The sequence below is a fragment of the Podarcis erhardii genome (genome assembly GCF_964252035.2).
Source record: "Podarcis erhardii genome assembly, chromosome: 1".
Lineage (NCBI taxonomy): Eukaryota > Metazoa > Chordata > Lepidosauria > Squamata > Lacertidae > Podarcis > Podarcis erhardii.
In genome coordinates this window covers 50,586,064-51,739,496 of record NC_138497.1, presented here as the reverse complement: position 1 = coordinate 51,739,496, position 1,153,433 = coordinate 50,586,064, and the positions used below count along the sequence as shown (strand labels likewise).

General features: G+C 42.8%; 20 protein-coding genes and 6 long non-coding RNA genes across 112 annotated transcripts in view; 13 read left to right on the top strand and 13 right to left on the bottom strand.

Moving 5' to 3' along the window:
• Window positions 1-89,344, top strand: part of DGKZ (diacylglycerol kinase zeta) — a 139,113-nt gene extending 49,769 nt beyond the window's left edge. For 3 of the 8 annotated variants that reach the window (XM_081834062.1, XM_081834061.1, XM_081834058.1), the window contains 32 exons: window positions 43,327-43,435; window positions 44,675-44,770; window positions 47,038-47,115; window positions 47,666-47,722; window positions 51,136-51,204; window positions 53,897-53,968; window positions 54,303-54,419; window positions 54,517-54,588; window positions 56,580-56,675; window positions 56,794-56,876; window positions 57,929-57,989; window positions 58,786-58,899; window positions 59,183-59,323; window positions 60,393-60,471; window positions 60,939-60,994; window positions 61,428-61,490; window positions 61,738-61,811; window positions 61,938-62,049; window positions 62,667-62,866; window positions 64,318-64,418; window positions 65,018-65,097; window positions 66,584-66,628; window positions 66,898-66,967; window positions 73,016-73,056; window positions 73,963-74,144; window positions 74,781-74,812; window positions 76,832-76,875; window positions 79,835-79,955; window positions 80,950-80,986; window positions 81,631-81,730; window positions 85,774-87,785; window positions 88,048-89,344. In XM_081834062.1, the coding sequence (XP_081690188.1) occupies window positions 43,327-43,435; window positions 44,675-44,770; window positions 47,038-47,115; window positions 47,666-47,722; window positions 51,136-51,204; window positions 53,897-53,968; window positions 54,303-54,419; window positions 54,517-54,588; window positions 56,580-56,675; window positions 56,794-56,876; window positions 57,929-57,989; window positions 58,786-58,899; window positions 59,183-59,323; window positions 60,393-60,471; window positions 60,939-60,994; window positions 61,428-61,490; window positions 61,738-61,811; window positions 61,938-62,049; window positions 62,667-62,866; window positions 64,318-64,418; window positions 65,018-65,097; window positions 66,584-66,628; window positions 66,898-66,967; window positions 73,016-73,056; window positions 73,963-74,144; window positions 74,781-74,812; window positions 76,832-76,875; window positions 79,835-79,955; window positions 80,950-80,986; window positions 81,631-81,730; window positions 85,774-85,890 (2,719 nt within the window). In that variant the 3' untranslated portion in view covers window positions 85,891-87,785; window positions 88,048-89,344. Of the gene's footprint in view, window positions 1-12,025; window positions 12,126-24,853; window positions 24,999-40,667; window positions 41,555-43,326; window positions 43,436-44,674; window positions 44,771-47,037; window positions 47,116-47,665; window positions 47,723-51,135; window positions 51,205-53,896; window positions 53,969-54,302; window positions 54,420-54,516; window positions 54,589-56,579; window positions 56,676-56,793; window positions 56,877-57,928; window positions 57,990-58,785; window positions 58,900-59,182; window positions 59,324-60,392; window positions 60,472-60,938; window positions 60,995-61,427; window positions 61,491-61,737; window positions 61,812-61,937; window positions 62,050-62,666; window positions 62,867-64,317; window positions 64,419-65,017; window positions 65,098-66,583; window positions 66,629-66,897; window positions 66,968-73,015; window positions 73,057-73,962; window positions 74,145-74,780; window positions 74,813-76,831; window positions 76,876-79,834; window positions 79,956-80,949; window positions 80,987-81,630; window positions 81,731-85,773; window positions 87,786-88,047 lie in introns of those variants that run through there. The other 5 variants (XM_081834063.1, XM_081834059.1, XM_081834057.1 and 2 more) reach the window with 4 other exon arrangements.
• A 10,766-nt stretch (window positions 89,345-100,110) lies between these two features.
• MDK (midkine) lies at window positions 100,111-116,968 on the top strand. Of its 4 annotated transcripts, none has more exons than XM_081836534.1 (5): window positions 100,111-100,268; window positions 113,033-113,112; window positions 113,299-113,460; window positions 115,095-115,256; window positions 115,900-116,949. In XM_081836534.1, exons 2-5 carry the CDS (start codon window positions 113,034-113,036, stop codon window positions 115,926-115,928), a joined length of 432 nt encoding a protein of 143 aa, XP_081692660.1. In that variant the 5' UTR covers window positions 100,111-100,268; window position 113,033; the 3' UTR covers window positions 115,929-116,949. The 4 variants fall into 4 exon arrangements, with proteins under 4 accessions (XP_081692660.1, XP_081692663.1, XP_081692662.1 ...); XM_081836537.1 differs by having other exon boundaries at window positions 100,114-100,268; window positions 115,903-116,948; XM_081836536.1 differs by lacking the exon at window positions 100,111-100,268 and adding an exon at window positions 102,006-102,222 and having other exon boundaries at window positions 115,900-116,968.
• A 7,450-nt stretch (window positions 116,969-124,418) lies between these two features.
• On the bottom strand, window positions 124,419-169,465 carry CHRM4 (cholinergic receptor muscarinic 4). Its single transcript, XM_081835381.1, has 2 exons — window positions 168,847-169,465; window positions 124,419-126,395 (listed from the first exon to the last, which is right to left on the bottom strand). The coding sequence occupies exons 1-2, from the start codon at window positions 168,959-168,961 to the stop codon at window positions 124,948-124,950; spliced, it is 1,563 nt and encodes a 520-aa protein (XP_081691507.1). The 5' UTR covers window positions 168,962-169,465; the 3' UTR covers window positions 124,419-124,947.
• Window positions 169,466-233,893: 64,428 nt separating this feature from the next.
• On the bottom strand, window positions 233,894-390,299 carry AMBRA1 (autophagy and beclin 1 regulator 1). 3 transcript variants are annotated; one of them, XM_081833966.1, is made up of 20 exons: window positions 390,067-390,296; window positions 386,075-386,149; window positions 378,042-378,283; window positions 377,508-377,566; window positions 376,008-376,191; window positions 375,162-375,334; window positions 372,461-372,527; window positions 368,511-368,657; window positions 367,174-367,586; window positions 334,702-334,788; window positions 331,437-331,619; window positions 317,402-317,482; window positions 317,217-317,317; window positions 289,075-289,185; window positions 283,558-283,746; window positions 282,368-282,522; window positions 268,108-268,247; window positions 251,667-251,759; window positions 250,616-250,809; window positions 233,894-235,667 (listed from the first exon to the last, which is right to left on the bottom strand). In XM_081833966.1, exons 3-20 carry the CDS (start codon window positions 378,174-378,176, stop codon window positions 235,180-235,182), a joined length of 3,000 nt encoding a protein of 999 aa, XP_081690092.1. In that variant the 5' UTR covers window positions 378,177-378,283; window positions 386,075-386,149; window positions 390,067-390,296; the 3' UTR covers window positions 233,894-235,179. The 3 variants fall into 3 exon arrangements, with proteins under 3 accessions (XP_081690092.1, XP_081690090.1, XP_081690091.1); XM_081833964.1 differs by having other exon boundaries at window positions 367,174-368,657; window positions 390,067-390,299; XM_081833965.1 differs by lacking the exons at window positions 386,075-386,149; window positions 390,067-390,296 and adding an exon at window positions 380,379-380,462 and having other exon boundaries at window positions 367,174-368,657.
• Window positions 323,153-331,456, top strand: LOC309327650. Its single transcript, XR_014150613.1, has 3 exons — window positions 323,153-323,293; window positions 324,597-324,718; window positions 331,372-331,456. It is a non-coding gene; the product is annotated as an uncharacterized lncRNA (long non-coding RNA).
• Window positions 390,300-390,457: 158 nt separating the features above from the next.
• On the top strand, window positions 390,458-392,699 carry LOC309327593. The gene is made up of 3 exons (XR_014150586.1): window positions 390,458-390,543; window positions 391,178-392,007; window positions 392,380-392,699. It is a non-coding gene; the product is annotated as an uncharacterized lncRNA (long non-coding RNA).
• A 1,914-nt stretch (window positions 392,700-394,613) lies between these two features.
• HARBI1 (harbinger transposase derived 1) lies at window positions 394,614-400,366 on the bottom strand. 3 transcript variants are annotated; one of them, XM_081835939.1, is made up of 3 exons: window positions 400,231-400,366; window positions 396,051-396,750; window positions 394,614-395,343 (listed from the first exon to the last, which is right to left on the bottom strand). In XM_081835939.1, exons 2-3 carry the CDS (start codon window positions 396,718-396,720, stop codon window positions 394,967-394,969), a joined length of 1,047 nt encoding a protein of 348 aa, XP_081692065.1. In that variant the 5' UTR covers window positions 396,721-396,750; window positions 400,231-400,366; the 3' UTR covers window positions 394,614-394,966. The 3 variants fall into 3 exon arrangements, with proteins under 3 accessions (XP_081692065.1, XP_081692064.1, XP_081692063.1); XM_081835938.1 differs by having other exon boundaries at window positions 400,203-400,330; XM_081835937.1 differs by having other exon boundaries at window positions 400,022-400,308.
• A 175-nt stretch (window positions 400,367-400,541) lies between these two features.
• ATG13 (autophagy related 13) lies at window positions 400,542-423,642 on the top strand. 10 transcript variants are annotated; one of them, XM_081835226.1, is made up of 19 exons: window positions 403,986-404,166; window positions 404,904-405,004; window positions 405,826-405,907; window positions 406,635-406,715; window positions 407,396-407,515; window positions 408,217-408,263; window positions 410,237-410,377; window positions 411,086-411,126; window positions 411,535-411,631; window positions 411,922-412,020; window positions 413,272-413,359; window positions 414,935-415,033; window positions 416,145-416,228; window positions 416,760-416,899; window positions 418,901-419,018; window positions 419,336-419,413; window positions 419,593-419,709; window positions 420,486-420,614; window positions 421,887-423,642. In XM_081835226.1, exons 2-19 carry the CDS (start codon window positions 404,994-404,996, stop codon window positions 421,962-421,964), a joined length of 1,650 nt encoding a protein of 549 aa, XP_081691352.1. In that variant the 5' UTR covers window positions 403,986-404,166; window positions 404,904-404,993; the 3' UTR covers window positions 421,965-423,642. The 10 variants fall into 10 exon arrangements, with proteins under 10 accessions (XP_081691351.1, XP_081691354.1, XP_081691352.1 ...); XM_081835223.1 differs by having other exon boundaries at window positions 416,118-416,228; XM_081835225.1 differs by lacking the exons at window positions 403,986-404,166; window positions 404,904-405,004 and adding an exon at window positions 400,542-401,321 and having other exon boundaries at window positions 416,118-416,228.
• Window positions 423,643-427,072: 3,430 nt separating this feature from the next.
• ARHGAP1 (Rho GTPase activating protein 1) lies at window positions 427,073-457,841 on the bottom strand. 2 transcript variants are annotated; one of them, XM_081856177.1, is made up of 14 exons: window positions 457,683-457,841; window positions 450,089-450,245; window positions 449,226-449,318; window positions 442,450-442,479; window positions 436,307-436,394; window positions 435,855-435,986; window positions 435,665-435,751; window positions 434,386-434,484; window positions 433,636-433,743; window positions 433,192-433,268; window positions 432,726-432,803; window positions 432,024-432,152; window positions 431,479-431,582; window positions 427,073-430,878 (listed from the first exon to the last, which is right to left on the bottom strand). In XM_081856177.1, the coding sequence occupies exons 2-14, from the start codon at window positions 450,219-450,221 to the stop codon at window positions 430,699-430,701; spliced, it is 1,338 nt and encodes a 445-aa protein (XP_081712303.1). In that variant the 5' UTR covers window positions 450,222-450,245; window positions 457,683-457,841; the 3' UTR covers window positions 427,073-430,698. The 2 variants fall into 2 exon arrangements, with proteins under 2 accessions (XP_081712303.1, XP_081712304.1); XM_081856178.1 differs by lacking the exon at window positions 442,450-442,479.
• A 58-nt stretch (window positions 457,842-457,899) lies between these two features.
• Window positions 457,900-492,380, top strand: LOC309329143 (uncharacterized protein). The gene is made up of 20 exons (XM_081839749.1): window positions 457,900-458,010; window positions 458,121-458,323; window positions 461,247-461,308; window positions 464,224-464,525; window positions 465,160-465,246; window positions 466,217-467,904; window positions 472,809-472,953; window positions 475,829-475,992; window positions 478,312-478,336; window positions 479,580-479,630; window positions 481,136-481,241; window positions 482,251-482,387; window positions 483,213-483,518; window positions 484,354-484,464; window positions 485,996-486,122; window positions 486,396-486,563; window positions 487,621-487,794; window positions 490,117-490,295; window positions 491,394-491,464; window positions 492,106-492,380. The coding sequence occupies exons 1-20, from the start codon at window positions 457,989-457,991 to the stop codon at window positions 492,247-492,249; spliced, it is 4,272 nt and encodes a 1,423-aa protein (XP_081695875.1). The 5' UTR covers window positions 457,900-457,988; the 3' UTR covers window positions 492,250-492,380.
• A 1,016-nt stretch (window positions 492,381-493,396) lies between these two features.
• CKAP5 (cytoskeleton associated protein 5) lies at window positions 493,397-538,795 on the bottom strand. Of its 4 annotated transcripts, none has more exons than XM_081855349.1 (44): window positions 538,703-538,795; window positions 537,895-538,088; window positions 536,864-537,070; window positions 534,503-534,674; window positions 532,986-533,118; window positions 532,466-532,569; window positions 531,750-531,863; window positions 531,289-531,393; window positions 530,801-530,890; window positions 530,551-530,715; window positions 529,391-529,519; window positions 528,161-528,340; window positions 527,355-527,468; window positions 526,400-526,510; window positions 525,271-525,363; window positions 524,833-525,018; window positions 523,713-523,807; window positions 522,510-522,567; window positions 522,302-522,427; window positions 521,977-522,116; window positions 521,609-521,783; window positions 519,296-519,409; window positions 518,285-518,413; window positions 517,860-518,054; window positions 517,251-517,383; window positions 516,214-516,302; window positions 515,147-515,215; window positions 514,669-514,794; window positions 513,408-513,557; window positions 512,820-513,023; window positions 512,225-512,360; window positions 510,906-511,099; window positions 509,413-509,585; window positions 507,684-507,857; window positions 506,484-506,604; window positions 505,580-505,759; window positions 504,811-504,998; window positions 504,058-504,133; window positions 500,910-501,098; window positions 500,683-500,820; window positions 499,469-499,552; window positions 498,046-498,202; window positions 496,980-497,134; window positions 493,397-495,721 (listed from the first exon to the last, which is right to left on the bottom strand). In XM_081855349.1, the coding sequence occupies exons 1-44, from the start codon at window positions 538,757-538,759 to the stop codon at window positions 495,473-495,475; spliced, it is 6,171 nt and encodes a 2,056-aa protein (XP_081711475.1). In that variant the 5' UTR covers window positions 538,760-538,795; the 3' UTR covers window positions 493,397-495,472. The 4 variants fall into 4 exon arrangements, with proteins under 4 accessions (XP_081711475.1, XP_081711476.1, XP_081711477.1 ...); XM_081855350.1 differs by having other exon boundaries at window positions 493,397-495,718; XM_081855351.1 differs by lacking the exon at window positions 515,147-515,215.
• LOC309338991 lies at window positions 538,696-556,528 on the top strand. Of its 2 annotated transcripts, XR_014155129.1 has the most exons (3): window positions 538,696-538,794; window positions 555,456-555,956; window positions 556,467-556,528. It is a non-coding gene; the product is annotated as an uncharacterized lncRNA (long non-coding RNA). The 2 variants fall into 2 exon arrangements; XR_014155130.1 differs by lacking the exon at window positions 556,467-556,528 and having other exon boundaries at window positions 555,456-556,142.
• Window positions 556,529-564,238: 7,710 nt separating this feature from the next.
• LRP4 (LDL receptor related protein 4) lies at window positions 564,239-664,705 on the bottom strand. 3 transcript variants are annotated; one of them, XM_081855392.1, is made up of 39 exons: window positions 664,479-664,705; window positions 618,893-619,048; window positions 608,093-608,209; window positions 607,420-607,533; window positions 606,241-606,357; window positions 602,010-602,138; window positions 601,571-601,690; window positions 600,871-600,996; window positions 599,887-600,012; window positions 599,197-599,331; window positions 598,719-598,844; window positions 597,322-597,552; window positions 596,890-597,046; window positions 596,208-596,425; window positions 595,329-595,505; window positions 594,467-594,592; window positions 592,851-593,059; window positions 592,207-592,288; window positions 590,819-590,924; window positions 589,353-589,554; window positions 588,017-588,206; window positions 586,291-586,422; window positions 584,815-584,955; window positions 581,384-581,470; window positions 580,978-581,149; window positions 580,697-580,859; window positions 579,228-579,453; window positions 577,975-578,278; window positions 577,611-577,829; window positions 576,919-577,053; window positions 576,634-576,742; window positions 576,269-576,413; window positions 574,564-574,677; window positions 573,788-573,911; window positions 573,391-573,458; window positions 572,509-572,593; window positions 571,637-571,775; window positions 570,498-570,564; window positions 568,727-568,865 (listed from the first exon to the last, which is right to left on the bottom strand). In XM_081855392.1, the coding sequence occupies exons 1-38, from the start codon at window positions 664,561-664,563 to the stop codon at window positions 570,520-570,522; spliced, it is 5,457 nt and encodes a 1,818-aa protein (XP_081711518.1). In that variant the 5' UTR covers window positions 664,564-664,705; the 3' UTR covers window positions 568,727-568,865; window positions 570,498-570,519. The 3 variants fall into 3 exon arrangements, with proteins under 3 accessions (XP_081711516.1, XP_081711517.1, XP_081711518.1); XM_081855390.1 differs by lacking the exon at window positions 570,498-570,564 and having other exon boundaries at window positions 564,239-568,865; XM_081855391.1 differs by lacking the exon at window positions 570,498-570,564 and having other exon boundaries at window positions 564,239-568,865; window positions 594,467-594,589.
• CSTPP1 (centriolar satellite-associated tubulin polyglutamylase complex regulator 1) lies at window positions 663,359-802,022 on the top strand. 4 transcript variants are annotated; one of them, XM_081856131.1, is made up of 11 exons: window positions 665,024-665,158; window positions 672,540-672,672; window positions 679,452-679,546; window positions 703,913-704,015; window positions 727,579-727,709; window positions 783,759-783,843; window positions 792,302-792,387; window positions 795,247-795,442; window positions 796,512-796,621; window positions 800,361-800,424; window positions 801,076-802,022. In XM_081856131.1, exons 2-11 carry the CDS (start codon window positions 672,566-672,568, stop codon window positions 801,254-801,256), a joined length of 1,158 nt encoding a protein of 385 aa, XP_081712257.1. In that variant the 5' UTR covers window positions 665,024-665,158; window positions 672,540-672,565; the 3' UTR covers window positions 801,257-802,022. The 4 variants fall into 4 exon arrangements, with proteins under 4 accessions (XP_081712256.1, XP_081712257.1, XP_081712259.1 ...); XM_081856130.1 differs by lacking the exons at window positions 665,024-665,158; window positions 672,540-672,672 and adding an exon at window positions 663,359-663,603; XM_081856133.1 differs by lacking the exons at window positions 665,024-665,158; window positions 672,540-672,672; window positions 679,452-679,546 and adding an exon at window positions 686,820-686,948.
• Window positions 802,023-802,390: 368 nt separating this feature from the next.
• ARFGAP2 (ARF GTPase activating protein 2) lies at window positions 802,391-818,835 on the bottom strand. 2 transcript variants are annotated; one of them, XM_081855938.1, is made up of 17 exons: window positions 818,683-818,835; window positions 818,162-818,280; window positions 814,658-814,730; window positions 814,213-814,344; window positions 814,041-814,121; window positions 812,641-812,743; window positions 811,730-811,786; window positions 810,369-810,413; window positions 809,625-809,677; window positions 808,454-808,590; window positions 808,027-808,158; window positions 807,207-807,335; window positions 806,984-807,115; window positions 805,767-805,893; window positions 805,575-805,665; window positions 805,186-805,304; window positions 802,391-804,370 (listed from the first exon to the last, which is right to left on the bottom strand). In XM_081855938.1, the coding sequence occupies exons 1-17, from the start codon at window positions 818,752-818,754 to the stop codon at window positions 804,350-804,352; spliced, it is 1,623 nt and encodes a 540-aa protein (XP_081712064.1). In that variant the 5' UTR covers window positions 818,755-818,835; the 3' UTR covers window positions 802,391-804,349. The 2 variants fall into 2 exon arrangements, with proteins under 2 accessions (XP_081712064.1, XP_081712065.1); XM_081855939.1 differs by lacking the exon at window positions 810,369-810,413.
• Window positions 818,836-818,845: 10 nt separating this feature from the next.
• THAP9 (THAP domain containing 9) lies at window positions 818,846-840,817 on the top strand. Of its 2 annotated transcripts, none has more exons than XM_081855712.1 (6): window positions 818,846-819,036; window positions 819,255-819,450; window positions 830,383-830,502; window positions 831,382-831,610; window positions 832,412-832,565; window positions 837,514-840,817. In XM_081855712.1, exons 1-6 carry the CDS (start codon window positions 818,957-818,959, stop codon window positions 839,456-839,458), a joined length of 2,724 nt encoding a protein of 907 aa, XP_081711838.1. In that variant the 5' UTR covers window positions 818,846-818,956; the 3' UTR covers window positions 839,459-840,817. The 2 variants fall into 2 exon arrangements, with proteins under 2 accessions (XP_081711838.1, XP_081711837.1); XM_081855711.1 differs by having other exon boundaries at window positions 832,409-832,565.
• Window positions 840,818-840,950: 133 nt separating this feature from the next.
• On the bottom strand, window positions 840,951-869,171 carry PACSIN3 (protein kinase C and casein kinase substrate in neurons 3). Of its 7 annotated transcripts, none has more exons than XM_081856065.1 (11): window positions 868,806-869,171; window positions 849,914-850,014; window positions 849,360-849,516; window positions 847,432-847,667; window positions 846,979-847,134; window positions 846,081-846,256; window positions 845,733-845,853; window positions 845,185-845,318; window positions 844,357-844,422; window positions 843,806-843,893; window positions 840,951-841,274 (listed from the first exon to the last, which is right to left on the bottom strand). In XM_081856065.1, exons 2-11 carry the CDS (start codon window positions 849,965-849,967, stop codon window positions 841,260-841,262), a joined length of 1,203 nt encoding a protein of 400 aa, XP_081712191.1. In that variant the 5' UTR covers window positions 849,968-850,014; window positions 868,806-869,171; the 3' UTR covers window positions 840,951-841,259. The 7 variants fall into 7 exon arrangements, with proteins under 7 accessions (XP_081712191.1, XP_081712187.1, XP_081712193.1 ...); XM_081856061.1 differs by having other exon boundaries at window positions 843,733-843,893; window positions 868,806-869,165; XM_081856067.1 differs by lacking the exon at window positions 868,806-869,171 and adding an exon at window positions 868,225-868,246 and having other exon boundaries at window positions 843,733-843,893.
• Window positions 869,172-876,529: 7,358 nt separating this feature from the next.
• On the top strand, window positions 876,530-899,200 carry DDB2 (damage specific DNA binding protein 2). Of its 4 annotated transcripts, none has more exons than XM_081856014.1 (11): window positions 876,530-876,553; window positions 879,596-879,782; window positions 883,790-883,920; window positions 885,446-885,637; window positions 889,272-889,438; window positions 890,860-890,959; window positions 891,433-891,610; window positions 892,874-893,019; window positions 893,892-894,056; window positions 895,643-895,688; window positions 898,310-899,200. In XM_081856014.1, exons 2-11 carry the CDS (start codon window positions 879,608-879,610, stop codon window positions 898,558-898,560), a joined length of 1,551 nt encoding a protein of 516 aa, XP_081712140.1. In that variant the 5' UTR covers window positions 876,530-876,553; window positions 879,596-879,607; the 3' UTR covers window positions 898,561-899,200. The 4 variants fall into 4 exon arrangements, with proteins under 4 accessions (XP_081712140.1, XP_081712141.1, XP_081712138.1 ...); XM_081856015.1 differs by lacking the exons at window positions 876,530-876,553; window positions 889,272-889,438 and adding exons at window positions 876,945-877,188; window positions 886,884-887,029; XM_081856012.1 differs by lacking the exon at window positions 876,530-876,553 and adding an exon at window positions 876,949-877,188.
• Window positions 899,201-902,760: 3,560 nt separating this feature from the next.
• On the bottom strand, window positions 902,761-912,741 carry ACP2 (acid phosphatase 2, lysosomal). Its single transcript, XM_081856049.1, has 11 exons — window positions 912,466-912,741; window positions 911,787-911,882; window positions 911,146-911,232; window positions 907,670-907,822; window positions 907,255-907,353; window positions 907,075-907,164; window positions 904,997-905,129; window positions 904,810-904,898; window positions 904,214-904,320; window positions 903,459-903,634; window positions 902,761-903,364 (listed from the first exon to the last, which is right to left on the bottom strand). The coding sequence occupies exons 1-11, from the start codon at window positions 912,679-912,681 to the stop codon at window positions 903,228-903,230; spliced, it is 1,383 nt and encodes a 460-aa protein (XP_081712175.1). The 5' UTR covers window positions 912,682-912,741; the 3' UTR covers window positions 902,761-903,227.
• A 3,534-nt stretch (window positions 912,742-916,275) lies between these two features.
• On the top strand, window positions 916,276-949,890 carry NR1H3 (nuclear receptor subfamily 1 group H member 3). 5 transcript variants are annotated; one of them, XM_081856236.1, is made up of 10 exons: window positions 916,276-916,588; window positions 935,228-935,323; window positions 938,107-938,335; window positions 939,849-940,115; window positions 940,853-941,061; window positions 941,895-942,074; window positions 942,940-943,039; window positions 943,856-943,969; window positions 945,408-945,502; window positions 947,359-949,890. In XM_081856236.1, exons 3-10 carry the CDS (start codon window positions 938,194-938,196, stop codon window positions 947,407-947,409), a joined length of 1,158 nt encoding a protein of 385 aa, XP_081712362.1. In that variant the 5' UTR covers window positions 916,276-916,588; window positions 935,228-935,323; window positions 938,107-938,193; the 3' UTR covers window positions 947,410-949,890. The 5 variants fall into 5 exon arrangements, with proteins under 5 accessions (XP_081712362.1, XP_081712358.1, XP_081712361.1 ...); XM_081856232.1 differs by having other exon boundaries at window positions 916,278-916,588; window positions 947,263-949,890; XM_081856235.1 differs by lacking the exon at window positions 916,276-916,588 and adding an exon at window positions 927,667-928,746 and having other exon boundaries at window positions 947,263-949,890.
• Window positions 949,891-950,293: 403 nt separating this feature from the next.
• On the top strand, window positions 950,294-1,033,344 carry MADD (MAP kinase activating death domain). Of its 36 annotated transcripts, none has more exons than XM_081855422.1 (37): window positions 950,294-950,416; window positions 970,162-970,334; window positions 971,320-971,934; window positions 973,505-973,808; window positions 974,132-974,263; window positions 976,569-976,682; window positions 977,513-977,593; window positions 980,438-980,494; window positions 981,941-982,119; window positions 983,647-983,882; window positions 984,520-984,676; window positions 985,325-985,428; window positions 987,023-987,216; window positions 988,424-988,704; window positions 989,435-989,574; window positions 994,178-994,279; window positions 996,569-996,628; window positions 997,064-997,166; window positions 998,043-998,229; window positions 999,813-999,963; window positions 1,001,705-1,001,911; window positions 1,003,971-1,004,024; window positions 1,008,563-1,008,663; window positions 1,009,467-1,009,538; window positions 1,010,257-1,010,415; window positions 1,011,214-1,011,322; window positions 1,012,613-1,012,675; window positions 1,013,075-1,013,195; window positions 1,014,110-1,014,215; window positions 1,014,608-1,014,718; window positions 1,015,987-1,016,094; window positions 1,016,181-1,016,345; window positions 1,017,350-1,017,422; window positions 1,018,849-1,018,955; window positions 1,022,760-1,022,829; window positions 1,029,056-1,029,102; window positions 1,031,795-1,033,344. In XM_081855422.1, exons 2-37 carry the CDS (start codon window positions 970,273-970,275, stop codon window positions 1,031,900-1,031,902), a joined length of 5,040 nt encoding a protein of 1,679 aa, XP_081711548.1. In that variant the 5' UTR covers window positions 950,294-950,416; window positions 970,162-970,272; the 3' UTR covers window positions 1,031,903-1,033,344. The 36 variants fall into 36 exon arrangements, with proteins under 36 accessions (XP_081711548.1, XP_081711526.1, XP_081711556.1 ...); XM_081855400.1 differs by having other exon boundaries at window positions 1,009,467-1,009,550; XM_081855430.1 differs by lacking the exon at window positions 996,569-996,628 and adding an exon at window positions 995,173-995,211 and having other exon boundaries at window positions 1,009,467-1,009,550.
• Window positions 1,023,807-1,026,544, bottom strand: LOC309339007. The gene is made up of 2 exons (XR_014155137.1): window positions 1,024,445-1,026,544; window positions 1,023,807-1,024,063 (listed from the first exon to the last, which is right to left on the bottom strand). It is a non-coding gene; the product is annotated as an uncharacterized lncRNA (long non-coding RNA).
• On the bottom strand, window positions 1,031,819-1,035,692 carry LOC309339006. Its single transcript, XR_014155136.1, has 2 exons — window positions 1,033,634-1,035,692; window positions 1,031,819-1,033,467 (listed from the first exon to the last, which is right to left on the bottom strand). It is a non-coding gene; the product is annotated as an uncharacterized lncRNA (long non-coding RNA).
• Window positions 1,035,693-1,039,754: 4,062 nt separating this feature from the next.
• MYBPC3 (myosin binding protein C3) lies at window positions 1,039,755-1,116,226 on the bottom strand. Its single transcript, XM_081856565.1, has 32 exons — window positions 1,116,077-1,116,226; window positions 1,104,992-1,105,258; window positions 1,103,696-1,103,827; window positions 1,101,596-1,101,682; window positions 1,101,318-1,101,466; window positions 1,100,600-1,100,717; window positions 1,097,641-1,097,689; window positions 1,096,800-1,096,844; window positions 1,095,013-1,095,069; window positions 1,088,881-1,088,904; window positions 1,088,002-1,088,168; window positions 1,086,646-1,086,778; window positions 1,085,909-1,086,033; window positions 1,085,274-1,085,379; window positions 1,080,945-1,081,111; window positions 1,080,414-1,080,579; window positions 1,079,214-1,079,320; window positions 1,074,601-1,074,630; window positions 1,074,341-1,074,477; window positions 1,072,131-1,072,208; window positions 1,071,162-1,071,321; window positions 1,069,721-1,069,825; window positions 1,065,131-1,065,319; window positions 1,060,774-1,060,908; window positions 1,059,177-1,059,344; window positions 1,057,732-1,057,820; window positions 1,049,636-1,049,831; window positions 1,046,633-1,046,772; window positions 1,045,737-1,045,896; window positions 1,043,360-1,043,496; window positions 1,042,352-1,042,538; window positions 1,039,755-1,041,067 (listed from the first exon to the last, which is right to left on the bottom strand). Exons 1-32 carry the CDS (start codon window positions 1,116,099-1,116,101, stop codon window positions 1,041,057-1,041,059), a joined length of 3,846 nt encoding a protein of 1,281 aa, XP_081712691.1. The 5' UTR covers window positions 1,116,102-1,116,226; the 3' UTR covers window positions 1,039,755-1,041,056.
• A 2,204-nt stretch (window positions 1,116,227-1,118,430) lies between these two features.
• LOC309328680 lies at window positions 1,118,431-1,146,046 on the top strand. Its single transcript, XR_014150841.1, has 4 exons — window positions 1,118,431-1,118,554; window positions 1,119,051-1,119,423; window positions 1,119,700-1,119,776; window positions 1,145,771-1,146,046. It is a non-coding gene; the product is annotated as an uncharacterized lncRNA (long non-coding RNA).
• Window positions 1,124,340-1,152,040, bottom strand: SPI1 (Spi-1 proto-oncogene). 4 transcript variants are annotated; one of them, XM_081838871.1, is made up of 6 exons: window positions 1,151,931-1,151,966; window positions 1,151,698-1,151,788; window positions 1,136,819-1,136,912; window positions 1,130,437-1,130,657; window positions 1,127,252-1,127,405; window positions 1,124,340-1,125,149 (listed from the first exon to the last, which is right to left on the bottom strand). In XM_081838871.1, exons 2-6 carry the CDS (start codon window positions 1,151,740-1,151,742, stop codon window positions 1,124,833-1,124,835), a joined length of 831 nt encoding a protein of 276 aa, XP_081694997.1. In that variant the 5' UTR covers window positions 1,151,743-1,151,788; window positions 1,151,931-1,151,966; the 3' UTR covers window positions 1,124,340-1,124,832. The 4 variants fall into 4 exon arrangements, with proteins under 4 accessions (XP_081694997.1, XP_081694998.1, XP_081694999.1 ...); XM_081838872.1 differs by having other exon boundaries at window positions 1,130,437-1,130,654; window positions 1,151,698-1,152,040; XM_081838873.1 differs by having other exon boundaries at window positions 1,130,437-1,130,630; window positions 1,151,698-1,152,039.
• Between the last annotated feature and the right edge of the window lie 1,393 nt (window positions 1,152,041-1,153,433).

Sequence of the window (1,153,433 nt, the reverse complement as noted above, 5' to 3'; positions counted from 1 at the left end):
ACAAGTCAAACCCACGCCTCTCCACTCTGATAATGAAGTGGAGTCCTTCCCCTCCTGAAGGTTGTTGCTTTGACTGTGATAGATCAACCATGGATGAAGGGCACTGCCTTAGATGGTTACCTTATATGATTCAACTGCTCCTGATCCCCACTAAAATATGCAATGATTCTGGGCTGTTCATATGACTTTGTCCCCTGGGGTGTAATTGTGTGTGTATGTTATGTACTGGTAAACTTGTGCCAATAGTATGTGGTAGCTTGCCGGTGATATGAAAGCTTTTTAAGTAACCAAATAAGGCCTTGGAGATGGGATCAAACCACTTTTGTAGTTGTCTATAATTCCATTGACGGATTTTGTATGGTAATGTGGTGTAATTTATTCCTTAGTGCAAGATGGTCCTCTACAATTAAAATAATAATAATAATAATAATAATAATGTGTATTGTAGTTGTATATTTTTTGTGTGTGGTGAGGAAGATTCATGGGGTTGCCATAAAGCAGGGAGCTGCTGGACTAAAGCTCCCATCATCTTTGGCCAAGGATTATGCTGGCTGGGGCTAATGGGCATTGGAGTGCAACACCAATCCATCCATCCATTCATCATTTTATTTTTATGCTGCCTTTCCAAAGTTAAGACCACACTCAAGTCTGCTTACAACACATAAAAATTGCGTAAATACAAACATAACAAAAGTAGTCGTAAACAATAAACAAAACATCAAAAAGAACACAGCCAAATTGAACAATTTCCACATAAATTATAATACAAAATAAAGATACAAAATATAAACAGCAACAACCAGAAGCAAAAACCCCTAAACAATACCTCGGCTTCCAACATCTGGAGGGCACCACGTTGATGGACTCTGCTGTAGCATCACTGGTTTTCTGTGGCTGCAGAAAACCAACTCTTTAGCTTCTAAAGTGGTAGACTGCTGCACAGCTTACTTAGCAAGCTTTTCCATGTTCAGAGTTTCCTGAGATCTCAACAGAGGGCTGAATTTTGGGAGCATGTATGTCTGTGGAACATACGAGAAGATGGATGCCAAATGGTGACTGGGCCATTGGAGAGTGCCTGTCTGCCATTCATCCATCTGTGCTCACCATTTTGCTGCATGCTTAGTGAATATGAAAAATACATAATTATCCCCAGCTTCACATGCATGCATATATCTTGTGTTTATTTCCAGAGGGCAAAAATGATAAAAATAATAATAATCCTATATAGGCCCTTTGGTGAACTGGGGAAAACTACTCAGAGAATTATTTTGGGGCTCATGCTGATAGTAAGGCAGGGGTGGTAGAACAAAAGCCACACAGCAAGTCTTACTTTTTGCCCAATAAAGGAAAATATATGGCATGCTGATAATATGGGACAGCATAAGCTGTATTGAATATAGCACTGAAGCAGACGTGTGGGCTGTATTGTAATGTTAACCGTCCTCCTTTCACACTTTGTTGGATTAAAAATATCTGCTAAGTAAAAGTATCGGTTACAAGTTGCTATTAAATGCAGAGTTTCCAGCGTAGAATTCAGTTTGCCTTTTAGAAAAGGACTGTCACAACTGCTATCTGCTGTGTGTGAGAGGCTTGTCCAGCTTCCTGCAATATCCTCAGGCTGGTTGAAGACTTAGTCTTATTTCCTGTGTTTTAAGACAGAACCTTTCATCAGGCTCATGTGCTTTGGAAAATATTAAATACAGGAAAATCTGTGCCTGATCATCTTGGGCAGAATTTTACTTTAGCAGCCTACTGCCCCGACCTTTCCTGTCCTGGATAAATTTAGTGGAATGCTCTGATTTGGTTTGGTTAAAGTGACTTTGCATTCTGTACAGGTGCTCTCACAGTGCAGGCACCCTAGAAAACTCTAGTACAAGGGTCAGCAACCTTTTTCAGCTGTGGGCCGGTCCACCGTCCCTCAGACCATGTGGTGGGCTGGACTATATTTTGGAGGGGGGGAAATGAACGAATTCCTGTGCCCCACAAATAACCCAGAGATGCATTTTAAATAAAAGCACACATTCTACATATGTAAAAACACCAGACAGGCCCCACAAATAACTCAGAGATGCATTTTAAATAAAAGGACACATTCTATTCATGTAAAAACACGCTGATTACTGGACCATCCGTGGGCCAGCTTGAGAAAGTGATTGGGCCGTATCCAGCCCCCGGGCCTTAGGTTGCCTACCCCTCCTCTAGTATATGTTCATCTTACGAGTGCTGTGCATCCAAACTGAGTCTTTGCAAGTTTTTCCCCTTTTTTTGTAGCTGAACGCTTACTGCAACCCTCACTTCTGCCACTGCCAAAGTCTGTTAAAACTGTCAGACTCCTTTCTCACTTTCTTGCAAAGAACGATACAGAAAGGGTCTCTGCCTGAATCATGTTTTCATTACATAATTTGGGCAGTCTTTTCTCCTTAGTTTATGACTGTACCCATCATTGCTTGTTATATCCCAATCTTTCTGTATTGTTCCTTTTGTTTGAGGCATTTGTTGTCTACCACTACCACCATTGCTTCTGTGAAGCTCGGAACAGCTGCCCTACATGGTATGCAAGGTGATCTTCTCGGTCCAAGAGGCTTAGGTTCATGTAGTGAATGACATCAGCTATCTTTTAATTCATTATCTGCTTCCATTTTCAGAGAACCTGCCTTTGTTTTGCACATGTCCTTGTGTTGATGTATCTGCTACAGTTTGTAGGCGGCAGCAGAAATCACATTTCTTGTCCCAAGGGACTTACCAGAGGGTCTAACAGACTGAACGTTTTCCAAACACCAGAGGAGGCTGATTTCTGTTGTTCAGGCAGCAATACTTTCAACCCCCTAACCATTGCTAAAGGAACTGTGTGTGTGTGTGTGTGTGTGTGTTTGGAATCAATCAGGCATTCCAGCTCTAACCCTGCCTCCCCTTACATGTGCTTACATTCACACCTGCTCTTTCTTGCTCTTGCAAGCATTTTGAAATGCTTTCTGGATGCCCTGCAGACCATCTCCTGCCATTGCTAATGGTCACTGCTGAGCTCTTAATGCACTTCTTCTTAAGCTATTCCTGGCAGTGCCAGCTAATGGCAAGCTTTAGTCATGATACAAATATGGTCACAGACCTGGACGTGGGTGTATTCCAATAAATGCTGTTCTGAGGCCCTCTCCAGGGGTTGGAGAGAACAATCTAGACAGCCACTTCTTTTTTCCTTTCCTTTTCAGTGGTTTCGCAATGGCAGTCTTCAAAGGTTCAGAGCAGGCTTGTGCTAGGAGTGTACGACTGGTAGGCACTTGAACTGAAGTAGACTTCCCGTCCATCTGACCTGCAGTATCTGTGTGTTATGTTATGTTATTTATTTTTAGTTACTCAGTTTGTATACTACCCTTTACCAAAAGATCTCGGGGCAGTGTACAACATTAGAAACACATTACAAAAAATTAATTATTAAAAAATAAAACCATAGTAAAAAGCATAGTGATAGACAGCCTAATAGCTAAATAATCTTAATAGTAACAGTCCTCTCCTCCACACTTTCATAGGCTATAGGTTATTTAACAGCCATAGGTCTGGGTTAAAGAGGAATGGTTTTGCCTGGCATGTAAAGACATGTAATGATGGCGCCAGGTGAGCCTCTCTTGAGGAGAGCATTCCACAATCGGGGAGCCACCACAGAAAAGGATATTTTTCTTGTTGTCACCCTCTGAACCTCTCTGGAATGGAGGACATAAGAGAAGGGCCTCAGGTAACAAGCGCAGTGTCCAGGGCTGTTTGTGTGGGGAAAGGTGGTCCTTAAGATATTAAGGTCTTTTGCTGTGTAAGTCTTTATAGGTCAACACCAGCACTTTGAATTGGGCCCAGAAACTAATCTGCAGCTTGTGCCAGGATTGGTGTCATATGCTCAAACCGTCTTGTTCTAGTAAACAATCTGACCATTGCATTTTGAACCAGCTGAAGTTTCCAAACCCTCTTCAGAGGCAGCCCCAGGTATAACACATTGCTGTAATCCAACCTATTTGCCCTCCTCTGAGTTCTGATTTTTCACTAGTCACTGTCCAACTACTTTTGAGTATCACATTACAGTCATGAGGACTAGAAACTTTTTTTTTATTTAAAAAAGCTGAGATTCTCTGTATGGCAGATTCAAAACTTCCATGTATGAATCTCCCAGATGCACACTATACAGCTTGCACATACTCCATACAATTGAAATATTTGGGGCAGACAAATTTCTCCACTTCAGCTTAACTACATTGCAGAACAATTGTAGGTGGAAGTCCCTGCATCAGTATGTGGCTAAAAAAAGAGTTATGGTCAGGCAAATTCTGATTTATATCTTTCATGGTTGTACATATTCAGCCCCAGTACACACCATGATGAGCAACTGAGTAGGAAATACTGGGAGGACGAGGCGATTCATGGTAGGATGTTTTTTAAGAAAACAAATCTGTGTAGGCAGAAGATCTGTGCAGCTCAGGGGAAAGTTTTGTGCGTGGGGGAAATGACACAGGTCACTCTAATTACATACCAGACAGAGGATGTGAATCTGTTATGGTAACTCATGGAGCTGATCACAAGATGCCACACAGATGCAAGCCAACGTGGAATGAAACAAGTCCACCGGTACTGCCGATATGGTCTTCTGCGTTGGCTGAAGACGCTGGCTTCTCCAATCCAAGACCTTCTGTCTTTTGTAAGCCCCAAGACTTACCACTGTTGCTCTGGAAACACAGGTGGAACTTGGAGCTGCAGCTGTGCAAATGGCCCATTCCCTGCCCTCCAAGCACATACACAAAGAAAAAGTTGTTGCCACAAACAACCAAGTTTGTTCAGCTGCTGTGAGAGCCTGTACACGGCTGACAACTTAGGAAGAAAAAGAGAGGGGAACCTCAAAGGATGATGTTTTGTCACAGAGGTTCTCCAGAAAGTTTGCAGCACTTGATGAGGTTTTTAGTCTAACATAAAGATCTTCATTAGAGGCAATAATAATTCCACATTTCCTACATGGGGAGGTTTCTCTCTCTCTCTCTCTCTCTCTCTCTCTCTTGGAGTGTACACCCTCAAGAAAAAAAACTTTGCAGGAGGTATGAAATTAATGTTGCCGCTGTTACACCACTACTCTAATAAACATTTTCACAGCACCTTTTGAGGTTTGCCTCTACTCCTTTCCTTTCCTCCCCCGCCCCCGCTGCTTTTGATATCTAGTGCTAACTTCTTTATTTTTGTGACAATACGACTGTAGCCCAGATACGCATTTACTTCCCAGGGCCCTGGCACTACCAAAGGCCTCCCTCACCTTCCCTAGCTGATGTTGTCAACATTTCATCCTATCTGGACCTAGGAAGCCCACTTGTAGGATGGCACGAGGCCTACTATCTAGAGTGTACTCAAGAGCCAGCTCCAAGGTGGTTTGAGGCCCTTATCTTGAAGGAAGAGTGGGTGGGGGAGATCCCGGTATCTAGCGACTGATCTTTTTGTGTAGGCTGCCAAGTGCCGAAGCTTACAGATCACCCGCCCCCTTTGCCCACAGCACGGGAGAGGGAGGGGAGTGTGTGTCAAGCCATTCGCTTGCCTGCTTCATGTGAAAGTTCTTTCTCAATCGGGTTATTTGAATCGCATCTTCTCCCGCCACTAGTGGCTGCTGCCTTGAGCTGTCCTGATTCTGCACTAAGCTGCTTAGCCGCCGACCGTGTGGGGTCGCCACCCAAAAGCATAGTTTGCCCCATAGTCTGGGGAAGTATACTTGGCTTTCAGGTTCGCCTTTGGGATACTGCCGGTAGACAGGTTTAAAAGCAGCCATTGTCCCACTCTCGCAAACCTTTGGGTATGAATTGAATCGGGATCTCACAGCAAAACAGAATACATTTAGCAGGGCTTATTTGGAAAGAAAGCAGTAGTCAAAGCACATCAGGTGCAGAATGCATAAAAACAAGTATTCCCAGCTAATTACTGATCTTCACATATAGTATGGCAGGATGGAGCTCTTTAATTTATGGAACTAAATTGTCAAAATACCAGCTAGGGGGTATTACTAATGCAGTAACGCCCCTTCAAAGTCGTCAGAGTTGGCTGTGTCGTTTGCTCTTCCCCCAAAACTTAATCTCAGAGGATGTTAACCAGGCCTCTTTTCCTTCTGTCACCATAATTATGCATTGTAAGACAAATTCCAAAATCCAGTCAGGGAATTGCTAAATGTGATCTGATTAAAGGGCTACACAAATGCTGGGGGTACTCAGCCACTAAAAGGTTTATTTTTAAATTTTTATTTCTCAACCTATGGTGCAGGTGTTAGTCATAGAATTATAGAATTGTAGAGTTGGGAAGGGCCCTGAGGATCATCTGCTACAACCTCCTGCAATGCAGAAATATGCAGCTGTCCCATATGGGGATCAAATCTGCAACTTTGGCCTTATCAGCACCATGCTCTAGCCCATGGGTAGGCAAAATAAGGCCCAGGGGCCGGATCCAACCCAACCACCTTCTAAATCTGGCCCGCGGACGGTCTGGGAATCAGCGTGTTCTTACATGAGTAGAATGTCTCTTTGTATTTACAATGCATCTCTAGATTATTTGTGGGGCCTGCTTGGTGTTTTTACATGAGTAGAATGCGTGCTTTCTTAAAAAATGCATCTCTGGGTTATTTGTGGGGCATAGGAATTTGTTCATTTCCGGCCTCCCCCCCAAAATATAGTCTGGCCCTCCACAAGGTCTGAGGGACAGTAGACTGGCCCTCTGCTGAAAGTTTGCTGATCCCTGTGTTTAGCCAACTAAGCTATCCGGATATAATTAGTAGATGTCACAGGTAATGTCTAATACGTGCGTTTTGTGTGAACACCATCATATTTCTCATGGGTGGGATGGTTAACCATATTTTCAGTTAGATTACTGAAGTTTTGAGTGGTGGAAAAATGTTTTGATCTCAAAACAGAATTATCTTGATAGAAGATCCCTAGATAGCACCCATCCACCCCTGGAAAAAGAGAGCTGCATATTGCTGTGTCTGTGTGTGTATTTGTAGGGGGAGTTATTGAAGATAATGCTGGATCAGGTCAATGGGCCATCTAGTCCAGCATCCTGTTCTCACAGGGGCCTACCAGCTACTCGCGGGAAGTCTGCAAGCAGGACATGAGCACAACAGCACTCTCCCCTCTGGTAGTTTCCAGCCATTGGTATTCAGGATACTGCTCCTTCCATGGAACATGTGCACATGGAGCAAATGCACAGCTATGCCAAGATCAGTTTCTGGAGGCAGCCTTACCCTGAGAGGGCTACTTTGAGATGCAGATTGAAAGAAGCTGCATGGGCCGAGCTCGCACACTACAGAGCTTAGTGAGTGGTTTCACTGTAGAGAAGGGAAGTGGAAGACTTGAATAGATCCTGGCTGGGATAAGAGTAGCATCTAACAGTGGCTGTGCGGTTTGGCTCATGGTCACCAGTGAAACAGGGCCTAAACATTCACGTAGTTTGTCTCTCTAAAGCAACCTTCTTGCCTTAGGGAGTCCTTTTTTCCTATTAAGGATATGGGGGGGGGGCTGCTGTTGATGGTGGTCATAAAGGTAAAGGGACTCCTGACCATTAGGTCCAGTCGTGGCCGACTCTAGGGTTGCGGCGCTCATCTCGCTTTATTGGCCAAGGGAGCCAGCGAACAGCTTCCGGGTCATGTGGCCAGCATGACTAAGCCGCTTCTGGCGAACCAGAGCAGCACACGGAAACGCTGTTTACCTTCCCGCCGGAGCGGTACCTATTTATCTACTTGCACTTTGACATGCTTTCAAACTGCTAGGTTGGCAGGAGCAGGGACCAAGCAATGGGAGCTCACCCCGTTGCGGGGATTCGAACCGCCGACCTTCTGATCGGCAAGTCTTAGGCTCTGTGGTTTAACCCACAGCACCATCTGCGTCCCTCTGATGGTGGTCATAGCCAGAGCCAAAAGTGGGTGAAGTTTGTATCATTGCAGGATTGCATAGCAACTTGCTTCCTGCTGGCCACATGAAACTAGTCTGAGGACTGCCGGTTCTCCACCCTGCTCTAAAGAGAGACTTACTTAAATGAAACAAAGCACCTGATGTGTTTTGACCTCTCACCTGCTCTGGTAGCAGGCCCATAAATCACCTACAGTAATAATGTGGCCAGCTTGCTATGATTTGCACTCTTTAGTCTAGCTTGGATTCACACATGCTGGATCTTGGCAGGTGTCACTGCTTGCTAGTCTTCGTTGCTCAGTTTCAGGTATCCATTGTCTCCATCATGCCAGAAATTCTTGCGATTATTGAGGCCACTGCTCCTTTACCTTGCCTTACAGAAGCACATGAAACCTGTTGAAAGCTTTGAAGTTGATTGTAATTGTAATTTCTGTGGCCATTCCCTTGTCTGCTTCCCCTTCCAGCTCTTTACTCTGCATTCTTCCTTTTAGAACAATGATGTGCAGAAAATTTTCCAGCACTAAATTTTTCCATGGAAAATTTTCCATTTCACAATAAATGGATGACATTTGAAAATAGAACATTAAGCAAGCTTGGCAACTTCAGAGTGTTTACCTTCGTTTGCTAAATGCAAGTGAAGTCAACACACTAATTTAGATCACTATCTAGGGCATCAGAATTCCCCCCAATGGAAATTACACAATGCAAATTATCCTAATTTGCTCTGGAAAATTTTCCAGGTGAAATTTTTCTGGAAAGCCCGCATCACTTCTTCGGAATATAATTAACGCTGGGATGCTTATTCCTCAAAAGATTTTTGCTTTGTTTTGTCTAATGTCAGTGTTCCAGCTCTGTTCCAGTGTCATTCTTTACTTCGCACAGGAAGTGACACCGGCACTGTCTGGCTTTGTCCTCCAGCAGGTTATCTATGAGAATTGCAGTTATCTATGAGAATTGGTCCAAGCAGCTGGCTTTGAGGTGGCTTCTTACAGTGCTAAAATGCAGATGATAAGCAAGTTGACTTTGAGGTCTGGAGGTCTCTGTATTTGGAGGTTCAGTCAGACAGGAACTAGAACATTTTCATCTCCCCCCCCCCCGGTTCATTATTTATTGGGTAAGTTGGAACTAAGAGTGTTGCAGTCTTTCTCTTGTTAATGTATTTTATCAGATTTCTCACTTTGCCCTTTGCTATAATGTTCCAGAGTGGGTTACAACAGTGAAATACAGTATGCAATTATGAAACAGGTAGAACAGTGACAACCAGAAAACAAGAAAAGGATAAAACTATTAAACACTTCCACATATGAAACAACTTTAAAAAGTCACATATTTTAAAAAACACACACATTAAAATAGTTCAAATACAGATGTAGACTGGAATATAGTTGTTAGAGGCTAAGGGTGCTCAGGTCACCACAGGGAATAAGCGGATATTGGGCCTATGGTTTATGTTTTGAATGATCCCGGTGCTGGTCGATTACGTAAAGCCACAAAACCCAACCCCACAGAGTTTTTAAAGGGAAGAGCACTTGCCCACAGGGAAACCAAGAGCTAAATTTTCAAAGGTCTCATTGTCAGGAGAAAAAGGAGCTCTTCTTTATCATCTTCTAGATCAAAATTACTCAGAGGGGCTGGTGCGTTGAAGGTTCTGCTCCCTCCTTCCCTTCTCAGGGACAGTGCTCTGTGCACCATTCCTGAAGTTTTGAATGTCATTTGTTTATGATGGGAAGCAGGCGGAGAATTTAAATGAGACCTCTTTTTAAATCTATTTTTTGCTTTCTAAAATAGCTAATTAGCTCCTGTTGCTGCACAGAAGGAATTGCCTTGATAATGTATCGGTATTAAACAAGTCTGCTTGTTGTCTTACCACCCTTGTCCACATATGGAACTTTGGGTATTTATTAATTAAAATCTCTCTCTCTCTTTAAAGTCCTGATTAAACAAAGCTTCAGGGTCAGTTTAGTGCAGTGTATGCCTGGAGCCTTTCTGCAACGTATTTAAATTACAAATCAATATCTGTGTCTAGCTGCCAAGGTGAGTCGCTGCCGATGAGCGAGCCAGGAGACAGGCTGGTGTTGTGATCAGGAGAGGGGAGGGTGCTGCAGCTTCCCCTGTTAGATCTGCCACCTGACTCTCCTCACTGAGCTTTGCTCTGAAGTATCTGGGTCACACATACTAGGAGATGTTTGGAAAGTGTTGACAAAGCCACAGGATGATGATACTTGCCTCTGGCTAGTTAGGGAGGTGACTCCACCTGGTGGCAATAAACACGTCTTGCATTTATTCTGCCTCGCTCACCATTGCCATGTGCCAGGATAACTAGTGGCGAAACACCATGGGGCATCCAGTTTGCTCAAGCACCGTATGTTAAACAGCTCTGTTGATGATTAAAGATTGGGAGCTGTAATCATTGGTTGTAGCGATAACTATGACAAAAACCCCTTCATATTTTGGGTTTTATATGGTGCGTGCACACTTTGTAGTGAGTGATGTTACAGGAAAGGAATTCCCTTCTGTTTGTGAGAAGGGGAAGTGAGTGATGCCTCTTTTAAGCTGGTACCTGCCACCCATTGTTTTCATCTTTCTAAAAAAAAGGCACCACCATCACTACCCTAGAACACCCTGCTCATTATATTAGGCAAGCACCTTTGATGTATTGTTTTTGGTGCCTGTTTTGGCAAGCCTACCAAGACATGAATTCTAACATGTAATTATTATGTCTCTCTATATTTTTAAACTGCTGTGATTTTACATAAATTTGTCTTTTGAATTTTTTTAGGTCAGCTTGTTTTTAATACATACCTGATTTCATCAACATTTTAATTCTGTTTTTTTAGGTAAATAGATTACATGTTTTGATGGCTAAATGGTTTTTGATGGTCAAGCGGTATGTAAATCCTGTGCAGTATGGGTAGATATTTAAATTTTTTAAAAATCTGCTGCCTGATTTTAATTAATTTTAAGGCATCTTTGCCCCTAGTGATCTTTCTGACTGTGCAGGTGGGTGGAACTCAAGGAGGGCACAGAGCTGGACCAGTGAAGAGGGTAGCCTGGTGGGGGGGTGGCCTGGGAATGTCCCATGGTCTGGATAGAGGCCTAGAGGGACCGCATTTGGCCCACAGACCTAAGGTTCTCTTCCCCTGCGGTTGACCAATTGCCGAAAATTTCCATACAGAATGTGTATATTTATGGCCCTCAAACCTCATTGTGCCAATAATTAAGTTAGGTACAAGAATCAATTAATTTTCCAGTCTGCTATGTACTGAATTTTGCTTGGTGGATTTCTATCCCAGCCTTGTTCTGAATTAAGTAACCTATTTTTCGGCAAACGAGGATCACCACCATTAATGTCAGATAGTTTTGGATCATTAATAGGCCATTGCATCTACAGAGGTGCTGTGATTTGTGCAACTACATGGGAAAGCCAAATTTCATGTGTTGCTGAAGACAGATGAAAGGAAGTCCTTCTTCACATGGCACATAGTTCTTACGGCATTCAGTGCCATGCGATGTAGCGATGGCCACAAACTTAGATGGCTTTAAAGGGGGAGGGGTTAGATAAATTCATGGAGGATAAGGCTATTTATGGCTACTAGCCATGATGGCTATGTGCACTCCCTTAAGATTCAAAGGTCTCTGAGTATCAGTTGCTGGGGGACAATGGGAGAGGGCTGTTGACCTTGTGGGCTTTCCAGAGGCATCTAGTTGGTTAATGTGCCAAAGAGAATGCTGGACTAGATGGGCTTTTAGTCTGATCCAACAGGGCTCTTCTTATGCTTTTACATTCACACCTTGAATGTAGAGCCCAATGTGATTTTAGAGGCAGTGTTCTCTGGATAGGTGGTGGTCTCTGGGTCTGCTTAGGAGAAGAGTTTCCTTTTGTGACTTCAGAAAGGGAAAAAGGATTGTCTGCCTATATGAGGGCATTGTTGTTTGCTCTGAGTGCTGTTCTGTACTCCATAGACATGTCATTGGCATTCAACTTTTTATCTTTTCCGGGGAGAGGTGCAATACGTCCACTGTAGTAAGTAGAAGTAGAACAAAGGATAAGAAAGAGAAAGCCTTTTCTCTTAGCCATGGGCATGGCTGGGTCTTGCTGACCACTGTCTTTGTATCCCCAGACTCCATCTGTCCCATGGTGATGTCCTGCTTTGCCACCAGGGCAGCCAACCTGGCTGATGGGGGACTCCACAGGATAAAGCACAGGCCGGCAGTATATAAGTATGTGGTCTTTTTACTAGCTTGCCCAAGCTCTGTGGTGCTGAAAGGCTGCAGCTCCGTCTACGGCTGAGCAAAGGTTGCTTTTCCACCGACATCTCACCCTGCTAGAGCTAATGGGGGCCTCTGAAACAAAGGCTGCTTACTGGGTCTGCATGAGTCACTAACCTTTGTGCCAGGGAGCAGCGTTCAGTGCTTGAACATGCAAATCTGGAACCTTGTGTCTATGTGTACAGAGTGAAATTTATCTCTTCGAAATGACCGAGGCTTTCCCATAAATGAATGAGGCTTTCCCATAAATGACTGACACTGGCGGGTGGGCCAGCTGAACCCAGAGAGGTCTGCTTGGAGTTGCTACTTAATTCTCAGCTACTTTGTTTTCCCCTTAGCAATACCAAGCATATTAGAATCATAGAATTGTAGCGTTGGAGGTAATGCTGAGGATCATCTTCTAGTTCAACCCCCTGCAATGCAGGGATCTTAGCTAAAACATCTATGACAGATGGCCATCCAACCTCTGCTTAAAAACCTCCAAGGAAGGAGAGTCCACCACCTTCCAAGGTTCTACGGTTGAACATCTCTTACTCTCAGAATGTTCTTCCTGATGATTAGTCAGAATCTCCTTTCTTGTAATTTAAATCCATTGGTTTGGGTCCTACCCTCTGGAGCAGGAGAAAACAAGCTTGCTCCATCTTCCATGTGAGCATGGAACCCTTTAGATATTTGAAGATGGCTATCGTATCTCCTCTCAGTCTCCTCTTTTCTAGTCTATACATACCCAGCTCCCTCAACCATTTCTTATAAGGCTTGGTTTCCAGACTCTTTATCATCTTGGTCACCCTCACCTGCACATGTTCCAGTTTGTCAATATATTTCTTAAACTGTGGTGCCCAGAACTGGACACAGTACTCCACGTGGGGTCTGACCAAGGCAGAATAGATAGGGACTATTACTTTCCTTGATCAGGACACTACCTTTCCGTTGACGCAGCCTAGAATAGCATTAGGTTGTGTGCATTTTTTGCTGCTCCTCCTGCTGTTGACTCATCGTAAGCTTATGGTCTACTAAAGACCCATAGATCCTTTCCACATGTACTACTAGCAATCCAGGTGTCCCCCATCTTATATTTGTGCAGCTGATTCTTCCTGCCCGAGTATAGAACCCTACATTTGAAATTCATTCTGTTAGTTTGGACCCAGTTCTCCAGTCTGCTAAGGTCATCTTGAATCCCGATTCTGTCTTCTGTGGCATTAGCTACCCCTCACAGTCTGGTGTCATCTGCAAATTTGATGAGCATCCCCTCAATTCCTTCATCTAAGTAATTTATAAAGATGTTGAACAATGATGGGTCCACAGGCTGATTAGTCAGTAGTTACCTTGGCTTTCCCCCCACCTGCCCTTTTTGAAGATGGGGACAACATTTGCCTGCCTTCAGTCTGCAGGGACCTCAACTGTTCTCCAATAATTCTCAGAGAGGCTCTGGGATTGCACCAGCAAGCTTCTTTAGTGTCCTTTGGTTCAGCTCATCAGGCCCTGTGTGATTAATGTTAATTGTGGACATTGTAAAACATGCACATCAAACAACCAGAATATCATGTCTTTGTCATTAGTGGCTACAGTTAATATTGTTGCATGGACCAAGTTCTATTCCCCCACCCAATAACAGTTGTTTTCAAACAATTATGAATCTTGATGGGTTGGGGAGGCATGTATTTTAAATATTTTTTAAATATTTTGTGGGTTGTGCATTTTATTGACTATTCTGCATCCCACTGAGAAGATTGTTAATCTTATACTTTACTAGACCTTGGGAAAGGAATATTGGATCTTCTTTGCAACTCCTTTCATAATTTTGTTTACTTCCATTATTCTTGTATCTAGACAATATGAACATTGTAAAATTTCCTGCCAGCAGTGAAGAGCAGTGTGACTGTACTGATGTCCATCCTAAGGGGGCTGATCTGAATTCACAATTTCCTAATAGCCTTGCTTTTCTTGGTAGATGTTTAGTGGGTGAAGTCATATAAGTTTTCCATCTTCACAGAAGGTTATCAACAGAAATGAGTCTCTGGTTTTTTTCTTTATCCTCTGTTAGATGTGAAAGGCGGGAGTCTCAAGCTTCCTGTTCACTTTCTAATACTTTATGCCATTCCTCTGGGTGGATGAGGATAGTTGGAGTTGCCATTTTGTGTATACTCTGAGAGAAACTAGATTTGTGAAAAGTTCACAGCTAACTTATCCCCAGGAATAATTGATATTTGTAAACATTTTTCCAACAAAACATTTATTATTTTTTTAAAAACCTGATGCTGTTTGTAAACCACGTAATCCAAATTGCAATATTCTCAATGAGCCTAAGGAATCCATAGGTTTAAGCGAAATTGTGCAGAAAAAACAACGGACAAAAATGGCCACTCTGCTGGAAGATGAGTGTTTTCCCTGTGCAAAATCCCTTCTCTTACTGTTGGCCAGAAAATGAACTGATATGATGCCATCAGAAAAGTTGTTTGATGCATGTCAAAATCCTGTGTTCTCTTTCACCAGCAAAAGTGAACCCAATACGAACCCAATACAACTCTCTAGTTAGCATGGTCTGGGGTGATGGGGAGCTGTGATCCAACAATATCTGGAGGGCCACAGGTTTCCTATCCCTTCATTATAGAGTTGTCACACTCTATAGTAGCTAGTAGCCTAGCTACTTTGATCTCGAGAGCAGCTTGGGAGATGTGGTACTGAACTTTAAACACCAGGGGGAATATGTGATCCTCCTTCTAATGCAGACATATGTTAGAAATGGGCCCCTTTTCAAACACTAGCTTTTATTTTTTATTTTTTTATAATAATTTTTTAATGATTTTCCAAATTTAAAACAAAATAACATACAAACATCAACAAACAAAAACATACAAACAAGTATAATTTCATATCCTCATTTTCATAAACCTTCTTTCTCAGACTTCCCCATACCTCACCCTCTCTGCATCCTTATTTTACAGTTTTTCAGCAACCCTTCACTCCAATTAAGTTATAACTTATTTTCTTTCTCAGTTTCATCTTAATTCATCAATCAGTTTCAGCTGTAATTCTGCTTCTTCCTTTCCCTTGACATTTTAGCTCAAACACTAGCTTTTAAAGTGTACCCAGTGATAAGGCTTTTACAGCATACTCTCCTGAGAAACACTGCCCCAGCCCAGCAGTCTGATGTTTGTGTGTGTGCACACGCACACAGTAAATAGTTAATTTCATTAGGAATTGCTTCTCTTTGAATATTTGCAAGCAGGTATCTCTCTTTCCTGGTCTCCTTTCCTCCCCCCCCCCCCCACCTAATAGAAGCAGAGCATTGTCATAATTGTCCATTTGGGAATGGAGCCCTGTAGAGACTTCCCTGGGAAGAGGGGAGGAGGCTGCTGTTTAGTGCCTTTGTAGAGCACAGAACCCTCCATAGCATTTACTCATTAGCTTCTACCCTGCTTTTTCTGACACTCAGCTTTGCGCTCAGGGGAAGTTCATTTAAAAAGGGAAGTCATTAATGAGAGCTTGCTAGCCTCCCTACTGAGAACTCTCTCTCTCTCTTGCTGCATAGATATTGTTAACCCTGTAGCACCAGGAGTTGCAGCAGCTGTTAGGTATTGCTAATAGACACTTCCAGGAACTGTACAAGGGAAGTCAGCATCTAATACCGTATTTTTCGGCCCATAGGACGCACCTAGTTTTTTTGGGGGGAAATAAAGAAAAAAAATTATTTTTCCCCCAGGTGCAGGGCTGGGGCGGGGGAAGCCCGAGCTTCCCCCGACCCCAGCCCCCAGAACAGGCTGCTATCTGCAAGCCGTGGGAGAGCGGCGCAAAGTCGCGCAGCTCTCTCATGGCTAGCGGAGTGCTGCCCGAAGCCCGAAGCTTGGGGCGTGCTGAGCTCAGCGTGCCCCAAGCTTCTGGGTGCCAGCAAGCTCTCTGCTAGCCGTGGGAGAGTTGCGTCTCCCACGGCTAGCGGATAGCTTCCTGAATCCTGGAGAGCGAGAGGGGTCAGTGCGCACTGACCCCTCTCGCTCTCCAGGCTTCAGCGAAAGCCTGCATTCACCTCATAGGACGCACACACATTTCCCCTTCATTTTTGGAGGGGAAAAAGTGCGTCCTATAGGGCGAAAAATACAGTATTTCCTATAGCAGTATCCTGGAAGTATGTTGAGGAATTAGATTAGCTCAGAGAACAAGCCTCCCTGAAAACAATATATTTCCCAATAAGATTTGATGCCCAAGAAGAAATGGTGTTGAAATTTCCCTAGCTAAATAGTAGATCATAAAATAATAGAACAGTAGAGTTCGAAGAAACCCCAAGGGTCATTGAGTCCAACACCCTGCAATGCAGTAATACCGACAATGGCACATAATGCAGTGGTGCTGATGAAGCTAAGCAGGCACAACCCTCTTAGTTGCCTAGATAGGAAACCATTGAGGAACCATGCATGAGAGCTCCTGCAACTCCTTGGAGCTCCTTTAGTACTAGAGGAGCAGTTGTAATCTCAGAACCTCTGTCTATAATCTTGGGGAGCAGTTAAAATAAAACCATTTTGCTTTCTGTAAATGAAGGGGCTATGTGTGTTTCACATGGTAACAGCAGCCAAGAAATTAAAAGACGCCTGCTTCTTGGGAGAAAAGCAATGACAAACCTAGACAGCATCTTAAAAAGTAGAGACATTACCTTGCCAACAAAGGTCCGTATAGTAAAAGCTATGGTTTTCCCATTAGTGATGTATGGAAGTGAGAGCTGGACCAAAAAGAAGGCTGATCACCGAAGAATGGATGCTTTTGAATTATGGTGCTGGAGGAGACTCTTGAGAGTCCCATGGACTGCAAGAAGAATAAACCTCTCCATTCTTAAGGAAATCAGCCCTGAGTGCTCACTGGAAGGACAGATTGTGAAGCTGAGGCTCCAATACTTTGGCCACCTCATGAGAAGAGAAGACTCCCTGGAAAAGACCCTGATGTTGGGAAAGTTGGAGGGCACAAGGAGAAGGGGACGGCAGAGGACGAGATGGTTGGATGGTGTTCTCAAAGCTACCAGCATGAGTTTGACCAAACTGTGGGAGGCAGTGGAAGACAGAAGTGCCTGGCGTGCTCTGGTCCATGGGGTCACGAAGAGTTGGACACGACTAAATGACTAAACAACAACAACATGTGTGTTTCAAAAGATCAAATCAACTTTAATACCAGCAAGATAGCGCCCCTCCAAAACTAGGGCTGTTGCCTCATTTTAAAAAGTTGATTAATTGTATGAGTTTAAGATTTATTAATTAAATGTGCATATGGATAAGAACAATAGATCTGAATTCTGAAGCAAGAAGCATACTGCCTTTGTTTTTAGGTGTCTTAGCCTGGCATCTTAGCAGGCATCATCTTAGAAGAAGCATTCTCTCCTAAGGAAGAGAAAAATGAGAGATGCCTCTTTTAAGATGGTGCTTGCCATTCAGCATTCCCTAAATACTAGTACAGTTGTACCTTGGAAGTCGAACGGAATCTGTTCCAGAAGTCCGTTCAACTTCCAAAACCAAAGCGCGGCTTCTGATTGACTGCAAGAAGCTTCTGCAGCCAATCGGAAGTCCTGTCAGACATTCGGCTTCCAAAAATAGTTCGCAAACTGGAACACTCACTTCTGAGTTTGCGGCGTTCGGGAGCCAAAACGTTCGGGAACTGAGCTGTTTGACTTCCAAGGTATGACTGTATTCTTGTAAATACTTGTAAAAAAACCTTGCTATCCAGTTAATTTGGGGGGAGCTCTGGGATGAATAAAAGTTTTGAAATTGATCAGTCTATTAAATGCTGCAGTGCAATCTAAAACAACATTTAATCTGTACCTAAGTACTTGAAATTCAAGGGGACTTTGCAGTAGGAAAGTGTTCTCGCTTTACTAGAGCTCTTCATGCCCGTAAATGGACACTTAAACACTTGATCGCCTATGCAAGTTTATTTGGAAGCAAGTTATCATTAATTTTAGTAGATTTTACTTCCAAGTACAGTCGTACCTTGGTTGTTGAATGCCTTGTGACTCAAACGTTTTGGCTCCTGAACTCCTGCAAAGCCAGAAATAAGTGTTCCGGTTTGCAAACTTTTTTGGAAGCCGAACGTCCAGTGCAGCTTCCGAGGCTTCTGATTGAGTGCAGAAAGCTCCTGCAGCCAATCACAAGCTGTGCCTTGGTTTTTGAACATTTTCAGAAGTCAAACGGACTTCCGGAATGGATTCCGTTTGACAACCAAGATACAACTGTATATGTGCTTAGGACTGAAGCCTATTTATTCCCCTAAGCATGCTTGGCACCACATTGAGCTCAGTAGGGCTTTCAAGGAAATGTGAAAACAATTGCAACCATCCAGTTTTTGGGGGTGGGGTGCTCCTGGAGGAATTGCTCGGGGTGGGGGAATCCTCCTTGGAGTAGATGGCATATTGTTTAGTTTAATTTTCAGGCTTAGATGTATCTTCACAATGCCCAGACTCAGTGGGGCAAGTACAGTGTGTAGTGTCTTCAGTCTCAGTATGTGAAGCCTGGTAAGAATGAAACTCATCTACTTGCCTCATAAAAGAAGCTCATATGTTTTTATTCATAGAAAGTAAACTCTTACAAATTTAGGGGAGAGGTATCAAAAGAGGATATACTACTGCTACACAATATATCAATTTGTTTATATCCTGTTTGCTGATAAACAACATAGAAGAAACTTCTCCATCTGCTACATGAGAGTACTGACATAAGCACCTTTCTGTAACAGTCTAAATATATTAAATCTTCTATGAACTTCTTTCATACTTGCAGGCTGTCACCTTATGGGTACAAGTTTTCAACCAAATAAATTACTACCTTAGACTCTTATACCTTGAGACCCTTTCTTCCATTACACTGAGTGTGCTGTTGCCATTTCCATTTTCCACTTTGAATACAGGAGGCACTAGTGTGTAGTTACGTCCCATTACATTTTTGTATAGCTGTATGGTGTAGCTTAACTGTGCTTGTATCAGGTCCCCATAAATGACTCTTGCATTCTGAGAACAGGACCTCAGTCCTGCTGCATGGAAGGGCAGTCTGTGATTTGCAATGGATCGCATGTCAAAACAGTGATGGGGAACCTCAGACCTGGAGGCCAAATGTGGCCCTCTCTAGTTCTTGGGACTGAAATAACCCTCTCTCTTTTTTCAGAAACATGTATCATTTCAGATTTAATCTATGAATTTGGCAATTCATACTGAGGTTTATCTGTGATAGGTTTTTTGTATTTTTATCTCCTCGTGCGATGCTTATTCTGTGCTCTTGTTCTTTATTGAAGCTATTGTTCCTTGCCCTGAGATTTTTAGATTAAGGGTGGGATGTAAATATTTTAAATAAATAAATAAATAAAACAATCAATCAATTAATTCAGTAAATCTCATAATTCACCAGGCACGATTTATTTTAATTGAGTAACACCCCCAGTTTTTCTGGAGGACTGGTTTCAAACTTCCTTGCTTAAGTGACTGAACAAAAGCTCTGTGAAGATTTTTAAACATGTATTGTACTTTTGCCACAAACTTTGTTCACCGAAAATTGTCACCTACTTACTGTCTTTGGTAGTTCTTGCCATGTTGATTCTTTTTCTCAAGCAATAAGTTCCTAAACCTCACTGGTCCAACTCATGAGTTAATTTTGCAAATCTACGTAAATTCCCTTCTGCGCTTGAGTTTTTGGGGCATACAAATCACATTTGCAAGCTACATTATTGCAAGAATGAAGCATTAGAACAGGCATAGGCAAACTAGGCCCTCCAGATGTTTTGGGACTACAGCTCCCATCATCCCTGACCTCTGGTCCTGTTATCTAGGTATGATGGGAGGTGTAGTCCCAAAAAATGTCTGGAGGGCCAAATTTGCCTGGGCCTGCATTAGAGGCATCTTTTGTGAGTTAAAACATTTATCCTACCACTTTAGCAGCTGGGATTTTAAGAGAGATGCCCGCAATTGCCATATATTGTATTAAAGCCATGAGCATCATTACCTACATTGAGTATCCTCTTGAATCATAGAATTGTAGAGTTGGAAGGGATCCCCAAGCATCATCTAGTCTAACCCCCTGAAATACAGGAGTGCAGAAGTGTCATAATAGCAACATCTCATATTTCTTCCCTGAAGCTCAGGGAGTTGTCCCAATTTTTTCCACTGAGAGGTGGCAGTGTTCTCAAGGCCAGCCCATGATCTTCATGGTTGAATGTGGATGTGAACTGCTCCTTAACTTAATCCAAAAGCCATTCTTAATATAGTTTTGGCCTGGAGCATCTAAAAAAAAGGGGGGGGGGTGTACCGGTAATTCAGCTGCCCAGAGCATCTCCTATGATATTATCTGACCTCGGTTCTCTTCATGCTAGAATTTGAAAGGGAAGTGAGATAAATTACGCTTTCTCTAGAGTGTTGAGATTGTTACATTTGTCCCCATTTTGCTGAAGAAAACGGAGTAATCACTTTCTTCAAGCGAGTATTTTCTTTGGTGACTGGAGGGATTGTTTTCTGCCACATCAACCTCCTTGTAGGCTAAGATCTTACTCAGAGGCAGACCCCCTTTAGGTAGCTACCCCCACCCCCACCCCTTTGAGGTGATGTGAGTGGCAACAAGGGACAGGGCCTTCTTGGTTGTAGCACCTTGCTTGCAGACCCCTCTCCCAAGGGTGTCTCACCTGGCAAATGTCTGTTAGGTGCCTGGCAAAGGCAGTTTTATTTTCCCAGGCTCAGGTTGATCTGAGGTGTATTTTCATTTCTGCTGTGGTTGTTTTTAGAGCAGCCCTTTACTTTGTCAGCTACTGCATATTGGTTATTTTACTGTGCTTTTTGACCTATTGTCACAGTAAACTGCCCTGTGATCCTCAGAGGAAGGGCAACATGTAAAACAATAATAATATTGTAAACTGCCCTGGAAATGTTGAAAGGTGGACTAAGCATTTATTTAATATTTAAATAATATTTTAACAAGTGCCCTTTCCCCTGCTTCTTATCTTGGGCTGTCACAGAACTCTCGGGCTTCCTTTCCTTTAAGCTGGCATAAGAATGGGCCTGGAGCTGTATCAGCCATGGAGAAAAAGGACCCCTTGGGTGTACAAGGATTGTGCTTGATGCTTTGGAAAAGTCATTTGGCGTTTCACACTTTCACAGATTAATGCATAAGTATGTAACGATCATGGCTATGGAGACTTCGGTCCCTCTTTTTACTTCGGTTCATGACATCCTGTGTTAGGTTTTCTAGTTATACATCAGCAGAGCAGCAGTAAGGCAGCTTCCCTCTCCTGTATCTGATACAGCAGTGTGGTGAGTAGAGCTAGCAATCAGTCCAGAAAGTGATGGGCTAACATATGCTGCTTATGTGACACATGACATATGACATGCTTCTTGCACTAAAACTCCATTGTGACCTCCGCCCGCCCTCCCTTAAGATGGTGTTGTATAGTCTCTTCTTTTTCTTAAACATCAGTGTACAGTGGTACCTCGGGTTAAGAACTTAATTCGTTCTGGATGTCCGTTCTTAACCTGAAACTGTTCTTAACCTGAGGTGCCACTTTAGCTAATGGGGCCTCTTGCTAACGCTGCGCTGCCGCCGCCGCATGATTTCTGTTCCCATCCTGAAGCAAAGTTCTTAACCTGAGATATTATTTCTGGGTTAGCAGAGTCTGTAACCTGAAGCATCTGTAACCCAAGGTACCACTGTATTCTAAATTACTAAGTGCTGCCTGTGTGCAAAGCATTTTGGAATGAATGAATGGTTTCACTGTCTGTAGGGCAGTTTCTGGATTTATTTCCCAGCTGAGTTATTCTGCATACTGTGGGAGGAAATTTCATGAATATCTCATAATTAAAGTATGGGGAGAAGCAAGTCTCCAAGCCCCAAGTTTTTCTCTGCCAAATGATTTTACATAAGGGCAACTCCATACTTCCTGCAGCAAATGTGCTTACTGCATTTACAGCAAGTGTATTTAACATAGCAAATACACAGTGGGTGCACAGCAAACACCTATGTACATGTGCCTGGTGTTCTTGTCGTGGTTTGGCTTCCCAGACACAAGGGCTTGTTTCATTTCATTTTAGATGCATGTAAAAGTGAGTTGGTACCCAACAGTAGTCCTCCTAATTGTGAACACAGTTGCTGAGTGCTAACGGTGCAGAGTCAGAGTAGAGCCACTGAGAAACAATGGGGGAAATTGGCATATGTAACTGGGAAAGCTGCAATGCTAGCTTAGCAGCTGGTGTGTTGCTGCTACTTACTAGAAGGGAGAAGAGATGGGGAGGCCAGTGTGGTGCAGTCACAATGGCTGAAGTGTCCACACTGTGCCAACCTCCCCACAGCCTCTCTCCCTCCTGGTAAGTGTCAGAAACACAGCTGCCCTGGTGTTCGCTTTGCTGCTCTTTTCCACCAGGTTATCCACTTCTATAGTCAGCAGAGCCTCAAAAGTTTGCACAGGTAAAGGTAAAGGGACTCCTGACCATTAGGTCCAGCCGTGACCGACTCTGGGGTTGCGGCCCTCATCTCGCTTTACTGGCCGAGGGAGCCGGCATACAGCTTCCGGGTCATGTGGCCAGCAGGACTAAGCTACTTCTGGTGAGCCAGAGCAGCGCACGGAAATGCCGTTTACCTTCCCGCCGGAGTGGTACCTATTTATCTACTTGCACTTTGACGTGCTTTTGAACTGCTAGGTTGGCAGGAGCAGGGACCGAGCAATGGGAGCTCACCCCGTCGCGGGGATTCAAACACCGACCTTCTGATTGGCAAGTCCTAGGCTCTGTGGTTTAACCCACAGCGCCACCCACATCCCTTTGCACAGGTACCACCCGCTCTTTCTTACCCCACAAATATCACAATGGGGATGGAGCATGTTCAGTAGCCACATAACGTTCAGTATCACTTGGAAAAGAAAAATAGGAATTGGGAGAGAGGGGTGGGGAGGTTTCCTGCTTTGAGGAATGCCTTTCTGGAACCCTGAACAGGATTATGCATGTTAGATGGGACGCTACTGTTGTGGAAATAGGGAGGGGTACAACTTACCTTCCTCAGTATACTGCAACATTTTGCAGCAGTTGACATTTCTATTTTGTTTTTGTTACGGGAAATGCTGGTATAAAATAGCATAGCCAGCACACTTCCAGCATGAGCTAAAGAGCTCCCCCACCCACCCACAGTTACTCTCTCTTACAAGGGCTGAAAATAGCTGTCAGTTGAGAATCTTAATATTTGCATGTTACAGTATGAATGATTTTAAAAATTAGAGTGCTCAGCATTGTGGTTAACCATATTTGGTTAATCTGCCCTTTTAGGCTGCTTTCCAAATTACATATTATTCCTCTGTTACACAGTGGAGAAGAAAGCATTATCTTCATTAAATATTAAAATGTATTCCTGTATGATGATCCTGTAATATGTATTTTATTTAGTTAAGAGGAAGATTGTAGTGAACTTTGATAGATCTACTTTTTGTTGGGAGGGGGGCAAAAGGAAAACTAAAGCTTGTTGAAACCTGCTTTCACCTACATGTTTTAAAAATGTGTCCCACGTATTCACAAATTAATTGCAGCAAAAATAAACTATCTTATTGATTTAATGCCTGCATGTGTGTTTCACATCTGCATGTGTGTTTCACAAAGTAAAGGTGTGACTTGTAAGATTCTTCCCATAATTCCATTGTCCAAGTTTGAGGCAGTACTGTATAGCACAAACGTTGTGCAAAATCAGACCTGGAAAATGTGCATATTTGTGCTGAGGAAGCAGAAATGCAAATCTACCTCGGTAAAATTGATTGGCTTCCCTTCCATCTGCAGTGTCATCTGTATGTACATTCCACGTGAGAAGATATCAAGGGCTCAAACAAGTTGTATCAAGTGCAATAGCTGTTCCCAGCTTGCATGGGAAATCACTCAGGGAAATAATTTTTGTTGTCATGATGGAGTAGAATATCATTCAGTGGCACTTTGTTTTGACTACCGTGGGTGGGACTGTTTGTCACTCTTCACTCAGGTAACTGAAGCAGCAACAGTGGCACAGTACCCTGATTAGAACCAAGTAATAAAACTAAGGTGTTTTCCTAATGGTCCAATATGGTTGTCTGCACTATTTGATAGATATGTCACAGATAAGCAAAGCTTATGGCTGAGTGCAAGGTCTCTTTAAGCAGAGAAACGACCGGATGGGAAGGAAATGAGGCAATGAAGAAAGTGACCTTTTGCAGTTGCAAAAGTGGGTCAGTGCAATTCTACTGAAGCAGAAGTGGGTCAGTGCAGGTGTCTTCCCAAGAGAGCAGGATTCTCTTGAGTCCCCTTTAAGGGATGTGTATGCAACGCTTTTAAAAAGTTTGACCAATAAAATACTTCAGAATCAAAAGTATGTGTGTGAAGTTAGAATTGTTTGCATGCTCTCTTGCCATCCACCCCTGACACTCTGTGTGTGTGTGTGTGTGTGTGTGTGTGTGTGTGTGTGTGTGTAGATAGAATTAATAAAATAAAAAGTTGCTGGTTGGCCCCTGAGTAATGTAGCTCTATTGTGTGTTTCTTGTTCTGCAAGGACTATCTGAACGCTGAACTTAGCTGGGGTCAGTAAGTGTGTTTGTGTTTGTGTCTCACTCACTCACTCACTCACTCACTCATTTCATTCCCCGCCCCCTTAGAGGTAGCCGCCCCCATAGCAGCCATAGGAGGAAGTGCCTGTTGGTTATTTTAAAAAGGGCTGTCATGATTTGCAGCATGGGGAGGAGGCAGTGGGATAAACAGAGACCTCTCTCTCCAAACTAGGACTGAATCTCTTCAGGGCTGGCAGCCTCTCTTCCTCCTGCAGCTGCTACCCAGGCTCCTCTTCACCTGCAAGAATTCTCCCTTCAGCTTCGGATCAGGTCACAAAGGCTCTGCCCGTCCCCTCCTCTTCCTCCCCCACCCCGTGTTTAACCGTTCTTTGCTTAAGGTTTGCCATTCAGGGTGAGGAAGTGAGGCGCTTTTGAGAGCGGGAAGGGAAATGCTGGATCTCTGTGTGAAATAGCCTCACCCTGTGACTCTAGAGACATGGCAGGAGAGCAGGATGAGATCCTTTGCTGGGTGGGTTAAACATTGTTGGAAGCTGCTCAACAGTAGTTTCAGAAGCTTCCGGAGGGAGTGTTATTGTGGGCCAGTTCTGTGTCGTTTGTAACCATAGGTTTGAGGGGATTTGCAGTTAGGGGCCCCTTTGTTTCCAGCTTGGGGGGAGAGTTTTCCATCTTCTCTCTGCTTTGTTATGAACCTCTCCTTGAAAGAGAGAGAGTTTCCTTAGACTGGAGGTGCAAAGTGACTTCATTTTTATTTTATTGCAACAAACTTGAGGCCAATTTACTAGTTGTGTTTGGATGTTGTGTAGCCTTCAAAGGTTGCCTTTAATATGTTGGAATGTGCTGAGCTTGGTTTCACGAGGCGGGGGAATAGAAGTTAGCACAGGGCAGTGTGCTTTTGCATTTACCCCTTGGCTTTTTATTTTCACACGTGAGGTGTTTGTATGCACCTGCATCCATGTTGGAGAACCTGAGTTATCTGGTTAGGAGAAAACAATTAAGCTGACATTGTGCTGTACCTTAGCAATTTTTAGTGCTCCGGGTGGGGGTTGATTCATACAGACATCTCACTGCAAAGAAAAGAGGACCGAATGTTAAGTCACCCATAAGAACTTCACCATCTTAAAAAAAAATGTCTTGTGAACCAGATGGTAGTGTGACTGGCAAGTGGATGAGATGGTGAGGACAGCTGCAGCAGTAATAGGACAGGCTTGTCTGCTTAATGCAGCCTCACTGGATATTAGTCTGCTGAATAAGGCAGGTTGGCAAGAGGGTGTCAGAGGTCCTGTGTGGTTTATTGAGCAGGGTCCCCAGCAGTTTTTTCAGAGTTTGCATCTGGGTCTCTGTCCCCAATCATAGGGGAGACAGTGGTGGCCTTTTCTTTTTATCAGTAGATCACAGACCTGGGACTGTAGCAGGGCCTTGTTTTTTCCCCTGTTCAGATTCTATGCTGGAAAAAAATATGAAAGAAACTCCTTAAAAAATTCCTCCCCATCTTCTGTTCTGTCAAGGGATTTGTGAACCAACAGCTGCTTTCCTTACACAGACCAGTTGTAAAGAGCAAGTCCCTCTGGCGAAGCTCGTCTAAATTTACTTGTGTGAGACAAGGGTTCTGTATTCCCAAAGTGGAGCTCCCACAGGTTAACTTCCTCGTAGCCAAACTATTTAGCACTGTACCCATAGTTTCCAAGGCTGCTTTCTGCCTTTTAACATTATGCCTGAAATTTTCCAGACTGGGCTTAGGTATCTTAAGAATGCTTTCGTCTTCTCAAGGTACTGTGTGCTATGGCAAAATGTGGAGATGTTATACAAGATGTAGTTCCACACTATGCCCTGTTTAAAGCATGCCATCTGGCAATCTATATGTAGAGTGGCAAACGGTTTGTGTCATGCAGTTCTGTCCACGGCTTGGATGAAGTGACTTTCCTCCATGCCACAGCAAACCTGAAGGTTTAGAATAGTGGCGAAAATGGTCTGTTCTGGATGTTGAGCTGTCGCTTTCTAAATGGTGGAAGCCAACATGTGGAGTTACTTAAAATGGCCCCTATATGGCAACCATAAACATGTACATATGCCATAGGAAAGGACTAGACCAACAGAGGGTACCTGCTGACCAAACAAAGAGCAAGGTGTTTATGAACCCCAACTGCTGACATTTTTACTAGGTAAACTAATAATGCCATTCACCTTCCTAGTCGACAGGTGATTGGGTTTTCACAGCACTTGACCTAGCCTAAGAACCTAGAATAGCTAATATCTGTATTCTCAGTTGCTACATTATTTTCCTACACAATGCAGGAGTTTTGCCGTCATAACCAATTGCTGCAAGGTTGGTCAGGCTCCATAATAACGTTTTGTTCCAACCAGCAGTCAAGGCTTCACAGTTGAGGAGCAGATGTGCCCAGGCAGTCATACATGTATAAATTTACTTATTGCATATTTGAAAGAGATGGTAATATTAAAGCATGGAACAGCTCTATTTTTACATAATTTGAAAATACGTCAGCCCAAAGGGAGAGGTCTCTTTCCTCTTGGGCAGGCTGGATTTCTTTTATGACTGTAATGCTTGACATTTCTGTGATGACCTTTTGGTTTTGAAGCAAAAAAAACAACAACATGTCTGAATGTCAAGGTGGGAGGGGGCACTATAAAAGATGTTACTATAGTTCCAGTTTAAAGTTTAGTAGGCTAATACTTTTGGCAAGGAAAATGTCAGAATAATGTACGTTGAGGATGTACATCAAACACAAGTGGGCAGTTAAGGGTTCCTTTATTATTATTCCTGAGGGTGTTCCCTTACAGTTTTGGATTCTTACGTTTTCTGTCATTCAGATATATCTCAAATGGATCCCCCGTAAGTTAAATTTTGTCTTTTGAGGGTTATGCCCTTAAAAAAAAATACCATCCCTTTGCCATCCCTTTAGAACCTTGGGAATAGTGGGGTCTCTCTGTTCAGTTCTTGTGAGTTGAGGTACATGAATATTAAATGGTGCTGAGAAACTACATTTTTCACTTCAGATTTTGGGGTGAAAAGCTGGATGGGGATTGTTCTTTCTTTGTGCTGTTTTACTGCTATTCACAGCCCTCATCAGCTGCTATTTTGGTATATTTTTAAGTAAATAAAATAAATAACTTATAATCTAGCCGAAACTAATTGACTAAATGATGACTTAACTTGTGTTTGTGAAGCAGACCATCTTTAAATGGTGCTGAAGAAGCAGACAATTGGGGCTGCAATCAAGCTACAAAATATATGGAGAGGCGAGTGTTGAAGGGAGATCATGTATCTGCTTATAGCGCACCCAATGTTGTGGCCAGTTGGTTTGGGAAGTGGGTGGCCGCGTGTGTTCGTATGGAGGATTGAAGATTTCTAGCACCTTTTGTACTCCTCCCCCCCCAAAAAAAACCCCCAAGGCAAATGGGGATCGCACTGTTTCAGTGGGAGAATTTATTTACAAAACACACACATGCACACTTTGCATCATTTCAGCTCAGTATGCATCACTTCAGCCATTTGGGCATATCAGAAGTTTTTAATGAGAGTAATGAGGAAGGACTGTAGCAGAGTGGTAACATAAGAACAGGCCATTGGGCCATCTAGTCCAGCGTCCTGTTCAATAGTAGCCAACCAGATGCCTTTGGGACGCCCATTAGCAGGACCCTGAGTGCAAGAGTGCTCTCGCTTCCTGCAGTTCCAGCAACTGTTATTCAGAAGCAGACTGGCATTCAGAAGACCCAGGTTCAATCCCTGGCATCTCCAAGCGTGATGGGGAGAGAATACTATCTGAAACCCAGAGAGGAGCTGCTGCTGCTGCCTGTTGATGTAGGCAGCACTGAGCTTAGATGGACCAATGTTCTGACTCAGTATAAGGCAGCTTTCCTATGTTCCTGTGAGCTAAATATGAAAGTTGCACCATTTGACCTTCCATCTTGTTGCAGATATGGGGCGCTGGGCTATAGTTACTTAGCATTTCCCATTTCCTATCTGGATGTGTTGAGAGCAACTCCTTCTTTCTTGCTTCTCATGTTCCTTCCTGCCATTTAAAACAGGATGCAGGGCTTGGCTCTGGTGAGTAGCAGGTCCAGTTCAGCCCACAAGGGCCCATTTTCCATGAACACACTGTGAAGCATTGCTTTTCTTGTCTCTTCTTAGAGAGCAGTCTTCTAACAGTTTATTTTAGTGTAAATAGCATTGTTTAAACATGGCAGTGAATGCATTTTACGGCATGTTTTCCCCAGTCTAGATGGTTATCTATGTGATGTTTGTGTGTGCATGAATGTGAAGAATGTCTTCCTTTCTGCCAGATTTGGGTAACTAAGTAGTAAGACTATATATCCTGCTGCTGCTGCGCATTAGGCTTGATACATGGATAAGGAACAAAGCTGTGGAACCAGGAGTCTGCCATCCCTTGCCTGCTGTGACTGTGTGCGTCTGGTTCTGCATCCCTGGCAAAAGCTTATTAGCATCAGCATAACATTAAGATTGAAGAGCTATGGTTACTGGGCAGACTGGAGCCAGCAAACACAAAATGATATTAAGAAGAGCTATCTGCAACTCTTTGAGATAGTATTATCTCATGGCTTCAACTTGCAGAGCAGAAGGTGGTTCTACATTCAATTTCGGAAGTACAGAACTTTCATTGGACAGGGGAGTTGGTAATTTTACACACACACTTATATTAGTCAAGACTGGATTATGGCATTCTGCTTGGCAGGACAGAAATGAAATAGCTTTATGGATTATGCTCCCCTGCCCTGTCAGATGTGGTAGCTGGCTGTGTCCTAAACAGAGCTTGGGAAGGGAGATGGTTGGTAGCCTCTTGTAAACTGTTCAAATCAGCCTCCACAACTCCTGTTATTTTGGACTACACTTCTCATCATTCCTGACTAACGACCATGCTACCTTGGGTTGATGAGAGGTATGATTTAAATATTTTGGAGGGCACCAGGTTGGAGAAGGCTGCTCTAAGTTTTATGATAGGACTCTGGGGTATAGATGAATATAAGTATAAAACAGGAAGGCTGCAAAATATTTTCACTGCCTTATCAAAAGTCTGCAAGTCCAGAAATTCTGTCACTCCTTCAGGCACAAAGAAGGAAAGTTAAGGGGGAGTTACGGTATTTCAGAATAAGGTCAATGTTAACCCACCCACCCCAATTAATAAACCATCTCTGTATTATTTGTTTTTGTTGGTTACGCAGGCTTACAAATGGGCTTGTTTTTTCAAACCCACAGGGTTGGAAGATCCCCAGAAAGGCACCTGGTCAGACTATCAGATACGTTTTTCTGTACCCAGTAGAGATAGATGGCTATCCATCATGTCACTGGGGAAAAAATGCTAGAAAAGATTCCACAGCCTGCCTAGGCAGTTTGCTCCATTGTTGTGCCATATGTTTAAAGATTATGTCTTTCAAATTATAGATTTGAAAGTCACAGACCAAAAGACATAAGTCAGTAGATATTGAGGCCGTACTTTAGTCTGCTTAAGAAAATAATGGAATTTCTTTGTCCATTCAGAAGGTTTCTACAGGAACAAAGCTTACTCATGATGTGGTTGGATGGAGTTTCTCTGTGTGTCTTTGGGGATATGAGCTGCTTCTTTGTGGGTTCTCAATGCTGAAGTAATAAGAAAAGGGATATTTGCTAATAATGAAATGCTGGGAAAGTTGGCAGTGCTCTTTGACCCTTCCTCTAGAACTGTCTTCACTGACCTCTTCATGCTGATGCACTCCATAAGTACTTTAGGACTTCTTAGAACAGGACACGTGTGAGTTAAGTGTGCCTGCACATCCAATTTAAACCAGTTTCAAATTCATTTAATGGTCATAATGGTGCTCAGCCCAAGCATTATCGTTATGAGGATTAGTGATTTCTGAGCATTTTCACAAAATTACAGTTTCCAGAGGGACACGGGTGGTGCTGTGGGTTAAACCACAGAGCCTTGGGCTTGCCAATCAGAAGGTTGGCGGTTCAAATCCCCGCAACAGGGTGAGCTCCCGTTGTTCGGTCCCTGCTCCTGCCAGCCTAGCAGTTGGAAAGCACATCACAGTACAAGTAGATAAATTCCCGCTCCAGCGGGAAGGTAAACGGCGTTTCTGTGTGCTGCTCTGGTTCACCAGAAGCGGCTTAGTCCTGCTGGCCACATGACCCGGAACCTGTACGCCAGCTCCCTCAGCCAATAAAGTGAGATGAGTGTCGCAACCCCAGAGTCGGTCACAACTGGACCTAATGGTCAGGGGTCCCTTTACCTTTACTACAGTTTCCAGTGTCCTTGGAGGAAGGGGCCTTGATGGTTTCGGTGTGTAAGGTAGTTATGCCAAGAACTAAACACATAGAGCAGGGATGGAGAACCTGTGACCCTGCAGACTTGGTTGGCCTCCAACTCCCATCAGACCTATTCAGCATGGATGATGGGAGCTGTAGTCCAGTAGCATCTGGAGGGCTGCAGGTTCCCCCTCTCTGGCGTAGAGGCTGCTTTCACATTCATTCCAAGACACCTGCACCTGTATCTGGATAATTATTTCTGTGACTACCCTATGACTGCCTGGCCAGGTGTCACGGTGCCGTCAGGCAAGGAATGTCCAGTGTGAGGAATTGACTCTTTACTGTCAAAAGTACACTCCCAGTTTAGGAAAAGTCAGTTGCTGTAACAGAGAGGTCCAGCTTATGCATCTCCCCCACCTGAGCTGCTCACAAGCAGGCGAAGATTCTGCCTGCATGCAATCCACTTCTGCTCCTCTCACCTCTGGTCCTGGGAGACTGTGCAGCAAGAGAGGTGGGGGCAGGAGGAGGAGGAGGTGTGGAAGCCCCTTTCTCTACACCAGCCTGACCTTTCCCTCCCTCCTGCACTTGTTCTTCACTCTCCAATCCTGCAGCTTCTTCTGCCTCAGACCCTCATCTTCCAGCTGTTACAGGCTCCCCTAGACCACTGATCCCGTCTTCCAAGACAGTCTCCAACCCCAGTTCTCTTGGTTCCCACTCCTCAGTATCCAGTCTCATTGTCCAGCCAGTCCCTGCCGCCAGGGCAAGTCTTGTTTAGCTGCAGAAGAGAACAGAAATCCTCCATTGGTAGAGGCAGTTGGCTGTTGTTAAAATGCTTCTGTTACCCCATTTATTGCCAATACTGCTTTCCTCAGTAGCAAGTCTGAGTGTGAGCAGACACACCTGCTCCTCGAGCAGGCCTTGGCACTTGGTTGTGGTTCTTCAGCGAGCCCTAAAATAAGACTTGGCTGCTGCTTGCACACAGCCGGCTTGGTTCTCTCACCCCACAAGGCTGTTACGTACGTGCAAGCTTGGCTCTGAAGGCCAGGCACTCAAACTGCGGAGGCTTCTGTGATAACTGCCTGTGTACTTCAGAGTTCTTGGCAGCTTAACAAGCACATCCTTTCTGGTTAGAAGGCAGTTGGTGGGGAGAGAGAAAGAGAACTTCTGTTCAGGCAAATGTTGAGTGTCCCTCTCCGATAACTGAGAACTCGAGTGCCTCAGATGATTCAAGAGGCTTTGCATCTCAAGGATCATCCCCTGCATGCTTCTGGTGCCAGGTGGGTGCATGTGGTGTATGATTCATATGCCACGTTTACTGGGAAATGAAAGGGGAAACTGGGCCTGGCCAACTAACTCTGTCGAGTCAGGGGAAGACCCTGTGAGAAATGCGCACCCTCCTTCTTCTCAAGCCACTGTGGCTTTCGGTCATGCTGCTCAACCACAAATGGCCCATCTAATCTCGTGCGCTGCATCTAGCGGAGCATAGGGCCTGGCAACTATCATAGCAAGGAACGTCCTCCTCCTTCCCGCATGCCTTTGGCAAGCTCAGCATGGTCGAGTGCTGTGTGGTGCAGCCGCTGCAGATCAGGAGATGCAACAGCCCAGCTAGAACGGAAAGAGGATCTTCGAGAGGGGAGGCAGAGGCAGCTTCGTATATGAGAAAGTGCATCTTGGGATGTCAGGAGGGTGTGGGAGTAAGGAAACACGAGCTGAAGGAAAGCTCTGGCATGTGAGCCGCACCGGAGTTGGAGCGGAATCCCCGGCCAAGCTTCCCAAGCCTCCGTCTGCCTGTTTTTAGCGTTCTGATGGCAAAGCGATAGTGAGCAGAGCCCACGAGGTCCCTGTGTCAACAGTGGGGATTATTAATAGCGCTTGTACTTCTAGCAGTTTCCTGATCCTGGGGATGCTAGTAGCTGATATTATAGGAAAAACCCCACTTGGCAGGCTTCAGGGTCTGCCCTTCCTGCAATATGCTCTCTTTGCAGTCTGTTGCCTTTTGGAAGGGAGAGAAATGGACATTCCTGTGACCTCTCTTAACCTGTGTTGCAAGTAAACTAGTCCCAGGCTAGCTGCATACAACAGGCTTTGTGTCTTACTCTAGGGGTAAATGGCAAAGCGAGGGCCACAGGAATACCCACATTTTACACATCATTCATTCTACACACCAAAAGACGTACAGGGGGCACTGTAATGGTTGGAGCCTTTGTAGTCAACTGCCTAGTGACTTGTAGGATTCCTGAGTTGGGAGTTGTGGCTGGGGATTGCCAAGCCTGTTGTATGCAGGGGGTGGTGTTAGACAGTGCAGAGCAATAAGCTGGAACTCTCCTTGGCTTTGGGGATATCTCAGTTGACAGCCCTTTGCGCTGAACTTTCTCCTGGCTTTGCTTAGCTCTCTAGGGAATAAGGCAAGATACAGTGAAATGTGTGGAACTTGATCTCGGCACCCACACTTCCTGCTAGAAGGCTGAGAGGAAGGAACATGCTTTGTGTGACTTGACCCAGCTTGGTTATTAAGCTGGAGTTTCAGCTGCCTTTTGAAAGGAAAACATGCCCCATTAAGTTAAGCTTATCACAACCCTGATTACAGATCATTAGCAGATCAAAGCCCCAAGCTTTGCTAGTGAAAGGGCTTATGATCCGGAATCAGGGCCTTTAGAGAAACTGTGTGTGCATGTTGCGTGTTGCTCTCTCTTTCTCCCCCCCTCCCCCCTGACTTTAAGGATATCAGAAATAAATTCTGTAAGACTTCTTTATGCAGCATATTCAGATACGCAAAAATGCTAGAACAACAAATGTTCTTATTTCCGCTGCAAAGATTCAGTATGGATTAGCAGCACTCTGAGTAAATGCAATAGGCCATTTTCAATTAGATATGCAGCAGCTGCTGTGTGGTTTGTTGCTTTGTGGATATTTCAGTTTTGAATATGTTTTAGTTTCAGATGTAATTTTGTTGCTTATTATTCATTGTACATTGTGATGGCATCTGAGGTATCTGATGGTATGGCAATCCATAAATATAATGATTAATAATAAAAAATAAGTTTTGCTTCACACGAACTAATATTTACGATATCTACAGTTTCAGAGACACAAAGAGCATGATTCACCTAAGTCCCACCAGCATAAGGCTTTTGCAAGGGCTCCCACCCCTCTCCTCTCCTCCCCCAACGCTCCCCAGAATTGGCTCGGGGGGGGGGGGTCAGGAGAACAGCCTGTGGGGATCGTTCCACCTAGCAAGCTGCAATGTTTGTCATGACAGGACGATCACCATAACATGATGTTTAATTCCACCTAAAGCTTTTCATTCTCATCACACAAACACTATAGATTATTATATCATTCAGTTCGGCAAAATGTAGTACGGGTTTTATCCATAAAAAAGTCTTGATTGTTAAATGAATTCTTCTGCCAGCCTGATAGGAGGTTTGAAACTCATGTTGAGGTTCAACGTGAAAGTCAGGTTGGTTTATGTAAGATCTCTTCTGTCAGCTCCATAGGTGGGGCAGCCCCATTCCTAAAGGGGAGTGTTATGTAAGTTAATACAGGGAGTTTGCTAACCTGACCTTTACATAGCTAATTATGCAGGTTAACAGAAAGGTTAGTATGAACACCAGGAATTAAATGACAGGCATATGTTTTGTTTTGCCAGGGTGTTAGGGATGCAGTGAACAAAGGGGATACCAAAAGGTGTAGCAAACAAATTAGTTTATGCTGTAATTTAGAGGTTAGTGAGGAGGTATCTCGAAAAATAAATTTTAATATTGTATCGCAACACCAATACAAACAAAACAAACAAAAACAAGTTTAAAAGCAAAGTAAGAGTGTGTTACAATGCAACCATGGTTGAGCATTTAGGGAGAGTGATGCTGAGAAAAATATGCATAACTTGTTGAAGTCAGTGAGACAGAGTCCTTAACTTTGTAAAATATTTACTACATTGTAGATGTCATTTTATAAACTTATAAAAATACTTTGTGTACATGTGAGCTTTCTCCATGGTAGGTTCACAGTACACCTTTTCAGCAATCCTCCTGTGCTCATCATAATAACTGCAGAATAATCAAATTCTTACTTTTTACTGCAGGCATGCTTCCTTATTGCTGGCTGACTAGAGAACGCAACTTAAACTGAAAAGCAGAGCAAAAGGAGAATGTGAGGTAGACTAGCCCATAATACAAAGTTCTAATATTTAACTCTTCAAGGATCAGTACTGCCTGGTTTTTTCAGAATCGCTTAAGGGATTACAGGATGATTGTGATAATGAAAAACCCAACCTTCAGTCAGGGAAAGTCTTGAGTGAGCAGAATTTGGGGGGCTCTCCCAGATGAGGCTTTTGTTCTGCACTTGTCCTGACTTGTTCACTGAATTTTTCAGAGGTTCTATTCGTAAATTGCTCCTGTTCTTAAAGCTGTCATTCTTTAAATGGAGGCTGTCATGTCACACACAAACAAAAATTCCCCCAAATCCAGACGGTGGGGAAGCACAGCTGGAGAGGCGAGGTGGTGCATCAGTTTGCCCCACTCTGGCTACAGGGGTGTCCTCACTTGACAGCTGTTATATGAGTATAGTCCTGGTCTGTTTACCAAAGAGATAGGAAGGAGGGGGGTGTGTGTCATGAATATTACAAAGGAAAGGCAGGAATTGGGACTAGCAGTAATGTAGCAGAAGGAAGACAAATTCTTGGGTTTAAATGAAGTGAGATCACTACAGAAAGCCTCGATTCCTGCCTCTGATTGGGTTAAATATTTCTCCCAATGTATTTGGTGGGCAATCACATGTACCAGCAGTGTGTAAGGATTTCTCAAACCTACCTGAATATGACAACCAGCCTCCTATAATGAGATAAAGGTCCGGTTTCCTGCTTGAAATAAAATAAAGCTCTTGGAGAAGATAAAAGCTTCCACCTGAGCTCTATAAGGAATATGCAGAGTGATTGGGTGCCTATCCTGAGTGGCTTATTTACCACTATAAACAACACTGGAAAATGACTATCAGTTTCCCGATTTATAAGAAAGGAGGTAGGAATGCTCAACAAACTATCAGCCAATTAGCTTGTTAGACATCTCTGCAAAGCTATATTCCTGGTATCTCCTTCAAAAATTGTCAGGCTGGTTGCAAAGTAACAACATTATTCATGAAGAACAAGCAGGGTTCAGAGGAAGATACAGCGCCATTGATCAGTGTTTTACTCTGAACCATATTGTAAGGAATTATACATTGAGATTGATCTTTCTGCTGCATTCGACTCCTAATTGAAATAGACTGGGAGAAAATTCAAATTGCCAACGTTGGCTGCAGACTTCTGCTATTGTTCCAAGAACTGTACAGTAACACAGGAATGAGGGTCAGAGTAGGTTTAAATGATGGTATGACCGATGCTTTTAAGACTTCGAGAGGAATGAAGCAAGTTTGCATTCTGGCTCCCACTATTTTTAACTTTTATAGTAATGATTTGGTGTCATTTTTGGCCAATGTAACCTCCCCCCCCCAAGTAATTACAAACAGAAAGATCTCAGTCTTGATGTATACAGATCATTTTAGTGCTTCCCTCTTTCTTGATTGGGCCTCAGAAATCTCGTGGAGGTGATCAGCATATACGGTAAACAGGAAATCCTATCTATAAATTACTCTAAAACCAAGATTATTACTTCTGGCAAACACAGTCCTAGGTGTAAGTGGTGTTTAGATCAGAAAACTATAGAACAAACTCATTCATTTAGATACCTGGGTCTACCCTTTAGCGAAGCCCTCTCTTGGAAAGTGTCATATGGAGGCAGTGCACAAAAACCATAGGAGCATTGATTAAGTTCAGTTACAGTAAGGGAGGGCAGGTAATGGAACCTGCCCTAAAGATACTTGGTAACAAAGTGCTTGCTCAAATTCTCTATGCCATGGCATTGAAATCTGTGTCACTGATTCACATGCCATTAAGGTTTTGGAAACCGTGCAAAATATCCCCACCCCCCCGGAAGCTATACTCTCTACCATCAAGAATATCAGCAGCTTTTCTTCATATAGAATCTGGGTGGCCAGCAATTAAGACAAAAGCGGATTGAGTTTAGTTAAAGTATATTTTTTTTAAAAAAAATGCTACTATGCCTATTGAGTGTTTTCCTGCACTGTGCTATATGGAATTGGGTGAAAACCAACTCTGGAAAGCAGCTTGTCAAGATGTTTCAGTCCATTATTTTTTTCCAGAACTGAGTTCTGCTTTAACCCTGAATAAGTGTCTACTTAGGGATTGACTCAAGGGACCTGCAACTAATTAGAAACACTAGATTTCCCCCTTGGTATCCACTCTTGAGGACAGAGCATTTTAAAGCTAGTTTATTGACCAAACTCCTCACCAGCTTCCTCAGGAATTGCCCTTATTGAGCGGTATGTGATGCCCACTGCAGTCTTGGACGGCCAGCTCAAGAAAACCAGCCCGTAGGCTGACAGACTTTGTATTCTTGGTCAACGTCAGATGGAAGACATCACTAAAACAATAAACTTATGAACTTAAAGCCAAACAATACACTAGAACAACAGGTTTGTTCCGAAACTCATTTTTTGGCAATATGTTCCTGAGGGGTAGTTGTGTTAGTCTGTTACAGCAAAACCTACTAAGTCTTATGCTACATTAAAGACTAACAGATTTATTGTGTAAACCCTCATGGACTAGAGCCTACTCTGTTAGATGCAGGATGAAGTGCACTATAGTGCATAAAAGCTTATGCCATAATGAGTATTTCAAAGCTCTGACGGGATACCAGCACATGCTGTACTGTCACAAACAGACTGAAGTCCGGGAAAACTTTTATTCACATCAGGAATATGTTTCTGTGCACTCGTACCAATGTTCAGGAGCAAATCTCGCCAAATTCAGTGGGACATAACTTCCCTTATGGTCTACTTGTGGTCACACTGCACAGGCTCTAAAATTCAGAATTAATTATCCCCGTGTGGTCTCTTACTGATCTTCAGTGTATGTTTTGACTTGGGAATCTTCAGTAACATTCAGTTTGCTGGAGTGAAAGGATAGTGTTAGGCAGCTTTGTATATAAGCCCACCAAACCCCAAAACAAATTATTACTATCCTGCTGTTCTGGAGGCTGGCAGAGGAGGTACAAAAAGGTTACTGCATTTCTATCCTGGATGTGAAAGGATTAAACCACCAATACCCATAACATTCTCTTGAGAATCAAAGGGACAAGTAATACTCAGGTGCTTGGGAAAGTTAATGCACATATGTTTGCTGTACAAGAAGGGGTGGGGAGGCACAATGAACCCTGGCTGTGAAGCTGATTTTTAAAAATTAACGAGTTTAAATATATGTTTAAGGCAGCAATCCTATCCACAATTACTTTACCATACATGCCATTAAACTGAATTGAATAGATATGAAGAACAAAATGCCAGCATTTATTCCCAATAAAATTGTGTTGTTTTAGCTTTACTACTGCTGACTCTGAAGGTATTACATTTCCTTCAGATCTGGGCTGAATTCTACAGGCTAAGGGAGAGTGCTTTGTTCTGCCAAGGTTTCAAAATCTGGGAGAAAAGCAAGGATTCCCCCTTGTAACTTTTAACTGTGAAGCAGCAAGAACAGGGACAATATGACACAGCAGCCTGTCATAGTAGTCTTCCTCCCAACCTAGCAGTTCGAAAGCATATCCACACGAGTAGATAAATAGGTACTACTGTGTTGGAAAGGTAAACAGAGTTTCCGTGTGCTCCGGCACTCGTTATGGCGTTTCGTTGCACCAGAAGCGGTTTAGTCATGCTGGCCACATGACCTGGAAAGCTGTCTGCGGACAAACTCCGGCTCCCTTAGCCCGAAAGCGGACATGAGCTTATAGTTGAATTTGACTGGACTTTACCATGTAGAAGTCCTTTACCTTTACTATAGGAGTCACATCGCATGCTTTGCTGTGTTCTCAGCCTTAAGGAACAATGACAGCTGAAAGGGCACGTTGTGTATAACTGGTTTCACTATACAAATAATGCAAGAGTAATAGAGGACTGTTATTTAGTGCCATGAGCAAATGTCAAGGCAAGAAGAGTTTTCCACTGCTTCTTTCTCAACTTTTTGTAGCATGTGCAAGGGGCAGCTCTTAGAAAATGCCTCGTATTTATAGTATAATTAACAAACAAATTGTATAATACACAAATTGGGCTGCCCAGATTTGAGTGACAGAGACATTTTCATTGCTGTATGTAGGAGCTAAATGCAAATCTAAAGGAATCTCTAATTACTTGCTGTGGAAAGTGACTGCTTGAAAGAAATGCTAATGCAGGGTAACTTCCACATAATCTGCCTGCCCAGTTTTAACAGACTTCTGAAAAGTTTTGGCCTCATGACAGGTGTGTGGGATACCTGGATATCATCAGATTACTGTCTTTTGATATCCTATCAAAACTAGGAGCTATAGATTAAATCAAGAAACATGAGTCATTTTTGCTCTGCACAAAACGTATGACTATCCAGTTGCAGATTGGAATGGTTGCTGAGCCTTGCAGTGAGATTTGGATACTTCTGACTATTAAGAATTACTGTTGCTTGAAAAAAAGCAATCCTTTTGAAGTTTACTCACATCATATAGAGAGTATGACTAACAGGGACCTAAAATGTGCTTTACACTTGGCTTTGAACAGAGTGCTTGTTGCAAATATAGAAAGATAAGAGACCTCGGGTACAATTGTATTTTAGAACTCTGAGCAGTTATTCATTGAGCATTGAGCACAGTGAGTGCTGGCAAGTAGTTAAAAGAAAAAGAAAAGAAAAAGAATTCCTGTTGTTCCATTATTAGGCATCAGTAGAGCTCTGCTATTGCTTCACAGACGCATCTTTTGTCATCTTTTGTCTCATTCTTAGTCTGCTTCTGGCTGTTTTTTTATTGGACCAAATTCTCTAAACTGAGCTTTAAATTTCACGAAATGGAAAATGTTCTGTTCTTCCAGTTTTGATCTTCTGTGTACAGTTGACAAGCAGGAAGCAGATTGAACCAACATGTATTTTGTTTGCACTCAGGCCCAGGCTGTTTTAAAATAGAACAGAAGTAGCCTGAGCAGCTTTTATCCTTAACACCTCATTTAAGGTTAGCTGCTTCCTATTTTTTTGAATATTTATATACAAGTGGTGGTGTCTTTATATAAATGCTTGTTGCTCGTTATGGGATATAGCAGATGCAGAAAAAGTCCATGGAGCCAAAGCACCTCCTTTTAGTATGAACCGTTGACTCGCTGACACTTAGATTTCACCCATGTGCCTCAGAGTTTGCGTTGGGAACCACCAATTGTCACATGGTAGCCATTTCAGCACCGTTTTCAGTTCTTGCATTTTTCCACATTCAGATTGGCCACAAATAACAATAACACCAGTACTAGTTTTCTGGCTCAGTAATCTCCCCATAAGTGAAACTCTTTCTCTTTCTCTGTGTCCCCCTTCCTCTTCCCCTAGTGCTGTGTGGTGAATTGGATATTTTGGGTGACTTGGCTCCACTAAGTGAGAGGGTACTAGATGTCTTATTGTTTAGGCGTCAGAAGCTGACACAGGACTGGTTATGGCCAAAAAGAATTGGCTGGAGCTTGGAGGGTCGGTGAGGGCCGGGGGTGGTGTCCACGTAGTGCTTGGGGTCTGGGGTGCCCCATGATTTATTCATTTAGATCTTGAAGGCCAGGTTAGGTAGGTGGGAGGGTGAGTCCTCATTTAAAACACCTGGTTTCTTTGTCAACAGCCCCCATTTGCTATGGAATCCTTTTTCAAAAGGCACTTCAGGAAGAAGACTGCACCGCTAGGGCCCCGGCGCACCAGTGTGGTGGCCCTGCCGGCCAGCAAAGCAAGGCGGCGCTCTGTGGTGGGCCAGCCCTCTGCCACCCTAACGCAACACCGCCGCAAATCCTGCGCTCATCTGCAAGGGCTGTCTTGCTTGGGCTCCCGGCACAAATGCAGGGCGAGCTCCAGCAGGAGGCGATCCAGCACCACGACCCCTCGCCTGAGTCCTCGGTTTTCCGTCCAGAAGAAGCGCGGGGGGCGAGTACGCACCATAGATACTCATCTCATAGGGCCCTCCTTGCTGCTGGCCAGCCTCATCCAGGTGTATGAGGCGGAAGGAAAGAGGCAGTCGCCTTGCACTGAGAGCTCCAGCTCAGAGTCCCCCAAGGAGGGGCTTGAGGAGAGTGACTGGAGTGAGGAAGCTGCCTCTTCAGGCTCTGAAGGATCTGGCCTGAAAGCAGAGCAGGAGAGGAAGGAGCTGCAAGCTGAGCTTTCGCGGTGTCCTGGTCCTGCTACGCAGCACCCTGCCGACCTGAGGCTTCTCCTGCGAGACCCTCATTACCTGCGCCGCAGGTCCTCCCACCTCCTCCCAGCAGAGTTTGTGCACAGCAGAGCAGCCTACGGGCTTCAAGGCCGCTACAGATGCTTGAGCCAGAGGCGGCGCTCAAGTGAAACCCCCAAGCCGGGTGCTTTGCTCCAGTCATGCAGGACGCGGAGGGCAGCCAGGAGGTGGAAAGTTCCTCTTGGGACCAGTTGGCTGGCGTTGACTACCCATAAATGCCTGGGAATGGATCTTGCCTACAATGGCTGCGGCAGCGACTCCCCTGAAGGTTGCAGAGCCCTACTGCCGTATGTATGGCTTTATCAGGGGTACTAAGCTCTTTGGGGTAGAGGTGGAGGGGAGAGGACCAGCACAGCCCTGACTCACAACCACAGTGCTTTCTTGCAGATTGTTAGTTATGAAAGAAGCACACTTCAGCTGTGTCTTTCTGAGAACGGGACAGGTGCAGTGGGTCTCTCTCCCCCCCCCCCCGATTTCCGCCAGTTGCACTTCTGTCTGGCTCTTCCTCCAAGAAATTCTGAGTTCATTCGGCTGAGAGAAAGTGAGTCACCCAAGGACACCCAGTAAGCATCATAGCCAAGCAGGGATTTGAACATGGGAGTTTCCAACTGTGACATATTACACCTCTGCACTGCATTGGTCTCCTGGTTGCTGGGATCCTTCATGTGGTCCTTGAGGGTGCTCTTCCATCAAAGAGCTGGCTGTTTTCCTGCATCTTCCCACAAAGTCTGTTTGGTATTGCAGGTTGCCTTTTACCTTGGCTAAGAATTGCCAGTTGGATATGGTGTTTGAATAATGGAGGAGCCAGATTCCTGTAAAAGGTCTTTGTGTGAAATGAGCAGCAGCTCTGACCAATTAATGTATTAAGATGCGCACAAAAGATGACATGTATGGCTTTAATGTCCCTTTATACAATTTCACCCCCCCCACACACACAAACAAACAGAGAGAGGGAGAGAGAGAATAGGAAAAGCATTCAGAAGTGGCAAAGATTAATAATAATAATAATAATAATAATAATAATAATAATAATAGTTTTAAAGGACCTTTATGACTGTAACATTGATTGTGTGTGGTGTAGTGCTACTATGTTTGACTTAGGTAGATTCACATCCCTGCTTAGCTACAAAGTTGACTGCGGTAACTCAGGCCATTTGTGTGTTCTCAGCCTCACCTGCATCTGAGAATTTTTGAGGATAAAAGCCTTTGAGTTACTTGGAAGAAGGATGGGATAAAAAGTGTGTGTGTGTGTGTGTGTGTGTGTGTGTGTGTGTTCATGCGCGCGCACACACACACACATATACATTGTGAGGAGGACAAAAAACACGAATATGATTTGTCCTTGATGAATTGATCTAGAGTAAAACCCATGTGTGATCTTAAATATGCGCTCTAAAATTCTGAGATGCCCAGCTGCTTCTCCCACTCTCACCCCAATTAGCCTTGGAATGTTTTGCTTCAGAAGCAGCAGGAAACCTGGGCTCTGTTTCATCTTCCTAGGAGTCTCACAAGCCTGTGTTATTGTGTTATTAGTCTTCATCCACTTGAGAGAATAGTGATCTGTTATGGAATATTCTACACACACACACACCCCTTTGGAAGGAAGGATTCATGGAAATAATAAACATTCAACTGCCACTTGGATTTTTTAAACTAAACCACTGCGTCCCTTTCTTCATGGCTGGTGTTTGCAGTGGCATGGTACAAAATGCCCAATCCACATGGTAGATTTCAGCATGCCAGTAACTTGGCATTTATTAGTAGTTGCTGTGTGGCATGACTTAAAGCAGTTATGAAGAATAGTCTGTTTTTCACTGCCACAAGGTAGAAAATAAAACTTACTGCCTACCACTGAATTGGGTAAGTATTACCTACTCTGTGATTTCCGATAATTTCTGCCTCATTTTAGGCAGCTTTTTGGAATTGATATTAACACATGGAATGCCTTTCTTTTTAGCATCCTTTCCCCCCAGAAGGCTTGCAAATGCTGCATTTAGGAATAATAATGATTAATATGATTCCAGGTGTTTTTATGGACAATCTTCTTCCTGTCTTTCAGAAAAGCTATTGCCAAGTCTGGTCTCCAGCACCTGGTTGCCCAGCCAACCCCCCCACTAGCCCTGAGAAGCGATTCAGACAGGGAGATCCGCAGTACTGTCGACTGGAGCGTAAGTGCTACCTTCTCCCCTTGTGGCGGCGGGGGGGGGGGGGAGTACAGGGAAAGATAATGAATGGGTTCTTTCCCATTGGCTGCATAAGTTTTGCCCAGTGCAAATCCACACACAGGTGGCTTTCTGGAGCAAGGGTATCATTGGCCAGGGTGTAGTCTGAAGTCAAGTCATTTGATACATCAGCCTTACTAAAAGCCAAGCAGGTCTGGTCAGTGCCTGTATGGGAAATGGCACGGAACCCTATAAGTATCACCTTGAGTTCCATGAGAGAAAGACAGGAAACAAGTAGTGCATTTCTCTGGAGTGATGGTACCTGAGTTTCCACAGGATGGTTCCTGTAGCTCTGGTTGTGCTGTACATTACAGCAATCAACTGGCAGCATGGGAAGCTGCCATGTGGGTGAACTCAAAGCTAACCTGTGAAAGTCAAATGGGAGCCATGTGTTGAAATCTGTTTATTTCCTGCCACCTTGGCAAGTCCCCTCCTGTCCCCATATCTATACCTGAAAGTATTTGGCCATTCTATGCTTCCCATTGATCAGAGCCATTGGTATGTCATGCTTGTAAGGTAAAGGTAAAGGGACCCCTGACCATTAGGTCCAGTCGTGACTGACTCTGGGGTTGCGGCATTCATCTCGCTTTATTGGCCGAGGGAGCCGGCGTACAGCTTCCGGGTCATGTGGCCAGCATGACTAGGCCGCTTCTGGCGACCTGAGCAGCTCACGGAAACGCCGTTTACCTTCCTGCTGGAGCGGTACCTATTTATCTACTTGCACTTTGATGTGCTTTTGAACTGCTAGGTTGGCAGGAGCAGGGACCGAGCAATGGGAGCTCACCCTGTTGCAGGGATTCGAACCACCGACCTTCTGATTGGCAAGTCCTAGGCTCTGTGGTTTAACCCATAGCGCCACCTGTGTCTCATGTCGTGCTTGTAGGCTGAACCAAATCCTTTCCTTGTGCCTGCTTCAGGTCAGTGGCAAATAACTGGTGGGCACAGGGAAGCAGAATGTGCAACAGGATGATGCTGAGGCATGTGTATGGTGGTGGAGTATTGCCAGAAAGAAGCTTCTGTTAAAGCAATGTGTAGTTTTGACTCAGTTCATCTGTAGGGCTGAAGTGGGGAGGCAAGTCAGTTCCCCTGAAGCTAATGACCGGATGGAATTGTGGCTAGGTTCTGAACTGAGTGTGACCCTGCAACAGTACTGTGGAATGACAACACATTACTTCTGTCTTTCAGGAGGCTGCAGTTTACGGGGAGCACATTTGGTTTGAAACCAATGTCTCTGGGGACTTCTGCTATGTGGGGGAACAAAACTGTGTTGCAAAAATGCTGGTAAGTCTTGGCAAGAGGATGCCCCTAACTGGTCAACTTGATTTTTGTGTGAGTCTGCACCACCATCTAGTGGAGGAAACAAAAAAATGCCTTAAACTGCACATCCCAGAACACCATCAAGCAGAGGTTACAAGAGCAAATATTTTTCTTTGGGGAAAATGAGGGTGGTGTACGGGGGGGAAAGTGGCCCTTCACATCACTTCTATTTGTGCAGTGGGTATTGGCACCTGGTGATTTTTAAAGGATACTTAGCATACATTGTGGGATATGGTGTCTAGCACAAAATCTGGAAGTATGAACATGAGAAACCTTTCTGCTTATTGTTTTGAATTGCAGTGTGTGTGTGTGTGTGTGTGTGTGTAGTGTTATTAGCTGCACAGAGAGAACCTGCACATTTACAGCGTATTTCTACAAAAGTGTCTAAGTAAAAGTGGGGCAATGTATTGATTTTGGAGCATGAGCTTTTTGTGCAGAAGGTCCTTGGCGGCTCCATTTAAAAGGGTCTCAGAGAACTGCTGTCAGTCAGGCAACAGCCTCTGGGTCAAACTAGATGTGATATTTGCTGCATAGGAGGTTCTTTTGTAGCTCTTAAAAAAAACCAAAACCTGAAGGTAGAGGGCCTGAACTGGATTGGCACCACCAAGCAGGGCTTAAACTCTTTGCTCATGGAAAGGTCCCGATCAAAATTATTTCTCCCGCTTCCCCCCACCCTGCCCGTATCTTCTTTTAACAATTTGAGGGAAAGCAGTGCAAGGGCAAACTCTTCATGTTGTGCAAAGCAGCTTCATGTGTTATAGAGAACGATGGTTCAGCGGCAGAGTACATGCTTTGTGTCCTTAGGGTGGTAATTCAACTAAGTTTTACTGGGAGTAGATCCATTGAAATTCATGAATATGAATAAGTGGGTTGATTCTGGGTAAAACCTAGTTGAATACCGCCCATAAGGACCCAGACTCATTTCCCCCAGCATCACTCGCTAGAAAAGATTGGAGGTAGCAACGCTGCCTGGGGCCTTGAATGAATTGCCACTCTTAATAGTGGGCTAGGTGGGCAGGAGGGTGACCAAGATGATCAAGGGTCTGAAAACCAAGCCTTGTGAGGAACAGTTGAGAGAGTTGGGTATGTTTAACCTGGAACAGAGGAGATGGAGAGGAGGTTTGGTAGCCACCTTCAAATATCTGAAGGGCTGTCACATGGAAGATGGAGCAAGCTTGTTTTCTCCTGATCTGGAGGGTAGGACCCAAACCAGTGGATTCGAGTTACAAAAAAGGAGATTCCAACTAAACATCAGGTAGAACTATTTGGCAGTAAGACGCTCTCAAGAGGTGGTGGACACTCCTTCGTTAAGCAGAGGTCATGGATGCTTTAGTTGATATTCCTGCACTGCAGTGGGTTGGACGAGGGACCCTTCCAACTCTACACTTCTGTTATTCTGTGATGATAAGTTGGTAATTCTGCCGAATGTCCACACACTCCTTATCTCTGCATACTTGTTGTTCAGCATTTGGTGACCTTCCTTGCCCTCCCAACTTTTTTTTTTTTAAAGTAGCAAATTCTACAAACTGCCCTAAATGAGTTTTATTCATTCTAGCCACTGTATCTTACTAGTATTAGAATTCAGGATTTTCCTCCCCCTTTTGTACTGTGCGCCTGTATCTTTTTTGGCTGCCTCAAAAGGGTGAGTCACACTGAAAAAGCTTTCCAGGAAGATATAAAAATAAAGAAAAGCAGGCGGAAATGCAATCACAAGCTTTATGTTTATATTGTAGAGCTGGAAGAAACTTCCTTGATGCAAATTCATCTAAATTAGCTTGGAATTCTCCCCCTGATTGCATGGTGTTTTTATGTTTTTAATTTATAAGGCTTTTGGGGGGAAATGAGAATCCACCTCAAGTATACAGAACGATAGAAATAAATACATATTTCCAGCTATCCCTTTGATGGCACCCTTTGCTTTGCGGGTAGGGGGCTGTGATCAGTCAGTCAATATATTTCAGTGCCTGGATTCCATTTGCTTCATTAAGGCCAACAAAAGTGGGAGGTAATGCACTCCATGCACAATCCATTCCATCTCCATCCTCTCCCCTGGTGCATATATTGGGATGGAAGGACGAAGAGGAAGCCATTACCTGCAGCATTCTTACCCTACACTTGTGTGTTCCATATGGTTTCTTCTCTGCACAAACAGTTATTTGAGTGTTGAGCTTGTTGCAGGCTTGCCAGTCACTCGCAGATGATGTAAACTTCTTGTCTTCCTTGTCTTGCAGCAAAAACCTCTCTCCAAGCGCAAGTGTGCTGCCTGCAAGATTGTAGTCCACACACCCTGCATAGAACAGCTAGAGAAAGTGAGTAAAATCTAGTTAAGCTCTTGGGCTGTGCTTGGAGAGATGGGATATCAAGCTCCTTTTTAAAAAAGGAACGTTCCTGCCAGATCCAATTTCCATGAACGCTTATATGCCTGCTAGGAGAAATTCCTAAGAACCAAGCTCCCTCTGTCATATTTTGTTCCTTCTTGACTCTGTAGGCAAATAACTTTTGCATTTAGAGATGCCAAAGCCGATAGCTTTGCATCCAGCTGGCCTTGGGTTCAGTCTCTGGTATCTCCACTTAAATGATTTCAAGCAGCAGGGCTGGGAAATGCCTCTGTGAGAGGCCTTGCAGGGCTGCTGCCAGTTAGAATAGATAGTATTGAGCTAGATGAATTGATGGCTTGACTCAATATAAAGTAATCTCATATGTGCATATGCTCAATTATTCATTGAGAGGACTGAGTGGGAGGAAAGAGGGAATGGCAAATAATGTAGTCCTCACAGGACAGAAATGCTTCACATTTTATGTTATATTAAAAAACAACAACAAAAAAGCTTTCCACCCATCTTTCTGTTAAATCCACAGATAAATTTTCGATGCAAGCCTTCCTTCAGGGAATCTGGATCAAGAAATGTCCGAGAGGTAAGAGCTTTGTGGACTGTTTATTGATCTGTAGCACAAGGAAATTGTGTGCATGCACCCTTTGATGCAGGTGGCTGTGAAATCTTTGGCCTCATTCGGTTCTGAGGTGACAAACTGCCCATAGCCAGGTTTAAAGTTGTAATACCTCCCTGAACTTGAGGTGCTAACATGTGTCTGAGCAGTAAAAGACTCACTATGGCCCATCCCTCCTGAGCATTTCTTTTGAAAATTTGCACATTGAGGTACAACAGTGAGATGCCACCCATTATCTATTATTGATACATTATAGTTATGAGTGGAATTTTCTAATCTAAGGAAAGAGTGGACTAATTTACCAGTTAGTACAGAGGTAGCCAGTGTTACGCCATTCAGATGCTGCCGAGCTACAACTCCCATCAGCACCAACCAGTATGACTAATGATCGGGGTAAAAAACATCATTGGCTACTCCTGAACTACTAGCGATAACCTCTGAAGGGACTGGTGCATGCTGGGGAGTGTGTGGCTAGTCACTGCATACTTCCACCACTTAGTTCAGTCCCTAGAGGAAGAGAACTCTCCATGGTGCTGAAAGGTAGAGGGCTGGGCCAATGAGTATACATACTGGCAAACCATCAGGCAGCGTCCATACTTGAAGTGAGATTTTAACACATCCACACACTTACAGCTTCATAGAGAAAACTTGAACCCATGCTTCACCTGAACAGACTTTGCATCAGCTCTCAAACTGGATATAGACCTAAAGGAATCTTCCTTCGAACATATTTTTAAAGAGCCAAGCAATTTTAACATACAGACATAGCGTTCCCAGTGGACGAAGGTGTACAGTCGTACCTTGGACCCTGAACGCCTTGTGGGTTGAACGTTTTGGCTCCCGAATGTCGCAAACCCAGAAGTGAGTGTTCTGGTTTGCAAACGTTCTTTGGAACCCAAACATCCGACGCGACTTCCGCAGCTTCCGATTGGCTGCAGGAGCTTTGGTTTACGAACATTTTGGAATTCGAATGGACTTCCGGAACGGATTCCGTTCGACTTCCGAGGTACCACTGTAACTGTCATTCTTAGTAACCAAGTCACTATGGTAACCCGTAGGTTTTATCCTGACTTGTTTTTTGGTGTGTTTTCTCTTGGCTTGGTGGGATTAGAAGTGCAGCCTGTCTTTGAGTGCAACCTTTCTGACTCCTAATAGGATCATTATTGGAATGAATCTGGTGAATAAGAAATGTTCAAGAAATGTTAAGAAGATTGTACAGGAAAAGACGTAAAAATAAATACCTGGTCACATTTTCCTGAGTTGCAATGCTTGCAGCTTTCACTTTCAACAGAGACTAGGAAAAAAAGTAAATTCTGGTCTTTGCTGAATACTTGCACAAATTTATTTATGTATGTATTGCATTTATATCCTACCACATGGCCTTTATAAAATGGCTCTTGGGGCAGCTTACAGTTAAGAATAGAGCAATAGTTAGTAGTAAAACATTAACAACCATAAAAATATATAAACAATTAAACATTTACAGGGAATAAAAAAATAACAAGTTATCATAAAATTGGCATCTGTTTCTGCCTCTGAACACCAGCTGAAATAAAATGCCTTTAGCTAATTTCTGAGAGACAAAGATAGCCAGTAAGGCCTTTTCTTCTTCTTCTTCTTCTTTTTTGCAACGGGGCAGTGTGGTGGGGAAGAGTAAGAAATCCAATAAGGGAGAGGGCACTTAATTGCAGACAAGGCCCTGCTCTTTGCCCCTGTCCATTGATTTCAGTCAGTGAGAGAAGTCTTAGTGCATGGGATTGCTGAAAATCATCCTATCAGCCACCTTCAAAGCTACAGATTGCATCCCACAGAACTTTATTTTCGACATAACCATGAAATGAGCAACTACCGTATTTTTCGCTCGATAACACGCACCCAACCATAACACGCATGTAGTTTTTAGAGGAGGAAAACAAGAAAAAAAATATTCTACACGAAACAGTGGATGTATGATTTTTGTGGTTCATGCTGTGGCCACAGACATGTGATCTGATGGTGAGTTTGGGGTAGCCCAATGCAAAAATCCTGAGGATCCATGTGGATCCATGTTTGTAACCACATTTTTGCACCACTGCGGCCCCAGGCAACAGTGGGTGCGTGATTTTTTTGGTGCAAACTGTAGCCATGGACATGCTATGTGATCTGATGGTGAATTTGGGGTGACCCAGTGCAAAAATCCTGAGGATCCATGTGGATCTGTGCTTTGTAACCACATTTTAAGTGGGGAGGGAAGGAAAAGCACTCAAGGGACAAGGAGCACGCGTGGAGCGAGCTCTGCTTCTCTCCCTCCCCCCCCCCCTTTAGCGAGCTGAAAAACTTTGCTGGAGGGACAGAGAGCCTGCTTGCTTTAAAGGAGCCTACCGGACAGGAGCCACTTACACGAGTGTAAGCAGCTCCTGTCCGGTAGGCTCCTTTAAAGCAAGCAGGTTCTGCTTCTCTCCCTCCTCCCCCCCCCCCTTAGCGAGCTGAAAATCTTTCCTGCTATTTCCAGCAAAGCGGGAGGAGAGAGATACAGAGAGCCTGCTTGCTTTAAAGGAGCCAACCGGACAGGAGCCGCTTACACTCATGTAAGCGGCTCCCCTCCCCTCCCGCTTTGCTCCTTTAAAGAAGCAGGCACTCTGTCCCTCTCTCCTCCCCATTCAGCGGCTCTTCTCCCGCTGGAAACCACGGAGGAGGGAAGCATTCGCTCCGTAACACGCACAGACATTTCCCCTTACTTTCTAGGAGGAAAAAATGCGTGTAATGGAGCGAAAACTACGGTATCTCATGTTGTGGTTAAGTTAAGGTAATTTCACTAAGTGGCCTATACTCATTCGACTTATAACAATTTAAGAAATTTGCAGGCGTGAGGATCCATGTTGTTAAATGGGACCAGGAATTTGTTCCTTTTGCCACTAAGCACAGCCTTGCCTGTTACTCCTGTGTTTTTAACCTCGTTTCAGAAAGAAAGGCTACATATAGCATAATCTCTCTGTGTTGCAACATGGATTGCTTGCTCATAGCCTTGAGGTATTACTCGCGGCAAATATGTAGATGGTAGACTATTCTTGTATTCAATGCCATGAAATATCATTTTGAATAGTTTTGGTTTGGTGTATCTTAAAAAGAAAGTACTTGTTTCATCTTCAGTAATAGGCGCTGAATACTTTCCTTTGGAAGTGCTCTGCATTTGTCCTTGTTTGGCTCTGAGGCATACTTTCTGAGTTTGAGGGGGTTCTGAAGTAGGGGAAGGTGAAGCTGGCTTACTCTGTTCTGGATTGTCAAGGCAGCATTGGACGCCTTGGCTTCTAAGCATCCCAGCCTAGATGTGTGCTCAGGGGACGGTATATGTGTCTCTCCCATTTCCTCGTCCTTTAAACTGTTCACATGTTTCTCCACAGCCTACAGTTGTGCGGCATCATTGGGTACACCGCAGACGTCAGGAAGGGAAATGTCGACAGTGTGGAAAGGTGAGGGGGAAACCTGTGCAGATATAGCTTGAAGGGTACAATGAAGCTGGAACTGGGATTGCAAAAAAACCTTTTCAGATCAAGATTCTTACACAACTTGAGCTTATATCAGGCGCTTCAGTTGCTGGGAAGCGATACTGAAGTTTTGTTTTCTGACACTGCTTCGCATCTTTCTGAAGCCTCATCAGTATCACCTCTTTGTTTCCATCTGAAGGCATGTTTAGTCAGGCTTTTGAGAGAACTTGAGTCTTCTGCACAATATGTTTTGAATTGCCTGGCTTTAATATATATATCTCTCGCTTGGACTACTGCAATGCGCTCTATGTGGGGCTACCTTTGAAGGTGACCTGGAAACTACAACTAATCCAGAATACAGCAGCTAGACTGGTGACTTGGAGCGGCCAACAAAACCATAGAACACCGGTCCTGAAAGGCCTACATTAGCTCCCAGTGCATTTCCGAGCACAATTCAAAGTGTTGGTGCTGGTCTTTAAAGCCCTAAATGGCCTCTATCCAGTATACCTGAAGGAGCGCCTCCACCTCCATCATTCTGCCCGGACAAAGACGTCCAGCACCGATGGCCTTCTGGCGGTTCTCTCACTACGAAGAAGCCAAGTTACAGGGAACCAGGCAGAGGGCCTTCTAGGTAGTGGCACCGGCCCGGTGGAACGCCCTCCCACCAGATGTCAAAGAGAAAAATAACTACCAAACTTTTAGAAGACACCTGAAGGCAGCCCTGTATGGGAAGCTTTTAATGTTTAATAGGTTATTGTATTTTAGTGTTTTGTTGGAAGCCACCCAGAGTGGCTGGGGAAACCCAGCCAGATGGGCAGGGTATAAATTGTTGTTGTTGTTGTTGTTGTTATAAAAAAATTATTGTCGTATGCAGCCTTGTGATTCTCAAATGATGGGTGGTTTAGAAATAAATTGCTATCATTGTTGGCATCTGTTTGTCTTGAGAGACAATAGAGTGTGCCTCGCGGGATGAAGTCAGACCACTGCATGAGGAGCACCAAATGTATTTGACCCAAGCTTGGCTTCAGGCGTTGCTGGAAGGAGGCATACAAGGCGCCATTCAACAGTCTTAGGGACTCTAATCTGGATTTGTGTAGCGCTTACTCCTTAGCCTTTTCTCCTCCCAAAGATATTCCTCAAGGCGCTGAGGGATCAGAGTTTTCCTTCTCCAAACAACAGCAACATATGTATTATAATTGTTATATAATTATATAATCACATTAACAACAGTAACAACAACAACCATCTCAACACTGAGATTCATGGCAAGCTTCTCACTCACAGACCATTTTCAGAAACGTAGGGGGAACACCCACCCAAAGTTGTTGAGCTCACTTCTCTGCGCCCTACCGATCACTGTTCCACCCACAGCCTCTGTCGTGTAGTCCCAAGCACCACACCGGCATGCTACAGAGGTGCCGGAACTCACCGGGGGGAAAGCCCTGACTGTAGGAGGGGAAATGCACTTCCTTTTGGTCCTATAAAGACTAGCACATTGGGACAACAGTTATGTGTCTGATGAAGGATATTTGTCCACAATATATTCTTTCTTTAAAGCCCTATACGGCCTAGGACCCTCATACTGCCTCTCCTAGTATGTCCCATGGAGGACCTTACAGTCTTCAAATAAAAACATTTTGGAGATTCCAGGCCACAGGGAGGTTAGACTGGCCTCAACCAGAGCCAGGGCTTTTTCGGCCGTGGCCCCGATCTGGTGGAACACTCTGTTACAACAGACTAGGGCCCTGCAGGACTTGACATCTTTCCGCAGGGCCTGCAAGACAGAGCTGTTCCACCAGGCCTTTGGCCAAGGCACAGTCTGACCCCCTCTCTCCTTCTGTAATCTTCATAGAACTCTAACTTGATGGTTGCCATTAATTTGATTTTGAATTGATTTTAGAATGAATTGATTTTAGAATGTATTTCAATTAATTGATTGTGATTTTATGTAAACTTTGTTATTTTTACTGTAGCCGCTCTGAGTCCGGCTTCAGCTGGGGAGGGTGGGATATAAATAAAATTTTATTATTATTATTTATTTCTTTTTTAAAAAAATAAATTAATTTATTTGGTTTTACAAATTAAAGTTTTACAATCACATATCCAGCATACAACATAAAAAACAAGATTCCAAAAAATCTCCTGGACTTCCCTTGTCCTCCTTATGGGTCCTATTGTTAGTCATTTCCTCCTGCACCTTTTATAATAATTCAAACCTTTTACATCTCCATTATATCAAAAATTCACAATTAAACTACAAGTGTTATTCCAATCCTACCAATGATTTTAACTGATTACAATGGTTTTTAAGATAAATTATAAATTTCCCCCATTCCTTATTAAAATTTTGGTCTTCCTGATTTCTGATTCTTCTGGTCATTTTTGCCATTTCTGCATAATGCATCAACTTAATCTGCCATTCTTCTCTGGTCGGGACTTTATCTTCTTTCCATCTCTGAGTCAATAACATCCACGCAGCTGTGGTCACATACATAAATAGTCTTTTCTGCTCCAATGTCCATAATATATTCATGTTACATTACATTTATTTGTTTCTAAGATGCTACAGGACTCTTTGTTGTTGTAAATTCATGGACTACAGGTTTATTGCTATGATTTAAAAAGAAACTTAAAGTGACGTGCAACTTTCTCCTTTTTTTCCTGTCTCCCTGTGCAGGGTTTCCAGCAAAAATTCGCCTTTCACAGCAAGGAGATTGTAGCCATCAGCTGTTCCTGGTGTAAGCAAGCAGTGAGTGCAGCATGTATCTGTTTGCTAAATTGCCCTCCCTTTCTAAACACAAACACCTCTGCCTCCTTTGCCTCCCTCGCCCCAGAGTTTGGAAGTACTAGTCTTCTTCTTGTTTAGTTTTTTGTTTTTTAAAAAAACATTAAAAATGGTGATCCTGCCCCCTGCAATCTGAAGTGGTACAGCCCATTCCTTACCACTTTACCCCCTGATTGCTACATCATTCTGCTGCGTGGGTAGATGTGGCCAGTGTTTGGAACAGACACACTGAAGACTGTGATTGTCCTGGACAGTTCTGTAGACACTAACTGGCTCTCTCCTTTTCCTTTCCTTTCAGTATCACAGTAAAGTTTCATGCTTCATGCTGCAGCACATTGAGGAGCCCTGCTCACTAGGGGCGCATGCCGCTGTTGTCATCCCCCCCACTTGGATCCTACGGGTCCGGCATCCCCAAGTAGGTTGCCCCCTTGGGTTTCTTTTCCATTTAAAACGGGGGCCTCATTTAAACCAACTCCTCGTTTACATTGCCTCTTCTTTTCCCTCATCTCTAGAACCCGCTAAAGTCAAGTAAGAAGAAAAAGAGGACATCGTTCAGGAGGAAATCCAGCAAGAAGGGTCCTGAGGTCAGAGAACAGAACTAGGATAGGGAAAGACTGAGAACTAAGATGCAAACTGAAGAGGTGGTGGTGCTGAGAGATCAGTGGCAAAAATACCAGGCAATAGACTAGTGTTTGGGTTTTTCCTCCAGTGTTTTACTTACAAATGTTTTTGGCATGCTGGGGGAAGTGGAACACTTTTAAAAAATAATCTGTGCTCTCATAAACAATTGCTTGGTTAATTTACAAATAGCAAATGTTCTAACTAACATATCAAAATAGAGGAGGTATTTTGATTTTCCTCAATTTCAAGAAAAACAGTGAAATTGCATGGAATCTCCCAAATGGAATCTCTGAAAGGGCAGAACTGCATCCTCTGCTCAAAAAATAAGAAGAACAGAACAAAATGTAATAATATAAATACTTGCATTATAAACCAATAATTGTATATAGAACATCCATTTTTATCTTAAAGTTGGCATAACAAACATAAGAAGGATTAAATGCTGTAACTAAATGTATATAACCACAAAAAATGGAGAAACTTACACCGATGATCAACCATGCAAGATAAAAACAGTTACGATGAATTCTCTGATATAATCTGTGATGAATTTTAGAAGACATAGTTTGTCTTTGAATGATTTTATCTTGGCTTAATAAGCAAACGTATGTATGAGCATTTTGATTGCTCAAGCATCCTCTTTGCAGCACCCTTCAGCAACATGAGGAAGTTTCCAGTTAAGCGGAATTTCCCATTTTGTCCAAACTGGGAAGTCATGGTTGCTACCTTGGGAAACTCTGGTTGACTGAAGGCTTCAACATTTCATTGTGCTATTCTACAAAGGGAGGAGGAGAGGGGTCAGCCATAGAATTCTAGTCTATTTCTGCTGGGAATATGGTTCAGTAACACATTCAGTTGCTTTTCCAAAGATAGGGACCCTGGGATTTTTGTTTTGTGTAATATTTTTATTAATTTTCACAAAAACAATAGCATTACTTTTAAGAAGAAGAAAAAGCATAAAATAAAACATTTAAAACAACTATATATACCATCCATATTGAATCCACAGTATGGAATTACTTGAATTCCCTGACTTCCCTCCACCCCCTCCCTTGGCTCCTTTATAATATAACCCTGGGATTGATGAGAGTTGGACCTAAACTCTGATCAACCCTAGCCAGGGATGATAGGGGTTGTGGTTCAGAAACATCTGGAGGGCCACAGATTCCCCATTTCTGTCATAGAATTACTAGTCTCTGGTGATCACTAATAATGTACAGTCTAGTTGCATAGTTACCAGCTGTCGGTTTACTAAGGGTGCTGTGTGCATATGCCTTTCAAGTAAACAGGATGGCTCTTGACTCGTTAGCAGAGGGACACTGCAGCAAATGGAGGACCATGCAATACATTTTAAATCATTAAGGTTTAGTCACTGAATTTAAGTATTGTTTTTGTACAGAGGAGAACCTAGTTAATGCTGCTTTGATACCACATTGTCAATAAATCCTAAGTATTGCTAACTGATCACATGGGATTAAAGGCTTGGGGAGCTTTTGCTTCCCTACCTGAGGCTATGTTAGTGGCAGTCCAAAAGGAGACAGCTTGTTTCTCAGGATGGTGGTGATTGAAGCCCAAAAGGAGAAAAGGCTGACAACAACTTTGTACTTTTGTAATGAAACTTAGAAAGCTGGCAACCGATGGTTGAAGCTTCCAGTGACCCAACTTTCCCCATTATATTTATGCCTGTTTCCAGAGACCTTGACCAGAAATGAACATTGAACTCCAACTTCTGCCAAAGCCAAAATACACCCCTGCTTATATTTGCCCATGAAGAACAGATCATGCATGTTTGTCCAGTTTTACGCAACTTGTACTAACAGAGTAATGTAGACTTTAATGGTGATAGTAACTGGGATCCTACAAAAACAAACAAATTGAGCTTCCTGGGCATAAGCTCTTATTTCACCATAATCTGGGTCATTATCCTTAATCATTACTAATGTTATTTTTGCAGGAAGGGCGATGGAAACCCTTTGTCATCAAGCCTGTCCCAGCACCTCTCATGAAGCCGCTGCTTGTCTTTGTGAACCCCAAAAGTGGTGGGAATCAGGTAAGTGTATTTTTCAAGCATTTTATTCCATTGGTTGCAGACCATATGCTGACACATCTGTATTTTGGCCCTAGTTTGTTTCCTAATTTCCCGACTCTTCTTTTTCCATAATTTTTAGGGAACAAAAATAATCCAGTCATTTATGTGGTACCTCAACCCTCGACAAGTTTTTGATCTCAGCCAGGGAGGCCCCAAAGAAGCGTGAGTATCTGTCTGAATGAGTCTTAGCCCCATCCCAGTAGAGAGACCTTTTCTAAAAGACACAGGACTGAAATTCCTGGAAAGTCTCCACATATTCTCTCTCTCTCTCTCTCTCTGTGTGTGTGTGTGTGTGTTTGTGTTTACATTTGCATCCTGTCTTTCTTCCAAGGAGCAGAGAGTGGCACTTTAGTATCAGAAGAGTGGGAACACCTGATGTTCTGTCATTTTTCAAGCTGGATGACCCATGCAATCTAAGCTACTGTTGACTGTGTAAAGCAGGGCTTTTCAACTGGTGATACTTGTACTGCTTGATATACAGTGAAGTACTTTCAGTTGAAAAGTGCTGATAATGGTCTAAAGAAAGAGTGGAATAGAACAAAATGAACAACCCTATGAGGTGAATTAGGGAATCTTTGGCTGAACTGCAATTCCCATCAGCCCCAGCAGGCTTGGCCAATGCCCAAGGGTGATGGAAATTATTGTGAAGGGCCCACCTGGGCTAAGAGAGAGACTTTTCACACGCAGATAATGAAGCAGACTTCAGGGCAGAACCTTCGTTTCTCAAATTCATCACAAGTCCCTAGCAGCTATGCTTATTTTCAGTTAGGGCCCAAGTGCAGCAGAAAAAGAACTACTGTTTACACCTAACCAGGACACCTTCTGCTTCCTGGAGGAAGGAGAATCTAATAGTGCAGTCCTACCCATGTCCACTCAAAAGTAAATCCTATTGATTTTAGTGGAGCTTTCTCCCAAATAAGTGGGGTTGGGAATTCCTAGTCTAAATTACATCATCCAAAGTACAGTCCTTCTTTCCCAGTACGCTCTTCCTCTGATTTTGGCCATACAGCTCTTTCTGGTAGCATGAAGATTGTGCCAGATTGAGGATTGGTTCAAGATTGAAGATTGTGCCAGATTGAGGATGTGTCTTGATGGGTTCTTACTCGGCTTCTACATTTCTGAAAGATTATATGAAAACGAGGGGTTGCTTCCTGTTGATGCTGTGCATTCCGTTCTTGTCCTCTTAACTATCACTTCTTCTGGGCTTTGTGCAGGTTGGAGATGTATCGCAAAGTGCACAACCTACGAATTCTGGCATGTGGGGGAGATGGTACGGTAAGTGGCCGCGATCCCTTTGAGCACTTGATGAGATATGAAGAAAGCCAGGGTTTATGTCATAACGCCACAAGAGAACCAGAATCAGGCCAAAGGCCCATCTGGCCCAGGACTCTTCATACAGTGGCCAACCAAGCTTGCAAGTAGGACCTGAGTGCAACAGCACTATCCCTACTTTTGATTCCCAACAACTGGCATTTGGAGGTGTATCACCTTGAACAGTGCAGATAGAACATGACCACCATGGATAGCAGTCATGGATAGCCAATTAATAGACAGTTCATTGGCTCTAAATCAAATGAGAAGAATGGGTCCACCAAGTTCTATAACACACTCTTCATCATTCAAGACTACATTGCCCAGGATGCCGTGTGTTTCCTCTTCAACCAAGATGCTAGCTGAATTGCATGCTAGTGACAGCGGTTTTTGTGAGCAAGGCCTGCATTGGTGATTTTGTGCTTAGCGTAGCTGGTGGATAAATCACTGCAGTGACTGCTCAGGTACTGCTATCCTGCTGACCTTTATTCAACATGCCACTTCTCTCTAAACTATGAGCTGCTTTTGCATAACTCTTTAGTATTCACAGATAATTCTTTTTTTGCTTTGCTTGTGACCAGTCGGTTCCAAACCAGATTAACTGGCAATGGGGTCTTCCCCCAGTTCCTAACAGCTTCTCTCTTTTTGCCATTTTTTGGAGTTTGGCCTATATTGAGAAAACAGCCATGTGCCAAAACAAAAGCAAGGGAAGCTCCCAGCCGAATTTCTGTCTGAACCTTTGTCTTTCTTGGCTAAATAGGTGGGGTGGATCCTCTCCATCTTGGACCAGTTGCGCCTGAACCCTCCACCGCCTGTGGCCATTCTTCCCCTGGGGACCGGAAACGACCTGGCAAGGACGCTGAACTGGGGTGGGGTAAGACTGCCAGTTTGGTACCAATGCTAGACTTTACTGTGTTCCAGGTCAGCAGTGGGGTGTGAGATTAAATGGAATGTGCTGAGTTAGTCCTTCTCAAACCAATATTATGTATAGTGACCGGCAGTGGCTCTCCAGGTTTCCAGGAATAAGTCTATCCCAGCCCTGCTTAATATGCTGGGGATTGGACCTTTGATACTCAGCCACAGCCCTTCCCGAAAGGAGGTCACTTAATGCTCGCTATCTTGCGCCAGTCTTTCACGGAGAGCATCTCGACCCACAGGGTTACACGGATGAGCCCTTGTCAAAGATCCTGTCGCACGTAGAAGAGGGGGAGATTGTGCAGCTGGACCGCTGGAGTCTGCAGGTGGAGCCAAATCCTGAGGCAAACACTGAAGAGAAGGATGAGACGGCGGCAGACAAGGTGAGGCTCACAACACCATCATGCCCTTTTAGGGCCTGCTGCTACAATCTCCCCACCAAAGATATACTTAGTATGCTTCTGTCTGGTTTCTTTCATGGTGGGTGAGGTGTGTTATGGCAACTGCAACTGCCCCTAGCTAACCTAATGGTTTTTTCCATGTATGTAAAGTAAGCAAGTAGGATAGCAATGAAGAAAGTAAGATGGGGAAAGGAGGAGGATAGCCAATTTGCCCAGTGTGAAAAGGTTAACCACAGCATATTTCTTTTGGGGATTGTGGGATCAGAGTTACCTCAACAATATAGAAACTTATTTGTGTATGCAACTACAGCCGCTAGAATGATATTTGCCCAAATATGGAAAGAAGAAGAAGTCCGGACCAGAGAAGAATGGCTTACAGGAATTAATGGAATATGCAGAAATGGTGAAACTTAACTGGAAGAATTAAGAAATCAAGACAACAAACTTTTTATTAAGGAATGGAAATGTTTTGTTGAATATTTACAAGCAAATTGCAAACAGATTAAGGCACTAACAGGATTGTGTAAAAACTTGCAGTTTCTAAAACATATATGATAACAGATGATCAAAAGAATAAGTGGAAACAATTGGGATGTGCGGGGGGGGAGGGACTTTAAGGAACCGCAGAAAGAGGAGGGAGGAGGGAAGTAAAGGTTAAAATGTTAGAAATACTGTTGAATGATCATTGAAAGGTGGTTTTTTTTGGGGGGGGTTATAAATGAAAAATAAAACAAAAACAAAACAGACCCCACCATGGTATATTTCTAAGGATCTCCAGTCTCTACTTTTTACCTTAAAGCACTCTTTAAGGCTCCCCACTCCAGGGTTTTTCATCCCTTGTCTCTTGATGTTCATGGCACTTCTATGACAAAACACTGTTGTCCTAGCTACTGTTTCACCCCATCCACCCCCCTCATGGGTAGGAGAGCATTTTTCCATTGAATTCTGCTTTGCTTAGTCACATATGGGTATTTATAGAGTAGCTGAAAATTCATTTCACCTTCATCAGAGCCTCAGATTTAGTGGTGTTTCCTCTCACTCTCAATTTTAGCTCCCTCTTGATGTCTTCAACAATTATTTCAGCCTTGGTTTTGACGCCCGGGTGACACTGGAATTCCACGAGTCCCGAGGTAAATAGCGACAACAAGTGGGATGTGGCCAATGCTCTCAGTGCACCGTGCTTGGAGGGATGGCCTCCTGTGGGGAAACCACACTATGATTTTGGAGGTCATGAGCTGAAAGCAGAGGGTTTAATCAGGAGGGAGAAGAAAGTGACAAGGAGTTGGCTTCAAGGTACAACAACAAATGCCTTTCCTTTCAACAAGAGGGGTAAAGATCCATGTTATTATTTGTGCTAAACTAGCACTAATCCCCTAATCCTGTCATACAGTAGAGTGCTGTGTGAGCACATTGTGGCAAGAGACGGTCAACTCTGGTAGCGGATATTGGGTGGGGGCTAGAGACTTTCTGCTGCTTTTTTCTAATGTGGGGAGATGAGCATGCAGAGAAGGTTCTTCTGTGATTTAACCAGTCATGGAGACAGAAATGTGACTTACTGGCAACAAGTAACCCATAGCAACCTTTTTCCCCCCTGCAGAGGCCAATCCAGAGAAATTTAACAGCCGATTTCGGAATAAAATGTTCTATGCTGGGGTAAGTTCACTGGGATGTCCTTTCACAGCCCAGTTAGGAATTGTTGCCTTGGTCTCAGTGTGTCCCGAAAGATTTTCACTGTAACATGTGGAGCATCTGGAGGGCAGGCCATACTGTAATGTTTTTCTTCCCAGGGAAGCCTTTAGAACAGGATTGGGGAACTTCCGCCCTGTGGGCCAATCTTGGGGGGGGGGGGTCCAGTTCCCCTAATCTGCCCACCCATAAACTGACATCACTGGTGACATCATTTGATGGGGGGGGATGGGATTTAATGCTGACTGGGGTGCATGCCTTGTTTCCAGCAGGGAAGAGGTTAGTGGAGCCAAGGCAACATGATGAGTGGGGATCAAAGTGCATCTCAAGAGCACTGTTTGAAATTAGTCAGTGCCCGATCAGCCTCTGTGAACTAACTCGGTTTCTCTTCTTCTGGCAGACGGCGTTTTCCGATTTCCTCATGGGGAGCTCCAGAGACTTAGCGAAACACATCAAAGTGGTGGTGAGTGAGCTGTGGGGCCACCAGGCACTTGGAGGGCACTGGTTATTGATTGGGTTGAGAAGGTCATTCTGCTGCTGTGTTAAAGATAAACCCTGTGGAAGGCATCAAGAGCACAAATGCATCTTTGGGAAAGATCAAGGCGCTAAGAATTTTGTTCCTTCACGAAAGGGATAGAAAGAACGCCTGAGGTTCTTCGGTGCTGTAGCCAGCCTTGACAGCTGACTGTCGGCTTTTCCTCTTTCATTAGTGTGATGGGACAGACCTGACCCCCAAAATCCAAGATCTGAAGCCACAATGCCTCGTCTTCCTAAACATTCCAAGGTGAGTGGTAACTATCCCTTTCAGGGAGTGTTCCCCCTTCCTTTGACTCTCTCCCAACGCTCAGGGATCAGAGGTGTGCTATCCTCTGCCCCCAACACACTTCCCCGCCCTCCTGTCTACGTGCAGGTACTGCGCAGGCACCATGCCTTGGGGCAACCCCGGGGAGCACCATGACTTTGAGCCCCAGCGCCATGATGACGGCTGCCTTGAGGTCATCGGCTTCACCATGACATCCCTGGTAAGCCAGGGCAGCTCCTGATGGCTGATCTCTGGGGTCATCAAGGACAGCAGATGCCGCTGGATTTTGGGGCAGGGGGGACTGGAACTTCTAGCCTCTATAACACTAACACTGGTGCAACCTGAACACGTAAGCAAGACCAACTAAGCTGCCGCTAAGCCTGCCTAGCTGACAAGGACAGTGCCAGCATCTTGATCTGTTGTTTAACTATTAGTTTGCCCAGAGGAGCTGTCTGACACAATTATTAGACTAGATAGAATCATAGAACTGTCGAGTTGGAAGGGGTCTCGAGAGTCATCTGGCCCACTCCCCTGGCTCAGTGGTAGATATACGTCATGCGTGTGGTTTCAGCTCCCAAGTTCATCTGCTAGCATCTCTATTTAAACATTAAAGAGTCCTCAGAAGAAGCAGGAACTGGGAACTCTGGGCAGCCACTGCAAGTCAGAGTTGGCAGTACTGAGCTGGAGCGGCTGTTGATTTGAGTCACTGCACAGCAGCCTCAGATGCTGCTGGTAATGGGAAAAGCTTTCTTTTCCCAGGTTCAGGTCATGTGCAATCTCCCGCTGACGTTCTCATTGGTTGGCCCTTCCTGTTCAACACTCTTCTTCCTTTTGTAGGCAGCACTGCAGGTGGGCGGCCACGGAGAGCGGTTGCACCAGTGCCGGGAGGTGCTGTTGACCACGTCCAAGGCCATCCCCATGCAAGTGGACGGAGAGCCCTGCAAGCTGGGGGCTTCCTGCATTCGCATATCCCTGCGCAACCAGGCCAACATGGTGCAGAAGACCAAGAGGCGCAACTCCATGCCTCTGCTTAATGAGTACGTTCTATCTTACAAAGGGACCACCCCCAAGGCTTTGGGGTGGGGAGTGAAGGTGGCTTTGCCTGTTCAAAGTGTAATAAACCTTTTTGCATGGTGGCGAGCCTTAGAGCTTCCTCATCCTTTAGCAGGACTGCCTGCTGTGAGCTTAGCTGCTGAGTTGAGTGGGATTTCTATCCTACTATATCCCAGAGGTTTGGATTAAAATGCATTGGAAACCATCCTAAAGGCAAGTTCTAATACTATGAAATGTAAGATATATAAAACCCAACAGAATTAAAGTCTCTACAGACAAATGTATTGGGTTTTCTAGCTATGCAGCACTGAGTCTTCTGAAGTCCAAAAAACACTGATATTGAGCATGCGCGCGCGCACACACACACACACACACACCCCCGCAACCATAAAAGCATAACTGCCTTTTCTCAGCTGCTTTATCAGGAAGGCTCTGCCTTGTCCTAGTCCTAAAGGCAAGCAGCTGAATGATTAATGGAGGAAGCAGGGTTATATGAGCCCACAGAGAGGGCTCTGTGGAAGCAAAGTTCCTTCTCTGCTATATTTTCTTTTGGGGGAAGGGAGTGGAGAGTTGTATCACAGACTCCTAGAAACTAATGAGTGGCACAAGATCTTAGGTGCACAGCTTCCTACATTGTACTGCTTGGGAGTGGGTGGGTGGGAAGGAAAGTTTTTATTATGCTGCTTATCCCATTCAAGGCATAATGAAAGGTGGGTGAGGGGGCGATCTGTGAAAGCTTTGTGTCTTTCCTGGCATTCATACCCTTCTTGGCAAACCTGTTTTCCTGTCGAAGGTACATCTACATGGCTTCTTGTTATGCTTCCATTTGGCATTGTAGGGCTGAACTAGCAACATTTAACCCCCATCTTCAGCTCTGTCCCAGTGCTGAGACTGTGCTGGTCTCCTGCCTCTCTACATTGTGCATGAGGCCTTGCTGCAAGTTTCTATCATTCTTGCATAAAGAAGCACATTCCCAAAGAAGCCAGGAATTGTGCCTCCCTTCCTTCTGGCCTGCCTGCATTTGTACATGGGAGGTGGCAATTGGGGCCAGTGTTATGGAAGCAACCTGCACGGCTAGAAGCATAACGGGGGCCCAGGGGTGTCCCGCCTGCCACTTTGTTTTTTCTTCTGATTTCTCAAAGACTGGATGCCCATTTTAGTGCTGAAGAGCCAATTGCAAATGCAACTGTTGTTTTGAGTTCCTGTCCACTAGTCAGATAACAAGTTTTTAAATGTTACAGTGCTACTCTAATAGTTGTTGTTGTTGTTGTTGTTGTTGTGCATGGGGATTTTGTATCACATGCTGGGATTTTTCCCCCCACCCCATATCTCCCCCCCTTTCCCTCCCTTCCCTCCCACAACAATGCTGTCTTCCTTTCCCTAAGCAGCCCCACCTTAATTAAATCAGCACTTTTCCTTCCTGCTGCGCAAACAGTCAGCAGCCCGTTCCAGAACGGCTAAGAATCCGCGTAAGCCGAATTGGCATGCACGACTACGAAGCACTTCACTACGACAAGGAGAAGCTCAAGGAGGCCTGTGAGTAGCTGGTTCCACAGCCCAGGCTGCTGGAGCCTCTTTAGCTAAAAGGTGCCTAGAACAACTTGCAGGAACTTTCTGGAGCCATTTTATACTTGCACACCTTTGTCCATTACAATACAGCATGTGGGCAAGTCGCTGGCACCTTCTGCCTTTCTGCCAGCCTATTCAAATGTATTACTCTAGCATGGCAGCATCTTACCATATAATTAGTCTTTTTTTAAAAAGAGCCCTCACATCAAAATTCCCTGTATGCGCAAAGCTAACACATCTGTGAGAGAAGGCTTCTAGTCTAGCATTTCTCCCTGACATATTAAAATTCCACATGCACAAAGATTTTGTCCGTTAGATACCTTCAGATAAGTAGCTTCCCGTGTGCATTGTGAGATGGTATGATGCTTGAGATGGAGGGGACCCTGAGAATCATCTAGTCCAACCCCCTTCAGTGAAGGAATATGCAGCTGTCCCATAAGGGGTTCAAACATGCAACCTTGGTCTTGCATCTATGAATTGTCCCCTAGCTTCTGCTCAGTGAATGCTTGATACGCCAGGAATGTATTTAGCAGGTTCAGTAGTATTTGTTGATTTTTACTTTCCAGCTGTGCCCTTGGGAATTATCGTTGTGCCAGGAGACAGTGACTTGGAGATATGCCGGACCCACATTGAGAGGCTTCAGGAGGTGAGATGCAAGCAAAACACTTGGAGAAGGGGAGAGTGTAACCTTGCTATAATTCTACTACTGTTCAAGTGACATACCACTTGGATATCCCTGCTGCCATAGTATCTGTGCTTCTCCAGTTGTAATTAACTGCCCCTCAAATGAAATTGAAAAGTTGACTGAGCAGCAGGAGTTGCCTCTGCTTACGATTCATAACATACAGAGCAACAAGGAAGTAGTTTAGTTATGCCTCTGCATAGTTCCAGAGTCGGCCTAAATGTCCCCGCTGCCACCTGCCCCATACAATTAAAGAAATGTGGGGGAAAGCTGTTAACCTACATGAACAAAACCAGAAGTAACAAAGCTGGGCTTTGTATGCAGTGTAGTTTGGGTAAAAGGAAAGAATTCAGTGTAACATGCCCTGGGAATTTAAATGAAAGCAAGTAAATATGCCTACAATAAATAAATAAAAAAAGTCCTCGGTTCTGATGTAACCCAAGGAGGTAACTCCTAGTTGGGAGGCGGTCAGGGGTCAAGGTAAGTGCAGGCTCCTTCCCACGTTGCTTTATATGCCGGAGGAAATATTCCAGGGTTGTATCCAACTTAACTGATACTCGGAATAGACCCCCTGAAATAAATGAAATGAGTTGTGTCCATTGATTTTAATGAATCTACTCTGTGACTTACGTTGGATGCATTCTACTTTGTAACAAGTGTTTTGCAAATATAATAACGGCTTCATGCCTCGAACCTGGATAGAATTTCAGTTATCTTGCCTAGTGTTTTAGTTACATGGATTTTGTTCCTCATTTGTCCAAAGCCTCATCACTGTGATGCCTCCAGTTCTAAGTGAAGCTTGCACCTTACCTGGCAGCTTTTGTGAATGACACACCAATATTTTTGTTTAGCTGGGAAATGTCGTTGACTTCCTGCTTTGGCTCAAGCCAATAAATGCATGGAGAAATCCGTTCCCTGGAGCTTGGTTACAAAGGAAATGAGATGGATGGGCAATCTTCCGTAAACTGCTTTCTCTCTCTCCCTCCCTTTACCTGCCTTTACGGATTTGCCCTTTGTCCAGCCCTTAGGTGTCAGGCAGGTAATAAAACACACTGCACCGGATGTGGATACAGTGGTCAGTGCAAAAGAACCTTGAACCTCTCAAGCTTGATTTTGGTCATAACAATGATGATGAGAAGCAGCTGTGATCAAATTGTCCAGCTGGGAAGGCCAACATAGCCTGGAGCTCATTGTGAAACTAGGGCACTTGGACTGCCATGGCACATGGCTTCGCTGTCTTTTCCTCCTTGTCCTCCTCCTAAATTTCTTTCCCACACTTGAGACCATTTTCCTGGCTGGTGCTGGTGCAATCTTGCTTTTGGATTACACTGGCCAATATGGAGGCTGGCTGCTCCAGAAGGTGTGAGGAGCACCCTGCAGGTTCCTACAGCTACGGGGATGCAAGCATATCCTAATGGTAGTGGTAACCCAGCTCCTTCCCTTTCCACAGGATTTTCCTTCAGGCCCTTCCACTATTCAGAGCCTGTTTCCAGAGGTGTGTATCTTTTCTGTCTCCACCTCCCCTTTGTTGAAAGACTCTTCTCCCCCCAACCCTTCTGCCTTTTTTGTGCATGATGAACTTGCATCAGTATCTACTCCAGTGCATCTGTCTTGAGCTGCATCCATGTGCTCTGTGCCTTCCGATTTGTGTCAAAGCATGTGTCTTGAGTCCACCTGAGGCATCTGTGCTGGAATAAGCCAGAAGAGGCTTTGAAAAGAGGGTAGGAAAGGAGACCTGATTCTTTTTTGCTTGCTTTGATGCAGGAAGGGGACGGAGCCAAACCAAAGACATTGTCATGCCAGAAACTGTCTCCCAAGTGGTGCTTCCTGGACTGTGAGTACATACGTGTGTGAGCAGATATGTAAATATATACTAACTCAGTAGGTGGGGGCTCAGTGCATCAAAGGTTCCATGACTAATGCTACGGAAATTTGTTGCCAGAGCCATAGATGCTGTAATGGAATATATTTCTATAATTATAATTTTGTTTTATGTAGAGCTCAAATAGTGCTGGTCAGTACCGTTGGAAACGTCACTTGTTCCATGTTGCCTTTTGAATTATTTCCTTTGCTTCTCCTGAGTACAAAAGAGCACAAGACATTGCCTCAATCGAACCATTGATCTATCTAGCTCTCTCTTATCTATACAGACCAGCTGTGGCTTTCCAGAGGGTCCGACCAGGAGACTGTCCGAACACTACCTGGAGTTGTCAGGGATTGAACTTGCGGCATTTTGTGTGTTAAACATGTCCTCTGCTGCTGGGAGAATGGTTGGGCTGGGGATTCCTGAGGGCCAAATAGAGAGGCCTGAGAGGGGCCTCCTTTGACCACAGGCCCGGGGTTTCCCATTCCTGCTGCAGGTAGTTTGGGCTTGCTGCTTTAGGACTTGTTATAGGGGCTAGATTGTAATAAATCCACTTAAAAGGTCCTCATTTATTTGTTTCTATTCTATGGTCTTTTATATGGTAAATACTGTAGCTCAGTGATCGAACCCATTCTTTGCATGCGGAAGGACTCAGATTCAATCCCTGATATCTGCAGGTAGCACTTTTGCCTGGTGGGCCTTCCAAAAGTGACCAGCCAACCCTCATCAGGCCACATTGGATAGGTGGCTGAGTCTGCATACCTGTCAGTCACCTGGCATCATATGACATCAGGTGGATCTAATCCCACTGCAGAGCAGCGGAACTTGCATTCAGTGCTTTATTTAAACAGCTCCAAATACAAGCCATGTTGCCAAGGAGCCATTGAGAGCATGCTCTTCAGTTCCTGGTTGTTCCTTGGCAGCTGTGGCTTTTCCTATCTCACACCTGACATCGTAGTGACATCAGGTGAGTGGCAGCTGGGTATAGCTGGCCAAAACAGCCACAAAATCACACCAAATTGGGTGATTTGGCAGACCTTAATTTGGCACATGAGCAGGACGTTTGTCAACCCCGGTGAAGACAATAGTCAGCTAAACTAAGGCATCTTTCTGTGGTCCAGCAGAGCAGAATCGAGGCCTCAGTGAGAGAGTCCTGAGTATTCCCTCGGCAGGAGGTACTGCTGGCTCCCACCAGAGCACTGTAGCAGCAGGGAGTGAAGTTTGCATCTCTTGTCATTTTTTTCACATTGGGCCGTCTTCTTTCAGCTACATTAGTCTTGCTGTTCTCCAGCAGATGGCTCTGTAGGAAAAGGCATGAGGGAGACGTGGCAGTTTCGCCCAGCCGCCTTCAGCAGTAGTTTTTTGGGACCAGTGAATATGCTGCATTCAGAGTTTCCTTTTGTACATCAAATTCAATTACAGCTTTTGCATTGGGGGAGTAATGAGAGGGAGAGAAGGAAGACTGGCTGGTTTTGTTTTGTTTCGTTCCTTTGCCGGGCCTGTGACCCAACCGGCTGTGTTTTTGCATGAACCCCCAAGAGCTCTGCAGGGCAGCAGAGTCTTGTTTACAAACACAGCTTTGTTCCAGCTCCTCTCTCAGCCCCTACTCTCTCTCCTCCTCCTCCTCCCCACCACCACCACCTGAAGGGTTGATTCTGTGTTCCTATAGCCTTCCAGACTGCACATTTCACTTTTAACTAGCACATTTTATTTATTTCTGCCGTTTCCCAGTTTTGGTTTGAGCAACAGTGAGACTCTCCCACAGGCTGGGACAATACAGGCTTTTGTGCCCTTGTAAGCAATGTTGGAATGAGTTCCCAAAGACACGGGGAGCAACTTGCATGGCCCGTTGAGCTTCTTTGCAGCCCTGTACCTCAAAGCCATGAGGCCTCCCTCCACCAAGATTATAGCAGGCAGCAACAAGAAGTGTCTTGGGGACCCAAAGGGATGGGGGAAGCACATGGTTCAGTGGGATTTGGTACTGACCCAGAGAGATCCCTGGAGAGAGTAAGAGACTAACATGGGTGGTTTGGAGTGATGCCAACCTATCACGTAGCGCTTAGTTAAACTCTGGAACTCACCCCGCAGGAAGTAATGACAGTCCCCAACTTTGATGGCTTTAAAAGAGAATCAGGCAAATTCATGGGAGATGAGGCTGTGAATGGTTACTAGCCATGAAGGCTGGACTCTGCCTCCATTGACGGAGGCAATATGCCTCTGAGTGCCCGTTGCTGGAAATCACAAGTAGGGGTGAGGGTACAGGCATCTGGTTGGCCAGTCTACGAACATGGTGCAGAACTAGATGACTCCCTGATCCAGGGAGGCTCTTTTTAAATTCTTACGTCTTGACGTCGTAGGGAATGATTTGACCTCAAGCGCCTTTTGTGTTTACAGCCTGAAGGACAAACCCTCCCTTCAAACTACTTTCCTCCTCATCCCATTTTGCCTTTTCCCAGTCTCCCCCTCCCAATTGTCTGATGTTATTTATTTTTATTTTTTAGATCCCTTCCAGTCACTCCCCAGCGCAGATCTCAAGGAATAGAATGGTGCTGACCTTTGAATCTGAGTCAGCTGCAAAACTGTTAGCTTCCCTCTCACCCTGTCCCAGCCCCTTGCTCTCTCCAGAATAAGAGGAAATCGCTCTTCCAAATCACATCATTACGTAGCCTCTGATCCAGAGGGAAAGGGATAAGATTGCCAGCATTGCTGTTGTGTGTATGATTATAGGGTCCCACTGCGGAGGGGGGAATCTCTTGTGTGTACCACATATCACGAGGAGGAGCCCATTCTCAGATATGGTTGCTGCAGATTATTTTCTTCTTTTCTGCCAGTTTCCCAGCAGCATGTTCCAAACTGAGGAAAATGCGTTGGAAGAAAAAAGGTTGGAGTGGCATTCAAGGGCAATGCAGGCTCATTAAAACGGTTGAATTACTGGCCTTCATCAACAGTTCTGTGGCTGTAAATCTCTCCCCAGGACAGGATAAACGAGGCTCTTTCACTCCTCTAATCTGCTCTGGCTTGTGTCATGGACACCCCTCCCTCCCCTCACTATTTCTGCTCTATTCCCAAGGAGAATTCCCCATTCTTTGTAGGGCCCAGCCATAGCAACCTCAGTCTGACCACTTACCTCCTCAGCCTTATGGAGAACTCCCATAATGCAACAGGGTCAGCTTACCTGGGCTGTAGTCCTTTGTCTCTTCCCACCCCAGCTTACCCTTGGATCACAGCCCCCAGGAGTCCTCAGATCAGTTATACAGTGAACAAAATGAGAGTATTTGGGGGCCTGTTCCAACGGATGTATATTTGTTTTATTTGGCCCCGCTCCCATAATCATACAGCTGTGTATCTCAAAATCTTCTGCATATTTTACCAATGCCTTTTGTGTAATAATAATTATTTATATGCTGCTCATCTGACTGGGTTGCCCCTAATAAAATATTAAAAACCTCAAACATTTAAAAACCTCCCTGCCTTCAAACGTCTTCTAAAAATCAGATAGATGTTTATTTCCTTGACATCTGATGATAGGGCAAGGACCCTCTGCCTGGTTCCTTGTAACTTCACTTCTTGCAGTGAGGAGAAGGCAGGAGAATTTAATCCGCCACTGGCAAAAGGAGAAAGAAAGCAGCTGGTGCTTAGGGGGCAATCCAAACCCCAGTCTGCTGCAAAGTGGGTTGAGGGGAGCAGAGGTGCCGGCCCAGAACAACTTCTGGCCTCTGCCAGCACCTGCTCCCCATTCCGCCTGCTGAAAGAGAGGGAGATTGGAAAAACCACTGGTGGTTTCTTGCTGGTGGCAACCCACGCACAGCTCCAAATGGGGCAATTCAGGGGCAGAGAGGAGCTGGGCTGGCCCTGGATCCTAGGCCAGCCCCACTGCTACCATTTGATGACGTCACACTCAATCTAGGCCTGATCATTACAGCAGGACTAGGCTGGTGTAAACTCAAGCTTTTGCCTCTCCACCTGCCCGCCTTCTGCCTGTCTGTTGGGAGCAATGGAGCTGTACATTCAGCCACTCCCTGCTCTTTGTCCAGCCACAGTTTGGATTGCTCTGCCAATGTGATTTTTTAAAGCATCTGACAGGTGCTCTGTGACGAGAAGGATTGGCAATACCGTGGTTTGGATAATCCTATCTACTTGCTCCATCTGTCTATTGATCCAACCAGAGTGCATGAGAAAAGAAGTAGTTAAGCTACCCAAACAGAGATAGATCTATATATTGACTAGGAAATCAATTTTACCAGTACCAAGTTCAGAACTTTAGAAGCTATCCTGTTGACTCGGTGTGTACCATTTATATAAATGTATTGTGTATCCTCACAATATGGAAGATACGCAAACTCCCATGGCGACTTCTTAAATGTGGATCATTGTGTTGCGAAGGGCAAGAGTTCCCACACCTGCAAGGAGATCAACCAAATGCACAGGGAAGTCCCACAGCAGCTGCAAAGCAGATTTGGGAAGCTTCCCTCTGCTGCTCAGCATACAAAAAAGTACTCTTTACTTCTGGTGGCACACAAAAAATGTTTTGGGGGGACCCCCTTTAATTGCCTTTCTATCTGTTGTTTGTGGTAACATCCTGTCTGCATATATTTTGTTTAGCTGGTCCTTTGATGCTCAAGGCCACTGCTGCTCAAATGGGAGGCCCAAATGGTCTGATTATAGCAAAGTAAATGCAAGGTTGTCGCTCATTTGCTCGTGTTCCCTCAAGGTAGTATTTCTGTGATGAAGATTCAGCAGCTGCATTTTGGAAAGTTGTCTTCTGTTGTTGTCGGTACTCTGTGAAATGCAGCTGTTCCATTCTTACAAGTGTCTCTTGGATCGCTGCCTGCCAGCTTGCAGCATAGTCACCACAAATGGTCTTGGTAACAACAATCATTCATGGCCCTCCTTGATAAGATCTGGAGGGCTTACAGCAGGGGTGAGGAACTTGCAAGCCCAGTGCCTAAACAACTTATTGGTTGCGACTGCAAAGCTTCTTTCAAAGGATTGAGCAAAATAGCACTTGGAAGGTTGTTGTTGTTTGTAAGATCTGACAATCAGCTGATTACCTGATCATCAGAAACCCCTTTCAAAGTTGTGGGGAAGATAACAATTTACTGCTCAAGGCCATTGCCCCCCACAATTCAGTAGATATGGAAATACATGAAGAGATGCAAATCATTTGGGCATATTTCATCAAACAACAGTCATACAAAAAGAAACAAAAAATTAAAATAATCCTGGATTCCCACTAGGTATTTTTGAGTTGGAATGTTGCTAAACCTGCCATCCTAAAGGGCAGTGGGCATTCACTGAAGCCATGAATTGTTTCCTCAAAAGGAGCCACAGTAAAGATTGTAAAGCATTGCTCTGGGCAAGATAGTGCTTTGAGGGGTGGAGACTGAAGACCCCCACATGCAGAAACAAAAGGTCTCAGGTGATTGATAGGTATGCCCACCTGTCTCCCCCACCTGGCCCACGAGGGGTGGGGGAGACAACTGTCTGGCAAGCTGAACAAAGTACAATAGCACTCTACCACTTTGGAATATTTTGCTGTTGTGTCATATATACCTCCCTTTTATAGCTGACATGCTTGATATGCATCAAGTATAATTCATGAACTAGTTCTGCTTTTCCTCTCCTCTCTCTAGTTAGTTCCACTAACCCAAATTTGAGAGTAACTAAGGTTGCAGTTCTATACTAACTTACCCGTTAGTAAGCCCTTTTGAAACTGTCTTCTGAGTAGACATATATACGATTGTAATGTAAGAGACCGAGCTATAAATCAGGGATTGTCTCTGGTTCAAATCTCCCCTCAGGTGAGAACTCGCTAGGTGTCCTTAAGCATGCTATTAATCTCTGATTTATAACCATCCTCTGCTTTATCACCCTCATAGTCCAGGCGCAGAGCTAATATTGGATCTATATCACACAGTTATTGTAAGGGTTGCTAAGATGTTACGTGAATTTCTTTGAATACACTGGGGCTATATATAGACGCTAAACACTCCGTGTCCTTCTCTTCCTCTCTTGCAGCAACTACAGCCGATCGGTTTTACAGAATAGACCGTGCCCAGGTGAGTTCCAGTTTGTTCTCAAGAGACTGTGGAATCTGAGACTGACTGCCTGCATGCTGCCCATGGAATACATTGCTGTTTGCAACTTGGTTTTCATTTCCTTCAGAATATTACAGGCCCCTGCCATTATATTTATTTAATAAAGGGATTCAGTCTTGAGGTCAGATATTTTCATTTTCTGTGCATCCAAAAATAAATATTTAGGGTGGCGTGTCACTAGAGAATAATGCCCAGGAAACTAGGGAGGTTTGGAAAGGCTAGTACATACATTAGACCTGAAATAAAAGTGATTATTTATTTGTCCCCAGTAACATTACATAGTTTCCCTGTAGTTCTAGTGTATTACATCTGTAAACCATATAATGCATGATTCACAGTTGTGGCCACGAGATCTGGAGCTTTGTTATGTTTAAAATTCTGAAACAAAAGAGCTAAAATTCTTCAATAGAAATAAATTGGTGCACAAATTTCCAATTTTCAGTATAATTTTCATTGTAGAATTTGTAACTGTCGCTTTGTGTGGGTTTTTCTCTTTTTTTCTGGGGACTGGGAAACTAGAACTGAATCTGTTGGATAAGCAGAGAGTAGAGTTGGAGAGAATATATATTATATAAACAGATTGCCAAAATTCCACTTTGGATTCTGTATCCTTTATGTTTTTTTCTAAATTTATGGAGGCAAATTTTCTTATATCTCCAGTCCTGTTCCCACGACCAACAAAATTGAAATCTTGCTTTCTTTTAAGGAAAAAAACAAATTTCCCAGGATTTTGTTCAAATCGCTGAACTCCCATCTTGAAAATCCACATTGCATATTATCTTAAAATACACACAGAGACCCCTTCTTTAATAACTGTTTACCATGAAGAAATCCTGTCCATAAAATGATTGACTTGTACTTTCTCAGGAACATCTCAACTATGTGACGGAGATCTCTCAGGATGAGCTTTTTGTGTTGGACCCAGAACTGGTGCGCACCCAGACAGTGGGCACATCTCCTGCCATGCCTGACCTTGTTGATGTGCCCTCAACACCGATAAGGCAAAACGTTGCTCTCCCAGGTTCACCAACATCCACACCAGTCTCCAGGTGAGGCTGTCTGCTTAGTGCCTGGAGGTAAGAAAGACCAGGCGAGGTTGAGGGAAGGACCCCAAGGAAGAATAGCTTAAGGATGGGTGCAGGTTGGAGGATGAGAGTTCAACCTTCAGGCAGTCATTATTCCTCTTCTGTTTGCTTTCTGTTTCAATGTGAAGGTGGGGAGAATGCTTTGGCATAGGGAGTCTTACACCGTTGGCATTGATGTGCCAGGATGAGCTGTCGATTAGTTCATCTGTTTTAACCTTCGTAGGATGGAATTTGACTCAGGATCATATGGCCGATAGATCTTATGGCATACAAAGCCAGGGTTGCAGCGTGACTGCTATGCTGATACCGGAAAGGGAGGCAGATGTAAACAAAGCTGGTACAAAAAGAGGAACAGGACTAAGATGGCTAGGATGTGAATTCCCTTCTATATACCTCAGTTCTGCGCTTCCCTCATCTGGATCTATCATATGGAGCAAAGCAGAATCGAAATCTGAATCCCTGATATAGCACAGCTAATTCTATTATTGGCCCTTTCAAATTAGACAGGTAGAGAGTTCTTGGTGAGCTGAGCAGATGGAAAGAGCTGCTTTAGGAAGGACCTAGTCGCTTAGCTTTGATTTTCTCTCTTTTTTTTCCCAGCTCAGAAATGGGGAGCTGCAATTCCCTCAAAGGTGAGACTGTTTTACTCTTAGTGTGCTCCTTCAACATATCTCCTTATCTCAATTATTGAATGCTAACCTGTAATTTTGTGTGCTCCATTTTCATGCCTCCCAGTCCCCCACCCCCTTGTCTAACGTTACATTTAACTTCTGTAAAACACAGCATCACTTTCAGTGAAATGCTGCAGATGGTTTTCCATGTAGCATTTTAATATGCCCTTCTAGATTTTACTCACACAGACTGTTCTCCACATTAGTCCAGAATGTTCACACAATGTTGTGCCATGCCATGGCTTCACTACTATTGGGAAGGGTGGGAGCCGGTCCTCCAGGACAAATTGAGTTCTGGTGGTTAGAGGAGCTTTTTTTGGAACATGGTAGCTGCTTTGGTAGCCATTCCTACCTAGTCAAAATACACATTTTTTCAGCTCAGGGTATATGGGGCTACTATCCAGTGATTGAGGGAGTTGATGTTGGAACTTGATGACCTAATCCTGGGAAGCATCAGTTCAATGTGCATATCTAAATACGCATATTGATGGAGGGTGTGTGTGTGTGTGTCGCAATTGTGCTTGCACAGAAAGGTGAGGCCACAAAAGGTTAGGATGGAATGAAAGATTTTTTTCAGTACAGCTTGGGACGGGTTTGGCCGAGAGCTTCCGTGTGCATTGGCGTGCAGGGTGATTGGTTCCTTAGTACCTTCATCCCTGCTGCAGTATGGATTGAGTGCTGCAGAGAGGCTCCGACCAGGGAATTCCTTCCGGGGAGCAGCTGCAGGAATGACTAGCTGGGCGAGACCTGACACCCGTTGACTTAACAAGCCACCTTTCTTCTTCACCTCATTTGTAAAATCTGTCAGGAAATAACATCGTGGTGCAGAGTTAATCTCCCACCTGTAGAGATTTGGGATTCATGGCTGGGGAGCAGGGTTAGTCTCTGCCAGGCACCAGTGAGGGTTCCAGGATGTGCGAGCAAAGTTCAGGGGCCTCTCTCGGTTGAGCAAATGGAAAATGTTTTCCTGGAGCTTGAATAGAGCTTAATTCCTAGAAGTGTGAGTGAGTCACTGATGGAGAGGCATCCCCAAACGCCTTCCCCTCGGGGACACCTGCTTTCCCCCTCCTCCACTCACCCTTTCTCCTTCACCTCTTCGTGCTCGCTGTTCATTGGCCTGCGGGTTTCAAGTTATCTTTGACAAATTGTCCTCCCCTCTGCTGGAATGTTTCTTTCCTTCCATACATCACTGCGTTGTCTTGCCTCTCCCACTCCCCACCCCACACCAATACCCCTCTGATTTCCCTTCATTATTTGTTCCTTCTATTCATCAGTGGGTTTTATGGAGCTGTGAGTCCTCCTTGATGCATGCCTGGGCCCTCCCGGCAACTTTTGGTGTCTTCCAAACTCCAGAGATCCCTCTCATTCTCTCAGTTGCTCAGTACCTTCATGGCACTCTGTGGCAGATCAAATTCAGTGATGGTCCACAAGACATGCACATGTCACCTCTCCCTCTCACATGCAAATACACTGTCATGTGTTTGTGCACACGCATTCACAAGCACAAACGCTTTTTGTAACTAAGAGGAGAGCAGCAATAGGGGGAAAGCCAAACAGTAAAATGAGATAATGCATACTCAACAAATGCTGAATTAACATAAATCGTTTTGAGTTTATGCTAAGTATCACCACTCTGGGTTGTGGTCTCTCTGTCCACTCTTGTCCTTCCTTCTCCCAGACTCCAGACAGCCCCAACTGGAGGTCAGAAAAGTCTAGAGGTGTAGAGGATGTTTGGCAGCGGTACACCACTGCCTTTTACTGTCCAGACATCTTAGCGGGCAGATAAAAGTCACAGGCAATCTCCCTTGAGGTCCCTGGGTAATGAGCATGACCTTTTCTTCATTAGCCCCCAGCTCATATGGTGGGAGTGCTTCCAGTTGCTGACTCTTTGGCCAGTCTGCCCACTCTGACCCTCACTCTACCTTCTCCCTGCCCTCCTGCTTGGTTTTGTAACCCTGAACCTGTGTCTCCTTCTTGCAGATGATGCTTTGATAGATGCTGCCAAGAATAACGATTTCCACAAGGTAACAGCTACCATGTGCTAAAAACTAAGCTTCAGAGCTAGGGAGGTTCTGGTAACCTTTGCCATGGCATTGTCTCCCTATCTCTGACTAAGGTCAGATACAATGATGATGCTATTACTGCAACCGCCTGGTAGCGCCATCTAGCTTTTTGATAACGACCTGCTTGTTAGCCATCACCAGTGGATAACTTCCGGCAATGAAGGCTTGCTTTTAAGGATTATTTTCCTGTGCCCAGTGAACATCCTACTGAGGGAACCTTCTATGCCTGTCAGGATACCAAAAGCACACCTTGGTATCTTAAAAACACTGGTGCTTAGTTATCTGATCAGACTGCTTAGATGGTGTGCGCATGAAGATCAGTACCATTTTGAATGTTCCTTATAGGATCCTCACTGCATCCCACACCCATCCCTACTACAGTCAGGAGTGAGATTGGCTTGGGGTTACTTCTGCGTAGAGACAACTTGCTCCTCCTTTTGAACTACGTTGGCAGTCTCACAACGTAGACACATACCCATAGTGACCCCCGCTAGGAAACATATATCAGATTGTACTCCTGGTACCTATTCTGATAGAATTCTGGATTATTTAACACCTTGCCTGGTTTGCACATAACACTAAACCATGGTTTGCTTTTTTTTTTAATCTGTTTTCAATTTGTATTTTGTATTTGTGTAATTTTTTATGAGACGTCGTGTTGAGGAGTGGGCAATAAATCTAATAAATAAGAAGCCATACTTACAGCTGGGGTTTCTGGCAGACTTATCACTTGAAGCTTGGTTTATTTCATCAAAGAATAGTTAACAGCAGCAGTAAGAGAAGTGGAGCCTTGAGAGCTGCTTGAATACTTTGCCGCTCTTCACTCATGGCTCTAACTTTGCCGCAGTGATGGCTCCTCAACTATAGTGAAGTGGGAGGTCCAGGTTCATAATAATATGAAGCTATAGTTAATGTTAACAAAGATTTCTTTTTTTTAATAATATTTTATTTGGATTTTTCAAACTTAAATGCAAAAATAAAAAACAGTATAACATATATCATAACATCTTTTCATAACATCTTTGGACTTCCTCGCGCCTCCCGCTCCCATTTGCATCATTGCCAATTCTTGCCAGCAATTTATCATCTTGTTTACACTCTTATGTCAAATTCATTTAAATATAATCTATAAATTCTCCAAAAGGTTTATAATTTTTCCTCAAATTTACTTATCATCTTAATTCTCACTAATTTAGTGGTGCACAATTATTTATGATCTAGCATCCTTTCTTAGCATTCAACCAAATTACAGTATTTTTTTAAGTAAATCTTGAATTTCTTCCAGTCTTCTTCGACTCTCTCCTCTCCCAGGTCTCGGATTCTGCCAGTCATCTCGGCTAGTTCCATATAGTCCATCAGTTGCATCTGCCACTCTTCCAGTGTGGGTAGTTCTTGAGTCTTCCAATTTTTAGGGATGAGTATCCTTGCTGCCGTTGTTGCATACATGAAAAATGTTCGGTCCTTCTTTAACACCTTCTGGCCGACAATGCCCAGAAGGAAGGCCTCTGGTTTCTTGGTGAAGGTATACTTAAATACCTTTTTCAGCTCATTATATATCATTTCCCAGAAGGCCTTCACCCTAGGGCAAGTCCACCAGAGGTGAAAGAATGTTCCCTCATTTTCTTTACATTTCCAACATTTATTATCAGAAATGTTAACAAAGATTTCTAAACCAACTACAAACCATGGTTAATGAGCGACCTTTAACCATAACAAACAAACCACAGTTAGTGGGATGGGTTCACATGTAATGATAAGCCATGGTCTAATAAACCACCGTTTAGCATTATGTGCAAACCAGGACAATGTTTTGCATAGAGAGAAATTTCACCCTGAAGTGTGATGCTCTGCAGTGCTTCTCACTATCACAAGATGTGGTGATGACCACCAACATGGATGGCTGAAAGTGAATTAGACAAATTAATGGGGAATAAAGCTATCAGTGTCTACTAGGCATGACTGCTGCATACTATCTCCAGAATCAGATGCAGTGTGCTGGTTGCTGAGGAATAACAGCAGGAGAAGGCAATTGCACTTCTGTCCTGCATGTAAGCTTCAGGTTGGCCAATGGGAATGGGATGCTAGGCTAGACAGTCTTTTTGGTTTCATCCAGTAGGGCTCTTGCTATGTTATGTTTCATTCACGTCAGATTCAGAGTTTGGAAGTATTTTTTTTTTTTAATTCAATGGCCTTGAAAGTGACTCTGGCAATAGACAGAGTCAACCATTGGATTCCTTTATTAGTGACTTTTCAATGGTGATGTGTCTGTTTTAACCCCATAAGGTACATTTTATAGGAGCAAGTAACCAAAGAAGAGTGAGTGATTTCTCACCATGTGCTGGTTTTTTAAAAATAAAAATTACATTTTTCTCTTCCTTCTAAACTTACTACTGTGCATAATTATGCACCTATGTGAGTCTGTGTTTACCTTGTTTTACAAAGAGATCCTTTTAATAGAATCACAGAATTGTAGAGTTGGAAGGGACCAAACTCCGACGCCCTGCAATTCAGGCCAGGAATCTGTAACCCAATGTGGGGCTCAAACCCTCGACCCTGAGATTAAGAGTCTCATGTTCTACCAACTGAGCTATCCCAGCTTTCTCCATATGCCCATAGTATGAGAAGAGTTTTATATTGATGGCAAGGGTAGGCCATCGTAGCACTGGTTATGCTCACTACTTACTACTACCTTTTAAAAGGAGGATTAACATATACCTGTTTGGAAAAGCCTTTTTTTAATGCTTCTGCCTGACACAACAGCCTTTCTGAGTGGTCTTCAGCTGTTAACTTTTTTTAAAAAAAATAATGAATTGCTCTTGATCTTTGCTGGGTTGTTTTTAACCTTTTGTGAAAGTCACCTCGATTTAAAACCTGCCTGACAAGAGTCTAGCTCATCTCAAGTTGTTCTTTCTTCCCGCAGTTCAAAGAACTGCACAAGGCTGGCAGGGATTTGATGATGCGCGATCAGACAGGCCAAACTGTTCTACATCATGCCGTCAAATCAGGGAGCAAGGAGATTGTCAAATACATAATTGAAAATGGTAAGCCAGACCAGAAAAGGCACTGGGTTGTTTTGTTGTGTTAGTTTCATAGGATGGCTGTGAGTGTTAGAATCAAATATCGGTGCAGTCCAGGAATTAAAGGTTGTGAATTTTCACATAGGTTCTCATCTTTAACTCTGAGTGCACTGTATGACCTTGTGCAAAGTCACTATTACTTCAGCCTCAGCTTTCCATCTGTAAAATAGGATCAACGATGCTTTCCTTAATTGTCACTATAGTAAGAGGTACACTGGGTTGCACCAAGAATGTTGTACTACAGTTTTGACCCCACCAAGGAATTGAGAGTGGCTGTGTGCAAAAACGGGGGGGAGGTTTTGAAAATAGGGAGGTATTTTCTTCCAAAATGGGTTTGCACTTAGAAGAACCTCAGTAGCCATTCATTAGAAAGGAAGGAATCCTTCCACTGGGATGAAAAATACTGCATCTGCATACACACCAACACACACGCATGTCTCTGATTCACATCTGGCCTGCTTACCTGCCTGGTTTTCACTCTAGCTGTAATCACCACCACCACCAGCAGTCCCTCTCATATGCCATAGGTAGCCTGGGATCCTACCCCAGGTCACCTTGCTGGCTTCCCTCTCCCTCTACCCCCAAATCTTCCAAAATCAAGATTTAAAAGCCCTCTCTCGCATTTAGACTGCAAATAATGGCATCTTTTAAGGGCTGCGGTGGAGTGAATGCAAAAAAGTTCTGTAAACACTGCTCATTCGGAGTGCTATATAATTTATGGCTGAAGGAGATTAAAATGTTTGTTCACATAGGAAAACAGCTGTGGGGTTGATTTTCACAAAGGCTTTTGATGTCCATGAAAAAAATGTGCAGCCCCAACTCCTACATAGAGGCTCTGCCAGGCCGTAGTGGGAGAGTCGGCTCTGCTCTCCCATCTGCAGCGGAATGAATAAGGAGTGGCGTGGCTCATGTCAGGCAGGCTGGCTTCATTGCTTTGCTTTTGTCTCTTCCTCCCCAGCTCCTGTAGAGATCCTGGATGTTGCAGAAGAAGAAAAGTAAGCTCTCTTTTGGTTTTTAGTGTTCTGTTACTAGCAATAAGTGCCTGCTGCTGAAGGAGGCAGAAGGCTGGCTGTTTTTACATACCCCACCCATCTGGCTGGGTTTCCCCAGCCACTCTGGGCAGCTCCCATCATCATCATAGCAATAAAATATCAAACATTAAAAGCTTCCCTAAACAAGGCTGCCTTCAAATGTCTTCTAAAAGTCAGACAGTTGTTTATTTCCTTGACATCTGGTGGGAGGGCGTTCCACAAGGCGGGCGCCACTACCGAGAAGGCCCTCTACCTGGTTCCCTGTAACCTCACTTCTCTCAGGGAAGGCCCTCAGAGATAGACCTCAGTGTCCGGGCTGAATGATTGCTCACATCAAGATGGGAGAAGGGCTGAGGGGTGGCCAGGATGTCTCTCCCTGACACCCCAGCCCTCTGAGAGAAAATGGCTGGGCCTGGTGAAGCCAACATCCCCACCTCCTTGCATGGCACTCTGCCCACCTCTTGGTCTCACTAAGCCCAGGCAGCGATTAATGCAATGAACTGGCTCCATCCAGGCCCTCTTCTGGAGCCCTTGGCTCTTTGGAGCAGGTAGGTTAAGAGTGGTTGTTGTTGATGCTGATCCCCCATTGTATTCTCTTCTCCTTCCAGCGGTGAGACTGTTTTGCACCAGGCTGCAGCCCTCCGCCAGCGTACCATCTGCCATTACATTGTGGAGGCTGGAGCTTCACTGATGAAAACTGATCTGCAGGTAAGAGCTTGAGCTAGGAGCTTGCTGGGAATCGCTAGAGCAAAACCTTAGGGAGCAGCCTCTGTGCTTGGCAGGTGAAGTCTCCCATGGATATGTATTGCTTCAGGCCATTATATGCAACAGCAGCAACAACAAAGCAAACACTTCTTAGACATAGAGCAATAGCGTCCCAAGGAAAATAGCAGAGGTTAGTTGACTCCCTGATTTGCTAGTTTTCTATGTATAGGGAGATATTCTTTTCTGGAGGGGGAAATGTAAATAAGCAAATGCACACAGTACTTCTATCATTTGCAACGTGAAGTCCTGCAGTGTAGATTTACTTTGGGGCAGAGCAGTGGGGTGGAGGGACCTTCACTGATAGATTCTGCAAAACATGTAAACTGACCCTGAGATTTTTCTGGCTGAGAAGAGAATGGAGAATACAAAGCTTGGATGCTTACCTTTTGAGCCAAGGAAGAAAAGACATAATGTGCATTTGAATCGGAAGGTAGATCTGGGCTTGGGCTGGAGCATTTAACTCAACAGCTTTGTAAAGAGTTAAATTTATCTCTTCTGCTGCCAGTGTTGTTTTTTCTATCTCGAAATGAGGGGCCAGAATGTCTCATTTCCCCTCTTTCTACTCCCTGAGGTCACTGCAAGGACAGTCTCACTGTAGACTTCTCCCTCTCTCCCAGCTGTAGACTATTAAGGCTCCTGCATGGGAGGGATACCATAGCAGGAAAGGCATACAAATGAGCAGCTCCACAGCAGTAGGGTAAACTTCTGCCCCCCCATACGCGAGTGGAGTATCGCTTGATGTCAGAGAGTCTGGGCACCTTAGAGTACAATGCACAAGATGCACTTTCGTCTCTGTGCCAGAATTCCTTCTTGATGGAGAAGGAATTGAGACTGTCCCTTGGTCCCAGTGCTCCCAGGGGCTGGCCAGCGGCAGACTAGAAGCAAACATGTATTCTCTGGCCAGTTGAGATGCCTTTCTGCCAGCCGGTTATTGTGACCCAAAGCTGAACAATAAGCCCAGCCAGTGGGGATGCTTCATGCCATGAAGCCAAAAGCTCCTGGGGCTTGTGAGTTCACCTGACCGAAGTCGATGCTAATGGAGCTATAAAAGCATTGGAGCGTTTCAGACAAGCAATAAAAACCCTTTGCCAACTGCGTGAAGTTGTTTTATAGCCAATTCTTGGCAACTCGCTTGCTCCCCTAACCTTTCGCCAATGGCTCAGGAATCAGGATGCAACCCAAGCAAAAGTGACTTTAGCTGGAAGCAGAACTTGAGCAGCCATGGAAATGGGAAAAAGAGGACCAAGGTGAGAGAGGAAGATGAAATTTTGAGACTGGCCAGCATACTGAAGCTTGTAGGGCTTTTTCACTGTGTGAAGTAAGAATGCCCCTTTTCCCCTGCTCATAGAAATGGGTTCTGGCCCTCCAGCCAGCAGGGTTTGCATTTCTGAGACAGAACACACGTCTGGGTTGGTGACCCTCTCTTAATATGGCTTCCTGCATTTGCTACGGGTACAACGCAGGCTGGCTACCATCGTGCCATAAGTTTCAACATGCCTACCTACTTTCATATGGCATATGCTGGGAGCCCATGCTGCTTCTCAAGCAGATAGAGGAAACTGCATTGTGTGAATTTATGAGCCTTCATTCTTTACCAATAGTACTAGCATGTCTTGAGCAGAGACTTGGTCCACGTTGCCCCCCATCATAGAATTACGCGGCTGCAGGGGCAGTGGAGGGGAGGCGTCTTTGAAGTTCTGATTCCAAGCTTAAATGCTGCATGGTCAAGTAGAGAAGCTCTCTGCTTGTTTTCCTTGTTGCAAGAGAAAAACGTGTGTGTGTGTGTGTGTGTGTGTGTGAGAGAGAGAGAGAGAGAGAGAGAGAGAGAGAGAGAGAACCTCTGTATCTAAACCATTGTGCACCCCTGTGAAATATGGCCGGCGACTGTCTCTGGGTCCCTGCCTTCCTTGCTGCCTTCTCCCCACTGGGATGTGAGGGCCCAGCGTAGAAGGCCTGTCCTCTCCCACTTTCAATGGAGACGGCAGAGAGCCAGGTTTCCTTGGCCTTTCTCAGCAGCAGAGTTTGCTCCGCGCTGGTGGAGGGTGGGGGTAGTTAATGAGGGGAAGGGGGGCAGAGGCTTGTGGAATGGGAGAGGGGGGGAAGGAGGGGGAGACATGGCTGAAAGCTGTTAACAGATTTGCTTTTTATGGAGTGTAGGAGTTCATTAGTGGACGCAGTCCAGATGGCTGCAATAAGTTCGTGAAATGTGAGCCTCCACAGGGACCAGGAGCTCTAGTAAGGCTGCTGGTGGGGGTGGGAGGTGGAGGAGATGGTATTTCAGGGCACTCCCCAGACACACACCTCACCCCAGCCCACCCCCACTCTTTTTGCTTGGATTATCCTGGCTTCTGCAGGCCAGGAAAATAAGCTGCCTATGGCAAGGTTTCATTGTACAACTGTGCAAGGCAATCACCGTTTTTCCAGTCAGTGCAATTGGTAGTGAGGATATTCAAACGCAGGCCTTTATTTTATTTTCCCAGCAACTGTGTTTGGGGGAAGGGGGGTGGCAGGAGCATGCAAACAGGTCCTTGAGGACTTATCTAGCTGTCAGCTGTTAATCTCCCAGAGATCCCTAAGCATTCCTTCCCAACATGCTCCTTTGGTTTCCAGTCTCGCCCCTCCTCCTCCTGCTCCTCCTTGAGGCAACATTCGACTTAATAGATCTCAGCCACAAACGTTTTTCTAAGGGCTCGGAGTCTTTTTCTGCTCATGCTTGCATTTGCACATAGATATTCCAGGCTAAGCCGTATGTCCCTCCAGAGGCCCATACCATACACCCTCGCTTTCTTCTCTTAACTCGTGGGAAGTCCCTTCCCACAGACTCTTCCCTACCCCACCCCATGTGCAGAAAATTACACATAATGTCGCCAGGGCTTTAAGCAGTCGCCAAATGCTGCTCAGCCGTGATTGTGTTGTTTATAGTAGAATTTGGCTATCTGGTGTGGCGTCTTTGGGTAGTTTTAAAGCTCAGTAGAATATAACTTTTCTGAGCTTTATCATTAGCTATGTATATTTTAAAGCAGTCTTTGGCAGTTTTCTTCTTTGGCGATCACTTGTAGCCGAGTAAGATTGCCTTCCGTGTTGTTCTGAGGACAGCAGAAATTGTAAAAAGGAGCTTCAAAGGGGAGAAAGGATGAGATTACTTCTCTCTCTCTCTCCCACCCCAGAATATCACATTCCACTGTCCTTGGATACTTCTCTTAGTCTTTCCTAGTGTGTTCATGGCAGGGGAGGGGGACTGAATGAAGACCCACACATGCAATACCCCCCAAAAGCCAGATGTGTGCCTATGGGGATGATACGAAGCCTAAAAGTAAAAGCAGGGTCTCCCCAAATGCAATGTTTGTGGGTGGTTACTAAGGAGAGGACCCTTTTGGTGGTGATGCCCTGGCTGAGAGATGCTCACCCTAGGAAAGCTTGCCTGGTACCCACTTTGAGGCCATTTTGGCCCCTGGCAAATACCTTACTTTTAAGTAAGAGCTCTTAAATATTTTTCTTTTGTTTGAATCTGCAATTCTGTGGTTGATCTTAGTGTTTAATATTTCATTGATGGTGCAAGTTGCTCACATGGGGTAAATAAACAAATTCCTAAACACCTATATAAACAATGGCGGGAATTCAAGCTTGCCTCTAAATCTTGCGATTGGGTAATACTCAGTTTAATGGCTCACAGCAGATTTGCTGCCGCACAGGTTACTCTGAAGAGGAGATGAAGGCCCACTGGTCATGTGGTGTATTGTTCCACTAGGATTTTGGGTTGTCAGACTTCAGGTCCCCACTCCATCCCATCGTGAAGCTCACTGGAGGTCCCTGGACCAATCACTGCTTCTCCTTCCCAGGGCAGTTGTGAGGATAGAATCGGGTGGGGGTGGGGTGCAGAGAGGATGCCAACTTGAGCCCCTTGGAGGAAAGGCAGGGCACAAATGCAGTAGATAAGTAAATTAAAATAAATAACTTGCTGTTGCCTTTTGTTTTCCCTCTTGCAGGGAGACACACCCAAGCACAGAGCTGAGAAGGCAAATGATCCTGACCTGGCTGCCTACCTCGAAAACCGTCAGCACTACCAGATGATCCAGCGGGAGGACCAGGAGACAGCCGTGTAGTGCTCAGAGCATGCCTTATCCCTGCCCTGGGGAACAGGAGTAGAGTGGCACAGGAGCCTGGCCAGCCTTTCCTTGAATATCCAGCATGGAGAGGATTGGGGGCTTTGTTTGGGCTTGGCCATGGCACTGTTATTTGTGTAGTGGGTGTTGAGCAGCGCTGACTCCACGTTCCCCACCACCACATTCCATGGATGGGCTCTGCTGCCTAATGCTCCCTTCCTGTCTGCCTCCAGCTCCTACAGAGGGCCCTGCTGCTCCCTCGAAGAACTGGGAAGGAAGACCTTGGTGTCTTCCAACCACTGTCGGAGGCCCTCTTGGGGGTCCCTGCCACCTGGCATGCGAGGTCTCCAAGGGGCAGAGTCCCTGCTGTTTTAGAGTCCCCACACTTTCTCCAACAACGGGTCCTGCCTTTCTCAGTAGTGTGACCAAGAGCTGTGCCCATTGCCCTGGTGATAATATCCTGTTACTGGAAAGTTGCTGCCACAGTTCTTGAGACAAGGCAGAACGTAGGGATGGAAATGCTGGCGGTGTATTGCACCCCTGCCTCTGCCATCCACACATCACTGGGTTCCGTTGCTGGTGTGAACCTTGGGTGGCAGCCACAGTGGCAAGCAGCCAGACTACTCACAAAAATAGTCATGGGCCGGTCTTGCAGCCTCAGCACAACATATCCTCCCAATCTGCCCTTTCCCCATCCCCCTTGCCCTTTGGCCCCGTACTGTATGTCCCACCTGTAAGGGGTGCCTATGTAACAGGATGAAAGTGCCTGGTATGTCCAGGGAGGACCACACCACATGCATTCATCCCTCTCTGCAAGTAAGAGCAAGCTGCTCCAAGCTGACTTTTGAGTCTGCTGCACTAGAAATTTTGAAGAAAAAGAAAAAGAAAGTGCCTCCTTCCAATCTTTCTTACTTTTTTGTTTGGTTGGGGGGATTTTTTTGCCTCCATTCTTACATGCTGCTTTCTCTCTTCCTCTCACACTCCGTGATGGAGGAGACAGCAAATTGTTGTGAATGTGTGCGAAGCGTGTTAAGGTTTGCTGAGAGGGGCGCTCAAAGCCCACCCTGAATAGGCCATCAGCTCTTATCACCAGTAGGAACTAAGGGCTTTTGCTATAGGGTTCCCTTTTCAGTATAGGGTGATAGCCGTAACTGTATCATACATTGCAGGATAGAGAAGCAAGTGCATCAGCCAGTGGTAATAGCGCACTATCCATTTGTCGAGGGGCCAGTCGCTAGTGGTAAGGGATGGAACTGTCCACCTCCCCAGTTCCTTTTCTGAACAAGAATAGTCATCACAATTTATTCCTTGATCCAGCCTAGGCATACACATGCACACCTTCAACTTCCCCTGCAGTCCCACTGCCAAGACTTGCCCTGAATTATTGTAATTTGGTATCCATACCCTTTATGATATTCAGGAATCTTCAGCACTATTGCAAGCTGATCTGGGGTTTTTTATGCCAAGAAATTTATTTATCCAGGTCTCTCCAGCATATCTATCTGTATGCACAAAAGGCAGTCACCTAATGTTGAAGGGACTCATTCCTCAACATGCTCTGGCAATGGATACTGGGAGTCTTGCTTTCAGCCCTGTGGTTTCTCCAGAGTCTTCTAGATCACTTGCATTTAACCAGTTGCATGTCTCTAGCTGCAATAAAGCTAATTTGTCATCCTTGAAATATATTGAGCAGGTAGCCAAGAGCGGGAGCAAAAACAACAGAGACGCCCAGTTGATGTTTAGTAGGGCAGTTTGCAATCCTATAAACAGGCAGTCCTGTCAGAAGTTTAGGGAGCTGAGAGCTCTGCTTAGTCTAAGGAAAAGCAGGCTGGCAGTGGATGAAATTTGTTTTATGTAAGTTTAAATCTCTAGTTTGCAGCAAGAACACTTAGCCAGTGTGGTGTAGTGGTTAAGAGCGGTAGTCTCGTAATCCTGGGGAACCGGGTTCGCGTCTCTGCTCCTCCACATGCAGCTGCTGGGTGACCTTGGGCCAGTCACACTTCTGTGAAGTCTCTCAGCCCCACTCACCTCACAGAGTGTTTGTTGTGGGGGAGGAAGGGAAAGGAGAATGTTAGCCGCTTTGAGACTCCTTAAAGGGAGTGAAAGGCGGGATATCAAATCCAAACTCTTCTTCTTCTTCTTCTTAGCCTCAGTGAGGCTGCAAGCTGTGTTCTGTGTTCTGATGGTTTTCTATGGGATAATGACAAGATTGGAAAGCAGAAGAGCACTGAGCAATAGGGGTTTGCAAAAGAAGCATTTGCTCAGTGTTCCCCCCCTTCTCTTTTTTGCATTGGTGCATCTTAGACGGCATAGGAGTCATGGACAAGCTGGTGGGTAAAGGAAGTCTGCACACAAACGTAATCTTTGTTTACTATAGATGCAAGGGGTTTGAATTTGGGGAAAAGAACTGCAAAGGCCTGTTACGTTTCGGAAGAATCGGGAAGATTAGGAGCTTGCTATGTCTCTCCAGCTATCCTCTGTTAGGAAATAACTTGCATCTGCCTGGAAACCTATCCTCCTCCAAGACTGACTTTCCTTTCTGTACCTAATGCTCCTATCTATGATTAGAAGCATTGACAATCCTCAACAGCCCCTGAGACTTAGAACATGCCCATGTGTTTGTTTGAATCCACATTCCCACCTAGCGGTGTTCTTCTTCCCATCCAGATGTATCCCCCCCCAACACAGCACTCTGGGCCCAGTTCCCAGGTGAACCGTGGACTTGGCCTAAACCAGACATCCATTCAGATACTCTTATATCTGTGGCACACACTATATTTCCCTGCCTTCCTCTCTAGAGCTATGGCAAAACACCTAAGGCTCTTCTGGCAATTAGTGCCAGGGCGCAGCCAAGCTTCCTGCCTGGATCAGCCATGTCTTTTGGCCGAGCCAGTAATGGATCTTGCAGGTGAGGTGGAAGAGAAGTTTCTGACACCGCAGAAAGTCACACAGGGCCCTCCCCCTTCCGAGCTACGTCAGGGCTCATGCTTTGGTCGTCTTAAATTGTGAAAAGTGGTCTTCTATAGCTGGATGTACAGGAGAGCCCCCTGGAAGCATTCATATCCCACAAGCCTGCCGTCTTTCCTTCTCTCCTTTTATATGTATTCTTAAACTTTGTACAGGTAGTTCCAAAGCACACTGTTCCCCCCGTTTCCTCTGTATGTGTGTTTGTGCACGCGTGCGTGTCCTAAGCCGAGTTGCTGTGCAATTCAAATCTTGGCTTGTTTTACTTCCAAGGGGGAGGAATGTGTTTGAGGGTGGATCTTCTTTTTTTCCTCCCCTGTGCAATACCTACTTCCTGTCTCCTAGATTCAGACTATTAGGACACTTTTGATGGACTGTATTATTATTATTTTTGTAACTGTATTGGAAGCGTGTGCTTCCGTTGGCTTTTCTCTGACAGTTTAAATGTTTTGTTGGGTTTTGCCATTAAAATATAAGGATGGACATTTTACTTCCTCTCCCTCTTTCTGCCTGCGGTGGGTGGGGTTTATAATAGACAAGGTCTTCTATGCCCCAAGAAAACCCGGTGTTATGTCCCTTTTGTGAACAGGGGCTCCCCACTTACATTGATGTACACACTGTTTGGAATGGCTTCTAAGCCTTAGTATTAGTAATAATAATAATTTTATCATTTATACCACGCCCATCTGGCTGGGTTTTCCCAGCCACTTTGGGGAAGTGGAAACAGCAGATCAGACTGCCCAGCTTCCTTTAGTTTCCTCGTCTCTCTGTACCTGTTGTAGGCATTGTAAGCTTAGGGTGTGGAACTGCTGGCAGGTTCTCAAATCTTTTTCTGCCATGTATTCCAACCCATGGGCCATGTTCAAATATCACAGTAAGTTGTAAACTATGGCTTACCCCACAGGCCTGCTTTGTTCCTCACTGCTGGCATGTGGAAGAAACAAACCATTATTCCTGACGTATGGTTATGTCAGAACCAGGAATTGCGGTTTCTTTTGCTCCAGACAAACCACAATGATAAGCCAAAGTTTGTTCTTAACTGTTGTGGTTTGTCTGAGCAAAAAGCAAACTGTGGATCCTGGTTCAGTCAGATGCAATGCTAACCCCAAGCATCATGGGTTGTTTCTTCCGTGCACTGCCAGGGAGGAGCAAAGTGGGCACGATTTGCTTTTGCACCATAAACCATGGCTGATAGCTTACTGTGACATGCAGCTTCCACCTGTGTGTTGTGAGAATGACAGTTGTGGACAATGTGACATCACAGTGCCCGTGTACAGTGGTACCTCGGGTTACATATGCTTCAGGTTACATACGCTTCAGGTTACAGACTTCGCTAACCCAGAAATAGTGCTTCAGGTTAAGAACTTTGCTTCAGGATAAGAACAGAAATTGGGCTCCAGCGGCACAGCAGCAGCAGGAAACCCCTTTAGCTAAAGTGGTGCTTCAGGTTAAGAACAGTTTCAGGTTAAGAATGGACCTCCGGAACGAATTAAGTACTTAACCCGAGGTACCACTGTACATTTATGTTTCCGTCCCACTGTCTATGCCATTGCAGGTAGCAGTTTCTTAACACGTTACTGTGCATTGAAATGCACACTTGGGAAGCTGTTGTCATATTGCATCATATAAACCTCATGCAGCTTCCTGGAACAGTTGTCATCTTAACATGTTGTTGCAAAAAAAAAAACAGTCTTGGGGAAACTTTTTAAACATTACAATTTATTGTGGTATGCACTCAGTAGACAAACAACCTACTTCATTTGAGAGGGAAGGGTTTCCTTGTGAAATAAAAGCAGACCTCACCATCAGAAAAAGAACCTCTCAAGAAGGTATGAATATTGAACAGGATTAGAAGAAAGATGTTTTGTCCAGGAATGAAGAGCCTTTCCAGCTGCAAGCAACACTACATCCAAAAATACATACCCTTTCACACATGCATCTTCCCCTCCTTTTAGTTCACACTTATTTCTAGCAGGGTTTACTTCCATGTAAATGTAGTTTTAGATTGCAGCTGCAATCTGGCATGAAGAATAGTGGAGAATTCCCTGCTTAACTGAGGTGATCAGCTTTGCGCCTGAAGTATAGGGCAGGGACTCCCAGAAGGCTGCATCATCAATTTTATTCTGGCAGGGGGGTAGCAGGCTCCTGCGAGTGAGCTTGCACACATGAATCAGACTTTCCTTTTTCATTTGCAGTAGATTTTCTTTTTCATAATATAGCTTGGAATTTTTAATCAATGTTTATTTTGGAGCTCCTCAAAAGAACTCTTTGGCATTCACTACCCTGCCCATAAATTGCCTGGTCATATCTCCTAAAAGGATATGCGGTTTCAAACTTAAGACTGAGGTCTGATTGTAATTCTGCTCCCAGCTTAGCTTGCTGACTCATATTTGGGGGGAATATCTCATTTCCGCCTCCTTTTTAACAGTTTTCCTCTCCATAATTCTCAATATTTTGGGGGGAGATTTTGGATCTCCCTTGAATACATCCAAATGCTCCATAGCAAGGATGGCTGCTCTGTAGTAGTGCTGTGCGTTCAGTAAAATTCTGAGGAACCTACCAGACTGCATATTTTGTAAGTAATACATGGCATTTGAACATACCTTAAAATGCAGGACTTTAAGAAGCTTCTGCAAACTAATCATGGGGAAAAGACATTTATTGTAATGTAGCAGTTAACTTTTCTCCTTTGGAGAGCCAGAAGATGTCCAATTTAGTTCTTCACTCTAACCTTTGAAATTGCCTGTGTGTACTAGAATCCCTTTGAAATTGCCTGTGTGTACTAGATGCTTTTGAATTATGGTGCTGGAGGAGACTCTTGAGAGTCCCATGGACTGCAAGAAGATCAAACGCATCCATTCTTAAGGAAATCAGCCCTGAGTGCTCACTGGAAGGACAGATCGTGAAGCTGAGGCTCCAATACTTTGGCCACCTCATGAGAAGAGAAGACTCCCTGGAAAAGACCCTGATGTTAGGAAAGATGGAGGGCACAAGGAGAAGGGGACGACAGAGGACGAGATGGTTGGATAGTGTTCTTGAAGCTACCAGCATGAGTTTGACCAAACTGCGGGAGGCAGTGGAAGACAGAAGTGCCTGGCGTGCTCTGGTCCATGGGGTTACAAAGAGTCGGACACGACTAAACAACAACAACAACAACAACTAGAATCCCTTGGGTGTTTTCCACTTAAGTGCTTCAGATGATGCCATTCCATGCAAAAGGTAGCAGTAGGACTATGTGTGTAGTTGTGCACAACATACCTGCCCATGCAGTTCCAAGAGCTCAGTTGAAGAAGAAGAGTTTGGATTTGATACCCGCTTTATCACTACCCTAAGGAGTCTCAAAGCGGCTAACAATCTCCTTTCCCTTCCTCCCCCACAACAAACACTGTGAGGTGAGTGAGGCTGAGAGACTTCAGAGAAGTGTGACTGGCCCAAGGTCACCCAGCAGCTGCATGTGGAGGAGTGGAAAAGCGAACCTGGTTCACCAGATTACGAGTCCACAGTTGTAAGCTATGCCATTGGGGGGGGGAGGTCTACATATTTTAGTGCCTAAAACTCCATATCTTTTGATTTCACCATGCTTCTTCTTAGCAAGTCCCAGGTTAGAACCACTAAACACTTTCTAATAGCTTGGGTACAATTCTAGCTAGAATTCTGTTCTCGTAGGATTACAGCTATCACATGCTACTGAGAAGGGTATCAGTCTTCAAAAGTGGCATTGCATTCATATGGCTTCCCATGGCCTTTAGGAAACTGTGCGATTGTGCGAGGAAGACTCCTGCAATTTGTAGACAAACAGAGGGGAGTGGGGGGGGGGAGGGAGGCAACAGACAAAGCCAAGCAAATCAAAAGTACAAGGCCATGCTTTCATGTGCCAAGTACATCTGTGTGCAGCAGAGCCTAGCCTGGATGTATATCCTGCCAGCACCTTAATTAACCAGGAAAACTTGCCATAAATGAATGACAGCATGCACAAGAGAGCTAGTGTTCAGACCTATGTTTTTCTTCCCATCCAGAATACAAAAGACCAAGCCAAGGCTTTTTACACCCTGAGCACACTGTCACACTTCCACTAAGATACTCACATTTTGACAAACAGGCAGTTTGCTCTTGAAGCAAACGGGCAGTGTGATCTTGGCTGATCTTTCCCCACCCTTCTACCACTGTGATCCTACTCCACTTTTGAAGAAACCTGGACTTGGGTTGGTGTTCTCCAAGAAAACAACAGCCTGGACCTCCATGGCTACTTCTCTGCAGCTCCACTTTTCTTTCAGAAACTTTCATGTTCAAAGATTGCATCCACCCATCCATGAATGCCTTTTTAGTTATGCAGCAAAAGGTAAAGGACCCCTGGACAATTGTCCAGTTGAATTTGACTATGGGGTGTGGCGGTCATCTCCACTTTCAGGCTGTCTGCAGACAGCTCTTCCAAGCCCCGGACCACTTACCACTTTCAATGTTGCTATTTCATCAAGAGGATGTCATTTTCTCCTAACCATAATAGCTCTCTTCAAAAAATACATTTTAGCTTTCCTAAGTTGATCAGTAGAGTTCCTCAAAATTTGCAGAGATCAACAGCACTAGCAAGAGAGAGAAAATTCATTGAGTGCTTAGTTTTGCTTCATGTATACTCAACACTAAAGAACCATATGAAGCTATTTATCCCCATTCAGCAAAGGAGAAACAGACTTCTCTGCATGGTGCAGGTGTGCTTAAGAATGAATTCATGCCCCGCATCAGCCTTACTGTATGCTCATTAGGGTCCCACTGAACTTGCCAAATACTACTACTGCTATGCTTTTTTCTTCATCTCCCAAGATTTGGTTTGCACTGTAAGGGTTGCCATTTCAAGCGGCACAAAAAAACATTCATGCCAGAGGCAGGGGACTACCACTTTTTCCATGCCCATTTGCAATTCTTGTTTCTCTGATCTGCTGGAGCGAGAAATTTATTCTTGTTGCTCAGGCAACTGAGCCAGTATTCCATACTTTGCCACGCAGCTTCAGCAGTTTCGTTGCTTGCCAGTGCGGAATAACAAGACTTTTTACACCAGCCCAGTTCCACGATTTCCATCTTTGGATGTGCATAGGGAGATATGCCACCATTCAAAGCCATCGCTTGTTATGCACATTAAATGTCTGAGGCTCAGGACTGGGGAACCAGTGGCCCTCCAGTAGTTGTTGGAAAACAGCTCCTATCATCCATGACCATTGACTATGCTGGCCTTTGCTGATGTGAGATCATTTTGGCTATCCCTACAACAACCGGACAAAGGGACGTGGGTGGTGCTGTGAGTTAAACCACAGAGCCTAGGACTTGCCGATCAGAAGGTCAGCGGTTCGAATCCCCGCAATGGGGTGAGCTCCCGTTGCTTGGTCCCCGCTCCTGCCAACCTAGCAGTTCAAAAGCACGTCAAAGTGCAAGTAGATAAATAGGTACCGCTCCGGTGGGAAGGTAAACGGTGTTTCCGTGTGCTGCTCTGGTTTGCCAGAAGCGGTTTAGTCATGCTGGCCACATGACCTGGAAGCTGTCTGCGGACAAATGCTGGCTCCCTCAGCCAATAAAGCGAGATGAGCGCCGCAACCCCAGAGTTGGTCATGACTGGACCTAATGGTCAGGGGTCCCTTTACCTTTTTTTTACAACAACCGGACTGAGGCCAGTCACTGGAATTAGATGAGTAACGTGGGGGTTCAAGTGCTCCCATTTGAATTAGTACACATTATGCTCTTCTAGTGAAGTAGAAAAGGCTTAAAAACCAGGCTGTGAAATACAATATTTTATGAATGGCAGTACTTCGTAGTTCAGTTCATAAGTTTATTGTTCTAGCCAAAGGCCAGGATAAACTTGTAGCAATAGTATCAATAAAATAATACAGAACATACATCAATAATTTAAGCCAACATCCATGGTGGAAATGGAGAGAAGGTAGCAGGGACACCAACAAACTCAAATCCAGCTTGAGTTCTGATTAAACCTGAATCACCACAACAATTTAGCAATTTTTTCTAAGTCCTTTTTCCTGATTTTTTTTCCCAGCCAGTGCATAGAGAGCCACTCTCTGTGTTACGAAGCTATTACTGCCATCCAAAAGAAATTGAACTATTTTGCTTGCGTGAACAAAGGTTTCAGAAAGTACCGGTAATCTCCTGGGTCTCTATATAACAGACAGGATAGCAGATAATGAGTGATGTCTTATGAATACCGGTGGTCAAACACCCTCTTGCAGTGTCCTCCAGCAATGCCTCAGTGGTCAGATCATGACAAAGAGGAAGCTCCACCCCACCAAGCACCTGCTCCCACCCAAGACAAAAGCCACATGTAAAGCTGCTACCGATGTCACTGGCAATTTATGTCTGCCTCAGTGGTGGGCAAACACTAAGAAGCACCCACCTCCAGACCAATCCAGGAGCAGGACACATGGTGTCCAGGCAAGGAGGTCAACTGGCTTGATGATACATCCCAAGTGCTTTCTCAGGCTAGCACCACCTCTTCAAAAATGCCTTCCCATACCTTCTCATCAGAGTTACAAGGGTAAATCCAGGGTACCAAATGCAACAAGAGGGGGTTGCATTTGGCAGGGGATTGGACTCGATGGCCCTTGTGGTCTCTTCCAACTCTATGATTCTATGGGTCCTCCACTGCAGCATGAACCCTGTAGTCCAGTAGTAAAGGGGGTTCTGTCCAATTACTCTCTGCTGATGTGTCCACTCCAGCAAGGGATGTGGGAATCCCACTGCCTGTGGGTGGTCTCCTTGGGAGTAGAGTTTGGCATCTTTGGCCTGCCTCCCCAGACACTAAACTACTGATAATGTGGTTCAGATGGTCTAAGCAACTATGGGAAAATGACCAGCCCTTTACTGTCCAGCAACCAGCATAACCCAGAAATCCAATACAGTAGTTTACACAAAAGGAGTATATGCAGTATAGGGAAAGAAAGAGTGAATATGTAGATCAAAATTGATATAAACACTACCAGAATGGAACTACACTAATCCAAAGTAACACTGCAAAACTTAACTCTCATTGGTTACCTCTGATGTTGGCAGCGTCAGGCATCAGATGCAGGTTGAGGGATCAAGAGGGATAAAGGACTGCTTGGCAACAGTCATCTTTTCAAGAGTTTACAGCGCGGGCCTAGACCCTGAAAGTGCTTCTGTGGCATTACCAGCACCACCCCATACTAAGGCCCTGCAGACAAGCAGCATAAACCATGGTTTGCTTATATGCTTGGAAGCTCAGTTTCCGCAAAACAAAGTTTGCTGTGGTGTCTCAAATCAGGCACCGGTCTCTGAGTCCTGAAACATATGAGAAGAAAATTTGTTGATCCTCCATATATTGAAGTGCAAACTGAAAAAGAAGCCACACAGGAGTAAGGTACTCATTGGAACTGCCTATTGCGGCTCTGCATACAGGAGACTTTTCAGGGGAAACGTGCATGCATTTTAGCACACACACATGAGATAATCCTTGAGCTGAAGTTGGGGACCAGCCAGCAATATGTGAATTAAGAGTAGGGATGGCTTGGCAAGAAACCATTGTGTTGAAGCAGCTCATAAACTCCTTGACAGCTTTAGCCCCCTCTGCACAACCTCCCAGAGGGGGTGGTGGAAAAACGGTCTCATACCTCACCACAAACCAATTCCTTAGGTATGACATGAGCTCCCACAGTCTACTGGCAGCTCAGCAGGAGAGCCAGACTCAGCATTCCTCTCTGGACTGGAGAAAAGTGAACGGGTCATTTCCTAAGATTTTACAGTTGTGAGATACTCAGGGGAGGTGGGGCGGAGGCTCTGGGAGAATGCAGCCCTCAAGTGACAACAGTGACACAATAACTCTGTTAGACCCAAATAATAATCACAAATCAGTGAGCCAGCTTCTGAGTTTCACAGGAGTATCCCTCAGAGGGAAAGAAGCGAGAGGTGTGGAAGGGAAACACTGCTGGTAGAGTCATGGACAAAATCTCATCTTGCAACATGGTGCTGTCTAAAGGTTAACAAATTTATTGCATGGTGGCACAAGCTTTCATGGACTTAGGGGCAGGGCTTTTTTTTTCAACCAGAACTCTCAGGTGGGCACCATTGCTATTCTAAGAGAATGAAGGAGGTGTTCAAGTTGAGTTCCAGTACCTCTTTTTCTAGGAAAAACAGTACTGCGGGGCATGTGTCTACAAAAGCGAATGCCATAATAACTTGGTTAGAGTTTAAGGTGCCACAAGACTCTTTGATTATTTACTTACTTACTGCAAGAGACCAAGATGGCTACCCCTCTGGAAAGTCTTAAGATGAAAATTCATGAAACTCTTAACTAGGTTAGACTGTAACCACAGGCTGCACCAGATTATACTGGGACAAAGAAGCAACGCCAATATGCTTCTGAAATATAAATGCCTGCCTTTCTCTGCATCCATCTCTGGGACTGATCTGAACTCCCAGGTCTCTTGTATGGCAGAGAACGGAAGTGAAGGAAAGCATTATCTGTCTATCAGTATTTATGTCCCACCTTTCCACTGTAAATAATGCTCAGGAGTAGTTCAGATGAACAAAACCCACTCTGACATTACTATTTTTGACAAAACAAACAATACCGTTTAAAGGGATGCTAACCTTTTTACTGGTAGCTACAAGGCAAGTATACAAAGCATTAGAAGCATAAACAGGGCTATCTTAAGCATACCCGGTGCCGTGGTGCAAAGATCCCTCCGGCGGCGCCACCCCTGGCAACTCCAAAGCAAGGGAGGGGGTGTGGAAAATGTCCTCTGCCTCCCCCAGCGTGGCGGCGGTGATGAAACAGGAAAACATGCTGGCGGACGTGCTCTCTGGCATCGGGGTGCCCGAGAAGGCAGCCCGGGAAGGCTGTGCGCCGCCTTTCACCGGGAAGCAGGAGGAGGACAACGACCGAGAGCAGGGCCATCTTTAGCAGATGCAGAGCCTAAGCCTCTGTGGGGATCGCTCTCCTTCTGCAGAGGCTTGGGAAGAAAGCTGCACGCCTGCCCACCATATAGTTGGTGGGGCGCAGCTGGAGAGCGTGCAGGGAAAGGGGAGGCTGCCGGCAAAGCTGCGCAGCTCCCCCATTCGCTAGGGTGCCCCTGAGAGGCCGGCACCCTGGCGCAACAAACCACTAAGACCAATGAGAAAGATGGCTCTGAGCATAAGGATGGATGGATAATACAATAATGGTAAAAACTATGCCTGGAATAATGCACCAGTTGAGAAGTTGACCAAGTAAGATGGCCAGACTATGAGGATGATTTATTATCTCAAGTGTTTCTTGTTGAAAAGTCAAATGCAATCACACAGTTAAATTAGAGCCACTCCACCAAGATGTCAAAGTGGGTGGAAGATTCTGGATAGTTAAAAGTACAGCACGCAGTTAATCTATGGAACTCACTCCAGTAGAAGGCAGCAACCTAGATGGCTTTAAAAGAGGATTAGACAAATTTAGAGGGCTATTGATAGCTACTAGCTATGATGACTGTGCCATACATCCACAGTTGGAGATAGCAATACTTCTGAATACCAGCTGATGGAAATCACAGGAGGAAAGAAGTGTTCTTGTGCTCGAACCTGCTTGTGGATTTCCCACAGTTAACGACTGTGAGAATAGGCTACTGGACTGGATGGGCCATTGGCCTGATCCAGCAAGCTCTTTCTATGTTCTTAATGTTAGAATGCAAGAAGACAAAGCCATTACCCAGGGATGCAGTCAGTTTGAATATGGTTAACAATCATTAGGACACGATGCTAAATTTAAAAGCTTGTTTTCATCCCCTGTGGATTTTCAGAGTGCGTCATTCCTTCATTATTTGACAAACTGTTCCCCACCCCCAGCACACACTCCTCTGCTAAGTATTATTGTCTCCATCCTTCTGGTTGGACTGTCTGTGTTCTCCCTAGCTTTGGGCTATGGGTTCATTTAGACTGGGCTTCTTCCCAAGAGGTTTCCACCCACATCCATATGTCCTGCTTGCAACTGTTTATGTCAATCTCATCCACACTTTGATAGCTAGAGATTAAGAGTCAATTGCATGTTTTAGGTTGGGCCACATTCACAAGTGATGTGAGGAACACCACCATTTACCGTGGTATGTGACACCTAGGAATGTGATTATTAATATGCAACAGGAAGCAGAAGAAAAGTCATTTTAAAACTGGACATACATTGTAACCAATGTCGGGTTTGCATTCAGCATATAAATACTGGAAATTCAAAGGAATTTAAGCAGTGCTTCTGAAAACGGGCTGCTTTTTACACTCTCTGGAAAGAGCAGTCTAATGGGGGAACTGGTAGCTCATTTAGCCGTCTCAAGAACTAACATGGTACATACTAGATCACTGAAGATTTCGGAAGTTGCTAAATCACCTCCCAATGCAATCCTTGGAGACTCTTATGAGTGAAAAACATGACACAAAGTAATGTGCAAAATGGCATTGTGAGTTTCTTCTGGGCTAAGACTGGGCTAGTAACTTACAGACATCAAGGTGCTAGGGCGATATTTTCACTAGAGATACAATTAACACTTTTTAACTGTGTAATGCACCACTTTTGAACATGGGACAAAACGTGAAAAAGAGCAGTTTTAAAACAAGCCTGTTTAGATGACATTGGCTTTATTTTCAAAACCGAGGTGTGACAGGTGCCAAAACATCACCCTCACTAAACACAATGCTTAATTTTAATGGTCACAATGCAATGTGCAAGCTCTCAAGAGTTGCACGAAACTTGTCCGCAAGCCAAATCTTTGGGTTTTAAACGACAGAAAAGAAATGAAAAGTGAGGGAGAATATGTTTTTGAACGGAGGCGAAAAAAGGGCTTGGTGCAAACAGCCACATTGATGTTGCATGTATCGCATCTGTGGGATGAAACCCACGTTGAGCCTGCACTGCAATGCCTGTGTCCGAGAGAAGGAAGAAAGAGGCCAAGGAGGTAGTTTCCAGACTCTGGCAAACGTTGCTCGGAGTCCCCATGGAAGAAGGCGAGGAGGAGGAAGACGCAGGACAGGAATTGGGGTAGGACTAGCCTCTGGGGGTCTCTCCAGCAACTTAGGCCCAGCTTGAGTTTGCCCTCTCTGAGCGGGCCCGCCTTTTGTCTCCAATTCCATGCGGAAAGGGGGGGGGGGAGGAGGAGGAGGAGCCTTGGAAGTAACTTTGGGCTCCCCAAACTACCTTTGGTGGTCAGCTGGGCGTGACGTCAGGGGCCGCCGCCGCCGCCGTGCCGCGCAAGGTTGTGCCCACATGTGACCAGCTTAAACTAGTTCTGAAGACACAAAGGGAAAGGCAAGGCGAGATAAGGAGCCAGATAGCGGGGCGGGCGGTGGAGCAGGGCCAGGCGAGCGGCACGGCAAGCAGGAGGAGCAGCCTTCGTCACGACAGAGCGACCCAGGCGCCGGCAACGAGACCCGCAGCATCCATCCAGGCAAGTCGCGCGCCAAACTTCGCCGCCGCCGGCGGGAAAGGGGAGGCCGGCGCCCAAAGTGGCGCGCGGCGGAGGAAGGTGCGCCCCGCAGAGCCGTGCCCCAGGGCGGGGGCGGGGGACCCCGAGCGACTCGTGTACCTTTGTGAGGAAAGCCTCCGTCCCCAGAAAGAGGGATCCTGGTTGCGCTTGAGTTTGCTTTTCCCAACCCCATAAAGCGCCCATGTTTGGAGTTCCCCGGGAACTTTTGCTCTAGCAGCCCCGAGCGAAGATCCAGTGTAAACGCTGTAACACACGTTTGGTCGCTGGCACGGCGGGCGGGCGGGCGGGAGGGTGTCGAGGCTCCATCACAAATGAAAGGGGTCCTTCCTCACCCCCCCCCACCCCCCGGCGCTCCCGGAGCCTCTCCAGCTTTTAAAGAAAGGGGCCGAGATGATGCACAGGCTGAGGCGCGAAGTCACCTTTTCCGAGAGGGGGAAGCGGGAAAGAGGAGCTGATCCCTTTCGCCGGTTGTTTCCTGCCCGGCCAGATAACATTGATGGTGAAGGGATGCGCCGGATCTGTTGGTTGAAACTTTTTTGCCCCAGGATCTTTGGGAGTCCGGCAAGACTCTGGATGCTGAGACGCCACGGGGAACCAACCTGTATCTTTCTAGTTCCCTCAGGAAAACCCGGTGTGCTGCAGGGTGAAGAGAAAGGGTGGGAAGACTTCTCTGGGTGTGCCCTGTGTGCTAGATGCAAATCTTGAGTCCTGTGTTTCCCGACCTTTAGTTACCAGGGAGTGTTGTTTTATTTGTGTTCTGAGCACTAGGTTCATTATGCTATCTGGTACCACATATACAAGATCACACCCATGCTCTCCGTAGTAAGCAATCCGAAAGATCAGTCTGCATACATATAGTGTGTGCGCACATATGTTTGCGAGCATACATTGAAAGTGGTCGCAATGGAGCAACAGGGCTTAAAGAGCTCTAAGTTACTTAAGTGAGCTAGAGCCTGTACCCTTATTATCTTTAGTAAGCGTTCTTCTGCCCAGACATCTCTGTAGAAGTGCATATAGCTCACTTTGCGGCTGCCACCCTCTAATCTGGATTCTTTGGGCTAATATTGCTAGTGACTGGAGATGTGTGTTTGTGACTTGGGTATTCCTGATCCCTGTAAGGGTCTGCAAAAGATGCCCTTGAGATCCCACCCAGTTCCAAGGCAATCTTGGTTGAGGATTTTTATTTTTATTTTTTTGAGGGGAAACAGAAGAGTGGGGTCTCTATTCAGTCAGTCCCACAGTGGTATGCTTTATGATTATGCACGGAGGGAGAATTTCAATGGCTGCTGGTTCTTTCTCCTGCTGCAATTGAGACAGTGCTGTGCATTCCTCCTTTGGTTCTGTTGTTGCTGGAGCTGACCCTCGCTCAGCACGGAACTCCCCAAGCCAGGCAGGAGCCAGGCATTTTGGAGCACAAGAGTGCATCTCATGCAAAATGTGAGCACCTCTATTGAAAAAGCCCCTCCACTTGGATCTGCTCCCGCTTGGAGAAGAATGAGAGAAGGTTGTTGTCGTCTGTCTGCCATTCCACCCCCCACCGCCACCCCATGGCTGGCTCCAGGAAGGAAGTGTCCCAGTGAAACTAGGACACCTCGTTTCACTTTGAGCACACACACACTCAAACTGTGTGTTTCTTTTTATGAGAGGGGAAGTGGGTGGTCAAGTCTTTAAAAACCCCTTTCACTAGTTGTTGCAGCCATGGTTCAGAACCCTTCGTAAAGGGGGCTTCCCTCAGAGCTCAGCGTGTTTCCTCTACCAAGCCTTGATCCATGCTTCTTTGAAGTGGGTCTTTATCCAGCCTTCTTATAGATAGATGTAACAGCAGAGATGCAAGGCTGCATCCTGCTCTTCTGATACTCCTGTTCTGGGATGGTCTCCACACACCCAAAGCCTGAAAACTTTTGGCAACAAGGAGGTACTGAGGTAATTCCTGTTTCTCCCCCCCCCCCCAATTACTCTTCAGGATCTTGGGCTATGGCCAGAATGCACAGAGCTGTGCACCTTTAAAAACCTTCTGAAACTACTTCTACAGTTGGAATTCAGACCAGTTTGTCATATATTTACCAACTTTAGATTCACTGTTCTGTTTGCAAGAATGCTGTTTTTTCCTTCCCATGTTTTTGGAAATTTTGAGTACCTGTAGTAGGTGTTTAGGAGGGTGCTCAATAACACATTTTAGGTCCTGTCTTTCATTTCAATCTGCAGTCCTAATGAGTTGGTGGGGTTGGGGGAAGTGGCCACTTTATGAAAGCCAAGAATCTTGGAATTCTGCAGAATTTGAAGCTGGATTTTAAGCCATGATAGTGTTGAGTGGCGCCCGCCCTGTGGAACGCCCTCCCATCAGATGTCAAAGCGATAAACAACTACCTGACATTCAGAAGACATCTGAAGGCAGCCCTGTTCAGGGAAGTTTTTAATATGTGACATTTTAGTGTATTTTTCATCTTTGTTGGAAGCCGCCCAGAGTGGCTGGGGAAACCCAGCCAGATGGGCGGGGTACAAATAATAAATTATTATAATATTATTATTATTATTGAGATCTCTGTGTCTCCAAATGCTCTCCTACTCTTGAGTTTCTTGATGATGATGATACCAATTTCCCTCTGCATCTCCACATGCCATTATGATTTGTTAAAATTGATCCGTTGTGCTTGGTGATGATAAACCTATAGGAAAGACCCCAATCAGAAAAGCAACATTTCTTCCATGCTGTCAGGGTAGCGTTCCTGTTATTTTGCTGCCGAAAGATCATGTTAAGAGTAGGGATGAGAGAGAGGTTTGCATTCAAAGCTGAACTTAACCAAGTTCATCCTTTCTGAAACAATACACAAACAGAAACACTTCCCTGAATTTTGCAGGGCAGTTCTCCAGCCAAGAAAGGTGTAAAAAATAATAATGCATGTACTGGATAAACTAACAAACGCGTAAAAATGCATAATATTAGGGGAAGTTGCTTTGGGGGAAATTGTATTAGAGCAAAACTGCATACAAAATGGATTTATTAGGAGAAATTCACACTAAAATACTGGTGAATTTCCATGAGAATTACAAAAGAAGACAGAAAATTGCTACAGAAATGTAGAGAATTGAATTTGAGATTGGAAAAATGAGAAACAGGGAGAACCGAAATTGACAGATCCATCCATCCCTATTCAGGAGCCCCTGTGTCTGCCTTTCAACCATTTATCAACCATTCCTGAGACTAGTTATGCATAGCCCTCTATAGGTTCACTCCACCTTTTAGAGAATAAAGCCTCCTTATGTACCCTAGCTAATTTTTAGCTAATCACCACTTTTGTTAATTTATTTTTACATTTATATCCTACCTTTCCCCCAATGAGTTCAAGCTGGCATACGTGGTTCTCCCTATCCCCCATTTTATCATCACAACCCTCCTATGAGGTAGGGTAGACTGGGTGGTCCCTGGTCACCCAAGTGAGCATCACTTTCCTTGGTTTCAGTGCTTGAAATGCCATATACCCAAAAGACTGCACCACATATTTTTGATTTCACTGTGTGACCACCCTGTTTAAAGTTGTGTTTAAAGTTGTGATTCAGGGCATCCAAGGCTAGCAAGCCACATGGAAATAGTGGGAATCCATCTTGCTGGATGGATGCTAGGTAGGGCAGCCCAGGTAAATAGAAACATTTGCAATGTTTGGTGCTTCTTCCTTGACAATGCAGCCTTGTCCTATTGACTTCACTGGGGCTTGCTCCCAAGTAAGCTTTGTCCTCATTCCAGATGGATGCTTAGTCAGTGGGCAAGGAATCTCGGTGGGATGCAGCCTTATACAGAGATTTTGCTTGTGCCATGTATACCCCAGGAAACATTTGCAATGGTGAGGAAGAGGAGGGGGCCTGAGAATAGAAGGTGGTAGGAGAGGAGGCAGGGAAGGAAGAATCTGAAACCTGCCAGGACAGAGCCTGAGGGAAAGGAGGTGGGAGAGAGTGGAAGGATCACGCATATTGTTGAAGCTGCATTTGGCTGTAGGAAATGGAAATCTGAGGGGACTGTTGAGGCCAACTTTTCCTGCATTTTTATAAGAAGGAGCAAGGCAAGTCCAAAGATGAAGAAACACAAAGGACCCAAGAGGAGGAGCTCATGGTAAAATAGGTCGGAGAGGACTGGGAGGAGAAGGCATGTGGTTGCTCTCGAGACAGAGCAGGAAGCAAACACCAGAAAGAAGGTGGGTGGTCAGGGCACCTTAGCAATTCAGAATGGCTGCAGCTGCCGTTAAATGCCCTATGTTTTAATTTAATGGATCTCTCTTATTTGAAGTCCTTTGTCTCTTCGAACTCACAAAAGAAATCATACGTCCCTTGTTTTGGAGCCCATGGTTTTCAAAAGTGGCCAGTGTTTAAGTAATTTTGTTCTGGCAGCATTTCTGTATGCAGGGGAAGAAGTTAAATGTGAGTCCTGCATAGTGATGAAAACGAGCTTCGTGGCTCTCTCACAAACTTCCATGTAGTCTGGCCTGGTTCTCTAAACTCACTGAGGAGTGTTGGTGAAATGGTTCAAAAGTTTTGTGAATCTGTTTATTCCCACCTAGTTTCGGAGTGAGTTAACACGATAAATCCAAACATTTTCTGAATGATATGTCACCACTATCTTACTGTATGCAAGCGGTGCCTCTCTTTTTCTTAAAATATTCCTTCCTTCCTCATGTTGTTAGATGATGAGCTAATAATGATGCTTGCCACATAAGCATGTAATCATGTTGACATCTGCAGTGCATCATGAAGAAAATCTGTTTCTTGCCATGGAGGGAACTTTGGGTCACATCCATACCATACATTTAAAGCACTACCGTACCACTTTAAGAGTCATGCCCCTCCCCCAAGTCAATTCTGCCTTTGAAATCCTAGTAATGTCCAGGAAAATCTGGATGTATGGCAGCCCTAGTTAAGGGTGCTGGGGACTATACCTTTGTGAGGGGTCTCCTTAACAGCCTTAATGAACTACCATTCCTATAATTTTTGGGGGGAAGACATGACTCTTAAAGTGGTACAAGAGTGCTTTCAATGTGTGGTGTGGGTGTGACCCTGATGTGAAGGAAATCTGGAGCCAAAGAAATAAGGGAAAAATTGAGTGTGGGTCACTTGCAATGTAGTGGATCATGTGCTAGTTTTGAGGGTTGAAAGCATGACCCTTCTGGGCCATGAAGCTTAGCCTACCATATGGTGAGATCCTGCACATGCCCACTCAAAAGTAAGGCCTGTTGTGTTCAGTGGGTGTACTGTATTCTCAGGAAAGGGATTGCAGGTGGTTGCCAAGATGACAAATAAGCATTTTGCAGTTTATATATTTTTTTATATAGATTGTTATATGCCCTGTGGCTGGCTTGGCGTAGTGAATGAGGAGAACTCTGTAGGAAGGTTTGAGAAAGAAGCTTTGTGGGATTCACTCGCCGCCCCCAGGGTCAGGTATTGCATATGGTGGCTCTGCTAACACCTTTCTAATCCTTTGCTCCATTGTCCTTCCTTCAGCGTTTACGCAGCAGCAGAACTAGGAATGATTAGAAATTAGTTTTGCATAATAAGCTGGTACTAGGAAGAGAGAAGCATGGATAATTATCCCCCAAAGTGTGAACATCCCATCCTGAGAGATTCTGTATGTAAGACAGGTGAGCAGTGCTTACATTCTGGAACGAGTGCAGATGCCTTTGAGGACAAAGAAAGCAAACCAGAACAGCTGGATGGATGGGGACTTGACAGTTTTTCCTGTTCTGACAGAGATTTGGACGGTTCCTGTAAAAAGCATGCCTCCTCTAGCAATGTGTTCTGTGACTGAGGAGAGGGCTGTGTATTCTTCCCATCCTTTATGGAGATCCCTGCAGAGGCAATATACAAGTTGCTTGACTTCAGTAAGCACTAAAACTCAGAGGCAGGGGAGGGCTGCTGATTACCATCCCACTTATTTGAGGAGACAGGGCACCTGGAGAAAACAGATAAGTAGATTGGCTCTAATAGGGGTGTGAGCAGCACTGCTGTTTGACACTTTGAGCCCAGTTCTGTGTTTGCTTAGAAGTAAGTCCCACTGATTGAAGGGGACTTACTTCCAAGTAAATAGGTGAGCTTGAAGCGGCAGAGAATCTTGCATTGCCACTGTGAAAGAGCTCAGTGCATGCGGGATGACTCATCTGGTGGAGAGGAGGCAGTGCAGCATCTAAATCACCAAGTGCCGACAACCAACCGGGTTAGAAGTGACACCTGGAACAGATTTTGCTTGGCAGAGAAGGGAGGCCAGGGAAAGTGAAAGGGCCCCTCGTTATTGTGTTTGGCACCTGCGACCCCATTCCAGCATCACCCAGAGGTTTTCCATGGACTTGGTCCAGGGTTAGACAAATCCTTGGCAATCCTGACTGTTGCCAAAGTATGTTTAAATTTTCAGCTGCAGCTCAGCATGTGCAGCCTGTGAGGAGAAAGCATTAGCAGAAATGAGGTATGCTCTAAGACCTGGATACACTAGAAGTTAAGCGCAACAGACATATAATGAATTGTTGATGATCCAGGGAGAGCAAAAATATCAAGGGTTCTGCAGGGGAGGGGGAACTGCCCCAAATATTAGTTTCATCTTAACAATAAATTTCTCACTTGGGATTGTTTAAACTGTGTTTCTCCCTGCCCCCCATGCAATAGAATATCTGATAGTCGGTGTACTCCCTTCCTTTAATTTCTGTCTCGTTCTGTATCACCGTTCGACTTGTAAAGCTTTATCCCACAAGGGATAAAGCTTGAAATGATCAGCAAGAGGGATGAAGGAGAGAAGAAGCATTGAAATAAATGTTTCAATTTTGGGAGAGGAAGCTTAGTAAACGCACAGAAGAACAAAACTGAAAAGGAGGAATAAGCTGATTTCTTCTTCTGGTAGCCACCAGCCCATCTCTTACCTTAAGCTCATTTGAAAGGTAAAGGACCTAATGCTTGCACTCTGCTGAGGGGCAGCAAGACAACTGTTCCCACAATTACCAGCAAACAGGACAGTGATAGTGATGTGGGATGCAGAACTAAGCGCAGCCTCCCAAAATTAGCCTTCAGCAGATGGCGGAGCACAAAACAAGTTATGACTTCTAAGAACGCTATTGAATTACACAGGTCACTTGCGTGGCTGTTTGTTTGTTTACTATGCAAACTAGTGTCTTCCCCTCTCTCCTTGCCCCCCGCTGTACACCTGTTCTATTAGAGTCTGCTTTCGAGGACTTGCAACAAGGTGAGCAAATTTCCGTGCTTCTAGCTCTAGTTATGGCTACTCTTAGTTCTACTGGACCACATCACTTCCACAGCCAAATGTGTTCAGGTTCAGGTGGGTTTGTCTTGCCACATATTTCTCCCCCATCCAGCATACATGCTAAATGTGTTCCTTGCGTTTGCTCTTAATTTAATTGTTACATTTTAACGGAGGAAGGTATACCCTCCCACTGCACATTTGGGAGATTGGCCATGTTACTGACAGCAGTCACTGCAGAGGAGGCAGATTGCTGAAGCTGGAGAGAACAGCAGACCATAGGCTGATGCCAAGAAGGGAAGGGCAGAGGATGCATGCCACAGGACAGAATAAGTGCATGGAGCATATCTAAACAAGAACAACAGTTTTCTGCTGGATTTTGAAGTGGTCAAAGGAGGAAACTGAGGATGATAATTATCTGTGTTTTTTTTTTTTCTTTATGCATGAAGAAAAGGACAATTAGTGCTCCAGGAGACCAAGATGATAGAACTGCAATAGGCCAGTCCGGAGGAGATGAGGCTCTTACTGTGGAATTTGTAGCACACAAGAGCCAGGCAGCATTAGAAAGAGGAATAAAGGCAAAATGAAGAACAAAATGGATATTGTAGTGATGCTTTTGCACTTAACCAAATAGGCCAGGTTCAGACATTTGTCCCAGGGTTCATATACCATAGTTTACTAGCAGCCCTGTACCCTCATGTTGATTGGGAATGCTAAGAAGAAAACTAGTGCAATTTTGTAATGGGTAATTTAAAAAATGCACATTTTTGAAAGGTTCAGTTCTCCATCTTGATTCAAAATGGAATCCAGTTTTATGCAAGAAAGACTTGCCCCTCGGTCTCAGGAACCATCACATAAAATTTGGTTGAGATGTTAAGAAATATCCAAAGGCACAGCAAACAGAAAAAGTAACATTCCAAAATATATAGTAGAAGATGAAGCCATGAACAAGCACTGTGGCCATGTGCTCCTTCCTTGCCCCTCCTTTATACGCTGGTTTCAGTGTGGAGATCTTGCTTGCATTTAAGTCAGAGTTCTCCATAACATCCAAACAGATTAGGATAAGCCAGGATCTGATCCGATTTAAAATGCCTGCTCAAGACAGAAGTGCACTGAGTAAACCTACATTAATGTGTATTGCCGTTCCTTCCATATTTAGGCTATTGTTTCCCTACCTTCTTGCAACTAGTTTCAGTCATTACAGATATCATCAGCTGCAGGGAAAGAAACAAGGAATCCTACAGAGATCTTGTGAGCTGAGTTGGCCTTCAGGCCATGCCTGGTTGCTGTGCAGCACTTTTCCACAGTGAAAATTCTTCAGATAATATTAAAAACAAGAAGAAGTTGAAGATGATCTCCTGGGGGAATAATTCATGTTCACTGTTTGGTGGGGAGGGACATTCAGCCTGGATTGATTTGTTACCTTTGTGGTCTGTTTGCTGCTCTGTGCAGCCAGGTCTCCTGCCATACCAGCAGCTTCTGAAGCAGGAAGACGCATCAAGGATTGGCAGAACATGGGGTTACTTCTGACATCCCTGCCAGCATTCCTTGGAGGCCACAGGACTCTCAGAAAGGTGAACAACATCTGCCCAGCCCACATTGTGTAGCGGTTAAGGGTGTTCGATTCGGATTGAAGAACCCAGGCTCTGATTCCCACAAAGCCAAAGCCAAAATATAAATATAACAAATAAATTAAATTTCTGCTTGGTTCAAAACTTCCCATAACTTGACCAAGTGGAAGCAGCAACCAGATTGCAAACCCTAATGTGAGAATTGGTCCAGAATGAAAGTGCCGTTCCCCCCTGCAAAACGAACACAATATATTCACATAGGGTATTATTCGTTTTAGACTCTTGTGCTATTACTCTTTCCAAAATAACTTAAGCTTTACAGTAGCTGGTCACAGAAGAGATGGTTTAGGTTTCAACTTGCTAGGTATCTGTTATTGAGCCTAGCAGAAGCCATTCTTTGCCTCCTTAACTCCCACTGGAAGGGCGACAAATGGCTCAGACCGCCATGACCCACATCTGGCAAATCGTCTTGTCAGATATTCCAGTCATGGAAGAGCTTGGATCTGGACCACTCTTGGTGCTGAGCTCCTGCCCTCTTGGGCTCCTGGAGGAAGAGAGGCTTGGGCTCTGCCCTGACAGGCCCTTGTCTCCCCTGAGGGGAGTTCCCCTGCTGAAGGGGGCAGGGGAAGTGGCCTTCGTCCCTTAGGCATTGCCTTCAGCTCCCCAGCCTGTGTAATTCTCTGTGACAGTTCAATTCAGAATGAATCCGGCCGCTTCACAGCAACAGACATACAAAAGGTGAGCCCAGTGGAGCCTGAATAATGAAGAGAGCTGCTCTCTGCAGTGGGCTGCCTGGGGGACGCTGTGGGGGAAGGGGCAAAAATGCTGACCTAGTGTTTCTTTTCCCTCGGTCCTCCGGGCTATTTCTTTCCCCTACACTGAGCACGGCATGTTTCATCCCAGTCTGTGATGCAATCGGTTCCTCTGAACTGCTCTGGCAGTGGGGGCAGAGGCAAAGGACTGTGTCTGATACACTTCCAAGTAGCCTCGTCCAAAGCACCATTTATAACCTGTTTTTCTCCTTCCCCCACTTTTTTCCTCTTCACGGGCATATTGGAAGGAGGATTAAATATCCCACAAGTGCATATAATGGAAGACATGTGCTAGTTAGATCCCCCAGCACAACTAAGATACCGTGAAGTTGTTGCATGTTTTCAAAGTCAATGCAAAACCACCGCACTGCAAAAGCCCCAGATCCATCATCTGCCAGAAGCCTTAACTAAACAGCTAAGCTAAGTTTCCAGTCCTCATGCCCAGGTCCCTGGGGCTTTAGCTTCAGCCTAGAGTGCTACCACTCACCTTTAGTATATAGAACTATGTAAATTCCGCTGCAGCACCATGCAACTTTGAAATCATGTATCAGTCATGGTATTGAGAATCACCTTTTATTTTTATGTATCTTTTTAAAAATTTCTAAGCTTTAGGCTCTGTAGACTGTTAACAACTCGGAAGCCAGGAAATGGCTGATCAGGATTTTCATTGGTTCAAGGATAGATCTTTGGTACTGTGCGTAGTCTGCTTCGTGCCTATGGGAATTAGAATAAAACATGCAAAACAAGCATGAACATGTGCATCATGTATGCAAATTGCAGAATTCAGAGGTGTAAGGGGGAATAATTTTGGTGTTTTGCGTGTGGCTCAATCTTCTCTGTTACAAGTTAATTTATGAGTTTTGTGATGCAAATACTGTGGGGCAGAGTAGGAGGATCTATATTTTAAACCCAGATGGAAGTTGTGCCATCCACTTATTCTTTGGGGGGCCCTGTAACCATTTCAGGAGTTGCAGAACTGCAGCTTAAATCAGCTGTGGTTGTTGGCAATGCAGTACCTCAGCATTCCAGTACTTGATAAATTAAGGCCAAAATTACCAAAATCCAGTGGCAAACAAAAGAGCTCCTCCTCCGTGGTATAGACATACTCACAGTTTGTCATCCTGGTGCCACTGAAAAACATTGTACATACAGAAAAGGATGCTCTTGCAGATTCTGTAGAACTAAGCAGTCCCTTTGCTTTTTGGTACATCCCTACTTTTCTCCATCACCACTCTTAGTGTGGGAGCACCAGGTGAATGAGTTTGCTGGATCTACCTTTATTTATTATTTCATTACTGCTGGACTCTTCCAGGTGAGTAAGATTTGCATTCGTGCCCTGTTACCTGTTCCCAGGTATTGGAAAAATAAAACAACCTGAGTTACATGTCTTTCCTCCAATGTTCTCGCGAGACTCTTTGTTGAAACAAAATAGTGCTGCTGTTGTTTTAAGAAGAGAATCGCAAGGCTGGCCACTAGTTCACTCTAGCTAGGCCATAGATGAATGGTGCTTCACCAAACTGCCTGTTGAATACTCCGCTACTCTCAACATCTGCCCTGGAGGCAGTTCAGATCTCTTGGTGTACTGCACTGAGTCTGTGGGCAGAAACACATCCTAGCTTACATGCTGCAATGCTACAGTGCACACACTTCCCTGCTTCTTCTCTACACCTGCAGTTTCCCTTCTTTATGGTGCGCACATACACACACACACACACACGGGCACACTCTTGCTTGCGCTCTCTCGCTGAGCCTTGTTTCCATAGATAGACCTTTTGTGGGGATATGGTAATAGGCTGACATTAAGAGAGCCAGCAGGGGGAGCAGCCTGCCTTCTAAAGCTCCACATGAGATCTAATTGTGTTGAGCTTTTATTTTTAATCTTCTGTTTTAGTTCTCAAAAACTCTGCCTGTTGGGGGCTTCTTTTCCCACCCTGGATTCTTTTTGAGCTGGATAAAGATTCCATGGCAGCTGAGATCCCCCCCCGACCTCGGGGAGCTTTGGCATTGGCTAGGTAGCCTGCTGAGCACCAGATAAAAGAGGCAGTGGGAAATGAGGGAAAATGTGGGAGCATTTGAGGGGAGTGGGGAGCAGGGCCTCACTATTGCCAGCCCGCAGAAGCCTTCTGGCTTCCGAAAGGCAGCAAGCAGCATAAATCCCTTTGGCAGGTTTGCTTTTTCCCAGTTTCCACTTCGTTGCTCTAGATTTGCAGTCTAGGAAAGGGGGTGTCAGAGACCAGGGTGGGGTAGAAAGTTTGCAGTGCTCCTCGGATCATTTGTTTGCTTATTAAAAGGGGAAAAGGCCCCGAGTCTTGTTCAGTTTCTGCCATAGGCCTACAGGATTCAATAGGTACAGGAGAATAACGTCATTTTGTTTTACGTTGTGGGCCAAAGGCTCATTGTGAGGGGAAGTGCCCATTGACTCGCACCGCTGTGGGAATGGCGTGTTTGTGTCTCAGTAAGTGCAGGCCTTGTGCAGGCTTGCCAAGTGGCACAACACACCAAAAAGGGGAAGCACAACAGAGCAAGAAAAGACAGACACCCCAGCAATGGCAGGGAAGAAATGCTCTCAAAGGCATTGTGTTAATCCCAGTGGGTCGTCTCCAGTGCTAGTCCTGCTCAGAGTAGGCCCATTGAAATTAATGGACCTCTTAGTTAACCAGGTCTATTAATTTCAGGGGGTCTACTCTCAGTGTGTTTCAGGCAAATAGCTCTTTGTCAGATCACTGTTTGTATCTCCTTGCTCCAAACTGAGTCACGCTTGCAAAAGTCACTGAGGTTGCCAGTCCTTTAGTGCCAGTTATTAAAGAAAGTACCATTGATAACAGCCTTCAGAAAGAGAGCTGTTTGCTCAAAATATGTTGAGAATCATGCAGCCAGTACTGATAACTGATTCCCGAACCTTCTGGGTTTCAGTTTCCATACTCTTAATGTTGCCCTTGCAGAAGTCAGCAGGGAGAAGGCGGATGGGGACAAAACTAGAATTGTGTTTCTCTTCCTGTCATTGGCTCTGGCGCCACCTACTGTTGGCCTCCCTGCCTTCCACCCTATCAGTTCCATTGAGCACCAGCCATCACTGCAGGGCTTTGATGCACGACTCCTTATCCTTTCCTTCTACAGAATGCAGGTCCGTGGACTCTATTTGCTTTGGATTCTGATCCTTCTGGCTGCATCTTCTGAGGCTGGCAAGAATAAGAAAGGTGAGCTGACTAGGAGAGTTCTGGCTAGCAAGTGGGATGAGGCCCTGTCTGCAGCCTGATGTTCTGAGGGCTTGCTTGCAGGGCATGGGCCGGGGCTGCATTTAATGCCTTACAGTGGCCTGGGGGAAAGGAGAAGCTGTTTGTTGTGTGTTATAATGATTGCTGGCTCCCCTATGACCACTGCAGAAAAGGTGAAGAAAAATGGCTCGGATTGCGAGGAATGGCGCTGGGGTCCCTGCGTCCCCAACAGCAAAGACTGTGGTGTTGGCTTCCGTGAGGGAACTTGTAATGAAGAAACCAAGAAACTCAAGTGCAAGATCCCCTGCAACTGGAAGAAGGAATTTGGAGGTGAGTGTGTGTTTTGCCCTGAGAGAGAGAAGGGTGAGACTTAGGGAATGACACACCAGTCTTAAATGGGACCTTGGGAAGCCAGCCTGGCCACCGGCTTAACAAATTCTGAAGAAATGGTGGTTCTTTGCCTGGAACGATTGCAGGCAGTTAGCGAGGAGTGTGTATGCAGTCTTGGGGGTCATGTGCACACCGTATGCCAACTTACTGCCGACGTTAATGCAGTGTCGGTTTTTGCTGTTTACAGTGAGTTTGTAATTGATAATGTGCTCGTTCTGCATCCAGCACTTCTGCATTAGAAGCACATCCTGTGGCTTCTGGAGGCAACTGGGCTTTCCGCAGAGATACTTGACTGCGGTTTCTGGCAGCTGTTTCATTTGAATCAGACTTCCCCAACCTGATGCGCTCCAGATGTTGTTGGACTGCAACTCCCTCATCCCTGACCATTGACTGTGCTGGCTAGGGTTGGTGAGAGTTGAAGTCCACAACATCTGGAGGCAGATGGTTGGGGAAGACTGTCCTTCTGCTTAGAAGCATAAATGAGGTTGCCTTATACCAAGCTGGACTATCAGTCCCTCAAGCTCAGTTTTGCCTAGATGGCTCATCCAGCCTGCAAGTGCCAGGGATTGAACCTGGAATCTTCTGGGTGCAAAGCACACACTCTACCTTTCTACCTTACTCCTTATCTGAGAGAGAATATCTATGGTGGTTGAAGACCAGAGAGATTCCGGTAGGGGGTCTTGGATCCAAAGGGAAACAAGATGGTGGTGGCAATATGGGGCAGAGTCCCTTTTATCTAGGTCCCACTGAAAAGGTTGCCATCACCAAGAGATAAAAGTACAGCTTCCATGTCACTTGCCTTCTGTCAAGATACCAGATTATCTGTCCATACTTAGTCCAATACTCTGAGCAACTCCTGATATACCAGCATTTTCCAACAACTCTCAGGGCAGTGGGATCAAGGAGGATCCAGGAGTACAGAGGACAGTAGATTCCAGAAAATAACTTGGATCTGAGCAGAGAATTAAGTGGTTTGAATGCTGACTGGAAGCTTTCTACACTTTTAAGCCACACCTCACACATTCCCTTTGTCTTGCTATTCCCACTTCCTAGTTACTTCCATGCTTATGTATCTTCTTCTTCTCTATTTAGGTTAGTGAGGAATTAGGTTGTGGCCAGCTGGAGGAGAGGTTTGACAGTCAGTGCCAGCTTTGCAGCTTCCTGTTTCCCTCCACTGTGGATTCCTCCCCTTTGTTTGCTTGCTATTTACAGCAGATAGGAAAACTTTACAAGAGGCATGGTTATGCTGCATTGGTGTTTATCCACGTACCAGGCCCTTGAAAACTACCTGTTTGTTTGGTGTTGTATTTTAAAGAGTCAGGCCTACAAACCACAAAGTTCCTAGTTCCATGACAATGTTGTGCAGCAGTCGCTGCCAATCCATTTACCCTGGTCTAGCTAACATTTAGTCCCAGTAACATTTAGATCTGCTAATTGTTGAGCCACATGGACATGATTCATAGTCATTTGGTAGATAGCCATGGTGAACACTCTTTGGGATCTTAGGTGTCCCACAGACAGGACCATTGCTTGTTTGCTATAACAGATCTAATGGCTCTTAACTTCTCTCCTAGCTGATTGCAAGTATAAGTTTGAGAGCTGGGGTGGTTGTGACTCGGCAACAGGTCTGAAGTCCCGTTCGGGCACTCTGAAGAAGGCCCTCTACAATGCCGAGTGCCAGGAAACTATACAAGTGACCAAGCCCTGCTCTCCTAAGGCCAAGTCAAAATCCAAAGGTGAGTCCCAGCTCTTAGGCTCCCTTTTCCTGCCTTAGATAATTTGCCACACATTACTCTTGATGATCCAATAAGGATATAACTCCTGTGTTAGGGGTGGCAAATTAGGAAACATGCAGTTTTCTATGCAATTGCCATATTGCTCGAAAACACACTGGCAACACAGTATTGCTTGGAGAACTACAGCTGGCTCATGAGCTGAGTGTTTGTCTCACTGGTGTCTTTATACGTTCTGACCTTTTACAAGAAAACACCCCCGTGATAGTTCACAGGCACCCAGGTAATGACAAGATTGCAATTATGTGGTGCTTCAGGTGCTGAGAGGAATCTAAAGCCCACAGTGTCTTTCCCCTAGGGGTGCATTTGTGTGAATGGGGAGAAGCTGGAGGCTGGAGTCAATAAAAGGTAGAATCTTTCCACCTGCAAGGCAAGTGCAAGTGTCCAGACAGGAGGAACCCAAAAAGCGACAAGACTGGATGTGCTCCAGGTGCACGGCTTGTATGCTAATGCAAGTCCAGGAGACTAGTGGTCAACTGGCGTGTTAAGAGTGCTAGTAAATGCCAGACCAGCACAGAAATAAATGAGAATGTGTGGGGGCCCTGTATGTGGTGTGTTGCACTAATGATCTTCCATTTGTTTCAAGCAGCCAGAAAAGGAAAGGGGAAGGACTAGAACAATGGATGCAGCCCCACTGTCATCAGGGCATGGTGCCTGAACCCTCTTGGACACACACCACTTGGAGCTCCAGCGTGGTCCCTCCCAGCTTGGCAGCCCTTTTGCCACATCCCACCCCCTTCTGCCTCCACAACCTTGCCCTTCACTGACATACCGTTTCTAATCACTAGTTTCCTAGGGAGCAAGCCCACCCTGTCGTGAAGAAAGCACCCTTTTGCCTTCCCTGTAACGTCTCCTTTCTACTATGCTTCCCCTCCTCCCGATCTGTGCATCTCGGTGCTCTTTGCTCTGGTTTGTTTCCCCGGAATTCCGCACGATGCGTTTTGAGATGGGGCTGGGCTCTGCTAAGTTGGGGATAGAGTTCTTCACCTTTGGGCTCCTTGGCTGAAGCCATATGGCCCTTTGGCGCATCTCTCTCTCTCTCTCTCTCTCTCTCTTGCAAGCTTGGCAGCAAGGCCTGTGGTTTCCTCGTCCCCCATGCAACTTCCCATAGGCAAAAGTCCAAATTAAGCTAGCCAAGGAAACTGATTTGGAGAGTGTAAAGGGGGGAGTTAATGAGAAGGGGGGAGCCCCATGCCTGCCTTGCATTCCTCGTAAGGTGACTGTGTGCAGTAGGACTTACTTTGGTGTCGCTTTGAGCCCCTCAGACTTACAAGGGACTAAATTAGTGCCTGCTGCCCAGGGTGCTGTGTGTGAATGTCTGTTTCTGCCTCCCCCCTCCAATATATATAAATATATATATCCAGTACAGGCTTGTTCATAAGCAGACCATCTGGAAGGTGTGTGTGTTTTCCATGAGCTGTGTTTGACCTTTTGTCAACAAACCACCTTTTGCCTTTCCTTCGCCACCCAAGAATCTCCCTAGAGTTATGAGCATTATCTTTTTCAGTCACAATGTCCTCATTCCTTCTGTCCCTTCTTGTCTCTATATTTGCTGGGACACTGTGGCCTTGTCCTCCTTTTACTGGTGCTGGGTAAGCCCTCTTTGCTTTTTACAATGCCCCCTCTTTTCCAATAAAAGTCTTTTTACAAAAAAAAAAGAAGGAAAGTCCTCTTTTTTGCGGGGTGGGGTGGGGTGGGGTGGGGTGGGTTGACGCCATATTTCTGTGTCAAAAAGCTGCAAGCCCATGTGGTAGAGAAGTGCTGGCTGTGTAGGAGGATCACAGCTAGCTAGGCCGCGCTGGGCCCAGTGCCACCACGGGAAGGAGCACAACAACACTGTGAGCTGTCACTGGAGGAAGGCCGCCACTTCGAGCTTGACAACGCTTAGTAGGCCAGGAAAAATCTGGCAGACATTGACTGCAGGGCTGGGGTAAGGAGCTTGCTGTCCATTCAGATTTCCCTGCTGTTGTGTTTTTTTTAGGCCGATGGAGTGAAACAAACTTGACGTTGGGGATATTTAAAACAACCGCTTTGGGCAAGGTGAGAATAAATACAGGGTTTCTCTGCCAAGGAGAGCTCGAGTGATATGGCGTTGAGCTCCAGATACCTGTCAGCTTTCCGGAGCCAAATGGTCTGTCACAGGAAAAGTCTCTGTTGAGTTTCCTGCCTCTTGGCTGGTAAAGAAGGGCTCGGACTAAGACCGAGGACAGTTAAACAAAGCAGGATGAGGCAACAGGGTCTTTCCTCTTAGACTGGATTGTAGGTGTTATGGAGAGTGAATTTCCCCTGCAGTAGGAGGGGGGAACCTCTGGTCCACTGGATCCCCTGCTGCCGTTTCCTCCAAGGCCCTACACCCTCCCTCCTTGGCCCATCTGCCCTATTGTATCCCCATTTTCTTCACTGCTTGGTTGTTGTTTTTGTTGTTTTTTGCCAATGGGCTGAGCAGCACTGGGCTGAGGATGGGGGATCTCACACAAAGCGAAGTTTTAATCAGGGCAGCCTTCTCCCCACCCACCCTCACATTTGGCTGACTGGTGAGAAACAGTCCAAGCAGTGGGGTGGGGCTTCAGAGCATCTTGCCGTCAAACTGCCCATGAGAGATTTGTGTGAATACGGTGTGGAAATGGCTTTAACCCTGTCCACTACTGGCAGAACTTTGTCCCTTAATTGCCCAAACTCTTACATCATTTTTATCCAGTCCAGCAATTAAAAAGGGGATGAATTCCACGCTGAATTTGTCTGATCGTTCTGTCAGCACAAGCATTTTGGCTTGCTAAATGAAACAGTCCCTCCTTTCCTCTTGTTGCATGCTGTTCCCATCCTCCCTCAAGCCAATTTCAGGGTATGGGGCAGCTAGGAGATTGGTGGGGGAGAGCCTTGTGTGCAAACCATAGCCCTTAGACAGGGCTTCCACTGACGGGACTCATTCGTTCCATCGCGCTCTCAGTGTTTATTCTTAACTGGGCTTCTTACAGAAGACAATGCAGTCTTGCCTGCACCAACTTAAGAATACCTTGTAGGTAACAAGGGAAGGAAGCATTCCTAAACTGGAGGACCTCAAATGTCCGAGATGGAATGTGTGAGCAGGCAGACTAATGGTATTTTATTTTATTTGTCAGCTAGTAAGTAACTTGTGCACATATTTGCATGGCTGTCACAATGGACCCTAAATCCCACAGCAGAAGCTAACCTTGCATCTTAAACCAAGTCAAGTGTTACTGGGTGATTTCTCATCCCATCTGTCCTGGACAAGGAAAGCAAAGAACCTCCATTTGGTGTTGAGTAAATAGGGATGCGGGTGGCGCTGTAGGTTAAACCACAGAGCCTAGGACTTGCCAATCAGAAGGTTGGCGTTTCGAATCCCTGCGACAGGGTGAGCTCCTGTTGCTCGGTCCCTGCTCCTGCCAACCTAGCAGTTCGAAAGCATGTCAAAGTGTAAATAGATAAATAGGTACCGCTCCGGCAGGAAGGTAAACGGCGTTTCCATGCGCTGCTCTGGTTCACCAGTAGTGGCTTAGTCATGCTGGCCATGCTGGCTCCCTTGGCCAATAAAGCGAGATGAGTGCCGCAACCCCAGAATCGGTCACGACTGGACCTAATGGTCAGGGGTCTCTTTACCTTTACCTACATGGGCACCAAACAAGTCATCAACCCAATATTTTACCAGTGTGGAGAAATGTCTTCAGTGTCTTTCACGGATGATCACTAGTCCCAAAGTTCATTTTAAGAAATATAGTTTACATTTTATTTCAGAGAGCTGGTGCTTCATTATGAAATTATTCATGTGCAGAAGCACTGAACATATATATTTTATTTTTAACAAGCAGCAAACAACAGCAAGATTTCCCTTTCATATAGAATTCTTGTATGAAAATTATTGGAACTTTCACTGGTTTGTGGTTGTGTTGTCTGGCAGCGGCCCTCCATTTTGTGGGCCTGTTTAATTATTTGAAGGCTGCTTACTTCCCTTACTTCCAGGACAACTTCCTTGTTTTTTGCTTTGTTTAAAGTAGTCACACCTATTCCTCATGCTTTCCATGCCACAAAGCTGCTACTTTCATTATGTCAGGAACCAGAAATTACTAGTAGGTCAAGGTCCTGGGCTTCCAATTAACTAGACAGGCAGGTGGCATGGCATTCCTCTTTCCCCGCCCCACAAACATTTAAGAAAGCAGGAGTGTAAATGCCATGAATATTTTACCAGCTGCTCCCTGGATTCCTTCAACTCATTTCTATCCCGAGTTGTTTTCATATTACCGTCAGAGAGAGACGGGTGAGTTGTCAAAAGCTTATTAAGTCATTTGCTGCTTTCTCTCGCAACAGGATTTTCTTTTTTTAAAAAAAAAAAAAGTTTCTAAACTGCATAGTGTTGTATTTCTTTTTCTACAGAAGGTAAAATATATAAGTGCATAAAGTCAATTAAATAAAATTAGCTTAGAAGCAATTCAATAAAATGCCGTATTTTATGCTGCATGAACTGAATGGGTGGATTTGGGTAAGTGTATCTCCTGACATTGCTTTCTACTGCTCTTAACAAGTGCCGGAAAGAAGTTGATACATTGGCCATGCTTGGCTGCATTCAGAGCTCTAGAAACTTACAGTAGCCTCTGCCAATCTGTTGCCCCACAGAGGTTTTGCACTACAACTCCCAGCGGTGGCTGGGGCTGATGGGAATTGTAGTCAAGAACATCTGCAGGGTACCAGATTGGCAAAGGTGAGTTCAGGGGAATAGCTGGAAATCAGAAATCAGTTGTACTATGTTAAATAGGGTTTTCTCTTTATGAATGCAGCCTCAATCTCAAACACTGTTGAAGAGCTTTGCTGGCACCTTTTGCCATAATAAATGTATTGGTCTTAGGGTGCTGTGGGACACTTCTTTTCACTGTAAGAAGTGTAGCCACCCTTCTGGAAATCTGTAGAATCTGAAATGCATCAGGACTCTGCAATTTGCAACATAGAAGTGCTACATATATGATTTCTTTCTACATTCAGAATTGGCATGCTCCAACCTCTTTTGCAGAAACAGCTTTAGGCCAGTTTCCCAGTGGGAAAGAGTTCAAGCTTACTGGTAGAGTGCCTGTTGCACCTGCAAAAGGCCCCTTGCAGATTCCATATCCAGGTTGGGTCTGAAACGACACTTGTCTGCACTCAAGGAGAGCCACTGCCAATCAGTGTAAACCAGGAGTAACCCTCCATTTGGTGAACGGTCAACCTGGACTTACATGACCAGTGATCAGGGATGATGGCTATTGCGGTACAATATGAGTTTGACCAAACTGCGGGAGGCAGTGGAAGACAGGAGTGCCTGGAGTGCCCTGGTCCATGGGGTCACAAAGAGTAGGACACGACTAAACGACTAAAGAACAACAACATCTGGAGAGTAGCCTGCTAGTTGCCCACAATATCGACAGTACTGAGCCAGGTGGATCAATAGTCTTGGCTTGATATCCATTCTTTTTTTATGCTCCTAGCCATGACTCATTCTGATCTAGCTTCAAATATTGCTCAGCTTGGTGCTATTGGGCATCCCTGTGCGCTTTCCATTGAAATTAATAACAAGAGCCTGCCAAGTCGGGCCAATGGCCCATCTAATCCATCATTCAGCTCTCACAGCAGCTAGCCAGGTGCCTAGGGGCAGCCTGCAAGCAGGACCTGAGCACAACAGCCTTCTCGCCACTTGTAACTCCAAGCAACTCCTTTTTACGACTCTGGCAGTGGGAGTCTAGCCATTAGGCCTAGCAGGCACTGTTAAACTTAATGTCCACGAATTCACCTAATTCTCTTTCAAAACCATCCATTTTTGTGGCCGCCGTTGCCTCTTACGGGAGAGATTTTCACAGTTTTAACCGTGCTGTTAGTTTCTTTTGCCTGTCCAACGTTCAGCTTCATTGGTTAGCGCTGAGTTCTAATATGAGATGTGGGGGAACCATAGAGTTGAAAGAGACCCTGAGGATCATCTGGTCCAACCCCCTGAAATGCAGAAATATGCAGTTGTCAAATATGGGGATTGAACCTGCAACCTTGGTGTTATCAGCACCACGCTCTAACCAACTGAGCTATCCAGGCCCTCCAGACCTTTCCCACTTTCTCTATGCCTGCATAATTTTACATACCTCTACCATATTCTCTCTTACCTTTTCCCTAAACTGAAAAGCTGCAGACACCAAATCCCATTTATTACAACTGGGTTGGGGCAAAATCTATTTGTCTTCCCTTCTAGGATCTCTTCACACGGCACCTTATCTTTCTCTCCGCTCACCATTGTATCCCAGTGGCCTCTTACTTCCATGATGACACAGCTTGCCCTTCTGCCTCCCTGCAACTCCTCTCCCACGTGGGTCAAGTGACCTAGATTGGGAAACTCTTGGCACTGAAGCTGCCCTAACCTCTCAACCTCTTGGTGGAGGCAGCTGTTGTAGGTTTAGGCGGCTATTCTGCTGAGGCCAGCAAAAGAGCCTCCACATGGTCGGGAGTGCAGGCATGCTGCCCAGTCAGTACCTATTGACAAAGGGGCCTCTGAGGGTCTTTGTGTTCCTGCAGGGACAGCTGCCTGAATGCCTGCCCATCCCTCCTCCTTGCTCTCCCCCCATCGCTGATCGGAACAAAATCCCTGCCCCAGGCGCTTGAGCTCCCTAGAATTCCTCAGTTAATGCGGCATAATTGCTACCAGACCTGCACAGGGCTGGAAATGCTGCAGGAAGATTGGAACCAGACTCTGGGGCAGGGGAAGCTCCCTTGGGCAGACAGCGTGCAGGGCAGTGCCCAGCTAACCTGGGTCAAAGTGCGGGTTGAGTCTCCAGGGGTTCCAGAGGAGCTCATTCCGGATCGGTCCCAAAGCCATGAAAACTAGACAGAGAGTCACCCTCTTCAGATCCATCCCATTACTTTGGCCGAGTGAGGTGTCCATTTCCTTTTGCCCAGGGAACCCTCTAATCATAGGAAAGGATTATTTGTAGGCTCCTGTGGGGGCAGTTTTCCTGCCTCAACCTAGCAGAAGAAGCTTGCAAAGTTTACTCAGCACGTTCCATGCTGGAGAGGAAAAGTGTGGCGTCCTTGTCAATCGGCAATGATTCTTGCACTCAACCAGGAACTTCTTATAAACCATTGGCCTTTTGGGACGGGGCTGATGGAAGATGGAGCCTCATGACACTGAGAGGGCTACAGAGCCCCATCCTTGTTTCACAATTTCAAATTTAATCCACCCTAAACGGGACACGGGTGGCGCTGTGGGTTAAACCACTGAGCCTAGGGCTTGCTGATCAGAAGGTTGGCGGTTCAAATCCCTGCAACGGGGTGAGCTCCCATTGCTCGGTCCCTGCTCCTGCCAACCTAGCAGTTCGAAAGCACGTCAAAGTGCAAGTAGATAAATAGGTACTGCTCCAGCGGGAAGGTAAACGGTGTTTCCGTGCGCTGCTCTGGTTTGCCAGAAGTGGCTTAGTCATGCTGGCCACATGACCCGGAAGCTGTATGCCGGCTCCCTCGGCCAATAAAGCAAGATGAGCGCCGCAACCCCAGTGTCGGTCACGACTGGACCTAATGGTCAGGGGTCCCTTTACCTTTATGCCTAAACTGCTTGCATGTGAGTATTGAAAGAGGACCCCAAAAAAATGGCCCAAAGAGCTAATATTTATTTACTTCAATTACTTTATTGGTTTAAGTGGGGCCCGCTGTTAGTTGTAACAATTAAAAAAACCTGCAAGGCATTTGGGGCAACATGATGCAAATTATTCTAAAGGCAGTGGCAGTATGGCTGCCTCCCCAGCAGAATGAAGCAGCAGCCTTTGGCCAACTACAATGGCGTCTCGCAGGCTGAGAGTCCTTCACCATGAGACGGAGACTTCCGTGCCTGTGTACACTGGCCCAGTCTATGCCAGATCTTTGATCTGCATTTCTTGCTGATGTGCCTGAGGGTGCAGACACCCTCTGGGCTCTGGAGAAACTGAGCAACAGCTGGAATGGGTTGTTCTGTGCTGGACATCATGAATATCCTGGGATTTAGGCTGTACACTTTACACTGGAGCCCACATGCTGAGGACTCCATGACGACACCGACTAGAAGGGAGGTTAAGTCCATTTACAAAGCTCGGTGGCTATCTTCTTGATATGCCCACAGGCACTTGGAGCAGAAGCAAGCGGGGAGGTCTCTAGTTTCCCTCCCCCAGCCCCTATAAACAGGGATGAAGAAACTGCAGCCCTCCAGCAGTTGCTGCACTACAACTCCCATCATCCTTGGCCATTGTCCATGCTGGCTGCAGCTGATGGGAGCTGGAGTCCAACATCATGATGAGGGTCACCTGTTGCCCATTCCTACCCTACAGAGAAGCCTTTCCCAACCACGGGTTCCCAGGCGGTCTCAGACTACAACTCCCATTATCCCTGACCACTGGGCATGCTGGCCAGGAATGATGGGAGTTGTAGTCCAACAACATCTTGGAACCCAAGGTTGAGAAAGGCTTCTAGAGAGGAACCAAAAATCTCTTCGGTAAAGGGCGTCTCCCTTAACCAAGTGCTTGGAGCCAGGAGGACACTGTGATGCAGCTGGCATCTAAAAAAAGCAACCCAAAATGAAGGGAAACCCTGTTTACATTAAAAGAGGTGACATGGCCTTTGAAAGTCTTCCCAGTACAGGAATATCCCGCTATCGCAGATGCCTGGTGCAACGTTATCCTCCAAGGGCCTTGTCAAGCATTTGCCGCCTCAAGGACAGTCGCTCTTCACATCGACACAAATACCTTTGTAGAAGCATTTCCCTTGGCATGTGGTCAAAAATGTCACAGTGCTGACTCTGTCTCTCTGTGCGTGCGCATATGTGCCGTTTGCAATTTTTTATTGTTCAAAACAACTCAGGTGTGTCATTGTTTCAAGGTAGGTATGAGTCTCTCCGTTCAGCAGGCTGGCTGGCGGGCACAGCTGCCTGCCGCGGGGAGACAAGATGGAGTCAGCACAGGATGAAAGTTCCTTAGGAAGCCTCTTAAGCAGGCAGGTTTGGTTCCAGCTGTAGAGTACTCTCCCTGAGGGGAACAAATCCCACTGGAAACTCAACCGGGAAAAGGGCTAGGATGTATGAAAGGGATTAAGTGTGCCTTGGTTGGTCATCTAGTCTCTCTCTCTCTCTCTCTCTCTCTCTCTCTCTCTCTCTCTCACACACACACACACACACACACACACACCCCACACACACCACAAGTGCAAAACCACCAAGACATCCATGGAAAGGAATAACTTCCATTTACATGTTTGTGTGTCCCACTTAGCACATCAGCATAGGCATCAGAAAGGGACACTGCTTTTATCTAGTGATATCAAAGGTTAATGGAAGTTCAGCCAGCATTTCAGGAGGAACAAGGGAGGGATTGGGATCCACGAAGTCTGTCCATGACGCCTTATTGCAGCATCCAGTCCCTGACTTATTTCTCCTTCGTTTTCTGGAGAAGCGCAGTCAGGGGTCGTAGAGGCGCAAGGACTGCTTTGTGACTTGAAGGCCGATCAGGATTAAAAGGGTTGTGTGTTATCTCTGGTTTTAATTTTGCATTTGGTGAAAGGCTCCCTCTGGAATCCAGTGACACAGTTGCAGCAGTACATCTGTCTGGTTGGAGAATAAAAGAACAAGTCTCCACAACACCCCGCCTCCAGATTATCTTGCCGTGCCGATGTTCCTGTACTGACACATGAGAAGGTGCTTAAAGGTTTTCTTGAAGGTGGCGTTGCAAAGAGCGTAACAAGCTGGGTTGATGGTACTGTTGACATAGCACAGCCAGTACCCGATGTACCAGACCGTGTCAGGGACACAATAATCGCAGAAGGTATTAATGAGGACCATCACATTGTAAGGCGTCCATGTCAGGATGAAGGCCAGTAAGATGGCAAAGATGGTTCTGGTGACTTTCTTCTCCCGGGCTGCCATTTGACGCTTCTTCCTGACCTGACTCCTGGCAATGCTAGCAAATTTCCTGGCAACGTTCGCCGGGCGGCTGTTGGACAAGGTGATTGGAGTGGAGCTGGCTTCTTTGTCTGGGACAATCTCAATGGCGGTGACACATTCAGTTCCGGTTTGCTTTGTGACAATCTTGATTTTGGACCACTTGGAGGCAGGGTTAAGCCGTGTCGGGGCTGGACTCTGCCCTTGATCAGCCGGTGCAATTTCCAGCACTGGCTTCTCTTTGTTGGTCTGGGTGATGCTCACCGTGCTGGATTCATTGGACGTCTCCTTCTCCTCTTGGTGGCCAGTGGTCTCTGACTGCTGTAAGGGCTGCTCTTCTACTTTCCCATTTTTTGCCTCCTCCTTCACCTCCGCCGCTTTCTTTGGAGAGTTGTTGTTATTCTGCTTGACCAAAGGGCTCTTCAGGAAGCCAAGTGACTTGGACTTCTTCTCCTTCTTGCTCTCAGGCTTGTGCCTTCTGATGCGGCTCCGGCTGGCCAGCGAAATGTGGATGTAGAGCACAGTCATGATGACCACGGGGAGGTAGAAAGCCGCGATGGCTGTGCCAAAGGTCACCGCCGGGTTGGAGAGGAACTGGATGTAACACTGCTCTTTCTCAACTGTCCTCTCTCCAACAATGAACTGCCAAAACAAGATGGCGGGCGCCCAGAGGATAAAGGACAATATCCAAGCGACTGCAATCATCAGCCCTGCCATTTTGGTTGTCCGCCTAGCTGGGTAGGTCAGTGGCTTGGTGACACAGAAGTAGCGGTCAAAACTGATGATGAGCAAGTTCATGACAGAGGCGTTGCTCACCACGTAGTCCAGAGCCAGCCAGAGGTCACAGACTACAGCCCCTAGTGGCCAATAGCCCTTGATGATGTAGACTGTGTAGAGGTTCATGGAAAAGACTCCAATTATCAGGTCAGCACAGGCCAGGCTGAAGAGGAAGTAGTTGTTGACAGTCTGAAGCTGGCGGTTCACTTTGATGGACAGCATGACCAAGATATTCCCTACCACGGTGACGAGGCTAAGCGACCCCGTGACGGTGGCTATGAAGACCATCTCCACCGTCTTATACTTGGGGGTGTCCTCCTTGGTGAAGTTGTCATTGGTGAAGTTGGGCATCTTTATCAGCTGAGAAGACAAGTTGTATGCAGAATCTGCAGAAAGAGAGGCAGGGAGAGAAAGACATTGAAGAAATTTATGCATCTGCAACACTCGGTCAGGAACGTCAGTGTTGTGCAAGCCTTAAAGGGTCAGATGAGAACTGAGGAGACCCAGGTTTGGATCCCCACTCAGTAATGAAGCTCATACCTTGGCCCTGTTGACTAACTAGTCCAGGCTTTAAGATCTGGAACAATACCTTGTTGAAAGGTATCTGTGCACTTCCATCTCCTAGACTTGGTCTGTGTTTGAAGCACATGACTTCCCCCTTCCCAAATCCTGGGAACTGTAGTTTGTTAAGGCTGCTGGGAACTGCAGCACTGTGGGGGCTAGTTCCTGGGATTTTTTGGGTGATGCCATGGGCTTTAAAGTGTGTATGCAGCCTCAGAAAACATTTCAACCTGGCCAGCCTACAGAGCAATAGATAAAGCAAACCTGAACGTTACTACCAGGAAGTTGCAGGAGGGCGCTAAGCAAACTGGAAAAGAAGCCAGTGTCCTGTTCCACCCCTGGACGGATTGTCAGCTCAGCCAGAACAGTCGTGTCTCTTCAAAGCCCAGCATTTTCCCAGGCCTGTGTTATCTTTAACCCATGTCTGAAAAATCCTTCTGTACTGTTTCCATCTGCCCCCAAATCTCTCCGGCCCTCTCCAAGGGAGCTATTTATGACAGCAGCTTGCCTGGTGGAGTGGGGCAGCTTCAGAAGGAGCTCACAACCTTTTTCAAATTATTTCATGCACGGAGATGCACGGAGCTCCAGAGAAAACAAGTGAGATTGGGGAGGGGGGTTGTGACCATCTAATAGGCCTGTGGATCCTGCATTCTGTAAGGTTTTGCTGAGGGGAGCCCACCCTCTGCTGGATATTCTTGGTATTGTACCATTGCAGTCAGCAGCCCGAGGACTTCTGCAAAGTCCGCCTCTTTTCCAGCACAGTGTGCCCTTATACAGTGGTACCCCGGGTTACAGAAGCTTCAGGTTACAGACGCTTCAGGTTACAGACTCCGCTAACCCAGAAATAGTACCTCGGGTTAAGAACTTTGCTTCAGGATGAGAACAGAAATCGTGCGGCGGCAGCAGGAGTCCCATTAGCTAAAGTGGTACCTCAGGTTAAGAACAGTTTCAGGTTAAGAACAGATCTCTGGAACGAATTAAGTTCTTAACCCGAGGTACCACTGTAGAAGACTTTTCCTGGGCCTGGGGACACATTCTTCTGTGCAAGTTGGAGAAATGTTTGCTGTTTGCCTGTGATACAGCGTTTGGCTTAGCTTGCAGTAGAGTGTGGGCCACCGTAGCCACTTAAAATGAGTCAGTTTCCCTAAATTGTGTGCAGACAGTCTGTCAGGGCTTCTGGAATACCCCACGGGACCCGTGGGATTTTTCTGGTACTTTCAGCATGGCTGCAAATGCTTTTGGGGAGCAATTGCCTAGATTTCCTACAGTGGCGGTTTTAAGGCGGAGCGACCAGTGCAGTCACTGTGGGAGCCACAATGCAGGGGCACGAAAACAACACTGCAGGGTGGAGCATGAGACGCAGGGAGAGCTGAATTTGAACATCGCATAGGGCACTGCTGAAATTTGGGAGCCCAAAGTCCACCACTGTTTCTTTGCACTGTCATGCCCAGTGCACCACATTACACCATTCCTGGCTTAAGAGGGAAGCACACTTGTGCAAATCCTTTTTCTCCTTCCTGTCTTATCAAATGCACTGTGGACTGCATTAGGGCTGCCATACATCCAGAATTCCCAAGACATATCCGGAATACTGCAGTCGGCAGCAGTGGCCGGGCGGAAATCAGCCCCCCCCCAAAAAGTCTAGGAAAATCCAAACATTTAGCAGCCCATGCCGATTTTCCATAAAAATAGCTCCCAAACGGCATATTCTGTTTTGCAATTTTGCCAAAAAAAGCTCAACAATTTATTAATCTGGGGGTCCCTTTCAAATGTTCAGTTGCCCCAGGGGGCAGAGTGTCTGCATTTTCTTCCAGCCTTCCTAGGAATAAAAGAATCATAGAGTTGGAAGGGACCCCAAGGGTCATTCCTAGTCGAACCCCCTGCAATTTAGGAATCTTTGATAAGGAAGGCACAGTTCCTCCTCAGTGAGGGGTTGGGAATCTGGTAGACTGCCCCTGTCAGCATGGTCAATGGGCAGGTCTGATGGCAGTTATAGTCCCAAAACATGGGGGGGGCACCAGGTTGGGAAAAGTTGCTTCATATCATTCTGATCATTAATATATTTACTCACAAGGAAGTCACACTGGTTTCAATATTGCTTCCGTCCATAGTTTATGTGCAAAAATGTAATGAAAATAAATATTACAAAAATAAGGCTTGCATACAAATGTTTAGGACTGCAGCCTTAATTCTAATTCTAATTTAAGATTTTGTTTTCATTATTATTTGTCTTCCCCAGGTGCTTCTAAAATTCAAGAGAACAATAATTGGAAGCCTCCTTGATCTGTCTCTGAGAAGCAGGATCTGAGTGGGTAGAAAGGATTGCTTTTAGCAGCGGCATAACAAAACATACAGCTCAACGGGGGGAGGAAATTTCTGAGCATAGCGATGCAGCGATGGAAAGTTTTACCTGTTGACTTTCTGCATGTTATGCAGCTCTTAAAGGCGTAGGAATGCTGGCAGAAAAAAGGGAGCAAGCAATCACGGGTACCAGGTTGCATCAGAGGTCTCTTGACAAATAGTTCAGTAAAATAATCCAGATTGCTCAAGTAAATGACTCATAAGTCAGGCTAGTGAAGCAAGTGAGAATAATATGAATATTCCCTGTTCAGAGAGCGAGAAGGAGGCAACTCTGAGGTGAAAAGGGCGGGGGGGGGGGGAGCAAAATGGCGATGAAACAAATACTGTATTGAAAGGATGGGTGAAATCTACCTCTAGACAAGGTTACATCTATTTACTCTAAATTCAGCTGAGACTGAATGAGTTATTATTGTTATTCTTGATTAAATTTAAATGGCTGGCTATCAATAAACCTCCTCCGGTAGCTTACAAAACACACGAAAAACCAAATTTCATACTATGTTTATAAATACAAAGTTCAGTAAGTAAAACAACCAAAATCAGTAGCAATTGGTGCGATGCAGCGACAGGTCTTTCATTTGCCCTCGCTGATTAAAATTGCCACCCACCAGTTAATCAGACAAAGTTTTAATCGGTTAATCTACCAATTGAACCAATTAAACCCTGCAGTCCTAGTTGAAAAACTCTCGCCCGATCAGAAAAGCAATTTGACTATTCCATCACATACATGAACAAGCCTTTGCAAGATAATTCCTAACTCTTGACAGGGGGGAAGGCGGGGGGGGGGAGGGAGAGAGAGAGAGTCTCTGAGACAGGCTATGTCACTTCACTGCCTAGAAGTGGCTGCCATTTCTAGGTCAGCTTCTCAGCCTGAAGCTACCAATTATCTCCTCCGGCCCTGGCCAGGTTCTGCAGATTTTAATAGGACAATGAAATCCTTGCTCTGTAAACCGGCAGCTCCCCCATTTCCACAAGCTCCTCCAGAGATGGCTTCAGTGTATCATCCTTGCACAATCCCCATGTGATGGGAAACAGTTCTGACAGCCTGAGGCTGTTTCCTTCTCTCTCCTCAACCTCCCAAGCCACCCAAGGCCCCGCAGCTGGAATAAATGAAGGATGAACTCCACTTGGAGGCAGCCTGAGAGAAAGCTGGTGAAACAGTGCCATATCCCCAGTTAAGTTTTTTCGCACAGTGAGATTAGGTTGGAGAAGATGTTGTGGATGAGACCAGGCTGTGTGGGCAATAATAAAACATTAGCAAGTCCTTTCTACTTATTAGCCTGGTTTAATAAGACAAGGTCTTGTGAAGTCAGAACAGAACTGAACAATATATATAGGAAAACTCCCAGTGGAAATATCCTGTTTTGTGACAAGAATGTTTCAGTTACAAGACAGCTTATTATACTTGGGCAGTGGAAAGCTCGGTTTGAATCTGCCAAAAAGCCGACAGAATGCCTTTAAGCTAAGTCACTATCTTTGGCCTAGACAACCTCGCAAGGCTGTTAAGAGGATAAAATGAGCACTTTGAAATAGGACTGGGTAGAAATATGAAGGAGGGAGGGAGCGAGGAGATCATGGGAATTTGGTTTGTTGACAAATTTCTAGCTGCAGAATCTAATTTTGGTTGAGATGGAGGCTAGATCATTTTCTTCTTCTGCCAAAGGTAGAAGCAGTGAAAGTACTGGGAGAAATGTAAGTCAGCAAGCCTACTTTTGTGAAAAGACCCTTATTCATCAGAATCAACTGGAATTCAGATGCAGTTTCTTTTTACTTTTTGAGTAATGGTTTCTTCACGCCATATGGACTAGGTTGCACATAATGCCAAACCATAATTAAAACAAACTGAGGTTCATAAGCCGACAACGGGCAATGAACAAACCATAGCTAAGCTGCTGTGGTTTGGATGCTTGAATAAACCATGGCTTAATACACTATAGTTTAACAAACCATTGCGTAGCATTATGTGCAAACCAAGCCAGTGGGACTGGCTTCTGAGTCTTAGCCTTGCATGGCACAAAGTGAGCATTCTAGTGAGCTGAAATAAAACATCAACAAATCAGTTTCTCCCTCTTCTCTCTCACGTGTGCGTCTTCTGTTCATGATGTTTTCCTAACCCTGACCATTTCCCTTTGCCCCCAGTATCATTCATCCCCTTTCTTGTGTCTCTTTCCCCTGTTTACTGCTGTCTGGCATATCTGTAGAGTGCAAGGGCCCAGGAGAAATTGCAGATCTGACGCAATGATGTTTTGAAAAAGATTCTCTGGGCATGATAACCATTGGGAGCGATAAAGATAGATGCCAATTGGATTTGCTCCTTGCCACTCTTCTGGAGAGGTCAGCAGATGGCTTTGCAGACACACTTTGACCAGTAATCTGGGACAAACTCAATTTCGGTCCTCCTCATCCCCTACCTCCCACCTTTGTGTTTTACAGATGGTTTGGCTTCCTCTATGGTTGTGTTCACACTGCTCTTTACTCTGCCTCCACCATATCTATCCTGTCATTTCTTACAAAATTCTGAGTTTCAATGTGTTTCCCCTCCAAACCAGCTTTGATCCAAATTGAGAAAAAATAACAACCTGGCTGCGTTTAAAGCAGGTAATGGATTCACAGCCTATATATTGCCATCACCTCCGTGGCCTTGTTACACCTGGGAGGTAAGATTGAGCAGTATGGTTCAAGAAAAGAAACCCAAAAAGTCAGAGAGGCTATTACTGGGTGGGAAAATGGGGGAAATAGTTTTCCTAAACACACTTACTAGGAGAGTAGGCATCAGTGAACATAATAAGACATATACACAGACATACATGGGCATAGCAAGGATTTTTGTTGGGGGTGGGCAGCCCAAGTTTTTGAGCTTTTTTCATGGGTAAATATACCCCCAAGACTTTGGTTGGGCGGCAGGCTTCTGCTAGGGGGACAGAACCTAAGTTAATTGAGTACTTTCAATGCTTTTCAATAATTTGCATGCTATAGCCATGCAGACATATTGCATGTTGAGAGTACATAAGCCCCTCTGCCTGAGGACTAAAAACTTTGCATCATTCTGATATGTCTTCAAGTCCTTAGAAGACACGACTTATCACTTTTCTCCATGCCATAAGGACTACCAACCTGAGATGTCTGTGTACACCTATGAATTTGTGCAGGAAGAGAATTGCTCTGTGCATCTAGCATGTGTTGGACTTTAGAAGGCAACATGTTAGTTCAGGTCCCCAGAATGGAGAGACATTTTAGCAAAATAAATAAATAAAAATAAAATAAAATAAAATAAAAAGCATGCATAATGCCCCTCCCCCAGAAAACCCATCTTGTAAGGCAAAAAAATTATTTCATTTAGGCAATGATTGAAGTGCACACAAGAAAGCAAAAATATTCAAAGACATAATTGCCAAACATCAGAGTTACAGTACAGAGACATGGAAGATAGACTGCCCAGATGGGATTTTTTTAAGAGATCAGAAGGACAGGAAAAAGAAAATAAAAAAGATTTTACAGACCATAAAATCTCATGTTTTCAGTATGCCACCCAAACTGGCAGCAAGTGACTAGATTTCATACTCGTTGCTCTGAAGGCAGTGCTTATAGATTTCCCAATTTATTTATTTTCTTTCTAGAGCCCCTCAGGCTATGCTGAACTTCCTGGGGTATGGATGTGTGCATGCCTGCACACTGCAGACACATGGATGTGTGCATGCACACAAATGACAGCACAGCCCTATGTGTGTCCACTCAGAAGTAAGTCCCACTAAGTTCAGCAGGGCTTTCTCCCAGCTAAGTACATATACAGCCTAAGTCTCCTTCCGTCTTGCTAGAATACCCTCAGACATGTTCTCTAAATGGGAAAGTGCAGCAACTAAAAAAAGGCTAAGTGGAAGCATCTGCCCAATAAGAATAATCACCAGGGGGAGAAAAAGGACAAACACTAATAAGTCTGTAGGAGGAACATGTAGATACGGGAACAACATGAATTAGATAAACCAATTAATTTCTCTAAGCCATATGAATGTAATCTCCTCCCAGAGGAGATTGGCCTCTGATCTGTGGTTATTAAATCAGGACCTTTGGAGAAGAACAGAGCTTGGGAAGAGGTAGGCTGGTGGGCTGTCTCCTTCCCAGACAGCAAAAAGGGTTGATGTGATTATTTATTTCCTTTTAGATGCATTATAACAAAACAAAACAAAACAAAACAGGCTTTCTGGTACCCATCCAAATCAGCAGACTGCCTCCAGCATTGAAACCTACATATTCCCCTTTCCCCATGTCAACTCTATACCTCTCCCTACCAGGAAACAAACAAACCAACCAACCAGGGCAGAGCCCTCATCACAAACTTGGACTCTAAGGAAACTCAATTTTGCTGTCAATAAATGTGGCAAGAATGCGCACTGAGAGCCATAACCCGAACAAGAGATCTGCGGTAGGTTTCTAAAACAACAATTTGTGACAAGGCAATGAAGAATTGTAATGCTCTTGTTAGGGCTGGAGTGGTGGTGGAGGAATGCTTCAGATGTAGGGCACTTCTTTTGGTGAAGGTTTAAGGCATGAGCAGAGTCCTTGAGGAGGCAAGCGATTTATGGAGATTTCTAGGGTAGGTGGTGTTTTGGAGGAGGGCCTGTCCATGCATATTCAGTTAGTAGACATTTTTAAAATAAATCTATGATGTGGCCACACGCGGAACACACTCCATACACTTTTGCTGGTGAAAAGGTTTGGTTTGGTGAAAAGTGCTAAAAATATGGAAATGGAGGTTTGGCACACACAAAAAGGTTAAAACTCCACCAAGAATGATTGTTGTTCTCATTGTAAGTGAATTGATCAAAAGGCGGACAATCTTCTTGAAATTAATGATGGATTCAGAGACAATGAGCAACAATGGTCAGCTGAGTACAGGTTTCCGGACGATCTCTCACATTTCCTACCAAACCTATTCCGCCTCCTCCAATGCCTGCAATTCATATAACTGCTCTGCATATGAATAATTGCTTTTTATCTCTCACCCAGATTTCATTCTGCTTATGTCAAACAGGTTGTTTGGATAAATAATTCATCACAACTGCAAACTGCAATTTTTTGCACCCCTTCTACCCACATTTGAAAAGAGCGAAGGCAACGGGCAAAATGTGTAAGGTCATGATCAGCAATTCAGACAACCTGTTCAAGCCTTGTGGTGGCTGGGGCAGGGAGTGGGGAGGGCAAGGAGCATACCTCATCACATACAGGTTAGAAGGTTGTGTGAACTAGCTCTAGCAGTGAAACTAAGGAGATCTTTAATGGTACAAAAACTAAACAGTGTGTGACTCTGAGAAGCCAGTCATCAATTACTATACCCTGTACGTCATCAACTTGCTGTTCACACTACATACAGTTCACACAAACACACACACACACACACACGGGTTTACTTTCAATCAGTGGAATCTTGGCTTTGATCCATGTTGCTTGCTTGGTAACAGCAACAGCTAATTAAATCGCACATGGGTGAATCAGAGATGTAGTGCTCAGCGGCTAGGCACCAAATACACAATAATCAAGTGTGAAGAAATCAAGTAATAGATTTTTTTCTAGACATTCCTTCAGAAGTTTGCTCCAGGTGTTTAGTGGTTCAGTCTTTCGTTCACACAGCAATGCTGTTAGGAGGTTGTTTGTTAGCCAGTTAGTTCTTGGATTTTACATATCATGATCTACGGTTCTACAGTCGCTAAGGAGAAAAAAATGCCACCAAGGAATACTCAGAAGGAAACAGAACTAAGAACTGCATAAGTGCTTGAAAAATAAATGAAATTGTACCTTCATGTGGAAGGGAGAACACTGATGGAATGAATAAGATAATGGTGCAAAAATATAATGAATGCCATGTTCCTTCTCCCTTCCCCCGCCTCCTCATTATGCCTTTTCCCTTAGCAGGAGCACTCGTAGACAAAGGCACTTTGCAAGCATTTTTTAAAAACGTGCTTTTTGTTGCTATCGGTGTAATGGTTGGTGTGTTAAACGTGCTGCTATGTGCCATGCGAAAGGGGTGGGAGGGTTGGAATCAGGTAGACAAAGGCTACGTGTGTCCCTCTCCCCACTGTGTTTCAAGTCTCCTTTTTTATTTTCGCTTTACACCCCAGAGAGGGGGGCAGGGATGCCACCACCTGATGAACATTGTCTCCTTCGTTTCCTTTCACCTGCAGCTATCTCCTAGTCAATCGAGCTATGTGCAACAGCCACACCTCAGCTTGACCATAGCTTCAGTTTCTAATGAAACGGAAGCTGGTTTGAGGGAAAGCTCATTGGGCAACAGTGCTTCTCAAGAAACTGCAGGATACATATGGATTGTGGCTAACCTTATGGGTGGTCAGCTTCAAACACCAATAGTGGGAGCACACTGGAGCCCGGATCAAAGGGTCAAGTGTACACAGCCAAAGAGGGGTGGGAATCCTAACCCTACTTACCTGGGAGTGAGCCCCATTGAATTCAATGTCTCTTACATCTGAGCAGACATGGATAGGGTTGCAGTCTTAATATGCTTAAAGGTTTGGGGTGATCAGGATGTGGGATTAAGGGAAGACATTTATAACGGATCTAAACTTTCAGAAATGTATCTTGATACATTTTCATTGCATGGGGGTGTAGGAGACAACTCCTAGGGGCCAAGGTCCCTTCGTATCCCCCAATAAAATATTTGAGCGAGCCGGCCCTCCACCAAGTTGATGGGCATTCATATGGTATGTGTGAGATCGATTATGTGAACAGGGCTTCCCTCCTCCCCCAAAATATTTTATTCAAGTTATCACCCCTGCATGGGGGCCTGGTAGTATTGTTCATACACAAGATGTTTAAAGCTTCCATAGGAATTTATTCCCTTTGTATTATGTCAAAGAGTTCAGAGCAAAGTACATACTGCAGATCTTCCACCACCACCACTGCCAGTTTATCTTCACGAAAACCCTGTGGAGGAGATTAGATTGCGAGATAGGGATTGGCCCAAAGTCACCCAGTAAGCTTCCTGGCTAAGTGGGGATTTGAACCTGCATCTCCCTACTCCTAGTCTGATGTGCTAACCACTACACAACACAAACACGGCCTGACCTGTTCCACAAAAGCACAGAGAAATTACCTCAGCCAGAGGAAGCAGAGGTAGATTAACCTCCCCTCTTCAGAGATTGTAGTTACGGCCTGCAGATGTCTAGCAGGACATCTCTCCCCTCCTTGGTACTCCTGGCCAGCAGGGCTAAAAGCTGTAACCTGAGAGTAAATCCCATTGAATTCAATGGGATAGGTGTCAAATTGAATTTGATGGGACTTATATAGACTTGCTCTGTAAAAACTAAGCTGCTTTCTTAGTGTATGGAAACTTCTTGCACCAGCAATCTGCATATAAAAAGATCCTGCATGTAGATGCCTAACGAAGCCTTTGCAAATGTGTACTAAGGATTCACACTAAGGCCCTTTTCCATGGGCATAGCCAAGGGGGAAAGGGAGGGGCAGCACCCTCCCATAAATAAAAATCAATAATAATACATAGATAACTGAGGTTCTGCCCCCCCACAAAAGGCCTGCCTTCCCCTAACAAAAATCCTGTCTATGCCCAGGCCCTTTTCACTGGAACATGAGCTTGAGGAAAGATCCTGAGCAGCTTCTACAGGATAGGTAGGATCGTGTGTGTGTGTGTGTGTGCGCGCGCGTGTGCGCGTGCAATAAGCCTGCCCTCCTTCCAGTACAAATCTATCCCTGCTTAGAAGCCTCTGTTTTTGCAAATGAAGTTGCCCCTGTGAAGTCCATAGCCCTTAATGCCACTGTGTCCTACTCGTGGAACGTGCTAGGAGTCTAAGGAATCCTGTTTCTATAGGAACCTGGTTTTGGTGAAGAGATTCACCGGCACATGTGGCCAACAACCACTAGGTGGCGCACTTGACTCTGGGAAATAAGCTTTAAAAAACGAAAGCCTCCTCTTGCTGCGCTAACAGTAAGTGGTGTTGATAGGTCAATACTATTACATCTGATTGATCAGTGTGGCACTGCCAAGACTATGGCATCCTACTGATAACAGCTTTGATCCTGTTAACAGGCAGGGTTCTTCTCCAGCTGAGCCCCAGACAGTTGTTTGCAAAGGTTGATTTGGACAATACACTTTTCACCTGCGGAGAAACTCCTGACATAGAGGAACACAGCAAACTGATGCGATACTGAGTTGGACTCCTGGTCCATCCAGTTCAGTGTCAACTATACTGATCAGCAGAGTTTCAGGCTGGAGATATTCCCATTCTTACCTGGCCAGAGAATGAACCTGAGACCATTTACATGCAAAACAGATGCTCCACAGATTCCTCTTAACCTTGCCAGGCATGTGCTTATGTGAGAAAACATAAATGTATGAAATGAGTCGTCAGAACTATGGACCACAATAATGCCCAAGTACTCAGTAGCACTTTCTCCCCAACTCCCGTTGTCACAGAAGGGTTTGGATTTGATATCCCGCTTTATGACTACCCAAAGGAGTCTCAAAGTGGCTAACATTCTCTTTTCCCTTCTTCCCCCACAACAAACACTCTTGTGAGGTGAGTGGGGCTGAGAGACTTCAGAGAAGTGTGACTAGCCCAAGGTCATCCAGCAGCTGCATGTGGATGAACGGAGACGCGAACCCGGTTCACCAGATTACAAGTCTACTGCTCTTAACCACTACACCACACTGGCTCCCAGCAATTGCATCACACTGGCTCCCAGCAATTGCTGTGACATCCACTGCTTGCTTCACATGTTATTGTCTGTCATCTGTCTGTCTGTCTGTCTGTCTATCTGTCTAGTTACTTTGTCAAATGCTTTCCCTCTCCCATTGCAATCAAAGCAAACTGAAATAATTCACAAATGAAAACAATTTGGTCCTGAAAGTAAATCTAATGATCACCAGGCAAGAAGGCTAACCAAACAACACCAATGGCAAGACCATCGTAAGTGACTGTGGGAATAGGCAAAACAACAGCAAAAATGTAACTGAATGGCTGAAAGCACAGTGACAGCTTCCCCTCCAGAAAGAGAGGAGATAAATATGCTTGTCCGTGTGAGTGCATATTATGGGAAGGTTGAGACTGCTGTGCTGGACAGACAGAGTACTCTGTGTATTCCCCACCCCTCCTTCCTAAGGCTCTCATTATAGTTTAGCTTGAGGGCCTGGCTGCTTTCTAACAGTGCTGATGTGCTTTGCAGTCACATTCAATCACTCCAACACAAAATTCATGCACAGCTAATGAAAGGATGCATCCAGTTTGGGTTTGGTGGCATCTTCATTCGCAGGGCAAATTAACCTACAGAAAAGCAGGACCTGACTCGGAGGGGCTGCAACCCAGGATCTGTGTTGCTGTCATGATGGAGAAGCCCTGCTGGTAGTCTCATTTGGCTGAAGCAGTGTGAGCGGCTGCTTTTCCTCAGCAGGGTCTGATCACTAGGAGTATCCTATGACAGTACTCCATCATGTCCCCTTGCCAAATATTGTGGTCAGTAAACTAAAGCAGATATTGGATTATGAGCTTTTTGTCAATACATGCTTAATTCTAGCCCTTTCAACCTTGTAGATGAGAATCTTCCAATATAGAACACTAGGTCTGGGTGAAAGGTTGGGTTTTTAACCACGCTCTTTTTTATGTTTCTGCCTGCAGCTGATCTCCAACCTCAAAGTAAAGGTAAAGGTAAAGGTACCCCTGCCCGTACGGGCCAGTCGTGACCGACTCTGGGGTTGTGCGCCCATCTCACTTAAGAGGCCGGGGGCCAGCGCTGTCCGCAGACACTTCCGGGTCACATGGCCAGCGTGACGAAGCTGCTCTGGCGAGCCTGCACCAGCGCAGCACACGGAAACGCCGTTTACCTTCCCGCTAGAGAGCGGTCCCTATTTATCTACTTGCACTTTGGGGTGCTTTCGAACTGCTAGGTGGGCAGGAGCTGGGACCGAACAACGGGAGCTCACCCCGCCATGGGGATTCGAACCGCCGACCATACAATTGGCAAGTCCTAGGCACTGAGGTTTTACCCACAGCACCACCCGCGTCCCACAACCTCAAAGTAGCTTCCACCATAAAACACAAGAGAAAGATGGACCACATTGCCGTTTAAAACACCTGATGCAAAATAATGTATTTACTGACTTCTGTTGAGTCAGGAGCATCCAACTTTTGAGCTGCAAAGAACTCTTTGTCAGAAGAAGGGCAGCTGAAGACTTGTGCAAACGTTGTGTGTTTCAAAGATGTAGAAGGCGGCTTGTGCTCCTAGTACTGTGTATGATTCACAATTCAATTATTGCTACTGAATGTCAGTCATTGGCAAAATGTTCTTAGGGGGTTTGTAGTAAGTGAAGGCTATCTGCTAAAAAAAAAATTTAAAACCCAAATACAATGATTTCTTTTGAAAGTACAATAAGCACCTACTTGTCAGTGCCTGTGGAATCACTGATAATGAGATAATAAATTATTCCTCCCCCAAACCTCAACTGAGGTGCACAGTTATGGAACTGGTTTTAAATATACAGAATGGTTTAGCTCATTAAAAAATTTACCATGCACACCTGCATTTTTTTGGGGGGGGGAACACCTGTCCACATAAGTGACCTGACTTCTCAGCAATCTTAGCTCTCAGGTGGCCAAGGTTGGCACAAACACACACAAGGATGCTCCTGAATACAAATAGTTCAGCAATAGCACTGGCAGCTCTGTGCTATTGCTTCCTCTCCTATAACTACAAGTGTTGCAAGATCTGGGCTGAAGTCACCAACTAGCACTAAGACCTTCAAATTGCTCTGTAGGAAAGCGATGTTTTGTACCAGCCCTAATGCACAGCATGGAGAGAGAACATTATTAATCGATGCAAACATCATTAATAGCTCAGAGGAGATGCTTCTACATATGAACCAATACAGTGTTCATTATGAGATAATAAACTCAACTTTATTGTGTCTCTTCATCCTCTGGGAAAAGGCAGCTAACATGATATATATGCCATCATGTGCCAGCCATGGCCTTCTGCCATTTACATTGGCCAAATGTGTTGTCAGCGTGAGAATAAATGAGCACAAATCGGGCATGACAAATGGTAACAACTCAGGGAGAGCATTCGGGACAAAACTTGAAAGTAGCCATACAAAATAAATAAATGCATTAAAAACAAAAATCAAACAAAAAGACTCTGAGCAAAGCCACAGAACAGAAATTCAAAGGCAGATTTGACATCAACAGACAAGGCAGCAGTCAGCAAACTTTTTCAGCAGGAGGCCAGTCCACTGTCTCTCAGACCTTGTGGGGGGCTGGACTATATTGGGGGGGGGTGAACAAATTCCTATGCCCCACAAATAACCAGAGATACATTTTAAATAAAAGCACACATTCTACTCATGTAAAAACACCAGGCAGGCTCCACAAATAACCCAGAGATGCATTTTAAATAAAAGGACACATTCTACTCATGTAACAACATGCTGATTCTCGAACCTTCCACGGGCCGGATTTAGAAGGTGAGTTGGCCGGATCCGGCCCCCGGGCCTCAGTTTGCCGACCCATGGAATAGAGGCTAAGAGTTTGTCCACACTTCTGCTTGTCCTGTACCCAGAAAGCAGAGGCTGAAGCCATTTTCCCTTTGCCCCACTCCTTTCCCAGGGAAAACCCACTCTTTAGCTCTAAATCGGAACAAACAGCAAAGAGTGATCTTCCCCGAGGGAAAGCAGTGTGACAAGCAGAAGTGTGGATAAGCCCTTATAGCATAAAGTTATGCATGTTTTACTTCGAAGAAAGACAGTGTTCCCTGGGGTTACCCCCAGGTAAAGTGTCCATAGGACTAGGGCTTGGGAGTGGCTAGCTTACTACAAGAAGTGATGCTATGCTGGCTGGGACTGAAGAGAATTCTAGTCTATTTTTTGCCAGATCGTCTTTTACCAGATCTGTACACTATTCTCTGCCAGTTCACTAGCAGCTGGTAGTGAGTCACCCTCCCCTCCCCTTTTTCACTAGACCTCGTTAGGATTTGATTCTACATAATAGTGGAGCACACCTCCCTTTGCCATTCCTGGGTCTTCTGGCCTCACTTTGCAGTGATATCCCCTTCTCCTTTTCTGTGCCTTATGTATGTGCCCATTAAAGATGCTCTTCACGAAGTGGTGAGATAGATGGAAAGGGGAGAAACCCTGTGGTCCTTCAGATGTTATCGGGCCTCATCTCCTACCAGCCCCAGCCAGCACAGCCACTGGTCAAGATTGCAATCCAGCAAAATCCTCTGGTCAGTAATGTGGATGCAAGACCTGTCTATCTCCAGGAGCTGAGCTGCGATAGTCTGCAAGGGATTCCCATACGCAGAGCTGTAGCTACTGGGGCAGGGCAGAGTTAGCCAGGTTTTTGTGCCCTGGTTGAAGCCTCCAGAGGGGCACCATTGAGGCTCCCAGCCTGTGTGTGCACAAATGCACATGGTTGTTGTTGTTTTGCAAAACTGAGTCTTTGACCCAGGTGAGATAAAGCCTAGTTTCACCCCTGCCCACATGGTGGAGTTGAAGCTGCCAGCCCTCATGTCACACTTGCAAGCATCTTTGTAGTGCAGAGTTGGGACTCAGCTATATTAGTCAAAAAACAGCATTTTGAATGCGTTATAAACATGCAACACCAGATGCACTGTACATAGAGCACAAAACTTTTCTATGTGATTTTACATAGCATTTCCCCCCTTTTGTTATAACAATTTTATTTATGACTTATTTATAGCACCCCCCCCCCATGTGTAGATCTACCCTTGGTCTGCCAACCGGCCTGGTGCCTGAAGCCAGCTCCTCACAGGGTACATCCTTGGGGTCCTTCTATCTTCCATTCTGTGGACATGACAAAGCCAGTGTAGACATCACTGAACATGCTGGGAATGTTGACTCCAGCCGCAAAAGCATATACCACAACAGATTGGTTAGCCTTTCAGGTGCCACCAGACCATTCTTCCCCCAGCAAGAGCTGTCTACTTTAATTTTTGTAATGCCTAGGTAAGAGTGACATAGATTACCCTGTATCAATTTAACCCATCATGCAGATGAGCCCTCGCTTGGCACCTGAGATGCTGAAGATCTGCTCGCACAAAGCATGTTGCTCCACCATGCAATTACCATGATTGTGAACTCCGCCTCGCCATGATTGGACAGAGGTGGCAATCATGAAGAGCTAGGAGCATCACCTCGAGACTCGAGATGGAGCTCCGAGTTGCCACTTAGTTTTAATGCAGCTTGACTGGGTGCTTTTTTGGCACTCAGCCATTCCTCTTTAGCTCTGCCTCGATGCTAAGCAATGAGCAATTTGAAATTTGCATACATTTAAATGAATTAACCTATTCAACTGTGCAATGTCTCTTGTTTGCCCCTGGGACATGGAGGGAGAGAGAGCGAGAGCGCTGGAGGCAGTTTAGCAGGAGATTTGCTCTCCAGCACATTTTTCCGCTTCCCGCAATCAGCATAGCTCTCCTCCATAATGCCTAAGAGGGCTTAGCCACACTTACTTTTCCTCCGCTCTTTCCAGGCATGGTCACCACTTTAAAGCTCTTTGTCTGAGCACCCTTGGCGCTTTCCCCATGAAAACCCACTCTTTAAAGCTCCATCAGAGCAAACGGCAATCCGCAGAAAATCCAAATTGCCGTTTGTTCCAGTTGAGCTTTAAAGAGTAGGTTTTCATAGGGAAAGTTCAGGGGTGGAGAGACCCACGCTTGGACATTTTAAGCAGTACCTGTGCATGGAAAGAGCAAACTTATATAAAAAGAAAATATCAACACTTTAGTCTCTACAGAAAACACGTATCAATGCAGAGAGTGTACTAATCTGTGTAACATTAATTTGGAAAAAACCAAGTTTTTTATTTGTAAGAAAAGGGAAAACATTTTTAAGGTAAGTGTGGATAAGCCCTGGCTCTTTCTTTATGCAATAATAACACCTGAAGGGCAATGTTCCCATCATCAAGAACATAGGAGCTCCACTGCATTAGGGCAATGGGTCACGTAATACTGGGGGGGGGGACCCCAACCCAAATCCCAAGTGTGTAGGAGGAGTGACATTATTCATTGGTGAGGGGGTACACTCTGTACATGATCAGAGGCACTCTTTTAAAGCCAATGTTTCACTTAGTCCATAACTGAGCACTGAAGCAAGTTATGGAAAGTTGGATCTGGAGCTAAGCTCTAGTGAGCCTTGACCAAGCTGAGCCCGGAGCAAAGGTCACTGCTTTGAATTGTCACTAAAGAACAGGGTCAAGGGATGCCAAGAGGCCATGAGAAGTCAGGTTCCTGGAGCCAGTGAGAAAATTTGCCCAAAACCCAGAGATGGTCTGAGTGAGAATCATTCCAACCCAATTGCCAGGCCCACACTGCTTATCTCTGCTTGCCAAAAAGCACTAAAAGGGTAAAGATCTAAAGGGATTAGTTCTGTCATGTTAAACTGCTGGCTGTAATGCAGGTTTCAGCATTTAGAACTAAACCCCTGAGGATGGAGCCAGAAATGGAAGGGAGGGAAGGTGGGAGAGAGAGGGGGGGGGGGAAGCAGGAGGATGGAGCGATGGCAGGATGAAGAGTGAGGGGGAGGAGGCCGGAATGATAAACAGATATTTATGCTTATGAAGCATGTGCCTTGCAGAGAGAGAGAGAGAGAGAGAGAGAGAGAGAGAGAGGCTATGCAGTCAGGGATGGTTTTCAGCGATAATAGCTTTATCTAATAGTCGTTAATTAGTTACTGAGTCATGGCACCCGGTTTACATTTAGCAAGCGATTGTTCTAGCTGACAGATGTACACCCCTTCGAGAGTGTGAACAGAGCGTTCTTGTGCATGCCAGTAAGTACCTCCTAGGCACCTTAGAAATGTCTTGGGATAGAGAAGCAGCTCAGTGCTGCTCAGAGACAGGGATGGATCTACTATGAAACTAATGACAGATGTTCCAAGTGTCCCTATTTTCCAGGAACAGTCCAGGATTTACAGAAGCCATCCTGGTTTTTGATTTGATCCCGGAATGTCCTACTTTTCCTTAGGACGTCCCTATTTCTGTTGGAGAAATGTTAGAGGGTATGGAGTTATGAACCAAAAAGGTGAGTAACTATGCAACCTCTAAAAGACATCTGAAGGCAGCCCTGTATAGGGAAGTTTTTAAAAATAATATTTAATGTTTTATGATGTTATTATATATGTTGGAAGCCACCCAGAGTGGTTGGGGCAACCCAGTCAGATGGATAGGTTATGTATAAACAAACAATCATCATCATCATCATCATCATCATCATTATTGAATAGGACATCCCTCTTTGCATTGGAGAAATGTTGGAGCGTATGTAATGAAGCTTAAGCTTCAAGGGCCCCAAATCCTGGAAGGGCCCCAGAAGTGACTTTAGTCTACATTGCTTTAAAGGTTTGCTTTAAAAAGTGCATTCCCCTAATTTCCCATAATTTTCATCCCCACATCAGAGAATAGTTGGAAGGGACTACAAGGATCATTTAGTCCAACCTTCTGCAGTGCAGGATATATTTCACCCCATGCAGAACTTGAACTCATGACCCTGAGATCCAAGAGTCTCATGATCTACCAACTGACCTGTTACTCAAAAACTATAAGGCATAGGATTTTTTTCTATTCACACCGGTGACTTTGACATGTGAGATAATCCAGTACAGCAGTTTTAATCAAAATTGAAGATGTAGTAGCTTCATGGCAGCATCCCTTGCTGCTGGCCGCTCCTGCCAGGGGTAGATCACATGATGCTTTCCAGATAATGTGACTCCAGTTCCCATCACCCCTGATCACTGGCCATGTGAACTGAGGCTGATGGGAGTTGGAGTCCAACAACTTCTGGAGCGCACCATATTGGCTGGCCCTAGTTTATATGCATATTTCTTTTACCTTTGAAACAATACAAAATCTAGCAAAGAAACAAGAAAGCAAACAAGCAAAAATATGCCAGCCCCATTTATCAGAGGCAAAAGTGTGCATATGAGCACTGATCTTTCAAACACGTGTTACAGAACCAAGGTAAAGTAAAGGGACCCCTGACCATTAGGTCCAGTTGTGGACGACTCTGGGGTTGCGGCGCTCATCTTGCTTTATTGGCCGAGGGAGCTGGCGTACAGCTTCCGGGTCATGTGGCCAGCATGACTAAGCCGCTTCTGGCAAACCAGAGCAGCACATGGAAACACCGTTTACCTTCCCGCCAGAGTGGTACCTATTTATCTACTTACACTTTGTGCTTTTGAACTGCTAGGTTGGCAGGAGCAGGGGATTCGAACCGCCAACCTTCTGATCGGCAAGTCCTAGGCTCTGTGGTTTAACCCACAGCAGAACCAAGGCAGACACTTAATCCAAGGAAAAGCAGCTTTGGGAGAGGACAACGTGAAGCAGCGAACCAGTGAGGAAGGGGGGGCTTAATTCATTGCCTTCCTGCAACATCCCCTGCGTCAGCCACTTCCTCCCCGCCCCCCGCCCCCCGCCCATCACATGCAAGTGATGATCAGGTAGAAACAATGGCCAAGGCTGAGGTCTAAAAATCACAACATTAAACTGGACTTAAAAAATGACAGATTTGTAAATGGCTACAAATTACACACACACACACACACACACACACACACACACACACACACTTGATCGTCATCAAAGATGCCCCCAAATAAAAAATGACCACAACCCAAGGAACACTTATGGTGTGTGTGAGTGAACATTTCCTGAGCAGTAAGCTTGAATTCTACTTGATTAACTTTGTAAGCAGGTGGCTGGGGAGCTGCTGAATAATGGTCAGATCTTTACCCAGGTCTTATTGCACCTCAGCTTTCCCTTTGTACAACCAACTGGGACTGTGATGATCTGGAGTTTAACACGATGATCCTGCACTTGCTTGGCCCTCTAGGTTTCCAGCTGAAAAGCACCCAACTCCAGTTGGGGAGTTGGCAACGCTACTTTCTCTTACTTGGTATGTGTGTTGCTGTGTCTGTCACCTAGGCAACAATAAGAAGGCACTGGTCAACCTTCCCTGGAGAGTTGTCAGAAATTGTATTCTTTCTGGGATTCCTGATTTAAATGCTAATAAGTTAGTTAGCAAGCAGGAATTTGTTTACTCAGCTCCAGGAGCAAGTTGTCATTCATGTTTAATTGACCCAGGGGTCTAGAGGTGTGGAAATACGATCATTATCCAGGGAGGAGCTGGCAATCTTAAAAAAATGAACTCTGTCTCAGCATCTATGTTTGAGGGAGACAAAGCCTGGCTGGAGCTGCTCCAGAGCCTATGCTGGTGTAAAGGATTTAAATAGTGGGATTGAATTGAAGCACTCTGGGACAGTGCATAAAACAAAGGTAGCCATGCTGGGTTTTGAAGTTCAGACAGCATACACAAGTCTTGAATTGACTCAGCATTAACACCCCAGCCCAAAAGTGAAGAATGGCATCTGCCTAAGCAATTCCTGATGTTAAGCATATTTTTAATTGACTGCCTATGAATTTAATTGACTCTGTGCCTCTCTAGAAGGACATTTTAAAAGCTCTGGATCATACCAAATGCCCAGCGAGTTCAGCATCCTATTTTCCAACCAAAAAGACCCTGAAGAAGCTTATAAACAGGTAATGGAGACAATCACCCTCTCCTGCTGTTGCTCTTCAGCAGCTCACATTCCTGGGAGTGACAGCGCTCAGTTAGTTAGCCCATGTCTGGTCTGTTACCAAATCCAAGTACCGGTTCAGGAACTCAACAGCCTGCCTGTGATATGTAGAAAATTGGTGTCATTCATGTACACCCCAAATCTCCCAGTTGTTTCATGTAGATATTAAACAGCATGGAGACAAAGTGGAAATTCACAGGGTGTCAGCAGTCCCCTGGTGCTCCTTTCTGAAACCTGCCCTCTGTAAAGGACCACAACCAGAAGAATACAATGAATCCAGGTTCCATCCTGGCCCAGCAGTCCAGCAGGATGCCCCTGATGATCACACCCAAGGCATCTAGCAGAACCAGCTTCCCTGTCAACTTCTTGGCTTCAATCATCTGCCAGGCTAGAGTGTGGGTTGGCTGGAGATGTCAGGCTACTGCTTGCAACAGGGATGGTCAATATCCTTAATGCTTCAGTCCAAATGAGACAACACACTTATTTATATAGCTTAGACTAGCACACCACCTATCCAGGCTGGCTGTAGAGCATCAGGACTCTCCACAGCCACATTCTTCCTCTGCTCCCATTTGGGGCACATTGTCCATCAGTGCATTGATGATACCATCTTTGTCTCTATTTCCAACATATCTCAGAGAGGCTGAGGTCCTCAACCAGTGTTTGGATTGGGCAATGGACTGATGTGGGCAAACAAACTGAGATTTAATTCAGACATCACATCTCTTCTGTGCCCTCCATTGCATACTATAAGCCCTTTCATCGCCCCCTGGTTCAGCCGTCTGTGCATTCTTGCAACAGCAACGTTCTTCTTTGGCTGGAAGACAGGCAGAGTAATGCACACGCTAGCTTCAGGTCTTCCTCCTCTCTTCTGCCATTGCTATGGCAGGGGTCTTGTGCTAAGTTAGGTAGACATTTCCCAAATACATTTTGGAAAGGTGGATCATCATCATCATATTTGTCAGGAATAGCTGTACAAGAACTGCATGGGAGGTTTTTTATGTATTTCTTTATTTATTACATTTATATATCACTTTTATCTTCCAAGGAGCTCAAACATGGTTCTCCTCCTCCCTGTTTCTTCCTGTGAGGTAGGTTAGGCTAAGAAATGGTGACTGGCCCAAGGTCACTCAATGAACTTCATGTCTGATTGGGATTTGAACCCTGGTCTCCAAGGTCATAGTCCAACACTCTAACCATTACACCACTCTGGCTCTCATATGTAATTTAAGAGGTAGGATAAGGATTTGCCCTCTTACCCATTCCTTATGCTGAACCAAATCCTCAACAACAATCTCTAACAAAGAAATGCCAACTCACAGTCAACAAACTACAATTCCCAGAATTCCTTGGGAACAGGGAGGAGCCAATAAGGTTAAAGCTTTATAAAAGTGATGTTTTTGTTGACTTGTTCACTATAACTCACAGTATAGGTTTGATGTGGGGATAAAGTTGGATAGCCCCATCCTTGCTGATCTGAGTCAGGCTGCAAATATGATAAATGTTTAGTTCTTTCCTGTCCAGAATACTGCCAATGGAAGTATAGTTGTATATTGTATATGTTGCAACTTCCTTCTGGAGAACAGACATGTGAATACCAGGGGACACATCTTTTCATAGACTTAGTAATAACTCTGTGGCAGGGTAGACTGTGCAGAATGACTTATGAGCCTGTTTTGCAGGAATCTCATTCCAATTCCATAGCTGACAGTAAAGCTGTAATTTAATATAGTTCTCTTGAAGTAATATTGCAATTCGATGGAATCAAGACTTATGTTTAAGGACTCCTGTTGGAAAGAGACAATTTGTTTAAATGATGCCAAGTTGATTGACATAAGCCTTCATATCAGTCTGCACAGGGAGCTCCCAAAGAACTCGAGCAGGAAAGATGTTTGGAGGACGTACGGCACAAGTGTGACATTGCCACTAGTACAGCTCGCTTGTAATCATATTTACTCAGATGCAAGTCTCGTGGGTTGCAACAGCATTTGCTCTCAAGGCCAAACTACACATTATGTTAAATGCACAATTGCACCCAGCATGCCTGGATGTTGTTGGTTAAATTAAATTCATGGGGAGAGCAGGATCAGGGGACTTCAGTGTGCAGAATGGGTTATTTTTCTTTACCCCTGTGCCAAGATCCCAATGAAAATCACCCTCCCTCCTCTGCTCCTTCAATAGTGGCTTCCCTCCAATGCCAAATAGTGACTTAATCAGTATTTATTTATTTATTTACTTAGTGTTTATGAACTGCCACCTCATGTAAAATACTCAACTGCAGAAGCTCAGTATGGGGGAAGGGTTAACCTTCCTCCCTTGCTCCCTCAGTCCTAATCACACTCATTGTAGCTGCTATGTAATGAAAAACACAGCCAAGCATATTGAAACAGAAGAATGGGTGACAGCAGAGCATGATTGAATGGTGGGTGGAGTCAGACTGAGTGGCCTGTCACTAGCAACAGAGAACAAGTCTGCTCTATCCTCCGTGTGACAGCTCTTCATATATTTTAAGAATGCTATAATGTCTCTCCTCCCCACAGCCTTAATCTTTCCTTCTCCAAGGAGGACTGGCCCTACCATTAAGCAGAGTGAGCAGTTGCCTCAGGTGGCAGATGTTGTGGAGAGGCAGTAGCAGCCTCCACCCTCAGTCATTTCTCCACAGTCTCCTGCCTGTTCTCCTCTTTTGGAATACAGAGCTGTATCTGCCATGGGGCCTGTCTTAGCACTACTATACTAGCTGGCTATGTTCACAGATGCAGTGGAGGATGCAATTCCACAACCAGCGTTAAAGTTAAGATTTAGCTGCCAGTCCAGCTTGGCACGGGCGGGAGGGGGTGACAACCATCTTGTCCTTTGCCGCAGGCAGCAAAATGCTTGGTGACAGGTTGAGAAAGTTGCTTGGGAAAGACAGGGGAAGAGTGGCAATTGAGACAGAAGCAGGAGAGAGAAGGAAGGAGGGATGGAGGCAGAGAGGGGAGGAGGAGGAGGAGGAGGAGAGGCAAAGGGGAAAATGAGGGTTAAGAGGAGCACCAGGTATGCTACATCAGGATAGGAGAACTATTTTGCTATTCTGTATTAAATGATCACTTGCACTGATGGTTGTTTCCCATAAAATAAATGTATGTACTGATTTTCAAATGCATGCATGTGTTGTGCTCTGGGGGATTGTAGGTTAGGAGATCTCCTCCCACACACTGACTTTGAACTACACAGCGAAGAAAATAAATAGTCCTGCTTCCCTCCACAAATCAGTAGGTAGTGACAAGAGCTTATTTGAGGGAGGATTAAGGAATGCCTTGACTCAGCAGGCCAGCTGAGTGACTGACCTAGTGACACACGTCACACATGATCACACGTCTAATTTTAAGTGCGCTTTGGCTCCTTGGCTTCATACTTAACAGCAATTTCCCGGGAGGAACACAACACAACACAACACAACACAACACAACACAACACAACACAACACAACACAACACAGCCTAGCCTGCTCCATTTAGAATAGGGTGGGATGGAAACCACAGCACATTACCATAGTACATTATTTCCTCGACATTATGGCTCTTTATGAAACTTATTCAATTAATCCTTTGATTGTGTTAGGTTAGATTTGCGTTAGCAATTATTATCATTATTATCAGCAGCAGAAGCAGAAGCAGGGGCATTAGCATGACAGTAACTTCCCATTTTTAAAGACAATGCTTCTTCTACAGTAATGACAACCTCGTTTATCTTGGGGTGGAATATTTTTTGTTTCAATCGACACTTTACGTAACGCGTTGATTTTATTTGGCTGTTACCTTGGGGTTGTTACCAGGGTTTCTGATGATGGCAGGGTTCACTTCAGCTCAGTGCTGAAACCAGTTTTGAACAAAAGGTTTCCTCCTGCAAATCTGTGGAGCAAAGTCCAAAGTGCCTCTGGGCATATGCAGAGGGCTCTCTCCTGGCCGTAGTCAGCACAATGTCATGTTTGATTAGAGAAAAGAAGGGCTTTGATTCCAGCCAGGCGGGAGCCCCAGCACTGCTTTGCTAGAGATTCCGCTCTTGATCTTTATCTTTCTCAAGCCCTCAGGATTTGATTGGTTTATAAATCTAATAATAATAATACTCGGCATGTCTGCTGCACCCTTTGAGTGCTCCAAGTGCTCCTTACGCATGGCTTCAGTCCTTTTGAGCAGTGAGTATTGCTATGCCCACATTGCTGTAGCTGAGAGAACATTGCGCTGAAAAAATAGCCCTTTTGGATCAGATCAGCGCTCCATGTAGTCCAGCATTCTCCTTCCCACAGTTGTCAATGCCTAAATGTCTCTGGGAATGCACAAGCAAAGCATGAAGGCAGTGGTCTTCCAACATTCAGTGGCACAGAAACATGGAATTCAGAGATTCTGCATAGCCCTCAAGGTGAACGGCCATAGATGAACCTCTCCGCCATCTGCATTATACATTTAAAGCAGCAGCAGACCAGACATGGCTTCCTCCAAAGAATCCTGGGACCTGACGCTTGTTAAAGGTGCTGAGAGTTATTAGGACACCAGACCCTCAAAATGTTCCTATTTCCCAGGGACATCCTTGATTCAGAGAAGCCGTCCCGGTTTCTGATTTGATCCCAGAATGTCCCGCTTTCCCTTAGATGTCCCTATTTTCATTGGAGAAATATTGGAGGGTATGGAGTTATCCAACCCCAGAGCCGTCTGAAGGCAATCCTGTACAGAGAGGTTTTTTTAAAAAATACTTAATGCTTTATTATTATTTTTTATATGTTGGAAGCTGCTCAGAGTGGCTGGCGCAACCCAGGAAGATATGTAGGGTATAAATAGTAAAAATTATCATTATAGAGTGGGACGTCCCTATTTTCATCGGAGAAATGTTGGAGGGCATGGGAGACCCCTATTCCCTTCACGGGCCTACTGCTCTCAGAGAGGTTTTCCTTCTTCCCAGGGAACTCTGGGAAACATTGCTCTGATGGAGTGACTTGCTTGACACCCTGTAGCTCTCCAGATGTTACTGGGCTCCAGTATGGCCACCTGCAGCCCATCAACATCTGGAAGACCACAGTGGGTGGAGAAGACCCTTATTCATTGCCCTGAGCTCATTGGAAGAAAGGTCAGAGACAAGTGAAATAAATTAAATAAAATTAATGGTGCCCCTGTTACCTACTTCCTAGTCCTAATCTGTCTTACCTCATAAAGAACACTAGAAAAACCCAGCTACCAGTCATTCTGGGCCATTTACCCATAATTTCCCAAAGAAAAACTGTTGCTGGCACCCTCTGTGCTACTGCCCACTAAGGAACTTTAAGTATAGTTATGGAATCCACTCCCACAAGGGACAGTGATGGCCACCAACTTGAATGGCTTCAAAAGCAGATTAGACCAAAAAATAGACAAACAAACAAGCACAGATTAGACACGTTCATGGAGGAGAAGGACATCAATGGCTACTAGCTATGATGGCTCTATTACACATCCACTCTTGAATGCCAGCTGCTGGAAACCTCAGGAGGAAAGAGTGGTGTGGCATTCAGGTCCTGTTGGGGGCTTCCCATAGACATCTGGTTGGCCACTGTGAGAACAGGATGCTGGGCCAGATGACCCATTGGCCTGATCCAGCAGGTTCTTCTTATGTTCGTACCTTTCTTGCTATTCGAACAACAATGCATTTAAATCTGTGAAAACAGATTTCTGTGTTCACCCAAAAGCTTTGCTAGCGGAGCTGCTTCTGCAGGAGCGACACCCCCCCCCCCAAAAAAAACCACACACACACTTTCTGCCCAGTGTGGGTTTGGCATGAATGAAATCAGATTTTAATTATCAGTGGTGGAGCCTTTCAGTGGTAGTTCCTAGAACCCCGGAGGCATTGAAGGTGCCGTGTGATTCCGGGCTTCAGAACAGCAACTTCTGTCTTCATGCACACAAGCAATTATCCACAGTGTCCTTTTCAAAGGCTCTGCCCTGCACATTTGTATCCATCAATCTATCGTGTAGGATCCCCTCCCACGCTCAGCACCATAGTCATTAGGAGCAAACAATGAGAAAATGGAGAGCTGCTGACGCTCGGGAGAATTGTGGATGGAGATGCTACAGAAATGAAATAGGCATTGAGGTTCTCACAGAAAAAAAGTATCACAAAATAATACTCTCATAGAGTTGGAAGGGACCTTGAAGGGCATGTGGTGCAAGCCCTGCAATGCAGGAATCTTTTTTGCCCAGCATGGGGCTGGAACCCATGACTCTGAGTTTAAGAATCTACTCTGGGGATATTTGCAGAAGTCATGAATGTGGTGCCCTCCAGATGCTTTGGATTACCTCTCCCACCCACTTCAGTCAGCATGGTCAATGGTCAGAGATGCTGGGAGTCATAATCCATAACATCTGGAGGGCACACATGGGCTACCTGCCATACAGAGACTGGGTTGTATCCAACCGAATTTGGCTCAAAGTAAACTCACTGAAATAAATGGGCCTAAGTTAATCACTTGGGACGTGGGTGGCGCTGTGGTGTAAACCACTGAGCCTTGGGCTTGCCAATCGGAAGGTCGGCGGTTCGAATCCCCACGACGGGGTGAGCTCCCATTGATCGGTCCTTGCTCCTGCCAACATAGCAGTTCGAAAGCACGTCAAAGTGCAAGTAGATAAATAGGTAGTGCTCCAGTGGGAAGGTAAACGGCGTTTCTGTGTGTTGCTCTGGTTCGCCAGAAGCGGCTTAGTCATGCTGGCCACATGACCCAGAGTCATTTGCAAGTGGACTTAACTGTCAGGAGTCCTTTACCTTTACCTTTACCTTTTTAAGTTAATCACTTACATTAATTTCAATAGGTCTGCCTTGAGTACGATTAACACTGGCTACATCTCAGTATTCCCATACACCGGGCACCATACGACCTCAATAGAGGGACATGTATGGATGAGGAGAAATGGCCTCAAAAGTCAAATTAAGAACCCTGACTGGCCCCATTTGCCCAGGCCAGAGGTTCCCTAACCATGTCACAAGTGACTATCATATAGTACAACAAGACAGGAGATGGGGCCACAGTGAAAAAGAATCAGGTTTGCAATAGCAAGGTGTTTATGAGCCACCCTGGCAAGTGCTGCATCCATGGACAAAATATTTGCATAGCTAGATCAGCTCGGAAGGGGACATCTGTGTGTTTCATATGCAGCATTCCCATTACAATAAATGGAAGATGTGAGAAGGGAAGGACTGGACCCCAATGCTGTGTATTATAAATGGAAAAAGTGTCCTGGAAACATGGTCATCCTTCGCAATTGATACAGTGCTCAAGTATCAAAGTAAGAAATATCTTGTGTTATAAATGACCTATCTGCTTTCCCTAAACAATATCTACCTAGAATTGAAAAGCTGTTTTTTAAATGAATTGTACACCAAGGGTGGCTTGCAATCATTTACATCTACATTAAAAAATATAATCTTCACAGCCTGATTGCCTATTCATTTCCCAGTTGTAGCATTGTGTACAGTATAGAAAGACTCAGAAGTCAGTCCCTTTGCAGCATACTTCTGTGTAAATGGCTTAGGACCGCAGCCTTTAACGATGTGCAGGCGTCAAAGTACCAGGTTTTTTCAAGATCTGTATCACGCATTGCATGCCACCCAGAAGCCAATGCTATTGTATTAGCAAAGATGTATCGCCTCCTCCCTCTGCACAAAGCTGTGCCTTCTCCAAAAGATGCTGAAGGGTAGCCAGACTGCTTAGTCAATGGACTAATGTCAGGGCATGATGAGCAAATGCTTTGTGTATCTTTCCTTTGGAACAGGCCAGCAGTTTATCTGTGTGCTCCCTTCAGCTTTATGAGGACAGATAAGACATTCAATAAGACAAGATCTAGTTAACCTTTGGGAAGCCAGGCTCTTCTAGTTAATTAACTTTAAGAATAGCTTTAAAGTGAATTCTGTAAGGTCTTTAAACCAGATTGGTAAGCAGATATCACTTTGTCACTCCAGTCCAATGTAATCTAAATATTCCCTTGGGGAAAGGCCACAGCTCAGTGGTTCAAACACTGGAATCTACAGGAAAAGCTGGGGAAAACTCCTGGAGAACTGCTGCCAGTCACAACCAACAGGGACCCTCCACTGTAGTCGGACTACAACTCCTGTGGAGGCTGATGCCCATTGGATAAGTGAGGAAGAAGGCGGGGAGGCCAAATTGGGTGGTAAAGGTAAAGGTAAAGGGACCCCTGGCCATTAGGTCCAGTCATGGCCGACTCTGGGGTTGCGGCGCTCATCTCACTTTATTGGCTGAGGGAGCCAGCGTACAGCTTCTGGGTCATGTAGCCAGCATGACTAAGCCACTTCTGGCGAACCAGAGCAGCACATGGAAATGCCGTTTACCTTCCCGCCAGAGTGGTACCTAGTTATCTACTTGCACTTTGATGTGCTTTCAAACTGCTAGGTTGGCAGGAGCAGGGACCGAGCAATGGGAGCTCACCCCGTCGCGGGGATTCAAACCGCCGACCTTCTGATCGGCAAGTCCTAGGCTCTGTGGTTTAACCCACAGCGCCACCCGCGTCCCCAAAATGGGTGGAGCCAGAGCCAATTGTAGGAAAGGTCAGCTAAGGGTTTATCCACACTTCTGTTTCCCCTGCTACTTCCTCTCAGGAAAACCCATGGTTTAGCACAGAATTGGAGCAAACAGCAAATTGCTGTTCGTTCTAATTTATAGATAAATAGTGGGTTTTCTGGGGGAAAGTGATGGAGCAAAGGCAAAACCACTTGGATCCATGCCTAGAAAGTTTGGGACAAGCGGAAAACTGCTCAGACCTGTGTTTTCTTGGTACAGGACAAGCACAAGTGTAGATGAACCCTAGTTCCGGCTTTGTCCCCCAACCTCCTCCCTGTTTAATTCTACATGGCAGCATGGAGACTAAGGAAGAAACTGGCAGTCAGTGGCATCCCCTGGACTGGTTGTAACTTAGGGGGTAGGCAGGCGGAGGCTGGTTGAGGGCAGACTGAGCTTGGTGGGGCACTAATAGACCAGCCTCCACTGTTAACAACTCTCAACACTTCTGCCCATTGGCCACGCTGGCTGGGGCCAATAGGTCCTGAGCCCAACAGCACCTTGAGGACATCGCATTGGCTGCTCCAGATGTAAACAATACTGAGTTAGATGGACAAATGTTTGACCTAGTTGAAGGCAGCTTCCTATGGCCAATGGTGGGTTACTCCAAGGAGTCTGCCTGCCTCCTCCCACTCAGTCACCCAACAGTTGAGGGGGAGGCAGTGGGCGGACCATTTGGGGAAGCGTGGAGCCTGCGGGTGCCCAAGCCACCGCATCACTCCCAAGAGAGACATGTGGTTCAGGCGTGCTGCAGGCCCCGTGGTGAGTGCTGCCCAGCATTTTGTCACCCCCCTCAGTAGTGACACCTGGGGCGGCCCACCCCATCACACCCCCCTTCCTCCGCCCCTGTCCACAGGCAGCATTTTGGACATCCTTACTTCTTGCAAAGCCCATGGACCTAGGGAAACATAGAAATAGACAGGTAAACATAGTGATGCAAGGCTTTGTGGGGGTCCTAATCCAGTTTAGAGATTTTACGGAATTGCGCTTCACACACCAAGCGGATGCAAACCCCCAATAGAAATCTGAATAAACCACTAACAAGTGAGAGTTATGATTCAATTAAAGCTGGGTCTCCCGTGTAAAACCTCATAGCCCACTAAGTCTTCTTGCACCCATCTCTGTCCTCGTCCTGTTGTAGAAAGTTATAACTACGGAGTGAACTGGAAGGCTTTTCAGACGGAGACACCATAGAGCTGTAAATCTCAGGAAGCCTGAGGATTCTAGAGGGAGATTCTTACAATTAAATGATTATGTTGCTCCCTTCTGTCTGGTACTGACTGGTGCTGACCTCTCATTCCACATTTCCTATCTTCCCCTCAGTCCGTGCACAGATAGGCACAACTCGACCACCACTGGTCCTCTTTGCCCTCCAACCAAGCTAGAGGCCTGCTGCCACTCAATCAGTGATGAAGTGGACTTGTGCCAAACCAACGAACTACAAGCAGCCAGAGAAACTGCATAAGCAGAGCATTTAAATCCAAAATGTTTTGGTAATCTGGTACACGGGGAGCAAATGGCTTGGCAGGCATCAAGGAAATCTTCTGGGGGTGCACTGGTGCCCACAGGCACTGCGTTGGTGACCTCCGTGATAGTGAATCATTAGCATTAACCCAGCTCATCAGCTCTCTTCCTGGAATCTCAAAGTAGCTAATAATCTCCTTTCCCTTCCTTCCCTACAACAAACACTCTATGAAGTGTGTGAGGCTGAGAGACTTCAGAGAAGTGTGACTAACCCAAAGTCACCCAGCAGCTGCATGTGGAGGAGCAGGGAAGCGAACCCGGTTCACCAGATTACGAGTCCACTGCTCTTAACCACAACAGCACACTGGCTCTCTAGAAATGCACAACAACTGATGTTTAAGCTACATCCCATTTTTTTAAATGCTTTATTGGTTTTAAAAACAAACAATACAAAACAGTCATCAAAAATGATCACAAATCAATACTTATTACAAAAAAAGATTTAAGTTCACACATAACTAATTCCAACATGACTTCCAAATCCCCCATGGTGGTTCCTAAATTACTTTTTTGACTACGCACTTACCTTTATCTCTCCCAAGTTATTCAGTTGTATTAGTTTTGTAATGTTCTCTTATTTCATGCGGAGGTCAATCCAGGCCTGCCAAAGAATTTAAGTTTTTACAATGTTCTTTTAGGTATTCTCTGTAAATGTTCCACTCTCTATTGAATATTTAGTCTGTATGGTATCGGAATCTTGCTGTCAATCTTGCTAGCTCTGCATATTCTAACATTTTGTTCTGCCAATCCAATTTAGAGGGAATAGAATTTCCTTTCCATCCCTTTGCAATTAGAATTCTTGCTGCTGCTATTGCATACATAAAAATTCTCCTTAAATTTGTTGGAATTTCGTTATTCATTATGCCCAGCAGGAAGGCTTCGGGCTTCTTAGGGAAGGAACATTTAAACATTTTTTTAAAGCTCATTATATATTGTTCCCCAAAAATCCCTTATATTTTTGCAGTTCCACCACATGTGGATCATCATGCCTTCTGCCTCCCTGCATTTCCGACAAACGCTTGACCTGCATTTATACATTTTGGCCAGTTTTACATCTGTAGAGCATTTTCATGAAATTCACTTTCAAAGCATAGCACGCAGTGAATTTCAGGTCGTCCCTCCATAACCTTTCCCATGATTCCATTTAAATAGTGTAACCAAAGTCTCTGGCCCATTGTACCATTACTGATTTTACTTCTTCCTCCTTGATCTCCCAGTCAAGGAGAAGTCTGTACATTTTAGAGAGCGGGGTGTGTGTGTGTTTTTTTTGGGGGGGGGTTAGGTCTTTCTCGAGTCTTGAAAGTTCTGTGGAAAAAGTTTCTGTTTGTCCTTTGGAAATGTTTTGTTTAGTTGGAAATATTGCAACCAATCAGTCAAATGGCTCCAAATTTCTTCAATTTCTAATTTTTTTTTTTAGCCTATTTTCTTTTTCTTCCAATAGATCTTTGTAAGTTGCCCAACTACTTCTCATTTTTTTAACCAAGAATGCTTCTGTCAGGGATAGCCACCATGGCGTTTTTGGCTCTAATAAGTCCTTATACTTAGCCCACACCATATATAACGATTTCCTAACCACGTGGTTCAAGAAGCCTTTGTGGACTTTGACCTTTTCATATCTTAAATAGGCGTGCCAACCATATCTATTATCGAATCCTTCTAGTCAGTATTTTGTAGTGTCAACCATTCCTGGACCCAGGAGAGACAAGTCATCTCATGATACAGTTTCAGATCTGGCAGTGGAAAAAAACCCCTCTCTTTAACATCAGTTAATAGTTTGTGCTTAATCCTGGGTTTTTTTACCCTGCCAGATAAATCTTGATATGTGTCTCTGTCAATCTTTGAAACAGATTGCTCCCCTGATCACTGGAATTGATTGGAATAGAAAGATCATTTTTGGGAGCACGTTTATTTTTATTGTAGAGATTCTTCCCCTAAAGCAGATGTTTAGCCTGCTCCAGATCTCCAAATTCTTTTTATATCTCCTTCCAGGTCTTGACGTAATTGTCCTGGAATAGATTAATATTCTTTGTCGTGAGTCAAATACCCAGATAATTTACCTTTTTTTGCTAATTTCCAAACCACTAATTTCTTGTAGTTCACTTTTTTCCTGGATCCTCATATTTTTTTACCAGTAATTTCATGTGTGTTTTTGCTATTGAGTTTGAGTATTCCCCAATTTTAAGCAGATTTTAGTTTCAGCTAATTAATCATCAGCTGAAACCATCAGCGGTACAGGAGGCGGTCCTAAGAATCCACTGGGACTTAAAGCTGAGCAAATGTGCATAGGACCGAGACCTGTGTCATTCCAGAAGGAGATGGCGCTTCCTTCTTTGCTTTCTGTGCATGAACCCTTTTCTAAGTTTTCAGCATTTTTGTTATAATTTGAAAATCAAGCAAGGCTGTTTAATGAGATGCTTTGGAGAGGTGGGAGTCAATTCTTAAGCCGAAATATTAAAGCTACAATTGCTTCCTGATTATGTTGATTGCAGCAATGCAGCTGACAGGCCCAGGCTAGGACTCGAGGACAGAGTATCTGCACATGATGCAATAAGATAGATCTGGAGAATGTGTATATCACTTTCCAAACACTGGAGAAGTGCCCTTTTGTAAGTAGCAAGATCCCCCTCTGCCAGCAGCCCTGTTCTGCATTATCTGAGAGACAAGAAGCTTGGCTGCTATGCCAGAGCCAGAGCTGTTCCTACAACTACGCAATTGCCCTGAGAAATGCACTCCTCCCTCCCAGGTTCTAAGGGAGTAATTACAGGGCAGGTGACAGGGTGCTTGTGCTCTTCACAGATACGCTGCAGGGGATGGAAAGTGGGGGAAGCAGTCCTTGTCTACCAAAAAGGCCTTAATCCACTGGGCCTCAAGAGGACAACTGGCTGAGGGGTGAAGAAAACAAAGGAGCACACTCAGCTTTCTAAAAACTGCATCCTATCTTTTTCTTGTTTCAAGTGTTCTTCAGCAAGGGTGTTAAAGTGAGCTTGGTAGAGCTTTCCTCAGCCTGGTGTCTGGTGAGAGTTGTAGTCCAAAATATCTGGAGAGCCCTAGCTGGGGAAGATTACTCTGATTAGCAATATTTTCACAATCGGCTTGCTGCACAGAGGACGTGTTGCTGCAGAATGAAAAGAGCCCATTTTCACAGGGTTGTGATCAAGTCCCCAGTGGTCTTCCACTATATAATTCAGGCAAGTAGCTGCATTCATCCAGGCTCAGAAAACCAAAATAATTTGCCCTCTCGAAATGTTTTAGCACCCAGAGTTACCATTTAACACTGGAAGATCCCTGGGATGGCTCAACTGGTAGAGCATGAGACTCTTAATCTCAGGGTTGTGGGTTCAAGCCCCATATTGAGCAAAATATTGCAGGGGTTGGACTAGATGACCCTGACAGGGTCCTCGAGTCCCCACGGCTCCTTCCCAAAGCCTATTTAGTGCTTTCCCAGCTTGGGAGTGGATGTGGGAGGGCTCTAGGACCTTGCCAGAGCTTCATGCTTCCTTTGCTTTTGGCCTTACTCCCCCACCACCCGCCCCTCACGACAAGGCAGTTGATGACCCGCAGGTTCCATGTCCTCTTGCAGCCCACTTAGTATGAGAAGCTGAACTGCCTAGCTTAATAAGAACATAAGAGCCTGCTGGGTCAGGCCAGTGGCCTATCTAGTCAAGCATCCTGTTCTTACAGATGCCTGTGGCAAGGACTGGTTCATACTGGAATGACAGGGGTTTATTTGTTTATTATTTAAATGTATGCCCTGCCTTTAGGCACCCAGAGACACACACCTTTCCCCCATGGCTAGATCCCATGCCATCCAGGCAACATTTAATAGTGAAATCACATAAGATCATGTGGGAACTTCTAATTATTATTGGCAAGGGTACAGAACTGGGATCCAGGAATACTCTGGTAATGTTCCGGTAATGTATACAATTGCCCTCAGATTTTCTTCTTGCATAACACTCAAAGCACTGCAGCACCCATGGAAAGCTTCTCGTCCATATGCCCTCCTAGAGAATTGTCATGTTAAACTAGTGGGGTCAGTAAAAATCATAGCTTTTTAAAAATAATAATCACACATTGACCAGCAGTCAAGGAAAGTGTAAAGACTGTGCTTGATAGCTGTGTACAGATGGTTCCTGTGAACATATCTGCCTGAAGATGGAACCATTTGCTGGTTGCTAAAATGGTTCCTCTCACACATCTCAGCAGGAAAAGCAAATCTTCTATAGGGGGAAGCTGATTAGGTTAACTAAGATATGGCTCTGCTAATCACGCTCTGTACACTGTCATTGGTGTCAGCCTCGTTCCTCCTGTTTGGTATCTAATCCCATCATGGGACAAGGTGGATGGAGCTTTGCCACACATTTCCTGGCTTGAAGTCATGGGCAAAAGCCAAACAGTAATTTGAAAACCAAGAGTCTGCTCACAGGATCAGTCAGAGGAGCAAACATAAAGACATGGCAAGAGAAGCAGAGTGGACAGGAACAAATCCAGTCAATTAAGGGTTCAGGGAGTCATCTAACTGAATGTATCGTTACCATTCAGGAGCATTCAGTACAGGACTAGGATGCTAAATTGCTATGGCCAGGCTTGCAATGAATTAATGCATTGACTAATTAGATATGCAGCACTGTGGCATTACCCTCAGTAGTACCAGGATGAGACCTGTGCAGAACAGAGCCTTTCTTGAGACGATGGTTTTTTTTCTTTTTAAAAAAGTACGGTATATTGGAAGAAACCCTTAAGAAAGCAGATGATTTTCAATTATCCATCACTCCTGCAAGAGAGGCTGTGAGGGCTGATTATTTCAAATCCTTTGTGCAAATAAATATACCTGTAGACATGATCCACCAAGCTGAATAAGTGCTTCAGCCATCGATTACAGCCTGCCCAGTGCTCAACACATACCCACTGACCAGTTTTAGAAGTCCCAGATTGGTGACAAAAGCAGACGATTTATCAAATCCCTGGCGGATTGTCAGGCAGCATTTGGCTTGCTGGGTCACAAATGAACAGGCCTGATAACAAATGTAGGGTAGCAATTAGACCTTGAGAATCTGAAAGCCACAAAAATCCCAACTGATGCTGTTTTTGTAAAAAATAAAAATAAAACCAATAAAAGTGGGAACAGTCATGGCATAGACATTCTCACTACCAACCCACTTTCTGTAAGGTGAAAATGAATTTGCAAAGTCTCCTGGACAGCCCAGGGAAAAATTCTAAAGAAAAAGGTAGATGTGTGACTCATGGGCGTAGCTGGGGGGGCAGGGAGGGGCAGCTGCCCCCCAATCAATTAAAATAAATAAAACTACATAGCTAACTGTGGTTCTGCCCCCCCAAAAGGCCTGCCCCCCACAACAGAAATCCTGGCTACACCCATGGTGTGACTACACAGAATGCTTTGCACTGCTAATGTAGCTACAGCCTCACTTTTCAAGAAACAACTTTCTTTACCACGTCTGTCTGTTGCAATCAAATTGACACAGATAAATGTGAAGTATTAATGTATTGGGGGTACAGAAGCAGTTGGCTGCATGGTAGTGAAAATCCCTTTGGGGTGAGATGTAAAAGAATCACGATCTCCAGCTGCGATCCAGCGGTGCCCCTTCTCCACAAACATCTGGAGGGAAGAAGTGCTTTGCACTGCACTGACAGGCAACATCCAGCTGCTTTTCCTGCTGTAGCTCTGAATCAGGCACCTGCAGCCAAGCAGCTTCCTCGGGGGGCTTGGGAAGGGGGTGCACCATCATCCGACAGCGTTGCGACATGGTTGCCAAACAACCAACATTGCTCTTCAGCCCTAAACACCTATTTGCCAACACACAACATATGGTATTTTATTCACATACTTGTGATTATATCTCAAAATGACAAATTGCTTTAGCTGATATAGAGAACAGCTAGAGAAAAAAGTATGAACCTATTCGGGGCATTTCCTTACTTCTAAATGCCTGCAGCATGAGTTTTGCACATAAACATTCCTTTTTCATACTGCTCAATGGGACACACTGTTGGGTTGCTATTTGCCGGATTTTGGCAGTCTTCAAAGTCATTAAGCAGGTGTGCGAATACCAGATCTCATCCCTGCCACCAATTTGGGTTCCCTGGTTGTGTCTCAGCCAATATTGTCTTGATCAATTTAGGGCAATTACATACAGACTTCCATATGTATACATACCTTGGGCCCTAGATAACTCCCTCCCCAAAGAGGCATGTCTGGCATGTTCATTATATCCTGACTTTTGACACTCGGGTAATTGTTTTAAGGACACATCTTTGCTTTCAGGATTGCATGTTGTTTTGAGTTGTTATTGATATTGTGCTTTAAGGCTGTAAGCCACCCTGGGGCATTAGGGTGAAATCTGGACAATATATTAACAACAACTGCCTTAGACAGTAATATTAGGCAAGTAAGACATTTCTCATAAATACTAAGGTTCTGAATCAGCTAGCAAGTCCCACTGGTGGAAGCCCACACAAAAACCTTCACCACACAAGGCGACCTTTGCTCACCTCTTCCCTCTGTGCACCCCTGCCATTGGCTGCCCCCAGAGCAGCACAAAGGTGAAAAGTGGATGGAATTGTTTCATCTGGCAGAATTATTGCCACTGTGCTATGTGGAATCCCTCTCTAAGTGTTTCCCATGTCCAGTAAGCTTTAATAGCTAGGCCAGGATTTTGGAAACATGGGTCTCCAGCCGTTTTGGGACTACAAATCCCATCATCCCTAGCTAGCAGGACAAGTGGGCAGTGGGAAGCCATGGAGAAGGGACAGTACTAAGGCAAAGGAAATGACCTTGCTGAAGTGTGTTTGTGGCTGAACGGAGCCTCAGAACAATGGACTTTCTAGTTTGTATTGAAAGTTCCAAAGTTGCTTATGGACAACAAGCTAGGAAAGCTCAATCTGCTGCTGAGACACACAGCAATCCTAGGCAGCCAAAAGCCCACCAACAAGGCCCCAGTTAGTTATCCATAACAGCACTGCTTTTGTAAAAAAATAAAATTCATGAAAGAGGGTGCAGAAGTTTTCACCACCAACCTGCTTTCTTTAGGCTGAAATTGAACGGAATACTTTTTTTCAGTAACACATGAAAACCCTCCCCTGTTCTTACATGCAGAAGCGGCTTGATCCATAAACTGTCATTTGTGTGAACAGCTTCTATGCCTTATTCCTCCCCTCCACACGCACACTCTGCAGATAATTCAAATGCCTTATATTAATGATGTGTTGCTTTTGACCCTGCATTGCAAGGGAACAAACTGCAAGCAAGAACTAGCCCATCCCATTCCTGTCAATTAAATTGGAAGTCTCAAGACCCTCAGATAACTTAATTGAACAGATTAATAGACTGCAGCAGGTGGCATGTTTTAGCATGAAAACATTGCCCTTTTCTACTGAACCACGCCAACGATACGTCATTTCTAAATTTAGATTAAAAAGGAATTGTAGTTAAAGGAAACCACGGTCGCCCATTGAGGTCAGTATACATCTAAACCAAGGAAACCTATTAAGTGTATTGCATTAGCCCTCGTTTTCACAGAGCCAGCCTCTACGGCACCCATGCATCAAACCCCTTAAATGTTATATTCTCTCAAGATCATATTGTGACTGTCTGGATCTTCTGTCAGTTTGTATAGACTTTGCGAACTGTAAGTCAGACAAAGAAAGCCAATGCCAGGAGCACTTTTCATGGCAATATTAACTCCTCCACGTGACATATGTTTCTGTTCAAGAGCCGTGCTTCTAAATGCACCAAAATCTTACAGCAGGGCATTCCGAGGCTGTGCCTTTCTGGCTTGATCCATGTATTAGAAGGCATATGCTTAACTTCAAGAGTGTCCGTCCTCCCATCCTTACCTGCACGTAGCCACCCTTTTCCACTGCTGGCATGAGTTTTATGCCCTACTGACTTCCACACTAATTACCTAACTAACTACCTTATAAGAAGCTACCAATTAGACAGCATATTTGGAGCCTCTTACGGAAACAGACATGACATTCCCAGAATGGGACTGGCATCCCTTTCTTTGTCAATAGGTCTTCCTTTGACAATGGGTGCGTTTCAATAAGCTGGAGGACGAATTCCCCACCTGCCCCGAGAGGGACCATCCCTACTCCTGCAAAGCTAGAACTCCTAGTGGCCATTTTCCCTGACATAGGAGCCTCCTCTTTGTTCTCGCAATCAGCATGAGCTGTGTAAACGTTGTAAGTTACAGGCACACACGCCAGGTTTTTCTTGGCTTAGCAGTGTTTTCCCCAAAGAACTTTGGGATCCGCCTTTCTGTGCAGGGGGCTAGATATAGGTAATGGAAACTTCTCCACAACTTCTCCTAATCACACTTCCCAGGATTGTTTATGAGAAGCCACAACAGTATAAAACCAAAATAAGTATCTGGTGCAGATAAACAGCTTTGAGTATTTTTCTTGCAATCAAGCAGTATATGCATGTATGAAAGCAATATGCTCTGTATGAACTGTGACTGGTCAGGAGGCTGCAAATCAGGGGCAGGGAACCTATTGCTTTCCAGGTGTTGTTGGACTCCAACTCCCATTGGCCAGCATGGGATGATATGAGTTGCAGTCCAACAACATCTGGAAAGCAATAGGTTCCTCATCCCTGCTGCCTTTCCAGCATTTGAAGGGCAGGCCGTCATTTGGCTGTAGCACTTGTAACATGCTGGAGTTGACTTTTTCATCAGATTTGCAATGGTTAAACCAAGCTTCAGAATGGTCCAGTACATTAAAGTTGCCTCTCCAACCCCCAACCCCCACATTCTGGTTCAATGTATATTTTCAGATGCCTTGAACCATATGCAAATCCAGAGTTCAGGAAATACCAGTTCAGCACATGCACTGAAAAAGTTGAACCAGCTTGACTTCAACATGTAACAACCATTGTTTTTTTTCCCTATTTAAAAAAACACACCATGCTATTTGAAACATCATCAAATCTGGGTTATTTCTGGTAAGTCAAGGTTCCATTTATCTTTAATTAGCCCAACCGTACATAAATATCTTCTAGATGAGCATCACACGGACACTTATTTTTGCATGCATATGGCATTTCGTTAATAAGAAAAATGTGTTTTCAATTTTCCCCAGCGCAAATAGGAGAGGGAGACGCCAGGTGTTTTTGTATTATTTTATCTGAATAGTTGTGACTTATCTAACTCAATCAGATTGCAACATGGGACCTGATTCACTTTCACCAACCCGTTCACTTTGTACATCATGACCCACATCATTTACTTACAGACTTTCGGAGGCAGGTATTCATTTGGAAATTAACCACTGAGATGCAGGCAGTTTGCTGCTGGGAAAAGACCTCTCTTTGGCAAAGAGGACAGAAAGGCAGGTGCCTGCTTTGATGCCCGGATACCAAGAGGTGCTTGCTCTCATGTCACTAAATTCAACCTTTGCATAATGGGTCTGCCCTCGAAATGAACAATGTAAGCATTACACCAAATTAAGCCGCTGTTTAAACAGGAGCGCAGCAATGAGAGCACAGTGATAGCTAGAACATCATGTTATACTTCTGTCTTGTTTGTTTATCCAGCACTGCTCTGAGTCATTTTATACCCTGCAATGTATAGAGCAAAACGAAAAGAAAGGGCTTCTGGGCAATGCCACATGGATGGGTGGGATCAAAAGCTACATTAAAATAAATGGATGCAGTTCAAAGAAGGGGAATTACTGCTGGGATTGATGAAATTCTTGAAAAGAAGCATGCCTCCAAGTCATTTGGGAGCAAAGGCAAGAGGAAGTAGTCCATATTGCATGTCTTTCAGGCTACAGCAACTTGCATTGAACTTTACTAAGTAAAGAATAGATGTATAGAATTGTGCTGTAAATTTCACAATTTATGAGTCAATCTGTTGAGTTCCAGAGGTCAACTTTTGTTTGTTTTTGAAATGCAGGGTGCTAGCAAAGCTGTCCTGTTGGTATCCTATTAGTGGGGATTCATTTCCACCCCTAAACCCCCCCCCATCACTCTTGTAATTTCATCCAGAGATCCTAGCAATCACTCTGCCTAACCTGGACTCAGAGTTTATCCTGATTCCACCCTGCAGTTACTGTCCTATCAAAATGTATCATTCACAGGCACATATATTGACATTCTCGCACACTTGTCACCAGAACAGTGGTCACTCCCAACAGGACAGAGTATGCCACATCACATCCTTGTATGCGTCCTTCGTCTAAAACAACTTTGCTAACATTCACCCTTTACCAACCCTTCCCCTACCATGCCTCGCCTCTCACCATGAACCTTATTTCTCCCTCTCTCCCTTATGTTGCCCCTGTACTGTTGAAAGTTTGAGTACAGAACTGTAGAGTTGGAAGAAACCCCCTGCAATGCAGGAATCTTTAGCCCAATGCAGGGCTCAAACCCACGACCCTGAGATTAAGAGGCTCATGCTATACCATGGGGCAGGGTCCTAGTTTGCTTCTGCTCATGGATAAAGTGCCGAGTAAACGGATGGCAAATTTGCAAGCAATAATCAAGTCACAGTCACCGTTGGTAACATGGGACAGAACCTACACTTCGCCACCATCTAGCCTTGGTTACAGAGCAACTGGAGCGCCTGCATTAAGTGAGCTACAACCAAGTTCACCATGGTCATATCTCACCCACAGCCGTCCCTCTTATCAGTTCCATTTTTATTGGTGCGTGGGGCAGGGACCAAAGGCCCCCCACCCCCGCATCCCCACAGTTCCAGCCCACTGAAGGACCAAGGAGAAAGGGACAAAGCCCTGCAACTCTTCACCCCCTAATTAGCACGCGTTTAGCCAAGAGGGACGATCCACATTTACATAATTCTGAATCCTGCTCCTGGAATGCTGCAGCCAGCAGAATCAAAGGAGCTGGATCTGAAGTCAGGTTAATCCTCCCGCAACTTCCATAGCCAGGTAGCTTTGCCACAAGGGCAATTCGATGCCACAACTCCCCGAACGTGGGGCTCTGCCTCAGAGCTTTTTCTCTCTCGGTTCAGATTGGGAGAACGCAGGACTGTGAAGGCAGGAGGGCAGTGGGTGGAACAAGGGCAGTGTAACTGCCCCTCATCCCCGTTGGGGAAAGGACTGTTCTTTATCATTCATATTTATCAGCTGGTTCAAGCCAGCGGAGCGGCTCAGACCTCTCACCTTGAACCTGCACCCCATCGCTCCAGATATTTGGGGTGGGGAAGGAGGTGTCTTTCTAGCAGTGAACTAAATGAACTCTGCATTCGCACAGAAACTCTCGCCCGCTCACTCATTGCTTGAAAACATGTGGTAGGTCCTGGTTCGAACTCAGCCCTTGGTGTCCATCCCTCCATCCTACTGCCTTACATTCACTGCTGTGAGTGAACCCCACTGTCAGACGTATCACGGTGCTACGGGACGTTTGGTCCAGAGCAAAGGCAAGAGTTGGGGGCAGCTGGTAGGAATCCCAGATACTCTTTCTACAATTCCCAATTTGAGAGGGGTAAATCCATCCAACCTGCACCAGGTTTTCTCGTGGGTGTTATTACAATCACCACGATCAAAACAAAACAAATTCCTTCCAGTAGCACCTTAAAGACCAACTAAGTCAGTTCTTGGTATGAGCTTTCGTGTGCATGCACACTTCTTCAGTGTACAATCACCACGCTTAGAGAAATAATGAAGCAGAAGAAGCCGCGCAATAGACGTTGCAGACAAATGGACCTCGGGAAAGTTTGTGGGGGAGCAATGAAGAAAGATGATTCCATTTGCTCCAGATCGTCCCTCAACGCAAAGTTTGAGGGAACACAACCGCGTGCTCCCCCTCCCCACAGATGTTCGTCTCCTTGATGTCACCCCCCCTTCCCAGAGGCTGGGGGGTGGGTTGTGTTTTTTTGGTTTTTGCTTCTCCTTAGATCCCACGTGCCAACCTTGCCCCTTCTCAGTGTGCCTTAAGTAGTACCCGGAGTGTCCTTGCTCCGGAGCAGAGGTCGCTGGAGGACCCCGTGGCGCCCCAGTGGTTCCTACCGGACAGAGAAGACAGCAGGGAAACGGATGCTCGACCCAAACGGATGCCCGTCTCTCAATCCGGTTAACTCGTTTGCTCCCCCGGGTTTGGGTGCGGGGATCGAGATCACACAAAAGCCAGCTCGGAGGGTGACCTACTGGAGCCCTTTCGCACGCTAAAGGGGTAAAGGCATTCCCAGCGGCCCCGATCCCAAGGCAAGAGCCCGTCTCCGCGAGTGAAACTTACCAGCCATGCCCCACCGCTTGTCCGTGGCGTTCTCAAAGCCCATTTCCCCGCACTTGGGCGGCAGGCGCGGATCAGAGGAGACGGAGGAGCCCTCGCCCTCCAGGATCCGCTTCATGGGACGTTCTCCGGAGCATCTCCCCGCTCTCCAAACTCCTCTCTGACCACCTGGGGCTGGGAAGGAGTTCGGGCAAGCCGCTGGCCACCGCTCTCGGGGAGGGCGTGTGTGTGTGTGTGTGTGTGTGTGTGTGTGTGTGTGGTGCGGGCACACAGTCCTCCCTCTTCCCCAGATGTGCTTCCCGCTCCTACTAACTAGCGCGCGCGCGCTTTTCTCCCCAATGCAAGAAAATCAGCGAGGCAGCCCAGGAAAGGGGGGAAAATGATGTAATGGCGCCTCATCCAATCATTAGGGCGCTGCGAGCGCTACTTTTCCTCCTCTTTATTGTTCCCCTTCAGCCTGGGAACTGGGGCCGCCGCTGGAAAACAGGGGCGGGGAGTGGAGAGACCAGGGGAGACACCCACGAGGTCATCCGTCTCACCACTCACTCGGCACGCTATCTCCACTATCTCCTCGGGTCAGAGGGGTCTCCCCAGCCAGCCACCGGAGCGAGGCGACCTGGAGAAGCCTCCCCGCGCTCCGCCCTGGCAGTAGGGAAAGCTTGAATGAGCGCGACCTGGAAAGGACGCTGGTTCACGTCTGTTTAAACGGAGATGGGTGGCTCTGCTTGGGGACAAAGGCGTGCTCTAAGGCTGTTGGGAGGAAAGCTTTCACGTCCGTGAGCTGGAGAGGAAATTGAGAAAGCCGGTTAAGCCCTGATTAAACAGAGGGCCGGGGTGGCTCCGTCGGCTCCCTGAGCTCAGAGCAATTTGCCAACTCCGGTGGAGCGAAGCGTGTCTGTTCTGGAAGCCTTAGGGAGGCTGGTTGTTATTTTGGAAGAAAGCGCCCTGCCAGCTCCACGCCCGGGTGCTTTCAGGACCAGAAAGGCTAAAGCGCCCGACAGGCGATTCAGCACTGGACAGCTCCTCGCGGAGCGGGTCGCGCAAACGAGCCCAACCACGCAGCTGAGCAGCGAGGAGAGGTTTGCTAACGTCGCTCTCAAGGTTTCCTCATCTCCCCTTGGCTGGGTTTTGAGGCTGTTGGCGTCAAGAGAGCCCTCACTGTAGGACTTGGGGGCAGAAGTTCAAGGTCCCATTCTGCAGAAAAAGGCCCCAGACGCAGCAAGGTTCGTTTATTGCATTTTTAAGGAAGTGAAGTAATACACGGTGCCATCTATAAAACAAAGGGATCCATTAGCCTGGCGTCTAATACTACTACTAGGCAGGCATCTAATATGACCCAACTGACTCTGTGGACCCACTCTTAGCAAGAGGCCTTCGTAGGGTAGACTGGGAGTTCCTCTGTCATAGCGTACATGGCGAGTGAGGGATACTGCTGTGTATTAGCCTCAGGCCTTTATGCAACCTATAATATGGAGATAATGCGGACCTGTCTCAGGTGCAGAGGTACTGAGATAAGAGATGGCCTCTGAAGTGCTACATATAACAGTAGCCAGCTCTGTCCAAGGAAGACCACTGTTGGTGTGGAAAGCTTGCCATCGAAACAGTCAATCCAGTAAAACATGGGCTGCGGATCTCAGGGACCAAGTGTAACCCTTCATATGCACACACACAAAAACACATTTCATTTCTGGACCACTTTATGTTTTTAAGAAAAAAAACCTCAAAGCGGTTTGCAACACATTAAAGCATCAAATAAAACAACCCAGAAGAAAACATTACTGGAGAAAGTCAAATATAAAGTATAAACACATGCACATGCACACACAAAAATTAAAATAAAATTACAAGTTTGGGTAGACCTACCTAAATAAAGAAGTTTTTGGCAACTGCCGAAAACAATGCAGTGAAGGCACCTGCTTAATATCAATGGATAGGGAGTACCAGTGTAGGTGAATGAACTGGCTTCACTGCCCCCCCTGCCCACAACAGTCCGGAAAGGCTTTTCTAATGGTGCCAACCAAGACCTCTATGGTTCACTATTAGAACTATTTAGGGAAGGCTGGGTAATGAGTAAAGACTCAGAGCCAATTCTAGCACAGCACAGTTGTGTTGAAGATGAAAAATACTGGGAATATGAACCAGCATAGAAACTGTACAGTGTTTAGCAATTTATCATTGTACAAGCCCTAGACCACCTACAATTTTTTTTGGGGGGGGGGCTTGTATGTTCAGGTTATCTCAGCCCCCTTCCCTGAATATTCAGGTTTTGTTCTTAGAAGAAGTAACCCCTTAGCCTTTGTACTTAATGAGATATATGATACATACCTCCTGAATGAAAGCAATGTGATTGACAAGCACTTTGAATATATGTTTGAATTTTTGTATGTTTTGTTTTGTTTACATTTGCTCATGACAAGAGAGTCTCAAAAACAACTTATGACACAAATGTAAAAAAAAGACAGCAAACTAAAACTGCCCCTCCCCATAAACAGCATAAGCCTGATCACCAATAGGTTAACCAAGTAGAAAAAGAAAAAGAAAGCAAAAAATATTGATAATCAAATGCCAGGAAGAAGAGGAAAGTCTCTGCTTGGCACTGAAAATATGTTAATATAGGAGCCAGGCAGATCTCATCTGGGAGAGTATTCCACAAGTGAGGAGCCATCACTGTAAAGGCTCTCCAAGCTTCTGCCAAAGGGAATGCCTCTGGTGATGAGCTCAGGGCCCAAATAAGCACAAATGTAGTCAGTAAGTTAAAGGCAAGATCTAGCCATAAAGAGGCACATTTATGTCCACTTATTGTGAAAGATATTTTTGTGATTAACTATGGGAGGAATGTGGTCTAAACCACTTTAAATCTACCCAGCTATTTGTAGTAAGAAGTTTGCTGTTGCATATGGGCCGATGAGCACTTACTGTTCCCAAACCTAACCCTGCAGGAAGCCATCTAAATTAGACTTTAATTTGATTCTGACCTGTTTTTAGGAGGTAATTTAATTATTGTTTGATTTTATCCAATGTTTTATATTTGATGTTAGCCACCCTGAGCCTAACTTTGGCCAGGCAGGGCGGAATATAAATTAAAGTTTTGTTGTTGTTGTTGTTGTTGTTGTTGTTGTTGTTGTTGTTGTTGTTGTTGTTGTTATTAATATTATTATTATTATTGAGTTACAATGGCCTTCCTCCATAAAGCTCCCCTCTATAGGTCTGAACCCTGCCCTGCATTGCTGGAATGGAAAACTTGCAATGCATGCAATCCTATTAAGTAAGGACACTTTCGTTCATTCCCCTGAGATGCAATAGGATCTACCTTAAATCCCTCAGTTATAAGAGAATCTCTTCTAAGGAGCCACTTGGTAAGAACAGCAGGACTCCATCACTGCAGCAGAACCTGCTATAAATCCCCCAGCTCTGGGGATAAAATTTCACTCCAGAGGCAGAGCATCAAGTTGTTTTTATCACTTCTTTCTCTGTCTCTCATTCAGCTTTCCTACTCGGATTCCTCAAATACTCCTGTCAGCACAACAGATCAGGCAGACGAGAGATCAGTGATGCTATAATAAAAAAACAGGGAAATACATCCACAAAGGCAGCAGCTGTTCACATTTCAGCAGATGACACATTGATCTGAAACCCTGCAATTTCACCTGACATTCATTTTAAATATTGATGGGGAAATTTTTTTCCTCTCTCTCTCTCTCTCTCTCTCTCTCTCTCTCTCTCTCTCTCTCTTTTTCTCAATGCACCTTTCTCCCCCTCTCCCCACCTCAAATGTCATTGTAGGTTAATGCACACACAAAAGTATTATTAACTCAAACTGTTTAGTGGTCATCTTAAACAGAACACTTGTGGATAGGCATCACTGGGGAAATCTGACTCTGGAATTCAGTATGCTGCATATCTCTCCATAGAACCGCCACTCACAATTCAGCACCATGGACAGAGGGTCCACACCTACACAACAGAGAAACTTGTAATGTGGGGAGCTGAAAGAGACATTGCTTTGATTCATTGCTTGGTTTATAATAAAAGCACCCCTTGAAGTGTGAATGAAGTGGAAGCATATACATTACTCAGCTCTTGAAGAGGAGTCTTCTGAGATGTACACCAGATGTACCTCAAATAAAACAGAAGAATAACCTATATTAAGTTAAATAAATGATCTCCCTGCCATTTCAGACCTAGCAACCTGCTCGTCCAATTTGTAGGGCAACCACAATAAGAGTTATAGGTACCAGTTCATCTTATCCAATATAGTCCATTGAACCATAAGACTCTGAAGGGGCATTGCCTTTCCAGATCCCTCACAGGAGGAAGATCAATGGTCTCTTTTCGCTCCACCAGGTCTAGCTAATTTGATTTGGGAGTCAAGTGTCTGGAAGCCAGATTAATACTCCTCATCCAAACTGGGCTGGTTACTTTCCCTCTCTCTTGTGGAACCCAGTCTCTCTATCACCATAAAACTAGCGAAGTTGAAATTGCATTGTGAGTGGAATGAATAAGAATCATGGACAATTCTCAGCAGACTTTCGCAGGGAACAGGCTATCCATTTTAAAAAAAAAAAAAGACTTCTGTATTTTTCACATGGAATGAAGTTTTATATGACAAAGTCCACTTTTCCAGAAATGAGTTGCCACACCTCAACAGCTTCTTTGCTCCCTTTATGTCAATTCCTCACTTGCATGTGGTGGTTTGTTAGTGAAATAAAAGGAATGACAAAATTCAGTTCCCTTCCTGACATATTTTATAGGCATTCCCAGTGGAGCCAGTTCCAAGACAATTTGGTGCCTGTGGCAGAAAATCCAAATGGTACCCTCTCTCCTACTAATTAGTAGGAAACATTACTCTACCAAGATGTTCTGCTGCACAAAGTTTATTGAAAGGAAAAGAAAGTGCATTGTCTGTTTGTAACTCCAGCTCTTTGCAATGAGGTCTGTGCAGGAGAACTTCCTGGTTGATTATTTCTTCCTGAGATCTATTGAACTCTCTGCTTCTCACTCTACTGCCCTTAATGACACCCAAGACAAGTCACCTGAGGCTGCTGCCTCATCTTGCCTCATTACAGGACTCCCAAGCAGACAGCAGGACTCCCACGCAAGTCTGTGCCCCAGAACCTCTCCTTTGAGAAATGGAGCAGATTTTGTGGAACCCCTTGTTAAGAGACTGTCATTATTTCAAGAACCCAGAATCTAAAGGGACATCAGCTAAGGGGAGGGGGGGGAGGCTGAGCTTGCTGTCTCAGCTGTGCCCTTGCTTGGAGTTTCCTGCCCTGAGAGACGAAGACATTTCTGAGTCACAGCAAAGATAATAACATATTGTAATAGAGGCCATTTTCACTCCTGTCACTTTGTCAGCGTTAGACACTTCAGATGCATCATTCAGTCTCTGGGAAAGGTCAGGCACAGAAACTGCTTGCCGCAGCTCCTATTGTGCTACTCTCCACTTACCTGGGACAAATCCATCTTCCCTGGACACTGGAGGCAAGGCACAGAAATGCTTGTTGTTCTCCTCACCACAGGCAAGTTCCCTACATTGTCCAGCAAGCCTCTAGGAAGAGGTGGGGAAGCTCTTCTGCAAAAGAGAGTGAGAGACAAGACTGGCGTAAACCAGGGGCCTAATCTGATGAAAAACAATAGCAACTGCATTTGTCGTTCCTGTGTCAAAAGAGCATTGTAGGTCATCTTTACACTGAAAATGAGGCAGGGGTGAGGGGAGCTAACCTCCTCTTCCCTCCCCATGCTCCATAGTCCAGGCACTCTTCTCATAGTGTGGCTCTGATATCAGCTAATTTGGGAGTGAAGTGTATGAAGTGCAAGGAGGTAAGCAGGGCTAGCAATAAGGTTGAGCTATAGGCATCTGCCAGAAGTGAGCCTGGGGCTGGGAACTGGGACTTGAGCTAGGGTCAAGGGTTGCACAGAACCATGTTGGAGCAAAAGGAGCCTGCCTTTCAGATAAGGTCCCAGCCCAGAAAAGAGGCTCTTTTTAACAGCTCTTCCTGTCTGGGAAGCTGGGGTGTAACAGCACCCAGCTTGGGTGGGCCATTCTACAACCTGAGAATAGTCAGGAAGATACTCTGAACAGCAGTTCTGATCATCTCATCCAGGGGTCAGCAGACATTTTCAACAGGGAGCCGGTCCACTGTCCCTAAGTCCAGGGGGCCGGACTATATTTTGGGGAGGGAAATGAATGAATTCCTATGCCCCACAAATACCCCAGAGATGCATTTTAAATAAAAGGACACATTCTACTCATGTGAAAATATGCTGATTCCCAGATCATCCGCGGGCCGGATTTAGAAGGCGATTGGGCTGGATCCAGCCCCCGGGCCTTAGTTTGCCTACCCATGATCTCATCCTCCATAAATCTGTCTCTCAAAAGGCTATTAGTCATGATGGCCACACCCTGTCTTTAGGATCAGGGGCAGTATGCCTCTGAATACTAGTTGCTGAGGAACACGAAGAAGAGAGGGCTATTGGGGTCTGTGCCCTGCTTATGTGGTTTCCCGTAGGCACCTGGTTGGTCAGTGTGCAGGAACAGAATATTGGACTAGATGGGTCTTTGGTCAGATCTACCAGAACTCTTCTGGGCTCACCATGACAGTCACATGCAAAGCTAACAGCTTCTGGTTCCAGCCCTGATAGCTTCCTAGAAGGAAGGCTTGGCTTAGCTCACCTCCCCTTCCTGCCCCTTTTGATGTCAAAATCAGACACAAACAACATATCCATAACCCACACTTGTGTGACACGTGGAACATCAAAAATGGCTTTCCCTGCTGCATCTAGTTTCTTCAGCCTCCAATTCCATCTCCAGTTCCTTGAATCCAAAAAACTCTGGAGATGTACACCAGTGCAAATCTAGTCGATTTATCTGCTGGGATGAATGAGCGGTGCAGGCACTCGTGTGCTTACCCAGAATGTTATATTTCACAAGCCTGCCAAAAAAAGAAGACCAGGCCATGCTGAGTCATATTGCTAGGCTGTTTCTCAGCGCTGCTTATATTGGTGAGTCATCTGGGGTTAAAAACCTTTGGGAAGAAAAGAACCATAGCAGGAAACACTGCGTTCCTGCTGAGGAGGGACCCTTCATCTGTGTTCAAGTACACTTCAAATGCTGGACTAGCATTGCCAGCTGCAATCCCACAGTTCACTCCTCTGTTGTTCACATGCCACAGTTCTCACATCCTTCTTTCCATCCATCCTGGACACTGGGAAGCCATCTCATTTTACACCAAGTGATTAAAAAAAGCATGGTTTTCGTTCAAGCCTGACCAACTGGTCCCAACATGTTAAAACTTTACCAACTGCGTAACAGGTGTGGGGAACACTTTGGCCATCCAGATGTTTCTGAACTACCACTCCCAGAATCCCTGGCTATTAGTCATGCTTGCTGGGGATGGTGAGAGTTCAGCAATAGATGGAGGGCCAGTGCTTCCCCACCCCTGCTGTATAAGCTTCTGAGAAATAGTGCAGATCTATGAACAGGCAAGTCTGCTTCTGTCCACGTGTCCTGTCCCTTATCTTCTCCAGCATCAATGAACATATGCAAATCTGCCTTGTGCCCAGTGTGACATTGGTCTTTCTAGAAAAGTATTATATACTCTGGCATTGGTTCTCCAATAACTTGGGCAGTGAGGAATCTTCCTCGGTCCTACTACCTGAGGTCTTTTTAACCTAAGCTTGGAGTCTTCTGTGTGTGAAGCACAAAACCACTGACCCCACATCATTTCCCCCACATCATTAAAAACAACTGCAATCCTGCCAACAGGCCATCCATGGGTGCAACCGAAACTTGCATGCAGATCTCAGAACTCCAAGGAACCTCTTTCAGCTTGTGGTCTTGATGGGATGGTTGCCATAAAAACACCTGTTGACAAAAGCATTTCCTGTCAAGTCTTCTTCTAAGTTAACTTCAAGCCAACTAATTTGCTTCTTGTCTGTTCTCCCCATCTTGAGCCCTCCCCAATGTCAACAACAAAGCTAGACAGAAACTACGAGAACTTTCATCTGAAGGCAGCAGGGGAAAGAAGCTCAACTTGCTCTGCTTCAAAGACAGTTTGATTACACTGGAGTCGTGTTAGTTGATTGGATTCCTGTTTCAAGCCTTGACTCCCCACGGATAGACACAAGACCATAATGAACAGCATGGATTCTTCCTCCAGAGCTGATCAGACACCGAGATCAAAAAGTGTAATCAAACTGGGTGGAAAAACCTGAGCTGTTACATGGTTAACTCTCATACACTAGTTCCACCCACCCTCATTAGTCAGAAGAACTTGGGGCTCTCTTGTGCGTGCAAAAGTAAATGTTTCAGCAAATGCAATCAGAGTACAATTTGCTGCTGCTTCTCTCTCTCTCTTTTAAGAATTCTAATGCACTTATCCAGGTCTCAGAAGCTATTATGAAGTTCCCTTGGAGAAGGTCCCCCACTTACTCAAAAACAGAATTACCAAGAACACAAGAAGAGCCGGCTGGATCAGGCCGGTGACCCACCTGGTCCCCCACATGCCTGTGCAAAACCTGCAGGCAAGACCTGAGCACAAGGGCAGTCTCCCTCCTGCACTTTCAACCAACTGGCATTTAGAAACATTACTGCCTCTCTCACACACACCATTAAAAAAAATTCAGAAAAATGAGCTGGACCCACAAGGGGGTCTGCATCTGCCATTCTCTCCCAGCACACCACCATCATTCCTCTTGCTGGTACTGCATCTTGTTGCAACCCAGAGTTGGTTCTCCAGGCTTGCTCTGCCTTTGCATCCATCAACCTGCTCCCTGAATAGCTGTAAAATGAACTCAGACTTGGCTGCAGCGCTTGTCTTCTTCCACTGTGTGCTGAGAGGGCTATTTATTTATTATGACCGTTTATAATCCACCCAAAGCTCCCAAGGTGAAAGATGCATAGACATTTAAAACCAAGAATTAACAATATAAAACTAAACCAAATACAACACGCATCAATAAAATTACAATAAAATCACTATAAAAGCCACAGGCAGCACCAGCTAAACGAGGCACTCTTGTTCCTAACCATATTGCATTAGTACGTCAACATTTCCTGCTTTTCAACAGGGTACAATTTGAGCTAACTTGTGAACGTAATGTCTCTGGTGACTTTTAGATGTCTCTGAAAGCAAACACTGAAGGCTGGCTGCTCCTTGCACCAGTTCCAGTTCAGCCCTGTCCCCTGATTAAAAACGTATACTGTAGAAAGCCTTGAACTTCTACATACTTACTTTTCCAAATTTGGGGAGATCGAAGATGGAGCCTGCTGCGCGGACCCCTTTGCAAATGATACCGGTGGATGCTTGATGCAGTGACATGATTGCTTTCAAAAATTTATAGTCTACCATGCTTCGAAATTGATTCTTTTGTTGGCTTAGCACAATTGAATAAATCACTATGGAAATGTTAGCAGCTACAGAAGACAAATCGAACTTTCCATAGATGGCTCGCTATAGAAAAGACATGCAGAAAACTCAACCATTGTTATCCAACTCCCTGATCCTAATGACGGCTGATGGCTTCTGTGCACAATCCACTGGGGAATTCTCTGGCAAAAAAAAAACCCTGAAGACAATGGGAACTGCATAAAAGGACTACTGCAGGAGAACTCCTTACAGCTTGTGGGAACATAGGAAGGTGCCTTATACAGATTCAGACAAGTGGTCCATCTAAGTCAGCATCCAGCACTGGCTGGCAGCATCTCTTCAGAATTTCAGGGAGGAGTCTTTCCAATGCTATCTCGAGATGTTGGGGATTGAACCTAGAACCTTCTTCACGTAGAATGGGTGCTATCCCACTGAGCTATCCCCCTTGTGTAGCTAGAAGAGGGACCCAAGAGCAGTGCCCTCGCTCATTGGCCCATATGCAGACTGCTGAGGAAACTAGATACGTTGCTTGTACCCACATGCATGCACATGAACACATGCACATATCCATGCCCCTTTGACTAGTTTTTAAAAGGAACTGAAAGTTCGGGCAGTTCCTGGTATTACCTATTAAAAGGCTCAAGTAGCAGGTAACAGGAAATACCTCCAGCTCAGACTCCTGATCACCACTGCCAGTCAGAGCAGATAGTGCAGGCATCCTGACCTGGAATGAGGCAGCTGCCTCTGTTCTTCTGCATTGTGCCTGCTCTGCAAGGATAATACACCAATCCAGCAAGCAAAAAAGACTAAGGCAGGTTTGATGACCTGGGTGCCACAACATAAGGGCTGTTCTTCGCAATTGTAGCAAAACCAAAAAAGTAGCATCCCAACTGCATTTTACCATTTGCTAGATATTCCCAGATATTCCCTTTGTCCAGCAACAATGTCATCATATTTAGTCTTCATAGAATAGATAGAAGTTATTTTGTAGCATGGAGGTGGGGAACAAGAAAGAAATGCATTGCTGTTATCAACTTTAAAAAAAAACCACACACAACACGGTAGAACACAGTAAGCACTGCAGTGTTGCCTTTGCACAGCAAGGAAGCGTACAGAAAACAAGGACATTTTAAAATTTAATTGCAATGAAAGTTCCTAAAATGGTAAGGAAGTACAAGGTAGGGAAGGACATTTGCTGTTTTCTGTGTATTTATTTATTTATTTATTTATTTATTTATTTATAAACCACTAGTGCTGGACAAGTACTTCAGCTTTGCGTTTGCATAGCAGGCAAGCTAACAACCACTGAAAACATTTCTTTTAAAAATGTGAAACCAAAGGTGCTGTCTTAGGTTCAAAACTGGCCACTTAAGCTGCTTTGGCAAAGGGCACCTGCTTTGCAAGCAAAGAGGTCTGCAGTTCAAACTGCAACAGCTCTAGGGAGGACTGGAAGCAACTCCAGCCTGAAACCCTTGGGAGCCACTGTGAGTCAGTGCAGACAATACTGGGGTAGATGGACCATTGATCTGATTAAGTATATAAGGCCACTTCCTATGCATTTTGCCCAAACACATATGCTGGTGGAGCCAGTGACAGAGCTACATGCCCCAGCACCCGGAGTGGCGAACCTGCGGGGGCATGGCTGGTGTGTGTCCCAGGGGTGCACCGCGCATTGCGGGTGTGTGTGTCATGTGCCGCATGTCCCTGGGGTGCGTGGTGGGCAGCGCACATCCCGAGGGGGTGGCCGCGATGTTGCACACCCCCAGGATGGCACCCGGGGCGGACCGCTCTCCCCGCCCCGCACCTTCGTCTGCCAGTGGGTGGAGCATGCTGGGAGGTAGACATTACATTGGTGAAGGCACACCAGCAGAACAGATGAAACAAGGCAGAGCCATAGAGGGGATGGGGATAAACAAACTTGCACCATATCCTGCACTCCCTCCCTTTGGATACCGAAGGCAAAACTTTACATCAGCCCCAGGCTGGATGCAGAGAATTTCCCTCCCATCAACTTCAGTGTGACGGGGGGGGGGGGGTTTAAAAAATAGCTGCCCCAGCATCATTGTCCACAATGTCAGCATTACCACGACAAAGCCTAGGCTATGACGGAACTCAGCACCCAATCACAACACAACCGCCACCAGTATCTAAGTGGGGAGAAGCACATATTGTTGTGTCAAACTGCTGCCATGGCATCTCATACCTGCTTTTGTTAGATATGAATACTCTGTCTTCTTTGAATGACATTCCTCTTATTGCAGTTGGCAGCATAATCACTACAACAGAAACACTCATCCCCATGTGCAGGTCATGCGACTCCACCCATTGCTACTGCAGGCTAAAAACGTGTGAGGATCAATGCTCAGGGATCTGCAGCAGAACAAATCCCGTCTGGGTTTTGCTAACAGCCCCAAAGGGGGAAGCACTCCATTCAGAGTTCCTATAGTCTCCCACTCCACTCCTGCTGCCCCTTGCAGGGAAAAACTGAAGCATAAGACCTAGTGGCGTATTCAAGTGGTGGCATAGATGTTCTCTTTCTCTCCTTTCTCTCTGCAGGCTGAACTCTTACAAGTATAGGACATGGGTAGTCAGGGGAGGACCTTTAACCACTGTGCTGCATTGCTATGTAAGCCACACCTTCTGCATATCTATTAAATGTGCAGGATCCCCCTTTCCTTTTACATAGGGTCACCCTAGGATCCATTGCCCATCCAGTTTATGAAGAGGAGGGAGGCTCATGCCATGGTCAGCAGTTGTGACCAAGCTGGTTCCAGCTGGTCTTCCCTGGAGTTGGTAACCTGCTTGCTCCAGGACGGTTGTGTATCCTTGCACACTCCACAACAAATCGCCTTTGCATCAGGTGAAGGTGTTTCAACATAGAGCTAGGTCGCCACTACACAAGGGTCACCACCCCACCTGTTCCTTTGCTGCCTGTGAAGTTCTTGTCCAAGGCACAGGAGACCTGCTGGGGCAGGGGTCAACAACGTAATGCCTGTGTGTGCCCATGTGCCTGCAAATGTCTTCCTTGGCACCCACTGCGTGCCCTCCACACCGGCTGAAATTAGGCTTGACGGAAGCTTTCTATTTAAGACAGTAGTTGCAGGGGCTGTGTGTGTGATGCCCACAATGGTTTCTCTGGTTTGCAATTGACACATGGTTCCAAAAAGGATGGTGATCCCCGTGTTAGCATGAACCATTGGCAATTTTCAGGATAGCCTCCTTTCAAATAAGGGCTATGCCAATGCCACGTGTTTTGTTTCTTAGTTTCTTAGCAGGGAGTGACAAATAGAAACCTCCCTCCTGCACCCTCTTAGGATTTGACTCAGGATGAAATTCTAATAGAAGCAGGTGTAGAAATGCCTTTAGGCTCATAATCCTATTTACTCTTGCTTAGCAGTCAATATTGGTGAACTCAGCAGGACTCCCTCTTGCATAGGATCAGGCTGCATATGTTGTTGGGTGGACACAATGACACGGCTTAGCATTCTGGGAGATTTACATGCAGATCCAAAGCAGGCTTACTCAGAAGCAATTTCCCCTCTGTGCGATGGATATTACTTCTGAGTAAGTGTGCTTGGGCTGCAATCTAAATGCCACTGAAATCAAATGGATTTGAATGCCTCTGAAAATGCCAAATGCCACTGAAATCAAATGGATTTGAAATCAAATGGAGTATACATGGTTGAGGACTGCACTGGTTTATCTTATTAACGGGCTGGTTTCACCAATTCTTGAGAAATTCCATTGTGTTGCAGATTCTCTTTCTTGCTGATGCCACAAGGTTTAAGTGAGGATAAAATAAGATAGGAATGACAAAGTCCTTTGCACAGTGGAAGTGCCATTTAATGATCACCTCAGCATCTATAAAAGACACCCAGCAAACAATGAAATTGCTTGACCCACAGATGCTACGTGTGGAAAATAGTCTTAACTGCACCCCTCCTATACAAATCTGGTGTTTCTCTTTTATTATTGTATGTACTGTCATTTCCTCCTGTATTTTTTACAGCATTTACATCCTAGATCTGGAGTTGTTAACGTTTTGGGTGGCGCCATGTTCACTTCACTGCTCGGAATGACAGCTGCTCCCAGCAATTAAGTTTTACTTTTTACTTGCTCTGTGACATCAATAAATGCCACAGCTCAAGGCAAGATGATGCAGTGCTTTGGCACACTGATCTGGCCTGCCTGTGTTGATCAACGTGGAGGCAGGTGCGGCTGGGATGAGACTAGACTAGGCTTTCTCAACCTCAGCCCTCCAGATGTTTTTGGCCTACAACTCCCATGATCCTTAGCTAGCAGGCCCAGTGGTCAGAGATGATGGGAATTGCAGTCTCAAAACATCTGGAGGAAGCCTGGACTAGACTGCTGTAATGCATTGTGCGTGGAGATTCTCTTGAAGATTGTTCAGAAACTGTACTTGGTACAGTACAAAATACAGATGCTGAGTTGCTATGTTTAAAGAACTTCCCTGATTACCTGGCCATTTCTGAACACAATTCAAAGTGAAGGCACTTAGCTTTAAAGTCCTACACAGGTTGGGTCCTGGGAGGAGCACCTCAACCTGTCCATGCAGGGAGATCATCTTTGGAGCTTCTACTCTGGGCATCCCCTGCCATTTGAGGTGGGGAGCAACAAGGGGAAGGGACAGTGTGTGAGCTCTGGGCAAGGCCCTCCACTCCATCAAGGGGCCCACTGACATGGGTGCGGTTCTGATAACTCCAATGTTGCAGGTTTGTTCACCATATGGGCCACCTGCATATTCCTGCATCAGAAGGGGATTGAACTAGATGACTCTCAACTCCACAATTCTATGATTCTAAGAGGCCCCTTAACTCCCTGCCAGGAGAACATCAAGAGTGCTGCTGGCATGTTTAGGTCGACATATAAAAGGGTTAAAGATTATCAGGAAATGATCTATAATGAAGTGAAAAAAATGTTTAAAAGTACTCCCCCCCCCCCAAAAAAAACCCCAGAGTCCTTTTAGGGATAATTCAGACTGAAATCCCCAGGTATCAGAAAAGGTTATTTATGTATGCAACAACTGTGGCCTGTGTTTTGTTAGCCCCCAAATGGAAAACGAGCGAGGTCCCAACCAAAGAAGAATGGCAACTTAAGTTGACAGAATATGCATAACTCACAGACTTATTCTATATAGAATAAGAGAACAAGAAGAACATACGTTTAAAAAGATTGGAAAACGTCTATTGAATATATGGAAAATAATTCTATGCAGCTGAAAACCCTGGCAGCATTAAGATAAATTCAACAGAGCAAAGAAGTTTTGATAGATGCAGTAATGGAAAACTGATTGGTATAGTTTTTGTAAAATATGCAGGGATTTAAGATATATAAAATGAAGCATGGAAAGAGAAGAAGGGAAGTCATTGATATCTTAAGGATGTAAAATGAGTATTTGAAATTGTATAACAGAAAATTAAAATAATAAAATAATAAAGATTGCTGCTGGTGTGTGGGTGGGCCCTCAGTCAATGTTTTAACCATGCTGGCACCAGCCCTGGAAATTGCTTCCCACCAGTCAGCCTTGCCTTGTGTCTCTGTGAACTTGCTTTCAGCACCAGGCAAAGACCTTTGCTCCTTAACATCTGGTGAGTTTTTAATACAGGATTGTTTTATTGCTGCTGTTTCATTTTGCCCTCTTATTGGTTCTTTTCATTTATGTATTTAAAATATTTCTAAGCCACCATTTAGAGCACCGACCTCGGAAAATGCGCTGAAATAATCAGATCCTAGTAAACCACTATAAAACAGCAAATCAAGCCAGAAAGATACCACGGAAAGTGATTTTTCATAAAGCAGATTTAAAAGAGCTCTGAATTTTAAAAAATAAAAATAAAATAAACCAACCAGCAGAACTTAAAAAAGAAAAAAACCTCAAGGAAAGGTGACCAAGACGAGTCTTCAAGGCCTGATTAAAGGTTTGTAGTGTAGGTGACAAACACCACTAAATTTAAAGGGAGTTCTGCAACTGGCTGCTTCCAGGAGCATTTGGGAAAAGTCATTTTCATAGCAAACAACAGTGCATGCGACTGAAAGCTGCGTATTCCGTGAAACAGTTTTTGTTGGATCCTTATTAAATTGTCTTTGGCAGTGTTTAAAACAATCTAATAAAAGATGATTATTAATAAACTTTACTGCTCTGAAACTTCTCTTCTCAGCCGGTCTCTCGGGTCTTGTTTCATACAGTTTTCTTCCTGGACTTAACTTGCACCCATTAATATCTGTCTCAGATGCATTCATTCGTTAAGACATAATTTGACTTCATGCCTAATGCCCCTAAAAAGAGAAGAAGAAGAAACCACCTTGGTATTCTTGTTTGAAAACGAGGTCCTGAAATCCTTTCAGGCATTAAAGGGTTTTGATTGATTGGTTTTTATGCAGCTCCGACTAACAAACAATTTGTGTTGGCAAATTAAGGGGGGAAAACAGTTATTGCAGTAAAGTTGGGGTATAAAAGGAGTCATGAGGTTGGTCATATTCTGCATAAGTATCTGTGCATATTATATTTGCTATCATACTTTATTATCTGTTTTCAGATGTTTCCTTTCTTTATTGCCTTTCCCATAAAATTATCTATGCCTCTTGTCTGCTTCGAACAATTACTTTGTCTCCATTATCCACTGGCAAAGATCCACCAGGTTCCTTTTGCCTTCGTTCTTTCTTGCTCCCACGTGCGATTTATAATCCTGGGAACCTAAAGATGCCCTCTCTTTTATAGCCTTTCCCATAAAATTCTCCCTGACTCCTGTCTGCCTTCACTATTACTTTGTCTCTGTTATCAGCTGGCCCAGGTCTAGCCAGATCCTTTCGCTTTAAATCTTCCCTAATCATACTCCCACATTCAGTGGATAAATCTGGGAACTTACAGCAGGAGGTATGCTTTTATGGGTGCTGAATAGAAATATAGCTGCATCTTCTGTCTTGAAAGGGAACTGATCTCATTTACTTGATGCAACATCTCATTAACAATTGCAACCAGGGGGATGTGATGATGGGAAACCAGCTCAAGAAGATAGAACAAGCCCAAAGGAATAATAATGGAGGATTATAAAGTCCAACGGGTTCTCCAGCAGAACTTCACTCAAGCTCTGCTCCAGCCATGTTAAAACAAGCCCACCTGTCTCTGAAAGACATTCACTTCCACTGGAACAATATACTACATCTGACATACTATTTCTAAATTTCTTTCTGGGGGAATCCCCAGAACAGTTATGTGGGGGGATTGTTCTGTCTTGCAAGCAGAAAAGCGGCAAGCTGAAAAAAAGCTCGCATTGACATGTTTGCTGCAGGGCTAAGTTGAGTTTTGCCCATAGTCCAGTGACATCTGGGAGAACCACCGATTCTCCATTCCTGCTCTTGAGGTTCGCTGTCTGGGGTGCTGATCAATCCAGCTTGATCACCAAATGGCATCCTTGGCTGCCTCCATCACCCGCTGTGACCTAAATAGCCTGGTCACAGTCACCCAGGCAGTGATAAGCATTGGACCACTGCAAGGCTTCCTTTGAAGACGTCACAGAAACCTTCATTAGTCTCCAAAGCAGCTGCTAGGCTGCTAACAGAGACCAACCAACTGGAAAACCTATTGCCAAACCTTAAAGAGGTGCACTGACTGCTTCTCTGTTTCAGAGTGGAATTTAGACTGAGGGTGCTAAGAATTTATTAAAACAGGGAGGAAAACCTATATTCATGCTGGCTGCTGGAAGACAAAATGAACAGAGCAATGGAACAATGGGAAAGCTCTCTGTAAGTGATCAGTTCAGGCCTCGGGGTGCGGGGTACTCTCTGTCCTTCCCCTGAGGGGAGGGGGAGAGGACAGTGTCAGAAAGAGAAGTAAAAAAGGTAGTTCTGGTCCCTGCTCATCATCAGCATTCAGTCCCTGACAGGATGTGGCACCCACACCTGTTTAAAAGTTTTAAGTAGCTTAGGCCTCGGCCAAGGGGCTTGTTCCCCATACTGCCACCACCCCCACTTCTTAAAAGGGTGGTTACTTCTTAGTGGAAGTTCTTTCCTCACGTAAGCTCTCACAGCACAAAATGTGACGTCCTTCTGACACCAGGCATATATATTATGTTATATATTATATTGTGCATATTTATTATATCATTTTATTTTTTTAACCTTTTAAAAATATGTTATAACCTTTTACTTTTTTATCCTTCCATTGTAATAATTGGTTGTTATGTTTATGTGCGCTGCTCAGAAAGTTTTTTTTAACTGAACAAATAAATAAAATAATACAGGGCCCCCCCTCCCCAAAGCTGCAGTTTAGAGTGACTCAGACCAGGCACTGCCTCCATTTGACCAATCAGAAGCAGCTTAACCATGAGGCAATATGAGGCAGCCATCTTTGGCTTCACATTGGGAATTGTCATATGGAGCCAGCTCTGCCATTAGGCTGCAAATAGTGTGGATCAGCGAGCAGCAGCAAAGTATCAGAGACCAGAATTGTATGTGTCTCATAGCCTAACAGGCCTCCTACTAAGCCAGCATGCTGCCTGTATATGTTGTCCCATCACCAGTGCTGAAATAAGAGTCAGCTGCCAATCTGCTCAACTTCTGTGTGTGGAATGAGTGGAGGCATTTTTGTCTCAGGCAGCAAAGTGTTTTGGGCTGACCCTGAATTAGGCACAGGTAGGAAGGCAGAATTAGGCACAGGTAGGCAGGGACGCGGGTGGTGCTGTGGGTTAAACCACAGAGCCTAGGACTTGCTGATCAGAAGGTCAGTGGTTCAAAGCCCCATGACGGGGGTGAGCTCCCATTGCTCAGTCCCTGCTCCTGCCAACCTAGCAGTTCAAAAGCACGTCAAAGTGCAAGTAGATAAATAGGTACCGCTCCAGAAGGTAAACGGCATTTCCGTGCGCTGCTCTGGTTTGCCAGAAGCGGCTTAGTCATGCTGACCACATGACCCAGAAGCTGAATGCCGGCTCCCTCGGTCAATAAAGCGAGATGAGTGCCTTAACCCCAGAGTTGGCCACGACTGGACCTAATGGCAGGCAGATCATGGACATCCCATGTCTATCAAAGGCCTATCCCAGTGAATGCATTTTGTTGTTGTTTAGTCGTTTAGTCGTGTCCGACTCTTTGTAACCCCATGGACACAAGGCACTCCTGTCTTCCACTGCCTCCCGCAGTGAATGCATACACTGGTCCGAAGGGATGAGAAATGCTTTGCCTTTTGTGTGTATTCAGACTGCAGCTAGAGAACCAGAAAGAAGGCTGACCAAGGACTCAGTGATGACAACCCTGTTGGATGACCATGTGGTATCCATGTGGTATCCTACCTAAATCCATATAACAGGACATCTCCCAAACTGCTTTAATCCAGCTCCCCTTCTTCAAGTGCCCAAAACAGCTTTTGGCCTACGCCAGTGATGGTGCTAGAAGTTAACATTTGTGTGTATGAGTATGTATGAGTATGCATTATGGTTCAGGAATGTACAAAATTCATATGCTCATATCCCAAGGCCTATTGGAGATAATGCATATTGCCCAGAAAATATGCACAATTCCCCCTTCATGGAAGGACTATGTGCACATTCCCCATGAGGTCTCATGTGCACAGTGGCTGGTTGTTTTGTACATACAACACACACACACTCCTATTTTGCTATTAGCTAGTAATACTCTAGAAAACTAGCTATCAAAGAAAAGAGTTCTATCCTAGTCTTCTCCATATATGCTAGTTTTGTATGTATGAAAGGGGATCCCCCCCCCAATTTAGAAGCATTTAGCAATGACCACTCACCATTTGCGTCGGTGGGCAGCTTTTGCAACCCATGTCCAAAGCAGATTACCATAGAAGAAGCTGAGATGGGGTGGTGGTTGTGGTACCCAAAGAGAAGCTGTTGCTGCATCCTAACACTGCCTAATAAGAAACTGAGTCTCGCTCATCACATCAGATGCGGAGCTTTAGAGGGGCTGGGGCACAGTGGATCTCACCAAAGAGAGAATTTGACACCAATCATGAGCTGATAGTGACTTCTGAAGGGATGCTGCAATGACACTGAACTCAAGATGTTGAAGTTTGCCTTGACATGAAAACGTCATTGTGATGCCTTGACATAATTCCTTTTCAAAGTACTTTCCACTTGAAGAGGCATTTATCACTTGCCACTCTAGTGATTTAAGCAATGAAAGCCATTTCAGAAAGATAATGAAGTAATTAGCGAGAGGCTCTCTGGACATATATCATTATTCACCTGCCTGAGACAGATTTTGCCTTCCTTTCTCCTGAGCAGGATCCTGCACCTTTGGGAAGCTGTTGTTGAAATAGCCTTCTCACCTCCAATCTTCTACAGGCAAATTTGCCCTCCTTTCCCATAATACCTTATACAGTATTGGACTTTCCTTCCTAGACCCCACTCCAAACTTGAGAGGGGAAGCAATATTTTTTTTTGGGGGGGGGGAGCTGCTGGCATAGCAAAAAGGCACATGGTCAACTGGACTCTGGGAATGTGGAGGGAAGTTGCACGTTCTCCGTGGAGACTTTATTGCCTCAGTTTTGTACCAGAGAGATACATATTTTCTTTGATGTGGTAAATTCAGAAAACATCTCCTTACCTGAAAAAGAGTTGGTGAATGTGTTCCAGAGAGGTAGCCATGGTGGCATATAGCAGCAGAAAGAGCTCATCCGCACATCTGCTGGTTTCACTGCTTTCCCCCAGGAAAACCCACTCTTTATTGCTGAATCAGAGCAAACATCAATTGGTTTTCCATGGATTTATGTTTGTTCTGATTCAGTGTTTGATTCCTGGGGAAAGCCATGGTGCAAATGGAAAACTTAGATTTGTGCCTAGAAAACATGGGACAAGCAGAAAACATCTTGAACCCGTGCTTTCTAGGCATGGGACAACCAGAAATGTAGGTGAGCCCTCTCTCTCACCCTCCAACGTATTTTCTCCTACCCACAATATACAAACACTTGTGCTTCCTTTTTTCTGAGCTTCGCACACTGCACTTCAAATATTTTCTCCCTCTTGCACACACTGACTGTGTCCCTCCTCCTCAACACACACATGCAGATTTTTTCCATTTTTACTCTTGGCCTCGCACATGTCATGCACTTGTAGAAATTCTTGGTTCCATCTGCTCCCCACTTCCCCCACACTCCCCAACAGACCTGCTAAACCAATTCCTACATCTTTAATATTCATAAAAGTCAACTCGGGTCTAAAGAAAACATGTGGTTGATGATGAAAGTATTTACATTGCAAATCACATTAAATAACCCTCCTGTAGTCATCTTTGTGATACATGCTAATCCTTCTATCAAGCAGAGAGAGCGAGAGAAGGAAGAATCAAATCCCCTTCCACTTTAGACTCCAAAGGGAGGCTGTGCCAAATGTTGTCATCAACACCTGTTTCTTCATAATGTGAAACTGAGACCCTGTATAGCAGAACCAGCACTTCATTCCTATTCCCAAAGAAAGGAGGGAATCAACACAGAAAACATGTATATATATAATGGTGGAGAGAGAGAGAGAGAGAGAGAGAGAGAGAGAGAGAGAGAGAGAGAGAGAGATGCAGACAGAAAATGTGAACACGTCAAGCAGAGACTATGCATGATTAGAAAAGAGGGGGGATCTTTGCACAAATGTGTTGGCATCGATGAGTCAGGTGAATGTGCAGAGAGGGAATTGCAGAGGAAATGTGCTGCTAAAACTTTATGTAGCTTTGGCACATAGCAGCCCAGAGATCCTGCCTGTACCTTTAAATCGGGGAGGAACCTGTGGCATTCCAGATGTTGCCACACTACAACTTCCATCCTCTTTTCTAGCTATCAGTGGGGAGATGGAATGGAACAACAGCCGAAGGGCCACAAATCTCCCACCCCTGCCTTAAATGTTCTGAAGCTGCGAATAAAGATGCATCTATGATCTCTTCCAGCCTCTTACACCTCTGGTCTCATTTACTCCATGCTTGCCGCACTGAGCCAAAAATAAGTGGGAAAGTGAAGCAGTGCAGGAGTGGACAGGGAACCCAGCCACACGGGCAGACCTTGGGTTTTCAAATTTCAGCAGCACCCTGTTCAGTGCCAAAATTCAACACCACGCCTCCCGGCCTCTTGCCTTCCAGTCTACATCATAGATACCGCACCCACTGTAGCACCCCATGGACTCCGCACCCAGTACAACCAAACCAGTCACACTCCCCTAAGCCCACCTCTGCCAGCGACTTTATATTTACCCTTGAAATTTTGACAGCAAAAGGCAAAATCTTTGAGTGGCTGTCAAGCAGCTTGTGTGTGTGTGTGTGTGTGTGTGAGTGAGAGTGAGAGTGAGAGAGAGAGAGAGAGAGAGAGAGAGAGAGAGAGAGAGAACTCTTTCAGATGTTGTTAATGCATAGTGGGAGCAAAATTGCAGCAGAGCTGCCACCCCACCCTACATGCCTTAATTTCAAGATCTACATAAAGCCTGCATGCAAACAACTTTGGCCACCTTGAATAAATGCAGACTTTCAAAATGAAATTGCAACTGTTGGGGGCACAGACTGCAACCCTACACCACAATCTTGTACCCTCCCCCCATATGCATTCATTACATTTGAAAAGAGCTTGCATGTGGATCAGGACTTCAGAGCAATAATTTTCAACCTTTTCAGATCCTGGACTCATTTTAATCCCAACATGCAATTAAAAGGGGGGGGGGGACACTTCACAAGGGAACTAAATACCTATTTGTTCCAAATTGCTTTTTCTTGATACGTATACTTTGCTGCTGTTAACTGATCGGGTGCTGAATTTATTTTATTCACTGCAATTATATTATGCCAAGTCCCATGCTGCTGCTTACCTCTATTCTTGCCTGCTGTTGCTTTATTGATTTTTATTCCTGACTTTTATGCAGCGTCTGTATGTTTTGTGGGTTTTTTTGTTTTTGCTTTTATTGCGATTTTATATTTATATGATGGAAACCACCTTGTGAGGGCTTGGTGCTAGTTCCAGCAGTTCAGTGCTTTCCTAGGTTAAGTTTACTTTGGAAGGAAGTGATGTATTTGTGGTTTTTTTAATGTTTGAGTTTATTTACAAATGTACAGGTTGACCATAGGTGGAGACATAGCTTATACATGCCACCAAACAGCAAATTACACAGCCCCCCAGCAGATAACCAGATAAGCCCCCCTCAAAAAAATATAAAGGTACCTCTCAGAGCCTGCTCTCTCTGTCTCTCTCCACAACTTTCAATCTGTCTCACAAAATGCTTTTCTGTTATCATGTCCCCTCCTTCTGGCTTGGAAAATAAGTTGGGGGGGAAGGGGGGGAATAAGGATGAGTCACCTTCTCCAACTAACTTCTAGCTGGAGAAACAGCAGCCTGTGGGCCTCATCTGGCCCACAAGCCCTGGATGTAATTAACTGGCAATAGTGGCAGCTTCCGTGGCAAGGAAGAGCAGATTGAAGGGAAAAAGGAAAGAGTGCTGTGATCTGCTTGGATGCCCTTATGAATCATCGGAGCAGATTAGAGCACTGCTTTCTGTTTCTCATGGACTCCAGTCTACTCTTCGCTCCCACCAATGTCTCCATAGGCAGTGTTGGGCTGGGGAAAGAAGAGCTCTCTTAGCCCCAGAACAGTGTGGCTTCAGCAGGAAATGGGGTGCTGGTCTGGGGGAATGGGTGTGCATGTTCATGTGGTAGTGTGCTAGAGCAGAGGGGACCGGGGGGGGGGGAGTGGTGCTGGGCCTTGGGAGAGAAACCACTGGTATGCTTAGTTGTTTTCTGATTTACATGCCACAAAGCATATAAGAATGAATGGAGAGCAGATGGATCAAAGAAGATCCACTTCATCTACTTGCAGGGGACTTGGCCATAACTTTCATTTACCCCCATCTGCCGCTGAGTCTTGAAAGTAAGGGGGTGGGGTGGGGTATGAAGGGCTGGGGTGGGCAAGAGCGAGGGGGGACCACATCCACTTTGGGGGGCACAGGGATCCAGAAGGTTTCCCCAGAGGTCAATGTGGCCACAGGAGATGTTGGCCACCCTTATTCTTGCCCCCTTGCAATGGCTGCATGTAAGAGCCCTGGGTAGAAAATGTGCCTGGCCACTTTGCCCATGCATATTATGGGACATGTGCAGTCCTTCTGAAAACGGCCTCCTTCCCTACAGACCCTCTTGAGTGTCATGACTGGCAGTGGTGGGGTCTCTTGGAGTCCGTCATATACAGAAGATGGGGAGGAGAGGAGAGGAGCATTCTTTGCGGCATCCCCTCCAGTATTTCTCAAACTTGGGTCCTCAACTGTTGTTGGACTACAACTCCCATCATCCCTAACCACTAGTCCTACTAGCTAGGAATGATGGGAGTTGTAGTCCAACACCATGGGCCTAAGCTGTGGACTTCACTCACCACAGAGGTGTACCTAACACATTCACTATTTAGTTCTCATCTCACACTGAAGATGCACCTCTTCATTTTTTACACCTGAGATATAGAATCATAGAATCACCAAGTTGGAAGGGGGTCCCTGGGGCCATCTAGTTCAGCCCCCTGTAATGCAGGAATCACAGCTAAATATGTATTTTAGAAAGTAATTAGTTTTAACTTATTTTAATAGTTCATTTTAAAAATTACTGTAACCCACTCTGGGACTACTTTGCAAAGGACCTGTAAGAATCTAATACTTATAAAGTTAATACTGACAGCAATTCTGGCCCCATTAGCCTTCTGATGTCCAACCCCTAACCCCCCATTCACTAGATTATAAACAAATAAACAAGAGCCTGGTTTGGGAGACCATTTACGAAAGTATTAGAGCAGAGAAATAAAAGTGGCCAGCAAGCAGCATCTGTGTTGGGCCATCAAAGCAGCACAAAGGCTGCTGCCTGTCCCCCCTCCGTGGTTAAGAGACAGAGACAGGTATTAGCACAAAGCATTTGTTCTCCCATTCTATCTGCAGGCAGATAGGGATGTTGTTTCCTATTGGAAAATGGTCCTGTCCATCAGCCTTCAGGCGCTGCTGCACCTCACTTTGAGGAAACTGCCAGCCTCTCTGTGGAAAGAGAGCAGAGGATGATCCTGTGCTTGAGAACCATCACAATGCAGCTCATGGGCATCCTGAGGACCAGGTGCAAGAAGCCACAGCAGTTTATAAATGTACTGCAAAGGGGAATCATTGAGCTACACTCCTAGCCCTGGGAGACTTTACTGGAGAATTCTGTAATTGTTGTTTGTGCATAGATCTCCAAACAAATAACATAAGGGAGTTAAGGCTGCAATCAGATGCACACTTACACATGAGTATATAACTGAAATAAATGGGACAACAGAGTAAATATGCATAAGGCTGAACTGCAGAACTTCTCCTTACATGCAGCACTCAGGAGTACCAGGCTTGGTTACTTTTGCATCTGAAGCAAAACCATTTCTCTCTCTCTCTCTCTCTCTCTCTCTCTCTCTCTCTCTCTCTCTCCCTCTCCCTCTCCCTCTCCCTCTCCCTCTCCCTCTCTTTCATGCACACACGCACGGGGAGGGAGAGAAAGAGAGAGAGAGAGAGAGAGAGAGAGAGAGAGAGAGCGCACTCTGGATTGCAATTCATTCTTGTCTTTTTTTCAGATTAAACACAGGAGATGGAATTTAGAGGAAGGGAAATAACAGCTCTTCTAAAATTTGTTGCCCGCAGTGTCCACTTCACCATAAAGTTGGCTTTGGTAGTTATATTGTCATCCTTTGCTTATCACTGATAATCATCAGAAGCACCAGCTATGGACACTGTCCCTTACAGAACTTAAATGCAGAGATAGCATAACACCAAAGTTAATTGATTGTGGTATATGGGCATCCCATACAGCAAAGCAGTTAAAACTACTATTGTGCTCCTTGTCTATAGAGAGAATCCCACCAGGAGTTAACCAATGGAGCTGGGATACCACAAGGGTCTTAATTACTGTCAAAAATTGATCTGAGGGAAGGAGGAGAAGGAGAAGGAGAAGGAGAAGGGGAAAGCCTCCTCAGGGCTTCCCAGGAGGAGGCCAGTTTTGGCACAACCTAACCCTGTCATGTTTTCTGTTAAAACGAGGAACAGGGGAGGAAAACAATGCAAACACTTCACAAGAAAGCAGTATTCAGCAGGTAGCATTCAGCTCAACTTCCTCTCCAATTCCTGGATTCCTTGTAAACATAAAATAATGAAAGATTCCACACACACACACACACTAAATAGACACCACATTTGTGTACAGTGGCACCTCGGGTTAAGTACTTAATTCGTTCTGGGGGTCCATTCTTAACCTGAAACTGTTCTCAACCTGAAACACCACTTTAGCTAATGGGGCCTCCAGCTGCTGCCATGCCGCCGGAGCACAATTTCTGTTCTCATCCTGAAGCAAAGTTCTTAACTCGAGGTAATATTTCTGGGTTAGCGGAGTCTGTAACCTGAAGCGTATGTAACCTGAAGTGTATGTAACCCAAGGTACTACTGTACTTATTTATCTTTACCAGATATACAAATATGGTGTCTATTTAGGGGATATGTGTGGAATCTTTCATTATTTTATGACGTTTCACGCTGTGGAAAATATGCCTAACCAATCACCCACAGAAGACTGTAAGATTCAGGCAATAATATGGACAGCCATACAGGTTCCCCCAACTGTGGGGTTCTACTGTTGCCCACAGAGGCCATCTTGGAGTGGGCAGAATAGTTTCCACCACACATCAAGCGTACTCCAACTTCCTCCTTAGGTTACTAATAAAGAAAGCCAATGACTGTTGATAATGAGGGTATAATTGCGGAAGCTCATCAAAAGGCAAGAACCGGGCCTCCACTTGAGAGGCACAAAAGGGAATCATGACAATATGGTTAATGGGCAATAAGCTGCACATCGGGTTTGAATGTGATTTATTTGGTATTTTAAGAGCAGTATTCAAAGCATCAGTGATGTGGCTTGTGTGGGCCCAGTTTCCCAGTCTGTGTGTACAAGACTGCACTCTGGAGCCTTCTCATTCCATGGTCTGAATTTAGTTCCTTCTCATCAGGTAGCAGCGTCTGCAAACAGGCCGCCAGCATGTCATTCTGTTTGTCATTAATGCTAAGCAATTAGCTACTCATTTTTATCAGTCAGATGAGAAGAAAAATCATTGAAACATTTGTAAAGCGCCCATTGGAGAATTATATGGATGACAGCTCTAAGTAAAGAGGCAGATGAAAATTATAGACCTTCCTACGCTTAAAATGTCCTCCTTCAATAGTCTCCAGAGATATCATTTCTGGATGACTGCAATAGGAAAAGAGCTGCATCTTTCTTCCTCCAATCAAGAAGAACTCGCTGTACTTTCATATCTCATTACACCAGCCCCAGACTGGCCTAGCAAGAGAACTCCCGCCACAGCCCATTTTGTGTGTGTTCAGTAAACATGGACCAAGGTGGGAAATAGGTGCTAAGCCACAGTAAACTTATGGGCCTTCTGGGGTCCCTCCTGAGGAAATCAGATGTTGGGAGTCCAAGAACTGGGATGAATCAAGGCCATTTTTGCTATATGTGAAGGTGTTAAGGAGGCATAATCAAAAGAAGACCATGTGCCTGATCTAACTAGGCAGCAGGAGAGTTTGTGGCATGGCTTGTTGCAGGGTGTGTGGTGTACCAATCAATAACTTTCCTGCGTTGTAAACATTGGGCAGCATTCAACCAAATAAAAGCACTAGATTAGCACGTGTGCACTGAGTCCTCTTCTCTCTCCTCCTTCTGCACGCACCCTGTAGGTTGTCCCCCAAATGTGCTCTGGGGTGGGGTGGGGGGAACCCAGAACAAATCTAGTGGGGTGCTGGTGGAGGAGAGGGGGAGAACATTTCAGCATGCAATGATAAATCCTTGTGCTGGTGGAACGTCCTCCTTAGCACCACATTGAATATAACGCATTATGCCAGACCTGTTGCTTGTACATGTGGTGTCCCAGACTGCAAAAGAGACATCCTTGGAGGCTGGATCACCAGGATGCTTGCATCCCAGCCTTGACTCTGCAATTTGAGTTCCAGAGGTAGAGTGCACTGCTGCCCCAGTACCTGCAGGGATGAAAAGGAGTTCATGGCCTGCAGAGGACTCTTAGAAGACACCAGCTGAAACTCATTGCTATGTGCCCCTTGTCATGTACTTTAATTTGTCCCCAATACAGGAAAACTCAGGATTGCTGTCTAGACTGTAAGAAAAAGCTATGCTGATGGGCTCCAGCAGAAGCAAACATGAGAAGGAAGAGCACTCCCTGTGCTGGGGAAAGTCTTCCAGTTGCTAGCACTGCTTCCAAAGAAGGACTTTGACTTGCATGTGATTAGCACCGGGAAAGGATGGGTCTGCAGAGCCAGCTATAAAGACCTCCAGTAGTATCCTGAACCTTGCAATGCCTCTTCTGGTTCAGCTCTGCCTCTAAGCCTCGTGATCTAGTTACTGGGCTGGACAGGTCCCTTGTTGTTTTGGCAGCAGAACAACTTCCATCCATACACATACGCAAACATTTCCCTTCCTACTATCATGGCTTTTTAAATTTTACTTCCAGGTCATAGTCCTCTCCTGGTAGTGCCAGAGAGTTCCACTTTTATCTCTCCCTGGCCTGGAAGCAAGAAGAGCAGTCCCTATTACCAAATGAATGCCTTTTTTCTGATGTGCCTTTCAAAGAATCTCTGAGAGCGGCATTACACAATGAGGGACACGATGACTGAGACCTCCCTTCATGCCATTGATGCCTTCCCATTTATGGCTAATGAACCTTGCAAGCCACTGCTCAGTATGTCATGTTGCATTTTCCTTGATGTGTGTCTCATTGAGGGCCATCTGAGAAAGGGTCTGCCTGGGACTTGACATCAGCTGCATTCCTGGACCCAAGCTCAGCTGGCGAAGGAGCACAACAAGGGCAAACCTGGCCAGATCTCTGCAGGTGCTCTGGGAAGGAGGATTTATCGCTCCTGTTAGAGTTAAGTGCAGCATTCTTTTCCCCATTCTTGTGCGCTGTGTTCTCATTTCCATCAATAATCATCCACTTTTGTGTTTTAAAAAGACGGCTGCTGCTATTTTAAGGATGCACTCAATTCTGTCACATTTGCCATATAAGCACGACATGAGGTATTTCAATATAATTGTTTTGTTGCAGACTTGGCTTTTACAACTCTCACTTTTGTAGGCAGAAGGAGGGAGAGGTGCAGCACTCTCAATCACTCCTTTTATGGTGTTCAAAAAGCTGAACTCCAAATCTTCATCAGGCTGTTTAGCTGTCCATGATGAGATACAAGAATCTATTGCTAAAATGCTACGTCTTTTAATGCCTCACTCAGCAAGAGCAAAGCTGGTGGGCAACATAAAGAAAATATTGAGCGGTTCTTATGTTTTGCTTGATGGACATACCACTCTCTTTCATCTAGTACTTCCAAACTGTAGTCCATGGAGGTTGATGGCCCTTGAGGTACTCTAACATGCAGCTGCTGCTTCTATCAGAGGTGTTGCAAAAGTGTGCTACTGTCCCATCATTCAAATTCCAGAAAGGATGGGAATTCACAATAAAGCACAGATGCACCCATCTTCTCCATACATGAAGAAGGGCTATTATGGCTCAGTGGCAGAGCCCAATTCCCCATCATCTCCAAGTAAGGCTCAAAATAGCACCTGTTTGCAACCCCAGAGAACTGTAGAGCAGACTCTCTATATATTTTGGTGCTCTCCATATATTTTGAACTACAGCTTCCATCCTCCCGGAACATTGGCCATGTTGGCTGGGTGTTGGGAGTTGGAATCCAAAATGTCAGGAGAGCAGGAGACTGAGGAAAGCTAGTGCAGGCAATTCTGACTACATGGAGCAATGGTCTAATTAGGTGTCAGGAAGATTCCTCCGTAGAACTCAGTCTGGAGATTGCCTCTGTTCTTTTAAATCCTCAGTGGAATCGGGAAATGAGGCAGCCTGGGCTTCTCCCTTTTGGTTCTCCTGCTATCCTTACATGCGCTGTTCTTGTTCAACTGCTCTAACAAGCCAGACAGCAGAGATGGAATGGGAAGTGGGCAGATGAAAGGGCCAAAAGAAAAACAGCCAGCAGACACTGAAGTTGCCTTGTCTCCTGTTGCAGCCATGAATTTAAAGGTACAGAGGAAATATCTGGGTTGGAAACGATCAATGATGCTCTTTCCTTTCTCTATTGAAAACCCAAAGCTGTTGTGTCTATTGCCATGGCGAGGATATTCAAGGGAGCCTTCCCGCATTAGAATTCCCAGTTATTTGCAGTCCATAAAGTGATAGAAAGGTCAGCTTTTGTGGGATGAGACAGGTCCAAATGACCCAAAGGAACCACCATCCTAGGTGGAAACTTTGCCTAGATCTGCCTATTCCAATTCAGAGGAACATAGGGAGCTCCCTTAGGTACTGACCTGGTGTATGTTACTCAGTATTGCGACCAAAGCTGGGTAGCAGGTCTCTGGAGTTTTAGTTACAGGTAGGTAGCCGTGTTGGTCTGCCATAGTCAAAACAAAATAAAAAAAATCAAAATAAAAAAAATCAAATAAAAAAAATCCTTTTTTGTCTGGAGTTTTAGACAGAGGCCCTAGTCCCAGCCCTATCTCAAGATGCCTGCCTCGGGTTGAACCTAGCAGCATGTGATCTTATCACTGATCTATGGCTCCCTCCCCCTGCAACCCTCTGAATTTGATCTAGCAACTTCCTGAGTATGTCTATGCCTACTTTGCAGACTGCTGCACCACAGAAGCCCACTAAATTCTATATTGCAACCAAGGATGCCCTGCACCTCAGATAGCAGCAGTTTACTCTCAGTGTAACTTCAGCAGTAGAGCACTACTGTCCTGTCCACACTAGCAAGGCAGCAGGCAGTGGTGGCTGGTGTCCCTGGGGCTGGTTGGACAGAAAGCAAGGAGGCCAACAGTAGGCAGCACCACAGCCAGTGACAGGTGGAGCCAACTAACTCTAGTTTTGTCCCCCTCCTTGTTGCGTTCTACAGGGACTAAGGAGGAGGCACCTGACAGTCAGAGCCCCTCCCGGGGCTGGTTGTAAGAAAGAAGGGAGAACGGCTGGAGACAGACTTAAGATGGTTGGCCCTAATGTACCCGCTTTCACTGGCAGAGGGTCACAAACTCCTCTGGCTCACTGTAGTGTGCCTGAACCCATGGAGGTGAAGTACTTTGCTGCTTAGTGCTATTTAAGGGAGGCTGGGTGGGCGCAATCATATCCCACAGAGTTCCAGTTTGGAGATCACCGTTTGCAATGGTGGATTTGGAGCTTTTATAGATTAGTGGATGCTGGGCATCTATCAAGTCCTTTATTAAGACAGGCAGGAACAGCCTGCAGCCTCTTTGACACAGTCACCAAGCATGTATGAGCCTGAGGGCTAATAGGAGATCAAAATATTGCTTAGAGCAAAATGCCACAAATTCTCATTTGCAATCAATATCATGCAAACTGCACTGGCAGAGTGCCCACTTTGAGCATCAGCGTCAAAAGAACCTGGACTGTGATGATTTCAGGCACTGTGAGCATAATTACCATGTTCACAGCAAAGCCAGAAAAGGCACATTTACGTTCTTGGGGGAGCGTTACTTAGGAATCTAATGAACAAACAAGCAATCAGCTGTGCTGCAGTTGGGGATTTGGGGTTTTTGGACAAATGAATGGGGGAAACAGATTTAATATTTGGAGTGGAGGGTACATTTCCACAGCATCCCACTTCTCTTAACAATGAAATATCAGCAAACGATGTGCAAGGAGCAAGCCAGGGGAATGTGCTTTGAGTGCATCTTTTAGTAATTCTGCGCCAAGAGCTTAGTTTGGGGAATCAGTCCGGTACTAAGAACATTCCCCTTTGACCGTGATGCGCCAGCTTTGGTGCACAGATCCTGGCTTGCATTGTATGGGGAAACATTCCAGGTTTATTTTCATGGGTTGTTAACCAGCATTTTAAGCCAATTTGGACCTAACGGAGAACTCTGGCTCAGTACAAACCAGCACCTTCCTGCCTAAGCCAACACACAACTGGAGGAAGGGCACTTAACCACTCCGTCAGCCATTGCACCAAGCCCCCTTTCCACCCCCCCCCCACACCCCCCGTCTCTCCCATTCATGGTTAATTTCTTTGCAAGGCAGCCTGACGATACCCGCCTTTTAATAACCAGGCCACTAAATAACTATTTGCTTTGATGCGCCCATTGTTCCGGGTTCCCTTCTGCTGGATGTAATCACTGGCGCCGCTCCGGCACAATGCGGGCGGTGCGCCTCACCCCAGGCAGCGCTCCTTCGCGCCGAAGTTTGGACAGGCCCTGCGCCGCCCCCGCACCTATTTACCTAAGCAAGAGAGCTCATGAATATTCATGCCAGCCCCAGGACTGTTCAGAGGCAATCAGACCAGGAGGATTGCTGCTGCTCAAAGGCTGCAAAGCGTCGCCTTGACCTTTTTGCACGAGTGTGCAAAACCGCAGTCGCTAGAAAAACAGCCGGCAATTGCTGTGTCAATACAGAGTTTAAGGCAGGCGGAGGAAAGCATGTAATTTCCCCTCCCGAGGAAAGGCAGGCTCCAGAGATCGAGGGAGGGAGGCGTCGTGTGTGAGCTGGCAATTTCTATCCGCATGGCCGGTTTATGAAATCCTCTCCTGTCCGTGCCGTGCCCTCCCTGGCTCCCTGGCAATAAGAACCTGTCGCCCTGAGTGGATAATGGATAATGGACAAACGTGGAAGGCGAGGCAGAAAGGGCTTCTCGGTTCCTTTCGGATGGGCGGTAACAGCGCACGGGGCGAGACCCACAGCTGGGGGTGTCAGAGACGTCGGTGCACCACAAACAGCCCTTTAAGCCTGCAATCTGATATATGGAAGATCTTAGGGGGGAAGTGTGTTGCTGGAAAGCTGGCAATCCACACAAAATTGCCACTGACTGAGAAGGCAATTGGCACTTGGAGCTGCCTACTGGAGGCAGTGGGGCAATTAAGTAATTCTAGACACGACTTAATGGTGCTCTTTCGATAGCAATGTGAATTACCTTAATTGCTTCAAATGTGCTAAGCAAACGCTGCTGTGTTTGGATGTCGAGAGGGGTCTTGGACGTCCGCCCCAAAGTCCCGTTCTGATGGCAGTACTGGCTGATGCCTGCGGTTTCCAGGCACAAATATCCATACGATACATAGGAGCCAACTCCTAGGGGCCGGGGTCCCTTCAGTCTCCCTAATAAAATTTTGAAGGGGTCCCCCTCAAGTTGATGGGCATCGTCATTCAAGTGGTGTGCAGGCTCCATATCTTGTGATCAAATATGCAGGGTGGGGCTTACCTGCCACCTCCCCAATATTTTATTCAAGTTGGCAGCTCTGGAAGAATGCACATTATCAGAGATTGGACCCACTGGTTCAATACATTCCATTGTGAATGTGTGTGTGTACAGAGTATCAGCATAAGGCTTGGAACTGCCAATTGACAGAACTGCTATTAAAAGTTTTCCCCCCCCAGTGTTCTAGAATCTAGACTCTATTTTCAGAATGCCATCATAAGAAGCATGGTCTCCAATGAATTTCTAAAAAAGAGAGGTGCTGCATTGGAGCCTTGGCAAATGCCCCAGAATGCCCCTTCGCAAATGCCCTGCTCCATCATTGTGAGAGCCAGAGAACTGCGCCTTTCGCTTTTGTGCTTGTTTTGTCACTGAGTTCATGGGTGCTGTGGTTTAGATTGTGTCAAGAGATGGCAGAGTCCTTTACTGCCATTGCATGGTCTCCAGCATAAAGACCCACTGGGTTTTGCAAGACAATCCCTGGGCAATCCTTTGGCAGATCCCATCTCATTCTGCCTTGAGTCTGTCATTTGGAAAGTGGGCATCAATATTGGCACAGTTCTCATATGGCTTTTGAGGGCATATCAACACTGTGGACTTAATTGGTTTAATAGTCGTTCCATCTCTCTTGAAGGACCTTGGGAACAGCTGTTCTGTGAGAAGGGGTCTCTAACAGAGAAGTTTCAGCACTTCAAAACAAAAAACAAAAAAACAGAATCCCTGGGAGACTTTGGGGAAAACCTTGGAAGCTAAGCTGTTATAAAGCCTTTACAGCACAGAATTATCTGTCCTGAGTGTCAGATGCACTGCATTGGTGTGTCTGACACCAAGCAAATCATCTGCCTGGAAATGCCTTTAGAAAGAAGCTTAATTCTGCTTGAAAAGCCTGTGTAGGCAGATACACAGTGTACAGTGTAAGTGTGTAGTACAGATAATGTCCCAAATGAACCAGCAAGATCAGCACAGGTGATCATGCAAACCCAGCAAAAGGAGTCCAAACTTCTATGCTGGCAGGTGGGTGTTTTGTTTTGTTTTGTTTTGTTTTGTTTTTGCTGTGTATTCCACTTCCTGCGTATTTGAGGCTAAACCTGGTGCATCCTTAGAGCAAATAGTAATGAAGACACCATAAGAATTCAAGCAGATGCCTGTTTCAGTTGGAGGGACCAGGGAGAGAGGATCTTCAGGGTGCAGGAGAATGGGTCTGTTCTTTGCCGGCCGAGCTAATAGTCCTATATTACATTATGGTCTGTGATTTGTGTATCAGCTGCCTCTTTAGATTTATCAGCGTAATTCCTGATCCTGCCTTGTCAGAGATCATTATAATCATCTTCCTACATTATCCATCAACGGATAATGGGGAGAGTAAATGTGGTGGGTGGGGACCTACAAGGATAGGCCTGGAGAGGTGGAGAAAGTACAACATTTCTTGAATATGCAGTGAAACTACAGAAAAATATTTAAGTATGCCTGTATGGCAGAAGAGCATAACTGGCGTTCTCCATGGCATGGAGTACCTTGGAACAGGTTGACTGGCTTCTGAGTAAGCACACAAAAAACCGGCTGCTCATGAAACTGAGCAGTAAACTTGGCTCATTGTCCCATCACCATTGCAGGTATCATGGGTAGAAGTGAAAGGCAGGGCCTTTTCTGCAGTGGCTCCCAGATTGTGGAACTCCCCTCTCCAGGGAGATATGCCAGGCCCCTTCTTTGCTTTATTCAAAAAGATAGTTAAGGCCCATTTGTCCCAGCAGATTTTTTTTATGTCTGCTGGTGGCTGTATTTTAATATGGAGTGACTTGTTGATGCTGCTGTCTGTGATGTTGTTATAGTTTTTTAATGTGATGTTTTTCTTGCTTTGAAAGTTTTATGTTTTGTGGCTAATTGTTTTAATTAGATTGCTAGCTGCTTTGAGTATAGAAACATAGGACATTCACCAGCAGGAGGTTGCAGATGTGACATTCTTGGCTTATTATTACAGTAATGTACTTGGAAGCTTATACACTTTCTAATGTACTATTATGGGAGATGATGATCTAACAAAAGACAACTTCTTTATTTAATATTTCCTACTAACTGGCAAAGACTGCAGAAAGGAGATTTTATCAACAGTATAAGTCATGACTGCTCGGAAAGAGTGAGATATTTAGCAAGAGCATCTGAACCACCTTTCAGTGTAGGCTAGAGCAGAGAGCATGCACAATTTTAATTAAGCACTTTCACCCCAACCATCCCCTAACTGGTGCCCTCCCAGTGTTTTTGAATCATGATGCCCATCAGGTGCAATGGGCAAGTTGAAGTCCAAAACATCTGGAGGGCACCTGGTTGGGGAACACTGTCTTAGTTAATCAACCCACCTGAGAGAGAGTCCTTCACAATACAGTATTGTGCATGATTAGTGGTCCAAATTAGAAGATGGGAGTCACATCCTCTTCTGCCTTGCAAGATAGATGAATCCCCCAACAAGTTGCATCCTGTGGGAAACTGTGACACTGGAGACCTGAATGGTGATGCAACAATGAGATGTGCATCCAAGTGAACCTTGACAGAATTTGTCTGCAGAAATTGCCCCTGTTGCTCAGAGAGCAAATGTTGGAGAGGTGATCTGGGCAGCCAGATGTTGCACACAGCAATCCCTTAGGATGCATTTGTGCTGTAGCACTATAAGAGACAGGCCTTTGCAATATGAATTTTCTCTTTTTAACCCACCAGTATTTATTGATATTTTATTGATGTTTTTTAAATGAAGTTTTATGGATGATTTTTGCTGATTTTAGTCTCATATCTTGCATAACACCTTGATATATTTTAATGAAATGTTGGGTTATAAACACATAAAGAAATCAAGTAGATGGATCAATCAAGAATTTGCACTAGAGAGAAAAAGATGGAACCAGAAAAGAGGCAACCCATTGTCTTTGCCAAGCAGCATTCTTTGTTATACCCAATAATCCTAGGGTTGCCATATTTCAAAAAGTAAAATTCCTGACGCCTGCAAAATTGTTGAGCTTTTATAAGGAAATCCACCCAAATTGTTAAGCTTTTCTTGGGAACAAACCCAAATTGTTGAGCTTTTGGGGGGAAACCTACCCCAAAAATAGTGATTTTAAGATTTTTAAGCTTTTTCCATCATGTCGCCATACATCTGAGTCTTCCCTAACACTTTGCCAATTCGACAACATTTTCCCCGATGCCATTTTTACACCCGTAAACCAGAACATGTCAGGAATTTTCCAGATGTATTGCAAGCCTACAATAACCCAAGATGGAAACCTGGGAAGAATCGACAGGAGCTCTATTTTAGACTTGGCATGAACCCCAGTGCAGGGGGTGGGGAGACTAGTTGAGGGCTAGACATTAACCCATTTAAGCATCTTGGGTACCCAGGTATCCCGTAGGGCAAGGCCAGATAAAGGCATTACAGTAACTTTCATAAAGCAAAGGCATAATCAATCCCTCCACTGGGTGCCTCTGAACTGTGAAATTCCATTCCTCTCCTCTGTTGGAAGCCTCCCTTTTTCTACCTAAGGGAGATCTAGCAATGGGAGAAAATTAAATAATGCTTGATTCAATTCTGGCCACTGTTGGAAATAGAATTCTCAGGCAGATGGGCCGTAGCCCTGCCCTTGTCCTCATGCTGTTAACCCTTGCCTTCACCAAGCTGGTTTGTGATATGGCCAAGAGACTGGCTGAAGAAAGGACCTCTTCACATAATGCTGAATCAACTTCTGGCATTCATTTTGATGAGTCACTCACCAACTTAGATGACAACAGTGGTACCTCGGGTTAAGTACTTAATTCATTCCGGAGGTCCATTCTTAACCTGAAACTGTTCTTAACCTGAAGCACCACTTTAGCTAATGGGGCCTCCCGCTGCTGCCGCGCCGCTGGAGCACAATTTCTGTTCTCTTCCTGAAGCAAAGTTCTTAACCCGAGGTACTATTTCTGGGTTAGCGGAGTCTGTAACCTGAAGCGTATGTAACCTGAAGCGTATGAAACCCAAGGTACCACTGTGCTTAGAAAAAGGATTTGATGTTCTAGAAGGAGAAGGTATCCTGACAGAGAGACCAAGAATCCCTTCCTGGAAGTTTCAAAGCAGAAGCTAGACAGCCACCTGCTAGGGATGCTCGCACATTGCATTTCCAGCACCAAGCGCAGAGATGGATTAGGTGCCCTACAAGGTCTATGAGCTCTGACAGATGAATAGACCCTACCTATTTAGGGGCAGTTTACCTCTGGGTTGGATGGTGTCTTGTATGCCTTCTTCTGGCAACTCCTGCAGCCAAGTTGGTGCCAAACATATTGCTCTGCTTTTCTTTGGACCACATCACCAGGGTCAAGAGGGGGGGTCTTGCTGTCTGGGCAGCCCAGGACCTCCATACATGGAGGGAGGTCACTTTGGTACTGGGGAGAATAAAAAACTGGGGATTGCTCCTGTCTTCATCCCCTGCTTGTCACCTTGTTGTGGGCATCTTGGGGGCTGCTGGAGGAAATAGGATGTAGAACTTGCTCTCATCCCACAAGGCCATTCTGATGAGATTGGACTAGGTGCCCTTATGACAGGGAATGGAAACTTGTAGCCATATGAAGGACGGTGGCTTAAGGGTAGAGCATCTGCTTTGTGTGCAGAAGGTCTCAGGTTTGATCCCTGGAGAGAATCCTGCCTGAATTCCTGGAGAGCTGTTGCTGGTCAGTGTAGAATGTACTAAAGTAGCTGGACCAATGATTTGACTCAGTGTAAGGCAGCTTCCTATGTTTCAGATGTTGTTAGACTCCAAAAGTCTCATTCAGTTCTGCCAATGATCAGCTGTAGTCCAACAACCTCTGGAGCACCATAGGAACCCCAACCTCACCCATAACTTTTGCAATATTCTACCAGAAGGGTTTTATGAAAAGCAGACAGAGAGGCAGTTGAGGAGAAAGGAGGAAATTTGGAAGAGGACTTTGAGATGGAAGTTAAAGAGGCAATGGAGCCCATGAGGCTGGGAAGGTGGGGGCGGGGGGGGGGCGGAGAGAGGAGCTGGCAGCTAAGTAGATGCTAACATCCCACCTAAGATTTTTCGGAAGAGCAGTTTCCTCTCCTTTTGCTGCAAAGCAAATCCCTGAAGATCCAATGAAGGTGAAAATTGGAAGCCTCTGTTTTGGCAGTAATCCCTCACCTCTAGTTAATTCCCAGTAATTGCATCATTTATTTAAATAAGGCTCAGAGCAGCGAGTGTAGCAAAAAAAAAAAAAAAAAAGCTGGTGAGGCCAACCTTGCTCAGCCTGCCCCAAGTGTGTGTGTGTGTGTGTGTGTGTGTGTGTGCGCGCATAGCATCCTACAAGGAGCGATCAATATGGCTGGTGCAACAAACCTGCCCCATCCCTGCACAGCTCTGGCACACACACCCTCTCCCACATTTCTAATTATAGCAGCTACAGGCAGGCATCGCTGTTTCCCAACCCATACAGCTGGATCCGTGCCAGGCCCAGAAACATGGGATCCATTTGATATGGCCGTGTTTTCTGTTTATAAGCTGTTGTTTGGCAGAGCACAAAGCGCACCATCACTTTGTCCCTTGGCCTCGCATCGCTGGCTTTGCACAGAGATGCCTTCAGCCAAACAAAAGGAAGGACGCAGATCCACCTGGGCGGCACCTGGCAGCAGATGGTGGAGGATGCAGAGGAACGAGAACAGGAGGGAGGGAGGGAAGTCCCAGCACTAGTGCTAAACTGCACTCTTGGTAGGTTAAGCAGAGGACATGGCCCAGTGCCTCCGCTCCTTGCTTCTTAGGCCAAGGGTTGGCTCCAGGCCTTGGGGCAGTTTTGCTATTATTTATATCGCAGAGGCGTGTGCCACCGGAGATGAACAAATCATGCATCTGATGCTCAAAAGAAGCGACAGCAGGAACAGACCCCATGTGCTTGCAGTCACAGGACTAAGAAGATGTATTAAGCGATTCCTTAATCAGGGGTCAGAGGCCACCAGTCCAAGTTATGAGAGCCTCCTGGGCAGATCGCATTGGCTGCTGCTGTGATCGCTGTGAGGAACAGGGGCACTGGCTGAAACCTAGCAAGGGTCAGAGGGGCTTGCTGAAGACAGCTGCATCCTTTGAGCTACGGGTCACTGGAGGGAGGAGCCGTTGTGCAAGATAGAGAAGTGCAAATAGAATGAGCACACCATGCAGTGGATTGACCCTGTTGTTTCTCCTGAATGTCTCTGCAGCTCTCAGTACCAACCATGACAACCTTTTGGAGGAGGTGTCACAGTCGTATGCTGCAGCTTTTGACTTTCCATTCCAGAAGGTAGTGCTGGGAGATCATGGCTCTCTTGCAGGGTTCTGCTTTATCCCCACCCCCACCCCACCAGAGTTGTTTTACATCTACCTGACTCTGCTGAGTGAGCTTGTCTGAAGATTTGGAGGCAGTTGCCTTCAATAGGCAGCACAGAAACACCTGAAACTGCATTGTACTGCCAAAGACCATTGGTCTATGCATCTCTGCATCATCAGCACTGCACCATCCTTGTTTAAGATTTTGTGGGACAGAACCTGTACCTGGAAATGGACTGGAAGTCCCTGTCATTGCAGAGCCAAGCTGTGCATATGTCACTCTTTTTCTCTCACTCTCATCAATCAATCCTTTGGGTAGTTCATCACTAATGCTGCTCTTCTATGAACTCCCGCCAGTAACTTTGCAGGCATCTGTTGGGTATTGGTTTTTCTTTGCTTTAAAATCAGAGCCGCTGCAGGCACCCTGATAAATGGATTGAAACAGACTGCCTGATGTCACCCTCGCTACTGTACAGTGCTGGTATACATCTTCTCTTCTGAACATTTAAATGCTGCTGTCTGTCATGACACCCTTCACTAAATCTCAGCGCACATCTCCTGCCACATGCCTAGCATGTGGTCTGCATTTTCTCTTTCCCTGCAGTGCGAGTAGCTCAGCATTGCTTCAGGAAGCTGTGCTCACCAATCCTGTAATGCAAGGACCAGAAAGCTCCATGTGGGACAAGGCGGACCAGACGAGATGCCTCCTGGGAGAGAAACAGAGAGAGAGAGCCAAGTTTGTGTCACTGAACATGGCTCATTGCAAAATGCAAATCGGGAGTAAGGCTTTGGATGGAGAACTTCTGACAGCCCGGGAGCCATTAGCAAACATGCTCAAGTTTGCTGGCCAGAGAAGCGCACAGGACTTATTAGCCTTTTCCACAAGATCAGTGGAGCAGGAGGTGACAAGGCTGCACATTTGCCTGACCACAAGAAATAGGAATGGATTTCTAGGGGAAGCATTTATAGCTCTGACTGAACACAGGCTGCAAGTCTACGCACACTTTTCTGGGAGTAAACACCACTGAACACAATGGGACTTACTTGTAAGTAAAGATGCATATGATTATACTGACAGTATGCCAAGAAGGCCACATTGCGCCATGATTACTGGAGTAAAAGATTGACCAAGATCTGAAGCTTATGACTATGTGTATGCATGCAATACCTGTGTCTGTGAGGCAGGGGCAATGTTCAGGATGGCCTCTGGCACACGGCAAGGCAGTGGGCACCTACTATGGTGAAGCACATATAATTATGGCAATGCACCACAAACTCAGTTATCCATGTGTTCGTGTTGCGGTGGATGCATGCAAATAGTTCACCAAGGGCTGAACCTGCACAGATTTTCCCAGCCCTTCCACCACAGCTCCTGTGCATCTCAGTGCTTGTGCAGTTCATCTCCTAGATGTTGCCCAGGCAGCTCTGCTCAGTTTCTTAATGGCCAAAAGAACTCTGTGCCCTCTTCCAGCTGCATCAAAGAACCCATCAAGCTTGATTGCCAGGCACAAAAATGTCAGCCAGCTGCGAGGAGGGTGGCTGACCTTCAGGCATGTGTAGGATCAGCAAAAAAAGCAGCACCCGGTTTTTGCACAAGAAAGGCACACTGAGTGGAAACCAGCCCCACCCAAACAGGAATAACCCTTCCCATTCATTTTGGAGAGGATCTAAAAGCCAGTGGCGTGGTCCCTTAGAAAAATGAATGCTTTGCCTGGGCTTAAATCTTTTGAATCCATTATGGATTCATATGATAGAATCACAGAGTTTGAGGGGGTTATATAAGTGACGCAGGGAATCCAGAGCTAGAGGAGCATCTCCTGCAGATGGCTGTCTGGAGGGGGAGAGCCCACCTCTCATCCCAGGTCAGTTGTGGGGAACCTTTGTACCTCCAGGTGCTGCTGAATTACCACTCCCATCACCCCCAGCAAGCACGGCCAATGTCCAGGGATGATGGGAGTTGTTGTTCAGCAACATTTAGAGAGCCAAAGGTTCTCCATACCTGCCCTAGATAATTGGTTCCATAGTCATGAGGTTTCTTCTAAGGTTCAGCCAATGAGCTTGAGCAAGCCACTCTAAGCCTCTGTTTCCCTAAGTGTCAGGAATCTAAACAAAACAAATTCCTTCCAGTAGCACCTTAAAGACCAACTAAGTCAGTTCTTGGTATGAGCTTTCGTGTGCATGCACACTTCTTCAGATACCTTCTTTAGTGTGCATGCACACGAAAGCTCATACCAAGAACTGACTTAGTTGGTCTTTAAGGTGCTACTGGAAGGAATTTGTTTTGTTTTGACTATGGCAGACCAACACGGCTACCTATCTGTAACTGTCAGGAATCTAGTCATTGCTGAGGGAGTACCAATGTAGTTATTTTGTGATATGCACTTCTAGAATGGTGTGTTTCATGGAGTGTTTTTTTCTGATCCTTCCAAACCAAGGATCTGGAACCTGCAGTTAGAATCATAGAATTGTAGAGGGAGAGTTAGAAGGGATCCCAAGGCTCATCTAGTCCAACCCCCTGCAATGCAGGAATCTCTGCTAAAGCATCCATGTCCACCCAACCTCTGCTTAATAACCTCCAATGAAGGAGAGTCCACAACCTCCCGAGGGAGACCGTTCCACCGTCGATTAGCTCATACGGTCAGAAAGTTCTTCCTGATGTTTAGTCAGAATCTCCTTTCTTGTAACTCGAATCCACTGGTTTGGGTCCTACCCTCCAGAGTAGGAGAAAACAAGCTTGCTGCATCTTCCATGTGACAGCCCTTCAGATATTTGAAGGTGGCTATCAAGTTTCTTCTTTTCCAGGCTAAACATATCAAGAGCTCCTTGTAAGGCTTAGTTTCTAGATCATCTTGTTCACCCTCCACTGCATACGTTCCAGCTTGTCAACATCTTTCCTAAATTGTGGTGCCCAATCTGGTCAACACAGAATAGAGTAGGACTATTACTTCTCTTTATCAGGACACTACTGTTGAGCAGCCTAGAACAGCATTAGCTTTCTTTCTTTTTTGCTGCTGCATTACACTGTTGACTCTTGTTAAGCTTGTTGGTCCACTAAGACCCCTAGATCCTTTTCACATGCACAGCTAATAAGCAAGGTTCTCCAGATGTTGTTGAACTTCGATTCCCATCATCCTCACCCAGCAAGGTCAACAGTCAGGATGGTGGGAATTGTAGTCCCATCACATACGGAGGGCCACAGGTTCCCTATCCCTATCCTATAATTTGTCGTGTCTCTGTTTCAGTGTGGTTTTGTAAGCCGGTTCAGGCCTCTCAGTTACGGAGGGGAGAGGGAACTGAGGTAATTTTTTGTATAAAGAAAGAAAACAACATCAAGTTCACTCCCTAAAAAAAATTCGGGTGGGGGATTTGGATGTTCAAAATAGCACCCCTTAGCTGTTCTCTTCCATTTATAAGCACAGACAAATAGTTATACACAATTTCCTGCCTTTTTCTGGTGCTTGGGAAGCACTGCCTCCCTCTGAGTACTGGAAAGAAAGGAAGAGATGGCTGGAGCTACCAGGGTTAGGGAATCTGGCTGGCCTCAAGAGTGTTTGAAGTCACCTCAAAGCCATTCGGAGAGTAGCAACCTGGTGGGCTCACCCAGAGCGGTCTCTGGACTGTGACAGGGACAAGAACCAGTTTTCCCATAAGCGAGGTTGATTGGCAGTTCTGTTTTGCTTCTGGAGCAGCTTAGTTCTCCTCCCCTACTGGAAAGCCAAAGCAGAAAATACATATTTCTTCCTCTGGTACCCAGGCCTCTGCCTGCCTCCTTGAACTCTGTTTTTTCTCCCCATCCACTCTGTTGAGATGAAGATTATGAACTCTCCAACATACCAGGGGCTTGGCTCTCTCCCTTTTTCTTTTTGCTCTTCTTAATCTGTTAACGTAAAGCACCCTATACATTTATGGTGCATTATGATGATGATAATAGCCTGCTTTTCGTTTAACTCATGACATTTCCTTGTGCCAGCCGGATTTTATTGCCAGACATTTTTCTTGGGTGTTTAGGCAGCATCTCAGGATCAGGGATATTGATCGCTTGCGTCGTGTTAATTAACCACTCTGGGAGCCTTTTTGGCTGAAGACTTGGGTAAATAGGCTTTTAATAAATAAAAAAATAAACTCATTATGGTGAAATGAACAAAAGCGCCATGACTTACCAGGAGGATTCTGTTTCCCTGCAAGAGGTTTTGAACAGAACATCCATTTTTCCAAGGCCCTTCCATGGAAGATTCTCCAGCTACCAATCTCCTCACCTTGCCTTCACCAGGGCTGACCCAGCTATATTACCCCAATCCTACACCATTTGCTTCAGCTGACTATATTTTTTTCTAGTTTAATTCAAAGGGTAAGTTTTGCATTTAAAGCCCTAAACCACTGGGATCCAGATTACCTCAGGGACTCTTCTAAAGGACTTCCTGCAAGGTAACATTGACATCTGAGCCTTGGCTTCTGACCCCACCTTTGTGTGAGTTCAGATAGGCAGGTATCCCATGACAGGGCCTTTTCAGTGGTGGTGCCAAGAATGGTGGATTCCCTGCCTTCCTCTTGGAGGGCTATGGAGCCCCTTCTCTCTCTTACTTAGCCTTTTAAATGATAGTCTGGAAACGGTTTTGCTTTTGGCAAGCTTTTGCTTCTTGAGTTTTTTTGCAATTTGATGCACCTGGTGTTTTGGCCTTGTTTTTCTTGATTGCTCTTTTAAACTGTTTTGTTTGTTTGCATGATTATTGTTATTTATCATATTTAGTTTTATTGCTGTCTTGTAAGCCACTTTGTGTCTCCAGGGATAGAAAAGCAGGGTGAAAATAATAAAACAAACCATAGAGGCAAACTAGGTAAAGCTTAGGGATGTCAAAACGTTTGGGGTTGTCTGCTCAGCCGTAAGAAAGAAAGAAAGAAAGAAAGAAAGAAAGAAAGAAAGAAAGAAAGAGATTGCCTACTATTTCGGAGACGATGCACAGAGACAGTTGAATGAGATCCACTGCATTACTAGACTCCCTCTGGAGAGTCTTCCAATTGCCATCTGTTGCATAGACATACTTGTAAGATGGAAGGGTGTGAAGAAATGTCTAACATTCAAAATGAAACCAACTGAAGGGTATCATGCTCCATTCAGTCTGTTATACTGCTGAGCATATCATAAGATACAAGTGGGAGGGGCTTTAATTTGCCTAGGAAAAATTCTGGCTTCATTGATGTGCTCTTGGTGGAACTAGTTGGCTTAAAGCCTGACCCACAACAGAATCAATGAAACCGATTCTACGTTTCACAGGAACAATATATCAAAGGCAAAGGCATTTGTCTCACTGAATTCTTCACCCCTTGATTCCGAGGAGGAGAAATGTCCGCTGGCAGCCAGATCCTTAAGGAACTCAGATGCCTGGATCCATCTCAGGCACACAGGACTCAGCTTTATCTGGATTTTCCTATTTCCAGAAGCAAAATCTCTCTTCTGCTTTTGTCTGAAGTCTCCTGCAGAGCACCCCATTTCTTTCCTGTCTCTTTCAAAGCAGTAGCTAACTCTGCTCACTCAGTAGGAACTGGATTAGGGCCAGCTGGAGAGGTGAGCAGCACATGGTTCAGATAAAAAAATCTGCCCATCAGGTTTTACCTGCATACCAGAAGCTCAGTTTGACAAAACATGGTTACCTATCAGCAGGACACAATTGCATTAATGGACCACCAGTGTGTATTTCTTAGTAAATTAGCAGGATGGTTTTAGCCAATTAACCTATCCATTACTCTATGAGAAACCTCAGAATTACTGCAAGGGTTCTTTCCACAACTTGTGAAAAGGAGGAATGAGTTTTCCTTTCCATTGCCAGAGCCAGCCTGACTACATGAGCAACCCAAGTAGTATCTTGGGGTGACAATACTTTTAGGGGCTCAATTACCCTGGTGCACTTTCGTTGGAAGTAACCCTGGGAGCTATCTTAGGATGGGCTTTGTAGTAGGAGGTGCAAGCTCAGCCTTTCTCAAGTTTGGGCCCTCAGATGTAGTTGGACTACGACTCCCATCATCCCTGGTCTTGCTAGCTAGGGATGATGGGAGTTGTACTCCAACAACATCTGGGGATCGAAGATTGAGGAAGGCCATGCTGGCCTGATGGCAACTGACAAGGTTGCGAGCGAGAGCAAAGGAAAGGCAAGCCACAGGTGTGGCTGCATTCATGTGTTCTTGGTGGAACAGGAGTGTGGCTAATGTTTCATTGTGTGAGGGGTGATGGTAGTCCCTGCTCCCTTGAAAGAGGCTGCAGTACAACTACTCTGAAAGAAACTGTCGCTGGAACTCTTGGACTGGAGAAACTACCAACCAGTCACAAAGACCCCCTTCTTGGAGAGGGTGTTGGGGAGAGATGTGGTGGGGCAGCTACAAGAATTCTTGGATGACTCTGATTATTTAGATCTATTTCCATCTGGGTTCAAGCCTCGCCATGGGACTGAGTTGTCCTCAGTCACCTGATGGATGATCTTCACAGAGAACAGTACAAGGGGAGTGTGACTTTGCTCTTGCTTCTTGATATCTTTGTGGCTTTTCACACCATATAGACCAGGCTTCCTCAACCTCAGCCCTCCAGATGTTTTGAGACTACAATTCCCATCATCCCTGACCACTGGTCATGCTAGCAAGGGATCATGGGAGCTGTAGGCCAAAAACACCTGGAGGGCTGAAGTTGAGGAAGCCTGATATAGACCATGTCTCCAGGAGAGGCCATATAGGTGCAGGACTGGTGCCTCCATGCAGTGGTGCTCCCTGCCTGCAGAAGCATCCCAGGTGTGGAACTTGAGTCAAGGGATGCTCTCAACAGCGGAAGACTATTGTCCCAGCTGTTTTCATATTGACTGTGGTTGCTGCATGGTTGGAAGGGGAAACCATGCACTAGTGGGGTGTAGTGGTTAAGAGTGTTCGGCTAGTTCTGGGAAGCCTCAGGTTCAAACCACACCAAGCCATGAATCTCATAGCCTACCTCTCAAGGTTGTTCTGAGGATAAAACAGAGGGGGAGAAAGAAAAACCCAGTGCACCATTTGCGCTATTCAGAGGGTTATAAATAAATACTGGAAACAGACTTCCTTTACCTGCTTGTGGTTCTGGAACAGCAGTGGGATGCCTGTCCTCTTGCTGATTCCCACAAAGTCCATTTTTGCACAAGAGTTGCTTTGTCTCCAATATTTGCCAGTAGCTGGAGAAACCAAGCAACCGCACCCCGCAGGAAATGTGAACGGCGACGGCACAAGCCTCCCGGCACGTGAGCACAGCTTCTCGGCATCTCCTCTCGACTGCTGCGGAGGCTCCTGGGTCAGGGGGTCCCTCTGCTATCCGTCTCCTTGATCAATAGAGACGGATGTGTGACAGGTACAGCTGACACGTTACTGTCGTGATTGAGCTGGGATTCTTCAAACAGCGCTGAACTGTGACACAAATTATACTTTTATGAGGCCTATTAGGCCATCTGGATGGATTTTAAAAAGCCTTAATTGAGATGGAGCAGGGGCTGCTTAAAGCAAAGAGGAATCTTGGTAGCATCAGCTCATTTATTATTGCCCTCAGCTCAACTATTCATGTTAAGTAATTGGAAAGAGCCGGGGGGGGGGCACATGATGCCTTTCCACCAGCTGGGGAGTGGGAATGAAGAAAGAAGCCAAAGCACACCTGCCTGACATACATTTGCTGGTTTCTTTTCATCCAAAGTCACATCGGTGGGTAAAAAGGAATGGTCTCCATGCATCCTGCACCCCTTCAGCTTAAGTCACTGGTTCACTTCTGTACTTTCTCGGAGACAACAATGTGTTGATTGGAGGGATAGGAACAGCAAGGGAACTGCTCTCTTTATTAACTATACTTGCATCCTGTCTTTTCACCTAGGAGCTCAAGCCAGTGTACATAGAATCATAGAACAGGGGAGTTGGAAGTGTAATCTAGTCCCACCAGCTGCAATGCTGCAATCTTTTGCCCGACATGGGTCTCAAACTCGCAGCCCTGTGAGCCAGTGTGGTGTAGTGGTTAAGAGCGATAGTCTTGTAATCTGGGGAACCGGGTTCGTGTCTCTGCTCCTCCACATGCAGCTGCTGGGTGACCTTGGGCCAGTCACACTTCTTTGAAGTCTCTCAACCCCACTCACCCCACAGAGTGTTTGTGTGGGGGAGGAAGGGAAAGGAGAATGTTAGCCACTTTGGGACTCCTGAAGGGGAGTGAAAGGCGGGATATCAAATCCAAACTACTACTACTACTATTCTTCTTCTTCTTCTTCTTCTTCTTCTTCTTCAGAGCATCATGCTCTACCGACTGAGCTATCCACAGGGATATAGTTCTCCCCTCCTTCCATTTCATCTTCACAATAACCCTGTGAGGTAGGCTAGGAGAAAGCTTCCAAAACGTTTGGACCCGGTGGTACATGGTTGATGGAGGACTCTGGGTGAGAGGTGAGGAAATGTCAGCATGCCAGGGTGAGAGGCTGGGAGGAGAAATGAAATATCCCAGTTGGGAGCTGGGAGGGGCTACTACCTTCTATGGGTGGCAGGGCTAAGAATTACCCTTCAGAGAGGACTCCACATTCTAAAAATAGCTGGTAGCTATTTTATTACTGTAGTATGAAAAACATTAATAAAAATCTTACTACCAACAAAACTTTTGGACCCAGGTAGGTAGGTAGGTAGGATGGGACGCAGGTGGCGCTGTGGGTTAAACCACAGAGCCTAGGACTTGCTGATCAGAAAGTCGGCGGTTCGAATCCCCGCGACGGGGTGAGCTCCCGTTGCTCAGTCCCTGCTCCTGCCAACCTAGCAGTTCAAAAGCACGTCAAAGTGCAAGTAAATAAATAGATACCGCTCCAGCGGGAAGGTAAACGGCGTTTCCATGCACTGCTCTGGTTCGCCAGAAGCGGCTTAGTCATGCTGGCCACATGACCCAGAAGCTGTATGCCGGCTCCCTTGGCCAATAAAGCGAGATGAGCACCGCAACCCCAGAGTCGGTCACAACTGGACTTAATGGTCAGGGGTCCCTTTACCTTTACCTTAGGTAGGATCTAGCAGAACAGAATTATACAAATGTCTAGAACTGGGATTAGGTGTGGCTCTCTAGCTGTTGTTGTTAGACTCTAGCCAGCATGGCCAATGGTCAGGGATGGGTATTGTGGTCCACCAGTGGTCACCATGTTGACTATCCCACCTCTCGAAGGAGATCCATTAATTCTCATGGGTTAATGAGCTCATGCCCATCCACTGCTATGGGTCTCTTTAGAGCTTTGATGGTCTTGAAATATATTTTCCCTGCTGAAGTTTGCATTAGGCTGAATCATCTCCCAGTTGTGGCATTGACAAGCCCTCCTACCCACATAAGAAACTACACCTCCCTCCCTTCTACCTCTCCGAGAAAGAGAAGAGTTGGCACAGAGAGATGCTGTTGCGTTCTTCAATCACCCTCGCATATGTCATCCATGAAGCTAGAGAGGGTTGCATCAGAAAAGACGGCTTCTAGCAACAGGTGCCTCCTTCTGCATATTGCTTAGTGAAAGGCATGCACCATTATGAACTACTTATCTCCTAGGAAGCAGAAGCAAGCACGCTGTTTTTCTTTATATGGATGAGTAAAATGTTGGAGGTGAAGCAAAGGAATACGAAAACAGACTCCTAGCAATTGCAGAGCACTTTGCACATGCTAAAATGTTACACAATTAATCATAAACCTACCGCATATTATGGAAGTGGCCTTAATTCCTTATTGGAATATTTTTTCCCCAGCTGTGTTAGTTGTGTCAGTTATGTTGTCTGTATTATTATCAACAATCATTTTATGAAAGGAGAATGTTAATAACATAATTATCACTGCCTGCACTTTCTGTATTTCATTTCTTTCTTGACCTCACAGTCAACAACCTCCCCACCCCACCCCTTGTAACTCAAAATAATACTTCATGCATCTGATGAAGTGAACCCTAGTCCTCAAAGGCTAATGTTATAATCAGTTTGTTAACCTTTAATGTGCCACAGGACTCTTTGCCTTTTTTACTGGAATGAATGTGATGGATTTCAGCTGCTCAAGCACGCAGAGTCTCTCAGCTGGAAGAAGCACCTTCGTTCAGAAAATTAAAGTATGCATTTCAGCAAAATGAAAAAGCAAGCATGGGAGCTGAAAAAGACAATTGGAACCTAAATGGATTCCTGTTTTACTTGAGCATTGTCAAGCCAGAACACAGGCAGGAGGGAGGAGGTGTCTCTGTAGGCAGCAGCTGGGTAATACAAAGAGAAATCACTAGAAGAGGAGATCTAAGCTATCCTCTAGTTCAGCCTTCCCCAATTTGGTACCCTCCAGCTGTTTTGGACAGCAGTGACATAAACCTTAGCTAACACAATGGGAATTGTAGTCTGAAACATATTGGAGGCACCAGGCTAGGACAAAACTGTGTTTGCCTTCAAGCACAGATCTGTACTTCTTCCAGGGATAATAACCTAGAAAGCTCTTTGCAAGGGACTAGCATGAGAGGCCAAGCAGGGAGAAAGTGGCCTTGGCAGACTGGTCATCTGCTGTCATGTAAAGTCTGGCTGAGGCTGCTCCACATTATGAGGCGGAGCAGGGCTCCCATGTGCACTTCTTTAAAGGGACTTCCTTCCAAGTAAACAGATTGGGCTCCATGGCTCATTAAAAACACTGTTCTCACTGATTAAGTTACCCCCATCCAACACTATTTCTGTCCTTGCAAAATTCCAAGCATGTCTTAGAATAGCTGCTTCTCCAGAAGTTAAGATCTATGTTGTCAAGATCACTGAAGACAAATGAGTTAACCTTTGACAACAACCGTTCACAAGATCACTTCCCGTGTGACCTTTTCATAGATGTAATGTTATATTATATTACTAAACAGATATAGAGCAGGTAAGCTTCAGATATAGGGTGGTCCTACATCTGAGGCAGTGTGTGTGTGTGTGTGTGTGTACTAACTGATCCACTGGGCCCCTCTAAAGCCTACATTTTGGTCCTTTATAATTGTTCTTCAGAAGAATGGAGCCCACCTTTTTATTATCCTGATTGCATGAATAAAAATGTCTTTTTTTTAAAAAAAGTGGTAATTGGACAACTATTCAGCATCAAGTGATATTGGGCACCTGTTCTTTCCCCCCATTCTCCTGCCCAGTCACTGGAATACACCAGGCTTTATGATGCTTTCATCTGAGGGCACCACAAAGGCATTGCCAAGCTAGACTGCAACTGTTAGAAGCGCAGCGCTGCTCAAACACAAGAGAATGGCAGGCAACCAAAGGAATCTGACATAAAGCCAGGGCATGGCAATCTAAAAAACCCCCAAACAAACCCATTACTGGAATCTGTTCATGGTATGGAATAATGCTTGTCACTCCAGCTCTTATGAGGAACTTCTACCTAAACATTTTAGAGAGCAGAACTGATACCATGCAACAAAAACAATGCCAAGAGGTAGCCTGGGACATGCTTATCCATCTTCCTGTGTTTATCTGCTTATGCCCCTGAACCAAGTGCGAGAAATCTGCATAGATGACATTTTTATAGATCGTGATATTTACCTGTAATATGAGAGGGCTCTAGTGTGAAAAATGGTATTTCTGTGTGCTTAGATGGAAGGCTTTATAGAGCAAGGAAGCTATATTGGGCACAGAGACAGGGAGGTCTATGCAACACTTAGCATTTGCACTGTACATTACAAGGGTTGAAGGCATTTCATGTTTAATACCTTGGTAATCCTAAAAACAATCCTGTAAAGTATACTTGGATTATTATGTTAGGTGGGTATAAGGTAAGGCTGAAGTGAGGTTGAAATCAGGGATAGGGAATTCTGGGTTCCTCAGATGTGATGAGACTACAACTCCCAACATCCCTAGCCAGTGGCCATCTTGGCTGGGAGTGATGGAAGTTGGAATCCAACAGTATTGAGTGTGGGTGGGTGTTACAAGCCCCTCATTCATGAATTAAACCATGAACTTCTGGGCTCATATCCCACATATTTAACAAATATGCTACACAACAGTAAGTGGCCAGATGGTTGCCCCAACATCATATGGCAAGCAGCAAGAAACTACTGAAATTATTGACTGACAGCTAGTGTGCTGGTGTTGTTGTTTATTAACTAAATTTCTTATTTTTTTTATTATTATATGTTTTATCCTTACGTCAATTGCATTTCAGACCCAGCTGGGTTAATAACCAAAGTGTACTAAATAAAATAGAAGACTGGGTATCAAAACTGACTGATTCCAGACACTCTAAGTTAAATGGAATTTCCATATTCATAGCTCTGAGTGATAGATGACACCAGGAAATTAAGATGGGAAAGCTCTGAATTTTCTGGCCACAGATACATAAAGGACAGTAATGAACACCATGAACGCCATCTTCCTCGAAAACATCAGCTTAGGTTACACTTTGATTGAATTCAGATGCAGTAACAAATCATGCTTACAAAGATGAGCATATGCAAGCTCCAGGGATGTGCACGTCGGTGTAGGGATGGCCCCAGAGAAACTAGTTTGGGGGAGCAAAGAGGTGGCTTAGCCCATTATCGGAAGATCAATGATTTAATCAATGCTATAGGACCTTAATATACTGTGGCTGGGAGCAATAGGGGTAGCAGGGGAAGCGGCCAATACTTCTCTCCTATTTAAAATTATATACATATAATTTTATTAAGTTTTCTGTTTTACAATTTAAAATACTCATTTTACATCCTTAAAATATCAATGACTTCCCTCCTCTTTCCATGGTTCATTTTACATATCATAAATTCCTGCATATTTTACAAAAAAACTATACCATTCAGTATTCCATTATTGCATCCATCAAAACTTTTTTACATTGTTAAATTTATCATAACGCTGCCAGCATTTTCAGCTGTACTACTTCTCATCACCTCATAAAGTCATCCCTGCTCATTTGTTCTCCCATTTCTGCCCCCTTTTTCTATGTAAGAGTGGAACAGATTAGTAGATTCCACTTCTAGTTAGCAGGAGAGTGTGATTTGCTGTTGTGTCTTCACGTGAACAGAAGAAGAACTCTGCTGGATCAGACTAAAGGCCTATGTAGTCCAGAAGGCTGTTCTTCAGTATACAATCCGATGTCCCCAGGAAGGACATGAGAGTAACAGCTCTCTCCATCTGTTGTTCCCCTGTGACTGCTCTTCAGAGTCACACTACTTCTGAAGCTTGAGGCTGTATGAAGTAGTCTAAGTCCCCTTTGAAAACCACCTAAGCTGTTATTTATCACCCCCATCTTATGGAACTGAATTTGATGGATTCAGTTATGCCTTGTGTGAAGTATTTTCTTTGGTCTGCCCTGAATCACTTCCAGTCATTGGATGATCCTGAGCACTAGCATCATGAAATAAGAAGAAACCCTGGTTTGCTCAAACTGTAGCTTGCCCACAAACCAGGATCCGAAACCATGTTTTGATCCTAGTTTGGAATCTTCTTTCCCCCTTATTAATTAATTTATCTGAATATATATAAACAGCCAACTCATAAAAAGTGTATTGGCAGTGTACAACAGAATACATAACAAATGACCAACACAATAAAACCCTCTCTTTTCATTTTTCTGTGGACAGACAACAGTTCAAGCAGAGTAGACTTTGCTTACTGGGATGCAAATTTGTGTTGTGGTATCATCAGCTAGAAGCAGAAGCTTCTAATCTCCCCTCCTTCCCTTTGCATGCAGAGGAAGGGGAGAAGGGAGCACGTGAGCCTTTGGCTTGCACATAATTGTCCTCATAATGACAGGCTATGGCTTGTCATTATGTCTGAACTGAGCCAATATTGGGCAAGACAAAGGCACACAGTTAACAGAGCAAAACTGAATGACTAGAGAGATGCTTGAGGGAGTGCATAGTGCTGATGCTGTTCTTGTTCTCCGTAGTCCATGGCCACGGCCAAAGTCCTGCAGCTGGAGCATTTTGAGGCATATTATAAAACATGGCTTTGTCCTTGGTAATTCCATTTGTTGTTTACTCCAGGCCCCTAGAGCCCAGCAGCAGAAACTTAGTGGCTGAGCAAGGCTGCTTTTGGAAATGCACAAGTAAGTATCAGTTTGGTTTCTTCCTTAAATAATTGCTTTAATTAGTATTTGCTTTGATATAGGTGATTAGCAGGGGGCTTCTGGCAGTGCAACTTGGGCACTTTCACAGTGGGCAGGCAGATGTGGGCCTGCCACATCTTCCATAGCATTTAAGCGTTTTAATGTCACCCTCCTAATAGCTACCAGTCAGTCTTCATTAGGCAACTGAGGCTCTTCTAATTATGCCTATGGCTGAACCCACTGCACTTGGTAACGGAAGAGGCTTTCTGATGGCCTTGAACATTTCAGCAGGATCAGGTTTGAGAACACAACCATGATATTTACTTGACAGAATAACACTGCTGTCTTCTTGTTAATTATCTCCACTGTCTCATTACCAGGGATAATTGAAGAAGAGCCATGCCTTGTCTGTTTCACAGAGGAAGGGGCAGGTGAAAGAGTGGAGTAGAAACTTACCTGTCATTTTTGTCAAGGTGGCAACCACAGTTCATCATCCTGGAGTCAGACCGGCTTCTGGGTAACTTTCACTGGGATTTGGCAGGAGTAAAATTGGAGAGGGAGGGTAGCCATAGCAAAACTGGTGTGTGGTGTTATGTTTCCTGGTGTGTGTGTTTTTAAAATGTACATGGCCCAGATAATTCATTGTTAATGAGTGGTATAAAAATGCTGCCAAATATCATAAATAGCAAATATGTTCCGCTTCAAAAAAAGACAAAGTGACATTCTTTGAAGATAAAACATGAGATGGTGAGGATCAAAGTAATAAGTCTTATAACAACATAAACATTTATCGAATTTGCAGTGCAATCCTACATATGTCTACTCAGAAGTAAGTTCCATTGAGTTAAATGAGGCTCACTTTCAGGTAAGTGGGTATTTGATTGCATCCTTAATCAGTCCAAGGTCCAACTCACACATTAATTTAGCAGCACAGCCTCTTTCCCTCAAGGCTAAGTCCCAGACTGCTAAGGCACCAACCGTAAGGAGGGAAAATGTAGGCCAGCCAAACTACATGTTTCTTCTCCCGGGAGGTGCTGATGTGAGGAGTCATTCCATTTGAATGGCACAAGTAATTTCTTTTTCCTAAAGTAACCTGAGCAAGATGGGATCAGACAGTGTGGAAGAGATTTCCTACAACACTTGGGTGACATCTGTGCTAAGCTTACATTTCTTAAATTAGTCACGTTCATTTATTTCAGTGGATCTACTCTGAGTAGAACTAGCACTGGAGACAATCCTACATGTCTCTCAGCCATCATGTCTCTCAGGTGATTTCCTGGCAGTAGCAAAATAATCATCAAATTAGGGAAGCAACTTTTATTTTGGATCAGTCGTGTCCTTAATTTTCTGGCAGAATCATTATAGCCATTTCAGCACCATAGTCAGTGGATCGTCTTCTGCCTATTTATGTTTTCCCTACTATTTGGCAACGTAACAAAAGATACTCATTGTGCTTTAGCCAATTGAAGCAAGAGGTAAATGCTATATTTACCTTCAGAATGCTAAGTGGTAGCAAGGAGGTTATTTGTTAGTTACAAAATAATGGAAGGGGGTGCACCACTGGTGATCTGTGCCAAAACAGGGTGCAGGCAGCAACTGCCCCAGGGTAAAACTAATAATCAATTTTAGACATATGGATCTATCTGAATTTTAAAGTTCAACACTGGTACAAAAGAGTTCAACACTGCGATATTCTTGAGATAAGCAATCTGCTCCTGGGGGTTTGCACGTTTTGCTCAACTACTTCCCGTGTGAAAAACAAAACAACAGGAAAGCAAATAAAATCTCTTGGGAGAAGGTGCAGAAATGGAAGGAAGCGACTGGGCCTAATGTCCACTGGAACTGATAGAACAGCCTTCCCATACCTGACGCCATCCAGGTGTTTTGGATTGTAACTCCCCATCAGCAGCAAGCAGGGCCAATGATCAAGGGATGGGATGGGAACTGTAGTCCAAAAACATCATGAGGCACCAAGCTGGGGTAAAGCTGCTCTAGGACAAGACGACTGCCTTAAGTTCCACTGCTTTCTAATAAAACCCGCAGCACTTTCCAGCCAGTGGCTACTCCATCACCATGTTCTCCTGTGATTAGTGAGGCATACTTTCAAGTAAATGTGAATAAAGATGGCAGCATTAGTCACGACTTCAACTGGACTGGGCATCCTTTGGCTTCAAGTTGCATGCAGCACAAGCTTTCTATAGAAGTGGAGCTCTAAGCAGTATAATAAAAAAAGATGAGAAATCTTGCTGGAGTAGGTGGAAGGACAGAGGTTGGTTTCAGAAACCATACATCAAAGCACTTTGGAGCCCATTAAAACCTCTCTGGGAGGAGAGAGGAAAAAAGTCTGCTGAAATGCCTGGTCAGCAGCCAGAGAATGCTGTGTTGATAACAGGCTCTTGCTTATCCCCAGCTCCGTCTTAAGTCTGACACAAAAATAAATAATCTGCAAATTAAAGTTCGCTTCTGAAACAGCAGCTTTGCCCAGTGCTCTGCTCTGAAGGATAGATTAGAGCTGATCTGTGATCAGAGCCAACCTGTGATCCTATCAGGGTATTACTGTATTATTGAACTGGGAATTGAGCAACCTATTTTAATAGCTATGATCTTATCAGGACCTAGCTTTAAAATTACAGGAAAAAGACCACACTCCATTTTCTACAAGGGAGCAGAGAAATCACACCGAATTCCTGAGGGTGAAAATGTTTTACTCTCTGCCTCCAAATTCACCTGAACCCTCACTGGCAACCAGTGTTATTTACATGGTAGTACTAGCAACGTGGGGAGAGCTTTGCAAACAGCCCAAAAAAGATTTGGTTGTATAAAATAACCTGAAGTGTAGTCTTTGGCAGCAGGTGTGACAAAGGCATGGTATCTTAACCATGGAGTAAGACGTGTGCTTCCCTAACTTTCTGTTTGAGGACCCTCACCATCCCAATTTCCTTTCTCTTCATGGCCACTATTTTATGAGGACTTTGAATTTTTTTTAGAAAGGGTGACGTTGGTATAAGACAAAGGTGCATAAGATGATGGAAGAACTTCAGACCTTCCACTGAGGCTGAATGCTAGAAGATGATTCAGGACGGACAAAAGAAAGTACAGCACATAGTTAAACTGTGGAACTCACTCGCACAAGACGTAGGAATGGCCACCAACTTGGAGGGCTTTAAAAGAGTATTAGGACATGTTCATGGAGAACAGGACTATCAATGGCTACTATCCACAATGGCTCTACTCCACCCCCTCTGAATAATAGTTGCAGGAAATACAAATGTGCAGAGTGCTGTTGCACCCATTTCCTGTTTGTGGGCTTCCCATAGATATCAGGTTGGCCACTGTGAGAACAGGATGCTAGACTGATGGCCCTTTGGCCTGATCCAGTAGGGCTCCTTAGATGTTCTTAACTGTTCTCTCCTCAGTTGCCTAAGTGTAGATTCCCCTGAAAGTGGACCCCAAACCCCCCAACCACCAGAAAGAATTGCCTCGGCTGCTGCCTCAGTACAACAGCATAAGGACAAGCACAGGTTGTGAGTGCCCCTGCCTACCAAACTCTCTTCTTTGGGCTCTTCACTGTGGATTTTTGCTGGCCTGGCATGTTTATGTTGAGCTAGGCCTGTGTTGGCCACAAAAGTGTATAGCACAAACCTAATCATGTCTACTCCGAAGTAAGTCCTATTAAAGTCAATGGGTCTTACTCCCAGGTAAGTGATATTAGGGCTGCCATTTCACTTGTATGTTGCAGCTTAACATTATTAACATCCATTTTAGAAAAGGACTCAAGCCCTCTTTAGGAGCTAACTATGCTTGTCCAAGTTTCATGCCTTGCCACTGCAGGTATCTGATCCGTTTGTCTTGCAGGATCAATTTGACAGGCATACACTGCAGGGCAGGGTGTTGTCATGCTGGTCTCTTTCAGAAAGGCACTCCAGGAAGTGGTTATGCATTTTCTATCTACCTCTCCTCCTGCTTTCTTATTGTAAAAACTAATCAACATTGTTGCTAGGTAGAAATATGCTACTTACTCTGCTTTCATTAGCACGAAGAATGGAATCTTATTTGCACAAAGTTTCCTGATTGTCTTTCACAAGACCCTGCTTCTTGCCATCTTGTATGACAAGGACTGGTTCATGTCCTGAGGATGGGCAATATCCTTTTGCTCAGTGCTGCACCATTTCCTTAATAAAAGTTGAACACTTTCCCAGTTGGGTGTCATCTGCAAATTTGATGAGCATCCCCTTAATACCTCCATCCTAGTTGTTTATAAACCCCCAGGACAGAACCCTGCAGCACCCCACTTGTCACTTTTTCAGTATGACGAGGAACCATTACTGAGCACTCTTTGAATTCAGTCAGTCACCCAGATTAATACTACTTTTATGATACATTTTGAATGCCAAACTCATTATTTCTTAATAGACTACCTTCTTCGATTTTCAGTGTCTCTGTGGATTTTAATGGTCTGTGCATACCCCTGCTTAAATGCTTTGTTATGTAACATTTTACTAATAATCAGATACTTCAGCTTTATGAAGAAACCAGAGTTTCTTTCAAGTAAGCATAGCTTGATGGAAGGAAAACAGAGCACCTGCATTATCACAGTGACTGGTGGTCAGCATCAGGCCTCCAAAGATTTTGTCTGACCTACAGCTCATTGAAGTCACAAGCCTGTACCTTGTTGGATGAGATCTGTAGGAGTCTTAGAGCAGAATTGCCTTGGCTTTCTTTTCTGACTTCCTGAATTCCTTTACTCCAAACTTGCTTAAGAGATTGCTAAGAGGGAGTAGAGAGAAGACAGTACTCCCATCTTCAGTGAAGATGTCCAGAAAGAAAAGGCATTTTTGTCCCACAGTCATCCTCCCCTGGGCTATGGCCATGTTGTCGTGGCTGAGAATCCAGCTCTCGAACAGCTTTGTTGGGAGAAACACGCATGCACACGTTAGGAAGAAGGCCACCACTGTGATAGTAGACCAGGAGAGTCAATGTGGTGTCCTCCCAATGTTGTCGGATTACAATTCCCATCATCCTGGGCCATTGGCTGTGCTGACAGAGGCTGATGGGAACTGGAGTCCAGCAACTTCTGGAGGGCCCCACATTAGCTTACTCCTGTGGAAGACCCACTGTGTTGTTCAAGTCACACAAAGGAGAGTCGGACAAGGGGAAAAGAGACAGTGAAGGGTGGAAACATTCCTGTCAAAGCCTCATCAGCTTTAAACTTGACCTGGCCCCCTTCACCTCCTGGCACCACAGGCAGGACACCAGAGCATGAAAAACCTGGACGTCTGGTGTGCCAGGCTGTACAGATTGGGCACCATTTGCTCCAGTATGTGCTGCAGGCTAGCAACGCTAACTTGAAAGGAAAAACAAACACGAGGAAAGGGAAGTAACCAAGAACAGATGAGATGTGCTTCGACGAGGGACGCTGTGGGGAAACAAATACGTATATTTGCTGGAACGCAGCGAACATGTTTTAATGAGCCTCCCACCCAATTACCATGGCAGGGATGCCAGGCAGTGACAGCAGGGTGGAGGAAGTGGGGAGGGAGAGAGGAAGGGAGGGAGGGAAGGAGAGAGGGGCCAGTGCTCCTTCAGGGAAGGAGAGCGGGGATGGGAAAGGAAAGGAAGGGGCACGAGGCAGTAATTGGTCCGTGCTCCACAGAGGACGTTGGCTGGGAATCAAGGTTCGTGGCCCCCTTGGTGCCTGCGCTCCCCCTCCCCTTCTCAGCACAGAGCTCCCCTTGCACAGATTTCGGAGGAGAATGACATTTACATGCTGTGTGCTGAGATCCCAATTAAAGCTAGGACAGCTCACCACATGGCACGCTTTAATTAATATGCCTTTTCCTGTTGGAGAACAGCTTTGCTGACAGATTGGGACTAAGTGGAGAGAGAGCAGCTGCTCCGAGGAGGGCTGCTTCTTCCATCCGCTTCAGTCCAGGGCAGGGCAGCAAGGCAGGTCTGCCCCCTTCCGCAGGGTGGCAGCTCCTCCTCTGCATGGATCCGAGGAACAGCCAATGCCCATCCAGGCTGAGTCTACAGGGAGAGTAAGAGCACCCCACGCCCCACACTGGACACAAACACAAGTGCATGGTGTATGTATTCCTTGTTGTTGGGTTCTGTTCATTTACCTTCATTTCTGTGGGAATAGAAGCGGGGGATTCCATCTCCCCACACCTCTGCTCCTCCTTGAATGAACAATGCAACACACACACACACACAAAGCAGCGTGGGTGGGATGGGGGAAGCTAAGCAAGCAAGGGGGAAAGACTCGATGGGGAACGAAAAAGATGGAACAGTTATCAATCTTGCAAACCACTGGAAGATAATCACGAGTCTACTAATTCTCAGGCAGAAAAGTAGCTGAACTGGATCAATGCAGGTGTTTCCTCCTTATCATTAAACAGAAAAAGTTCTCTCTCTCTTGGACTGTTTGTTCTTCTGGGTGTCTAACTTCAGTTTTCTGCCTAGGATTAACAGCCTGTATGGAGCATCCATCTGAAACTTCACCTCTGAGAAAGAGGAGCCCCTTCTTAGTAGCAATTAATTTATCTGCAGGGAAACAATCCTGCGTGCTTGTCTTGTGGGTCTTCCTACCAGAATGCTTTTTAAAGGGGCGGGGGATGCATATCAAGGAAGGAAGCCGGATGTGGTGCTTCTAGTGCACCAACCTTTTGGAGGGACTGTGGGCACATTTTCGGACAGGAGAAACTGTCACGAGAATCACTGCTGCACACTGCAACCAAGCAACACTCCACAACCTATTCTATTGATTATGATTGAATGCTTCGTTCAAGCCCAATTTCAGCATAGAAGCCTATTATCATAGAATATCGCTCTGGTGAACTCCATAGTTGACCAGTTTTCTGATGCACCAGGGTTTTCTGAGGCTGTGAGCCTGCAGTTGGGGCAGGAGCAGAAGGTTGCACTATGCCAGTGGTGTCCAAACTTTTTTTTCAAAAAGGGCCAGATTTGATGAAGTGAAGGGCCGTGAGGGCCCCCAAAACGGACTTTGGACATGCCTGCACTATGCGGATTCTGATCCAATCTTACAGAGGTGGGGAAACTTTCAGCTTGAGGGCCACATTTTCTTCTGAGGGAGCACATGGCAGAGCTGGGCAGGGCCTGAGAAATGAATGTAAATTGTACCTTTAGACAGTAGGCTAGTTTCTGAACCCACCCACACCTTCTCTGTCCTCCTCCTCCCTAGCAACCTGCCATCATGGCCAAAGACAGAAGGACTATGGACTTCAGAAGGCAGCCCCTAACGAAGGCTCAAAAATAGTGACAGCCTGCCTCTTTTTTGATGAAGCAAAAATAAAAACGAGAAAGAGCAAGCAAGAGAGAGGCCATCCACCATGGACACCCAAGTCAGAAGGTCTGCATATTCCTGTGTTTGCTATTAAGATTGACATTTTACTAGTAAATAAAGAGAAAAATTCCCTACCATCATCAGCTTCCGGACTTTGGTGAATTTTAAAAGGATGTGTGAGAGAAGTGGCAAAGCAAACAGAGACAAGGGAATGTGAAAACAAAGACATGGACAAACACCTGTATTACTAGGAGGTAAAGAACCAACACACCTGTATTACTAGGAGGTAAAGAACCAACACACTCCAGAAGAACTCTCTTAAAAGCATTCAGCCATTGCTTTGGGGTGTATGGTTAGGGGAGGGATGGTACCTCTGATGGGGGACTCCTCCTGGGGTAATTTGCCCAGTTTTGGTCCCCAACTTGCACTCAGATCTTTCCCGTGGCTCCTAGCATGCAACAGCGGCCACACCACGGGAATGGTTTTGACTGGCAGGCTAAACCAGGTGACGGTAGCTGATGGTGTGGGAATGTTCAGAGTGGTAGGAGAGGGTATATTGTTTACTAATATCCTTCCTAATTTGTGCTAGCAAGTTCCTTTACTTAGCAGAGTGCATTCCCCTTCACACAGCAGAAAATTAGTTGCAAACTCGTGTGAGTTTCTTAAGACAATAAACAATTCAATCTGGCTTGTCCAGATTGAAATGTGTTCTAATATTTTCCTGGTAAGACCCCTTGAATCCCTCCTAAAAGAATAAAGACACCACAGTCTTATTCATAAGCAATAAAAAAAAGTTTACTCACTATCAGGCAGAGCACAGTGCGATCCCTGAAGGCAGGCTTTAGGCTTAAAGTTACAAAACAGGTTTATACCATAAGGGAGATGTCCTGAGGGACTGCTTGGCTGGCAGACAGCAGTTCATTCCAGGAAGTACGCAGGACGAAAAGGAGGCAGCATGCCTTGGCCTTTTACTAGGTCTGGAAAGGTCACGCCCACCCACTAGCCACATGCAAGGAAGGATGCTCCAGGCCAGGAGGAACATGAAGTCTCGACTGGCTGGACCAAACACTCCCTTGCATGTCCACTCTAGCAAAACAAGGAATGTTGTTTTTGACTGGCTCTGGTAGATGGAGCGGACGAGACCAAAAGTGAGTCCAACAGGCAAGAAGACAGTTTCTGCATGCACTCTAGAGGGAAGCTTGTCAACCTGGGAAGATAGCCTTGTACATCTCCTTCTGGAAACTCCTGCAGCCAAGCTGGTGCCAAAAGCATTGCTCTGCTTTCCTTTGGACTATCTCAGAAAGGTTGAGAGGGGGAATCTGGGCAGCCAAGCACTTCCATACAGGCTGCCCAGGCTTGTGCCCCAGGGAGGTCATTTCAGTATTGCTAACACAGCGGTTTGACTTCACCCCCGGAGGCACACTCCATTGTCTCTTGAGACAGATGCCAACAATTGCCTTCTTTGCATCTACACTCTTGTTCATGTTCAAAAATTTGGGCTCAGTGCTGGCTTGGCCTCTGAACATCCGCTACTGGGGCTTTAAGGGGTTTCTAGCCAACCTTTTTCCAGTCATTGCGTAAGAGGGTTCTACTCTGCCTTTTTCACCATTAAGTAGTTTTCCCTTTTTGCCAGCTCTTAACCAGAGTTCTACAACAGCTTAGCATTCCCAGTTCCCTCCTCCTCTTGAGTAACCTAGATAACTGTGTGTCATCAGCAAGTTTCAGGTCTGCTAGCACCCTTCTTGCCACCCATTAAGACATTTATAGAACATGGGCCTTGGTTTAGATCCTTAGCCCAACCTATTATAACCTTTCATGCTGAGAATTGGCCATTTATTTCGGCTTCCTATCACAACTGTTTTTAATCTACTAGAGAACCTTACCTCTAACCCTAAAGGTGGCCACATTTCCTTAAACACCTGCCTTGTGGGGGGCTTTTTTTATCAAAAGGCTTTTTGAAAGTTTAATACATTTTCTCGCCAGCCTTCTCCTTCATCCATGCTTCTTAAGATGTCTAGCAGGTGGCTGAGCCAAGAAAAGCTTTGAGTCTTCAGATGACTCCCTGCACCCAAATGATAGATCTCTCATTTCATTCCCAGCTGTGGAATCTGGGAACATCAGCAAACAGTAGGAGGGTATAGTCAGGTTCACCAAGCCAGGTTTCGTTTAAATGTTACGAGTTGTCACCTCCAGCCAATGGAAAGCTGCATATTCTAGTGGTGCAACACAAGACAAGTACACCACCCAGAGCTATGTATTCGTCAGACAGTAGTCCTGAAAATAAATAACGTTGGTCTTATGAAACCCATCCTTCCCATTTATTGTGGAAGGAATAGCTAATAGGTATGTGACTCGCTGCGCAGACTAGACACCAAGGGAAGGGTTAGTCAATGCCAAAAGTGTAGCTCCTTGGTACTACCCTGCTCATGTGTGAGAAAACAAACAAAATACATCTGCAAAAGACTAGTGATGCAACTGAATGCAGCAAGAAGCTATGGAGATGTAGAGGTGCAGATACAGTGTAAGGGGAGGGTGGTAAACCTGCAGCCTTCCAGATGTTGCTAGATTGCAATTCCCACCATCTTAGAGCATTAGCCATGTTACATGGAGCTGAAGGGAGCTGGAGTTCAACATCTGCACAGGACCACAGGTTGCACTTCCCTAGCATAAGAGGTGGGCTTAGAGGTTCTGACTGCCTTTTATTTATATCCCTCCCATCAAAAAGCATTTCCAGAGCAGCTGGAGGACCAACTCAGATATACCAGAGGCAAAAGTATGCAATATGACATGGTTATGTATGTGTCCTTTGTGTGCACTGCTGTCATCCCAAGCATTAGTGCTTGAATTATAGAGGAAAGTGAGCTGGCTTAATGAAATCAACACCCCCTCCCTGTTTTAGCTCCATCATGCTTTATATTTCTAAAAAATAGTAGCTAAGGGGGACACCACAAAAGGGGTTGGGTCCCCCTGGCACCCCTGTAATTCAAGCACTACCAGACTTTAGAGGCACCAAGTCTACCCACCGACTCAACAAAGTAAATTGGCTGTAATCAGTACAACTTGGGAGGAGTGGGGAAAGAAGTGGTACCTACCAACTGCTCATTCCTGCCTCCTAGGGTTGTTCACATTTTGTAGTCCATCCATCCAGCATTTGCATCTTCATGACAAATGTTGTCTGCAGCCTTGGCAGATCCTACCTGCTTTTCATACCCCATGCAACAGGATTCAAAATTATTATGTTTTTTAAAACATTACCTAGCTCTTAAGAAAGTTTTCATGTCCCTTTTCCAGAGGAAGAGAGTCCATTAAGAAAAGCTGATTAGGCTGCAGCTAGAAGATCTGATTGGTCAGGCTTCCTTCACATTCACACTCCACAGCACTTGAGCTGAATATGGAGTGATCCCACACTACAAATAACGCAGCACATCACATGGGCAGGTCTAATTGTGCACAGGAGGGGGCTTCCCATGGAATCAGCACCCTTGGTGAATGCCAATTCCGTAAGACGGACCTATGTGTTCAACCCTACCATGTGGGTTGCACTGTTCAGATATTATTTCAGTGCGATCAAAACCAGGGAGGGAAGAAGTTCGCTTATCACCAGAACCTGTGTATTTTAAATAAGAGACCCACCAATATCACTTCATAATGTTCAGTATTTTTGTTCTGTCTCCTGGCTTGATAATAACAACCATGTCAAAAATGTGCTGCCTCAACCCATATATTGGAAAACACTGGCTCATTATGAAATTTCAAATCTATGTGCAGCTCAATAATTGCAAAAACAAAAGTCCTGGCCATTCTTCTGAGAAGAAAAAAACAAACCTGAGGCTCCAAATTCCTTTCAAGAAACGGCACGAAAAGAAATAATAGTTTTCTATTTAACACCAGGACCTTCAGCCTTGCTGTTTGGTCACCACTGGCAGGGAAAGGCAATTAAGAACTCTGTCTGGCAGGTATTCTCTGCAAGTTCTTAGGGAAGAAGGAGACTTTAGAAAAAATGTAGTCTTTTGCATAAAACACCCTGATTCACTCTCCTGCTAATGTAATGCAAGCCTTCCCAATCCACCACATGCCCATCTCACATACCCGCTTTCCTCCAGTGTAGTGAACCATTTGTGAACTCTAGGCATTAGTCTATTCCCATGTAGGCATGCGGCAAAGCTATAGATGGGAATTCCATTATCTGGCCGAGGCTCCTGTAGCTCAGAAGTGCAACTGGCACAGGGCAGATTTTAGTGCTTCATTAACACTCTGATGAGGCCTGGCAGCCAGCTGATTTGATTTAAAGTTCATTTCCATGCTGTGATTTAAGGAAACGATTGCTTAATGTTCTCTAACAGACTCCTCTGACTGTGAGCATAAGAGCTACTTAACAATAGGCTTTATTTATTGTCATGAACTCATGGTGCTGAGAAGACACAGGAGCTAGGCTGAGGGCAGTCTCTTGCAGGTGCTGTGTAAGCATTTCTCAAAAGTATCAGGGTAAATTCACTTTCCTGCACCAGCAGGGTAACTGGCTGTTTCCTTTCTTCTCCTCCAAGATCTGTTGTTTTAATAAAAAAAACCAAAGCTTAAAAGAATTCAGTTTCTTAGCAAAGCAGGCCAATACTGCTTGTTTCCAGAGCCAAGCAGAGAAGAACCTCTCCCACACATTTTTCCTGGGACTTCCAGGAGAAAGCTCCCCTCTTCCCCCAAAGTATGGTCAAGTGAACAGGATGGCACAAGCATGAGCCCATTATTCCAAATACGTTCAACCCAAGCCCTTACCCACAAGAGAAGACAGGAGTCCAGAGAAGGGTTTGTCATATTTTAATGACGTTGATCTTTGGTGTTTCCCTCATTAGCACACTCTCCCCCTACCTTCCTGCTACAAGCTCACTGGGATGGAGAGTTACAAACGAAAAGGAAAATCACATTTTAGACTAGAAACAAAAAAATATCAGCGCCTTGATTTCTCCACTAGAAACTACATGTACAAGGTCAAGATTTTTCACATGCAACACCTTACATCACAGACACATACCTCACGCTCTGACGCGGAGCTAACCCTCTCTTCCCACCCGCCCCACCCCGCCCCACACAGGGAAGTGCAACCTGGCCATGGCACCATGATCCCGCCAAGCCTCGCCAGGTTGAATTACTATTATTGGCACAGCAAGGGGTGCGAAGTCCTGGGCAACTTCTGTCCAAGTGCCATCTTTACTGGGGTGCGGTTCCCACCCTACCCACATGCTTTACAACTATAATGTTGCCCCACCCACAGCAGCCCCTAAGAGGGTCCTGCTTGCATACAAAGTAGATACTCTTAAAACAAAAGGCCCACACTCCCGAGAGGTTCCTGAGCATGAAGGGATCGTGAAGCCCAAGCACAGCTCTCCCCACCTCCAGTTCTGGGCTGGAAAGAAGAGTAGAACAGAGCCCTGGAGAAGACTACCTTGCCTCATCCAGTCTGCATTATCTCAAGCCATCCAAATCTTCAACTCCTGAAGAGTTGCCTAGCGCTTGCTAGCAGGGTGGCAGGGAGTAGAAATCTGGCCTGGAAGATAAATCCACTCTGGTAGCAGAGTTGGGGTGCAAATCCCCTCCACAGTAGCACTTAAACATACACACTCAATAAAGGTTTCAGGTCTCCAAAAGGAAGAGACTACAGTCCTTTTTTTATCTGATTAGCTGGTAAGCCAAAAGAAGGGAAAGCGTTTTTTTAAAAAATAAAAAACCCAAAACAAAGAGTAACATTAAAAGCACTGCAGGGTTAGGGCAAAGCTTAATGGATTCCTGTAGCCAGTGAGCTGAGAAATTTACATAAGGCTCAGCTGAATATCAAGGTTTATTACAGCTACTGTAGAAAATGTGCAGCAAAACGGATGCGGGAAGCTAAGACACAGAATAAAACCTCTTTAAGGATCCTCCTATACAACTGATGGTCTCCCTCTCATCTCCCACCCCTATATACCAATGCCCACTGAGTTACCAGCATCTGGTCAGAGCCAAAATCTCCTACTCCTTCAGTTCCTGGTCAGCTGTGAGGTACAAGTCTCTGCTTAGCAGTACAAGAGTAGCACCAACATACAATTCACCTCTACCTGTTCCGAGATTCTCCACTGGTGCCACCATTACTGTAGAAGTTGGTATTGTCAGGAAGATGGTTATTATTACTTAGGTCACTGTACTCAACTGGTCCCTCAGTGTCCATTAAGGACTGAGCCTGCTCTGACAGGCTCTGCCCACTAGCTTCTTCTCCCTCCACCTCATCAGAGGACGTCCGTGGGCTCAAGCCACGCTCTGTCACCTGCATGGACTCAGAAAGGGTTCGTCCTTCAAGCTCAGATAACAGCTCCTGGGAAGTGGATGGCTGAGCTGAGCTACCATCTGTTCCAATGGATTCAGTGCCAGTTTGAGAACTGCGGTGGATCCGGTGACTCACAATGATATTGTTGCCAAAACCACCCATGGATGCCATGGTGGTGCTTTGCTCTCGCTGGACCACAGCAGTCATGCCACCCTCAGCCATCAGCCTTTGGATTCGGATCAGAGCATCCTCCCCAGAAGCCCCATATTCTGGACCACCTGGAAGAGAGGAAGAGGGAGGCAGCTTAATTTTTGTTTAGAAGATTGGTATCCCTATCTTTTCATCAAAAAGGCAGCTGACAACATTATTTAAAAGAGCCGCGCACGCACATGCACACGCGCACACACACTACAATAATACAACAAGGTAAAACAGAAAATAATATTATAACAGGAAATGTATGGATAAAATCTCACCAAACTTAAATGCTGTCAAAAGCTTGAGCATATAAAAATAGCTTTCAGCCAATGCCTGAAAGGCAGAAATCTGTGGCACAAAAAAGGCCATGAAATAGGCAAAGAGAGAACAGGATGATGAACACCAAGTTGGGAAAGCAAGCAGCATGTATAGGATGCTACTATGTCCTAAAAAATTCTCAAATGTTTAAATTGCCTACAATTAGCCTGGTGGTTCCAAATAGCATTAGTATAATCACTGAATGTTGAGTACTCATTTGTTGTACTCATTTCACATATCTTCCTTCAGGAATGTGTTCTTTTACATGTCTATAACTTTGTGAGCAGTACATACATTATTTTTTGTACTTCAGAAAAATTCAAACCCCTCTTTGCAGCAGCCACAGCACTGTTCTTTTGTAATTTATATGTAGGAGTTAAAATAGACAAGCAGCAGTCACACATTTATTGCTGGGCTGCACCATTACCTTCCACAAGTGTGTGAACTGATTGTTTGACCACAAAAGCTAATATGTCAAGAGAAGGCTAATGAAAAGCCTTCTCTTTAACTAGCTAATTATGTAAGAGCTCCGGGTACTTCACGTGGTGAAACATTCAAACATCCATCACCACACCCACAGTATGCAATGGGGTCATCCTGCAACAGTGTCATCATATGGGGCTTCTGCTCCTCTGTTTAGGTTCTGGAACATGGCTAAGTTTTCACAAAATGGGCACCTACTGGATAAGACTGTGAGACTGTTGGTAACAACCAACATTTCTTAAGTGTTGTGTGCCCCACCGAGACCTCTTCAGTTCTACTGTTTGAAAGGCCAGCAGCAAACTCAGCCCAGCACCACATCAAGCCTATTCTCCCAACAGTGATGGAATATTGCACATAAGAGGTAGAAGATTGGGACCAAGGAAGTTCAAGTGTTAATGCAACTAGCATACACTAAAGTACTACTTGACAGCCTACTGGGCCACTGCATGCTACTGTCAGTGGTAAATAACCAATTTCTTTCCTGTTAACATTTCATTTGAATTTTTGCTTAAAATAGTACATGTTGCAACATTAAGTGGTTCATGAAAACATCTACTACAGAAACAAGATACCAACCACTTCCAATCCTAGCAAATCTTCCACCTAGATAATATCCAGCAATAGATTCACAGGGTTGAATCTAATGTAGTCATAGAGTAGAACCACTGAAATCATGGCTAGCTTAAATTTATTTTATTTCAATGTTGCTACCTTAAGGACAGCAAAGTATGGAACCAGCATATAGCCTTCGACCAAGAAAATAATTTTTCACTCTGATATATATATATATATATATAAAATTTCAAATTCATTTAGGGTGTGTGTGTGTGTGTGCGTGCGCGCGCACACGTGCGCGCTTGTAGATGAGCTCTTATTTATAGGTTCCCACATAGCATGAGACTTGTCCCAATAAATACTTGAAAATTGGCTGAACATTTTGAAGTTACCTTTCAACCACAAAAATCATTTGGCAGTCAACTAAGCTGTGGAGTGCACAACTCAAAACAGGTTTCAAGTAAAGGCATCTTTTTTGAAATCAACGTTTTAAAATTGGATTAGCAGAATAATGTGCTGTACAGTCCCAAGGCCTACACACTCATAACCTGTATCCAAATGTGATCCAAAAAACTGGCCCGCTGTTGGATTGCTCAGCCAAAAGTGGAAATAAGAGATATGCACATTTTTCAATTCTGTCTGCTTACTAAACAAGTCACTGCCCCCTTTCCTATTAGACTGTGGAAAAAAGCACTGCCTATTTTTCAAGCCCTCAAAGAATCATGAATTGTGGAAAGAATGGTGCCCCAAGGAATAATTGTAGCTAGGAAAAAAAGTGGCTCACTGGAACAGCCTGGTGGAAGGATCAGCAATTAGCTGCCTCTCACTTATAGGCTGCTGAAAAGAAATATCCTTATTCAATGGAATGTTCTGAATTGCTCCATAGAGGGATGCAGCAGCCACAGGCTACCTGATCCTTATTAAAGATATAAATCTTTCTTCCAGCCTTCAAAGAGCCATCAGGACCAATTACAAGAGAGGAAGAAGTGGCCAAATGCTTCCTAAGCAACAGGCAAACTGAACAGAACATTGGAAAAAACAACAGCTTAAAAACTAATGTTGAATGAAAAGCAAAATAAACTAACACTTAACACACAGTTATGTACCCAATATAGCTTGGAATTATTTGCCACAGTACAAAGATACTAGAAGCACAGGTGTGCAGAGTATGGAAGCAGATTTTCTGTCAAATGTGTACTTGGAAAGCACGTAATGTACCATCAAATGCTCCTCTAAGTTCCCATAGCATTAAGCAAACAGAAAGGAGTTCAAGTAAGCTACATGAGAATGTTTTTCTCTAAGGAAAATGCTTTTTACATACTGTTTACACTATAGCTTTCCCTTGGGATGAAAACTGTTAATAAGCAATACTGACATTAGGCGCTAAAAGTAGATAATGACAAAGAATCTTAATTGGAATCAATGCTATTTAGCTTATTCATAAAGTGATCTGGAGTCAGAGGTGAGCAGTAAGTTAGTCCAGTTTATGGATGACACATTATTCAGGATAGCAAAAACCCAAGAGGACTGTGAAGAGTGTTAAAAAAAAAAAAAAAACCTCTTGAAACTGGATGAATGAGCAACAAACATACTGAGACAAAGATAACACTTCAGTTGATATCTGAGGTAGCTGGGAAAGAGATGTTGACATTGTGGCATATAAAAACGTAAGAACCTGCTGACTGGATCAGGCCAAAGGCCCACTTAGTCCAGCATCCTGTTCTCACAGTGGTGAATGAGATGTATATGGGTAGCCCACAAACAGGACTTGAGGCAGGCCTCCTACAGCTGAGGTATAGAATAGCTATCATGGGTGGTAGCTCTATGAAAAAAATGGCCAAAAAAACCAACTGGGAGATTGCAGGAAAAGGAGGGACACTCCTAGAGGTGATCTTCTCTTCCTTTATACAAATATATCTTCTATCCTAAGCTGTAGAACAAAATATATACACTCAGAGCAGCCCTGGTGATAACTTGGAGAAGTTTACGGCCATGTTCTACCATGAGTTTGGCATCCCAAGTTTCTCAGAGCATTCCCCAATACACTCAGAAGAAAAGATTACCCCAGTCAGCATGTGCCTAGTTTAAACATTCCAAAATTCAGAGTAGTCATGACCGTCTGCTACATGAAAAACAAGAAAGTCTTGTAGTACCTTCAAGACTAAAAAAATATTATGGTATACAGTGGTGCCTCGCAAGGCGAAATTAATCCGTTCCGTGAGGCTCTTCGTATAGCGGTTTTTTCGTCTTGCGAAGCAAGCCCATTGACAGCTTAGCGGATTAGCGCTATTAGCGGTTTAGCGGCTTTTAGTGGATCATCTGATAAGCGGCTTATCAGCGGATCATCTGATAAGCGGCTTAGGGCTTAGGAAAAGGGGGGGGGAGGGAAAAAACCCCGCAGGAACTCGCAAGACATTTTCGTCTTGCGAAGCAAGCCCATAGGGAAATTCGTTTTGCGAAGCGCCTCCAAAACGGAAAACCCTTTCGTCTAGCGGGTTTTCCGTCTTGCGAGGCGTTCGTCTTGCGGGGCACCACTGTATAGTAATACATGTTAGTCATTAAGATGCTACAAGACTGTTGCTGCAAAGTACTAAAATGGCTACAAGACATTGGAATGCCTAAATAATTTTCTTAAGACCTTAAGGTGCTACAAGACTTTTTGTTCTTTCTCCATCATTAACATCTACATTTTGGGAAGCTACCCTTCTATAGCTTTTGGTGACCAAAATCCCAGTTTATGCGAATCACAGCTATAAATGTAAGCTGCATTTAAGCAACTTATATTACACAAATGAGAAAAGACGAGTAAGGAGTGACATGATGACAAAAGTTTATAAAATTATGCATGGCACAGAGAAGGTGAACAGCTTTTTCATTTCAAGAAGACTCCAGTCCAGTAACTAATGCAGTATTAGTATAGCTAGTGAACAACAAGGAAAAGGGGAGGGGGGTCCATGTTGTTTCTCCTCTCTGAAGCTATTCATAGCAAAAAACTTCACTGCACTTACCCATCTGCAGAGAATACATCAGGAAAGGGTGACCATCTTCAAGCAAGGAAGACCTTCAGGCATTCTCTCTTATTATTAGCAAATCCTATCCTTATCTCAAGGGCATTTCAAGCTTTAGCTAAATCTAGCATCTTTCATTGGATACTGGTGGAATGACTTGAGTGAGGTAGATATTAACTACACCCATAGACCTTCTGCTTTATGTGAACAAAACCAGCCCCAAGTACTAGAAACCATCTAAATATTTCTTAGCACCTGACGTCTTCCCTTTGTACATCTTTGTCATATAAAATGAGGAGCTCATCCTTTTTAGAAATGTAAGTCTACCACACTTGTCAGGTATTGCTTCACTTGCAAGCCCTAGGATGTGCTGAGCCTTTCAGGCAGAACATGCCAACATGCTCTTCCTTCCTGGCTTCCTCTTCCACACAAGTCATCTGTTTTAATTCTGCGGCAAGGGCAAAATTCCAGGGGCTGGGGCTGTTGCCTAGTCCCAGAAGCAGCAGGTGCTGATTTCACAGCAGGGCTGGCTGCTTGGTAATTTATCATGTCAGGAGTGATCTGATTAATAAAGACTAGAAAATGCAGAGAAGCCGAAGCTAGCATTTTTACCAAGGGTTTCATCTTCAGCAGCATTGTTAGGCCCACAAGGCATCGACATTTGCCCTGTTGCTCTCTTGGCCTAGCTCATTCCCCCTCTCCCTCCCCTGAATGTATTAGCACTTCCATCTAACAAATTTCAGACAGGAAGCAGTTTTCATCATGTGTTGCAAGAACAGAGAGTCCGGCGGCACCTTTAAAGATGCACACGTTTATTGTGGCATGAGCCAACTTCAGCAAATGCAACAGGTGTTTCCCCAGATGACAAGAATTGAATTGCACATTATAAAAAGGTGCAGCACTCTTTCCTCAGTGTAAGAGAAATGGATGCAGCACATGATCTAAAGGCTGAATGTTTGGCTGAATGTCAACCATTACCCAAAGTAACAAGCAGCAGCAATAGAAGAAAGTATCTCAAGAGGTTTTCCAATGCTGTTTTGCATAGATATTCATTCCTGGACACTATCCCCTTTTCAGGCTTTATTAGTAATTTAGATGTACCATGCTTATGTATTGGTGATACATAACAATTTTGATGCCCCACCTATAAAAAAGGCCAATATAATCAGTTGGAACATCATGAGAACTCCTATTTTATGAAAAAATTAAAAAACTGTCCAGTAGCACCTTAGAGACCAACTAAGTTTGTTCTGGGTATAAGCTACAGTATTGCTACACGACAATTTTTAAATTTTTTTATTTATTTCGACTGCGTCAGACCAACACAACTACCTACCTGAATCTACTACTTTATGGTGCCTTGCAACTCCTGTAAATTTGTTAATCTAAGCCAATTATGCAGCTTGTTATTGGGATATTACAGAGCCAGGAGGGAGGGAGATCATATATTCAGGTGGGAAAGAGTGATTCAAATGGCTCCTGGTTATGAACATGTATTGAGTCACAGTGGAATTTCAACATAAGGAAGCAGCTCCCATGCGCTAATGAAAGTGCAGCTGAGCTCTGAGTCCCAAATATCTTTTTATAACGAATGAAATTATAAACAGGTGGGTGCCATATGGTATTTAGATCACAGTTTTATAAATTTGCCTCTAATCATGATTGTATAAATAAATGAAATAGCATTGTTCCATATGGTTCATTGTTCAGGAGATATTTTTCTAATCGAGTAGTTTTTAAAGTTCTTGCTTTAAAAAGCCCTGTCTACACAAACTCATCTCCCAAGGGAACACTAATATCTGCCGTGGAATACCATGCGTGTTGCAAAAGATTATGTAAAGAGCTCTAGAACACACATTCTGTCCATGCAGAATACTGGCTAGATTCACTGGCTTCATACAAAATTTGCAACCCAACACACTGTATACCCTGCACATGCAACTTTGCATTTACAGTAGGATCAATAAATGTGGGCAGGTGTCTTACTAGGATTGTTGCTGACCATTACTGATCTTCTCAATCAACAGCCTTCAGTAAACACCCTAGGGTTGTTTACAACAAGACAAGAAACCACCAGCATCAATTATTTCCCCCCAACATGACAAAGACTGGTCTTGCATCTAAAACAAGACTAATTAGTTTTCTATCTACTTAAACTAGCCCTTGGAGTCCTTTTGCTTGGTGTTATAAAAACCAATAATTTACTGCTGTTTGCATGACATTTATTTGCAAATATGAAAAAGTGGAAACAACTGTATTACTCATATATATTTAAGTTCCGTTTCTCCATGGTGAAAGAACATTTGCAGTCCTGTTGCATCCTTTTTCTTGTTAGTTTTTTTTTTTAAAAAAGCAGAGTTTTGAATGTTTAGAATTCCTCCACTGGTGATAATGGATATCCAGCAGCGACATTTTATGATACTCCTTTCATGGAGACCTGCGGGATTCTTAACTCAAATCACTGGGCAACATAAATGATTGCTTGGGTACTTTTTGGTCTTCTTGCTTGTTTTGATCACCTTGCTATCAGACTGCCATAGCTTTTATATGGCCCACACAGAAACAATAATTTGGAAAACTGACATCGCCAGTAGTCCATATATTATAACCCTATTAGAAAAAAGAACATTACTGTATTTGATACCAGTTTTTGGTGGTTTTTTGGTGGTTTCTTAGAAAAATAGGTGCCGGTTTTCACCATAAAGTTGTTACAGTAAGTGCCACACTTTTTAATAACAAAAAAGAGGTGTCAATACTGAGTACCGTTGAGTGCCCCCTTAAAAAAAAAGACTGCTTATTAATTGCATGTGTGTATGTGTATGCAGGTGGGAGAGATTTTTAGAAGCAGATTCATTATTATACATGAAATTCTGTCCGGGAAGGATACAGTATAATTTCTTTAATATTACAGGGGATTTTAAAAGTTTAATTAAAGGTAGGAAGTTGAGTTCTATAGATCTTTTATACTATTTGATAAGATGATTGCAAGGTATTTAATTTTTGTGCTTCACTGCATGCATTTTACCCTTAGAAGTAAATAACTTTGATTTAGAATAATTTTATGACAAGGAACCTTTTCGTCTCTTTCATAATAATTGGGGGGGAAAGGTTAACAATTCTAAAATGGTTAGAACATCTTAAGTTCACTAGTTCCTAAATATGCAATCCTCTTTTTCCCTGCTACCCATAAATCTTTTTTAGCAATGGGTTCTATAAGTAAAGCAAAAAGGGTGCCTAGGGGCATCCTTGACATAACTCTCTAAAAAGGTGAAAATGAAGTTTGCTATGTGCCCTTAAACTTCAATCAATCTTAGAAGGGAAAATGACAGCAAATAAATGACTAAATTCAAACCAACTGAAAAACCAACTCGGGAAAGACAACACTGGGTAATGTGAGCAGATGTAACACAGAGGGAAAAGCAGCTGCTGTCCTTTCACTTTGGTTGTTCCCACACTGGAAATCACCTTAAAGCAAAATCTACCCTTCAAACACCTGAGCTGTTCTGCCATTTGCTTTAGGTGGATGTCATTCAGAGAACGGACCCACCAAGTTTTTGAAACAGCCCAAAGCCACCCTCTCAGTGAGCACAACATACATATGTGTGTGTGTGTGTGTGTGTGTGTGTGTGTGTGTGTGTCCAGTGCAACACAAAAACAAAACCCTATTGCCCATACATACAGTCGCCATCATGGTATCTCATTCCACAGAGAGGGACACTGGTGTGAGTCCACAATTCCAATCCATTTTGCTCAGTCTGAAAGAATGATCAGGTACCGGATACAAAATTCAGAAAGCAACTACCAGATTCCTCATTTAAAATGACTTAACTGTATTTGAAGGAGGACTAAAGTCCTGGAAATTTGATTCCAAAGCAATTGGCAACCACACTGGAGGCCTCTACAGTTAAAGGAGGTATTTCCCAAGGAACTGGGGAAACTTTTATATCCAGAATGATTTTCCTACATGTGTTCAACACACCCTACATGAACCTGAATAACTGCAGAAGTAAATTCTGAAAAATGAAGAGTCACCCTGCACTGGAGACCCCCAGAAATGGACAAAGATATTCAAGGTAAAAGACCACAAACTCATTCAAGGATGATTATCATATGCCATTTGACTTCTCATTGGACTCTGAAATATCTTGGCTACAAATCTCAAGTCATGGAAGAAACCCTGACATCAAGATGACAAGACGCTGCACCATCTCCCTTTGCATCACTGCAAATTATTTAGGAATTTGATTTTAAAATTAAGAACAATTGCTCTCATTATTAAGTCAAAGGCTTGACGACTTGCCAAGGATTGGGTATATGATCAATTCCCCTTCACTGTTCTGCCAGTGCCCTCATATTTGTAAGTTGACAACCTCAGTATTTGGCCAGAAGTGATAAGAATAATAGCCATTATGAGCAAAATCTGTGTCCTGTTTATTTCAATTAAAGAGTTAAACATGTGCTTAAATCTCCCCCATGGAATCAATGGGACTGAAAGTGTGGAACTGGATTGGATATTGCCTTGTACTGGAAACATTTTTAACCAGCAAGAGATCTTTGAGCCTAACATTTGTCATTTTCATTTGCCTAAACTTACATTTCTTTGATTGATGCAGGCTTCAGCAGCAACAGAGTACACAAGACAACAATTAACTGACAGAAAAGGAAACATCTGCACTAGAGGGATTCACTTTTAATAAGTTTACTCACATTATCATCATCCTTCCAAAGAAGGAGCAGAGACTCTCAGAAAGACAATCTCTGCAGAACCCTGCAGAAGGGGAAACGGGCTACATTTACCAATCTGACAAAGACCTGTTTCTAATGCTATGCTGTAGGTCTTTCCACATGACACCTGTGATAAAAAGTGCCCTGCCCTGGCAAAGTATTATACATACTAAGAAAGCCTGCAATCCAAGCCATTTGTAATACACATTTCTCCTTTTCTGTCTTCTTCCAAAGTAGTCACTGAACCAACTGAGTAATGTCTTTTATCATCCTGCTGAGTGCCACCAATACTATTCAGTCTCATAATGATTTACATCAACAAAGCTCTTTACAAATACTAATTAATCCACAAAACCTCCTGGGGAAATACTGTAGGAAATGTTTATCCATTTTACAGACAAATTCAATCATTTTCAAAGGCTGCATGGCGAGTTCATGGCAGAGTTGGGATATTCACTCAGGAATTTTTGAATCCTGACTGTGTTACTTGATTGGCAGAGAATATTGCTTCACTTTTATAGTTATGGCTGAGCTTCTCCTCACCCCCTGGCTTGCCTTGTTTTTTTTTAAAAAAAATAATATTTATTACTTTTAAACCTTACAAAAAAGAAGCAAAAGAAAAGAAAAAAAAGAAGCAAAAGAAAGAAAAAACAATACAATATATAAACAGTACACAACGCAACATTAACACATTAGACTAAACAATTTAACAGAGCAAAAACAATTTAAAAACATACATCATACCATTTCAATGCCTTATCTTTCATTCCCTTGTTTCATCGACCTCCTCTCACCTCCCTTTTTGTATTCCACTTCTATTAATTGTTTCAGCAATTCCTTTCTTATCTTAACTTATTTTAACCTTATTTTCCATTAATACTATAATACTTATTTATACTTAACTCCTTATAACATTTCTACTAAAGCCATATAATTTCATTCCAACATTTTTCTAACACTCATTAAATTTACAGTATTTCTATAAATAAACTTTACACTTTTTCCAATCTTCTTCCACCGTCTCTTCTCCCTGGTCTCGGATTCTGCCAGTCATTTCCGTCAATTCCATATAGTCCATCAACCTGGTGATCTTCTGTCCGAGGCTCTTAACTCTTTTCCAAGTCCCTTCTGCAGGTCTTCTTCATATTTATTCATGCATTTTACTTTGTCTTCTGCTGATCTTGTTCTTAATTTCCTTCCTTTGATGCTGAAGAGTAGATCTCGGGGAAGCTCCGACCTAGCAATGTTTTTATTCCTTCTTGACAGGTCAGCCAAATCTCCGTAGTTAAAACTAAAATCCAAAAGATATTTCAGGACGTGTTTCAAAATCCCTCCAAATCTGAAAGTCCCCACAACTCCAATCTCCTCCTGACCCAGGTCCAGGTCCCAAAGGTCAGTAAATCCCTGCATGAGGTGATCTATCCAACTTTCCTTCTCCAGTCCAAGCAGGGCTCCAATCCTCAAAATCTGACTTTCTCTGAATTCAATCATAGAAGGCAACAACTTATAGTCATCAAATTGCCTCTGTAAGGCTGAGGCTCTCTCCCTCTCCACTTGTATTACTTTAGGTTCAACAACAACAACTTTCTCCCTCGCCTTCTCCACAGTTTGCCACGTCAAAGTAGATTCCTGTATCGATTCCTGAATAGTTTCTGTATAGATGTTCACTTTTGTTCCAAATTAGTCACTTTTTGTCCCAAGTTATCAATTTTGATAGTCATAAGATCCGTCTTCTTGTGGAGCTGTTCCAATGAATCACTTATCTTACAAAATGCAATCACTAAGGCTTCTTCTGTCGACATTCTTAACCTATCCAAGGTCAATCCCTGGTTCTCATGGTTTTTTATCTTGCAGCTGGAGATTCCACCTGCTCAACTCTTGTAACAGTTTCAAAGGCTCCCTCTAGAGGGAAATAATTTCTATTTGTATCAATCCTTTTAAGCACAGTTCAAGCAATAAAATTAGTTTCAATTTTCAGTTACTTTTACTCCTTTTTAAATGCAGGAGACAATGGAAACAATGTATTTCTCTTATTTAACTAGCTGTCAAGATACGTTTTATTCACAGTCAATGAACTTTCCCAAAACGTCAGTCTTACTAGCAGCCCGTTTCCAGGTTCAGAGCAGTGGTAATTTAACTTTCTTCACTCTCTCCTGCAGGCTTACGCGATCCCAAATCCCCCCCCCCTTCTCCTGCTTCCTAGGGGGGTTTAATGATTTTAGCCGATGGAAGTTTAATCCTTTACAGAGGACTTTCCAAGACTTTAGCTTGCAAGCTCTTTGCTTCAATCTATTTACAAAAGGGGAAGGCTGACTTCCTGTTTGAAACCTCCCCGTTTTGGTGCCAAATTAAGACGTTTAAAAAAATCAAATTTTCCGTTCTACTCACGGGTAGTTGTTTAGAATCAAATTGTCCACAGGAAAAAGTCAGCGCTCTCCGGCAACAGCAGTGCGGCTTCACTCCGTGAAAGAAGCAGTCAATTCGAAGCACTGCGCCGCTCACCCCACGTCGCTCCGGATCCCCGAAACCGGGTCTCCCCGCGAGTAGGGGAGGCGCAAAAGGTGCCAGCCGAATCCCACGTTCACAGGCTTCTCCCGCCTGTGATTTTTAGTGGGTCTCCGCCTTCGCCGTGGCGGCCAGACCCTGGTTTCCACGGAGCAAATTCCTCCCGATCTGAGGAATTCCGCCATTGTCGGAGGCGCCAACCCGGAAGTCACCACCCCCTGGCTTGCCTTGTAAGACGTTCAGTTGTTCTAAGCTTTCATGGAAAATTTTTGGGGGAAATGTGGTCTTTCCAGGCTTTTTCTGAGAAAGCACCAAGCCCAGCAATGCTTGGAGCCAGCCCTCTCCGCTGGTCCCCTTCCCTTCCCAAAAGCTTACTATTGGGGGTGAGATAAACTGTAGTAGTGAGGACTTGCAGAGGCATCCACACCTTATATTTATGAACTATCAAATTACTGATGGGAAACCTGGAAAACAGGAATTCTAAATTCTCTCAGCTTAATGGATTAAAGTGGAAGACATTAGGAACTCTGCTACCCAGTAGCAATCTGAGCATGTTTAGACTGAACAGTAAATATTTAGTTCTAAAAGATGAGGTTTGAATACTGTTTCAAGTCCTCCATGTCAGTCTTCTTTGTAACTTCAATTTTGCCTTTTCTTTCTCCTCCTCCACTCCCCCCAGGGTAAGTTGCCATTAGTTAGTGTGGACATATTTCAAATAAAGGAAACACAAAATTTGACTCTTATTTTGTCTTGTGGGTGAGAGTGGAACATGGTTGCTTATCTTATGATGTGGCACCTCGTGTGAATGGCTACTGATATTTTTGTGAGGGTGGAGTCTGTTCCAAGGACCCATCACTGTATGCATTAGTTGTGCCTTAAGAAATTTTCTACCTCATTTAAATTAGTACGTGCTTTAGTTTGATAGGTCTAGACTGATGTTTTGTCCTTCCTATGTATTTGCTTATCCCAGCATCATCATCACACTTTTTTATTTTAACATTTATTCTTTAGCAGTGAATATGAGTCATTACAAGGACGTGGGTGGCGCTGTGGTCTAAACCACTAAGCCTGGGCTTGCCGATCGGAAGGTCAGCGGTTCAAATCCCCACGACGGGGTGAGCTCCCATTGCTTGGTCCCAGCTCTTGCCAACCTAGCAGTTCGAAAGCACGTCAAAGAGCAAGTAGATAAATAAGTACTGCCCTGGCGGGAAGGTAAACGGCATTTTACAGTCCAAGGGCCACTTTAGAACATCATTAATTTTGATCTTGGTCACTGGCCACTCTATCATATTTTCTTGAAGTTCTTCAATCTCTTTTTCAATGTTTATTGTGAAAAAATATCTAGGAAACAAAATGCTACTGAGTCTAATTTTGGGAGGAAGAAGCATGTGGAGATTCATAAGGAGCAAAAGTAAAATGAAATACATGTAGAATACTAGTGTGGGTTCACCCTTAGTGTTTATCTGTCTTCAGTTAAAATAATAATTGGGTAAAATTGCTGCCACATATCTTCTTCAAGAGAGCTATGCAGAGAAGAAACAATAACTTTATAGTATTTACACCAACCCCCAACCCATAGCATTAGTCAGTTTCTGTGGTCACATGTAACGTTAAACCATGTTTTAATATTATAAAGATGAGCTGCAGCAAGCCTCAGGACTTCACAAGCCCTCCTCCTCTGGTCAACGTCAGAAAGAGAAATTGGAAAGTTTCTCCTTCTCTTTTTTTTATATATTCATACAATGTTGCCCCCCCCCACAGTTGTATGTTTTGTTCTTTTTCATTTACTGCTTTATATTGGAAATGTTTTCAATAAAATATCATATTATTATTTTTCAAGTTTCTCCTTCAGACTGTGACATCCAAACCTGGACAAACTGTGGTTTGTCTTACCTATGGTTTACTAAAAGAAGTCAACCTCAAACTGCATTTTATGAAGAGGGCTTGCTTTATTAAGCTATACTAAAGACTGAGCAGAATTTAGGGTTCTCAAGTAACATTAACTATATATAATAAAAAATAGGGAAAACAAGCTTCCAATTTTCTCCTGGTGGTCATGCTGGGAGAGCAGGGGGTAGGGGAGCTACAGTTCAGCATTAGAAGCAAACACAATTATTATCCACTCAATCTACTGACAAATGTGGTGGCTCCTGATATATGATGCAAATCTACTTTCTGAATTTATCCTCAAATAGAAACCTGAAGGAAAGATTGCAATCACTTCACAGTAACTGATTTTACAACTGCTGCGAGTGGAAGCTGTGCCTGTAACAAAAAGTGAATTGTTTACTGAGATGATAAGTCAAGGTGTTATGTCCTACAAACTAACATGCTCTATCTCTATTTAATGCAAGTGGAAAAGACCCCTATATCTTTGTTCAAAGGAAGCCTAGCATCTATGATAGGGCAGCTGATAAACAGGAGCAATATAGAATTGTTTTAAGGATTTACTTTAGTATGAATGACTCCAAACAATCTGATTTCCTGGTGAACCTTCCTATGTGCACAGGTTGATTCTGTGTCAGTGGCCTTTTACAAATGACACCAGTGGGAGGAATCTGGCTTCCAGCTTGAAACCCAGCACGTTCACAAGAATTTCCAGAATCCCAGCTTTAACTTTTAACTTTCTCTAGCTCTCAGAGTTGCACAGGAATAATAATAAAAACAATCAAGTTACTTAATTCAGAACATAGGGTGGGCAGTGTTTCCAAACAGCTAGTGGAAGGGAATGATTAGTATTCTGACAGTCCAGATCAAGCCAGTTCTTCAGTATCTCTTGAGGTCTGGCCTTCTGGTACTTATTTCCCCTCTCAAAGAGTATACCTAAGGTCTAAGTGAAACATATGTTCCCAAAGAGACTATGGGTAGGTGGCAAGCATTATTTCAGAAGCTAAGCATCAAAACATTATTTAGATGTGGGCACCTGCTGGCAGAAAAACAACAACAGAGAAGAGCGCAGGAGGAGACACAGTGCTGGTGACCAACAACTGATTTCCATCAGTTGCTTGTCATCATTCAGTGAAGTCCCCAACATACTTGCAAATGTTTGCAATTCACACAACGTTTGTGGTCTGTTATGTGTGAGAGAAATGTTTTCTAAACCTCCGCATGTGACACAGAAAGGAAAAGTTTCCTTTGCTAGAATCTTGGCACTTTTTAATCTGAAGAAGGAGCAGCAATTTGTTGGCTTATTGATAATGTTTTAGATGCAAGCCTCTTTGGACACAATAAGCTCAAGAAGTGTGAAGACCAAAAGGAAGGTAACCTATATTGGAAAAATTACAAGATTCTTTCACTCTAACAAGGAAGGCTGTGGCTATGGATAAGGCAGCTTCTATATGTAGATAGATTCTACTTTTAAGAATGTCACATCCCATGTTCCCTTACACAGTGTTTAAGACGACAACTTTTGGTTATTTTACATCAGTTCTAACCTTCTGCAGTCCCTGAAGCAGAACCTCCTGGTTCCTGAACTTCCCTCTCCGTTTGTGTCTCTGCATTCTGCAGCTGAGGAGCCAGAGTCTGTGTGCCCTGTGATGTTACAGAAGTGGTTGGGTTCCGTGGCTGCAGGCCTATGGCATTCATTAGACCCATGTCCCTGTCTGTCCTCCATGTGGCTCTGCTAGTTCTAAAGAGAGAGAGAGAAAGAAATTGAAGGGTAAACACACAACATCCTCTATGCCCCTGAAAACAGTAATTTATCAGTAATTTGTCCTGCTCAGTGAACGCCATAAGCATCTTCTTTGTACAATGATCTAGATGTTGTGCACTATAGTTTGCATCATCCCTGACCACTGGCAATGCTGGAAGTTGCCATCCAAAACATCTGGAGGACACTATACTTGCTAAACATGATCTAGAACAGGGATGTCCAACCCCCCCAAAAAAGCTCAACAACTCTGGGCAATCCACCCACCCCATGCACGTTCCTCCTCCTTCCAAGGACAATGAGTAGAACACTGCCAGTTTTTTTATACTGGGAGTAGATCACAGTCTCTGGGGAGTTGGACATGCCTGATCTAGAGGGTAGTCAAAATGTCTATTTAGCTATCCTCTACCTTTTATCTCTATGAATGATTTTGGTTAAAGACCTCAATGTTAGTGCCAAATTCTATGTTTTAGGTTGTAACTAGTCTTGCCTCGCAGCATTTCCTTTACCATCATTTATTTCTATTTCATGTAACATTTTCACACAAAGCACATATAGCTTCTCAAATGACTTAAATGAGGGTATGATTGGCAGCTAGAAGAACCGCAGTTGACAGATGTATTTTAAAATTTCAGCCTGCACCAGTGAATAGACCAAACATAACCACTGGTAGTCAGTCAAGTGCCAAAGGGAAGATAAGTTTTAAATATTCAGCCATCATAAGAGGGAAACACAGGCATAACCAGCCCTTGTAAATTTGATGGAAGAAACATACAGCTCAGCATGTGCTCCCAAGCTATGACTGATTGCCCCTACACTCATCCCCTAAGACTCACCCAGGCCGCTCGGTACTCCTGCTGTTGGAATGCACAGTGAAGACGGTCTCATTCAGCTGGTCCCAGTAGTACTCAACCCCAGAGTTTAAGGCCCTGGCGTACAAAAGGAAAATGGGAAATTAAGACATTTTTCTCCATAAGACCTCTATAGGAAGACGTAACCATGCTACTATACTTGGCAAAATAATCAGTTTCAGAACTTGCAGCATATATTGTCAAAATGTGAACTATATAATCAGGCCGGGTCCCACAAACCTGTCTGTTCACCTGTGATCATGGTTGCTACTATGTGGAGAGTCATTTGCATTCTGAGATTTTCTACTTGGGTTTGGTTATTTTCAGCACATTGCTATGAATGCCCAGAAGTAGCAAGGTATAAATCTTATTTGCGTGAAGAGCGGCTGTAAACTTTGGTAGCTACATATAAACTAACCCTGTCAAAACATTCAGTGGCAGAGCCCTATGATGCCTAATGGCAGCAGAAGGGCTTCTTAAAGGATCAGGCAGTAGGACTACTGAGGAACACATGCATCCGTAAAGCTCCATAAACAGGACCATATTGCTCAGGTGGAATTTTGCATGCAAGACTGTTCGTATGTGTGACCCTTATAAGCAGCCAGATAATTATTGTCTGGCTTATTTATGGCATTACCATTAGCCTGGTAGCTGACTGACAAATGGATTAGGCCTACCTGAGTCAAGAAAGTGTAGTTTTATTTTACTTTAGGTTTTTCAAGAAGCACCTGTCTGACACACACACACATACTTCAGTATGCTTTCACTTCCCCTTCAAATTTCATCTATTCTGCATTGAAGTCCTGGAAATTAATAACAGCTGTGCTAATTACCCACCCAAGACTCCAAGGAATTGTGGAGTCCTCAAGATAGTGCCATTAGGGACATTCCAAGATGTGGGAGCAAGAAAACTAGACAATCATGAAGTGCATCTAACTAACCTAATGGAACTAAAATTTAAGACAGACATAATATGCTTTCTGTAGTCACTCTTTGAACCCATGTGACAAGCAGCAGCCCTAGCCTAGCCTTGCCCACAGCAACAAAAATTGGAAGTATGGCATATTGAGGGCATATATTAAGAGCTTCTGAGTAGGGAGAAGCTCAGTCAGGTGTGAAAGGTCCCCAAGGTCAGCTTGACAAATTTTGTGATTGCACAGGTCCCTTGTTGACTTAAGACACATGAAGTACCACTGAAGAAGTGTTCCACAAGTGTCCTGAGCACTGTTTAGCATAATAAAGCTCTGGAAGCTAACTGTCTAAACATGTGCCCTACAACAAAAGCAACACACTTCATTAATAAGATACATGCCTGTTAAGGAGTGCTTGCAAATTTTATACAAAATACGGACAGCCCCGTTTATGTGGGGGTTATGTTCCGAGCCACCACATGGATCGGGGAAATCATGTATAACTGAAACTCATTGAAAAAGCCTGCAAACACCCCATTCTGCCCTTTTAGTGACGTCTTTATGACGTTTCTGGGTCACTTCCAGGTTCGGCACAATGTGCAAATACATGGTTGCACACATATTGAACGTGCATAAATGGGGGGCTTTCTGTATTTCAGTGGAGAAAAAATGTGTAACCTGTGTGAAGATTGTTTCTTGCGATACTCACACAAGTTTTGTACTTTGTGAAACATATAAACAAAATGGAGAGCAACAACTGAACATAACTACAGGTGTGTCATGTAACAATTTCCACACTGTCCCAACAAATGCTCTTCCACATGGGAAATTTGTAACCTTTGAAGCTACCTTCACATGTGGTGCTAAAATGCTTATGCTATAAAAACAACTCCTACTGGATGCAAATTTGGATTTAGCTATGACAGTCAAAAGCACAAAAGATCAAGATAGCAGGCCTCTGTAGAAGGTTTCATTCCAAATTCTCAAACTTTCCCCTTGTAGATTAACTAGCATATTTGCAGTCTCAATGTAACAAGCAAGCACCGAGGTGATTTGGCAGGATACTAGGAATAGGTTGCCATCTGTCACTTAAATCCGAGGAAGATGTAAATCAAAATCTCTGCATTTATAATATCTTACACAGAGTGAAATAAAATAAAAACTAAAAAACCCCTCATTTCCCATTTTTAATTTTGGGCTGCAGCAAACAAGGTATTCCAACAGAGCCTGTGGCTCCATAATAAGCTTCTGTCAGGCACCCTTCCCAACACAAAATATCGGCAGCTGTGAGGATCTTAATCCAGTCATTATTTGAGCTTGTATTTCCCCCACTACACCATCCCAGCCAGAATAAAGGAGGTACAGATCAACCACCTTTTCAGATAGGTGATCTGGAACTAAGTTTGCTCTACCAGCAAGAAAGCAAAGAGTCCAGGGTCATTACTTGCCCTCATAGTTTTAAGGCAATGTAAAATAAGCATTTTCATCCCTCCCTGCTTTTTTTGCTGGATGCTGTAAACACAGCCTTTAACACCCCTCTATACTCTGCTGCAGTGTTGGAAACTGAGATATGAAAGCTAGGAGCTAAATTTAACCTTAAACCTAGGTTATGGGCGCCGCAACGGAATGTCCAGGCGTGCTTTTTTTATAACAAGATTACAAAGCTGAAAATGAATGAACTTCTACTAAAACCTTATATTCATTTTTCACATGGTCTAGTCCTCATCTGAAGACTGGGAAAAAACAAATCCATACGTCCCCTGCCACCGCCCCCAATATTACTATGTTGGTTCAAATGGAGAAACCCAGCCAGATGGGCGGGGTTTAAATAATAAATTATTATTACTACTATTTCCCCAGTTCTCAGAGAGCGGCTGGAAGTGGGAAGAAAGAAATCTTAGGCGCAGTACTAAGGCCCAGAGCTCAGAAACTGCTCGCATTAATGAAATTCCCAGTCACAAACCGCGCCTAGAACAATGGGCGTTTTGAATGCTGCTCTGCTGCCAACTGAAAGAAGGGGGACTTTACAAGAACATTTCGGCCCTTGCAAAAAGCAGGGGACCAATCATGTGAACGATTCGAAGGGGCTAAAAGCAGACCACTAGTTTGGAAATGGTAATTAGGCAGGATGCGGAGATCAAGGGTGCAGGTATTGGAGGTGCCAGGCAAGCTCCCTCAGGAGCCATAAGTGGGGAGCCCAGTCTTGTGCTGCCACCCTCTGGACCTCTCACAGAGGCGGCACTCAAAAGAATGGCCTCAGGTGACAGTCGCAGTGTCTGGGTTGGTTAACATGGGGAGAGGCGGTCCTTGGGGTATTGCACTCTTGAGCCCTTTAATGCTTTATAAGTCAAAACCAGCACTTTGAAGTGGGCCCAGAAACTAACTGGCAGCCAGCGTAGTAGGGCCAGGATTGGCGTTATGTGCTCAAACCATCTTGCCCGGGTGAGCAACCTGGCTGCTGAATTGTGCAGTAGCTGAAGGCTGAAGTTTCTGAACCATCTTCAGAGAAAACCCCACATATAAGCTGTTGCAGAAATCTAACCTAGAGGTTAGATTTACTTGGAAGGGTGGGAACTATAAATTTAAAAAGGCATAAGAAAAGCCAGAGGAAACCCCCCCCCAAAACAAATGAGTATCCAGGGTAAGTCCCATAACTGTTTATTCCATGCTTGTTCCATGCTTTCCCAAGTACATTGATTGGCAGAGTAAATAATGCAACTGCAGAGGTGATTCAAATTGTGTTTCTTTCTGGAAACAGGTGAAAACACTTGTAGCTATCTGGCATCACATATGCAACTTGATTAATCTCAGCTACATTCCACATGAGAAGCTCTTCCATGCTGTGGGGTAAATACTGCTGCTCATCTCTCTCTCTCTCTCTCTCTCTCTCTCTCTCTCTCTCTCTCTCTCTCTCTCACACACACACACACACACACTAAAATCAGGGACAACTGGAGATTTAAACATGAGGCAAGATCTATAGGAAACAAATATACAGCTGCAATTCTGCCTCCTTGTGAACTGAACATTTAGCCTCTACTGAAGCAGGCTTCAGGGTTTCAGAATAAAGGCAAACCTAGAGCAAACTGGATACCATACAGACCTAAGGTCACAAGGCAGATTCCTGGAATTGCCATATGAAGGTACAGTCTTCATTCTGGGTGAAGCTAAGAAATGCTATTGCTGTGGCTGTCTGAAGAGCTGAGGTGGTGAATGGGCTTCAAGGTAGAAGAAGATAATGGATTCTTAATGCAAAAGCTTCCACTTAAGACCCATCATGTGCAGAATGTGGACTTGTTTCACTCATCCAAATAAGTTGTTCCCTTCTAATGTGCATGCGTACAGAAACACTAGGCAAAGGAAACAAGAAGCCCATATCCTGCAGTTTTGGTGTTTGTTTTAGGAAAGACGCCAATACTGTTAAGATAATTGGCTGAGCAGTAAGTGACTGCACAAACAGGCATGCTAACGAAACAAATAGGATTAGCAAGTGGATTCTGTTCAAACTCATGCTGTTTTTTAAATCAAGACCAGCACAACAGGCATAGGTGACCACTGACATTTTACTGCCTTAATAGCAGCATACTGTATCTTCTCCTAACAGCCCTTGTACACCAGCTACTGCTTGGATCAAATTTACCAAATAAGGCTTAGGAATACAAATTTTAGCCGTGTCAAAACAACATTTTTGTGAGAATCCCTTGCCAAGGCAGTAAGGATGCCCTACATTCAAGCAAAGCGTGAGAGAGAGAGAGAGAGAGAGAGAGAGAGAAAGATTTGGGAGGACAGTTCAAAACCATTCACAGAACAATAGCAGCAGTAGCAACAAATGGAATGGTTATAGGGCGTTTCTGGAAGTATACTAAAAAATGTGCCTTCATGATCAGAAATCCAATCTATAAACCAAAAAGACATGCATCCATTTATTCATTTACCCAGTAAATTTACCCAGTAACTAGAGACTGTGCACTGGCATCTAAGGGGCAAAAGGTGTTCTACAGTGGGTGAGCAGGGCCCAGGAAACATAGTAAAGAGGTGAGACTTATAATGATGGGGCAGGTATGACCTCTTGCCTGCTAGAAACGCTATCCACACGTTTGATATATATTTTTTAATTAAAAAAACCCTCCCGTATGACTTTAACCTTTTCTCAGCAGCCATGAGGTCTAAAAACTTGCTGGACTCGAATGCTAAACTTCCTGATTTTATGTTCAATGCCATATTTAACATTTATTAAACTGACCCTCTAGAGTTTGCTTTGCATTGCTACAGTCTCCAGAAGCCCAAACAGTTGACACTGAAGGTTGACACTAAAAAAAACCCATTCACCTCCAAGAATCCTCTTAGATATGCTATATTATGAATGGGAGATGTCTCCTCTGGATCATAGTAATAATTGGTAGTAGGGACCACGGCTGCTTCTCAGATTGTAATCTATACACAGTGGAAGTGATTCCCCCCTACACACACACACTTTATGAAGATACTGGACTTCCAGCAACAACTTTTTCTGCTTCTTCTTGCTGTTTGAAGAGTGTCTGTTAATTCCTAATTGCAATCATTTCCAGTCCCCATGCACAGTGATGAAGTGGCAGAATTCAACTTCAAGTAGCTTCTACTCTAGTCAATTTCACTCTGAAGAATTAATATTTTCTTCAACAGCAAGGAACTGCTGAAAGGAGACACAACTGTGTATCTCTCTCTCTCTCTCTCTCTCTCTCTCTCTCTCTCTCACACACACACACACACACACACACACTTATATCCCACTCTTCCTCCCAAAGTTGTCCAGGTAGTCATCTTTAAAGAACTAGTGTAAATGCACTAGTTTTCAATAGACTTTAAGGGAACTATTTCAAAACTACTCCTGCACTGTATGCAAGACTCACTCTAAGGGCACTATTCAGTAAGTGCCTGCAATTTTCACACCACAATGAAAACGTCTACAGCACTAGAGCTGGTCATGCTGCTCGAATCTAATCCCAGCTTCTCCTCAAAACCTGCTAAAAAAGATAGGCAATATGTACTGTATTTTTTGCTCTATAAGACTCACTTTTTCCCTCCTAAAAAGTAAGGGGAAATGTGTGTGCATCTTATGGAGCGAATGCAGGCTGCGAAGCTATCCCAGAAGCCAGAACAGCAAGAGGGATTGCTGCTTTCACTGCGCAGCAATCCCTCTTGCTGTTCTGGCTTCTGAGATTCAGAATATTTTTTTTCTTGTTTTCCTCCTCCACAAACTAGGTGCGTCTGTTGGTGGTCTGGTGCGTCTTATAGAGCGAAAAATATGGTGTATTTATTTCTCACGTTTTTCAGATGCTCAAGGTAACTCACAAACATGTTTTTAAATGATGCCATGAAAAGTTTGATACCGATAGGCACTGAATTGACCCAACAGAATAAAATGTGAAAAATAAGCAAGTCCTTTTACTGCAGCCAGTTGAATTGGTGATGCAAGCCTTAAAGCTTGCCCAGGGGGAGTGTGTGTGTCTATGTGTAAATAAGAAAATAAATGGCCTCATTCCGGGCTAGAAAAAGAGTGCTGCAACATTTGACTGTAAACTCCACAGTCCAAGTTTATTGCATAGATGTTCTACAAAGCATGGAGCTTGTTAGTTTACTGGAGAGATTAAAAATCAGAATCTACAAACTGAACAAACCATTTAAACCATGCTGATAGCCTAGAACTTCAGCCACTTAAGATGATAACAATGCTACCACTGCTTACATTGTTTTGATCCCTTGGAATAGCTTAAGCTATTTAGGTCCTGTCAGAGCAGAGAGCTACTTAAAATCTTTAAGCTACTTGAACTGCTCTAAAGCTTTACAGCATATTTTAAATTGTGTTATGCTCTTAAGAGCATCTTAAACTTCAATGTACTCTTTAAGGCTAGGTAGTGTTGAGCCGATTTTAAGTTCCAAGAATGATCAACCCAACCTTAACACTTAAGGCTAACAACTTCAAAACCTTTTTTCTTTAAAAAAAACAAAAAACTAGCTCAAAATAGAAGAACATTATTTGCACAAAGCAAAGTCAATAACATTACAAACTGTAAGAGTAACCCTATACCTCAAGAGAATAATGCACACAGCTTACAGCTCCCAAGTTATTACCATGATTATATACAAGTAGTAGCAAGATCTTTGAAGTAAGCTGTAATTTGAACCTTAGATGTCTTCACACACACATATACACATTCTCTATAACAGAAAGAGATAGTATAGGAAAAATCCCTCCCTTGTGCATCGTCCCAATTGGTAACTAAGATTTGAGTCATGTCACCGGTCACATTACGTTCATTTCCAGTTAGGGGGCTGTTTCTCTTGCCATTCTGTCTCCTACTCAATTGAGCAAATGGAGAAACTGCCTTGTCCCTTATTCCTCTTCACCACTCAGCCACGTTGTAGAACTAGTTCTCCTCCCATTACCTGGCTATTCCAGTTGTGTTACCCCAACTTCTAAAATTACATTACAGATCAGCATATGCTGTCTTCCAATTACACCTCCAAATTCAGGAATGAAATTTTTTGGGAGTGGAGGAGGACATGGCAAAAAGCAACAGACATTAAAACTATGGAAAATTAGGGCTATTTACGCTTTCCTCGTTATTTTTATTTAGTGTTCTTATTTGTCTTTATAGAGAAACATGCAGAACCTAACTCTTTACATTAAAATTTCCCTCAAAAGCTGCAAGCTTGGGTCAGAGAGAAATGGAGAACCCACCAAATATACTGATTGGTTAATAGCATCATAAACTATGAGTTATAGCTATTGCATAAGCCACTCACATATGGCTTAGAGTGCATTTGAGTCCTATTTCCACAGTGGTGATGGCAGACAAGAGTTTACTTTTCTGCCACCATTTTGTCTGCACAGTGCCTTCCAGAGGAGCTACTCCAAAAGGCAAAAGACCTGTTACAATCTGACCCTTGGAGGGAAATAGTAACGTCCTAAGCTGCTTGTTGTGACCAATATGCAAAGCTCCTTGTGGATAAAACAATTTCATTCGCTCAGACAGACTCCACATTAATTAGAGAATTGCTTTTGGGTGTTCAAACTGTCTCCGACTGACATGTTCATATGGATTTATTTTGGTAACCTTTTGCAGCCTGAGAGGTAAAAGTGACCACTTGCATACTTGATCCTTGCTCATTCTGGCACATTAGACTGGCTGAGGTTGGGAGCAGGGGAGACTCTGGATGACCGAGGTTCTTACTGCTCCATTGAAAGAGGGGTCTCTTCATGTGGCGCAGAAAGCAAAGGCTGATCCAACTACTTATCAGTCGCAAATATGTCATTTTGGGAAGAGATATTCAAGCAAGATGTCATTTTCTTTTATATGTATCCATCCTCCATCTCTTGCTTCAATTTCATTGTTTATTTTTGTATATTCACTTTCTTGGTCTTCTGGCCCTCTGTTAGCCTTTACATCTTATTTCTAATTCTGTTTTCAAATGTTTGTGCCTTTTTTGCTTACTATTCCTTATTTAAAGCATACATTACCACCTGATATTTGGTGAATTGAATCTTTTCCCTCACCTGTTTACTAATGTATGACTAAGATGCTCTTGTATTAACTTTGGCATTTTCTTTCCAGTCTATTTTGTTTCTGCCAAGTGCCTAGTTGCATAGGTTATATCCTCTAATGCAGGGTTGGATAAGTGGCGACCCTCCAGGTAATTGTTGGGCTACAACTCCCAGCAACTGGACAACAATGGTCAGGGATGGCGGGAGTTGTAGTCCTGCAACACTCACAGGGCCAAAGGTTCCTCATCCTTGCTCTAATGTCATCTTTAAAAAAAAGTTTTCTAGGTATTCAGTGAACATTACAACACCAACGTTCAGCTGCTCACAATTTAGAATATTAAAAATGTGAGTCATTAAAGCCCTCTCCAGGCATCCATCTTGTTGTAAAGGGGGAAAGGGGGGAAAGGGGGCTAGCTCTGTCCCCCTGTTGCCATGCTGTAACTCTCCTGTCCACATAGAGGCTCCCAGCTTCAGAAGTTCACCCTCCAACTTGTGGAGGGTGATGAAACAGTAATGAGGAAAGCATTAGTGCATTCATCCCTGCTACCTCCCACCTGCCACTCATAGAATCATAGAATCATAGAATCATACAGTTGGAAGAGACCACAAGGGCCATCAAGTCCAACCCCCTGCCAAGCAGGAAACACCATCAGAGTACTCCTGACATATGGTCGTCAAGCCTCTGCTTAAAGACCTCCAAAGAAGGAGACTCCACCACACTCCTTGGCAGCAAATTCCACTGTCAAACAGCTCTTACTGTCAGGAAGTTCTTCCTAATGTTTAGGTGGAATCTTCTTTCTTGTAGTTTGGAACCATTGCTCCGTGTCCGCTTCTCTGGAGCAGCAGAAAACAACCTTTCTCCCTCCTCTATGTGACATCCTTTTATATATTTGAACATGGCTATCATATCACCCCTTAACCTCCTCTTCTCCAGGCTAAACATGCCCAGCTCCCTTAGCCGTTCCTCATAAGGCATCGTTTCCAGGCCTTTGACCATTTTGGTTGCCCTCCTCTGGACACGTTCCAGTTTCTCAGTGTCCTTCTTGAACTGTGGTGCCCAGAAGTGGACACAGTACTCCAGGTGAGGTCTGACCAGAGCAGAATATAGTGGCACTATTACTTCCCTTGATCTAGATGCTATACTCCTATTGATGCAGCCCAGAATTGCATTGGCTTTTTTAGCTGCTGCATCACACTGTTGGCTCCTGTCAAGCTTGTGGTCAACCAAGACTCCTAGATCCTTTTCACATGTACTGCTCTCAAGCCAGGTGTCACCCATCTTGTATTTGTGCCTCTCATTTTTTTTGCCCAAGTGCAATACTTTACATTTCTCCCTGTTAAAATTCATCTTGTTTGTTTGGACCCAGTTCTCTAATCTATCAAGGTCGTTTTGAAGTGTGATCCTGTCCTCTGGGGTGTTAGCCACCCCTCCCAGTTTGGTGTCATCTGCAAATTTGATCAGGATGCCCTTGAGTCCATCATCCAAGTCGTTGATAAAGATGTTGAATAAGACCGGGCCCAAGACAGAACCCTGTGGCACCCCACTAGTCACTCTTCTCCAGGATGAAGAGGAACCATTGATGAGCACCCTTTGGGTTCGGTCAGTCAGCCAGTTACAAATCCACTGAGTGGTAGCATAGTCAAGACCGCATTTTACCAGCTTCTTTACAAGAATATCATGGGGCACCTTGTCAAATGCCTTGCTGAAATCAAGGTAGGCTACATCCACTGCGTTCCCTTCATCTACCAGGCTTGTAATTCTGTCAAAAAACGAGATCAGGTTAGTCTGACATGACTTATTTTTCAGAAATCCATGCTGACTATTGGTGATCACAGCATTCCTTTTTCTAGGTGCTCGCAGACTGTTTGCTTAATGATCTGCTCCAGAATCTTCCCTGGTATTGATGTCAGACTGACTGGGCGGTAATTATTTGGGTCCTCTCTTTTCCCCTTTTTGAAAATAGGGACAACATTTGCCCTCCTCCAGTCTGCCAGGACTTCGCCTGTTCTCCAGGAATTCTCAAAGATGACTGCCAGTGGTTCTGAGATCACATCTGCCAGTTCTTTTAATACTCTTGGATGCAGTTCATCTGGCCCTGGAGACTTGAATACATCTAAACTAGCCAAGTATTCTTGTACTAGCCAAGTATTCTTCTCCTTAGTTATTCTGCCAAGTATAGCCAAGTATTCTTCTCCTTAGTTATTCTGGGCTGTGTTTCCTCTGCTGAATCATTTGCTCCAAATTCTTCAGGTCGGGCATTGTTTTCTTTATCGGAGAAGACTGAGGCAAAGAAGGCATTGAGGAGTTCAGCCCTTTCTGTATCCCCTGTTTGCGTTTCACCATCTTCTCCTCTGAGTGACCCCACTGTTTCTTTGTTCTTCCTTTTGCTACGAACATACCCATAAAAGCCTTTTTTGTTGCTTTTAACCTCTCTAGCAAGCCTGAGTTCATTCTGTGCTTTAGCTTTTCTGACTTTGTGTCTACACGTGCTGGCTATTTGTTTGAATTCCTCTTTGGTGGTTTCCCCCCTTTTCCATTTTTTGTACACATCCTTTTTTAATCTTAACTCAGTTAAAAGTTCTTTAGATAGCCACCCTGGCTTCTTTAGGCACCTTCCATGTTTCCGTCTCATTGGTATTGCCTGAAGTTGTGCTTTTACTATCTCCCTCTTAACAAACTCCCAGCCATCATGAACTCCCTTTCCTTTTAGTATTACTGTCCATGGGATCTCACCCAGCACTTCCCTAAGTTTTATGAAGTCGGCTTTCTTAAAGTCAAGAAATTGAGTCCTAGTATGCTTGGCTGCTCCTTTCCGCTGTATAGTAAACTTCAGAAGAGCATGATCACTCGCGCCTAATGAACCTTCCACTTCTACCCCACTAACCAGGTCATCAACATTGGTTAGGACCAGATCTAAAATGGCTGTTCCTCTTGTTGCTTCTCCCACTTTCTGGACAATGAAGTTGTCTGCAAGGCCAGTGAGGAATCTGTTTGACCTTATGCTCTTGGCTGAGTTTGACATCCAGCAAATATCTGGGTAATTGAAGTCCCCCATTACTACTATCTCCCTTCCTTTTGCATGCTTGGCCATCTGTTCCAGGAAGGCATCATCTATGTCCTCCGTTTGGCTTGGGGATCTATAGTAAACTCCCACAATGAGGTCCCTGTTATTCTTCTCTCCCTCACATGTTTACTTTAAAAAAAAATACCTAAAGAGGGTTTGAGTTTTTTAGAAATTATTGTGAATTTGCCACAAGTGAATAGGCATTACACATTTTATTACCTAAGAAAAAAGAGTTTTGAAAGCTGTTTTGTGTGACTTCATAGTATCTTGGGATAAATGCCTGTAAAAAAACGGTCAATATATGCTCCAGATGTGTCCTTTGAATAAACTAACACAGTTTATCTGTACCATCAGGGGAGAAATCCTGGGAGGCTGGGATTTGGACAGCTTGAGAAACCTAGACTGCAGGAACGTGCCACTTTCTGACAGCAGTAACAAAAGAGCTACTGAGAAAAGAAAAGAAAGAACTACACAGAAGGACTTCAGCTTGCCAAGGTGAAATAAGAATATTCTAAATACGTTAGGGAAAAGGTGAGTTAATAAGAACGTCCATTCATTGGTGAAGAAAAGGAAAAATGACTCAGGTGGCTTTATTTAGCAAAAACAAAAAAGCTAGAGCATCTTGCACAATAAAGGGAAGAATTTTAATGACAAGAGTTATCATCAAAAGGAGGTAATCAAATAAACCAAACTTGTATTTGATAGTAAGTACACAACACAAAGGGGTATTAATAAAGCTGGTAAATGAAATGCATTGGATTTACCTATTGATTCTGTCATTATATAAAACTGGAGTGATATTCAGAACCACATATGAATAATAACTCCATAAGGAAATGGCAGACAGAATTTGTCAACTGGCAGTCTTCTGGATCTTTTTAAAAAAGTAACCAAATAAGAGAAAAATAGATCCATTAACATCTAAAAGGAGAATGAATAACCAGAAAGATTTATATGTTTGTTTTGTTTATTTATTTGGCTATATGGATATGAAAGTAAAAAAAAAAAAAGGTAAAGGGACCCCTGACCATTAGGTCCAGTCGTGGCCGACTCTGGGGTTACGGTGCTCATCTCGCTTTATTGGCCGATGGAGCTGGCGTACAGCTTCCGGGTCATGTGGCCAGCATGACTAAGCTGCTTCTGGCAAACCAGAGCAGCGCACGGAAACGCCGTTTACCTTCCTGCTGGGAAGGCTATTTATCTACTTGCACTTTGACGTGCTTTCGAACTGCTAGGTTGGCAGGAGCAGGGACCAAGCAATGGGAGCTCACCCTGTCACAGGGATTCGAACCGCCGACCTTCTGATCAGCAAGTCCTAGGCTCTGTGGTTTAACCCACAGCGCCACCCGCGTCCATTAGATATGAAAGTAGTGATATGTTAATATTATTACTATAAACTACCAAGTGCCAAATATACTCAGAAAAGTCCTTGGCATACTCAGAGAAAGCTGCTCAATATGTAACTATTGTATGTGAATGCTCTTCAGCACACTGAAATGATTTAAGATCCACAAAGACTCCAGGGTTTTATATTCAACATGACAAGCAGACTGGACTGCTAAGTTGCCCATTTACTTCTACATTGAAAATATATGAGCTGTCTAGCTACAAGCAAGGAGCATCACATTAGTCAATGCTTTAACATATCCCAGGGGTACAGAAAGCAGCAAGCAAAATAATTCACATACACACTGTACAAGAAGCTTGCGGCTATTAAATAAGCTGATCCTAAATCCATAAACATGTAGGAAAGGTACCACAGGAATGCAAAGGCAAAATTTCCTTCTGTTAAATGCCTGTGTCCACTTTAATAAAAGTAAGTATGCCACAAAATTCTCCCATTTTGTGTTCTGTCAGCAAAGACAAACATACTAATGCTTGGTCCAACCTTTTATGCCCATGGTAACTTTGAAAATAAGGATTCAATCTATGGGATCTCTAAGCAATTTGTTGGGTCGGATGGCTAATTTATGTCAGCTAAGAATGAGACCACTATAATAATAATAATAATAATAATAATAATAATAATAATAATAATAATTTTTATTTATAGCCTGCCCTCCCCAGCCAAGGCCGGGCTCAGGGCGGCTAACAAGCAATAATAAAAACAAGTTGAATGAATACAATTTAAAAACAAAATTAAAATACAACATTAAAATATTGAAACATTAAAATATTAAAATGTAGCCTCATCGCAGGAGGAGAAAGGAAAAGAAAAAAGAAAGAGGGGGAGGGAATCAAATTGGCTCCAAGCCAAAGGCCAGGTGGAACAACTCCGTCTTTCCCTGCGGAAAGAAAGCAGATCCTGCAGGGCCCTGGTCTCATGAGGCAGAGCATTCCACCAGGCCGGAGCCAGAGTTGAAAAGGCCCTGGCTCTGGTTGAAGCTAATCTAACTTCCTTAGGGCCCGGGACCACTAGGGTGTTGCTATTTATGGACCTTGAGGCTCTCCGTGGGGCATACCGGGAGAGGCAGTCCCGTAGGTACGAGGGTCCTAGGCCGTGAAGGGCTTTAAAGGTCAAAACCAGCACCTTAAATCTGACCCTGTACTCCACTGGCAGCCAGTACAGCTGGAAAAGCACTGGGTGAATATGCTCCCATGGCAGAGACCCTATGAGGAGCCTTGCTGCAGCATTCTGCACCCATTGGAGTTTCTGGGACAGCTTCAAGGGCAGCCCCACGTAGAGCAAATTACAGTAGTCAAGCCTGGACGTGACCGTTGCATGGATCACTGTGGCCAGGTCAGGGCAGGAAAGGTAAGGGACCAACTGCTTGATGCAGCGAAGGTGGTTACAGCCTCCACCTAGCCTTCAACAGTCACCTTGGCCAAGAATGATTACACTTAAAATGTAAACAATGCATCAGGGTCTCTAATGACTGAAAAGGCTGGCAGGTAAATGGTGTTAGTCACCAGACACACATGACAGATGAATACATTGGGGCTATATACCAAACACTAGGTGAAAAATAAGCTGCCCTCACACAATGATGTGTGGTTATGAAGAAATGAAGTGGCACAGAAAAGCAATCTCAGGATCATAGTATAATTGTATTTTAAATTACATTTTTTAAATTTGTGCTTATGATAATTCTGTATTCTATATCATGCATATTAATATAATGTTTAGAGCACTGACACCAGCCCATAAGCTAGGATTATTCTTTTCAGCTTAGTCAACAATACATGGGGGAAATCCAAACTTTGGCTGAAAACTTTACAAACTTGAAATAAATAATGGTTACTTCTCTCTTTGGAGTCACTTCATGATAATTGGATATATTTCCTTACTGCCCTTCGGGGAACATATGTGCACATCTAAGTACAATTAGAGAACCATTTTTACTTAGTCTCCTGTTCACAAAACATCTTACAGATAAAAATGAAAGAGGGACCTGGTGCACAGGACAGGCAAGGGTTTGGGTTCATGAAAAGGATGAGAGCCTTGGGCATGAATTTGGGGTACACCAACCCTTGTTATTAGCTGTATATTAGCTACTTCCACAAACGAGAGGGCATTTTCTGTGGTAGCAGCCCAACTTTGGAATGAAATAAGGAGGCACCCTGCCACCAACATTACAAATTTTTCACTGCTATTTGCCCATGCATTTTAGATTATTGATGGTTCTGAGGAACTGCATCCTTTTATTCCATTTTTAAGCTTTTGGGGTTTTTATCTTGTATTTTGTTGCCAGTTTTAAATTGTATCTTTATGTTGTGTGAATATTATTCATACTTCTGTATGCTAACCTGGAGTCCCTGGTTAAAAAATAATGTAATTCTAAATCAATATAACCACCAAGTAGCCCACACAGCAATAAACAAACAACTTTGACGCCACAATGTACCCTGGCCAAGATGCAAATGGATTAATGAAGTTCTTTTAATCACACTCGATTCCTTTCTTTTCTCCCTCCCCCTCCCTCCCCCATGGTACTTCTTTTGTATATTTAGGCTATTGGAAGAAATCAACTTCCTGTGCAATTTCATACTTTCTTCTATTAGACATTATGACAGGGGAAGCTAGATGTACAGCAGACATGCATCTAGCTTTGTTACTTCAAACCATATTTATCTATTATCTGACACCATAATATTCCACACTCCCCTTGCTAGCCAGTGATGAGAATGAATGGTGAGGAAGTAAGGATTGTTGATAACAGGACACAGGGGGTAATTAAACATGTGACTGCTGTTTCCTACAGCAGCTGCATGTTTAGCATGAAGTTTGGTTTGGGTCATAGAAAACAGACATCCACACATGAGCAACATTTGTAATTCCACATAAATGAATGTCAACTTTTCAAAGGCGCCATAAAAAAGTGTGTTCAATTAAGACAGGCCAAACCAAATAACGACTAACAAGGTGACCCAAAATTTAGGGAACTTCGGACGTGTGATTTGCATTGTACTGAATACTACATACATATTGGGGCTTCTTTCCTATTAGAAGTCATATTTAAGCCCAGGGACAAAGATGTGAGAAAATATAGAAGCCTAAATGAACATTCCTCCAGTTAACTTACTCATTTACCATTTCTAAGCTGCTGCCTCTTAACAAACAAACAAGAAAAGTTAACTTCATAGCTATATTATGAGTCACCTGGGTAAGAGAAGGGTACAGTATTATCAAATGCAAAAGGAAGAAAAAACAGGGAGGCTGACACATGAGTTTTGGAAAGCTATATTATACCTGATAGGTATATTATATTTGCTCAATAGTTCCTGCTTTTCATAAACTTCAAAGATTAAAGATGAAATATGAAGTTATAGTAATTTTAAAGGAGGAAACAAACACCACAATAGTTATCAGGGGGAAAATTAATCTCTGAAAGTTTCGTTATAATTGAGGATGAACTGCTGATAGAAAATTCCTATGAAAATTCCCTGAGGGAAGAAGGCCCTCAGGCTCTAAACCAAGCACTTACTCCGGTCGGCAAATCACCAGGTCCCCCTTATTAGTGCCATATGCCAATCCCAAGCCTGGTTCAGGCAGCCAGCGAGCAGAATTTATGCTGACGTGTCTCCTTTGGTCAGCAGGCATTGGGTACAAGACGTTGAATACTCTCTGAAAGGGAAAAAAACCACATACATTAATGCTTCAAACAGGTAACAGCAAGTTGCCAAAAGACCAAAATTATCTCAGCAATTCAGGAACAAGGACAATAAACATTAAACAACCTGAATAAAAAGTTAGCCACACAGCAGTCTTTCTGAAATGGGGAAAGGGACTGCAATATGCCGTTGGGGTAAGAAGATGGAAAGAGCTGGATCACGTAATGGTCAAGCATCCTCTTTCTCACAGGGGCCAACCATAAGTTAACCATGTGACATACTACTTGCATCGGGAAGTTTTTAATGTTTGATGCTTTATTATGTTTTATATACCGTGGTACCTCGGGTTAAGTACTTAATTCATTCCGGAGGTCCGTACTTAACCTGAAACTGTTCTTAACCTGAAGCACCACTTCAGCTAATGGGGCCTCCTGCTGCTGCCGCACCGCCGGAGCACGGTTTCTGTTCTCATCCTGAAGCAGTTCTTAACCCGAAGCACTATTTCTGGGTTAGCAGAGACTGCAACCTGAAGCGTATGTAACCTGAAGCGTATGTAACCCAAGGTACCACTGTATTCTGTAAGCTGTCCAGAGTGGCTGGAGAAACCCAGCCAGATGGGTGGGGTATAAATAATAATAATAATAATAATAATAATAATAATAATAATAATAATACATGTAGGATGCAGAACTTTAGTGATGTATGCAGTTCACTACTGCACAACAATGCAGAGGTTAGAATGCACCAGCAGAATGAGGCAGCAGAGAATACAATACTGTTGGCCAGAAATCAGGAGAGGTGTTCAAGGCAATAGCATATTGCAGTATAAGTATTGTGACAGCTGATATCCAGCAGTGCTTATATCCCACTGTATCTTGATGAACACCCTTACCACTGCTTTCCATCCACCCTCTGATCCTCTAGGAATCTCTTTTGCAATATATCTTCTACTATACCTACCATAGTGAGCTTGTAGGTCAACATTTATTGTCTATAGAATTATAGCAACAACAATGGCACATCAATAATGTTGCACACCAACAAAAGGCAACCCTACTAGAATATCAAGTGACTCTTCTCAAATGTTTCTGCCAAAAGATATTCATCAGTGCTCTTTGGCCTTTTATTTTGCTCAGCAGAGTAAGAGACATTCAGTGTCAACTGAGCTGCTGTCTAGTCCCTGGTGTTCTCTACAATACTTACACAATCTCAGCATATTTGCCCTATTCTTTTCTTCTTTTGACTAGGTAGTGAAGAATCCTATGTATACTGATAGCATCAGTTGCCATGGAGATTATGTTATGCACTCCAATTTTAATGGGGTTATGATAGCAGAAAGGCATTTATAAGAGCAAAGCAGCACTTATTCAGAAAACAAGCATTGTTTGAAGTGTGACAGAATGAAAAGAACACACCCCATGATTATACTGCAAACCTATTTCATAAACAAACAGTTTCTCTTGGGCAATTGCCTCCTGTTAAGGAACAGCAGCTAGCAGATCTGGTTTCCAAGCCTTGCCTCCATGTCTTGCATTTGCTACACACTCACTGGCCTTGTTCACATGTCATCTAAACCATACTGAATGGATTTATTGTGATCATGCCTGTATGATCTGTGTTTATCCTCCTTGCTAGTATGAGGAAGAAGCAAATCATAATTTTCAGTTTAGTGTTAAGCCTCAACCAGAGATCATGCTTTCTCTAGTTCCCAAAGCATGATCTGTAGCTAAGGCTGGGTCTCGTCTTACTGAATTAAATTTTTGGGAGCAAAAGAATACATAATCCCTAATTGACTGTAACGCCAAGTCAGGGATCATGGCTTATTTCCTCTGCAGGCTAGTGGGAAACAGACATACAGACCAGAAGAACATTATCACAGTACATCAATAACTGTAGTTTACTCAGATATGCAAACTGAGTGTTTGCTGCACTGTTAATTGCTGTACATCTTCCTCCAAGTGAAGACCTCAGGTTTCTCAAGAACATTTATCTGAGTTCATGCTTTAGGTTAGTGGCCAACTAACATATATACACACACCTACTCACAGGCTGGCATACTTAAATTTAACAACTGTGTTCCCTAACAGTTTGCACATGATTTTTTTTTTAAAAAAAACTGAATGAATTTCACTTGCATGCACATAAAAGTTACCAACAACTTCTTATTTGCAGAGATAACTTTCCTACTTTTCCCACATTACCAGCAGCATGATAGCAGCACAAACCCCACATCCCTACCCCCTTCTACCCTTTCCCCATTGTGGCTTAATACATTCTACATCAGGCTTCCTCAACCGTGGCCCTCCAGAGGTTTTTGGCCTGCACTCCTATGATCCCTAGCTAGCAGGACCAGTGGTCAGGGATGATAGGAATTGTAGTCTCAAAACATCTGGAGGGATGAGGTTGAGGAAGCCTGTTCTACATGTACAACACTCACTTTACTAATACAGGGACCGATAACTGCAATACTTCATAAGACTATATAGTACACTCTTGCTACACTGCTGGTCGCAAAACTATACGAAGTTTATAAGGCACTTCAGAACTCTCAACCAGATTGATTTCATAGTAAAACAGTACTGTATGGCATAATAAGCTCTTAGTGTTGATGCTATAATGTGAAATATATGACTGATAAGAATTATGTTCAAGTAAGGAAATTTGCCTGGTGAGGGTTCATTTAGTCACACAGCAGTGCTCACCTATCTGTAGCGAATCTGTAGTGCCTGCTTTGTCATCATCTTAAAATCTATATAACTTTGGGTCAAGGTCTTGAGTATGACTTAACTGAGTGTATGAGAGTTAAGCAGTCACTGTTCACTAGTGTACGGATAGTGAAACTGTGGCCCTCCTGATGTTGGTCTACTATGCTGATCGGCCCAGGCCAGCATGGTCAACAACCAGGGATGATGCAAGTTGTCGTCCAACAACATCACCCTAAGAACCACAGATTCCCTACCCCTGCACTGGTGAGGGAGAACCCCTCCCATTTCTTCCTGTCCATCTAGGTTTGACTAGCAGTCATGATGGCAGCTGAACTAGCAGTCCTGCTGGCACTAAATGCAGGCATAATGAATGCTTTCCATCTAGTAGCAGAAGCGCCTAAGATTTCAGTATCAGACCCCGTGGAGCTATAAGGGAGTTGATGGATGGAATAGCTGGTGGCAAAGGCAGAAAGAAGAGAACAGTGATAGATGGCAGAGGACAGTGTGACATGGTCAGTGAAAGAGAAAATGAAGGGGCAAGTAAGTTGGAAATGGAACAGCAATTCTCCATGTGCGCTTTATGTGATAAGCTGGTTAAATTATTTCACTGATGAGTTTGAAGCTTGGAGGCCATGGACAGTTTTTTCTCTCTTGTCCACTGTGCCTCCATGCACTAGTGCTTTTTGACACAGCAGTCATAGTGTCACTAGAAATGTATGTCTCAGATTATTCCTAATAATCATTGTTATCACTTGCCACTTAAAGCAACATTTGAAGGCAGGCACTGAAGTCTGTGAAGATAAAGAGATAGACTCGAAAAACAAAGTGATGTTTGCAATAGAATAAGCATTGGTCATTTCTCCTTTTCTCCTAGCTAGGGAGAAATTTAAAATCCACTGTGCACTTCAGGATAGCTAAAAGTGGAGTAATAGTTTCTTGGCTTTCCCTGAAGCTATGAAGCCAAGTATAGGTAATGGTGACCTCAAGATATTTAAGAACAAGACACCATGACTCAGCTTTTTCAAAAATAGTACTTTCTGTTTTACAAAGGCTAGAAATTTTCAGTTCTTTTCTTCACTTACTTATTCTGCTACGGACTTCTGCCCAGATATATCACTACGTCATCAATATATGGTTGACGTATAGTCTTGCATATTGTTCTACTGAGGCCCAGCTGGCTGAGAGGGGAGGATGAACTGACAGCTGTAAGTACATCCTCTGCTTTTGCCATTGTAACTTTGGCTATATATTCACCAACCTGGATTTTTGCTGTATTCTGTATTTTGACAGTTAAGCAAATTGCTGAAAGGTGTAGTTCATAAGTTGTTGTACATACAAGGCTAAGAAAAAGGACTGTCAATATTTTTTTTCCCGTGAAATGACAGTTTTTGCTAGCCTATTATAAGATTAGTGGCTGTTGGAACAATTTGCTAGAGATCAACAGTAGCTTGGAGCAGAATCCTGTTTGGCTCAGTTCCTATTTCTATCTGAACTAGCTGCCAAACACTCATCCATCTCCTGTCATTCAATGGCAGGATCTTCAAGATTTCTGCTGTGTTTCCTCTTTGATCTGCCCTCCACCCCCGCAATGAACACAGCCTATTGTCTAGGTTAGGTCTATTTTCTAGATTCACTTGCTTTCCGGTTTTTAGTTTCAGGAATTGCTTGTGCAATTGGGCTACTGGGAGAAACAGGCAAGAAAGTGAACCAATGAGACACTCAGTTAGTCACAAGCCAAGTACATTTCCCAGTGGAAGTTACATTGTGTGACTGTTCCCCTGAAAACCAGTCCTTGTCAATTTCCTTCTAACTGCTTGCTAGTCAGTTAAAAATACCTCCTTAAATGATTATTTCCCTGCTCTTAAGAGATACCATGTGGTGACTCCTAAAGCACCCTCAGAGACAGCTTAATGAGTGACTCAACAGTTGGCAGGTCAGCAATAAACTATGATTTTTTAAAAAGCAGGATTAAAAAAAAAAACAACTACCAAGAGATGGCAGTGCTTTAGCTGTATTTGTTGTGCAGTATTCGTCTCATGGGCCATACACATATTAGAGAATAAATGAGCACATAGCTCTATAGCATATATTCATAAAACATTCTGAGCAACTATTAGCATTCTCGGGGCTGTACTGTTTCAGCTGTTTTGGGAAAATAATGCACCCATCTATTTTATGTTTGAAGTTGGCTTTGTCACATCTTATTGATTTTCTAAGGATTAATTTCAGACTCAAATCCACTTCATTCAAACCATGCTTCCTAAGGACAAAATGAATATACATTATATTGAAGGCTTGAATCTAGTTGTAATTTCTTATGATACCTGAGCCACTTTCTTGGGGTGCTGTAAATCCAGGACTCACTCTGGTGCTTAGGATGGTTAGCATGCCTATAAATTTAGATATAGCCTCCTAGCCAATGATTAGTGGAGTAAGGGCATCTGTTGAACAGAGCATCTGTCTGTCCTAATGCCCCTGGAAGCTGCCTACTAAATTCAGCACCTCTCTCCAAAATCTTCCAGATGGACTATGATTCAACATAAACAAGCCAACAGCCACAAATACGGATAAAGTTTCTGAACGCTACCTTTCTCAATATGAATTTAGTTTCATTTGACTGCATTTAATAAGATTGATTAGTATCTTGTAAATGAGTAGTACCTCCATTACAGCAAAAAAATTTACTAGAATTTCAAAAGGAATAAAGGCAAGTGTTCCTGTGAAGCCTCGTTGTCTGTCTTCTTTCCCTCTTTCTTGCTTTAACTTATTCATAGATTCCGCCATCACCCCACTTCTTATAAACACAAAATAAAGGGGGGAGGATCTGTTTCACTATTCTTCCTTTGCACAAATAAATTTGCTCCTTTTAAAACTCCTTTATAACAGGGTCCTTGTTGAGATTTAGAGGCTTTCTACATTGGCATGGCACATACCGTATTTTTCGCTCTATAACACACACCAGACCATAACACGCACGTAGTTTTTAGAGGAGGAAAACAAGAAAAAAATATTCTAAACGAAATAGTGGATATATGATTTTTGTGGTTCATGCTGTGGCCACAGGCATGTGATCTGACAGTGAGTTTGGAGTAGCCCAATGCAAAAATCCTGAGGATCCATGTGGATCCATGCTTTGTAACCACGGAGGAGGGAAGGAAGGGGAACCATGGATCCTCTGCTCACGACTGCAGCAGATCCCCCCCGCCACCCGCAGGCATTCACTCCATAACACACACAGACATTTCCCCTTACTTTCTAGGAGGAAAAAAAGTGAGTGTTATGGTGCAAAAAATACGGTAATTTACCCCATAGGCAGGACAGTGGTGGTAAACAATGTTCAACTGGGTTTAAAAGCAGGGAATTTATTATGCCTTTCATGGTGCAAAAAAAAAAAAAAAAAAGAGCACGTGAGAAACCATATGTGAATGCTTTCCCCAGGTGTTCTTCCAATCTGAACAAGCTGTAAGCGACCAGCGTTGTGTACATTTAGGTTGCCTGAAAAATCTTCCCATTCTCCAGCACAGGGGTAGCTAACCTTTTTCAACCTGTGGGCTGCATTGACTGTCAGCCAGCCTTCCATGGTCACATGCCAGTGGTTGGTGCAGCAAATGTATATCCACATGCATATACTGTGCTCTCTTTCCTCTCTTTCTCAGATACACAATCATACACACATAAACATGCAGGCAGACAAAAGTGCACACATAGTGTTTCTAGCCTTCTCTATCCCAGTGCTAGGATGGTGGTGGCAGCTGGAAATGTTTTTTTACTTTACACAGATCATTTTGTGCAAAGGGAACAGGCAACATCTCTCCCCACCCTAATTCTAGCACGGGTACACTACCTTGAGCTCCTTAGAGGAAAGGCAGGATATAAATATATTGAGAAATTATTTTTATTTTAATTTTAAGGGTGAGAAACATTCAGATTCTGAGACAATGTTATATGCAGGCTATTTCACAGGTGGCTAAGTGTTCATGGTCATTTCTCCCCGACTTTCTTCCTCCTGCTGTCTGCGGAGTTCTGATCAAATTACCTTAAGCTTGAGCATTTGTTGCAGCTTAGCTGGAGCAAATCCTCTTTTATTAATAGAAGAGAAAATTTTACATTCATTCCTCTTGGAAAATAAATAAATAAAAACAAACCAATTCTAAAAAAATAAATTACAACACTACAGGAATAATAATTATAGTAACTAATTCTTCAGCTCACTTCTGCATTTTCTCTAAGGGAGAAAACATGAAAAAAAAACCTATGAAAACATAGGTCATCCTTCCTATATCACCTCCCTATGCAAATATCCGACTCTCAATATTAAGCAAACAGGATATTGTGCAAGGTATAAAGCAGCAGCTCTCCAAAGGTCTTTTACAGACCTGCTATCTGACCTTATTTTCATTAACTGGAGATGCAGGGAAGTGGAGCTGGGATGTTCTACATGCCAAGCATATACACTCAGGTAGTCCTCCTATAAAATATACCATTGTATTCTAGAATAACCATGCTAGCTTGTTACTGCAAGACACAGAGTTATAGTATCTTACAGGATAGCACGCTTATAATTTGGACATATGAAGCTGCCTTAGGTTAGTTTATGATAAAAGTCTTTCACACCACCCAATTGATCATGGCATACATTTCATAGGAAGGAATTTACTGAATCTCTTGATATGTATCATTCTAAAATCCAATTGCTTTCAGGGCTTGCAGGGCAAGCATTTCTGGGGGTTCTCCTGCCTCCCCCCCCCCCAGCCTGGACTTAAAACTTGTGCAATGGTGCCAGTGGCGTAGCGTGGGTTATCAGCACCCGGGGCAAGGCAAGTAATTTGCGCCCCCTAACCCGTGGATTTGCGCCCCCTAACTCGTGGATTTCCCTAACCCCCAGATGTTGCGCCCGGTGCGGCCGGCCCCCCCTGCACCCCCCACGCTACGCCACTGAATGGTGCTCCTTCACCCCCCACAATGTATATCAAAGTGGGTTCTGGGGAGAGTTTTAAAGAACCCACTGCCCTGGAACAGCACATTTGCCCCATTTGGCAAGCTGAAATGCTTGCTCTGAGGGAACAACTGGAAGGGCTTGTCGTTGAATTCCTCCCAAATACTTTACAAATTTCTTGCCTAGCTTTTCCTGAGCTACAATTGGGGAACACCCAACAACCACTGAGTCTTGTGATGACATTATTTCATTAAGTCAAAAGTGGGAAACAGTTGTTGGGGCAGATCCTGAGCTCCCTTTTCCTCCCTGGGCCATTTTAACTGGTGGACAGGGTTGTCCTTTTTGTCAAACGCCTGACTGTCAAGTGACTCAACTTCAAAGGAAAGGATCAGCAGCACATTCCTTTGCAGCCTGGCCTGAGTTCAAGCAGTCACTTCAAAGGAAAAAACGTTCCTTTTGGTTTGATCTTAAGATGGACTTGTCTTTGGCACCAAACTTAAAAAGTGCCAAATGCAACTCCTACTTGCCAGGGAACAACTGGACGTGCACATTAAGGCTCCCACACACCTGGTGTCACAGATGATATCAGGTGTGGGGCAAGTAGGCATGGTTTGGTGAAAACAAACTCACAGGCCAAATTAGTTCCCCTGCCAGGCGAATTTGGCCTGTGGGCTGGAGGTTCCCCATTGCTGCATTAAGTTAAAATACTTTAACCTGAATTGAATCAGGACATGGTGTTTGGCCTTTCAGATAAATTCAGTTCCAACAATAGAGTACATCTTTGCCAAGATTAGCTGCAAGCTCGACTTCCTATATTTATACCTCAACCCCTAACAAAGCTTCATGCAGGTAGCAATTTAAAGCCTATTACAACACACTAAAACTCTAACCTTCCTGCAAGCTTAACCCTAGTACTGAAATCCAGCCCCAAAGAATTACATCTTACAATGTTTTTCTGAAAGATGCTCAAGATTCGGGCAATTTCAAAGGGAAGGAAGCTCTGTGACTGAGTAGGGAAAGCAGAAGAAGCAAACAAGTCCAAATCCCTCTTTGCACCCTGCCCGAATATAGCAAAATATGGTCTCTCAGTTATCCCACCAACAGCCAGCACATTTCAGTCCTACATGACTTATTTCATAATTTTAGAATTTAAACCTCATAAAATACAAATAATGAATGCGCAATAGACCCAAAATCCCCCTACATGCCAAAACCAACATCTAACACATTGTGGCCCCACCAAATGATTAGCTTACCTATTCAGGTTATACTTCCATGATCAACAAGCAAACATTTGAAAAACAACCTTAATTAATATTGCGGTTTTATTACAAAACTTGAAAGTACACAGAGTTACATTCAAAACTCATCATTTAAGAAGGTATGCCAATTATCAGTTTATGCACTTTTTATTGTTGCGCTCAAAGGTGATCATTAAAAAATAAATCACAGTTTTATTGTGTTCCCAATTGTTTGTCAGGTCTTTGATTACAAAGTGAGAGGGAAATAAATGAAGCAGGAAAAAAACTTCAGAGAAACACTTGATACCATGAAATCTAGAAACGTCATTCAAACTTTCTCAGACTTGACACAGTCACAAACATGAGATTTTAATAAATGAGCCAAACAACAGAAACAGAGGTCCCTAAATTTCGAACCAATTGTATTTAACTTTTTAGTTCATCATATGTACAAAGGGAACATCATATTAGTGGAAGTAAATACTCTTAACATTTTTAAAGAATAGACAGTACTAGGCTGGAAAAGACCAGAAGTCAAATGTATACTGGTGGCGGTGTGGAACTAATACAGTGGTAGCTCGAGTTACAAACACTACAAACTCCGCTAACCTGGAAGAGTTACCTCGAGTTGAGAACTCTTCCCCAGGATGAGAGCGGAAATCGTGTGCCAGAGGCGCAGTGGCAGCAAGAGGTCCTATTAACGAAAGCACGGCTCTAGTTAAGAACAGTTTCAGGTTAAGAACGGACCTCTGGAACGAATTAAGTTGGTAACTAGAGGTACCACTGTATGTTACTTCCTAATCAAATTCTCATGTAACCTTTAGAGCAAGAAATAAGGAACAAATCCACACTACCATTAGACTTGAAGGAGTTAGCATGAAGGGGCACACAACATTGTTTAAGTGTGGTTTTCCAAAGCATAATCAGGTATTACAGCAGATTAACTGGAGTTCCACAAGTATAGTCTGATTATCTGTTCAAAAAGGTCTGGAGGAAAGTGTGAGCAGCACAACTTTCACAATTAATTGTAAACTGGTGTGGGTATTAGTGTGTGCACAGTAATTAAATTTTTGAGACATGCCAGAAACAGGAAGCTCTCAAGAGAGATTGAAAGTGACCAATAAAATCGAATGCTAAACTCATAATAAAAATGAAACTAGATAAGAATCAATGAGATAAAACTCAAAATGATAATTCAGGCTGAATACAACAGGTTATTTGAATAATTAATCTACTGGGATCATGCTCATCACAGATCTACAAAGAGATTAATTTATAGTAAAGTCTGTGAAGACAATTTTCACTGAATAATCTTATCTTCAGGGTGCTCCTCTAAAATTATTCCACAATACGTGAGTTAGGATGTTAGGAACTTATCTATACTTACATGGAAAAGATCATAAGATTAATGAAATCAAATAGCTGGAAATGGGAAAGCTACTTCAAGGTTCCAATAACAGTCACAAGCAGCAGTTTCTTCCTTGGCAACAACACTGAGATCTGCCCCAGACTTTGTTAAATCATTAAGTGAGCAGTTCTAAAGTACTAATTTCTCTGCATTTTGAACAGTTTGCAAACTAACAATAGAAACAAGCATGAAATCTAAGCAGTTAACCAGAACGTAAGAAGCTGGTGTGTTCCCTGCATTTCCCCAAAGAGCTAAATTTATGGTAGGAACAATGCTGCTAAAATAGATGAAAAGTTCAGAAGAGACATTGAGCACTAGGGAAAAACGTTTTTTCTTGCTTTATCAGTTATGCAATTCTAATTCTGGAATCTACAGTGGTGCCTCGCAAGACGAAAAGAATCTGTTCTGCGATTCTCTTCGTCTAGCGGTTTTTTCGTCTTGCGAAGCAAGCCCATTGACGGCTTAGCGGCTTAGCACTATTAGCGGTTTAGCAGCTTTTAGCGGCTTAGAAAAAGGGGGGGGAGGGGAAAAAACCCACAGGAACTCACAAGACATTTTCGTCTTGCGAAGCAAGCCCATAGGAAATTCGTTTTGCAAAGCACCTCCAAAACGGAAAACTCTTTCGTCTAGCGAGTTTTCCGTCTTGCGAGGCATTCGTCTTGCGGGGCACCACTGTATTCCGAAGTGTCCAGCTGCCAGCCAGCCAGAGGTCAGAACTAGACTGAGATTAAAATGGGGGTAATTTTTGAGAAACCACTGCAAAAGGAGACAAAGTATATATTTGTTGAGGAAGCACTGTTCTGAATTCTCTTTCTGCCTTCAGTGACTTCATCACATTCCTAACTGGCCAACATGACAAGTCCAGGAATCACTGTCCTTGCTTAAAATCAGCTTGTTTTCCACGCAATGGTAACAAGCTGGGCTCACCTTTTAACACTTTTAGGGATGGCTGAATGTGAGTTTTCCCTTCTGTAACTGATGCTGTAGTCTTTTAACTTTTCTGTTTTATTCTTTATTTTAAATATAATTATATGTTTATTTTTACTGTACCTTGTCCTTTGATTTTTTATGAACAGTGGGTAATAAATATTTATAACAAATGAACAGGATATAGTCAAATCTGGTTATGAAGCACTGTGAAGTCATACACATGACTGATCAGGATCAGCCTGGGAAAGAGAAAAGCCAAAGCAATGGCTGATTTTGAGGAAGCAACAACCTGGACCTCACATAATGCCACCCCAAGGTATGTCTTAGTGTGAACAAGGAGCATGCTAGTGCCCAGTTAAAAAAATCAGTCCCTTCACTTCTCTCCTCCTTCTCCTGGGCTACCCAAACCTAAACCACAGTTTGGCTGAGTATTACGTCCAAACTCAGGCTTCTCATTTGTCTTAGTCCAAACAAGCCACAAACTTTAACCAAAGTTTGGTTCTTATATCATTTTTGGGGGGGGGGGAGAGAAGAAACTTGGGTTCAAAAGTAACATTAAACTTGGCTTAGCATTATGTGTGAATGAGGCCACTGACAGAGAAAGGGCTCTTCCTTTCTCTCTCTAAAAAGGTGAACACTAAATAACTAAGATGTTTCAGGAATTATTTCAGTCCTTTCCCTACCAGGGTTTTTATTTAATCTAGATGGGTAAATTTCCTTTCCCATGTTGCAATCTCTTCTCTTCTGGTTTTTCAGGGACTGGTGATGAACACTTGATTTAGGCAAGTCTTTAGTTTGGAATAATGCCACACATCCAAAGCAATATGTAATTGTAATCTGGCTCTCTTTTTTGTTTTCTTTTAACTAGATTGCATTGCTTTATTGTATCTAAATTCTTGTTCCACTCAACTATAGAAACATTGCCAAATAGTTCCATGAGTTATAGATGGCCAGAATTAACACCAACGCCACTACCACTACCACTGACGAAACCTACCTGCAAACAAAAATCTAATAAAAATAAAAGTGTTTATTTTTTCTGTTTTGAGAATACAGTATATGGGAGTGTATGAATGAGAATGTTATGAAGTACTGTTAGTTAAAAAAAAAGTATTATTCAATACTAAGGGAACTCCACCATCAGTAGAAAACAAAACCATCTACAGTAAAACATTCTTTTGAAGGTTTCACATATCTCTGGTAGAGAGGCAAGATATAAAGTTGCTGTAACAGATAAGAACTTAGTTGTGCTAACTGTTTTTGTGTGCAGGGGAATTGCTGTGTATATACAAGCATTAACACACAACATTCTTATTCTTTCTCAACTTATTTTTCAGGAGTCACTTGTATATTCTTGGAGACGCGGTTTATTCTCCTGGTCAAAATGATAATGCATGCATGGGCTGATTAACCCATAAATAATATAGGAAACTTTATTCAGAATAGCATTTTTTAAAGTTCAGGCAATTCCCAATTTAATCAATTGGTCTGTTCAGGGAAGAGCTCTAGTTAGATTTACAGCTTCCTTTATCGAAAGGGCTCAGGGCAAGTAGCAATTATATTGAGATGTGGTTCCCTGACACTGAAGGGCTAACAGTCTAAGTTTACTGGTTCCCAGATGATGAAAGCAACATTGGTTGCAAATAGGAAATCTTAAAGCAGATAATACCCTTCTAATTTATGTTCCGACTAAATAAATATTATTCATTTATAAAGCACATTATAAGTGGTACTTCAGAAGTGGATTTTTTCTATTTTACTGAAGGATAACTAAGGCTGAATGATAATGGTTAAGATGGATTCCTTGCTCTAGAATTGCCCCCATTCAGACTGGACCATGCAGACCACTGATATAACGAAACACAGAGCATTACCATTAGATAAAACTAATGGCCCTGCAATATGGTCTGAAGGCAAATGAGACCACTACCTTGCTGAAGCTAAGCAGGACTTGGTGTGGTTGGTGCCTGGATGGGCTACTACTTTTAAACAACATACACACACCACCTTGGGTTCCATGATGGAAGCAAGACAAGAAATAAATACTTAACAAACAAACAAACATCATCAAATGCTTAGCTGGTAATCTACTCATTTTCAAGTTATATAGCCTTTTAATGCTATTTGGTTTAGAAAACTGATTTTTCCACAGTGGTACCTGCTATTAGAGGTACACCGTGTGGGGGGGGTGTGTGCTGTGGCCCCGGGTGCAATTTTGAGAGGAGGAAGAAACAGGCATCCCCACAGCAGGCTCCTTCATCTGAGCCTGGCTCTGTGCCAAAGGAGCTGCGCTTTGGCTATGGTGCTTGTGCCTGGCGCAGCTCCGCCCCTGAGTCAGGCCTGACCCAGGAGAGGAGAGCAGGCACGCCTCATGTCCAGTGGCAGCAGCTCTGCCACTAGGTCACTTCTGGCCCGGCGACAGAGAACATCCTACCTCAGCCGCGGCGAGGCACATCCAGCCGCAGCAGCACTGCCTCCCCCTGACCCAGCAGCAGAGAGCAGGGGGAGAGTGGGTGGCAAAGCTGCTGTCTGCTTTCCTTGGCCTGGCTGCAGAAGATCCACAGCGGGGTCAGGCCTGAACCGGCGGCAGAGAGTAGGAGGAGAGTGGGCAGCAGCTTCCCCGCCCCTCTCCTAACCCTGACCTGGGGCACGCGGAGGGGACTCTCCATGCCCCACCCCGCTCTGGGCCGTGCCATGCACACTCACTTCAGGCAGCTCCGCCGCTGCTTATTATGTGAAACTAAGACACTGGACAGTGAAAACTAAACACATAACTAAGGCTGGAAGCCACTGCCTTACACAACACAGTAGTATTTACTTCCACGTAAACATGCCTAGTTGTAAGACAATGAAACAATAATACTGACATAGAGATAAATAGCTGGAGAAGCAAAGAAATACTATACTACTTACCCTCATTGAGGTCTCTCCTCCATGTGGCTGCTGCAGCCTGAAGACCTGAGCCACCATATGTTCTGTGGAAGGGTGCAAGAGGATACGACGGGATGCCAGTCCTACCATGACATACCTGCCCATTGGGGACAGGCTCACAGAAATAGCATTGGGACCTAGAGATAAAGACAAATACATATTTGCTTTCTTCACTTAGGGACCTGCATGATGATTTCTACCTTCCTTCATGTCAATTTCTGCAACTGGGGCTGTAACAAATTCACTCTATGAATCCTTGTAAAAACAACCATACAAGATTACCAGTTAATAATATGCAAGAAGATTATTTTTTTATTGCAGAATCATTAAAGACAAAGGAAATAGCAAACAAAAAGGCAAAAAATACAGGGAGGGGAGGAAAACCCAGCAGCTCACATTAACAGAACATTTAAACATAAATACATCCACCTTAGTTTATACGTGAAGATCAATATATGCTGTCCAAATATGTATCCAAGCAAAGTCGGTGTTTATAGAAAGTACACTAAAATGTACCAACAGTATTAAGGTCATCAAAACATTGCATTAGAGGTGGCAGATATTTATCCTTCCAGACTCATAATATAAGTCTCCTAGTGATTATTAGGGCATATAAGATCCATTCTTGCCATCCTGTTGTTGATCTCCATACTAGAGGAATATAATTTAGAAGTACATAAACACCTACAAATTTCAAGGATTTTGCCAATACAAAATTGGAGGTGACTACAACTTCAGAACCCGCCACCCTCAATTTCCTCCTACAGGATCACAACATGTGTTTCAGCATTGCATTTCCAGCATCTATCTGAATTAGACAATGCCTTTTTGCAGAATCAATCTCAATTTTAAATCTAAAGAAACATTTTATATGGACTCTAAAGCAATTTTCCATTGTTTAGGTAGATCATATTCCAGTTCACAGAAAGCCAGGGCTTGCCGTTTGTTGCTCCAAACTTCAGGAAAGGTCTAGAGAACAGAAGTGATTCAGTAGTGTGTACTCGTGCTCATGGTAGGTCATGGTTTATGGTTTGCTGTGATGTATGAAATCTACTGTTTTATCAGTTTGATCTCTGGAACATGACATTTTCATTTTGAAGTGTATCCAAGTATTAAAACCCTGATTCCCCACCCCACGCCCTAAACCACTTGACCTGTCAATGAGCTCTTACCAAATCGCTTTGTGTACAGCATCTCGCCCAAGTTATGTGGTGCTAGGGAATATACTGCCAGTATTCCCTCATCAGGAAAGCCCCGTTGACTACTAGGAATGAAGGCTGCCAGGAGCTGCCCGTCTGCAGAAATATCACAACTGGCATCATTGTATATCTTGCAGTTCTGAACAAGCACATTCACAGAGGCTGAAAAAGAAAAAAGAAGGATCAAGAATTTCAGCTGGAAATAAGGGAGAATAGAAAATACACCCAAAGAAAAAACACTGCATATTATACAAAAGGCTGTGGAACTTGGGCTTTCCCAAAGCTGTTCAGAGGCATTACTTGTCTTGCTGGGTTACAATATCTCTCAAGAAGAAGATGGCAAACATGAGGATTGGAGATCCATGCACTCTTAGAAACAAGCATGAATGAAGCACTTTGGTCCCTGAGAAATAGCTGTTCACAAAGCTGAAAATTAAAAGCATTAGATCTGACAATAATAAAAAAAGCATTTCTTGCCTCGTTACTCTACTTATATTATTGCATAATATCAACTGCAGTCGTTGCTATGACAATGCAATGAAGGGCAGAATGATGACAAATTGGCACATTTAAGAATTTGTGGACATCTGCGACCAATGCAGGAGAAGCCAAGAAATTCTTTTGGAAGTATTGGAATTACATACATAGGTAGTAAATGAACATATTAAACATGTTATGGGAGAAAGCCCATTTTGGTGCCAGCACATACAGGTTCGTCATGTCTGTTAAGTTAAACACACTCATTTCTTTCTCCTTCAACATCCAAACTCCAGCCAACTGCTGCCACTTTTACCTAGTGATGTCTGGGAACTTCTCCAAGTTCAGGCTCAGAGAATAACATTATGGATTTGAAAAACCTACCTGAAATGAGTATTACAACCCTCTAAAGTCTTCTGCACCCCGTGGCCATCTCCACCAATGCTCACCCTTCAGAAAATCTACTCTCCCCTTCTCTTGCAAGTGATAGGGAAGAGACAAAGTGGTGAACACACAGGGGGATTTCTGCCATTCCCACCACTACCACTCCTCACTGTTATCCTTACGTGCTGATAGAGACATAAAGCCCAGGGGATTGTGGGAGCTATGTTCTGAGGACTGCTACAATTCTACCATTAGAGATTGGGTCCAATCTTATGGCAGGGTAGATACTGCACTGCTTCTTTCCCTCACATGTAGTTGGGACCTGAAAGGAAGTGGGAATTTCTTCCAAATTTACCACACACACACACACACACACACACACACACACACACACACCATCAGTCAACCACAGGAGGACTAATCTTGTTATAGGATAGGGCCACAGAAAGCCAAGCTTGTTATCACCATTTACAGTGCTTATATTTCATATCCTATAGATTGAACTTGGCTCAGCCTAGGTCTTGACTTGCCTTCTTTCTTCCAGGGTGGATTTGATCTCACCTCACAACCACTAGGTTGCCACTCCCTCCCTACGGTTTCTAATCCACAAGAGGAAAAAATTGCATACATTTTATTTTTTTTTTTTTGCCAGCTCATCATGCTGCTGAAGCAGCAGAAAAGGTTGGAACTGGAAGAATTTCTCCTTCTATGCATCTTTTAAAAGATACATGCTGCTTCTGCATGACAGACTTGGAAACCATATACAGTGTTACCTCGGGTTAAGTACTTAATTCGTTCCAGAGGTCCGTTCTTAACCTGAAACTGTTCTTCACCTGAAGCACCACTTTAGCTAATGGGGCCTCCTGCTGCTGCCGCGCTGCCGGAGCACGATTTCTGTTCTCATCCTGAAGCAAAGTTCTTAACCCAAGGTACTATTTCTGGGTTAGCGGAGTCTGTAACCTGAAGCATATGTAACCTGAAGCGTGTGTAACCCGAGGTACTACTGTATCCAACTGGGCTATTTGCCCCACAGCCCTCTGTCTTCCAGAGATTTCTTGCACACTCAATTCTTTCCTGCCCTTCTTATTCAACCTTCTTATTCTTATGCAACTGTTGGTCCCCAGTGCAACTTTTTAATTTGGCCTTTTCTTCAGCAACGTGACTCTACTATTCGCTGTTTCCTGCTTTTTCATCCTGCTGTCTAAATCAGTCTTGCTTTGTTTAATCTACAGTGGTTCTCAGTTTCTGCTTTTAGGCCCTATTTTGAGGTTTTTCTCTGCCTCCCTATATTTACCCTTCCTCTTATACAGTCCTTGGCTTTGCTACCTTTTTATTTCCTCAACCTCCTCCTACCTCATTCACTCAGCCCACTTTGGTCATCCACCCTTTTTTGCCCCATAGTTTCTTCTTCCTTCTAGAACGTCTTGTTACTCAGTCTGCCTACTTTATCCACACAACTTCTCCTATTGTACAATCAACATTAGGGTTTTGAGTCAGCCAAACCAGCTTTGTAATTTCCCTCACACTCCATTTTGCCTAGTTTGTTTTCCTAACATTCAATGCCACTATTGCTGATGCCCCCACCCTCACATTAAAATATACAGACTAATATGTTTCTAGCAAGATGCTTTCAGAAGTGAAGAATCTGCGCTAATGAAACATTCGCTAACATGAGCATTTAGAGGAGGAAGAATTGTCTACATCAGGGAAATTGTTGCAACTCGACTGCCTTTCATCTCTGGTTTTCTTTTACATTGTTAATGATGCCAAGATCAAAGATCAATTGAGACACCAAGGAACACTTACGTATAAAACGGAGGGAGATCCAGAACTATCAGCAAGAGACATACTCTGTTTCTTGTGAAAACACAACTATTAGTGGCAACCACAATACTCTGGTGATTCTCAACAACTGGCTTTTCTTATGGGCTGTTTATTTTTACACACCTCAATTCCTGTTTAACATTTCATTTCTAATTGGGTTATTTTCAATCTGTTGTGTGGTGAATTAGCAGAAGACACATTTATCAAATAACCACTATTGACTCTCAATTAAACCCTGACTTATGTTAACATGAGAGACAGGATTTCTAGCTACTAGTTGAATGATGGCCTCAAAGTAGCATTAGCTACATGTTCACCACTTAAACTTAATATGGTGCACATGCAACCAATTATGTGTAACACTGACCACCTAATATCTGAGAAGGCATGGAATGTGGTAGAAATCACATCAATGCAGGCAAAGGACTGCACTATGTTTACTGGAATTGAAGTCAAAATCCAAATTCTGAAATTGCCAATTCCCCTCCCCCATCCTGAAAGACTTAAGAGAATTTAAAAGACTTTCATTTAAACTGTTCCATGGAAGACAAGATCATATATTCAACCCCTCTGACTAAGAATCCCATGTTAAAGGGAAAGGACATATACTATTCACTCTAGTATTAGGAAAATAAGCACATTTTATGATATGGCTGCTAAATAAGACACTTAAAATTTCTGATTATTTAATTAACAATACAAGTTTCTCTTCTCTCCTCAAAAGGGGTCTGTTTTATTCATACCAAAATCCATTCTCACTCTGTTCAAGCCTATATCTAGCTTTCCTGAATTCAGAAAGCATGAATCTAGCAGTCATGATTAGCTGTGAGTCACATCAGCTTTTTAATGTCTACTACTTGTCTTCTGACAGCCGCTCCTATTACAAAGCTGCTGTGACATATGCTATTTTTTTAGCAAGATTACTGCCGCCAAATTGTAAGTGTCCATGAAGGTGAACCTCTGTGCTGCCATTCCGTACCTGCTATTTTTATTTTACTTTATCTGTTTCATAAAATCTAAATACCACTTGATTGTAAAACAACAACAACCCTCAATTATGAAATAAAACACATTTTGCATACTTGTTAGAGGCCGCACCTTTTCTTGTTTGTCTCCTGGAAACAACTGTTTTATAATAAGATTTTCTAGAGGTACTGTTGTGAACTGATTTCTGAAGTTCTTGCCTACTGACACATCAAGCAGACACCTCCACTGTACTCTTTTCAAAGCCTGCTAAAAACATTTTTGCTTAGGCAAGCAAATCCAGACATGTAGAATGTTGACATGTGTTTTAATCTGGTTTTCAGTATATCACTGGTTTGTAATTATTTTTTTAATGCTTTTAATAGTCATTCTTTTATTGATAATTTTATTGTTTTATTCTTTTTACCAACAGGGAACAGCAGGGAGAAGGATTTAATCTCCACACACCAACCCAACCGATAAGCAGAAATTAAAGTCCTTCTTCTTTAAATTGGAGGGAGGTGGCATTGGAGTTCATACCACTGCTGCCACCTGCTTAAAGGAGCAGCAACGTAAAACACCATTTGAAACAGGAATTCCCTTCCTATAAGGCAGAGTGGTGATGGGAGGCTGATTCAAAGGCTGCTTTATTGTTTTAAAACAATTATCTCACTTCCATTGCAAGCATGCAGTTAAAACATTCTCCCCTTTAAAGGAGGGGAGAGGATGTTTCAAAAGGTGCTTTGCTAAGCCATGGAGGGAATTTTGACAAGATCAGACCCATGGAGCAAAAAAAGTTCCCCACCTGTCATCTAGTAACCAGATTAGGGTTAAACCTCTACACCCAGCTCAGCACTCCATTGGGGATGCAAATCACCCCATCCTCAGCCATCAAATGGATCGTTTCATGAGCAGGGAGGAAGTGATAACCCATGCTCCCCATCTGATCTACATTGATCCGCAGAGGAGTGGGGCTATGTGTCAGTGTGGTAGAGCAGCAGTATGTGGCTCCCAAAGACAGGGAGCAAGCACACTGCCAAGACTTCAGCTGAGTCAATTTCCTTAAATGACACAAACTATTGGCTTTATTTGCCTTCAGCAACACGGCAGTTTAATCAAAGCTGACTGGATAAATTGCATCATGGCATCATGATGTCAGCATTAATCCCTGACTAGCTGTGATTACTGGGGAGGAGGGTGACCCCTTTGCCACCAAATGGCACCAGAACAGCAGCAGCAGCAACAACAACTCAATGTTACGGCCAATGCATTAAATACAGAATATGCCAGGTTCAAATCCTGGTATTTCCAGAGGGCCGAGAAAAAAATCCCATCTGAAATGTTGGCCAGCTGCTGCCAGTCAATATACACATCACTAGATAGCCTAGTAGTCTGACTTGGTATAAGCGCGTACACTTAAAAATAAACAAAACCCACAGTGCTCATTGCACCACAGGCACCCAGCTGAAGCCGTGATTGTACCCCACAGGCATCAAGTGCACTGATCACTGAGGTAAAACAGTTAACAAAATGAAGAACTCATAAATAAGACTGCACAGAGATCATGAAGAACTACAGCTTGCTGCCAAGTGCTGTGAAAAGGTGAGCTGCGTAAAGCTTGAGTGGTGTTTTACAACGTGCAGAAGCTGCCCTCTCACCTTAACATGTTCAAGAGGAGAATTTGGCAAAATTCTATTCAAAATCCAATTAACGATTGAAATTATAAAGGATTATGTATGCTATGTCTGTATGAACAACGGGTTTGTCATTGCCGGAACGGCAATCTCCCTCTCCTCCTGCTTCACAAGTTGCCTTTGCAATTCAGCTCCCTTTCCAGCTTACCATTGCTTATTTCAGGTAAGTCAAATTTGGTGAAATCCCACCACTGAAGCCGGTAGGTGGTGTTGGCAATATTACTCGCTACAGCAGACTGCCCATCTCCAATCACAGCCCCTAGGGACAAAACGAAAAGAAGATTAGTGAAGTTGAGCGACTGATTTAGTAAACAAACCAATCAAAACACACCAGCTGGAAGGGATGAAGTCCAAAGGTTTTTTGACTCCTTAGCAAAATCAAAGAGGCAAGTCAGAGGACGCATGAAAGCCAAAGAAATAAGAAAGATGCATCTAAAAACCCAGTCAAACAATAACATCATTGGAAGACTTTAAATGGCAAGCAACAATAAATTGTCAGGATTACAGAGTTGTATTCACCCTGGAATTGTGAAAAATACTGAAAAATTGCAAAACCAGTAACTATAATAAATAATCCTGCACTAAAATGAAGCTAACATGACAGTGAATTTATTTTATTTAAATAATTTATAAAATAAAAAAATCTAAAACAGCATCAATACAAAAAGAACACATTAAATCCATCTGTAAAGCCAACAGAAGCAATATCCAAGAATGTTACCCAGAAAAAAACCCAGGCTAAAGAACAAATTATTGGTGTCATCCAAGTTTCCACAGGGCATGTATTCAAAAGTCTTTTATTTTTATTGTTTCATAGCACAATCAATCTGTGCCTGTGCCAATATGCTGCTGTGTTATGAACCAAGCATATATTCACTCTAAAAAGTTCCTCCCTGACGCAGACTGCCATCTAAGCCAGCCAATACCTCTGCCATCTTGGAACCTTCAAGGTTCCAACAGTGGCATCCCTAGTGCCAGGGATGCATAACTTTCTAAGTTTTCTGTCCATACAGATACACTACCTAATGCCTTAACGTAGAATGGTCAAAACAGGCAAAAATACATGGGCAAAAATAGTCAGGTCTCTGTCTTCAAGGAGTTTACAATCTAAAATGGGGAATGCAAAAGGTGTGAGAGTCAAGTGTTGAGAAGAATATGGGAAAAGACAGTTACATTTATTTTTCAAAGATCAGTTGCAGCTGAAAATAAACATAAATGTGATAAAGCTAAAGGTGATGTGGAAAAGGTGAGTTTTGAGGAGAAGAGGCAGTGCCATGTGTGTCAGACAGAACAATCCACCCCATCCCACCCCACCAAAATTTACCATGTAGAATGGTGTTTGGATGAGGGAGAGGTGATCCTCCTAGCCCTGCCCGGTTTCATCACTGAGCAGTGCTCCAAAGTGCTTGCCCAGACATGAGAAGAGCCTTCTGGAGCAGGCATCTTGCTTTGTCAGTGGCCTACCAGATACATATGGGAAGCACACAAGTAGGACTTGAGAGCAACAGTGCAACAACACTCTCCCTTCCCGTGGTTATCAGAACTGTTATTCAGCAGGGTTGGCTGGAAGCCCCCCTAAAAGGGGTGTTTGTGGGGCTCCGCCAGCAGAGGATTTGCTGGATCCTGAGCTGGTCCTGATACCAACATGTGACTGCATCAGCCTGGGAGCTGGAGAAGTAAATATTTTTTTTCCCTTCCCCTCTCCACCACTTTCTGCCCATATACCCCTCTCCATTCAGCCCTGATGATGCCAGCTGGCAGTTTGAATTGCCCCCTTAGATCTTGTGAAGCCTGCAGTTAGCTAAAACATTGTGAACATTATATTCCAATCACTATATTCTTTGAAGGAAGCTACAGGAGAATTTGCAACTCCAATGCTGAACAAAAAAAATCCAGGTAATTCAGACTGTGCTACATGCCAGACAGTCCAATTGTTTTGGCAGTTGATTCAAGTTTGCTATGCACTGCTAGGCATGAAAGCATATAAGGTGAACAGGCCTAGTTGTCTATGTTCTTTCCATTCTTCTCTCCTTTTGGCCTCTGCTTATCAAAACCTAGCAAGAAGCAGAGTACTGTGAAAGAAAGGAACAGGGAGGGGAAACTCTAATGTCCTCATATATATATATATATATATATATTACACATGAAATAGAAAGCCAAAAGGAAAGAGAGACAATGAATTGAAGAGGGAGATTTTTAAAATGCATCTATCAGCCCTTTTGCATGAACTAATCAACTTTGGGCAGCCACCTAATTCCACAATAAGTTTAATGAATACAGTATGTCCTAGCAAAAATAAGGGCTTTCATAATGTGCACTCTGCCACATCAGACCTGTCCTCCACAATACACTGCTTGGTCTATACAGTGATACCTCTGGTTACATACACTTCAGGTTACATACGCTTCAGGTTACAGACTCTGCTAACCCAGAAATAGTACCTCGGGTTAAGAAACTGTGCTCCGGCGGTGTGGCAGCAGCAGGAGGCCCCATTAGCTAAAATGGTGCTTCAGGTTAAGAACACTTTCAGGTTAAGAACGGACCTCCAGAATGAATTAAGTACTTAACCCAAGGTACCACTGTATAGTAATTTCAGTTGCATTTGTAGGATATGCAGGTAAAGCAAATGTAAGAACCAAACAGTACTGAGCAAACATAAGAAGATAACATCATTTTACTCAGCCATGTTGCTTCCTGGCCCAGGACCTTAGAGGCTACCTGGACTGTTAGCAGAAATCAGTGGGATAAAATATTAATTGCAACTACATAAAAGCAAGGATAGGAACCTGTGGCCCTTCAGGTGCTCTTGTATTCGAACCCCCATTAGTATGGCCAATAGTCAGAAATGATTAGAGCTGTAATCCAAAAACCTGTATCATCAACCATTCCTAACTTAAAGTGACCAGTAGAAGTATTTTAGCACTGATGAAAGCCCAATGGTCTGCTCCTTGCCACTACTGTGGGAAAAAAAAATTCACAACCTCTATTCAAAGATTATTTAGATTTCAAAATGCTGAAGTGGAAGCTGAAGGGCAATTGAAATGCAGTAAACGTGGGTTTGATTGGCAACTTTCCTGCGTCTGTCTATCACTGGATAATAAACACTGGGGGATGACAGAAATGAAGATAAATCCTTTCTGCAGTACCCCTCCTTCTCCAACAGCTCTCAGTCAACATATGACAGAAGAGTCATGGGAGGAAATCAGCACTTCAACAACAAAATGGGGTTGTGCTCACCCTGTTGCGCAATGCCTTCATGCAACTCATCCATCCATCATTTAGAAGATGTGTGCTTTTGAAGCATATTGTGGAATCGACAACATTTGAGTGATACATCACATGTGCATGTATATAAACTTGGACCAGCCCAGATGGTATGCCTTTGGAACAGCCAAGTGATGGTAAAGAATGGACATTCTGATCCAAAGAGAACATTCCAAGAATACTTTGCTTTTGGTTTAGCAATCTTGGCCTTCATGGTAAAAAAGTCTATGCATTTTTTTCCTTAGCCACAAGTCTAAGGTGAAGAACCATTTTAGAAAGAAAAGTAGGGGTGGGGGCAGCAGAGAAAGGAGTAGTTTCCTTTGACAGCTTGCTTCTATGACAATTTTCTGCGATTTGACTGATTTGACAGTTTTACTATTCCAAAAATTAAACTTCAGGAGTGGAATGGAAAGTCCATTTGTAAAACATAGTACATTAGGATCTGTTATATCCAACCAATATGATGGGGCTGCACTTCCTCTGAAGGAAGGCTCATTTGACAGCAACAGTAAACTGAGCCTTAAAAAAAAATCTTTATTAATAAATATATAAAAATATTGGATTAGGTGCAACTTTTTCAACAAGAGTTAGGATAATCTATGCAAATCAGGGTGCTTTTGTTTCTGTTAATGAGATAAACTCAAATATATTGTATTTAAAAACAGAAACACAACAGGGTTTCTCCCACTCCATTATTGTTTTATTGCATCCTTAGCTGAAGCCACAAAATGTAATAAAACAATTAAGGGGGTTAAAGTAGGATTGGAGGAACGTAAAGTCAACTTATTCACAGACTATGTAGCATTATTTGTAACTAATAGCGATAATTCATTTTAAAAGTTAATAATTTTGATTAAAGATTTTAGTGAAGTCTCAGTTTATAAAAACAATTTTACAAACCCAAATGGAAAGCTTTAGCATGGGTAGGCCTGTGAAAGAAAAAATACCCAAATGTACAATCCCATGAAGAGATTTTCCAATTAATTTCCTGGGAATATGGTTTATGCAAAATATCAAAGGCTTAATCCAAATATAATAATGTTAAATTATTATAGGAAGTGGAAGGGGATGCAAGTCTACCGGGGGGGGGGGAGGGGTCTCCCAGATTGGGGAAAGCATGGCTTTAAAAAATACAGTCTTGCCAAAGACACACATTTTTAGTTTTAAATATACTGTTATTATTACTGTAGATGTGATATGTCCTATGCTTGTTCATGTACTATAATGCCATGCTTTAGTATTATGTCCATATATAATTTCCCCCCTCACACCATCACACAACTTACAAAGGTAACTAACAATTATTCACAAGTATAGAGAATTTGGAAGACTTTGTGCAGCATTGTTCTCCTAGCAAAAACCTATCAATGTCATTAAAATAATTACTCAGAAAAACTGCTAGTTTCTCTTACTTTGGAAAAGCTTGATTAAACTTTGTTTAACTGTCACTCAGTTCAAGTTAGGTATTTTTAAATTGGCTTGTGTATACATCCCCCACAACGGTCTGCTGATGTTTGTTTCCAATTTATTTTTGCTTTTAACTAGTTTTTCACTAGTTTTCTATGAATATATATACACACCCCTGATGTACAGCCACACAGCCATTTCAAAAGGCTGTTGGCCCTTACTGATATGTTGAGAGCAGCCTGATAAAGGATTAGGGAATGAAAACCTAACTCTGGGACATGCAGCAAATGGTGCAGGCATGTTCAATTACCCAAAAGGTGGCACATTTTAGAAAACATTAGGTTGGGGAATACTATTTGGCAGACAGAAGCTTCACACAAGGAAAAAATCAAATTTTCAAACAATTACACAGGCTGTTTGTTGTTATATAACCTGTTCCTCAGTAGGATCTTGAGACAAGAAACAAAAGAATAAGTTAATCAGTGTGCTCTCCCCTGCTTCTAGGTTTGAAGGATTTGCCAGAATATTGAATGATACTTGCCTGACAAGAACAGTTTTCAAAAAGAGATGTTTTTCCTAAAACTGCTATAGCATAGATTCCTATTTAGATGAAGATGTTTCTCTGTTTTTATTTGGCAATGATTTGTGATGGGACCTACTGAATGCAACTGATTTAATTTTATTTGTAACATTTGTTTTCCATGAGCAAATTGTAGGCTCTTCAACACTTCTCCAGAGTATTCATGAAGTGCTGCATTGTTTTCCAGAATTCTATTCCATTAATTGTTAGCTCTTTGTACAATGTGTTCTGCAGCAATTGTATTTCCTATTGGTCTAATCCCAATCTTTTTTCTTGATACACCAGGAAAGAATCTAGTGATATGAACAACTGGCTGTGTTTGATCACGGGACATGAGGATTCTATCTGTTTTTAGTACAAATGGGACAACAGTGCTCATAAAACATGGACTTCATATAAAGAGCACATTTTTGGCATTGCCATGTACTCCTTTTAAATATCCACCAGCCATTTCACACAAACACACACCGTCCCCACCACTGTTTGGGAGTGCAGCCTCCCGCCATCTGATTCATCACTGCCATACACCTTGATGTTGCAATGGTCAAGCATCTTTCTATAAGTGCCAGGCCGCAATTATTTGCCTGTAGTTTAACAGGTATAGATTCAACTCCTCTGCAGTATCTCTATATGCTACTGAGGCATTTGCAATGCACTAGCGGCACAGAGCACCAAAGGTGACCTCAGCCGGTATAGTTCTGCTAAACTGCAAGTACTTGCTTGTAGAAAAAACAAAAGTATAAAGGTAACATGTAGATCTATCATGTGCAGCCACAATGTGAAAACCGTACAGGCCTTTTTCCCATGCAGAAGTGCTGTGTAGGAAAGCTATTGTGTTTAAGATGCTCACCGTAAAATCACATTGGGAAGGCTATAAAGCAAGCTTCCTCAAACTCGGCCCTCCAGATGTTTTGAGACTCTAATTCCCATCAACCCTGAACACTGGTCCTGCTAGCTAGGGATCATGGGAGTTGTAGGCCAAAAACATCTGGAGGGCTGAGTTTGATGAAGCCTGCTATAAAGGAAAAGTGAATTTCTTAGAACTGCAACATATCTGGCTGCCAAAATTAAGTTCTCTGTCAACCATGTATGCCAGGCAACTGAACATAGTATCTTGCTCAGAATTAGCTTTGCAAAGGTTATCAACCACTATGACCAGAAGCTGATTTATTTCAGGGAAGGGAGCACACACTATTTTTTCTGCACCTAAACAAGTATCAACATATTAACGGCTTATGCACTGAAAGCATACTGCTAATACATTTCAGTCTTTCCAGAATAATCCTACAAGTCAGGATTGGAAGGCACTCGTGTGGAATATAGTTCACATGTACAGTGGTACCTCGGGTTAAGAACTTAATTCGTTCCGGAGGTCCGTTCTTAACCTGAAACTGTTCTTAACCTGAAGCACCACTTTAGCTAATGGGGCCTCCCGCTGCCGCCGCTGCACAATTTCTGTTCTCATCCTGAAGCAAAGTTCTTAACCCGAGGTACTATTTCTGGGTTAGCAGAGTCTGTAACCTGAAGCGTCTGTAACCTGAAGTGTCTGTAACCCGAGGTACCACTGTACTGCATTGTTGTAGCATTCAAACACTATATTGCGGTGGCAGGAGCTGATGGGAACTGTAACATAGAACACATGGAGGGCATCAGGTTGGGTCAAGGCAACTCTGGAACTATGTGAACCGTGTAGGTAACCATTGATAGTGCAGGTAAATGCAATTATTACAAGCAACAGTTTGTTTTTCCATACAGTGGTACCTCTGGTTACGAGCGCCTCGGGTTACGTTTTTTCGGGTTACAAATGTTTTTAACCCGGAAGTGAGTGTTCCGAGCTCTCGGAGGCCTCGCTGCTGCCCGGAGTCAAACCCGGACATTGACGGGGCCTGTGGGGGCTCCACGACTGGGCTCCAGCAGCGGGAGCTCTTGGAGGCCTCCGCGAATGCTGAGAGCCAGGCCCCGATATCTGCAGGATGCCCCGCAGGTCACATCCCAGCCCCGAAGTTAGGTAAGATACACTTACCTAACGAAGACCAAGAGCAGTGAAGCTGTTAAGAAAACAAAGATGAGCCTGGCTGAAAAGCCCTTTACCAACCCTTGCCCCCCCCCCTCAGTTGTAGAAAGATGGGTGGCACCTAACCAGGTAAGCCCACCTACCCTGTGGGGGGGGGAGTGCAAAATTTTGGGATTCTGCAAGGGATTTATGTGAGTCTGCCCTGTGCCTTTGTCTCTGCTTTGTTCCTTCGTTTGGGGGACTTCTGGGGGACTCTGCCTTCTGCCATTGTTTTGGGGATTGTGTGGAGCTCAGTTCAGCTACTGGTTGATTGTGTGACTACAAAAATGGATAAAAGACCCCCATCCAAACAATGACTATAATCAGTGCATGTAAGAAAAAAATAAATGTTAATTTTTTCATCTACAATACTATCTTATTTATTTTATAGTACAGTACATTGATTATTGCCTTCATTTTATGGATCAATGGTCTCATTAGAAAGTAAAATTCATGTTAAATTGCTGTTTTAGGGGTTTTTTTCATCGTCTGGAACGGATCAATCCACTTTTCCATTACTTTCAATGGGAAACTGCGCTTCAGGTTAAGAACACTTCAGGTTAAGAACAGACTTCCGGAACCAATTAAGTACTTAACCTGACGTACCACCGTATCCTTAAATCAGCTTCAATTCCATGAAATAATATCGGCAAGAAGGCATGTGTTATACTACAATCTGAGTTCTTGGAAGAGCTCACCACCCAGACACTGTCCCATTTAGTCACATCACATTTAGCCACCCTTTTCCACATCACAAGATATAGACAACAATGGAAAATGAATAAGATTATGTTATCCTGCAATTCAAGATTAACAACAACGGGTTCATACTAACTGCAAACAAATTTAAAGACATTTATATTTGCCTAGCTCATCTAGCACTTAACAAGAGTACAGGTTCACACATCTCCTTTATTCACCTTTTCAACTTATAGGTGAAAGCAAAGAAGTGAAGTTCTTCTGCGGGCTTCTGAAATCACTGTGAACTGGCAGGGTCTTAGAAAACTGATCTGTACGTTGTTACAGAGCCTCTCATATAAAAGGCTGCTCTCTGTAGTTCAACCCCTTGATCTCATTGCCTGGTTACTTTTCCATCTTCATTAAATGCTGTAGAAATCTGGTTTTTAGTCTACACATCACTGTTTATACTTTGCACAAAAACAGAGCAAGATCTATGCCTGGCAGGCAGTTCTTTGTGTAAAGCTCTCTCTTCCTTCTTTCTGACTTTTCAGAGCATGAAATATGCCTGCTAATTCTAAATGCTTCACATGGCAAGCCTTGCAGTGCGGGACAAAGGGACTACCCTTCTTCTAGTAAACTTTAATTTGTATATTTTCTTCTTGTAGGAAACAACTGGAGAGCAATCACAGTAGCTATTCTTTCCTGCTTTACTGACTACTAATAAGGGAAGCTTGCTTTAGAGTCTTTAACTAACTATAGAGCTTCACTGACAAACCATCTTTATAGAACTCTTCATTTTCCTGCTGTAGGGTCAATGGCTCAAGATAACAGAGTCCAAAATATTTATGTTAATGTTCTAATCTCACCAAATTACTGTGAGAGCGCTCTCTCCCACAAAGCATTATTTCTGTCAAAGAAGAATACCAAGGGCTGTGTGAGAGAACTATTCCATAGAGCAAATGTAACTATTTTTGTCCCAATTTCTCAACTGCCTTGTCCTTAATGCTCAGGGGGAGCTATTGCTGATGTTTTAAACAGCATTTAGCTCAAGACAAAAATGAGGCAAAATACATGCCAAATGCTCAGACTTGTAAGAACCTAACGTGAACCACCGAAAGCTGTTCCAACACATAAGCTATCTTGCCTTTCCAAACTCCGCTCTGGCTTAGGTGTTTCCAGGTCTTCAGGGGACTTCTATATCTGTTCATAGAAGCACACAGAAAGGCGCTCTGCATTGTTTCATTGTCTCAGCTTGTGTGGGCATAACTGAGAGAGTGGTTAAACTTACCCAAGATTCTCACCAACCTGTTGCACACAAAGGCCTTCACTGCCGTCCACAGTCTCTGAGCTTTATTAAAATTAATTAATTTTAATTTTAACTATAGAGAAATATTATATTCCTGCAGATGCAAGAGTCGTGCTCTTCCACTCCAACTAATTGGGCAGTGAACTCTTCCCCTCCTCAGAGGGACCAATAAGGAGTGGTGATAGTTTCCCTGCCCCACTCATGGTTTGCCTTCCCACTTTTACTACAACCAGAAAGTGTATTTATGGGGGGGGGGTGGAGTGAGGAGGCTGTCTTCCCCCTTTTCTTAACCCAAATGACATTTTGATGTAGGGGTGGGAGAAGCAGTGAGGGGAGATGCCTTTCCAGACATGGAGAGCATTTTGATAGGAGGGGAAGTGTAAAGGCAACATGCCTTCCTCACTTATTTTAAGGGCTGCCTTCTTGCTGTTTTTTGCATTTCGATTTAGAGTGGGTAAGGGAGGGACAAAAGAGATGTCTTCCCTACTAGGCTTAAGGCTTGTCTCAACGCTTTTCTTGCCCCAATGGGAGTTTTTATTTGGGGCTTTATGTCCTCACTATCAGGTGCACTGTGTACCCATTTAAAGTAGCCCCCAGACAGAAATGGAAGGTGAGTCGCAGTGGATGCACATTGCCTATCTCATACACTGGATCATCACCGTGTCATGTTGAGTGGGTTTGCATGGTCCTATGGCCCTTGTGAGCGAAGCCATCTGAAGTCTTGTACTCCCAGCAAGGTCACCCAAGGCAGTAACGTGAAAGGGTAGGAGCTAGACAAAGAATGATCCAAAAAGTCCTCAGCAGCAGAACAGGTGAAAGATAACAGGTGGAAGACTGTGCGTTGGTCAGCGTGCACTGACCTACACAAATAAAACAAATTTACACACAGGCGTCTTCCAAAAACCCATCCAAAACCCAAACCCAAAAAAAGGCCCATGGCGATTGGCAAATGGTAACGGAGGCAGGACCGTGAAATCTGGAAGACCCTAGTCATGAACCCGCACATGGGCAGTGGATACAGATTCAGTCGTTCTGACTCAAGGAATGAGGCAGTTGAGTAGTTTAGCAGCTGTATCCATGACTAAGCAGTCCTATTTAGGATCCACTCTGCTCACCCTGAATAGGGGGAAGGGCTAGAAAAGGTCTCCTAAACATAGTCTGCCTTTACCCCCCTGGATTACCGTGCCCAGCTTTCTCCTGACTGAAGTGCAGAGTGTTTGAGGACCAGGACATTCGCAGGGAAACCAAAATGCTTGTTTACAAAGCTATTGTACTACCAACCTTACTGTTGCTTGTGAAACATAGACCACTTATAAATGCCAACTCCTCAAAAGATTCCATCAATGATGTCTCCAAAAAATTTTACATATCACTTGGGAAGACAGGCAAACTAATGACAGTATACTGGAAGAAGCAAAGATCACCAGTGTCAAAGCAATGATTCTTCAACATCAACTTTGTTGGACTGGTCATGTTGTGTGGATGCCTGATTATCGTCTTCCAAAGCAGCTATTCTATTCCCAATTTAAGAGTGGAAAGCGTAATGCTGGTGGTCAACAAAAGAGGTTTAAAGACTCTCTCTAGACAAATCTAAAAATATAAAGTATAACACAGACAATTGGTAAACACTGGCATGTGAGCGCTCCAATTGGAGAACAGCTTTTACCAAAGGTGTCATGGACTTTGAAGATACTCAAACTCAGGATGAAAGGGAGATAAGTGCTGAGAAGAAGGCGCATTAGGCAAACCCTCACCATGATCAACTCCCACCCAAAAACCTATGTGCCCACTGTGGAAGGACATGTGGATCCAGAATTGGCCTCCACAGTCACTTATGGACTCACTGTTAAGACCATGTTCATGGAAGATAATCTTACTCGGCTACAAGTGATCACCAAAGAAGCAGCAGCAGCAACAGAAAAAGAAATTGCCTGTATTGCTCGGCTGCAGGACACTTGTGTTTCCTTTCAGTCTATTGAGTCCCTTTCTTTCTACTGAGATTTGCCTCCAACTTTCAATCCTGGAAGCAGCAAATGAAATGCAGAGCAACTGGTAGCATGAATCCAACAAACAATCCCTTCCCCTCTGTTCCTCTGCTGAGTCTTTCTATAGATTTCCTGCCCATGGTTGATTTTTCTAAGTTACATACAGTCAAAATCTGTCAAATCAAGGTAAGATATTGCCAGTGAGCAACATGCCCAAGTTAAAATATATACACTACACCCGATTAGCATTGTATGACTGGAGTAGTTCTGCTCTACAAGTATTTACTTGAACTGAATTCATACTAATGTGAGGGGATGTTAAGGCTAATAGCACACCCATAGGGGAATAGGAGCTTCATTAATAAAAATGTATCTGAAGAAGTGTGCATGCACACGAAAGCTCATACCAAGAACTAACTTAGTTGGTCTTTAAGGTGCTACTGGAAGGAAAAAAAAATTATTTTAACTTAGTTGGTCTTTAAGGTGCTACTGGAAGGAAAAAATTTTTATTTTGTTTTGACTATGGCAGACCAACACAGCTACCTATCTGTAAATAAAAATGAAGTTCTTGACAACTTAAATAAACCCGCTTTTGTAAAGATGGTCATGAGGGAAACCAGTGCTGACAGCTCGTGCCTACTATAGATTACACACCTAGAGCACTCTGTGCTCATTAAGAGCCACTACCCAGTGTGATGGCTCCCAGGCCAGCTGCTGAGCCTGAGCAGCATCATTCACCTTGTCTGAAAGACACTAGGCTGAAGGACAGTGCCTGAGGGAGTAGTTTACGATTCTTCCCAAATTTGATGGCAAGGGAGCTTGAGCAGATGCTAGGGTATGGGAAAGTTGGGACAAGACAGCAGAATAGTATAGGAACAGAAAAGTGGCAAATAAGTGGGAAAGACAATAAAAACAGAGGTATCAAGAGATTAGGTAAGACCAAAGGGCAGCAGACTATATCTAGGAGGAATCTCAATTGGAAGAAATTGTTGTACACCTCAAATTCTAATAGGATGAAGGATGGCACATAAATAATAATAGTAATAATAAATTTTATTTATATCCCGCCCTCCCCAGCCGAACCCAGGCTCAGGGCGGCTAACAACGATAAAACAGTACAAAAGTACAGCACAAACAACAGTCTAAAATCATTCATTATAAAATTAATTCATTCAAGCCACTGGCAACCATTGGGCCAGAGCTCCGCGAAGATTGCTGAGGGAGGGAGTCAGGCTGTGCCCTGGCCAAAGGCCTGGTGGAACAGCTCTGTCTTGCAGGCCCTGCGGAAAGATGTCAAGTCCCGCAGGGCCCTAGTCTCTTGTGACAGAGTGTTCCACCAGATCGGAGCCACAGCCGAAAAAGCCCTGGCTCTAGTTGAGGCCAGCCTAACTTCTCTGTGGCTTGGGACCTTCAAGATGTTTTTATTTGACGACTGTAAGTTTCTCTGTGGGGCATACCAGGAGAGGCGGTCCCATAGGTACGAGGGTCCTAGGCCGTATAGGGCTTTAAAGGTTAAAACCAGCACCTTAAACCTGATCCTGTACTCCACCGGGAGCCAGTGCAGCTTTAAGTAAGAAAAATCTGAAGATCTACTGGTCCTAAAGTTTTAAGCAATCTGACAATGACCTATGCAACCAGTATGTAAACACAGAGCCTCTTCGCAGTGTTGTAACCCTCCCTGGAACCTTATGGTAAAGAGTGGGTAAAAAGTAAAATAAATAAATAACTACTAGACCACATTAGTACAAGAAATTCTGTGTTTGTTAATTTTTCTGTATTTTATGAGTCGATAATGTTTTAATGATGTTCCCTGTTCTAGCCTCAGCAACTCCTAACACCTTTCAAAAGATCTGGTTTTAAACAAGTTAAAGCATTTATACCCCAATCTCAGCCAGAAACTCCCAGAGTATTTTAAATATCAACTAACACAATACAATCCCTGTCCCCAGGCTTACAATCTAAAAATACAGAACACAAAAGGAATAAGGGACAAGTAAGGAAGAAAACACAGCAAATTCCTGCATTAGGTAAAGGTAAAGGGACCCCTAACCATTAGGTCCAATCGTGGCTGACTCTGGGGTTACAGCACTCATCTTGCTTTATTGGCCAAGGAAGCCAGCGTACAGCTTCCGGGTCATGTGGCCAGCATGACTAAGCCGCTTCTGGAGAACCAGAGCAGCGCATGGAAACGCCGTTTACCTTCCCGCTGGAGCAGTACCTATTTATCTACTTGCACTTTGACGTGCTTTTGAACTGTTAGGTTGGCAGGAGCTGGGGCCGAGCAATGGGAGCTCACCCTGTCGCGGGGATTCAAACCGCCGACCTTCTGATTGGCAAGTCCTAGGCTCTGTGGTTTAACCCAAAGCACCACCCTATTGCGAAGTTCTTACAATAACCAGGTGGAATGGAAACAGGGCCTTCTCAGGACCTGAAAAGTAGGTGACTCAACCTTCTTGAAAATGGTTGAAATGCAGCCAGAAGTTGTTGACTGTACAGGGTGGGACCTAGGTCTTCTGGGGCCTAGCTGGAAACTTTTATTTTCCATCTCAGGAGGTAGATTCATAGGGTCCCAATTTATACCATTGCCCCAAGAAGATAAAGTTATAAAAATCTCATGGCACCATAAACAAGTTAGCTCCTAAGGCGTGACCATACTTACTGTTTTAACATGATCACTGTTCACTCTGGTTTGTGGGGAAAGGAAATTTATGAGCTAAACTTGACTACCCGTGATACAAAGGAATGATACAAGCATTAAAAATAAAAATAAAAATAAGCTGGAAGGATGAAGATCTGTGGGCTTTAGGGAAGGCCCTGAATAAACATTAGTGCCATCTGTGATGTGAAATTTATACCAATACAAAAGAAAAGGAAAGCTACTTAACAGGCAGAAAATCCAGCAAGTTAAAGTGCTTGGATGTACAGTTCAGGACAACAGGTAGAATTACATGTCAGTACATAGTTAAATGGTTAATTTATCCAATATCTGCTTATGCTAGTGGCTCAGCAGAATTTACAACTCAGCAGGATTTAACAGAATTGAATAATAGATACACAAGCCAGGAGAGAAGTATGTTATCTCTTTATATATTATGACCACAATCTCAAACAGACTTAAGTCCATTGGAAGTCAGTAAGTTTAGGAGTGCCTGTCTATATCAGATCACGATCCAGGGGTTGGGGTTGGATTTATTTATTTATTTTTGTTTAAGTCAGAGAGTTGAAAAATATGTCTCAGGCAAGTTATAAATCAAACCTCAGCTTAGGGCAAAATACATAGGAGCTACTCAGCTTTTAGCCCTTGGCAGACAAAAAAAGCATAAGTTGAATTTCTTTTCAGGGCAGAGTTGACCTTAATCCAACTTGAATTAGTTCAACATATTTCAAAACACCACTAAGCAGAACTGACCACAAAGTGGCTATCCAGCATAACAGCAACATTTTTCTTTGAACAAGTTGCTAACAGGAAATAGTAAGAAATTTTGACAGGAAAAGAAATGAGCTACTACTGTTAGTAAGAAAAAAATGTTTACTACAGCTACATCTATCAAGATAACTGACTATAAATTCCATAGTAGTTTATAATAGAATGTACAGAGCAACATAAAAAAGAAAAATAAATTAACTTTTCACAGGCCAAGAAACTACAGATTTAGGGCCACCAAGCATCCTGCTCATTCTAAAAGTCTAAGGACACTGATGCAGTTTGTATGTGGTGGACCCTCCTCTCCACCTGCAAAAGATGATACAAGTTTGTATATGACACAAAACGTACGCAAATTTTATGTAAATCTGTGTCTTCTTTTGCAAGTGAGTCAGAGGGCCCAATGCATATAGAGTGTACTTGACCCAGAAAATGCTGCTGTCAACCTGACCACAAGTATATCTTTTGCACTCTTGGCAATTCCAAAAGAAACAAAGTTAAAATAAAGTAGGAATAACAGCAGATTAAAGAAAAGACAGCTAAGCCTGTTGACTTGGTAGAACAGGAAGGAAGGAAGGAAGGAAGGAAGGAAGGAAGGAAGGAAGGAAGGAAGGAAGGAAGGAGGCAATCTGGTATAAGAGACTGCAGATTACCCACCCACCCCTAAAAAAGCACTATTTAAGGAGAGAACTTACTGAAGAGACAAAGGTAAAGCAAACATCCAATACAAATTACCGTAAAAGCATAGCAACTCAAGCATGCAAACAAATAAGACATTGCCACATGGAGTCCCATAAGGAAACAATAGAAAAATAGAAAGTTGAAGATGTGGCTCTTTATTCGCATGAAGCAAACACACGCACCCATACAGAGTCTGCTTCCAATTGTAAAAAGCTCCCTGGGCCTTGCCAACAGTTACATGGTGCACGTGGAATAAAAAAAAATCTTTTATTCAGATGTCCACACACAGCATGGAAGACACCAGGAGACTGTGCATTAATGCTCTTCAACACATGGAATTCTCTTCACAAGGACAATATTTGATTGTGAATTATCAGAAGACTTTTCAGATCATGTATTCATTGCAGCTCCCAAACTAAAGTCCAACCAAACTAGAGGCAGGGAACACAGTAATAGCAGCAGCAGAGAAGCAACAGCAAAACTCAGCGGCACGTATGCACCAATCTACCTGCCAGGGATGAGTGCCTGTTGACTTACAGTGAGAAGAGTTCCCAGCAGCCTCAGACACAAGGACAGCCTGTTCCATTTCATCACCTGAGTTAAATGGAAACTGCTGCCTACTGCCCTGCCTTCTGACACCATGGTGCTCCAGTTCTCGCTAATCTTGGCGGGAGCTCGGGGTTTCCTCCAATGGTTGCTGATCAGCTCTCCACCCCACCCCCAGTTGCAGTTAAGAAATGGAGTGGATCCATGCAAGATGGTAGGTCAATGTGTTGTACATACTAAAATGTATTTCTCCCAGTACAAGGTCTGGCCTCCCAGTACAATTGTGGGTTACACACCTGCAAGTCAGGATGAACAAGGCTGTTCAAAGGCAGCATATCACCCTTAAAGAAATGCTGGAGGCTGTTAACCCTTTTGGTCTAGGAGGTAGAACTACATACTATCCTAGAGCTAGTCCTGCATGTACATGCCCTAAATAATCTTACTGGCCTCAGACATTTATGGAGCAGTTGTCTTACCTACTGAAAGGATCCATATACTACCAACCTAAAGTCTTTCTGTGTGAACACATGAAAAGGATACAGTTACAAGGGGAATCACATGTGATGGCAGAAATAAATACAAATGACTGGTCACCAGATGCGTTTTAAGATCATTTAATTTTAAAAGAAATAGTTTATGAGATCAATGGCTTGTACATGCAGCATTGCTCAAGGCCTAATCAAATCCATATGATCTTCATTTCTGTTTAACAAAAAGCTTCCCTAAACCTGATTATGAGCTCTGTAAAACAAAGAAATAATGGTGTGATCAATGTGAAGCTTCACTGTAATGATCAACTAAGATCCTACCCTTTGTTCATCATCTCTGAGTTATGTATTCACTGTCTGCTCAAGGAACAGAAATGAATAACAATATTTGCACAAAATATTCAAATACAGGCTTCCATACATTTTAAAATAAAGTTAAAATGTGTACAAATTCCCTGGTCATAAGGTCGTCTTGAGAGCATTCATACTTAGAAAGGATATACTGTGTGTGTGAATAAAATAGGAGTGCCCTCCAATTTTGATAGATTTTTTTTTTATATAAATATTTATTAAATTTTTTAAATATAAATGCACAAACAATGAACAATCTTACTTCTGTCACAAACATAATTTCATCACTTCTTTGGACTCCCTCGCGTCTCCCGCTCCCATTTACATCGTTAAAAGTTTTTTCCAAACAAATTATCAACTTGTTTACAATCTCATGTCCATTCATTCAAATATAATCTAGCACTTCTTCTAAAAAAATTTTATATTTTCTTTTAGTCTCACTTATCATCAAATTTAAATCTAATTTAGTGGTGGCCAATTTTTTATAATCTAGCATCCTTCTTAACATTCAACCAAATTACAATGTTTTTGTAGATACATCTTAAATTTCTCCCAGTCTTCCTCCATCTTCTCTTCTCCCAGATCACGGATTCTGCCAGTCATCTCGGCCAGTTGCATATAGTCCATCAGCTGCATCTGCCACTCTTCCAGTGTGGGTAGATCTTGAGTTTTCCAGTTTTTTGCGATGAGTATCCTTGCTGCCGTTGTTGCATACATAAAGAATGTTCGGTCCTTCTTTAGCACCTTCTGGCCGACAATACCCAGAAGGAAGGCCTCTGGTTTCTTAGTGAAGGTATACTTAAATACCTTTTTCAGCTCATTATATATCATTTCCCAGAAGACCTTCACCTTAGGGCATGTCCACCAGAGGTGAAAGAATGTTCCTTCATTTTCTTTACATTTCCAACATTTATTATCAGACGAATGGTATATTTTGGCAAGTTTAACTGGGGTCATGTACCATCTATATATCATTTTCATTACATTTTCCTTCAGAGCATTACATGCGGTGAAGTTCAACCCAGTGGTCCACAACCTTTCCCAGTCCTCAAACATAATGTTATGCCCAATGTCCTGTGCCCATTTTATCATAGCTGATTTAACCATTTCGTCTTGTGTATTCCATTTTAACAGCAAGTTATACATTCTGGATAGTACCTTAGTCTTTGGTTCTAACAATTCTGTTTCTAACTTTGATTTCTCCACCTGGAACCCTAACTTTTTGTCATTTTTAAAAACTTCTTTAATCTGAGCATAATGTAACCAGTCTCGCACCTTATCCTTCATTTTCTCCAAACTCTGCAATTTCCAATTGTCTCCATCTTTTTCTAATATTTCCCAATATTTTGGCCATTTGGCCTCCATATTGGGTCTTTTTCGGGCCTTAGCCTCCAGAGGTGAAAGCCACCTTGGAGTTTTATTTTCCAATAAGTCTTTATATTTTGTCCAGACATTAAACACTGCTTTCCTGACAATATGGTTCTTAAAGGCCTTATTGATCTTAACTTTGTCATACCATAAGTATGCATGCCAACCAAAAGCATTGTTAAAACCTTCCAGGTCCAGTACGTCAGTGTCTTCAAGAAGTAGCCAGTCTTTTAGCCAGCAGAAAGCTGCGGCTTCATAGTACAACTTTAAGTCTGGCAGGGCAAAGCCCCCTCTTTCTTTCGCATCTGTTAATATCTTAAACTTAATTCTGGGCTTTTTGCCCTGCCAGACAAATTTAGATATATCTTTCTGCCACTTCCGGAAGCACTCCGTTTTGTCCACAATCTGTAGTGTTTGAAACAAAAATAACATTTTTGGCAATACATTCATCTTAATAGCAGCAATTCGGCCTAACAAAGAAAGCTTCAATTTTGTCCAACTATCCAAGTCTCTCTTAATTTCAGACCAACATTTTTCATAGTTATCCTTGAATAGACTCAGGTTTTTTGCTGTTATGTTTACCCCTAGGCCAATTTTGATAGATTGAGTGGGGTATACCTTTATCTTTTTGCTAGCCTTCAGCTTCAAGTTTGCATGGAAAAAGTTTTTTTTTTTTTAATGCTTTTTCAATTGCCCATCTATGGTGCTACTGTGAACCACTAAGGGGGGGGGGATCACAAACTCATGCATAGTTTCAAGGGGCTTCGCGCATTAGTCATTATTTTCCTCCGTGCAAAAACTGTGTGCTGCGGGTAATGCCCTCTTAAAAGATCCAACAGAATGTGAGAAAGTACTTTTATGGCTGACTAAGTGAGCTTTAACGCCTACAAAGAGACACAAAGCCCCAAGGGGCTTCATCGCCCACAAAGATTGGAGCAATGCTGCAAATACACATCCCTTCCAGCTTACTGATAACTAGAAAGATGCATTTTGGGCAAGATAGTGAAGCAGTAGAATAATGCAACCTTTTGATCACAAATACCTTTCTGTCTTTACAACACTTGATCAGCCTTTCTTAACAATATCAGTATCATGTTAGAAGTTGTTCTGTGCAGCTCCCTATTTACACAATCACAGAGAACAAAACTCTGGAAGCTCCACTTTTAAAACCTGTAACAAGGCAGAGCTCTGGCTTTGACTCTTTCACTATGTTGATACTGAGCAACCTTTAGGTCAAACATGGGGAACCTCCAGCCTGGCAGGACTCTCAAACCTGTTGCATCCGTTCCTCCAGGTCAAACTTGTGATCCAAGCTCCCCAAAAATAGTTTCCCCGCTAACGTAACTATTGCAAAGCCTAACAGAGCGTTTGTAGTTTAATTTAAGTGGCAATCCAAACAGCTGTATTACTGCCTTTGCTCTTTTGACATGGAAATTGGTTTCACTAGATGCTATTTATTCTGCCTTTTCTGCTGTTTTTAACTGGTCATGTTTTGATTGTAATGAATTGTAATGAATCATAGTGTTATACTGTATACCACTCTGAGACAAATGCTATGCAGTGGGTTCAAACCTTGTAAAATAAAAACTTCCCACTCTACTATTCTACGATTCTTTGAAACAAAACAAAAAGAACTTGGTGAAGTCTCTCACTCAGCAGATCCATGAACGAGAAACATTAAGCCTAAACTAGATGAGATGCTGGCAGTTCTGAGTGTTCAAATAAGGAATTACCCCATTGTGACCCTCATATTTCTGATGAGAAATTTAAATGTTAAAATGTTCTGTTTTAGAAACTTCAAATTGCAAATAATTAAGTGTGTGAAAGAAGAAAAGCCTGGTTTTGTACTTCAAACAGAAGTCAGAGTTATGTTGTATTGGGGTTCAGCTTGCTGTATACCAAGAGCCAATGATTCCGATGCTGAAATCTGAAGGTTTCATTTATGCTAGACACCACAGCTTTTATAAGATTCAATGGAATATGATATGTGGATATTCCTTTCAAACCTATTATTTAATAGTTCTACACCAATGAAATTTTGGAATTCCAGTGTGAACTTGGTGAATTGCTGGAAGCCTGTGGCTGGAAAGAATGCAAAGTGCAAGCTCCGAACTGTTTCATGGTCTGAAGTCAGAGAGCGACTTGACCAGTCTTTGGGAGACTATGAAGAGATTCAAAGATGAGTTTAACAAGAGACTTATTAAGAAGTGAAAATCAAACCTGAGAGAGTCAGAAACTGGAAGAAGCAATAGCAACCGCCAGGGGGAGCCCACAGAGGGACCCGGAGATGAGGAAGTCTGGTAGTTAACTAGCAGATGACAAAGAGGAGAGAGCCAATGGCCTAAAGATGAAATCAATAAAGGCAGAAGCTAAGACAGTTTGCAAAGAAGGGAAGAAGACTGCAACAGCCCTCCTTTGGGAATTGCTGAGGCCACTATATCAGCAGGTAGCAAAAACAGCAAATATCCAACTAGAGACAAGACTTCTGGTGAAGACCATGTAAAAAGTCTGTGAGGAAGAGAAGACTTTGATGCATCCTTACCAGTCTGTAATTTAACTAAGGGTAGAGCTGAAAGGGTAATGGGCTAGTGGTGGTGGTGGTGGTTACTGCTGCACAAACACCTATTTAAAGCAACAGTACTATATGCAGTTATCAACTACTGCTATGTAATCAACCTGTGAATAAATATTATTTATATTATTTTTAAGCTTTAACAAATTACAGTATCACCAATGTCTCACAACAAATGTAATTGATCTGTAAAAAACACAAACTGAAAAAAGCGATGCACATACTTTTGTAAACTAAGAAAATCTTTAATAAAAACTATTTCAAAATAATTACAATATATTTGTTTTCTATTTCAAGCCCTGGTCTGTCTCTCCCATGCCTATAGACAAGTACTATATGGGTTTATTTGTTTTTTAAGAAGGCTATATATTGGTATTTTTATTTAAATCCTAATGACTGTAGCAAGAACACAAAAAGGACAATAGAAGCAAGCAGCCCTGTTTAGGGAAGCTTTTAATGTTTGATGTATTACAGTATTTTAATATTTTTTTGGAAGCTGCCCAGAGTGGCTGGGGAAGCCCAGCCAGATGGGCGGGGTATAAATAATAAATTATTATTTTTTTAAAAGTACATTAAATATATGGTTACGTGACAGGGATCCAGCATGTTATACTATAATGATGGAATTGTAAACCCTAGCTTGCCCACAATACACCACATATTTGGTGACAGATGGTGGAATAAAAAACATGCACGACCACTATCCAGAATAGTTCAGTTTTAAAGATAAAAGGAGCTTTCTGAGTACAAAACCAACCAAGAACAATTCCAGTATTGAGATGTACACAGAGGGTTCTACTGAAGTCCTTGTCTGTGTGCCCCTTTTGCTTTTAAAATCAAGCCCCTATTCCCTTCTTTATGCATGGAACCGCCCATCATGTATAAACACAGAACTTCCATTAGTGCATCTAATTGAATGCTTAGTCTCATTGAAACAGGGGCAGCATAGGTGCAATGCTGGCTCTCCAGCCTGCTTAGGAAATTTGTAATGATTAACAATTCCTAAATTCATAATGATTAGCAATGATTAAGAAATTATTTTGCATTGTTGGCTACTGTGATTGTGATGACACATTCTAGAGATTGCTTACCATAGCTAGTGTTATGTTTACACCAGCCTAAAGATTGAAAAACAAAAGGTTCTCCATAATTAGGCCTTGCTCGTTAGTTTCTTTCAAAAGACATCAAAGAGAATTATTAAATAATACTTGGTTGGCATAAGCCCCAAGTCACAATAGCAAGCAATGTAAAGATCAGGAGGAAGGATGCTAATTAGAAAGGGGCCTGTGAGCTATATTCTCTTCCAAACAGGCTCCTGACTCTCACCTCAGCCCCTTTCCTCAGAACCAATTGTAGAATATGAAAGTACAGAGAAATACCCACCTGCTTCATCTAGTCCACAGGAATGACAACACTGTCAACTTTTTAAAAGATAAAACAGCTAACAAAACCAAGCTACTGCCTATCTTTTCCTCAGAGTAAAGTTGGGATTAAGTCCTGAGTGAAAGCATTAAAAAAAACTTCCATAAGACACTTAGTAAGACAGGGACTGGTGAGTTGGTGGTCAGCTGCCTTCAACATATCATTAGGTCCCTATTAAGAAAAAAATAATGCGAAGAACTTGGAGGAACTACTGGCTCAAATAGCAGAAGTAGCAACACACAGCAAAAGATCAACCGGTTTACTCACTCTTCAGGTGTTTATTTCCAGTGAAGCAGCTTTGCCATTCAGCTAGCTTCTGCCAGTTACTATACTTTTGTTCTGGACTTCAAACTAAACTAACGACATCTGAAAAAAGCTTCAACAAGCAGCTATATTCATTCAAATAAAACTATTCACTGAAGAAAGCTGCCTGCAGCACCTCAAAAACCTTTTGACCAACTTGTCCTTGCTTAGATCTTTCAAAAAGGTCTCTCTTAACTCCTAGTAAGAGAATTCTTGAATAAGTAAACATGAAGGCCAAAGGTCTATATTCATAGTCTGAAAAAGCAGTGAAATGACATCCTCTGATCTGTCATTAGCAATGTAATCATGATGCCAGTACCCACTTCCCCATATGATAGTGATAATTACCAAACAGAAAGCTAATAATTTCCTAACATTCTCCTCTCTACAGTGACAGAGACATGCTGTCACAGAATATCTCCTCCCATGTAAAAGGAGACACAGGAATGCTAAAAACATTTGCATATTCCTAGATTCTTTTGGTGTATCATTCTGAACACAAACCAGGACTACTCAAAAGACTATCCTCCATACTGTTGCATTAATCTTCAGAATGCAAAGATCAAAATGGAGAACAGGGAAACAGGAACATCAGCACATTTAAGACACAAGCTGGGTTCAGACATCACTTTAAACACAGTGGTACCTCGGGTTAAGTACTTAATTCGTTCTGGAGGTCTGTTCTTAACCTGAAACTGTTCTTAACCTGAAGCACCACTTTAGCTAATGGGGCCTCCTGCTGCCTCTGCGCCACCAGAGCACGATTTCTGTTCTCATCCTGAAGCAAAGTTCTTAACCTGAAGCACTATTTTTGGGTTAGCGGAGTCTGTAACCTGAAGCGTATGTAGCCCGAGGTACCACTGTACTGTAAAGTGCAGCTTTAGTTTTACCATTCTCCAGATTCCGTTTTTGTCCACTGTACATTGATGTAAGTAAAAGTTGGCTATGCTCTACTATAAACCATGGGAACTGGCCAGTTTATTATGGATTAAACTCAACACTTATAGTTTATGCATTCACCCAATGAGTCTCAGTGCATTAATTAATATGCACATGATTTGTCAATTCACTTTTGACATCCTGTGTGATTCTGCCCCCAGCACAGCAGATGGTTAAAGTTAAGTATGCCAATTGGCCTAGCTGCACCATGGACTACAACCACCTTATCAAGGATCACTAAGTGTCAGCTTGTGTTTACTGCTTAGAAGAGGTCATCTGAGACAGCAGAAGTATCAAATATCTTACATCAATTATTTCATTTGCAGAAAACCTGTCTTACAATAGGCTTGGTAGTATTTGACTCACTTCTATACAGGTATCAACACAGAACAGGTTTAGAATTTTAAAAGTGATGGTTGGCCCTGTTTTATAATACACTTAGTGACATAACATTATGGTGAAAGTCCCAACAAGTCAAGATGACATCAGAGAAACAAAAGAGAGGAAAGGCAGGAACTTGCAATATTTGTTGAACTCAGTGCTTTATATAAGGGTACATGTGACCTTGTACATTTGTCATTCATTAATTAAACACCATCTTAGCAAAACTAGATGAAATGCTCAATAAAATGCCACATACTGGTTTTGCTGTCCAACTAATAGTACCAGAGAAACTGGCTCTGGGTAATAGAACCTAGGAGATTATAACACAAAATCCGTCTTACCAGAGACCCTTAATTGAAGGGAGAAAATTTAGTATTAAAAGGGTTGAATGCAGAAGAAGTGTCATTCCAGAACATTGAGAAAGTCTGAGTAGCTACTTGGAATATGGTTTCCAAGGCAACTAAACCAGCTTGTTAACATGCTCACTTTCATCATTAAAGAAAAAAGTAAAAGGTAATTGGGTTAATTATTGAAGCAACAGCCAGAATATAGCCAGCATACCACCACTAATTGTCCATTTACCTAAGGCGTTTAAACAGCAGTTCAGATTCCTACTGGGGTGAAATGTATCACAATTCATTCACTTGAATGAGTAGCTTACATAAAAAGTGAGTGGATAATCAATTAAAGAGCCATGTACAGATGCAGAATTCCCTAACAGGAAGTCATTTCTTACAAACCACAGTTGCTGTATTCAGATGACTTCCAAATCCTGGTTTGAATACTGCAAATGAGCCTTTTCAACATATATGACATGAGCACAATTAAAAAAAAAAAAAATCAAAACCATTACTGAGGGGATAAACTAGTAGATAAAACAAAAAGTACACCACTGCATCAAACAAAGAAAATAACCCCCAAAGCCGTAAACCAAACTATTAAGCCAAAACAAGCATACAGATATTGTGAGAACATAACTGAATATAAATCAGCTACAAAAAGCCCAGAGCATCAGGACAAAGTTTGTCTGGCTTCCGAAGCATTACAGAGAAGGTGGAAGGCAGATGTCACCTTCCATACATGGGATACAATAAAAGAAAAGGCCCTACTTCCGGTAGCCATCACCTAACCTAAATACCACTGGAAAGGGCACCCAGAGAAAGATCTCTAATAGCACTCTTAGTTGCCAGGTAGGCAGACACAGTGTCATTCAGGGGGGGTGGGGGCCTAAGAGGGCTATTTGGCCTGGGCCAAAAAATTTAGACACATTAATTTTTTGGCATTTGATAAGTTTCACAACTTGTTTTTCTGCATGCTGGACCAAATTGTGACACACACACTCCCAGTTTAGAGATGCAAACTAAAAGAAGAGGTGCAATTTAGCAAAAGACTCTTCTTGTTGCTGTTAAATGATATATGTTTTGTCATATGCTTAGCATCAACTGTGATATTACACAAAAGCTCTCCTGTTCTAGTCTATGAGAAGAGGCTGTGGTTTGCAAGGAGGAACTGGTGGTGCTAATGGTTAAATGGTGTAGGATGCATCACAATTTAATTGGATAGAATATTGCCTGCATAGTCCCTGTCTCTTCCTTTTGAAGTGTGGTGGGTACAAGCCATAGCATGGCAAACAACAGGCATCTCTGGTCTGGGCAAATAGACACTTTTGCTAGTGGGCTGGGCCAGGGAGATTTGTTTGCACCAGCCTCTCTTGTGTCCCTGGCGACTTAGATACTGATTCAGTAGTCAACTTACTCTCAGATACCTCCCCAAGAGGAGGCTCTTTACTGAAAGGACTGACATGAGTGGCGGCCCTTTAGGGGGTGCCTGTCAAGAGGTCTCTGATATCACAGGGGTGAGACTCCTTTCCGAAAAACTGCTTCAACCTTATTACAGTGGTACCTCGGGTTAAGTACTTAATTCGTTCCGGAGGCCCGTTCTTAACCTGAAACTGTTCTTAACCTGAAGCACCACTTTAGCTAATGGGGTCTCCTGCTGCTGCCACGCCACCGGAGCACAATTTCTGTTCTCATCCTGAAGCAAAGTTCTTAACCTGAAGCACTATTTCTGGGTTAGCGGAGTCTGTAACCTGAAGCATATGTAACCTGAAGCGTATGTAACCCGAGGTACCACTGTACTGTGGTACCTTGGTCTATGAACAGCCCTGTTAACAAACTATTTGGTGAACGAATTCCACAAAACTGGAAGCAGGTGTTCTGGTTAGTGAACTTTGCTTCAGAAGATGCACGGAAGCCGAATGGTGGAGGGCACTGGCAGTGGGAGGCCTCATTAGGGAAAGCGCACCTCGGTTTAAGAACGGCTTTGGTTTAAGAACAGACTTCCAGAAAGGATTAAATTCGTAAACCGAGGTAGCACTGTATTATTTATTGAATTTATATACCGCCCTATACCTGCAGGTATAGTTCCACCCAAGAATACTTGTGCTATCTGAATTCAGCTTCAATCTATGATCCCTCAGTCATCCCATTGCTAACTACAGTATATTAAAGCGAGTATGAACGGTGTTGCCGTAGCTGGATAATTCAAATGTGAATTTAGTTCAGTGTTAATCTCTACTGTAGTGATCACATAAGGAAACAACAACAGAGTACCTAGAAAATCAGAGTGTATTTTTATTTAAAGTAATGGTATTTATATGCCTAGCACTGTTGGTAGGGAAGGCAATTCAAATGTTATCTCATTCTGATGGGGAGGTTCCCAAAATGCCTTTCTGGGGTGCCAAATATTTACTTGTATCCAATGCCTAGGTTCAAAGATATCAACAAGTATAAGCACACTCCATCAAAGGAACATGAAAGGAGACAGCTACTAGCAGCCAGAAGAATTTGCCTTTCACCCTCAAAACTAGGTAACATTTCTTGTTATCACCACAAGCAGCTGAAAGATTCTTAACAGGGAGCAGAAGCAGATGTCTCCAGCTAAGCAGAGCAGGGGGGAAATTCGGCAGCGTTGCCTGGCAGCAAATTATCATCATCTCCTGGTGAGCTATTTCCATATTCCTACGACAAAATCCCACACAGAAAACCAGAATAGGGAAAGGATGCATCTAGTCGAAAAGCAACAAGCACTAGCAAAGAGGTGCTTAGCAACCTTAAAGTGTTGCAAGAAAAATGTAAGAAATGGGGATATTGTATCATACCTGGTAAAGTCTCCTTTCTACAGATGAGCAAAGTGACAAGATCACTTCCTCAGCAAAGAGGAGGGAGAAAGTTAAAAGTGCCCTTATCTGGTAGAGGGAGGCTCCTACCCTCAGTCTGGAATAGCAAAAGACTTGAAACAAAAAACTTTAATGCCTAAAGAACAATGCCAGTCAAACAAAGAGCCTCTCAAGAAATTTTGAACCATGTGGAATCTGAAAGGGTGGGGTGGATGGAATGGCCCTCCCCTTATTCCCAGAAGTTTAATTTACTAGATAAGACAAAGCAAACTATCCCCATATCATATCTACTCCTATTCAATGGGTCTTAGTCCCACATAAGTGAGGTTAGGAACACATTATTAGTAAGTGGACAACAGTATTATTATCATTATAAATATGTGCCCAGATTTTATTTGGCATACCTATTCACAGACATCACGCTCTTGGTTATAGTCTTCTTATACTAACAGCATACACAAAAAGTAGACCAGCTCTATACCTTTTCATCAGAATGCCACAGAATAAATATATTACAATAGTGGTAGACTTCTGTATGTTGTTAGCCTACAACTCCCATTAGACCTAGCCATCAAGGATGATGGGAGTTGTAGTCCAACAACATCTGAAGGACATTGTGTTGGCCATCTCTATGTTAGAGGATTTCCAAGAGATCAATAAGGCAAGAAAGTCCCTGAAAAAGAATATGCTTATTTAGCTTACTACAGCACCCTTTAAAATCCAAGAGCACATTGCTATAAGTTTAATCTAGACAAACATTAGATCATTATTGCATTAGGTACTAACAAATACCAAATTCAAGGTCTATGAACCACCTCTATAGAAATTCTGTCATCACAAAAAATCTCATTTTATCTACCTTCTACCTACTCACAGACAAAGTACTTTCTAGTTGGCTGTGCAATATTCGTATATATTGCCAAAGTTTTAATATGCACCTATTAGGATCCTAATTGAATCTGAACTGCTCTTGAGAAGTTTTACAGCACAGAACATTTTACAGCCCTATAATTGAATTAGAGGGACCTGCAGCAAACTGATCATTAGCTTGTCAGAATGTTAATTTTTAAGAGAAGAAGAAACAGAAACACTTATGCTTTTGAAAAGAAGTTTTCAAAAATTGTTCTGCCTATTCTTGTTCTTGAATTCAATTCTAGGATTTCCCTGTGTGCAGCTTTCTTTCCAAAAGAATGTGCTATCAGTAACTACGAAAAATGTGCACAAATGGATAATACAGTCATTCTGGAGTCTATCTTTGCGTTTATAGATTATAGCCATGTCAGTTTTGATTTTCATACCCATCCTAACTCACCTATATAAGTATCAGATTCAAAAAAAGAGGAACAGGAGATTCTTACCTGCCAAAACCCTGTTAACAGAGGAATGAGTGGCCAAACCAGGCTGTCCCCGCTCATGGAAAATCCCAGCATAAGGCAAGTACTCTGGCAGCAAGAAACGCCTAGAAGGGGAGACAGAATCCATGAAAAATACTGCCAAACCACTGAGACCAGGGTTAAAGCAATGCCACATGTGCAGGTCTTACCTGGGGACAAAGCGCCCAAGGGATGGGGCAGACATGCGGGCATTCCGAGGAGCTCGATGTCTTGATCTGTCTCCGTTGTCCCTTAAGGAGGAATAAAGAATATGTTAATTACAGATTCCACATTGTCAGGTTAATATACGAGAACTCTTCTAAGCCAGCCACCATGATCAATACAGAACCAGTGTCAAGCAATCTGCTTACAACTTTTAAAAATCTACTCCCATTTCTACTGCGCTACAGTAAAGGTCACCAATTTAATACACTGATCTCACTCATGCCTCGCATGTTAGCAAGAAGTAGGAAAACTGTGGAATAATCCACTACTCCCTCCATTATAATCTGGACCAATATTCCTATTTTGGCAATTTTCCTAAATAAAATATTAAAACTGAGGAGAGACAGGAGAGACACTTGTATGTCCTGAACATACAGTATTTAGTTGCCTCCACATATTGCTTTGAATGAACATGGGTTCTATAAAATGCACTTTTACTCCAACACCTTACACAGGTAGCTAAGGCTCCACAGGCTTGCAGAGAAAAAACAAGTTACTGTTCATGCTTCCCATTCCAAAACATCTCCATCTCATTAAGCAGCAGATCAATTGTGCACCACCATTTAAGAGCACCTGCAAGGAAGACATGTGTGCCATATGCCATACAGTTTAACACTAAACCTACACAATTCTCTTCATAACACTTTACCCTGGTATGTTTCAGGAGCCCACTACTAAAATTTTAAAGGCTCCTATTCTATTTAATTCAAACATTAACATTTCATTTTGATTCTCCCATGCCTAAGATAAACCCCAGTGAAAGATGGTGGCATTGGTACTCCTCTGAAGAGTGTTTCTGAGAGGCAACTAGAGCACCACCAGGTGGGTATTGTCTAGGTCTTTGCTCAAAGAGGTAGAAAATGTCATCCTTTCTGGATGTGAACTCCTCCTCTTCTTGAAAGAGGCAGTTCCCCTGCCCCCCGCCCCCAGCTATGTTGAGTCTTAAGTCATTTATTCATACAAGGTTCGTACACAGGATTCAACAAGTCAGTTCTTACTTAGTGTTCATATAATACAGCAATGCTATTGCCCTGTCGTGTGAAAGGATAGCTGTACATTTCTCAGCCAGCACCAGGCACAAGCTAGTGGTGCCTTAGTGCACCTTCTCAAAGTGGCACTCAAGTTAGCTGCTCACCAGTGCCTTTCCCATAGCTCTGCAGGAGCATCTGGGTGATCACTGCTGGAAGGTGGAATGCTAGTCTGATCCAGCAAAGCAGTTTCAATATCCTTATGCCTGTTTGAGTGGTTCTATGGTATGAAAACATTCAGCTTTTAACAACAACAATAAAAGGAAATGGAGAAGCTGGTGTTGCTATGTTGCCAGCTCAAGGTTAGTTCAGCCCCTTCAGAAAATAAAACTCAAGAACCTTCCAACTGCTCCAGTTTCGTAGATGGCATTTATGTAGCATCTCATCACTGCCAAGAGAGGGCAAGGAAAGCAGATGTTAAGATTGCAGTGCAAAGACAAAACAATGCATCTCAGGTTTTTAAAGTGCTATACAGTGGTACCTCAGGTTAAGTACTTAATTCGTTCTGGAGGTCCGTACTTAACCTGAAACTGTTCTTAACCTGAAGCACCACTTTAGCTAATGGGGCCTCTCGCTGCCGCCGTGCCGCCAGAGCATGATTTCTGTTCTCATCCTGAAGCAAAGTTCTTAACCTGAAGCACTATTTCTGGGTTGGCGGAGTCTGTAACCTGAAGCGTATGTAATCTGAAGCGTATGTAACCTGAGGTACCACTGTAGTAAATTTAATAGCTTAATTTTTACTCTGACAGAGTTCACTGGGACTGTTACCCTAAAGGCAATGTATATGGGATCGCAGCATATACAAACATTGAATAAATTATGTATTTAAGCTTGCAAAGGCAATTTAGCAGCAAAATGGCAGGACATAGTATACTGCAATATTTTGAAGATTTCCCCAAGAACATAAAAAGATGCTACAGGATAGGAATCTTAGGGGTTTCCTGCCCCTAAGCTGTAACCCAGGGTGTAGAAACTGAGAATCCATCTGAATCAAGTAATACCTGAGGGCAGGAATCTACTGTAAAGAAAGCCATCAGGTTTCCCCAAATAATAGGGTAAAATGCAAATCCCTGGGATAAATATCCCAAGAGACATAGAAGAACAGGAAAACCAGCAACCAACTGGCGTTTTGACATCTGAAAAAAAGGCCACTCAAGGTCAGGGTACCAAAAGCAGGAAAAAGAAATAAGGAGAAATCAAGAGTCTTGCAGAATGTAGGCAGAGAAGGATCCCTTAGACCAAGCAGAGGTTCTCAAAACTTTCTACCCCCAGGGCTCACTTGAGAACACTGAAAATTACTGATGCCCACCAGTAACAACAACATGGCCATCCATAGAATGAACCAATCACAAAATTATGGCTGATTGAGGTCAAACTTGCATATTTGGAAATTGCTATTTTTCTCCTCATAGGATTATCTTGTGGCAGGGACTTGTATAGTTCAGCTTTCCTTATGCTAAGTCAAAATACTGGAAGGAATTCAACATTACACTATGACAATCGTTTTGTTGGGGTTAGCATTTCAGCTTTCCAGAAAAAATGATCCTTGCTCTCCCCGGCCCTGAGGTGTTCCAGGGGTTCTTCCAACCCCATGAGAGCCAATTTCATGGGGCACAGTGGAGGAGATGGGGGAAAGCCCCATTGTGGAATCAGAAATCCTGGAGCAGGACTTTTGCTTATTGGACTCATTAGTTGAATCATGCTCACAGGTTCTGAAGATACTGTGCCTCATTCTCTTCATCTTAGGCAGAAGTTGCTGATCCAGAAGATGATCAAAACAATGAAAGCTTTTTATTTTATATTTTCTTCCTGCTGCAACATGCCTCAAAGTATTTTTACTCCGCTCCTGCTATTTCTTCTCCACTTCCCCTTTCATACTTAATTTGTACCACAGTCTTCCAGGAGCTTCTGAGTTTTAATCAATATTCCCCACTTTCCCTCCCTCCCTCCTCCTCCTCCTTCTTCTTCTTCTGTTGTTATTGTTGATGTTGTTAAAACCAGTGCTCTGCAGCTCAGAAAACTGAAGCCATTCGAAAACTGCCTGCTTTTTATAGAGGGCCCTATAAATAGCTAAAAGAATGATATATTCATGGAAGTTCTTAACCAGTTTTCCCAGCAAGTTTATTTTTTTAAAAATTATCTCTTTAGAATTAAATCACACTTCCATGTTCAGCCCTTTTCAATAAAACAGCTGGGTGTGTGGCAGTTTGTTACAATGTTCTGCCCTGGGCCCAGTATTACTGTCACCAAGAGAGATACAAATAAAAGTGTTGACAAGATTCTTATAGGTATTTAACTTTCATTAAATACCTATAAATGAACCTGTCAAGAACCACTGTTGGCAGGACTGGCAGCAACAGCAGCAGACATAGTCTATACTTATAATATTTTATTCTCTTGCCAATTATTCAGTATCAAATGTGCATTTTTTATTTGATTTCCTTTTGAAATGTTTAAATTAACTTTGTTGCATTAAATGTGCATTCTGTAGTTGACCTCTGTATTGTGTCTTCTGTATACAGTGTCTTCTTAATGGACTGAACTATAAACTTAAAAGAAGTAGCACAACTTAAATATTTTAAATACCTACGTCTTTTGAAATGACCTAACCCTCTTGTCAACCCTTTTTAAATATCCCTCTTGTTGTTAGTAACTTCCCTTCATTCAAATCAAAATGGCTGAAATGTTAAGTCCACTCTAATATTCTTAGGTTATCAGGTTCCCTTCTTTAAGCAAAAGGAGGATTAATCTAAACTACTAATTTATACAACTAGCCAATTAATACAACTGCTATGCATCTAAACGCGGGTGGCGCTGTGGGACGCGGGTGGCGCTGTGGGTAAAACCTCAGTGCCTAGGACTTGCTGATTGCAAGGTCGGCAGTTCAAATCCCCGCGGCGGGGTGAGCTCCCGTCGTTCGGTCCCAGCTCCTGCCCACCTAGCAGTTTGAAAGCACCCCTAAGTGCAAGTAGACAAATAGGTACCGCTTTATAGCGGGAAGGTAAACGGCGTTTCCGTGTGCGGCGCTGGTGCTGGCTCGCCAGATGCCGCTTAGTCACGCTGGCCACGTGACCCGGAAGTGTCTCCGGACAGCGCTGGCTCCCAGCCTCTTGAGCGAGATGACTGCGCAACCCTAGAGTCGGACACGACTGGCCCGTACGGGCAGGGGTACCTTTACCTTTACCTATGCATCTAAAGCCAAATCATCAGAAAGTCCATTTAGAGTAAAAGGGAGAGGCATCTTAACAGATTAATCTTAAATAGATTTTCCTCCCCAAATTATCTAAAAATTGTGCTGATCAGTTAAAAGGAAATAATTAAGTTAAAAATAAACTTTTAAAACAATTGCTAAGATTTTGAAGGATTTATCACCATGGAGAGGAAAGAAGAGAGAAGTATGCTGAATAAAAGAACATTCAAATTACACAAAAGCATTTTCCTGACAGGATATGTATTAGACTGTGGAAGCAATCTCCCAAGAGATGGACTAAAAATGTAATAAAATTTAAGAGGAGGGGGAGAACACTAGAAAAATGCAAGGAACAATTTCATATTGGCTGTAAATATGCTAGTAGATTAGAGTCTCCTCTTGCCACTCGAATCTCATTTTCGTACAGAATTTAATTTATAAAGTAGCAGCCAGGTAGAGCCAGATTGCCATGCTCACCAAGTTTTAGGTAGCCTTTCCCACTTGTGAAATGTCATTCCCTCCCTACCTGTGACATGGGAAACACCAAACTTGCCAATTTATCAGTTAAAGTTTTAAGCCAGCAGGGCTGCAGATAGTGGGTTATTAATGGTTCTCGCAAAGAGCTGGGGAAAAACACTAAACTACAGCCTTGATTACGTCTCACATGGCCATTTAAAGAATAAAAAGATTTCTACAACATAGAAAAGCACTTCACAAGATCAAGTACCTCTGACAAGTACCAAATACAAGAGGATTCATCACCTGGTCAAATGATATGCAGTGCAGCAGAGCCCTGCTAAATGCCGAAGATGAATTGCTATAGGAAAGCCAATTTGAAAAAATGAAGTCACAAGTCTGCGTCCTGACCCAGAAACTAAATGAGTCTCCTCTGATCCTACTTGTCTCACTGATAAATAATTAGCAAAACAACAATGAACTGTTATATTCAACTGCAGCAATGGGTCACTGGATACCATGGCAATTGGAAGTTTTCTAAAGGGAAAAGCAGAACACTTGGCAAAAACACACCCTTAAAAAGCTGAAGTGTTAATAGACACCATATGAAGGCAGCATCAGTACAGATTAAAATGGTAATAGGGATGTTCCTCTGAAGAGGGAGTTTACAATGGTGAACAGATACTCTTCCCTTATTTGTCTGAAATCGTCCTCTCCCCTGCCCTACCTCACAGCAAGCAGGTAGCAACTGTGGCTGGCAGGGAAAATCAGCAAATATTGGACAGCAGACTCTAGCAGAGGGCTTCAAATGGTCAAAGGCCTAGAAAGAACAATTTCTATCCCTGCAGGTCTAGTATAAAGAATTGAGATCACTTGTTTAAGTCTCCACAAAAACCAAAGAAAGGAAGATTTAGTCTGTAGAAACAAAAGAATGTTCTTCTCAGAATTCATTAGAAGTTCTAGATTTTGGTTACTTCCACATCTACTGCTAATAGAATTCCATGGGGGGGGGGAGCAGGCCGAACAAGTTCTGTGCAAATTAAAAAATACTAACTTGTACTATACAGAGAACATAGGAGGAAATTCAACACTGTGCTACAGTGAACATCCCGCCAGCGCAAGCACTGCAGCTTGCCAGGTGGAACAATTCTCTGTTTTGTTTTGTTTTTATAAAATTTTTTATTAAAATTTTTTCCATGAAAAACTCCAATCATATCCATTTACACATCCCATATTTTAGCTTATTGGACCTCCCTCAACTTCTCTGACAATCATTCGTAGTTCAAATCCTATCTTCACATTCCTTAATTTTAATATTGCCATTAAATACTATATTTCTGTACTTATTTGCTTTCTAACAATATTCCTTGTATTTTCACAAAGCTTCTTTAAAGCACACTAGCGTTGTACAGTCCTCACATACAGTTTTCAAATACTCCGTAAATTTTCCCCAGTCCTCAAAAAACCTGTGATCCTTTTGGAATCTGATTTTCCCAGTTAATTTATCCAGTTCTGCATAGTCTGTTAATTTTGTCCTCCATTCTTCCAAAGTCGGTACTTCTTCTTGTTTCCATTTTTGGGCCAACAGTGTTCTTGCTGCGGTGATTGCATACTGAAAAAGTTTACAGTCTCTCCTATTTATGTCCATTCTTGTTATTCCCAGCAGAAAGGTTTCTGGTTTCTTAACAAAGCTATATTTTAGCATTTTCTTTAGTTCATTATATATCATCTCCCAGAACCCCCTTACTTTCTTACAATCCCACCACATATGCATAAATGTACCTTCTTTCTCCTTACATCTCCAACATTTGTTACAAGTTTTGTACATTTTTGCTAATTTTACTGGTGTCATATACCACCTATATACCATCTTCATAACATTTTCTTTCAATGTGACACATGCTGTAAACTTCAGGTTTTCATTCCATATTCTTTGCCAATCATCCATTTCTATGTTATAACCTAAATCTTTGGCCCATTGAATCATGACCACTTTTACTTCCTCATCCATTGTATGCCATTCCAACAGAATTTTATACATTTTGGAAATTATCTTACAATCATTATTAACAATTTCTGTTTGAAATTTTGAGTCTTTTTCTTTGTACCCTTTTTCTTTCACATCCTTTTTAAACATTTCACTTATTTGATAGTAGTGCAACCAATCATAAACATGTTCTTTTACTTGTTCGTATGGTTTTAATCTCCACTTCCCCCCTTCCTTCACCACCAAATCTCCATAGGTAATCCAGTCACTTTTCATATTAATTTTTTTGACACCTATAACCTCTAATGGGGATAACCAATGTGGGACCCCCATTTCTAATATATTTTTGTATCTGTCCCAAACTTCCAATAACGATCTCCGGAAGATATGATTTTCAAATGATTTATAACCCTTTTTCTTTTCTTTCCAAAGGTGCGCGTGCCATCCAAACCATCCAGAACAATTCTCTGTTTTGGAAGCTCTCTTGCCCCCGCAATCCAGGGAGCACTGGGGAGAGGAAGGGGGAGGCCCCACTGTGGAAACAGAAGCCCCAATGCAGTAGTATACACGCCTACCTCATGTTTAATGGGCTTACTCCCAGGTAAGCGGTTAAAGGACAGCAGGCTAGGCTTTGGTTTTGGGTTGGCATTGAGGAAAACAGGGTTCTTGTGTCTTTAACAGCTGTATTTCCACAATCAGGACCAGCAGGATATAGCTGACTTCCTGTGGTAAATATGAGGTTGCCCAGGATAAGGGAGAAGCAGCAACAACAACTGTATTCTCTCTAATTCTGTGTTGTGCCATTTTGTGACTGGTGCCCACTGCACACTCAAAGTTCAAAATGGTCCACTGGTCCAAAAAAGCTGGCGAGACCCAGTGTACCCCATTCACAACAGAAAACCACTCAGAATGGTTAATTTGTCTCATATATGTTAGACAAATATTCAAAAAAAGGAAAGGCACAAAATAGTTTGGCTATAAAGCATCATTTGAAGAATATTAAAGTAACTTAGATGTCATACAACCACTGATCCAACAACCAAATGAATGAGAGGGCATGAAAAGTAGAGGAGATACAATTTCCAAAAAAAATATTTTATATGAAGTGGTTTCTATTAAGTAGTTCACTCTTGAATGCAGGAATGTTTTATGAAACAGTGATGAGAAATTTCAGAGGTTTTCAGACAGAGCAACTCATGGTCCTGAGAATCTGTATTTCAGTGTGTGTCAAAGCACAATAAAATCTGCATATTTTTCCATCGCTTGCTGAAGACAGATGGCAGAATTCAGGACATTGCCATATTTATATGTGTAAATTTTCAGTCTAAGAATGTAACCTTTCTGTGCTCGAGGAAACTACTTACAGCAGGTCCAATTCCTGTGAGATACTTAGGAACAATTATGTTACTGCATAATACTTAACATACATGCAAGAAAAATTAGATTATGAGCTTCACAACTCATGCACCTAATACTAAAAATGTGCTGGAGAATTCTGGAAAATCCCATGAATGAAACTCTGCAAGCTGGCTGTGCATGACAGTGACTTCTTGGAGAAAATAATAATTTGAAGGTTATGTTGAAGAGATTTTTCCCATTCCCAAACAGATATAGATCTAGTCAGTGTTCGAAGGAGCATTTTGCGACAGCGAATTTCATGAATTAGCATGAGCAGTTTCTGAGCTCTGGATACAGTACTGTGCCTAAGATGTCAGATTAAAACTAGAATGGAAGGAAAGGAAAACCGTTTTCTGCATCCCTGCTTTCAGCTACTGTCTGAAGACTGGAGAAGAGACCCTCTTAAGAATATTAGGGGGGTGGGCAGGGGGAGGAGTAGACCATGTGAAAAATGAACGTAATATTTTAGCTGCAGTTCATTCATTTTCAGCTTTGTATTCTGGTTATAAAAAAGTGCGCCTAGACATTCCGTTGTTGCGTCTATAAAGACTCTCCTCCTGCAAAGAGTTGGATTAGCATCAACAGGCTCCACCTACTGGTGAATAAACCCCCCTTTTAGACTCACCCCTCTCCGAGTGGGTGGAGTCAACTGACGTGATCCAATGCCAATACCTTTTCACTTGCTGTAATCAATAAAGTTGTGGCCTTTTCTTGCCCATTAACCTTATATTACGTGTCCGTGTGTCTTCATTCCACTAAGCGGGGATTGGGTCCTCGAACCACAACATAGGTTTAAGGTGCCATTTAGATCCTAGCTTTCATATCTCAGTTTCTAACACTAATCTAGTCAAACTGTAGGTCTGTGTGTCTCTCTTCTTTTTAAAATCCAGCAAGGTATTTAATCCGTCTTTCCATGATGTCTATGAAATTAAGCGAAGCACAACCAAACATTGTTTGTGGAATGGTATTTGTTTACCCTTTGCCTGATCATTTCTTATTAATTCTGTCATTTTGGCTAGTTCAAGGTACTTGCACAACTTTAAATTGCCATTCATTTTCTTGGTATCAAGTATTTTGCTATTAACATTCTAACTGATGTTGTCACATCAAGAAACACTCTTTTATTTTCATTTGGGATGTTAGAATGCCAAAACAGGTTACTTCAGGTTTCTTAAAAATTGTGTGTCTTAGCATTTATTTATTTTTGGTTCCTCATAGGTCATTGTATGTGTGTGTTTGTTTTATTATTATTTTAACCTTGTATTTTTTTACAGTTCTCTTTCTCTCCAAAGTGAAGGAAAGCAAACAAACTTAGCAGATAATAACAGTAATTATATGAAAATGTGATAATAATATTAAAATAAGTAAAATGCTTAACGTGCTAAGATAACTCAAGGAGATTGGGGGGAGCTTTTGCCCCTTCTTTTTCTAACTCTTTTAAGTCCCCCAAACCCTGCCCCTTACAGGATGTCACTTCTACAGATGTGTTACTACAGACCTATGATGAAAAAGCTTCGCCACCACCTGCAGCAACAGACACCAAAGTTTTCAAAGTGCCCACAGCTATCTCTTTCAAAGGATATAGACTGCCGGGGAGTGGGGCTGACAAAGGGGGGTGGAGTTGAATTGCAAGGACATTTTCTCACTTTGAACCTCAAGATACATGCATAAAAATATCACAATTGTCTCAAGATATGCAACTGATACTTAATTAGTTTGTTTTGTATTATGTGTTATTATGTAGGAATGTTGAAATGTATCTGAAGAAGTGTGCATGCACACGAAAGCTCATACCAAGAACTGACTTAGTTGGTCTTTAAGGTGCTACTGGAAGGAATTTGTTTTGTTGTGTCTGACAGTGTGTTATTTCCACAAATGGGGGGAATTGGGGCTATTTTTGTGGCTATTTTTGTGTGTAATTGTTTTTATGTTTAATGTCTTATTCCTTACACCCCAGTGGAGGATTCTCATACATTTTATGGTTTTTTTTACAGATCAGGCTATTATGTAGTCCAATGTTTAGAATTAGATAAATTTATAACCACATTTAGTTGTTTCACCTGGCACTTTGCCAACTTCCCTACCCATTTTAAAATGTGCTAAAACTCACTTTACCAAGGAGAAGCTTCTAAGATACATGAAGGTGGATATGCTTTGGTTTAGCCGGAATAATCCCTTATAGAGTTAAATTGACTTATTTGGAGAAGTGCCCCTTAAGAATGGTTTTGCTTTAACAGATTGGTTTGAAAAGTTGAGAACCATGGGGCAAGATGAAATTCAAATTGGACTCAGTTTGAATTGGGCAAGTGTATCCAGGCTGCAATTAGCTTTTGGGTCCTTAATGTGCAAGTGAGCAACTTCCCATGACTGCAAGACCAGAGCCTATAATAATAAAATCCCATAGAATGGCCAGGCAAGGACATTTCTCTCCTGACGTGCCCAAACCTGTGCCAGCTGTGGTGAGTGCCAGGCAACATGGCTAACATGAAAGCCCTAAGTGGATTCACCAGGGATTGCTACTACTGTTACACCAGGCCGGTGTGAGACCACAGAAGAGCTACTTTGACACCTGAGAACACGAAAATGGTGGGGGGCAAAGCAAACTGCATTTTTCAGTCATTAGTGGACCTTCCTGCTAAATGTAAAGCATATGCCACTATTGCGAAAATATTTATTCCAAGGTGCTAAAATACCACAAGTAACTGAGCAACAAAATATTAATTTTACGGATATCCTATGTCTAACTATGTGCACTGTTACACTGTTATATTTCTATGCAAATATCCTTGAGAAATGTGACATCCAAGTCCCTTTCAGGTTCACATGGACACACACATCTGGGAGGGAGAATAGCAGGTTAATATTTACCACTTTAAATTGTGCGGAGAAAAGGATTGCAAAGTAACCACCTTTGCAATCTTATCTCCGAAGGGGGGAACTGTAGCAGGAACCCCCCCACCCCAATCATTCTGTTTGTATAAACTACACACTCACACACTACATACGACACATTTCTGTTATAAATTCATAGAAAATCAACCATACATCGGATTTGCACTGTTCCATTTTTATTTTTCTCCATATGACAAGAACTAACAAAGGGGGGTGACTTAGTCCTGGGTCAGCCATAATCCCTTCACTGTCTCAGCACATACACAGGAGCCCTGCCCATGCCAACCCTGATGATCCCAGACAGAAGACAATCAAGATCACAAAGAACTTGCATATGGGAGTGGATTCAGCATGGACTGAAACAAAGGACACTGATCAGATCTTCCCTCAGGGGGCAGGAAACTGCAAACTCCCCTTTGTCCTCTGGAAAGTACTCATGGGGAGGGGGAAAGGAAGAACCAGCCAGGTGACAAGACACTCAGGTTACCACCACAACTCCTCCCTCAGCCCCTCCTTTCTGTAATGTATGCCTCCCTCAACCCCTCCTTTCTGTAATGTATGCATGATGTTTCTGGGGGTGGGCTAGACCTAGAGGAGGGGAATTTCAAAAGTTTTTATAAGACCTTGCACACTATTCTTCTGGGTCTTTCCTCTCTCCTGCACGTGAAGGGAATACCCTGTTGCAACAGTTCAATAAAGGCCAAGCCTACAGGCTGCTGTTTTGCTCCAAGTTATCCTGGTTGGTGTCTTTGTTTTGTCCAAGGGAGCCCTCGGATTTTTCCTGTAACATGCTCCATGACTATCACCTTTCCACTCTATAAACAGGTTGTTTAAATAATTATCCATAATTTATAATTTATATAAATAAATGCAAAAAGGAAAAAAAATGATGCCAAGAAATTCAGAAACGCAAAACCTTCAGTGAGGAAAGGAAAGGTTCCACCTAAAAGGGCCCCTCTACCAGTTTCCCAATCAGCCAAGAAGGGTAACCGCATAGAAGATAATACCTCAAACGCATAGAGGAGCAGAGATCACAATGGAACATTTGTTACCAAAAAGCACAGCTAGTGCATAGGACACAAATGCACTCCCTTCCCTACTCAGCATGAAATAAAAGGCAGTTTGGGTATGGCTGACTGAATCACTTTCCTGAATGGACCCCTTCCCTGTTTGAATATTATCTGCAGGAGAACACATTTCTCCACAGGTATCTGCCTAGCCCTGTGAATGAAGAATGTACCAATTCTTTTTAGCAGTCAAGCCCCCTTCCCTAGAGGATGAATAGGAGGCAGTAATGGAAATAACTGAGGGTTGCTCTTGCTGAGCTTTCCCCATCACAATAGGCCTCAGCAGGCTGCCTCACTCCTACTCCTCCAGCCTGCAGTGCTGCTTAGGGAAAGCTATTAGGCGGCTGACGCTTCTACATATCTCCCCTCATTTACATCTTACACAAACAAAACCACAATGAAAGGGGGAAGACACACTCATTCCCCTGCACTTCCGAGTAGTTAATTGCTAGAGCATGAAATGACAGCTCCAAAGAACAAGGGTTCTGCCTCCACCATAAATTCTCTCCCCAGAAGGTTATTTCCTGCTGCTCTAGGAGGAGCCCAGTTCAGACTACCTGGTTCAACTGGAATTCAAGGGTATGAGCAGTTTAGATTATTACCTGAGCAGTTTAGATTATTACCTGAGCTGATGGCACTATAGAATCAACATGGATTGTGATGGAGTACTCCATCTACTCAGTCCCAGCTGGAGAGCATTTTTGAGGAGGTATGAAATATCTATCCCAGTCAAGCAGTTTACAGGTCATATGATTGCTAAGAACCACAGAGAAGACTATTGTGGAGACACGCTGTACTGTACTTGTACTTTGAGATTAGAACTGCCACAAGAAAGATCACTTGAAAGTGTCCTTATTGGCTTAGAAACTGAATAAACAGGAAGCAAAACAAAAACAACACTCATTCACTTAAAAAGCAAAGAGTCTTGTGGCACCCTAAAGACTAACATATGAAGTAGATTCTAGACGATGAATAAAATTGTTAGCTTTTAGGGCACTACAAGATGCTTTATCGTTGATGTAAATTGTTACTTATCTGTTTGTCATCAAGAAATTCAGGAAGCAAAAATACCAACTTAAGGAGGCAGCAAGGTTGCACATATTCATTATGAAAGCCATAACATAAGAGACTGAGCAAATCAGATAGGGATATCTAGCCAGCCTGGAATTACTGTACTCTTCAACTCTGATTAGGGGGCTTTTTACACTGGATCAATATACTCAGAATATATGAATCTAAAGCCCTATTTCCAAAAAGTCATCTTCTCTTCTTTCAGCCCCCTGCTCATACAACAACCACAACTATGGGTTACTGTGGCAATGAACATTACCAGTTATCAGGTGTGCTCTACACTTTTTGATAATTATAAGTTCTGTAGCATATTAAAACATATGACTGAATTAATACATTCAAGGAACTGACAGAAGCTTTAGTTAAATAAGTGATTCTTAAGGAAAATATGAATAGACAACAGAACACCAAAATGACCATTCTCTTCCACTGCACCAGTACTAACCTTGGAAAGCTGAATAGGATTCAAGTTTAGCCAGCTAATGTGTCTACTTACCCATCCAAATGCACAACAACTTGAAAAGTTGCCGCAGTTGCCTTCCATTTATTAAAAATAGACTGGTTAATGTGTTCAGTTATTGAGGAAGGATTCATCTAACAAGCTGCATCAGCGTAAGGTGAGGGATTCCACTTACTCCACAAGGCTTCTCCTCCTCTCGCCTCAAACTGGCTATAGCAGGAGGTTGGGAGAACCCCCAGAACAGCATGCAGCAGGAGGAGAGTGGGGATCATTCCATCTGGCAAGTTGCAGCACTAGTTGATTTTCACCCATGGTCTTTGAGAAGTATGAATGAAACCTACTATCCTATTAAAAAAAAACCTCAAGGTGCTTATGAACAGAAGAAGAGAGGAAAAGTCAAGCATGGTGAAATAAGAAGAATGGACACTTACTCAAAGTCTTCAAATTCCAGATCATTTCCTTCTACAGATGGACCTGTATTCTCAGAAGTGGAAGCAGAAGATGAAGATGAACGGAGCCGATTCTGCTGGTATCGCATGGAGCGCTGACGAATACTATCTCTGCGTGAAAGATACTGGATCATTCTCTGGGCATAATAAGCAGCAGGAGACAACCTGAAAATATGAGAGACCATTGTTAGTTCAGAAGCAAGTCTCACCAGATACAAATGAACTTGCTTTCCCATTAAATGTTTAGCACTGCAACTTTATTGTCCAAATCTGTATCTGCAGTTAAAAGATTTCTCCCACTTCTTGAACTTTGTTGTATCCATAATTCATACAACCAATATCTAAGGTAGGTCAGTGTTATTACCCTTATTATTACCCTTATTACTTTTGTTGTTGAGGAGTAGAGACTGAGAAATAGTGAACTGCCATCTAAGTGAGTTCACCAACCAAGGTGACAACTACAGTTCATATTTCCAACTTTCATTCTTGGCTGCCCTGTTGACAGCCAGCTGGGACAATTAAAAAAGTGTCTCAGACCCCATAAAATTTACTTTCCGTTTCAGTCTCTCCTCACCCCACTAAAATATAAACAAAAATTCAGCCAACTACCTGGATTTCTCTCCCCGTCCTCCCCAATTTTCTGCTCTTTCTTTCCCTTCCTATTCCTCATCCCTATAAATATGTAATGCATGGAGAATGTTGATTTCTCTTTTGATGTTAAAAAATGAATCTCTTAACCTGTTTTCTACAAGTTCAGGTAAGACCTATGTTTAAACAAATGATCTACCACCATCGTGCCTAGTTTGGCCCTAACTCTTTGCTCAGACAGAATAGTTCCCATCAGCTATATCCGAAGAGTCAAGAACTACTGGTCATTATGATTATATCCTGCCTCTAAATATCAGTTGCTGGGGAGAGCTATTGCTCACAAGCAGAACGTCCTAAAGGCACTTGGTTGGCCTCTATGGAAAAGAGGGCTGAGGACTAGATGGACCTTTGATCTGAACTCCAGGGCAATTTTTGTGTTCTTGTGTAATAGACATTTCCTCACATAAATAAATAATTCATAAAATAAATAATTCAGATTCTTGTAACTCAAATCCATTGGTTTGAGTCAAAGAAGAATAGCCATGAACTGACCACTGAACCTACCATCCAATAACATTAGTGTATCCAAGACATAGTAATATTGGCATCTCTTAAGAAATACACTTGTATAGTGGTGCCTCGCAAGACGAAATTAATTCGTTCCGTGAAGCACGGATCCTGAGCTGACTTTCTTCCTCAGTTGCTCAGGCTCCCCCCTCACTTTCAACCAGCCACCATGACCGTCAAGTTGCGCTCGGGCTTCTACGTGGGCAAAAAGTCCGCCACGCTGCTGGCGCTGCTCTTGGCCACGCTGCTCTTGGCGCTGCTGGTGCTGGCTATCCTGTACGGGCGCTGCATGCAGGATTTGGAAGGGAGAGGCAACGAGGCGGCGGCAGCGGCGGCGCCCACAAACGAGGCTCCCGCCAGCACCGACCCATCCACGCGGCCTGGGACGTAAGAAAAAGGAAACAAACTTGCAAGACATTTTCGTCTTGCGAAGCAAGCCCATAGGGAAAATCGTCTTGCGAAGCAACTCAAAAATCGAAAAACCCTTTTGTCTTGCGCATTTTTCGTCTTACGAGGCATTCGTCTTGCGAGGTACCACTGTATTCCAGAATTTAGCTGTCCTTTGAAAAACACATTACTTGTTTGTCTTTTTTGGTAATCATTCTTTATATATGTGCAATGACGGACCTAAAGTGCTATCAGGATGGAGAACTCAAACAGGCCAATTATCCTGTAAGCCTTCTGTTTAATTGTAAGCAGGCGGCAACAAATGTTAAGAATTTTTTTGCAGGTTAGGAAGAACAGATTCTTAAGTATTTTTATTTCAAATCCCAGTGGTTTGTGACATTTCAGGAATAACTGTCAGCAATTCTTTTTTGCCAATTCCTTTATCACTCTAATTATATCACCTTTCATATGGTCAATTTTTCAACACTCTCATTTGATTCCAACAATAGTTACAAAGTTCCCATTATCTCAAAAAAAGCCAACCTTGCCTTCTCCTCTTTGAACAGAGATTTAAATCAATCACTTTAGACACAATTGATTTTATCTCGGCCATATATGGATCAGCCTACTTTTTCTGTAGGATTTGCCCTGCTACCAATTCATTCACACAAAGCTTGTTTCATTACTCATGTTACATTGCGTTTTTCTTTACTTAACCATCTATCCTCCTTTCCCTTACTTGTCTATGCCTAGTAAGGAGTTTTTGTGAATTTTTTTACCAGTAATATTCAGTTTTTTCAAGCTACACTGTTCACTTTATTCTTTGTAGAGCTGTGTTTTTCAAAAAGCTCTGTCATCAGTGGCACCTTAATTATAGCACCCAAAGAATTTCCTACATCAACACTTCCTCTCATTACCTTATTATTTCTTAATTTTTCCAAAAGATGCTTTCTACAAACCCCTCTTTCTGCACTCTGAATTCCCATGTCTTACTCGGATCCAAATAAGCCATCATCAACATTATTCCTTGTTACTACATCATTCATTCCCATCCTATTAATAATGCAGCATATCTAAGAAGACTTATGTGCTTCTGATCACAGCATTATCTTCACATTATATAAGGAGTTCATAGTCTCTATTTAGCTCTACAGATGCCTCTACTCTTTCACTAACACTATTCAAAACAGGCTCTGCACAGTCCAGACCACTGCAGGAGATGGTTCCTTAAACACAAATCCCTATTATGTTTTATAGCAACAACATAGTTGGTACGTCATCTGTAACTATGAACAAGAAGCAGCTTTAGGCCCGGAAAAGAGTATGAAACTTTTTCTTCTTCTTTTTGCAACATGGAAGTGAAAAGCAAAGAAACTGACAGGCAAGGATAACAACGAACCAATGTGAACAAATGCTAGTAGCATATATACTTAGTTTCCATTTCAGACTCATTTCAGGAAAAGGGGAAATGGCTTAAGCTAAAGGCTTTATGGAACAAGTGTGTCTTGAAGGGAGAGACAACAAACAGAGTAATTTTCCTTTGCATTCTCTTCTTCTCTCTAGGTATGTCTTTTTCTTTAAATGAGTGGTAGTGTAAAAGGAATAGTCAGAGACTGAATACAATGAAAAGAACATCACATACTCCTCTTATTTTGTGGTTCACAGGAGCCCACAAAGTTATCTCTGGGTTCAATTCTGTCCTTACCTAGCTGGATCAGGATAGATTGGATGTTCCCGAGATCCTGCCCCATCATAACGGGATAATGAAATGAGTGAAGACTCCAATAGCCTCCTAAGGAAGAAAACAAAAAGCTTTAACTGGAAAGTTGAAACTACTAGCATCCCATGTGTCCACCTTCTTGAGTTCTCTAAAATTAAAATGTCAAAGTCCATATATTATTTAGTATTTTTTTACCCACCCACCATATCTTCATAGCCAATGTAACAATGGTAGAACTCAATTAATTTCACCTTCTAGTGAAGTCATGGCCCAGTTTCTTTCACTGTTCATGATATTAAAAGCCTTACAAGTAAAAAAAAAGGACCTTTATGATCTAACATTCAATGAAGTACCATCCTCTATGGGTTATTTCAGCACAATGTCAACAAACACAGATTACCACACAATGCACATAGGCTGGGAGCATGGAAATAAATCAGATTATATTCAATTTCCAGATACCATTCCCTCACAGGGCTGTTTCAGATGTTAAAGTTCCATTAAAAACATTAATAGAATACATATAGTTACACTTGCAATCTAACACTTTCTCCCCTGTGCACACACAGTTGGAATAACATTTGACATGGTTCCTCCACTGAATACACATCTCAGGAACAGGCAGCAAAAGAAATGCACATGGAATTGTTGGGTGTACGTAGCTGCTGCCACTGCCACCCCACCCAATGATTCATGTTAATTTTGTGTAAGCCACTTACATTACTTAAAACTGTTTAGTATTCCACTAACAATAACAAAAAACATTACTTTGTTTTTTGTCCAGGCAGCCAAAATTACCAAATACCATAATGGACATACAAACAAATTATGCAAGGCTGCTGTTAAAGGGATTGTTCTACATCAAGTAAAGTCTATGGGCTGCATCCAACATTCTCTGTACAGTGGTACCTCTGTTTACATACAGTGGTACCTCGGGTTACATACGCTTCAGGTTACATACGCTTCAGGTATGAATTAAGTACCACTGTACTTAATTCGTTCCGAAGGTCCATTCTTAACCTGAAACTGTTCTTAGCCTCAAGCACCACTTTAGCTAATGGGACCTCCCGCTGCTGCCGTGCCGCCAGAGCATGATTTCTGTTCTCATCCTGAAGCAAAGTTCTTAACCCGAGGTACTATTTTTGGGTTAGCGGAGTCTGAAACCTGAAGCGTATGTAACCTGAAGTGTTTGTAACCCGAGGTACCACTGTACACTAATGCAAGTGCTGTTGTGCTAGCAGACAGTTGACTTTTATTGTTGCACAACAGAGAGATCCAATACCACAGTTGCGCTTCTAGAGACTGATGGATCTATTGTGCAACCAAATTACTAGCAATTTGCTTATGCATTCTTTTGCAGAACATTATGCTGATGTAAACAATTTCATCAGGAAAACAAGTATACCACTTAATGACTTTAACTTAGTGCTACATTCCTTTAGCAGGTTTGTCAGACTTGGAATATGGTTAAATTTATTAGGTTTAAGATTAAACATTAAACTCTTGGGCTGGGTTATTATTTAGGGGAAGGTTGTTGCTGTTATTTATATTAATTGTTCGTATCTTTGTTTTAGATCTTATTATGATTTATGTGGAAATTGTTCGATTTCATTGTGTATTTTTATGTTTATTGTTTATGACTACTTTTGTTATGTTTGTAATCATGTGTTTTTTCATGTTGTAAGCCGTCTTGTGCATGGTTTGAACTATGGAAAGGCAGCATACAAATAAAATGATGTATGTATGTAAACATCTCCTCCCATACGATATTCTTTGAAACTTTCTTAGGAAAGTCATCTTTAGATTTGCTTTATGGTACTTTGTTTATTATGTTTTATTTTATTATACATTCCTTGCTGTGTCCTTTGATAGAAAGGAAAGGCAGCTAGATAGATAGATAGATAGATAGATAGATAGATAGATAGATAGACAGACAGACAAGATAGATAAGCCATTAAAAATATGGAACTCTTGATTTCATAATAACTGACCATAGTGTAGTATGGATCTGGATTAATATCATATCGCAATATTAAAAATGCAAATATTTGCATAACTGAACAAGCTCAACATAACTTTGGAGTCTCTTGAGTTTAATGATTCAGCGAAACTGGCTGTTAACAGAAAAAAGCAACCGTGTTTTTTCAGAGAATAAGCTTTCACATAGAACTACATTCAATGTACATACAATTATTTCAATTACCGTATTTTTTGCACCATAACACTCACTTTTTTCCTCCTAGAAAGTAAGGGGAAATGTCTGTGTGTGTTATGGAGCGAATGCCTACGGGTGGCGGGGGGGATCTGCTGCAGTCGTGAGCAGAGGATCCATGGTTCCCCTTCCTTCCCTCCTCCGTGGCTCGCTTTGAAACAGCAAAGTGGGAGAAGAGCTGCGGAGTGGGGAGGAGAGAGGGACAGAGAGCCTGCTTCTTTAAAGGAGCAAAGCGGGAGGGGAGAGGAGCCTTCTCCCCTTATACCCCTCTTCTTCATTATTAGCAGCATCCTTCTCCATACACCCGTGTGTTCCTTGTCCCTTGAGTGCTTTTCCTTCCTTCCCCACTTAAAACGTGGTTACAAAGCACGGATCCACATGGATCCTCAGGATTTTTGCATTGGGCTACTCCAAACTCACGGTCAGATCACATGTCTGTGGCCACAGCATGAACCACAAAAATCATATATCCACTGTTTCGTTTAGAATATTTTTTTTCTTGTTTTCCTCCTCTAAAAACTATGTGCGTGTTATGGTCTGGTGCGTGTTATAGAGCAAAAAATACGGTACATGTGAGTTGCACACACAGCTATCATGGATAAGGATAGATAATTTTGTATATTTAATTTTTATTAAATTTTCTGTTTTACCATTTAAAATACTTATTTTACATCCTTAAGATATCAATGACTTCCCTTCCTCTCTTTCCATAGATCATTTTACATATAATAAACCCCTGCATATTTTACAAAAACTATACCATTTACTGCATCCATCCATTACTGCATCCATTACTGCATCCATCAAAACTTATTTACACTGTTGAATTTATCTTAATGCTGCCAGCATTTTCAGCTGTACACAATTATTTCCCATATATTCAATAAACGTTTTCCAATCTTCTTCAATCCTGTTCTCTTATTCCAGGGGTCGGCAAGGTTTACCTTGCCTGGGCCAGTTCACTCCAGCAGAGATCCCTCTGTGGGCCAGATCGCATGCCCATGCTCATGATTTCTGGCATCTGCGCAGACGCAATTTTCAGCACCGTGGAAGCAAGTCCCCGCGCCAGTTTAGCGCAGTGCACGGGGACTCGCCAAGCAGGAGGCTCAGTTCAGGGGTGACTCATGGGCCACTTAAATGACCCCCGTGGGCCACTTGTGGCCCATGGGCCTTAGGTTGCCTACCCATTTCTTATTCTATATGATAAGTCTGCAAGTTGTGCATATTAAGGATAGATAATTTTGGTAATTTGAAAGAGATGACCCTGGCCTCTTTCAGGCCAGGATCACACAAGGAAGTAAACAAAATTCCCTGGTCCTTTTAACTAAGCAAGGATGTAAAGTCAAGGTGTTGTCCAAACATCATCTTGTGGTAAAACTTTCTCTTCCATAATCACAAGCAGTAGCCAAGAACAAACCTTGACTTAGTTGCCATGCTACGCTAAACTAAAAAGGACCCAAGAGGAGCAAAGCAGATGTGATCTCTTCCATGGTAGCCCACATGTTCACACTAAACCATGGTTCAGCTAGGCACTATGTGCATACACAGCCCCTGACATGGTGCATAAAGCAAAGTTTTAATGCTAACTGAGTAATAGCCCACTGCAAATATAATTAGTCTGGAACTATACTTCACATCTCTGTTATCCTTCTAGATAATGGATCAGGGACCCTTGGCCCTCCATGCAAGTATGGTTAGGGATGATGGGAGATGTAATTCAACAACATCTGGAGGACCAAAGCTTCTCCACACCTGTTCTGGACCATGCATCAATCCTTAAAGGCTCCTTCTTTGGTAGTCTGTTTCTGTTTGAACTGTAAGAGGCTATGGTCCAGAATCTCTACCCCAAAGGAATGGCCAGTCCCAATCAACATGACTTCTAACAATCAATACCACAAACAGGAAGCATTAGATGATGTCCAGGTTTCGAAGAACATGAACACGTGTGTAAAATGTAAAGAATTGGAAGTGGGAAAGGGATTTCTTGCCAAGGCAAGCAAACCGAGCTAGGCTCTCAGAACAGCCCCAGCATCCAACCAGACTTTAGGTCCAAAGAGCCAAGGAGAAGGTTCACTGGATTATTTAATCAGTTCTTGAATTTACTACAAAAGCTAGAAATCTGGCATCTGAAGAACCTTAGCAGTTTTAATTCCATCAATCACACTTGCAGACAATGCTTCAGGTTAAGGCTCAGACTGAGATTGGATAGGACATGAAAGAAAATAAAAAAGGGACAAACTTCACAAGGCGCTGAAGGAAAAAAATATGACTCATTTACAAAAGTGCCCCAATTTTCTATTTTTGTGCCTAAAAGGTTTCAAGTATAACGGTTTCCCTTCAGAGGCAAAGGACAAACACTCCACATTCCAGGGAAAATAAACGACTATTACCTCTGACAAAATTATTTATACTGCAAAGACGCTAGGCGCAACTGAAAGTACTTCAGTTGCCTCCGCCATGAGGAGGCCTTTTCTGTGAAAGTGGCAAAAAGTTTGGAATGCCATACCAAAGAGACACAATATTTTCAGTGGCATGATAAAGCCATTATTTTTACTCAGACAATTTAGATAGGATTTTAGTCTGAACTGCTTTTTCTATTCCTTAATTTTGTTTTGAACCCACTCTTTATTTTCTTTTTAAATAATGTCTACATGTGCTGTATAAATGATTAACACACTTCTGTACGCTATCCTTGAATCTTCTGGTGAAGAGCTATTGAGAAATATTCTAAATAAATAAATAGCTATAGATAGATAGGCAGTGATAATTTATTTCGATTTATAACCCCATTCCATTTTTGCCAGGAAACACTAAATATTATTTTGAAAATTCAGTTCCTCTCAGGTGAATTTATACAAAATCAAACTAAATCTATTGCATAACACATACTTAAATTTCTTGTGAGCTCTGAATGTGTTTTTCCTTAGGGAACAATATATTTATTTTTAAAGAACAACCCACATTGTCCTGTTAATTGACTGAGGAGAGATCACAAGTCAGCACTTTGATAGAGGGAAATCACATACAGTATGCAAAAGACTGTGACATCAATAGGTTACGGGTTGATAGGAATTGTGATTTCCTTTTTCACAAACTTCTTTCAGTAGTTTGTGAAAAAAGCAAATCAAGCATTTGTCAAGCTTAATTGTCAAGCTTAAAGCTAAAGACCTGTGGCATCTAATACTACTGACGGAAGCAAAAGCAGATTCCACAAACAAATCTTATGTGTTGACACTTGTTCATAGGTGTAATGGTTCTAGGGGTTGCTCGTGCGTAAATCGGCGCCACGCTTGGCTGAGTTACCTGGGTGAACCCTTTCTGTCCGGACAACCTCTCACCCGTGGCTGTCTCAATCGCTGGCAGAATCCGTCAGTGGGCGTTTCTTGAACTTCTTCCAGCAAAGAAGCTCTTTGACACCTAGTCTCTGCCTACTCTCCCTGCGCAGAATCCTTCTGCGCAGGGAGGGTGTGGGCAGCGGAGGACCCGTGCTCTCCCCGCTGGTCTCCGGCAAGGAGTCATGGAGCCACCTCGCCGATTCCCCCATCTGCCCCCCTTCGCCACTAGTGTTATGCTGATTTCCTTCCCCAGAAGATGGGCTGCTTCTCTCCCGGTACGCTCTCCGGAATCCCTCTGGAGCCCTCCCTCTCCCTCCGATGGCAGTTCCCTGACAATAGGCCATGCCACAGAATGGAATACATTAATTAGAAAGTTTCAAGAAGAGGTGTTTGCCAACTGCTGAGTTTCCCAAATTTAATGTTCAACCCCCTGTGAATTTGTCACACTGAATTCAGCAGGACCTGCTTCAACCCAAAGCATAATGTCAGTCAGTGGTCATTTAAGTACATCAGCTTTATGATATCCTATGAGCTACAAAAACCACAATGCTGAATTGAAACTTCTTTCTATGTCCTCACAGCAAGTTTTACCCTTCCACATTGTGTGTCTTCGCTTGCAAATTAATGTGAACTAGACTCGCACAAAACAGTTTTCTTTTCACACCAAAACTATAATTACTGTTCAAAAAGTTTGTATTTTATGCTTCAGCTTAACAGAAATATCAAAATGTGGTTTTCTACTGCACACAAGTGCATAGTAAGGCTGGGCGATATCTGGTTTTTAATATCACAATATATCGCCAGCTAAACATCACAGCACAATATACCGATATACAGTGGTATCTCTGGTTACAAACTTAATTCGTTCCAGAGGTCCGTTCTTAAGCTGAAACCGTTCTTATCCTGAGGCATACCTTTGCTAATGGGGCCTCCTGCTGCATGCGCGCCTCTGGCGTGCAATTTCTGTTTGCATCCTGGGGCAAGGTTCACAAGCACGAGCAGCTACTTCTGGGTTAGCCAAGCTCGTAACCTGAAGCATTCGTAACCTGAAGCGTTCATAACCAGAGGTACCACTGTATCACGATCTGAAATAAGATGGAGCTTTGTAGAGGCGAACATGGTAATGTCCTAGCAACTGCTACTAAGTTACGGGTCTAAATCACCACACACTGATGAAATCATCACTTCAACAGCAGGCAAGGCAAAATGCATCCAAACAGGACTTTGGTTTGGATACCAAATGGTGGTATTCAGGTCCAGGACAATCCAAAATACAGTGATGAGTCATAGTGAATACAAATAACCTGGGGAAATGTTGAACAACAACAAAAAAATCTAAATTTGATGCATATAATTATATGAAAATTAATTAGCATGCTTCATATAAACAAAGATTTCTGGAGAATATATTGAGTTTTAGGAGCAAATTTAAAATTAACAGAAGTAGTAGATTTAGTAAAAATATTAATTAAACTTGCATATGATTAATAATTTAATCTGTTTTCTACCAATTTAAGAGTAATTTACTAGTGTCAACTTGTATCTTTTTCCCCACTCAGAGGACCAACTGTAATTCTATGAATGAGTAAGCACCACTTATTTCAACTAAACTTACTTCTACTTTCATTGGTAAGCCCCATTGAATTCAGTAGGGCTTACTTCTGAGAAGACATGCATTTGCTTGCACGGCTGAATGACAAGCACCCACCCTCCTCCTCATTCTCACCTCACAACAACCACCCAATTTCCCATTTCAGCATAAGGCAGCAACTGTTAAATCTTCCCCCCTCCATTTCCCCCTTTTGTGACACCTTAACTCAAATTATTTCTGTCCCAATGTTCCTTTGTTGTGCTTTTAGCACAATATAGACATCTCTTTAAAACGAAAGGAGAGCTGGTCATCTCAAATATCTGACCAAAACTGGCTAGCTACCATGTACTATCAGATACAGTGAAGGATCAGAAGTAGGGATACCAAAGAATAATCCAGAAATTGGGGAAGTTAAAAATATCTGCAATTCAAGGATGCTGTTGCTAATCAATGTTGGATACCTAATCTCATTTTGAATAATATTCAAAAGAACAGGTTGTTATCAACCAGTCATGTTTAATCCTTTTCCCCATCTAACACAAAACGATCTCTGGAGTGCTTCACAAAGCTCAAGCCTAGGGCCTCTGCATAACTTTTTAAACTAGCACCCCACAATGCACACTGAATGATCCAGGAGTTTCCAACAGAAACATTCTGCTGAAGATTCATTTTCACAACAGTCTTCAAGATACAGCCTATCATTTATTTAGATTTATATCCCAGCTTATCCCTGGAGGTTCAGAGTGGGCAACATTTATAAAACATCATCATAAAAAATGTATGTAAACATACTAAAATAAAACCCCTTATCCCTTGGCCTCTGAGGGCCCATTTATACAATCGGTAGAATCAAGCAGTAAAGCTTTTCCTAAACAGTAGCATTTCCATGCACAGGGGTGAGTAGGGTGCGTGCTTATTTGAATGCTTTGTCTCTCCTCTACACCCTAAAATCCCCAGATACAGAAGTAGCTTGTCAGAGAAGGGCAGGCTAAATCCTTTTCCTTGAGAGATTTCCCTATACATATTTCCCTATACACAAGGGATTCCCCTCCATGGAGACAGAAAAGCTAACATGCAATTCCACCATGTTCTTCTCTTGGTAGCCTAAAATGCTGAACACACACACACACACACACACACACACACACACACACATATACACCCCTCTTTAATAGTAAAGGCTATAGAGTTGAGGTGCAACAGAAAACTTGACAGTATCACCAGCAAAACATTGTCTCCCCTGCATTCACACTCACGCAGAAAAGCCTTCATGCATTTCCAATGTTTCCTTTAATCAGCTTGAAGAGAACTTATGTGCCCTTACTTCTGTTAAGGGCCCTAACAAAATACCAAGAGACACTAAGACATGCTATGAACAACAGACACATGAATGCCAGGGTCCAAGAAGGAGAAAACTAAGTTGCAGAATTCAGATAATCTCTATACAGTGCTGCTAAGGACTGTTATTATTGTGCCCAAAACCAACACCAACATTTTATTAGTTAAAATAAATTTGTTCAGGGCTAAAGCTAATGTTGTGGGTCAAGCTAAACTAAAGAGCACCTCCTAAAAGCCTGATAAATAGCTTCAATAATGCAGATGCTTCTACACTGAAAGACTCTGTGACCTGTAACACTAGTAGAGTCATCAAAAGCATTCAAAGAATCAAGCCTTGCTTTAAGAAGGTCCATGCGTTGCCAGGTATGACAAAGACATTACCTTTTGGAATATGTCCAGCTCCAGGAGTCTGCAAGCAGCAACACAAGTTTTAACGTACTCTAAAGCAGGAAGAGGGCACATGTGGCCCTCCAAATGTTGCTGGACTACAACTCCCAGCATTCCTGATCCTTGGCCATGCTGGCTGGGAACGATAGGTGTTGGAATGCATAAACATCTGGAGGACCACAGGTTTCCCACCCTGCTATAAAGCTTGAATTCTCAACCCAACACTACCCATGGCACAAGGACTATCAAACAAAGGGTGGGAGGGGGCCCCAAGCCTTTTCAGTGCTCCAATGCAGACAACCCCTCTACTTCATTCCACACAAGTTAACAAAACACCTTCAAGGCTAGAGAGCACAGGACAAAGAAGCTGATCTACCAATAGCTACTACTGCATTGCTCAACACCAGCCCCTTGTCTATTCCATTTGTATAATGCAGGTGTATAGGAGTGTTGAATTTGGAACCTGCCAGCAGTAGCAATCAAGTGGGAAGGGTGTGCAAAGGGTAGTAGTGATGTTCTTCACGAGCTGACAAATAAACTGAAGACAGGGATGACACATCAGAGATGGGCTGTTTGGCATGAAAGAAGATTTTGGATAGCAAGTGGTAGCACATAGGAATGTCAGGCCTGAAGTAGAGAGAAGGCAAATGGGAGCAGCACCAGTGCAAGGATTTTGATGCATTCAGACTGGATTATGTGAAGCATATTTATAAGTGAGCTACTGGACCTAACTACCTCCCCCATCAAAACCAGTATTTTCTTTGGTGGCAGAGTGAAAAATTATGCTATGTGTGATCCCGGGATATCTTCCAAGTGATGAGCTTGGCCCTTCACTCCTTTCCAGTTGATGCCTCTGCAATAAGAAATGAAAGCTGGTATACCACCTAGTGTAATATGTTGATTTATGAACACAGAAGGGAGAAGAGATACATAGCCAGGGATGTATTCAATCACAGAGCATGGGGATGAGGGACACGCAACTGGCAGAACTGGGTGCAGAATTCTGCTGAGAATTCCCAAAAACAAACCAGTGAGTGTCTAGCTGTTATGCTATAAAGATATGCCAGAAAGTATACAGGCCATGTCTACTGAAACCTCAGAAGCCAGAGGAACACCTAAATAAGTTTTCTAGTGTCAGGGGACAGGGCATCAATGCCCTGCATGTTTCCTAACTCCTCCAAGGACAATCAATTAAAATCAGAATAAAATTACTTAATGCTTACTGAAATATACTCAGAGTCGCAAAGTGATTTCATGCTCTTTATTCAGCTCATGGAGGTGAGGAGGAATGAATGAAAGTCCCCTCAAAGTATCTGCTTTATATACATTATTTACACAATGGGCTGCACATGATTGGCTAATTCCGGAATTCTACTGTAAGCCAATCAGGTTGTGGATTCACTTCTATCTGGAGCATGATTGGGTGGTTCCTGCCAACCAATCATACTGCTGCATTGTTCTAGGACCAATCAGACTGCTGCATTCTGAATCCTATTGTTCTAGGACCAATCAGACTGCTGCCTTTTGGATCCTATTGTTCTAGGACCAATCAGACTGCTGCAGTTTGGATCCTATTCAACTCAGTACATAACACTTACCATTTTAAATTCAACACAATTTAAAGTAGTAAACGGGATGCAGGTGGCACTGTGGGTTAAACCACAGAGCCCAGGACTTGCCGATCAGAAGGTTGGCGGTTCGAATCCTCGCAATGGGGTGAGCTCCCGTTGCTCGGTTCCTGCTCCTGCCAACCTAGCAGTTTGAAAGCACCCAAAAAAGTGCAAGTAGATTCATAGGTACCACTCCGGCGGGAAGGTAAATGGTGTTTCCATGCGCTGCTCTGGTGTCGGTGTTCCATTGCGCCAGAAGCAGCTTAGTCATGCTGGCCACACAACCTGGAAAAACTGTCTGTGGAGCGGACAAATGCCGGCTCCCTCGGCCTGTAAAGCGAATTGAGCGCCACAACCCCAGAGTCGTTCGCAACTGGACTTAAGTGTCAGGGGTCCCTTTACCTTTACGTTTGATGTCACACCAGGAGTGCCCCCTTTGAATTCCAAGTTTTTCCTCAGCCAGACTGCCCAGATCTACATCTGGCTAGCAATAGGCTCAAGAACCAATTGCTCTGCAAGCTGTCTAGACAACATGAAAATTGTCACAAATGACAGCTAAAGCACAATTAGCCGAGAAACTGCAGTTTCCATTCTGTTCCCCCGCTCAGCAGAAGAATTGCACATTAGCATCCTCCAGATTGTCAATCAATGCCTCAGTGATGAAGATTAACTCTACGCACTGTGAGAGGTGCTGTAGATCTGGCTTACTAAATTAGCCTTTGTCTTTTTAAAATTCTTTTACTATCAAGAGGCATAAATTGCTGTCTGTTCAATAGTGCTCTCTGTTGCGATGTCAACAAATTGTCTGCTTCCAGATATTAGTACCTGTGGAAAGGGCTTTGCAAGACCACTGCACCTGCTCAGTGTTATTTCGAGGGCTGGAAGCATACACTGCTGCTGAAAACAGAAGAAAGGATCTGAAAGTCCCAATTAGATTGCTAATAATTTTTCAAAAGATTTTTTTCTGAGAGCTTCTCTTTGCCCAAGAACACTGTGATCTGAATTGCAATGGAATGGATTTTTCCTTGGTAAAACTAGAAAAAGGGAGTCAACATAAACACTGTTCCCAGTATTTTAGTTCTTCATGGGAGAGTCACTTTAAAAGCAGTTCCCATTTCACAACACTGCAAGAAACAGTCTTTCCATACCTGCCTAAGATGCTATGGAGCAAGAAAGGCGATGGTCACCTTTAAAGAATTAAAGGCATTCAACATCGGGCCTTCCTGGCAGAACAAGATATTTAGAGATAGCATCTTAGACCTTCTCTTCATGCCCAGAAAGTAGGGAGGAAACTAAACCAATGCCATCTTAAACATAAGATTTTGTGTTGGGCAATGTGTGCTTATTTTGCAACTTCTTAATCCTCTAGACTAATAAACTAGCTCACTCTCCAAGCAAAGTATCCATATATAGTAAAAATGACACCATGTACACATAATAAAAGCTCACCTTGTTTTTAGATGTGTCTGTCACAATATGGGTGACACTCTCTGAAAAATGATACTCCCTTCTGTGTAAATGGAGGCATGCATCTTCTAAGACTGCACCTATCTGCAGGGTTTTTTAAGTACTTTAATTGCCCAATTAAAAGGTTTTTTAAAATACATTACTGATTAAATGCCTAAACACTGAAGGCTTATATAGAAAGCTTCAGTCTTGCTCTGCTCTCACACCTAGACATTAGTTGAACACACAAAGAGCAAAAGGACTATGACTGATACCACAGTTCCAAGGTTTATCAGGTGCACAGAAACACTGCTATACAGTGGTACCTCAGGTTAAGAACTTAATTCGTTCTGGAGGTCCGTTCTTAACCTGAAACTGTTCTTAACCTGAGGTACCACTTTAGCTAATGGAGCCTCCTGCTGCTGCCGCGCCGCCGGAGCACGATTTCTGTTCTCATCCTGAAGCAAAGTTCTTAACCTGAGGTATTATTTCTGGGTTAATTCAGAGTCTGTAATCTGAAGCGTCTGTACCACTGTATAAAAACATATAGAAAAGATAGTGTAGTATAACAGCAACAAGACTGAGGTGCAAAATCAGGATATAGCTAGCTCACATTTTGCCTCTGCAGTGAAATCATTAGATTGCCTTAAGCCTCAGTGCGCACACCACACCACCATCTGCAGTATGGGAGATAATCCCGATTTACCTTGGAAGGCTCTTGTATGGATTGCTACAACTAGATAATTCACGTGAAGCACTTTGAACACTTGAAAGCACTACACACATTAAGTAGTGTGATTAAATGTAGCATTGAAACAAAATAAACAACAATAGTAGCTCTGCTGGATTAGGCCAATGGCCCATCTAATCCAGCATCCTGTTCTTACAGTGGCCAACAAGATGCCAATGGTCCTGACAACAAGATGACAATCAGGTCGGGGGCCACTGGGGGCGCATCGGAAGATGGCTGACAATAACATCTCTCTGACCCACACGAGGTAATTTGGAGGCTATGATGGGAGTAATTAGCCTCCCTACCCCCCCCCCAGGATGGTGGGCGGGGGACTGCCCTTGCCTGCTGTGCCCTATACCACCCCCGAATTTGTGGGGATGGGGGCACTAGGCACAAAGCCCTCCTGTGGGATTCCGGCACTCCTGGACGCCATCCCTGATCCGCGCCACTAGCTGCAAGAACTTCAAAAGAAACAATTTGGATGAAGGAATGCACATATTTCAAGGAAGGAGGGGGAGTAAAGACTGCTAACAGAAGAGATCTCTGATAAAACAAGACAAGAATAAAACATGAGAAGATACGCCAAGATACGGTATGGCAAATGACTGATGGGGGAGGGGGGAAAACTTTCCTTTCTTTCCTTATGTGATTAAACAAGAATCCCCTCCCCTCACGAGTCAGAATTGTCGTTTTAAGGACTTAAGCTGTGGATTTAAGGCTGTGTGGAGATAAACTTTCGAACCAAAGCATGCTTTAAGAAGAGCGTGGAATGTATAAGAGCTTTGGAATGACGCAGTTAAAAATGCCGTCGCCATATTGGGAAGTTCTGTCGGAGGTCTTGAGTCTGGGAGGAGAAAGAGAGAAATAGAGCTGTTTATATATTGTGGGTGAAACTCCTCAGAAGGGCTTAAGAGCGACAGTTTTACGAGATCAATGATGGAAAGAGCGATGTTATCTATGAAGGTGATGATATATGGAAACCATCTCGATTTGAGGATTGGAAGAACGGAAAATTCACACAGGATTATTATTGGTGTTTATCGGCTTAAGGAGACTATCAGAAGAGATCATAAAGAAAAAAGAGAAAATATATTAACAAGATGTGATGTGGAAACAGCAAGATAAGACTGGATAGAATTATGAACTCTGTTTGGACTGATTTGGATTGATTTGGACATTAACGCAGAAGCAAGAAGATGATCAGAATCCCCCTTCGGATCTTGAAATATTGGTCCCCCCAACAAAATTTAAAATTCGGCTTTGTAATTCGGAATTTATGTGATGTGATTTAATTTGATTTGATTGGCCGGTTAATAAAAATTATTAAAAAAAAAAAGAAAAAAGACAATCAGGTCCTGAGCACAACAGTACTCTTCCCTCCTGCAGTTTCCAGCAACTGGTATTCAGATGTATATGGCCTCTCATCATGGAGGCAGAGTATAGTAGTTGTACCTAGTAATCACTGTCAAAACAAAACAAATTCCTTCCAGTAGCACCTTAAAGACCAACTAAGTCAGTTCTTGGTATGAGCTTTCGTGTGCATACCAAGAACTGACTTAGTTGGTCTTTAAGGTGCTACTGGAAGGAATTTGTTTTGTTTTGACTATGGCAGACCAACACGGCTACCTATCTGTAACTAGTAATCACTGGTAATCTAATTTGTCTAATCCTCTTTTAAAGCCATTTTAGATGGAGGCTATCACTGTCTCAAATGAGAGTGAAGAAGTACTTTCTTTTGTCTACCCTGACGCTTCCTACATTTGGTGTCATTGGAGAGCCACAGACTTTAGTGTTGTGAGAACACATACCATGCATAATTTTATATACTTCTATCATGCCTCCTCTTACTTTCCTTCTCTCTAAGGTAAAAAGCCTCCAAAGCTGTAATCGTTCCTAATGGAAGAGTTTCTCCATCCCCTTCATCACTTCAGTTGCTCTTTTCTGAACCTTTTTCAAGTCTACAATATCCTTTCTCAGATGAAGAGATCAGCTGCAGTCACACCATAAATGTGTATAATGGCATTATGGCATTGACATTACGATGGGGTGACATCTTCACTGAGCTATCCACTACAACCCCAAGGTCTTGCTCTTAGTCAATCATTGCCACTTCAGACTCCATAAGCATATATGTGAAATTAATAATTTTTTGCACCTACATGCATCACTTAACACTCATTTACACTGAATTACATTTGCCATTTTACCACCCATTCACACAGTTTGGAGAGTTCTTTTGGGACCTCTTCCCAATGGCCAGAATTAACAGCACTCAGAAGATTCTGTCTATTTGTATTTCAGCATGAGTTAGTCTTCCTCCAATCAGGCATACAAAGAACAGCAGCACATACAGGTATACAAGAGGCAATTCTTACTTTTACATAATCTTAAGCATAAAACATTTCAAATGCAATAGTGAAGTGCACTTCTCATTTTAATTCAGAAAAAAAACAAATGTTTCTTGGCTGTGAGAGATTTAGGAACCATTAGTAAAATTGATCCCTTTTGGAATTTTTCTTTAAGATAGTGGAGAACTAGCATATGTCCTGTGTTAATTCCCCTTCTGTGGTTCAATGCAGAAAGGATGGGGTGAGTTATATCACTGCAGACTCAAAGCTATCTGGAGCAATCAGTTAAACAAGCATATGGAAAAATAATTAGAATGCACATTAGTTACCCAACAGACCAGAATGGCTAAATTGGAGAAAGCCAAAGTCATCACTTTTCCACTTAAACTCATCGAGTGAAGCCACAGATATCTCCACCCACCTTTGCATTAGGCAGAACCCTGCTGGGAGTAAGGTCCCCAGGTAATTGGATCCCAAAGCTGTAGCTCTCCCCATTGCAAAATTCTATAATGAGCAAATAATTACATCAACATGCTCCAGTAAGACAAAGCTGCTCTGTGCAAGTTTTATAGCCAGGTACAAAAAATAAAACAAGTTTACAGCTAAATTAAATCCTGCCCATTTTAATTCACCACCACCCTTACTCACACTACCTCTCTTCAAAATATCAAATTAGTACAGTTGTACCTTGTTTTGCAGCCCTGATCCGTTCCGGAGTCCCAGCCGCTAGCCGAAAAGGACGCAGGGCAAAGCGGCGCGTCTGCACATGCGCGAAGCGCAGTTTAGCGCTTCTGCGCATGCGTGAGCAGCAAACCTGGAAGTTACCCATTCCGGTACTTCCAGGTTTGCTGCGGACATTCGCCGGAATGGACGCTAGACGAGGCGGACGTTCGAGGAGGTATTACTGTACCATAGTGAACTGGTGGGCTACCAAATGGCGTCTTTTTAGAAGAAACAGAATATGCCAAGAAATGTATTTTAGTGCTTTGACCCAAGGCAGAGCACACATAGAAGGGTTAAAAAGGTGACAAGGTGGCTGTAGTTAGACTAGATGTTACTAAAGTCTGACCTTGCATTCCTTTTTGGAGGAGAGAAAATATAGCTCCTGTATCCAACAGTTTAATCAATGTAGCAAGTAAGTACTCAATATTCAGTTAGAAGAGTCAGTTGTTAGTTTGCAATCTACTCCCCATCAGGATAGTCCCTGGTGCAGTGTCAGCATTATTATGCTTCTATTGTTTGTGGTATATATTTTGCATGCTCCTCACACACAATCTCCAACACACACGTCATTTTCAGCCCAGCCCCAGAACAGGGCGGAAGCAGAACAGGCACAATGACCAGTACACAATGACCAGGAACACAACCCCCACATAAACGGAGAGTTTCCTGTACTGTGATACATAAAAGAGCCCACTGGACTGAGAATATAAGAACACTCATCGGTACAGTGGTACCTCGGGTTAAGTACTTAATTCGTTCCGGAGGTCTGTACTTAACCTGAAACTATTCTTAACCTGAAGCACCGCTTTAGCTAATGGGGCCCCTACTGCCACCGCGCCGCCAAAGCACGATTTCTGTTCTCAACCTGAAGCAGTTCTTAACCTGAAGCACTATTTCTGGGTTAGCGGAGTCTGTAACCTGAAGCGTATGTAACCTGAAGCGTATGTAACCCGAGGTACCACTGTACTGCAATCTCACCTAGTACCTCCCCTCTTAATTGCTAATTCTCTCAGGAGGGCTGTCTATTACACATACGGTAATGCACATTCACTTCTATGTTTCAAGAATTCCTAGATGACCTACAGCAACTTTCTTGCCTCTCTTTTTGGACACTCAGCTGCAGCCCGAGGAGATGGTGTTCGATCATTCAGAGTACGTTCCTAAAACACAAGCCTCAAAATATCTGATTCTTGTTTCATTTGGCCATTGCTCCAGTTCACTGCATACTGTTTTTGCAGTGTACACATATATATTCACTCCATTACAGTATTTGCTGTGGGCACATACTATATTTTTAACAGGAAAGTTGTTTCGTGTACATGGTTGTTTCTTATCTCTGTTGCATAAAACTGATTTTTTAAATGCCTGTTCTCACTGGATAAAAGGGAGAAATCAGTGTTCACAAATCTAAAATTTGATGTTTGGAGGCTGTTTGGAACCTTCACAAACACCTTGTTTAAAAAAGCCCATGCATTTCAACTCAGACTGTGAGCAATTTACCAGAGTGGCAGGAACAAGATTCCTGCTTCTACCTTAGATACAATAACAATGAAACCACATCTAGGCCAGGAATGGTTCCAATATTGCCCCTCCCTTATCGGTTTATAGCACAGCTCAGAGAGAAGCAGGCACAGAAGCATAAAGTCCTCTATTAGTCATTATGAAAGTGAGGGAGGAAGAAGCATGTATTTCTCCCACCAAACTTCAACAAAAGGAATCAGAGTAAAAGGGCAAAAGTAGTGAAATAGCAGTAGCGTTAGTGTTCCCAAAATAGGAAGCTACAGTGGGTGCAGAAAAGATTGCGCAAAGAGAGATCTCAAACAGAACCATGAGTCAAAAAGGAACAATTGCGAATAATACAAGCCTATCTTTCTTCTATCAGAAGTTGTTATAACACAATTGGGGGTGGACAAAGGACCATTTCCCTAATTCTTTGTGATGAAGACTGATGCTTATTCACTTTTTTAAAAAATTATGTGAAATGTTCTGCATCAACCTTCCCCAGCCTGGTGGCTTCTATCAGCCACAACTTCCATTAGCCACAGCCATGGTGGTTGGGGGGGTGATGGGAGTTGCAATCCAAAACATTCAGAGGCCATTGGATTGGGGAAGGTGTCACTCTACATTCTTGACAGACTTTCAAATTGTGAATCCTTCCTTACCTGTCCACTTTCAATCATACTTTTACAGGATGAGTCTTTTAAAAGAGGCCTAGTGGAACATGTGTACTCTGTATCCACGGGGCCTCTTTTAAAGGACTCACCCTGTAGTATTTGCCCTCTGCAATCACACTCAATTTGTTTACTGCATTGGAGTTGGAATGTGGGTAAGCAACATGTGAATGTGGGTAAGCAACAAGTAATGCATAAGCCACAAGTAAATCTGAAGAGGGAATGCAATGAGTAAATATCTGGTGTTCAGGCTAGTGTCCAATAGCTCCATTGGCCTCCTTACAATTATTCTTTGCTGATGGTGATTAAGTTAAGATAGAGAACAACCACCATAAAGTGGGAGAGACCAATACCCTTATATCTAGAATTCTCCAATATCTAAGGTCTCCATGTACAAATTACACATGTTGCACAGAACAGAGATTGCACATGTTGCAAGGTGTACAGTTAAGACAAAAGACAGACAACAGAAACACAGTAGACCATTCCAGTTAACAGATACCCAGCTTAAACAGGAACAAGAGAGTAAGCCATAAAACCCTTCAATACAAGGCACAAAAGTCAGGTATGTCTGGTCTAAAGATGTTACTGCAAGCCATATGAACTGTCAAGTGCAAATATAGTAGTAACCAACCTAAAGCTGGGGCAGGCAGATGGTAGATAAAGATTTTCTGGTAGGTTGCTGGATGATCTGCAGTAGATCAGCAAGTTGTTTATTCAAAGCAAGTAAAGTGAGTTATCTGCCATGAATGGTCTTATGTTAACCACTTATCTTCCTGACTCAGTATGCCTTACCTATCAAGTGACCAGGTCACTTTGGCTTCATTCCCTTAATCATCATTCTGTATCTAGCTCCTCACCACAACCCTGCATCTGGCTCTGGTTAACAGACCCTGGGATTCAAGTGAAAAACAACTTCTGATTTAAAGAGTATTAATTACAGATTTACTAAGTAAAACTTCAAATGTAAGAGGTCTGAATCCATAAGAGTAGGACAGCTGGAATTTAATTTGACTGTCTACATCATTCTACATAAGAACATCAATCTTATGTTATCAATCTGAAGATTTTATTACAATCTTAATCCCATTCATTTTTATTTAAACACAACATGTATTTAGAGAAACATTCATTTTGGACATAAAAATGGCAAGTAAAAAGGGCAAGTATAAACAAAATCCCCACTTCTGCCCACTGGAAGTGAAGTCTTACTTCACCTTTTTATTTTCTAATTACAAAATGGGTTTGCTCAGTTTTCAACTTTCAGGTATTGGCTCTTATATTAGCTTCTGGACTTCTGTATCCAATCTACCTCTACCTTCTTTTAAAATAATATCACATTATTTTAATATCACATGGCAATGCTAACATTTCTTTTTTACGTTCATATTTTCTAAAAGCCTTAAAAATGTTGTGAATGAAAACATGCCAATATTCCAACAGGCATAGATGCTTCCAACATACACAAGAGCAAAACCACTTTCCTTCTTCCCATTATTCTAAGCGAGTCTGTGGATCATTTCAGATGGCTTATTAAGAAAGAGAACTCAAGCGCAGATAGATTCATTTATTGTGCTTCTTGTCTGCCATTCACCACCTGCAATCTACACCAGGGGTCAGCAAACTTTTTCAGCAGGGAGCCGGTCCACTGTCCCTCAGACCTTGTGGGGGGCCAGACTATATTTTGAAAAATAATAATGAATGAATTCCTATGCCCCACAAATAACCCAGATGCATTTTAAATAAAAGCACACATTCTACTCATGTAAAAACACTAGGCAGGCCCCACAAATAACCCAGAGATGCATTTTAAATAAAAGGACACATTCTACTCATGTAAAAACACGCTGATTCCCAGACCGTTCACAGGCCGGATTTAGGTGATTGGAGCAGATCCAGCCCTGGGCCTTAGTTTGCCTACCCATGATCTACACTATGAAGCTATGTGTTTATAACACTTTTAACAGCCATGGCATCCTCCAAAAGAATCATGAGAATCTGAACTGATTGAGAGCAAAAATTTTTTAGAAATCCTTAGCTGCCCATCCATCATCCAACAGAATAGAAGCCAGTGTAGATCTGTTCAAAGAGGGAGTGACTCTCAAAATTAGTTTAAATCTACAGTGTGGATAAGCTCTTTAACTTGAATAAAGGTAAAGGAACCCCTGACATTAGGTCCAGTTGTGACCGACTCTGGGGTTGTGGCGCTCATCTCGCTTTATTGGCCGAGGGAGCCAGCGTATAGCTTCTGGATCATGTGGCCAGCATGACTAAGCCGCTTCTGGCGAACCAGAGCAACACACGGAAACGCTGTTTACCTTCCCGCCGGAGCAGTATCTATTTATCTACTTGCACTCTGATGTGCTTTCGAACTGCTAGGTTGGCAGGAACAGGGACCAAGCAACAGCAGCTCACCCCATTGCGGGGATTCGAACCGCCGACCTTCCGATCGGCAAGTCCAAGGCTCTGTGGTTTAACCCACAGCACCACCCAAGGAGATTCTTAAAGGCAAAAAATAATAATTCACAATTGTATGAATACAGAGCTTTTAGCGCTATCTGTGTGAGCATTTAACACAAATAAAAGTAACCTCACTATAAGTTCACAGCAAAGAATGTCTTGTAGTAATAATAGAAAATCCTTTATATCTAAAGACATATCAAGTTGCTCGCATACAAAGCAAGTTAAGTTTAAAGTCTGCCCTATAATGTTCACTGGACTGGCACAGTTAGCACATGCCAGCCTATGGTTATTTCATCCTTTTTGAAGGTATTAGGTGCTTAACATACATTTAGAGAGACTTCATTGGGATAGATTCTGCACATTGTTTCCCAAATACCCTGTGACTCTATAATCCAAAAGGCATCAAGCTAGGACAGTCTATATTGACAACAGCGTGTTGACAAAGAAAGGAGACTTAACTAAAAACAGTTTCATAATAGGGATGTGTCAAATTTAAGAAAACTTAGTTGAACCTCAAATCAGTTGTACAGAGGTGCCTCGCAAGACGAAATTAATCCGTTCCGTGAGGCTCTTCGTATAGCGGTTTTTTCGTCTTGCGAAGCAAGCCCATTGACAGCTTAGCGGATTAGCGCTATTAGCGGTTTAGCGCCTTTTAGCGATCAGCTGTTAAGCGGCTTATCAGCAGATCAGCTGATGGCTTAGTGGCTTAGGAAAAGGGGGGGGGGACCGCAGGAACTCGCAAGACATTTTCGTCTTGCGAAGCAAGCCCATAGGGAAATTCGTTTTGCGAAGCGCCTCCAAAACGGAAAACCCTTTCGTCTAGCGGGTTTTCCGTCTTGCGAGGCGTTCGTCTTGCGGCGCACCACTGTATCTGCACATGATCAAACCTATTCTGAAGGGGAAAGCACTGTTTTTACATGAAACCTGTGTTTTGCAGCACACTGTTTTAGAAGAAAAATACTTTCCCTCCTGTGAGACAGAGGAAAGGAAAAAGTTGAAGTATGAGATGTATACCAAATCAGTATATCAGTGTATTAAAAACTCTTAGTTGTGTCTGTCCAGATTGGGTGACTTGATAATTTGTCAGTTAGGTGTACAGCTTCATTTCATCACCTCTAGTTCTAGTTTCAGCTAGAGTGTGTGTGAGAGAGAGTGAGGACTCAGCTATACAGCTGCAAATAAAGTGTTTTAAATGTGTTGTGAAGTGCAATATACAAATGTGACACTAGATGGCAACAGTGAGCTATGCCAAATTCAATGTATTTTTCAAAACTTTTTTAAAAAAGCATTTTCACAGCCTCTTTTTAATGTGTGTACATTCTACCAGAGAGATGGAGAATATGAATGTGGTTCAGGCATGAGCATCTGCCCAATATGGCAAAGGTGATACAAAGAAATAATTCAGCTTTCCTTCAACTATCCTTTCCTCTTTTTGCAACCCTTCACACTTCTGTTATCTAAAAATCGAACTGGCTAGTTGACTGCTGGTAATGAATATATATATATATATATTAGTTGTGTCTTTTTAGCTGTATGCTTCTCAGTCTTTGTTCACCTGCCTTATTGCCAACTTAAATTAGTTTCTGCCTTAGTTTGTGGTAATTTTTGTTTTCTTCAGTTGGTCAAGCCTTCTATATTTAAAGGGAAACCTTTTTGCCTTTGATTGCTGTTTGCTTTTCTCAATAACCATTACCCTGTACTTGTTTCCACCTTTCTGAATCTGTGGAAAATATTCTAGCTCTGATTATATTATTTTGGTTTCTAATCAAGCTCTAACCATCCTAAAGATATTTGACCTCTTGCCTCTTCCTTGCAACTGCCTTATAGCTAATTTTATTCTTTAAGAAAAGTTTTTGAAAAAATACAACGGTGATAGATTTTCTGGACAACATTCCATTTGCATTTATGTTGAATTTGATAATACTATGGTCACTCTTCTTGAGCAATTCAAGAACATGTTATATCATTGTCTGGAAGACCTCATTGTTCTCTTTGTACTTGAGCATTCAGTGTACCGTCAACAGCAGTTAACCACCACTTAAGACTGCAATTCTATGCTTCTTTTCCTGTGAATATCCTATGGAACTCAATGCCATTTGCAAGGACTGCTGAAGAAGCATTGCAGTGGTTTCTACAGGCTGGGACAGTCATTCCATACTCTTCAAACTATAGAGCAGGCATAAAACTTAAAGTACACTTTTGTTACTCTCCTATCCTGCACCCCCAGGGAGCATTGCTTATAAAGATCCATATTAAAAAAGTGTTTGGTGTGTGCCATGTTTCATATTTTTATTCCAAATAATGCAATTTTTGGCTTAACTGCTCAACTAAGTTTGCTGATGATGCCAAATTATTCAGTATAGTGAAAATCCAAATGGCCTGTGGAGAGGTCCAAAATGATCTCTTGAAATTGAATGAATGAGAAAGAAATGACAAGAGAAATTCAAAATAAATAAGCACAGTAAGTGATGCACAATGGGGCAAAAAAGTTAACTTCACATTTACACTGGTGTAGTCTCACCTAGCAGCAACTAGTGAGATAAGATCTTGGTTTGTGTTTCACAGCTCATTGAAAAAGTCAACAGCATGTGGAAGATGTGAACAGAGAAAAAATTCCATGCTAGGGATTAGGGACTGACAATAAGACAGCCAGACTCATAATAATTTTATATCAATCTCTGGATGCAGCTACAATTAGAATTCGATACACGTGAGACAGTCTTTTTGAGATGGGATTATCAGCAGAGGTGAAGAACAACCCAAACCATCAAGAAATTGAAGCATGTCCCCCACAAGAAAATGCTGAAGCATTTGTTGTTCAGTTTTAGAAGAAAAGATGACAACCAAAAGTGATATTTATAAAGTTACACATACCATGAAGCAAGTAGACAGAAACATTTATCTCCCTCTTTCATAATACCACAGGCCATCCGATGAAACTGACCACAGATATAGAAAATTTATTATGCGTTATGTAAATTCCTGAAACATTGTGGTGCTAGCCACAATGGCTCTAAAGGAGGCTAAGACAAATTCACAGAAGATGAGCTTATCTATTAACTAGGGTAGTTTGTGGAACCTCCATCTTCCACTGAATAACTGCACAGTTGGGGGGCGGGGGCGGGCAGAGAAAGGGAGGGGGGAGAGGAAACAGCACAAGAGGACTGAAACCTTCATGACCTGTTTGTGGGCTTCTCTGAAGCTCTGGGCCCATCACCTGTGAAATATAGGACACTGAACTGGATAAAAGATCCCTGCTGAATCAGACTGTTTTTAAGCTTGTGTCTGCCATTTTAAATTTCTGTAAAGCACCTGTATTAAGAAATCAAGATCAATTATTTTAAAAACTCAACTGATGTAGTCAAATAAATGTTCAGGCCCCACTTAACAAATTACGTTTAGATCCTGTAAGGCAGTGGTTTTCAACCAGTATGTTATGGCACCCTGGGGTGCCTTTGAATGATAGCCAGGGGTGCCACAGGCAACCCTGGCCTCTGTTCCTTTCCTTCCCTCCCTCCTTTGATGCCCTCTTGCATCTCTGCCTCCCAAAGGCTTGCACAACTGTTTGTTGCAGCAGCCCTGGATACAAGCTCCCCAGACGAAAGGTGCCTCTGGGGTTGGCCATGGGGTGCTTCCCAAGCCCCTGTGGGACAGTGTGAGGAGGCACCTCTCTTTGGGGGGGGGCAGCTCAGAGACCGGGGTGGCAGCGGTGGCTGCCTAGGACTCCCAAGAAGGATAGGAGAGGAGACTGAGGGAACGCTCCACAAGGAATGGTGTCTGAAAAAGGATGAGAGGCTGCCAGTTCTGCAGGCAAGGGGTGACATAATTGGGCTCTTGAGCCACAGAAAAGAATGCAGTTGATCAAAGGGGCCGTGAACTCAAAAAGGTTGAAAATATCTGCTGTAAGGGAAAAGTTTAGGAATGTATCATCTAAATATACATGCACAGTGACTAGGCACCTGGTGATCTTGCTACAAAGAAGGTAACAACAACGTTTATACCACGTCCATCTGGCAAAGGGTTGGTTCAGATGACCGCCACGCTGGGAGGCTCCCAGCAGAATAGGAAAAACACAATAAAACATCAAACATTAAAAACTTCCCATTAAAAACAGGTCTGCCTTCAGATGTCTTCTAAAAGTCAGATAGTTGTTTATTTCCTTGACATCAGAAGGGTAGGTGTTCCACAGGGAGGGTGCGACTATTGAAAAGGCCCTCTGCTTGATTCCCTGTAACTTCGCTTCTCACAGTGAGGGAACCAGCAGAAGACCCTTGGAGGAGGACCTTGAATGAAGTGTTCTTAAAATTATATTCAGCAGGAGAAAAAGCTGTGTTTTTGCTCTTTAATACTGTTTCACAACAGTATTCTTGTGCCATCTTTAAAGATGTTATCAACCCACCATTAAGTTTGAGAGATGCACCCTCTACTGGCAAAAAGAAAAGAACACTGTCTTGCATAAAGTAAATCATGCTTTTTTAACACAAATATACATGGAGATTAAGGTCTATAGATCTATGTCAGTGTTAAAAGGTGGGTTAAGAACCAGGCGTGTTAGCTGTCATTCGTCTGTCTCAGGAGACAATGGAAGATGCAGTCCTGAGGCTGAAAATAAAATTTCCCATCACATTTCTGCATGTTAATTCATTAGAAGAAATGCTACTGGTATTAACGTGATCTGCTCGGTGGTGGGGAAAACTACCGAACAATTAAAATATAATGGCAACCAGGCATTTCTCTTTGCACGTCATGCCCAGAATGTATGTCTTGGTTAGTATTTTAGACAGTGGAGCTCTGGAAAGTGAAATATGGCTTGTAAGAAAGGATGAATTAGTTCGAGTGGGATTGAGTTGAGCTTAATTTGTTGGTGGTGGCTTGTCCGTTGTTCGTATCCATTTGCCTCAGGATACAATGGAGGAGTACGCCTTTGGGGTGAAGTCAAACCGTTGGAGACTGACAGCGCCTGCTGTGACTGTAGAGATCAATACAGGAGAGACATGTTTTATTGCAGGTGGGGCAGATGAAGGCACCCAGTTTTGTTGCTACAGGTGCACTGTTGCGTTTCTTCTCTATGCTCCTTTCAGCGGTTTGTTCATCCTCCTCTAGTCACTACTGTGGATACACAACCTGTCCGTCTCACTAATTAAAAAACTAGAAAGCAACAAAACTTTCTTTACACAAAATCTTTAAGCCACTCAGGTCAGACAGAAGATGTAAACAATTATATAAAGTAAATTAAATATTGGATAGGAATTCCCACAAAACATGCAGAAATTTAAGAGGAAAGTCTCCACACACAGAAACATATATGTACATTCAAGAATACACAGAGAAAATATAAAGTACTAAGAAGTCACTAGCAGCAAGGTACCCCTATGGCTTTGGAAAATGGCAGACCTCTCTTTCTAAAAGCTTTTAAAAGCAGATATTGAATGACAATCTACCAGGATGCTGTACTGGTGAATTTCCTGCACTGGCAAAGGGTTGGTCCAGATGACCTTTTCCATTCTATAATTCAATACAATAGTACTGTTAAGTTTCAGTCACAAATCTGAATGACATTTCAAGATGGCTAGAAAATACAGAAATCAAGGTATGAGAAGGCCAGTACAGTCAAATCAAAAGGCACCCAAACTTCTTGTTTTATTCCCAACTCTTCTAGTCATGCTGTACAAGTTTCTACAACCCTTCCAAAAGTTGGAGGGTTCACTTTCATCAATGAAAGCAACATGAACATCATTTAGCATAAAAAGAAACATCAATAAACAATTGCTGCAGGCAGAGATAAATGTATTAAAACATCTGAATATAAATATTAACATTTCCCTATCTAAGCAGGAACAGTAGCAATGCCAGCAGCTTGGCTTGAGAATTGTGTCTGGCTCATCTCATCTGGTGCCAGGCCAAGTTATAAGCTGGTTACTTCTGTTTCATAAAAAGAAAGATCTGAAATCTTGCGCTCTGCTCCAGCAACTGACAATCTCATTGTGGTGGTGGGCAGAAGTCAGGCCAGTGCTCCATGTCTAATTGTGTGGCTAATGCCCTGACTAAATAGTAGAACATCTGTTCTGCATGCAGAAGGTTCTAGTTTAATCCCTAGCATCTCCAGATAGGGGTAGTAATATGGTCTGACTTGGTGAAAGGCAGCTTCATATGATCCTAATTTTCAGAGGACTACCTACCACTTGCTAAGTGTTAGTATTTTTGCAACAAATACCAGCCTGCATGGATCAAGATTGTTCCAGAAAGGAACTTAAGATGTTTTGGAACAAGTTCGGTATCATACCACCAATCTGCTGAAGTGTTTTTTTGCAAAAGAAAAAAAGGGGGGAAATGAACCTCAAGCTTTTGACTGCTCTCTTTAGCACTGGTGGGAAGAGATAGCCAGGGTAGGGTGCTGTAAGATTTGTAAGCTTCTGTTCCAACTATGTGTACAGTGTTAGAAACTCAGATATATAAGCTAGGCACCAAATGGCTACTTAAACCAGGGTTACAGTCGCCAAAATGAAATGTCTAGGTGCCATTTTGGGGCCAGACAGCTCGAAAGCCATACATTTCAATATGAGCTTTTAGTTTCTGAAATTTGTTCACATTGTGCAGATAAAATATTGCAGATAGAATGCTAAAGGATGTGTTGTTAGTGTGCAAAAACAGGCAAGATCTAAGGATCCCCAGACATGCACCTCCAGATGGTGGAGATGTCAGGCACCATCCTGGTGCCCAGGCATCTGCACTTGGTTGTAAGAGGCTAACAGCCAGGTGCAAATTCGCCTACTGCCTGGCAAATTTCAAATGTATGTGCACTCCTTCCTAATTTGGGGTTTGACTGCCTCCTCCATGCAGACATTGTATGAGAGGCATCACCTTCTTCTTTTTTAAAAATACTCCCTCAATTAAAATTATCCATAGTTAATGAGGTAATTCAGCTGAACTCAATACCCAGGAAAGATTATATGGGTTGTCTCTATGATCTTGCTCCTCCTCTCATTCCTCCTTATATTGCTACTTGGACCTTTTGCTCCATCAGTTCCAATATGCTAGAGTAGCAGAACATCATATATGCTACTGGGAAACCCAAGTATCCAAGTGCCAGTCCTCATGTAGTCAAAATTATGCCATGGGCACACAACAGGGAGGTATTAGCATGCCTATAGGAACCCCAATATTTGCAATGCACAAAAAACCTTCCTTCATTACATTCTATCACCACCTGTATTTATTTTTCTCTTTCAGTTCCCCATCACATGGATGCCCTTTCCCAATGAAACTACCCATCATTTTCACCCTTCTACCTGACATCCAGTTCTCAGCCTCTGTTATTCAGATAAAAAAGTTAGCAGGAGTGGGAAGGAGATAATTTATCTCCAGCTTGGACAATCTTAGCCAACAAAAAAGAACAACCTGGAAATCATAATGTTCACCTTAGATTAAGAGTTGAATGAGCTGCCAAAAAAAAAGGAACCTTGGCAGTATTGATTAGTAAATGAAGAAATCTGCATCTACAAATTATAGCAGATTGCATTGCAAGTGTGAACTAAACATTACTGTTTCATGCTAAATGAACCTGCAATTAAAACAAAAATTAACTGACAAGGAGGGTAGGCAGTCACAATCTGCTAGCTCAACACTTTTAAGAAATGTAATGTTACAAACTGTGTTATCCCATAACATGGAAAATAGTTACAGGCTTTATCTCATTATTTGAAAACACTTAACATGCAATCCTAGCCACACTTACTCAGGGATAAGTCCCAAAGTCAGCAAGACTTTACTTCCAAGTAAACATGCCTAGAAAAACAAAGATAAAAACACTGCAAAAGGCTGCCAGAAGATGATCAGAGTACCAACTTTGTGTCTTGCTTAGTGATTTTCCTCTCATCCACCAGCATACTTAATGAAGTAGCTTGCGCACTGACACAGCAGTATTTCCAAAATTCAGTCACCCTGGGGTCCAACAGAGAGACAGACAGGCAGATGGTGAAAGCATCTGTAAACAAGAGGTCCTGTCCTTCAAACAGCACCAATCAAAAGATCACTGGAGAAAATTAAGTCTTCATATCCCTCATTGCTTTGAAGCAGACATATGGCCTTATTTCACCTTACAGTGTACACATCCACAAAATATTGCATTATGCATTACCTGGAGACCAAAGTCCCATGGCTAGAGCACAGTGTCTGTGCCAAGTCATGCTAAGCAGCCTACCCTGTCTTTTCCGATAAAACTTGTCTGGAAGGGGCATGTGCAGTTTTTATTGGGGTTCTCGCTTATCTCCTTTGATTAACAAAATGAGACCAAGGATAAGATCAAGAAAACCAATTAGATGCTTATTAATGCCTATGTTATTAGCTTCAGATAATTAGCCCAGAGCAGTCAAAAATCAGAACTCTCTTTTCACACATGGCCAATCTGTGAAACATGATTCAGAGAGGGACTGCCTTCATTTAGTCATCATTAACTCCATTTACCCGGTGCAGGCGCACACTTCACAAATAAGGAATTTCTCAAACAGATAAACGAGGTCAAGGAAATGAAGCCCATGCATAGGTAGCAAGCACAACCTCTCTTCATCTTTCAACCTTCTTTTAAGGCTTTCAGCTACCAATTCAACAGCTGCATTGCTAAGTGTGACATCTGCTGGATGAACTAGCAACAGACACTATTTAATACCAGAATTTATTTGCTGATCCCTCACCTCTAGTACATCATCACAGCCACATGACTTTCCTTGGGAGTTCTGCACCTTCCTTTGTGTTGTCTGCTGCTCAAAATGTGTGTGACACCACAGATTACTCTAGATTACTAGAGTAATCTAGTAAAGTGACAATAGTAAAATAATAACCAGCTCTTCCCTTCATTTCTGACCTTGGTTTAGCAGTTTTGATATTCAGAGGCGGCTGCTGCTGAGAGCTGGTTCAGGTCACCAATAGTAGACTCTGGTTTCCTTTAGCCATTCATAAACTCTCAGTCTGGGAGAACTCCCATATCCTGGATTTCTAGTTGACAGCAAAAGAAGCTTGCAGTATAGTACACACACTTTTGGCTTTTATGAATTGAAAGAGGACTGCAGTGCCTTATTTCCCACTTTGACATTTCAGCAATTATTTAGATCAACAACATTAGCTCAAGATTTCAAGTATTGGTCTATAATAGGAACTGCCCTGGAACACTGCTCAGAAGCTAGACCTGGGACATAATAGCTCACATCTCCATAGGGATGGGTGAGTGGGGGCACATTAACAATCAGGTTTCAGCCTTGTCACTGGCTTTCTATTGCCTTCCTAGCAATGTTCAATGCGCCAATTAAACTACAGAAAGTTAAACTAGGTATAACTTTACAGAACAGCTTCACTCCATCACGTCCCTTCACAATCAGTGTTAGAAACTGGGATAAAAAAGCTATGAGCCAAAAGGCTTCTGGGACCTGGGTTGTGGGCACCCAAACAGAATGTCTAGTTGCCATGGGGGGGGGGGGTTGGCAGCACTTTTTATTTATTATTTTGATAAACATGAACGAATACGCAATTCACTTAAGTGACACATTGTTAATATCACATTTTTAGCAGAAATTGTTAATACATGTTTAATTTGGTGTTTACAATAAAAATATTGGTACCATGCTTCAGTTTTCAAAACACTCTACTCTTTATTATGAAACTCCTTAACATATTGTCTATCCTTGACATATACTTCAAAGAACATACATTTCAGTAATCCTTGAGTGACAGCCAGCTACAAAAAATGGCACCCAGACTTTTTGAGGTGCTCACAAATTGTGAATCTTTAGGCGGAAAATGTGCCTGGCGCCCTGCTAATTTTGAACCCTGTTGACAATTGTAGTATCCTGTCACAGCCTCTGGCCTCATTCACTTCTACCTCCAGTTGCACAAAAAGTTTTACCATAGTTTCTACTTAACATTGTTGCCGGTAACGTCTGAAACAGAGAAGTAGCATACTCCCAGAGTCCTGTCCACCTGATCACTACTCTCCCTCTTTGCCAGAGGTCCCATATAATTGTCCCTTCAAATACATTCCTAGATTTAAATACTCCTGGCATAGGACTCACACTAGTAACAGTAAGAGTAACTGAGGCACCAGCTCCTGTTTCATACTGAAAAAGGGAAAATATTCATTAGAGTCGGAAGTGAAGAGAATGTGAAATAGTGTTTTGCACAGCGAAAAGCTACTGAAGCTTTGTGCTACTGGAATTCTTAAGGACTGAATACCAAAAACAAGCCTGAGCACTAGGCTGCATACTATAAATTCATTTACCATAGCAAGAAGCATCTGGTCAGAGAGATAAAATGTCAGTCACAGCTGCCAGCACCTCAGAGGGGATGGCAGGAACATAAGCATCTATGACAGTTAAGTCACCCCAAATATTCAATCAGCTGGATCGTAAGCAACAAAGAAAGAGAAGTCCAAATAGGTCACAATGACCAATCCCTAAGAAAGAACCAGCTTGCCTTCTAAACTATAACTGCACTAGAGAAAAAGGAGCCAACCCGAAGCTCTCTAGATGTTTTGCACTTCAACTCCCATCAGCACCAGCCAGCACACCAGGTTGGAAAAGACTGCCTTGGAGGCTTTTAAGTCTTCCAAGCATTTCTAGGAATAATGTCCCTCTCATAAATCTACTTTCCTCTCCCCCAATCCAATTCCATGGCCCCACAGATACTCTCCACAGCTTTCCTTTTTGTTTGCATGCGCAGGCACTCTTTCACTCAGCCCGCTTGTTCCTGTTACTATGTCTCTTATATGGCTTTTTCTTTGTATTTATTTTAAAAAAACATATATGAATGTTTTAAGATGATATATATCTGTAATGCCTAATAAAAGTTTGGAAAAAGAAAGAAAGCACTGACCGCCTCTTCTGGTTTCTTATTAGACAATGGGGCAGCATAACAAACAGATACTTCTCTGAGACTATACATCATCAATACTTGAATTAAATGCAATCCCATTCTTTCTAGTTTAGTCCTCTAGGAAAGAGGGTCTACAGATCACTTTCCAGGCCTGTTAAACACAGCAAATGCTGAAGGGCCTCCTACATGCGGTAATCACTGTTCCTTGCCGTTCAAAGAACATCACTAGTTCAGCCTAAGGTGAAAGCCCCTTGGTTGCTGCAAAATGGTTTGAACTGATGCAATACCTGCATGCCATTTGGTGGGTGAGGGCCTGTATAGGTATGAAGAGGACAGCTGCCAATTTCAAAGGCATTCAAGGTAAGATTAGTCATTCATGAACAACGGGCACCTGACAAGATGAGTGTTAGGTAAACTTAGGAAAAGAAAATGTAATCTTACAAGCAGCCAGAAAAACGCAGGGAAGTGGGGGAATAGAGGCAGCGATTTTAAAATAGGAGTTATTCTGTCATCACCAATATTCATCATGCAGCAAAGAGAAATGTTATTCTCAAATCAATTCAGGAGCAGATTTCCTGAAGCAATAAAGGAAAGGGATATAATTCCCTCAAAATATACCATCAGCATTCCTGTTTGTTTTCTTTTGTGGTGATCAGGCATGATCCAATACCAGGAAGAAATGTTTCAGATACTAGCTCAACCACCGACAAGTCACTGGCAGACATACAATTCAAGAACAGGGTGACGTAAGAATTGGCATTATTTCTTACTATGGGAGAAATAATTGTCACATGCAGATGTAATGATAAGTAGTTGAACCATCTTAGATTCAGAATTATTTCTGAAAAGTAAGGAGCTGCTCATCCCATCTTTAAGAAAATCGAGTTTTCCCTATTCTTAACAACTGGGAATATATGAAAAGCCTAGTGGACTGCATTTGCTGCCATTGTTAACAAGTGCTACAGTTAGCTACTCCAAGCAATGCCTCAATGACGTAAAAATGAGACTTAGGGAGAATAGTTACCTTCAGCTAGAAATTATAGTTCTCTCCTCTGAATGTGTGTATGCTTTAGATAGGAGCCCCACTGCAGCCAGCAACTGATCCCTGAATCCAATATTGCTACCAGCCAGATTCATGACAGCATCAGAAATGAGTACCTCCAGATCTTCAGTAGTTCACACTTCAATGGTACAGCTTCCGAAAGACTGAGGAGGAATTAGAACGGTCTAGCAATCTTACCTCCTAAGCGAATCCTCCTCTGAACTTTCCTCAGGCATTTCCTGGTTTAAGGCGTCCTGTGATACATTCCCAGGTCTATTTGAAGCAGATTGGCTGTAAACTCTTTCCCAGTGCCCCGTCTCCTGGTTAAAGACCACTCCCACGGTCCTTTCCTCTGGCGGATTAGAAGATCTTCCCAGTGGCAGTCTGCTAGAGGGAGAAGTTCTACTTTCCATTCTCTCGGAAGGTGGTAGCTGGCTACTGCTGGATGGCACACCTTCAAATGTGCTTTGGACCTGCCCTGGTGCATATCTAGGTGTACTTCTTTCCCAGCGAAGTGTGTCATTGTTAAAAGTCAGCAGGTTGTGACAGGCTCGACAGCGGTTCAGGTGCCCCCGTGACAAATTGGAATTGTTTTCACTGCTATGTGGGGTCTGTTGATGAGAAGGACCAGGTCTATCAGGCTCGATGTTGTTATTAAGCATCTCCTGGGCTTGATGTGACTGACTGGGTTCACCACCTATCCCCTGATCTAGCTCCTGAAGCCTATCATATTCCAAGAAGAACCGCCTCAAGTCACACTGAAACTCATTGCGAATGCTGGTTGGATTGCTTGGACCAGCATTGCTAGTGCTTTCAGCTTCAGCACTAGGAGCTGGAAAACCCCTCCCTTCTGTAGCTGAAGTATATACAGAGGACTGGGAGCTTCCTTCCTGCTGTCTCAGTACCGACAACAAGCTCACTGAAGAGGCACTGGTTCTAGGAGGAGGCATACCTTCCAACTCAGAGCGAGGGCCCATATTCAACACTGTTCGAGTCCACTCAGAACCCTCCAACCCAGAGGCCATCTCTCTTGTAGACTGGTGAAATCTGGACGAGTGGCCAGACAAAGGCCCACTAAGGGATCTACGAGTGGGGCCGAGGCTAAGGTTGCGCAGGGTGTTGCCCGCAGTACTGCTTTGTACAGTGCTGAAAGCAGATGGTCGGTTAAGGAGTCCCTGCTCCTGCTGTGCTGTAGTTGCCTGCTCCTGGGGCTGGTAAGGCTCCATTTGCACAGAAGAAAAGGAAGTGCCAGTGGACCCAGAGGATGTGGAAGGGGTGTTGTCCTGGGACGGAAAAAGAGAAGGAAGTCTTGCACTAGAACATCGCCTGCAAAGGCACAGCACCCCCAGATGTTGGCAACATTTTACTGAGGGGAAATTGACAGGCTCACTGAGGCCATTATAGGCAGATGCTCTAGAGGCTTCACTAGCTGGAGGTGGTGGTGGTGGAGGTGGAGGTGGTGGTGGTGGAGGAGGAGGGAGAGGAGGAGGAGGGGAGGGAGTAGCCGAGTCTTGCATGGCGTTTTGCTCTCCCACCTGGATACCAGAAGAACGTGAGGACAGCATATGCAGGAAGTTATGAAGGAGTGGTGTGCGTCTCACAGGCTGAGATTGGAGGATGGAACGCTGACGATAGTGTGGCATTTCGGTACTATCCACAGGTATTTCCACCTCTTCATCATTCTGCAGAAGAAAGTGCAAGTGATCAATTACCTTGCATCAAAATAAGATGATGCAAAAACAGGATGCACTTTGCCACAAGCAAAACAGAGACTGCCCTTGGGCAGGACAAAGTTACTGCGAGACTCTCTATTACTATTATTTTTAACTACTTAGATCCAGGAAAGAAACACAAAGGTAACTCATGTTGTTACAGTTAACTCCAACAATGGCAATTCTGCCAAAGGTGGACCACAACTTCATTTTATACAAAGAGCAGCTAGCCTTTTTGGCCTGAGGGTCACATTCACCCTCAGTCAACCCTCCTGGAACCATATACCTGTAGCGTATATGCACGTGTGCATGCGTGCGCGCATGCGCGCACACACACACAGATCTCCCTCCTCAATTGCTCTGTGCAGATCAGCTGAAGATACCCTGTCTCTGCTGCAATGATCAAGCTGATGACGAGGGAGAAAATGATTTATATCCCCATTCAGGGACTGGATCTGCCCACCTCAGAGCTATACCTTTTTTTTAAAAAAGCTGTTGGGGGTGCTGTTGGCAGCTACAAGAGCCAGGCTTCCAGTTCATGAGCCTGGGAGACACCACACTCCAATAACGTCTATATTATATTTTTTAAAAATCCTGCTTTTATTGCAAACTGAACCAAACAGAAGCCACGAGGCTGCTTGAGATCTGCCTGAGGGGGGAAGTAGCTGAAAGAGTTAAATTGATCGCCTCAAGGAATAGGCTGTCACAAGTTATATGTATAGGACATGACCTTGAGCAATATGACCCAGTCAGCCATCAGTACAATAAGGTACCCCCCCCTCCAGATTCTCTCTGAACAAGCAATAGGTACCATTTTAAGACCTGAGAGAGAAAGCAGAAGATTGTCAAGGGAGAGGGCACCATATTAGTCTTACACAGTTCACAGGAGTGAAGCGCTAATGCAACTCATAAACTTCATCACAGACAAGGAAGCTTTGGGCTGACCAGTATGGATAGCTACAACAGCAAAGCAATCGGCAGCACAGCAAGGCCAAGTATTCTTGAAAATTTCAGAACTTTGGGTATGCATAAGCATTTATTCTGTAGTACTATATCACAGCCTTTTTTCTTTTCATAGAAAGCCAAGACCAAATAACCACGTGGTTTTCTATCCAGGTGTCACCAGATTCACACATATTTAGATTTAAGCATTCTACATCAAATACACCTAGACCATTCATATTCAGTCAGTTTAAAAACAGCAAATATCTAAATATTTTTTTTAGCTCGTTATAAATTAAATCCCAAAAAATTTTCATTTCTTCACAAGTCCACCACATATGGTGGAAATTGCCTTCTTTAATTTTACACTTCCAGCAGGCCTTATTTCCTGTTTTGTACATTTCCCCCCGATTTTGCTGGTGTGATGTACCACCTATACATCATCTTTTCCAAATTTTCTCTGAGTGTGACACATGCCGTGAATTTCATTCCACTGCTCCATAATTTCGACCACTTTTCATATTCTATATTGTATCCCAAGTCCATTGCCCATTTTGTCATGACCTCCTTTATTTCTTCGTCTTTAGTGTCCCATTCCAATAGTATATCATACATTTTGGATAATAACTTGGTTTTGCCTTCAATTATTTCTATTTGAAATTTAGATTTTTTCTCACTTATCCCTACTTTTTTATCTTCCATCCATATTGTGTTTATTTGATGATATTGCAGCTAGCCTGTTAATTTGTCGTTCAACTCCTCATATGTTCTCAATTTCCAGCCGCTTTCTGATCTTATCAGTAGGTCTTCGTAGGTCAATCTTTCTCCTTCCATATTTGCTTTTTTGGTAGTTAAAATGTCAATTGGTGATAACCACCAGGGTATTTTCCATTCTAAAATTTTTTATTTTTCTCCCAAACTTCATATGATATGACTTGTAAACCCTTTATGTACCTTTTCTTTATTTAGCCACAAGTAGGCGTGCGAACCGAACCTGTTGTTGAAACCTTCTAGGTCTAACAGGTCAGTGTTTTCCAAATTGATCCAATCTTTGATCCAGCAAAGGCAGGAGGCCTCGAAGTATAGTTTCAGATTTGGCACCGAGAATCCCCCTCTTTCTTTTCGGTCTGTGAGTAATCTGAATCTAATTCTCGGTCTTTTCCCTTGCCATATAAATTTCGAAAGAGTTTTCTGCCAATCCTTAAACGTTGTGGAACCTCTAATCACTGGAATGTTTTGGAACAAAAATAACATTTTTGGGAGTATGTTCATTTTTATTGCCGCCATCCTTCCCGACCACGAAAGTTTCACTCTGTTCCATGTATCTAGATCTTTTTTAATTTCCTTCCATGTTGTCAAATAGTTGTCCTGAATTAAATTTATATTTTTTGTAGTTAGCCAAATTCCCAGATATTTTATTTTTTTGGCCACCCTAATTCCATTCTGTATCTCTAATTTTTCTCTTTCATCCTTTCCCAAATTTTTAGTCAGCATTTTTGTCTTTAATTTATTCAATTTAAAACCGGATAGTTTGCCATATTCTTCTAATATTTCCAGAGCCTTACTGACACTTTTTTGCGGCTCTTCTAGGGATAACATCAAATTGTCTGCATACGCTTTTAGTTTGTATTCTTTTGTTCCTACTTTGATCCCTCGAATCTCTGGTGTTGCTCTTATTTTGTTCGTAATTACCTCTAATACCATAATGAATAAAAGCGGGGATAGAGGGCAACCCTGTCTTGTTCCTTTTTCAATTTTAAATGAATTTGTTAAATTGTTGTTTATAATCAATTTGGCAGATTGGTTCGAATAAATTGCTTTTATTCCTTCCATAAATTCACCCTCTAGCCCTGCTTTCTCCATACTTTTTAGTAGGAACAGCCATGAAACATTGTCAAATGCCTTCTCCGCATCGATGAAAATCAGCGCCGCGGGTACTTCATTCTTACACTCCAGATATTCAATGATGTTTATAGTATGCCTTACGTTGTCCTTGAGTAACCTATTTGGGAGGAATCCTGCTTGATCTTTATGAATTAGATTTACTAGACATTTTTTAAGTCTGCTTGCCATTACCTCTGCGAAGATTTTGTAATCGTTGTTTAATAATTTATACAATATTATTAATAATAATAAATACACTTTCCCTAAAAGACCAGAGGCCTTCTTACTAGAAATAATTGGGGACGAAATTAAAAAAGAAGATAAGACACTATTCTAATATTCGACAGCAGCGGCTAGAATATTAATTGCACAAAATTGGAAAAGTCCAAATACCCCAACGGTCAGAGATTGGCAAACAAAATTATTTGAATATGTTGAACTAGCAAAAATGACGCAAAAAATTAGAAACCAAAAAAATACAAAGTTTATTGGCGATTGGAATAAATTTATGGTATATATTGAAGGAAACTATAGAAATTTAAAAACTACAGCAGGTCTGATATAAACCTTATGATGCGCAAACCATTAATAATTACTAGCTGCAAAAAAAAAACAGTAAGAATTTCTACCAAGAAGCCCGAAATCGGGAGGGAAGGAGGTCAATAGGTGTGTAGAGGAAAGATCTAAATATCTAAAGATATAAAGATTTAAGGAATAAGACAAAGAACTGTAACAGAAATTGATGTTATTTTCGTCTTATGTATGGATATTTTTGCCTCCCCCCCCCCTAAAACTGTTGCTTTGTTTTTTCTTTTGGTTATTTAAGTGAAACTCAATAAAAAGAAATTAAAAAAAACCAGCAAATATCCACTGTCTATTTAATAAGACACAGAACTCTACACCAGGAAACACCAGTTATACGTCTAATAACTGAATAAAAAAGTTACCTGTTGATTGGAAGGGTTAACAATTGCTGTGAGTAAATAATGCCCAAGAGGATCGAACCGAACTAGTCTGAAACAAAGAAGAAAGGTTTAATTTTAACAGAACATGCTGTTCCATCAAATAGTACTATCGAGAAGGACTTCTTGCATTTCTGTAGTGTGCCACAATGTAAAGAAACACCAAGTTTCAGATTCACAAATAACAGGGAGTGGGAGATGTTCATCCATCCCTGAAGTGTACCCAATTCCCACAATGGCCAAACACTGCCATGCATGTGAATGAGGAAACACTGTACACAATTTAGCAAAATGAACATTCAAATAGCAGGAACTGCTAAGGAAGAAGACTGCATGATAGATTGAGGAAGCTGAATGGCCCCAGAAGCATGTGAGCTTGCCGCGTTTCAGACTCCATGGTATATTGTTTTTAGAAAGAAAAGAAAACAACTGGCTGGTTTTATATCTCCATATCTGAGCAAGAAATCTGAAGAGAAGGCTAAGAAAACAGGAATCTGAGCACCGTATCTAAAAGCCCCAAAAGCAAGATCTCGACACACTACTTTGTTCAATTTTTGTTCATGAATTCCAATTCAAGAGTAAACTCTTCCAAGTCCAAAAAAGAAGGACCTCCAAAATGAATTGTTATACATATTACAAAATTTGAAGAAAATAAAATTTTACTTCCCAAGATATAAACTTGCTTTATAGTGCTTTAGCTTAATTATTTAAGTCTTACACATGGTAGATACAGTACTTTAGCCCAATATATTGTCATTATAATCTCATGTTTCCTGTATATAGTGCTAAGTATATTAGCAAAGAATTAACCTTCCATTAGCTTCCAGGACCGCCCTGAGGTCTATGGATAAAGGTTGGTATACAAATTTAAGTAAACAAACAAACAAACAAATTACTTACTTACTTCATGGCTACATTTTACTCCTAACTGCCATTTCTCACTACCAAAACTTCAAAACAGATATGACAATTAGCTTCTCTTCCTCTAATGAGTCATTAATCTATTTTTCTTCCTGCTCAACAAAGGCTAAGCACCACTATGCTTTATAGTTAACAAGAAACTAGTGGGGAAATCTAGCATTGACCTTACTTAGAATGCCTAGAACTTGTTAAGACAACCCACAGTAGCAGCCTCCAAAAGAGCAACCACATGTTCACCTGTCTGCATCATTTTGCACTCCTTCATAAGACCCCTCTCTCTAATAGCACAGAGCTGCTTCTAGCCATCTTCAGTTATTTTCTATTAACTTTATAGGCTGCATGACCAAGTCACATGATGCAACCTGACACTGTCTGCCTGAGATATAAAAGTTGGACTAAGCTAGCTCTGACTACCAAGAGATCCTGAAATAGTAGTAACAACTGGAAAATGCCTTCCCATGTCTGGATTTTAAACAGATATTCATGCTCTGGTATACATTCTAACAATAATTCTAGCAATCTCTGCCCTACATGATTCTAAGTAAAACATTCAATGAATCCCATATTACTGCCCAATTGCGTGGTAACAGTACTAATGAAATGCTACAGTTGTATGAAAAATGTACCTACACAATGAAAAACTGTAACAGGTGAGCCTGTAAAAAATGACACATTTCTCTGCTCAAGTAAAACTCTGGATAACTAGTCTCTTGCTGCTCCATAATAAATGCACTGGTAATAGCAACTACCAGGGATATTCTATGGCAGGTTTTATAAATAGTGTCAAGTTTGTCCCGCTATTTGTCTGGAAAAATATTTGCTTTTGTCCATCATGTGTATACTCCAAGCCTTCCTATAACAAGAGCACATGGCAGCTAAGAACACAAAATACGTTTAGAATACATTAACAGAATAAAACCATCAATTAAAACCGTATCAAATCACAGCAGCAGAATACTCTAATACTTGTCCTGTAACATCAGAGTTAGCTTATACAATTTTCCTTATAGATTACTGTAATACATTATATGTGGTGCTACCTTTGAAGGCTTGCTGGAAACTGCCATCAGTACAGAATATGGCTGAAAGAGTACTAACTATGATTGTATTACACAAGGACTTAATCATCTTCACTGACTCCCAGCCCAATTCCAGTTCCAATTCAATTCCAGGTTGTGACTTTTAAAGCCCTTCATAAGCTTGGGACCACAGTATCCAAAGGATCCTCTTTTCCCATATGTACCCAACAATGACCTCTTATCATTGTGTGCCCCCACAAGCTAAAGAAAGGTAGGAAGCCAGGATAGTGGCCCCTTGCTCGGAATGCTTTTCAAAATCGATGAAGATGTTTTTATTCTCACAGGCCTTTAAAATCTTATCTTTTATCCTTATTTTTTAAGATGGTATTTCTATGGCCATAATTATCTGTTCTGAGCTTATTATTTTAATGCTACTTCTTAGAATTAGAAACACAGTAAGCAGATAAATAAATATGATTGCAGTCTATAGGGCCAGGCCTACTTGACTTGAGCAGTTAAACCACACTGTGTGCCTTTGAGACCATACTTTCATCTTCTGGTTTACTAGTGAACCCTGGGGTGCAATTAAGAGTTTTCCAAGCTGTCTCCAGTGTCATAGGGTTTTGTTTTTTTCCATTTCTGGCTAAAACTGTGTCCCAAGCAATTATCTTGAGGATTTCTCCTAAAGATTGCTCCCTCTTATCTTCGTCTTCAACTAGATACACTCATGCAGAAGGATTACTCACCGGACTCTCTCCATTTCACTGGCTGTTTTCACAACTGCAAAAGGCTCCCGGCGACTCCAGTCCCAGAAGTGGATCTCATTGGCTGTTGCAATTAGCAGGAGCTGGGCCGTTGGATGGAAAGCCAAAGATGCTATGGCATTGTTGCTATCTGTAAACCAGCTCTCACTTCCACCCTGGGAGCAAACCAATCTATGGTCAATGGTACTGAAACACAGTAATTCTAAACAGGATCCCATATACACTATATGGTGACCTAGATTTATATCACAAGCATCATCACATGTGCTTCCGTTTTATATCACCCCCAACTGCATAGCCAAATTTTAAAGACCTTTGTCTCACTAATTACAGGAAAATCATTATATACTGTTTGTATAGGCTGTCTGAGACTCACTGAATCTTCCAGAGTAATTAAAAGAATTTGATTATGTAGAAACATTTCAGCCCTTCAACATTAGTATGGATAAAGGTCATGACACACTACAGTACTACTAGAAAGCCTTTTTTAATTCTTGAAACCTACAGTAATCTTTCACTGAAATGTTTGCAGAAATAATTATAGGTCATTCAAAGGCTTTATCATTAAGTAGCACAAGATTTCTGCTACAGCCTGCCAATAAGGCTCTCAACTGGCAGAGTTGGCATTTCATGATCAGAAAATAAAACAAATCCATAACAGTAAGGTAAACAGGTAATATTTGGAGGGATGGAACCATGTATTTGGGTTTATCCCTATTACCAGAATAATATGAGAAAATGCTACAGTGAAGAAGGTCCCACACCAATGTGGCAATGCATGTATTAGTCTGGCATAGAGTGAGGTAAAGAGCATTAAAAGGAACTTACGTGCAAATCCCAGATTCTAACCTCTCCATCAAGGCACCCTGAAGCAATAAGCCCTGGAATGGTAGGGTGAAAGGTTACACACCATGGTGTGCGTCGATGCCCAACTAGAGAGTGAACACATTTGCCCGTTTTCACCTCAGTGATGTAAATATTGTGATTCACATGAGTAGAAGCCATAAGGGTCCTGGGGAAATTAAAAAGCAACATAAAAGAAGGGGAGGGAGGATGGGAAGAGAAGGTTGTTTAGCAAGCAATTTTGGATGCAGAAACAGAGGAGAGAAAAATATGAACCTGTACAGATATGCCTCATTGGCTGTCAAGCCCAACACCCAAACCACCAAGACATCACAGCTCCAAGACCAACTTTCTAAAAATAAGTCAATGATACTTCAATTTAACCAGCCTCACAGCAGAGATACTTGAGTTTTAGAAAGCTTACATAAGATTGTTAAAAGTTAATAATTATATTTCCAAGATTAACAGGTAAGAGAATGCCTGTTAATAATTAAAGTACATTTTTGTCATTCTAATATAGTAAATACTCCAAAAAGACTTAACCATTACTCAATAATAGTAGAGTAGTATACTCAGCTATATTTTTTAACTGGTCAAATGCTCATAAAATGATAGGTTCTCCAAATTGTGCTTTCCACCTTAATATCTATACCATACCATCCCTATAGGGTGAGTCACTCCCAATTTTCAAACATCACTTCTTTCTGATATGCACTGCAACAATCTTGCTTGTGGTACATTTGGACAGTGGCCAGGCCCTAAGCTCTCTTGTATATGAAAGCCAATTCCTGGTTCTCGTCTGTCACACTCTAGAAAAAGGGTAATCAATGTAATGCTCTCCAAATGCTCCTGGACTCCAAACTATCATTAGTCTCAACCAGCATAGCTGATAGTCAGGGATAATAGGGACAACCTCAAGGACACCATGTTGGTTAACCCTGCTCTGGGGTGACCAATTAAAACAAAACATGAGGTGACTATGCAAACAGGGATGGAGTAAGTTTTCATTGGCTCTGCCTTGCATACTGTTCTATGAAACAAAAAGCAAGCGGACTACAATGACATTTGAGAGGGTGGAGGAGGAAAGCTGTATTCACTAAAGGAAAATTGATACTACCACAGTAGGGACAAAACCTGCACAGGGCTCTCAAGGACTTCGCGCCTTCCCTGTAGGGTCCCTGAACCAACCAACACAACAAGCATTTCACCAGTTTATATGAACATCTCCTGCTACCAAGTTCTTTGCAAGTCTACATTCTGTCATTATCATAGTTCAAAAAGAGTATTCCATGTACACAAGTAGTTTCAAATAATCAAAAGAGTGAGCAGCACTTGGTATAGCGAAGCTGAAAGACTCTTTGGAAGCTCTCACAGGTATGCTGAGGAACATTTCTCTTCACAAATCTTTCTAACAGATAAAAGGGAACATAAAATAAATAATTAATAAATAAAAAGAGAACAGAAAATATATACATAGATGTGTACCTGTCTGGACTGAATGCCAGTAGAAAGGTGGAGCGTGGACTGTCTGGCAACTCAACCTTCTGAAAGTCAAAAGAGCACAAAACATTTTCTGAGCTCAAAGTATCAGTGAAGTATACCAGTACCCCTCCCTCGTGTGAAGTTTAATAGAAGAAATGATACTTTTGCACAATTGTGCCAGGAGTATCAAAGGGTTATAAAAATTTTAAAAGGGTCTATCCATTTATTCTGAATCTGGCACATACCAGATAAAAATATTTAATTCAAATTCAGAAACCTAAGAAGTATATATAACTCAAATTACCCACAGGCAGAAGTGTCATACACAGCCTGAAGCTCCATGGTTAAGAACTTGCTTTGTATGCCAAACTATCCTAGATCACTGTATGTGCAGGTAGGACTGGGTAAGACCCACAAAGGGAACCCTAAAGTAGTGTCAGTATAGACAATGCTGACCTAGAGGAACCAACGTTCTGATTTTCTGCAAGGCAGCTTCCTAAGTTCAGTTGACTTTAAGTGTGTCATAAGGAGCTTTACCTTGCCCTCCCATTTCATCCAACGGGTTTTGTCTTCTACCAACTCCTGCAGAAGACGCTGTGCTCCCAAAGCTTGCGTGCCCCGTTCTCGGCCCCAAAGGATTCGAACAGCATTCTTCTCTGGTACAACCTTCATGGCTTTTACTGTCTCAGGGGAATGAGTCACCGAGAGACACCAGATCACAAGTGCCAATAATCTACACAAGTGCCATCCACTCCTTGCAAGGCTGTCCTCATGGAAATCTAGATAGTGAAGATATATTTCAAGGAACCCAAGTCAGAAGTTTCCAAGAGGTCAATACAAATTGGTATCTCTCTGTGTAATTGTTAACATTCCATCCCCACCAACATAGCATTACTATTATTATCATCATCAGATTCTCAAGAGAGACCACTGTAATTGCAGCACATTCAAGACAGATCTTCCTCAGGTTGCAGAATGATGGGCCCAGGTCCAGCATTTTCATGGCAAATCTAACACATAGTAGATGGCCTGCAAAGTCTTACAAGAAAAACTTTGTGTGGTTGGAGATTTAACAAACAGCAAGTCACTCTCTTATTAGCTATGGTTCACTGAACACCTGATTCATGTTCACTTCACTACATGGATACTCTTGTCAATCTTTTTTTAAATAACTCTTTGTAAGAATTGATTTGTGGCAATTTCATTTTCAAAAGTATTTTGTAGTATTTAGAATAAAAGTATTTTCCAGTCAAGACAGTTTCAGCTTTAAAAAAAATATCTTTGAGAAAGATAGAACATAAACAGACTACATTTACAGTGGTACCTCAGGTTAAGTACTTAATTCATTCCAGAGGTCCGTTCTTAACCTGAAGCTGTTCTTAACCTGAAGCACCACTTTAACTAATGGGGCCTCCTGCTGCTGCTGCGCCGCTGGAGCACAATTTCTGTTCTTATCCTGAAGCAAAGTTCTTAACCTGAAGCACTATTTCTGGGTTAGCAGAGTGTGTAACCTGAAGCATACGTAACCTGAAGCGTATGTAACCCAAGGTACCACTGTACTGCTGCTAAATCATTTCCTGTCATCATAAAACTCACCATATGAGTTATGTCACAGGCCGAATAAAGTGACCTAACCCAAATCACATAGCAAATACACCACCAAGTTGGATGTGAAGATATTTCCAGGTCAAGCACACTATCAACTGGATTTACGAAAGCAGGTCTCATCAAATACTACAAACTAAAAAAGGCATAATATGAAACTGGGGAGTTCTCATTACAAATTTTACTTTATTGAGAACAACTTCCAGACTGCTGACCCAAGACAACAGCTGCTTACCAAGACGGATATTTTTAATCAATTGCAAGAAAAGAAACTTTCCTTACTAAGGAAAGTTAACAGAGAGAGTTCTCAAGGGAATTTTCTTGAGGAATTGCTTTGCTCACCAGTGTAATAAATCAAGTTTACATAAAGTTAATGTGTATACATTTGATTAACTTTCATAATCCATTCTGAGTGCAATCTGAGAGTGGTTTTTCTTCCTTCCTTTATGACTGGCCCCGGGGGTGATGGTGCTCTGAATGGGCGGAACACCTAGGCTTAATTTGTTTCAAACACTGATGTTTTTAATTTTAAAAAGAATTACGCAACTGTATGATCACATGGGTAAAGCCAGTCATCTTTAAGATTTAATCTAAGTAAACCTTTTGCAAAGAAAATACGAATACCATTATGCAGAAGATTAATGTGTTCATTCTACCCTCAACCATTTACAACTACACTTCCTCATGTCCTGTTTCTATTCCTTGTGCAAATTGGGAACAGAGAAAACTCCCCCTTCACACTTGTTCCATAACAGGAAGAAGTTGGAGTCACTCACACTTTTTCTTTCCACTTCAAAAGCAAATACACATACATCAACCCCTTTGGGAATCTGATCTGGCATGAGAGTGTGCCCTGGACATTCCAAGGGATATCCCATCACTATTATACATTGGTTTCACTCATCAATATTCTGAAAGAATGCTAGATATCTACCTGGTAATGTTTATCAGATTTTGGAAACGTGTTTCTACTGCTTTCAACTCCAGGTACATACAGAACAGTTCTAGCAATTGTGTGAAAGCCTGTTTAATCAAGAGGAGAATAAATGAATGCAGATGCCAGTTGCCAACAAAAACACCAGAGACCTCCTCTGAGGAAGAAGCATGGGATGTCATGGAGCACCCCAGTACTTAATACTTAATACTTGGAAGAACTTGAAAAAAATCCAAAGTGCCTCAGCTCATGAATGTCTTGCCTGGAACCCAAAATAATCCATCCAAAAATATAATGAGCCCTGCCTTGATCTCTAAGTAAGGTCCATTTGATACCTTTATTGACATACTTTTGGCACCAAGTAAACACTTTCCTTTTCCACCAGGCTTTTGATGGTGCAAATCAAGGCTCCCACACACCTGGGAACAGGTAATACAAATTAAGGATAAGTTAACAGAAGCACGTGGAAGAGCCTTGGCTCACTTGAGAGCATAAGACTCCAATTCATATCATGCATGTTTCCAATGCTCTTCATGTGCAACTAACCCAATCAGCCCACATTTATTTAGTGAACAAAGGTAGGAAAGGGGAAATCAATGTTGCTATAAACCGAGAGTATCACAAAGCATACAATGAATCAGAAACAGCAACAAAAGGTTTAGGGATACCAAACACACAGCTGTGGTAACCAAGATGGCGCCCTCCATATGTTGTGGACTACAACTGCCATTAGTCCCAGCTAGCATGCCCAAAGGTGAGAAACAATGGGGAGTTGCAGTTCACAACATCTGGAGAGCACCATGTTGGCTACCCCTGCTCTGCAGGAAACATTCAGCAATCAGTAATCTTAATATCTTTTGCTGTAATTATTGACTAATCCAAGCCTCTTTCACTAATAGACATGGGTAGTGAATGTGATGCCCTCCATTTGTTTTTGAACTATACTTTCATCAACCTTGACCATTGGCCATGCTGGCTGAGGCCAATGGGAACTAGAGCCCAGAACATCTGGAGAGCACCACATTGGCTATCCCTATTTCAAAACTTAAATCCTATGTCTTTCTACTTCATTTGTTTCGTGTAATCCATGAATTTGTTCAACACAGAAAGAGCAAGACCAACATGAAATCTGAACAATCAACCAAAAACACTGGCATGGGTTGCATGGCTGCAATTCTAACCATATTTAATAGGAAGTATAAGTCATTGAGGGTAATGAGGCTTACCTCTCAGTAAATGTGTTTAGAATTGTGTTGCACACGTCTCAAACATCCGTATCTCAGAGCATATTGTAGTATCCATATTAATATCAGGTCAAAAGTGGCAATTTACACAAGGTTAAACCCAAGACACTGGTCACAATACAGCATGCATCAGCTATATAAATGGCTATAAAGGGGGGGGGGGCAGAACAAGGATAACTTGGCAAGGCAGTATTGCACTGAGAAATTGCTAACCTCCACACTTCCTGACAGCATTTACTGTACCCAATAAATCCTTGCCATAAAAATCAAAAGCTGCCCCACAAGCTGCAAAATTCCTACTGGAAAGTTGTCCTTTTATTCTTATAGCCACTTTTAGAACACAGGGAGAAGCAGACCAAATGTCCCCTAATAACAGAGAATAAATCATCACATTACAAAAGAGTGAAGATCCCTATCCATATTTACTATTATTTAGAATACAGTGGTACCTCGGATTAAGAACTTAATTCATTCTGAAGGTCCGTTCTTAACCTGAAACTGTTCTTAACCTGAGGTACCACTTTAGCTAATGGGGCCTACGCCGCCACTGCATGATTTCTGTTCTCATCCTGAAGCAAATTTCTTTACCCGAGGTACTATTTCTGGATTAGAGGAGTCTATAACCTGAAGCATCTGTAACCTGAAGTGTCTGTAACCTGAGGTACCACCGTACTTCAATCCCCATTCTATAATCCCAAGATGCTCCCTGAGATGCTCTCAAAGTGGCTTACAGAAATAAAAACTACACAGTAACTGCATGAAACCAGAATAATTTAGGCAGCATTTTCTGCTTGCATCCTTGCTCTTCCATGGTGTCATACCAGGAACAGCCCTCACTAAAATCTTGAGGCAAAGGAGCATGGCCGAGCAGCTGGCTCTTGCTCATTCCATGAGGGAAGCAGTATTTTCTTGCTGGCAGTTGCCAGGCAGCAGGTCCTTTGAGGCATAGTAGTAGAGGCGAGCAGCTGGAACTCACTCAGCCCCATGATGAAGGCCAGTTGTCCCCTGCTAGCAGTTGGTACTTCCAAGGCAATTGTGCCCACCAAGGTCCTCTAAAGTTAAATAAGAGGCTGAGCACCTCAATTTCACTCAACCAAATGGAAGAAACTGCAAATTTTAAACAATAAAACTCCAGCAACATTTCATTTTCCTGCCATTCATAACTTAATTCCCTTATCAGAACATGCTTCTTGCCATAACTCTTTAATGCAATGAAGTTCATTTGTTATTTTGAAGCTATAACCCACTGTTTTAAGGTCCACAGCAGCAGGCCAGTATTAGCATAAACTACCAATAGCCAAAACAGGTCCCAGTAGTTTCACACAGATTGCAACAGCATCTGCTTTCTTGTTTTCCTCAAAGACGTCTTACAACATTCTGTGAGCAACTGGATTAGCTAATGAAAGCAAATCAAATTTAGAGTCCTATAGCTCTTCAGTAATAAAAGTACAAGACAACAAGAACATGGACAGTAAATGGCTCTAGAGATAGTAAGCAGAAGGTAACCATTAATTTACAGTGATGAACAGAGGTGTGCACCTCAAAACTCTGAACTGGACCTTTTTCTTATTAACCAACATTAGATCTGCTCTAGCCCAAATTTTCAAAAACAAAGTAGTAGCAGGGACATTTGGGGGTGGGGGAATGTGATAACACTTTTGCCTGTCTGGTAACTCTTGCCTATTTTCCTATATTTTAAATACATTGTAAGTTGCTTACTTTGGTTAGTAGGTGGGGTGTAAATACTCCAAATGAATGAATGAATGAATTGTAACCTGCAAAAGCATCTGAACAGTGAAATTGTGCATTAATGGCATTTTGTATGAAAATAATTAGCAGTGTTTCAAAGAAATGCAAGTCTAAAAGTATACAGTGGTACCTCTGGTTACGAACTTAATTCGTTCTGGAGGTCTGTTCTTAACCTGAAACCATTCTTAACCTGAGGTACCACTTTAACTAATGCCACCGCTGCCACCGCGCGATTTCTCTTCTCATCCTGAGGTAAAGTTGAGGTACTATTTCTGAGTTAGTGGAGTCTGTAACCCAAAGTGTTTGTAACCCGAGGTACCACTGTACTGAGAAAAGTTACAGGACCAAGTACTATTGCTTAGTGGATGACCCAATGTACAGCTGCTGCACTTGGATCCCCCCTCTCTGCCCCTGCTCAGCAACAAGTCCTAGAGTCCTGGGAAAGAGAATAATAAGCATGAAACCAGACAAAGGACAAATCACTTGCCAACCATGAGAATGAGATGCCATTCTATTGTTTGTTTGTTTGTCATCATTCCTCCAAAGGAGCCCAGGGTGATGTACAAACATATATCCATCATAACACACACAGTAAAAATGTACCATTAAAACAATTATTAACTCATTAAAACACTGGTTCCAGTACTGTTACCAAGGGTTAAACATTTAAACTACAAAAGCCTAGATGAATTAAAATGTCTTTAATTGACGTCTGAAAACCAAAGTGGGGGTGACAGGCATACCTATGGGGGTAATTCTAGAATTCGGGTCCCACTATGGAGAAGGCCCTTCTACAGATCTTTGCTCCCCAAATCCTGATGGGGGGCTGCAATAGCCTCCCATTGCTAATCTTAAGGATCAAGTTGGCAGGAAATGGAGGTTTGAGTCCTAAGTTGTTGAAGACTTTGCAAGCCATTACTAATAACTTGAATTAGGCCCAGTGGAACACAAACCACCAGTGCAGTTTTTAGGATTGGTTATACATGATTCCATCTTGCTGCCCTAGATATAAGCATGGGAGCTGCATTCTGCAGGATGAAAGGAAAGAATTAAGTAATGAAAACTGTTTTGGAAGAACTTGTAGTACTGCCTGTAGAACAGCACATGTTGCAAGGCGCAGAAGCAGCCCTAACGCAATTATACTACATTATTTTATATAAGCCACCTTGAAAATCCTTCTTGATCCAAAAGTGGAAAAGAAAGTATTTTTTTAATAAACTGTTCACAGCACTGAGAATAGGCAGCAAAATGGCAGATATCTGTATGTATGTGAACAAGTGTTCAAATTCCCTAATATACTTTATTAGTAACATCTGAGGGAATTTTGGCTGCTCCTCTCAAACTGGCACCTAGCCTCTGTCATTTGTAACCTATTTGGATTACTGCCATGAACTCTACACAGGACTGCCTCCTGTTTGAAAGATGCAGATGGTGCAAGAGCCAACCGTTCACCTTATGATGGGTACACTTTATAAAGAACATATTATTCCTGTTTTATCAGTTGCACTATCTGCCTATTTGCTTCCAGGCCCAATTTAAAGTGCTGGTTCTCAGTTTTAAAGCAGTGTACAGCTTGGATCCTACATACCAGTGAAAGTCTCTTCCTCCATAAATACCTCCCCATCTCTAATTTCCCAACCTGCTGGGGAGACTCTGTTCATGTCCCTTCTTACACACATGTGAAATAGAAAGGCACGGATTCAGGTCTTCTCCACTGTACCATTCAGTCTACGGAATACCCTTCTAACAATAGTCTCTTTTGCCCCTACTTTGATGACTGTTCACAGGCAGTGAATATTTAAGAAGGTGCTTTTGATGGGCTAAAATAGCAGCAGCTGTAGATCTGTTCTTGAGCTAATTTACTTTCAGCAGCTGCTTTACATGTCTTTAATATCTTGTTACATTGGTTGGTTTTAACCACGTTTTATTATAGTTTCTGAACTGTGGACACTACTTCAGTTGAAGCATATGCTAGAGATGAGTGAACAATAAAACAACCAAAGCCTCTGGCACATTGGGAGTTAGATTAGTTCCAGTACCACTTCTTGCAAGTGCCTCAACTCTAGAGAAAAAGGGAGGGAAGTCATATTCCCACATATGAGATTGTATTTTCCAAAGGCCTTTGTATTAAAAAGCTGGAGGGCTGCAACTCATTGTCCCATTTCAGTTCATACAATCCATGCATCTGTATCCATGTAATAGGTCATAATAGACAAGTTTTATTTCTGTGGAACCACATGCAATGTCTCTGCTGTGGTTTGGCACTCTCAGTTTGAGAAACAATTTCCTACCAAACTGTGAAGTACAATAAGTTTTCTCTTATCAGCTAAGTGCAGGCCTGGTCAATTTTGAGTTTTCTGAGAGAAAAATCAATGTTGCAATAGCAAAAGCTAGTTTTAAAATGTGCCCAGATGTTCCTGCTGTGGATGCACATTTGGATGCACATTTACATCATTATAGTCTGAAATGCCATCTTCTCCTCAGAGACAAAAGTCAGGGGAAACTTGGTCCTACCATTTGCTATAGAAGTTTGCTGAATCACGAGGATTTGGTAATGATACTAAACTCCCCACATACACACACACACTTGCCAAATAATTTTCTCCCCTACTCCCCAAATAAGTTTTTCAACATTTGAAGAACTGATTCTGCTTTCTTTCTTTCTTTATTTGTTTATTTATTTATTTTTAATAGGGACTACTCAAGTTAAATGAGTTGTATATAGTACTTTTTTTTAAAGGGAGGAAAGTTCTTAAAGTCAGGCTCAAGCCAACAGAGAAAACACGAAAAACAATGCATCTCTTTTTAAGTCTGAATGCTGATGCTCACATGGTTAACAAAAGGAGAATCTTTTTTAAAAATCTACAAAGAATGAATGCAAAAAAAGCCAGCTCCTATACTCAAGGGGGATACTTACCATGGAGTTTCTCAAGCCTAAAATTTATGTTAACTGAATGTGAATTGATGAGACTGTCCAATTGTTTACAATGCAACTCAATACATAAAAGATCAAAGAATAGTTCTAAGATTTTTCTTACCAAAACAAAGGAAAAGTAGATCCACAGATGATAGAACTTGGCGGGTTTGGAACTAGTGCATTCCTGAATGACAATCTGAAGAAGACATGAAGGAGGGAAAGTAAGTTTGGGTTATACTTCACAGTGGCAAAAATGACGAAGACAAAATGAAAAAGAGATAATAAAACGATCATTCTAGTAAGCACACTTTTAATAGCACTTTGCTGAGTTGGGGTAAGGCAACAGAACACAGATTGGAACTTGTCAACTCAGAAAGAACATTCTGAGAGACAAGGCCTTGTGAAAACTATATATTATACAACGTAATATACACATTACATTGTTAGACTGCAGTAATACTACACAATGGCCCAGTTTACACATCACCCTAAACCATATTTTAAACTAATGATGTTGTAATGTGAATGAGCAACGTGCTGGTGCACACTGTTCAGAAGAGTCCACAGCATTCATCTCCGCTCCTATTGCATTGAAAATGAAACAAGACAGAGAGCTTAGCTTGTTGTGTTGTCCAAACCCGGACTCACATTTTGCTTCTCTCCAAACCAAAGTGGTAACCAAAGTTGTTCTTGGCTTTATTTACCATTCATGGTTTGTTTGAAGAGAAGTAACCATAAGCTCAGGTTCAAATATGACAAAACAGACGCCAGCTGTTCTCATCTGCAACATGGCAGAAATGGGGAAAGGGCACTGGGGAAAATTTTGTGCAGCACAAACCAACACATGCAGCTGTTGTCTGTTTTAAAATATGGTTTAATGACACTCAAACTGCACTAGTGTGGTCTGTTCTAAAGCAGGTATGTCCAAAGTCCGTGGGGGGGGCCCTCATCTAGCCCCCTGTCTGGTTTAATTCGGCCCCTGTGGGAGTTTATTTCTTGGGGTCAAATCCTAAAGAACAACTTCAACAACTTTGGGGTAAAATCGTAAAAAAAGCTCAACAACTTTGGTCAGCCCTCATGCATGTTCACGTCATCAAATCTGGCCCTCTTTGAAAAAAGTTTGGGCACCCCTATCTGAAGGACTGCAGCAGTAGAAAACCCTAAACAAGGCACTCCACAATACTGTCAACCTCTGCAAAAGGGGCCTCTCATAAATACTCAGTCGAGAGCACAATAGTGCTATTTGACAATTTCACATTAAATAAAACTTTCCATGACCTTTTTTGTAATGATTTTTTGCTCACCCTTTTGAATCTATCTGTACACCTGCCTATGTTTCAAAGTTAAGATTATAATACTGTAGATATGTCTTTGTTTAATTTCTTTTTTTAACAACCCAGTCTTTTTGGCCATTCATCCTTACAGGAGCTTCATCAAGCAACATTCCAATCCTCTGTAAGGTTACTCCTACAGAAGTAAGGTAAATCCTACAGAAGTAAGGTAAATCCTACAGAATTCAGCAGCACTTCCTTCAAGATTTCATCCTTAAAGGAAGCTCAACATAAATTTTCTCACCCAGCTTCCCTTAGAAGGCCAGCTATATAACCACCCTTCAAAAATTTCAATCCTCTAACTTTTACAACTGTGCATATATAGACAAATATTTTTTAAAACTGTATTAAAATGCAATTACAGTTCAGTTTCATTTGCTTTATGAGGGGACTAGCAACATCAATCTGTTTTAATCTATTTTTAATGTGGTATGCCACCTTGGGACAATCTGATGAAAAGGTAGATGATAATAATAATAATAATAAATTATTTATCAGTTTTAGACCTAAAATATTTGCTCTGCCGGTTCTTCCTGTGCCTATTGCTTGGTTTTATCATACAAAACCATTTGTGTGTTTTAGGGTATATCACCAAATAATTTTAGTGGTGACAACAGCAAGTTTATTTAAAAAAAATACTTGGATGAAGTAGTTATCCATTCATTCAGATCTGCAAGTACAACACAAATGGGAGTAACAGTAAACATGTTGGATGAAAAGCAAAACAACTCCAGATAGTTTCAAAATGAAGAGCTGAGGAGTTAACAATGAAGTAAAATTCAACAAGGTCAAATGTAAAATGTATATACGAGACCCATCCAATACTCAATTATAAAAGCAGATGTTCCAATATTCAATAACACTTCTGAGAAAAATGTAAACAAATGAAATGAGCAATGAAGGCAATGATGCAGCTCCAAAGTACAATGCCATCCTGAGAGCTGTATCTGCATTAGATTTGTATCAAGTACTGTAGTTCTTTCTGTACTACCCAATGCTGAGCAGAGAAGTTTCATTCAGTGTATTATGTTTACCCACATACCTTAGTTAAAGAAAGATGATGATAGGCAGAAGAGGATTCAGAGAAAAACTACAAAAGTGATAAACAGTCTAGAAAGCAAGTCACATTAAGACAAACTAAAAGGATCTGCCTTTTAAGAACTGAGATAGGACTAACATGCTGCCAGTATTCAAATATTAACAAGTTTCCAGAAAATAGTAAATGAAAAAATATTTTCTGGATCTAAGAAGCAGTTAATATAAACTGCAAGAAAACATATTTAGGTGACATGTTAGGAAATTTCTTTAAGTGTTTAAAAATCTGAATCAAATGTGAAATGCACTTGTGGAATTTACTTTGAGATTTACAGAAAAACAAAGGAGGACAGGTGAGCATGAAATACTGAGATTTCAAATACTACAGGTTTATGCAGACAGGCAAAACCGGTAAGATTTATGAAAACATATGCTCTGTTGTCACTTTCCTCAGAAAGACGTTTTTTTGGATCACCTCATGGCTTATAGAAGTTGCAACATCCAGTTTTGCACAGTATAACCAAAGTGGCATTTTAATTTTAGCCATGTTTCAGACAGAAAGCATCATACTAACTTATCTAAAATTAAGTGTACTTCCCTGCAAACTTGCAATGTGTTTTGTTGTGGGGAGGACAAAGTAACCATTTTCGAATAAAACTTGGAATTGGGGGGTGGGGGGGAGCTAAGTAGGGCTTCAGTATTTATTTACCACACTCTCTTCTTCAAGCTACCTGTCTTCGATCCATAACCCATTTATTCTTAGTTGCCATACTCTCTCCTCGCAATACACAGTGAAGTCCAAATCCTTAAAGCATACCAAGCACACACAGCTTAGAAAACTAATAAGCAATTTCATGGTACAGAACACACACACACCCCAACATATACCAGTCCACAATTCTGTAAAATCCTGATGACCGGAAAAAACAATTGTATCCCAATTATGGTGTTAAATATATGGCTGGATGGAGTTATAAAAACATTGGGGGAAACAGGCTTGAGTTCTCCGAACCAAATACCTTCTTCTACATACAAAGCCTCACAACCCTCATCACATTTAATTATTCTTAATTAATAATAATTAATTAAGACCCGTGTACAGAGAGACCCCAGCGAGCTAACAGCCAACTCTCCCTTAAATTTCGTGCTCGTTTCCTCAGAGCCAAGCCGTCGTGGTCCCCGTGCCCACCAGGCCTTACTCTCAAGGAAGCGCGGGCAGGCTCGGAGCCACATTCGCACAGGAAAACGGACATCCCGCTGAGAAAATCCCTCCTCGCATCCCTGAAAAAGGGAAAAAACCGTGCGGCCGACTGTTTACGTGGGCGGAGGGAAACCGAATGTATTTTAAATTAAGGAAGCGCTGCCTCCCCGTATTCAGACCGACGGCTCCGGAAACAACACAGGGCGGGCCTTCAGAGCCTCGCTCTGCGGGTCCCGGGAAGGAAGGCCAAGGCCGCCAGGAGTCTGGCTAGCCGGTTCTCCGAGCGGGGAGGACGCGGGGGCCACAGCCAGGCAGCCTCCTCGCGAGAAAGACGCGGCCGCGGGAGGCTCCGCGGTGGGCGGGGTGGAGCGGAGGAACTCGACGCCGCTAGGAGACCCTTCCTGAAACGCGTCCCGCCCTTCGCCTCAGGCTCCCCAACTCCCCGGCCGGCCCCACCCGCCGCGTTTCTCTCCCCGCCGGCTTGAGGGAGCCCGGCAACCCCCCTAGAGAGGAAGCAGGCCCGGAGCCTCTAGGCCCAGAGCCTACCTGAGGCGGCGGGGGGGGGGGAGCTGGCCAAGGCCTGGCGCCCTCGAATCCCGGAGAGGACCGGAGCGGTGGCGTGAGGCACGCTCCGGGCTGGTCGGGGCCTGGTCCAGGGAGGGACAACCCAAATCCGACGGCGGCCTCTCCCCCTGTAGTTTCTGCCGCCGCCGCTGCTGCTCCGAGTTACCACCAAGGCCAGGGCGCCTAGCCGAGCACCTAAGCAGCCGAGTGCGGAGATGCCGAGTGCCGAGCCAATCGAACGGCAGGCACAAAAAGCGGAGCAGAGCTGACGAATGGAACGCAGAGAGCGGGATCGGCGCTGTCCTCGCGACCGGGAGGGCGGGGAAAGAAGGCGGGGGGAGGGGCCCACGGAGAGGCCTGCGTCAGGAGGCGCCTGAGATCGTCTGCTGCGAAACGAGCCCTTAGCCGAGGGATACGTGGAGGGGAGATGTTCACCTTCACATCGCCCTCGTCCTCTTGGTAATCATCTGCCAGGGGCCTCCATAAAGTACAACACATGTTCTTTAAAAATGGCTACACCCACACACACACCCCCGCAAAATCAAAGCCATAAATAACCACCACTGCCTCCAATACATTTTTATTGTAAGACTTAAAAAAAAAATCAGTATAACTTTATTTGGCAAACCATGACTGCGCACTGGATATTCCCCCCCCCCAAAAAAAATCACATTTCCCAAATTTCCCCATACACTATTAATTCCACTTTTTATAATGAACGCACACTTTCGTGCAGAAAAAAAGGTTCACATCCACACCATACATTGAAAGCTTTCCCCGTAGTTTGTGCTAGGATTTGGGGGAAACCATGCACTTTATATGTATGGCTGTTGGCTTAGGATAAGCCCCACTGAACTCACCAGGACTTGTTATGAAGTAAATATGCACAGGGTTGCTGTTAAAACTGGTGGCACTGATGACTCACCTACATTAGTAAAAAAACAACCAGTGTTTTGAATGTTATAAACATGCAACACCAGATGGTGCTGTAGAACAAACTTTTTCTATGAGATTTTACATAGTGTTTTTTTTTCTTTCGTTTTTATAACGATTTAATTTGTGACTTACTTATCGTGTTTTTTCCTGTGTGTAGATCCACGCTGAAACAGAGACTTAAGAGGCCTCCTACTGCTACCACATTGTGATTTACTTCTGAGTAAGCCTGCATAAGGTTGTGCTGCATGACTTTCTAGATGTGTCTGAGGATATTAGTTCTGCTAATAAACTAAAAAAAGGCACAAGAAGCAAATGCTTGTATTCAACAACTCACAAAGCAAAATGTACTACTCCCTGTGCAACAGCTGGAATCATAACCCCTTTTACCTGGGAGTAAACCCCATTGAATTCAATAGGATTTTCTCTGAGTAGACAAAGTTAGGATTGCATTAAGACTAGGCTCTCTTTAGGCTTGCTTTTCCCATCTTTTCCCATCTAGTCCTCTTAGCTCTCAGAGTCACTGACAGCTCTGCCATGATCTCACCAGGAGCTATGCATCATAATTACAACACAAATATAATTAAGGACAGGTACTTAATGAAGGTCCTGCATCACCTGCTTGTGCAACAATATGTTGTACATGTAGGTGTCTGAGTTTCATAAGGCCCTCTCGTTTCTAATCAGTTTTGCAGCACCAGATTTAGGGTGGTGTTGGTGATTCCCCCTGCACAGGGCACTAAGCTGAGGGGGAGAAAAATTGAGAAGATCCATAACTGAGAAGATCCATTTTGAATGGCACCAAATTTTGTCCTCGCCCGAGGCACCACGTTACAACAGATTACCAAAGTCTGTCCCTGAGTTTTGCCTCAATCTGGTTTCTGAGTTTAGCATATATTAGCATTGTTGCCTAAATGCTAACCTGACAAACATTCATTCAGAGTTACAGCAGCACATCCTAGCATTGCAGCATGTTCTCAAATACCATAGGTAAAAGGTAAAGGGACCCCTGACCATTAGGTCCAGTCGTGGCCGACTCTGGGGTTGCGGCGCTCATCTCGCTTTATTGACCAAGGGAGCCGGCATACAGCTTCCGGGTCATGTGGCCAGCATGACTAAGCTGCTTCTGGCGAACCAGAGCAGCGCACGGAAACGCCGTTTACCTTCCTGTTGGAGCGGTACCTATTTATCTACTTGTACTCTGACTTGCTTTCAAACTGCTAGGTTGGCAGGAGCAGGGACCGAGCAACGGGAGCTCATCCCGTCACGGGGATTCGAACCTCTGACCTTCTGATTGGCAAGTCCTAGGCTCTGTGGTTTAACCCACAGCGCCACCCGTGTCCCGGATCTCAAATACCATAGCAAACATTTAAATTACAGAAGTACTTTACATATCTTGTAAAATAAATTTTGGAATATAGAGTCAATTTTTCTACAAATGAGTTCAAAAAGCTTTTCCTCACCATGGTTCCTAGCTTTCTATATATTTGGCACACAGTTAGATCTAGCTGCAACATTACCAAGACTGGAAACCAACTATCATAGGTACATCTTCCTGGCAGTAAGTCCCAGTCAACTCTTCTTCCGAGTAGATATGCATTGACTTACACTGTTAGAAATGGAATCTAGAGCAGGGCAAATAAGCAGGTCAGAATTTATTCCCATCATAAGCACTGGCTTCAAGGGGCCAAGGCTCTTTGCACCACCTCAGCTTTTTTTGAGAGGGCAGGTCCCCCCCCCCCATTGTTGAGATTATACTGGGCATGGAGTGACATCAGGACTTCTTTTCCAGGCCAAGGCCTCACCTGGGGTAGAAGTAATTAAGAATGGGAAAAGGGTGCTGGAACCAAATCCTTAACCCATCACTGGAAGCCATAAACACCAACAACTGGGAAACACTGGCCTGCGAGCACTCCAACTGGAGAACAGCCTTTACCAAAGGTGTCATGGGCTTTGAAGACACTCGAACTCAGGACGAAAGGGAGAAACACGCTAAGAGGAAGGCACACTTGGCAAACCCTCACAGTGATCAACTCCCGCCTGGAAACCTATGTCCCCACTGTGGAAGGATGTGTAGATCCAGAATTGGCCTCCACAGTCCCTTATGGACTCACTGTTAAAACCGTGTTTATGAGTTAATGACACCTTGTGTGAATTGATTTGGGAGGCCTATGACTTGGTCCAAGATAAAAATGATACCCTGTGTGAGAAGGCTTTGACTGTGATAGAGAAAAAACAGAAAGGGAGAGCAAAAAGCATAAAAGGTTATTATATGTGGGGGCAATGTAAAATCATTTAAAAAGCCTGGGATAAGACATATAGAGATTTGAAAACAAATTGGGAAATGAATGTTGTTAAAACAACATGAAGTTATTACATGGAGATATACAGAACTTGTTGGACTTATTGAACAAAAGACATTGTTCCAGTACGCAAGATTGGACGCCAGGCCAAGACCAGCCAGCCCCTACAGAAGGAATAAGCCTCTGTTAAAAAAGACGAAGAAGACTGGTAAACTAAACTATTGAACTATACAGGATAAACTAGTTAATATAGAACCCAAAACAGAAAGAGGACTTTGAATAATAAAAAAGGGGTAAAGGTTTAATGCTCATCTTTTAAGCTTTGTATACAGACTTTCACGTTAGTATAACTTTTAAAACTCACTTGTATTAAGATGAACAAAGTTTAAAAGTTGAATTATTAAGATTATAAGGTTATAAGGACGTGCACGAACAAGTATTAAACAATGAAACCAAGAGGGGGAGGGGAGGGAAGTCAAGCAAAAATAATGGTTTAAAATTTTTGATTATGATGGGTTTTTTCTCCATTATATATTGTTGTTTTTATGTTTATTTTTTATGTTCTTTTTGGAAAATTAATAAATTGTTATAAAATAACAAAAACCGTGTTTATGGAAGACAATCTTACTCGGTTATGAGTGATCGCCAAAGAAGATGACTCCGTAATCTGACACCAACATAGACTCCATGGGGTGCAAGTCTCTGTGAAGAATGTAGGCGTCTCTACAATAAACCTTTCTTACACCCACAGTGAGAGGTTAATCTCTAGGTTAATGTTTACTAAGACTTTACATAGATTTTTGTTAGTACATTGGGCAGAAGTAAGGATATTTGATCATAGGGAATATTTTTGTAGATTTGTTGAGGCTATTTTTGCTCTGACCTCTCATTCTTGATGACTCAGGAATTACATGTCCATTTCAATGTTGGCCATTTTCCCATTTTGTAACTGGGACAACAAAATGGACCACAAACCATTCCTTCCCTCCTGCCTCAATCTATGTAATAACAACATCCCTTTCCATTACACAAATCCAGTTGCTGTTGGATGAAAAAAGATAGACAAGAGTGATAAGTTACCAAGCAAAAAAAGAGGAATGCTTCTATTTTTAACCATGTTTAAGCCGCCTTTACAGTTTAGTTAGTTGGCATTCGTCTGTCTCAAGAGACAATGGAAAAGTGTGCCATCAAGGGTAAAGTTAAACTGTTGGGTGAATTACAGCACCTGCTGTGTCTGTACAGACCAATATGGGTGAACTTCAGTTAATAACTGAAACAAAAGTGTTCCGAATCTGTTACACCATACACAAGATACATTTTTTTATTTTTAAGTACTTAAAACTACAATATTAAACTGAATATGCATTCCTCCCATATCATATTGTCCTTGATAAATGGTCCTCCAATAAGGCTGGACACTAAAAAGTAGCAGGTACTGAAATACTGAGTACTGACGGAATCAGATACAATGTGCACAATGAAACCAAAATAGTATATTAAATGCAAAATATTATACAAACACAAAATTTCAATTTCAATAGTTGCATCCCCATTTATTTCTCTTGCTGAATGTAAGAGGAAAATCAGGATCTATCATAATTGTTTGCATGTCTTTTAATATGTCCAACTTAGTATGTCTTGTAATGTTAGCTAAAATGAGTGAGTAATAATTCCTGACGAACTCGATCAGCTTCAGAGTCAAGTGATTCCATATGTTCATATTCTTCCTCTGGCTGTTCCATCTGTCCCATCGTTTGGGAAGACCACATATCCAGTCCATGCTCTAGAGAAATGTTATGAAGCACGCAGCAAGCCAGAATGATGTGGCTGGCCTTCTCAGGAGAATACTGCAACGTGCCCTTTGACCCATCCAGACAACGGAAGTGGGAACGAATTGTCCTGAATGTACGTTCAATGACATTGTGAGTGGCTGAATGCGCCATGTTATACCGGCACTCTGCAGGCGTTTCAGGAATATGCAGAGGGGTCATTAGCCAAGTGCGAAGAAAAAATGAACTATCACCTGCCAAAATAAAAAGAAAAATCACAAACCAAACAGGGACAGGAGAGTGCAAATAATTCCATCATCTGATAATAAAACCAGGCATCTATATGAAGCCAGATATGTGTATGAAGACAGGAGGGCAACCAAGATGATCAAGGGTCTGGAAACTAAGCCTTATGAGGAGCGTTTGAAGGAGCTGGCTATGTTTAGCCTGGAAGAGGAGACTGAGAGGAGATATGATAGCCATCTTCAAATATCTTAAGGCCTGTCACATGGAGGAGGGAGCATGCTTTTTTTCTCCTGCTCTTGAGGGTAGGACTCGAACCAATGGCTTCAAGTTGCAAGAAAGGAGATTCAGACTAAACATTTGGTAAAACTTTCAGACAGTCAGAGCTGTTGACCACGAGAAGTGGTGGACTCTCCCTCCTTGAAGGTTTTTAATCAAAGGTTGGATGGCCATCTGTCACTGATGCTTTTGCAGAGGTTCCTGCATTGCAAGGGGTTGGGCTAGATGACCCTTGGGGTCCCTTCCAACTCTAAGATTTTATGTTTTATGCTACCCTATTATTCTGTTCCATGCTACCTTTGTTTGATTTATCTTTATAGAGGGAGAACTGTAAAATCTGCAGTTTTGACACATAAATGTTATGTGGCATGTTACAGAACCAAACAGAAATTCCACCAAAATAGACTTTCAAAGATGCCAGTCATGAGAAAGAACTTACCAAGTAGCCAGCCATCTTTGTGCATGCCAGCTTCAAACTGGTTCCTGAGGGCTGACTGCTGCAGCACAGCACAGTCCTGCAAGCTGCCTGGCCAGTGTGTTTCCGCACTCAGTAGCATTCCCCTGGCATCACAAACCATCAGGCAGTTTAAAGAATGAAGGCCCTTTCTATTCACATATGACAAGTCCTCAGCACTGGGTGCCTTTATTGCGACATGGTTGCAATCAACTAGTCCTAGTACCCCTGGCATACCTGCCAGCCCATAAAAGTCATCTTTCAGATGCTGCACCGACACTTCATCATCTGGGAAATGAATGAACTGAGATGCCCTCTCCACCAGGGCCTCAGTAACATTGGCAACACAACGGCTCATAGAGGCCTGGCTGATGCCAATGGCATCTCCCATGCGAGTCTGGAAAGAACCAGAAGTGTAAAAACCTAATGCAGCAAGAATTTGCGTCTCTGGGCTAATGGCCCTTGATCGTTGTGTAGGACGAGAAAGGCTGGCACCCAGAAGATCCACCAGATAGTAAATGAAGTGACGTGGGAAGCCATACATAGACACCAGATATTCATCAGTCACATCCTCCAGTTTGAAACGATCAAGTGTTCGATGCCCACGACCATATAGCAAGAGATCACAATCAAGAATGGCTATGGGAACAGCCATGATGGGTTGATCTTTCTTCTCTCTACTCACCTACATTGGAGCCAAAAAAAAGGAAAATTGAGGACATGGATCCTAACAGCCTACTTGACTCTACTGTCAATTTCATACTAATTACACACAAATAAACCTATTGGCTTAAGTAAATAGGGTTTTGAAATTAGTTTACAAATGTACACTTTAATTTAACTTGGCATTTACACTAAGTGCTATGAGACCAGATCATACAACTGAGAACACAAGGAAAAGAAATATAGAAAACTTTCCCACAGTCCTATTAACGTGGCTGAGTCCTACCAGATAACATTCTACCAGAAAAGTTGACAATATTATCTCCATGGGATTCTGCTATTAATTTCAATGAAAGAGCCAATGAATCATGGTCGTAGTTCTGGGAAATTTCCAGTGGAATTTTTTTTGGGAGCTGTATATAATTTCACACAGGGTCGTGGGACATTCTTGAGAAAGCAAGAATGCACAATTAGTACTGACCTTGGGTCATATGCAGAATTGGAACTGTTGAGTACGTATTTCACAATAAATTAGTGCTATGTTTACATTCTCTCTCTGAACCGGTTAAACAAGACTAGGAAAATTTCTTTCTTTATGTGTTACTGCATTAAAATTAATTGGCTGTATGAGGCATGAGGGTGTGAATTGGCAAAACTTAAGCTGGTGATATTTTTAGAAACGTGCAGCACTGAAAAACAAAGAGTTGCTTTGTTCTAATGCTTGTTAATAAGCTGTGCTGTCCCTCAAGGATATTTTTTCTGTTTGTCCAAGTGCACACAAAATCTAGAATTCTGGAACAACTGGAGTTGATAAATGTACTGAAACTATGTGCCTAAGAAGAGCAAGTTATATAAACAGAGATGCTTCACCCAACCACTCTTTTCCATTGTTAAGCAAGTCAGTCATATTCTAGTGGCAAGGAGCTGTCTTGAGTACCAAGGAGTTCCAATCTTGCAAAATCAAAGTTTCAACAAAGTAATACTGTATTTCTTGTATCCTGTTTTTTAATGTCTACCAGTGACTCCCAGTAGTTATAATACAAAGGAGGCAGGTAGGTATCTAATTAAATAGCAATGTAAGGGGCACTTTGGTATCAGATATAGCCTATAAGTTTAGGGTGGCATCTCTACAAGAGAATTTTTCTGTTCTCAGTTAGAGTCCATTGCTAGAAAGAGCCAAAATGTTAATAGTTTGCATTATCTCCTCATTCCTGTATGTAATAAGTATTTCCCCCTCTTCATATACCCATGTGTTGCATTACATAAACATAACATTCTGTCCCTCTGAGTGTATGGACAATGCTTGATTGTCATCCCCTCTCTCATAATAGTTGTGTTATTGTGCACTCACAAGATTAACAATTTAATAATAATAAAAACCAAAAACCAATGGATTGAATCTGGTCTGTTTCCTCTATGAACATCTGATACCAAAGGTGTGAATTCCCCCAAACAACTGAGGGATTACCTAGTATTAGCCATCATTGAAAATAAGCCCACAAAAGTAATTAGCTCACCACCACAGCTTACTAAGAAGCCAGAAGTCTGTGTTGCCATGGTGGCCATGGAGGAGGGAAAGTCCCCTCTTCTGTGGCCAACATGAAAATGCAAGCTACTAGACTCTTAGAAGGCAGCTTTTTTAACCAGCTTGCTAAGTGAAAGGGCATGTAGGAAGGAAGGGTATATCTGCTCCTCCTTCACTAGCCTATTTCGTGGTTATGAAAGAATAGGCTTTCCTTCCTGCCTGGCTAGCAAAGAAACCAAGTGAACTGGCAGAAAAGAGACCAAGTAACCCACTCCTCCTCCACCAACCTGTTCATTCACCTACATGAATTTCCTGGTCACCCATGAGTACCAGGCAAGTTGTCAAAAACAAGGCAGGTTTTACCTACGTCAATAAACCAACTCAGAAGACGTGCCAGCATACATACAGACTCTGCTACCAAGACTCAGCTACACAGCTGCAAATAAAATATTTTAAATGTGTTGTAGAGTGCAATATACAAATGTGACACTAGATGGCGAGAGTGAGCTATGCCAAATTCAATGTATTTTTCAAAACTTTTTTTAAAAAAGCATTTTCATAGTGTTTTCTAAATGTGTGTAGATTCCAGCCAAGAGACTAAAAGATAAATGCTTTCCTTTTTCCAGCAATGAATACAAAAGTAGTTGCAACTGACATATGTGTAATATATTATTTTGTCTCAGTAACAGCTGAGGCAATATGTCTACTTAAAAAAATTATTCCTGGTATTTAGCAGCTAGTTGTTAAGCCCACAATTAACTGTTGTAACTGATATGTCATTAATATCCCTATCATCATTTTGAGATAAATAGATTTAGGAGGAAATGTAGCATCATTATCAATGTCTGAGAATGCAATGTTTTGTCTTGTAACATACATGAGACACATCTATATGAGTATGTCTACAAAACCATGCAATAACCTTTGTGCAGCAAAATACACGTCTGACACTCAAGACTATGTTTGAAGAAGAGAGTGCACCCAAAGAAGGAGGCCATCTCCAGGCATCTGGTTAGTCACTGTGTGAGAGCACAATACAGAATCAAATGGGCCTGTGGTCTAATCCAGCTGGGTTCTCATGTGTCACTTTCAAGGTTTCATTCACGCTTCTCGGTTGAGCCACCAGGAATGACTTTCCTAAAGGACCCAAAGCATGAATGACGGAAGGTGAAGGGGTGCAAGAGAGGGAGAAGAATGGCAACGAGGCATTAAACTGTTTGTGGTGGGAAGTGAAGGGCACCTGATGAAGCAGGAACTGCAAAAGAGAGCTGAAAAGCAGGCAGGTCTCTGCGAAAGGGGCATGAATTTGCCTTATTGGAGGATGCTGTGAAAGCGGAACATGCAGCAGGGTAACCCAACAGTAGTTGTGGGAAATCTCACCCGCTCCAACTCTCCCCATCAGCACCGGCCAGCATGGCCAGTGGTGGCAACAGTAGTGCAACACCATCTGGTGGACCAGTGCCGGATTTACGTATAAGCTAAACAAGTTATAGCTTAGGGCTCCACTCTCTTGGGGGTCCCAAAAAAATTTAAAGGGGGAAAAAATGGATGTACATTTCCAAAATATAAGATAAAAAACAAATAAAATAAAACCTACATACAGCAACAGTATTTTGTGTTGTGTAGGCTCCTATTTGTTATGTGCAAACGGCTTTAGATACCTATTAGGTCCATAAATTACCATATAGTATATACAGTATTCAACACAAAAAACAGCGGCAATTTGTTGTTGACAAAGGACAGCTGGACGTATAAAGGGTCCCATTACCTTCAGTAGCCTAGGGCCTCATCAAACCTAAATCCGGCCCTGTGGTGGACTACAAGTTCCTCCCTAGAGAAGCAAGGGGGTCTTCCAGGGAGGACGGAAGCGGGAGAGGGGTTCTGCGCTTGGAGAAAGACTGAAAGCGCAGGATATAAGCATGTTTCGCGGCGCGGCTACGCGTCCACACCTCCCTCTCCGCCGGGCCCCCGATTTACCCCGATAGCGCAAGGGAGCCTGTCCCGAAGTCCCTTCCCAGCACCCGGATCCCGAGGCGGAGCTCCAAGTCCCTCTCACGACGCCCGGCCTGTTCATTCCCAATCGCAGATTCCTCACGAGACCGGCCCTTCACCCCTTTAAGCCTCCCAGGTGGGCATTCTCGCCTCCCGCCGATACTTAACGGCTGCGGGCTGGCCCACTGGGGCGGGGGGGGGGGAGGTCGCTGATAACGGGAGGCGGGTCCTCGTCTCTGTGGAAAGTGCTGCGGCGGATGCGGAGTCAGCGCTCCCCGCTTGCCCTGAGCGGATGAAAACAAACAGCAGCAATGGCGGCGGTGGCGGCGGCGGCGGCGGCTGCAGGGGGAGTCTGCGGCCGTGAGGGACACCCTGGATGTGTCACCTGCGACGACGGGCAGGTCGGCTCGTAGGGCCTGCGCGACTTCTCCTCGAAGGCCGGCGCCGGTTCCTCAGAGCCTTCCTCGAAGGGGCGGCGCAAGCGGAGACTCCACTCGTACGCGGGCCAGCCAACCTCGGGCATTCCCAACCCCTTCCCTGGGCTGGACCAAGCACTGGGCAGCGGCGAGTGGAGGCCGGATATTGGTCACCCGCCTCGGGACTAAAGGTCCCAACAGCCCTTCTCCCCAGCAGGCGCTGTTTTCCCGGCAGGCTTGGGCTACGAATCTACGAACCATCCCCCCCCCCGCCATATTCCCAGACGGGGCTAAGGAAAAAGCCTTGTCCCGCGCGGGAATTGGGCCGCGGAGCCGAGCGCGAAAGGTGCGCCAGGAAGAAGGGAGAGGAGAGGCGGGCGGCCCTCAAGTCTGCGGGGCCGGAGGGGTCTTGGTGCTGCGACCCCCAGTTGGGGTTCCTGAGGTGACCCCAGCAAAGGACGTTCACTGCCACGTCTCCTCTCCGAGGAAAGAAGCCACAGGAGGCGGCGAGGGCGGCGCCTTCCAGCCCTTGGAGTCGAAACCAGCCGCGAGGATTTCGGAGAGGCCCACTGGATCTGACCATGAGGAGGGACTAAATCTGCCTCCGGGCTCGTCCCCGGAATGAGACCCCGAGCCGTCACCTCAGCCTTCTCCCCGCAGGTAATTCCCCCTGCACCTCACATGCACATAATTTGATGGGTTTCGACTAGGCTTCTGCTGGAGAAGGGTGATGGGTCTGCTCCCACAGAGTAGGTAGGGGTGGGGAGAGCAGCGGATCACAGTCTGATTGTATAGAGTTGTGGGTAGTAAGGAAAATAGGGCTGAGAGGACTGTTTACTTCTAGACAAACCTTTCAGAACCTAAGGAGTACAGAAAATAAAACCTCCTTGAGGATGTGTATGACGTGGCACGTGCATGACCTTGGGTTTAAACCCAGCTGCACCACTAAATTTCTTAGCATGTGTGATGTGGGAGCTTGAATATATCTGTAACTTATTTCATGACCTTGCCAAAAGGGAGTTTTGTTGACTGACGTTGTTTCAGATCTGCTGTTGATAACTGATTAAGCTGCTTTAAAGCAACAGTATTCAAAGGATTCCAGCAACACAGGACGTATTTTCACTAACTAGTTCTACATCATGTGTTCCTTTGAGGATCAAGCTGCCACTCTTTATGCTGCATACTTTGTCTTCATCATGTGATCTGACCTCATGGTCTTTTGATCTAGAGATATTTCTAAATCTTTCAGGCAACAATGTGATTGAAATAATGTGAGGCTTTTCTAACTCTTGGGCCACAATTCAACACGAATTCAAGTATGCTTAAGTTCACTGAAATCTTAACCAAAACAGTGCAATTCTGCTGCGAGGAGTGGGACTTTCTCTCTAGTTAATATGTTTAGTACTTCAGTCTTGGTGTGCCTAACTCTGCATTGGAATGTGGCTCTGGGTCTTTAAAATACCTATTGCGTAATGGAAAAACTAGGCCATTCGCATAAACAAAAAATAGTTTATTTAGAATCACTGGCTTTTTTGAATTTCAATAAAAGAGAAAAGGCATTTTAGAAACATGTTTTTATTTGCCTTAAAATTACATTTCTTTTCCCCTAGAATTTATATTAACTTAGGGACTAAGCAATGTTTGCTACCTTCCAGTTTGTTGTAACAACAAGAATAAAAAAGTTGATAATCATAGTTTGGTTCCTATCAAGAAGAAAATCTACCTCAAAACCTAAAATAGGGCTGCTTCATATTTACAGGAATTAAGGCATATGCCTCTGTGTACTATATCTGCCAATAGGTTTCCTTGTAAAGTGTTAGAATTTTATGTCTGCTCTAGTTGATTTTCATGTATGCTGCATTCACTGAGGGACCCCAGAGCCAGCCGTGGTGTTTGATGACATCTGTAGTGCGCACACAAATCAAACAGAATATGGTTCTTGCACATAGTGGGCAGTGTTGTAGGTACACATTATACTATGCACATTGGAAGCAGCCCTCAGGAGGTACAAAATGGGGAATTCTTGTAAGCTGTCTCACTATTTTAGGAAATATAATAAATGGGGATAAGTGAACCATAGGTCTTTAGGACATCATATTTAGTATTTTCTCCAAATTTAGAAATATATGTTCATAATGTAACAGAATTAATTTTCATTCCAGAACAAAATGAGATCCAGCTTGTCAAGTTTATAAACATATGCTTTCTATCATAGAATCTGTACTAAGAGCAAATTCTATTATCCAAGTGCCAGTGTTTATGTAATCAAAACATTACCATGCATGCACAAGAGAGAGATATCAGCAGGCTTCTGGGTATCCCAGCTTGCAAAAGTACTAAAAATCTTTAGGTTGAGGCAAGGGAGTCAAAACAGCCCATTGAAGGCTGAGTACATTGACTGAGGTAGGTGATGCCAGGAGTGTAAGGAAGGAAGGCTTGGCTGACTGGAGCACTATACAGAAGCACTCCATACTGCAACATATTCTTACTGGCCCAAAATATTATATAGTCAGTTTTCTTCTAATGTTGTTAAATAATTTATGATTATTATTACATGTAGCTGTTGTTTTTTAATTCAGGAAATCAGTAACTTACAGTGGATTCCCACAAACTCTCCTTTCAAGGTACTGAGCAGGCTGAAATTTCTTGCCTTTAACATTACACTCAGTTCTCTGGGTCCAAGAAAGACTAATGGTGAGGTGGCATACATTAGATCTGCCTGGACTTGAATTCAAGGATAATTATTTCTCCTGAAAGAATCAACCCCTAAGTTGGAGCTCTATCTAGTGTTTCTTGTTCCTCTTAGGAGATTATTATGCAAATGTTGCCAAGACAACTGCAACATGGTAAACAGGCAAAGGAGGAGCAGGTTCATAAATGCTTTGTGTGTCACCCAGATGTGTTTGGCTTTTATTTGAATTTTTTTATTGGGCTCTTTTAAAATGTTTTCCTGCTTTTAAGGAGTTTGCACTAGAGAAAGCAATGCTCCTGTTAAATGGAAAGCCTTGTGAAATAGAAAACTTATACTGAGTGCATCTAGCCCATTATTGGTTATTTTGACTGGCAGTAGCTTTCAAAGTTGTTGAACCAAAGTTTTTCACATCCTCCTGTGACCCAAGTGCTTTTAACTGGTGATTAAACCTGGAACTTTCTGCCTCCAAAGTTAATGCCTTACTACTGAGCTACAGCTTGGCCCAAAGTGAATGATCTGTAACCCGAGAATCATGAAGTATCTCTGATATTCTAGTACCTTGTGAAGGTTCTAGAATCACTGCACTGAGAGACATAACCAGTATAATTGTCCATCCTGTATTCTCATTGAAATACTATATGGGTTGAGGTTACTCATTTCTTAACACCCTTTGTTTTAAATGTGTCTGCCAGAATGGAGAGCAAAGAAAGCTGTTTCCTTACCCTGTAAAAAGAAACCTGCCACCACAGTGTTATTGAAGAACAGTTTTGATCTGAGAGAAGGCGATATCTAGCTTTTGGAAAAAAAGTCATTGTAATTTGTTTTTGCTGCTTTAGTACTCCGTTTTAATTAATACTTATTAATTTAATTTTTTTTTGTAAACCGCTTTGTGAGATTTACCTGAAAAGTGTTATATAAATAATAATAAATGAAATATTTTGCTTTAGATATGCTGTGTATTATAGTTACTCAGGAAAGAGGCACTAAAAGCAACAAGGGTTTAGAGTGGGATTGGTCCCGTGGAAATTACCACCATGCAGTAAAGCACAAGCATGTCTGAAATATACAATAGACCATCACAAAGAAGGTGTGTCACATATGTGAATTTGTGTTAGATTTCCCTTATATAATGGAAGTTTTTCTTCAAAACTTCAAAAATGAAAATTTTGATAAGTGCTACAGTTTGTGTGTATTGATTTTCATGTGAGGATGGGGATGTCAGTTGCAAAAAGGCTTTCTGAAGCCTAGAACCCAATAGTTCCCTGACCTGACTAGCTCATAGGTAAAAAATATCACCTTTTAGATAATGTTGGTTATCCTCTGGGCTGAAAATAAATATTCTGACATTAAGGCTCCAGCTGTATTCAGTAACATTGGTTACTGAGAAAAATAGTGTGTGATGTTTAGCATGATCCGCTCAAATTCATGGGACAAGTTAGTCAATTTGTGTTCCATTGATTTCAGTGGGTCTTCTCAAGCACGACTTAATCTGTATCCAGCTCATGATCCATATATTGGTCAAATTCTGATATATAAAACTTTATTTTCAGCAAGCAAACATGCAAATTTTCCTAACTACAGCTTAGGTCAAATCTGTTGGCCCTTTTTGTTCTGCACTGCATTTTATCTGTCACAGTTTCATGATAACTAGGTAGGTATCATTGTTCATTTATCAAGAAATGAAATAGTTTATCAAATATCACACCTGTTTAGAGAAAGAGACAGTATTATTCAGGTGTACTTTGCACTTTTGCCCAGTGCTGAGTCCATTGCATTTTAACATTATATTGTTTCAAGGAATGTACCTGTGAAGCATTCTGGGATGGTGGAGAGATGGGATGGTGGGGAGTGTCTGGGGGTATCTTGAAGACATTTATTATGGCATGAACTTTCACAGACTAGCACCTGCTCATAAGTATGACTTAGCTACAGTAGGGCTGTGACATGACAAATGCCAGCTCTGCCCACATATCCACTCCAGCAACACAACTGGAGGACTTAATAAAAATATCATCAGCTATACTGCCATCAGGGAGTCACTCACCTGGCAGTACTGCTCTGTTGCCTACATAGGTCAATTTTTATGCAAAGAATGACTTCCATGTGTAGACTCTCGTTGCTTTGTACAAATGTGCTTCTTTAAATGCATATAATGACCAAACTCATTTGGCACTTAGTTCTAGCAAGTTCAGCAGCTTAAATGAAATGTGATCTTTTCCTGCTCCAGTTCCCATAACAACTGGGCTGATTCTGAAAATGCACATAAACTTTTCACTGGTGCATATTCTCTTCGTGGCTAGTAGTTTATTAATGTAAATCACACAAATTTATCTCAGCAAGGTTAAGATTAGTTTTATGTCTCTTTAAGATTACCATAGTTTCCTGAAGTTCGTTAACTTTGATTAGTTTAAATAATATAGTAAGCTCTCCTGTTAGTAACAAATTGGAATATTTATGCCTGTTCTATTCTAGATTTCCATATGCAATGGACACTGATCTCAGCTCCCAGGACAGGAAGGACCTGGACAAGTTCATCAAATTTTTTGCCCTGAAGGTAATTTTTTGTTTTTTGGAATAGAAGTAAAAAAAACACAACCCACATTCCTGTTGCACTGTGACAAACCAAAACTCCCTGTACTTATTGCAGGTGCCACATGCTGCCATGCCATAATGTTGATTGATGCAATGTCAAAACCTTTTAAAACAACATTTTCTGCTGATCTCTGACTTCATTTGGATTTCTAAAAATATAGATTATAGTATCAAAACAAAACAAAGCCCCATAGTCATCCAGCTTTTGAATATGACAAGCTCTTATTTGACTGTCAGGTGACTTTTCTGCAGACCTTGGGACTGAATCACATATGCTTAAGAGTCAAGGAAAGGGAGTTTGGAACTGGGATTCCAGGTAGACAAAGCAGGAAGCCACACAGTGGTGAGGTTAGGGAAGGGAAGGGAGGTATTTAGATATCAAAGCCTTGCTTATAGACAGCATCCTATAGCACCCATTGATTGTCCTGCGCTGATTGACTGAGATTAGTATAGATGTTGCAGAGCAAGCTGGTAAAGCGTATGTACAGATTAAAGGAGAAATGTATGGTTTTTACCAACAAGAGAGGTGAATGATCTCGACAGCAAGAGGGGAAGGATAAAATCATGGAAGACCAACAAAAACACTGAAGTAGTGAAAGCGGTTACTTTTGTTTCTGTGTTTCATCTCATCTCTCTCCTGTTTAGTAACAAATCTTGACTTCTCACAAATCTCATATTTTCTCTTTCAGACTGTACAAGTGATTGTCCAGGCCCGACTTGGTGAAAAAATCTGTACTCGATCATCCTCCTCGCCAACAGGCTCTGACTGGGTAAACTATATTCCTCATAGCAATCCCATTATTCCCATACTTGTGTCATGTTAAGATACAGGAAACAAAAGACTGAAGCAGAACTGCAGACATAGAACCATGCAAAAATGTTAAAACAGTATTCCTTTTCTTTTTAACCACATAAAACTACTATTTGGGCATCTTGTGGTACTGGATATAAAAATAATATATATGTCTGAATAGTTTCTACCTCAGCTGATTATGGGTAGATTTCTCTTAATTGCTTTTCATCTGTGGCTCTGATAAAAGCTCTCAAGAGAGGAACTGTAAATAGAGAGAACAATGAAGGAGCTGGGAAATTTTTGTGATCATATTATCTGCTTTACAAAAAAAAGTAAAGCAAGACTGTTATTAGTAATCATCAGTGTGTGACAGCAGAGAATATTTTGTCCTGTTGTCATCTTTATACAAATCTAATGTGTACCTCAAATTTCAAAACCTGGAAACCAAAAAAGTATTTGCTTACGAATGTAAATGCGGCATCAAATCTAATGCGCACACTAATTTTTGTGATGAAATTTGGCAAAAAAAGGTGTGCATTACATTTGAGTAAATACAGTAAGTTGTAAGTTCCAATACATACATTCCTGTTGTGTGACACATGGTAGATTTCTCAAATAAGTTCCTCAAAAGTAAAATCAACTCTCTTAATTTTGCAGTTCAACTTGGCAATCAAAGATATCCCAGAAGTTACCCATGAAGCAAAAAAAGCCTTGGCAGGACAGCTGCCTGCTGTTGGGCGGTCAATGTGTGTGGAAATCTCTCTCAAAACCTCTGAGGTAAAGCCTAAGCAAAACTATACTTCTGCCATCTTCATGCTTTAAGGCTCATGTCAGCAATGTCTTCATACTATACACATGATATCTATTGCAAGTGTTTTTTAGCGCACCACTACTGACACTGTTAAGGAGAGTCTATACATAAAAAAGAGCCACCCTAGGTCATAAACTGCAGTTACTATGTTGTTGTCACATTCTTTATAGAGGGTTGTGTAGAGGCACCCTAACTATCCAAAATAGTTTTTCAGCCTAAATACAGTATCTGTTTTTAAAATAATCATCATTAGAAAAATAAAACATGAACTTTATGATGGTTACCACGTATAGGGTTGAGCTTTAAACAAGCAAACAAACTGTTTTCAACAAACAGCCCATCAGAAGCATGTGGGCTGGGGCCAAACTGTTGAGGCCATTTGTCATTTGAAGTCAAAAGGAAGCTGAGCGCATCTCACAAGGGGGGAAAGGTGCTCCTGTTTTTATATACAAATCTTTAATCTTATGAATCAGAAGGAGCAAACCATAGCTACAAATTCATTATTACATGAAGTATTTTGAATTTTGTGTCTCCATTCAACTTCCAAAGGAACCACAGTAAGATCAAAAAAGATTATTCATATGATGATAAACTTATTTTGCAGGTTTTTCCCATTCATTGAGCATCTCACAAAGATGTTATTTAAACATTCCTTTTTCCACTGCAGGGGGATTCCATGGAGTTGGAAATTTGGTGTTTGGAAATGAATGAAAAGTAAGTGTGTGTTGCTGATTCTTGTCCAATAAGCAGATATTCCTTGGCTGACTGAGTGCATAAGGGCACAGGACTTCATCTGAATACTAGTTGCTGGGAAACAACAATGGGAGATGGCTGTTGCACTCATGTTCTGTTTGTGGGCTTCCCATATACATTTGGTTGGCCACTGTGGGAAACAGAATACTCAACTAAATAGTTATTTGGTCTGATACAGCAGGACTCTTCTTATGTTCTTAGTCATGTTCACAGTTTCCCCACTTGCCTTGAAGCAGATATAACAGGGTAGAGCTAAAACCATGTGAGATTTGGATTATCTTCAATGACTATAGTTGCAAGCCAATATGGTTAAATGGTAATAGCAACCACTCCGTGTGCACTCAGGTTTAGGAAATGCAAGAATTACGAAATAGGAAAGTTGAGTTAAATTAGGTTGTTTTCTGTTGGTTGTTTTGGTTGTTGGTGATTTTAAATGACTAATTTAAATCAATTCACCCTGGATCTAAAAGGGCAGTTATTATTAGATGGCAGAAAGCTCTAAAATAAATCCTCCTATTGACCTATGATTTAAATGGCCTGTTTTGATTTAACAATGTTGTAGAAGACACTGGAGTTAAATTATCTACAGTGAGTCAGCAGTTTAGTTCTGATTTTTTTTAAATTCTGCATCAGGCAAACATAATTAGCCACAAGCATCTGCTGCTTCGTAGCTTTTACTTGTCTCCTAGACTAGAAAAATTGCAAAGGGACTTAAGGTTTTATGACATTTATCATTCAAGTAAGAGAGAACTCTTGGTATCTGTTAGCTGAGAAATTCAAGTGTCTTTTCACAGAACATACCTGCTCAGTATTTAAAGTCATGTGTATCTTCTTGGCTAGGTGCTGAAGTACAAGGATTTCTAATTGATTAAAAATAAGAATTATGCAAGATAATTATATAGGTATCTACAAGCTATATAAGAAAATAAGCTACAAAATGCTCAAAAACCTAACAGTGATTAATTCTAGTACAGTGGTGCCTCGCAAGACGAAATTAATTCATTCCGCAAGTTTTTTCGTCTTGCGAGTTTTTCGTCTTGCGAAGCACGGTTTCCCATAGGAATGCATTGAAAATCAATCAATGCGTTCCTATGGAAACCGCCTTCAGACCAGGTCCGGGGACAGTCTGTCCCCCGACCTCTTCTGAAGGCCGGGGGGGGGGGGACAAGGGCTTTTCTTCCCACCCCCAGCATTTTAAAAAACCCCGGGACAGCAGAGGACTTCTCCGCTGTCCTGGGGCGATTTTAAAGCCCCCGGGAAGGCAGGCGGGGGGGAGCAAATACTTTCGCCCCCCGCCAGCCTTCAGAAGAGGTCCAGGACCTCTTCTGAAGGCCGGCGGGGGGCGAAAGTCTTTGCTCCCCCCTGCCTGCCTTCAAAAGCCGTCCGGGATAGCGGGAAGCGCTTCCCTGCTATCCCGGACTGCTTTTAAAATGCTGGCGGTGGGGAGCAAAGCCTTTTGGCCCCCGCGGGCCTTCCTGGACCTCTTCTGAAGGCCGGAGGGGGGGGGAAAGGCTTTGCTCCCCACCGCCAGCATTTAAAAGAGGTCCCCGGAGATTTCCCTATGGGCTTTCTTCTTGCGAAGCAAGCCCATAGGGAAATTCGTCTTGCGAAGCACATCGAAAAACGGAAAACCCTTTCGTCTAGCGGGTTTTTCGTCTTGCGAGGCATTCGTCTTGCGGGGCACCACTGTACAAGATTATTTGTAAGTTCTGCAAATACTTTTTTGCAATTAGATAAATATTCTTTGGGGACAAATTGCATAAGGTATATGAATAGATTGTGTTTCTGAGGGCAGGTTGTAATCTCAATTGCTTCTATTTTACCTGGCTAAATCTAAAGTAGACCACAAATGTCACTGTCTCTAGCTTGTATTAGTGTACTTTGTGTCACTTCATTGAGAATATTGGACTAACTCATTTCTGTGTGCTTTTTAGGTGTGATAAAGAAATCAAAGTTTCCTACACTGTGTACAACAGACTGTCTCTATTACTGAAGTCTTTACTTGCTATAACAAGGGTGACTCCTGCCTACAGACTCTCTAGGAAGCAAGGTCATGAATATGTAATATTGTACAGGTAATAAATATTGAAATAGAAACAATAGAACTATTGGCTCTTATGCACTTTCCCCACTTATTTTTTCCTATGATGTTTTGCAATTCTTGATCAATGCTTCATTATTTTTCTTTAGCTTCTTCATATTCTTAGAATATCTTTTCCTTTAAAAGCCAACTTGCTTCCTCAGTTGTTTCCTTTGAAAGGATCCTTAGTTAAAACATAACTTTTTTCTCTCATCTTTGTCTTAGAACATGTCTGGTAGAAAGTTTTCGAACTGTTAAAGGTTTGGCAGGTGAGGGGGGATCCTTTTTAAATAGAAAAGGCAAGCCTGAATTGGGTCTTGCAATGGTACTTCTGGTTCATCTGATGACCAGTGAATGGAATATGAGCTGTGGGTTCAGATTTCCAGCTCAGCCATGAATTTACTGGATGACGGCATTGGACAAACTGCTATCTTTTAGTCCCAGTTAATAATAATAATAATAAATTTTTATTTATATCCCGCCCTCCCCAGCCGAAGCCGGGCTCAGGGCGGCTAACAACAATGTACTCATGAGTAAAAGGCAATAATACTCAGATAAATATTGTATAGGTAAAGAATCTTAATCTTGTAAAGTACTTTGTAAATCAGAAGACCCAGCTCAATGATAAACACTTAGTGCACCTGACTTTATACTACCTAGTAGACTATATTTAATGTGCTCTCTCTCTCTCTCTCTCTCATAGGATATACTTCGGAGAAGTTCAGCTGAGTGGCTTGGGAGAAGGTATGGTTTGGCAATGAACAAACTAGCTGAAGACTTAAAAAAACCCCAGTTACTATATACCAGTAACATGAAGGATTTTGGATGTAGGGGAAATTAGGAAAGTCCCTTACTGGAGGTCAATAATAGCAATATAACATTTATTAACAGCATGTGCATCAGTCCCTACATGGACTAGCACAATTAGTAAAATAATTTTTTAAAAAAAGATGCTGAGAGATTTATTAGGAAGAGGTATGCCTTCAGTAAGGGATATGGCAGGAGAGCATATTGTTATCCCTTTGTTGCTAGCAGAATGACATAAACTCATTCAGCAACAGAGAAATGGCAAATCAATCTTTATCTTTAATGCTGACTATTAAATTCTTATTATTATTCTTATTATTGGTAATTTTTCTTCTATTTCCATAGGATTTCAGACCGTCCGTGTTGGGACAGTGGGTACTCCATTAGGCACCATCACTTTGTCCTGTGCCTACAGAATCAACCTAGCTTTCATGTCTACCAGGTGAGAGCATGAGAGTCAAACTAATCCACATTTTCCAGGACACTTTCCATTTCTGAAGCCCAAAATCCCTGGCTTCTCAGATTTTGTGGAGTGATATTGTTTGGTAGCCCCGAGTCATGCTCCTGTACACCAATTTCCTTGTTCATGTGTGGAGTTGCAGGGTTGAATTGTGGGGATGCTGTGCTTCCCATTAACTGATGCAGAAGAGCAGTCTAGCTGTCAGAATTGGGGTTGCAGCAGAGAAGAGAACACAGTCTTATGAATAACACCATTTGCTTGTTGCATTGCAGGCAGTTTGAGAGGACCCCACCTATCATGGGGATTATCATTGATCACTTTGTGGACCGTCCCTACCCCAGCTCCTCACCCATGCATCCCTGCAATTACAGGTGAGGAAATGCAAATCACAGATCATAGGTGAAGGCAGTTCTTCCCAAATACAGAGCCTCTACATCATGCACTGCTGGGTGGAGAAAAGAAAAAGTCCTTACATGAAATGGAAAACCCTGCATTTTCTATTCTATAAGAAGTGGGTGAATGGCATATGGTCTAGAGGGTTCTTAGACTTTCAGACTCTCTCCAGTTCATGTAGACAGTGGTTCACATGAATTCTCATTTGCATCATTAGTATATAATCAGAAAAAAATACAATGCAGAGTGAAAACTCTTAACTGCTAAGTGAAATGAGTTGCAGAAGAAAGCTAACACAGTGCATTGCAAGTATTGATTTTAGTGTTTGTACACTCAAGTGTCAGCATTCAAAAGCATTCGTGGTTCATTTATTTCATATAGTTTTCAAATACTGGATCTACTTTAATTTATGAAAGGGAATGTTTACCAGCAGATGCTTCTGCTGGAGGAAGAGGGACTGGAGGTATGCCATCTCCCTCACTTTTTGCAACCCTCAGGAGCAGTGAAACTAGGAACTGATGAATAACTACCCCCTCCTTATTCAGTGGAAGCATCTTGGAAGTGGAATTCCACTTATGGGAAGTCTAGAGCCAACCCATTGCAATGTATAATATTTTGACAAAGAATCATAGAATTTTAGAGTTTGAAGGGTCCTTTAGTCCAACCCTCTGCAGTGCAGGAATCTCAACTGAAACATACACAACAGGTGGTCATAAAAATCAAAGGGTTCTTTTAGTAAAAGGTTTTATTTTATAAACATTTCCTTTGCAGTCAGACCAAAAGCAATGATAAGGTGCTTTAAACTGGCTTTGAAGCTACATTTTGTACATCTCTACAGCATAGCTGTCAACATTTCCCTTTTCTTGTGAGGGATCCTATTCGGAATAAGGGAATTTCCCCTTAAAAAAGGGAAACGTTGACAGCTATGTTCTACAGCTGGTAGCATAGGTAACATTTATCAGGAAGAATCTTCCTAACAAGAGCTAAAAGGCAGATAGGTGAATAATGTTTCATATTTCTCCTGGACAAATAAAATCCAGACTTAATCCACTCTAGTAGCATTTATTTAAACCCTGATAAGGAAAGAGTTAGAGCTCCTTCATAATTCTCCTTTCAACTCCACTCAGATGTTCTGGGTCTGTCTACAATGTCTGTCTCTGTATGTACTTTAAATCTTGCGTTTTATTGAACATTCCCATTTTGAAGTTTATCTCCTCCTTCTGTTACAGAACAGCCGGTGAGGAAAATGCATACCCATCAGTGGAAGATTCTCAAGAAGCCTGCACCACCTCTTTTTCTACTTCTCCACCATCACAGGTAAACAATTTTTCAGAGACCATTGTATGTTTTCCAGCATGCCTCTTTCAGAGAGGCAGCTAGCTGTACTGTCATGTTTGCCAACAAGGCACGTTTTAGTTTACAGGCACTTGTATTTTTAGTTAATGTTTTAAGAAATTGAATATTACAGATTGTTAGACAAATACCAAAATGAAGGTTACTGAAAACTAAACGATTGTTCACTACATCTGTGCCTAATGATACGTTTCCTTGTGCATACAAAAATTCTGTCTCTTTATAGATGAAACAATGTGGTATTGGTCACACTTGATTGCACAGAGTACAGTTTAAGTTCTGAATCAATTTTGCTGACAATCTGTTGATTGCATAGTATTCACCTGTTTCCATCCTGCTGCAATTTAAAAACCTTTCTCTATACCTGGCAAGTGTAAAATACTTAAAGATTGGGTCACTTTTCTCTTCTCTTTTCCTTTTAAAACTTTGCATACTGTGGCCGATGTATTCCATAGATTTAAAAGACTGGCAAAGAGCCTTTGGAGCTCTGCAGTTGGTGTTGAAGGTTTAGTTTTCGAATCTCCTTCACTAGGGCAACCCTGGTGTGGAAATGAGTTTCTGATTGCATTTCCAGAAGAGAAGATATGTAAACAGATGTTGTTAGGGAAGGAGAAGGCATGTAACACTTGTGGTGCACATAATACTAGGAAACTGCTGAGGATCATATCTTAACTTCAGTCTAGAGGATGAGGGCATGCTCTACAGGCAGCTGTGGGTTGGGCACAGCCTTCTGCTTCACCCCTGTTTTCCTGGATCAAAGTGTCCAGTTCCAATTTATGTATGTTTTGGGGCACTCTAAAGATTTTTGCCTTATGCTTAGGGGCTCTCCTGGTTGCCCAGTCAAATATCACAAAAGAAACAAGTTCCTATAAAAGGTTCTGAATCTATTACTTCAGTTGTCTCAATCAAACTCTAGTCTCAAGACACATGGCTTCTGACTTTGACAGCCAGCACAGCTGATGAATTTGTGGCTCAAGGCTTTTTCTCTGTTCTTGCTAGGGTTTGTGTTCAGCTGCTCTGTAACAGGGTGAGGTATCTTTTTAAAAAAAAAACAGTGTTTGACAAAGCCTATTGTCTTACTGTTTGTATTGAACCTTCAAGCCTAGTGCAACTGGAGATTGCTTTGATCACTGAGATGCATGAGGACTTAGAGTGATCTCCACTTTATATAGCTCCCACTTTGCTCAGTTGTCACCAACAGCTATTCAAGCCTAGTTGTTAAGATGATCAATAAAAGTCCTACAACATCTGACTTTAGAAGAGAGTTTCAGGCTGTTGGTTATATATGATCAGCAGTGAATTCATTGATAAAGACTACAACTAGGAACCCCTTTTTTAAAAAGCAGACAACAGTTTCCTGACATTTTAAACCCTTTATAAAGCATGCAGCTCCCCTGCAATTCTGCAACTCTTTGACATGTATGAATGTTTCTCATAGCTGTAGCCACAGTCCTCACCAACATTCACTTCATCCAACTCTTTTCAGTTTTTCTTTCTGAAGTCTTTTTCTTTCTTTTCCTTTTGTGTGTCTGTGTTCAGTGTGTATTTACTGTCACTAAAGCACATTTTCAGACCCCTCCTCCTGTCGTGACGGATACATTGAAGGGCCCTTTGATGGGGCTGACCTTTTCACATCAAGTGAGTTCATAGTAGAAAAAAATATGTTTGGCCTGACAACACCTTTAAAATAAAGAAGGTGCATGACAAAAGTATTTTTTCACTAACTAGTAAATCATTTTCCTTAGATTTGGCTCTTTAGGCTGGTTAGCCTAAAATGAAAATGAATTTGAGTTTAATGTGCTTAGAGGTTTGCAAAATCTGTTCAGTTACTGACTACCTTTTAGAAAAGAAAATGAATCAAACATATCTGAAGTTATAAATTTATTGTCTTTATTGCTGAACAGGAAATTTGCAAAGAAGCAATGAAAATATGTAGTTTAGACTACAGGGCAAACTTTATAGAGCAATCGTAGAATACTGATCGCTTCATGGAATAGAGTTTTCTGGAAATTGCTGTGTGTTTTCTTGAGTTGACCAGGGGATAGGAAATAAACAGTATTTTTCACCTCTGAAGAAATTAAAAGTTTATTGTTACCATTATAAAGGGCTGAAGCAGTTATTGTACCTCAGGAGTCAGTTTTATTCCAGTGGATTAATTTTGTTACAGTTGGCCTTAGACATTGGCTTTTGGAGCACATTAATTAATTACTGTGAGCCCAGTATTCCACATAGGCATTTCTTCTGTTTCTTTTCCAGAGCTTTCCGATAGCCCAGTGAGGAATTTAATATTTTGTTGTCCAATGTTTTTCTGTAGCTGTTTCAGACTATAATAATAAACACAGCTTTTAAGTAATTGCTCTCTTGTCCAGCATGTTATTGGTCAACATACTTCATACTCAGTCCTATATGAATGTCATCTCCATCATTTGTAGGTGTTGAGCATCATTTTAAAGCAAAATCCAGGCTTGAGAGTGGTCCCTGGTAATCCTAAACACAACTTGAAAATAAGTTCCATTGAAATTGGTGGCAACTTTTTAGGATTGGTTTGGTTTAGTTTGGTTTTGTGTGTGCATGTGGCTCAGACTACCTCAGTTCCAGCCTAGTATTTTATTCTGCAAATCTGATTTCTTTTCCTGGCCTTTTCCAGTAATTCTGAAAATTATTCAGACTGTGTGGGGTTTTCCCTTTCTCTCCCTTTCCCTTTCCCCCTCTCATTTCTTAGCTCTCCAGCTCTCGTCTTTCTTATCAGCCTACAGCCCTGGGAGTTGGATCAGCTGACCTGGCCTACCCAGTAGTCTTTGCTGGCGGCTTGAGTGCTGCACATCCTCACCAGGTATTCTTAGAGGTTTGAGACCATTTTATATGTCTCATAGCTAACTCTGTTCCTTAACTGTTGACATATTTCTCTATCCATTCTTACCCCATTATTTTACTTGTAGGGTACAGACAGAGCTGAGCAACATGAGAAGCAGCCTTGCTTTGCCTGTTAAGAAATTTGAAGGCTTTCTGCCATAAAGCAAAGAAAACTGGAGGATATCCTAGTCAAGTGCTGGGAATGTGGGACCAGTGCCCAGCTTTCTTTCTCATGTCTGGTTATCACTCTTCTTAGTTGATAATTTCTTCTGGTGCTCCCTGTCTTAACTTCATTGTAAGTGACTGAGATCCTCTCCAGCTCTCTTTACCTGTTGGTAGGAAGCCTTCAGGCAGAACCAGGCTGTTTCTCATATCATGAGTATAACATGTAACCAGCTGTCAGCTACCTATCATTGATAGTCAGGCAACCATACACTTGAAAATAAAAGAGCCTAGATCTTTTTTAAATGAATACTAAAATATCTAATTTTCTTATCCCTTTCTCCTCCAGTTGATGGTTCCAGGGAAGGATGGAGGAGTGCCCTTGATTCCTAGCCAACCAGTTCATGGCACTCAGGCTGATCATGAGAGAATGGCCACATGCACCCCTTTGGATGGGGGTCACTACTCTGCAGTTACTCCAGCTAGCAGGTAAGTTTTCCATCTCTCCATGGTGATTCATAGTCTTACTACAGGTTTTAAAAATAATAATTCATTTGCTAGGCTATAAGCAGCTTTCTGGAAAGAGGCAGTTAGGAAGATCATTAGAGGATTTTAACTTTCCCTAATTCAGATTCTTTTTCCTCCCTTTCTTTCCCCCCAAAGTGAAAGTGCAGAGAAAGCATGTGTAAGTAGGATTCTCCTACATTTGCAGTAACTACAGCCCTGTAGGAAGATAGGACAGTAATTTTACAAATCCAACAGCTGTTTGATAGAAGGTTTCATAGTAAAATGCATCTACACACATAAAATCAACATTATTTAATATTCAGTAATTACAGTAACTTTCACTATTCTTGATGGATCAGCACCTAAAGTTCAGCATTGTTTCGGACTTTGGAAACTTTTAGTAGCAGCTAAAAATGTAAGAACTGGAACTGTATTCTTGGTAAGGTCTACATCTGTCTGATCCAGCTACTTTTAGTGCCACTATTTCCACCTTGTGACATTTCATTAGTTCCACATACTAGACTCTTCATTAGTAATAATAAAGTAGTTGTGGTTTCATTTCTGTAAAATGACTGACTGCAGGTACTAAAGCATAGTTGTAGCTTCTAACAAGAATACCTCAAGCACCAGTTCCTGCAGAGCTTCTGTTAGGGTTAAGCACAAACCTTGCCCTTTAGAGTTGAGGACAGTACCAACACTGACATTTGCAGTTTAATACTGGTAGCTTTGGCAAACTTAACATTTCTATTTTTTCTGAGGATGTAATTTAGACAAGCGCCTGGGATGCTAGTCTCACATTGCCCACTGTCTGCCCCCTTAAATAAACTTAAATAAACATGCAAACACTTCCTCTTCACTTGTAAAGCTGTAACTCTATTTAATACTGGTCCAGCCAGCACTGCTGTACAGTTCAATTTCTTGATGTTAGTACATTTCAATTAATGTTAGGAAGCTCCCACAAGCTTAGAAGATGCCAATTTAGTGTTTTTTATGTTTATGTGTGATATCAGTATACACAGATTGACAGAGCCACATGTGCCAATTAATCACCATATTTGACAGGAATAAATCATCCATGCATACTACACCTCAAAGTCATGAAATGGGATACAAATACAATAAAAAATAGGGCTTTCAAAAGCTGAACAGGTGTAGGGGGCACTATTTGGTCTAGGGCCTGTTCACTTGTATTCCATAATCTCTGGGTAGTGCCCCTGTTCATGTGGCTGTAATCTCCCTCTCCACACCTGTACCTGCATCTATGAGGGATATGATTAGGAGCCTCTAAAGGCCTGGAATGACATTGGCTTTTGAAGACATTTATGGTGTGGATATTAATTCAACATACAAATCGCAACTTGAAGTGGGGAGATACCCATGAAAATATTAAGAAAACAAAATCCATTAAGGAAAATTCTGTTTTGCACAAAGAAAGAGAAAAGAGTAGTGAAATATTCTATGGGAACAGTTTTGTAGTCTTTTATCCAGAATGTGGCTGGGAGGGTTCTGTTCAAATTGTATTACAGAAATCCTCCACCAACTAAACTGGTTACCAGTTTGTTCTCGGGCTCAATTCAAAGGGTTGGCTTCGATATTTAAAATCTTGGGACCACAATATGTTAAGACACACACACCCTGCAAATGAGTCTGTCCAGGATTTCTACTCCACTTTGGAGACCTTCCTTTGGGACCTCCATCTTCACCACTATCTGAAATACAGCAAGTGGGTACCCAGGAGAGAGCCTTTTCAGTTTTACTTGGGATGACTACTGAGATAACTTTGATTCACCATGAACTTTGCTGATACTTTTTACACATTATGCATTGTCCTTTGTGTGTAGAATACTGCCTTTTGTACCTGCAGTACAACATATGGGTAAACAAATAATACACTCTCATGTACCAGTGCTTCATTCCAGAGCTCGTGCAGAGCAAGAAAAACAAAAGGAAATCAATTAATACCCCTTCTCTTTTCTCTCTCAGTGAGGACACAGAAACTGTATCTAACAGCAGTGAAGGAAAGAGTGGGTCCCCACATGATCTCTGGGAGACAATATTTGTGCGGAAGGTGGGAGCCTTTGTCAATAAACCTATCAACCAGGTAATTTAAGTTCATTGCTCTTGGAGACTTTGTGTCAGAAATATGGTGGTTGCAAGACTTGCATTGAGCAAGGGGTTGGACAAGGTCTTTTCCAGCTCTGAAATTCTATGATGTGCCGTTCTTTAGGAAAGAAAAAACACAAGGAATATCCTCTCCCTTGAAACAGCAGGCAGAAAACAACAGCAGCCTTTCTATTTCTTTCTTTTTTGAACATTAGTTGATCATAGTTTGAAGATTCACAGTGCTGTGTTGCATGCTGGGTAAGAGGAGCGGCATTTGACTGAACATTTGGGATTCTGTCTTTTGATCCTTTCTAGGTGACCATGGCCAGTTTGGACATTCCTTTTGCTATGTTTGCTCCCAAGAACATTGAGCCAGAAGATAATGACCCCATGGTAAGAAATGCCAGTCTTGCTCAGTCCTGCCTTCTCAGATTTGAGTGGGTCTGAATTTCCTAACCAAGCCATTAGCATGCTTGTGTTTTCTGACTGAAAAACGTAACTTTTAGCATCCATTTAATTCCCTCATGCCAGTGTTTGGGTATGTTGGTCTGACACTTGGATCTCTTCAACAGGTGAATCCTCCTGACTCTCCAGAAATAGAGTCTCCCCTCCAGGGCAGCCTACACTCAGTGGGCTCCAGTGGCAGCAGCAATGGGAACATCCATGACGATTTTGTTATGGTTGATTTTGTAAGTTGATGCAGCCCTTTACATACACATACATCCTTTGCCTCGATGTCTGAAGCAGAACTGAAATGCTAAAATATATGAAATTCCTTGGGAAAAGGCATCTTCACAGAACCAATGTGGGGCAAATGGCTCTGAATGTTATTTCATTAAAAAGCAGAAGTGTACTGATGTGGCCTCCCAAAATATTGAAAGACTGAGCTTGCAGGAATTCCAGCATACTGGACACTTTTGAGAGACCTGAAACTTTTATTCTTAAGAACCCATGATGAGTTTTACTCTTAGAACTAGAACTCAAAGGCTATTTGATGCAGCCTTCTGTCCAAAAGTGGCCCTTTTCACAAACTGTCACCCCAAATCAATCTCAGCAAATTCTCTACATCACTCAGATTATGGGGTGACATGAGCAAAGAGCAGCATCTAAGAAGGTGGTCTACAACACAGGTTATAATAATAACAATTTATTATTTATATGCCGCCCATTTGACTGGGCTGCCCCAGCCACTCTGGGCAGCTCCCAACAAAAATAGTAAAAGCAATATAACATCACACACTACAAACTAAAGGTTCACCTGCAGTCCAGAGAATAGCCATATGACCAGTTTTGATAGAAAGATGAAAACATGTTCTACTATATGCCATACATTGTGCTGTTTTTGGGTGAAACAATGGAATGCATTTCATTGATAGTGGTTAAATACATTATCAGATGATGATTGAACAGAGCATTGTTGTGTTGTCAATGTACAGCTGGCTGATATTTGTCCATTTAATTCTAGAAACCGGCATTTTCTAAGGATGACATTCTCCCAATAGACCTTGGAACATTCTACCGTGAATTTCAGAATCCTCCTCAGCTCAGCAGCCTCTCCATTGACATTGGGGCTCAGTCCATGGCAGAAGATCTGGTATGCAAAAATGGGATTTCAGTTTGAGGGACATTGCTCCCTGCCTTACATAAACCAAATATGCCTTATTTGAGAGGACTGATCAAACAGGTCATTCATTATTTAATGTGTTAGATAATTGTGCTGTGAACTCAAAAGTGCCAAAGCGCCATGTTCAAATCTTTTGTAACTGCTATAAAAATACATGGCCTTAGGCAGGCCACTTTCTCATCACCTTATACCGCCCCAGTGACTACCCACACAATGTATTGGAATAATCATTTTGACATGCCTTACAGGGTTTTTGTAGGGTTCCTTGAGATAAAGCACAGTATATGAAGAAGTAACATTTTGAAGTACCACATAAATATGTTGTTACAAGATCATCTGAGGTGTTTTCTGACACTGCTTCTCATTTCCCTGCTTCCCTACATCCTCAGAATTGTAGAATCCGTAGCTCCCTCAGACAGTATCCTGCACTCAGTCACAACTTCATATTTTCTCCTATGTGCAGAACTGATTCCTTAAGCACAGTGCTCCCCCTGCCCCTTGAGCATATCTTTCCCATGAGGTCTTTGTCTTAACTCTTCAGTCTTCATTCCCAACTGTAGCCGAGCAAGTCTGACTGCATTTGCTCACACTCTTCTCTCCCTCCCTTTTGTTTTCTCTGCTTTATTATATCATATGCTCTTCATGGTTAATGACATGTTTGTTTTTGCCTCTGAAACTCTGTAAAATGTACAAAAGGTTTTTAAAGAAAATCCCTGCAAGTTGCCATCTGTTAGCAGCAGGCTGACAAGTGTAATTGTGCTAAAGCTGTTCCAGCAAATTTCAGAGGTCACAATCTCATGCACCTCACACCTACAAACAAGCCATGGACTTGGATAGATGCTGTTTACAGCATTTTACTCCTTTCCAGGGTAGCTGTGCATACAGGTTGGGAGATCTTGAGAGCATTTCATAGTTTGATAGTAATGTTGTGCTGAATCTATTGAATCAAATCTGTCTTCAGATAAGGCATTATTATTATTAATTATGCCTTACTCTGCTCTTCTGTTTTATGTTTTTTGAACTACCTCTTTTACTCCTGTGTCTCAGGGGTGAGGAGCCTGTGGTCCCTCAAATGTTCTTGCACTACCATGCCCATCATCCCTTACCATTGACCATGTTGGCTGGTGCTGATGGGAGTTGGAGTTCAACAACATCTGGAGGGCCCCCACACCTGCTGTGTATTATGTTAAAAAAAAAGAACTGGCTAAAGTAGCTACTGATAATTTTTCTTTGTCTTCACAGGATTCTCTACCAGATAAACTGGCTGTCCATGAGAAAAATGTCAAAGAATTTGATGCCTTTGTAGAGACCTTACAGTAAAACAGCTTATTCTACAGCAGCATTGAACTTTTTAGACACCCTGGAAAAGGAAGCCCATGCATTCTGCCTTTCTTCCCTTAGTGTCTTGTTCTGCCCCCATCCCCCAATTTCGTAGGCACTATTGCTTTGCTCTGTCAGGTGCAGAAACAGTGGTCTGTATCTCTTTGAACTAGTCCTTGGGAAGGGTGTGACTTGCTTTCCTACCCGTGTGAGGTTCGTATTGAATACAGTGCATTAGGAAACAAGATCAAGGCCTGTTCTTCTTCCGTTTTCTCATGTGTTGAGAGACACCGATGCTTCTTCCTCCCTCAACAGGGCTCTACAATCTGGTTTCCTGGGGACAGTCTTTTTCCCTGCATCTGCAGTAACGCCAAGCAGAAATAACGCTAACTAAATGTAACTGTCTTGTGAGCACTGTAGATTCTGCTAGTGTGGTTCAAACACCGGCTCGCCTTCAGCAAGTGCAGCTAAAACATAAGGGCAAGGCGCCGTTTTTCACCAGTGGTGCCCTAAACAAAGCAAACACAATGTTGCACATCTGTGTGGAAACAAGAATTGAGGGGCCTGACCTGATTTTCTAGTGCAGTTTCAAAGTAAGCCACAGACGCTAAAAGAATTGTTTTTTTGCATATTACCTGCCAACACGGTGTGTGTCAATATATTGCCTCCCCAAGACCACAAGCATGGTCTGTGGCATTTGGAGAAGATCCAGAGTTTGTAGGCTGTGTTTACAGTCAGCAGTTGTAAATATGAATTAGGAATCCTAATTCTCTAGGGTTATTTAATTTGGGGGGGGGTATTTAGTCCAAAGTTCTTTCCTCTATTCCCCTCAAATGTTGCTGCTCTATCATAAAATAAGAAATATTTATTACTCTAAAGGAAACCTATATTTAAAAAAAATGTATGTGGATGCTTTCACTTTGTAAAGTAGCCATATAGGCTGCTTTGTCCTTTGTCACTGCAAGTATGTTGTTCCAAACAGCTGTCATTTCCCCCGCTCCCGTTTGCAGGGTAAACTACAATACTTATTTTCAGAAACAGACACGGTTATGCTTTCAAAGTGATCTCTTCTGGTGACTCGATTTCCATTCTGCCCTGTTGGGTCTGTGGATGTCATAAATAAAAATGCACGTTGATGCAGTGCACTGGTAGAAAGTTTCTAAAATGATTGTCTCTGACAGGCTTATACATTCGCTGTTATCTGCACTTAGTTAGAAAGTAGCTTTTTCAGACAAGCACATTTTAAAGAAGTTTGTGGTACTTGTTTTAATTGATGGGGTTTTGATTGGCTAAAAGTTTATTTTTGTAATGACTTAGCCATTAAGCAGTGTGATTGGCTGACATTGCTATGTGTTTGATCTGCCTGCTCTGTTCTTCACCAAATATGGGGAAGGAAAAACAATACTAAGCATCAGCTCAGGGATAAGTTAGACTCTGGGCACAACTTCTTTCTTCCTTTTCATTAGAAACCAGGCTGACACTGCAATCCTGTGCAAACTTTCTTGCGAGTAAATCCCATTAAACTCTGTGGAAGTTAATTCTGAGGAAACATGCTTAGGATTGTACTGTAAAATGCCGAAGACCATTCCCTGCAACCTGTTATCTTATAAACTATTTCTTATGACTGTGGACATGAAGGACCATTTATGGTTTCCTGATTAAAGTAATGAGATGTTAACTTCCTGAAGTATATGGTTCCATTTCTTGTTGATGAAGGGGGTTTGTTTGTTTTAGGCAACAGCCATCATTTAACCATGTAACCTCTCTAGGTTTCTCACCCCTACTGCTGGACAGAAATGAGCTGAAGCTCCAATTTCTTGCCTTCAAGCATGTTGCTGTTTTGCATTACTAACTCGCAATACCTACTGGCAATACCTTTGCATGACACTGGTCCATGAAAAAACATGATCTAACCCCAGTCTCTGGCCTAAAGTGCTCCTGGGTAGTTGTCTTTGGCAGAAGTAATATCAATATCAAAACTACCCCTAAAAGTCTCTTGCAAAATGCCACAAACTGTGTAATGTCTGATCCATGGCCTTCTGTGGTTTGTTAGGTGCTTTGGGAATTCTTCATCCTTCTAGCCAGACTGGAATATAGCACAATGAAATTATATTCCTATAATGACCTACAAGGTGACCAATGGTTTTCCCAAGACCAGCTGATGATGATAGTACAGTGGTACCTCTAGTTACGAACTTAATTCATTCCGGAGGTCCGTTCTTAACCTGAAACTGTTCTTAACTAGAAGCGTGCTTTTGCTAATGGGGCCTCTTGCTGCCACTGCGCCGCCAGCACACGATTTCCATTCTCATCCTGGGGCAAAGTTCTCAACTTGAGGTAACTCTTCCATGTTAGCGGAGTTTGTAACCTGAATCATTTGTAACCTGAGGCATTTGTAACTCGAGGTATGGTACCACTGTACTGCTATGGAGATAATGTCTACATAAGTTGGCTTTAGTGCACTGACAAGAGAATCTGTTAAGGGAACATCTGCCTGCTCTCTGGTTAGTTACTTGCAGAGTGGCTGATCCCGCTGCAATGATCAAGTGACATTTGCCTCCCTACCAGCCAAATTATAGTTACTAGATCACTCGTAACTATTTTTTGCAGCTTCCCCCTGAAGTTTCTCCATATGATGGCAATGCCTGTATAGTTTCTCCTCTTCGTGCCAAGATGCTGCAATAGTTAAAGGAAGTTAGCCAGTTGCTGCCTGTCCCATTTGCTTCAGACCAATATATCTCTGCACAGAACTGCCATGGAAGGGCCCAATAAATACAGATGTGCCTCTATGCACGGAATATGCAGCGCTGCTGGGTTTTATATACTGCTTGCTTTGTGGTTTTCCAAGTCTTGCTACTTGGTTCAGTTTAAGAGTAAATTATTCCTTAGTTAGACCTGATCAAGATATTAATTTACTAATGTAGAACGGGGATCCAGTTTTTTTCAGACTTTCAAAGATGGATATCTTACTGCCCCTTATGTGGTACTTCATTGCAGTAAATGAGAATACAGTGGAACTCGGGTTAATTCGTTCTGGAGGTCTGTTCTTAACCCGAAACTGTTCTTAACTTGAGGTACCACTTTAGTTAATGGGGCCTCCCGCTGCTGCCGCTGCACCACCGCTGCGCGATTTCTGTTCTCATCCTGAAGCAAAGTTCTTAACCCAAGGTACTATTTCTGGCTTAGCAGAGTCTGTAATCTGAAGAGTCTGTAACCCGAGGTACCACTGTACATAGCTAATAATTTACAAGTGTTTTGGTTAAAAGGAAAAGGGTCCTCCATTATATTTCTTTGGAACTAATTTTCAAGAGTTACTTCAACATGTATTCATATACTTTCCAATAAAAATGTTATGTAACTTACTTGAGCTGTCAGCCAGAGGCCTAGTGAAAAGTCTTATTTTAAAGAGATAAGTGGTGGACCTGCTGGAAAATGCTAACTCTTCAACTACTTTAGTTACTGAAATACAATTTCATTTTTTAAAAAATCAACATGGTTTACAGCAATTCTATATACACAATAAAAACATTTAAAATCACAGGTCATCAACTACCTATATTCCACAGTGTTTTTCTTATTATGCGTATGTCTGATGCCATCAAAAGGTTTTGAAGGTGAATATTGAATATACCTATTCAATCTCCAGTGGAAGAGTATTCCACAGGATTGGACCAATAGCATGAAAGACTTGGTTTCTTGTTGGTGTCAAATAAGCCATACCAGGGGATGACCAGCAATGTGCCTACAGAGGCACTCAGTAGTTGAGCTGGTTCAGATGGTCCCAAAGGTACCTCAGGCCCAAGTTGTTTAGTGTTTGTAAATTAACTACCAAGCCAAGTTCAACATCCTTGTATTAACAGGCAACCAGTGTAGATGTTTTAATTAGTGTTGTCAGCCATATGCCCCCATCAGTCTAGCTACCACAATCTGCACCAGCTGGAGGTTCTGCATCAGGCCCAAGGGCCAGCCACAGAAAGTTCATTGGAATGATCAAGCCTTGAGGTTACCAACACAGAAGTTGGTGGTAGTGCCATTCTTAAACCAAAAGCCAGTAAAAAGGGGGGGGGTCAAAGGCAGGGGCACATCCTCCCTTCACACAGGGGAAAACATTTGTCATACCCATTATCTAGCAAAGATTGATTTTCACCAGCTTCCACTTGGGGGAACATGATTGCCTGGGAAATGATCAGCTATGAGTTCAGGTTGGTGAACGTAAGATGAATAAACCTTAAAACTAAGAACTTGGTGCTAGTGATGTTGAAGATGAATACAGTGGTGCCCCGCAAGACAAACGCCTCGCAAGACGGAAAACCCGCTAGACGAAAGGGTTTTCCGTTTTGGAGGCACTTCGCAAATGAATTTCCCTATGGGCTTGCTTTGCAAGACGAAAATGTCTTGAGAGTTCCTGCGGGTTTTTTCCCCTCCCCCCCCCTTTTCCTAAGCCGTTAAGCCGCTTATCAGCTGATCTGCTGATAAGCCGCTTAACAGCTGATCGCTAAAAGCCGCTAAACCGCTAATAGCGCTAATCCGCTAAGCTGTCAATGGGCTTGCTTCGCAAGACGAAAAAACCGCTATACGAAGAGCCTCACGGAATGGATTAATTTCGTCTTGCAAGGCACCACTGTATACTATATTAAATACAGTGGGTCTACATGAGGGTTCAGTTCCTCACTCAAAGTCAAGATTATGAACTTCCTTCCCTAAGCCCAGTAAACAAGGAATACCCTGCTGGGGGTGTGGGGTGCGGGATAAATATACACAGGGGAGGATTTCCCCAGCTCTATTCCTCATCTGCATAAGGTGATTGCACAAGTAAAACAAGCACAAGCTGCAGGTTTACTGTATATAGCACAGACAGCTATGAAGCAAGTAATGTAACAAAGTACAGCCTGAATAAAAGGTGGAAAAGTCCCATGATCAATTTACACCTACCAGACAGTGCTACACTGGGCAAAGGATGAACAAATAACCTTATCCCTGAAGGGGATTAGATATGCATTTCACCACTTACTGTATTGTTGTATAGGCACCAGGTGGATGATACTAATCAGTCTCTTTTGTTGACTGATTCTAGAACAACACATTGAAGAAAAACACCAAAACTGGTATTGGCTTTGGGTTTTTATTGAAGTACAAAAAGTGCAAACTGTGAAATACAAGATTGGTACCATTAGAAGGAAATAAACATGGGTGTGTAAATTAATGTCACAGTAAAAATAAAAATAAAAAACCCCAGCCCTGCTCCCAATAAACATCAATGAGAACAAAAATGCAAGATAACAGCAACAAAAAGCAAAGCTGTAAACTCTGCATACAGACCCCAGTGGAGAACACGCAACCAGGGGTCACTTGGCCATCAAAGACCTCTGCTGAGTCAGCAAAGAGACTTGCCATAAGGCAAAGGTGGAAAACCGGCGGCCTTCCAGATGTTGCTGGATCACAATTCCCATCATCCCTGAAAACTGGCCAGGCTGGCTATGGCTAATGGGCACTGGAGTCCAACATCTGGAGGACCACAGGTTCCCCACTCCTACCACAAGGCATCCAATTAGCTTCAGCATAAGCAGCAGCACCCGTAAGCTGTTCTCACTACAGATACATGACTGACTGCTAGAGGTGCGAGCACAGAGTGTATTCAGAGGGTACCAAGACACTGATGGGCTTTATTAGGCAAGCAAAGGATACAATAGAGATGGAGCGCTCCACCCACAAAAGCACTGTGGCCAATATCTAACATGGAAGCTACATGACAAGGAGGCAGCCAAGCAGGTGTAGCACTGGAAGTTTGCAGGAGGACAAAAAACAATGTGCAGCCATGGCGATCTAACCAGCTCTTGGCCTCTATTACAAGAGGAGCATGGAAGGACATAATTGGCCCTTTGAGATGCTGGTCTTCTAGTAATTCCAACCACTTGCTTGGATGCCTACCATCCTAATTCAGACAGCACACATGGCAGCCATCAAAAAAAGGGAAGGGGAAGGAAGTTCGGAGTTAACTGGCCAAGGATGCAAACTTAATTCGTAGGGTGCAGTCAGGCCTAGCATGCAGCTCCACCAATCGCCCACAATGGTAAGAGATTTGAAAATGGAAAAAAAATGGTGAGGGGAGAGGGCAATGAGGCAAAGCAGACATTGCTGCCATGTATGTACTCCAGGTGTCCTGGAAGCTCCCACAAAGTAGGGAAAGCAACAGAGCTATTTTACACTGGCTTACTTGCAGGGCTTTGTGAGTGCACTTTTAACTGTGTGCAGTAGCTAGCAATACAAAGATTTAAAATGTGTTTGGGGGGTGGGGGAAATCACACACGCACACAAATTGGGAATCTGTGGACTTCATAAAAGTGTTACTGGGCAGCTATGACAGCACTTTCTCCCTCCTGCCTGATCTTGCTCCTAATCCTAAAAGAAGATGAGGAATTAATGTTACAGTGCAGTGGCTGAACCTGCAGCCTTGTGTCCTAAAGTGCCTGGGCCTTCCATTTCCGAGGCAATGGTTTCCATGGAAACCAGCTGCTTCTCCTTCCAACCTGGGAACTCTGAACAGGAGCGAGCAAGTTAACTATGCTAAACTATTCTATACAAGAGACACTAGAAGGCAAAAGGCTCTTGCTCCTCCCATTGCCGTTCACTTGTTAGTGTTCTTGGTGAAAGCCTCTCCATGTCTCAGCTAAACAGAAAAATCAATATTCCCAACTGCTGTGTTGTTCCAAAATTTTGAACTAAGTTTATATGTTATCAGACTGAACACTTCCTATATGCTGACTGATCCTGTACCTTACGTAGGATGATGAACTCTGACCAACACATTAGTCAGCCCCTCATAATAGTGTCAAGCACTTCGGTTCACCATTTCCAGCCATCTGTGACAGATGTGGAATCCAATTCACTGGATCTGGCTGGGCTACGGGCACTGATAATTCACATGCAGATTTTAGTGCTGATCATTTGTTACTTTAAAACCATAGCACAGGCCTTCCTTTATTCAGTTTTAAACAGTAGCCTACTGTGCATTTACAAAACACACCTTGCCAGCTTCCCTCTAACTGTCTTGTGACAGGAAGCCACAGGTTCTGGGAAGGTGGAGAAAAGCATCTCCAACTTCTCTGTAATCCTGTGAAACTCCAAGCTTGCTATTTTACAGGGCCAACTAATGGGTTGGGTGTGGACAAAATAGCCTTACGACAGTTGGCAGTAATACATTGTGAAAATGCACTTTTACAACACTATTAAAAAGCAAAAGCTTCTATAGGCTCAGCAGAAAACTGCTATTTTTGAGAGAACACATTTGGCTTAAAACTTATGTGCTTAGGCCAATGGCTTAGCCTAGTTTAGAGTTCAGCATAACTCAGCTTTCTGATCTGAAAGGGGGAACAACTCACATAGACAAGAATCTATGGAATAACCATATTGCATGGCTGCATAACCTTTCTCAGGTGAGAGAAAAGAGCAGCAATGCTTCCTATCTCCATGTGCCAAGGAAACAAAGGGTCCATCAGAGCCATTCTGGTATTCGTAAAACAACTATATTTCAGCTCAACAAGGACACAATGGCAGTGATCCTTCAATGAGAAAACTCACCTTCCCCTAATTTTGGCACAAGATTGCCCAGTAGATTGGGGCAAGGAGGTTTCTGCATAAGGTTCTTGAGTTTGGCCTTAGTGATCTGTCTTTTGCTTGAGTATGCTCTCATCGCAATGGTAAGGCAGCAGCAACCAGAGGCACAGATGTCTGTGCTTCAGTTACAGGAATGGGCAGTGTTTTAATCTGGCCTTTGGCATTTTGAAGAGCTAATACCACCACAGCAGACACCCCCTGCATGACTCCTACCGTCTGGCAGGGGGGAGAGCAAAACACACACAAAATCACTATCCCGCCCCCAAATGGAAAACCTTAATGGCAAGGCCAGTTTCGCAGAGAAACTCTCTTCAGAAGGGCATTACAAAAAGATAGAGTGGTCTCCACAATATCTGAGGGCACTAACCTTTAAATCATGGCAGGGAAATTGTAACAGCAACTACCACAAGTGCTAGAGTTCCTTGAAATGTACAAATAGCTCTCTATTCAGAAACATGGGCACTTCCAGGACAAAGCAATCTTCTTTTATACCCCATGTTTTCCATAGGGCTTATGGGGTCAGCTTTTCCATCAAGGGTAGCAAGCTGGTTGTGTTCAGTAGCGGCCGCAGCCTTCCAAAATGGGAATGCTCAGAACTGACTTGGGTGCATGTGGAGAACCAATGTGAGCCAAAGAAGAGAAGTAGAAATAGATTCCTCTCAGCCAAAGGGCCACTGCAGCAACACATATTAGTCCAGATCACACAGGCACCAAGAGGTAGGGATTCTGCTGGGGTACAAGAAGAGCTACTTGATGGGAGCAATTTGGGAAAGGAAGGGAACTGAAGGAATTAAGAGGAATCTGGACACTCCACTTCTAGAGATGGGGAGGCCAGCTTCCCAGCCCACTTGACCACCCCTTCTCTCCCTCCCTCTCTCTCTCTCTCTCTCTCTCTCTTCCTCTTTCATGCACACGTGTATACACACACACACACACACACACACACACACTCAATGCCATCTCCTACTCCTCTTTCACTCCACTCATCACCTTATGCTTTTCTAAGCTTGGCCACGGTTCCAAGATAAAATAGAAAGGAAAAGGGGAGGGGGAGGGAAGGAAGGAAGGAAGGAAGTGGTCACAGTGGACACATGGTGTGTCAGCACAAACAGGCTCTCAATCAAGCCTCCAGGCTCTGGAAAAGCTCCCTCTGGTTGTCCAGTAGGAATTTGCTGAACGTATTGATAGGATTAATGGCTTTGAGGGTAATGGCTGCATCTTTGGCCCACAGCAGGTTTGGGCCAAAAACGACGGCCAGGTTAGTGTTGGTCATCTTGTTGATGTCGCTGTTAGCAGAGACCTATGTAGGAGGGAGGAAGAAAATACTTCACTTTAGAGACAAATATATTTTGATTCTGTCTTCCCTAGTTCCTCACCATCTGCCTCTAGAGAACTCTAGGCTTATACACAAAGGAACATCCAATGGAAAGCATGCATGAAGAGATAACTTGCAGACGAGACACTAAAATGTGGCAGCAATCATTCTTGCTTCTTCACAGGCTGGAAATTTTAGCCTGAAACTGTTTTCTTCTATTGATTAATGGAAATAAAACCTACTTTGCACCAACTCCTTCTTTAATCATTTAGGCTTCAAGCTTTCAGAGAAAAGCATTAACAGATTACTTAAATGGCAAAACAGATGTTGTAAATCATAGCCTTTTGCGGGGTGTAACAGCAACAACCCCACCCCATTGGCTGTCCCCAGCATCAAGTATCCAGATGTACTCTGCTTCTGAACACACAGGAGCCATTTAGTCACTATAGTTCGCAAATTCACAAGAGAGAAAAGCCTAATTCAGCCTGAAAGCCATTTAAGCCCGTTCCTATCACTGTATCTTATGGCAGCGAATTTCAGATGTTGCATATATGCTGTGCAAAGAAATGCTTTGGGACAGCTCACCTGCACAAGGAAGGACATCAGTGAACACAGCACTTGGTAATTTTCTTCCGGGAGACTCTGGAGGGTTTTGCGAACAATATCTACACGCTTTTCTTCCTCTACACCTGGAAAGGAAAGCAAGTGGGGCATTTATACCAGCAAGCAAAGTCCTAGCTTTCATGTGGAGAGATGGATTGCAGAGGAAAAGCCCTCAAAAAGTCATACCTTGGATCCCAAACGCCTTGCAAGTCAAACGTTTTGACTCCTGAACGCCGCAAACCCGGAAGCGAGTGTTCCGGTTTGTGAATGTTCTTTGGAACCCGAACGTCCGATGGGGCTTCCGCAGCTTCCAATTGGCTGCAGGAGCTTGGAAGTTGAACAGACTTCTGGAATGGATTCCGTTCAACTTCCAAGGTATGACTGTACTAGAATTAGGACTTTTACTATGCTGCCCTGGGAAAGCGTAATACAGCCAATCTGCTGTGAGAGTACAGCACAACTCTGGGTAGAGCGTATTTAGAGGAGTTTTCTGCTTTGGGATCAGGACACTCTTGGTAGCCACTCACTGTAGAAACTGACGACATCATTGTAGAGACCATAGGTGAGGAGAGGCTCAGGCAGCTCCCGCAAGAAGGTCTTGAGAATCACAGCTGGCAGGTGCACGTCCTCATATTGCACAAAGTCCACAGGCAGCCCTGGTAAGAAAGTGGATAGGTTCAAAGCCATAACTAGAGCACCAGGGCTGAACCCCCCCTCCACCTGGCAGAATAAGGAACTTATCCAAAGACCGGGAACTAGAGGCAGAAGCATGGCAGGAGCAGGTAAACACACTGTCAAAAAAAAAAGGATCAGTGGTACTCAATCCTCCTCCAAAACAGCAATCATTAGGAGCATTGGAAGAATTGCTTCAAAAATACCAGCAACAGGATTCCAGCAAATATTAGGGAAATGGAGAGACACACACCCCAGAGGATGAAACAGAGGAAACACATTATACATTGATCAAACATAATTGCTGTGGAAGGTTAAGCACCTCCTTTATCCAGGGGGTATAGATTTAGACTGGAATAGGTTTATGTCAAAAGGAATAAACTCATTGGATTCCAGTCAAGTTTCAAACAGAGATCTATTCCAGAAGTTAAAGCACGTTGTGGGAGGGCACAAGTCCAAAGTGCTAAGGGCAGATTTGGGGCCTAGACAAAAAGAATGGTGGAAAGGGGCAGTGGAGTAGCTTAAGCAGACTTCTGGAACCTAATGCAGGCACTTACCCATATTATATTTCTGCTGAACTTCTCTGACTGTTTGGGTGTTTGCTGATCGTCGGAAAATCCCCTCTGTGTTAAGAGCTGGGGGACAAAGAGAAACAGAAGAGCACAGTCTCAGGGAAGACCTACCACACATAACAGCAAGTCTTCCCAATATCACAGGACAAGGACATCCTGAAAGCCACATGCACAGGGACACTTGCATGGGAACAGCTATGCAGAAGGCACTTGGGGAATTAGGTTAGTAGAATCCCTCAGCTCCCTAGTGTTCAATTTTGCTGTGTCTTTCTGAAGACCAGAATCAAATGACAAGAAAGACAGTAAGATGGGCAGTGGAAAAAGAATGAGTCTGTGCTAAGGCTTCTTAAAAAGGCTAGGCTGATGCAACAGAAGGGTGCTGTTGGGAGACAAAGGACAGTGGATGTAGCAACAAGACAAGTCAGAAGAGGGTTCTTCCTGGCTCACTCACCATGCTGCTGCAGATAGGCAATGGTCTCCCTTACCACAAGTGGAATGGGATTCTGATCCAAGCTCTTCTCCCGTAAGCTGTTGAGAAAGGAGAAGCTTAGACTCTTCCTGTCACTTCCCCCAAAGACAAAACAAAAAATTCCTTCCAGTAGCACCTTAAAGACCAACTAAGTTAGTTCTAGGTATGAGCTTTCGTGTGCATGCACACTTCTTCAGATACACTGAAAAAACAACTTTAAAAACATCCCCCAAAGAAACATCTTTGAATCAGACATAATATCCAGTGTATCACTGGCCCTGATCTAGAAAGCTCAAGGCTGGCAAAAGTCAAGCTAACCACAGGTGCCGATTCAAGATAATTGGAAAGCATTTCCAGAACTACCCACAGATAGACTATAGGTATCACTGATCCACCAAGAAAAGAAAAAAAGATGAGGATACTCACTGCTGGAGAGAAACTCCAAACTGTTGGTTTGGCAGAGGTGGGCGTGGTGGGGTTACTTTCTGAGGCACTTGGGAGGGCTTCTGCAGGGATCTCAGATATTCATCATACCTACAGTGTGAGACAGACACAAACATGTATGTATGGAATCATTCTAAACTACACCAAAAAGTGCTAAGCTGGTGTCCGGTGTCCCATTATCCTGTAAACACAAGCCCAGAGGCCCTGGCACTACGCTAGTTACAAGCTACTTCTTGTAAGAAGTACTTACAAGCTACTTCTGCTACATCAGTTGCAAGGATCCTTTTTTAGCCCGAAGCCACACTCCCTCTTGGGAAACCTTCTGAGGGTCACATGACAATAAAGAGCAAGCCATGCAGAGGAGAGAGCCATCTCAGCAGCTCACAACATCATACTGTATGTGCCGACAAGTCAGACTCCCAGTGTCCCTTCGCCACCCCACTCCCTCTCTGCTCACCCTGTTCTCCTCCCTGTTACAGCCTCCTCTACAGAAACAAAAGGTAAGCCAGTAGGCAAAGTGGATAATGATGATGATGTTGTTGATAATAATAATAATAACAGGTATAAAAGCATAATGAAACATCAAACAATAACAATCTAATCCAATATAAAAAGTCACAATAACTTTAAAACAAACAACTTATGTCAAACAAAGCAACATTAAACAATCCATCAGAATCTAATAGTAAACAGTAAAATTAAACACCAGCAAGTAATTAAACATGCTCTCACTTTAGCACCTGGCTTGGGATACCCAGCTGCTCCAGTTTCACATGCTCCTCCAGGTCACTCAGGTAGTTTGCATAGAAAATCTTCCGTCCAAACTTAAAGCTGCAAGACAGGTGACAAACCAGTAAGAAAGAAATTAGGGTACAGAGTAGCAGCACTAGTACATCTGTGGGTGGCTTGTAGAGATGAGATGAAGAGGTAAAAATGGTACCGAGAACTGTGAGGCAATGCTTGTGTACCAGTTGACCACTCTGCAGTTCCCCAACACATAGGCAGGGATTTGTCCATTACTGAAATACCCCAGCTAGGCCTGACAATGTGCTAAAAGGTACTTCTCTGGTGCCTCAACCTGGGGATTTTGCTGACAATACAAGTTATGTCCTTTGTTATTTCCTCCTCATTCTCTGGCAGAGGCCAGGAAATATCTGAAGCAAGTCTGGGCTATTAGCCAACTAAAGGACAACAATGCAAGCAGGGGCCTGCATGTCAGGGTCAGTCACTCAGCATAAGTCAGAAACAACGTTTATCAAACCTAATTCTTCAGTTAGACAGAGAAGAGGAAGCAACAAGCTCCAGTGAAGTACTAATCTGCAGGACAATTTCCACACTCTCAGCTAGAGATCAAGAGTATGCAGGAACATGATACCCACTTTCCTCTGACCTCATAGGATTATATAATGCAATTCAAGGCACACACTGAAAGCTTTGGACAGAAAATGGAGGGGATCTTGCAACTATGACAGGATATAGCTGACATCAGTGAGCAACAGCTGTCTAAAAATGATATGGAATATATAAGATGAGTCATCTATGCATATCCTTGCAATGAACAAACACTCTAGGAGCCCCACATTATAGAAATTATAGCTTATAGAAATTAGAGCCAATATTTTGTGTACTGACAAGCCACGGAGATGCAAAGTGGGGATCTGAACCTGCAACTGTGAGTCACTCTCTCTCTCTCTCTCTCTCTCTCTCTCTCTCTCTCAATCTAATCTATCTCATAGAGTTGTTACGAGGATAAAACTGTGATTAACAATGCATGCTACCCTCAAGCTTCATGGAGGAAGGACATGGATAAAAATGTAAAATTAAATGAAAGGTGTTATCAGATGCTGTCATCACAGTAAGTGTTTACAAATACACAAGTTACCAGCAACCTACTTAACAAAAAAGTCTCAGGATTCTGATGATAAAACCCCACTTGGCTCCTAAGGAAGCCACTCCTCCTCATACCAAAGCGAGTTCCACCACAGAGCAAAGTACCTTTGCACTTTCCTACCTGATCAAGGGCTTGAAGAGAATCAGCAGTGTCTTGATGAACATTGTTGGGTGCACAATGTACAATGCTTTGATGTTCTTCTTGTATCTAATAATGAGAGAAAGATGAGAAGCCAAGCCAACCCTTTCACCCCAAAAAGTTCCCGCACAGCAATTTGACCCTTGCAAAATCCACAGCCACACACACTTACTTGCGGTCAAATTCCCGGTAGGCATCCCGCAGCCAGCTCAGGGACGGCTTGTTCTCACTGGTCAGGCCATGGTGCAAATAGACTAAGGTGTAATCACTCTCAACATACTGGTCCAATGTATACTTCAAATAGCTAAGGAGAGATGGACATACCTAAGCTCCAGAGTTTTTAAAAAATATGTATTTGCTTCTTTGCCTCCTGCAGTCACAGCATAAGGAAAGTAATATAGGTAACACAGGCACAGAGGTAGTGAATATACAGCCAGAGGGGTGGGGTCAGACTGATGAAGGGCACTCCTACCAAGTGCTTAAGGAATTTTGACTTATATCTTAGTTGGGGGTTAATTGGTACCCAAATTCATGTAGTCAAAATCATTACAGATTTGAATGATCAGGGGAGAGTCTCAGGTCTAATCTTCACCAAAGCAGGTGGTTCACTCCAGCAGCACTCACCTCAGCAGTTTCACATGATCAAGCTGATAGCTGGGAGGCATCCGGCAGGCACTGAACAGAATTACTTTCCGCCCATACTTGTCGTCACCTGAGGACAAAAAATGCCACACATCACAGCAGGTTGAAAGACAAAGCATGAAGACACCACAATAGGCAAATAATGGAGCACTGCTTGTGGAGTACTCAACTATTCCAAGGTGATACTAGTGGAAAGTTCAAAGGCTCTGCTTTGTCAAAAAAGTTAACAATGCAACATGAAACTTCACCAGTATGGAGAGAAGGCTGCATTTTGAGAGGACCCAAGGGTGAGAAGTGGACTAGAGCAAGGCATGAAAAGAAATTATGAGGGGCACATACTCTTGGATCACGAGCAGACAATTTGAAATGATTCTCAAGCAGGAAATAGCCTAAAATATCCCCAGAGGAGCAGAGTATCCACAGGGTTATTCTAGTAAGCATTGCTGAGGTTTGTGATTCCAAGGTGGAGAGGGGAGGAAAGACAATACTTCCCTCACAAACATTCAGAGAAAAGGTCACTGATCCTTTACAAAGTATTGGCCTTGTCCATCATTTCCCCCCAGTGTATCCACAGTTCCATACCACCTGCTGTCCTTGTAGATAAGGAAAGAACTGGAACACAAACAAAATCAAGGACTGCACAATGACAAATTGGCCTGAAACACTATGGATCAGAAAGTGAATCAGCTGTGAGAAGAAGCCACCAGCAAACTGCAGAAGCACAAGATTTTGTGCTATCAGCCTGGAACAAATACTCTGTAAAATAACCTTTAACTTCTTCCCCAGTCCCAAATGAGGCAGATGACCTAGTAAGTCTGCTTCAGCAGTGTTACAAACTAGGACTGGGGGTGATATATAGCTCTTGTCACATGAAAGTCCAATAAATGCCTTACCATGGGTTTTTTCTGGTTATTTCGTGACAGTGAAATTACCACTAATGTGAAATTTATGACAACAGTAAAAGCCTTTGCAATAATCCATGGCTGAGAGCAGTAATAATGACTTATCAGTAGAACAACACATAAACACAGGTCTTGCCTCTCTGTCTACTTACAATGAGCAGAGCTAAAAGCATTTGATAAGTAAGACAAAACTGTAGAAGGAAGTGGGTCATATTAATGAATGGCCATTAAATGCTCTGGTTGATCATGGACTTCTCACTAGAAGTTACCTCATCAGCAGCTGGTTGCATTTGACACTGTTAGCTCTATTCTAAGAACATTCATGCTACAATAAATTTTGGTCTGAATCACCCTCTCTCAGGATCAATCTCTTCACGCACACAAACCTGTACCCATGAGGAAGAAATTGTGTACCAATGACCATCTCCTATGTGTGCAAAGGTACACATTTCTGCATATGAGGAGGGACTAGATTGTGCCACAAAGCTCTTTGGGGCTTTCACTATCATAACACTGAAGATGTTAAAAATGTACACCTTCCATGCTGCAAAGTCAGCCACCATCATTTATTACCTTTACCTCACATTTATTACCACTACCAGCCCACTTTATACTTAATCCAGGCTCAGAAGGGAATAGAGTTTTGTTTTTTAAAAAGTAAAATAAAATAAGGAAGATGGCCTCAGGATTCTGTGAGTTCTACATACTCAAAAGAACAAAAAGTATGAAGTCTGTTCAGTACACATACTGGATGGTAAATAAAACTCATTCATGGGTGATAAAGATTTATCCAATTTAGAAGGCAACCCTTTGGTCTTCCCTCTACCCTCAACTGTCACTTAGCAGCAACCATTCCATTACGTTACAAATGAGGGAGATGGAAAGCAGGAGCATTCCATAAATTCTAACGAACTAGCTCCTTTTGGCTCTTCTTCTCCCTGGACCCTTGCTATCCCAGTTGGTCTTCATAATAGCTTTGTAACTTTACAATCTGGTGCCAGACTTTACATGTTTTCCTCTTCCTTCCTTATCACTTTCTCTCCCTTTCTCTGTGTTTTTAAGAAAGTAAGCAGGGACAGTCTTGGTTTTTTTGATCTCTAGGCTAAGCTGCACTAGTAGCTTTTTTTTTTTTACTAAAAAGTAAGGTAGAAAAGCTTTAAATATACCAACTACAACCCATGATCCAAACAAATCAAATGCCTTCATGAGAGGGAAGTACAGTGGTGCCTCGCAAGACGAAATTAATTCGTTCTGCGAGTTGTTTCGTCTTGCGGAGCGCGGATTCCCCGGGTATTAACGGTTTTACGAAAAAGGAAGCAAACCCGCAAGATGTTTTCGTCTTGCGAAGCAAGCCCATAGGGAAATTCGTCTTGCGAAGCACCTCGAAAAACAGAAAACCCTTTCGTCTAGCGAGTTTTTCGTCTTGCGAGGCATTCATCTTGTGAGGCACCACTGTAACTAAAAGTCATGGATACATCTTTCAGTGTTTTACTCACAGAGCAGAGAAAGTAGGAGTGGCAGTCTCTAGTATGTTGTATATACACAAAAGGAATGACAATCTGCACATCACAGGAACAGAAAGAGTCAATTAAGCTATGTATCTAGTATGCTACTCTACCCACCTAAAACCCTAACTATAATAAGAGATTTCCCTTCATCCTGCCTATTTTCCTCTTCTCATTTGACTTCCTTCAACACATAAACAGAGATTATGTAGCTATAAAACTTACTCCACCCCCCCCACAAAAAATGCAAACAGCTGCAGCACGGGAAGTCAAGGACATGCTTAAGGTAGAGGGGGAGCACCAGGTAAATGCCATGGGGATGCAAGGATGATATACCATCACATGAACACATGTGAAGCATGCGAAGGTAGAAGACATTGCAGGACAACATGGCACCCACCAGAGACAGAAATAAAGAAGAGCAATGCAGAGGTCATCTGGAACGACCGTACAAAACTACAGCCAGATCACAAGACCGATGTCCAACAGTTTATCCCATGGTTGCCCAAAAATAGAGTACCTAACCAAGGGACTTCCAAACAGCTTCCCATATATTCAATGGCCACGAACTGTGTGTACGCACATCCAGTATACGCACTGGAGTAGATTGCAGATGCTCCTGGCAGTACATTGAATGGTGCCACAATCTTGTGACCAATGTAGTAAAATGGTGCTCCTATGAGATATTTTGCAGCCTTGCACCCCTTTTTGATGAGAACAAAAATAATTCCCGGTACGCATGATGGTGCAATATATCATGAAAAGAAACCCTATTAGGTTGGAAGAAGAAATGCTCCTGCCCAAAGAAATCCGAATGGCAAGACCTGAATGGTAGTATCTGTTGACTTTGCAAACCACAACTGTTCTATTAAGAAATGGAGAATCTTCCTTTGACAAAGAGGTAGTTTCAAACAATGTGAATTTCTGTAATGGGAAATGGGAAAAGAACCTGAATAGATTAATAACTCAGGTGTGGAATTATAGTAGTCACTTTCACCAATGCAACATATTATGATAATTAGTCCTGTGCAGATGTTTTTGAGAAACTGATTTTCAAAACTTGGCAGTGTATAAATAGAACACAATGCAAGATCAAACCATATTGACATCTACTGCTTTAGAGCAGCATTTTCCAACTGGTGGGTCAGAAAACAACATCAGGCAGATGGGGTATTTAGGATGGATCTTCAAATTGCCAGCTGTAAGTGTCAAGAGAAAGGTACACATATAACTATGGTTCCACTTCAAGGTCTTAAAGTTGGGAAAGACTACAACTTCAGGTCAAACCTAGCTCTTCAGGACCTGGACAATTAAAAGCCAGTTTATGGTTACACTTGCCCCACAAGCTTCTGGTTACCTGAAGTAAGTATCCCATATGCGATCTCAAATCAAGTGATGAAGCCTCTTAATAGTCACTGATTCTTTCTAGTTCATCTCCTGATTGTTCTCCAGTATTTGTTTTTCATAGACTAAGCAAGGCTTATTTCTATAGGCTTCTACTTCTAGACCAAGCTCTAGTCAAGGTAGCATAACATTCCATTAAATGCAAATATACACCCTAACACTATTCTTGTATGACACAACTAGAGTCCCATCAGTCCATGCAGGGAGCATTGAGCATGCACCCAACAGTAAGCAATTATTCAACTGCCTTTGTCCCAAACGGGTTAGTTGTAATTATCATAAAAGCTCCTGCTTAAATCTGAAATAAAGCCCCTGCTGATGTTGAACCATAAAAATATTATATGCATTAGAAATTCCATTGCACAGTTGTGGTGTGTGGCGCTGTTGTTACCAGGTACAGCTGCAAAGCTAACGATAACAACAACTTCTACAAGACTATCTTCAAATAAACTAAAGCACTTCCATGTTGTGCATTATCTAGAAAAATGCCCAGGCCATTTGAAATTTGAGCAACAAGTCCAAAGTGTGATAAACTTCAGGAACACTATGAAACAATAACCCATGTGTCAAGTTTCTATGCAAATCAAATGAGAAAAGATTTTTTTTTTAATGAAATAATCAATGCCTCAGGTGTGGAGTTACAGTACTCATCTGCACATGGCAGCCCATTTAATTAGAAATGTTCTGCTATTGCAGTACAAAGTGTAAAATACCCTAGGTTATAACACAGCACCATTTTATAATTCACACAGACACACACATACACACTGACATTCTCCCCATCTAGGAAAACATGTCCACGTCACATTGTTTGACATGCAGAAGTTCTTTTATTCCTCTGAGAATACTCTGGTTAACAACCGCACTTCCCACAGCAGGGATTCTTTCCATGGGGGGGGGGGGGATGCATCTAAATTAACCTAAGTGAATAAGGAAACAACAGATTGTTTAAAAAGCCTCAGAGAAGTTCTCAGAATGCAGAATGTGGAGAACTGCGTGTTGCAAATAACACAGTGAGTTGTCACATATCTTGATTAAACAGGAAGTCTACAGCTGCTCCTTTTCCTGCACTATCAAGTTGATGACATGACCCTTAAAGTGATTGGGGAAATGGCTTGAGACATAACGCAGGCAAAGAAATGAAAGCAATGGTGGTATAGTTAGGAGCCAGCACCTCTTTGTCTAGGGCATTTATATTTCTGAAGGTACAAAAACAGTCTTGTCATCATAAACAAGGCTGAAAAAATTCAGGGTTCTTGGCAGTTCAAGGTGCTTCCCCTACACCACCTTCTGTGATCAAAATGACCTTCATCGAGCTTCTAGATATATGCAGAGATGCCTAAGGAAGCCAAAAGTCAATGGCTACATTTAGAGATGGAGAACAGGGGCATTTTTCAGCCACAACTCAGTTCCAGCACCTCTCAGGTTGCCATCATAAGAGAACAAGGGAGGTGTTCATGATGAGTTCTGGCACCTCTTCTTCTAGAAAAATAGTACAGTGGAGAACTGACACTTGTCAGTGTTTCAAAGTAACCATCTACTTTCATCTAAATTGGTGGAGAAATGATTAGCATAGAATCAGAGACATGATCTGCAGATACAGCAGGCCAGTGACCACTTGCAAGAAGAGATGCTGAAGAATGGAAGAACTACTATGGAATAAACAGAGAATGGCAGGCAAATGTACTTGAATAGGTTGTTCCGCAAACAATGGGGTCAGCCTACTGCTGGGTCACAGGGGATAAAGAAGGCCAAGTTCTGCCAAAGATTTGTGTCTGAATGATGCCATAGTGGGAATAAAGCAACAACCGTTCCATCCTGCATAGATTCCTAATAAGATAAATCACACATCACTGTCATGCAATATCCTGCAAACTTAGCTGCAGAAGAAATCACCCGCAAAAGATTTCCGATTGGGAAAGTTAGCAGTAATGACTGCCTGGGAGACATGTCCTGATGGATAGTACACCCATCACCATTCAAGAAAAAAAGAAGGCAGGCTGAAGCATCAAATGAGAACTGCGGCACCCAAAGTGAAGACCGCAAGCTGAAGTCCACACAGAGCTCTGCCAGGGAATTTCCAAGCCACATATCCAGTTTGGAAAGCTACCAAGATGGCTATACCACCAGCTTAGAGAAGCATGACTGCAATCTACTTGACATAATGCACATCAAGTGCAACTTTGAGGTTCTGGGATGCCACCCTCAGCTTTGCAGAATTTGGGCTCCCCTGAGATAACCCAGCCACAGGCCACAGTCATGCTAAAGAATGCCACATTCTTTAAATGCCAATGACCCCAGGTATTCCACCTACCTGGCTGGACCCCATGAAGTGCACCCTGCCCTGGAGGAACAGAAACAAAGTTACATTATACCATAATAACCAAAGTCCTTTAACCAGAATAATCTTAAGGACTGAGCTGACAGGGCTGGACAGAAAAGTTCCAACACACACACACAGAGTTGCATACACTCACAACTACAACAAGCTCAAAAACATGTTTACCTAGTTGTTAACTAGATAAATCTAGAAGTTGATTTTCCCCCCTCCTCCCTTTCTAGACTCTGCTACAATCTGGATGAACTATTGCTTTTTTATATGTCAGGTTTCCCATACAAGGTATGCATGAAAAGGTAAACAGTAGCTTTTTCATACCACCAGACATTTAAACAACAGGATATTGCTAATACTGAAAAGTCAGTGAACCCATTTTCAGTTACAAAACTGAGTGTTCCCATGTCCATTTCAAGGTCCTTAATATTGGTCCTGATATATAGAAAATAGAAAATAGAATGCTCTAGGATTTAAGAACTCAGATCCACCACCTGTCCCACTCCTCTTTCACACAAGTTTTGAGACCCAAGAGTAGCCAGTCACAGGGGAGTTTAAGAAATAACTTCAGTTCCTAACACTTCTGGGATCAAGGACTGCTTCTTGCTTGGCAGAACTAAAACAAAACAAAACAATAATTCAGGAAATCAAATCCCTCATTACTTGGTCAATACCTCTGAAAAGCCAGCAAACATACAGAGGCAGAAGCAGGAAGAGAAGTTCCTGTAGATTACAGGAAAGTAAGCATGCTCCATTTGAGGCAAAAGAATGTACATCGCCAAAGGACAGCCCTAGGCCAGATCCTAGAGCAATGATGCTGAACCTGGGTCCTTCAGATGTTGTTGGGACTACAACTCCAATCATCCCTGACCATTGGCCATGCTGGCCAGGACTGATGGGTGATGTAGACCAACAACATTTAGAGAGCCAAAGGTTCCCTATCCTTTACCTAGAGTGTCCCAAAGTCCCACTACAACACATAGACACATGCTCAATGGCAGTCTCCCAGTTTTAAAAATGCTGCTGCAAGAACACAGAAAGAAAGCCTTAAGAGGCTTTCCCCAAATCAATCACTGGAGTACAGCATGATAATTGCTCATCAGACACTGAAATAATTGAATTCAAAAGTATTAACAATCATTTCCAATAATTCAGCCTAAAGCAGAATCAAACAAAGAAAGGAAACCAAAAGATTTACTAATCAATGCTCCCCATCACAAGTTATTCCAGCAACTTTCATACTTATAGACTCCAGAGAACCCCAGAATTGTCAATGCATATCAAGGGCCCCAAGCCCACAGTAATAAAAGATAGGCGTCCCAAAGGTTAAATTCAGAATAGCCTATGGCATGTAATCTGGATGATCACTTGGGATAAGGACATGGCATTTCCATTGTCTTTGAAAGCAACATTACAACACTGCCTGGTATCAGAAATGACCACATTTCCCCAAAGTTCAGGTTGCGTCTCTGCCTCAGACAACCATCCCTAGTTCAACAAGGAAGTTGCATATCTACCTAGACTAGCCTAATATTTAGCTACAGCTACAACTCCCATCATTTGTGACCACAGGCATTGTTGGCTGTGGTGGGAGTCAAACAACATCTGAAAGGGCACAGGTTAGAGGATTAAAAAGAGCCTCCTGCTTCCATTGTGCAAGCTATCAATCAGTAGCAGCAGTGGTTCAGGTTGTCACCTGGAGATAGAAGAAACAAAATTAGCCTTGAAATGCCTTCAAGACATTGATAGCTGCCAACAGATACAGCATCTAGTCAAACTATTTCTTTGCAGTCATTTTGTTTAGTTTAGTTGTGCTTTTTTTAAAAAAAATTGGCAAAAGGTGGACAAATTAACCTTTCCTAATTAGGACAAGAACTCTGAACAGGGAATTTCAGTAAATGGAGGCTATTGGCAGTATATACAATCCCACACAACCCTTGCCAATGTGCCTCTATTGTAAGTATAGTAATAAAGAGCCTACACATTTATGTGTATTCAAAGCTTTTACTTTCTGAGATGATTCTCTAAATATTGAGTATACTAGTGGTGCTAGAAATGCATCTATGCAATCCACATTTTAAAGATATATAGCTATTTGTTAAATTCCAGCTTGCTCTTCACTCACACTGCAACTCCACCCACAAGCCTAATAGGCACTGAAAATTCACAGAACCATGTTGAGAGCTAAGGGAGCCCACAGTGAAGAGATTTCTTCCATCATTCAATATGTCAGAAGCCAACACAGTACTAGCGCTCTGGGTGATAGATGTTAGAGGAATCTAAGGCATGTGGTTGCCAGTTAAAAAAATATTAAGTGAAATGACTCTTCAGTAATACATAGTCCTACAGGGGAAAGCACTTCAAAATACATACATATGAACAAAGAAATAACTAATGTTATCAATAGTGGAAAAGGATATGTCAGTTGTTAGGGAATTCTTTATTTATCAAAGTATATGAATGTGCAATACTGCCAGAGCTGGGCATGATGTTAATGAAGCTCATTCAATTGGCTGAAATCCTGGGATGTCAGCAATAGAGCTATTATTATACATTTGAATACAATGCGTATCAGAAAATACCTTGCTTGAACTCATCTAGTAACTTAACACTGGGGATCTTTGTTTGATTAATTGTTTAATGTCAATTCACCATCCCAGGGAATAGAAAGATATCCCCAATGTATCTGGAATGGGAGGGGAGAACTATCCCATCCTGAGGACTTCTCAGGTCACACACTGAAAATCAAAACTAAATTCAAAAACTGTTAAGATCTGTTTTGTCTCAGAGGAAATAACCATTCCTTGAACTATCCTGAGCAGCCAGAATGTCTGGAGCAGAGAAACTCCAGAGAATTCAGTAATTTTAGAGCCCAAAACAAACACTGCTACCAAGAAGGGAGGAGATGAACTCCAGGCAGATGTTAGTAAAATGTAAGTAAAAGCGTAAGTAAAAGCTAAGCACAGCTCCTACTTCTTCCAGATCATTTGCCATTTCAATTTCTTCCCTTTTCTAACGATCAATTGCTTGCTATAAATTAACCAGTCTTCACTTCTATATTGCAATGGTTGGCAGTAGCTATCAATGTGCATAAGGAATGCTCTGATGGTGTTTCCTGCTTGTCAGGGGGTTGGACTCAATGGCCCTTGTGGTCTCTTCCAACTCTATGATTCTATGATTCTATAATTCTATGATTCTATGAATAATGGTCTGTATAGCCAAGAGGATGTACTGTTGCAATACCTGGCATAATGGTCAAAAGCAAAAGCTGGTGATAAATAAACTCCCAGCATTTATTCCTGCCTCCAGTTTCTGAACAGCACTGCCAGCAATCATTTACACAGCATAATTCCTCTTTGCAGGAAACCAAGTTTGCTAAAATCAGTAACTGAACGGCAAACAATGTTAAGTGAAGCAGCCATATGGGACAACCCAGGAATGTCAGTCAAACGTAAGGAAAAAAAGAAAAAAGAAAAATACGGAAGGCAAATGGGTCACATATCAGCAATTAGTAAAAGAAGATCAAGGCCAATTAAGGTTAAGATCTTATGAAGAACTTGGCCAATATTGTAATACATGACTACAATATTATCAAATTGATCACCTATTCAGGCAGGATAAGATTATCGGATTTGGCAAAGAAGAATCAAAACTACATAGAGAGTTATTAAAAAATCCTAAAAAGATATTATCTAAAATGTATAATCTATTATTAGAATGGGAATTAAAAGATGAAGAGGTGAAGGAAGTTATGATTAAGTGGGCCACAGATATAGGCCACATGATTTGTTTAGATCAATGGGAGAAATTATGGAAATATGATATCAAATTCACAGCCTGTGTCACAATCAGAGAAAATATAATGAAAATGATATATCAATGGTATTTAACCACGGTCAAATTGGCAAAAATTTATAAATCAAAATCTAATTTGTGCTGGAGATATAAAACAGAGATAGGAACCATGTATCATATGTGGTGGGAGTGTGTGTATATTAAAAAATTTGAAGTGACATTCAAGAGGAACTTTAAAAAATGCTTAAAATATCATGTAAAAAACCCCACAGGCGTTCCTCTTGGGAATTATATCGACTGACATTCCTGCCACTAGGAAAAAAGTTTTCTTATATGCAACCGCTGCGGCCAGAATGATTATAGCAAAAAATTGGAAGGGAGAAAAAACTCCCTCAATAAGAGAATGGAAAATAAGATTTTGTGAATATATAGATTCAGCAAGTCTTACAGCAGTGGTAAGAGGTCAATCAGACCAAAAACTTGATAGAGGAGTGGACTTGCGTGAAGGAATACATCAAAAAACATTGTTCTGGAAAACTCAAGATCTACCCACACTGGAAGAGTGGCAGATGCAGCTGATGGACTATATGCAACTGGCCGAGATGACCGGCAGAATCCGTGATCTGGGAGAAGAGAAGATGGAGGAAGACTGGGAGAAATTCAAAATGTATTTACAAAAACATTGTAATTTGGTTGAATCTTAAGAAGGATGCTGGATTATAAAAAACTGCTCACCACTAAATTAGATCTAAATTTGATGATAAGTGAGACTAAAGAAAATATAAAATTTTTTGGGAAGAAGTGCTAGATTATATTTGAATGAATGGACATGAGATTGAAAACAAGTTGATAATTTGTGTGGAAAAATTTTTAACAATGCAAATGGGAGCGGGGAGACGTGAGGGAGTCCAAAGAAGTGATGAAATTGTTATGACAGAAATAAGATTGTTTATTATGTGTGCATTTATATTTTAAAATCTTAATAAATATTTATAAAAAAAAAACATTGTTCTGGTATTAATATATCAATATGCAATGAATGAAACTTATAGAGTAAAAAATTAAGAAGAAATGGGTATAAGATGAGATAGACAAAAATAATAGTGATAACACAGCGAAAAGAAGAAATAAAGGAAGCCACACATAGGTGGAGGGAAGTCAAGATTTATGCTTGTATGTTTTGTTTGTTTGTTTTCTTTTTTTATAATCTAAATTGAGAGGTGTGTGTATCTATGTATAATAAGCTTGTTTAGTGTTCTGTTTTGTGTTTGTACGTATTGCATTTATCAATAAGTTTTTAAAAAAAAATAATTAAGATTTAACTCTTTCCTTGCAGCTGTGGCACAATTCCACACTCCAGGATGCTCCGCAGGAGAAGTGGGGAACCTGTGGCATTCCAGGTGATACTGGACTACATTTCTCATATTCCATTACCATTGGCAATTCTGGTTGGGGCTGGAGTCCAGCAACATAGGGAAGTTCACAGGTTGCCCACTGATGCTCTGGACTCAAGTGTGACTTGGCAGTCACCTAAAGTTGACTGATTTGTTCAGACAGTTGAGGGATTTGCCATGGCTCAGGAAAATTAGAGGCACACATGCAGAGTCTCTTCTAGCCTGCAAACAAGTTAAAACAGTTTTTCTTCGGGAGAATGAGTTTTCAGGTTTGCACATACCATTTTTCTCCCACCTTCTTCTCTCCAAAGAACTCAAGGTGAGGTACAGTACGTGTTCGTGGTCCTCCCTTCCTGCTATTTATTCTCATAACAACTCTATGTGGTAGGCCAGGATGAGGGATAATGGGTTCTATCTGATTTTGTCTTACTGACAGTGGACACACTGCAATCAATGGAATTAAATTATTCTGAGTATGACTCAGTCGGATACAAGCCAATGAATGACCCAAGGTCATCTAGTAGACTTCATGGCAGACCATGGATTTGAGCTCTTCTAAGTCCAGTATGCTATAGTCACTATTTATCAGAATGTATTCTCAAAGCTTATGTGATACTTTTCATTAGCAAAAATGTTGATGCAGTTCACAATACACAAAATCCATCAAAATCAAGTAAAACAAACAATTAAAATCAAGTAAAAACATTATTGCAATAACCACAGTAACTGGAACAACAGAAACTGGTGACATTGTCAGGAAATGCCAGGAGAAAGAGACAGGTCTTCAACAGTTGGTGGAAACATCCCACTTTTGGAACTCATCCACCCTGGAATGCATCCCATTGAGCAGATGCTACAATAGAAAAGGCCCTTCTCCAGACCCCAGCCAACCAAACCTCAGTAACTCATGGTACTATCAGCCAATGCAACATCTGACTGAGGAGTTCATAACGTAGTTTGTAAGTCTGGGGTCAGATTGCTGCTTCAAGTGACTATCAAATAACTCTAATGGGCCCATGGTTCTCAAAGTTCTCTTCCTCTGTACAATTGCTATTTTCACAACGACGATGACCACTATGTGAATCAAGCTATTTGGCTGGATCCAGACTACCCATGGGCAGAACTGCACCTACGAGTCAAAGAATCTTCCAGGACAGCATGGACAGTTGTGCCGTGACCTGCAAGGGGAACAGGCAAAAACAGCTTCCTCCCTGCTTGCTTCCTCCAGCAGGAGCCTCTGCTGGATCTTGGCTCCTTCTACAAACAGAAGGAATCCTATCATTCACTAAAAGACAACTTGGGATCCAACCTATTGTTGGGCCACTGCTGGGCTGGTTTATTTTATTTTATTTTATTTTATTTTTTATTTTTTACTTTTTTATTAGATTTATATACTGCCCTTCATCATAAGATCTCAGGGCAGTTCACAGAATAAAATACAGGATAAAAACATGAACATAAATAAAACAAAACAGCAAAACAATAAAATCGACCCTATATCCCAAGTCATTATGCCGTATCAAAATGCTTTCTGAAGTAGAAGACAAAGAAATGAAAAGAACCCATTACCTGCCACTTCCACAATCTGGTGTCTAGCAATGTCGTAGTATGGGTCATCCCATCGTAAGTGAGTGACAGGGTCAGGGGAGCCCTTGAAGTCATCTACATTTTAAAATAAAGGGGATGGGGTGAGAGGAAAGTGCAGAGAACATAAAAACCAGCCCAGCTATACGAAGATACAAAAACACAGAGAAGGGATCAGGTATATCACGGAACCAGAAGGAACTGTGATGAATATCATTAGTTTTGTGCAATTGTTCATTTTATGTTCAATACAAAACATTGCATGCATTCAGACCAATTGTGCTAGCTTATTTGTCAGTATTTGCCTCAAATGTATAAACACACTATAAGTGGAAAGTAATCAATGATCTAAAATTCTCCACTACAGAATTCCACATTCATTCACTAGAATAAACTATTTACACTGCACAGAGAGACAGATACTTCTCTGGCATATAAGGTCTGTAGCATTCCATGCTCTCACCACCCCATTTAGATAAGATCTACATCCCAGTTTAGATACAGGGGCTAACTAGTACTTCTGCAGCATCTTAAAGAGGAAAGAGACACAGACAGGCAAAGACCTCAGAGTGCGCTCCACTAGACTACCCTTGCCCCCACAGGGCTATACTGCATACAACTATCATGCAAGAATATAACACAAAAAGAACCTGCTGAACCCTGAATCTTGTTATTTTTCCACTTATTTATTATGTTATTATTTTGATATCATTTGGATGCTGCCTATCCTGAAAGTCTGGATATAAATAAATCTAATAAATAAAAAGCTATTAAAGGTATATTTTAATATTAGTGCTGCAGCATATAGATTCCTTTCTAGTCACTTCATTGCTAGTAAAAGTACTCACCTGACTTAGGAAAAACAGGCACTTCATCTGGTGGCCAGTTCTTATCATCTAGAGAGGCCAATTTGAGCTGATTAAGGGATTCATTGGTATCCTCCAAACTCAGGTCTTCCTGTAGATCTGGGTATTGCTCCATGTTTTCCAAGCTTTAACTGCTCTCCTAAAAACCCCAGAAGGAAGAGCACAGAGATTCACAGATCAAGCACGCAAATACATAGCAATCTTCAATATCATCTCCCAAAGCTGCTCCTTTATATATTGCCACAGATGTCTTGTCCAGAAGAACTTTTCCTCATATCAAAGGTGAGAGGGGGCTGGCTAGGGGAACACCACTGGCTGTACTCCATCCATTTCCCCCTCCTGTGCAAATACGGCCTGGTTGCTTTCTGTTTGTAGCATACAAGCCAAAACGGCAGGGAAATGCAACAGATTACACCAACCCCCTGCCTGACGCATTGATTCTAAAGGCTCCCATTTCCTGCGCTCCATTGGCAGAGTTGGCAAATAGCCAAACAGCTTGCACAGCAAGGTGTTGCACTGGAAGGGTGCCCAAATACTCCTTCCCCCACTGGCCTATCAAACCAACAACAGAGACACACATGAGGATTCTTCACAGTGCTACAAGCAGAACTGTGAGGGGGCAGATTCAACAATAGACAGGTTGTCCTTGAGTGGCGCATGTTGAAAAAGCAGCCAAAGAGTTCTGGAGTTTGAGAAGAATTCAGTTCCTAGTACTTTTGGACCTTCTCCATGAAGAAATGTCATTCTTAGCTTGAGAAAGACAACAGTTTTGGAATTTTGAATGTTCACTAAAACATTAATGGACTCCTGATTAGAGTCACCACCAAAGGAGGCACACCACTGGTCAATAAATAACCACATATATGAGATCACTAGAAAGGTTAATCATTGTTCTCAAGAGGTAGGACATGAACACAATTCTATCATGAAACAAGAAGAAACAGAAAGTGCCTCCGAAAACAACCGGTCTAAAACATCAGCCCTCAAAGAGAAGTTAAGTTACTGTGACCAAAGCTAATGCTACAGCTAATATCAGAGATCAATATTAGCATTTCAATAAATATATGGTCAGAGAAGGTCAAATGAATGTCACTCATGCTTCGTTAAGGGAATCTCTGGACATTTCCCAAAAAATTCACCAGTGTTTGTCCAAATTCTGAGTGTTGAAGGGAGCTGTGATTTGCACAAGACCTCTTCCCTTCTCCTTCAATGCTTACACAATTATTTCATTGTCCTTATTTTCCAGATGGCTGTAAGCTTATTGCGCAGCAAGTCAAATTGCATTCCTGTAACCAGACAAAACACGACATATATGGGCAGATGATCTTCAAGGCAGATCAGGAAGTATTCAGGGCACAGCAGATCAGCAAAGTCAGCCTCAGCTATTCTTTGCTAGTCTCTCCAGGCTGGAGGAGATGCTTGACCTCAGTGGGGGTAAAGAGCAAGACACTTTGCTCCTCTGAGCTATTAGCTAATGCTGTAACCATGCTTAAATTGCAGTCAACCATCTGCCCTTAGCAATATACCCAGTTTCTATGGAAACTCTAACCAGCATTTGCCGTGACTCATTCGTTTTGAAACAACTCTAATTCCAGCAACTTACTTTCACAGTTATCTGAAATTGTCCAAAAAAACCTACCCTGGCAGCAGGATGCAGACAGCCCCAAGCTTTCTTCTACCAAGGGATTCTGAATATTCTCAACTCATGGTGCACAACTGGATCACTGCAGTGTTGGGGGGCTACAGTTTTGCCAGATCTGCACTAGCAAAGCACTTAAGAATAAGTTATGAGCTCTATGAGGCAGATATGCTACTGATATTCTTTTTAGCAGGAGAATTTATTATTTTTACATCCCATGTACAGAAAGAAGACTCTTGCTGAACATGGAAAACTGGTTGTTGAATGTAGACATTGCCAAACTAGTGGATGGGAAAGAATTTGGAGTTCTGGGTATTTGGGATTCTGGTGGACAAAACTCATGTGGTATTTGTTTATACAGCTTTATGGACGAATTTACATATACATTTTCCTCACTTGATGACTTAGAACTGGGATCACCAATGTGGTTCCTGGGTGTGCACATACACCTACAGAAGCCTTCCCTGGAGCACCTTACCCTGCTAAGTTAAGCTTTAAAAAAGGACTCCGACTGTAGCTAACAGAACATGTGGTGTGCATTTGGATGAGGTGTGTGGCACTCTCAACAGTTTATCCAATTTATGTGTACCCACAGGTCCAAAAAAAGGTTGGTATCACATGACTGAGAAGCTTACTGAAATGACCACCACAGACCAAACACTATAGACAAAATTCATACCACCTAAAAAACTTGAGTGTTCAGTGGAGACTGATCCTACTTCTAGCAGAGAGTTAAGCATATCTTAATTATTCCTATCATATTATGAAATAATTCCTCTTACTCTGGATCTTAGGTCTGGATCTTAGGTCTGTTCTCCATTTGGAGGCAGACACAGTGAAAATATTTTTTGAAATCTCATTTTCCCTAGTGTCAGGTAGTGTTGTAGCTAAATATGCCTATTCATTTAAAAATCTGATCCAGATCTAAATGCTTTTAAACAAAAGTCAGCAAAATAAAGGAGTTGCGCAAGACTCCACCAACGCACAATATTCAGCGTTCAGACTCAACCATAATCTAAACTCCTTTAACATCCCATGCTCTAGGAATGGTGAACCTGTGATCCTTCTGATGTAGGATTACAGTTCCTATCATCCCTGATCATTGACAATGCTGGCTAGATAAGATGAAGGTTAGAGTCCAACAACGTCTGAAAGGTCACAGGCTCACCATTCCTGAGACATGAGATGTTAAAGGACTTTAGATTATGGTTGAATCTGACTGCTGAATATTGTGTTGAAAATTCCACAGCCTAGCCATATAGACTTTGTGTTTCTACTTCATTTTTGCCCCATGTGACAAACATCACTGAGATCTGAACAACTTTAATGGGCTATTCAACCATGGGTTTACATTCAGGAATGTAAGAATGCCTGAGGAGTCTTTGACTTGCACATTCTCTTCCCTTGTACATTACTGATTCCTGAAAATCAGTAACTGATTACTGAAAATCAGGACTGAAACTTAGCTGGCTTGCTTTTTCATCCAAACTGGAAAACCATCATTTCCATTTGCCTGAAAATGATACTACGTTCTCATAACACCAAATTATGGTTGGTGTTACATTTGAAGCACCCTAAGCTTCATATACCATGGCCATTCATTTGTTGTATTATTTAGCAGTAGGCTTTTTCTAATCTATGCTTCACTGAAATAGTTATCAAGAGTGGATACCGGGGAGTGGGGGGAGAGAATGTGGTATTTCTAATTAGCTGCAGGTCCTTTCTGGATTCTATCCAGCAGAGCCAATCCCTTAGTTGACACTTATTCAAGGTCAAAGCAGAGCTCAGTTCTAGAAAACAATAATGATCTAAAACATCTTGACAAGCTGATTCCCAGAGTTGGTTTTCACCCAATTCCATACAGCACAGTACAGGAAAACTCTCAATAGGCATAGTAGTATTTTTAAAAATATACTATAACTATCCACTCTTGCCTTAACTGGTTCTTTATGAGGACAAGCTGCTGATATTCCTGTTTGTAGAGAATATAGCTTTTTTTTGGGGGGGGGGGGAGAAACATTCTGCGCAATTTCCAAAACTTTAATGGAGCTGAATCAAAGCCACATATTTCAATGCTACAAAGAGGATTTGAATAAGTGGTTTGTTACCAAATATTTTTACGGCAGGTTCAATCAGCTTCCCTCCCTTATTGTAACAGAACTTCATCAATGCCGCTATGGTTTTTTGTGCTTTGGCTTTCACTGCCTCCATATGGCACTTCCAAAAGAGGGTTTCACTAAAGAGTAGACCCAGGTATGGTATCTAAATGAGCAAGTGTGTTCTGTAGCTTTCTGATCTAAACACCATTTATACCTAGAACCAGGGCACTTTTTAAAGTCAGAATTCAGCAGAACTTGGTCTCACACCTTTCAGGTGGGCATCATTGTCATTATAAGAACAAGGGAGGTGTTCATAGTGAGTTCTGGCACCTCTTTTTCTAAATAGCACTGCCTAGGACTGTGTTTGCCAAAAAGCATAATCTTGGTCTTAGAGTATTTTATGGATAGGCTTCCCAATTTATTGTTTTTTGCTGAACACCTCCAGGAGCTTTTTGAGACCCAATCGGGAATGAGAGAGGAGCACTAAATCATCTGCATACATCAAGATTGAGATTGTTCCTAATTACTGGAGAGGGGTGTTTGCATTGGCTCAATATGGCACCAAATAATTCATATAAATGCTAAAATGAGTGGGAGCCATAATGCAACCTTGCTTCACTCCTCGCAACATTCTGAAAGCATCAGTCACACCACCATTTAAACCTACTCTGACCCTCATTTATGTGTTGCTGTACAGCAAATCTCCACAGGGAAACTATTCCATAGATGCAGTGTTATAACAACTTGTTCCATACTTCCATAAACCAAATGTCCTTAAATGATAACTGGAAAAGGGATCTCTCTGAAGACATTAACTGCAAGAGAGGTTTTCAACTAATCATAGTTTTAACAGCTGGTGAGTTAAGATTCCTGCTTTTAGGTCATGGGAACATCACACCCTATTTCTTTCATATTATCAACAACCCCGCTGACTCAATATAGAAGTGTCCACTACAGCTGTTTGGGCCTCCAGTGCTGCATTGATTGTGAAATCCACTTAATTTTATCCATATTTCAGTATGGTAAAGAAAGGCAGCCATTATGTTTACCTAGCCAACACTGTTGTCAACCTCAAGGGGAGGGAGCAGAAGAGTTAAGCCAAAGTAGTCCCTCCCTCAGATCCCCCCTCCCCTCGGAAGCCATCAGCTTAAATCAAACAGGATACACTCACTGAACAACGCAATCTACTGAACACCCAGAACTGAATTAGGTGACAGAACTAAAAAGACACCACACCTTTCCTGTCAGATCATAAACCTGACTACTCAGTCCCTGCCTCAGCCAACCATTTCCAGCTGCTGAGCTTACACTGAGACTCTGGAAATGTTACACAAATTCAATCATGGGTGGGGGGTGGGGGAGAATAGTGCCACATGTTTAACGCACATGCCTACCCTGCTTCCAGGATAATTCTGTCTATTTGCTTTAGGATTTTTACTGCAAGCTCAAAGGACATGAAAGCATAGATGCATAGAATAAATTTGAATTTGAATTTGACTGCTTTTGTTTAGCAGGAACAGCTGAACATCAAAGACTTCCAAGCAGGCTATATAATCCCTCTAATTTCTTTCACTCATTATCTCAAAGCAAAAAATTGTCATGAAAGTGGGCATTCCTGTCTTATTTCCTTCTTCAGAATGCTCTTCACAAGTCAGACATAATAATAATCCTATAAGTGGCTTCATCCTAGTTCAATGCTCTGTTTATGGACATGCATGAACCAACACACAATAAATAATGATTTCTCCTTAAACAAGTGCTATCACACCTCTCTGGTTTTACTGAGCCCCTACCACACCCCCACACTTCCCACTCTTCTCCTTTACAGAACTATACAACTCCCCCTTTTCTTTCCAGCTCAAATACATAAACCACAAAGCCCTAGTGACAATCTTGTGATGGGCCACAAAGTCTTATGCAGTAGACTCAAGTATTTGTGGGGTTACATTTACCACAGAAGCATGATGTACGAATCCTGATAAAAGCAGGATAAAGCAGTTTCTGTGAGATGATTTATGCAAACTAGCAAAGCATACATTTAGAATTACCAGACTCAAACCCCCAAAGGGCTCCAGAAACTTTGAAAGTTTAAATTAAAATAGTTACATACCACCTCTTTAAATTATCAAAATGAAGTGCAACAAAATAATTCAGTGTAACAAAGCAATTCTATATACAATAGAAACAGTCCGATAAAAGAAACATAACACAAACACAGGAACCGGGAACCATTCAAGACATTGTATCAGAGGCCAGGGAAGCCTCAAATAAGGTAGCTGTGTTTTTAAAAACAGCAGATGAAAGCTCACCACAGCAGGTGCATCTCACAGGCTGGAGGCCAAAAAGGAGAAGGCCCTTTTCCAGCTTAACATGAGATAAGTCTCTGTGGGCCACAGAATAAGTGACAGGGCCTTCTCTGAAGACCTTAGCGAGCAGACACATCTATATGGGAGAAGGCAGTCTCTCAAATAACCGTTTTTCCCTTAAGTTTAGGAATATGTAGGTATAATGAAACCTTCAACTTCGCTCAGCAGCACAATTCCCTCAACACAGATATTATATGCTGCAGCTTCCAAACCAGCCTTAAGGCCAGGCCCACATGGACCAAACTGCCATAATGCAGTCTTGAGCTTACCAATGCATGGGTCACTGTAGCTTGGTTGCACTGGTCCAAGAATGGTCAGAGCTAGTGCAAGAGTACAAGGTGGCAAAAGTAACCTTTAGCCACTGAGGTCACTTGTACCCCCAGAAACAAAGAATGATCAAGGAGCACCCCCATATGACATTCCAGTTCCAGTAGAGGGAGTAGAACCCTGGTCCAGAAAAAGCAAACTCCCAAAATCCATGCACAGAGCTAGTCACTTACAGGGCCTTGGTCTTAACAGGACTCACCCCCACTTCCTGTGCACACCACATACTCATCCAGGGCTTGCACAGTCACACTTGATTCAGATGTAACAGAGAAATGGAGTACCATCAGAATATGCTGAACTCCGTGGTACAAATGGGGTCCCTAGTGGAACCCAACAGCTTCATACAGATGGCAGTGGAGACATCACAATTCACTCCAGCACCCTTCCGCGTAACGGACAGGAGGCCAACACGCAGTCATCTGACACTACTCTGTGACAAGCCCCATTCAATAGAAATGGGGAGTTCTGGCACTATTTTTGTGGCGGGAAAGTCTTTATATGTTTGCATTTAAGCAACCCGCACCCCTTGACCTTACTACCCCGCTTAACTCAGTTGCAAGTATTTCCCAAATTGCAAGTATTTCCCCCCCAAAAAAGTGTGCACAGGTGGCAAGGGTTTGGGTCCTAAAATCAGTTCACTTTAAGGTAAACGAACGTTTCCCATCTCTCCCCACCCCCGCCGCCTTTAAGCACCTGCACGCACGCGCACACTCCTCTAAAAGCCTCCCCAGTGTAGGCACCTCCACCTCCAGCACCAAAAAAGATCTCCAGGAAAGGAGCGAGGGCGGGGGGGGGGGGGGCTTCTTAACAATAAAGGCATGGGGGCCCCTTGGGTTGCTGAGGGAGCGGGGGAGGGGGCGTATTCCAAAATCTTGACATAGATCTGAACCTGGCAGCCCTGAGAACGACGACACCCACGGAGATGGTGGGAGGGTCGAGACAGAAGCCCAGCCCAGAAGCCTGGCAGCGGCCCCTGCTTGACAAGAGACCTCCCTCCTTCCCACCGAAAGTCACGCTGAGGCTGGAGTCGACGCATGCGCCCTCCCTCAACTTCGTCCCCAGCCCCCCGCTCCCCCCCCCATAAGCAAGAGAATAAACCCAGAAGGAGCCCCGCCCCTCGAAGCGGCGCCTGGGCCTCCACTCACTGTTTATCTCATGAAGGTGTGCGCGGTGGGGGGAAGGGAAGAGATGCAGCCCCGACGCCGCCGACGCGCACCCAGTACGGAGTTCCTGCGCTGCGCGCTCCCTGAGCGCTCCTCCGCTCGCCAGCAGCCGCCACTCCCGCCTGTCAAACCCCCCTTTCACAAACATCCGCCTCCGAACCGGAAAAAGGACGAGTCTCCGTGGCAACACGCTCCCGCCTCCTCGGGGAAAGGCCGGCGAGAGAAAGGGAAAAGCCGTCCGGGCGCAAACACGGCGCGCAGCGCGGAACGTTCCGCCCAGGAGCCGTTATGGAGCAGAGCCCCGGCCAGAGTGAGGGCGAGCGGGTGTCTTTCGGGAGACGGGAGGGAGCGGAGAGCGCTTGCCGCCCCGCGTCCTTGACTGCTCTCACCGTCCCTTTCGTGTCTCTGCTTCCCTTTCAGGTCGGCCCCCGGACGCGCGCGGCGGTGGCGCCTGGTCCTGCTGCCCAGTGTGGAGCCTTCCGCGGGGCTTAGCCCTGGGCCCTTCCCTGTCCGCCGAGAGGGGCCTTGGGGTGTGGTGTGTGGGGAGCCCCTTGCAGCCGGGGGCGCTGCTGCTCCTGCTTGGTCCGGAGGAAGAGGAGCAGGAGGCGGGCGCCTGCCCGGCGGTGAGCGATGGGCGGGCAAGTTTGGGCCTCCAGTCAGAGCCCTCAGGTCGGTGGGGGCGCCCTCTCGCCACCCTCTGCCCGGCCGACCACATCTAGACGCCCGACCCTTCTCGGTTGCCGGGAGAAGGGATTCTGACAGGCGCAGCTTGTTATATCCACCAGTTAAGAAAGCAGCTTGCTTGCCCAATTTCTCTCTTCAAAGTGCAGCTGTCCTGGTCTTAGTGTTATCTAGTCCAGTGTTTCCCAACCTTGGGCCTCCAGCTGTTTTTGAACTACAATTCCCATCATCCCTGACCACTGGTCTTGCTAGCTAGGGATGATGGGAGTTGTAGTCCAAAAACAGCTGGAGGCCCAAGGTTGGGAAACACTGATCTAGTCACTTTTTGGTGTCCCAAAAATAGTTTCGATTGGTTTCTGGTATCCTTGACACCTGCACATGGGTGGGAGAAAGGGGATAGAAGGCATTTCCCCCTCTCTCATAATGCTAGAGCTTCCCAGTAAGCTAACGAACAGGATAGAAAAGGAAGTACTGTACTTACACAGCTCATAATTAATATGCAGAATTCATTGTCACACTATATGGGGACCACTAGCTTAGATGACATTAAAAGATGATTTAAAAAGTTCAGAGGGAATATATACCAATGGTTATTAGCCACAGTGTTTCAGCAGCTGAATGCCACTGAATACCATTACAGAGTGGGCTATTGCCCTCATATCAGACTTGTTAGAATGCTGAGCTAGATGGTCCTTTTGTCCAAATTAGCAAGGTTTTTCATGTTAGAAGGTAATTGCACACACATCTAGCTCTGGTGCCTCTGTTTCCTCTTTCTGTCTATAGAAGTCTGAACTGTAGTCACTTCATGTTACTTAGTTGTCCCATTGAGAATGTGCTTCAGAGGTGAAGTTTGTCTCTCCCTTCCTCATGAAGCAGTCGTGTATCTGCTCCATCATGCACACAACTCAGCCCTCACTTGGCGTACCCCTGCTCATTGCATGGGTTGAAACTGACTGAATGTGGCATGATGTCTGCTTAGTTTATATTCCACTTTACTGGTAAGTACTCAAGACAACTTACAGTCAGACACACTTTTATCCATTCAACAATTCTGTGAAGGAGCACTGAAAGTTATTGTTGCTCAAGGCCACTTACTCCTCTATTATTATCTGCAGTTTTAGTCTACTACATAGTCTAGCCACTACTGCGCACTACTCCCAGCTGCTTAGAAGGTCACTGCAGAGTGACCGCAACTGTGTAGGGAGAGTTGGTCATCTGTAGTATCAGGCCATCTAGTGAGGCAAGTATTTACTGCAACTGAATGAAAATGGGATAGTTTGTAGCTGCTGAAGCTCTATAGACAAACAGTTCACCACATGGCTATATTTCCCCAAAGTGATTTTATAAATAATATCTAAGCTCATCCCATTTCTGACAATTCAGTTGAACATGTGTGGAATTACAGTAGTTGCCAATAATTGTTGATGTAGATCTGAGGGCTGAACTGTATGTGATATGGTAGCAATCACTGTATTTTAGGATTTTTTTTTAATATCTTAAAAAACATACTGCAGAGGGAGGATAATGAGATGGTGAAGCAGTGCTTAGGGAAGATGATTAACTCTTTCCCCTTATTTCCATGATTGAAATCACACAGTGCTTACTTCAGAGTAAGGAAGCGATCTTTACTCAGGCTAGCAGCAAGCACAGGTTCAGTCGTAAAGAGTTCAAGTTAAAAGAGCAAGATAAGTGATTCAGAACTGAATAACTGAGTTGGTAGAGCATGAGACTCTTAATCTCAGGGTTGTGGGTTCAAGCCCCACATTGGCAAAAGATTCCGGCATTGCAGGACCAGATGGCCCTCGAGTTCCCTTCCAGCTCTACAATTCTTGATTCTATGAATGACGCTAGAAGATGTCCCAATGGTTGTCACACCCCTCCCACCAAGTTTTAAAAAGACTAGGTGGAGTATGTTCACTCACGAGACTCTCTTGCCTCCCTAGCCAGCTTCTGTGTGTGCTTCTCTGGGGTAGATGCAGATGATCCCACCTACAAAAGTGGTGCCAGGTTTGTGGCCACAAGACTGTCCTGCCCCTCTCCCTCGAGCTGCTCTTGCTCAGCTCCTCCCACTGGCTAGTCAGAGTCGTCCTCCCTCCATAATAATTATCTGCGCCTCTCAAGGGGAGCGGTGACAAGAGCTAAGAGGATGTAGCTTTGTTTCCCCTTTTCTGACATCTAAAGTTGTATGGAGAAGACCCGCACCCTCCACCTCCAGGTGCCCAATCCTGATAGGGCCGAGGGGCCCATGACATTACCTGACTCCCTCCCCACCTCCTGGAGAGCAAACAACAGCTCATTCATTTTTATTTTGACAAATTATGTATTGCTTAATTACGGTAGTCTCTTAAATAAAGTACAATAGTGTAATACAATAAAGATAAAAATCAGTTGAAACCACAAATCCGTCAATTTCATTTAAATGTCTGCCAGAATAAAAACTCCTCAGTAGGCACCCAATGTTCAACAGGGAGGAAGACTGTCTGACCTCAAATAGAAGGGAGTTCCATAAAATTAGGCCCACAGTACTGAACCCACAGCTGCTAGAGGATGTGAGCTGTGCATTTAAACTTAGGATGGTAATTTCAACAGAGTGAACAGTGTGAAGTCCGTGATCCAGGTGAGGGTGCATAGCTGCTGTCAAGTAAATAAAAAGACATTAGAAGACCTAACGGCATATTGCCTACACTATATGTATGTTGGCCCTGAGGGCATAGGCCACCACACTCATTCTTAATATGCCAGCTTGATTGTTGAATTGACCCTCAGGTGAAAAGGACAGCTAGCCCATTAGTTCTGGGCTTAAGATCTGCCCGTGGGAATTAAAATACCTCTCTAACTGGGACTCCCCTTACTCTCGTGTTTCAGGAACTTACACCAGCCTGCTGGAAAGAGGCTTCTGCTTGCAACAGGATAGCAAGCTGGAAAAGGTGCGTTCTGCTTCACAACTTTCTCAGCAAACTTCATACATCTAATGAAGTGGTTTGTTGGCTACGATCATTCAAACCATAATGAACAAGTTAGGGTCAATTCATGCAAACTGTTTTTTAACTTGTTTGTAAACCACATAGATGTTTTACTATCAATCCTGCTTGAGTTAGGCTGAAAATTATGTAAGTTGTGAGAATCAGACTTTAGTATTTATCTCACCAACAGCACTTAACGTTTTTCCGGCAACCAGCATGGGGCCATTTCTGTTGAAAAGCTTGTGGCTGCACCACAAGCTCAGTGTTTGTTATCACAAACCGTAGTGCAGTGATCACTTGATGGTTTCTTCAAGGAGCCAGATGAATTTTCAGCATATGATGATGTGAAGGACTTTATTCATTCTCACACATCTCAAAAATCAATCCAGATATATAACAGAGCAATGAGATGATAAATTTTGCTCCATGGCTGGGACCAACTTGCAGTCAAGTGAGCCAAAATCAGATATGATCCTGGAATTTATTTCTGATGACTCTGTATGCCTCTGTAAATCCAAAAGTAACTGGTGATATTGTGAGAGGATATATGAGTTCTGGTATGTTAGCCACTGAAGAATGGGTGATGAATATGTGATCAATAAATGTTTTTGCTGCAGATGTAGAAACTGGCCTGTTTAATAGCAACTAGCTCTGTTCTTTTCCTCTGTCACCCCAGGAGCTGAGCAGCTCCTCCGCTGTCTTTCTTCTCATCTTGCAACTTTTTCCTAACGCTGAAGGAAATCAGCTACAGGGTAGGCATGCAGGTCAACCAACAGAATGAGGAAGAAACTCAGCAGAGTCACTGTCCTTTCTCTTTGGGTTATCTTGTGTCACAGAAGCTGTAATGTGGTTCTGACAGGCAGGAAAGCAGAAATTGGATTGCTGTGCGGGGCTTGCAAGGAGTTCTATAAGCCCCCCACAGCAATGCAGCAGGCAGCTGATTCCAGCAACAAGCAGGCTTCTATTCTTCCACCCGTCAACTGATGGGCAGGAGAGCCGAATCCTACTTTTTGCTGGCATCAGCTGCATGAACAAGTTCCTTGCAGGGAACTCTAGGGGAAGCATTGGATCTCACCTATCTAGGCAGTAGAGCTGAAGCCTGCTTTCCCTAACCAATGCACAGTCAGGCTCCCAATGTGCATTGGCGTCTGTGTCTCTACCTGCCCCATATATGATGTCATGTATGGGGCAGGTGGGTGTAATTGGGTAGGAACTGCCTTCTGGGCCAAACTGGAACCCTTGGCAGTCAAAATCTGGTCTTCAGCCTGGAGGTTCCCCACCCCTGATCTAAAAGCAAATGAATAATCCCTCCCAAAATTGGACTGCAACTCCCCCCAGATCAGGGATGGTAGGCATTAGAGTCCAGCAGCACCTACCGAGTACAATGTTGGCTGCTCCTGATATATAGAATGCACTGTAAGTTTCAGTTCCTTTTGTGGTTTCCTTTTTTCTCTTCCTCACTGGTACTCCCTGCCCATACCCAGAATCTCACTTTTCTTCCCATCCTGTTCAACTTCCTTTAAAATACTGGCAAAGAAATATTACAAATGTAATACATTTATGCAAAATAAACAAGTATATGCTTTGTGTTTTCTTGGAGCAGAATCAGAAACATGAATCCTCCCTGAAGGATGGTCAAGTTTTCCTTAGAGAATTCTCGGGCGAGCTGAAATGTCAGGCTTATTGGTCTCTTAGGCTATATTGACAAAAAACCTCTGTGTTAATCCATCTAAGTTACCTCTTATCAATAATTATGATACATGCATTCCATGTTTTCATCTGGAAAGGAAACTAAGTGGATTACAGCTTTTTAAAAAATGAACTCCATTTACATAGAAAAAAACTTAAATTCATAAAAGTTGAGAAGGAAAAAGTGGGACATATTCAAGTAAGCAGGTGTTCTAATAAGAGCCAGTGCACTGGAACTTCCTCCCTTCTCTCATGCCAAATTCTCTCTGAAGAGTGTTCTCTCCCCAGAAGAGTGTTCAGGGGAAGGAGAGGGGAGATTGTTCTGTCCAGCAACTGAAATGCCTTTGCTGATAGGATTGTAATATCTCTATGATGAATTCCACCCTTAAAATATAAATAAAATCAGTAAGTGATATTCGGTGCTAGTCCTATTTTGAGTAGACCTGTTTACATTAATGGACTTGACTCACTTAGGCTCATTAATTTCATTGGCTCTATTCTGCCTGGACTTAATTGAATACAACTCAATATTTTGCAGCTAGCAATAAATTTCTATTCAGTTTAACAAAGATCTCTTAAATAATTATTCATCTTCCTAAAAAATAGGATGGTAAAGCTAAATATATTCATTTAGCCTTTGGAGAGGGCAATTTAACCAATCAGTCATGAGCCAGCAATTTTGTGCTGATTAAACTTCCTATATGTGACTTTAAATATAACAAACGTTGAAGCAGCCGCAAGTCTTTTGTACCCTTAATCAGTACTCTTGCATGGCCACTATCAGAATCCATTTTGTATGAACTAGGTGTTTTGTTAGCTGTATGGTTTCATAAACTGCTTTCAGGAAAGTTTAAAGGCTCAATCACTGTACCTCCAAGGAGGACCCCTGCCTAAAACTCTGAAGAACTACTACCAGTCAGTGTATGTGAACAATGCTGAGTTAGATGGACTCAAAAATCTGTCTCAACAAAAGGTAACTTCAAAAAAAGTATTCTGAATTGACTTTTCCTAGGAGTCTGCTCAAAAAAACCGTCAGGATCTATAGACATATTAGTTGATAGACCTGACTGAGGCCCCCTTAAGTCTCGCATAACACCCACTTGCACTGCCTCTCTAGAGCCTTGTAATGCCCCTGTACTTCGGACAAAGCCCATATTGGATACTGATGCTTGGCATAATATGTTTTACAGCTTGGTGAAGCAAAGCCGGGATAAAGATGAGGCAAATGTGGCATTAGGATGGATCAATGGGGAGCTCCACATCCGAGTATCCTGTCCCATTGCTGCTGGCACTGAACTGCTGTACTGGTTAGCAGAGGCCAGTCCCGCTTGCCTGGAAAAGAATGCACCAGCAAATATATCAGATGGGGTATTTGTCGCAGAGAGGAAAACGGTAGAGGAGCAGCTAGCTAAGACCACCACTGTGGAAGCAGAGACTTTGACACAGAAAGGAGATGCTTCCCTAGATGGCGATGCAATAGATTCCTTTGCAGGTACTGTACCCGAATTCCTAGAATCTTAGTCAGAAGGTGGTATCACGGGTGATTTAAGCAGCATCAGAAACAGGAAGGGTTTTTATTCTTTAAAAAAATGACTTAACATACTTGGTAATAGAAAAATGCATGTTCCTTAAGCAAAGAACTCCACTGCCAAACTCTGCACACCCAGGCAACTGTAGTTGAAGCACCCTGTGTTTTGTCCTTCCTTTCACAAAAAGAGTTTATGGTACATGATTTCATTTTCACAGACCTAAATTGTCATCTGTGAACAAACTCAGACTGATAGTAATATTTTAACTTGAAAGGTAGGGGCTCCTTTTCCCCTTCAAATGATACTGTGGGAGGCAACTTGTTCAGAATGTATACACTCTCTTGCTGTGAATAAGGAATATTTCTGCAGTGCTTTCAGGGTACAATCCCCTAAGAGGCTGGCTTTCAGCATCCCAAGTACAGAGAATGGGAACCAAGTGTGGAAGCATATTCTTGCCCAGAACAATTCAATCAACCCACAGCCAGGCAGAAGTGGAACTCAGGCCAATGTCCACTCCTCTACCCAGTGACCTTTATTTTGCTCAACAGCACTGGCCAGCCCCACCCTTGCAAACAGTGCTTTGCTATTTTATTGCAGTGCTGGAGGAGGCGATTTCTTTGAGAATTCCACATGGTGAATCAGAATGTTTATCATGCCAGAGTACATTTGATCCGGTATCTGAGGGTATGTCTGAACTATAAGCTTGTGTTAGTTTTATACCATTTTAACAATCATGGGAACCCACAAATAATCTTTGAGAGTTGTAGTTTGGTGGGGGCACTAAGAATTATTTTAATTCAGACTTTAAGCTTCAGCTCTTGATGCAGAATCCAGATGCCTGACTTTAGGTGCAGTGCACAGATTATGGTTCCTCCTTTTAAGTTATGGTTATTTGCATGTTCATACACTGTGAGGAGCCTATTTAGTTACTTATGTTCCTGGCCCTTTAAGATATGTGGGCAACTCCTGTCTATAATGCTAGAATCAGTCAGGCTCCTTACTATCTCTTTGTTTCCTCACACACAAATGTGTACACAGAACTTCATTTCCCTATGACATTCTATATCCATGTCTGTTTCCTTAAGAATTTTCTTACGTGAATTAAACTGCTCAAGGTAACTCTGCTTGTTGTGAATAAGGGAGAAACACAGGTCCCTGGTATTGTGACTGTGTGGATAAGCTGTTTTAGTTTGCAATTCTTGCTTTCTAAAGAAAAGAGCAAAGATTACGAATGATAAAAGTGTTGAAATTTGCTGTTTCTACACATTTCTGTAACCTCATTCTAAGTTATGTAGTAAAGCACTTTAGAGAAATTCAATTTGCGTCAAAAAGATTAATGAAGCTGTGCTTCCAAAGTGAGCCTTACAGAAGATACTGAAATATTCCTCCCCAAAGTCTAAACTTTTAGGATATTTAAATTCAAGCAGAGTTCCCTAGCTAAAACCAGCTATGTTTCAATTCTCAGAAGCACTGCTTTGATAACTAGTGGGACTTCTCGAGCCTCTGTGCTCAGCAAAAGATCTCTGTTCAGCAAGATTGAGGCAGTGGGTGGGGTGCGGAGCAGTGCATAGAAACAGAAGTCTCACCTTGAAGTGTCAATAATTACTTTGTTTTCTTTGTTAAGGGAGCTAATGGTTACTGGTTCAAATTGCAGGTGCTCTTGATATCCCCAAGGTTGTGGAGCAGAAAGCCAGAACCCATTGTCTTCCTTTTCTGGATAAGAAGCTGCCAGTCAAGCAACCTCCTGGCCTGGAAAATGATCACAAGAAAAGGAATGAAGATGGGTTCCTGCAACATGAGCTCAGGGACTCTAAGGAGCAGCATGGAGAGAAACATCCCATTGTGAGCTGCTCTGTGGCTGAGGAGGGTGGAAGTAAAGAGGATGGTGTGCTGCATCCTCAAACAGAGCAAGTGAATGAGACACTATCCAAGGTAAAACCGACTGACATTTGTTCACAGCCGCCTCCATTCAGTGCAATTCAACCCAGTGCTCACTTGGCTGAGAAGGTGGAGGTGTTGAGGGGCCAGTCTTGTGCTGAAGGAGCCCCCAGTGGATGTGCCATGTCTACACCCAGGGACAGGGCGGAGGTGCAGAGTGAAAATCCCAAGCAGGAGGAAGTGTCTCCAAGCAACATGGGTGGTGCTCCACAGCTCAAGGAGGTAGACCACGAGCGACGATACCGGTGCGAAGAGTGTGGCAAAGCCTTCCTGCAGCTTTGCCACCTGAAGAAGCACCACTTTGTGCACACTGATCACAAACCGTTCCTGTGCACAGAGTGCGGCAAGAGCTATAGCTCGGAAGAAAGCTTTAAAGCGCACACACTGGGCCACCGAGGGGTGCGGCCATTCCCCTGCCCACAGTGCCACAAGAGTTACGGCACCAAACGGGACCTTCAAGAACACCAGGTGCTGCACACAGGCCAGCGCCCTTTTGTGTGCCCTGACTGTGGGAAATCCTTTGCCCGCCGACCCTCTCTTCGGATCCATCGCAAAACCCACCAGGCTAAGGAGCCAAGGCCATCTGCTGCTGCCGCCGCCTGCCAGTGTGTGATATGTGAGCGGCAGCTGGCCAACCCTGGGTCGTTGCGCAACCATATGCGGCTGCACACAGGGGAACGCCCGTATACCTGCCCCTACTGCCCCAAGTCTTTCCGCCAGCAGGGCAATCTCCGTGGGCACCTTCGGTTGCATACAGGGGAGCGTCCCTACCGCTGCCACTTCTGTGGAGATGCCTTCCCACAGCGCCCTGAGCTGCGCCGTCACCTGATCTCCCACACAGGTGAGGCTCACCTGTGCACAGTGTGTGGGAAAGCACTGCGTGATCCCCACACGTTACGGGCTCACGAACGTTTGCACACAGGCGAGCGCCCTTTCCGCTGCCATCTGTGCCCCAAATCCTATCCTCTGGCCACAAAATTGCGACGCCACCAGAAAGCCCACCACGCTGACAAGCCGCACCAGTGCCAAATTTGTGGCATGGGCTACGCCCTCCCCCAGAGCCTGCGACGTCACCAGCTTGAGCACAAAGGAAACCAAAATGGGGATCCATCCAAAAGGGGCACGAAAGCCCCCCAGGAGCTGCCAGCTTCAGATCAGTCAGCTGTGCTGGTAGTGCACTCTGTGGACAGGGCAGGGCCTGGAAACCACACAGAGCTCCTTATCACCAATGATGGGCACTATGTTACCGCACAGCAGAGCTCTGCCAAGCACAAGAACGTCATTGAGATTGCTGTCTTGGACACGGAGAAAGAATGCATCATTGTGCAGGAGCAGGGCTCCGCCAGTGACATGTTCATTATTCAAGAGGGTGTCAGTTTTAGCACAGTGGCGGAGGTGGTGGAGGTGGGGACATGACCATCAGTCTTTTTGCAGATGGCATTAAAACATCTTTGGAAGTCTAAATGTGCTCTTTCTATGTGTTTGCAAGAAAACAGCATGCGGGTTATGAAATATATACTGGGATGTTTAGAAGGGAATAGGTGACTTCAGTTTGGCCAAGGCTGGATTCCCACCATCATTTCCAAAGCCCGTAAGCCTGGGCAAAAGCCTGATAGACGAGGTTATGCCTGGAAGAAAGCCTTCACTAAGCATCTCTTCTATACTATCAGAATTTGTTTCAAATTGATCCAATGTCAGCAACTGCACCAGTTCTGCTTGTGTGTTACATATGTTTAGTGAAAATGTGGCAAAACTGACTGAGTGGTGAAGAGTCTGCAGATTTCCACATGGTTATGCACATATGGTCCAAAAATTAATGCAATAGGAAGTATGGAAGTATATCTTTTTTTAAGTAAAAGAGCAGGAACTTCCAACAGTTTTCTGAGGTGTGCAAGGATTATGTCAACACCAGTGAGGGTTCAAAGTTCTTTAGCTTCAAAGGTATAAATAACAGGAAGCTACTGCTCCTGACTCATTTGCCCAAGCTGTGCTTAGATGTGCTTTAACTTGATACTTGCTGCATCTGAGTAGGGGATGAAGCCATCAGATGCCTGCTTTAATTACAGTTAATGACAACATTGGCTAAGATCCAACTCCCACATTTCTTGGTGATATAAGCAGCTCTCAAAAACATTGCGGTGGTAGCACATGCAGTCAATCGTGTGACTCAGACAGAACATAAAGGTGTTTCTTTTGCCAGTTATACCTCTCCATGGGCTTGTGCTGGTGATGCTGTGATAGTCACCATGCAATCTAGCCAAATTGTGGTTGTTGGTTATGCATATTGTTACCATGATGTGGGGTCCTGACTGCCCAGAGACATTTGTTTGATACCTACAAAGACAGTGTTTGGGTTTTGCCCAAGTCAACACATAGCAATCTGGGTGAGAATTGTAGATCCCAGAGTGGCTGTAACTGTAATCCAAAGGTTTGCTTTTAAAATAAAACCAATTCATTGGATCTGGTAAATATAATCTCAGCAGTTGCAAATGATAACATTGCCGGATTAGACCACTTCATATCACAGGAGCAAGATTCTAATGGTGACAGTTTTCATTCACATGGAAGTAAATCAATGAGGAAGAGCTTTGCTATGCCTGTAATGCATTTCATTACAGTATATAAACAATGACAAATGAAAATGATGCTTAATTACATTGTCTCATTTTAACATAGTACTTTGCCAGATTTTCTACTTTTTTGTTTAGCTTTTCCTTGACAGTGAGTATCACAGACTTCCTGTCAGGAGGTCATGTTGCACCATAGTGTTTCAATGTATAGTTAGTAGTTTTGGTCCAAGCTAATTTGAATTAATGTTGGATGGGATTTTTTTTATTTTCCATTTTTTATATCACTTTATGCTGTTGTATTCACTACTTGAGAGTAATTTTCTTCTTCCCAGCATCCTGTGGTGATAGGCCAGTTGGGTATTTTAACACATGGGAAACTGAGCCAAGAGAGTCTGAATTGCCCAAAGCCAAATCAAAACTTCACGACCGGGTAGAAATTGGATCGCGAGTGTCTGTGGTCCAATATGACATTTTAACAGTTCTTCCTTAGTGCTTTGCTATTTCCAGAAAATATATTGAGGTTCGCTAGGTGGCTCCCATTGTCAACAATATCATTTATTACTGGTATATGGTCACAGCCTCTGCAAAGTGGTTTCATTTACCACATGCTTCCTTCTTGGATACTTAGGATGGGCCAGCTGTCATTTGGTTCTGGTAGCAATAGGTCACATAACTACACTTGTTGCTTTTCCTATGTCTCTGCTATCCAAACTGTTTCCAAACTGTTTTGATAAAGTAAACAGATGCTTGAGATTACAGTACTGACTTCCCGCTGTTGAGCTCACCCAGTGGTACATTTACAAGCAGTCACAAAGGAAGCAGTCTTTTGAGGCAGTAGGATTTGGAGCAGTGATCTAGAATGGTTGGCATGTATGTTTTTTGTCTTTTCCAAGAGAGTGGTGCAGCTTTTGCATGTATCAATATTGACATAGCTGCAAAGTGACTTGCTGATGCCAAAACCCAAGAAATCCACGCATGAGTCTCAATCTTCTGTCATTGCTGATGTGGTGTCAAGCACGTTTGTTGGTTGCACTGATCCCAACCAATCACGGATTGGAGGGCGGTGTCTTATGCCAGTCTTTTAAGCATATGCACTTGTTTGCATGGTGCACATGGTTTGAAAACAAGGGGTTGGGGGTCCTGTGATAATGCCTCAGACAAAAAAACTCTTTGAGCCACTTATGTAAGAGCTCGAACACACAAGATAGTTTACTATCTTTTGTGTCATGTTTAAAAGGTGGCGAGAATTAAGCAGACTTGGGTACCAGTTTTTAAGTTACGAAGTTATTGCAAAGACCAGCCTGAACGTAAACAAGTCAAGGAGAGGTGGAGCCAAATGGAGATAGCCTCTCAGCTGAGATATTGATTGGCCCTGCTTCCCATCTTTCTTTCTGCTGCAACCTGATGGATTGGCAGTTATTAATATTTACTAGATCTGTATGTAGGAATGGGAAAGAGATTGTAGCAGATGTTATAAGGTGAAAAGGGGACTTGTTCAGGAAGTTAGAAATGCTGAACTAAGGAGGGCTACTAGTCTTATCTCAGCCTTCACAAAGGTTCAGGTTTGAGAAGATATTACAGGAAGCAGTCTTGACAGCTTGTGAATGTTCTTCAAAAGTTTCCCTTCATACATGGGCCAGAACTCTTTGTCTGGATGTTCTCCTGTGGTTGAACTAAGGCTCTGCCTAAATATCCCAGTAAGCTAGACCCAGAACTGGACATTTCTCAAATCTCTCTGCTTTATTGTGTTAGAAAGAGACTCTGTGTTCTTCAAACTCTGCAATCTGTTGGAGGTAGGGACTGTGCAATTGCTCTTTGTACAAGTGGCCAAAGAGTCACTTCCCAGCTACCCTAATGCTAATATTTACCTGTGTGCGGTGGAGATAACAAATACTGACTAGAAGACCATTACAGAAGAGAGACAGAGAAGAGCAAGAGAAAGGGGGTGAGATTGATAGTTCTCTAAGCTCCTCCTACACTTACAGTTTGTCTCAGATGAGGACGGGGTAGGGACCTGTTTTACTAAACGGTGGACTAATTTGGAATCTCCAAATACCTAAATTCCAAGTGATGAATTTGATGTTGCTAATTTCTTTTGATCAAGAGTATATGGCTCAGATTATGGCCTTAGGCTGCTACTAAGAACTTCAAGATCTAACTGTACTGACTCCTGATTTAATTATTTTATCAGTGAGACTCATCTCAATAAATTTGAAGATAATAATTGCTTTGCTGGATTTATCAAGTCCAGCACTCTGTTTCTAGTCAGATGTCTCTAGAAGCTCATAAGCAAGGTAATAGTCACTCTGTGGTGTTTTGTTCATCTGATAGTCAGAGCTGCGCTGCCCCTGAAAATGGAGGTTCCATTTAGCCAGGGCTATTTTCAGGGGGAACTCGCTCAAACTTAGTTCTGCCACCTGTCAGGTGGGTGCCTTTGCCATACTAAGAGAATGAGGGAGGCTTTCATGGTGAGTTCCGGCACCTCTTTTTCTCAAAAAATAGCACTGCATTTAACTAAAATAGACTTTGATGAACCTTGCCTTTATTAATTTGCCTAATCCTTTTAAGAAGTTGCCAAGCTGCTAGTGACTATCCCCACATCTTATTGTCTTACATTATGTGTGAAGAAGTACTTCCTTTTTAAGTCCTGCACCTAGTCCATCAGCTACACTAAGTGTACATAAGTGTTATGAAAACAGAAGACATTTCGCTCTAGCTGCTCGCTCCAAGCAATCATGATTTTACAAACTTCTGTGTTCCTTCATAAAGTAAAACCCCATGTTCTCAAGCCTATCTTCATTTGAAAGGTGCTCTGGGCCTTTGAGTTTAGCTGCCTTTCCATACCCATTTGAACCCAATGAAGTTTTTGTATTCGGTTTTGTATATTGTATTCAATGAATATTGAATATCGTGTTCAGTGAATACAATAATTATTCATCTGTATTCACCTTACAGGACTTGCACTACAACCTTGAAGAGTTTATGACATGCATCTGTTTGAAAATTACGTTTGCCCATTAAAAGTGGCTGGTCAATATACCAAATATTTGTTTTAAGTTCATTTATGTCCAAACCACAATTAAACGGGGAAAATTTTAAAAAATACAAATGAACTGAAACAGGATGCAAATATTTAATGACTTGACTCCTTGGTGTCTTCCATCTGTTCTGACTTCTTGGACTCCTCTCCAACACACATATAATCAAGCACCTCTCTTTGGGCATTTAGAAAGAAGTCAAGGGGATCTCATTGGAATTTTGCTGAGAGACATCCAAGAATCAAAGAATTATAAATTGTGGAAGGGAGAAGAAAATCAGTGTCTCGGTGTATTCTAGAACAGGATCACAGAAGTAAAGACAGGAAATAGACCTTTTGGCATCTGGATTAAATATCTGCAACTGGAGGATTTTCTAAACAAATGGCAGTTCCCTTATTTTAAGCCAGGATAGCCAAATGTCCTTTGCTTTTTGAAACAATGACGTAATAATAAGACGTGCATATTGTTTCCTAATATCAGTCCATGTTTATTTGGTGTTCTGAGACCACAAACAATCTAAATGTATGGATGGAATTGTTCTTGTTCCATTGGCTGCTTGTGCCACCAAGGCACCTGAAAGCAAAAATGCAAGGGAGGGAGAGAAAACCTGGATGGGTGAGATAGTGAGATCTTCAAACTTACTGTCCCTGACATACTGTGACCTGGTTCCTGTTTCTTCATCCTGGTTCAACATTAACCCAGGCTGGGCTGCAATCCTTCTTCATCCATTTCCTCTGCAATCTTCCTGCAGTCAGGCGCACACGCAATGGGACAGAGCAGAACCAGAATGCTGAGGACCCTTCTCCTTGCCATTCTTCTGGACCTCTCACTGAGCTACAACCAGGGTAAGGAAATCAGCCTGCTCAGCAGTGAACAGGCAGCAATCCTAAGAACATGTGCTAAGGGGATGAATGTTGAACTCTGGGGTTTCTGAGAAAATGTGTAGGCTTGTGCTGCAATTGACTAGTAGAGCAGATAGCAATACTCATTCTGTTGGCCCTCCTACATTGGAAGTTCAGTGTGGCAGATCAAGCATCCAGGGAAAATAGGAAGCTTTATTATACTGAGGCCGTTGGTCCATCTATCTCTTATTGTCTACATTCACTGGCAGTGGCTCTCCAGGGTCTCTCCCAGCCCTATCTGGAGATGCCAGCAGTTGAACCCAGGACCTTCTGCATGCTAAGGGAGGCTCTACAACTGAGCTGCAGCCCTGAATCCCAGCAGCAGCCCCACTGAAAGAGACTGGCATGGCATGGCTGAGATGGAGAGGATGTGGCAGGCACGTCACTCCATGTTTCAGAGACTCCCAGCTTTGGAGCAGGAAGGATCTCGGGTGATAATTGAGGAAAGATGGTGGAGGTAGGGCAGCGCTGTGCCAGAACTCTCTCTCTCCAGACCAGTTATCGTTTAGCTTTTGTATTTGTGTATGCACACCTGAATAACAGAACACACAGGAGTCACATCACATGATAGTGTGTCTCTTTCCATGCTTCTTGCTGGAAGATTGATGGGACGGGGGGGAGGGGAGGTTCCCCAATGGACGCCTCTTTGTTGGAGTTCTTTATCTTAACAGGAAGGTTCTTCTTTACTCTTAAAACAGTTAGCAGGAACCTGGCACTTACCAAAAGATTAAAATGTACTCCTCAAGTACCTTTTTGAGGAGAGGCATGTGTATGCTGTTTAACCACTTCAGAAGCAGGGTATGCTCTCTGAGTTGTATCCAGCTAAGCAGTACATCAAGTAATGCATTGAAAAGAATTGCTCACATCCATCAATTTCAGTGGTTTGCGTTGGATACAGCTGCCTACAATGGCAGCTTCCCGAGGAGCAGTTGTATTAGTCTATTGCAGCAGCCAAAGCAACAGAGTCTTGTGGTGTCTTAAAAATTGACACAGTGGACTCTAGTCCATGAAAGCTTCTGCTAAATTGTTGGCCTTCAAGCTGCCACAGGGCACCCTGTTGTTTCTCTCTCCAATAGAGGAGACCTGGTCAGAAACCCTGTCTCACCTTTTCCTAACCTGAGAGCCTTCAGATCTTGCTGGACTACAGTTCCCATCATCCATGACAGTTGGCTATACTTACTGTCAAACTGATGGGAATAGGAGTCTGACAGTATTGGAGGGCACCAGATTGGAGAAGGCTCCTTCTGTTCCAACCCAACCCCTAGCTTGACGCTTTCCGTTGTGGGGTAGCTCTGTGATTCTTCTCATCCTTCAGCAACCATTGCTAGACCTTAATTAGATGGAGGAAGGATTTATACCCCTACCCATCCCACAGACCAAATTTGATGGGTGGGTAGGGGACATACCTGCCAATCAGCTGATGTTACAATTTTGTCAGGTGACATGGTGCTTTTAACCCCCTGTAATCAGCTGGTTGTTGGGTGTTCAAAGCTTCATGCAGGCCTCTGAAAGGAGCTTGCAAAGAGCCATGCCCTATGCTTTGAGGTCCCAGCAAACAGCTGATTGTTGGGGCTTCAGAAGACAAGTGTGCAGCTCTTCTGAAGCCCCACCAATTAGCTGGTTGGCAGGACTTCAGAAACATTGAACAATCATCTTAAGGAGCCTCTTTTGTTCCAACCTAGCTTCCCCTAGTATCAAAGCCTAGTATCATCAGATGACTGGCAGGTAGGCATGGCTTGACCAACATGGCCTAATTATTTAGCCTCATAGGCCAGACATTCCCCACCCCTGACTGAGACTGAAAGTTCTAATGTCTGAATGTGAAAAAGGGAAATGAGAGGACTACAAAGGTTCAGATTCTGGGGTGGGCAAACAGAGACCAGCACACGTGCCAGCAAAGAGGCACACAGGACGAGGGCTGAGTAAATATGTTTTTCTGTGCAAACAGGAATAGGGTAAGTGTCCATAGAGCAGAAAGAGACCTGCCATTTGGAAGTGGTCAGTTCTGGGCACAACTCTGATACCAAACTGAAAAAGAGTCTTGGTTCTACCACCATAAGACCAGAACAGACTAGAAATATTATTTTCTATTTGGTCAATACTTTTCCCCCCCTTCTTATTCCATAAGTCTTTTTTTATTGAATTCTGATTAAACTCATGTTTATTCCTATTGTATTGGGTCTCCTGCATGCTGCTTAGAAATGACTGCAATCAAGAGGCATGCAAATGGTTGAAATAAATAAATGCCATAAAGGTGAAGATTAGGTGAGAAATTCACACTGGGTTGTATCCAGCGCTGCACACATGGAGTTCCACTGACAGTAGTGTTGGATCAGCTCCATTGAGATCTAGAAGTGAAAACTGGGCATTTGACAGAACTTCCTGTTTTGTCTGTTGTAACACAAGACTGTCAACGGTTGGGCAATGCATTACATCTGTAATCAGGCAGCCAGAGCCTACAAAGGGGAGAGCATTGTAGGAATGCAGAGCTGATATCCTGAAATATGCAACATTATACTGAAAACATGACAATGGCTTGCCCTTCTCCACCATGTGTGGTGTACCTATGTGGGCTGAATCATCTGGAAATTTTCTTCGTAGCAGCTTTCTGCAGGTGCCCAGTTCTGCTTCTGGACCACTGAGGTCCAGACTGTGTCATCTGATCTGTCTGTGTTTGTGTTGTGGTGGTTAATCATGTCTTGGAGGAGAGGGTTGGCTGTAGGGTCCTTTCCACTCAATGGTCCTTCAGAATTACAATTGCCCCAGTGAATGAGCCTCCACACTAAGGACTGACTGATGGGTGTTCTGCTCTTGCTAGTCTTTCTCGATCAGAAGCAAGCACTCTCTTTGCTGAAGCGCTCAAGGCGAGCCAACAAAGGATACCTAGAAGAGGTGCGCAAAGGCAATCTAGAACGGGAGTGCCTGGAGGAAGTGTGCAGCTATGAAGAAGCCCGTGAAGCCATTGAGTCCAATGCCCAAACAGTAGGTATCATTCCATTTTCCTTCCTGCAGAACAAGGCCTGTTAAGTCACATATTCAAGGGCCCAGCAACCATTGTGAGGATTTCACAGTGGATTTCTTCTTTAATTCCCCAGTCTCCTTCCAGATGTTGTAATTTTATAAAAAATGTATTAATTTCATAACAACAAAAAGTGCAAACATAGCAAAAAGAAAAGAAACAAATAAGAAGGGATTTAAACCACAGTGCATCACAGCTTGGAAGTACAAAGACCCAGTGGAGCTCTAAAGGGATAATAAATTGTTCAAACAAAGATACCCTTTACAAATAATAAAGAGTTATAAAAATAAATCTAGGAGGCTTAGTTTGGTCAGAATCAAGTATACACTTCCAGAGTTAACACTAAATACGTTACTTCTGGTAAATTAGCCACCATAGCTGCTAGAGGGCTGTGAAAAAATTGTGCCCTGAGCTTTTTTGACTCATCTACCCATGTACTATCTGAAATCAAAGGGGCACATTGGTAGCCAGATGTGACATTTTTTCCAGCTCTTCTACACCACTACATTTCTCAGATAATGATAATAATAATAATAATAATAATAATAATAATAATAATAATAATAATTTATTTGTACCCCACCCATCTGGCTGGGTTTCCCCAGCCACTCTGGGTGGCTTCCATAGAAACCAAAAATACACTAAAATATCACAGATTAAAAACTTCCCTGAACAGGGCTGCCTTAAGATGTCTTCTGAATGTCAGGTAGTTATTTATCGCTTTGACATCTGATGGGAGGGCGTTCCACAGGGCAGGTGCCACTACCGAGAAGGCCCTCTGCCTGGTTCCCTGTAGCTTTGCTTCTTGCAATGAGGGAACCGCCAGAAGGCCCTCGGCGCTGGACCTCAGCGTCCGGGCAGAACGATGGGGGTGGAGACGCTCCTTCAGGTATACTGGGCCGAGGCCGTTTAGGGCTTTAAAGGTCAACACCAGCACTTTGAATTGTGCTCGGAAACGTACTGGGAGCCAATGTACCGGTAGGTCTTTCAAGACCGGTGTTATGTGGTCTCGGTGGCCGCCCCCAGTCACCAGTCTGGCTGCCGCATTCTGGATTAGTTGTAGTTTCCAAGTCACCTTCAAAGGTAGCCCCACGTAGAGCGCATTGCAGTAGTCCAAGCGGGAGATAACTAGAGCATGCACCACTCTGGCGAGACAGTCCGCGGGCAGGTAGGGTCTCAGCCTGCATACCAGGTGGAGTTGGTAGACAGCTGCCCTGGATACAAAATTGACCTACGCCTCCATGGACAGCTGTGATTGACCTGCGCCTCCATGGACAGATGTGTGTACCAATTAAATTCCCATCATGATTTTGGACTCTGGGCCCCAAATGAGGCATTAATAATAAATTTGTATAATATAGAAACCATTCCCTTTACATAATGTGTCGTATCTTTGACCAGTCATTCAAAAGGAGTCCGTTGTCTGGTAGCATCTCTTCTCTTAGAGGAACAGATGAGAAATGACCTCCACTGGAAGCCCAATAAGCAAGGAAAGCGTTTATCTCCATACATGTTTTTATATATGCTATAGACAACAGGAACGGTTTTTGTAAATAATAATCCATTAAGCAATATAGTTGACAGGACATTATCGTAAGACTTCCCCTTGTTCCTAAAGACTGGGTGATACTATAGGACAGGCTTCCTCAACCTTGGCACTCCAGATGTTTTGAGACTGCAGTTCCCATCATCTCTGACCACTGGTCCTGCTAGCTAGGATCATGGGAGTTGTAGGCCAAAAACATCTGGAAGGCCAAGGTTGAGGAAGCCTGCTGTAGGATTTAAGTGGGGACAGGCCCGGTGCAGATGCCACCACCCTATTCAGCCAAACCTTAAAGGTTGTTATATTAAAATATACTGGCTAGCCATGTCAAAGATCTAAATTTGTACTTCTAAAATGGGTGGATGTTGTTGGACTACTATGCCCATCATCGCTTGTCCACTGGCCACACTAGCTGAGGCTGATGGGAACTGGAGTCTAACAACATATGCAAGGCTGGCTGAGGGCTTGTTTAATTCATGCAGTAGTTACCCTTGAGCTATATGCATCTCATAATTGCAATAGATTTAATTTGATGGCAGAAGCAAAATCAGATGTGTCCTCTCTCTTGCTGAGTCATGACAATCATATCTCATGCTGCCTCCAAAGAGCTCAGAGTGGTGTCTCATCCTGACAGCTTACAGGGTAAGACCTTTCTAGCATCAGCAGTAGTGTAGAACTGCATCAGTTGACTTACTCATTCTTGGGTATTTCTTTCTAAGTGAGCACTTTTGTTTTGCAGGATATATTCTGGGCACAATACTCAGGTATGCATGTCTAAAGCTCCTGTCAAATACCCTTGCTATTTTGTATATTATTTACCACTGAACCTTATTCCAAGATCTGGCTTTCACAGGCTTTGGAGAATTATGTCTCTATGTCAATGGCCAGTATTAGCCTTGCATATCCCAGAGCAGCAGTTCCTGCAAATACTTATTTGGAGTTAAATCCTTTGAAATCAGCAGAACATCTCCAAATAAACATGCATAGGATGATAAAGTTGCAAGCATAATAGTAGCATATCTTAATTCTTCCTTCTTCTGTTACCATATTTGATCTTGGAGCTCTTGCTGTGGAAGTCCAATTGCACAAACTAATCCAGTCATACCATTAAAATTGTCCCAACTATTAAGGGCTACTTTGGCCATAACATACACACACACACTTTCCCCACAGTTGTGTCAACTAATTTCCTCCAGCCGTGTCCTCCAGTTTCCTCTCTCTTCCTGTCCCTTCAGTAACTACTATCACCACACCAAGCTTCAAAGTTTTTCATGTTGCTGCTCTTCATCCATTCATGTTTAGTTCTTGGTCAGCTGGACTTGGTCAACTTGCATCTCCTGCTGCTGCCAATGTCCTCCCACCCATTGGCTAGATCCCTGTTTCTGCATAGGATTGATCCTTTCGCTAGTCCTCTCTCCCTTGCTATTTGCCTATCCCTAAGCAACACATCATATTCATTAAGCTGGCACTGATGGCAGCTGCCAAAGCAAGGCTGGACCGTTCATCTGTTTTAAAAATGGAGAAACAGAAACTTCTCCCTAATTCATCCTTGCCCAATGTTTGGGTGAAATCCAGTGTCACGTGACATCTGTGCAATGGGAATTTTTGCTTCTCTTTCCCCCTGAAGCCCCCATAAATCTGCTGTGGGTGGTCTCCTAATCCTCCACATCAGATTTGTGGGATTGGGAGTAGAGAAGAGAGGAAGGAGATTTCCTGCTGCACAAACGGGAAGTCGGTTACACTGGCAGACAGCCACAGTTGGATTTCACCCCTTGGGGGCTTTTGGAGCCAGAAAAATGAGAGTTGCTTTCCTATCTCCCAATGGCTGTGTGCTGCTCTCAGTATCAGAGAGGCAGCATGCCTCTGAGTACCAGTTGCTGGAAATCACAAGTGCAGAGAGGGCTGTTGCATTCAGTCCCCCTTGCAAGCTTCCCATGGTCAATCCTGTTGAGCTGTTCTTATGAGCTGAAGATCCCTTTAAGCTGAATTGTATTATTCTCTCCCCAGTATGTAAGTCTCCGAACCAGCCCAGAACAGCTCTCGATGAGTGCCTGAAAGGTAAGCAGCTTAACAGTGAGTCTGTGATGCCCTGGCGGTGGTGAGTGCAAGGAATCTGCTTTCTCTGAAGAGACTGGAGGCAAATTCTAAATAAGGCAAGATCACTGAGAAGCATTCCTCTCAGGAGAGTCCCTCTCTCTTTCCTAAACTCGCAGAGGGACACTGCTGCAAACAACATTTTAGCAGATGTGCGTGATTTATATACCATTTATTATATTCATTGCAGTTACTTGCACCCCCTGCTTTCAGGATACAAATCCTTGCAAGGTATCTTAAAGGAACATTGAACTACACCCATAATTTCACAATAAACAAGACAGAACAAGTCATCAGGATTCTTGCCCATAGGGCAGCTGGTGGCAGAGCGGGGCATGGGGGAGATCTGCTGCCTAATGTAGACACTAACAATACTGTAACTTGTGAGAGAGACAGGATGGGTTTTGAAATTCACAAATGTAGTATAAAAGAGATGAAGCCAGAGCCTGGTTCCTTGCTGAACATGCGTATCTCTAAAAACAAAAACACATTTGTCTCCTGCAATGTGTGATGTGCCCAAATATCACTTTGGGTTATCTGTTAAGAAAACCAATTAGCAAATATAATAAATGCGTAATATTATTATAGTCTGTAACAAACACATTGCAGGAATATCTAACCAATTCCACCAGTACAAGGATTCCTGTTTATTCAACATATCTTTCCCTTCCTCTCCTCTCTCCACCCCACTCCTGAACCTGTTCTGGGGTTTCCCCCATCCTTCCAGAGCAATTTGGGGAGGGAGGGGGATTTGAGGAGGGTGGGGAAAGGAGAAGAGGGGATGCTCCACTGTGCACATGGAAATCCTTGTGCTGGCCTATGAAGTTAGTTGGGGTCCTTCTAAGTCTGTGGGGCATCTTAGCTGTTCCAGAGTATAGCATGGATCCAGCCCTCCTCCCCATATGAAATCAAGAAATGTAAACAAAATAAAAATTGCCCAGCACTTTCTTCATTTTCTTTTCAGCACCAAGGGCAGCCTAGGAGCAAATGTTGTATATTGAACATAGTTCAATGGTTTTCCATGTTGATATAATCTTCAGAAGGAGTTGCACCCTGAAAGGTGACCTAAAATATATATAATCAGATATAAATACAATAATATAAAGGCCTGTGTTTGGCTTGGGTGCCAAATGTGTCTTGATCAAGGAACGATTGCCTATGTGAATGGTCTATCCCAAACTCTCACCACTGATAGAACATGTATTTTCAAGCACAGCGTTTTCTCTGTGTGTTCTTTCTACTGATCCATTAAACATAATGCTTTTCAATGGAGTCAGTTCCCAGATTCAGCTGCCCCTTCTGAAGTGTAGAGCAATCAAGTGTAGCTAAACCAGGGGACACAGAAGCACCCCTGAACTAGCGCTTGTTATGTGTATCAGCCTACATCCAAACCACTGAGATGTCTTGACTCTCTGAATATGCTGCTAGCTGTTCCATTTCACTGCATCCTGTATTTTTCATTCCAACAGGTGACTGTGTCAAAGATGCTGGGCAGAATTATAGGGGATCCATTTCGTTCACCAAATCAGGAATTGAATGCCAGTACTGGTCGAGCAAATTTCCTCACAAGCCTGAGTAAGTTTGCTTGCTTGTTTGTTTGGGGGGGGGGGAATTCTGTGCCACCCTTTGCTTGCAGGGCCAGCCTCTGAACTGGAGGCAACTCAAGCCTGACTTCCACTTGCCTTCACACAACACTGGATGGAGAGACTGAGCAGAGAATAAGGATCCAGTCGCCTGCCCATTGCATCTTGTGCATCTTGGATATTAATTGGAAGCACAAAGTTCAAGGGAGTATTGTACAGGGGAATAGTAGTGTGCTCTAGGGGAAAGGGGGATTTGAAGGCGCGAGTAGCATGACAATAAATGTGAACCCTGAGACACCTCCCCCCTGCAAAAAAAAAAACACCCTTTGAAATATGTAGGATTTCTATGGCAGTTCCTGGGAAGAGAAATTATTGAGGAAAGGAGACGAAAACTTTGAGAATCACTGAGTTAACCACGTAAACAAAACTTTCAAGGACTAGCACCCACGCCATCAAATGCATGAAGTGTTGTCCTCAGTTATCCTTGGTAGGGGGAATTGTAAGCAATGTGGTTTGAGGGGAATGAAAACAATGCGGACGACAGGGACAATTGAGTAAAAGCTTGAATGTCTTCAGATAAGCACAGCAGCCCTTCCAAATAGCCTTGAGCTGCAAGATAGCCAATGGAGGATATGCCCAGCCAATTGCATCAGGGGAAGGGGGGGTGGAATCTGAAATCTGTGCACACACATATGTGCATTTTGGTGTACATGAACATGCGGTGTGCACATGCTGGGCGGGAAGCCATAGCCAGTCATAGCTGTTCTTGATGTACGTGCACAGTGAAATGCAGACATGTGATTGCTGTACGTGACTATCTGTGTCTGGCCTTCGCCTCTTTTTCTTCTTCCGAGCGAGTGCTTTTCATGTAGAATATGCCATACACTGCAGTGCAGTCCTTTTGGGCGCAAGATCCAGAGTTCCCTTACTGCAAGCCTAACTATAAGAGGAGGGATTTTCTGTTTCCCTCTATCGCTCTAATGTATCATGCTTTCTTTTAGCTTCAACACAACAAGCCATCCAGGTGCCAACCTCACTGAAAACTACTGTAGGAATCCAAACAACAACACAAGGGGTCCCTGGTGCTACACCCGAAACCCAGTCGTGCGCGCAGAAGAGTGTGCTGTACCTGTGTGTGGTGAGTCTAGTGCTGATGCTCCAGGTATAATAATAGTAGTAGTAGTAGTAGTAATTTATTTATACTCCACCCATCTGGCTGGGTTTCCCCAGTGTCAGGCTTCAGGGACTCAGCTTCCCCCTCCCCCCCTTTGACAGTAGATAAGCGGAACAAAGCAAAAGGCGTCTCTTACCAGTTATAATTTTTAATGATCACAGCGAGAGAACAAAGAATCCATTTCCAGGAATGAAGGTGCTCCCAATTAAGGGTTCTACCCACTTCCCCCCAGTCACCCACGTCACTTTCGCATCTTGCAACCTGATCTCGCAACCACTGTGCTTTCTGAGCAGCCACCTTATCTGCTCTCCTTGACCTTTGGCTGAGTGGGTGGACACTTTCCAGTGAAAGGGGGTCTGTTAACTCTCTCTCTTTCAGTGTTTTCTCTCCTAGCTGTTCCCCATCCAGTATTTCCCAGCTTCTGCCTTCTGAACTATGTCCCTCTGCAAACCACTGTTCCAAATCTATACTGTCCTCCTACTCCTGGGAAGATTCAGGAGCAGGGGGAAGGGGGGAGGCTCCCACCATTCCTCTTCAGTGCAGCCCTCCTCAGCACAGTCCCTGCCACCCTGCCACTCTGGGCGGCTCCCAACACAATAAAACATCAAACATTAAAAACTTCCCTAAACACGGCTGCCTAAAGATGTCTGAGGTAGAGTTTGATTAGGTCCCTCCTTTCAATTCCAGGCATATGTGCACAGCTTCCCTTCTAAAACCAATATAGATACGGTGAAGGAGAACTTCTTAAACAAAACGATGGTCATGGTTCCCTTGCTCCTCTTTTTTCAGGTGAGAACCGGACCTCGGTTCCAATTTCCCCAAGGACCCCAGCGCAAGAGCAAAAGAAGCAAGGGCCTTGTGTGCCAAACAAGGGGCTGCAGTATACGGGGACCCTCTCCGTCACCCTTTCCGGGGCTCAGTGCTTGCCATGGGCCTCAGAACAAGCAAGAGCAATGAGCCACGGGAAACCCTTCCATGGCAATCCTAACCTGGTGCAGAATTATTGCCGCAACCCTGATGAGGACGATGAAGGTGTATGGTGCTACATCAACCATCCTAACCTGACCTTTGACTATTGTGACTTGAACTACTGCGGTAAGGAGCCTGCAAGAGACGGGCCTTTGCTTTTTGTGGTAAAGAGGAGTTTCTTGAGACAGGAGGATGGTTTATGTGGGAGGGCTAGATGCATGCTGGGAGTCATGTATGCATGTTGGTATTGGCGTGCACATGTTGAAAGCTTCACACGGATTTGATGGGCTTCCACTAACTTAATTGCTTTCTCTGGTGGCCTGCAGGTAGGAAGTAGATAGGGTGGCCAGGAAGAACAGAAGGCAGGGCCCTTGTGCCTTTTAATGGTTACGTAGAGCTGTGATGGGCAGATTGCAGGCTTACAGGATCTACCAGGGCATGTGTTTGTTTGTTTGTTTGTTTGTTTGTTTGTTTGTTTGTTTGTTTGTGTGTTTGTTTGTTTGAACCCAGAGGTCCACCAGCCACAGCCAAGTGCAAAATAATGTCCCAGCCAGGCAGACATATGATAAGAATGCATGTTGAGCCCAGGAAGTTGTGATCAGTAAACAGAACCACAAACCTGCTCTGGATTTTCACCCAATCACTCTTTTTCATCCTTTTAGAACATGGCATGGGAAGCTTAAGTTATTGCTAGACAACTGGGAGTGAGATTGCGAAACACCCCAAGACCTCCCCACAGATCCCAATCGTTCTTCTGCCTACCCTCTTGTAGAAAAGGAGATGGCCATACAGGAAACACCTGCTGAACCCCCCCCCCCCACACACATAACTTTTGAAAGTGCAAGAGACAGCCCCCCGCCCCTGCTTGTATCTGGCCATTGTAGAAAGTAGATTTAGCAGGAATGAAGAGACTGACTCTTCTGTGAATTAAGTTCTTCTCCGCCCTGGTCTTCTCTTTCAGAAAGTTTTGTGGATGATTTCGATTATGAGGATGAGCAAAGAGCAGGCCGGACTACTGTCCAAGAACACAAAACCTTCTTTGATCCTAAGACGTTTGGTCAAGGTGAAGCAGGTAAGAGGGCCAAGATAAAGTCAAAAGAAAAAAAAATAACAATGAATTAAGCCACAGCTTCTTCGTACAACACATTGCTGAATTACCGGACCCTTTTTTAATACTGTATTGGCACAGGGGCTGGAATGGTTTCTCTTCTTGCTGATTGTGGTTACTGGCTCCACCTTGTGGTCAAAGGCAGAAAAGCAAGCAGGCTCTTCTAGAATCCAGTTTGCTTTCCTGCCTTCATTGAAGCAGCGGTTAGCAGTTAGCTCTCCAAACTCTCCTCAGGCTAATTTTTTCCTAGTTGGTGTGAATGTTCTTGTTTATCTCATTTTTGGAAAATTATGGCATGGGTTGGACCTGATGAAATCCCATTTCTCCTGTGGCCCTGACTTGCTTCGGTGAGGGAGATGCCGTCTGATGAAAGAACCTGATGTCAATTCAGTGCCTGCTGCTTCTCAAGCACACACTGCCTGAGAATGGCTCAACCCGGTTCTGCTGAAGCAAGAAGCAGACTATCATTTTTGAAGAGGCAATTCCTCTTGAGTGAATGGGGGGAGGGAAATGTCTCTTTTCAAACAGTGGCTGCTAACCACAGTGTGTGGGGGGGTATTAGGAATATACCCCCCTTCATATAATCAGTGGCACCTTTTTAATTGATCAGAAACTTTCCAAGCACTCACAGCCTTCCTTGTACACCTTTAGATGCCAGGCGAAAACATTCCTTTTCAACCAGGCCTATGGCTGCTTAACATCCTATATCCTTTTAAGTGTTTTTGTGGGAGGGGGCTTATTGGTTTGTTTGTTTTATTATGTATTTTGTGTTCTCATTTTGTATTTTTATGTTGTGAATGAAAGACGGTATACTAACTAACTAACTAACTAACTAACTAACTAAATAATAGGAGCCAACATTCACTAGCTCAAAAAAACAAAAAACACCTCTGCCAGACCCAAGGACACAATGGTGTCACATGCTCTGACCTGTACTCGGTTGGCCTTGGTGCAAGATGCCACTTGTACTGTTGCAGTCACATGACCTGCTTCATTGTCCAAAGCTCACTGGAGAACCAAGTGTGGTTCAGGCTCCGTGGTGCCAGAGTGGGCTGATGACCCTGTCCATTCCCCAGCGAGATCAGAGCTATAACAGAAGCATCTAACCAGAAGATCCCCCAGAACGTTCAGGAGGTGGGCTACGAGGGGATGCTCTCCCCATCCATTCAGACATGGTCCTATCCAGCCAGAGTTTCTTAGCATCCCTTAACTTAAGGGTGGAATAGCATTAGTCCGATAATCTAGCTGGCACTCATGTAAACCTTTTGAAAGGAATAAAAACAGCATTTTATATAGACTGTCCAGGACTGAACCTATGCTCCAAATCAACTCCCATTATTCACCTTTTCAACAAGATGAGATAAAATTCCAGGTCCGGGTCGATGTCTTAGTCACCATCAATTATTATTTTCTTGTAGCAGAAATGCTAGCTTATGAAATATATGTTAATATTTGAGAACTGGGTAGTTACAGAAGAATGGATCTGTATTTCCAGACTGTGGTTCCCGTCCTCTGTTTGAGAAGCAGCACGTATCTGATAAGACTGAGCAGGAGCTGCTGGACTCCTATCTGGCAGGCCGAATTGTGAAGGGATCTGATGCTGAAAAAGGCAGTTCCCCGTGGTAAGCATCATAACTGAGGTTTGCTTATGTTCCTTTCCCATGCCTGTCTACTCTTTTGCATTCAGAACTCCGTAAATGGCACTAGCAACTCTAGGAAGAGACTTTTGCAATTTGTGTTTCTGCCTCGTTCTTCCTTTGAAGCACAAGAATGGCCTGTCAGTGCAGTAGAAAGATGCTAGTCTGTTTTGTTCTCTGCAGCCTGTGCTCTGGTCATGTGCTATTTCGGCTAAGACACTGAGCCTTGCCTCTCTTTCCCTGCCTATTTTGTTCTAGGCAAGTGATGCTGTTCAGGAAGAGCCCCCAGGAGCTGCTATGTGGAGCCAGTCTCATCAGTAATCGCTGGATCCTAACTGCTGCCCACTGCATCTTCTACCCACCTTGGGATAAGAATTTCACTAAAGACGACATCATTGTACGGATTGGCAAACACGACCGGAAGGTGTAAGAGATTGGAAAGGAAATTATAAATCTTTCAAATTACATACTGACCATAGGCCATAAATGCCTCTTTTCTATATGGGAAAAGGGAAACCATCTGGGGACACAGACAAAAATCCTAGAATTGTAGAGTTGGAAGGGACCCTGAGGATCATCTAGTTCAACCCCCTGCAATGCAGGAATCTCGGCATCCATGAGGAGATGGCCATCCAACCTCTGCTTAAGAACCTCCAAGGAAAGACAGTCCTCCACCTCTTGTGGGAGTCTGTTCCACTGCCAAACAGCTCTTGCCATCAGAAAGTTCTTCCTGACGTTTAGTCAGAATTGATTCTGGGAAATGCAGAACACTAACCATGCTTCTTGGTGTCAAGGGAAATCTTCCAGGATCCAAGGTGTCATGCATCCACACATTAAATTCAAAGTATGCACGTTTTAAATATCATTCTTAGGCTTGCCCCACTATGCCAAATGGTCAGAAGTCCCAGGGACTTAGCATTTACCCAGCTTTGGTTTTCTTTTTATGGAGGTCTCTGGAAGGTTATGGCATTTTTAAAGTTTATTGACAAATATACAGATTGAGCATAGATTTAGGGAAAACACACTAACAGAAAGCCGGTTTGATTGCCTGACCTCCAGAGAGAGGCAACTCTAATGAAGGCAATTTCTCTGGACTTGAATAGCCCATAAAGTCAGCTCTTTCTGTAGTCTCCTTCGTTCCCTTGCCCAGAAAAAAAATAACAGACCTAGATTACATCATTCTTACTTAGGGGAGGGGGTTATGCTTATGCCCCCACATCTATGATCTTTCATTCCTATCCAGCACATCCCAGAGTGTTCCTGTATCAAAAAGTAATTCTCTAGCAATTAGTTCCCATGGAGACACATTACCTGAACCTACAACCTGTATTTTTTTTCCCTTTCCACAATTAAGGAGCCTCCAGAAGTCCTATTTCACCATCTACTTGGGCTTATTGTAAACTGTAGTCAAGTTGAAGGCATCTTGATGATAGTATTTAAATATGTCAATTGCTTCTCTCTCTCTTTTTGGGAAATGTTTCAGCTATGAGAGGACCATGGAGAAAATTATGTTGATAGAGAAAGTCATCATTCACCCCAAGTACAATTGGAAGGAGAATCTAGACCGGGACATTGCACTGTTACTACTGAAGAAGCCTGTTGAGTTCAGCAACTATATACATCCAGTCTGTTTACCCACTAAAGAGATTGTTCAAAGGTAAGGAGACAGAAGGTGTTGGTTGTAATGGGAGCAGCCCCATTCAAAATGATAGGGAACCTGTCAAGTTAAGTCAGTGATTTGTAAACCTTTGGTGAGGGGGACAGTTGGCCCATCCAGACATTGTGTCATCACCTAAGTAGATTGTGAGTGTCCTCAAACATGCATCTTCCCAGTCTTACCACTGATAAAATCTGGAATGGCAGCAACATTGGGAAAAGGCAACCTTGGGATTGACTAATGAATCCCTTTCTGCCTTCCACTGAAGGTGGGCAGTCTTCACTAGCAGGATGCAAGTTGCCACCAAGCCTGGTCCTGCTGTTAGGCAGACTGAGGCAGTGGAAGCTGGATGGTAGGGAGCAGCAACAAGATGTTTGTGTCCCACGCAAGCTGCCTTGCATCTTCTGAGCTAGCCTGCCGTCCTCAGACATGGTAGAGGACCCTGTCCTGTTGCCATTGCTGAAGTAAGATCCAAAGACTAGTCCAGTCGGGTTTTCTACTTGGGACACCATTTGGTTCTTTGTCTCAGGCAGCAAAATTTATTGGACAGGCGCTGGTTGCCATGAACTGAATAAGGCAGACAAATGAAGCTGGAGCTCTTATATATAGGACACAACCGTTCATATTTTCCCAGTAGTAGCAGTAGCTTCAATAGGTTCTTTATTAGAAAACAGCATGCAAGATAACTGTTAGATAAGGGTAGGGTGCGGCTAACCTACCGTATTTTTCGCCCTATAGGACGCACTTTTTCCCCTCTAAAAATGAAGGGGAAATCTGTGTGCGTCCTATGGAGCGAATACAGGCTTTCACTGAAGCTTGGAGAGCGACCCCTCTCGCTCTCCAGGCTTCAGGAAGCTATCAGCAAGCCTGGGGAGCCCGTGGGAGTTCCCACAGGGCTCCCTAGGCTGCGGATAGCAGCCTGCCGCCCGGCGCGCAGGGCGCCCGGAGGCAGAGCGCCCCTTGCGCCGGGCAGATATCCGCAGCCTGGGGAGCCCTGCGGGAGTTCCTGCAGGGCTCCCTACGCTGCGGATAGCAGCCTGCTGCACGGAGCACGGGGCGTGCTGAAGCAGAGCGTCCCGCGCTTTGGGCAGACATCGGCCAGCCCCACAAGCTCGGGGGACAGCGGGGAGGCGCAGCGCTGCCATCCCACTGTTCCCCGACCTGGTTTGGTTTCCCCAACCTGGTTTTGGGGGGGAAATAAAGGGGGGGAATCCTTTATTTCCCCCCAAAAAACTAGGTGCGTCCTATGGGACAGAGCGTCCTATGGCACGAAAAATACGGTACATGATATTGAGAGCTTAAAAGTAACCTTAAATAAGTCCCACTTTGGCTTACTTCCAATTTAAGTGTGCAGAAGGTTACAACTCAATTGCTTCATCTACTTTGGCCTCTGGTTCCACCAATCATTGGTATGTGGCCCCCAGAAGACAGTTTATGAGGGTATGTGGCCCTCAAGCTGAAAAGCTTTCCCCAACCCTGCTTTAAGGGTTCTGTTTCCTGAAGGGAGTTGCCTGCAACAGAAGGTGGGTTGCCTAAAGAGAATTGGTAGAACACTTGATATCCTAGCAGAAGGATTTTAGGAAGCTGGCTGGACACACACTTCCCAGCCATTTGTGCTGAATTAAAAAGTAGAGATGGGCAAAGAGTGCAAAATGAATAGGGAGCCTAAGTTTAGACGGATCTTAACTGTGAGTACCTAGTCCAAAGTACTGATTGCAAAAGGAGACCCATGTGCAGACCTGGGGTGGAAGATATGAACCTTAAGACAAATGATGGATTTACTGGTAGGGATTGTTCTTCTTGTCTAATAGAAAGCACATGTGGCAGCTGTGTGCAAGAGGCTGAATGCAGAGTAAAGTATGCATGAATTGTACACCCACAGCCATTGCACCTTGTAGGCCAGGGGTCATGCACACGTGAGACAGACAGTGTGTGTTTAAGGAGTGTTTCTATTCCCACGGTTGCAGAAAAACAATGAAAACACAGCCAGTCAGGAAAACTCGGGATTTTGCAAAGAGCAAAATGGAAACATCCTGTTTGATGCAACTTGCCATTGTATTTCTGGAGTCTAGCCTTGCTTCCTTCCCTACGTGCTCTAGATACCTACAGAGGACTTCACCATGGGTGCCTTCCTTCCTGTAGCACCCTGGTCTCTGCTGAAGAATTCAGCACACACAAGACACCATTTTTTGTTTGGAGCAGTGTAATTAGGATTAAGACAAACCATTACATATACATAACAAAAGGAAACATGTTTTGCCTACAAATGTCAACCAAAATGATTTTAAGCTACTGGGGTTTGTGTTGTTTTTTGTTCTGTAGCCTGATGCTAACGGGATACAAAGGGCGTGTGACTGGTTGGGGAAACCTACAAGAGACATGGACCTCTGGCAGGTCACCTCTGCCTGGCATACTACAGCAGGTGAACCTCCCTATTGTGCCACGGGAAACTTGCAAGGCATCCACCAAGATTAGAGTCACAGACAACATGTTCTGTGCAGGTACGTTTTCCTTAGCATCTGATACGTTCTTTCAACCGAGGGAGAAACTGGTGAGGTTATGTATCTGTGTGGTTGGGAATACTGAAGGAAATGCTAACGATTTCAACTGGAAGTGAGCCCAAGCCACATGTTTCAAGGGAAGGAGAGTATGAGCCAATCTGAACTGGGATGAGAGATGATTACCACTGTAAGACAGCCAGAACTCTCCTTTGCCATATAAATACTCCTACCCCCAATCCCCTTGGCTGGTGACAATCTGAACTCCCAGACTGGAGAATCTTGACAGGTGGCCTCCCATCACAAACTGGGTAATACCTCACAGGCCTCCAGCTGTGTCTAAGGGAGGGGTATTTCCTTTTGGTCTGGCTAGTACTGTTCCCCGAGTGAAGCTGCTGCACAAAATAGGAAGACCCATAAGCCTACATGATGTCCTCTAATTTAATGCTAAGGAAGGCACCACCAGTCAGGTGAGAAACTTGGCCAAGCTAGCACCAGGCCCTGAGCAAAATCGCAACAGTCCAGGAACTCCCAGCCTGGAGTGGGGAGAGGAAATAATGTATTCATGTGGGCAGTGTGATGAAAATCCAGGCTAGACACCAGGCTGTGCCTTTGACAAAGCTCAGCTAAGAAGTAACACAAAGTAGGCTGAAGCTCAAGAGGTGAGACAGGAGTGCTTCATACGTTTAGCAGGTATTTTGCTTGTATCCTGTACACATGAGGCAGATATACACATGGTGAAGCAAATACATGGAGTGATGAAAACAGGCTGCAGAGATCCATAACTGGGTCTCCTAGCATATCTGATCTACCTCACATTGCTGTACAGAGACACACAGTCCGATCCCAATTCATACTGAAATGTCAATAAATGGAAGAATAGTGAAAGCAACAGGGAAATTTATGGAGCTAGATCCTAGTTTTAGTTAACTAAGGGCTGATCCCCACTTTCTGGGAAAAGATTTCTGGTTGCTTGAGAAGGCAGTGCACAGGCACTGATTTCTAAAAGATTAAGTATCAGAAGGTGAAAAGCAGCAAAAGGAAAACAGAAGAGATTGAATTCACTATTGTCAATCTCAAATGCCTTTTCTTGTTGTTTAGGGTACAGCCCTGAAGATTCTCAAAGAGGAGACGCCTGCGAAGGTGACAGCGGAGGCCCTTTTGTCATGAAGGTATGTGTAATGCTCCAAGTGACATAATACATCAATCTCAAGTGGCAGCAAAAGGGTGACATATGTCATGACTTCTTCGGTGGGCCCCAAGCTTAAAATACTGGATCAATGATAAGAGGAACAGTGCTCACATTTCAGCAAGGATGCAGGGAGCCTAGTAAACAAAGCAATCACTTCAGCCTCTGGCAAGAGAAACCTCTTCGCCATTTGGCAGTCTGCTGGGCAGGATGGAGACTGGTTGGCCCTACCCACTATGGGCTTCAGTCCCTCCCACTGTCAGCAGGTCACTCGTTACAGCCCTGAGTGAATGCTACCCTCCATGGAGGGGGGGGGGAGCTTACCACCTGACATAGAAACAAGCTTGTGGATCCGATTTATATTGGTAAGTCAATCCTCACATGCATTGTTGGGCAACAAGCCCCCCCATCCCACATCTTTGCGATTAAGGGTGAGATTTCCTTTTAGAAAAGAGATAACTCATAAAGCTCCACTGTAAGAAATACCTCGATCTGGGCCTTCTATGGGCTCTGAAAGTCTTGAAATATAGAGTCCTGCTGCTGCTTGTCCTCTTTATGTGACCTATATGCTTTTTCCCAGTATGCTGACTCTTCCTTGGTGCTCTTGCACTCTCCTCTCTCCAGAACCCAACAGATAATCGGTGGTATCAGACGGGTATCGTCTCATGGGGAGAAGGCTGTGATCGTGATGGCAAATATGGATTCTATACCCACGTGTTCCGCCTGAAGAAATGGTTGCAAAAGGTTACTGAGAAACATGGGCATTAAAGAACTTAAGCTCAGCACCTGCACAATGATTTAGAGATGTATGTATACTGGTCAAACATGACAGGTAACTAAAAGCCTAAGGAGGGAAACGTATTTTGGCACAAACCTCAATAAAGGTTCTGGACCAAGTACTCAATCTCCTTTGTTGTCAATTGCAAAAAAGTGAACTTAGCAGTACAGGTACTACTTGAAAAGTTAGCAAAGCAAAACTGTGACTAAGGTGAATGTACTGTATCTGGTTGAATGAGCAAGTTAAATAGCTGTGCAGGATAACCCTACGCAGGATCTTTTAGAATCAAGCCTCACAATATACAATGGGAAATCCTCAAGTGTGGCTAGGGTTACAACCTTAGCATAAGAAGTTGTAAGTTATGTGGCCTTATTTATCTTAGAGTAACAAAGGTAGGAGTACACTTAGCCTGCGTTTTTGCCTTCAAAAAGGAGAGAGTAAAAGAAGTTGCCTATAGTTCATCGGTTTCAGGGCTCTGGGCAGAAAGCAGATACATTTTGATTGAAGAATGTTTTCTTCCAGTAATTTCAATACAAAAAATATAGTTCAAAGTTCAGAGTGAAACTACAACCAGCGCTCTATGATATTCATGGGAGTAAACCAAAGGGCAGCTTGTGTGTTCTTTGGTGCGGTTGCTGTGGGATGCAGTTTTATTCAATCCCATTAAACAAAAAACAGTAGTGTCTGCAAGCAAAGAAATGTACCCCACCATTGCCACAGCTGTTAATTGAGCCTTTTCTACAGCAGGAACCATTTCTAAGTGAGGCATCATAAAAAAGATACAATGGAGAAAACTAGTCAAATCCCATGAATATTGACAAAGGTTGCATACATACTATATCTTTAATTTCCCGCCTCAAAGAATTTTGGGCCCTATTTGTTATGGGTTGCTGAGAATTGTGAATCAGGCTACGATAAACTACACTGCCCAGAATTCTTTGAAGGAAAGAATGTGCTTCGGATGTGCTATTAGGATATGGTGCATACGCCATTAATATAGTTTATATTCATAAAAAACCTGTTATTTATATTAATGCTGATGAGACGTTGTCCTTTCAGACGCAGGTAGGCAAAGGAGCTAGTTTTCCTTGAGTACCTATCATAGGTTGATCACCAAGACTGAGGGAGTACAGAGAATTTTAGTAGTAAAATGTAACATTTATTCAAACATACTGTAGAAACATTTCCATTGGCTCTAGGTTAAGCTAAACGTGGCTTAAATAGGGCATTTCTGAAACCAGCACTGAAAGGGGAGAATGTATCAAAACTAAAGCCACACCTAGTGGTGGGGAGAGCATCTTTTTAGAGAAAACAAAGTTTGCCAGAGACTTCATTGCATTTCCAAATCTCACTAATGACACACATACACACACCCTGCAAATTGTATTTCTAATGACCATTACCTCTCCGTTCCTTGCACTTACTATACCAGTGTGAGCCCCAACATAAGAGTAAGGAGCAGGGCATCAGCTACAAGAGGAGGCTATCACTAGATGTGCACAAGCAGCAACTCAGAGCCCCACAAACTGTATGCATTTTGCACCACTGCAAGGCACACCAAAGTGCTATAGAATGATGTGGCTGACAGGTGCTGATTCAATCTTTCATAGCCCTAGCTAAGGCAGCTGATTCAATATGAAGTGGCATTCACTGAAAAAAACTGCAAGTTAAAAATGGGAAGTGTGCAGAGTCCTCCCAGAAGGCAAATAATGCACACTCTGGGATGCGCCCTCTAATGGGCATCGCTTCCAAATCAGCATACACATCATAATGTGTACACAATGACCAACAAAGTTTATAAAGACAACCAATTTGATTTGATGCAACACTAAACTATGGTGAATAGTAAATGCTATTTAATCAACGTCTAAACAAGCACAAAGAAATGCAAATGAAATTAAATCTCTGTCAGCCACAGGAAAGAGCTGGTATTTCTGGGAGTGTGTTAAAGCCGGTGCAATGCCACTTATGTCAAAATATCCAAGGCAGGGGCAGAGGAGGGAAGATTAACCTAGAAATTACTCCAACAACTGTGTGCTATAGCAGTTCTGAGTCTCAGATTGTAAGAGGCACACAAATGCATAACCCATACATAAAAGCAGCAAGTCCTCCAGAACAATTCCCCACAACCACATCCACGTGACCTTCAACTGCCACAGTATAATTCACCTTCTGAGAACACATGTATTTTGGAAACAGTGTCCCCAAGACTATGTTCTCAACCTCTAGCAGCAATCACTGATCATACATTTACTACAAAACTTTCAGGCTGACAGCAGAGCTAAAAATATATCTAAGAGCAAATTAGCACATTGAAATATTCTGGGCTCCAGCATGTATGAGGAAAGGCCAACATGTCTTCAGTGTAGGATACTGATCATCCACCATGTCAAAAAAAATCAGTTCTCAAAATGGATGAAACTAAATCCTTAAAAGGAACCTGAGCATTCTAGCACTTGTAAGCTAACTAGATTAAAATACAGAGAAGGGCTTGGGAAGTGGTTTTTAGGAGGTGAAATGTTCTGCCTCTGCCCCACGCTATTCTGGAAGCCATGGCAAGACTAACAGTGCTCTCAATAGAAATCAAAGATTTCTTCAACCTGAAGCATGCTTGCAATGTTAGTGTCTCAGCTTCTCCATGAAAGTAAATCTGCTGTGAAGGTTTAGACAGCAGCTCACGGAAACTAGAAATGCTGAGTCACTTGTAACTAAGAACATGGATGGACATTTCTCACCAACAGCCACTGCTGCTCCCAGAGAGAGTTAATGCAAACTTTATTTACAAAAAGACACTTAGTTAATTCATGCCATGCGTCCGTACAGAAACTGTTCAAGGATTAGATGGAGAAGAAGTTGTTAAAAATAAAAGGAAAACCACTGAAGAGCTTCTAAGAGTTAAGAGCTAAGAAAGAGAAGACAACTTTACAAATAAAGTTATGAGAAACTGGATTGAAGAGAATGGTTGTTTACAGCTCTGTACACTAAAACTAATACAGACAGTCTTCTACGGTCAATAAATGCTCACAGAGAAGCAAAGTATGTACAAAGACTTGTGCCACAATGACTTGGATCCTCCTCCAAGATCCGCTGTATTATACACATAAACCAGTTTGTATACAGAAGGCCTACATGAGGCCACTTAACTATGAAGACTTCTAGTTTAGTAAACTAAAGATGGACAGCTCTTCAACAGCCACGCTGTCTGATGCAATTTCACTTGCGGCTGCTTTTTATTCTCTCCAGTCTTTTTTTCAAGTCATCAATATTGGATGCTGCAGAGGAGGAAGTGGTGGTTCCAATGCCAGAAGAGTGGGTCTGATTGGAGTCCAGATCGATGTGCTGGTATTGTTCCCGTGACTCACGGAGCTGTGAAAGCTTACTGTGGAGCATATCTGTGGAGGATGCAACTGTAGGGACTGATGGCTTGGACAGCTGGGAGGTCAGGGGTGCTCTGTCTTCCTGCTGTGGACAGAAACAATGCTCAAAACACTTGTTCTAAAGCAAAAATTATCAATACCAGAGCATTTTCTGTTCTGCTTGCTATTTGGAAATCATTCAAAAAAAAGGTGGTGTGCCGATCTTTTTACGAGTTTAGAATAATGAGTGGGTTCATACACCTGTGCTTATAGTGCAATCCTGATTATGGGATTGCTAAAGTGAACGATCCAGCATCTTGGCTTGCTCCTCCACCAATTGCGTTTTCACCACATACAGCACCTGTCAACTGGAAAGGAATTTGCTCAAGCACGCTTGATGCATAATGAATTAACACATGGCATTTGTTTGAGTCCACATCAGACACAAAGCTGAAGCTTTGATGCTATTCCATTCTGAGAGGGAGCCAGTCTTTGTAGAAACAATCGTCTAACAATACCTTTGTGACTGAACCAAAAACATCTTAATTCAAAGGCAGTGTGAGAAATCAGGTCACAACTTGTTAGCTTCCATTTTCCCCACTCTCATTAGAAAGTGCTCAACTGGAGCTTCTAGATGGTTCACACATCTAAGGAACCACTGTACACTGTTCTAGCATCTCTGCCCCATATAAACAGTATGTTTCTTTACAATTTTATTAGTTATCACAGCTCAATATGCACTGATTAATTCTGTAACCTTTACACATCATCATCATCATCATTATTATTATTTTGCAAATCAAATATTTTATTGCCACAAAACTATTCTTTTCAAGTGCAGTCTATACACAGGCTTGCCCATCTATGCTGATATGATAGTACGCCAAGCCTACACACACTCATAGAACAATAAGCAGTAGTGCAAAAGCCTGATGTTTAGAGCTTTGGAGGCAAAAATACATTAGGCCTTCTCCTATCAGACAGTTTATGCACTACATACAAAGAAAAATGTGTATCATTGGTTGAGAGATCAATGAACCTCTGAATCGATCACCCAAGAGGCTCAATGGTTTCATGACAGGCAAGATCAGCAAGCCCCTCCTATGTTACAGGGAAAACAGCAGCTCAAGTGATATCACTCGTGCTTTGTCTTTCCTCAGTTCTGTGCAGCGCCTGAAGTAGCTTCCTGTCCCACCTGGCTGCCCCAAGGAGTCTAGCGAAAGCAAGTAGTCTGCAAGCAAAGATGTGTCAAGCCTTCTGCCCCAAGAGCAAACATGCCATGAGAGACAAGGATTCACCAAGGACTAGAGAAAGAGAGGATGCTGAAACACAGACACTGCCGCATACGTAAATCGAGAGAATACCTTTGCATTGTCAAGGCCACATCGTTGCCTGAGGATTTTTAGCCTTTCCAAGTAGACGGAAGGCCCCACCTCTTCCCCATTGGCATTTCCTATAGATGAAGGGACTGTATTGGTGGGAGTAGGGATACACGATACCTCCATCTGTGGAGAAACCCCTGGAATATGGAAAAAACAAAAACAAAAAACAAACACAAACACAAAAAATGAGTCCAAGCAGACACCAACTGAGGATTGTGATGTTTCTCAGGGTCCATGTGGTGTAGGAGCTGCTGCACTTTCTGTGCTCCGGGGATAAGCTCAGAAGCCTTGGACCATGAGTCCACCGCATGGCTCCTCCTCCTGCCAGCACTGCCTTTCCTGAAACGGGAGCAACACTGGCTATGGGAAAGAACCAAGATGTGGGTTCTTCCTATGTAGCAGTCTGAGGTTTCTGATGATTTTTAAGAGGTGAAGAAAAACGAGCCAAGCTGCAGTGGCCCCAGTGTAGTTCGGATGCCAGGATGTGTCCTTATTGGTTCACAGGTCTTTTAACATGCCTACTTCTGCAGTGGGAGTGACATTGTTGATTCACAGCAGCTGTGACTTTGCAGACTACTTGCTTTTACTAATGTTTTCGTGGATAGGAAGGCTGAGAACAAGCCTTTACGTATGTTACAAAGCAATTAGGAAAGGCAATGCGCAAGTGACCCATGACTCGTGCTGCTGCTTTCCCCTCTTGCATTGTAACATGGGATGGTGGGACTTGCTGATCTGAAGCTTGTGGATCGGGAGATACAATTTTCTTTGCTTTTACGTAGCCCAGGAACCAGCTCTTAGGGGGGAAAGTCAAATGCAATTACCTCCTGAGGCCAACAGAAATATGCTTGGTGAGAGACTATTGTGCAATTGCCCTATGATGTTTTAATTTCATGCCTATATTTCATACCACCAGTTACAAAAGAACAGGTGAATTATTTCTGAAGCCGCCTACAGTCAATTACTAACTCGGAGAAAGCCTGACAGCTGCATTAGGATGGCAGCCACTGGCTCCCTCTAGTCCATGCTGTCACCGTGCTCTGGGAGTTACCTGTAGAAGGAATGCGCCCTTTGCCCTCCCTTTCCATTTCAATCAGTCGGAGACCTCGTTCCACATAGCTCTGGAAGAACTGTGAGGAGTTTTTCAGGAAGGGCTCAATGTCTGCATCAGAATACTTCTTTTTATATTCATAAAGCTCTGCCAGACCCTGCAGAAAGAAGAGCTTCAGTCATTTAAAAGTTACATGTTTACAAAATCATCACCAGCTTCAGGGTTAAAGGTGAGTGTGCTGCAAAACTGGTAAACACAACTGAGTTTGAAGGTGTCCACTACAAAAGGCCCAGGGCTAAACTGCTTTTAATTTGGCAGGATTTATTTGCTTTGGAGGAGCTTATATGCCAGCAAATTTTATCCATGTCTGTCAAATGGTGTGTGTGTGTGTATTACTTCCCATTAATTAACTGAGACGAGGAAATGTGAAATGGTTTTGGACTGACTCAGCACCTCAGACTGAGGCAGGCTGTTTTCCAAAGTGCCATATCAGGGTCTGAACCTAAACTTGTGGTTGGTATACACTCCTAACATCTACCACCATCCAGAGCACTGTCAACAATACAGTGGTACCTCAGGTTACAAACGGTTTGGGTTACAAACGTTTCAGGTTACAGACTCCGCTAACCCAGAAGTAGTACCTCGGGTTAAGAACTTTACCTCAGGATGAGAACAGAAATCGCGCAGCAGCAGCGGGAGGCCCCATTAGCTAAAGTGGTACCTCAGGTTAAGAACAATTTCAGGTTAAGAATGGACCTCCAGAACGAATGAAGTTTTTAATCAGAGATACCACTGTGATTATAACTAGTCCACAGAATGACATTCACACAACGAACATTTGCTTTTCAACAAGAGAGCAATATGATTCCTTTAAGCCATCCAGATGAGGAAACAATCATATCTACCTTTACCTTAGCCAGGTGAATCAGCCAGCATACATCACACTGGCATGCAAGGCACAATGTAACCCTGTGGCACTATGCATCATAGCACTTTCCAAGAGCTGCCACCTTAGCAACCCTCTCATTAAAATGTCCCAATCTCTGTGTATAGTAGCACTGGAGCGCTACAGAAAGTGCTCTGGCCATGAGAGAACAGTGATTTAGATCATCCAGGTGATCAAAGTGCTTTTTAAAAAATATCCCAATCTGGAAAAATATCCCAATCCCACTTCAACAGGCAAAGGAGGACTGGTACTTACTGTGAAGATTACCTCCTGCTGGAATGCAGAGTGCAACTAGGATCCACTCTTCTTTTGCTAATCAACCAATAGCTGGTTTTCATTAAGACTCATGAATCAAATTCATTCACTATATTCTTTATTTCATGATGGACAACACTCCCAAATGAGCCCTTTGGGAATTCATTATAAGTACCAATGTTCCTAATTTTTCACCTCCCACCATGGTAATAAAGGCCTCACCTCTTTAGTGTTTTCTTTAGACCCAATTTTCTTAAATATCTCTGCTAAAATATCATTCACTTTGGCCTTTGGTGTCTTTTCATCCTATAAAAAGAAATTGAGACATATTACCAAAATAGAGGGGTGACAGTTTAGACAGTTGAAGCATTTCTATAAATATAATAAAGGGCAGAAAAGTTGTCCTAATTAAACCAGTAGGTGTTGGTTGCTACTGCTATTAGAGTAAGAGTGGTCAGCTGCAGATTCCATACATTTTGCACAATTAGGAATCTCCAACACCAGCAAGTAGTAAGTCTATGCAATGACATGGTGCTTAATAGCCAAGAACTGTTACCAGGTCTTGCAATGTAAGTCAAGACCTGGTCAACCATGAATGCACTAGGTGACCTGGAGGTACAGGATTACTGGACTGGGAAGAACTTGCATCAACCACCATGCAATGATACAGGTTTATGGTCAGTTGTAGGTTTGTGTGAGAATCCAACCCCAAGCAGGATTAAAGATGTACTGTGACGAAGAAACAGATGTGCCCTCTTCCACCTCTTGGCTATCCTGCTCTGAAGCTCTACAACCTATGATACATACATACATACATACATACATACATACGGAGTGGTGAGAATCACTGTTTCCACATTCTGTTTCAGATGAACCTCTGGACAGAACATAGACATTTTTAACCTTGTGGCGGGGGGGGGGGGGGAGTCCTAGCGCCCAGCTGTTCAAGGAACCAGCTGAGATAATAAGGGGCCAATGGGCATTAGCATTAGCACACACCAGTAAGAATAAGATGTTAACCTTGTAATTAAAGAGACACAAGATTCAACAATGTTAAATTAAAAATGTACATTTTAACATTAGTACTTGCTAGCAGTTGTGCTGCACCAAGTTTGTAGGGATTTGAATTTCAATGTTACTGTTCTAGAGGAGACAAAGTTTATGCCAAGAAGCAAGCCACTGCCTCTTCACACAGCTTCCTCTTCTGTTGGCTACACATGAAAGGGGAAGAGGAAGGCAAGACAGGCAGATCATGCTGCCTTCTCCTTCCTTTAAAAATGAACAGAGATACCTGAAGAGCTCAATGAGTCTTCTGAATGGTCCGAGGTAAAAGCACGACACAATTCAGAAAAGATTCCAGTTGTGTGCTCAGTAAACTAACAAGCTTCACACCTGGGTGTCATGTTTAATAATTTTTAAAAATATGGAATACGTACTGTGCGAGAAGCTCCCTTTTCCGTGCCTTTGTCAGACTTGCTTCCAGTTTGGTCCAAGGAGTGTTTCATCATTTTGCACAGGTGGGCCTCTAACTCCGACTCATTCTTGTTATCTATCATTGTTAGATGATCCAAAAGCTAGGAAGAAGTGTGATACCTTTTAATTAAGAAACCTTTTGTTATTCCAGAGATTATAAGCACCTTGGGGTGAAGCAGTTTGCTCTCACCTTGGGTCCCTTCAGCTTGCACAAGGTGTGAATCAAAGTCTTCAGTGTCCGTATTGGGAATTCACTCTTGCACTGCTTTAGTTTTTCTTTTGGAAAGACCTTCATAAAGATGTGGATGTCCAACATGATTCGGTCCAGATTGATAGTGTTGATAGTTTCAGGGAGAAGTCTTACCATTCTCCATAAACACTGTGGGGGAGGGGGGAAAGGTAGATGGTTTCTTTGATAAACATTAAGACAAAGCAAGTCCTCACAGTAATCTAAGAATGTCATCTCTGAACTTGGTTCTTTGAGCTTAAAATGATATAACATATGGATTATTACTTCACAATTGGGGGGGGGGATTTCCAGGTTAGCGCCATCAACTAATGGCGGATTCCCTCCGAGCTCCGGAGGGAATCGGCTCTGCAGGATCGGGTCCTGCCGCTGTGGCAACGCGGGGACCCTTAAAAATCACAGGCGCGGAAGCCTGTGAGCGTGGTGACTCGGCGGGCACCATTTGCGCCCCCCCCCAAATCTGCGAAGGAGCCTTTTTAAAGGCTCCGGAACGGGGACGGGGTGCAGCGCGGTGCTGAGAGTAGACTGCTTCTTCTGCGGAGTGAAGCCGCAAGCCATTGTCAGAGAGCGCTGACTTTTTCCTTTGAACAATTGGACTCTAAAGCAACAACCCGTGAGTAGTACGGAAATTGGAACTTTAAAGAAAAAATTTGTTGAATTAGGAATGAGCGGGGAAGGGTTAAAAAGGAAGTCCGCCCCCCCTCTTTGTAAATAACTTAAAGCAAAGGACCTGCTAACTAAGGTCGAGAGAATCTTTTCTTTCCTTTTTTTAAAAGACTTTAACTTCACGGTTTGACATTATAAGAAATTTTACTGGAGGATAAAATATTAATTTTGGGAGCTGAAGTTTCACCCCCCCGGACCCGGGAGCGTCCCGCGAGAGAGCCTGTTGATGAAATACTGAAGAGTTTGACAGCTGTCAAGTTAGCTGTCAAGACGGAAAACGAGAACCTTGTTTTTGTTGCTTCTGCTGGTTATATTTGTTACAATTTGTTGAAAATAAGGAAGGGCTGATACAAAATAACTTGATTTTTGGACTTGAGCTGAAAGGAATATTAAGGAACCAAAATCCCCCTAGAGGGGGTTTAGGGACATTACAAGAATGGCAGAAGGAGGGAAAATCCAGGCTGAATTGGACAGAGCATTTGTTCTCTTGGGAAAGTTACAAGGCCAAATCGATGTTTTGGCTACAAATGTCACAACTCTGGACTTAACAGTAAATAACATTGTTGAATCTGATAAGGATTTGAAACAGGAAGCCTATTCAATTGGACAAATAGAGAAACTTGAGAGCTTTGAGAACATGGAGAAGGAGACATATGTTGCCCCTGAAGAAAAGGAAGGAGGAGCTGTAATTTTGCAGATGTTAAACGAGAGCTGTAATTTGAGGCCTGACATGATGGCAACAAAGGAAAATAAAAACCTGATGTGGAAAGTCTGGCCTGAACTGGAGAGTGGAAAACTGAAAGATCTCCTTATGTGGAGATCTGAAGACCGAAGGATTATAAATTTGATTAAGGTGGAAGTTGGAGCTTTGGGGACATTTGGACTGAAATGTCCAAATGAAACAAGATTTGGAGTACCCCATAGGCTTTACTTTTAAGTATGGAGGTCTGGCTGGAAGAAACACAGATCCTGTTGGGCCGGAGCCTCTCCGAGATTTGGGGTTTAACATTAAGGACTATCAAAAAGACCGGCAGAGAGGAACTGAGAGAGAATTAAGAGCCTCGGATGTGAGATCTCCAGGCTAAACAGTATATTGAGACTGATGGACACTTGCTGGGGACTGAAACCGGGAAAAGGGTGGGTGGAGTCTGGGAATCCAAAGGGTATATAATTATAATTTGTTCTGTTTTTATTTTGTTCTGCTATTTGTACGGAAATTGGGAAAGTCGTGGAAGGAAAATTTTGGTCGACTTTAGGAAAAATGTTTAAGAAGGAGTAATGATGTATAAGTATTGATGTTTAAGTTTGGATAAGTCAAAACTGGTTTTTAAAATGGTCTAAATTAAATGAAAATAAGGTTTGCAAAAATAAATTGAGGAAATGGAAGAAAGAGGAAAAGTAAAATAACAACATGTTAGAATAAATTATTAAGTTAAAGTTGAGAAATAAGTTAAGGACTTGCTGAGCTGATAATTTAAATTGGAATACAAGAAGGGGAGGTGTGAGGAGGTCTGAGAAACAAGTTAAAAGAAAATAAGTAATTGAAATTTTATGTGTTTTTAATTGTTTTTAAGTTTTGGATTTTTGTTACTTTTTGTCTATTTTTGTTTTTGTGTGGTTTTTGAAAATGCTAATAAATATTCATTAAAAAATATATATATTCCTCCACAATGGGCTTGGTGCCTGCCCAAACATAAGAATGCCCCAAGTCCTGTCTGCAATATCTTTGTAAATGTTGCAACCTCCCACTCAGTCCCCAGGCTTCCCTGCATTGTGTGAGGAAGTTTGCAGGGGGCTTCTACTTGCATTTGCTTGAATAGGAGTAGACTCATCCTGCACTTGTGAGCGGAGGCCCGCTGCAGACTTCCCACACAATGCAGGGATGGTTGGGGGTGGGGGGAGGGCACAATGGCCATGAAGATGTCCCCTTTCATGCTTTTGAGCATTCGCATGTCTAGGTAAATGCGGGAACCTGACATGTTGTGATGTCTGGGCCTGAGTTTGTTTTCTCCCAAACAAATCACAGGCATTAAGGAAAGAACAAACCCTGCTTAGTACTCTTGTTTGGCTGGAGAGAGACAAGCCACAAACCCAGGGGCCATAACAAGTCAGATTCTGGCTTGTTCCCCAGAAGCATGGCAAGAGCAGAAGCTGTGCAGAAAAGAAGCAAGAAGTTCTCAACAGCACAAACAAGCATGTTCTGCATTCACATCAAATTATAGCTTGTTTTAAACTGAGGTTTAATGTGATTTGCAAATCAGGCAATATTAAGTTGTACATTCATGCTAGAGTCATTTCCAGTACAGCCAATAACCACACTTTTTTGTAGAAGGACCATGAATAGGAGTAATGAGAGAGTCTGCTAATACACAATCACTATGCAATACAAAATTGAAATAAAAAACAGAACAAGAACAATACACACCTTCATTACTAGTTCTGAGAACTTGGGAGAGCTTGCTGTTGTTAATAGACAGTCCTGGAGAAGAACAAGCAGGGCACTAGGATGAAAAAAATGAAGCATTAACTATACAAATTCCACAAGTATCTCCAGAAATACATGGGACAACACAAATTGATTGGCCAGTTCAGCTTCTTAACACAGTGCTATGCAATTTCTTGCACAATATCAACATTTTCATTATTATTATCTTATAATTTAATGTAATTTTATTTTTATTTACATTTGCATGCTGTTCTAAAACTTCAAGCTTTTTGGGTGGCTTACAATAAATAGGTAAAAAAACTACTGAAATACAAAGTAAAACATAAAACCATGAAAGGGAGTGGGGAGAGAATCCAATATAAATACAACAAAACTTGCTGGAGCATCAAAATTAAAATAGATTTAAAGAGAGGTCCAGACTGCTCAAGTTATTCAAAAACCGATAAAGGGAATGAGATCATTCAGCATTTTTAGAGATAAGACTGGATCAGATCTCAGATTTGTACCCGTAGAGCACAGAGATTTGAACAAACCTCAAGGTTAAATGACTGTCTGGGTTTAGTGTAACTTGATCAGCAACTGCAGAAAGATCTGACAATGCGGTAATAAACTAAACCAATAATATCTCATCAAGCAGGTGTTCAAATTGTAGCACATGCTAAGTCTTGTGGTAAGAGGCTGCAGTGATGAGGGATTTGTTAAGATGTTTGCCCATAGCAAAAATCTATTTACCTCAATATGTTTGTTTGATCAGATTTCTCCAGAACTTTTACCACCAAGAGGTTGACTGATTTGATAACCTGCTGGTCTTCCTCTAGATCGTCAACTCTCGAATCCAGCATTAAGGTAATGAGGCCATGCATCAAGTCCTTCAGCACTCCTGCAGAGGCCTCCCGGGCTAAGCTTTCAATCTGGAACAACTGCCAATGGAATTCAAGTGTTAGATACCAGGATATATTCAGGATAAAACACTACAGACTAGATTAGCACCCCTAAACTCCATTTCTTGCTGCTACCTAGAAGTTACAAGAGAAAAACCTACATTTTTACTGATTTGAGGGAAGTAAATACCTATTTTCATACATCTCACTGAAGCTTTTTATTGCCAAGAATGATAAAAATACTGATAAAAGTTAGGGATTAGCATCAGTATAGGATTTGCTTTTAATCTGTATCTGTAAGAAACCATATATGCTTCAGAACTGCTCTTGTGTCTTTCCGGTTAAATCCAAAGAGGTCCCCTGCTCTATAATAGAATTTTTTTTAATGGCTGCAACTTTTCCTCCTTTTTCACAAAGCAGGATGAAACTTGCAGGTACAGGAGTCCATCCAGAGTGGATCAAGGCTGTAAACTACCTAGATACCAAAATAGTTTGCAGCACAGAAGTGTTACAGTACTTTAAGAGGCAATTGTATAGCGCAACAAAACTAAACTAAAGACACTATTAATTGGTTCTACTGGCTGAAACTTCCACCACGTTTCCCCGATCAAAAGCCTTACCGAAATCATGTTTCCAATGATGCAACTGTACAACTTGACTATCTCATCCTTGTCTAGTTTCTCATCAGCCATGTGCGTATTGTAAATGAGTCGCAGCTGCATGAAGGTAGCTATTAGAAACTGGTCAATGTGGCCTGACATAGCTTCTGCTTTGTCCTCTTGTCGCAAAACCTCATCAATCTGCAGACAAACCCAACATTATAGCAAGTTTTTAATAATGGTATCATTTCCATGAATAGCATGAAAAATGAAGAGTCTTGTGGCCCCTTAAAGGCTAATAATTTAGTATAACAAATATATAAACTGCCATAAAACTCTGGTTTTGCTGCAATAAACTAGAAATTATTCCATATAGTTTCCTGTTATCTACTGTACCAACAGAAATACTGTTTACGTCCTAAGAAAACCCACTTTTACAACCCAAGTAAGCCAGACCATAGTTTAATTACCCAAAGCTTAATTAAGAGCCTATCAATGATTCTATAACATTTTCTGGTGTTTCATTTTCATGCATGAAATCTGCTCCACTGCTGCAACACATAGCAAGGCAAGCAATGAGCCTGCCCCATCTTGCCTGTATCTCATCAACCCAAGGCCCCATCAAGCTTAAACCAGCCAATGTTATGGTAGTGAGATTTTTAGTATATGTGCTGCTGAAGCAAGCATCAGACATCCACCTGGGAGATGGGAAAGGACATTTTGCACTAACACCCTCTTTTCTTTCTCATCGAGAACAGCGAGTCAGATGGCCCCTGTGCACTTGGCTTTGTCACCAGGGAGGTTCTGAGTGGCCCTTGTGTCACCAACACTCAGCTCCACCAAATGTGCAACTCATCACTCTCGCATATTACTTGCTGACCCCATCAGTGTTATGTAGCTGCCAACCAGAGAGGCCTTCACTCACCTGTGCTAGAGCTTGGATACTAGTATTGATATCACCACTGGCTACCTGGGAGATGACAAAGTTGATGGTGGAAGCTGTGTTACTGTGCATATCATCAAAGTGTGGAGAGACGGCACGGATCCTGGGTGGAGAAACAGTGTTATAGCTTAAAGGGCAGTAGATTCAGTAAGTCACTTAGGCCCCTGGGTTAAAATATTAGAAGCAATTTGTCATCTCCAGGCAGTTCAGATTAAAAGCACCCCATTTTCTTTAAAGTGGATGGAGCAAGTTGATTAATGTCTGTGGTATTACACAAAAGCCACCTTAGTGGGGGCAACCCTACCCCACTCAGTATGTTGTCCCCAGAGTTATGTTTGGATCTCTCTTATCAAGAGCTGTGTAGAGTGGGGGGGTTAAGAAAAGGTGCCGGTACTCATATCTTGATAAAGAAATGTTGTGGGTGCCAGCAGAAAAAGGTTGCTGTGGGCAGCAAAAAGAGGGGTGTTGGTACTCTTTACCAGAGAGTATTGTCACATAACAACAATGGCTGTGCATAACTGGCAAAGTAAACCATAAAACCTTTTATGCAGATAAAATGTTGATAGATCTGACCCTTTCCATCATTATTCTGCTTTTAAGATCCAGGCTTTCAAACAATTTGAACATTTTGGCAAAGGCTATGAAGAGGAGATAGTACTGTCCACAATAAGCTTTAAGATTCCATACCCCAACCCAACCTCCAACCTTTGCCTTAGCCTGTAAGAAAGAAAAAATATGCCCTGTGACCTCAATGGGAACCATACCATTCTCAGGATGCCCAGCGTAGCAACATGTAAATTCCATAGCTGCACAGCAATACCATGTTTAATGCACACCATTCTGAACATACCTCTGGTAAGAATTTAGTATGAAATGTGAATGAAGATATTAGCCATTGTACATGTGGCTAATAAAAATATTTGGGGAAGGAAGATGATATTTGAAAGAATAAGCAGCTATATAAAGTACAGTTTGAAAGCCTTCCTGGTTTGACACATAGTTTCCACATTTTAAAGCTTCTCCCTGAAACTTCCTTTATATAAGGGAACTTGGCTTCATATAGGAGATTGATATACCTAAACCACACGCACACACACGCACACGCACACACAAACACACACACACACACACACACTCCCCCCCCCCCCGTTGCCTCATTAGCAGCCCTTGATCTGCACTCACTTGGGTTCAGGGATCAAAACTGGTTCAAATATATCATCCAGTTTGTGCTGGACAAGTGCTGGCATTTCACATCGCACTCTGCCATTATCATTTTCTATCTCATCTAGATCCAGTTGAAACTCCCGTGGAACTGCATGCGTCGTCTCCGAGTGGCCACTCATGTTACGGGCTTGGCTACAGAAACCAAGAAAAGCATTTTTTATTATCAGGGTTCCACAAACCTACCCATCAGGTCACCCGTGGTGACTGCCCCTCCATCTTACACCCCCAGCGCACACAAACCTTTTCAAGTTCTCCATAAGCAGCATATAACTTAGAGAACAGTGCCTTCTCTCCCTTCCTGATAGGATTTTGCAAGAGGCACAGCCAAATCAATTACCCATCCTATCCCCAAGTTTTCTGCGGTTCACAGAGGACTCTAGAGAGAAAATAGGTTTCTCTTTCTCTCTGGGCTTTTGCAGGATTTGGGGAAAAGTTCATAGTGATCACAAGTAATGGTTGGCTATTAAGCCAAGCTAACATTTGTGGACCCGATTATTATGGCTGATGCAAAAATCCATGCTAGCATCTATCACTAGTTCCTAATCTTTCATATCAACATAGATAAGGAAATCTATTCAGCCCCATCAGCAATTACCCTAGGTGCTGGGAATCCAGAACTTTTTGATAATGTGCTGCTGGCTTCCCCTCAACACCTACAGGCCTTGCAGCAGGGGCAGCAGCAAAGACATGCTCTACTGCACAATGCTAAACTGAATGTGAGAGTAAAACAATCCTGGTAGGTTCATTATTCGGCTCTCTTCCCATATAAGGGAAAGACATTACAGTAAATGCAGCCCAGCAAGCACAAAATGCCCTAGAATGAATTTTGCACTCTCCAAATTCAACTCCCCATTATGCCTATTTTGCTAGAGCCTGCCTACACAAAAGGGCATTTTAGAATAGAAAAAAGCACATGGCATTAGGAACAAGAAGCGTTCCATTTCCAGAAGTGGTTTTAAGCTTAGATTTACTTCTTAATTTCCTTATATGAGCTTCCCAAATAATAGCTGTTGCATTACATTTGATGCTGATCAGGCTCCAGGTATCTCAAATCTTCTACCAGTGACTCAAGACTGGAAGGGTTAAAGCAATCTGGTCTTACAATGTATCCCTGCTGACACTAGTCAGATTCCTGAAAATTGCAAAGTTTAGCTCTTTTACAGCTGAGAGGTAAGCCACTTTATCAGTATTATTAAAAAAGAAAAAAAACATAGCCAAGAAACAGCAACCTGCCTGACACCACTCAATGATTTTCACAGCAAAGATGGAACTTGAAGCCAGGCTTCCCAAACAGCACACTTAATATGAATTGTTGCATTGAAATCAATGGGACTTATTCTCAAGTATGTTTAGGATTAGGGCATGGGAAAGGTAAGACAAAGCTATAAGAGCCCTGCTACCAAGGATTTAGTGGTCAGTACTTACATCCTATAAGTGCGATACATAATTCTGTCCATGGAGAAGCAGTGAAAAAAGGCACAATACCATTTAGAAAGCATTCAAGACACGACAAAACAAATGAAGTAAGGTTCAAACATTTTGATTTGCAGCATTTTTTGCAGTTTGCGACACATGCAGACATAGATGATTAAAACAAAAGACAAAAACACAAGGCAACAGCAAGGTATGCTTTTTGCACAGACTGTGGAAATGTCAGGCAAACATTGCATTTTCCCACTTTACATACTTGAGTTTGGAAGACATGTCTTCAGCCGGTCCTTTCCTGAGCATGTTAGCATTGGCACTGGCACTCTGAGCCCTCTGTGGTTTCTCTTCCACCTGCTTTGCTGAAGTGGCATTTGGCCTCTTAGCAGACCGCTTTATTCGCTCCTCCAACATGCTCATGTCTTTCTCCGAAAGCTGTACAAGAGCATCAACTTTTCAGTGCCATGACAGGTATGCTCCTTAGTTCAGACTCCAATGCCATTAAGAGTGTTTCAAAACCTTTGCTGTTCCTGTGTACTACTAGACTTACAATACAGCTAACCCCACCCCTTAGCCTAGTTCCTGTACTCAGCAATTATGCCTACTACTGTACTGCCTGTTTAGTTATAAAGTGTACCAAAATTCCTTCAAGCATCAAGTAGGAACAGGCAGAATCTGGCATTTAATTAAATAAAATACCAACACAACACCACCCTCTACAGCACTGTGAAGGAAACATAGTCCAGTTTGGGAAACAGGCTAAAGGAATTTGGAGAAGCAGCAATTTTGGGGGAAAAATATGATTCCAATAATACTTGCTTAGTGAAGAATTATATAGTTTGAACCACTGAAAAAGCAACATCTATTTATGAAGAATTTGATGGAATTAGAGAAATCAGGTATTCATGAAGGAAGGAAAAGCCAAAGCTTCATTGCCTCCCATATAATCCTGATTAGGAATCAAAAGAGTGGTTATGGACTAAAAGGAACCAAAGACTGAAGGTGGTCATTTCCCCTGGGAACTTCCTCTTCTAGTTTCCTGTAGGCAAGTGCACCCCAGCCCCTCTTATCAAATGGCACCTCAGAGGACAACCATGTGAAGCTACTTTTCAATAAGATCTGAGAGCAACTTTATCTTCTCCTATATGCACAACTATGTAATAAAACAAAGGGGCTACTGCTTCCCCAAATTCCTTGTCAATTTTGGAAACCAACCTATTCTCTTTGCGTTGCAGTTACCTATGGTGCATTCCAGGTGCTCCTATTACTCCCAGTGCACCTCTCAATGCAGACAAGAATCATGGAATATATTATGTGCTTCCGCTTTGTGTCTCAAGCTGTCTCACTGTATCAGTATGCCATGGCCAGTTTGTGAGACGAGGATGAGTGGCTTGTCTGTGCCTTCTCCTCTGACTGATGCAATTACCTTCAGCTCCTCCCTGCTCTAATAGTCCTAAAGTATTTTGAATTACAAGGCTCAAAGCAAACAGAGAAGCCAAACTGCTTTTGTATGTTGCTGTTTATAAATACACATTCCTTACAAGGAAGACAGCACCTACTCCTGCTTCACAATTCATAACCGTTCTAGAGTTCAGAATTCATCATTAAAAAAAAGAAAAGTATATTTGCTCTTGACATTCAAACAGAGCTTTCAACATTAATCGCAACTGACCTGAGGAACTTGATTATCCATTCATGACACACTACTAAACATTCAATATTTTAAATATTGCCTGTCCATTTTGGTTTACTCACATTTCCAATCTGCTTGAACACTTGGTCTCCATGAACATTGTAAACTGTTACAATGGTGTTGAGTGCAGCATTTCTGACAGTGTTGTCCCTGTCACCAATATGAATGGCAATTTCCTTTAAGACTTTGCCTGCAGTTGGCTGGCACACATTCATGCCGTATGATTCAACAAGACATCCCAGCTCTTCCAAGCATTCTACAGAGAAACCAAACAGAAATGGACATCTATGAAAAGAAAAGGCTACGCCCATTTGGTTTACGAAATACTTGTGGATGCTTTTGTATATTCTAAATCTGATTTATTATGAATAAAAATAGAATCTTTTATAGTAATTTTATGAACCCCATGTGTTTGCAAGGGAAAGGTAGAGTAGCATCCAACTAAGTTACAAAATCAATTAATAGACCTATGTTAGTTAGCAAATGTACATTACTTTCAATTGCTCTACTGTGTATATGAAGAAAAATGGATGCAATCCTTTGTCTTCAAGAATGCTGAGTAAACCAGAATTAAGTCTTTGCTAGTTCACATTCTTCATTCATTTGCTTAAAAGTTTTCAAGAAAGCACTGCTTGAAAAACTTAATCCAAAACTCCGGCATAAAGCCTCTGAATTACAACTCATCAAGAACCTCAGTTTCCTTTAGCTGAATAGAAATAATGATTTTTGTAAAAATTGCATAATGGGTGAAAATTAGCTTACGAATGCCAGGATATCCTGGCATCAGGATGCACCTTCCTGAAATCATGGAGAACTGTTGCCAGTCAATGTCGACCAAGGTAGCCAATGTGGTCCCTTTTAGATATTATTGGATTACAGTTCTCATCAGCTCCAGCCAGCATTGGCAATGGTCCAGTATGATGGGAGCTTTAGTACAGCAACATCTGGAGGGCAATGCATTAGCCATACCTCAAGGTAGACAATAATGAGTTAGGTGGGCCAATGGCATAAGACAGCTTCCTATGTTGAAATGGATTCAAGTCCACAAATTCTTATGCCGTAATTATTGTAGTATAAGGGACCACAAGGCTTTGTTTCTGTAAACTTAATATCCTAATCTGCAGTGCATTTTAGTGACCAACAGCTTCTGCTAAAGCAGAGTTTTCCAAACTATGTCACAACACATTGAGTGTGTCAGCTGCAGTGTGTAGTAGGTGTGCTGCACGAATGATCCTCGCACTTCTCCCAGGGCTGGAAAGGGGTTAGTTTAACCTCTGGTTTGATAGTAAAAGTGAATTACTGTGTCGTTAAATGATGAATGTCTAAAAAGGTGTGTCACCAGTATGAAAAGTTTGGAAACCTCTGTGCTAAAGCATCTCACCTGCCCGCTGTTTTGAGTTCTTTGACTTTGTTCCCTCCATGATAAAAGTGAACATCTTGCTGGCTGGGTAGACAAGGCACATCCTGTTTAGAATGGCACGCACATCTCTGCGGATAACATCTTTTGGTTCCCCAACCTGGAAGGTGAGGAGGAAATATTTGCAGATTTACAGAAGCTGGAAGAAGCCATTAGTATGCTTATTCTGGAGGGAGCTGGCTCCTAGCCCACCCCAGCCAAGTCTTCCTCTCAAACATTGTGCCTTCCAGTGACTGGGGAAAAAGAATACTGGGAAGTATGAGGATAAGAGATAAATGATGGATATTGTATGATGTATATACGAGTTGTAAAAATCCATTTTAAAAAAAGAACACCCTGGGTATTTGGACCACTGGATACAGCAAGGAGGGAGAAAGGTTCATATTCCCCCTGAGTGGGAAATGCCATGAAAGGCAGAACTGATGGAAATTGGAATACTCATTCCTATCGGCTAGAATGGTAACTGTTTTCCAGTTCTGGATCTGAAGGCTCCAGAGAAAGGGTGCCTTAAGTATTTTGTGAGTGACGTGACTCAAAAACCTTTGCCAGATTTGGATACCTTCAAAACAAGGTAGGGGATGAAGGAGGTGGCCTCATTTTCAGTTAGATGGTACTCTTCTTGGTTCAGCATGGCAAAAAGCAGCTTGAGGTACTCCAGGACCTTCATCAGGACACTTGTGTTGGTGTCAAAGAATCGCAGTGTGAGCCACTTCAGGATTAGATCCAGACAGCTGATCACTCCATCCCTTTCACTATCCAAATGCTAGAAGAAAAAGCAAATTGCAGTGTCAAGTTCGGACAAACAGGCAGCACTTAAAATTAAAGAGTCACCTGACAAGCCAAACAATAACTCGGAAACTTTCCTGGTACCAGGCACTGAAAGATGGTTGGCCCACACACGCATAATAGCTACTTGCGTCGGCTCCTATAATTAGCTTCACTGTATACACCTGTTGCACAAGGCCTAGACGAGAAAACTGGGAGGCTGATACTAATTGCCCTATTCTTACGAGACTATAATGTAGGGCTCTGCGTTGGAACAGGGAGTTTCCAAAGCTTGCCTGCTCTGGGAAACCTCCTTTATACTTTCACCACCAAAGTTGCTACTATAATTCTTCATCTACAACCACAAATACAGTCTTCTCACCTCAACCATAACAGCAATAGCTTTGTTGTGGTGCTGAAAATCTGCATGGAACATCTCATCTTGCAACCACTTGGCAACACAGCTGGACATCTGAGTCTTCAGTTGCTCAATATATTCATCACGAGGAGTAGTAAAGTTCCATTTTAAAACCTGTGAGGGGGAAAAACAGTATCAGCACCCAGCTCAGGAGAAGGTGTGAACAGCATTAACTTCAGTCCCTGAACCTAAAAAAATCACCTCAAGGTTAGGAAGGGGAGAGGGAGACTGCTTATTTTAAAGAAAATATACCTATAATGATTTATCTGGTTGGTAACACATCTGGTGTTAGATGGTTTAGGTTAAAAAATATGTAAATAGTACCTGTCTTCTAACTATATAGATATCAAAACAAATTCATGTTGGGAGATGGAAAATATTTTCCTTCACAAATGTATCTGTTGACTTAAATATGGATAGAATAAATTTTGTTTCAATTCCTAGTACAGTATTATTTTATCCTCACAATAACCTTTGAAGTGGATTAGACTGAACCTACGCCAATTGCATTGACCTATTTCATACTTAATAACAGTGCTTTATTTGAAAAAAGGAGGTGCTGGTATGCACCCCCTCCCCCCCCCACTGCTTCCTGCCCCCAGAAGCATTTTGGCAAGACCCACCAAAGTGGATCTACCACAAAGTGGCGTGGCTAGAGCGGCTATTTACTTGACATGCAGACCACTCTTGTGGTGCAGCTAGAGTGGCCCACGCAGCAAGAAAAGGAGGAAAAAGCAATGTTGGCCACTCTAGCCATAACACTTTGTGGTATGGTAAAGCAGTCCTCTCTACCACAAAGTGCAGTAGTTACCGCCTCAAAAAAAACAAAAAAAAAAAACAAAAAAACAACCCTGCCTAACCAGCAACCATAGTTTAGTGCTATACAAACAAGCAGTAAGCATCAAGCTCATATGTTTCCTCTCTAGCACTTTTGTGTGGAAAACACAGCTGTGTTTTTTTTAATGAAAAAGCATTAACAGGTTACTCCTAAAATGAATAGCATTTAACTTACAGTAGTTAGGTATCTGCTACTGCTAACTTTAGGTATCTGCGTAAGGATCTTTGGCAAGGGTTATAAGAGTGCTTTTGCAGACAATAGTAATACTATTATCTGCAAAAGCACTCTTATAACCCTTGCCAAACATCCTTACGCAGATACCTAAAGACCGAGTAAATCAAAGTTCCAGCATAGTCCTAGAGATCAGAGGTTGTTAATTTCTCTCACCTTTAATCCTTTTTCATCTTTCATCCTTTGCTCTTTCCCATTTGGTACTAAGATAAAAACTGGACCAGATCGGTCATCATCATCCTTCAAGTTGGCTTTACTTGGTACTTTCTTCCCCTGTATACCCTAAAAAAACCACAACACTGAATACACTCTTTCAAAATCACAATCTCCTAGGTTGCAATCCTACACAATTACCTGGAAGTAAGCTACACTGAACTCAATAGCACTTACTTCTGAGCAGGTAGTGTAGCACTGCACTCCAAGTATGTTTTACTCAGCAGAAGAAACACTATCCCGCTAGCATGCAGGAGAAAGAGATTGCCCACTCATAAGTTGTGTTAAAATGTGTGCTGAAGCCTTCAGGTGTATATTTTAGTACTAAGAAGAAAAAGCCCACCATAGTGCGCAGGTTTTTAGTGTAGCAAGATTTCCTTCCTGGTCAGTGCACTAGTCACAGGTGATACCCACTTATTACCTGTTTGGTAGGCTTGTTCTTTGTCAGATTGCTATTGCCTTTGGTGAGGCTTGTATTAGCATCAGAATGCTGAAATAAGTCATAAAATGCTCAGTGGTTAATAGCAGGCTCCAAATCATACCATTATATTTCTGGTGTATGCCACATCAGCAATATTTTTAATCCCTCTGAGTGATGCATAAGGTAAATATGGAGCATTCTTTGTTATGTGCAAGCCTGCTGTGCTTGCTTACAAACTCCAAATAGGAACTACAATGCATCGAAAGGTAAGACTGGGGAACAGTCAGCCCACAGACTCCTCTCCTCAGCTCCTCATGGCAATTAGGTTTAGAAAAAAGAACCCATTTGTGTAAATGGGACTTTTTAAAACCCTAACTGCCTAACAGGGAAGGGAGGATTAAACCTTCCCTGTACACCACCATCCTTCTCCCCACTTCCAAATCACCCTCCCTGACATGGCAATTGTACTTGGAGATAAAATTCCCATTCTCTCACTCATTGTTTAGTCTCATTACTACAGGGTGGGGTGAGGAGGGGAAGCACAAGGCTTAGGGGGGAAAGGTTACTTGTGTGCTGCTGCAGAGTAGGAAGAGGAAGAGAGTGATGGTGGCAGCAGAGACAGAGCGAAAAAGTGCTCCACCATCAGCTCTGGCTCTGCCCACCAACTTGAGCTCCCATCACTCACAATAAGCAGCTCCTAAAAGTAGTATGGACGTAAATGGGCATACAAAACTGGCCTAACATGGAATCAGATGGGTCCCTTTCAGTCCAATAATATCTATTACTCCTAGCAGTGGCTCTTCAAAAACTCTGGCTATCCCAGCTACCCAGTCCTCTCCCCCCCCCCTTAAAACAAACCCCACCCTCAATATATTTTGAGATTTTGCTCCAGACAGAGAGCACATTATTAACACAAAACTGTTTATTTTATAGAACAGGATTGCTAAACTTCTTAATTATCAAATCTCCATATAGTTTACACTAAATGTAAAATATATACAAACACAATGAAACTTCCTAGACTTCAACCTTGTAAACCACTTCCTTTGTGCTGAAGTAGAATTTACCTTGGATTTGGGGGCTGTTCCTCCTGCTTTGGCTTTTTTGGCATCAGCCTTGGACTCCATGGTGCTGGACGAATAATCTTCACCAGAACCTTCAGATCAACATAATTTTAACTACACAATAAGGCTGGAAACAGATGCAGCATGCAACAAGTTCCCCCCCATATAAAGCAGATTTCAGCTTGCACCACGTCACACTGCAAACTACTTTTAAAAGCAACTTTCATAAATACTTTGTAATGTTCTGTTTATGTCAGAATTTTTACATCACCTTTCTTAGACATATGAAAAATAGGTCTCCTGCTCAAAGAATCCACACTCTTTAATCCATACTAGACATGCTCAAACCCTTGAGAAGTACCTTTTTGAATCCATTTGGTTCTTATTAGGAAGGAAACCATCACTAAGACACAATATAAACTTTTTGTCTGGATCTTGCTGAAGCAGCAAATTGTACATCCAGAAGTATCTAAGATTGATTGAGTGCTTAGAGTTGCTCTATCTACCCTTAATGTTCCAAAGGCCGGGGACACACACACACACACACCATTCCTTTAGTGTTGGATTACTCAGCTAGTATTCCAAGATAGACAAAGAAATTGTTCTTGTCAATTGACCGCAACAAACCTGCAAATTACACATATTCTGAGGGTAACATAGGACCAAGCCACTTGTAAGTCTCCCAAGTCTTTTGTTCTGATACTATGGGAAGAAACATGATAGGCGAAAAACTAAAGCCTTTTCCATTTTATTCAATGTGAAACCACTTGTGGAAATAATTCAGATAGGTCTAAACTTACAAACAATATGCTTAAAATGACTGCTCCTTGCCCAGACAGCACATCATGACCATAAGATTGTGATTGCAGGCTTCTATGCCATAGATCCAAGGAACTTCAGTAGGATCCTGTTTATAATCTCCTAGATTTTGCAGTGTATATCTGTAGACACACCTGGTTTATAAATATAATGGAACCTCTATTCCTCTTAAAATACAGATTTGCTTAATGTGGGATGTCAATGGAATGAAGAAAGATTACCTGATGCAACTTGAGATTTGGCTGCAGCAGCTCCTACTGCTCTAGAAGATGCCTTGGAAAGTGGAGCAGGTCTGGCAGGCATATTAGCTTTGGCTTTTTCAAGCATGGCCAGTACTTGGTCTTTGGAAGTTGGCTAGAAAGCAAAAGAAAGAATTTAAAAGGCACCTAATGGCACATGCCTCCTATTTTGCAAATCACTACATACATGGAAAATAGTTTTTTCTTAACAGTCATCTGGGGGTCAACATAGTTGAAAGAAGACAGTGATCACATTCCCAGTACCAACGATATTGTGAATATACTTCATCCAATGTACAAAGTTGTTAATTTGCAATTTTATAAGTTGCCTTATACAGAATCAGAACATCTGTCCAGCTAGCTCAATATTGGTTATATTGACCCCAGGTTTTCAGAGAGAATTCTTTCCCAGTTGTACCTGGAGAAACCAGGGATTGATCTCAAGACTTTGGCATGTAAAACAAATGCTCTACTACTGAACTACATTTTCTCCACTGTTTAATGTCCCATAAAGCAAATGATGTTACACACAGACATATGCAGATGTACACCCCCCCATTTGTACTCAGTTATTTTGTTTGTTTGATATACCTTAAGCTTGCCAGTGGCTTTGGCCATCTTCTCAAAGCCTAGATGCATCATAAAGAATGGCAGAGCATCTTGTGCCTTTTTACGGACATCTCCATTTCGATCTTCAAGGCAAGAGTATAGGTGAGGCACACATAAAACCAAGTCTGATGGAACAGAGCGGAGAGTGGGGAGCTTATCAGCCAGCCAACCTAAAAGCTGGGAGAAAAAAAAGAAGATCCCTTAATTCCTATTTGATACTTGCCACCCTTGGGACACTAAAAGGAACTGGAGCATCCAAAAGTACAATACAAAGAAAGGCCTCATTTCACTACATTACAGATATAAATAATTTACCTACCTAATTTGACATAATATAAAGTAGCTTTTCTCAGTTACTCTTGACAAAGGATAAATGCAAAGTTCATTTACAGGGAACAATCTTTTACCTCTTGCCTTAGGAAAGGATTCTCCTTCTTGAGCTCTTCAGAAAGGTCCTCCCCTTCCAACCACTCTTTCATGCCTGTCTGCTCTATCCAGGCATTCACGGTTGTTAGAGAAGCTGCTCGGACATTACTCTGAAGGAAAAAAAAGATTTACATATGCTAAACCTCAGCAGCAGTAAGAAAATCAACAGAGCAAGGTTTGGGGGTCTTTTTGCAAGTATTTCTCCCTCTGTATTTCTCATTAAAGGTATTTTTATTACAGTACGCAGATTACTTGAAAGACTGCAAGGGTCAGGGAACAATGGCTTCTTACTATACAGGCCCAAGTGGAAAGCCATTAAAAGATTCCATGACTTTTATAAGGAGTTCCTACCTGTCTAACACATTTGTGTATGATACTTACAAAATAATTTTGGAGGGAGAAGGAAAGGAATTTAGTCTTCCTTGTACTCCCCGCTCTTGCCTAACTGACCTCAAACCTTCTCACCCTGACTCAGCTTCCATGCACTAATCACTTGCTGAACGATGAACCATGGTGCATGTCAAATGAGGATTAGTGCTAATGTGACCTTTCAAAACACTCAGTGTTTTGTGGACAGACAGCACCTGAACTCAGCAAAATATTCAACGTACACCTCTTTCTTGACGTGGAAATTACAGCACATACAAAAAAGTGTACATTTCCTACAACAGAGACACAAAACTTTGAATCCTGGGTATACTAATGCTATCCAATATTAGAAGCACTGCATGCCAGTGGTGGGTGTGTCCACCCCGCACTCTTTCTGCACAGCACTCTTTATACACAGCTAATAAGGCCACACTGCTTTCCCAGCTCCCCAACACCACACAACACTGGTGGTTACAGAGAGGAGGAGGAGGACAGTAACTTTAATAAGGGACAGTGGTATATGTCAGTGTTAAATGAGGTCATATTCAAACAAGAAACAAGGTGATTTTGGTCTCAAATAGCCTTCATTCCTACAGGCTGTACTGAGAAATATGTGAGTCTACCTTACTGTCTCCAAGAATTGTGACGATGGGAATGCCCAGGTTTTTCACATGCTGCTTGATATTTGGGCCCATAGCAGTAGCAAGTTGTTGAAGGATGGTCAAGGTTTGCTGCACCTGGAAACAGAAGAAACACATGAACTTTAACTCTGAAATTGTCTCAGTCTACCTGCTCTGGCCATTTTAATAAACCAGTGTGTCATATGTCTCTTTTTCAGAAGCTTGTGAAACAGTACGTTCTAACTTGTAGATAATAAAATGTTGCATTGTGGAGTGCTACAATTCACATTCCCAGTGACAACATTCAATCCCTTCTCTTGATTTTCTGCGATGAATCAGTATTCTGTGGATACTTTGGATGCTCTGTCCTCATTCAGCTGATTTGGGGGTACCATACCCTTTGTGATTCCCCAATTATTGCAGTTATGCAAACCCTGAGGTTCCAACATTTCCCTCTTGCATGCAGTTTTGTTGTTGTTGTTGTTTTTGCCATGTAAACACTTCTAGCCTAAACATCAGAAAAAGAGGAAATTGGAAATGTTGGTGTATGTTTACTTCCCTGGGTGTCAATCCTATCAATTGTTCTCTCTCTCTGACACACATTGGGGGGGGGGCGTTTTCCTGGGATTCTTAACTGAAGTGTTACTAGCAGAAGAGTACTTTGATTACTCCAGGGCTTTATGTCATTCATGATTTACCCAAGGCTGTGGAGCTCTAATCATCAAGGTTTTTAGGTTATAAAGAAAGGTAGGACCATATCTCTTGCTCCCTCTGTGAACTGTTTTTCTCCTTGGATGACTACATAAGAGAAAGAAGGAACTGAGGAATCTAAAGCCATGTGGGTTTGCCACATCCTAGATTATTTGAAGTGAGGTGAACAAGGGACCTTTGGAACATTAAGGTTTTAAGCCATTTGGCGATCCCATGCTGGTCAAATGACTGGATAGTACAGGTACCCTTACAATAAAAGCTAGCAGAGTTGTGAATCTATATAGAAATACAGTGGTACCTCGAGTTACAAACACCTCAGGTTACAAACACTTCAGGTTACAAACTCCACTAACCTGGAAGAGTTACCTCAAGTTGAGAACTTTGCCCCAGGATGAGAACGGAAATTGTGTGCCAGCGGTGCAGTGGCAGCAAGAGGCCCCATTAGCAAAAGCCCATCTCTAGTTAAGAACAGTTTCAGGTTAAGAACAGACCTCTGGAACGAATTAAGCTCATAACTAGAGGTACCACTGTAGGTTTTTTCTGATCAGTTGTGGTTCCAATCGAGCACTGTGGAATGGTTAGCATTCCCTCTCTTTATTGCCTTCAAGCTCCCCCCCGTACTGTGTGTGTGTGTGTGTGTGTGTGTGTATATGTACGTGTTCACAATGGTAAAACCCAGAGTTCAGGTACTTTCTCACAAGTATTCTTTCTTAATTGCTGTCTCCGTCAGCCTCTCTACAATTATAACAGGGAGCTATGCAATTCAGGGTCCTTAAAGACAGGTCACTTTAAAAACCAGCAACGATCATATCATAGGGTGATGAGCCCATTCTGGCTTCCCCAAAGACTGATTTAAGTGTAAGGCCTATTCCAAGCAAGTACAAAACCAAGCAGTCTAGGCAGTTTCTTGCATATGGAACTTCGTTGCAAACAGATGCCCATTTAGGCAGACTTATTCTTGTTGTTTTTGATAGATAAGAAGCAGAAAAAGTAACAAAATAATTAAATTACTGTCCACACACTGGAAAACAGCTGTGTATACATGGAAAACGGCATGTGCAACTGTAGGGAAAGCTACAAACACACATATTTTATGGGCATTTATAATCAAAGTAGTGTTGTAATTTAAATTTGCATTTGTTTCAAATCACAGAACCACGATAATCTGTAGTGGACTTTCAGGACAAACAGAAGCACCATTAACAGGGAGTTATGAAATCTGCCCAGCTGTGCTTTGGAGCATGTGCAACAAAGGGATTAACAAAGCTCAATTGTACTAATGCTGTGCTTTCTGTAGTATAGTGCATTTCCTCTGCTTTGACAGCAACAGAGCAGGTTCTCTGAGGTGCACAGAGTATATTTATAGCTGTACCATTTCCACTGTTTGTGCCAAAAGAACATCCACATCAACAGACAAACTAGCAATTGTCGAACTCTACAGCTCCTTATTGTAGGAAAGGGATTAAATTGCATTAAAATGTCATACTAGATAACACTGTCATTTCAATCCTCCATGAAAGATTTAAATGAAACTGGTATTCATAACTGAAAGATGACAAGACTACAAAAAGTTTATTTTCAATTCTACAACTTAATATAACCTACCAGGATTTTATTGGAATCATTAAGACGACTCTTCAGTGCAGGTGCAAGTTCGCCTATGTTTGGCTGTATGAATTTGGCTTCATTAATTATGCTCGTTACTTCATCCAGACCCTCCTTTCGGATTTTCCAGTTTTTATCACCAATCTTAGACACTAATTCAGATGTGATCTTATCACTAAAAAGAAGAGGAAGAGTTAGCACCTCAGATTATAGTTTCTGTTAAACAAGATGAAATAGGGTATAAGTATCTTAACAGTGCATACAGAGAATACAAATTTACAACATAGCTTACAGATGAGTAACTATAAATTTGCATGTTGAAGTTGTAGCTATAAAAATTGTCCTCGGCATGCCAAAGCCATACAAACCTGATATCAGTTCTTGGCAAGAGATCCACAACATCATTTCCTGCATCCTCTTGTTCATCTCCTTCCTCCCCATCATCTCCACTGCCAGCCACGTGTCTGGTATTGCCTCGAGTTGGAGCAGGTGTTGTTTGTCCTTGCATCTGAAAAGTCAAAAGAGAATGCATATTTGGGGGGTGGGTGTCAGCAGTGGTTAGACAGTCACATCATCTTGGTTCACATGCTTGCACAACACTATCTTAACTGATAGTCACACATGCTAAGGCTCCTAAATTGGTGCAATAAGCTGCTGAATACAATCATTTGCAGCACTTCAGAAGAAGCTTACTTTTTCAAACTCAGCATCTATTTGGGAAAGAAGAGCAGGTTTCTCATCCTCGAAGAACATCCGCAAAGGGGGCCCCACGTACAGATACATGACACCTAATAAGGTAATTGCAGATGTTCTCACCGCCTGTCAAATAGGAAAAAGAAAGGCTCAATTTCAACCATTCAGACTGTATTTAGAACTTAAGTTTGAAGAGAAGTTTACTCACAGGATTTGTAGCGGCAAGAGCAGTCTTAACGTTGCTGATAAAAGCCTTTACATTCAATCTGGGGAGAGGGGGGACACACACAGATTAGATGAAAGCAGCACAACAATGCATATAAAGTAGCAAGATACGGGACAGCTACTTGTTTGCTTTGGAACAATTTGTAAGCAGCAACTGCTATGGAATTTAAATCTCTAGTTTTCTGTTCAGCTCTTATTTACACAATGTACTTTGTCTGTTTTCACAATGGGATTGCAATTCAAATGGTACCTACAAGAAAATGTGTTTAATAATCCTGAGAACTGAACTAGTTCCATTTTCCTGAGGCAGGTGGTTTGAAGCTTCCTTGCTGAGAATTTGCACATTATACTGGAAACGTGGGACAGGGGAAATAGTGGGTAAACAGGCCCGATGTATTTAGTTTTTAGTGAAAGACTAGATGTCAGCCCAACTAAAGAATGGAAGGTAGGGCAAGAAAAAAAACAACCTCTTTCTGTTCCAACTTCCTTTCAGAGTTGGAACAACTACATTGCCTCACCTTATTGTCACTATTTTTCAAAGGCTAGATGTCAAAAATCAGAAAGAGAAAGTTATTGGCCATGTGTCTTTTCTGACCATCATTTGACTATTATTACCCATCTTAAATCTCTCTAGATAAGCCTGTAGTTAATTCTAGAGTGGTTTCTCTGACCCAGGTAAGTCTTTAACTGAATTACAGGAACCAACCAGAAATTCTTTAGCTATAGAAACTTAATAAACCATGGGGTAATGATGGAGTCTTCAAACATTAAAGGGAATCCCACAGGTTCTCCTTAAGCCTGAATTTACGAAAATTGTTATAAAATAATGATATTATACAGATTAATGGTATATAACACCAACAAGAATATCCTAGTGACTGCTGGAAATGCCAGGAAAACAACAAAGAATTATCACATGGGGGATGCAAAGACACATTTCAGCCAGACAAATATACTCAACACAAGTCTGGTGAAGGATGTGGTCTAGGAAGAGGGTGTGTGGCAGGGGGAGAGTCCAGAGGACCAGATGGAGAAACTGAGAGGGCCATATTCAGCTCCCAGGCCTGAGGTTCTCCACCCATTTTAGGTGATGCCCAATGATACTATATCTGACTGTAGTGCTTGATCTATGAGTCAAATGGCTCCTCTATATTAAGGCTCTTTATTCTAGTATTTTGAAACTTACCCAGAAAACCCAAATTCTTTAATTGCATTTGAAAGCCAATTCAAGGTTTCCGATTGGTTCTTTGGATTCTTCTGAGAAAAGGCCATTGACATTACCTAGAATGAAAACGTAAGACTTTACCCACCTCCACAAATCAGGAACATGCAACCTTCTAAAATAGACATGATACCTATGGGTGCAGTGGCCTTACAGAGATTGCAAACAGCACCCAAGTGGCACTCCACTCCCTTTGACTGGATTTTTTAAAGCCTTAAAAAGAAAATTAGCCAAATGACAAGACCTCTACTTCCTGCACCTGCCATTGCTCAGCTGTGCAGTGGGCTGGAAGAATCTGAAGCAGTGACCTCTTCCCAGAGCTTTATCCTCTGGTGATAACAAACCTGGCCCCCACCTCCACACCACCCTGTCCCTCCAACCTGGTGATCTGGCTTGTTGCTGCCCATGCTTTGCAAAAAGGCTTTTTGGGGGAGTCAGAGGAAGCAGCATGGGGCAGTTCAGTTGCTAAGCAGATATCAGCTGCTGCACATGGCAAGCAGAAGCCTTTTGTTTTGTGTACAGGGAGTGTGAAGGTGGTGGATTAACAGAGCAATCTAGGTCTTCCCATGAACCAGTCATTTTGAGGCTAGCCATACTCCTGCAGCAACCATTTTGTAATGGCACCTTTGACAGTTTCACCGAAGCCGCCCATGAGACAAAAAAGGTTGGAAGCCATTTTATGGCACATGGCCACACAAACTTGTTGCAATTATCTTAAGAACATAGGAAGAGCCTGTTGGATCAGGCCAATGGCTCATCTAGGCCGGCATTCTTTTCCCACAGTGGCCGAACAGATGCCTGTGGGAAACCAACAAGTGGGATTCTGAGCTCAAGAGCACTTTCCCCTTCTGTGGTATCAGCAACTTGCTCCCAGTAATTCAGTCTCAAAAGGAGGACAATGTAAAACTGAGGAGCAAAAAACTTCTATTAACATTGCATGAAGAGAGCTTTGATTAAATTACTGCTTTTGAAAATACAGCTAGAACTCATGCAGCCACAAGAATATGGCAGTAAGACTAACTAAAACAAATGACCAATAAACATGTAAAAACTGGTTTGATACTATTGTTAGCCTTCCACATACCTGTTCAGCAGTCCAAGGCAGCTGACATGCTTCCGCTATTGCTGTCAGCGCTTCTTTTGCATTATTTCCACATTTCACATCACCAATCTTATCCACAAGACCATCCAGCACAATTTGTGCAGACGTTTTGGAGAAGGTTCCCTTCTGAGCAATCAAAGCAACTATGTGAAGTTTTATCTGCATCACCTGCATAGGAAAAGTAAAGGATGTGAATGTAGCCAACATTCCGCTTCAGCCCAAGCCTCGTAGCTTTGGCTGTATGTTCCCAGGTCTGATTTGGTTGATTCAGCATACTATTCTCAAGAGAATAGTTCTCAACGCTTTCCTAAACACCAATGTAATTTTGCAGGACTTCAGCTGCTATAAAAGATTACAGTAGTTAATGCTACAGCTTTTCCTAGCAGTAGCTCCATTAATAGCACAACAGTGTTGCTTTACCTGAAAGTTGGTCTCTTTCCATCCAGGTTTCTTGGCCAGCATCCTTACCAGAGCCTGGCAAGGCATTTCAGTTCTATCCATCAGCTCAACAGCCTTAAAGAGTAGGAGAAGATGATAATTAATTCTAGAAAATGTGAAACATTATACAATCCAGCACTCATTAGGGAACTCTTTTTCAAGTTATAGTCAGGCCTCCATTTAGCATCCACATAATCTATTATCTTAACAAGAGATGTATCTATTATGCCCTTCATTTTAGGAAGAGGAGTTTTCAATTTTAAAAGTTTCACATGAAAATTATCAAAAGCAGCTTCTCTGTTTTGAAGATTTTGAATTCTAAGCCAGGTTTTGTTAAATATCCTCCACCATTCCCCTTGTTATCTTAAGGAAAGGGAAAGTCAAAATGACTTTGAAACACAATGTATATGCTGACTGAGATGAAGACTGTATCAAATCTTCACTATACAACCCCATCACTTTGGTTCCATCTTTGTAAAGCTAACAGTGTGGGCTGGTTTAAAGGTTTCATGAACAGGTGAGATGTGTGTTCCACAGCTATCAAGGGGAGAACATAGGCTAGCAAGATATTACCAAGGGTGGGCAGGGGAGAGAAGGAAGAAGATAATTATTGTTGGGACTCCCATCATCCTTAGTCAATGTTACCAATTCATATGGGGATTCAAAACTGGTTGCCCTAAACCCTTCATGAACACTTGCTGGACTGCAGAAGCAAGGAATACTCAACCTCAAGAGGAAATAACACACCAAAACAGAACAATAATGTAACTGTTTTTGAAATAGCCTAAGCAAAGGTGTGGGGGAAGAAGCAATTCACAGCTCTCCATCAGCGAAGCTACAAGACTAGCTAATGAAATTGAAGAGGATTGTTTGATAGAGGGGAAAATGCAATTTCCCAGAAATAGTGTTCTAGCTTTGAAAAAGATGTTTGCATATCCCATCAGAACAAACTCTGCATTTAGTAAGAAAGGGATAGTCCAGAAGGTTATGAAGCGTAGTATGATGCCCAAGGTTTTCTGTGGACTTCAAAAACTATGAACAGGTGGTGTTTACAGCTCAAGAGACCACTTCCCTGATTCAGGCTAACTTCCAAAAGACCACACTTGATTACCTTTTGAAATTCTTCCATGCAAGCAAGCCTTTCTTTCCAGTTGCCACTGTCTAGCTGCTGTAGGCAAGCAGCTGGTAGGACAGCTGAAGCCTTCTCTTCACAAACCTCTATCTGCAAACAGAAAGAGAAAAGGAAAAAATCTTATTTTGGTAGCTTATTCTTGTGCTGCAGCATATTTTATATAGCCAAGGGACCTAAATTAAAAAGTAAACCATACCCATGAGAGCACTTGTACAAAATGGTGTAATAATTAACACTACACTGAACTGTACTTGTGGTGCACAAACTTTAGGTTTAGTGCCTTGCAGGACTGCTATAAAACATCTGATGCTTTCCCTTTCATTTGGGCCAAGAATAACAAAGCCATTTCACATCCATGGTAGGCAGATGCATAAACTACAAGACTGCTTTTAAAATGTCGTAAAACTGGTGTCCACACAAATGGCTAGAACATTTCAACTGATCCTGAATACTACTACTATGTAATTTAGCAAACAATTCCCATTCTGGCCTTCTCTAATCCCTTTATGTTCTCTCCCCCTTCTTCAGCATGTTCATAAGCCCACTGATCTTTAGATTCAGAACAAAAGTATTATACCTGGCTTTGAAAAGAAAAAAAAAAGGCTGCCGTTGCTAATTTTGTGACTTACTCTAGGGAAATACCACTCTGTTTAGACCTAACAGCGACTCAAATAATGTGAACATTATTTTGTACCAAATCAAACCTCTTTGTCTATCCAGCTCTGTGCTGTCTACACTGACTGACAACAGCTCTCCAGAAGCCTTTTCCCAGTCCTATCTGGGGAGATGCCATTAGGGACTGAACCCAGGACATTCTGCATGCAAATCAGATGCTCTACTACTGAGCTTTGACCCTTCACAGGAAAAAAAATGAACAGGTATTTTTTAAAAAACAGCATTTTACACTGAATTTTAATACAGATGAAGCACCCACCGAGAGTTCTGGCTCAAATATCTCCTTTACTTCAGATCCTTTCTTGCCTTTTGTTCCAGTACTTCCTGCTCCACCAGCTGCAGCTTGCTTGCCCTTCTTGGGTGGGCCACCAGACTACACAGGAAGAAAGCAGCAGGTTAAGTCAATTAAAGTTCTGAATCAAGTTCTGAATCCAAGCAAAGCTTGGATTGAAGCTTTAAAATGATGACCATGCCAGCTGTTGGGATGAGGGTAGGAAATTGAGTGAAAAGTAAAAAAAGAAAGGGATTCTCATTTTCCAGACTGCCTTTTCTCAAAAGACTAGCATCCGTCTACATCACATTTCTAGATTTCCCATATACTCAGCCATCGAAATGTTATGTTTTATGCTGATGGCATATCAACACAACTAAGGTATGCGTGACAATAGGCACCAACTGGAATATTGTAATGAACTTTCCTTGGAACTGTATTCAAAGATGCATTTGGATACTTCTTTTGGTGCAAAATTCAATAGCTATGGTTTTCCTTTTTTGTACCAAAACAAATTCTATTTTGATGACAATTCAAAGTGTCAGTTATTACCCTTAAATACCCTAAATAGTTTACATCAATACTTATTAAAGGGTAGTCAGTCTATGTCCATATGATCCAATATCTGTTGTAGCTCCCAATATAGAGCACTCCCTTCCCCTGAGAAAAACATCTGGCTCCCTATTTGTTCATTTGCCAATTCAGCTGGTGTACTTTCTCACTGTGAACATGAAATTAGTTCTCTCTATTAACATAGGTGTACTCAAAATTTAAACTGATTAAGTTTCCCTTACCTTAGCCGCAGGTGCCTTTTTCTGTGCACCAGATTTGGAATTATCTTTTGTATCTTTGTCCCCTGCAGCCCCTGAAAGAGCTGGAGCCTTCCCAGCAACAGGTTTGCTCTCTTTTCTATCGGTTCCTCCACTGGCTCTACTACCACCAGACAGCTCCACTTTTTCAGCAGACTCTTTAATCTAGTGGACAGAATCAGAAGACCAAAGGAGTTACAATAAATCTTCAGCATGTAACCATTAAGGCCTCCAAGACTCACTTATAATGCTTCTTATGAATGCTAACACATTTGTTACTTTGAGGTGTTATCTGTATAAATAAATTCTTATTTGAAACCCACCCATCTGACTGGTTTGCCCCAGCCACTCTTGAAGCCAATAGAGGAATCAAAGAAGCTTAGTGAATAATGGAAGTCTCAGAGGTAAGGAACTTTTTTATATGAAGGGCCACTTAGCAACAGGAAAACTCAACAGAATGGAAAAGAAAAGACTTTGACTGCCTCCTTGAAAGCTTCCTTCAGGCAGAGGTGGGAAATTCTGCACTGGGAACAAGAAGTCCATGGACATGGAGGCACAGCTCCTTTAAGCCTAACCACCTCTTTCCCCTTCATTCCTAAAGAAGCTCCTTCCCCATCACTATGTACTGCTTGTCTCTTGCTGGGAAAGGCTCAGGATTGAAGGGGTGGAGGCCCCAGAGCATGACTTTGCCATGGGCCACATGAAAGTTGGTTACAAGCCGAAATGCAGCATACAGACTGTGGAGGTTCCCCACCAGTGGCCTAAAGCCCACGTACAGGCCTTCCCCAATGCTGTTGTCTTTAAAAGGTAAAGGGGCCCCTGACCATTAGGTCCAGTCGTGACCGACTCTGGGGTTGCGGTGCTCATCTTGCTTTACTGGCCGAGGGAGCCGGCGTACAGCTTCCGGGTCATGTGGGCAGCATGACTAAGCTGCTTCTGGCAAGCCAGAGCAGCGCACAGAAACACCGTTTACCTTCCCGCCAGAGGGGTACCTATTTATCTACTTGCACTTTGACGTGCTTTCAAACTGCTAGGTTGGCAGGAGCAGGGACCGAGCAACGGGAGCTCACTCCGTCACGGGGATTTGAACCGCCGACCTTCCGATCAGCAAGCCCTAGGCTCTGTGGTTTAACCCACAGCGCCACCCACGTCCCTGCTGTTGTCTTTAGAAACTGCCAAAGCCTAATGATTCAGTGTCAAAACAGTGAGACTTACCCGGTCTAGTTTTAGTTTGTCCACATCTGTTAGGAAAGGATTCACCGCTTTCTCACCTGCCACCTTCAGGGCAGTACCCAGGGCTTCAAATGCAGCATCTCTAACTTCTGGAGCCGAATCATTAATATGCTGTAGCAAAAACACAAGACCTGAAGAGTTTGCCAACTAGATTTCTCATTCACACTATTATTATTTATTACATTTCTTCATTTTTTTATTTTGCCTAAGGTAACCGAAAACGACTTACAAACAAACAAAAAGAAAAAAAAGGGGGGACCAATCCTACATTGATAGATTAAAACCAAGGGGGGAAAGATACATTAAAAAATCATGCCCACTTCTAAAACGCCACATGTAGTTAAAGGTCAAAGGTCTGGTTATAGAGAAAAGTTCTGCCTGGCACCAGTCAAGCCTCCAGACCTCAAATTACAACTGCAGAGCCTGGCGAGAGATGGTCCTTGGGGTCCTAAGCCACATACAGCTTTATAGGCCAAGGGCAGCCCTTTGAATTAGGCCCAAAAACCAATTGATAGCAAGTGCAGTCAGGCCAGGATTGGTGTTATATGCTCAAGCTGTTTTGCTTTGGTGAGCACCAGGTTGCTAAATTCTGCACCAGCTGAAGCTTCTGAACTATCTTCAAAGGCAGCCCTACATATAACATATTGCAGTAATCTAACCAAAAAAAATGGATGATTCTCCACCACTGATTATTATTATAAAGCATTGCAGCAAAAGGACAGAAATTATTAACTGCATTGATTCTTACAATTTGTCTTAAGCCCTGGATTTTTATTGTAAGCATGCACAATGTATAAGCCCTTTTCATAGTAAACCAAGCACAAAAAAGCAATTGTGTTAAGGGCTACCAAGCTTATTTGGCTTATTTTGGCTTTCCTCCCTTTGGAGAGCTACTGCTCTCATACCGGTCTCATCTCTCCTCAGGGTCCCTTCCAACTCTACAATTCTATGATTTCCTTTCTTCTCCAGAGTTAAGACAAGCTGCCTGCTCTCCTACCTGGTTGAAATAAAATTCTTCTACGAAACAGTTCATGATTGTTGTGCATCCCAGCACAAGAATCACTACAGAAACACTCTCCAGTTCCACATACTACTTTCAGCCAAACAAAGACCTCTACAATGCTAAGAACTTCTTTTTTTACCTTGAGAAGCGCAGCACAGAAGGGTTTCAGCAGGCTCTTAGAAAGGACAGTAGAATTGCAATGACGAAAGCTTCTTGCGATGAAGAGGGATGTCTGTTGCTTGATGGTTGGGTTTTTGTTATCCATCACAGCCAATATATCCTCACTTAGATTTTGTAACGTGGTCTAGAATGGTTGGTTAAAGGATATTAGTTCTGGCGAAACCATGGTCTGCTAAACTTGTTTAAAACACTACTAGCCATGCACTTACAGTCAGGAAGATTGCGTCAATGGCTTCTTGCAATGCTTGTACGACCTGAGGCTTTTTCTCCTTGAACTTCTCTAAGATAGTTGGGACAACCTACAAAAATTGTTACCAAGGTATTAAGAAGTTGAAATTAATGTTTGATTTCCCACTGTGCTCTAAGAGAGTGCACAATAAGGAAACTCCTGTTTGCCCAATACACAGAAAAACAAACACACTCAACTTGTACTACTTCAAGGAACACTGTGCGAGTAGCCTATTCAAGATAGCCCTTTAAAATAAGGTTAAATATTAAAAAGTGCTCTTATTTTTCATTTTAAAAAGGAAGGGGGGAAAGCGAGTGGGGAAGCCTTCCTGTAGATGCTCTTTTTCATCTCGCTTTGTTAGAAATTTAACAGAAGAGTTGCATATTCAAGCAGCAGGAGCCAGTAACAGCCCAGTGCTCACCTCAGATATTCTATTCTGCAGATAATAGTTGTATTCTGCATACTTACATGACCTGCATACTGTCCAAATTTCTTCCTGAGACCAGTAGCCAGTCCAGCAAGGCATTTGGCAGCCAAAGCAACCAACATTACATTGGTATCCTTTCCAACAACCTGTGGGGGAAGAGGAACATTACAATCCAATAGTCTGAGATCTCAATAGTCTAAACAAGCAGCAGCAGTGTACCTCTGCAGACTCAGGAGAACCATACTAGACACTGCATTTCCCCACCCAACCCCTTCTTATTCCACCTATATCAATTGCACTCCCACATATTTGAATGTCAGCATTTCTATTCCCATTCCAGCAATTCAAATACTGTCACATGATCAAATAAATCCCATGAATGAACTTTATAATCACACTCTGTGTTAACCAATGAATTATCAAACCTCTTTTTAAATACAGTAATAGTGCTGCCACATACTTGGCTTGGAAAAGACTATTTGGGTATTAGAGAGGTTCTTGCCTTTTTAAGAGCTTTCACCAAGTCTGCATAGTCTCCAGCTTCAAGTTTGGGATTTTTAACTAGCATTTCCACTGCTTCCAAAGCTTCTTTTCTCTCCTGCCATTTTTTGGCCTCCTGCAATGCAAAACATAAAAATTATATATACCTTGGTCTTCAGAAATTGTTGCAAATCCTGTAAGATTAACCAGAACACTTGCAGACACAGCCTTCTTCAGCCATTTGTTTATTACCCTGACAGTATAGATTTTTCTATGTGTGTTGAGGGAAAACTTTTACTACCAGCAGACATAGACCCAAATAGATGTGCACTGTTTCTGGAAAAACATGTAGCCTTATATATACAACATGATTTATGTCTATATATATGCATTATTGGACATGATGCGCTTTTGTGCTGAGGCAGCATCTCTGTGTACAGGAGAAGCACCTTCACACACTTGTAGAAACCCAAGATAAACTGAAGCACTTTTATTATTTTCATTCAATGACAGCTCAGGAGTTCCCATCAAATACTTTAATGTCCCTGGACATGAAGCCATTTTAATTAAGACTGCTGAAAAAAGAAGCTGTTTTGTAGATACATAGAACAAGACAGTTAATTGTGCAAGAAAATGGGGAAGATAGTTTAGTGTCTATGGTTCAGAAAAAGATTATTCATTTGTGTATTTATTATTAAGGTTACAGAAGGAATAATGGTTAACTGAAGCACCACTTACAATTTTGTCATAGAAATCTTTAGGAAGTTTGGAGAGAATTTCAACAGCTTCCAGAAGTTCATAGGCATCCACCTGTGGAACAGCCTCATCACCATCATCTCCTCCTATTGAAAGAATTGTTAGTATATATAGCCAGACACTGTTATTATATATATTTTATCCTCCGCCTTCTTCTCTGACAAGACTCAATATAGCTTAAAGATGATTAAACATTAATAGAATTTTTAAAAAATGTTTAAAACATACGTTATAATATGTTCTAAATACGTTTAAAACATACAAATAATTTCAATAAAAACAGCATGGCACTAGTCCATGATGGGCTAATTATGTCACCATTTTTACTTTATTATATGTAAAATAGTAAGCTGTGAAGCAGAGTATTAACTCTGCAATCAATGACTTTTCCTAGAGATTAATGTGCATCAACATTTTATGCCAGCTTATGTTTTTTGACCGCCTTCATCTGACTCTTAGTCAGCAAAAGTTATCTACTGTGAAGTCCCAAGCCAACAGTTACCTCCATCTGCATCTCCACCAGCTGCCTGTTGCTGCTCAAACTTTGCTTTCATTTCTTGCTGGGAGCGAAGGAACCGTGACTGCTTGGGAGCTGATACCGGTAGTTTGACCCATTCTTCTTCCAGTTCTTTTAACTGAAAGAATCAAAACACAAAATGTCCTACTGATATGTGTGCATTGCTATTCTCCCTTGTCACAAGTAAAACTGTTCCTTAAGCTTGCCATAATCCTGAGCTACTGTAGGAAAGCTAGAGCAGAAGATCATTAACATCTCTTCATTACCTAGGTTCAATTTAACTGCTTTTTCACCAAATTAAATTCAGGGAAATTAATTAGTGTGCAGTGGACTCCAAAAACTCTGTCTTGGGGGGGCGGGGTGATTCAGAGCAGTATACTTTCACTTAAGACAAGAAAATGACATTCATTATTTGCAAGCTGACAAATTTTGGACCATGTCAAACACAATTGCCAACTCAAGTTATTACTTGCTAACTTGAACATATGAATTACTATCACATCAGTTATGCAACATTTTATCAAGTCTGGCAGCTAACAATGCAGGCATAAGCTAAAAGTGATAAATCTATTATACAATGCTGCGACTTCACTTGAATGTGTGAATTTATCTGCCAGTTTAAAAATAGATAAAAATGTTGAGACAGATCTAAAAACATGCAGCAAAATATTACATCTGAGATTTCTCATGGAAAATATTAGTTAAGCATCAGTTCAAGCTAGGGTCTGGTGGGCATTTCTTATTATATAATAAATTTGTAAGCCTGTCATGCTGAAGTTTGTGTAGCTGCCTAAGGCCAATGTAAGGACAGAGCAGCAAGCAGGCAAGTTTAAGCAACAGCTATTTAAAGAAGGGTGAGAGGAGTTTCAGAGAGTGGTTTGTTAAAAGGGAGTGAGAGTTGGGGCAAGCTGTGAGGTGAAGGGAGATGTGGGTGTCCTGTGTGGGGCTTGGCAAAGAGATGGGCAAGATGTAAAGAGGAGAGGGGGTGGCCAAGTGTGGGGGTATGGGGTTGGTAGCCCCTAGTACAACAATATTTACAGTTTTACTTTCCCTAAAACCAAGACCCTACTTTTAAGTATCTCCTTTGCTTACTGGATAATAGTGCTCTTATTTATGAATTGCTCCTCTACTTAAAGGGGGGAAAGCCCAATGAAAACACAGATACATCACTGGGGTTCAAATATGCCAGCTCTCTTGCTTTTACTTAGCCACTTCATACTTAGAACATGGTCTGGGAGATACTCTACCTTTCGAAGCTTAAAGCTAAAGAAAGGGACATGGTGACCTGGTCACATTAAGCCTCTACGTGAAGTAGCATCTTGTTTGGGAAGACTCTGCATGAGTTCTGGGTAAACCCCAGCCCTCCCTCATGCTTAGGTTAAAGATTTACTCATTTCCTCCCTTTTGTTCAAGTCAAAGGATGTAACAAAAATATACCCTGCTCTACTGGTGGGCAGCTTCTTACACTAAGAATGCTAGAAAACAGTACTTGCCAAGCTTACCTGAACAGAGTTTATATTCTGTAATGGAGGCCTGAGAGCATCCCTTATCCACCGATAGATCTCAACAGCGAGAAGTTTGGCTTCATCTCGAACAGCCTTCTCTCGAGACTCAAAGAGTTTTGGCAACACTTTGATTATTGGCTTCAGTGAGATTATTTTTGAACCAAATTCACTGAAATGCAAGACAAATAAATAAATCACATTGACTCGGTTCTTAGGTCCTGCTTGCACGTCATGGTAAGCCACTGCCATGGTTTCCTGTGAACGAGCTGTGAACTTGGATGAATCTCTTCATTGAGCCAGGAGCAACAAACCACAACCACTGGCTTAACGTAATGTGCGAAACAGCACTCATTGTTCCTTCCAAACAAACTGTGTTTGGTAAGCCAAGAACAAGTACTGGTTTGTTTGGGGAAAACTAACAATGAGGGCTGGTTTTCATGTTACACTTAGCCCAAGGTTCATGGTTTGCTGTTCCCAAATTTGACAAAGGGAAGAGCAAAATAGGAGTGATTCAACAGCATACACCAGAATGCCACTTTTTTATGGTTTATGACTTACTGTGACATTAGAACGTGGCTTATTTAAGTTATTATAATAGAAGAACTATGTATACTAGCTCTTTCATCTGGCAGATCTGTACTGGCAACAGTTTCAATCACTGTTAATCTGAGATTACTCATGCTAAACTGCCAATATGTAAAACCTTCTCTTAACATTTAATTTGAAAAGTGAGTCTTTGAATACGATGCACAACACAAGACTAGATGCACTTGCAAGAATTTCTCACACAAATTCAATCCTAACTGTATTTAAGATTGCAAGCTTAAATGCACATAGTTGCTTAAACTGGATTCCCTGCATTCCCCTCTTATGGAATTTCATGTTTGCCTACTTTTGAGTCATACAAACATGGGCAATGGGTTGAATCAATGTTATGTGAGTAAAGTTCTGCTCATGCAATGATTAATTTAGCAGCAGCTACAATACTCCTGCTTATAACTATCAAGTATATACACAATAATTTAGATACCTGGATTATAATCAACTGCTTATTAACAATCTCAGTATCTGAATATATGAATGGTGCAAAACTGAACAGTACTGAAGATGGAAATTAGTTTTTTCCATGGATTCCTTCACTAAAAACACTTTGAAAATGGAGTACCGTATTTTTCATCCTATAGGGCGCACCGGCCCATAGGACGCACCTCGTTTTTTTGGGGGGGAATGAATAAAAAAAAATTATTACCCCCCCAGCCGTGGCTTCCGCCCCAAGCCTTGCGCACACCTGCCCGAAGCACGGGGCACCCTCCGGAGGGCTCCCCGTGCTTCGGGCCGCAGGCTGCCGCCCCAAGCCTCACGCACCCGGCGGGGCCTCCCGTCGGGCGCACAAGGCTTGCAGACACCCGCCCGAAGCACGGGGAGCCCTCCGGAGGGCTGCCCATGCTTCGGGCAGCAGGCTGCCGCCCCAAGCCTCACGCGCCCGGCAGGACCTCCTGCCGGGCACGCAAGGCTTGCGGACACTCGCCTGAAGCACGGGGCGCCCTCCAGAGGGCGCCCCGTGCTTCGGGCTGCAGGCTGCTGCCCGCAAGCCTTGTGAGCCCGCGGGAACTCCCGCAGGGCTTGCAAGCCTTGCGGATAGCTTCCTGAAGCCTGGAGAGCGAGAGGGGTCGGTGCGCACCGATGCCTCTCGCTCTCCAGGCTTCAGCGAAAGCCTGCATTCGCCCCATAGGATGCACACACATTTCCCCTTCATTTTTGGAGGGGGAAAAGTGCATCCTATGGGGCGAAAAATACGGTGTTTGTGATTAGACTTGCAATTATTTAATAGACAAAACATAACCAAAGAAGTCAGAGATGAATTAGAATAGTTATTTAGATGCATCCACAACATGATCGAGTGGGAGCTACCCATTTTTAAAGTCACAAACTACTTTTGAAACCACCATTTAAAAAAAAAAAAAAAAAGTGACCTGGCATGCTATATGAGCTAGTATTAAAGTTCAAAGCCATTATGGGCATGTGACACTCTCATGGCTTCTTTGATTCTGGACAAATATTTTTGCTTTGACTTTAACAATTATTTTATTAATCTGAAAGCAGCAATTTTTGAACAACTATGCTACCAGCAGGAATGTTTTTAAGGAAACCATCTGTTAAATTGGATCAATTTCTCTCCTTGGCAGTGCAGTAAGCTACAAGAGAGTTCATCAAGAGTCATACAATTCAGTGTATTGCTCTGTTCTAGTAGACTGTTATAATTGCTTCAGTGCAGATACCAATACCAAATTCTATTAATCACCACAAACACCCCTCTCCTCACATGGCTGGAATGACAGCTTCTTCAGATTAACTTACCTTAGTGCTTTCCTCAGTGTTTCTATACATGCAACTATGATCTTGGGATTCTTGTTGTCCAAGCCTTTCAGAAGCTCTTCTTGTACTATCTCCCCTTTCTCAATTTCAATAAACATAAGACATATGTCTGTGCCAAGCTCCTTGGCTCTAGCTTTAGGCTGATTAAACACTTTATTTACAACTCCAGACACCACTTCTCCTGTTGTTCTTTAAAAAAAGAAAAAGAAGGCAACACTTTTAGGTCACATAAACATTAACCATTCTGTTCCCTGGGGGAATTAAGTTTTGTTTGTTGTATGTACAGGAATGCACTCTACTCCAAATCACAGCACTAATCTCCATCCATGTTCTTCTGTCTAATGCTGGACTCTTACATATCTTGTTAAATGACCTAAGGCAGCCATTTAAACATTTAGTCTGATCACAGTCAATTTTCATGCAAAGTGTATCTGATGTCCTTTAACGACTCATTCCAACCCTAAGCAATAGGCGAATAGATTACCCTGAAATATAAGGTTCCCTTGTAATTCAAGAGTACATGTCAAATGTTGGTTTACAGACATGTATATGCATCACTTAATTTTTCTCTGCTTGACCAGCAGCTCTAAGGCTACCCATAAACCACTTGATGTAAGGCAGCAGCAATGTGATGCTCGCTTAAAAACTGCAACTGGATTTTGTACCCCTTTTAATTGCAAATCTTTGTCTATGATTGAAACTTTTTTTCCTGCTTTTCAAAGTTTACCGAAAAGTAACACTATTGTTAAAAGGTGTGTAAGATACAAATCTGAACACATGCATTTATTACAAAGGAATGAAATTTTGGGTCAATTAAGAAAGAGCAACAAAATCTTACAATAGGGAGATTACAAGGAGAATAAGTAAAAAATGAGGTTTTCATAGGAGCATTTCTAGAGTCTCAAGAAAAGTCAGAGTCACTTAATTAATGCTTCCTCTGGTGAATTATCTGCAACAAGGCAAGAGTTCCTTCCTAGAAAATGTGGAGTGAAGGCAAACACCAAGTAACTTACTTTCCTGCTACATGGGCATTTTCAACATAGGCAAGGGCTGCTTCCAATCCTTTCAGTTGAGCAACTGCATTAGAGTCAGTCACAAATTTCTTTACAAGTCCAAGATACTTGGACCATTCAGGGCTCTTCTCATCATCTATCTTCTCAAACAGCTTCAAGGCTTCTTCATAGCCATTTAACCTAGCCTTCCACAACTAGGACGAGAATAGAAAGATATCAGGAAGATTTCTGCTTAACTTGAACAAGATATTAACTCTCTAAAAGAATAGCCCCCCCCCCTTTATTAGAACAATAAAAGCAGCATGTGAGAACTAGCACCTAAATTTTTCCTACAGCTTCTCACATAAGGGACATATTTACTACCAGCCATTTCCATTTTGCTCTGTTAAATGTTTATCAGTGACCCCATAAGACAAAAATCAAACAAAGTAGCTATTTTTCTATAGCCTCTATAACTGATTTTGAGAGTATTCGTAAAACTGGTCTTCCATTATGGCTGGAAGCAAAGTCACATGCTATGCAAGTCAGTGAGCAAACTGGTCTCATTTGAGAAGACATGCAGAAGAACATCAAACATTTCAAATAATTATACAAAAAAGACCAAATAATTTCTTTTTTTTTTTCTCAAAAAGACCAAATAATTTCTAATAATAATAATAATAATAATAATAATAATTTATACTCCACCCAAAAGATTAGTGTATACACAAGTCATTTTGAAGTTATCCATTAACAAGTTTGGCAGCTAACATACACAAATACTCAATCTTGTCTTAACCTGTGTTACAGTTTAAGACAATCTTCTTACCTTGTGTTCACATTTCTGATCAATGGGTAATTTCATCCATTCACTATCATCCCCCATGGTGCTTTAGTTTCTTGTAAATCAGTAATTCCTAGGTAGGAGGGGGGAAAGTAAAATTAACAGTCACTGGTCATAGTTGCATTTGCAACATACACACAAACCTCAATTTTTACTGTCAATACACTATCAATGCCACCAGAAAAGGGCTATAGAAATTACAATGAAATGAGAAAATATATCATTAAGTAATTTGCTGTTCCTCTTTTGGCAGACACAAAAGCAACAGGAATCCTCCTTCAGAATTATATAGATGTAGCAATTAATGTTCTGTAGTAAGGAACATAGTTAATCGGACTCTCATTCAGTCTCCTAAAGGGCTTTTAATATATTCTGAAACACACCCAACTCTATAAGATCATTCCAAGACATATGCAAGTTCATGTGTATAGTAGTATTTTAACATAAATGCCTTTCTCAGAACTGATAGAGTCAACTTCATCAGGTCAGTAATGTATTTCTAAATGCCAAATTGAACTAATGATGCACAATACAGAGCAAGTTATTAAGCCACTAAATTAACTGCACTTTTAATCCCGACAACCAGCATTTTCCAGACTGCAGAAGCACCTCTACCTTCCTACAGCCTGTTCTATTTCCTGTCTGCACCACTAAAGTCTTGTTATTCACTTGCTGATATGCAATCCCACAACCCTCTGTCACCTAACTCAACATGGCTGCACCAACATGCCCTCATCCCATATTAACCCTAGAGTCAAGTGATTATTGCTGCACCATAACCAAATGGGCTACTATCAACTGGTGGAAATTTATCACAACAGTTCCTGGAAAGGGACGACAAGTCTGTGGTGCCCCAAAGAATAGATTTAAAAAGCTTTTTTATGCAAGACTGTGGAAGAGAAACAGAATTTTAAGCAACTTCAAGTGATCTTACTGGTGTATCCCCCCCCCCCCAACGCCTGTGTATAGGAAAAAATACACAAGGAAATACAAATTCAGCAACTACTTTCAAACCATATTGGAGCTGGAGGAGGCCCCAGGATGACTTCCAAAGACCATTCAGCAGTGGAAAAACCTCTCATCTTCCAAAGAGAACATGCTTAACAAAAACACCACACACCTATTACCAGTTTAATCTAACTTCTGTGGCCAGGTTGAAAGGAGAGGTTAAGCTAATAAAATAAGTCAACTATTTACACAGAATTACTTCACTGAAGCCACAGTAGGTTGAGATTGCCTTACCTAATATTAATTATGGACAGGAAGCCGAGCACCACCCAATAATTTCAATACCTGTTCCAACACCTCCTACACATTCTGTATAACGTCTGAACTAATGTATAAAATATTAACTAATGCCGAAAACATTTCAAGGTTCTCCAGAATAGTTACAAAGAGGTCATTTTTATTCATGAAAAAGAAAGAGTTGGAATGTATTTGAAGGCTATCTGGTCCAACTAGTATAAATAAGATTTTCTGATATTAGCAATAAGGTATAGACACACTGGTAAGATGACAAGTAAAGCCTAGAAGATTCAGGCATGCTGAAATCTACTCAAGGAGGCAAAAAGGTAACAGCATCACCAGCAAACTTGGAAAAACAGCATCTACTTTATTGATAGCATATACTGAATTAAAAGGAAAAAAATTCAACTTTGTATAATGTTACATTTTTTATATATATAGAATAGCATTTGAGTTACCTCAAATGGGAACAAGTATCCATTTCCAACTATGAGGCAAATTCCCCAAAGCACTTCAGGACTGTGTATGCAGCAGTTTAAGAATCACAGGCATCGCAATTACTGGTTTTGCTACGAAAGTGTATTCCCACTGTCAGTTATTACAGAAGGGATTACAAGATAGTCATTGATATTCAGCACCTAATATATACAACCTTCACAGATCACAGAATTATTTTATTTTCCCTTATCATATTTTTACTCCTCGTCCTTCTCTTGGTATAATTTTCTTATAAAACAAAATAAAAATTCAATAGTAGTATTTTATTGAAATAGTTAAAAACAATAACATTAATACTAGTAGATCATACGCACTGAAACTAAAAGGCTCTTCGTGTCAGTTGTTAAATGTTAAAGAATGCAGGTGCAATTCTCTTTCCAAACAGTCAAAAATAAAGGACAAGCCTCAGGCTCCTAATTTAATAAGTTATGTAGGACAATCCCTCACACTGGCAACTAAAACTATGGCAGAAAATGCTTACCAGGTCCCTAAAAACTGTACATATAAAGAACAAGTGCACTTATGAGATTTCAACAGTGAACCGGGCACTAAAATACCATACAAAACAGGATAGCGACTGTCTTTTTTCTTTCCTTTTTTGTAGTGCTTAAAGGTAATAAATATTATTTTTTTAAAAAAGGATAGCGACTGTCAACCTTAACAATAATTTTAAAAAATAAAAAAATTCCTTCCAGTAGCACCTTAAAGACCAACTAAGTTAGTTCTTGGTATGAGCTTTCGTGTGCATGAAGACGTGTGCATGCACACGAAAGCTCATACCAAGAACTAACTTAGTTGGTCTTTAAGGTGCTACTGGAAGGAATTTTTTTAGTTTGTTTTGACTATGGCAGACCAACACGGCTACCTATCTGTAACTGGAAATAATTTTAAAAGCATATAGCTTGTTTGCAATAAACTAGTCATTAATCCAAGTTTCAAAATGTGAGGTAGTTTCCTTACATGTCATGCAGAAAAGCTACTCGTCTCTTATACTTTACTATATTTAAATATAGTACATAAGATTTTAAGTGAAGCACTGCAGTAGCTGCAAAAAATATGATTTTTTTTTAAAAGCAACATTTTGTGGTCCGTAGCTATTTCAACAATACAAACAATGCTTTTAAAGTAGTTTTCCCCCCCACTACCAACTTGAGTATTTTCCTCGCCCGTTGGCTTTAGATGGAAGTAGTCAGCTCCCTGTATGAGAAGAAAGCTAATGTTAGTGTCCAAGTGTCAAAAAGGATATGGTTGGTTAAACTGGGATGCCCTCTAGTGTCGTTCTGGTTTCCAATTCCTTTCTGGGGCACCTTGAACAGGTTACCTGCTCTCACAACCACAGACTGTTTTCTGGCTCCCCTTGGAAAGACTCAAAATAGGTTAGGATGGCGCAAGACTCTTTTCCTTTGCACTCCCTGACCAAACTGCCTCTGGATGCTTCCCTGCATTTGCCATAGAAGCAGCTTATGTTGCAGCTGGGGTAGCGTCAAAACCATGCAGTCAGCTGTCCCACATCACTTCTGTCCTGGTAATGTTTATCTCAAGCTGAGAAGATCATGCTGCTGCATAAACAGGCAGCATTTGCTCAGCAGATCCCAGACACCAGTAGGGGCAAATCACAGTCGTGCACCCACCCACCCACCCAATGATCAACATAGCATGAAGCAGGCCTTTTATGAATCAGCTATTGCTACAACACAATGAGCATACATGACATCTTAGAGCTTCATAAGCGCCCCTACCCCCGCTTAAAATAGACAATGGCTCCATTAAAATGTCATGCATTCAGTCTTCAGTGGCTTGGAAGTAATGCCTTGTTAATAGTCATAGGCCCCTTGATTTTGAAAAAGAAAACTGAGGTGAGAGAGGGGAGCAAATGAACCCACAGCACATGAACCGAGATATGAACAGAGACAGTGAGGAAGACAGAAGAAAAGGAGGGAGAACCAAAGGTAGCTCAGGATAGATGTGTTTAATTGCAGTACACACTGTGATCGCTACTTTTGAACTGATACTTGGATCACTGCCACTGTTGTCATTACTCCGTAAGTTACTATTGTTTTGCTGCAACCAAGGAAAAGCTTTGCTCAAGATCTCACTTAGAAGCAAAACCTCAGATTAATTTTTAATAAAACTTTCCTTTCGAATTCTATTTGCAAAACTTCACCTTTAGCTACCCAACGCTTAAAAGATGAAGCAACTGAAGATCAAATCTGTTCATTCAGCTTGCCCTCCTTTTTTTTGCTTTTTATGGGGAACTCACATCTAATTTTGTAATTATTCTATGACATTAGCTAGTCAGAGGAATTGTAATTTGTTCTGGACCACCTAGCAAGTATGGTGAGCCAAGAGTTTATTATCCAGTGCATTCTACTGTTTAACATTGTGATGGACCTCCACCATCCCCCACAGCAAGACTCAGCACAAAGATTCACCTATCAAACAACACAACCAAGCCATCATAAAATGTTACTTTTCACAGAAGCTGCTTTGAGGACACAAATGATAAAAGCTTTCTAATACCAGAATTGTACAGAATTGATTATTTGTGTTTTAAATACACAATGTGACTTTGAAGTATCTAATTGCAATCCTACATACAGCTATTCCAGAGTACACCACACTGAAACACGTAAGATTTATTTCAAACATCTTCAGACTGAGCTAAAGATATCAGATTGAGCTAAATGATCCAGCACCTTTATGCCTTCTCAATTTCAACAGGATTAACAGACATGCTTAACTTTTCCCTACTTTCAGACAATGGGGACTTAAAAGTGCTTAAATTTGACTGCATCATTTGAAATATTTTACAGTATAGCAGTTGCTGTTTCAAATATAAAACAACAACAATAATAATTTTTTATTATTTATTATTTATAACCCGCCCATCTGGCTGGGTTTCCCCAGCTACTCTGGGCAGCTTCCAACAAAAGATTAAAATACAATAATTCATCAAATATTAAAAATTTCCCTAAACAGGGCTGCCTTCAGATGTCTTCTAAAAGAAAACAGCCAATCAAAAAAAACCTGGGGAGAACAAATGAATTGAGCACTCCAACAAAGTAATCATATGTTTTCAGAAGCCAGAAACACAGTGCTTGATTAGGGTTACTCTCAGAATTTAATAAATGGTAGGATTTTGATGATTTGGGTGTGTGAAGGGAGAAATACAATCTGCAGATCAATTCCTGGACTAGACTATGCTAAACAACCTGGCCAAAACAAAACAAATTCCTTCCAGTAGCACCTTAAAGACCAACTAAGTCAGTTCTTGGTATGAGCTTTCGTGTGCATGCACACTTCTTCAGATACACTGAAACAGAAGTTTCCAGACCCTTCTATATAGTGAGAAGGTGGGGAGGGGTATTACTCAGAAGGGTGGTGGGAATGGGTGATTGGCAGATAGCTGTGATGAGCCTGTTGACGACTCTTAACGACTGCAATAGGTCTTACAGGAAAAAGCAAGGGGTGAAAAGGTGAAAAATGGCTTTGTCATGTATAATGAGATAAGAATCCAAGGTCTTTGTTCAGACCAGGTTTTTCCATGGTTTTGAGTTTGGTGATAAGTTGTAATTCAGCAGCTTCTCTTTCCAGTCTATTTCTGAAATTCCTTTGTAGTAAAACAGCTACTTTGAGATCTTGTATAGAATGTCCTGGGAGATTGAAGTGTTCTCCTACTGGTTTCTCTGTCTTGTGATTCCTGATGTCCGATTTATGTCCGCTTATTCTTTGGCGTAAGGTCTGGCCTGTTTGTCCAATATAGAGAGCTGAAGGACACTGTTGGCATTTTATGGCATACACAATGTTGGACGATGAGCAATTAAATAGTCCCGAGATGGTATGTGTGATGTTGTTGGGGCCAGTAATGGTGTTGTCCGGGTGTATGTGGCAGCAAAGTTGGCATCTGGGTTTATTGCAGGCTCTGGTGCCAGTGTCCGTGTTAGGTCTGGTTGTAGTATTATTGTGGGTTAGGAGTTGTTTAAGACTGGGTGGCTGTCTGTAGGCAATGAAAGGTCTTCCTCCCAGAGCTTGAGAAAGAGAACTGTCATTGTCCAGGAGAGGTTGTAGATCTCTGATGATGCGTTGTACTGTTTTAACTTGGGAGCTGTATGTGATGACTAGAGGTGTTCTGTTATTTTCTTTTTTGGGTCTGTCTTGCAGCAAGTTCTCTCTGGGTATCAGTCTGGCTCTGTTGATCTGTTGTCTAACTTCATCTGTTGGGTATTTTAGTTCTAAAAAGGTTTGCTGTAGATCTCTTAGGTGAGAGTCTCTGTCTGTAGAATTGGAACAGATGCGGCTGTAACGTAGTGCCTGGCTATATACAATGGACTGTTTGGTATGTTTGGGATGGTAGCTAGAGGCATGTAGATATGTTTGTCGGTCAGTTGGTTTACGGTATAAGGTGGTGTCTATGTGCCCATCCTGTATTTTTATAGTAGTGTCCAAAAAATGTATTTCTTGCATAGATTGATGCATTGTTAGGTTGATTGTGGGGTGAAAATCATTGAATTTCTGGTGGAAGGTGTTCAGGGTCTGTTGACCATGTGTCCAGATGATAAAAATATCGTCAATGTATCGCAGGTACAAGAAAGGTTTGAGTGGGTAGGAGTTTAGGAAACGTTGTTCTAAATCTGCCATGAAGATGTTGGCATACTGTGGGGCCATGCGGGTGCCCATTGCTGTGCCGCTGATCTGAAGGAACAGGTCATCACCGAATTTGAAGTTGTTGTGGGTAAGGACAAATTGGCAGAGTTTGGTGGCAAAGTCCGCTGTGGTTTTATCTGAAATGGTGTTCCTTATAGCTTGTAAACCATCGTTGTGTGGGATGTTGGTATACAGAGATTCCACATCCATAGTAGCTAGTATAGTATTGTTGGGAAGATTATTTAAAGATTGTATTTTCCTCAGAAAATCTGTGGTGTCACGTACATAGCTGGGAGCACTGATGGCATATGGTTTCAGAACAGAGTCCATATAACCGGAGACACCCACTGTAATAGTGCCAATACCTGAAATGATGGGGCGTCCTGGATTGCCTGGTTTGTGTATTTTAGGTAGAAGATAGAAAGTTCCTGGTCGCGGTTCTGTTGGTGTGTTAGTGAGGATCTGTTCTTGGATGTGTGGGGGTAGCTCCTTAACAATCTTGTTCAGTTCTTTTTTGTATTCTTGTGTGGGGTCTGAGTCCAATTTTATGTAAAAGGCGGTATTGGAAAGTTGTCTGTGAGCCTCCTGAATGTAGTCAGTTTTGTTCATGATGACGACAGCTCCACCTTTGTCCGCTTCTTTAATTATAATGTCTGGGTTGTTTCTGAGATTATCTATGGCTCTCCTTTCAGCATGGTTTAGATTTTGTTGTAAGCGATGGTGTTTTCTGGTCACATCTGTTTGGATTCTGTGGCGGAAGCAGTCAATGTACAAGTCCAGTGTGGTATTGCGTCCATCAGGAGGGGTCCATGTGGAGTCCCTTTTAGTGTAACATTTTTTCGGTGGTAGTTGGTGGTCAGTGTTCTGTTGGGAGTGTGGTTGTTGTTCTCCAGTGGGTTGAGAGGTGTTGTGTTGTGAAGTTGTTGCTTGTTCTGCTTTGTCTTGTTGTTGTGTGTGTTGAAAATACTCCTTCAGGCGTAAACGGCGGAAAAATGCTTCCAAGTCCCCGCAGAACTGGATCATGTGTGGGGATTTGGCAGGGCAGAATGACAGTCCACGTGAAAGGACTGATTCCTCAGCTGGGCTGAGTGCTTGCTGTGAGAGATTGACAATATTGTTGATCTTGTTTTGATTTGTAGCCTGTAGGTTGGAAAGGTTAGAGAGTTTCTTGTTTTTCTGTTTTTTCAGTAGCTCCAGTTGAGAGTGGTAAATGTTTTGTTTTTCCTTTTGGAACTCTTGCCAAGCTTGGTGGTTCCTGATAGAGTTGTCCAATACAAGGAGTTCCTCCTTTATTAGCTTCTGTTTAGAGTAGAGAACGCTGATCAGATGTTTGAGCAGCTTCTTAGAGAAAGTGTTGCATAGTTTTCTTGCATATTCAGTGGGATACGTGGATTGTAGAGGGTTCTTAATTCTAAGACCCTTGGGTATAATGTCCAGGTTCTTGCATTTAGTAAGAAAGAAGATATCAGTCTGTACCTGTGCAAGTTTCTTGGTGAGGTTGATGGACTTCCATTTCATGCGGCTCAATGTGGTGCCTTCCATAGTTCCAGTTACAGATAGGTAGCCGTGTTGGTCTGCCATAGTCAAAACAAAACAAATTCCTTCCAGTAGCACCTTAAAGACCAACTAAGTCAGTTCTTGGTATGAGCTTTCGTGTGCATGCACACTTCTTCAGATACACTGAAACAGAAGTTTCCAGACCCTTCTATATAGTGAGAAGCTGGGGAGGGGTATTACTCAGAAGGGTGGTGGGAATGGGTGATTGGCAGATAGCTGTGATGAGCCTGTTGACGACTCTTAACGACTGCTATCTGCCAATCACCCATTCCCACCACCCTTCTGAGTAATACCCCTCCCCACCTTCTCACTATATAGAAGGGTCTGGAAACTTCTGTTTCAGTGTATCTGAAGAAGTGTGCATGCACACGAAAGCTCATACCAAGAACTGACTTAGTTGGTCTTTAAGGTGCTACTGGAAGGAATTTGTTTTGTTTTGACTATGGCAGACCAACACGGCTACCTATCTGTAACCTGGCCAAGCTAGGGCCTTTAAGAAACAATAGAGAGTCATTGAGGAATTGTCCTTTCCCCCCACCCCAGGTGAACAGGGGATTTGGAAAGTTGCCAGCAAAACAATGTTTGAGGTGACAGGAAAAGGGAGTCTGGTAGTAAGGGGTTCTGGGAAGGAGGATGAAGAAGGGTTGGGAGCCTTTTTTGGACAGGCTGCTTGAGAAAATTACTGGGAGAGATGACTTGGACTCCAGAGCTGCAATGCTGTGGGGTACAAGCTCCTCTTGAAATGACCATGCTGTAAGATCTGGACTCCCTCAATGCAGATTGAAGGTGTAAATGAATGAATAACCCATATTTCTTAAAGCTACAACAGTCTCTGCTGTGTCTCAATCCCCTTGGGCTTTTGCCACCTCCCAGCAGAGAGAGTGGGAGGCACCCAGCTTTGTAACAGTCTTAATAAAATTGAACCATGGGATAGTGAGACTTACTTCTGGGTAAACATTATAGAATTCTGCTATAACTCTAAGAACTGCTTGTTAAATGTAAAGGTGAAGGGAACCCTGACCATTAGGTCCAGTCGTGGCAAACTCTGGGGTTGCGGCGCTCATCTCGCTTTATTGGCCAAGGGATTCGGCGTACAGCTTCCTGGTCATGTGGCCAGCATGACTAAGCCGCTTCTGGAGAACCAGAGCAGCGCACAGAAACGCCGTTTACCTTCCCGCCGGAGTGGTACCTATTTATCTACTTGCACTTTGACGTGCTTTCGAACTGCTAGGTTGGCAGGAGCAGGGACCGAGCAACGGGAGCTCACCCTGTTGCGGGGATTCGAACCGCCGACCTTCTGATAGGCAAGTCCTAGGCTCTGTGGTTTAACCCACAGCGCCACAAGCCTTTTAAGATATTGTTTGGTACCATTTTCAAAAACTTGTACTGTAATCCCCAAAAAATAATTCCTCAAATTTTGTACCAAATTGGGATACAATACATCCCTGGAAGTCTTTTTTATGAAGAGGAGCGCAAGAAAAGAACACTCCCACCACTTGCAGAAGCAAGGCAAGTTGTTTACACAACAAGAGAGCAAACAGAGAATCCTTATGCTGAGACAGGACCACTTGCCTCTATTCACTGCCACTCTGCTTACTGAGTTTTCCCACAACTTATTTTAAATCACATTTCCTTTCAAATAAGAGTTGTTCTACCTGACTGCATCTGCATTCAGGAGCTGTTATGTACATGGAAATATTCTAGGTAGGCTCTATGACTAAGTCCTGGAAACAGGGTGGGGAGCCCATGGTCCTTCAGATGGTGTTGAACAATGCTACCTATCATCCACAACCATTTACAATGCTAGCTGGAAGTCCCATTTGTTCCCCAACCCTGTTCTAGTGAAACTAATATAGGTTCTCCACTAGTACCTCTTATTTTCTAAAATCTAATTAATGTTGTAGAGCCCTGCATCTTGCCCTAGTATTTACATGCATGTGTCAATGTCACTGACATGGAGGCAAGATAACACTTTTTTTATTCATGAAATCATTTTTTTTTAATTAAAAAAATGCTGTGCAAAGCACCACAGATACAAAAAGCTTAAAATAAGTTTGCCTAGGCTGTGGTCTTCCAGATGTTGGATTCCAGTTAACATGACCAGTCAGGGGTGATTAAGATATTTATACCCCACTTTTTACTACTATGTATCTCACAGCTGTTTACAGGAAAGAGCAAAACACACAACAGACTGAATTTAATGCTTAAGTTACAACATCAGAACGTAGAAAACATTAGAACAAGTTCATAACTCAAGGACTTCCTGAAAAACCTTTTAAACCAGGGATCTCAAACAGGGATAGTGCCTGCTTGATTCCTAGCGGGAGTTGTAGTCCAACATCTGGAGAGTCAAAAATTAAGCATCCCTGGTTTAAATTTCAAAGAATGAAAATTCCTACGAAGCATAAAAAGCAAGCACCCTGAAATAGGGCCAGCGTTGTTGTTGTGAACATTCACAGAGTAGACCTTCATAACATAACACCTCCGTTCAAATGCTCAAGCACTCGATGTTGGGGATTCCTGACACAGGCCTTCTTCATTCAAAACAATCTCGTGCCCATGCCACCCCACCTCACCCCAGCGTCTTCCAAGCACATACGGGGGGATCTCAAAAGATGATCCGAATCCCTTCCCTGTCAAGGATCCCCTTTCTGCCCCAGATCACATTGCCGGTCTAGACCTACAACGCACGTCCCCTTCCCCTGCGACAGGAATTGCCGAAGGCTCCCCAGTCACCGTTTCCCGCTCTATGCCCAGCAGGGCCACATTTCCCCAGTTACTGCAGCTCGGAGCCAGTCGACATCTACAAACCACCAGCACAACAAATCGGCCGACGCCGCTCGCCAGCCGGACCGACCGACCGACCGAGAGACGCTGCTCGGTACAACTTGGCCACCCAATGCAGCGGGGCAGCAGGCCGCTCCCCCGGCATTGTTTATGACAGTCGCCCGCCCCAGCTGGCCTTCACCCTGGGGATTTAGGCCTCGCCACCAGTGCCGCCGCCCTACCTTGCAGCGGGCGCCGGACAACGTCGCCTTCCCCCAGGCCGGACTAGGCCGGACTCTCGCTTGCCCAGCAACCGCGGCCCGGCTTAGCAGCAGGAGCGGGCGGAGAGCTGCATCTCCGACCGGCAGAGAAGGAGGCGCCTCCCCCAAGGGCGGGGCGCGTCGCAGCCGGCGACACCAACCTCCGCCTCCCGCCGCACCTGAGCGAAGGGCCTTCCCCGGGCCATGTGACAAACAAAGGCAGGGATCCCCGCCCTGGACGGACCATGCGCTCACTCCGCCCCTTCGCTCTCCCCCACCCCCGAGCAGAGAGGCAGAGCGCTTCTACGGAGGCTTCCGCGCCGCGGAGGGTCCCCACCCTAACCAGTTCGCAAGCCTTTTTGATTCTCTTTCTGTCGCAAACGGGTTCTCACGCTGAACAAGAGGCCTGGCCAGGAAGGCCATTCGTCCACTTATGGCCAGACTAGCTAGAGCTAGGTGGGTCGTGCTCCTGAAGAGGCTTCCGCGTATCTTAAGTCTTGCTGATCCCGCGGGGCTAGGAGCCCGACGGTATGTACAGGGTTGTGCTTATGTGTGATCTCTGTACTAGGGACCGTAAATTGAACCTGTTAAAAATAGTGGTCCGAAACAGAATCCGCAAGCATACGTTTAATTGCGAAAAGAACTACTCTGCCTCCAACTGCTTTCGAATAAACATTTTTTGTAACATTGAACTGGTAAGCCAAAATAAGTGGCCTTTGAAAAACGTCCAGAGACCCATCTCCCTAAGAAGAACCAACTACAACGTCTTGCCTTATAGAACCTGTTCAAAGTGCAACAACTTTTCTCAAATTTACAATTCTGTTCAGGAGACACCTTTAACTGCTCAGCGTTCTGTAGCACTACTCAATGCTTTGTTAGAATCACGTGTTTTATATAAGCATCAAAGCTTGGTTTTCCTGCCTTCTTACAATCACCTAACCTCAAAGGAACATAATGAAAGGTGCACACAAACACATCAGTATGCTGAAATGCTTTCCACCTACAATAATAAAATGAAGCTCATAATCCTAATACCAGTCAAGGATAAATACTGCAACAACCACTTAATTTGCACGTGCCATTTCACAGCTTTAATAGACAGTACTACAGAAATCAGCAACTAGGTCATTGTCAGAGAAATTAGGTAAGCTCTACCCTTTATGGCTGCAAATGTCTGCAATACCCTACAGCAAGGGGAAAGCACCTCAAACAAGATTTATTTATTTTTTAAATACAAGTCGAGAAAAATAGAAACATCCTTAGCATGTTTCCATGCTTCTGAAATGCATTCAAGTTCTGTGTAAGCATAATTCCCCTTTTAACAAGAACTTACCAGGTGGAAACAAAGTTAATAAACAACATCCACAAAGTCGAAGGAAACAGCATTTACCACTGCAAAAACAATTAGTTTTCATTCATTCTGCTGGAATTCTCTGTGTATGACTGTCAAACCTGAGAGACCAGGGTTCAAATCCCCACTAAACCATGAAGCTCACTGGGCAACATTGGGCCTGTGTCATATACCTCACAGGGTTGTTGAGAAGATAAAAAGAGGGTGAATCATGCACACTGCCTTGAGTTCCTAAGTGGAAATGCTTGTAGTAAATAAATACATACATAAAGCTAGTAATAGTTTTTTTGGGGGAGTGTCTATTAGTGATTGTCATTAACACTGCATAATCTTCGCCGCATTAAGCAGTTGGTCCCTTACCTCTCCCGCCCCGATCTGGCCACAGTGATCCACGCAACAGTCACCTCCAGGCTTGACTACTGTAATTTGCTCTATGCGGGGCTGCCCTTGAAACTGTCCCAGAAACTCCAGCGGGTGCAGAATGCTGCAGTGAGGCTCCTCATGGGGTCCCTGCCATGGGAGCATATTCACCCAGTGCTTTACCAGCTGCACTTACTCCCGATGGAGTATAGGGTCAGGTTCAAGGTGCTGGGTTTGACCTTTAAAGCCTTTTGTGGCTTAGGGCCCTCGTATTTATGGGACCTCTCCTGGTATGCCCCGCAGAGGACCTTAAGGTCCATGAATAACCATAGCGTAGAGGTCCCAGGCCCTAAGGAAGTCAGACTATCCTCCATCAGGGCCAGGGCCTTTTCAGTGATGGCTCCAACCTGTTGGACTGCTCTGTCCCATGACACTAGGGCCTTACAGGATTTAATCTCCTTCTGCCAGGCCTGTAAACAGAGCTATTCCACCTGGCCTTTAATTTGAACTCAGCCTGATCTTTTATTTCCCTTCTCTTCCCCCCTCCCCCCTTTTTATGAAGATTACCCTTTCTGGGACCCCACAGCTAATTCTCCCCTGGCCTCCTCGCTGGCCCAAGTACACTAGTACCTCGGATTAAGAATTTAATTCGTTCCGGAGGTCCGTTCTTAACCTGAAACTGTTCTTAACCTGAGGTACCAATTTAGCTAATGGGGCCTCCCACTGCGGAGTCTGTAACCTGAAGCGTCTGTAACCCGAGGTACCACTGTAGGTCTAATTTAGCCAGCTGGCCCAGGTGACTATCCAATCTTTATTGGATGGATTTCCCTCAAATTGATTTTTGAACTTTGGATTATATTGTTATTCATGCTTTTATATTGTATTTTATGCTGCTTTTATGTTGTATTGCAATTAAGTGTTTTAAATTTGTTGCTTATCACTCTGAGCCCGGGTTTCTGAACCGGGAAGAGCAGGGTATAAATAAAAACTTATTATTTATTATTATTATTATTAAATCATTACACTATGAGCAAGAAATTTCACATACACCAACACAATATTCTTAAACAGAAATAATTCCTTTGACATTTGTGCATGGTACAATACAAAACAATAATGATTAAAATGATGAAGCCCAACCCTGCAAAACCATAAACAAAATAGAGCATGACATAATTATAGTCTGCAGAATAATATTCCAGTACATATTCACATTTTTGCTTCATCCAGAAAAAAAATGTTTTCACTATATTTGCAACCAAATTCAGATGAAACATTTTCAGACAGTAATTGGTAACCTACTTGTAAGCACTAGAAGTGTAACACAGTATCTGTATTCAGAGATTAAAAGGAAATGCCTCAGGTCCAGACCCACAAAGCTATTAAAGATTCTCAGTTCATTATCCTAAATGATGAAAGAGGTACCCACCAGTAGATTGCAGGAGACTTGAAGAAATGTTATTACTAGACAATAAAGAAGCTGCTGTTAGAAACAATGGAGTCTCTAAGTGTGCAGTAGCAATAGTGGGTAAAAATGTCAAAGTAAGACATTTTGAAGTTGTAACATGTTCTAGAGAGTGTTAAAAGAACAAGCATGTTCTGAAATAGAAGATCCATTATGTTCTATGGACTTTCCAAGTTCTGGAATAAAGTGCACTTAGCAACCATGATGAAAGCTACTTTCAGAACAGGGCAGGTGCCTAGGGAAAGGGTCAGCGCAGATATAACATTTTAATAGCTTATCCTTTTTATAAGTAGTTACCAATATTGCAGAGCCAAATTATCTCCAATATAAAAATGTCAGTATAAAATATGTAAGTGCACAGATGCCTAGGATTAATCCAATCCTCCTTGGGACATAGATGCTGGCATTTAAACATACCTCTCCTTCTGCAAAAGGAATATTGCCTTCCCCGGTCAAGAGAGAAGTCAAATGAAGATATACTGTATAAACAAGTAATACTTCCAGGTATCTTAAACTGAAGGACCTCAAGGTCTTAATTATTAAAATTTTTATTAGGGGAGGGGATCAGGGTCAGCTTTCCAGAGGCATCAGGAAGGGGGGTATTGGACTATAGTACATGGATCTTTGCATATGATCCAGCAAGACTTTTTGAATGGGGTACCTCTTGGGTCTGTGATTATATGTAAGTATTATTGCCCACAATAAGCATTAATGTGCATCTCACTTTGTAGAAGGCACTAACAATGCCCATCAAACCACTCATACCTATAGGTATATAAACATTCTAAGCATAGCAACCCTAGCAAATGGCTTGGATGTAAGGCCCACTGGAGGAAAAATCCTTCACAGAATAGTTCCTAAGTGTCTCTACTACACTAGAACCAGCTCCAGGTTTGATAGGCCCAGGCCAACTTGCTGTCTAGGGGACCCCTGTCCTCACCATAAGGCTCACTGTCTTCTTCACCCTCTTGCGTTGGAGGGTAGGGAATGGAGGTTGTTCCTTGTTTGCCACTTCTATCACCAATAGCTCACCTGAACAAACTGACAGCAACAACATTCAACGACTGCCAAGAAAGGAAAAGCTGTTGGCACCGCGGACTATCAATGCTGCTCATTAGTGCACCAGAGCAAGTGAAGACCAATGGTTTCTGGGAACGGCAACTGCTGATGTGAGCTCCTCTGCCCACTTCTCCCTAAAAGCAGCTACTGTACTGACAATCATCACTGGTTCACAGTGGTGACAGCTGCCCTAGCATTAATCACTGCTCCCTATGTCATGGGTGAGCAAAGAGCCATCAGGGGTTCCTCTACTTCTCTGGGAAGCCCCTACCCAGGGCTAGATTCTTCTGGCAACTGCCACGGTCTCAGGAGAGCCCACTACCAACCACAACCTGTCTGTAGAAGTATCCATCACAGCAGCATGATTGGGTCCTCCTGAAGGTATTAAAGTTCTACTCCTCTTCCCCTCTAGATTAGGTGCATGTAACGTTGTGAACACCAATGCTTGTTACAGCCTCTCTTCATCCCTCAGTGAAGCAGATAGGAACTTCTAGTGTCTGTCAACTCACACATGCAGCAAGCAAGCAGCACCGTGGAAAGGGAGAGGACAGACAAGCAGGTCCTGTTTCTTTCTAGTCACCAGTGTCACTCACCCTACCGGGCAAGTGAGCTAGCAGCAATAGCATCACAGAGTGGTATGGTGTCTACAGTTGCTCACTCAACTGCCTTCTCTCCTTCACTAGAAGAGCAGTGGTGGAGCATCTGCTTTGCCTGCAGAAAGTCCCAGGTAGAGACACCTGCCTGAACCCCTATAAAGTTGCTCCCAATCAGGGCGAACAAGATTAAGCTAGATGAACCAGTGATCTGACTCAATACAAGAGCCTTTTGTATATTCATAGTAGCGACTGGTACTACCTGCTTGCTCAAATGGGCAACTGGCAGTAAGCAAAATTCTACCCCCTGCCCCGTGCTTAACATTTGACCAGGGATGGGAGGGGAGAGGCAAGTGAGTGAGTTTGCCTAGGGAAGCATGGGGCTTCCACCGGACAGCAAGTTGCTGAGCCTCCCCCCCCCCAAACCTGCAGCCCTCAGCAGCGCATGCCCACACGCAGTTAGAGATGACTCGAGCGGGAAGCCCTATTCCGCTGTGCACCTCAGAGAGAGTGCAGAGAGCGCGGGCTCCTTTTACAGGCGATACCGAGATCGGTGGAGGGCCTTCCGTAGCCGCTGCTATTATTACTTAATAAATTCGTATGCCACCCTTCATCGGTAGATCTCGGCGAGGTTCACAACATAAAAAACACAAGATAAAAAACACACACAAAATGCTTAACAAAAACCAAGAGCAAACGCAAACCACTAACCCTCCCTCCCCTCAAGAGCAGCGGGGTGGGGATGGCGCTGTGTTGTGGAGCCCATCCTGAGGAACAGCAACTCAAGGACCAGAATGGCAGTAAGGACGAGGCGGAGCCCGGCCGCCTCAGAGCAACGGCCTTTCTCGGAGCTCCGCGCCCCGGCCGTCCTCGCCCAAGCCCCGCTTTCCATGCCCCTGCTGAGGCCCCCCTCTCATGCAGGCGGCGGGTACTCACCTAGGCCGCGACCGGCCAAGCGGTAAGGCAAACCTCGGGCCGCTCCTCAAGTGGGTTTGAAATCACCGACGCAGGCCACACCTCCCAATATCCTCGTTCTCCATTGGCCGCCGCTATGCCCGCCCTTGCCCCCAATCTGACGCTCCATTGGGCGGTTTGAATCCGGCCCTGCGCCTGGGTCCCTCCAGAGGGGGCTGCCCTCAGCTGCAAGTCGCCTCGCGGGCGCTGCCCCTCAGCCGTTTGTTTCCCCAGCGACGCCGGCTCGGCTTGGAGCAGGTGCCGCCGCCGCCGCCAGCCGAGAGGGAGACGTCCAGAGTTTCGCGGAAGTTCTCGTGCTCAACCGCTTTCTGCTTGGAGAGTCCGGAGACGAAGTGGCAGAGGAGGAAGCCAAGACGCTCTTGCGCTCTGTTTAGTTTCTAAAATGGGAGCTGGATAAAAGCCTCGCAGCTACCTTAGAATGTCCTTTTCATCCCTGCTAGGCTTTTCATAGCTGCGTGACAGGCAGGTGTTCGGATGGTGCGTTTTCTGGCATGGAGATGGTGCAATCCCCCACTGCCGGATTTACTACATAAACTAAACAAGCTATAGCTTAGGGCCCCGCTCTCTCCAAAAAAATGTAAAGGGGGAAAAACCTGGATGTACATTTCCAAAATATAAGATAAAAAACAAAATAAAACCTACTGTACATACAGCAACAGTGTTTTGTGTTGTGTAGGCTCCTATGATGTAAATAATGGGCCCCCAATCATTTTAAGTTAGAGCTTAAAAATTATTTCACTATTAATATGCTGCTTAATTGTATTTCACTATTAATATACTTCTTAATTGTATTTCAGTTCAACAATTACTTTGATAAATCTATTGGGTCCATAAATTACCATACAGCATATATTCAAGACAAAAAAAGCGACAATTTGTTGTTGACAAAGGACAACTGGACATATAAAGGGCCCCATTACCTTCAGTAGCTATGGGCCTCATCAAACCTAAATCCAGCACTGTGTGTGACAGGCAGATGTTCGGATGGTGTATTTTCTGGCATGGAGATGGTGCAACGGAGAAAGCTCCTTGTCCCCCTTGTGTTTCTGCCTGTTATGCATTTGCTATAAGGCACAGGAGTTTTGGGAGGAAGCTGGGTGGTGCTTGGTTATTGTCTTAGTAATGAGGGCAAAGGCCTTCTTGATTATTATTTAAATAGTTAAAGCTTACTCTCACAACATTTCACAGATAAAAATAGGGGCACTTTGTGTGCCAAGCTCCAGATAGGAGAGGAGTCTGTCTGCGCAGAGGGCATAACCAAGTAGACAGTGCCAGATAGGTAGCCGTGTTGGTCTGCCATGGTCAAAACAAAATAAAAAAATTCCTTCCAGTAGCACCTTAAAGACCAACTGAGTTAGTTCTAGGTATGAGCTTTCGTGTGCATGCACACTTCTTCAGAACTTTCGTGTGCATGCACACTTCTTCTGAAGAAGTGTGCATGCACACGAAAGCTCATACCTAGAACTAACTCAGTTGGTCTTTAAGGTGCTACTGGAAGGAATTTTTTTATCAAGTAGACAGTGGTAAGACAAACATAATTCAAACCATAAACATTTCACCAGCAGAAGCTAATTCAATGCAACAAACTTTAAGAGACTAACAGGCACTATTGGAAGTTTGGACAGAAGAGGGTTAAAAGGAATTGGAGACTGCCTTAATAATCCTGGCACGGTTGATAGTACCTTTCTTTGTTAATGTGCATCTGCATATTTGGATATAATCATAAATACTACAAAATGGTAATGAGCTTCCAGTAAAGTATTCTAAAAGGAATTAAACTTGGGTAAGCACCAGACCTTCAGAAACTTCACCGCTCCGAGAACTAGTACTACTGTACTGTTAAATCGATTGGAAATGGAAGATGCAATTCCACAACTGGAGTGTCAAATTAATCCAGGTTAACACAGAAAGTCAAAGAGAGGTTTAATACAGGATTCGGAAAATAATCACAACTTTTTACTACACCATGGAAACAAAATGAAAGTGTGTTGATATATAAGATCTGTCATGATTTGAAGACATCTTAAAGCAGGGCTGAAAAAAAGTATTTTGAAATTTTAAGCAGCAATGGAATTTATTTTTAGGGAACTCTCCCCACCGCCTGCTCTGAAAGCACAAAGCCATACAGTATTTATAATCTGCATTAATTATTGTGAAAACAAAATACACCTTGTTTATTGTATTTCCTCCAAAATTAATTTGTCATAAGATGTTTCCTCTTTTTCTGAACCATTTAAACACAGTACTGAGATGTTGAGTGCATGACAATTGTGTCAGCCTAGTTTGCAGGTTTACTCAGAAGTAGGTCCCACTGGGTTCAATGGAGTTTACTGCCAAGTCTGCATAGAACTGCTGCTTTAGGTGCCCCCCCCTAATTTTAGTTCACAGCTTTCCCAAATCCCTACACTCAAACGTTGGAGGCATCACTTACTAATCTCTCATTAGTTCACTCACATGTGGCTCTGTTCAGCTGTCTTTCCTTCTCTGTTCAGTCCCCCTTCCCTTATTCCTTTATAGAACTGCTGTGTCATGCATGCATGAACGCTCATTCAAAATGCAACGTGTGCATAGCAAGGGAATAAATGGAAAAGGCGGTGGTTGTATGGGAGAGAAGTGAACCTGGTGGAATCTACACACATATAAAAATCGTTTTGAAAATGTGTTTTTCTAATGCGTTTTTTAAAAATAGATTGAATTTTCCATAAGGCTCACCATCGCCTTACATCATATCACATTGTATATTGCACTTAAAACATTTTATTTGCAGCTGTATAGCTGAGTCCTGGGGACAGGAGAGTTTACACCTCGCGCTCCACTGCTGCCCAGTTATGCATAGGCAGAAAGGAGGCAAAAGGTATTGTTGTATCAATGCATAAACATAATTTTCGAGACAATCACTCCCATTGGCGCTGCTTCTCTTTTGTTTACATCCATTATTTTAAAACTAAGACATGCCATCTTTATTAAGAGATCTTTTAATGGGAAATATATTTTGGAAAAAGATATATAAAGTAGATTCTGAGTATGTGTTTCAACAAGAACAAGGACCTTCTAGTTCTGTAAAAGAGAAATCAACCACATAATATTGTCGGACTCCCCACCCCCCATTAGACTCAGCCAGCATGGCTAATGGCCAGTCAGGGATGTTGGGAGGTGTAATTCAACATCACCTGGATGGTCAAAGGTGAGCAATTTCTGCTATAAAATATCGTGAAATACTCTTATTGCATCCGCTCAGTTCTCGCCACTTTTGCCCAGTCTTTCAAGAGCGCTCCTTTCTGCCACGCTAGCAGCGTCTAGGCTTTGAGTGACGGTGCAAGATGACCAATGGAAGCTTCACAGATGACATTTTCCTAGATTCGAGCAGCCAATCAAGAGATGAGCGGAGAAGTCCATTTTCTCCCTGCGTCTCTTAAGCAGAGCAGCTGGATTGACGCCGCCTCTTACGTCTCCGTCACAACAATGACGATCAGGACAGAATAATAAGATCAGGGCGGACAGGTTCTTTCGTCCTGACTCATGACGTTGTCAGGGGCCATGCCTTTCTTATTCTTGCTTCACCTTCCCTTCCTCCTCCGAAGTGAAGGGGTGGATTCCAAAGACCTTTTTAAAAAGCCCACAACTGTAGGCAGCCACGTTGTTTCATTGGGAGAGATCCAAAAATAACAAGAGTAATAATGTATTAGGGCCAGAGCAGTGAGCCAGCTTTCCAGTTGATGTAAACTTCAAGAGACTTTTATCTGATTGGATTAGGCAAATGAAGGGACGAGGAGAGGACATGATGAAAAAGTCCGCCAAATTAAAACAGACAAAGATTAAGTGTGAGGTATTGGTTGTGTTTAGAATAGATTTATGAAAGATTTAGAAAATTTATGGATTAGAATATTTGTGTGAGATTGTATGGGGGAAATACGGAATAACAGATACAATCTTGCTTAAAATGTATATAGGAAGTGCAGTGTAAGCGATGGAAGTCAATCAATGAAATTTTATTATTGAGATATTTGTAGAATAAATTTGGAAGAATTCCAACTTTTCTTCTTTTTCTCCTTATTTTTTTTCTTTTTTTTCTTTTCTTCCTTTTTTGTTCTTTTTTATATATGTGTGTTTATCTGAAATATATGTATGTATGTATTTGCAATATTTTGCTTATATTCTGTAATAATTATGTTAAATAAAATAATATTTTAAAAATAGCATGAAAATGTTACATAGACTAAAACAGCAATCCTAACTTGCTTAAACATAATAGCACTTTCTTCAGAGAATATGTGCATAGGATTGGGTTCTAATTAGGCTAGTTTTGCTTTGTGCAAAAAGCTTTCAGGTTGAAGTAAAGGCTACCGCTGCAGAGAATAGTAAGAACTAGCAGTTTTTCGGTTTGTATGTTTCATTCTCACTGTTGTCTTTGGTGCAACCTAGTCATTTTTGCACCAAATGCAGCCTAACCTAAGGCGGCAGTCATATACACATTTACTTATAAACTCTACGTGACTTATCCTCTGCCCTACTCATGCATGCATAGTGGTGTGTGTATGTACCCAGTGTTATCCGTTTCACTCCTATCCCCCATTTCTTTTTGCAGATCATCCAGCCTGCTGAAGGGTCTTGAGGATCTCAAAAGCTTGCACACTTCTTTTTGCCCTAATGAAGGTGTCGTTCTGTATGGTCTGATCAGTGTTGGAAAACTTGCTAATTCCCACCACTTCTAAGCCAAAAGCTATTCTGAGGGCTCTGGAGTGGAGGCAACATGCCTCTTCCTCTCCTGTCTCCTGGCCTTTTTCTGGAGGGCCCAAGAAAAGAGGGGTCCTGCTTCCTTCTCCCACCCACTTGTGTGTTCCTGTTGCTTCTTTATATAATAAAGTGATAAAATGCTGAATTCCAGCAAGTGATTAATGATGGACACCATTCCCTTATATAAGAGAAAATAAAGGAGACATTGTGGGACAGAGATAAATAAAGGATGCCCTGTGTATCCCACTGTTGAGATGCAAGTTTTGTCTCCTTGAACTTTATCCCATAGAACTCAGTGGATGCCATTAAGCAGTAAGCCACCTATCGGCATGAACCCACTCTGTTTTAACACATTTATCGTTGCCTCTTAACCTTAGGGGGAGGTCTTCACTAGGTTTTACTCAGCGTAGAAATTAATCAGCATGACCAAGTTAGGTCCATTAAGAAAACTTAGGTGTTTTCTGAATCCCTAGGTAGTAATCAATTAAGTTGCCCATCATCAGTCTAGGGTAGGCAATTAAGATTAGCAACTCTGAAAACAGTTTCTGAAAAGGATATCCTCTATCCCATGAATGTTTACATTCAGATTTAATTGGGTGATACAAATGGGTGATACAAAAACTTTTTATATGAAGAGTTGGCATTTTTACCAGAATCAGCTGTTGATTATGGCATGACTGGTGGGTTGAGGCACCTTGCTGGAAATATTCCAGGCTATTTGTATTTACCGGTAAGTTAACAAGTATGACTTCCAGAACAGAGATTGATTGGCAAGACAATAAACACACTTCTGTCTATGAGCCTTCTAGCATTCAGTTTCTTTTGGACTACTTTGAAGGAATCTAGGCTGTACTGAGTCTCTCTTAGCTTCTAGAAGGGTATTAGATAATTGTATGCAATGATACAAAGGTATTATATCCCTTTGTGGATCCTGCTTTCCATTTTTTAATCCATAGCAGACTGGTATATACCAAAGTTAATGAAGCAGTTCCCGATTGTAGTTTCCTTAATTGTATATGCCATTTGTGTATGTTGCGTAGATGTTACAATTGTGTCACATTAAAACTGCAGTCCTATAGTTATTTTGTTGAACACAATAGGACTTCTAAATTAATACGTACCTCATCAGGCAATCTTTACTCCTACTTCTGGCCTTGTAGTGAAATTGTATCAGGTAGTTACGGGTGCCTCACCTGCTTTAGTACTGAACATTTTTGAGTGTAAGGCAGTCCTGGTACAGATGTGAATTGTTGTGTTTCCAATTCTATAAAATGCTTTACAGACTCAACACCATTTGACTACATTAACTTTCAACTTCACCTTACAGTAAGGTGATATATGAAGATGAAAGAACAGAACAGTCTTCAAGATTCCTTGGTACCAATATTCAAATCTGTTTACTCCAAGTAAAGTGGTTTGGCAATTGCCATTACCGTCTTGGTAGGTGGTAGGCACAGCCTTGTCAACCATGGCAGAATTTCTAAAGCTGGATGAATAGAGCTGCTTTTTCCAGCCAGAATGTGGATGATATAACAAGATACAAGAACAATGAGCCCTTTTAGACAAACTGGAATGGACAGTTGCCAGTCCCACAGCTGAATCCTCCTGTTTGGAAAGAAGCATTTTGCTGTTTCCTCATTTCATATTCACGAACCAGCGATGTAAAAGGTTTACCATAAGTGAATCACCAGTGTTCTTACATAGAATTATATGTTGATAGTTCCACTTTGTGTTTGGAGTAGCACTTTCCCAGTGGTTAAGGAAAAAGGTGGAGAGATTTAATCAAGCTTCCTATTTTGAAATTAATGGATTTCCTAAACAAACATGGATTCTGTCTGGTTTTTATAACAACTAAAAGATATTGGTTTGTAATTAAATAGAATGTTTATATGACCTAGCAGCATAATTCAGAATCTTTGCTCATATAGTCCATATTCATGTACATGGAAGTAACCAAAGTTATTTCAATATGTATGTATAAGAAATATCCTTATCCACTCTACTAGGGAATGGGACCAACCAAGCAAGTATGAGGATATTTGCATTCTTTCCCTTTCTCTTCTAGGAGAAGAAAAGTTATTTCTAATATCTGTAACTCATTGGATAATGATATGAAGATCCCTAAGCAGCATGGGAGAAGTCCACTGTTGTTTCTGTTCTAATAGTCTTGCAAAGGGTACAGAGTTGATATTTCAAGATTTATATGCAGGCTAAGAAGAGTAAACCAATTTTTTTTTTAGTGATTATAACGTTTTAAGATGGCTGTATGTTATAAATTAAGAATACTCAGGCATGAGAAATACATTCGTCTCATCTGATACCCAGTAAGTAAACTTATTAACTACAATAATGAAAAGTCCAATAAAGTCCAATGATACCAAGTGTTTTTGGCAGCTACACAAAAGCTTGTCTTGAGGTTCTTGTGTATAGATGGAAATGCAGGCTAAATAATGTTAATAAAAATGTCTTCCACATCTGACCATAAGGCTATCAATGCAAAATGAGGACATTTTTATAAAGGATACTGTGAATTTTTACACTGCAACTTGCCCTTTGTGAATACTGATCATATACTTCTTACAGGGCCAATGAAGGGATCTGCTGCATATAAACCATGCTTATAGGGGGGTTTTTTTGTGCCAGTGTCTGTATGTGATGTGTCTTGTTATATCATGTTTGCTGTTTATCCCAAGGGTCTTACATGATGCATCACCATATTCTATGCTGCTTGGGGCACATATTTTTGCTATTTTTGAAATATATATGCTGCCATTATCTATGCTACCTTGCTGTGAGGAAATATATAGATCTAAGGATGAATGTAGGCTAGCTGTCAAGTGCTGGAAATATGATTTTTAGGCTGGCCTTCAGAAGATGAAACTGCTCCCATTTGAACACCAAGCCTCTTTGGTTGACACTGCACAGAAGGTACCGTACATGGCTGATTTACTGATATATTGAACTTTGGGGGAACATTATTTTACATCTACACTTGAGAAACTGGGTGCAAGGCAGGACAGAAAACTCATGCCAAAGGCACCATTGCCAAGGTCAAAGGTGACCACCAGCAGATGGGGAAAAGCCATCAAGTTATGGATGCAGCTGCAGGTGTCCTCAAATCCAGAAAATTAGTCTGGGGCACTTAGGTACTCGATGTTTAAAGTCTGAAGCTGTAAGTCATAGTTTTGTCCATTAATAGAATGGACTCCAAAATGGTCAAATAATTGCTTCTGGACTAAAAATGAGTTCTCTACATCAATACCAGCTGTGGAGTATGTAACTAGGAACAATCTTGGCCAGGTTAACAGAAATTAATTTTCTAACTAGCTACAAACTTTGGTTAGTAATTATTTTTAAATTAGACTAGTGTTTAGATTTGTTAAGGAAGCTAATAAGGTAATTAGTCATTATTCTGTAAGTTCTCATTTTATTTGTAAGAATCATTTCACGTTTTGAATTATTTTAATCTGCTCATCTAGAAATGTAGTAAAGCACTGTAAACTTTCAATTTGGTTTGATTTATGACTCATGATTCTGGGATCAATCAGTATATTGAGAAACAGGGACACACACTGAACTAAAAGGGAAGCACAGAAATGTAAGGGACAAGAAGCAGAAGTGTGTACATTCTAAGCGATTCATCTGTAAACACTGAAATTGCCAGCATGAGAAATGCAAAAACCCTCTAAGCTTCATGGGGTCGTAATAGGCTCTATGAAATGCCAAGTTAATACCAGAGGGAAGCAAGCAGCAGCCCTACTAATTTGAGCTTCAGACATTTCTGGTGTTAGTCCTTGGCAGTGCCATAACCTGCCATATGTAATATTCGTAACAGTTAATTCCCATTCCCCTGCTTTCACCCAAATCCTAAACCAGTTGTTGCTTCAAAGGAGAGGTGTGATGGGATCTGTTTGCTCTGGTCCCAACTCCGTTGCTTCTTCAAATGAGATGAGCCTTCATGTGGCCTGTTTGGGTAGCATTCATGATTCACAACTCACAAGTCCAGCAGAGCGATTAAGAAAAGCTAAATTTATATTAAATTATCATCAAACCTAAAATACTGAGCATAGTAGTTAAATAACTTGGGGGGGAAAGGGGAAATCCAATCTCTCCAGTGAGTAACATTTAAAACCATTACACAGAAAGGTAGGGAAATTGCTGCCAACAGCTCAAGACAGACAGAGGCAGGATGTTCTTTTTACATAGTTAATCAGTGCTCACGAGATTGTCCCCACTTCTGGCTTTCCACATTCTGCAAAGTCCAAGTGCAACGAGACTTTGCTTCATCAGCATTGGCAGTGAAGAGTCCCATATAACCAGCAGCATTGGCCAAAGGCTGCTTGCGCATCTCATCGCTGTTTACTTCATAAGTACGAGTAAAGCTGTAGGTACCATTCTTCCAATCTTCTGCAGCCATTATGAGGGCTGCTAGGGGTCAGATGGGTCAAGGGAAGGGGTTTGAGAAAGGAGGTCATTATGTAGACTGGAATGTGCAATAAAAAGTTGCAGAAAGACAAGGGGAGACATTAGTGGCAGTGGCACTCTCCTGTTGATTTACTGAACTTGTAAGAGGACAAGTATTTTTCAATTATTTCCCAGCATCCATTTTTAATATTGTTTCTTCTAATTGCACCTGCCTATATTCAACACTTCACCCTGGCCTCGTGACCCTCATAAGTTCCAGGGGCCTGACTTCATCTTTCCTGAACTCTTTTTTCAAATGCACATGGCCTTAATTTTGTCCATGGTTTCAGCAGAAGGGCTACCCTATCCCCACAGATCCCTTCAGCCTGACGAAGCTTCATTGGAGCCAACCCAAATAAATATATTTAAATTAAAATCTAATATATTCCCCTGGAAGTAGGGGGAAAGCCTAATAACAACATTGCTCCAAGCCCCAGTTCTAACCAATTTTTCATAGGGATGCACAACAGCAAGGGATCCCAGAGTGATCTGGTCCAGTCTCCTACAAAAGGCATCAGGATACAACTAGCACAATGTGATCTCCAGTGCTGTCTTTTTCAAAAGGGCTATGCTTGACTTTGCCCTTGTTCATATTACCATTTCACGGCCCATGAAATTGATATAATTGATGTAAACAAGACATCTCCTCAAGCCAAAGTCCCTTGTCATGCTACTGCCTTTTCAAGAGAACATCAGTGGGCTAGGCAGGGTGTGTTACTGTTTGCCTTCCTGCAAGTGCTCTCCACATTGTCTTTTACAGGGTTTGTTTGTTTTGTCTCCCCTCACCAGACTCCCCCAAAATAAAGTGAGCCTAGTGTGGATGGCGATTTTAATAACATAAATACAGCTAATTGGTTTAATTTGGACTTTAAGCTGCTGTTTTTACATTTCCAATCCTCAAGTTCTATCTTTTTGGATGGGTCAGAATCAGATGCCAATGGAAAATAATGGCTGAATGAAGAGAATGCAGAGAATATGGTAAAAAGTCACTTATGGACTTATGAATGCAGGCACAAGAGGTGGTGTGGTTCAATACATGGATTTCTTTGAAAGTATGAGAGACTTAGGGTGGAATCCAACACTGCACAAATGGACTTCTGCTCGCATAACAGAACTTTACATTCTTCTCTCGTCTCCCACAGTCTCCACATCCCCCCAAACTCTGGAGCAGATTTTGAGTGGATGCAAGGGCGAAGAGAGGAAAGTGAAGTCTTATTGCACAGAGAAAAGTCTTTTCTGCTGATGCAGAGACAGCAATGAATGCAACTCTTAGTTCACAAGGACAGCTAGGAGAGCAAAGCACAATAAATGACATGCAAATAAATGAAGAGAGAGTAATAGCAGGTAAAATAGGAAAACAGTTCTGAGGTTGGACAGTCAGAACGAGAGAGTCTTTGATGGAAGAATATAAACATGTCCTAGAAAGACTTGCTCACAGTACTGAAACTTTTAAGCACAGGTTGATTTTGCTGTGTGATGCTGCAGAAGTAGAGCTTTATGCATGTTTCCTTGAAATACAAAACTCTGCTGTCAAAGTAATTTTAATTTATACCTTCCTCAAGATGAGAAAGCAAGAGGTTTTCCCGGTTTTCCCTGGGAAAGGTTGGGGTTAATTGTCAGGAATGCCAATCTTGCACCAAGACTGGCTTGCACCGTTCCTGCTGCAACCCAAAATTCTACTGTTTTATTTTTACAATACTGAGTGTGTGCAAACATGCCCAATATGTGTGGGCGAAGGCAACAGAGGATCACCAGCAAATGTAAAGAAACATGATGGAAATAGCAAGGGTGAGCAGGGATGGAGATGGTAGAGGGAACAGGCAGAAGCACGACATGTCTGCTGTGGACCATCTAGAAAGAAAAGGTGTCTGTGACAAAGATGCACTACTTATAACTGCTTCACACACTATGCAGCAACCAACACAACTGCCACTGTACAAACGCATCACCCATCCTAGCTTTCTTGTGCATGGACTCCTTCAATGAATGTGATTAAAAATGCACAATTGTCATATTCATGTATCACGGTTTTAGGTGTGCAATAAAATATTTAACTCAACAAGACACATAAGGGGGAGGGTTGCCTTGTTGATGGAAATATAGACCTGTTATAGAGGGAAAGCTGCAAGGGGGCAGGTTGCTAGAGTTGGATCGCTGGTTTTTTTAATGCTTGCGCCCTCCTCCCTGCTTGGACTAGATGAGAGGAAGGAATCAGATCACGTAACTGTTTAGCCACAGGGAACCTGTGCTGCTTGTCAATAGTGTCACACTCACACAAGCACAGTCTATACATCATGTGCTAATCACAAGAGAGGCACTTGCAGGAGCAAGGTGAGAGGATAGTGGTGCATATTCCCAGAGAATAAATAATGTGGTTATCAGCTCTGAATAGGACTTCCCTCAATGTAAGTGCAATCTTGCCAAATCATGTCTGGAGCAGGTGGAGGAAGTGTTTGGTTGCACAAACCACCACCTGCAAAACATTTTGAAAAGGCCGTTTCTTAGCCTTGGTTCTCCCTTCATAGCATGGAAATCTTAACCTAGTTGCACTGAGGAGGAAATGAACTTTACACAGTCAAACAGTTCTGGTGCCCTGCCTGACTCCCCGCCTGCCTGCCTTTGCCTAGCCACACACATTCATCATCTCTCAAATTGCACACACCCACTTTTTGACACCACACTACTCAACCCACACAGCAGATCCTAGAAGAAGGTGCGAGCAGACCCATCCGCCCAGAATTTCCAAAGAGAAACGCTGGCAAGAAAAGGCTTAGAAAATGTCCCCTACTGGGTTTGTCCAGCAGCATGTTGGAGCTGGAACTTACACCTGATGTTTCAGATACACCCACTGACCAATTTATATTCCATTTCCAAAACAGACAAACAAACAAAACATATTGCCCACTTGTGTTCCACAGGCTAACGTTGTTTTCAGTAGCACACATTTCCACAGGATGGGCCTGTGACTTGACTAACTAAGGAAGGTTATGATAAAATACCATTGCACCCGGCGCTTTCCGCGGAAGTCAAAGCTAATGGGAAGTGCAATAAAAACAGCGAGTCGTCCCTCCAGGGAACAGATGTGTTAAGTTCAATCTGAAAAAACCAGAAGTATGTTTTAGGAAGGGAGTGGGCATTCTGCCACACCGAACTGTGGCAGGAGCAACCTCTGTTGCCAGCAACAGACCTAAATGCTTTACCCTCTGAACTCCTGACACCCTAGGTTGGATTTCACAGGTGTTTCCCCATAGCTTAAAAAAAGATGGTCATGGTAATTTAGTGCCCCTTCCAGTGAAGTTACAACTGTCGTTTGCTCTCCCCACACAAGTATCTGCAAAAGTGACCCGCTATTACATCACCTTTCTCACTTCAGGCACTTCTACCTGGCCCCAAACCCTTTCATTTAAGACAGAAAGAGCGCAGTGCAAAATCTAGTTAGTGCCAACGGACTCTGAAGAAAGGTAGTAGTATCAGGAGCAGGGAACTTCAGAAACACTCATCCCTCCCTGGTGGCGTTGGGAGTCCATGGCTAGCTGGTGCACTAGACCAAATGAAAGCTGCCTCGGACACAGCTGGGAAAGCTGCTGCTGAATTCAGCACCACAGCTTCTAGCAAAAGGGGACATATAAATAAACATCAATGAACAGTGAGCCAAGAGTCTCTAGGTTGTCTCCCACTTGCCACAAAGGCAGTTTAAGCTCAGGCTCCTCTCAGAAAGAAAGTCTCTGGGCTCTGTGTGACACAGAGGCAATTCTCTTTTGAGTTCCTCCTAGAATTGCGGGCAAGATCCTATCTCATCAGTGCGAAAGGTGACAGAGGAGGGACAAGCGTCTCATTGTGTGCTTTAGACATCACTCTCTGTTGAGGGTTTGCGTTGGTGCTTCCAGCCTGTGTCTGGAAGGGAGCCGCGGCGCTCAGGGGTTGCCGCCGCGTTGATGCTGCTGCATTCTGACTGCTCCTCCTGCAGCAGCTGCTCTGTTTCGGTGTCATCCAGCGAGCCGGAGCTGGCTTGGATAGAGACCGTGTCAGTCTTCATGCAGACGTGGTCACGGAGGATACACCCCCGAGAGCTCCGTATCTGTTTCAGGTTGTCCCACTCCGATTCATCGCTGGACAAGAGGTATATCCCTTCCACAATCTTGATCTTTTCCTTGCTGTAACTGTGATCAGGGCCGGCCTGTGGACAGAGACAATAACATGAGACATGCGAGTTGAAGAGCGAAAAGCAGGTGCCAGAACACTGAAGCGCAGAAAACCCACAAGAGGCGGTTTCCTGCTATGTGGACAAAGTCACATTGTACACTTGGGAGGGACCAAAGAGATGACCACTGCAACTTTCTGCTTGTTAGACAGGACCATCCACCAACCAAGCCCACAGAGCCACGAAGCAGGAAGTACTTACAGAGAAAATGACTCCAGGTGCTCCAACTAACCAGCTGTAACCACACACTATGGTAATATTGGGCACAGCAGGGGAGGGAAGGAAAGAAGGTCACTAGCCAAACTGAACAGAGGCAAGAAAAAACAGTTTCTGACCTCCCAAATATGGTGCTAAAGTAGATCTCAAAAGCTAGCAAAACCCATCCACTGGAGACAAAAATGTTATTGACACCTATCTTCATACCACACAGGTGTTTTCTTTCATTGTGGAGGTCCCTGACCTATCTTAAGAAAGGAAGCAAAAATCCCAGGGTCATGGGATGGAACACCAGAAAAGAGAGCTAGCTTTCACAGGTTTGCCAGACTCAAATGTCTGCGTGCATGAAATACTATCTAGATGCATCACGCACTGCGTTTCCTAGCAGACCAGCTGCTACTGGCAATTCCATTACAAACTGTGCATCCCATCAACTCATGAAAAGATGATACAGGTAGTGAATAAACTGGGAGGACAAGTAATATCTCCAAAATCATGAGTAGTGAAAATGAGCACTGGTGAAATCAAGCGTTAAACTAGGAGAGTGTCTTAAGATTCAGCTCCAGAATAGCCACGGCAGATTAGATTATGAGAATGCAGGCACTGACTCTTAGAAGCATGTCTCCCACTACACCAGGGGTAGCCAACCATGGTGCTGACCATGTTGACTAGGGATGATAGGAGTCTGAGTCCAACAGCATCTCGTGGGGGTGCACTAGATGCTTCTTAAAGTCACCCTCCTGTATCCTGAGCTTTGTTCCAAAGGACAGGAAATGTAGTGGAAACAGTTGAAAAATGTTGTCTATATTTGAGTGGGACACAGAAGCTGACCCTGGTTAATTCAACGCAAAATGTGTCTGATGGGTATAAACATTGAAGTTAAGAAGCATTGCACAGATCAGTCCAACCAGTAATTATGTTAAAATAGCAAAGATTTAGAGAACACTCTCATAAAAGCAGCAAGGTGCACACAAATTTGACATGGAGGAGAGGAAAATTAGAGGCAAGGAAACATGGAGGCAACGAAAATTAGCAATAACTGTGCTTCATCAATTGGGGGGGGGGGAGAACCTCTTTACTGATCATACCCTGCACATGTATGATGGTGGGGTACAAAGATTTTGTAAAGTTTTAAGCAGTTTCAAATTATTTAACCAAGGCAAAAACACTTTTCTTTCCCAGCACACAAACACACAAGTATTTCAGGGGTGCGTGTGCATACGCACACAAACACAGACACAGACACAGACACACACACACACACACACACACAAACAAAGAGAGGGAGAGAAAGCCAGCCAAGAAGCAAGTAATAGAAGACAGCATTAGGCCACTCATCAGCACTACAGGAATAAGGCAGGCAGAGGCTGCACAAATGCAGAGCTGTGATACCTGATATGAGGCTGTGGGCAGGTCAAAAGAGGAATGGTGAAAGGCTATCAGGGGGGTGAGAAAGATGCTGAGGAGGAAAGACAGAGAGACTAAGTGCTTTTAGACATCACAGCCCATCATGTGCCCTTCCAAAGGCAACAATTTTCCATTAGTCTGCTCTCCCTCCCACTGGCAATCCATGCAGTGCACAGGAGCATCTGTCTAGCTGCATATAGCCATTCAGGACTACTGAACTACAGGGGCCCCACTAGGTACTGGGGTGGGAACTGGGAGTGTGCCATCTCGGCCTGAACCAGAGAAGGGGAAGAGAAGAGGTGCAGCAGCAGCACCCCGAGCTCTGCTGAGAAGCCTGACTCTTCCCTCCATCAACTGTCACCTGCCATCAGGTTGCAGCAGAGGATGGAAGGGAAGGGATGCAGGGCCACTCCAACAGCTGGGAGGACAGCAACTTCGGGCACCTCCTCTCCATTAACTTTTCCACCCCCAATGGCCATTAACAGAAACTGTGACTAAGAATTTGTCTCCTTTCCTCCTCTCTCTCAATCCATTTTTCCTTTGTGCCATATCTTTTTAAGCCTGGAGGCAGGGACTGTCTTGTTGCAATGATTTGCAAGCCACTCTGGACTCCTTTTTTTGGCTGAATAGAGGAATTAAAACTCTGAATAAGTGAACTCTTCATTTCCTTTGGGCAACACGTGCCCCCAAGACAAAAGCATCAAATAAATAGTATTGCTGGTTAACCTATATGAAGAAGAGAAGAAGAGTTTGGATTTGATATCCCGCCTTTCACTCCCTTTAAGGAGTCTCAAAGCGGCTAACATTCTCCTTTCCCTTCCTCCCCCACAACAAACACTCTGTGAGGTGAGTGGGGCTGAGAGACTTCAAAGAAGTGTGACTGGACCAAGGTCACCCAGCAGCTGCATGTGGAGGAGCGGAGATGCGAACCCGGTTCCCCAGATTACACCACACTGGCTCTCAGTCAGTCAGTGGCCTTATAATAATATGAGAAGTGAAGGACAGGGTTCTTTAGGGTAGCTAGGACTGATGAGAATAAGACAAATTAGTTAGGCTTATTGCAATTTGATGTTTAAAACCACAGTGGCTTGACACAGATGACTCATTCTAAAGGCATCTCTTACCTCCTTATAGCATAGCTGGTTATACATGGCTGGCTTGGGAACTGTTTCAATCTTTACCTCTTGGGTAGATGTACGGTAAGAGGGGTTACTGTAGGTAAGGTTGCCCAGGGTAGGATCTGTGAACTTGGACTTCTTGTGCCTGCAGGAATACAACTGTCAACAAAGAGCCTCAACAGCTAAAGCCCTACTCTGCACTACTACTCTATCAGAAAAATAACTATGGTCATGTATTTTCTCCTTTCTCAAACCATAAATAAGTCTTTTGTATCAGATAGCAAACATCTCAGATAGCAAATCACGACTGCACTCATGGGAGGCAGCAAAATTCTATTTACTTGTATGCCAGTGGGAAAATCAGGGGCAATTCCACTGATAAGCAAGAGAGATCACATTCATGCAAAATGTTCAGAGTTCAAAGAGTCAATATGTAAGAACCAAACCAAGGCATGTGCAAATTTCTACAGGATTCCTTTGAACAATTTCCTGGGAACAAAAACTTTCTATGGGGCAAAAATTGAATCGAGTATTTGTTGCAAACTACTCTTCACTGCTCCCTGAAACCAATGCTGTCATTTTTCCAGAGGCAAATGGGAGAGGAGGAGGAGCTGCTCACAACATTATGCAAGAACTGTAAGTTAGGAGCATTAGCATCTCAGCCTCCCTTGTTTATGGTTACAACTTTGCTTTTTACTCCAGTTACGTCTCCAGGAATGCCACCACCACACCTGTTGCAGACCAACATGCCTATTTCCTCTGGCATTGGTTCCAGTGAGGCATTTTTAACTACAGCAAGGAAGACCTGGGCTTTGTCAGAAGTATCCCAACCAAAAGATGAATTCAGAAGCACAGAGAGACTAGGGCAAGGAAATTACCTGTATATAATCACAGCACCAATAAGCAGCAGGATGATCAATATACTGAGAAGGCCTCCGATTATGTAACTGACGTGCAGTCCTCCTGAAAGAGGGCAACAGGTTAGATTGAGGATGACATTCCATGCTCCTGTGTGTAAATATGTGTGCCTGTTGACAGTGCTGACAGGGCCCTAGTTTTTGTACAGAATTACAAGAAAGTCAGAAAAAGCAACAAAAATATTGGCAGCCTTTTAATTTTTATTGTGGCAATTCTTCTATTCCAAGAGTGTTTTCCTTTAGCCCATCCCTTTAACTCTTGATGCATGTGTTTTGTCAGCCAAAAGAACAAAATGATTTTGTACTAGTGTAAATGTTGTATACACCTTTGGGTAACAAAATAAGCAACCTAAAATTCATTTGAGTTGCTTATAATTCCGATCTGCTTTAGCTAAACAATCTTCACCGATTCCCAATAACTCTTTTTCTTCTATAATTTTAATTTCATTATGCTTCCCTAAAAACTGTTCCAATACCTTTTATCAGGAAGTAACTAATTAGCATTTTTTTGGGAGGGCTGATAAGCAAACACCAAATTATACCATGCAGTATTGCGACTCGCAATAAAAGTAGTTTGATTCCCTCCGTCCCTCCCCTGTACACCAACATCTCCTTACTAGAAGTCAAAATTTGATGGAGTCGTTCCATCATTTCAGAAGGCTACAGTGGGTGTGTAGCTGGGCAAACACATGACTACTTTGCTATGAGTCAAAATAAACCCGCATGCATTTAACCCACACTGAGGGCTTGGTAACACTATCGTTGTTTATCGGTCTTGTGTCTGGGCCTCCAACATGGGACATAGAAAGATCTGATGCAGCCCGGGATAATGTAAAAACTCACCAGTGGTTGCTGGCACAGCTTCGCTTGCTCGGCTGCACAAGCCTTGGCCAACCTTTTTGTCAGAGCAGCTACACAGGGAGAAAAGAAAAGCAGTGAAAGGTCATAGAATTAAGAGTTGGAAGGGACCACCAAGGGTCATCTAGTCCAAACCTCTGCAACATAACTTAATGTTTTTTGGAATCACATTTAATATGGCATGCAGGAGGGGGAAAGAATACAGTAGCTGAACAGTACACATGAATGGAACAGCTCTGCCCACCCCCCATATCACCATCTTATTAAGAAGTGCAAAAACTCCTGCATAGTCTCTTTCCTCCTTGCTGGGGCAGGAGAGTCAGTGAGGAACTCGGCACCACCTTTTGTCACAATCATCTTTTAAAGCCACAAAGCCACTCACTTTGCTTCTGTTGTTTCCAAGGATATATGGGGTTTGGTTGTCGAAGAGCCAGATCTACCAGCGGGAGTCTGGCTCTTTTTGCTTGCACGAGTGGTCTCGGGAATCGAAGGCCCCATGCCAGGAACTACACAGAACGCAAAGAGAAAGGGAAACAGAAGCTTAGGAAGGGGAGATAATTAAGCCAAACGCAGCTTGCAGAAATGCAGAAATTGCAATCTGTTCCCCCAGACGCAGCAGCAGGCAGTTAAGGTTCTGACTGTGGTTTTAACAGTGACCTGCTCCTAAGAAAACAAAAACTGCAGTGTAGCTACAGGTGGTTAACTGGGCTGCTACAGCCGGTATGGGAGCAGCAGAAAATATTGGCGTGCTCTTATTTTGCCAATCTCCAACCATCCCCGATGTTATATGCACATACATTTTTAAAGTTACTGCACACAAAATGCCAATGAAATACAACGAACTGCTTTGAACCGTATTCTTCAGAGACGCATCCAGAATGCTAAAATATGCATCTGGGACATCTGGAGAAGGGAAGAGAATTTCAAAGAGAAGTTTTCAAATTCATAAGGAGCCCAAGTCCAGAGGAGACAGGATAATGATTTCTTGCACTGATCTGAATGCTTTGACAAGACTGCATTCTGCCGCACAGGCTGTTCTATTATCTGAAGGTGGCTTATTTAGGTTTCACAGAAAAAACTCCACAGAAAAAGTCCTCATGTAGCAGGAGCAAAAACATCATGATTCCTGTCTGAAGGTCTGCAGCTCTAGCAACTTACCATTTGAGCAAGGCCGTCCATCTGGTTCATCTGGGCAAGCACAAACAAAGTCAGAAGCTCTGGCAAAACAGAGGTGGGTGCAGCCTCCATTACTGACTCCACAAGCGTTGGTGCCTAAAAGATGCAAACAGTGTATTTGACATGACCACCAGAAGAACATCGTTTTCTGTCCTCAACTGTGGGGGCTTCTCATTCTTATCAGCAAGATACAGTGGCTGATGGTTCTTACCAAAGCCTATCATGCACAAGCTTATTTTATTTATTGAAAAGCCCTTCTAAACCACTTAATATTTAAAAACCTCTAAAAAATATACAAAAATAACATAAGAAAGAACAGGATCACAAAATTCCTGTTTGTTGGGTCACTGTTGGATTGTTTGTTGGCGCAGGGTTGCAGCAACCCTGGCAAGTAATCACGGGACTATACAAATAGGGAGAATAAATGGGCCACAATGCAGGTATCCTCCTTGTCTTATCTTGATATCGCTCCTTAGTCAATACCTTCCCATTCTTCTTTTATATTACAAAATCCATTAAGTTTGTGCTTTCTCAAAGACAAGAAGGAATTCATCTGAAAGATGACTTGTAATATTTCTTAATAAATATAACTGAATTACTTGTCATTACTGACGGGCAGAGTGTTAAAGAGGGGGTGTGTGTGTGTGTCTATGAGCTCCCTACAGGGGTCTCTTCTGCAGAAGCCAGGATTTCAGGTGTCAGGGGTAATGGACTCTGACCACCACTACATGGTTGCTTTCAGAGTCCAGCCATTTTCCTTACCCCCACAGGGTAAGGAAAGTTAATATCAGACCTTCACTTATATGGGAATGAACAAAGGAATGCGTACGTATTACCACTGAGCAGGGGCTAATCTGCCCTACTGATCTCACTGATCTCACTGCCTGGACAGAAAAGCAGGCTGCTCCTTCTCAGCTGTGTCCTAGACTGCAGTCCATTTACTATATCCCCTAGAAGCGAATGGGAGCCATTGAGAACTAAACTAACCAGGCCCTACAGGGAGTTTGGTTTCTTTTGGAATTGGCTTTTTAATATGTAGATAATAGCAACGTTTTAAAGAATCTGATGCTTTGCCAGAGTGATTTCTAAGTTTCTGCCCCATGCCTATTTTAAATACCAATGGTCTTCATTCTACTAGATGTCTTAAAAGAACCTGACAGGTGTTCAGAGACATGGTGGATGGCCTCAGCCCACAAGCAGCAATGGAGGCACAGATTTCTCAGGTTGGAGTACAATATCCATCTAGCATGACGCAGGTTTTGCATACCAGTCTATGTTTTATTTAAACAGTATGGGAGGAGGGTAGCTAATATCCCAGACTAAAAAAAAAACCAACCGCCTTATTCCTGTTTTTAGTATGACAAATCTTCACCCAAACTCTAAGTTTGAAGGGAAATTGCGTAACTCCACAACAGCAGTCCTAAGTCCATGATGCCGTATTATCCATGTAGCAGCCTTACTAGCCGGAGTTGTTATATTCTCACCACCACTTCCTCCCATGACACCCTAGAGTCATGAAGGCACATCTGAAGATGTGGTCAAGTGGGGCAGGGGGCAGGGGGAGACTGAACAAGTGATTCTCTGTGTTGCAATTTTTGCAGGAAACATTTAGAATATATTCTGGAAGATGCACCCTGTTTGACTCTCATTATATATAAAGTGAGGAAACCCAGATTGTTGCATATACCTGTCTGCCTTTGAGGAGAGACTACAATGATATCCATAAGTCCTTCAACATTGGCTAACACAGTCTCCTTATTCCGACCAGAATATTTGTCCACTCGCTGGATAGATTTAGTTTGCCAGTCTGTCCAATAGAGCCACCTCTCTTGCTGCTCAGAAACGAAGAGATAAAGGGTTAGGAAGATACAACAACCATGTAGGAAGGTAACAAAAGTTTATTCAAGCAAAACCATTTCTCCAGTGTATGGCAGGAGGAAGAATGAGAACACCAACTTCTCCCAACACCCAGAAATTAAGAAAATATATACTATTCTTTGGGAGCTTATATATCTAGTGACATTGCAGAGTTCCCACCAAGGTCCTTTGTACCTGTGTCAAGGCAAAGGGATGCGACACTTGGCTGACCAGGACCTGACGCAGCTTCCCGTTGAGATCAGCACTCTCTATGCGGTCTAGATGAGCATCTACCCAATAAATCCTAGAAGAACAGAAAGTATGGGAAGTGAAACCAACCTCCACCATAACCTCCCACCCCAAAGAAAACGATTCCCCATCCTTCTTGCACTTCTTTACTGATGTGATGCAGAAGCTCCAGGCTGCCTTAAAAGCAGAGAAAGGACTTTTGCACGTGGAAAGGGACTATGTTATACTGACCTCCTAGTATCATAATCCAAGGTCAACCCATTGGGCCAGCCCAAGTCAGTGTTGATCAATATCTTGCGCTCAGAACCATCCAAGTTTGCGCGCTCAATTTTAGCGACTTGTCCCCAGTCTGTCCAGAAGAGGTATCTGGGGAAAAACCAAACACAGGATGACACACACACACACCCCACAGGCTGCTTCTGCACCAAGTAGTTCTTTTTTGGAGATGAAGGGAGAAGCTGTTTCCTCTGAAACTTTTTGCCGCTATTATTTGCAATGTCTCTCCTTACTAGGCTCCTCACTAGGGAGTAGATCTGCTGGTGGAGAGGGCTGGTGACTGCCTTTTGAAAAACATCTTCCTCCAGCCATCTGGCCAGCTGCAACTCTTCAACAAGACCAACAGGTCATCTGGTTCTAAGTGTCAGATTGTAGTCCTAACTCTTCTTGGTCCAGCAACGCTCACCTCTAGGCAAGAACAGAACCACAGGCAGGAGGGGCTCCAACAATCTAATCTGCAACCACTTGATGAAGTGCTACAGCTGAACAGCTAGCTGGATAGTGTGTTTGCTCATAAAGATTTGCTGGTAAAGGAGTCTACTTAGTCAACAGACCAGATGCTCCTATAGGCCCAAGGAGGACCTTAACCTTTGAAGCACTACTCTCCTCCCTCCACCCATTCTGCCTCTAGTTGTCCCCCAACTTACCCCTTCCTGGGAAAGACAGCAATTGCTCGGGGTTCATCCAGATTGTTATTAATTAGCACCTTCCTGCAGCTGCCATCTAGTCTTGCAACTTCAATGGTGTTGCGGCCCGTGTCAGTCCAGTAGAGGTTTCTAGCCACCCAGTCCACAGCTAGACCATCTGTAGTCTTCAGTCCTTGACCAATAACTGTTTCCATATTGCTGCCATTAAGGTCTGCTCGCCTGGAAAACAGTAGATACCAATGAAAATAAGAATTTCTTCCTATTAAAATACCACATTGTAAGGCAGATCTCGCAACACAAAGACCAGCTAGGTCTCATGTAATTAATGAATTAATGCACCAAAAGGAAGCTAATGGGTTCCTACCTGATGACATCTAAGAAGACATCTGTGTAGTAAATTTTGCCATCTACGCTGTCATAGTCCAGAGAGATAACATTGTTCAGCTCTGGGACAGGAACGTGAACGTCAGTGTGATCGCTAGTGTCCAGTGAGATGCGGCGGATAGAGCCTCGACTAGAGAAGAGGAGGTAGGTTTCAGGAGAAGGATCGCAGGTCCTCTCATCACTCTTCAACTGGATACCAGTAGGGCAGGCACAAGAGAAGCCTTCAGGATTTGGCAGGCAGAGATGGGAGCACCCACCATTCCTTACTCCACACTTGTTAGCACCTATGGGAAAACAAAGGAAGTTTCTCAGACTGGACTTTCCTGTGGTCCATATTAATTCAGTACTCTCCTACACAGTCCTTGTAAACAGGAGATTCTCAAGCAAAAGTAGACACAAACATTTGTAGGCCCTGACTAAGGCTACTACTACCCAGTGTACCTCAGGTATTTTTGTAAAGGGTCGTAGAAAAAGTTAGAGGGACCACAGATAGATGGAACTTCAGAAAGCATAGCCTGCCAGTGTCTCTGAAGAAAAAACACCTCCTGACTGCACCCCCAAAATGATCAACAAGATAGGCAACAAGAGGGCAACAAAAGGATTTTGCATTATCCTTTGCCAGCACAATGGCACCAATAATGCTGTTTCAAACTGTGGGGAAACCCTAGCCCTACAGGGGAAATAGCAAGATGAACGCCTGGCAACTAAATAAACGTACAGAACAGGCACTTGAGAAGATTGTAAGTGTGAGGATGACAAGACAGGTGATTCAAATAAAATGGAAGGCTTCAAAGTGCTTGAGTGGTTTGAATGTAGTTTGGTTAAAAAAAAAAAAAAAAAGGTTTGAGTAGCTAGGATTAAGCAAGGCTTCCCAACTCAGTGCTCTCCAGAGGCTGCTGGACCTAAACTCCCATCAGCTCCAGCCAGCATGGTCAATAGTCAGGGTTGATGGGCATTGTAGTCCAACAACAACTGACTCACATAGCCTGGCAAGGCTAGATTAGAGAACGGAGCAAGATCTGCAGAAAAGGCACAAAGGCCAAGTAAGAATTCTGATGTGAAGAAATCCTTGAGGAAGAAATGCAAAGAATTAAAGAATTGCAGTAAACAGTATCTGGGAGTGGTTGGGGTGCAGAGGAGAAGTAAAGAACCCCCTTGGTGCCAGCTTCTAAGAGGACTCTCCAAACAATGTTTGGCTTGATGGGAAATCTGGGGGGGGGGGGGGAAACTTACCCAGAGGGTGCTTCCTGTCAACAGCCTGGATGTCCATTAAGCCAGGCAGGTTTGCCCTGACTAAGATGACGTTAGCACCAGTGTTCTTGTCAGCCCTGTGGATGCTACGTGTTTGCCAATCTGTCCAGTAGATGTAGGAATCCAGCAGAGTGAGGCCGTAAGGGTGCTGTACTGGAGAAAGCAAGGTGCGGCGGTTTGCACCATTCAGGTCTGCAGCCTCAATGCGCTGAAGGACAGAGATGGAATGTTTATTCCCTTTTTGAGAGACAGAGAAAATCCCCAGAAAGCTGAAAACAAAGGCCTCAGATAGCTATGATTCCAAGCTACCATGTTAGAAAAAATCTCACAAGCATACTTGGTTATCTCTTCACTGGGCAACTGTAGCCGCAGTTCATCAAGTGACAACACGTGAGCAATACCCAACAAAATGCAGTGTTTGAGGTTAAGGCCAGGCAACATGAAAGCCTTGCCTTTGGCACTTGAATCGTGATGGGGATTTCTGGCATGGAAGTCACCAAGAGATGTTGCAATAACTGGCCTCATTTGCATGTTACAATAAAACACAGTTAAACTGCTCACAATGCTCAGAAGTCGTCATTGCTTTGCTCCTGCTCCCGGCTGCACCAGGAGAAGGAAGCCACGAGTTTTGGTGCATTGTGCTTTCTGAACCCAGACACAGGGTCTCCAAGCAAACCACAAGTGGTACAAACTCTAGCTTACATGGCCCTTAAATGTAAAATGTATGATGATCTCTGCCAACAATTTCTAGACCATCTATGTATTCCAACATGGAAACCAGAGACGGAGGTTATGCGCTTCTTATTACAGGGGAGAGACCAGGAGCTCACCAAGACAATAGCTAAGTTCCTCTATTTGATTTTTTTGTCGCCAAAGTATGCTACAGGATCCTGCCCTTGCTGGAAACCGACAGAGATGAGGCGTATTGCTCGCCTCTTTTGCCCTTTGGTGGGTGACTGTGCCGTTGGGGTGGCGACGAGATCGCACTGGCCTATCTATTCTGAATGTATTCTGAATGTTCTTATGTGATGCCAATAAAGATTACTTGACTTGACTTGACACAAGTGGTAGCCTAGCTTTATTCTTCACTTTGGGGCAAACAAGCCATGATCCCGGGTTCAGATTGACACAGGCCAAGGGGTCATGGTTTGTTGCTCTTGGCATAGCACAGGTAGGAGGACCAATGAAGGACCAGAGCAGGGAATTTCTGAGCAGGATGCACGACAGTGAATGGCTTAGCAGCTCATTTGTGCTCCACCACAGCTGAATGTCAGACATTAACTATGGCTTAATGCGTGTGCCACTGCTACTGCTGAGTGATGAACCTGGACTTATGAATTCCTTAGTCCGCAAGGCCTCTTAAATCCCTCTCATGCCATCCCTTCCTTCAGATATAAAGTTATTAACTCCACCCCAAGAAAACATTCTGCACGCCTTGCAGCAGTTCCAACCTCAGTATGTGCATCAGCCCAGAGCAGTTGTGATCCAGCTCGATCCACAGCCAGTCCATTCGGCCATCCCAGGTTGTTGTTGATAAGCACCGTGCGCCTGGAGCCGTCCATGCCAGCTTGTTCCAGCTTGGCGTTCTCTCCCCAGTCCGTCCAATACATAAAACTGAAGGAAGAGGAAAAGCTAGTAAGCGACCAACTGAGAAGCCAGAATGGGAATTATTCCCATGCCTTCCCATCCTCTGCCTTTCCCTTGACCAAGACGTACTACAGCCAGCACTCACCCCATCTCGTGATACAGGGCAATGGCTCTTGGGCTGTCCAGGTTTTCCCATACCAAAACTCTCCTCATTGACCCATCCAGGTTGCCCACTTCAATCCTTTTGGTCCCTGTGTCAGTCCAATACACTTTGCGACCGATAGCATCCACTGCTAGTCCATCTGTGGTTTGCAACCCTAGTAAAAAAGCAGTAGCAATGTCATTGTTTTTTGCGACTTACTAACCATCATGTTTAGGATCTTCCTTCCTTAAAAACATCCGCATGATTCGCCAGGCATTTCTTACCATAAATATTCCTAGGTACTCCATGAGTAAAGAACTGACTATGCTATTAAGACTGTGCTCACATCACCCGGCAAATCTCTGAAAGCAGCCTGGAGGAGTGGCTATTCCAGTAAAGCATCGATTACCTGTAGTAACGATATCTTCATACTGAGATCCATCTAAGGCAGCCCTGCTGATCTTCCTCAGTGTGCTGTCCGACCAATAGACCTTTCCTGTGGAAGAAATAGGAGAACATCAGCAACATCTACACAGAAAATCCTAAAAATAGGCATTAAAGAAGTAGCATTAGCAGATGAGGAAAGTAATGGGGAAAGCCATTTGGTGTGCTTTTGTTAAGCCCAGTTAAAAAACAACAACAGAAGTGCTACCTACAGATAGGTAGCCGTGTTGGTCTGCCATAGTCAAAACAAAACAAATTCCTTCCAGTAGCACCTTAAAGATCAACTAAATCAGTTCTTGGTATGAGCTTTCATGTGCATGCACACTTCTTCAGATACACTGAAACAGAAGTTTCCAGACCCTTCTATATAGTGAGAAGGTGGGGAGGGGTATTACTCAGAAGGGTGGTGGGAATGGGTGATTGGCAGATAGCTGTGATGAGCCTGTTGACGACTCTTAACGACTGCAATAGGTCTTATAGGAAAAAGCAAGGGGTGAAAAGGTGAAAAATGGCTTTGTCATGTATAATGAGATAAGAATCCAAGGTCTTTGTTCAGACCAGGTTTCTCCATGGTTTTAAGTTTGGTGATAAGTTGTAATTCAGCAGCTTCTCTTTCCAGTCTATTTCTGAAATTCCTTTGTAGTAAAACAGCTACTTTGAGATCTTGTATAGAATGTCCTGGGAGATTGAAGTGTTCTCCTACTGGTTTCTCTGTCTTGTGATTCCTGATGTCCGATTTATGTCCGTTTATTCTTTGGCGTAAGGTCTGGCCTGTTTGTCCAATATAGAGAGCTGAAGGACACTGTTGGCATTTTATGGCATACACAATGTTAGACGATGAGCAATTAAATAGTCCCGAGATGGTATGTGTGATGTTGTTGGGGCCAGTAATGGTGTTGTCCGGGTGTATGTGGCAGCAAAGTTGGCATCTGGGTTTATTGCAGGCTCTGGTGCCAGTGTCCGTGTTAGGTCTGGTTGTAGTATTATTGTGGGTTAGGAGTTGTTTAAGACTGGGTGGCTGTCTGTAGGCAATGAAAGGTCTTCCTCCCAGAGCTTGAGAAAGAGAACTGTCATTGTCCAGGAGAGGTTGCAGATCTCTGATGATGCGTTGTACTGTTTTAACTTGGGAGCTGTATGTGATGACTAGAGGTGTTCTGTTATTTTCTTTTTTGGGTCTGTCTTGCAGCAAGTTCTCTCTGGGTATCAGTCTGGCTCTGTTGATCTGTTGTCTAACTTCATCTGTTAAGTATTTTAGTTCTAAAAAGGTTTGCTGTAGATCTCTTAGGTGAGAGTCTCTGTCTGTAGAACTGGAACAGATGCGGCTGTAACGTAGTGCCTGGCTATATACAATGGACTGTTTGGTATGTTTGGGATGGTAGCTAGAGGCATGTAGATATGTTTGTCGGTCAGTTGGTTTACGGTATAAGGTGGTGTCTATGTGCCCATCCTGTATTTTTATAGTAGTGTCCAAAAAATGTATTTCTTGCATAGATTGATTCATTGTTAGGTTGATTGTGGGGTGAAAATCATTGAATTTCTGGTGGAAGGTGTTCAGGGTCTGTTGACCATGTGTCCAGATGATAAAAATATCATCAATGTATCGCAGGTACAAGAGAGGTTTGAGTGGGTAGGAGTTTAGGAAACGTTGTTCTAAATCTGCCATGAAGATGTTGGCATACTGTGGGGCCATGCGGGTGCCCATTGCTGTGCCGCTGATCTGAAGGAACAGGTCATCACCGAATTTGAAGTTGTTGTGGGTAAGGACAAATTGGCAGAGTTTGGTGGCAAAGTCCACTGTGGTTTTATCTGAAATGGTGTTCCTTATAGCTTGTAAACCATCGTTGTGTGGGATGTTGGTATACAGAGATTCCACATCCATAGTAGCTAGTATAGTATTGTTGGGAAGATTATTTAAAGATTGTATTTTCCTCAGAAAATCTGTGGTGTCACGTACATAGCTGGGAGCACTGATGGCATATGGTTTCAGAGATCTACAGCAAACCTTTTTAGAACTAAAATACTTAACAGATGAAGTTAGACAACAGATCAACAGAGCCAGACTGATACCCAGAGAGAACTTGCTGCAAGACAGACCCAAAAAAGAAAATAACAGAACACCTCTAGTCATCACATACAGCTCCCAAGTTAAAACAGTACAACGCATCATCAGAGATCTGCAACCTCTCCTGGACAATGACAGTTCTCTTTCTCAAGCTCTGGGAGGAAGACCTTTCATTGCCTACAGACAGCCACCCAGTCTTAAACAACTCCTAACCCACAATAATACTACAACCAGACCTAACACGGACACTGGCACCAGAGCCTGCAATAAACCCAGATGCCAACTTTGCTGCCACATACACCCGGACAACACCATTACTGGCCCCAACAACATCACACATACCATCTCGGGACTATTTAATTGCTCATCGTCTAACATTGTGTATGCCATAAAATGCCAACAGTGTCCTTCAGCTCTCTATATTGGACAAACAGGCCAGACCTTACGCCAAAGAATAAACGGACATAAATCGGACATCAGGAATCACAAGACAGAGAAACCAGTAGGAGAACACTTCAATCTCCCAGGACATTCTATACAAGATCTCAAAGTAGCTGTTTTACTACAAAGGAATTTCAGAAATAGACTGGAAAGAGAAGCTGCTGAATTACAACTTATCACCAAACTTAAAACCATGGAGAAACCTGGTCTGAACAAAGACCTTGGATTCTTATCTCATTATACATGACAAAGCCATTTTTCACCTTTTCACCCCTTGCTTTTTCCTATAAGACCTATTGCAGTCGTTAAGAGTCGTCAACAGGCTCATCACAGCTATCTGCCAATCACCCATTCCCACCACCCTTCTGAGTAATACCCCTCCCCACCTTCTCACTATATAGAAGGGTCTGGAAACTTCTGTTTCAGTGTATCTGAAGAAGTGTGCATGCACATGAAAGCTCATACCAAGAACTGACTTAGTTGGTCTTTAAGGTGCTACTGGATAGAAGTGCTACCTGTTACTGCAGGTATTTACTGATGAAACACACCACTCACAGGCATTATGAAATATATCCTCTTAAAAAATGAACACATTGTGACATGCTCTTCAAAAGGGCAGAAGCTATAACTGTACTGGCATTACACGAAAAGTTATTTATTGGTATGTTTATTACCAAAAGCATAAGGGATTTTGGGGGGGGAATATTTCTACTTTTTTCCTTCTCCTTCTCTCTCTTTCTCTCTTTTTACTAAAGACCAATTCTCAGTCTACATCTTAACAATTCGTAGATCAGGGATAGAGAACCCAAGGCTTCCACATTGTTGTTAGACTTTGAGTCCAACCAGCCCCCACTGGATCAGTGCTTAAAATGGTTAAATGACACATTTCAGACCTTCTTGAGGATCCACTCCGATGGCAATAGCATTTTTCATGGTGACATTGACTGACACAACTACGTCGGCAAAATACGGGATGTCAAGCGAAACCAGCCGAATATCCGACCTTCTAGCAAAGATCAGGAAGCTAGTCATGCCTGCGGAGTTGAAGACAAGAATATATTCCACATTTAACACTGTTCTACTCAGCAGTTTCATATATGCCATCTCTGAGCTAACCAAGAAGCAACAAGGATATTTTCAAATATTGTTTTTGAATCTTATTTGTTTTTGGTGCTTTTAAAAAAATTAAGTTTAGTAGTTTTATTGTATGCTTATAAAATGTCTTGAGACTCATATGAAAGTCAATTCAAGAATTAGTAATTGTCATCACAATTGCCAAACATTAAAAAAAAAACAACCTTCTGCTAAGGATGTCACTGGATGATCTGTTACAGACCACATATATGGTATGACAAAGAGGATATGGAATGAAAGAGTAGAAGCAAGATTTATAGCTCTAGGGCTCTGAAATAAAGGTTGTGCATCTTCCATGCTTCTTGTGGCACAAGCATAGAATTTGCTACTTTGAGCATACGTTACTTCTCATCCTAAGAAAATATATGACTTCTGGTTTTCAGGGGACAGCATCTTATTTCCTTTTCTGGATCTCGAGCCATGTCTACCATTCCTTTGGTCTCTTTTGCCCTGTTGGCTATCTTAATAGCCAAATCTGCTTTGTTTCATTGCCTTCTAACATTCTTTAAAGGTAAAGGTAAAGGGACCCCTGACCATTAGGTCCAGTCGTGACCGACTCTGGGGTTGCGGCGCTCATCTCGTTTTATTGACCGAGGGAGCCGGCGTACAGCTTCCGGGTCATGTAGCCAGCAGGACTAAGCCGCTTCTGGTGAACCAAAGCAGCGCACGGAAACGCCGTTTACCTTCCCGCTGGAGCGGTACCTGTTTATCTACTTGCACTTTGACGTGCTTTCGAACTGCTGGGTTGGCAGGAGCAGGGACCGAGCAACGGGAGCTCACCCTGTTGCGGGGATTCGAACCGCCGACCTTCTGATCGGCAAGTCCTAGGTTCTGTGGTTTAACCCACAGCGCCACCCGCGTCCCTTTCTGATATTCTTTACTTTACCATAAATCCTAAATGTTCAGGCAGAATCATGCTAATTATGCCATATATTAAATGTGCGCAATGTATTCTGATTGCAGAATCTGGGTTTCCCTGGGCCAAGATTTATTTGGTGGGTGTATTCATACCAAGAGCATTTTTTGTGTTTCCAAAGCCTATGTGGCACCCTCCAGACGTTGTTGGACTCCAACTCCTGCCAGCCCCAGCCAGCACAGCTACTGGTCAGGGATGATGGGAGCTGGGGTGCAGCAACACTGGTTATCCCTGCTGTAGGGCTTTGTACCTAGAGGCCTATCAAGAGAAGGCTCTGGGGATTAGAGACCCAGATGCTGCAGAATGTGAGGAGACCTACCTGGTAAGCAAGTCTTGCCATCTGGCTGTAGGTTGATACCGGTGGGACAAGTACAGCTGTGACCTTTAGGGAGAGGAGCCAGGAGGCAAAGGTGACTGCATCCACCATTATTAACTATGCATGCTGTATGTACTGAAAAAAAGGAGAAGAAAACAATGCATCATGACAAGGCCAGACAGAGAAGCCCAAAGCATTCGGGGAAATGATATATAAAGGGTTGGGAAAAAAATGTTTAAAATAACTTTTGTGAAAAAAACTGAAGCTTTTTTTAAAAAAGGAATTTTAGATGCGGAAATACCAAAGGAGCAGAAAAGACTATTCATGTACACGATGATGGCACCACTGATGCTTTTGGCCCAGAGATGGAAGGAAGACAAAGTCCTGACCAGAGAGGAATGGCTGATAAAGATGATGGATTACACTGAAATGACCAGGATGATCAGAAATCAAGAAGATAGAAATTTTACTAAGGAAGGGGGGGGGGGAATATAATTTATCTTGGAGAACACAGTAAGCAACTTAAAACTTTGGCCGGATTGTAACAATACCTGTAATGTGACAAGAACTATGGGAAAACAGGATTATTATTTTTTTATTAAGAAAATGGAGAATCTTCTAAGATGCAGTTGGAAAAAGGAATGTTGATGGAACCCATGGAGGGGTGGAGGGAAGTCCAAAGATTCAGGAAATCCTTTATATGTATGATTAGGATAGTAATATAATAATTTATAATAATTTTATTATTTATACCACACCCATCTGAATAAAAATGTAAATTGTAAAAACCAATAAAAACATTGTAAAAGAAAGAAAGTGGAGAATCCCAATGCAGAATATGTCAGGAAGAGACTCCATCAGGCAAGGCCTCTTTCCACCTGTCTTGCTCTATCCTCTGCTTCTCGATGTGTATTGTATTGTTTTATGTACTGTGGCTTGCCGTTGTTTTATTGATTATAGTTTAGATATTATTTATTGTAACTACTGAGTGGATTTCTGTTTAACTTTTATATGTTGATATTATTATTTTCTAATGATTGTTGAATGTTACTTTTTTGATGTAGGTTGCCTATTTTAAAGTTATGTTTTATTATCACATTTTTGTATTGCATTAGATTGTTGCAAGATGTACATTTTTTTTTTCTTCAGCTTGTAAACCGCCTTGAGAACAGTGGTACCTCGGGTTGCATACGCTTCAGGTTACAGACTCCGCTAACCCAGAAATAGTACCGTGGGTTAAGAACTTTCCTTCAGGATGAGAACAGAAATCATGCTCCAGCGGCGCGGCAGCAGCAGGAGGCCCCATTAGCTAAAGTGGTGCTTCAGGTTAAGAACAGTTTCAGGTTAAGAACGGACCTCCGGAAAGAATTAAGTACTTAACCCGAGGTACCACTGTATTGTAAGACAGAAGGACGGTATACAAATTAAAAATGACGATGACAACAGCATGCTTCAAAATTCTACAAGCATGCATGGGAACATAAACAGCACAGAGGAGCGCTTTCCATTAAAATGAGTCACAAAGGATTCATTCGCATGTACTTTTGAGTTAAATTTCTGTTGGGGTGCAGGTTGCTTAGAATCACAGAATTGTAGAGTTGGAAGGAACCCTGAGGATCGTCTAGAGTCCAAACCCCTGCAATTCAGGAATAGGCAGTCATCCAGCAGAGGCTCTCTAGCTGTAGGGACATGCCAAGCAGAAAGGGATGGCGTATCCCCTCCCATGTACCTGAAGGCCTGTGCCGATGGAAGACATGGATGTCCATGAGGTTTTCCAGGTTGTCCTGCAGAGTTTCACGATTCTGCCCCGTCCTTTTGTCAGCACTCTGGATGCTCTTTGCCTGCCAGTCGGTCCAGTAGAGCCGAGCTCCATAAAGAGTAAGCCCAAAGGGGTGAGGCAGGTTGCTTCCGATCAGCACCTGTCAGTCCCCAAAACAAAGACCCGCAAGAAGTTTTAGTAACAACACACAGCCGGCATGGCAACAGGGACCAAAGGGGGCTGTTTTTCAGTCCAAAGAGCCGCAAATCCTTCTGGGCAACCTCCTAGGGGCCACGTGCAATTGGTTTTATTTGCCAGAGGCAAAAAGGGGCTGTGCAACAAATTTTTCCTTTGTACAGTAGCCTGCATTTTACCCTCTCTATACTCCATCCAGGCATGATCGGAGTTGAAGGACACATTCCAGCCAGGTAAAAGCACATGGGGTGTAAAATAGGACCAGGAAGGGTTATGGCATGAGAAGAGATCTGAGGACCAGGCAGAGAGACCTGGAGGGCATATTTGGTCCCTGGGCCCCAGGTTCCCCACCCAGGTCTAGAGGCTGCAGGTAGCCCCAGCAAAGCATCCATCTCTCTCCTTGTACTTTTTGCAGTATGCATTCTTCACTCAGGAGTAGATTGATTTGCAGGTTCAGACAGACATTAATTCAAAGCATTATTTTATTTTTAATTTTTTGGGTCAATAACAAGATGGTCCCTACCCTTGGGCTAATTATCTAAGCAGCCGAGACCTTTTGGAGTCCAGAAGCAAGTTGCATTGGACCAATTGGCAAACACACATCCCAGTACGTTTCCGAGCACAATTAGAAGTGTTGGTGTGGAGCTTTAAAGCCCTAAACGGCCTCGGTCCTGTATACCTGAAGGAGCGTCTCCACCCCCATCATCCAGCCTGAACACTGAGGTCCAGTGCCGAGGGCCTTCTGGCGGTTCCCTCACTGCGAGAAGTGAGGTTACAGGGAACCAGGCAGAGGGCTTTCTCGGTAGTGGCGCCTGCCCTGTGGGACACCCTCCCAGCAGATGTCAAAGCAATAAGCAACTATTTTACTATTAAGGGACAACTGAAGGCGGCCCTGTTTAGGGAAGTTTTTAATGTTTGATGCGGTATTGTTTTTAATATTCAGTTGGAAGTCACCCAGAGTGGCTGGGAAAACCCAGCCAGATGGGCGGGTATAAATAAATTATTACTATTATTACTACTATTACTATTACTATTATTATATTTTATCCCAAAGCAATTCCTATTTACAGCTCCTTTCCCAGAAGCCTTTGATTCACCTTGGCTTTCTTACCTTCCTGTTGCTGCCATCCAGGCCAGCGTACTCAATTGTCTTCATGCCAGCATCTGCCCAGTACAGACGATGAGATTCATAATCAATGGCTAGTCCATTGGGCCAGGTCAGGTTGGAAGAGATGATCACCAAGCGGTCAGAGGCGTCCATGCCTGCACGCTCAATCTTTGGGTTAGCCCCCCAGTCAGTCCAGTACATGAATCTGCACACACACACACACACAACTGCACGTGACTTCTGTTCCTTTAGTGGCAGAATTATTCCCCCCTGCCAATGAGCTCCACAAACGAATGGGCAAGTGCTTTCTACTTTCATAGTGACTACTCTCCTAAACCAGAATCTGTACACCCTACTCTAAGACTCCATGCAAAGGAAGAGTAATAAAAAATAAAAAAGGCTGCCAAGAGATCCCATTATCATGTGGGCCTTCTCTTTTCTGCAAAAATGAGGCAATAGAATTTCAGGACTTTCAGTTCAGAACTTCCATGTGCCATCAGACCATTCCATGAACTTCAAAAAATTAAGACAACACAGTTTCTCTTTAGTCTGTTTTTGTAGGCAAACCTAGGTTGCACTGCTTTCTCACAATGTCTCCTTCCAGGTAGTGACAGTAAGCGATATGAAATGGCCACAGCCAGAGACAGAGCATCAGGAATACAGGAAGCTGCCTTGTGCAGAGTCAGGCTACTGGTCCACCTAGCCTCACTATTGTCTACACTGACAGGCAGCGGCTCTACAAGGTTTCAGGCAGGGGACTTTTCCAGTGCAAACTGGAGATGCCAGGGATTGTACTTGGGACCTTTGGCATGCAAGGCAGATGTTCTGCCAATGAGCTACAGCCCTTCCCAAACAGTGAAGGTCATAGAATTATAAAGTTGAGATCTAGTCTAACCCCCGCAATGCAGGAATCTTTTGCCCAACATGGGGCTCAACCCCACGACCCTGACATTAAGAGCATCATGGTCTACTGACTGAGCTATCAATGTTAAAAAGCTAGGAATGGGTTTCTTTTTCTTTCTGTGGGACCTTGGCGAACTGAGATTTGTCCCTATTTGCAACCAGAAAGAACATTTCAAACTCCAGGTCAGATAAGGGCAGACCAGTTAAAGACCAATGTGTTAATTTGGCTTTTCTTTGTTTCTTTTATATTTTTACTGAAATTACACCTTGTCCTACAGGCAACTCTGATCAGGTATGCTTTGGCTCCTTCTGTTCTTGGCTTGCACATGAGGAGTTAAGGATGTTGAACACGGAGGAGGACCCTTGCATTTGGGTGGCTGGACTAGGGCAGTCTGATTGCTCCCAGTCCTGCTGTTTTAGCAGAGCCATCCACACCGGCATCCAGCCCCCCCCCAACCTTTTAGGAATTGCAACAGGGACCTCGCATGGCAGTGGCATGAAAGATTTAAACACACTAGCACAAAGGAGACCCTGCTATGCAGACTCCTGCGAAAGCAGCTTCTCACCCTCCAACAGGGTCCACCACAATATCCCTGGGTCTGTCTAGATTCTCCCAGATCAGTACAGTCCGCATAGTTCCATCTGTGTTAGACACCTCTATCCGGTCTGTTCCTGCATAGATTAGAAGAAGAGGATGGAAAGACCATAAGCCTCCAGAGTCATAGGGGAGACCATTAAAGAGAAACATCTAGACAAAAGTACAGTCTCCACTTCACTCCCATCACCAAAACTGAAAGTATCAGCAAGCTAAATTGCTCAGCGACCCTGAGAAGTTTGCTTTAGAATCCCACTCCACATCTGTACAAACTCTCAGTCAACTAGGCTGCATTTTGAAGCAAGCTTATTTCGGAAGCAACTTCCACTAAAATCAGTGAAACAGAGGACCAGATGCTATTAGCATAGCCAAATGTAAATCATTTCCTGGACTGTACCACTTCAGGCTGCAGGTGACAGGCTGCATGTTTTGAACACTACACCATGGGGGGGGGGGAGACCTCTGTGCATAGAAAAATAGCATGTCAGGGACAAATGGAAGCTGGATCATCTCTGTACCTGAGCATACTTTTATTTTCCACATGCAGAGAAAATAAATCATGCTTCCCCTATGGGGAAGCATCCAGACATGCAGCCCTCAAGCCACAGTTTGAAACGGCTTGAGGAAAAGCTTTAATTCTGTGGTCTATACAAACAAATCCATATAGGAATAAGGTGCACGGCAAGATGTTTGAAATGTCATGCAAGGACATTTGTGCGGCCATTGAGAACATCTTTTTCGGATTATTAAACAGGAGCTCATACTCCCTGAATTTCTAGGAAAGCAGCAAAGCTGCATTTGGACACCATGGTTTAATTTTTAATGGGAAGAAAATGAGTCTCGCGTACCCCTGAGCTATCCCCCGCCTCCCAACATAGTCACAAGGCGTTTGGCCCATTTTTGATTAACCACAACTCACTGTGCTGTTCAAATCTTACAAAACTGATGAACCTTGTTTCAAAACGGCCAACTTCAAACCACAGTTTATTAATCCAATTCGTTTCAACAAACCATAGTTAAGATTAACCACCGTTTGCAGTTCAGATGTGACACATTAAAGTAATAGAATTTGGGAGAGGAAGCTTTCATTATTATCCTCACAACCAAGCTGGAGGAGGAGACAGGAGTGGGAAGATACCAAACCCAGGGGGCGGGGGACATGGCTGATAAACCACAGATTTATTGTGATGTCTGAAAACAATCCATTGCATGTCCATAGAAGGATGTAATATGCCAACCAGTTTGTCTGTGGGGGAGGGGATATTGTTCATACTTCCAAATATGCATTATTTGGTATGGCCCAGTTAGGATTTAGGAGGCAATGCTCCAGAGACTAAGGTGGTTTTAGATAGTCAGTACCTGCATCTGTCCAGTACAACTTGTTGGTGACCCAGTCCACAGCCAGACCAGCAGGGCTTTCCAGGCTGCTATCTGCCACAACCTAGCAAGAAACAAAAGCAAGAAGGAATCTTAGGGGGAGAGAGGGGTTCCCTTAACAGACTTGCTGCTGGATCCTGCTCAGCAGCAGAAATTTGTACTATCCACATTCAACTACGAATGGATGTTCACAGATAACTGAATATCAACGTCAAAGAGATGGATGCAGAACAAACTAAGACGTAGCATGCCATCATCTGGCTGCTTCAATGATAAATTGTGGGCGCACACAAAAGATGATTAGAGAACTGATGTGCGCTAGCGGGACTTAAAATTTAATTTGTCCCAGCTGTTTGAGAAAGGTACACTGTAATTATCTCCTGACAGTCTAGATCATATTCTAGCTATCTTCATTTCACTCATTTATTGGACGGCGCAGATGCCCTCATTTCAATGTTTGATTGCATTAGCTGCCCACAGGCACTTGCAAGGCGGCATGCGCATGCCGGTGTGCGGCCAAGCCAGCAATACAGAGAAGTCAATCAAACTGTAATATTCATTTTCGAAAAGGCTTAAATTTCCAAAACAACGCTGTGCAGTGCCTCACCACCCCAGAAGCACATTACCTCCTGTCCTGTTCCATCCCATTTTGCCCGACTAATGGAATCAGTGCCGACGTCCGTCCAGTAGACGTAATCATCCTTTGCATCCCAGTCCAGGGCCACTGCGTTGCGCACATCGGCCAAGGGGATGACGGCATCAGACAGGTCTTCTGTGTCGAAGCTGATACGACGGATGTCCATCCTTCGGGCAAAAAGCAGGAACTTGTCAAGACCTGATCAAAGGTCGAAAGGTCTTCTTTTAATTTCTCTAAGTTCAACAACATGGCAACAGACAACAGAAAATTATCTCGTTACGTCTTAAGCTCTGCTGCATCCACGCCCCTTTTGCATGGACTTCTATGACATGTGTATCCAATATAGTGGAGGACAGACAATGCATAGCTAGCAAGTGGGTAGGATGCTGTACGCATCTGCCGTTGGCAGAGGATGCTTGGGGTGGGGACAGAGGAGGATGTGCTGCTGGGAAAGCATCTCCCCAAGGGAAGCAAATCTGACACAAAATGAAAGCGGGCTGACAGCCCTTCTAAAAGGAGGAGAATCATCCTTTCACCAGTCTCCCATATAAATAAGAGATAAGGACGTGAGGGCCCTGCTGGATCAGCCCAGTCAAGCCTAGTATCCTGTGTCTCACAGTGACCAAGTTGATGTTTTTGGAAAGCCCAGGAGCAGGGCACGAAAGCAAATTTGCCTTAGTAACTGGCATTCAGAGGTACACTGCTTCTGAATCAGGAGTGTCATGGCTAGGAGCTGTTCATAAACATATGCCCCATAACTTATTTACTAATTTATTTATAAGATTTCCTGTCTGTCCTTTGCCTTAAGGTCCCAGGGCAGGCAACAACAGAATATACAATTATAAAACAGATAAAACTGTTTAAAGTATAAAACAGGTGAATCCTTTCCACATGGAAACAGAACAGTATAAATTCAGTATAAAATTTGTCTGAACCCTGTTTAAGAAACAACTATGCAAGTGGCATGTGATAGTATATTTCATAAGTGAATTGCGCATTGTGTCTTTTGTCTGTCTCGAATCATGACTGATTCCATTAGGTGACCCTGAAATCTAGTATGACGTAAGAGAAACCATTCCCTCTATCCACATTCTCCACACCACTTTACAAACTCATGTCGTGTTCCATCTCCATCTCTTTATTGTGATGTAACCCACTTTTCAATTTAACAAAAAAAAAAAATCACAAAGCTGTCTTTTATTGTTCTAAGCGAAAAACCTTCAAACATATTCACCTTTTCATATAGGGCTCAATTACACCAATCATTTTGCAAGTTCTCTCCAGCATCTTTTCCAGCTCTATAGTATTTTTTTATAGATTCAACCAGAATCCAACACAACATTTAAAAGGCAGCTCTGCCATCAATGTACATAAGCACTTTACATACTACCCATTTTGTTTACATAAACACTTTACAATACTGCCATTTTAACCTTCAATCCTTTCCCTGATCATCCATAGTATAGAATATGCCTTTTTTCTGTTTGTTTTACCTCCAACCCTCCTCCTCTCTCTTTTTCTTTCTCTCTCTCACTTTCACATGCATGTGCGTGCGTGTGCACAGACACCTATCAAGGTGTAAAAGCTCTTCTTTATCACACTTACTCTGAGCACAGGTGTGGCTGCTGGTCTTCCGAAAGCCTGTGGGGCAAGCACAGGTATACGACGTGTTGTTCGGTAGGCACAGGTGAGTGCAGCCCCCATTGTTGGCTCCGCAACGGTTTCTCCCTGCTCAAATAGCCAAAAACAACCACATATAAGGAAACTAGTAGAGAAAGCAAAGGCTTTAGTTGGTGTTTGGGAAAGATTCAGGGCTTCAAAAGGGCATGCTTTGGAAAAGCTGCTTTGAGTCTTCAAAGATAGCTCATGTGACCATGATCCCTGAAGTTGCTCTGCCCAAACATTCAGAATCAAGAGTCAAGATTTGGACCTTTAAAGCCTACCCTTTTTTCTAGGTGAAAATAAGCTGGAAAATAAAAAGGGAGGGTTTGAGAGGTCCGAAAGCACCCCACATTTATCTTGATAGGGGTTAATTTAATGAAACCTAACCCACTCAGAATTCTAACAGGACACATACTCTACAAATGTTTTTTTTAACAACAGGGGATGGCTATTTTTTTCAGGCTCCATGTTTTAACCATGTCAGTGCAAATACAATGGGAGGAGTTCAACATACCACTAAAAAGACTATTCCATCAACACAAGCATTTCAGATTGCCAGATGGAACCATCTCGCCTTGTCTCCCTGCCCCCAAACTCTGCTCTAGGAGTTCCCCTGATCCCACCCCCCACCCCTTGCATGTCAAATGTGGAAGAAAGGAGAAGGAGGAGGGGGGAAAAAACCTGTTACACTAGCAGAAGACCTTGTGCCGGCATCTCCTAGCAGGACTGATTAGCTGAATCTGGCCCAAGAGAGTCTCCGGATAGCAGGCGCTAGTCACCGTAGCCCTTTTCCTTCTGAAGTTACCTGCTGGTTGGCGCTGAGGATGCAATGTGTGGATGTCCATGGGGAAGTGGAGCTTGTTGCGGATGATCTCCTGGTTCTTGCCAGTAAACTTGTTGGCGCTGTTTATGCTCTTGGTATGCCAATCTGTCCAGTACAGGCTGTCTTCAAACACCGTGATGGCAAACGGATGTGGAAGGCCTGCAGCAAGAGGGCAGTAAAGGCACATGGATTATTCTAGCCTCCAGAGAAAACAAAACCACTCTTTCTACTGAGTGCTTCTACCTCTAACTCAGAACTGTCTCCAATTAAAGGAGTAAGCATGGCCAAGTCACGAGCTGAGAAGACATAGATGAAGCCCACTCGAAGGAGAAACATGACTGCTGATTTAAGAAGATAAGTATAGCTTAGATCAGAGCTGTGAGCAAACTGCATACAGTGCATTCCTATTCTATGTGACTTGAGAGTTTAAACTTCACTTTGACTAGTGAAGGAGATGGGCAGCAGCCTCTCTCATTGCTAACTCTGCCTCATACAATTAAATGTGCAAGACACAGGCAGGGTGTCCACTGTGTCTGTAGTTTCTTAGCACTGGAAGTCCAGTGGCCAACAGTCCCAATGTCCTTATTCATTATTTCATCAGAGCCACTTTTTGCCTGCTCTCCGTTGAACTCAATCCCACAGCAAGTCACAAGAAGAACTCCCTAGTACAGTAATAAACTCAACAATAAAAACCACTGGAAAAACTCATCAAAATCCGTAACAGCAAATCAGAATCAGCAAGGGCAAGCTTCTACCCTATTTTGAAACCATTTATCCAAACGCCAGACTGAAAAGATATGACTTTAAAAGGCACCTAAAACCCATCAAATTTGGTGAGGGAGGGGCATTCCATTATCTCACCTTGGCTAATAACAGCCTTCCTGTTCTGTCCATCCAAGTCAGCCCTCTCAATAACGTGATGCTTGGCATCCACCCAATACATTCGATGCCCTGCATAGTCGATAGTTAGCCCGTTTGGCCAGAAAAGATGAGTGTCAGCAATGATGCGTCGATTAGAGCCATCCATGCTGGAGTACTCGATGCGAGGAGTATTTCCCCAGTCTGTCCAGTAGATGGTGCTATTGGAGAAGAGAAAAGTTGTAAAGGCTGGAAATATGGGATCTTTGTGAAAAGCAACCAGACATATCTATGGCAAAATGATTGGTACAAGAGATTATGCATTCAGGTGTTCAGGAGCACTTATGAGGCCTAGGAGAATGGGAAGAGCTTCACTGCTAGGACAATAGTTCTCATGAGCAGAACTCTATTCAATAGATGCTCCTGCTGCTGGAGAAAGAGAGAAGATTTATTTATTTTTGCAAATTTCATTTTCCCCTGCAGCCCTCCGAAAAGTCACGCTGGAGGGTTGGGTGCAGGTGTGAAAGGGAAATTAGCAAAAAAGAAGAAGAACCGCACAAACCCCAGTTGGAACCTCCAGCTGGTTTTGTCTGCAGGTCAGCTTGGCCAGTTTCAGTTCAGTATGTTTGGACAAATAAATTAACATGGGAATCACCACCCTGAAAACCAACCCCTCCTCACTCACCCCTCCATGGGGTGAAGGGCAATTGCGCGAGGCTTCTCCAGGTTCTCCCAGAGAAGCACCTTCCGGTGGGTGCCGTCCAAGTTTGCCACTTCAATGCGAGATGTTCCAGAGTCTGTCCAGTACAGCTTGTCGTGGATCCAGTCAATGGCCAATCCACCTGGGACACAAAACAGAAGGGAGGTCAAGGTGATTAGTGTATTCTGTGCAATGAAGAGAATCCCATGAAGCAACTACCATAATTTTTTTCCTCCTACTAAACTAAAGCAAAAGGGGAGCAGAGTCCTTCCTTCGCCATGCCTTGCCAAATCAAAGCAGCGCTACACTAGCAAAACCACTAGTTTATCGACCTAGAGATTCATCATTCCCCGCTTCAATATATGCAGTCAATATATTTCTATTCCCCGTGACTCTGAAATTCTCAAAGACGCTCACCTGGGCTCTCCAGCCCTGTGGACACAACTTCCTCCACATTGCTGCCATTGAGATTAGCCCTCATGATGCGGTCCAGTGTGACGTCAGACCAGAAGACTAACTCCTTGCTATGGTGGAAATCAAGGGCGATAGCATTTTCCAGGTTGTTCAGCAGCAAGGTATACTCTGACCGGTGGGGTAAGACCTGCCGGATATCAATCCGATTGGCAAAAAGCAACACAGGCTCCGGCCCTGAAGGACATGGACAGACAAAGGGAGGGGGGCTGGTAAGACTGGACGCCATCACTGTCATAAAGACAACGCAGGGTCTCTAAAACACACAGAGAAATATGTTAACCAGAACATCTGTACCAATATCAGGATGTTGCCTGACCACCGCAGTACATGTAACCTCAAGACTGGACTACTGCAATGCAATCTACATGGGGCTGCCCTTGGGTCTGGTTCAGAAGCTCCAGCCGAATCTAGTGGCCAGACTGGCGATGGGGATCCCTGCCAACGCCATTGCTAAAACATCTGTGCTGGTTGCCCATTGAGGTCCTTGTATTAATTTTTGAAGCCCTGGAACAAGTTAGGTCCAGGGTACCTCAGGGATCTCTTGAACCCTTCTATCCCAGCTTGATCGCTGAGAACGTCAGCAGGAGAGGCGGTGGTTGCTCCCCATGTTGGCGAGGCTCACTGGACAGAAACAGAGCCTTTAGTGTCATTGGCCCAGCCCTCTGGAATGCTCTGCCGATACAGAACCAGCAAGCGTCTTCCATTTCAACTCCTTACTTATAAACTCAATCTGAAATGTGGGGAAGGGAATCTGTGAAAATTTTTCCTATTGGGGTGGGGTTGCATATGGGCCACAGCACCCATGTCAACCCTCCCTTCCCATAACTCCTCTGTTTTGCTCAAGTCAGAATCTGCAGCCCTTGCTGATGGGACTGGCACAGCTGCCATGTGGTTTCTCAGGAATCAAATGAATCAGCATATCTAAATCCTAGCAAAAAAGTCTCACATGAGCACTGCAAATCTCTTGGCTCAGCCACCTCAAAGCCTTTGACAAGCAAACAGTCACTAAAAATCCAATCGTGCTCTTCATTCCAGGCTTCCCGACACCCACTCTGCTATTTCTTACCCTGATGTGCAACTGCCTGCTAAAATGCTCAAAGCACAGCCATAGAGCTTCACCACTGCCACCAAACACACCCATTTTCTATTTTCAATAGGAGCATGCAGGCAGGGGGGAGATAAAGAAAGAGCATGAGTCTTATTCTATGGTGCAATCAGCAACTCAGAATTGAACTCCAAATAAAAGCTGAAGCTCCAAACTAAGCCGACAACATTGCATCAGGCACGGTTGTGTTTTTTAGGCAGTGACCATCCAACCAGAGTGGAGAATCCCTTCTTACCCAGGGCTTTACAGCTGCGCTTGTCAGGGCGAAGTTCATAGCCTTGCTCACACCAGCACTGGAAGCCACCCTCGTTGTTGGTGCATCCCTGGCTGCAATAGCCTTCCTCTGCACACTCATTCACATCTGAAGCAGGGAAAAGGAAGAAAGTATTCAGGTGTGCAAAAGGGACCGGAAAGCTCTTCCTTATGCTCTGGATTCCACACTTGTTAATTTTCAGCTCACTACATGATAGAAATCGCAAGAGGAGCTAAGAACTTAAGAGCTCAGACCAACAGGCCTTTCAGCTCAGTATATCCAGTGGGCAAAGAGCACATGAGTCCCAGAGCAATTACGTCGTTGGCCCTACACTTGTTTAAACCCCAGTCCTGGCAGCACTGGGGTAGAGGCCAGAGCAGGAATCTAAAATCCACATCCACTCATATTGTAGACATGCATGATTCTACCAACAGATGGCCCAAGGCATGAGGCTGCTGACCTTGACATGACCTCCCATCCTCCAGGAGCCTGTAACCTGTGTGGCAGGTACACTGCACCGTCCCTCGAGTCATCTGGCACTTCTGGGCGCAGCCCCCGTTGTTGAGGTTGCAGTTTTCTTCTCCAGTTCGAAGACCTGCAGAAGAAGCACATTAAGTTGAAAACTCACCAGGCAGCTGCTTATTTTTTCTAAAATGTTGCAGAAGCACTACAAAGGCCAGGTTAACACATCACATTAAACCATAGCTTTTAAAAAAAACAAAAACAAAAACAAAAACCACATATGGCTTAATGTGAATTGTCAGTATATTGGCGCATGCTGCTCGCATTTTACTTCTCCACTCCTGCCGGAAACAATCCACACTCTGTGTGTTGTCTGAACCCAGGGCTTATGGTTTGTTTCTCTCCAAACAAACCATGAGTGGAAGCCAAGGTTTACTCTTGGCTTACTGCTTATGGTCTGTTTACAGGAAACAAACCATGGGCACAGGTTCAGATTACAACAGAAGCCAGACCGTGACCTGTCTTAGGGCACCGCAGCAGGAGCAGAGGAGGAACAAAGCACCTATGTTTCCTGCAGTGCGTGGAAGCATGTTTCTTGTCCACACTAAACCACAGTTTATTTTAGGTATGGTCTAATGTGATGTGAAAATGTCTGGGAAATTCCGGACGTACGGCAGCCCTGACTTACGGCAGTTTTGGTCAGGGCTCTCATCGCTGCCATCTCCACAGTCATTTACACCATTGCACAGCTTTCTTTGACCAATGCAGCGTCCATTTCTGCACAGAAATTGATCTGGGGCACACTGGGGACTTCCTAAAGGGGCATAAAGGAAAGTTAGAAGCAGTTAAGAGAAAGTAATCTAATTTTCATGTACAGTAAGGATACTAGTTTATCTCCATTTGAAGTCACATTCTAGAAGATTCCACATCCTCAGTAAAATACAGGAAGCTGCCTAACACCAAGTCAGAACATTGACCTACTGTATCTAGCTGCAGTTACAGATAGGTAGCCGTATTGGTCTGCCTTCTCACCCCTTGCTTTTTCCTGCAAGACCTATTGCAGTCGTTAAGAGTCGTCAACAGGCTCATCACAGCTATCTGCCAATCACCCAATCCCACCACCCTTCTGAGTAATACCCCTCCCCACCTTCTCACTATATAGAAGGGTCTGGTGACTTCTGTTTCAGTGTATCTGAAGAAGTGTGCATGCACATGAAAGCTCATACCAAGAACTAACTTAGTTGGTCTTTAAGGTGCTACTGGAAGGAAATTTTTTTTATTATTTTATTTTATTTTATTTTGTTGTATCTAGCTGATTAGCCTCAACTTTCACTGTTAACTTGAAGTAATGCTATATACATTGGGTGGTATTCAATGCTAGTCCCACAAAGAGTAAATCCACGGAAGTTAATGGACATGACTAACTCAGATCCATTATTTTCAACGGGATTTCATTGTTAACTATGAAAACCCTTTAATAAAAACAAGTATTAAAATGAAGTATCGGGACATACTGATTTGCTTCATCCAGTAGTTGGAACCAAATTCTGGAACTCCCTTCCCAATTCTGTAAATTCTAATATTTAAGAAATGATTCTAATACAGGAAGGCCGATTGGGGTGGGGGACACACAAAACCCTGCAACACAACGGTTTGCTTTCACAATTTTCACCTGTATCCTCGCAGTTTTCTTCATCGCTGTAATCAGTGCAATCATCCTCCCCATCACAGCGCCAAGAGAGGCGGACACAGCGGCCGGATTTACAGCGGAACTGGTCAGCTGTGCACATAGATGTAGCTGAGGAAATAAAAACGAGGGAACTCCGTGAATTTCACCTGTTCTTCGTCATCATGTTTTTTTTGTATGTCACTTTACCCAAAAGTGCCTCACGCCATCAGAAATGGTTTAGACAACTTTTCAGTAGAATTCACTAATTGGAAAGCATCCCTAACTTTAAATAAACTCTCGTTTTTATTTTATATACCGTGATCTTTTTATGTGAACCACCCTTAGACCTCTGGGTATAGGGCGGTATAATAATAATAATACAAATATTGAATAAGGCAAATAAGCATGTATCAGAAAAGTTTATATAATAAAACACAGCAACGTTTAAATATTATTCATTAATTGCAAAACATCCCTAAATTTAAATAGCCATGCAAGCATTAATAGGTCAAACATATTAATGAATATATACTAAGATTAAACAAATACCTAGCAACAGAAACACTAATATATAACCCAAACAACAAAGCCAGCGTGTCTTATCCAAAACTGAAAGTTGACCCCTGTCTGATATCACCAGGGCCCCACACATCCCCTTGCTGTCCCTACACTAAAGCTCCTCTGCAAGCCCCAAGGCACTCACTGCAATTCTTCTCATCCGATTGATCGTCACAGTCAAAGTCACCGTCACATCTCCATCCAGCATTAATGCACAAACCATTGTTGCACATGAACTCGCCTGAGCGGCATGGCTGGTGAGAGGCTGCAAAGAGAAGACAGTGGATTGCAATCCATTCTTTATTGAGCCCAAATTAGAGTAAATCCCAGGTACCTCCACTGCATGTTCCCTAGGACATTTCCTTTCTTGCCTTTCCAACCCAGTGTTAATTCTGGGGAAATCCCTTGTTGCAAACAGAATCGCTGGAAGCAAATGTATTCTTGGATTTGTACTATTTCTTCTGAGCATAGAAGCTACGGATTCTCGATGCAGCACAGTTTTGTCTTCTCAGAAATGAAATTGATTTTTGTTTTAAATGCAATGCAGCAACCCACCCAGCATGCCATCGCCCCAGGTAACTTACAGCAGTCGGATTCATCAGACCAGTCCCCACAGTCATCGTCTCCATCACAGTGGTAGATGTCCAGGATACAGCGCCCATATGCACACTGGAACTCCTCCAGGCTACATGTTGTTGCTGGAATATCTGATGCTAAAAAAAAAGGATGAAGAATACTTATGTAAGGCTAGTGCTTTTGGCACTGTGAGCAACAAGGTACACAGGAACGCAGAAAATGGCCTTAAACCAAGTCACACCTTGGTCAATCTAGGCCAGAACTTCAGGCAGGAATCTTTCCCAGCACTACCTGAAGATGTCAGGAATTGAAACAGGGACCTTCTGTAGGCAAAGCAGATGACCTACCACTAAACTGTGGCCCTTCTCAAATACAGAAAAACAAAAGAGGAAGGCATCACGCATATGCAAGCTTGCCACTACACTGAAAAGTGTCAAGAGTGTTACCTGCCCTGTGGCAAATCTTTATTTCTGGACGAAATGTTCATTGCTTTGCAAGTGTCCACCAAGAATGAAACCTTTGCAGCACTTCCCTACTGTTATCCCAATACTACGTATCAAGTCTCACATAAGGGTATTTGCCTAATTTACCTAGGCCACCTTCCACATGGTAACTGCCCCTAGCGGTCCCACACATTAAAACCAGCATAGTGCATACAATGAGCATGCTGAAAATTTGGGTGTCGTGGAAGAGGCAGTCCCCTCCTGACATTCAGGTGCAGCAGGAATAGCATGTCCCTGAAAAGTAACCCTGTAGCTGTTGTTCAGTGGTGCCGCACCCTGATGAACGCTACCAAAAATAGAATTATTTGGGCAGGCAGACGCAGCAGTGTGTGTGTGTGACAGTACACATATTAAGAACAGCAGATTTCAGCACATGGGCAAATCCATGTGGGAACCATAATGTGAACTGATTTATGGCGATCCGCAAGCATGCCAAGTGTTCATCAAGTGCTCTGAGCCCGCTGTTTTCTAAAGGCCCCCCCAAAAAGCAAGCTAACCTTTTGAGATAGCTCCAGGCCATCATAGAGCTATAATTTTCCCTGTCCCTGGAACCACACCCATATACACCTAAGAGCTGACTGTGCCAAGGTCTGATGTTAGCCAAGTTGCTAAGGCTGAAAAGCAGAGGGCACATTTGAGAGTTTAAATCTAGCTAACACTGCTGAGCTGAAGACATCCTGAGCAGTGCCAGGCTTTTGAAGAATTCGGCTTCTTTCAAAATGATGCCAGAACAAGCATCTCTCCCCCCCTCTTTTTTTATTGTAAGAATTCTTCCCAAGAACTCTGACCCTGTGCAGCACCCAGCATAATCTATGACAAAGGTTTTACAATGAAGCCCTTCTCCACGGCAATTCTTTATGGCACAGAAAAGAGCCCTCCAAGGAGAATTAGGCAGGACAAGAACATTCTGTGTGTGCTGGGACAATGTGCCCAGGCACCGCTGTCAGGACTGTAAGATTCAAAGAGGGAAGAAACCAGAACCACGGAACACAAAAAGGAAAAGATACTCTGGCAGGAAGCCTGAGCAGAACTGCCACAGTAGGGGTGCACAAGTGTTCACACACACACACACACACACACCAGCATTAGATTAGCATTAGATTAAGGCAAATGAACGGCCACCAAGAGCCTAGCACACTGGAATCCAGACCAAGGGTGGGCAGTGGTACATCTTCTGGTGATCCACAGAAGATCAGTAAATCTGACTCCTGACCAATTTACCAATAGCAGCGTGAGTGGGGAGGAAACTCCTCCCTCTCTAAATTAGACTGCTGAAAGAATGAAACCCTGGTGTGAATGAAAATCAAAGAGTAGATTTTTTTATTTTTTATTTTTGCATTAAAAATTCAACTTGGTTCTGGTACTACAAACAAATTCTGGGGTCGCACATATGCTGCTGCCACAATTTGAAGTGCTTGCGTCCTCCCTCCCCACTAAGCCAATGTTTTGCACGTGGCTCTGGTTGTAGGGAAAAGGGTAGAGCTTAAAAGCTCAACGCATGCTCATCACCTCTGGTCCAGACAATGCTTGGGGTCAACCGTTCTGGCCATGTACCTTTTTCCATTGCAAATACTAACCAAGAGGGATGGGGAACTTGGGGGCAGAGAAGCACAAGTGATGTAGCAAGGCTACGCCTTTCTAAAAGGAGGAAACACTACTCACCTTGGGTGTGTTTTTTTTAAAAGCTTATTAAGGCAGATTTTTAAGAAGTACCCAGGCCTAAGAAGATACCTTTCCTAATCCCTCTTTTACCCTGCCGCTAAACATGGCAACATTTGAGTTTCGTTCCTCTCCCATCCCTGAGGCATGGATGTTTATTAATAACCAGCGAGGGAAGGCCCAGCCAATGAACAGGAGAGAAAGAGAGAGGTTGGCTTTCTCTCTCAGAGCCTTTTTCCTGGCTCAGAAGTCTTTGCAGCTTTGGCTGCTGGCCAGCTCTTATTATCTGGGGAGATAAAAGACAACCCCACACAACACCGTTCCCCACCCTTGCCCTTCAGGAGCTGGCAGCCCCGGTCGTCTTCCCCACCCCCACCCCCAGACCTTTTGAAGTTTCCTCCTATCTAGAACAAATTCTGCAAAATGCCCTTGAGACAGAAGTGGAGGAGGAGGAAGAGAGAGAGAGTTCTTCCATTGCTACTGCTCAGACATAGAGGTAAGGGGGGAAACAGAAACCTGATAAAAAGCGCTAAATGACAGGCAACCCCACAATAGGCTAGAGGCAGCTCCCCCAATACTCCCAGCAGCTAACTCCAAAAATCTTTTAACTCACTGGTGATAAAATTTAAGGACCAAGCAAAGGGAGATTATGGGAGGGATGATTCCATAGGCTGGAGCGAAGGGTAAAGTCCTGGGAAGGAATTCATCCAGAGTGCTTCCTCAGAATCTTTGGCACAAATTAAAGCTGATCCTCTTCCGGCACCAGCCCACCCCAAAAAGTTGAGCCGCTTTCCCATGCTCACAAAAATCTTTGCTCAAGGTGTGGTTCAAAGCCCCAGTGCTCAGGAAACAGATAGGGGGAACAACCCTCAAGTTGCCAAGAGATACCAGAGATATACAAAATGAATAACATGGTGGTTTTTATGGGACCAAGAAAACAAATAGACTAACTTAAAAGGAAAAAAAGCAGCACTACTTACTTAAGTGGTAGCAAAAGGTTAGCCAAATTTTTCCTACCAACAGAGCAACAATAGCTCGTATCAAAAGATACAGGCTGCTCAGGGGATTGCAGTCATCTTAGTCTCACAAATTTAGAAACACAGAGAACTTTTACACACACCTAGCAGTAAGAGAACGTGGCTGGTAGCTTGGTTTGGCTGCAGATGTTGAAAACTTTGCAGAGTGGTTTATTCCCCCTCCCTGCTTCTACAGGGGCAGCAGATCAGTGTTGGGAACTGGGAGCCCAGGTTTCAAATCCAGTGTCAGCCATGAAGTTCACTGGGTGACCCAGGGCCCGTCCCTGTCTCATAACCTAACGTACCTCACAGGATTGTTGTGGGGATAAAATGGGGAGGGGGAAGAACCATGTATGTCAATTTCAGCTCCTTGGAAGAAATGTTATTAATGATAACCAACCTGCATAATGGGGGTTGGGGGGTGGCGGTGGTTAACATGCCCTTCCTTTGAAGAAAAGGGCAAGTCCAACACAACTCTCTCCTTCACCTCAGTGTTTCCGGAGTAAGACTCAAGGAAGAATATGAACGGAATTGGTGACGTTGCAACTAAAAATCTTATTGCTTTCTCTTTGAGCAGCATATCAGACCCTTTAAAGTTCGTCCTTGCTCACAGGTACTTCTTGAATAATGAATATGGATTTTCAACTGCAATGTGACTTTCCCCCATTTGCGTTTATTATGAGTCACTCTAAAAAACATCAGTGTGGGAGAACGTGTTGCTCTTTTAAGACAGAAAGAGAAGAAAGGTGCTGCAGAAGGTTACAGCTGCTCTAGCTGCAGCCCATTATCATTTCAAAGCTTAAGAGATGCATGCTGTTATCAAAGGGAGGAGGGGTGATGTAATTTTAAGCAGAGCTTTGGGCTCAGGAGTATGAATTTGGCAAAATGCCTGCACAGATTTGCACTGCTAATCTATATGCTCTATTACACCACTGCAAGGCTTCGGAGTCACAATAGGTCCTTATTTCAAGAGAAAACTGAAGTAAGCCTAGCATTCATTACAAAAGATACCATGTGACATCAGAGTGGAAAGTACAACTTGCAGGAGAGAGAATACTTACGGCAGTTCTCTTCATCTGATCCATCCTTGCAGTCTGTATCCCCATCACAGAACCAGTGTTCAGCAATGCAGCTGCCATCGCTGCAGCGGAACTCCTTGTCCGAACACTTCCTCATATCTGCAAGGCAGAACAAGGAGCAGCTCAATGGAAAGGCCATTCCCCCATCCCATCCCACCCTCCTAGGAACCAGACTCTGATCAGGCGACCCACCTGTCAACATGAGAAGGTGCCTCAACATCCACCTGATCATCTGCTAGCCCACAAATGTGCTCACTGCTTATGTGCTCCTTCCTTTTTAATACAGTGGTACCTCGGGTAAAGAACTTAACCCGAGGCCCATTCTTAACCTGAGGTACCACTTTAGCTAATGGGGCCTCCTGCCGCCGCCGCCTGTTCTCATCCTGAAGCAAAGTTCTTAACCCGAGGTACTATTTCTGGGTTAGCGGAGTCTGTAACCTGAAGCGTCTGTAACCCGAGGTACCACTGTACTAGGCAATGGGTTAATTTTTGAATGCACCTTCAGGAATTCTGAAGAAATACAAGAAGGTTCACACAAGGCTGGTGATAACACGACAATGGGGTTTTGTCTGGGAGAGGCCCAATCTTCCAGGAGCAGCCTATAGCAACAAAGGAATGCAGCATAGTTCCTGTTGCTTGGCCCAGAATAATCAAGTGTGTAATCTTAATTTCCTCTGAGGTAGCCAGTGTGGTGTAATGGTTGGAAGCGTTGGACTAGGAACTAGGAGACTAGGGTTCACCCTGAAGCATGAAGTTCACTGGGTGCCCTTGGGCAGGTCACTGTTTCTCAGCCAGACGTACCTCACGAGCTTGTGAGAATAAAATAGGGGGGGGGGGGGAGAACCACGTACGCCACCTTGAGCTCCTTGGAGGAAAGGCGGGATTTGCAGGTTATATAAATATAACTTTAACATCATATCATATACAATAACGGTCTGGTTGGAGAGTAATTCCCAGCCTTCTCCCTCTGTGCATTTTTTGTTTCGATCTCACCCACTGACTTGGAAGCAGTGACCAACCAGCCCTATCTGCTACACTAAATCCCCACTGCCAGCAGTCTTCCTGCAAAGGTTCCGAAATGCAGAAATCTTAGCCCACTGCCTTCAACAAAAGTCCACGCAAGCCCTTCTCTAGCAATCTCTGTGGGATTTGGCTACTAACCACATTGTTCATCGCTGTTGTCTCCGCAGTCATTGTCACCGTCACAGTGCCACAGGCTGCGTATGCAGTATCCGTTCTGGCATGAAAACTCATCCTCCTTGCACTCCCGGGGAGCTGTAAAGGACACAGGAAGCACAAACGACGAGCAAAGTCAGAAACACACACAGGTTCGCTTAGCCGGGAAAGTGTTTGTGTGCTGCCCAGCATCATTGAGAACTGTGTCCTCTTTCAATTTATGGGGCACGTCCTTATTACGGGAGCCCAGCATCAAGCGAACAGCAGCATAAGGACACCATCCCCAAGGGCTTGAGGCAGCGCATCCCACCTACCAGAGCAGGCCACTCAATGCCCAGCCTGGATGGAACTGCAAACTACACCACAGTAATTACAACTGCTGCTAATAACAACGGTGGTTTTTAGTGACCTGTCTTACTCCTGCAAAGAGCCAGCTATGCTTGAGATACGCCAGCTATGCTCTTTGTGCTCTCGGAAAACAATTCTGAACACGAGACCTGCAGAAGCAGATTGCCAGGTGGGGGTGGAGCCACGACGCCAGCTTCCCAGGCAGGCGAGTCACGACTCTGGAGCCGCTATGCCAGCTTCCTACCAGGTAGGGTGGAACAGCAGTAGTGGCTCTGCCCTGTTTCTGAGGACCGGTGAGGAGTGAACTTACGGCAGTCTTGCTCATCGGAGTCATCTTCGCAGTCATTGTCTCCATCGCAGACCCATGAGCGACGGATGCACTTGCCGTTGTCGCAGTGAAAATCCAAGGGGGAGCAAGTGGGCAGCACTAGAATGGAAGGAGGAGAAGAGAGGGAACTGATTAAGAGCACCCAAAAGGCTTCACCAATACATGGGCTTGGGTTTTTTGTTCTTTTGTGCAAAGAGAACTAGGAACAATAAAAGAGAAACTACACATGACCAACTTACTAAAACAAAGTTAGTAACAGTAATGAACCCAGGATACTTCTGTCTGGGCAGGGCTCTCTTTATCCAAGCTTTCTTTTTCTTTTTCTTTCATTTTTTTTATTTTATTTTTCAAAATAATAAAAACGGTTACAAGAAAAACTGGGTGTAAGTCTAGTTATGCAATACAATCTCCACCAAAAATAAAACATTACATTGATTATGTAATGTCATTTCAAGCATATTCTTAAGGCATTAGTGATTAATATCACTCTCCACAGACAAATTTGAGTAGTTGGTGGGAGAGAATTGTTATGTTTATCCCTTGCATATGAAAAGAAGGAAGACCAGAAGGATTCTTTTTTTGGTCAATATTTTTTATTCCATTTTTTTATAATGTACTGTATATAAAACAGAGAGAACAGATATAACAACTGGTGAAAATGAAAAGATGAAAAACAAAACTATAAAACAGGTGTGTAGAACGAGTACAAGGTTTCAACAAGGGTATCTCTTTTTGTTACACACCTTCTGCTACCCTTCTTAGCCTGGTTAGTCGCTCTGAGATGACCGCATCCCAAATGCTGCTCAACCATACCTCGAGGGTAGCTCAGCCTGAGATTTCCAAAAGCACACTATCACCAAAAGTGAAAGCTGCATGACATAAAAGCAATGCAGAACAGGAATCGCTATGCCAAGAGCTGTAGCTTAGTTGGTAGAGCATCTGCTTTGCATGCAGAATGTCCCATGATGGATCCCTGAGTAGGGCACCTCTGGGTGGGGCTGGGAAGAGGGCCCAGCCTGAAATCCTGGAGGGCCACTGTCACTCAGTGTAGACAGGCTAATGGTCTGGGCTCAGTATAAGGAAGCTTCCTACATTCCTGGCAAAAGGGGGAAACCTATTTCTCTCCCCTCCTTCTTTTAACTAAGCAAGAGAATGCGTGCGGATGCCAGACGACAAATGAGCCACAAGGGCACACTTGTTGCTCTATTAGTTGTTCATTTGGAGAGGCCCCAACTACATCCCAAGACGCGCGCAGTGAGAATGCGTCCACAATTCTCAGCGGTTATTCAGTACTGGCAGCCTCACATCCCCAAGCAAGCAAGAAGAATAATCCCTTAGAAAGGTGAAGCTGCCATCCGTAAAAGGCCGGAATTCAAAAGGACAGCATAAATCAATCACAGCCCTGCCTCCCCCCTCAGGGTTGAAAGAAACTCTCAGCCTTTGGGAGGGCTGTGCTTTCAAGGGCTGCCAACTATGACTGGAAGGGAGTAGCACAGGGACTTTGCTCCTGACAGGTGTGTTCTCCAAAGGAACAATGTTACTTCCAACTATTTTTTAAAAAAAGAAAGGAAGAATAGAACAGAGCAAAGAGAAGATGGAGATTGTGAAACCCTTTCATCCCTGCCTGGTCTGCTGATACTATCTCCCAGCTGTCATCACCTGGGCTTCTTCCCTTCCACCAACACAAGAGAATGGCAGGGGAATGAATGCAGCAGTAACACACACAAGGAGCAGGAGGAAAGAGAAGTCCCCTTGCAGTCTAGGAACTGGATGGTCAGTGTTGCTTGCTTCAAGCTCCACATCAACTGGAATTGCCTGCCACTGTCCAGTGCAAACAACAGTTAACCACACAATACAGATTGTCCTTTTCCATTTCCCCATTTACCTGACTTTATCTAAGGCAACGGCTGCAAGTTTAACATGGGAAAGCAAAGCCCATGTTCCCAGCCTTACCAGCCTTGAAGACTCATATCTCAAATGGAAGGAAGGAAAAACTGTTCCTAGCCAAGGGAGAAAGGGATGCAAAAGTTACCACAACATATAACCAGGCTGTTATTGGAAGATGAACTTCAAAATTAGTTGCGTGCTCCTCCAATGGGTGGCCTTACTCCTTACAATTAAAAGTCCTCTCTTCTAAAATGCTCCAGGTGAATAGGTGGAATGGGATTATGTTGGCTGGCCCCAAACTCACCTCTGAGCTCTGGAACAGAAGCTGAAAATAAGGTTTTTACAAGCCAGAGCTGCAAAGGAAGAAGAAGGAATGCACTGGTACATTCCCAATACTTGCTTACAAATTTGGCATCACGGCTTTGTCTGATGTCAAACAGCTCCAGGTGACAGGCCTTGTTTTCTCATAACCACCTCACAGGTCATATGGGGAGGTATGGTCGGTGTTATTAGTTTGTTTTTTAACATGTTGGAACATTCAAACATGGGGCCTCCATTTGCATTCTGAATTGGTGTAATTCCAGAAGGCCCATGTCATGTGCTCTCTAAATCCATAGACCAGTCCTTCCTCGGCAGCAATTAGGTACCATTCAAATGACTGCTTTCATGGGTTGGACCAGCAAACTATGCTCATGATGAAACAATTGAATGCTTCACAGATCCAAACAGCAATGTTTCACATATCACACAACTCCTAGAACACAACTGCAAGGGCATACTTGGATTAAACCATCAAGCTTTGGGTTTTTCCCTTCAGATCTCTTAATGTGAGGTTGAGTACCTCCTTATTTTGCCTTGCATGAACAGCAGAAGAAATATTTGTTGTTTCATATATTTCAGGTTAAAACAAGAATGTAAACCTGCTGGTTGACAATCTAAGATCATGCACATTTAATTCTCGGCTCAATTACAACACTCTGTAACCCCTTACTGGTTAAATGCAGTATGAAAAATAAAGTTTTGTGACTGGGACGCTTTCAAAACAATGTATAAGCCATACCAATTCTGCTCTTTCTATATCTAATGTAACTTAAGCTACTTTTCCATCCTGGCCAATGAAGAGTAAGGCATAACTAGAAAGCCTATTTATTCTGAACTATCTCTTCATTTCCTTAACTCCTGGAAATACTGTCTTCCTCTCCATAAAAGGGGGGGGGGAGGTGTTTTAAGACCCAGAAAGGCAGAGCACATTGATGTGATGGGAGAGGAGATAGCACTTTCTCTGCGCAGACCAAACTCTCCCAGGCCTCAGCTGTAGCACACACACACACAATCCCACCCCTCCCAACATATGCAGCCTTGAGCCCCAGCATGACTAATCACCAAAGGTCTGAGCAGTAGCCGCCTGGAAGGGAATTTGCATGCTGACTCTCTGGGGGAGAATTCTTCTGGCTCCCACAGGGTTAGGCCATTAGCGCTGGTTCATAGCGGATACCATTATCCTATTGAACCGCTGCTACTCTCATGAGGCAACTGCTCAAAATGAAATTCCAAACCTACAGGGAGTAGCTTCTCCCAATGTAATGCCCTCCTTAAATATGAAAAATGAGCTTCAAGTTAGGGGGGGAGAGAGAGGGGCGGAAGGGAAAGTGACACAGGGTTACACACAAAGAGGGGCCCTTGTTCCCTCTTCAGCATGTCTGCCAATCCAGCAAAGTCAGGCTGTGTTGTTCATACTTGGCCATGGGTGGACCATCTTCAAACTTGCAAGATCTATTTTGGATTTTTACTAGAACTTCAAGCTCCACCAACCAGAGCCAGGTGCAAAATAATAGCTCAGGGTGGATGGACACACAGTTATAATTAAGGAATGGGGTGCTGGTGCGAGCACATCCTCAGTCCAGGAGTTTGTTTCCAGTATCATAGAACATCAGATCCCAAGAAGAACGTAAACTCCTAAGAAGAACATAAGCAAAGTGCTATGATATTAGAACTACTGGATAAATTGCAGTAGATCAGGAAGAGTTTGACAACTAAATGCTTGTCAATGGCAACAACAGAAGGCTTTTTCTTTCAAAGTAGACTGTTAAGAGGAGGGATAGTACCTCTGGCGGGGGAAACGTCATGCTCCTTCTGGGGTCTATCTCTGGTCCTCACCCTGCACTCAGCTCTCACCTGTAACTCCCAGAAGCTGTCAGCATGTGACAGCAGCAACACGCCAGGAAACAATTCTGACTGGCCAGCTTAACCAGGTGAGGGTAGCTGATGGGTCTCAAACCCTTGGTGAGTTAAGGACTTCCCCTGTGTGTCGGGGGATTGAGACAAGTTCTGGTGGATTGAGCAGCTGAGACTAATATAGGGTCCAATGGTCAAGAAGGTGGTTTCTGTAGAGGGAAGGGATGGACAGAAAGGGACCCATCTAGGGGAAGGAAAACTCGGGTCCTAAACATCTGCTGCCTTGTGTGGTATCTTCAGGAGAAGAAAAGGCTAAGGAGTAAATCCTACACAAATCCGGAGTGGAGCCTCCTTCTGGCAACTCCTGCAGCCAAGCTGGTGCCAAATGTATTCCTCTGATTTCCTTTAGACCGCCTCAGTGAGGTCAAGTGTGTGTTGGGGGGTCCTCACTGTTTGGGCAGCCCAGGACATCCAGATACATTGCCGATTTTCTACCTTGAAAATGCCAACCGCTCCAACTCCTATGTCAGCCTAGGTCTTCAGTGAAATAATTACTCCTAGTTTTGAAGTGGAAATCACATTCACCTTTCCTTAGCCCTTTAGAAACCTCCCCAGCAAGTCTGGGAAAGTGATGCAATGGGTATGAAAGCAAAAGCCCTTCCTTCCTTCCTTCACTCCACCTATGTTAGGAGGTCCCGGAGTACACACAATTGGGGTGAAAAACCAAGGGAAGTGTCTGACTAAATAGTAATTATAAAATGATTGCATCCTTGCCAATAAAAATAAAAATAAACCAAACGCTAGAGTTCCATCCAGGAAACTGCAATTAACAGTGGTCAAAGGGTATCAGCAAAAGTCTAAAAAAAGGAGAATAGCTCAATACTGTTTTGCATCAAGAGTTAGAAGCATGACAGAGGATGCGCTCAGTGGAAAGAATCTGGCTCTCCAAAAACATGCACATACCCTGGAGGCCAGAGTCAACTTTGAGGAGCTGAAGGAGACAAGAGAGAAAATTACCTCCACTGTCAGAGTAAGTCTGTTTCTGAATACCGGTTGCTGGAAATCACAGGAGAGTAGAGTGCTGTTGTATTGTACTCAGGTCCTGCTTATGGTCTTCCCACAGGGATCCGGTTGGCCACTGTGAGAACAGGATGCTGGACTAGATGTGCAACTGGCATCATCCAGCTAGCCCTTCTTAAGTTCTTATATGGTATCTATAACATAAGCTGACCACTTTTTTCAAAAGTCCACATATACCTTACATATTGCATACATATAGTACATGAAGTGGCACTTTATGTAAAAGAAGACTTAAATTATGAGTTTTTTCATCTGGTCAATCCAAGATTCAGGAGCCACTGGCTTCCTTCCAACCACAAAATCTTGCTTTAGAAACCAATGAAAAAGCCAATATTGCTGCTTGGGATTAGCAGCCAATAAACAGATATCCTATATTCTTCATTATTTCCCATTTCATTCAACCATGCTGGAAATACCCACATACATCAATGACCACCAACCGGCAAAATCCAAATGAAAAAGACCTTTCTCTTTTCCTCCTATCCCTGAGACAGCATTCACAAGAGCCTCTATAAGGAGCGCCTGTATTTCCAGGTGTTTGATTTTCTAAAACCTTTCTAAAAGCACATAATTATGCTTGATAACTTCTCAAGTGCCAAATTGTCCATTTTCACAATGGGAAAAACTGTACTTAACTAGCATTAGTTTCCAGCCTAAAAAGCAGGCAGTTTCAAAGGCAATCAGTAATCCCATTAGTGACTTTAAGTTCCATGAAGGATTCCTACATGAGGATGGGTGAAAAAGCAGAAAAGCAGCAAAAGCCTCTCCTCTCAAAACACTTCATTATCAAGGCTGACCTTTAGGCTGGCACAACTAAACCCTTTTGAACATACTAAATTCAGCCTAAATCTTCTTCTCACTCCCAAAAATCTTTTAGAGAAGCTTCATTTGCATTATATTTGCATCAAAGGGTTAATCTTTGCAGAGAAGTAAAAATATGTATACTATCATATATAGTGGATGGCATTCAACTCTTTTTTTCTCCTCAGAGTAGACTCATTGAAACAAATGATCATGACTAACTTGGGTCCATGAATTTCAATAGGAATTCTAAGTAAAACTTAGCTGAATATCATTGTGTGGCATGTTTTATTTTGGTTCACCTACATGGATAATGGACACTGCTGTTGCATTGTGAACAACTTTAAGCATATTTATAATATGTTGTTGTTGTTGTTGTTGTTGTTGTTGTTGTTGAGTATTAAAAACACAATAAACCCTGTGCTCATTGCTTTTGTGTTCCATTGCGGAAGAAAGGAATGATATAAATGTAATAATTAAACAAAAATAATGCATGTGGTCTCTCTCACCCACATAATTCGCTTTCATTGTGACCCAAGAACTGTAAGGCCACAGTTGACTGTGACTTGAGAAAGGGATCAGCCAGGCTTCCAGAAGATGGCAAAAATTAGCTCTTTGTGCTTCTCCTCTACTTTGCTTTGGGTCAAGCATCCAAGCAACTGAGATGCCTGGCCTAAGCTGAATGCCCAGGTGCTCATGAAGGGAAGGCAGTTCTGCGCTTTTGCCTAGCTCCGTGGTTGTCATGGAATGCTCTGCGCTCTATGCCAGGTCCAAGGAGGAGGACCCTGGGGAGGGCCTCAGCGGGACCTGGGGGGATTATGGGGCACCCTCCCTAAGTGATCAGAGAGAGACAGACCAGGGGCAAGTGGGAGCAACAGAGCTGATCAGGATGGAGGTGAACCCTAGCACCTCTTTCCCCGTTGCCTCTGTCAAGGAGGGAGGAGTAACGCCAGTCGCTCTGGCAATGCAGTGGGCGTCTGGCAGCACATGAGCATCAGCACAATGACACTGACAGTTGAATGCAGGTGGCAAAGACTGACTCAGCCCTTTAGTGCCATGTGCCAGGCAGGTGGGTGGGCAAGCTGTGGATGAGGGGCGTACAACTCCCACTCCTGTACTTCCTTAGGCGCAAGGCACACCCGGTAGTGGGAGGGATCCTTAAGGCATGAGGAGGCCGAGCACCCTTGTTGTTGACACAACTTCCCTGGGTGGACATTTGGGAAAGGAGTTGCGTGAGGACCAAGAGCGATGGAAGGCAGCAGGGACCTGTTGAAGAAGGTGATGGAGCAATGTCTGGGGGAGAGATGGAGCTGTGTTGGAGGGAAGAGCAGCAGACATCAAGAGGATGGAAAGAGAAGGGCTGCAAGCCGCCAGGTTGGGCCAGGGGCTCTTGAACTCTGGATGGTGGACTACTATTTGAGGGACACGCTCCCTGAGCACACCCCAACCCCACAGCACATCGGCGACACTGGAGACAAGCCAACTCCCCGAGATATGAGGTGCTCCTTGAAAGCCACATATCCAAGGACTGACTCTGAAGCAATGATATCAGATAACAAGGAGAACAAGGAGAATACTTCAGGGGATGAAATATGTCAGGGAAAGACACAAAATCAGAGCAGCCGTTAGCAAGAAAGACATGGGTGAGTGCATCCATAAGCTCATTCTGCAATTGACTAGCGACAACAAGAAAAAAGAAAAGCAATGCTTTGATTGTCATATGCTGTTCATTGCTCACTTCAACATGATTCTGCACTTCACATACGCTGCTGCTAATTCCAACTCCCCTTGTTTTTAAGAAGGCTGTTGTTGTTGTTGTTCCTGTAAGGGCACGTTCTAATTCATTGCTCTCTGCCACACTTGATTTTAAAGACTCTTGCTGGCTCCCCCTCCTCAAAAATGATGATGGCACTCTGCAGCTCCAGAGAGGCAAGGCAAGGGGCTCGTGCATTCATTTCTCTAAGTATGCACCAATGGCACTCCTAATTTCACTTAGTTTTAAACTATGGAACTCAGTCCCACAGGAGGCAGTGGGGGCCACCAATTTTGATAGCTTTAGAACAGTATTAGACAAATTCATGGAGGAGAGAGCTATTGATGGCTACTAGCCATGATGGCTATGCTCTGCCACCACACTTGGAGGCAGCAATGATTTTGAATACCAGTTGCTGGAAACCACAGGAGGTTTGCACTCGAATCCTGCTTGCTGGTTTCTCAGAGGTATCTGGTTGGCTGCTGTGAGAACAGGATGCTGGACTAGATGGGCCACTGGCCTCATCCACCATCTTATGTTCTTAATAAAGCAGAAGTGCAAGCCACAGAAAATTTATTGGGAGGTCTAAGCATCTCTACCTCCTTTTTCTCTGTGGCCTTTTCATTCACATTTCAACAGGTACAAAAGAGCAGAAACCAAAAATATTTTCCCCCACACCAAACTAAGGCTTGGTACCAACATGCCTCCTTGTGTCTTCAGATAAGCCCATCCCAATTAAATATTTAGAGGGCAAATGGATTTCATTTTTATTTTTTGGCCCAGGGAAAATGAGTACATCAAAAAAGACCAATTCAGTTGGAGGAAAAGAAAGAAGACAACTAGGGAAACTAAACAGACACTGGTTTGGTAAAGATGAAAATCCTTCAAATGTAAAGTTTGCAGATGAAAAAGGAAGTGACGCTGCTTACCGATAAGACCATTTATATGAGAAACCAAGAACTGCAAAGGAGGTGCAAGGCTATGAGATTCAGAAAAATGCTTTGTATGTATTTTTTAAACCATCACCGTAGCCAAGTAACATGCAAGGCTCATTAAAAAAAATCCACAGCTAGGAGACTCTCACATCACAGTATTTGAACAGACATACTAAACACACAGCATGTGACACACTGGGCGGTTACCAAAGGTGAAAATTGAGTTGCACTACCAAATATACAGCAATAATTTAAGGTTTGCACCTGATGCAGAGCACCATGATGATCCCTTGCCGAAATGTGCACTTCCTCCTCAGGCTTCATAACTATATCTGTTCAATCAACTCTTCACACATTCCCTTTGCACATGAGTGCATTCAGTTATTTCAGAAACAATATAAAATTATTTGCAGCACAGCTTAAGACCACACCATTAAAGTTTATTTAAAACCACATTTAAAAAGACACTATGAAGACACCAGAGCCTCTTGGGGGAGGCCATTCCATAACCACATGATTCCTTATGCTCCTCCTTGATCAGTCATGTCTTCTTCTGGGGAAGTTTGACAGCTCCTGTGGAATTCCTTGGCAAGAGAAGTTCAGCAAGAGCCATCCCTCCTCATTTCTAGAAGTCTTCTTAAAATTGTATTATTCAGACAGGTGTTTCAAAACAGAGTTTCTTTGCCAACCAGTTCTTACCATGTGCTTGATGAAGTTTTCATTGAAATGTGTACTGCTGTTTTTGGTCTGCAATATTTTATATGAAAAGGCCATTTATAACTAGTTAAATAAATAAATAAATAAATAAATAAATAAATCTTTCAGGTAACCTTGTCCCAAGGTTAGAAATGTAAAGAAATCCAGCATTGAAAATGGGGTCCAGAAATGTATGTGTGCATGTACAATGACTGCACACATGTAGACAGAAAGACAGACAGATATACATACATACATGTGCGTACGTGCAAACATGTAAGTATGGATTTTTTTAAAAAGTAAAATGGCTAGATTCTACTTTTCAGGAATCGCTGCTCCTTATTTCATAATCTGAGGGCTAAGAATTATAAATCGGGGCTCTCTTTATTCAGATGAAGTGCATTTTTACTTTGAGATTTCATTACTATGTACTTCTGGATATTAAAAATACTAACAATTAGCATCCTTGTTTTGGCTCTGCAGTCATTGTGATGGCAGTTCTTATGCAAATAGGACAGTCTGTCTGCAGAAGTGCAAATCCTGGAATTGTGGATGCACTGTAATTATGATTCAAGTCTAGATCTCTCTGAGGGAGGTTCTGTCCTTTTTCTGCATTGCTAAAACTCAACTTTCCAGTCAACTGATGTACATGGAGAATCATTACTAGACATTTAAAATAGAAGAGTCATTTGCTATTATACTTTTGCAGTAGCTTGTCTCATTGTTCAACTCCTATTTCAGCAAGGATGCTTGCTCCTCAGTAGAAATGAAATTATTCTTTTTAGAGAGTACGCATAGTTTTGCAAAACAAAAACGAAAAATGAGAAGCTTTTCTGTACGTTTTTCATGGTTGTTGCACATTTCAATGTGGATGTACTCAGTGCACATTCTCCCACATTCAAGGATAAGGTATGTTTTACCTGCTTCTTGTTTCAGTAAAGGTGGTGAAATTGTTTTGCCTATTTATAAATCAGTTTTTATACCACTTTCCTTGTTTTGGGGGAATCCTGTGATTTTTGTCTGTTGTTTCTAATGCTCTTGAGGACCTTCTCCTTTGTTTTAGGACCACAAGGAAAAACTGAAGGTTGGAGACACCCCCACCCACACCGGCTGCAAACTCTGTTTTGTTTTCTTTTTGTTGACAGCATGGGCCACAAAAGCTAATTAAGCAAGCAGCTAGCTCTCCTCACAGCCACAACCTTCCAAGAACGCCAACAAAGGAAATGTCTGGAAAAGGGACATGTTGCAACACGTCCCAAGTTAGCAACATGCCACTGACTCTGCTGGACTGGAAGAAACTCTTAGGGCAGATACTTGTCGCAGGCCTTAGCCACGGTGGTGGCAAAAAGCGACCTGTGACTTTTCACAGCACCCAGGCACACACCAATCTTCTTTCGCCTCAGTCCTTCCCCTCTCCCTCCCTACCTCCCTCTTAAGAATGGACTGTTCGCTTACTGCAGCCGTCTTCATCACTGTGGTCCCCGCAGTCATTGTCACCGTCGCACTGCCACTGAGCAGGGATGCAAGTGCATTCGCCAAAAGCACTAACAGCACAGGTGAAGTGGTTTCGTCCACAAGCGCACTCTGCACTGCTGCTGCTGCTGCCTGCACCTGCAGGGAGAAAATAATCGACATGCTTTAGAGGTAAGAAAAAGAAAGGGACACCTAACATCACATTAACGCGCATGAATGCTGTGCAAAATGACACTGGGAATATTCCTATGAACCGCACACACTCCCAGCATTCCACTGTGTGTTAAGATTCCCGAGATGCAACTGACTGGAAGCAACGACTGAAAAGCAATCATTCAGGGGGAAATCTAAGGGTTGGTTCCATGGCCAAATATCTGGAGCAGCTTACAGCAATATCCTATTTACAACACCTCCATCTCCCCATCACCACCACATACATGCATGGATCCCATATTTGGGCAATTCCCAGAGTCCTTGGCAGATATATGAGGACTTAAATAAAGTAGGGAAGCCTGCAGGTTTTTATAGGCTTTCTAACTGTTTACTCTCATCCCTTGATTCCAGAAAGGGGATAAGCTGAAGGATATCTCACAAAACCATAGTGCACACATGCCATCATTTCTGCTTCATAAAAAAAGGCAGCCACTCCTCAGCCAGCATTGTCATGTGCGGATTTCCATTTTTTCCTTTACCTTCTCACAGCTGAAATGCTCACAGACTTATAGTGATATTATATTGATACTGTACCTGAAATAGGAGATATGTCCAAGGTACGTGGTCATATCAAGAATAGAAACAAGGAAGTAGCTACAAACGGACTGAGTGAAGTCAAACTCTTTGCAAGTAAGTTCTGCCTCTAAAAATAGGACACGTGTGATAGCTCACTCATGTGTTTCAGAAACCCAGAACAGGATCCATGCCTCTGATTATGACCCTCTCAGCATCTCATGTTCCATCCCTGGTCAACTAAGGAGATTCGGAAATGAGCAGGAAGTCAGGGCACCTGCCTATTAGGCAAGCAAAGCAGTGCTTAAGGGGATAAAATATACGCTTCTCGTAATCAAGTCAAAATGTTTCTGGTGCTGCTTGGGCTGATGCAGACTTTAAATCCGGTAACAGCTATGGTATCTCTTCTAAGTGCAAAGTATTTCTCTAGAATCTTTCATGTTGTCAGAGGGAAAAGCAATTTACCCAACATTTGTCAAAAAATTGTATCACCTTTCTTAGATACAAGGAAGAAGATATTTCACCCCTTACTCCGAAGAAGGGGGTCTGCTTCCCACAACCTTTCATTAATTCTCTACTGATGCTATCAATCAGCCATCATTACAGCAAGATAATATTGCTGGCTCTTCATTAGCATACCATTGCTCTACATTCTTTGGAGAACTGCTTCATTTAGGAAGCTTAACAATTGAGGAAGGCTGTACTTTTACACACAGGCTAGTTAGCAGGACAGTCTTCTTTGATCTGAAGGGATATTCTTTCCATAAATGAACTTCAGAAGCAAATGGCTACTATTCCTTCGCTTGTCACTTGAAGCAGTGATTTTTAACCTCAAGTAGCAGTTTCCCACTGAAGAAAAGTACAGTTAATCCAGTCTTAATAGAGGGATTTGCTGACCCATTGTTTTAACAGAGAACATTTCTGTCAGAAACAGGGAAGGCCACACTGCACTCATATGTTCTGATGACAGAAGAAACATCACTCACTGATATAGTCCACAAAGATCTGTTAACGCAGCATAAGAAGCAGAATTAATTTCAACCAGGGGTCCAACACCTGACCAGAATCCCACCTACTTATAATTTTACAGGTGTCAAGGTCCACTGGCTCAGTATCATGCTCCATGGGCACCTTTGGAAGATCACACAGTCCAAGCTTAATTACAGTATCTCTGTCATAAGATATTCGTTGATTGGTTGGTTGCATTTCTATCCCACCTTTCCTCCAAGCTGCGCATGGTGGCATACATGGCTCTCCATATTATCCACACAACAGCTCTGAGACAGGTCAGGCTGAGAGTTGATGACAGGCCCAAGTGAGCTTCATGGCTGAGTGGGGATTTAAACTCCTGGTCTGCCATTCACAGGACACCCAAGGAGATGTTGAGTTTAAAATTCCTGTGTGGTGTTGTTGTTAAACATAAATGTTTAATCCGAGACCTGGGAGAGGAGAGGGTTGAAGAAGATTGGAAGAAATTCAAGATTTATTTAAAAAAATACTGTAATTTGGTTGAATGCTAAGAAAGGATGCTAGATCATAAATAATTGTGCACCACTAAATTAGTGAGAATTAAGATGATAAGTAAATTTGAGAAAAAAACTATAAACTTTTTGGAGAACTTATAGATTATATTTAAATGAATTTGTCATAAGAGTGTAAACAAGATGATAAATTGCTGGCAAGAATTGGCAATGATGTAAATGGGAGCGGGAGGCACGAGGGAGTCCAAAGATGTTATGAAAAGATGTTATGATATATGTTACACTGTTTTGTTTTTATTTTTGCATTTATGTTTGAAAAATCCAAATAAAATATTATTAAAAAAATAAAAATAAACATAAATGTTTACTCCACCATTTCTGAAACATAAGGTAATAATGAAGGAAGATTTTAAGGCTAGTTTAGCTCCCCAGTCTGGAGCTGGAAGCATTCAAGCTTCCACCTCTCTTTGTACGTACAATCAACACATTCATGCAATGCTATACGAATACATGAAGCATAACACACTCATGGAAATATTTTCCTGCTTGAACCAAGGACCAGCTATAGCAGGGGTCGGCAAGGTTTACCTTGCCTGGGCCGATTCACTCCAGCAGAGATCCCTCTGTGGGCTGAATCGCGCGCACGTGTGAGCGCGCCTGTCCGCGATTTCCGGTATCTGTGCAGACACAATTTCCAGCGTCTGCATCTGCCCAAACATGATTTTTGGCTTCTGCACATGCACAGACGTGATTTCCGGCGCAGTGGAAGCAAGTCCCCGCGCCGCGCCGGTTAAGAGCATTGTGCGGGGACTCGTCAAGCAGGCAGCTCAGTTTGGGGGAGGCTTGTGGGCCGATTAAACAAGCCCCATGGGCTGCTTGTGGCCCATGGGCCTTAGGTTGCCTACCCCTGAGCTATAGTTATTCCCTCACCTTCACTAAACCTCATGGAGACACTGATGCAGAAACTTTTGACATTCAGAAGTTTCCCTTTTTATTCTTTAAAAGCTTAAGGGAACATGTCAAGCAAATTCAGCAGGTCTGATTTATACAGACAAGGAAAAGCAATTCAACAAGTCTATACAGGTCAGATAAGGTTTATGGCTTGGGTAAGCATATATGGCAGCAATCACACATACTATAAAGATTAACAGGAACCCGAGGAAAGTACTTTTCCATGATAAAGGAATGGAGCACGAAAAGCAATAAATCTCAAGGGTAGCAAAGCTGAAGAGTGACGGGAAGGAGAGAAAAAGAGTGCTTGTAAACGTTTGCCTTGAAAGCCAATGACTGGAGGTAACTTTTCCAGTACCCACTGAAAGCTGCTGCCAATTCTAAGGAAGTCAGGGCTAGCCAATAAAAATGCAATTTATTCTGGTAAAGCAGCAATGGTCTGAAAGGCATATGCCTGCACACTATCATGTGGAAGTGAAAGAATCGGCTACTCTGAAAGAAGAATAACTCTGCCCCACCCTCACTTTAAAAAGACTAAGTGGCTGCACCTTTGATTAAAAAGCAAGACTGAGTTCCCATGTCTACCCTATGTTAATTAAGTGTGACAATGGGTTGAGCAGCTTCCTTTTAAATATCTCGTAAGTCACCACATCTTTAGAAATGAAAATGCTGCAATATCTCCAAGGGCTCAGAGCATATTGGGGAAAGCTTTGCAGGATGATAATTTATATCATGGCCCGCTATTCAGAAAAGTAATTATAATTGGCTCGGATATGAACACAAAAGTCAAAAGCTGGCTGAAGAACCATAAACAAAGGATAATGAGAAACAGCAACATACCAAACTGCAGGAGGGATGGAGCTCTTAGAAACTACAGGGATCACTGTTAGATCCATTGTTTTAAAACATCTTCATTAGTGAACTGGAAAAGGGGAACTTATCCACAGAGGTGCTTTCAGAAAACACCAAAACAGGAAAAGCAGCAAATGCCCATGAGAGCGCAAAATAAAAGCATCAGATAAGAGGCAGAAAATTCAGTGTCATAATTCACATCCGGTAGGAAGCAATCTAACATAAATATCTGAAGAGAGAAAAATTGAAATACTAATGCTGCAATAGCAAAGTTTCCTGATATGCCGGTATGTCATTGTTACAAGTAATGATTTTAAAATATACAAATGCTGCAATCTTAGAGAGGTTGTTTCGGCCAGATCCTAACCTGTTTAACTAAGTAAGTCGCTATGAATTCAATGGAACTGACTTCCACATGAATGTGCCTAGGAGTGCATCATCATTTGGTCATTAATTCCAACGTAATGTCAGCAAGCATAGTTAAATTCAAGCCGCATTACTTAACAAGAAAATCGGGGGGGGGGGGGGAATCTACATATATAGGAAATCTGATATATTAAACTAATATTTAACTAATAGATAGGCATTTACTCCAGACTATGCTACTGACGCATGGAACTGACAAGGCTAGCAATGGAAATTCCAGTCTTCTCATCTGATCCTTCTCCATCATGTTGCAGAAACTGCTGTGATCTCCTCTGCCTTCCAGAAATCCTAGGGTGCTGTCACTTCCTACTCTCCAACACCCATCCAAGAATTATCTCTTTCTTTCTATATTTGCTGCTAAAACCCTAATTCATGTTCCAGTCACATCTTACGTAGACTACTGCAACCTCCCTCCTTACCAGCCTTTGCTCTCGTCATCTCTGCACTTTTCAGGCAAATCAGAATGCTGCTTAGGCTAAAGTTAACTCTTGCCCATTGCTGCAATCCCAACTTTGTCTTTCAGCTTCTGCACTGACTCCCTGACATTTTCTGCACCAACTTTTGTATGCATCACTACTGGCACAAAATGTTTAATACCTCTAATTAATCTAATAATCATGACATCAGGCATTATTGACCAATAATGCACTTACTAATACCATTCATTGAGAGTCCAATTTAGAATCTGTAGTACAGTGGGCATTTTATAAGGATGTGCATGGATTTGAAAGGAAAGCTTAAAAACATGGTTAATATACAATTCTTCTCTGTATCTCACGCCTGGAGAAAAACTTAGAAAGATGCATCTCCTCCCCTAAATGTATATTATACGTCAAGGCTTTCTAAAACACAGGTTATGCATAAATCTGGATTTTCAAGATATGGAGGAAACTACAACATGGCTCTTAAAAGTCTACCCAACTTGCTGGGAGAGAGAAATTTTCTCCCATTCTGGCAGCCCAGCACCCACCATTTTCAGGCAAATTTATGCAAATTATCTACAGCCATTAAGCTTCCAGTGCATTGCAAATTGATGCTCAGTCTCTTCATTTTCTCAGTTCTTATATTTTGATGGTGCTTGATCTCTCTCTGTTCCCTGCTCTGATATTTTGGTACTGACTTCCAAGGCACTGGCTACAGTCCAGCCTCTTAAGACAGATCTCATCACCACATATGTGTCCTAACTCACAGAGGTCAGATTCTTCTGGCTGCTTAATTTGTTGTAGATAGGATACAGAACTCCAGGCGGTGAGGACACTGAACTTCCTGTTTGCCAAATGCATTTCCTACCACTAGGCATGTTTTAAATATTCATGTCAAATGCTATCACATTGCAAACTATCCAATAACTAACTCTTCAAGGAGAATAAAACAGGAAAAACACACTTAATCTTTAGGTGGTATTTCATATTCAAATTACAAACACTAGTCAGGAATGATTTTCTAACACCCAACCCTCTCAGTAATGTGATCCTCACTCCATGCATCTAAGGTTCAGAACCAACATGATCACCAACATGTTATATGGCTTTGACATTAGGATGTTATCAGTTATATCACATAAAGAACTGCCAATCAAACTGGAAACCACTAATAAATTTTCTTCAGCATATGTCAGTCAAGTTGAGCTGTCTCACACCACTATGTCAGCTTCAAAATATGACAGAATAAGGGGGAAATAATCAGCAAACACTGCATATCATCTATCATATCCTGTAAAATTGAAGTGCAAAGAAACACAGAATTATAGAGTTGGATGGGATCACCAGGGTCATCTAGTCCAACCCACTGCAATTCTGGAAACATGGGGCTCGAATCTGCAACCCTGAGGTCAAGATTATCATGCTCTATTGTCTGAGCTATCCCAGGCCATTCAATCTAAAAGACAGGATGTTCTTCTATTATGTCATGATATGCATTAAAACCTTCAGAGCCAAACAAATCCCTTTGATGTTGAATGCTTCAACAAATTTGCACACCTTCTTCGAGAAAATAAATTTTCTGTCCCCCACATCTAGGAAGCCATTTCTCTTATTTTTCTTTTCCAGTAAAAACATATTTTCTTTTGCTGAGGAACATTGATCATATTTTTTTTCATAATACAAATGTTTGAATTACCATTCCCATTACAATCATTAATAAACCATTATCACCATTATGAAAGGGAATATGTATTCTCCAGCCTATTAATCTTGTTTCAAGAGAACAGGATCCTAACAGCCTGACCTGAAGAGGCCTACCAAGGTTGCCATACCAGGCACACTTGGCTGAGCATAAGCCACACTGAACATGGCAGGACTCCCAAACAAATCTGCCTGGGATTGTGCTGTGATACTCCATTCCCTAACACTAAATTGCAGCTCACGCTAGATCAGGGGTAGGCAACCTAAGGTCCATGGGCCACAAGCGGCCCACAGGGGTTGTTTAACCGGCCCCTGAGCCGCCCGCTTAGTGAGTCCCCGCATGCTGCGCTAAACCGGCGCAGCGTGGCGCAGGAACTCGTTTCCGCAGTGCCGGAAATCACATGCTGCGCTAAACCGGCGCAGCGTGGCGCAGGAACTCGCTTCCGTAGTGCCGGAAATCGCATCTGTGCATGCTCAGACGCCGGAAATTGCGACCACGCATGCTCACGATCCGGCCCACGGAGGGATCTCCGCTGGAGTGAACCGGCCCAGGCGGGGTAAACCTTGCCGACCCCTGCTCTAGACCCTTCCAACACCCGAAACCAAACTGAAGGATACAGTCCATGAACAACACAAGCAGCAAAACTGACGTGGGATCTTTTCAGATTCAGAGTCTGTAGTGTAGAGACTGGAATCAGAAGTGGAAAAATGATGCTACTGGTAAATTTAAAAGAGGGGCAACATAATCATCTCAGTAAAATTCCAGCCATAAAAACAGGTCTAAAAATTTGCATCAGAATCCAGGGCAAATAAAAAGCACTGAAAAGACATCCGAGTTGGTGCCCAGCAAACCTACCTAAGGAGAGTATTCCACAACCAGGGGACAACAACAGAGAAGGCAGTTTCCTTGGCCACCCCCACCTTACTTCAAAAGTCAGGGGACTTGGAAGAATGGCCTCGGAAGGTGGTCTTAGAATGGAGGTCCATGCAGGAGAAAAGAGTCTTTCAGGTAACTGGGACACAAGACATTTAAGGGAAAGAAGCAAAGGTGTAGCCATGGAGATTATATGGGGGTGGAATGTAAAGACAAGGAAAAGAGCAGAGGCAGTATAGTACTCCATTTAATCATTTAGGTAAAAAGGAAACCTGTCTTCTGTTCCAGTGCACTGACCAATAGGTATACATGCACTGCAAAGACTGATGAGTACCTGGGCACATTATACTACCTGAAGTTTAATACCAACTTACTGTACAATGCCGTGTAATACGTTCCCCAACTGCCTGTGTGCTTTTGGCAACACAGCACAATATTTCTGGGACGCGGGTGGCGCTGTGGGTTAAACCACAGAGCCTGGGACTTGCTGATCAGAAGGTCGGCAGTTCGAATCCCCATGACGGGGTGAGCTCCCGTTGCTCGGTCCCTGCTCCTGCCAACCTAGCAGTTTGAAAGCACGTCAAAGTGCAAGTAGATAAATAGGTACCGCTCTGGCAGGAAAGTAAACGGCGTTTCCGTGCGCTGCTATGGTTCGCCAGAAGCGGCTTAGTCATGCTGGCCACATGACCCGGAAGCTGTATGCCGGCTCCCTCGGCCAATAAAGCGAGATGAGCGCCACAACCCCAGTCGGTCACGACTGGACCTAATGGTCAGGGGTCCCTTTACCTTTTACTGTACAATGCCGTGTAACACATTCCCCAACTGCCTGTGTGCTTTTGGCAACACAGCACAATATTTCTCGCTAGGGGCCTGGAGAAAACCCATTTTTCTGTGTTGCAGGGAAGTACCCATTTCACCAGCAGAGCTGCAATTGCCAGAGGATAAGAAAGCAAGAGCTCAGGCTCAGTATGACATTTTTGAGGATTCTGAGGGCTGCAAGAGAACCCTATTCATTATTGTGGCATGACATAAGCAAAACTTGAACCAGATCTTTTATACTAAAGGGTCAGCAAAGGGGTTATTTTGGAATAAGAATGTCAACACTTCAACGATGGAGCATCTGTGCAAAGCGGCTACTCTGCTGCTACTCTCTATTCCACCAGAATCTGGGAAGGCAAGCCACAGTGGCCTAGCCTTCCAGGAGAAGTTCTCCAGTGAAGGAGAGGGCAGCCATTTGTGGCAAGAATTGAGACAGAACCTTCTACTCTGCAATCCCACAGGCAGAGGAACTTCAAAAGCTGAACCACAAGATAAATGCAGCTATCTTGGGAAAAAGAATTACTCTATAAAAGTTTTTTTAAACATATAACCAAACATACACAGTACATATTATGTTTCCCTTAGAGAACGAGCAAAATAGGGAGAATTATTAACTGCCCAGACTGAGCTGACTATGGCAGAATTAGGCCAGGCTCATCAAATAAGGGGCACCACACGACCACAATGTCATCACAGATCCCCCACTGCTAACCAGAAAACTGGAAGAAATTAAGACTTGAAAGTAAAAGGCATCCTGGCCATTTTTTTTTGTGGGAGAGCAGAGGGAAACCACAATGATAAATACTTTTTATGGGTTCATATGGGGCTAGATGTTTCCAGCAGTGCTGCCAGAAAGAAAAGTAAGATGCACCGTGGTGGAAGTTACAGCACAGCTGCCATACAAGCAGAGAAGTTCAGGCCTATTCAGCCCACCCACATCTCACCTGCTTTTCTACAGAGCTTGTGAATAGTCATGCTTCAATTCTCACTGCCTCCTGGCTCCAGTCTCCCTTACGAAAAGTCTTCCTCAGTACAGAGAACAAGCTTGCCCTGGCCCTCACCAAGATCCAGTCCTTGACTCTACAGTTGGAGGAGAGGGTTGGGGGACCCCTGACCAGTAGACCTAATTAGACCCGCCAGGCCTACCCATTTGGCCTGCTAAGGCCATTTTAGCCAAGCCACATCCACCAGTCCTAACATGATACATGACATCATGTGTGGGGCTGGTAAACAAGTGGCTGGACCAAAGAGGTTTGCAGCCACCACCAGTCAAAACCTTTTCTCCCTCTCTCACAACACTTGAGGAAATCCTATGAAGCTGAATGTTGGAAGATTCAGGACAGGCTAAAGGATGTACTTCTTCACAAAGTGCATAGCTAGACTTTGTTCCCCTGAGAAGTAGTAATGGCCACCAACTTAAAAGAGCTTTAAAAGAGGATTAGACAAATATATAGAGGGTAAAACTATCAATGGCTACCAGCCACAATGATAGTTTTCTACCTCCAATGTTGGAGGCGGCATGCCTCTGAATGCCATTTGTTGAGAGTCACAAGTGGGGAGAGGACTGTTGTTCTTCTGTCTTGTTTGCAGGCTTCCCACAAACATCTGGTTGGCCCCCGTGAGAACAGGATGCCTTTGGCCTGATTCAGCAGGGCTTTTCAGCTGATTGTCCGCTGGGAAGTTCTCTAATCCATTATGATCCTCACTTCAACATTAATTCAACGGCTGTATCATGGTTTCATCCCTGGGCTTGTGAGAGAATGGCTTCAGTTGTTATAGAAGACTCAGCATGAGAGAAAAGCTACACAGCAAGGAGAAAAGAAACCACCTCAACATTTACAAACCTCAGTCAGATACGACCAGGGTTTTATATCCTGCTTCAGAAGCACTGCAACACCGACTTTTGAGTGTTGCACATATAAGCCAAAGCCATTGTTATTCTTCACCTCTGAAGTTCAAACTCATCTGATATGCTTGTGGACCCACCTGGACTGTGGGACAGAGCAGGAAACTGAAATGAGGCATTTCCAAGCTTAATTCAGAAGATCATTTTTCTTCCTCTCCCCACCCTTCCCTATCTACTCTGCGACTAAACACATCATTAGGCAAACCCTAATGGAAACCAATTCAGTGTCACAGTTGTGTGTCAGGAGTTCCACACTTAACTCAGGAAATTAAAATAAAGCCTCCTGCTCCACTTCAGCAATCAAAGTATGGCCTGTCTTTCCTGTCTTGGCCTCTGACCTGAATGAAGTGCGATTGCATCCTGTGATACCGGAAAACAAAGGCCAGTTAGGCTCTAGAGATGTTGATGCAGGTCCCAATCTCTTGTAGTACTGTTTAGATTACTGAAAGGCTTACATTAAAAAGGGAAGGCCAGCTCCACAGCAATTGTTGACACTGGAATTAGATTGTTCCTCCATGAAGAGGCTGCCCGTCTGACTGGCACAGTTCCAAAACTTAAATGCTACTGTTACTTAGAGTCCTGAATTAGTTTTGGATTTGGGGAGTTTGTGTTGATCCAGAGCCAAAGGAAACATGAAAACTGGAGGAAAATTTGTTAAATGTTGACAGAGCCACAGGAGGCGAACTTCAGCAAAGCTACCAAGAAACACAGGGAAATTTTAATTTTTTAAAAAAAGACACACAAAACAAAACAAAACAAAACAAAACAAAACAAAACAAAACAAAACAAAGGAACTGAAGAAGAGGAAAGTTCCAGCCACATGATAGAAGGGTTAGTTCCTCCTGCAGACTTGGACATAACCAGTTATTTTTATTCAGTACCCATTACTGCACTTCCAGGAAAACAGTGAAGCAAGTGTGCTTCTAACCTCTCTAAGCGTAGTTCACAGTCCAGAATCTAGCATACCAGCTACTATTCTGCTGATGCAGCCACCACAGAATTTGCAACTCGGTGCAAAATTCACCCTTAAATAACAACAACCCACATTCACACACACAAACAATGTTTGTGTAATTCCACTAAATAAGCACAATTCATACAGGACACAGCATTCAGCTCTTCCTGACACCAACTTCGGGTCACCTTTTGGTGCAAATCTTAAAAATCGTTTAAGCTGCCACATTTCTGGTATCTATGATTCTTGCCCACCTGCTCTTTTGGTCCTGCTCAACAGCAGCTTCAGCAGGAAACAAATGACCAAAATGAAACATATGGTCTGACAGGAGGTCCTCTGACAGACAGTGATTTTTCTGTATTTCAGTGCTTCACAGTTTTAGTACTGATCTTATTGCAAGGTAATCCTGCAGTAGGCAAATTCGGAAACTAAGGCCAAAGTGGCAATCAGCTGATGGGCAAAATGAGCAAACTATCTGGTGCATTTGTGTGTGTGTGTGTGTGTGAGAGAGAGAGAGAGAGAGAGAGAGAGAGAGAGAGAGAGAGAATGAATATGAACAGAAGGAGCAATTACAGTGCAGCACGCACATGCGAGGAAAAAGCTGGGCAGCAAGAATGTCAACTTTCCTCTTTCAACAAATAGTCCCTAAGTTAATATTTCTGTCCTCGTCTATATCTGAATTGCATCTGAAATTGTTTATTATATACACAATAGTTTCAACTGTTTTTATATACGTATTTGTTGCATGTTTTTGTTGTACTATGAAAGCACTTCAAGATGGTTCATAGGATGAGATTCATGACAGAACAAGATCTGTCAGATTCTACTGAAGGTTTTTATAAAAAACATATCTTATACAAACATAGCAGTGCTTTTGTTTGTGCATTTCAAATTTCATTCAATACTTAATATTTATATATCACTTTTCCTAAGAGCACAAAGCTTGTCACTTCATTGTAATCCTTTCTGGAAGCCAGCAGACCCAATATTAGCATCATCATAGTAAAAACAAAGCTAGCAGGCACTAAGAACTACCAGGTACTTCCAGCTCGAAATTCATGTTCTCAAATTTGCATGATAGGTGAGCTGAGCTCTACAACAACAAATGGCTTTAATAATTAGGAGGGGCTTTCAGTGGGCGATAACCTCCTGTTCCAAGTTTCACTCAAGGTGGAATGGCCTTCAGTTTCAGATAGATGCTATTTATTTGGGAGGCCACCCAGTTGGGAGTAATTGGCAACACTGCTGTTTCTATCTGAGACAGGCAATATAACCCACCTCAGAAGCTTGCATCTGTCCCCCCCAGTTCTCCATCCTCCCCAAATGTGTACTGGACACTGAACAAACCCGTTGAGAATGTTCCCAAAGGCCCACAAAGGACCTTTGTTCTCCTCCCAATTGTGTCCTGCTCTTTTCACCTCCCTACGGAAACATTTCCAAACCAGTGGGCACACACGTGTGTGTGTGTGGGGGGTGTCATTGCAGGGACTGAGGGAGTGTAGAATGACTGGATAACTTTCCTGAGAGTGTTTCTACAGTCCTATCTGTTAGCACACCCTCCCCGCCACCCACATTCCTATTTGGAAAGCTGGTCTATATGGAGTAGGGGAGAGGGAGAGAAAAGGGCAGAGGACCGCCCGCCCCTGCTTCTACTTTGCAGCACACTGCTCCCTTTCACGAGGCTCCAGTAGCTTGTGTGAAATGATCAGCTGCACTCCTCTGCAGCGCAAACTAACTAAAGAACAACACGTTAAACAAGTGACAGAAGGAGCAGAGGGCATGGATCAGGCAGTCTCCAGACACAGCGGCAGTTCACTAACAAGCTGCTCAGACAGAGCACCAAGACAAATAAGACAAACAGGAAAGACATGGATAAGCAAGCTCCCCATCTTTATTCTAGCTGTCGGTCATTTTTCTTATTCGAGTGAGAGTAGAACAATGAGGATTTGTCAAGCGTGACCATATACGTTCCCAAGGGTCTAAAAATGCCCAAAAGCAAAGGACACAAATGCTTTACTTGGGAAGTGAAATTTGACAATCCAGGCACTTCTCCAAAGTTGGCAACTAACTGTGCCAACCAGCCCTTCTGCCACCCCCTCCCCTTTTTAAATTTTCATTTGATAAAAGGAGGTTTCGTGCTATTCTATAGGGGAAGTCTAGACGTACAGCTATTCTCATCCAGTAGCCCAAATGCTTTACTTAGGAAGGGAAATTTGACAATCCAGGCACTTCTCCAAAGTTGGCAACTAACTGTGCCAACCAGCCCTTCTGTCCCCCCCCCTTTAAATTTTCATTTGATAAAAGAAGGCTTGGTGCTATTCTATAGGGGAAGTCTAGACGTACAGCTATTCTCATCCAGTAGCCCATATACAACAAAAACCAAAACCCTCAGATCATCTTTACAGCTTTGCCTGCTCCCATCAAGGAAGCATTTGAGGCCCTAGCAGTGTTATTTTTCTAGAAAAAGAGGTGCCAGAACTCACCATTAACACCTCCATCATTCTCTTAGTAGAATGGTAATGGCATCCACCTGAGAGGTGCCAGAACTGACTTCTGATGAGTTCTGGCTGAAAAAAAGTCCTGGGTCCTAGATATCTGTGCTGATTCCCAGTAACTTTTCCTTAGTTCCTCAGACCAAGTTTCATGAATGTTAGCAACCATTCTGCTCCTGGCCATTGAGGTGCTTCTAATCACATTGGCAAGCAGTGTATGATGGTAGATCATCTTCTCCAGTGGTTTGTCTCCCAGCATCCGATATTCAGGTCTATACTGCTTGTATACCATTCATCTACTTATCCTCCATATTTTTACATGGATCTGCACAATGTGGGAACACAGTGAAGAAAATAGGCTTAGCTATAGGAATAGGTCCCAATTCTATAGAACAGTCACCAAGGGAAATGATTTGACAGAAATTGCTGGCCTGCAAGTCGTCTGGCAAAGACAACATTCCAGGGACTAGTTGTCTCAGTTTTTGTTTCTAAGTGTTTGGTCACTGAGGTTTTTCCATAAATTATCCTAATAACCAATGTATTTTTGCTCTTGAATAAAATACGTCAACCTGCAAGGGGTTAAAGCCTGGTTATCATGTACTAGTAGCCTGACAACTCTTGTGTCTGCAGTGGTCTACAATGGTCTCAGATTTTTCATATAATCAGGTTCCATTGCTGTTAATCCGTGCACTACTATTTAAGTATATAAAAAAAGCCAAACACAACATGAGCTAAATGGACAGAAATCTATTCAGCCCAACTCTATCTGGCCAGCCAAATCTCATGACCAGCTGGATTGCCCCTTCCCTTGCTTGCCCAGCAGGATGCCCAAAAATGGCGTGTGAACATTTCCCTCTGCCCTTGCTGCAGCATTAAAATGAACAATAGTCTCTGCCAGTGTCATTCATCTCCTCCTGTTGCCAGACTGTTTTGTTCTTTCGTGTCCCTTTTCACCTTACAGGGAGGGGCTTTTAGAAGCCCAACCGACTGGCAACAATACAAATAGAAGAAGAAGAATCTTTCATATTTCCAGGGGGTTATTATTATTATTTATCAGGAGGGAGGTTAAGGTTAAAAGACAAGAAGTGTTGTCATTCCCTTACACAGCAGATAGAAGGCAGAACCACCGCCCCCTCAAAGTTCTCAGGCCCCAGCTGACCCGTTCCATTCCAGAACTGGTTTCTCCGTTTGAAGGAGTGCAGAATTTGCTGGAGAGTGAGGGTCATAGGGGAACAAAACTCTTTTCTTCTTTAGGAAGTGGGGACTACATAATTGCTGAGAGGCAGCTTCCTGGTGGAAATCAACATGGATCCCAGCTCATACTTGGTGCTGTTTTGTGTGCAAGCATGTGGCCTTTCATCCTCTCCCTCTCATTCATTTCGGATCATTGAGAGGGAAGGAGGGCATAAGCACCAAGCCACCAGCAGTTCAACAGCACCCCGCCCTGACCAAGTGGCTCAAATGAAAAGGCAGTTGCTACAACACAAACTAAAACAGGGAAGAGAGAGAGAGCGAATCCAACAGGATCTGCAGAAGGAAGACATTCGGTCGTGACCCTCTGCAGCCAGCCATTTGAGCAGGAGGAGCCTGTCCCGGTCATCAGTCATCAGCTGGTCCTCCAACCAAAAAGCGTGGCAATACAAAAAAAGAGAGGGTGAATGGGAAAGGAGGACTTGTGATTTCCGCTTTCAGGGGCCTACTTATATATTACAAGTGAATTTGTATAACCAACCTGCCAGCCTCTCCCCAAGAACCCTCTGGTGCAGGGGAGATCTAAAGCAGAGAAGTAATGAGAGAAGAGATGCTTAGCTGCTTCCTTGCCTATTATTTCATCAGGGTGGCCCTTCTCATATGTTGTCAATAAAGAATTGCATCAACAAAAAAAGAGGGCAAAAGGGTGACACTGATTTGCATGTACTTTGAATATGGAAATTTATATGTATAGATGCATATTTCGAATTTAAATGGGGGAAGCACCTCTCACCCTAGTGGGGAAGCCTGGGAGCAGGTGACCCAAGTGTTTGCTCAGTCTGCTGCCCAAGTGCTATCCAGGTGCCTGGAACTTCAAGGTCCCTGCTCGCCAGGGTGGATAAAAATCAATGATTTCTATTTTTAAAAAAATTATTTAAGTTGGATTTTTAAAATAAAATGCTTTTGGAGGAAAAATATTTGTAAATATAGTTTTCTATTTAAGTTACATTATAGTCCAAAGGCTATTCATCAGGAAATAGGATTTGTTTTAAGTTTTTCACATGTGCTAAAATTCAGTCTAAGGTGTTTTTTTAATCGTTTAACCACATCAGTTAACAAACATGGATACATATGCTATAATGTTGTTGCTTTAGTTAAATAAATTGTTTAAATTGTTATTAAGGAAATGATTATTTTTCTCCTTCCAATAAAGTACAGAAAAGTCCAAATATAAACAGTTAACTTATTAAACCTCACAATAATTTTATAATTATCTGTCTATGTGTAGTATAGACAAATCAGTAATTTTTGGTATAACTGTAAAAACTACTCTGAAAATTTCTTATTCCAAAAATGAAAACTTCTTCTGGTTGTAAAGATTATATCAGCAAGCAAGAGTCTTTCTGTAATTTTTTAAAAATTTAAATCAAGTCTTACTGACTAGTGATTTAAATCGTGATTTAAATCGATTTGATTTAAATCAAATACACCCTGCTGCTCGCCCTTCTTAGGGTTTTCTAAATGAGAAAATCTCTAAGCCAGGCAGCCCTTCAGATCGAAGACACCTTTAAACAGAGGATGGACACTGCTCAAACCTGCTTCATTCACTCAGAAGTGACTTTTCAAATAAAGTAATAGGGCCATGACATGTGTTTGCATGCAGTTAATACTTGCAGCAGATCGGGGACAATAGATGGATGCTGCCCCCATGAATCAGATGAATTTCTGCAACATGCCCACAGAACATCTTAAGATTAAAATACTTTGATTTCAAAGAAAGGATTACTATCTCTGGCATGTTTCAAGTGCATGTAGATTTTAAACTAGGTAGCAGATGTAATAAAAACTGGTTGGATGACAGCAAGAAAAAGGAGAGAGGGGAAAAGAGAAAGTGGGAGGTACAAAATGTAATAGAACATTCTGAGGCTGAAGATGGGGTTCGGCAGTTCTATATATGCACCCAGATTTGCTGGACTGACATTTTTTCTCTCTCTGCCCTCTCAGACTTCACCCTAAAACAGAATCCTAGAAATCCAAAACTCACAAGCTCATAACGTTAACAATAAATGATGCTACATCACTAAACAATATAGATATATTTGCTTTCAATCTAACATTACAGATAGATTAGAGATCGGGAGATGATACAATAATTGTGTGTACAGATTCTATTTTGCACAAAGGGAGTCCATGGAACATAGGAAATTCCAACTGCTCTGGAAGAAAAGTGTGTGGAGGGGGATCCTTTATTTGGCATTTGACATTGAACAGCTGTCAACTTTTGGCAGCTTCACATGTGACTTTTTAAAACATGTGAAATAAATATGGTAATTTATTTCATCCTCAGAGAGGCAGAGAACAATGAAAAACCTGGATAAGAAAGGCAAGGCCCTACCTTGGCACCTGAATGCTGTAGACATGGAGAAAGTAGCAGCTGAACACAGGGAGGGAGAAGTCAAATTTTCCTTACCCTATACCCTGTCTATGATCAACCCTGCCCCAGGCACCCAGAATCAATTTCATCCCAGGGCCAAGGTGTGAACTGCACCTTCAGCTATATTTTTAAACTGCGGTCTACTCAGCTTGGCTAGTCTCTTCAGTTACATGCATGCTTTGACATCTGCCATGTGCACAAGCCTAGGGGGCGGGGAGGGCAGAAGTCTACACACAGGAAGGTGTGGTGACAAGGCCTCTGCATACTAGCAGCTTTTTGGGCACAAGCCACTTACGCACCTTTACCTTCAAATTGCATCATTAAAGAAAACACAAAGTTGTAGTAACAGGTAACAGAAAGATCAGCTACAGGCAACTTTTATAAACACAAAACTAGTGCTGACCCTGATGCATACAGACCATCCCATATTCTCAACCTACTGCTCTTGTACTATCAAGGGGAAATAAGTAGCAGAAAGACAAACAAAAGCCTGCTGGCATGTTGAAGAAGAGCATCAAATATTAAAGAGGTGTTTTGACAATTGTTGAGAAGTCATAACAGAATCGTGCAGGCAAACATCCATTAAGAAGTAGCAAAGACTAGATGCCATAGCCAAGAATACCCTGCCCCTTGGTCCCAGATTTTGGACACCTCTGGATAAGAACAATGTCTAATAGTGAGGAGCTAGAGCAAGGGCATGCATTCATGCCATGTCCCAACATCCTCATGTGCATCCGTCCCCATGTACCTTGGCCCAACCTTCCTATGTTGAGTAGGGTAGTTCTACAGGTGCGTTCGGTCGTGGATTAACCCTCCATGTGACCAGGGACCCTGCTCTAGAACTGTTCGAGAACTGAACAGGCAAGGATGATTCCGCATGGGGATGTTGGGGCAGGTTCGCATGCACGCACCTGCTCCCACTTTTCAACATAACATGTTCGGGCAAATTCCTGAACACAACTAAAAAGACGAAGAACTCCTAAGCAGTTGTTAAGGCATGACTGAGAGCGTATGGTAGAATACATTTATGCAGTTGATGTTTAAAGCCTGAGGCCAGGTTAACAGCAGCTCTTTGAACTGAGCCCAGAAATAACATGGTAATCACTTCAAGTCAGTTGAGGTGCAGAATTTTTGACCAGCTCTGGTTTCCAAACATTCTTCAAAGGTAGCACTATGTGCAGTACACTGCAGCAATCCAAAGAGGTTTCCATGGCACATATCACAGTGGCAGGGGCCTCATCACAAAGAGGATGAACAACCATTTCTGGATAATCTGGGCCACTCACTCAGCTCTGAATGGCCTCCCCAAGGAGCTTTATTTAGATGTTGAAAAGCACGGCGAACCAAGTGGGAGACTCCCAAGACTGTTCACAATCCCCCAGCGGTACCTTCAGCCACATTCCCATCAGGTTGTGGATGTCAGAATTTACTTAGGTTATGTTGATGTTCTTAGTGACATTTTATGGATATTTCATTCATTTTATTCTCACATGTTGTACATTGCCTTGAAATATTTCTTACAGAAGTGAGGATCATAAATATGTAGACAAATAAATGAATACAACTGTCAATGCCAAAAAATGCCACTGATGCAAACAGCTGGTTCAGGATATTATGGGTCAATGGTGTCAAAACCTGCCATGAGGTCCAAGAGAATCACAGTATCTACCCCCTGGTAAAGGTCACTTAAATGGGTCCGAAAAATCAAGTTACTCAGGAAATTGTAGGTTATTAATTGTCCTGCTGCCATTCTGAAGCTACCAAATATTGCACATCAGGTAAATCTGCTGGTAACTATATGAATTATTCCAAAAATTATGAACTGTACACTTACGATGTCCCAAGTGATATCAACGTAATTGTGTAGAGAAGAGGAAGCTCCTCTCACCTCACAATATTAATTGTCTGTTTCCTTTTCTATTGGTTCCTTAAATTAATCTCCCTCTGGGATTTAGTGGTGTAACAAGGCCAGTCAGGTAAACTCTTATCAATCAGTATTGCAGAAGTCTTTGCTTACAAACAACAGACAGGCACAGGATGAAGGAAAACAGTGCCTATAGAAAATCACACTATTTAAATACAATTGCCTGCTTTTCAGATTATCTCTTCTCATTTGAAGTGGCTCATAAAAGGGATATAGCTCTATGCCACCAATGTGATCCTAAGCATCAAAACTGCCAAAGGACTCATTATGTAGTGTTCAGTTGTTCTGAATTTTACAGCAAAGAATTCAATCCTTCAAGCTCTCTTTCAGACAGCTTTTCAAGCTGAAGATTTAAAGTGTTGTTTTAAACCTACAAAGCCTTACAAAACACCTTTCTCTATAGGAACCATGCTGGACTCTGAGGCAAGAAGACCGGAGGGTGGTGGCAACATAACGGGCCTTTTGAGTAGTGCCCCCCCCCCCTCACCTTAAGGAACATTCAGGGAATCTCACCTGGCAAACACTAACCATTTTTCTGGTGTCACACAAAGAGGTTTCTCTTCTCTCAGGCATTTGAATGTTAATTTTCTGCAGCAGTTGATGCCATTTTCTGGGTCATTTGCCTGGTGGTCAAGCCTCTGTTTGAAGAATGGGGGGATTTGTTTTAAATAGCTTAACCATGTTGGTGTTTTGTATTTGGGTTTGCTTTTTTTTAATGTACTGCATACTGGAAATTTTATCCCTGTAAGTAATTTGATAATTTCTGAATGGAAAGCGACCAATAAAGTAAATAAATACTACAAATAAATCAATAATTTCCAAATGGCAGGCCTTCAGTGAACTTGTAAACAGGTTGCCAGGTTCCTAGTTATGCATTTGGGTGGAAAATATGTCGCAAGGCTTTTTAAAGGAGAGACTGTTTCATATGGCTTTACAGATGAGTGTGAACCTGGGAAAATTCATTTTACTAAATTATATATATATATATATATATATATATATATATATATATATATATATATATAGAACCACTAATCTGTGGACTTAGCATGAGGGCAACATTTGTTTATCTAACAAACAGACAAAGGAAAGATATGGTACATACCATATTTTTTAAGCCAAAAGCCAAACAGAGACTCTAATGTTTTGTTTTGTTTATCTGGGAAACCAAGGTTCTAAGTGCAGTGCTATCATATTTGCTTATGAGGTTTCAGACAAGTTACTCTCTCCAGCTGTAAAAGGAAATGATAGCAGCAACTTCATTCTGTACTACTTTGTTATATGCATGTACCTCTCTCTGCATGCACATATACAGGATTCCCTCAGATTTTGTCACAGTTTACTAACAGCTTCAGGATCTTTTCTGCTAGGAGTAAGCCACTAGTCCTGCGTGTGCCAGGTGCTTCACATCACCCTCTCAGTGCTTCATCCATACTTTCCCACAATGGCAAACACACACTGTATTTTGGATTTTGCTGGATTATTTGCGAGGGATTGCTGGATGGATGACTCTACCTCTCTAGATGATATTTTTGTCCCTAGCAATTCTGCCCTACGCACATCAACAAAAGAAAAATCTTCCTGAACCTCATTACTCAGAGAGACAGATAATCTAAAAGACAGTAAATTATATACACAATTTATGAGACAGAAAATTTTACAGCTCTGTGTGAAGATTTAAAACTACATCATTTATATATCTTTTTAAATGTTTTGCCAATTTTAAAAAATGTTTTACCCATTCAAATCTATGCGACAATTTAGTAGTGACTAAGTTAAGTTCCTGTGGTGTCAAATAACTTTCTCAAGGTCAGAGCCTATAGTATGCACACCTAAGAAGTCATATATACCCACACCCCTATGTTATTTTAAAGAACTTGTTTAGTGAGTGAGCTTGAGGTGAAGCAGTGGGCAAGGCATTTCATAAATGTGTTTGTTCAGATATAAGTGAGTAACTTAGACAATTAGCTTAGGCTGCAATCCAAACCCTACCCCCCCCCATGCATCTGACTGGGGTCAGCGTGGGTTGGAATGGGCAGAGGTTTCTATATATACCTTTCTTTATCGGCTAGAGTTACTTCAGGGACATGAATGGCACTGTGGTCCAAACCACAGAATCTCTTGGGCCCTGCACAACAGGGTGAGCTCCCGTTGCTCTGTCCCAGCGCCTGCCAACCTAGCAGTTCGAAAGCACACCAGTGCAAGTAGATAAACAGGTACCGCTGTGGCGGGAAGGTAAACAGCGTTTCCATGCGCTCTGGCACTCACCACGGTCCTCCATGCGCCAGAAGCAGTTTAGTCATGCTGGCCACAGGACCTGAAAAGCTGTCTGTGGATAAATGCCAGCACCCTCAGCCTGAAAGCGGAGATGAATGCTGGACCTAACCGTCAGGGGTCCTTTAACTTTTACCTGTGCCTTTAAAGTTACTTTGAGGCATCTGCATATCCATAGCTAGTGCAAATATAAGCCACAATGGCTTATAGTAAATTTTCAAGTGCCACTTGGCTGTAACAGCTAATTTAAATGCACCCTTAGAACTCAAACACTGGAACTCATTTGAACCAAAGCCCTGAATCAAGACATATCAACACTGGCAGCCCTTATTCCTGGAATCTGTGGATTTGTATTAAAAAGAAGAGCTTCTCTACTTATGTGTCATGTTCATTTCCCTCTCCCTGGGTGAACCAAATCTGCACAGGCATCTCGCAGGGCGTCCACCTAGTCAGCTTTGTATTTCAAGCACTAATAAAAAATAAAGCAAGTCTTTTTGAAATTAAACCCTGCCAAAAACACAAATTAACAAAGCAAGAGATAGCCCCCACCCTCAATGCATTTATCCTTCTTCGCACACGCACCTCCTCTTGTTACCACCACTCCCCCCCCTAAAAAGAGCCATTAGGAGAAAGCTGTGGAAATATTTGCCCCAAACTGGAGATTGTTGCAGAGTCTCGCTGTATTGTAGATGGGAATACACACAGCAAACTTGCACTGTGAGGAGCCCTGCGGGAATCCAGCCGCTTCGGGGAGGCTTTGTGAGTCCAGCTCTGCATGCACTGGCCAGGCCATTGTGAAAAGGAAACAGAAAAACCATTACCAACCTAAACCCTCTCCCCCCACCCCCATTTCCATTCTCCCTCTTTAGCAATTCTTCCCTCCGCCCCTCCTCAAGACAAATTGAGATGGGAGGGGAGGGCTGCTTTTAAAGGGAGTGAAAAGGTTTCTCCGTTAGATTTAAGGCAACAAGTCAGAGCTGCAAGGAGCCTTTTATCCACCAGGGAAGCCTCCCACTGCTCCCAGGCTGGGCTGAGCTGGAATCCTGGGGTTCAGCTTTCTGAAGCCTGCCATTGATTTGTCACTGGTGATAAGTGAGGCCAGAACGGTTCCCACAATCCCCTGCAGAGGCGAAGATTCTCCCACAATGCCCAAGGGGAGAAACATTTTAAAGAGAGAGAGAGAGAGAGCAAAAGAAAGGAATACAGAATTTAGAGGTCAAAAAATCTGGGATGTTTCTTTTCTCAGACAACAAAATAAGTGACTATTCTGCAGCTCAGCCAGGGAGGAGACAATGCTTCAAAAGGACAGCACGGCAGCTAATGTGAATTCCTCAAAGTCCCTCTTGGTAAGAAAGCAAGACATTGGATTTCTTCAATATATTTGCGCCCAGTGGGCTTCTGTGTGCCAGCTCCATACAACAATATTCCTGTAGCAATTTGCAACTGTTCCTATGCCAATCTCCGAGTCTTTTAAATCTTCCTTACTTACACATGGGCACTCTTCACCCCCCAAGGAGATGTTGTCAGAGGACAGTTCTATTTGGGAGGCCCCTTTCTCACAAATTAAACAAAAGGGAGTTTTAAAAATGAAAGTCTGGAAGATTAATTAGAAGAGCAACAGAGAGCACGTGCAGAGAAAAAGCTGCCCTACTCAAGCCAAGGAAAGCAGAACCATCATAAAATGCCTACAGGCAGATACTGATGCAAAAGCAGAAAAGGCTTTTTTTTAAAAAAAAGAAGGATATAAGTACACATAAAGGCTACAAGGATACCACGAAAGAATACCACCCTAGAATTCTGAATTCATAAGCTTAGAATCACAGATTAACATCATTCCATAGAAGACAGGATTGGGGAAAAACCTAAAGGTAAAAGTAAAGGGACCCCTGACAGTTAGGTCCAGTCACGGACAACTCTGGGGCTGCGGCGCTCATCTTGCTTTACTGGCCGAAGGAGCCACATAATCAACCAATTTCTCAACTCTACCCTTCATCTTTGGGAAGCTCAGAAGGTCCCAGGTTCAATTCCTGGTGTTTCCAGACAGCGCTTGAGTGCCTACTGCCAGTCAAAGTAGACAAAACTGAGCCAGACAGACCAATGGTTCAGGTTCAGTGGAAGGGAGCTTCCTATGTTCTTCTGCTTTTCAAACCATATGACCAGCCCTAGAGGCAGAAATACAAGATCAGGTGTTTTGCTGTATTTTATCAGCAACAGTACAGGGGCACGGGTGGCGCTGTGAGTTAAACCACAGAGCCTAGGACTTGCCGATCAGAAGGGTGGCAGTTCGAATCCCCACGACGGGGTGAGCTCCCATTGTTCTGTTCCTGCTCCTGCCAACCTAGCAGTTCAAAAGCACGTCAAAGTGCAAGTAGATAAATAGGTACCGCTCCGGCGGGAAGGTAAACGGCGTTTCCGTGCGCTGCTCTGGTTTGCCAGAAGCGGCTTAGTCATGCTGGCCACATGACCCGGAAAAAACTGTCTGCGGACAAACGTCGGCTCCCTCGGCCAGTAAAGCAAGATGAGTGCCGCAACCCCAGAGTCAGTCATGACTGGACGTAATGGTCAGGGGTCCATTTACCTTTACTTATCAGCAACGGTATCCACAGCCATGCGAAATCTGTTTCCCTCTGGTGCAGTCCTCCTTAGCTAGAAGTACATTGAGTGAGGCACTTGCTACTTACTTGTGGTACACTGTGATTCATCTTTGAATTGACCATCTTGACTCATGTTAGGGATTAAAATTAATTATATTTCAGTCACTTTCTAATCCATGATTCTATGAAAAAACACAGAAAACTCTCTCTTTTTTTACTGTACTTTCCAAATAGTCATGATAAGTCTGCTGCAACAAAAACTACTTAAGGGCAAATCTCTTTTAAGATAAAGTTTCCATGGGCAAGAGCCCATTTTGATACTTGCCTGAAGCTTTACCTTCCTCTGACATATACACGTAGACACATAGTACAGACTAGGAGGAGGGATGTTATTACAAAGTGAGACCAGAAGGCCTAGCAATGCAAGAGGGAGGTGTGTCATATTTGTGCACAGCACAAATGATTTAAAGGATCCCACCAGAGTGGGCGTGGATCCATTTGCAACTGGTATTCTGTACAAATGTGAAGACTGTCACACTTGGTAGGCAAAGCTGAGTCTGTCTGGATTTGTTTGGGGATATAATAACTTCATGGCTTGTGAAGAACTGTGAGACTGGAGTGTCACAGAATTGTTGAGTTGGAAGGGACCCTGAGGGCCAACCCACTGCAATGCAGGAATCCTGCCCATAGTCATCCCTGTGTGGGCTCAAACCACCAGCCTTCTGGTTAACAGTCAGATGCAGTGACCCACTGCTATAAACTCAAGAGTTCATTGAGAGCCTGCAGTCCTGTGAGCATGGCTGCATAAGGATCTGCTTCTCAACTAGGCAAGTGGCTACTTACAAACCCCCATTCCATTTGTAGTATCTGCCTCCTTGTACAAGATTGAATCAAGCGATTTCCCTCCAATCATGCTTCACCCAGAAAGCAACTTTTGTGTGTGTATGTGTAAATTGAGCACGTATCAACGTTAGTATTTAAAAGTTAAACTTGCATTAAGCATTATATTAATAGAGGCATTGTTTCTGCTCTTGATCTGTTGTTAGCTGAACAGAATCATAGAATCACAGAAGCATGGAATTGTGGAGTTGGAAGGGACCGCAAGGGTTAGCTACTGCAATGCAGAAATCTTTGCTAAGGCATACATGATGGATGGCCAGCAAACCTCCAGCTTGGCATTCTAACAAAAAAAGTTAATTGGGATATGAGCAACAAAGATAAATTAGCTTTTGTGGGACATATTTTCTGTGTGCACAAAATAATCCTGTGTCACGCAGACTAATGTCTCAGCACATACATTTTATTTGAGATTAGTTACCGAACTCCAAATGGGCAACAGCAAATGTAGTCCAGCTATGACAGCCTTCTTCAACACTGTTGCCATCCAGATGTTTTGAACTACAAACCCCGTGATGGAAATTGTGGTTGAAATGATCTGACGTCACCAAGTTGTGAAAGGCTGTGCTAAGAATAGGCAAAAGTGACAAAATCGCCTACTGGGTCATCAGAATATCTATAGCGTTCACAGCAAAGGGTCACGCTCTCATAGGAAACAGAATTTTTTAAGTACAGGTGGCAGAGGAACTGTGCCCCTATCCAAGCTTTCAAACAGTGGTTTGTGCCTTGAATTATACTGGACACTCATACAATGGGTGAAGCAAGTCACCGAGCACACTACAAGGCCTTCCTGAAGTATGCTGTAGACTTGTAAATCATTGTCGATTCTATAGTTTGGCTTGTAAAACAAATAGAGCATTCCATTCAGCAACAAAACAAACAAACAAACAAACAAAAAAACAGGAGGTAAAGAATAAAAAGCCAATGTCAGCCTCTCATCCCGTAGATGAGAAAAATGGAGAGGGCAGAAGAAACTTCTGAAGACCAGTAACTTAAAGAAGATATTGGTAAACGAAGGAGGAAACCTATAGCCAACCACAATTCAATAGAGGGTGTATGTCAAAGGGATCTGGGCCTAAATTATATGCAGACAACATCAGATTAAATTGTTTATCTAGGTGCCACTGCTGTTATGATTCATTTGACTGACTATTTTACTGTTTTAGTATCTGATGTGTAGGTTGCTTCAAGAGCCTGTTTATAGCTGAATACATTTGTATGTGCATATGTATGTATACTGAATACATATAAAATATATACTGGTAATTCTAGTTGCTATTAGCAAAGCAGAAACCTGAAATTTGAATCTTGCAAGTAAGGCTCTTTGGGGGGGGGGGAGTAATGGTTTGGAGGGGCCTTTGCTAACCTGGTTCCCTCCAGAATTTTTGGACTGGGGCTGGTGGGAGTTGTAGTCCAAAATAACTGGAGGGCACCAGGAGGGCAAATGCTGTTGTGTCCCATATTTTTGTGCATTCCAAAATTAGCGAAGAAATCAATGGACCGTTTACAATTATTATATAGCCACAGTAGCAGACCTATGTTGAAAAGGGCAAGTTGGCAGAACTGCATTTTGCCATATAATGAAAAAGAGGGGGAATAGGTTCTTCAACTTATAGTTAAAAACTGCTCAACTTGTTGCAAAGTATATGCCTGAACCCAGTGACCAATATGAAACTTGACAGTGCAGGAAAGGTAAGTTTTAAAGTATGGTCCATGCTGAATTTAGGGTAGAGGGGAGAACACACAGCTTAGTTTGAATAAGTTAAATATTTGAAAAGACACTCTGGCACAAAGCAATTTGTAAAGCAGGGCAGTGGAGGGAATTATAAAATGTCCAGGCAGAGATTCTACAGGTGCAGCTTCACTAGACGCTTGCTACAGAGACACCCAAAACTTTCTGCCTGATGAAGCCATAAAACATTTTTGTGCTGTTTCCTCACCACAGCAGCAGGTAGTAAATGTGCAGACAGAAATTTCACAAGTTCCCCAAATACTTCCGCTCCCCCCATGCTCTTTATTGATTTTGTTAAGTATTACAATTATTCCATTTGTTATTCAAAATAAAATAAGATACAAAAAAGAAAACACAATTCAACAAAAATGTCTCTGATACATTAAATCACAGATAAATAACCTTCTACTGTACTTTTTAGGTGTGACTTCCATCCACCTCACTACAGGTCCTTTTCCTCTTTTTTTAACTGCGTCCTTTTTCACCTTGTAATTCACCGGTATTGTATGAGATACATTATCTGTCTTGTTGTATAATTTGTGAAAATTAATCAAAGCACATTAAGGATTTTACTTGGGAACAATATTTTTCTAAATATACTCTATAATACTCCCACTCTTTTTAAAACTTTTGATTTGTTTGGTTCCCCAAATACTTGCTACAAATGCATCAGGTGAACTAATCAAGAGGACTGGTGTGGTGCTGCAGTTAGCGTTGGATTAAGACCAGGGACACTGAGGTTCAAGTTTCCACTCAGCCATTCAGTCTGAGCACACCTACTCAAGTGTTTAGACATGACCCTGGTGACCAGCATGCTCTAAATACCTTACATGATCAAGAAGTTTAAAAGATCTCTCTCTCAGGCGAAAGAGGGGTTTAAAAGGCCTCTATTTTTCAGAAAGTTATTGAACACCTGGGGTTGTCTTTTTTCCATTTGTACCAGCACCTAAAGACATTTTGCAAATATCCTAGTACAACATATCATATCTATGTTTAAAAAGACGGCATAGGAGGAGTAGAAGCAATCAAAATATGGAAGGAGGGAAGCAGCACACAAACAGAACTGCTGATGTTTAGTTTTGAAGCCTTTTCTCTTTTCCACCCCCTCATCAATGCCAGGCAAGATGGCAAGATTGGGATTAGTTTATTCATACAAAAAAACAGAAAAAGAGAGGAGATCAATCAAAGATATCAATCTATATCTTTGTTTTTGTTTTGCTTCTGTGTTCACTTGAAGAGGTTCAATAAGGCGTGTATGTGCCTGCCAGGATTCAGCCCTACCCAGATTTCAAACTTGAGGTCTCCTCAAGTAAAGAGCAAGAGGAGCAGGATCCCATCCCCAGCAGATCTCCATCCTGTCAATGATCCCGAGGAGCCATCACACACGGACTAACCAGATCACCTACCTCACTTCCTGGCTAGCTCCAAGACTTCCCTTCTTCTCCTCCTGGCCACAGGAGAAGAGGAGACAGGCAAGAACTTCAGCACTGCCCCTGAAGTGCCCAGGTAGCTCCATGGGAGGCTATTGGGATGGGGCGGAGGAACCACATTGAAAGACCTAAGTAGATCAGGGTCTGAGCAAGAGCCAGGAAGGGGTGCAGCCTGCTAGACTGAGGTGCTTCGTTGCTAAACAAAGCAACTCCGATTTTCCTAACTTGGAGGAATGTGATTGTGCCAGTTTCCTAAATGTGGAATCACACGACAGATCTTGACGATGTCTATAAAACAGTAACCACAAAACTTTAAAGCGGTCCGCCTCAAAATCTCTTATCAGCTGGCTCCATGAGAAGTCACAGTTCCTTTTGGAGTGTTTCCCTCCACACCGGAGACCTCCAGCACAGCCGGTATTGTTGGTTTTACGGAGTCTGTTCCCTGAGCAAATCACTGGGCGAGCACCCAATCAAAGCAGAGAAAGGGCACCAAGCACAAGAGCCCCAATAGCACGGCAAGGATAAGGGGGTGGGGAAAGTGTGCACAGCACCTTTTGTCTGCTAAGTAGCAAGTGCTTCTGAGTGCTCTTGTCCATTCAGGCAGGCAGCTCAAAGGGGTGTGGGAGTCAGCCAGTGCTCAATGAGGACCACTTCAAAATCTGAATAATCTCCCCAGTGACCCCCTCTAAACACTCCCCAGGAGTCCTAAACATTCAGTACTTGGCTTGGGATAAGCGGCCACATTCAGTGCGAGTTAGTCCGTCATTCTTCCTACTTGCCAAAGGCCATGTTTTCAACCGATTGGGGGGCTTGTTTACATGATCATTTATTGTGACTTAACAAACCCAACTGCTCTAACTCACTTTAATCTGTTTACACTATCAAATGGGTTTAAACCCAAGGCTGAACCAGAATGAAAATTTGGAAACTTGCTGCAACTTCATCTCGAAAGAAGTGCCTATGCAATATACTAGCATGGTGATTTCCACAGGTGAGCAGGCAGGTGTAGGTGGGGTTCGTGTTTCACAGCAAGCAAACACAGTAGCATAGCAATGATCCAAGATAGTAAGCAAGGAATGTAGCTAACACCCCACGCAATACCAAGCATGTGTAAACAAGAACTTCACGATAACTTCTATGAATCAATCTTGGAAACAACTAAAAGCATCCCTAAATCATAAAAGTACGCCCTTGGAAATTCAGGATCCAATACTGCATTTTGGCTGCCTGCAAATGCTTTGCAGTTCTAGCCAGAACATCAACCACTGAAGTTTGATTTGTGGTGCGAGGCCACCTATGGCACTTTCAAAAAGGGGGCTATTAACAATTAAAATGCCCTCTCAGCCCATTACAGAATAGGGCCTGCATATACAAGAGAAACAGGATAGCTCAGTTGGTAGAGCATGAGACTCAGGGCCATGGGCCCAAGCCCCTTGAATGAAAGATTCCTGCATGGCAGGGGGTTAGACTGCATGACCCTCGTGGGCCCTTCCACCTCTACAATTCCATGAGATACAGGGCACATTAGAATCAATTAGTCATGTACATGACTCTGCATCTTATTTAAAGGCTCCTCTTAAATCTAAGAAGCCCCTGATGGATCAGGCCAATCGCCTATGTAGTTGAGCATCCTGTTTTCACAGTGGGCAACCATGGCCACCATGGGAAGGGAATAGCTATACAGGATTTGTAAAACCCAGTAAGGGTAAAAAGGTCCTTGATCTATGCTCTGACCTCTTTGTGTCCACCACCCTGACTTCCATCTGGGTCAGAGATTCATAAAAATATGTATACTCTTTAAACATTTTCTAATACACTTATCTGCAAAGTTTAGCTTTCATTTTTCTCCTTGTGGCTAATACAGACAGAATGGCTGAGAGATGTCTACTATGTGCCAAAACAATGAAGACTGAAAGAGTGGTAGGCTCATGTGGATGCAGCCTCAGAGCTGATTCAAACACGAAGCAGTGCATGCTGCATCATCTTCTACGCTAACCTTTCCCCGGATTCATGAGCTTTCTATGTGCTGGGAGGTTTCAATGAGGAACATGGTGCAAAATGAACGATTCCCAACATGCTTTGAAATGGTGCAGGAGTGGGAAGCACTGTATCACGTGTGCATGTGCACACTGCAACTGCTCAGAATTTTATTGAAAGAAACAAAATAGTTCCTTCTTTCTGTTCTTGGAGTCATTATAACACGTGAATACGTGAAAGCCAGTTGTATATGAACATACAATATAATCAGACACAGAGAAGGGTGTCTAGGACGTTCCTTGTTCCAAGTCTGATTGTACTGTGTTGTTAGTTCATCCATGTGGCTTGTTTTTGTTTTGTTAAACTTGTGTGGCTTGTTGACATGGCCTTTGCTAGCAATTAAGGGACAATTCGGTAATGGTAATACCTAATTATAAAATTAAATTAGCTTGTGATAGCGTCATAATCCAAAGCCACCCCCCAATGGTAAAAACAAAGCAACATTAAAACTAATAACCATGTCGTAAATTGTATAAACTATTTTACTTGTTTTTAACTGTATTATTAGATTGTTGTAACCCACTCTGAAACCTTATGGTGAGAAACATTATACATTAAAATAAAATTAGCCATACTCAAATCATACAACTGGCCAGTATAGCAACAATTTATTATTATTATTTAAAACTATATATTCCTTGTTACAGCACCATACATTTAAAAATATTGCTAAATAGAATAAACATTTTACTTACAGCGTTAACCATTTTTGTATTTAAAAACTGTATTAGAATATTAATGATGAAATATGGTATTATGTGCAGATTGTATATTCCACTAGAAAACAAAACACACAGAACTGATGTAGTAAACACAACCTAATTCTGAACCAATGCTGGAGCAGTTACTCTCATGTATTTATCTTTTAAATTATCTTCCCTGTACATTGTACTCTGCAGCCCTCTGTCATGTGCTCCCTGATCTCTCAGCTTCTTGAAAATCAGTCACCAAAACCATTGGCTGGGTTGTTGATATTTTAGCACCCTAACACAGGATGGTTTGACCTGTGTGGATATGGCTTCTCTTACATATTCTATTATGTGGTTTGCTATTTTTAATACTTGCCTCTTCCCGTGAGCCAGTTTGTTCTCAGCTTTGTGGCTGGGAAAGTGACAAATACAAAACCAAATCAAAATTCTGAGTATGTTTCTATACTCCCCCCCCCCAAATTAAAACTCTGCCAGCATCTGTCCTCAATGCAAAGCATTAAAACCCTTTCGTTTCCCTTCCACTTCCCCTCCGTTGATGCCTTGCACCCCTTCATCTAGCACTTCAATATGCAATCAGCAAAGCGCATCTCACACCTGCCACTCAGGCCTTACAGTTTCAATCTTCCTCTTCAAGCTCTAGCGCTACTGTGCCTGAAGACAGACTGGCTCCTGCCAACACCTCTGCTCCTTCTTCTCTTTGTTGATGAGGCACCTCTATAATTGTCCCTCACTGCTAAGTTTGCATCTTCTTCCGCAACACCTTCTGTCTCTGAACTTCCTTCCCTCTTATTCCTCTCAAATAAGCACTTTGCTCTGACACTAATCCTTTCTTAAAGGCTATGACTGAACATATATGAAAACAGATGGAGGAGAATACATAAATGCTCCCACATTGCCAGAATGTCAACTCTACATCTCCTAGGAGTTGCCAAACATTTCTGGCCCATGCACATATTTGGATTTTCGAGTGAGTGCTATGGGCTCCCCTCCCTACCTCTGGCCCTTCCTCTCCCCTCTCCCCTAGATCAGGTCTTCCCCACAAGACTGAAAGAGACAAAGTGTGTATATACACACTTCACTTTTCTAAGGGATGTGGGTAAAAGTAAGATCCAGTCAAATTAACCTGGCCTTGGAAAAAACACTCTTCCAACTTCGTCCTTTAGCTCATTGTCAATTTAAAGGGAGAAAAAGGTATATACCCTTGTCACCTCATGACCAAGGGGCAGTAAATGTGTGTGTGCATGCGTGTATGCTCAGAGGCTTTGCAGATGGCAGGGGAAGATTTCAGAGGCACCCCAGCACTCATGGTGCCCCCTTGACAATGCCTGCTGTACCCTATGTCAAGATGAATTCTTATCAACAGCACTGCTATTAACTAGCATATTCGACTCTCAACTTATATAGGGAGTACACACTGGGATAGCGCGAAAAGCCAAAATCGTGTATAGTCTAAAGAAACTGTCCCTGCACCTTTAAACTCTCTCCCAAGGCCACACGCACTATCCAAAGGCTGCTGAACATGCTCCCCAAACATCCAAACGCTCTCCCAAGGTGAGTGCAATGGCAGGTGGGACTGCCAACGTTCCCCCCACCCCCCAAAAAAGCCTGTTCCCTTTAATTTTTTTAGATCAAGCATGTGAAGTTAAATTCATTCAAGTTAAATTGTGTATAAATTGCAAATTGACTGTATCTCATTTTGCGCATATGCCATATTAACCAAAATAAATATCTGCTGCACAATTTATCCAACCCAATGGGAACAAAGTTCCCATGACCTCAAGTGCACACCAAGCAGACCTCCTCAAACAACTCTTCCAAGACCGATTTAACTTTGAAGAGATGAACTAGGAAAGAGGCAAAGACTTAAAAGAAACTGAATCATTTGGCAGACCAATAGCAAGAGTAGGTTTCCTGCCAAAGGCATTGCCCTTTCAAGTGGAGTGGGGAGAGCATAGGCATGAGAAGAAGAGTGGAAGATAGATGGGTCTTTCACTAATAAATGTTTCCTCTCTCTCTTTTTCCTCTCCAGCATATCCCTTGAAGAGGGAAACAGTGAGTAGAGGAAGGCAGTTTTTTGGTCTTTCCAGGAAAAGCAACCAGGAATAAACTCCTGGAGATAAATTATACGGCACCTTTGTACAATAGCCTCTTTGTCAAGAGTGGGGTCTTTTTTTTCCCTTCTTCCTCCCAGCGCTTTTTGTGGCCAGCTTTGGTTCTGCTCTGTTCACACCACTCCCTCTGCACAGAGGTAAAGGCAGAGAGGATACAGGTCAATGCTCAGTGCAAGGCAGAGTCAGACCCTCTATGAGCCTGACCCGCATTCCCTCTTCCCCCAATTTCTCTTCCATCCAAGAACTGTCCCCAAGTGTGAAAAGGTCCCATTAAAACATTTTCCAGAAGCCTTTACAGGGAATACATTATTTTGATGGATGCTCAGACTGAAGAGAAGAATTTCTAAGCACCAGAAAATAATGGAGCTTGTTCTAATGGCTTTAAGAGATGCCCAGAGGCACCACGGAGGTTTGCTTCTCTGTAAATCAAAACCGCAGAAATCCAGAAAATGGAGTTAAACAATTGAACGCCAGGAAGCAGCGAAATTGGGCTCTATTTAACTGCTGCTCTTGGTTACAGCCAACTTCAGGCTATTTGGAAAAACAGCACACATGCCACATCACCAGCACAAATTTAACAGGGGGAAACAAAGAGACAACAGGGGTCATAAAGAGGAGTGGCAAGAAGGAAACCAGGGAAAGCTAGGTTGCCACCTTCTACCAGAGAGCTAGCCAGATTATGACTGAACACTAATGAGACATGCAATATTAAAACAATAACAATGATGCATCAGGGACAGAATAATCCGTAAACTGGGATGGACTGCCAGCCAGTTACAAAAAGAATAGTAAAGTTTTTGCCTATCTTAGTAACAAGGAATAAATTGATGTGCTGGTGATTAGTAGATGTGTTTTGAAGACTACTTCTGTGCTGATCACTATGGTTTGGTTTTTAAAAAGAACTCACTGTTTGCTATTCAATAAGCACTGGATTTCCCCAAAGTAAATCGCAATAATGTATCGTCCATCCAGCTTCCACAGGATCATTAATCTGATCAACAAACAGGGTGCACCTTGAGCACATTTAACCTACACTATTTCAACTATAAGTGGGCAAGGTGGGTGAGGTCTATGATCTCGTGAGAGTATCCCTACCAGTCCCAGAGTCTGTGTGTCAAATGAGCCTGAGAAGCAAGGTCAACAGCTTAAAAGCTCTTGTCGTGGTAACCACGAGTGGACTCACCACGAAAATGGCTTTTAAGCTCTTGCTGTTGCTTCCAGGGCAAGGCACCCCAGCTCTAGGACGGATAGGGATGCTCTTTCTCTTCCCCTCACCAACTGCCTTCTAGAAGGCAGCCTAGCTTGGCTAGCCTCAGGGTGGTTCCAAGGGTAAGACAATTTTGGCTATACACAATTGCCGCAAATACGTGTTACCTTTGAAACCAATCCCTTGCATAAGATGTGGGCCAACTGTATAATCAATACCAGCGATGCTTATGTGAGATTTAGGAGCTTCACGGAGCCGACGATGACACAACGGATGTCAGAAACCGCTTGACTGGACTCTTTTGTCAGCAGATGTAACTAGGGAAGAAAAGCAAGTGATAAGTTTAAATATGGTTTAAATTTTGAAATTTTAATGTTTTGAAGGTGAGATTAAGGTTAAAGAAGTTACTGGTAAACGGAACTGTAAAATTTTCAATGTTAATGATTTTGAAATGAAATGAAGTTCAAGTAATAAGGTAAAATAAGAACATGCAAGAATGGATTGACATCAGATGAAAATTTGAAGTTAGAACATATGATGATGAATTTAAGGGTAAATCAAGAGGGTATGAATTTGCTGAACTAATTTTTAAATGGAATACAAAAAAGGGAGGTGAGAGGAGGTCGGGAAAATAAGTAAATGACCATAAGAAATTGAAAAAAGGGATTTTTATTTTTTTCTCTTTTTCTTCTTTTTTATGTTAAACTTTTGGTTTTTTGTATTTTTCTGACTTTTTTTTCTTTTGTTAATTGTTATGTAACTTTTTTCTTGTTAAAATCTAATAAATATCATTTAAAAAAAAAAGAAAAGCAAGTGATAAATTTATCTATTAGCCACGGGTAATCTTAGGTGAGGCAACAGTATGATGGAGTATTTTAAAACCTTTGTATGTTTTGCAAGGAAGGGACATGAAGTGGCAGTGCAAACACATTCAAGCTGGAAGACATTTTAATCAATTGAATGTACACATTTATGATCCAAGCCTGGCTATAAAAGAAAGCAGATTTCATACATGCAACTTAAAGCATTTTTTGAGCCACCCTCATGCTTTGGATATACATATATGAAATACAAAAATGAAGTTCAACATGTACTATAAAAAGTTTTTTTATTGAAAGATTTTCATTTATAAAGGAATAATGCAAAAAAATATATAAAGAAAAAAGAAATGTGGAAAGAAATATCAATATATAACCAAAAAAAAATTTACACTGCCTTCTCTCTATCAAAAAGCATGCATGTGCATCAGCCTTGATGCATATGGTATTATTTTAGAAAGTTGTTAAAGGATCTATGAAATTGAAAAGGTTTCCCTGTATCAGGCTGGTTTCAATAGGGAGGAGGAATGGTGGCCGAGGAGGCAGAAAAGTAAGGCGGAGAGGAGATACACACCATCACCAACTGCATTGAGATAGGATCACATCCAATTATAAGGTAACACAGGCAGGTTGAAAGAGAACCTTCTTCCACAATGACTGGAGAGTTTGTGGTGATATTTAAAGCAGTAAAACCGTAACTTATGCATGGGGACTGTGAGGAGGGAGGTCATTAAAGCATCTGAAAACAGATGATTTTAGCCTAGAAAGAAATTGCATAATGCCAACCTTTCCACAAAACAGCAAGAGCCAACATTGTTCATTACAATTCTAAGGTCACGAATATTGATGCAACTTACTTAGCAATGGGGCAATGATAAAGCTTTCCACTGGAATAAATTTGTTCCCACACTGGCAATTCTAGTCATCAGAAACACTTGCATGGTTGAGGCTTCAATCCTATACCCGCTTACTTGGGACCAAACTTCGTTGGAACTCAGTGGGGCTTATTTCTGAGTATAGGATGGCACTATAAATGAAGCTACTCAGTTTCACACTACAGAATCTACTACACTCCATCAATTCACAGAGTTAACTATGTATAAGCCCCCTGATTTCAAGGCACTTAAACTGGGCATTAGACTATGCTGGATCATCAAATGAGTATGCTTTCACATGCCCTTGAACTATTTTTAAAGAGTTAGGTTTGGGGGGATAGGAGCAATCACAACACTTGATTTACAGCAACCTTAGGACCCCCATGCGGGACACAGGTGGCGCTGTGGGTTAAACCACTGTGCTGCTTGGGCTTGCCGAGTGAAAGGTCAGCAGTTCGAATCCCGTTGTTCGGTCCCAGCTCCTGCCAGCCTAGCAGTTCGAAAGCATGCAGTGCGAGTAGATAAATAGGTACCGCTCCGGCGGGAAGGTAAACAGTGTTTCCGTGCGCTGCTCTGGTTTCACCAGAAGAGGCTTATTCATGCTGGCCACATGACCCAGAAAAACTGTCTGCGGAAGCAGACAAATGCTGGCTCCCTTGGCCTGTAAAGCGAGATGAGCACCGCAACCCCAGAGTCGTTCGCGACTGGACTTAATTGTTTAGGGGTCCCTTTACCTAGGGCCCCCATGTATGAAATAGATCATTTCACCACTCCAAAAGAATTGCTGGAGGAACAGCTAAATATGGTCTCATCCACATTCAAGCAAGCAATCAAAAAGGGTACTACTTTGCTCTTACCAACTCTATACAAAACAAGCAAGACCAATAATTGGGATTACAATGTAGCAATGGTAATGAAAGGGAATACACTTTACTTTCGCTTTCTATATTAGCAAACTCTGTTCTTGTCGAGATAGAGAAGAGGAATTAAACCAGGGGTTAGCAACCTTTTCCAGCTGTGGGCTGGTCCACTGTCTCTCAGACCTTGTGGGGGGGGGGGACTATTTTTTTGGGGGGGGGAATGAACAAATTCCTATGCCCCACAAAGAACTCAGAGATGCATTTTAAATAAAAGGACACATTCTACTCATGTAAAAACACCCTGATTCCCAGACAGTCTGCAGGCCGGATTTAGAAAGTGATTGGGCCGCATTCGGCCCCCAGGCCTTAGGTTGCCTACCGTGGATTAAACTGATATCCCTAACACTCAGCACAGGGAACAAAATCCCATAGAAGACCGACACCTAACAAAACAGCCATGTCAGTGAACCAAAGATACTGCAAACTCAATGGTAAAAGCCGAACCGTTAGACACATTAACTTCATGGACAACAGCTGCAATTAGTGTTCTTTGTCATGATTTGTGTGAAATGCAGACAGCCACTAAATACAGTATGCCAATTAATGCAGTGCGAGCATGCTGAACGCCAAGAGAAGCCCAGCTCAAAGGCTCCTCCATCAGGTGAAGCCAGCAGCATACTTTTTAAAGGGCATGCACTTTCAAAAAGGAAATGGTTTATCATATTCCTGAAAAGATTTCCTTAAGTAATATTAAAGGAACAGCCACAGAAACAACAATAGAAAGGGGATTTAGCAAAGATCTTTGTTTATCTAATCTGTATTTGGCAGGTACATTCATTAACAGGTTCATGGTTTCCTCTGTAAAATTAGACTGTATCCAGGATATTATTTATCTGGAGAGACAGTAGTAGCAAGGCAATCTGCATCTGTTCCAGCACTGTTGTTGTTGTTATATTATTGTTTTATATCCCACCCATCTAGTTGGGTTTCCCCAGCCACTCTGGGCAGCTTAAAACATAATACAAGAGAATACAAGAGAAGTGGCAAAACGAAGGTGGGAGTTCCTAACTGCAGCTACGTCCCCATGTCACATACAACTCAATAGTGGTGAAATTATCTACACCAATTGTATTTCACTCCTAAAAGAAACACCACTCTAGCATGAGCATGTGTAGATGCGCATCCGGCTTTTCACAAACTAGAAAGATAATATTTAACAGAGTATATTTTTTTAACTGTTCAGAAATGTTTGGGCACAGTGTAATGGAATGTGTTACAGTGGAACCTCGGTTTTCGAGCGTCTTGGAAGCCGAACATTTCGAAACCCGAATGCCAAAAACCGGAAGTGAATGCTTCCGTTTTTGAACATGCCTTGGAAGTCGAACGGCTTCCGCTGTGTGTTTTTCCATTTTCTCAATGGAAATTGCCGACAGACCTTTGCGCCTCAGTTGTCGAACATTTTGGAAGTTGAATGTTCTTCCGGTACGAATTACGTTTGACAAGAGAGGTTCCACTGTACTTTAAAAATAGAACAAAATACTCAGCAGGCACTGTGGCAGTCTCAATAAAAGGTATGCACAGATACAGCAACGGTGCTGGCCATCCTTCTATGAACTACTTTTATTTTCCCAGTCCTTGTTTTCGCTTGAAGCACTACAAAATTTGCGCGCGGGGGGGGGGGGTGTTACACCAAAACACTGCAATGTAACCACTTCAATTATTTGGACAATCAAGCAGTATGTAAATTTTATGAAATAAATAAATAAATGAAATCACAGCGGCAGTCAAAGAGTTAAATCTTCAAAACCATGACTTTTGCATGGCCAAGTTTTCCTGCTTGCATAAAAGGTTTGCACAGCAAGAAGAAAGAATAAGAGCTTTTTAAAAATCGTATGGAAACACAAACATGAGATCTCACGGAGGGATTTTTACAAAGCTTCATATTGTATCTGTCTTAAAGCACTTGTTCCACTGTATAATCTGCATTATTGTCTGTTATTTTACATAGGATATAGTGTGTGTGTGTGTGTGTGTGTGTGTGTGTGTGAGAGAGAGAGAGAGAGAGAGAGAGAGAGAGAGAGAGAGAGAATGCTGTAAGAGCACCATAATTAGTATGTTTCAGTCCCACATCAATTAAGGGAACCTTTTTTTCATACTTCAATGCCCATAAAGAGAAAACCAGTAAGGGCACTCTATGTATTCCATTGAAATAAGACCAAAAAAAAGATAGAGCAACACTACAATAGCTTTCAATGAGTAAAAACAAAAATTCTGATAACCTGAAATGTTTTATATAAACACATAGAGACAATTAATCTTTCTGTATTTGTATTCCTTTCTCATGGTTGTCACCCCTTAAAAGGAATATAAGGAAAGCAAATTGTGAGAAACTCCTCAGAATTTATTTGATCTCCTACCAAGATTCAGCTGGTGGGGCTTTTCAGTAATCCAATCTCCCAAGCTTATTATAAGGCTGCCTTGCCATTAATACTATGTGTGTACACCCTTTTAATATATATCACACACACATGCAGTTTTTGTAAATGGTGGCCTGTTTCTTCCATGTTTTCCTCTCCCAATCCTTTTTATTTGCTTCCTAGAATAGCATTTTCCCAAACAAACAAAACCTGTCAGTAAAGAGACAGTAACAATAATAATAATAAATATCCCAGACAATCTGCATTCTAACATAAAGAGAAGTGTAACTATTTACATTTCTGCCTCATTTTCACAGACACAAACTGTGTTACTTGCCACCTCCTTTTGAGGATGAGGAGAAGCTATTGAACGCATAACAGGGAAGATAGGTATTACTTTTATTGAAGAGTGTAACTTGTTTAAGACTGAAAATATTTGTAAATATCTATTATTACCCTGCAGCAAACTAGCAACACCTTTCATTTAAAAATGATGGGAATGTTACACCCACCATTTTTTTCCACCCCACCTTTTGAGTCTACTACAGATCACATGCTTTGTCTGTGTAATAACCCTTAAAAACTTAAATTAGATGGTACAGGAATAATTTAATTTATCCGGATTAGGAAAACTGTCTTTAAAAAGGAGCTACAACTGTGAACTCAAACTGACCTAATAGTAGCCTTTCAGAGTCTACCAAGTGGTTAAAAGATTAGAAAAGTTTGCCTCTGTGAAGTACCCCATTATACAATACTCGTAGAATCAGAAGGGACACCTAGGGTCATCTAGTCCCACCCCCTGCATTGCAGGAATCAAAGCAAAGCATCCGTGGCAGATGACAACTCGACTTCTGCTTAAAAACCTCCAAACTACATTCTTCAGTTCCCAGACAAAGGTCATTTTCCATTACTTCAGTCCGTACAAGGTAAGGTGTAAATTCTAAGTACAATTCAAAGTACTCCTCTCCAATAAGCCCAGGAGAAATTTGCTTGCCTATAATAGATTTCTAAAGTAGAATAAGTGGGGGGGGGGAAATCTGTGAGCAAAGAAAGTCAAAGGGGAATCCAGAGGTCCAAAAAGCTAAGAGACCTTTCAGAGGAAAAAGCAGGAATCTAGGTGTCACTAGGTTCCTTGTTCTACATACTTTTTTGCTTAAAGGAGTAAATCAAAAGGGTTCAATCAACAGAACCCTTCAATTAATTTGGTTTGCTGCATATATCATCATCATCTTTTATTGCCAACCCTTTGCCAGCAGATCCCAGGGTGGGTTACAGCAATTTAAAATTCAATATTAATTTTTTTTTTTTTAAAGTATAGTCACAGGAATAGGATGGGTCCTATAAATAAGTATCTCAGGTATCAAAGGCAGGGGTAATTCATACCAGCCAGACATGTACACTGGTGAATTTATTATCTGGCATTCTGAACTTCAGGACCGACATAACAACTTTTATCTTATCAGCCTTCTTTTTGATAGCTGCCATAGTACTTGCTGAAGCAAAGAGCTACTGTCAAATTAACCTGTGGGTCTCTTTCCTCTTCTATCATCTGCAATAGTCTCAGGAGAGCCCCCAAAGTTTGCAACCACTTTTTAGCACAGGTAGGCCAAAACTGCTCCTATGGGTCACTAGGGAAAGGGTATGTATAGGCTGCTGAAGGTCCCAGATAGGAGCTGTTTAACAAATTTTAGGTAACAGGGCTTAGAAGAACATCCGCTGAAGACTTCAGAGAACCTTGCCAAAAGAGACTCAGCCTCCATATATGGAAATGATGTACCACTTACACACACATACATAGCACTGTGTCCTCAATTTCCAGAAGGAATGCTCCTGGTTCAGGGTTCTAGTCAACTAGTCAGGCCCTCCCCCACTCATACACAGATTTTCTTTTCCAACTAACACACCTCATTCTGTGGCTACACAGCATGTTCAGCCCTCATATGGCAGGTTTTTGTGGGGCTGGATAAGTAGATGCCGCCTTAGGTTTGGGGCTTTTTTAAATGGTTCTTTGTACACCTGAAAACTTCAGTATTCCCTGTGGCACACCAATACCTTCCTCTTTGGTTGCAACCCTGTTAGCACTCACCACCCGAGTTAACTATTACGGGAGGTAATAATACTGTATATAATAGAGACAAGTATATAGAGATTCAAACATTAGGAGCACCAGTTCCCAATATTCTTTCACACTCTGGTGTGACCAAGAAACGGAAACCATGGTGAGAGTTCACAGATGGAAGCAGGCAGGTTTCTCCATTGTTGAAATTACATGGGGCAGGAAATAGATTTAGCACCCTTTCCAGAAGGTGTCTGTTTCTGAATGCACTTAACAGTCGTACCTTGGATCTCAAACGGCTTAGTTGCCAAACGTTTCGGCTCCCAAATGATCGAAAACTAGAAGTGAGTGTTCCGGTTTTCAAACAATTTTTGGAAGCCCAACGTACGGCGCGGATTCAGATTAGCTGCAGGAAGCTCCTGCAGCCAATTGGAAGCCATGCTTTGGTTTTTGAATGGTTCTGGGAGTCGAACGGACTCCCGGAATGCATTCTGTTTGGCAACCAAGGTATGACTGTACTTTCTTCCACACAAATGAATGGATGTCATGAATTCCTACGAGAAAAAGTAAAGGATTCACCTGGGCACAACAATGAACTGAAGTTAAGGTGGGTCTTCCATGCCAGAACCTGGATGGACCTGGTCTTCACTGAACTGACCTTTCTACTCTGGAGTCCTTAAAACTCTCCTCCACAAACATCTCATCTATCATAATAATTGGGAGTTTGCTAGTACATTCATGATACTGAGTGACCGCATGTCATAGAGAAAAGGTACCAGGACAGAGGATGCAACTTCCACAAGCGCTTAAGTTCAAGGATCTCTCTTAAAAATTTGATTGGAGTGCCAACTTCCCTCTACTATTAACTATTAAATTAAGGTCAAGGGGCAGTCATTCAAAATTCTTGAGAAGATGCAGCAGTATGTGTGCTATACTCTGTTTGAATCATTGCTATACAGTGGTACCTCGGGTTAAGTACTTAATTCATTCCGGAGGTCCGTTCTTAACCTGAAACTATTATTAACCTGAAGCACCACTTTAGCTAATGGGGCCTCCTGCTGCCGCCACGCCGCCGGAGCACGATTTCTGTTCTCATCCTGAAGCAAAGTTATTAACCCGAGGTACTATTTCTGGGTTAGCAGAGTCTGTAACCTGAAGCGTATGTAACCCGAGGTACCACTGTATTTTAACTATGGGGCATGGTGTGGAAGTCATGAAGGCATGCAATGTTAACAAACTTATTGATTACGAACAAACGGCACCACACAAAGGCCAACCAACAGGTCTCACACAGCCACAGTAGCCTCACTTCTGAAGAACCTAAATCTTCCCATAGATACTGGCATGGTGCAGCACAACAGGGACACCACATAAAAGCTGTGAATAGGAATAGGGAGAGCAGATATCCTGTGTACACACACTCAGATGCCGTACAAATAAAGGTGCAGCCTGACAGCACAGTACAGTATCACAACATTAAACAGGAAAGAGTTTCTTATCTGAAATTATTTGCTTGTGCCCTTTGTTCTATTAACCTTTTAAGCATATTAAGTTGTCTTCACAATCACACTGGAGCTACTGTTCACAAAAACAAAGAGGCACCAGCTCTTGCAAGTATTCTAAATTTAAGCATAAATTATTTTTCCCAATTAATTTTTATTATTTTCTTTCATCTAGCATACTTCAGCGCTGCAAGGAAGCAGGAACAAATGGAGATAAAACTAAAATCAGTGAGTAGAAAAACTGAAGTAGAATGCATATATGTGGAAGAAAATGTGCTAAACTGTTTATTCAGGCATAAACGCCAGCACTTTTCCCCAGAGGGACACTCAGGAGAATAATGCTGGAATGAAGCCTCAGTTACGGATGTTGCTATTCCTGAGTCAACCTGGCATAAAAGTGCCTTCTGCAGACATCAACACACTGCCACTTAACAAGCAAGCATGACAAATGACCTACACTTTACAGCAAACCATCCCCCCAACAGTCATTAACTGCCAGGACACATTAAATAGAAGCACCTGGGTAAGAGCCAAAATAAAATCCCACCCAGTCCTCTATCTAGGCAGTGGTCTAGCCTTTAAATTGTTCCTTTACGCTCTCACAGAACTTGCCAGAGAAATTTAAACTCCTCCGGTTAGCAATAAAAATAAATTAAGGTTCCGCCTGTTCTATCCGGCATTTTCAAACTATTGCTCCTGCCACTGCAAGGGGGGGGGGTGTATGTGAGCGCAAGCAGCATTCTGATCAGAAAGGAACTGTTTAAGCTAAACACAACCTCATTGTGCCCCAAGGCCAATGCTTGTGAGAATGATGGGAGCCAATACTTCTAAGGCAGAGACTTCCTGCAACTCCCAATCAGCATCTGGAGAGACAGGTGGATGAAATTACACAGGCAGCAGCCAAAAGAAGAGGAAGATGCATTATGCTTCCGACTTCCTGCTACAGAAAATGTCAACTTGTCCACAAACATCTGGGAAACTTTGCTCCCCCCCAAACAACTTCAACTTATTAATAAACAGCAGAGCATATCTCCCCCCCCTCCAAGAACATAGTTACTATTACTCTGCCACTGTTTATTGAGCACCAATAATGTGCTCAGCACACATCTGTGAACCACTAACCACAACACATTTTCTACATCAGTTTCAAATACAGCACTGCAAAACACTTAAGATGCACAGTCTTCCTTGTAAGCAACAGGCAGGGAGAAAGCTGCTTTTTTCTTCTTCACATGCTTTCCTGCTCCCAACATAGCATTTATTATGGGTGCTCACTTTGAGCATTTATTACTACTACTACTACTTCTTCTACTACTATAAAAGCACTCCCAAGACCACAAAAAATCTGAGGGGAAAGAAAGTAAATGGAGCCCAAGATTCCACCCTAGCAGGTCTGTACCTTTAAGGGGCTTGTCTGGTAGGAAGAGCAGCTGCATTCCTGCTGAGGAAGGGCTGCTGTCCCAACACGCAAGAGAAGGCTAGAAATAACCTGCACACATACAACCTTCCAGCACTGAATTTAACAATGCCACTGTCTCTCACTCACCCGCAGCAGGGAAAGACAGAAAGAGGGAGGGGGGGGAGAGGGGGAGAGAGAGAGAGAGAGAGAGAGAGAGAGAGAGAGAGAGAGAGAGAGAAAGAGAGAAAGAGAAGGGGGGGAGGTGAACAGAAAGGGATAAATTTAGTAGATCAACTTCAGAGGGGAGGAGGTGGGCGTATGTGCATCAAAAGCGGCGGCTGCCCTTTGGAGGAGTGGGGGGAGAGCAAGCATGTTTCAAGGCAAGAGTACATGAAGGAAATGGAGATCCCTTTGCTGTGGCTTTGCAGGGATCCGGTTGGGTTGCAAGAAGAAACATTTGAAGGGCTGGGACAGGAAAGCCGATCAGCGGCCCGAACAGATGCATGCTCTACTACACAATATGAGCTGCGAAGGCTGAGGAGGACAGGAATCGCCGGAGAACGAGGCATGCGTGTGACGGATGGGACAAAGACAATGCCAAGTAGGGAAGAAGAAAGCAGGTAGTTAGCACGGCGGGATGCCCCGCGCGCCGGCGCCAGAAACACTCGAGCACCTCTTGCAAATGAGCAAAGCCGCTGCCGCCGCCGCCGCCGCCGCTCCACCCAGCTGCTCCTGCGCGTGGAGGGAGCGGGCTTAATTTGAGCCAGAGTTCAGCCAGGCTTTGCCCCAGAGCCAGCGGCTCGGGCAGTGTGTCCCGGATTTGGCGGGGGGGGCGGCAAATCATTACGCGAAGTTGTTGTACCATGTGCAGAGTGCTCTTTCTGCCCTTGCCAAGTGAACACAGGCAACTCTCTCCGACACACCAACTCTCCGAAACTTGGATGCCATCACTTCTAGTTTTAGAAACAAAGGGGTGGGGGAAGGGAGGAGGAGAGAGAAGACTGCGAGGAAGTTTCTCTGGTCCACAGCCACGAGGGCAAGGACCCCGGGGAGCAAAGAAAAGGGGGGGGGGGTTCCCTGCAACGCTAACCGAAGCGCGTTGGGTGCTATTTAAAAGTCCTGCTTTGTTCAGCGGGATTTGTTCCCAGGTACGTGCCCAGAGAGGGCTGCAGGTCTAGGAAAAGGGGAGCAGCTCTGTAGAGGCTCAAGGCAAGAACACAGGCGCACCCGCAATGAGGGCCAGAAAAAAGCCACTGGCCGAGTCCGGGGATTCCCGGCGAGAGCTCAAGTCGGGGCTGGGTCCGAAACGCGAAGCGAGACGAGCGCGCCTGAGCATGGGCCGAGCGCCTTTCGGGAAGCCCGGAGCAACTTCGACCGCGGGAAAGGCAAAGGAGAGAAAGGAGCCTTTCCCCGACGCAAGTCTCGTTCACAGCGCACGGCGGCTGAGAGCAGCGCGGGAAACCGGGGGGGGGGGTGTCCCTTCGGAAGCGCTTACCTCGCACGTAGAAAAGGGCTCCCAGCAGCAGCAGCAACAGCGGCTGAGGAGGAGGAGGCGGGCGGACGCCCCCGAGCCGCCTCATGGTGGCGACCCCTGCTGCAGCTCCCGCAGCCCCTGCACCACGCAGTCTCTCCCCTGCTTGGCGAGCGGCGAGCAGAAAGTTGAGTTCTCCCGAGTCGTCTCGCTGCACGGCGCCCGCGGCTCTCTGTCCCTCCCTCTCCCTCTTTCTCTCTCTCTCTCCGCGGTGCCGGCCGGCCGACCTTCCTCCTCCTCAGAGCAGCCGCCACCACCAGGCGCCAGGACTGGCCGGGGTGGCTCGCGGTGAGTCTGGCTCTGGTTGGAGCGGCGGCGGCGGCGGCGGCTGCTGCTGCTTCACTCGACCCCGCGCCGACGTCTCTCTCCACCCCGCAGGAGCGCGACGGCGAGATTGGGGCTCCCTCCGGCTGCCTGCTCCGCCTGCCCGCCCCCGGCCCTGCCCTCGGAGGAGGAGTCCCGACGGGGCAACCTCCGCCTTCGCTTCTAGCCGACAGGAGCGGCGGCGGCGGCGGCGGCGGCTACACGGCCGGGCACGTTTCCCCAAGTTGCGAGAGGGAGAAGACGAAGGCAACTTGACGTCGCCTTCCCGCCTCAGCAAGAGCCCACAGAAGAGCAGACGAAGCTGCCGTGTACTGAGTCAGGTAGTCTAACTCAGAGGACTCCCTACTACGCTAACAGTCTTCGACCTTTTCCTACACGGGACCCACTTTTCTTCTAAACTGGTTTGTTTTTTTTTGGAGAGGGACCTGGGACCCTCTGCATGCAAAGGAGGTGCTTTACCACCGGGTTAGAGCCCTTCAAATTATAAGTTATTTGTTGCATTTATATCCCAACTTTTCCCTCCAAAGAGCTCAAAGTGGTGTACATGGTTCTTTGCCTCCTCCTCAGTTCATCCTTGCAACAACTCTGTGAGGTAGGTTAGGCTGAGAGGCAATGACAGCCTCTCAGCCTAACCTACCAATGGGATTACCCAATGGGCTTCATGGGTGAGTGGGGATTTGAACCCTGATCTCCCAGATCTTAGTCCAGCACTTTCAACTACAAAACTACACTGGCTCTCAAATCACCACCAGCACCAGGCCACCCCACACCTGCACCCCTTACAGGCTCAGAGCATTTTGAACACAAGTGGAAGTTTTCTCCCATAGTGTGCTCAGATTGGTGGCAAACCACTGCCTCGCTCACACCATATAGGACAACTCCCCTCCCTTTGCTGATCAGCAGGTGCAAATGTACACATCATCCCTGTTCTCAGCTCAGATATGGCAGTTCACTGTGTCCAGATGCATAACATCATCTATCACTCATTTCAATTTGCAGGTATTGAAGATGCACACATACTCTTCCTGGTTGCTTTTGGTACTTCATCAAAATGGGAAAGTGGTATGCACTTTTAAAGCTAGTTCAATAAAACTTTAAATGATATAGTGAGTTGAATGCAATGGTGGCTTTACGCTAGCAGAAAGCACTTCACTCGTGCAAGACAGACCTACATTTTTGGAACCCTGAAGCTTGAATTGTTATGGGGGCCCCTTCACAACCAGCAATTAGGTAACGCCTGATATCTTCTGGGGTTGTTCCATGACAGATCACCACACCTCTACAACATCTGCACTACCAACTCTCAAACTTCAGGATTGTTGAAATATAAACAACAAAATCATCAAAATGAGTTGTGCGACTCAGATTGGGTCTACTAGATTCATTTTTAAAAAGCAGCTTCTGGGGCCCCCTGGGATTAAAGACCCTGAAGCTTAAGCTTCATTAGTTTCATAGCAGATCTGCCCCCTGAAGGCAGGGCACCTGACTTTCACCAATACCTCTCTCACTCAATACTTGAGGTTGTGTGCAACAGTGTGGAATATAACACAAAGGGCTGCAATGGATAAAAGGATCGGCAAAACATCTATGATGAAATCCCTCCCCACTAGTGCAAAGCCACCATTGCACAGAAATAACTTTTTAAGTGAACAACAACAAAAAGCTACAATAAAAACTAATAGAGACTAATAACCCCCTTACAAAAAAAATGGATTGTTAATTTGACAACACTATCTCCCCATTCCGTCCCTTTGCTGCATGCAAGGATCTGTGTTTCCTCAAAATATTGTAAATTATGTGACATTTCGGTTGGTCTTAATAAAAGTATTGCTTGACTGGGGGGGTTGGTCTTTCCTTTGATATTATGGAACAACATGGCTGCTTTTGTTTTTTTAAATATTGTGCAAAGTACCATGAGATAGGGAAGAAAGTAGGGGAAATACTGTAGTTCAGATAAAAAAAGAGGAATGTTCACAATCTTTCCCATAACTCTTACAGACCACTAATCTATGGGAAGGAAACTTCTTAGCAAACCACTGGCCATTTCATGCCTCTCTTTAATGCTAGGTCAGTTATCCTAAAAATAATTCTAGCAAGGCCAGCCCTACCCTTAGGCAGAAAGAGATGGATGCCTTAGACAGCAGATGCTGGTAAATGGTGAGGGGTTGGTTGGAGAGAATAGTTCTGTGTGCCGTGCAGCCTGCCCTCTTACATCTTCCAGTTGCTTTAAATTCAGAGATCTGTTGTATTTAAAGTTTCATCAAGTGTGAGGTTCTGGTTTTAGCAAAAATCTGAAAATAAAAACTTACTTACTGAACCCACAACAGCTATTCTGTATAGAAATCAAGAATTTGCGTACATCTGGCGCCTCTGATAAAGTGAAACCACCAGAGATAACTTTGGAATGAAGGCAATTCTGCAATTGTAAATGTTGCCAGGCAGCTGAGGTAGGCAACTGGAACTCTGATCTGTGATTGTCACATGAATTTTGGGTCTTAGGTCTTTGGCAGCCATTGGTTCCATACATTCTAATAGCAAGTTTGCCTATTTCATAACTATTACTTGAGGCATCCAAGAAAAAAGTTACTGAACGTCCCTTTTAATGTGGAATTTGTTGAAATATTTATAGTACTTACAAGGTTATTGTAAGTTTTGTTTATGAGAACGTACTCGATTGCAGGATATTGCTTCATAAACTATACAAATTATTCTAAAAACGTAACAGCTCTATTTCACCATACAATCTGTATACAATATTGGACTTGATGGGGAAATACAAATTGAGCTTGAAATCTGGCAAGACAGCAGCATTGTGAGTGAATTATTTGTCAGTTGTCTGCGTTGTATGCTGTACACACCCTGTGAGGAGCCAGGTACGCAGTCTGAGATGCTCCTGGATCCAGCTGTGTCACTCAGTGGCCAAGAATAGCTTTTGGTAGTATGACAGCTGTGACCATTTCTAAACCAGGATAACTTTAGGCACTGCTAACTTCATGCCTGGATTACTGCAACACACTCATTGTGGAGCTTCCATTGTGGCTGGATTTAGTGCAGAATGCTACTGCACAATTGCTGAAAGGAGCAAGATTCTATCAGCATGCTATATCTCTGCTCAAAGATCAGAGTGGTTGCCAGTTTGTTAACAGGCCAAGTTGTATACTATTGTATACTGTTAGGGCTTTACAACTTTGGGCTAATTTACTTGCAGGATCGCACTGCTCCATCCATGTCTACTTTACTGCTTTGATCTGTGTACTTTTACAAGTGCCCTATAATGTTCTTTCTATATTGGTGAGGAGTCTATCTTTTAGTGTAGCAAGCACATATTCTTTGAAACTCCCTACCTACACCTAGGTGAGATATTTTGTATATATGTAATATTCCTAAATATTTAAAGTGCTTAGCAGACTATTGGGGGGGAAACTACTTCCAGACAGCAGGCTTAATCAGAGTCTCACAGACTGGAATTGCGATAGACAACTCTGAACCCTATTAAAAACCAGTTTGCCGCAACCAAAAGAGGTGAAGTTTGCCATAATCCACAAGGAGTCTGTCTCTCACACACAAAGTTGCTTGATCAGATTGAGAACAACAAATAATCTTGTGACACCTTAAAAGAGTGACAGATTTATTGTGACCTAAGCTTTTGTGGAGAAGAGCTCACTCCATCAGTGTTATCTTCAGTTGGCAGATTTACTTAGTTGCAGGAGAGGGGGAGATAGTTGGTAAACAGTGGGTTCAAAAGGGCAGGAAATCTATGCAGCAATCTGCCTGTGAAATTTCTATGCAAATGCATACAAGATAAGGACAGAGTGGCTTATTCACAACACCAGCTTCTATGCTAATGCTATCTCTCTAGTGATGCCATGCACACCTATTCTGGGAAAAGAAGTCTGTGTACACATTACCTTTTACTCCAGCTCCAGTGTGCTGCCAGTTCTGGTGTTTGAAGCTGAGTACACATGATATTAGCCAGAATCCATATGTACCCTGTAGTTTATTGAACAATACTCCGGGGTTACATGTGTTGCTCCTCAGACCATCTTCCATCCAATTTGAAAATGCAAGCCCCAGTTAAGCTGAGGTGTGTGCAGTTCAGGCCCCCATTATGCACAGATGACAGCTTCCTTCTGTAAGGAATTAGCTCTTCATTGTATGGCTGAGGTTATTCAGTCATGTAACATCATTACTTGGACAGAACTGGTGTCCGGATTTGTTGCAGGGCCTAATTCAGGGGTCAGCAAACTTTTTCAGCTGTGGGCCGGTCCACCATCCCTCAGACCATGTGGGGGGCCGGATTATATGGGGGGGGGAATGAACGAATTCCTATGTCCCACAAATAACCCAGAGATGCATTTTAAATAAAAGCACACATTCTACTCATGTAAAAACACGCTGATTCCTGGACCATCCGCGGGCCGGATTGAGAAGTCGATTGGGCCGCATCCAGCCCCCGGGCCTTAGTTTGCCTACCCCTGGCCTAATCTCTAGGGTTAGGCCTCTTGTCTTAAGTAGCCTGTGGCTGTGGGCAAGAAGTCAGTTTAGATTGCCTATAAGCAGGGACAAGCCAAGGCCTGCATGAGAGAAATATCATTATCCAGGTTGGGCTACTGATAATTGATAATATGCCAGAGCAGTTTTATCTGAGAGGTGACAACAAAATGTGTTCCATCAGTTCCAGTTCTGGACCTGTCCAGTCATAGGCAAAACCTTATTGATCTGTTTCCTCAGTTCATTTGGTATATATTGTAGTTATACAATGCCTAAAGTTTTTCTTTCCTAGGGACTGGAACAAATGTGTTTATATACTCCTTGGCTATAGATGATGAATCATTTGGTTTGCTTTGAGAGGTAGCTCGAAGAAAAACAGGTAGATGTGTGCAGCAGTCAGGTGGTTTCCAATACAGTGGTTACCTTGGTTCTTGAACTTCATCCGTTCCAAAATGTTTGAAAACAAAGCTTCTGATTGGTGCAGGTGCCCTGGAAACAATAGCCAACAGTCACATCAGACATTTGGCTTCTGAAAAACGTTCGAAAACAGGAACACTAACTTCTGGGTTTTCAGCATTTGGGAATCAATGTATATGAGTACCAAGACATTTGGGGATTAAGGTAGCACTGTATAAGATGGTGTTTGTATGACCATTGCATGGTTGCATTGTGGTGTCCAGCCAATCCTGATGAGCAAGTGACCTATCGCTTTGCCTCTGTAATGTCCAGAAGGTGATGGGCCAGCTGTGGGAAATGGCCCAGGCTCAGGCACTGGAGATTGATCCATTAGGGCAAATGGGGCACTGCTCCGCCGATCTAACAGTGCCGTCTGCCACACTCCACTTGGCTACCTCCTGGAAGTGTCATTGCTTGTCAGATTCCTCCTCCTTAATCTCAATGTCAGTCTAGAAGAACTCAGCAGGGAGAAGGATGGGCAAAACACTGGAATGAGTTGGCTCTGTGTGTCATTGGCTATGACTGTTAACTACCTATGGCTTCTCTGCCTTCCACCCTGTTAGTTAGTTTAGTTTAAATGGGTGCCAGTCACCGGTTGCTGAAATCCTGGTAGAATTTTTCACTTGAGAAGGCAAGAAGGCACGAAGCCAAGGATTCAGTTTAAGTTACTGTCAGGGAACTGCCATCAGAGCCAGAGGGAGAGGGAGGGCTCCAGAGGGATTCCGGAGAGCGTACCGGGAGGGAGAGAAGCAGCCCATCCTCTGGGGAAGGAAATCAGCGTAACATTAGTGGAGAAGGGGGGCAGATGGGGGAATCGGCGAGGTGGCTCCATGACTCCTCGCTGGAGACCAGCGGGGAGAGCACGGGTCCTCCACTGCCCACACCCTCCCTGCGCAGAAGGCTTCCGCGCAGGGAGAGTAGGCGGAGACTAGGCGTCAAAGAGCTTCTTTGCCGGAAGAAGTTCAAGAAACACCCACTGACGGATTCTGCCAACGATTGAGACAGCCACGGGTGAGTGGCTGTCCGGACAGAAAGGGTTCACCCAGGTAACTCAGCCAAGCGTGGCGCCGATTTACGCACAAGCAACCCCTAGAACCATTACAGTTACTAACAGATGCGAAAGAAAGAGGTGGCTTCGCTCTGCCAGACTTGAAATTATATTATGAAGCATCATGCCTCTGTTGGTTAAAGGAGTGGGTTAAACTAGAAAATGGGGAGTTGTTGGACTTAGAAGGGTTTGATAACAGATTTGGTTGGCATGCATACTTATGGCATGAAAAGAAGAAAATTCACAAAGGGTTTGAAAACCACATATTCCGAAGATCATTGATAGATGTATGGGACAGGTACAAAAACTTGTTGGAACCAAGACTCCCCCATTGGATTTCACCATTAGAAGTGATGAGTGTGAAAAAGATTAACATGAGGGGGGGATGGATAACATATGGAGAACTGATAGTAAGAGAGGGGGGAAATGGGAAATGAAATCTTATGAAGATGTGAAAGAATCTGTTTATGATTGGTTGCATTACCATCAGGTTAATGAAATGTTTAAAAAAGATTGTAAAGAGTGTGGATATGGAGAAAAAGATTCAAAATTTCAAACAGAGGTATTGAGTACAAAAATTTGTCAAAAATGTATAAAATGTTGCTGGAGTGGTATACAAAAGATGAAGAGGTCAAATCGGTAATGATACATTGGGCCAGAGATTTTGGGTATAATATACAATATGACGATTGGACAAAATTATGGAATGAAAGGTTAAAATTTACGGCCTGTACTGCGTTGAAGGAAAATATAATGAAAATGGTATACAGATGGTATATAACGCCAGTAAAACTGGCTAAAATGTATAAAACATGTAATAAGTGTTGGAAATGTAAAGAAAAAGAAGGAACATTCTATCATATGTGGTGGGAGTGTAAAAAGGTGAAAGGCTTCTGGGAAATGATATATAATGAACTGAAAAAGATGTTGAAATATACGTTTGTTAAGAAACCGGAGGCCTTTCTACTAGGATTGGTAGGAAATGAAATAAATAAGAAAGACGGTAAACTTTTCCAATACGCAGTAACAGCAGCGAGAATACTTCTGGCCCAAAAATGGAAACATGAAGAAATTCCAACGGTGGAAGAATGGAGAACGAAATTGACTGAATACGCAGAACTGGATAAACTAACAGTGAAGATTCGATATGAGCGAGACCAAAAGTTCATCGAGGACTGAGGGAGATTTACAGATTATCTGAAAAGCATGTGACGAACAGATAACACTTGTTGGTTTTCAAGAGACTCTGTGAAAAATTGAGGAATATTGTAAAAAAGAGAGTAAGAGGGGAGAGGTGACTTTTAAAGGCAATATTAAATTTAGAAATTCGTTAATAATATAAATTTAAACGAAAGATTGGCAGAGAAACTGAGGGAAGTCAAAAAATAGATGAATGTGTAACAAAATGTGAATTGACTGTATAAAAATGTTTTTGAAAATGAATAAAAATATTATAAAAAAAACCAAAAAGAATTTTTCACTTGAGTTCAGTGGATCATACTTGCAGGAAAGTGGGAACAGCCTGAAAAGAGCAGAACCATAATCCTTAAATTCAGCTACTATGAAGAAAGGTTGCAGCATTTGGGACTGTTTAGTTTAGATAAAAGATGACTATGAGGTAACATGATAGAAGTCTATAAAATTATGCACGGCATGGAAAAAATGAAGAGATAATAAAAGTTTTTCTCCCTCTCTCGTAACACTAGGACTTATGGATATCCCATGAAGCTGAATGGTGGAAGATTCAGGACAGATAAAGTACTTCTTTATGCAGCACACAGTTAAACTATGGAATTCCCTCCCACAGCAAGCTGTGATGGCTGCCAGCTTTAAAAGACGGTAAGACAAATTCATGGAGTATAGGCTTCAGAAGCAATGCTTCTGAAAATCACTTGCTGGAAACCACAGGAGAGGAGAGTGCTTTTGTTCTCGAACCCTGCTTATGGGTTTTTCACAGGCATCTGGTTGACCAGTGTGAGATCAGGATGCTGGACACGGTCGACCATGGGCCTGATCCAGCAGGCTCTTCTTATGTTCTTGTGCTTAATGTATTTCCACCACAGAAAGTGCTCAGTTATGCCTGGATATATGTGCTTAACAAAAGCACTTTCCTTTTTATGCCATAACTTGATTTTTCCTAGGGCCGTTGATGAGGATGGTGTTAAAGGGCTTCTGAGCCTTTGTGTGTCATATTGATTGGGTCTTCCTTTATCTACATGCTTATTGAATAAAGGCCTAAGAGGTGTGTTTGACTCTCTCTCTCTCTCTCTATTTCAAAATCTGTTGGCTCTAGCCTAACTCAATGTTTATCTATGATTTAAGCCAACTTGTCCTTTTAGCCGCTACTAAGGTTGCCTGGTACTGAAGGCAGTGACCTCAAGATCACCTGTGGATCTTTAAAAAATATTGGAATCCTTTATTTTCAGTCCAGAATGTGACAGATGGGAAAGTTTAGATAACAATATTTCACACACAGTGTTAAGCAACGGTTTATTTTAAGCCATGGAGTTAACCAGAAGTTAACCCACAAACAATCAAACAAACCACGGCAAGTACTGTAAATATCTTCTGCTAACATCTAGTTTGTAGAAATTCGATAGATTCATCACCCCCAGGAAGGTAGTTCAGGCATGGCCACCTTGGCCAGTTTAGGGATCTTGAGGTATTTCAGTATCCTGATAAAGAGAAGCTCGGCACCAAATTGTCCTTATCCTAAGCCTCAAGTGGCTAGGTACTTAGAATGGCCAGGTTCTTCATGTCCACCAACCTTATATACCCCACCCGGTTCTGTTCTCCAGTCAGTATAGTGCATGTGTAATGAACACCACCACACTTTCAAATAACATCTGTGTGGCTGGAGCTAGATGAATTGCATCTGGGTGGATTATTTGCTTAACAGGACGTTTGCATGTGGTTCTCTGGTGTAAGCACTGACCCAGGTCAGTGTGAGGGTTAACCAGACCATGTAATCAGGAACAGAAATCCAGACCACAAAAGGAAAATGATACAACCAAACTTCACAGCGTAATCACTAGAAGTAGGTCTCAGTACGATTACTTTGCTCCCAAGGCTATCAACCGTAACAACCTAGCCCACAACAGGGAACAGTTACTGAATGATGATGGCTCCTCTCCCCAAGCAGCCTAATGTGCAACTTCAGGAGTGATGGCCAGTCCTTTGCTCCTCAGGTGGAAATGGAACCCTGATCTCCTGTGGTCAACCAACCAATGGAATAAATAAGATTGATTTTGGCAACTGCCGTCCAAGAAATCTTGTCTGGAGCTGTGATGGATGGCTCGTCCTTCCCTTCCTTTTTGTCTCTCTCCAATTTATGCTCCTCTTGTCTCTTTGCATCCATGTTCTTCTCCCTTTTAAACTGTATACTGTTCTATGGTTCAGTGCCATATTGGTGCACAAGGTGAATGGCACTTGCAAAGATGCCCTGTCTATAGGAAAATTATAAGCTCCCCAAAACATGGAAGAAATCTCATTATGCTCATTTGAATCATCAGTTTACTGGAACCTCAAGCCATTTCTGGACAGTGTTTCCCCTCTTCATTCTCATCTTCTCTTACATATATATACCGCACAGCCTCTTTTTGTTTCCAGTTCTTCCTCCAATGTTGGCACAGCTATTGAATTTGTTACTGTATGTTCAAGGTAATTCTGACCCATCAGCATCTGGTATGCTCTGCACTTTGGGGCAAGTAAGGAACAGGGCACTACTAGCCAGCATCATGCATCAGATGAACAAGGATGCTATTTTTTACTCTCTTTTTTTTTTTTCTTTTCCTGTTATCTCCAGACATAAACATATTGTTGCACGCTGCCCCAATCTCCAAATCCACACAGATTTTATTTATTTCATAAACTTTATATACTGCTTAATTGTCAAGAAAACCCAACAACCTCCAAGTGGTTTACAAAAGCTGAAACAATAAAGTTTAAAATACATAACCGTACTTTAAAACATACAAAGTTAAAATACTAAAACAGATTAAAATTACCGCAACTTTCTAAGCATCTGGGTAAGCTTGTCTAAGCAAGAATGTTTTTAGCAGGATCCAAAAAAAAAGAGTACGGGGAAGGCACCTGCTTGATCTCAATAGGCAGGGAGTTCCAAAGTGAAGGTGCTGGCACACCCAACAATCGAGTTCCTACAAATGTGGCACCTGCAGTAGTGTCAACTGAATTCTGTCAACCAAAGTAGTTGAGTGGGCACATGAGGGGTAAGGTAAACTCGTCCCAAGCAATCGCTTTCCTCCTGCCAGACTTTCACTGGCTTCCCATCTCTTTACTGTATGCATCAGTCTTAGGGTTCCCCAGCCTTGGCATCAAATAGGAATTCATTTCCTGCAAGTTGTGTGGAGTTTGCATTGCAATAATTGCTGGCATTCTGAATTCAGTTTGAGGATTATAGTACAAAGATCCTGGTTACTTTTGAAAAGGAGGATGGTAAACAAAAATGAGGAGAAGCAAGGCTTTTTTAAAAAACACCCTGCACATTAAATTGTGCGGGGTTGAAACAGCATATTTAGGACAAGAATTTTTATACTCTAAACTTCTAGAGCTCTATGTGCATATCCGTTGCATTTTTAAATTTGTGGATTGTCTGATCTAAGCGAAGAGGTTGTGTCATTTTTGCTTTGTTCTATACAGAGCATATCAATGTGCTGGTAAATAATAAATATGGTCTCAAGTCACACCGTTTAGATTTGTATTTGATCTCTCTCACCAAAGTTGAGAACTCATTATTAATGAAAAAATATTTCACTGTCATTGACATTTTGTGGTGTTTGTGAGATTTTAAAGATTTGAATAGTTTGTTGGGCTTGGCTTAGTTTGGTCAGTTTTAAGGCATCCTATGTTTCCCGTATTTTATTTTATTTTTTAAAAGTATATATATTGTTATAGATACTGGGTGTCAGAGTTTGTGGGTGCAGGTCATCCATAATTTTTAGATTTAGCAAAAGTTAGAATTAATCAAGGTTTGACTAAACATGGAAACCCCTAGATTTGGCTTATTGGCAGAGCTAGTTGAGTGTGGGCCATTGGAGGATCCAAGGCGGATGGTGGCCAGTCATTAACCCATCAAGGAAGCCATTAAGAGGGTGGAGAGGTACCAGAAAAGGAGGTATGGGGGCCTTCCTCCAGCTGTGTGTTTGTGGGCAGAGACAAGAAAGCTTTAGGATTTCAGGTCTGGATGATGTAGGCTGGGGGGAAATAGTTTCACTGGGCTAGCAGCAACAAGGAGGGGGCAGAACACAACATGGGTAGTCTTTGCTGTGCCTCATTTCCAAAAGGAGACACAGACTCTGGGTAAGCACTTGGACCCCTGGAATCTCACATCGCTCTGAGATTGGGGTGGCGTGTAGCACTATTTTATTGTAAATATCAGAGAGAGAAAAAGAAAGAAACAGTGTCAGCTCATATTAACAACAAAAGTTATTCATAAATCCTAATTTCAACGTATATATTAATATAAGCAGTCTCTATGTCCAAATAAATATCCAAACAAGACTGATGATTATAAGATACATGTCCAAATGTAGGATGGGCAGTAAGGATTACAGATGGTAGGTACCGTATTTATCCTTCCAACCGTGAAATATAAGGGCTGATTCACACCTTCGTTTGCCCTGTCACTCACCCCCCCCCCCATCTCCGGAAAACCCAAGGTTTACTGCTAAATCGGAACAAATTGGGTTTTTCACAGATTGCTGTTTGTTCCAACTTAGTGGTAAATAGAGGGTTTTCCAGGGGAAAGCAGTGGGGCAAAGACTAAACCAGACTGACCCATGCCTTGACCCAGGGCAAGTAGAAAACCACTTGAACCCACACTTTCTAGACACAGGATGAAGAGCCCTCAGTCTCTTTGCAACTATAAGGACTCTCAGGTTCTATTTCTTAGATGTAGTTAAAACTATACATTACAAAGTTTAAATACAGAAATCATATAAAAACCAAAAGACTTTCCTTTATGTCTGGTGGTATTGGGTGGAGGAATTCAGAAAGCCTCTCATTGCTTATCATCATATGGAGACCCATTTTTAAAAAGTCCTCAGGTTGGTTTAAATTTTATTTGTTTTCCTCTCCCGTGTAACTGATTCTCAATCCTACCTTTTTGCCTCATCTGCTTCTCATCTTCGCTCCCCTAGCCGTGGTTAATGCTCTAAAACCTCCAGGCCTTTCCATTTTGTCCAGATAACACTATAACCTTGTTGAAGATGTCTGCAGCTGCAAATCAGCCTACAAAGGAAAGGGAAAACAAACACCTTTCTTTAACTACTCTCAATAATATATATGACATAAGAGATCACTTACATTTTAAAATCACAAAAAACATAGAATTGACATTTTTGTATTAGCCCAAGCACTGCTGTCAAAGTGGTTTTTTGGAGCATATGAAACAGAGTTTTTGGAAGTGATTAGAGAAAAGGAGGTCCTTCTCCCCCTTCCTTGGTACCGTTATCATCTTGCCACATCTTACTTTTACTGATCCTCTCTGATCTGTCATGTTTCCCATACCTTCTTTATCTCTCTTCAGTGTTTTTCTCTGAAGACACATCACAGACACACAGCACAATTTAGGACTTAATTAATTTTTTAAGACTCTGCGGGCTGCATATTGAAAACTTGCTTCTGTCTGAAAACTGTTCTTTTGGGAACCATGAGTACTGCCCAAGAGGATGGAGCACATTCTCCCCAGTTTCTTTTTCACATTGCACACAGAAACATCCATATGCAGACATCTGGACAAGAGGAGAGACAGTGCTGAGTTACAGGGATGAGAAGTACAGGCTTTCCTCGGTTGCCCCCCCAGGATGAGCTAAGTCTTGGCTGTCAGTTACATTTCCTATGCCAGGATTTCCAAGCAATATTTATTTTGACCGGGCATTTTAAAACCCGCCCCCGCCCCCCTCTGGCATGAGACTAAGCCTGCCAGAAATGGCTGTTTTTCTTCTCCGCATCATTAGGGAGGCAGCGTTCCAGCAGTGAAGGGTCACTCACTTGGTACTTAAGTACTTTTAAAGATGTTTCCTTTTCCTTACTGAACAGATAATTTGAACAGAAACTGTCAAGAGACTTTCCTTCAGTTTCTTCCTCCCCAAATCCACTTCTCCCTTTGTCATAGCTTGAACTCATCATGGCCAAAAGATGACCTCCCCTGAGCTTAATGTGATCAGCAGCCATGACAAGATGGCTCTGAGAATGCAGCCTGGTAAGAATTGCAGGGCTCAGGATACAGATTCCTTGTGTTCTGAATGCAGCCCAAAGATTATGAACTCTAGATGACAAAGAAAAACATTTTTGTTTGCTTTAAATATATTAGCTCCGGAGGCACTACAATAGATGAAGTGATTTGGTGAGATTGACAGAAATTTCTAAACTTTTTTTTTAAATTGAGACCTGTTTGCACTATAGAATTAGTTTGTGCTCAAGATTGGTATTTGCTTGGGGCTAACTGGTGCCCCTCTTAGTATATATACCCAAACTTTCTTCAGCTTCCAAGCTTGAGTTTGAAAGGACTCTATCATGTGACAAAGTGCAGACCTAAGTCTTAGTTTAAGCAGTCCAGCTCTTCACAGTATTACAAACACTAAGGCTGAGTTCACACCCCTGTTTAGTGTGCACTCTTTTGGTTTCCTGTTTTTAAATCTGTTTGCTTGATGTTATCCAAAACACATATGTGTACTGTAAAATGCTGCTGTTTGGTGTGCTGTTTCTCAAACCAGCTTCACACTTGGAACTCTTAAGCCATTTGTTTCTAGCCAAGGTGTGAACATCTTTGCATTGGGTAAAAACAAGTATTCTCACCAATGTTCCCTGGTGTGAACCCTTTGAAGCTGTGCTAAGGTGAACAGCTGAGGGGAAAGTGCAGGGAACAGTTTCACTGTACTCTAAAGCAGTAATGTGAACACACCCTAGGTGTGAACCTTTTACTCCAAAATAGGTTGCACTGGATTTGTTTACCATGTGCCACAAAACACTAAGCCATGCATTGTTGTAAGCATGGCTTGCTCAACAAACAATGAGTTATTTGACAGACAAACAAACAAGGAGTGGATTGTTTCTCCAAAACTTTCATTCTTTTCCAGCAGTTCTTGCATTGTGCTTTTGTATATTGATGAGGGTCTGATGTGGCCACATAAACCATGGTTAAGCCAGACAAGCGGATATAATACCAAACCATAGTTAAAAAAAACCATGGCTTCACATTGTGGTTTGCTATAAGAAAACAAACCATGATTTGTCTGCTGGACTGGCTTTAGATGATCAAACAAACTATAGTTAGGTTAAAACAAACAATGGATTATGTGTGAACCAGCAGGGCTGTCTCACAGGTAAGTTTACAAAGGCTTGAACCATAGAATTACAAAAAAATCCTCATGTCTAATTCTCACTTCTAAGGGTGAAAATGTCTTCCTTGAGAATGTGTTCAGAAGCCTTCCTGTTCCATTCTGAAGATGGAGATTCTCTAGTCTCCTTGAGCAGCTTGTTCTCTTGCTGAACTGCTCATATAATTTGGAAGCTTTCCCTCATGTTTAACCTAGATTGGCCCTGTCAATTAAACCCACAGCTTTCTTTTGCAACTTAATTTTATTAATATTTTCCAGGTACAAAAACATGAACAAAGATATAAAAGACAGCTTTCAGAAAATAACAAGTAATCAAGATAATCTGGGTGTTCAAGTCATCCTGACCTGTCTTAGTATGTATAAATAACTTTTTAAGACATCCCTTACAGACACCCTTTAAAATATTTAACAATGTTATGTTCACACCTTGATCTTATCTCTAGATTTGTTTGGTGAGGCATTTTTGTCTATCTTGATCTCTTTCCTGACCTAGCTTGAACCAATATATTTGTGTTTATTTTGATTGGGCCCGAATACAGAGTGTGTACCTATCTCTAATCATCCATGGTGAGGCCAGATGTGTGTCCTTTCTAAATGGGCTGATTAATCCTGGGAGAAATGAATCAATTCCCTACTTTTTGCAAAAAAAATTCCCCCTTGAAAAATCAAAGAGATTTACAGCTCAGATCCTGGTCTGTTACACACCATGTCTGGGACAAGTGAGGCCTCATAGCTGATCTGATTTTTTGATGTCTTCAAACAATTCATGTGATTTCTCTAGAGCAGCAGGATTATGTTTTCTTCACAACTAGCGTGGAACTAGCCCTGGTCCAGCATTCGTAACTTGATTATTGTTATGCTTAAGTGGTAAGAAAATAGTGATCAATTATGATGGGGGGGACACTGTTTGCATGGGAATCCATGGCAGGGGTGGGGCAGTTGTCCCACAGATTGAACAGCCACTGCCCAGACTGAGCCATTATGGTGCCTGCCTGCATTTTGGGAGGAGGTGGAGGTCAAGTGAAATCCGCCCTGTCCCAATTGGCCAGTGGGGATGGAGGTGCAGAGCAAGCAGCTTGTACTATTTTCTAATTGCCTAGTCCAAGGATTTAGGGTTGTCATATTTCAAAAAGTAAAAACAAGGACACCCCGAAAGTTGTTGAGCTCAAAATTGTTGGGCTGGACGTCTATTCCGCCTTTGAAATCCCAGTAATGTCCAGGAACATTCGGACATATGGCAGTCCTAAAGGATTCTCAGAATGGACCACCAGTGGTCTATGAGCTTTGTGGTCTGCAGCATGTCTGTAAATCTATGTTTGAAGATGGGAGGTGAGACATCTGTCACATTAAATATTTATTCCTTCTTCTGTTTCTTTAAAATCTACACCCACCTTTATCTATGCATCACATCCCACTTGCTTGCTCCTGTCCTTGCAACAACAGCTTGTGGTTATATGTATTGACCAAGAGTCACTAAGGTTGCAGTGCGCGCTTCCTAGAATTTTCCTAGAGAACCGCAAAAGGAAAAAGTGGGTGTTGCAGGCCCAGTTTAGATCGCTGTGGTTAGCATGGGTACAGCAAACATGAGCTGGAAGGTATGCCAAGGCGCAATTGGCTCAAGAGGCCAGAACCGTAATTATGGCTCTCCTTCTGGAATACTGTATCACTTACACAGAGCATGACGGAACAAGGTCAAAAGGATATAATGCCCTTTGTTCCAGGATTTGTCACCCTAGGTGGCATCTGGGCATATTCGCAGTACTCTTAGGTTGCTCCAAAGCAGGACCCTTTTAAGATGGAGGGGGTAAGCGGGGCAAGAGGCAAAAATGGGTAAAGCAAAGAATGCAAATTTTACAATTACGCAGTAGGACATAACAGAGCTTCCACTATAACCTATAGCCCCATAACCAGTATTCTGTATATCTCAAGTGTAGGGTTGCACCCTAAATTTCCAATCCTATAAACAGAAACATGGGAATAAGCTGCATAGAACTCAGAGGGACTTACATTGTATAGGATTGTGCTGATGTGGGTGTCAAACCAGCATGCATTGAAGCTCACTGTATTTAAGATGATAAGGCAATATAAAATATGCGCAACGAGTGCTTCAAATCTTAAATGAGTGCTTCATATATGTAAGTAAGTCATAATTTCATACAGCCTTTAAGAGAAAGTCTTCTTTGTGGAAACAATTTTGTCTTAACTGTAAGTTTAGCAAGGTACTGTGCAGCTGAATTCTGGAGCACCAATGGAAAAATGGTATGCTACTATTGTTATAGGATTGGAGTGAATAATGGTGGGTCCCTTACTGGCCTGTGATTCTGAAACTGTGATTTGAATCTAGAAGAAGAAACCTGTTGAACAACTTGGACCAGTTCCTTGCGTTAGCCACTCAGCTAAGCGTCTGTCACCAGCATCTTAAAGAGTGAGCCCTGTTGCCATAGAGACAAATAGATGGAATTCCCACAGCACCATGCTGGATGCCATGGTATCCTAGGAATGGTAAGAACAGGCCAAGTGGGGCTGTGTGTTCCTGCATTTGGGTAGGCTGGAAGAGAGGCCTGACTCAGCTGTGTTGAACCCAAAGCTATGCCCTTGTGGGAAGCCCTATTAACCTAATGAGGAGACAAGATCTGTTGGCGTGTTAATGCTGTGAACCCTTCCATCCTATGCCTAGGTTGTATATGTGTGTACATTAAGCCATATGTCATAATGGTACCACGGTCTCCATTATCAAGGGAACCAAATTCTAGATATATGCAGGTATCCCTGAAGACTCTCACCACTTGGAGTGTGTGCAAAACACTTCTAGTCTTCATAGTTTCAGAGAAGGATTTTGAAAATGTTGTTTTGGGTCATCTGAAAAGCATAGTCACATTTGGGGGGGAAGTATTCCTAAATATTTATTTATTACAATATAAATATTTATTACAATTTCTTGTGGTGCTGAAAAATATTTGGCATTTGCTATAGTACAGACTTTGAAAACTGCTTCTTCCAGCACAGTTATGTAGCTACTATAGCAATAATTACCAGAGACCTAGGCAAATCAAAAGTTTTAATCTGACTGAGGGTGGTGTAAGCCAGATGAAAATGTTCCAGTGACTGAGCCTTTTTGAAACAAGACGTTTCCCTTGGAATGGTTGCATGATGTTAATTCGTAGTTATTATTCTCTATTTGTCATTCGCCCTACTGCTGTGGATGAGGAACTGGTGTTTAAGGAACTTCAGTTAATGAGTAAAAAGAGTTTTCTACTTAGGTTTGGTTGTGCCAAACAGCAAGGCACAAAACAGAAAAAGAAAAAGGAATGCATTCACAGGCCAAATATCCCATAGAGCTAAGATTGTGACTTAACAGAAGAAACAGTGCAAAAAAACCCCCACAACCCACAACAAGATGGAGATCAGGGTGTCTGAGCATATGTTCTTCTTGGTATGCAGTCTTTATTATGTCGTATTTGAGCAAATTCCAGACATATCCCTGCATTGCCGCTCTGCACAGCCTTCTGCACGTGTTTCTATTAACCACCATTCTACTCAGTGAAGCGCCCCCTTTGCTCTTTCAGTGAGACTTAAGGAATGCCATGGGAAATGCTCACATTACACTGGAGTTTTGTGCAGCAAATACATAAAGTGGAGACATCATCTAGGCTTATGCCTACGTATGGGAACTGGAATCATGACTGGGTCATGGTTTCCATAAGCATGTACAGTGGTACCTTGGTTCTCAAACTTAATCCATTCTCGGAGTCTGTTTGATTCCCGAAATAGTTCGAAAACCAAGGTGCGGCTTCCAGTTGCTTGCAGGAGCTTCCTGCACTCAGACGTTCAGCTTCCAAAAAATGTTCACAAACTGGAACACTTACTTCTGGGTTTGCGGCGTTCGGGAGCCAAAACGCACAAGTACCAAAGCATTCAAGATCCAAGGTACAACTGTAGAGAGGTGTTTAAAGATAAATGTATACAACACTTTTTCCCCCAAGGAGTGCTCAAGGGTACGCAGTACCAGCACCTCTTTTGTTGTTAAAAAGTGTGGCGCTTACTGTAACAACTTCATGGTGAGTACTGGCACCTATTTTTCTAGAAAAAAAGCACTGCATGTATATCTTTATTTATTAAATTTATATACTGCCCTTCATCCAAAGATCTCAGGGTGGTTCACAGTATAAAAATACAGGATAAAAGTGCAAATAAATAATTAGAACAAAACTAAACAAAACCAATCACCACCCACTCCCACAAACAGGTTTAAAAGGCTGCACAATATTAATCAGCCAAAGGCCTGGTTGAAGAGGAATATTTTTGTCTGTAGCCTAAAGGTATGTAATAAAGATGCTAGACGATCCCACATTTTCTGCAGGAAACAGTAGTGTAACCCTGGTGTTTCTCACCGAAAGCCTAACAAAAAGTGTTGCCCATTCTTTTGGGTAAATATAGTTAGGCATTGCCTAGTATATGCTAAGTGTTTTACTGTCTTTGCCCTCACATTAATCCTGTGATTGATTTCCTATATACTAAGAGTGAACTAATTATCCATTTGTGAATCAGCGCAACTCTGATGTCATGTAATGTGAATTGGCTCTCAGGTGCAAATCAGTGTCTTGATTTGGACTGATTTTTTTTCTCAGTGTAAGAAATAGACTTACTGTAGGGTTACCAGATGTCCCCGGTTCCTGGGGACAGCCCCCGGATTTGCAAATCTGTCTCCGGACAAATTCCGTCCCCAGAATGTCCCCAGATTTGCAAATCTGTCCCTGGGAAATGTAGCAGCAGCAGCCTCAGCAGCCTTCCGGAGCCAGCCTGGTAGCGCAGTTGGCTCTGGCTGGCTTCAGGAGCTGCTTGCTGCCGTGGCGCCCACCTTTTTTCCTTGCTGGAAGTCCCCATATGATGTGTTGCGCACAAGACACATCATATGGGGACTTCTGGGAGGCAAACTGGCGGGCGCCACGGCAGCGAGCGGCTCCTGAAGCCAGCCAGAGCCAACTGCGCTACCAGGCTGGCTCCAGACTGCTGACTGCCACTGCCACCACCACTGCTGAAGGGGAACCGGGGACGTCCAGCGGTACAGATCTCCTGCCCCCTTCCCCCTTTATATTGACTGATCAGGGAAGGCTTGGGAGTTGTGGGCCGCCGGCCGTTGCCCAGTTTTTTAAAAACTCTGCACATTTATGTTTCACAGGGTGTGAAAGAAGGGCTTTGCACTTTTATACAATATATATGTGTGCTTGGGCCCAGGGTCTTTCGCCTCACCATCCCCACTACTGGCTCCCTGTTGCTACTCAGCTCCAAAAAAAAAAAAAAAAAAAGTCCCCAGATTCATTGAAAAAAATCTGGTAACCATACTGAAAACACACAATTATCATTAAACTCATTATGTATTTATCAGAGTTTAGCTTTTTAAACTCTCCTCACTTGCCGAAGAGCAGGTGATCTCTGTAGCGGATCTTGTAATAAGCAGCTTCAAGCTGGGGCAGGCCAATGGCCAAGTGACAAAGCAGAATAAAGTGTGTGAAGGGCTCAAGACGCAACATCTTGTTTTTATTTGGTTCTCTTTTGAGTCATTAACAGTCAGGCGCCAGTAGTGCTCAAACTTATCATTATTACAACCACAAATGGGCTTTGTGTGTGAAAGGAAGATTTCATCCCTTTAGCTGGTCTTAAGAGAGAGTAAACCCTCACAGAAGCAACAAAACATATTTTGGGCAAAAAGATCTAGAGAAAAGAAGGACCACAGAAATACCCACAGAAATTCCAAATGTAGCTTTTAAACCTACATGCAAAACAGCATGTATAAGTGAGTGGTCCATATAATGACAGATGAAACAGCAATATCTTGAAAAGAGCAAACTAATTAACTGTTACTAAGCCTAAGCACATGTAACTTTAACCATCACACAAAGCTTCCTTGTTTACTCCTGCCTCTGCTACCCTCCCCTTCCTCTGTTGTTCCCGTCTCTAATTTTGGATTGCAAATTCCTTAGGACAGAGACATGAAAAGCACCATACTCACAGACAGAACTTAAAAACAGCAACAATAAATAGTCTAGAACTGTGCTCTGCTGTTTTCAGTAGCAGAGCATGAAATCCACACCAGACTCTAACATCTTATCCTCTTTATTTGGTACTGGGAGCTGATCGTGCTGTGTGGAGTGACCGCCTTGGGTGCTACTGTGTCATCTGTATGGGTAAAAGCTCCTGCAGGTGTAGTTCTGCTGTTCATGTAGTTTTAGAGAATTGGGCTCTGAAGGTAAGGAATTTAAAGTACTTTGAATCTTAGAGAGAACTGTGGAAACTACTGTACTTAAATTACTGATCAAGAAGTATTGCATATGATCAAATAGCTCCTCCAGGCACACATTTTTTAGCAAACCAAAACAGTTATCTCTTTTCAATTTATTGTATCAGTTGTAGCCGTATAACAGAACAATATATAGTATATTGTTTAAAGTACAGATCTGGGTGTCATTTTTTGGAAGAAATGTTTTGTTGTATTGAAACCGAGAGGTGTAGAATAGAGGTGTGGAAGGGTAATTGATTGTTTCAAAGCAATGCTAAACTAGTACATCAATGCAAATACCAGGGGGCAAATATACACACAACAGCAGGCAGTAACCTGTGTTGGCATTTGATAACTGGTTGCTCCAAGATGTAGACAAGGGTAAACATGTTAGTAATGTCTCAATTAGGAAAGAAAATAAAGGCTTGAATACTTTCTAATATTTGCTATATGACATTAGGGAGGGACCTAGCTCAGTAGAAGAACCTCTGTTTTGCATGTCACAGGTCAAAATCCTGAGCATCCCTAGGTAGAGCTGGAGATTATTGGAAGTATGTTTCTAGAACTAAAGTGAAACTGTGAAGCTCCCTTGTTATTTCTGCTATTGCATGCTGCATACTGTTTAAGTAATCTAGTTACTTAAACAACATGCACAGAGACTCTGTGCTGGTCAGCAGGTAATGTCTTTTTCCACCTGCCTTGCCCCCACCCTTCAACCTTAAGGGAGCTGTTTCCAGAGGAAGAACTGTGCAGGGAAAGAGACTCTGTCTGCCCTGAGGTGGTGGATGGTCTCACCTGTGCTGGCCCACCTCTAGCCAGAGGAACCTTCAGAAGGGAGTTGCCATGGGCATCATGTGTATTTAATGAGCTGAAGAGTGAAAGGTTATGAGTCATGGGGGTGTGGAGAGTGTGTATGAAATTCAGTGCTTGCTTTATTTTTTGGTTACAATTTTGTTAATGTCAAATGGAATTATATTTTTATAAATGCTGTATTGATTTGTTAATCATATAATATGACGTGCTATGATTTTGATTGTTCCACTGTTCAATTAAAATTAAAAAAAATGACGGCTACTGCCGTCATTCCATCTACATTTCAAAAGAAGGGGTCTGGTGAAGTATTATCTAAAGCAGGTAATTAACCCTGGATGCTTCTGCAGACGCCTTTATTAATAGCAATAAACATACAAACCAGCAACCCACGCCGACCCTGAAAGGCCACTTGACTGGGCACCTGGCTAAACAGTGGTGCGGGGGAGCGCGAAGGGGGGGGGGTTTCCGGGTGCGGCCTCCCCGCTCCTGTTCCTCTTCCTCCAAGGGGGATCCTAGTTGCGAGAGAGCTTGTTTCTGGCCGGAGACTATTTTCCCGGCCGCAGCGTCTGGTGTCCTAGAGACCGGTGAGGGGAAAAAAGAAGGGAGGAGGTTTGACAGGATGCTGAACGCCGACCGCCTCTCCCCGTCGGGGCTCGAGTATCTGGGTGAGGCTCCGGCGGGCGCGGCACGCGGAGCAGGTGGCCTCCGCTGCGCCTTCCCTGCAGCAGCCGAGGAAGGGAGGGAGGGAGGGAGGGAGCGGCGCGGTCGAGGCAGGCGGGTTCCCTTCACCCCTCCCTTCTGGAGGCTCTTCGGATTTCTGCCCGCCCCGTTTTTCTCCTAACTGGGGTGGGTGGGGCATTGGTCACCTCAAGACCCCCGGGCACTGGTTGGAAGGAAGACGGGGGTGAATGGGGGGGCCCGCCGCCCGGTGCGTCTTGGGTGGGGCAGGCGATTTAAAGTCTCCCTAGCGTTTCCTCCTTTACCTGCGATGGGAGTCGGACGGTTGCCAGCGGGGTTTCCAATCCTGCTTTCAGTGTTTTTCAACCTCTGTTCATTCATTCTTGAAAGCAAAAGCCGACGTAGCCAGCAACACAATGCTAGTCGTCTTCCATTTCAAACACCTGCAAAAATCCTTTAGGCTTGTAATGCAAATACAGAAGGTGATTTTTAGCTCCTTCTCCAGCCAGTTAATATTTACCGGTGAATGGGTTGGCTGGTGGAAGCGCTGTAGACACGTTTCAGTATAACATTGTCTAAAACGGGGCTGGGATGACTGTTGTTCACAGTGGGCCAGTAACGGCTCTCTATTAACCGCATTGGGGCATTTTTTTTCATCCCTTAGGAAAAGGGATGCCTTTGATCAGGGTTAAAGGAAGCTAAAATAAGCAACCTCTTGCATCAAGTTAGGATTCTTTATACTAAAAAGCAAACAAACCCCAAGAAGTGTTCTAGCACTTTTGAGATTATATAACAACAGTATTTACGTAGCACTTTCTGGGTGCTCCAAAGTGTTTTGCAATGTTTTACATATATTATCTCAGTAATCTTTGCAACAACTGTATTACGGTTATTGTATTATTTTCTGGATGTGCTGCTGGGAGATAGTGACTTGCCTAAGACTATCTAGTGAGTTTGTTGCTAAGGTAAGATTTGAACTTGCTGGTTTAAATTTGTGTAGCACAATCTAAAGTAAGTCCTGTTGTGTTCTATGGGGTTATGGGGTTTGCTCCCAGATAAGTGTGCCTTACAGCATAAGTGTGCCTTATGCATTGCTATTTGGAAGTGAACCCCACTGGATTCAACAAGGTTTATTCCGTATATATATCTTAAGATCACAGCTTTCACCTCATAGTATACACATCAGTCATTTGGCACACTTCTTCTGTCATTGAAAGTGTGTGTGAAATGTGTAAAGCAATGGAAGATAAAGTATTTGCAGTACAAAATATGCCTATGGATAGCAGAGATGTTATACACATGTAATCCTGTAATCTAAACTAGTGTTCAAATAAATTTTGGGAAATTGTCTTCCATGTTGAATAGGCTCTGGGAATAATTCATCTCTCATGACCTGGTGGCTACCAATGTCTGTCATGGCTGCTGTGTTTCTTTAGGAAACTGCATGTGTTTTGTGATATACCGGTACTTTTACATGAGTTGCAGAATGCAACTTGAGTGAGCTAGGTGTTAGCAGCTACTGGAAGCATCACAGCAAACAAAAGTATGAGATTAATGGAAGTAAGGGAAGAAGAGGAGAAGTTTGGAAGGACTGATGTGGTTTACAGGCTTCCCACTGAGGGACTTAATCCTGCTGGAACATTGAGTTCAGATACTAAAAAATCTGTATTTGCATCGTCACCATCATTTCCCTGCTTCAAAACAGCATAGTTCCTCCTTTGATTATACCCAATCCCAACAATTAAAACTGGACTATAGTATACTGCAAAGGGGAAAGTGTGAGGTGTGTCTCTTAAACATCTCTTTGATCACAATTGGCATGTAGCCACCAATTATTTATTTATTTTTCTATATTCAAAGAACCCTTCTCACATTGGCTTCCCTCCAAGGAACTCCTGCACATTGCAGAGGATTGAGCAGAATGATCAAAAAGGTATACTCCGCTCATGTATGGTTTTGGCCAGGTCTTTGCTGATCCTGCATGGAAATGAGAATGCTCTTAGGTTAGAACAAGCCCGATATTCCCCTGCAGGAGCAGATTGGCAGTAGTGTGCAAGCTGTCTTCTAGGTAAAATTGTTTGTCCTTGCTGAACTTTTCATTGAGGAACTCCCGATAAGCTCCTTATCAGGAGATAACCCCTTGGTTTTCCAGTAACACAATTCAAAATCTACTCATTTAAGCAAATAAGTAACAGCCCCATAAGGAAAAGCCTTTCTTTGAAGGCACTGGATAAGCCAGTCTGTGGGAAAGCACCATCCAGCTCTGTTATCTTCTTTAACTCAGTATAAAACTGGCTAATTTTATTAGTTGAATGCTCATTATCTTGCTCCATCCAGTGGGGTTGGTCACTGTTATGCCACATCTTATGTGTGGGAAACAAAGGCTCAGATGTTTTGATTTAGCCAACCAAGAACTCTGTTGAGTGGACATGCAATTGAAGCCAGCTCCCTTACCCCCTAATATTTCAGAGCAAATTTCTCAGCCATCATATGATGATTCTGTGTGTTCGATTTTTAAAAAGAATGTACCCTTTTGTTTTATTTATAACATGTATATACCACCCAATAAACAAAGCTTTTCTGAGCAGTTTACAAGTAAAAATTAAGACCAAAAGTAGAAAACTATGACATAAAACACAAATGTAAAACTAAAAACAAAAGGAGAATAAAACCAGAGTGAAAATAGTGTCAGAGGAAGGTTACAGTGGAAAAAAAATCTAAGAAACAATAATTATTATTTTTATTAAGATTGAAAAGCTTTAGAAAATAAAAAGGTGCTAAAAGAACCACAACTTGGGCACCAGGCAAGCCTCTCCACCACTGAAAATACACCTTCTCTAGTAGCCGCCCACATCAAGGGTGGGTGATAGGATGCTGCCTTATATTAGGTCAGAACATTGGTCAATCTAGCTCAGTGTCAGCAAAACTATTAGCACTGGCTCTCCAGAGTTTCAGGCAGGGGACATTTCCAGCCCAACCTGGAGATGCTAGGGACTGAACACGAGACCTTTTGCAAATAAAGTGCATGTTCTACTACTGAGCTACTGGCCTTTCCCTCTTCATCTGGCCATTACACCTGGGAATATGATCTTAAAGGTAAAGGGACCCCTGACCATTAGGTCCAGTCGTGGCCGACTCTGGGGTTGCGGCGCTCATCTCGCTTTATTGGCCGAGGGAGCTGGCGTACAGCTTCCAGGTCATGTGGCCAGCATGACTAAGCCACTTCTGGCAAACCAGATCTTAGGGTCTTGTTATGTGGAGACAATAAAAATTTCATGTCATTATGTTGAAGTTCAGGCCTCCCAGCCATACAAATCTTGGCCTTTTATCCCCTAAACGTGAATATCTGCTTTTAGTTCTCAATTATACATTTAAATCTAGGTCATAATCTCCTAAATAATGGATGGATTTGATCTACTTACCTATTTAGCCCATTCATCCCTTTTACTTGTGCTCCTACATTTAAATTCATACTTTTTTGGAAACTCTTTGAAAAATCTGTTGACTTTTACCTGCCTTAAATTTCTGTTCTGCATGGAATTTGGGAAGTTCAGTTCTCTCAAATGTAGGCCGCTGCTGTAGTAAAAAAATAAGTTGGTTGTCCCGTCCCTGTGTTGTATAGATCATGCTCAGGTATGTTGTTTTTTAAAGAGTTACTTTATTTCAGGGGTGTGGGGGAGCGCCTATATGATTTTCACAAAAGCTGTTGACTAAGGGTTTGTTTGATTAATATGAATCCAGTAAAAGTAAGCAGTGTTTGGGAAAGTGCTTTTGAATCTCTTTCGGCATTGACCTGGGTTTGTTTAAAAAAAATTCTTTGGAGAGAATAGCAGCCTTTCTCCAGGTGCTTTATTGTGTTTCTCAAGGCCTTGTTAATAGAATTAACTGGCTGTGAGACTACAGGTAATTGTGATTAGAGAAACCAAATCATGTTAATCTCATTCAGAAGTCTGTTTGTTGCCCTAGGCTGTGTATCAGGTGTTCTTTGAAGAGACTCCAAGCTCAGCCTCTTCTCTCTTGGGATGGGTGAAGTGTCTTGTAAGTCGTCCCCCTCCCCGCTACACACATGAGACGGAACTAAGCAAGTTGGGTCCTTTTAAACCCCCATCCCAACCCTGTTGTAGTGAACACCCCCTGTGTCAGTTTGTGCTGCGATATTTTTCTGTTACACCTTCTGTGACATATTTTCAGGGACTAGAGATCAAGGTTGTGCTTGGAGGTGCCTGGACTACAGAGGCACCTGGGTCTTGTCCATACCTCTGCATTAGAACCTCATTCATACCGAATGGTACAAGTTGGAAGTCCAGGGGTTGGCAAGGCTTACCGGGCATGGGCCGGATCACTCCTGTGGAGATCCTCCGTGGGCTGGGTTGGCACAGTGCAACACCGGAAGTCGCATCTGTGCATGTCCGCGGGACTGGAAATCGCTTCTACACATGCCGAAAATTGCACCTGCGCAGAAGCGATTTTTGGCGTCTGGGCATACACAGAAGCGATTTCTGGATACATGGAAGAAAGTCCCTGCGCCGCGCTGCGCTGGTTTAGCGCAGTGCGCGGGGACTCACTGAGTGGGCGGCTCGGTTTGGGGGCTGCCCATGGGCCAGTTAAGCAACCCTCATGGGCCGCTTCCAGCCCATGGGCCTTAGGTTGCCGGCCTCTGATCTAGTCCAACTCTCTGCAATGCAGGAATATGCATCCATACAGGGATCAGACATGTGACCTTGGCATTATCAGCATCACGCTGTAACCAACTGAGCTAACAGAACAAGGCTGTCCTGTGTTTGGATTTCAGTGTTCTCATTTAAGCCATTCATGTTCAGTTGTTAAAGAGCAAGGGGCTTTTAAAAAACCTGACTGTTTCCTATTGGTAATGCAATTGCCCCCATCAACTGCATAGATGTTTGGAGAGTGGTGCAACCTGTCCTGAACCTTTCTTCCTTACCCTTGTATAAGGAGACTGCCATTCTATATGAAAGCATATAGGATGCCCCCATGTCGTGAACAGAGCTGCCTTTATTCAAAGTATAATGGACCCAGAAAGTTGAGTCTGTTAAATATGTGGAAATAGTGGATACTAGTTCATTAGGGCAAATGGGACACTGCTTCGCCATTCCCAGTCTAGCCTCAACCAGCCGGCACCTGCCTGCATTCTTACTTGCGAGCAGTCTAACTTACAAGCAGCCTAGAGGTAGCACTGGCTGTCAGCTTGCTCCTCTGTAGTCTCAGTGTTGCTTTGTAGAACTCAACAGAGAGGTGGATGGGGACAATACTAGATATATGAAGGGTGTGGGGGATTGGTAAAACCAGAAAAAATGGGGGAGGGTAAACAGGCCTACCCCAATTTTCTGTTTTGTTTTTTTAACTCTCCCCCCCCCCGAAAAATTGATTAAAAAATGGATCTGTGCCTTCTCATCTCTAGACAAAACTAGAATTGGTAGGCTCCATTTGTCATTGGCTCTGGTTCCACCTACCGTTGGCCCTCCCTTCCTTCAGCCTGGATACCATTCTCAATGGGCCCAAACCACCACTGAGGAAGATTTACCATAGAGAAGCAGAAACAACTCGTGAGGAAGGACCTATAGGGGATAAGCCGACTGCAGAAAAGGCAAAATTAATGTAAACTTAAAACAGGATCATTTTGATATGAAAGCAACAGTTAATGTGGAGTGACTAAAGATGGGGTTGAAGATGAGGATATCAACCCTTTTTGTATGCTTAGAGTACAGTATTTCAGCCACTTGTTAAAATTCAGGATGTTGCAGAGGAAGAAACATTAACAAAATTAATGCTAGGTATGATTGTTTATTTAAAGCTAATGTCCTGCCTTTCGAAATGCATTTCAAGAATGGATTCATTAAGAAATGAAATCAATATTTGTAATCATGCAGTATTTGGAAACACATATAGCAACCAGCTATCATATGAAAAGGGTATTAACTTAATATGTCAAGAGGACCACTAGAAAAGTGGTTGCTAAAAACAAACAAACCAGCAGCTGGAAAGGGAATAGCATTAAACAATACAAACAAAGGGGACACATCTAAAAACCTGCTGTGGTCAATGTACTCTAAATATAGAACTTCAGTAATCCTTACAACCATTCTGTATGGTAGCAGCCCATCAATATCTCCCCATTGTAGATGTGGGGCTGAGGTGGAGCGGCTTGAGTGTATGGCTGTTCCACAAGGAACTTTCCCAGTTCAAAGCTCTACCATATCTGAATGTGCTTCATAGCTTTGATTTCTTGGTTCTTTTGACGAAGTGCTGCCCTTTCAGTGAAGCTCTTTTCCAACTCCAGGTCTAATGGAGGGCTTACTCTTCTCAAAGCGATTTTGAAACTTTTAATTATTTTCTCTCTTGAGCTAAGTTCCTCTCTTTCCCCTCTCTACCAGAATCCTTTTCCCCTTCATCTTGTGCCAGCTGCGGACATGTGAGAACATGAGCCCCCTGCCAGGGAAGGTCTGTGTTTTGTAAAGCCTGGGACTGGTTGATGCCAGAGTTGTGGCGTCTCTTACGAAAGGGAAGCGCTGTGGGGTGCAGCTGTTCTGCCATTGCCAGTCAGAGAGCCCTTGACTCTCAGCGCATGAAAACGAGCTCTTGGGGCATTGCAGATGCGTTTGATGCTTTCTTATTTCTTCTAGCTAGCTGTTCCTTCTTTCATGTTTGCCTGCCTGCTCTCCTGCCTTCGTACATTTAACTATTTGGTTGGCAAGGAGTTTAGAAATAATAAGTACTTTAGTGAAAGAAACATAGTAATTAATATTGCATTCAAAGTTAATGCTTAAAGATTCTGCATCGGCTCCAGACTAAGGCTGTAACTCTCTGCCCAAATACCTTGGGCTAATGGGGCTCATTAAAATCAGTGGGACTTACTTCTGAGTAAATATGTATGGGATGTTAGTGCTGTAGGTTAGCTACACATAGTTCCCATTGAAAGTAGCGGGACTGGAGTTCTCACATTGCTTTCAGTGGGTCCTAAATGCAACTAACTTAGTTTGGATCCAGTCCTCTTGAGTCCTAAGAGAATAGGGGAAGGGCCATGGTTCAGTGGAAGAGCATCTGCCTTACATGCCAAAGGTCCCAGGTTCAATCTCCAGCATCTCTAAGTAGGGCTGGAAGAGACCCTGGAGTGCCATTTCTGTACCATTTTAGACAACACTGAGCTCGGTAGGCCAGTGCAGCTCCCTATGTTCCTGATATTTTAGACTGAAAAAATGTGGGGAGACCCTTGGCCTGGGATAATGATTTGAGTAGAAAAGGCAAGGGGAAAGTGTTAGTGCCTTGGTGCAGTGTACCAGTCCAAAATGACATGCCCAGCACAAAAAACAGGGCCACTAAAAAAAAAGAAAAGTGACATCCCTGGCTTGTATTGTCACAATATGTCACAGCCGTCATATACTGACTGGCTAGGTACACTTGAAGTCACTCATCCTCCCATCATAGAGGAGAGCAACATACCAGTATTTGATTCTGAGCACACACAAAAAAGGGTGTGTGATACCAGGCTGCATGGCTGTATGAGGATGGGCTATCTGTAAAAGGTTGTGCATTGGCATTGCTTTGCTAGCTAAACACAGAAGTGTTTGTTTTCAGTTGAGCTCAAGACTGAGAAATTCTTTTGTTCTTAATTTAGATTCCATTTGACCCATGTTGTCCTTAGTGGTAAAATACTGCCAGATTGTATAGCCTCACAACACATGTCCCAGATCAGCAGCATATACCCTGCATTGTAACACTATCTGCTGAATGACGTGCCAGACCAGCACATTTGCCAAACAGTGTAGGAGCACCCCCCTGAGTTTCTGAAGAGTGATACTGAGGTTAACAAAGTGTCAGAGTCACAAAACTCTTGTAAAATGGAGGGGATCGGTCCTGGCAGCATACAATAGTTGAGCTTTTGTTTGTCTTGGTTATTTGCCCATCTTGTCCTGGATAATCTTTAGGGCTGTCTGGTATGAATCTAAGACATGATTGGAAATAATCAGTTCAGTAGAATAGAATTTATAATTCTGCCTGTGTATCTGGTGTCTTAAGTGATAGTTATGAACAAAATGACCCTAGCAATTTTTAGTAGGAGATACTCAGAAATTCAGTCTCCTGTGTTTTGGTATGACTTTGTGCTTTACGTGACAGAATGTTTGACTGGAGGAGGCAAAAATATCAAATTATTACCATTGCAACCCCCCCCCCAAACACACACAAACACCACCACCACCACTACTACCACTACCACTACAGACACAAACACACAACCACTTGTTGGGGGAAACCAGTTTCCCTAAAGGACATATTTCCAAGCCAACAGACTGAACTATAAAGTTTTATATTCTTTAAGAGCTGCATCCCAGGTGTGTATATCTTTTGCCTCGTGGGACTTCTAACCAAATTAATCCCTCCAATTCTGGGTTTAGCTTTCAAAACTTGTAACGCTAGCCAAATCCCAGTGGCTGAAACAGGAAATGGTGAATCTGATAAACTTGCACTGTGTCAAATATTTTTAGTGCTCTAAAAATACATGTTTTAGGACTTATTTACTCAGAAGTAAGTCGCATTGCGGTCAGTGAGGCGTATAACCAACAAAGGTTGGTCTTATTATGCAGCGCAGCTTGTTCCTGACTATCAGCACCTTCAACTTTGCCAGCATGGGATCAGCTGCCAAGGCAAAACTGCCCTCACGTGCATGTCTCTCTCACTCTCTTGGCTGACAGCTTGAATAGTTCAGTGGACTGTAGCTATTGTGGCAGGACATGTTTTTAGAGTGTCAGCTATAGTAGCCTGGCTACAGGCATTTGAAGATAAGGTCACAAACCTTGAAAAAAGGCCCAATTTAAAGGAAGAAATCTGCACCATGAAAATGAAAGCATTATAATAAATGTGTGCTTTGCAGCCTACTGACCAGAGGGTAATGTTCCACTAACCTCCAGACTCCCTGAGTTTAAAAAGCAGTTTTAATATTTTGGCATAAAAACTGTAGAATATTAAATGGATAGGGTTGGGGTCTATTTAAGTTGTGTGCTCTGCTGCTGTTATGCAGGCTTAAGCAAAACAACTGGGTTATATGTGATTGTTACATAAATGCACAAAAATCAAGATTTTCATAGCTGAAAAAGTTTTTACAGCACAATTATTTATTTCATGTATAAATCATTTCATATGAAGCAATGCAAAGCAATTTAACAATAGAATAAAACTTATAAAACAATTGCATATATAGAAACAATTAAAAGCTTTTATATAAAAGCAGTCAAAACATTTATCTGTGTAAACAGTTTCAAATCCAATACAGATATTGACAGATATATTAATAGCAGTGTTTAACACCCTGTGTGTATACAGAGACACGTTTGGCGAGCATAGTTTGGTGCTTTTGTGTGATTGAAACCACTGTACCTCTGTAGACAGAACATAGGATTTTACATGCAGTAACCCAGTTTGTGCCTGCATTTTTGTTTGTTTGTGTCTGTTACGCTTGCTCAAAAAACACACTGCGGAACAGTGGCTGTCAAACTGTTACCTGACTGGCAATCAAAATATTAGTTTCATGAATCACTTTTGTCACCTTTAAGCACCAGGAAATGTGTATCAAGATGCTAGAGCCAAGTTATTCTTTTATTTGAAACAGCCAACGAGTTTCTTCCTGAAAATATATGCTTAAGTGGGAAATGTATCTGGTACAGTTTTTATCCGCAACATAATTAATAAAATGTGCTTTGAAGATAATTACAGATGAAGTTCTAAATGTAGGACTTTTGCAGTAGCAGCTTTGAAAACACTGAAAAATGTTCTTATGGCTAGGCTTGAACAAAAACCACCACCGGAAAGAGGATGATATATTCAGTAGTGCTGTTTGCTATGTGATACTGTTTTAAACCTTTTAGAACTTAATACGAGAGATTTTAATGGTCATCCCTTGTCCATTTCTGAGGCGGTTGTTCACCATCTCTGACTTCTCTTTTTAGTGTTCTCTTGACAGCTCTTAAACTGTAATCCTTCACCCATATTCCTGGAAGTAAGTCCCATTAAATTAATGAGGCTTGCTTCTGAGTAGACACACGATTCCACTGTAAGTAAAGTTGCAGCGGAGTGGCATGTGCTTAAGCTCCAGTAATAACTGCTTCATAATCCTCAGCACTTTCTCCTGTTTTCTTACTGAGCAGCATAACAGAAAGTGCTCAGACATACAATAGTGGAGTCCTAATGTCTGTGAGGGAGAGACAGGAGATATGGCAATATGTAATGGGCTTGCTGGCTTTATTTTTACCCCCTCCCTGCAGCATGTAAGCTTTTCGACCTCCCACTGGACTTGACAGCTTATTGAGTGGGTAGGTTTTTTTCCCTTAAGGAAAATGTCAGGAAAATTATGATTACGATTTTCATTTCATAGTTGGATCTTCTTGTTTTACATTTAAAGCTAGGGAGCACCCATTACACAACAGTTGTTTCTTTGTAGTGTTTGCCCCTTTAGTATGCTCTACCGTATTTGCAAGAGAGGTGAAAAATAATTTTTAAAGGCTTTTTTGGCTATGTTCAAAGCAAGAGGAAGAACAAGGTAGTAGTAGGTCCTTTACGTGGAGAAGATTAAGAAATGCTATTGGGTGACAAGAGAGAAGGCAGAACTACCTACTTGGCCTTTGTCTTCACCCAAAATAAAAGCAGTGCCCAACCTGGTGATAACAGAATAAACAATGCAAGGAGTGGGCCGCAGCCCAAGAATTGATCCCTCAGATTTGCACAAAACCTTCATTGACAACCCCCTTGGGCTTGCTGATCAGAAGGTCGGCAGTTCAAATCTGCATAACGGGATGAATTGTTGCTTTGTCCCAGCTTGTGCCAACCTAGCAGTTCGAAAGCCTACCAGTGTAAGTAGATAAATAGATACCGCTGCAGCGGGAAGGTAAATGGCATTTCCATGCACTCTGGCACTCGTCACGGTGTCCCGTGCTCCAGAAGCAGTTTAGTTATGCTGGCCACGTGACGCGGAAATGCTGTATGCAGACTAACACCAGCTCCCTCGGCCTGAAAGCAGAGATGAGCACCACACCCCAAAGTTGAATTTGACTGATGAGCCCTGCAACCCCAGAGTTGTTCGTAACTGGACTTAACTGTCAAGGGTCCTTTACCTTTACCTTTTTAACCACCCAGGGGTCTTTTACCTTTACTTGCTCCCCTACTCTCCATTTTTCAATTGCCTAAGGTAACCCAGTAGACCCTTTCCCTTTCCACCTCATGCTGCTGCTTCTGCCTGAGGCAGAGAGTGGGAGAACCCCCAAATCAGCTACCTCTGAACATTAACAGAGTGCTCATACCTGTTACATTAACAGAGGGCTCTTAGCCCGAGCTTCCCTCGACCCCACCCCCAGAACAGGCAACTCTCCGCAAGCCATGGGAGCCCGGCACTGAGCTCAGCGCGCCCAGCCTTCAGCATGCAGGCAACTCTCCGCAAGCCTGGAGAGCGAGAGGGGTCGGTGCGCACCGACCCCTCTCGCTCTCCAGACTTCAGCGAAAGCCTGCATTCGCCCATAGGACACACACACATTTCCCCTTCATTTTTGGAGGGGAAAAGGTGCGTCCTATGGGGCGAAAAATACGGTATCTCCCTCCCCTCCCCCTTTGGACCTTGCCAAGCCTTCCTTCCCCTTACTGCTTCTCCTGTGAGGAAGGGGGAACCTGCAGCAGAAGTAGGCTCAAATTAGCCACAGAGGAACACCCCCCCCCCCTTTATGCATTCTCCCATGAAGGGAGGCCAACAGCCTACATGAGCCACAAAGGAAGAGTCACAACAGATCGGGTCAACTATCCTGCTCACAGGAGAAGGCTGAAATGGCATCGGCTGTGAGGTGAACAATAGCGGCAGTGGACCAGGACAGTTGCTGAGGAACTGCCCTCGCCAGTCATGACTATTGCTCTGTGGCTCACCTAGGCCACGCTGCCCTCAGACACTGCTGTGAAGGCTCCACAGCTCTCTGAAGGCTATTGTCACACTGTAGTTCACAGTACCACCTGTGTGTGGCCAAGCAAAGTGTAGAATGATGACACTCTTGTGTTTGTATTATATGGCAAGATATTTTCTTTTGAGCCCTCAGGTTTAAACAAAACCAGAAAACTGCACAAGCAAATTTATAGCTGCCCAATTTGACCGTGTGCTATATGTGACCGTAGCTATATGTGGGCATACCCTGTTGCTACTTAATTAGCATAATAGAATCAACAAATTGAAAAGCAGGGGGAAATACCTGCTGGTATGAACAGGAAAGACCAAGGTTGTTCTTCATATACAAATTCAAATACATGCAGCTGTGGACTACTCTGGTCTAATTCAAATGGGGGAAAGCAGATTAACAGCTAAAAAATTCTAACATGTGGACAAGCCCAGGGTAAGGCAACAGACGGTCAGATTTGGCTGTGTTAGTTGTTAATCAGGTCACACTGGGACCCCTTGGGAAGCAAATATATACAATGGTTGTTTCCCTATCTCTGTAATTACAAACAAAAACCATTGCCATGGGTATTCCTGTTCACCATCTAGTCTGATGATGAATTCTGGAGACCTCAAAAGCCTTTACACAATGTTGTGATATTTTCAATTTCCAAATAAAGGTATTGCCCAAGGTTGATGTTTTTATTGTGTGTGTTTTTCTCCTGGGGCAACACAGCTGCTTTTCTTTCTGCTTCAGCACTACTGGTACTGTACTGCATTTGCCATAATGCCAATCATTATTTGATGTGCCTCCATCTGCTTGGTTACTGATTTACCTCGGAGCAACAGAACCATTTGATTCCTTTGGATCCTGTGTATTAGAACTTGATTCTTATCGGCTTCCCATTGTCTGCCCACAGTGCGGTCAAATGATTTAACTTTCACAGGTGTGTGATAAAATGCTTGTTAGAACTCTGATCAGAACACAGATTAACTTTACTAATACTAAATTTATTTCCCTTTTTAAGAGCGAGATTTGTGGTTTAATGAGGCAATGAAAATAAAATGTTACAAATAACCATGTCTCACTGATAAGACCTAAGTGGTGATTATGATAACTTTGTTGTCTGCTTCACCCACCACCCTTCCTGTTTTCTCTCACCTGACCTTTCCTGTATAGATATCTATGTTTGAATATGTTATCTGCATTGGTTGATTAACTGTTTTAACCTTGTACCATCTTACTTTAAATGGACCACTTATCTGTAATACCCCATGAAACCCCATGAAAGGAACAAAAAAAGTGGAGAAAGGGAAAGGAAACTTCAAAAGAGGTGGATAGAAGAATTTCGGAGTTAATTAATTCTTCAAAACCTTCCAGAAACAAGTGAATTTGTTATAACATTTAACTAATAGATGTGTTTGCTTGTGATGATCAGAAATTGCAGCTGGCTGGGAGATATCTTCTAACACTGAATGCTGTCATTATTACAGAATTATGAGACTGTGTTTTGTGATATATAAACTTGTAAATAGGGATTGCGCAGTGTCATCTTGTAGATGCAGATCACAAGGTGCTCGTTCCACACTTTAAGTGTATGTGTGAACAGTTAACTTGTGTTCAGATCTCTGGGCTTGGCCACAGGACCAGACCAAATGGGAAGAGCATCTTCAAGACCAAAGTGTGTGTGGGGGGGGGATCCCTCCCTGTTGTAATTGGGTAAGAGGTTCTTAGGTGAGAGGTGAGGACTTTTTACTAGCATGTTGCATTTGGATTTAATGAGTGCCGTTGCTGGCTCAGACAATTTCTGGGAGGAGATCACTGAGCACAGCACTTGGGCACGCAGGGGAAAGGGAGGGAGGAGGAGGAGAAGAAAATAACCTGGTTGCTGTTAACTTAGGAGTGTGACTGAGTTGCACGACTCGTTCCTCCCTGAGGCATCACAGGTGCGTGGAGTTATTTTTCTTTAATCACTCACATAAATTAAAAAATTTATTCCTTTGCATTAAAATAATTAAATAAAGCTACGCCCTGTATCTTTTATTGCCAGATAATATCTTTGAACCTCTGGCTCACAGTCTTACCACCAGCTGCAAGGTATTTTCCAGGGTGTGCTTTACCCATTCTGCCATTGTACTAAATAATGTTCTAGACAGAAAAAGTCCCTGATAACAATCAGAACTCATCTGAACTTTTAATCATAGTGCCCACTAGCAAATCGTCTTCTCTAGGCTTCTCCTTGGGTCCACCTGCCCTGCCTTCCCACCTGTCAGCTATGACAAGATGAAAGAGCTTTCCATTGTAAGTACCATGTGTGGGTGGAAGAAGTTAGCATGCACAACTACAGTGGCTTGCAGAACTGTGGGTCTTCTGAGTCAGACTGGATGTTGAGGAAGGTGAGAGAGATATGGGGGGGGGGGAGAGATAGTCGCAGTAAGATGGCAGTAAATGTATCACTAGCTGTTCGTAACCAAGAAGTAGGTTTCCTTGTGCTGTTTTCTTAGAGAATACTGTTCTTTTTTAAAAATATCTGTTTTAAAAACAGTTGTACGTATACAAAAATACAGGATCACCTGTAGAAGGGCCACAAAACGTGGTTTTAGTCCTGTTAGGCACTTGTGGGTGGAGGTGATTCTTCAGGTAACCTGACCCCCAGGAGTAAACATGGACCAATGGTACCAAATAGTATGGGAAACAGCATTATTTGAAAAACTATCCAATAAACTGAAACTGACACGTGGACAAATGGAAGAAGATGCCTTCACTTGGTATGGCTCCCCTTTGTCACATACACAGCCCAAGAAGACAATGACAAGAATCCACCAAGAGCATATGAATCAATACGGCTAACCTGATTCAAAAACACACACCCACCCCACTCACACATGAAAACAAAGTTCACCACAGCCAATCACAAACAAGGAACCACACCCTAGGCCAACCCCAACCTCTCTCACCAGCAAAGTGCACAAGCACAAGCAACGCTGACACAAAACCCCACACATACATTAAGTAAAATAGAAACATCACCACCCGACTCCACCCCCACTCACCATGGCCCCCTCCACTTCTTTCCCCCTTTTCTTCCTAAGGTAACACTAATGTCTCAACAAATGAAACTGATCTGTAGAAAATGTAACTTGAAAAAAGAGACATTTCACATACTTTTGTAAACCAAGAAATCTTTAATAAAAATATGTTTTAAAAAGTAACCTGATCCCAAGCTGCACTTTGAATTGGACCTGAAAACAGACTAGAAGCCAGTTCAATTGACAAAGCCCTTGTGTAAAGTCAGATAGATTTTTATTGTTAGTAGACAGTTGTTACAATATAACTCTTTCACAAGCAAATCCCAAGTCAATGTAAAAGTGAGTTAAACATATCAGAAATGCAAGTTAAATTTGTAAAGTTCCCCAAATAATTTTAGATGAAAAAAATCCCATTTGACTGTCAGCACTGTACAGGGTGAAAAAAGTAGCTGGTAACTTTTTGTACTATTAGCATGTTTAAAGCTATGCTGTTGGTAATAAACTTGTCTACATCAGCCAGCAATCATCTGATTTTGAAATTATCTGGATATGAGAATTATCTGCCTGTAACATCTGTCAGCCCACTGATTGCCAGGGTTGATTTAGCTGATAAGGTGCTCTAGGTGGATGTCCCTTTTATCCCTTACCACTTTCTGAAGCTGCTCACTTGCAGGATAAGGACAACTACCCCAGATAAGATTCCAAATATGACCATACCATCCAGTTTCAGTTGACAATCTTGTACTGGAACTGTTGAGCTATAGTTTAAGGATGGACCTGTGTGCATTAGAATGGACCGTCTGATAACTTCAATAGGATTGCTTTGTCTGCATTCCTTATTAGTTGATTCTGGAACATTACTGTGTCTTCTGCATTTCTTTTTAATTAGAAGGATACATCAGTCCAGATTTATGCACTTCCTTTTCTAACTGGGCTTCTACTGAGAGGACTGTGTGCATGGCTGGACCAACTAAATTTCATTGTTCCAATAAGCACTCTTGTGCTCTTTAGCAATCCACACACCACTAACTAGAATTGCTTGTAATGCATGATTATGGAGCCCAACAGGCATAACTGGCTGGATGTCGCAGAATGTGGCAGCTCTGTGTTTGAGGTACTTATTGCATGCAGCAGTTACATCAGCACAATGTTCACTGGAAGTCGAATCTATTTATTCCACCATTTGAAATCTTCCACCATTTGAAAAACGCTTCCCTCTCTTTTTTTGTGCTAGTGTGCTCACCCTTTCCCTTGCTTGAGCTTTTACAATTATTTTTATATACATTTATATTACACATTTTTTTTCATCACATAATTGGAAGGTGGCATGCATATGGTTCTCAGGAGACCTCCCTCGCCTGTTGACCAGACCCAGACCAATTTAATCCCAGGAGAATAACTGTCTCACATGCCTTCAGACTAGACCCTGGTCTCTATCTCTTGTGCTTCACAGTTTAAAGCAAGGTTATTCTTAGGCTGGAGGAATAACTCCACCTCTTTTCTTACATGGGGTGAGGAACATTACTGCAGATGTACTGCTAGAACAACACTAAAGCAGTTCAGGAAAAGCCCTCTGTTTGTTGTTGGCATCAAAGTGGCTGAAAGAAGGGCACATCTATGCCAATATCCTTCCACTTGTGTGGCCTTTTGTGAAAGCAGTAAAGTTGCTAAAGCATTTCACCAAGTTGTCCTTGTCCAAAAACTCTACAGCAAATGAATAGTGTCCTTTGTCAAGCTCTAACAACCCTTATACCAGCAGTCTTGAAAATGTACAGTTCTGCTTAGTGAGCCATTTGGACTCTAATGTGTCAACTTTTATAAATGCTACTTTGATGGGTACCCAACTGCCCCTGAGAAAACATCCCTTTGGGATCTCTTAGAAGGAGAAGTTTCCTGTGGGTTGTACTGTCCTGAAGACTTGTTTGCCAACCACTATTTTAAGCCATAGGGTTATATCCAAGGCTAGTCATATGTTTCAGTTTCCTTATGTTCCCTCTTTTTCAGCTCAACAACACGTCCTCACATATATGGAAGATGCAGTGAGCCAGCTGTTGGAAAGCAGAGACGATATTAGTCAATATGGTATTGCCAGATTCTTCACTGAATAGTAAGTACATCACTACCTAGTACAGCAAACTTAGTCTGAAAGTGGATCAGAGCAACAGGAAGGACAAACACAGAATGGGACTGTGACAGCAAATACCATATTAGCCCATACATATAACATGTCTGCACTTAAATGAACCACCAAGTCCAGCTCAACTCTATGCTTAGCCTTAGAAATATAACTTACTATATATACAACCAACTATTGCTTCCTTTGCTGTGACAACTGTCCAGTCCTATTGCAAGTTCACACCTGGTAGGTCCTGTGGGTTTCAAAGAAGCTGACTTTATTGTTGACAAAATTGAATTTGACCCAGTGAGGCTTATGTGTGTGAGGAAGTGTATAAATTGCATGCCAAATTTGACCCAAGTTGGTTTGTACTTAACTAGCAAAGCGTAGCATTGGAGTACACAAATGACACATGACATTTAGGCTGCAATCAATAGGATTTCCTTTTGAGTAGTTTACAGTAGACTACCAGTCTCTTAGTTCTGTTCTTTGCCTTTATTCAGGATCTAGTCTGATGTCTAATGGAGAGTAGGGACTGGACTGAAAGTTCGGTTGAGTAATTAGAGTGGGAAAAGGCCAGGCACTGAAAAGCTACAGAAAAGGCGTGCAGGAAACTATACCAGTGTGAGTAAAGAGGCAGGAGGTTCAGGGCAGGAAATTTAGAAAGACTGGACAGCAGCACAGATAAGTGTTTTGAGAGCTGGTTAACACACAGTGGTTTTTCTTACATGGGCTTATATGTTTGTATGAGGGTGTGGGGAAAATATGTGGCTCAAGTCTTTGTTTTGCTATGAATGACTGGAAAGCTGAACCACTTGTGATGGTTCTCTATCTGTCGATATACCACATCCAAGCTCTTCGTTCATCCAAAGTCTTGGACACCTCAAAATGCTGCTACATTGTTTTATTTTCTGCAGCACGAAACTATGACAGGATTAGCTTGTCCTTTGAAATTACCTGACTTTACCATTGTTGAAATAAAAAATAAAAAATTGTCCAGTAGCACCTTGTAGACCAACTAAGTTTGTTCTGGTATAAGCTTTGGTGTGCATGCACACGAAAACCTATACCAGAACAAACTTAATTGGTCTACAAGGTGCTACTGGACAATTATTTATTTATTTATTTATTTATTTATTTATTTAATTTCGACTGCATCAGACGAACACGGCTACCTACCTGAATCTTTTACCATTGTTGTGAACAGGTCTCCTGGCCTCAGTGGCGTAGCGTGGGTTGTCAGCACCCGGGGCAAGGCAAGTAATTTGCGCCTCCTAACCCATGGATTTGCGCCCCCTAACCTGTGGATTTGTGCCCCCTAACCCTAACCCCCAGATGTTGCGCCCGGTGCGGCCGGCCCCCCCCCTGCACCCCCCACGCTACGCCACTGCCTGGCCTGGAGATTGATGGTTGTTTGTATAACAAGGTGGCTGATACAAACATGCCTATCACACCTATAGTTATGTTTATCTTTGTAATTAATTTTTCTTCCTGTAGGGATGGAGATTCTTGAACCCAAACTTAATTTATGGGGAACACGCACCAACAAATCTAAATGAAATTCTGCTCTCAAGGATAACTAGTGTGGATGGGATTTGGCATGTTTGATCCAGCCGCATGTTAAATTGTGCCTGACAACAAGGCTGTATTTGAAATAACTGAAATCAGTTACATAGTGCTGTAACAATAATAGCTTTACTATTCCTTACCTTTCATATGTCTTCATGCATTATTTTAATGTATAACAGGTTTGGACAAAAATCTTAAAGCATGGGTGGGGAACCTCTGACCCTACAGATGTCGCTGGACTACATTCCCATCATCCTTGGCCATTGGCCATGCTGGTTGGAGCTGATGGGAGTTGAAAGTCCAGCAACATCTGTAAGGTCACAGATTCCCCATCCTTGTCCTAAAGCAACAGGTTTTTAGGCAGGGAATTGGTGCTTCTCTTCTTATTCTTCTCAACAGCCCAAATAGTGCAGAAAATCTTACGTATAAAGTGCTCTTCTCACCATGAGGCTCTTTCACAAGAAGGCTTGGTGTTCTCCATAGTGCCTTGTTCCTCTGACTATCTCCACTGACGAGCACTTCTCTTATTTTCGAGAATCATCCCTTTATTTCATTCCCTCACTTTCAGATATAGCGGGGGGAGGGGGGTTGGTTTAAACAGATTCTTTTGTGGGCATTTTAGGCTGTGCTTTACCCCTGGTGCACACACATTCAGCCTTTATTCTCTTGTCAGAATATGAAGAAATGCAATTTTCATTTTAAAAGAGAGCAAGCAGACCGAATAAAGTAGAATTTGGATTTGGAGAGAGGAATAGGAATTTTGTCTTACTTCTTTTAGCCCTTCGTTTAGATAAGACAGACAATGTGAAGGGCACCATGAATGCATTAAAGAATTTAGCGTCCTAAAAATGAGGCTGTGACTGCTCAAGCCTACAAGCTGGAATAATGGGGAATTGCAGGAATGAAGTGTTTGTCTTTAGGTCAATAGGGATAAGGGAGGTCACAGCTTGTGAAGAAGAAAAAACCCCAGCCAAGTGGGGAAATGCCATGCTGTGTGTGGCACAGGTGGCTGTCTGTGTAGTGGACATTGTTGGGATTCTTAACATTCCTCACTGCTTCCCAGCAGAATTCTTCTGTAAGCAAAGACATAAAGAAGAGAATCATCCAGCAACTTGTGTATGGAAGGTGCGAACGTATGCTCTGTACAGCTCCCTGATAATGTCCTCCGCTTTTAAAAAAAATCAGCATCTGATGGAAAAATGTATGGACAGGAAGAAGCAACTTAACGCTTCCCTCTCCGTTTGGTTTCTCAGCTAAAAACTTCCTTTTCTCAGTGACTGTTTTACCCATAGTTGGAAAGGTTTGGGGAACCTTCAAGGTCCTTGTATGTTTTGCTAAATTGGTGGAGAAACAGACTGAAGAAGGTGGATTTTGAGCAGAAAAAGGACTAAAGAAGACAGACTTAATCAACCTCTTCCCATTTGCCCTTCTCCAGCTCCAACTTAAGAGTCTGCTTTGTGTTAAAAATGAAAAAAATAAGAAAGAAAGGGGGAAGTCAGTATTTATTTGACTTATCCATTGCTTCCTATCGGGACCTGAAAGCAAGTTGTAGCAATAAGAATCATATACATGAAATAAATTCATGCAGTTCATGGAAATACATTTAAAATCAGTCATAACACACTAAACGTATTCCTCCATGATTCATAACTAACGAACAAAAATATCATTTCCTCATGTAACACAAAGATAATCGCCAAAGATCCCAACTAAAATAACCACAAGAACCACAACAATATTAGCACTCAAAATGTGGTTTGAGCCTCTGTCAAATGCATATTCCCTCCCTGCTGGAATCAAGGAGGCCCTGTTCTGCTCTGCAGAGAGACGAGCTCATCTTGTGCAGGGTCCAGGCTGGATAATAAAAGAGCAAGACCTTTGATGCTGCTTCAGCAAGTCGGACTTAGACTGAGCCCTATATATGAGCAGCAGCTATATCCCAATTACAAAATCTACCTTCACTGAAAGGTGCTGTCAGGGGCTCAGGAGCAGAAGCACAGGGAAGGGAAGAAAGGGAGAGCGAAGGGGAAGAATCGGAGGGCAGCGTAGGAGAAGATGACAGTGGCCCGAGAGATTCCATGAGCCTCTCCAGCGAATCGGAAGATTCACAGAAGGGGGCGCCGGTGGCCAGGGGAAGGGGGGTCCCAAGAGGGACACTCCAGAAGCAAGGGGCCAGCGGGGACTCCCAGAGCAGCAGTTGGAGATCAGGACCAGCTTCCCCACCAGAGCATAGTGGGGGGGAAGAGTCCCAGATATCGGGGCCAGCGTATCCCCCACCAGGGAGAGAAGATGAGTCAGGGCTGACCACGCCTACATCGGAGAGTCAGGCAACGGAGGGGAGGTCAGGTCCAGCCAGCATCCCGGAAGAGGGAAGCAGTGATAGAAGCAGTGTAACGGTCAGGAGGAAGGTCACTGGGTTGGCGCGAGAGCCAAGTTCAAATGTACAGGCGCGCGGGACAGTAGAGAACGAGGACTGGGAACCAGGTCCTAAAGCCCGCCGGAGGCAGGGGGAGGAGTCAGGCGACTCAGCGTCAGAAGAGTCCAGAAAGGGGAATGCCTCAGTGGGCAGGAGGACCCAGCAGAGGAGAGAGCAGAGGAAGAGGTGGAGCAGGGCTAGAATCTTAAACTGGTGTCAGGGGGGAGGAGATTCAGACGGAACTTCGACGGTCTAGGGTTTAAGACATAGAGCTGCGCGCTGCGGCTTTGAAATGGAAACTAAACTTCAATAAAGACTTTTGTACATAACGACGACCTGGCGTTGGTCCTCTGTGAGCTGGGACCTTGGGGCAGCTCTGACAGGTGCCTCGTCTGTTAAAGGGGTCCAGCACCAGGGTGGAATCTGGGGATTCTGCACTGGAGTCCTCTTGAATCAGAAGTTGTCAATTCGACATCCTCAGGTCACAGTGACACTGGCATCACAGGCTCATCTTGTGTGTAATTCCCCTTTTAATTCAGAGTTGTTGACCTCATTCCCTGAAGATGGGGAATCTGACTCCAGGGTCATGACAGGCCGTTGAAGACCCAGATGAGATAATCATTTGAGCACCTCTTCAGTGCAAGCATTAGAATAAGCATAAATTGCATGGGAATGAAGGAAGCTGCCTTCCTAAGTTGCGCCATGAGTCCATTTAGCCCAGTTTTTGAAGGGGGACACCCCCTGCCCTACCTGGAGATGCTGGGGATTGAAAGGACAATTTTTGTATGCTAAGCATGTGCTCTTTCGCTTAGCTATTGCCACCGCCACCCCTGTCCATGAAATACATTGTATGTACTTAAAATTTCAGAGTATGAAGACCGCAAAGTAATGATGAAAGGTTCCTCATTCTGCTTTTAAAAACATTTTAAAATATTTATCAGCAGTATTGTCCCACTCCCACCTCATCAAGACATTTACCTGACTCTCCAGTTCTTGATCTGTTGAGCCTCCACATCCTCTCTTGGCTGTGATACTCTGGTGAAACAAACATGTGATTGTTTCTGTGAATGTAACATCGCCCTAGAATACGAGTAAATGATTGCCGGTGTGCTCAGATAGATCAAGACTTTCTGAAAGTGGGGTCGCATTTCTCTAACACTCCTAAAGGAAGGATATGAAATTCCAGAAGGGTTTTCTGCTCAAGCTGAATTCTCCCTAGAGTCTCTGAAAAGCTTATGCAGGAGAGGAAGACATTTTCAGGTGCTGCTATTCTGTTTTTCTTTTTGACAGTTATAGCTAGACATATCGTTTTCCCAAGGGGGGCAAGACCTGGAGTGGGAAGCAGCTGAGGCATAGCTTGAAAAATGTTTTTCCCCCATCTCTTAAGTTTTACTTTGTCAGTGGTTATCTTAAGCTCTGGGGGTTGGCAATGATTTCTTTGGCAGGCTGCTATAATCTTTCTAGGAGGGTCAGAGCACATGGCAGACTCCTCTGTGTTCCATTTAAGACACCAGGGTGCTCCTTTTAAACTGGGTGCTCCTTTTAAACTAGCATCCCTAGCTAACAGGACCAGTGGTCAGGGATGACAGGAATTGTAGTCCCAAAACAGCTGGAGGGCCAAGTTTGGCCACCACTGAGTTAGACCCTCGTGTTTTATTCTCTGTACCTTTGTGACAGTAGCCAGAAGAGGGAGGTCTCTTCTGCCATCATTGCAGATGGTGAAAAAGTAGTACTGCAGCCACTAGCTCAGCAGCAAACAATGGCACGCGGGACCAGTGATGTTTCACAGCAAACTCAGTAAAAATAGGGTGTCAGTTGTAAACACTAAAGACCCAAACTGGGGTCTACATCCTTACGGTTATTGCTGTAAGGCCCAAACTGAAATAATTTATTTTGTGAGCCCAGTTTCTGCATCTTTTGAAGGAAAATAATTCCTTTTGTACATTTGTATTCCTTGATTTTTCTAATAAATGTAACACCCTTGCTGAGAGCACAATGAAATACACTGCCTGTCCTGAGGTATCTACCTCTTCAAAAGGAACATCAAGAGTTTTCACGTTTGTCAGCTGAGAGATTTTTGTGTCAGCTGAGAGACGATTGTGGGATTTCTTAATTTCCTCTAGATTATTTTGTAGAAACATTGGTTGGGGTACAGGAACCGGGGGTCATTTTGAAGTAAAAATAATAATTGTAGTGACAGCAGAATGTTCTGGCCTTTGATTGAGCCACCAGACAGCAAGATGGGAGAAAAGCCCCAGGGCCTGAGAGTCTGTTTTTCGTCATCATCAAGCCTATTCAGCAGGATGTGGATGTTTTGGTGCAGGGTTTCAGGATATGGTGTGCTTCTTGAGTGTTTTCACCTTGATATTAGCATTCTGTAATCCCAGGGCACATGCCTTCCTTCCTTCCTTCCTTCCTTCCTTCCTTCTTTTTTTCTTTCTTTCCTTTCTTTTAGGATTTTATTCACTCCCCACACTACTCTTCCCCAAGGCCGTAGCATTGCCCTGCTCCAGTGAAGAGATGACAATGTTATCTCAGCAATACTGGCTGGCTGCAGCAAGCTGTGTGGCATGTGTGAAACTTCTGCTGTCACCAACCTGGCTGTGAAGTGATCCTTTCGGCTCAAAGCTTCCACTGGGATTTTCTGTTGCTGATTCCTGACAGGTCTTCTGTTTTAGCTAAGATACCCTGCTCCCATAAGTGCTGAAAAGGAAAAGCTAGCTCACAAAGGGCTTGGTATGCCTCTACTGTATATCCCAGTCTTATACAGAAAGAAAGACGTGATACCGGGACATACACCCAAGATATTGTGCATAGGGTTGCAACTAAAGGTGGATCTTGCAGCAGATCCTCCTGTTCACTCAAGAACAGGGGTCAGCAAACTTTTTCAGTAGGGGGCCAGTCCACTGTCCCTCAGACCTTGTGGGGGGCCGGACTATATTTTGAAAAATAATAATGAATGAATTCCTATGCCCCACAAATAACCCAGAGATGCATTTTAAATAAAAGCACACATTCTACTCATGTAAAAACACGCTGATTCCCAGACCAGGGAATTCCCAAATCCAGGCTGGATTTTTTATATTTTTTTTAAGAATAATTTTTTATTAACCGACCAATCACATCAAATCAAATCAAATTACATAAATTCCAAATTACATAGCCGAATTTACAATTTTTGTTGGGGGTACCCATATTTCAAGTTCTGAAGGGATCCAATCAACTTCTTGCTTCTTACTGCTGTTTTAATGTCCACAAATCTAACCTTATGATGTTCACAGTACTATCCAGTCCTTTCTTATTATTTTTCCACATCTCTTGTTGTTATTTTCATATATTTTTCCTTTCTCTTTGTGACCTCTGATAGTCTCCGCAAGCTGGTTAGAACAGTTTGTAATCCTGCGTGGATATTATTTTTTTTATCCAGTAGCCATATCCAGATGTTTTCCATATAACATCACTTCCATACATCAAAACAGTCTTAGTGTCATTAGTCTTCACCAATCTGCCTCCTTTCTCAAAACCTCTGAGGAGATTCACTAGGAATGCAGTCTGAAAACAAATCCGTTCTTCCTCCTGGGTATAAATCCTTTGGCAAGATGGTGACTCCGAATTAATTGCTGCGCCATTCCCAAAAGCTCTTATTGCTTCTCGGTCTCCATAAAGCATACTTTTGGTTAAAGTTTATCTCCACACAGACCTTAATCATCCTGCTTGGGTCAGTTCAACCAACGGTTCTAATGAGGAGGGGTTCTTGTAAATCACATAGAAGGAAAGTGAAAAAGGTTCCCCCCCATTCAGCCCCGTTGTCAACATACCCCGCCTTTGGTGTATCTTCATCGTAAAATATTCCTGTTTCTCCAGCCCGTCATCTTCTTTCGCAGAGGTCACTTAAATTAGCAGACTTCACTCCCCTTCTTCATTTGAAATATGTGCATTTGCTTCTTTTGTAATTAATTATTCCAAATTGCTGCAACTAGTGCGCGATCAGAGACAGCGTCCAGGAGAGCCGAGGTCCACACGGGGGCATTCTGCCTAGGGCCCTCACCCCTTCTTTCGAATTAGGGGGTGATTTATGGGCACAGCAGGCAAGGGCAGTGTTCCCCATTTCCTTGGGGCAACAAGGGAGGCTGCCTACTCCCATAACAGCCTCTTAATTACCCCATGTGGGTCGGACAGATGGTATTGTCGGCCATCTTCCAATGCGCCCCCTAGTGCCCCCCCCCACAGGCTGGATTTAGAAGGTCATTGGGCCGGATCCGGCCCTCAATCAGGATGTGGAAGTTTTGGCTCAGAGTTTAGGGATATGGTATGTTTGTTTAGTATCTTTCATCTTGAGTGTATTTCACCAGGGCACTATTCAATTGCTTGTGCTCACAAGAACCATATTCTTAGCTCTTCCTGTGTCTGCTACCAAATGCATGCACTTGGAAGGAAGGAAGGAAGGAAGGAAGGAAGGAAGGAAGAACATTGTAGTAATAAACTCCTATTTCAGTATAATATGTATACTATGCACTAAAAAGTTGATTTTGCAATGTCCCATCAATTCCCTAATATTAGGGAACCCTCTCAGAACCCATCAGAATTTGACAAGTGCCTGACTGACTTAGCAGGCAGCAGCCACTACCTGGATTTAGAGAAGCAAGAGCCAGCTGGACTCTGTAGGCTTCCCAATCTGGTAACAGAAGTTTTCTATTTATAGGTGAATCAGTTCTTGTGCTGTGTGCAACCTACACTCTGGCTCCAATCATGGGATCTAGTTCAGATATATGGTTGAAGTCACCAGGGTTAAGGCAGCTGGCCACTGGATTGTGTGCAAGCTCATTCCTCTTTTCCTCTCTTTCGCTTGCTCATGGGTTCAGAATAATGCATGGCCATTGCAAACCCTGATTTGCAAGGCCCTTCCTGTCATTTTGGGCTGCAAAATCACAGTAGATGAGAAGTGGAGTGAGGAGGCGCTTATGTATGACCAAGAAAGGAGAGAGAAATGTTGATCAAGCATTTGCCTGCCGTCACTGCTACTGAGCCAATAGCAGCCAGATGGCATTGCTATTTCAGCTACTCTTGCTGGTTCACAGCTGCCAAAGATCTATTGTAACATCATAAAGCTGGATGCATAGAGCTTGTTGAAGACTCTAAGTGAATTGATGAAGTTATACTGGTTTTAGGTTTTTGCTTGGCAAAAATAAGATGGGTGGGGCACACAGTCAGAAGATGATAACAGGTTGGCAGAAGCTCAAAGGCTGCCATATTTGCAGACTCTCAGCTAGCTGCATAGCTTTAGATTTACTTCTGGTAGATTTGTTCATTACTTTCAGAATAAAATACTGAAGCATAGTATCTGAGTGGGTTTCTACATATGTGAGGTTTGCTGGAAACCGAGTCTTCATTTCTATTGGCTAGTTGTGCTTTCCTGTAATTGGTAGCCAGAAATGTGGAGCTGTAAGCATATTCTCTTCCTTCCACTAATTGGGCTTTCCTTTCTGCTGATAAAATGTGACAAAGATTTAATCTAAATGTAGGGAAAAGGCTGGCATGTTGACATCTTCTGACCAGCCTGCTCTTGGGAGCCATTTACTTGTGCTCAGTGAGCCAAAGCTGGTGTTCTGTGCCTTCAGAATAAACAGTAAAATGCATCAGGATGAATAGTTGCATATCTTCTACATGGCATTTCACATCTAACATTTCAGTGAAGTTCAGTGCTTTCATAAGGTAGGCCAGTGTTATTCTCATTTTGCAGATGGGAACACTGAAGCTAAGAAAATAATAGTTTGCCTAAGGTCCCCTGCTGAGTTGGGGCCTAAGGTGGATTTGAACTGGGATCTTTCACACTTATACCACTATGGCATACTAGAATGGCAGAAGTGGATTTAATATTATCTTATATTTGTCCAAGAGCCTTGCCAGCCTAGCATTCCTTAGGACTGACCCTCCCTCCTTCCCAAAGTATCTCTCTTGAAACAAGTAAAGTGATTCAAGCAAGAAAAGTAAACCAGCATATGTAGGTTAATCATGATGGTAAATCACAATCATAGCGGAAGCAAAATTCCATCAGTTTGGGGATTGTTATTTTTCTGAATGTTGCTTCTTTAATATGCAAGAGGCTTTTAAAGTCCTTATTTTGTTCATCCTTGCAACAGCCCTGTGAGAGAAGTCACTGTTCTCATTTTAGAGATGAAGGGCAAGACTGATTTCCATCTCAGCAGGAGCTCTTCGTCGAACTTCCCCAAAACATGATGTTTTATGCATAAATGTTTGCAATTCTTTTAATGGCATCTAGGATGTGTGAGCTGTTAAGAGTTTGAGCCAAAAGAAAAATATTATATTTGCAATGCAATGCAAGTGCATATATGTATTTAAATTTTGTATTATTCATACATTGTTGCAGAGTTATGGCTGGGGATATTCAAAATGCAAGCAATAATATATTTGGGGGTGGGGGGTTGTGCACATGGGGCTCTGCTGTTCTTTGGTCCCAAGCACTGTTAGATTGTCTTGCTGCCATTAATTCTGTTCCACAGTTAGTAGACAATGGAGACTCGACACATGATGAATTACCGTATTTCTTGCTCTATAAGACTCACTTTTTCCCTCCTAAAAAGTAAGGGGGAATGTGTGTGCGTCTTATGGAGCGAATGCAGGCTGCGCAGCTATCCCAGAAGCTAGAACAGCAAGAGGGGTCGCTGCTTTCGCTGCACAGCGATCCCTCTTGCTGTTCTGGCTTCTGGGATTCAGAATATTTTTTTTCTTGTTTTCCTCCTCCAAAAACTAGGTGCGTCTTGTGGTCTGGTGTGTCTTATAGAGCGAAAAATACGGTAATTTGCCCTTTTTCTCTACACTGGTATTTAATTTTACTAGTAGCCAGCCAATAGCCTTTCCTTTCTTTGCTATACCGTAAGTCGGATGCAGATAATAAATGATTTCCCACTCCCACCCCCGTACCTCTGTTTTATTTATCAGATACAATCATTTTGGTACCAAATCCCCTTCTTCAGCTAGCTTGACAACTAGTTCAATATAATAATTAAAAGTAACACAAACATCATTTCCCCTTCCACACCCCATCTTTCACCAGAAGGAGAGCTGCAAGAAATTTAGTGCTTGTGTATGTCGATCAAAAGCATTTGTCTGTGTCGACCACAGTAAACTATGGCAAGTTCTTAAAGAAATGGGAGTGCCTGATCACCTCATCTGTCTCCTGAGAAATCTCTATGTGGGATAAGAAGCTACAGTTAGAACTGGATATGGAACAACTGATTGGTTCAAAATTGGGAAAGGAGTACGACAGGGCTGTATATTGTCTCCCTGCTTATTTAACTTATATGCAGAATTCATCATACAAAAGGCTGGACTGGATGAATTCCAAACTGGAATTAGGATTGCCGGAAGAAATATCAACAACCTCAGAAATGCAGATGACACAACCTTGATGGCTGAAAGTGAGGAGGAATTAAAGAACCTTTTAATGAAGGTGAAAGAGGAGAGCGCAAAATATGGTCTGAAGCTTAACATCAAAAAAACTAAGATCATGGCCACTGGTTCCATCACCTCCTGGCAAATAGAAGGGGAAGAAATGGAGGCAGTGAGAGATTTTACTTTCTTGGGTTCCATGATCACTGCAGATGGTGACAGCAGTCACAAAATTAAAAGACGCCTGCTTCTTGGGAGAAAAGCAATGACAAACCTAGACAGCATCTTAAAAAGCAGAGACATCACCTTGCCGACAAAGATCTGTATATGTTAAAGCTATGGTTTTCCCAGTAGTGATGTATGGGAGTGAGAGCTGGACTATAAAGAAGGCTGATCGCCGAAGAATTGATGCTTTTGAATTATGGTGCTGGAGGAGACTCTTGAGAGTCCCATGGACTGCAGGAAGATCAAACCTATCCATTCTGAAGGAAATCAGCCCTGAGTGCTCACTGGAAGGACAGATCGTGAAGCTGAGGCTCCAATACTTTGGCCACCTCATGAGAAGAGAAGACTCCCTGGAAAAGACCCTGATGTTGGGAAAGATGGAGGGCACAAGGAGAAGGGGACAACAGAGGATGAGATGGTTGGTCAGTGTTCTCGAAGCCACTAACATGAGTTTGACCAAACTGCGGGAGGCAGTGGAAGACAGGAGTGCCTGGCATGCTCTGGTCCATGGGGTCACGAAGAGTCGGACATGACTAAACGACTAAACAACAACATGTCAATCAGAATTGCATTGAATAGTGGGACTCCCCTGCCGCTGTGCAAAACTCTAGGACAACTTCAAATGGAATGTTTTAAAGAAAACCCTTCAGCAATAGCGACTGACCTTTTCTGTTGCATGAAAGATCGTATATAGAAGATCATGGCTTACTTAGTGGACAGTCAAATTTAATCTTTTGGAATTCAAAAGCTTTGAACAATTTGTTTGGAAGGTTAAGTCACTTAACCCCAAATTAAATAAAATGCCAAATAGCTGCTGGTAAAAAAGTTTGTTTGGAGAGAAGCAAACCACGAGGGTTGGTTTGCACTTAACACTAATCTAAGCCTCATTTGTTTCTCCCAGAAGGCAGCAGGGCGAAGTAGGTGTAATTAAGCAGTGGGCACCAGCATTCTACTCATTCACAGTAAGCCGTAGTTTCTTTCTGACTATAGATTCCTGTTATGGGCAAACCAGGCTTTTATATACAGTGGTACCTCGGGTTAAGAACTTAATTCGTTCTGGAGGTCCGTTCTTAACCTGAAATTGTTCTTAACCTGAGGTACCACTTTAGCTAATGGGGCCTCCTACGCCCGCCGCACTGCGGTGAGGTAACCTGAGGTACCACTGTATGGGTTACAGATGCTTCAGGTGACAGACACTTCAGGTTACAGACTCTGCTAACCCAAAAATAGTACCTCGGGTTAAGAACTTTGCTTCAGGATGAGAACAGAAATCGTGTGGCAGCAGCAGGAGGCCCCATTAGCTAAAGTGGTACCTCAGGTTAAGAACAATTTCAGGTTAAGAACGGACCTCCGGAACAAATTAAGTTCTTAACCCGAGGTACCACTGTAGTGCCTTTCAGATTGAAACACCCAAGGTAACTAATAGCAACAATGAAAAAACCAACAAGTTTAAAAAACAGCCATTAACTGAATGAAGGACAGCCCATTCAAAACAATGTCAAGGTGTGTGAGAGAGTAGGCGCAGTGATTTCAAATGTCTGACAGGCCAGTACAGTCATGAAGTGGTATTGGAAACCCATCAAAGAGGGCCTGATGGATCTCCCATGACAGAGAGTTTCACAGTTTAGGCCAGAGCTTTCCAAACTTTTTATGTTGGCGACACACTTTTTAGACATGCATTATTTCACAACACAGTACTTCAGTTTTACTAGCAAACTGGAAGTTAAACTAACCACTTTCCAGCCCTGGAAAGAAGCGTGGGGACCATTCACGCGATATACCTACACACTGCAGCCAACACACTAATGTAACAAGGAAGGCCTCTTCACACATCAGGTCATGTGCATACTGGGAGGCACAGTTTGTATAAAAAAGAAATAAATTGTAAAAGCATTTGTATTGGTTCCAGAGTCTGCTCAGACGATGCCCTTGCATGGGGTGGGGTGGGGGAGAAGCAGATTTTTCTGATGTATGCTTTTCAGAGAGCTGGGGTTGCCTGAAGAACCATGCTAAGGTATACATGATGGTACATGATGGGTTTATTGTTATTTAATGTGTGAATAGCTCCATGTATTGTATGGTGACCTAGACACCAACTTTGGTGTTTTCCAAAGCTTCCTGGCCCCTCAATGTTTTTTGAATGAGGGGTTGTTTTTGGGAGGGGGGGAAGCCTGCCTAATTATTTTTTTGGTCTGAGTTTCATTTGTTTGGCCTGTCTTTTTTGGTGGGTGGGAATTCTGAGCCTTATTGGAGTTTTCCCCTGTGAAATTGTTGTTTTTGGATGCCCATGGCATTTCCTTTGATTTCCTGGTCAAAAAAAGTTGGGAAGCCCTGGTCTATATAGACTCTCACTGTTTGCAGCCAAAGGAAATCTTTCCTGTTCTTGGTTATCTCTCCCTGTTCAGATTCATTTGGAAGTTCTGCCCCAGAAACCAGAAGAATATTCAGAAAACATTAAGAGCTCAAATATGAAGTATTCAGTTCTATATATTTCTTTTCTTTGAGCTCTGATTATTCCTAAATGCCTTGCTTTACCGGCTTTCTAGCTAGTGTTTAGCTTTTTTTTTTTTTTTAAGGGGCACATATAGAATAAAGGTCAGAATAGAACACCGATTCAGCTTGTTGTTTCTTGTTTTGTTTTCATTAAAGAAATTTCCTGGAATGTCTTCCGCTGAAGATGGGAATTTCCATCAAATACTGGCTACCCTTCCATTGCAAAACATACCCTGTAGGAAACTGAAGGATGATTCCAACATCGTTTTTTTCTTTGTGAAAAAAATAAATGTGAAAACCGTCACATCGGAATGCAGAATCCACATGGGTTTTGCAGATAGTAAACATGAGAACTCTTGTTTGCTCTTGCTCGTAGATCTTTCTCCCGTATGGATTTTGCATTTCAGCATAAACGTTTTTTAAATGTGTATTTGCCAGTGAAAGAAAAATGTTACAGCAAAATCTGCCCTTGGGGAGATCAGTCCAGCTGTGTTGCATTACAAAATGGCGGTGGTGGATCATAACTGATTGCAACCTATCATGTGGCTGGTTTTGCACCTGTAGAACAGTATGACTACTTTTTCTCTGGGTCACTTTCTTGAAAGAAACAAGAGATGTTTTACAATGTCCTTGTTAATCGTCTTTTCCCCCATGAAAGTTACTATCCTGGCCCTTGAGGGAACTTCAGGCAAGGAATATATTCCGCAAACAAGGAATATATTCCATCCAAGGCTACAAGGTAAGGTTTTGACTTCGTTTTATAGATGAGGGAAACAGAGGCATGAAGTCTGTGGATACTTCAACCTTCCTATGCAACATATAATAGGGTATTTTCACTCTGTCCTATAGCCAGTGAAGCATAGAGGGGAGGGTTAAATGTCTTTGTGACTTGGGCTGTAGTGGCACTTAAAAAAAAAAACCAGAGGAAGCCGATACTCTTGGGAATGTAATGTAATTTAATTTTGGCTCTGCTTTCCCAGAACTATCAATGATCATTAGATGATCAAGTAATCTTCCACTGTTCCTCACAGTAGGTTTTCGGCTCTGATAAGAATGTGGAAGGCTGGATGTCTCTGTCAGTTACGCAGCATTGCGGTGATGTGGACTATATTGAGCAGCACATAGCACTTGAAAGCACTAATTCTTAACTGTTGATGTGTTGCTGTGAACTGTTTCCTTCTCCCCCGAGCTACCTCCAAGCATTTCTCCATGGCGACTTAGCCTTTTATAGGATAGGTCTATCTCCCAGCATACTGGATTTCCCAACTCATAACTCTAAAATGCTTTATTTCAGAGTAGAAAGGACGCGCTATATGTGGCCTATTATATCCATATCAGCTTGCTTATCCTTTTCAAACAGCCATTGTCTTTTAATAGGGCTCTGCCTGGCAGGGGGAGTCCTTAATTCCTGCTACAGAAGAATGGCCAGCTTGAGTTACAGCAAGCTGTACTACGCTGATCAAAAGGCCTCTGTTGTTTTTTAAAGTCTCTCCCTCTTTCTCTTTCTTTCTTTCTTTCTTTCTTTCTCTCTCTCTCTCTCTCTCTCTCTCTCTTACTTTCTTTGTTTCTTTCCCTCTTTTGTTTTTAAACATAGTGGCCCAATAATTCAACACAGCAAAATCGTGCAAGCTCTGATTTGAGAGATTAGGGTATTAAATAACTGACCTACTTCGCTATTGTACCTCCTGACCTGAAATAGGGGCAGCAAGAAAAAAGGAACTAAGAGAGGGTTGTAATGGGCAACACTGTTGTCTGTATCATTCAATTCTGAAAAAGGTCCTGTCCATCCAGAAGCTATAACTTTGTGAAAGACTAGTATATCTCAAACTGGTGTGTGTTGGATGCCAGCATGAGTGCCTTTGCATGCTTTCTTGCCAATAGGCTTATAAACATACAAGGAGAAGAGTTTCAAATGTGTAGTGTGACTGTTCTCACCAAAAGGGAAGAGCAAAGTCAAGTACTGTATCCTTGTTGCAGGAATCCAGAAACATGACTGGCGTCCACCAGTGACAAGGATGTATTTTGTTAACTTAGCAAATGCATTTGTGGGGAGTGTAAAGTGAGAGATGGGCAGGGGGTTGTCTCTGGTCCCATGCTGTGCTTCAGAGGTGCTCAGAATCAATGACTTTGGAGTGTCCCCAAAGCTCAGCGTGACTGCAGGAGCAGCCCTTTTCCCAGGCTTGGGGAATGGGTGGGAAGACTCCCCTCAGCAGTCACTCTGATCTTTGAGGACACTCCACAGCCACTCCTTCTGAGTACCTCCAAACAGGGGCAGCCCAAGGTGTTTCAACGCCTGAGGCCAAATGCCCCACTGCCGCCTCCGTCATTGGGCGGGGGCCAAACTCCATAAGGGCTTGTGGAGTCTCTCCTGCTGCTTAGATTTCTAGCTAACATGGGGCAAGTAGTGGTGTTGGTTGGCCTCTCTAGTCGGATGTTTCCATAGCATCCCAGGACTTTTACAACCTATCAAAAAGTCCAAAGTCTGTGTGCCCCCCCCCTCGCCTTGCTCAAATGAAAGTTTCAAAACCCTGGCAGGCTGCCTCAATGTAATTACCCAGAAGACAATGCTCTATTGAGCTCTCGCTCTGTGTTCAGAGAAGCAGCACCTGAGTACCAGCATTACCAACACATCCTTCTCAGAGAGCTTTGGGGCTTTGCTACTTCCTTGTCCTTTGCTCTGTCTTACTCATGTGTACATACATGCCCATCCCGCAAGCATAGAGCAAGTATGCTGCAAGGCACGTCTTCCCCAGTCCTGGAATCCTAGGAAGATTCCTGTCTGCTTTGGCTTCGGTGGGGCATGTAAAGGCAAGGTCTCTAAGTACAGGCGTTTTTTTGTTTCAAATGGACATTTCTGTGATGTGAAAGGCAACTATTGCTATTGAAGGGATTGCCCATCAACCCAGCAAAACCTCTGAGTGAAATGCATGTGCTTGAAGTCTATTAGAGTACTAATGAGGGCTTTAGTTTTAATTGCCGCTGCAAGTAGACAAGTCAGGAATTGTGTCCATGGTAACCTTCAGCTCAGTGTGCTAATTTTCCTGTCTCCCCTGAGTGGTTTTGAGGAGGACCAAGCAGCATGGGGCAAGGAAGATCTGACAACTAAGCAGTGCCTGTCATTCTTTTTAAGGGTCACACCTGTAGGCACAATACCTATAGACTAAAGGAAGAAATTGGTTCTATTTAAAGGCAATTCTTCCCTAACCTCCCCCGCCCAATACTAACATTGAGTTTTGAACTGAAATACACAATCAGATTATAGGTTTTAGCATTGCTTCAAATGTAAAACAATTCTGATGGGGAATTTTTTTATTATTAAAAGTTTTCAACATAAAATATGACAAAAGCCAAGCTAATACAGTGGTGCCTCGGTTTAAGAACAGCCCTTTTTATGAACTATTCGGTTTACAAACTCCGCAAAACCGGAAGTAGTGTCCCAGTTTGCAAACTTTACCTTTGTCTACGAATGGAATCCAAAAGGTGGAAGGGCACCGGCGGCGGGAGGCCTCATTAGGGAAAGCGAGCCTCGGTTTAAGAATGGTTTCGGTTTAAGAATGGACTTCTGGAACGGATTAAGTTCGTAAACCGAGGTACCACTGTATAAAGAAAGAGGATCAAGAAAAACAAGAATAAGAAAAGAAAAAATAGAGAAGTGAAGGGACAAGAAACGCAGAATAAATAAGCACAATTTTTCCACACACAGAAAAGTGAACCCTCCCAGCTCTCACCTGGGAGTTTCTCCTTCTTCTCCCAGCCTCGCTCCCTGCCTCTCACAAAGAGCCCTTCATCTTCCATCTATTATCACCTTCCTGTGTGTATCTTCATTAATCCAAAATAGGGGACTTCAAAAATCAACAGCAGTAAAGCCTGAGTTAGAAATCATAAAGAAATAAGATATAATAAATCTAAACTAAAGAAAGAGAAGAGAAGAAAAGAAAAGAAAAGGAGGAAGAGCTTCTGATTCTCTGTCTGCCAATTATTACAGTAATAATTATTATTCAAAATATTCAAAGCATGCACTGCAGGAAACGTCTGGCTATGTTATATAGCTGCTTCTCAATCTGCTAGGTGTTGCTTTCTCAATCTTTTATCCCAGGCATCTCTGATTCACCTTCCGCTCAAAAAGTCTAAAAGTAGCTCTTGAATTATTATTATTAAATGTCCAAAATGGTCCTTTTCCAATGTGATGAATTCCTCTCCCGTGTATTCCAGCAGATCTTAAAGGGAATTTCTGTGTTTCTGTGTTCAAAATAATGTATAACTTGCATGTTGATCTTTTTATTCGTACATAGAACGCTTTTTCTGTGGGGATTTTATGCTTTCCATGTGAAAAAAATGGGCTGAAGTTCACCTAGCAGGATCTGGGAGTTCTGCTGGCATGATCTTTCCTCCCAAGAAACTCATCTGATAAATCTGAGGATAATTTGAAAGTGCTAGCCAAACAAAAGAAAGACATGGCATGGCCAGCAGCCTACTTTGGAGGGTGGTTCACAAAACATGCTAGAATCATCTGTAGACTACAACTTCTTCACCAAGTCCTCACTTATTGGTCACTAGTTCTAAAATGGTGTCCTAGAATTCTTTAGGCCTTTAACTAGCCCATGGAAAACCAAGACTTGGCATGGCTTTTGTGCCTTCTCCCCTGTAATTCTCTTTCAGCCATATTCCATCCGTTTTGTACTCCCGAGACATCCTAATACTGCACAGTAAACAACAACCAGTAGTATAGGCTGTTGGGCTAGGAAAACAGTTTCCCCCCTGATCTGTCCAGAACATGGTATTTAGCTGCTTGCCACAAAGGCAAGATGACCTCTAAACATTCTTTTTGGGGTTTTGGTGTTCAAAATAAAAATAAACCGAATGAGGAGTACCAGTCTTTGGCTTTTCACACCACACATTGGCTTGGCATGGCCACAATGCCAAACTATGCTTTATCATCATAAGCCAAAGATTCAGGCGCATGAATTCCTCCCTCCCTTCTCCTCCCTCCAATACAGCTGTCCGAAAATCGGAACACATTCACTTCCATTTTCAGTTAACCTCACTGAACTGTTACATCTGAATCTGAAACGGTGGATAATCTTAATTATGGTTTAGGTAAACAAGCAAACTTCATGAATTATTGTTTAATTTCCTCCAAAAACATATTTGAGATTAACCACAGTTTGTCTTGATTTGGGAATAACCGTATACAGCAGCAATGATGTAAGTCAAGGTTTGTTCTTTGCTTACTGACCATGCTTACTTTTAGCAAAACAAACCAAGTCTTTGTTTCAGATGTACTTCTAAGCCCTGGAATCATGTTTTGTGGCTCCTTCTTGTACTAGGGGAAGAGTAAATCTCTGCATTCTCTGTTAAACATTAACTATGGTCCACCATGAAATGCAAACTGGGTCATTGTCTATGCACTACATGCACAGGCAGGGTGGTGGATGAACAGTCATTTTTTATTTTTTTTTAATAATATGTGTTATGACAGCTCCTTTAACAGATGCTTTGGAGCTCTGCAACACCTAGATTATAACACCTAGATTATAATAAATTAAAATAGTAATCTTGAGATCATCAGATGTCAAAGTAACATTATAGCTATATATTTTTAAATACAGAGCTATAGCACTCTGTGATTAAACAATTTTCATGCTTCTGGAACCTGATCCAAAGTTAGCAAAATAATTTTGAGCTTTTTGTTGGCTTTCCTGGGCTTTGAATCAGGCCTTTGGGGCATTGTAGTATGATTTTGGTTGTCTCTTTATCTTGTCATCTTCCACCATGTAACAACTCATGTCTTCCTCTGATTTGTGGAGCACCAACAGTACCTGATAATTATAAAATAATTCATAATCGTCCAGCAGCAGTTGCCTAAAAATAACAAGTTGTTGAAAGGGTGGGGGAATCAAAATCTAGTTGTATCTTGAAGAAAACTTGCTGTTGCTTTAGTGCATTATTGAACCACTGGGCAACATTTTTAATGCATTAAAAATAGTGCTAACCAAGTGTCTGTACGCATTGGTAGCTAAGTCTGTTCATTATATCCAAAGAAAAATGTTTAGCTTAGACTTTTTTTGTAATCTTTTTTTGGAAATTAAGTAACGTTTCAGAGAATGCTTGATAAGCTTATTGGAAGTTACCTGGAGAGAGCCTGGCTTGTAACTAAGCATAATTGTATTAGGCATTTTAAATGGGTACTGTACTATGAAATGCTAAAGGACTAAAACAATATCCAGTTAGCCAATAGATTTTAGTTACTGTGAAACAGCTACCTATGGAGACAATCTGCCCCCGCCAAGAATATGAATCTTTTCACTAATTCTCTCTCGGGAGAGTCACTAAGCTGCTGTCCTAGGGGGAATGCTTTCATGATCTCTCTGGAGGATTTGAAACGTTTGCCAAGCTTAAAAGAAGAACAGGGACACGCACAGATGAATCCACTTTTAGTGAAGGGACCTTTTATTGTTCCTCTGTTTTTCATTTTATTTGTATCAATGTTTCTATTTAATTTGCACATTGAACTTTAATAGCGTCTTAGAAGGGCACTTTCAGACGTACATGAAACTTGATATTGCTGACTTCTAAGATCCTTCTGAAAAGAAACAAAGAAGATACCAAAAAAGCTTATTAAATGACATTGCCCTGCAGTGTTCACAACTCCTATATATTGAAGTTTTGTAATAGAGCAAGAGACCTTGGAAGTAAAACTGTCAGGTTACCAGATGGCCCTTATTTCAAAGAGTTCTCCTAACTCACAAACATCACAGCTTTGCAGAACATAACAGATGTGCCTCATTTTGGACATTACAGTGCCATACACAGATAACCTTACTTCAAAGTATCCTTTATTTTGGAAATTTTGAGCTGACGTCTGCCACAAATTCAAGGACCCCAAGTCCTGCTCTCAGCCAGATCTACTTCAAGGGACACTTTTGTTTAATTCATGCTTCTTACAAACCCATTCACAATCTTTTGCGCACACATAGTCTTTCACACTGACACCATGCTCAGGGCTGCTCCCCACCACCTTAACCCAAGCTTCTGATTAACTCAGAGCAAAACAGATAATATTTTAAGGGAGGGAAGAATATTTATGAGAGGGAAAGAACAGAATATACCATCAGGCATATAAGAAAATACAATAATACTTAAAAACCCTTGCTAACTTAGCTAAAACCTTGCTAGAGGTGTAGAATGTAATTCACAGCATGATAATTGACATGAGTTCCAAAGAAGCATATATATTTGTTCTCATTTAGGCAGCCCTTTGTTCTCTGTCGGAGAGGAAGCAAGTTTTCCTGTTTCACAACAGTGCTGTACTGGAATTGATGCTACAGGTAGCATCCACGTTACTATGCTCTCAAAGCAAACCCCACAGCCCTTTGTATAAATGAGCTTGTGATCTCACTAATCGCATGCTAATCAATCAATCAAAAGCATTTGGTTACATTTTAAACTAGAGAAGAGGGTTAAATTTAATACGTAGATTTTTTTCTCAGCTCAGAGTCAAGAGAAGAATAGGTGAAATACAGTAGTACCTCGGGTTACAAACACTTCGGGTTACAAACACTTTGGGTTACAGACTCCGCTAACCCGGAAGTAGTACCTTGGGTTAAGAACTTTACCTCAGGATGAGAAGAGGAATCGCACGACGGCGGCGCGGCAGCAGTGGGAGGCCCCATTTGCTAAAGTGGTACCTCAGGTTAAGAACGGTTTCAAGTTAAGAATGGATCTCCGGAACGAATTAAGTTCGTAACGAGAGGTACCACTCTACTCAAGACTTCTGTAGTGGCCTGTCTGCCAAGAAGCACCACGCTGAATGTGTCAGCTAAGAAAGTATTTTTATACACATTCCAGACCAATGGTTGCTTGACATTAAAGCTTAACTTTTTCCTCTTGCAGGTCTGACATTATGAAAATGTCTTTGGTTACAGAGAATAGCGTCAATTTGGTCAAGAGGAATTCCAGAAACCCATCCATTTTCTCCCCACCCATCTTTTGAAGTCTTACACAGAGCTGCTAATGAAAAGCATTAGCCCTCTCTTTTTAGTCTTGCTACAGTTATGCAGGGATTCCATGACAAAAGTTACCAAATAATAATAATATTTTTTTAAAAGTGTATGTTACTTCTTGGAACATGATGCTGCAAGTACAGCTCAAAATGAATTAAACCAGTGATAGATAATTCTGCTGGTGCCGTACTCATGTCTAGCAGCTTCAGGGCAGGCCATATATTTTCTTAGGGGCTGATCTTTTGCTTATGTAGTGATATAATTCATTTCAGGAACATGGCTAAACAGCCTGTATGTTGTTTGTGGAAAGGCCAGTTATATCACCACCATCACCCTGCTTCAAACTATAAAATCTGAAACTGACATAAGTTGGGTTTGTTTGTTCCATGGGTTTTTTTTGGGGGGGGGCAGGTAGATGGTACCTTCACTCTTAATGTAAATGCACTGCCTTAATTTTTGCCTTTAGGATACTGAATATAGCATTCATATTGTGTCTTTTTCAGTACTCAAAGCACTTCTCATTTATTATCTCATATAAACTTGACAAGGGATGATACCTAGCTAAGACATACCCAGAATAGACCCATGGATTTCAGTGGATCTTTTCTAACTAACATTGGAAATGGTTTTTTCTGCAAATCTCAGATTTACCAAAGACTGGAAGGGATCCCAAAAGAACATCTAGCCCAACCCCAGTCCTTATAGCAATAATGTGGGTTGGAAGTCAAAATTTGTATTACACAGGAATGATCCAAAGGTATACTGATCTTGTCTAAAAAGAGGTAAACATGCTCTTGCAAGTCATTGATATCGGTCAAGTTTCTGTTGGCAAAAGTAAATATTTATTGGATGCTTTTGTTCTTCCTGGACATACCTAGTGAATGAATCCTTAGGAAAAAAATATCTGAGGTTGTTTTCAGATTACCTTCTTATTGAGCATTTTTCCTTACTACTTTGCACCAAGTTTGTTGGTAGGTTAGATGAAATGGGCTGTTTTTTCAACATTCATTCTGGGTATACAATGTGGCATGGAGCAATTGTTATCCCACACTTTCCAGTGCTTTCCCCATCACTTTCCTTATTGCAGAGGGTCCAATTTTGAGGGGGAGAAGTTTGTTGTGAAAGGACACCAAATTAGCTTTGAATGCAGAATTATAATTTGCCTGTATGTTATTAGTTCACACCTGAAAATTGTGACAGCTTGGAAGTGTCCTGAGTTTAGGGCTCTCCAGCTTATTGGAGGTCTGAAATCTGCCGCACTAATATAAGCCTCCTTCTAGTGAGCAGTTGGATGTCAGCTGTTTCGCGACTTTTTTTTCTTTCAAAAACCTGTGGGTTTTGTATATGCTCTTTAAGTTGGGCACCTGACTTTTTTTTGCTAGCGTTAGCTTCCTGTTGGTATGACTGACAATCGTATTTTTTAATTTTCCCTCTGTAGCTTTAACAGCGTACGCCAAGGAACTCATATTTTGTTCCGAGAATTCAACTTTGTTCAAGCTACACCCCATAACAGAGCATCCTTTCTAAGAACCTTCTGGCGATGCTTCAGAACCGTGGGGAAAAATGGAGGTGAGTTTTCTTTTTCTTTTTTAATTAATTTATATAAAATTTTTCAAAAAATAGAAATTAAACAAAGAAAAACAAAGAACAATACATAACACTGTAAACACACTTATATACATATCTTCCAAAATGAAAACTAATAAAAATGAAAAGAAAGAAAATAAAAATTAAAAATATATAGAAAAAAGACAAAAGAAAAGAAAAAATACTTTTCATAACCTGGAATATTACCAAATACTTGCTTCAAATACTGCAATATATAAATCTTAGTTTAAATATTATAAAAGACTTCCACCGCATTCACCACACGTCTCTTAGTTGTCTTACTCGCATTGTTCAAGCTACACCCCATAATAGAACATCCTTTCTGAGGACCTTCTGGCGATGCTTCAGAACCGTGGGGGGAAATGAAGGTGTGTTTTCACTTTCTATCTCTAACACTCTGTTAGTGTCTTGAGTAGAACTGATGACTAGAGGTTTGTTGTCTAGACTTTTGTCTGAACTTCCCATTTGTCTGCACAATTGATGAATGTTCTCTTGCAGCTCTAGTGTTCTCTGAAAGTTTACATAAAAGAAGGGTAGCTTCTCCAAAGATAGAATTTTTAGGAGGTGGCACTGGCATAATGTGGGAGTGCCAGGGGGGCCATTGCCCTGGGCACACAATGGGTGTGTGTGTGAATCAAGCGCCCCCTGCAGAGATCCCCGTCACATGGCTAAGTGAGTGCGGAGGGTGAAGCACCCCCTCTGCACCCCTCCCTTGCCTGGCCTGCAAGCGCCTTTCCAACAGTGGTGAGGGCTGGCTAAGACACAGAGGGTGCTCTTTACCCTCTGTTTGCCCAGCCCTTGACCCCCATGAGCGGCAGGTCCATGGCCAGCAGCTCCACTCCTGGGTCAAGCCTGACCTGGGATGGAGAGAGGAGATTCAGCATTGGCGTTGCCACCCCTCTCCTTGGCTGGTTGGCACTGAGCAAGGATGCTTCCAAGGCAGCAATTTCATGCCTGGTCAGGCTGGGTGCAGTGGGCTCCCTCTGGGCCCCGCCCGCCTCAGGGGAGCACCCGTCGCAGGTGGCGGGAGAATACACTCTGCCACTGGGAGGTGGGCTTGCCGGTCAAAGGTGTCCTGTGCTAGAGAAAATGAGACTTGGGTCTATCAGTTTTATAACTTGCATCATTAGAAATAGCTTGAGCACATATTTGTGTATTAAAGTGAAAAAACATATTTAGTAGAATTTTCCATTAAACTCATTACATCTAGGCAGTCAATATATTTTAGGTTGTAACTGTCTGACCTCTCCAGTTCCTTCAGAATCCTTGCAGAATTGTCATCAATGTTTGCTTTCATTGTGATTTTTTTTCTTACCAAGCTGTGTAAGTGGTGGCCAGCCATCATCTTGATAATTTCTGCACATGTTCAGCTGATTGTTGTACCCCTAGGGCACATTAGTGCTACCATACTGAATTATGTCATGCAGACCTTGAACATATTATGCCATGCCAGTAGACCTTAAGACTGCAGTGTTTATTTAACACACCATGGCTTGGCCTGAGAGCCCTTATTGCTTAGATAAGGGACATAAAGATACATAACTCTGTATTTGGGAGATTGTTGGGGTGTTTACAGAGAAAAGAAAAGAGACATGTTTGTGAAAAGGACTCAATACTATTGCATCCAGCACTGTACAAAAGTATTTTTGTCTTCTTCTTTTTTAACCTAAATGGAAGAAATGCTCAAACCTTCTTTTTCTGTGACTTTTTTTAAACTTGGTTTGACTTTTACAGGCATTTTGTCTTTGCTCAGGCAATTCAAAACACATAATCATTAGCAGCTTATGCTAATTACCACTTTATCCATCCATTGTATCTGTAGTAGACTGGGTTTTCTCTGTTGTTCCAACCAAGATGATTTAGTTTAATCAGTGTATACTCCAGCTTTTAAAATCTAGTTCCAGTTAGGATGCTTTTAAAGCTTGGTTATTTGTTTATAATTTTTTAACAACCAAAATTTGGGGTTTGAAATTTTCTTACTGGGATACTGGTTTGGTTTTTTGGGGAGACAGGAATTGTTGTTTTGCCTTTCAATGGCTGGAGTGATAATTCCAGATGTCCTGTGGTGCATCATAAAATATAGTCACAGGAAACATGAGCTTCAGTGATGTAATGCAAAGTACATATGAAATCCTCAAATTGCTCTGCTGGTTCACATCTCTTCATTTCAATGAGGTGTAAGCTAGCTGAGAGGCACAGAACAGGTACTGGAAGGGACTGGAAACTAACCACAGTTTACTTATTGACCCAGCAGGTTTATCTACATTATCAGCCTCTCGTGAATTAGCACACATTCTGATACATTGGGGGATTCTGTTATGAATCTGCAAGAGGCAGACACTCTTGGAGTGGAGAAATTAAGGAAACAACAGTTGAAATATTTAAGTTATACTGGCTGGTAAAATTCACAATCTTCTGTTTCTAATTTGAACACTTCAGTAAGTGCAGTTTTACATCTTCCATGCAAAATCTATAAGTGAGGAGACTGAGGAAAAAATATAGTTTTCTGTTCCCAGGAAATGGTTGGAATAGTGCTTATACACGTCAGTTTTTATTCCATTGCTGTGGCATGTGCCTATGTAAAAGCCAGTTCCTGGTTACTTCTGCACTGTATAGTCACACTTGAGCATGCCCAAGAAACAACATGGATGGGTTTGTGTAGCTGCACCCTAGTGCTGATTCTAAGTGCACTCTTTTGTGTCTTCTATGTATGTAAATAGCTGTCAGTCTGATGGAGAAAATCAGACTACTCTTTTGGGGGCAAGTAAGTGTGTGTGTGTGTGTGTGTGTGTGTGTGTGTGTGTATTTAGGGGCAAACCTGTTCACTACCCCTGAATCTGAATAGTGTGACTTCCGTCACCAACTGGAGGCTGCAGTATGTCTCTGTGCAAAGTGCCCTTCCAAGTGATCCCTGCAATATATATATATATATATATATATATATATATATATATATATATATAAATAATCTTTATTACTTTTCAAACTCATGACAGACAAGAAAAAAGAACAAAAGAAGAAACAATACAATAAACAATACAAAACACAATCTTAACACTAAATTAAACAAAACAAAACAACAACACTTTAAAAAACATATAGCATACCATTTCATTAGTCTATCTTTCATTCCCTTATTTCATCGACTTCCTCTCACCTCCTTTTTTGTATTCCACTTCTGTTACTTGTTTCAGCAAATCCTTTCCATCTTTCTCTATTTTTATCATTATAAATGTCTTAACATATTTTTAATCTTATTTTCCATTAATACTAAAATACTTATTTATACTTAACTCCTTATAGCATTTCTGCTAAAGCCATTAAGTTTCATTCCAACAATTTTCAAACACTCATTAATTTTACAATAGTTCTATGTACCAACTTTAGACTTTCCCAATCTTCTACCACCATCTCTTCTACCTGGTCTCGGATTCTGCCAATCATTTCCGTCCATTCCATATAGTTCATCAACCTGGAGATCTTCTGTCCGAGGCTCTTAAATCTTTTCCAAGTCCCTTCTGCAATTCTTCTTCATATTCTTTGATGCTGAAAATGCTGAAGAGCAAGTCTCGGGGAGGCCCCAACCCAGCCATGCCCCCATTCCCTCTCGACAGCCAACTCTCCACAGCTAGAACCAAGGCCCATACAATATCTCAAATCATGTTTCAAGACTCCTCCAAATCCAAAGACCCCCACAACTCCAATCACCTCCTGACCCAGATTCAGAACCCAAAGGTCATGAAAGACCTTGCATGAAAGAGACTATCCAACCTTCCTTCTCCAGTGCAGGCAGGGCTCCAATCTTCAAATTCTGACTTTTTCTATATTCATTCATAAGAGGCCTCCACTTATAGTCCTCGATTTGCCTCTGAAAGGCTGGGGCTTCCACTTGTATTGCTTTAGGTTCAACAACCACAACTTTCTCCTTCTTCTACCCAGTTTGTCCTGTCAAAGTAGTTTCCTGTATCAAATCCTGAGCAATTTCTGTATTAATGGTCACTTTTTGTCCCAAATTTATCACTTTTTGTTCCAAGTTCTCAAGTTTGGAATTCATAACATCCGTCTTTTTGTGAAGCTGTTCCAGCGAGTAGCTTATCTTACATAAAACAGTCACTAAAGCTCCTTCTGTCAGCATTCTTAAAGTCCAAGGTCAATCTCTGATTCTCACAGCTCTTATCTTGCAGCTGGAAAAAACCACTCTTGTAACAGTTTCAAAAGCTCCCTCTAGAGGGAAACAGTCTCCACTTGTATTGATCCTTTCATGCGCATTTTAAAATATAAAATTAGTTTCAATTTTCAATTACTTTTCCTCCTTTTTGAACGCAGAAGAGGACAATGGAAACAATATATTTCTCTTATTTAGCCCTCTGTCAACATGCTATCCGTTCACAGTCAATGAGCTCTCCCAAAGCGTTAATTCTGCTGGCAGCCCTTTTCCAGGTTCAGAGCAGTGGTAATTTAATTTTTCACTCTCTCCTGCAGGCTCACTAAGTCCAAAATTTCCCCCCTCTTCTACTTCCAAGGGGGGTTTTTAACAGTTTTAACCGATGGAGATTTAATCCTTTACAAAATACTTTCCAAGGCTTTAACTTGCAATGTTTTTGCTTCAATCTATTTACAAAAGAGGAAGGCGGACTTCCTGTTTAGAACCTTCCCGCTTCGATGCCAAATTAATGAATTTAAAGATCCAATTTTCCGTTCTACTCACGAGTAGTTGTTTAAAGTCAAATTGTCCACAGGAAAAAGTCAGCGCTCTCCGGCAACAGCGATGCGGCTTCACTCCGTGAAAGAAGCAGTCGATTCAAAGCACCGCGCCGCTCACCCCACTTCGCTCCGGATCCCCAAATCAGAGTTTCCCTGCGAGTAGGGGAGGCGCAAAAGGTGCCAGCCGAATCCCAAGTTCACAAGCTTCTCCCGCCTGTGATTTCAACGGGTCTCCGCCTTCGCCGTGGCGGTCAGCCCCTAATTTCCACGGAGCAAATTCCTCCCGATCGGAGGAACTCCGCCATTGCCTGGAGGCGCCAACCCGGAAGTCGTGATCCCTGCAATATACAGGCCTTCCGTTTATACACATGCATCTTGTACACCATAACCATAGACATTTTGCTCAAATGAAATAAAGGGCAAACAGAAGGACTGCATAAATGGGGCAGGAGTACCTAGGAATAATAATTAATAATTTATTATTTGTACCCCGCCCATCTGGCTGGGCTTCCCCAGCCACTCTGGGTGGCTTCCAACAAAGATTAAAAATACATTAAAATGTCACACATTAAAAACTTCCCTGAACCGGGCTGCCTTCAGATGTCTTCTAAATAATAACCCAGAAGATGGTTCTGTTTTTAACAATCATGAATCATAATAAAAAGAAACAGCAGACAAATAAAAAAATGCACCAGCGTAGAAAAATAATAAAGGCCCAAATCCCCAATTCAGCGCTGTGGAAGCCAGAAAGAAAAGCATGGTGAAGCATATAAGACTCTGCAAAAAATTAAAACGAACCCCTCCAAATTAACAGTTAAAAGTCCAGGTAAATATGACAGGCATTGTCTGGCAGTCAACAGAAGCTGATGCAGGTGCCAATTGGATCTTTGTTGGTGGGGAATTCCACACCAAGGGCATAATGCGGGTGGGTGGGTGGGAGGGAATCTACTTGCCAGAAGCCAACCGCCAAATCTGGCAACCAGACATGACTTTTGTTTGCCTCCTAAACGTTTTAGAAATGCAGGCTCTATAGTACGGACAATTCAAAACTGGATATATTTAAATTATTTAATATATATTCAAATGACCTTGACTTTTCACCTCCAGGAGAAGAGGTGACAATGATAAAAGCAGCCAGGAGCACAGTTTCAGATCCCATCTAGAATTTTAATCGGGCAGTGGATTTTTTTTTAATGGTATTTTGTGCCACTACCAACTTTGTCCAGGAAATGAAGTTTCCACTCAAACCTTGGGAACGCAGGAAAGAACTGACTCACCAGTCTAACCAGCTTGCCAGATGCTTCTTTTGTATATAGAAACCCCTGTTTGCTGTTTGTTGTTCGATCTTGGGATAAACATGTAGTGACTTGGAAAATGCGTGTTGTTTGCTCTGAACCTTCCTGGTTAAGCCCAGCAGACACACTTAGACACACCATGAATGTAGAAAGTTGCAGTTGGATGCATGGACAAAGGAATCTTTTTAACTGACGGAGAGTACCTTAAAATATGACTTAAGTAAATATTTGTTAGCTTTGATAATTAAATAATAGATGAAAAGTAATTCCAAATAAATGAAGAATAATTGCTGCTTCCACTGCTCTTCTGTTTTAGTCCATCTCCTTTGCTGCCTTTTAAATCTTTACGCAGCAGTACATCTGGTCAACTTGGCTTCGGCAGCTGCTTTCATTTTGCATCTTGAAGATGCTACATTTTATGTTGGATCGGTGGCCCATCCCTCCTCTTGCATAATTGGACTGAATAGTACACCACAGTTCAGTGCATAGCGTGGAACAAAATTATATAAACTGCATATACACCATACATTTAAAGTGCACTCTCCACCTCACCAGAATACTGGCAACTGTAGTTTACTACTAGGTGCTACAGCTCCCGGTGCTGTTAACAAACTGTAGTTCCAATGATCCCCTTTTTTCGCAGAGTGCTTTAACTGTATGGTGTGTAATGGTTGGCATCCATCTGTCTTGAGAGACAATGGAAGAGAGTACTCCCTCAGGAGTGAAGTCGGAGAGTTATAGCACCTGCTGTGGCTATATAGAACGATACAGGAAAAACATGTTTTGTTGCAGCTGGGGCAGACGAAGGCATTTGGTTTCGCTGTCACAGATTCACCATGGCGTTTCTTCTCTCTGCGATCCTCCTAGCCTTCATTCCTCCTCTGGTCTTTGCTGTGGAAGCATGACCTGATTGTCTCCAGTTATTGTGGTCATCTGCAAGGGATTCCACGTGATGGAGTTGAAGTTGCCAGCGTTCATGTCACCTTTGCAGACATTGTTGTGATGCAGAGTTAGTCTGCTAATGGGCCTGCTGCCTAAAGCCACCTCCCTGTAGAGCACGTCCTTGGGAATCCTGCCATCTTCCATTCTGTGGACGTGACCAACCCAGCATAGACATTCCTGAGGCAGCATTGTGAACATGCTGAGAATGTCGGCTTGGGACAACACATCTTCATTTGAGTCTCTCCTGCCATGCAATGCCCAAAATCTTCCTGACACAGCGCATGTGGAAGGCATTGAGATGTTGCTGCTTGCGGGTGTAAATTGCCCATGACTCATTTCCCATAAACAGCATGCTCAACACGCAAGCCTGGTAGAGCTTCATCTTGGTGTCTTGTTTCTTTACACATATATGCAACTTGAGCCTTGAGGTGCACAGCATTCATACCCCAAGATGTTCTGCACCCACTCCATAAGTGCAGCATTGCGTTCAAACAGACCCCAGCCATGGCTCTTTGACTGTTTCTCCAGTCCACTACTTACTTCCCTGTTCCCCAACATTCCTTCATTCTAAAACACATGGCTTCCCTTTATCTTTAGAGTGAAAGGGGCCCCACCCCATTGTCTCCTCCCAGCCTTTCCCTTTGATGCATTGCTGTGCTAACCCCAGGCTAACACCTCCAAGGGTATTAGTTTGAGTTAATTAACTTTTTAACACAGGTTGATTTCCTCTTCTTTTGCCGTGTCTAATACACAATTTAGAAAGTTTGCCTAATGTAATTGCCTTTTCACACATGCTAATTGCAGGGGATAAAAAAGCATCTAACACACATCTTAAGACACATGGGTCTGACATCCCGCTCTAATTAAATTCTAACATACAAGCTCTAATTAAATTCTAACATTTACTGAGCCCAGGCATTTAGCACCCACAAACTTGTAACAAGTACCATGCCATAGTGAAGCACTTTAGAAAGTGACTGATCTAGGGGTGCTGAGCAGGGAAATAGGCAGATCAATGCATTCTTCTTAATATCAGACACAAATCTGTAAAATAGAACCAGTGTCCTGCATTTATTAGGGAAGAGCAGCTGCAGAGGGTTTCAGGTTCCATCCTCAGCATCCCCAGGAAGGGTCTGAAACCCCGGAGACCTCCTGCTAGTCAGTGTAGACAATACTAGCTAGATGGACCAATTGCCTGACTCAGAATAAGGAGCATCCTGTGTTCCTAGGGTTGCTTGGAGAACAGACAAAGCATGTATTGTAAATCATTAGAATATAAAAATGCTTTTTGGTGATAATGACACTTGCAGGCAATAAATATCTAACAGTTGTACTGTATTTGTGATGACAAAATCTCATAATGTGAAGAGCAGATGCAGATTAATTCCATTTTACTCTGCATCGTGGGTATTTTTTAAATCTCCTGATAAAAGAGCTTGTGCTTGTGCATAGGAACTTTCTGAAATGAAGTGTCTCTTTTCTGCTTTGTCTTCAGTTGACCTTTGGAATCTTGGTGACCTGCTCTTTGGAGTTTGTTGTCTGTTCCCCGGGACAGTTTAATTAAAATTGTATTTCCTCAGTATAAACTGTCCCTCCAGGATCTCCTGTGGAGTTTCATGAGGTCAGCACGTGCCTCTCCCCAACCCCTGTGGCTTGCAAGGCTTGGTGACTCTCTGGTTTTAATTATTATATTTTTCTTTTAGTGCTCTTCAGCCAATTAAATACATTTTGCTTTGAGAAGCTCTATTTTGGCTTGTCATGAGGAGAGGAGGCAGTCTCAATCAGGACAAAGAACATGCTGATTTTTTGGAACGATTAGGAAGCAAAAACATCTCCCAGAGGCACAATCTGTCCAGGGTTACTGTCTATTGTTCTGTTGATTTCAGCAGGGAAGAGTTAAACAACTCTGTGACTCTCACATTGAAGCCAATGGGGTCGAAAGTGTTTCAGCTGAATTATGCACCCCCACAGTGAAGCACACTTTTGTTCCCAGCTGCCACTGCTGAGGTGCAGCTAAGAAGGAAACAGCACCCTGTTCCCTTGAGGTACTTAATGGTGGTGCATGTGCTGCTCCATAGCATCTGTACAGAGATTTATTTTGTTGATAACACCATCGGGTTGATAGCATCATCTGTTTGCATTGGCACAGATCCTCACAGGACGGTATGGAGCACGGGTAGGCAAACTAAGGCCTGGGGGCCAGATCTGGGCCCAATTGCCTTCTCAATCCGGCCCGCGGATGGTCTGGGAATCAGCATGTTTTTACAGGAGTAGAATGTGTCCTTTTATTTAAAATGCATCTCTGGGTTATTTGTGGGGCATAGGAATTCGTTCTCTCCCCCCCCCCCAATATATATATATATATATATATCTGGGCCCCCACAAGGTCTGAGGGACAGTGGACCAGCCCCCTGCTGAAAAGGTTTGCTGACCGCTGCTGTAGAGGCACAGCAGAAACATGGCTGTCAGTTGCTGTTTGGTGGCTGCAGCTAGTAAAATGTCCTTCACCATTGGCTGCTACTCATGGCTAGCTAATGGAAGCTCATACTGCCACATGGGCCAGTATGGCTATTTGAATAGCTCTGGGATGAAACTCTGCTAAACAACTCCATCCCAAATTAAGCTATGTAACATATGGCCTACCCTGCCCAACAAAGGACAATGCAAAACTTGAAAGTCCAGAGTCACATCTGACTTGCTCGTTGCAAATCTAACAACCTCGTAATCCACTTTTCATCAGCACAACTCATGTGATCAATATTAAGCCTAGCTTAGCTTTCTAAAATTGGGCTTGCAAGGAAGACTAATTACATTGGTACCTCGGGTTAAGAACTTAATTCGTTCTGGAGGTCCGTTCTTAACCTGAAACTGTTCTTAACCTGAAGCACCACTTTAGCTAATGGGGCCTCCTGCTGCCGCCACGCCGCCGGAGCACGATTTCTGTTCTCATCCTGAAGTTCTTAACCCAAGGTACTATTTCTGGGTTAGCGGAGTCTGTAATCTGAAGTGTATGTAACCTGAAGCATATGTAACCTGAGGTACCACTGTATATAAAGGTATATATTTGTCATCTACTGCTCAAAACAAAAAAACCCAAACAAAGTAGCAATGACACAGAGGGCCGTGTGGAATGAAACAGTTCATTTAACAGATTCCGCTGCAAGCAATCTTTCCACAGTTGCTTCTCTCAGGACACGGGCTATTGCCATTCTTCTCCATTGCACACTTTTCTGAAATAGGCCAGCTGGAGCATTTAAAGGAGAACCTAAGATATAGTGGACATAATTGGAGAGCACCAGTGGTACATAGGCATATCTGAATAGCTCCATAGGAAGGACAGGGAAGGGCATGTTGGAGGGGTGTTGCTCTGCACATCAAAGAACGACATAGAGTCCCAACAAGAAATCCCCAAAGGGGCAGACTCCTCCAGAGAGTCGCTGTGGGTGGCAAAACCAGGCCTCAGAGTAATTTAGGGCTGGAGACAGACTATCTCCGCCCTGAATAAAATGAGGCAGAGAATGAAATTGAGGAGTCATTCAGAGGACGAAGTGCTGCAGCAATGGGTGGCATCAATTAGCCTCAAATAGCCTGGGTAAAATGCGTGTTCCAGTCGCAACAAAGAGGTGACTGGTAAAGGTCAAATGTCTAGAGACTCCAAATGATTGTGCCCCATAGCGGCTGTTCATGGAACTGATCAGAGGAGAGGCAACTCTAGACTTGATCTTAGGTGGTGCCCAAACACCTGTGTGAGTTTGTAAGAGTTTGTTGAACAGATTGTGAACAAGGACCACAGTGCTACCAAATTCCCAAGAAAGTTCCAGTCATATTTGACTTGAAGGAACCTAAAAAAAATGAGAGGGTTGGTAAAAAGGATGTTGAAAGGGAAAGTAAAGAGGGGACTCAGCTAGACTGGTGAAGAAAAAGCGATCTATATGTGTTGTATATGCAATATAACATTGTGCCACCAAAGGGCGATGTGGAGTCCCGTTTTTCTCTACCTGTTTTCCCAGTTTAAATTCACACCACTTTAAGCTGAAACACTTCTTTAATGTGTCTAGATCCCGCCAGGGTCAAATCCTTCCAAAATGCTTGGGGGTTATTCACAATCACAATAATAAAAACTCATTTAGAGTGTCTACCACAGATCAGGAAAGCTGCTACGTAAGCAAAGAGGATGCTAGCATGATTAATAAGCAGAGTCAATGAAGCTGTTAGAGGCAAGAAGTCTTCCTTCAGAAAATGGAAGCTGTATTAAAATGAGGAGAACAAAAAGGAGCCCAAATTTTGAGGAAATAAATGCATGCGAAGAATAAGGAATGCTAAATATATATCTATGAACACAATGCTAAAAATATTAAGACCACCACCAACAAATTATTTAAATACACGAGAAGCAGGAGACTGTCAAGCAAAGTGGTTGGACTTTTGAACAACAAGAGAGTAAAAGGTGTGCTAAAGGAGGAGAAGGAGATTGCAGAGAAGCTGAATGAATTATCTACCTCTGCCTGCACAGCAGAAGGTGTGGGGAAGACCCCTGTAGCTGGAGTTTTTCAAGAAGGGGGTTTGAAGAACTGAGGCGAATGCTAGTGACTAGAAAGGAAGCTCCAGATCTTGTTGATGAATTAGAAATGGATGAATCACTGGGTCCAGATGGTATTCACCTGAGAGTTGTTAAAGAACTCAAATGTGAAATTGCTGTTCTTCTAACAAAAATATGTAACCTGTCCCTAACATCAGCCTCTTAGGACTGGAAGTGGCCAACATAACACCTTTTTTAAAAAGCAGCAGCTGTGAAAAAGGCAAATTCCATGCTAGGGATTATTAGAAAGGGAATTGAAAATAAAAGTGCCAATATCATAACACTGTTATACAAAGCTATGGTGTGACTGCACTTGGATTACTGTATACAGTTCTTGTTGCTTTATTTCGAAAAGCAAATTGTAGAACTGGACAAGGTTCAGGAAAAGGCAACCAAAACAATGAAGGTACTGAAGCAAATTTTCTATGAGGAAAGGTTACAACATATGAGCCTTTTTAGATTAGAGGAAATGTGACTAAGAGGACGCGGAGATGTAGAAGATTACACATGTTGCGGAGAAACTGTTTGGAGGAAGCTTTTCTTGTAATACTAGAACCTGGAGGCACCCAATGAATGCTGAATGTTTGAAAATTCAAGACAGACAAAGGTAAGTACTTCTTCACAAAGCAAATTGTCACTGTAGGAGATGAGAAGATGAGGCGCATCTATCAGGCCCAGTTCTCTTCTACTTGTTTGTACAAAAGTATGCAAGTCTGGGTAAAAGTATATTCACACTCTGACAAATAGAAAAGCTACCTGCATGTAGAATTAGTCTCCTTAAACAATGTTGAAGTAGCAGCCCAGTTCTTGCCCAGTTGGTGCTTCCTTGTTGAAAAAGGCATGCGTCTAAAATTGTACATGAGAAAACCCTTCATATCTCTTGCTGTGTACACATATTGTTGCCAGGGATTGGCAGTGTGTGGCATAGGCAGGGCCCCCGGAGAGTGACACAGGAGAGGGGACCAGTGATTTATGGGGTTTGATGCTGCCTGAAAGGCAGGAGCCAGGAGAAGAGGGGTAGTCAGGGCAGTCGGAGGTGGAGGAAGGAGCACCAGATATGGCAGAAGAAGAAAAGGCTGTTCAGCTGACAGATGGTTCAGTAGACTTCCCACTTTCCTTTGCCCTGCTGCCTCCTAGATACAGGAGGGGTTTGGGAAGAGCAACAGGTCTCAGGTTATAAGCATACAACCTGTCAGGGGAGGGTATATAAGCCAATAGTGGAGCAGGGGTTTCCCTGTTGCTGCAATTGCTCTGCAGAGTCTAGATCTCTGGACAGCTGCCTAGAAGCTAGAAGTCTGTGTGCGCGTGTGTATGCAGAGCACTGTGGAAGCTGCTGTAAGTGCTTTTCATAGAATCATAGAATCATAGAGTTGGAAGAGACCACAAGGGCCATCGAGTCCAACCCCCTGCCAAGCAGGAAACACCATCAGAGCATCACCATCAGAGCACCATCAGAGCACCAAGCAGGAAACACCATCAGAGCTTTTCTTGTCAATAAAGGGTTAACTATCAGAAGTGTGCCTTCCTTCGCTGGGGAGGGCCAGGACAATTTTGCACTCCTCCACAGTGTGTACCTGGATACAGAAAGGAAAGTGAGATGCAGCCCTAAGGCAACATCAAATGTGTATTTGTGTTGCTATGTTTTAATGAGATGCAGTTGCTATTGACTTTTTTTGGCAGTTCTTCCTGAAGAGCACTTGTCAATTTTAACTGAGAACAAAGAAACGGATAAGAAAGGTGTCAATCTTTGTCAAAGGTTTTACCCATTGCGGCTGTCACCACCTCATCTTACCCAGCCTACCACCTATTCATAATTGAGAATTACTGTGACATTATTATTGTCTTGAAAATAACCTGACGAAACCAGGTGAGCCATGGAGCTCAAATGGCACCACTGAATCTTGAGCAACACCTGGCTAATCCCTTTTACATGGTAGTTTCCTATCTTGATTATTTCTACCTTTTCCCCTATAATTATTATCCAGTTTGGTCATTGGATGCTTCTGCACACTAACTTTTCTGTGGCAAAAGGGAAGCAAAAGTGTTTTGCTTGTTATTAAAAAATGTGTCCTTTCTAAATAAATTTGGTAGATCTCAGTACATCTGGGATACCTGCAGTTTTCCAGCAGTCATCTTACACCACAGATAGATAAGGGGCCTAACGTATGATTTCCTTAATCTTGTATTTTATTGAAAGCAATAAAAAGGTCTTAATATTAAAAGAGCTACTTAAAAATTACTGGACATTATGTTCACCAACTTATACATCTCTGTACAAGTCTCATAACATACAGGGTTTTTTTGTAATGTAGCTTTCTTTTTAAACACCCCACGTCTTTCCCACCCTCTCAACTTGTGGCATGATTTTAATAAAAGCCTGAAATGTATTTGATGGAGATTAACCAGGGATAACTTTGTATAAACACTGAAAACCACGTTTTATTAAGCTCAAACCTTGTTACCCAAGAAGTACATAGTGTATATTAGTGGCTTCAACCATCAAACCAAAAACAATGGATTCACTGCCTTCCATGCATACTACTCAGATTACACTTGAAATAACCTAGGAACAACATGTTTAAATTATTTGCCCAAGGCTGCGAAAGCCATAGGATTAGAATTTCGGCACTCCCAACTCCTACTCCTGTGCTCATTACCACACCTTGTCTCACCAACGCACAGCCTAGCTTTTGATAAGTGAAAACTCATGACATGTGTTCTGTGTAGCTCTACCTGAGCATTTTGTCTTACTTGCATGAATTGAATTATTTGTGGTAATCAGAAATAATAAATGAAGCATGCCTGAACTCGTTTGCTTTTAACATAAATACTCCTACGCCACTAGAGCAGCAGTAATATAATGCATCAAGTTAGCATCTTATATAATATGCAAACTTTTCTCCAACATCAGAAGGCAATGGAAGAGAAATAAGGGTGGTTTTTTCACCTTAATAACCATGGTTTGTCATTGCACAAGCAAATGTTTTGCTACATTTATCAACTATCAACTGAAAAAGCTGGATCGCATTGATTCATAACATTATTCATGCAGGTATATTTTGAATCCTTGCAAATGAGAGGTGCGGAATCTCTCTTAAAAAGTGGTCTATTTAGGGAGGTATGTTGGGGATTTGGGATGGTTTTCTGTGGATTTCTGTACTGCATTCAGCATGTATCCTTAAATCCTGAAGAGTTTTGTATATCCTGTTCTAAATGAGAGCTGAACACATTGACAGATTTGTGTTGAAAGATTTATGCTTACCTAAAATCCTCCAGTAAGAAAACACAGAAAACAGAGGAGGGACCAAGATAGCTCTTTCCCCGCCCATCCACACCAAGTCAAAAAATTATTGAATACAACATACTGAAGACTCCAGTTCAATGGATAGGGCAGAACTTCCTTCTGTACAATACTATGGTAGACAATAAGCTAACTAAGGGGTCATATTTGCATATCCTTATATTTAAATTTTCTGCCCATAGCTGCTTTACTCTTGGGGATTATTTTTGTTGGAACTGTGGTACAGGGCAGATGGGTCAAACACCTCCCCTGCAGTGCTGATCTGAATTGCAGGGGCTCAGCCGAATTTAAGGGGGTGGGGGAATTAAAATATGTAAATGTAATCGTGCATTTAATGTATTCTCCAGTTTGGCCCTTAGTGTGTCTCGCAAGAATAGCACCAGTGAGCTAATATAAAATAAATCGCTTCTGCAAGAACTGTCAAGCACTTATGCTTGACAGTAAACTAGTTAATGTAGTTGAAAGAGATCTACATTCAGAACTAGTTAGTCCTGCATGAAAAAGATTCATGTAAACATGTACCTTGTCAGCAATATTCCCTACCCAATGATTATTCATAAAGGCTAAAGGGTGGGAAAGAAACCCCAAGAAAATAAAGGCACAGACTCACCCTTCTTGGGATTCATGGCAATCCTATGAGCTTTGGGTGTGGAATACAATTTTCCCAAAGGCATTCTCCTGCTGTTTCCCAAGAAGTCAGTCATTCTTACAGAACTGCCCTTGAAAAGATGGGCAGAGACGAGAACAAGATGGAATGAGCACCCCTTTCACTGCTATAAGGCAAAGCAATTTCCATATTTGAAAGCTGCACACAAAGGCTGCATACAGCTGTATACCTGGCCTAGCAGGGAGAAAAAGGGCTTACCAAAACTCCTCAATAGAGTTTCTGGATGACATCCAAATATAGGAAAGCCTGTTAAGAGGTTTCAAGGGACTGAAAATGTAAAATTCCCTCCCTTGCCCCTGCTCTGCTTTAATTTTACATAGTAAGTCAGTCATATCACATTTTCGAACAAACAAGCAAAAAGGTGTGAAGAAAATAAATCATGCAGTCTTTTAGCATTTATCTCTTTTCAGAGAAGAAAGGAAAATTTATACCCCACCCTCTTGGGAGACAAATTCCCTAATTAAAAGTTTCAGTCACTAAAGATATAAAAGCATTTTAGATGTTGTACCTAACAGGTGGTTTCTTGTTCAAATAGCCAAGATTTTACCTCATGATCTGCTAAATTTGAGGACAGCTGAAGCAAATCTGTTTTCATCAAAGTATTTGCCAGAACAAAACCTACAACGGCCAAATTTATCATCTTGTTAGCTTGGGAATTCCCTACATTTGTGTCAGTATTAACATTAATGTACTCCTTTCTGCTTATGGAGCCTACATATTAGTTGAGTGTACTGAACTAATTTCAACAGTCTTCAGGTTCAGCCATTGAATGCTTAATGGCATGTCACAATAACCTTTTAGGATTCTGTTTGACAGTTCCAGTGAAGGAAACGCAGTCATTTACATTACAGACTTAGAATGTTGACATGGTAGAATGTAAAACATGCTAAACCCTCCCTTATTACATTTGCATCCAGCCCTTCCATATGCATAATAACTACTCTGAACATTAAGGTTGCCATTTTCACTGTGGCAGCTCGCTAATGCAACATACATTTATTTATTTGTTAACTTTCTCTACTATCCTTCATCTGAGAATCACATGGTGATTTACAATATAAAAACACAAAAATACATACATAGGAACAACCAACAAAAACCCACAATTTTGAAAAAGGCCATATATTGCTTAATTAAACAAAAGCTGGGGAGAAGAGGAATGTTTTGCCTGTTTTTTATTTTAAAGTCATAACATTGAAATACAAAACAGACACACAAACTGCTTAGAGGTTTTTTGTCCAAGTAAACAGTATATAATTTTTGTTAAATAATAAAAATAATTTACAGCTTGGGGGTGGAAGAAAATGGTTAGACATGATCTTGTTCCAAAATAATACAAATAAAGACCAAAATCTATTTGTCCATCTTTCATGTACTACGTTGATATTGTCAATATGCTAACTATGATGATGCCCAGATTTCTTTCTTGGGTTGCTACAGCCACTTCAAAACTCATCAGTCAATATGTGTCATTACACATGTGTCATTACACATATTGTTACCAGTGTGCATTGCTTATTATCTATTAACTGTCTGCCATTTTTTGCTATGCCTTTACTGAATTTGAATGGATTCTTTTGGGAACTCCTCACAAACAGTTTTAGATAATAGTCTCCTGAATGTCATCTGAAAACAATTTGACAATTTACCCTGTGTCCAGACTATTTAAGTAATAGTTTAAAAGCACAAAAGCACAGAATTTGCTTTTTTAAAAAATCAATCCAAAAATGGAAACACACACACACACATTTGGAAGAAGTACTTTTCAAGGTCATAAGTCAGCAAGCCTTGCTGTCAAACAATGCATAGATTTGAATCAATCAATCAATAAAAATAAAGAATAATTCACATAATTTATTATGTTAGAGTTCGTTGTACATTTAGCATTAATTTCCGCAAACATCCATTAAGAATCTTTTCACACTTAATATCAAAATGTATATTGCATACCATGATCTGACTGTTATTTGGACTGGCAACTACCCAAAAGGTAATAACAAGCAGGAATGCCTCAAACCAGCAAAAATGTACGGTACATTGCAGGATACCACAGGATGGAATTCAGAGTCCATTTAAAAATAATTCAGTTTCCATTTAGGTTCAGAAATTGCGCAAAAGCATAAAACTTAAATAGTGCCAGAAAACTATAACACGATTAATTTAAGCACACCCTAGTATAATTGAATATATTGCATTATGTAGGCTAAATTAACTTTGGAAGCAACAAGAGCTGCAAAATTCTGTCAGGATGGAGTGGGCACAAAGGTTATGGTGCTATTTACTGTATACTAATTTGCCATGATTCACCAAATTCAAAGCCCCAGAACATCTGAGCACTACATGTAGGGAAGAAACAGCAGGGGATCACTTAGGGATGTGGCCCTCTAGATGTTTTTGGACTCAGAATCCCATCAGCCCCAGCCTGCATGGCCAGCAGTCAGGAATGATAGGAACTGTAGTCCAGCAACACATGGAAGGCCCATCCCTAGGGTTGTCATATTTCAAAAAGTGAAAATCCAGATACAAGAGTTGTTGAGCTTTTTTAAATGAAATTCGCCAAAATCTACACTACAGACATCCAGATTTTCCCAGTCATTTCAGCAATTTCCTTCCCGACACTGTTTATAGGGGCTGAATACTGGCTATGTCCAAATGGCGTAGCGTGGGGGGTGCAGGGGGGCCGGCCACACCGGGCGCAACATCTGGGAGTTAGGGTTAGGGGGCGCAAATCCACAGGTTAGGGGGCGCAAATCCATGGGTTAGGGGGTGCAAATTACTTGCCTTGCCCCGGGTGCTGACAACCCACGCTACGCCACTGCCCCTACCCATCCCTGAGATTCCTTATTTCTAGGATGCCACTTTTTTTATGTCCTGCTTGTCAGCTTCCCAGAGGTAGAAAACAGAAAGATAATCTATTTGGACCTTTGGTACCCACAAGCTGGTGGGGGGGGGGCGTTCTCATAAGGCACAATGGAAGCGGAGTCTAGATAAACACAGTGGCGTAGCGTGGGTTGTCAGCACCCGGGGCAAGGCAAGTAATTTGCGCCCCCTAACCCGTGGATTTGCGCCCCCTAACCCGTGGATTTGCCCTAACCCCAGATGTTGCGCCCGGTGCGGCCGGCCCCCCCTGCACCCCCCACGCTACGCCACTGGATAAACAAGAACAAGGAGCCATCTTGAACATTGTACTCCCTTGTGCTTCCTACATGGCCAAGACTGTAGAGTTCAACAGAATTTGGTGGAGAATGCAGCCACAATGATCCACATGCTGCAACTACTCCAGTTTAGATTACTGTAAAGTTTGACCAAACTGCGAGAGGCAGTGGAAGACAGGAGTGCCTGGCGTGCTCTGGTCCATGGGGTCACGAAGAGTCGGAAACGACTAAACGACTAAACAACAAAGATTAAACTGTGTTCTGAAGAGAGAATACTGCTAATCACACCAAAATGAATTTCCTGTCTGTTCATCAAGCACCAGTGTGCATGTTTCTATAATGTCACTTCTTGCAACATGACTCAACCTCCTTTGGTAAAGAAGTAGACTGTATAGTCAACATAATTTATTTCTATACATGTCTCTTACATCTCCTGCAGCCTTTCCATAATATGTTATTTACATATATTGTTGCAATAAGAAAGTATATTATTACAACTCACGCAAACTTCAGTGGAGAGACAGTGTGGGGCAGGGGAAGTTTCCCAATGACTTCCAAACCAATATAGTTTTGTAATGCCCGCAGGTAATTATTACATATTCTGACTTTTGCCCCTAATTATTAGACCTTAAGAAAAAGACAAGTAAGTTGATTTCTCATAATTTAGCATTTTGCGAAACAAATTGATACAGTTTAGTTGCTGAATTCCCTGATAATTACAGCTTCTACACAATAGAATTGTCCAATAACCTGTTTCTCTCACATTCTAACAAAGAGAGTTGGTTAATCTTTGGCTCTGGTGTTTAGTTCAACATGTTGTGGAGAAAATTTCTTAAGAAAATTCATGTGCCTTGTGGGAAATGATGTATGAAACAGTCAGCCACTCAAAGCCATTGCAGAATATGCAGCAAATAGATCACAGTTTTAGATATAGTGGTACCTCGGTTTAAGAACAGCCCTTTTTATGAACTACAGTGGTGCCTCGCAAGACGAAAAGAATCCGTTCTGCGAGTCTCTTCGTCTTGCGGTATTTTCGGCTTGCGAAGCAACCCTATTAGCGGCTTAGCGGATTAGCGCTATTAGCGGCAAAGCGGCAAAGCGGCTATTAGTGGCTTAGCGGCTTAGAAAAAGGGGGGAAAGCGAAAAAAATCACAAGACTCGCAAGACGAAAGCAAGCCCATAGAGAAATTCGTCTTGTGAAGCGCCTCGAAAAACGGAAACCCTTTCGTCTAGCGGGTTTTTCGTCTTGCGAGGCATTTGTCTTGCGGGGCACCACTGTATTCGGTTTACAAACTCCACAAAACCAGAAATAGTGTCCCGGTTTGCAAACTTTACCTTTGTCTACGAATGGAAGCCGAACAGTGGAAGGGCACCGGAGGCGGGAGGCCTCATTAGGGAAAGTGCGCCTCCGTTTAAGAATGGTTTCGGTTTAAGAATGGACTTCAGGAATGGATTAAGTTCGTAAACCGAGGTACCACTGTATTATTATTGCTTGATCTACTCTAACATTATTTATTATATCAAGACATGCTAGAATCTTATTACGTGATTATTTTATAGAGAACTTTTAAGTCTGCCTAAGATAGGCATGAGTGCCAACTGTGCCACGTGAATGCCATGCTGCATGGCAAGGTCCAGGAGAAAGATAATTTGACAAAGTGGTAGAAAAATAGGTAATCAGTATTTAAGAGTAAGAGAAAAAATAGTCTGCAGGGTCATTTCAAATGAATAATTATTTATTATTATTATTACTACTACTACTACTACTATTATTGACACACTTTTTGTTAACTAAGATCCTGACACTAGAAAATCTTGAAGCCTAAGAGGAAGTGTTAAAAATAAACTAAGCTCAACTGCTAATTGCCAGAGAACCAGTGTGGCAAGTGTGTCAAACTTTGTCTCAAAAGGCCTGGGTTCAAATTCCTGCTCAGCAAGAAAGTTCACTGACTGTGGGCTGGGCAGTCACAAGATTATTGTGGGGATAAAATGGGAGCCCCTATGTATGTAGCTTTGAGCTTCAGGGAAAGACAGGATGCAGACTCTTGCACAACCTAGCTGACGTAAGGAAGTAAGTACAAAACCAAACCAAAGGTATTGCCATTCAACCATAAAGTTCCATTATTTTTGTCCTTTTCTTGCATTGGTGGCCTGTTTCATGAGCCTTATTGTGTTTCTTGGTGGGATATGACCCTCTCTTACTTTGTGTTGTCACTTGTGATCCTGCAGTGTACTCTCTCTTTGTAAAAAACAGATCTATTTACATATGTTTCTGATCCTTGCATTTTATTTGAAAGCCTTGCCCCTCATTCCATATCCAGCAAACACATCACTAGATATCTTTATATTTTATGCAAAAGCAAGCAACGAAATATCTCCTCAACAGATAACTTGCTAAATACCAATCCAATTATTTGTACAGACAGTCCTGCCCTGCCCTTCTACTCTGTCTTGATAGTCATCAATTAAGGCAATTAATTCAGACTTGCAAAATTCCTCTCACCCACTTGCCTGAGGTAAATAATTTTTGATGGGTGCGTAAACTATAATTAGTATGTTCATTATCATCAAGGTTACAACAAAGAGTGGGCACATAAATCTGTTCATGGTGTAGTAAACTGTTAAAAGTAATTTTGCAATTCTAGGAAAAAATGGGCTCTACATGAACCTTTGCTTTCTTAAGTGCCCTGCAGTTCCTCAGACTCTTCTGTTAAATTGCTTTCCTTTGCTGTCGCTGTGTGTATATGGAGAGGATCACATGATTTAACTAGAGTGTTTTCTTGAAAATCCTGTTAGACTTCAATTGAGCTGGTGTATTGTGAACATTTCTAGCTTGTGCCATGTGGCTGTTCTGCTACTCTGCTTAGCTATGTACTGGACATGCAGTCAGGTGTGTGTGAGTTTGTGGGATAGGCCGATCAAAACAACAGCAATATAGTCTTGCGGATATCTCCTGTACTTGGGCAGATGAACTCATGATTTTGAATCTCACTTCCCTTAAGGTTGTTTCTAGATGTTCTTTTGACTGCTGGAACCACTAAGATGATCCGACTAGCCTGCAATTTATTTGTAACTCTGTGATGATGACCACCTAGAGTCTGCAGTGCTGGAAGAACACTATTCGGCTGCCATTTTGTGTTGTCACATTGGCTCAAAAGGTTCAATTTTGTGGGGAAAGAGGCTAGAGAGACCTAGGGTGGATCTACACACAGGAAAAAACTCTATAAATAAGTCAGAAATTATATTGTTATACCAAAATAAAAACAAAAACCCTATGGAAAAACGGTAAAAATTTACTGCTCTCTGGCGCCATCTGGTGTTGCATGTTTATAGTTCATTCAAATCGTTGTTTCTTTACTAATGTAGCTGAGTCCCTAGGGAGATAGGACAAAATGCACTTAGAAGTTCTCACCAAAATCCCTTTATTGAAACAGACAAAGGAATTTCTCCTTCCAGTATACACTGATGTGGGAGAGCTCCTGAAATTGTTGATTCCCTAGTACAGTCTTCACGGTGGATGCTAATGAGCAAATTGGTCACACATAAAAACAGGATCTGAATGATATAAAGTCCTTGGGTGGAATTCACTGTCATCCTATGGTGAACGTCCTGTCACTGCAAGCACTGTGGCTTGCCAGATAAAATGATCCCCCATCTCTGCCCCTTGCACTGGTCTGGCAAGTCTCCTGAGCACACACCCCCAAGCCAATTTTAAGGAGTGTCAGGGAAGGAGAGGTAAGGAAAACCCATTGTACAAGCAGAACATCTAGGTCAGGGCTTTCACTGGTAGGACTTGTAAGGTGAACCCTGCCCCTTGCCAGTAAGCACCCATTGTCAGTATTTAACTTAGAAAGGCTGCTTCCCACTGTAAAGCAGCTTCTTTGTGTGGTTACGCCAAACAAGAAGATTGCACCTCACTTTCTCTTACCGCTTACTTACGTTCCTGATATATTCCACGGCACCTGAAACTAGTGGTAATAGGCACCCAATTATTGTAATACTATCTCCCTTTGCAAAGAGAACCACTGTTGAGTTGAAGAGGCCTCCTTTGCTTAGTCCTTTCAAAAACGAACATGCGCTAGGGTTGTAGATATTGTTTAAATGGTTAGCTGGGTTGCTCCATGTAGTATGCCATAGTAATTGTGGCTTGGTCTACACAGATTGAGAGCTTATTCTAACCATTAACTTCTGTGCTGTCTGTATATGTAGCCAACCAAGCAAAAGAAAACTATCGCCTGTTTTTATTAAATAAAAATTATGATGCTTAGACCTTGTATTGTTTCATGACCTAATTAAGGACTGTGGCATGCATACATGACACCAACACAATAGGGAGCAAGATTGAGGCTGGAGGTGGGGCTGATTATTTCCTGATCCTTATTCTTCCTAAAAGTATGTGATACAATATATACCATAACAGAATGCTCTGTATATGTGCCTGGAGCAGCAGCTGGGCCCGTTACCCTATAAAATTGCAGAGATTCTTTTCACATCATTCTGCTCTCCCTTGAATTCCCACTCTTTGGCTCCAGTCCCTTGCTGAAAACTTCTGTTTCAGGGACAGAAGACTGCCAAGACAGAGACTGGCAAGAGAAGCGAGTTTTCTCCCTTTTCTTTGAAGAGCCAATGTCCCTCATTAGCATTTGAGAAGAGTAGTTGTAAATAGACATGAAATGATGTGGAGTGCTGCATAGTTTTAATATTAATAGTCTCCTCCACGGGCTCTAACTGACTAAGTGCTATACAATTGTACTTGGCAGCCGTGTTACTGGACACCTTTCTGCTGGGTGGATTCCGTTACTCCCAGGAGAATGTTTATAACTTTATCCCAATAGCTGTGTCGTAACTAAGCTATCTTGACACCAAACCATGATTTAGGGATCAGGGGCAGGCTGCTGGATCTTCTGCACCCATTCTCACTCCCAGAGGAAGGCCGCGTGACAGAGGAGACCCAGAAGAGAAGATATTCCTCCTTAATATTTTTTTTAAATGATTTTTAAAAAATAACTTTTTTTCTCTCTTTAAAAAAAAAAGTGTCCCCGGATTCTTTGAAAAAAATCTGGTAACCTTAGATCAGACACCACTTAAGGCTTGGAATTGATGACCTGCAGCCAGCACCAGCCTGTTTGTTGAACGTTCATCCTGAGTTGCTTGCATGGAGGCTGCATTATATCTGGGCATTATTGAGCATTTTTTCTGATTGGTTTGGTAGAGGTTATACGACAATAATCATTTGCCCTGCATTCATCCTGATTTGTTTGCAGGGTGTTTATGTCTTCCCGTTAATAATTCATTCTGCACACAATGCATTTCCCTGTCACTTTCCTAATAGCAAATGGTCAGTTTCTTTTTTGAAGTGGATTAGTTGTGCTAGGGCGACAGAACACTTTAATCCACTTTAATTACACAAACCTACATTTCCCCATGCAGGGACGCGGGTGGCGCTGTGGGTAAAACCTCAGCGCCTAGGACTTGCCGATCGCATGGTCGGCGGTTCGAATCCCCGCGGCGGGGTGCGCTCCCTTCATTCGGTCCCAGCGCCTGCCAACCTAGCAGTTCGAAAGCACCCCCGGGTGCAAGTAGATAAATAGGGACCGCTTACCAGTGGGAAGGTAAACGGCGTTCCATGTGCTGCGCTGGCTCGCCAGATGCAGCTTGTCACGCTGGCCACCTTTACCTTACATTTCCCCATATGTACTTGAACCCCTCCTACAAATTCCGGACAGTCTGGAGTTTCTCCAAAAATGTCATGCCCATTGGGAGCTGCTCCCTCTTCAGTCTTTAATATTGTCTTCTCTACCTTCTTACTGGTCAGGATAGTAGTATTCTGAAATTTCACCTTCAAGGAACATACAGTAGTGATCTTCTCCTTTGGGATGATCAAGTAGCCTTTATTTTCTGTGCTGTAGGTGATGTTTAAGGAGTCTGGTAAATGGGGCAGGATACATACCAGGAAACTCCCAAATCAATATATAACAGAGTCATGACTTGCTTAAGAGCCCTACCTTACACTGGTGCTGTATCCTGATATGTATCTCCATTACCAGCAGATAATCTGTCTCTTGCCTGTAATTATATTACCACTTAATACATTCTCTGATAATATTGTGCTTGAGAAATATTGATGTAATCTAAGAGAAAAATAATATCAGTGTTGCCAGTGAAGTGTACAGTAAGATAATGGGGAAAGTGTAAACGTATTTAGATTATTAAGATTGCTGCGTAGTTAACAAAGAACAAAATAATTCTTAGACTCAAAGATTGTCTGGACCAGTTCCATTCACTCCCTAAAACTCTTTAAGAAATTAACCATTTTAATAGAAGAATGTGCCCTGTAATCAAAAGCAGTGATTATGCATTACAAGCAGATAGCAGAGGGATCAAGGTGTGCTCAGGACAGAGGTGTATCTAGGCTATCTGCCATCTTTCCTAACATTTTGTGTTAATTATGGTTAGTAAAATGTATATACTACACAACTAAACACCATGCAAGCTTAGCATAAGGCAACTAATCAAACTTTTTCGGTGGCATGATACAAATTACTTACTGACACAGAATATGAAGAAAACCTTAGATTTTAAACATGATTCTGAAAGTTCATAGGGAAGATATATAAATATTTGGAAATTGATGGTTTTGTTAAAGATAATAATAATAATAATAATAATAATAATAATAATAATAATTATTTATACCCCACCCACCTGGCTGGGGTTGTATTCAGTGAAGGCATTGCTAAACTATTGTTTAAACCAAGCAGTCACTTAAATCTTGGTTTATTACATATAGAATAGCTAAGAGCACCAGCAAAAGCAGCCAAGCCTTGAAAACAGTTTGAATGTTTTTGCCACTTCATTCATGGCTCTGTAGCTTTTGGGCAGTGACAGTTCCTTAACGGTATGAGGTCCTGGTTTGCACATAACCCTAATCCATGGTTAATGTTAATCAACTGCAAACCTTTGTTAACGAGCAACCTTTAACCATAGTTGATAAATCATAGGTAAAGTTGGTGGGCTGCGTTCACACATAACTCTAAGCCGGGGTTTAATAAACAATAGTTTAATAAGTCATGGTTTAGAACTATATGTGAGCGTGGCCAATGTGTGAATGGTTTTAATGTATCTGTGTGGGGGTTTTTTGGGGTTTTTTAGTCTGTTTGTGTGTTTAGTTATAAGTTGCTTTGGGTTGCCCTGGGCAAGATAAAGTGACTAATAAATTCAAGAAATAAATGAAATAAATGAAACAAACAACTTCTGTTTGCTCAGTGGAACTTCTCCACCCTCTCATTTCTCCCCACATGCCTCTGAAACTGCCCAAATCGGCTTTGGGGTGTGTGTGTGTGTGTGTGTGTGTGTGTGTGTGTGTGCAAGGAGTGAAGAGATAGGGGAAGGTCTGTGTACAGGTAGATTTTTTTTCTGGTGGTGCAAGTGTGTGTGTGTGTGTGTGTGTATTGCAACATTTAATTGACTACCGTAATTGGTTAGATTAATTAAGACTGCAGTTTATGCACATTTACCTGGGAGTATGTCCAGTTGAACTCAGTGGGGCTTACTTCTCAGTAGACATGCTTAGCATACAAGTTGAATGTTTTCTGATCGACTGAAATGTTGCTCCTGATTACTTAGCCAATTGACTTTTTAAAAACATGTTTATATATATATATATAAATGCTTATAAAAACTTCAAGGGGCAAGCACCATTTTGAGAGGCATTCCTTTTTACTTACTCACATAATGGGATTGCCTCTTTTAAGTAAATCCTTGCTGAATCACACGTGTGCATCCTTTAAAAAAAAGGAAGTGCACTTTGGGTTGTTTGCTCAGTTGCAAATTTAATAGATTTAAGCGATTAAAACTCATGATTAATCAAGTAACACAATGGCAGCGATTCAAGACTTATTTCTGTATTTTAAATTGATACAAAAAGTAAAGCCCATACCACATCCCATTTAAAATTAGGGTTCTGAACATTGATTCACTACTAAATTAATACAGTGGTACCTCGCAAGACGAATGCCTCGTAAGACGAAAAACTCGCAAGACGAAAGAGTTTTTCGTTTTTTGAGTTGCTTCACAAGACGAATTTCCCTATGGGCTTGCTTCGCAAGACGAAAACGTCTTGCAAGTTTGTTTCCTTTGTCTTGCAAGTTTGTTTCCTTTTTCTTAAAACCGTGCATTCAGGGGGTGCAGTTGCGACTTGACTTCGAGGAGCAACTCATAGTGTGGTAGCCTTTTTTGAGGTTTTTGAAGAGTTTGGTGATTTTTGAAGCTTTTCCAAAATCCGTGCTGCGCAAGACGAAAAAATCGCAAGACGAAAAAACTCGCAGAACGAATTAATTTCGTCTTGTGAGGTACCACTGTATTATATATTTTTTTGCACAATGGTTAATTGGGTACTGGAATTTATTCATAGACTGTTTATTTCAAACCCCATGGTGAGTAATTTTCTAGAAATGTGATTTAGAAACTTCAAAGAGATGGATGATACTCTTACAGGAGCAAATATTTTTTTTACTCACTTAGGGAACCTTAAGGCAGACATGGCACTATGTGGAGACACACCTCTTGTGCCCCAGAAACAAGTGGGTGGGACTGGCTGCAACATTTTATTTTGCCCAAGGCAAGGGATGTTCTGACCTATTTAATAAAAACATTAACATGAAGGATGCAGAAGACAACATTTTGATGAAAATTGCACCTGATGACTCATACTTAATGATTATAACTTTCCTTTTAATGAAGGAGTCTCTGAAAGGTTTCGATAGTTCTGGCTATCTTTACCATTTGCTTTAGATAGTCAAACAATTATACCTTCAACTCTAGTGTAGCAGGAGCACATTATATAGCTTAACAATTGTTGATGGATGGGGCTTCCCTTAATTTCTGACAGCCCTTTTTATTTCACTTCCCTGCTTTCTATGCTGATGAAATTAAGCTTTAGAAATTATAATGGAATTGCAGTACCTGCAAATATGCCTTTTCAGATAGTGAGGCAATAGAAGACTATGTGATACTCCAGTGTTCTTGGACATGATAAATGCACACATGCAGGATTGCTGACTAATACATATTTTCTTTCTTTCTTTCTGGAGGACTGTACTCATGTCTAGTCCTTTAAAAAAAAAACAACAAAAAACCCTGAAATATTTGCACACAGATAATCCTAACCCTTTCCCAAGAAAAATGCAATTCTGTGACTTGTATAAAATTTTGCACGTTTCTCCAATTCTGTAGAATTATCAGTAATTCTGCATAGAAAGCTATGCAAGCTCAGAAAACTGAAAACCTCAAGAACTGGAAATCTTACTCAACCAACCATCTGACTTCTGAGATTTCTGCAGCCATTGCCCACACTTTTTTCCAGCAGTTCTTTCCATAAAGACTAGGAACTTACTTTTATTTTAAAATAATAACTGTGTGCCCAGGGCCACAGTCTCTAATCAGTAAAAATTGTGCCATACACACAATCCTGGGTATGTGTTGAGCTGAGAGGACATATTGCTGCTATGTCATGAAAGCAAATATTTATGTTCTGTTCTGTTTTCAAGAAGGTCTGAATAGCTTATATGGAGACTTCCGGTCGGCGCCAGCGTCTTAATGGCGGTCTTTGCCTTGAGCTCCGAGGCAGGACTGCTCCACGGGTTCGGGTCTGACCCGCTACGGCGAGCGGGGGACCCCTAAAATCACAGGCGCTGAAGCCTGTGAACAAGGAGATTCGGTGGGCACCTTTGCACCCCCCGGTATTGCGAAGGAGCCTTTTTAAAGGCTCTGGAGCGGCATCGGGTGTGAGTGCGGTGCTGAGGATCGCAACCCAGCTCGTGGAGCGAAGCCGCGTCGCCATTGACGGAGAGCGCCGATTCCTTCCTGAAAATTACCGATTGGCAACAAAACCTGTGAGTAGGAATTACAAAATATTTGAAAAGGACTATTTTTAAGAAGATTCGGCTGAAAACGGGAAAGGCAAAATTAAGGAAGTCAGCCTCCCGGAACTGCACGATTAACGCAGCAATGAAAAGAGCTAGCTGTATTTAAAGGGAACGTTTTATTTGAACTTTGCTAAACCCCGACATTGAAAAGACCTTCCCCCCACGGAGCGGGAGTAGGGGGGAAGGAAAATTTGGCTTAATCTAACCCACTAGAAGAAGTAAGCTTTGAAAGGGAAACTCTCCGCTGCCGATACCTTTGATCAGGCTGCCTGAGCGGTGAGCGCCTAGAAACGAACTGTCAAAAAAGAGAGGACTACGGATATAAAGTAAGACTATATTTGAAACATAGTAACGGGACTTTACTTGGCAGACCCAGATTTTCAAATGGCTACAAAGTAGGACTTTGGGTTGGATTTTATCTCCTTTGGGACATTGTATGGCTACTTGCTTCCCTGTTTCTTTGTTATTCCTGCTTGGATACAATTTCCCCCTCTAGAGGATTAAAAGAAAGACTGCAGTACTGAGGCAAGAACTGGGTTTTTCCACTTGCAATCTTCCTGTGGGAACGACCTTGAGTTATGAGCACGCCACTGGATGAAATATCAACAAGAAGCAAAACAAAGCAAGCTCAAAAGCAGGCTCAGAAAAGAAGCTCTATATCAGGAGCAGCAGCTGGACAAGAAAAAGTAACAACAGCATCAATGGATTCTATGACACAGGCACTGCTCAAAATAAATCAATCTTTAGAAGTACTCACTAAGCAATCTACAGAGAACTCTAAGAAATTGACAGAATTAACAACAAGATTGGACTTGAACACAACGACAATATCGTCTAACACAGAGTCTATAAATCGTTTAATACAAGAAAGTACGGAAACAAGGAAAATAGCCGAGACTGCTAAAATTACTGCCGAGGAAGTCAAGGGAAAATTTGTACCTATTGTAAAGAAGGTACATGAACATGATGCAACCTTAGCTCTTATGGAACTGGAGAGGAAAGGCAAGAATCTGAAATTGAGACTGGTACCAGAGGAGGAAGAGGGCAACCTTGGGGAATTTCTCACAGACAAATTTCAAGAATTCTGGACTGATGAATTAGAAGGAGAAGAAGATGAATTTGTAATAACTACAGCCTTCCGGATTGGCAGGAAGCAAGGCAAGAAACCAAGGGATTGTTTAATCACTTTAAGATCCAAGGAAGAAAGAGATAAAATATTGAACCTACATTTCCAGAAGGCACTGATTATTAAGAATTCTCAAATACAGATTTACAAAGATATTCCTAAATATTTTTTGGGAGTGAGGACTCAATTTAAAGACTTAGTGGACTTGCTGAAACAAAACAACACTCCATTCAGATGGGAGTTCCCACAAGGGTTGTCCTTTAACTTTAAAGGGAAGAAAATTAAAATAAAAACAATCCAAGATAAGGAACATTTTCTGGAGAGAAATTTTGAGGACTTTCAGAAAGGAACCGTGAGTGAGAGGGAAATACCGGATATTGCAAACTTATCATTTGGACTGACTCCAGCACCGACTGATCAGGAACAAGAACTTGGAGCGGTTGGTGGAAAAGACACCCAATAACAAATATGTCTCTGCAACTTCTGAGTTGGAACTGCAATGGTCTTAACCATCCCCGAAAAAGGACTCAAGTGTTTCATATATTAAAGAAAGAGCAATTAGACATAATATGTTTGCAAGAAACTCATATTGCCAGAATACATAGAAAACTTTTGACAAATAAAAGATTAGGATTGGAATTTATTTCCTCAGATAAGGTTAAGAAAAGAGGAGTGGTGATCTATGTTAAGGAGAAATGGGAACCAAAAATGATTTTCAAGGATGAACAAGGAAGATTTCTGGCAGTGGAAATTCAAATGCAAGGAGAAAAAATTTTGATTGTAGGTATTTATGCACCTAATGAGGGGAAGGCTGAGTTTTTCAAGAAGTTGCATGAGACATTAACCGATTTTATGGACTATAAAATTATAATGATGGGCGATATGAATGGAGTTGTCTCCACAAACATGGATAAAGCTCAAAGACAAGTAATCTCTAAGGATGGGAGACTTCCAAAGACTTTTTTTGAACTGACTGACACAATGGACTTGATTGACATTTGGAGAACAAGGAATCCTCTGGAAAGAGAGGGGACCTTCTTCTCTGAAGCAAAAATGACATGGACCAGGATTGACCAAATATGGATTTCTAGTAATCTGGCACCAAGGGTTAAAAATACAGAAATCTGCCCAAAAACTTGCTCTGATCATAACGCAGTAAAGATGGAAATGAAATTGACAACAGCTGGAACTTTTAGATGGAGAATGAATGACACCCTTTTTAGAGATGAAGCAATTGTAAAAAAGGCCCAAAAGACTCTGAAAGATTACTTTGAAATAAATTTAGGAACAGACCTGGAAAGAAGAATAATATGGGACGCAAGTAAGGCTGTCATGCGTGGTTTCCTAATTCAACAAAATTCGATAAAAAGGAAACAACAGAATGAGAAGAAAGAAAAAATTTGGAATCAGATGAAAGAAGGAGAGAAGAAACTGAGGTCAAAACCAAAATCTCAGGAGATTTTAAGAGAAATAAAATACTACCAGACCCAATACATGGAACTGATGAACCAAGAAATAGAATGGAAAATAAAACAAATGAGGCAAAAAACTTTTGAATCAGCTGACAAATGTGGGAAATTGCTGTCATGGCAATTGAAAAAGAGACAAAAGCTGAACACTGTGACGTCCCTTGAAGTAGAGGGAAAATTTATAAATAAACCAAATGAAATTAGTAATTGTTTTCAAAGTTTCTTTAAGAAATTATATGCACAAGGGCCGAAAGATGAACAAGAGATAGAAGAATTTATTAAAAAATATGGACTATCAAAGATCTCGGAAAAAAATAAGAGGAGTTTAAATGAAAAAATTACGAATCAGGAAATCGAGGGTGCCATCCAGAATATGCAACCAGGAAAATCACCAGGGCCAGATGGACTGACGGCAAGATATTATAAAGAAATGAAGGAATGGTTAATACAACCACTGAAAGAAGTGTGTAACCAAATTTTGGAGGGGAAAAAGGCTCCCGAATCGTGGAAAGAAGCATTCATCTCACTTATACCGAAGACAGAAACTGAGAAACATCAAGTTAAGAACTACCGCCCTATATCACTCTTAAATGTGGATTATAAAATTTTTGCAGACATTTTAGCAAAAAGATTTAAAAAAGTGTTGTTAGAGGAGATTCATAAAGATCAAACAGGCTTTCTCCCAGGGAGACATATGTCAGATAATGTAAGGAATATTATAGATATTTTGGAACTACTGGAGACTGATATAAATAGAAAAGCAGTTTTAATTTTTGTGGACGCGGAGAAAGCCTTTGACAATATCTCTTGGAGTTTTATGAAGAGGAATCTCCATGGGATGGGGGTAGGCCAAAACTTTGAAAACGGTATAGGTGCAATATATTCAGAGCAAAAAGCTAAATTAATTGTGAATGGTGTAGTCATGGATGAAATTCCAATAGAAAAAGGGACACGACAGGGTTGCCCAATATCCCCTCTATTGTTTATATCGGTCCTGGAGGTGTTGTTGAATATGATTAGAAGGGACCAGCTGGTTGAAGGAATACACCTCGGAGCTAAACAATATAAGTTAAGAGCATTTGCAGATGATCTAGTTTTGACTTTACAACAGCCAGGAGCCAGCACAAAAAGAGTTTTAGAGTTAATTGAAATATTTGGTCAGGTGGCTGGTTTTAAATTAAACAAACAAAAGACAAAGGTACTGGAAAAAAATCTAACGATGGGGGAAAAAGATAGTTTTCAAAGAGAAACTGGCTTGGAGATAACAAAAAAGGTGAAATATCTAGGGGTGAATCTAACATCTAAAAATATGAATTTGTTTAAAGACAACTATGAGAAATGTTGGTCGGAAGTGAAGAAAGATTTTGACACATGGTCTAGATTGAGATTATCCTTGTTAGGCCGAATTGCTGTTATTAAGATGAATGTATTGCCGAGATTGTTGTTTTTGTTCCAGACACTACAAATTATAGATAAGATGGATTGTTTCAAGAAGTGGCAGAAAGATATATCAAAATTTGTCTGGCAGGGCAAAAAACCCAGAATAAAATTTAAGATTTTAACTGATGCAAAAGAAAGGGGGGGTTTTGCGCTGCCGGACTTAAGACTCTATTATGAAGCAGCAGCTTTCTGCTGGCTGAAGCAATGGCTACTTCTTGAAGACACAGATATTTTAGATTTGGAAGGGTATGATAACAATTTTGGCTGGCATGCATATTTATGGTATGACAAGGCAAAGATCTATAAAGGCTTTAAAAATCATATTGTCAGGAAAGCTTTATATAATGTTTGGAATCGATATAAGGATTTGCTGGAAAATAAAACACCCAGATGGTTGTCACCAATGGAAGCTAGAGCAGTTAAAAAACTTAATATGGATTCAAATTGGCCAAAATATAGTGAAATTATAGAGTATGATGGTGAAAAAGTCAAATTACAGAGCTTTGAGAAATTAAAATCCAAAGTTCGAGACTGGTTACATTATTATCAGATAAATGAGACTTTTAAGCAGGACAAGAAATTAGGATTTCAGAAAGAGAGGTCAAAATTGGAAACAGAACTGTTAGAGACCAATATTAAGAATCTGTCTAAAATGTATAACTTGTTGCTGAAATGGAATACACAGGATGAAACAGTTAAATCAGCTATGATTAAGTGGGCACAAGATGTTGGTCATGATATTATGTTTGCTGACTGGGAGCAGTTATGGACCACAGGCCTTAAATTTACGGCATGTAGTGCCTTGAAAGAAAACATAATGAAAATGATCTATAGGTGGTACATGACTCCAGTCAAGCTTGCAAAGATATATCATTTGCCCAATAATAAATGCTGGAAATGTAATGAATGCGAAGGAACTTTCTATCATCTTTGGTGGACCTGCCCAAAGGTTAAAGCCTACTGGGAAATGATCTATAATGAAATTAAGAAAGTCCTTAAGTGGACATTTGCAAAGAAACCGGAGGCTTTTCTCTTGGGCATGGTCGGCCAATTGGTACCAAAGAAAGATAAAACCTTTTTTATGTACGCAACCACAGCAGCAAGAATTCTCCTGGCAAAGTATTGGAAGATGCAAGAATTACCTACTCTGGAAGAATGGCAGACGAAGGTGACTGAATTTATGGGACTGGCAGAGATGACCGGCAGAATCCGTGATCAAAGGAGAGAGACGGTGGAAAAAGACTGGAAAAAATTTAAACTATATCTTAAGAACTGTTGCAAAATTTCGGACTGATAAAATGTTAAGGGTCAAGAAATAAAGAACTATAGCTGTAAATAGTTAAGTTAAGAAAATTTTGAGGGAAACGAAATATTGAAAAGGAATGAAGGATTGCTAAAAATTTTTGAAACAGGGGTGCAGTGAAGGGGAGGCGTGGGGAAGTCATGTGTTGTTTATTTGTGTGTTTTTTGGTTTTATGAAAATTAATAAAAATTATTTAAAAAAAAATAATGAATAGCTTATATGAGGCTACCTGGCATCTCGACCTTATCCAGACTGATGCTTGGATACGGAGATAGCCAGGGAGTCCCATATAAACTTCCTGAAAGCCATGTTTGCTCAGAACCAAGCAGGTCAACTTGAATAATAAATGGGGTGGAGGCTGCAGATAAGCCTCACCCTACAATACAGTACTTACTCTTAAGTAAGTGTACATAGGATTGCTTACTCTTAAGTAAGTGTACATAGGATTGCAATCTTAGTCACTATCATTTTTATTGTACCATTGTGTTCTCTGTTCTGCTTTGTGTTGAAATTGATTAAGAACAGGAGGGTATTGAAGGTTCATACCTTACTGGTATTCAAATGCATAAAAAGCAGACACGCTCATTCTCCAAATCATGAATTGCAGCAAGATGGCTGCGTTATTGTGCCTAGGGGCAAGAGACTTTGGCCGTTCAACAATTATAGGGGGCACATGTTTTCACCACAAATGTATTTCAGGTTAACTTATAGTTATCCTGAAATAACAGCTGAGTTATCCCTCAGCTGGCTTCACTTGTAGTGGCACAGCAGAGAGCAAAATGCATAGTCTTGTATTGGTGGGATACAAAACTGTATAATTCATTTGCAGGCCATTGCAAAGCCATCCAAGACAAATAAATCCCTGAGAATGTGAAGCACACAAAATGATTGCTGCCTCCCTCCGTGGAGTGACGCTACACTGAGAACTGGCTAAGCTGATGATTCTCACTCGTTGGGTTGGATAGCATTGCACCTTTCATAATTGGCTTGAGTGTATCCGGTTATATCAAAGTGCTTTCATGTGAAAACACAAAAAAGCTCTGTTCAGACTACTTTGCACCCTCTGTAACTGAGCAGCCGTCATTAAAGCCATTTCTGTTTTATTTCCCTGTGAGTAATTCGGGGGGAGAAGCGACTTTGTATTTCAGTACATTTGGTTTAGCCAAGAGGTTTATTCACTGCTGCTTTGTACTTTGAGGCAAACTAGAAAACTCAGATTAATAGGTTGTTTATTCTTCACCATGTTCCTGGAATCAAAGGCACTGGGTTGCATTATTAAAGAAGTTGTGTGTGGCAGCCTGGAACTTTCTTTACTGAGCTCCACATGAAGAGAAAATATTGCTTTTTATCCTCTACTCATTACGCAGCCTGGAACAGGAGCACTTTTAGATGCAGTATCATGTAGCATTGCTTTAAAGTCTCCCCACCCCATACAGCTTTAGCAGATGCTAATTATGTATTCTGGTTTAGGAAAAGATATCTTTGGAAGGCTTTCTGTGTGACCAGCTTAAAGCCCGACACAGGAAGTGCTATCTCAGTCTGCTTCTGAACTCTCAGTGCTGAATTTGTGTGCAAACTCTTCTTTTGGCAACAAGGAATGCATGTGTACCTGCGCTGCCCATACAGTCTGTACCCTGTCTCTTCAGCACACTATATTCATTCTGCATATCTACTGTGTTATAGAAGATCCTTGAACATAGGGTGACTGGAAGGGATTGATGGCAATGGGAGTGTTCTCCAATGATGCTGTGGTAACATCCCATCCTAGTCAGATGTGTATGCCTACTGTTTCCATTTTTTTAATTGGAAGTGGTCCATCCTCAATGCATAATATTAAGCTAGAGAGACCATTGGCTTTCCGTAGTAAAAACAAAACAAATTCCTTCCAGTAGCACCTTAAAGACCAACTAAGTCAGTTCTTGGTATGAGCTTTCGTGTGCATGCACACTTCTTCAGATACACTGAAACAGAAGTTTCCAGACCCTTCTATATAGTGAGAAGGTGGGGAGGGGTATTACTCAGAAGGGTGGTGGGAATGGGTGATTGGCAGATAGCTGTGATGAGCCTGTTGACGACTCTTAACGACTGCAATAGGTCTTACAGGAAAAAGCAAGGGGTGAAAAGGTGAAAAATGGCTTTGTCATGTATAATGAGATAAGAATCCAAGGTCTTTGTTCAGACCAGGTTTTTCCATGGTTTTGAGTTTGGTGATAAGTTGTAATTCAGCAGCTTCTCTTTCCAGTCTATTTCTGAAATTCCTTTGTAGTAAAACAGCTACTTTGAGATCTTGTATAGAATGTCCTGGGAGATTGAAATGTTCTCCTACTGGTTTCTCTGTCTTGTGATTCCTGATGTCCGATTTATGTCCGTTTATTCTTTGGCGTAAGGTCTGGCCTGTTTGTCCAATATAGAGAGCTGAAGGACACTGTTGGCATTTTATGGCATACACAATGTTAGACGATGAGCAATTAAATAGTCCCGAGATGGTATGTGTGATGTTGTTGGGGCCAGTAATGGTGTTGTCACATACACCCGGACAACACCTTGGATTCTTATCTCATTATACATGACAAAGCCATTTTTCACCTTTTCACCCCTTGCTTTTTCCTGTAAGACCTATTGCAGTCGTTAAGAGTCGTCAACAGGCTCATCACAGCTATCTGCCAATCACCCATTCCCACCACCCTTCTGAGTAATACCCCTCCCCACCTTCTCACTATATAGAAGGGTCTGGAAACTTCTGTTTCAGTGTATCTGAAGAAGTGTGCATGCACACGAAAGCTCATACCAAGAACTGACTTAGTTGGTCTTTAAGGTGCTACTGGAAGGAATTTGTTTTGTTTTGACTATGGCAGACCAACACGGCTACCTATCTGTAACTGTTTCCGTAGTAAGTTAGCTCTTAAAGTGAAATAGTCATTGCTAAATAATCCAAAAATATTCCTTAGGCATCTAATACTACAGAATGTAAGACATCTGCAAATATGTTGAAAGTCATACTGAATCACACCATTGCCTGCCAGATGTTGTTGGACCACAATTCCCATAATCCTTGCCCATTGGCCATGCTGGCTGGGGGCTTATCAGAATTGGAGTCCCAACACCATCCGTCGGGCTACAGATGTCCCATCCCTGCTCTAGCCAATACCGTTTTGGAATTGCCAGTATAGTACTTTACAGTAAATATCTCCTATCCCCTTTTGTTTGCTGAGGAACCTCTATATTTCTGTCATAGATGTTTGTGTGTGTCAAAGGATTTTGCAGCATTCTCATTGGGTCCACATAGAGTAATAGCAAGGCCTATTAACCTTGTTATTGCCCAATGCAAACTTGAGAAAACACTCCAGAGCATACCTAATTCTCCCCCCCATGGCTATGGATTGCAGGGAAATATTTGTAGTAGTGGGTGCGCCATATTTCACAAATGGTTGCCTGCTATTATTTATCTCTTAATTGAAGAACCACTTCCAAGGAAGCCTGGCATTTCCTGGCCCATAGTTAGAAAACCACTGTACCAAGCTATTGTTCTGGAGAATCAAACACATCAATAGAATATCACATTTCACTTCATACACTTCCCATCTTTGCCATAAAAGTTGTCAAAACATTGCTGCCCATTCCCTTGAGGCTATGACATACTTTCCATGCCACAAAACCAAAGCCATGCATAAGCTGCACAGTCACAGTCACAAGCCACACATCTTATGGCTAGTTCACAGAGCCATTTTTTAGTGGTGGAATGTGGGCCAAGTGGTTGTGGCTTGGTATTTCCCTACTCTGGGAGCAGGGTGGAGGGAGTGTATGATTTCTTCACCAGACACATGTATCCCTGCTGTTGCAGGAATCCCCCGGATTTCTCCGTTAACACTGTTTACTGCCTCGCTGCAAAATTTAGGAAGCGTTTGAGCAGAGAAGCCTTAAAAACGCTGGTCACAAGATTTAAAGATATTTAATTAGCAGTGTATTCACAGGAACGGGGTAGTGTTGTATAAATGAGTGAGCAAACAAAATTCATTTTGGGATTCCCCCCGTCCCCAGGGTGAGTGTTCCTTACTCTCACATTCATGCCTCAAACATTACATGCAAATGCCTCTGATCAAAAAGAATCACAGTTGAGCCTGAAATTCTGTTGAGTATGCCCAGGCCCTTACACATACTGATAATAGCTCTGTGAATCCCAACCAGTTTAAAAAGTGAGTACAGTGGTACCTAAGGTTAAGTACTTAATTCGTTCCGGAGGTTTGTCTTAACCTGAAACTGTTCTTAACCTGAAGCACCACTTTAGCTAATGGGGCCTCCTGCTGCTGCCGCTCCGCCAGAGCCCGATTTCTGCTCTTATCCTGAAGCAAAGTATTTAACCTGAAGCACTATTTCTGGATTAGCGGAGTGTGTAACCTGAAGCGTATGTAACCTGAAGCGTATGTAACCCAAGGTACCACTGTATCTCGTAGGGATGTTGCAAGAAATCAGGGAACAGGGTTGGAAATCAAGCAGAACAGGGGTGGGTAAGACAGCATGGTCCATACTGACTCCCAAGGGCAAGAAAACTGATCTTGGAGGACAGCACAAAGGAGCAGGTGAGAGCATTAAATATAGGAGAGACCCAATATTGGTGTTTCCACTAGGGATGATGGAAGTTGAAGTTCAGCCTCCATGATTCTAAGTGGAAGAAGATACTAAAGTTGTCTCTACACAGCCTGTGTTGTTTTCAGTTTCCAAGGAAGTTCAAGGGAAGGAGGGGAGTCTCCCCAAAGGACCTGCTGTCTAATGCCCTGCCCGAACCTCCAAGGTAAGCTTTCTCCCTGTGGGGACCAGAGGAGGCTGGTGCAGAAGGAAACTGGGCTTCATTGAGTGTTACAGGAAATCCCTCCCAAGGAGCCTTGATGTCGAATTGGCAAAACTGGTTTTCAAAGAAGAGCAGTTTTCAGTTCACCCTTCTCTAGTCTTGTGCTCCACAAAGATGAACATAAGATACTTACTGATTTCAGAATAGGTGCCTTGGTGTCTGTGAGGTGGGCCTTTTGAGAACCAGCTATCTGAGAATTGTATATTTGTATATACAAAGCATATACAAATAATATACGTTGTTAATAGTTCACATTTTATTGTGGGACACAAGACCTAATAATGTTTTAATAGGAGTGGTTACGCGTTTAAAACTTTTTGATCTTATTTAGAGTTTTCTGCCTGTATGTCATGATGTGAGATCTCCTCACTGAATTGTATTTAGTTCATAGTTTCTCACCTTGTCAGTCCGTAAAACATACCATTAGTATTTCAATAAACTACTAATAACAGTGAAGGCATTTTAAAACTCAATACTGTTCAATAGTAGAAATATATCCCCTAAACATGTGAACTGTTGTAGACTGTCGTTTTGACTATGTGATGTGTCGTTTAAAATGCAAGCACCTAGGGTGTTATTACAGTGATTAAATGCTTGAGTTATATTTAGTCCTAATCTCAGACAGGGTAACCTGATATTAGCCTAGTAAAAATGTCTTTAATGCTTCTCTCATGTCTATGTAGTTCCCTTCTCCTTTTACATCTAGTTATTACTTAACTAGATTTTAGTGATTCATAGGCTGGTTCAGACTCTTCAGCTCTTTTTGTGAGGTGAAGGAAAGCTGCTAATCAGGCCACTGCATATATTGGTTTCTTGATATAGGAAAGCCTATATCATGTTGTAATGGATATATGGTGCTAAATGTTTAGGTTTAGTAAATATTAGGATTTAATTAGAACTTGTATGTTGTAACTGGGATATGTTATAAGACAGTCTCAGTGTGTATTAGAAGTGGGTAATGTCAAGGGTTTGAGGTGTTCAATAGGTGTTTGTCTGCCTCAGGAGATAATGGAGAAGTGCACCTTTGGGGGTAAAGTCAAACAGTGGGAAGGTTGCAGCATTTGCTGTAGCTGTAGAGACCGATATTGGAGGGACATGTTGTGTTGCAGCCAGGGCAGATGAATGTGTCCGGCTGTGGTGCTGCAGATGCACCAGGGTGTTTCTTCTCTCTTCACACCTCCCCAGTGGTCATTCCTTCTCTGGTCACTGCTATGGATGCATGACCTGATTGTCTGTCTCCAGGTTCTGTGGATTTCCACATGGCAGGGCTGATGTTACCAGCCTCTCCTTCCTGGGACGTTATTAAACAGCGGTTGGGTGGCCATCTGTCATAGGTGCTTTAGCTGAGATTCCTGCATTTCAGGGGGTTGGGCTAGATGACCCTTGAGTCACTTCCCTTGAGTTAGAAATCCAGCTACGCGTAAAGAATGTGTAGATCCATGTGTATTGAGGTGTGTGTGTGTGGACCTACTTCTGAGCATCAGCAATTAGCATGTGAAGAGTTAATTAACCTAGGTAAACGCCTAAGGTATACCAGCGTTAATCCTAGTCAATCAACAAGTGTTGATGAAGTCAGGCATACTCCTTTGTCAGGCGACACCTGGCTGGTGGGATTAACCATTAGTACTTCAAAGCATCAAAAGAACTGACCATTAGAATGCAAATGAATAAAGGAGGCTTAGTTTTTAGGAACAGCAGAATTAGGAGATGCTGGTACCACAAAGCGGAGAAGGAACTATGCTTGTATGTGCCTGAGATACCAAGATAGGCTGCTAGTGATCCTTCCTTGAGGATAAGCTGGCTGAAGGGAGGCTGGGACAGATGTCTTGGACTCTAGTGCTGCCCTGCTGTGGGGAACAAGCCCCTCTTGAGAGGACCATGCTGTAAGATCTGGACTTTCGGGGTGTCCTGGTTTTTACTTTTTGAAATATGGCATCACGAAGAGTCGGACACGACTCAACGACTAAACAACAACAACAACAACAAACCTTTTGTAACAGTATATTAAAGGGGTGGCTAACATGGGACTTAATGGATGCAGTGGTGCTCTTGAAGTCTTCCCTAGCACTCAGGAAGTTTCTGAGCACCCCTCCCTCAAGGCCATCTTTGCCATAGAGGTGGCTGCCTTTTCCTCCCCTGAAAGCACATAGAACCGAAGGAGGAAGCTGAAAAGGTGACACTTCTTTCAACTTCCTCTATCACCTCTATGTGCTTTTAAAGGCTCAGTTTATTCTACTGCAGTATTTCTCTAGACAGAGGGCTGGGACCCTCCAGCGGTCCTTGGGCCAATTTAAAGAGGGCCTCCGTCTCATTACCTATCCGGTGCCCTCCTCACTTGCCTGCACTGCCTCTAGCCATACCATAATCTTTTGCTTTAACTAAAGGCAGCACCAGCAACTCCTTGCACATGGAGTAAATGTGAACAACTACGCATCCTCCACACCTGAACAACCTCCCACCCTTTACACCTAACTCATCCCCTTGCCTATCCCCCTATAGCTCAACCCACCCCTCTCCCACAGATCACCAAGCTCCTCCCCTCACACCGCAAGCCCCACCCTCTTCTAAGGAAGTGGGTGCTTCACAGAGCAGTTTGCTAAATTACTGTGTGAAGCACCTCACCCCCTGTTAAACCTCATTGCAGGTACTTTTAACGTAAGGGTGGAAGGTATTTCACAGTTCCCCCACCTCGCTCTGTTGAACAGCTGACCTGGACCACCTTGCTTTCCTCATACACATGCAGAGTATACATATACAGAGTATAGCAACACCTTGCCTTTTTTGCATATAGTAAGAATAATAAATAGAAGGAAGGAAGTGAATGTAAAAGGACCAAGGCGGAGGGAAGGGTTTTTTTTTGGGGGGGGGGAGCAAAGGCATAAAGTACAAGGTTAGTATGAAAGGTGAATGAGAGAATTTACAGGAGATGGATAATGACATATGCAAACAGGAAAGTATGTTTTGTCTTCCCCGCCTAGAGCCTCTAGATCAGCTAATTCTGTCTAAAATGGGGAGATTGAGTCACAATACAATCTGCATTACAGGGGGTCGGACTAGATAACCCTTGGGATCCCTTCCAACCCTACAGTTTTATGAATATTTCCAGAGGAAAATTGACTCCATACACCAGTTTGGAATTTAGAGTTTCCACCATCTCCTTAGCAACAGAAAATGGAAATGAGAGGTAGAACTGCATGCTGATGATACTTCAGGCAAAACCTCCAGAAGATATCTCCCGGTGGTTTCATTTCGGTGTTAAAAAGTATGGATCCTCGTTGCACCCTGTAGGCCAAAGGCCGCTGGGTAAAGCAGTAGTCTTCCAGCACCACCTTCTGGGTGGTGAATAACTGAAGAACGAATTAATTCTGAATTTCTGCTTTGTGAGGAGAATCATTGCACTTCTTAGAAAATGAGTTGCTCTGATGATAGAGTAGGGAGATGTAAAGAGACCTCAAAATGTTGTTTCTCTGGCAATTGTAGCACATTACAGAATAAATACCTGTTGTCCTAGGGGTTTGGAGCTGCCATCACTGGCTTTGATTGACAATTACTTGTATACTGCTAAAAATGCTGTACATCTATGTATAACTTCAGCACATAGGCTTTCTAGAGCAGCAACAGAATACAGTAGTCTGAGAAATGCCATTAGAATGCACATTGTAAAAGGCTGTATTTAATTCCTCCAAATGCTCAGAAAAGGGCCCATTTCAGTCATTTTATGCAACAGTATATCACCCTTCCAGATAATTTCTACACATTGGTTATAACCACCTGAACTAGATATCAGTTGAAGTTTAGGAAATGGTGCTTGCATCTTGAAGAAGTTACATTTGCTGTACCAGACGTATCACTTTCATTACCACAAACATTAACTGGGATGAAGGGATTGTATGAAAACTCTCAGAAGTCCAGGGGGAAGCTTACTCACTTTCTTGTCATATTAAGGCAGGGGTCAGCAAACTTTTTCAGCAGGGGGCTGGACCACCGTCCCTCAGACTATGTTGTGGGCCACACTATATATTTTTTTTGGGGGGGGGGGAATGAACAAATTCCTATGCCCCACAAATAACCCAGATATGCATTTTAAATAAAAGCACATGTTCTACTCATGTAAAAACACCAGGCAGGCCCCACAAATAACCCAGAGATGCATTTTAAATAAAAGGGCACATTCTACTCATGTAAAAACACGCTGATTCCTGGACGTCCGCGAGCCGGATTGAGAAGGCGATTGGGCCGCATCCAGCCCACGGGCCTTAGGTTGCCTACCCCTGTATTAAAGGAAGGGCTGTTCTTGTAGCGATTTAAAATGATAGAATGATCCCAGGACTGAAACCAGAACATTCCCTCATAAAGGAGAGTTTCCTTGGGTCCCCCCACCCCCCCGTTCTCCAGGGCACACAGTGTATTCATGCTGCTATGCACTCCAGCTAATTTTGCAGTGTATCACCATTTATAATTGTTGCCCTTGTTCATTCATATTGTAATTGGCTTCAAGTGTTTTCTGTGGTGCTGCTTACATCTCCACTGATGGGTGAGAATAAGTCTCTTCACTTGCCACTTTCCTCCTCTTAGGATCCAGTCCGGCCCTTTTGTTAATGGCATGGTGGTAGAGCAGATTGTACCCCAAAAATCATCTACATAATGGGATGGTTGAAAGATGGTGTCACATTAGCTCTGGTTTCTTTTAATTGCAGTTTTTGTTTATTTTCTTCTTTTTAGCGAATGCTGGTTGAAGATCCAGCCTTGATGTTATGAAGGGATATCTGGGAGGTTTAATTTCCTTGTCTTTGCAGGATAATATTGTATTGCCGAGTCTCCACTTCTAAGACCTCATAATTACACGTTGGGCCAAAGGCACTGCTCCAGACTAGCGGGGTCAAGAAGCTTTATGACGCAGTTATAGTACATAATGATCCTTAAGCTCTTGCCCTAAGCAAGCATTATTATTATTGAGCAGAAACATTGTCCTTCTTGCCAAAACTTAGTAGTCAGATGTAATGTTTTTTTTTTTTCCATGGGAATTGCTGCTAGAACTCCCATGAAGGAAATATGTCCTATTGGAACTGGGCCAGACACACAGTATATCCTGTTTTTTAAATGAAGCAACAACAAAAAAATAACTCTATTAAATACTTGTTATTAAGTTTGCTTCTTTGGGAGAAAGGGTGGGACATAAATTTAATAAAGAAAATAAAATGAATAATGTTGCATTGACACAGGAGTCAGAAACTGGTAGCCAGTTCACCGAGGGGAGCTGTTTGGTCCCCCCATTTATCTGTCTTCTTCCTTATCCATTTCCAAGATTATTTAACGAAAAGAGAAAGGGGATACTCTGGGTTGTATCTAATGTTAGTCCTACTCTGAGCAAACCCATTGAAATGAATAGATGTAAATTAGTAATGTCCACTAATTTCAGTGGGTCTACATTGTGTAGGACTAAGAGTGGATGCAACCTTCAGATGCTAATTGAGTGCCTTGAATCTACCTCTTATGTTTTGGCACCTCTAAACTAGGAGTAAAGCAAACATGTTGGACTTAAGGGTGCTGGCTATTATGGGATGTGCACAAATGGCATTTTATTACTGGTATAATGCTTCCACAGCACAAGCTATTTCTGCAATGGGGGTGCTGTTGTTGCTGTCACAGATTCTTTGTATGTTTCTTCTAGTCCTTATGATTTATGTGGAAATTGATTGGTTGTGTATTTTTTATGTTTATTTATTGTTTATGACTACTTTTGTTATGTTTGTAATTATGTAATTTTTTTAATGTTCTAAGCCACCTTGAGCATGGTTTTAAGTATGGAAAGGCAACATACAAATAACATGATGTATGCATGCATGCAAACCATGTCTTTGCTTGCTAGCAGCTCTTATCATCATACTGGGAAGGTAGCCAAAGTGGTCTTTAGCTCTTAAGTTGAAGTCTCTAGTCATTTAGATATCAACTGCAAAGTTGGCTAGTATGTGTATTTTCTGGAACATTGTATTATTTTTCTGAATGTTTGTCCTGGTTTAATCTTCAATCTCAGTAGTGGGAATAATTAAGGACTGCTGTTTCTGTGTGTTTGGAAAATGAGGAAATCGGTTCTTAAAAGCACCACAAATGTACTATCTGTCCCTGGTTCTTATTTATTTTAGAACTGGCCTTGACATTCAAAAAGCAAATTAGTCACAGGAATAGTCCATATATGTTATTCAGATCTTTCATTTAAACAAAACCCCATCCAGCTGAAAGAGATCTATCTGCCGATAGCTCATAAAATCACTCAACAACAAAGTATATAAACAATGAACTGTGGATCCACATCTAATCCCTTACACTTTGATTAAATTAAAATAATCTCCCCAACCTAGTGTTTTCTGCTTTGTGCTATAGGCCCCTATTTCTTTCCCTAGATTTACACACACACACACACACACAGACACACACACACACACACACACACACTACAGCTCAATTCACACACCAAGGTTTGGCCCATTAGATATGCTCCCCTGCTTTTCATTTCCCCTCCCCCCCGACCTTGCATGATCCAATTCCTTCCAGTGTTTTCTGTTTCAAGGTAACAATATTTTAAAGTGATATCCAGATTAAAGGTAAAGGTAAAGGGACCCCTGACCATTAGGTCCAGTCATGACCGACTCTGGGGTTGTGGCGCTCATCTCGCTTTATTGGCCATGGGAGCCGGCGTACAGCTTCCAGGTCATGTGGCCAGCATGACTAAGCCGCTTCTGGTGAACCAGAGCAGCGCATGGAAACACCGTTTACCTTCCCTGCCGGAGCAGTATCTATTTATCTACATGCACTTTGATGTGCTTTCAAACTGCTAGGTCGGCAGGAGCAGGGACCAAGCAATGGGAGCTCACCCTGTCACGGGGATACGAACCGCCAACCTTCTGATTGGCAACTCCTAGGTGCCACCCGTGTCCCGATATCCAGATTAGACAACTGTTAACTATAGTTTACCTCCAATCAGAAATGGGAACTAATCTCTCTGTGTCATAATACTGGAATTGGGGGTCATCCAATGAAGCTGAATGTTGGATTATTCAGGACAGGCAAAAGGAGGTACAGTGGTACCTCTGGTTAAGTACTTAATTCGTTCCAGAGGTCCGTTCTTAACCTGAAACTGTTCTTAACCTGAAGACCACTTTAGCTAATGGGGCCTCCTGCCGCCACCGCGCCGCCGGAGCACAATTTTTGTACTCATCCTGAAGCAAAGTTCTTAACTCGAGGTACTATTTGTGGGTTAGTGGAGTTTGTAACCTGAAGCATATGTAACCTGAAGCGTATGTAACCCGAGGTACCACTGTACTTCTTCACACAGTGCATGGCTAAAGTATGGCATTCGTTCCCACAGGATATAGGGATGGCCACCAACTTGGATGGCACTGAAAGAGGATGAGACAAATTCATGGAGCCTAAGTTTAGCAAGAGTTACTAGCCAAGATGGCTATGGTCTCTTTCCATTGCCACAGGCAGCATGCCCCAGTTTATCAGTTGCTAGGAATCAGAAGAGGGGAGAGTGCTGTTGCCCTCAGTTTCTGCAGATAGGCCTTTGACCTGCTCCAGCGGGGCTCTTCTTTCGCTCTTACATACAGAGTGCATTTCACACCCCAGTTTGTCCATGGTATCTGAATGAGCTTTAAGGTCATGTACGTTAGCTGTACCCAGTTAGACTTCACTCTTTTGTCATGGAAGGCTAGTACCAGTTCTCAACAGGTGCTGCTTTTCTCTCTGAGCCAGACGTTTGCAGCGCTTAGTGGGATTTGCAGTTTCCTTGAGTTTAAGAACGTAAGAAGAGCTGTCCTGGTTCATCTAATCCAATATCCTGTTTCCAGCAGCAGCCAAGAAACCACAAAATGGTATCCAATAACAACAGTGAAAGAATACGAAAAATATGTTCATCATATCTCTTAAGCCAAAGGATGCTATTGACAATCAGATCCAAAAACTCTGCATATATATATATATATATATATATATATATATATATATATATATATATTTGCAGAGTTTTTGGATATATATATTTGCAGAGTTTTTGGACCCTTTTTGGATTTGCAGAGTTTTTGGATATATATATATATATATATATATATATATATATATATATATATATATGAGCTCTCAGAGTTTTGTGGAATGATAAGATACAAAGGTTTGCCATAATTCAAGAGCTGAGATCCCACTGGGGAGGTAAATCAGTCTTCTGTAGCAGATTAATCAGTTTCATTAGCCAACTGAGTATTTCAGTGTTTTCATGTTATAGCAAATACTGGCTTTCTGGGTCGGGGTTCAAGTCCCCCTGGGGAAGCAATAACCATCTGGGGAGAAAGCTGACAGGATAAGGGTGGAATGAGGACAGACAATGAAGGAAGCCACAACTACATTCTCCTGGGAGCAAACCTCGCTAGTTTACTAATCAGAGCAAAAGTATGGAAAACAGGCAATGTGGATTCAAACCCGGCCAGGAAGAATGATAAAATTAAAGCCAAAGTCACTTCTTGCATTTATGTAAGAAACTAAATGTGTGCTTTGGTGGAGGGAGGAAAGTGGACAAATCTAGAACTCACAGGTCTCACAGCATCTCTCTAATCACTCAGTGACAGCAGAAGATAGGAAGATGACACATTATGGGACATTTGTCATCTGCTAGCTACAGACCAACCAAATGTACCTTGAAGAAGTAAGTTGCATGAAAAGTGCTAGAGGAACAGCACAAGTTCAGCTGCAGGAGGTCTCAGGTTCAGGATCTGGATGTGACCTCTCATTGGAGAAGGATAGAAAGAGTTCCCACTCATAAGCACACCGGAGTTTTTGCTTAGTCTTAATGCAGATCTTAAATCTTCATAATAAATAAATGCAGTACAGATGGTGATGTAAGTTATATTCTGTGCATGCCCTTGCAAACTCACTTCATTATTATTCTTGTGTGTGCTTTTTGAAAAAATGTACATGCCACTCTAAAAAACAACAACCCACCCATAGCAGGTTGAAATACAATGAAGTAAAACTATGTGAAAACCAGATAAAATCAGCATAAAACAGAACAGGTATAATTGAAAGTTAAAAGGCCTAGAAACACAAAATGTTATTTGCTGGGTACTGAAAAGACAGCTGTGTAGGCACTAGTCGACCCTCCCAGGGGAGAGCAGTGCCCCACCACTGCGACAGCCCTTTCACCTGTCACAACATGCTCCACTTCAGATGGTGGAGTTATCAGGAGGAGACCTCTGAAGGTTATCCCCATGTACAAGCAGGCTTACGTTGGAGAACACAGTCCTTTAGGTACCCAGGCCCCAAGCCATTTAGGACTTTAAAGGCAACCACCAGCACTTCCAATTGTTTCTGGAAGTGGACTTGGCACAAGTGCTGTTCTTTAAGCACTTGTGAAATTTGTTTCTTCCAAGGAATAAGTTTGTGTCTCACATACACTAAAGTTGTGGCAGATGTTCAGATTTTCACCAGGCAGTGTGAGAAATTAAGTGTAATCTATGGCATCCTGCACATGTCTGTAAATTAGGCCTGCCAGGTTTCCAGTGGACTCTCGCAGTTCAAACAAAAGCTCTGCCCTTAGTTAGGATTATGTGTTCTTCATGACAGGAACATGAGATTTTTGCTTTAAAACAATCTCCATGCAGCAGAATGACTAAGAATCATGTTTTTCTAAAAAAGAAGACTAACCTAGATAGCACTCAGGCTTCAAAATTTCAACTTGACTCCATGCCTTTTGGAGTTCATGGGTGGTATCAGAGGCTTGGGGTACAGAGCAGATTGCTTTATGCCTATTGTATGTATCACAAATGTGTGTTTTTGACTAAACATTTAAACTGGTAATTTGTGGCAGCCAATATCTTAATTCATCCAGCAACCTCTCTCCCTGTAGAACAACAGTGAGTCCTGTTGACTTGACTGCGGCCTGGATTGTAGCCTCGGTGCCCAAGAGACAGGAAGGAGAATTGTGGTCATGATGTACCCAAGCCACCTCTGTTTATTCACAGCAGCTCTTGGCAGCCTGGACAGGCCAATGGGCAAATGACATTTTCCCACATGGACCTCCGTGACTTCACCATAGTTAACTGGAAAGCAGTAATCACAGCAAATAGTAGGCATCTCATAAGGGCACTGGTGATCCCTTCTTGTGTAATGAGCAATTAGCAGAGAAAATGATATGACTGAGTGGTAAGTCCTATCCCATGTTCTGAGTATGGCAGGGTCCTTACCAGGAGCCCTGCAGGGACAGTGGTGAGGACATGGGGACAAACAAGAACTCGGTGGCTTTGGGGCTGGAATCTGCAGCCACCAACAGACAGAGGAGATAGCACACCAGGAAATTCCATGGTACATCAACAAACTGTTGGGTGTGCAAATGAGTTGGTGCCAAGGAGGGAGGGAGAAGGGGAAAAAAAACAAATGCTCAGCCAAGAACAATTCTTGATGACCTCCTTGGAGTTGGGTTACCAACTTGCCTAGGCTATGGAGAAGAATGTGAGTAAATACAATCTTATGCCCTTGAAGCTAACACCAATGAGGCTGCAGCTCTCAGTCTGTGATATGGAATTTCCAGTGGGATAATGAGTAGGGATATCCAGTAGGAAGATTTTCTACTTATGATTATGTTGTTGTCATTATTATTATTAATTTATTCATTTAGTTCTTGCCTCATGCAAAATGTCTCCAAATGACTTACATGCAGAATTAAAAACATCCATCAAGACTGCCTATCAATATATAGGTTTCATAAATGTTGAAGCTTGTTGCAGCATATCAAGAAGATATATGAGTTCATCAGATATATCAGTGGTTGTTACTGCATCATTATCTCCAGTGGAGCTCTCTTCTAATGTTCACAAAGTGACCAGAATACCAGAATTATTCAACGGGTCATTGTGAAATACTGGTCAGAAGAAATGTGGAATGGTGGCAACAAATGGTGCTTTCTGGCTAAGAGAAGGAAACAAAGCATAGCAATGCTCGCAATTCGATGCAAGTGAATTTCTGCCTTAGTTTAGGTGCAATTTAGGCATGACAAAAATCTATCCACAGATGACAAAGTGAAGAATCATGTTTACTTACCTTTGAACATAGTGAAGCTTTATTACTTACATCAGTAGAGATGCCTATACCCCTTCCATCTTCTTTTTAAATGATAGGCAGCAGGTTGAACATGACCTGAAGATATAAGGAAAACATCTGGCCATCTTTCTGTTTTGCAATAACAACTGGGACTTTATCATATATCTCTTAATAAAGATGCAGATTACTGCGAAGGATGAAAATCCATGTGGAATTCACCTGCAGCTGTATAGCTAACTTTATTTGCAGTCATAAATTGTATCATGCTCTTAGCCTTGCAGAATAATTGAACAGTGAGTGATGACTTTATCCTAGATAATTTTCACAAGATTAAAAAAAAGTTTTACAAGTATTTTTAACTGCTGTAAAATATAATAGGGTAGCATCTCCCAATGCAATATTATGTAGTGTGATACCTCAAATCTGTGTGTGCTTCATTCGTATCTGAATCATGACAGTAAAACCTGACTATCTCCAGGGTACATGTAATGAATGCCTGAAATGAGCTGAGCGACTAGGCCTGTTTAGATAGGATGATCAGATGCAAAGAGAGATCGTGTTCATGAACTTCCCAGGGTTAGCCTGATGTAAAAAAATCCCATTTTGCAGTGGAACTGGAATATATAGTGGTTTAGTTTCAGCTGCCTTAAAATCAAGGATGTTTGGCACAGGACTCAAGACGTTGTGTTCTGTGTTTTTGTGGATACTCCCAATACAATTAACGTTCCATAAATAATTATGCAAGGACCACAGAAACGTGTATTGCTTTTAAAGGAATCTGGCCTGAGATTGTGAAAAAATAAGTTTCCTAGCCCTCCTCTCTGCAGATTAAAAGTGTGGAAATATGTAGGCAGTGACCCATTGTAGGCATGAAAAGGACTGGCAAGTGTTCATGTGGTGGGATGGAGCAGCTTCTGTCTTCTCATCTCCTGTGATGAAGTGAGGTACTTGCTTCCCTTCCACCATGTCACATTTCTCTCCCCTCCCCCACCATCCCCAAAATTAAGCAAGCTCACACATGATGTTATTTGTGTGGTGGAAGAAAAGAGGGATGTACCCATTGCCCCACCAAGCAAAGTCTCTCAGTGCAGAGTTTAGAATTTCTTACTGGTTACTTTGTTGTTGTTGTTGTTGTTGTTGTTGTTGTTGTTGTTGTTGTTGTTGTGTGTTTATTGAATTTATATACTGCCCTATACCCAGAGGTCTTGGCGGTTCACAAAACCACTTTACAAGGAAAGAGAGCAGGACTGCAGCTTGCAAGTGTTTTTGTGCATCTTTCCCCACATCCATAAAGAAAGGAGCATTTAGCATTTTGTTGTCTTGTGCTCCTCAGAAGAAGGTCCAGTGTGCATTTTTCTCGATAAAAAGTTTCTACACCTCTGAGAATTAAAACAAAACAAAAAACTCTCAAAACTGGGAACAGCAATGAAGCTAAAGGAAAGTTATTTGATATCATTTTACTGAGAACCAGTCCCCAGGAATTAGCATTCAGCATAGGATAATACATAAACACACACAGCTGCTGCTGGGGGGGGGGAGATTCTGCCGCAGAACCACACCTGTTTCTATAAACTTTGTTAGGGCAGTAGAACTTTTTTCCCCCTTCGCCTTCCTTGAGATGGTGTCAGATTTTCAGGCTCCTCAGTCATGGCCGCTTTGAGCAGTCTCGGGAACCCAGGAAATGTCTGTTCATTAAAATTCAGCACTGAAAGTTTGGAGGGACAACTGGAGTACAAGCAACACAATCCCCATGAGAGAGAAAAGAGCTGGAGAAGGAAAAGCCCCATCTTCCAGGTCTGCAACAGAAGAAATCTCAGTCCCCTTCCATTTACTGCTATAAGTGAATACAGGTTGAATGGAAGGGAAGCAGAATGCTGCCAAACATCCATGAGAAGGATCTTGTACTCTGGCTGTTGTGAACTAACTCAAAATTCCATCTATACAGTGGTACCTCGGGTTAAGTACTTACCGTATTATTCGCCCTATAGGGCGCACCGGCCCATAGGATGCACTTATTTTTTTGGGGGGGGATAAAGGAATACATTGGATCCCGCTCGCTGTCCTGGTTTCATTTTTAGCCTCGGGGCTGGGGATCCGGGAGCAAAGGTGAGGTTGCACAACCTCGCCATCACTCCCGGAGCTTGCCGGGCTGGGGGGATAGCTTCCTGAAGCCTGCATTCACCCCATAGGACACACACACATTTCCCCTTTATTTTTTTGGGAAAAGTGCGTCCTATAGGGTGAAAAATACGGTAATTCGTTCTGGAGGTCCATTCTTAACCTGAAACTGTTCTTAACCTGAAGCACCACTTTAGCTAATGGGGCCTCCTGCTGCCGCCGTGCCGCCGGAGCACGATTTCTGTTCTCATCCTGAAGCAAAGTTCTTAACCTGAAGCACTATTTCTGGGTTAGCGGAATCTGTAACCTGAAGCATCTGTAACCTGAAGTGTATGTAACCCGAGGTACCACTGTATATGGCTGTGCTGTAAGTATGTCAAGTCTCAACAACAATGGGGGAAATTGTGAGTACATTGTGAAACAGAAATCCCATGATTTCTGGAAATATAGGTGAAATATTGACTGGAAATATAGGTGAGGACCCCAATAGCATTGCACCCATCAGTTTTCCAGGACCTCCCAGCCTACTTCACTCCCATTGCCCCTCTGCTGAAAAGATGCTCTTACATGTCTAGAGTTCCTATAGAGCAGGGTGGTCTCTCAGCAACATTTGATGCTCTCCCCCCCCCCTCCATCCACAGCCCTCACACCATCCTCCCAAAGTTGTGAAAGCAAGGTGGCGGGCTTTGGGAAGGAGACGTGAGGGTTCAGACAGGGTCCTGGAGTCCTCCCACCTCCTTTGGGAAGGAGGTGGGAGGGCTCTAGGACCCTCCCAGAGCCTCATGCCTTCTTCCCAGAGCCCAATGCCTTGCTTAGCTGTCTTTGGCAAGGCAGTGCAAGGACTGGCGGTGTGTATGTGTGTCAAATTTTGGCCTGGCTCCTCCCCACCCCCTACGTGACAAGGCAATGTGCGAACCACAGATTCTGTGTCAAAGGACTTGTGGCCCACTTAGTATGAAAATTTGGACCGCCATGTGCTAGAGCATTGTTGAATGAGGCACCAGGTACTGCAGACAGAAGGGAAAGCTAGCTAGCTCCACGTAAACATTCTGTGCACATGACTGGACTGCTTTGGATCCCAATTGCATTAATGGAACACTGGAGTGAGAAAATGGACGAGCAATAGAGGGCTAACTGAGTGACCCAAGTTTCTTCCAGCCCTGTCCTCCCGCTGAGTTCACTTTGGATCCTGCCTGCCAGCCTGCTTCCAGCCTGGCCCTCGTTCTACTACTGGCTTTTCTTCCATACTTTGCATTCTTCTGCATATAGAAATACAGCAAAATTACTGTTGTTCAGCCAGTCCTCTCCTTAACTTCAGTCCACAGGCTTTTGGACAGGGAACATGCAATCATGAGCAGCTTTTTGACATCAGTATGTTTCCATTCTCCTTAGATCCCATAAATCTCCCTGAGCTTCACCTCTTTCGTCTCTCCCCCTGCCCCACTTCTGAGCCACAGAGGCCATTCTCTGCCAGCCTCTCACAAAGCAGCTCCCGAAGAGATGAATCATTGGGTTGGCTGTCTTGTGTATTTTGGATCTGGTCTCTCTGCCTTCCTTTAATATAGTGACCAGATTCGCACACACAATTACAAAAGAGGCCATCCAGCTGCCTCGCTGGATGCCAAAGTAATAATGCCTGTGGGTTTGTGCTCCATACTTCTTCATACATGCCCCTAGATCTTGTTTGCCTTTCCTAATGCTGCCAGATGTTGCTTGGATGGGTTTCCTAGCATGTGGTAGCGAATGTTACCCTGCCAATGATTTTTAACAAATTTAAGCAACTTTTAATTCACTGGGCTTTTGGCTCTTCACTGGGCCAAAAGAGACATTACACACAGATGCATGTAATGTTGCCATCACAGCCCTTTTTAAATAAGAAAAGATGTTTCAAGAGTGTGCAGTCAGGTCCGTAGAAGTTTGCAGCGTCTGTGTGTGCACCCCATCTATGACCACCATTTCCCAACCCCACATCATGGGCAGCTCCCCACCCTCACAGGGTTCAAAGAATTGTAGAGTTGGAAGGGACCACGAGGGTCATCTAGTCCAGCCCCCTGCAATGCAGGAATCTTTTTGCCCAATGTGGGGCTCAAACCCACAACCCTGAGATTAAGAGTCCCTTGCTGTAGCAGCTGAGCTATTCTCACTGTCTAAAGGAGAGAAGCTACTTGGCAGATCTGAAGCAGGGAAATGGCTGGCCAGGCTTAGTCATCATCGTTTCTGGTCCTGATTGCCTCTCCAGAAATTACTTTTCCTCTTTAAGTTGGTCATTGGTTTAATTTTACATATATCTGTATGAAACATATAATTTGGCCCTCGGGACTTTATGTACATCATGCATGTAAAGCACATTTAAAGCATGAGCCCCAAAGAATCCCAGAAACTCTCCTTCAGTAAGGGTACTGGGAATTGTAGCTGTGTGAAGGGTGAACTGCACTTCCCTGGGTTCTTTGGGGGAAGTTTTGTGCATTAAGTGATACATGGTTTACTGAGTCGGACCATCTATCAATGTAGCTTTATATTGTTTTTATTGACTGGAAGCAGCTCTCTGGATTTTCAGATGGGTCTCTCTCTCCTAGCTGTATCTGGAGATGAATTCTGATAATCTGCCATTCAACTACAGCCCTTTCTGTTACAACTTTTCTATTGGAATGCCTACCTATACCACTGAAGATAAGTCCTATTGTCACTTTCCATGTTCATACTCTGTTGGCAAGAAAATCTGGCTCCCGTAATAGGAAAACTAACTTGTTTTTAAAATATAATAAGTCAAACAATGTGACATATTCTTACTGAACTCAGAAAACTGCATACATGCATATTTTTTTTTGCAGAATTTGGATTCTTCTTTTTGGCAGAAAGCAATGTGGTGGCAGGAGGAGAGGTGTTAGTAAATAAGGAACATTTGGAGCCTATGGATAAAGAAAGAAAGAGTCTAGACTGTTAAGGAAGCAGATGTTCCCCTCCCCAAATGCTGGAATTCCCTACAAACTCTAAATGTGATCTAATTCCTTTGTGCACTTTATGCCATCACTAGCCCCACTAATTTTTTTTGGTAGTCGAGGATTTGGAAATTTTATTAAACAAACAAACAAACAAACAAACAAACAAACAAATAAATAAATAAATAAATGGTAAAAGAATATACTTCAGCTGTGTGGGCAAAGGGGTGAATTCATTTCACAAAAGATTCAATGATTTGAAACTGTCATCTGCTTTGATTAGTTGGAATAATGTCATAAAGAAAAATGTAAAAATAAAGGAATGTTGGCATATTCCAGCAAAAATGGAAAAGAAAGCGGAAATTGCTGCAGTTGGTGTGTTTGTCTGTGGTCAGGAATGGAAATCAGCCAAGTGAATTAACACCATTGTTTTCCTTCACATCATCGTCACCCCCCCCCCATGCAAATGATACGTGATTGAAGACTTATTAAAGATTGTTCTGATATTTCCTTTACATTGAAACGAATGCAAGTTGTGCAAGTCACATAAATAGTCACATATGTTATGGTAAGTTATATAACTTAAGTTAATTAGTAGGCAGTGAGGTAAATAATGAAATATTTGTTGGAAACTGAACTGCAGCGAAACAGAAATGGTGCTGATTGTGACAAATACAGGTTGGCATGGAAATCGCTTCCTTCTGACTCCTTAGTGGTTGAGTCTCCATTATGCTTCGCCCACCAACTTGTCTGTATGACATTGCCTTTTAACACTTCATTCTGCATTGTTATTTTAATTTTTGCAAGTTGTTCTGTGATGGTTGTGGGAAATGACTCATCAACTGAATGAACACAAATAGTAATAATATCAAAACAAATTCCTTCCAGTAGCACCTTAAAGACCAACTAAGTCAGTTCTTGGTATGAGCTTTCGTGTGCATGCACACTTCTTCGGTATCTGAAGAAGTGTGCATGCACACGAAAGCTCATACCAAGAACTGACTTAGTTGGTCTTTAAGGTGCTACTGGAAGGAATTTGTTTTGTTTTAACTATGGCAGACCAACACGGCTACCTATCTGTAACTAGTAATAATATCCTTCTCTTTCTGCTGCAGACCTCTTGACAGCCAAGGAGTACCACTGCCTCCTGCAGCTGCTTTGCCCTGACTTCCCCATGGAGCTTACGCAGAAAGCAGCAAGGTGAGCACTCCTTCAGCAATTAGATCTGTGGTTATTTCCTACAGCGAGAATCAGCTCCTGCTTTATACTTGGGTAGAAAAAGTGCCTGTACTGAAATAGTGTTGGCACTGCCAGTTGTGCTCGGTGCATATGCAATTTGAATGGTGCAGGTTGCCTATGATAAACACAGACGTGGGGACACAAGTCTTTCCTGATCACTGCTTTTGTGTTCAATACAGGGAAGCCTGTACATTTGACTGTACTGCTGTCGGTACCCATTTAAACTTGAATGCTTTTAGTACCCTGACTTAAAACAAAGAATGAATACTGAACTGTCTCTTAAAATTGCAGCATTTGCGATAAGCAATATGTTTACTTTGGGGGTTTGTACTGCATGTTTTGGTTTAATATAAAGGGATCTGTTTCAGAGCTGAACCTCATGTTCAAATTCTGGGAGAAGGGGAATGGGTTTTATTCTTGATCCACTTTCAGTCTGAAATCTTCCAAGGAACAGCTCCTCTGGTCTCAGTTCCAAACCCTTATGGACTCCAGACTGATATGCGAGATTCCCCAGGCATCCTGTTGACATCCAATGATCGAGTAATCTAAGCAATTTTGGCAACGGGTAGCCTGACATATCTCTGGCTTAGATACCGCAGTTGGGGCAGAGTCTATGTTGAATTGGATATGGGCAGATTTATCTGTAAAGTCGCTTGAAAACAAGTCACAGTTGGTGTGCTGATAGATTCAAACCACTTGAGAGATATTCTGTCAAGCAAGCAGTATATTAATTTTGTTTAAATAAATAAAATAAACTTTTGAACATGAAAAGCATGCAAACTGAGTGTGGGAGGGTGTCATACTAGATCAGTGGTTTTCAACTGTTTTATCTTCAGGAATATGTTTCTGTGTTGCCTTGTCTCCTGAAGACTGTCAAGGTAGCATAGACTCTTAATCTCAGGTTCGAGCCCCATGTTAGGCAAAAGATTCCTGCATTGTAGGGGGTTGGAATAGATGACTCTTGGGTCCCTTCCAGCTTGGCAATTCTATGATTCTATGAGGAACTTCAGGGAGGCTTCTTGGTCATTACTAATCTTCTCATGAAGAACCCTCCAAGGAACCACCAGGGCTTTTCCAGAACCCAGTTGAAAGCCACTTTTTAAGAGTCTAATAGACATAAAGACAATGTCAATAGCAAGAGGATCTGCCTTTTGGTTCTCAGCAGAATTAGGTATGGTCTTAAGGGAATTGACAAAACAAAGTTTGCCTGCTGCTCTATGAATCATGAGACGCTTTCTGCAATGCTCTAGTATCTTACTCAACATGCAGAAGGGGGGGAAATAAGGCACATGTCACCTTTATTGTCACTGCTGGTTTAATCAAGAGCCAGTTAGTAGAGTATTAAGAGCTGGCCTGTGAAACCTGGGTATTAATCCAATGAACTCACCGGCTGACTTTAACCAAGTGAGCGAGTCAGCTGTGTTTCAGTTCAGTTTGCAAAGTGACTTGAAGACTTGAAGTTCACTGCGTGCTATAACCTGAAAGAGAATTTCATGAAAATGCTTCACCGTTGGTATCTAACACTTTTAAAACTGGCTAAAATACATAAAATCAGGTCAAGCATTTGTTGGAGAGGCAGAGGGCACGATGATCCACATTTGGTGGAACTGTAAAAAAATAAAATGATTCTGGGAAACAATATACAATGAGCTTTAAAAGATTTTTAAAATTTCCTTTGCAAAAACCCCCGAAGCCTCTCTGCTGGTTATTAATGATATTCTGAAAAATCTGAGGAGAATTTTCATGTATGCAGCAAGAATTTTAATAGCTAAAGGATGGAAAGGAGAATCTGTTCCCACTAAGTTGGATTGGCAGGCAAAAATGCTAGAATACGCAGAATTAGCAAAAACGACAGGAAGAATGAGAGATGATACAGAACAAAGGTTTATTAGAGAATGGGACATTTACAGAGTATACCTAAAAGAGCATTGTAAACATCTAAATTCTCTGGCAGGTTTTGATTGACCCCTGCATGACAGTAGGAAATTTTAGAAAACCCAGACAATTTGAGACAGTTTATGAGAGACAATGGAAAGTGTGCAGTTGATAATGTAACCCAGGAAACACGATGGGGTGATTGGAAGTCATAATGGAATCTTTGATGTATGAATTTTCTTTTCTTTTCTTTTCTTTTTGTAATTTGTATTGATCTTGGCTTGTTTTTGTTGATTGTTTTTTGCAAAATTAATAAAGGATTTAAAAAGAGAAAAGAAAAAAGAAACTAATAGTGGCCTACCTCAGAAGCTGATTGCAAGGATAAATGAGAATTTTTGCCAGGAATAACTTCATTGGTCCACAGTCTTCACAATGCGGGCTATAAGTCTGAATACATAAATCTGAGAGGAGGCACGGTGCTGAAGATTGTGTCAAGGAATTTAATCTGCAAAGCCATTGTAAACCTGAGGCCCCACTGAAGGGGGGCAGGGTTCGCACAACTCCTCTGTTGTGTGCTTGTGCCTTGGAGACAGACAAGCTGGGGGCTTTGGGACGGCAGGTGTGAGAGAAAAATGAGATCTGTGTCTGAGGCACCCCGGCTCAGGTGGGAATGATCTCACTGCCTTTGCTCTTCTGGGTTTGAGAGCTTCCTTGCGCTAACAATTTGCTCTCGCCCACGCAGCTAATCAAGGGAAGTCACTTGATATACTGCCTTAAACCTGAAGCTGGTTTTACCTCTCCTTCCTCTTCTATACCTTCTGATACTCTTGTCTGCATTTTTCTTTTAGTTTCCCCCTACTCGTACATCGGAAGCCCCTGGCTGACTATGGGCCATTAGTGTCACCAGCTGGACAGATCATTTTTTCCCATGCAGCTGGCTCTTCCGATTCAGTATCGGCAAGCTGGCTCATGCTTGTCACCTCCCCTGCCAACCAGGATTCTTGTTCCTGCTTTCAAGTAGGATATAACTTAAGGCTTACCATCAGGTAACAGGTGACAGCACCTATCGATAAGCTTTGGGGGCTATGATTTCATAGGCAGGCATCGTTCATAATCCAACAGGCCTTTTGGAATCCTTGAAGCTGCATGGCTGAGATGATTTCACAGGGCAGCCAGCTCTTTGGAGGCCTGTTGCTATGTGCTGATAACAAACAGTATGAAAGAAAGAGGTCACATACGATGTTGGGGCAGAGAGGAGAGGCAGCCGCAGTGCAGAAGAGAACGAGGTGTGATCCAGCATCTTTAAACACAGGTTGGCTCCATTCGTGGGGTGGCATCTAAAGGGGCAAATGGTAGGTGAGTGGTGGGCTGTGAGCTGCCCGTCCACTGCTCCCATCCCTCCCCCCAGTCCCTCTCTCCAAAGACTTTTCTTCTAGTCGCCTTCTGATACAGGGAGTAAGCCTGGCTGCTAGAAAAACTTATGGGCGAGAGGCTGTGTGTGTATTTCTCGAGGAGGGGGTGATGGCGAGTGGGGGAGTTCCAAGAACCCTCACCCATGTTCCCCTTTGGCCTTATGAATCACACCCCACCCCACATGAAAGGGGCAGACACGGACCCGTCTTTAAAGATGCAGGTCTGCTGCTTCACGTGCAGTCTGGGCCTCCATCTCTTGTGATGAAACCAGAGAGAACTGGGCTAGTTCTCACATGCCCACATGTGAGTTCCCTGTAAGGGCTCGGCCACAGGCGGTTTGGAGGCTTTCATCTTTGGCAGTGATATGTGACATAGACCTGCTTTGATTTGAGGGGTGGGAAAGAGGACGGTTATCTGGCTAGAAGCAAACTATTAGGACTTGCAGCAGAATTGCAAGTACACCATATACTGTGCCTAGCTCCCTTTTTAAAGCAACGATTTGTGCCTGCTAGTTAATATTAGGCTTTGCTCATATTAAGTGCTCTCTGCATGGGCTCCCAGTCCCATAACAGGGGTGATCAGGAAGAATGGGGAGCCGGGACACAGACATGAGCTGATCCAGCTTTGCTCGAAGAGCAGAGGCCATTCTGTCTCCAGCACCACAGAAGGAGTGATGGGCTGTGTCCCACACATCAGCTGCTTGTAACCTTGAAACTACCTGAAGTCTGCCCTTCCCAAAGGGTGTGGTGGCAGAGGTGTGAGAGAAGTCTGCTTAGTGCCGGGCAGTTTCCTCAGTTCTGATGTCAGGGGCGGGTCAGCAACAAAACACCCAGTGTCAGGTAAGTTAGCTCTTTATTCAAAGAAATCAAAACAGCTCAGCCCTAGTGGTCACAGCAACCCTTCCCAGTAGGTCTAGCCCCAACGAAGCAGTTGCGAGGACTGAAGGTTCCTTCTCCAGCAGCCTACAACTCCTCCGCCTGGTCTCTCTTTGCTCTGCCCTCTTCATTCCTCTTCTTGTTCTGGGAGACCAGGGGGAAGGGGAGGTGGTCACAGATGGAGGGAGAGCTTTGCTGGCTTCTTCAGCAGCCTGCCTCCACTTTGCCTCTTGACCTCCCCCTGCCCCTGATTCTGGATTCCTGTCTGTCACAGCCGCTTCCTGCTCACTAAACCCTGTTACCTCTTCAGCTTCCAACACCTCCTCCTCCCAGTCTGCCCCCTCTGCTCCCTCTGACCACTCATTGTCATCCCACCACCAATCCCCTGGCTCTAAGCCTTCTTCCCCTGGAGGGGGTGCCTCCCTCTCCCTGCATCCAGCCAGTCCATAGCAGATGAGGAGCTTTATCAAGACCCCTCCCTGCATCTGTTCAAAGGAATGATCAGATTTCAGCTATTTCAACAAGGGCCTTGATGACATTGTGCTGATTAACAAACATTCCCCACCCCATAACATACGCTTGACAGTTTCAACTTGTTGCTGCTGAAAAGTAGGCTTGCTGGGGTTTCATATCATGGCCAATTTCTGTCTGTGACACCCGCTGACTTAGGGCCAAGCTAGATGTTCATTTAATGGGTAGTATACAGTGATGGATCTTATTTTTCCCTAATTAATTACAGGGGTGTGTGATTCTTACTAGGAAGCCAAAGCACGGGATGTGGAGGGAGGCTTATTTCTTCACTCCTTCTCCATGTTTGGAAGAGAGGTTCCTCCCACCCACCCCCCACCCCAGCAGCTAGCAACCTTAGGAGAAAAATGTCCCCATTAGCGGACTCTACTTTCACAATACTGTATGCTGAAGGTAGGAATTGATAAAATGGATGGATGGAGGAAGAGGGGACTTAACTTACAGAAAAGCAGAGTCAGCCTACCACATCTGATCTACAACATGCCTTACTTTCAGCTAGTAGTCCTTCTGTCACCTCTGTGTTTCTTTAGTTTTTGTCATGAACTAAAGGCATTAAATCGAGTGCTCCACAATATGCAAAGCATCACACTGACATGTAAAACCTGGGCTCTGTAACCTTGTGCTTGGAGTGCAATATGAAAAATAGAAAGGGAAGGATGAGACGTTTCTCCTCCCCCTGTCCACAAACATCTGTTTTCTAGAGAGTTCGTGCCGGTCCATTTCCAGCTCCAGGATGTCGCCAAAATTAGGACCACGTCCCTTTCTTGTGGCTCCTCCCCTTCCTCAGATTTTCCTCCCATTCAGCTCTTTAGGAGAAGCATAAACATGTCCCTGGCAGTGCTTTACAGGTTGCTTCAGCTGTGCAACCAGCAGTTAACTTGGGGAAATAACTCTGTCGCTCACCCTCTTCTTAAGCAACTGGGCTGGCTCTACCCACGACTGGTCTTCTCTGGAGAACAGACACTCGGGCCAACTGGAGCCGGTAACCCAACACCAGAGGACACCTGCTTCCAGCTAGGTGCTTCCTCAAGACACCTTCTGGCACAGCTTTATGGTCTTCCCTTAATTTAGCTTCCTCAAATACCTTTGCAGAGCTTCAGACAACTATCACAGCCTTCCAGCACTTCTAGAATTGGGGCGGGGTGGGGGGAGAGAAGGAGTGTTGACTCCATTAAGGGTCAGACCTTGAATTCACCACTGAAGCTCAGCATGACTTCAGTGCCCCTGGCTTTTTCTTCACCCTCTTTCTTCCAGGAGCAGAGATTTCCTGGTAACTTCTTTTCAGCCTCTCCTCTGACGCCTGCTGCCTTTGTTGGGGCTACCTGAGGGGTGCAGAGCTTTGAGGCACCGATGCAGCCTGTAGCATTTCCAAGGGCTTGAAGAGTGGTTTTGGATGCCAGAGGCTGCGCTGCATTGCCTGGGAGATGGAAGATGCTCTGCCTTCCAGCTTCAAAGCCATCTCCTTGATGTGGCCACCGACAATCTCCATAACGTGCTTATTAGTGGGAATTAAGAACTGGATCTGCTGCCGCTCTAGACAGCAGGAGGAGGAGGAGGAGGAGGCGGTTTCTGGGACATAATAAATAAAACAGAAGCACTTCGACATCTTCAAAGGGTTTTGTTTTAAATAGTGGCTTTTCTCCTGGGGACCCTCTTAGCCGTAGCCTTTCTTCTTGGCAATAATTAATTCAAGCTGCTCTGTGTGCTTGAATTTGCCTCACTGAACTGAGCTGGTCCGAGTGGCAGAGAGGGAAGCCTTTCCCGCAGATGCGTCCGGCCGCTCTTCCGTCTCCTCCTCCTGCTCAGCTTCCGCAAGCCTCTTCCACCAGTTGGAGCAACCCAGGACTGATGACTTCTCTCTGGATTATAAGGGGGTCCTAGTCCCAAACCCTCCCCAGTAAAAGGCATTCCTGCTTTGAAGGATACAGTTCGCTCTGTGTTAGAACCATATGAACGGACAAATGCTGGAGGATGTTTGCCAAAGCCATGACAGAGCTTACTGTTTATGGAAGCAAAATGAGTTCTCACCCTATTTGACCCTGCGTGTTTTATGAAGAGCGAATTGTATATCTGTATATAGGTGCGTTCGTAGGCTGTGATGTGGGCCCAGCTGCCCTAACAGGATCTCTCTAGGCTGGGATGGCTCAGCTGGTACAGCATGAGATTCTTAATCTCAGAGTTGTGGGTTTGAGCCCCACATTGGGCAAAGGATTCCTGCATTGTAGGGGGTTGGACTAGCTAGCCCTAGTGGCCCCTTCCAACCCTACAGTTCTATGATTCTTGTCTATCCATTCTCAAGGTCAGCTCTTATTCGTGTATTTTGTGCATGGGGTCTTTATATGGACAAAAACTGGCAAACAGATGCAAACTAAGAGCCATGCCAGTGTTTGTCACCAAGTAGGAAGCATAAAACACAAATGATAGTTCCATGTTCCCTGCAGAATCCACTAAACAGATGTGGGTCCCAAACAGTTAATGCACTCCCCACAAAGTGCTCCCTTCTCCCTACTCATTGTAGTGAGCAGCCCAGACTTGAGACATGAAGGGAACAAAGGGATTATTTCCTGAATCCTTCATAGGAGCATCCCAGGTTTCGCTTTCATCTTGTTCTGCTAGTTTAATAAATATCAACGCTATTTGGAACTGCAGCATAAATCGGCACAGTAAAGCCCTTTTCTTTCCTGCTAGCATTAGCTGTGTTTGTCCAAGGTCAGAACAGGAGGAATTTGTTGCTGCAATCGTGTCTTCATTTTATCCTTTATGTGTAGAGTACTTGGCCATTATTGCTAAACCAAGATAGCAGAAGACAATGTGTCCTTCATTCTTTTAGGATTTCAGAATGTGCTGTCAGAAAATAGTGATTCTGTATCTTACATGTATGACATTTTTATTTCGTACTGGCCAAAGCAGGACTGAGACTTGTGGGATTCCAAAGTTTAGGTGTCAGGAAGGTCCTCCATCACCACCTTTTTAGGAACAAGTGAAATAAGTTAAGAACCTCCTTCCGTGAAAGCACCCAGTCTCTTGGAGGCAGCTCAGCTCTCAATGTTTCATTTCTGTTTCCACAGGGTTCTAATGTTGCTTCCACACACCATGAAATCAGATCGACCCAATAGCCACGCTTGTCTGTTTTAGCAGAAGCAGTCTCAGGGCGCCTTAAAGATTTATCCAGTTTATAACAAAACAGCTGAAGCCACAGGTGGTGAACCTGTAGCCTTCAAGCTAAATTTGTGTGGTTGGTAGGAGTTCAGAGAGCAGGAGGCAGGAAATTGTGTGTCTATGTGTTTGTGTGTGTGTGGCTGGGAGAGAGCCGAAAGAGATGGAGTGATGGAAGACAGGGAAGCCTTTGTCATGTGATCAGTTTAGACCTCTGGCAGTTTAGACCTCCGTTCATTCATTCCCTGGCAGCCTGCTGGGTGAGATGGAAGAGAGACGAGAGAAGAGTGTAGCACACCGGGAGAGAGAGGAAAGGTGTGCTTTCGCCCCACTTTTGGCTCTGCCTCCCATCACCTGCTTTGGGAAATAGGCAGAGGTAATTCCTAGGATTCCAGTCCATGGAAGCTTGTGCATCTGTTCTAGTCTATAAAGGGCTGTGACCCTCTTTGTGAGTTCGTTTTGTGACTCTGAAGAGTCCTCGCTCACTTCCTGTGAACTTGGCCTCAGCTGTAAGTTACCTGGCATAGCAACTGGCTGTTGTTGAACTATCTGTCTCTCCTTCTCCATTCCAGGATTGTTCTCATGGATGATGCTGTGGACTGCTTGATGTCTTTTTCAGACTTCCTGTTTGCCCTCCAGATCCAGTTTTACTACTCAGGTGAACCCATCTTACTAACCTTGTCTCTCTTACTACGGTGACCCATTTAGGATTGTAGACTCTGGACTTAGCAGTTTCACACTATTGCCCACCCACCCCTTTTTACATGGTGATATGTATTGCTTCACTTACGGTAACTTCAAAACGTGATAAGACAGCAGCCCTGCACTTCACTCTGCTGAGTGTGGCCCTGCCCTCATGGTGCCACTGTCCTCCTGCACAGCTACAATAGACAGGAGTGTGGCAGGAGTGTGGGCAACACAGGCCAGGAAGCCTTGTCCTACAACACAGATCCTCCTGATAGAGAACTGCATGTGAAGATCATTCACTCTACACATGCCTGAGTCAGAGAGACACTTTGGATGCAACTCATTTCCAGAAAACACTGAAGTTAAAGCATGAAAAGTACATGTGGCTCCTCCTCATGTGTGAACTTTGCATCTATTTCACCGTATATTTATTATTATTGCTTTATATATTTCTACCCTCTCCTTTAAAGGCAAGCCCTCGCAAGGTGGCTTTTGAAAAACAATGGACAAATAGCACAATAAAAACACACAAGATAAAAGCATATACAGGAGTCCAGCTTGAAAAATAAGAAGCTTGGTGAAATAAAGAAGTCTTTAGAGTCTGCTTAAGAACGACAAGAAAAGGGGACAAGCAGAGTTCTTCTACAAGTGTGGAGCTGACACTGAAAAGGCCCTGTTTTTGGTATTTGTCAACCTTAGTAGGAGGTCCTTAGCCTGGGTGGGTTCATATGGGTGTAGGCAGCGCTTCAAATAATCTGGTCCTAAACTGTTCAGGGTTTTAAAGGTTACCACCAGTTCTTCACACTGAGGCCAGAAACAAATTGGTGGCAAGAGCAACTGATGCAAAATCAGTGTGATGTGATCAAACTGTCTACTCCCACAAGCATTCTGGCAGCTGAAGTTTGTAGCAGCTGAAGTTTCTGGACTGTCTCCAAAGGCAAATCACTGTAGTAGTTTAGTCTGGATGTAACCAATGCATGTGCAACTGGGGCCAGCTCCACTTTCTCCAGACAAGGCTGCAATTGGTGAATGAACCCAAACTGATAGAAGTCACTCCCAGCCACTGAGGTCACCTCCAGAAATAACACTATGCCCAGGAGCACCCCCAAACCACACACTGGATTCTGTGTAACCCCATCAAAAACCTGTTGTGAACAAACCTCCATTGATATGTGCACCCACCATACCTGAACACTGGCCATGCTGCCTCAGATTGCATTGTAACCCAAAACACCTGGAGAAGAAAAATATCAATATACAACCAGCACGACCACAAATAGGCATCATGTACATGGTTTTCTCACATCTTCACAAAACCCTTTACATGTAGCAAATTCAAAATGCTTGAAGCAGCCCCAAGTATTTTATTTCTGGAAAGCAGTTTCCTTTCTGATGGTAACCAGCGAGAGAATGGGTCTGAGTGAAAACTCTAGCACCTGTCAGGGATAAAAACCCTGAAATTTGGGAACAGTGTATATTCATGGTAACCATGTGGAAATGCCTGTTTACATTTTATTGCCTCTGGGAGATGGAATCGTGTGCTAAATTCCTTCATCCTTACGACACGCCTCTCTGTTGTTTATCTCTGGGCAGGGATGGAATCCAAATGCACAGCAGATAATGAACCCCTCTCTCAGTCACTCTCTCCTGCGTGAATGGGGTCCATTTCAAGAATGCAGCATGTTCTGAAAGCTGCTCTAAACTCTGGACCTTCAGGATAACCTTAGAAAGCCACCCATCTTCGTGACGCATCATAGCCTTCCAGGCTCTAGTTGTGTGCATAGAGGTCGGCAGACACAGACCACAGGTCACCACTTCCATGCTCATCTGCGCACGTCAGCTTTCCAGGCTACCCTACCAGCCCACATGCATGCAAACCACTCAGTGTGGAATCTACATCTGTAAATGGCTGACCAGGTCCATAAACAAACTTGTTTAATTTTAGATTCTGGGAGTAAACAGCGGGGAAGGTTTGGAGCCTGGGGGGAAATGCTTTCGGCCAGCTTCTCCCCCTAATTTTCCCTTTGGACCCTGTCTTGTGTTTACTTTGGATTTGTGCTGAAGTACACTGGGCTGCAGGCTGGAGACTGCTTGACCCAACTCCCTTGCCTCCTCCAACAATTCCAAACAGCTTCTTCCTAACTTGGGTGGTGTTTATCTCTGTGACGGTGGAAGTTTGCGTGTTTAAGAAGCTAGTCCGATTGGGTGGCCTTGACTTTCACTCTCCTTCGTAGAATTAAAGTTGGAAGGAATTTTTCTTAAAAAGCACACTCAAAGAGCAGGACCAACAATTCATCCACAAGATATTCAGAGGTGGCCCTGTGAAATCATCTTGTGGCTTTCTTGTCCCATCCTGAAAAGGCTAAGTGCTAGGCTGTGTCACTAAGGCACAGAGGTTGCCAGTGTGATTTCCTCCCAGATGTTGTGGGCTACAGCACCCACCAGCCCCAGCCAGCATGGCCAATGGCCAGGGATGATGGAGCTGCTTGGTTTTTGTTTTTTTTGTTTTTTTACAATTCTAGACCACCCTTCATCCGAGGATCACAAGGCAGTTTACAATATAAAAACACAAAAATACATACCATAGTATTAGTCCAAAACCATGTGAAGGGGTTGGCATCCCCTGCACTAAGGCCTTTTGGGTCACCTCATGACATAGTAACACAAGTAAAATACAGTATTGCATGCTCTAAGGCTTCTTTGCCAATATCATGCATAAGTAACTGCAGGAGGAAGAATGGGATCGATTTCCTACACATGTCCCCAAGCCTTGAGAATTCCCATGTGTGCCAATAACCATGATTTCTAAGTTGCCTTTCCATTCTCACAGAGTTCATTGAAAGTGTGGCTGCCATCTATCAAGAGCTCTTGACGGGCAAGAACCCAAACACCGTCATTGTGCCTACATCATCCTCTGGGCAGCATCGTTCGCGCCAGACTCTAAGTGAGTGCAGCCAGCTCGATGGGGTGGAGGCATCTGCATTTTACCAGTGCCTTGAGTCTCTGTGTGACAGGTCCAAATACAGGTAAGGCTTGTGACCGGCTAACATGAATAAACCATGGTTCATCTTTGCCTACCTTGCAGGGAGGGGAGGGGCTCCCTGAAGTCTAGGCAAAGACACTCATCACATCTAGGAACTGAGATGTGGCAAGTTGCCCTGTATCCTTAGCCCAATGCTGCCTCTCTGCTCTCTGAAACTAGCACGGCTAAGTACCACTGATAGTTAGATGGGTGTCAGAAATTATGATACCAGCTTCTCAAGGAGCACACAACTGCAAAAAGGCAGTTTTCCCTGTAACAAGTGAGCACGTTTTGAGACCCCTCTTAACTCTGAGTTCTGCCAGAGGGTCTTTTGACTTAAGAGTACCCTAGTATTCTCAGGCCCATCGAGGGCATTTCAGGCTGAGCGTGAAATAGGGCCCATTTCTCAATAGAAACAGTGCTGACTGTATCCTTCCTTCAGTACGAGAGCTATGCCAGCGCTGACAGAAATGGATTGCAGTACCTGCTGGTCAAAGTTGTTGGGAAATGCCCTTCAGCAAAGCACTTTTCACCTCCTCACATTAAAAGGCAATCGTGGTTGCCTGTGGAGATTATTTATTCATACCCTGCTTTATAGCCCCAAGACACTCTCAAAGCAGCTCACAGAAGATTCTCAAAAATTAAAGCCATGTTCAAATCTAGTACAGAAGCAGGAATTGTACAGGGTCCACACAGAGCCAGGCTTGTCCAGGCATCATTTCCTGTCCTTGTCCTTCTTCCTTGATGCCACAGCGGGCAGCAGTCCTCCCCTGAGGCAAGGGAATGGGACTAACTGATTGGATCCTGGCAAGACTATGGTGAAAGGAGTCTTCCCTTACTGGTAACATGCCAGGCGGCAGCTCCCACCAAAATCCCTTGAGGCAAGGGGGTCCAGCCCAATTCACGCATGGCCAGAGTCAGAGGGAGTTACGGGGAGATTATTTCTTCCTGCGTCCTTTTAAAAGACAGCTTCATGTTGCAAAGTGACACCTGATCCATCCCTCCATCCATAAGCTGAAATTGCTGAAACTGATGCAGCACAATTTCTTCCTGTCTTCCTCTCGTTTGCCTAGTTGTCCCCCATCTGCTATTGTGAAGGAAGTTCTGAGCAGTGTGCAGAGACTGACCTTCTATGGATTTCTGATGGCTCTTGCAAAGCATCATGGGATCAACAGAGCCCTCGGTAAAGAAAAGTCCCACCCTGTTTCTTCCCTCTCCCCTGCAATGATGTGGTCTAGGGAAGTTGACAGCAGGTTTTAAAGTGACCACTGAGAAAGATGCCTTTGCCGACCAAATATGCCAGAAGAACAATGTAGGAGCGTTTTAGAAAGGTCCCTTCGGAGTAAAGAAACTTGGAATGAATCAGTCAAGAAAGGCAAGCGGGACAGTACAAAAAAACTGCTTTAATTCCTTCCAGTTGCCCAAAGACCACATCATGCATTATCTTTTAGTTGTAAAGTGTGACTGTGGCAGAGGCGTGTTTGGAAACATGGGGTTCATACCGGTCCCCTTGTGAGGCAGCTGTGACTGGCTGCAACTGTCTGCTGAATATACATTTGTTGATTTGTTTCTGCAAAATGAGAGAAGTGGTTCTTAAATTAATTGTTTAATTATTGGCCCAATCATTTGTGGCCTGCACTGGATCAAATGAATTATGATTGGCTAAAGTGAGCCCATCAGATTTCACATTTAATCTCATGTATTCCTTTGTGCTAAATTTCTAGCTATTGTTGGATTCTGTCCTATATTAGACTGAAACCTTGCAGCATGGTCCCATTTCTTTCCCTAGCTCAGTGATCCGAAAGCCTTTCTTTTATGAAATCTCTTTCCTGCTCTTACTCCCTGAAATCAAGACTCCCTGGACTCCCTTAAGTCCCAGGCTGAGCAAAGAAGGGGGAAGAAAGATGTAACATGGGAACTATGGGAACCAGCTGGGATGAGTCTGGAACCTCCCTCCCTGTGTTCAGTCCAGCCACACCTCTTCCTCTCCAGGGATAAACTGGGGGCAGGGACCGGGATGGGGGGTGGCTGGCTGTCAGGTTTGCAGCAGAAGCCTGATCCACGTTATGCTGATTGGTTGGTTCCCCATGATGCCATGAAGAAATGCTCCCGGCTCCAACTCTTGCACTTTGCAATCTTGCACTTTGAAAACATTTTCTTTGTTCTAACTGGTAAGCCCATGAGTGAGCATGAGTGCAGCAATCTTAAAAATGAAAAGAGAAGAGGAAGGCTGGGGAGCAGACAATACTGATGACAGAGTTGGCATTTGATTTGCTGCTGTTCACATTTCAGTTGTGAATCTGGGCTTACCCCAGAGTTGAGAGAGATGCTGCTAATTTCTCCTCATTGCTATGCCTCTCATCGCCCAAAATACTGGCAATTTTGTCTTCCTTTTCTCTTGCCTTATGGACTGAGTTGTAATCAGGACTCTGTCTATCCTCAAAACAAAATAAAAAAATTCCTTCCAGTAGCACCTTAAAGACCAACTAAGTTAGTTCTTGGTATCTGAAGAAGTGTGCATGCACACGAAAGCTCATACCAAGAACTAACTTAGTTGGTCTTTAAGGTGCTACTGGAAGGAATTTTTTTTATTTTGTTTTGACTATGGCAGACCAACATGGCTACCTATCTGTAACTCTGTCTATCCTGTTAGTCTACATCCAGAATGCTAGGTAAGGCATGCTAAATTCAGCAACCTGGGAATTTAATCCTTCATTCCCCAATTCCTAGTTCCTGTTGCAAATATAGGCTTGAAAGTCTGAACATATATCCTCCTCCTCTCCCTCCCTCCCAATATATACATCCCTTGTCCTGCCTTTAATGAGGATAAATTGTGCCCAGTAGGTAAACATGGGCACACTTCCTTTCTTAGCTTAACATATATAGGTTACAGACCCCATATTTTCTTTTCTAAAAATGCTGATTTGTGTCTTTTTTAAAAAAAAAAAGTATAAAAGCGAAGATAGAATGCACCTCGGTCACAATAAGAAGCTCCACATCTCTCTATTATCAGAGAGGATTGGCTTTAGCTGGGCACTTACATACACTTTCCAGAGTTGTGTTGTTCCTAACTCTCATCATCATACCTGCAAAGGTTTATCTGTGCTTCCAGCTAGGTTTGGTAACACTAGGAAAGTGTCTGTACCCCTCTGAGAATATAGTCTTTCTGGGGCAGGTTAACTATTCAGATGTTACTGGAGCTTGTCGTCAGGCCTTGCAGAGGAGTACTAGTGACTTCTGAGTATCTTCAACCCATTGCAAGTCCCTGTACGAAGCTGCTTCTCAGTCCCTCTGCCCTCTCTCGTTTTCCGGCCCGTGTGAGCCGCCTGCCAAGGGTCTAAGTCACAGCACAGCCAGCGCTGCTCTCCCTCCCTGTGCCTCAGCCAGCCATCTGAGCTGCTAATGCTCTCCTGGTGCAGGGCTGTTTACCCAGCAGCAAGGAGATTATATATCAAAGGGGACAGAGCATACAAGCCTGCAATCCCCTCTGCAAACAGGCTTAGAGAGACATCCATTCACAGGAGGAAGAGGGTGCCTGGACTGTGCCTAGCCAGGTCTGCAAAAGCCACTTTCCAGTAAAGGTGCAAAGCCAACATATGGGCTGAGCAAGCCCTGCCATCGCTGTGCCATGCACAAAGTGCCTGGGTTTTCCCTTCCATTAAGGCAGGCCTGGCCTCTGGCCTCTTGCCAGCTTCCTGCCGAGGCCTCTCACAGGGAGGGGCAGCAGCCGCAAGTCGAACAGGTGCTCTCGTCTTGGCAAGGGAAGCCGGATTCTTCTCCTGGTGCCTTTTCATCTTCCCTGCACGCAGGCTGATTTGAATAGGCTTTGGTCTGCAGGGGATCACAGGCTCCCCGGAGCCCTGCAGCGAGGGCAGTTCCAGGCGAGGGCTGGGAGGCGCTTTCAAGCAGGGGCCTTGGAGAGGCGGCAGCCCTGCCATGACGAGAGACAGGGATTAGAGCACAGCGGATGAGTTTCTCAGGCAGATGGCAACGCCCAGCCTCACGTCAATATTGATTCACCAGTCCTCTAAGTGCTGCCTACCGACTCTCCCAAGAGATTCAAGCGTCCCAGGAGACTTTCTTACACATGCAGGAAGATGACCAGCATTTGGCTGGGTTCAGCTAATTGAGGCTGTGGAAGGCTGGCGGCAGGCAGGAGCATTTTCTTGGCTGCTGCAGGCTTCTGTGACATGGAGCCAGGGGTGCTGAAGAACCCCATTTCTTGGAGTGTCAGAGAACACAGGAAGTTGCCTTCCTGTGGTCAGACCATTGGTCCATCTAATTTAGCGGCTCTTCCAGCTTAGCTCCCACCCCAAGCCACTACATCTTTATTTACCCTCTTGCAAACATGCATCCAGTATATTGTGGGAAGCAGAAAGGGTTAAGGCATTTTTTTCCCACCCCAAGTTGTCTCCTATCAATACTGCTTTGCAGCAAGGAAGCAGGCCATCAGGATTTCATTCTACGCAATTGTGCAATTTCTGTGAAGACACAATGGAAAGACAGCAGCAAGGGTGCTTGCTTTCAGCTCCCCCCTCCAGACACCTCAGTGGGTTTATGTGTTAAGATTTTCTATGAGGCATCCCTCAGAAGACGACAGCTGCATAGGCACCCTTGTTACAAGTGGCCGAGATCATGTAGCTCCTTCTAAGCAAGAAAACAAGCAATAGAGCATGTAAAAGGTAATCAGTTAACATAACTGAGTACCCGCAAATCCCATTGTTTTGGGAAAGAGATTGACCAGCCTTGACTTAACTGCATGTTCTCAAAGGGATGTATCATCCACTCTGCAGAAGGCTCTATTTGCATTATGAAGTTAAGTGGACATAGAAGTTGTCAAGTTCCTATGGCATATGGATGACAGCAGCTTTTGCTGAAGTGTCAGGCTGATCTTCACCTTGTTGCTTTTTTCTCTCCTCCAGGTGCTCTCCCAGATAAGGCAGACCTGCTGCTTGACCCACATATGGATCAGGAACTGGAGAAACTGTAAGTCCCTTTTCCAGTGGAGAAAGCAGAGTCAGGCAACATGTCCCTCTAGCTCAGTAGTCTACTCTGCAGTGCCTCTTCCTTCAAGGACATTTCCACCCCTGTCTGCAGATGACAGGGACTGAACCCGACACCTTCCGCTTATAAAACATGCATTTTGCCCCTGAGCTACAGGCACAAGTTATGCAGCAGGACTCCTCTTTGGATCCGTCTCAGCTCAGTGGTGCAGTTGATGAGACGGCAAATTGCCTTTTTAAGCAGTTACCGCTAATTGACAAGGAGGACTGGAAGACTTTCCAGCCCAAGTCTAATCCCAACAAACAGCACCTGTGCAAGAGTGCAAAAGGTGTCTCACACAGCAGTTTGGCTAGCCACCTTAAAAGAGACCCAGAGGCTTCTAACTAAGGAGGCAGCCTTAGCTGTGCAAGTCAAGAGTCCTGTCACTTAAACAAGAGCAGTTTAGGAAGTGGAAGCTATATGCCAGCAGAGGAAGCTCTTGGCTTGTTGCAAACATTAAATCTTTCATTGCAAGAACAATGCATGCAGCAGAGGAGCCCTGACGGCAACCTGTAAGCCACATCCCTTCCCCCGTATACTAGTGCACAAGATTCTGCAATGACAAATCTCTCAGCCCCATTTTTCTTCTTGCAGGGTAGCTCAGGTTTCCGGGCTCTCCCTTTCCAATTCCAACCCTGCCAGCGGGGATGCGACCAATGTGCCTTCCCGCCCCTCTCTCCGCCTCAGCTCCCCTTGGAGGCCTCTCCTCCACCGCCGGAAAATGGATGCGGAAAGCGACGGCTCCACCGAAGAGACAGATTCCTCTGAGAACTGATGGATAGATATGCATGGGAGTACAAGCTTATTTCCAGCCCTTGTAACTGAAGCCATGTAGGCGTTGATGAAACATAGCTGTTTAAGCACCTTCCTCCACAAGCTCAACGTGTGACCTGCTCCTTTTTACTCTTTATCAGTATTATAGCTCAGAGCTCCCTCTCAGCAAGGCACACCCCATTCTAACAAAAACTGTTGTTTTCTCCTCATACTGGCAGAGAAATTGGATGGCTAGGCCATGAAAGCTGACATCAGCTGCAGGGTTCGACTGCCCTCTCGTGGCAAACAAGTCAAATTAGTAGAAACGTTCTAGCACTAGGGCAAGTAGTAGCTACCTTTGAAAAATCAATTCTAATCCCAAAACTATGCACTGTGAAACATTTTCATCCTCATCCAAGGATAGGAAATATACAAGATGAAGCCTGTAACTCAAAGCACTCTCTTGTCCTCGCGAGATTTATTTTACTTTCTCCTCCTGTATATGCCCTATCTGCTAGTCGGTTAGCTATTCCAATACCTTCCAAGCTTTCACCTCAAAATTCAAACAAGTTAGTAAGACATGACCCCAGTTAAGTCACCAGATCTGAAATTTGGGGCTAAGCTTCCATACTTTGTGGGATGGCCATTGCCAATGAGCATTTTCAGATGCTTACTGGGCTCTATCATAGGAGAAAGGAGTAGGGCATTATTTATTAATTTGCAAAGCTTTAAACTTTCCTGCAAACAAAGTATAATATATAGTAAATAAAGCATGTTGTAAAAGGCAAGTAATGTGTCTGAGATTCATTACAACCTTGAGGGAATGCAAAAGGTGACAATACCGCTCAAAACTCCACTGAATCATTGGTAAGTGTCTTCCTAGGGAAGGTACAAAGTTTTTTTTTTTTTAAAAAAAACAGTGTATTAATCAGACGGTGTTTCAAATCAGCTCATTTTTCATAAAGAAAAAATCAACACAAATTGGTAATCCTTTAAGGCAACTTTCACACCCAGACTGTGTCCTCTTCACACCTCACCTGAAGTCTGCTAACTTCCCTTCCTAGCCCATGGCATAGAAAAGGGAGTAGCTCTGCCTGCCCCAGTGTCCCTGGGGTCCATCAGCTACATCTGAATTTAAAAAAGGAAGTCACAGAAATGGAACACACACGTATTTGATTTTATTCACTTGGGGTGGGAGGGAGAGAATCCATATCACTCCCCTTTGGACCCCCACACACAGCAGAGGCCCAACCTTGGCCACAACAAAGCTCATTAATACTACCGTTTTAACTCAAAAGTACACAGACAGCCCAAGAAGAGAACCCTCTTCCAGTCGAGAGCACACCAGGCCAAACCAAAGCTCTGCAAACTCCTGGCCTTGGAAAGGAGCACTTTAAGACAAATTTGCAATAATCGAAGTTAAAACATCAGTGCATTTTCAGAACCCAGGGAGCAAAAAATGAGAAGTGGAGCAGACCCAAGGGGGCGGGGAAGAGATTTCCAGTAAGCCCATGCAGCCATTTACCTTCTTGGGGAAGTGTGCAAGGAGAAAGCAGGTCAATTGCACTAATGAATATGCAGATATGGAAATAGGCAAGATGTTGCTCCATCATAAAGTGGGTCCTCAAGCTACCCTGATAAACCTCATCTCTCTTTCTAGCAAGAGCATCTTATTGAAACCAAAGTCATCATTCCAGTGTACTCTTAGTGGTTGATTTCCCAGTGAAGAGCGATTAGACAGACTTGCTACCTTAACAGAATGTACAATGGGCACGACGCAAGTCTTCAGATGAACCCACAGCTGCAACAGCAACTATCATGCAAGGTAAATGTAAAATGGTTACAACAGCAAGCACCGCTTCACGTGGATTGAGTTTCCCAGTGTGATGAGGAGATTCTTCTTCCAACAGAAGAACATAAACCAAGGCAGGGGGGAAAGGCATGCAGATGCAAGAGGGGGCTTTGTGGCAGGATAGCTTCTGTCCTGAACATCAAAGCAGCATTGTGGGATGGAAGAGAGCACTTTCATCTGCTCCTGTTCTTCATCTACACCAGCAGAACTGTAACTGGAGTCGTTTAAGAAAGAAAGAAACCCAGAATGCTGGGCTAGAAGGAGCAAAGGGGCAGCAGTGAAGCTTCGAAAAGGGGAAGCCGCTTTCCTTGAAACTACTTCCTTTCCCCACGTGCAGCACAGATGGGGCCATGCTATTCAGGTAGATCTCGCCGGGGAAGGGAGGCCAGCAACAGCAGTGGTTGCACAAACAGCACCAGAGCCAGTGGACTGAGCGGCCACTGCCCTGTTTTGTTAGCAGTTTCCATAAAGGTCTGAAAGGAAACCAAGAGGGCACAAAGGAGACGAGGCAACAGGTTATATGAAACAGCAGGCCCAATAACCTCTTCATTCCTCAACTGAAGATGCTCTCTTCTCAACAGCATCAACCCACGGTTCAGGGTGTGTGTGACAGGGTAAGAAATGTACGTTTCCCCAGCTGTCCAGCATATTTGCGTAACACTGCAAATATCTTGCACAAGCCCACCCAAGCATGCCTTGATCCTTTGCTGCTTGCTACAGATGGAGGCTTTTAAGTCGCTGCTCTCAAAAAGGGATCTAATTATATCACATTGGTTCAAGGCATGGCCAGCAAGAATGACCTTGTGCCAAAATCAAAACTTCCCCCTGTTCTAGAAGACAGTCTAGGCCCTGGGGATTCCCCAACATTCCCCTGTTTACTGCCATTTCCCTTGGAAGAGTTTCAGACAAAGCTTCCTTCTCCCCCCAAACATATTCTGCTAATAACAGCCAGGGGCTGGGGGAAGTGGAAACAGCAGCAGCCCAGAGGTCAACTGGCAACCCTTGTGCAGTGCGCAGCAGCAGCAGGGGATTCTCTGGAAGGGCCAATATTCCATTAGATGAAGGTTGGGGTCATTTCAAATAGAAAATAATGTCCAGAGAGTTTTTGAGCAAGTGTCAGGCATGTCCATTTCTCCTTCTCTCCTCAAGAAGCCCCTAGCCATGCTTGGCTAAAAAGCAATCCTGTTCAATTCTTCCAGGTGGACTCAAGGTGCAATTGGTGTTTCGCTGATGGCCACAAGCTGCAAACTCTCTCCTGAATCCTCAATATGAGCCATAGCGATCCTAAGAGGTGGGAGAGGGAGGACAGAAAGAGGCAACTTAGCACATTGCCCACAGAAATGATGCCATATTTCTCAGCACCTGAATACAGCAGCTAACCCCCCAAAATAGTTAAAACTTCAGGCCAAATATCAGGACATAAAAGTGCCGGCTGGATCAGGTCCAAAAGCAAGCCCATCCTACTAAGCTCTGAATAAGAGGCTTATGAACCATGTAAAAGGTTACTTTTGCTGGCAAAGAATTTCCATGCTGCCATCTCAGATCATGCAACATCTCCACTGTAAGCAAGGAGCTGCTCTCACCAATAACATGAGAAAAGATCAGAATGAGAACTGGCTGTAGCCCCTGTCATCCCATCATTTGACAAAAGCAGCTCCTCACACAGGAGCATTAGGGGAACAGCCCAAGTGTGTAAGCAGGTGAGCTTGAGGTTTGCACACACAGCGTTAAGTGTGGATGAGGCCTGCATTAAGGTTTCCGTCTAAACTTCTGTTCCAGAACTACAAAGTATAAAAACACCAGTTACTTTGCATATGTTTGCATCATCTACCTGAGTCCAAGTAGCTTTGCAAAAGCTGGGAATTTAAATTTAGCATACATGGTGCAGTAATTTATTATCTTCTAGTGGACTGACCAGCCAGCTGCTTTAGAAGTGTTGGAAACTTTTTGACCCCTACATGAATGAGAACGAAACAAAAGCCAGAGACAAGACATCACACATGGCTTCCAGGATTGTAACCTTCACTATCAGAGTTTGAAGTCTGCGTGAGGCATTTAGAGCCTCTTGCCACGACTACACAACAGGCGTGCTACCTCACCTGAAGGGAATTCATCACACCATTGGCTAGAACAGCCATCTTGCCAGCAACAGACTTCACCCCTTGCTTGAACTGGGCAATATCAGCAGCAGGCAGTACATTTCCAATTGAAACACTACCTAGAGAGGCGGAAGGAAAAACAACACCATCAGAGAGTTCTGCTGTATGAGGAAGATGCTCATCTTATGGAAAAGGCCTTGCTGGCTGAGATCCTAGGTTGGGAAATCCACTAGGAGATCCTGTAACCCTGAGTCAGATATGTAATCTGCTCCATGATTTGACACTCAAGCCAGCCAAGCCCATCCCTTTCTGAGTAATAGGTGTTAAGGGCCACACCAGCCCCTTGGTGACAGAAGAAAACCCGTCTCTCAAGTTGTTTGCTGACATACCCGAGTTCCCTGTCTCAGACTCTCCAAACAGATCAGCAGAGCTGATGGCATTACTGCCAGAGAGTTGTTGGAGTCGGGATCTGGCCTCATACTGGAAAGAGAAAACAAAATAAGACACAGGAAACAGAAGCTGGTGGTTGCTAGCTGATGGGTGGCAACAGCTTGAAGACAGAGAAATCATCCAGCACTTGCCTCAGCATCAGCTTCCCGCCCAAAGAACATGTCAGACGAGATGGCTTTGGCCCCAGCAAACTTCTGTCGAGCTTCACTAGACTCTACTACTGAGATCTTGCTCTCTGTCTCTCTTCTGTTGGTGGGTCTGAGTGGAGGAGAAAGGAAAGCCCTGTAACAGCAATCCATAGAGTCACAACCCAGTGCACAGGTATTCGGCCATGGTGAGAAAGTGGAACCCCATCTGTTCAACTCCAAGTTAGTTGGATGTCATAAGCCCCCTCAGCCAAGCGCTATGTCATACACTGGATTGATTCACACAGCACATTAAACCATAGCTGAAACCCAGCCAGTTTTAAATGAATAAGCAGTGTGTCATGTTGCAGGCTGTTCCAAAGTTTGAACAGCACTCTTCCCGTTCCTGATGTGCCACAGTCAAAACCAGGCAGAGTTGGGTTTGTTCCCCTGAAGAACCCACAAGTAGCTACCCAAGTACAAACCTTTGTTACTGCTTATGGTTTGGAGACAAACAAATTTCAGGCCATGGCCCAGAAGCTACAAGAAGCCAAAGTCTGGCTTGTTTTGTCCACAGAACAGCAGAAGCAGGAGCAGGCAGGGAGTGCAGTGAGAACCTTTCAGCAGTACACTTAAGGCACATTGCTTGTTCACATTAAGCCACAGGTTTAGTGAATTGTTTTTCTAAACTATGGTTTCTGCAGTGTGTAAACCTGGTCACTATTTTCCTCAGTTAAACAAAGACAAAAGCCCCCTGCTCTCATCAGCAACAGAGCGACTATCACTCGAGCAACCAGCATTTATCAGTGGCTTAGTCAAAGCATTGCTCTGAGATCCATTCGTATTGATTGCAAATGTTGTTGTTATTATAACATTTATGCCCCACCTTTCCTCCTGGGAGCTTTGGGTGTCACATTAGGTTTCTCTCCCTCCCTGTTTTATCCTAACAACCACCCTGTGGGATAGGTTAGGCTGAGAAACAAGGTCACTTAGGAAGCTTCATGGCTGAGTGGAAATTTGAACCCTCATCTCTGAAGTTTAGTCCATCAGACCACAATACGGTGCCATTTTGAAACTGGTGTCTTTTGGACAGTGCTTGAGGCAAAATGCCTTGGGAAAGCCTAAGAGGCCTTTTTGTCAGGTGCTGGTTAAAGAGCAGTCATGTATGTCCCTGAACAGTTCCTTCAAGAAACTCCTTTCCAGATGGGACTCATCACTTTTACCTTTCACCAATGGGCCGGATACTGGAGATAGTGATGTCTGTCTCCTCTTCTCCTTTGTCAATCCCCCAGGTGTTGTCTGTTTCCCACTGTGAGCCAAAAGCATCTCCTAATGAGAAGGGATTATCTTTGTACCTATGAAAAAAAAATGAGAAGAGATGATTATCCAGGCCAGATAAAGAAAAGCTGGGCAAGAGCGAATGGCACTGCAACCACTCAGTCTTACTTGGGTGGTCCGGATGTGAAACTTCCAGTGTCTTCAAACAGATCCAGCTGGGACCGAGAGGACTTTGCAGTCACTGGTGTTTCTTGTTCTATCATTTGCATCTCAGCAAGGACAGAGTGTGAGATGGAACTAGGAGGAAGAAGCACCAAGATAAAACCCTCCTGGCAGAGCCCAACACCTACTTCTCACCATTAGAACTACATTGGCTCAAAAATAAGACCCAAGTCAATCTAGTCTGCCTCCCTTTAAAGGAGCTCAAGGTGTTACTCATCAAATTCTGCAGGCAGCCTCCCATCCTGTCAATAACTAGACCTTCTGGCTTTTCAGAAAGGCTGCTACATCACTTCATTAAGGCTGTGCTCTGAGCTAGCCAGAATGTAGAGATCATGGCAAAAGCAGATGTGAGACTTAAAAGACTGCTAAAACTTATGCTGTATACAGTCTGGGTGGGTAATAAATAAACAATGAGGGAGCCAGGACAGTGTCTCATTTTCTAAAGATACAAATTTCATTATACCTCAGATCAGATTCTACAAGATGGAAAAGCAGAAGAGCCACCCAAAGCTGAAGATCTACTGGAAAGAAGCAATCTTTTGATTGGGGCAAATATAGATTACATTCAAGGCTAATATTCAGGATTCACAAGCCACTCCAAATAGAGTAGACTGGAACTCAGCTCACCAATGATGTACTCTTGAACCACAATCTTCCTGCCTATTGAGACAGCAGCAACTAAACCCCCAAGTGATCCTGGGGCAGATGTTACACTAAAATCTACCCATTCGGCACATTCTCCTTGTTCTTCATGTATAGCAAATACCTCCTGGACACCAATCCCATGCCCAGTCTCTCAGCTTGTTCACGCTTTTTTCCTTCCAGGTTCTGGAGTTTCTTCTCCTCCTTCTTCCGATCAATCTGCAACTCCTGGTATGCCAGTCTCATTGAGGCAACTCTGAGGGAGACAACAAAATCAACTGGCAGGTGAGTCCAGAATACATGTAAACTACCCACATATCTCATCATTCTGAAATGAGGAAATGGGTAAGCAGGACAGACTTTATGTACTCAAAAAAGCTCAGGCCCGGGCAGGACAACACTTATTTAGTCCTGACTTTGTTATGTGCCAATTGCTTCATCATTCCATGCCAAATACAAGTTTTCCTATGATAGGAAGCTTGTCCCAATAACTCTGCATACAAACATATACAGATCCTAACTTGAGGATGCTGCAAGTGTGCCTCACTTACAGGGACTCCTCAGCTTGCTTCTTGCACTCTGCAGCCTGTTGTTCCCTCATCTTTTCAGCCACCTGGGCCTGTCGTTCAATTTCAGTGAAACTCTGGCTGCTCACTTTTTGAGCTCCAAGACCCTTTTTGGTCCCCAGCTGGAAGAAACAGAAGCAGAATAAAGGTTCCAAGAAAAGCCACAGTGAGCCTTTAAAATGGCAAAACCAAAGGACCAATTACTGCAAACGATGCAAGGGGCGCAGAGAGAGTCAGTGAACAAATCTGGCCAGTTCAAGACAAATTTGATAGGCCCCTCCAAATGCTAAAAGGGAAGATTTAAAGGGTGGGAATTCTTTTGTGCTCAGCAGGCCAGATCCTTATCTGTCCCCATCCCTGCAGAGCAACTGTGACAGTTGCTTGGTGCAACCCACCTGTTAAAAGTCGCTTACACAGGGCTTGGGAACTGCAGCACAAGGGGCTTTGCCATCCCTATGCTTAGTTACCAGTGCTGAGCACAAGGCTGGCCAAGCTGCTTTCTGCAGAGATCAAAGAACCATAGAGTTGTAGAGCTGGAAGGGATCACTTGCACTGCAGGAATCAAATTGGCTACATGATACAGGTCCCCCCACCCCCCGACCCCGGTAAGAAACTTGGGTTGTTCAGCCAAACTTGCCACATCTCTGACTGCCCCACAAATCTCATCCTATGGTATGGGCCAGGGAGACACGGTTTGGGGAAAATAGCCTCACAGGCCAAATTTGGCCTACAGGCTGCAGGTTCCCCACCAGAGAAAAACAGCTGCTCACTATTTTGCAAGCTTTGCTGTATGCAGTTCCACTATTTACTCATCAGCTGTACTTCATATGATGTTTGAAATTTTATAAGTTTACCAATGATGTAATCTCTCCCTCCCCCAGCTTTTTCAAGCTCATTCTGAATATTTCTCTATATGCACAGTATTTGGTTGTGTGCACAATCATTGAAATCAAATCCAATCAAGAATCAGGCAGATCCCTGGAAGCACTGATACCCACAAGTAGCATACAATGCAAAACTGATTAGAGAAAATCCTTATTAGATACTCAAGGCAAATGGCAAGGCCATTTGCTGGGTAGATGTGGACTGGGGAGCAAATCTTTATCAGAAAAAAGAGATGTGTGTAGTTAGACAAAATCCCTCTCAGCAGACATACCCCTTTCTTAGTAGCACCTGGCTTCTTCTTTCCAATGAGTGAAGATTTTATTTCTGCAACAGGGAAAAATAATGAGCAGACATGAAAGACAGCAAGAAATCTGCTGTTAGTCCCAACACTAGTAGCTGTTATTTAAGGCTTTTGTGGCACAAGTGTGCCAGATGCATAGTTAATACACCCAACAGCTCTGGCAGCAGCATAGAGAAATCCAAAGGCAGTATGACAGGCCACACCATGCAATTTCAGATTAGCCGCTTTGTGGTCCCCCTTCCTGAGTTGAAAAAGCAGCATAAAATCACCCTAAGAAATGGTGCTTCAAAGAATCTGGTTTGAAAAACTAGACTGATTTCCCAATATGTTACATATATTGCAACAAAAAACTGGTGCTTGAGAAGCCAAAGGGTGCCTGGTAGCTCAGGTTGGCCTTGGAGAAGAGCTCTAGTGGCAACAAAGCACTGCTGCAGGACTGAAGCTACATTTTCTAGGGAGGCTGCTCAGTATTCCTAAAGCAGTTAGCAACGCAAGTGCCTCCTTGAAACGAGCCACGTGTGTCCACTTGGCTGACTGCAAAGATAGCAAAGAGCAGGATGGATCCTCAACTTCACTAGTGAGGAAGATCAACTTCCTTGAAATGACAATTTGAATGTAGAAGACAGACAAACCCTGGCCTGAAGGCAGAACCACAGAAAGAAAAGGCAGAGGCAAGGCACCACAAGTAGCCAGTGCAGGCCCTTAGCCAGTTACCTCTGGCAGGAGCAGCCCCTTGCCGAGACAGACACATGGATGCGTCTGAGGAAGAAAAAGACATGTACATGTTGGAAACTAAAATGGTACGTTCTAGGTATAGTCTGGGCTCAGGGCAGACCGAAACACATCCTCCACAAGAAGGCCCAAGCAAAATTGCAGGAACAGGATACTAGCATCTATAGGCTGGAATCAGACATCGTGGTTTATCAGACCAGGCACAGATCCTGTGCATGCAAGCTTTCTCTGTCCTTCTCCACACACACACTGCTTTGATGAAGGCAACCTAGTTCATAGTGACATCTGATCCAGAAACTATGCTTTAAGGTCCTCCTCCAAACCAAATCCGATTCTAGTTTCATATTCTTGAGCCCGTAAAGTACAGTTTCCCTGTTTTGACAGCAAGGGAAACTGTGGTTAGAATGTAAGGTATCTTCGCCAAAGTTGAATGGATACGGGGAGGAGGAGCAAACATGCATGTAACTATTCCTGGTCCAATACACCACGGTTTAGCAGACTGGATTGTTAAAATCAGAATCAGATCACAGTCTTCAGTAATGGCTAGTTCCTCTTGACGAATAAGTCAATAATAGTTCTAATTTTCATTTATTCACTCAATACTACCCCAGTCCCCCTGGTGAATTATTGCTTTTGACCTAAACAAACACTGGGATCTCAAGGTCAGAAGGAACAGGCCATCCAGAAATTGCAGAATATATGGTATGCTGATACCATATATGGGAAGAGTCTCCAATACTGAATAAAATCTTTTTCTTAATTCTGTGCAAGGATGAATGGTCATCTTCATATTTGAAGGCCGTTATACTGATGGAGCAGATTTGTGTTTTTTTATGCTCTGGAGGATAGGGTCCAAACCAACAAATTAAAATTACAAGAAAGGGGATTGTGACTAAAAATTATGAAGAGATTCCTTCTGGAACAAGCAGCTGACAGGTGAACATACTTGTGTGGAAGTGAAAGACTTTCTTTTGTTAGAAATCTCTACGCAGATGTTGGATCACCCATCTGGCATGGTTTCAAATTGGGTGAGGGACCACGTATTGAGATTCCTTCATTGCAGCGTGAATGCTCTAATTTTATGCCTAACGGCCGATTTCCTCTACCAGCCAGTTGGACTAGATGATCTTTAGGTATATTCCAACTCTATAGTTCTAATTTTCAAAAGCCAGACTTAGAAGTGACCCAATTCCTCCTCCAGAGTCAGAAGCACTGGCCTCCCTTACCTGATTCAGCATCTGAAATAAACTCTGTTGTTAATGCAGACCATCTACTCAAAATAAATGGTGAGCCACTGAGACATTATGTTTAACATAATAGGAAACAAGGGAGCTTACACTTACCAAGAGATCCTTTAGGAGAAGTGCTCAGCAGGTCAATAGATGGACCCTGGTCAGGCTCTATGGGCAAGAGCACACACACTTATTTTTTAAAATGGCAACTAAGGTAGAGCAAAGAAGATGCATGTCTTGTGTCCAGTATCTTGGACAATTAAAATGATTTTTTCTCATCCCACAAAACGTTGATGTTCCAGGACCACTGCTTACTATCCAGAAAACTCCCTGCAGGAAATTACTGGACAGCTACTAGAAACCACTAGAGTCTCACTGACCATCAAGAATACGCATCTCCAAACTCAGCCCTCCAGATGTTTTGGGACTACAGCTCTCATCATCCCTAGCTAACAGGACCAGTGGTCAGGGATGATGGGAACTGTAGTCCCAAAACATCAAGAGGGCCGAGTTTGCCCATGCCTGGTCAAGAATATTCCAAGCAACAGAACTGCTTCCACACACCTGATACTTTTAAATCTATATAGAAGGGGTGGGGAACCCATGGCCTTCTATATATTGTTGAAATCCAGCTCCCATCAGCTCCAAGCAATGTCATTACTGAAGTGGGTTGATGGGAACTGTAGTCCATCAACTTCTGAAAGACAGAGGTTCCCCACCCCTGCCCTATAGGAGATGCAGGACTCCTTAACTTAAGTCACGCAATGTAAACACCCTTTTCCAAGAGAAAAATAAAATGTTCACTTCAAGAGAACATGGGTATGGCTGCCAAACGTTGTGGAGAGATGCCACAACATGCATGCAACAATGAAGCAATTCTTCAATCCTCTATATTGACTCATGTGTTACACTGCACAGATCCTCTGCTCATCATTCATCCTGAGAACAAGCAAGATCAAGTGTCTTTCCAGCCAGGCTAGGAAGATTCAATAGGGGCAAAGGAGCTAAATAGTGATACTCACGTTGAACTTCATTATTCTCAGTAGACTTTGCTGTTCTCTCCAATTCTAGCGAAGGCTCTACTGTGCTCTGGCCTGTTTCAACCACATCCCAGGTATTACAATCCTTAAAAGAAAATGAACTGGCCCTCAAGAAGATGCAACAATTTGGATCGGACAGTACAAATAGATCAAACTCAGAAACCCTTGGTTAACAGGATATGCATTTCAAACGCATAACACCCAGTAAGCATTAACAGTGTTCTCAAGTATTACAATGTATGCCCTCAAGGTGGCTTCTTGTGGGGAAATCTGGAGCCAAGCCGATTTAAGACTCAGGCCATGCTGTCCCGTATCTTTAGATATAATCTCCTCCGTGGCAAGAAACAGTTTTGGAGAAGGAAACCCAATCCCTTGAGACCAGCTCTCCAATCCTAAGCATGCTTAAGTAGATGGTACCCTGAAATCAATGGATCTTCCAGTTTAGAGTCAAAGTGGAAATCTCCCAGTCTTGCCCCTGTATGAGAGAGAAGCTATTCTAGACAGGAAAGACATAAGCTATGAATCATCTTGTTGAACAAAACCAAGAGTTCATCTTGTTCAAAACTCCATTTCTAGGAAGCTCAGAAGCAGTGCAGAAACTAAAAGCTATCATCTCTTTGAACCCAGGATCCAGTATCTGGAAGTATACTGCCCCTGAGCAAGGTCAGGGTGGGGGGATCCTAAGGAAACAAGACAAAAAAGAAAAAAGAAGAAGGGAAGGGCCTGTATCTCAGTAGAAGAACACAGGCTCTGCACGAACAGGAATCCCAGGGACCATCTCCAGTTGGAGGGTTGTGGGTGGCAGGGCTAGGAAGACCACCTCTGACTGGAGAACAGCCAACACTCAAATCAAAGAAGACTGAGCCAAACAGACCACTGATCTGACTCCGTGGCCCTGTCACACCAAGTCAGTTCATGGCTTAGCCTGCACACACTGGCTCACAAGGAGGAGGTTGCAGCTACTTTGCTCCTCCTCAGGCTTTTTAGGTTAGCACAGCACCTCAGCTAGGGTTTTGGCTCTGCTTGTCATTCGAACCTGGGACTATGGTTAATGTTTCTCTTCCTTAACTATGATCGGTAGCCAATTTTTTTCCTAAGGTTACAGGTGGTGGTCAAGGAGGAAAGATCTTCACCACAATCCAAGCCAAACCTTGATTACTGTGACATGCAAACCAGGCCAGTTTGCATGTATGAATGTAAACAACCACCTCAAGGAGGCAAACGTAGTGAATATGGCAGGTCCAAACCACTGAGCAGCACGACCCCTCCAACTTGACCTATGTAGGTTACAGAGTTTTGGATCAAATACATTCATGACCTGTAGTTCTCCCATCAATGAAGGTTGCTGATGGAAAGGGGCAATCCAAGTTGGCTCAACACACCTGTGTATGTTCCAAGAAGAAATCGGCATCACTCTTTTCTGGGGAGTGGCCTGGAGTTCCACTCAGCCCATCAATCAGGAGCTGGAAAAGGAGAAAATAGTTTGTCGTATTCAGTAGCAAGCACCATGGTCCCTGATCCTTCCCAACAGCAAAGAGGCTCATCTGCACTTACATCATTCCCATACTTGGCCATCGCAGCAGTTGCCAACTGCCGGATCTTCTCCCGGTACATCTGGGCTGCGCGGCTATTATACTTGGCACTGGCATCTGTGGTGGTGCAACCATACTGGCGGAAAAAGGCAGTCTGGCAGGGGTGGAGAGGAAATTTAGTTGAAGTCCAGGATTAGAAAAATGAAGAGCAAATGAAACAAACGGGTGACCTCCTGCAACTAAAGGGCCTGATTCCAGACATAGACCTGCAAGAATTCAGCTTTCTCTTGGAAGCAGGAGTTTCAGGAACACAGGCCACCATGTTCTTTTATTTTATAAGCAAGTTTGATAAACAAATATTTATTAAGAAAACACCAACCACTTGACTATGACATCTACCAAAGAGGAGCATGGTAAAAAGGTCCAGGCATGCAACTAAAGATCATCAACTTCAAATGGCTCCTTACCGCATTGGCATTGCTACCCACTTGCATACACCTCAGCTGAAACCAGCTCCAGTTGAAATCAAGCTCTGTGGACCTGACAAGAGAACAAAACCTGGAGTCATTATCACAGAAAAGTTCACCAGATCAGGCTCAGAAGGGTTTGAACAACACAATGTACAATGGAAGCAGATCTCTGGGAATATATGAGCTACTGTTAGTGCCCCTGAACCAATAAATATCTTCCATATTAGTTTCCGGGTGAGGGCAGTGGCCAGAGGTGTACCTTGGTTTCCTTGTGCCCTTGGGCAAGGAGATGTTGTACCAGTGCCTCTATAGCCAGGAGAGAGCAAGGACCAGAAACTCAAAAAGTCTGCTTTGCATTGCCTTTTGCACTGCACCAGTGACTCCCTTTGTGGCCATCAGGGTCAGATCTGCTCTTCTCCACACCTCCTCCTCCTCCTCCATTGGTCCATCTGTCTACCTTCCTCCCTCCACTCCCTGCTTTCCCTTCTGCCTTCTGCCTCCTTCCTCCCTTCCTTTTTCCTCCTCCTGCAACTCTTACCCGCTCCCTGTCTTTCTTCCCTAAGCCTTGCTAGGCACTCCACTCACTGGGAAGGGGGCACCACAGGGTTGCTGAGATGGCCCATGTCAGCAACCGGATTCCTCTGGTGAGGGTGAGGGTGCCCAGATTCCTAGCCACTCCAAGCCAGATGGAGAGATGTGATTTTTGTGCCTCCCTGACCCTGTGTCCTTGGTGGGGGCCAACCTGGCCAACCTCTAGGTACACCCCTGGCAGTGGCTCATGTGTTACCAGAGCTTTGACCCAGTTGTATTTGGCTGTTTGAACTCCTTCAGTCTGGCCTGTTAACCAGAATAATTTCAGACTGAATACAAGGTAGTGGGTACCCAATAATTCAGATGCAAAAGTGTTGGCAAGGAGAATATGTTTTGAGCACACAAGCAAAAAGACTCTTCAGATGTATCCAGCTAGCATGCATTTATCTTTTTTTCCAAGAAACACACAAAAATACCAAGTGGACAATTTTTTGGATTAGGGAAAAACAAGCACACACAAAGGAAGACAGCTTGCTTCTCTTAGGATCTTCTGTTGAGGCCCTGCTCTGACTTCTTTATCAGGAGTGCACCATGAAACAATAAAGGAGGGTTTTTTCAGTGGTGGTACCCTGGCTATGGAATACCATCTCCCAAGGAGGAATGCCTGGGGCCAACTTTACAAGCTTTTAGATGCCAGATTCAGACACTTTTATTCAACTAGCTATTTTTAAAAGTATATATGTCTCAACATGTTTTGAGCTTTTATTTGTTCTTTTGTGTTTTGGTTTTTTGAAATTGTATTATGAATTACATTAGCAGTGCCCTGAAATCTGATCCAATGAAAGGAGGGACGGTATAGAAAGCTTCTAAATAAATAAATGGCTAATTTCAAAGATACAAAACTCATCTCAGTATGTGCTGGTCAACAATACTTTAAAGAAGCGTTTGTACTCTCTGAAATAATGTTTCCTCCCTCCCCCCCAAAAAAATGTTGGGGGAGGGATGTCTGTTGTAGGGCAGGATATGTTTACATGCTCTTTTTATTGAAAATCCATTTTAAAATATTTTTTAAAGCAGCAGCAGCAGTGTTTGTATTGTTGAAATAGATGTGATGGCTTTAGCACTGCTGTCAAGCAGCTCTGCAGAAACTTCTTTGACATGTTCTTCAAAGCCTTATCTAATTTGTGTACATACTTCTATAGGCTCATAAATACAGGAAGAAATGGCCATGAAAACCACCACAGAGAATTATGCACTCCAGAGCTTGGGAAAGCTGTTGTACCCATACTTTGTACATTCATTTACTAAAACAGAAATACAGAAATACAAATGATTCTAGCTGATACTCTTCTAACCAATGAAAGTTTCCTCTAGATGTATGAATTTCATTTCTCCTGGTATGGTACTGTCAGCCATGAGATACTCAGAAATCAATATGTATCAAGTATCTCAGTTCTGTCACATGACACAGCAGCCAGAAGAAGCTATGTACTTCTTGCTTTGCCAAAATTGCATGGTCCTGCTCCAACACAGAATTCTACTTTCCTTCTGTTCACCGAGGACAAAGAGAGAGCATTTCAGGTAAGGAACTATTATAAGAGCCAAAGAGCTTACACTGTAAGAACAAGAACTAGAGCTAGCTAGCTAGCCTGTGTGAGTAATCCGATACTCTCACAGAAGTAGGTCAGGTAAAGGGTAAGTGCGGGCTTTCAAGCTTCACAAATGTATTGAAATGAGACAAATACTTCAATGTATTAGAATTCAGCCAAAAAAAAGGAGCATGTTAAAGGGTCTGTTCAAGCATGTTCACTGCTCAGTTTTTATATAACATACTTTACATGTGCAATAAAGTCAGAGATCAAGTGTTAGAGATGGACAGCTTTTATGACCATTGCACATCACCTCAAATGTAAAATCTTTCAACAGACAGCCGTGGAGGAGTGTCAAGTGGTGGAAAATTCAAGTATGAAATCAGTCTCAGTGCACTACAGTGAACAGTTGTTATTTTTATACATTGCCAAGGAAGGAGGAAGCTTTACAGAATTCTAACACGGCCCCCAACTCCAATGTTTTCTTCCATTGGTGTGGAAACAGGTTTTTAACCAAAGGAATGCCTGTAGCAACTCTCTTCCTTCCATAGCTAATCACTAGGATTGTTGCATGGCAAACAGAAACATTTTCTGAAATGATGATTCCCTCTTTTTGAATTTCCCTTCAAATGCTGTATAGGTACAAACAAGCATGCACTCACTACAACACAAAATATTAACTAATGCCACCTATAAAATGACAATAATACCAGAAAGAAACACACAAATCTATCACTCAATTTGCAGAAGTATATAAATAAATTAAATAGTGCAAACTTGTATGCAGTCACACATCATGTGCAAAATAATTTTTAAAGATCATAGCAATCAGCAGTGCGTTTTCTGAGTATTATAACTACATCTGTAGATGAACGGAACATTACAAAGAAGTTCATTCAATACTTGTCTAACTACGAAAGTAGCCATCTCTTGTTACGAAAGTAGCCATCTCTAAGTCATCAAGAACAAACTTTACCACAAATATATTACAGTGCTTTTTTCTGGGGGTACTCAAGGGTACCTAGTAATAGCAACTTTTCCTTCCAGATGTTAAGTGTGGCACTTATTGCAACAACTTCATGGTGAGTACCAATCTGTATAATGAACTATATAAATATCCTGCCTGTTTTCAAACAGCAGTACAATGAACAAGTGAGAGAAAGGGGATTAGGCTATTCTTAGGATCCTCAAAGATTACCTAATCAAACACGTTTTACTGCACAAGAGCCATTTTAGGAGAATTACACAAGACACTGGAGTTGCACACAATGAGCCACGTTGATCGTTGGTCCCCGTACGACTAAAGCAGGAATCCTGTATCTCTCACGTTCCTCACCTTACCTCCCACCCCTCCAAAAACAAACAAAACGCTAGTACTCACCGGATAAAGCTGAGATGCACACCCAGCGACCGGTGAACCCCAGAGCAGTCAATGCAGAGAAACACTCCATAGGTGATGCTGGCCCAGCTCGGGTTCTTCGCACCGCAGTCAAAGCAGGACTACAAGAAACAGAAGAGAAGCTGGGAGGAAGACCAACAGGGAGCCACCGGGAAAGGAAGGCCAGCAGGCCAGCTTCCTTATAGGGAGCCAGTATGTCTCGTCTGGCGCCAGTGACTAACTATGACGAGTCTTTCCCCACCCTGTAGCTTGAAACGAGGGGACTGCGGGGGTGAAACGGGCCGCTGTGCTTTGAGGGGACGCAGGTGCCGTCCTCCTTCAAGGTCTCAAAGCTCACGGCCCCAGCCCGGCCGCAGGTGGACGGGGCACTGCGGCGGTGGCAGAACCGAAGCGGAAGGGGGCGGTGGGGAGGGGAGACGCTGGGCCGGCGGGCGTCTGCCATCGGGAACAGCGGCCAAAGAGACACTCCAGAGCCTCCTGCCTCAACTCCCCGCGCTCGGTACCTTGTTGGGCGGCGCAGACCGAAGCCGCTTGAAAAGGGTCTGAATCTCCGCCTTGCTGGGCCCGGCCGCCATGTTTTCTTTTTCCCAGCACCCACCGCGGCCGGCAAAAGGTCGCCGCGGGGACCAATCCGCGCGCGGGGTGTTTCCCTCCGACGGGTCGCCTCCGGGGTCAGTTCAGAGTGCGCCGCGGACGTTGCCGCCATGACGCTCGAGGCAAAGTAACCGCGCTTGGCGGGAGCCGGGATTGGGGCTTTTCGCCGCGGAGTCGGAGACGATGCCTAAAGCCTGCTCGGCCGTTAACTGTCCCAACCGGGACACGCGGGAGAACCGGGCCAAGGGCCTCTCATTCCACAGGTCTGCATCTGAATACCGTAATGGGGCCTCCTCATGGAGAGTGTGGCTGGTTCTAAGCCTATTAGCGGAGGGGGCGGGGCTTTGGTTAACAAGGGGCGGGGCCAGGTGTGGGGTTGTGGGCGGGGCTTTGTGTCAGTCGGTGTCGTCACCTGCACCATCAGCCCATGTGGGGAAAGTCAGTGGGATTTATAGTTTCCCATCTCTTCTTCCTCCTCCAGCTTCCCCAAAGCCCACGAACTGAGGAAGAAGTGGATGCTGGCTGTGAATCGCATTGAGCCAGGCTCCAGGAAGCTGTGGATCCCAGGCTCAGGCGCCTGCATCTGCTCAGATCATTTCTTCCAGGATGAGTTCGAGGTGTATGGAGGACAGAAAAGGCTGAAGGCGGGCGTGATCCCCTCTGTGTTCTCCTTCAAGGTATCCTAGCGCCAGAGAAGGGAGGAGAGTGCTGCCAGGCAGGGCCACCAAGTAGCCAATGCTCTACCATGGTTTAAGCCAGAATATTAGCCTCCATCTGTGATCATTCGCCCAGTGGTGGCCACCAGCTTAGGTGCCTATAAAAGAGGATTCATGGGTCTGCACTGCTGTCAGAGGCAGTGATGCTTTTGAATGCCCAGCAGGGGTGCCAATTTAAATAAAATATTGTGGGGGCCCAGGTAAACCCCGCCCCGCATAATCAATCACATGACACAGTGCACACACACCATTTGAATAGAAATGCCCATCAACATTGTGGGGGCCTGGCCCCCTTAAATATTTTATTGTGGGGGCCAAAGCCCCCACAGCCCCTAGGAGTTGGCTCCTATGATGCCCAGTTGTATAGAAACCATGTGCTCCACCAAATTCTTAAAGACTACAAGTGAGGGATGAATGTCCACATTCCCTCCCACTGATAATTTTTCTGCACAGACAAGTGTATACCTAAAATATCAGAAAGCATTTCTACATTTGATCACCCACCCACAGTCTGAAGAGGCACAGTCAGCTAACAGTCGAGTTTTAACATGAGGATTTAGATACAGTGGTGCCTCGCAAGACGAAAAGAATCCGTTCCGCGAGTCTCTTCGTCTAGCGGTTTTTTCGTCTTGCGAAGCAAGCCCATTGACGGCTTAGCGGATAAGCGGCTTAGCGGCTTAGAAAAAGGGGGGGAGGGGGAAAAACCCGCAGGAACTCGCAAGGCATTTTCGTCTTGCGAAGCAAGCCCATAGGAAATTCGTTTTGTGAAGCACCTCCAAAACGGAAAACCCTTTTGTCTAGCGGGTTTTCCGTCTTACGAGGCATTCTTCTTGCGGGGCACCACTGTAATCTTATTTCCCACTTTGCTTTTAAAAGTATCAGTTGTAACTAATCATGATGGTCATAGGCCAGCTCCAACTGTCTCTGAATTGCCATTTACTGGGGGGGGGCGGTTTTTGCCCAGAGGCATCTGGTTGGTAACTGGGAAACAAGATGTTGGTCTCAGTCAGGGATGGAGAACCTCAGGCCTGGTGACCAAACACAGTTCTCCAAACCTCTCTCTCTGGCACTTGGAACTCTTCCCAGGTGATACCCTTCACACCCTAAATATTGTTGCCTAGTTGGAATTCTAATGATGTGGCTTGCTTGTCTGGATAGAAGATAAAGAGAGGTGTATGAGTATGTGTGTGTATAGAAAGGTTAAATTTGCATTCATTGCTCTGCCTTCTTTTGCTGCTGCCCCACCCACCACTGACATGTGGCGCTCAGAAGGAAATAGGGAGCCTGGTCTGAAAAAAGGTGTGCCACTACTGGTCTAAACAGCCCTTTGATATGATCCAGCAGGGCTCTAAACTCTGACATGCTGGTCATGTGTTTTTGTCAGTAATTGCTACTCTTCTTTTCGTGTGTGTTGATGTTCTTGCTCATGATCCAAGCCATGCTGCCTTATTTCATGGGGTAAAAACTGTTTCTTTTACCAAGGCAGACAAGACTGCAAGCAGTCATAATTTTAAAAAGTGCTGCTGACGCTATGTTGGTACACTTGAAGATTATCTCACACCAATTCATGTTGTTGCCCTTGCTCTGTTCCCAGCAACAAGTAGCCTCAAAGTTTGGAGAAGTGTTTGATTCCCTCTCCCAGTGCATCAACAGTATGATCCACTGGAGGGAGCCGTAATATTATTATACAATATATGCTGTGTGGTGGAGGACATGTCAGGTGCTTGGAGTAAGAAGATACCAGAAACTTAAGGGCACAATCCTACAGTGAAGATTATTATTGCTATTATTATTATTATTTATTCAGTTTATATACCACCCTTTCTCAGAAGATCCCAGGGTGGTGTACAACATCAAGAACATATTTCACGGAGCATAATAATAAAAAACATAATGCATAGCATAATTATAGATGCATGCTAATAAAATATTCACAATAACAGTCCCTGCCACAAACACATTTAACAAGCCGTAGATTATTTAATGGCTGAAGGCCTGGGTAAAGAGGAATGTTTTTCCTTGGCGCCTAAAAACATGTAATGATGGTGGCAGGTGAGCCTTTCTGGGGAGAGCATTCCACAGATGAGGAAGTACCACAGAAAAGGCCTGCTCTCTGCTGGTTGAGGGGCTGCAGGGTTTAGCAGAAGTCCTGGCTGCACTTTTCTAACAAACCAGGGCTTCTCCAGCAACCCTTGTGCTCCTAGCACCTATAATTGGATGTTGGGGCTTGGAGGGGTGAGTGGGAGGCAAATGCCCCATTGGTGGGCATCCTTCACTATTACATTTATATCCTGCCTTTCCTCCAGGAGTTCAAGGTAGTATACATGGTTGTCCCCATCTCCATTTCACTGTTGCAACACACTTGTACAGTAGGTTAGGCTGAGAGATTGTGACTAGCGCAAAGTCACCCTGTGCACTTCATATCCGAGTGGGGATTTGAACTCCCTTCTTCCAGGTCCTAGTCCAATACTCTCCCTACTACACCACACTGGCTCTCATTCCAGGCATAGTCCTTAACTGGTGGGCTTTAGGATGTTTTTGGGGCAGTGAGTTTGTGTCTGTTGTGTTTATACTGCTTTTGGCGTTTCTGTGCTGTGTGTTCCACACCACACTGTTTCAGGTTGAGCTTCCATTGGGTGTGGCAGTTATTCAGCCAACAAAGTGGTGACTTATCTACTGCCTCTTTGTCATAGCACGAGAATAGGATTGTTCTGTAAATACACTTCCCACACCCCTGCACATTATCTAGTTGCGCTGTTCATTTCTATGCTTCTGGAAGATTTGCTTGTACAGTGGTACCTCAGGTTAAGTACTTAATTCGTTCTGGAGGTCTGTTCTTAACCTGAAACTGTTCTTAACCTGAAACACCACTTTAGCTAATGGGGCCTCCTGCCGCCGCTGCGCCGCCAGAGCCCGATTTCTGTTCTTACCCTGAAGCAAAGTTCTTAACCTGAAGCACTATTTCTGGGTTAGCGGAGTGTGTAACCTGAAGTGTATGTAACCTGAAGCGTATGTAACCCAAGGTACCACTGTAATAAAATGTCATCTTCCCCCCGCCCCATTTCCTCTTTATGTCACAGTGTCACTCCATATTTCATTGCTGTAGGGTAGGAAGGTTTTAACAGTAACATTATATTAGCACACAGGAAGAATGGAGGTTATATTTAGCTATTATTTCCATTGTATTCAACTTTTCTATACCACCTTGATCATTAATTCAAAATGTGTTGACTGACCAATTTATGTGTATTTCAGGGTATCTCTATGTTTCTATTTCTTTTTTAGAGTTCCTCTACTTGATCCAGATTTTAGTTTCCTCCAGGTTGCTTACTAGGTTTCATAACGGGGGGACGGACATCTAGAAGGTTGGGGTTTTGTTTTTTTAACACTGGAGTGTTTCGTGGGGAACCCTGCAATATGCAAACCCACACATGATTGCTCGGAGACAATGGCCACTTTGTGTAACGTTTCACTGAGTTTGCGCCACACCCTGGTTGCAGTGTTTCCATTTCTGCTTGCAAGTTCAGGCAGAATCTATTCAAGTTTAAGAAATTTCAGGTCTCACTGATTTCATGGCCTCGGCTCTGTATACCTAAAAGAGCAGCTTCGCCCCCATCATTCAGCTCTGAGGTCCAGTTCTGAGGGCCTTCTGGTGTTTCCTTCATTGTGAGAAGTGAAGTTACACGGAATCCGACAGAGAGCCTTCTCAGTAGTGGCACTTGTCCTGTTGAATGCCCCCACATCAGATGTCAAAGAATGAACAATTACACAACTTTCCAAATACAGTTCTGTATCGGGAAGTTTTTAATGTTTGATGTCTCACTGTGTTTTTATATTATGTTGAAAGATGCCCAGAGTGTCTGGGGCAAGCCAGTTGGATGTCTGCGGTTTAAGTAATAATTAATAATAATAATTATTATTAATAATAATTAATATTATTCAGTGGGAGAGAATTTCATTGTAATTTGATACTACAGTGACATTAGCTGAGTGGGCATGGGTTGCTTCTCAGCTCCATGCCCTATTCTGGAGTGGGGAATTGGCTGGTCAGAAGACTTGAGGGTCCTTATGTTCCCCACCACCCAGGGGCCAACTTTAATGGGTGGATGGGGTTGCCCACCTGTCAGTCAGCCAACATCACCGTAATGTCAGGTGACCCATCTTCCTTTGACCTGCACAGCTTGAAATCAAACCAAGGGCACAGTACTTTGTAGGTGCCTGCAATCAGCTGCTTTGCAAGCAAGACCGTTTTTGGCCCAGCTTTGTCTTTGTTTGCCTGACACCTGATGACATATATGACATCCGGTGTAGGACAGATGGGCTTGGATTGACCAAAATGCCTTCACAGGCCAAATGTGGCAGCTTGGTGGGCCTAAATAATCTTGCAGGCTGGAGAGCCCCCACTACTGCTGCTATGTCAGGGGTCAGCAACCTTTTTCAGCCGTGGGCCGGTCCACTGTCCCTCAGACCATGTGGGGGGCCGGACTATATTTTTTTTGGGGGGGAGAAATGAATGAATTCCTATGCCCCCCAAATAACCCAGAGATGCATTTTAAATAAAAGGACACATTCTACTCATGTAAAAACACGCTGATTCCCGGACCGTCCGTGGGCCGGATTGAGAAGGCGATTGGGCTGCATCCGTCCCCCGGGCCTTAGGTTGCCTACCCCTGTGCTATGTATTAGCTGGAGAATTCCTCATCTGAGGATGACCTGGAGCCCCCAGTACTTAGCAAAGCCCCAGACCTGACTAGATCTGGGGAGATGAGTAAGTTGGGACTCTTGGACAAGGCTGCTGTGGGGCAGTTGGCACAGTGGGAGAGTTTGGCCTCAGAAGCTAAGGCTGGATGGACCCTGAGTTTGTAGGAGCAACAATGTTTTAAACAGCAAATGGAAACCTGTCCATAAAGGGAAGTACCAGGCTTGGGAGTCTTTCTTTGACAACAGCTCATGAAACTCAGCTGGACCCCTGGGTGTGGTTCCGGTAGCTCCAGCTCAAAAGACCTCAGCACCAGGCTGGAACACTTCTTGCCTGGACCTTGAACTGCCCCTCAGCTTGCCTCTTTCCGGCACCACTTGGGATCGGCTCTTTATGTGCTATGGGAACAACATGAGTGCTGTGTTGGGTGGGATCTTCTTCCTTTCCTTTGCGTGTTTTGGCTACAAAATTGTGTTTGAGAGCAGCAAAAGGAGTCTTGAACCCCTGCTTATTGGGATGTTTTGGGGCTTCCAGCAGCAGAGTTACTGCTGGTTTCTCATGTTGTGATGAAGGGGCATCTGCTGTGTGTGTGTGTGTGTGTGTGTGTGTGTGTGTTTGAGTCATTAAGAGTTCGCTGGCTCCCTCCATTTGTGGGCACCATCACCTAGAGTCCCTGATTGGTGGGCTTTGGCAGAGTTTCTTAGTACTGTACAACATCGGAACATCATGTTTTCTGTCCTTGCTAAGACGTTCAAAAAGGGGGGGAAAGACTGTGTGTCCTTCACTCTTTATATCCACTTCATAATTCTTTGTGTTTGCTTCATATCTAATCTTTTTTCCACGCTTCCATGGTGTAGGGAGGTGTTTTTCTGGAAGTATTGCTGATCCAATCTAAAAGAATCTCTGCGCAGAATAACGTTTTGGTTTTGCCACAAGAGGGAACATCAGATTTGGCTGCAATGTGGGGCCTTTCCCCCCCCTCCCCCTTTATTGCTGGTTGTATTCATCAGTGCATAGGCTGCCCAAAATGTAGCTCCCTGGGGCTCTCTGTCCTGTGTTTCCTGTTGTTTTCTTTCAGAATGGGTGATCTGTGTGCCTCTGAAGCTGCAACATAGGCACACTGCTCTTAACTGCCAAGTGTTTGTTTCAGGAGAGTGCCCTGCCTCCTTGTCTTCAGTCCCTGAATAATGCAAGCACTGTCCACGAAAAGTTTCAGTATGTACAGCTGTTGTTAAATGTCATGCTACGGCAGGAACAAAATGTCCAAGAGGGCAGGGTATCCTGGGTTACATTAAGATTTGAAGCAAGTCCCTAGCAGCATGTGGCTTGTTACTCTTTGAAGCAAGATGCTGGGCTAGGTAGATCTCCTTTGTGGATTGAGGCAGAAGATCTTGCGCTACCTATGGCAATTGAAAGCTTTCATCTTGGGTCATAGAAGGTAGAAGGAAATGACAAACACAGAAGATGGCCGGGGGTGGAGGTGGGAAGCATCCCAAAAGAAGTGATTTTATCCAGATGCAGCCTACCTGGCTGTACACGGCTTCAGGCTTCAAAGTGGCCTGTTTTGTAATCCTTCTCACAGAAGGTGAACTGAGTTTAGTTTGGGGCCTTTGTAGAACAATCACAGGCCTCTTAAAGAACTAGGCAGATGCAAAATGCTTTCTAAATGGAGTTGTCTTATTTGGTACTGTTTGGACTTTCTGAGGGGGTTTCTCTCAGCCTTGATATCTTGCTCACATCTGGGAGAGGCCTGGGTTACTGCATGAAGAAAGCAATGGTGTCTGGGATCCTCAACATCTGGTTTGGATTAGTGAGGTAACCGCAACATCCTGTGAGAAGGCCCTGGTGTAATAACTGGATTTGCTACCTCAGTCCAAAAAATGAGCGCCTGGGGAGAGTGCACCCTCCTTGCCTCTTTCCAAAAGTTGAAATAAATTCATTTGAATGGAAAGTCATTTGAATTTTTTATAGCCCAAGGGGTGGGGAAATGACATTGCACAACTCACAGAAGCAAACTAACTTCCCAGGGACTTGTCTCTTGTCCTCCTTGGCGTGAGTCATGCTGTTCTAGAGGGGAAAGAGTTGTGGTACAGGAACAACAAGGCTGGTTCTTGTCCCTAAATCTTACCCAGGTCCCTCAAATGCCTCACAATTTCTGTCAGCATTCCTAGTCTCTGTCAATACAGAGCTGCAGAGGTGGATGCTTCCGATCCCATCCCCTGGTTTTCTGTGAAGGCAGCAGAAATGTAAGAATTGCTGGCATTAGGGATGTTTGTCTTCCTTGTACAGGACAGGAAAGGCTTCCTGCTAGTGACTCTTCCCTGGTCAGGAAAGCTGTAGTGCAGCTCACCTTGGCAGCTTAGCTGGACTTTTTAATTGTCTGCCTTGCTCAGCAATTTGGGCCATACTGAGGGATTTCTGAGCTGCAGCTTGGTTCTCATTTACTAACCTCAAGGGCTCTCCTACTAGATCTCCTTTGTCCCTAAAATATGTGCTACCTCAAGTTCTGGTCCAGTCTAAAACCTGCAACCTCTAAGGGTTGACTCCAACTAAATTCTGCTTGGTGTAGGCCCATTAAAATTAACGAACCCAAGTTAGTCATGTCTGTTAGTTTCAGTGGGTCTTCTCTGCATAGGAATAAGATTTGATACAGCCTCACTTTTCCATGGTACTTTTCCCTTCTCATTCAGCAGTGTTAGGAAACCTCAGGTTTGAGGGTGAATGTGGCTCTCTAGGCTTTTCTTTCAGGCCCTCATGATTCTCACCAGGCCACACCCTTCATTGTCCCTGTTCTGTGCCCTACTTGAGAACTGTTGCCTGGCTGGAAGATGTCTGTAATGATGCCTTTTGCTTGTGTGAATGGAAAGAAGTGTGTATGGGAGTGTCAGGGAGTACAGATTGTTATGACTTTTGCACGACTAGGATGTAGCCTATGGTACTAAGATCAGAGTCCCATCCGGTGCCCCACCCAATTTTGCCCTGGCCTCCTCCATGGCTTGCATATGGCCCTTGTAAGGTTCTCCATGGGGCAGTGCAGCTCTTGGGCCCAAGTTTCCTCACCCCTGCTGCTCAGGAAGCAATGGCTTCTAAGAACATCCATTAAATGAAGAAAAATAAGCTGTAGGTGACTGTGTTTATTTTTGAAGACAGTTGAGTAGATAGACGCATTTCCTAGTATGTAATCCACTGAACATAGGTGCAAGAGCGTGAATTGAAAGTGGGAATATGGGAATGAAAAAGGCACATTGCCAAAAGCAGCAGGATTCAGAATAGGGAGAGCATTTACTTAAACTTGCAAACTTGGGTTGAAGGAAGGAAAATGCAGTAAGGGAGGATGAGAGTTTGGGAATTGGTAGTGGGCCTTGGTATGTGTAAAGGGAATGGAAGAGAAGAACTGTGGTTCATCAGTTTTTGCTCAGTAATAGCAGGAACTGAAAAGCTGAAGAAGTGCCAACACATTTTATGAGTCTCTGATTCAGCTGCTCGGACAAAGGGTCATATAGTGAAAAAGGAGCCACAAAAGAACTTCTTTATCCAGATACCTGCTAGGACAGACCATTTGTTGGCAATAGAAGGGGTGTCCAGATGATAGCCTGACATGAAATATAGTATGTAGAAATGGAAGACAGGAACAAGGAAGGGATTGCTGTATTGGGAGCAATATTCAGTGGGGAAATCTATTTATTAAAGTGCTTAAATGTATGTTAAGTGTTGTACAGTAGTCAATATATTGGCACCCTGCCAAAATTAGCTCACACTTCAACAGAGGGACAAGACACAGAAGGATCAGGGAATAGGAGGAATAAGGTGGTCAGGCAAATGCACCAAATTCAGGGACACTTTAAGTAGCAGTAGTTTTCGAGTTATTTATTTTTTAATTAATTATACACACACACACACACACACACACACACAAACACAGGATTTATCTTATTTTGAAAATTTGTATCCCACACTTCAGCTGATAACTCTCCCAGAGGAAGACACATTGCAGAGTTTCCCTTCTTTCTTATACACTTTGTTATCAAACATTTCCAACAGTCCTATCCATATTTAGTCAGAGGTTAAGTGTCAATGTATCCTATTGGTTGTACCCCTCTTTGTGTAAGTGCATTTAGCATTGCAGCTTTTGATCAAGGTCAAGGTCTCCCAGCACTTTTCCTGTTCTGCCACCGGCTTGTGGGCTCAGCAGAGGATTTCCATAGTCCTAAAACAAAAAAAGGGACAGCTGCAGAGATGGATATGGTCCCCACTACGTCAAAGTGGGGGCGGGGGGAATATGCTTAGGTGTGCTGCAGTGGGGTGGGGGAATGTTCCAAGCAGTTTTTATTAAGAAGCATTTTATTAAGAATCATATTCATCTGTGCAATTTTCTTCTTTTTCTTTTGTCTTTGGTGTATTTTCTGTAGCTGTCATTGTGCATAGATTTTTATAGTCCTTTCTAGTGTACCCTGTAGCCCAACAGCATTGGAAATGTTTTAGGAAGTTTGATATATACGACTATCAGTTCACAATAATCTGCACCTGAAGAACTGGCATGCTTGAGATTAGGCCTCTGTCTGAAAAGACTGCAAAGCTTTACTTCCAAAACCAGTTTTCCTTCCATATCCCACTGATAATAATGGGGAAGCAAGGTGATGCAGGGGCAGAATATTTGCATTGCATGTAGAAGGTACCCGGAGCAATGTCTGGCATCTCGAGGTAGTACTTGAGAGCAGTACATGTGAAAAGGATCTAGGAGTCTTGGTTGACCACAAACTTGACATGAGCCAACAGTGTGACGCGGCAGCTAAAAAAGCCAATGCAATTCTGGGCGGCATCAATAGGAGTATAGCATCTAGATCAAGGGAAGTAATAGTGCCACTGTATTCTGCTCTGGTCAGACCTCACCTGGAGTACTGTGTCCAGTTCTGGGCACCACAGTTCAAGAAGGACACTGACAAACTGGAACGTGTCCAGAGGAGGGCAACCAAAATGGTCAAAGGCCTGGAAACGATGCCTTATGAGGAACGGCTAAGGGAGCTGGGCATGTTTAGCCTGGAGAAGAGGAGGTTAAGGGGTGATATGATAGCCATGTTCAAATATATAAAAGGATGTCACATAGAGGAGGGAGAAATGTTGTTTTCTGCTGCTCCAGAGAAGCGGACACGGAGCAATGGATCCAAACTACAAGAAAGAAGATTCCACCTAAACATTAGGAAGAACTTCCTGACAGTAAGAGCTGTTCGACAGTGGAATTTGCTGCCAAGGAGTGTGGTGGAATCTCCTTCTTTGGAGGTCTTTAAGCAGAGGCTTGACAACCATATGTCAGGAGTGCTCTGATGGTGTTTCCTGCTTGGCAGGGGGTTGGACTCGATGGCCCTTGTGGTCTCTTCCAACTCTATGATTCTATGATTCTATGCTGGCTAAAGACTCCTGCCTGGAACCATGGAGAGTTGTTGTCAAATCAGTGTAGGCAGCACTGAGTTGCGTGTCTCTGTTCCGAGAGTCCAGAATTCATTCCCTTCCCATGCCTGACAGCTGGTGTTGAGGAAAAGGGATGTGTCTTAACCTTCAGACTATACTATTTCAGAGCACAGGTGAGGAATTCTGTGTTTGAAGTCAGATACTTCACTGGAAAACCAGCACACCACGGAGGAGGCTAAGAGAACAACTGTCTCTGACAATGTTACCTTTATTGTGCAGTGAATTAGGTTTGCAGTGGATGGCTATTCCAATACGTAAGCCCTCATCTGTATTCTGGTCTCAGAAATGCCTTTTTTCTTCATTTGAAATAAATCTGGGTTTGCCTGACAATGAGTAAATAACGTAAAGAGTAGGTTGGATCAAACATAATGCCACAATCTACACATGTCTACACATAAGTAAATCCCACTGACTTCAGTGGGACTTTGAGATAAGTGTATCTAGGATTGCAACCGAGTGGTTAACTTTTCACCCAGTTAAATTGATGAAACTTAAGATAGTCATGAGTAAGTTGTGTGGGACTAAGGCATAACCTGGATCCAGCCTCTAATGTTTGAAGTATGCTTAATTAGTTCCAGTAATACCATGGCAATGTTGTTGGGGATTATTTTTTGTTCACTTTTGCCTTCTACTACAGCATTAGCTTATCCAGTCTGTTTCAACCAGGCCTTTTTCTTTTTTTGGTCGAATTGCTATGTCTAATTCATTTGAACTCTTTCTCAATACAGGAACCAACAAAAGGGAAACATCCATCAAAGTCTGTCAAAACCATGGGCATCAGTTGGCCAGTGGCTAGTATCAGTGAAGCCACTCCAGCAGCTGACTCATCTCCTGCACAAGCCAAAGCAGTACGTATACAAGCGAGGGTAGCTGGTGCCTTCTCCAATGCCAGCAATGCAACTGTTGGGAAGGACTTTGGGGCAGAGGTCAAGGGCCCCCCACAGAAGAATGAGCAGGAGAACACTAAACACAGCAGAGCTGGCTCCAAATTCTGAAAAAAGTAATGCACATTACCATATGAAGAGCCCCTCCTCCCCACCAGGAGACCGTTAAGTCCAGAATCTAAAATTACAAAACTTTGTGTCACTAAATGCTGTAGCATGTAGCTTATATTACCATAGGGACTTGGACAAAGCCTATAGCAGAGATGGGGAACCTCAGGCCCATGGGTGAAATGTGGCCCTCCAGGTCCCTCTCTGGCCCTCAGGACACTCCCCAGGCCACACCCACTCTTCCAAGGCCACATCCCTCATTGTTGTTAGATTGCATCCTCCTTGAGTGTTTGTGCCTGGCTGGAATGTATCCTTGACCTCAAATAATGCTTCTTGTGGGCCTGGATGGAGGAGGTGTGTAAGTGTGAGTAGAAACCAGCCTACTGTACAAAGGTAGAACTTTACATTCTTTGCTCCTGGAGCAAACTGCAGAACCTGACTTCCATCACGGTATCCTAAGTTAGCTTTCAAGAGGGAGAGTGGCCTCATCCACTAACTATTGTGAATCTGATGGGAGAAGGGAGTCTGGGAAGGGTTTACTCTGGCTGTGGTGAGAGGCTAAAAGGAAAATCAAGGCAAAGGAGAAAGGTGAAGTCAGTTTAGTTTTCAGGAATAAGCAAATCCAGCCCTTTGTGGAAAATCCACATGGACAAACATCGGGTGCCAGGAGGACATGGAAGTTATGGTGAGAGAATTAGAAAGATGAAGCAACGGGTCTTCTTTGTCTTCCTGTAGGTGGAACTCATCCAAGCGGAGCATCAGTATAGTCTGAGTGAAGCTATGGGCAGCAGAACCAAGTCTCTGATCCCCCCTGGCCCAGTGCAGGGGACTGAACGGGAGCAGGACGCAGCCCAGCGCCGCCTCTCCTATTATCAGCAGGAGCTGTGGAGTGTGCTGGAGAGCCTGCGGGAGCAGCATCTCCTCCAGAAGGACATGGAACGCATGCTGCGCTCCCAGTTCAGCGGTAAGCACCGTAAGCCTTGCCAAAGGGACTCTTCTGCATGCCAGAGGGCCTTTACAACAAGACCAGCGCAGTTTCAGAATCATTCAAGGTTCCAAGGAGGGAGCCATGATACAAACCAGCTTCAAGGCTTGGTTAAGATGAGTGGGGTAATTTTCACAGCCCTTTAGTGGCTCACGTACCAGAAGTAATGTATTTAGTGTTAACTCTGGAAGTGTAGACTTGATTCTAACCAAACTATGCCTCCTGGTGTATATTTTGCTTTAGGAGGCTTAGTTTGGTCAGTATCGAGAAGACATTCCCAGAGTTAACACTAAATACATTACTTCTGGTAAATGTACCACCGTAGCTGCTAGAAGGCCATGAAAAAATTGTGTCCTGGGCTTTTTAGACTCATCTACCCATGTACTATCTGAAACCAAAGGAGCGCATTGGTTGCCAGATGTGGAATATATTGGCATTGTTTCAGCCCCCCTACCCCACTTGATTACCTCCTCAGCATTTCTGACTGGCCAGTTGTGCTCGGTATGCAATTGCTACAAATCTCCCCCACTTCCCCAAACCCTTAATAACTTTAAGTACACCCTTCTCTGCTTTCTTGGTCACCCAATCCTCCTGGGTTTTGGACTCAGTTTCCTTCCCCATGAAAATAGAGGATGTTGAATCTTCTTCTGGCCCCCAGTCTGAGCGCAGCAGAGTCACTGCTGAGGCCAATGTTAAAGACTCTCCCTCTGCAGCATCACCCCAAATTAGCTTCACCTCACTGTCCATCCCTTGCCTGAGGACCCCTCTTTACTTCAGCAGACCTGCAGCTCACTTTGCAGTGTGAGGGAGCCCAGTGCGAGAACTACCCAGCTGCCACCCGCAACTTTGCCGTCTCGCTGCATTTGTTCTCAGCCAAGGCCTATGAATTTGTGAAGAAGACATTCCAGCTCCCAGAGGCCACCACCCTTCGCACGTATGTCTTTCTTATTTGTGTCTTATCTGTGTTGACTAGGGACAAACGTTGCAAAGCAACAGTGCACAGGCATAGGCACTATATATGCATTCTAGCACACTTTTTCCAGTGTGACACTTTTAAGATGGGAGAAAAGAAGAAGGGGTGGGGAATGCCTGAAAACACATTACTTCATTATGTCGGGACACCTCACGTACAGACCTAGAGGAGCTCCTGAACGGAGTCTGCAAGCTTTCTTTGTAAGATTTGCCACTGACTGCTCAGACATGGATGACACCTCTTTTTTTTTTTTTTAATAATATTTATTAAAGATTTTCAAATATAGCAAAAAAAGAAAAACATCCAAATTTAAAACCTTATTTTCAATGGCATCTTTCCAGGACTTCCCCTCCCCTCCCCCTCTTGTATTCCAATTCTTTCAAATAAATTCAACAAATTCTTACCCCAAGTTTTAAAATTATTATCATTGTCCCAATTTAAAAATATTTTCCCATCCCCTAAAATCGACCTGTTCCCTTCCACGAGTTCCCCTCTTTAGTATACAATACAGATTAGAATAAAAAAAATAGAAAAAAGAATAAAATGTAATTTAACACCCTTTGGATTCCAAATTTCCCTCCCCCCTTTCCCGGTTGCGTTCCCAATGTCCATCAATGTCTACTGTCATCCTGGAGCTCCCACATCTAAACCATAATCTTTCACCAGTCCACTCTGCCGTCTTTTTAATAGTCTTTGCCGTCTTTTGATCATCTTTAATTTCGAATGTCCAATCTTGGAAGGAGTCTGTCTCAAAAAGGTCCGTTTTTTCCATCCAGATCTTTGTATTTAAGAGTAAAAACTCCAATTTTATTTCTTTAGACCTTTCAGATCTGGATGTCCCAAATGTTCCCACTTCCAACTTTGTCCAGTTCTTGTTATTCTTGTTGTTCTTGTTGATCTCTCTCCTCCTTTTTTTCCCCCCTGCTCTCCTGCACAAATGTTCTAATTCCAAAAGCTTCTAATTCCTCTGCAGAGGCTTTGTTATTCAGGAACGAAACATTACGTCAAGTCCCTTCCATTCTTCAATAGATAAATCTATTGTCTCCTTTAGTGTATAGACCTCTGTAGACAAAATAGTGTTCCATTTCTGCAGTTTCCCAGGAGATAAAAAGTCCTATTCAAATTCCATGCCAGCAATGCTTGTAGTGTCCCACAGCTCCTCTAGAGGGATTGTAATAACTCAGTTTCCTTCCCAATCACACCCAACAGTCAAAGTAACTTATTATTCCTTGTTTTAAACAATTTATATCCAATTTGTAACAAATGTAACCAGCAAAGTCCTCGTAACAAAGTTCTCTTTTTGTTCTTCCGCTTTGACAGCTCCTTTGACAGCTGTCAAAACCTCTATTTCTCCTCTCCCGGCGCTCTCACGGCTCACTCCCGGGGTTTCGGGGGGGGGGGGTTGCATTTTAATTCACATTCCACTTTTCTCCTCCAGCCCAGTCTTGTAATTTTCCATCGCGAAATTAATGACTTTATCAAAATAAGGTTGCACTCGATCTTAGTTGTCAAATCCTTTGCTTTAACTCCTCTACAACAGGGGGGAGGCTGACTTCCTTTTTGCACCTCCCCCGCTCGCTCCGAATTTTTTTTTTTAAAAAATTCCCCTTTTTAATCCAAGTTCCAATTACTCACGGGTTATTCTTTTAAGTCCAAATTTTCAATGGAAGAAGCCAGCGCTCTCCGTCGAATGGCATGTGGCTTCGCTCGGCAGGGAAAGCGGAGGACTCATAGCACCACCCCCCCCCGTCACCCGCTCCGTAGCCTTTAAAAAGGCTCCTTCGCGGGTCGGGGGGCGCAAACGGTGCCCGCCGAGTCACCATGCCCATGGGTTTCAGCGCCCATGGTTTTTAAGGGTCCCCGCGTCGCCGGCGCGGTAGGACCCAGCCCCTGCCGAGCAGGCTCCCTCCGGAGCTCGGAGGGAGTCCGCCATTCGGCGATGGCGCCAACCCGGAAGTCCCCATGGATGACACCTCTTGGGCCATCTTCTGAAGGACCACAATGGCAGAGGATCTGACTTGCAAGCAGAAGGTCCCTGGTTCAGTCCCTGAGCTGGGAAAAGGCTCCTGCCCCAAATCCTGAAGGGTTTCTGCCAGCCAGAGCAGACACTGTGGAGCTAGATGAAGCAGTGGTCTGACTTGGTATAAGGCAGCTTCCTCTGTTCTCATGCTACACAAGTAAATTCCACATCAAACAATCCACAAGGGCAAATATGAAGTTTGAGGTGCAGAGGAGAGAGAGAAATTCAGCCAAAGGTCCAGATGAAAAAAAGGTTTTTCACAAGCTGCTAAAACTCCTAAGAGCTGCCGTAGATGTTATCTGGAGGGGAAGGGAATTCCACCCTCAGAGGCCCTGTATCAAGGATGCCTTCACTCAGGTTGCCGGAAACCAAATTCCAGGGAAATGTAACAATCCCTGAAGGAAAGTAGGGCAAATTCCTTTGTTCCAAAAAGAAGAGGCCAAATCTGAAAATCAGGTTCCTCAGAGGAGACATTTGCAGATCCCCTGGAAAAGCTTTCATTAAAAATGCAATATTGGGCAAATGGAGGAAATTGTCAAACCATGAGGATATGACTGTTGGTAACCCAGGATTTAGGGCTGGATGACTGAGATAAAAATGAGTTTGACATCCTGCAAGGGACAGACGGATGCCTGTGGCACCATGAAGACTATCGATGCATGGACTTTTGTAAACAATAGCTTAGGCTGCCGCCCAAAACCATTTATTCTGAGTAAGCCCCATGGAATTCAATAGGACTGACTTCTGTAGACATGGCTAGGATTGCACTGCTACTTCACCAAATGCAATTGGTCAAGAAACCTCTGACCTTGAAGGCATGCTGGGGGGAAATGGTTAATCTTTCATGGTTACTGGAATTGAACCTTGAAAGATTTGAGTAATGTACTAGCCAACGGATTGATCACTTTACATGGGTTATTGTGGGAGGAATTCAGTGTAGCCCTAAACAGATCACACTGTCAGCTCAGGCTTGCTCTTCTAGGGGTTCTCCTGACCACCTCAGAGCTGATATCAGAGGTGCAGGGGGCAGGCAGTGGGAGGATAGGGAGAAACCTTCATTGCACTAGCGGAAGTCCTTGCACAGGCTTCCACAAGTGAGACTGGTTAGTTGAATTGGGCCCTATGTTTATATCCCAAATTCCTCCAAGGAACCTAAGGTAGCATACTTAGTTCTATGTCCAACCCCCATTTTATCCTCACAACAACCCTGTGAAGCAAGTTAAGCTAAGAGATGGTGACTGACCCAAGGTCATCCAGGGAGCTTCAGGAGTGAGTCAGAATTTAAACCTGGGCTGTCCCTTGTTTAGTACAGCATGACAGTACAACCTCTGCACTGGCTTGGCATCACATTGTTGTATGGAAGCAATTTGAGAGAGGTAAATGATGCCCAAAACTCTGATCAGGGGAAAGCCAAGGTGAACAAAAAGACTTGGATGTAGTGTGCCCTGTGTGTGTGGTGTGTGTGTGAGAGAGAAAAGTTAAGCTTTTCATCCATTGGAGGTTAAAGTAAGATCAGATTTATTAGCAAGAGGAAGCAGAGGAATGGACAATTCACAAGGAAAAGGAAACAGCTGTGCTAGTTGATAAAACTAGACTTTGGAGGTATAAGCATCACTGCAAGCCTCTAAAGGTTTTCTCAGAAATATGTCTTGCTCTCTCAAAAAAAGTATGCTCTCTCTCTCTCTGTCCCACATATAGGATTGCAACCTAAGAAAGATAGTCTGGATTGGTTGGTCTTCTCCCATCCATCCAAACACTCAGTGGCACCAAAGAAAAAATATCATAAGACGCACGTGCCACTTAACTACAATAGTCTCTATGTGGTTTACAGTGGTACCTTGGGTTAAGAACTTAATTCGTTCTGGAGGTCCGTTCTTAACCTGAAACTGTTCTTAACCTGAGGTACCACTTTAGCTAATGGGGTCTCCCGCTGCCACCGTGCGATTTCTGTTCTCATCCTGAAGCAAAGTTCTTAACCTGAGGTACTATTTCTGGGTTAGCGGGGTCTGTAACCTGAAGCGTCTGTAACCCAAGATATATAATGCAAAATGGTAAAAATTGGTTAAAACACTAAAATCAGATGTGTCACTAGAAAACATACTCTGCTATTCTGTGAGAGCCCAGATACGGGGAAAACAACTTTGGACTATGGAAACATCAAGAAAAGCAGACATAGCAAAGCCGCGTGTATCACAGAACCACACAAAAACGGCACTTGGAAGGAACAAAATCAAAGTACCGTGCTATAATGATGTGCCTCTTTAATTTCAAGAGCCAGAAACATCTTTCAGTGATAATTAAAATATAGGTGTTAAAAAATGGACTCATAAAATAGTGGTGTAGAGAGCGGTGGACATAACGTGGTGGGGATGTACACGTGGGAAAAGCACAAAGTGCCCTTTACTATGGAAAGTCAATTGTGATTCCGCTTGTAGATTTTACAGAAAGGCAACAATTAGATAGCAATAGCAGCCCATAAGGAAGCAACCTAAGAGTGACCCACACAAACTGTGCCAAATGCACTGTTAGCCTAAAGGAAACCACATGGGTGATTTGGTGTGTTGGGAAGAAAACAGACTTTCAAGCTCACCTGATGGTTTATGGGAGATTTCTTCTTCTTCTTGATTTCAAATACTGCAGAGAACTAGAGTATATAAGCAGAACTGATGCAGGCTCTGCCTTCCCACGTGGAACTATTCTCAGGCCCTCTAGCACAAGCATGGCCTAAAATAGTTTATGAAAGTAACATCATGCTTTGATTTTTCATAAGCACGAGGGCAAAGAAACATACTATCCTCAGGCTCCGAGGTTTGGCAGTAGAAGAAAGATTTTTGTTTGAACCAAACATGGAGCTGATTAGCTTTCTTTCCCACACTTCTTCCCTCATAGGTGGCTCTCAAACCTGGATTACGAGCCGGGATTCAGCCAACAAGCCTTCGATGCTCTGGCAGGGAGATCCCAAGCAGGGGAGAAAACCTTCAAGTTGTGCTCCCTCCTTATGGGCTCCATCCCTTTGGAAAGGAGAAGCCACTATGACCCTTCCACCGGGCGTTTGCACGGTTTGATGGACTTTGGTGCTGGTAAATATGATGCGGATGAGGTTTCGGCAGCCGGAGAAGCCCTCCTGCTTGTGGCTGTTGGATTCCAAGGCCAGTGGATAGTGCCTGTTGGCTACTTCCTCCTCGCCACCCTTAGAGGTGACATACAAGCCCAGCTCCTATGCCACTGTATCCTCAAACTGTACGACATTGGTGTGCAGGTGGTATCTGTGACGTCTGATGCCACAGCTCCCAATATCGAGACAGCCAGGCGGCTGGGAGTGGTGGTGGACGGCCTCTTTGTCAAGTCCACATTTTTCCATCCAGCTACTCCTACGCTGGAAATAGCGTACTACTTCGATCCCAGCCATTTGTTGACGCTGATCCACCGCTTGCTGCAAGCTGCCGGCAGCCTCCAGGTGAGCGGCAAGGCGGTCTGCTGGGATTACCTCCTGCATCTTGGGGCTCTGCAGGAAGAAGTGGTGCTCCAGGCAGCATGCCAGGCCGGAGCGATCAGCCCGCAAGAACAGCAGGTGTGGGGAAATGGGGCCACACAGTTGTTCAGCGAGGGCACGGTTCAGGCCTTGCATTTTGCAGCGAGGCTCAACCTGCCTCAATTTCATGGTCATGAAGCCACCGCCCACTTTATTGGGCTGCTGAGTGCCATTTTTGACACGTGCAGCAGCTGCAGCATCTATGGGAAAGGTTTCAAGGCAACCCTCTCCCGTGCTAGTGCCAGCGCCCTCAACAACCTCTGCAACGAGTATGAGAACCTGCTTCGCAAACTCCGCACTGCCACCGGGGAGCTGGTAGGGCTGAGCAGGCATCGATGGGGCTTCATTGGCTTCCTGGTGAACCTGCGCAGCTTTCAGTGGCTGGCGCAGACCCATCTACAGGCAGAAGACGAGCCCACCACTTCTTTGCTGTCCTGTTGGTGGAGTCTGGACCCTCTGGAGTGGTGTAGGGGAGCCATACAGCAAGCCCGTGGGCACAAAGGTGTTGGCCCCGCATGGACCTTCCAGCGGGCGTACAGGGTTGTCTTGAACAGAGCTCTTTCTCGTCTGGGCCTCGATCCACCAAACCTGCTTGACATATCCTTACGCAGAAGAACTAACCTCCAGTTGCAGGCTTCCTGGCCTCTGGCTCGCGGGCAGATCTGGCGCTTGTCTCAGGGCACTGGGCCTCCACAAGAGACACAGGGCATAGCCCCAGCCTTTCTGGCCGAGTTGGAGGAAGACGCCATCGCCTGCATTTCCTGCGTTGTTTTGGGGAAGCTGCTGCCCCTCCTCTCCTGCGCCGAATGCTGCGCTGCCCTCTTGTGCCCTTGTAAGGGTGTGCCTGCGGGCAGTGCCCTGCTGTGCGTGCAGAGCAAGGGAAGAAAGTACCTCCCGGCAGAGTCCGTACGGAAGGTGATCCGCCGAGCAAAGCAGGTTGTTGGCCTGCCTTCCTTGTTCCTTGGAGACTCCAGCCACCGCGGGTTCTTGACGCGGCAGCTGGCCATCTTGGCAGATGTGAGTGAGGAGCCCAGTCTTTTCTCATCCCTGGGCAACCACCTCTTTGAGAGCAACACTGTAGTTTCCAACCATTACGTCACTCTGCTGCAGGAGCTTGTGCGAACCTTCTTGGAACTGTGGCTTGAGGCAGCGCAGGGGCAGTTGTCCATGCCACCGACTCATGAATGTAGCAGCTCTTTGAAAGTGGCTAATGATAAGCAGCAGACGGGGAATGCAAAGGGCCCCAGCAGGGACTGGCCTCAGCAAACACGTGGACTTATGGAATGGTACATGCCTATTTGATGGTGGTGGGAAGCTGAATGCTTATGTTTACATGGCCTTGTAAGAGTAGCGGTAGCTTATGGTATGCTGCAAGCTGGTAGAAAACTACGAGGCTGCTTTGCACTTGGCTTTTTTATTGGCGCAGACACAGGCAGGGAGGTCCACATGGAACTGACATGCAGGAAGGTCATTCTAACTTTTCACATGAAAGTGACGTGTGTGTGCCTTTGAGAAGCATTTTTGCAGGGCTTACAGCATGGGGATCACAGAATCGTAGAATTGGAAGGGACCCCAAGGATCATCTAGTCCAACTCCCCGCAATGCAGGAATATTGGTATCCTATTTACATTGGCAAAGCTGGTCTCTATAAAGTTTTTCCCCAAGTGGATATTGGAACTTCGCTTATGGACTTATCATGGCTTCCTTTGTTGTGCAGTCCCAGCTCTGGAGTTTTAAGAACTATATGCCTGTTTTCCAACTAGTCCCCCAAATTGGGACTTCCCCCTCCCCCAGCACTTTTGTTACCAACCCCACTCTGGTCTGTAGAAGCAAGGCTGAGGCAGCAGCCCAGATTAGAACATAACTCTTGACCTTTGGCTATCAAGAAGCAAAGTCCAGCACCAAGTGGCTGAAGCCTTGGGCCAGGTCAATAAACAGCACAGGAATGAGAGCAATTACTTGTTGCAACAGCTGCACTCCATATTTCAACAGACTTGCACCTGTTGCAAAACTTCAACCCCAAGGCAAAGCATGTTTGCTACATAAAAGACACCAACTACAGCAAGTGATCTTTCTAACTTTTTGCAAGATTGCTGAGGACCTGACCCAAAGTGGTCCACTGCCTAACAGTGGTGCTCTGTAAAAATAGCTCCATGGGGCATGTGAAGAAGTGAGGCGAAGGCAGTTCTTAGCAGTCACTCTATTATAGGTTGAAATGCTGTGCCATTCATTCTGGGCAAACCTTCCTTGGGTGGATTTGAACACCACTAGCACCTTCTCTCACAACTATCCTGATGTAGCACAGGAGCCCCACATGTATAGTTGATGTACATCTGTTACCACAAACATAATGGCTGTTTGAGTGCTTTCCATCTAATCAATGTAACTATACTGAAGGATACTATGGTTTGTCCTGTAAGTCATATCAGATTGTAGTTGCACTTCTTAACAGCATAGTTTTCAATACCTTGCTTCCATATGATGTCAGTACTACAAACTATCAACAGATTCAGCAGTTGGGATAGGAGCTTATGTAATATATTTGCTAGACAGGTAGTTGGGGTGCAATTGAGATGGCTAGTTTGACTCTTGCCTAGGAATAAGCTGCTGGAGAGTTGCCATTCCACAGTTGGCTTCTAACTATCCTTTAATGTTCGCTTTTAGAGCAACTGCTACTTATTCAGCTGGCAGACAATAGGCTTGTTGGAATCGCTGCACAGAAGAGGAAAGGAGTTTGGGTGCTTTGCGCTTTATGGGGCGTTTTCCACCTTCTATTCCATTATAACACACAGGATTCAGAAAATTTTATATACCTTTATTAGAAAAAAATCATCACCATAATTCTAGATGTTTAAAAGGAAGCATTGGTTACAATAAGAGTGTCCTCAGAAAGTTCCAGATTGTTTTCATGGTTTTTGACGCAAGTTGGAGGCCAATGATTTGGTGACCTCTGGAGAAAATGCTTGCAGGATGCACACCTTAAGGGGGAAGGGAGGAAGCAATCATGAAATGACTTTCTCAACATAATTAGCAGGATATAGTCCAACCTGACCGGTCTGAAGCCGGCCTTTGCACCAGCCCTGTTCATCCTCTTCACTGATCTTCATGAGCTCTTCACCTAGAGGAAGAAAAATCTCAGAATGAATAACAAGGCAAGGTTTCATTGGTTTAGATATTCACTAAAATGAAATGAGACTTGCTTTCTTTTCCCTTCTGGTTTCCAGAGATGCTGGCAATGCACACATATGGAAGTGAAGCTAAGGTTGAGATACCATGCACACTTATTTAATAACAATTCCACTGAAATCTGTGTGTCTCATTTCCAAACGAGTTTAGGGTCAGTGTTAGCCTTCATTCTCCATACAACTATATTATAGTGGCCTACTGGAACAAAGCCATTATTGTACAGAGAAGCACCTTAAAAGCTCTTGGGCATTAGCAGCCAGAAGATGCTTCCTAGACAGTGATACCCTCTCCAGCTGCCCATGTCATCTCAATTGACTCATGCTGAAGAGTCAACCACCATGCAGAATTCACACATTAGTGAAGTTAAAGACCACCTGAAAGGGGTGTAACCATCCAGAGAATGCCTTTTTAAAAAACCCATCAGCACTTGCTCCAACTTTCTATTTAAGGAGAACAATTTAAAATATCACTTCCAGCAACGAAAGGAAAATAGTGCATCAGTTCAACTGACTCAGTGAAATAACAAATTGTCTGCATTAACTATACAACTGCATGTTATTGAAGTATTTAGATGGGGAAGATGCACCAATAGGTTTTAAAAAGAGGAGTGACCCAGTTCCCATAAGCCCTTGGGTATACACTACGACCCTGGCAAAGCAAAAAGAAAAACTGATGAATTGTTCTTTGACAGAGATCAATAAATTCAGCTCACATGCAGCAAGCTAGACAAACCACAGCAAACCAAGTATAGAAAGCTCAGTGTCCCTACCTTCATAACATATTTTAATTTTTTATGCTTTTACTGCTGTAAACTGCTTTGATATAGTGGTATACAACTATTTTATAAATAAATAAGACAACATGACAGGCAGAAGCAAACCAGGATGGTGCCTGGAAGGATTTTTCACAAATGATAAACCAAAAAGCAGTTTGGATCTACTTCTTGTACTTATTTCATGCTACAGATATCCTTGTAGTATTCCTGTTTTAATTAGTTACTATAGGCAGATCAAGCAAAGTAAGTTGGTACTAGAATATTTAATAATGATAACTCAGCAATGCGTGTTTCATGCAAACCCAAGTGCTGGGTTTTGAAAGATTTTAGTACCTGTAAAAAAGAAAAACAAATCACATTTCTAGAAATACATTTTTAAAGCATGAATGAAATCCCCAAGATCCAGGTGGCCCCTATTCCTATGTGCTTCCCAGTAGATCAGGCTGGTGGATACAAAAACTATTTTAGTGTGGAATCGGATGATCACTAACCATAAGGCATCTATTTAAGTTTATTGTGTTGTGGCTCTGGCCATGTGGCAAGCCACTAGCCCCAGAGCAAGGCTAGCATTACCATGCTCACAACCATCCAGAGAAACAGGTGTGTGATAACGTTCATTTTATGTCACTGGTGACAACAGATGACTGCCTCTCCATCTGGGCTGGCATATAGTGCTGAAAGTTTATGTTAAATCACTGCTCAGTTCCAGAATTTGCCAGCTTCTCGTGAAAGACTCCTGCTCCCAAGTTCCCCTTTATGTGTTATTTCTCAATATGCAGCTCTGCTTTCACCGCCACTGAGCAAGGGAACACAGTCCTGGTATATTGAAGCATTTTTGGCCATTTGGCATGGAAAATAAATGCACAAATGGCCAGGCCCAGCTACATACAGGAAGTCTCGGGAATAGCAGCATCTCTATTGCCAAGCATTGGAGATCCCTGGATGCTAACTCAGCAGTGGAATATTCAAGCATGGAACTTGGCGCTAATGGAAAAATTGACTCACGAATTACATGCCAGAAGAAATGAACAACCAACCAACAAGTTTTATGATATCTGGTCATGTTTTATTTCAGATATTGAGACAAAAGAACAAGATTTCTGCCCACCTGGAACGCAAAGACTTCTATGGAAAGACAATTTGGGATGAGAATTGCTCACATCAGATTAGGGGAATCTAGGGAGGGTAGGGCTCTTTTCTTCCCTATCTTCTGCCAATATATTCCTGTATCTACAAAACTTAATAAAAGCATTTTTAAAGAAGGAATAGCAACTTGAAGCAATTGCCATCTTCCTTCAGTCTCATACCGCAGAGCCCGTATTGGGAGCAAGTCCATGCCTTTTCCTGTCCCTTTGGAAGAACTTTGAAGTAATTTATCTATCCTCCGTCTTTCCCAGTAGTTAAAAAGTGCCCCATTGGTTCTTTCTCTCTCTGCAATTTCTTAGCATGCTGCTGACCCCTTTCATAAATGGCTTGGTTTATTATAGAATTCTCTCAGAAAACTCAAGTGTTTGGGCAACAGGCATCCTGGGGCCATCCAGGTCCTACTGGAAAATTTCCATCCATACCCCAAAAGCACACTAGCAAGCAAGTTAGAAGATTAGTGCATTTGTACCTGCTTTAAAGCTCAGCTCATCAGCCTCTTGTCCTGCGTAATCATACAGTGCTCGCACCCGCACGCCTGGTACCTTTATGTCGTCCTCATGCCCATTGACTTCTGGGCGCTTCTTGGGAGTGTCCTCATCCGACCACTCTGAGATTTCTTCTTTCCCTCCACTGTGCAAGGGGAAGAGGAAGAATGGGAAAGAAAGGTCATTTAAAACCCAAAGTTCCTTCTTTATTTAAAGTGTCCCATTTCCAAATCATGCATCTTTCTAGGAGAAGAACAAGTAAGAGGAAGATGCAAAACATGGAAGGCAAAGAAGTCACCATTAGCCCGGGGGGAGTGGGGGGGAGAGAAAGAACGAGAATGAGCAGAATAGCAGGTGTTCAAAAACACAATCTTTCCAGTAACCTTGACCAGTTCTGGAAATAACTACATTAAAAGCCCTAAGTGACTACAATCAGGGTAGAGAGAAGGTGGTCTATTTGAAGAAAGCTAAAAAGGTGTTTATTTGGGAGAAATTGAAAAAGAGTGTGCTAACACTGCCCATCTCCTTAACTAGAAAGTATTAAGAAGCTACAGCAAAGGAGAAGCAAGGAAACAGGTACCCTAAGTAGTCTTAAGTTTCATACTAACTTCATACAGGCCGAGGCCTTCAGGGTATCATAGAAGTGACTGTTTTGCTCCTCCTGGTATGAATACCTGTGGATTGGCAAACAAGCCTTTTTAAATCGAGAAAAGGGCAAGGTTATGCTGCAGAATAGCTACTGCCAGTGATATTTGTGTTAACAAAAGCAGACTCTACATTGCAGTAAAGGTTAAGATAGGAATTTATTATTTCCTGTACTTCTCTTGTCTTTTCCTTCTTTGTAATCTTGTGCCAACAGCCACTGGACCAGCATGCTCAGTATGCCATCTGGTCGGGTTTTGAATGCAAAGCACCCAGCTACGAAAGCCAGAATGTTTGCTATCTACTAACTTCACTGTAGAACTAACATGAACTGTGTCTGAGTAAGAAGGGCCTGGCTAGCTGACATCTCTCTTCATAGTGAACAGATGCAAATCAAGAATCCAGAACTGCCTTTGTTGCAACTGGAGGAATGTTCTTCTTTCCCTGAGATCAGCAACAGCTGGAGAGGAAAATCCTACCAGCGTCCTCACACTAATGGGTGGAACAAGCCGAGGTAGAGCTACATCAGGGCGGGACAGAGGAGAGGCACAGTGCCAGTCATAGCTCCTGCTCTTCCAGCAGGTCTAACTAACAACAGCCCTGCATTCCATTAGACTAGGACATTTATCTCACAATTTGCAAGGACATAGTCTCTGTATGCTCTTGTTAATGGGAATTCATATTCTCAAAGGGAAGCAGAAGGTATTGCTATACCCATTTTTGGTGAGTCAGCCATCCTGCAATAACACTGCCCTCTCTGCTCTAGAACCCGAGTGTTACAGGTTGCAACTTGCCTTTGCTTTGTCGGTGTAGGGGTCTGTTTCACACCATCACCTGCAGGCACAATGCTAGTCAAAGTCACATCTTCACCGCTTTTCCCACTTTTTTCCTTCTTACTGATTGGCCTCTGTGTCTCCAAAGACCATTCCTAGAGGGGAGAAAGTTATCAGTCCCTAGTTCCAAAAATATTTCAGAAGATTAACTGAATGCTTCCCCTCCCCCTCCCATCCAACACAGACAATGGACATCCTTTATGTGGAGGGGGGTTTATTGCTTATTTGCAGAACAAGGTTCCAGGTTTGATCCCAGACAACTCCACTAAAAATGGATCAGGTTTCACCCTGGAGTGCAGTGTAGTCAATATTTGGTTAGATTGACAAATACTCTGGGCTGGTAGCTTTGCATGTTCCTATCAAGCCAGGTATATTATGCATTTTGTTTCTATTCCATAGAGAAATAGTGGTGAGTGCTGATTTCAGCAGGATGATACAAGACACGACTTACTTTACAACCTAAAGGGGGCAAGTTCCCTAGTATTTCCCACCAGAAAGAGATGGCTTACCTCAAACTGAGGCCAGTTCATAGCCATGCCTGGTCCATGGGTTTGACGCCACCACTTCAGGTCCTCTTGGTCATCTGCAGCCATTATTCCCTGATACAAATCCCGGTAAAGTGCATGGAAGCTGCAGGCATGAAGGAACACACAACAAGCATAAGGGACTCTGTTTGGAAAGCTACATAGGCATGTAGGAAAGGACAAACAGAAATATGTTCCTATAGTACCAGGAGATGTAGCCTTTCAAGGGAAAAAAAAACCTTTAAATAGTTCTCATCCCATAGGATGCAATAAGGGCAGAGAAGCGCTCTTTTACGCACGCATGCACGCGCGCACACACAAACACACACACACCTATCATTGGTAGACAGGTTCAGATGGTTGTGCAGATCCAGGAACATCTCTTTGAAGAAGCACAGCCGTTTGCATTCTGCTTCCTGACAGCCCTCAAAGACCTGTTCCATGTCCTCCATATACCGAGGGTTGTAGCGATTGAGCTCATCCAGCATCTTCTCATACTGATCCTTGCACTGCAGGGAACCAAAACAAAACATTTGTGAGCTGTTGACTGCCTATAATGCTCAGGAGTACTGGAACCGAGGTGGGACCCATGTTTCTTGCTTGTTACTCTTTTAGTGTCACCACTTGAATGAGAGTATAGTAATTGACTTATACAGCTCTCTTCCATGAGCACCATTCAATTTAGCGGCTCAACAGGGCCTTGATGCTTTTTGAGTTTTCTGTCTGGTTAGGGGGCAGCAAACATTGCAGCCAAGGGCAATGGCCCATCTGCTTAAAGGACTATCCATTGAAGCACTGGGCTGCCTCTCCACCCACAAAATTTAGTTAGTGACAAAGATCCAAAATCAAGCTTGTTTCTTTTATTTAATTTTTTTAACTGCCATGCCACTTTTCTGGTTGGTTACCTAACAAAGCAGTTTACAAACAGTAAAATGCTTTTTAAAACAAAACAATTATACAACTATAAAATCATATTGTATTCAAACATGAAAATAAGACAAAACCAGCAACTGCTGCCATCACCTTTCAATCTCTAAAGGTCATTCTAAAAAAGCTTTGAAAAGTCTTCTTAAGAGAGATCTGTGACAGAGTTTGCCTAACTACTCCCTGGCACTGTTCCATAGGCAGGTGGGCCACCACAGAAAAGGCCCTGCTTTTTGTTCCTGCTTTAGGACTCTCCCTCGGCTTAAGAGAGTCAATGGCCAAAGTACCACCTTCCAACATTACCTACCTTCTCTGCTTCTTGAGCACACTTCTCGACACGCTCCTGCAGTTTACGCATCTGCTCCTGCGACACAGAGGAATCGGCTTTGGCATGATTCTCGCGTGTCTGTGCCGTCTTTTCCTCCTTACGAGAACTATGGTAATTTTTTTTCGAAGTTTCCACCTAACAGAGATATCATATGGAATAATGTATCAGCAGTGTTATTTCCCATGACATACAGAGACAAGCAGCTGTATTCAAGAGGAAGTGGCAGGAAAACAGCAAAGTACAATTTACATCTCAACACTGCCTAACCTATGACCAGCAACATGAGGCTGGACAATAGGCTGACTGAGCTGTTTTGCCATCTGTTAAGTCCCAGACCGTAAAGCTGATTAATCAAATAATTTCAAGGGTGCCTATTGAGATGTTTGATAGTCTGTTTATTCCCCCATCTCCTGCTTGCAACTTCTTACTCACATCCTTCAATTTTTTCACCCAGGGCTTCTGGGCCTTGCGGAATCCATCCTCTGCTTCCTTTGTCTCCTTGAAGCCACCAATCATCTGTTTATGGTAGGCTTCCTTCTGCCAGGCCTTAATCTTGTCTGAGTCTTCAGCAGCCAAGCGGTTCCGTACTTCCAGATGGATCTCACTAAGTTTGTCTGCAGCTGTCAGGAATGCATGCCAGGCTTTTTCCAGTGTGCCATATTGAGGGCCTAGATGAACCAACAAAGATGACATGGCAACGTAATTATGCAAGTACAGAAGGAACCAGGTTTGGAAGCCAGGCTTTGTTTGTTACCAAAGTCATCTATCTCAAAAGTACATTTACTGCTCAAAAAGAAAGAGCTGTGTGGGAGGAACACATATTGATAGTAGTGTGAGACAGTGCATTTGCCGCCTACACAAAGTTTGCTGAGCTCAACCCTAGGTAACTGCAACTAGAGTGTGTGCCAACAAACTTCTGCTCAGTCTCTGTTGCATAAAGACTTGATTGACTCCCCATCTTTATAATCCAAGAAATGATCATCCAGAGTTGTACTGGCAGTCCTCCAACCTGCACCCAAGTCTCTCATCACCTACTTGCTACCATCACACATAGCCTTCCCAGTACACTATGCCAGGTTACTTTTTGTTCCTCCTGCAAGGCTTTCTGTTGACCAGATTCTTTGGGCTGATGAATTCTTCTGACCTGTGTGGCACTTAGCACTCAGTTAATGGGACAGTAGCTGAAAGCCATGAAAGTAAAATTGTCTTCCCCTCAGAATTTATCCTATAGACGAGGGATAGGGAATCGTTTTGGCCCAGTAGGTCAGATGGTTATCCATGCCCCCATTCCGCAAGCCAACTTTTGACTTGTGGGTGGATCAACCCACCTGTGAGGCAGCTGCCCCACTCACCTATCAAAGTATCTTATGAACTGCAGCACAAGGGGTGTTGCTTGCAATGTTGCCTCCTTCAGGGATCAGCTCCATGGGTCATGCAGCCAAACAAGCAGGTTTGAACTCAAGTGTCCAACAGCTAAAGGGAAGTGACTTCAACCATGCTTTCTGCAGAGATCACCTTCATGATTGAGTTCTTCACAGAGAACTTGGTCCCACAGCTGATCCAGTTGTGTCTCTATATCTGTCCCACACCTGATGTCACATATGGGGGCAGGTGGGTGTGGTTTGGGGAACATGACCTCGAGGACCAAATTTGGCCAGTGGGCTGCAGAGACCTCACCCCTGCCATAGACTTTCTGAGGGCATTCCCACAAAACTAAAACCCTTCATCAGCTTTACATGTTTTAACAAAGCCATTTCTTGTACGATAATTAATTTGAGCAGATTCCTCCATAACAACAGTAGTGGAAAATGGAACAAATAACCCGTTTATTTTCTTTTATTAAAAAAAAATATTTTAACCACACAATAACCCAACAAATAAATAGTTAAATATTTGCTGGGTAGGTAAATAAAAAAAGGGGGAAATATAGAGCATACCAGCCACATTGTCAATTAGACTATGTTACCGGTATGTCTTTATTCCTAGAAAAATGTTTATAACGACACTTAGAAGAACAAACATGAAAACCAAAAAGTTTTTCCCATAACACACTTCAAACTAAATCTAATCCTTTACTATATCCCTGCTACATCTGGAAAGGTTTCTGTCCTCTCTCTCCCCTTAAACATTCCTCTCCAAATTTATTAACTTTTTGTTTTCCCTGCCTAACCCCAAGATATGATGTTATCTTGCTCATGGTTGCCAGGTCAGCACCTCTATTTCATTAACTCTTAGCTGAGGGGGTAAGCCAACTCAAAGTGTTGGGGTCTCCCTGCACAGGAATTCAAAGTGCCCTCCTCCCCCCCCCTCCCTAAAAAGACAGGAGTTCCATCTTGAGTGATGTGCTTTCTCTACTGTACCCTTCTCCACAGCAGTCCTCCATTTGCGGGACCAGTCTGTTAGCTGCTGTGCATAGCTCTTCTCAATTTTGGCTCTCTCCTGGAAACAGGAGACAAGGTCGTTACACAGCCGGCTGCCATCATCCACCCGCTTCACTGTCCGCTTGTAGTTGCCAGGCTGAAATTAGATTAACACCATCAGTCATTCTTGCACACATCTCAGATATATCTTTAGGCAGAACAGGCAAGCCTTTTGAAGGCTTCTGAGCTCTAGGTTCACTCCCATCTCAGGACCCCACCCAAATTCTCAGCTGGAGCAAGGAAGGCAGGGCGGTAACTGGCTTGTCTGTTATGGACACATTCCAGGGACTATTATTATTATTATTATTATTCAGCACTAAGGATCGTGGAACCATTTAAAAAAGGGGCATCCAATGACAACTTGTCCTAGGCTTGCTGTCAGTACGTCTCTGCCAGGAGGTACTGAAACCAAGGTTGAGGTAGTATTTCTTAGCACATCCTATGTGACTCTAGACAAAGGGGAACCCTTTTATTTCCATCTTGCCCTCTCTTACCTCCCAGAAACTGCCACTGGGTGCCTCCCCACCAGTATCATCTTCTGATGACATCACTCTGGTTTCCTTGCAGCAGAGAATTTTTGCAGATTTTGGAGCAGCTGGGAAGAAAAGCAAAATAACTGTATATGTAGCAGAACATGGCAATTCCAATGAGACACTGAAAAGTAGAGAGTCATCCAAACCCAAACAGGCTAGCCCCATTATATAGGAATGTCGGTCACTATCTACAGGGACAAGAATGAGGTAGGCCTTCTGGTTCCTTGTGGGGGAATCTTCACATACAATACCACTAGTAGCACAAAGTACTTACAGGACAAGTCTTTTCCGTGATACTGGGAGGAGTTGAGTTAGGGCCAGACTGGGACATGCCCAAGTGTACAAAGGCACATTCACCCCAGCTGCCTACTTTTCCAATTCAGTTCACAGTCAGGAGTGTGGGAGGCATCTCTGGTAAGGGATCTCTATCCCAGGGGAGAAATCTGGAAGCTGCTCCTGCAACAGCTGAATCCACTGAGGAACACTGTATATAGATTTTTAAGGGACTAGATGTGTCATTTCAGTACATCCAAGCCCCTATGTAATATTCAGAATTACTACATTGCCTACAAAAAGCTAATATCATCAGTCAGTCTCCAAGGTTCTGCAGACTGCCTTGATTCTTAGGGTATTATCAAAGGACTTTTGTTTGTTCCCTTTCTGGAAGGAAAAGAACTTACCAAGCTGTTTAACAGAACAAAAATAATATTGTCAGCGCTTGAGCTCTTGGGTTTAAGCAGACCATAGTTATATCTTACCACCACAAGAGTGGCTACACTGTAGTGCATTTGCTCACTTTTCACCCTAGCAGCCTCCAGTGGCAGACTTTGGGCTCTCAAATTTTAGTGGCACCTGGCACCCCCACCTCTTGTGCTCTGTCCTATAGCATTGTTCTGGCGCACTGGTCATGCTACCCTAAAACCACCTCCTCAGTCTCACTTTCCTAGATATTCACTCGACAATATACACATGCTTATCTAGTCACTACAATTCTAGTAAGACTGTGTCAGTGGTCTCAGCTGGCATGCATGTAATGTACCGTACACAGCAAAAATAGAGGTTCCCAGACACCCTCCACAGCCTGTTTCGGTGACAGGAGGATTCCATTATCATAGCTCATTATAAAGGTTAGCTCATGGTTAATGACTGATGGACATACTTGACTGTTGCTCATTGCCTCTTGCACATTCCTTGCTATAAAAAGCTCCCCCACACCCTGGAAAGGTATCCAACTTGCTCCCATGGCAAGGCAGAGCTCCCATGGCACAAAGGACTGGGTTTCATCCTCCCTTCAAACGCTTGTGGCAATAGTTTCCATGATACTGAATGCTCCGAGAGATCCTTAAGAGAAAAATTGGCACCCAAACAGAAGGAGATTAAGCCACTGCTATGTTGCCACATCAACCCTCTCCTGTTACGTGGGAAAGTGTTTTAAAATGCATGCTCCTGGTTTAGGTACTGAAAACTCTAACAGCCCTAGCTTACCTGACCACCAAGGAAGTTACCAAGCAAGCCCAAAGACTCCGTCCCAACTAACTAGGCTCACTTTCCCTTACACACGTTTTAAGAGTCCCAGTTTCGTTACAGATTTACATACCCAAACACAAGGCTGCCAGATACCAAGGGATGGAAGGGACGTCTCTAGGTTCTTAAAGTGCTTGCTTAGTACACTGGAAAAAGTGAACACAGCTTTGTAGCCAATTCTCACTGGCCTGACTCAAATACAGCTACTGCATCTGACAACTAAGAAAACCCTCTCACCCAGAATGTACTTCTCAGTTTCAGCAGAATCTAGGGAGGGGCACCCTCAAATATAGCAACAGGAGCAGCTACCCCTTGCAATCCAAGGTGTCACTCTCTAGCAAATATACTGGAAATATTCCAAGTCCTACTGTAAAAAGATATTACCCCAGAGTTTAGAAGTATCAGGGTGGTATGAAAAGGCCCGGTCAGGACAGCTGTACAAAGCAACAGCTCCTCACCAACCGGAAGGAGCCAACACAAACATAGATCTCCTGTCCAGGCAGCACTGGCCCACAGCCCAGCTCTCCCACCTGCCCCAATTAATCTGCCTTACTTCCTCATCTGGGCATCCTACAGCCCAGACGCTTATTTATGGTTTTCAAAGATGCATCTCATTTTTAAATAAAAACAACCCTCATTGAACAATAAATATCCTTTGGACAATCAAAATTCAGCTTCCACATAATTTGAGTCAACAAATGATTTCTTCTATCTGAAAGGCTAGGAAATGAAGTTTACCCAGCTGGATTTGCTCTGACTGAGCCCCAAGCAATGCTGCAAACTTCTGCAGGCAGAATATATATTGACTTATGCACAGCACCATGTGGGAATGCTCATACAGGGACCACTTAAGTTATTAAACACATCAACACAACTGCTGATTCCTTGTGAGCTAAACTAGGGAGAGCCCAGTGTGTAATAATTAAGAAGTCAAGTTGCTGTAGGAGTGACCCATGGGGAAGCCCAGTCATTTTGCTTTTGCTTTAAGAACTTAAATATACTTGTTTGGGAAAGGTTAACTCCTCTACAGTGGATTGAGTTTCTCTAACTATAGTAATTGTGCTCCTCCAACACCCTCCTCCCTCTCAAATTATAAGCACTTTCTCTCTGCCTGTGAGTTTCTTTTGTTTTTTGAACATACAAACTCTAGATCCAAGGCTACCATTCTGTAACACCAAAGTCACGAGAAACATAGTCCCGAATCTGCAGCTCAGGGGTTATTTAAATGACTTTAAGATGCCAAATCAAACAAATTAAAGCATCTAGTTCTTCAGTTTCTAGAGTTAAAGCTGAGAATGTTTGTGTTGGGAAGCAAACACAGAACAAGCCAGAATTTAAAGGGGGGGGGTTCCTCATTACTTGAATTATTTGACCTATAGCTTTGAAACATATGGACTGCTGTCGTCACATGCCCACACATTCCAGGAAGCCTGGCTATAAATTATCCACCTGTATAGGTTTACTGAAAACAGAACCTCTCCCTGTGCACCACCCTTCAATACACCCAGGTGGTGCCTGGGCACTTGAGTGGAAGTTTAAGAAAAGTGCAACCATCTGAAGCTTTTCCACCAACAGGACCACTCGGTGCCTCTGTGGTTGGCAGCAGCACACACCAATAGACAAGCTGCCCACGGGGTATCCAACCTATTGTGACCAGATAAAAGCTAATGTATTTTATTACCCTGTGTTGCATCCAAACACACAGCGCATCAGCAAGTAGAGGTAATCTTTACCGGACTTGGGGCACAAAGACCAATGAGGTTTGTCAACTGGGATAATCTCAAGTTCAAGTGTTTCCAAACTGGAGTAAGGGATCCAGCCTGACATGGTTCTACTTAGGACCTGCAGGACCCTCTACCTACTCATTGCTTACTTTCTCTTCATACTTCAGGAATATTTTCTCAATCACTCCATTGAAACCACGTTACCCACTATTAATATTAATTATTCTGCAAATAACCAAGAATAAAGCCAGCTTTCAGTAGACCTCTGGGAAAGCGGATTCCAAGACAAGAAACCTTTCCAGGTCCCCGCTGTGTTCTCTATCTTCCCTGCCACCTTGTGTCACAAGAAGACCTGCTGACAATACTAGCCAGGATGTGAGCACAAGTGACTGAGCAACAGCCACCAAGAGCTAATGAGAGCAGAGACTGTTCTGTATCAACTTCAATTATAAATCATCTTAGTTTAGATTTTACAGCGTATTATTGAGACTTAATATAATATAATCAAACAAACCAACAAAAGTACATTGCACGCAATACAAATCAGACGCCAATAACAAAGAAAACAATAGGCAAGAAACATGTCATCGTTCAGTAAAGAAACAAGCAAAGCAACAGGAAATACCTGTACTGCTTAGATTAAATTTTAAGATTTGCATTGCCGCCACCTGTAGTTAATCCATTAGGCCTTTAAGATGACACATAAAGAAACACTAGTACTCACATTTTTGGAGTGACCCAAAGTTCACTTTGTGGGCTGCAGCTATGGCACAGTAAAACTTTTAAACACAGTATTCTTTTTGAAGAGGAGCTTGATAAGCTGGTATTCAACAAAGGAGCTGTTGCTCCTGTGCTGAACAGCAGCAAGTAAATCCTATGCATGCACAGTTGTGCAATGGGTGTTTTTCCTTGTCCAGGGGGCACTCCCTAAGGAAGAGTCACCTGGTTGAGAAAGCAGCCAGGAACGAGCATTTCCCGGCCTCTCCCTTGGAATCTATGCCCATTTCAAATGCCTGATCCAGTTTCAGAGAAGATTTAGCTAAGTGTTCCAGTCCCACAAGTGACACATCTTCCAAGCAGGAGATGACATTTCCACACCAGAAACCTTGGCAAAACAGCAAGCCAGAGAAGAGTCAACTTAAGGGATTTCAGGACACTCAGCTTCTTAAATCTCCGAGCAGTTAATAACTGCATATGGAACCATATTGGATGTCTCCAGTGTAAACAGACCAGCTTGCCAGATCAAAGACTCAACACTCCTCTGTGCTCCTGATAGTCGGTAATATGGGCCCAATATATTTTTGTACCTCAAAAATCTGTACTAGACTTTATATGCTTAGCCAGCCCATCTCCAAAGCTATGACTTCGTAGATGTTTCTCTAACATTAAGCATATAATTTTCTTAGTTTCAGGATACTGTAATTCGTATTGCCAACAGACACCAATTTATTCAGAATGCAGTCCACAGCAGTTCTACAGACAACCATACATTTTATTTTGCCTTCAATCCAAGGGGGGAACAAGATAGATATTGCTCAATTGAGAAATTAGAGCTCTCCAGCTTCTACCTTTCTTTCATTATCTCTGAAAGTGAACAAATGTGCCACATCTAAAGGAAAAGACACCATTAATTCATTAATGCAGAAATAGGTGAGAGAATAAATCCTCAGCTTTCTCCAAGCACCTAAATAGTACCATTTTATAGCATATGTCCTCACAGCTAAATAGTTGCTTGTTACCACCCTCATCAGCTGAAGGTGGGGTATTTTTAACTTTAATATGTAATGGTATCACTTCTCCTGACTCATCTCCAGATGAATCAGCTGTATTACAGTACTGCAGTACTTTCAAAGCATTTTGCCATTTGTGTCATGTACATTTCTAACCTCAATGTCAACTTACTTATGAAAGCCAGATCACTTCCAGCTCAATAAATTTAACCAATCTGCTCCCTCCCGCCTCTATGTTATAGGAGTGAGTTCATTCCCAAACCATCCCTCAGAGGACAGGATCCATTCACTTCTAGACAAGCCTCAAAAAGCTTGGCTGTCCTGCTTTCCTATTTGGCAGCTTACATCAGAGTCAGATACAGTAGTTTCCCCAATATTTAAACCAACCTTTCTTGTTATAATGCAGCCTCCCCCAATCTGGTGCCTTCCAGATATTTTTGACTACAGGGCACTGGGTTGGGGAAAAGCTACTGTAGCACAACAAACACAAAGACAGTGAAGCTTTTCTCTAATTGATAAATTGCAAATGATTCATACATTCTTCAACCTCTTCCTAAAACAACTGAACCAAAGACATAACTGGATCAATAGCAAAAACTGCATGCATTCCTCATGTTTCCCTTAGAATTCCTGTTATTTGCCATGGCATTCTCATTGATTACAAGTGCTTTTATGAACAATGATGACACAATCTGTGTACTGTGCTCTAGCCAAGGAACAAGAGGAGCCAAGTAGAGCAGAAAAATTGTGCATTAACCAAAAAACAAAACACCAAACCATGGGGCAAAATTTCTAATTTTCAACCCATTGCACATGGATATTTCATTTTTTTGAACATATTTACAGACTTAAAATAGTTTGTGGGACTATATTTAATGTGTTTTATTTACATTAGGAATCACTGCAAGAAGAAGAAAATATTGGCCACCAAGTCCTATTTACAGTTTGGAGAGTTGGATGACTTGTTTCACTGTGAAGATTCGTGGTTCTTTTCAGTACAGAGGATTTTTTTTTTAACCTATTTCTGTAATGTAGAAATTGCTCTAGGTTTAGCAGCACTCAATATTTGCTTCAGGCATGTACCCAAGCAAGTTTCCCAGTCAGACTACCAGACAACTCTGTTTATTATTACTAACATACAGAACATACATTTTTACCCTTTAGTTGTGCCTGATGTACTCAGGGAACAACTGAATGTGTTCGAGCACTTCAAAGCACCAGCCAGGTGAACACTGCCTGATATAATAATCCCTATACAGCGGCACCTCAGGTTAAGTACTTAATTCGTTCTGGAGGTCCGTTCTTAACCTGAAGCACCACTTTAGCTAATGGGGCCTCCCGCTGCCGCTGCCCCGCCGGAGCACAATTTCTGTTCTCATCCTGAAGCAAAGTTCTTAACCCGAGGTAATATTTCTGGGTTAGCGGAGTCTGTAACCTGAAGCATATGTAACCTGAAGCGTTATGTAACCAGAGGTACCACTGTATTTTGGAGAGGGCGGACTTCCAAGCTATTATATCAGAACAAAACTCTTTAAAAAAAACTTTGTGAAGAAAAAGATACATTTATTGGGATTCATTAATATGAAGGGCTGTGTAGCTATTACAAAATGGAGCAAAAGGAAAGGAAAGGGGGGTATTTACTCTAACTCCATTTTTCTGTTACTCGTTGTAATCAGTTCCTCTGCTTTGATGATGGAGAGATTCATTGTTCACACTTCTGCTGCTATTAACTAGTTTACCCAATTACTTCCTCCAAGAAGAAAATCCAAAACAACATGAAAGGCAAAGTTCAGAGCCATCCAGAAGTAGAACCCTAGAGACCAACAGCTGTACACCAGCTTATTCTGCAGAATTTAGAGGCCTCTTGGGTTGGGGAGGGGAAAAGGAGTGCGGGGAGAGACATGCCTGGGAACAGCAGATGGAAGAGCTGAGTCGGGAGGGCCCACCATCCATGAAAAACCTGAAACTGACAAGGGGACAAATAGAAGAAGATACCTTCACCCCGGCATGGCTCCCCTTTATCACATACACAGCCCAACAAGACAACGACAAGAATCCACCAACAGCATACGAATCAATACAGCTAACCTGATTCAAAAACACACACACACCCCACTCGCACATGAAAACAAAGTTCAACACAGCCAATCACAAACAAGCAACCGCACCTTAGGCCAACCCCAACTTCTCTCACCACCAAAGGAACACAAGCGAATAGCAAAGAGAACCTGCACAAGCTATGCCGACACAAAACCCCACACATACATTAAACAAATTAGAAACATCACCTCCTGACCCCACCCCCACTCACCTCTTCCCCCCTCCACCTCTCCCCCCCTTTTCTTCCTAATGTAACCCTAATGTCTCAACAAATGAAACTGACCTATGGAAAATGTAACTTGAAAAAACAGACATTGCACATACCTTTGTAAACCAAGAAAACTTTAATAAAAATTTTTTTTTTAAAGATGTTAAGATATTGATTCAAATTTGCTGAAAGTGAAAGTACAGAATGGAGTTAAAAACCTATGCATTTAGATGTGCTCAGACATGTTACCATGATTTTTTTATGAGTGTTGATTTACAAAAATTGGCATGATTCATAACAAATAGTTACTAATTTTCTGTGTTTTATTATTTTCCTTAATAAATGGTAAATTATGAAAAAAAAACATTGATGATGACATTTCCCTCAGCATGGAAAGGAGCCCAGATTTAACTGATTTATCAGCTCTCTCAACATTAAACAAAATGTACCACTTAGTCCTCAAACAGAAACACCATTCGAAGGATGGTTAGTGCCAGTGGAATGGAAGTAACTACTCCGAAAATCCCAAGTACAGCACTTAGAGCTACATTTTAAAAGTATAATGATGACTCTCTTTCAAAGCGTAGCCTCTGTGAGCCTCTGTGCCCTTCCAACTCACTGTACTTTTTGGAGGTCCTCCTCGTGGTCGTGTAGGAACTTCTGCTGATCCTCAGGTGTTTTGATTCTTACTTTCCTTTCTTTATAAGTAAATGATAGTCCTTGTGGAAACTCCCACCTATAAGGAATTGCGTTATGTCTTAACAATTTGGTCAGGTCTGTGTAAGTGGTCCTAAGATCCAATAGATGTTTGGGTATATCTCTGTAGATTTCAGCCTTTTTACCTTCTATCTCCAAGGATTTTTTAAAATGTAGGCCTAATATCTTATCTCTTTCCTCTCTTGACACTTAGAGCTACATTTTAAAAGTATAATGATGACTCTCTTTCAAAGCGTAGCCTCTGTGAGCCTCTGTGCCCTTCCAACTCACTGTACTTTCCCCCAATTAGGTCTTAAAGCTTTTAACTTTCCAGCTGTGCAACATGGACATCTTTAAAAGACATCTGAAGGCAGCCCTGTTTAGGGAAGTTTTTAATATTTAATGCTGTATTATTTTTAACACTCGATTGGAAGCCGCCCAGAGTGGCTGGGGAAACTCAGCCAGATGGGCGGGGTATAATTAATTTATTATTATTATTATTATTATTATTATTATTATTATTATTATTATTATTATCTCTGTATGTTTTATATCTGGTTCTTCCTACTGATTGATGAGAAGTTGCCAGTAACAACTTTTCACTCCTCTGCCATGTACGATGCCACTTTCTTCCTTATGATCTGTCCTGGGCTAGAGTGAGATGCCACCAACCAGATCTGCTTAGCCCATGCTTCACATGGGAATTGTACTTTAGAACAGCCTTTGCTGACTTGGTGCCTTCCAAATGTTTGCTGCTCTCCAACTCCCATCAACCACAGCTGCTTTAAAGGTTTGGCACATCATAAAACCAGAGTCTGATCTAATAACGTTATCTATTTACCCTCTCATGCCGATCAGCAGAACCAAGGGGTTCTGAACCACTTCAAGCTGCATGTGGGATGTGCTTGCCTGACTCTTCCCCCATTTAAAACAAAAACAAAACCAACTTAAAAGTGACCATCTGAGAAAGTTAAGCTAGACAGTTTTTTCCAGACGCACCAATTTATTTTTTTCACATAATATTGAAAAAAGACTGTTTGAAGCCATACAACAGCTCACAGAAACAAGATGACATTATAGCACAATTATGTTCCTCGCCACATTGCCAAAGCTTTAATGTTTAGGAATGCAGGATGCAACTGTGTTATTTCCCCCCAACAAGACACTGTTCCAACGTCCCTTTCTAAACAATGGGCATGAGGAGCTAACTGTGGTACATCCCTTTTGGAAAAAAGGAAGTTAGCTGGCAATTCTTAAAACTGGTCCACTGCTGGTTTCCACTTGGTTCCAGTAGTAATTGTGCCTGCGTAATGCACACAATACTGTGCAAAATAAAGCTTCCTCCTCATTACTTTGTTTTATTACAAATATTTACATTAATTTTTAACAGAAGATAGTGTTATAAGAAAAACAGAATCTTGGTGTGGGAAGTATACTCTCTTCTTGGCCATGCAGCTTCTGTCACAATATTCTAGAACTGCAAAACAAAGTTTGCACTATATGCATTAAATTGTCATCACTGTATTGACACTTTCTGAAAAGCGCTGAGCTCATGGGCTCAAGTGGAAGGATGTTGCCAGCATTAGCCGGGTTTACAACCCAAACCCTTTAGACTGATAGCTGGTTTCTGAGAATGTAATTACCACCCTATAGGCACATTCCTCAGAATGTTTTTTTCACCCAGTTAGTATTGCTGGCAAATTGTTTCTCTCCATACACCCTCACACACCCTGCCCATTTCTACATAGAGAATCATGATCTCACTCCAAAAGAAGAGCCCTAGTCTGCATTCTGTAAAATTAGAGTCTTTTAATCCCAGGTTTTCTGTTTCAGATGCTATCTCTGCAGCCCTCTGTCAGACATATTATAAGCACAGGCGAGACTTATCAAGATGCTTCCAGTCTGGGATCACTAAGTCTGTTCTCCACCACAACTACCTCCATTTAGATGTTGGCAAAAGCACACAGCAATACAGAGCAATCCCTGTATAAAGTTATACATAGCAGGTCATGTGATTTAGTAGAACCACCCATAAAAAGGTAAAAGTAAAGGTACCCCTGCCCGTACGGGCCAGTCGTGTCCGACTCTAGGGTTGTGCGCCCATCTCACTTAAGAGGCCAGGGGCCAGCGCTGTCCGGAGACACTTCCAGGTCACGTGGCCAGCGTGACGAAGCTGCTCTGGCGAGCCAGCACAAGCGCAGCACACGGAAACGCCGTTTACCTTCCCGCTATAAATATATCCCGCTATATTTATCTACTTGCACTTAGGGGTGCTTTTGAACTGCTAGGTGGGCAGGAGCTGGGACCGAAAGACGGGAGCTCACCCCGCCGCAGGGATTCGAACCGCCGACCATACGATCGGCAAGCCCTAGGCACTGTGGTTTTACCCACAGCGCTACCCGCGTCCCTAGAACCACCCATAGCCTTCAGCAATTGCCTTATCCAGGTGTAGACATCTGCCAAGGACTTCAGCCTAGAAAAACTAGTCATTTGTAGAAATCCTGAGCAGCAAAGAAGAGAACACACACTGATAAAGGGGAAAAGGCTGGGGGCAAAAACAGAAACAACTTGAAAACATAGCTGTATGCTTTCCTTTAGACATTTGCCACGCCACCTTGTACTGCAGATTATTTCTTACTCTTTATCAAGGTACATAGAAAGAACTCCTCCTCTAAGCTCAACAATGCCAACGTTGGGTTGCACTGTTGTTTCGCAGTCCCTACTCCCAAGCACAGGCAGTAACAAGACAAACTCACAAGAAGCGTGTGCAACAAAATGGGCAGGAGCATCATAGAAGAAATTAGTTTAGACTTTATGCAAAGTCCACTTGATAGTTAACCACTTAAAAAAGTTGATCAGGATAAGAGGAGACTGGACAAACTGCATACTATGCATTCCTCTAGAGCTGGTAATTCAACTGTTAAGATTCACCAATAAAACTTTATTTTTTTGTAGGATTCCAATTGTAGCCAAACAAGTACACTTAAACCTGAAGCAAAACCTGTTTAAACCAGGATCAATCAATGTTTAATTTTGAAATAAGTGACAGTGGCTACAATGTACATCAAAGCTGACAAAACCACTTCGAAACACCATGTTTATGTCCCTCGGTTTTCATTCAATCTTACTGGGGAGTGGAGAGAGGAAGGAGTGGGATACTTACACATTTGTAGCATTGGCAAAAGGCTGTTTGATGCAATGGTTAAAGAAAAAGCAGCTGCCAACCCCCCATTAGGGCTATAAACACTTGTGATTAAACGAAACATTTTCCACTATGGACTTCAGGTATACAATACTGGGGAACTGATATGTCAGGCTCTTCTGCTATAAACAGCTATATAAATGACTTGTTATGACAGTGGACCCTCTCAAAAATCATAGGAATAGGAATTCGTTCATCCCCCCCAATAATGTCCAGCCCCCCACAAGGTCTGAGGGACAGTTTTTTCAGCCCCCTGCTGAAAAAGTTTGCTGACCCTTGACCTAGGCTTATTATCTGATAGAGGGCATCTGAAAACAGAAGATAGATATAGGTAGATAGATGATAGGCAACCTTTCTTACATTCTCATTTTTGTGTGACCTTAAGATATTTACCAAGCCTGTTCCCAGAATGGCTTTTTCAGACCTTGTAGAACACAGAACTTGTCTTAACTTGTGATAAAGTTAGTTATGTAAAAGGTTACCAACCGATCAAAGTAGTTCATTTGTATCATCAAGGCACGTTACAGAAGCAACAGTGAACACTACAACATTGTAAATAAAAACACTTTTTAAGTCAATCCCATATACAGTGGTACCTCGGGTTACATACGCTTCAGGTTACATAAGCTTCAGGTTACAGACTCCGCTAACCCAGAAATATTACCTCGGGTTAAGAACTTTGCTTCAGGATGAGAACAGAAATCGTGCTCTGGCGGCGTGGCAGCAGCAGGAGGCCCCATTAGCTAAAGTGGTGCTTTAGGTGAAGAACAGTTTCAGGTTAAGAACGGACCTCCGGAATGAATTAAGTACTTAACCCGAGGTACCACTGTATTTTCTAGTGTAGTTCTGATGTCAGTGATTTAAACCTATCCTATGCTAGTCTATTGATATGACAGCTCAGTACTAGCAAGCAGAAACTGGCCCTGTAATTGACTAGAAACTACTGCGTAGGAGGCATTGTGTGGTCAATACTGTGCTCAGCTACCTCTTTTGAAGGCTGTGGATCAGGCGAGGCAAGTGCTGACACAGATGACTAGAGAGAGGTGTGGGCAGCTTGCCAGTATTCTGACCTCTCCCTTCTTTACACCAGATATAGCAATCCATACCCATGTAATGTCAGTGTAAAGGTTAGAGAAGGGAAGGCCAACTTCTATAGTCCTGAGTCACTATATTCTCCAGATGGTGGGCTGGGTCCCGAAATTTATTTGGCAGGTTAGTCCGAACATTTTATCCATATTCAGGTCCTGCAACATCGTTGGCATCATCTAACAGTAAGGGCTCCAAAGTCATAGCGCACATGGCCGAGAACTGCATCTCTCTCTGGCTTTTGTATTTATAGCAGTATGACATCTTGCAACTTTTGAAAACTGTTTCCTTTTCAAAAGGAAAACTTTAGAAAATATGTTACTATTATCGTGATTGAAATTTAATAGGGTCCTGAAAAAAAAGTTAATTTCAGGACTGGAGGTCACTCACAGGTCACCAGCTGGCCATCCTTGTTTTACAGCAGCGATGGGGAACCTGTGGCCCTCCAGATGTTGAACCACAGCTCCCACCAGCCAGCATGGCCCATGGTCAGGCATGTTGGGGGAAGGAGTCCAATATCCTCAGGAGGACCACAGAGTGCTCATCTTGGTTTTAAAGGAAGTACAGCCAATTGAGAAGCAAACTTCTCAACCGTATAAGCAACAAGCCTATCTGTTCCAGTTCAGTCTAAATTTGAAATTCTTTATTTTCTGTCCCCCAAAAAGAAATGAAAAGTATTTCACAGAATATCCAGTCTCAGGATCTGGAATCCCACAATACAGCATCTCAATAATACTTGTCTTTGGAAAACAGAATAGGTTTTTTAAGTGATAATCTACGAAGCTCAACCCATACAACGTACAACTGAGAATGCAGTTTAAGAATCAAACAGAAGAATGAAAATCCTGTATAGCTTCACTAGTCACCTCATTAAACTCAACATTTTGCTCTTGAATGAAGCAGCTACCATGTCTAGTTATTTATACCATTATAAATATACCTACAGAAAGTTGTTACGGATTTTCAAGCATTAAAGGTTAGCAGCAGGCAATAAGAACATCAGTATGAACAATTCAACTGAGTTCCATAGGACAGACCACTGTTTTTAGCTTTCCCATATAGTTATAGCAAGGCCTTCACCTTTAAGGTGGATTTTACTGAAGCCTCTATAAAGCTTTGTAAACAAAGTAGTAGCTGCTGCCCTAAGACATCTTTGCTGTTCTGTATGGTTCCCAATAGCTGACTTTGTACTTCAGCTTTTACCCAACTGATACATATCCATCTCAACAGAAGACATACACTAATACTGTACTATCATATTATGTTGCTAACATATTAATTCCAGATCCTGGCCAGAAAGAGCTTGAGTTTTCTTGCCTTCCAACATCTATCTCTGTCTAAATGCAGAAATGTTTTTATTATGCAGGAAGAATATGTCTCCAGGTGTTGTATGAACAAACCCAGCATGGAGAATACTAGGCGGGCTACCTCTAGAATTCATCAGGAAGTTGGAAGTAATGCAATTAGTGCCTTGGGCATGTTGAGTTCAAGTCTAGAAGAATGTTGTTTTAATGACAGGCAGCACCGATCAGTTCAGTTTTATTTAAAGCACCCAAAAGTTTTTTTTAATGGAAAAAAAATCACAGCAGATTTGCAGAATGAGGCTAGCGCCTTGGTTCATCTTACACTACATGTTTAGCCTGGAGCATCTGAGGTACAATTCACAAGGGAAGCAGCACCCCACAAATGGACCATAATCCCCAGCTAGCCTGTTAAAAAATAAAGCACTTGTTTAGTCAGGTGCTTTAGTCAGGTCTGCTCCCACATTTCAGTGTTTGCAAGCAATGAATGAAATAATAACAATGACTGATAGTCAAAGAAGCAGAGCTACTCAGTTCAACAAAGAGAAGTCTGGAGAAGGAACTTCCTGATTCAATTTTAATTAAACCCTTTTTTGGTCTTTCCTGGTGGAGAAGTGACTGCTGTCCCACATTATTATCATTCAGGATTTTTGTGTGGCTGTGAACAGGCACTAATATGTCTACTAAAAGCAAAAATGTAGCAATAAAGACAGAGTTCATGATCTTTCAACTCTTACTTCATACCAAAGAAAAGTGATCCCACAAGAGTATCATTATTATACCTATATAATAATGTGGAAATATAGCTGAGAGAGCATGGGCTATGCTAGCTTGCCAAATGTGTCCCTGTAGAATAGTCCAGTGTCATCACCCTACCATGCTGAATGTGTGTGATTTTTTTGTAGCCAGTAGTGGCCAGGATTTGATTGATTTGATTTCTTATTTTTCTATGCCACATTTCATTCAAATGAACTGCAAAGGGGCTTGCAAATGATAAATAACACTAACAAAATAAAACAATAGAGCATCACAAATACAGCACAAATCATGTAAAATAATTGGGTGGCAGTAAGGCAGAGAACCACCCTCCTATCACTAACATTCCAATGGCTTCCCTGGGCAGCTTCCCTTGCCCATTTTCCCTCCTCACTCACTGAAGCCAAAAGCCACCATTCCAAATGGGCAATAGAGCATTCCATTCAGCAGGAATGGATAAGGTAAGCTTATCTTCTCCAGTGAGAAAAAGTCTTTTAGGAAAGTAGTTCAGTAGAGAGAGGAGGAATGCCATAAGGATACACATTTACAATGCTAAAGCAGAACAGATTTACAATACTGTACTTCAACAGGATAGATTACCGTAGTCACAGTTTCCTTCAAATATATTAATCAGTACAGGCCACACTTACGTTTCTCACTATTGACACACAGATCAAGCAGTTGATTACTTTCGTACTTGGGGTACCCAGTGCACAAAGTATGTGCACAGCATAAGTTATGAAATGCACACAAATGCACAATATGGCAGCTTTGGTCCAGAAGATGTCCGGGTTGTGGGATGACAACCCCCCACAAGGGGCATATTGCAGCATCAAGAAGCTCCTTGTTGGAGGGTCACCCCTCTGTAAATAGGGTGTTTTTGGGGAGGTGTTTTTCCTCCTCCTGCATTATTATCCTGTGATGTTTTGTTCACTTTGTCATTGGCTAGTTTGTTGTTTTATTTTCTGGTTTTAATATATATTTGTCCCTGTTTTAATTGTGTTATTTTTGTAACTCACCCTGGGACCATTCAGTGAAGAGCAGAGCACAAATAATAAACAAATACATGCATAGTAACTTGCAAAAGATAATGCCGCTTTATCTTAAACCTTGTAAACTCATCACTACACATACATGCTCCATTCCTAAATGCTGCTATACATGTTATGACTTCTTTTTGAGCTTCTAGGGCTTCCATGGTCTCCCAGGTCAGGAACTGACCCATTTGCTATACAAGGCAGTGAAACGTGCCCTCCGCCAGGATGTTTTTCTTCAGCTAATCAAACTATGTTTCAAGTTGGAATATGAAGATAAAGGAATTCAACCCTTATTTCAATTAAACCTGGTAAATGGCCTAAAATTTTAGGTCCCCTGACAGGAGGGTAAGAGGAAAGATCTGCTTTAGAATGGTGTATTCAGCCTGCTTTAAAGATTTACAGATCTGCTGGGGTGATGCTAAGTGATAAAACCAGTGGTTGGTGTCTGTTTGAGCACGAGGCCCCAAACATGCAAAGTTTTAAGATCTCAGTTACTTGATTACATATGCTAACAGTGCAAAGAAGCATCAAAGACTGACCTAGAACTGAATATCACAGTTTATCATGCCAAAAGCTACCTTGTACCTCTGGAAATAGCCTAGTATATTTGTCTCATTTTCCCTTATTCCAGTTGTTTCCAGGGTGAGTTTATTACATCAATTTATATTGAACAAGTATTGCAGTTAAGGTGTAAGGAACAGAGACAAACTACTAGTTAACTTTGCAAGCGTCCTGAAATCCACAAAGTTTGTGCGCCTATTCTAGTTTCCCCCATACACTGGGTTTAGGGCAAGCAGCAACATGGTTCTGCAGAGAGTAAAAGTCAGGCTGGTGGAAACAGAGGAGCAATCTTATACCTCACAGTACCTGGGGTCCTACACCTAGCAGACATCAAAGTGGTTTGGGAAGCAGCAAGGCTCACTTGTGTTTGGCATAATGAAGGGATTATTTTGTATGAAAAAGACTATTTCAAAAAATAAAATAGCCAAAACTGATGGCAGAACAGAGTTATGGTGCATTTCACACATTTCTACTTCCTAACTGGCGACTATGTGTGTCACTTAAGCAGCCCTTAAGTTTCTTCAACAGCCAGAACTGTCAGAAGACCCAGTGGCAAAACAAACCTCCCCTGAGCCACAATGCATCTAACTCTGTAATGCAGTAGCAGAAATTCCATTCTTGCTCCACCTAGCAATCGGCTCACACCTAGAAACAGTCAGTTCTATCCAGCATTTGTTTAACGCTCTGCTTCATAATTGCAAATCCTCTTAATGTTATTCAACGTAAAGTTTAGTGGAATGAACATACGCCTTTTAAAGCAAGGTTTTAACTCTTTAATACTATGGGAGGCATTTGAGAGTTATATTATTAACCATCGGTAAAAACCTCACACATTTCCATGCAAATAGGTTCATGGCTGACTTTACTGTCCCTGGTATTTATGATTTTTGGAAGCCATCTGCTGTATGAGAAATCCAGAGGGGTACATTTAAAGCTGCATGTGGCTTTCTCCCTCCTCCTTTTGACCAGCCCTTCAAATAAATAAATCGTGTTAAGTGCAACAAGTAGGGAAAATTTAGCTGGCACAGAAAGCTGTTATACTGGTTCACAGTTTGTACAGCTTGCAAAGCTCCTCTGACATTTCCTTTGAGGAGCTTCTGACCTCTTCCATGACCAAGAAAGGACAAACCACAGATGGTCTTTTCTCTCTTGCTACAACAGAAATCCAGTATTAAGTTCCCTGTACAAGAATATCAGCACAGCATATTAGCTTCTTTCCTTCATGGACAGAGTTACCCAAAATAAAAATAAAAATATCTGTGGAGCCAGGTAACAAGATCACACAGGTTCAAAGAGCAACCCCTGGTGTCTGCATGTCCATACCTCAGTCATCAACAAAATGCTACTCAACCGTACAGAGATAATATCCTCAGCATCTACAAGGGGACCTTCCCTTCCACTTTTTCCTCCCAGCACAAAACTGCAGTAATACTGCAGCTGTTTGCATCTCACCTTCTGCTGGCAAGGCTTGCTACTTCCATTTTAATTCTGTAGAGTACAAACTATACAGCTTGAAACTGTCCCACCCCTTCTTTCCAGTCGGAATTCCCAAAGCTTTAAATACAAAATTAATTTTAAAATCCAATCTATATATTACAAACAACTAAATTTTAGACTACAGTATAAGCTAGCCAATAATATAATATAAATGGCTCTACTCAGAGTATGACTTAGTTTGATATCACCAATTGTGTGTTATACTCTTATTTGGCACCCCACTTTTTAAACAAATCAAATTCCAATCGGCCCAGAACTGTAATATTCAGCCATCTCCTGCTGGAGGAAATTTCATTTTGGTGGCTAAGCAGAAGCGTTTTTACCCAGCCCTTCCAACATCAAGTTGTAGATGGCGGAGGGGAGGAATGATAAGTGTGGAGGGAAGGATCCTAGTGGTGTTTTACTCTCTTTGGCAGCCCCTCTTGCTAAACTCCCCTGCAAGGCCTGTGGCTTCCAGTTTCATGGTGGGAAGCAGCTCGCACCAGATCCTCCTTCACAAAGGAGCTCTGTCATCTTATCTCCCGCGCCTGAGCCCAGTTCCGCACCAATCAGACGAGGGTGCTCCCTAGCAGAGGGGTTCCCACCCGAAAGTTATCGGCCTTGGCGATGACAGGAAAAGGGGGGGGGAGGAGGAGGGAGAGGAGCACAAGTATGAAACAAACCTGTTCAGAACGCCGCCAAATCCTTAGTTCCTAATGTTTAAAACTGAAGAAGTTGGCGAGCGCGTCTGTCCCTCCCACCCGTTATAAGAAACCCTCCCCGCCCCCCATTCCCACTCTCCTTCACCGGAGAGATCTTGGAAGTGGGTGCGGCAGCGGCAGTTTCGCCCCGGACAGAGGCTACGACCTACCTGCCCCCGCGCAATCCAGCGGAAAGAATGTCCGCAGAGAGCAACGCGGGAGACCCGAAGCGCGCTCGCGCCCCGCCGCCTCCGCACGCGCAGCAGCCCTGACTGGGGAGGAGGAAGAGGAGGGGAGCGAGGACGACGACGGTGGAAAGAGGGCGAGAGCAGCCCCGGCGCCCGCCAGCCGTCCTGAGAGGAAAATAAAGACGACTCAGTTATCCTCCCCCCCGCCTCCCTGGAGAGCCGCTGCTGCGTTCCCTTCTCGAAGCTGCCGCAGCTGCTGCCTCGAGGACAATCGCTCTCTGTCTGGCGAGGCGAAAGGGCTCGGAGCGCCTTTTCCACGACGCAGAGCAGGAGGTCGAGCGCAGCAAAAAAGGGAACAGGGATCCTGTGGCTCCTTGCTAGGGAACAGCTCCAAGAAAGGAACTTACCTCCTCGGTCCCACCCTCCCAAAACCGGGGGGGGGGGAACGGGACCCAAAAAAGAATCTCCCTTCCTTTTCCCTGCTAGAAGAAGAATGGGCTCTTGTTGGAGACGCTGCGAGTAGTCCAGAGCCCGCAGGGAGAGGAGGTTACTAGGAGACTTACCTCTCCAAGTTGCTACTCCGGAGACTCCCGCTCGGAGAGGAGTCCTGAGGCTCGCCGGGATCAACCAGCGAAGCGTCCGAGGGGGGAAAGGCTGGGCACGTTCCTCGCCAAGCCCACCCTGCCCGGATCAATCCGCCTCTCGCTCCTCTCCTGCGGCGCAAACTCTCGCTCTCGTTCGCTCCGTCGCCCCTCCCCCTATTTCAAGCTGCCGGACGGACAGCGAAGCGTTTGGGGAGGGGGGAGGCCGGCCCGCCTCCCGGGCGGTAGGCGGACCCACGCAGCCCCCCGGAGACCTCCGAAGGGGAGCGCGGCGCGACTCCCGCGCAAAGAGGCCTGGGCTGCGGGCGGGCGGGCGGGCGAGCGAGCGAGGCAAGAAAAAGAAGGCTCCCTCCACCCTCCTGCCTCGGGCCGAGAGGGAGGGAGCTTCTGATCCAATTATCCCGCTGTCGTCGTGGGGATGAAGGGAGGCCCTGCCCAGCAGCAACAGGAGAGGCTGAGCTGGCCACATTTAAAGCGGCGGGGTGGGGGAATGGGGTGGTGATATTCGCATAACCGCAGCCGGGGCTCAGCTTCCGAAGGAGCCGGGTTTCAGTCGGGACAGGCGAGGGATAGTGGGAGCGCCTCTGCACATGTGGAGAGTGCGTGACTCTGGCGCAGCCCTCACACGAGCAGGGATTCCAACCAGTGCGGTGTGCAGGCCCTGTCGCTCCTCTTTCCTTTTAAGCCGCTGAGCACAGCTCAGGCTGAAGCAACAAGCAGGCACCGAGGAGACTCCGGGGATATCGAGGCGGAGGGTTTTCTGCCATGGGGCAAAAAGGGAACAGACAGTCGCACTCGCAAAGCCTGTCGAAGGGCTGTGGGGCTCTTTCCCTGCCAAAAGAGGAGAAAGCAGTGATTCACCCGGGCGTCCTCCTTCCCAGATTGCTTTTTAGTGGTTTGCTGGGCTCGGCACTGCCGTGAGGAAACTCCTTCACGAGGCTGCTGGCGCTGGCGCTGCGCTCTTGGAAGAGCCGACTCACCTTTTCTGCTGCCCCACTTCTCCCTTGGGCACAAACAGCCAGTTTGTTGGCTTCCAGGAACAGAGCACTGAGATGTTTGTCTGAAGAGAACCCAGAAGTCTTAAATAGGAAGCTGCCTTGTACCAACCCAGGCCATTAGCCTTTCTACCCCAGTGCTGTTTACACAGACTGGCAGCAGCTCTCTGGGGTTTCCAGCTGGGATCTTCCCTCACCTTCATCTTTTGCATGTGCTCTATCACTGAGCTACAGCCCTTCCCCACTCACTCTTTCTGAAGGCCATGGTGTCTTCCTATGCTTAAAAAGATGCCTTATTGACAGTGCTTTTTTAAAAAAAAAAAATGTTTAGGGGTACTCTTATTTTCTTACTCATATTGAAATACTGCCCCTCAATGAGGCCAAACCTAGATTCACAAAATATTTAGGGGTATGTGTACCCCTGCATACCCCCCAGGAAAAAACCACTGCTTATTGATGCAGTAAAAGACATGTTCTTATTGCCAAGTTTCTCCTTTCCCTCATCCCCTAATTTGGTTCCGGGTTTTTTGTTTTGTTTTTAAACAACCCTTTTTCTCTTCCTCTTCTCCCATTTTAACACTCCACCTCCAGTTTTCAGTTCCTACCTTTTACAGCCCTTTGGGATCCTTGAAAAGTGGAGCTGCGTTCTCCACCTCCCTTAAACTAGTTTAGCTATGACTCAACATTTGAGACAAGGTTTTGCATTACATGCATGGGAACATTTTCCTTTTCCAGTCTACTTTCTGTTTATGCTAACCCTAACAATCTAGAACTTCCGTTATTACAGAGGGTATAGGTTTGGATTTATTACTATTGTTTTGTTAGGTGGAAGAAGGCTACTGCCCACATAGAGTCCCAGTTTCTAAAATAAAACTTGCCAGAACTAATTTCTATCTGGAGCTTACACCCTGGACAATTTTTTCCTAATCACATATGGGTGAGAACCATTGGTTGGTTACATGGTGATAAGCGAAAAGACTTTGCACACACATTGCATCAGGAAAACAAGCCGCTGAACATTGATGGCAACTGGAACTTCCCTGCAGTATGTTATAGGTATTACACATTTTGGAACATAGATGCTACGTTTTCAGAATGGAAAAATACAACTTCAGTCATATAGCCCAGTCCTAAACATGATTACTCTGAAACAAATTCTATTGAACTCAGTAGGATGTAATCCTAAATGCTTATCACTGCCACCTAAAATGTAACTTGTGCAGCAGCCTTTAAAGTCACCACACTTAGTTTATGTTGCTCCATCTGTTCCAGAAAAACAACAAATAATAAGTCAGACTCCAGATAACTGACTCGGACAAAGGCTAGTGGCCCCCATTAAGGTATCTCTCTGTTTAGATCTCATTAAAATACCTCATTACAGTCGTACCTCTGCTCCCGAACAATCGAAAACCAGAAGTGAGTGTTCCAGTTTTCTAATGTTCTTTCAGAAGCTGAACATCCAACAGGGTTTCTGCAACTTCCAATTGGTTGCAGGAGCTTCCTGCAACCATTCGGAAGCCGCGTTTTGGAAGTCGAATGTTTCAGAAGTTGAACGGACTTTGGGAGCAGATTCTTTTCGACTTCCGAGGTACAACTGGAATCTGATCGAGATTAGGTCTCAGACTTGTAGTCCATACTCTTGAGTAAACCACATATTTAAAAACATTAATTTCCGCCTTGCTCTGGAGCAGGAGTGGTAACCTTTGACCCTCCAGCTCTTTCCGAACTAGAACTCTCATCGGCCCTAGCAAGCATGGCCAGGGATGATGGAAATTGATAAAAATCCTTTGTCTTTTAAACCCCCTAAAACTAAATTCTGTTGATCTCTCACAATAATCCATGCAGTATGCTAACAGTAGTGGATTTTTCACCTTCATTTCCTTGGAAAGAGATTCTGCTGTGACAGACTTATATGCAAACTTTGTCCTCATAATTACTATTACAGGACCTAATAATGCCACCCACAACATGCAGGGTTCATTCACATGCTCATCTTCCAATGTGATTTACTGCATCACCAGCCAGTGATGCCCTTGGGCATTCAACATAGGACAAACAGGCCAGTCTCTATGTAGCCATGGAACAAATGAAGTTCAAAGGGAGACTTGCTGAATTACAATAGATCAAGAATTTCAATGCTATCACTTGTGGATTGAACCAAGCCAAAGGATTTTTAGCACATTATATGTATTAATTGGCTTACCAATGCTAGGATGTCTGTGCCATCAAGAATTGTTTTGTGAATTATTGCTGTTAAGTATGCAATTTTCAATGTCTGTACTTTTCTGCATTTCATTTCCCTCTGACCTCACTTTTTACAATACCCTTCCCCCCAAAAGAGTGTATATATACTTACAACTCAGAATAAAACTTCATGCATATGATGAAAATGGACTGTAGTGCACAAAGGCTTACGTCATAAGAAATGTGTTTGTCTTTAAGGTGCCAGAAGACACTTCACTGGTTTTTCCACAAAAGACAGATAACATGGCCAGGTATCTGGGTGTTGTTGTTGTTGTTTTTGTTCTTTTCCAAACACATAACTCTCTTAATATTTAATGAGTCAGTTCAATTTTTCATCTTTCATAAATATTTACACTGAATCCTGAAGTTGAAATAAGGACACTTGAAATGGAACATACAGGGTGAGTCTTTTAAAAGAGGCCCCATGGAACATGTGTACTCTGTATCCACGGGGCCTCTTTTAAAGGACTCACCCTGTACAACAAAATGTTGCCTTGTATCTGCAGACTGACAGGAATGCTTCTGTCCTTCCAGCCACTGCTGGAAGAGAAGATGTGTAATGCTGTTCAGAGCTTGCAGGAAGGGACAGAGAAAAAAGATAAAAGTCTTAAGACGCTATTTCCCCCCCCCCAACCTGTCTGCCTGAAACCTTTTCCCATGCTATTTATAATGCTCAAAGGTCTCAGGTTCAGCACTGACATCCAGCTCTGAACCTAAACACATTATTGATACATAAAGGTAAAGCTTCCAAAGAGTGTGAAAATAAAATATTTCTTCCTTCCTGAAACTTCCCATACAGAGTGCGGGTTAGCAGCTTTGAACTCCATGGAACACAGCCTCAGCTTCCTAATTCCTATCTCCAGGATACTGTGCATCAGGACCAGGGAACATGCAGCTCTACAGATGCTGGACTCCATCTTAATAATAATCCCTAACAATTGGTCATGCTAGCTGGGACTGATAGGAGTTCCAACAATGTATAGAAGATCTCAGGCCAAATAAGTCTTCTTGCTCAATTTCCCTTCTCCCCCGTACCAAACTGACACCCTCAACAGTTGTTCTCAGTATTTTGTAAGGCCTAGGAACAGATTAGCACAGGTCCTTATCAGCCTGCTTGGTTATTTATTTATTTACACGCTGTTATACTTCCGCATAGCTGGGGGAGTTTGCTTTGGATGTAGGATCCACTATCTTCTCTGTGGGTGGCATCCATTTGCTTCAAAACCGATAAAAACAGGGCCACCCAGGTTCAGTGCACCAGGTCTTTCATTATATGTTTCCACTTTATTATACTCCGCTTTTCCTCCAAGCATCTCAGAGTGGCTTACACAGGATTCCCAGGTGGTTTCCCATCAAAGTACTGCTCAGGGCAAGATCCTTCCCCCTTCAGTACAGCTGCTCGGCTGTAATATTCTGTCTACAGACAATTGTCTATATTAAAATCCATCTTAAAAAAACCAAACCCACAACCACTTTGGGAGTTAGCAGAGATGTGCCAAGTGTGCTTGCTCAGAAAGGTTAGTTCCTGGTCTTCTGGTATGCAAAACCGAGGCAATGGTTGTGTTGAATTACCTGTACAAGGAAGGGTGGCAGCCACTGGGATTCATGGAACAAGGGAGGCAGTGGCCCTGATCCAACTAAAGTGTGTTGCAGACACCGATGATCAGCTAATTGTTGGCACAGGGGAAATCCCTTCCTAGCACAGCACAGAATATCACACAGGCCCCCTCCCTGCTGAACCTCTGGTGACTACTCCAGACTTTTTTTTATCCCAGCATGCATTTTAAATTTATTATAGTTTCAAATTATGTATTGCTTCTCTTGTATTTCTGTAAACTGCCTAGAGGCTATTGCAGTTAAGTGGTATGCCAATTATTAAAATAAATAAATGGATGGATTAATGAAATAGAATGAATGAAATAGACCTGTGCACAGGGCTTCCCCACTCTCACCTACCAGCTGATTGTTGGCAGCAGACAAGTGTTGTGCACACTTCACATGAAAAGTGACATGTAGTGATTATTAGGTGGGTGGATGCACCTGTCAAACTTGGCTGGGGGGTGGGGGTGGGCAAGGGGAGATGGCCTGCTGGCCAGATCCAGACCCCTGTTCTAATGCTACATCCACTTGTAGCATTATTTTTAACATAATTATGAGGCTGCAGTTCTGTGCACATTTACTTGGAAGTAAGTCGCATTGAACAAAGTGAGACTTCTTTTTCAATATGATATTTATTGTATTTTTTAATATAAAATAAAAAGGAATAATACAAATATTAGAAAGTATGAAAAAAGACTGTTGTCTAAAGAAAAGAAAATCAGTGAGACTTCTGGGTAAGTGTGCATCAGCTTAAGTTTGAAGGAACATACAGTACGTTTTATGCTTTCAAATATGAAGCAAATGCAAATTAGTATGACAAAAATCCCAATTAGTCCATGGCAAAGCATTCCCTTTAGCTGTTGGTTTATATATCCTTCTCAAGCCGGTGAAGTAACTGATGTCTCAGGGTTTATGAATAGGATGTAAAAGGAAACATCTATATATTTTTTTCACAATTTGCTTTTACTGAATAACCATTGACAATGGATGGGAATCCATAGGTCTCTGAAAAGAAGACAATGAGAGCAATGAATAATCCAGAACAGCAGCATAGACTATTCTAGAAAATGTAGCTTGTAAACTGCATCCAATGTGTGCCTTTTAATTTACTCAAATGAGGTTTGACTGTGGATGCAATTAGAGCTGAAATAATGAATTGATTAATTTGGCTTTTTAATCAATTGCAGCATCAATAATAGATTAAAATATGCCTGATGCAATTTGCATTTGATTGTTCTTTCCCTCTCTCATTTGGCAGCTCTTGATTGCTCTTTCCTTCCTGGCAGAATATTGCCATTTGTCCATCATTTTGCTTTCCTAATAATGAATCTTTGCTGGAAGTCCTTTTCCTTTTGACATTGACAGAGTGCATGAAAGATTGCTGCTAATTTAAAATTATTATACATGTAAAAAAATAATCCTAGGTGACTTCCGCATGTTTTAAGGTACAGAATGAAATAAAACTTAATTTTAATGAGCTACCTAACTATGTGTGCCTAGGATCCCTGGCCACACATAAAAAGTTTGTATACATATGCAGGGAGTGTACAGATGGTTTGGTGAATGTATACAGGCCAGAAAGAGGGTTTCAGGCTGATTTCCCTGCCTAATGTACAAGGAGGGCACATGATTTAGTTAGTGGTGAATGTATACAGGCCAGAAAGAGGGTTTCAGGCTGATTTCCCTGCCTAATGTACAAGGAGGGCACATGATTTAGTTAGTGGTGAATGTATACAGGCCAGAAAGAGGGTTTCAGGCTGATTTCCCTGCCTAATGTACAAGGAGGGCACATGATTTAGTTAGGAAAGGGCTGCCAGCAACACAATCTCATAGTACAACAGCCACCTAAGAGAAGCATAGAAAAGCTTCCATCTTCATGAGAATCAGAGTACTGAGCTACATAATCAGAAACATTTGATGCAATTCTTAACTTGACCATATAGCTTCAGACTGTAGGATGAGGAATCACGTTTGAGTGGTTCCTGCCTAAAATCTGTAATGTTATTTATTTAATAAAAAAAATTATACCTTGATTGTAAGAAAAAAATACACCTTCAAAATTGTTTATAAAAAGAACAAAACAATGGAATTACCAGTAAAAACAGTTAAAAATAGCTATTTAAAACATTGCAAAAACAGTAAGCAGCAACTGTTGTATTTGAGATACCATTCTTGTCACACCTTCCTAACATGCCTTCCCCCCCCCCCCCGCCATGCATGGTGTTTCTTAAATGGGGAAACATTCATATATGAATCCATGCTGGCTTGGAGCTTTCCAGCTTTTTATGCGCTACTGCACCATGTCCACGAGTGTCGTCCAGTAGGAGCTGGAATAAACAATGTCACAAATGTAGCACACTATATTCATGGATTTCATTCCCTTTTGGGGATTTATCTCCCAACCTCCACTTTCCCACTAGCTGTTTCCAAGTGCCGGGGTGCCAACTTGAATAAAATATTGGGGGGGGGGCCCCTAGGTAAGCCCCACCTGCATAATCAATCACATGACACAGTGCACTCACACCATTTGAATGGCAATGCCCATCAATTTTTTTGGGGGGGGGAGGGGGCGAAGACCCCCTCGGCCCCTAGGAGCTGGCTCCTATGCTAACTGCTTCCGGGGCTTGAGTATGGTGAACCTGTTTATGCACTTGAGCTGCCAGTGGTTATGGCTGTGGCACTCTGCACACGCTCAGATAACTTATTTCTCCTCCCCGCCCCAGGATGCTTCCCGGAGGCACTTAAAAGAAGCAACCACCCTCCTATAGCTCTCTTTCTACGATTTAAAGAACGAATAAATCAGGTGTCAGGGCCAAATTCTGGTGCAACCAGGGCCGGATTAAGGTTTAATGAGGCCCAAAGCTACTGAAGGTAATAGGGCCCCTTTATATGTCCCGCTGTCCTTTGTCAACAACAAATTGCAAATTGTCGCTGTTTTTTTGTGTTGAATATATGCTATATGGTAATTTATGGACCTAATAGGTATCTAAAGCCATCTGCACATAACCAATAGGAGCCTATACAACACAAAACACTGTTGCTGTATATAGGTTTTATTTGTTTTCTATCTTGGAAATGTACGCCCAGGTTTTTTTCCTTCAATTTTTTTTTTGGGGGGGGCTCCAAGAGAGTGGGGCCCTAAGCTAGAGCTTGTTTAGGTTACACGTAAACGTAAGGCCGCGGGGAGAGCTCTTTCTCGGTGCAGCTGCAGACCATTTCGTGGCGCCTCCTTCCGGCGAGAGGAAAGAGAAAGCGCCCAGCCGAGGGAGGCTGCCTGCTCGCCTGCCAGCCACACGGTTCCCACTCCGAAGCCACGCCGGAACCCGACTAATTTCCCGCGTAAAGCTCTTCTCGGCTCCCTCCTTCCTCCCTCCCTCTACACTCCCCCCCCCCATCAGGTTATGAAACCGGCGAGGAGGCGGCTCCTTCTTCCCGCGCCTTTTGGCCATCCACTCCTCAGCCGGGGCGGCCTCGTTAGCAAGGAGCGTGCGGTCAAGGGAGTTCAGGTGAGGGGGCGCCCTTGGCTACCGCTTCCCCTTTGCACCCCTTGTAACTTGTGGCGGAGGCTCCCGCGCTCGGGAGGCGCTTTCCCCCCTCGGAGGATACAAAGCCCTCCCCTTCGCTTGCATTCCCTGCTTCTTGCTATCCGATGCCAAGGACCTCCTTCTTTGCTTCAGGCACCGCCTTGCTGCCCCCGACCTTATTTCAAAGTCCCCTCACGCTTGAAAGGCGGTGGGCTTTTTTCTTTTTGGTCCAGGGCGGGGAGGGCGGGCGGTTCTACTTAGGCAGCCTTGTACTATTTGGCCCGCCTCTGGTATGCTAATAATATTGAACTTACATAAAACTGAAAGTTGTTTCACGTGCTGTATTTGAGGAAGAGAGAGAGAGAGGAGGAGGAGCCCCCCTGCAGCATTTGCTTATACGGTGGTTTCTTGAATTTTTTCCTTCCGGGGATTTCTGATCATTGCACTTAGCAATTCTCCAGACTGGTGGAAATATTTTATGTGTTAAGATCAGTGGTGTAGTATTTCAGGGTTGCAGGGGTCAAAGACCCGTTTTGTTTTTTTCCTGCAGGAAGGTTCCTGTCTCCAGCGTCCTAGAGCTGCCCAGTCATCATGAAAGGGGAGCTTTTTAGCCGCTGAATAATGCCCCAAAGTATCATCATCATAATTGTTATTATTAAGGACACAGACAACACAAGGTGTTAAACAGGGATTTTGTTCTGAGGGTCTCATAATCAAATGCACGCCACCGCAACTCCTTGTACTTATCTATTTTGATAATAAACGTGGTAAAATAAATTGCTTTGTCATTAAATATCATATGGCCATTAGGAAACTATTATAAATTTATTTGGAAAGAGCAGGAAGTGGCATAATTTGTCTAGCAACCATTGGCTACATTTGCTTACAGTGCCTTTTGAATACAGGTTGACCCAGGACCACTAACAGATGGGTAAAAGGGCTAGGATTTGGAGGCCCAAAGACCAGCAGAAAACCCCCTCCCAATTTTTCACTTTCATTTTTTATAAAAAAGTAAATCACTTGGCCATTTCTGAAGAAAGGGCACAAAACATGGAGGTAGCTTCAATGCTTTGGCACTCCGCAGACAGCACCATTGTTAAGGACTGTCCCTAAGCAATCAGACGAATGAATGTTGACCTCCTCCTCCCCACTTGGGACTTGGGAGAAGCCCCTCAGAGCAGCAGGGGGAAAAACAGGAGAAGCTGGATTGAGGATACTGGAGTATGTTTGTCAAAGTGCTTTTGCTATTTTACATTATTTCACCCCCAGGCATGTTGCCTTTACAGAATAATATATAGTCAGTTCGTTTTGGTATGTTTTATTCAGAATTAAATGAGGTTTTATTCCTGCTGAGAATAATTGATATGAACGCAGTCCCACCCCACTCTGATTTTTCATCTCCCCCTGCTTACAACCACTACCGGTCTGCTTCTCATTACTGGGCTGTTGTTTATTTATCCTAGCATTTGGCATCTGAGATGTGTGTGTGTTTCAAGTTACCAACCTTTTCCTGTGACTATTTGACCTGTTTTTAACACTGAATTTTAAATTGTTGTAACCCACTCTGGGAGCTGTTGATGAAGGGCACGTAATAAATTTAATAATAATTTAAAAAATAATAATAATTGTGAAATGCAACTGTAGAATAATTAAACACCTTATGACTGCTTCAAGTTAAAATATCTATAGACTGTACACAAGAATATTATTTTATTGAGGTCGATTGCATAGTTTAACTCTGCGCTGCATAATGAAGTACTTATCTGTTCCGAATCTGTCTTGTCTGGATTAAGCTTCAGTCTGTTTTGCCCTCACCCAGTCAGTTACTAACATCTGATGCTTCAGAGATTGAACAACTTCAATTATGGCAATTTCATGGCAATTCTTCGTTTTCTGATATTCGTTGCTCTTATCCTCTTAAGATCAAGGGAAGGGAGAAGAATACCTATACAGTACTAAGCGAGCAATCCTTAGTTTCTGGGAAGAAATGAAACAGGGGGTTGTTGGATACTGCAGAAAGGAAAGTCAGTGTGGTGTAGTGGTTAAGAGCGGTGGACTCATAATCTGGTGAACCGGGTTCGCTTCCCTGCTCCTCCACATGCAGCTGCTGGGTGACCTTGGGCTAGTCACACTTCCTCAGAACCTCCTCAGAACTTTTGCATGCTATCTGGAGTTCCATGATGGAAGAAAACTGGGATATAAATGTAAAAAGAGAATTCATAATAATAAAGTATTGGTGAGGATTTATGAAATGGTGGGGCTTGAAATCTCATGTTACATTTTGCTGTTTACTTCCATTTTAAGCTACTTTAAAAATGTATGCTACTTTTCTTAAGAATCTAAAGAGTTCTTCTATGACTATATCCCCCACTCTGTTGGTCTTTCTCAGTGATTTACCAGAATGGCCCCTGGGAAGCAGTCAAGGGACAAGAAACTACAAAAGTCTCCTGAGTGTCCATCAGAAAAAGAGGCAAAAACAACTGGGAAAAGGAAGCGAGACACCAGAGAGCTGGAAAATGAGCCATATGCAAATAAATTTCTTGTGAAAAAAGCCCCCAAGATTCTGGAAAAAATGGGTAAGGCCTTAAAACATACATTTCTTATATGTGTCTATGTAATGCTAATGCAATTTGATTCTGTTGATATTGTTTGTTCTGATAGTTGCTATTGCTAACAGACCATGGGTACATGTAATTTGATCTCTTCATATTTAATCTTTCCCCCTGTCATTTTTCCTGCAAGCCTTTTGCTCCTCTCTAGGCCAAAACAGTAATAATGAAATCAGCTCTAAATGCAGCTTGTTTTGGTGGTTTGCCTCTTAACTAACAAAGTTAATTTAATCCCCACATAGTAAAATTGGGAGATTTTTAAAAGTATGCTTTGTACAGCAATGTGAAGCAGAAATCAAATTCTTTGTCGCTTCATGTGGGGCTGCTCAGTTGTAACACTTTTTGAGTTAATGTTCTGGTAATTATTTAATTTGGTCCTGCAAACTTCATTATATTTCAGATATATGCATGTTTTACAATTGCATTCCTGCTATTTGGAATTTACCACTGGGCCCTGAGTCATGTGTGCTCCAGGGTCAGAGAAATGAATGGTGCTTCAGTGCTGGAAGGAGAAGCTGTTCCTTTCCATACAACAATGAATGAATGGTTTACACTCCCTTGCCTTATTTGAACTAGTAATGCATTGATGTGAACACAAAGACAAGCACAGGAACATTTGGTCAACTTTCCTTGAGACTTATTTATCCCATTCAGCAGTCCAGTATATTTTGCCTTTCCAATTTATCTGGTAAAAGCACTTTAATCTATCTTTTCCATATCTCCCTTTATGGACCTATTTTAACACTTCACTTAGTTTTTGTTTGAATGTTATTTTACGAGTATTGTTCAAAAAACTGCGCTGGCTTTAAAAAGAGGATGAAGCTTTGTACAACCCGAAAAACGTTAGAAAATAAAGCCTCTTAAAGAAATAATCTTCATGATATAAGCAGGTCCAAATATAACTCTCTGTGTTAAAAGTCTTTTGACATTAGAAGTCTCTCAATAGTGCAGATAAGGCTAGAAGTGTAAAAGCATTGGACATATACATGTTCAAAATTGGGCTGTACTGCTCTCACTAGATTCTTTAGGAAACAGGATTAGGGTTAAGGCAATACTGACAGGAGCACAAGCAGAAGTGGTATCCAAGGTTATGGTCCAAGTAATCAGGGCCTAAAACAAGAAGTCTAGTGAGAGGCAAGTTCGGGATAGTCTGAGGTCATCTTCAAGTTTAATCCATGGGCAGACAAAGGCATGGCAGGTGACAGGTCTGAGGTCAGGCTTAGGCTAGTCAGTCAGCCAAATCTGTCACATTTCTGGTACAAAGGCATTGTTCCAGCAGTTCTTCCAGCCAAATATGAGGGGGTTTTTGAGCTGGAAGTGCTGGACTCCCACCCTGAATCCAGATGACTCCTATCAGCTGCCTTCATCCAGAAGTCTCATTGGCCCCTATGGAGTGCTTGTCTGCACTCAGGCCCTTCTAATGAGGTGAATCTTGTCTAGCATTTGAGGTACCATCTCTCCTCCAGGCTCAGGACTTGTGCACACGCACCCTAGAGGCTGAACTCACTTGTGGTGTGGATGGCCTCACCTCAGCCTGAGTTTGATCCCAGGCTTGTCGTAGTGCTGGGGAGTACAGGTTGTCCTCTGATGAGGAGTCTCCCAGCTGCGGAATGACAGAAACCCAATACTGTATGTGGCAATAATGAGACTGCATCTTTTGAAATCTGGGTCTGCCCCATTCATGTGGTGGAAAGGGCCAGTAGAGTGTGGAATGTTTAAACCCTTTTCAGGCACTCTCATGCTCCATGTTTAAAGCAGAGCTTTCCAGACTTTTCATGTTGGTGACACACTTTTTAGACATGCATCAATTTGCAACACAGCAATTCAGTTTTACTAGGAAACCAGAGGTTAAACTACCCCCTTTCCAGCCCCAGGAAGAGCGCAGGAAGTGTTCGCGTGACATACCTACACACTGCAGCTGACACGCTACGGTGTCACGGCACATAGTTTGGAAATCTCTCATTTAAAGTAAGACTGACTATAAGAAAAGTACTTGCCAGGGATGGGGGAGCACTCAACACCTCTGTTTGTGCCCCCTTTTAGTAGCAGCCCCACTGCTTTGCATATGAATGGAGAAGATCTATATTTTAAACAGCAGGTAAGCTGCTGTGACATAGAGATTTACCAGGCCAGTTAAAATCTATGGGGAGTTTTGCTGATATTAGAATGGGGGTTGCATCCTTAATATTCTCTCCTTTTGGTTGACTAAGGAAGCACTTTTGTTTTATTATGGACCCTTCCTTGCAAAAATACATGTTTCAAGAGTTTCATTTGATCTGCTTCTACCTCATGATGAGGACTGTTGTCTGACTCCTAAGAAATTGCAATCTGCCTTATTCCTTTGCTTTGGGGGTGATTAGACATGTTGCAGTCAGATTCTGTGTTGCTGTAGATGTCTCTGGTGATTAAACAGAAAACACAGAACCAATGTTCGAAAACAAATCCCAAGCTGAGTTGCTCAGCAAAATTCTCCCTGGACAACAGTGTTTTTAGACTTTTCCATGAAGAGTCAGCAGGTTTGTTTGTTGAGAACAGCCTGCCAATAGCTCTGCACATTTTCTGTAGACTACAGAACAAACCTGGAATATTCTGTTTCTGCAGGAACTCCGGGGGGCTTGGCTGGGGTTTATGTTCTCATGCATTTGGAAGTATCTGGAATATTGTGCTTTAATAATAATAATAATAATAATAATAATAATAATAATAATTTATTATTTGTACCCCGCCCATCTGGCTGGGTTTCCCCCGCCACTCTGGGCGGCTTTTATCCTAAACTGGGCCAATACTTATTTTCTTCCACTGTGCTTTAAGAATGATGTCTCCAGCTATCTTACTTTTTAGCTCATTTTTAACCTGGTAGAGCTATACTGACTGCTAACCTATTTCAGTTCAGAAAGGGGGCAAAATACAGCCTCTGTGGTTTTTCCAGGCCTGTTGCAGCCATTGTTATTTCCTTGCATAGTCTTCTCACTACCCCGTTTTTTTTGCTTAACACCCAGCCAGCTGAAGAGTTTGAGTAGCTCAGAAACTTGAACCACTCAATATTATACGCCTACCTGACCAGTGGTTGCCCATGTTTGCTGCCCCTAATCTAGTGTAAAGTAAAGGTAAAGGCACCCCTGTCCATTAGGTCCAGTTGCAGATGACTCTGGGGTTGCGGCGCTCATCTCACTCTATAGGCCGAGGGAGCCGGCGTTTTTCCACGGACAGCTTCCAGGTCCTGTGGCCAGCATGACTAAGCCGCTTCTGGCGAATCAGAGCAGCGCACGGAAACGCCATTTACCTTCCCGCCAGAGCGGTACCTATTGATCTACTTGCACTTTGAATTGCTTTCGAACTGCTAGGTTGGCAGGAGCTGGGACTCAACAATGGGAGCACACCCTGTTGCGGGGATTTGAACCACTGACTTTCCGATTGGCAAGCCCTAGGCTCTATGGTTTAGACCTCAGTGCCACCCGCTGTGTAGTGGTTCCCAAAGTCTGCTGCTCCTAATCTAGTGTAGTGAGAGTTAGCCTGCAATGCTATTCATACTTAACCTGAGAATAAGCCTCATTGAACTCAGTGGAGTACTTTGCATGTAGTAGTTTAGCATTAAATGTGTAAGAAGCTGGAATGAGTCCAACCCAAACTTGGGCTTGTATACTTCCTACCTCCTTCAACATGTCCAGCAAGAGACTTCAGCAGTGTTTTATTTTGATTTCACAGAATCCTGGCTTGTTATTACAATTTAACCAGAGATTGCAGTTTAAAATAGGCTCTGGTTAATTTAACAAGCCAGCCTTATAACTCATGATTTGAAGTGGCTTGTTTTGAAAACTGACTAGAATTTGTTTTAAAGTATGTTTTTTGTTTCGTTGCACCTGGCTCCAGTTTGGGGTATGTGTCCATTTTTATTTTATTTTTTAAAAACCTGAAATCTGTCCTAAATGAGCATGTAAGTAGGTAGTAATATAACTTTTGCTGTTGTCTGGCAGGAGAAGCTTTCCATGGATCCATGGTCAGAAAAACAGGGGTGTTCTTCCATCAGCGAGAAACACAGAAGAACATTGTCCATTATCTACATCAGAATATGCTGGGTGGTGCTATTGGGACACAGCTCAGAAAGGTAGGTGTTTTTCCTTACAAACTGGCTGAACACCTGAATTTCCTGCAGTTTCTATTTCTATCTAAATGCATACTCTGCATAGTAGTGTGGAGGAGAAAAGAGTTACAGTTCTGTTATTATTGACTGTTTGACCCATGTTTATGTTCCCTCCTCTATACTATAGTATGCATAATACAGCCATGTGTAGATTTTTCCTTTTTAAAAATCCACCTGACTGCATGACACTCTGGTTGCATTTGCACATAATGCTAAATGATGGTTTAGCTAGAATGAGCTTGAGAAAGACTGACTCTCCATCCACCTCCTCCTGTGCAATTGGGAGAGGGATACGGGCAGAGTGTACTTCCACTTTTAAACTATATTGGCTTAGCATTATTTTTGAACCAGGAATCCTGGTTTAAAACAAAACTCTAGTAAGTTTCATAACAAGTCAACTCGAAACCATGGATTATGAAGCTGGCCTGTTTTGATAGGCTAACTGGAGTTTCTATAAAAACAACATCCTTGGTTCAATTGTAACTAAGCTGAGGTTCTTTAAAAGCTAAAGTAAATTCTGCTGATTTAGCCATGCAGGAGGAGGCAAGGAGAAGGGGGAGTGTGTGACTGTAGTGCTTTGTTCAGGCTCATAGCATTAAGGTTATGATGAGAGGCAACGCTAAACTATGGCTATCTACAAACTTTTCCTTTCCTCCACCACATCAAATGTAAAACTTTAATTCTGGAAATACATAGTACCATTTCTTTTCACTCTTGCCCCTGTATGGACAGGATAATAATTTCTCATTGTTGTGTTGCTCATCTTCTCACCATATTCCTTTTCCCCTTATCATTTCTGGAGAAAACCAGCTGGGGAGGGGAACAATTTAAAGTAGAAAAACGAGCAGGTAAAGAGTTCCACAGCTCCTCTTGTTTTACCTCTATGAAGCTTGCATTATCTAGATGCAGAAATGCATGTTGACAACATTATGACATCAGCTGATTGACAGCTGATTGACTCACCTATCAAAGTTAGCCTGCAGGGTGTGGGGAGATGAAGATCTGGCCAAAAAGCTTCCTGATCCACACCTGATCTAGAGGGTGTTTTCTGTTAAAAAAGAAAATTAGAGGGAAAATACATATGGATGCATGTAGTGTAATACAGTGGTACCTCGGGTTACATACGCTTCAGGTTACATACGCTTCAGGTTACAGATTCTGCTAACCCAGAAATATTACCTCGGGTTAAGAACTTTGCTTCAGGATGAGAACAGAAATCATGCTCTGGTGGCGCAGCGGCAGCAGGAGGCCCCATTAGCTAAAGTGGTGTTTCAGGTTAAGAACAGTTTCAGGTTAAGAACGGACCTCCGGAACGAATTAAGTACTTAACCCGAGGTGCCACTGTATGGTCCACAGTTGAACCTGTTAGCAGTATAGTTGGAAGAGTAGCACAGACTTGAGTATATGGGAATTGCAGGGCTTATCTCTCTCTCTCTCTCTCTCTCTCTCTCTCTCTCTCTCTCTCTCTCTCTCATTGTCTTTGTAACAGTGTCTTCAGGTGCCCTTTGTACGTTCCCTCTATTCGTACCGCCTGTTCCGCACAGCAAGTCCCTTTGACAGGAGGGTCACATGCTTGGAATGGCACCCAACGCACCCCAGCACAGTTGCTGTGGGCTCCAAAGGTGGAGACATCATCCTTTGGGACTATGAAATGCTTAATAAAAGCTGCTTCATAAAAGGGGTAAGTCATTGTGAAGTTCGAATGCAGTGTCTATGCAAGCTCTGTGTTAGAGCGGTATGTAGATTAATGATGAAGGCTTCTAGTTAGAACTCTATTGCACCGGAGAAATCTGTGTTGTAATTTCCCAGCTTTCTATTCAAGGGAATGATCTGGCTACACATTTGAGTTAGATAATTTTTACTCTAAAATAGAAAATACATACGTATTTGGAGAGGTTTTTTATTTGTTTTAACTCTTTACTTCAGCTTCATGCTTTGTTAGATGTGAAAGTACTTCATTGAGTTGAAGGAATGAGGTCCCTGCAAATGAAATAATATTTTTCATCGGCCTTGCTTTGAATTGTTAATAATGCCTTGGCAAAATACACTTGTGTTTATCTGTGGAGTGAACTTCATCTTTTTTAAAGGTTGAGCACACCCAGAGGAAAAAAATAGCTTCCTTGAGAATTCCAAGTCTTCTCCAAGGATACTGAGCTGCTATGATTTGAATATCTGTCTGTATTCAAGCAAATATTTTAAAAATAATATCGTCTTAGCCATTCCAAAGAAAAGCTCACAAAAGCATAAGACTAATACTCTGAGCAGAAACATGACATTAGACTTTCATTTGCACCTTTATCAAACAAAAATAAGGGGGAGTATTATGGCAACAATGAATATGGAAGTTTCAGAGTTCCCAAGCTGTTGTTTATCATCCAGAACAGCTTTCCAGGCATCACCTCCATGTTGCATTTTATCCTCCCAAATCCTCACAAGAAGGTAATAATTCAGCCCCCAAATTGAGCTCCTGAAACTCTTCATATATAGTACCCCCTCCCTCCATTGGGACATTACTTGCCTGCAGTCTTATCCTTTATCCTTTTTCCCTACTCCCACCGCTAGTACCCTTAGGTTCAGTCCTTTAGCAACTGTTCATAGAACAACCCATTTTTGTAAAGAGGTGGAGTAGGTGACTTTCAACAGTTTAGTTCATGGTGGCAACTCTGAGAAGAAGCTGAGCCAAACCACTCAAGATGTAGATGGTGCCAGGAGTTCTGCAGGCTTGCTCTTCAACATGGCAGTTATTTAACACAAATGGTATTGGCCAGAGGGAACTTCTCCCCTATGAGGATATTTGTTCAGCTCGGCTAATGCCACATAAAGATGAATGCTGCCTTGTACTGGTGTTAGATGAGATAACAAGAGGGACTTTCCTTCTTCCTCATCTCTGAGTGGCTTTCTGTTTTTATTCATCCCATTCATTATAGATGAGAACTGGAGGGGCCATCACAGGAATGAAGTTTAACCCTTTTAACCCTAGTGAGCTGTACACATCATCAGTTGCTGGAACTACTGCCCTGCAGGATTTTAATGGAAATACAATTCGAGTCTTCACCAGTACCGACAACTGGGAGTAAGATGTGATAAAAGTTTTCCCCTCCTCTCACTGCTTCTAGTATTAGAAGGCAACAAAACAGAGGAAGTGGTGTAATTTCGGCATGGGTCGGCCCTCACCCTGTTCTTACCAGAGTTATTCACTCAGAATGTGAATGATTTGCTCTTCTTGAATCGCTACTATTTTCTTTGATCATGTACTTTATCTTTTAGCCCCCTGAAACTGGGCCTTTAGGCAGGTTACATAAGTAAAAAAACCATGTGGAGGAAAACAGTGTACAATTTGATATCGCTATGGAAAACATAGTGAATCATTTTGCAGAAGCCTATCTCTTTGCCTAAAGGGTTCTTTCTCATTTGGCAGAGATATATTTCCCAAATGATATATTTCCCAAATGCATCAGATTGAATTTATTGCCTTACTTGTGCATGATCTGTCTGTAAATGTGACGTATACCCAAGCAATAGCAAACATACTGTAATGAATAGATAGATAAAGAGCCATAACAGAACAAATTAGTGTTGGAAATGTGGTAGGAGATTGGTAGTTTGGGAACTCCCCTGTGCACGTGACAAAGGAGTGGAAATTATTTTATTGTGTTCCTAAGCTTGTTTTGAATTATATTTACAAATGAAACACACACATTCAGTATTATAACTTAACATTTATTCTGGGCACCAGTGTTTAGGATTATGAGCAAACACAAAAAAGAGCCTTGTAGCACCTTTAAGTTATTAAGAGGTGCATCTGATGAAGTGGGCTCTTCACAAACATTCTTGCCACAATAAGTCCAACTGTGTTGCCAGCTGCAAATAAGTGATGCTGTTAACAGAGATCTCTGTAGGCTGCTTTTCATTTTGACACTTGAGGAAAGCCTTCAATGACAATAGACTGAGATACATTAGGATTTCTTTTCTTCTTCTTTTTTCATCCTTATTTTGTCAGCATCTTGTGATACCATATCCCTTGTTTTTGGGTTCATTTTGAATGCTTACCAGCTTCACATTTTTTGTTCTTAAGCTATCTTAGGATCTCTTGAAACTTCATTGAGCACTTTATTTGACGTTACTTTGTCCTGATACTGATATTAACACCAGCTTTGGGAAGAATGTGTGAATAAACTTTTATCTGTGTCGACCTGAATGTAGGTTTGGTTGCATGAGTGTTTTATTTTCCTCCCAATTCAGGCATCAGGAACCTGATTCTCACAGTAGTTATCTCAAGCATATATCAGAAGCAAAACAGACACATGCTTGGATATCCTCATGTAATATTTTTATACCCCTCCACAGATGGAGGTCCTTGTGTAAAGGAATAAATGTGACATAAATTTTTGGGTGAAGTCTTCACATTTTGATGCAGCAAAGCGAAGATTGATGGAATTAGATTAGCTTTCCTCTACGCTATGGAATCTCCAGAAGCTCCAATGGTTGTTGAGAAGTAAAATAAACAATGCACTGGATGCAGCTGCAGAGAAGTTGTGAACAAATACCTTCTAAGAAATATATAATGGACAATTTCAGTGCTGAGGTTCAATAGGATGGAATAGTGTTCCAATTTATTCTTGGTTTTTCAATGGTGTGGAGGGACATCAAGTTGCAGTTGCCACATTCACATCCTTTAGTTGGAAGAAGAGGAACCTTAATGTAGCTGAAGGGAACTTTTTAATATGTGGGAAGTTGCCTGGCTTTATCATAAAGGTGCAGAACTTATTTGCGTTTTCTATACACAGTTGGGAATATTTAGTACTATACTTGTTTAAAGACGGAGGGTGTGTGTCGTGACTTGAGACATAATGTTATATGTTGTCCTCAGAATTATCCTAGCTCTGCAAAGTTCTTTGTTTGCTCTGTGTTTAAATAGGTACTGGAAGTGTTGAAGAATGTAAGAGTAGAAAGTCAATATTAATAGTTCCGCAAGAAGGAGCTTGATAAACCAGTCTACTAGCACACAGATGGCTTAATGTTTCTCTCTTAGGTTTTTTTTTTAAAATTGCTTGGTGCTTTTGAAGAGGATATTGTATAGCTTCTCAACATTTTTGAAGTGGAACTTCTGAAAGAAATTTGCATGCAGCATCTGAGAAGTTAACTAGTTCAGAGCTAGTACTGTACAAGGTGCAATGTTCAGTATTAAGTAGGTAGGTGTGAATTCACCTAGAGCCGGAACTCAGTGCATCTCTGCCAGGTTGTGCTGACTGCCTATTCCCATCCTTCCGCAGTAACTTAGGCATATTCCTCTCCTCTTCCCATCTGTGTTCCAGAAAGGCCCAGGAGACTCTCTTGGAGGCATGAAATTCAGCCCATTTGAGTCGGCAAATCTTTATGTGGCTTCAGGGGATGGCACCCTTAGTCTACAGCACCTTGAGGGCCGACCAGCGCAAGTGATCTCCCGCACCCCAGTCTGTGACCATGAATTCCATGATGTTTGGTGAGGAGTGAGAAGGGCAGTGTCGTTGTTCAGCTCATAAATTTCCTTTACCCTTCCTTTGAATGTGCCAGGACAGATTATTAGCATTTGCTTGGGCTGTTTCCCCGGGCCTACTGGAGGCAATACGTTTCTGATCATGTGGATTGGAATATGATTACAGTTGTGCATAATAGCAAATGGAAGCGGTTCGGCTTTTTCGTGGGCATGAGCACTTGAGTAGTGTTTTGCTTGATGGAGTGTTGAGTAGGATCCTGGAAATCCCTCTTTCCTTGGGTGCATAGCATACCCTGTATAGCACACCTGACACGTAGAGAAGGCAAACAACTTTTTCAGTAGGAATTCTACAAACTGCAGCATTCTAACCATGTCACGTATGCTCAAAGAAGAGTGAACAAGACAGGTTCTGGGGTTTTATCTTTACACTGCCTATTGTCCCGAACTCAGCGAGTGTGACTGTGCATCAGAGCCAATAAGGTCTGCTTTCATATAGCAGGCACGTTTATCAGCTGCACGCCTCCCATTAAAACAAAGTAATACAGGAAGGGGAACTATGAAGATATAAATTGCACCTCAGGGAGTTAGTACTGGGAGGTAGCGTGCAATATGCTCAAAGAAAGAGGAACGTATAGAATTCTAATGCTTGTTTAGATCTGGGTTTCTTTTTCAAGCATTCTGGAGGTTCACTGGAAGGCATGTGAAAGATAAGAAGCAATCTCATCTACCACAGAAAGTGTAACTTGGCTCTCACACTTGCAGGGCAAACCCTACCATTGGGCAGAACATGTTGGCAAATGTTTTAGGGCAGTAGTAGAAGCCCCTTGCTCTACTTTCTGAGCCCCTCAACTATTTCCTTATAAGAGCAGTGTGTGCCACAAGGTCTGCCTTCTGCCCCTATTTCCTGCCCCCTAAGCTAGCCTGTTGCTCTGAAGTGTGGTGGACGCTGTCTCACCCCCAGTGCTGAAATAAGAGTCATCTGCCATTCTGCTCAGCTTCTGTATCCATGGAATGGGAGTGTGTGTGTGTGATGGTGGTGAGCCATCTTGACCTATACTTCAGGCAGTGAAGTGTCTTGGGCTAGCTTTGGGTTCCTGTGTTTCACGACTTCCAAACTTATCTACCCCTTTCCCAACACTTAAAATTGGTGTTCATTTCAAATACTTAGAACTGATGCGATACACATTATGAATGTTTTAAAGAGTGTGCTTGGTCTTTCCAAGTGATGCCTGTTGGCTTTGTTACACTACTTGATAAATAATCCCACACTGATCCCACATCAGAATGTCACTAGGGTTCAGCTCAGCTCAGCTGTGATTCCATTATTTATACAAATACTGTTTGTGCATTCTGCTAAGAACAGAGAACCACCTTAGTTATACATGTAGGGGATGAACATTCTGAATTTGTACTTCTTTCTTTTTTAGTTTCTGGTACTGCAGTGTTGATGTATCTGCAACTTGCCGGACTGTGGCGACAGGTGATAATGTGGGCAACGTAGTTCTGCTCAGTACTGAGGGCGAAAAGGTTAGTGTGCCCCTCCTCTTTGCCTTACAGCCTGCTTTGATCAGACATACATAGGTTTTTGGTATTTTTAACATCTGCCTAATGTTGCCCTGACTTAGAATATATATCATGGATGATTTTGGACTCCTATCAGCCCCAACCAACAAGGCCAATGATCAAGGATTATGGGAGTTGTAGTATTACAACATCTGGAGAACCACAGGTTTCCTTTACTGCAGAGATCATATTCCCCAGGAGGAGAACCTGGAAGTTCCTTATTTAGATCAATCTTTGATCTCCGGTAGAGATTTGGAATTGTCTTTATTAGGCTGATTTAGAATACAAGCATATATTCTCCTGTCTTCCACATCATTATTTTTTAATTATTTTTTTTTTTAAAGAGGTTTTACCATCTCCTAGAAAAGTATGTTTGATGTCTAAATCTCTTGCTCTGTAGTTGTAATGCATTTTGGCTTTTGTTTTATCCACCGCAGGTATGGAACCTGAAACTGCACAAAAAGAAAGTGACTCACGTGGAATTCAATTCTCACTGTGATTGGCTCTTAGCTACAGCCTCTGTGGATCAGACAGTAAAGATCTGGGATCTGAGAAACATTAAGGACAAGTCAAGTTCTCTTCATGTACTTCCACATGATAAACCCGTTAATGCAGGTAAGATAGCAAATTGGCTCATGGCTTATACTCTGCCACCTAACCATTCTTGGCTTGTGCGTGTTTCAGCTCAGTGCCACATGCCTTTGTCTTTCCACCTTGCATTCACTGTACCAACTGTTGGCCTTGTAAAGGTCAATGCCAGTCCTGCTACATCACAAGATTGTTTGGATAAAATGAGATACAATCACATTATAAGGTACCCTCAAACCTTGGCATAAGTGGTGAAGGAAATTGGAAGATATGTCGGGGGGGGACGGACGGGACACTAGTCCTATTCATGTCATAGTTTCACATGTCAAAAAGAGGAAATGTGTGTCTATACAGGGTGTGTCTATAGACTTGCTAAAATTTAAATCAAAATTTTAATAGAAATGTTAGCCCCGCAAGATAAAAACAACAACAGAGAATAATGAAGGTTGTAGCTTAGTTATTATTTTCCATGTTAAAAAAAATTGCAACACTTGTATAACATGGATAAAATCTTATTCTTAACGTCTGAATTGTGTTCATAAATAAAGGGTAACAAGAATTGTCTACCATCTCATAAATGCACATCTTTCAGCCAAATTCCAAATCATAGTAATGATTTCCCTATCCTTCAACATAGGAGGTCTTTGATTAGGCCATTTACTTGCAATCAGTATTTTGGCATCTGAAAACAGATTCCAAATAAACTTGAGATGTTCAGGCCACACTATATTTTTCAGATATCCAAGTGAAATATTTAAGATTTATATTAAATGTTACTTCAGAATCACTGAATTCTAAACCAGTCCCCGCCTCCCCAAATTCTGCAATTGTCATTTCACATTTTCAGTCTTGTTTAAAAAGTATCTGGTAAAGCTAAAAGTGAAGTCAGTGTGAATTTATTTAATTAAGTCCAAGGAAACTGAATTTAGAGACACAGATAACCTACTGAAATCAGTGGTACTTAAGGATTTATGCAGATAGTTTGGTTGATTATGGTGGAAATCCAGCATTTTGTTCTCAGATAAGATTGCTTGTTACATTCTAGTTATGTCTGTAACTGGTGCTGTTTAGGACATATTCAAATGTTGCTCTTGTCTGTTTTAGAAGAGACCATCACTCAACAATTACACATTTATTATAATTCTTCTACAGGACTAATAATAATAATAATAAGCATAGTGAGATGGTAATCATAGCTGCAATGTCTATAAATATAATATTTCATTGGTTATTTTGTTATTGGCCACAATACATTTATACATATTCCTGTTTTCTCCCCCTCCTCCCCAGCATATTTCAGCCCAACGGATGGGGCTAAGCTACTGAGTACTGACCAGTACAATGAAATCCGGGTCTATTCCTCTTCTGATTGGTCCAAACCCCAGCATTTGATTTCACATCCCCATCGGCAGTTCCAGCACCTTACACCTATCAAGGTGAAGAAATAGGAGTGTTGACCTGGGAGCATGGCCCATTTGATGCAGAGAGCAGAGAGTTAAGAAGAAAAGCATCCTACAGCTCCTGTATGGAAAATTGCTGGGAGCCTTATGGACAGGCTCTTTCTATATGTATAGATTCAAGTATAGGATATTGAGGAGAGTGGTTCATTCTGCTTCTGGTTATGGATCTATATAAATAAGCATTCCAGTATACAACCTTAGACTGGAATCTACAGTGACAGCAGACCATTATTGATGGCAGGGTTGGGCAGAAGGAATCCTAGGGCAGTGGCACCTAGTTGTAATCAGAACGTCTCCCTAGATTTGTACACAAGTTCCAAGTGGTAGGGTTAGTAAGAACCTATGGAAATTATGTTGCTACATTATAATGCCTTGAAAGGTCTGCAGTTTGTTTGCTCCCATGTGAAGGGTACAAGCTGAATCTGAATGACCCACAGAATGCCAGTACAGTGGTGCCCCACAAGACGAATGCCTCGCAAGACGAAAAACCCGCTAGACGAAAGGGTTTTCCGTTTTTCGAGGAGCTTCGCAAGACGAATTTCCCTATGGGCTTGCATCGCAAGACGAAAACGTCTTGCGAGTCTTTTCCCCTTTCCCCCCCTTTTTCTAAGCCGCTAAGCCGCTAATAGCCGCTAATCCGCTAATAGCGCTAAGCCGCTAATCCGCTAATAGGGATGCTTCGCAAGACGAAAAAACCGCTAGACAAAGAGACTCGCGGAACGGATTATTTTCGTCTTGCGAGGCACCACTGTACTTGATAAGATTGTTGTTGTCATCGTCATCCTAGTCCTCTGTAACACGTATCAGTTTAGCACTGACCTTGCTTAACCACCTCTTCTTTATTTTAGGCGACATGGCATCCTCGCTATGACCTCATTGTGGTGGGTCGTTACCCAGACCCTAGGTTCCCAAGCTACACAGTGGGCGAGTTGAGAACCATTGACATATTTGATGGAAACAGTGGGGAGATGGTTTGCCAGCTGCACGATCCAAATGCATCTGGAATTATCTCGGTAAGTGTAGATAGCATGTCCAAAGAGCTACTGTGCCCCAACCCCAAAAAAGTGGGAGGGTTAGGGAAATAATTATTTATTTTCTTATATGGTGCAACTGATCGATGGGTTTGCTTGTGACAAATGTTTGCCTCCAATACAGGGCTTCTCTTTAAGAATAACTCTCACACAGCTATTTTTTAAGGACAGACATATTCACAGCAGGAATTCACTTGGATGGGGAGAACCTGTGTTGCCACTTTTTGGTAGGACCACTAGTGCCTAATGGAGAGAAATCCTCTGAAACCTGGACTGCCCTATTGTACTGGATGTGGCCAGGGCTTCACACATTTTAGCTTGTCTTGGTAGCCAGCATCTGTGGTTCCCATTATTCTGACCTTCCTCTGTGTCTCACTTCTGACCCCATGTTGCACCTGTGAGATCTTTGGAGGCTTCTTGCTGCTACTGAATCATCCAAAGCATGGTGTAAGGTCAGAGATGAGACCCCTTCCCATTCCGAAGTTTCCTGTACATGTGGGATGACTTAGGTATGGTCAGTCAGTGGAGACTCTTAATCTCAGGGTGGTGGGTTCAAGCCCTACGTTGGGCAAAAGATTCCTGCATTGCAGGGGCTTGGAACAGATGACCCTGGTGGTCCCTTCCAACTCTACAATTCTATGATTGTGTGTCTATGCATTTGATGTGTATCTCTTGACCAGCAAGAAGTGTGAGAGCCGTCAGAGTTTCTACATTGTGTGGAGACCTCAGGGAGGAAGAGGCACCTTCCACTGCAGGGTCAAGGTCATCAGAATCGGTTTTTTGTTGTTGCCACTGATGAATGTGTTTGTGAACTGTAGCAGAGACATTTGTATTTCCTTTTCTTCTTTTAGGTTTTCTTAGCTTTTTTTAAAAAAAAGAGCTGCTGAATTAGCCATTTCCAATGTTGCAAATTCCAGCCTTTCCACTGAATGCCTGGACAGACTACTGTAATAGCCCCACCCTTTCCTCCAGAGGCATGCTTTTCGTTTCCTAAACTCCAGAAATGAGGAGATGCACAGCTGTCTCCAAACTTCAATAAACAAAGTTCATGTCAATTCATTTGGTGTGTGGGCTGAGGGAAAGAATACCTGAGTTGTTTATTTCCACACCAGATGTTCAGAATTGAAATCAAGAGCCCTGGTGTTTTTTTTAAAAAAAATCTATTTTAATTGTGCGCCCATGCAGTTTCTGAGGCAGAGGTTCATTTCCATTCTTGTGGTGGAAGAAATGTTTTATCTCCTGTTGCCAGAGCTGCCTCTTCCTAAGCCAGATTTCATGAGAGCCGCTCACTGAGGCTCCTGGTTAGATCCGTCAGTTAATTTTCTGCAGGAGGCTTTTAAAAATCTTTTTATTCCTTTGCTTCTTGTCACCATATGCATCTCGTGATAACGTAGGTGGGGGATGGCGGAGAGACCTGCTATTCAAAGCTCTGCTGATTTGTGCAAAACTCTTTCCACATCCAGTGCTGGGCATTTCTCTGTCCAGAATGTTCTGGTTTTTTATTTGATTGAAGATGTTAAGTGAACAACCGACACTGTTACAATGCATTATTGTGTTTACATTTGCAGCTCAATAAGTTCAACCCTATGGGAGACACACTGGCTTCTGGAATGGGTGAGTGGTTGGTTTAGTCTTACACATTTGATAATGGACCACTGTTCTCACCAGATAAAAACAATCAGGCACTCTCCAGATAAAAGCATGCTGACAATGGAGTGGGATTTTGTGGCTATACCTATAACACTTTCTAGATGTTCATTTGGGACATTTTTATCCTACCTTTCCTCAACAACTACAAAAGTTGTATTTTAAGACTGTTTACATACACAGAAGAATGGGTGGTACTTTAACAATAAAAGCACAAGAGAGAGTGGTGCTGAACCCATCCCATGCCTTACCTTCCAGCCACCTTCTTGGCTTTGTTACCAGAAGCGAGCCAGAAACAGAGAAAATATGAGGTTGAGGAGAGTTCATCATCACCCCATTCCTGTGGGATCCTCTTGCTGCTAAAGATACCAGTCCCTGCTTAGCATGTGAACGGGCCAGTTTTGTGTATTTCCACATGCAATCTCTTGCTGTCCGTCATACCTACCGTATTTTCCCGTGTATAAGATGCCCCCATGTATAAGACGACCCCTATTTTTTTTAACTCAAAATTAAGAAATTAAGTTGTTTAGCTTTTTGGGGGGGTGGGGGAGGTCACTTCTGCCAGTTGCACACCTGTCTGCCCGCCACTGCTGATCGCTTGCCACAGTCACTGCCGATCGCACACCTCACCGCAGCCGCCAATTGTCTGCCCACTCACAGCCGCCAACAGCCCACCCGCCCACTTGCCATAGCTGCCAATTGCCTACCCGCCTCGCCACAGCCACCGATTGCCTTCCCAATTGCTGCAGCTAATCGCCAGCAGACCTTGCCACAACCACCAATCACCGCTGCCAATCTCCTGCTTGCTGCTGCCATTAATCACCTGTTGCATTCATTATCCATGTATAAGATGACACCCAATTTTTGCCTTTTTTTTTAAGCAAAAAGCATCGTCTTTTACATGAAAAAATACGGTACTTTGACCCTTGACTACTTTGTTCTTTAGCTTAGAAATGATAGGGTGGAACAGTCTATTGAAAGGAGAGTACTGCTGCCATCTATTGGCCTTTTAGGCAGTAATGCAAAAGACAGAAGGCCCAGAATAATTTAACCTTGGCAGTTATATGGATTCTTTAAGTAAATTTACCTAGCACCTGGGACAAATAAACGTTTTAGCAGTACCAGTATACCAGTGCCTTTGTCTGTTACACTACCAGGGATTGTGGACTGAACCTGTACACTTTTGCTAGTTTCCAGCAGTCTGCTTCATATCTTAAGTGGACCCTTCCTTGCTTGGAGGTTATTTGGCAACATAATAAAGGCATGCAAGAGAGCAAGGGACAGGGGAGAAACACCAGGTGATAAGCAAATGGCGTATCAGGATTCCTTGGCGAGAAGAAAGGAGGCGTGGGGGGAGTCTTGGGTGGGAGACTGCAACCTGAGTGACAGGCAGATTGCTGTTAGGAGCAGTAAATCTGCGTGATTAATGGGTTGCAGTTAGTTTTGTTATTTTCTACGATTCAGTTAGGCTATAGCTTCATTGTCTTCTGGTGTTTTTGCAGTACATTTTTAGCTGAGTGCACAGTGTGATTGGTGATGACGACTAGTGACTGAGTGGGAGATATTGTGGGAGTTAGTGTGTGGATTGTGTGTGTGAGCAGGTGGATGTGTGAGAATAGAATGGAATGAGTGATACTGAATGAGCAGCAGATGTATGATTTGAGTAGATGTAAGACAGAATTCGGATGTAATGTGTGTGTGTCATTGAGATGAATGCTGTATATTGTGAGTCAAGGAAGGGGGAAGGGATCATTGACTCTTAAGATGCTTTTATAATTTGCCACTTTGTGTCTGTTTTGGGGGATTTTATTGTATTGTATTTTAATGTTGTTTCTCTGTTTCCTTGTCTGCTCTCTCTCGCTCTTGCTCTCCATATATATACTACATATAATTGCAGGGGCGCATACACACACACACACACAATTTTATAAACCACTAAGAAACTGTCTTAAGTGTTAAAGAGGTTTATAAAGTGTTAAGAGGTGTTTGAAAATATGAAATAAAAAAAATACTCAGGCATAGCTGTCTAACTTAAAGGTACTGTTAAGTGTTGGGAAAGATGAATTACTGATATACCTGATTGTTAGCTACTGCTTTGGATTCTGTTCCTGTAATGAGACTTTGTAGATCTAACATCAAAAGCCAATTGCTCCATTAAACTTTAGTAGCTGAGTATTAAGTGGGTCTGGCAAACAGTGTCTGAGCTCTTGGATGTATTATTATTATTATTATTATTATTATTATCATCATCATCATCATTTAAAATATGTACTTGGGTAACAATAGTACATACAGAGTCTCTGTTTTCAAGTCAGATATTTCTTCATACAGGTCAGTCACATTCAGAGTGAGACATTACAGTTACAGGCAATATGGGTTTGGTGGGAAAGAAAGTGGGAAGAGAGATGGGGGAAAGAGGAGAGATAGTAAAGTTTCATTCTTTTGCATAATATATAAACAAAGCGTTTGTGTCAGCATCATGTGAACAATTACTTTATTTTTGCTGGCAATGGTCAGAGCTCTTAGAATGTACTTTTTACTTTGCTTTCCAAAGCAGAATTCCTACAATTGTCACTTTTTTCTGGCAGGTTTTAATATTCTGGTCTGGAGTCGGGAGGAAATGGTAACCCAGAATCAGGAGTGTCTCATGCAGTCCATGACAGAGCAGGGAATGAGATGCAGAAACTTATCTCGACTGGGGACACAGAACCAAAGACAATCAACCGCAAGCAAGCTTAAAACTAAACTATTTAGTCTTGAATTAGAGAGCACCAAAACAAAGGGCAAAGAGCATAAATTACAAGAGAAGAAGAAGAGCGGAAAATATTCAGAGGACTGATCAGGCAAGCATATGTGGTGTTCATTTAGAGCAAAGCCTGTGCTGGCATGGTAGGCAATGGTGGCTTCAGAGAGAAGCAAGCCCTTACCCTAACCCAGCTTCTCTGGATCATGTTATGTTCCTGGATCACGGATGGTATGTTTCAAAATCCTTTATTAAGAGCAAAGAATGGGTCCACACTCAGTACTCACATGCATTTGGCCCAATTAAAGGAGCACCATATTTGTGCACACTTGCAGATTTTTAACTGTCTGGGACATGGCACAGTGCAGTGAACTGGGCTATGCTGACAGTTCAGTTTGCATTTTCAGAACACACTATTTCCCCTTCCAGTGTATTGAGCAACCTGGGTTTGTCTTCCCATGCCAGTTCAAAATGTGAGAATTTCCCTTCTCAAGGGTTCTTTCCCAGCACTGCTTCCTCAAAACAGATATGTTGTGAGGCAACTGTTAAGCTAGAAGCATTTACTTGATTGATAAACTGCTTGTGGCCTAGGTATAGAAGTACAGACTTCGTGAAGAGGCTGTTTGAGACTAAGGCAGGTGGCTTGGGTTTTATATTGCAGCAGTTGCTATTGGGATTTTGTTTTGTTCACCTCATTTACAAAATTGAGATACATTCAATAAAGTTTTGTATGGAACATTTTTTTTTTTTTTTGGTAATGCCTGAGAAGCTGAACTGCTCCTTAAGAAGAAAAAGAACTAGGACCTAGGCATATCCGAAGACCAGATACAAGGAGCTTTACAAACTTTATCCCAATTAAAATGAAGTTCTGTGAATAGAATGAATTATGCAAGTTTCAGTAACTTCCATAATTTTGCTTTCAAGAACCAGGCCTTTTAGATCCCGCCTCCCCCACCCTCTGGTAAGAGCTATGGAACAAAAGAAGGGGAAATATTGTGGACAATTTAAAGTGTTATTGGGCAGGAATCAAAGAATAATAACCATAGCAGGAAGAAAAAGGTTCAGGAGCCCCATCTTTGCAAACTTGGTTGAAAATCTGCTCAACTCACCTCGTAATCTCCTCCCCTGCTTCAACTTCCATATGCTCAAGATTGATTCCTTAAAAAGAAGCAGTTTCAAGATGTTCCAACTGCACACCAGATATAAATGTGCAGAGTAGGTGGAACCCTATAAACTCACTCCTATAAATATTTCAATTTACATACAGAAACAGTAAAATAAAGTGTAATACCTACAGACAACTTCCATAAAGGCAGGTTTTCCCTTGGGGGGGGATGTTTTCTCACTAGGATCCATGATGCAAAAAGATGTATTTTGCAATTGCCCCCCCCCCTTTTGGTCCAGCTCTAAAACCTGCTCAGAGGAAGAAAGAACAAGAGTCCAGTCTTGATTTTCTCCACTTGGATTTTAATTGGGGGGGGGGGGAGGCTAAGAAAATTATCCAAGTGAATTACAAAGACAACAATCAGAGACTCAAACAATAAATCACAGAAACCTTTTATGCCCTCAGTTTGTACCAAAGCAGACAACTTTAAATCTTGCCCCTCTTGATTTTTTACCTGGCTTGCAGGAAATACATGTAATAGTAATCAACCAATTGTGCTGGACTTCATTTGGCTCTGTGTTTGCATCCTGCCCTGCAGGAACCATGCCATGCAGTTGGGTGATCAGCAATGGGGAAAATATAGATGCTGACAGCTGCAAACCGAGTTGGCCATTTCCCCCCCCCCCTTTTTTGCAGAATTATATTGCATGACGTGTTGCCAGATGTATGCAATATATGCAGGTTCATAGAATCATAAAATTGTAGAGTTGGAAGGGACTCTTGAGGGTCATCTAGTCCAACCCCCTGTAATGCAGGAATCTCAACCAAAGCATTGATAACAGGTGACCATTCAACATCTGCTTAACAACCTCCAAGGAAGGTGCACCTTCTGAGCAAGTTTGTTCCACTGTTGAACAGCTCTTGCTGTCAGAAAGTTCTGGTTGTTTAGCTGGAATCTTCTTTCATGTAACTTGAATCCATTGGTTCTGGTCCTACACTCTGGAGCAGGAGAGAACAAGACTGTTCCATCTTCCATGTGACAGCCCTTTAGATATTTGAAGATGGCTATCATATCTCCTCTCATCCCTTGATCATCTTGGTCACCTTCCTCTGCATATGTTGCTGCTTGTCAATATCCTTCTTAAATTGTAGTGCCCAGAACTGGACACAGCACTCCAGGTGTGGTACGACTAAGGCAGAATATTATTTCCCTTGATCTGGGCACTATACTTCTGTTGATGCAGCGTAGAATAGCATTAGCTTTTTTTTTGCTGCTGCATCACACTGCTGACTCATGTTAAGGTTGTGGTCCACTAAGACCCTGAGTTCACTTTCTACTGGCAAGCCAGGTGTCCCCCATTGGTTATTCCTGCCTAAGTGCAGAACTTTACCTTGGTCCCTATTGAAATTAATTTTCTTAGCTTTGACCCAGTTCTCCAATTTGTTAAGGTCATATTGAATCCTGATTCTGTCTTCTGTGGCATTAGCTACCCCTCCCAGTTTGGTGTCATCTGCCAATTTGATGAGCATACCTTTATATAGTGCTATTTTTCTGGGTAAAGGTGCCAGAACTCACCATGAACGCCTCCCTTCTTCTCTTATAATGGCAATGGCGCCCACCTGAGAGGTGCTGGAATTGAATTCCGGCGAGTTCCAGTTGAAAAACAGTCCTGCCTTTATCCAAGTTTAGAAAGACATTGAATAACAACAGGCTCAGGACAGAACCTTGCAGCACTCCACTCGTCACTTTTATCCAGGATGGTGAGGAACCATTAGTGAACACTCTTTGGGTTTGGCCAGTCAATCAGCTACAAATCAGAGACGGAGCTAGCTGCTCTGGCACCTGGAGCGGCACACATGCTGTGCACTCGGGGGGAGGGCTAGCTGCCCGTGGGGTTGGGGCAAGCATCCCAGGGGGGCGCAATGTCACCCCCCCCCCAGGGATGACACCCAGGCACCCCCTTCCTCTGCAAATCCCCCTAACCAAGTACAGATAGGTAGCCGTGTTGGTCTGCCAGTCAAAACAAAACAAATTCCTTCCAGTAGCACCTTAAAGACCAACTAAGTCAGTTCTTGGTATGAGCTTTCGTGTGCATGCACACTTCTTCAGATACACTGAAACAGAAGTTTCCAGACCCTTCTATATAGTGAGAAGGTGGGGAGGGGTATTACTCAGAAGGGTGGTGGGAATGGGTGATTGGCAGATAGCTGTGATGAGCCTGTTGACGATCAGCCTGTTGACTCTCGTTAAGAGTCGTCAACAGGCTCATCACAGCTATCTGCCAATCACCCATTCCCACCACCCTTCTGAGTAATACCCCTCCCCACCTTCTCACTATATAGAAGGGTCTGGAAACTTCTGTTTCAGTGTATCTGAAGAAGTGTGCATGCACACGAAAGCTCATACCAAGAACTGACTTAGTTGGTCTTTAAGGTGCTACTGGAAGGAATTTGTTTTGTTCCCCCTAACCAATTAACTCATCCAGCCCACATTTTACCAGCTTCTCTGCAAGAATATAACGGACTTTGCAGCAGTGAGTGTTCTTAATTTCTTTGTGTTTTTAGAAAAGCAGAGATGCTTATTTTTGTGTTCTTTGCATGTCAGATATAACATGCATGATGAGAAAGTGCTTGAAGATGTATTAGAAAGAATATGTATGCCGTCATCTATAAAGTGTGGCATGACAGGAAGATTTTCCACAGAAGCTGCAGATCCTTACTGTGAAATTCTCATGCTACACTTGATACACAAAGATTCTTTCTATAGGGCAACATAGTTAGCTACGTTTGCATCTTTTTCTGCCTTAGAGACTTACCTTTGTTTTTAAAAGAGCAGATTTTCTTTGAATCTGCTGGTCCAGAATATTGTGCATGATACAGGGCATTTAAAGAATGATTCTAGCCAGGCCTTTGCTAATAAGCACTTCTAAATTCCACTAGTTCACTTCCCATTAAACACAGGGCTGCACTGCTTTGTAAGAATACGTTGAGGCTGAAAATAGTGGGGAAACAGAGGAAGTGTACTGCGTTCCACTTACTGAATTTCTGTAGTCAGTGACAAATGGGAAGAAGGCTGCTTTTGAGAAAGTCATTTTTTCCTCTGTTATATAAGATTGGGTCCAGCCCCAACCTTATCCTTCTGTATGGACCCAATGGCTAAGAGCCAAGGACGTAAGACAGAGAGGCAGTGGTTTGATTCCCAGTTAATAACTCAGCTGGAGAAGGCAGTTATAGCACCAGGCCCCTTTCCCACAGTTCAGGGAGGTTCAAGTAACAACTGCTAGGTGGAACCAAGGCTTTCTGAGGAGCAGCAGGTTTCATTTCGGATGGCTGCCCATTCTGCACCAGTAGCAGAGACTTCAGCATATTGTGTTCAAAAGAAGCAAGACGGGGTCCTTGATAGAACCAGTCACGTACTGGCAAACAGCAACCCCAAATCATGCTTGCATTTCACTCCTAGTTCATGACTGTATTATTCGCTTGGCAGCTCGACTGCATCCGATAGCCACAACAGCTCCACCGCAGAGTCTGGGCCTTTTGGCTTAGAAGCAGCAATCAGGACAAATGAAGAAGACCCTTAGTCACTGAAAGAAGCCCCTCTTGTCTCTAGAGTCAGCACCGTGCTCTCCTGCTGCCTCAGGAGGGGCTGGAGCAAATGTCAAGGCTGTTCCTCTCCTTCATTAGAAACGTGCCGGTAGCCAGGAGGCTGGGACTTGGAACGGAAGAGTACTGTCAGGAGCAGGATAATAAGCAGGAAGAGGATGGATCCACAGACAGCCAAAACCACAATAAGTTCTGCAGAGGGTGAAATGAAAAAAAAATTTGCTTATGGCACTTGAAATCACTTCAGTCCTCCTTTGGCTTATCTACTGGAACAACCTCCACTCACCTGTGTCTTTTATGGTGCTTGCTATCTGACATTCTTGTTTCCAGTCCTGTGGAATAACAGGCTCGGTGAGTTGCAGGAAATTCAGCAGGGGACAACGCTGTGCGCAGCCAGGCAGCTGCACTGGGTAAGGCTCCTTCCCACTCTCATTCCGAAAGAACATCTCCACTGAAAAGTTACTAGGAGCAAAACAGGGAAGAGAGGAACTGAGATTCTGATGATTTGCCGTCCATCTTCATATCATGTTTTCTACTGGAATCAAGCCCTAAATCATCGTACAACCCCCTTCCACCCTTAGATATATGAGGAATGCTAGAAATTAACAAATGCTGGGTTGTCCCTCCTTGTTTTTGAGCAAGGGGCAAAAACTAAAAATTAGACTGGATGTTAGTTACAAATAACTCATAAAAGTACAGTGGTACCTTGGGTTACAAACATGACTGTTAACAGGAATATACTATATGTGCTTTGTCAGGTGTTCTTAAATTCAGAGATGCATAAAAGTACTGTTGATATTCCTGCTTGTGATTCTAACAGAGTCATATCAGACGTAAGGCTTTACTAACATATTCACTGGTAACTCCATCAGCACAGGGGAGAGAAGTATAAACTCTTCTTCATCTTAAGACTGCAAGTCTTATTTTTACCTTATTTCATCTCCTGTGAATATGTGGACAAAAGTTAAGGTACAGCAGGCTGATAGATTATTGCCTCTGAATACCATTTCCTTTGATTGATATGCTTCATGAAGCCCTCACCCATCATCCTCCTGATGCAGCTCAAATATATGACATGAGGCATAAGGTGGCTGCCTCCCGCTGTAAACATCCAGAGCCATCTGCAGTGCCACAAGGGTGGTGTCATGCTGAGAAAGAGGAAGAAAAATGTGAACATCTCCTTTGTGCATATGGAAGGGGACTTAAAACCACATTTCAGAAGAAGGCAGATTGGCAGAGATTCCCAAGGTGTTGGTAGGAAGAATAAGAAAGGGGCTCCAGGACCATGGAAAAAAGGCTGGCACCTATTTCAACACCGTTTGGTTGTAAGTAGCTTTGGGTTGCCCTGGACAAGATAAAGCGACTAACACATTTAGTAAGTAAATAAATAAACTAAGCGGAACATTTGGAACTGCGCTACAAGGAGAGGCTAAGTGACAAAGTTCTCTGTTGCTTGTGAAAGCATCTGGAGTTTTTTTGTAGCATCCGTAGTTGCTGCAAAGAGACAGAAGTGCTAATTTGCTTATTCCTTTCACAGAGCAGGAGAAACTCTGCTGGAAGCTGCAGCTGGGTTTTTTTTTTTGTTCACAAGATGGTAATAAGGAGAAGGCAAGCACAGCTCCCAGAAACAAACTTACTGCTGAGTACATTAGCATTTTGAAGTGGCGAGGCGTGGAGGCATTTGCAGCAAGAGTAAGGTTTTTCCTTATTTGAGACAGAAGGACACCTGCAGAAACAGAACAAACTATCAGAACCTAGTTCTTGACCAGTGAGTGAATGTTCCTCCGCTCTTTCCCAACCTGCCTTCCATGTTCTTTCACTTACCACCCTGCAAACGAGCTTTTTCCACCTGTTTGTGGATCCCAAAGAGGAATTCGAAGCTGAAATCTTTCAGCTGCTTCAGCTGAGTCATCACATTGAGAGTTACCCAATCGGGAAGATGTTTTTTGTGTGTTTTCTGGAAAGATGTTGCAAGAGAGAGAGAGGCCACTCAGAGATACAAACTAGGCAAACAAGAATGAAAGCCCCCCCGCCCCGAGTTATGGCAGCTGGTCCGGAATGAGCTTGCCCTATGGTCTAAGGCAAATTTTTGCCCTCTGAACTTAAATGCCTCAACCCAGGACCACAGATGCATTTGTAAAGCAATGCTGTTTGGATCAAAACTCAACAGTCATTATGATCAGAATTCATGAAGAGAAAATACTTTGCTTTCAAATCTTTGGTGTGCTCAAGGGTTGGGGATGCAGAGGAAGGAACTGTGCTTTCCTAACAGCCTCCGGTAGCCTTCATTTTGTAAACTCCCAAGCTTTCCTTCACAATAAGCAGATTAATCTACTTATCCAAGTGACACAATATTCATTATTACTTGCATGGAGTTTCAGGTCTAACGTGTCTGACTGTGATGCTCGCACTTTTAAGTAAAAACTGATTATGCAGATTTTAACGTTGCACTAACACCTGTTTCTCAACTTGACAAGGGAAGCTTCTTCGCACATCTGTGGCAGAAAGTAGACAGGATAAGCCTTTCCCACAGAAAAGAATTTCTGTGAACAGAAATTGTGTCGGAAGGAAGCTTCAAATCTGCTCTGTTCTCTTGCAATCATCTCACTTCTCAATGCAGTTTTCCCACTAGAGCACAATTAAGTAAAGGTAAAGTACTCCTGGACATTTAAGTCCAGTCAAAGGTGACTATGGGATGTGGCGCTCATCTCGCTTTCAGGCCGAGGGAGCCAGCGTTTGTCCACAGACAGCTTTCCGGGTCATGTGGCCAGCATGACTAAACCACTTCTGGCGCGATGGGACACCGTGACAGAAGCCAGAGCACACGGAAACGCCATTTAGTTTCCCACCACAGAGATACCTATTTATCTACTTGCACTGGCATGCTTTTGAACTGATAGGTTGGCGGGAGCTGGGACAGAGCAACACAAGCTCACTCCGTTGTGCAGATTCGAACCGCCAACCTTCTGATCGGCAAGCCCATGAGGCTCAGTGGTTTAGACCACAGTGCCACCTGCATCCCTAGACCACAATTAGGGCCATGTGGAAGGGCCTGCCAGAAATGGAGCCCCTAGTGTAGTGGGCACCTCCCTTGGTGCCCACTAAGGCCTTTTGCCCCCTCCCAGTTTTTAAAATCGTTGGGGTTGGGGGGAGGCTGTTTGTTAATTTGTTTGGGTGGTCACATGTCAGTGGTGGGTGAGGACAAAGGCAAAAAGGACGGAACAACAGATGCAACTCTTTCTTTTGTGCAACTGGCTATGTTACAGCCACACAGAGACCAGAGCTTTCTACACACACACACACACACACACACACACACACACACAGCTAGCTCTGCATCCTCCAAGCAAGCAAAAGTACTCAAGGAAGGTGCAGAGCAGGGGTAGCAAGAGGTGTAGCCTGAGGAGAGAGAATGTGGCCTAGAGTAGGGCGGTCCAACTTTTCATACCAAGTGGGTCACAAGAGTAATTTAGCATGGAACCTGTGGGCCACACACAGCTTTGTCGCACCCGTGGGGGGGGGGGGGAAGAAGTGAGGCCGAATTTGACACACACACACCCCAGTCCTCATACTGCCGGCTAACCAAGGCACCAGACTTTGGGAAGGAGGCACAAGGCTCTGGCTAGGTCCTAAAGCTAAGAAAGTACTAACTAGGCTTTGGGAGGAGACAGGAAGACTCCAGGACCCTGTCAGAGCCCTCACACCTCATCCAGCAGTGCAAGGGCTGCTGGGTGGGGTGTCTCATATTGCCAAGGGCTGCCGAAAAGGCTTTGAGGGCTGCATTTGGCCCCTGAGCCTGGGTTCTAGAGCCAAGAGCACAGACAGCTTCTGATACTACCCAGGTTAAGAATTTTAAATGGATTGTAGGGCAAATGACTAATGTCTACAGATGGCCAGCTCACCTCACAGAAGAGTGTGTCATATACACTCCAGACAGACTCAAGGGAGACATCCTGAATTCCCGTCTTGTTTGCCACCATCTCTAGAAATCCCTGCAGGAGAAAAGGACAGTCAGCTCTTCCATCTCTCCATGCCACCACCATTGTATAAAGAGATAGAGAAGTACATCAAACTTGACATACCATGTACTGGATGGTCTTATTCACATACTCTGCTGTCTGCCGGGTCTCATTTTGCAGCTGTTCGTAGCGGGGACAGGGAGATAATGGAAACTTCAGGAGCTGGACAGAGGCAAAACAGAGATGTTCACTAAGAGGATCATTTGACCGTGAATCCATCTTTACAAGCAATGCTAACTGTTGCGTCTGCTTGTGAATGGGCTAGTTGCTGAAAGCAAAGAGGCTGTCTGCCTCCAGACAGGTGAAACGGGGCCTGAGAAATGCAACTTGCTCCAAAACAGGAATCGCTAAGGAGTCAGGATGAAGAAGTGGAATGGTAGCATTCAGGGTAGATGAAAACAATTGAAGAGAGAGAGAGAGAAGTGTTTTTATGCAAGAAGGTCCAGTCTACTGGTACTTAGGTCTGAAAGTGACTTACATGCTCTGCTGAGTCAGGTACTGTGTGGACAGGAATCGGCTGCCAAGAAATATTGGGGTTGAACACTTGCCACCCTTCGGGAGGGTACAGTCCTGCCAGATTGGCCTCGGCACTCATCAGGGTCCGATCAAAATCTGTGCTGCGTATGTAGATCTGCCAGAGTATAGAATCAAATACAGAAGGTTATTTATGTTCATGGTTCTGCTGCAGTGCTGACATGCTCTTAACAAGAGACATAGTGAGGAAGCCGGCAATAAACAGGTTCCAACAGAGTCTGATCAAAGAACAATTTGATACACATTGCTATTCTGAATATCTGAGCTGCTATAGAAAGCAAGGAAATAGAATGGGAGCTTGGGAGGGAAAGTAAAGTAGAGGCAGCAGATGAGCTAGAAAATCGAGCATAGCTGTGGTCAGGGAAGCTACAGAAATGGCAATGGAACTTCACAAATCCAAAACACAGATGTTCTAGCCTTGAGTTATGTGTGTGTCACTTTCCAAGGCTACAGGCCACCCACGCTGAATGCTGAGTTGAGTGCTGTTGTATCATGGCTTGAAAATGCAAAGTGTTGTTCTAGGCTAGCTACAAGGACAGATCATATAGTGGTCCCCTAATTATCTAAAGGACATATGGAATGAAGGGGAACTGGCACAGACTGAAGAAGCCTGCATATGTTGTCTGTAACCCCTATCTTAAAGCCCTACAGATGTGCCTCTATGTATCATTCTCCACAAGGAATTTAATGCTTCAATGCCCGCGGTGGGCAAGTCACTAACAGGAGTGTGTCTATGACAGCACAAAACCTGCAGGGCAAAATAAAAAGGCTCCCTCCAAACAGGATATTCCACTTGAATCTTCACTTATGCAAATAAACAACTTGAGTTCTAAGAAGGGAGTGTATGTCATAGCCTAGGACTTAAGAACACATAATGTAATCAAACAGTGTGGAAATAAGCACCCTTTGAGATAATTCCCAATCCCTTAATTTATCCCTGTTTCTTTAACTAGTCTTTGTTTTCAACAGGCACCTGATGTTGTTATTCCCTGAAGCATTTCAGAATGCGAACGTTTACTCCACATATTTTGGTCTGCTCTCAAATGAGTTCCGTGGGCTTGGCGCAGTCTTTTAAAAAGACAACTGTCAGCACACAATATATTACGTTTTTTTCATTAGTCTTCCAAAAAGATAGCAAGCTGAGCTACCTGCAGATAAGCAACAGATAGTGGAAGCTGAGAGGTGCCTGGGTTAGATTTAGTCTCCAGCTCTGAGAGGAATGGGCTGAATCAGACCAGCTGCGACACAGGCTTTTCCAGGAAGTTCAGCAGCAACTAGAAAAGTGCTGCTTGTTGATATATCCACACTAAAAGGCATATGAGATGGAGTGCAGGTTCATTCATTCATTTACATTTGTTGGTTGCTTTATCTTGCCCAAGGCAACCCAAAGCGACTTACAGCCAAATTTACAACAATGTACAATTTTCAGGCCTCAACAGCTGTTCAATCCTACTCCCATGTACAAGAGCCAGGACTCTTGCCTTCAAGCCCCATAGAAGTCACTTGACCATGCTGTTTCACCAAGAAACAACAGGTGCCTGGAGAGCAAATTGCTCCAGAGCAAGCCCAAGCTGCATGTCACAAGAGAAAACCCTCTGCAACTTTCCCTCTGACACCTCCTTCAGTTGCCGCTACTGCTGTATTTCCAGGTGCAGCCACTAAGTCAGCAATGACTCTAATTCAGGCAAGAGGACAAAGATGTGGGGCTTGAAAACATCCTCTCTGCAATATGTGCAAGTTACATGCAGCATACCCAGATTGGCAGGGCATCAGCTTAGAAGGCACAAGTAGCGAAGGCAACGGAAGCAGGGCTCCTGCTCTCAATTCATCCTGGGCTGGGCCAGCAGGCGGATAATATGGGGCATGATCTGTGACCAGGCTGAGTTGATATGGCTTTCAGTTCTCTGTCTCGTTGCCACTTCACACATTGCAGCCAAAGAGCAATTACCCCACTTGCAACAAGAACTGATTGAGCTTTGGACACACCTAAAGAGCATTAGTGGAGTTCTTTAGGTGTGCTAAGCAGACTTCTGGAAGCCTCAGCCAATCACAGTTTCTAGAACTGTGTTTCCAGGCATGCAAATCTCCTGGAGGTGTTACACAAAAGAGAGACCCCAGCTGACCATGGTGGAACTGCAGGGCCCATCGCATGAAGCAGCACTTAGCTTGGAAACGTGACACAGGAAGAAATCCCCAAAGCAGCACTGCTGTTGCCTACCTAGGTTGAGCTCTAACAGGATGGGCACAAAGGCTAATAAAAATGTTCCTGAAGAGCTTTCATCATAATTTAAATTGTAGCTTTCGCTGGAAAATTTGAGGGCCTACAAGAAGCTGTTGCATAGGAAGAACACGTTGTCTAATATATGCTGCTGCTGTAGAACAGTCATGCTGTGCTATAACACCACACCAGCAGTGCCAGTTCGGACTGCCAAACTAGACCTGGGAGTCCAGGATTCAAATCCCCACTCGGCCAGGCAGCTCCCTGGGTGATCTGGGGTGAGTCGCTGTCCCTCCGCCTAGCCTACCTCACACAGCTGTTGTGAAGATAAAACGGGGAAGGAGAACTGTGTATGCCACCTGGAGCTCCTTGGAGGAAAAGGTGGGATATAAATGTAGAAATAAATAAAAACAATGTTCCTAACAGGAATAAAATAGGCCTATCGTTCCATTTCATATTGTCCTTTATGCACATTTAAAACTGTTTACTGAGTGGCACTGAGACAAAGTTAAATAAAAACACTCAGAAGGTGGTTAACAATCCAGTTGGGCAGGTTTTTGTGCATGTGGCAAGGCAAGCCAGACGTCATAAATTCCTGCTTGACAGCTGAAGTGCATCACAGGGTTTGGGAGATGTTCTTACTGTTGTATTTACCTGAATTTGGTTCATGGGCCATGCCTTCCATTATCTGCTTTCATCACAGAAAAAGGCAGTGGAAAACTACAGGCCAACTCACCAGAGAACTCCTGACAGTTCTCAAAAGAGATTTTTCAACAAACACGCTCAAACATGTCCATCTACTGGCATGAGAGCAGGAGAAAATCATCTGATCTATACTCTTATCAAGTACCCCAGTCTCTTATTGTGTCCCAGGCGATTCCCTTTGTCTTGAGTGGCCTGTTTGACCAAACAAAGTTCAGTCCATCTCAGATGCCATCTTCTTATTCCTTTTACTTTCCTTTACGTCACTGCCCTGGTCAGCAATTGTTTATTGTTCCTTTACTATTTTAACCCAAGCAGGGATTTGACAAACTGTTTACATGGAAGATGCCATTTGAAAGAACAGGCTTTCATGTTGTTCCATTATTTTCCTCAGCCACTTACTTAGAAAGAGAGAGGAAAGAGATTTTAATACAGGAAGGAGGGCAAAGAGGACACTGCATGGTCACGATACCTCTAGCAATTTGCGACAATGCACTAACCTCTTGTCTATTGTATGAGGAATTGAGGAATCCATGATAACGGCTTCGAAGCGCTCGACCAAGGTCCCACTGCTGCTGCATTCCTTCCTACGCGTATCAACAGCAACAAATTAACAGCAAAGCAGGTTTTTGTGCTTGCTTGCACAACCACACACCAACGAAAATGAGAACAAATACTTACAGCTTGACCACTGCTGACACAGGAAATGTTAACCAAAATCTGTTCTGAAATGAATGACACAGTCCTCCGCTTCCCCCGCAACATGTTTTGCAGGTTTGTAAGCTATACATATGTTGCTTTTATAAAAACAACAACAGGGAAAACTGTTGTCTTTTAAATAAAGTTACTGCTTTATCTGATTTTAAAAGGCACTGTCATTTCCCTGGGGTAGGAAAGAGAAAAGGAAAGCGGAACTAAAAATAGCTCCCAAGAGGAACAGCAGCAGCAGCAGCAGTGGCAAAAGAGGAAACCTCAGACTGGAGCTGCATGGAGAATTACCCCACCACTGCCACAAATAATAACATGCCATGTTTTGACACAATTTCTTCTTCAAAGAAAATAGTTCTGCATTCTCCTGTTGGGAAATGGGTTTCCTTGGGGTTCAAAGTTTCCCACAGGTCGCTTTTTCTGAGATACCCACCTGAGAAAGTTGCCCAAATCCCTGGGGCCAGGCGCTTTCCTGATAGGGATCTCGGGGATATGCCTTCACAGGAGAGCGGTCTCCGTGGCGGTATAACTGAAAACCAAAATAGTTCACCGTTAGACAGCAGGTGCTGGCGTCCTCTACCTCTCCTGTTTGCCCAATTCCCATGCATTTTGCCTCGGGCCAGAGATCACTAGGGCTCTTGCTCCACCCCAACCCTGAAGCGAGGCGAGGTTGCTGTCAAGCCCAGCAGCCGGCTCTCGAGATAGCCGAAGGCGCTGGGAGATACGCAGCAAAGAAAAAACGTGGCGGAGGGGGGGGGATGGGGACCAAGCACCCTGATCTTCTTGGGTCCTCCTTGGCTCCTGCTATACCAACACTTAGGGGAACCCAAACCCTTGTAATTTTCGATTATTTTCTTAACGGAGAAATCGCGATCTCGGCTTCGATTGCAAAGCGCAACCCGCAGCGAAGAAAAGCCACTTGTTTTCAACACGAATTTCATGGGTGTGTTGTTGTTGTTTTAAAAAGGGCCGATCGAGATTTTCCTCCCTTTCCTTGCTGGCCATTTGGGGCTTGGGAAGCCTTCTGTCACGTGGCAACCCCCCCCCCAAAAAAAGATCGCCCCCCCCCAATCCCTTTCTTTCTTGTCTTGCCTCCCTTTCCTGCTGCTCACCAAGGTAACAAAGCGGAGGCTCCGAGCCTGGGCGACCGGCAGGACGAGCTCAGGGGCGAGACTCAGCAGCAGCAGCAGCGGGAAAGGGGCGCTCCGCCAGCTCCGCCGCTTCCTTCCACCCTCCATGGCTTTGCTCCCTATCCTTGCCGAGGCTCCCTCGCTCGGCATCCGTACCTTGGAAAGAGGGAGTGAGCATGCTCCACCTCCCCCGAGCATGCTCAGTATCGGCAACCGAAGCTGCTGGTGCCCATCTCGCCTATTGGCTCTTGAGAAATTCCCTTGAACTTTGTGACCTCTTGACTAAGCGGGAGGGGGTTCCCTCCCCACCCCTCCCCGAGGGAGATTTTACTTAGAAATGGGACAGTCACGAAATGGCTGGGTGTTTTACTGTTATTTTTGAAGAGCCACTAGAGGGAGTGGAAGTCCCTGGAGAGGTCGCGGAAATGTTTTTCCTGCAACGATCACAAAGGGTATGCAAAACAACAGCATCAATAATAACAATAAAGTACTGTATACAGTATGCAGCAGATCGGGAAAGCGGCCACCGAATGCACGAAGATGTCGGCGTGGACCGTGATAAACAGCAGAGGCAAGGAAGTTATTAAAAGCAAGACAATGAAAGTCTTGCCCAAACGGGAACAGATGTTGACACAAACCCATGCACACGCCCACACAAACGCGAAACGAGGCAATCGGGGATGTTTAAAAATAACAAATCACTAGATCTAGATGGAATCCAGCCAGCAGTCATGGGGGTAGCAAAGGGGGGTGGGGGACAGCTGCCCCCCCCCAGATAAAGGAAAACTATAGAAATACTTAATAACTGACCAATCATGTCGCTTCTGTTGTTGTTGTTTAGTGGTGTCCGACTCTTCATGACCCCATAGACCAGAGCACGCCAGGCATTCTTGTCTTCCATTGCCTCCTGCAGTTTGGTCAAACATGCCGCTTCTACCCTCCCACAAAAGTCCTTACCCCTCTAACAAAAATCCTGGCAACGCCCATGCCAGGAGTTCTTAAAAAACTCAAATGTGAAATTACTTATATATATATATGTATGTGTGTGTGTGTGTGTATTTATATACCATCTTGCAAGGCAGTGTACAACAATATACACTAATATAATAAAACATAAAATACTCAATATACACTAATATAATAAAACATAAAATACTATTAAAACAAGATAATCCTTGAAAAATTGACTGCTTCCCATCAGCTCCAGTCAACACAGCCATACTGATGTTGTCATTCAAAACATTATTATTAGTACTGTATTATTATTAGTATTAGTATTCTGCCCTTTATCCATAGATCCCAGAAAATATGGAGGGCACCAGGTTGGCAAAGGCTGTTGCATACTATTGCTCCCGCTTCATTAGAGCTGCTGGAGCTCCTGTTGCCACCACTGAAAGGTGGGAATCGAGCTGTCTTTCCCAGCCCCTGCTGGTGGAAAATGAGAGTGCAACTTTAATTCACTTCCCAGAGCCCTAAGCACCCCAAGTGATGAGAAGGAAGAGCCCCTTCATCTATAGGTAATTTTCCTAAAACTAACGACACAGTGACATTGCTTGTCACTGTGACAAGCAATGTGCAAACAATCCATAGATATAGATATTTTGGTATTTATAAACCATTTGATATTAATATTTTTTCAGTGGTGTACATAAAATGTTTAAAAAGTGTCGTACAAAGAACACAGACAATTAAAATCCACCCTACAAACAGAAAGCTACCTTAAAATGCCTGCTGAAACATGAAAGTCCTTGTCAAGCACCTGAAGTCAAGCAGGAAGAGGGCCTGTCTCATGTCACTCAGGAAGAAGTTCCACAGGATAGGTCCCACCATACCAAATGCATGGCTTCTGGTCGTTACAAGCCATGCATCTGACCCCTGCAAGGACCACCATTAGAGAGACTCCCCCAGAGATGTCAATGATAGATATGACAGTGATAACAGGAATCAGGCAGTCAGTCCTTTACATATCCTGGACCCAAGTTATGAAGGGCCTTGTACATTAACATGAGAACCTTGACCTTGAGTGTTTACAATCCCCCCTTCCCAACTCAGGATAATGCTTCAAGTATCTAATGAAATGGACTCTAGTCCATGAAATCTAAAGCCATATTGCCACAATGCACTTCTTAAGGTGCCACAAGGCTGATGTTTTTGCTGTGAGATGAGATGCTAACATGGCTACTACCCCTCTGGGAATTGCCCCATGGCAAAATCTTTCCCCAGAGAGAACATCCAATGAAGATTAAAGCAGCATGTTGTGAGAGGAGGACCACACAGCAGTGCTGTTAATAACAGTGCAATCTGACGCAGGCCTACTCGGAAGTGAGCCCAGTTGAGTTCAGGAGGACACATGTCCAGGTATACAGGGACGGCATTCCAGCCTGAAGCAACCTTGGTTCTCCTCACCTAATATTTTTGTCAACAGTAATGTTTCAAAATAGTTTTAATTTTGCAGCCACACTCATATTGCCTTTTCCTCATTTATCCTTGGTATGAGTGAAGCAGAAGGGGAAGGCAACAATTCTGAAAAGTCTAATTGTATTATTAAGCATAGCCATGCTCTGATGAGGGCTGTCTGGATCATCATGTAGCCAGAGCAAAGACCAACAGGCCCAAGAGCTGAATGTCTCTTTTCAAAAGTCTGCAGATCTCTTGAGAGGTGGAAGGTGACATTTAGAGAATCCTGCTTTGGGGCAAATGGTTGATCAGAAGCATCTCTGGGCATCTTTCTGCCTACGTTCTTATACTTCTCCAGGGGGTTGCCATTTAGGGAGAGCATGGGGGAATTCCCACACTCACACCTTGGTGTTTTAGATCAAGTGATTTAAAATAAGTGACAGTGTGGTTTAATGCAGGGATAGGGAATCTGTGGCCCTCCATGTGTTGCTAGACTACAACTCTCATCATCCTGACCATTGGACATGCCGGCTGGGGCTGATGGGAGTTGGAGGACAACAGTATCTGGAGGGCCACATGAATTCCCAGGAGGCAGGATCTGCCGCCCTTGTAGACCTGAGGCAGTTGCCTTACCTTGCCTCATGGGTGGGCTGACCCTGGCTAGGGGGACCCAATGTTCCGACTCAGAATAAGGCAGCTCTCTATGTTCCTATGCTTGCTTTGTATGCGCTGCTATTTGCAACCTGTTACACATTGCCAGTCGAGGAAGAGCACCAAGCAGCAAACCTGCAGCCTTCCAGAGTTGTTGGACTGCATCTCCCACCAGCCCCAGCGGCATGGCCAATGGTGGAGAAGAGGAGCTGCCGGCAACAGCATCTGGAGAGCAGTCATATCCCCACTCCTTTAAGTACAGGGTGGCATTTCGTCCGCTGGGCCCTCCAGTCACTGACAGCAAAGGCTGTCAGCTGCCTTTATCCATAAACACGTCAGCTTAGCTGGCTGGTGGATCGGTGTGGAATAGTCCGCTGACCTCCCAGCGAAGCTTGGGACAAGGGGTGTTGTGTCGGTCCCAAACAGGCTCCAAACGATTTCAGACTGTGATACTTTTTTTAACAGGCAGACCCTGTGGGGGAATGTAGCAGGGCTTTGGGTTGCGCAGGATCCTTAAAAAAAAGAAATGTTCATAAATAATCATGCCTATGTTACATATTCTGTACACCGCCCCGATATGATTCCGACGAAGGGCGGTATAAAAACGTGGAACAAGCAAATGATCCTCGCAAGCACAGCATTCGGCGTGCAGGAGGAAGGAGGGGCTTCTTCCCTTGTGTTTTGGGTTCTCATGCACACCACGCCGCCAGGATGTAGAAATCGGAGGGGGCGAAAGGAACACCAGGGGGTGGAGTTGGGGAAAGTTCAGGCATGTGACTCGGAGGCTGCTGCTGCTGCTCTTGCTGACATTACATCACTGCAACTCGCGCGGAGCGGCTCTCGCCAGCCCGAAGTCAATAGCGCGCCGCTGGGCTTCGCGCGCTCGGCGCTGTCTGATCGCTCCCTCGCCCGGTTGCCGTGGGCCTTCCTGGGGGGCCGGAGCTCGCTGCCTGCTCCCGACCTGCCCCTCTTTCTCCCGAGAGGGGGGCTTCTGCTTGCCCTGTCGCCTCCCCTTCCGGGGCTGCCGGCGCGCCTGGAGCTGCTGTTGCTGACGCGGGTAACTTCTTTCTTTACGCGATCGCCCTGGGCAACCGGGGAGTTTGCTGGCGCCCGCTCGAGAGATTCATTTTCACCCACCGAGGGGCTTTGGCCGTCGCGTCCCGCCGCCGCTGCTCTGCGCTCCCCTTCGTGGCGGCGCCAAACTCGAGCTACCGGCGTCAAACCACCTGTTGGCGCTCGGGCAGCGTACACACGTGCGTCTAGATGCGTGGCGATAAAGAGGGCGCTTGGTGCTTTTCTTTCTCCGGATTGCTGTTTGATTGCAGCGTTACGGAAGCACAAGTAAAGAACTGCTTTACTTGTCCGATTTGCGGAAAGAAACATTTTCAAAAAATGGCTTAAAAGAGATAAGTGAACGTGCACATTCGGATCCCCCATTTTGGGATGTATATTTTAAAAAAGGGAGGGAGATTGGCTAAAAGGAGTGTAATTTCTCCGCTTTCCAAGACACGTATGGATGGAACGCTGGCAATAGTGATTGTACAAAACACATGCCTCTGAGTTGCTGTACGATTTACACTGCAATTGGAAATACACGCACTTAACACAGTGGGGCTTCTGAGTAAATTTTCACTCATTCAGGCCCAGGTGGGAGAGAAAGAAGGGTGAACATTGGGTGTTGGAGAGAAAACACTTCTCCAGCAACATCTTATCACATGACATGTGCAGGGAGATGTCTGTTCCCTTGTGGCTTTTGGTCAATGAAAGGGGCTTGGCATACAGTGTGCAGGTGCATTTGTCTTCCTCTAGAAGGGCCATAGTGCACAGGTAGAACAGCTGCTTTGCATCCAGAAGGTCCTTGCATAGGGCTGGGAGAGACTCGCTGTCTGAAACCCTGGAGTGTTGCTGCTAGTCAGCATATTGACAGTACTGAGCTAGATGGATCAGTAGTTCAGTCTCAGCATCAGGCAGATTTCAATTTTCCTATACAGTATATAGTAGTCATCACTATTTGCAATTTAAAAACTTTGACACATCTTTCACTAGGGAGCTCACAAGACCTGGAGAGATATGCCTTTGTGCGGTCAGCTTCTTGCCTATATGAGTTTTTAGGAGGTTTGTGTGAAAAGCCCCATCAGGAAAAGAGGGCACAAATGATTGATGATGGTGTTTTGCCCAGGACCCACCAAAACCTGCACCACCATTTGCAAGGCTGGAAATAGAAGTACCACACGGCTTCTGCTTCAGCCTGGGAAACCAGCCGTGAACTCTTTGCTCAGTCGTGATCTCAGTAGGTGGCCTTATCTGTCTATCTCCCTGGAGTTGGAATTGTGTTGCACTTTACTCACCAAGAAATGTCAGAGAAGAAATTAATATTTAAGCGGAGAGGCAAGGTTAAATATGGAAGATTGTAAGATGCAGATATTAACCAGCTATCAGTATGTGGATGCTAGCTGGAAGCCTGGTCTTCGTATCTGAGAGGCTTAAATAGGGGACAATGGCTAGTAGCCATAATGGCTAAATGGAACTTTCATCTTCAGAGGCAGTATTTCTTAGAATATCAGTGGGGGGCAACAGTAGGGGAAGGCTACTGGACAGGCATAGCCTAACCTTTGTTGTCTGTGCCCTGGTAACCTCCGGGTTAGATTACTGCAATGAGTTATACGTAGGGCTGCTTTTGAAGACAGTTCAGAAATGGCAGCTGGTGCAGAATTCCGTGGGCAGGTTGCTCACCGGGGGAAGACAATCTGAGAAAATCTTGTCAAAACTCTATCGGCTACCAATCAGTTTCTGTGATCAAGTGAAAGTGCTGGTTTTGACCTATATAACCTCAGGACCCCAATACCTCAAGGACTGCCTTTGCCCACATGAAGCAATTTGGATCCTGCATGCTCTTTTCTGTGAAAGGTAAAAAGGGTGGCAACATGAGGATGGGACTTCTCAGTGATGGCTCCTCATGTATGGAATGCTTTCCTCAGGGAGGTATGCCTAGCCCCATCACTATCTGTTTTTACGGGCCTGGTAAAAACATTGTTATTCACCTGGATCACACACACACAAAACTCTTTAGGTTGTTTTCAATCCATGTTTTATTACTCATTTTTGTAAGTCACTTTGAGTTTCACTTTTCTGGAAAAAAGTAAATAACAATAATTTGTTTCAGGGTTTCCCAGAGACATTTGGTAGATCACTGTGGGATGTAGGATTCTGGACCTTTGGTCTGATCCAGCAGGGTTCTCTTCTTACATTAAGTGGTGACCAACCTTTGTTTGGCATGTGCTGTGTACCGAAATCAATTCCACGTGCATTATGGTAGTTGATTCTAGTTGACCAAGCTGTGGAACGAGCAGCAGTGCTCTGAATGAACCCAGACACTTGGAGCTCCATGAAACCACCTGCTTATTCAGCATCCAGAATATCATAGAATTGTAGAGTTGGAAGGGGTCCAAAGGGTAATCTAGCCCAACCCCCTACAATGCAGGAATCTCAACTAGATCATACATGACAGACGGCCATCCAACCTCTGCTTTAAAACGTCCATTGAAGGAAAGTCCACCACCTCCTTCCTTGTAACTTGAAGCCACTGGTTTGGGTCCTAGCATCTGGAGCAGGAGAAAACAAGCTTGCTCCATCCTCCATGTGACTTCACTTTAGATGTTTGTAGATGGCTCTCATATCTCCTCTCAGTCTCCTGTTTTCCGGGCCCAAAATACGCAGCTCCCTCAACCATTCTTCATAAGGCTAGATTTCCAGACATCTGATCATCTTGGTCACCCTCTGCACACGTTTCAGCTTGTTAATAGCCTTCTTAAATTGTGGTGCCCACAATCCACCCTGATTTTCTTGCACCAGACTTAAACTGATGTTAGGCGATGTCTGGTCTTCGTTGAGCATTCATTCTGATTTGCTTGTGAGAAGATTTTATGACAATGAATATTCATCCTGCATTCATTTCGAGTTGCTTGCAGAGTGATTAAATGTCTTCCTATTAATCCTACACTTTTTTAGTGCAGTTCCCCATCTTGGCATTTCCCCCTCATTTTACTGACTGCAAAAGTCTGTTGTTGTTGTTCTTAAAGTAGATTTGTTGCACCAGAGCACTTTAAATCAACTTTAGTTGCACAAACCTAATTTTCCAGTATGCGATTAGTTTGCTCCCATAAACTAGATTATCTGATGTGCATTTGATGGGAATTTGAGAAAAGCCTCCTCAGGGGCAGTAACCAGACTTTGGAACTCCTTACCAAGGAATTGTGACTTATCTATTTATCTTGTTAGTGGCCTTCCACCAGCAGGCAACCCCGTTTTTATTTAAACAGACATTTTGTTTTATCTCCAGCTCTTTGTTTAACCTGTATTTTGATTGTGTTTCAGCTGGCTATTTTTTTTTTTTAATACCCTTATTTGGTGACAAACAGTGGGAAAGGGATTTTGCTTTCATACCACGCTTGTCTGCTTCTCAAAAGCATCAGGCTGACCACTGCTAGAACCCTGGACCTGATGGACCTTTGGTCTGATCCAGCCCTTCCTAAGTTAGTTCTCCCTTCCATTTAGTAGATCCGTATGTTGGGCAAATCTGTACTTTATGCAACAGGGGTAAGATCTGCTGGCCTGCAAGCCGGATATAGCCTGCGGGAGTTTCCCCATCTGACCTGTGCAGTAATTAGACTTTAAAAAGGGTTTCCATTAGTGCCAATGGAAGCTATTTTTTAAGCCCAATTGCTGCTCAGCGGGAAATTTTTGGTTTGTGAGGGTTGCACCTGGAGGCAGGAGAGTTAACCCTTCCCCTGTGTACTTCCCCTATGCCCTCATTGAAAATTGTTGTCCTACCCCACAGCAGTTAGACTTGAAAACCTGCTTCCAGGTTTTCCTAACCCTGTGGCTGACTTTGTGTCAGAGATGTCTTTAGGAGATGGCCTGAGGGTCCTGAACCTGGGTGTTTTGTACTGGGCCCCAGATCTCCTGCCCCTCTTCTCAAACTGTTTTAATGCATTTGCTTACATGCTCCTGAGCATGCTGCAAAGCACAGTGCCATTCAAGCCTCCCACCATCTTAATTTTCACCTGTACATACAATTCAACATATATAAATATGTGTTGGGGCTTGTGTTTGGAATCTTTTTAGTACCTAGCAAAGTATGTTGCTATACAGCAGGGATGGGGAACCTATGATCCTGCAATTACTGCTGAATTTCAACTCCCGTTAGCCCCAGCCAGCATTCCCAGGGATGGTGGGAATTGTAGTTCAACAACGTCTGGAGGCCACAGGTTCCCATCCCTACTGCACAGAGGCAGCCACAGGGTTAGGAATGCCTGGAAACAGGAATACTCTGTTTTTGTCTTTGGGTCCTCCTGTGATTTTGAGCTGTCTTCCTTCCTCTCCACCAACTTTCCTGTAGCTCCTGGGTGTTATTACTGCTCCTTTCCAACTGGAAATGGGCAGATGTGTCTTGTAATTCTTAAACAACAGCAGGATGCCATTTCAAACCACTCTTCTTTCAATCTTAAGGTTGTTCAGGTATTTTCTTTTCTAATTGCCTAGCAGTTCTGTGACACTCATCCTCCACATGTACAGCCCAGACCCAGTTTGTTCACATCCTTCTCCCTCAACTCCACCTTTCTTGGCTCCCTTTTTGCCACCTCCAGGCTCTCATGGAGGAAGAAGGCCCTCCAGGGCTTTCTGGGTAGTGGCGCCCTCCCTGTGGAACAGGGGTATAAATAATAAAATGATGATGATGATGATGTTTAATCCTGTCTTTAGACTGGTGTGACTATTGCAGCCATTCTAGTTGGGCAGACCAATAATTGTGTGTGTTTGTGTGTGTGTGTGTGTGTGTGTGTGTGTGTGTGTTTCTATTCCTTGGTCCAGATGGCATGGAGCAGTCAGCTGAGGACCCCAGTGTCCATCCTCCATAGAAAAAGCTGCTTGTTGTGACGTGGGGTTTGTGATTTCAGCTCTCTTGACATAATATGCTAGAGACAGTTCTCTAGTACAGTGTTTCCCAACCTTTTTTGGGCAAAGGCACACTTGTTTCATGAAAAAAATCTCGAGGCACACCACCATTAGAAAATGTTTAAAAAATTAACTCTGTGCCTATATTGACTATATATAAAGTAACTCTCTTTAATAGGAATCAAATAAACACAAAGAAAGTATTTTATAATTACTTTATTATGAAATAGTAAGTACCGTATTTTTCGTCCCATAGGACGCTCCGTCCCATAGGACGCACCTACTTTTTTGAGGGGGGAAATAAAGGAAAAATTTTTTTCCTTTATTTCCCCCCAAAAAAACCAGGTCGGGGAACAGTGGGATGGCGGTGCTGCGCCTCCCCGCTGTCCCCCGAGCTTGTGGGGCTGGCCCATGTCTGCCTGGCGCGAGGGGCACTCTGCTTCAGGGCGCCCCGCGCGTCCGGCGGCAGGCTACAGTCCGCAGCATGGGGAACCCTCTGTTTCAGGGCGCCCCATGCGCCCCCCGGGTGCGCAAGGCTTGCCAACACGAGCGCGGAGCACGGGGCGTCCTCCGAAGGGCGCCCCGTGCTCCGCGCTGCCAGCTGCCGCCCGCAAGCCTTGCGCTCCTGGGGGGAGATCCCCCGGGTGCGCAAGGCTGGCCAACACCAGCGCGGAGCACGGGGCGTCCTCCGAAGGGTGCCCCGTGCTCCGCGCTGCCAGCTGCCGCCCGCAAGCCTTGCGCTCCTGGGGGGAGATCCCCCGGGTGCGCAAGGCTGGCCAACACCAGCGCGGAGCACGGGGCGTCCTCCGAAGGGTGCCCCGTGCTCCGCGCTGCCAGCTGCCGCCCGCAAGCCTTGCGCTCCCGGGGGGAGATCCCCCGGGTGCGCAAGGCTTGCGGACACCAGCGCGGAGCACGGGGCGTCCTCCGGAGGGCGCCCCGTGCTCCGCGCTGCAGGCTGCTGCCCGCAAGCCTTGCGCTCCCGGGGGGAGATCCCCCGGGTGCGCAAGGCTTGCGGACACCAGCGCGGAGCACGGGGCGTCCTCCGGAGGGCGCCCCGTGCTCCGCGCTGCAGGCTGCTGCCCGCAAGCCTTGCGCTCCCGGGGGGAGATCCCCCGGGTGCGCAAGGCTTGCGGACACCTGCGCGGAGCACGGGGCGTCCTCCGGAGGGCGCCCCGTGCTCCGCGCTGCAGGCTGCTGCCCGCAAGCCTTGCGCTCCCGGGGGGAGATCCCCCGGGTGCGCAAGGCTTGCGGACACCAGCGCGGAGCACGGGGCGTCCTCCGGAGGGCGCCCCGTGCTCCGCGCTGCAGGCTGCTGCCCGCAAGCCTTGCGCTCCCGGGGGGAGATCCCCCGGGTGCGCAAGGCTTGCGGACACCAGCGCGGAGCACGGGGCGATGGGATGTGGGAGGGAGCTCGCTCCCCGCCCCGCGTGTGCTCGCCGCCGCCGCCCCGCCTCTCGCCGCCCGACTCGCCCGCCTCCCTCCCACGGCACACCAGCCGACGTCCCGCGGCACACTAGTGTGCCGCGGAACACCGGTTGGGAAACACTGCTCTAGTAACACTTCTTTATTAAAGCAACAAGACTGAGACCTGAGGAGGGGAGAGCTACATTTATAGGGACAGGGAACTAGCTAGAAAGGATACATTTAGGAGGGAACAATATCAGGCAATCACAGTCCTGCCTTTTGGAGGAAACCAATAAGACAGAGGATCCAAATACAGCAGCTTAAATGAACCAATAGTAGCTGTACCCTCTGGAACCAAAAGGCAGTTACTTTACCCTAATGCAAATACAGACAATAATAATACAGATATAAAATCCTTTGACTCAATACACAACACTGCTAGTTGTAGAAAGATAACTAATATGGAAGGCCCATTCCCACATATATCCTCCTAGTCAGCAACTGAAGTACTGTAATGTCTTGTGGAAGAGAGGAGATACTCTTGCTAGGCCTTGAAACCTCCCCTGCTGGATCCTCCCAGCACTGGATCTCTCTTTCATGTTTGAATGAGCGGCCAACTCAAGTGTGCTGTTCCTTGCATGGTAGATGCTTCTGATCAGTTCAGAATGAAGAATAATTCTCCCCAAGCACGCAGGCTTTCATATCTCTGGACACTGTCAAATTAGCAGGTTCCCCATTTGTACATCCTGTCCATATTTTATTAAAGCATGTAGAACACAGTGAGCTTTGTTTCTGCAATTTTAAAAACATAGCATTTAAAAATAAATCATATGACTCAGGGCTTTGTCCAGAGGCAAGGGCTTGAGCCACCTCCAAAATGTGTGTGTGTGTGTGGGGGGACAACATTTTAGGGGAGGGGAGGGTAACAGCGGGGGGTGGGATAGATTCTGCTAGAGCCCACATAGCAGACAGATCACACAAACAGGTCTAGATTTCAAAGGGGAGTCCCATCTTACTAAGATGCACTTGACACTTCTTAAGTCTTAATTATCCAGTTTAAGTGGAAAGAGATGATATATCCTTCCATTGTTTATTATTCTCATGTTTCCTTCATCCACTTGCGGCTTTCAGTGTTATGAGGCGTGCAGGACATAAAGGAAAAACTTGGCACATAATATTTCTAGCTTTTGTGAAAACAATACAATGATGTGGTTATTTGATTTCACTTTCCATTTTATTATACTAGAGATGGGCAACCTGTGGCCTTCCAGATGTTTTGAGGCAACAGCTCCCATTATCCCTGACCATTGGACCTGCTGGTTGTGACTGATGAGAGTCCAACAACATATGGAGGGCTACTTGTTCCCCATCTCTATGGCTGCTGCAATGCAACAGACAGTGTTTTACACCAGCCAGGGCTGTTGATCACCTTTGGAAGCTTTGGAATTAAAGGAGTTGTTTTAAGCTGCCTTGGCAAGTTGCTGGATGAAGTAGGTAAAGCCTTATCAGACACGAGACATCAGGAAGGGCAGGGCATTGGGAGAAACAGAGCAACGCTCCAAGTAATTGAAGCCATCCTGGAGAAATTCAAGGCTCTTGTTTCTCGTCTGGTGGGTGTGTCTTGAGTGCAGCCCTGTCACTGGCTGGCTTGGAGCCAAGGACACTTCAGCTTGACTTGCAGGACTGTTTTCTAGCCGGCAGTTTGTTGTGATGTCAGATGTTGTGAGAAGGGAACGCAACTTGGCCGGGCAAAGTCTGCAGAAAGTTCGTCTTCACATTTGGCCTTGTGCCACTGGCAGTTAGGACTATGCACATTCCCTGGCTCACAGATGGGCTTCTCCCACTTTCTAGCCATCATTCTCCTTATACCTAATATGGAACTTTTAAAGTTCTCATATTTTTGTTCCTGAGCCCCCGCCTCCTCCACTAACTTCTCTTATGGACTTCAGCAGCCTGGCTAGTTTTCTTCCCATGTCCCTCTCTTCAGTGTTCAGTCCGTAGATCAAATGGGCAGCCCCGTGTAGAGTGTATTGTAGTAATCTACCGGGAAGCATCTAGGGCATGGTTGACCAAGGCTAGTTTGCGTGGTGCTTCCCAAACACCGAAAAATTAGCTGGGTGGGACACGGTGTGCAATGTGCTTTGCAAGCTCTATGCTTGGCACTTCCCAAGCGCCAAGATTAGGGCTTACTAAGCCCTTTGCGCAGTTCTTTCCAAGTGCCCGACAACCACCTGATTGGAGACACTCATAACTGGCAATGCCTGCAAATCCCCTTTGGGCCAGACCCCACTGCTACCTGCCCCACACCTGTTGTCACATATGACTGGCTCAGAGCCATGGCTTGCCCGGAATGGCCTCACAGGCCAAAAAGGGAATGCTGGCAGTCCAAATCTGTGAGCTGGAGGTCCCCCACACCTGCACAACATCATTAATCATCCACTCTACTCATTTCATTGCAAGTGGGTCCTGATCCAATAAATACAAGCAGAACCATACTGTAGCAAACATCCGGTCTCCCACACACCAGTCCTATATAGATGCATATTTGTGGGCAGCAGCCTTATCCCCACCCAGGCTGCCCTCTGCCCTGTTTAAGCTCTCGCATGTCCCCATGTATACAGAAGGTAAGCTTCTCTTTCTCACACAGATACACTCACCCCACGCTCATCCCTATTACTGTGCTGGGCTTGAGGGAGGAGTTTAAACCTCTCTTGCCAGCCCAGGGCTGTGGTGAGTGAATTCTCCATTGCAGCACTTGCTGGATTTCCCCTGTACTGGGCTTGGTGGAGAGGTTTAAACTGGCCCCAGGACCAGATTGAATATATACCTCTCGGGATCAGAGCTTTTGCACCCGCTTGTGGGCTTTCCCCCAACATCTGGGTAGCCATTGCAAGAACAGAATGCAGGTCTATTGAGGCCTTTGCTCTGATCCAGCAGGTTTTTAACATTTATAGGTTGTCCCAGGGCAAATGGTACAAGAGTGCACTGATGGCAGAACAGCAGAGTTCACATGGATCAGCATTGAGGCTTGCTTCTAGCTTTTTCCACAGCTCGGCGTTTTCCCTGACTTATTATTTCCCTGAATATTGGCTGTCCTTGTCAATGTGCCTCAAGCTGCTTTGTGGAGGATGGGAGGAGTAGGGACGATTCTTGGGTGTCCCACCCCACACCCCTGCTTTTCTCTCAAGGGAAGAGCACTAATGTGATTTTTCCTGTTTGAATCCCTTGACAAAGTTGTCAAAGTCATGATTGCATTTCCTGCTGTCCGTCCAAAGGTCAGCGCTGATAGTGGAGTCAGACCTGGCTCTGAGCTGAGCCAAGGACCTAAGGTTACTACAGTTCACTTTCAAAAGTGCAGACCCTCCTCTTCTCTCTCTGGGCCCCCCTAGCTACCTAAGCAGCGAATGAGCTTGTGTCAACCGGATGAAGGGAAACATGCATCTGTGTGAGCTTTTGTGACTTTGTCTTTCATGGTTTTGGAGTGGGAGAGGCATCCCTTGTATCCTAATTGTGGGAGTAAAGGGTGGAGCAGAGAAAGGGAAATGGAAACTGTCTGCAGAAGACACTTAAGTTACACAACTAATTTGACAATAATATATTCTTAAATTTCCAGAGTTGCAATTGTGGTTATGTTTCATAAGGCTCTTAATTTTAAGATATTTCTGAAACTGAAACAAATACTAAACTGGTGAGCTTTTATAAAAATAGCAACATCCTCATTTGTTAATTTATTGAAGTACTTTTTCTGAAGCAGCTGATTACACCTGGTTTAAGCTTATACTTCCCTGCTTTTAAACGGTGTCTTTATGGCAAGCCTTTTCTCCTTCTCCCTTTTGGTAGCTGTTAAAAAAGTCTTGCTGGGTTAAACCAAAGACCCATAAGGTCCAGCATTTACTTTCTGACAGAGACCAGCTAACTGCTTCTGGAAAACTCACAGGCAAGACATGAAGACAGCATTCGTATTTTGATCTTTTATTCCCATGTCTAATATTCAGAGGTATGCTGTCCTTGAATATGGAAGCTTGAGTTAGCTATGATTAATAGCTCCTCACACGTATATCTTTCATAAACAGAGAGCCGTACATTGTACTACTATCCTGCCCTGTGCTTCAAGCTCTTAAAGTCCTTGTGCTTTGTATTATACTGTACAGTAGTTGATTGAAGTGGCTGGGCTACATTGCCTTCTCCTGCCAGCAGCCCCTGCCAGACTGTGCCAGGAGACGCAGGAAGAGGCCTCCAAGCCTGTGACTGGGGCTGATCCGTGCGCCACTGTGCCACAACCCTTTTCTGCAAGTTGTCGCTGGAGCTGTGACATGCATGCATGCAGAAACATTATTATTATTGTTATAATTTATTATACCCATTGGTCACTTTATAAAAGCGACGATCTCAAAAATGTTACAGATAGGTAGCCGTGTTGGTCTGCCATAGTCAAAACAAAACAAATTCCTTCCAGTAGCACCTTAAAGACCAACTAAGTCAGTTCTTGGTATGAGCTTTCGTGTGCATGCACACTTCTTCAGATACACTGAAGTGTGTATCTGAAGAAGTGTGCATGCACACGAAAGCTCATACCAAGAACTGACTTAGTTGGTCTTTAAGGTGCTACTGGAAGGAATTTGTTTTGTTTTGATCTCAAAAATGGTTTAGCAAGATAAAATGTGTACAGATGAAAACAAACACCAGGGGGAAAAAATGTAAGATACAAAATGTCCGTCCTAAAATTCATTCTGTCATGGGTGCATGCAAGTCTTGGAGACCAGCCAGCCAGAAGCAATCTGCCCAGGCTATGGCAGTTTTCTAGAGTGCATTCCCCTAAACCCAGCAAGAAAATAACATAAAAGGGCCCAAGAGTTGGTTGGAAGTGGTATTTAGCAAGGGTGGGGACCTCAGACCCAGAGGCCACATGTGACCCTCCAAGTCTCCTTGTCTGGCCCTTGCTCTCCTGCAACACCCCTCTCCTATAACATGCCGGTTACTGGCCCTGCTTTTAGCTTTCCTTAAATGTTTTTGCCTGTTGGGAATGTGTCCTTGAAGCCTGATAATATCTCTTCCTTGCCTGGATGGAGGATAGAGAGGTGTGCGTCTTAGTGTTCGTAGAAACTAGCTTTCTGTACAGAGGTAAAATTTACCACAGTTGCTCCACCCTCTTTTGCCTGAGCGCCCACCCACTACTGTCATGTGGCCCCAGGAAGGTTTACCAGAAGGGAGTGTGGTTCTGGGGCTGAAGAAGGTTCCCTGCCCCTGGTGTATGGGGTTTTGCAATATTAAGGGCAGTGGAAGCAGAAGGCATGGAGAACACATAGAGATGGAGGGAAAGCAATATGGAGAGGGGACATAGGGGTCCTGCAGTGTCAGGAGGAAGGTCTAAAGGGTCTGGCCAGCTAAATATTGTGGATGTCTGGCCTCCCAGGGATCTCTGGTAGTTGTGGAGCAGGAAGAGTTTTGTTGACAGGTGCAGCTGTTCCTGACCCTTGTGACACCGTAGGAAGACACTTCTGCTGCTGCATGTGACCCTGTTTTACAAACATTAAAAGCACTTAGAACCCCCTTTAGGTCAGGAATAACAATGTTGACTGAAGTTGGGTGATGAAGCCAGTATCTCGCCCTCAGACGAGCTTACAGTTGGAGCCTGTGCAACAAAAAAAGAGGCAGTCAGGCTTACGTGCTGGCAGTTGTGGTTGTGCCACATTTTGGCTCCTGAGGTGGATCACAAAATAGCTCCCACCTCCCCGCCAAGGAAGAAGCAGTGAATGAAGATCTGTATCAGGAACAAGCAGCAAAGAAATATCTGTATCGGGATCTGTTGCTCCCATGGATCCTGCCGCCTGAGACAGTTGCCTCACCTTGCCTCTGCAGGCAAGTAAGCCATCCACCACCAGCACTGGCTGTGATTCAGGGAACTCCTGTCTGAGAAACAGCCAGAAAGATTACGTAGGAACAATCCCTTCTTTCCCCCCTCTTTCTGTCCATTGGAGGACTAAGTAAATCCTGCAGGTAGAGAGGGGAGGAAATACTGTCCGTTCTAGGATCTGCTTGTGACTGTGTACACACAATACCTTTAAAGCACCTGTGAAACACATTTCCCTCCTCAGAAAATTATGGGTACTGTAGTTTGTTAAGTGTTGCTGGGACATGGAGCTCTGTGAGAGGTAAACTCCAGTTCCCAGAATTCTTTGAGGGGGGAAATGTGATATGAATGTGCTTTGAAGGTGTAGTAGTACATATGCAACATCTATCTACTATAAAATTACCAATTTCCACCTCTCTTTTAGTTCCTTTGAGTTTCTGCCCAGGACACCTATGCAGTGAGGGGCAGAAGAGGAGATGACCCATTGATTCAAAGAGTCACAAGCAGCAGGATTTTGTTTAAGGATGAGGTGAAAAGAACAAAATGATGGTTCTGGATTACTGCTGTAAAATGGGCTTATCTCCTTTTACTGGAAGGTGTGGGATGAGGATTGCTTTTACGGGGGCGGGGGGAGTGTTTTCAGACAAAAGGTGTCTTTCAGCTTCTGTGAATCTCCTGTCATGTTTTGCCAGGGAAAAGTTGACTTTTGTGTTCTGTGAAACAACTGAAAGAATGGCACTGACATTTGCTTCAATCTTTTTTTCCTGATGGAAGTTAGCTAGGAACTTGGCTGCTGCTGTTATTTTTATAGGCCTCAGATCTGCATAGCCGTTTGCAAAGTACAAGCTGAAAGATCCTTGCCCCACAGAACTTAAAATCTAAAATTCAACATGGGAAACAACATAGGAAGGGGAAGCAGGAGTAAATGGAGAACTAACTTCCTTCCTTCCATCTCTTCAAGAATAAAAATCACCCCAAGGCTGTTTGCATAAAATACAACAATAAAACCCAATGGGAAACATTTAAAAACATCTCAACTAAACAATCCCATTTTATTAAAACTAGCAATTTAAAAAAATAATACATGCAAATATTTCAGTTGCATGTGCAATGTGTAAGAGAAAAAATAGCTGTACAATAAGCAACAAATGGAACCTTCTGCAGCAGGATATAATGAATAGAGTTTGGTAGTTATCTGGCTGTTAGTTCTCATCTCTGTGTTAGGAAGTATGTTTTTCATTTATTCCTAGAGAAGACTTCCTACCTTTTTAAAGGCTGCAAGCCTGTGCACTCTCAAATGTGGGTAAGCACAACTGAATTAAGTGGAATTTCCTTCTGAGTAAATATACATAGTGTTTGACTGTGTATCTGTTAGGAAATGAACAAAAATGTTGTTAATCATGTACAGTTCTTCCTAACTTTACTCCCACTTCCCCCTTGAAATTATCTGTAACCTTGAAGCTTCCTTTCTTTAAATAGGATTCCTAATGTTTATCCAGTGACAGCTCTGCAGCAAATTATTTGGTTTCTATTAAAACCTTGGTGTGTTTCAAGTAGAAACCCTTTTATCAAGGGGTTAGCTACTAAAATGTTTCCATTTTGCTTTGCATCTCTTAGTCTAGGTCAGGGGTCAGCAACCTTTTTCAGCCGTGGGCCGGTCCACTGTCCCTCAGACCATGTGGTGGGCCAGACTATATTTTTTTGGGGGGAAATGAATTCCTATGCCCCACAAATAACCCAGAGATGCATTTTAAATAAAAGCACACATTCTACTCATGTAAAAACACGCTGATTCCCAGACCGTCTGTGGGCCTGGTTGAGAAGGCGATTGGGCCGCATCTGGTTGCCTACCCCTGGTCTAGGTATAGGGAACCAGAGGCTGGACTACAGTTCCCATCATCCTTGGAGGTGACATCCAGCAACATCTTAAGAGACACAGGTCACATTTTCGAGGAATACCATAAGAAGTAGCTGCCTTGTGGGATCAACGCTAAATGTCCCCTACGGGTGGCAGCTGCTTCCAAGTGGCAGGTATTTGCAGTGGCAAGGAGAAAATGGTCCCTTCCATGCAGTGAGCTGCTGAACATGCATTTCTTGCTGCAAAGAGCGAGCAGCCGTGAAGAGCAGTAGAGCAGCATCTGTGCAGTGTCTGCTCCATGTGCATAGGACATCTTCCCTAACGGTAATGTTTTATTAAAAATGTGAATAAGGCTAACGTGTGGCATGGGAGCAGCCTTTAAAAAAGTGTAATAATACTTTTAAAAGTACTTTCCCAAAAAACCCAGAATCGTTTCTGTTGGGGATAATTCAGACTGAAATTCCCAGGTGTCAAAAAAACGGTTATTTATGTATGCCACTATAGCGGCCTGTGTTTTGTTAGCCCCAAAATGGAAAACGAGCGAGGTCTCAGCTAAAGAAGAATGCCAACTTAAGCTGACGGAATATGCGCAGCTTGCAGATCTAACATACAGAATAAGAGAACAAGAAGAACATATGTTTAGAGAAGATTGAAAAATATTTATTGAATATATGGGGGAGGGGGAATTGTGTACACTTGAAAACGTTGGTAGCATTTAGCACTAAGATAAATTCAACAGTGTAAATAAGTTTTGATGGTTGTAATGGAATACTGAATGGTTTGGTTTATGTAAAATATGCAGGGATTTAAGATATGCAAAATGAACCATGGAAAAAGAAGAAGGGAAGTACTTGATATTTTAAGGATGTTTAAATGAGTATTTTAAATTGTATAACAGAAAAATTAGTAAAAATTATATAATATATGTGTGTGTGTGTGTGTGTGTGTGTGTGTGTATAGATATATAATGTTTGTGTGTGTGATAATAATAATAATAGTAATATGTTGCTGAATTTTGAATTAGAAATGAAGCAAAACTGTAAGTTTTGAGAGATGAACAATTGAAGCAATTAATAGTGCAACACGTGAAAAAGAGTTCCTGCATGGAATGCACTATGATTTTAATGGGGACAGAATCTTTTTCTACAGAATACTTGTTAAAGACTTTTAATAATTTGTCCTGAGTCTGTTGGGATGGGGAACTCTTTCAAACTAGGGGATTCAGAGACAGCCTCCGTTCCAGCTTTGCATGCTATATAGAGGATGTTTGGGAGATTCATAGAATCATAGTGTCTCCAGAGTTAACTTCTCTCCCCAGTATTCTACCATCTCAAGTTTGGGTCACGAATATTTAAAAGTAGTACATTGCTACTTCTGAATAGTTCAAGGGTGGTGATTTAGAACAGTTCCAAAAAAGGTTTTGAGAAAAAAAGGGTACTGGGGGAAGAGATCAAGAGGAACAAATTGAGAGAGAGCCCCGTGAGAACATTTAGTTTCCCTATGGTAGATACTCAAAAGGAAGTGAGGAAGTATTTTAGGAAGCTTGTGAAAATTTTTGCTGGGTGGCATAAAAATAAGAGAAATTGTCCAGAGCAAAATGTCATGGTGGCACCAGCCTGTTACGTACAAGAAAATGTGTGTGACTATGTCTTCTGTTACACATCCTTAACCTCATATCTTCCTCCATTAGCATTCACCTCTGCTAGTAGCACCTCAGTAATTACTATGGCTGGCTAATATATCGATATATCATCCAAAACCGATTTGAAGGCCATATCATGCCCTCAGTTGCAGTGGAGGACCATTGTCTCATTGGTGGTGTTGAAATAAGCAGTTAATTCAGTTGGCTTTGGTACACAGAGTGGAGGAGGAAGCCATCTTGTTCTTTGCATTAGGCCGCAAAATGCCTTTGGCCAGTCCTGTCTTACAGTCCTGTTAGGATTGCTTCCATCAGTGCAAGAGATTCTTAGACCAGCGGGAGCAGAGGAATGAAGTGCAGGCAGAGGAATGCTGGCTGAGACAAGACTAGCCTGTGGGGAGCTTTTCTATGGGGAAAGGCAAAATCCAGGGCCAAATTGCACAAACTCCATTGCATTTTACTTTTCTCCCTGACAGTTTTATCTAAAGTTGAAAAGCAGCTTTTAAAAACGAAGGACGGGTGGGAGACTGTCCTGCACAGCAAAAAGAGACATGGGAGCTATTTACTTTTCTCTTTTGTGCTATTTTTTCCAGTCAGGGAAGCCCAGTATAAGCTGTTTTTCTCCTTATGGGGGTGGGGAGCAAATGGGGGCCTGTTCTTTTCCACCTGTGTGATGAAAAGCAGCTGGGAGGCAAATTTATGACATGGGGAACAGCCCAAAGGGAATGAACAGCTTATCAATCAATCAATCAATCAATCAATCATTTTATTTGTATGCCACCTTTCCAAAGTTAAAACCATGCTCAAGGCAGCTTAACAACATATAAAAAATTGCATAACTGCAAACAGTAGTCATAAACAAGAAACACAACACAACAAACAAAGCTGATGCTCTGCTCAAGACTGTAGTCTCCTATAGATCTCTTTCAGTTAACACAAAACATCAGAGGGGAGATTATATACGGCTGCTTGTTAACTTGTCATTTGGTCCTAAAGAGAATTGGCTAAGAGAACAAATCCCAAGCCCATACTGAAATGGAATAATGAAGGAATAGAGCCAACTCTGTTCACTCCCAGGTAGCATGGACCATGGTCAAGCATGATGGGAGCTTTAGTCCAGCAACATTTGAGGAGCCACAGGTTAGCTACTCGCGAACATAACCTTTACTCTGAAGGGAAGGAGAGTCATTTTGTGGCTGGGGTGTGGATGGTGGCCACAGGATGAAACATCTTGGGTTGTTTGGTAGCACCATGTTCCTGAAGTGACAAAATTTGCTGTACTTAGGACTTTTGCTCTCTGAGTTGTTCCGCTGTTTCTAGGCGGGGTTGGGACTGGTGCCAACATAACTTGGAAGTACTTGGCGCCTGATCTGAGACACAAATGTGACCACAGACTAGGGGATATATGCTTCCCTCAGCCTTTCACCTACTTACTTCCCCATGGGGCTATGCTGTTCCTTCTAGTTGCACTTTGGAGAGGAAGGCTTTATAACATTCTGTACATTTTGCCTCTGGGGCTGGCACTGTCAACAACTTGGCAAGGCAGTGGTCACCAACTTTCCAGTTTACAGGTACTCTTAATGCAACATTACTGAACTGCAGTAAATGTAATTAAATTAAATCTGATTGCTGCAAATGTACATTGAGCTTTACATATTTTAACTGGATTCCAATAATATTTTTTAGCAAAAAGCTGGTGGAATTCTCAACAGCAGGGTGGGGGAGCATTAGTGTTCTTATTCTATTGTTCTCAGTGTGACAGGTTGCATCTCTTGGTAGGACCTGGCAATTCTCCTGTAGGATGAGCCAACTGCTGCCATCTGAGATCTGCGCCCAAGTGAGAGACTTGAGAGATCCTGATTTGTCCTTGTTAGGCAGATAGATATTGATGAGATGAAAATGGTTTGAATCTTCTGCAAGCTTTTTGACCCCTGCAATAGGGTGTATGCTGTTGTTGTTGACAAAGTTATTGGTAATTCAGAATAAAAGAATCATACTTAAGGGCTGTTCTATAACCAGATGTGCTGATTTTAAACCCATTACTGGCCAGCCTAAAAAAGCAAAACAAATCCTTACTGTTCATTTGATTTGACTCTGAGAATTGCAGATTTCAGGCAAAGTAAACAGTAAAACATTTTAGTTAGGCATTGGTCTCTGTTCTGAATGCTTTAAATGTTAAAATTAATTGTATATTTTCATTTTTAGTATATGTTAGACTAGTCTAACTCTGGTCATTGTTTTACAGATAAAAATATGAAAAGGGGTCTCTAATATGGATTCTATAACTCGAGAACAACCTTATACAACCTAGTACCCTCCAGACATTATGGACTACAATTCCCATCAGCCCCAATCTCCATGGCTGTGCTGACTAGGACTGATGGGAATTATAGTCCAAAACATCTGAAGGCCACCAGGCTAAGCAAAGCTGCTCCAGCAATATAGCAATTTATTATTATTTTTACATTGCCTTCTCAACTCTGTGAGCTGGATTTTCAGTGTACAGTGGTACCTCGGGTTAAATACTTAATTCGTTCCGGAGGTCTGTACTTAACCTGAAACGATTCTTAACCTGAAGCACCACTTCAGCTAATGGGGCCTCCTGCTGCCGCCGCGCTGCTGGAGCCCGATTTCTGTTCTTATCCTGAAGCAAAGTTCTTAACCTGAAGCACTATTTCTGGGTTGGCAGAGTCTGTAACCTGAAGCATATGTAACCTGAAGCGTATGTAACCCGAGGTACCACTGTACTCTGTTTCTGAACCAGCAAGAACATTGTGCAGGTTTTGCATTTGTCTATTGCCCATCACGGCCTCACTGTCAGGCTGCACATTAGATCTGCCAGCACCATGCCACACATCTCTGCACTGAAGAAGTGTCATGCTACAAGTGCATGGAACACAGGGGATGTGGGGTGCTAAATAACATTTGATTTTTTTCTTCTTATTTCACAACAGTGCCTTCCAATTGAAGTAACAAATACCTCTTGTTTCAGATACGACAGCTGCAGAGCACTCCAAATATTGGAAATTTGGGGCTGGCAACCGTAGATACGCACGGACAAACTGCAACTGCTTGTGGATCCACAAAGGTAAAATGAGAATGCAGCATTTTGCAAAAAAAATTAGTACTCTACCCAGTGCTTTTTTTCTAGGTGCCAGTACTCACCATGAAGTTGTTACAGTAAGTGTCACACTTTTTAACAACGTAAAAAGAGGTACCGGTACTGCATACACTTGAGTACCTCCTTTAAAAAAGCACTGTTCCTTGGAATTGTACACAGTTTTCTCTGCGGCAGCAAAAAGGCATTCTAGGTTAGTCCAATCGCAGACCCAGCGTATCCTTTAAGAAGGCTGCAGCTGCTTCTTAGTCACCTCTTCAGACATAAAGAATTGTGCAGATCTTCTCAGGTGTTTAGGTCAGCAGAAGGGACCCCAAAGGGAAGAATTTTAATTTACCTCTCACAGAGGAAGTCACTTGGCCATTGCTCTCCAAAGTACAGTATTGACAGGCATTTGAGGTTGATTGAGCAGCTATGAACTAAGCAGGAAAGTGAATCAAACTGGACTGGCTTAAAGTAAAGATAGCCCTGCCCGTACGGGCCAGTTGTGTCCGACTCTAGGGTTGTGCGCCCATCTCACTTAAGAGGCCGGGGGCCAGCGCTGTCCAGAGACACTTCCAGGTCACGTGGCCAGCGTGACGAAGCTGCTCTGGCGAACCGGCACCAGCGCCGCACACGGAAACGCCGTTTACCTTCCCGCTATAAAGCGGTACCTATTTATCTACTTGCACCTAGGGGTGCTTTCGAACTGCTAGGTGGGCAGGAGCTGGGACCGAAGACAGGAGCTCACCCCGCCGCAGGGATTCGAACCACCGACCATGCAATCGGCAAGCCCTAGGCGCTGAGGTTTTACCCACAGCGCCACCTGTGTCCCCTGGACTGGCTTACAGACAGGGAAATAAACCAAATGAGATTTATTAGCACTCAAAATGGAATTTGGACACTTTTAAAATGAAGGTCAGAAATGTCAGGTTTGCTGCCATAAGCCAGACTAACCACATCATTGGGGCAAGAATCCCTCTTTCAACCTGTGTTCGGGGCTGTGAAAATGCAGTGGACTATCTACAGCCTCAGAGACTTTTTACATCTTTCCCAAGTCAGTCAAGGACTTGAAGCCCTCATGGTGCCAAAAACTGCCCTTGTGGGTTAAAATGACAATTTAGCAGTAAGTTTCTCTTTGACTGTTTGACTTGGCCTTCTTGGCTGATTGATGACATGTCAGTTTTGAAATCTCCCTAGGCAAGCGTCTTTGCCCTTCTCTTTGGCTCCAGTTGTCTGCCCCTCCTCCGTGTTTACTGGAACATATTAGTTTGCCCCAAAGTTGCTTAATTTCTGTGCTGATGCCAGCAGAAGACCAAATTATGTGGTTCAGATTTTTAGGTGCAGAAATTAAAATCTTTCCCTATTTTAATATATCTAGTATCTATATTTTATTCCAACAGGACTTTGGGAGCTGACTGTTTTTAAAGGGAAGGGCTTTAATAGTGCCATCCTAGTTTTATTATCTGTATTTTAATAGATTTGTTTTATTAACATTGTTTTAATTCTATTAGAGTTTAATGACTGTTAAACCATTATCTTTTATATGTTTTTAGCTTTTTGGATTTCCCCCCTGTGTTTTAATTTGTGTAGGAATACAAATAAATATAATGAGGGCTTTTTTCAGCTGGAATTCTAAGAGAACGAGGGGGAAAGTCATGGTGTGTCCTGGCATCTCTTTTTCTAGAAAAATAGCACTGAATATAATACAGTCAAACCTCGGAACTCAAATGTAATCTGTTCCGGAAGACCATTCAAGTTCCAAAATGTTCAAGTTCCAAAGCGCGTCTTCCAATTGGTTGCAAGAGCTTCTTGCACTCAAGTGGAATCCATGTCGGACGTTCGAGTTCCGAGGAACGTTTGAAAACTGGAACACCAACTTCCAGGTTTTCGGAGTTCGGGAACTGAAACATTCAGCAATGGAGCTGCTTGAGTTTCAAGGTTTAATAATAATAATAATAATAATAATAATAATAATAATAATAATACTTCTTTTACAATCTGGGAGGCCTTTCTTTAAAATAGGGATGTTTTGGTTAAATGATTCACAAAAAACTTTTCACATTGGATCTCTGAAGCAAGCACACAGGGCCTCTTGAGACTCAGTTAATGACCGGAAGGCCAGTTTGCTTCACTGGACAGAACTGGACTCGAAACAATGATTTTATTTAACATTCTGTGCCCATCAAGTCTTATTTTAATTACTTTTCAGGGAGATAAGATATCTCACAATCTTTGTCTAACAAACTCTGTTCTTCAGTTATTCACCTTACTTGCTGTTTCAGAAGCCTCCATGAAAATGATACTGTCATACACTGGAAGCTTGCCTGACTCTTTTGCTTTTTCACTTTATACCATCTGGTTAAATTTGCCTTCCTTGGATGGTCTTTTTATTAGCAGCCTTGATTTACACTGTTTTAATCACCAGCTTTAGTGTCTCTTTTCATTCTGACCAGTTTATTATCGTTCTAGTATTGTTTTTTTTTTTAAAGAGAATTTATTGTTAGCTGCCTTGAGCGCCATATTTCTAGGGGAAAGTGGAATATAAATTATGCCACTTAATAATATGTAAAATAATCAAACTGAACAGAACAAAAAAGTAGTTTGAGAAATCAGATGTCAAAGGAGGCAAATCACCTTTTAAATCAGATGCCTCCTATTTGAAAGCAGGGAGATGGCAGTTGTGAAGGAACTGCTATTAGAGTGGGTGGCAGTCTTGGCTGGTATCTCTGGTAATTGTGTTTTGTTTTTCTTCTGCTTCCACTTTCCTTCAGGGCCTTCTCCATTTTGTGAGGATATTGTAACACTGGATTCAAATGTCTTAAGCTTCGCTATAACCATGCTTTAGAGACAAGAAGGACATGAGGAGCCCCACAAGGGCAACCATCATGGGTCCTACACAGCTCGTGGCACAGAATCATGGGAAGAAGGCATGTGCTTTTGGCATGGAGGAGAAAGGGTTTGCACTTTTCCATGGCTCAGAGATTCCACCTGAGCACATAGGTGAGACCCAGACCCTTGTTTCAGCCACTCAGTGCAAATGCTTTGAGCGGAGTTTAGACTTGAAATTTATATATTACACCAAACAGGGTGACAGACAGAAGTAGTGGAATTAATCTGCCCTGGACCACCTCAGATTGAAAGTGTGTGTGTGTCATTTCTTTAAACGCTTCCTCGCAATTTTTGTTTTAAGTGCACAACTCCCTGCAGGAAGAAGAGAAAAGAGAAAAGAAGATGGGGAGAAAAGTTTAGCCATGAATAGGGCCTACTCTTGAGTAAATACACTCTTTGTGTCTAGGTTTGAGAAAGTGATGAGTGAACTGTGGGAGGCAGAAAGAGAGAGAAGCTGGAGATATGCTCATTCCTCATTTACTTCTTTTTTGTTGTTTCAAAAGCTTGCATTAACAGTTTGCCCAGAGGAACAACAACAACAAAAAATGTGTGCAGCATAGGAAGCAATGGGTGGAATTCAACGCTACTCTATTACGAGCGTTTCTTCTGCACAAATATTTCAGCTTCCTAGATGGAACAAACCCTTGTTTCCTTCCCTCACACACTCTTCTGGGGGTTCTCCGACCCCATTCTCAGGCAATTTCAGGGCAGACAGGGAAGGAAGGTGGGGGGGATATTTTGTGCAAGTGGAAGTCCTTGCTCAAGGCTTCTGCTGACAGGATTCCTTAGGTGAATCCCACCCAATGTATTTCTCAGCCATTCATAAAAGCTATAGCTGACTTCAGCTAAGGAGGAAGGAACAATGCTGCCCTCTGGTGACTGGCCCACAGAAAAAAACTCTGAACCATGTTAGGAGAGCAAACCTTTTAGTGTAAAGTGTAGTTAGTGTAAAATTCCAACCTATTTTGCCCTTCCTCACACTCCACACTTAGCTCAGGGACCCTCAGAGCCTTAAGACTGTATGACGTTAACTGTCAGGTTCTGGCAAGTCCTTTATTCCTGAAAGAGGAAGTTCAGGATGCTTCTTGTCACAAGGGTTTGTTTGCATGCTTATACAGTCGTACCTTGTTTTGTGACCAGTATCTGTTCTGGAGCCCTGGCCACTAGCTGAAAAGGACACAGGGCAAAGCGCCGTGTCTGCGCATGCGTGAGTGGCAAACCCGGAAGTAACCCGTTCCCGTACTTCCAGGTTTGCCGCAGACGTTTGCCGGAATGGACGCTAGATGAGGCGGACGTTCGTGGAAGTATTACACATATTTTTTATTTGTTATGTTTCATTGTTTGAATTGACTCTGAGAAATAGTAGTGTAACCCCATGGCTCTAGAACTGTGTGAGAAAGACTTGGCTAAACTAGAGGAGGAAGAATCTGCACCTGCTTTCGGCCTAGGCCCTTATGTGCTTTTATTGGACTGAGATGTGGAGTTTGAGGTTTATCTGTGCTCAGCCTTTTGCGTGGAAGCACTGCTATAATTTACCTTACGAGGCATGGTCTTCCTTTGTTTTCTGGATGAAATCTTACAGCCTCTCTTTCCCCACCCCTTTCATCCTTATCTGTGTTTACAGAAATGCCCCCTCTGAAACGGAAGAAGGGGCCAGCCCCCAAGATGCTTGGCAACGAGGTGTGCAGAGTGTGTGGTGACAAGGCCTCAGGCTTCCACTACAATGTCCTCAGCTGCGAGGGCTGCAAGGGCTTTTTCCGACGCAGCATCATCAAGGGTGCCCAGTATGTTTGCAAGAATGGCGGCAGGTGTGAGATGGACATGTACATGCGGCGAAAGTGTCAGGAGTGCCGGTTGCGCAAATGCCACGAGGCAGGCATGCGAGAGCAATGTAGGTGACAAGAGCAGGGATATGAGGTCAGAGAATTTGTAAGATCAATAAGGTGCTCCTTATTGCAATATTCCATCTTATGCATTTAAAAAAATCAGTGACTATGTGTTAATAGAATCTGGTGTATGCTCAGAAAAAGTGTGAAATTGTATAATAATATTTGCTTAAGTTGAAAATATAATATTCCAATTTTCACTGAGTTCAGAGGACGGTATTCAAGTTTTATTCAGAGACCAATTAAAACAAACAGGACTAAGTTAGGTCCATTGGGCAAGTTAAAAGATGGGCAATCTCAAGCAGAGTGAGGAGATGAGCAGGTAATTGCAAGGAAATATGAAGAGGGATAGATATATGAAGGGCACATTAAGTGTAGCCTTTAAATGCCTTTAGGCAGCTGTACATACACAATTCACAGCCATGAGATCTAGAAAGTTGTATTTAAAGGGGTGGGGAGGAGAGAGCAGAAAGTCTCAGGAGACCTGATTTTGCCCTTCAAATAGGCTGCTTGTATAGGAGCCATATGAATAAAAGGTGAGTTTGTCAGTATAGGGCAAGCTGATGAGGTGGATGCCAACCCCAAATGTGGAGTTGCCACCTGGGAAACAATAAACGTTGAGACACTTTGCTTCCATCCTTCAGCATTGCGTAGGTGTGCAAAGCTTTCACTAATTTAGTGATTGTGTACTTTGTGTAACCAGCTGTCCCCTCACTGCTCCCTTTCTGTGCTGCACTTTTAGGTGTTCTCTCTGAAGAACAAATCCAGCTGAAGAAGTTGAAGAAGCAGGAAGACGATCAGTCTCGGATGGTAGTTGTGCGCCAGAGCTCATTATCCCCCCCAAACACCCCTCCTAAAATGACACCGGAGCAGCTTGGCATGATAGAAAAGCTTGTGGCAGCTCAGCAGCAGTGTAATCAGCGCTCCTTCACAGACAGGCTCAAAGTGACGGTAAAAGCACAGTTTAGGTGGGGCTCTGAACTAGAGGGAGAAAACAGACCTCGCCTACCTTCAGTAAAGCTCCCTTCTGAATAACTTAAGTTGGCACATTCATCAAATTTTATGTAAGGGTGAGGGGGATATCCCATACGCAACAGGGATGGTGTCATTTTCTGATACAGTCGTACCTCGGCTCCCTTACACCTTGGGAGTCGAACGTTCTGGCTCCCGAACGATCGAAAACCAGAAGTGAGTGTTCCGGTTTTCAAATGTTCTTTTGGAAGCCGAACGTCTGAGGGGGCTTCCATGGCTTCCAATTAGCTGCGGGAGCTTCATGAAGCCAATCAGAAGCCAAGCTTTGGAAGTCAACCATTTCGGAAGCTGAACGGACTTCCAGAGTGGATTCTGTTTGACCTCATTGATTCCTGAATTGCAGAGGGTTGGACTAGATGACCCTTGGATCCTTTCCAACTCTATGATTCTCATGGATCCCAAAGCGTCCTGCATATCCCAGGCATTAAGGCCCAAGCTTGTAGACCCTGGGAGGAGCTTGTTTTCACCTTAGAGCCGATGGGGTCAGAATGCTGATGCCCAATGGAATTGTGGACTTAAGGTGCTGACCATGGATCATGTGGCTTTTGGGGTTCTGGAATAACTAGCCATAGACTGCTGAACAGGAAAGAATACTGGGGCTGTTTGGATTGGGTCTATATAAGAGATATGAGGTGATGTAGAAGAAGAGGGATATTTCTCATTCATTTCAGGATACTTTTTGCTTTTCCCTTCCAACCTTTATCAGTCTCTTTCTTCCTTTTCTCCCCATGGCTTTCCCACGAAAACTTCAGCCGTGGCCTCAGATTTCAGATCCTCTTCACCGCGAAGCACGACAACAGCGTTTTGCTCATTTTACGGAGCTGGCAATCATTTCTGTACAGGAGATTGTGGACTTTGCAAAGCAGTTGCCAGGTTTCCTGGAGCTCACCAGGGAAGATCAGATTGCTCTTCTGAAGACATCTACAATAGAGGTAAGACCTACACCCTACCGCTCTCCACAGAAGGAATGGCAGCTGTCACTGCAGTCATAAACAATGGTGACACCTGGCTGGTGAAAGCTTGTCAGGGCAGGGCAGAATGTGCCCAGCCAATGTGCCGCCCTACAGACTCCCGCACAGCCCAACAAGCCCCCGTTGTGCCCTACGGCCCCCACCCCACCCATGCCTAGCTACGCTACGGGCATCTGCCCCCAATTGAATGGCAGGCACCTCGATTGCCACTGCAAGAAGAGGCAGCTACAGGGGGACCACTTTGGCAGGTGTTCCTATTGAGGTGGATGGGTTTGGTGTCATACCCATTTCCTGTAACAATGGCATTAAAGAGTGAGTAAATTGGATTAATCAAATGTAGGAATTGCTCACCAAATTGTAATTTTGATAATAAACATTTTTAAAATGCTCAGGAGCATTTTAAAGTCTTCATGTGACACCTGGTTCTTTGCTGAGACAATACTCTTCTACAGCAGCTCATTTGGAGCTGTCCATGGTCCTGGTTGCTGTTTACTGGAACCTGCCATGACCAAATTAGTAGTAAATTGATTTGTCTTGAGCTGACTGACTTTGACCTGACCTACTTAACTGGACCCAATTTACTGTAGCCTGACCTGCCTTGCTGTAATTTCACCTACTGAACTGGACCTGACTTTTGCCTGCTTTTCCCTTGCAGGCCACAAATCTTGACATAGTAAGAAAAGGAGCAGGTCTGAAAATTCCCTTCTATGAGCACTTAATAAGATCCATGCCACTGTGTACTATCTTACTGAGGCTTATTGGTGCAAGGTTGTGTCCTGCTAGTTTATTGCCAGATGTTTAATGACTTCTGTTTTCTACATTTAAGGTGATGCTGTTGGAGACATCTCGGCGCTACAATCCAGAAACAGAATGCATCACTTTTTTGAAGGACTTGAGTTATAATCGGGATGACTTTGCCAAAGCTGGTGAGCTAAACACAGTTTAGAGTATCAAGGAGATCTTTTTTCTTCTTCACTGTGGGCAGCTTTTTTTTTTAATGCTGAAAAAAAACAAAGTCCAGACTCTGCTCCAATAGAAGTTATGCTCTAAGTGCTCTAACTTGGCATTTTTACTCTTAGCTGCACCTTTTAATATGGAAATTTCCACTATGGTTCATTCTGTTCTGCTTTTGGAATTCCCAAATGATTCCAGTGGGGTTTGATTTCTCTTGTACTTGAAAATATATATATTTTTTAGGCTGAAAGGGCTCCTTTTCACTAATTTATTTATTTATTTATTTATCTAATAACATTTATGTACCACTTGATGGTTAAAAACCTCAAAGCAATTTACAAGAAGATAAAACAAGAAAATCAATAAAAAATTACAACTGTACTTTAAAACATACAAACATTAAAATACAAAAGTTAGGACTCCTAGTGGTACAGCAATAAAACCGTTAGCACATTTGCAAAGCGAAGCGGGGTCTGGTATGGTTTCAAATGGGATGGAGAACCACTTGGGGGTTAGACTACATGACTCTTGGGTCCGTTCCAACTCTACAATTCTATGACTCTACTAAAATTAAAATTAAGCAGGACTGGCTAGCTTTTACAGTTATTCTAACTGGAACTAGTGTCACAGTGTCAGGAATATAAGGTAGCAACTACTGAACAAAAACATGGGAAATAATAGAGCACCATTAAGATTCAAAATGCCTTCAATTTTTTTAAACATTTTTTTTGCATTACATTAAAGCAATGTCGACTTTTAACTTCCTCCTTGCTGTCTTTTCCCCCCAGGCCTTCAGTTTGAGTTCATCAATCCCATCTTTGGATTTTCAAAGGGAATGAATGAACTGCAACTCAATGATGCTGAATATGCACTTTTAATTGCTATCAGCATTTTTTCTGCAGGTAATAAACTTGGGAGCTCATGTTGCTGAATCAAAAAAAATAAGAGTTTGTATATGGGAGCTTAATACCATTTTCTTACGAAGAAACACATAGATATAGCATAGAATAAGATTCTAATGATGATGCTGAAGGAGAATTTGTGCTGTGAATTAATGTTCTGGATCATCTGTCTTTGAAACATACTGAGAACCAGATGGAAGTCTTGACATATATAACTTGTCAACCTCCTGAGTCTCCGAGAGCAGGAGTAACTCAAGAAAGAGTCCACTGTGACGATATGATAGAAAAACAACCCACTTAATATAATTGTTCTCATGGGGACTATACATCTGTTCCTGAAAGAGGGTTGAGAAGTAAAAGATGCTCGTAAAGCCTCTGATGAAATATAGGGAGTGTGGAAGACATAGTAATCACTTTATGGCTTGGGAGTATTCCTATTTCTTGGGTATCTAGTGAAATAGCCTCCAGATGTTGTTGAATTATAACTCCCATAGCTGCTGATCACTGGCTCATGGGAGTTGTAGTCCAACGGCATTTGGAGGGAACTATGCTGGTGACTCTTGTCCTATATCATGGTGAGGGCAGGGAAGTAAGTCATCTTGACATGGATGTGTGAAGTGGCTTAGCTTTGGTTCACTTTTTGGAGTTACAGAATTTGGCCCATTGATTCTGTGCCCACCCCCAAGACCCAAACACCTAAGCCCCAGCTGTGTGAAGGTGTATGGAAATATATGAGTTGGGTGAGGATGTCACAGTGAAATTGCTTCTCCTGTTTTGTTTTCTGGATGCTTTGATACAGAGAAAAGTATTGCTGCAAGCAATTTTTTTAAAAAAAATCTAACCAAAGCTCAGCAGTTCTCCTCATTGTTAAACATAATTTAAAGCAGGGTTAGGCAACCTTTGGCCGTGCAGATGGTGCCAAACTACATTTCCCTTCAACCCCATAGCTCCATGGCCATTAGTCAAAACCGATGAGAGTTATGATCCAAAAACATCTGGAGGGTCAGAGCCCCCCTCTCCATGTTTCACTGAACTTCAGAGTGTTCAAAGTCCTTCATATATATTATCTCAATCTTTTCAGCTCTTGGGTTTTATTTTCTATTGATATTTTAGTTTCGTTACGATGAAATAAAACTTGCTGCTACAACAACAATAACCTTATAAGGTAGAGGCAGCCTAGCTCACAACATTTGCTTCTTCCATTGACACTGGTGGGAGTTAAATACTTGTTCTTAATGAACATGAATAAAACCCAGCAGGTGTGAGAAAATGGTTCACGTGACAGGAGCCTGTGCATGTCTAAGCTGTAGGGCGCATGGACAGCTGTGGAGCCGGACTTTGGGAAGGGGCTTGGTGGATTTGAGTATTTGGATTTTAGCCTCAGTCTGACTAGTCTGCATTCAGCTGCCTATGAACCTTTTGTCTTGCTTATTGGCAGACCGGCCAAACGTTCAAGACCAGACCCTGGTGGAAAGGTTGCAGCATACCTACGTAGAAGCCCTTCATTCTTACATTTGCATCCACAGACCAAACGTAAGTGTCTGGCTGAGTTCTGAGAATGATTGTATTGCTAAAAATATGTGTGCAGAATAATATTGTGATTAAAGTACTCGGGTTTTTTTAAAGTTGTCCAAATGATTCTGTTTGCATAGGAATCTGTCTTATCGTGAATCAGACCATTGTTTGTCTAATTCAGTAATAATAATAATAATAATAATAATACTCTGACTAGCAGCTGCTCTGCAAACTCACAGGCAAACATCTTTCCCAGCCCTGTTAGCTGAAATCCTTTTATCTGGAGATGCCAAGCATTACACCTGTGACTTTCTGTATGTAGTACTGCTATTGCTATTCCTTTCCTGCTATCTAATATTTATTAAAAGAAACAGAGACGGGGCAAACATTACAGCTCTGATAGGGGCTTACTCAAAGAGTTCCCCTTTCTTTAAGAGCTTGAGGACAGAAAGCAAATATGTACTGGAGATGCTTTCAGCTCCATTGTCACAGTAAGCCACCTCCTCCTCATCAATAATTATTTATACCCTACCAATCTGGTTGGGTTTCCCCAGCCACTCTGGGCGACTCCCAATAGAATACTAAAAACACAATAAAACATCAAATATTAAAAACTTCCCTAAACAGAGCTGCCTTCAGATGTCTTCTAAAAGTCAGATGGTTGTTTATTTCCTTGACATCTGATGGAAGGGCGCTCCACAGGGCAGGCTCCACTGCCAAGAAGGCCCTCTGCCTTTTCATATGCTTCTGCTTTCTATAACAAGTTAATCTTTACATGTGCAGAAAATGAAGGTGGCCTAAAGGAACTGTAGATTAGGAGATGCAGCTACTGCACATTCTGTGACAGCTTAGACTCCTGTAGAGATGGGCAATCCTATATACATTATGTAGCCTTGTACAACCTCTATCTGCTTCCTGTTTATATGGAACTACCTATAGTCAGTTACGTTTGCTAGCACTGTCAACAGCTCCTCAAGATCTTGGGGAACCTTCCCTATGTGGAGCTGTCCAACTGTCTTTTAGGCCAGGGGTGCAGTGGCCTTCCAGATGTTGCTGGACTAAAATTCCCATCATTCTTGGCTATTGACCATGCTGACATGGGCTCATGGGCATCCAACAACATCTGGAAGGTCCACAAGTTAGACATTCTTGTTTCGGGAGATAATACAATTCTGATTCTGAACTGTAGTTGCTGGAGGATGGGGAGAGAGAATTGATTGAAATGTGCTGCTTGAAGGTCTGGAAGCTAACGCAAGTCTTGAACAGGATTTTTAGCGCACAGAACATAATACTGTTTCTTGTCCAAGTCTCCTAGTACACAATATAATTGCTCCTAGTTCTATATTCTCAGCTTTCTGCCCTGTAGTCCTTTGATTTTTGCTTTGTCATTTAACTCCCCAGTTCTTGATGGTACCATTTCCCCCTCCCCCCCAAAAAACCCCAAACCCAAATACTAAGATTTAAATTCATTATGCAAAGAGTGCAAAGCAGTTCATGCAAATGTCCATGATTTGCATAATTTGTTCTGAGCAAGGAGCTTGGGGTTCTTTGGCACAGTGCATTGCAATCTATGAGGTTGCCGAGTCATTTTACAATTGAACTGATTGGCATAGGCTTAGATTTAACATTATTAATTACGCTGATATCTAAAATGCCTTGAAGTATTATTACCATGGGAGCAAGTCATTAGTAGTCCTGCTTTGCTGATGAGAAGCTGAGACTGAAGTAGAATTTTGGCTCTGACTGATACCATTGTCCTTTTGCATATGACCTTGCAGGATCATCTAATGTTCCCACGGATGTTAATGAAACTGGTCAGTCTTCGGACTCTAAGTAGCGTCCATTCTGAACAGGTGTTTGCTCTTCGGCTACAGGACAAGAAGCTGCCACCCCTTCTTTCAGAGATCTGGGATGTCAATGAATGACTGCACTGTCCCCGTGCACCAGCTAGCTGAAGCAACCCCATCCTTGACTGTTGCTAACCAGAAGCTGTCCTCCCCTCTCCAAAACACTGGAGCTCAGTGCAGAGGGCTATGGTCTTGTGGTTTCTTTGTTCTGAAACAATGCAGAAGGCAATTGAGATGGACCAGTTAATGCTTGAGCCTTTGATTTTAATGCCTTCCAGAAATGGAACAACTGAAACACCTCAACGTAGTAGAGATGACGAACCCACCCTAATAATTTCTCCAGTGGCTCTCCTTCTTCAGGCACTTATCCTGTGTTTAATTTCAAGGACCTGTCATACACACCCACACCCACCCACACCCCCTCAGGGTTTCAGAGGCATGCCCCCATTATGTATCCAGTTTGTTTAGTTTACTGGGAGTTGTCTGGACTGAATATTCTAAATACATTTTCTCATTCATAGATGTTTCTGGCAATCTCGAGTAGTTTTTGGTTCTTGACAGATTTCCCCCCCTCAGAAACCTGTAACCATAATGCAATTTTGTTGACTTTTTCAAAGGGGCTCTGAAGGCTGGAAGGGTAGCTGTATCATAAGAAAACTCAGTGATATTTCCTTTCCCAACTCCCATCCCCGCCCCTCAAATACCACCACTGGTATTTTAGGGCCATTCATGTGTATATCAAAAATGCACAGGGAGCCAGGCCCAGTAACCAATCCCTGCTATGCAGCTGCTTCTAATGTGAAGGTGTACATCACATGTACACACAACATGCATTTGTGCAGCCCCATCCTTTATATGGATACTAAAAAGTAAGTCCTGCTGAGTTCAGTGTGGCTTGCATTCACTTGATTACACATAGGACTGCAGTCTCAATGAGCAATCTGTGAAGTGGCCCTTATAAAGTTTGTGAACTTGCAGATTAGCACAGCTTCAACATGGGACACATCTTACCTGTAGAATCTGCACTGAGCAGCATGCTTGCTTTATAACTATCAACCCTCTTGCCCACAGTCAGGCATGGTCTTGGCATAGTGGAGATCAGTGCTGTCCCTTGCCATACTGTTTCTGTGTAGATACCCTTTGTTGCACCTGTATTCCTTTTGGGTTTCATAAACATGAAAACATGACAAATGATTTCGTAGAAGGTTGTGTCCATATGAACATGCCTAGTTCATTATTTTTTGGCTTGCGGGGAATGCATATTGTGCCAGGTGGATCAGAGGAACATTCCAAGGACACAAATCCAAGAGATTTGTGTGGTTAGCTCGGGATGCCAGCTGTATGTTCTGTCATGTCTTGTACTACTCCTTCAGTCATGTGGACAGGAAAGATCTGCATGGGAAGGTATCTCTATGCCTAGACTCCAGAGATCAAGAATGTTCCCTGTCCTTGTATTTTGAGCTATTTGTATGAGCTTACAGTGGGTGTGTATGTATGTTGTAATAGTATCAAACATTACTTGGGTATCTGTGTAATGTGGGTACTGATGTCTATTTTTCTAAGAGAAGAGACACTTTGAAACAGGCAATTTGGAACAGAATTGGTAGAGTGGTGTTTAACCCTTATCCTTCCCACTGATTTTCAGCTGCAACTCCCCTCCCTACCAGCCATTTCCTCTATAGAGTTCCAGACATAATGTTTATAAGGGTAAATTACGTATGCATTTGGACCCCATGTGGAAAGAAAAGCAAATGGAGAACTGTTGCAGCAAAAAATGGCAGGTATTCAAAGAGTTAAGAACTTTCTCCCCTCCGACCTGGTTCTTCACTCCAAATCTGTCTTACAAAACAATATTTTCCTCTGCTGCCATAAGATATCTTCAGGAAGAAAAATAAGTTTGCATGTGTGATCCAAGTTTACGCTGTAAAAAGAAAGGGGCCTGAATCTATTTTGAGGTGTATGTTTATAATCCTTCCTTCTTGTCTTTGAACATGTCAAGTTTTTATCTAAGGACTTTCCTTTAAGGTTGATACCCATTATAAATATGGTAGTTGAATGTTTTCAGCCTGGTCCTATGCAGAGTTAGGCACACCCAATCAATGTGCTTAAGCATACCTAAGTTTGCATAGAGGATTAACTTACTTGAAGAAAAACACCCATCCTTCTGTTTCCTAGAAGAAACAAATTGATGCCGGGAAATAAATCTGCGATTCCCTGGCACTGCAGTAGTATGCGCTTCCTTTGTTGGGATTTAAATTGCTTGCCCTGCAACCATCCTAAGAGCCTGGGCCCATGAACCAATGTGATTGTTGACTGTAGCAAGTGCCATACCTATGGTGTCGGCCTTGTGTCTGTTTTGCACTTGAGGTTGGTCTCTTTCCACTGGCCTTCACTCACTCTATAAAGCACTTGTAACAATTTGTAAAATCTGTTTTTTATATATATAACTTTGCTGTTGCAATATCCTTTACGTTTAATTCTGTATTTTTGACTGTTTTTAAAATGCTAATGTTTATGCAAAAAATTAAAACTAATACATAATATTCACTGTTAGTAAACGACCATTGTTAAATGTGCACATCTTTGGGTAGCGGGTTTGTGCTTTTGGGGGGGGGGGGAGGAGAACAAGTGGCATCTCCTTCGGATTGAAATGGTTCTTTGGTTGCCCTGCTCGTGCTCATTATAACGCCTCTTTTAACAGCCCATGTCCCACATAGTGGCGTGGGGGGGGGAGTTTGTCGTTTAACGCGGCTCCGGCCCGCTTTTCGACCCCCTCCTGCAGGGCCCGGCCGGGGGCCCCGGCGCTCTCAAGGCCCTCAGCAGCGAGCGACTCCGCAGCGCCTCTTCCCGCCGCTTTCGGTTCTCGCGCCGCTTTCCCTGGTTGCGTTCCGCCCCGCCCTCCCCCTGCGAGCGGCTGAATGGTTTGGCTCTCCCACCTCCCACCTCCCGCTCCCCGCCCTCCTCCGGCTTGTTGGTTCGCTCCTCCCCGGGCTGTTGATGCGGAACTGGAGCCAGGCGGCTTTTAGGCTGAGGCTGAGCTGAGCTGCGCGGTGCGCGACGAGGAGGAGGCGGCCTCGTCTGACAGGTAAAGGCGAGCAGGCCTCGCGCTAACGGCTGGGAAGCGGATAATGGGGCGCCGCCCGGCCTCCTGTCTGTGACATATGCGGGGCTGAGAGGCGGCGAGGGTTTGTGGGGAAGGCAGAGGAGGCGCGCTCGCTTGCGTCGGGGCGGCGGCGAAGAGAGAACCGGACCTGCTGGCTGAGGCGGCGGCGGCGGCGGCGGGATACGCAGCCAGGGGCGCCTGGGCTGAGGGGCTGCTCGGTGGAGAGCAGGTGGGCGCGCGGAGCTCGCGTGGGCCGGGAGGGGAGGACGGAGGAGTGCGCGGGTGTTGGAGGGCAGCAGGCAAAGCTGGGGGGCTCGGAACGGAAAGGCGTTCGGGCGGGGGGTGCCGACGGCTGACGCAGAGAAGGTGGTGTGTGGGGGGGGGGAAGAGAAGTATTGGCAGGCGCTGGATGAGGCGCAGCCGCATGGGGAGGGGCGAGGGGAGCTGCCGGGGGGGGCAGGGAGGGATAAGGGGATAAAGCTTAAGGGGCATTAGCGGGATGCAGCAGGTACTGTGCCTGTGTGTGTTTATGCGCGTATAAATGGGTTTAGGAGGGCAGGTACTGGAGCAGTGTACAGTGGTACCTCGGGTTACATACGCTTCAGGTTACAGACGCTTCTGGTTACAGACTCCGCTAACCCAGAAATATTACCTCGGGTTAAGAACTTTGCTTCAGGATGAGAACAGAAATCGTGCTCCGGCGGCGCGGCAGCAGCGGGAGGCCCATTAGCTAACGTGGTGCTTCAGGTTAAGAACAGTTTCAGGTTAAGAACGGACCTTCAGAACGAATTAAGTACTTAACCTGAGGTACCACTGTATGTGTGTACTGTGTGTGTGTGTGTGTGTGTGTGTGTGTGTGTGTACACACACAAAAACCCTGTAGGTGTGTGTTTATGTGCGTATAGATGGGTTTAGGAGGGCGACTGCCTGATGTTGGTGTGATTTGTGTGGCTTACGCCCCCCTCTCATCCCTCCTCTGGGCTGAGCTTGCAACGCGAAGATGCCCCGTCCTTGCTCTGTGGATCCATCTCTCCTGTCCTTGGGGGATGCGATACGGTTGCAGCTGCTCTTCTGGACTCGCTCCGGGTGGATGCTTGTCCAAGGTCACGAGAGAGAGAGAGATAGAGGGAAGAGATAAAATGCAGTTTGCGGCTCTCGTTGCTGTGACCAACTCAGCCGAGATATTCTTCGGCCCAACAACACCCGCGGAGGGGTCGTATGTCGTCCCCAAGGCCGCGGGGGTCGGCTTACATTCCACACGGAAATGAAGAGTCTGTCTTTGCCGTCTGTGCCTTGCAAAATAAGGTGTTGGGAGATCGATCTTGCTTGCTTCTGACTTGCATTTTTGGGGGTCGAGTTTGGCCAGCTGGAAAATTACAGCATCTATTAAGGGACTGTGGTTTTTGAAGCAGCTGGCCTCTCAGTGTTGAAACAATCTGAAAGGGGAGAATGTGTGCTTTCAAGAATGAAGGGTTGTGTGGTGACACATTGTAAGTTCAACTAATAGAGTAGCATCTATTCTGTACACATGAGCTCCTCAGATAGATTTCATTTTTCTGGTGATCATTTCTGCAATGCTTTTGGGCCCAAAGCACCCCAAAGTGGTGAACAACATTAACACATATTACAAAAGAAATACACAATAAAAGTAACATACTGTAGATCAATCAAAACAATATAAAATAGGATCAAATTTAATTTAAGAATACCATTTATCTGTTAGGATCTGATCATCACTAGGTGTGATGCCTTGGAGGTGGCAGAAACTGTCCATTCTTCATGGTTTCTTTGCAGAAGCAAGGAACTCATCAGAACAATCTAGTTGGCATTTCCCCCCTTACACAGCATGTTATTTATGTGTTTCTTATGTACAGTGAATAGTTATTGTCTTTAGTTATCCATATCTGATGGAGCCATTCACTTAATTCTGATCAGAATAATGCACCCCCATCAAGTGTCTCCTTTTGTATGATAAAATGTTTGTGTGTTCTTGAAAACAAATACATTTAGGCTGTATATTAAACACGATGGGAATGTTGATAGGAAATTCTGCCAAGGATTTGCTTGCTGATGTTGCTGAGATCTTTAAAGCATATTTATTTAGATTTCTGTCCCATCTGTCTACTCGACATAAAGTGAATGACAGCATTTGTGAAAGACAGGCCAGAGCAGACAAAACTCTATCCCCTACTGGCTTAAGGACATGTTCACATGTGAGCCTTGGTAGTTTTTGTAATTGTAACACAAATGCAAAATGCAACACTGGTTAAAATATTCAATTTTTAAAATTTGTATTAAGTGTTTATTGTGTATGTAAAATAGTTCACCAAGAGGCCCTGTAGTATGTAAAAATATTCTGAGACTTCGGTCATGTGTCAAAAACATTCTAACAGCACAATCCTCAACATGTCTACTGGGAAGCAAGCTTTATTGAATTCAGTGGAGCTTACTGCTTTGCTTTGCTGCATGTTTTGTCATTTTCAATATCTGCTGGAGCTCTTTCACCAAGAGAGTATTTACCCCAATCTTGCATCTAGGCATCTGGGGAATTCTCATTTTATCCTTTTAAACCAATTACAAACAAACATTAAAAACCAACATGGATTACTGCCTAAAGTGATTTGTATTTGACTTTCATACAAGAAGCTTAAATGGTTGTTCTTTGTCTCCTGTGAAAGAAATAATACTTGAAAACCTCAAGTACACCTTTTAGTGTGCTATGTGAAAATAATCTAGGATCCTTAGGCTTTTGTGAGTCTCGAAGAGAAGTTCTATGGCTGTTGGACAGTTGCTGAGAAAATTCCTATAGATGCCCTTGCTAGAGCACTGGACTGAGAGTAATTTAAGGTATAGAAGGACAAAATAAAAACCTGAATTCTGCCTGCAAGAATTAATGGCTAGCACTGGAGCCCAGCACTTACACTAACATTCTTATTAGTTCAGTTTGTATGCCAGTTTCCCACATAAATGCATCCCAAAAATGTGGCTTGCAATGCAACCATAAAACTACCTATCAATACCTCATTACTAGGTCCGGATGGTATGGGGATGAGGGACCAACTCCCTTCTCTTGCGGGGGCCCAATTAGTGCCATTGCCTTCCGTTAAGAGTTTGGGTGTAATCCTTGACCACTCCCTTTCCATGGAGGCGCAGGTTACAGCAACAGCTAAGGCGACATTTTTCCACCTTCGCCGCATCAAGCAGTTGGTCCCTTACCTTTCCCGCTCCGACTTGGCCACAGTGATCCATGCGATGGTCATCTCCAGGCTTGACTACTGTAATTCGCTCTACGTGGGGCTGCCCTTGAAGCTGTCCCAGAAACTCTAGCGGGTACAGAATGCTGCAGCGAGGCTCCTCACGGGGTCTCTGCCATGGGAGCATATTCACCCAGTGCTTTTCCAGCTGTCCTGGCTCCCGGTGGAGTACAGGGTCAGATTTAAGGTGCTGCTTTTGACCTTTAAAGCCCTTCACGGCCTAGGACCCTCATACCTACAGGACCGCCTCTCCTGGTATGCCCCATGGAGAGCCTCAAGGTCCATAAATAACAACACCCTAGTGGTCTCTGGCCCTAAGGAAGTTAGATTGGCTTCAACCAGAGCCAGGGCCTGGTGGAACGCTCTGCCTCATGAGACCCGGGCCCTGCAGGATCTGATTTCTTTCCGCAGGGCCTGTAAGACAGAGTTGTTCCACCTGGCCTTTGGCTTGGAGCCAATTTGATTCCCTCCCTCCCTCTCTTTTTTTTTCTTTTCCTTCTCCTCCTGCGATGAGGCTACATTTTAATATTTTAATGTTCCATTATTTTAATGTTGTATTTTATTTTTGTTTTTAAGCTGTAATCATTCATCTTGTTTTTATTATTGCTTGTAAGCCGCTCTGAGCCCGGCCTTGGCTGGGGAGGGCGGGGTATAAATAAAAAAATATTATTATTATTATTATTACAATAAGCAGTGTAATACATATTATGATAATTCAAAATGAATAATTTATTTTGATTATGCCACCTAAAATTCATTATAAAATAATACCAATCATTGAAAAACATCAAGTGATATTTATTTATGATAAAATATATAAACCAGAGTCAGATATGATATGATGATTTTCCAGGGTAGTCAGGTGTTAATACTTATGTTCTCAATACTTTGTAGAGTGGTTGACATATTCTAAATCACCTTTGTTACCTTTGTTAGTAGAGAAGTTGTATCAATGCTTCCGTTACTACCTGGAACTAGTAACAGGCATTTAATGTATACCGTAATTAATGATTTGTTAATGGTGTGTGTATGTGACTTCATTCTAATAAAGGAATTCATTGGTGGAATTTATAAGGATAAGGTAATAAGTAGCTTAGGAGTGGCTTTTCATGGATTGTCTATACTATTGTACAAATATGCACTGTGTTGTTGGATCAGAGCACTTGGCCCACTTCAGTATCTGGCCATCCACACCTTAGTTTCTCTGCAGCCTAATAATAACAGATCTGCATTTATACAGCAACTACCATTCTGTATCAGGAAACCTATCTCCCCACCCACTGCAGCTAAAAAAGTTTTGTTGGCATTAGTTTATTTCCCTAGTCCAGCTGGCAGTTGTTTTCATCATATGTATGTTTTATAGGTTATATTCTATGTAAATATGTTATATTAATGTCATGAGGAATTGCACAAAGCTTAGATAAATCACATAGAGAAATGCACAAACCTACCTTACAAATCAGGTAGAAAATGTCTGTCGCAGTATCTAAAATGTGATTTCTGTAGAGCCATGGGGTAGAGAAACAGACAAGCATAAACAGTACAAGGATAAACAAGCTTGGCGTACACATGGCTGCCATGAATCCCAAGTATGGGGTATGCTTGGACATTTCCAAACTGTTTTGTACTTTACTAATATTTATTTGGAACATTTGTATATATTCAAAATGGTATGGTTTTGACTCATGCAAACAGTTCCTGGTTGTGTCTTTGCGGGTTTCTAATTAAATAAACTTTGTCACATATGTTAAGTTCCTACTATAGGCATTTTTCTTCTTCTTCAGTGGGGAAATGTCAGAATAGCAAGGCAAAACTGAGAAAATAACTCCAATGTATTATGATTGATTCGTCTTCTCGGAGATGTAATTAAAAAGTGATGTTTTATCTGTTTTACATAGTATTTTCCCTTTTCTCTTTGGTTACAAGTTTGAATAGGCTAATCTCTTGATTCCCAGTACTTTGAAGAAAAATGCTATGTATATTTGTACATAAAGAAAACAGTTTCCCCCCTCCCCCATCATACTTTTATTAAATATTTTTGGTATTCAGCTGCTTTTATAAAATTTCTTCTTGTTTGCTAAGTTTTTATTAAAATTTGGGTGGGGTATAAATAATATATTACTGTTACTATAGCTTATGACAAAAATTACTTAAACATAAAGCAAAATATTGAAAAAAGCAAAACACTAAATCATATGTAACATCAGACCCAGCAGGAGAAGGCAAAAAAACAATTACAGTGGTACCTCTGTTTACGAACTTAATTCATTCCGGAGGTCCATTCTTAACCCAAAGCTGTTGTTAACCTGAGGTGCGCTTTCGCTAATGGGGCCTCCTGCTTCTACTGCCGCACGACTTCCATTCGCAACTCGGGGCAAAGTTTGCTACCAGGAACATCTACTTCCGGGTTAGCGGAGCTTGTTACCCGAAGCGTTCGTAAGGAGGACGGTACGTAGAATCATAGAATCATAGAATCATAGAGTTGGAAGAGACCACAAGGGCCATCGAGTCCAACCCCCTGCCAAGCAGGAAACACCATCAGAGCACTCCTGACATATGGTTGTCAAGCCTCTGCTTAAAGACCTCCAAAGAAGGAGACTCCACCACACACCTTGGCAGCAAATTCCACTGTCGAACAGCTCTTACTGTCAGGAAGTTCTTCCTAATGTTTAGGTGGAATCTTTTTTCTTGTAGTTTGGAACCATTGCTCCGTGTCCGCTTCTCTGGAGCAGCAGAAAACAACCTTTCTCCCTCCTCTATGTGACATCCTTTTATATATTTGAACATGGCTATCATATCACCCCTTAACCTCCTCTTCTCCAGGCTAAACATGCCCAGCTCCCTTAGCCGTTCTTCATAAGGCATCGTTTCCAGGCCTTTGACCATTTTGGTTGCCCTCCTCTGGACACGTTCCAGTTTGTCAGTGTAACCCGAGGTTCCACTGTACAGTATTTTCTGTGTAAGTAGGCATTTGCTTAAACTAAAGAATTCACATACATACTTGCCAAATGAAAAAAATGAAGATTGCTTCTCAGCCTTTTGGCTACAATCAGGTGTAGTTTATAAATTATTTCTATGCAGCTTCAGTGCTTACATAAATGCAGGCCAACAAATTGGCAGATAACTACAAAGTCTGCATTACAAAATCTGTACTGGTGAAGCCAATTTGGCACTCTTACAGGGGCATCTGCATAGCCCTGAACTCATTGCTTCCCAACCCCTTCCAGGTAAACTACAGTGATTCTGGAGTCAGGGCAGCTCCACAGTGCCATCTCACAACACTGGCTGCTGTGTTTCAAACACAGATGATCTATCTACACCCAGTTTTTGTTGTTTTGCCTTAAGCTGCATTCATACTTCTGGGATACAAATTACATAGCCAAGTGATCAGTTCCCTTGTCTCTAGTTCCAAATGTGTGTGTGTGTGTGGGGGGGGGGGATTTTCAGTGATTTGATAGTATATGTGGGAAGGGTTAAATACTCCTTCCTTCTCTCCAGATCAGTTCTACCCACCTCACTGCAATACAGTCGTACCTTGGTTTTCGAACAGCTTAGTTCACGAACAACTAGGAACAACGCCACAAACACAGAAGTAGGTGTTCCAGTTTGTGAACTTTACCTTGGAAGCCGAACATCCGGCACGGCTTCCGCGCCTTGGTTTCCAAACGTTCCAAACGTCAAATGGACTTCCAGAACACATTCTGTTCAAAAACCAAGGTACGACTGTAAAGGTAATGCTATTTGGAAGAGAAGGGTTGACAAGATAGTGAGAATTCCTACAGAGGAGATACAGACTATAAAGAAGAAAATGGCTAGAACACATTATATGCAGGCCATTATCAGCCAGTTATGCTGGAATGGCTGTGCTATGGGTCAGCTACACCTCAGAAAATTGTGCAACTTTTAAAACATAATACATTTCTGAGGGGTGGGTAGCAGAAGCTGAACAGGGAAAGCATGGGAGGAGGGTATTTTGTTTACTGTGTAATGTAGGTGTCGTACATAAAGTAAGTGAACAAAGTATAGCTGTTTCATGGTAGCTGCTCAACATGGAAGCAGCCTAGGGCTCATGTAATTAATGCATTTGTCATTTATTTTTGCAGTGAATTGTGTATAAAGCTGCTGTTGAAAAGTCTTCAGAGCTTCAGCTTGTGTAGAATGCAGCAGCTCAATTCCTTTCAAGGATAAGGGAAACAGTAGTAGAGAGAGCATATAGTACCAGTATTAACTAATTGTGCTGGTTACTATTAGTCTAATGGGCCATGTTGAAGACACTAGCCTTTTTTATTCTGCCATCTATGCACAGGCCACATCCTACTTTAGTTTTCACCGAAGCATTGGATGGAATCTGAAGGGAATAGAGCTGGTCCTTTTCAGTCATGGTGTCTTATTTTTGAACTCTCCTTTCAGCTTAACATTTAGGGGAAAATATTAAGACCTTTCTATTTTTTCAGGGTTTTATGAAATAGCTTGCATCCTCATTACAAATGAGATTTTGAAACAATTTATAGTGTGATTTTTCTTTTGGATGGGCCTTCTCAGTGGCTGCTTCCAGACTTTGAAACTCTCTTCCTAGAGAAATTAAACTGGTTCCTCTTTGTTGGCCTTTTGCTGGCAGATGAATAATTTCTTGTTCCAACAGGCTTTTGGGAACTGATTGTTTTTAAGGAAAGGTCTGGTACTGTAATACTTTTGTAATGATCTGTATGTTTTAATATCTCTCTCTCTCTCTCTCTCTCTCTCTCTCTCACACACACACACACACACACTCTAAATGTTTTTGTTTTTATTTTTAGTGATTGCTATGTATTCTATTTCAGCTGTAAGTTACCTTAAGTCCTTGTTGGGGGAAAAGGTAGGATATAAAGAAATATAATAATAATAATAATAATAATAATAATAATAATAATAATAATAATTTTATGAGTGTGCTTATATATTTTATGCAATATGCTTTGGATATTTAGAAAGACATGAAAAAGCAGGATAAAACTTTATGCATAAACAATTCATTTCTTTCATTGTTATACTTGTATTAGACATATAACTACAGTGGTGCCTCGCAAGACGAAATTAATTCGTTCCGCAAGTTTTTTCTTCTTGCGAGTTTTTCGTCTTGCGAAGCACGGTTTCCCATAGGAATGCATTGAAAATCAATTAATGCGTTCCTGTGGAGACCGCTTGCCAGGCTGGCGGTGCGGAGAAGGGCTTTTCTCCCCACCGCAAGCCTTCAGGACAGGTACGGGAACAGAGGGGAAGGCGTGCAGCGCTTCTCCTCTGTTCCCGGGGCTTGCTGTGGGAGGAGGGTTTTTCCTCCCCACGCCAACATTCAGAACAGCATTCTGAAAGTTGGCGGTGGGAAGGAAAACCCTCCTCCCACCGCAAGTCTTCAGGACAGCCATCCGAAGGCTGGCGCGGGGAGAAGGTCTCTCCGCCCCACTGCCAGCCTTCGGAGCAGCCATCCCAAGGCTGGCGCGTGGAGAAGGTCTCTCCGCCCCACCGCCAGCCTTCGGAGCAGCCATCCCAAGGCTGGCGCGGGGAGAAGGTCTCTCCGCCCCACCGCGAGCCTTCTCAGCAGCCTTCCAAAGGCTGGTGGCGGGAGGAGGTCTCTCCGCCCCACCGCGAGCCTTCTCAGCAGCCTTCCGAAGGCTGGCGGTGGGAGGAGGTCTCTCCACCCCACCGCCAGCCTTTGGAGGAGGTCCGAGGACAGTGGGGAAGACACGCTGCGCTTCCCCGCTGTCCCGGAGATTTCCCTATGGGCTTTTGTCTTGCGAAGGAAGCCCATAGGGAAATTCGTTTTGCGAAGCGCCTCCAAAACGGAAAACCCTTTCGTCTAGCGGGTTTTCCGTCTTGCGAGGCGTTCGTCTTGCGGGGCACCACTGTATATAGGCCTTAGCTCAGTTGGTTAGAGTGTGGTGCTGATACCAGGGTTGCAGGTTTGTTTCCTGCATGGGACAGCGGCATATTCCTGCATTGCAGGGGGGGTAGACCCAGATGTTCCTCAGGGTCCCTTCCAACTTTACAATTCTATGATTATTTGGTTCTACCAATCTCATCATTTAAATAGAAATTTCCTCTTTTGAAGTCAAATGTGACAGCTGAACTTTCTTGGCAGATGTTTACTTTCACATATGTTGAATTTGATAGGTGTATGGAAACTGTTCCAAATTGATTTAACTTAACATCTAGCATCAGATCCTGGGCACCACTTAAGTTTAGGTCAAGATTCACCTCCTTTCTGATTGGGTCCATGACCAATTTTTTTAGACACAGTCATTTTAGTGTATCTAGAGCTGTTACCTCTTCATTACAGTGGTACCACAGGTTAAGTACTTAATTTGTTCCGGAGGTCCGTTCTTAACCTGAAACTGTTCTTAACCTGAAGCACCACTTTAGCTAATGGGGCCTCCCGCTGCCGCCACAGCATGATTTCTGTTCTCATCCTGAAGCAAAGTTCTTAACCTGAAGCACTATTTCTGGGTTAGTGGAGTCTGCAACCTGAAGCGTATGTAACCTGAAGCGTATGTAACCCGAGGTACCACTGTATTAGATACAAGATAAACGCATAATAAAATATCAGACTATATATTATGTGAACATGCTGCATGCAGTTATATAACTAACAATTTCTATAGCACCCAGTAGATGAATCATTTTAGTTCTCTTACATAAAATTCTGTGGAGACATATCCACTCTGTGAGAAGAAATACTGGCAATGTGTTATGACAACTTAACCTTGAACATGTTCCTAAAGAATCTTAATTGCATATTTTTCAACATTTATGGAAACAAAGTAATAGATAGCAAGGAACTTAGAGGAAAATATGTTGCCTTCATACTCCTTAACATCTTTCATAATTCTTTAATGTTGGCAGCAAATCGCATGCTAATGAAATATTCAGATGGTTTTGAATAGAAATGTAACAAATGGAGAGAACCTGAATGTACTTGAAATGCAGGAACTTTAATCTTGACAATGACACTAATACATTAGATGTACTGTATGAGTTTATGAGGACAATCTAAAATGTTCAATAGAATAAGAAAAAGTAAAAATTCAGGGAGTGGACAAGTGAGCAAAAATAGGTAACAAATTTGATATGATTTCAAACTATTTTTGCATTGTCATATTGCATAGAAATTTTGGAGCCTGTATACACTTCTTTTTTAAAAAAGTGTGCATACTAGTGCACCATCCTGTTATCATGGGGTCATCAAGGTACCTATGGGAAGCCCTCAAGGAAGACTTAAATTACAACAATACTCTTCCCACTTAAAAAACAAAACCTTCCCATTTGTGATTCCCAGCAATTGGTACTCAGAGCCTTTGATAGTGAAGGTAGAACATAGCCATGAAATTAGCCATGTGTATTTAGTAGGATGATTCAGTGAAATGTGCAATATTAGTATCCTGATCTTTCACTTAGTATTCTGCCTGTGATAATGGCCAGTGTTTCACTTAAGATTCCTGCAGGAAAGCCCAAACAAATTATTGCAGTTCACTGCATGGAGTAATAATAGAATCATAGCATGTGTGATTGAATCATAGAATCATAGAACTGTAGATTTGGAAAGGACCCACAAGGGTAATCTAGCCCAGAGATTCCTGCAATTCAGGAATCACAGCTAAAGAATCCTTGACAGATGGCCATCCAAACTCTCTGTTTAAAAACCTCTGATGAAGTAGAGTCCATCACCATCACAATGATAACTCCTGTACTTTTATGGAAGTCTTGGTGTCTTGTTTTATTCTGCTATGGTCTGTGGACCAACACAATAAATATTATTTATTTGACCTTGCTGTTACTGGGGGGTGGGGAGCTTGAACAACAATCCCACTCCCCAACTGTGTTGTTTTCCCCTGCCCTTCTACTATTTTCTGTGCTTAACCAGACAGCCAGAATCATAGAACTGTAGACTTGGAAGAGCCCAAGGGCTCATCGAGTCCAACCCCCTGCAATGCAAGAATCACAGCTAATAAGCTGGCCTGTCTAGATGAACCCTGCCTGCATATGTTGGTGGTCTGCACCTTCCTTTAGGAATGTGAGGCTGGAGCACCCTGCAGCTCCTCAGGGTTCCATAACCATTATATTAAAAAAACCTTGCTGAGCCACAATTCCACCATTCATCTTCTGTCTAATTGTGATTGTGAATTAATGCAATGTAATGCAATGATGCTATGAGCATCATGTTAAATTAACTGAGGGTAGCTAATCTGGTTTATGTGGTGCTGTATATGGATCCTAACATTCTTTTTGCTTATTTACTATTAGAGCTTTAACTGTTGGAGAACAAGTATTTGTGGAGTATTCTTTACTCTTAGATAATATTTAAAGGAAATACTACTGGAGAAAATGAGGCAAAAGTGGGTAAAAGAAGCAAATGAATATTTTATATAACCCTGCCCAGTTGAGTAATTTTATATAGTTTGACATTTGTTGGAGATCCTGTTAATTCTATTTCTTACAAGGTTATTTTATGAAGTGTGGAATTAATTTAGGAAAACTTATTAGTTTCCCATACAGCATAAATGATTCTTGCTGCTTTATCCATGAGGATTTCCATCCTGGAAGAAAGAATAAACAAGAGTCAAACAGCCACTAAATTGGCATTCTACTATGCTGTTGACTGCTTTTTATTTATTGGTTGTGTGGCAAAATTTGTAATGCTTTAATGGAATAATTCTGTTGGCAAGTGCTTAAGCTATCAATTCTGGATCAGTTCTAATCTTCCTGCACTGTTATCAGATAAAACTTAGATCTTGGCTGAAGAAGTGTGCATGCACATGAAAGCTTATACCCAGAACAAACTTAGTTGGTCTCAAGGTGCTACTGGACAATTTTGTTAATTTATTTCGACTGCGTCAGACCAACACGGCTACCTACCTGAATTTAGATCTCGGCTGACAGCTAAGCTGTCTGCTGTTTACACACAAAGTTTATGTGGCTGCACAAGAGGCAGAATGACTTTTTAATCTGGTCATTCATAGCTGTGAGAAACCAGAAAAGTTGATACCTTTATTGTAACTATCAGAGTATATTGGGGGAAGGAAATTTAAATATACTTTATGCTCCTACAGTCAATTCTAGAGAATAATATTGGCTTGTGAGTTTTATCTTGTATCACAGGTAACATAAAATGTTGAAAAAGAGCATTTCTTGGATGCTTAAATATCAGCTAGTTTTAACACTACCAATTTGCAACACTAACTAGTTACAACCAAATGGAGCAATACTCGAGTCTGTCTTGAATGCAGTGGCGTAGCGTGGGTTGTCTGCACCCGGGGCAAGGCAAGTAATTTGCGCCCCCTAACCCGTGGATTTTAGTAGGGGCAGAGAGCTGCGAGTGCGAGCGCCCCCCCAGATGTTGCGCCCGGTGCGCCCGGCCCCCCCTGCACCCCCCGCGCTACGCCACTGCTTGAATGTCAACCACATAATGGGATTAAGTGGACCTTTTTGACAATATATCTTAACATTTTTGACAATACATATGGCCATCATGAGTAGCAGTATTACTAAGTCTTTATGTACAACCTGCCTCCTTTGTTTCAGAGGGATCAATAAAAGGTCCAGAGTGGAGTCCAAAGTGACTAGTTGTGATGTGATGTCTGATATGGTCCCAAAGACCATCTTCCAAAACACTTAATGCATTTCTTTGAGTTAAGAACTGGATCATAAATTTTGGAGAAGTGTGAAGTCTGAAGGATAATTGTGTTCTGGTCTGTGTATGTCCAGGAGGTGGGAATTGAGTCAGTTCACTTTAAAATGAGGAATGAACAAAATTCTCATCCAAGTAGTAGGTGTCAAGTTAACATAATATTTGAACATGAGATTACCCCATGATTGAATTTTGGATTATATAGCTGTTCGTTTAAGAAGATGTGAACTGTGCTTCTTGGCACTGATGCATAAAGAAAAGCCATTTTTGATTACGGAAAATTTCAGTTGTTCTCCTTTGGCTGCATGGTTGTTGTTTTTGGTGCAGTCAGCTCAAAGAATTTGAAGGTCAGATTCTTTACTGACTGTCTTTCAGTATTTGGCAAGATTGTTTTGCTCTATGTATTCTATATTAGAAGCCTGCGGCCAAGGAAGTAGCTGGCTCATTCAATCAGCATCCATCCTCCTCTGCTTCTTGGCCCTTGTTGGTCTTTTAAGGCCTATCAGGTCACAATGCTGCAGTGACAGTAGAAGCCAAAATTGATACAGCTTCATCTTTATGCAATTGTTAAAAGAATAGCCACTCTGCTAGGACTCTAAAACAAGGATAACCAATGTGACGTCTTCCAGATGTTGAATTAAAACTTCCATCATCCCTGACCATTGACCATGCTGACTGGGTTAATGAGAATTGAAGCCCAATGACTTGGGCTAAGGGAGCCAGGGGCATTACTGTATCTTGGCTACTTTTGTTCTGGACTCTAGATGTGGCAATTGTCTGACCCCTTTGCTCACTGGCCTACAGTCTCCAGACCTCCAATCTTCTCATGCCTCTCACATTCTTCCTCCTGCTTCTAGCTTCTTTGAGGAAAAATGTGTATTTACTCAGGACAGGCATTCAGGCTTACTTCTGTCATGAGCCAGATTTTCTTGACCAATTTTCCCCCTTCATTCTTTTCTACTAGTTCTGTGATGCATGGAGATTCCCCCCCCCCAGTTAAGCTCAGTAAAAGTAGCCTAGTTCACAATAAGAGATAATTAATCTGATTTCTATCCTCCACGGGGAGAGGGGGAAAGCTTTTGTGACTTGCAAGTTGAAGTGCATAGTGAAAATGTCACACTGTCATATGCATCTCCTGATACTGTGAACGTGATGTTTAATTGCCAGCTGAAGGCAGCTATTGTGCCCAAGTGAATCTTGTTTGTAATGTGGGTGGTGCTGAGAGATTTGTGTGTGCATGGTGTGTGGGGGGCGGGGAGATTGCAATTGCTCTATAAATAGTTCCAATGGGCTGTGATCTAGGGACAAGAGACTGAGTTGCTATGGAGACTGATCTGAATCAGATTACCTGAGGCTCCTGTTATCCAGTCTCTGTATGCATGGAATTGAAGGTTGTATGGCCAGGGCACTTGCTGATGAAAACACAGTCATCATGCTCTGCTCTGAAAGGCAAAAAAAACTTTATAAGAAAGCTGAAACCTTGTACTATGTGTGGTAATATTAGACCAAACAATTACTACACCAATGATAACCATACTATGTACAGCAGTGAAGCAAGGATGGTAGCTTTCCTCAGTGTGTGACACTTCTAATTGATTTAGGTATTTGCTCCCCAGCTGAATGGGACACTGCTGTGGGCATCTTGAGGAAGTACCATCCACCTTGGGCCTGCCCATAAAAAGTGAGAGACAAGGGTGATTCCTACTGTTTCCAGGAACTCTCTTTTGTGTATGAGGTGGGAGTTTGTTTGGACACTGCGTCCAAACAGAGGCTGAGAGGGAGGTTGTGTCAGAAGGAAAATGAATTGATATGCTTTATATATATTAATAACTTTGTATTAATGTAACATTTTATATATAACTTTCTGTTTTTGTAATTTTTAAAAAAGTTGTCTGTTGTTGCTTCAGTTTTTTGTACACTTCTTAGAGATCTTTTTAATATATTAAGCAGTATAGAAAATGAATTATCATTCAATTATTGCTTATTGACTCTGTCTATGTGAGAGTGTTGTTGAGGAACACAACTGCTTATTTTGCCCTGCACACTGCTGAGCAGTGCTTTTTTTCTATAAAAATAGGTGCCAGTACTCACCTTAAAGTTGTTACAGTGTCACACTTTTTAACAACAACAAAAAGAGGTGCCTGTACTGTGTACCCTTGAGTACCCCCTGGGGAAAAAAAGCACTGCTGCTGAGCATCTCTTGTGGAAGAGGCAGTGATATGGATTATGGAACTGAATACGGTACATGCTGGAGGGAGAGTGTTTCTGTCATCATGTCACTGCTTTTGCAAAGGCAATATATTTTTAACATCACTAGAAATGAAGTTGTAGCATCTGTGCCCTTTCATATCTTGCCTTCTTAACTGTCTTGCACTCTCATGAAATTTCCGAAGGCTTTATTTATTTTTGATGAGCCCTGTTCCCCTTTCCCATTCTGAGTGGGAAGAGAACTAGTTATCATTTACATAACTAGAATAAAACTTTTTCCCTTATTTCAAAAAGAATCCAGCACTTAAAATGCTTAGTGCTTGATGTTTTTAACCATTTGCAGTCTTAAGGCTTTTGCCAGACACTTGGGTAGCTTAAAAGATGCTCAGGTTTCTTGTTAGATATTGTGCCTATAGATTATATTCTAGCCAACCTATTGTGATACGTATTGAAATACTGAAATGTTGATACCAGTACTCCTGTCCTTACAGAATAATATGCAGCATATCTCAACAAGCTGAATCTGTGGCTTAACTCAAATAAAAACTTGCTAAGTGAATAAAAGTATTTTTACTGCCAGCAATAGCCCTTCTTGGACAGGGATAATTTGGACATAGTAGTATGTGCTCTGGTAACCTCTCTGTTAGATTACTGGAAAATGGTGTATGTGGGGCTGCCTCTGAAGATGATGTAGAAGTTGCAACGGGTGCAAAATGTGATAGATAGATAACTGTCAGGAGCACCATACAGGAGACATATGAAACAGCATCCTTTTTGCTTTTAAGTCTTTTGAGCAGAGCCAAGTATATTCTTTTTTGCTTGTTTAAGACAAAATGCTTTCTCTTCAACCCTCACTTACCTGCATATCAGGAAAGTTTCGGAATGTGCAAGTTGAAGCCATTGTATAGTAAGTACAGCTAGATCTATTGTGAAATTAAGTGTTCCATTAAACATTTTTGCTTGTTTTTTTCGCAAGGAAAAACTAATATTCCTGCTTCAGAAGGCAGTGATATTCAAGAAAAACTAGACATTAGATTAATTGCATGATTTCAAGAAACATATGTAGTTTTAAATAGGAACTGCAAGGGGGAGTACTGTTGGAATTGTGACTATGGTGCATGGGGAAAGATTAGTCTCCTCCCAGAACTGTGGTTGTGAACCTGATTGGTGTCCCCTAGTGGCTATTTAAATTTAAATGGCTAGATATATTAACTGCAATGACATTGTTAATTTCACATCTAGTTTGTCCATCAGATCATGTTCTTTAGTGTAAAAAGGTTGTTATAAGCATGCAAGAGTATTCCTAATTTATTTGTCTGAAATTATGGAGGCTATGGAATTATGACATGTGACATATGAATGAATATATTGTTTTCTGTTGTTTATGAAAGTAACTGAATGCACATAATATAAAATCAGAAGAGTAAGCAGTTGCTTTTTTATGTATCAGTGGAAGCTACTGAAATGAGAATGTAGTGAGATGAAAGTGAAAAGATAAATATTCTCCCTGAGTGAAGTAACACTCTCCAGAAATAAATGTTGAATGCCGAATGCTGTTCTGGGTAATGACTTGTACTTTTCTCTGTTCTGTGTTTTTTAATGGTCACTTTTATGTGTTTGTTACTTAATAAAAAAAATGATTTTTTTCCTTCTCAAAAATGTGTTTCTGACATCTGCAGTTCTCAGTGCTGCAGTATACAGTGGTATAAGAGGAGGTTAAGGGGTGATATGATACCCATGTTCAAATATATAAAAGGATGTCACATAGAGGAGGGAGAAAGGTTGTTTTCTGCTGCTCCAGAGAAGCGGACACGGAGCAATGGTTCCAAACTACAAGAAAAAAGATTCCACCTAAACATTAGGAGGAACTTCCTGACAGTAAGAGCTGTTCGACAGTGGAATTTTCTGCCAAGGAGTGTGGTGGAGTCTCCTTCTTTGGAGGTCTTTAAGCAGAGGCTTGACAACCATATGTCAGGAGTGTTCTGATGGTGTTTCCTGCTTGGCAGGGGGTTGGACTCAATGGCCCTTGTGGTCTCTTCCAACTCTATGATTCCATGATTCTACCTCGGGTTAAGAACTTAATTCTTTCTGGAGGTCTGTTCTTAACCTGAAACTGTTCTTAACCTGAGGTACCACTTTAGCTAATGGGGCCTCCCCCTGCCACCGCGCTGCTATAGCACAATTTCTGTTCTCATCCTGAGAACAGAACTTAACCCTAGGTACTATTTCTGGGTTAGCGGAGTCTGTAACCTGAAGCATCTGTAACCTGAAGTGTCTGTAACCCGAGGTACCACTGTATCTGTGGATAGAACTTGGGTTCATGAACTTGCTGCAGTGGACTGGCAGTAAATGAGAAACTTTTTGAGCCGAAAAGGATTTGCTTATATAAATGGATAATCAGATTAATCAGCCCATATTTGTGTACTACTATATGTGTTATCTAGGCTTTATAGGGTAAGTGGTTTTAGGTAAGTTATATGAAAATAGAATTTAACCATGTTTCATCTCATTTGGGCTTAGCAAGAGTATCTAAAGTACCTAGCTGATTCAAGGTTCTTCTGATTCCATTTGGTCTTGAGACACAGACAATCTTCCAACTAATAAAGTGCAGTATGATTCTGCACTAATAAGCTATGATTATGATTGCTGTGTGGACTGTGATTATTTGAAAATCACACACATTCTGTCCCCAAGACACATTCTGCTAAAGTGTTGCTTTGTAGATGGTATCACAATAGAGATTTACTTTTCTATTTTTGTAGAAAAGTTATAATATTTCAGGTGCCCAAGATAAGATTGCTTCCACATCTCAGCCTGTTTTATTTTTCAGCAGAGGCATTTCTTTTTCACTACTGTATTAGCAAGAAGCTAATAACGTATAAGCACTTATAACGTACAGTAGCAACAAAAAGATGTCAAATTTTGTCAAAATATATCCTATCACACTTATAAAAAACATTTTTTCCTCCAGTTGCAGAATAGAGATAGCCTGGCCATGATTACTCATGCATTGGTAACCTCTAAGCTTAACTATTATAATATGCCCGTGAAGGTGGCCTGAAAATTGCAGTTAGCGCAAAATGCTATAGCAAGAATGCTGGAAGGAGCAAGCATATTATTCATTTCTTGAAACAGCTGCAGCAGTTGCAAATTGTTTCAGGGCCAAATTCAAGGTGCTCACTTTGATATTAAAAGCTCTAAACTTCCTGGCACCTAAATATCTGCAAGAACACCTTCTTCCATATCAATCTGTCCATGCTTTGAGATCAGCATAGGATGCCCTGTTGAATGTGGTGTTGGAGCCCAAAGATTGATCTTTTCATCGGTAGCTCTTTGCATGTCGAACTCCCTCTGTACGGAGGTGCATCTGGCTTCATCTCTTTATATCTTTAGGCGACTGGTTAAGATACATTGTTTTTGGCAGCCTTTAGGGAAGGAGAGACCCAATCAGATAAAAGGATTATTGCTGCCACTGCTATTAGTAAATGGCTTTGTGAATTGTTATGAATTGTGTATTTTACTGAGGTGCATCTGGCTTCATCTCTTTATATCTTTAGGCGACTGGTTAAGATACACTGTTTTTGGCAGCCTTTAGGGAAGGAGAGACCCAATCAGATAAAATGATTATTGCTGCCACTGCTATTAGTAAATGGCTTTGTGAATTGTTATGAATTGTGTATTTTAAGAATTGTGTTGTGTTATCAATTTTATATGTTCTTTTTATCTTATTCAACAATAATTTTACAATCTTTGCCTTGGTTGATTATGGTTAATACAGTTTAAAAAATTGCCATCAAGGTTGTTATCCTAGCAATGTAAGCAGATATGCTGGGATAGCCCACACTTGAAATTTGCATTGCAAAAAATGGTCTCATGGGGCCTAATATGGACCAGGATAATAGCAGGAGGCAAAGTCTTAAAGCCCTCCTCCCCGCTAAGATCCCAACCCAGATTAAGTCCCCTCACAGCAGCAAGGGAAACCCTATACTCAAGGGCAGAAATATAGTTAAAGTCACATGTAATTTGGGCTTTCGACCAATTCCTGTTTTTAAGGTCCTAATTTGAACATAGTGAATAATTGGATCTAACTTGTGTAAGAGAGAAGCAGAGTTTCAGATATAACCATCCTCATTAATTGATGATAAACTTTTCCCCCCAGATCCATTTAAACTAGCAACCAGAGTCCCATCCAGAGACAGTGGACTCTGCAAGTTAATTCTAAGTTGTGTGAAGGCAACTCCTGCTATGTTAGTAGCACACGGTGCCAGTCACAATGCAGTGGAAATTGGGACAGCTGTATGTCCATCACTCACGTATTGGTGTCAGTTCACAAAACCCCATTTCCTGTGTAAGCCTTGTCCGGCTGTGGTTCTAGCAAGTGACCCCAAATCTTTTGAAGTGATTTCATGGAGGCTGTCTTCTGTGAACAAGACTTCCCTGTTGTTTACCCTTCACAAGTATATTTCATACTAAGAGATGGAAGTGTGGATATTTTGCTTGAACAGCCTGTCCTGTGACAAATATGCTGCTTATACTGAAAGTGCTGATCAGAGCATTGTTATTGATGAATATGAGTCTGACCTTGAATTGAATATCTTTTGTTGTAGGTTGATGTCACAGTTTCCATGAGCATTCTGTTTTCTGAGGTAGCTATCAGAAACCAGCTGGTCCAATGAGGGAAGAATTTACTGAGATGACATAGTGAAGGAGGAAAGACAATGGTGCAGAAGAAGAGGAGCTGTCCTCGCTTACTTGATTACCTTGTGATTATTGGGGCCAGGTACAGTAGCAACCTAGATGGAATTTACACAGTAATGACCCTTGTCACATATATATTCATAAACTTCTCCAGGCCCATTGTCAACCCTCTGGGTGCAAAAGTGGGTGTGGCCAAAAAGCAAAAGTGGGCGTGGCCTTTTAAATTTACGTAATGAATTTTAGATGGCTTGGGTAGCACAAAAGCCCTTGGGCATCACAGGGGGGTACTTAAGGGAGCAACGAGCAAACAATTAAAATAATTTTAAAATTACTTTTTAAATGACAGATTGTAAGGGGGGAGGGTGTTAGGGAACTACAAAAAAACCTTAGGTGGCCAGATGCAGCCCACAGGCTAGCCACCTCATACATAGAGTTGTGTTTTGGCCAGTGATGCCTAGTGAGGTGGAGTAGCTATGGGAGAGGGCATCCTACAGCTTTACCAGTGAACATCCATTGGAGGCATCTGAGGCAGTGGTGCATTCATGCAGCATGTATATATATAGAGAGAGAGATATGCTAATTGAGGAGAGGGAAACAGAACACTGTTGTGCTCTTGTTTGAAAACATGTCCACCTGTGTGTACAGACCACACAGATAATAACTGCCACTTTAGAAGATGTTATCAAGCTCCTCTGACAATTGCCACTTCTCTCTTTGTGAAGGCAGGGGCCTCCTTTTGTCACTAGTCTTCAACGTCCTTTCTTCTTGGTGTCAGCTTTCCCATCCAGCAAGCTGTGCAAGCAGCTACTGCCCTACCTTCACACATTGCTTTTTGATTGGGTCGAGTACCTTGGCCACCCTGTCAGAGCCTCGCCAAGCACAAATTTGCTTTCATTTGTTTTTGATGCAGATCTTACTATTCATTGCCCTAATTACATTGCAACCCAGAGTCATGGTGCTTGCAGCTCCCACTTACAGAAATAGGCCCTCTCGTATTTCCACTGTTCAAATGTGTAACCAGTATGGCGTTTCAGTATCAAGTAATCTTGCATTTGCTTTGCTTGTAGGCAACCAAGCAGTGATAGTGTGGCACAGACACCTGAACTACTGCGCCGCTACCCATTAGAAGATCACAGTGATTTTCCACTTCCTCCTGATGTAGTGTTCTTCTGCCAGCCAGAGGGATGTTTAAGTGTGCGACAGAAACGGATGAGCCTGCGAGATGATACGTCTTTTGTCTTTACACTCACTGATAAAGATTCTGGTATCACTCGCTATGGGATATGCGTCAACTTCTACCGTTCTTTCCAAAAGCGTGTGCCCAAGGAGAAGGGAGAAGGCAGTGGCAGACATCGTTCCCAAGATGGGCAGAAAGCACCCAAGTCTGGGGATACATCCACTACCCAAGAAGAGAGGGGTAATGAGAGTTCAGAGAGCGGTGGTTCTCTGCAACCACCAAGCACAGAGTCTGCGCCAGATGTTACTCGATCACCTCGTAGTAAACGTTCTGCAAAAGGCACCCACCGTTCTCGTAACAGCACCCTGACCTCACTTTGCATCATTAGTCACTATCCCTTTTTCTCTACTTTTCGTGAATGTCTGTATACCCTGAAGAAATTGGTGGACTGCTGCAGCGAGAGACTCTTGGGCAAGAAGCTTGGGATCCCTCGAGGCGTGCAGAGGTACATGAAGGGATGCAAACGTCCCTTTTAATACCATATCTAGATGATGCAGTTCATTTTCTGCTGTGGTTTGATGAAGTGTGCTTATTTTCCAAGAAAAAGGGAGTAGACACAGAATCACTGTTTTTTCATAAGGCACATGAGAGGACTTGCAGGCTGTACACAGGCCACAGAGTTAGTGCAACGGAATAGTCACTGCAGGCATGAATGTATCATACCATGCTGTCCTTTTCCACACACACCCTACCTAGTGGTACTGCTTTCCTTACTTCTGATAGTGTGCCAAAACTTGACACCCATTGCAGAAGATTTGTACTATGTGCTTACATATTTTAGCCAGCCTAGGATGTCATATACCTCTTAGTGGACCAGGTTCCCAATTTGCATTTGTGCCTTAAGTTGAACCAGTAATGTCTGTAATCAGCTCAGTTTTGTAGTTGTTCCCTATGTTCTAGTTACTTTGTGGTTTTGAAAGTGACTACTTCCCCTGCTCTTATATCTGCTTGGTTGGATCAGCTTCAGTTGGTTTAGTAGGCTGTGCTGGGAGCATTGTTGCTTAGTCTCATGTTCTGTGCAAAAATACATCATGAAAAGAGAACTAGGTACATATAGTTGTAGCATTCTAATACAAAACTACACAGGAAAGTGAATTTGTGATTCCTTCTTTAAAAAACAATTTCTGTTCTTGGTAACTCTACACCCCTCATTTTATGCTGTTAAAACTGCTAGAACCTTCTAAAAATATACATTATAGATTGACTATATGTGTGATACAGTGGAGGAATTATGTGCTATATAAAACCCTTTAAATATCTTTGGGGACTATCAACCTGACTGTTCTGTCTTGCACAACAGTATAACAATTTCTGGGGTACTTGTTTGAAGTCAAAGAAGCATCTGATTTATTTCGAGTTTAATTGCTTTCTTATCTTACAATATAATATAATATAATATAATATAATATAATATAATATAATATAATATAATATAATATAATAATATAATATAATATAATAAAATAAAATAAAATAAAATAAAATAATATAATAATAATATAAATGTAAGAATGTCATCATTCTGCAGTTTACTTGGTGGGCAACAGGTGGTTTTATAGTGTGACAAGAAGTGGTGGGTTGGCAGTTCAGGAAAGCTGTGGAGAGACATCCACTGCAGGGTTTGGCAGCCCAAAGCTCTGTAAGGGAGAGAGTGGGTGGCTTTGGCAAGCATGGGTAGATGGGATTGTCGAGCAAACTGAGCAGGGCTATAGCCTCTAGTAGTGACATAAGTGCAAAGATAGATCCATACATTGCAAGGACTGTTATGCTTCCAACAAGATGCAATTAAGGCTCTGCCATACTTCTTTTCACCTAGGTCTGTGTTGTACAATAGCTTAAATGTTTTACAATAGTCAAATGGTATATCTTTTTTGTTAACAAAATAATAGGACATGCGTATGCGCCCTAGTCTGACTTCTTATGGAAGAATTCACACAGCCTGAGTATTTTGGCAGGTTTCTCAGTAGAACTACCAAGTATATGTGTTTGGGGTTAATCTTGTTGCTTTTACACAGGGACACAATATGGCGGATTTTCACAGGTTCACTTCTAGTGGAGGAGAAATCCAGTGCATTGCTACATGATTTGCGTGAAATTGAGGCGTGGATTTACCGGCTGCTTCGCTCACCTGTGCCTGTTGCTGGCCAGAAGCGCGTGGATGTGGAAGTCTTACCCCATGAATTGCAGCCAGCCTTGACGTTTGCCCTTCCTGACCCATCCCGCTTCTCTCTGGTGGATTTCCCCCTGCATCTGCCCTTGGAGCTCTTAGGTGTGGATGCATGTTTGCAGGTGCTATCCTGCATTCTTCTGGAACATAAGGTGAGAGGGACATGTGTCAATATACTTGTAGACATTTCAGACGTAGAGGCTGCATTGTCTGTTCCTCAACATTTCAACAGAAACTTAACAAAAACCATGTGAAAGGATGAATGTATGTTTTTATCATAATGTTCAATTTCCTATTAACAGAAGCAATAAAGATTCTGAGGCTTCTGCATGAAATAGTATTTGATTAGGGAAAACTTTTTGCAGTATTAGAATACTTATCACATGAAGGCCCATGGGAAGAAGCCTAAGTAAGAGCTTATTATCATGAGATAATAATTGTATGGATGTATTGACAAGAGTTTCCTTGGTTGCAGGTGGTGTTGCAGTCCCGGGACTATAATGCGCTCTCTATGTCTGTCATGGCATTTGTGGCTATGATCTACCCACTGGAGTACATGTTCCCAGTGATTCCACTCCTTCCTACCTGTATGGCTTCTGCAGAGCAGGTATGCCATCGTTTCAGTGACAGATGTACTGCTGTGACACTGCTGAAACCTTTTATCAGGAGAACAGTCGAATTCTTGCTGGGTTTTGTCCTGTCTAAATTAAAATGCATATTTTTCAATGTGCCTGGCAACTACTGAGATGCTCCTACAAATCACAGTGAAGCTTAATGATAGGAATAGAAATGGCAGACAGTGTAGAAAAGAGCAAACTTTACTTTGAGATGTTCCATATTATATCTGTGGTTATATGCTATATTTTTTTCCAAAGCTGTTGATGCCATATAGGCAATTTGGTCCACAGTTACTTTAGAAGATTGAAGGGTCATGTTACTCCTGCAGGAAACCTGTGATTCAAGAAGTGTAGTTCCTGTAAGAGCCAATAATTGTAAAACAGGGAAAACAATTTCCAGCAACTTTACTTGCTGCTGTTAAAGCTTTAGGCTTATTCTTTTACCGCCTTTTACAAGAATGTAGAATGAGTTACAGATAGGTAGCCGTGTTGGTCTGCCATAGTCAAAACAAAACAAATTCCTTCCAGTAGCACCTTAAAGACCAACTAAGTCAGTTCTTGGTATGAGCTTTCGTGTGCATACACACTTCTTCAGATACACTGAAACAGAAGTTTCCAGACCCTTCTATATAGTGAGAAGGTGGGGAGGGGTATTACTCAGAAGGGTGGTGGGAATGGGTGATTGGCAGATAGCTGTGATGAGCCTGTTGACGACTCTTAACGACTGCAATAGGTCTTACAGGAAAAAGCAAGGGGTGAAAAGGTGAAAAATGGCTTTGTCATGTATAATGAGATAAGAATCCAAGGTCTTTGTTCAGACCAGGTTTCTCCATGGTTTTGAGTTTGGTGATAAGTTGTAATTCAGCAGCTTCTCTTTCCAGTCTATTTCTGAAATTCCTTTGTAGTAAAACAGCTACTTTGAGATCTTGTATAGAATGTCCTGGGAGATTGAAATGTTCTCCTACTGGTTTCTCTGTCTTGTGATTCCTGATGTCCGATTTATGTCCGTTTATTCTTTGGCGTAAGGTCTGGCCTGTTTGTCCAATATAGAGAGCTGAAGGACACTGTTGGCATTTTATGGCATACACAATGTTAGACGATGAGCAATTAAATAGTCCCGAGATGGTATGTGTGATGTTGTTGGGGCCAGTAATGGTGTTGTCCGGGTGTATGTGGCAGCAAAGTTGGCATCTGGGTTTATTGCAGGCTCTGGTGCCAGTGTCCGTGTTAGGTCTGGTTGTAGTATTATTGTGGGTTAGGAGTTGTTTAAGACTGGGTGGCTGTCTGTAGGCAATGAAAGGTCTTCCTCCCAGAGCTTGAGAAAGAGAACTGTCATTGTCCAGGAGAGGTTGTAGATCTCTGATGATGCGTTGTACTGTTTTAACTTGGGAGCTGTATGTGATGACTAGAGGTGTTCTGTTATTTTCTTTTTTGGGTCTGTCTTGCAGCAAGTTCTCTCTGGGTATCAGTCTGGCTCTGTTGATCTGTTGTCTAACTTCATCTGTTGGGTATTTTAGTTCTAAAAAGGTTTGCTGTAGATCTCTTAGGTGAGAGTCTCTGTCTGTAGAATTGGAACAGATTCTACAGACAGAGAAGGGTCTGGAAACTTCTGTTTCAGTGTATCTGAAGAAGTGTGCATGCACACGAAAGCTCATACCAAGAACTGACTTAGTTGGTCTTTAAGGTGCTACTGGAAGGAATTTGTTTTGTTTTAAGAATGTAGAATGTTTGCAAAGGACATATTTTGGCCTATTTTGTCAAATATTTTCTTTTGCTGCTCTCCACAAAACTTCTTATTTCCCCTGCAGTTTTTTGTGCTGTTCCAAACACAGTATCATTTTGATTGCCATTTTTACCACAGGCTGTCTTTCCAAGCACCAGTTTTCTTCCATTTATAATCTGGTCCTTTAATGAAAAGCTCATTTTCTACCTGTTCAAGGAGGCCTTCCCAAATTTAGATGTTTTCTCAGCTTCTGCTGTCCTCAGTGTTTGATAAATTCTTTTAAAAAATACTTATTTATGTGAATATATTGCTCTTACATGCACAGTGGTCTCCTATCCAGATTACTATTCAGATGTGCACCTGTTTTATCTCAGTGATGCTACAGCATCTATTGTTTTCACAGTAATTTACTGAGCCCAAAGTTTAATGAATTCTTGTAGCAACATTTGCTTATGCTTTTAAGTGTCGTCATCTCTCCAGTAGTTTGCTTTTAGTGATTGTGGGTGGATTGTTAGCAGAAAAGCTGTAAGGATTCAGATTTTTTCCTTATTAATATTTTCTGCTTGCTACAGCTGCTTCTGGCCCCAACACCCTATATCATTGGAGTCCCAGCCAGCTTCTTTCTTTACAAACTAGACTTTAAAATGCCAGATGATGTATGGCTAGTTGATCTGGATACTAATAAGGTAGGTAAATCCTATTCATAAAACAGCATTTATATATAATTCCTTTTGATGGGGACTGTGTGGGTGTTATGATTTTATTTCCTAATCCCACCTCCTTCTCTTAATTAACACAAAATAGATGTTGCCTTGTTTGTTTATGTATTAAAGGGTTTTAACAGCTGTTCGTTTTTTAAACTGCAGATTTGCTTGAAGTTGTTTTGTAATAACCTACTGAAATGGTTCTGGTTAGGCTTTTAAGTCACTGTCCTTTGTAACTGTTTGATTACTGATTTTTAATATATTTTATATTGTGTTATGTAGGCCGCATTGGAAATGCAAAACCCTAAAAGACAGCTTAAAAACACATTTATAATTTAGCAAATACACATTTTGGATAGCCACACCCATACAGCCTTTGTTAAATGTTTCTTGATGTGCAAAACAAATCAAAATATGTTTATTGGTTTAATATATTTATAGGCCTTTTATGTTAAAACAATATTTAAAAGAACAATTTAAAATTATAATTAAATGGTGATTGTTTCTGACGCTTAAAAAAATTATTTCATTGAAAGGGCAAGGAAATATTTTCTAAAACAATTGTTACCAAGGAGCAAAGTGACATAACTAGGTCACATTTTAATTTGTTGACAGATTAGAAAACCAAATCATCTGCTTGACAGTTCTGAATTCATCTTAGAGCACAGCCAATAATGCATAAGCAATAGGAAAAATTAAATCCACTTCAAGGTTCCTGCCCCTATTTCTGTCTTGTTTCCAAGAAGTCATAAAAGACTGTCCACTCCAAGAGTTTTTGTAAACGCAATTTTCTCTATAAATTTTTATTCCAGGTGATTGTTCCTACAAATGCTGAGTCATTACCTGTTTTGCCGGAACCAGAATCTTTAGAATTGAAAAAGCACTTAAAGCAGGTATGTAAGGATTCTAGTGAATGTGGCTGGGGTAATTTCCACTATTGGTATATTAGATAACTAAGGATGCTGTGACAGTTTGCAGCATCATAATGAGACAACTTATTGCTAAAGTTCAGACTCAAAGTGGACTCTCTAATGTAAATATGACTATTTCAACTTCTGTGAAGAAACATTTCTAAATTAGGAGAAATGTGGTTAAAGAGAGTTATTTCAGGTAGCTGATAGTGGATACATTAGTGATACTTCATTCAATGCAGGAAATTATGCTGTCCAAAATGGGGCTTCTGTAGCTCTGTGCCATGAATAAAAAAATATCTTTGCAATGGCTCCTTTGGAACACAGTCAGTCTTGGTTAGAGGATGACTAGGGAAAGCCGGTGTGTGTTTAGATGCAGATTCTGTCCAATTATACTATTGAACAAAGGTCCAATAAGCAGTGGCGTAGCGTGGGTTGTCAGCACCCGGGGCAAGGCAAGTAATTTGCGCCCCCTAACCCGTGGATTTGCGCCCCCTAACCCGTGGATTTGCCCTACCCCCAGATGTTGCGCCCGGTGCGGCCGGCCCCCCCTGCACCCCCCACGCTACGCCACTGCCAATAAGTATCCTTTCCCTTGAGGAGACACTTTGACCCCCCCCCCCAGTTCTTTCTCTTTTAAGTGGCACAAAGTAGAAGTTGTAGTCTTGTTTTCACAGCACATTGTAAATTTCCCCTAATAACAAAAAATTGCCTCTCTATATTCTTTTAGCTTCACTTATTTTTTCATTTGACTTGGCTTGTGAAACTGCAGGACCTGCCATTTACATTTTTCAGCTGTTTTTCTTGAACAATAATCTTCTCGTGGCATGCTATTTACAATTTGATCCAAAGCCTTTCTTACTTTTCTGTCCTCTGTTTCTGTTTCTACTTTAGAGAAGCTTACGTAAAAATGCCTAGGAGCCTCTAGAGATAAAAAAAGTAAGAAAGGCTTTGGATCAGATTTGTAAATAGCTAATAGCCTTAACCAGTGCTTTTTTCCCTAAAAAAATGTTTAGGGGTGCTCTCATTTTCCTACTTATATTGAAATTATGCCCCTCAATGAGGCCAAACTTAGATTCACAAAATGAAAGCAAGCCTCAGACTTGTGGCCTCTCCTCTGGTGTGACTTTCAGGCGGAAAACTGAAGGTTCTGCTTCTGTTGTAGATCCACCAGAGTTTAGTGGGTTGTCCAATCCCTAAACTATGGTTCATTGTAACTACAATTAATTGAAACAAGCCAGCTTCCTAAACCAGTATGAATTTGGCTTGTTTCAGCTGATCATAGTTAAAATGAGCTACACATTCTCCAGGTTTGAATGGCACAATAAGCCGCAGTTAATCTAACATGGAAGTGAAAGCTTCTGAACTCCTTGAAGCCCTGACAGAAGGAAAAGGGGGAACATGTGAGTCTAACACTGAACTATGATTTAGTGTTACATCCAAACCAGGTCACTTTGTTATGTTTTGGAATCCTGGGTGAGATTCAACTAATCGGTTCTGTCAGCAGAAGCCCTGTGCAAGGACCTCTGCTTGCACAACAGGGCTTCCCCCAGTTGGCTCTGAGGGATTGGGAGACACGCCCCCCCCTGAAAAAAACCCACCAGTGTGTTTTCATATGAGCATTTTGGTGTGGTCATGAAACATTGAAATCAGCAGGTGTTATTACTGTGTATTGTTAACTCATTTTCATGTATTTGAAGCTGTGGTAGGCTGTGGTTTATCTCATCCTTAATCAACCCCCATTTAAAACCTGTGGTATTGTAAGATAATCATACATATCAGAGCTTCATGGCATATTGTGCACTACATAAAACGCTTCATCATTACATTTAAAACCATCTAAACCAGTACTTAATATCTACAAACAAATCTGCTTCCCGCATGATACACCCTTTAGAATCTCTGGGCTTTGAGTTGTCTTGTCTTCCCCTTTCTTAATCATCATTTTCTCCATTTTCATATTGCTGCCTATGAGGCCCATATTTGTTCTCTTTCTCTAATCCTGTGAAGCTATTTATTGGTTTTAGTCAGATTGAATGAGTCTGTCAAAATAGGTTTTATGATTTTATTTCTGTTCTTTCCCCCACACCTCCTTGCATGCTGCATGCAGTATTTAAAGGTAAAGTGTTAAGAGTAGCAGTACAAAAGCTGCTGTTTCTGGCTCCCATAGAAGAGCAGAACTACACATTTAACCGTTCGTGATTTCCTGTGTAACCTGTTGCAGTGAACAGCCATTGACCCTTACAGTAGAATCCCCAGCCACTCTTTCAGAATCTGTTTGCTTTTCTCTCTCCACAGTTTAGGGGCTATTCAGCAAAACTCCCACACATTTGAGTAGTGTGAAGTGAATTAACAAAAGAATAATAACCATTCCTTTCATTCTATGATGCAAGACACAAAACCTTACTATCTGCAGGGTAAAGCAAAGGAAATGTGGGTGACATCGTGAAGGTGACTGTCTTGTGACAAAACATAGTGATGGTAGTGGGAAATATTGGCGCAACAGTATTATGCATGCATAAATACTTAACAAATATATACGGGCTTATTACTGCCCTTTCAGATCAGTGTCATTATAAATATTTACATTGAAAACAGCTGGCTAGTAGTCCATTTTAAAAAAGTGTATGCAAGCAGATGTGTGGGGTGAAAGCGGTCTGGCCTTGCTCAGGAACTGTGACTGTTTATGATCCCTTTTTATTTCCTTTCTCATCTGTGGTATTAGTAGTAATAGTTTTTTCTCCATCTGTCTCTCTGTGATCATGTGTTCGTCTTGCCTCTGATTGTCCGCTGGTGTTGTCATGTGATCTTCCATCTTGCCTCCAGTGTCTGGTTAGCATGACTGCAATCACTCAGAAACAGCTGCTCACGCCTGACAAAAAGGTGTCTTTATTTTACTCTTTTCTGCCTCAAGTTTCCATTGGATTATTTTTTAACCTGTTTTGATTTATTTGCTTTGGGGGTGGGGTGGGGAAATGAACTTTACAGAAGGACAAGGACATTGAGAGAGAGAGAGGCAGACATTGAGAAAAACGGGGAGGGTTAGGTTTTTTTTAAAAAAAGGTAAGGTAAAGGACCCCTGGATAGTTAAGTCCAGTCAAAGGCAACTATGGAATGTGGCACTCATCTCACTTTTCAGGTCGAGGGGAAAGGCACAAGGTTTGTAGGATGGCCACAACTGTTAAGAAGTGGAGGACGAGGCAAAATTAGATTGATGAGATTGTGTACTACATGCAGAAGTGAAAACTTTAACTCTTATATGCTTCATGTTCTGGGTGATGTTGTCAGAGCATGAGTTGTTAGTTCTGTGAAAATACTAGCTTTGCCATGTGAGCTGAGGAAGACTGTAGAGTTTAAAACAGTGCACTGTCCTAGAAATCTGAGCTTCCCTGACTAGCAGTTATGAGAAAGGGCACAGTGAACCTGCACCTTTATTTGGATTGAAAAGATAGTTTTTAAATTGATGGAGTTGGGATCTCAGTGCAGAGAATAATACTGAGTGGATTGTTATGAAGGGTGGCATACACATATCTTAAATAAATAAATAAAATTATCACAGGGTGGTTTACAATGCAATTAAAAATCCAAAAAAAGTAATAAAATATGCACGAAGGCATTAATCATTAAAAAACAGCAGTGGAAATTTGTAAAACAACCAGTACTTAACAAATGTGAAATTATTAATATACCTTGGGGCATAACCCTGTGCCTACAGGATAACAAAGTGAACTCCAGGTGCCTTCTTTCAGGAAAGGTGTTTTACAATTGGAATACTACAGGTGGAAAAAAGTCCTTTTTTGTGCCACCATCTGCCTTATCTCTGGTGTTTGGGGTACTCTGTGGAGTGCCTCAGTTTATTAATTTTTAACACACCCATCCTCTGGTTTTATACAGTTGAGCTACTGAAAGGGTGGATTTCACCTTCCTCATGTTAGTTTCCAGTATATTTGGGGGGGGGTGTTATTTATAAATCTTGTTTTACTCACCTGCCCTCCTCCCAATACTAGTTAGCCTGGGGGATTTTAAGTTGCTTTGGGTTGCTTTGGGCAAGATAAAGTGACTAAATTAGTCAACCAATAAGTCATTAAATTTACCATTCAGCATTCTAAATTTGTTATGTAAAATGGTTGTAAGGTCCTCTCTTTTTCTGTGCTTGGAGCAGTCAAAGGTTAGTCAAAGAGTGCTTAAAAGTTTACTGATCTGCTGAAAGAGGTGTATTTTGATTCTGGGGAACTAGAACATTGCACTTGGGTTGTGTTTGTCCATGAGTTTAAGCAGTTTTGACAATGCCGTTCTTATTTATTACCCTTGTGACCTATTGCCCTTCAGGCTTTGGCTAGCATGAGCTTGAATACCCAGCCTATTCTTAACCTAGAGAAGTTTCATGAAAGCCAGGAGATCCCACTGCTTACGGGGAAACCTCACAATGACATGCAGTCCACACCTTCTACAGAGTTCAACCCCCTGATCTATGGCAATGATGTAGACTCTGTGGATGTGGCTACTCGGTGAGTCTGAGCAATGTATTTTTGTTAAATTTCCAAATACACTGGAAGGTCTGCTGCTCTGTGCTGCAGAAAATGTTAGCTGAAATGCTGTGGCCTTCCAGTAAAAAAGCAAGTGCTTTTTCATTGTCTTTTTCATGAACATTTATTGTTATAAACTAGAACACACTCTATGTGAGCTACCATTAGTTTTTAACAATATTTTCTACTGCTTAGGCTGCATAAGACTAGAGGATGAGATTCTCTTGTGTATATATGGATTCCACACAGTCCATTACAGGGGTCAGCCAGTGTGATGCCCTCCAGATATATTTTGGACAACAACTAACATTGGCCCAAGCCCAGCACGATCAGTGGGTCATGGATTATGAAAGATGTGATTTACACCGTTTGGAGAGCATCCTGTTGGCTATTCCTAGTCTTTTGTTTTGAGATATATGTTCTGCTAAATCTGACTATGTTTTCTAATTGAAATTTTAAAATAGAAAAAAAATGTAGAGGTAACCATTGAGTAGGTTCATACAGAGTTTTATAGCTCATTGTCCTCTTTATGCTGATGACAAGCAGCTCCATTTCTCCTTTTCATCTTTTGCAGGCGAGACAGTGAATGTACTGAGTCACTGTTAGGTTGTAGTACTGTATGATTGAATCTTCTGTGAGGGTTACGTTCCAGAAATGACATGTACATGGAAAAATGCATATACACTTGGAACCACACCTGTGTGGTTGTCTTTCTTTTCAAGGAAGGCAGAGAGCTTTTAAGCTCTCAGACTTGCTTACTGGGCTCTGGGATGCTCCTGTGACATCTTGTGGGACCATCTGAGTTTCCACGAGATCTCTCAAGAGTGTTCCAGAGCACAGTTAGCAGGTCTGAGAGCTTAAAAGTTCTTTCCATGTTGGGAAAACCCAAAGCAAAAGGAGCTTCTAAGCTCTGTGCCTTGTGAGCAATCAATTTGCGGGATTTCAACCAGCCAGATTTCAACTGTGTGAAGTTGAAACATAATCCAACAAGACTGAGATACGGTTAGTGGATGGTTCCTCTATCCAGCTTCAATGTCCAGCCTGCTCTAGAAGGGGTCACACTACCTCTGAAAGAGTGGGATCATAGTTTGGGACTTCTCCTGGTTCCATTACTGCTGCCACTTGAGACTTCAGTGGTGTGGAGTGCCTTCCATTAGCTTAGGCTGTTTGGCCCAACTACAGTAAAAGAGATTATTTGCCTCCAGAGTTGATAATTGAACTCAGTATCATCTTTGTACCCTAGGCTTGCTGCAAAGAAAGTGAGAATAGAAGCCAAATATATTTTTCTTTGGTCACAGCACAATAGGGGCACTGGTGTTTCTTTTATTTCCATAGGGCATATTTTGTCTTGAGGCCGCAGTTGATGTTAGCTATGAATGGGCGAACTTATTCTGCTGTTCTTCCCTTACTAGAGGCAAATGTAGAATTTGCTTTTCATGATATGTGAATGTACTGTGTCCTTCAGATTTGTCATGTTGAATATATTACCAACCTATTGGATTTTTTTAGGGTTGCCATGGTGAGATTCTTCAATTCACCAAATGTTTTACAAGGATTCCAGATGCATACTCGCACACTTCGCCTCTTCCCCCGGCCAGTGGTTGCATTTCAGGCCAATTCGTTCTTAGCCTCAAGACCAAAACAGACACCTTTTGCAGATAAATTGTCGAAGACACAGGCAGTGGAATACTTTGGGGAATGGTCACTCAACCCAACTAATTATGCTTTCCAAAGAATCCACAACAGTAAGTCTTGGCCTTGTGTTTACTGCTACCTCTTGATTAATGCTGAATCTTCTAATACAAAAGTAGTGTCAGGAAATAGTGTCTCCTGCACCCTATCTGACCATCTTGGCTGTGAGACCTGGAAGGCTTACCCCTTGCCTTGCAGGCCTTTTTTCACCTGACATAGAAGGGCAGGGCCCTAACTGACTCCAGCTACAAAAAGCTGAGGCTGCTGAACTGATTCTTGGGCTGGTGTGTTTGGGCTGGGGACTGTTGCTGTTTTTTGTATCTTAATTCAGATGTGTAGAATTGTTGTAGTTTATATTTGGTTGCGTATTTTTTATTGTTTTATTTATTGCTCATGACTACTTTTGTTGTGTTGTAGTTATGTATTTTTTCATGCTGTAAGCCACCTTGAGCATGGTTTGAACTGTGGAAAGTTGGCATACAAATAAAATTATGTATGTATCTGTTCTATGGAGGGACAGCTCTACATTCAGTTTCATTTCAAACCCCATTAAGCAAATATCTTTCTATGGACTGATGTTTTGCCTACCATTTACAATATAATTTCTGTAGGGCAGCTGCAGCCTCACTTGATTGAGACTTGGGGGATGACATCATGGAAATAACTTCATTTTTCTTACTATTTCTACAGACATGTTTGACCCAGCTCTGATTGGTGATAAGCCAAAGTGGTATGCTCATCAGTTGCAGCCAATTCATTACCGTGTCTATGACAGCAATTCTCAACTAGCTGAAGCACTGAGTCTCCCAATAGAGAGAGAAACAGATTCTGAACCTACTGATGATAGGTTAGTGGGGAGAGCAACTTTATGTAGCTGGTTCTAAGTGGCCTTTGTCTTTCTGGTTTTTTATCCATTTCCCCCTGAAAAATTTCAATACTTCTTCCAGCACTGGTTTCCAAAGCAGTTTAACGGATAATCTGACAATTACATTAACAATGCAAGATAAAACAATGCAAGATAAAAAAATTACAGTCAAATCAGAAGTTCAGGGTATCATAAAATCCAAATCTAAAGGTTCTGAAAAGCATTTTTAAAAGACTGGCAGAAGAAAAAGGGTTTTGGCTAGTGCTGAAAAGATAAAGTGTAGGCACCAGTCTCTGTTGCTGCAGTATGCTACTCGAAACACCTCCTTATTAACCTTCCATCTTCTGCACCCTTTAAAAATGCTTCTGGTAAAGTAAAAATCAGTTGTCCCCTTTCTTTTTAAAAATTATATTTCCAAACACAGAGCTATACAGTATATATGACGACCTACTACTTAAGAGAAACTGTTCATTTAACAAAACCTATGCCACCATAGCCTTGTAGTATAAAATATTCCATTTAGTTGCTTCTCTTTCTATTGCTGGTCTGTTCTCATTCTCTATTGCTTTATATTTTTCTTTCCTTTTTTGCCACTTCTAATTCTTTCTCACCCTTTCCCCCTTAAAATAGTGGCAGTGACAGTGTGGATTATGATGACTCCAGCTCTTCGTATTCATCCCTTGGTGATTTTGTTAGTGAAATGATGAAGTGTGACATCAACGGTGACACTCCAAGTGAGTAACTTTGAGTTGATAATTTAATTAACTCTACGTGCATGCTTTGGTCTGATTTAATTGCTTTGAGAGAGAAAGAACCTAAGCTAATTGTGAATGACTTGGGAAGATATCTTGTGTTTAGGTAAACAGGTATATTTACTTTCAACATCTTGTGCCACCCAGCCTAAAGTTTTACTGTTTACTATAATCGTATCACTCTTGAAGTCTGTAGAAGAGAGTATTCAGTACAGTATAGGTAAAAGCTGATTGGCTGCTTTTTTTTGGTTAAATATACATTTTCTTACCTGGTCAGGGATCTTCAGTTGTGACTAGAATTTCAATCAGTTTATTACAGTCATAGACCAGCAGCGTTGTGACTAGAATGTCATTTGCAGCTAGAATGGGTTTTTTCAGCGGTGGCTCTCTGCTTTTGGTATGCTCTCTTCAAGTAGACTCGTCTGGCATCTTCGTTACATATCTTTAGGCACCAGGCAAAAACATTCCTCTTCTCCCAGGCTTTTGGCTAATTTTACAATCTATGGCCTTTTAAACAGTGGGGTGCTTGTGGTATTGTTTTTGTTTGTTACTATGTTATGCATTTTTTGTGTTTTTATATTGTAAACAGCTTTGTGACAGGCAGTGTGAAGGGCAGTATAGAAATATTTTTTAAAAGCCATACTGGAGAAAATCTGGCTTTTGTTTTATTGAGGTTTCTGGTCAGTACTTACCGGTACATTGTAAATGTCATATTTTCTCATCAAGTAAATGGACTTGGACACTACTTCCCTTTATTTTTTACATTTTAAAGCCGGAGTGGTTGACTCCTGACCTAGGCACATGATGATGTGGTCCCCGAGCATTTTTTCCTGTCCCCCAACTCAGACCCCACTAGTTTTTTGCAAGGGTGGCAAAAAAAGTAGAACATAGTGCTGAGATGCCCTGTGGCCACTTGCCCTAATGTGGATGCAAATAGCTCCCTTTCACACTCATCAGATCAATCATATGATAAGCAAGGAGGGCCTGTGTATGAGAGTTTAGGTGGCCACATCCACATCTGGTCGCTTTTACCATTGGCAGATGGCCCCTAGAGAGTTGGACAAGGGTGAATGCTGCCCACAGGCAAAAAATAATAATAGTTAGCTACCCCTATAGAAAAGAATTATAAAGCTACATTTTGAATAGCTTGCATATTTTGCTGTTTAGAGTTAGATTTTGATCCAGTTTTCAAATGGCAAATTAGCAAATATGAAAGTTCCCAGCTGCTCCCCACCACTGGTCCTACTGCCACCTTGCTTTGTAGGCTAAGTCATGGTTTGGCAAAGAGTTACGCCTTATCTGGGACCATGGCTTTTCTTGCTCCAGACAAACCACAACCTGTAACTAAAGTTTGGTATTGGTCTACTGCTCATGGTTTGTCTGAAGGAGACGAACCATGAGCCTAGATTCAGACGTAATGTTAAGCCGTACCATCACTTAGCCTAGGCAGCATGGCGGCAGCAGGATCAGGGAGGAGCACATGCTAAGCCATGGTTTGCCTTAGTGTTACATGCAGACTGGGCCTTTGTGATTTTTGTTGACCCTATGAACTTATGTGTATAATATCTATTTACAGATGTGGATCCTCTAACCCATGCAGCTCTGGGTGATGCAAGTGAAGTGGAATTTGATGACTTCCAGGAGTACTCGGGTGATATGGATGAACAAGCCCCTGATAGTGAAAACTCCCAAGACAACAATCAGCCTCGGTCAAGTTCAAGCACTACAGCCAGCAGCAGCCCCAGCACTGTCATCCATGGAGTGAATCATGTGTGTAATGGGGCTTATTGTATAAGTAAGGGAGGCAAGAGATACAGGAATGATAGGAAGGACCCTCATTGGAGTTTTACTACTTTGGTCTTCATCCAAGGCTGGATTTGTTTGGGGCATTTGTTCCCTCATGAACCACTTCTTATCAGCCTGAGGCAAAGACCGAGGCATAAAGCTCCTTGAAGCTTTGGGATGGAAAGGATTTCTTAGCTGCTTTGGACTTCTTTTTGGAAGATACATGGAGAATAAATAATTTAAAAAATTCTTGTCATTTTGTGTTCTTAATATTTATTGGTGTGCACATAATATTTATTGATATGCACATCACAGTAAACCATGGTTATTAGTTTACAATGAATGGACCTCTCTGGGCTCTTTTGTTCTCCCTGCTAGTACATGGAGGAAACAAACTATGATCCATAACACTAAGCCAAGGATTTTGCTTTTCCCCCTTCCTAACTCTTGTGGGGAGAAGCAAACTGGGCATGATTGGCTCATGTATGGGAAGCCATGGTTTATGACTTACCGTGATGTGAAAACATGGCCAATGTGACTAGAGAAAAGTAGATGACAGTGAATTTATGTCACTATTATGTATTTGAGATATGTCACAATTACGTATTTGATATAAAACTATGGTGAACAGCAGTCATATGGTTCATTCCTTACTAATAAAAGACAGGTGCTCACATATTCATATTCTCCAAGCCAATAGGAATGCTTAAAAAAATTAAAATCTGAGAGCGGGGAAGTAGACTGGTTATGATATATAATTATTGGATTTTATGTGAAATAAGTATTATACATAGATCTGTATGGAAGCCCTGTGAACAACACTGTACCTAGGATGAAATTTTTCAAGTGAGCAGCCATGTTTCTTTAGAGGTAGTGATGAGCTAGTACAGTGATGAAATCATTAGACAATATTTGAGACAATTTAAGAAGTGTTAGAAAATGGATGAACATTTAATATTAATACAGTTTATTATATAGAAAACAGCTGGTCTAATGCGGGAAATAAATTGTGAAATGTTAGACATGGGAGACAAAATTGCAGAGAGATGATGTAAGCTCATTTAGTATAGGCAATGTTAGAAATAAAGATAACAATTGGCCTTCAGAATCTTAGGGTCCTCTTGCGCCTGAGACCAGCTGTTATGTGGATATGTATTTGTAGACAAATTGGGTTTTTGTTTGTTTTACAAAGGAGTCTGCTGATTCAGCAGAGATGGAGGAGAAGATGGTAGCTGGATTTTCAAATCACCTTCCCAGTCTGCCTTTACAACCAAGCTTTCCCAAAATGAGTGTTGAACGTCGTGATAGTGAGAATCCAGCAAACAGTTTGAGTTCCGTGGATGGAATGGTGAAGAAAAGAGAGTATGATAACCCATACTTTGAACCACAGTATGGGTTCCCAGCAGAGGAAGAAGAGGATGAACAGGAAGAAAGCTATACACCAAAGTTCAATCAGAACCTCAATGGCAATCGGTGAGATATCACTAAATTCAGGACTCCATGAAGGCCACACTGGAATTTTACTAATTGTGCTTTACTATTTACTATTTGTGCTTAGTACCATGCATTATCCTCAGAAAATCCCCCTGCAGTTCAGATATCTTCTAATGATTTTCTTAGGTCTTTATTGTATTCCCTCAGACCTAGAGGGATATATATTAAACACATCAGCATTTCAGGACCCACAGTATCAAGGAAGCTTCTGTTCTCTGGTGCAGTCCTGCACCACTTGGGGGAACACATGAAGGAAGGATCTATGTGGGTTTTCCCCATGTGACATCCAGCTGTTATGGACAATGACAACTTGGAGGGAAAAGAGATTTGGCCACATAGTTACAGTATTCACACCACATATGTAGCAGCTTGGGACCACAACACTTTGATGAGTCCCTGTATTGAGTGGGACATATAATTACTTGGGGAAGAGGCCTGTAATTATTCTCTTGTAAGTATTCCAAGATGTTTACTGTTCTGGTTGATGGGTGGTACTTGGAATCTGCAGACTACTTCTCTGTTGCCTTTGTTTTCATACTTGCTCTATCTATTCTAAAATAGGCATCAGTTGACCTGGCAACTGCCAAACTGACACCACAGCTAAATCAGATGTTTGTGTTACTGATATGAGATGGGTCCCAACAATCTTTTTAGTTGCAGGATACATAACGATGCCAACAATGTAACACCGTTGTCTTTTCTTTTATAGGCCTCTGCAGCCTCTACGCCCCAACAGCTTAAAGCTAGGCAACGAGTCTGATGCGGAATCGGATTCCCATGCCAGTTCCCCAAATTCTACAATATCCAACAACAGCAGTGAAGGTTTTGGGGGCATTATGTCCTTTGCCAGTATGTATAATTGTTTCTTATTTGCAAATTTGAACAGCAGGTGGGAAGAAAGTGGGGAAGAGACCCACAGAAAGAAGAATACTTAATGGAAATAAAGTATTTGACCCAAAAGCACCAACCCTGTGAAAGTCATTGGCTATTGCTTAATACATGACATTCATCTACTGCTTGCATCTTTTGCAAAAGCAGAAGCAAGGGAAGCAACAGGAGTCTTGGCTTAGTAGAGAAGAATAGGGACTGGGTTTGGTTAAATGTTAGCACTAGGGAGCAGACCTTGGAATTGGGAGCTGGAAATAAGCCTGGGTAGCTCAGAGAGCAACGTTGGTGTGCTTGGTGCCAAATTGAATGAAGGAAGTGTACTAATCAGTACTAATAGTCGCTTACTCAGTACTAATAGTATGCTCTGTCCTCTGTGACCCTTAATATTTACATTTTGCTTCTGCTTTCACAATTGCTGAGGTTTGCAGGTATAATAAACCACATGCAAAGGCTATAGCAGGAACTGGTGTGAAGATGATGATGATGATTTTCATTTACATTTTGCCCTTCCTTCTAAAGGAGCTCAGGGTGGTGCACAACATAAAAAACACAGTGGATAATTAAAAATAGTATAACAAAGCAGCATGATAACAGTACTGTTCAATCTCAGAACCAATTTATGGCCAAAATGACAAAGTGGCAAAATATGTTTTATTATTGTCTAAATAGTAACTATGTGGGGAACAACACAAATTCCATGGGGAGGGAGTTTGTCAGTTGTGGATCTGCCACCAAGATGGCCCTATGAGGGAGGTGCTTTTCAATTTGCTTTGGCCTCAAGCTATTTGGGGCTTTATTACATCAGTACAAACACCTGGAATTTGCCCTAGTAGCTCACAGGCAGTCAGTGCAGCGCTCTGATGATTGCTGTAAAATGATCCCATCTACTTCCCTTATTTAACAGCCTTGCTGTCACATTCTTCAGTTGCTGCTGCTTCTGGGCTGTCTTTAAGGGTAACCTCAGGTTAGGTATGGAAGAATCTATCAGTTTTGGTTCTCCCAGTTCATTTTACCAATCTTCTCTGCACTTCCCCACATTTCTGAATTAATTTGCAATAAATTAAGAAAAAAGCCCTGTGAAAATGCTTCACGATTTTAGCCTGAATTTCTCCTCATAAACACATATTTGTATATACTTTTGATTGCTGTCCACATTTCTGCAAGCAAATTCTCCTAATACGATGCATTTTGTATGTTATTTTCACTAATATAGTCATTTCTATGCAATTTCATATATGCATTTTTGTAAATGTTGGTTGGAGAACTGTATCACAAAATTCAGATAAGCGCAAATTTTGAGGGAAGACCGTTTCCCATATTGTTTTGAAAAGTGCAAATTTGATATTTTCAGCTTTAAATGTGAATTGAATCAAATTTCTCCCTTATCCCTCCCCTACATTTGTGAGGTTATTAGTACATGAATTATTGATTTCAGGCTATCCTGGTCAAACAGCGTCTTTAGATGGTTAACCAGTCATAGTTGATCACTGAGGCCACCTGTGTCTCCAATGGCAGGTTTGAATCAAGAACACCCATGCTATGTGCCTGTTCCTTCATGGGGAGTCTCCCTAATTCCTGGACTTGGACCACCTACCTATAGCGCTTCCATCTTACAATGATTCACCTTCAGATTAATGGCTCTCACTGAGTCCATCACTGCCCCTAGGCACCAGTCCTGCACAGCCTCTCCTGACTCAGATGGAATAGAGAGTGGGTGAGCTGAGTGTCTTAAGCACATTGATGGCACTGAGCCCTAAATTCCAGGATGAGTTGTTCCAGTGGTTTCATATAGACATTAGACAGCAAGGGGGTGGGTGGAGATGGAACTTTGCTGGATTCCACAGGACATAGTGCCATGGAATTGAGCAGAAGTTCCACACTCATTTCATGACATCCTGAAAAGTTAAGCCCTTCATAGCTTTGGAATCAGCTTTGGGCATTGAGATCTTCTGGTGGGACCTGTTCCATGAGCTTTCTCCAACTGGGGTGGGTGAGGTTGACAGAAACTAGCAACAAGACATGTTTGGTGATGGGCCCTAGTTATGTAGTACTCTTTTCTACAAGGATTGTGTTACTAGCTCCTTTTTGAAGTTAATTCAGATAGGGCACAAACCCTATTCAGGTGGTGTTCTCATGCAATAGAGGAATCACTGTAGCTGGGATGTGCTAGTTAACTTTGCACAGCCCCACTGCTTTCCTTGTATGGCAAACAACTGCAGTGTGCAGCCTACTGTATTTGTCCTAGATCTCCATGCACTTAAAGTTCCCTGCTTGCAGATATTTGCCCTCCAAAACACCAACAATGGAGGGGCAGGAGATGAGAATGCGGTGGAAGGGAGAGAGTTAGCTCAGGTCTTCCCTCATTTGTTTCCAATCACGTCAGGTGAGCAACATTGTCATAGGGCTACTAATTCTCCTGTTCAATAGTACTGCTGTCTCAAAAATAGTGGTTCACCTGTGTTTTGTGTTGGGTCCCGCTCCCTTTGAACAATCAGGTAGTGCACTAATTGTACATGTTCCTGGAGAAGGCAGATAATAGCCGAAGTTGTGTATGCACTGGTTACATCAAGTTTGAACTATTATAAGGTGCCTTAAGTGGATTGCCTGGGGAAAATGTACAGAAGCTACAACTAGTGCAAAAACCAGCAAACAAAATTTAGCCATGACTCAGATTTTGGGGGAGAGTGAGGGCTCATCCACACTTACCTTTGGCTCTGCACTTTCTAATCACAGGTGTGTACTTTAAAGCTCCATGTCTGAGCCCTTTTTTTCCCTCCAGAGCTTTCCCCAGGAAAACCCACTCTTTAATGCTGAATTTGAACAAATGGCAATTCCGATTTACCGTTTGCTCCAATTCAACAATAAAGAGTGGGAAAAGGCTGGGGAAAAAAAAAAGAGTGCTTGGACACAGTGCCTTGAAGTGCAAACCTCTGCCTGGGAATATGGCACAAAGGAAGTCTGGATGAGCTCTTACTCTATCAATTTAACTGGCTTCTGGTCTGTTTCAGAGCCCAGTTTAAAGAGCTGGTTACTTAAAGCCTTGGGCCAATAAACTTGAATGAGCTACTCTGGTTACCAGTTGTCATTTTTTCCACAATAGCACCCAGGCTGGGGTGATCTGGGTGGCTGCCTCTCTAGTGACATTTAGACATCAGCTAAAACAATTTTTATTCCAGCAGGTCTGTGGTCTCACATGCTCTTGATCCTGCCTAACCATTGTGTTAGTTCCCAGTCTTTTTTAAAGCTGAATTTTATCTGCTGTGTCGATTTGATGTTTTAAATGATTTGAATGTTAACTGCCTTGCACATTTTAAGAATGAGAGTGTGGAATGTAAATGATGGAATGTCAAGATTTTGAATTAAATACATTCATTTCATTGAATAAACGAAATGGAGAAGTAGAGGAAAAGGATAAACAAGTAAAGTGTTTATTCTGCCTCCTCCTCCCCTTGTCTCACTTCAAAAATATCTTCATGAATCGTAGCAGAAGTAAGGAACTTATTCCATTTCTCATAGAGAGAGAGAGCCTGCTGTTGAGGGCGAAACTACACATGATGCTAAATGTGGTAACATGCAGATTTTTGAAATTGAAACAGTATCAGGTGATGGGGGGCTACTAATTTTGGGGATCAAACCTCCTTCCTCCTCCTCAGACCTGTCAGTTGCTGGGACCCACATGTCCCAGCAAAGCTCACTGGGACTCATGCCCTGGTTCCACCCCTGTACCTGCCATCCTTTGCCTACCTGGTAGTGATGCTTCTATGGCCACAGCCTTCACCTGGAGCTCTTGCAAAGTGGTGGCGCCCGCCCTGAGGAATGCCCTTCCATCAGATGTCAAGGAAATAAACAACTATCTGACTTTTAGAAGGCAGCCCTGTTTAGGGAAGTTTTTAATGTTTGATGTTTTATCATGTTTTTAATATTCTGTTGGGAGCCGCCCAGAGTGGCTGGGGATGTTGTTGTTGTTGTTTTCACAAGGGGAGGGGAGGCTGGCAGGCTGGCCCATCCCTTCCCTCTGGGTGTTTGTGGTGCCATACATAAGAGGAAGGAGGAGGCTACTAGCAACTTCCCCTGCCCTTCACTTGAAAGCTTACTTTATAGCCAAAAGTACATAGTGACCTGGAAGCCAAATAGCTGCCCAACTTGTGGCCTGTTACAGGGCTGCTTCCACTATGAATATGCCCATGGAAAAGTGCAAGGAGGATGACAATGCTGGCTTCTGCAGTAGCATTGCCATTGGAAGACCCAAGTGATGACAGGCACTGGGAAGGGCTCAGTAGGTGCTGAAGGGGCCATGAAGGGCAGCCCGTCAGGCCTATCTTTTCTACTGTGGTCCTGATGAAATCCCTCTTCTGAAACTGGAATTTCTTGGGGTGGGGGAATTCCCCATTAGTGCCCACCAGCTGATGCTACCTGCATGTTTAAAAACCTTTATGCTGCATTTAAGGTCATGTCTAGTTTATCCCAGAGTGCAGAAAGCTGTTCAGATGTAAACTGCACAGTGAGTTTCTGAATGAGATAAGGGGATGATTAGATCACTTGATTTATTTTATTTTTGTTATAGGTAGCCTATACAAGAACCACAGCACAAGCTTTAGTCTGTCCAATTTAGCCCTTCCAACCAAAGCTGGGAGAGACAAAAACACTCCATTTCCTAGCCTGAAAGGTAATCACTTTTCCTTGCCTTTTACTGCTTTCAGAATCCCTTTGATTGCCAAGCAGTCACAGAATTACACCCAACCCTTAAAAAAATCATTTTGGGAAACCAGGCATTCTAGAATTAGGAATTCATTTTCGGTGATGCTTCAGATTTCTTAAGCAGAATTCTTTAAGCGACTATTAATTACACTTTTTAGTATGGAAGGGAGTATTATTTTTGGTCTGTCTTTATTTTAATGCACCGGCTGTATGAAATGCACTTTGGTGGAAAGAGATTTTGCGTAAAGTGAATGCAAAGTCTTAATCCTCTGGACTGATTTAATTTCACAGCCTCCTTTCATGGAGGCTGCTGAAAAGCCCTTTCCCTGGCAACAGTCTATGTGGCAAGCATAGCCTTAGTGTGTTTGTGTGTGTTGCCTCAAATGTATACAGCTGCAGATCACTGCTGTTGGCTCTCCTGGCACATGGACACTGTCAGCCCAGATAGAGAGAGACCAACCTGGCAAGGATCTTTTCAACTTTTCACCAGTTACGTGAAACACTTTCATGGGAAAGGCTATCACGTTTAAATTGTCCCTTATCTAAAGGGCTAAAACTTACCTTAAGAGAAAAATTATTGAAAGCCGTTCATTTGGAGCAATAGGACTTAGCTAAGGTAGGCTTCTTAAATCTGGAAAAATATGGAGTAGAATCTGTAGAAATTACTCCAGGTTATCTGTACTACAGTTGGTTTTAGTCATTAGTGTTGTTAAAGGAAAGATACTCTGTAATTTACCATTGTTTGATTTTGCATTGAATCTTTTTGGTTGCTCAGCTGGAAGAATGCTTTATTTTTAATAAGTTGCTTTTAATAAGTTGATTTTATTTATTTCTTCCCCCTCTCCATTTTCATCGGTAAAGATTACTTTAATCTGGAAGTGGGAAGGGATGTGGATGAAGGTTGGTATGATGTTTGCTGACCTTTGACCTTTTAGTAATAAAGGCCAAAAGTTAGTTTTGTGTTGCTGCATTGGACTTTGCTTTGGATAAGAGTTAACATTTTCTTAGGGGTGTGTGTGTGTGTGTGTGTGTGTGTGTGTGTGTGTAGAAAAACCAGAAACCAACGCAGAAGGACTGTGAGTAGTTTGGTGAAGACTCTGCATGGTCTCTGGGGATATTTCCATTTGGTCATATTCCTATATTTGTTTGTGCAGAGATCTTCTGTTAGCTAAACCTATTATTGATAGCACACATTGGAAGAAAACAGTGATGGGTTTTTCCGTGTCTTTCCATGCTTTGTGTCTCATCTACTGCAGTTTATTGTCATTTCTTGATGACTCTTGTTCCATGTGGCATCTCCAATTTTCTATAGGATAAAATTGTCAGTAATTTAGTCAGTTTCATATATAAAGAAAAAATTATAACCTGACTGACCTGACAGGTATCATACTAGTTGGGTGGTGGGGATAGCATGGTAGTAGATATTTAGGCGAGATGACCCTTGGGGGACCATTCCAACTCTACAATTTAATGATTTGTGTATGCCAGGTAAATATCAATTTTCTTAATGTTTGAATTCTTTGAGATACAAGACGGGTAGATGATATTTTTTTCATTTCATTCATTGCCATTGTTTCATTACCCTTTTCAACTATTCATTAATGTTTAGTTTTATTTACCTTCATGTTCTGAAGGGAGATAAGCTTTATTTTTTGCAGTTCCTATGAAATAAAAGATGACATTAATAATTCCTAAAATAGAAGCATTATTCCTGAATTGAATGGGGTTCAGAGTAACTTTTGAGCCTTCAAGTGACCTTAAATCAGGTTAGGACACATCTACACTAGAAATGAGAGCTTGTGATTTTGTGTTTCGAAGCCATTAGGGTTGGGAAATTTGTTTCAAAATGTGCTTCTACAGAGATGATTGTTTTGAGTCTCTCTACCATACTGAATGAGCACAGCTAATGCTCACAAGGCATACAAGGGCAGTGCTAATCCCAGTGCTATTATTACAGATCCAAGGACCAAATCAAGAACAAGCACCATTACAGGTGGGCTGATAGAACAGGGAATGTAGGAATCCTCCCCTGCTACACTGGCTAGTTAATACCTCTTCCTTAAGTTTTCCTTCCACTTTTAGTTTATTCCTATTTAGCCATGGGAAAAGCTTTTATCTGGACCACCCCAGTGTAGATGTTCCCCAACATTAACCCAGGGCTGTTTTTGAAAGAGAGGGGATTAATCAAGTAACTAATCAAATATAAAAATGGTGGTGATTTTGCAGTGCACTACTAATTGTTTATTTTGTGTCCCAGTATTTGGGCTAAATACTATAATGGAGATTATTACTGAAGCTGGGCCAGTAAGCAATGAAGGTGGGTTCCTTGCATTATGAACTGTGCATGACATACCAACTCCCAGCAAGCATTCTTGTGCCTGTCTTTTGGGCAATTTATCCACTGGAAGCCAGTATCATGTGATTTTTACTAGTCACACTCCCGTAACACATTGCTTTTCCATATGTTGCCTAATCAGAAGATGGTTCTTGTGGCAGAAATGCATGCAGAGCAGCCAAACTCCTGCCTTTCATCTTCTGCTCTTGTTACCATCTTCTCTTTTGTCATTCCCATTACTGTTTTCTGCCGATGTATGATGCAATAATACAAAATATGCTGCTGCTTTTCCAAGTTTCTTTGTATGTCCATTTAATTAAGTGTTAGCTGACTTTTGTGTGTCTCATTGGTATTGTTCTTGGACTTGGGCATCCTTTTCAGTAACTGTTTTCTTGTTCTGCTTCCTCTCTTATTCAGGAAATAGACGAGCACTTGTGGATCAAAAGTCTTCTGTTATAAAGCACAGCCCGACAGTGAAAAGGGAGTCTCCTTCACCACAGGGACGAAGCAGTAATTCCAGGTAAAAGCATCTGCTTAGAGTTGCTGTACAATGCAAAATGAGCTTTATATGGCATGCCCTGGGCATGTCTGCTCTGAGTATAAGAAGATCTGGTGATGCTTGTAAAAAGAAAAATTAAAGAAGGTGACCTACCCTTTATCTTTGAATCTTACTGTAATGGATTACACAATTGATCAGTTCATGCAAGTTGCCTCCACTTAGTTTTGGCTGTTTCTGTCCCAGTAGATCTTGCACCACATCCAACCCTATTCCACTATATCTTGTGACTCTTGAAAGCTGCTTTTTAGGGAGGGTAGGAGGGACAATATGTTGAGGCCAGACTAGGAAACCCACTTTCACAAAATGTCTTCTGTTTGCACAAATAAGAAACAGCCAAATGCAGAAATAAAAGGAGGTATTAATGGTTAGACATATTACTGAGAAAAGTATAGGGATTGTAATTCATAACAAATGGAACACATCAACGGTGTGATGCTAGGTTTCAAGAGTCCAGTTTAGATGGGCAGCAGGAAACTTTGGCACAAAATGATAGTTAAAGGCTGTTTCTGCTTTGCTGAGCCACAGATCTAGGTGCAGCCCCATCTCTTCCTTTCTGCAGTGGCGCTCCACATGGCAGAAAGGGCTGGGGAAGTGTGATAGCCACAATTCTTACCCCAGCCTAGTTATTCCAGCTGCTCGACTTGAGTCAGTGATAGAGATATATAGCAGGATCTGATGCAGGTTACCTAGCATATTATGGTTAGAGTTGAAGTCAGCTTGGCTAAATACAGATAGATTTATGTTGTGGCAGTATCCTCCTATTGTAAAGTGTAATATACCTATGGAAGTGTCCTGGAGGGTTATGCCCCCTATTGCTTGTGTATCCATATAATATAGTGAGAACCAGCAGTTCTTGAAAGAGGTGGTGCACAATGTCCTAGATGGACAAGGAGTTGGTTGGTTTCACATGAAGAGAGTCCGCCGTCTCCTGGAGAGTGAGCAGCTCCGTGTCTTTGTATTAAGCAAGCTTAATCGCACCATCCAATCGGAGGAAGATGCACGGCAGGATGTTGTCCAGGATGTGGTCAGTTCTCTGTTCCTCTTTTCTTTTAAATGGTTTTATTTTGTCTTTCTGCTGCAGTGCTCACAGTAAAACCATTACTAATAAATCATAGATTACAAAACAACAATAAGTTAAAAACCCAGTACTTAGAATATCAGAGACCCAGTTAGACGAATGGTGTCTAGAATAAACATACCTTCATCACCTCCTAAAAGGCAAGCATGCTGCAATGGGAAAGGTGCATCCCCCTAAGCAAGCTGTTTCTAAATCTAGGTGTCACAATAGAGAAACCTATTTCTCTCATGCCTGTACAAAGGATGGGAAGGGAACGTGGAGAGGGCCTTTGAAGTGCAGCAGAGTTCCTGGGTTCACATGGGAAGAAGTAATTCTGAAACAAACTTGTTACCATGTCATATAGGGCTTTAGAGCAAGGCAGAGAATTGAGCCAGGAAACCAAGTGATAATCAGTGCAGTTGATGAAAGACCAGGGTGATATCATTCTCATCTCCCTTAATGGGAGTGAGTATACTGCCTCATTGGGATCAGGAAATGCAGACAAGAGGTAGAGCTTAGTGTCATTTGGATACTGATGATACCCAGCCAAAAGCTCAGGGTGACTTCAACCAGACATGTTAAGCAGCATGGAGGACAAGATGGGCCATTGAAGCCCTCCATAAGCCAAAGGTCATGGGGCCGAGTAGTAGACCTTCTGAGACCCTTGTGAGGTGGGGTGGTGGTGATGAGGGAGACCATCCTTTCTCAGTGGCCCAGATGGGTGCCATGGCTGACAATACTAAAAGCTGCTGAGAGATCTAGGCGAATCAACAGGGTCAGATGCGTCATGCCCATCTTTTGGTACAGATCATCTACAAAGTGACCAAGGCCATTTTTGTGCCAAATACCAGGTCAGAAACCAGATTAGAAAGGATCCTAACAATCAGAAGGGTATCCAACCAAACAGTTCTACTAGCACAAGCACTTTTGGCTGTGTAATGGAACTTCCTCTCTCTTCTCCCCATGCACCTGTGTGACCCCTAGATCTGCTGTGGAGAGTTGAGGGAAACCAAGAAGACCTAGAACTGATTACACTGAAGTAACTTACTGAAAAAAGGCAAATTAAAAACAGGATGAAAGCTACTGAGATCAGTGGGATTGAGTGAGATTGAGTAATGGTTTTTCTAGAGAGGCTTCACAACAGTTTGCTTAAGTGCTGTCAGAACCTCCCCCTACTTGAAAAAGCATTTGCGCAGATTTAGTTAACAGAGGTAATTCTATAAAGAGAATTTCTCTTTTAGGTACAGGAATAGCTCTGTAGTAGAGCACATGTTTGTATGCAAAAGGTCCCAGGTTCAGTCTCTGGTATCTTGAGGTGTGGTGTCTGAAACATTGGTGACTTGCATAGAGAATACTAAGCTAGAGGAACTATTGGCCTGCCTTGGTACAAAGCAGCTTCCTGTGGTCCTAAGCTGAAGGAGGCGTAGTTAAGCTACAGAAAATTAATTAGAATGCAAGGGAATTATGGCTTACTTTAGTGGAAGTTAATGAGCTGAAACAGGTTCCTAATAAATGACGCATCCTCACTCTTATGAATGTTTCCATTGTAGGAGATCAGTCGCAAGGTTTACAAAGGGATGTTGGATTTGCTGAAATGTACTGTGTCAAGCCTTGAGCAGTCATATGCAAATGCTGGACTTGGGGGAATGGCAAGTGTCTTTGGTCTGCTGGAAATAGCTCATACTCACTACTATAACAAAGGTAAGAGAATGGGATAAACTAATGAAATATATAAAATAAATGAATGTAAATCTGTGAAATGCCCTACTTGTTGTAGAGCTGAGCTAGTCTGACTTTCTGGCACAACAAATAATCACATTTATTTTATCACAGCTTTAGGTTTTGAGTAATTATTGGAATAAGTATTTTGAATTGCATCTATAATTCATGGAGTTTCATTGAGAAAATGATTAATGTATTTTCAGTCAACTCCAGTACAGAATGCCGTTACTTTGTTTTCATTGGCACACCCAAATGTTTGTCTGAATTAATTTCATTTCAGCAGTTCAGCCATGAGAAGAAGTGCAAATATTTAGTTGCTTAAGGAAAAGGCACATGCCCCAATAGCACTTATTTATTAAGCACAGTCGGGATGATACAGTTGTATGTAAGGGCCATGGTGTGTATATAAATGGCAGGTGTGGGGAACCATTGGCCCTCCAGATATTGCTGAACTACAGCTCCCTTCAGCACATTACAGTTGTACTCTTGAACTCAGAGACATTGAATAGTAATTTGTAAGATGGCATATATATCTCCAAGATTGATTTGAGACTGTACATATATTCTTTGAGTCTGTATTATTTTGTGTTATATTATCCTTTGCATTGAGATATTTAGTGTATAATATACTTTCATTTTGCATACAGACCTTGTGCTTGATGAGAACTACAGCTCCCATCATCACTGACCAGGCTTGCTGGGAGTTGTAATTCAGCAACATATGGAGGGCCAGCCATTCCCCGTTCCTGTTACCCAGCGTCTTGCCTTATCAAGCTTATGATGGGTGGGGGGAGAGGAAACATAATATACAGGGAGCTTCTGGCACCCATTCAAATTTTACTGGAGGTTGAGAAATTTAAAAGAGTACATCCTTGTTGGTGGAGTGTGGGAGGTGAGAGGGTTGCAAAGAGCAGTATGCAGTATTATCTAAGTCTAGTATCCATGTTGTACCCCAGCACAATTGGTTTTTCTTTACATTTTGAAACTTGCCATGAGAACTAGAAAGACAAAGAGCTGGAATTATTAATAATTATTAGTAAAGTAAAGATAAAGGACCCCTAGACAGTTAAGTCCAGTCAAAGGCAACTATGGGGTGCGGTGCTCATCGCGCTTCAGGCCGTGGGAGTTGGCATTTGTCCACAGACAGCTTTCTGGGCCATGTGGCCAGCATCACTAAACCGCTTCTGGCACAACGGAACACCGTGATGGAAACCAGAGCACATGGAAACGCCGTTTACCTTCCCACAGCAGCGATACCTATTTATCTACTTGCACTGGTATGCTTTCAAACTGCTAGGTTGGCAGAAGCTGGAACAGAGCAGAGGGATTCCCTTATGAGATGTAGTTTGATATTGCCCAGTATTAAATTTGTTTAAATCCATAACATAGTGCTACTTACTGGATCTTAGATTTTCCTGCAGAAAGTCTTCTGAAGCAAATTTTAGCCAGTCAATCTTGTGTGAGAAATGTACTTTGAGGTACTAGGTACGAAGCCTTCAGACCCTGTGTTTTGAGCACTGCTTTTGAACATTGATTTTGAGATCTAAATGTGAGAGCTGTTTTTTCATTATCTGTAAACAAATGATTAACGCCATCTGAACCATCTTTTTCTTCTGTACTCTTCTCCCATTTTTTTTCTTAATCCTTCCATTTTTACCATTGCTGGTATGTGTTTTTCTTTTTTTGGCTGCTGATTTCTCTCTCCTCCTTTCTTTTAAAGAGCCAGAAAAAAGAAAACGAAGCCCAACAGATGGAGCAATCACTCCGGTTGGCAAGGACCCTATGTTAGCCACAAGGGTTGAACCGAAACCCAAGGTGCAACTGCCAGTACCCCAGCTCATGCCAAGGGCCCCAAGCCCTGCAGGGAAAGGGCCGAGGGAGTTTGACACAAGGAGTCTAAAGGAGGAAAATTTTGTAGCTTCTATTGGTGTGTATTTATGTGTATATGGAATGCAGGAAAGTGTGCACTGCATTAGAATCTGATTGCATCTTTCCCATTGAAACATTTGCCTTATCATTGCTGCAGTAATGTGCTTCACTTTCACTCGGACTGCAAAGACTATTCATATATGCTCTTCTCACAGCTTGGAGAAATATTGGCTAAGCATTTCTGGTGTTTCTATGCTTTTTGGAATTTTATGGCGAGGCTAGTGGAGATAGCCATATGATGCTGGCATAGGGAACTTTAATCATTGTTCACATAGTCTTACAGGCCGAATAGTCTGGTCTGTAATGGAAACAGTTTCTTGGGAGTGTGTGCACCAGGGACTAGTTGCCACAAAAACAAATTACTATTGAGAGGAAAATGGCCCAGTACTATGCCATTGATTTCTGAGAATCTGCTCCCAAGTACAAGTGTGCAGGATTGCAGCTTTGGACTTCATGTTCATTCATCTTCAATTCTAGCCCTTGTGCTGTGGGTGTTTCTGTATAATGTATAATCTTATATTTTCCACCAAAGCAAAACCTACAAGAACAAATATAATACTTTTTGCTACGTTCACTCACCATCCAAAGGACAGAAGGAAATAAAGTTTTGAGGGTTTCTAGCAGACAATGCCATGCATATGTAGAAAAAAAGAGCCTACCCAGTCTCAAGAGATTGTGCAAAGACAGCTATATAATTGCAATCATATTTGTCAGATGGGTTTCTGAAGCATGACTCCCCTCCCATAGTTTGAGATGAATTCCCTGTGATGGATACAGTACCCTTCCGTACCAATGTGCATAGGGAGCAAGCAGAATTGTGATAGATGGGGAAAGAAGGGCAGCCATGGTGTGTATACCTTTAATAAATAATAGCACCAGGGAATGGAGGGAGCCTCCAGAAATCTCATTTTCAGTTTGAATGTGCTTATCGCTGTTTGTTTATTTGGTGTTGTTCCATCAAATAAAGCATGGGGAAATTGATTAGGTTTTCTGGATGAATTATAATTAGCTGTCTTTCTCCTACTGCAGACAAATCCTGAATTGCTCTGAAATGTTCTGAGCCTGTTTCCTCTCCCATTTCTATCTGTGCTTTCCCATACCCTGTTTCCATAACAGAAGAAACTTTCTGCACTTATCTTTCTCTGCTCTTGTAAGAGCTGAGTTTGCTTCTTACTTTGTAGCATTCCCAGCTTCTTCCTTCCTATAATTTATTATATATACCCCGCCCATCCGGCTGGGCTTTCCCAGCCACTCTGGGTGGCTTCCAACAAAATATTAAAATACAGTAATGCATTTCCAACTTGAATTTCCATTAAGCTTATTATGATTCTGCCACTGGCCCATTGGGCCAGCATCTGGAATTATCTGAAGTTTTCTGCCACAGGGATGAAAATTTAGGGTATCATTTGAACAGAATGGTGTGTATTTATTTTTTAGATCCCCTCCCCATATTTTGCTATTCTTTTTGCCCTGATGAAAATGATTTGGAGTCTGATATAGTTAACATACATAAAGCTAAAAGAAGCCCAGTGGTTATTACAGGCATATTCAGACCCAAACTAATTGTTTTTTTACATAGTTTTTTTTAGTGTTTATAGAAATAGTTTTTCTTATCCCTTATTACACTTTGAATTGAAATATATTTGGTGGTTTGGGGCGCATTGATACATAAAATACATACTATATTCTTTGTGTAACCCACTGATAAGAAACTTTAAATGTTGACATAAAGAACCTGACACTGTCTCTTTTTAATCTGTCATTTCTGTGAAGGCAAATGAGATCAGGTAGGTGAGTCTCACTTAGCTGTTCTACTCAGCCAGTTAATTATATATAGGTATTAATTTTGAAATCTTGTGAATGAAGGCGATGGAAGTTTCTACCCTGTTCTGACTGAAGATGTGATTAATTATTCACATGCCAGTTATCATTAATTTCTGCTTTGGTACTGCAGGATTGGGTGGCTTATTTTTTATTTTTATTTTCCATTTCCGCCTCTGATCAGCATCTGACATTTTTTCTGTCTTTCTCTCCTGCTTACATTGCATCTTGAGTAGAATTGTGGAACAAGCACAACGAAGTGTCAAAGCAAAAAGCTTTGGAAAAACTGAGTAAGAATATGATAAAAGGACAGAAACTTGACACTCCTCCAAGCCTCCCCATAACTGCCAACTCTCTAAGCCTTTGATTGAACACCCATGCCACATGAGCCATAGGGCAGACAAAGGAGGTCACTATTTCTTAAAGAAATCTAGTGTTGGGGTTCACTGAATAGCCCTTTTTGTATCAGGAGAGGAGAGGGGAAAAATACAGTCTCTTCCAGCCAAGTTTCAAATCCTTCCTTACCACTGAATTATAAATTAAATTTTGGACAGTCTTTCCCCCATGAAATTGTAATCCCTCTTTGGTAGTAAACCAACGTTTTCTGCAATATGTGCATCATGGAGTGTTCTGTGTAAAGATATGTTTGTCCTGAATTCTTAACCAATAGCAGATATAAAATGTAAAGTTCAAGTCCAATGTGAAAGGTCCACAATTATTGTTTGATGATTAATTATTTTGTATGAGGTTGGGAGTAACCTTGGGGATTAATATGAAGAATGGTGGTTGACTGGAAATGGAATGTGAAGTTCTCCATCCACAGAGATGATGTATTGTTTTCTAGGTTGTTGTTTTTTGATTCCCACCCTTGGGACAAAAGAGTGGAATGTCCAGCTAAGCCCCACTTCAACATTCTGCTTTTGTTGTTGTTGTCAAATGCATAAAACTGATAGTGCTTAATAATGCACATAGTTAGAATAACAGAGTCATAGAATTGTAGACTTAGAAGTGACCCTAAGGATCATCTGTTCCCACCCCTGCAGTGAAGGAATCTCAGCTAAAGCATGCATGACAGATGGCCATCCAGCCACTGGTTAAAAACCTCCAACAAGAGAGACCGCTACATTGTTGAACATCTCTTACTGCTGGAAAGTTCTTCCTAATGTTTAGTTGGAATCTTCTTTCTTCTAACTTGAACTCATTGGTTCAGGTTCTACTCTCCAGAGCAGGCATGAACAAGCTTGCTCCAGCTTCTGTGTGACAGTCCTTTAAATATTTGAAGATGGCTATTATATCTTCTCTCAGTCTTGTCTTTTCAAGGCTAAACATACTCAACTCCCTCAACAGTTCCTCATAAGCTTTGATTTCCAGACCCTTGATCATCTTGGTCACCCTCCTCTGCACACATTTCAGCTTGTCAATATTCTTCTCAAATTTTCTTACGTTCTTAAATTGCAACTTCTTAAATTTACAAACTGTATCTTCACTATACAGTGTGTGATTTTAAAAAATATATTGATATATCTATCTGATTCCTTTTCAGTAGCACCTGAATAAAGTAGAAAGTGATAGTAGATTGCTCCCTGCAGTTTCAGGTGAAAATAGGCTATTGGGGAAGGGTTGAAACTCTCCCACCAGCCTTCCCATGTTCCTTCTCCTCCACTTCAAAGTGCCTACAGGCTCTTTGTAAAGAAGGAGAGGCAGTTGAATTTCTGCAGTGTAACATACAGTTTATCCTAACTCTAGTGTAACATATAGTTTATCCTATAATATGCCACTTACTGAATATTTGAAAAAAATATTGCTGACATAACTACAGAAGCAACATTGTATAGTATTTCTATCTGTTTCTACTATACAGTGATACCTCGGGTTAAGAACTTATGTATACAGTCATACCTTGGGTTACAGACGCTTCAGGTTGCTCATTTTCGGGTTGCGCAGCGCACCGAACCCAGAAGTACTGGAATGGGTTACTTCCGGGTTTCGGCGCACGTGCAGAAGCGCTAAATCACACTTTGTGCAGAAGCGCCAAATCACGATCCGCGCATTCGCAGACGCGGCATTGCGGGTTGCGAACGTGCCTCCCGCATGGATCCCGTTCGCAACCCAAGCATCCACTGTAGTAGCTTATTTTATAGCATCTATAGAAATCTTATTTTATAATTCTTTAGAGAACACACTGAGAATACACAAAAAGGAGTATCACTACTTAAATACTGTGAATATAAAGTTTGTTGGGCTGTATAGAGAAGATATTAATTCACATTATAGAAGTATGTAACCAAGACGCCTGTTTACTTCATAAAGTAAGCTGGCCAGATTTAGTCATTGCTGGTCCTAGGTTCTCCTTTTAAAAGACAGGCTAGTGGGGAAACTTTCAAGGATGTTTTTATTATGCCATGTCCCATCTTATAAGTAATAGACAATTATTCTAATAGACTGGGGATCTCTGAAGTCTGTGCCCATGTTTTTTGAGAACTTCCGTATTTAGGTGGAGACGTTACTTCCATACTTAACTGAAGAAGTAGAAGAGACTTGGAGAAGCCTTTGCCTCATTCTGATAGCAGAATGTTTTAAAACTAGACTCTGTAAAAGTGACCCTTCCTCAGCAAAATTACCTTTAATTGGGCCAGTGATTGCTAAGAAGTCAAATAATTTAATTGTGTTATTTGAATGCTGTGCGGTGTAATCCAATGCATATCAACTCAGGCATTAGTCTCATAGGGGTTACTTCCAGACAAATGTGTATAGAATGGAACTTTAACTCCCCTTTATTTCTGTGAAATTTAAGTGTTCCCTGTTCTCTAGAATATGGTCCTTATGCCCTTTTAGTCACTTAATCTTTGAAATGTAGTCATTCAAGTCAAATATAACTTTGTGTAGGGTTTTTTATTTAAAGAAATAGCTATTTCCCATCTTTATGGACTTTTGACTTAGACTGACCAAGTATTAAAGGTTTGTTTTCCCCCCTCCTCACTTAACTAACTCTCTCTGTTGTGCGATCAATTAGCTGAAATACAAAGGAACTTCTGAGTATGATTGACAAAGGTATATTTTTGGCTAATCCATACAGATAAGTCATCTTGAAGGAATTGCCTTCTCTGTATGTATAACTTTGCCTTGAACCATGAATATTCATTCACAGGGCTTAACTGTGAATAACAGTCAGTCATAACCTTTAGTATGATTAAAAATCCACAGTTAAATTATGTGCTTATTAAATTGATTGGAATAATATGTAAATTAACCAGTTAGTGTTTTCATAACACCTTTTTAAATGATGCTTTTGACTGATTAAAGGTATTTTTTAAAAAAAGAATCTGTTGCTAATGTACCTCAGTTGTGAACAGAATCTGAAAACAAGTCCAATGAATTTCATAATTCCACTTTCTATTTACTTCTAGCATCATAGTTAGAAGCATCTAAGTACTAACATAGTCTGGAAATGTATGTTAAAGTCAGGTTTATAAACAAATGCCAGTTGATTTTTGGAATGTTCTATATAATACCCTCTCTTTAAATATACTCCATAGCTAGTATATACAACCTTTGGGATAAGCTGCCCATCTTTTTGACAATTCTACCTTCATGAATAATATGGTCATCTCAAAAATGCACACCAATAGTCTTTTTTTCACGCGCACCATATATATAATTTTTCTTTCTCTCTTGCACATTGTTTCACTTTTTCTGATGTTGGCAGTATCTAGTGATAGACATCATACATCCCACTTGCACTCCTAACTCTTAGTTCATCATATTTAGTGGTATGTAAGGTATTGCTGTATTGTGTACATACGAGTTGCCACACATCATTATTTGTACACATCCTAGATCTGCAATAAAATAAAATAAAATCCTCCAGCTGCTGGTCATGTGTCCCTGTTAAGGAACGGTTGGCAGATATGGCTATGGCAGAAGGGTTGTATTCAGTCTCTTCTCCCTTCAAGCTCTTAATGGTGACCTGTGTAGTCTGCAGTGTATTCTTCTCCTGCCTCCTTATTTCCATTGTACACAGCTTCCAAACCCTTCTCAATTCTGTCTCTCCTTTCATCCATTTTCTTTCTGTCTTTCATCTCATCACGGGAGGGTAAAAAAACATTAAGCTGCATGATCATGGCATAAATCCCTTTTCTTGATGGATAGGGTGGGATGATGAATGCATGTCTTCGTAGCAGCTGAAACTCACTGCTTCACCTTTGTTGTTACAAACTCTGGAGAGCCATGTAATACATCCCTACAATGACTGTATAATATTGCTATTTTGCCCCAAAATGTCCCATTTGAAGCTCTCGTTTCTGGTATGCAGATGATTATTGCTGACTGTTTGGATGGTTACACCATGAATCACTTGGTGAACATGAGAAAAATAATAACTTCGGCTGTAGGTGGTAGCATATTAGATTAAGTACCAAGTGTCCAGCAATAAGATCTGCCCCTCTCCAAAGAGCAAACAGCAACAAAAGCAATCTTGTATCTGTGACATAAGGAAGTGGCTTTCCAGAGTCATGTGTCGACCGTTTGGCATGCCTTGTATTAACTGGAATCTGTCTGGTGCCTGCTTTGTCTCTTTTCCCCTTTTCCTTTCTCCAATGGGTGACTGTTTAAGGCAGTTGGTCTGCTTCTCAGGTGCATTTATGTATTGGACAGAATGGTGGCTGCAACCAGCCAGGCTATATTTCTGGTTGATGCTATTTCAAGAGTACAGGAGAAGATCCTCTGGTTCCCCCCCTTGGTAATTCTCATGCACCAAAGCGATCATTTGCCTTCTGGTTCTTTCATTTTCTTGTTCACAGTAATGAAATATCACTTTCCCTCTCTTTAGGGTCAGAAGGTAAAAAACACTCTCATGATCTGGGGGAGACAGATGAGAAGAAATCCCAGATCAGTGCAGATAGTGGGTTGAGTTTAACTTCCAGCTCTCATGTGAGTGTCTTGAATATTTTATTTATTATTTGAGAAATGCCTCAAGGAGATTGACATGGGGGTAGAATAGTGAGAATTCCTTGTGCCCTTGTCCATAGATTCTGGTTTTCATTGGGGGGGGGGTGTTTACTCACTTTGGGGAAGCATTGATAATTACTGTATTTTTCGCCCTATAGGATGCACTTTTCCCCCTCCAAAAATGAAGGGGAAATGTGTGTGCATCCCATGGGGTGAATGCAGGCTTTCGCTGAAGCCTGGAGAGCGAGGGGGGTTGGTGCGCACCGACCCCTCTCGCTCTCCAGGCTTCAGGAAGCTATCCGCTAGCCGTGGGAGACGCGGCTCTCCCACGGCTACCGGAGAGCTGGCCGGCACCCAGAAGCTTGGGGCACGCTGAGCTCAGCACGCCCCAAGCTTCGGGCTTCGTGCGGCGCTCCGCTAGCCGTGGGAGAGCCGCGTGGCTTCGCGCAGCTCTCCCACGGCTTGCGGATAGTAGCCTGTTCTGGGGGCTGGGGTCGGGGGAAGCTCAGGCTTCCCCCGCCCCAGCCCCGCACCTGGGGGGTAAATATTTTTTTTCTTTATTTCCCCCCCAAAAAACTAGGTGCATCCTATGGGGCGAAAAATACGGTATGTGAAAGCAACACATGTTCCAGTGTTGTTGATTCTGGGAAGCTAGAAACATGAGGCATGAGATTTGCAGTTCCTTAGTAGTCTGGGCCCAAATAAAATGTGTGGTCCGAGTCTCCAAGCAGAAATAGTAATGACTAATGTGCATTATTTTTCTTCTTCTTTGTTCATGATTTCAGAAGAGTGATTTGGATTCTGTGGCAAGTGTGGGACCTGCTGTTATGATCCGAAGCACCAGCCAAGACTCTGAAGTTAGCACAGTGGTAGGGCATGGCTGAAGTGGAATGTTTGTGCTTTATTTTAGTGGTGTTTTTCAGGCTTGATCGTTTGCATGCACTTTCTTACTCAACACCTGTGTAAATTGCAAGCGCCGAGTTCATCTCTAGTGCATACACTCTCCATCCTTCTCCAGTTTTACATTTAATCATGTCCCCCAATTGTACATAAAATGCTCTGGTAGGTATGGGGCTCCTATCCACTGGTCTGATTTGTAAACTTACATATTTTATTTGTGTTTATATTGTTAAATTGTGACATTTGTTTTTGGAAAATAGTTGTTGTAAATTAATGATTGTGGCAATGTCTACAGTTATCTTAAATTGTCCTGTTGGGCCAAAGAATAGACATTTATTAGTGTTCTTTTTCTTTAAAAAAATCTGACTCTGACTTAATTTAAAAGTTGAGGCCCAGCCTTTTATTTTTAATGACTGAAGCTCTAAAAAAGAAAAAAGCATTAAAACATTAAACAGTGCCCTGCAAATAGTCACTTTGCATTCTAAAGTATACTGTGCTGGGTCCCAATGTAACATGAGTTAGCAGAAACCTGCCCCTTTACTTTTGGTTGGGATGCAGGAATTATTGAGATTTAGCTTTCTCTGGAATGGCACTCTGAATAAATCTTTGTCTCCACAGTAACTACTCATATTGAATAAAGGACTGACCATTTAAACAGTTTGTTTTCCTCTTCAGGTGAGCAACAGCTCTGGGGAGACATTAGGAGCAGATAGTGATTTGAGCAGCAATGCTGGTGATGGCCTTGGTGGAGAAAGCGGTGGAAATCTGACAGGATCACGAGGCACTGTGTCAGACAGTGAGATTGAGACAAATTCAGCAACTAGCACCATCTTTGTAAGAACATGCTTTGGTTTTGCTTAGGAATTATTGTAGTGATGGTGGGTAGTGTAAAAGACCTATTAGTTTATGGAAAGCGATCACATTAGAAATGGTCTATCCTTAGTGAAGAAGTACCAGCAATTCTGAGCCAGCATATATATTCCAGGGTGTGCATGCACTGCAAACTCAATTATATATGTGGGAAGCACACTGACCTTGTAAGTGTAAATTGGCTTAGAGTGATAGATCTCTTAAAGACCTTTGGAAATCATAATGGCCTCAAATGTCATATCATGACAATGAAGTATCTTTGAACGGAATGATGTTGGAATGAAACGAAGTGGTTCTAGCAATATGATTAGAAGTTACAATATGTGAGGTAAAATAACTAAGGGTAAAATAAGAGGGTATGAATTTGCTGAACAAATCTGTAAATGGAATACAAAAAAGGGAGGTGTGAGGAAGTCATGAAAATAAGTTAATGAGTGGTACGATATCTGAAAGAGTGATTTTTTAATTTTTCTTTTTAAATTTTGGTTTTTGTCTTTTTTGTCTGTTTGTGTGTTTTTCCTTTTTAAACTTCTTTTTGTAAAAACTTAATAAATATTATTTTTTAAAAAATGAAGTATCTTTGAACTGAGTTGAATTTGAGAGGTGGCTTAAGCTTTTTCTGCTGTCCACTTTTTACCTTCTGAATTATTTTTCTGTTTACAAGGAATATATATTGCTTGCAGAATAATCTTGGTAGTCGAATACATAATATAGAGCAATAGAACATGCCTGATTAAACTGGCATTTAAATTTTTTTTAAAGGGTAAATCTCATAGCTTGAAGCAGACCATGAAAGACAATAAATGCAGCAGTCCTGGGAGAGCACCAGAAGATGCAAGCCTACGAGTTTATCTCTATGAGGGTCTTCTGGGTACGTGTTGACATTTATTTTGTTTGAAGCAAATTTGTTCAAAGCATAGGCATTTTAGTGAAATAGCATTTAACATGCTGATCTTCATTGTAGTATTTTCTAAATAAAAAGAAATTAAAAGAACAACAATCTGATCTATTGAAGTGAAACCTCCATAGATGAGTTTTGAATTCTCTAACATACCATAGACAAATTATCGGCTAAAAACTCATGGTTTTCTTCAAAACATTTTATAAGAAGTGCTTGTCATTAGTATACCATTTTTTCTGTGTATAAGACACCCCCATGTATAAGACGACCCCTATTTTTTTGAACCCCAAATTAAGAAAAAACCCCTCTAAAATAGAAGTGGAAATCCAGACATTTGGTAGTGGCAGTGGAAGGTTGTTGATTTGTGGGGGGTGCAATCGCCCTCAAAGTTTCCAGCATGAGGTACATGTAGTCCATGGTGGTTCTGTCCCGACCCCTCGTTGCCCAGTTGATAAAAGGTTACAGCTCGGGAGCAGGGAAGAAGGAGCTCCCTATGCTTCTATGCTGTGTGGCAGGAATTTCTCCTTCCTGCCACCTGCTTAGCTGTTAAGAGATTATAGCTCAGCAGCAAAGAAAATGTGGTCAAGGATGGGGGTGGGGTTCAGGCCAGAAGACTGCATTGGAAGGCCCTGTGGGCCACATACAATCAGTGGGCTACAGATTTATCATATTAGGTAAAGGTAAAGGAACCCCTAACCATTAGGTCCAGTCGTGGCCGACTCTGGGATTGCGGTGCTCATCTCGCTTTATTAGCTGAGGGAGCTGGCATACAGCTTCCGGGTCATGTGGCCAGCATGACTAAGCCGCTTCTGGCGAACCAGAGCAGCGCACGGAAATGCCTTTTACCTTCCCGCTGGAGCGGTACCTATTTATCTACTTGCACTTTGACGTGCTTTCGAACTGCTAGGTTGGCAGGAGCACAGACCGAGCAATGGGAGCTCACCCCATCACAGGGATTCGAACGCCGACCTTCTGATCGGCAAATCCTAGGCTCTGTGGTTTAACATGCTGTCAAATCAAGTGTATATTTAAAATGGTATCCTGAGCAGGGAAGTTGTTTCTTAACACAGTATGCTAAAGATCAAGTTATATTGATGTATTAGAAGAGGCATGGCCTTCAACCACAATTGCAATATGTAGCATATTTTTCACTGCACTTTTTCTCCTGAGTCTCATTATTCCAGAAAGGTTGCTCAGTCTTGTTATATGTCTCATTTCTCCTCTTTGCTGCCATGTTGCTGCTTGCTTGGAACTATAAAGGGAGGGATAAAGGATCTGTCTGGGACCAATTAGAGGATGCTGCCATGGAAACCTTCTCTATGAGTAATAATTCTTCTTTTTGCTTTTCTGTGTGTATTAAAAAGATTTCTCACATGTATTCCTATACACTCCACTGTTCTTTTCTTGTTCCTGCATTCTTCATTTGGTGAATACTGATAGAGGAAAACAATAACACAGAACGCAATAAAGTTGGTGCACTGCTTTAGGCAAGGTAGCAAGATGGGACCATAAATGTTTGCAATATATAGAGTGAGTTAGGACAGGGAACCTTGCATCTCCTGGCTTGTTGTGTTTTTAACAGAACTGATTTTGCTGTGGTGGTACTATGATGATGATGGTGGTGTTGATTACTTGGCACATCTTGTGGTGAAAAAGGTTTTATCCTGTTTTTTCCTTGCAAAATTATTGGTCTTCTGGATTAATTTATTCTCTGCTATCTAGGCAAAGAGCGATCAACCCTGTGGGACCACATGCAGTTCTGGGAAGATGCTTACCTGGATGCTGTGATGTTGGAAAGAGAAGGAATGGGAATGGATCAGGGGCCTCAAGAGATGATTGACAGGTAAATTACAAAACAAAACAAATTCCTTCCAGTAGCACCTTAAAGACCAACTAAGTCAGTTCTTGGTATGAGCTTTCGTGTGCATGCACACTTCTTCAGATATACTGAAGAATACACTGAAGAGTACACTCTTCAGATACACTGAAGAGTGTATCTGAAGAAGTGTGCATGCACACGAAAGCTCATACCAAGAACTGACTTAGTTGGTCTTTAAGGTGCTACTGGAAGGAATTTGTTTTGTTTTGACTATGGCAGACCAACACGGCTACCTATCTGTAACAGGTAAATTACAAATTCTCTGCAATTTTTCTCTCCCTCTGCATTATTTAGTTTAACAACTTCCTGGGAATTCAGGATGTGATTTTATTCTGAGTAAATTTGTTGAAATAAATAATTACTTTATATTAATTTATGTACTGTATACTGCTTAGAATTTTTTTTATTAAGCAGATTACAATTTTTTCTAACTTTTAAAAAACAACACATTTAAGACTTTGTTCCAAATTTAATTTTCTTTATACACAAAGTCTGTCTTTTGAAATATTTATTTATTTAAATTTGTATGCCACCCTTCATCCGTTACATCTCTGGGTGGATATCAACATAAAATGCAATATAAAAATGCAAAATACATGATAAAAGCGAGAACAAAAACCACAAACCAATAAAAAACCCTCCCACCACCTTGGACCTCCCTGAACCTTTGCTTGTCTTTTAATGTTGGGCCTATAAAAGGAAATGTAACTTAAGGCTAAGTTTAATTTCTGGCCATCTGGTACTGGGTCTGTGGAGAGATTTAATTTTGTTAAAAAAGATAAAAGAAGGAAGAGGATGCAGGACATTTTGCATCTTTCTTTGCAGTTAGTGGCTAAAAGTCCATCAGAGACTCAAGTACACGTGTGTTCCTTTTGTAGGTATTTGTCTCTAGGAGAACATGACCGGAAGCGTTTAGAAGATGATGAAGACCGCTTATTGGCTACGCTGCTTCACAATATGATAGCCTACATGCTTATGTTGAAGGTGCCATTTTTTCATATTTTAATTTAATTTTTGCACATTTTTGTGAGACTTGTGGTAGGGTATGGGAGAAATATGGGTGTCCTGTGGCCACAAATTTTTAACTCCCCCATGCAAGAGCAAACCCATATTAATTGCAGAAATAATGAAATGTCATACTTTGTTTTTGCTTTGTTTTTACGTCAATGGGATGTATTTGAGCACTTCTTTCTTCTTACTTGATTTCTGCAGTTACTTGTTATCACACAGTTTCTTCTCTTGATTGACCTGTTTCTATGGTAGTTTAAACTCTTTGAAAAACAGCAAATGAGTTCTTGACTATGTACTGAAATATAAATATATATGCAAGTGCCTAGGGAGATGTCAGTAATCAAATGCTGTATTTTGCTGTGTAGGTGTCCAAGAATGATATTAGGAAGAAAGTGCGCCGTTTGATGGGAAAATCTCACATTGGCCTAGTGCATAGTCAAGAAATAAATGAAATACTCGACAAAATTGCCAATATAGTAAGTCTTTGACTACCTCTGTATCTATATCTCTGTTCCTTCGATAGGAGAGGAGGATTATCTTTCACTGCAGTTCAGATGGCAGTGTTGATTGCTACAAATATGAAAAGAGTTATGTTCCTCTTCTATAATGTATTTCATAAATTGTGTACAAGATTAAAATACTGCAGATAGAAACATTCTGATATCTTGCCTTCTGCATGTACTTTTTATGGCAAGGGCTAGTGGGAGCCAGATCTTTGGATGGTATAGATTTACTCAGCAATACCTTGCTTGACAGAGACTCCTCACCTGTTTTATTCAAGACAGGAGACACAGAGGTCAGATCTTTCTGAACTTTTTATAGTGTTGCTCTCAAGAGCTGTAGAAGGAAATTCTTGCTACAAGCTGCCTTCTCACTCTGTTGCCTGGGCTGGGGTCTGCCAGTTTCCTACTGGACTGGAGGCACTAACTGCTGCTTCCTAAACTCCTCCTTAGTAGCTGAATGGGTAAGCAGCTTCTCTAGGCTTAATCTCTTGTTGTTTTGTTACAAGCCTGGGTAAGGAACTGAACCAGCTGCTTCTGGGGGAAACCAGCTCTTTTTATTGCTGTAGTTGCTGGCCGCTTCTCCAGGGTGGGTGTCTTTGGGGCTTTTTGAAGATGCTATATCCTGAGATTCAGTGAGAACCCTCAGAACAGCTGTAGGGGAGAGGGGGGAATCATTCCACTTGGCAAGCTTCAATGCTTGTGCAGACAGAACAATTGGAAGAGCACAGCACTGAATTCCATCTTTACTTCTCTGATAGTGCTACTAAAAGAGAAATTAGTTGATGGGTTTCCCATGTTCTTTTTGCTTGCTGTGCCTCCCCCACCATACACATGTTTTTAGAAAGCATAGTTGTTGCATGTGCATGTTACATCAGTGTGTAGATACATTGTGTTAAGTGTATGCTATAAAAACATAATTGGGTGCAGGCTAGCCAGATTCTCCTCTGACTCTGAAAACTTTGGGTGCAGAGTTATAGACAACTCCCCATTTGCACAGGGGTCTGGTTCTGGGTCTGGGTCATTGTGCACATCGGTGGAGCATGTACAAACTCATAAACCTGCCCCATTCCTCCTCCTTACGGGGCTGAAAACTGCTCCCTAGTACTGAAAAAATACTTGGTGCTTTTCAGTGTTTTAATCCAATTTTACTTTTGTATACGAGATGGGTGAGATCTGACTTGCTGAAGCTGAAGTAAAGATTAAAGTGGAAGGTTTTTAATAGGATTTTTCCTTCTATTTAGAATGGCAGGGAGCTCCAAATCCGACCCAGTGGCAGCAGACATATCAAGAAGCAAACATTTGTTGTACATGCTGGCACAGACACAACAGGGGATATCTTCTTCATGGAGGTAGAGACCAGGTTAAAAGTTAACAAAATGATTGCTGTTAATTGGGTTGTATGGCAATTCCTCTCTAATAATATATACGTCTCCAGGTATGCGATGATTGCATTGTGCTGAGGAGTAACATTGGCACGGTGTATGAACGCTGGTGGTATGAGAAGCTCATCAACATGACATACTGTCCCAAAACAAAAGTGCTTTGTCTCTGGAGGAGGAATGGCCAGGAGACACAATTGAATAAGTTCTACACCAAAAAGGTACATTTTCTACAGTGTTCTGTTTACAGTGTCTTAGTATTTTACTGGACCATTTATGTTTTATCTGTCTTTGAATCTGCTGCAGAGTTTTGATGCTGAGATAATCAGCAGCTGACATACAATGCGAGAAGCTTTTCTTAAGTGGTGTCACCAGATATTGTTTCCATGGTTTGAGTTGCACCACTCTCCACCCATAACAGCAATTTTAAGCATAGTTTCCAATGGAGAGATGTGGGTAGAACATTGCTATTGAAATGCTCACATCCTAATCTTGGGTTTATGTTGGGATAGATGCATCTTGGATCTGGAGACCTATGTAACATTTTTGCCTGTAACATGAGGAAGTTACAGTGCTTTGTTTTAATAAAATAACATATTTGGATAGCATTAATTTACACACATATAGAGAATTTCAGAATCAGCTGTTGCAAATTGTTTGTAAGGGAAACAGTTATAACATGAGATTCTATGACTAAAGAAAGATGGGATATAAATTTAATAAAATAAAGAAAAAATAGAGCTATATATGTGGACCAAACACCACTGTTTATTTGTTTATAAAAATACATATAAGAGAATCTCATATAAATCTCATATAAGAGATCAGTTCAAGAAAATTTACAAATGCAAAAAGCATAAAATGCCATTAAAACAGAATAATCATAAAAATGTCTTGCCTTTAAAGTTCCCCATCCTTTCATCCCAAACATATTTCAAAATAATGCCGCATTTTGAAATAACCATATTTTATTATTTAAAAAGTATGGTCTAAAATACTACTATTATTTCCTGTGCATTGTATCCCAACTTTCCTTCAAGAAGTTGAGCTGCTTGGAGGAAATGTGGCAGATAATTAATATGTACTTAGAAATGTTTGTTTGTATGCTTTATTATTCTTTGCGCTATTACGTTCTCGCCACTGTATTAGCTCTATGTTTTATGAATCTCCATTATGTATCTGCAGAAAACCTATTTATTTATTTATTTATTTGAATCCGTTGTAGTGCCGGGAATTATATTATTGTGTAAAAGACAGTATGGAGCGAGCAGCGGCAAGACAACAAAGCACAAAACCTGGTAAGAGCCTTAACGGCCATAGATGAGCTTTGGCAAGTGCCACAACTTTCTAAAAGAGTTTTTGGGTGTGTGTTGTCCTTTATATTAAAGGGTCTGAAAATACTGCCCCTCCTTTTCACTCTGGAAATGCTGATGCCAGAAAGGAATTTGACTTTCCTTCAAGGAATTGCCAGGGGAGAAATAAACATTTATTTCCCCTGATATTGCTGTAATAATGGGATACTGAGCTTAGCAGCCAGATGACTAGGACATGGTTGCTCTTGAATCTTCTCTTCCACCAAGCCCCACAAATGTCCTAAAGACCCAAAATCTCCCAGCACCTCCAAGATACACACCTGATCCTTTGCAGAAGTCTTAAGCTCCACTAGCAAAATTGTACACAGCTACACATTTAGACATTTGCAGAATTTTTTAAAAAATCCATATATGTTCAACAACTCGTAGGTGTGTAGGTAGCCTATAAGGAAATGAAGGAAATGTCACTTATTTCCTGCTCACAGAGCCTTTCTCCTGCTCAGAAAGATTGCCAAAATGATTCTGCAGACTAAAACCACTCCCAGTTTAAAGTGTAACATTAGCACATCATTTGTCCACACTGAAAATAACAGTGCAAGTGTCAGCAAGATTGTCACCCATCGGGCCAGAACAAAACAGTACAAAGTTGCAGGAACATCAACAGATTGGCCCTTGTGTTGTGAGGCTTGTGAGTCAGTGAGACATTATAGCAGGGGTCCGCAAACTTTTTCAGTAGGGGGCTGGTCCACTGTCCCTCAGATCTTTTGGGGGGCCAGACTATATTTTGGGGAAAAAATGAATGAATTCCTATGCCCCACAAATAACCGGAGATGCATTTTATATAAAAGCACACATTCTACTCATGTAAAAACTCCAGGCAGGCCCCACAAATAACCCAGAGATGCATTTTATATAAAAGCACACATTCTACTCATGTAAAAACTTCAGGCAGGCCCCACAAATAACCCAGAGATGCATTTTACATTAAAGGGCACATTCTACTCATGTAAAAACACACTGATTCCCGGACCGTCTGCAGGCCGGATTTAGAAGGCGATTGGGCCGGATAGTTTGCCTACTCATGCTTTATAGTAACATAATGAAATGCTAGGCTACTGCTTAGGGCTAGAGCTCTTTGGTTATCCTTCATAAGAATTTAACAGGCATAAATGACAAAACATATCATGATCTCTAAAGTACCAGTCTTTGCAGACATCTAGTTAGCATCTCTATATTGCTTATTGTTATCCATGCTATAGAAATCAGATGTGCTATGGCACCATTTTGAGGAACGGGTTTGCTTCTTTGATCCTCCTCTAAATGCAGTATCCTATGTTTTTCTGTGTACGTAAATCACTTTGTATTGGGAAGCATTTTCCTCCTTTTTTTCTGTTTTCCTTTTACATTGCAGGCCCTGAACTGGGTGGGGAATTCCCAGTGCAGGATATGAAAACTGGTGAAGGGGGGCTTCTCCAAGTCACACTGGAAGGGATTAACCTGAAATTCATGCACAGTCAGGTAGGAAAGAACCCTTGAACAAGAGTATTTGAGCATGGAGCTTCTTAAAGTGCACCAATAAATGTGTTTCCTCTTCCCTTGGGGAGGTGAAGGAGAAAGACAATTATTTTCCTCCACAGTTAAGAGAATCTCAGTGTTAGTATTCAAATTATGTAGTATCTGTCTCCGAATGAAATATTAACTCTATATACTAGTATGCAGAATTCACAAATTGCCAACAAAAATAATGGCCCTAACCCAAATAATTCTTTAAATGAGCTTTAGTTTTTCTGCAACCAGGATATGGGGTTGTTCATTCAGTCTTCTTAATGATGCTATAGATGTATTTTGTTCTTTCAAACTGAAGAAAAAAATGCAATTCAGGTGATGGTGAGGTTTGCTTACATTGGATTTCCAAAACAGTTTCCAACAATATTTAGTCTTGGAACACTGAGGTATATTGTATGGACGTAGCAAAAAACACTGTTTTTTTTTATTAAAAACAACAACTGTCCAGCCTTATAGAACAATTTGCTCACTATTTAACTTGGGTGAATTCATGACTATTGTTTTATGGAAAAATGAACTAAAATTGGCATTAGCAAACTTTTTTTAAAATGTAAGGTATCCCGCAACACGTGTAATTCATCTGCAGCGGTGCTAGGTATATGGGGCGCAAGGGGCTCCAGCCCCCTAATATTTAGGGGAAAGGTGCTGTGCCCCCCCAATATTGAGGGGGCTGCCACTGGCCAGCCTCTGCCCAGGAGCCGGGTAGGGGCTGGGACGAACAAGAGCAAAGATCGCCGCCCTCCATGAGTCCTGCCCCTGCCCGGTGTACACCAGGTGGTGTCACATGACGCATCACGTGGCTGCACCCCCTAAATGGGTGGGGCAGGGCAGTGTGGTTGAAAGTGGAGGCTGTTCAATAAATCAGAGAGAAACATTTTTTCTCATAAAGATACAGATGTAATTATTTATTCCCTTTTGAATCTGTCATTATCTCTAGGTATAGAGGAAACACAAACGGATTTGTGTGCCACTCTGTTCTTTTCTCTGGATGTGTTTTCTTTTTTGCTTCTCTTGATCATTGTTTTTCTTTTGCTTGGTGTTCATGTTTGTTTTGCATATGCTGTGGAATCAATTTTAGGGTTGGGTGTGTGTGTGTGTGTGTGTGTGAGAGAGAGAGAGAGAGAGAGAGAGAGAGAGAGAGAGAAATGGGGAGAGAGTTAAATTTGTCAGTCAGTCTTTTGTGCAGTGTTCTGTTGTTGTTTTTCTAAGTTTTTTTCTAAGTTCTATTGGTGTCCCTAGGAGCCCTAGGCTGAGATTCAGCGAAGCTGTTCACATATGCTGGGGAGAAATATACATACAGGTGGAAGTTTTTTTGTTTTTTTTAAACTTTCCAGTATGGCCACTTGCACTGCTCAAGAAGCAAGATGCTTTTTAGCAGAAATGGCTCTGTGGGATTACATACTCACTTTTCAACAATGATTGAGCATTTGCTACTTTGAATACATGGGCGGGGGGGGGGGGTGTAGCTAATGAAGCACAGAAAGCGGTGATCAGAAGTCTTTGTGTATAAACCTGATTTCCTTGAATTTCTAACCATTTGGGCTATCTCATCAAATGTGTCTACCCAAACCTGTGTTTGCCAGGGTGACATGACTGCATGAATTGGGACTTTTCTTGAGGAGAATCGGTGGGCAGAAGTGGCGTGTGTGAACCTTCTGGCACCTATTGATTCCCCCTGTAAATGCCTCCCTCCACTAGCTGTTCCCCCCAGTTGGTCTGGCTTCTGGTCTTGGAATCGACATGGGGAAAAATTGGTTAACAACAGTAAGGCAGGGATTTTCAGGAGATAATACAGGGGCAGTGGAAGGATTTAAGCACTATAATGCATGAGCGTAGCCAGGATTTTTGTTAGGAGGGGCAGGCTTTTGTTATGGGGCAGAACCTCAGATTTGTATTGGTTGGTATTGATTTAGGGGGGCAGCTGCCCCCTGCCCTCCCCTTGGCTACACCCATGTTATAATGACAGAGTTTGGAATCCTATAGTTGCCTCATAACTTGCCATTTGAGCCTTGGGAATAAAGCAAGTCAATTCTTTATAAATTTTCAAGTGTATTCTAATTCACCATTTATTCTAAGTGTATTCTAATTCACACTTCTCTGTGTATTTAAGCTGTTTGGGGGACTGTGTCAACTGAATTGTACATACCTTTCATGCCTTTATTCCATCATGGAAATAAGATAACTTACACAGGGTTCCCAATGGTTTGCCAACGAAGTAGCAAAATCATGTACAGTATCCTTAAATCATGCTCTGGGGCTATAACTTTGTCCACTGTTGCAATCTGTAATCCCAGATGCAGCAGTAGATTCCCAAAGCACCCCAAAACTGTAAACCCAAATGGACTCTAGCATGATAGGTATTGCTGTATTTTGCCCAAATAACAAGCCCTTTGTTGTGGTATTGTCAAGATTTGGAAACTTATTGTTCGAAGACTGACAACCTATTTTTTGCAGCCATGCACTGGGTAAACACTGAGATTGTAGATTCTGGTAAAACAGAAAAGGATAGAGATAGGTGTAATCATCCCTTGTAAGCTTTTTATTTATTTTTCTGATAAATGAATGATTCTAAGGACTTTGTCAGTTATGCAATATACAACATAATAAACATGTTATTCAGTTAGTTGGGGAACATCTTTCCCTCCAGAAGCATTTCTGTTTCAGGGATGTTGCATCTTTTCCTAGGAATTAGTACTATACTTTTTTAAATGAGAAATTGCTAGATTTTTAAGTGTGTTTTAAGGAACAAAGCAGTCTCCTACTTATCTCTCCCATCATATCCCTGTAAACAGACTATCCTCCCTTTCTTTGGGGATGGCATATCATAATATTGACATTTTATGTATCCTAGTGTAAGTATAGTGCTAATAGAAAAACACCTGGGATTTTGCCACTGTTTGGAGAGATCTTAGTATAGAGATATTCTGATTTCCCTCCTGTACTTTTCCACATAGGCCATATATTACCCCTCGTCCTGAATGAAACAGCTGTGATTGCACTTTCCAAGATGCGCATGGATGTTTGAGAAGCTACTTTGGGTGTTGAATGGACTACTACAATAAGATAGCTTATTTATTTTCACACACTTGGGTTTCTGAGTCAGAGAAGTGAAAACCTGCTGCTTCATTTTTTCCCTCAACCTCCCTTTGTTTTAGCACTTAGTGTAATTTGCAGTCTGTAAATCTTGAGCATCGTCACGTGTGGAAATATAGAAGAAAAACCCTTGGTTTGGGTGGGAAGCATGGCACCTCTTGCCTGCCCTCTGTGCCGGAGGAGGATGCATGGAGAGGCAGACATTTAATGGGATGGGGCAAGACCACAAATGACAGACCAAATCTGGAAGCAGTCTGTGTCCCTCCTTTTCTTTCATTTCAAAGTGTGTTGGTTTTTCTTTTTGCTGTAACTCAGTTGAGTGCCTGAAGGGGGTAGCAATGTTGGATATGTCAAGAGTTACTAACTCTTTCGTTTCTCTTCCATGCTTTCTCCTCCTGCAAGGAGCGGAAGGTACTCCATCTTCTGCTGTCTTAGCTTCTTAGCCTTTTAAGTTGTTTCTTGATTTCTAGCATTGTGGCAATTTTTGGATTTTTAGTTTCCAATTTCTCTTTCTTTTGATTTAAGTAGTAAACTATAGTTGAACTGGTAGTATGTGCTACAACATTCCAAGTTATAACTGCTGTGGTGTGCTTTTTGTTCTTGTTTTATTTTGACATTGCCTTCTTTATTCTAATCATGTGTCTTCCTCCTCTTTTCTTTCAGGTTTTCATAGAGCTGAATCACATTAAAAAGTGCAATACAGTGCGAGGAGTCTTTGTCCTGGAAGAATTTGGTAATTACATTATTTTGATATTAGGTTTGTACTCACATGGCAGTAACTCAAATTTCTGATCCTCTCCATGAGGCAGAACTGTATCTTTTTGATAGATTTTTCTTTTTGGGGGGTGGCAGGGAAAGGTCAAAGGAAGCAGCATAAATGGTGTCTAAACAGGTTATTAGAACTGAAGAAGACATGAGTGAACTTGAGGCATTGTTAAGCTTAGATAACAAGATTTTAGAGCTGGAGTCATCAACCTTTTGGGTCTGTGGGCATATTTGGGAATTTGAGCAACTCTTATGGGCACCACCACAAAGCAGCTACTATGGGGATCTGCCCGGTCAAAAAGAACAAGTTACTTGCCCAAGAGTCTGAGTACAATACATCACCATGGCATATGTGAAATCCTTTTTAGTGTCCCCAGGATGAACTATAATCCCCAGATTCCCAGATTCCTTTCTTTTTTAAAGTACATTTCTAACAATTGTAGAACCTGAGATATAAGGCAAAACTTATAGGCACTATTCTTCCCATTTTGGGGGAGAAATTGGCTGCTTCATCCTTTCAGTGCTTTATTTTGCCTCCCCCAATGGAAAAATTCCTGTGGACACCCATGTCTGTGAGAGATGCACTTGGACAGAGAGACAGGGAGAAATGCAGGTATGAAGTGTGTTGTGTGTGTGTGTGTGTGTGTGTGAGTGAGAGAGAGATTTTCATGTGCATATGCGGTTTGTATGTGTGCGGTGAGTGTATGTGGGTACAAGAATGAGTGAGGTGTGACTGCCTTGTATATTTTTCCTGTTGCTGAGGAATGCTCCCTGTTGCTATCAGGAAGAAACGTGTGGTTGGGTGTCAGAGAGAGAGAGAGAGAGAGAGAGAGAGAGAGAGAGAGAGAGACCAGCAGGACATAGCTGACTTTTCTGAGATTGTCCAGTGCAGATGGGGATGGGGACCAGCAATTAGTGTACTTTGTTTTTTTGTTTTTTTAAAAAAACTAGGCTATCTTTCTTTAGTAGTTAGGCTGTTACTGGATGTAGCATTCAGAGAATATTGATGCATTGCATTGGTTTCGATGAAGTGGGCTCTGGATCATGAATCTTAGGCCACAATAATTTGCTAGTTCAATGTGTTAGAGGATTCTTGTTGTATGTTCTGCAACAGACTAAAATGTCTACACTTCTTTGATTTGTATTTGATCTGAGATGAAATGAGGCTAACAACTTAACTTTTTTTTTGCTGCTTAATAAAACTTCATTTAATAGAGTAAATTCAGCATACAGTGGTGCCCCGCAAGACGAACACCTCGCAAGACGGAAAACCCGCTAGACGAAAGGGTTTTCCGTTTTGGAGGCGCTTCGCTAAACGAATTTCTCTATGGGGTTGCTTCGCAAGACGAAAAAATCTTGCGAGTTCCTGCGGGGTTTTTTCGCCTCCCCCCCCCTTTCCTAAGCCGCTAATCCGCTTATCAGCTGTTCCACTGATAAGCCGCTTAACAGCTGATTGCTAAAAGCCGCTAGACCGCTAATAGCTCTAATCCGCTAAACTGTCAATGGGCTTGCTTCGCAAGACGAAAAAACCGCTAGACGAAGAGAATTGCGGAACGGATTAATTTCGTCTTGTGAGGCACCACTGTAGTGATTTGTTCTGTTTTGACAAGGAACTTATTCTGATGGGAAAAGAAGAGCTGGGAAAGGGATAGCTAGGTAAAGAACTTCTGCTACATGAAGTGAGTGTAGAATTTAACTCAGGGCAATTTAAACTTCCATATTTATGGATGTTCCAATTTATTCCAATTTATGAAGTTCCATATATCAATAATCATTTTTCTTTTCATATTCATTGAAATGTGGGGGCATGTAATGTAAAAGTGAATTCCATCTTCTGAAGATGGTTCTCCAAGACATCTTTTGAGATAATGTACACTGGTACAAATCAGCAGGTCAGTTACGCCAAAGCTCTGTAGCAGTTTGTAAGCAGTCCATGCCATCTGCACTGCACCATAGGTCACTGCATGGGATTCACATAAATGTTCAACTGATACTCAGACTGACTGATCAGAGCAATTGCTGGTCAATATTCCAGTTCATTTCGCTTTGGGAGACCCTTTCTGCTGTGAAAGTACTGTTTGGGTGCTTCCAGAGAGTGGCCTTATACCACAGAATAGGGCCTTCAGATCTGATTTGGTTGGTTGTCCATTTGACACATTAGCCACACATTTCCATTTGCAGTCATCAATGTTCATTCTGTTCTGCCGCTTGCCATCCACCACATTGGGCAGAGCTTGACAGAATGTATCTGAGCTAAGTTTTGTGCCACTCCTCCCACCCTCCCCAATCTCCTTTTTCTAGTCTGAATATATGTGTATACAGGTATTTCTGAACCTATGTGTGTGTGCATCTTTTAAAGAAATAAAAAATCCCAAGAGCACACATTACCAGTCTTATCCAGCCATTTATCTGGTTTCACAATGAGTAAAATGGAGGAGTGTGCTTTTTTGCGGTAGTGAGGGCCATATTCATTTTCATTTGTTCACTTGATTTTTAGTTTTTAGCACTGAGGTGAGATTTACCATAAAACTCACAAGAGTGAGATTTACCATAATACTTGGGTAAGAATGATAAAGAGGTCTTCTGCAAGACCTCCATATTAAACATTTTTTTAAACCCTGGTGTATGTACTCTAATTCGTCTCAAAGGCAATCTCCCTACATGTTGTGAAGGTACTGAGAGACTAGATCCTCCAAAACAGGCAAGCCTTCAGCATGAAACGGTACTGGGGACCACTGCAAGTGAAATGACTAGGGATGTGACAGAGACTACCTAACAAAATGCCACCATGTAATAAACCACCCACCAAAAGCTAATGAGCTTTCAGACCAGAAGTGACTGAAGATGTACTTAGAGGTTACCGATAATTTTATGTATATTTTCTAGGTTAAGGGGAAATCTGTATTAAATATAAAAAATGGGCTGATGGTTTGATGACAATGCCATGAGGACACTCTAAAAAAACTTGTGTTAGTGATCAGCACCAGGTCCACAATAAACTTCCCATCTAGAAACTCCCCTGGAAAGAAATAAGTTGTTGCAGTCTTGGCCTGTCCAAAGAAAGGGTTCATCCCTTCTTCCCTTTGATATGGCCCTGATCTGGATCAGGCATCCCTGTGCTATGTGATTGTTTACTAAGTTTACTAAGTTAGAACGGGGTGGGAAGCCTCTGGTCCATGGGCCAGATGCATCCCATCAGGCTTCCCTATTTGGCCTGCAAACTGCTTTGTGCACACCATGCCCACGCGGCCTACACCTGATGTCAATTGCAGGGCAGGGAGGGGTGGGACTTGGCTGATTTAAAGCACCCAATCACCTGATATCATTTGTGACATCAGGTGATCAGCAGATGGGCAGCTTTGCCCACCTGTCAAATTTGGCCTGCGAGGAAGAACCTGATAAGTGCGGCCAAGGGTGAGAGACTATTAAGAGTTATGGTCCAGCAAAGAGCCACAGTGTCTCCATCTTTGTTTCAGTCAGTTTGTGTCCGACAGGCCTTGAAACCCAAATTAAAATGACTATAGACATTAGGCTCAAGCCTTGTGTATAATATATAATTATCTCATGTTTTGATAATTTCAAAAGAAGACATTATCAGCTGCATATGAAAGTATGAAAGTGGTAGTACATGGAATCATCCACAATTGCTAAAGCAGATTTTCCTCCTTTTTCCTAATAGGAAGAATTGTCTAACCAATGAATAATTAGGTTGTTCTGTAGGTCACACAGATTACACTTCACATTGCTTGATCTTCGTTTTGTCAGCTTGGTTGTTTTTATGTTTCTCATGTTATCCAAGACCACTTTACAAAGGACAATGTGGAAGTTGGAGATGAGATCTTAGGGCGTATAGCTGGAAGGAAGTGTTCCTGGAAGGAATTGCTTAGAGAAAGTAGGAAGCACCAGGCCTTGGCTCTGAGATTTGAGTTACTGCTATGTATTTGTGCTTAACTTTTTGGTGACCCCTTCACTGTTGCTGCTATGAAAACCTTCATTCTCCAGCAGGTAAAGTGTTGCCCCTCGTCCCAATCCTTTGTTAGTACTTTGTACCTGTATTCTTATTCACAGGGCAAGAGGAAGCAGGATGGTACTTGTGTACTTATTTCTTTCATCCTTCTAACTGTAAAAGCTTCAGAAATCAGATGCCCCCCTTTTAGCTTGTTTTTGGTTTGTTTGTTAATACTATGCAGTAGTAATGTTTTATCCCCCTTCCCCCACCAAACTTTTTTTGGTCTTTAACTGCCCCCCCCCCCCCCCGGTTCTCTTTCAGTTTCCTTTCTAAAAACCTATTTTCATTTTTGGAGGTGGGGAACAGGGGGATTTAGTGAGTATGATGGTCTCCTTCCTAAAACCAGTTCTTAAGGGTCAGGAACTTTGCGACTCCTTCTGTTTAGTCCAAACTTCTTGACTTCAGTTTCTTCTGTCCAATATACTTGCCTTTCAAATGATCATACTAACTCCAAGCTCAGAAATGTGTTAATCATTTTTTATTCCTTTTGTGATGATATAGTAGGTTTTAGTTGTTTAAATCATTTTTATGGGGATACAGAGTTGGTACCAGAATTATTTGATACCAATAAGTAAAGTAGTTTAGAGTGAGACCTTGCTCTTCATCTAGTTCCTGGTGGCATGGAATAGTGTCTTTTGGGCATGTACATATGTTAAATATGTGGGATTTCCCTAAGAACTTTCCAGAAATGTTGATGCCGCAATGCCCTGTGTTCTAGCTGCTGGCACATAGTTTTTTATCAGAGTTATGAGTCATTGTAATATTGGTTAGTCTTTTATCGTTTCGTATTGACCTTCTCCTGGATAGCATTTGTTCTCGTGTATGAAAGGGTTTGTTTGAGTTATATTGTTTCCCCACATAAGGATTTATATTGAATTCATTTGTTCATAGATTGCCTATTCATTTATTCCATCTTAGTAGGTGATATCAGGGTTTATATGATAAGATACTTACTCTATCTTTCCCCATGATAAATACATGGATTCCTTTTGGTGGGGGAGAGTGGTTCTTTTCTTCAGTTGTTTTATGTTAACCTAGAAAATCTGAGATGTTTTGCAAAGAAAAGATTCAAAATCATTCCATAATCATTTGACTTTAGAATATACAGGCGTCCCCCCACTTACATTTGGGTTATGTTCTGGGGCCCTCGTGCACATAAGCAAAAATCACGCAAGTGGGGAATACTCTCTAAAAAGCTCTCTCTGCACATAACTCTCTCTTAAACTAGAGTTAAAGCACTGGGTCCACTTGGAGGCTAGAGGATGCACAGAAAAGGGGTGGTGACTTGCTACCATGTATGTCAGTTGCTAGGCGGGGAGGCTGAGCAGCCTAAACAAAGCCCTGCTGTGCCTCTGGTCTCTTTGGGGCTTCCTCTGCCCTCACTGAAGTCCTCTTCAGGCTCTGGGAAGAATCTCCTCGTGAGTTACGGGGACTCTCTAGCACAATCCTGCCATTTCCTGGTTTGAGTCTACTTATTTATTTATCAGTGCTGCTCGCATATGTGGTCAATCGCGTGTAAGTTGGAGGGACGCCTGTAGTTGTTTGATTGTGGTATTCAGATCAGAAATTGTACTAATGCACAAGCTTTTGATGTGGTAAATTTGAATGTGATAAAAGAAGAGCAGTATTTCCTTGGTTGTTACTTCTGCTTCCTTATTGCAGAGGGAATAGAAGTTGGACTTCCTGGCATTTAATTTTTAATATCCATAATTAAATTTCTGCTAGTTTATATAAGAGTGGAATATGTATCTGCTGTTGCTGATGTACAGGCGAAATCTGAAACTAAGCCTGTCACATTGACAAAGGATTGAACAGAAGTATTTAGGCTCTTAAGATGGTGCCTGCCTAATGCATCTTCCTTTGGAACGTTCTCTAAAGCAAGAACTAATGCCACCAGCAAAGGTATAGGTCAGTGTTTAACGGTAGAAAGAAAAAAGAATGAGTAAAGTTTAGCATTAGTAAAAAAAGGATTGTTTAGTTGAGATTTCTACATCGCAGGGGGTTGGACTAGATGACCCTTGGGGTCCCTTCCCGCTCTACAATTCTGTGATTCTGAGTGTTTTTTTCCCTGCAGCTCATTGCACATTTCCTTTCCTCATGCCTTTGGGAACATTGTACTATATCCCTCAATTTTTCTTGTCGTTTTTTGAACTCTTTGTTTTGTCTCTTGCCCGTCCGGTTTTAGTTCCTGAAACTAAAGAAGTGGTGAGCCACAAGTACAAGACGCCAATGGTGAGTCATCTGCTATGTCTTCTGGTTATTTCTCAAAGGTTTTCTTATCATGTCCACCCTGTGGCATTTCAGCATTCAGACTGCTCTCCATCTTGCTAATTTTCCAAGTTAGACAACATCACTTCAATGGAAGCTTCTGGGGAAGTATGGTTATGATCAGTTTCAAAATGAAGAGAATAAAAATAAAGACTGAAGGAATTTATAAGCCTACAGGTTTTTGTGTGTATTCTGATGATGGGTTTCAGCTTATTTTTGTGTTGAACTTCAGAAAGCAAACTAGGGCTTGTGCAGAATTAAGTTTGCTGAGAGAGAAAGCGTAAGAGAGAGACTAGCAAAATTTGATGGTTTACATTTTATCTGATTACTTCAACTATAAAGTATAAAATAATTGATTTTTTAAATACATCAATCAGCATCTAGAAAATGGGACAACTACTAATTAATGTTTACTTTTCCACCCTATTTTCCAGAAACTAGGAGGATTTGTAGTTTGAGCTAAAAAAACATGGGAATCTTCAACTCTATAATTAACTTAAAAGTCTTGTATTTAAGATGCTACACGTACTGGCTTAGGGTCACTGAGAACATATTAATGATTACCACTTGAGATCTTTTGAATTAATGTGAAAACAAAATTTTTAATAATTGTCAGGTGTATATTGAATCAGATCTCTTAAGAGTTTTAAAACTGTTTGATTTGACCCTCCAACAACAACAACAACAACAACAAAAGACTATATCCAAATGAGGTTAACTTTTCCCCAAGAAAACAAAAACAAAAAACTGTGAGATTGTATTAAGCATGAGAGCAAGTGCATATCTACAAAATTACACCTTCATCGAAAATTTTACTTTTTTTTTAGTAAAACAATATAGTTTCAAATAAATCATTGGGATCAAAAACACCCTACATTGTATAGGATATAAACCCACAAGAATGGTGTGTGGGATCTAATAGACAGTTACAGAAGACTGGCAGAAAAGTTTTCCCCCCCCTGTTGGGGTACATTTGATGCTACCAGTTAACAGAGGATTAAAAAAATATTTAGACACTGTATAAGTATGTTTGTGTAGATGACAAAGTCTAGTGGTTAACAATATGTTTGGGCTATGACCTAGAATAAGAAATAGACCTTCCACATACCATTTTCACCCTGTGTATAATATTGAACCTGTAGGTGGAATTTTGGTATCATTTCCTTTAAACATTACCTCCATAGATCTCCTAATGCTTTGCTGCAAACTCAAACGAGTTGTTTTTTTATTGCATAAAAGTCTTTTGCGGCTAGCCAGAGTCTGGATGGCACATAAAATGGTTGCACTCTTGTGTAATTAGTACTTTCACTTTGTGAAGTCATCTACTCAGGATGAAGACAGATTTAATACAGAAACATGATGTTTGTCAGGCACCTCAGTTGCAGTGCAAACCCAGCTTCCTCCTAGTTTTGCAGCTCCCCTCCCAATATTTTTACTGAGTTTACAGTTAATAGGTATTTATGATACAAGTGACCACAAAAGGCATGAGAAATTCAGAAGGGCATCATACCTACTCAACTGTGATCTTACAGATGTGTACATGAAAGATGGAAAAACAAAAGCAATTTTTACCACAAACAAACAAACAACAATAATTATGCACTAGTTTTGCAGCTGAAATGACATATGTGGATATCAGTGAATGGAATGCCAACCTTGCCCCTCCATAATGCTTCAAGCAAGCTGCTCCCTCCCTGCCTTTATCTTTTGTAAAGCACTGCATGGTTGTTCATTTAAGCACTGATTCATCTCTTGATTTTGCTTTGCCTCCATAGTAACAGTAGGGCAGTCTGACCTCTGAGAATGCACCACCTTTTGGCAGCAGACAAGGTCTGGCATCCAATTCTGTCATCTAGGAGGCAGAGCTTCCGCTATTCCAAGACCAACCTTATCTCAGTGGCATAAGGCAGGATCCCTCAGGAACGCTCATAAAGGGCTTCCAAATTAGATGTCCTTCCTATCATAGAATTTAATAAGCTCCATGCATAAACAGTTTACGCAGAGCCATTCTTTATAGAATTCAACCTTGAAGAGCAAAGGTATGTTTTAAATCAGGGCAGTCCAACTTTTCATATCAGCTGGGCCACAATAATACTTTGACACAGAACTCTCAGGCTACACACTGCCTTATTGCATGGGGCGGGGGGAGCAAGGCCATAATATGATGCCCCCCCCGGCACAGCCCTCATACTGCCTCCCCAAAACAGGGAAAGCACAAACTAGGATTTGGGAATGAGGATGAAGGACTCTAGGACTCTATCAGAGCCCTCACGCCTCCTTCCCAAAGCCCAGCCTCACCCGGCTCTGGGAAGGCAGCACCGGGGCGGGGGGGGGGCACGCTAAAAAAGGCATTGAGGGCCACACCTGAGTGCTCCATTTTAAATGCAAGTAAGGGCATTGCGGATAGGTTCCACAGCTGGAAAAAGTTACACCTGTTATTGCCTTAATTTATTTGAGGCTGAAACAGTGGGCATTCTTTAACCTTAGATGAGTGGATGGGATAGATGAATCACCAATTTCAAGGCATTACATCTCATCTATTGGAGCTTTCTATAATTGTTCTCGAAGTAAAGGAACTCTAAGGTATACAATAAATACAGTCCGGAGACCTTTAATTACTCAAACCTTCACTGTTGTCTTTCCTAATGTCTTCTAGGCTCATGAGATCTGCTACTCCGTATTGTGTCTCTTCTCTTATGTGGCTGCAGTTCGTGGGAAAGAAGCAGAAAGCAAAAGCAAGCCACCTCGCCCAGTCTCCAGCTGATCAACACCACCACTGGAAATTCATTGGCCTGTAATACTCCCTTTTCTATGGCTGTTATTGGAGCTCACATAACCGTCTCTTATGAAAACTTGTTTGTTTATCTATGGCCCTGCAAGTCCCCTTTACAAAAATCAGACTCAACTATTCATTTGTGTGCTGAAGCTGTTCTTCTCCAGCACTTATTGGCATCCTTTCTAGAACTGAGTGTGGTCTGCTCTGGCCATGCTCTTGGAATTAGCTGTCCCAGACGATTTGCTCACATGAGGTTCGGCTCTCTTTCTTTTACAGTGATACCATTGTTTGACTTTTTATTTATTTATAGAATCAAGCCTCTGTTTTCATATTTTCTGTTATGTAGGCGATGAAAGCAACTCAGTGTTGCCTGCTGCTGCTGCTGCTAATGTGCTTTACTGTACATTATTTTGTTCCTTGCTCTCCAGACTTAACTTTGTCAGCATGGAATTCCTTTCACACAGCCCTTTTTTGTCTGCAAGCTGCTCCAACCCATTCCACAGAAAGGCATGGTTGTTTGAGAGTGGAAGCAAAACTACACACATGTCTAGTCATTGTGTTTTCAGAGGAATGGGTGGAAATCAAGGCACAGGAAGGATGATGCAGTCCAGTGTGCATGTACTGTACATATTCCTTTAAACAGGAGACTAACATTTTGCTGACATTCCAGTTCAGTTCCATAGTACATGCTCATAGTGATAGACTTCTACATGGTAAACGTCTAGAATTAAGTGAAGAAAGGCAACTCTCTACCACCACCACCACCACCACCACCAAAATCAACACAGTGCTATTGGTTAAATCATTACATACTCACATAAAGCTTCAGTATTTAGAGCACCCTATAATTCTGTTGTATATTGTTGGAAACACATCAAATCATAAAATGGTTGTGAGGATGCAAATGTTTGTCCATAGCACTGTATATCCTCATTCCAAGTCTCCTTTTAGCCATTGCTTCTGTCAAATTGTACATGTATATTAAAGAATTTTGCAAACACCGTGCTACTGTGCAATGAAGCCTCCCTCCCAGGTAAAGTATCATTTGATTTTTTTATTTCTAAGTAAGCTGGAAAATGAATATTTAATATGCCTTTTATTTTTTCATGGATTGTACTGGACTCTAATGCAAACACACACCAGGGTACTTGAAGGAGAGCATCTGCAGTATATAACAAACTGTAGAACATCTGACTGACTTCTCTGACTCATATTGGAGTACCATATGAGTTCACAGGGTTTATTGGCAATCTGCCTCCAGAAATCATTGGGATTGTTCCATTCAGCTTGGTCTGTGTGGCTGTTGAATGGACTGTGTATTATGAATGAGTTGCCAGGGAGGGAGGGAAGATGTACATATTTCAGCCCCACATCTATTTATAGAAAAGTGTACAGTTGTGTGAATGTGAAAATAAACTACCATTAAACCACCTTGACTCTTGTGGTTTGAACTGCATTAGTTTTGCTTACTGTTTAAAATTTAGTGATTTAGGTTTCAAATAAAGCCAAAACATGTGACTGAGGAGGCCCTATATGTTTATATACTAATAGATCTCATTATCTAGCCCCAGTGGCGTAGCGTGGGTTGTCAGCACCCGGGGCAAGGCAAGTAATTTGCGCCCCCTAACCCGTGGATTTGCGCCCCCTAACCCGTGGATTTGCCCTAACCCCAGATGTTGCGCCCGGTGCGGCCGGCCCCCCCTGCACCCCCCACGCTACGCCACTGTCTAGCCCAAAGATCACTCTCCTTGCACAAGTGGGAGGAATAAGCAGGCTTGAGAGAAATCAGTCATATGAAATGATTTCATTGTTAATTCAATAGCTAACAATAAAGGCAAAGCTGGCAAATATTTTATACCTGCATACATTCCATATGATACTCTCAGCATAATTTTGTATAATTTTTAATTTTCTGTAACAGTTTGTATTATGTATTCCATTGGCAGTTTGGGAGCTTCAGAGAGAGAGAGAGAGAGAGAGAGGGAGGGAGGGAGGGAGGGAGGGAGGGAGGGAGAACTTCAGATTTGTATTGATTTTTATTGAGTTTTACTGATGCCTCCCCCACTTGCTTCACCCATGGATTGTAAAGATGGATTCAGGGAATAAAAGCCATAGCATACATAAAGAGAGTCTATGTAGGAAGTTGAGATATTGCTCCTGCTTTGGAGTTAACTCTGTCTACATACTTCGAAACATTTTTTTATCTATAACTGTGAAGGTTGCAAGCTTGATTTTTCTTACAATAAAACTTGAGATAGCTATGAAGCAGAATTTTGTTTCAGATTCTAGTTTTGGTCTATTGTGAATTAAATAGTACAGTACTAGCAGTTTGTTAGTTTGACCTTCTCCTTAAAAAAAACACAATTTCCCCTGAAATGTTGCTCTTTTATCTGAAAATTATACAGAATATGTCATTCTAGGTCTTCTGGGATTTTGGAATGGATGTTCTAGCAGCAACTAGGCTGCAAATCCTCCATATTTTGTCTGGATTCTATCCCATTCTCTTCAAAACAGGGTACCCACAAAGGAGGACAGTACTTAAAGCTTATGGCCATGTTCTGAAGTGTATTGTTGTGAATCTTTGGTTGTCTTTGATCATAGGAAAGGAAGGCTGTTTTCTGGCTTGTTCTTTTTCTTTGGACTGTTACATTTTCTGTCTTTTATTAAGCCTGGGTTAGTTTACTTTCTTGGACACTAGTTGTCTCTATTTCCCTTCCTACCCTCCTGAAGTACATTATTCTCAGTAAAGTTTGTTGGTTATTTGCTGGCTGAGTATCTTAAGTACGGGTTATTTTAAGACTTTCTCTATTGTCCGCCTCTTTGCTTGGGCATGCCAATTCAAGCTCAGGGATAACAGATGGAGGCTGCAATAGCACTTTCAATCTTTCACCACTTCAAGTCATTTTAGGATGTGGTCCTTATGTCACACAATGTATGGTCTTCAGAAATGGGATCCACTTACTCGACTGCTTTGCTGTCCTAAAATAGATGTCTCTGCTTTGAGTGGCACTTCAACTATATCAGCAGGGCTTAAATGCATCTGGGTTTCCTCTAAGAAACATAATATGGAGTCCATGTTGGTGTTGCAAAACAAGTGAGATTATGCCTGCTAGAACTGACTTGTGAGTTTTGGCAACAAAACTCTTCCTCAGGCTGAGTGTTCAAGAAAAGTAAAAGCAAAAAGGATGAATGAGAGATGCTTCAGTGCAAGGTACAGCATTAGCCTGGCCCTTCTTGTCTGCAGACTTTTTAAAAAGTCTTAATGCTGGTAGAAAGTAGCAGATGGGGGCAGTGTGATATTTTCTGAGAAGGATTAGGATTTTAGCCTTAATCCAATTACAGTCAAACCATCTAACCTGGGTTTCAATTTACACCAAGGCTGCAGGGATAAAGCAGTAATGGAAGATTGGTTCCATTTCAAAAAAATAAACAAACCATAAAAGGGGGGGGGGGAGTGTGTTCAGGATAATGTGTGAGAACTATTTAGAAATAAATAAAAGGAACACACATTCCTTTATACTTTGTTTCAGAGCCTTTGGGTGACTTGAAACTCTGTGATATATTTTGAAAACTGAATTGTGTAAAAGCAATACACTCTTGGTCCAGGAACATTACAGACCTCAGAATTGTGGCATTCAAAACAAAGCCCTTGTCTCTAAATAATATTGTAATTTTCCTTCTCTGTTCTGTTCTCACATTTGAAAAGGGGGGGGGGAGCATTACCAGTTTGAAGGCTTGATTGAGGAGATAAAGGGTGCTTCCAGGCTGGGCTTTAATCTGCAAAAACAGGTCATTGATTACAAATTTTCCCTGGAAAATTCAGATTAAATAGGGAAAATATGGGCTGGCATTTTTTATGCCAACAAAGTCATGTGAATGATGGGGACGGATGGACAAAAAAACACTGCATGCCAGAGGAGCACTGATACCACAATAAAACCCTTTGGTTCTTGTATAGATTATAAATATTGGGTAGAACTGTGCAGCTCCAACTCCTGGGTTAGAGGCAAGTGGACAGCCCTCCTACTAATTGCATGTCTAGACTAGTTCACTATAATGTTGACCTTGTCCTGTGTTTTTTGAATTGTTGTCTTATTTGAGTTTATTGATATGTTTTCTAACAAATGGTTATGCATTTTGATGAGAAGTTGCTGGTTGATGACCACTTTGGGCACAGTTAACTATTGAAAAGTAGTGTTACTTTAGTCTAAATCAAAATATAGGTACAGGGCACTGTTTGGTGGTTCAAAAAGTGTCCAGACCTTAACATAATGAAGTCTGTTAGTATTTTATTCAGTTTCAGGAGTGGAAAAAAATAATTTACAGCCAAGGGTAAGCCAGGCTGGAGCACATCTAGGTTCAGAAATATCTATTTTCCCCCATTTCCTGAACATACTCCTACCCTGGGAAGGTTCTGTTACTCAGTATCAGGGGTCGGCAAACTTTTCTGCAGGGGGCCTGTCCGCTGTCCCTCAGACCTTGTAGGGGGCCCGGACTATGATTTTTTGGGGGGGGGGAATGAATGAATTCCTATTCCCCACAAATAACCCAGAGATGCATTTTAAATAAGAGGACACATTCTACTCATGTAAAAACAGGCTGATTCCTGGACCGTCCGCGGGCCAGATTTATTTATTTTTTTAAAAATATTTTTTATTAAGGATTTTCTTGTTTTACAGAAGTGTAGTGCCTCGTATTTTTTTTTCCTTCTTCCATGTAACATTTTTTCCAATCCATTTCATTTGTTGAGGCATTAGGGGGAGAAGAAAACAGAAAGAAAAAAGAAAGGGGGTGGGTGGGGAGAGGGAGGATGGATGGGGGTGGGGTCGGGTGGCGGTGTTTCTATTATGTTTAATGTATGTAGAGGGGCCAGATTTAGAAGGCAATTGGGCTGGATCCAGCTCCTGGGCCTTAGTTTGCCTACTCATGCTCAATAGCTTGCAAAAGCTGTATTTTAATATTCGTGGGTTGTAATAAAAGGGATTATCTCACTTGTCTGGTGACTATGTTAGTGGCACTAACAACGGCTTGGAGTGGGGAAAAGATTTAAACTGGGGAGGCCATTCCTTATCCTCCATGTAATATATACTTTGCATCTTTTTTAAATAAGTGTTCAACAGCCCTGATTTTTTCTGTTCACAGTTGAGTAGAGCAGCTAAATTTCCCCTCGATAAAATTCTTAGCCCTTTGTGTATATATGAGTGGCTGGGGAAACCCAGCCAGATGGGCGGAGTAAGGTAAAGGTACCCCTGATCATTAGGTCCAGTTGTGGTCGACTCTGGGGTTGCGCGCTCATCTCGCTCTATAGGCAGAGGGAACCACCATTTGTCTGCAGACAGTTTCCGGGTCATGTGGCCAGCATGATTAAGCCACTTCATAAATTATTATTATTAAAATTATTATATGGAATTTAAAATACTTTATGGATCCTGGAGATTATCTAACCAATCTACATAATATGAATGAACTGGTATGCTTCAAAGTTTCCCTTCTAACATCCAAATGACAATGACTGTAAATAACTAGCTATCCAATTCTACAATTGAAAGGCTTATGTGTTTGTTAAAAATGTTGCTAGGGCTATATAAAACTTTATCAGTTGTAATTAATTTTTTTTTTACAGTTCTTTAGGTTTAAGTGATTATCTATTTAAGAAACAGAAGTGCAACATTTGGTTAGGGTAATACAGCAGTTTCTCTGTACAGTTGTTTAAAGAGTGTCCATGTAAGGAAGTTGTTAACCAATGGCTATTTCGCTTGTGCATGTAAAATGAGCTAAAACTGGTGCAGGAATTGGCTGAGATGCAAAATGATTGCCTTATCACTGTGCTATGGCCACAGCAAAATGGCATGTTAAGTGCCGAGCCGAGAAAAAGCTTTTGAGTTCTGCCAAGAGCGGTTTTCTGTATATCAACATTTTGTAGGCATCACTAACACCAGCCAAAGAGGAGAGGAGAAAAAATAAACCTAGAGGAGTTTCTCACAGGTCCTTTGTTTACACCTACAGCTGTGTTGGTACAAAAGAGAACTGGCCAAGGATGAGTTTTCTGTACTTTTCCATTAGGCATCTGCAGAACTGTTTAATGCAATAGGCTTTGCCCACCTACCTAGTAACAATGTCTCTACAGTGGTGCCCCGCAAGACGAACGCCTCGCAAGACAGAAAACCCGCTAGACGAAAGGGTTTTCCGTTTTGGAGGCACTTCGCTAAACGAATTTCTCTATGGGGTTGCTTTGCAAGACAAAAAAATCTTGTGAGTTCCCGTGGGGTTTTTTTTGCTCCCCCCCTTTCCTAAGCCGCTAAGCCGCTTAACAGCTGATTGCTAAAAGCCGCTAGACCGCTAATAGCGCTAATCCGCTAAGCTGTCAATGGGCTTGCTTCGCAAGACAAAAAAACCGCTAGACGAAGAGAATCGCGGAACGGATTCTTTTCGTCTTGCGAGGCACCACTGTATGTCAGTATCACATACACTCCCAATTCTGTAGTGCCAAGACTTATTTAATGGCATATATAACGCCCATAAAATAGGGGCTGATTCTGTCTGTGTTGTACCAGTGGAGCCTCAGAGGTCCTTCCTTACTCAGGTCCCCATCTCAAAAATGAGACAAGTTGTGAGTAGATAGGGTTTACTTTGTGGTGATGTCCCAGATTTTGGAATTCCCACCCAATAATAATAATTTTATTATTTATACCCCGCCCATTAAAAGCTTCCCTAAACAGGGCTGCCTTCAGATGTCTTCTAAAAGTCAGATAGTTGTTTATTGCCTTGACATCTGATGGGAGGGCGTTCCACAGGGCGGGTGCCACTACTGAGAAGGCCTTCTGCCTGGTTCCCTGTAGCCTCACTTCTCGTAGTGAGTAGTTAGTCTTGCCTGGAAAACTTTTTATTTTCACAGGCATTTTAGATTTGTTGGTTTAATGCTAACTTTTACTGTTTGTGCTGTGGCTGTGCTGTTCAATTGATTTTTTATTATATTTTCAAATTCTATTTTAAGTTGCTCTGAGAATCCTTGGCATTGAAGAGCTGAGTAACAAATAAAAGGGGGGGCGGGAATCATAGGTTAGATGCTAAAGTAATAAGTAGATTAGCATTCCTTTCCATACCTTTTTGTACAGTTAAAAATGTAACAACACTGAAGAAAAACTGTTTCCTTCATAATCGCCAAAAAGATACCCTGGGGAGGTGGCCTCTTGCAATATAAATGTTATGTGAATGTAATCAATCAAGACCATTCGTACAACTTACATGAAGGGTTATTGACCTAAATTAGAATAAATAATGTATAATATAAGCACAAAGGTGAATGTTTTATCAGCACAAGTTCTCTGCTTGCTCAATGGAATGTTCTCCTCCTCCATATACTCTCCCCAGTCTGTTTTGGTTGAGTTCCCCAAACCCTCTGGAGCAGAGGAGGAGGAGGACAGGAAGTCCCATCGTACAAGTGGAAATTATTGCTCTGATTGAACAGCATTCTACTAATGAGGCCTATCTTGGATTGCAACCTTAAACATTTTGTTGGAATGTTATGATTTACTCTGGTAGAAACTAATGAGGTATAGCTGGATACACACCTATATCACCAAAAGCTCTTGTTTTAATGTTTGTCATTCTAAATCTATTTCTCATTGTTCTAGAATGAGGAAAATAAGCTACAGTGCAGATTTTCCTGTGCCTTTAGTGCAAGGGAGGGATCTACTCAATCCTGTGTTGCACAGAGTTGCTCTTTACTTCTGACTGCCGCTTTCTTGTTTTGCATTTTGTATATTGAAACCAATTTTTTTATCAAAACATTGACAGCTAGTGAAAAGAACACTAGAATATAAGCTTGAGTGAAGCAGGAGACTTTCAGAAAGAAACCACTGTGAATTTTATTTGTTTCACTGTATTAAACTATAATTCTTAACAATAGGTAATGATACAATTATGTTTGGCATATTATGCTACCAAAGAAAAAATTAACCTGCATAACAGAACCAGAAACTCTCAAAAAGGGATTGTGAGTGGAAATCAAGGGTACTGATTTAAGTCTTTTAATTCAGACATTAAGTGTGGTGCTTTTAAGGATGCTGATGCTTCTATTACCACTAGTATTCAGTTGTTGCTGAATAAGTGACTATCCTGGAGGAGGCTCCTTGCAAAGTGCTGCCTTATCCACAAGAGTGTCTCCCTAAACTCAGAGCTGTGTGCACAAAGTGTGTGTGCTAGGGCTCCTCCATTTGGGATTAGTGGAGAAGGATGTGCTGGTGCATTCCACATGCACATGTGATGGTCTAGAGCAGGCTGTTGAGAATTTTTTGACTAAGCAGAATTAAGAATTTTGTGTTGCAAGGTTTGCCTGGTTTTGCTTGGCAACAAAATATTCTCTTTTCCCCATTGCACACTTGACAAATGAGACACTGAAAGACGAGTAGATACTTAGATAATCTCAGGTTGTCTTTTATTCACTATTTTCTGCATTTCTGCTATGACCTGAAAGACAGAATGAAGGATTTAGTGCTGCAAGCAAGCATGTATGATGTTTCAACAGTGAATTAATACTTCCCCCTTTTTTTACTATAGATATCATGACTCCTACATTTTCATTTAGCTAATAAATTAGCTAATAAATTAGACTACTGCAAAGCCTAGTCTACATGGAAAGTAGAATGAAATAGTGGAGAGAGTGGTGCCATTTCAGACTGCAAGTGGGGAATGCCATTCTTGAATACTATTCCACATATAAAGCTCCCTGTAAGCAGAATGCTAATACATCAGGGCCCTGTCCCTTCTGTATGGATTTTCTATTTGCAGAGAGATGTAGCTTTCGTTTGCTTGTTTTTTGGTGTAGGGGAATATTAAAAACGTGCCTTACACGTACTCTGAATTAGTCTAGTCTAGTCTTCTACCTCATTGAATGGCATCTGTAGGCACATTCTAACTTTCCTGAGAGTGAGCCCTACAGGAAGCATAGGGCTAGTACAGCTTGTGTTTCTGGGAGCCAGAAGCCAGAATTTGTAAATGAGTAGAAGGTTTTGTGTCTGGTCTTTTATCTCTCTCATTCTCCATCCCTTTGCTGCTAAACCACCTGCTTCAGAAACATCTGATTGCTACAGAATTACTTGCCTCCACATCTGGACTCGATGAAAGCCATTAGTTCAGAATTCTACTGTGGAACTGCAGAAAGCAAAAAGAGAAATACTACTTGACAATGCTGCAACCAGACAAAGTGTATTTTCTTCTTAACAATGACTACTAACTTGAGTGTCCCTGATCCAGAGGACTGTGAGCTCACTCACTACTGTAACTGCATTTCTCATAATGTTGGATTTAGCTAGGTAAAACTGTTACAGCACAATCTCTCTGTTTTTATTTATTTATAAGCAGAATTTCTATACTGCCATATTATAAAATATCAAGGCAAGTTGCAGCAACAAAATACAAAACACCATTAAAAAACAATATATATAGAGAATTATTAAAGTGAATAGTTAATTGAACCCCTGCTAAGAAAGGCATGGGCATAGCAGGGGGCAGCTGCCCCCCCCCAAATGAATCAAAATCAATACAAATCTGAGTTCTGCTCCCCCAACAAAAATCCTGGCTATGCTCATGAATAAGTATTCAAGAGATGCTGGAAAGTCAAAAGCGAGGGTGCATCCTGAATCTCTGCTGGAAGAGGGTTCCACAGCTTGGGACTGGTGATATTAAATGCTGTAGCCTAGCTGAGGCCAGCTAGGCCTCTGTAATCTGGGGGACAGCCAACAGCTCCTTCAAATATGGGAAGACCCTTCTACCTTGTGTGTGGGTAAAGTACTGTACTCTCCACTACCCATCATGTTTTATCCTGACACAGTCATCTTTATCCAGCAGTTGACTTGCTTGTGCTGTGCAGTATGTGGGATGTCACTGGATACAGGTAAGGTGGCCTATATAATATATGAATGGAGTGGGGTCAGCATAATTGAATACTGTCTTTCTCAGACCTTTATTGCAAATGAAGATGCACACAATACATATCCATGTATGCTGCTATGCACAGAAAATAGACAAAGCCCCGTATACATTTTGGGAGCACCGCCCACAGCTTTGTTCTCTGCATGTTGCTACAACCCTCTTCTGTGGATTGGAATTTGCATAGGAAAGCTCCTATGAAACAATGCTGAAAGCTATGTAAGCAAAGTTCTACAATGAGTAATATACCTACCTGGCTCCAAGACAGACTAATAAACTGCAAGGAAGCATCTAATCCAGTCAACTCTGCATAGGTTGTGCTCAACATTCACTCTTATGAAACAGCTTCATTCCTACTCGAGTCATGGAAGAAACATTGAAGCTGTCTTTTGACCCCAAAGGAACCCCACTAGTTAGCTATTGTTGTTTAAAGGGACCCCTCAAATGTTGGAGAAACTTTTTTTGCTTAAGCTTAGAGTACTGAGTGTGTGGCATCCTCCTTATTACCTCTGACATCCAGCCGGCACTCTATTTCAGCTTCACCACATTCATTCACAGCCTTGCAAGTGTAGAGGCCTCCATCAAATGGGCTGGGCTTCCGGATTTCCAAAGTCAACACCCCATGCTTACTAAACATGCGGTATTTGGCATCTCCAGAAAGGTCCACTTTGTTTTTGAACCAGAAGATTTTCGGCTAAGTATATGATAATAGGAAAAGCAAAGATGAAACATGGGGTGAGGGGTACCACCAACTGAGAGACCAGTGGAATACCTACATTTCTTTGAACCTTGTAAGAGACAAATGTTTCATCTGAACAGCTTTGTTCCAAGGAATACCTTGCAAAGTAAAAATTATTGAAACATGCAGCTGAAGAAGACCTGGGGATCTGCTGAGGAGGTGGTTCAGGCCCACCAATGCCTCCAAAAGGGGAGGGGAGTCCATCAGCATGAAAGTCCTCTTCCTATTAGCCCTCTTCAGTCAACAGATGCCACAGGACTTTTTCATTGGCTGTATCCAACCACTTTCTATTATGCGTCAGTACTGTTCCTGCAGTCCACTCTAATTCCATCCCCTCTTCTTTTCTTGCTCCTCTCCACACAAGGTGTGCAGGCTCTCTGCTCTTCCTAGACATGTAATGTTGTAACCTGCCCTGGCACCTGATAGTGAAGGGTGGATTATAGCAGCAGCAGCTGCTGCTGCTAATATTAATGTCTAGGCTGACTTCTGGTCCTGAAATATTGCAATATCAGCACATAAGCTCGCTGCAGGTAAGAGTATTTCACCTGCTCTCTCTTGAGATCTCCCTGCTATTTAGCAGCTCTCAACCCCACCCACCCCATTTCTGGTCCACCTGCCTGTAAGCCCCCCCCCCCGCGCTTCAAAAATATAATTTATTCAGCCAAGTCAACTGGAAGAAGCATTATTTGCTCACTAAGGGTACCAATGGCATTATTTGCTTACTAAGGGTTCCCCTTGCTCACTTAACTGCATATTGAGAAAAGAGGTGTGTGTACCTTTGGGCTTCCTCTTACAGCACAGCTGAGCGTAGCATTGTACCCAGAGATCACGGAGCGATCTGGAAGAGGGTGAGTGAATTTTGGTGCTTCAGAGAAATCATGTTCTTTGTAGTTGGGGGGTTTATAATCTGTGCCTGTAGTTTAGGGTGGGTAGAAACAAAGTCAGACGCACACTTCTTTTAATCTTGCCCATGATTTAACATACCGGTAATTTTAAAATTGGCAGCTGAAATTATACTGAAATATTAAGAACCAGGATGATATCTTCTGCCTGTCCTTCAGATTTTTTTTTTTTAAGAGAAGGAACATCCTCTAAGGTGTTCTGCTTCTCTCTCTTGATATATCAGCGAGGCAGCAGCCTTTATTTAGCACATGAGTAGGAGAACCTAATATGAATGGGTTGGGAGCTCCAGGTCATTTGCCCTTTCCATCTTCTATCACTGCATCCCCCTTCATTCCAGGTCTCCTGCCCTCCTAGCTGAAAAAGCAAGAGGGCAGGAGACTCCAGCACTTCCCACTCCTAAATTCCTCTGCGCCCCCCCCCCTATACCTCTCTGCAGCACGCACTCACTTCCCCTGTCCCACTCCTTGATGCTGGCTCTCTTCTCCTTTTCCCTGTAGGAATGAATGCTGGCCATTTACATCTAGCATTTGGAGCATCAATAGGACAGGGTCTCATCTGATTCCTATCCCCTGTTGGCTCTAGCTATTCAGAATCACACTTGTTTAAGGTCTCCTTGGCGTGGCAGAAGGTTCGGAACGAGCTAATATTAGCTGTTACTCTTCCCACATGGTGCTTTCACACATTCCTCTAACATCATGCTACAATGAACTTTGGAATTTTTTGAAATTCTGCCATCTATATTTATGAATGATAAATTTCAAGGCCAAATTATACCTTGCATTACAGATTATGAATTGGAATGTTTTAGCCTTGTTTGCATTTGCTGATTGCTGTGAGTTTGGCAGGCAACTATCAAATACTAATGATTATTGCATGTTACTTATCAAATAATTTAAGAACAAAAAGTTCCATTCCATGTCAGCTGTCAAAGACCAAATACAATGGTGTGCTAATCATCAAATACCACCGCTTTTGAAAACTACCTTCCAAGAAACCTGTATTATTTCAACACATATCAAGGATCTTGTCCACTTGTCTCATGTCTAAAAGCACAGGTCTAAACAGTTTTCCCATTACCCTATTCTTTCCCACGGAAAACCAGCTCTTAGCTGTAAATCGGAGCAAATGTCAATCCGAATAAGCCCTGAATTGCCATTTGCTCTGAATGAATGCTAAAGAGCAGCTTTCCCTGGGAGGGGTTGGAGGAGAAGCAGCAGCACAAGAGGAAGTGTGGATCAGTCCTTTGTTAAGATAATGGCCGTGGCCAAGTCAATTAAGCAACCTATCTGCATTACCAAAGAATTGACCATGTCGTCATAGGAACAACTACAGTAGCTAATGGTGCTACCCGAAGGAGGGATGGGTCTCCCCTTCCCTGGTTGAATGCCACATCATCCGTGAGCACAATAGCCCTTTCCCACTCTTCTTATTCACCAATGACTTGTATACATGAAGCATGAAGGGCCTGAGTATAGCTATCATGACTAGTAGCTATTGTTAGCCTTATCCTCTATGAATTTATCTAGTTGTCTTTTTCCCATCTGAAATGAACTTTATTTGCACAAGAAACATAACAGGACCAGTGCCTTTCTCTCCAGGCAGTGTACATTTAAGTTCATTGAAACAGTCTTTAAAGTTGGTAGTTTCAAAACCAACTTTAAGCTTATGGTAGTGAATCCTACAGTTCAACTATGCACTATGTGAATTTTTATTTTTTTTTGCCACAATGTGCAAGTTGATTCTTCCTGAGCAAGACTTGATAATGTGCACGATAAATGTTATCTTTAAAAATGCTTTCTACAATTTACCCAGAACAGATGTTAACCAAATCCACTTCTAATTTCCTAGAAATCTTATTAAACTGGCCACTTTTCCAGTCAAAGGCCAATCTTAGGAACAAGATACATATTTTCATTTGAAAATCAGTTTCAAATTGAGTCCTGTGACCCAACCACTTCTCAAATTTTAAAAACAAAACAAATTCCTTCCAGTAGCACCTTAAAGACCAACTAAGTCAGTTCTTTAGAACTAAGTCAGTTCTAAGAACTGACTTAGTTGGTCTTTAAGGTGCTACTGGAAGGAATTTGTTTTGTTTTGACTATGGCAGACCAACACGGCTACCTATCTGTAACTCAAATTTTAAATTTATCAATAAGGCCCAGAGAACTTGATAGCTTTGCAACCAGTATAATTTGCTTTAGTTCTTCAGATCCCCTTCCTGAAAACGTCAATTTAGGTACTCTCTGTTACCTGTTTTTTTAATGTAGGCAGAATTTTTGGTGTTGGCAGCATTTTCACTCAACCCATACAGATTTTCACTGAAGACCCGGAAATAGTACTCATTTCCCATGATCAAATCTGACGCTACACAATTAGTGCGTCGATAGTGCTCAAAAACCGTGTACCATTCCTGAAATGAAATAATCCATTGTCAGAAAATCAAATCTTGTGAAGGTCACAGTCTGGATTTTTGGAACAAAATCCCCCAAACATGTTCAACACAGGCAGGTGAAATACTGGGGTGCAGCTGGGGGAAGGGTAGTGGAAACAGCGGGATTTTCCCATCAGCCTGACTGGCAACCCAGAATTCTAGCAACCACTGTGTTAGGAATAATTTCTAATAAATCCAGTGACTGCCACTGAGTATGTTCGTGTTTTCTCAGCAGTGCAAATGACCTCCAGTCATGGATGTTAAAGTCATAAATAGGAAGGGAGGGAGTTTTTCACATCTTATATTTTTGCTTTTGCCTATCTTGTAATTGGAGAAAGAACCGGCAAACCACTCCAGTATTTTGCCAAGAAAACTCCATGGACATAAAAAGGAGAAGCTTTGAGAAGAAAGTGAGTTTCCAAGGCATGCTCTGGTTCATGGGGTCACGGAGAATCGAACATGACTAAGACTACTAAACAACAATGAATCTTGTAATTTATCATGGATAAATAGTCCAAGTGTGGCTTCTCAATTATGCCCCGCTTCTCTATTTTGTGCAGCTCCAAGCTAGCCACTTGTATGGAGTGCAATTGCCTAAAACCACCATTCTCCTGCTGACATGATTTTGAGTCATGAGCTAAGACTCAAGGTATTATGGTTTCACTGTACATACTTTAGGGTGGATTCATACACTCATTCAGCCCATTACCCTTACCATTGTTTTTTTGTCTGCCTTCTGGACAGTGTATCCTGTGATTGGAGCATTGCCATCATCCTGGGGTGGTTTCCATTCCAGTGCAACATTGAATCCCCACACATCCACAATCTTTACATTCTGAGGAGGACCAGGCTTGTCTACAGAAAGTCATACAAAAGGTATTCAAGATCTACCACTCAGTATCTTCAGGAAGAAAAAGGAGCAAGACTTAAATCGTCTACTGCTAACTGATGGCCATTGGTAATAGACAAACATCAAAAAATGTTCTGTTAACTGAGCCAGTGTCCCAAAACAATATTGGCAAGATAAAGACTAACTCCTGCAAGCTGCTGTATAGATCAATGCACACATACCTTCCACAGACATTTAAGGTTGACATCTCCAATTAATATTGCTCCATTATTTGCTCCCACTTTGGCAACAATTTGCAAATGAATGCCAGTTTTTGTTAGCATTGCCATAACTAATAAAGATTCTCATTTATTGTAACCATGGTTGTTTGGAAGCTTAGAATAATTAATACTTTCTCTTGAAATTCAGTCCAGCATATCATCGCTTTAATTTATGTCTGAATCCAAAAGGCAGCAGCATATGTCTATTGGCTACATCCATTAATCCCTTCTTAGCAAGACACCTGTCAAAGAAAGTTAGCTCTCTAACAGACTCTCCAAATGCTCTGAGTAATTCACTAGTTACCCCTGGGAATGTTGGACTGGGTTCTCAGCCTTCCAAATGATATGTACACCACTTCACAGTAACTGAATCAGTTCTTTCAGTTCTGCCTTCATCTTTTCTGCTCCCAAATCATACACATCTGTTATCACTGTTTTATATACATTAGAAATTATTATTATTATTATTATTATTATTATTATTATTATTATTATTATTATTAATATCACAAAAAATCAAACTAGAAAGTTGATAGTACTGGGGAGGGACAAATGTAATCTGAGCGAAGCAAGCCTTGGACAACCAGGCCTCTCGCTGAGGATTAAAATTATACGCCATGCTGCTGCAAACCTTGCCTATTAGCACTGAACTTGCAACTTCCTTAAACCAGAATTAGAGTCAAACTGTGGCTCTGTGTACACATTACCGACCTAAAAAGCATCTAGGTTGTTTTCCCACCCTCAATTGGGATTGAAGCTGGTTTGGGGAAAATCCATCAAAACACAGTATTTTGTAAGAAATGACAGGATATATATGGATTGTGGGAAATGCCGTGTTTACACTGTGTCCCAAACTAGCGATGGGAGCGTACTGGATGCAGGATAAGCAGGAGTGTGTAAACAGCCTACATGTGTTGTGTGAATTTCATGGCTCCCGACATGTTTTTGCACAGGCAAAGGATTAGGCCTTTCACCCTGTAATGTGGCTCTCATCCAAATCTGGCATCCTTATGGATATTTTTTCACATTATGTATGTAGTTCAAATCTTAGAGAGCAGCAGAAAGAAACTCACAGCGCTAATCTTACATTGGTTATTACAGCTGGGAGCTGTGGCGTCAGTAATGTTAAGCAGGATTTACACACACACATGGAATAGCCTTTGTAAGAAATTTTAATAGCCAGCTGGTTTTTATGGGATCTGAAGGAGAAAATGCAATTAGCTGAACTGATGCTGTTAAGCTGCTTGAGTGACGTCACTCATTGCTCTCTCTTTATAAATTGTGTAAGTGGCTTTTAATTTTTTTTCTGAAGTATTGTGCATTTTATTGCTGCCAAGCCTCCTGCTGCCAAAAAGGCTGGATAAAAATTGGCCACCCTGGAGGGGGTGGCTAGAGATAACAGAGTTCATGTTTTTGTCAGTCACTACATGCAGTCACAGCTTTTTTGAATTCATTGTATGCAGACGTTCATTGTCCTGTTACTGGGGAGTCACCCTTTGTGTACACGTGGGTGTTCCCATTCATTTCAGTGACAGAAGCTGCTCCATGCGTCCAAAAGAAAATATCACTTGACATTTGTATACAGCACTTTCAAGTAGTCAAATTGCTTCACATGCATGAACTGTGATCCTGACCTGCAGGTCCAATCAGGCTGGCCAGGCATCACTATTTGACTGGCAAGGCTATGCACACCTGACCAACACCACATATGGGTGGGGAGGGGGAGAGATGGCAGGTTGGAGGGGGGTGGCAAGCAGCATCCTGCCCACGATATGGCACTTAGAAGCCCTGATTGGTGAGACTTCAAAATGCAACTCAGGCTATTTGTAAGCCCTTTCCAAGGCTGCTCTGCTCATTCAAACTGGCTTTAAACCTTGGAGGTTTAAATAAGCAGCACAGATGGAAAGTACAGAGTCTCATTCTTTGCCCTGGTTTTTGCTTTGTCCACCTGGAGGCACTCGCAAAGCACTTTGTAAGCCCCAATCTGATCATAGGGTCAACATGCTTGCATAGGGCTATGTCTTTGCCCTTATGGCTTTGTTTGAAGCCATGTGGGCAACCCTGCCCACCTGTTAACTTGGCCTGGTGGGGGGAGACAGGGGCCAGAACCAGTTCCCCACTCCTACTGTAAGGTAAAGCAACATACAGTGGTACCTCGGGTTACAGACGCTTCAGGTTACGGACTCCGCTAACCCAGAAATAGTACCTCGGGTTAAGAACTTTGCTTCAGGATGAGAACAGAAATCATGTGGCAGCAGCAGGAGGCCCCATTAGCTAAAGTGGTACCTCAGGTTAAGAACAGTTTCAGGTTAAGAATGGACCTCCAGAACAAATTAAGTTCTTAACCCGAGGTACCACTGTACTGCAGATCAGGGAGGGGGGAAATTTAGGTTTAGGTGCCTTAGGCCATCTAGTGGGTTCCTGGCAGAGATGATTTTAGAAGTAGCTCAGTCTGTTAGCCACCATACAGCTACACTTGCCTTTTTTTATAAGAACAGGAGCATTCTTGTGAGTACTTGAAGTGCTGTACATACACCTGCACCAAATCCCTGCATTAAAGTGACTGTGTTTAAATGGGAAATTCATAAGACTCCAAACAGTTCCTTACCCATTATCTGAATGGTAATAGTAGCCTTATCTATCATGCTTTCTATTTGCACCTCTACTTCATATATTCCAGAATGGTGGCGCTCAGCCTTTCTGATGAAGAGAATGGTGTCTGTATTGCTGTTTCGAATTCCCACCTCCTTAGAGTCTATTGGCTGACCATCCTTTGTCCAGATAACTTTAGGTCTAGGTTTTCCCTGCAGAAGAAAAAAATGGAAAGCAAAGCTACTGAGTACTTGGCACATAAAGTGCAAAGGAAGTCATGTTGGGCCATTCCAAAATGCAGAGCTGGACTAAACTTTTAGTAGGACCAACCAAAATGTCACAATATAGTGAGCAAGCTTTTGAATCCTCCAGTATTCTTCCTCAGCTTGGATGCTACACAAAGCAGTAGGGTAGGAAAGGGAAAGAGGGCAAAACAAACAAAAAAGAAAACACTGGCTTGGTTATTGCCATCAGGTCTGTACTCAATCTCAAAATGGAGTTTGCAGATTGGATTAGTCTGCTAGGGACTGCAGGTCTCTGCTTGCCCTAGCAATGGCCAGCCCCCACTTTTGGAAACATAAAGGCCAGCAGTTACCCAGACTGAGCTGGCTCTTTGTTTGTCTTCCCTACCACTTCCTGCTTTGCATAACATCCAGCCTGATAAAGAGTTCTGGCGGAGCGCGGAACCAGGTACAGGCGAGGGTTTCTCCTGCGGAGGAAGCCCAAGCTTTTTCGCCAGATTTTGGGGGGTTTAAGGGCGCAAAAGCCCCCCCTTTAACCCTCTGGTGGGTGTCCAGAGGTCCAGGAACCCGGCAGTGCCAAGCAACGGTTCGCGGCGTCGTCAGGTAGCCTCAACGAGGCGAAGAGAACGACGGTGCGGGCGGTAGGCAGTCGGGCGACCATTACAGCGGCGTTCCCAGGCGATTTAGCAAAGCCCCGAACCTGTTGGGTATAGCGCTCCGTTCTCAAATTGAAGAACCTCGGACTCATTTATGAGTGGACACAATAAATAATTAACAACAAGGAAGTTTCCGAGTCCTAAGAGAGAAAGTTTGAGTTCAGCGGCGTTTTTGACTTCATTGGAAAAGGCACAGAGTTACGAGCAGAGCCTAAAGAGAAAGTAAGTTACCACCAACGGATACTGTTACTGTCTCCTCTGAGTTATAAATAGACAAATTAGAAAGAACCCCCCTAAAGGGGGAACGTTACGAGGAGCAGGAATAACTGTGAATGACTGGAAAACCAGTCAGCGGGGGTTTGTTTAATTGAAGTAAAGATAGAACTGTTGTTAAGATTTCCCGGAAGAGTAAGACAGCGAGAAAAGCTCGGACGCCATCTTCGAGAGGGGAGAAAAGGAGAAGCGCCGCCCAGCTATCAGAAAGAAAGCGACCTAGTGCTTTAGCCGCTTTAAATTATAGTGTTAAAGTAGCTAAAAAGTATCAAAAGAGAAGGACACTGGCGGCTTATTAAAGTGGTTTAAAGTGACATTGTTTTTGGTCCCCGTCGGTAGCTACGCTCTGAGCGCCTACTTTAGATAAATCAGCTTGAGAAAGCAGAAAATAAACGGACCAGACAGCCACCTATTTAGGTGTGCCCCAGCTATCTACAACGATTTATACGACCCCAACTTCAAAGGAAATTACCGCGACCCCCCTGTATAACTCTGCGGGCTACGGACATCATCCGGGCTTTGGACTTTAGGAAACCTCAGTGGCGCCCCCTGGCGGTTGTGGAACTTTTACCACTTATTGTGATCACTGCATTCAGACCGAAGAGACTAAGGTATTAAAAATTTGATTTCTGGATGTTGATTATCGGTCTGACATAGCTTAAACCGCACAAACAATCCGAAGGAAGGAACATTATAAACTAGTGCTCTGGACAATCAAAGGGTAAACTTCCACTTCCGAGGTTTGGGGGGGGAAGAGATAATAACGAAGTTATTTTGTGGAGAGGAATTGCGGATGAAGTGACGAAAAGTCTCTCTACTGACAGTTAGGAATTGGTGTATCTATCGGTATCCAGGAATTGATGTTTTGTGTTCAATGACTCTATCTTAGTTATAGGTATTGGGTACCTGTTTACTCGAGTTTCTATGTATATTGTTACTACTAAATCTGCATACATTGTTTTATAGCTTTGAATAGATTAATCGAATTGTGGTCAGGGCCCCGGAGAACACTGCTGAGTGAGAAAGAAGCATAAAACAAAGAAAGAACTATAAAAGAGAGATAGAAAGGACAGACAGGTACGAGACTGTGGTGTATAAAGAAAACTTATATAAAGAATATTGAAAATGTCATATAACCAGAAAAAAGGGGCGGAGGGAAGTACTCCAATAGAAAGGAAATCTTCAAAACAGGAAACAGAGTTCAGAACAGAAATACTAAGGATGTTTGCAGAAATAAAGCAAAGTGAGAAGAACTTAGAAACGAAACTAGAGCAAGTAGATAATAAAATAGGGAAAATGGACAAAAAGATTGAAGAGACAGTAAGTGAGCTAAAAGGACAGATTAAGGAGGTGTCAAAAAGAGTGGATGAGGGGTTTAAAAAGACAAAGTATGAATTGAAGGAAATGAAACGGGAAGAAGAAAAAATGAAAGATGAGATAGTAGAGCTCCGCAAAACACAAGAAGAGCTAAAAGACTCGATAGCGATGAATGAACTAAAACAAAGAGAAGTGAACCTAAGAATGAGACAGATCCCAGAATTACAAAACGAAAATATAAGAGAAAAAATAATAAAAGAACTAACACAATGGATGGGGCTACCAGAGGAGGAGATAGCAGGAACAATACAAAATGTATACAGATTGAAATCTAAAGCAAGTAGAGTTAAGAAACAACCAGGTGATTGTTTAGTTACATTCAAAGATAAGGAGATGAGGAACCTGATCTTGCAAAGGAATAGAGAGAAGAGACTGTATATAGATGGAAATTATATAATTATATTTAAAGATATACCGATCAGACTTTTGAAACGGAGAGAGACATATAAACCACTGGTGCAGTTGTTAAAGAAAAACAGAATCGATTTTCGTTGGGAATTTCCGGAGGGTGTCTCATTCTTTTATAAAGGAATTAAAAGAAAACTGACAAATCCCGAGGAAATAGGAAAATTTACAAGGAGATACAAAGAACTTCAACAAGGGGAGGAGGAACTGAAAGGTGCCGAAGGAGGAGAAAATCTGAGAGCGGATTTACTGCCGGGTGAAGAAGAGAAACGAAGGGAAAGAAAACAGGAAGAAGAGGAAGAGGAAGAAGATGAAGAAGAAGAAGAACTAGGAAACCCTTAAGTTAAAAAAAAAAAAAAAAAAAAAAAAAAACTTAAATTAAATAAAAATGTCATTAAAACTCTGTAGTTGGAACGTAAACGGGATGAATGATAAGAAAAAACGGAATGGAATTGAACGCATTTTAAAGAAAAAGAACTTAGACGTAATATGTTTGCAGGAAACACATATTGCAAAGAAACACAGGAAAATGCTGATTAATAAGAGACTAGGGAATGAATTCATTTCCTCGGATAAAAAGAAAAAAAGAGGCGTGGTACTTTACATTAAAAATGGAATTGAGGCACAACAACTATTTAAAGATGAAGAGGGGAGATCAATTGCAGTGCGAATAAACTGGCAGGGAGAAATACTGATTCTAGTAGGGATATATGCCCCTAATGGTAACAAAACAGAATTCTTTAGTTCCCTGGAAGGGAAGCTATTTGACTATATAGACCAGAAAATTATCCTAATGGGAGACCTAAACGATGTCGTCTCAATTGATATGGACAGATTAAGAAAATCAAAGAATAGAGAAGGTAAATTACCCAAGACTTTTTTCACAATGACCAAAAACTGCAATCTTATCGATATCTGGAGACTGAAGCATCCTCTAGAGAAACAATTTACATACCACTCAGAACCGAACCAATCATTCTCAAGAATAGATCAAATCTGGGTATCGAATGAATTATCACCAAGAATTAAAACGATAGAAATCCAGGCTAAAGTTATCTCAGATCATAATCGAATCGAAATGGAAATGAAAGGATTAGATGAACGTACTTTTAGGTGGAGATTAGATGACAGTCTATGGGATGATCAAAATTTTGTCGTAAGAATTAGGAAAAAATTAGAGGAGTACTTCATAGACAATATGGGTAAAGGGGTTAAAACAAGCATGGTCTGGGACGCCAGTAAGGCGGTAATGAGGGGCCTACTTATCCAACAAAATGTCTGGAAAAAAAAGAATAAGGAAAAGAGATTAAATGAGATCATGAGACAGATTACAGAGAACGAGCAGAAATTAATCCAAAAGCCGAATAATGAAAGGGTAAAACAAGAGATAAAATACCTGCAAACACAAGTCGCAATTATAATAAATAAGGAGATTGAATGGAACATCAGAAGGCTAAGACAGAAGAGCTTTGAATTTGCCAACAAGTCAGGTAAATGGCTAGCGTGGCAAGTCAAAAAAAGAAAAGAACAAAACACAATTAACAAAATAGTAGTAAATGGAGAAGAAACAACCAATCCGAAAGAAATCAGAAAAGGCTTTTCAGACTTCTTTGAACATCTGTACAGTCATAAGGAAAAGAATAATAGGAAAAAGATAGAAAGATATTTAAACGAAAAGATGGTAAAGAAAATATCGACAGAGGAAAAAGAACACCTAAATGCCCCAATATCTAGATTAGAAATAGAAGAAGTGATCAAGGACCTGAAAAGAGGGAAAGCTCCAGGCCCGGACGGGTTTACATCGAGTTATTATAAAGAAATGAAAGATATCTTGACTACGCCACTGATGGAAGTAATGAATAACATCTTAAAAGAAAGAGAAATGCCCGGGTCGTGGAAAGAGGCCCTCATTACAATTATTCCCAAACAAGATACGGATTTGACCTCAGTCAAGAATTATAGACCCATTTCCCTACTGAACATAGATTATAAGATCTTCGCCGGAATTCTAGCCAAAAGACTTAAAAAGATATTAATAAGGATGATACACGAAGATCAGTCAGGCTTCCTCCCGGGAAGGTCAATAAGAAACAACACTAGAAACATAATCAATCTTATTGAATTCTTATCTGATAGGTGTGACAAACCTGCGAGTTTAATATTCATAGACGCGGAGAAAGCCTTCGATAATGTAAACTGGGATTTTATGCTTAAAAATTTAGAAAGTATGGATATGGGCCGAGAATTCTTAAATGGTATAGGGGCAATCTACACAGAGCAGAAGGCGAAATTAATAGTTAATGGAGTCATTACGGAAGACATAAAAATTAGTAAAGGAACCCGTCAGGGCTGTCCACTTTCTCCGCTACTCTTTATAACAGTTCTGGAAGTACTACTAAATGTAATAAGAGAAAGTAAAAAAATTAAGGGGGTAACATTAGGTGCAAATGAATATAAAATCAAAGCGTATGCGGATGATGTGGTTATCACGGTGGAAGAACCTTTAGAGAGTATAAAAGCTTTTCTGGTCGAGACAGAGGAATTCGGTAAACTTGCAGGCTTTAAATTGAACAAGAATAAGACAAAAATGATTGTAAAAAACATGGATCAGGATAAGGCTATAATAATACAACAATCAACCGGAATCGAAGTTGTCAAAAAGATAAAATACTTAGGGATATGGATTACCAACAAAAATATTGACTTATATCAAAATAATTACGTTCCGGTTTGGAACAAAATCAAAAAAGATTTAGAGATTTGGGCCAGACTGAAATTATCGTTTTGGGGTAGAATATCCATGGCGAAGATGATGCTGTTACCTAAACTGCTGTTTCTATTTCAAACAATCCCCATTTTAAAGGGAACAAAGATTTTTAAAGATTGGCAAAGAACTATCTCAAGATATGTCTGGGAAGGGAGGAAGCCCAGAATTAAATATAAGTTGTTAACGGACGCTAAAGAAAGAGGGGGCTTCGCCCTCCCAGACATGAGACTTTACTACGAAGCGACATGCCTTTGTTGGATAAAAGACTGGGTGAGGCTGGAAAATGGAGGGTTGTTAGATTTGGAAGGCTATAACAACAAATTCGGGTGGCATGCGTACCTGTGGAAGGACAAAAAGAGGGTTCATAAGGGGTTTACCAGTCATATTTTTAAGGGTCCACTAATAGAGGTCTGGGACAGATATAAAAACATATTGGAGCCAAAAACACCACACTGGCTCTCCCTACAAGAGTTAATGAGTGTTAAAAAAGTCAATATGGAAGAAAAGTGGGGGAAGCTTGAAGATATGGTTATAAAGGAAGGGGGAAAGTGGAAAGTAAAACCTTACGATCAGATAAAATCATTTACTCAGGGTTGGCTTCACTACTTTCAGATAAACGAACTTTTTAAGTTGGAGATGAAAGAAAGGGGATATGAGGAAAAAGAATCTACATTTCAAAAGGAGATAGTAAGCAGTGAAGTTAAGAATCTTTCCAGAATGTATAAAATACTACTAGAGTGGCATACGAAGGACGAGGAGGTGAAATCAGTGATGGTGGAATGGGCAAGAGATCTTGGGCGCAATATACTAATGGAAGACTGGGAAAGACTCTGGAAAGTTAATATAAAATTCACGGCTTGTATGTTACTTAAGGAAAATGTGATGAAGATGCAATACAGGTGGTACATTACTCCCGTGAAACTGGGTAAGATGTTTAAAGTAGATAACAAATGCTGGAAATGCAAACAAAAGGAGGGGACATTCTACCATCAATGGTGGGAGTGTAAAAAGGTTAAAAATTTCTGGGAAGAAATATATAATGAATTAAAAAAGATGTTAGGCTACACCTTTGTGAAAAAACCAGAGGCCTTCCTACTTTGTATCATTGGAAAGGACATTAGGAAAAAGGATCATAAACTCTTCCAATATGCGGTTACGGCAGCTAGAATTGTGATAGCTCAGAGATGGAAACAGGAAGAAATCCCAACGGTGGCAGATTGGAGAACAAAACTAACAGAATATGCCGAGTTAGATAAATTAACTGGGAAAATAAGATATTTAAAAGATCAGACGTTTATTGAAGATTGGGGAAAATTTGTAAGATACCTGGAAAATAAATGTTTAGTAAACACAACGTTAGTGGGGTTTAAAGAGGCTGTGTGAAAGACCAACAAGTATTGTTTAAGCTCAAATAATATTTAAAGGAGGTACAAATGGCAATATAAAAGAGGAAATGTGATATGAAGATTCAAATGCGAATGAATGTCAATACCGCTGAAGGAAGTTCAAACTGTACAAGAAAGGATAAACTTCGAATACATTGTATATATAACTGAATTTAATAAAGCTTTTTTTTTTTGAAAAAAAAAAAAAAAAAAAAAAAAAAAAGATAAAGAGTTCTGGAGAACTTAAAAGCTTGCTCACTATTCTTTGACATTTTGGTTGGTTCACATAAAGGTTACTGCCCAGCTGTGGATTCTTGAGTAGTTTGTGCCTTTAATCCCCTATTTCATCTGAATAAAATTATTATCTCTTGTTCAACTATTCCGTTTTTGCTCATTCCCTGTATCATTCATTTGACACTTTTGCACATAGTAATAACACACACATAAAGACATCAGATCCCTTTTATACCTGTCTTGTCTGTGACATGGTTGACTTAATAATTCTCACCTATATTTGCTCCCTGAGAATATGTCAAAACTTCATCTCCACAGTGTGGTGTGGTTGGATGAGACAGCATATTTGTTAGTGTCAAAATATTGTCATTTGGGAACTGGGAAAATGTGATTAGTCTCTCAAGCACAACTTTTAAGATAAGCCAAGTAAATCCTCCATAATAAGTGAGCAACATTTGATTATCTGAACAGACCTTAAAACCGATATATAGGTTTTGAAACCGTATGACTGTCAAATTGAATGAGCTAGGAAAGCACAGGACTCCAGGTTTATATAAGCCATGTAGACTATTCTGAAGTGAACATTGTTTTCTTATTCAGTGAAATGGAAACTGCATCTCTCTCTGTGTGTTTAATGATGCACAAAGCAACCCTTCCTTTAAACAAATAAGGAAATCTGGAATGGGGCAGGGGGAGAGCTCCTGAAGCACAGTGGTCTGCCGGGAATTGCCGGATTGAAGGGAAGAGTTTGAATAGCAGATTCAATCGAGTACCTGGAAAGGAACGACAATGTTGATTGTATCACCCACTTTCTTCATTAAAGTCTGTCGGAGATTGCGTGGCAACCAGATTTTGGGACGCTCTGTGGATCAGAGGATTATGAAGTCAGGGTTTTTCTCCAACTTACTAGATATGTCATATGTATCAGAAAAATTGAAGGTCCACTGCAAGCAATTAAAGTTTGTAGAAATCCAAGAAATTCTGAAAGAAAGCTGTCGTGATCCTACTAGGGATACTCAGTAGCTGAATATGATTCTACATTATTGACTTCAAATGAGTTTGTACCAGTGGCAAATATTGTAATGATATCTGAAAAATAGAAGCCATTGAACCTCTTTATACAGCAGGGCAGAAGTATACAGCCATTATCGTTAAGAGCCATGCAGTTAACATGCATAATCTCCTGTGGGCCACATGGGGCCAAGATGATCACCACCCCTGACTCTTTTCTTTCAGGAGAGGGAAAAGAGAAAGAGAGAGGAGGGTGGGGAGAGGGTTGTTGGTAACAATGTTGACATTCCCCTCCTTACCAGCTGCATGGATTTAGTCAGAGCACCACATATCACCTACCCCTACGATAGGGGACTCTGGGATGTGTTCTAGGGCATGGCTGGCTGCAACACTGGACAGGAGTAATTGATGCTGCAACATTTTGTTGTGGTTTGCAGAGTTGGCTGTCTCCAGTGATTGATGTTTTAGAGCAAGGTGGCTAATTTGCAGGTCTCCAGATTGAACTCCCACCATCCCCAACCACTACTCATGCTGACTAGGAATGATGGGAGTTGGAGTCCAACAACATATAGGATGATCACAGCTGGGAGAATAGGGATAATAATGAGTTGTCTGTTTGCTTCTGACTCACTGAAGGAGGTTCTCTTTATCTGTGGCTGCTACTCTGTCTGGATCCCCCTGCCTTTAAGTAAGTCCTTCTGGGTTTGGGATGCCCTGTGCTTGTAGTTTAATAATAGTGCTCTGGGTCATTCTGGTGTTAATAGAATCCAGGTCTCGTCTTTTAGAACTCCAGACAGAAATAAGGATTGAGAAGTTATATCAGTTGAGCCGTCTTTCTGGGTTCCAGCCAACTGAATTAGACCACTTGTACTCTTGGGCTACAGACAAGGTGATGATTAATGACCGAGATCATGAATGTTCACCAGACTGACAGCCGGCTGTTTGGCCTCACTCCCCTAAGCAACAATCCACACCAAGCATGAAATATCAGAAATAAATGCACAGGAACCTCGCAGGGAGAAGGAGAGCTGTACTGAGGAAGAAAGTAATTTTTAAAAGCTGTGTGCAATTTAAGTATTAATAAATAGGGACACCGGTTTATCGCATATCAGAACCAAAGTTCCGCAGGTTAATACGGATCCATACCCCAGATCTCCAAGAGCTGAGATTTCAGTGATTCTAGTGCTGGCTTTCCCTAGATACTTACGCAAGATCTCTCGGACGGTAACTGGCTCTTTTGTAACAGCTGGCTGACTTGCACCTGCCAGGTTTACAGCAGTGATGCGGAAATTAAGTTTGTCTCCTGTGACCAAATCTTTAACCAGGACAGAGGTGCGCTCAATCAGGCCATGAAGTGCTGGGATCCACTCTGTGGCTGCAAATGCAAGATCACTTACTGTTAGGCAAAGCTTTTCAAGCAGAGGTTTACAGAACTATGCCTGAAGGCACAATCCCAAGCATTTTTACTCATGTTTTCTATTTGTGCTGCTGCTTCATATATTCCAGAATGGTGGCATTCAGCCTTTTGGAATCACAGCTAAAGCTTTTGAAATAACAGCTAAAGCACCCATGGCATCCAGTGCACTCTAAGATACAACAACTTCACAAAACGTTTCAAAGACATGCAAGATTGTGATGATCACAGAAGAAGAAGAAGAAGAAGAAGAAGAAGAAGAAGAAGAAGAAGAAGAAGAAGAGGAGGAGTTTGGATTTGATATCCCGCCTTTCACTCCCTTTAAGGAGTCTCAAAGCGGCTAACATTCTCCTTTCCCTTCCTCCCCCACAACAAACACTTTGTGATGTGAGTGGGGCTGAGAGACTTCAAAGAAGTGTGACTGGCCCAAGGTCACCCAGCAGCTGCATGTGGAGGAGCGGAGACGCAAACCCGGTTCCCCAGATTACGGGACTGCCGCTCTTAACCACTACACCACACTGGCTCTTAGGTAATGGTTAATTCCTTTAAAAGGGAATCTCTGGGGCTTAACCCTACTGGAGAACAATATTTCTGCCCCCGTTAATCTCAGATGTTTGAAGACAGATGCACGTTGCTTTTCATTCTGTACCAATACCATCCTCCATCTGCCCAAGGCTACTGCCTTTCTCAGTTAAAAGCTGGCTAAACTGATTATCCTAGAACCTAGATAACACTCACACCATCCACTTCAAGTACCCTTAAATAGCAGCAGCCTGCCCCTTTTTGCCACCTGAGGCAAAATGGGAATTGCCACCTGCTGCTTCTGCACTGTGCCTCCATATCCAATGCCACCATGCCCTGGCTCTTGATGAACTTGGTAGGAGCTGGGACACTCCTCAAAATATTGCTGCTCGGCTTCTCTGTCTCGGGGTGTGGAAGACAAGTGGCAATGCCGCATGCCAGAATACTGTACCTCTCTCTTGGTGGTATAAGCAGTGGGGCCAGCGTAGCGCCACTGCTTGCACTTTTGCTGCCTCATGGATGGGCAGCTCTGCTTTTAAGCCACTTTAAGACTCATCCTAGGAACTTTCTAGTAAGGCTCTCCTTGCAACTCTAAGCACCGTGGGTTTTTTTAACAGGCTCCACTTCCCACAATCCTTTTGGGGAAACCATGACTGTTAAAGTGGTGACATCCACACCATGCATTTAAAATATGTTTAGAGCATATGGTGCTTTCCACCAATCCTGGGACTGTAGTTTATCTCTCAGAGAAATACAATTCCCAATACCCTTAAGTTACAGTTTCCAGGAGTCATTGGGGGAAGCCTTGGGCTTTTGGTGTATGATGTGTATGTGACAACAATTCTGAAAGCACCAGGGGCTTACTCACATCCTTCTTTACAGTACTCAATGTTGTAGCCATCCAAGCCTCCTGCTCCAATTCGTTCAGGGGGCCTCCACTTCAAAGTAACAGAAGTATCACAAATGTCTTCTACTGTGAAGTGCGTTGGCTCACTTGGAGGAGCTAAACAGAATAGAAAATCCAGAGCCTTTGGGTTATTTTTTAAGTGCTAATAATATATTGTAGCATTAATATTAAAATTATCAAAATGGCGTACAAATGCTTAAAACTTCACAAAATAGAACAAGCAATACAATCTATATCCAGTTAAAATGATTATCATCACAAAATACCTGTCAGAATAAAAATGCTACCTGCGAAGAGAATCCCTGCAACGGATTGTTGACTTCCACAAATGTGGATCATAGTCCTGCATTGTACTTTTGTTGATTTAATATTTATTTACTCCAAAGGATAGCAAGGCTCATATTGGGATACGTGATTGATCTTTTAAGATATGTTCTGTATATCCAGCCTAGAGCTTTATAGGTTAAATTGGGATTGGAAGCTGTTCAGCAGCCAATACAATGTCTACAGGGAAGGACTTATAGACATTAAAGAAAACTTCATCTTTTGCTATCTCCTCTCACTGCTGCTTTCACCAGCTTGGCCAAGCTAGGCCCCTCCCTCCTTGTGAAGGCCATCAATTCCAAACGCCCTGTGAGGAACAGAAGGTTGGATACAAGCAACCTGCTGAGGCCTGTTTGGGAACTGTGAGCAGCCTAAGGCAACACATCCATCTGCTCTTTGAGGGGAGGAGGAGGAGCTATATTTTTACTAAGAACTGGTGCCTTTTCTTTTTCACTTCCAATCCCATTTCTGTAAACCTGAAGTCAGGGAGCCTTTTTCCACTGAATACTGGAGTAAGAACGTGAGAAGAGCAATGAGATCGGATCAATGGCCCAACTTGCCCAGCATCCTGATCTCACAGTGGCCAACCAGATACATATGGGTGTTTTGGAAACCCAAAAGCAGGACTTTAATTTGCTTCATTGTCTTTTAAAGTCATCCATTTCAGGGGGTATCACCACTTTACCACTTGTGGGAGCAATTAAAAATCATTAAACAAAGAAACAAAACAAATCAATGTTGTTGGTGATTGGTTCCTGTCAGGAGCAAGGCTACTGCATTCTGCACTAATTGCAGTTTCTAAACAGTCCCACAATAGCCAGTCCTTGCAGTCATGAATTCATAGCTGCTAAACAAATGATGTGGCAATTACTAATCTTCAAAGTGAGATATTAGGAGGGAAAAGGCATTAGCAAGAGATTAGAAAACATCATTCTCTAGAATGAATTCTTGTGACACAAAGGTTTTCTGCTAAATTTATAACTGAATGAGACACTAAGCTTCTGCTTGAATGGCTCTTGATGAATGCATTTCAGACAAAATTAAAATATTGGCAAAATGATATGGATATATAATAGGCACAAGAGCAGTATATATAAATGGCCTTACAATTTTTTTTCACATTTATCCTATTTCAAAAAGATATTAGGATTGTTTTTGTGTACACTGCTTAAAATGCAAATAAGTGGTATAGAAATGCTGTAGGTTATAGCATAAGACTTCATAATTAAGCAAAATAGCATAAAAAGAACTAGATGTACCCTAATTACAAATAGCGATTTACTGCATATTTCTGTACCTCACAACTAGCAAATGGCCACTAACTAGACCTCGATGCCTTATGCAGCCAACAAAGAATATAAATACAAGGCAGCTGTTGTCCTAGTGCTATAGGTCCTGAATTCAGTAGATGCACAGCAAAAGTGCACATCAGTTGGTAGTAGGAATTCTGCTAAGTTAGGGGAATGCCAATCTCCTGCTAGTTTTTGGTCTAAGACAGGGAATACAGTATTCAGTTTTTGAACTCACTTTGAGGGTACATTGATGAGACCAGTGAAATTCAGTATGCATGGGCCCCAGGTATGACACCAGTAGGATCCATAAGTCCTAATGGATCTACAATAATTTCTGTGTGGTATGTGGAAAACCCCATAGTTCCTATATGCAGTGCTCATCTGTCTGCTCTTGGCCACAGTAGCCCGGGGAGAAGAGTGTTCATGTGTGAACACTGGGAGGGGAACATTTTTCCTCCTGAGGACCTTGGTAAAATGCTGCCCTGTGTGAGGCCATTTGACACCTTCCCACCAGCCCTTACTGTGTTGGCTTAAGCTGGGCATTGGGAAGGAGGTGCTGAACTCTACCAGGGTCCTAGAGTCCTCCTTCCACATTCCCAAAACCCAGTAAGCTCTTGCCTGGCTTTGGGAAGGAGACAGAATTCTAGGACCCTGTCAGAGCTGCTACATCTCCTTCCCAAAGCCAGACAAGTGCTTACTGGGCTTTGAGAAGGCGCCTTCCTTGGCTGCACACCTGGTGCAACCATGCAACTCACATTGCCCTAAATCCGCCTCTGCCTCCAAAAGCCAGTGGTGGGTGAGGCCAGAGACAAAAATAAGTGGAGAAACAAATATAAATGTATACAGTACAGCAGTTTTGAAACTCACCCACTCCACTGTACCCTCCATCCAGACAAGAGGCATTATAAGAGTTTAAGGATTTCATCCAGACAAAAACACTTGGGGTGCAAAGCAGGGGCAATGAGGGGTGCAGGCTGGGGAGTATTGCAAAGGCCTGGAGGATCACCAGACCTCCAGATCCAAGGTTCCTCACCCCTGACACAGGGGGACTCCAGAGTCTATCCTAATTTGTGTAAATGCATATGTGTGAAAGAGTGAAAACACTATGTGAGTTTTGTGTCTGTAATTCCAGAATATGTAGGACAGGGTACAGCAGATATTTGGGTTACATACAGTATAGGACTATCCAAATATTATAGTATACCAACTATATATATATACCAACTATACAAATTCACATTTGGGTCAGTGGGTCAGTTTGGAGAAGTTCAAGATTATTACCTACATGGTCAGAATTGGTATTTGCCCTTTTGAAAAGTTTCCCTGTATCTAAAGATGCTGTGAATTTAAGAAGTACCATTTCCACCCTTCAGATTCCACTGTGCAAAACCAAGCTGTTCTGCTCCTTGACAAAACATTTCACAAAGACTGCAAAGGGCCTATCTCTGCATGTAGTGACAGATACTCAGTCATTTTGGTTCATTTTCACATCATTTAGATTCTGTGTATTAGAAAAAATAACAATACCTGAAGTAATTTTTTCCCCATGCCATGTGTGTGGTTATCATAAGCCAGGGAAAGCTGTGGTATTTAAACACATTGTGTGCATTATTTTAAATATTTCAAAAATACAGAATGTTCCCTACCACATAACACCATTTAAAAAATAAATAAATATCACATAGCAGATGGAGAACCTAATGTTAGCATCCCACATCATCCTGCTGCAACATTTTACTCACTTCTTAAACTATAATTAAAGCCAAACATTCAAAACAGTCTTTAAAAGCATGTGCATCACACATAGGAGTATGGGTGGATTACCACATGACGCATGTTACAGACCAGTGCCTCATCTCCATAGCTGTAGGATGGAGCCTTATTTCTAATCAAGTATATAATTTCTTATTGCAAGAAAACCCTGAACCTTTTAGTTCACTTGATTCCTGTAGAGGTTCTTGTCTTTCTTCGCTCTGCACAGCCCAACTGTTGAGTGTTGGCTGAAGATCAGAATTAACCACCTCCTCCTGCTCTTTCTCGTTCTCTGTTGGCCCGTTGCTGGGATTTTGTAGTGGCACATTCTTTTCTTCACAAAACTCATCCCCTTCCTTATGGTCTTCTGTGAGTTGAACCACCACTTTAGTCATTTCTGTTGCTGCTCTACCTCAGGCGCTCAGATTGCTCTTTCCTCCCTCAAAGACTCCCACAGTTTGCTTTTAGTTCAGGGACTGATAGAAACACCGTGGGGTCATCATGATTATTTATAGAAAATAATTCCATGGATATTTTCTTAATCAGCTATCCTTGCAGCTCCGCAGGGGGTGGGAGTAATGAAGCACTGGGTGGGATACGGTGATATTTGCACCCATAAGGGAATGGGGGAAGCTGAGAGGCAATGGGAGGTCACTGTCAATTAGTTCCCCTCTCTCACCGAGACCCAGCTTGCCTCTCACACCTCTAATTTTAACAGTTAGAAATTCATCAGCGATTTCATGAAATTGGAACCTTGCTACTCCCATTTGTGAAGAGGGTTTAAGAAAAAGGTTAGAAAAGATAAAACAGATCAAGAAGGAGCCACTTGTCTTACAAATATGGACTCTGTGTCCCCACTGAGTGGAGAAAGAGAAGGTAATTGTGTGCCCATGTGTCTCTTCATCTCCTTTGGATGTTTGAGAAGTAACACAATGTGTGTTGACACTCACCAATTGGCATGAAGGGCTGTGAGGCAGCACTGGGCCGGGACATACCAACCGAGTTGACGGCGTAAATTCGCATCTCATACACAACTCCTTCAATCATTCTCTTCGCTTCATATGACAGGTCCTTTAGAAGGTCAAAGTTCAGCCTCATCCACCTGTAGCTCTTTTTCTTCTTCCTTTCTAAGATGTAGCCTACAAAGTGAAAAGAGACACCACAGATCGAGAGCCTGTTCTACAAGAGACACAAATACGGCCATTTTGCTTTTACTGCACAGAAACTCCCAAAGCAGACTCTATTTTACCAAATTTACATTTCAGAGCTTCTCCCATTTAGTTGCTCTGTACATAGGTTAAGGGAAGCAGTAAATTAAAGAATATTTTGCTGCTCAATCACCTGCCCTTTAGCTAATTACACAATCAATTCCATTTAAGTGTGTGGTATTAATCCACACTAACATTTCCACAAGCCAGCCTTGTACTAGGGAATTCTCCATCCCTCTCCTTGCTGTATCCCTGTTGCAATCCCTGAAAAGCATCTTCTATTGATCAGGGTATCCTCAGCAACATCACAGGGTGTGGTGTGGTGGATAACGACTGGAAGAGGGGTGGAAAATTCTTTCGTATGAATTTTTCTCTGCTTGTGCTAGGTTGGGTGTACCCCAATTTTATACTACAAAAATATACAAGTTTATGCCATTTTTATTGAACGAACAAAGAACAAGATAACTTGCCATTTAATAAGAAAACAAGGAGAAAGTAACATGGTTAGAAGGAAAGACCATCTTTAATATTTTCTCCTTCGTTCCCTGCTAGTTATTAAGACAGGCATAGGCAAACTCAGCCTGCCAGATGTTTTGGGACTACAACTCCCACCATCCCTAGCTAACAGGATGGGTCAGGGATGATGGGAGTTGTAGTCCCAAAACATCTGGAGGGCCAAGTTTGCCTATGCCTGTCTTAAGATAATAAGCTTTGCCTTTAACTCACAGCCTTATAGATTTAACAATTGCTCTGGTTTATTAATCCATTTCAGATTTATTTGCTTAATCTACTGGCATGAAACTGGATCCTAAAATTGTTTACTCAGAAATGTCCCTCTGTTTTCCATGAGGCTTACTCCCAGGTAAGCATGCCTAGGACTGTACCCTGAACCAACTAAAGCCTGATCCCTAGAATGGATACAGCTTAAACCTTGTATGGACTATTTTACATCCACTCTGGATCCCAGTAACAACCGCTCTCCTATCCTGCCTACTGTGCTAAGTTCAGCTGTTCGCCAAAATGCGACGATAGCATTCTGTGAAAGAGAATCAACACTGTTAATCTCACTTTTCGGAAATGCTGACGACATTTTATAAAACGAATACCTCTGAGGCATTTTAGCCGCCTTACAACGATTCTGGGAAAGGACTAGCTTCTTAAGGAGAGTTGAACTGAAGGAAACTCTAGTGATCACAGATGGACTAACAACTTAGAATAGCCACTCATCACTTGTCAAGAATATGGCTCAAGGGACCAAACTCTACAACAAGCTCAAGTACCAGATCTTTCTTTACATTTACTGCAACAAATCTATTACAGGACCTAATAACGTCAACAAGATTATTAAGTGCTCACTCACCTGCACATCTTCTAAAATAATATATGACATCAGCCACCAGCCCAATTAGGTCAGTGCTTAATTAACAGTGCAATTCTATACACGTTTACCGAGAAGTAAATTCAATGAAGTTCACTTGCCTCAGAGATATGCTTTGGGCATTAAAAATAGAACCACACAGAAAGCAGTGGGGGAATGTTTCAGTCTACTAGGACACACTCAAACTTTGATTTAAGGGTAGCCATTTCCATGTCTAATTACAGCAAGAAGACACAGAACTGAAGATTACGAATGAATTTGATAACAGGTGGTCGTCGTATAGTGCAACTTGACACATTATTACTTAGAAGTATCTCACTCAGAAGAGAGTGGCATGGTGGGGTGCTGCTGAAGGCCCACCCTTCTGACAACATCACAGCTAGTTACCTGGATGAGGTAAGGGTAAGGCAAACTCAGTGGTGAACTCATGCCTGCCCTGACCCTACAGTCCTGGTAAGTGGTAGCAACACTGCTGCTGGGAGAAAAGCTCTATGGCACCACCCTATCATGCTCACCACCCCTGATCCCACTGTGTTCAATGGGGCTTACTCCTTAGCAAGCGTATTTAGGGTTACAGCCACTTTCTATAGATGATGTTAACAACACCTTTTACTATGGATCAGGGCTTTTTTTTTTTTTAGCCAGAACTTTCTGGAACTCAGTTCTGGCACCTCTCAGGCAGGTGCTATTGCCATTATAAGAGAACAAGGGAGGTGTTCATGGTGAGTTTTCTTTTTCTAGAAAAATAGCGCTGGTTGATATGATATAATAAGTGAAAAAGAGGAACTTGAATGTACATAATAAATCCTTATGGAATTTACAAATACACCTCTCCCTCATTCTCACAAACCACATATACAAGCTCACCACGTCCACATACAGATCACACATCCATATCTCCCCCTCTCCCCCCACATGCCACATACACATATCTCCCTACTCCACCCTCCCCTCACACACACCTTGAGCATCCACACTCAAATGCAGAGAAATTTTCCACAGGTGAAAGAAGTACTTGCTATTCCCAGATAAAAATCCATCTCTCCCCCAAATCCCCACAAAATACATGAAGGCCACCAACTTTGCACCCATGGACACAGGGTTGGTGATCCCTATCCCATTAAAACCAGGTAGCCATTGTAAAATAGCACTTTTGTGGGGCTTTGGCTAACATTTCACCCAAAGTTTGGCAGTGGTTTCAACGGCTGAACCATGCCAGCAGTGTGTGTCCTTTAACTTCAGCTGGTTCTGGTAACAGTTTCATCCTGTCCTTCTATCTTGATACTTGATATTCCCATTAGTGACCTTGTTCAAGGGTATTCCATTGAATGTGCCCCAGAGTGAGAGCAGCTTTGCACATTGCAGCACTGCCAGAGGAAGTAGAAGTGGCCTGAGCTTCCTCTTTGTGTGTTTCCTGAACAACAGCTGAAATTGGGAGAAATCGGCAGATGTTTATGTGGAGCACATGCTTATCAGTAGTCCAGGTTTCCACTTTGAGCACCCCTGAGGAAGATGCAAAAACTACCTATTAGCCTATCTGCAACTGAGCCACCTTCAAATATTGTTATTAACATATAATGCCTTTAACTACTCAGGCCTGGATACCTGGGGCCTTGCCTCGTACAGACATGTTCAGTCAACATTATCAGAGGATGCCTTGTTTGTTGTGCTATGATGGACTGACTGCTATCTAGCAGCAATGCAAGCAATGCAGAGGCAAACCTTTATTGCAGTGATGCCTCTGGAATGCTACCCAGGAGGCACCAACTTTGGCGTATTTCAGATGCTTATTAGAAACTTACTGCTTGGTGATGTACGCACGTTCATATTCTGAATAATTTTACTTGTTACTGCCTGTAGATATTTGCAGACAGGAATTGTGTTAGAGCAGGGGTCAGCATACCATTTCAGCAGGGGGCCAGTCCACTGTCCCTCAGACCATGTGAGGGGCCGGACTATATATTATTTTTTTTGGCGGGGTGGGGGAATGAACGAATTTCTATGCCCCACAAATAACCCAGAGATGCATTTTAAATAAAAGGACCCATTCTATTCATGTAAAAACATGCTGATTCCTGGACCGTCCGCAGGCTGGATTTAGAAGACAATTGGGCCGGATTCGGCCCCTGGGCCTTAGTTTGCCTACCCATGCGTTAGAGTTTCAACTCTTCTTCTTCCAAACCAATTCAAGGTTTGTTTGTTTTTATAGCAAGCGAGCTAAAAATTGATTAAATAGAATAAATAAAACACAGTTCCCACTCCAGGTGGTCCACAGGAAGCAAGACTCACTCCCCACAAATCTTCTTTCAGCGCTGGTGGGGTATTTAGTAAACCACCCTTTCAAGAAATAGCAGTAATGCCCATATTGTCCTCAAAATGACAGAAAAACGAGATAGATGGGAAATCAAAGAGATAATTGAGGAACTTTTGCCTATTTCACAGTGTCATGATTATATTGTAAAATATAACAATTCACAGTACAAATGTGTTTCTAGGATTGTACAGAAAATCCTTCTCATTCTTGATACAGCCTTGGCCCAATATACCTGAAGGAGCGTTTCCACCCCCATCGTTCAGCCTGGACACTGAGGTCCAGCTCCGAGAGCCTTTTGGCAGTTCCCTCACTACGAGAAGTGAGGTTACAGGGAACCAGACAGAGGGCCTTCTCAGTAGTGGCGCCTGCCCTGTGGAATGCCCTCCCATCAGATGTCAAGGAAATAAACAACTACCTGACTTTTAGAAGACATCAGAAGGCAGCCCTGTTTAGGGAAGTTTTTAATGTTTGATGGTTTATTGTGTTTTTAATATTCTGTTGGGAGCTGACCAGAGTGGCTGGGGAAAACAAGGCAGATGGGTGGGGTATAAATAACAAATTACTACTACTACTACTACTACTATCATTACTATCATCATCATCATCCTTCAGGTGATGTTTTCACTATAGCAATTCTTACCCAGTACTGGCTGTCCTCCATCATACTTTGGAGGCTGCCACTGCACTGTACAGTTATCTTCACCAACATTAGTGATTTCGGGAGCCTCAGGAGGGTCAGGTACATCTGGAGAAAGAAAGAGAGGTAACAAGATTGCCTGTTTCCTTCAAAACACGCATGCACACCGTATTTCTATTGCTAGTGTTTAATTCACCACAGAATCTATTCCTATGGAACTTGCTGTCACAAGATGTAGTAACAGCCACCAGGTTTAAGAGGGGATAACACAAATTCAGAGAGGGTGAGGCTATCAATGGCTACTGGCCATGATAGCTATACACAGCTTGTGAGGGTTATGCCTGCCAATATAAGGCTACATGCATGTGCACCACACATTTAAGGCACATGGCTTTAAACAAAGAATCCTGGGAACTGTAGTTTCTTAAGGGTCCTGGGAATGGTAGTTCTGTGGGGGGTTAAAACAGTTTCCAGGATTCCTTGGGGGAAGTGATATGTTTTAAATATATAGCATATACACAGCTTCAGTTGCTGGGGAACACAAAGAGGAAAGGGCTATTGCATGCAAGTCCTGCTTATAGGTTTCCTAGAGGCATCCAGTTGGCCACTGTGGGGAAGTGGATGGTAAACAGACCTTTGATCCGATCCAGCAGGGCTCTTCTGACGATTCAGTATTCCCTATTCACACAACCACATTTACTCCTTCATTTTAGAGGTTCCCATATGAATGTGCTGTAACCCTATTTATGATTCTAACAAACTGCATAAAGCTCCCTCTTTGTTGCAGGAAGCATTCTTCGTCTTGAAGCATTTGTCATTGCAACTTTTATCTAAAGAGTCTAACATTAAGTAGCTTTTTCATTTCAAAGAAAGTGTGACCTCCTGATAAAACAAATACATGAATTGCACAGCTGATTTTGGGATAAATTCGAGTATGATATATTGCTTGGTCAACAGGGCAAAGCCACATCTCTGAAGCAATTAATGAATGAAGGAATGAAGGAAACAAGAGAAAGACAGAGACAGTGAATCTCATCTAAAAACTCAGTTTTCTCATATCTCTTCTCCTCCTAAGTCACAGAGAGAGGGCAACATCCATTTAAGAAGGTCACTGTGCTTCATGTTGTGTTTAGACAATGAAGACAACTACTTATTAGGGCTGCACTGATCAGCTAATCTGTCCATGAATCCTTTTGATTGACTATACTACCAGATGGCAAGTTTCCCCCCCTTTCACTCTGCCTGCTATGTGGCACACTTGGGAGTCCTACTTGCCACAGTAGGCCAGAGGGACATTGGCAGGAGAAAGATCATCTGCAGGGTCTCCTGCTCCATTGGAAAATGTATTATTCTATCAATGGTTGTGACTGCGTGTTAGGCTGGCAGAGAGAAGACTTGGCTCACTTGTACCAGGCTTTAGAAAGTGCCCATCTGCCTTGCTTACCAATCACTTTGACGGTGATATCAGCTGTATCTTCCCCTGCTGGGTTCTTAAGCGTAACTCTGTAGACTCCCTCGTCTTCCTTCTCAGCTCCTTCAATGGTGAACACACAATGGTCTTCATACATCTCTACACGGACTCGGCCTTCAGAATCAGAGAAGACCTGTGAGCAGTTATGGGTTGAAAGGTTGTTTTGTTATGTTGCTTCTGCTCTTAGACCGAGGTAAAGTTCGCAAACCGGGACACTACTTCCGGTTTTGCAGAGTAAACCAAATAGTTCATAAACAGGGCTGTTCTTAAACCGAGGTACCACTGTATGTGTCATTGATCTGCACTGGGAACAGATTGAGCCACTTGTACTTCCTCCCTCACCAGCAGAGATCTGGGAAGACCAAATAGTTCCTGGTAGTAGACCTTAACTGATCCACACTGGATTTCGATGGGTGACTATAGACACTCCCTCCCTAGTCATCACAATGTGATTTTGGATGGATGGAGTTCTGAAACACTTTCTGGTTTTGTTCTTTGGTTTCCCTATGCCCAGTTTTAGAAAGGGCTCAGAGGGATTCTGCTCTAGTACTCTTCTAATGCCAGTGTGAGATTACTGCCACTCCACAGATCCTTGCACACAGCAGCAGGCTGTATACACATGATTCTCTGCTCCCTCCCTCCCTCCCTCTCTCTCTCCACAAGGATCTCTGCACATTTAGCTGTGGAACAGATAACTTACAGGGCTGGCAGCCCTGTAAGTTTAGAAGGGTTGCTCAAGTTCAAAAACTCTGAGTCCAAAGAGAGACAGATTTCAAGAAAATACCTTAAACAAATATTTTAAAATAGCAATTTATTATGCAAGAGATGAGCTTTCCTATTTTCTCCAGCATTGTTAATTACTGAATTCATGACAGAGTCACCAAGACTCTTTATTAAGGACCAGATATCTCTGTTCGACTGGTTGAAGAACAAAGAACTTGCCTTGTTGTCGTTATTTAAATCTCCACCTGTGCCTGTAATATCTTTGGATGGGTCACTTAGCAGCACTAGCTCGTTGTTCTGGAAGAGACACAAAACACAGGAAGAGTGGGGAAACATCTGGAAGGCACCATGTTGTCTAGGAGATATAAGCAAGGAGATACACAATTTCTCCCCCATGAAGTACAATGGCAAAAGGAAGGGTAGCTAATTCCACTTCTCTCTGCAGTGATTGCTATAAGAGTCTCCCTTCAGGTTTTAAAAAAGCAGCAAGCCTGGTGCCATATGAAGTTACCATCTACTGAATCAGGCCATTGGCTTATCCAGCTCAGTCTTCCTTCTAACAAACCACAGCTTTTCAAGATGGAGGTCTTTTGTGGCATTAGTATCTGAGACCCTTTGAGCAACAGAATCCGTTCCAGAAGACTGTTTGGCTTCCGAAACGTTTGAAAACCGAAGATCAAAGGGTGGTCAGCAAAATCCATTGGAAAAATGGAGAAACGGGCCTTAGAAGCTGTTCAACTTCTGAGGCGCGTTTGAAAATGGAAGCATTCACTTCCGGGTTGTTGGCATTCAGGTTCTGAATTGTTCGTCAGCAGAGACATCCGAGAACTGAGGTTCCACTGTATAAGGAAAGGAAATTAAAAAAGAAAGAATAATAATTAAAGAAAGCTGAATAGAAAATAAAGGTTGGATGTAAGGAATTAAACCATGCAGAATCTCCTTTAAATGGCCCAATATTTTAAATAAATAAATAAATAAACATTGAACTAGCAGGTTCTGTGTGGGTTTGACAAGTCACATATCAGAATTCCCCCCAAAATGTTCTAGGGCTTAAATAAAACCACATGTTCTGAAGATGTGCAGAAAAGAATTGTGGTGTCAAAAACTGTTCCCCAGTTCACGAAAGACCTGTAAAGAATGGGAAATAACTGCCATATACCCCCTCCTCTTATTCACCTTAAGCATGTGCAAGTTCTAATAATGTCCACTTGAAACAATGTGGGGGCCAAGATGAGATAAATGCTGACAGCTGGAAGTGTCTGGCCTTGCCAACAAGCAAGCGGGAAAAGCCTGTGGAAGGAAGACCCTCAGGAGGTGGGTTGGACCCTCAAAGCAACTGCCACAGAAGGAGCATTTCTCCCCATTCCATGACCACACACCTTGTTTGACAGCATCAGGATTTCAAAGGGATAGAGAAGCCCAGTTGGTAATAAGGGCCACAAGAGGTCAGCCTTGCACTACACAAATAGAAATGTTAAAAAATGAGAGGGCCTTCAGAATCTTAGGAGATTCCATTCCATTTTCTCCCATTACTCTGTGGTCCAGAATATTCCTTTGAACTTCCTGCAGTTTTTCCAAACACATAATGCTGGGTGTTTTACTTTATAGTCCTAAATCTCCTTCCAAGTCTCATTGAGGGTAAGTCTTCTGCATTTTATAAATTCACACAAGCAATCGAAGCTCGCAGCATCCTTGTTCTTCAGATGAGCGCTATACGGAAAAGTCTAGCAGAACTGCTGTCAAGATGCTTCAAAAAGGAAATGGTCCACAAGAAGAAATGGGATTCTAAAGATTTCTATACGCAGTGAAACCCCAGGGGAAGGGGTTCTGCATGCAAAAGACTTCGTGTTCAATCTCTGACTTCACTGGGTAGGGCTGGGAGAAACCCCTGTCTGAAACCCTGGAGAGCAAACATTGGGATGGATCAATGGCCTGACTCAAAAGGAAGGAAGGAAGGAAGGAAGGAAGGAAGGAAGGATATATATATGATCATTCCCTCATAGATTGATCTTCCATTGTTGAGTAACTGTTTGGATTAGTCACAAGAAGCAATGATCCATGATAAATGATCAAAACATAAACAGTAGCATTTCCACGTGTTCATCAGATGGGAGATAAGTGCAATGAACATAAATGTGGGAACACATCCACTATCACAAGGGGACTTGACCTTGTTGCTTGGACTGCTATCCTCAACAAACTCAGAACTGAAGCTGCTTTGACCATTTTGAGGTTGCCTTTTTTTAAAGTGCTTACTGGGAATGGTAAATGTTATATATATTTTATTTTAGAACACACATTAAAGTCAATATCTTTTAAAGTAACTATTTCTTTTTATTTTATTAATCCAGTTATAATTCTGAAATAAAATAAGGCATAAGAACATACGTGCTTGAGCTGAACCATCTTGGACACGGTGACATTTTTACCTTGTTTACTTTCTGCCAGATCACTGTGGGTACTGGATCTCCTGATATGGGTACATCAAGTCTCAACTTGTTTCCAGCCACCACAATTATGGTGTCAGGAGACTGGCCCATGCAGTCCAGGCGGATTTTGGGAGGTTCTGCAGCAAAAGCATAAAGGCAAAGAAGAATTTTCTAGCATTACTGCGGATTACTCAAAGATTCAATTTTATTTTGCCTTTCTCCCATTTCACTGACTTGTGAATGGAACATATTGCCCTTACCGTGTCTAGGCACAAAGTCAATCTTAACCTCTGGAAAAGAAAGAAAAAGGATAAAATGTATCTGGAAGTTTTTATTTTATAATCTATTATTTTTATATCCCACCCTTTCCTCCACTCAGGAGAAGAGTGGCTAACACAAATTAAATCAATCAATAATAAACCATCATCAGAGCCATAAAATCACAATAAAACACAGTAAAATCAACAACAACATATCTTTAGAACTGCACCCCCAAGTCAGTTCCTCTGTTGGATGTGAAAATGGACCATTCATAGGCTCATTTTAAAAATGCATAAACAATAACCTCTCATGATGTAAAGCTGTCAACACTAGGAGAAGCAGGTAAGAAAATCAGGATACAATGTAAGGAACATTGTCCTTAATTTTTGCCCCAAAGCGATTCATCTTAGAATTCTGGTGCCTTTATGACAACAAATGACTGTACTTTGCGAATACTTGGGATTTTATATTTTCTATCTGCTGAAACAGTTCATACACTATCCTGTCACATGCCTTTCACCACCAGAGCTGCATGCTTGTTGTGGGACCAGGCGTCGGGTTCCCCATACTCCAACCCATATAAATAAGAGACCAATAAGACTGGCTTGGGGTCAAAACAGGACACAACTTTATTGAATACAGATGAAAGAGGTTTGGCTTGGACATGGGGCCATCTAAATTTTTCTGGCTCACCCACTGGAAGTGATGTGTGGTCAATCCAGGTGGGGGTTCCTAAGACTTACATCAAATAGGGTGACCCACGCAGGGACCATTGTCTGGGGGTTTGCTTTTGGGCCTGGCCCTGCCTCAGCATGCGGCCACAGGCACTCCCCCCCCGATCCCTTTAAGGGGATACCCCAGTGTTTGGAGGGGCAAGCGGAGATTACAGCCTTCCCTCCATCCCAAATAAAGGATTTCCCCAACTACCAACTGCCAACTGAGAACAGCTAGTGCCCCAGATGTGGGCTGCTTAAATGGGCAAGGGATCTGAGGGAAACCTACCCACTCTGCCGGCTCCATCCCATGGCATAGCCCAAGTCCCATCCTGCATCCTCATTGGCCAAAGCAGGCTAGGATCTGGTTCCTGATAGGTGGAGGGGGTTAACTTTATTTATTAACTTATGAATCTTTACCAAACACAAATAATTTTCTTATGTGAGGGTACAATCTCACCGAAGTCAAGCACTGAAGACACATTAATTTAATTTCAATGGGAGAAATTTAAGCACATGTTCAGCTCTCCTGTTGAAATTAAAAGGACAAAAGTGCTTAACTTTGTCTGAACTGTGCTGTAAATAAGAGCTGAGCTACACTTTTTACACAGGACTGCAGACAGGAATATTTTTGAGTGCTTCCTCATATACATAAGCACATCAAGGAGAGGCCTAGGCTACCCCGCCCCTTAAAAGCTTTTTTAAAAAAAAAAAAAAATACAAAGAAGCATTCAAAAATATAACTCCCCCAACTGCAATTTGGAGTTGTACCATCCAGAATTCTACCTTCTTCAGTTCTGGCTTCTTTTCTTTTGCTAGTGCTACCTCTCTCAAATTCAGCCTTTCACTTGATATTGTGCCTTCTTCTATCATCCCGTATGACCCTGTTTCTATAATCAACACTCTCACACACTCCTGACTTTCTCTGTATCCAAGCTTCTCAGATTTGTCTCCCCAATTTATTTTATTCACCAATTTGCATTTCTGTTGCTGCTAACTTAACCATGTCATTCGTTCAATGTGCATAACACAGAATCCTAGATCCATGGAGCTGAGAGAGATCAAAAAATTAACTACTCCAAATGTTTATCCTTAGTTGGATTCTCCATACATCAAACCATCTGTCATAGTTTATATCAATCCCTTCCCCTCAGACAATTAATTCACATCAACTAGCTTATAGGCAAGTATGCAGGAGTTAGCACACTGTCATAAATTTCCATGGGAAAGAAAGCATTTTGTGAAACAATGCTGATTGCTCAAAGATATCTTTTCCATTAGCTCAGGTAGCCCAGATTTCTATTTCAGGCTTTGTGGTGTTGCATCAATGCAGGCGCACAGTATGCTATATCTAAGGCATGTACTTGCCAGTACAGCAAGGTTTAGGAATGGTCAGAAGTGACCTGCACATTTCCATAGCCATGACCATCTGTCCTAATGCTTCTCCATCTGGCACCTTCTCCTTTTTTACAATGAAATTCTTGAGACATTAGATAGCCACCACCCTTCTCCAACCATTGGCTTCAAGACCTCTACTGGAATTCCATCTGACTCATGTTTCTTTCATAAAAAAAGTTTTCATTTTTAATTTGAACAGCTGTTTCTCCATTTGCTCAGTTGGATGGAGGCACTTCTTGTTTTTTGTTTCGTATTAGGTGTGCACTTGCACACACTTGACACTCAGCATACTTGAGGATCATGCCTATTCCTTTTCTGGTCACTGCTAGTCCAAACTGCAGGCCAGGGTCTAGAACAGGGCTGTGGGATAAATTCTTTCTTTCTTTCTTTCTTTCTTTCTTTCTTTCTTTCTTTCTTTCTTTCTTTCTTTCTTTCTTTCATATTTTAATGAGAAACTAATTCACAACTATACATAACCCAAAACACATTTTATCATTTGAAATTCACATATCTCTGAATTTTGTAGAGCAGCTTTCCACCATAACAACAACAACAACAACAACAACAACAACAACAACAACATGTTGTTGTTGTTGTTGTTGTTGTTGTTGTTTATACCCTGCCCATCTGGCTGGGCTTCCCCAGCCACTCTGGGCAGCTTCCAACAAAATATTAAAATACAGTAATGCACCAAACATTAAAAGCTTCCCTAAGCAGGGCTGCCTTCAGATGTCTTCTAAAAGTCTGGTGAATGTACTGGAGGAAAAAATGTATTAAATGTATAAATCCATGAAGTAATATACATTAGGGAAAAATTGCTTGCAAAAATGTGTATCTGAGTCAAAAATGTATACCAAGGTGTTGGGGGGAAATTGTACTAAAAATGCTACTAAATTTTCATGAGGATTTATTAAATGGGCACACTGCTGTGGAAATGTGGAGGATTTAAGACTGGAAAAATAAGAAATGGAAAGAAACCAAAACAGACAAATTTTTCCACATGCCCCTAATGTGTGGATGGACCAAGTATTATCCTGAACAGTAGAATCCACATCCTTTCAAACAGTCCTATAGATGAGGTTAATGGATATGGTTTGTACTAGTTGGGGGGGGGGAGTTTAGACAGCACCAATGACACAATGATCAACAATTAAAAACCCTTTATATTTTGAGCATCTATATCTGCCAAATGGGAATGAAACTGAACAGTACCTATAAAAATGAATGAGAGCAGAAGCTATAATGGATTTTCCATATAAATGCTGAAATAAATTGCTAGCACAGTACTGTTTGTCCTATGACTTGCCATAAAATAATGGGAAGGTAAATGCACACATTGAGCACCTCCAGACTTGAGGCTCTCCATTTATTGCAGTAGAAGACTGTGTATAAAGACTGGTCTTCTACACCAAAAACAGTACCAAAGCTATTCAGAAGAGATTGCTGGCTTGGAGTAAGACTTTCTTGCAGATGAGCTATATCAGGGGTCTGCAACCTTTAAGACAAAAAGAGCCACTTGGACCCGTTTCCGAAGAAAAAAACCCTGGGAACCGCAAAACCATTGCATGCGCGCCGTTGCCCTCCTATCTGAAAGCGGGCGGGACGGTGCGTGACTAATGCACACACCACCCCCATGCGACGTCACAGCCAGTACAGCACCCGCCATAGTGGGGAGTGTCAGGGCACACAATGCGCCTCCTCCCCTCACTAGTATTCGCCCCGGAGCCGTGGCAAAGGTGTAAAAGAGCCACATGCGGCTCCGGAGCCACGGGTTGCAGACCCCTGAGCTATATCCTCCTGGAAGAATGCCCCTGCCTATTATTATCAAAACAAGGATAGATTTTCCTCTTATGGGTTTTAGAATTAGCTTCTAGGAAACAACAGTTTATAATGCTGGAATTGTTTCTATGAACTAAATTCAGAAACAACCTTTACACCATGGTGATAATCCAATGCACAGTTATGTGCACATAAATTCCACTGAGATCAATAGGCTTAATTGCACCTAATTCTGCTGGTTCACAGCCAAAACTATATGAAAGTGGAAGCTACTCATTATTGTTGTGTGCGCTTTTCTCTATATATTTAATTTCAGTTTAATTGTGGCATCCAGTGTTGACCTTCCCATACTTTGGTCAATACCACAATTCTTTTCATAACTTTCTCTATTAAGGTATAAGATATTTATCCACAGAGTTCCTGTGGTGCTACATAAGGCAATTAGAGGGATTAAAAAATCAGTCAAAAACTGGGCTGACATTTTAAATAATAGCATTTGGATTGATCCAGCCCACCATAGGCCTAATGCCCATGCTTGGAGATATCCCTATTAGGGTACAGAATAACCTTATTTCACCCTTACTGCCACAGTGGACACACAGAGATGCACAGTACTAAGGTGCTTTGAAGCTCAGGAATCACCAAGCGGGAATCTCCTGTTTCATCGTCACACAAAGTGAACATTCCCACCAAGAACAGAAATTAGATTCCAGAACACTTACCCAAGAAACGAAGATGGGCTGAGAGATTATATGCAAATCCTTCGGGTATAAAAGAATAATCAGCTTCGTCTTCTGGAGTTACATCATCAATGGTTAGTTTATGGATTCTGATATTGCAAAAATACAAAATACAAGCTTTGTTTGGGTCCACTCACCTCTGTACAGGACAAATCCCATCCCCAGAGTAGATGGATAGGTAAGAAAGAATGCCACATGGGTATATACGTATGCATATTCTATATTATAATAAATAAGTATAAATAGTGTGGAACCTATATCACAAACTTTATTAAGATGTCACTTCATTCAAATCAACTTGACTAGTGTTTCAATCCCGTGAACTGCAGGTGCGGCACCTGTGCTCAAAGAGATCCTTATAAGGTATACGAAAAGCCTAATTTCACTCCTCCTCCATGATATCCATACACAAACACTGTGCTGAATCATTACAGGTCATGGTAGGGAATAGGAAGTGCCTGAGTGTGCCTTCAGCACACTTGTGTCTCCCTCTATGCTCTGCTTAGTGAAGGAATTCACTTTTCTTGGCCAAGTTGAAGGAGAAAAACTTGAGAACAGTAGACACACCTCCCATTCCCTATAACAACCTTGCATACTGTCTGCATATACATGTCACAGAATAGGAGAATCCATCCTTCTATGGAATGCAATGGGCTTGGTTGAGCTCTAGGTATATTACTATATGTTTGAGGGCATTTCATAAAGTAGCAGCCATTTCCAGTATACATTATGGGCAATTGTATTACCACAAATGCCACAGTGACCGGAATGCAAAAATCATCAGCCTTCACAGGGGCTTGTCTGAAAACTGGAGAAAGATCTGTTCCCAGAGATTCGTGAATCATTCACTGTAACATAACCACACCCTTTGTACAACTCTTCCAAACTAATACACACACACTCCTCACGTCAATTTAAACACCCACAAAGCATTCCCAGATATCTCCTTACCATTCAGAGGGAAGGTTGCATTCTCCCTCTGAGTAAAATTAGTATATAATAGTGGGTTATATACAACTGCTCTCTCTCACCACATACCATCTTATCACATATTCTCTCCACCCGAAGGGAAGTACTACTACTAACACCACCAATTTATTATTGCTACTTTTATTACTATTAGCAGCTTGTTACTCAAGCAACTTACAGCACCCTGGCTTAATTTTCTGAAGCATGACTTACCTGCCAATATGAGAGATTTTAGTCCGCTCATTTGGAATCACCTCCTTCCCATTTTTCAGCCAAATGCCTTTCACATTCTCGTCAGAAACCTCACACTTGAACACAGCCTGGTCCCTTGCCTTCACCGTCAGGTCTGCAATACTTTGGTACACCTCCAGCTTCTTCTCTGAGATCACGAATTTTGTGGATGGAGCAACACAAACACCAGAAGGTCAGAGGTCAACCAAGAACTGAAGCTGTGGATGTGTCTTTTACAAAAAGAAGAGGCTAAAGGAACTGTTTTGGGAAAGGTGAAATAGGAAGAGACATCCAGAGCACGTGGGACTTTAACAGGACTTGATAAGCAAGCACCTGTTGTTATCAGGATATCTATTACATCCGGCACATGGGCCTAACAATCCCCATAATATGCTTTGAAGGCCTGCACAATTAGCTGTCCTACAATTAGCCATCTAGCTAACGGCCGTTTCCCAGCCACAAAGTGGTTTACCAGCCGCCATACATTATAAAAAAGTTCCTTTTGTATCTCACCTTGCACAATCAATTCAGCAACAGACTCCCCACCATTAGTCTTTGCTTTGTAATGCCCATTATCCTCCTTGGTGGATTCATTAATGATGAGGTAATGCTTTTTTCCATCCTTTTTGAAACGGTATTTGAATGCTTCTTCCCGGGTCAGCTCCACTCCGTCCTTCTCCCTACAGGTATGAAATATTGTTACACCTCTCTGTAATGCTCAGCAACAGGGCAGTCGACTCCTGTTCATATAGCACAAGTTCATGGTCCATGGGTATGTTACCCATGATCTTTGAGGGATTATCAGAAGTAGCGGATGCACCTGTGAACCTGCACATCCAGCCTCAGGTTGGGAGGACAGGATTGGAGACATTTTTTGGTAATTTTGTGCAGGCATGCTCATCAAAATGCTGTCTTAGCTTCCCTGTGTGATTCTAGTGAAACCAGATGTCTCCCTGCTTCTTCATATGTAAAATCAGCACAAGTTTATTCCAAGATATGTGGTATGGAAAGAAAAACCTTCCATGTGGATGAAATTTGAATGTAGCAGTCATAGGGCTAATTGTTTTGTTTTGTTTTATTATTATTAATATTATTATTTCTTCAATTTATTATTCACCCTCCACATAGGGTCCCAGGTTACAATAATATATAACACACAAACATTATATATGACTGAATATTCACTCTTGTAATAATTTTATGGTTTTGATTTTCCTTTTCAGAAAGGAAAAATATTTTCTCCATGTTGATTTCATGTTTGACCCCAACAAGGATTCATTTCTGGTACTCTTGAAATGATGAAGAATGATGTTAGACCCTGAACTATTTTAGAGGTTTGGTGAAAATTTGAGAGTTCTTCCTCTGGCTTTGACTCCATTTAAAGCTGGGACAGCTGCACTTCTACCCTTGTCTGCTGCCCATTCCACAGCTATCAATACTCTATAATGAGTATTTATATTTCAGGGAGCAGCCATGAGCCACAGGATCAGATAGTGGCAGCTGCAATATGTTTTGGGAAGGATTAGATACTCCCATACCCATATACACCCACACACCCCACACAGTATGATATCTCCAGACATCCTTATATGAACACCAAACAACAAATGTACATCTGTGCTATATTTTCACACATGTAATGTACACACAGTCACCAGTTGCATGGGCCTGTTTATCTCCCCCCCCCAAAAAAAAGAACAGATGATAACACTTAAGTTTGATGAATCCTATAAGTATTGCAGGAACAGCTAGCAGTTTTGTTCTTGCACTCTGGGTTGGCCCTATCATTAGGCAAAGTAAGACAGTGGCCACAGACAGGGGGTAGTGGGGCTCAGCAGATGCTTCTCCCTGGTTGTTTCTGCCCTCCTAGGTCCACACCTTGGTTGTAGGAGCATCTCCACCCCCATTGTTCAGCCCAGACACTGAGGCCCAGCTCTGAGGGCCTTCTGGCGGTTCCCTCACTGTGAGAAATGAGGTTATAGGGAACCAGGCAGAGGGCCTACTTGGCAGTGGCGCCCGCCCTGTGGAACAGCCTCCCGACAGATGTCAAGGAAATAAACAACTATCTGACTCTTAGAATATATCTGAAGGCAACCCTGTTTAGGGAAGTTTTTAATGTTTGATGTTTTATTGTGTTTTTAATATTCTGTTGGAAGCCGCCCAGAGTGGCTGGGGAAATCCAGCCAGATGGGTGGGGTAAATAAATAAATAAATAAATAAATAAATAAATAAATTAGTAATGCTTGCTTGTTAATGGCCTGGACTGACTCGCTGGCTAACTTGTGAGGCTATATTGTTTTAGATGTCAGCTGAAAACTATTTTTATTTCAGCAAGCCTACCCAGATATACTGCAGAATTTAGCTATCTATGCTTGTTTCCAAAGTTTTACTGATTCCATCTGTGTTTTTATTAACAATTACCTTATGTATATTTGTTCTAAACAGTTTTGTGGGCTTCGTTTTGGCTGCGTTTTATCACAGCTTTGTGATTTAAGCGGTTTGTAAATCTTTCTAAACAAATTCATAAAAGAAATGAAAACAGACTAAGCAAGCAGGCAGAGAGGGAGCCAGCCCTGTCCACTATCTCCAGCACGCACCCTGTAAGAGTGTGAGTGTGTGTTGTGTGTGTGGTGTGTGTGTGTGTGTGTGTGTGTGTGTGCATGTGTATGTCACTCTGCTGCCATGACAGATTCTGGTGCCACTTCTGATGCATTGCGGAATTTGTTTGACCAGGCAGTAAGCAGCTATCATGCAGAGAGGTGAGCAAGTGTTGCAAATAGAACTGTCTAGGGCACAGAACCTGCCCTGCACCCGCTCCAAGCTGTCCCCAAGTTCAGTGGAGGACACTGTCCCGTTGCCAATGTTCAAGTAAGACTTAAGTGCCAGTTTGGTCAGCTTCTTTTGTGTAACGAGGAGCACCTTCTTGCCCTTTTCCTCAGGAAGGGCTGGTTGACACATTAGAACAGCCACATGGCACCACATATCAGTTGTAAGGCAATGATGGGGGTTGTTGGGGTGGGGTTTCCCCTGCAGTACATTTACTTGATTTTAATGGTTGTTTTCTGCTTCACTGAATTTTGTATTGTACCTTGTGAACTGCTTTGATATTTTTTTATGAACAAAAAGCTGTATTTAAGCTTTTTTCAAACCATAAAAGAAGGTGCAGATTAGCTTGCTATGCAAAACAAAATAAAAAAATTCCTTCCAGTAGCACCTTAAAGACCAACTAAGTTGGTTCTTGGTATGAGCTTTCGTGTGCATGCACACTTCTTCAGATACACTGAAACAGAAGTCACCAGACCCTTCTATATAGTGAGAAGGTGGGGAGGGGTATTACTCAGAAGGGTGGTGGGAATGGGTGATAGGCAGATAGCTGTGATGAGCCTGTTGACGACTCTTAACGACTGCAATAGGTCTTACAGGAAAAAGCAAGGGGTGAGAAGGTGAAAAATGGCTTTGTGAAAAAGGTGAAAAATGGCTTTGTCATGTTTCTCACCCCTTGCTTTTTCCTGCAAGACCTATTGCAGTCGTTAAGAGTCGTCAACAGGCTCATCACAGCTATCTGCCTATCACCCATTCCCACCACCCTTCTGAGTAATACCCCTCCCCACCTTCTCACTATATAGAAGGGTCTGGTGACTTCTGTTTCAGTGTATCTGAAGAAGTGTGCATGCACATGAAAGCTCATACCAAGAACTAACTCAGTTGGTCTTTAAGGTGCTACTGGAAGGAATTTTTTTATTTTTTGTTTTGACTATGGCAGACCAACACGGCTGTAACTGGAGCTTGCTATGCAGATAATGATGATGATGAATCTAAACCCTGTATTTTAATGAGAGTGCACAAGGTGGCTTACATATAAGCAATACCAACAAAACAACAAAGCAACAGCAGTTAAAAAACCCCTCTTAGGTATTTAAAAAAAAGCCTGGGAAACTGCAAAATACTCAACAAAATCAAGATTCTGAAAAGACCCAAAATCTTCACTCTGTGCTTAAAAGCAAACAGAACAGGCTAAGCAGACCTCTCTTGGGAAGCAGTGGCGTAGCGTGGGGGGTGCAGGGGGGGCCGGCCGCACCGGGCGCAACATCTGGGGGTTAGGGAAATCCACGGGTTAGGGGGCGCAAATCCACGGGTTAGGGGGCGCAAATCCATGGGTTAGGGGGCGCAAATTACTTGCCTTGCCCCGGGTGCTGATAACCCACGCTACGCCACTGTTGGGAAGTCATTTTACTTCTTGGGTGCCACAACCAACAAGTCCTTCTCCCAGACACCAAACTGGTGCTAAGAGATTCTCTTCTGAGTGAGCATGGGTGTGGCTGATTTTAGTGCTTTTCCAGATTGATTTAGGAAGAGGCACTGATGGTAGAGCATGCCCACTCCACTTCATGGTCATCTGTCTTTTTCTGCTCTGGGCAGCCATTTTGTGTTATGTGATGACAGCCATTTTGTGACTGCGCCCCTTCTCAAAGTCAAAATGTGCCCACTGACCCAAAGACATTAGCACCCCCTTAACTAAGTAACTTGAGGTAAATAAATAAATCCTTGCACCACACTTCAAATGTGTTATGTTTTCTTTCCTACTTGTAGATCTTCTTAGAAAACCACAACAGCCTTTAGACCTATCTTTAAAATGGAATGTGAGGGTCAGTTAGAATATTTTTCTGGCCTTGGGACCCCTTCCCTTGCTTATTGCCTGTTCTGTCTTCTCTCTTTGGTCATGCAAGAAGGGTGATGGACACTTGTGTGATAGTTTCAAGCCCCTAGGACTCTGGAGGGCAATTGTTCTCGTTTCTTAGTCATTCAGGAAGTAGGAACCCCCACTTCTCCCCAGATCCTTACCACTTCACAGTAGCCCCTTCTTCTGACACTTCAATTTCAAACTCCACTCTTTCACCAACCATGACCACCTGGTCTTCCAGAGAATGAGTAATCAAGACAGGAGGCTCTAGAAACGGGGAGGAAACCTAATTTCAGAGAGAGAGGAATGCAGAGGAAAACAAAAACCCTTGGAACTCTCATCCAGCTTTCCCAGCTGGTGGTCAGCTGTAGCTATATGAATAGCAGGTCCTTACACTCCCAGAGTTCTTTCCAATTTGGCTGAGATGCCAAATTACATAACTGACTTTCTTACATAAACCATTTCCCTTCATTTCTTTGTAGCTATAAATCAGAACTTTGGCACACTTGACTGTTCTTTGTAACCTAAGACTGCCTAAATCCTCCCTTAAAACTAAAATGTAGAAAATCCTGGCGTAAACCAGAATAAAGTCTCAAAAGAAAGAGAATGGGAAGGTGGAAGGGAAGAAGCAGGGTTAAGTGTCTGAGTCCGTTCAAATGAAAATGTTGGGCTCCACTGAAACAACAGGACTTCTATTTCATCTCCTACCCCTGCATACCCCCCAAAATCTGCTACAGACCAATTTGCTGGACCCTTCTCTCATCCCAGTAAAATCGTGGTTATGAATTATGCTTACCTCTGACAAAGAGTTCTGTGAAAGTCTTCTCCTCTCCAATCACACACTGATATGCTGCATCATCAGCCAGTGAGCAGTGGTTGATGGTCAGAATCCTCTTGTTCCCAAGAGCCTCGAAAATGTATCTGGTGAAATGCAAAGAGAATTCAAAGGTATCAAAAGAGAAGGAGTTCCTAAATCTTCATCACCCTGTCTTCTATCATGACGTAAAGCAGAGTTTTTGACTATATGCCCCCATCCTGGTGTGGTTAAGTGAGAAGACGCACCTTAGCCCTTCCTCCCTTTGCCTCCCTGATGGCACACAGAGCTCCAACAGAAGTAATTTATCCCTTGGGACATGCATAAAGGAACACTATGGACCAAACGACACTGATGCTGATAATGGGCTTATTCTATAACAACTTTGCCAGGATATCGTAAAGAAAGGGAAATTAACTGAATCACAAATGGGAAAGCATGACGTGAGAACTTACTTGCTAAGAGACAGACCAGTGATTGGGTTCAGTTCCAGGTGCAGAGATTGAAAGAGGGGGAAATAAAATCAGACAGTCATTAAAAATCTGCCTATTAATTCAATATCCTCCCATCCAATTATATCCACTACATTAGACCCTTCATTATTCTCTCCACTTTTCTTTCTGATAGACCCTATTTTTCTTCTTCTCCCCCTTCTGATAATGACTCAAACTTCTATAGCCCACACTTTCCCATTAGTATTTATTGCTTTTTTTAAATACCCGCCGCTGACTTGGATCTCTTGCCCATTCTTCAGCCATTTCACTTCATCATCTGGGTTAGCAAGTTCCACCATTAATTTGATCTTCTGTCCTTTGTCAGTCTGGTAGGCAGGTTCCAGTCTCTTGGCAAAGGCTGGGGAAGAAACAGTTTATGTAATCAAACTCTGCCCACAGGGGTTAGCTTAGTCAGTAGAGCATGAGACTCTTAATCTCAGGTTTATGGGTTCAAGCCCTACATTGGGCTAACGATTCCTGCAGGGGGTTGGTCTAGATGACCCTTGTGGTCTCTTCAAACTCTACAATTCTATGATTCTTCAAATACTGCTAATTGTGCATTGTAATTTTGAGTGGGGGAAAAGGACCAGGAGACCTGTAATACCCTTTTCATCTTCCTATATTTTAGGGCTTGTCCACACAACAATTTAGCACAGTACTATCTTAGTTTAAAGCTAATGGACAGTGACTGGTAGGGATGGGGGAGGAATTTGATTCAGTTCAAATATAAAGGCAAATCTATCTGATTCACAGTTTCTATAAAAAACATGTGAACTGAAACCCACCCATTAACATTCTCCAAATGTTGCAGTGCACTGATGTGTACAAAAATACATAAAGTAGGGTAAAAGATGCACAAATTGTGTATTTTGGTGAAAATAACATACAAAAATGCATTATATTAGGATAAATTGCTTTGCTAAAATATGATTATTATGCAAAATTGCCCCCCCCCATATGTTATATTTGTACTAAAATTTGCACTAAAATGCTGGTGAATTTTCACAAGGACTTTAAAAAACTCCAATCACACGCTGATGTAGAAATATGGAGAACTGAACTTAAGATTGGAAAAATGAGAAATTGAGAGAAACCAACACTGACAGGTTCACCCATCCCTAGTAACTGGGCAGAAGCTTAACTATAATGTCCACTTCCCAACTTTCTGCTTTATGTGTTTTAATGAGAGTTACCTATGTTCTCAGCTAATTAATATCTTCAAATCATTATTGGATTATGGTAAACCACGACTCTCTTCCCTTATTCCATTTCTTCTGCTGAAGCTGCATTCTTCCACAAGACTTGCCAGAAGCACCCACTATTATCTCTTAATTTCGTATACTTCCTTTTAATGGCTACCTTTTTCATCTTGGTTCCTCATTTCTAATTCTCTAGAACCTACTGTTCTTTTCTTGATAGTAAATTGAAACATGGGAACTGACACATACATGTGAAATGGTCTTTCATATCCCCCCCCACCCATGGAAGAGTTTGAAAGCTGCTTCATACATTGTATTTCCCCCCTAAAAAGAGGCATTTCCCATGAAGGAAAAAAGAAGAGAAGCAATCATGTTCTCTTACCTGTGCTTTTCTTCTCCTCCTTCTTCATGCGCTTGAGACGCTTCAACATACCTCGCAGATCTGTGATACCATATTGGAAAGCAATTTTTTCATATTCTGATGCAGGAGCTTTTCGGAGGATTTCCCACACATCAACATCTGGCTGTGCTTCAGTTTTTGCCTCAATTCTGTAGAAAAGGGGCATATAGAACATTTTCTCATAAGGGACTTCAAATAGCCTGCCTATTAGATTATGTCTCTACTGCATAAATTCCTATTTATATTAAAATACCTGTCAGTTTAGGGGACTCATTGTTAGTGAGGTGCTTAAGGCATAGAAAGACTAAGTGCCTTGATGAAGATCAGATAATGTGTCATAGTCACATAGTTATTTTCAAGTTCCTAAATCAATTCCTTAACAACAATACCAGTCTCCTTTACCTTGCAACAGGGGTCATGGAGACCATGATGTTAGGCAACAGGCGAGTTTTCTGTGTGGCTTTAGGGTGTGAGTTTTGAGTGAGAAAGCTCCCTTGACTTACAATTCTTAATTATATAGGAGCTCATTTGTTTAATGATGATGGAGGGGAATATAAGTATCATAAATAAATAAATTGGTTTTTCCGTCTTGTGAGTAGAAAGTGTCAATTTCTCTTCAAAATGAAGCTTAGGCATTTATCAACCTTGTACAGATTTTAAAAACAATTAGAATGCAAGAAACTAGATGGGAAGATAGCAACTTTGGACCCCCTGAGCTGATAATTCACTTAAACAGTTTAGGCATCTTCTAGGCACATGAATCTGTTTATATTCTTTTTGTGAATCTATTTACTAACAGAAACAGCAGTCATGTAAAAGACTGATTAACAGTTAGCAGAGGCGAGGGAATGGAAAGCTTACCGCTGTACTGAGCGCAAGAAGCTGCTGGACTTGAGAACGATGCAGAGAAGCATTTGGATGAGCATGCAGCATCGCCATGAGCAAGAAAGAGGGCAACATGTGTTAGCATTAGCGCCATTACTAGAAGAAGGCAGCCCTTTGATGGTAAGGACTAAGGATTTACTATAATGATGGTAAAGAAGCCACAGCACACATTAAACAATCCAGTTCTACACAAGTCTTAAGCTGTGTACATGCTGCACCTCTAAAGCACATCTGAAGCGCATTTCATCCTCAGAGAATTCTAGGCACCATAGTTTATTAAGAGCTGCTGGGAATTGTAATTCTGTGAGGGGTAAACCACAGCTCCAAGAATTCTTTGAGAAAAATAATATGCTTTAAAGCAGGCACCCCCAAACTCGGCTCTCCAGCTGTTTTGGGACTACAATTCCCATCATCCCTGACCACTGGTCCTGTTAGCTAGGGATGATGGAAGTTGTAGTCCCAAAACATCTGGAGGGCCAAGTTTGTGGGTGCCTGCTTTAAAGGTATAGCATGTTCACAGCCCTATATTTATACCAACCTAGAGGGACCATGTGAGGTACAGCTTTGCTGGAAACAGGCCTCATATAGGGGAATGGGAATACATCATGGATATGAAGTCTTTCATTTTTTCATTTCAGATTTTGGAAAGTGCACTACTCAAGTGGTCTCACATAGCCAAGAACAAGCATAAATATAGCAGAAGAAACCTATGTATACTCCTAGGAAGAGGTTTCTTTCTTAATTATAATGCACATCAATGGACCAGTCACAGCACAATTTACGCAGTAGGGTTTATGACTTTGCTCAGCCTGCAATTAGTCAACTTGGTTTGTAAAGGCAGAGAAAATCTGCTTAAAATAAGAATCTAACTAGCCTGCAATGCTAGATTGACATTTCCACTTCAACTCCTGTCCAGCTATCCCTGACAATTTGTTTAGGTGGAAAGAAATGAAACACTTGGGGAGTCATAGACTGCAGACATTTTTCAGGATACCTATCATAGCTGTCAACTTACAGATTTGAAAATAAGGGACCGGCAGCCTTGAAAATAAGGGACCAGCAGCCAAAATAAGGGACCTGCAGCCTCACCTGTTCCAGGCACTCCAGTCTTCCTGTCCTCCTGCAGTCTGGTCAAACTCATGCTGGTACCTTCGAGAACACTGTCCAACCAACTTTGTAACCAGAGGTTCAACTGAATAGAATCTGAATCACATGCACCACAAGGCCTCAACTTAAGATGGCTCCCTGGCCTGGCTTTGCACTGCAAAGTTTGCAGCAGCATGTGCAACAAAATGGCGTCCAGCATTGAAAAAGCCCCTCAGCTTGCATTAACTAGCCACACACAAGGCATGCAAGCTCCACCCCATTGTCATTCTTAGACTTCTTATTGGGTGAGTAACACAGCCAAGCAACACAGTTGGAGCCTCCCTCCTCCCTGGCTGGCAGGGAGGGAGGGAGAGGAGCTGCTTCCTTTGAAATTTAAGGGACATCATTTAAGGGACATTTAAGGGACATCCATCAATAAGGGACAGCAGCGGGACATGGCGCTGGAATAAGGGACTGTCCCTTCAAATAAGGGACACTTGACAGCTATGATACCTATCCTAATGGTATACCAAGTGATTATATGGCTCTTCACGCATGAAGGAGACAACAGACTGTACTCACTGTCTGTGCCCCCAATGTCCATGTGTTCAGCTGAATGTATGTATGAAATCCTATGTAGAGTCAATTTGTATACATCAAGGCTGTGTCCATGGGATTGGGAACCATGCAGAAGGCAGGGCCCCTGATCAGGCAGATAGAATTCATTATATTAGTATATATGGAGAATTCATGATGCCAGCATGAAAAGGGCTAATGTCATGCGGATCAGTTTGCCACACAAACAAAGGGAACAGAATGGAAGACAGAGCAATTGCTAAGCTCTAACAGGGCAAATAATAATCAAAGGATACCACTAGCTTTAGCCTCCTGCCGATTCTTCCACTGCTTTCTGTTAGTAACAGTTAGAACTTGCATGAGTTTTACAAATAAACGGGCTGATTGTACACCAGGTCTACTCAAAAGCACATTTGACCTGCATAGTCCACCCAGATTGTCCTGTGCCTGACTTGACTCTATCTGTGCTACAAGTAGAGATATGGGGTTGGGTGTCACAAGCAGAATTTGCACTAGCACAGGTTTATGTTGAACACAGGATTTCTTCAAAACACTAGCCTTCCCACACTGGCTCCAACTAGTCACTCTATATTGGGAGGGAGGGGTATTAGATGCAGTAAGAACACCACAGTTTACCCATGAACTTGGAGGCATTGAGGTGTTTTAGACAGAACCTGTTCCACACAAAGTAAGCTGTCAATGTGTTCTAAACATGTGCGGGAGAGTTAAAAATAGTTGCATACACTCCAATGATGGGCCTTTCCTATCCTATTACCTTAGACTGATTCAGACCTCTCAGCTGTCACCTCCTTCAAGGTCTCCCTTCACCATCCCATGTCAAAGCAGAGTGACAACTGTTCCCTTTCCTCCCAACCTCTTTCTGGCCTATGGCACCTCTGTGTCAATGTCATCTAAATTATTCTGCCATTAAATAGAGGTCCACACTCTGGAACAATATGAATAAAGTTTTACCCTTTCCAGCAGGAGCTCCAGGAACAGCGTCACTTGCTGATTAACATGGGAGAGATCCATAGTTGTGACAACTGCAGGACGTATCCTGCACCTATGGGGAGTTCTTTATTATAGATTTCCTCTGTCTACTTGCATTTCTATCCGGCAACACCACTAGAATGGAATATAAATCCAGGAACGCCTTCTGATACTCTGCTGCAGCAAGTATTAAAATGGAAACCTTCATCTTCTGAATTAAATAATTCACAGTAATGGCTAGTTAACAAAGGCTGGGAAATTAAGCACAATAAGCTAGAAATAAGTCCAGCTGATTACTTCTAAGGACCAAACCAGACATGTCACCGTTCACAGAATTAGCAGTTTTTTATGGTGAATGGCTGGCAGAGGGCACCCAATCTAGCTTGGAACTCAAGTGGGAGGGTGTAGGGGACAGAATGCAGTAGACGGAATGCAGGGAACAAATGGTTAAAGCCCCCCTATTCCTCTGTCTGCATTTCAGTCTGGATTGAGACCACACTACCTGCTAATATAATATAATACTAATTGTGTGAATGGTGTCACTTCTTTTGTCCTAGACAAACGAGAACTAGGCTACACACCAGTCATGTAGAATTCCTCCAAGTTTTGAAATGATTCTCTCTCTGTGAGTCAATTATGTGCCATCAGATGGAAGGCGCTATTAAGCATATTATTAATCTCAGGATATAGAGTTATAGTCAGCGTAGTAAGTACTACTAAGTAAGTAGTTCCATCAGACAAGGATTTGAAACTTTAACATAATAAATTAACTTTTCAATCAATTTTAGAATCGCACGAATTTATTCCTTGGTGAGATATGCTTGAATAATAGGATGGAGATGCTAAAATATCAAGACCTGTATGACCACTGTATCAAAAAAATAAAATGAAAGGCAAAGTTTCGTATTAAACAGAACTTGGCATCAATTTCTGGTCCATTGGCTTATACTATGACCACACATCTCAAATCGGCACACCTGAACTAAGATCCAGTCAAAACACCACTGGATCAGCATGGGATCTGGTCACAGGGAAGATGCTATTTCACTGATAAATATTATTTTAAATCAATTTACTTCATTGGGGATGTTTTAGGATTGCATTGAATCCAAAAACATGGTCAGCAAACTCTTTCCACCTTTGATGAGGAATTAGAATCATAGAATAGAATCATAGAATCATAGAGTTGGAAGAGACCACAAGGGCCATCGAGTCCAACCCCCTGCCAAGCAGGAAACACCATCAGAGCACTCCTGACATATGGTTGTCAAGCCTCTGCTTAAAGACCTCCAAAGAAGGAGACTCCACCACACTCCTTGGCAGCAAATTCCACTGTCGAACAGCTCTTACTGTCAGGAAGTTCTTCCTAATGTTTAGGTGGAATCTTCTTTCTTGTAGTTTGGAGCCCTCCTCTATGTGACATCCTTTTATATATTTGAACATGGCTATCATATCACCCCTTAACCTCCTCTTCTCCAGGCTAAACATGCCCAGCTCCCTTAGCCGTTCCTCATAAGGCATCGTTTCCAGGCCTTTGACCATTTTGGTTGCCCTCCTCTGGACACATTCCAGTTTGTCAGTGTCCTTCTTGAACTGTGGTGCCCAGAACTGGACACAGTACTCCAGGTGAGGTCTGACCAGAGCAGAATACAGTGGCACTATTACTTCCCTTGATCTAGATGCTATACTCCTATTGATGCAGGCCAGAATTGCATTGGCTTTTTTAGCTGCCACGTCACACTGTTGGCTCATGTCAAGTTTGTGGTCAACCAAGACTCCTAGATCCTTTTCACATTTACTGCTCTCAAGCCAGGTGTCACCCATCTTGTATTTGTGCCTCTCATTATTATTTTTTTGCCCAAGTGCAATACTTTACATTTCTCCCTGTTAAAATTCATCTTGTTTGTTTTGGCCCAGTTCTCTAATCTGTCAAGGTCGTTTTGAAGTGTGATCCTGTCCTCTGGGGTGTTAGCCACCCCTCCCAGTTTGGTGTCACCTGCAAATTTGATCAGGATGCCCTTGAGTCCATCATCCAAGTTGTTGATAAAGATGTTGAATAAGACGGGGCCCAAGACAGAACCCTGTGGCACCCCACTAGTCACTCTTCTCCAGGATGAAGAGGAACCATTGATGAGCACCCTTTGGGTTCGGTCAGTCAGCCAGTTACAAATCCACTGAGTGGTAGCATAGTCAAGTCCGCATTTTACCAGCTTCTTTACAAGAATATCATGGGGCACCTTGTCAAATGCCTTGCTGAAATCAAGGTAGGCTACATCCACTGTGTTCCCTTCATCTAATTCAGTAGGGAAATAGGAGCACCTCAGTTGGTTAAGGGACCTGAGAAACGTCTGCATAATAGTTGGACGTTATGCAGGGTTGCAATGACATGGCGGACACTCTGGGGAGATGCACTGAGATAACTCAAAGTTCTGGATAATAGCATTTCTACAGCAGAAAAATAAATGAAAATCCTGTCCTAATTTTAAAATTGCTTCTAAAGTGATAATTAGAATATTCATGAAAGTAAACTAATTGCTTTCCATCTGTATTAACTGGATTTTAAAATAATGTCTGGGATGGGAAACCTATGCTGTTCCAAGTTTTCAAAAAGAAAAGGGGAGGTTTGTACATTCTGTAAACCCCATAGCCTTTTAACTTCCTCTGTTCCATGCAGTTCACACAGAAAAAGAAATAAAATCTTACTCTCTGTTCCAGACATCAGAATTCCAAGATAAGTTGCCAGATGGAAGACACAACAGGACAGCAAAGTACAGAGAGGAAGATTATAAGGCAGAGAGAGAGAGAGAGAGACAGAGAGGCAGACGAAGAAGAGCAAGGGAAGAGGAGACAAAGAAAATGAAAATATATATAAGGAGTCAGAATGAAAAAGAAATCTTAATCAAAGCTGATAATTCTTTGTTACAGACTATGAGTCTCATCCCCTTTCTCTCCACCCCCACCAGTTGCTCAATAATTTCTGGAACTTGTTTCCTCCTCCCAACATGAGACCGTAAAACAGTTTCTGCAGAGTGACGTTTCTCCTGTTTGTTCTCTGTGCACAAAAAAAGAGAGATCACTTTTCTTTTGGTCCTAAAAAGCTTCAGTTTCTTCCCTCTTCGCAAACTGAATAATTAAGCACATGCACAATGAGCAACAGGGACTCCCACATTCGGTAGGTAATTTTCACAGACCATACGGATTGCCACTAGGCTTGAGAGTACAACCACGTGAACTCAAATGTAAGAATGACAAAGACAGTTACTCTAGATCAGCCTCTCTCAACTTGGGTCCCTAGATGTTGTTGGACTACACTCCCAATGTCCCTGACTGCTGGCCATGCTGGCCAGGAATGATGGGAGTTGTAGCGCAACAACATCTAGGGTCCCAAGGTTGAGAAAGACTGATCTAGACCTTTAGCCTTTTGTACCATCATTTTACAGATGGCAGCGTGCTCACCTCTTTCTCAGCAAGGCACTGAAATCCAACTCTCTGCCTTCTTCATGTCCATCCGCACTGTGCAGTATAGCAAGTAGCATTAATAATAAACAGAAGAGAAACAGAATGCAGTAAAAGCAGAAACAATAGCTTCACACAAAGATGTAGATTAAAGCATCTTCATGCTTAAGATAAAAGTCAAATAAGTTTCACATGCATTTTAAGAGACCCCTCCCCACAAAAAAAGCGATATACTTCTGCTGATCCAACATTAGTAGCATAGAATTTTGTGATTATATGAGTACCGTCTCTCTAAAAGTGACTTATGGACATATTTTGTTCAGGCTAAAATGCAGTCAGGCCTTGTTTTCTCTGATCCTGCAGGATAGGAAAGATCTTGCATGCAGTGAACCACATCCACACAAAATGTTACACCTCCTACAACAGGCCATCCTGTGTTGACAGGAGAGAGCAGGAAGAATTGAGGAAACAGAAGCCTGTTTGACTCAAATTATAGTCCAGGAAAACCACAGTATTTTGCTTCCGTTATTGTTTCAGACCTTACCCACATAAAATAGCCCAAAGTTGTTCTTGCCTTGGGCCTCCATATATTGCTATGGGGAAAGTGAAAAAAAATACAATAGCCCAAACCAATAAAAAAATTAAATGAACTAGAATGAAATTCAGCAGTTTATCAGCCTCAAAGGGTAGATGAAACAGGTAAGTGTCAGTTTCCCAAAAGCTGCCAGTGATAAAGGCAAAAATTACTCCCAAGGACAGTATTCTACATTATTGTAGCTAACTGCTAAGAAAGCCCTTATCCTAGTTTATACCAACCTAGAATCACAAAAAGAATGGAACTCTATTGGGGGGGGGGGACAGGGCTTCTGTGGCAGTTCTCAAAATGCAGGGTCGTAGTGGTGAAGATGTGAATGGTGAAATCCATGCATATTCAAGAGAAATAGGTGAATACAAAAAGCATTCATGCAGTCACTAAGAAAGCACCATTTCATGCCATACTGTGTGTCCAGAACACTCTCTTCAAGGAAATGAATCTGTCTCTCATGGAAGCCACTGCTCCCTCTCCCAATTGTTCCATCTGTGGTATTTTATCTTGTTAAGTCGCTTTGAGACTTTATTTTGTAAAAAGCAAGTAACAAATGCGATAAATTAATAAATACATGGCTTGTGATAGCCACACTAATTCAGGGACTATATGCTAAGGCTCCAATCAGCAATATAGCTAGTGGATTTAAAGGTATGCATGTGTTCCAAAGGACAAGCATTTTAATTAATCAGTGTTAGATTTCTATAGAAGTTAAAGGTAAAGGACCCCTGACAGTTAAGTCCAGTCACAGACGACTCTGGGGTTGTGGCGCTCATCTCGCTTTACAGGCTCTCCACAGACAGTTTTTCCGGGTCATGTGGCCAGCACGACTAAGCTGCTTCTGGCGCAATGGAACACTGAAACCAGAGCAGTGCATGGAAATGCTGTTTACCTTCCCACCGGAGAGGTACCTATTCATCTATTTGCACTTTTGGCGTGCTTTCGAACTGCTAGGTTGGCAGGAGCTGGGACCAAGCAATGGGAGTTCACCCCATTGCGGGAATTCGAACTGCTGACCTTCTGATCGACAAGCCCAAGAGGCTCAGTGGTTTAGATCACAGCACCACCTGCGTCCCATTTCTATACTACCCATCAACTAAGTCCTTTGGGTAGTTTTTACACACAAAATTTAGGCAGTGTGGCCACTGAGCGACAGTTCATCATGAAGACCGAGGCTGAACACCAGATTAAATGTGGCTACCTGGCGAAAGCTCCAGTCATCCGTCTCCCTCCTCCCACCATGCTCCTGAATAAGAGAGTGACATAACACAGAATTCAGTTGGGCACAACTTCACTCAGTCCAACTGCATTTTCTTACTCAACATCTTCCCAACTTTGATAGACAAACACCTAGGGATTCTAAAAGCAAAGGAAGCTTTATTCTGTGAATAATCGGGAGGCAATATTCACATTAACTGGGTGGTGGGAATTGTCTCCAAGTAGATTGTGACTGAGCTATCAAGAAATCAGAACCTTATTTCTCACAACCCCAAGTTCAGTTAAGCAGAGCCAGGTGTTAAAGGCATATAGTTGGAATTTAAAGAGACAGAATTCACAGTCCTTTCACATAAAAGTCCTGGTATCCCAATCTTTCTTTCAGCAGCCCATTTAAGGGCAAAGAAGTGCCTTTTTGTTGTCACAACTTGAGGTTGTGAGAACTAAACAATGAGGAGTCATAAACCCTTGCCAGTCTCCTACTAATGCTCCAGGGACCCACCAGTATGTCCTGATCTCCTTTTGTTTACCCTGACCTAGCCAATGGAGTCTCTATCAGCCTTGCATACTTTGGATGGGGGCACATTTTTCATATCCATTTTGTGATGCAGATGGGTTGCACATCCCCACCTGTTTTCTAGGACTTTGATGTGTGCCTACTATGTGTGCATCACCAGTTCTATGCAACACCTTCCTGCGTGCAAAGCTACCATTGGATTGTGTGTATGCAGAGGTGGGACATATTTGATATTAGCATCCACGTTTACTTTTACCAAAGTGTTCACTCACGTTAGCTGACCGGTACAAACATTTCTGAGGATACTCACCCACGTCGGAGTGCTGAGCGGAAGTCCATCTCCCCTGCTGCAGGTGCCTCTGTAACAACATAGATTGCAAAAAGAAAAAAGAAAAATTGTAGTAATGAAAATATATTTGCATCCAAGGCACCAACAGCCACACTGTAAACATTCTCAAAATCTTTCCCTCAAAAAACATGAGGGGAAGTAACCATACCTTTCATTTTGGTTACTAACTTGGAGGCTGAATAAATTATATTTTTGTGTTCACCGCAGCACCTTCCTATAGGTGTCTACTCTACTCACAATCACAATGGGACTACACAGGTGAGTGTGTATAGATTTCAGCCTTGGGAGCTTTCTCTTTTATAGTTCTGGCATTGATGTTTTCCCTGCTTTTCTTCTAGCTGTCCCCATTGGGAAAAGCTGAGCAATCACACCCCCATTTTGCTTATGTTCTAGCTCTCATTCTTCTTTTTGCAAGATAGTTTTTATTAATTTTCATTTTTAAACTGATTCACATGGTTGCACTGAGATAAATCTCTGTTTACATTAGAGCATATGACCTGCAACAATTACATAAAATAAAAATAAAAAACAATAAACAAGCAGATAAACGTTTCAGGATATGTTACCAAAGTTGTGCCAAAGGAGATGAAGTGGGTTATTGGCCTGTTTATGTTCTTGTTTTTAGTGCGCTTTTTTTTTTTTAACTTGTACTTTTGTGTTGTGAACCTGAGGTCTTCGGATGGAGGATGTTATGAAAATTTAATAAATAAATAATAAATAATAATTGCCAAAATTGTTACAGATATGAAATGATGTGTAATAACGTGTATTGCTTAGATTGGCGACCAACTGATGGGAGAACTGTTTGGTTTTATATAGTATTTCATGCATGCCAGACTGTGCTGCACACTATGGATACCGTTCTACCATATGCCTGGTTATTTGTATAATAGGAGACTGCATAAAATCGTCATGTTTCTTTTGGCCTCTTGCAACTTCTTCTAATAATGTTGTTTGCCAATTTTCAATATACCATATGTCCATGGTTAATAATTGTTCTTGTAGTGGTTAACAGATATATTATAAGTTCCTTGTTTTTAATTTGCAACATATCATCACAAGTTGAGCCAGTCCTAGGGTCATGGGGACTGTCTGCCCATAATCAAATTTATTTCTGTAAATACATTTTTCCTGATTTTTTTCAATTTTTGGACACTCCTACCACATGTGTTGATATTCCCCAATAGTGGGACATCCTCTCCAACACATTGGGGAACTGTTTGGTTTTATATAGGCTAGAAACCTAGGTGTTAAATTCCAGCTATACACAATTTGAAGAACTCTTTCTCTGGGGGTTGCCAATATGGTTTTGTATGGCACTTTTGTCCACAGTCTGTTCCACGCCTCTTCTTCAATTTCTAAGCCCCAATTCAGTTCCCACCATCTTCTCAAATTGTGCTGAGAGCAAAATTGAACATCTATAATAGATGTATACAAAGATAGTATTATTTTGGTTTTTTTGCTATTTTGCCAAAAGCCCATGATATTTGAACGGATGTAATACCATAAATATTTTCCAATATTCTGACACATTTAGGGCCAAATCCTTTTTTTAAACCACTCCAATTAAATACTTTGGTTTCACATAGTCAAATGCTTTAAACATATCTAATGATAAACACACCAGGGGTGATTTTTTTTGTCCTATTTGATCTGTTTAAATGTGATTCTTCCTGTATGCATGGCCCTCTCATCAGCACCTTTATTTCCCCCCACAATAGGTAAATAGACCACAGCCTAGCTCTCATTGTTCTGGTTTTGTACTAAGGTGCTGAAACAACAGTGCACACATTTCATTTGCCTTTTAATCAGTGACAGAAACTTTTGCAACTGAGATGCGTTAAAAGCGGTAACTGCACGATGCCTTTAGAGTAAAATTGTTGGTCAAACTAGTCATCTAAAAATACTGCAAGTTCCTGTATTTGAGGGGAGTCAGAGAATTGGGCTTCCAACACAGTCCTACTTACTCTTTCAAATCTTGTGTGGGGAAGCACTATGTGCGGTAAAATTCATTTCCCCTTCTTTGCACTTCCTCCTTTAGAACTGAACCTAAATAGAACCAGGGTTTATATTCTGACATATATATTTTTTTACTTTTGCTGACTTAACTGACCAGGACTAGATGGAGATATAGAATTCATCTCCATTCAATTTGCTTGCAGTCAATTTCCATTTTTTAAGATTGTTTGTTTTAAAACAATTTGCTTGTTTTAAGATTGCCAAGATTAAAAAACCACAACCACAAACAAGACATGACTTTGATTTTTCAGATAGGCTTGTTAAATTAGACTCCAGAAGAGACAGTCCGGCCAGAAACCGTGTCAAGGGTTAGCCTAGTTAATATTCAAATACTTAATAGTTCTCTTAACTGAATCCACAATGAAGTTGTCATTATGTTCCTTAAAATCTGTTGCAAAGATAGGAAACAGTTATCTGTTTTGTTTTAAAATGCATATTTTCTTTCTTTTTTAAGTGTTCAGAAATATGTATTTACATGAAAAAAATTGTGCAATTTTACAGATCAATGTGGAAACAGGATGGAACAGACGTATAAGTTGATGGATTCAAAAGTGAAATGGAACAGAATAAGACTGATTCACCATCCCTAGTATGAAAGATCTTGGAAGCTCTTAAATGTATCCCTTAAAATAAAGGCTACCCTTTGAATTATTAAATATCTCCACAACAGGGGATGTCTGGCAACTCAAATGACAAGTGGGGGAGATCTTTAACTACAGTTAATCGTACCATTTCTTGCTCGCCCACCCAGAAATCTCATTCTTACTCTTTTACCAAGTGGCCTCAGTGATGTATCTTTTCTAATCAGTGCTTATCTCAGAAATATTATCACCATGAAGAAAGGAGGGATAGCTACTCCAGCAATGCAAGGCACCTCTGCCATTATGAAAAATCATCTTACCATTGACAACGAGGCTAAAATTACAGCTATCAAACTTGTCCTTCGTAGCCGCTTCACATCTGTATGCTCCTGCATAAGCCATTTTTGCTTCAATGATTTGCATTTCAAAGACATAAATCTTAAAAGAAGAAGAAGAAACAAACGGACCATTTCACACAAGGCATTTTGCATTCAGATCTCCTGCATTGCAGGGGGTTGACTAGATGACACTTGCGGTTCCTTCTGTAATTCTACGATTCTATGTGTGTCTGTCTGCCTGCCAAGAGCACTGAACTCCTCTTGTGTCTTTGAGAAGCCCAACAAGCATTCTTCATTCTCATCTATAAAATACCTACACATTCACCCTTTCCTCCTCGCTTCTCCAGATTGAAAATGTTTTTTGCATCTTCTTCTCCAAACCTTCCAGTTGCCAAACTTTCACCATTACCAAATATAGATTTGGCAGTGTATCTAATCTTCTTTTAAAGCCATCTAGGTTGGTGGCCATCACTGTCTCCTGTTGGAGCAAGCTTCATGGTTTAACTCTGCACAGTTTTTGCCCAATAGAAAGAGTAGCTTTTAATAAACTTTTTGTGACACAAGAGGAATGTAGGGTAGCTAGTGTATGCAACTCCTGGCATTTCTACTGCAGAGGAAAGATTTTCTTTAGCCTTGAAACAGCAAAAAAATAAAAAATGCTAAAAATAAAAAGATGGAAGGGTCAGTCTGTGAGTTGTACCTTGTTATTTCGGTCATAATTCTCATGAAGCTGGAGGTGTTTCCCCACTTTGCTTCCCAGGTCCATCCACTTCCCCTTGAACCATTTCACAGAAGGCTTCTTCAGGAGGCTTTCGCCTGCCACTTTGGCAGTGAATGTAATGTTCCCACCTTGAGAAGGAAATATATTAAGGTGAACGTGTGATCTGAGGTGTAACAACTGGAGAGAGAGAGCCAGCCAGCCAGCCAGCCAGCAGAAGCATCATTTCCACCCATCCCAGCTCTAGGCTATGCACTTACCAACAGTCACTTCTCCATCTTGGGGCCGAGTGACAAAGACACCAATAGGATCCACAGGCGCCTCTTGCTGGGCTTCTGTAGGAAGAACTGGAAAGCAAATGAATGACCCTGGCCTTTGATATCTGAGATACGGGTCTTTAGGACCAGCCCACTGCATTGTATCATGTGTTCTAGACTACAGTGTGGATATTTCACGCTACTTCCAAGCTGCCCACAGTATATGTTTCTACGGATAGAGCTATTCCTTTGAGATGCTCCATTAACTCTCACTTCGCAGGCCTATTTCTAAACTGTTTCAACAGATCTTGCCCTCCACGTGTCCCACCCCTGGCACATGCCGTGGGGACGAGGCCGAGCGCGGATCCCAGCGCCGGCTCCTCCTCCCCGCAGCATGTCCCACTGGGCAGGACGCATCACATGACACCATGTGCTGCATCATGTGATGTCACATAATGCGCCCCCCAAATGTGGGGGGCAAGTTTGCATCCCTGCCTGGAACCCCTGGAATCACACATTGTTCGGAGATTGAGGTGCAACAACACAGCTGGTCAAGCTGTGCTTGAGATGTTGACTTGTCAAAATGGTCCCCTTCCCTCCAATGCACTGACAGACTTTAATTCTATGGGAAGGGGGCCAAAATTCCACAGATGACAACTTGAGTGCACATTTGTGCGTACCGATAACGTTTTGACAGGTTAGAGTGGGGTGACAGCTCAGTGCCAGAGTACATGCTTTGCAATTAGGGACATAAGAAGGCATTTTCTGTTCTGTCATGGATTCGCTGCATGCAACTGTATTTCCATTCCACTGGAGTTCATCTTCTACCAAAATCTATGTTATATAATTTCTTGTTGTCCGTTGTGACAAAATTATGTAACATACATTATGTCATCGTTACATTATTGCACTCCATTCATTTCAATGTAAAGAAAACACAATGCAAGTAGATTACATATTGTTTGAGGACTGAAAGCAACAGCAAATACTGATCATATTTGCTGGACTGATTCTCCATCTTCCCTATTTGCAACTGAAAGGCCCTGAGATCAATCCCTGGAATCTCCAGGCAGGCCTGGGAAAGACTCCTGTCTGAAACTCTAGCTGTTGCTAGTCAAATGAGTTTGATAGACCCATTACAGTGGTGCCCCGCAAGACGAATACCTCGTAAGACGGAAAACTCGCTAGACGAAAGAGTTTTCCGTTTTGGAGGTGCTTCGCAAAACGAATTTCCTATGGGCTTGCTTCGCAAGACGAAAATGTCTTGCGAGTTCCTGTGGTTTTCCCCCCCTCCCCCCCTTTTCTAAGCCGCTAAGCCGCTAAGCCGCTTATCCGCTTATCCGCTAAGCCGCTAAGCCGCTAAAAGCCGCTAAAAGCCGCTAAAAGCCGCTAAACCGCTAATAGCGCTAATCCGCTAATCCGTCAATGGGCTTGCTTCGCAAGACAAAAAAACCGCTAGACGAAGAGACTCGCGGAACGGATTCTTTTCGTCTTGCGAGGCACCACTGTATATGGCTTTGGAATGGAAATAGAGTTGCATGCAGCGAATCCAGGGCAGAACAGAAAATGCCTTCTTATATTTGTAGAAGATGGCTTCCTATGCCCCTACCTGTAAAAGGAAAACAGTGTGTGATTTACAATGTATTTGGACCAGTAAATAGGGACAGTTGAAGTGCATGCACAGGCTTGCGTTTTGTAATACATATTATATGGTGCTGCAAGTGTCTCTGTTTTACCCTTTGGTACAAAGACACATTTATTTGACACATGTACAAAGTAATATATGAACTGGTGCCTGTTTGTACATTTAATATAGCCAGGGCTTTTCCCCCAGCAGGAACTCACTGGAACTCAGTTCCGGCACCTCTCAGGTGGGCGCCATTGCCATTCTAAGAGAACAAGGGAGGTGTTCGTGGTGAGTTCCAGCACCTCTTTTTCTAGAAAAATAGCCCTGGATGTAGCTCACAAGTTCATTATTGTTCTTCTCTTGCTAGTTACTATTTTTAACTATTCCTACTTTTCCCATTGAGCCTATTATTTTATTATTTTCATTATTCCATTATTCTAACTAGACGGAGACTACTACCATCACATCTTGTTTACCTTCTGAACTCTTGCTATCACCTGTAGGTTCATTTGAGATAGTTGGCTGAGAAGTATCTGCTCCTTTAGGTGCATCTGAAACAGCTGGTTGAGGAGCAGATTCAGGAGGAGGAGGGGTCTCTTCTACCTTTTCTAGAAAGGAAGGGAATCAAAGAAAAGTAATTAAAAGCCCCATGTTATTTTCTATATATAAAAATGTTTTATTTCAGTTTCGCAATAAGAATGAATAAGGGACATGCTGAAAACCTGGTGCTTTTCAGCAAAGTATAGTGTATTATTTTAAATGGTGTCTCATGTTACATGCATTATCCTACGATATGTACACAATAGGATCCAAATAAGCAATGAATAAATTCATACTTTTTGAGCAGAATGCATGCTCAGATGTTGCAAAATTTGAGCAAATGATGCATTTATGCATCTGTCAATAGAACTGGTCTTACATTTTTGCTTCTTAGGGTTTGAAATTTTATTTTAAGAAGGCTTTAATGATATAAGTTAGAAACTTGGAAATATTAGAGCAGCTAAAACACTTGATGCTAAAAGTGGGGGAAGTGTGGCTGTAGAGCACAAGATTATTATTATTTGTGGGTTTGCTTTTCTGCTCTTACATGAACTATGCAATGAACAAAGTAGACTCTTTTTAGAACAGTTAAGCCCTGGCCACACAGGCAACTCAGTTTCTGAAGAAGGCTTAATATTTTTGAAGGAATATACCGTAATGAGAGAAAAGATGAAAATGAAAAAAAGATTAGCTGCCTTGTTTCTGTCAAGACACCCAGACAAGAGTGTATCATACAATTGTTTTCTCAAACCTGTTCTCTGTAGGGTTGTTGTCCGGAATGATTTAGCTGCATAAAACTGCAAGTGAACTGGGGCAGCATTCTTGCTTGTTCCTTCTCAGGGAAAACTGAAATGCCTTTCACCCTTAAAATTGATGTCTCAATCATGCCCTTGACTGCAGAGAGACCAATATGTGAGGGTAGATTGCTGTGGAGTGCTGGGTCATTCACGTATTGTCAGGGCCATAAAACAATGCTTGACTGTTGAGTTTACGTCCAAGACAAAACCACAACCCTGGTACCATGCATTATAATTTATCCCATTTGGACTAATGGCCTTATTTGCAAATTATACCCAGTTAGCAAGAAAGTAGTTTCCCAGTGAGGAGAGAACCATTAGCTCAATAATTTATGTCTTAAACGCTTTTGAGAAAGGCCTGATGAAATAACCACTCCATCATAATGTCTCTAATGAGGCTGTGTGCATCCACGAACCATCTTGAACCCCATTTACCTGGTTCTTTGACTTTGAGTTCAAATTTGACCTTCGAACTTCCGGCAATGACAGCATATGTCACATCATCCTCTTTCCCGACACTATTGATGGTCAGTGAGTGTTTGTTCCCCTCTGACTTGATGACATACTTGTCACTTGCAGTGATTTCTATTCCATTTCGCTGCCACTTCACCTTGATACCTGTCTTCTCTGTCTCTGCTTCAAAAACAGCAACACCTCCTGCGACGACATCTGTTGTCTTTGGCTTCTTGATGAATGCAGAAGCTAAAGAGGACATGAAAAGGTTTATTTTCTGCAGCAAGGCTGACAAATGCATGAAGATCTGCCCTCCCCACCCCCTCTTTGTATTGGATAACAAAAAGAATAAGACTAATCTGTGAGTAATCAGAAGAATACCTTGAGCATGAAACATCTTCCTTTGGGGGACTGTTGCGTTTTTAAGATTTTTTTTATATGGCGGGAATTTCATCTCATTTAGTCTAGTTAGAAATGTTGACAATTTTAAATTTATTGCTCATAAAAGCACAATACAGAAATTCTGAATTGCTAACATCATTTTGACATATGCTTGCCAACACCCTATCCCATTTTTGTGTAGAATTCCTCATTCACAACTTGTATTTGTTTAAATCACTATTTCACACTAAACTGTTTCCAGCTTCTACAAATCCTGTTTATTTTTTGCTTGAGCAGCTCTATTAATTCCTGGCAAAGCCCTATTGAGAGAATTGGTTTATATTTTCCATAATAGTTTGTCTATGAAGGAGATAATGTTTTAAATAAATGTTGTTGTTGTTTAGTCGTTTAGTCGTGTCCGACTCTTCGTGACCCCATGGACCAGAGCACGCCAGGCACTCCTATCTTCCACTGCCTCCCACAGTTTGGTCAGACTCATGTTTGTAGCTTTGAGAACGCTGTCTAACCATCTTGTCCTCTGTTGTCCCCTTCTTCTTGTGCCCTCAATCTTTCCCAACATCAGGGTCTTTTCCAGGGAGTCTTCTCTTCTCATGAGGTGGCCAAAGTATTGGAGCCTCAGCTTCACGATCTGTCCTTCCAGTGAGCACTCAGGGCTGATTTCCTTAAGAATGGATACGTTTGATCTTCTTGCAGTCCATGGGACTCTCAAGAGTCTCCTCCAGCACCACAGTTCAAAAGCATCAATTCTTCAGCGATCAGCCTTCTTTATGTTCCAGCTCTCACTTCCATACATCACTACTGGGAAAACCATAGCTTTTACTATACAGACCTTTGTTGGCAAGGTGATGTCTCTACTTTTTAAGATGCTGTCTAGGTTTGTCATTGCTTTTCTCCCAAGAAGCAGGCGTCTTTTAATTTTGTGACTGCTGTCACCATCTGCAGTGATCATGGAGCCCAAGAAAGTAAAATCTCTCACTAGCTCCATTTCTTCCCCTTCTATTTGCCAGGAGGTGATGGGACCAGTGGCCATGATCTTCGTTTTTTTGATGTTGAGCTTCAGACCATATTTTGCACTCTCCTCTTTCACCCTCAATAAAAGGTTCTTTAATTCCTCCTCACTTTCTGCCATCAAGGTTGTGTCATCTGCATATCTGAGGTTGTTGATATTTCTTCCGGCAATCTTAATTCCGGCTTGGGATTCATCCAGCCCAGCCTTTCGCATGATGAATTCTGCATATAAGTTAAATAAGCAGGGAGACAATATACAGCCTTGTCGTACTCCTTTCCCAATTTTGAATCAATCAGTTGTTCCATATCCAGTTCTAACTGCAGCTTCTTGTCCTACATAGAGATTTCTCAGGAGACAGATGAGGTGATCAGGCACTCCCATTTCTTTAAGAACTTGCCATAGTTTGCTGTGGTTGACACAGTCAAAGGCTTTTGCATAGTCAATGAAGCAGAAGTAGATGTCTTTCTGGAACTCTCTAGCTTTCTCCATAATCCAGCACATGTTTGCAATTTAGTCTCTGGTTCCTCTGCATCTTCTAAATCCAGCTTGCACTTCTGGGAGTTCTCGGTGCACATACTGCTTGAGCCTTCCTTGTAGAATTTTAAGCACAACCTTGCTAGCGTGTGAAATGAGCGCAATTGTGCGGTAGTTGGAGCATTCTTTGGCACTGCCCTTCTGTGGGATTGGGATGTAGACTGATCTTCTCCAATCCTCTGGGCACTGCTGAGTTTTCCAAACTTGCTGGCATATTGAGTGTAACACCTTAACAGCACCATCACTTCCACTGCCCTTGTTATTTGCAGTGCTTTCTAAGGCCCATTTGACTTCACTCTCCAGGATGTCTGGCTCAAGGTCAGCAACCACACTATCTGGGGTGTATGAGCCATCCATATCTTTCTGGTATAATTCCTCTGTGTATTCTTGCCACCTCTTCTTGATGTCTTCTGCTTCTGTTAGGTCCTTACCATTATGGTAATCTTTGTACGAAATGTTCTTTTCATATCTCCAATTTTCTTGAACAGATCTCTGGTTCTTCCCATTCTGTTGTTTTCCTCTAATTCTTTGCATTGCTCGTTTAAGAAGACCTTCTTGTCTCTCCTTGCTATTTTTTGGAAATCTGCACTCAATTTCCTGTATCTTTCACTATCTCCCTTGCATTTTGCTTGCCTTCTCTCCCCCGCTATTTATAAGGCCTCGTTGGACAGCCACTTTGCTTTCTTGCATTTCTTTTTTATTGGGATGGTTTTAGTTGCTGCCTCCTGTATAATGTTGTGAGCCTCCATCCATAGTTCTTCAGGCACTCTGTCCAGCAAATCTAAATCCTTAAACCTGTTCCTTACTTCCACTGTGTATTCATAAGGGATTTGGTTTAGATTGTATCTTATCGGCCCAGTGGTTTTTCCTACTTTCTTCAGTTTAAGCTTGAATTTTGCTATAAGAAGTTGATGAACTGAGCCACAGTCAGCTCCAGGTCTTGTTTTTGCTGACTGTATAGAGCTTCTCCATCTTTGGCTGCAGAGAATATAATCAGTCTGATTTCGATGCTGCCCATCTGGTGATGTCCATGTGTAGAGTCGTCTCTTGTGTTGTTGGAAAAGCGTGTTTGTGATGACCAGCTTGTTCTCTTGACAGAACTCTATTAGTCTTTGCCCTGCTTCGTTTTGAACTCCAAGGCCAAACTTGCCAGTTGTTCCTTTTATCTCTTGATTCCCTACTTTAGCATTCCAATCCCCTATAATGAGAAGAACATCCTTCTTTGGTGTCACTTCTATAAGGTCTTGTAAGTCTTCATAGAATTGGTCAATTTCAGTTTCTTCACCACCAGTAGTTGGTGCATAAACTTGGATTACTGTGATGTTAAAAGGTCTGCCTTGGATTCGTATTGAGATCATTCTATCATTTTTGAGATTGCATCCCAGTACAGCTTTTGCCACTCTTTTGTTGACTATGAGGGCCACTCCATTTCTTTTACGGGTTTCTTGCCCACAGTAGTAGATACGATAGTCATCCGAACTGAATTCGCCCATTCCCGTCCATTTTAGTTCACTGATGCCCAGGATATCAATATTTATTCTTGCCATCTCACTCTTGACCACATCCAACTTACCCAGGTTCATGGTTCTTACATTCCAGGTTCCTATGCAATATTTTTCTTTACAGCATTGGACTTTCCTTTCGCTTCCACGCATATCCGCAACTGAGCGTCCTTTCGGCTTTGGCCCAGCCGCTTCATCAGCGCTGGATCTACTTGTACTTGTCCTCCACTCTTCCCCAGTAGCATGGTGGATGCCTTCCGACCTGAGGGGCTCATCTTCCAGCTTCATAACTTTTATATGCCTGTTGTCTTTGTCCATGGAGTTTTCTTGGCAGGGATACTGGAGTGGCTTGCCAGTTCCTCCTCCAGGTGGATCACGTTTGGTCAAAACTCTCCACTATGACCTGTTCATCTTGGGTGCCCTGCTCGGCATAGTTCATAGCTTCTCTGAGTTATTCAAGCCCCTTTGCCACGGCAAGGCAGTGATCCATGAAGGGGTTATACAAGTGTTATTGGACTCCAATTCCCATTCGCCCCACAGGCAAGCATGACAAAGTGCTGGAGCTGAAGTCTAGCAGCATCTGTCAGTCCACCCTGTGCTCTTGCTGTTTAAACATCTGGGAAGACTCATACAAAACAAGTCCCCAGAAGGCAGAACTCTATTTGTGCAGCTGAGTGAAAGCACCAGACAACTTGATCCATTGTGTTTGCACTATGGTTATTAATATTTAAAATCCCCTTCCAATGGATATTAAGTAGCTCTTTTAATACTCATTAAATTCATATGATATGCAGAAATTTACACATATCACAGATGCTAAAACACAGAAAAAGGAGGTGCAGGGACACAGGGAGATCAAAGCATATGTGGTGATTGGTACTGTGCTACTATGCACCAGGGAGCTTTTTCGCAGTCTCTCTAGCACAATTGGGAGTCAAGCCATTTTGGAAGATTACCAGGAAGCACAAACATCTACCATTTGGCTCCTTTCCCCATAGCATTGGGTTTAAAAAGATTTAGGGAAATATTTCTGTCGAAGCCCAGTCATCATCACTCATCCTATTAGCCTCAAAAGCTTTTGTAAATATGTTAACTGCTTGACAACAATGCAGCCTGTAAAAGTTCCAACTTTTAAATGGCATCTTTTCAGCTGCAGTCAGGAACTCCCTGCTGTGCTGCAGGGCTGTTCACAAGAGGGAGGTTTTCTATTTATATACTATTTTTTAAAAAAAATCAAGCTGCTGTAGAGTTTAAACACACTGCAACTCACAGGTAAGATTCACACATTATGTTTTTCTATCATCATGATGTTATCTCACATTGTTCTTCTCATACATCACTTCAGCTATTCTATAGAAATGACTCAGCTTTACAAACAAATAAAAATAGTCTCCTTCCCTGAACTTGGATATCTAATATCTCTTTCTCTTAATCATCCTGTAATATCCATTCCCATTCCATTTAAGGTAATTCTTAATAGTTCTTCCTGAAGTATAGCCATGTCAACATCTTGCTGCCAAATGATTAGTCAAGTGCCTTCTCCATAAAGCTTTCGTGTTGTACTCTGGTAAACTAGTACAGCTTCCAGCCAGAAGGACACTGAGAATTTGTGTCCTCTCAGACGTCTCCAGTTCTTCCATGGCAGTTATGCCATGCTGTCCCCGAACCCCTGGACTGCTACCATCTTAAATCAAATGTTTAGATAACTTCCAATTATTGTGCAGTTGATACTCTAGCCTTAGCTGTGCAAACATACTAATTATTGAGGGGGAAAATTGATTTCATGCAACTTCACAGTCAATGTTAAGGATATGACAGAATATGGATCAATTAACTAGAAAATTGTGTATTTTACCAAATCACATCTCTTGGTTGCTTAAATTTGCATTGTCACAATTTCATCCAATGAGCATAAAAACTAGTTCCAGAACTTCTTAAAAGCCAACAAATTAACACATGGCTTAATTCCAGCCCCCCCCCTTTGAGCTTGCAACCCTGCATCAAATGTCCCCTTGGTCCCCCTCTGATTGGCTCCGGGGCCATAAATACCCCGTGCAGGCTGCATACCTTAGGTGATTTCTCACTGGGCTCTGCAGTCTGCAAAAACTACAGTCACTGGATTGTCCTGCATAATTTTGCCCTTGGACCCACTCAAGACTGCTAGCTCTTCCCTTAGCCAGGACTTGAATTAAAGAAGAAAAAAGTAAGGTAATTGAATTATTGAAACCCCCCCCCCCAATTTTAGGTGAGTCATGGTCCCCCCTCCACCCATTTAAAAGGGGTTTCCCTCCGGCCCCTCTTAATTTGATGATCCCCAGCAAAGCTCTGGGCTTTAGTTCACTCAGGCTCATATACGCATTCCCCCCCTCCAAAGATTAGATTTTTGAATGTGAGAATCCCTGTTCCTTTATTTAGTTTTACTTCCTGTGAATTCCAGCACAGCCATGGCACACATGAAAATAAATGATAATAGTATTTTCTTCCAATTTGCCTCCAATCAACAAAATAACTGCCCATGAGTTTGGCATGTACATTTGAATGCTCCAAATGTGTCAGTGAAGGAACTTGTCTAAGTGTTTTGCTCTGGAGCTATATAACGTTACTATAAATTCCTTAGCTGAAAAGAGGCAAAGGCACTTTCTGCACTTATAGGCTTAGCTACCCCTTGATCCCAACTTGTCAAGTCTCGCTATCTTACATTCTTCTTCCCCTTCAGCAGCTGAGGCTGTAAATTCCAGTAACATGAGTAAAAGGCTAGCAATAAGATGGACACACACACACACACACACACACAGCCTTACTTTATAACCTTGTGTATATAATTGTTCTGTACATCTGTTGTGCCACTGGTGTAATAATGCAAAATAATTATATTTATATCCCCCTCCCTTTTTACAGTGCTTCTAAATCTGCAGATAAAAACAAGCAATACTTAATGTATGACTAAAGAATTACATAACCATCAAGCTCTTCAAAAAGAAAACCTAGTAAAACATTCCAGTCTGTGAATCTAATTATGCCTCACTTAGATTCCAAGAGGAATTTAAAAAGCACAAAGAGACTTACGGCAGGTTAAAGGCCAACAAATGTATTACCGCATAAGCTTTTATAGACTAGAATCTGAAAGCTTAAAACTAGTGCAATAGTCTTTAAAAGTGCCATGGAACTCACATATTTTTTTTTTTTTTTTTTGCATTCTCTTTATTAATTTTCATTACACACCAATACACACAAGACAAATTCATCATAAACAAAAATAAACCAAACAACACGGCTAAATAGAAAAAAAGCAAAGAACAAAAAACAACATATAACTAATTGACTTCCCTCCACCTCAGTTTTGGGTTATATAATAAAGGATTTTCCCCGCAGTTTATCTTTAAGACTTCTGCACGTCGGAGGGTTATAATTAGCCTACTGTGATCTTTAGATTTTTTAAATCTGCTTCAATATATGTTATGAATTTATTCCATTCCTTAATAAACTTTGTTTCTTTCTGATCTCTGATTTTTTGTGTTATTTTTGCTAATTCTAAGTATTCGAATAGTTTACTTTGCCAATCTCTTACCGTTGGGATACTAATTGACTTCCAATTTTGTGCTATTAATATTCTAGCAGCTGTTGTTGCATACTGGAATAAAGTCATGGAACTCGCATATCTACTACACTGGAAATTATTACAGAGAATGCAAAGGTTTTTCTGAAAAACGTGAACACCACTGCTGTTTGCAAGTCTCTCTCTCATTTACTTATCAAAAGCAGTTTTCTTCTTGAAAACCCAGTCACAGTGCCTAAAGTTCAAACTTTGTTAAGTATCACTGCTCTCCCCACAAAACTTTATAAGATGATTCCGTATTTGGAAAGTCCATTTTATCGCTTCCCTGTTTGACCCTGTAATTGTTCCCAAGATAACAGATACATTAATAAAATATAATAATGATTTCAGAGCACTTTATTAATTCAGAAATCATTGCAACCCACTAGATATGTCTTCTTATCCTATATTGCAGATGGAGGTGCAGCGATGAGACTAGAAGCCTGGAAAATAGTGTGTGCATGACTGAAGTAATATTTGATAGGAGATATTGTATACTGTATGTTGCTTGAGGGGGCAAAACCTGACTACAACCAGGGAGCCCAGAGAGAGATGGTAAGCCCCCATCAATAACAAGAGGAGAACACAAGAGCTCTGCAGTTCAGAGACCTGTCTGGTTCAGCATCCTGTTCTCACAAGGGCCCAACTAGAGGTTAATGAAAAGCCCACAAGAAGGATATGAGCACAACAGCACTCTTACAATTGTACTCAACAGCAACTCGTATAAGGAGGTATGCCACCTGCTGCTTCCTCTTCTTCCTCCTCCCCATGCCACTGACACCAACACCACCAGCTCCCTGCCCAGTTTCCTTTTTCTCATTGATTTTGGGTGGAGGGAGGCTGTGGAGTTGGTGGTGGCAGAGCCATCGGCAGCGGGGGCAGGGGGCAGGGGTGGGGCAGAGTTGTTATCAGCAAGGGGCAGGGAAAGAATTGGCAGGGTAGCAGCTGGTAGAGGTGGGGGTCGGCATTTTCTCAGTGGCAAACCATCCTGGGCCAGCCCTAGCATAAGCCCCAAGTAGCAAGGCTGAAGTGGGCAAGCTGTTCCAAATGCATTTGGAGACAAAATTCTCCCCAGATCAGGTCTGAGAAAAGACAGGACAATGTAGAAAAATACTAGAATGCAGCCATGTTCTCTGGAGACACACACATACACACACAAACACACATACACACATACGAGTGGTACCTCAGTTTACGAACTTAATCCGTTCCTGAAGTTCGTTCTTAAACCAAAACCATTCTTAAACTGAGGCGCGTTTTCCCTAATGAGGCCTCCCACTGCCAGTGCCTTTCTACTGTTCGGATTCTGTTCGTAGACCAAGGTAAAGTTCGCAAACCGGAACACTACTTCCGGTTTTGCAGAGTTCGTAAACAGAATAGTTCGTAAACAGGGCTGTTCATAAACCGAGGTACCACTATATATAAAATTTGTAAAAATGGAGTTAGCTGGTGTCTAGTCTAGTGTGGAAGCAACTCCTAAAAAGCTGTAGGTTTACATTTTCCACCAAAGCTGCTACGTAAGTGAAAAAGACTTCAAGCCCTTTTGCCAGCATGATATAGCAAATGGCAGGACTTGTCCTGCACCTCAAGGGTTATGCAGAAGAAAGAATTTTCTAAAGGTGCAGCTTGTCTCATTCCCGCAGAAGTGCAGCTGCAAAACCTTCCTTCTTTTTTAGAACATTTGAAGATACAGAAAGAAGCACTTCTACTGCATCTGATCACCCAAATGATCTGGTTTTGGAAGTTGATCAGGAACACAGGAAGATACATGTCTTATCCAAGGTCAGACTATTTCTCCATCTGGATTATGACTATCTACTCTGACTGGCAATAGTTCTCTCGAGCTCTTGGCAGACATATTTCTCATCACTTGCTAACGGAGCATTTTAACGGGAGACCTTACTCATGCAAAACACGGGCTCAGCATTTGGTTCCACAATGCTTGGGATAACATGACAGGCCAAACTCAGAGAAGCAATAACATAGTTCCCATAGACTAGGAATTGATTCAGATTTTAGGACAGCAGACTAAATACCCTGAGGATCCCAGGTATATTTCCCTATTGTTTAAGTTATCTGCAAGTTGAATGTACATACTGTATAAGGAACAGCTTCAGTCTTCCCTGTTCACACCAGTAGGTGTTCACATTTTGTGTTTGCCCCTGCCTTCTAATTTGTTGATTGAATTATGCTGATTAAGTTGCAACTGGGCATGCACACAGATAGCTTGCAGGCACACACTGTCTTAAAAAAAAAAAAAACCCCATCCAGGAAGCGTGCAAAAGCATACAGTAAGGCAACTGTAAATTCTCAGCACACAAGTTTTAATATGGTTTGCTTCTGCTTTTTTGGTCTTGTGCAATCTCAGGGATCAAAAGGGAAAGAAAAAAGCTCCTCCTTCAAGAGCCCTGGGGATAGAAATGAAAGGGACTGTAAATTCTCAGCACACGTATTTCAAGGATGATGGGACTTGTAGTACACAAAATCTGGAAGGTAACATACTGGCTACCTCTAGTTTACTGCAAAGTGTCAACAGGACCATTACAATCAAAGCTCTTCACCATTAAGTGTGCATGGTGAAGAACTATGGTAAGTCACAGCCCTCTGACAAAATCATCTATACAGATTTACATAACCATATGTACTTATACATCACACTTGTATGTATATGCATACAGCCTTTTTCCAGATACCTTTTAAAAACATGTGTGAGGCAGCTTAAGTCACACAAATCATATATTTCAAGCACACTTACATGCAAACAAGGCAAAAGGATACAACCTGTTAACACAGCAAACACTGTATCATGTGTGTGTGTGTGTGTGTGTGTGTGTGTGTGTGTGTGTTTGTGTATAGCTAGACAGACAGAAAAGAAAGTGCAATATTCAGAAGCACTATATGGAAAAAAAACTAATTTAAATCAGGGAAATATCAGTTGTTGGGTGACTGTACTTTCTCTGCTTACCAGCTGCTTGGAAATGAAAAAGAGACTAGACTTATTCACTAGCTTTTATATTCTGGCAAACATTAAACAATTAATTATATAAAACATTTCAAATGCAACAATGAATGCCACCTTCTCCAGTCATTACATTACAGAGACAGAACTTGAGAAGAGTGTATGAATACTGTTTTCAGAACAGCAGTTGTTAAATACTTATAGGTAAGGTCAGTACTTTTTTTCTTTAAAAAATTGTTTAGGGATACTCTCATTTTCCTACTTATATTTCAATACTGCCCCTCAATGAGGCCAAATGTAGATTCACAAAATGTTTAGGGGTATACGTACCCCTGCGTCACCCCAGAAAAAAGGCACTGGGTAAGGTCCAAAATTATTTAGATGCTGCAGTTGTAGACAATTAAAAGAAGATGATTTACAACCATAAATTTTGTTTTCTTTCTCTGCATTACCCAGCCTTTCAGAGAAGATATAAAAGTGACTTTTCTGGTGACAAATTCTATTCTGACCCTATACCACCTTTCAAAAAGGAGGAAGGATGTAGAAGGATATACATTTACTATTTAGGGATCTCAGAGTGGCAGACAAGAACCAATCTTATAGAGAAAAATGCCTCGTTTTCTCATTCAGCTGTAAACTTACATTTGCCTGAAAGAAAGTGATGGAGAAAAAATAACAACAATGGGAGTCACTTTTCTCCCCCACAAAGAAAGCTTCCAAGAGACGTACCACAGCCTGCTTCCTCCAACTTGAAGGTGATGAGGAGGACCTAAGAACTGGGAAATGAAAACTATTTTACTTTTGCCCTTCTTGATTAGATGTTTGTGTGGTGGTGATATGTGTTTGTTTAAATGAAGCTAATCCCAGTTAATTTAATTATCCTTGAATTAGGCTTCTATGCGCTTACTTCAAAAGAAAGCCACCTGTTTGTTTCCCCTTCAGTACAGTTGTTGCTAAGGCATCTTGTTTCACTGCCTGATGAAGAAACCTGCTCCACCTAGCAGTCTCTCTCCCAAAGAGGAAGGCAATGCTCATTTTTTTTCCTGTCTCTAGTTGAAGTCCTTACCTGGTTTCTTTACAGGTTCTGGCATCTTAAGGCTGGCTCACCAGGAGCTGACTGAGACTGCAAGGAGACTGAATGACTTCCAAGCCCCCCTGCTAAAGAAATACTACTGGGATGCCCCCTCCTGCTCCTCCCTCTTGTTCCCCAACTGTTGTCAGCACCACTACCTTATCAACAGCACAGAGCACTTGACAGAATTCTTCCAGCCAGGATAAATATAGCTGGGTACCATGCGTCAGGGAGTGTGAACCACTCAAGAACAGGCCCTGCTGCTCATTTGATGGAAGACAAATCCAAGCACACACCATGATGCTCTTTGCCTCACCCTCTCTGCCACATGCAATTTGCATATTTATATGTGACCATGCACACTGAACCTCTAAATACACTGGTTTCTTCCAGGCAACGCTGCTTATTGGGCATCATCCTGATTTGTTTGCACGAAGCTTGTGAGGAGGTCAGATAACATCAGCTGTTGAGCATTCATTCTGATCTCTTTACAAGGAAGTTGTATGATGTTGCACCAAGCAATTGTTTTCCTACACTTTCCAGTACATTTCCCCATGCATTGCAAGAAGTAAAAAAATAAATATTTTGGAGGGGGGTACATGGGTTTTCTATGTGGAAGACGGCCAGAGGAACTTTAATTGCACAACCTGAATTTGCCGGCATGTGACTTAATCACATCCAAAAATAGTGACAGCCTGGAAGTGCCCACTATGGGCATGATCCAGCCAAAGTTAGGCATTTTCAAGTCCCCTTCATTTAAATGGGAGAGGTGATGAGTGAATGCTCAAATCTCTCCTACTGAAATCAGTGGGATAGAAACAGGCTTAACTTTGGCTGAATTGTCTCCTTTGTTTTTGGAACGGCAGTGACAAATGGTAGACTTGGGTACCCAAACCTGACCAGCAGCAGCGTCCTGACTTTGCAGCACAGTTGAAAGAGAGTTGACTCCCAAAACTTGGACAGACTTGCATGGGAGAGGAATATAACAGGGCTTCACTCAGTTGGGAATCTGTGATCCACACATTATAAAAACTTATATCAACCTTATAGATTGCAGTCAGGCTTTTATCAAAAGTTAAGTTTACTTTTCATGCTTGCAGAAGGTTTCCTCTCTTTGTGCATTGGCACTTGAACACAAAGAATGACAGCGGCATCATTTTTGCCTAGCATAAGGTTTCTTCTTTTGAAAGTGAACCTGTAAACTGTGGTTTAGGACTGAGTTAGAGGGTTTTTTTTCCATATCTACCTTGCCAATGCAGACTCCTCTTAAATAGTTTAACTCCACCTCCCTCCATTATGAAGATTGGGCTGGGAACTGGCAAGCAGCCCAATCATATTTGTGGCTCTTATATAAACTTCTCAGCTGTTCTGTTTTAAAACACATATTTATTTCTTTGGCTCAGATCTCGTCCTCATGCTCAAAGGACAAATGGACAAGGAATGATTTATGCCCCCCCCGCCCCCCGCTGCTACTGTGCTGCTAGCTACCAGATGGCAGCATTGTAATGATATAATACATATTACCCAGTTTGTGCTGAGTTTTATGTTCCTTCACAGACATACTCCGATTTTCAGAGCTCACTCATTTCCCTTTGTAAGGAGTTTTGAGGTCATTAACTGGACACTGAACTTTATAAGGTTTGCTTCAAGCCATCAGAATCCGCCTCGGTGCAATGGATAACATTTCTTTTGCCACCCAAAATATAGTGGCATATTATCACAGCTAAGAGACTGAGCTATGAATCTCAAAGTTCCCCACTCAAATCTTGTTTCTGTCAGGAACTCAGTGGCCTTTTCCAAGCCACTCGTCCCCAGCCTCAACCCCACCACCTAAAAATAAAAAATGGGAGGGGGGTTAATAATGCTGATTTACCTTACACTGTTGCTGTTAAAGATTATAAGTAGATAATGCATATGAGGCATTTTGAGCACTTGAAAGTGATGTAAAATTTTATGGAATTATTACTATTAATTATTACTATTGCATCAATTAAGTTTTTTAAATTTGTTGTTAGCCGCCCTGAGCCTGGTTTTCTGAACCGGGAAGGGCGGGGTATAAATAAAAACAACTTCTTCTTCTTCTTCTTATTATTATTATTATTATTATTACTATTATTATTTTGATGTTTATTTATTTATTACATTTATATAGCTGCCACATAACAGCTGCCAGAAAGCAAAAGAATACAACATTAATTTAAAATACAGTATAAAATAAGGGAGGGGGAGTATAATAAATTATTTTTGAGAAGCTGAAACATGATGAAAACAGTTTAAAATTCAATTTAAAACAGGGAGGCCGAGGCCTGAGTGAATAGAGAGCGCTTCACCTGAAAAGTCAATGAAGATGGTGCCAGACAAACCTCCCAGGGGTAGAGTGCTACTACCAAAACGGCTCTGTCTGTAGTGGTTACCCTACTTACTTGGTTTGGTGGAGACCCCTGGAGTAGGACTCTTTCCAGGGAACTATAGGTGAGAAAAAGCAGAGACATCACCTTGCCAACAAAGGTCTGTATAGTTAAAGCCATGGTTTTCCTACTAGTGATGTATGGAAGTGAGAGCTGCACCATAAAGAAGGCTGATCGCCGAAGAATTGATGCTTTTGAATTATGGTGCTACAGGAGACTCTTGAGAGTCCCATGGACTGCAAGAAGATCAAACCTCTCCATTCTTAAGGAAATCAGCCCTGAGTGCTCACTGGAAGGACAGATCGTGAAGTTGAGGCTCCAATACTTTGGCTACCTCATGAGAAGAGAAGACTCCCTGGAAAAGACCCTGATGTTGGGAAAGATTGAGGGCACAAGGAGAAGGGGACGACAGAGGACGAGATGGTTGGACAGTGTTCTTGAAGCTACCAGCATGAGTTTGACCAAACTGCAGGACGCAGTGGAAGACAGAAGTGCCTGGCGCGCTCTGGTCCATGGGGTCATGAAGAGTCAGACATGACTAAATGACTAAACAACAATAGGTGAGAAAAGGCTGTCATGTAAAGAACAAAGCTGCTTGGGAACAGCATATTAGCTAGATAAGAAAATGCTTGGAGTCGAAGAGTTGGACTCTACCATGTCCAAAATGGCCAGCAACAGGAGCTCAGACTAGGCAAGATGGTGACCCCAACTTGTCAGAAAATGACTCTTAAGCAACCAGAAGCAGTAGGTCTTAGGGTTGAGCCTTAATCTTCTGGGGCCTAGCTCAAATCTGTCAATTTCTTGCCACTCCTATTGCAGCAGGTGAGCTTGCAGAGCCTAGTTGATATCACCACCCCCAGGGCACAAGGGTCTCCTGCTATTACTCACAGGCCAGGTGGAACAGATGGAAAGGCCCAGTCCTGCTGCTCAGAGGTGAGAAGAGTTGGCAACTGCTTGCTGTCTGTTGGACTTGGCTAGATATCCTATACAGTATTCTTTGCATTTAAGTATGGTGATGCAGATCCCATAGTGCTACATGGATCCTGTAAGTCCTTTCCCCCTTCCCCTAAACCAATAACTTACCCAGGTGGTGGAGGTTACAACAATACTCCCAGGATCCCAGGAAATCATCTTTTTTTACCAGGCGCTGGGGCTAGTCTCAGAATTCCTGGCTAGAAGCTGATGCTAGCTTTATCATTTTTTCCACAGATTCCAAGCCTTTGTAGAAATTGAGAATCTGGCAGATTATGGCAGTGCCTGCCTCCACTGTAGTCATCTTCCCAAGGGTAAGTTGGGGGGTTTGGTGGAAGGGGGGCAGCAGAGGTCACTGCTATGCTTCAAATCTTTTGCAAGAATTGCAGTTAAACTGTTGCAAACAGGAGTGCCAACCTGAATAAAATATGGAGGGGGGCAGGTAAGCCCCACCCCACACTATCGATCACATGATGCACTGCACACACACCATTTGAATGGCAGTGCCCATCAACTTGGGGGGGCAGCCCCCTCAAATATTTTATTGTGGGGAAAGCCCCCTTGGCCCCTAGGAGTTAGCTCCTATACTTGCAAAAGTCTGAGAACTGCTGAGGCTGCAATCCTGTACATACTTACCAGGAAGCAATCTCATGGAATTCAGTGGGGCTCACTTCTGAATAATGTACAGTTTCCTTGGCATGAATCTACACTAGAAATTCAGCGGGGGTCCCTTCTGAAACAAGGTAAGACACTTAAGTGCTACGTACTGTATTAACAAAACTGCAGTGGTTAAGTGTCCGTTGTTTCTTTGCAAAATAAAAGGATAGAGAAAGAACCAGAAACAGGCATGGGGCACATAACTTGTCTCCCAGCAGAGAAGCAGCTGTGACAGCAGAGACACCTTCTCTTCTTTTTTTATGTGTCTTTGTGTTATGTAGGAACACAGAACCTAATATTGAGTCAAACCACTGGTAAATCTAGCTCAGTATTATATAGATAGATAGATAGATAGATAGATATAGATAGATAGATAGATAGATAGATAGATAGATATAGTTTATTTTTGCATTTTCAATTCTACATACAGTAACAGAAAAAATAAAGCCAAACTCAATAAAAACATAATTCCCCCTCGTCTTCCCTCCCCCCTCCCCTTTGTGGGTCCTTATGTAACATTTTCCCCTCTGCGTCTCCTCAGTAACTCTTATTGTTATAAATCCTTTGTTAAACCGTCATTCAGATTTTGGCTACAAGTTTTCTGTCAAACCTACTAATGAATGTAATTGTTTACAATAATTTTTCAAATACATTATAAACCTTCCCCATTCTTTATTAAAATTTGATTCTTCCTGGTTTCTGATTCTTCCTGTAAGTTTTGCCATTTCAGCATAGTTTAGTAAAACTGAAAACAGGAGAGACCCCTTCTCAGCCAAGGTGCTTTCCATGCTCAATACTCGTACTGTACAACTGTTCTGCTTGGGTGTCCACTGTTTCATGATGGGAGGCTGCGGACCTCCCAGGCACCCCAACAGGTCTAGGTTCTACCAGCTTCCACTGTTGCCTTTTACTTCATCAGCAGAGAGGGAGTTGGCTTTTTGTTCTTCAAGGGTCATTTATATGGGTGTTGTGCTATGGTTACAATTCTCTGGTAACGCTGTTTTACACACACTGTGTGGAGAAGCCCTAACTACATCAATTATTTTTTTTATGCCCATCTTAAAAGCTTGCAAATTGCCTTCTGGTTACTTCTCAACTAATGTTCCCAACAGCAGGGTGAAAGGAAGCCCTTGCCTCAGTGTTAAGATTTCAGCCTTTCTGTCACAGTTCCTGTATCTTGCGTGTGTTACGTCTGCAACTGAACAAGGCATTTGCCTTTTTTGGAAGAAGTTTATATTGCTGACTCATACGTAACATGTAATCCATTATAACCCCAAGGTCTTCCTCAAGAAGGCTGAAACATAATCATTTAATGGTTGTTTGTTCCAATGTGTGATATGGGAATTGTGAAAGTAATAGACACCAATGCTCTAAGAACACAGGAAGCACTTTGCTGGGGTGTTGCTTGTCCTTAGCATTTGTTACACAGAAGTGTAAACTTTTTGATGTGTTGTTTCTCAAACAAGCTTTGCTCAAGCTGGAATCCTTATGTGGTTCCTAATTAACCTCTAGTCAAGGTGTGGACACCTTTGCACAGGGTAAAGTCATCCCTGCCCCATCAACGCCCCCTGGTTTATACACAAACTGAAATAAATCTGACACTAATGAAGCCGTGCTGATGTGAACAGTTGGGAGAGAAAGAGCTGTGAAACACACTGCTGGGGTGGGATGACAACTTCCCTGTGCTCTAAAGTAGCAATGTGCACACAGAAATCAGGAATCCCTGAATATAGGAGAGTGGAATGTGTGTGTAAGGATAAAGAACTACAGTACTAGATCACAGTGACAGACCTTGGATGGAACGGTTGCCAGTCTGGAAAAATGCAGGTGTGTAAAACAAATGTAGACTGATAAATGCAGCTGGATAGAGCATGAGGCTCCCTTCACAGCTGTGGTGGAAACTCTAACCAATCTCAAATGTAGTATTTTTAGAAAAGAGGAGGAAGAGGTGGGGAAATATTTGAAATGAAAATGAAATTATATCTACAATTATTTTTAATGTGTGCTATCATAAAATGTCTGATTGTTCTAATCTGACATTGCGGTACCTGTCACAGTGCCCACCCTCCCCTATGCAGTGAGTGAAGTCCTGAAATTTCATTGCAGTTACTTTCAGTGAAACAATGTTAATGAGTGAAAACAAGGGATGGAAAGATCCTGCCAATTTTGCTTCCAGTTTCTCATTTTTCCATTCTTCAGTTCAGTTCTCCACATTTCTGTAGCAATTTGCATGTTTTATTTGTAGAAATTACCATGACAATTATTCAGCATTTTAGTGTGAATTTCTCCCTGGTGAACACATTTTTGCATGTACTAGAGTTTTGCATGCAATTTCTCCCACATAGAATGCATTTTCTGTATGTTATTTTTACTAATATATTGATTTTTATGCACCCCTTTACCAAAATATATCACTCAGTGGCATGAGGGAAGAGTGCAGATGTTAACTCTCACCCTATATACGAAAGGAAGACTGGAATGAAACAATATAGAAATCTTGATGTTTGCATGAAACAGAGACTTATATGGTCAGGTGGAGAAGATGCTTCAGCTCTGCTACTGCTGTGGCTGTTCTGGCTTGTCATACTTACATGGTACAATGGTGAAACGTATACAGCCTGAGGAGGGCTGGGTCTTTAGCACGTTCTGCACATCGGGTCCTCCCTTAAAGAGGGCATGTATTGCGGTGAGACCTGGACAACCGACCCCCTGTGTTGTGGGTGGGTACGAGTGGTCAGCCACAACACCCAATTGGTAGGTCCCTTGTAGCTGGGTGCAATCTGGCCAATGGGACGCAGTCCAAACAGTTTGAGGGACCTATTTATACCCATTCACATGACCAAGAGCTTCCTCTTTCGGCCCATGCATTCGGAACACCCGCCCACTTCTCCCTATTTTTAGGGCTTTGTGCTTGACCTTGCTATGCCGTCGTGTGTTGTCTGTCGTTGGGACAGGGGCACGGCAGGAATTTTCCTCACTTGGCTGATTGGCTGTTGCCATTTGGGTTTCATCTACCGCGTAGCAATTGTCACAACTTGTAAGGTTGTGGATAGGCTCTGGTTCTGGTGATAGGGATGGGAGAATGCTCTCGCCATCCCTATGTGAAGGGTATTCCATTAAAGGAATCCAAGGCCTTGATTGTTTGGTCAACCACTGAGAGGGGGTTGTGCCCGTGCCTGAGTCCAGGGGGGATATTTGGGTGGCAGAGTTAGCCCATTCCTGGCTTTCTGCTTATCCAGGTGTTCACCCTCAGCTGACCTATGCTGGAACCCTGGGTCAGCGCTACCTGCATGGCAGGGAGCTAGTCGAACCAGAGCCTATGCAACCATTCACTTTCTGTAATCAATAAAGTTGTGGCCTAAATTCTGCCAAAAACCAAAACCAAAATTTGAGTCAAGTGTGAATTTATTTAGGGGGGAGGTTTCTGGGTCTGAACATGCAAAAAGAAAACCCCAGGTACAAACCTTGCTATCTCCAAGTCCAGACAGTGCAGGGAAGGAGCCTTGTCTGGAAAACCCCTTAAGAGTGTACACAATACTGGTATTGTGTACATTCGCTGGTATTGGACCACTGCTTTGACTTGGTATACAATGGTACCCCGGGTTAAGTACTTAATTTGTTCTGGAGGTCCGTTCTTAACCTGAAACTGTTGTTAACCTGAAGCACCACTTTAGCTAATGGGGCCTCCTGCTGCTGCTGTGCCGCCGGAACACGATTTCTGTTCTCATCCTGAAGCAAAGTTCTTAACCCGAGGTACTATTTCTGGGTTAGCGGAGTCTGTAACCTGAAGCATGTGTAACCTGAAGCATATGGAACCTGAGGTACCACTGTACTATAAGTCAACTCCCTGTGTTCTTATGGATCTTTCATTGCTATGGTATTCTTACTGGGAATCACTTTTCCTCTACAGTTTTTTTAAAGGGGGAAAAAGGGAGACTATGAGTTAAACCAACACTTTAACAACCTGAAGATTGCACTGATGAATCATATATCAGGAAACTGTGAAAATAAAAACCTGAAATCATCATATATTTTGTTCTAAGTAAATGAATAATTCCACATTACAATTTAACCATTTTATGCTTGAATGATTAATAATGAATCTGGGCTGCAGATATGCACCATTACAGATTAATTAATAATAAGTCTGTGTTGTGGATAGATACTAAGTGATTGCAAGACTTACTCATGAGCCATTACAGATTAATTCAGGAATACGCTTTTCTTAAACCTGATTTTATTAAATATTTACACGTTATTAATATTTGCACAGTAAGATATTCCCAAGATCTGCAAACTTCTCTCTAGCCATGGAGAACTATAGCAGAGCCTGTATTAATGCTAGTTTTAAGCTGTAAGCTAAGGCAGAGTCTTTGAAGGTGAAATGCGACTTGCCTGTGAAGGACAAAAAACTTCATCAGCTGCAAATTTTAATTACAGCACAATGAAATATTTTCTGAAAATAATATATCTATACATTCCCTTAAAAAAATGAAAATCCCTGCGGTGTCCAACCTGTTGCATTTGGGTTCTGTAGGAATTTCAAAGCTGAAGAAGGGAATTCGTACCAGAAACACTGTTGAAATTTCGCCTCAATGAGATAGAGATGAGGGCTTTGGAAGCATAGTAAAAGATGTGTTTGGTAACCTCTGCTGCTAAGTCCAACTCATGTGTCTTTATTATCTGGCTTTTCATTATTCCGGGGTCTCTCCTTCAAAGACTATAGTGCTTCCTATCCATACCACTCCTTCCCATCACCTCTCCACTAAACTGATAGGTCAACTTCTTCTTGACCTTCTTGACCTCCCCAGTCTTGCCGTAGTTTCTCAGGGCCCGTGCCATCTTCTGGTAGGTCATTTTCTTGCGGTTGCCTTTCTGAATGCCCCAGCGGTGAGCCAGTGCTTCTTTGTGCTTGGAGGAGAACTGGAAAGTGCCCTTATCCTTATCTACCCACCAGATGCTATCTTTCATATCTCCACTTCGAAGCAGGTCAAGAAGAAACTGGTACAGTCGGATTTTCTTTTTACTGCCTGTAGGAAGAAATAAAGTAAGCCGTGTTTGAAAAGGAGCCAAAATGTCACATCTTTTAAATAAGATTCCTGGGATTTTTCTTCTTCTCATTCCCTCTTCTAGAAAAAAAGGCCACATATTTGTGGCTGCTGCTATCCCCCACCCCTAGCCCAGAACAAGGCTAGATTCAGAGCACTGGAAGAGGCTGCAAAATGGTGGCCAAACTGCCATCATAGTTGCTGCTGATTCCACTTGCAGCAATGCACAAACACAAAAACTTACAAAAAATGAATGGCACAATATTATTGCCACTGTTGAATGGGGAGCACCACCCTCAAGAAACAATTAGAGAAATTCTCTTCATGCTGAGGTAATTCAGTTAAATGATTCCCCCCAATTTTTCTCCTTACAAATGAGGTGGGGAATTTTGAGAGGCAAATTGCACACAGCTCTAGTGAGGACCTTAGAAACTGCTTTATACCAATTGAGACAATTTGTTGAAGTGTTGTCTAAAATGACTGTCTGCAGCTCTCCAGGGTTTCAGACAGGAGTCTAAGTCCTACGTAAGGATGCCAGGATTGAACCTGGAATTTTTGCATGTGCAGCAAGGGATGGCAAGGGAGTTGCTCAAGAAAACAGGAGGTATAGATGAGTTGGAAGAGGGAAGTATGGCCATTGGCAGGCTAGAGAAGGAAATAAGGACAGAAAGGTAGAATGGGGCAAGGTGTTGATTAGGGATGGTAGGGAATTTTGCAATAATCAAACAGGAACACGAGCTCTGCAGCAGTTCACTCACTTACCAGGCAAGCAGGTTGTTTTTATTGATACCACACACACACATACACACACACACACACACACACACACACACACACAATCTGATGGAATGAACAATGCTGATTCCTTAAAACCTTGCCATATTGAACAATTATTTCTTAAACTAATGTTACTCTCTTTATTGTCATTGTTTTGGTTGTGCAATTCAGATATGCTGAAGTTTATTTCCCATTGAACTCTATTTTATTGAGGTGACAATGGTAGCCATTAACATTCATTGTTGTATTTCTTACCCTGTCTCCCTACTTAAATAGTTCTGCATTGCATCATTGTGTGTGGGAATGTTTGGGCAGCGAGTTAAAGTAATAACATTGAATGGGAGTAGTTTTATAAACACATATGCATTCTTTTTTAAAAAAATAAATGATTATTCTCTGAGTTTCTCCGAGCGTCTCATACATTGCTGCACAAAAGCTATGTCAGTTTCACTATTGCAAAATGCTAAGGAAAAATCCACCCATCCAGCCTCTGCAACATTTCATTGGGCGGAGGGAGACGTTACCCCATCTGTGTACTTTGTATCCTTCCTTTCATCATCATCAATGAACATTCTGTACCAGACTCAAACACATGCACTTGCGGAGGAAGAAGGGGGCAGCAGGAGCGCACCACCCCTGGCAGCAAGATCCTGGTGGGGTTCCGCCCACGCTGGGCACCACACCCCTGCAGGTGGCACACCACACCCCCAGGATGCGCACCAGCCATGCCCCAGCCTGTTCTCTGCCCCTCGGTGCCGAAGCATGAAGCTCTGCTGCTGCACACATGCCATAATCCAAAATATAGGTCGGTTTAAAATGCTGCTTTCTTTGCATTCTGCAGCAATTGCCCTGCCATCTTTTCTTCTGCGTGAGGAAGGGAAGTCGATAGAGATTTGTTGCTGTGTTACAATGCCCATTCCCGTCAGGGATGTCTTGCTAGTGATCTCTGTCATTTACATGTTTTTTAATCTTTAGATTTGTTTCCCACCCCAAGTAAATATGGCTTAAAGTAAAACTGCTGGGGGGGGGACAGGGGACGGCTGCTTGATAACGGGCAATCAATAGCAGTAGCAGTACTGTAAATAGTGAAAAATATAGGAATATAATGATATCCGTTATGTAAAAGGGGAACATGCTACTGTCAAGAGAATAACAAATATTATTTTTGCAAATCACCATGCCAGGCTGGGATGCTCCAAATTTGATGAAATGTGAACCACAACAGACCAAGTTAGAGTAATGATAAAGCAACCAAAAGATGAACTGGTACACAACAGTGAGTTGCATCCCTAGTGCTGAACACCTACCTGCTTCTCCACTTATAATCCCAGGGCCAGGTTCCCTAACATCAGTCTCCCCATCTGATACTTCCAGTGGTGGACTCTGTCTGTCTGGATCTTCATCATCAGAACTGCGGTGGTGAGAGGGATACACACACACGGTACGAGGCACAAATGTAACCTGTCAGAAGCAAAAAAAGTATTGGTGATAAAGGAGTGTGGTGGGAATGGAAAATCCTCCAATTAAAGAAGGTGGATGTCGCTGCAAGAGTGACACAGGAAATTAAAGAACTCTCAGTCAATCACATTTAAGTTATTTCTTTTCATTAGCATGCTCAGGATCCATACAGACAAACAATTATTATTATTATTATTATTATTATTATTATTATTATTATTATTATTATTTGGCTGGGTTTCTCCAGCAACTCTGGGCAGCTTCCAACAAAATATTATAATACTAAAAGGGTCTCGTAGCACTGTGAGCATGCTTTGAGCTCTCTTCTTAGTGTAGATGTGGCCCTTTCTTACAAACAACTCATGAGCAGTTCAGAAATATGTCATTTTGATTGGCATGCCAACTCACAGGTGCATTTACCTGCAAAAAAGGCACAGTAGTATTCGCTGGGGAAAACAGAGAGAGAGAGAACTGTCCATAAAAGCAAATGCCTGGTCCTTGTCTTTGGTCATATGTACAAGAAATATGTCACAAGTGTGTTTGGAACAAAGAGGGACAGAAAGGGCACCTTGAAAGATAAGATAAGTAATGGAACTTTGCCCATGACTTCGGTTGCCCAGTAGGTCAGGCATTGGACATCTGTTGTTTTTCTGTTGATGTTATTCCGAAATGCCTCAGTAAAGAATGTGCAATTATGTTGCTTCAGGGGCACAGCAACAAGCGGTTAATGACTTGGCAAATTGTCTGGAGATGAGTAAGGTTGGAAGGGCTGGGATTGGGTAACTGTGTGTGCACATTTCCTGCCAAATATTCAAGGGTAAAAATACTGACCTTATCCACTGAGTCACACTGAGCACCTTATATAGTTAAACAAAACTGCAGCCTTAGAGATGGGGTGTGTGTGTAGTAGAGGCAAGGGAAGTTGAGAGTTTCATGCATTTTTGTAAGTTATTTAAACTAATAATAATAATAATAATAATAATAATAATAATAATAATAATATCTCTCTGCCAAGAGGGAAGACAATGTTGCCTGTGAAATTTTGCCCCTCATGCAGCCAGCATGTCTTTTCCCCTTCTAGCATCATTTACTGAGGTGATAGCATGTGGAATATTAATTTTCAAGAGGTTTCAATTAAAGCTATTGTGGGTTTCACATCTGGGCTGAGTAGCAGCAAGATAATGTAACTGTTTCACTGTGCCATGTAAGTAACATATTTATTCTCCCTCACATAGAACTGCAGATGCTTTCCTATGAAAGCTCTTAGAGGCAATGAAAATGTATTCCTTCACCAGCAATGCCAAGTGGGAAGGAGTGCAGATAAAGTTAGTGTGATGCCCTAAGGCACAAGAGGATCCAGTGAGTGTGGAGTTAAGAAACTGTGTTTTAATTGGTAATATTTACACACAAACACACAGCCAGTTTCTGAGGGCCTACATGTTATTTTACTATATATTTTGTAAAATTTATATTCAACTTGATTGCAAAAAAGACAACAACCCTCAAAGCGGTTGAAACCTTGAAGTGGTTACGTTACTTTATGTAATGAGGGATTCTAGGTAGGTGGGTGCATGGGGGATTTCCTTCAAGACTGCATGGTGCAAGGAAAGGATGTTTAACTCTTCCCTGCCTAGCTGCTCTTCTTGTGTGCTCATTTAGTTTGTTTGTTTGTTTATGGTTTCTGCTCCACTTTTTTCTTTTAAAAATCAATTTCAATTTACAGTCCAAAAATATTAGTGCCTTTCCTCTTTTTGGTGAGCTGGTGTTCTCTGCCATGGAAAGGAAATTCCCATCTCTACAACAGAGTAGCCATAACAGTTTGGTTACACCCAATAGTGGTCACTGAATCCAGCTGCTCTCTGAGTCACTGTGTAGGCAAAACCAGGGCTTTTTTTCTGGGGGGCGCAGGGGTATGCATACCCCTCAACATTCTGTGAAAGTTTGGCCTCATTGAGGGGCAGTATTTCAATATGAGTAGGAAAATGAGAGTACCTCTAAACATTTTTTAAGGAAAAAAGCACTGGGCAAAACATTCTACAGTGGTACCTCTGGTTACGTACTTAATTCGTTCCGGAGGTCTGTTCTTAACCTCAAACTGTTCTTAACCTGAAGCACCACTTTAGCTAATGGGGCCTCCCGCTGCTGCCGCGCTGCTGGAGCACAATTTCTGTTCTCATCCTGAAGCAAAGTTCTTAACCCGAGGTATTATTTCTGGGTCAGCAGAGTCTGTAACCTGAACTGTATGTAACCTGAAACACATGTAACCCGAGGTACCGCTGTACTTCTCTTTGCAGGCCTACTAAGGCTGGGTAGGAGGGAAGGCATGGAGAGGGGGGGTAAGCTTAGCGGTGTGTGGGATTTGGATTGGATAAAAGAAATGTCATGCAATTTCTTCCATCCTGTCATTTCCCCATAAGGAGCCATTGGGTACTTCCCTTCTGGAGCTAATAGCACCTTCAGGGGGGTGATTATTGTTGGGACAACAGCAAGGAAGAAAGGGGCTATTAAAACTTCTATGCCCTAGAGCAGGCATGGCCAAACTTGGCCCGCCAGCTGTTTTGGGACTACAACTCCCATCATCCCTAGCTAACAGGACCGGTGGTCAGGGATGATGGGAATTGTAGTCCCAAAACAGCTGGAGGGCCAAGTCTGGCCATGCCTGCCCTAGAGTCTGGGTCCTAATGTCCTGATGCCTACTGTTTCTAGTAAAAAAAATAAGTATGCAACTTCAAGTGTTGCATTTAATTTGGCTCTTGAAGTGACAGCTTGTATTGTGGTTGTTGTTCAAGTCAAGGGAAGGCTACAAACTACTGCAGGCAACATCTATCTCAACCCTCATTTGGTATCTCTGTTCATCTATGTCAGTATCATGGTTTGATTGAACAGCAACAGTTTCTGCTGTGGATCAGATTTTCCATAACTTTTCCTGCCAGGGTCTCTTCTCCCTCATACTGAAACCTGGTGTTCAGAAAAGAAAAGAAAGAAAAGCAATAAGGCATTTCTACAGAGGTACGTAACAGGGTGATGCTTGTACCTGATGGTTGTGGTTGATCCCAAAGTGTGTGGCAGGGATCCCAGGATCTAGAACATGCATCTGTTCTATCTCCATATGCCGGTACAGCTGCTGCAACTGAGGTGGTTGGACGTTTTGGAGCTCTGCAAAGTGGTTGTCCCCAAAGGTCTCAAACTCCGGGTGCAGGTGGTGGGGGTGATATTCCCAGCAGTGGTCTGATGGACATAAAAACAATTCACCTGCTAAACACAGAAGCAAATCATTCAGTTCTCTGTACCAAGGAGCTAGCTACAACTCTTTCCAATATCGTTCAACATGGATCTTGTTTCCAGACAAACACGTGGAATTTGAACTGGATCTTGTTATCTGGGGCAGGATTTAGGTTTCTGCAGATCTCAACAGGTTTGAAACACAAACTCAGAGCAATGAGTCATTTGTGCGTGTGTGACTTACTGTTGGCAGTGAACAACAGCACTGCAATCATCAGCAGGCAGCTGTGAGCTGCTCTCCACTTAAAATTCCCCACAGTGCCCTGATAAAGTGCCACTCTGGAGCATTGTTGGACATTTAAAAGGCAGTGCGCTCACCATCGTCCGCCACTGGATCAATCCTTGTTTGGTAGGCCCAAGCAAGTACAGGGAGCAGCACTACAAGCACTCAGTGCCTGGATCTCAGTTTTGATCCATCAATTTGGAATGCACTGTCTTGTGTAGATGGATGACACTTATCTCTCTTTTTCATTCCACTCAGGTTGGGTGCTAAATCAGTTCTTGCCCATGGTAATGGATTAGGTGATGGCAAAACCCAAGTCAATGTATAGGTGCCATAACTGTGTGATCTGTCTGCCTGGCTGGGTAGTGTACAACATATTAGAGGGGGTTTCATGTTTAAGGAAGGAGTTTCATAGTATGGAGCTGCTTGGTCCCTAGAGACACAAGAAGGCTCAGAACACTTTCATTGGCTTAGGGTGGTATGCCAATATAGACCAATCTAGACCAGGGGTTGTCAACCTGGTCCCTACCGCCCACTAGTGGGCCTTTCAGGATTCTAGGTGGGCGGTAGGGGATTCTACGGCACAAGTTGAATCCTCCTTCCATCAAGCACTGGTGAGCAGTAAGGAAATTTTACTATCAAGAAAGATGCATCAGTGGGTGGTAGGTATAAAAAGGTTGACGACCCCTGATCTAGAGAGAGAGAGCCTGGCTTCAGTGAGCCATGACCTTGTAACCTTCTGGTTGGAGTTATTCACTTGGACTGCCTTTGAAAATGGTACAGAAATTTGAGTTGGTTGGAAACGTCAGCATGCTAACAGATCGGGTGTTAGAAACATGTTATGCCAGTACTTTATTATCTTTGCTGGATCCTGATTCATTTCCAAACCCAACTGAAAGTTCTGGTTCTTTCCCACCCCTCCAGTCCCGAGATCCTTCCAACTGGAGATGTTAGGGACTGAATCTGAAACTCCCTGTGCATGCAAATGTGTTTTGCTACTAAGCTATGACACTTATAGTCCTACACATTCTTTGCAATTCACAAATGTTCAGTGGTGGTGGTTGTCTGTTTTCCCTCGCTTCTAGCTCCAGGGGTGCCAACTTGAATAAAATATTGTGGGGGCCCAGGTAAGCCCTGCCCCACATAATCAATCACATGATACACACACACACACACACACACACACACACACTCTATTTGAATGGCAATGCCCATCAACTTTTTGGGGGGCCCAGCTCCCTCAAATATTTTATTGTGGGGGCTGAAGCCCCTACAGCCTCTAGAAGTTGGTTCCTATGTCCAGCTCTAAAGATGGTGTGGAGAAAGGGTGAAGTTTTTGTTTGTTTGTTCTCCAGTGAAATATCCATACAAGTTGGGTGGCTTTTAAATGCCAGAGTCATTCTGAGAAATGTCATGTGAAATGAAAGAGGATGTGAGAGAATTGTTTGCTGTAGAGACATGGAAAGTGTTTGTCTAATGTAGTGAAAGGTTAAAGGAAGGACAAGACACACTTCCTCTATCTCTACCCATGGGGTAGAGTGGTGGTATATTTGCTCCCCACTTCAGATGTGTACACACTGTAGGTTTGAAGCCCATTCTTCCCCTCAAAGAATTCTGGGCAGTGTAATTTACCCCTCAGAGAATTAAAAATCCCAGCAACCCTTAACAAACTGCAGCGCCCATAATTGATGTGTTCTGAATGTGCTTTAAAGGTACAGTGTGTCCGCAGCAACACAGAAAATCATTCATACAGGAGGACTTTTACATGTTTCTGTCTTTTATTAAATATTAGCTACTAGCTACCCAGAAATCATCCATATTTCTTATATTTCACTCTTGATTTCATCAAACTTTAACACAGGATTTTTACAAAACAATCCAAAATCAAAATGTGACTTTTGTCAGGTATGATCGGCAAAATTCTTTGTGGCCTACCCCTCCCTCTTTCTAGGTGACTGCTACACACGGGGTGTTTCTGTAACCCACTTCCTTCCTTCTTTGGAACTTCAAACAAAAGTTGGTCAGATTTTCATATTGACAGTAGTAACAAGATTTAACCCAAGAGGAGAGACTGAAGGATACAGAAAGTGGGAAGAGAAAGAACAACAACAAAAGAGAAAAATACAAATTAGCATGGACCTTTCTCTTTTCTCTTTCTTCAAAGAAGTCTAGTTCCTCTGCGTATATCATAGTTATTTGACAAGAGAACAGCTCAGGTGGCTTGTTTCTCCCATGTGTTAATTAACAGGGCAACTGTTATGGGCAAAGGAGATTGGAGTTGGGGTGTGTGGGTGTGTGGGTAAGCCCCTCAGAAGCTTTGCTAAGTGGCAGTATATAAATCCTGTCTCTTAAGCAGGGCAAAATATTTTACACAAACAGTGTTTGAGGACATTTTACTACCCTAAGTCAAATTAAATGCATCAGTAGAGACAGTAAAATGTCTCAAAACAAATCCACATGTGTGGTGGCAGAATACATTAAGTTTGTCTGAGAATTCCCATCAATTGTTTTTCTATATTTTCCATTGGCTGTGGTTAGGGTGGGGTGGGGAGCACTCCAGTGACAAAAATCAGTAGGTTTCTTGGGATTTGGTTTTGTCCTGGGCACCTTTGTGTCTTTCAGAAAAATCTGAAATCTGGGCACTCATTGTTGCCTATCTGGGTCAGGGTGTGTGTTTTTGTTAGTTTGTTTTGTCTAGAACAAAATTATATTACCTTGGATGAAAAAGCACCCTAAACCTCAGGGTAGGTTTTTTTTTTGGTCCAACAGAAAGAAAACTGCGAATGACAAGTGACTGAGCCTGACATTTGGGGACATTCTTTACTGCCATGTAGTTGTCCCTTGTCCCCTAAGAGAGCTACTTTATTGTAGCATTCCTTCTGGGCAAATATTAAAATGAAAAGTGTTCCCGAGGCAGGGTTTTATTCCATGCACTTAACAAGGTTCATATATTCATGTGCCTGTACACATCAGTCTTATGGGCTGACTGGATACAAAGGAGTGGTGGGAGGCACCAGCTGCGGAACCCCCAAGGGAACCCCCAGGGAAAGAAGGCTCAGAACTAGGGGACTGGTTGGGGGACAATGATGAGTGGTCAGAAAGAGAAGACTGGAAGGAGGAGGTGTCAGAAGCTGAAGGGGCAACAGGGTTTAGTGAGCAGGAAGCGTCTGTGGCAGAGAGCAGTCCAGGCTCAGAGGCAGAAGTGGATGAGGGCCAAGAGGCAGCGATGAGGCAGCTGCTGAAGAAGCCAGAGAGTCTCCCCCTCCTGCCTCAACAAGCTCCTCTTCCCCTTGGTGTCCTAGAACACGCAGAGAAATGAAAAGAGATTGGTTGTACACAGTCGCAATTTATGACTGCTTGGGGAAAATGCTGGAGAGGAGGGGACTTAGGCAGCTGTAGGAAGGCAGGGACCTTCAGTCCTCGCAATTGCCTCACTGGGGCAATACCTACTGGGAAGAGTTGCTGTGATCACTAGGCCTGTGCTGTTTTGGCTTCTTTGAATAAAAAGTTAACTTCACTGACACCAGGTGTTTATTGCTAAGCTACGCTTGACTCCTGACAATGAGAATAACAGTGTGCAGATAAGCCCATTTTAGTCTGACAGCTAAAGATGAACCAATTAAGGCAGGGATGAGGGACTTGCGTCCCTCCAGATGCTGTTGGACTCCAATGCACATCAACCCTAGCCAGTATGACCAACAGGGTCAAATATGATGGGAGTTGTAGTCCAGGAACACCTAAATTAAGAGATTGCTCTTTTTTGTAGACACATGCATTATTCCTTAGTAGGAATGGGCAAACAGCCCATGATTTAGAGCTCCATTCCCTATTCTCTTCTATAAGGGGAAGACCTGTATTATTTCACAAGGCCAAGAAATTTTAGACACCACCACCACCATCTGAGTATTAGATACAACAATCTGCATATTAGATGGTTGGCTATCTAGCTAGTTTTGCCAGTTTAGAAATGTGTGCTTCGTCTCTGTTCGCTTTTAAGTGGGTTTGAAATGCCTTTTTTATTTCAATTCAGTTGAAATGATGAGGTGGGATTTGATATGTCTTTTATCTGTATTAAAACAATGTAAGGCTTTTTGGCTGATCAGAATGTGTTATATGCTGTTGTTTTAAGTTATATATTTTTAGAAATCAGTTTTATATGTTTCTATTAATTGCAAGCCACCTTGAGAAAATTCTCTTTTGAAAGGCAATATATAGATTCTTCAGTAAATAAAATTGTGTTGTGTCTTTATAATTTCGTGAAGGCTCTGTAAAGGGAACTAGCAATGGCAAATGTTTGGGCACCACTTTAGCCCTTTTCACTCTCTTATCCTCTATGTGATTGTGTCCTCCATTGGAGTGGAGGAACATAGTAGGGAACAAGATGGTGGGGTCAACTCTAGTTGATTGAGTTCTGTTCTCCCTCTCAATAAAGTTACAGTTTTGTGGAGGGAAATGCCAAAGAGGTCTAAATGGTCAAAACAATTCCCCCCCCCCCCCTAAGAAATAGCATTCATTAGCTTATTGGAAACAGGAAAGCCACTCAGGAGAATAGTCACAAGAAGCTGGCCTACTCACTTTAAATATTGCTTAATGCAGCCATTTTAGTCATAGTGGAGATGGCGGGGGGAACACTTCCCTTCCTTTCTAACAGACATAGGCTGCAGTCACACTAATCCATTTGTAGCGCACACACAAAATGTAGTTTTTCTCAATCCGGTATCATTCCTGTTCGTCCTCAACATGCTGCTTTCAATCTAGATTGAGTCTAGATCTGCCATCTACAAGGATGGCTATGGTTTCTTGATACACCTTTGAAAATTCTCCCCTTGATTAGAATATCCACATCTTTTCCTCCCTGAACATGCCCCAGGTGAATAAAGAAGGAAGTGGTGATTGTGATCTTGGTATACATCCACCAACAATGCCATTGGACAGGTGTGGATACGCCCCCTATTGTGGTTTTCAAATGGATACACTGCTAAGTAATACAGAATCAGTTTTAATAATTTCTCAGTATGTGCTTTTCAAGGGCAAAAATATATACAATAGATCAGGCATGGACAAACTTGGCCCTCCAGATGCTTCGGGACTACAACTCCCATCATCCCTAACTAACAGGACCAGTGGTCAGGGATGATGGGAATTGTAGTCCCAAAACATCTGGAGGGCCAAGTTTGGCCATGCCTGCAATAGATCTAGACTGCGTGGACTAGAAAAAAAATAAGTACTTGGACTCCATGGATTCTAGAATAAAATTTTGTGTGTAAGCAGCTTTAGTCTGACTTCAGAATGTTGTTCTAACAATTCCAGAGGTGCCTTGACAGCAGGCACCCCCAAACTCGGTCCTCCAGATGTTTTCAGACTACAATTCCCATCATCCCTGAACACTGGTCGTGTTAGCTAGGGATGATGGGAGTTGTAGTCCCAAAACATATGGAGGGCTGAGTTTGGGGATGCCTGCTTTACAGCAAACAATCCCTTGTCACCAATATATTGTATTGTGGGAGCTGCAATGAAAATAAACAAACAATCTAGCTTATAGTCTATGACTGGAGCAGGAAACATTTGACTCCCTAGACATTGCTGATGTATAACTCAAATCATTCCTAGTCATTGAACATACTAACTGGGGTTGATGAGAGTTGTAGTTTTGCAACATCTGGAGGACTAAAGATTCCCTGCACCTGGTCTATGAGATGATGGTGCAACAGTTAACTACTTCCTGAAAGTTGCTTGTGTTCTTTAATGTAATCCAGGTGGTCTGGAATTACTTTAACTAAGTAGCAGTGCTAGCATAAAGCATATGAAACATCATTACTGAAAAATGTGCTTAATAGACAAGACACATCATTCCTCCTCCAAATGTCCCCAAACCCATCACTCTAGTCTTCTAGTCTTACAGCTCACTTACCGCCATGACTATCTGCATCACTGTTCAGATACTGGTAACTGTCATGGGACTGCCTGTAGATGTCTGACTCATAGGATATCAGATCTTCAGAGGGCTGCAAGAGGGAGGAATTGTTGGACATGAGCATTCAAAGACAAACATTATGTCCACTGCCAGTCAAAAAGGATAGGATTGGGGAAGATCAAAACACTGCAGATATGTATGTCGGCTGGAACAATACATATTAACATGAATGGTGGAGAATGTATTGAAGCAGTGTTTGGAAAGCATTAAAACATTATCTCTCCCATGTGTTTAGACCTTAGAATAGCTGAGAGCCTTAGCTGGGGCATATCAGCAATTTTTAGGGATCCAGCACAAGAGTGGTATTAGTAGGGAGAAATACAGTAGGGGGCAGAATATGTATCATCACCACAACCAGAAGGGTACAACGATACAAACTATAACATCATTAGGGAGATTACAGAATCCAAGCTAAAATTAAAAAGCAGTTTGGTATTACAGATGCAGAGGGTTAATAAGTAATTCAGACCATGGAAGTATATTGGGGGATTGTCCCAGCCCAGTTTGCCAGAGCACCTGTAGATCTCCTTATTCTTATGCCAATAAAACACAACAGCAAAAAGCTCATGTTATCTTTCACTTCATGGAAACAGGACATTCTTAGAAACATAGGATTCGAACTGGCTTTCAACTTTTGGGGAAACATTTTTCAGATGGCAGAGAATCAAAAAGAATGGATGAATGAAACCATTTCATTTTCTGCATTTGCAAATTTGATCCTTCAGTCAGTGCATTGCATTTCTCTGAGTATTTTGAAATTTGGCCCTAGTGCTTCTGTAGACAGCTAATTGTCACAGTATGTGTTTTCTGGGACTTTCTGCCCAGTAAGACACAATTCCCAAACAGTGTTTGGTTTTGTAATATGATTTATGTTTGTAACTACCACAAAATTTTAGCTCTTCTGCAAGTCTCTTTTCAATGCTCCAATTCTCTTTCCATTTTAAATATTGCAATATCTTGTCCATGCAAAATTGGCATGGACTTAGTTCAGAATTCAACAAAGATTTTGAAATAACCCAACAGTATTACTGTTCAGATGCTTGGCAATGGAAAACCTTTCTTTACTGAGCAATTTTATTAGAGCTGCTAAATTAGTCTAAACTAAAAGTTAGAAGCTGAATGCAGAAATGTAGCATTTTTCAATAGTTATAGAAAGGCTTGGAATATTGTGAATATTATGAAACTGATTTCTATATTTACCTGCTGCAAGTTTTTTTAAGGACATTTTTTACTGATCTGGAAACACTGTAGCTTTCAAATTATGAAAACAAGAATAGCATACAAATGCCCACATTGGGTATACAGCAAAAATCTTCAGTTTATGGCTTTAGCTCTCACCAGAATGAATGATAGATAAATAGATTTGGTATTACGTATGCAATGAGTAACAGTGTATACTATGCGTCTGTATAGCAGTTTGGTTACACCCATGTTAGAGCTCTTTAATGTTGTTGAGGTATTGCTTTTCCAAAATTGAGAGTGAAATTAAAACGGAGGCCCTGCAATACGCTTTGAATGGAGTTTTATTATCCAGCAGTGACTTTCTCCATGCCCCCAAGCCCTCTGTTATGTTTGCTCACTTCTAAATTCCATTCAGCCAAAGATCATTGCCTGTCATGCTCACACTAGATGCCTCCTCTTATGAAGCAGAGACAGAATATCCCCCAAGAGCAATAGCATCTCAAGAGGCACACCGAGGTCCTCACAGTAATGAGAAGTGCTCAGTTGCACAGAAGGACTCCTTGTGAGTAAAAGGCTCCTCAAGAGTAGGGCCCTCCTCATAAGGAGGTCTTTCTGCAGAAAACGTGGGCTTTAGCTGGGCTCTGGGTTGGGCTCTGTCTTAAAAGCCTCAATACAAGTCTTGGGATTCAGCTGCACTGGCAAAGAAAAAGTGCTTTATATGCGTTGTTTCTGCATTCCAACACTGTGGCACCAGATGGAACTATGGAGTTCTGTTTTTGCTAACCTGATTTCTCATACAAAGTTTGCAACGTGTTTAACTGAAACGCTTCTTTGATGTGTCTTGATCCAGCATTTGAGTAACCTGGAACATTGTATTCCCATCAACCCTGTGCCTTCCTCTTGGACACTTAGCTTGGCCTACTGTTTATGGGCCCTTGATTGAACTACTACCTCTGTGTGACCAGACTGAGATGGCTCTTGACTTTGCTTGCACTGCTTGCTGTATACTCAGTCTCTGGACTGCCTGCACACCTTGCTGTGGATCCTCACCAGTCTGGGTCTAGCCTGAAACAAGACAGTTTCCTGCAGGTCCTGCCTGTTTTAGAGTTCCTATTGATTGATGGTTGGTATTGATTGTGGCTGGGTGGGATTAATGAAGAATAGGGTCTCATTTGCTCTTGAATGACCTCTGTTACTTGAAGCAAAGTCATTTCTGTTCTTATATAGAGGGGAGGTCTTTATAACTGCTTTCCTTATCAACTTTTTGTGTGTTTTTTACAGTGTAGTTCTGTTTTATGTGAGGAAAAACAAAAAGAGAATACTGAGAAGAAAGCAGTTTTCAAAGCCTCCCCTCTGGGAATGGATTCTGGAGTAATTGCAGGAAGCTATCTGTAAGAAATCCTCTGCAGGAGACGCAATTGCAAGGTTAGACCTGCAAACAGGAGATATTAAATTAAAGGCACAGAAGCCCTGAGATGTATATTTCCCTGCCCACACTGGACAGGCTGGTGATGCAATTGTATTGTGCAGAAAAATAATTGACACACTTCAGAGAAAACACAGGAAACGTTGGATGTTGATGATTGTAAGAGAAGTTTTTTGATGTTTTACTGTGTTTGATGTTTTAATTTGTTGGAAGCTGCCTAGAGTAGCTGGGGCAACCCAGTTAGATGGGCAGCATAAAAATAAATAAATGATGATGATGACAATATCTAGATTTCTCCATAGAAGGCAAGTGAACAAAGGCTGAAAAAAGGATGTTTGTGTGGGAGCAATAGACACTCCAAATAAGTTATTAAAAAGCAAAAATTTAAAAAGGAGATACAGTAACATAAAAAGCTAACAAAATGATAGGATATTGCAAACGCACACAAAGGGGAACCACAAAATACCACAAAATATATCAATGTACTTCACAGACGCTAACAGGATCCAGTCATCGTGGAACAGCAACTTTGAAGGACTGTTGGATATTTGCAGAGGGGCAAAAAAGTTTTACAAAAGAGAGTGGGGGAACATTTTTTTTCCCCTGCCCCTGCTCTGAAACCTCTCCTGCCTTGGTTTGGGACTGTTTTGGGACTGTTTTGGGTTTGGGACTCAGGTTTGTGACTGTTAGTGTCAGCCCTGAATCTGAGTTTTTGATTTATTTCTATGTAGTGTGGAAGGGGAAGTCCTAGAGGGTGGGAAAGGTGCTCTTTCCTCTTTCTTCCCTCTTGAAACTCCCTGTATCATGTAGGAAGGGGAATTTAATCTCATGATGTGCACCCCCAACCCAATTGTCAATCAATAAGAAACTATAAGTATTTAGAGGCTCAGGGAGGCACCCTTAGAAGCTGGGGGGGGGGGTAGCAGTCCAGGAGGGGGCATTCTCTGTCATCACCTCTAAGGTGTAGAATTTGCTCCCCACAGAAGTGTGTCTGGCATCCTCATTATGTAGTTTTCACCTGAAGAAACACCTTTTCACCCTGGCCTTAGACCAGGCATGTCCAAAGTCTGTTTTGGGGGCTTAAAAAAAGCTCAGCAACTTTGGTCAGCCCTCACGCATGTGCACTTCATCAAATCTTGACCCTCTTTGAAAAATGTTTGGGCACCCCTGCCTTAGACTATCTGACAAAGTTTTTTTTTGTAAAAAAACAACAAGCACAACCTGATAATCATGGTGAGGACAGAGTATGGAGCAGCAACCCAGCTCCTTCACCTAGCATGACTCACAGGGAAGAAGACACAGGCAGAACAAAAAGGCTGGAATGGATCTGCATCTTCTGCTATCCCTGGAAGTGGCACAGGCGGCAGCTGCAGATTCTTTCCAGCCTTTTTGTTCTGCCTTTGTCTACGTCTGTCTGATGGCCCTGTCTCCATCTGAGCTTGCTTGCCACTGTTTGTGAGTGAGGGGCTGCTTTTAAAGCATGAAACGGGGGGGGGGGGAGCCATCCCACCCTCATCCCTCCAGATATGCCCTGCCTCTGGTCTCCTGTTTTCGCTTCTTGACCCTGTTTATTGCGGTTGCTCTGTTAGCTTTTTGCCTCTTTACCTCTTTCTTGTCCTTATTTGTTTGCATTGTTGTCTACCCCACCCTGATCATCCTTCATTCATGATTTTGTACATTGAACAAGAATTGGCTTTGTCAGTTAGTTACAATGATGTGACAGAGGAATTTAAATCCACAACACCTAGCAAATGATGTCTCATGCTCTAGAACACAACCTCACAAGGGGTCGCTCACGACTTTCTGGAAAGCAAGGCCTCCATGAGGCTGTCCCAGAATAAGTTTGGCCTGACTCATTACCGTGGACATGCCTTAGATCTGGTGTTTACCTCTGTGGAAGTGGGTGATCTGATACTAAGTTCTAGCATAACAAAGAAGTGCCATGGTCAGGTCGCTTCCTGGTGCAACTAGACTTTTCCATGACCTTTCCCCTCTGCAGGGAGGTGGGGCTGATCCACATGGTCCACCCCCACACAATAAAAGGGACAACTAGAGGTGTTCCAAGTAGCTTGACTGCAGTCCCTTTCAGCCCAGCCAGCATGCTCAAGCACTGGCATTGACATGGCTTTCCTAGACTTTGTCTACAAGATGCTTCTAAGAACCTGTTCAATATAGAAAGATCAGCTGGGCTTCCTAAGTATGCAGCAGTTGTGAAGAAGCCATTCTGCACATGGAGTAAGCAGCTCGTGCCTTGAAACTATAAGCTTCCAACTGACCTGTGTCTGGTATTTTTCAGAAGAGCCCTCTGGGGTATCACAAAAGTGGATCTCATTAGCACCCTCTGTGTAATTGCAGTGTGATATACCAGTCTAAGACTTTAAAATGATACATGGTCTTAGAACCAAAACAGAAACTTAATTTACAGCCTTCCAGTCCAAAGTAACTATGTAATTCTAGGAGAAAAGAGTTATTTAAAGGCCCTGAGCATTTTTCTGCAGTTTTGAAGTGGGGTTTTTATTCATAGCTCCATGGCTCAATCAGATTGCAGTGACAGGCACTAAAGTGGGCATGTACAAATCATGACCCAACAAGAGGAATAGAGGCCATCAGTCCATGCACAGCACCCAACAGGGAGCTCAAGAAACCACCTGTGCATGCTGTCTGACTAAGACTGTGTAAGCAGGAAGGTTGCTTAACACCTGGTGGACCACAGTACATTGCAGTATTTGGCTTGGTGAGTCACATGTTTTTGCAGGTGTGGGTCAGCAGCACGCACTCCTTTTGTGCAAGAAGAGGCGCCTTCAGCCTAAGAATGTGACAGTAAAGCCCTGCAAATAAATGCTAAGAACGTGCTACTCACCACTGAAGTTAGATAGCAGATGCAATGGCAATCAAATAGGTACAACTGGAGAGGTTGGGTGATACAAAGTCTGCCCTGAAAACCCTCCTGCAAGTCGCCACTTAGGTTTTTTCCATTCAACATTTGTGTTTATAATGCCAAGAAAAGAAAAGCCTATGTGCATTTCAAAGAACTGTAAGTCAGAAAGGGATCTGAAAGTTGCCTGCTGTTTCCTCTCTCTGGTCTTGTGGCCAGTCTTTGTGGACTATGGGCTCATCCAGATGGAGGCTTCTCACGCCTTCACTAGGAGCTCAGGAAATGCGCTGGGGAAAAGTCTGTTTTCTCATTGGGCAACCTTGTAACAAGCTGAGGAAACAAACCCGAAGGCAGCACAAGGCCTTGCTGACAGGACCATATCTGTGCCAGCTGGTGGACAGGCAGAAACCAGCAGGAGTTCACACACCCTGAACATCTAGACTCCTGGAAAATGATACCTCTGAAACCATGGGTGGGTGGGCAGCCTTTGGGTGCCACTTTTATGTATATTACACTACATTCAAAACTTCCTGTACCTTATGGAGGCTTTGGCTCCAGTTACCAGGCTGGAGAAGAGTTGGCAACACTCCACAAGACACAAGAGGGGCACAAGAGGGGCTCTGTGGCATTCTCACAATATATAGGAAGCTGGCCTATACCAAATTGGGCCATTGATTCTTCTCCTCTTAACTGGAGGCAGCTATCCCAGTCTTCAGGCAACAATCTTTCCCAGAACTACCTGGAGTTGGCAGGGGTAGAACCCGGGACTTCCTGCATACAAATCACGACCAGAGCCACTCAGCTATGGCTCTTCCCCCAAAGTGCCACAACATTTCCTATGCTTACACATAGGGATAGAATATAGTCCCACCACAACTTCCAAGAGGCATGTTTGACTACTGTTAGAAAACAGGATTCTTGACTAAATGGACCTTTGGTCTGATTCAGCAGGGTTCTTGCATACAGAGAAGCATGTGAGCTTCCGTCCCAATGCAAGTGCAGTTTTGGAAGATCAGTTTTCATCTGAATAACAAGAGGGCAGGAAAAAATTAAACACTTCCCTCCACATATGCTGCAGTCTCAAACATTTATCTGCCGGGCTCCTGCCAGTGGCTGTTTGCATTTTTAAAAATATGCATATTAAACACAAATATGTATTTATGGTGTATTTGGTCCTTGCAGATCAACAGCCATCTCCTCCCATAAACTAAATATCAGTTCTTATTCAGATCACAAGAAAGTATATATCTAGAAGGCATCCTATTGTGATAATAGTTTTTTAAAGTCCATGTGATTTTACTTTCTCTAATGCAAAAAAAGAAAGAAAGTAATGCTTGATGTGGTTTTTTGCTTTGAACTGTTGCACCAACTGTGCTTCCTGCATTCTGCCCCCCCCCCCGATTCTTTGCTTATATTTCTAGTCTTGGTGGGGTCTGCTTGTATTTCCCCCATAAAGTACATTACAGTGACAAACAGTAAAGTAAATCATATGACCCTGTTGTCATTAAGAAGCAGAGTTAAGGTGAAACGCTTAACCATCTTGTAGGTTTCTTTCTTTCATCGTAAGCCTTATTGACAGCACAAGCAGCCATTCTGGCAAGGAAATGAACTGGAATGCAGGTGACTCTGTAAAAAGTTCATACTGGAACCCCATGACAGTGCGAGCTGGGAGGTTACTCAGTGAGAACATCCTAACTGTTGCTGAAGGAGCCTTTTAAGTTCATACACCAGATTACAGAGCTACAAGAATACAGAGCTACAAGAAGACTGTAGACACAGCCGCCATGATGAATGGCTTTAAAAGATTGTTGGACACATTTATGGAGAAAAAGGCTCTCAATGGCTGTTAATCATGAGACAGTAAACTTCTCATTGACTATTGCAAGAATTGAATGCTGGACTAGATAGGCCTTTGGTCTGATCCAGAAGGTCTCTTCCTAGGCTCCTATTTTCTTATGTACAATTGGAGTTATTATTTTGATGTCAATCCTGTTTTCAGGAGCGCCGAGCCCCTCCCCACAGAATTAGCTCTATTGCATGCTGCATAAATCTCCTAGATTCACATCAGTGCATAAATCATTATAGTACAGATTCACTTTATTTTTGGCATTAGTTGTTCTACCACTATTCTAAGTTGGTAGTCCTTAAACTATCAGACAGGAATCCCATATTATGTTGTGCACGGGCGAAACTAGGCTTTATTTTACCCGGGTCAGATACCCAATTTGGTACACATACCCATGCAGATTTGCTTACACAGGCTGGGAGCCTCAAGGGTGCCCCTCTGGAGACTTCACCCAGGGCAAAAAACACCCCAGCTAGCTCCCTGCCCCCAATACCTACGAGAATGACTTGTGACTGTATGTTTTTAAAGAGTACCTGTCTGCAAGTCAGTTGTTATGCACTGAGAGAAATTGTAATATAGAAGACTTTTTTAGGGCACAATCTGAACTTTAGTCAAGATCATAACTATGGGAGACAGTGAGTGGCAACAATATATGACTTATGCAACCTCTGATACAGCTGGGGAGAAAATTGATTCTGTTCACATCTAAAGGTGAACCTACCATATAAAATAACAATAATATGCAAACTGAAACACAACTACCATTCAAAATTCACACGTCTTCAGATTTGTAATGAGGTTCTCCAAGAAACGAATCTGAACTAATAAGTGTATATACCAGGATAAAGTAAGGACGCGGGTGGCGCTGTGGGTTAAACCACAGAGCCTAGGACTTGCCGATCAGAAGGTCGGTGGTTCGAATCCCCGCGACAGGGTGAGCTCCCGTTGCTCGGTCCCTGCTCCTGCCAACCTAGCAGTTCGAAAGCACGTCAAAGTGCAAGTAGATAAATAGGTACCACTCCAGTGGGAAGGTAAACGGCGTTTCTGTGCACTGTTCTGGTTCACCAGAAGTGGCTTAGTCATGCTGGCCACATGACCCAGAAACTGTACGCCGGCTCCCTCGGCCAATAAAGCGAGATGAGTGCCGCAACCCCAGAGTCGGTCACGACTGGACCTAATGGTCAGGGGTCCCTTTATCTTTACCTTACCAGGATAAAGTGTGCATAAAATGCATATATTAGTGAAAGAAGAATACAAAATGCATTATATTAGGGGAAATTGCTTGCACAAATTTGTATATTAGTCAAAACTGCATACAAAAATAGGTTTATTGGGAGAAATTTGCACTAAGATTTGCTGATGAATTTTCATGAAAAATTTAAATTTACACATTGTTGCAGAAATGTTGAGAACTGAATCAAAAACTGAAAAATGAGAAACTTGGAGAGCTGAACTTGAGAGATTTGTCCATCTCCAGATACAGCCAATTCCAATTCCTCCATAAATGCACCACATTTTAATCTTGCTATTTTAAATTATGATATGAATTTTCTCTGGCAGATGATTCAGAAATACCCAACATGACTCCCCGTGATGCACAGCTGAGGCTGGTTTAACGGACGGACCTAACCTCATTTCCTTGGAAAGAATTACAAAATAACTGTATGGTTTTTAGAAAGGATTAGAAGATCATATTAAATGTTCCTTCTCGGAGCATATCAACCTCCCTGGTTTCTGGATATTATTTATTTATTATGCTCATCTCTCATCATTCGTCCTGGATTTCTTTCTTCCCTGCTAAGTCTTACATTTTGAGCATGTGATATTGACTGCATGAGCAGCACTTCCAAACATCTTCTCAGGGAAAGGTAGGATTCAGTGATGAAGCCAAAAACATTAATTAGATTTCATTTGCATGATAGGTACAAAATCATCTTCCCAAGAAGTTGCCAAAGGGCAACGTGCAACCAACCATTAAGCTCTGCAATAAAAACAGTACATAAAATAAAAATAAAGGAAGATAAAAAATTAACTGAAGCAATTAAAAAAAAAAAAAAGTAACATTTAAATAGCAGCAGAACAAGGGGAGCAACTTCTGCTTGGTGTTTTTTTAAAAGCCCCAGTGAACAAATGAGTTATTAACTAAACAGTGAAAGGCAAATGAGAAGGCAGATGAGGAGAAGCCTGGGGAGCTTTGCTGGCAATACTGTTTTTTAACACTGAGCCACTACTCTGGTTTGTGACCCAGCCACAGTCTGGCCAAGGCATTTTGGTGCCTGACAGGGGAAAGTCAAATGTCTCATACAATGGTGTTAAAATATAGTACTACATAAACTTAAATAATTAGGAGGATGTACCAGCGCAGTGGGTGGCGCTGTGGTCTAAACCACTGAGCCTAGGGCTTGCTGATCGGAAGGTCGGCGGTTCGAATCCCTGCAATGGGGCGAGCTCCCAGTGCTCAGTCCCAGCTCCTGCCAATCTAGCAGTTCGAAAGCACATCAAAGTGCAAGTAGATAAATAGGTACCACTCCAGCGGGAAGGTAAACGGCATTTCCGTGCGCTGCTCTGGTTTCGCCAGAAGCGGCTTAGTCATGCTGGCCACATGACCCAGAAAAACTGTCTGTGGACAAACGTCCGCTCCCTCGGCCAGTAAAGCAAGATGAGTGCCGCAACCCCAGAGTCATTTGTGACTGGACTTAACTGTCAGGGGTCCTTTACCTTTACCAGCCCAGCATCTCCAAGGTAGGGCTGGGCAAGACTCCTTCCTGAAATCCTGGAGGAGATACCAGTCAGTGTAGCCAACAGTGAGCTAGGTGGACCAGTGGACTCATTCAGTACAAGGCGGCTTCCTATGTTCCTATTGACTAGTCACTGCTATTTAATGGTACCTCAAAATGTGTGGCTTGTGGCCAGTCACCTTACTTACTTAGCCTGGCCCTAATCATTGACAGGTGGGGTGGCAAAGGACCCTCATAAGGTCTAATGACAAATAGATGGGCTGTCCTGGGGAAATGAAGATATTCATGTCCTAATAAAAGTGGGAGCGTGGGGAATAGCCCTGGAAAAGGCAGAACCCCACCCCAGAAGACTCCATATTATCTACGCTACTTCAACAAGGGTATCTGTGAGCCATGTCGGCCACCTGGCAGTGGAATACGCAGAACCACTCTTGCCCTCATATACAATGGGGTTGCTTTACACTAGGGCTGTATGATTAACCTTGCATTTCTATGGCAGAAAGCTTGGAGCTTGTCATTTTCTTGGGGCTGCAACAATTTGGAAAGGCAGGGTTTATACCTATGTGTTACTGGCGACTAGGGTGGCCAGGTGAAAAAGAGGACAGAGGTCCTGCACTTTTAATAGTTATGTAAAAGATGGGATTTCAGCAGGTATAGCTTGTCATTCAATTGTTAAAGGTGCAAGAGTCAAATCCCTACCCCCCCTCCCACAGAGAAGCCTCAAGTGCTTTATCCTGTCCTTTCCTGTAGTACTTTATCTACGTCAAAAAAGATACCCTCGGGATTGTGGAGAACAATTTATGGGCCTTCCCTTGCCCTCGCTCTCTTATGCATCCCTTTTTTAAAGACTGAAACGGTTATAAAAAGAAAAAGGAAAAGACTTTTGTTCCCCCAACTAGCACCAAAACAGGAGTTTCATTGCAAAATCAAAAACAAGCTCTATAGCTTGCTTTTTCAGATGCTTTGTTTTATTTGTTGGTTACATTTGTTTCCCAACTTTAAGCCAAAGTGGCGCTACATGGAAATTGGTTGTCCACGTCCCATTTCCAGTGAAAATCTGTGAACAGGTTTCAACAAATATTTAGGGTTCTAAAAATGTATCTCCCCAGGAGGAGTCATGCAAACTGACAATTCTTTCATTACTTTTCTACATGTATGTGCACATAGAACCACTTAAACGCCCCTATGACAACAACAACAACAAAACAACAACAACAAAAAATACATTTAAAAGTGCACAGAAACATGCTTCATCTTTAGAGGGAGCTAAAAAATTGTAATGGCACATCATGAAACCTGCCTTGGCAGCCATACAGCTCTTTCAGTCCAAGTGTATGCATTTTTACTCAGAAGTAAGTTACAGTGACTTCAGTGGAACTTACTTTCCAGCAGGGTTAAACCTACCAAAGATCAAAGTTGGGGAGCTACCTTCTGGATATCATGAAAGGATAGCAATTTTTAAGATCTCAGACATGTTCATTTTTATTGCCAGGGAAACGTGCTTGTGGAATTCTCTGCCTCAGATGAAAAATAAATTGGCCACCCATAGCATGGAAAAAGTGGGTCAAGAAGCTTTTTCTCCCTTTCTCACAACACTAGAAGTCATAGACATCCAATGATGCTGAATGTAGGACGATTCATGACAGATAAAAGAAAGCTCTTCTTCACGTAGCACGCAATTACTATGGAACTTGCTCCCTCAGAAGGCAGTAATGGCCACCATTTTGGATGGCTTAAAAAAAGGATTATAAAAATTCATGCAGTACAGTGGTACCTCGGGTTACAAACACCTCGGGTTACAGACACCGCTAACCCGGAAGTAGTACCTCAGGTTAAGAACTTTAACTTAGGATGAGAACAGAAATCTTGCGGTGGCAGCATGGCGGCAGCGGAAGGCCCAATTAGCTAAAGTGGTACCTCAGTTTAAGAATGGTTTCAGGTTAAGAACGGACCTCTGGAACAAATTAAGTTCGTAACCAGAGGTACCACTGTATAAGGGGATCAATGCCTATGCTTGACCTCCACTGTCAGAGGCATTATGCCTCTGAAGACCAGTTGCTGGGAATCGCAGGTGAGCCGAGTGCTGTTTCCACTGTGAGAATATGATGCTGGACTGGATGGGCCATTGGCCTGATCCAGCAGGTTTGTTTTATGTTCTTAACTTTCTGTTCTTAACTTCTTTGACCTGGGGGAGAGTGTAATTTGCTGTCCTGCCTCTAGTGGTGATATGTTTTGAGCTGGCCCGGCTTTCTGGTAAGTGTCCATAGGGCTGCAACTTTAGTAACACTTAACTGGAAAGGGTTATATCATATACCCCCATGACTGCTTCTGGTTACATCCTGTTAAACAGGATATTGCCTTATCCGACGTGGACACAAACACACACACAAGAATTTGCCACCCCAACCTAGGGTAAATACATGCAAAGCTACAAGATGTTGGGGATTATGAATTATAGATAACTTCTCATCAGAATATAACTCTAATCATCTTTAAATCAGGAAAATCCCAATATGCAATTCTCATTCCATGGGAAGCTGTCACAATTGGCACTCGTGACTATCCACAATTTGGCATTTTTAAACTGAGTAAGCATTATTTAATTTTTCAGCATTCTGTAACTTTTTCTTTTTAGCAAGGGATGGCTTGAACTTTTAAAAATTATTATTTATCAAATTTCTATCAAACCCTTCCAAAGGAGGAGTCCAGGGTGGGACATTTGCCCATGACGTTGACTAGAATGTACATTTTATTTTCAAAAGTCATGCTACGTATTTTGTGTACCATTCATAAGTGGCACATGCCGCATTACAAAGCAGTTACTGCAACCTGATAACACTGAATAGAACCTACTCCCAAATAAGTGTACATACAATTGCAGTCCAAGCATCCTTTGTGAAAATACTCAGAGGCTAGTTCCAAACTGCCACTATTTTGTGGGCATCAGATGCTGCACAAATATGCCGTATGTAGTGCTTTTTTAAAAACAAAAAACAAACATGAACTTTTGTGATGAGAAAAGTGATAGGAAAATGCACCAGAAAGTGTGGGATAATTGCAGTGCACAAGCAAGTCTTAATGAATGCTCCATGAACAGCAAAGTTAAATAAAGTAAGTTTACAAACAACTACAGTGATGCGGTATAACTTCAATGCAAAATTTGTCCAAACAAATCAGGGTGAATGCTCGATAAAAAAAGACCAAGTAGGCAACACAGCGACACAGAGTATTAGGTATATGTTTTGTTGGCTCTCAGTATCCATGGAGTATTCCCATCCTGGCAAATAGTGCAATGAGATATATTAACCTGTAGAATCTTCTACAATAAAAGTACTTTACAGTGCAAACCTACACATGGTTATTCAGAAGTTAAGCCCACTTATTTTAGTGAGGCTTCCTTCTAAGTGTGCAAAAATAGTAGCCTGAGATAATGCAAAGTAGTTCATATTGACTTATTAAGGGGTGGTTTTGCAAATGCATTTAACTATATGCCAAATAATTTAGTATTCTACATAGTCTAACTACTTTACAGTGGTGATGGTGATGTTGATGAAGATACATCCAAAATTATTTAGTATTCTACTTACTTTCACTGCATCCTAAAGTGCAACTGAAAACGTGCCTGCCCTGCTCAACCACACAGCCATATGTCAGGTGATAAGAAAAAAATCAAATTTGCTTATCTTGTTTTTCCTAATATGTACTCCTACACAGTTAAGCAAGATTCATTGGCACCTTTGAAATTAAATATGCATTTGTTTAAATTCTACAAACCTAAATATTTTTACAAGGAAGTCCCACTTGATCAAGAAAGACGTATTTCTGAGAAAACATGTTTAGCAATGGGTCGTATTTCAGTGGACTTCTGGCCTGCCAGTTTTCCAAGCACGGATGAAATCTACTCCAAATATATAAGACAGCATTTGTGTACTTAGAAAACTATAAATGCCAACCAAATTAATTATTAATTTCATACTAATTAACATAAATAAAAATAAAAACGACCAAGAATATTGGAACAAGCATATAGTAAAATATTAATGAATGCTTCAGTCTGCAGGAGGGGAAAGAGAGAGAATAGTTTTTATCCCCTGAACATTCCATCTGATCAACCTAAGCAGGAAGGTCTTGCCCCTTTGTTTCATTTAAGATGGAGGAGTTGGGAAAACCAGATGAGCTCAATAGATTTTGCTTCTGTTTAATGTAACAGCTAAGAGTTCTAAACAAAGATATGAAATTCCTCTGAAATATCCGGATACTGACAAGAAAATACAGTCCCTAAAAAGAGCGGACAATCCTAAAATGCATAGAACATAACTCTCTTTCCTTTGTATTTTGTTTTCTCCCTTGTCGCCTAAAACTATACTGTATGGTAACACCAAAACCTATATTTAGCTATAGATTACAATATACCTACCGTATCACACAAAACCCAACAGTCAACCACAAAGCCAAGTTTCCCCCCCTAGATGCCTGCTGGTTTATTATACCCATAAAATAATACTGTATGGGGTCATATCAGTGAAAGGCAGAAAAGATAAAAGAAGCAGAGGGGAAATGCTAACTTCCCATCCATTCATTAAATAACAAATCACTAATTTTATACACCCACGAGCCAGCAGAAAACTTTCTAGTATTATAAATAACAAAAGAACGGCATTTTTTTCAACAACAAATCATACATATTTTGTTTTGCAGTCTGCTGGCAAAGTCAAAGACACAAAACTGAAATTAATGCCATATACTCACAGGGGAAATGAGGGAAAATCCTTCCATCTTGCAAGTTTGCAACATTCAGTCAACTTCTTTGTGAACTAATTTTCTAATTTCAGTTATCCAGCTTTGTAAAAAGACATCAAACAAAATAAAAATAAATAAAAATTAAAACATCGATCCTGTTTTAAAAATTAAAACAGAACTCCTTGAAGGCCCTTTGCAGTGATTGACCTCAGGACAGGAAGGACCCTAATTAGTTTTCATACTTTCCCTCAAAAGGTCTGGAGGTGAGTTCTTCCCTTCGACGTATCTGAAGTTCCTGATTTCACTACATATCTGTAGGATGGAGATAGCCCTTGAGCTGTTGTAGCCCAGTGTGACATCAGAACAAAACCCAGCCTTTCAACCAGTTTGCATAAATTACATTTAAGGAGTTGTGGTGTTGTTAACAGGAAGTCTGTCGCCAGCCTGATCGGGTACTTGCTTCATAACCAACAGCAAACATTATTGCCCAGTCCAGGCAAGAACTAGCAACTTGGTACAGATAGATAACATTTCTAGATGAAACCATGATGAGTTTATGTTGTGATATTTGCACTTCTCTCCAGAATAACCAAGTTAGGCAGGCTGTCATTTGTGACAACTGTCCATAGGACACATTCAGGAACATGAACCCGTTTCTGTGATTCTGTTCTGATTCTGTGATAAAAGACAGAAAATGTGATCTAAAATTGTGCAAGAATTTAGAAAGAAACTTGGTGAATGGGTAATTAACATTTATCATACTGCGTATTAAGACCTGGAAAGAGGCCTTGGGTCTGTGAGGCCCTGTTAGGAACCATTTGAATAATATTATTGAATATTTATTGATTAAATTTATATGGCCATCCACCAATAAATATTCCTCGGAGAGCTAACAAACAATGGTGAGGGAAACTTGCATAATCGTAATAGACAGCCATGAAGAGTGAGACCTTATCTATTTACACTGCGAGTATATATTGAATTATGCCACCTCAACTGTCATGGTTTCCCTCCCTACACTATCCCCCTAAAGGGGGTGGGGACAGCTTGGGATACTGAAATCTGTTAAAAATCGTAATTCTCAGTGCTTTTTTTATTATTATTAAAAAAATGTTTAGGGGTACTCTCATTTTGACTCAAGAAAATCACCATTTTATATTTCAAATCAGGAAAAATACAGTAAATGGACAAAAGTACAAAGATTCACAAGATGTTTAGGGGTATGCGTACCCCTGTGACACCCCAGAAAAAAGCACTGGTTCTCCTTCACAGAACTACCATTCCCAGGCTCCCATAATTCCATGGGAAGTGAGAATTACTGTTAAACCAGTTTAAATTAGTGATGTTGTCATGCCTTTACATATGCAAACTTTTGAGGAGACCTTTAGATCTTTTGTGTTCCTTCCTCAGATAATGCATTAAATATTTTTTGGGGGGGGGCACATTTCTCCCATATGCCTTTATCTCCTTCCTGCACTGAAAATTATCCCTTTTAGGATTCCAACTTCAACATACAAAACCTGTTAGTAACTATGAGTAAGTGAGAGAAACTGACTCCTAGTGTTTCTGGCTGAGATTCTTCAGTATATTCCAGTATGTTCATCAAATTCCTACTCTCTGTATCCTGAATAATGCAACTAAGTGGAAAAACAAATCTTCCAGGAGAAGAAGCAATTTCACATCTGAAAAGAGATTGCAGTCTTGTTACGGAAGCGACCAGCTGAATACATAAGCAGATCCTGATC

What these genes read in the sequence shown, in the direction of transcription:
- MDK (XM_081836536.1), top strand. Translation starts at nt 113,034, where the DNA reads ATGCAGGTCCGTGGACTCTATTTGCTTTGGATTCTGATCCTTCTGGCT. An exon ending in GGCTGGCAAGAATAAGAAAG is followed by an intron (nt 113,113 to 113,298) that starts GTGAGCTGACTA and finishes TGACCACTGCAG; the next exon opens with AAAAGGTGAAGAAAAATGGC. An exon ending in GGCCAAGTCAAAATCCAAAG is followed by an intron (nt 115,257 to 115,899) that starts GTGAGTCCCAGC and finishes ATTTGTTTCAAG; the next exon opens with CAGCCAGAAAAGGAAAGGGG.
- CHRM4 (XM_081835381.1), bottom strand. Translation starts at nt 168,961, where the DNA reads ATGAAGCGGATCCTGGAGGGCGAGGGCTCCTCCGTCTCCTCTGATCCG. An exon ending in CAAGCGGTGGGGCATGGCTG is followed by an intron (nt 126,396 to 168,846) that starts GTAAGTTTCACT and finishes CTCTTTCTGCAG; the next exon opens with ATTCTGCATACAACTTGTCT.
- AMBRA1 (XM_081833964.1), bottom strand. Translation starts at nt 378,176, where the DNA reads ATGAAGGTTGTACCAGAGAAGAATGCTGTTCGAATCCTTTGGGGCCGA. An exon ending in ATCTATCCTGATCCAGCTAG is followed by an intron (nt 331,620 to 334,701) that starts GTAAGGACAGAA and finishes TCATATTTTCAG; the next exon opens with GTTGTCTCCTGCTGCTTATT. An exon ending in GCTGTACACAAAGCGATTTG is followed by an intron (nt 282,523 to 283,557) that starts GTAAGAGCTCAT and finishes CTTTATCTCTAG; the next exon opens with GTCCCAATGCTATTTCTGTG.
- HARBI1 (XM_081835939.1), bottom strand. Translation starts at nt 396,720, where the DNA reads ATGGCTGTTCCCATAGCCATTCTTGATTGTGATCTCTTGCTATATGGT. An exon ending in CAAAGATGGCTGGCTACTTG is followed by an intron (nt 395,344 to 396,050) that starts GTAAGTTCTTTC and finishes TTATTTTGGCAG; the next exon opens with GTGATAGTTCATTTTTTCTT.
- ATG13 (XM_081835223.1), top strand. An exon ending in GCAGTTACTCCAGCTAGCAG is followed by an intron (nt 416,900 to 418,900) that starts GTAAGTTTTCCA and finishes TTTCTCTCTCAG; the next exon opens with TGAGGACACAGAAACTGTAT. An exon ending in AGTCCATGGCAGAAGATCTG is followed by an intron (nt 420,615 to 421,886) that starts GTATGCAAAAAT and finishes TTGTCTTCACAG; the next exon opens with GATTCTCTACCAGATAAACT.
- ARHGAP1 (XM_081856177.1), bottom strand. Translation starts at nt 450,221, where the DNA reads ATGGAGCAATACCCAGATCTACAGGAAGACCTGAGTTTGGAGGATACC. An exon ending in GCCTGTTTTTCCTAAGTCAG is followed by an intron (nt 449,319 to 450,088) that starts GTGAGTACTTTT and finishes TTTAAAATGTAG; the next exon opens with ATGACTTCAAGGGCTCCCCT. An exon ending in TGATGTCCTTCCTTGTGCAG is followed by an intron (nt 430,879 to 431,478) that starts GTGAGCTGTCCC and finishes CCTCCTACATAG; the next exon opens with GTCTCTGCTAACAGCGACAT.
- LOC309329143 (XM_081839749.1), top strand. Translation starts at nt 457,989, where the DNA reads ATGGAGCAGAGCCCCGGCCAGA. An exon ending in AGGCGGGCGCCTGCCCGGCG is followed by an intron (nt 458,324 to 461,246) that starts GTGAGCGATGGG and finishes CTCGTGTTTCAG; the next exon opens with GAACTTACACCAGCCTGCTG. An exon ending in AGGATAGCAAGCTGGAAAAG is followed by an intron (nt 461,309 to 464,223) that starts GTGCGTTCTGCT and finishes TATGTTTTACAG; the next exon opens with CTTGGTGAAGCAAAGCCGGG.
- CKAP5 (XM_081855349.1), bottom strand. Translation starts at nt 538,759, where the DNA reads ATGGGGGATGATAGTGAATGGATGAAATTACCCATTGATCAGAAATGT. An exon ending in AGAATATAAACTCTGTTCAG is followed by an intron (nt 533,119 to 534,502) that starts GTAAGCTTGGCA and finishes TGATTCTTTCAG; the next exon opens with TTAAAAGAACTGGAAGAAGA. An exon ending in TTGACGCAATCTTCCTGACT is followed by an intron (nt 530,716 to 530,800) that starts GTAAGTGCATGG and finishes CAACCATTCTAG; the next exon opens with ACCACGTTACAAAATCTAAG.
- CSTPP1 (XM_081856130.1), top strand. Translation starts at nt 663,374, where the DNA reads ATGAAGGAAATGGAGATCCCTTTGCTGTGGCTTTGCAGGGATCCGGTT. An exon ending in AGTAGGGAAGAAGAAAGCAG is followed by an intron (nt 663,604 to 679,451) that starts GTAGTTAGCACG and finishes AATATTTTCCAG; the next exon opens with GTACAAAAACATGAACAAAG. An exon ending in AACCGTGGGGAAAAATGGAG is followed by an intron (nt 727,710 to 783,758) that starts GTGAGTTTTCTT and finishes TTTCTGCTGCAG; the next exon opens with ACCTCTTGACAGCCAAGGAG.
- LRP4 (XM_081855390.1), bottom strand. Translation starts at nt 664,563, where the DNA reads ATGAGGCGGCTCGGGGGCGTCCGCCCGCCTCCTCCTCCTCAGCCGCTG. An exon ending in AGAAAACTGCGAGGATACAG is followed by an intron (nt 600,013 to 600,870) that starts GTGAAAATTGTG and finishes ATGCCCCTTTAG; the next exon opens with GAAGTCCCCAGTGTGCCCCA. An exon ending in TGGCAAGACTTGCTTACCAG is followed by an intron (nt 584,956 to 586,290) that starts GTAGGTCTCCTC and finishes TCAACTCCGCAG; the next exon opens with GCATGACTAGCTTCCTGATC.
- ARFGAP2 (XM_081855938.1), bottom strand. Translation starts at nt 818,754, where the DNA reads ATGGCGGCCGGGCCCAGCAAGGCGGAGATTCAGACCCTTTTCAAGCGG. An exon ending in TGAGAATAATGAAGTTCAAC is followed by an intron (nt 811,787 to 812,640) that starts GTGAGTATCACT and finishes TCTTGCCCATAG; the next exon opens with AGCCTGACCAGGGTCCATCT. An exon ending in GGCGGGAAGCTGATGCTGAG is followed by an intron (nt 805,666 to 805,766) that starts GCAAGTGCTGGA and finishes TTCTCTTTCCAG; the next exon opens with TATGAGGCCAGATCCCGACT.
- THAP9 (XM_081855711.1), top strand. Translation starts at nt 818,957, where the DNA reads ATGCCTAAAGCCTGCTCGGCCGTTAACTGTCCCAACCGGGACACGCGG. An exon ending in CCTCTGTGTTCTCCTTCAAG is followed by an intron (nt 819,451 to 830,382) that starts GTATCCTAGCGC and finishes TTCTCAATACAG; the next exon opens with GAACCAACAAAAGGGAAACA. An exon ending in GCTGCGCTCCCAGTTCAGCG is followed by an intron (nt 831,611 to 832,408) that starts GTAAGCACCGTA and finishes TCTTTACTTCAG; the next exon opens with CAGACCTGCAGCTCACTTTG.
- PACSIN3 (XM_081856061.1), bottom strand. Translation starts at nt 849,967, where the DNA reads ATGTCATCAGAAGATGATACTGGTGGGGAGGCACCCAGTGGCAGTTTC. An exon ending in GGGTGAAAAAATTGAAGGAT is followed by an intron (nt 847,135 to 847,431) that starts GTGAGTAAGAAG and finishes TATCTCTGTTAG; the next exon opens with GTGGAAACTTCGAAAAAAAA. An exon ending in TGAACTGGCCTCAGTTTGAG is followed by an intron (nt 845,319 to 845,732) that starts GTAAGCCATCTC and finishes TCTCCCCTCTAG; the next exon opens with GAATGGTCTTTGGAGACACA.
- DDB2 (XM_081856014.1), top strand. Translation starts at nt 879,608, where the DNA reads ATGGCCCCTGGGAAGCAGTCAAGGGACAAGAAACTACAAAAGTCTCCT. An exon ending in TCAGTACTGAGGGCGAAAAG is followed by an intron (nt 890,960 to 891,432) that starts GTTAGTGTGCCC and finishes TATCCACCGCAG; the next exon opens with GTATGGAACCTGAAACTGCA. An exon ending in TGATAAACCCGTTAATGCAG is followed by an intron (nt 891,611 to 892,873) that starts GTAAGATAGCAA and finishes CCTCCTCCCCAG; the next exon opens with CATATTTCAGCCCAACGGAT.
- ACP2 (XM_081856049.1), bottom strand. Translation starts at nt 912,681, where the DNA reads ATGCTCGGGGGAGGTGGAGCATGCTCACTCCCTCTTTCCAAGGTACGG. An exon ending in TACCTGACTCAGCAGAGCAT is followed by an intron (nt 907,354 to 907,669) that starts GTAAGTCACTTT and finishes GCCTCTGTCCAG; the next exon opens with CTCCTGAAGTTTCCATTATC. An exon ending in CTGCATCAGGAGGATGATGG is followed by an intron (nt 903,635 to 904,213) that starts GTGAGGGCTTCA and finishes TTTTGCTCCTAG; the next exon opens with TAACTTTTCAGTGGAGATGT.
- NR1H3 (XM_081856232.1), top strand. Translation starts at nt 938,194, where the DNA reads ATGAGGAGCCCCACAAGGGCAACCATCATGGGTCCTACACAGCTCGTG. An exon ending in GGCAGGCATGCGAGAGCAAT is followed by an intron (nt 940,116 to 940,852) that starts GTAGGTGACAAG and finishes CTGCACTTTTAG; the next exon opens with GTGTTCTCTCTGAAGAACAA. An exon ending in CAGACAGGCTCAAAGTGACG is followed by an intron (nt 941,062 to 941,894) that starts GTAAAAGCACAG and finishes CGAAAACTTCAG; the next exon opens with CCGTGGCCTCAGATTTCAGA.
- MADD (XM_081855400.1), top strand. Translation starts at nt 970,273, where the DNA reads ATGGTGCAGAAGAAGAGGAGCTGTCCTCGCTTACTTGATTACCTTGTG. An exon ending in TGAAAAAGCACTTAAAGCAG is followed by an intron (nt 977,594 to 980,437) that starts GTATGTAAGGAT and finishes TCTTGCCTCCAG; the next exon opens with TGTCTGGTTAGCATGACTGC. An exon ending in TCCATTTCCTAGCCTGAAAG is followed by an intron (nt 994,280 to 996,568) that starts GTAATCACTTTT and finishes TTTGTGTCCCAG; the next exon opens with TATTTGGGCTAAATACTATA.
- MYBPC3 (XM_081856565.1), bottom strand. Translation starts at nt 1,116,101, where the DNA reads ATGCCAGAACCTGTAAAGAAACCAG. An exon ending in AAAATCTCTCATATTGGCAG is followed by an intron (nt 1,079,321 to 1,080,413) that starts GTAAGTCATGCT and finishes TTGCAATATCAG; the next exon opens with AATCCATAAACTAACCATTG. An exon ending in TGACTTTGTGCCTAGACACG is followed by an intron (nt 1,074,478 to 1,074,600) that starts GTAAGGGCAATA and finishes CTTTTGCTGCAG; the next exon opens with AACCTCCCAAAATCCGCCTG.
- SPI1 (XM_081838870.1), bottom strand. Translation starts at nt 1,151,742, where the DNA reads ATGTTGCAAACTTGCAAGATGGAAGGATTTTCCCTCATTTCCCCT. An exon ending in TGATGCAGATAGTCATGGCG is followed by an intron (nt 1,130,658 to 1,136,818) that starts GTAAGTGAGCTG and finishes TTCTGTGTTTAG; the next exon opens with CAGGTGAATTGTTTTTATGT. An exon ending in GGATCAACCACAACCATCAG is followed by an intron (nt 1,127,406 to 1,130,436) that starts GTACAAGCATCA and finishes TGCTTCTGACAG; the next exon opens with GTTACATTTGTGCCTCGTAC.